The sequence below is a fragment of the Melospiza melodia genome, chromosome 8 (assembly GCF_035770615.1).
Source record: "Melospiza melodia melodia isolate bMelMel2 chromosome 8, bMelMel2.pri, whole genome shotgun sequence".
Taxonomy (NCBI): Eukaryota; Metazoa; Chordata; class Aves; order Passeriformes; family Passerellidae; genus Melospiza; species Melospiza melodia.
The window spans coordinates 4,356,651-5,510,083 of NC_086201.1; the positions used below are offsets into that span (position 1 = coordinate 4,356,651).

General features: G+C 39.3%; 2 protein-coding genes across 2 annotated transcripts; both read left to right on the plus strand.

Annotated features, from left to right (window-relative positions):
• The first annotated feature begins 142,287 nt into the window (after window positions 1–142,287).
• LRP1B (LDL receptor related protein 1B) lies at window positions 142,288–783,425 on the plus strand. Its single transcript, XM_063161579.1, has 92 exons — window positions 142,288–142,444; window positions 305,880–306,005; window positions 407,379–407,516; window positions 483,969–484,088; window positions 486,141–486,269; window positions 492,643–492,900; window positions 512,594–512,756; window positions 551,994–552,216; window positions 555,080–555,251; window positions 558,130–558,273; window positions 560,090–560,326; window positions 564,145–564,325; window positions 567,156–567,375; window positions 569,185–569,374; window positions 574,239–574,361; window positions 576,388–576,528; window positions 579,809–579,934; window positions 581,687–581,803; window positions 583,689–583,769; window positions 585,027–585,194; window positions 586,913–587,095; window positions 593,394–593,594; window positions 595,024–595,269; window positions 601,037–601,234; window positions 601,922–602,126; window positions 604,364–604,528; window positions 605,068–605,312; window positions 611,857–611,988; window positions 613,155–613,382; window positions 616,194–616,368; window positions 616,683–616,777; window positions 620,243–620,392; window positions 629,459–629,599; window positions 630,399–630,524; window positions 631,672–631,803; window positions 635,356–635,490; window positions 637,006–637,135; window positions 639,572–639,698; window positions 639,853–640,004; window positions 640,293–640,417; window positions 643,440–643,811; window positions 653,820–654,009; window positions 655,872–656,076; window positions 661,322–661,514; window positions 662,619–662,744; window positions 664,760–664,888; window positions 666,262–666,381; window positions 667,838–667,951; window positions 668,141–668,290; window positions 670,792–670,914; window positions 672,664–672,783; window positions 673,619–673,747; window positions 674,601–674,723; window positions 675,920–676,060; window positions 677,180–677,367; window positions 678,836–679,019; window positions 680,081–680,166; window positions 683,640–683,762; window positions 687,492–687,673; window positions 689,936–690,135; window positions 701,735–701,923; window positions 702,687–702,835; window positions 705,555–705,648; window positions 706,708–706,824; window positions 706,995–707,114; window positions 709,456–709,575; window positions 713,622–713,738; window positions 718,661–718,767; window positions 719,424–719,553; window positions 720,540–720,646; window positions 721,651–721,783; window positions 724,585–724,707; window positions 725,164–725,286; window positions 725,969–726,106; window positions 726,619–726,753; window positions 727,417–727,536; window positions 728,668–728,909; window positions 734,479–734,702; window positions 735,469–735,575; window positions 737,274–737,390; window positions 739,217–739,390; window positions 739,989–740,114; window positions 747,783–747,947; window positions 756,853–757,014; window positions 761,054–761,228; window positions 761,858–761,962; window positions 763,957–764,070; window positions 773,596–773,672; window positions 775,583–775,673; window positions 777,884–778,028; window positions 779,066–779,164; window positions 781,539–783,425. The coding sequence occupies exons 1-92, from the start codon at window positions 142,363–142,365 to the stop codon at window positions 781,677–781,679; spliced, it is 13,914 nt and encodes a 4,637-aa protein (XP_063017649.1). The 5' UTR covers window positions 142,288–142,362; the 3' UTR covers window positions 781,680–783,425.
• A 128,801-nt stretch (window positions 783,426–912,226) lies between these two features.
• LOC134420958 (von Willebrand factor D and EGF domain-containing protein-like) lies at window positions 912,227–1,085,361 on the plus strand. Its single transcript, XM_063161349.1, has 28 exons — window positions 912,227–912,402; window positions 952,138–952,322; window positions 962,933–963,158; window positions 965,652–965,884; window positions 974,359–974,448; window positions 975,999–976,134; window positions 980,445–980,662; window positions 983,695–983,768; window positions 989,511–989,781; window positions 992,911–993,089; window positions 997,298–998,217; window positions 1,011,435–1,011,571; window positions 1,012,629–1,012,784; window positions 1,017,246–1,017,350; window positions 1,020,047–1,020,161; window positions 1,023,676–1,023,926; window positions 1,025,153–1,025,372; window positions 1,029,987–1,030,124; window positions 1,031,639–1,031,779; window positions 1,033,758–1,033,913; window positions 1,047,692–1,048,540; window positions 1,056,450–1,056,545; window positions 1,057,509–1,057,604; window positions 1,059,876–1,059,971; window positions 1,061,465–1,061,560; window positions 1,075,973–1,076,068; window positions 1,077,800–1,077,895; window positions 1,085,213–1,085,361. Exons 1-28 carry the CDS (start codon window positions 912,306–912,308, stop codon window positions 1,085,359–1,085,361), a joined length of 5,622 nt encoding a protein of 1,873 aa, XP_063017419.1. The 5' UTR covers window positions 912,227–912,305.
• The last annotated feature ends 68,072 nt before the right edge of the window (window positions 1,085,362–1,153,433 follow it).

Sequence of the window (1,153,433 nt, forward strand, 5' to 3'; positions counted from 1 at the left end):
TGATTCTTTGCATATATCAATGGTATGACCAAGCTGTAGATGGGCTTGCCCTTCAAAACAGATTTTGAAGGTCACCATTAGAAGTCTCAGATGCCACAGATTGAATTGGTACACCTAAGACTTCTGGCTTTATTTTTTGCTCACAATCAAGTAAACAAAAGAATGAGAATATGAATTGATAGCTAAAAAACCTGAAGGCAGAAGATGTAAAGAATCACAGAACAATTATACTCATGATTCCAAAGGAACGGAGAAAGGAAAAATCTACATTAAAAGGAAATGTCAGCAAATGTGGAGAAATTGTCAAGACATTCTGTGGAATTAAAACAAAACAAAAAAAAAACCTTTAAAATTCAGGACAGCTGTTGTTAAAGGACAGCTTATTCACTCTCAAATAATCCTGATGCAGGGAAAATGGAAGAAATAGAGACCCAGGACCTCTTTAACAACCCAGATAATCAGAAAGGAATTGTATTTAAAGTGGAGTTGTGCTGAAAGTGGATATATAATTAAGGACAAGTGTAAATGAATAGCACAAGTATGTAGGCATGGAATTGAAAAGACAGAGGCACAAAGCAAGTTATGACCAGCTATTAATGTAAACGAAAGCAGGAAAACAATTCCAGAAATGCAACATTCATAACAGAAGATAAAGAGCCAACAAGTTCCCTTATTTTAGTTATAATAATGGCAAATGCAGGAAAACTCAAGTAGCCAAAACCTGCTTTTCTTCAGTTTTCACTTGGAGTAATTACAGCCAGATACTAAAACAATTAATTTTAACTGGGAGCTAAAAGCATAGGACAGGAATATGAGAAGGAAAGGTTGAAGAATATTTAAGTTAGACATATTTGAGTTCCAAAGACAAATGAAATGCACTGTAAAGTACTCAAGGAATTAACTTGAGCCATCTAAGAACCATTAGCAATTATGTTTGAGAATTCAGGGGGCAGGGAAGTCCTGGGGCACTGGGGAAGGGCAGAGAAAGCACCAGCTCTGCAAAGAGAAGACAGAAGGAAGGTGCAAGGATTTAAAGATAATACAACCTTGCTTTTGTATTTGGGAGTGTATTAGAACAGTGCCTAAAACGAGGAGACAAAGTGTGAACATTTAATATGTGAATGTCTGGAGGGAAAAGAGGGAACTGGGGCCATTCTGAGCCCTGTTTCCCTGGGGATGGCTGAACCTGCCTACCCATGAGAAGTGGTGGAGGAATTCCTTGATTTGCTTTGCTTGCATTAATAGCTTTTGCTTTACCTATTAAACTTTTATCTCAGCCCACAAGGTTCTCACCTCTCAGTTCTTTGCCCATGCCACTGTGGGGAAAGTGAGTGGCTGAGCAGGGCTTTGCTGGCAGCTGGGGCTAAGCAACAACAGTTCTTTAGGAAGAAATGCATGTTTTGACAAATACAGCTGTTTGTGTGGTCCCAAAGTAGCAAACAGATAATAGAGTAGCATTTTGCTAGAGGACTGGGAACAGTTATTTTAAGTTGAGACATTTCTGGAAAGGTTGTCTTCTGCTAAATGCTGTATGCAGTTACTGTGCTCAGCAAGCCTAAGTTACCTCCTGCTTCTGAAAGGAATCCTGCAGCAGAGCCAGGCACTGAGTGACAGTGCTGGGGACAGATATAAGGAGATGAGGATTTATCAGCTGAGATAAGGGGCTTTGGCTTCCTCATTAGTTACAGTCACTGTGGTTGAGCAACTGCATTGCCTCCTCCTCCTCCACACCGGGGGGGACAAAGCAGGATACAAATTGCTGGGAATGCTGCATTTATCATCAGCTCCAATTCACTCCCAAGCTAAGCACTAGCAATGCAGTTGTATTTATAACTCATTCGGGGGGCGAAAATAAAAATATTAATAGCCATAACAAAGAAACAGCAATTTTGATGCAGTTTGATCAAAGTCTATTTCTGACATTGGGAATACAAGGAGCTTAGAGCCTCCACCATCTCAGAACAACACAACACATGCAGGAATATTTTTATTGAGATCAGCCAAGCATAACGACCAGGCAGACCAGGTAGGGGGTGCTCATCTAATATAGCAATATTGCTCTTGGTACTCAAAGCACATCTTGCTCAAGACTATGGAATCAGAAAATATTGTATCCCTGTTGTTAGATTTCCTTCACAGACCCCTGCAGAAACAGGTAAAGGACACACTTTCCCTCATGAAATCAAAATACCCCTTGAAGGTGCCACTTCAAAACCTTAAAAAAGTTTGAAAGTCACAACAAGTAACAAAAGACCAATGAGTCACAGTAAGAGAATACAGCACAGGAAACAAACTCTACAGCTGTCTTTTCCTAGAGCAAAAATACCTCTGAGATTGGCCCTTCTGTAAAAAAGGAAATAAAACCCACTGATGCACCTTAAAGTGCCCAATGTTAAGTGTTGTAGAATAATAGAAGGGTAAAGGGTTGGAAGGGACCTTAAAGCTCATCCAGTCCCACCCACTGCCATGGCAGGAATACCTTCCCCTATCCCAGCTTGCTCCAACCTGGCTTGGGACACTTCCAGGGACCCAGGGGCAGCCACAGCTTCTCTGGGCACCCTGTGCTGGGGCCTCAGCACCTTCACAGGGAGGAATTTCTTCCTGATATTGAACCTAAATTTCCCCTCTTACAATTTGTATCCACTCTGACTGTGTTCACAGGGGTCTGAGGATGAGGGAAGAGACAAGGATCTGACTCCATGTTTCAGAAGGCTGATTTATTATTTTATGAGATATATTATATCAAAACTATACTAAAAGAATAGAAGAAAGGATTTCATCAGAAGGCCAGCTAAGCTAAGAATGAATCAGAAAGAATGATAACAAAGGCAGCTTTCTCAGATTCTCTGTCTGAGCCAGCTGACTGTGATTGACCATTAATTACAAACAAACAAATGAGATCAATCCCAGATGCACCTGTTGCATTCCACAGCAGCAGATAATCAATGTTTACTTTTTGTTCTTGAGGCTTCTCAGGAAGAAAAATCCTAAGGAAAGGATTTTCATTAAAAGATATCTGTGACAACCCACTACTCCTTGTCCTGTCACTGCAGTTCCTGGTGTATTTTCCCTTGCATGTCTAGTGTTAAAAACAAACTGTGCACCTCTTCCCCCTTCCAAGGGGATCACAGATATTTTTATGCATAATATGGCTTGACCCAGAAGAATGTTAATTCAAGGAATACCTTGACAGCAGAACTGAAGATAAAACTAAGGACAATACAGCAAATTTAAATTGTTGATATGACAGTTGCATATTCATCGAACCAAAGAGTTGCTGAGGTTTCCATATTGAGCTAAATTGGATTCACACAGAGGGATATGAACAGTGAGAAAGGAGTTCTTCCTCACCAAAGCTCTTTCACTCTAAGCCTGAGGACCAGGAGTGAAGCAGCAGCACAAACAGCCAAAAAAAAAGAAGAATGGATAAGATTAAGGCTATTACTTTTCTCCCTGCAGATATCTCAGCAAGTCAGTATGGGTACATGCACATGATATTTGGAAAGAAAACAGCAAGGGGGGAAATGGGCTTGTGCTCCTTTCCTTCTCTGAAAGTATTTTCTGAAAATTCTTTTTGTGTGGAGTTAAGATTAACCTTCCTAAGCCTGCCTGAATAACAAGGATGTTTAGCAGGAATGCTCTTGTCTTAAGGAGATTGGCAGGTTGAGAGGTTACACTTTAGCGAGATGTATTTTCTACAAACTCATTGAACCTCTGACACTGCTTAAAAATCATTAAGTTGTTACCTAAAATTCTCTGTTTTTGTCATCAGTGTTAATCCCTGCACCAATAGTTCTGTCACTACAGAGTAGCTCAGCTTTAACTGAGACCAAACTTGTGATGTAAACAGGAGCAGAGTTCTGCACAAATATTGCAGCCTTGACACAGAGCATCAAGCCAGGTCACCATCCCTTTTTGTCCAAGAAATGAAGTGTTCCAAAGCCACATCCCCCTGGCATTGTATACACAGTCACACATGCACAGATCCCACTGGGCTCTGAGACTTCAGACTGCAATACAGGACTAAAAGGTATATTTTTCCTTCAAAGTCCATTTATAATTCCCACCAACGCTTAGGAGAGCTGTGCAAACCCATTAAGAAAGAGATGAATATACTTCCCACCTGAGCACAGCCTTGAATTACAAACCAAGAGCAGCTACAGAGGTCTGACACCTAAAAGTAAAGCTTGAAAATCTATATTTCTTGCAGAGATGCATCTTCTCCTCTCACTCCAGCAGTGCTACAGTAGAGTGTGCTCTGCTCACCTCTGCTGCCTGATGGTGTAGATATTCTTTCTGTGGTCAAAGTCAAGAAGTGCTAATGATATTTAAAATCCATTTCCAGATCAGTCCTATCTGCATCTATTTACTTGACGGAAAAAAAACCCCAAACATATGTCTGCAACACTCACTTATTTTTCTATAGAAAAGTAATGCTGACATATATTCAAGGACCAGAGTTGTTCAGCAGGCTTCCAGGCTGTTTTGGTATTCATTTCCAGAATGTTTTCCTGCTTTCTTTTATAGCAACAAGCATAACAAAACCTACTTTGGAAAACAGGAACATAAAATTCAGCTGATTATGCCCCTCATCCCTCTGCCCCAGAGGTAGACAGGAGCTCTCACTTTTCACAGATTAAAAGCTGTTCTTGAAAACACTTTTTGGTGGCCTTTCTCACCTCTGAGACTTCAGATCTCTCACCAAGGCCAGGTTTGTTTCTTCAAACAAAGCTTTACAGTCCAGTGATGCCAAACTCCTGCTGAAGCACAAGTGTGGGCACTCAGTGGGATTGGCAATTTCTCCCTCACAGGTGAGATGGGAAAACACACCCAATATTTGATAAGGATGTCCAGAGTTACATTGAGTTTACATGTGTGAGAAATGAACTTATAAGAAAAACCAGCTCCTCACTTCTCTTAAGGATGCAATGAATGAAATTCTATCAATGGTCTCCCGCATAATTTCCTTGCACAGACTAGAACAAGCATAAATTGGAGTAAAATAATATTTAACTGTAATTTGCTTTACTTAAGGAAAACATTATTTCTTGGACTAGGTGTAGAGAAACCCCAGCTCTTTTCCACCTATGTTACTCACCCACTGACTGATCTGTCCATGTTGTTTTGCCACTGTACCTGATTTCTGTACTGGTAGGAAGAGGAGAATAATTTCTGATTTGACTATTTCCAGATCAATTTGCTTTAAAGACAGCTGGACACACATAACTTCATAAGAATTTTAAAAATGCTAAAGACAATCTCCTATTCTCCACAAGTGAAGCTTCCCATTGTACCACTACAACCTGGAGTAACAACTAACCTCTCAAATTCCCTCACACAGCAACTCCTTTAATTTTCAACACTTCACTGTCACTTACAGACAACTTGTGCACTTGTTCCATTGCACAAAGCACATTTTCCTGCAGGTAGATGATGGTATAATGCACTCCAGTGGTGATGGAGCTGCTGCAGAAACCAGGGAGGTTTGTGTCAATCAAGTGACCCCAGGGAGCTCTTTGTTGCCCAGCTGCCATGAGGATGGCTCGTGGCTGTGTCTTTCCTTTTGAAAAATAGATTCTTCAGATTCAGCTGAGATGCCTGGACAGCAGTGCCCAGAAATCCTTCATTTATTCTCCACCATGCACAAATCAGCCCCTCAGGGCATGCTTGCTGCCACTGAGGACTGTCCAACCTCCTGCTTCAAAATTGATTTTTACCTCTTGGAAAATTTAAAAGCCCCAGCAGTACAGAATTTACAGCACAGTTGCACCACAGATGCATTGGACAAGCTGCACACGATGCACCACACACCTGAGCAGGTGATTCTGGTGAGTCTGCCTTGCTTTTGCCACCAATGGATGCAGCTGTGCTGCTTTGGTGATGCTTTTATATTTCATCCTAAATTAGCCCCATGTACTCACTTGCTAAAGGAAGAAGTGCTATCACAGGTGACAGGACACAGCAAGCTGAATATAGACAGGTGTTCCTTTCCACTGGAAAAAAATCTTCAAACACAGAAAAGCTGTGCTGGGGTTTCAAGTTTTCTCATCAGAATTCAACACCACTCCAACACCTCCAGGGTGAACAAACACCATACAGGAGAGAGAGCTTGGTGAAGAAAGAAGGAAAGCAAGGTGTTTTAAGCACTGTACTTGATTCACCTTCCCTTTCTCCTCAGCCATCCTGCTTCCCCTCAGCCCCCACTCACCCTGAGAGGTCCCTGCCCTGTGGCTCCTCTGGAGCAGGTCAAGCCACATCTGCCCACAGCTGTGTGTGTGTGTCAGAGCCCACGAGGCTCACACTATATTTGCTGCCTCACAGCACCACAAATGGCTTTTTCAGGGGGCAGTGGCAAAGGGTGAAGTCTGCTGGAGCCTCAGGGAATCAAAGGAGGAACAAAGCTTACTGAAACAGTTCCCAGTAACAGCAGCAGACTGAAAATCAGCCTGTTTGTTGTTCTGCTTGCGTTGATGAACCTCCAGAGTCTGTGCATAACATCAGAAGAGAACAGCACACAGCTTTCCTGTCAACTCTCAGTTCAACTTTTAGATATTCCTGATGGTTTCAGGCTGCACTTTGTTCTAAACCCTCAGTCCATGGTAATGGGCTAAGCAGGTGCTTCCTCTAATAGCAAATTGATTACACAGCAAAGTTTGGTGCAGAACTGAAACAGTATGGGTATTAAATGGCTATTTAGCAAGGAAAAATGATTAGCCATTGCAAATGCTGAGTTCTGATTTCACATAAAAGGTCAATGCTAAAAAAAATAAATTAGTTCCAGCTTCACTGAAATACTGTTTTGACAGATGTGTTAGAGGGCTTGAGGAGGATCAGGGATGCACAGGAGACTGCCTGGTGTCAGGTGCAAAACCCACTGCACCTAATGTCTGAAAAAAAACCAGTTCAGTTTTCATCCACCTTATGCCTCACCTGGCCACTTCCACCCATGAAATGCAAAAAAAATTGTCATGTAAGAAGAGAAAAAGTCTACACTTACAGAGAATTTGCCTTGCCCACCTGTAATGCTCCAGCAGAGCCAGTGTTGCCCACTCAACATCATGTAATTCATAAGGTGCTCTAGGGGAGCTTAAAGACAAAGTGGAATAATTGAGAAGGCACAGAGAAAGCAAAAAAACAGGAGAAATAAAAACAAGAAAAAATGTGGCTGGATATAATCTACAAAATGGACAAGACTGAATATCTGACAAGTCCTTTTTAATAAACCTAAATACGACAACTATTCCAACGTGCAAACCACACATAGGGCAATAAAAAATATTTCACATCTTTATGTTATTTAATAGAAACTCATCCAAGGCAGAAGACAGTCAAGATCATTATTTCAACATTTTTGTTTAAAGAGTTCATGAAAAAGTATATAATTATTTACAAGCACTTTTGCAATCTGGAAGACAGAAGGAATTAAGCAACAGAATTGAGGAAACTTCCTCACCCAAGAGACAGAAGTTCAGCATGTTGTTGTTTCAGGGCTTGTTTTTATGTTGTTGTTTTTTTTTTTTTTAAATACAGGTAGCAGAAACCAAGAACATCATCTAAAATACAACCTCAGTCTGACAGTGGTTTGGCACACTAAATATATTTAATATTGTCAATAAATTCATTATCTCAGTGGAAGAAAGGCAAACAACTCTAACCACTGGTATGCTGCAGAAATATGTGTATTTTCCACTAGAGAACACAAGGAAAGGGAAACTAAAGGAATTCTGCAAATCACACACTGCTAAAAAGAGAAAAGTCTCTAGCATTCTCTTCTCTGAGACAGAGAGAAAAAAAGGAGACAAGACTTGGACACACACACTGATTATGGCAGGAAAATGAGCAAAAGAAGTTGATTTGTGTACAAGTGCTGAAGAATGAGCGACATCACCCTTGAAAGAGAACAAAGAGAGACCCATTTTTCTTTGAGAAGATCTGGTATGCCCAGCAATGGAACATTTCTGCATTTAAGGACAATTTCCATCTGAATGAATGTACTCTTAAAGAAGTATCAACATGTCTGAGAACCAACAAGTTTGTGTGGTACTGAAAGGCAGCTCAAACGAGAGTGATGGACTTGGTTCATGGTTTGGTTGTTGCTAAACTTGGGTGGAAGAAGAGCAAATCAAACTCTTTTATCTGGGGCAGTTTAGAAGCAAGTGCAAGCCAGGCACTTAAGGAGTGCTGGTAAAACATCTTTTCCAAACACCTCCCAGGACCAAAAATCAGTTGCAGGTTTTTTGGTGTTTTCTTTTGGGTTTGTTTTGGTTTTTTCCCTTGAAATGGGTGTCTTTAATTTAAGGTGTCACAATCTCTACTCTTCATATTAAAAAAAAAGAAAAAAAAAAACACAACCAAAACAAAAACCTGAAACAGGGTCTAGAGGAACAAGGATAACTTGTCCACCACAATACAACTTGCAGGTTTGGTGCTTCTGAGATGAAAAGGCAGCACATCTTTTCACCAAGGAGTGCTGAGATGATTCTGCACCTTCAGAACCCCTTCCTCACAACTGTCAGAGCAGCGGAATTCCCTCTGGGGATGAGAAATCTCCTCTGTCCAAGTGCTTTTCCTGCCGCACCCGAGCAAGCCATGCAGCCCCAGGAATGCTAGCTCTGGGAGCAGAACCTGGAGTGAGCATTTTCCACATTCACATTTTCACCCAAGCTCACTGAATTGTGACTAATGACTCCAGCACAATGCTGCAGATCTTAAACCCTGAACAAAATGAAAAAATCCTCACTTTTCTCACCCAGCCAATATATTTCAGGCTCATGCATAATGAGTACTGTAGCTGGCTCTTGCCCAGGAGCCCTCTCAGAAAAGCCATACATTTCCCAGATCTCCTCCACAACCACCAGTAAAAAAGGGAAGCTTCAAACTGAGAAACAGTCCATGTAGTTTTTTATGAGGTTTTTTTAAGGCATATTTACCCTCTATCATTAAACAGATAATATCATGTTAAAAATAGACTCAAATTATGGCCAAGATTGCTCTTAAGTTTTCAGGAATCTGGCAAAAGTCAAGGGGAGAAACACTTGGCAAAAGGAGAAAAGGTAAGAAGTCATTTTTACATTTTCCCTCACGTGGGGTGGGGGGAAGTGTTTCAGGCTTTATGCAGTGGAATCTCTACACTTAGTTCTCTCTCTTACTCAGGGATCTCAGAGCCACATCACAAATTTTGATACTGATTTCCACTGAAGCCTCAAGGGGCTATCAAAAACTATTTATTCTCTGTACTAATCAACTTAAAGACTCATCATCTACCTCACAATCCTGGGACAAATGAGTGCCTAAGGAAACAAGACACCACAATTTTGAGCTTTAACACGAATATCATTTTCACCAAGCAATAAATAAGAATATCAAATTTAGCCTGCCACCTCCTAGGATTTCCTGAGACAAATATCTGCTGTGTGAGGAGCTCGGGCAGTTCTTCAGGGGTGTTCCTTCAGGTCCTGCCCTGTGATGTTCAACATCAACACGGCTCTCAGTGGGGAAAAACTGGTGGCCCTTGGTGGCATTTGACACGTGTAGGTCGCTGTGTCCTGTCAGAGCTCCTGTGTTCCCTCAGTCAGAGGTTAGGAGGCACAAACATTCCCTGTGGCTGAGTGCTTGTAATTAAACACAGTGCTGAAGAAGCTAATTAAAAAAATGTTTTGATGATAGCTGTGTAATACTTAATAACCTTCGTAGTGGAACAGCTGTGCAGAAAAAAATGTGTGCATCTTTTTAGGAGTGTGATATCAATGCTGTGCTGACATGACTGCAGGCACTGAGGAGCAGGAGAGAGGCATTAGTTTGGGTGGCTTTTGGGCTGTTCAGAAGGACAGAAGTCACCTTATCTGCCCCCAATGGAACCCTGCTCTGCATCACTGCCTTCTGTAAGCACAGGGCTAGTTTAAATGTGCTTATATCCTTATGGGAAACTTGGGCATTTTGGGTGAAAAAGTTGCACGCAAGTGTATCCAGGTAAAAATCTGATTGCCATCCATTGGTGAGGAGCTTTCCTTTTGTGACAGAAGTGGTTTTGGTTGCTTTTATATATATATATATATATATATATATATATATATATATATATATATATATATATATATATATATATATATATATATATATACACACACACATATACACAGACATACTCTCTCTCTCCCCTTCGCTCTATATTAAAAGTTAGGAATATTTGGATTCTACTCTGGTGTCATCTCTGAGGAACCTAATCTATTGAAAGGTTGAAAGGTGTCCCTGCCCAGGGCAGAGGGGCTGGAAATTGTTTTATTTAAAGTCCCTTTCAACCCAGGCCACTCTGTGATTCCATGAATGAAGAGGCAGAGGTCCCAGCACTACAGATGGGAACCATTTCTCAGCTAGCTCCCACTCCCCAGATTCAGACTTTTGTACCAAATCCTCACCCCCTACAAGTTCCTGGGACTCTGCATCTCACTGAACTCATGAAAAATAAAAAAAATAAAAAAAAAAAAAAAAATCACTTTCTCTGTGTCTCAACAGCACAATCAGTTTTCACAAAACACAGAAGTCACAAACAGATCACTGTAAGGGACAGATTCCAAACAAATATTTCAACTTCTTATGCACACAGAAAAACGGGGACAAAGAAAAATCAATAGCAATATGCTTACTAATATGTGCCTTAGCCACAGGCTGCAGCATGGGATGCAATATACATAAGGTAAACATCTTCAATGCAACACAGTTCAATAAAATGATAGATATTCCAAAAATAAAGTGTCCCCAAAGAAACAGAAAACATAATATCTGCCCAAAAAAAAGAGAAAATCCATGTAACCTCAGCAGTGAGTATACAATAATATATACCTTCAAGGCTAGCTTTGGAATAAAAAAGCTCTTTGGGAAAAAAAAAAAACAAAACTAAAGTTTTCTCTATTGCAGAAAGGCCAGGCAGCCCAGGGATAGTCACTAAAAGTGCTCAGCAATGCTGACAGGGGATGCACTCCTGCATTGTGGGAACTGGATCTGTAGAGAGTTTTTAGGGTTTGATAGAAGGTTTATACAGTATGTATTTGTATGTTAATTTTGAGATAAGAAATGTTGATTTAGAAACGTTATGGAATAGGATAGATATCCTCAAGAGAGAAATAGAGTTAGAAAAAAATTTTAAAGGATGGTTTTGTAAATAAGGTTAGATATTTGTGGAGAAATAAAATAATGAAAGATGTATTGTAGTAGGATATATGAAGGTAAGTTTTAGATGATTGGTTTTAAGGTATTTATAATAAGGTGTGATAAAAAGCGATAGGTTACAAAATGTTTATAGCAAATTGCAATTAGGAAATAGTTGGATTTTGATTGTGATGGCGTGAATTATAATATTTGTATTGTTTCACTTTTTTTTTATGAGACTGAAAAAGGAATAAAAGGTTTTTAAAATGTCTTTTAGTTACTTTATCTCTAAGAAAAAAATATTCTCCAACACTGCATCAGGGCCTGCCCCGAGGATGGGAGACCCAAGCAGAGCTTCCCAAGGAGAGCAAATCCCTCCAACAGTACAGGATCTTCAGAGAGAAAACAGCAGCACAGAGCCAAAATTAACACTTTAAAACAACTTTCAAAGGGCCTTGTTCCTCCTGCACTTCTCACCTCTCTGCACTGTCACCTCAGGACTAATTTCACTCAATATTGCCAAGGGTTCACCCGATTGCTGCATCCATCCTCACTGTCTGTTTGATGATCATCTGATTTTTAAAGCAATCCCCCAGTGCATGTGATTTGTAGGGGAGGATGTGAGTTTGACAGCCACATCCTTCAATATTGCACCTAAATTAAAAATACATCACGGACATCTCAAACAAAATGTAGAAACACTTAGTCTGGTTTTTGCAACAAGTCCAGCTTGTAGCCATGATATTTTCTGAAAAATCCTTTCCTTAGGATTTTTCCTCCTGAGAAGCTGAGAGCCTCAGGAGCAAAAGGTAAGCAATGATTATCTGCTGCTGTGCAATGCAACAGGTGCATCTGGGATTGGCTCATGTGGTTGTTTCTAATTAATGGCCAATCACAGTCAGCTGGCTCAGACTGTCTAAGACACAAGTATTTGTTATCATTCTTTCCTTCTTTTTCTATTCTTAGCCAGCCTTCTGATGAAATCCTTTCTTCTATTCTTTTAGTATAGTTTTAATATCATATATATCATAAAATAATAAATCAAGCCTTCTGAAACATGGAGTCAGATCCTCAACTCTTCCCTCATCCTCAGACCCCTGTGAACATGGTCACACCAGCTAACTCCTTTTCAAGTATCTTCCTACTTAAAACTGATCTTCATTATTCCAGCCAACTGGCAAAAACCAGAAACTGGCACGATGATGAATTAAGAAGCACTGGAGTTTCTGGTTGTTTAATATTTGCTTATGAAACACTGAACTTTAGTTAAATGCAAGTGCTGAGGGCTTGGTCTAATTGCTGGTTTGTTTTGTTTTTTTATCTTGCCAGGTTATTTGCTTTAATCCTGTTACCTCACTGACTTCCAGCATCTCATTATACCTTGGAGAACCAAGTTAACCAACAAAAAGAACTTGGCCAAGGTTTCTTGAACATTCTCTCAAGGCATGAGAATGAAAAATTATAAAAACAATAGTTCAACAAAAAAAAACCAAAGTAAATAAACACAACTCTTCATATGAACTATTTTTGCAAGAAAAAGCATTCTTCACGGCTGCAAGCCTTTTATTGAAAAAGAATGCCTTTTTGGATGGCAAAAGTTTCTTGAACCTTGAATGACTGAGCACCATTTTTCATTATGTTAATTTAAGTGGTTAAAGGTTTGCCTGACTGACACTAATTGATGGTCCCTCCTGGGGCTTAATTGACACGAGCTTGTCTCTATAAACCTGCACTGTTAATCAGCTCCTTAGCCACTCTGGAAAATGTTTGCAGCTGAAGAGTCAGTGGGGGTTGCAGACAGACAACATTGATTCTGAGTGAGGGTTCCTTTCAGCACTCTTGTTGTGATATTTCATTAAACTGATATTTTCCTGATTCCTTTCTAAAGCAGAAAGATCATGTCTTACATTAATTTTCTGATGGATTTACTTTTGCTGTTGTTTGGGAAGCATTTAATTTAGCTGTTAAGTGTTTCCTCTGATCTTCTGCAGTAAGCTTAGACAAAGAGATGTTAAATACTGGCTGAAAACAGCTCGAATTAGCCACGATATGGAGTCAACCCCAAGGAAAGAGTTATCCTTTGCTACACCTATGTTATTCCTGTAGTGATATCGTATTTAGAAAATACAAGTGGGGAAAAAAAATTGTTATTTTAGTGATAGGACCAATATCCTTTCTTCCTTTTCAGAGTCAGCACTGAATATTTTCTGATGTTTCTCTCAACTATTAAATTACTCCAGTATTGAATTTCCCCAACAACTCTATCCCTTGCTGTGATATACTCACATTTTGATTTAAAAAGTCCTTTTATAAACTGCTGGTTTCCATTCAAAATTGGCCTACAGCCACAGTTCCTTCTCCTATCCCTGCTTCCAGAGCAATTCCAAACTCCTCATTTTTAGCACATCTTCTACTTGCATTGGTTTTCCAATTTTTAAGAAATCCTGAGTGCACACAATGTAAATCATTACCTATTAATAATGGTACAATTATTGTAAACGTTGAAGATAGATGGGGATTCAGATATTCAGATTTCTCATCTATCACGCACAAAAAAGTGACTTTGTAGCATTTTCAATAGAAAGTAGGGAGCGTATCAAGGTACAACTTTGATTTACTTTGGTGACAGGAGTGTTTGCTCTCTAAAAATATCAGACAAATGGGTAAAAGAAGTTTTAAAGAATAAAAAAAGCGATTTGCAAAATATGACCCATTCTTTTCCTGCCCATTGCAGGGATGCCTGGCAGAAGTGGGAGCTGCTCAGTAACAGCATGGTTGGTGACTTACACCAAGGCAGAGGCTACTCCACATGTTAGAGTGACTCTGCAACAAAGCTTTAGTCTCAAAAGATGTTTGGGATGATAAAGCAAGACAGTCTAGTATTTCCTGAAAATAATTTGGTACAAATATACTCTGCAATTCTATATCATAATGTGTTTAGGCACCAGCTATAGACAAGCAGTTATAAGTAACTTAAAGTTCTGCAGAAGTAACCCACAGGATATTTTGAGGATGTGACTTCTCCTCTTGCCCTAAGGCCATGCTCCCAGCTCTGGGGCCCCAGGTACAGCAGAGCCCCCAAAGCCTTCCTGCTCCACTGATCTACAGACACAGTGATGCTGCAAAGACATTTCCCAAACCCACCCTGCTCACTCCATGACATTGGCTTCCACCACTTGGGTTTTCCAAACAAGCACCTCTATCACATTTTACTCTTGGGAGTAACACTTTAGAAATATCTGTAAAAGTACTTCACTATTCCCCTTCCAAACTCATCATAATTCACCTGCCATGAAGCCCCTTGGAACAGTAACTAGATTTTGGAGGGGGTTTGTCCTGTGCTTAAATAATTCTTGCTATAAGGTCATAGAAGATGTAGACAAGTTGATAATAATGGTAATATTTGGTAGGTTCACAAAAATACTGAACTGCCTCCAATTTTATGACAGCTACCTGAGTGAGAAACACACAGCAGTAAACATGGATAAATCCATTTTTATAGACATGTATATAAATTATTGGGATAAACTCATCAAAAGCACAGCAGGTTAACTGGTACCCCAAGGGGAAAAAAAAATCTGATGATGTCCTAAAAACAGCAATAGAAGTGTGGCCTTTAAATTGTTAAATTATTTGGACAGGAAAAATTATGTACATAAAGATAAGCATGGAATGCATCCCGAATAATTTATTTCTGTTCAAGTTCTTGTTTCCTAAGAAGTCAAAACTTGTGGGTTGCTTTGAATTTACAAGTCATTATGGGCTGATCCAATTTATACCAGCACATTGAAGCCTCCAGAACCATTTTTCATATTGTTCTCTTAACATCTCTTTCTTTGAGGGCTGGATTGTTTAGGGCCATATGTGAAAAGAGACCATATGCTGTCAGGAAGGGGTTTTTTTAAGTTACACCAAGGTACAGAAAGATTGAAAAGATTTTAAGACAGGCTTGTGAAAACTTTAAATCATAAACCATTGCACAATGCATAAATCATACAATTGTTCAGATAGCAGCTCCCAGCTTACATCTGTTGGATGAGCAGCTATCAAAGCTATTTCATATTTCTTCATTTCTATTTGCCTGCTTCATAGTCTGCCCAGTGTTGTTTTCTTTTCCTCTTGTCTAAAATGCAATATATAAAATACACAGATATTGTTTGCCATTACATCAACTCAGTTTTGAGTGTTGAACAACAAAACACTGAGAAATAAAGCAAATTTCAGACAGAATAGAGAGAGAGTCACATGCTTCGTCACAAGTTACAGTTATACAGTGAAAGCTGCCACTTCAGGGTTCAATCCTAAATCACCTATGCTTTTGCTGACAATCTCCCAATATATTTTACTAATATAACAAGAACTCTTCCTCATGAACATTCTTCGTTCTTACTCTTGTCATGAGATGCTGAAAACCAAGCCAACACACACTGTGTTTTACTGCAATTAAATATGCTGATAGACTTGACAATAAGCATGTCTCGGGCAGCCCAGGAGATTATGAGTTTAGCCCTAGAGTTGCACCTTGGCTGTGCTACCTGAGCCAGAACAGACATAAAAATCATTTCATCCAAAAGCTTTGCAGCAAGCAGAAATGCCTGTAGCAGATGAGGAAGTTGTAACTGAAAACAAAGCTCTACAGCCAACCCTGACAAATTCCTCAAAATGCTTTTTCTAAACAGATTACGTAAATTATTTATAGCTGTGGAGGAGTGGCTGTGGGGTAAATTTGCCTGGGATTAGTTCAGGAATTGAAGGTTTCCTGAAACCCCTCAGAGCTCAAACACCTTCCCCACTCGCCAGTGATGCTGGGTGTAGATGTTACCAAGACACTGCACAGCCCTTCCTCCACTCCCAGCTGGGGTACCAGCTCCTGGAGGATCTTCACACCAAGGAGGATCCCCTACAAATCCCATACCTCATATATCTTCTTTCTTAACATCAAAATACCTGACCACTCCAAAATCCATTTATTCCTATCTTAATGAGGCTGGGTTAAATGAAGGCACCATTCAAAGTCCAGATAAAATCAAAAGTTTAGAAGGATTCAAATGGGAAATGCAACCAGGCTTATTTAATATGCTCAGTCCAATATAAGCATAAAACTCCTTTTCTTTTCTGAATTGAGCAGCCAAGCTTTAGACTCCTGTTTAATCTAAAGTAGGCAGGAGCCTAGGTTTAACCCAATATCCTCAGGATTGCTTTAAAAGGCACAAATTTCGTGTTGAGGGGGTATCACCCCCCTCAGCCAGATTTGCAGTTTGCTTGGGGATTCATTCACATCTCATCTCTCCTGCTCTTGGACTTGTTCAGAAAGTTATTTTCCTTCAAAGCTTCACCTATTTGAAAATATAGATTTCACTTTGGGAGTTCATGTCTTATATTTAAATGGGTGGAAAACCAGAAATCCATTGAGCCAAAAAAGTCTCCCTCTCATTCACAAACCTAAGTGCTGAATGGTTCCAATCAGCCACGGACACAGAAAATTTTGACATGCAAACAGAAAATCATAGTTTAGAAATCTATAAACTTAAAACCTATTTATATAGTTAATGAGCCTTGATTAATGACTTTGGAGAAAAGGGATGGTGCATAATCCTAGCCTTTGACATAACAAAATCAAAGAATTTAAATGCTAAAAGAGAGCTGGTATGTGTAATAAAGTTCATGGTGGTAAAATATGAGGAGTTTTGAGAGAATTGCAGTGTTTGCTAATTTACATGCCATGAACTACACTAGCAAGCTCTGGGGATCTTTTTATGCTAATGGAATCTGAAGTAGACTAAAATGGAAATCCAAATAAACATATATATGTATGGGTCATAATCCAGTAACTGTAGTAAACACATCCTGAATAAAATTACAGAGGAGAACAACAAGAAATCCTTGAGCAAACCCTGGAGTGTTATTTGGGTGTTTTATACAAACCAAAAGACCCTTTGTGCATTTGTGTATTCATGCCACAGAGGCACCGTGCAGCAGTGCAGCCTTCAAGCAGGTACACAAGTTATCCCTGTGATACAGAATGGATTTATGCAGGAAATTAAGCCCCTTTCCAAAGACTTAAGTGATCAATGCCAGAAGAATTGGTGGCTGAGATTTCAAATAAACCATTTCACCAAAGAGCTCTAACATGAATTATTTGCATGGACAAGTCAAGTGGAGTGGGTGCATTTCCAGTATTTTACTTTAATAAACTAAAAATGGAGTTTTATTTTTTAATAAGATTTTATAAGGATAAAATGTTTAATTAAAAATGATATTTAAATTATTTTGATTTTTAACTTAATGACTAACGATTTGTGGTTTTTAATACAGATTTATTTATTTAATTATATAATACTGCTTAAACTTGTGAAGAAGGATTAGTTTTTGTTTTAAAAAAATTATTTTTATATAATTATTGTATTTTAAATTTTTAAGTTTTTTATTATGTGATAATAATATACTTTTGTTTAAATAACAATATAATAATTTTATTTAAAATTTAATTTAGTTTTTAATTTAAATAAATATTTTTATTTGAATTACAAAATCAATCTCAGTTTTGTTATTTAATTTTGGAAGATTTTTCCATAATCTTAGGTTAAATGCAGTGTTCTTTAAGGGGTTAGTGTTAGTATAGAAAGTCTAAAATTCTCAGTATTTAGGGTTCTAACAGCATACAGCCAGTTATTGTGAGCTGATCCATGATGCTTTTCTAGACACACGAGTTTCTGCTAGAAAAGTTAGTTTATCAGCTGGCTGCTCTAATTAATTTACTCTTTCAGTCTGTAGTTGTCACAGTACAGAAATGAGATGCATGCAAAGAGACTCATTCCAAATCAGCATTTTCTAGACCATGAAAAGTTGGTCTGACTATCAAAACTCTGCCTGATAGTGGAACCCTGGAAAAAGTCAAAGATAGAATCTAAAATGTTAGGCTTTGTGCTTTCCCAGATCAACTGCACCTGCGTAAGCAGTATGATAAATTATATAATTGTTAGATGTGATGATTGTTTAGTAATTAAATGTAATTATTATATAACCATAAGAAGAATAGTGAGAAACTATGTTGTAAATTCAGAGAGGGGCTAAATTTATGTATACAATAGAACAATATAAGTTTAATAATTAACATGAAAGTTACATAATGATAGAGTATAAAACATGATCATTTCGGATGTATGGCTGGAGTCAGATTTGGGTTGAATATACCCCGATTCCCAGAGCTCTTAATAAAAAGCACCACATATAATTGCTCCGTGATTATGTGTTTTTGAACGCTAACATGCCAAGTCAAACACTCAATGCTCTTATCCAAGTCCTGGTCAAACACGCAGCCTTGGTTCACTGAGCACACCAGTGGCATGCAATTGTAGCCTTGCAGGGGCATTTCAAACCTGTCCTGACATAATCAATAACCCATTCTCCACAAAGAACAAGCAGAGTATTGGAAATAAACATCTGTGTCACCAGGTCAGGCCCACGCTGGCTTTTCCAATTGCAGCGTTGCACACTTTGTATAAGGACTTATTGCCCCTCAAGTTATGCTAAAGAGAGGCAAATAAACCCTCACCCAGCAGCCCAGGCCACCAGCATCAGCTTTGCTGGTGCTTGGATTAGTCAGAGGCTGATTATAAAGTCAGATAATGGATTTCCTTGTGTGGTTTCACATGTTGTCCCTATATCTCTTCTGCTAATTCACCCTTATTTTATTTTCTTAGCCAAACCAGGCAATGCCATTCCTGCTGTAGTGGTTGACCCTTCAGGGTTATCACCCATCTTCTTGTGGCTATTTTTAGGAGACAAATATTTGGGGGGGGGGGGGGGAGTTCAGTGATACTCAGTAGGAACTCTCATGCATTTTATCACTCATCCTCTCATTTACACACAAGAAATGTACAATACTTCAACAAATATTGAATAATTTCAGGTTCAAAATAACTCCCTTAAGTTTAAAACCCATGAAGAAACTAGAGCTGACACTAAAGGTTCAGGACCAAGCTCTACACTCACATTTACTGCGAAATGTTTTGGGATAAAAGAGTATTTCTGCTAAACACTGCTTCCAAAGTGTCTCACCACACTTTTATACTGCAGCTTTTAAAAGATAAGGATTAACTCTACACCACATATAATGTATTTAGCTTTTTCTTACACTTTTTAAAAGCAACAGCTGCCATCAGTTCTCTTTTCTGATGACATTAGGAGTTGTCCATATTAAACATTCCCAAGAAAAAATAAATCCATAAATTTTGAGTCTAAGAGGCCAATCTAAGAGAAGGCAGGACGCCTGAGATCTACCCCAAATGCACTAATCAAAGAATGCACTAATGAAAGAAACAAAACAGATCAAGAAGTTAAATTCTGTGTCAGAGCTGCATTTGTTTTAAACAAGAGTAGCTTATGAATCTTTGAAGATTAGACCAATGTGTTTAATTAGAGTAATTAAGTCTAGGAAGAAGCTCAGACACAAGGAAAACAATTAATTTCTGGCCATTACATTTCATGGCTACACATGCTTGTCCAATCCTTTCCAGCAGATGCATTCTGTGATTTCCTGATCTTGCATTGTTACACAGCCAGCAAGACAGACAAGATAAATAAGTCAAACCCAATTCCACAAAAGCCAGGTAATATCTCTTTGTATCAGTGACCCAAGCTAGCCTAGAGCAGGTACAAGGAAAGAAAATGGAAAAGGGATGGAGCAGGAGGGCAGTGAATTCCTGACCCTTTCAGCACTGACTTAGGTTAACCCCAGGTCCCCAAGAAACCACATCTGGGTAAAAATGGGCAAAACCATTGTGCAAGGTGGGCATGAATAAAGAGACATTTTTCATTGACATTTCACTGAAAACCAAGAGAGGAAGAATCAAAGAATCAATTCTTGCAACCTGCAAGCTGACATGATGCAATTTTGAAATCAACACTGAATTCCTATTTCACAGCAGCACAATTGACCTTGTATCAGTAACTGCTCCTGTCATCACATTAGCAGGAACCTCACTCATTAAAACACCTCCCCTTTTGTGCATCCCTGAAAAAAATTCCCAGATTAACACGTTGCTCAAAACTCCTTGGGTTTAGAATTCTTTTATCTAAGAAAGAGTCTGCACACAGCCTTTTAATAGATACTTTAAAAGAAGAACCTTAAAGAAATAAAAAAAGTAGTTCACAAAACTCACCAAGGCTCACCACTGCCATGGGAGGAGACCCCAGATGTTCTGTTTAAGCCAGGAGTTGATTCCTTCTCACAACAAAGTGTTCACACCTGGGAAAAATACTTAGCTTTAGTATCAAGTTGCTGTTGTGCATCTCTAATACTGTTCTGTGTGCACAGTGCCTACAATAAATGTAATAAAAAGAAGTAATGCACTGTTGTGCTGTGCTATGACCTCAGAAACACAGCAAGTGGGGTCAAAAGCACAGCACCTCAGACATGGGGAAAGAAATGCAAGCAGATGGAGGAGGAGCAGCTCTAAGCATGTCAAGGCAAAGAAAAAAATTAGATTAAAAAAATCCAATGTGAATTTAAAAAAACTCAAGGTGTTGTTCCTAGGGAAACTTAGGTTGGATGAAGAAAATAGAATTTCAGTGCCTGCTGTTACCCTCTCCAAGGTGCCTCATATCTGGCAATGTACTGAAGAACCACAAGACCTGGAATTAATTAATTTAATTCAAGTCCTAAATAGTCAGTGCAATGATGCTGCAAGAGAGATACACAACCTCTCTTAATCAAAGCTGGAGAAATTAATCCCCACACTGGAGGGGATGACATGCACTCTTCCCCAGTCAATCCAGCCTATTTTCCCATTTCTTTAGATTATTCTGTATTTATGTGTGTGTTTAGGTGAGATTTTCACTGTACTGAGCCATAAATGTTGGAGGAAAGAGTTTCTGCCTGTTCATAAACAGTGTACCAGGTGTCAGGGTTGCAATTCAGCTGTCAATGGCCAAGACTGAATTGTGATAATAGAGGCAGAATTGCATAAAGGAAGTTCTCATCACTCTCGAATTAGATTATTTCACCTTTGTCTTATCCAAGGTTTTCTCCTTTATAAAAAGGGAAAGAAAGCCTCAGTTCTGACTCCTCTGACAAGTGATAAGGAAAATATGAACATGGTTCTGGGAAAAAGCGACTTCTAACTCTGGCTGGGTCCCAGAAATCTGTATGATCTGGAGCAGCCCCTGTTCCCCCTTGTGCTTCGAGGGAGCTGACTCCCCTCACACGGATCCCAGAACCAGCAGCTATAAATAAAGTATACAACAAGCCTGCAAACCTGCCAATGGAGTGTTTGGCAATCAGAGCCACCCCTCATTATATTTAAAACAACAAGAAAAATTAATGCAAGAATAAGATCCTGGGGGAGTGTAAAAAAAATAATGGCAACTAACCTAAAAAGACACCAAACTTCTCTGAATACCATTTTTAACTCCAAAGCATAAAGTTCTATACTTTAAACTGATTTTTTTTTTTAAGCAATGAGGCATTGGTTCTGCCAGTAACAGCCACAGGAAAACACACCTTTCTGAAAAATAGGAAAAGCTTATAATATTTTTTCCATTTTTTTTTTATAGTGTGTCCTTGGAAAACATCACTCAGTAATTATGCTTGTGCTGTTGCATATTTTCTGTGGTGCTCAGGCTCCTTTGTCTGAGACAGGTGTGTACATGAAGGGAACACATCCTCAAAAGCAGTGAATGCCTCACATTTCCATTGATGAAGGCTTTATCATCTCTGAAGAAACAGACTCCCCTGTCTCCTGATTTAGCCATCACTGCATTTACAAAGAAACCAATGCAAATAATTTATTCAGACAAACTACAAGCACCTGCAGAAGGACCTGCCAGTGTGACCAGGAAGGTCGTGCTGGTCCTGGAAAATCTTCATTTTTTCTTTCCCCTGCTCCAGCTGGAGGGTCACAGCTGACAAGAAACAGACAGAGAGCTAGGGAAAAAATCCTGTGCCAAATGCTCTAAGATGCAGCAGGTCTTTCTAAGGGAGGGACCTATAACCAGGTGGACCAGCAGGAAAAGAAAACTAGATATATTCACATTTCACTTGGCAAGTTCTCATCATACACTAAGAAATCATTTTGGAGCTCCTTAAAGGATAAAAATGCCTTTTTTAAGGATTAATTGGGAATTTCAAAGGGCTCTTAAAGGGTTTAAGCATTCTTCCAGCACCACAGGGAAAGCAATAATTAGCTTTTCTCAGCCAACCTGTACTTTTGAGCCCTGGAGAATAATGAAGTATTTTCCATATCCCTACCTGCACAACACTTATCCTCATCCCTGTGAGCCAGGCTCAGGCAGCCAGGCTGCAGGTGGCTGTAGACTTTGCTAATGTTAAGAGAGGTATAGGCACTCCTTTGGGAGGAATTAACTGTGAAATATACAGATCAACTAAGTAATTCTTAACCTTATTCTTTGTGGAACAATTCATTCATTTAAACCGCCCTTATTATGTTAATCCACCTAAAGCAAGTTTCATAACAAACAAGCAGCCACAACCATTTTCTCTCCTAAACAAAAACAAAAGAGAATATATAAGTGTATACATTTTGAAAGATTTTTTTTTTTTAAATCATCTTTACTGGCAACCTCAGGATCAGTGGGAGGCAACACAGAGCACCAGCGAGACAGTATCTGCAGAGGTTTGCTTGGGTGAATTCATTATTGCTTGGCAAACTGAGCACTTTCCTCAGGAAATATTTTGTCCTTTGGAGTTTTTTGATTTAAACATACTTAGTTGATGCAGCTTTTTCCTAAGTGTCTCTTTCTTAAAAGCGCCTCTGGCAAAAAGCAGAGGATAAAGGCGCAGCAGAGCCAAGGAACCCAGCACGCCCTTGCAGCCTGTGTGCCCCTGTTACACCCCCAGGAGGCAAGGGCAGGAGGAAGGTGAACACAACCTCAGCTGCATCATCCTTGGGCAATCACAATTTGGAGGGGGCAAAACCCACCAGGGGATCTGCACTGCCAATTTTCCTCTGTTAAGGAGAAACATGGCTAAAAATGTGCAGTTTTTCCAGAGGAGCCCAACCACCCCCAGTCCACAGCAGCCACTCACCCACACTTACATCAAGACCAGGCTTGCTATTATCACTCCTCCCCCTCCTCTCCTTCACTTTTAAATGCTTTGCTGCCATCAGAGATGTAATTTCTGCCACCTGTCCTACAGTCCCACCCTCATCTCCAAAGGCCCATCACATTAATAAATGCTGTGCCACAGCAGGGTGGGGTCTGTCTCAGGGGGCCACTGCCTACATGAGTGTGGGCTGGAGGGATGAGGCAGACCAGGTAAAAGCCCTAAATGTTTTCTATCATGAATATCAAGTAATGGATATAATCTTAGATCTCCTCTAAGAATTAAACTCATGGGAAAAGAATAGAACTATGTGAGGTCAGCTCCATAAATCCATCTAGGTGAAAGACATGAATTTTGCTCCTTGGATGTTTTTGGTGCCACAGTAGACTATGCAGACAGGTATGCAGACTCCAGCACCTCACAGCAGAGGTTATTAGTTTCCAGAGAGCAATAATTGGATTATCTGGATGAGCTGGGTTTATCCCAGCAGCCACATTGTGGTGTCCATCCAACACACAGAGGGAATCCAGCAGTCTCTGCTGCTTGACAGTGCAACATCTGAGCTGGTGCAGTTTCCAAACCTGCATCCACACAGTGAGGGAAACCTCAGCGCTGCAAGGAACTGGAGCTCCTAACAGCAAAGCTCCTCAGGGCCATTTGCTCCCTGCTCACCCAGGACAATTTTAAACTCAGTAGCCTGTGAGAGCAGCCTGCAGGTCACAGTCACAGGGAGTCCCCACTCCTGGCCACTGCCCCCAGTGACAGGAGCCCAAAGCTCAGCACAGGGGCTGGAAGCCCCTCATTCAGCTCCTGGACACCTGGCCCTGCAGAGCAGGACTGCATAGTGTAGGTTTTACAGAAAGCAGAGGCAGGAGCAGAAGGGGAAAAGAGTTTATGTGGTTAAGCTGAGTGTGAACAGCAGAGAGGTTGGACCTAAATATCAATATAACCTATTTCCTTCCAAGGATGTATTTCTTGCCCACTGAATGATCAGTTAATCCTCCTTTTTATTCTCCTCCCTTCAGTGAAACTCCCAAGTTATTGCAGGTGTTATCCAGGGACACAATATTCACAGTTCCATTTGCTTATGTTTTACTGCTCCCATTAAAATCTGTACAAAGTTTAGAGACTAAACTTGAATTGTGCCCTTACTGGAAACAGCTTGAACCCCTCAGTTCTTCACTTTCATGCTACAAAAATGAGGAATATCCCCAGAACTCTCTGAATGAGAAATTAATTCCTTGCATAATTTCTTTTCCTTTTTTTTTTTTTTTTTCCCTTTCTTATTTTTCTTTCTCTATGTCCCCAGCCTTGCTTTTTATATACCTTTCAAACCTCAGCATATGCATATACCTCATTTTGGGCCCATCTTGACTTGCTAATATCATATGCAATCCATGCCTCCCATCTCACCAAAGTGAATGCAGTAAAAGAGCAGAATGCTTTTTTTCTGAGATGTCATGTAACACAAGATATGCAAACTGTCTCTGATTGGAAAGAAGAGATTATTTTTCCTGTCAAATACATATGCTTTATGTACACTACTTGTTAGAACAATGTTCAACAAACATTCCATTTTTAAAGGCTAGAATATGCCGAAAATGAGTTTTGCATGCAAAATCTTCATGTATAAGAAGAAAAATTGGAGTACTACACAGTGCATTCTGTTATCAGGAACAAACATGGGCAGCAAGAAGCTTCTGAGGGAGTGGAGACTGCCAAGTTTGTGTGTAGAATTTTGAGTTTGTCCTTTTTTTATAATGACCCGTGTGGCAGGGAGGGAAAATACACGGCAGCAGTGCCAGCCCTGGTGCCAGTGCTGAGAGGACGGAGGAGCTATTGCTGGGGTGCAGAGGCTCTGGGCAGGCTCTGTGGTATCCACAGGATTCAGCCAATCTGTTCCTGCAGCTGCCAGTTTTATGCATGGTTTACCTGGCTGGATGCAGCTCCTGCACCAGCGCTGCCAGCGCCAGGGCTGGAAAGCTGCGCTGCCAGAGCTGCTCAGAGCACCCACCCAGCCCTCTGCTGCCCCAGAAAAGGGAGGAGAAGGACTCCAGGATTTTGGTCTGCTTTGTTTTTGTTGGTGTTTATTTTTTTCTTTTCTTTTTTTTTTTTTTTTTTTTTTTCTGAGCTTTTCTCTATAGCTCTCAACGCTCGCAGATTTTTTTTTCTAAATTTTCTATTTTTCCTCCAGATGGGCTTCTACTAAAGATTACAAGTAAACCAAGGAAAACACATATGAAAAAAGGTTTTTTAAGACTAGACAGTGGGACAGCACATGCACTTGTCATCCCTCCATGAAGCACAGGCTATTAAAGATGTAATATTTTCACTATATTTCAGCTGCAGTACAACGAGTGGCTCCAGGTGAGCGAACACAGCTGACCTTCCATAAGCATTTCCAATACCCTTCAAAATATCACATTATTTACCAGTTGCGGGAAAGTGTTCTTTAGTAAGCAGCACAAAGCAATCACAGTGGCTTTAGAGATTTTAAAGGTTTCCTAAGGAGCCACAAGTGTCTGTAAGATGCCCTTGGGGCTTCTGTTTTGCACTGTGATTGTGCAGTGTTTTATTTCTGTCATAAAGTGCATACAAAGGGAAAAGGAAAGAAGTAATCTCCTACAGCTGGAAACCAAATTACAAGACTCTCTTATAATAAGGAGAGATTTTCCCCAAAGTGACACAGTGGGACATTAAGTCTTTGAATTTGATCCTACCTAAATGAACAGGAAAAAATTCCATTGACTTTAGTGGTAGAGGATCAAACTCCAAAGGAGCTATTTAAAATATTATGTAGGTGATGTATGAGTGTGGTTTCATATATGTTCATTAAGAGTCTTTTTATCCCCTCCTCCCCTCTGAAAATGCTGCAGAAATATTATCAGGTTCTGTGATTACAGCGTGTGCTGATATGCCAAAGGTATCTCTAAGAGCAGGGTTTTTGTTGAGGCACTAACTCAGATGAGCTTTATATTAACAGGAGTTCACAAATAAGGTTTTGTTATCTCTGCTCCTGGCAATTGTCAGGGCACACTGAAGCATTATTAACATTCCTGCAATCAGCAAATGAAACACAACACCCAAGACCCAGCATTATCCCTAACTTCAGTTCCAAACAGTTTCCTTCTAATCTACCTTTTAGCACAACCTTCAGAAAAGAAGGAATTAATATAGTGAGAAGATTTTCTGAGGACTCTCTGGCATCTTGAATCCTTTTTGAAGTAGAAAAATAAAAATGTAATGATACCTGCACCCCATTACATTGGTGTGACTCGCATTTAGGAGATTCAGCTTCTATGGCTGATTTTACAAAAGTCAATATTTCCTACTTTGCCACTCCATGAATACCACATGAAAAAACCTGGACCTGAGCTCAAATGCAGAGGAAATAGGAATTTTACAATTATTAAGGATGAAAATGAGTATTGTTTAAATTAATGCAATAAAAAATGTCTGTAATCCACCTGAACTTACCTTTCCTATTTGCATTAAACTGAAGTTGCTTGCAGTCACCTGCCTCAGGGTTATACTCAGAATTATATTTGAAGGAAAGAATTATAATCTCTGAGGTCAAATTTTTCAGTCTAATTCCAGTTAACCAACTGTCCTGAAAGGACTTGGATTTGTCCTGACTCTTTAGCTGTAGGAAAGTTCATGAACTGCAGAACCAGGGTTTAGCTCCTTGGAATATTTTGGAAAGGCACAATGTTTCATTGTAAGGCCTGACCCAGAAAGTGCTAGTGTTCATCTTCCTATTCACCACAACAGACTTTAGACATGTTTAATAGGAGTCAGAAAGTGATATGAGAGAAATTGTACACTGGGTAGCTAAATGGTAAAGAAAGAAACAAATTAAAACTGAGCTAATGTCTTGAGAGATTCCTATGGGACAGGATCATCCTTAAATAAAAAATTGTTAAGAATAGACCTTCTAATTTTGTGATAGCTTTGCTCTTCCCACAAAAAGAACTTATAGTTTACATGGTGGGGTATAACATTGCAATATGGGATAAACCAGGCAGTTTCAGGACAACGACTGATGAAGCTAAATAAACTTTGAAAGGCAAGGAAAATTTTAAAAAGGCCTTTTAAAGGTAGTGTCCTGGACACCCAAAGAAGATTATGATTCTGTAATTCAGTTTCTTAACAAAATCCTTGCTAATACTCACATTCCTGTAAGCTCTGAAGTACTGCTTTCATACAGACAGGCAAGTCCAGTCTGCCCTATCCTGAGCTGATCCCTTCCAAACCATTTCAGTAAAACCCAATCAGATCTCTAACAAAAGGAGCTGCAGTGGCTGTTTGACTCCTGGCAGTGACTTTATCACTCCTCTCCCTTTTGTGGCTCCCTTTGTGCAGCTGTGAGTTCATCGCTGCCAGTCTGGTGCTGGGGTCTCAGGTTTTTTGCTCTTCTACTTAGCTGAGTTTTATCTCAGTGCTTTGAATCGCTGCTTATGGGTTCCTGTGTTATTTTATAATGTAACTAGGGCTGTGGCTGTGCACAGGTTAATGGCTGTGATGCTTTGCTGCTCCCAGGTGGGTGGTCTGGTCTCTGCTATTCCCATCCCTGTGATCCCTCATCCCTCCTGCCAGCTCTGCTCCCCCTAGGCTTCTCTTAGATCACCTTGCAGGAACAACACTTTTGCTGGGTGCTTTTTCTACCACCATGTGTAATTGGATTAGAAATGTAGAATTACCTCGTGGAGGAGTCTGCAGGGCAGAAAAGCTGGTATAAAATACATAGGTGGAGGATGTAACCAGGAGCAGAGTATAGGAAGATCAGGGTCTCCCCTTCCCTGCAGCAATAAGCTCTTCTGTCAGCTCACCAATGTAGCCATGATATTTCCTGAAAAATCCCTTTGACAGGATTTTTTCTCCTGAGAAGCTGAGAGGCCTCAGGAACAAAATGTAAACATTGATTATCTGCTGCTGTGGAATGCAATAGGTGTATCTGTGATTGGTCTCATGTGCTTGTTTCTAATTAATGGCCAATCACAGTCAGCTGGCTTGGTCGCTCTGAGAGTCAGGAGCTTTTGTTTTTCATTCCATTTTTGCTCTTTGCTTGCTGGCCTTCTGATGAAAACCTTTCTTCTATTCTTTTAGTATAGTTTTAATATAATATATATATCATAAAATAATAATCAAGCCTTCTGAAACATGGAGTCAGATCCTCATCTCTTGTCTCATCCTGGGACCCCTGTGAACACCACCACACACCACCTCATGCCCACAGAAATCTAAATGGGTGCTGGAATATCTTTCAGTCTGCTTCTTTCTAACGCTGTTTTGTTAGGGTTGGAAACAACCTGCACAGCAGAGCAGCCTAAAATTGATGTGCTTAGTCTAAAGCTGCCAAGGGGGAAACACAGCACATCCCCAGCTGAGCTGCCCAGGGCTGCCTTCAGCCAGGGCTCCCCTTTTGGTGTCATTAATGTCACACACTCCTCTGCAGGGACCTCAGCTGGATTCCTTGAGGAGTGTAGCAAAAGCTCACATGATGATTATTATCTTTGTTAAAATCACAGACTGAGGGTAGAATGACCCACCTTCCTACTGAGAGATCCAGTCACAGCTCCTGCCCAAAATGCAGAGAGCACCTCCCACCCCTGGTGCTGCTCCATCCCTTTAATCTCCTGCACCAGAGACAGCCTGGCCTCCACTTGGCTGCTACAGCTCTGCATCCTGTTAGGCTTGAACATGAATCTCTGCTCCAGGGGGATGATTGCACAGTTTCCATGAAACTCCCCAGCAGAAACAGCTGCTCTTTGAGGCAAGGACTGCACTCCAAGGTCCCTTGCTCCTTAGCATCCCAACCACAAGCCTACAAAAGCTTCTTTCACGTTTTTTTATCCTTTCTCACAATATATTTTTAATACTTGATGCTGAGTGAGGCAGCTTGAGAAAGCGAGAGGTGCCTTCAAGCTGCACAGTCTGTGTGCTGGTGGCTGCTTTGTGCTGCACAAATGGCAGCTCCAGGTTTTACCAGGCAAAGCTGGGAATTCAGAGTGTTGCTTTCACCTCAGGCAGATGCTCTCCATAAGGTATGAAGAGAAGGGATGTGATACCACCTTCTCTGAAAGCAAACAGGGAATGTGGCTGTGTTTTCATCCTGGATGAAATTTACTTTTCCAGGGCTGGTAAAATGAGGTCATGATGAGCAGGAAAGGCCTTACAGCTCAACTGGGAGTAAAGAATTGTAGAATCACTCAGTTTGGAAGAGACCTCTGAGATCATCGAGTCTGACTTCTGCAGCCAATCCTGGAGCAACAGGAAAAAGGGAAAATGTTGTAAAGTCACACTGCCACATGTTCAGAGGCAAATATCTTGCTGAAATATCCACAACAATTTCTGGAAGACTCTTGCATTAAAACTACTGCATTCAGTTGCTTCATTAACAACTCCAGCTTTGATTGCTTGATATGTTTTCTGCTCAGTAATTTGAAGCCATAAATCACTGTTTAAGCTCCTAAAAATGAAGTGATCATTAAGGAATTAAGAATATATTACTGTCAGTAATATCTGATCCTTTGAGATGGGAAGAGGATCTTACACCACATAACATCTCTCTAACTATCTCTGTGGAGATTGTGGGGAACGAACTGAATTTTTTTTTTTAATGCAGATATTAGACTCAGAATTCCAGAAGTGCAAACTGGGAATATTATGTTTACAAGAAGCCTGATAGCTTGAAATCCAAAATGATTTTAACTAGATACTTATAAAAAAAAAAAAAAAAAAAAAAAAAAAAACCAACCAAAAAAACCACAGAAACATCATCAATGGAAGTTAGCTGAACTGGACTGCTGATTTTACCCTGACATAATAAAAAATTCTGGTTTTGTGTATATTTAGAATTAGGAAGAGTAATCAATCAGTCAATAAGATTGGCCTGGACTAGGCAATAGGTTAACCTTTCTGAAAAAGCATTATTTCAGTTTTAGAGTTGACTTCTTATTAGAGCAGACCAGGCTCAGTTTCCAAACAAGAATTTGGGTCTAAATTAGATACCATATCACCTAAGTGAACAAAAACCAAAAGCAAACAAAAAAACAAGAACTAGCCTGAGAACAGAATTTAAAACTCAGAATCAAAACTAAGAAACTAAGAGTTTAGACAGCTAAAGGCTTAAGAGTAATCTAGAAGACTTTCACATTGTGTGGCCATTACTAGCAACTAGCTGTTAGGAAATGCTAAACACATAACTATGTTGGAAGCCTCAGTTCTCTCTGGAGATTAAATGCCAGGCTGAATCAGGTTGGAAAAAAGGCATTTCCATCCCCTCCAGGCTCCCCAGTCTGCAGTATATTCCCGAGGGTTTAAATCAGAAGTTCAGAAAGTTTTAACTCTGCACAAGTCCCAGCTTCACTGGCAAAGCCAAGCAAAAGCACCCTGACTCAATGCCCTGCTCTGGGTGAGCAGGCACAATGTGCATTTTTCACCTCAGGAAGCATCACAGACAGGCAGCACTTGCACAGCTGTGGGGGCACAGGATGCAGCAGGTCAGGAGTCAGACAGAAATAACAAGGTGGGATATAAAACGAGCTGTGGCAGAGTCTGCCCATAAAGGAGCAGGAAACCTGAGCTCAAGTCCATCATGCTTGCTTCATTCTACAAAGGAGAAGAAGAGGGGTGTGTGTGAGATTTTGATCTGTTAATGATATAAAAGCGTGGAGTTTGGGTTTTTTTTTTAGGGTTTCCTATTTAACTATACAGCACTAGCGCTGTCTCTGAAAGGGTTTCAAAACTCAGCTGTGCAGCATTGAAGATTTGTCACAAAACTGAAGGTTTGGCTGGGATCTTGTTTTCAGTATCCTCTGAAATTTTTAGTAAAGTTCAATTTCATGTACTCATAACAATTTTATTTGTTTCCTGTTGAGTGACAGGATAGGGATAAAAACATCTTTGAAGAGCAGGGATTTTTATTGGATATGAGTGCACATCATTTTCTTTTCTAAAGTTCCTTAGGCAGCACCCAAAATTTAGACCATTTTAAGGCAAATTTCTGGTGGTAGCAAGATAAAATTGTAAGGGAACAACTACATAAAATTGTTAGAGAACAACTATTCTTCAGGTAATTTTTGTTATCAATGACAGATTCTTCCAGCAGAAAGGTACTTTACTGTGTGCTGCAATTCTTGTGACTTGGAGCTGCACAAGCCAAAAGCACTGATTTCAATGCACTAAGCACGGGTGGTAAAGCAGCAGACCTCCATTAGAAAAGAATATTTTAAAATTAATTATCTAATGCTGCAAAATGTGAAAAATAATGGAAATGTAGTTAAATTTTCCATGTGTCCTATTGAATCAATCTCTGATCTTGTTAGGGAAAATATAAAGCAAGGGTGAATTTCTTCTCCAGGACCAATTCTCCTGGCTTTTTGGAATTGGCATTGGATTTTTTTTTAATGCAATGTGTTGCTTGATTTAATTTCTGGCATGATGACTTCTCTCCCTTGATAGATTTTCAGCTGCTCAAGAAGTAGAAAGATGATGGATTTGGTCTCTCTGAGAAAATCTTCCTGAATGAAGCAAACTGGCAATTCCATCTAATTCCAGAAAGAATGGATGAATGAATGAACACCACACAGATAAGAATTTAAAAAAAAATGTATTAAATGGTATTTAAGTCTTGTGTTGAATTTCATTGGGAAATAAAACATTTGACTGAGAACATATTAACATCACCAGACAGACAGCTTCATGCCCAGAGCTGTGTGGAAATAGTTAGAAACTTTAAATTAAGCTGAAGCTTTAAGCTTACCCCATATGTATAAAATTTTGCACCAGAAGGGATACTTGCCTTTCATCTTGGCTATTGGCACAGAAACTCTTTGAATGAACGGACGAGCTCAAAAATTGCTCATTTATCATCTAAAGTATTAAATCAAGCTGTGGGCCTACATGGCTGGAGAGGATGAAATGGTCATCACTTGTAGGGACATTGAAAATTCTGTAAAAAAATTACAAATAACATAAAACACGGAGTCCTTTAAATGCTGACTTTGTCCATTAGGATGTGCAATGTAGAACAGCAAGTCTTAATTCCATATCCCATTTTTTTCAGCAGGAAGATTGCTGCAGCTTATTACACTTCATTATGCATTTAGCAAAATCAGCAAACAATCCAGAACTGAATACTAATGAGGATCACACATGTGTGCAACGGTACAGGATGAGGCAGAAGGACAGAATTGCAAGCTAAAAATCTTTGTAGGAAGAAGTGGCTCTCTAAAGTTTGCCTTTGATCATAAAATCATGGACTGGTTTGGGTTGGAAGAGACCTTAAAGAACATCTCATTCCAACCCCATGCTGTGGGCAGGGACACCTTCCACTAGAGCAGGCTGCTCCAAACCCTTTCCAACCTGGCCTTGAGCACTTCTAGGGATGGGGCATCCTGATCCTTGCTGATGCAGACACAGCAGCCATCTCAGCTGCTCATTAGCAGGGTAATTGCTTGAGTAATTATGACAAGAGTTTCCCAGATCTTAAGCTTGTTCTGTTAAAAAAAAAAATGCCTTTATAGTTGTACCTCTTTTGAGGCTAAGAGTGGCACCTCAGTGCTTCCTTTCTGCTTCTGTGAACTTCTTTAAGGCACTAAAAAAATCTACTGAAAACAAGGAATGAGTAGATAGAGATGGAATTTTAGAAGGAGCTATGTCTTCCCTTCAGTGGAAGAGATCCAAGATCTCCATGCTGTCTTCTATCAGCCACACAAGTGTTGCCCACCCACCCATCCCTTTTACCAATAAAATTTCTCCCATTTTGCATTTTCAGCTGTTTCACAGATAATTTTAGATATCAGTGTTTCACTGTTCGAAAAACAAGATTTAGATACATTGTCCATGGAAAATACTTTCCAGACAAATGCCAACAAGGACAGGCAAGAAATAATAAAGATCGGTAGATTGAGCTATTCTCTGAACTGATCTTTGATCTATGCTGAATAAAACTTTAGCCAAAACCAAATGCCAATTTCATTTCTTCCTTCCTCAACTCACCATTATCTGTACAACAGGAATATCAGTCTGCAGCTGATGGTGGCCATATTTTTTCTAGACTCTTAGGAAATCCTCCAAAGTAAATATTAATAATATTTAAGCATATCAATCTGTAAAAGCTGATGGAAAATCTTCCTAGCGGTCCCTATTGGCATCCTCAAGTGCTCTCTGTCACCCAGGAGAGGCTGCAGCATCAGACACCCACAGGTCAGGGCTGAGGTCACTTCTGGAGGGTCCTGTCTCCCTCTGCACTGCCCTGACACAGTGTGGGATGCTCCAGGTGTCCTGGAACAGATTGGTACCTGCTCCTTGGCACTTCTCAGAACCATGAAGATCTTGAGACATGCACACGCACCTTGTAGTTAAAAATCTGTGCAGAGGATAATTATTCACCTTAAGAAAAACTGTGTATTAATGTACTTAAAAAAATGTAAAGTACAGTTTCCCCTAAGAAGCCACAACTAATTTGTAGGGATTCTGGTACAGCTGATTATTGCATTACTGTCTGATTATTGAATTGAAAAAGTGCAGCTGTTGCTCTCCAATTTCTGTGCAGTAAAAGCTCCTTAAACTTTCAAGATATCCTGAGGAATTTCCCTTACTGTGTCTTCACTTTCAGTGTATCCTGCTCCTGCAGAGTGATGCTGAGTGTAAGGTGTAAGGAAGATGCTTTTTCTCTCCTCTGCAATGCTTTCTGAATTCTCTAGGACTGCTGTATCTTGTCTTGCATAACACAGCAGATGGGAGAGAGAACAGAGTGGGGCAGAATCCAGTAACATCCTTTGGATGGTTGGACTGGCAGATTGCAGGAAACTGTGTTGATGGTACCTGCCAAGTCACCAATCAGTCTGAATCAATTAATTGTCAAACTGGCACACAACTCCTAGCAGGAAGCTCCGTGTCTCATTTGGGTTGATTTTCTTTGCATTTTTATTTTTATCTATCCAATGTCACTTTTTTTGTTTGTTTGTTTTAATATCTTTACTCTTTTGAAGGTTCATCTTTTTGTTTACTGACATCTTGAGTATCCATGCTTCTTGTAAGCCTGTAGATAATGCATCAAAGTCAGTACTGCCTGGTTTTTCTGGTGTTTAATGTTTTCTGGATAACAAATTGTTTTCAGGAAGTGAAAATGTTATTCAAGGGAGGATATGTTTAAGATATCAGAAGCTAAAGCATCACTGACAATACTGGAAAAGATGTTTTATTCCTTCATTAGCAACATCCTCTAGCCACTTAAAAGTCCTGGTTTCTATTTTTGTGTGTGCCTTTCTCCAGCAGTAATATTGCTGTTGGCTTCCCATAAATGACCTTGTTTATGTCTTCATATTTATTCATAGCACCAAGCTATGACATAGTATACAAATGTAATACACACATTACTAACAGCATTTAAATTAAATATGGACTGTAGCGCAGGCAGCTCTTCCCTGGGATAGGGAGTCCATCCCCACTATTCTTATTCCTGTTGGTAAAATCTTCTTTAGCACTATATCTCCCAGGGCAAGGGACATGCCAGCCCCAGAAGTGCCCCATGGAGCACTTGTGTGCATCCCCACCACTCAGGAAACATTGCAGCTGCTCTTTTTTTAATATATTATTTTCTTCTGGATTATTTTTGGGACAGATTTAGCTCTGCCTCACCTCCCTGCCTGCCCAAATGCCTGTAAAGGTACAAGTCTCCAGCTCCAGCAAGCAGCAATGCCTCCCAGCACAGTGGAGGCCCCTCATATCCTCATATCCACTGGCAAAAAATCAGGGGGAACTGATAAAAGCTGCTGTGGTGTGTTCAGCAGACACCTGCCTGGCTGCACCCGCGCTACCAAGCCACCATGTCTCCACTATTTCTGGGTAAAACATAATGTTTTAAGGTTCACAAGTGTGCTGGGAGCTGCAACATGAGCTCTATGCAAAGAGCTTGTCTTTTATGGACTTACTCAGCAAAAAAAGCTAATTTTTCATAAAAGTAACTTTCTGATTTTTGTGGCTGTGGAGAAGACACGAAATGCTTGTAGGAGTGGGCCCTGGCCTGTGGGAAGCAGGTGCTCCCTCCCAACCCCATTGCCATTGACGCTCTCAAGACATCTGTCATTGTGCAGGGAAAGGTGGTCTGAGCTCAGCCGAGGCACAGAGGGAATGAGCCAAGCTTGTACCACGTGGAAAAGAGTTATAAATGTTTCAAAAGAGAAATCAGCATTAAATACTGCAGCCTGTGCAGGGCCTGAGATGGTCCCAAGGGCTTGACATTGGATGGAGAGGCCAGATGAGATCCACTCAAGTGGGGATGGACTCTGGATCCTGCCAGAGGAATCCCTCAAGTGGGGATTGACTCTGGATCCTGCCAGAGCAATTCCTGAAGTGGTGATGGACTCTGGGACCTGCCAGGCACATGTCAGCATTGTCAATGCCAGATCTTCACCAGGATTGGACCTGGTGTCTCCACTTCTCTCAGTCATGTGGACACACAGCATGGATTTTTTGTCAGTGAAGGAAGACAAAGATTGGAAGTCTCAGCATCCAATGACAATGATGAGCAGGGCATCTCCTCATATAAATTTAACCCATCAAAATTTCCTGAATCAGCTGTATGGGTTCAGACCAGGCTCTGTATGAGGGGGTCACAGGAGCTGTAACCACATAGCAGAAACCCTGCCAGATAATTTCTGAGTGAGGATCTTTGTGGACCATGATCTGCCATGGTCTCACTTCTCCTAGACTGCAAAACATCCTGCTCATGTCAGAATGCAATGTACTGGGGCAATACTCACCTTGCATCTTGCAAACCCAAGCATGGGGGAGATCAATTGGCCAAACCCCAAGAATAAGAGCTGAAATTATTTTAAGAAGCACAGATCCTCTGAAGACCGAAGTATAAATGTGTGTCTGTCTGTTGTGGAGCTGAAACTATTGCACACACAGTCAAAGAATTTGAGAGCAAAACTTTTCCCAGAGCCAAACAGCCATGTGCCCTCATACAGAATTGCATGTAAAATCTTGGTAAATTTTAATGTGTTTAAATCCAGCCTTTGTGGTTTCTTTGGATACTCGCCACTCTCTCCATATCAGTGCATTGTTGTATAATAAGTTAAATCTTTTACAAGGTTGCTTTATGTGGCTGAGTTTGAACTGCTGTACAAAGGATTTTTCCACTTATGAACTTGGTGGATGGTGACTCTTTCTCTACAGTTGTCCAATTAATTTTATTCCTAAATGTGAACAAAAACCAGCTTGTATCAGGATAGTTCCTGTTATACTTCAATGTGATTTTGATTACATTATGTTACAGAAGTAGCACTGGCCTTCCTTCAAGTCTAGGTGAGAAGCTAATTGGTTTCAAACTGTTTTAAATATGCTGAAGTTATAGTTGTCAATTATTTTTCTGGAACAATAATAATTTCTCAGATTGAACTCTGCTTTGTTAAAGGGCTTTAAAAGCTGAAATAATGAAATAACTTCCTTTTTTTTCTTGTTTTTCTCTGCTTTCGCATTTAGAATCTTTTGGTTCCTGACCCCCACAGCCTGTTAATTTTGATCAGCTTTCATTCCGATTTGAAAGTAGGCTCTCTTTTTTTATTGTTTTTTAATCAGCATTGTGTTAATGCATTTTACATTGCTTAAAAGTTACTTCAGGAGCTGGTTCTCAAAGAAGCATGGCAATATCTTTAATAAGCTCTCTATTCATGATTACTTTTAATGTCTTTTTACTGATTTAATCAATAATTATGAAGCAGAATTGTGCCATCTTTGTGAGCATCTCTCAACAAACCAATTACAAATTCTTTTTAATAGATATCCAAGGGTAATATGTCATCACAAAGATTTAGCTATGGAAATGCAATAGCGATGAACACAGGCAGAATTGCCTCAAAATTTCAGCTGAGACTTACCCAAAATTATTATCCACTTCCCAAAAGGAGTAGTAGTTCTGGAAATATTTCCTTAGGTGTATGTTTGTACCAGCACCACATTCAGAACACACATCTGGCTACTCCCAGTTACAGCAGTCATTTACTGGTTTTTTGGGTAATATATTGTCACAGAACATTTATCACTTTTGATACATAATTATCTGTAAAACGGGGATTAGGATTTTGTTGGGTAAGGCCCAGCCATATGTGAAATCAGAGCAAGGGTCATTACCTTTAATGCCTTTTTATCTCTTTGGATGCTGCAACAATTACTGCCTGGAAAGAGGGAGGATGGGGCGTGAGAATGGGCACTCCAAGGTGTTCCAGACATCTGCTTGCCTGCATCAGCATGCAAGAGAAAAAAGAAACACTGAGAAATTCAACCAAACACTAGAAGGTGATCCTCCTGAAAGGCACACAGCAAAACCCACCACAGAAAATGGAGCCTGTGCTGGTGAGGGATGGGTTGCTGGTGGAGCAGAGTGATTGGATTTCCTGATGGAAGAAAGGGGTTTTCCTTGCCTGCATATGGCTGGAGCCATTTTCCCAGAGATTTTTCCATTTTTTTTCCAGTTTTAGCACTCTGTCTTAATGGTGATTCAGGGTTTAACCAATGGGAATGAAGATATTTCACACTGAAGCCCAACGGAGATAGCTTTAGTTTTGAGGGTTTTTACATGAACAGCCAATATTATTTCAGATGTTTTATGAATATGGGATTCACCTGGGCAGATCAGATTAGTCCAGCACAAGATATGTCCAACAACAGTGGCCAATATTGATGTCTGATACTGTCAAACACTTCTTGGCTGGGTCTACGACTGCTCACCCTGACCCTGGGCACCAGATAACTTCTCTCCTGATGTGCAGAGATTTATGACACTCATATATTTCCATTCTCTCAGCATAACTGCAGATATTTTACTGGGGTATTTTTCTTTTATTTTCAAATATAACTTCTAATCATCTTTGAATCTTGCTGACCTTTGCTATGATGAGCTGTTAGGCTGAGCTGCTGTTGCTACAGCTCCACGTGTTTACCTAGAAGGATTCATTGAAAACTATGTTTATAAAGCTGGACATGCTGCTCTGCAACTCCAGAGCACAGACATCTGCTCCTGCTCCTGCTGACATCAGGGCACTGCTGCTGGTGATGTGTGTGGGATGAAGAGGAGATCCTGAGGGTGTGGATTTAACAGCTCTGGGCAAGGTGCAAGGAAGTTGTGATCAGAGTGGTGGAGTGTGAGGTGTGTGAGTGAGAGCTGGGTGTCTGCTGCAGCCTCCCTGAGGTGATTCACAGCAGGCAAAGGTGAGGAGAGGGTTGACAGTAGCTCCAAACGTCCTCTAAAGAATCACCTGCTTCTTCTATCTGCTCCTTTTCCCACTGACCTGCTGGATTAAGCAAACTAAAGGATCCAGGGCCCCCTGCTCTGCCCACAGAAGAAAGCTTCCTGGAGCACATGGAGGGGAAAGGGGGCTTAGTTTTCTTGTTCTCTGGTGACTTTATCCATGAGGAGATGATCCTGAAAAGTGTCACGAAGCCAGGATAAATGTTAGGAAGCTGAATTAGTTTATTTCTGGAGGTCCCTTCCAACTGAAAGTATTCTTTCCAACTGAAAGTATTCTCCATCCCATTCCATTCCATTCCATTTCATTCCATTCCATTCCATTCCATTCCATTCCATCCCATCCCATCCCATCCCATCCCATCCCCTCCCATTCCAGTCACCAAACACCCCCAAAGGAACGATCTGACAGAAGGCACCTGCTAACATATGGTGTGCTGCACTTGGGGGCTGGGAGGAAAAGATTGTGCTGGGAGAGCTTTTTTTCTGTTGGGTTGAAAATGTACTTAGTGGCTCCAGAGAGCAGGCTGCAAGCCCCAGAAAACAATTCTTTCTGCACATTGAGAGTATGAGCTGCTGCAGCAGGCTCTGCTTGCTCATTCTGTGAATGTGTCCCTGCCCTGATGAGGACAGACCACCTACTGGGAAGTGCAAGTAATTCTCTTTCCACACCAATTCATTTTTTGGCTCCTTCACTAAGATTAATTCCTCCCTTTGTATTTAACAGCATCTCCAACTAGCGAAACAAAACCAGCTTCATGAATAGCAGCAAACAATCTCCAGCCAGGTTGCCAGGTACTGTGGTGGCTTTGCAGCAGAGACATCTGTCTGATGGCAACTTGACCAAGACCAACAGCAGAGTAGAGTTACAGTCCCATGTGCCAGCATCAAGCTGGTGTTGCCAGCCATGGACTAAAGGAGAAGCTGAGATTTTTTCAGTTGTATTACCACTGGTCTGAAATTTCCTGTCTGTGTCTAAAAACTGCTCTTTATTTGGCACTTGGCACAACAAATGCCCTAGAATGCAATGCAAAGCTTTAAAAGCAAAATAGCCTGTTCTTGCCACTGAGCCTATGCACAGGCTTTTCTCCAAGGTCTTCTCCCAAAAGGTTTTGGGACAAATTTCAGTCCCTGTTATATTCACAGCCTGAGTAAAAATATAAATTTAAAGTTTCTGAATAAAAGGGGAAAATAAAAAAGGCAAAAAACCACCCAGATAATTAATTATTCCTGAAACTGGAACACAGGGCCAAAGTATTCATCTCTTGCATCAGAACACACACCCCTCTCTAAGTCCAAACCCACAATGGATGTATTCCTCACGTATGGAAGGGTTGAATTCCAACAAGAAAAGCTATTTTTGCAAGACTTTGGCTTTTGATGGCAGGATCTGAGATGTAATCTCTGCAATTGGAGGCTGAGCAGCTATGGAGCATATGTTGTGAAATGCAGAACAGAGTTCTGACCCTCCATTCCAGCATTTCACAGCCTCCTGCTCCCCGGCATCCTTCCCTGAGCCCTCAGGTCCCAGTTTGTGCACAAAGAGCCAGCTTTTCCCTCCTTTCCATGCCAGCCCCAATCTCATCTCTCTTCTAAATATGGGCTTGGCAGTGTTTTAAGCGTTTGGTGGAAGTCTGTGTGTGTTTTAACCAGAACGCTTTTTCTCCGCAATCCCCTTACAGGAACATGCCAGACTGATTTGAAAGTGTCTGATACAGGAATTACTTATTTGCCCTTCCACACAGAGACTGCAATGCTCTTAAAAGGCTCATTTTAAATGGAATAACCAGATCTGTGCCAATGCACATAAAGTGGTTGGACCTCCTAGTGCTTGCAGTGCTTTTGTCCAGTTTGCTGCATCACTCCTTGCCATGAGAGCTCAACCTCTGCTTTGGTCACCTTTAGCGCCTCCCATCCCCACTCCAGGGTGGACAGGGCCCATCAAACCTCTGTTATAATCTCCACAAGTCTCTTTAAAATAAATTAAATCCACAGTCCAACCTTGAACTTCCAGCATGCCCTGAAGCTGGCTGAGCATCTCCTCCCATGCTCAGTGTGCAGTGTGCCTGTGTTTGTCCTTGTTGTACGAGTGGTTCCTGGTGAGATGTGACTGTCAGCTTTGCTGGAGACACAGAGAAAATGTTTTGCACTTGTACTGCAGTACACTCACTGGAGGAGATGCTGCTGCACACCAGCCTGGGCTGGGCTAACAGGAAAAGGGAGTTTTCTCATCCCTTTGGAGCAGCTCAATCTGCACTGTGGTGCATGATTTAGCAGCATTTGTGATGTTCCCCTGATTAATTCTCAAAAAGGTTTCTCAGCAACAAGTGAAGGAAGGGAGACCATGAGCTCTTTGCCACAGAAGAAACTTCTTTGTGTTGCTGTGTGGTGTCAAGTGTTAGGATTTTTACTTTCCCCTTTGTAAGCACACACAGAGGTCTCTGGCATGAAGTCACTTCTTTGGATACACATTCCTGACATAAATAACTGAGTTAGGGAGGCTTCTGTGGCATGACAGAAGGGAGGGAAATAAGGAATTTCTTAAAATTCTGGCAACTGGATTTGAAACTCACAGTGATCACTTCGTTAAAATATTTCTCAAAGGATGCCATGTTCAATTGTAGCAATTTATAAGATATGTTCTGTAAACTTCTAGGGAAATCTCAGAGGAAAAGAGTGAGAAAAGAAAGGTAAGACATTTATTTTTATATTCTTGGACACAGAAGGAACAGTTGCATTTACAATTAATTTACACTGTTACAGAAACTGCCTGTAAATATGTGTTTGAGCTCCTGTCTGATAAGACCAGAAAATTTCATATTAGAATGTGACCCTTACAGATTTTTAATGGGAAACTTAAATAAGACAAAATAGAATAAATGCACCATTTCCATTATTCTCTCCTACCTTTCAGCCCATAAAAGCCTATTCCTTTAAAACTTAGGCACAGTGCCTACAGAGAAAAAGTGTCATTAGCAAAAAAGCTTCATGCTTCCACTGAAACACAAAGTATCAGTAGAACTCATCTGTGATTGGAATTAAAATTGCACCAGAAGACTGCAGCACTTGTGTACCCTTATGGAAAAATAAAGGTGGAGCCTCCAAGGCAGGTTTATCTTTGCACTCAAAGAAACTTTCCAATAGAAGTCCTAGGAGGAAAAAGCTGGTATTTTCCTAAGGGTAGTAAACCAACTAGTTAATCCAAGGGAAATTCAGCTGGATAATTGTAAGCTGTTAAATCCTTAATTAAAGGACGGTACAAAGGTATCTCAGCAGACACACACACACAAAGGTATTTGTCCTCTCCTCAGTTCTAATAAAATTGTTGTTTAGATGGATTTATGAATTGACTTCAGGATTAGATGCTTCCTTTAGATGTGTCTTTGTGGTCTGGGAATAAAATTAACACCACAGCAGAATGCAGATTCCAAAGTGAAAAAGAAGCTGAAGTGCTGGAACTGAGAAACAAGGATAAGTGTTTAGTTGAGGGGTTACTCCTCTTAAGAAAGTAAAATCTAACAAAAGAAATTTGTTTTCCTATGAATTTCAACTCAGAAGCAGAAGTTTGTGCGTAATTAATCCAAATTTTAGACTGATTGTCTCTGTGTGTGGGTTATCACTGGCGTAAAGGTTTGCAAGACTGAGCTCCCAGCACTCATTCCCAGGTCATTACCTTTAAATCAAGTCTTGGAAGTTAAATATTGAATTTCTGGGGTTTCTGAGGAGCCCATGGTGAGTATTTGCAAAAGTCAGAAGGAGTGATGGGAAGATGGGCCAAGAAACAGATTTTGGTTCTTGTGCCAGGGAGAGGGAGGAGATAGGACTGCAATCCCTGCTGCTCCATCCTGCACCCAGAGCTCAGCAATTCCCCCAGCTCAGCTCATCCTCTGCTTTTCCTCCTCCCTGGGGGCTGCCCTCAAAATAAAAACCCTCAGCTCCCCCAGTTCCACTTCCCAGCTCTCCATCCTTCACACTGCAAGCAGGCAGCTCTGTGTGCTGAGGAACAGCTTGACAATTTAAAGAAGTGTATAGGACAATCCATCATGAATATGAAGACTTGAAAGAATGTTTAATTTTGCTTTCTTCAGGAAACCAGCAGCCCAAGTTTCCAGCTGCTCAAAATATGTCAGCAGTGGCTCTAACTGCAGGGCCCTGAGAGGGAATTTGTAGAAACCACGTGGATTTATACATCTGCTGCTTCTGTGCTGCTAAGTTGGGTCCATCTTTTATTGTTGGTACATCCCACCCATATTTATTTGCTTTTTACTCTCAGATTCTGTGCAGAACAAAACACAGCCCACCTTACAACAGTAGCAGTCCCAGTTCTCTCACAAAGTTATTTTAGAAGGTAAAGGGTACCAGGGTTTCCATGTCCTTTCACCAGGTGGCATCAATTAACACACCTTCTAACTCCAAATGTTAATATTTTATAAGAGTAAAAGAACATTCACTTATTTCCCTTCCCACAAGCATGCACTTGCAAAAATGTTTTCTAACTTATCTTAATTCATATCTCTTATTTCAGAATTACCATTTTACTATTCTTTCTGCCCTTGTCATAGCTTAGTTGTGGTTTTTGTGAAATTTAATCAAATAATAATTAAATTCTGAGGGTAACACCTCTAGTTATCTCTTCATAATTAAAGTTTACTTTTTTCTTCAGGAATATTTGAAAGGAAAAGGCAATTGCTTGTAAGAATGCATGCATATCATTTGTGTGTCAGTTTGATGACTAAAGTGACTTTGGCAAGGAATTCAGAGGGAATAAAAGTTATGTATTCAGATACTGGGTCTTTGGAATTTTTCTTTTTTGATCTGGATTGGTTAACTGGTTTCAAGAAGTCCCAACTACATGCCAAATGAAACCCAAGAGGCTTGTAAGCTTTCTGCCTTAAACATTGCTTTTGCTGAGTAGGGTAGGTGCTACAGTTTCTCTCTTTACTTTCCCTCACAGGCAGACTAAATTCTTTCCAAGATGTGTTCAAGGAAGACCCATCAATATTTCCTTAATGGGGCTCTGCTTTTTCCCTGAAATCCTAGGAAAAAAATCCACATCTCACTTTGCTGGAGAGGAGTGAGATACAGTTAAAGCACTATTAATGCAGAGAGAGCTGTGCCCCAGCTACCATTCTGCTCAGACAACAATTTTTCTTTGCTCCAGTCCAGGGTTACTTGGCATCTGAGATTTATAAAGGTAAAAAATAACCCAACACCATAACCCTTTCAATATTTCAGAGTTTACATTGACAAAATTGTTCTTAATATTTTATTGGACTATCTCCTCTCTAGACAGCTTGAGGATATTTTCCTCAAAATAAATAATGGTCAAGAAGATCTAAAATAATAGCTTTTCATTCTAGGGTTATTTACAGTCCTATGATTAAGTCATGAAAACGCAGAATACGCAAAGAGGTGATTATAACATTGTCAGTGTCCAGCAAAGTGTCTGACAGGACCTAGCTGGGCCACTGCACCCCCAGCTGTGACAGATGTGGCAGCAAAGAAAGACAACACAGTTTGAGTCTATCAGCAGTGGAAAACAAGATTTCAAACGTGCTGTCAGAGACGAAGAGCGAAAATCATTCTGGTGCTAGAGAAAGCGATGAAAGTTCCCCCAAAGCTGAACTCGGAGCAGGGCAGAGGGAACAGTAAATAATCACTGCTTGTGCTACAGGCAGGGTGATGTGTTTGTTCTTGGTTACTGGAATAGTTCTGCAAGCAAAATGGGCTGTTAAGTATTGCACATCAGCGCTTCTTACCTTATTAGATTACAAGGTTTCACAGCGTTCTCCCAGAACCTGATAACAGTCCTGACTCCCTCTCCTTACACAAACCTTGACAACCATACAACATTTTACATTTAATTACTTGAGCTGAAACTGTTCCTCGTACAAAGGTTGTTTTCAAATTAATTAATCTGCTTCCTCCATATGTCACAATTCTCTTTTGTATCCCTCATGATCTTTCAGACACGAACGAAACTCATCCAAGATCCATATGTCTCTATATTTGCTGTTGTTATGCACTTGTACCTGATTTTTTTTTAAACTTTCATTGAAAAGCTACTTTGAAAACTAATAAAAAATATAAAAGCTTTTCACAATGTCACCTAGTCATGATATACTTTTTTTGTTGTTGTTATGTGAGAGCTGTTATCACCAGCATGAACACTAATCTCATTCATATAACAACTACCTAAGGAAGCTACTGGTTCATTTGGAGTTTTTAATACAATCCATGCTGGAATAACTTAAACCCATGGAAAAACAGCAGGAACTCTGCAGGTCACTCTCTAGCTGCCCACAACAACAATATCCAGCAGAAGTTAACACCTAATCTAATTAGTTTCCTTGAGGGGGAAAATATGAAAAAGACAGAACAATATCTCTCTAGGTTTATAATGAATATTTTTTAATCCTGTAATTAGCATTGCAGTGGCTTATCCTGGTAGCATGAGATAGTCAAAGCTATCAGCTTTGCTACCCAAATTAGAACTCTTAGTCTTTCCTGATTCAAACTATCTCAAAATAATTAAAATAATAATATTTTATTATTTAAAAAAATCAGTGAGGAATCTCACAGCTGTCTTGTGTCCTCATGCAGTGAATTTGAAGACAAAAATGAGCACTCTATTATTTGCCAGTGATTCTGAAACAAATCTCTGGCATGCCCATATTTCTCTGTGTAAAACAACAGGAAAAGTCCCTGAGTCTGGGAAATCTTTGGGTCTCTTGATCAAGGAAGGGCAGCTGTGACCCAGGAAATGTGAGCTCTTGGACAACTGCTGCCCCCACCTGAAATGGATTCAGCCATTCCCATTCTGAAAGGTTCGGGCATCACTGGATTAACCAAATTTTCATGAATACAGTCACAAGCATTAGAAAATTGTTCTCCCCAGGTCTTTGCAATCATGGGGTTTGTTATCAGAAAGCTGAAAGAAACTGGATCGTTTTCCCTACCTAAACTTTACTTCTCTGTAGGATAAAGGGAAAGGAAAAGAAAGCATCTATTGCTTGAATACTACCCTCTGAACTGGAGTCTTATGGACATTTTTATTGTTTAAACTTTGAAAAATAGGAAAAAAAAGGACTGGTAGCATCAAAGGCTGACTAGGCTGAGTATCATCATTGTGTGACACAAAAAAGTGAAGAAAATTTAAACAATTTGCTGATCTTGTACTTCTGTGTCATCAATTTCCCTTATTTTTAGATCAGCTCTTGAGTGCAAAGCTGTATATTGCTGCACCTAGATTTTTTAATGTACAGGTGAATGATGGGAGTCAGCTGAAGTTGGAAAGACTCTCGTTATGACAACACTTTTGGGCATCAATGCATGAGGTCTGAATATTTCTGAATCTGGCAAAATCTTTTTCAGGTCTTGGCACAACTGTGGAGCTCCATCTTCAGGGGATGCCCTAGAGCATGGGAAGAGCAGAGTTTGTTCTAACAGTAACACACCAGCTCATAAATTCAATGACATTGTTAGGATTCCACTGAGAATACGATTAATTTTGTATATTATAACAACATAATCACATAGGAAGTGCTGCATAAGATGGAAAAAAAAAATTATAGCAAACTTCTACTTCCAAGTCTCCAAGGTGGGTTTTTCCTTTTTTTCCCCTTTTATTATTTTTCTCATATTAAATAGGATGGATAACAAAAAGTCCATGGTTTTCAGTTCTGATTTCACCGTGTAATTCTGAGTGCACCTTAAACCATGAAGGATAAGGCATGGAATACCAAGAATTATCCATGCTGCAGCAGAAAGGAGACTGTGCCAGCATAGTTTTTTTCACAGATCTTCACAAACAACAGCAAACACAGAGGAAGATGAAGAAATGAGAGGAAGATGGTTTATTACTGGCAAGAGCTCCAAGTCTGGGAAGCCTGACACGTGACTCAAAATGTGACAGCTGAAATATATGAAATTTCAGAGTATTAGGAACATTATTCTGGATGTCTTATTGAAACACACTACACAATCATCTGCCACAAAAGTGGAGTGATTCAATTTTAAGGCAATTTAAAAATCAAATTGAGGACATCTCTCATTTGAAGTGAGTGAGACTTGGCAGGTCCTTTACAGACGAGAAGAGTTAAGCCCTGCTGCTGCCTGTAAAGTTCTGGATCACAGAGGTGGGAACCACAGAAGGGGGAAAAAAAAACCCTTTACAACTTCCAAAACTGAGGGGAGAAATGTGCCCTTGAAAACCAGAAGGGAGATCAGAAGAATCATTTGTGTGGGGGTTTTTATCTCCAGGTCAATGGGTACCAAGCAATACAGGTTGTTTATGTAGGAAAAAAAATCTTAAAAGCAGGCAGCAGAAAAAAAAAGATAACAAACACAAACGAGTATTTTCTTGAAAATGTCAATGAAAAATAAGAATTCATTACTAGAGAAGAAGCATTAGCAAAGTTCAGCAAAGAGCCAATGAACAACAGGGTAAAAACAAAGGCACAAAAAATTTTAAGGGTAATCCCAAGAAATGTGCCCAATAATCTTAAACACAGGTGTGATTGAATGGGTTTTTAACTTAGATTGTTAATGGGATTGAGATAAATAATTTGCCACACAGAAAAAAACCCCTACATTTTACAAAAGTACCTGGTGATCAAATCTATGAATTTATTCAAGTGACTAAACACATACAAAAGGATCAAAGTGGATTTTTAAAACCACATGGATATTTCCACATATTCTTGGCCCCAGTTCAAATTTTTTGAAATGACCTAGGGTCAGACTTCTGAAGTTATTCAACAGCCTAAAATATATACACAAGTACTAATGGGACCTACATAATTGCTTAACTAATTCAGTTACTTGACTCCTGTTAAAAAATTTCAATTAATATATTCCACTGGGCTTTGAAAAGGAATTGGAAATGCTGAGAATTTATTCATTAAGAGCTCATCTTCATAATCTGGTGTGTAAGAAAAACAATGTTAAATTCTCTTTGCTGTCATCAGATGTATCTGTTGATCATCTAAATCCGAGCAGTCTGAAGTTATTTTTGTACTCCAGACTATTCACTGCGACTTTATCAAACATGCCAAGGCAATTTCATTATTATTTCTCCTGACATAAAATTTGAGTTTTATCTTCAGATGTATCAATATGATTTTGGCTCCATCTGCACTTGCTAAGTAAAATTAATTGGAATCACATTTACCACGATCAAACTAAAATTAAATGAGATTGTTATACCGGAGACATGCTTTTTTTTTTCCATTTTATGTAGAATTAAAAGAGATTTTTCCTGCTCTTTCCTGGATGTGATATTTTTTCTCTTAAACTCTTAAATCCAAATAAATAGAAAGAAGTCAGCATAAAACATGGGTGGTTTTTTTTTTCTTTTCTCTATTACTGGTTAAAAACACCATGCAGTCGTTTTCATTTTAAAACCCCAATAGGAGAATTACAGATTTTCTATTTTTTGCAAAGGATACCATTTTGCAAATACACAGGGAAAATGATTAATAAAAATGGAGCACAGCACTGATTGAATATTAGTGTCTGTGCTCAGCCACTAAGCCAGTCTGGGGGAGATGTGCTTTGTACTCAGGGCATTGTGTGCATTCAGAATGAGATAATCAGTTTAAAACTATCCAAGAACTTCTGAACTGCAGATTAACTTCCATCATCCTCTGCAGAAAGGGAGAGTGATTGCCATCCGCTTGCTGCCAACACAATCCAGGGAAGGAATTTTTTGCCCTTTCTTCTCTATGTACATAGAAATGGCATGCAAAGTTTAATTTATTTCTTGGTGAAGTACCTGAGGCTGTTTTCATCAGATGAGAATGGTTTGGGTTGGAGGGGACAATAAAAATCATCTCATTCCAATCCCCTGCCATGGGACACCTTCCACTGCCCCAGGTTGCTCAGAACCCCATCCAGCCTGGCCTTGGACACTTCCAGTGATCCAGGGCAGCCACAGCTTCTCTGAATAACCCATGCCAGGGCCTCACCTCCTTCACAGGGAAGAATTTTTTCTTAATACCTAATCCCCTGCTCTCTGTCAGTTTGAAGCCTTTGCCCCTTGTCCTGTCACTCAAGGCTCTCTGTCACTCAAGCCTAAAGGGGCTCCTGTCCCTCTCCAGCTCTCTTGGAGCCCCTTTAGGCCCTGGAAAGGGCTCTAAGGTAACCCTGGAGCCTTTTCTTCTCCAGTCTGGAAAACTTCAGCTCTCCCATCCTGCTTCCAGAGCAGAGGGGCTCCTGCCCTCAGAACATCTCCATGGCTCCCTCTGGACTCACTCCAGCAGGTCCATGTCCTTGTGATTTCCAGGGCCTCAGAGCTGGAGAGGGTTCCTGTGTTATCTATAATTATTTATTGTGTGCCCACTGACAAGACAGGAAGAGAAATGCAAATTAACAAAACCTAAAAAATATGTCAACAATTAATCTGCAAATAATTTCTGTCTGGCATGCTGCTATCTAACTCCTGATATCCTACATCAAATTCCATTTCTGCTGGCCCTCTCTAACCTTAAGTTAATGGTTCATGTCTACCCTTCCTCCTTCCAAGCAAATTTTTTTGCCTGGACTTTTAGGGCAGGAGATAGCAGTATTATTTTTTACTTTGTTTTTCAGAAGGCATTCCATTTCTGAAATATTTTCAATTAATGGAAAATGGCAAATGATGTCTAAGGCATCCCTCATTTCTGAAAAGAACATGAGCTTTCATCACTAACTTATCAATGCTGTACTCTTGATCTGATACACTTCTCCAAAGCATCACCTTTCTATTTGGTGTCAGGGACCACAAATCTGTGACAAACATTTCAAAATGAGTGATAAGGTTAAAAACATCTTCTCTGAGTTTGTGTACAAACATTCTGCACATTCTCAAGCCTCCCTCTGCCCAGCTAGCTCTCTGTAGTCATGTTCTCCATTCTTACACTGCTGCCGTGGTTGCTGTGCCTGTAAATGTTGCGGCACCATGAAAAAAACCTAAATCACATTGCACTGTGAGTGCTGACTTAGTGACCAACAAAACGAGAGGTTTACTGCACCTCACAAAAGATCCATGTTTCCTCACATTTAACAAACTGCTGAAAGACCTGCAATTTAGATAGCAGGAACTAAGTTCTGTGCTCTAAGTAGGTAGGAGATAAAGGGCTATGAGGCAAAGGAAGGGAAAAGATAAAGAGTATCACTGTAAGATCAGGTTTTGATACTATCAATCCCATTTAACCATCTTTTTTTAGCTAAAATGTTTGTTTATACTGTCCCGGGGTTTTATTCCAAATGTCAAAGTGACAGGAATGATATAAAAAACATAGATTAGAAAGCAATTGCTCAAGTGCAGTGTCCTCTGAGGCAGAGAGGAGGGTTTCTTTATGAAGCCTTGGACAGAAGGAACATGACAGTGCTTCCATTCTCCACATTTCAAGCCAGTTGACTACAACAGCACTGCTAAAACCCAGGATGTCTCTACCCTACTTGTTCTAAGCAGCAATTGCTGTCTATACCATGCCAGCTGTGCCTGTTCCTGGAGTTCCCCTCAATGGAGGAAAGGGAAAATTCCTTCTCCCTGTCTTGGCCAACCATGACAAGGAGAGAGCCTTGACCTTCAGGCTCATGGAGATGTGTGACCTCACTCCCAGGCTGTCCAGAGCTGCTGTTCCTTGGAGCAGACTGGTCTAAATGGTAGAATGCTTGGTTTGCAACCCCATGGGCTACATATGACTCCTGTGGCCGAGCAGGGATTATGGTAAGAAACCAGGATGCAGGCAACAATAGACCCTGTTTAGAACAGAGCAAATAAGCATTTCCATAAATCAAAAGCTTCTACAAATTGGTGTGATTTTTTTGAGAAAGAATTAAAAGTGGTTCTTTGTATAGCCACGTGACCCATTTTAAATGTATATAAAACCAGCAGCCAGTTCTTTACTGTCTCAGCACCCAATTTTGCAACAAATCTACCAGCATAATCCCACTCATCTGTAAATAACACTGATTTCTTTTCTTCTAGAGGTGCTGCTTGGAAAATTTTGTTACAAATAGCTTTCACTGAACTTTAAAAGGAAGTTATGTTGTATATCACAGAAGGACTCAGCACCTTCAATCCTTGTTCCCTGCAGGAAATTATTAAAATAACCAAAGATGCTGCAATCCTTTGGAGAGTTTAGCCAAGGCTTGTCCATACAACAATTTCTACATGGTTTTATTGTGTTCTAGGCAGTACCTGAGCTCACTGTGGGCACATCCACACAGCTCAAGAAATAACCTAAGCTCCAGAAAAGGTCACAGGAGCAGGCAAGCACACAGGCAGGATGGGCAACCATGGGAATTCCTGGGTGAGAATAACAGAATCATTAAGGTTGGGAAACACCTCTAAGATCATCATGTCAAACCATCAATATAAGCAAACAATTTCTAAGCTATAACTTATGAAAATGAGGACTCTGGATTATCAGGAGGTGGATAATTTTGCGTTATTGAATGGAGGCCTTAATGGCAGCTCTGAGAGTTGCCTGTGTTTGGGATGTGCCCTGAAGCCCTCACACTGCTAGCTTGGCTACAGTGCAGTGATTGACTGGGTAAAGGATGTGAGTCCAGTTCAGAGCAAAGGTGAGCAGAGCAGTTTAAACCACTCAGCAGTCATTTAAACCAAACTGGAGTGAATTAGGTCATACAAGTTTACAGTCATACCAGCTACAGCCGAGGAGAGCTTTAAAAGTCTGTCCTTGACCCCTCTTAGCTTTTAGTCATTCTTATCTTCTTGTTTCTTTATGACTATGTCATTCAATCCACCATCCAAGCTGCCTCAGGAACAGCTTAGGCCAATTCCCTGGTTCTGGGGAAAAAAATATGGTGCTCAAAGAGCAGAGAAAGTCTGAGGGTTGGACCACGGGTCTTGGCAGCAAGGGAGGAACAGAACTTTGAGATCAGAGTGGTGGCAAAGCTGGATGTGACTGCAGCTGCTCTTCCTCCTCCATGTGGGTGAGCTCTGAGCCTGAGTCAGGGTTGGAAAACACCAAACACCAACTGTTTGGTCAAAGACAGACAGGGGAGCTCCTGGAGAGGAGAAGCAGCTGTGAACATTATGGTGTTGGGGTGAAAATTATCAACAGCTCTTGGTTACAATTGCAAGGATTAGATTGACATTTGTCCTTCTAACTTTGGTTCATCCACTCATTTTTATATAAATTAAACATCACACACACATTCATCATCTTGTGTGATGTTTAATTTATATAAAAATGAGTGGACAGACCAAACAGACCAAAGTTAAAAGGATGTTAAAAAAAATGTTTAAAAAAACATCTGCAACATTATGGGTCACTCTGAAATAGAAAAAATAATATTTTGCATGTATTCTGCCCCAGATTTAGATTTGAATTTTTAGATTTGGAGTGGTCATGTTGGTGATCCCTGTTTTGCTGGTCACCCTCTCCATACTTGTATATAATTCACCACCTCAGAGATTTACTCATTTAGTCTGCAATAATAATAATATGTAATTGGAAAAAAAAAGAGAGAAAAAAACCAACATAATTCTACCCCTACACAATATCACAAATGTATCCAGTTTGATCTGTTCTTATCTTGGGCTGTCTTGGGTCAAAGAGAGCAGGTTAGGCCTGGGAATAACAGGGGAGAAGATCTGATGTGGTTCCCATGTTCTTCCTGCTCCTGCCTGAGCAGCAGCACAGCACAAATTAGAGTAAAACCTCCTGCTCCCATTGCACCCTCACAATGAAATGTTCAAGGAGTCAGAGTAGGATCAGTGAAGGCATCACTCAGATATCCTTTTTTAATCAGGTGTTCCTCTCCAGCTTTCAAATCCTGAATGGGGGAATTTGCAGGAGCAGCACAAGAGACACAACCCAGTGTGTGGGTATAATTAAAAAAAGTAGCAGCATAATTAAAATGATAATGGAGGCAGAAAGATAACCAGTTTCCAAAGGTGATTTGAGAAAGCACCAAGGTGAGATGGGATTTTTGCCATTAACTTTACTAAAGCTGGGTTTTTCCCTACAAGTTTAACATCTTCCTAGGTGTTCTAATTTTTTTATTTAATAGGAGCTCTACAGGTAAAAATGAATTATATCATTGTCATTGTGTGATACTTTCCAAAAAAGGCAATAAAGTTGTCTTCTAGAAACATAATATTTTCATTTTAGAGCATAATATTTATTTGAGAGCTCAGAGCATCATTTCAGCCTTTCCTTCTACATGAAATAATGTGTATGCAATGGAGTGATACAGAACAGTGTGATAAAAAACATTTCCCAAAGTTCAATTGCTCATAACGGCTTATATTGCCTCTGCATATGTGCCTGCACAGGGAAAGGTTTATTTCAGGAGGAAAAAAAAAAAAAGAAGTGGAAATTTGCAGTATTTGTTACACTTATCAGACACGAACACCTTTAAGCGCTTTCCCCTGAAAGATGTTTCTATGTGACCAAAAGCTGTTAATAGCAGTTTTTTGCTGGAGACCTCCAGCTATCTTTCTATAAAAGACTGAGACTGTAAAGTCCTTGTCTCTGTGTCTGTTACAGACCAGGGAAATGCAGCTGCAAAACTGCAGAAGGAGGAGCTGTGCTCGTGGGGTTGGTTTCCTTCAGAAGGGCGATGCTGTGCACCTTGTCTGCCTGTGTTTCCACAACAATCCACTACTGCTTAATAACAATCCATAATGTTCTAAAAATAATAAGCCTAGGTGGTCTGGAAAGCAAGGAAATAGAAAGGCTGTCACATTTTCTCCAGAGGGAATTGATACATTTTGTTGTGCTCTATTCCCCAAAGGGCACAGCAGATGTACAGGTACTAGGCTAGAAATTGTTATAATTACAAAACCTGTATTCAGTTCCTCAGAGAGCTTTGAAATTTCAACATACAGTAGAAACTGAAGCTTTGAAGAGGAAAAAAAAATCTATATGCCCGAAGAACAATAGAGTACAGGATGATTTCCTGAATTATTTACTGCAGCAAGTCGATCATTAAGAAATACAACACAACAAACAAAACTTACAAGAAGCACTGTAAATCTAAAGTACATCAAAACCAAAATTTCTGGCCCACAAAGGATTTTTTTAATACATGTATACAACTTTTGTTTTGCACTTTCTGCACAGCGTGGTTATATGAGGATATATACAGACCAATATCACTCTTTTCTCACCCCATCTCTGTTGCCTGTGAATTGTAGCTATTTGTTTTCTGTGAGGGGAAAAGACTTTATTAATGCTAACATAGGAAAATGAATTGAATTATTTATGTTCCTATGCAGCTAAAAAACAAAACAAAACAGAACAAAAAGCTTACTGTCTTACTCTATATTTGGACACGGTCAATCACTGGTGATGGCAATAGAGGAGAAAAGGTTTTCAGGTCCTTGCTTATTTCACTGAATCATTGATTCATGAAATGGCCTCGTTTGGCTGTGGCTTTAACACTCATCTAATCCAAACTCCTTCCCATGGGCAGGGACACCTTCCACTACCCAGCCTGTGGCAGCGCCTCCCCTCTTTCACAAGGAAGAATTTCTTCACAATATCCAATCTAACCCAGACCAATTTCAATGTGAATCCATTCCCCCTTGTCCTGTCACTCCAGGTCTGTGTCCAAAGTCCCTCTCCAGCTCTCCTGTAGCCCCTTAAAAGAACTCACAGTAATTGTTTTGTTTGGTCCCATGCCATTATCCTAAGTCCACAAACCCATGGGTAAATCCTCTGGTTTCTTGGGCACCTCCAAGACTTACTGATATCAGTAAGAGGCTCACAGGCCTTCATCAGTACTTCTGGGATGCTCACATGTTCCTTCTAAATCAAGATATATAATTTATGGAAATCCTCTGGAGATGAGAACATTTCATGTAGATCTGTCCCAATTATTTGACAATCTGCATTGTTCAAATTTCATCCCTTCGTAGTATCACTGTAAATTCATATGAAAATTGAAATGCACTGTAAGATGGTTTCAAATTTCTCCTGGGAATTTGGCAAGAACACAGTTTCCTTGGGTTTACCATTTTAACTCCCTGTTGTATTTACCTGAGGCCAATTTGCTGCAAGGGAGTGCAGAAATCTCACAGGCAAATGGGGAGAAGCCTAAAATGTCTGGTGCCTGGAGCATTTGGTGACTGGCATAGCACCAAATTATTAATCATGTGATAGTAGCTTTAAATCAGGTCCTGTGATGTCTGTCCTTCTCCTTTTAATTGCTGAGCCCTTTCTGCTAGTCACTGTCACTGCTCTTATTTAAACTCTCACCTTTAGGAGACTGTGCTTAGGTAGGAAGAGTGAGGCAGGGGAAAGAGGGAGAGAGCAGAAGGAGGAGGATGAGGAGGAGAAGGCAGGGTGAGGGCAGAAGGCTCAAAGTAAATGTTCAGAACTATTATCCAAGCCCAGGCAGCCACCACAGTGAGGTGACATGACCTCCAGAACAGATCTCCAAACAGGACAAAGCAGGAACTGTGGTTTTCCCATTTTTCATTCTGATTTCTAAACTGTTCTCAAATCATGTGTTGTGTGCTACTCTTAGTGCAGGTTACAAATAACGGCCTAATTGAAATTGTTAGCAAAGTTGTTTGATAAATAATCTTTTACACCAGGAAAGCTTCAGTCTCATTGAAAACATAAAAGCTATTATACAATGGATTTTTGACAGGCTCACAGGGGCCCACTCTGATAAATCTATAGGGAAATCACTCTTTATAGCATTCTTACATATACAATAAATTGTGCTAGCATGGCTCTTAAGGAGAAGCACTTGAAAGAAAAATATTTGAGGGTTAAAAAAAACCCTACCAAACACAAACAACTGAAAAATAACACTCAGACAATATCCTGGCACTTACATTTCTCACAATTAAGCTCCAAGCAAGGGATTTCTCTCTACTTTGAAGGAAACTTTTGTAGTAACCTTTTCAAATTTTGCAAAGGCGTAAGAGGATGTACTAGAATTGCAACGCACTGCAATTCATCTGGCATAGCTCTTCAATCTCTTCAATAATTTCTGGTGCCACAAAATGTCTTCATGTAACATAGCAACAGTTTCAGCAACTGTGCAGATTTAGAATCATCAAAAACATTGTAGTTTGGTCTAAATTGCATGGCTCCCTTCCCTCTTCTATACATTGCATAATGTGTAGGTGTGTCACTTGTAAATAGCTATCTGTAGTCCCATTAAAAAAAAAAATAAAAAGAATAATAATGATAAGACAATGTGAACAGATACTGCAGCTGATGCTGGAAATCCCTACAAAGCAAGAAATGGAAATGTCTTGAAAAGGAAAAAAATCCTGACACGGGGGCAAAATACCCTTTTCCTTCTGGGTACTTAATGACATTCATGGCCAAAATAACAAGATAGGAATAAATAAAATGGAAATTATTAAATGAAGAAAATTTCTGGCTTGTAGAATGTGTGCTTTCTTATACAATGTACTGTGCTTCTAAAGGCCTTTCAAACAGATACTCAGTGTACAAGTTTGTGTTTCCAGCAGGGCATGGACACATGGATTGAGTTCAGAGAACACTGTGGGGAGTGCCAGAGCCTGGGATGTGATGCTTCATAGGCAGGAGCTTCCACACAAAGCACAATTTCCTCACACCAAATAAACTCTGCAATAGGATTTTCAGGATACTTTTAAGGTTACATATTTAAATAAGGAAATGTGTAGGATTAACTTGCTAAGGGTTTGGTGTTTTCTCTTTATCTGTTTGAGAAAGGATGATATAATGATCTAACTTTAGTTTGTGGATGGTGTAACTGTGCTCAGGGTCAGTGGATGGTCAGTGAGGTAGTGCTGCAGTTATACTTCAGTGTATAATAACACTTATCTGTGTCTGAGTGTGTATAAAATGTATGTGAGCAAATGCAGCTTGAACATAGAAACTCTACCCTGAAAGGAAACTTCTTTCTCACCTCTCTCTCTAATGTGAAAATAGGTTCCAAAATTACAGCTGCAGGGAGTTCTCCTTCTTAGCAGAAGCTCCCCAGTCAGAGCAGGGGAAAGGAGCAACTACACAGTGGGATGGGCCCCTCAGTGGGATGATGCATTAAATGTCTCCTGATCATACGGAGATGAAATCAAGACTTCTAGAACACAAAATGAAGACCATGCTGGTCTGAAAACACTGAAGAATAGTATTAAAACCCAAAAACCCCTCCTGTAGTTCCATTGACTGACCTGAAATCTCCAAGGAGCACATTCAATATACAGGAGCCAAGCATGTCTAAGTAGGAGGCGCTGAGATGCCACCAGGCTCTGCTCCCACCCCAGAGATGGGAGCAGTTCTTGCCTCTGGGCTGACTGAGATGCACCTCATAACCCTGCACTTGGATTTGAGCTGATGTGCACCTTTCCAGTGGGCAGCAAAAGCAGAAGGTGCACGACCGAAACCAGCCCCTGCCAAAGAGCATGGATCGCTACCTTGTTGTTTTTACAGTTTCCCTCTCTTCCTGGAGCAGATGTGGATGACACAGGTCTCACACTTCAGCAGCTATTGAGATGTCCAGAATGAGTTGATGGGAACCAGGTGAGCAATTATCTCATTCTGAATATGCAGTTTCTGGAAAGATCTAATTTTCCCTCTCAGACAGTGCATCCTAAAAAATAATGGTGAAGTGGAACATGGATGTGAATGTTACAAGAGCTGCAAACTAAAAATTTACTGGTGTGCCTGACTTCATCTTTAGCAAACAGCACATTGAAAGAGTGGGAGAAAGTGCAATCTAAAAATCTCATTTAAAAACAAATATATGTTCTTTCCTTTAATTAAGTTCATTAGTTCTTGCAATTAATCTAATTGTAACTGGGATTTCAAATAGTTGCTAGCAATATTAGCACAGATAGTAACACTTTCCACAGCTGGAGGTCATAAGAACTTAAGGGCATTTTCCAGCCTCTTCCCTGAGCACCATTTTGGCAAGGAATAATTATGCAGAGTGAAAGCTGATGGATTGTTCTGATATCAGTGAAGCCTTCATGTCTTTTCACCAGATGTAAAGTGTAATCAGAATTTTTCAGAAGTACTTCTGAATGTCATTTTTACAGTTTTATTGGCAGCTTTTTAGAATCCATTTCCTGCCATACATGGAGGCACAAAGAGGCAGAATTGTAAAAACGCTGCACTTCTTTTCCTCCTTTTTCTTCAGCAGGGTGAAGATAGCAACAAGAAAGGGAAGACAGAATTGATATCAGATGTGCAACACTGTGAAGGGAACTTTGGTTGCCCTGTAAGCTGGCTGTAGGTTTTTTCCATGGCCTGATAGTGCCAGGCTGCCTACAATCTCAACGTTTGTAATTAAAATATCTTTAGTCAGAAGTACCCGTGTATTGCTTTGCTCACTGACTGAAAATTTCCTTTCATCAGCCTCCCCTGCCAAACACCTCATGCACGCTGCGCTCAGCACCTGGGACCTGTGGTTTACAGCAGCTCCCTACCCTGCAGAAATGAAATATTTGGATTGCAGTCAGGGCTTGTAGTGGCAAAGCAGAGCTGATGGTGGCGTGTGGGGAAGTGCAGCTGTGCCAATGGCAGCAGCACATGGAGCAGGGGAAGAGCTCAGCAAAGGTTGCCCAGTTGTTTTTGTGGACAATCCACACACCTGGCCAAACCTTGGAGAAACCCGTGGCCAATCACCAACCAACAATCATTACAGGATCTTTAATTAAAGTGCATCACTTCTGATTGCTGATATTGCACAGTTAATTTGGTGTTGGTAGATCAGCTGTAGGGACTGTTGTCAAGGGCGACATTTGGGAGTCCGCGGTGCCAGATCATAAAAAGATTGGCAGCACACAGCAATATTGAGAATCTTACACCTGTAAAGCTGTCAAATCATAGATAATATATGTACTCATTGTCTCACAAAGCAGATAAAGAAAAAGGTTTATCAACAAGAAAGGATTTTGCCTGCTTGACTTCTCCAAATTGAAAAGAAAGATCCATATTGGCAAGATCTTTATCAACTGAAGGCTGTTTTCTGAAATCAGCAAGGACATTTTTGCTTCTCAGGCTTCTTCTCACTGCTACACTGGGAGAATCAGCTCAGTCTTTGTTTTTCTGTTTTGCTCCTTAGTGAGCACTTTCACATCATGAAATGGACCCTTTCCTTTCAGACTGTACACAAGGGACAACTGGGTGTTTTTTCACATCTGAATGCACAGTGAGGGGACAAAACTCAAAGTTCCTACAGTTCTCAGTGTGGCACAGTAAGGAACAATGTACCCACATTTCTGAAACATCAAGGCAGAAAGTGTTGTCCAGAGGACAAAAAGTGCAGGTAGATGATGTGACACCTCATGGCCAGCCAGCAAAGGCACCTTTGGAAAACATTTGGGTGAAATAAAGGCCAGGAATCTTTTTTTTTTTTTTTTCTTTGATGACATTACCTAAGCAACAAGGACGTACTAGAAACTATGGTTTTGACCTTGTTGGGAGTTAATAGGAGGATAACTGTGAGCTGGTGATTGTGGGTGCTGCTCTCCCAGTCTTTGACACAAAACTAAAAAATTTGTCAAATCGTGCTATGAGTAACCTCAGGAGCAGTGCACCTGAACACATTGACATATTTGTTGGGTAGGGACTGTCCAAAGAGTTTGCCTTTGGTGCAGTTAATTAGCCCAGCAAGAGCTTGCAGAGTTAGGGATGAAATGCTGCTCTGCAGTTTTTGCTCAATGATCTGCACAATGTGGTTGCACTGGGAAATTATGTTTGAGCTTGGAAACAAATCAGTCTGACCCAGCTGTCTGCCTGTGCATTGTGCACACAATACAAACTCCACAAGCTCTTTGTCATGACTACTCACTTCTGAGTCTGCTAAACTGCCCTTCCCATTCCTTGTCTCATTTTAAGATGGATCTACTATTCCCTGAACCTTCTTATTTACCTTGTTTGGCTTTTCTCTCACAGGCTTGGCATCCCTGCAGTGATAAAGTTGCACATGAAGGTACAGAATTTCAATACCAATGTATCAGGGAAAAATGCACCTAATTATTGTCTAAATATTAGTAGCGGCACCAACAGCACCGCTTTTATGACGAAGTAGAATGGGGCTCCTAAATCTGCTTTCAGATTATCTTCAGGCTGATGAGATATTTTCCAGTGTGCTTAGCCTTGATCCAGACTTCTGTCCTGGGGTTTGTGGCCAATGGGTAAATGGAGAATGAGAGGATGAACAGGAAAGCTGAATAATTTGACATAAATTCCTGCAAGTGTTAGTGAACCTGGGAGATTCCCTGGGGCAAAAAGCATAAGACATTGGGGTTTTGTACCAGTTGACAATCAAGATAGGCAATGCTGTTACCAGCACTGTAAGAAGGTTTATTTCTATTCCTGTAATTTCAAGTAGGTCTTCAGTAGAAGGGAAGTATCTGTGTTGTTTGCTGTCTGCATAGCTGTGAATTTCATCAAGTCCAATGCAGTTCTTAGGCATTTAAGGAAGGAGCTTCTAAACCAACAAAGTAAAAGCTGAGCTCTATTCAGAAATACAGCAAAAACAACTTCTGAGGGTATCATCTATCTCCAAATCTGCTTTTCTTGGCTTTGTCTGATACAGAGCACCATGACCTTCTCCCACACATCCAAAAGAAAGGATATTTTGCTTTCAAGAAACCTTTCAACTTTTCTTTGACATCCCCAAGGTGCCTAAATAACAGAGTCAAGCTGTCCAACCTTGAAGTCAACTTAGCCAGCCTTGATTTTTCCAGACTCACACACCAATATGAAAAGAAATACTGGCTCAAAGTCAATAGGTTTATGCATGCACTCAGGAAGATTTAAGTCAGTGTCGAACACAAGTACTTGATTTCAGGTTTAGCTGAGTACAATCAAAACTCTTGTCAGATAAAAGTCTTTAATTAGATTTATTTTTTTCCCCATGCTATTTCTATGGTAACATTTATATTATCCATGAGAGCTGGTAATATCATTCTCTTTGTAGGATATTTACACTCCAACAAGCTCCTGCATCAGTAAATGCACCCAGACAGAGCCCATCAGTTGCCACCATCCCACTGCCAAGAGCCAAAACAAAAGAAAAAGGGCAAAGTTGTTAGTATATTTTTTCCAACAAACTGAAGAAAAAGAGTCAAACATGAGAGCAAATGATTGCCACTCCATGAGATATAGGAAGATTGCAGCTGTAGAATCTAAAAGAAGTTCATTGACCTGTTATTGGTTTGAAAAGATAAAGGGCTTTCTCTAGAAGTGCTTTAAAAATACACACACACACATACACATACACAGAAGGGTAACAGAAAGCTAAAAATGTTCAGTTGCAAGAATTTATATCAGCAGAGTTGTGATCTCTTGATGTGACCAGGAACAGGTTGTACCTGTCTCATAGCTGGTCAAGGAGTTTCTGAATGTCTGGGAAAAGAAGAGTAAACCCTGTTAATTAAAGCTGGAACTGGGAGAAACGAATCAGTAAGAAATAAAGCAAGAGAGGTAATCAATGAGGAAGGAGGATTTTGCTGGTAGGCTGCAATTAGACTTCGAGGAAAAGGACACAGAGCAATTGATCATCCAGTAGCTCCCTGGCTATCCAGAAATATTTTGCTTTATTCACTCTGAGGGCACAAATGTGGTAAATGTAGCAATCCTGCAGTCAAAGTTTTGAAACAGAAAGAAGTTGACACAGATAATTGTATTGAAGGGGGGAAAAAATCAAACATTGAAAATACCAACGTGTATTGATAGTCACAGCATCTTTCTATTGGATATTGGGAAAGAGAAAAAATGGAATAATGAACAGAGATAAATGTTGAATTTTCTAGTATGAACTTAAATAACAAAGAAGAATTGTGGGAAAAGGTTTCTCCTCAGAAAGATTGGAAGGATCAGGAAGTCTTTTTGAAAAAAAAAAAAAAAAAAGAATAGACAAAAAAGTAAAATAAGAAATGGTGTGGAAAAGCACTAGATTTCTTTTTCTGCAAAAACCCTGAGGCAGCCTGTAGCTGATGTGGCCGCCTGCCTTTGAGACTTTTAGGGGTGGAGATCCATTGAAATGGGATGGATCACTGTGAAAGTCTAGTTGGAATGGTTTTGGACCCAAATCTGTCCACAGATATGATGTGAGTTCACATGTTAATACTGAAGTTTGTTCTGGCCCCTCCAGGGAGCCAGGACACCACTGTGTTAATGTCAAATTCCCATCAGATGGGGTCTTGAAAACTCGTAACTAACTATCAACTCAGTTGTTTATTAACAACTAAACCAAGCCCAACATTTTTGTAGAAAGTGGATTAACCTAATTTTCAACTTCCATCAGCCCAGTATACCTGCTGGATTATTCTTCACATAGGGTCTGGATTTTTAACTTTTGTTTTCTTTTGTTTTTTGGGTTTTTTTTTTTCAAAACATTCAACACCATATGACAAGTGACCCCACAAGGGAAACCACTGGGGCCACAGACCAGATCAAGGGAGGATATTACAGGACATAAATGGAAAGATGAAGCTGTAAATTCCTAACACACTGACTTACTTCCTTCCTTACCTTCACCACTGGGGCTCCTGGGATATATTGCTGCCATTGAGGAAGTCACCTCTGAAACTGAAACCCAAAAAAGGGCAAGTGCTCTGTTCTCCTCGCAAGTTGTTTTCATAGAAGTATTTCTTTGTTTTCCTTTCTAGCAGGGCAGCCACAGCTGTTCATTCTGCTTTTCTTCTTCTTGAAATTAATGTTGTGAGCAAATGAAAAAAGTCACACCTAAAATATTTCTCCATCTGTAAAAATGGAATAATAACATCTCCCTCACAGGGGTGTTGTGCATCCCAATTATAGGTTTGGCACTCTCTGAGGCATCTCCTCTCTCTCAGGGTGGCTTGCTCAGCCCTCAGCTCCCTCCTCACATGTTTGCACAGGAGCTGATCCTCAGTAACTTCTCAGATGCCTTGATTTTGTTTAAAGCTGGAAGCCTAAAGCTCCTGTCTATCCTCCAAATTTCTAATCTATACTCCTGTACGTCTTGAGTTTTACTCTGATACAGACTTCAGAAGAATCCATTTAAATATCAAATGTGTTGGATGATTATTTAAGGGCTTTTTGTAGTAATATGCTCTAAAATTAAAACTTTAGAAAGAGTTGTCGATGGCACTTGGGGACAGATTTCAGTGGTGAGCTTGGCAGGATTGACAGCTGAACTTGATGATCTTAGAGGTCTTTACCAGCCTAAATAATTCTGTGATTCTAATCATTGTGCAGCCTGTGGGTGCTGCTAAGCAAAATCCCAGGGCTGTCCAAGTGGGAGAATGTTCACACAGTGCTCCTTCAGCTCAAGGGCCCATGGAGAGCAAAGCCCTGTGTCCTGTGCTCTCTGCATGCTGAATTCAGAAGCTGGCCCCCTCCCTGAAAATTTATGGAAATTATTTGAAAAAGACTTCTTTTTCTTCTGCTTCCTTCAAGCTGATGTGAATTTGGATAAATTTTTTTGCAGGTTGCATTCTTCCTTTCCAACATGAAATGTGACATCTGTTGACAGCTGGGTGATATTTTCTTGACAGGAATGAGTTTTTTTGGGGGGAAGAGGAATCAAATTTGGTGACATGAAACATTTAACAAATTTACTTTGCTTTCTCTGAGGATCTTATGCTGAACAAATTTCATAAAAGCAGTTAGGTTTGTGTTGACTTTACAGCAATAAAATAATACCATGACATCTTAGTAAGCATTACTGTTGTATAATGGAAGTGCATGAGGGCAAAAGACATTTAATAAGAAAATGTTTTAAAGACACTAAACCTAGATTTGAAAAAAACAAAACAAAACAAAACAAAAAAAACCCAAACTTGTCTCTTACAGCATGCTTCTCAATAGAGAATGTTTTCCTAATAACATTTTAATGATGGAATATTCTCCACCATTGCAGACTAGAAGAATTGCAATTCATATTGAAGATAATTGTCTTTAAAAATCAGTGGGAGAAGGGATGTCATTGTTATCTTTTCTCCCTATTTAACAAGCAAGTTGCAGCTTTTCCTGGGCAGGACAGGAGTGCTCCCTGTGCTTTGTGCCCCCAACTGGAAATGGCACCCAGTGCATGAGGGTAGGGACGCAGCTTTCCTGTTTTATACACATCCTTCTTACCAAGGGATGCTGTCTCTGCCATCCTGCTCTGGTTGAAATCACAACCCCAGTAGGAAATAGAGAAGCTTTGGTGTAAAACCAGAGTAAGGAAGGGAAGAATTCAACACCCATCTCTGAAGAGTTCCCAGTAACATGATTTTGCCTGTAGCAATGGTTTGCTTTTGAGGTCACCTTTCTACAAAATGTACTTTCAACAACTCTGTGCTGTTTTCCAAATATTTGGAATATATTTGCAGCAGTTCAGGGGAGTCAGGACTGTGAGAAAGCAAATGAGACACCCTCACCATCTTTGAACATCACAGTTTAAATATCCTTATTCTTACCCAGCTACATATCTACATGCACTTAAAATGGAATATAATTTTCACTGAACTTCAGTATTTTTCAAAATTAGGTATTAGATTCAGTGGCAGTGTGAGCAATATGAGTGGTAGGGGCATGAGAGCTCTTCTCATCAGCCCAACTGTCCCTTCCAGAGGGTCCCAGTGCTGTGCTGAGCCCCAGCTGCATCCCTTCTCCCACCCTCCTGCCAGCATTCCCAAATTGCTGCTTCCAGCACCTCTTTGCTTTGGTGGTTCCTCCCCCCTTAAAAATGTGAGCACCTTGGTGAATGTCAGACCAGCCCTGATGGGATGAAAACCCTCAACAAAAAGATGATGATTACAGACTCATTAGGCCAACCTGTAGTGAAAGTGCTGTGACCAAATGCTCAGCACTTAGGGTGCCATAAATTTTCCTAAATGGGAAAGCAGTGTTTTAAGCAGGCTCGCACTTATTCTAGGTCAGGGTCATTAGGGAAGGATTCTCTCCTGCTGTAACTCATGTGGCAGAAGCAGAGGTTGTATATTTTGGGGTCGCTTCATTTTTACTTTTAAAAGATGGTCTCAAGCCAAAAGTCTAGATGTGAAACTCAAGATTTGAATCCAGGTTTGGTGCTATCAAAGTTGCCTCTAAGAGCCAAGGGCAGTGGAACATAGAAAATGTTCCTTTCGGATTTGAATTTCAAACTTCCATCTGAAAGATCTGGATCCTTGATTTTTGTTTCAGTAAAGATGCACAGTATCTGTACACAGGAGAATAATTTTGGTTTGCACCTCTTTGCTATGTGGGGAGCATAAGTATTTTTATGTTAAATTTTTTTTCTTTGTTTTCAAGGTCAGGCTGGATGGGATTCTGAACAACTTGGTCTAGTGGAAGATGTCACTGCGCAAGACAGGGGGGTTGAAATGAGATGACCTTTAAGGTCCCTTCCAGCCAAGGCCATTCTATGATTCTATGATTCATAAAGAAAGAGAAGTGTAGTGTTTTCACAGCAGCAATTAATATTAAACATGCTACATATATAATTGATGGCAATGAGGACTGTGTAAATGAAGCCTGAGGTTTATATTTCTTGGAGGGGTTTGTGTTTTTCATGCCAAATTGATCATTTGTTTTGCCCTGACTTTACTGCACCACATTAAACTCACTGGCTCTGAACCCACTGCCCTGTGCCTTTGTGGGGATGAGCAGTGCAACCTCCATGAAGGAAAGAGCAGCCTGGAGAGGGGAGCAGTGTTATTAATGTCTGTCCTGTAGTAAGAGAAAGAAATGTCCTCTGCACCCTCCACTGGGTCCTCCAGAACTGCTGGACATCACTCAGATATTTCCCTGTAGGAACATCCAAATGGAAATCTTGGCCTCCTACAGGAAACTCCAGGTAATAAAAAACAGATTAGTCTTTGGGTACCATTCTGCTGTGATTAATAGTGGAAATAGTGAAAATCTTTTTTTATAATAGTCCACAGGGTTGCTAAGGTTGGCCCAACTGTACCTGAATGTTAACTTTGGACCATTTTTTCCTGTGTACTGCAGCTTTTTGTCAGCTCTATCAAGAGTTACTGTTCATCTCTGGTCACCAGAGGGATAGGCAAAACAAGCTGAACAATAATAGAGACATTTGTGCAATTTCAACCACTCTTGCCTTTGCTTCTTGAGTGACAAGTGGCAGGAAGCCAACTTTTCAGTGAGTGTTTGGAAAGAGGGGACGAGCTCATTGTACTCCTGTTCAAAGCATGCCCATGGGTGAGGGAAGGGAACAATTCACTGCTGCTGAAAGGCTGAGAGGGGACACGATCTCCTCCCTCAATACAGCATGGAGCTTAACACTGGGAACAAGGAGGAGCTGCTGAACCTAATCACAACACAGAGGAAAACAAACAGAATGAATGTTCATTAATAAATGGAGATGAAAATCGGAAGGGTTTTAACTATTACAGGAGTGAAGTTATGAAAACATGTTTAGATAGAAGTCCACAGATCAGCAGAATAATATTCCTAGAGATGCCTCTGTTGTATTTATCTGACATCTTTCATTCCTTTCTTTAAAATGAAAAAATGAATCAGAGAAATGCACTATTGACATAATGTCAGTCCCACGAGCTTGCCATGTTCTGTTGAGAAATAACTACAGCTCCACACTTATTCACCTCAATGTTACTCTTAGATTTGCACATTTGCTCTCTCTTTTTTTTCCCTTTACTTATATTCCTGCTGCAATATCTTTCAAAGATTAAATAAATTGTTATTCAAAAGGCAACACTACAATTCTATTTATACTCCCAGGCTCTTCACCAAAATTCAATACTACAATGTAGTTTCAAAAGTAAAAGAATTTGCCTTTTTTTTTTTGTAAGATATGTTAATATAGAAAGGCTTTTGAAGGAGAAGGAACTTGAAAGACTCTCTAATGCTCTATTATTATCTAGTCCATAAAACAGGTACCACAGCAGCATACCTGCATACCTTGCTGACTGTGCATATGACTACCTTTTTTTTTTTTTTTTTTTTTTTTTTTTTTTTTTTTTTTTCTTTAGGATATATAAGGAAAAATGAATTACACTATCAGTCATTTCACAAAATGGTTCTGGGGAAAGATTAAGCTTCACCTGTGCATTTCCCTGAAGCACAGTCATTTGTGTATATACATGAAGCAAAATACACCTCTACAATACTGGGCCATTATATAAAACTGTTTTCCACTAAATAAATATTCAGCAAATGGGCAATTTTGCCCTTTTGCTGTTTTGCTTCTTATGCTTGAAGGATTATTTTAGTTTCTCTTCTTCCTACCCAGTGAAATATCACTTGACTGAAGGACCTGGGAGCTCCTGCAGGTATTTCAGCTGGGAATATTGAAAAGGAGTCTGGTGTCTTGCCATGATTTCTGGATCTGTTTCAGTGAGCACACAAGGCAAAAATAGCATCTGCGACCCCACGGGGTGCTGTTGGATTCCTTAGGGCTGTACCCCTCTACCTGCTGGGTGTCTCTGTGGCTACAGGAACACGAGGGGGATGGACCACAGGGATGGGTATTAGTGTCAGCCCTCGCAGATATGGCCACAATATTCCCTTCTGCCTCTGTTAAAAAATATTATATCTCTTACACAGTTTAATCACTGGGGATTTTTTTCTCTAATGAACCATATTTGAAAAAAAAAAAAATGGACTCACACACATACACAGTGATATCTGCTGATATTAATCAGACAAGATATTGCATATGCTCCGAGCCATGGAAATCTGTTATTCTCCAAAGGCAGTTACAGATGTTGTGATCGTTATTAAAGGAAAAGAAAGAAAAAAGAAAACAAGAACCTCAAACTGTCAAGGCTTCAGAAAGAGGTTTCTGAAGATTTCTGGAGGTCTCTGGGAGGCAATGGGAAGCACAGCTTGCACAGGGTGCTCCTCAGAGGAAGCACACAGTGCTCTCCCCACCCAGCAATGTGCCACACTCAGGAGGCAGTGAGTGGTACTCAAACCAGCATTTCATGGAATTGCAGCTGTTGATCTGCTTTGAAACAAAGGCTGCAAACGTGCTTAGGAATCTTTTCTGCAGTCTTTTCTCAGAAGGTTTTAGCACAACACAGCTCTGGACGGATCCTCTCTAGACATGCTTAGTGTCCAAGACTGAAGGAAGGCAGAGCTTTGCTCTATGGGCAATGACCCCAGTGCCACATTTTGAGCCTCATGTGGAATACGGGAGACATAAAATAAACCAGGGGAAAAAACCACCCCTTTTCAATCTGTTTTTTGTTTTAAGAAAACTGCACACTGCCAGAAATTAAAACATCTGTGTTTTTTTTCATTTTTCTACAACTGTTATTCTTTGAGTGCTGTCTGATGCATATCACACTCTTTTTTTTTTTTAATAGTTTGCACCTTTTTAATTGAAAGGTATTTCTCCTAGCATTTTAAAGCACTGCTTTTTTTTTCTGCCATTGTAAGATTTTTTAAGTTTACAGGAGGAAAAGCGGTAACCATAAGATTTTTGAGGTGAATAGATAAACCACAAAAATAACCTGCAACAAGGTGTTACAGCAGGGAAAAGCATCAGACAGGTGTATCACCCCCAAGAAGCAGAGGAGTGACAGGACAAATGATGTACTATAAATTAAAATGTAGAGAAACTCTTACTAAGCATCTTGAATGTCTCATGAAATAAGAGGTCACTGAAAGATTGTTCTTGCTTCTCTCAATGGGATCCCACCAAACACAAACACCTGCCTTGTGCTGCTGGGATGATATTTCTATTCCTCCATTACAACTTCTACACTTTTGTTTTGCATCTCTGTCAAACATTGAACACAGCATCTTTACTCATTGCCTTATAAATCTGCTGCAGTAACCTAGGAGTCATGAAGTTGTCAATGTGTATTTATGGAATAGGTCTATTTTATCAGGGCTTTTTTCTTCCACATCATTTAGTGCTTGTAGACTGATACCTATTGAAATTCAGAAACATTTTCTGTAAATATATGTTTATCTTGCTGTTATTTAAATATATGAGACTGTACTCTATGTGTGGCTCCTGATACTTACATGCAAATTTCTTTTTAAAAGATGACTAAGCCAATTTAAACTGAAAGTAAAGAAAACAGTTCTTTGCTGAGACTTGCATGCCAAATTTGAGCCAGAAAGGATTTTAATACAGAACTCTTAGACTCACACACCCTCAGAAACAGTATTTATAATGGAAATTTTGACAGCACCTTCAGTACAGCAGTGAAAATAACACCACCATAATGAAAAAGAAATGATGATAAACAGAATATATTATAAAGTTGGGTCTAACAAATTCATAGCCTTTAGTTTTGTCAGCAAGCTGGCAACAAGCAGTGAAATACAAAACAAGCCTTAGCTTTTAAATGAGAACAGCCTGAACAACAAAAGGGATTCTGTAAAATAGATTAAGATAATATAATACCACCCTTACTGCATAAAGTACTATTTTCATTAGAAACCTTAATTCACAAATTAACACTAAGAGCACTCAGAACAGAAGAAGTGAAAAATGTGGCTATCTGTCATTTTGGTAGCATATTTTCTTCAAAAAGACATTCTTGTTACATTTGCCAGGCAGGTTTGCTAATGCCTTTTGTTTAAATATTCATATGTGGGCTTTTGAGCCTGATTCCTGTGAAGAGAGACAGAGCCTGAGAGCTCCTACTGAAGCAGCTCTGAGATGTGATCCATGGCACAATGGGAGGACAGACATGGGGGATGTCCTGTCCTCCCTCCCGTGGCATCCCAGAGCCTGCTCGTGCCTGAGCACACCTACCCACACACATATGTGCTGACAGGCTGCTCAGGAGCCTGGCCTCTGCTAAAATTTCCAAACCAAATACTGGGAACACTCCAAACCCTTCCCATATTTTTTAACCTTGTCTCTGTATTATGGCTTCCAAAGGTAGCAACAGAACATGGGTTCCAGTGGTGGAGTGTTGTGGGGTTGGGGATAGAGATATTCCCTTGTCCAGTGACACACCAAAATAACATCTCCATGTGAAGGCAAGGTGGAAACACTCACATAGAAGTAAATGTGCCTTTTGTATCAATTTTTATTGCCATGAATACAGCTATTAGCTTGCATAGTGAGCCTATGTAATACTATGTTAAACATGGGGTCAAGCATTCCTGTACTGATGGAAAAACCTGTATGTAGTGGAAACACACGCCTACAATAGAACTTGGGTTCTGTAAAAATGTGGAAGGTAAAAGATATCACCGAGGCACTGTTTTGTTCCCACATTTCATGAGCCTAATGTAATGCAGTATTTGAAAAATGAAGTGGAAGAAAAATTCAGACCATGGATGCCCTCCCTATCCACTTCAAGTTGGGGGTTGGAACTGGGTGATCTTTTAGGTACCTTCCAAACCAAGTCGTTCTATTCCAGGTAAAACAGATACTCCTGAGTTTGCAATGTATTAATTTTTCTTTCAAGACAGATATCAAGGTTAATCCACTAGGAATATGCATTTTTGCCTCTTGCTCCCAGAAGCTCACTGCAAGGCATTGCCATTTGTGGGCTAATATGAGCTGAATTCTTCAAAGTGAAGAAATCAGTGGCCTCCTATATAATTTTGTAAATACAAAGTGAGAAATTTTATTGGTTTTATTTTAAATTTACTTTACTCTTCATCACTGTCTTCTATGTCAATTTATATAATTCCTCTCTCTAGCATGTTGGCAATATATTTAGTAATCAGAGATGCTATCTTTAACCTGTCTATTAATTTTCTCCTGGCAGTGTCCTCTTCACACTCCCAGCTGTGTCCATCAGGTTATCTGAATTTCATGCATGATCCATGCTATGTGGAATATCTCTGCACTTGTCCCTCAGCCTGTAAGTCCTCGTAACCTTGGCAAGGTGCTTCTAGCACTTCAAAGTGCTGCATCATCTGTCCTATCCATGGATTAAAATTAAACCATCTGCATTGCTATTCTTGGCCAAGACATGACAGCACTGAGGATGAGGCCTGAGGGCAGCAGTGCTGGGCCAAGGTCACCTCCAGACTCCTGGGGACCACAGCTGGTCACGGTACCACAATGGGGTTTTGTCACCAAAGGACTCTTGGTGCCTCTTCCCATGACACTGCGACCAGCTTGGGCAAAGCAGTAACCTCTGCAGAGATCTTACAACAAACAACGTGATAAACAACAAAAACTGGGCTTTTAAACATCACTTTACAAGCTAACCCACTCAGCAGCTGACAAATGCATCTTCCTTTCATTAGGGTGTGCCTGGGGAACAACAGACTCTTCTCCTTTTGGCTGCTGATGATTTCCTTTGGCATTAACCACATTACCCACACATTATGTTCCATCTCTAATTTTCTATTAACTTATAAGACTTTCTGGCCTCAGATGACCTAACCTGAATTCACTCTTCACTTGAGTGAAGATCTGAGTGAACATTTCTTGTCTGGGAGCACTGTGGGTGACACCATCAGTTAATCAGTTTCTAGCTCTTCCGATAAAATCTTGCAGATATTTTGCACCCAGCATGTTTTGTATGCATAGGTTTTATAAATATCAAAACAGCTAGAAATTAACCCAGACTTTTTTTCATCATGAATTTCAGCTTGTGCAGCCCTCTTCTCTCTGGCTTTATGAGTACATGCCTGTCTTGAGCAGAATACTGTTCTTAATTCCCTTTCTCATCTTACTCCTCCTGCTTTCTCTCCTGTGTCAAACATAAACTTCTTGCTTCCTCCTCCAAAGCCATGGCGTATCCCCATCTCTGACCAGATCATACCACTGAACTCCACTTTTAAAGGATTCATTTTTCAAGTTGGCACTTTGATGCTTTCTCCCATACCATCACTCCCTCTTTGCAGGAGCTTCCCATAAACATGAGAAAAAATAACTACTCCTCCTCCAGAATGTCCCTCAAACCTCTCTTTTCGTGAAGTGACTGTTTTTCATTGGCTATGGCCACACTGAGATATACTACACACCGTGTTAATCAATATTACTTCATTGCTTTCTCGTATTCACCATTCTTTTTTATTTATTTCTACATTCTTGCCTGTCTTACTTTGAGATTAGAAAATCATCTTTATGTCCTGCATGTTCACCTTATTTAGATAGCTGCCCACCCCTATGATGAGGTCTCATAGGCAATATAGTGACACTAAAAATAAAGAGTTATAGGCTTATAAAGACGTCTGCGAATCGGAAGCACTCTCCTAAAGGGAGCAGAGTGGAAATTTACTGGTGAACATTAAATCTCAACTGTTCTCTAATTTTAAAAAGATGGTACACCCAGACTCAGATGGAGATGTACTGGTGGGCAGCATGTGGTTTTTCATTAAGTGTAGAGATATACTTTGAGTTATAGCTGTGACTTGACTCATGTTTTATAGGAGAAAAGCACAGACCCTCGATGGGATTCATCTCTAGGTAAATATTCCTGTCTCTGTGAGCCCAACATTTCTCCCAGCAAGGGGTCATACTTTAGTGCTTATTTCTGGAAGCAGACAAGGAAGTGAATTCCCAAAATGCTTTTCTTCCCTCTTCTTCAGGACAAATGTTTCCTGGTTGAATACTACATATAATGTAGCATACGTACTTGAATATGGAAGAGTAAGTAATACAAGGCTCCCCTCCTTTAACCAGTCACTGTCTGCAACCATTAGGAAGAAAAATTGTAGTTGTTCTCCCATCTTACATTGCTCTGCATAATAACTAACACAGGATAGGCATGACAGGAGACACAGGATGCATCACTGTAATACATTTTAAGAGACAAAACTTTACACTGTGCTATTGACTAAAATGCCCCTGTTAAATTGGTGATGACACCACCTCCTTTGTATTGTAAGGGCAAAAAAGTGGTAAGCTCAGATATTTTTTAATACTGACTTACATGTAGGGATGATGGAACGAAATAGAAAATCATGCAAACAAAACCTTCATCAGTCAGTCCTGGAGGCCAGCCAGGGACCAGATAATTTGGACAAGACCATGATGGGCTGGATGAAGGAATGGGAACAAGGTTCTGCTTCCAGGCTCTGTAAAACAGCTGTAACAGTCTGTCCCTTTTTGAAATGTCCTTTTTTTTTATTTCAGACTGAAAACACAACCAAATATTTTTTGCCTAGTTCATTGGAAAACAAAGTCTTGAGAAGAAGAGTGAGAAAACCCACGTCTGCTGTAATGCTGTTATGTTATTGAGCCATAATATTATAGCACAAAAAATACACCACTTAAGAATCTGCATTTAAGAGCTGCCAGGATTTTTAACCTCGTTTCAAAATGCATGAGAGACCTCTTAAAATGTATGGCCTTAGTACATTGCAAATCTATTCATTTAGCAGTTGTATCAGACATATTTCTTTGTCAGCCACCCATTTAAGACGGGATCACCTTAAAAGGCACTGACATAAATTGTTGCACGGAAGATCGATCGGTTTAAAAGGTTTTTCCTTTTAACAGATCAGATATCTATTATATCTCACCATTTGGCATATGGAATTTCCATTGAATAATTTCAGTGTTTAATCACTGCTTTAAACACGTATTCATTTTAAAAGATTTCTCCCAGATTCCATGACCATGGCTTATTGAAATGAGTGTGTTGTATCAAGCAGATGTGACCAAATGGCCAGGACATTCTTCCTAAGAAAGCAGTTTAATTAGCTGGGAGAGACCTTTGGTGCAAAGGTAGGGGTTATTCAGCTGAGGCAAGGAAAAGCAGTTTTACAAGGTAGGTCACAAATTATCAGAATTTTGCTAATTATTCCTGAGGCTACAGGTGAGCATTACACACCTCTAGAAGTCATGGCAGGGCAGTTGGTGGGATCCCATCCTCCCCATGTTAATCCTTGAATTAATTCCTGCAGATGTGCAAAGGAGTGCACATGGGCTGTTGCTCTTTACTGCTCTGAAGATCACACTTCTTGACAGATATGTAATTGCTATTGTTTCTTGAAATTAGTTCATAAGAAAGATGCTGAAAACAGCAATCTGGTAAATAACTTTAATTGAATTCTAAGGGCAAAATGCTGCCAATCATTAGTCCCATTGGTAACACCTTTCTCTACAATCATTCCATTGATTTGGCTGAGATTACTGTTGAGGTTCACATCAGGTGCCACATAAAAATATGACAGAACAGAACTTCACCTGAGCACTGAAACATGACACCAATGTTTCCTTCTCTTCCTCTCCTTCCCTTCCATCCTGCTCAGGCTGAGGGATTCCATCCCTTATCCCAGACCACCTGTGCTTATTCTGTAGGGATATCAGAGAGGCTGGATGTGCCACTGCTGAGCATCATTGATGAGAGTCATTTTATTCCCTTCCTCTCTGGGGACAGCCTGGAGACCAGAGCAAGTTCTCATATTCAGTGGCCACAATCCATTTCTCCTCTGGAAGATGAGCATCCAATTCCCAAATAGCCATCCAACTACAATGCCACTTGGATATTATAAATAGCGGATAACAGAAACATAAAGTTTCAGCAATAGACTTTGTTTATACTGTTTCTTCTGTATGGATTCCAACTATTTATTTTTTCTCCTTGACCTGATAAAAGAATTATTTGACAGCTCCACAAACTTCAGACTCGCTGAGAATTAAACAAACTAACTGCAGTAGAACTATGATCTCATCAGCCTCCCACACATTTACTTTTGTGTTGTACTCATTTATATTGCATGCCTAATTAGTCAGGGGACATGACAATTACAAAATTAAACTACCAATAGATTTTCTTGAGTTCTTAAAGCTTTGAAAAAAAAGAAACAGAATCAAAAAGAAAGGATTATGAATCAGAAAGTTGCTGGAAATTGTATAACCACAATCCTTCCTATTCAGAAGTCATCCAGTTATCTTTTCAAGCCCACCAATGAATTTTTAGCGTAAGTCTCAAAGCAAACCTAGATTTATACCACTGCTGAGGGATATTTTTTTTATTATTTATAGTTTGTTTTCTCACAAAAGCCATATATAGAAATAAAAAAAGCATTTCCATCCTTATTCCTTTTTTTTAGCATGCTTCCATAATCTGAACACTAACAAGAAGATGTCACATTTTAGATGAGTTAGACAGATTCATAGAGTTTTGAAGGCAAGAATATCTCCATATGAATGGAATTTCAAACTCAAACTCAGACATTTTGCTGTAATTCCCTCTGAAGATTCACATAGCACACATTTAATAACAACCTGAACTGACTCCATGTTTCTAAAACTGGACAATTTTTTGTATTCCAGTAGCTATTTACACAGGAGCTGAGCACTCCACATGGAATGCAGCGATGTTCTCATTCCCCTGAACCTCTTTCCTCTGCTAGGACTGTGCTCTTCTGTGAGCTCCTTATTGACTGATACAAATTCCTTTTGAACAGTTGTTGATTGCATTTGACACAAAGGTCTGCTGGAGACAAAAGCTGCATAACTCAATGAAGATTCATTTTCTAAAGCCACCGACCTCCCAAGTGACAGCAGGGACACTTGTGCTAAAATTATTGTTTTCTTCATCCTTGCAAATTCCTCTTTATATCTCTGAACTTTTTCAGTTTGTGTGCATATCAAATCCATCTGGAGAGTAGGAAGGAATAAGATTCTTTTCATGCTTTGTTGTGTTTTCTGGACCCTCAGCACAGCCCTTCAGATGATGTCCTTTGTAGGAGATCTCTTTAGGAATGAGTGAGATTCCTATATTATATTCTGTTCTCCTCACAGTCAGGACAACACTAACTAGCAACAACAAGGGGAGTAGAAGTCCTCTCAGCTCAGAATGTTCTCAGGGTCCCCTGGACCCCCTAGGCAGACAGGAAGTGAGGTATCCTGAAAAATCTTGTCCACGGGCTCCATTACTCCAAAAAAATCCATATGTCAGAAGTCACAGAGAGCAAATATATTTGTTCTGCATAGGTCAGACAGTCTGTGCACTAAAACTGATAACAAATAGCCATTTTTGTTTGCTCTGTGTCCAGTGAGAGAGGATGAATTGACAACCAGCCCATTCACAAAACTATCTCCTTTGCATACCTTCAGTAGACATATTTTCCCTCTCCTTGTACATTTCCAGCTTCCCTCCTGCTGGATCTTAACAGAATTTGTAGATTCACTATTTCAGTTGTGTTCCAAGTGGCTCTTGGGGTGAGGGAAGTTTGCTGTTTCTGGGTCTTGCTGTCCCAGAGTGCCTGAGGTAGGTGCACACCTTGTGAGCTCAGGGTGACCTGGAGAACTGCAGGGACTGTCAATAAACCCCACAGCTCGTATTGTCCCATTGCCACATCATTGAATAGACTCTTTTCTTCTGCACCTACTCAGGCCAACACATATTCAAACAAGCAGTTTATGTCACCCCTGCTGGATTTTCCTGGGGAGCCTCAATTTTCTCACTGCTCTCAGAATGTTCTTATTACACATCACATGGCCATGTTTCTTCCCATTGCTTCCAATATTACATTGTTTCTTACTATCCAGTACAACTGAAATTTGTGAAAAATAATCATAAGCAATGCATCCAAATGCCTAGCAAACTTTTTTCCTACATTGCACTTATTACATTGTTTTTGTCAGCTCTTGCTTTTTTCTTTTCTTGTCATATTACTTTATGGAATATATATACTTGACATGAGATCTATCAGTGTGTCTGGCTCTTCAGCAAAAGTTCTCGTCATAAGCACAGAAAACAACTTGCTGAAATATTTTCTAAATATTCTCCTTCTGATTTTCTATTGAGTGCCACTCACAAAAAAAAAAAAAATTAGAAAGAAGTGAAAGCAATCTATCAGGAAAATGGAACAAATGCAGTTGAAGGAAAAAGATCTGTGTTTGGGGACATTTGTATCAGACTGTTGGGGCTTTAGTTATGTGCCCAGGCAGAGTACATGCCCTAATAAAGCAGATAAAGCAGTGGGATTTTGAGTTAGTTCCTTCAGGTTACAATTTTTATTGGCAGGTGCAATGAGTTATGTGGCACTTGTTATGTACTAATGATGAACAGCACTTTCATGTACATAAACAAGGTGATTTTGCAAACAGATGCATGGCACACATGGAGAATTTAGAATATAGCATTTAAGTTTCATCTCTAACAACACCAAACCTACGTTGTAGGACGCTTTTCCAAAAAAAAAAAAAAAAAGAAAAGCATTAGTAGGATGTGCTATAGCCCGTCTGTGGAGAAGCCAAAAGCAGGTAATAGATCCTAATCACAGAGAAGGAAAAATCTTTTGAATAATCAAAGGAGATTTGTGCCTACTTAGTATTTCAGAATTGTTTCTAACTTGGGGAAAGCACTGAGAGCCCCTCAGGAAAAGCTGGCATACTGTAATGCAAAGGCAGGATAAAGATTAATACATGTTTTCAAATATATATAAGAACAACTGCTGGTAGAATAAGAATTCAAACATTTCCTGTATTATGCTTGAAGGCATTCAAGCTGCCAGCCAATAGGTATAACAAGAAATTTCCCATTTTGCTATTATATTGTTGTGCTGTATAGGGTTTTTCTCTGAAGCATCTGGTGTGGGTTATTGTCAAAATCCTACTTTGAGCAACGCTCCAGCTTAACATGAGAATTTCTGTGCTCCTGAAACTGGGACATTCTAATTATCTTTCAACAATACAGTGCTGTGCTACCAAACCCACTTTAATCTATAATAATAATAGAAAAGAATCATAAGCCAAAAGACTGTTTACAAGTTGACACAAATGACCCAATCTTTACGAAGAGCCATGGTGGAAAAAGTGTGAAAAATGTACTTCACAGAAGCATCCTTGGCAGAAGACATGAATTCAGTGAAAACGTTTAAAACATTTCAACGAAAGCCTGAATTGGATGACAGAGCTGCAAGAAGTTTATCTTATACCAAAAGAGGGAACAGAAAAGATCTCAGAAAAATACAGTACATATCTTCTCTGTTACCAAACAGACTTTAAAATAGCAAACAGAATAAAGAGACAAATGGCAAGAAAATGCCTAAACACAACAAACTAACCTCTGCAGGGTTCTTCACGGCTTTATTCCCTCGTATATGACCTGTGATTTGCATGTATATCAATATTTTTCTAGCAGTTGCACGGGTCCATTAGCCAGATGCCATTCTTCATAACAAAACCATTATAAATATATGGCTTCAAAGTGCTTTTGGCCCCAGTCCAGCAGATCCCATCTTTCAGCAAGCCATTTCAATATAGGGAAAAAAGAAAGAAAGAAGGAAAATTTCTTTTTGAGCGTGTCATACCTCCAAGTCTAATAATGAGAAGTGAGACAGATCATGCAGGTTTCTGTATTGTCCAAAAGTTACAAATTAAACCTATGAGAGGCTGTTTAATGAAGTCTGAGTGCAGCACAATAGGAAATCATGATATTGCCCTCAATGCTGCTGCCATGACAGCATTGAGTTTCCTGTAGGGAAAGAGAAGTGAGGTTTGAAATTCCACATTCAGAGAGGAAATGTCCCACAATATTGAAACTAGAAGACAAATAGAAATAACTATTTTATAAACTTCCCTTTATAATATTTTTCCATTATTTTATCAAAGTAAGAGAAGTGAGAACAATTGTCACGTCACTGTGAAGTAAACTCTGCTTACCAGTGCTTAAAGAAAAGCCAACACGGTTCACCAACACTTTGTCTCTGAAAATTGACCTTTCTTAGCAAAATAAAGGTGTGAAAACCCTCTGCTGCTTTAAAAGACATCTGACAACCCAACCCCAACTAGGGACAATGTTCATTTTCACATTTGAGCCATCAGATGTTAACATTCTAATATAAGCAGAGTGGCCTTCTAATTGTGAACTTATTAAAGTAAAACATAATTTTATGGATTTCATTTGGTTTCTTGGGTTTTTTTTCCTCTTACCAAATGAGGTACAATATGAAATCAAGCAATTCCAGTGATGTTAATGGGATCATGAATAATTGGCTGGGATTTTCCCCACTCGAGGGGTGTCAGATGCAGTTTGGATTAAGGCAGACAAGAGATTCAAAGGGACTTGGCCGTACATATTTACCCTGTAATACAAGGATAAACAGATGCAAATAAGCAATTAAATATGTGAGAAGATTAAAAACCATGTACCCTACCCTTAGCGCCACAAAAATAAGCCTTACAAGAATTAATAACTTCAGAGAAAGGTCTCACCCTTCAAATAGTTTAGAAACTCCCTAAATTATTTCTATTTCCCTGGCCCCTATGTTTGCTCTCCTTCCCCTTAGGAAAGCTGAAAAAGCACATTAAAAAAAAAAAAAAAAGAAAAACAAACCACAAACCTGAAAAGAACAGATTAAAAAAATTATTTGAGGGATTGAAATTTATCTCATATAGTTAGAGCAAAGCACAAACTCCACGATTCAGCCCAGCAACAAAGGGAGGGCTCAGCTAGCTCCAGGCAAGGCAAAGCCAGAGGTCTCTGAGTAATGAGAGAGACCCCACAAAAGCAATCATGGGAAGGGAAGACATATGTGAGCCTGTGGTAAAAGAGACTTTGCCTACATGAGTGACACGAAACTCAAGGAATAAACAAATTGTGTCTAAACACTGCAAAAGCTCTTGGTTCTGCAGAAGTTCTGAAGCAATTTGTTGCTGCAAAAATGTGTGGAGAGCAGGGGAGATCCAGAACCAGAAGAAGTCACTTCTGCTGCTGCTGGGCCACACGGGTGTGGCTTTGAGTCTGTCAAAACAATGCATGAGTGTGGCTTTATGTGGGTGTCAGTCAGGTCACTGATTCATTGGATCATGTTAGGTCTGAGCTTAATGAGATTTGAGCTTAATCGGATCTGCTGAAGTCCCTTCTCTGGCCCAAGCACTGTGGTACTGGGCTTTATGCAATGCAGACCCATCCTTCTCAAAGCTGCCCTCCAGCAAACCCAAAAGAGCAGCAAATATTGAAATAACATGTGCTGGATAAAGGCTCCAAACTGCTGAGGACCAAATTCCCACCCCGGCTGAGAGAAAAGGGTCAGGGGTTCAGGTAAGGGCCAATTTTGAGGGTCTGAATAGTCAGGTTTGGGCTATGGCAGCAAGGAAAATGATGGGTATTCATTTCAGTTCATGATTTTTCAATTTTTAATTTGGTTTTAAAGATTTCTCATCAGCAGCATATTTCCTAATTTTTCCACTGTCTGAACCTGTCAGACAGCTCTGAACCAAAGCCAGACCGCATAGACTGCCTCAGATTAATGAAAAAGGTGAAATGAGAAAGTTCTATCTCCACTAAACTAAATAACAAAGCTCTGTTACACGTACATCAACACATGAACAGAACCCAGGCAAGGTGAAGCCACTCCTAACAGTTCTGAGAACCACTTATTTCACAAAAATACAACTTTCAAAGAAACCATTTCAAACATAGTAAAAAAATAAATAAATATAATGCTTTGAGGCCCTTGTCCCCTGGTCTATTGTGGCATTGGGGACATTGGGAAATTCTATTAGTGACTGTAAGTTCAGGCATGGTGACTCAGCCGTGCTGCACCAATTGAGTGAGTCTTTAGGCCAGCTCAAGATAAGGCTCAGTTCAAGAGAGGTTTGTGTTTTCCTTTAGAAACTTGTGAGAACACGATACTCAGATGGAGACACTCATCTCGAGAAACAGCTCTTGCTTTTCAAATCTGCAGGAGTTATTTGGGTAGCGTGTACTCTCTGCTCCTTCATATTTAATGGCCATAATGCCTCCATTGTGTGGTTGTCATTAAATATAACAGTGCCCTCCAACCTTTGGATTACCACTAGAAGCTGCCATGAACAATTTATATGCCAATCTTGATTCACAGAAGAAACTCGGGCAGAAGCTTCTCCTTTTTAAATGTTCAAATGTGCTTTGTATCAAAAGAAAAAAGAAATATATTTGTGAAGTACTTACCATCGATTACAAACATCTGTGGTAAAATTAAGTAGTGGAAGGCTCTTTTATATTCAGAAACTTTAAAGAATTACCAAAAGTGGAAATCTGTCAGACATTTTAAGTAGATTTATAACAGAAGACTGTATCTATGGCTTTAGCATCTCATATGTACAAAGCTAAACTGACAGAATTAAAGCTATTCATGCTGGAAAATCCCACAGTGCAGTTATCAGACTCCAGGAATAATCTGCATAAATGAAAGAAGTCTTATGATCAGGAGGGAATTAAAGAGAAAAGGGCTGATCCTCAGTGTTGGTGTGTTGTTAGCAAATGTGGGTCCTGTGCACCTTTCCAGACCAGAGCCTAAAACATGAGGTGCTACAAGTGCCTTTGGAAATCAGATAAGAGTATTCTATGTTTCACTATTATGCATGAACCACTTGCTTTATGCAGGATTTTGACAGTGGGAAGTGTTGTGCATTATTTTAAATAATTAGCCTTATTTTTAAGCCCTTAAAACTACTTTTGTACTGCTTGAAAAGGGTTTTGTCTTGTTTTTAGTCTTTCTCCTCCCACCCATCTACCAAACTGTTTTTAATCCATTATTCTAAAGAACACTATAGCAATATCTTCTTCTGTTTATATGACCAAGAATGGCTCTCCTAAGCATTTTGAGTTCTTGTAGAGGCTGCACATCATATTCCACACCAGGAGAGCTGAGATGGACACTGATGCATGTACATTAAATATTGTGCTCTGCTTGCAGGATCCCTTTCAAATTAGGGGACCATGAGATGGTCCCCACGGGCCCATGCTTTGAGACAGGATTGCATATGGGCATGAGAATAAAGTAGTTAGAAGAGCCAAAATGCCACTGTGCTCTGCATATTTTATATGCTTTAATTGTATTATATTGATTTGAGTCCATTATAGCCTGGTTTGTTACTCTAATAAATTAAATTGTTCTTTGAAACAATGATGGCTTCAGATTGAAATATTATATTAAAACTTATATCTGACTGGCAGGTTTCAAATGTGATATTTACCACTGGCTATGGAGAAAGTAATTCTTGAAAGGCTTTCACTCTTTAAATAAAACCTCCAAGTCAGAAGGTACAAGTTTAAAAATGGTCCTCAAGTATTGGTTAAGAGTGGGAGGTGAACAGCAGAGGGAACAGGCATTCTTCAAACTGAGATTTGCAAACAGGGCATGTAAGAAAAATAAAAGAAATAACTTTTCATTTAGATTTGAGGAACAGAGAGTTTTAGCTTTTAAACTCCAAATAAACAGAAGAGTTTTAGCTTTTGAACTCCAAATAAAGCTTTATTATGATGCCTTTCTGTTTATATTTTAAGTTGAGTCTTTGGAAGATTTAATTTGTGAAATAAAAACAAAGTTCTAAAAAATTATCTGTATTAAGCATTTAATTTTTAATTGATTGCATGCTTTGTGCGGCAATTCCTATGAAATCTAAAGCTGAAAGAGTTCAGCATATAAAGATGAATAATTTTTATGACTGGGCTTGATTTTTTTTAAAAGCAAAACAAGAGAGAACAATTTTCAAAGTAAATACCATGCCAAGACTGAGAAAGTAGGTTTTTGTTTTTTTTTTTTTTTTAAAGAAGCCTGCTAGGCACCATATATTTCACATATCCCATGTGTTTTTCTGGAAGTACAAAGGCTTTTTTTTAGGTGAAGTAAAAGGGAAACGGGGCATTGTTGGAATGGAAAACTGTAAACAGGAGTTCAGAGTAGATTAAAAAAAGAAAATTCATGACAACATACACATTTAAAAGATGAAGGTGAGTCATCACCATGAGATGAATACCTTATTTTTTAAACCCCATGGGAGCTGTCTTCGATGAGCAGCAGCACAGTCACTGCAGGTAGGTGCATTTTGACAGGCAAAGAGCTGCACTGCACTAATTCACTCTGTCAGAAATTCCCACCACAGCACAGAGGTGATTTTGTGGGATTTAGCTCCTGGGGTGCAGCAAGTCTGGAGATGGGACCCTGCAGCAGTAGATGTTCAGTGGCAGAAGTGCAAGCTGCCACTGAATAAGAAAATTTTGTCTTTATAGCCCAGACAAACTACTGAACATTACCCTCAGACATGCCAGATTTTAAACTTTATGTAAACTTATTCATAAAAAAACAAACCTCATTTAAAATATCAATACACATTTTTTAACAAACACCATGAAGAGATGTAAGCAACAGAACTGGAATTTTGGCAGTTTTTCAATCCTGGTTATATTTTGGTGCTTATTTTTTTTTATATATAGTAGCTTCTTTTTTTGATTACTTCTTTTGCCTTCTGGTGAGTCTGACAAGCACATGTATCACCTGGCAGCAGGTGTAAAAGCAGCTCCACATGGGTTACTTGCCCCAGCTTTGGGCTGAAGCAGGACTGAGGCTGAGGAACAACTCCCTGTGCCATGCAGACAGGAGGAGCTGATTCCCGTAGTCCCTCCCAGTCCCTCTCCCCATCGAGGTTTCCAGACAGCCCAGGACTGTGTCACTGCTGGAGTTACCACTGGGACTGACATTACAGAATTGGCCATTCATCATCTTTGACACCAGGGCTATTTCAGAAAGTACTGCTTTGGCACATTCAGGAATAATCATATCAAAGTTGGGGCTGTGCTTTGCTTCAGAGGGAGGTCATGCAGACAATAATAATGCATCATGGGTTTTTGCTCTATTATAATGCTACCTATGCCTTATATATGGGTTGTGGTACTCTCTGAAACCTTCCAGGTTTGGGTGTCAGGGCTGTTTGCCTTCAGAGACAGCTGCATGCAGAGGGCAGGCAAAAAGCATAGACAAAATGGAGAGCAATGCAAAAGAAAACAAGAATTTTTAAAAAGTCAGGTGGAAAAAAGTAGGATTCTTATGCAAAATTATGAGTTTTAACATATTCAAAAGAATTCACAAGGAAAGTCAATGTTGACTTGTAAAAATCTCAAACTTATAGATCAATATGCAAACTGCCATTATGCATTCAAAACAACATGTTATGTTTCATTCATAAAGGCACATGTCACAGTCACAGGGATAGACACTACAAAATGGTCTGATTTACACAAAGTAGAACATACACACACCAAATTATAAACACAAACCTGAATGTTTTCCATGCAATCAGAAGGCCTGTCTGTACACCTTTCATACTAATAGCAAAATTAAGCTTCCAGTAGGCATAAGATTGGCTCATAATGGCCTAATCCCACTGATGTTCCTTACCTTGGCATAGTCTGATGTCAGCCTTATGAATAATTCCATGGGTGTCAGGAAAGATGCAGCTGTTAAAATGCTAAGCCAGGCCTGATCATTACATTAGCCTGAAAACAGTGACTTACAAATGTGAGTTCTCAGAACTGACGTCTGATGTTAAACCTTTCAGATCAATTTTCTCAAGATCTTCTTCACCAAAACTTAAAATTAGCATTTCTTTTTCTCCTTTTCCTTTCTCATTTTTTTTCCCTCTTGAAAAATTCAGCTTCCATCAGCAACCATAGCTCCTAAAGGAAGTTTGTTTAAGGAGGATATCAACTGAGACAAGAGTTACACTAAGCAGGCAAGAATCAGCTACATGGAGATTTCATGAGATCTCTCCATTTGTCGATTGCTGTCGTAAGGAGATACAAACTCTTCAGTGCCACACAAATGACGATATTTTGTCTTTACAAATTAGTGCAAAGTGAACTGGGAGCTCAAGAAACCTTACCGCACTAGTTGTATTACATCCTGATTACAAAGAACATGCATTTGGCAAGCAAACCAGCAGAATTGAGATGGTTTCAGCCCTTGCTTTGGAGTGCAGTATAAACAAACACCAAAACCCACAGTTAATTATATCTACTGCTGCCTGCTTCAGAGAATATAAAAATATATCTGTGCTTCTTAGGAAAAGCATTAAGACATTGACCTACTGGCAGTTTGCACTGAAAATACAGGATCAAACATTCAAATATCAGTTTTCCTCACACGAAGGTAACAGCAACATAAAAAGCATGGGGTATTATTTCTATCTTTACCATGCTTATAACCATGATGAAAACAGGACATTAAAATAGTTCCAGGAAAAAAACCCTGAGAAATATCCTTATGCATTCTATTTTTACTGGAGATTAGGCATTGAATATTTCATCACCATTGCCCTTGATTTCTTATAAGCAAAGCACTCCTATGAGTTAAACTGCCAACAAAACCCCAACAACTCTATTCACTTTCACTGCTTTCAGAGTTTTTCAAGGAGTTTTTCACCCTACAGACATAAAGTTATGGTTTAATATTTTAACTGCAACAAGAATAGTCCTTTTCCTGGCACACAAAGCTTCCCTGGAAAACACAGAGTGGTAGCTGATAATGAGGATAATCCAATGTTTTCGGCACTAACAGTGCTGAAAGAGGAATTACAAAGGTGCAGGTGTACTCACAGTGCCAAGCAGAACTGAAGAGGGAGGAAATGCTGAGGATGAGGAAAGAGGAAGTGATGCAGGAGTGCAGATGAAAACCCCTCTTCCAATATGCATGTGACTCCAAGACCCTGAAGGAAAAAAAAAGAAAAAGGAAAATATTTTTGTTTAAGAAAATCACCACCAAAATTCCGCATATAAATACTATGAGAATTTGAGATCCCAGTGAAACTGAACATCATTTAGATTCCCAGTTAGAAAAACTGTCAGAGTCATGACTCTGCTTGAAGAAAATCATGAAGTTTGAAATTGGGGTGTTATCACCAATAAAACAATGTCTGTAGCACATCTCAGTCATTTACTAAAAGCCAATCTCATCCTCAAAAAAGCTTTTTTCTCCATGTCTGGTGGCAGGAAGCAAACTCCCTCCCTTGTTCTGTGGCTCCACTTCTTCCACCTATCAAAGGTGGACCTGCACCCATCTGTTCATGACACTTTTAAGACCCTACGTTGCTTTGACAAAATGAAAGGTTTTTAATTGTTTCTTATTATTTGTTTGGTTTTTCCCCCCATTTTTGCCATTTCAGTGAAAAATTTGAGGCTAATTTTGATCAGATGAAAGAGAGGTGAAAGTCAAACCTGCTCTCAAGATTTAAGATTTAAGATTTTATTCCTGGGTGGAGTTACACGATTTAAAATTTTACTCCTAGGTGGTGACCGTGGGATCACAGCTGATGTGTGGGCACCTGAAACTACTTTACACATTAAATGTTCAGTGATGGTATTTGGCAGGGATTAGATTTCCAGTTGAAGTTACACATTCCAGAACTTGCTAGAACCATATAAACCAAAATCTAACTAAATTGATTCAGGTATTATGTAAAAATCCTCTGAAATACTAAAGCCCTCCTAAAGTACTAAAAAATGTACTATGTCAATTTTCCTCTAAAGCAAGGGAGATAATATTTTTTCTCTGTCTTTACTTACAAGAACAACCCAAAGCAAGCCCCCAGTTTTCACTTTTGAAAATCAGCCCATATCTTGAATGGAAACTCTGAGGAAAATGTTAATTAACACTTAAGACAAGGAGTCCTTTTTACGTAAATTATCTTTCTTCCCAGTAGCTATTAAGAAAGGCAAAGGAAAGCTTTTGGAACATAAAGGATGCAATCCCCATCACTTTCACTACAAGTTTCCTTGGAACAAAAATGAAAGCTTTATGTTTGATGAGCACCAGAAGCTTCAATTTCTCTGTGGTGTAATTTAAGTCTCATGTCAAACAAACAAAAAAGAGGAATTTTGGCATAAAATCTCTCAGTAATTTACTGCAACACTCGTAACTTACTCAGGAAGTACCTGGTAGGGAACCAGTGACTTTGCTGAAACTGGAAGAAATTAGTACATCTATTTAATAGTAAGGATAGAGCTTCATTTGGTAATGTTAATACTTTGGTAAGGCATTGCTGTATATAATATAGAATTTTAGAGAAAGATTCGCTGCCTCACACATTTCCATGGACTTACCATAAAGCACCAGAAAAATTGCATCTATTGCCTGGAATTACACTGTTTTATCCATGATATTACACTCACAAAAACTAGAATATAATTTGTCATTTCTTGCCCTTACACTAATTGAACTGACACAGCTCTATTAAAATGAGTCAAATCTAATAACAGCGTTTCAATGGATAGGAAAGATATCTGCTTGTTTTTCTTAAAAGACAAGAAGGGGGGAAAAAGATATTTTTGGGTTGGCTAAGCATCTATTCCCGACACATAATAAGGTTGTTATCAACCCGAAAAGCCTATTAAGATAGAAAATGAATACTGAAAGCTTTCTAATTAAACACTTTCCACTTACATGATACTGAAAAAATAGAGTGGGAGATGCTGGTCCTGATACTGTATTAGTCATTGTATCACTCATATCATGATCTTGTAATCAGCTCTCAGGATGAATAGCCCAGGTGCTCAAGCTGTGCTGCGATTTGTAATTGGAAACATCTTTGGATAATAGTTGTCTCATGAGTTGTTTTCTCCTCTTGTCATATTTTTTTTTAATGTGATGTGACTTATAATTGAGTTTTCTATTAGCTGTCATGCAATTGTGTTTTTTAAAAACTTTAAATGTGCTCCTGCCAAGCTGCTCTGTGCATGTTCATCCTGGGCTGGAATGGGATGTGTGCAAGGACATGGGGCAGCACAAGTCCTGTCCCTCTGAGGCAGCAGGCAGGATTGGGGCTGCAAATTTTCCTTTGTAGAGGGAAGATTATCTTTTTGATATCTACCCACAAGGATCCCCACTAGGGGGGTATATTCTGATATTAATATTAAATTATTCTAACAGGGACAAAGTGAAACCAACAGCAGCAGATAGATTCCCTTCTTCAGACAGATATCTGCTGTCACATCTCACCAAAATATTACATAGCAGACAACTCAATAAGTTCTCTTCACCTAAATATTCCATCATGCTACCAATAAGCACAACTTTTGGTACTTTTATTCTAATAAACTATATAACTTTTATACTAATAAGCATAACTTCAAATAAGTTCATAGTTCTACATATCTGGTTGGCTAAAAGTGTAGTAATGACTTTTATTGTTAGGAGACTTCCAAGAAAGGGGAGGACTTGGTAGCCAGCCTTGAGAAATTAAATTTGGTGTGAGTGGAAGGTTAAAAATTATATAATCTCAGCTACATTAAAAGCACTGGTATGTTATAGATTACAAGCAGAAGCCCATGGTATTCAAATTTATATCATTTATTTCTTTCATATTTTTAATTAGGTACTTCAGCTCTGCCACATACTGCTCATGGTCTCTACCAAGATACAGCACAAGTCTATACAACCAATAATCTTGAAACACAAAAATCATTATTATCCCTAATGTTCTCGAATGCAAACTGTTCCTAATACATATTTTTCTACATAATCTGGTGAAAAAGTTTTAAAATGGACATGATAGCTCTGGATACAGTGCTTTCAGAGAGGTGAAGCAGATTAAAAAGTTAGGTATTAATATATAGTTCTTCTATTAAATGTAAGAAGAACAGATAATTTTAAAGGGCTTAATGCTGTGTACAGGAACATCCCTGCTAGGGGAGCACATGGCAGCCTGTGCACAGCAGATCAGACCTCCTGCAGCACTGGCCCCAAGGAAAGTGTGGTGTAGAGAATTTCCATTTTTTAAGATTTCTCCAATTCCTTTTCTGGGGATGATCATTTTTTCTGTTGCAGGAGCTGCCTGCACTCAGTAGTTGTTTACTCTCTTGGCTTTCCCCAATGGCCAGTGGTAATTCCCCAAGTACACAGAACAGAACACAACAGATGAACAGAAATTTGGGCTCTTTTTCTGACACAAGGAGTAGAACTGCCTGTTGTAATTTTGGATTATGATGATTACTGAAAATATTTTGAAATTTTAGGCAGGGGTTTGTTGTTGACCCAGAAGGAGCAGTGTCTCTGGCAGTGCTGCTGTCTGTGTCACCAGCCTTCCTTGGCTGATCTGCTGCAGGGTGATATGTAAAAATTCAAGCCAGGTTTTAATTGCACTCGCCTTTGGAGGAGATGATTGTGGGCCGTTGAATCCAAGCCCTGTGGCTTCTTCACCCGGTTTTGCTGGCCTGGCTCCTTTGCTGCCCTCCCCTCTCTGTTTGGTTACACACAGAGATATATCAAATATCACCTTATGCTGTACAGTGGCAAAGGCTGCCCAAAAAATTATTCTTGCCAGCCAAACGATTTCTGTGAGGCAATGTAGCTAATTCTTCTTCTAAATTCTACCATCATCACACTCAAGGTCACTCTTTTTCACCCTTGTGAATCGACCACCAAGATGGGAACTAAAACATGTTGGGGTGGCCCAAAATTTTAGATTTAAATTGCAAATGTGAAAGCAAAGTGCTGGCTCAGTTCCTTAATTGTTGGTAAAATATACAGAAACCTAAAATGCTTCGCTCAAATGCAAATTCTGCAGTGTTTGACTGTGTAGAAGCTTCCTTCCCTGGGAGTTTGGGAACTTAGTTAACGATGCAACCACGTGGTCATTTATTCTAATTAATGTGAATACATTTGCATTTGCAGATCTAGCAGCTTTTGCAAGCCAAGAAACAGCCCACAGTGGTTTTACAGGGTGCACACAGATGTGCTGGTGCAGCACAGGACACACTGGTCAATGCAGAACGTGGCAGATACCCAGTGCTGGAAGCCCCAGACTGTGCTCAGTAGATATTTTCCAACATCTCTGACCCATGAGAGGCTGAACTTGCTGTGCAACAGTAGTGGGAACCTTTTGTTCCAACAGAGACAGTTATCAGAAACTTAGCTAAATTATTCACATTAAAAAAACAAATAAAAAATAAAGCATATAGATGAGCCTCCTTGGACCTGCATACATTAGAGCTGCCCCATTCCTCTGTGCTTTGTTCCCTGTTGCTTTCTTCTACAGGCAAGATTTTATTTGGGAACTCTCAAGATCTTAGTTAAAACAGGTTTAACTATTTAGCATCAGATTCACCCACCTACATAAAACCCTCCAACTGTTGAAGTTGTTAAAGGGACATTGTCAATTTTAAAACTGTACATCTATTTAAAAATGTTTTACCTTCTGTTGTTAGAAGTGATCCCTAAGGTTGGATACTTGAAAGGCATTAGAGACAATGTATCTCCTTGGGTATTTTAAGTATCATCTTTATCACTGCTTTTCTCCCTAATTGCCCAGGCCAATGACATGCACTGGTGTCTCCATGGGGAACTTGGGCTGCAGTGTAACTTCTCCTGCTCTAAACAGATTTTTTTTACACAAGTGACTGCCTGTCCAGGTGATGCTCTTTTGTAGTTTAAATAAAGGATAAACTATAAAGCAATCTTTCCACAGCATCAGCCTAATCCCTCCTGGGACAACACAAGCTTTGAATTCTGCCCTTCAACAACAGCTCCATGTCTACTAATTCTTACCAAATATTAATTCTTACAAGGACTGACCAGCACTAGAAGAGGAGATTTCAGCGGCTTCAGAGGCATAGAAAAGATAAAGAGAGAAAAGAAGGAGTAAATGAAGAAGTAAGAAGATTTAAGGGCACATGAGATAAAGCAAAGGGAGACTAATACCATGAAGCAGCGTGGGAGAACTTTTGTGGAAAAAGGAATGCAAATCTGCTGTTAAAGACAGTATTATATTTCATATGCAGAGGGAGGCTTAGTTTGAAGTGGCATAAGGTAGCAATGATTTTTATGGTGTTTCCATGCTTCTAAGTGTTTGATTTTGCTAACTTAACTTTCTTTTAGTGTATTTTTAATGTAATATAGAGATTTGGGATGGTTTATTTTTTGTGATTGTAATGCATAATTCTGATTGACTCAACCTTTAATTCGATTTCCTCTTCATAGTTCAGATTAGAGAATTTAAATAGAGCAGCTTGATGTAAGTGAACTTCCCCTCCTTTAACTGCAAAATGGGAGGTTTTGGCTAAGTTTGCTTTCACACAGCTTTATCTCTGGGAGTAAATGGAAAGAGGAGGTAAGAAAAGCTGAGGGGATGCTGGCAGGCAGCGAGGAGCACCTCACACCACCAGTGCCTTGGGCTTCCCAGGCAGCACAGAGAGAAGCAGCCACTGGAGAAGCCACGAGAAACTCCTGGAATGAGCTCACTCAGTGCTCATCTCCATATTTTTGCATACTGATGTGCGCTACAGGGCACACGTGCTTCTCAAGACAGCACAAAGTTGGTGCCTTGAGGAGCAGAACTGGCTCCCAATGCATTTTAGATGTTGTGTAAATTACCTACATAGAGCCCCGCTGTCCCCATGTGATCCTTTGCAGGTTCTAAATAAGCAAACCGATGTGTCTCAGCAGTTGTATTTTTGGAATCTTTGTGCCCCTAAGCTGTAAAAGAAGGTAGGATGTGCATTCAGAAAATGAGGAAAAGGGAGCCTTTGGTTACTTTTTTGTCTTTCTAGGATATTCTGAATGCCAGCAGGGAAAGGGATGTGATTGTGTCCCTCTGTTCTGCTCTTGTGAGACCCCACCTGCATCCAGCTCTGGGCCCCCTACACAGGAAGGACATGGAGCTGTCGGAATGAGCCCAGAGGAGGCCACGAAGATGCTCTGAGGGCTGGAGCCCCTCAGCTCCAGAGACAGGCTGGGAGAGCTGGGGCTGTTCAGCCTGGAGAAGAGAAGGCTCTGGGAAGCTCTTAGAGCCCCTTCAAATGCCTGAAGCTGTAGAAGGACTTTGGACAAAAGCATGAAGGGGGACAAGGGGGAATGGCTTCAATCTGAGCCAAGGGCAGGGTTAGATGGGATATTGGGAAGAAATTATTGACTGTGACGGTGATAAGACATTGGAACTGTTTGTCCAGGGAAGCTGTGGATGCCTCACTCTGGAAGTGTTCAAGGCCAGCAGCCTGGGAAGGTGGAAGGTGTCCCTGCCCATGGCAGGAGATTGGAATAGGATGATCTTTAAGGTCCCTTGGAACTCAAACCTTTCTATGACTTTCTGATTTTGCCTTTCTATAGTTTTATGCTTTTAGGCATTATACATTGTAATAGTGAAGACTCATGTCCTCTTCCACCTCCTAAAGTTAACTAAAGCATATATGAGTAAACTAATATTGACTGGGATAGACAGGAGAATTAATGCCCTTTTAGGGAGACAAGAGAAAGGAATAGACAGACATAAACATGTAAATGTGCTAAAGCTCCATTTATAATCACAATTCATTATATGCCTGTAAGACTGCCTGAATAAATGCAAACATTTAATCCTCAGAGAAAGTAGAATTGCTTTCTCTGTAAATAACTGCAGAATAGTGTTTTCAGGCACCTGATATTTCTCTTCAGCACCAGTGCAAGGAACACTCATTCAGATTTCACTATCACAGTGCACAAGACAGGAGAATTTTTATCAATATCATGATGTTTTTTCTAAAAGGCCTGGTTTTAAAGGTGAATTATGCATACTGGAAATTCAGGGAAAAGGAAGGCTGAGTGTCTTTGTGAACGACTTTTGCTCATATTCCATCATAACCAAGAATAATAATGAATCTTCTGAATAAAGGAAAGAAGTTCTGCATTAGCTGACACTCATTTTTCCAAAGATATAACTGCTTTACTTAATGCCTGATCTAAAGCCCTGGGAAATTTTTCTCACTTCATTGTACTCCCATCTTCTCTACGGAAGACATACTTGGTCAAACAGTTAACAATTAATTAAGTAAATTAAGTATTTTGGCCCCAGCTTCTTTCCAGTAAGACTTGAGTAATAATAATGATATCAGTGTGTGACATATGTGCAATGAAGTCAGCATTTGACATAATACTTCTGAAGAAACTTTCAGTGAAGTATGTACCATTAGTGATGATAAAGCTTAGAGAAAAAGCTTAAAAATTGCATCCTCTTACTTAGCAAATCTGATCCTGATGATCTCAGGGAGGCTGTCAGAAATACATTTGACTCCAAAACATATGTGCCTCATATAGAGCTGCAGAAAGGCAGTAAATAAATAAAAGGTCTTAACTTCATTTTTTCATGGTATATTTTCCTAGTGACTTTAGTGAGAATGAGACAAGTTTATGGGGATGGAAAAGCAACAGACCTGTTATCCCTTAAATATGGTCGAAAAGGGAAAACAGAATCAAACAGAAAAAAAATCCACAGAAATCTCCCAGCACAACTGGAGTGACAGGCTTTTCAGATGAAAGAGAGAGAAAGGGATGCAGAAAAGTATTTCTTGTGCTATAATATGAATGAGAAGTATTCTAAATGGTCCAGAGGGATTTGGAAAGTATCGTGTTGCTTTTGTTGCTGCTATTTGCTCTATAAGTAAGATTTGTTTATTTGAAAATTAAAATAGATTAAGTTAATTTGAACATTTTCCCCTGTTGTGGCTTTATGATGTTCACTGCTTTATTGGTGAAAAAAAAAGCTGAACCTGCTCTGGAGGTTTGCTGAAGAGCCATTAGTGTGCAGTAATTTACAGCTACTCAGAACCATGCATTGAGCTCCTAATTGATTGCTAATGTTGATGCGCTTGATTGGATGTCAAGTTATGTGTAAAATTTATTGAAAATAATTCTGTTTCTTTCCTCTCTCTAACACCACAGACAGTAAATTGAAATAGATATGCAGATAGCTACATCTATTTCCTCAGGCCTGAATTTTACAAAACCTCACACCAAATAAGACCTTTTCAGACTGTACAATCAGGATATTCTAAAACCCCTTACTAAAAATAAGCAAAATAGAATATTCCCATGCCCTTTTTCCCCCCACCATTTTGCACAAAGACATAAAAAAGCGCTGCTAGCACCCAGAGCCACAGCTACTTCTCCCACATTTCAAATGAGCAGCTTTAACCTCAGGAGCTTTGATATCAGCTGGAACATTAACCACGATACTTCTTCCTCTGCGGGCTGCTCAAAGTCCCCACGGTCTTTTAAACTGGGAGTTGCAGGTGCTGAATTGCCCGTGAGGGATGAAAGAGTGACAGGTCTGAACTCTGCCATCCACTCAGGAGGCAGGGGAAGGCACCCCAGGGAAAAGAGCAACCTGGAGAACAGCAGCGCTGCAGATGGCACCGTGTGCTGCTCTCAATGAGATGTTGCAGGATTTTTGTGTCCTGGGTTTGCCTGTGCTTCAAGCCATGCCCAAAAGGATCAGCTGAGCAAAAAGTTTTCTAACCCTAAAGGAAATTAAAGCTATTAATTCATATATATAGATAGATGTATATTTATCTATAAACATTTCTAGACTCAGCAGTTGGAAAACTAGATCAGGATCAAAACACAGGATCAATTAAAGAAAAGGTGAGTCATGAAGTGAGCATGATATCAGGGGCTGGGGTTTAGTTGAGGCATATTATTAAGGAGGGGGAGGAAGCCCTCTTTCTTTAGCTTAAAAGGCTAATGCTGGTTCATAACTTCTTTATGATTAGGATGATATTAGAGAGGATCAGCTTTCGAAGTTGGCGAGTGCGGTGGATTCTACAACTGGCATGAAGCTGTGGTTGGCTCTGCAGATTTCTGAGTTCTCTTACTGGTAGGGGAGAAAGAAGTTATTCAGAAACATTTTAGAACAGTTTTGTTTCAAGCATTTGGAGCATTGAAACATCACTACTACTCGTCTAATAAGGGAATAGTTTGGAAAGGATGGAATTGGTGCTCCTTTGCATGCATGGCCGAAAAAGGGAAACAGAGCTGGGGTCTGGAGCATAAGTCTGAGGAGTTTAGGGGGGCTCAGCCTGGAGAAAAGGAGGCTCAGGAAAGACCTTCTTGCTCCTTAAAATTTTCTGGAAGAAGGGTGTTGCCAGGTGGGGTTTTGTCTCTTCTCTCAAGTCACAAGCAGCAGGACAAGAAGAAATGGCCTCAGGTTGCACCAGGGGAGACTTGGATTGGATATTGAGGTTGTCAAGCCCTGGCACAGCTACCCAGGGCAGTGGCAGAGTCACCATCTCTGAAGGGATTTAAAAGTCATGTACATGTGGCACTTGGGGACATGGTTTGTGGTGGCCTGAGCAGTGCTGGGGGAATGGTTGGACTCAATGATCTTAAAGGTCCTTTCCAAACTATGTGATTCTGTAATTCTGTTCTATCAGAGATAGAGAAGATTGGAGAGGACATAGGAGGGGCCCAATTCTTTGACAAAGTTGATGGCATTCAAAACCTTAGAATAATTTCTATGTTTGTTTATCATGACACAGAGCACTTTTTAACCCAGAAGGTGGCAGAGATACAGGAAAAGATATACAGTGTTTATAAAATTCTTTTCCTCTAAAGATGAACTGGACTGAATAGAGCAACCCATATAAAAAACAAGAGGACAAGATCAGGTTTGATCCAAGTGCCTTATAAAGGGTTTCGTTTTGGAAGAGATATGGAATTATCAAACCAATATATATGTTTCAAAGATTAACTGAAAAAATTAGTTTTCAAAAGCATTAATATAACCAAGCAAACAGCAAAACATCTCCTAAAATCTGTGACACAAAGATATTAGTATTTCTTCCATGAACACTTTTTAATGCCCCTCCTGAGACAGCAGCAGGATTGGAGCACATGTTCCCTGATTTCACAGTAATTTTACACTTTTGCCTGCTCCCCCCATGCCACGAATGCTGGCAGATCCCTCCACAGCAGTGCAACGTGACAGAAACTCCACAGGGTAAATGCTGAAGAGCTTTTGTAACACCGAGCTGCTCCCCAGGAGATGTCTCAAAGGAAAAGTCAGACTATCCTGCAGAGCCCAGTTCCAGGCTTTCCATGAGTTAAGATGTGTTTTATTTAAAGGATAAGTAATTAACAGCTGTATCATAGAAGAGAGAAACTTCAGAGAAGTAGGGGTTATATCTAAAATGGATTCTTTAAAAGAAACTACAATATTTAATAGGGATATTTTGAAGGAAACATTTCACCAGTTACTGTTGCTGTGCCTTGCTGTCTAAACATCCTACCCTGTACTGTCATCATGCTCATTTTTCAGCTGTCAGTGCTAGAGACATGCAAATAGTGAAACAGCAGCGCGTCCAAATTAGCTTATATAATCATGAATACAGCAGAGTAAATAATTTAATAGGAACTATGTATCTGGAAAATCTACCTCTGTGTTTTTCCTATTCAGAATATACTTGAGAGAAGTTCAGAATTTACACAAATTAATTCAGGATTTGGCTTTGTAAGGAGAATTTCCAGCTTGCAGTCTCATCTTGAATACCTCTTCATTAGGTTTTAGTACTTAGTGTTTCAGGAAAGGGCTGTGGCAGCACTCAGTGCTGCTGCCTGGGAACTGGGAGAGCAGGATCACACCTGGCAGGGATTTGGCCTCAGTTCTTCTGTGCCTCTGACATACCCCTGAAAGATGATGAGAATGTGACAGTCTTTTCCTGAAGCCCAGAGGAAGCTCCTTGCCTTGCAAAAGTAGGGAAATCATGGAAAAGTGACTGTCTATGGTTCACATTCTTGGGTACCACCTAGTGGCACCAACTTGGTTAAGGATGGATGTGACTGATTCACAGAGCCAGGGATGGGTTATCAGGATCTTGACACAAAGTTTGTGTCCTTATCAACTGATCTGTCAGAACACATTGAATGTGAGCAAAAATAACTGCAGGAATCTCCTGAAACTGGTATCATACAGAAATATTTATCCTGGTGGAATCACAATAATCCACATCACTAATTTTGTTGTAGTGGTCACTGGATTATTTTAAGAGTTTTTCTTTAAATTGCAACCACATTAATAGAAGCTGAGTAATTTTAAGAGAGTTTGTACCAGTCTGCTACCAGGGGCATGTTGTTACCCCCATGGAGAATATCTCTCAACTAAAGAGGAGCTGCACACCAGACTCCTCCTGTGGTTTGATGGTTTCATCCACCAGCAGTATAAACTATTTGCAGACAATGCAAAATGCCTTTGTTTTATAGATTCTTTCCCCAGTGTCCTGAATGAAATGCATATCACTAACCTATTAAGTACAAATCGCTTAAAGATGTAAATTTTTTATGACTTGCTAAATGTTAATGTATGACTTGTAAAATGTTAAAGTAGTAAATAGCGTCTTTGAGCTCATACACACTAAATTTCATTCTCTAGCCCTGAGCATTTAAGGTAACAGTCACAGGGTACTTGTCAGAGAGATTTCCATAATCCTCATTTACTTTAATTTATTGTTGTTCAAAAAAAAAAAAAAAGATAATTAAGAGTTAATGTCCATAGAACAGAAAAACAGGCCTTTGTCAATGGATAATGCTCTCCTGCTAATAGGAGACTGTTGAGACATTCCCTAAGAATAAATGTTATAAAACATGAAACACATGATACAGTCCCACAATATGTAATTACAGCTATTTTATGTCAGCTGTTCTGAATGACTCCAGAAGACGTTATCAAAATCTGATTAATGTTTCCACATTCGATATTTCTTGATTTATTGATGTAATAACCAGCTGAGAAGGTCTCCTCACAAAACCAATTTATTTAAAGTTTGCCATAGAAGCTCCTATATACCCTGCCTCCCATCTGCTAGAATATTTCCTATATTTAGAATAATATACACATAAAAATGAAAGCCACCAAGTGGAATTTGTTCTGGCTGGGAATATCAGAGGCTGATATGGTTATTTGTTGAGAAGGGAGCAAGCTAGTTTCCAGAGAATATTGATGAATGGTCTCCAGATACACAGCGAAGAGCTAAATTCAGAGGTGTGAAATTAATGTGACTGCACCTGTGAAAACTAGCCATGAATTTGCTCCAAAATGATATATTATGAATATGTGGAGATACCCAGGGCCTTGGAAGAAATACTGTAGTAAATAATGAAGATCCTAGCATTAAAAAACAAACAAACAAACAAACAAGAAAATACAGGTGCTCTTTATGTCCCCTTTTCTTAGCTATTTCCAAGTTATCTAGATATTTAGCACCAAATTTTGATTTTGTAATTCATGGAATATATTAATTTTCAGAGGCTGTTTAGGAATTGGTTCTTGGTGTCAGAACAGTTTCTCCCTTTAAGTCACAAGAGAGTAGATATGCTAAATATTTTCATCTTGTAGAATAAAGAGCATTCTGTTTCAGTTTTTAATAACGTTTTGAGATCTATTCCAAGCGTGATTCATTTAAATAAAAATCAATAGGCTTAGCTGCTTCTTTTGAATCATTTAAGACAACATCTTTCCATTGGCTCTTCATCAGGGGCCAAATTCTGACCTGATTTATGCTCTAATTTACCCTGCAACCCATCGCCTTTAGAGGATCTGCACGTTGCGTAAATTAGTACAGATTTGACTCCGGGGATCTTTGGTAAGTGGCATAAATTAAGAACAGGGAAAATCTGCTCTCTTTTAAAACCCCATAAAGGTCAATACAAAATTGAGAACAAGATACAGCCCCAAGTCTCTTAGTTAAAATGTATTAAAAGGTTTCATGGAGCAGTTTTATCCTCCCTGCCGCAATCTGCCCTCATTCTCCTGTCCTGCAGTGCCTCATTCACATCCACCACACCGGGACACTGACAGTGACAGGAGCCAGACTTTGCCCCACAGAAGATCATATTTTGCACACTGTGTTGACTTCAAACTTGGCTGATAGCACCTGGCATCAGCTTAAGGCAAAGGTGACTGTGGCTGGAACAATCTTTTTAATCGGCCGCGATCCCACAGGCTGTAACTTCCGTCCGAGGGAAAGATTTATGCAATTGCTAATCTGGGCATTTCATTACAAGTATTAATATTTGAGGACATCTGAGACTTCTTCTGGAAGACAACTGCATAAAAAATTTAACAGTACCAAGGAGCATTATTTCTTCTGCTTTTCTCTTTTTTTTTTTTTTCTGTTTCTAAGGCGCTCCCTTCTGGCAAGAGCACCTTCTCTCCCCTGTACTAGTCAATGTGGAGGGACAGGGATATTTGTGGCCAGTGAGGAATGGCAAACTCTCTCTGGGTAATCAATCACTTCCCCTTGGTCACCAGATAGTCAGGGCAGGTTGCCCGCTGTAGTTTGTGCTGACAGGGGCATTTTGGCAGAAGCAGGAGGGACACTAAAGAAGGTCACATGTCCTTTAGCACTGCACAGCGCACGAGCTGAATGGAGAGATTGCTTGGAATTATTTAGGGTTTTCTTAACAAGCGTCATCTCTGTTTGCCTGTAAGACCATGGGTCTCCTTCCCAAGGATTGCCAGTGCTCAAAACAATGCTCAGTTGTAGCACATCCACATTTTTCATAAGGTGAAATGTATAAAATAATCACTCTTCAGCTGTGTTGCACAGTAATTTCACACAGTTTGATTCACCAGCTTGGACTAAGTTTATATGCCCTGTGAATATAGGTCCTACTAGGAAATTTCACATGAAGCTACAGATAGTGCATTAGCTTCTTGTAGCACAATTGATATTTTCACCTTTTCTTTCTGGCAGCAGTGACTGCAGTGTATATCATGAGATCCCATCACTGGAATTAATGTGATGCAGGAAACATTTTGACCAGTATAATCTACGATTCATCTAAAAGAAGAAGTAGGGGAGCAGGCATCAAAACTGAAATTAAAATGCAATTTACTCTCCAGCTGTAGAGATGAGGCTTTCTGATGTGTGAACAAGCACAGCAAATAGCCCCAATGGACTGGGCTCTGGATGTGTTGTGGGCACAGTTAATCATCCTGGGGTGAGGGGGTTTGCGTAATCCATGGGTTCAGAGAGCAATGAATTCTTTTAAGTTTTCTAAGGAGAACTTTTTTTGCAATGTTGAGAAAAGCACAGGGCTTATTACTCACTCATGGTAAGTGATGCAAATGAATGCAAATATTTTGTGTGGGCCACAGTAGAGAGAATTTTACTTTTAAAGAATAAGATAAACTCCCTTTTAATGCCAGACATGAAACTAAGTTCAAGCACCCGAAGCACTCTGTATATAGACAAGTTCACAAATGTAAAATGCCACTATGGGTCATGTAGTTCCCAATTCTATCTCTGATTCTCCAAAGAATAATTTTCATACAGAATTGAGAGGTTTTGTCCCTTTCTGAGTCATGCTTAACACTCCACCATGCCTGGCTTTGCAGAAACTAGCCTTCAAAAATTATTTCAGTGGGTGCAGAGATCCACTGTAGCTATGGTTTCTAGCATTTGGTGCATTAATTGGTTCCTCTGCAAACAGAAATCAACAGCCAGGATTGTGAACATCTGCAATACCTGGCCAGAGAATCCATGAAAATTCCAGATTCCATCCACACATTCATTGGGAATGAGCGTTGTCGTTGCAGGGAGCAGCTGAACAATGAACTGTGAATAACCTCTGCTTGTGAAATGCTGCCATTAATTTTGGCATTTACCATGGAAATACTTCTGAAATTTTACGGATTTGAATCATTGTATTGATATTTTCCTGGGCTTTTTGATTAGTGAGAAATGAATTATCTGAACATTCTAGAGTCATGAATATACAAGAGATGAGGAAATGTGACAATACCTTCCTCATTAAAATCAGCTTTAAGGCACAGGACATAGGGAATTAAAAAGCCAATGTAGCTAAACTATTTATAACTACCTGATTCTCTTTCAATCACTTTATCTAACATTAGGCTACCTTGAAAGAGACATCAAATAAAACCCTCAGCACACTTAAATCCACTGCCTTCAAAAGCATCAAGATATCAATTATACTCCGTTATTTTTAAGGAATAAGAATTGAGTGAGGGATAAATGAATTAATTCAAGTTTAGCTTTTCAGCTACGCTAATACTCATTTGGTTTCAATTTCCCAAGTTTTCCATCTGGGTTCATTTTCTGAGATGAAATTCATTTTCATTTTACTGGGCTCTATCAGAGTGGATTTTAGAGGTCTCTAACTTAGATAAATTAGACATGTATAAAAATTGGCCAGAGTATGAATGGGCCAGATGTTGGGGCTCACATGTTTATAAAAGTCTGACAGTGGTTTTTATCTGCACTTACTTAGAATTAAGGCAAGAACAAATTTTTTTGCTTTTAACTTGGATCGCTGTGAATTTCTAGAAGCTTATTCCTCATTAATGTCTTTAAAAAAATAATTTTAAAAAACCCAAAAAACCAAAACAGACAAACCAACAGTGACCCCAGTTTTATGCAGAATATAATTCAAACAAGTTAGGAGATTAATTTTAGGAGTAGTAATTTTGACAACACATTTCATTCAATTCAGGAAAATTCAGATTTGTTATTAACACTTACAATCTATTCATACAAAATCCTTTTAGCCTCATGAGATCAAACAAATATCAGATATTTGAGACAGAGGGATCAGCCTGTCCTGAGAAAAAACACACAAAAAAGGATATTAAATACATGAACTGAGAAGCAAAGAACGAAAAGTAATGAACATTGCTACAAAGCAAAAATAAAATTTAATAGATTAGATAGTTAAGAAACAACAACTCTCAACTGTTCTAAAGTCCACTCTGTAATAGGATGTCTACCTGTACTGGCAAATGTACTGAACTAATAATTAAATTTTATACAATAGTTCTTTGTCATATATAGTTAATATATGACATAGGGAAAACCATAGAAAATGAACAAAATCTTTTAAAAAGTATCAAAAAAGAAAAAGACAAAAGAGTGAAATATTTGCAGTAAGCTGGCAACTTTTAATTTTATTTTTAAAAAACCCAAAACTATGTTTTGACTTCAGGCAACCCTTCAGCAAAACCATTTTCAGAAAAGGTCAGGAAAAATAAAGTCATGGGTCTTAGTTAAAGAACACTACACAGGAGATAATTAGAAAGAATAAGAAATCATTTTAAAAAATCAAATCCAAATAATGGAAATAATAGAAAACAGTATGAGTTCTGTCAATTTAAATGTGGCAGCACGGTCAGGCAGACCTGGGCAATGTGAATGCCTTCTGCAGGGAGCAGATTTCACAGCTCTGAGTAACAGCAATAAAATAGCTAAAGAAACTATAGGTGCAGAAATGGTGTGGGAAGTCACTACTCACTCAGAGTCAGGAAAGCCAACAAAATTCCAGGATGTGTTAGGGAAGGCACAGAAAGTGAAAAAGCAAAGTCATGCAGTGCTATGTCACCTCACAAACCCACAGTACTAACGTCCTGAACAAATACTGGAAAGGAATTTTGGAGTGGAAATCTTTGGAAAAGATAACTGGAGATTTAATAAATGGGATGACTCCTGGGTGAAGATCAACAAAACCTGTGGTTTGACCAAAAATGCATTTTATTCTGTACAACTACTCGTGGCAGCAGGTGGCCAGTGTTGTTTGGAGTACAGACACTGTTAGTCAATAACTATTTGTGGGATGCCACACCATTGATAACATAAAAATCAGAGGTAGTAGAAGTGAATTTTGAATAGCTGATACCATAGCTTGAGCTGCATTTAGTGAGTTTTTCTCATCCATGATTTAAAGAGTCTTTACATTATCAGATGTCCTCTGTGCTATGAATTCAGGGTTTTTCACATCTGCATCTCACCACTATGCAGTAAGATGCAGGTTTCCAACTTCTCTGCCATGGCCAATTTGAGATTAGGCTGCCACAAGTTTTCCCCATCCAAATACTCCTTCAATCTCCTGGGTAAGAGATGGAATTGCAGAAGGCACAGGTGCTCCTGAGTGCTATGAGTCTGGTACAGGTTTTTCTAATGGCGTCTGACTTGGATCTGGGATGTAAATTTTTCATCTATTAATTCCCAAATGCTACTGGATCTGTCCATAGGAAAGGCTGCAGCTCCTCCTGAAACAATCTCCTCCAGGACAGAACCCCTTCAAAAGCCATTCTCAGTGCTCACATTCATACCAGGACCTCCTAATAATTTCCACGTTTAAGTAATTTAATGTACCCAGATATTATTCCTCACAAGTAGCAGAGAGCAGGTCTAACACAGATCCCCTTGATGGGTTTATATTTGCCAAAGTAATATCAGAGATATTTCAGTGATGTTTCATTCCATACTTTGCAAACCAGGATAATTGTACCTAATGCAAATTAAATTGCAGATTACCCTGAAAAGAAGGTAAACAGCTAATGAAATGAACATTTTATTTAACCTCCTCTATTCTAGTAGTTTTTAAATCTAACCTCTAACCCATCCTTGGGTTGCATATCCCCAGGTTCCTGTCACACATTGGTGACAGCTCCATTTGTCCCACGTGTGACCTTTGTATCCAATACTGGTGCACTGAGATTTTGTGAGAGAAAAAGCTGTATTTTCATCTACCAGATATTGTATTTGAACAAGCAAAAAAATGAGAAAACCCATAGCTTTCTGACTAACATTAGGTAATCAAACAAGAAGCAGAGATGATACAATTTAGTCAAAGAGGAGAACATTTTGCAAGCCACAAAGTTCTCCCATATAATAGTTTTTGTATGGCTTCATTTTAATTTTGCTTCCAAAAAGCAATAAAGCAGAAGTTGTTTTTACAATGCAGACAGAAAATTGATTAATTAAGTGTTGATCATTGTCCAAGGGTACTTCAGAATTTCTAAACTACTGCATATTTAATAGGAATTTTGTTTTTAGTTTAAATAAAAATTCCAATAAAGCGATTAACAGTTAACCTGCTGATGATTTACATATTGCTATGTGCTATTATTTCTGCTACAATTATCCATTATGTTCTTCTGTTTGCTCATACTTAAAAGACTTGGAACATTTTGGTCCTTTTTTGCATTGATTGCTCTTTTTGCTCACCTTAAGTAAACTACTGTATAGCTGAAAATGAGAATCTGAATATAATAGCATATTGCAAGCAATTTACTGCTCGTACTGCTCGTTTCAATTCTTTTTTTTTTTTTTCATTTTCATTTTTTTTTGACAGGAATGCAATTTGCATTTTCTTATTAATACTGATAAGAAGCCGGACATTACAGTTATTGGAAACACAAGTCAATTTGGTTTGCCCTTCAAACAAAATACTCTTTTGTTACAAGACTTGGCAGCTCTGAGGTGCAAGATTGATAGGTCTGAATGCTGAATACTTTGTAACTGAAAGGTTACCAGCAAAGACTGTTTATACTAAAGTTGAGAGTGAATTTGATGCTATCTGCGGGTAAAAATTAAAAAAAAATAAAAAAGAATATACTTGTGAATTTTAATTCTAAGTCTCTCTGAAACAAATGTGAATTTTCACCAGTGTACAAGAGAGAGTCATTGCAAAGGAGTTCTTGGAGCAATGCTGAGGCAGAAAGTACAAATGCACCTTGTGCAAGAACAGCACACAAATTGTTCTTAAGGGAAGGGGATTTTTATATGCAGTCCAGCTCACAGGGGGTTTATAGCCAAGGTCTCATAATTTTATAGACAATGAAACCAGTGCCAAGCAGATAATAGGCTGCTGTGCTGTGAATATTTGTTTTTCATAAAAAATGCAAGTCTAGTGCCTCCACTTCTCTTGCTAGGAAAATGGATATTTTATTTTTTAAATTTTGATAGAAAAAGGCTTTTTCCCCCCATTTTTGTAGCTGTTGTTGTTCATTCTGTTTGGGTTTTTTTAGATTTTGGGTTTTTTGTTTTTTTCATAGGAAGGCTCTCTTCTCAATCCACATCTAAGGACATAACTTGATTCAAAAGCAATAGTGACTTAGGCTTCTTAGTGCTTTTGTTCTTCTTTGTAATTGAAAACTTCAAAAACAATATTTTTATGTCTAAAAAAAAAGGTTGAAGGGGATGTGAGAAGAATGAAAGGCAGAACGAAAAAGAATGAGAAAGAAAGTGGAGTAGACCATAAAATTATTTTTTTCTTTTATTGTCATTATTATTATTTCTTCCACCTGAAACTTAGATCCCAGAAGTACTGGAAGAAATATTCACCTCTGAATAAATGTCTCTCCCATTCAAAAGAACTCTGCTACCACCTTACCACTGTGGATAAAGAAAAGTACCCATTTTTGGTTGTTTGTTGAGGGTTTTTTCTGCATTCAGACAGGAATAATACAAACAGTGGTCCAAGTCCATTCCCTGGGATAACACAAGTGAGTTTGGCTACTGAGTTTTTAGGATTTGTGTTTTGCAAGAGTGCATGGACGAGAATTTTCCTCTGAGTGAAGGATCCAAGTGTGACAAGTGAACAACTCAAGCTTTGCACTCACCACTTACAAGCAGTTCATTTATTAGGGTTCAGCCTGGGCTGTGCCTCACCATGTGGTGAATGCTTTTATTCATAAAGTTATTATTTTTATTTAGAAACATGCCCCTGGCAATGAAAATAACAAAAAGAAGAGATGCCACACAGTCCTTTGGTGCTTAAAATAGAGTTTGCTTCTAACTTTACAGAAACACATCAGGGCTTGGGGATCATATGACACCAATTTGATTTATATAAACTCCCTCCACTGTTTGTCTTTGTAGGTTGTACTAGACTTCAAGGACAGTTTTCATGTTGGAATGACAGAATGGCAGGATTCAAGTAAACAGAACAGTCAGGGTTTTTTATTTTCTTCTCCTATTTAATATAATTGCTAAGTTTTTTTCTCAGAGTGACCCTGAAAGTCATCTCAGTGGTAATGAAATTGAGCTGCATAAAAAAGCTGTCTGATTTGAAGAAAAAATTAAGGTCCTGGTTTTTCATAGGTAAGGAGCCCTTCCCAGACTGACAATTTGTTTTTAAATTGACCATCTCCAACACAATAGATGCCTTTATTACAAAAGCACTACAGTTTTCTTGATGAGTGGGTATGGAAGAGAGAAATATGTCTTGATCTGCCACGTTTAGTTAACTTAATATCTGTTTTCTAACTTCACCACTCCTGCTTATCCTCCCAGCCAGCCAGCTCAGGGCTGCTCCTATTCCCTGTGTCCATGAGCCTTAAAGGAGCACACTGTACATTATATACCTAAAAGGAAAATTATTTGCTTTTTGTATACATAATCATAGAATCATAGAATGGTTTGGGTTGGGAGGGACTTTAAATACCAGCTCATTCCATGGGTAGGGACATCTTCCACTATCCAAGCCCCAGCCAGCCTGGCCTTGGACACTTCCAGGGATGGGGCAGTCACAGCTCTGGAAACCTGGGCCAGGGCCTCATCACCCTCACAGGCAAGAGCTTCCTCCTGACATCTGGTCTCATCTCTCCCTTTTTTTAGTTTAAAACCATTCCCCCTTGTTGTCCCATCACCATCTGCCAGTGTAAAGGTCACTCAGCAATGCTGGGCTCACGGGAGTGAGAAAATACACTGAGCTCAGCTCAGTGATTACTGAGTGTCCATGGGATAATCCTTCAGTAACGGGAGGGAGTTCAGAGTACCCAAGCAAGGCAGGGGGAGCTGGGATGGTGGTTCCTGCTTCCCTGGAGGTGTGGGCACTCTCAGCTCTCACTTCAGCAAGTTTGCTCCACATTCACTCTGACACTGCTTTACTTGGTGTGTTCCTTGGCCACCTTAAAGCATCAAAGCATTTTCATATGGATAAATCTGAGGAACAGCAGATGCTGCCCAGATGATACATCCTATTAGATCTTTTAGGATATGAATTGTATAGGCTACTCTTTCCACCCAATATCTCTACCTTTGGGAAGAACTACGCCTTCCTCCCAAGCTTTGCCACTGCTGACTCTTTGCAACACTTTTGAACCATTCCTGATCTATTCTGTTATTCTTACATCGGAAATATTAACAACCAGAAAGTCTGATGCTCTTCAAACCACAGCCAAAGGATGCCTCAGTGACACCAGAAAAATCAGATGTAAATTAACTGGGCCAATTATTTCTAGAATATTTTTTTTGCCTTGCTTCTCTCCCAGCATTAAATTTTCATTTTAATTGAAAGCAGATAAGTTTAAGTAACAGCCTGCTTGCTGTTGGGTTGCTTCTTTAATCTCTGACAGTAGTTGCTACATGTGCTGTCTCTTCAGCACACCACCAAGCCCACCAGTTACTTCTGTGTTAAGTTATATCCAGTAATGATTTTTTTTCCCAGTATCAATCAGAAGTATAAAGCAGAATGGATAGCTAGACGTAGGAGTCAAGATTTTGATTGACAGTGAAGAGCAAACAATATTTCCAGCTCAATAAATGTCAGGGAGCTATTGATAAGTAAGATAAACTGTAATAATCTCTGGAGCAGAACATTGTACAAGAATAGTAAAAAAAAATACATAAAAAAATAAAATCCTAAAAATTTAATTTAGGTGGAAGAAGCTAAATCAACTATTTGAAATATTTTGAGCATTTCTGCAAAATTTGGTTCACAATTCTATATGAACAGATGTTATGGAAAAAAGGAAAAGCAAAGAGCTTGTTTTCATTATTTCTGTAGATATAATGAAAGGACCCAAAAGAAATACAGCAACATAAAGGAAGAAAATGTTAGTTTTGTATTCCTGAATTAATATTCACTTCTTATACCCACAATATTAACAGAGTAAATTTAATCACCACATATGATATGTCTAATATTATATCTGCTTTAAATATAAGAGCAATAAAGTACATGATAGAAATCACTAAGGATCATTTCCAAGAGTTAGACAGAAACAATATAAAAGGAACCATGCATAGATTTCTGTGCATGAAACAGATTCCAAACTTTGTGTGGGAACTCTCTCTCCTTTGTTTGGTGCAGTTGACCAGATATACAGGTGGATATATTTGGGATCTCTGGACATTCATTTTCATGGTGCATATATTATATGTCTCCAAAACCTATTGAGTATTGTTATCTATATAACTTTTCTTTCCTTTTGGGGCAGGGCAGATGGGAAATATAAAACATGAATTTCTTGTGCCTAGGAGTCATCATGTTGTCCTCTCATTAATCAGGGGTAAGAAGATTAGAGTCAGTCCTAGAAGATTACAAATTTTGTAGCCCATCCTTATATTTTCAGTCTCTAGAGATCTCTTCAGGGAGCATGGCAAACCAGAAGTCAATACTTGGACTTTGGGAGATGTGGATGAATTAACAGGTTATCTCTCTCCTTTCTAAAACCTGTCATGCTTCTTCTCAACTTCCTTCAATAATCCAGCATGAAGAAAATGAACCAGTTCAAAATTTTAAAGTGATTCTAAATCTTGAACTTCTGTGCAATTTTCTAAATTTATTTAGTAAATTCTTGATTTAAGTAGTGGATTCACACCTTATTCTCAAGCTGAGAAACTGTTTATATTTTCCCCAACTTGCATAACTAGTTGGAGGCAGGAAGGCTTTGGAGAATGTTCTGTGCCTGTGAGGAGGTAAGAGGTAAGGTGAGTCTGACAGACAACTTTTTAATGTAGAATAACTTGTAATGATGTTTTGGGAATAAAAATATATTATTTATTTGGTGACAGAATATTTTTACACAGTGTAAAAGGATATTATGATTTATCTGCCTGCTCAATGTCTAGTGGACAAAAATCTATAAGGAAGCAATGTCAATTAGTCTTCCAGTGGCACATTATTATTTTGGTAGATTCAGGATTGGGATGCATCTAGATCAAGGCTTTAAAATATGTTTTGTTGAGGGTTTTTGTTTCCTTGTGAGGTTTTTTGGGTATTTTGTCAAATAGTTTGTTTTCTATAAAAGAATGTCAATACTTAGGAAAGAAATTTTTTGGGGAGACACAGAATGCAGATATGTAGGAAGGAGAATGTCTTCTGAATCATTAATATCCTTCTAAAAACTCAGTGGCTGTACTTGATTTTGACCCACTGAAGAATAATATGATATATGGTCACATCAAAGTTCTCTCTGCAGCCTAAAATGGTTACTTTGGTCCAGGCCTTATTTTTGTTTAATCCTTTCAACATCTGTGAGACATAAGAGTGCATTAAAGCCTACGTCTAAAAACAAACTACAAAAGGGACGATCTTTCACACTGCTGAGTGCTCACTGATTTCTAGTGCCTCCATTTTGGGGAGGAAGGGATGTGCACTCATCAGAGGCATCTAAAACTTGTTCAGAGATCTCAAAATTACTATAATCAGCCTCCACTCATAATCAGCTTCAGTGAGTAAGTATTCAGCTAATCTAAAAATTGATCTCAAGAGTGTCTCCAGCCGCATGTTCAAGTGGGTTCTGAAATGAGGGAGTGCCCTTGGGACTCTGGGTTCACTGCTAGGCCAGGGGGCTCCAGCACCATGGGGAATCAAGCATAGGGAATCTGCTTCAGCCTCACCCTCCAGCAGCTCCTCTCCCTCAACAGAGGTCCATTTGCTGCTATGGGATCTATTCCTGGCTGTCACTGCAGGCTGATGCAGAGACAGCCACTAAGAGTGCATTAAAGCCTATGTCTAAAATGTGTGCACGGATCTCGGGGGCTGTGTTTATAACCAGGTTCTGTGCTCAGCACCAGCTCTGTGGCCCATTCCTTTTATTCAGTGAGAGCAGGATGAGCTACATGGTCCTTTCACTATAGCCAAATCATGAGATTATGATAGTCTGAAAAGTGTCTGATATATTTTTCCCACACTTGTGGAAATGTTACAGTTTTAATGCATTTTTTACTAATGAAATTACCATATTTTTTTCTCCTGTCTATTCACTGTCATCAACTTAGTTCAAAATAAAATAAAGGAATCTAACAATTAGGATTCCATGTCTGGGAATGATGATGCCTTGACTGAGAGCTCTGGAAATGGCATTGTCATTTTACAACAAAGAATAGCAACAATTTGCTCAGTGACACTGAAAGGCCACCTACGCTCTTTTACCTCTCACAACATTGATTTGATGGGATCCATCTCAAAGAGAGAGAGAATGTAATTTTGGCTAGGAAATTCTTGCCTTTTCCCTTTTCTGCAAGGCTGGCCACCAGTGATTATATGGTGTAAACACCTCTCCATCATCACACAGGCTGTGAACATCAGCAGTGAGCACAGAGGATCATCTGAGATGGGGTAATAACAGCCTCCTCTCAGCAACAGAGATGACCAGATTGGAGCAAGACCTCAAGTGAATTGCAGCCATAGAGGATTGAACATGGATATCTGTCGTAGACATCTTTTATGAAAAATCCTTTCCTTAGGATTTTTCCTCCTGAAAAGCTGAGAGGCCTGAGGAACAAAATGTAAACAATGGTTATCTGCTGCTGTAGAATGCAACAGGTAAATCTTTGATTGGCCCATGTTGGATGTTGCTAATTAATGGCCAATCACAGCCCAGCTGGCTTGGACAGAGAGTCCGAGACAGAGCCTTTGTTATCATTCCTTCCTATTCTATTCTTAGCCAGCCTTCTGACGAAATCCTTTCTTCTAACCTTTTAGTATAGTTTTAATGTAATATATATCATAAAATAATAAATCAGCCTTCTGAAACATGGAGTCAGATCCTCATCTCTTTCCTCAACCTGAGACCCCTGTGAACACAGTCACAGACATCCGCTCTGGACTGCTATAATTTACATTAAGAAAAGAAAAAGGAAAAGAAAAAAAAAAAAGGACAAGTGTTGGACTGACCAGTTTCACCTTTCCCCTTGTCATTTAAGATAAAATTACCTAAAGCCTTTTTCCTGGCCATACATTTGTCAGATTTCTTACATTTTAGGTTTTAGCCCTATGCAAATAACAACATGGGGACATCTGTTACAAAATGAAATTCTTCTTCTCCTGTTACCTATCCCCTCAACTGTTTACTGCCTGCCCAGCTCCCTCACAAGTGTCTCATACTTGCACTTTTACGCTCTGAATGACAACCCTGTATTGATCTGGCAACAAAATCCCTCCTAATTTAAATCCCCTTCAGGCTTTTCCTCTGTCGTGACAACTTTGGGAAATCATCCAAAAAAATGGAAAATTATTTGGATCAGGAGAGGCATGCACAAGTGTATCTTTAAAGAGAACAAGTGTATGTAAGTCCCATGTTCTTCCTCTTTGCCAGCCTTACAGAACTGCCTCCTTTTCAGAAGCCTTTTCAGAATCCCACTGGCCCCATTCTTTGGGGGAAAAAAGGAAGAAATAGGGCCAAGCAGCCATGCCCTGGCTCCCATCAGTCCAGAGGGGCAAGCCAGAAGGGACGTCCAGCCCAAGACCCCTGAGCCAGGCCAGCATCACTACCAACAGCACCACATCACACAGGGAACAAAATGAGATGTGGGGCATTGCCTGGACCAAATAAATCACTTCACAGACACTTTTAATGCCATCATTCAATCAATTTGGGCTTTGCTTATGTTTTTAACAACTTCCAAGTAATTGCCAAAGTTGTCTGAGGATGAAGGTTCAGGTAAATAGCTTGGTGCACATGGATTGCTGGTGGGGGTGGAAAGCTTCTCCTTTCCTGCAGTCTCTCACCATATGGAGCTCTGAAAAGTAAAGGTTTTTGCTGTCTGTGTACTGTGCTGTACGTTATTTAGGTTCCACTTAAAAAAAATCAAGTAAACCAGGTGGGATTTTCTCTTCTTCCTCCTCCTTCTTGTCCATCCCAGAAGATGGTGGATGCTTAGCCTCCTTATTGGAAATATTACAGTTCCCTGGATCATAACATGTTTCTTGTGCTTTGTTGCATGTTGTTCTTAACTAGACAATTAAATGCTAATATATTTTTCTTATATTGCTTTTACCCACAGTGACTCAAGGAAGTCAGATTCTAGAGGAGTTATTTTAAATCTGACTTTAGAGGACACTGGATAGCATCCTGAGTTTGAAACACCTTGTTATGCCATCACAGAAACACATTTTGGTACTTGCTGTCTGAAGATACCATAAATGGCATAAATGATCTTTTATTCATAATTTACTGTTGCAGCTGATACAGTTGGATCTAACTCTGTTTTTTTTTTCATAGATAAATACATTCTTTAAATGGCTTTAAACCCTTTTTAAGTATGAATTTCCCATTAAATATATTGGGACAGCTGGCTAATTAGACCTGACTTCTTTTTTTTCCCCTTTTCCAAATTTTACTTTTATGTGCACACTACCCTGAGAATTATGTTTGTTTTCCAGTGTTAATGACTCCAAAACTGATAAAGCTATTCCCAAAATCAGCTACCAAAAGGCTGTGTTCCATGTTTATCTTGCATTTCCTTGGAGGATTCCAGGTACTCAGTGGAAACCAGAAGTCCTGAGCTAAATTGCTGACTATAACTACACCACAATGATATAGAATTAAAAAATTACAGAATTACAGAATGGTTTGGGCTGGAAAAGTCTTGAAGCTCATCCTGTCTCACCCCCTGCCGTGGGCAGGGACACCTTCCACTATCCCACATGCTCCAAGCCCTGCCCAGCCTGGCCTTGGACACTTCCAGGGATGGGGCAGCCACAGCTTCTCTGGACAACGTGTGGACTGATCCTAAGTTATTGTGATAAGTGTTGTCCCCAAAAATTATGAATACTTTGGAAAATTATGAGTCATGAAAGGAGCTGCATGCACAAATAAGAAAATCCATTTGATCAATCCCAATTTCAGTGCTGTTGACTATTATTCCTGAGGAACAAGGAAATCCATATATCAATAGTTGTCATCTCCAAAACCCACTAAATTGAATTAGTGTTAATTCACATTTCATTATAAAATTATTTTTATCAATCATCTCGAGACTCTATGTAACAAAGCCTACAGTGCACAATGGAGAAATAATGCCAGGAAATTAAATCAGGAAAACTTACAAAATACATTATCTAGATTAAACCTGTGATTCTGCAGATATTTAAATTCAGCATGAAATTGACAATATTCCAGAAGGGGAAAAAAAGTTGCTATTTGGTCATAGAAATACCCAGACTAGTCTCCTTTGTGTCACCTCCTCTCTTTGCAGGTGAAGATTTGAGGGATCACAGTAGATATATATTTCCTGTGTCTTCCTGAGCATCTTTCAAAACCAGACAACAACAACAACTATTATTATTATTATTATTATTATTATTATTATGCATTTTGAATAAGATAAATAAAACCTGATGACCTTTAAGGCTTTTCTCAGTTCATAACCAGACAAACACCCATCCACAGCACTTCCCATCAAGCCCAAGACCCAGTAGCTGCAACTTCCTGCCTTTGACAGGATCCATAAAGGCCAATGATAATTCCAGTTTTAAAAAAAGTTTCCATCTTCTTCTATATATAGTGATTCCACTGGCTCAAAGCTTCCAATTTTACCTAAAATTAGCTCTCAAACCTTTCTGAAATTTAGAAAAATACGACATTACACACCTTAATTTCCTGTGTGTCAGCAATGAGTCACTTTACCCTTGGTAAAAGGAGGACAAGCAAAAGCAGTCCCATCTCCTGTTTTCCCCTTCCTCCTTCCTTGCTCCACAGAAAATGGAGCTTGGTGGGATTTCTAAGAGTTTGTGAGGTGAGTGTTGAACTGAGGCTCTGTACCAGCCTGAGCTCTTACCTGGGAGAGAGGAGGACTCCCTCCACCCGACTCCTCTTTTATTTGTGTAGGGTGTGTGTGCAAATTCCTTGTGCAGTTGTGCACTCGAATCCTCTTTGTTATGATGTTTTGTGCTGGAAAACAAGATCTGGGAATGTTTTAGTGGATCCGGGTGTCTTCATGCAACCACTCTCACAGGGGCTTTCATGGACTGCCCCAACCTTGCAAAGGCAAGCACAGGGCAGCTCCAGCTACCCCAAATGTGCTGCAGAAAAGGATGTTACAGAGAAGGACTTTGCAAGGATATTCACAGATAGCATCATCTGTTTTCTCAAATATAACTAAATATTCTCTTGCTCAAAACGTCATGAAAAGTACTCATCCACAGTGACTTTGTTTGCACAATCCTGTTCTCTCCAAGCTCTCCTCCATGCACACAGAGTCTCTAGAGGGTTTTTTGCTGACCCCTCCCTCCCCAGCTAAAAAGCATTAGAGCCACCACTGCTGGGCACACAATCAAACCAGGCTGAGTTAAAGCAGTAAAACAGATTATACTTATTAGCCAAGTGACTGCAGCTGACTTTGTACACAGGTTGGAGTTTTTTACAATGACAAGCACAACACTTCAGCTTAAAGCTCTGTGGAGGTGATTTAAGTAAGGTCTGCTACTTTATGATTTGGGCTTTGAAAGTGCCTTTCTATGGTCTCAGTCAAATAACTTAATTTTACCCCATGATGTTTCAAATGCTTTCCTCTTAAAAAAGGGAGAACACTTGTTTAACTTGAAGGACCATAAAATAATTAAAGATGTTTTAGTTAACTGTTTATTTGAAATGCTGAAAGGAGATCAATATGTTGATTTGTGGGAGTAGATACTGATTTCCATGAGCAGATATTTAAGAATGTAAGCAAAGTGTTAAAGTTTTTTTTCCTAACTAATTAATACCTGCAGAACACTGCAAAAAGAAGTCCTACAATTCACTGAATATAGGAGTATACAAGGCCTGAAATTCCCTTCAGTTAATTCAGGCAATTACTGCCAAAACTTTTTTAAAAAGGCTTGAAAGCTTCATCATGATGTAGTCACTGCAGTTACCAGCAAGGACAACCTGAAAACTATTCAATAAAGGTAGTTTGGATCCAATTTGAAAAGTAGCCCAAGAGAGGAAGCAATTTTCTCATGCTATAAAACACTTTCAGATTACAAAAGTCCCATTCTGGGGTGAGGGAGAACCAACAGAGTTCAGAAATTTTCACCATAAAACAAAATTATAAAAACTCATTGTTGGAGGCATTCACACAAGCTGTGACTGAGCCAAGCTTGGCTCTTCCCCTGTCTGGTTTAGAGTTTTCAGGCTGCTGGTCATCAGTGCCTGCCAGCCTATTGCATATTCCTCTGCTGATTGGCTGCTGGATGGGGCTGCTTTTCACAGGTAAATAAACAGGGTTTGTACACATAGATCTGTAAGGGTGAGGAAAGGAGGCTGAAGAAGTACTTGACTCAAAACAATGCCATGATCCGGTTTCCAGGTAAGGATCAAGACACTCAGAAAGTCTTTATTACTCTGTTTCCTCTTGGTTTGGAAAAGGAATCTTGGATGTCTTAATGATCCCATGGTTCTATACCCAGTGGGGATAAATGTTCATATATTTGAGGTAGCTTGTGTTCAGGTAGTTTACATCAAACAAAAATAGGTGTAGTTTTCTCTTTATATTACTGGAATGAGAATTTTCATTCCCAATTTGTATAGCATTTTAGGCAAAAGTTTTCTCAAAACTGTTACTTTCCCATTCAACAATTTGCTTTGCACAGTCAGAATATTTTAATCAAACATTCTACTAAAAAATAAAAAAATCCCATTTGAGTATACTGTAGTTTTTTTTTCCACCAGTAAAGTTGTTGGTGGAAGTTGTTGCAATCTGGAGTCAAGTTCAGAAGAGCATTTTCAATATGTAAAATAAACCATTTAAGCATAAGGTCTGCTTCACACTGAGGTCATGGTGGACTGACTTGACTTATATTTGCTGCAGAGAGGCAACAAACTATTATTTTTCCCACCTTCTGCTCAGTCAACCAACTCAGTTCCTATTGATTCCAACAGAGATTCACTTGCTTTAAGGTTTGATTTGCAAGTTATACATTTGCATTTGACCTATTACCAGGATACATTTTTACCTATATTCTCTATTTCTGTCCATGCATTTTAATCCAAACAAAATTTTACAAAGGAATAGAGCATCTAATTATATATATCTACACATTAAAAAAACCCTTCTTATTCAAAGCTACAGCAGAAAATAAGCAATTTTTAAGCTGTTCATCAAGACCGATCTTTTTTTTTTTAATTATTATATTTATCTTTTCTCTATAATGATTAAAAATAGAATTAAAATCAGTATCCTTGCATTCAAGACTTAGGAGCATCATTTTAAAACAATGGGCTAGGATTACAAATTTTTTCTCCCTGACTTAGGAAATTATTCAGTGTGATTGTGGACAAGATCTAAAAATTATGCAGGTGCCTAAAGGGTGATTCAGGTGAAGCTGAATCATCCCAGTGTAAGATTTTGCTCAAAATGTCCTTTGAGCTGCAAGATACCCTGGGTATGTTGGGGTTGACCTCCTCTGCTACCCACAGCTTCTCTCCTGCACCCATCAAGCTGATCAGAACTCAGAAATCAGATTTTTTTCCCTTAAATCCCTTGAGGAATTTGATCTAATAGCTGTTCAGAGATCACAGCCAACAAACATGTGAAGAATACAGATGAAGTGGCTTTATTTTTAAAACTTGGCCCTTGAGAGAATGATTGGTGGCAGTGCTCATGTGTTATACACGCTATTTCTTGCAGTGTTTGCCCAAGAAATGGAGAATATATATTTGATTTCACCTTCTGCCAGGGAAGGTGCAAGCCCACATTCCCAGCCTCACAGTGCAGTTCCTTAAGCAGTGCTGGTGGGTTTCTGATCTCAGGACCAGAGGTATTTTCCAAAGACAGTTTAATATAGCAGCAGAGAGTTTAATTGCTTCCAGCAGGGAAGGGAGCTGCACTCCAGGCTCTGTGTCTGTACAAATGATCAAACAGTTGGCAGCTTTCTAACACAAGCCCCTGTCAGCATGTGAAGGGATGGTCAGAGGTGCCTCTCCCAGGCTGAGGGGCTCAGATGAACCATTCCTCCACCTCAGCCACCTCCTGGCGAGCAGACAGCTAAACCTGGATGTGGCAGGATGGGAAAGCCTTCTCCATTCTCAGCATTGATTAACACCACACAGCACACTGCCCTTATCAGTTCTTTTCCTGAATAGCCTCACAGAGACTTTCCCTGTAGAGCATTCACCATCTCAAAGATGTTCTGTGCAAAACAAGTAGCCCTCAATAAACTGCATTTGTTGAAACAATTCTGAGGGGCTTTTTTTCCTCTTAGTTATTTAAATAGTACATTACTATAGCAACTAGTGCCTCACTATCTTTAATGTATTAAACTCCATTACACCATATGAGGCAGGAGAATATTATTATTTTACTTTACAAAGGTGGGAACGAGATACAGATACTAAATGGGTGTTTATACAGAAAAGCTAAATTAGAATTTCAGCAAAGAAGGAGCATCCAGGTTGACTCAATTTTAGCAGCCTTTTGTAGCAGCAGGAGCAAAGACAACCTAATGTGGAGTTGTAACTGAGAGCCCAAACTTCCCAGCTCCCACTGAAACCTGCCCCTGCTCCCCTTCCAGGGTTCATGTGTTGAACTTGTTCATGCACATTTTGCAGCCACATGTTATTTTACCTCAGAGATGATGGGCAGGAGCTTTCTTTTCATGAATCATGACACAATATTTCGATCCTTTTCTGCCACAGGAGGCGAGTCCTGGAGAAAGCTGCAGCATCATCCATGGCCCCAGCACCACCTCCATCCCACTGCCAGGTCAGTCCTGCATGGAGCAGACAAAGCTCTGCATCACACAAGGTTCTGTGTGTCTGTGTGTCATGCCCCACACAGGGCCACACCACTCAAGATGTGTCACTTCTCAAAGTCACCATTATTTAACTGAGAGAGCACATGAATTGATAGCACTTTATTAGCATTGCTGGCACATCGCTCCTGCAAAGCAGAGTGGCAAGCGAGGTCACTCCTTCATGCAAAAGAAAGGTGTTTTATTATTCCAATACTCATTTTGATCTTTAATTTATTTGCTTCATGCTAAAAAAAAAAAAATCAGTGACAGATATGTTGATTCAGAATGTCTGTTAACAGTAGTGCTCTGAGGTTTATCAAAGAAAGACAAGTTTGAAAAGGAAGTTATATTTTCAAAAAAAAAGAAAAATCAGAAGTCAGTTTTAACATGAGTGTATTTTTTAAAAAACCTTTCCTGAAAATTATTATTGAGATTTAACAGCAGCTGTTGCTTCAATTGGATTTTCCTTTTTTTTTTTTTTTTTTTAATTCTTCAATTAAGATGTTGCAAGAAGTAAGTTTAGATTTAGATTTAACTTAACCAATGAGTCAATCATTATAAAACACTGCAAATGATGAGGGTATTTAGTATTAACATGAGTTTGGTCACTCATACTGGTAGCTAATGTACACAGGCCTGAGACACAGTCTGCAGAAATCACCTGAAGTCTCCCTAATAACTGCTGCAAACAAAACCATTGAATGGAATACTGCAAAGCCTAGCCCTGCACTAGAATTTGCATGGCAAACTGTTCTTTACTCTGAAATCATCTTCTGGAATCTCAGGCTGTGGTTTTCAAATATTCTGCCACTAGTCATGATGTCTACACAGAGGAGCTTGAGAAACTTAGCTGAAGGTAAGACACTGCAAGAATATATCCCTGAGTTTTCAAAGTCTGAAATAGAGTTTGTGAGGAGAAGGAATGAAGCATTCATCTGAGAGACTCATTAAATCCCAGACCCTGGAGCAAGAGCTGGAAGAGTACTCGATGTATGGGGATCTAAAGAAACAATGGATTCCAAATCAATAGATAACACAATTGTTGCTGTAACTGCATGATGTTCTGTTTTTCCATTCAGACTCCACTTCCCCTTTGGCCATATCCCTGTTATCATGAAACTAAACAGCAAAGATTTCATTCATTTCACTGCCCCAGTAACTAATCTATCACCTGAACTACTTCTGTGTGCAAGATCAAAAGTGGTGTTGAAGAATAGGTGCTTGCTGTCAGGTTTAAGAAAAAAAAATTCTAATTTGCTGAAGCAAATCCAGCATTGAAAAAGAAAAAATAATTAAACAAACCAAGAAATGATGAGGGAAAGTCAGTGCTGATAGCGGGAGAAGCCTGAGGATGTGCCTTGCATTGCAGCAATCATCACACGCCGTCAGGGATGCGCTCTCTGCCCGAGGATGCCGGCTGTGCTTCCCGGAGAGAATAATCCTCCTTCCCCAGGCAGCAAAACCTCTGCTGATAGCACGGATATGGGATGGAGGGAATTGCTCTGAGAAATGCAGGGGAGTGCTCCCACAGCCCAGCTGGAAGGGGAAACAGATAAACCCCTTGTATGGCTTCTCCTCAGGGAGCAGCTCAGCATTCGTGAGGGGTTTTGCAAAAAGAACTGAACGATCTTCCGAGGCCAGGGAATAATTTTGCGAGATGTCTGGGGGCACCAGAAAGGAGCCCTGCTTGGAGAACAAGCTCTGGGGAAGGCAAAAGTTGTTTCAACTTTCTTTTTGTCAATTTAAAGAGTATCACCTGAGGGGGTCTTATTGCTGTGTTCAGGGATTTTTTTTTGAGTTTTTAACAGCATTTGTAAAAATTTTTAACAGTTTTCAATTTTTAACACATACAGAATCACAGAACCATCAAGATTTGAAGAGGATTTCAAGATCATCCTGTCCTATTATCAGCCTGGCTCCAACATAAATACCCCTAAACTCTATCCCTAAGTGCCACATCCAGACACCTCTGGAACCCTGTCAGATTCAGCAACTCCACCACCAGCCTGGACATTCTTATTTGTAATATCTAATCTGAACCTCCCCTGGCACATCTTAAGGACATTTCCTCGTTTCCTGTCGTCCTTTTCCTTTAGATAATGCAGAGGGCACTGACCTCTCCCTCACTACAAACTCCTTCCAGGTAGTTGTAGAGAGGAATGAGATCCCCTGCAAAGATTTTTGTCTTGAAAATATAAATGGGATTAAAAAGCCCAGCAATCTGATTGCCAGGTTTTGGCTGGCACTGGCTGTTGGCACTGGGGCACAGACCCTAAAGAGCCACCACCCTTCCCAAGCCTTTCTTCACCTCATGACATGACCCAGCAAAAGCCAAGTGCTGACACTCCTCTCCCACTCCTCCTCCTCTTCCTCTGCTCTGCTCCAGCCCTTTGAAATAGTCCAATTGCCTCTGAGCACTGCCTGGGCACTCCTTGTCCACTCTGTCCACCTTTTGTTGCTTCACATGGAGTGGTGTGAACTCTCTCAGTCTCTGACTTGAAAGCCCCACTTTGGGGAATGATGTGAGAAGAATTTCTTTTTAAATGAAGAAAGTGAATGGAGTTTTCTTTTTTTTTTCTTTTGGTAACCATCAAGGCTATGAATAAAAGCAAGGAAATACAGGGAAATAACCAGCTGATGGATACTGAAGGCGTCCACTTTGGATGGATTATCAAATCCATCCTCAAATATTTCAAGGCACATTTTATAACAGGCATTTGACTATTAAAATAATAGTAAAAGTAAAAATAATGGATTTTTTAAAATTTTAAATCATATTCTCTCTTTAGTCTATAACAGTATTCCAGTTAATGACTTGATCTATTATATAGTTCTGTTATATGCTAATAAAGTTAATATACTTCCCATTTCAAAAGGGCTTTCCAAGATTATTGTATCAATTACTCTTATTAAAGCCTTCTGATGGTCCTGAGGTGGGGGCTGTTCAAATCCAAGGGATATTATTGTACCTCCCTAACCCTTTAAAACACAGCCAGTGTGGATACTGGATTTTGAATATTGTTAGACCAATGTGTTGCTGTTGTGTATTAGCAAACTTTTTCACAAGAACACTGTCAAAAGAAAATAATGCCATGGTTAGCTGTACATTGAGCAAACTAATGGATCTGAAAGAAATTTCAATGTGGTAAATAATCTTCTGTCTGCTATAATTAAGGATATATTTGAGAAAAGGAAGATTACTTATTTGCTAGCACGAAAGGAAAAAGAGCATGAATGAAAATAAATTACGTGCAGCCCTCTCAGGGAAAGGGACTGCCCCTGGGTGCTCACTGTGAGAGATTTATGTGTTCCTAAAGACATTCCTGCATCTGCCCCACTGTGCACGAGTGGCAGGAGGATGGAGGAGAACCTGTAACCCAAAGCTGCCACTGATCCTGTTCCCTCTACGTCAGGAAAACACCATGCCAATGTCATTGTGGCACCAGAGACCCAGAAGCTCAGTGCACAACATCAGCAAATTGTTCTCCACTCCGGTCTGCTGAATACAGACATATTTCTGAGGCTGACAGGACCTGCTGTACCCCAGTGTTTGTATCACATCATATTGACCTACCACAACCTACAGCTTGGGAAATCTGGGAAAGCTCTAAATGGTCAAAGTTCTGTTTAACTACAATATCCACAATCCTCCTCCCTGCCCTGCCTTTTGGAATGGTTTATAGGATGCTCGCAGCACACATGAGGTTTGACAGCAAAAACAGCAAGTAGATGGAGAACTATTTCACCTGGGCATGAATTCACGTGGGATTAAGGAAGAGAGCACAATGTATTTTGAAGAGTAGTGAGTGATCCATCTGTCCACGTGGGAGCCAGAGCCTGCATCAGTGCAGTGTCCAGGCCTCGCCCATTCAAACACTGCATCTCACCTCCTCTTGATTTATGGTTTTCCTCCCATCTGCAGAGATAACACCCTGGTGACCTCCAGTGAGAAACAGAGGTCTCCAGGACCTCCAGAGGAAAAAGTAAGGAGGAGAGATTTTTTGGAACAGAAGACCTGAATTCTATGAAATATGAAATTATTCACAGGGGCTTAGGGACTCTGAAATGTTTCTGATTAGTTTGGAAGCAGAAAAAGTCAAAATCAGGTTTTTTGTTTTTTGGGAGATGTAATGCCACTTATGGACCTTGGCATGACCAAAGCACAGGAGTTTTCTTCTCTCAAGTACTTGCAAGAAAGACAAAAGAACACCTCAGAAGGGACAGCAAGAGGAGTGTTTTCCTTATTCCACTATGTGACTGGCTAATTGCATTAAGCATGAGAATTTTAGGAAGTTTTCACTGCACATTTGTCAGTGATGCTCTTACTATCCATAAAACCCCTTATTCTTCTCTTTAGAAACCCAACAGTCACTTATCTTGAGTTCCAGGGGTCAATAGTGGGAGAAGAAGGTGGGAGAGGAGATCTATAATTTTACATTTTCTTATATGTCTGAAAGGAGAGAGTTTTCAGTTTTATTGAATGTTTTATCCCTCTTACACTAAGAAAGTTGATACACTCTCAGAGTTTACCCCCTGATAAGTAATATTTACCACTTAGGATTTTATTTACTGCTTCATTTTTCATCATTTCTGCAGAAGTTAAACCATTATTATTGCCTGTAATATAATACCAAAATTATCTCAAGGTTTCTTTTTTTTTTTTTTTTTTTTACAGTTTATGTTTTTTGCTCCTATATCCCTTTATTAGTGTTACACATTCTAAGAAATAACCAAAATTGAAGACATAATTGCAGGTAAGACCATAACATTGAGATGATTTGCTGATACTATAACCTCTCCAGGAGTAAAAAATGCAGTAGAAAAATAGTAGAGTATTTTGTTTGCCTTTCATTCCACTATTATGGGCAGGGATAGCATTAAATATTCCATTACACAACTCAAAACATCTGCAAGAATGAATTAAAGTAGATATTGTACTTTCACCAGCAACTATAATGCTTTTAAGAGATATTTCTGGTTAAAAGGTGCAGACTGGGTGGTTCTTTTTGCTCTTTTGCAATTGTAGCATCATTTAAGCTGATCAGCACCCTGACTCTCCCAGACCTTGGGAGTGGAAGTACCAGCTCATAATGGTTCTGAGAGCTCCTGGAGCAATGCAGAGGCCAAGCTGTGTCAGCCTGCACGGGCAGGATATTGCTGCATGGAGAACCTGCAGGAAAGCAGTAATTTGAATGGATGGGAGTTCACATGGAGGCTCCCCCTGAATCTATTTCATCCAGAAAATCCTGGAGTGCAAACCATAAGTTGTGACTCCATGAACCAGTCTGGGAAAGAAACATCCTGTTTAATAGCAAAGGATAAATTTCAGCTCAGTTTTCTCAACATTCCCTTTTCCCTTCCTCCTTCCAGCTTTCCAGATGCCCTGCAGAGTGCCCCCTCATTTCTCTCTGGAAGGGCAGTGCAGCACTAACAAAATGAAGGTACAAGTCTCACTTCTGCTCTTCTGTGTCCGACTCCTCACATTCCTTGGGCCAAATTTGGATCTCATTTCTTCTTTATGGCTGTGCTGGTGTGTTTTTCTGCAGAGCACTGGCTGCCTGAGGACCAGGAGCTGTACATATCTGTATATGCCTATATCTATACATATATCTGCATATGCATATATATATACATTTACATATATATATGTACATCTATCTATCTATCTATCTATCTATCTATCTATCTATCTATCTATCTATCTATCTATCATCTATCTATCTATCTGTCTATAGATATAAAAAACATCAGGCTCTCTGATCCTGAAGAAACTGCACAAATAGCCCAGAAATTTTTACTTTCTGGAAAGTGACTTCTTAGTATACTGGAAGCACCAAACTGGAGGTGTTTGCTGCTATTTTTCTTCCCAGCCTAATTTCTAATTATTTTTTACTTTCTTGATATGTCCACTGACATCTGAGGAGGAAAGATTGCTGACAGCAAAAACATCTCCCTTTGGCAGAGTCATCCCTGTAATTTGTGCTGACCATATGAATATCTAGGTGGTTAATACAGCAAGGGAAGGTTTTATTTTTTCAAAGTGGGGAAAAAATATTTCTCTGCATCGTGCTGGGTAAGAATATGAGATCTTGAACAATTCAGTTAGGAAAGAGTTGGAGTTCAAATGAAAAATACCTATTTTCAGTTACTCTGGTTTACATCTGAAATTATTTAATAGAAGTGAAATTATTTTTGTGTTACCTTGAGCTAAGTGCTCAGAATTCAGCCACATTGCACCATTAAGCATTTTTCCCTTGCTAGAAAGGAAGACTATCACAATTTACTTTTTGATGGCAAAGAAGGAGGCCTTAGCAACACATTTGAAGTGGAAGCTTTAGCTTCTGTGTCACACAATTTCCAGGACAGTATCACAGATGAGCACTGCAGCCTGCCTACCACAGGCAGTAATTACTTTCCTGGATGGCTTGGGGTGTATTTCATTTAAAAGAAACTCTTTTCCATATAAATTTGGAAATTTATAGTAGGCATGCACACATATGTGTGTATATTGCAGCAATGAGGAAAAGCAGGTAGAAATAGACACATTTGTGGATCTCTCTAGTAAGGCCAAGAAAGACAATGAAGACAAGACAAGTCTTAAAAAAACCCCAAATCTCAACTCCCAAAATCATCGACTTTCAGTGTGTGAATTAGTCAACCTGAAGTCAACCCAATTACTCTCTCTCCAGTGTTGATTCTAATTCTTTCTGGATATTTTTACTCATTTCCTTGAGCTTCCCTCAGGCTGATTTCTGAGTTTTTAAGTTAATTTTTAAGTATGGTGTTGTTTGTTTTGGAAAATTCAGAATATTTGTAGTTTTCATACAGCAGCTATCCTGGATTAATGGGCTTAGCCCATAGCTCTCTATTTCACACTCAATGAATGGAAAATAAAAATCTATTAATCACTGATTCTATAATAACTCCTAAATTATGGGAATTGTATTTTGAGGTAAAAATAGTAAGACCTTTAAATTCAAAACTAAGGAAACCATCTATATTCATAATGTCTCAAATCAAATTATTGTCTTGGGTTTGGGTTTTTACTACTGTTAGATTCTTTAAAGAGAAGAATATGTAAAAGAACCCAGTGTTCCATTTCACATCTTAGTGAGTTTTACAGGAGATCACTGGTTATCATGAATAAATTTGATGTAAATCTAAATGCCCATTGCATTGTGGATTAAATTAGATATTACTTACTAGATATTTATTGACTTATCTCGTAAGACTATTCTGATTTGGAGTTTATTCTAAAATCAATACAAAAAGAAGGAGAGATGAAAGAAAATATCCTGAAATCTCTGCTTCACAAACAGGATGAACAAAAGAGGAAAGGGGAGCGAGAGAAGCATAGAGCTGATGAAAACCCCCTATTGTCCTAACAGTCAGCTTTGAAAAAGTTCAAAGAAACAAAAAATCTTTCCAGTGAGACCTTTGAAGAGAAAGGGAATGAAAATGATCACTTTAAAACTGTGAGCATATTCACTTGTGGCTCTGTTACTCCAGCAAGACACCCACAGCTCCCCTCCATGCCAAGCTCAGCAGCTCAGGAGCATCAGCAGGCTGACAAGGCAAACTAACAGCACTTTATGTAGGGAGCTATATTTGATACTGCTCAGCAGAGTCTTATACTTCTATAAAACTAAAGCTGTGTCTTCTCAAAATCACCATTACCAGACCTATTTTCTTTATTTCCACACACTCATCCTGTCCAGGAAAGTACTAAAAATATTTGCAATGATTATGGGCCCCTTTTTCCTCCTCATAATTTTAACATTGTTCTAAGCAATAATATCTTTTCGTTTTGGTCCTGCCCTGAAATTAAGACTTACATGAATTCAGTGTTGCTATGAATGGACAACATCTGTAAGGCTCACAGTATCAAGACTTTGCATAAATTTAAAATAAATCAATAAAATGGAATCCATTCTAATGAATAATTTGCAAACATTTTCAGGTTGTTGTAATGAGCAGAAGGCAGAGGTGTAAGTTGAATCATGACTGCATATCACTTGCACAATATTATCTCATTCCTTTAAACAAATTTGAGCTACATGAATCAACATGAGATTGGATCAGAAATGGGATGGAACCAATTTTCCTGCAGCATGATCTCTTGCTGGCAACTTTGGGGTGAGTTCTTTTGGTGACGATGCACACAGTTTAATCTCTCACCTTGAAGTTAATTTTATCCTGCAGTAGGCAGAACAGCCATTATGTAGGAGCAGGATGAATTTCAGAGAAGTTGCTTTCACATGCAAACACACGGGACCTGGGAGAGCTTGAGTGCTGCTATGGTGCCAAGGCCTGTCTGCCTGAGATGGTGACGGAGGATGGCTCAGCAGCAGGTCTGTGGAAATGCAAGCACATCTCACCAAACAGCCACAAATCACCTCAGTCTAGGTTAAAAATATGGTCAGAAATAGCAGAACACAAAGATGTAGGAATTAGGAACTTGGATCAAAAGTTGAATGCCTCAGAAGTATGAAGCACTCTAAGGAGATGTGAACTCTTCTAGTCTTGTGCCTCTTAGTGCCAGGCTGGAGGGACACCTTCCAGCTCTCCCATTTCTACTTGCCAGAGGACCAGAAGTGGGGGGGAACAGGATTTTCTAGGTTTAAAATTTAGGGCTCTTGGCTGGTAGAAAGGAGCCCTGGTTCTATGTGCTGCTCCTTTTATACTATAAATAGTTATCAGATACACGGAGATAATTCTGATTAACAGAGCTTTATCAGACATAAAACAGAAGGACACAACCATTACAGGGGAAAAAAAATAAAAGACATCATTTTGACATGTCTGAGAGGCTTGTTTTCCTCACAAAGAGATGGGTACTGTAAGGTAAGTCTATTACTTCTGCACGAATGGCATCACTGATACCTGAGAACATTCTGCAGCACAGAACAAACTCAATAGAAGTCTGAGGAATTCTGGTTTGGACTAACAGTGACTTTTTCCCCCCCTCCTCTTTCTCAATAACTTTTTTGTAGGATAAGGGAACCGTTAGGGGAGAAGTGATCTAGGGCAACAAGTTTGCCATATTTCTGCAAATAATCTGCTTTTATCAATATGCTTCTAATTCTTTATGCTCACATTGACCACAACCCAGTTTTAGATCTAGTAATTCTTGGTTCATCATGTCAAAAGAATCCTACCAAGCCAGCTTGGACATATATCCAGATGCCCCCCAATACTGGGGTGTGGATTAAAGACTTTTTTTCCAGGATTGAATCTTTGGCTTGAGCCAACTCATTGTGAATGGGATGTCCCTGGCATTCCTGAATGCAAACCAGTATTAATATTTAGGTTCTTCTAGGGAGTTTTTTGCTCTTCCTGGTACAGGACTGGTGCAATACTGGGTTGCTGCCAAGCTTAGGGCACTATTTAAACTGCATTTCAAAGTTTACACATTGAGTGCTCTTTTATGCCACTTTAGATTTTTGGCTGAAATGTTGTAATGCCAGAAAAACGTCAAAAAATAATACTTCATAATTGCAACATATAAATCTTACATAACGCCTCCTTTCAGCCGAGACAGGTTCATTTGCAACGGGAAAGCAAAGCCCTTGGTGCTGCTGGCTAGAACAGAGACTCAGATGGAGGGGGGGGAAGAGAGCGAGTCTTGTTCTTTCATGTTGTTCATTTTTACTGTCAGGGTTCACATCTATTCCTAACAGCATCTCAAGACCTGAGGAAGAGGGGAATCGTGCTATAAATATGGAATGCAAGAATTTACACAAGGTCGTGCCAGCTGGGACTGGGTAAGGTAGCAGCAAACCTTTAAGGGCTGCAAACTCTTTTTCTCCTGGGCTTGAGCAAGGATTGAGCTAAAGGAGCAAGAGGGACAGGCTGGGGCAGCAACAGAGAAGTACAAATATAGGTGCTAAGGTGAAGAGGCTGACAGAACCAGGCAGGATCCTTCCACAGCAGCAGAGGATCAACAGAAATCGTGTGAGTCTGAGCAATAAACAAGCAGTGCAAAGCATTTAACAAGCATCAAGTTCGGGACTCAGGATTTCCTTTTCTCGTCTTCATGTTCATAACTTATAATAATTTCACTGAAATTTAAAATATGGTTGAAAGGAAGCATAAGGTAGAGAATAATCATTAGTTCCAAATTAAGTAGGTTTTGTCTGTAAGTAAACCAAAAATAAATCAGCTTATTTCTGACTATAAAAGAAATTTCAAAACACAGCTATAATTTAAATATCCTTAGACTTGAGCAGAAACTTTTCCTATACTTCAGGTAAGCTTTGAGATAAATTTTTACTCTTTTAGGTTGACTTTTTTTCTTCCTTAATTGTTTAGACTGCTAAGTAAAAAGCATATAATTGCCATAGCTATGCCTATAGCTTTGTGATTTAAGGGCCAGAACATGCAAATTCTATCTTGAAATAAGTGAACATTTTAATCTTCTATGGCCTTCAGTATATGATCATATAGGTGTGCCCTGGCTTCTTAACAAAAGGCAAATCCCTCTCAGCAAATATTTGTTCAAAAAATAAAACTTAAAATTAAAATAATCTTTTCTCACTTCTATCATTAGTGGGATAGGTAAGAATAGTGGGAGAGAACAAGGCACCTACACATCACATTTTGAAGTATTCTCATATTCCTGTGTTGAGCATGTGGTGAATAAAGGTGTTTTATATATTTATCCAGACACACTCAAGGAAAAATTGTTGTCTTCATCAGCAGAGGCAAAAGGAATCTCTCTCTCTCTCTCTCTCTCTCATATTTCTGTGGTTGCTATAGAAAGCTATTACTGGAACTCATATCTAGTAAGTTTTCCTCTCCATCACCAAATAAGTCCTTAATACCCAGTATTCCAAGGTGTTTGTTTTAGATATTGTTCTCCAAGATCTCCTTTTTCTCCTTTTTTTAACCTGTAAAAGGGTCAAGGTTTTATTTTCTCTCCAGATACCTTCTAACTTCAAAGTTTCTGAATTTAATAAAATTCCTCCATTGTCAAGTCACAGCCACCAAGCCACACAACAAACCAGTCTTACTTTTTTCACTTTTGCTCTGTTGTGAAGCTGAGCAGCTCATGGTTCCTGCTGCAGCTGACAAGGAGCAGTTTTGGTGGCCTGGCATTTTCAGGTGGACTGGTTTCTGCAGGGGGACAAGTCTTTGCCTCTTCCTTCCACAGTAGCAGTGGCTCTGCAAGCCTCCGCTGGGCCATTGGCAGCCAGGATGGGAACAAGAATGGGAAATGGGGTGTGAACAGGAAGAGTTTTATTAAAAACAAACAAACAACAAAAGAAACCCACCAGTAACAAAGCACAGAACTAAAGTTTTTTTCCATTTTTAGAAAAAAATAGCTACAGCAGCAGCCTTTCTTCTGAAAAGTAGATGTTACATGAGTGACAGAAAAAGGCTGAATTCTAAAGTCTTGAGAGTGACTCTTGCAGAACATTCAGGACCCCTTTGTATGTGTGACTGGTGAGGGTGGAGATTTGCCCAGGGCAGCAGAGCCACTCCAAGGCTGATGGTGTGAAAGGATTACTCAGAAAAGCTCCTTCTCTGTCAGTGTCAGGTATGTGCCTCAGACAATGCAGAACTCGATGATGCATCATTTATGTTATTGTCCTATGAGGGTTATGAATTCCATAATGTAAAAAGCTCTGTATGACACACATCTACTTTTTTTCCACTCCTTTTAGTGAAATTCAGGAAGAAAAATGTGCTAAAAGCAGAAATTACACCCCATCACAAGAGCTTTGTATATCAAACAAAAGAGGATTCATACATCCAATTATGCTGAGTGAAATGCAATAGTAAACTCAAAGACTATTTCTTTATCTTAATGCTTAAATGTTAAGCTAGATAGAAAAAGGACATATAAATAAATGATAAATTGCTGATTACTTTGAAAGCTAATTTGAAATTTGTGTACTGTGCTGCTGACAGTGAGTGTCCTGAATTGGCCCAAGAGATGCAACTTAATGTAGAAGCATCATGAGAGGGTGGAGATTCACCTGATAAGGAGATGGGGGTTGGAGATGAGGCTTGGAGCACCAAAGTGATGCTGTCCACAGGAAAATAAAGCCATTACACAATCTGTTACAACATGTGTGAGAGATTTCTACCACAGGAACAGTAAGGGAGAAAAATAACTCAAATTTGGACTGTTAAATCTGGCCTGGACTTGACAAATGCACACAAAAAAATATGACCTTCATTTGCCTGTATTGAGTATTTCAGTGTAGCATAAAATTATGTTTAGCTGGTTCCCCATTCCCTGCCTCCATTTCTACCAAAAATGCACTTGCATGGTTGCATGCTCACATTTCACCATATGCACACTGATTCCCCAGCACATTTCAAAGTGCCTCAAATTGATACAGCAAGTGGCAGAGCATGGCTTTTATGGTCTGGCTTCAGAATTGTAACTATTCCTCATTCATTGTGCGTTCAATGCACTTCAAAAGGCAGCTCCTACCCTGATTCAGTGTTTTTCTTCAGGTTGCCATCACGTCTTTTTCAGTCTGTCCAGGTCCCTTGCTTGGGTGCTGGCCTCTATGGCTCCTGTCAGGCTCAGAATCCTCTCCATGCCATCCAATAAAAGGAGTTTTGCCTTCCATAGCTGAGGGCAGTGCAGGCAGGACACAGCCAGCCCTTCTTTCCACAGCCTATGGGCAGATCAGGTGTGACTGAGGGTTAACACACAGAGGAATGGGATGTGAAAATGGCATCTGAATTTCTGTTTGCATTACAACCCTCTGCTGTTTGATTAAGAAGTCAGGGTTAGTCATCTCCTTTGGGAATCTCCCTCACCTCTAAGGATATTGCAGTGCTCTGGAAGTCTACATGAATATTGGTTTGTGATGTACTTCTGCGGATATGGATATTTGGGGAAGTGGGAAAGACTTTTGTGCACTGCATGGAAAAGCCAGAGGAACAAACTGTCACAGCCTTTTCACAGAGCCACACAGGCACTGAAATCAGCTGCTCTTTGGAAAAGCTTGGATAAATGGGAAATATTTGATCCAGAAAATCATGCTTTTCCCTAGCTCTTCTCCTGAAAGAACTAGTAAACTGGGGCAATGAAAGGCAACGCCTGACAGTTTTAGCAGAAGGCCAGCATCCAGTGACAGAGCAGGACCTTGCCCCAAAGGCACTGCCCTTTCCACGTTCCCCCTTGAATGACTTTATCTCTGGCAGTCCAGCTCCATCTGTGCTCCAGCCTTAGCAGGGTGGGTGTTTCCTATCAGCGCTCTCCAAAATTAGGAAGGCAATTTTACTTCAGCCTTGAATTGCCATAATTAAGATGCTTTTTGCATCTGATGCCTTTCTGCGTGCCGAACACGGATCACATGGCCTGGACTGTCCTTCTGCTCCTTCCCGTGCCATCCACCCTCCACCTCTGCTGCTGCTGCCTGCCTTCTGCACTGTGCAGGGAACAGCAGCATGTGCTCCATACCCAGGAACATCTCCCCTCCCAAAGTGGGGATGGATGGGTGGCCAGCCACAGGATGACAGACAGACAGATAGACAGAAAGCAGCTCATGCATGGAACCTGAGGGTGGGGAGAACAGTGCCTGCCAAAACCTCTGAGATCTGGGTGTTCACCTGGTGGGTTTGGTTGCTGGTCCAGATCTGCAGTCCCAGCTTCTTTGGCTGCTCCATGTGCCTGCTCCCCCAGGGAATAAAGAGGTGGGGCTGTATTTTTAGGAAGCTCAGATGAGTCCCCAACCTTGGGATTTCACCTTGTGCTGCCTGACTCCTTATGCTCCTCTCTGACGTGGAAATAAGGAATGTGAATCCCAAGAAGCGGGATCATTGTTCTGAAGGCCAGGACTGACATCCCACAGTCATGGGAAGGAGGCCAGTGCATCTTTTCAATCTGACTTTGAGGCTCTGAGGCACCAGGATCCTGTTCAATGGATCTCATTCTCTATTGTGCCAGACCAGATCGTGCACTCTGAACGTATCACTGAGGCTGCTGACAACAGGGCTCAGCCAGCTGAACCTGCGCAATCCAACCCTGCCTGGTGGGGAAAGTCTGAGCTCAGGCAGCAGGCTGGGCTTTAACAGGAGGAAATCTCATATTTATTCATGATTTAATTAAGAGAGACCAGGATTTTCAGCCTGTTTTGAATATACATGAAAACAAATACACAGATAAGGCTATCGTTTATTTTATCAGCCTCATGCTTCTGAACAAAACAGCAATTTCAAATATTCTGGATAGTGAGATTTAATCCATCACTAGGGCTTGACCCTGCTTTTCCCATATAGGCATTTAGAGTGTAGTGCTACAGATTTGAATCCTGAACACCAAAGAAAAGACACATGAAGAGCAAAAATCTCTCACTGAATTTTGTTCCAGCCTTGTTTGAACACAAACCTCCCTGTGATTTGGGTTTTATTCATTAAAATAAAGCACACAGAATAACTCTCACCTACTATTATTAATCATAAGGATTTGCTCAGGAAAACAAATATACTTGGGCTTTCAGAACAAATCAATTTGGAGAAAGAGAATATTTTGTCTGAAACGACAGCCCAGAAGAGGGTAAAAACAAACATCTCTGCTGCTGCTGGTTTACAGCTGACTCTGCGATGGACTGCTGGTGATGTGTGGTGCTATTTTTAAACAGCAATTGTTTAATCACTTCTGTTCCCATGGGCTGAGACTAAAAATGATGCCTCCAGAGCACTTTGTCTACAAGCAGGTAGAAATAATTTGATCACACCCTTTATGGCTGCAGAGGAGATGGAGCTTTATGAAGCATCGACAACACATTTCACAAAGAATCTAAATATTGAGCAGGACTGAGAGTGTGTTGATCATGACATCTAAGTGGCATAGTGTCACCAAGTGATCTGCTATGAAACATATCACCGTCTCCAACAGAAAAGGGAAGAGCTTTGTTTGAAGCTGTGTGTTTTTTCTGGCGTTTGTTTTCTTTTTTATGCAGAGTTAACTCTTGGGGTTCATATCCCCACTTTGCAGAAAAGGCATGGATTATGCTCAAGGAAACTGGTAATTGTATGAAATCATTTTGAGTGTAGATATTTCTGGGATTGTTTATTGGACTTGCTGTTGGTGTGTTGTACTTCACAGCTCCATTGTGAACTTTTCCCAGTGAAAGCAAAATTAAACACCAATGGACTTGCCAAGAGAAAAGTGTGACAATGTCTCACTCAACACAGCCACAGCCTCCTCACAATTCTGATTGACTACACCTCTACACCCAGATGTTTACAGCATGCTTGCACCTTGTATCACAGAAACAATTCCTATTATAAATATTGAAGCAGTCCTCCTGCAGAAAAACATTTATTCCAGCAAACTGGAGATATTCCCTCGGTCAAACCCCGGCGTAACTCTATAAATCAGAAAATTATGCGAATGAGAAACTTGACCTAATAGACAGAGCAAACACTTAAACCTCCAGCATGGAGAGTAATAGCCCAGCTTCACAGATGTCAATGGGAATTTTACTATTGACTTCCATAGGGCCAGCATCTCACCCATATCTGCATAGATGATTAATAGCTCCCCTGCCTTTCAATATCCTCCCTGGCTAACAATAAATTATCTCTGCCAGTGATTACTTTTAAGATGTAGCTCATAAAAATCCTTGTGAAAAGCAAATAGTTTTGCCTTTGGGACAGACTATATTAAAGTAAGTGTTGAGTATTTTTGAAATCTTCCCCAGATGGATTGCCATAGGGCACTACAAGATCTTCCTGCCTTCATTTCAAATAATCCCAGCCACGTGTCCTGCTACAGCATTACCCTTGTTGATTTTTTTTCAGAAAGAAGGAATTAAGCTTTCTATCAAAGTGTGTTTAATATTGTTAAATGTTTCTTTCTCCTTCCTAGTTTATGTGTTCGCAGAGATACTTTTGTTTACTTTGAGGAAAGACATAAGTACGGTCCCTTGTGTCTTGGGTTTTTTGTTGTTTGTTCTGGATTTCTTTGGCAGACATTTCTACCCTTTAAATATAGTGTTCAGAACCAGTTAATGGGAGGAATCTGCTAGTTTAAGTTTTTTTCATAATCTGAAAGTATTGGCTAAGTGCCAGCTTCAGGGTGTATTTTGCTGCAAAGAAAAAGACAGAAAAGAGGTAAATAAGGTCTGATTTTGAAAGTTGCAGGACCCCTTCATTCAGTAATTCTCCTGAGGACCAATGGTATTTAACAACTTTTCCATCAGATAATTCATTCCCATTCCTGCCTCTCCTTTCCTTTTTTTAAAATATTTTTTTTTTAAATTTGAATAAGCTTTTCAGATCAGCTGGAGAATGTTTCCTTCAGGACCACAATTCCCAACTGGCCCAGTTGCCAGTGACTTTCTCTTCCGCACATTTCTTGGGTTTCCCTTTCTGTCTTTTGTTGCTCCCTGTACCATTTCCTCATTCTTCAATCCCCTGCATTCTCATTCAGAGGAAGGGCACCAGGTTACTGGTTTACACAAGGTTTCTGCATGTATTAGGACAGTGTAAACCCCAACGTAAGAAATGTAAGAGATGTCTTCTTGACTTGCATGTGATGCTGCAGAAATATCCTTAGGGACTCCTGGATTGCCTTCCATTTTCCTCACTGAGAAAATAATAATATTTTACTGCTACCCCTTTTTTCTAATCACCTAGCTATTTATCCATGAAGAAATTTCTTCTCTCATCCTGCTGCAAGTTTCCTTTCAGATTTATATGACAGTATCCTTGAAAGTCCTTTGCAAAGGTACAGGCAGATGCTGAACTGTGTCCCTCTCACCTGGAGAAGAGGAGCTTAGCCCCATTTTCTACATGTGCAGAGAACTGTATGTTGCTATCAAGAGAAAAGGACTGGAGAAGAGGTTTATATTCATATACTCATGATTAGAGCTGAAAATGACCTCAGGCCAGGTCCCTCACACCCACAGACATCCACGTGTGTTTTGACATCATTTGCTCTCTTTTGCTGCTGTGCTTGTATTCAAAAAGATGTTGAAGCCCTTGAAGATTTTTGCACGTGTAACTGTCATTGGGTATTACCTAATATCCAGTGCCCTTTCATTTCTGCATGAGTGCACAGCTTGCTCGGCTCCCCCTTTAGATGGGCAAGGTAGCACACAGCCATGAAAGAGCTGCTCAGGTTTTTGAAGTGAGTTCCCACCTTAACCAGGATCACCAAAACACAGAGCTGGTTCAACATAAAGGTCTTCTGTCTCTCTGCTCCTCTCTTTTCCCCCTCCAGCACTACCTGTATCCTCATTCCAGGTAAAGAAGCGTCCTGGCCAGAGGAGGGGGATACCCATCCTTTAGAGGAGACAGAGAGAAGGGAAAGGGAATAAATCAGTATTTTGAATCAGAATCATATTTTTCAGAGGAATCCTTCTAAAAGCTCAGGCAGTGACTGCAAAACTATTGTCAGTCAAGATCTGTCTAGCAACTGGTTTAAAGAAACTTCTTCCAGACCAACTCAGTGTGCACTGCAGAGCCTGGGAGGAGAAACAGGCTGCTGAGTGTCCCACTGCATCAGCCACTTGCACGTGAGCTGAAGTCTCTCCTGTGAGAGAAGAGTAACAGCAAATGAGCTGGACTTCACACCCAGGAGAGTCAAAGTCATTCCATGGGAGCAGTTACTCTGCAGTTTTAGCTCAGGGATTAAATTCAATGTACAGAGCAGCGTTGTTCTGATTTGTGCACTTGCACTGGTAGCAGATCTACCTGCTCCTGTTACAAGGAAGAGATAAATAAAGATGAATGTGATCTTTGTTTAGAAGTTGAATTTGGATTTTCCCTCTGCATCATTCACTTTTGTTTCTCATTTTCAGCTCTCCCTCTCCTCCATGTAGCAATTTCTGTGTTTCATTGTTATTCCATCTACAGACATGAGAGTAAAAGCTGTGCTTCCCTAACAGCATTAGCCAGATAAGCCTGGGGGAATTAACCCCTCAGAGGGTTTATGTTCCATTCTGAATCACCTTCTAACATATTATTCAATGACTGCACCCACAGAATTTTTTTTATGTCCTAGTTATTTTTTTTCTCTCAATAGTTTCCTTTCCTTCCTTTTCCACCACTTTCCTTCTTCATGCTCCCTAAGTGCATTTGTGCAGACATGAGATGCTCCAAAGGAGGGTGGGTATGTGACAAGGAGGGATCTGACCTTGCCAAGGTCATATCTGGGAAGTTTCTTTATCTACAAAGTGTGAGGTTTTCTTTAACATCAACCACAGATAAAAGAACAACATATTTTAGTGTCAATTATAAAAAGAGGGAATATTTACAGAAGTTTAAAAGTCCTGCTTCTAAAGTATTCATTATAATTAGCTTTTAAAAACATTTCTAATAGAATTTATGAATTTATATAAGGTATCTTATTTTGAGAACTATATCATTTCAAGTTAGAGTATGCTTTTTGCAGTTTTTATTCCCATAAAAATTTGAATTATTGTTAATTCTGTTAGGAAACTAATTATCATGCTTTTTAAAATACGCTATTTCTATTATTTTTTTCCAATTTGAATGGCCACATTGAAATAAATTATGTTTAGAATTATCTGAACCCTTAACCCTACCAAACACAGACTACTCAAAAAATAAAATACAATGCAAATAGTGACTGACTCAACAGTTGTGTAAACCACTGTAATGTTCTTTTGTGATCTAGAATTTTATTGCGGGGGGGACGACTTCGATTTTAAGATTTTATGCTCCTTTTCCCACAAAATGGAAAAATTTTTGGGTTTGAGTCTAGTTTAAAGCGATGATTTGAGCAGCAGCCTATGGGGGGCACTCAAGGACTGCAAACAGATCCCTCTCCTCCCAAACTTCTCAGATCGTCCGCGCCGGGATGGGGCAGACCCTGGGGCACATTTTACCATTACGTTTTATAAAAGGAACAAAAGTGAGGAAAATAAACTAAACCGCTTTTTGTCACAGCCTTACTATTCCCCGATGAAAGAAAAAATTATATTAAAAGGTGCATTTAAATGACATTCAGAGCCTGATTATGCTAAAAGCGTAAGAGCATCGTGCAGACTGTGGAGCTCGTCTGCATTTTTAAATTCTAAACAAGGTACCTTTTACATGATGTTTCAATAGTAGAGACAATTATTGTTCGCCTACCGAGTTTTTGGGGTTGTTTTAAACTTTAATGGCATTTGCATGCTCTACTCTTGACTTTATGGAGTGAAACAATTATTTATGCAAATTGTTTTGATTTTTTTTTTTTCTCCATGAAGGAAAATTTTGCCTACTGTTGTAGTGGTGGCTGTTTGCCACAGCAGTCATTTGGACCGCCACCGTAAAGCCTTTATCTGATGGCAAAAATCTTGTACCAGATGTTCTTTTATTTGATCTGTTTTATGATTAATCAGATTTAGCCCAAAACCAGAATGAAAACCCTGCTCTGGCACCTGGCTGCCGTCACACAATAATTTGCTTTGTAGTCGGGGGGAGGCTCGTTTAGCCTTTGAAACGCTGTGGTGCAGACTCGTAAGTTTTCATTCTGATACATTTTGGAGGAAGAGAGTAAAAAGTCACTATAATAGCTGTCAGCAGGATAATTTTCCAAACATCTCAGACTGGTAAATAGCACTAATTTCTCCTAGAGGGAAAGTTAAAGGAAGTTTGGATAGCAAACAGTCATGCACAGAAGCTCTCGTGCCTGGCCAGGCAGTGCTGATGCTGCTGCAGTAGGGGTGGGACAGAGCCTGGGCTGATGCACCACCAGCCACGGGGCTCAACTTCATCCAAATAGTAAAATTCCACTTCTCTGCAGAAAAATATTGTGCCAGAAGGAAAGTGTTCCTACAGGCTCCTTCAGTAATGTGAGTGTCTAAGGTTTCTCATGAAGGGAAAATGTTCTGAGTTTCTAAGGCTGCTGAATTGAGTATTGTGGAGGTAGGCTTGGAGTGCAAAGGGAGGGCTCTTCCCACCTAAAATACAAATGTGAGGCATCATCACTGCCTTGCTTCAAGCTGGGATCATTTTGGCGTGAAGAGCCAATGTACAACAGAGAGTGGCAACTGTAATTTTTTAATAATAAATATATCAACTACAGTTGATTTTATTGCATAAGGAGAAATGTGTTTCCTGGGCATGCCAAACAACCATGAGCTCCCCAGGTTTGTCAAGAGAGACACCCCTATTCTGTGGTATATCATCTTTTCTTCTCATGCTGCACGACTGGAAATACACAATTGATATTTGTCAAATAGCATTCATTTACAACACAAGTATCTCCAATTTCAGCACCACCAGGTGTAAGTCTTAAAAAAATTCCCTTTTTTTTTAGATATTCCTTCTGTGCTTCTGGCAAATGGCAAATATATGATCTTTGAGAGCAGTAAGATATGGGAACATAATAGGAGATTGTGGAAATGGATAATGACTGCTGTCAAAGACATTATGCATTATGCATTATTATTATTATTTTATTCATTTGCCATCACTAAGAAAGATCCTAGTAGGTTATTCCTGATGCTGTGTTTAGGAAAATAAAAGAGGTAGATAAAGCTGTACATTTTACTTCACAACTCTTGCATGATGAAATTGAAAATTTCATAAATAAGTTGCATTGAGATCTAATTTAAAAAGGGGGAGGGAAAGAAAAAAAGATGAGTTCTCTCCTTTGGCAATATTCATGTGGGTTTTTGAGTAGGTGTTGTGTGAATGCCATAAATTATTAAGTAAATCCTAAATTACTAATGGTAGGACTGGCTGTCTCTGCTACCTCTTGGTCCTACTGGAGACACACTTAGTTGTCCAAATCTCAACAATTTCAGTAACTGGACCTTCAGGACTAAAGATGTAGAGCAGATTCATGATTAAGCACATGTTCATGGGTATTTGGGAGATTCAATTTGGACATCCACCATCTCAGAAAATCACATTATATTAAACAAAGGCAATGTTAGTTATTCAGAGCTATGTAGCATATTTATTTTGTGATAAGCTGATGAAGGAAGTACCTTGAACTGGTTAAGTTGCAACATGGTCTGGTCACAAATTTTACAATGTGAGTTTGAAACAGATGGAACCAGATCTTTTTATATTTTTTTCTGCTTCTCATACTTTTTCTGAGCAGTGACTGTGAACATTATGTTTTTGGACAAAGACTTTCTACTCCACTCATTGGAAATAAATTTCATCTCTCCCTGCATGTGCGTGCAGGATGGTGGGTAAGGAATTTGGCCTGTTTTATATAAACATCTTAATTTATTGGGTAATAGAATGATTTGGAAGTTTCTTTTGAAAGAAATACTTTTTTTGTGCATGTGTCTCAAAATTGTCCTTTAAACAGACTTGAGAGGTGATGAGTTCTTTTCTGTTCTAATAACTTTTATGAGGCTATTTTTACGAGAATCAAACCTTGCAATCAGCATTAAGATTTCCCATTTATGCCTTCGCTAAAGCATGTCCAGTTAACTGCAAAATGTCACTTGTCCTGAGCAGATGTCTGGGTACCACAAGCTGGCGTTGAGCTGTCCTTTAGCAGAGCTGCATCAGCTCACTGCATTTCCCCTGGTGTGGGCCAGCACCACTTCTCAAGAGTTTTGCAAGAAGAAGAGTCAGGATTTCTTTACAATAGCTGGAAGATGGAGTTTAGTGCAGATCAAGGTCATGGTTTCCAGGTTTAGGACTTTGCCTTTTTCTTTGTCTCATTTATTGTTGCACTTGTGAGGCAGGGTCTTCACACTGGTCTGGTTTTATGTGGCTTTTAATACCTCCCGATTTATGTATTAAAGCCAGGCCAAATCATCTGAAATGCCAGGCAGCAATTTCCATCCATGACACTTGGTATGCAAATATCCACATTACAGCTCACACATGGAGAACTTTTCCTGCAGCTGTTGGAGATGCACATTCAGAAAGTCTTTAATAATGAAACCAACGTTGCAGTGCAGTAATGAAAAATTCCTTCAGGGATGTTTTCTCCAGCAGGGATGGCATGTAATGCAACCCTCTGAATTCAGATAGGGTGAGTTTTTTTGTTCTGTTTTTAATCTTTGGTCTTTCTTCTCTTTTCGATCCTCTCAAATACTTTCTCCCTTCTTTCTGCTCCTGTGTCAGCTGCTGCCTGGCAACTTTTCTCTGTGTGGTGGGACAGGGCAGGGCACCCGAGAGCCTTTGGTCTGGCTGCCAGCACCATCCCCTGGCAACCAGGCCAGGCACTGGGATGCTCTGCAAAGGGCTGCACACCAGCCAGCAACCTTTGTCCCCACTGCCCCTGGCACAGCAGGCACTGATGCCACCATTCCTGCCCACCCACACAACCACTCAAGGCTGTGGCTGGTACACAATAAACAAGAGCACAACCCAGGTCTCAGTGATGCAGTCCAGGCATTTTTATAATGACTAATGCCGAATTACCTTCTGGTGATAATTAATATTCCTGTGCTGGATTATACCAGCAAGTATGAATGATTGGTTCTACTTTGTTTAATTTATCTAAATAAGAGATTTCATAATATTCTATAGCTTGATGAATTAATTTATTTAACTTGTCAGTGTTAATAACTCTGATTACGAGGAAGAAGTTATAAAGTACCCTAAGTGTGAACAGATCTCTAACAGCAGTTTTAACTTTGAATTTAACTCTGACAAGTATTTCAGTCAAGTCTCCTATGCAATTCACTTCCTTTTTTTGGCTGTAGCAATGAAAAGAGATTCCCTGGATTCTTTTCTGTAGCTCTCCACTGTATCTGCTCTCTGTGTAACTCTCCAGTGCTTCTGATTTGGATTTTTCAAGTGGGACTGAGTGAAGACTTCAATAAATATTTGACAAGCCAGACTGGTTCCTGAGCTGTGTACCTGCTCTGGTCCTGCGTGTCTCGACATTCAGACACCACACAGAAATCTGAACACAGCTGTGTGCATTCAAACAGCACAGCAAGGCTGGGAATGCAGAAACTGCTTCCAGCTAACATTGCCATTCCCCTCTTTTTCTCAAGTCTGAGGCTAAAACGCCTGTCATCCAGCAGGTGATGGCTTGGAGCATCTGAATTATAATACATGTATAGATACTGCCTTGAATATTATTTCAGCAAATATTTCAGCAAACTTTTTTTTTTTATTCATAGAATATATACATTAAAACTTTCATACAGTTCTTGGTGCAGCCTTTTTTGGATGTGGAAAGGAGAGATGAGAGTGGCAGCTACTTGTGTGTATTTTTACTGTACTCTTGAGGTCATACCATTCCATCACATAGAGATGCACCATCCTTCCAACACTTCATAGCAATTGATGTTTAATGGAAATGAGGCTGAGGGGAATGATTTATCAAAGGTCAACTTTTATTTATTCAACAGCCTGTATTTTAAAAATGAGACTTCTATGAGAATTCTCGCCTCATGGTGTTATCTTAAAGCAAGTTACATTTTTAGGCAATTTGAAAAATAATTACTTATCAGTAATTGTGTTTTAAGTCATAATTCTCACTGCCTACTCCATATCAAAACTTTATGTCCTGTAAACAAGGAGGCCATTGACTTTTATTACAAATATAATTTAAATATTTTAATAAGCTTATGTGCATATGTGATCAGCAGTATTGAAAGCAAGATCAATCAGTTCTTCAAAGTCTCTCATAAATGCTAATATTTAAAATGGGCACTAAATGGCACCGTATCATTAAAGGAAATTATTCACGGAGAGTAGTGAGGACTGTTGTTAAACAAGTAAGGAATAAGAATGAAAAGGAGCAAATTAGACAGTAGAAAAGCAGGATTTTAGCTGAGGCGTTTTTGTGAGGAGCTACGAAAGGGCAGCACGCCAATTAACAGATAATAATGTTTGGGGGAAAAGCATCACCACTTGCAACCCTGCAGACCTTGAAAATTTTGCAGAAGATGCGAGAAGCCAAGATGAAGGAAGGCGATTCTGCAAAGACAGCTCCACATCCTGAGGATGCCGGGACAGCGTGCTCGCTGTGAATATGTGTGTCTTTACACCATGTGACAGTCCTGGCACGGGGAAATGTCACTGATTTAATGAGGAGTTCCTTAAAACTTGGAATTCCCTGTTTTCCTTCACACATTTTTCTCACTTTGCTCCAGCGTCTGCACATTTTCATATCTGAAATGAAATAGGTTGCTCAAATAAAGCCGCAATTAACGCCTAAGAGCCGTATGGTGATGGCTTGGGGGGTTTGAGGCAGGACACAGAGCAATCCCTTCCATAGACCCGCTGGAATGATGTTCCAGTGTGACATTCAGCATGACTTCATTTTGGTTATAAAAGCAACCGATTTCCAAGACCACGGACACTGCCAGATTTTTTCATCTTTATTCAGACCTGTTTCTGTATTAGCAAAGGTTTTCTACTCTGGGATCCATAATTCTGCTCAGTTATGGCTGTATAAATACTAATTGACTGTAGGTGAATTACACAGCTTTAAAGGCAGTAGATGAATGCAGAATTTGATCCAACTGGATTTTCCCCTTGGGCTGTAAATCCTTTGCTGTCAACAAGCAAACCTGTAACCCTCTGTGAGTCCTGACAGTCCTTGACCTCAGAGGCGACTCTGGGATCCAGACTGGGCTCTTCAGTTCTTGGGCAACTGAACTTCCCCCAGTTCAACAGATATAATGAAATATTTGATATACCACGTTGTGTACTTTTCTGTCCTTCAGCATTGCTTGGTCTGTCTGGTCCTGGAGGCCTCTTGGCCGCAGTGCTTCATATAAAAGGTATTTAAGTTCTGTGCTGTGGATATAAACGTGAAGGTGAAAGAGCTGGTGCTTTACCCTTGGAATGTGAAGGTCTCAGCCATCAGTATTAGCACCCGGCTGTCTTTGGAGAAAACTAATATCTGAGGAGGATGTAGAAGCTTTATCACCTTTCACCTTTTAAAGGGTCTGTTTTTTTTTACAAAAAGAAAACAAATGTGTGAAGACGCGATAAACTAGTTTTGGTATAGGGCCATTTCAAGGTAATACTCCTACATAAAGTCTAAACAGGCAGTATCGACTGTGAACTGAGACTTACCTAAAGACAAAAAAAGAACACTTAGAGAAGATTGAGCGGTCATTGGTTGTGTTGTTAAAGTAGCGTGATCCCCACCTTCATTGTCTGTGAATTACTTAAAAACAAAACCATGTTCACGGGCAGGTTTGCCGAGGCTTGGAGCCACCTGGTCTACTGGAAGGTGTCCCTGCCCTTGGCGAAGGGCTGGGAATGGATGGGCTTTAGTGTTTACCACAAAACATCCTGCTTTAGTGTTTATCACAAAACATCCTGCTTTGGTGTTTACCACAAAACATCCTGCGATTCCGTGGAGCGTCATTAACCAAAGCGAAATATACCTGGGCATCTTTGTACGACGGCTTCGCGTTCACAGCCGGAGGCGGCGCGCACCCTCTTCCCTCATCATCGCCATCCCTCAGCTTCACACGGAAAAAGCGCTTGTGGGGTGTCTATTTTTTTTTATATATATTTATCTTTTTTCTTTTAGCTAACTCAATCCTCCTCTCTCAGCCTCAATCGCCTTTGCGAATTATAAACAAAAAAAAAAGGCTGAAATAAGCCCTCAAATTTCAGAGCGCATCGCCGTTCCCACGCGAGGCGGGTGGGCCAGGGGCTGAGGGGCGCCTCCCTTGAGGCGGCTTCTTTTTATTTTTAATATATATATATATATATATATATCTTTTTTTCTTTTTGCTAACTCACTCCTTTCCCTCAGCCTCACTCGCCTTTGCGAATTATTAAAAAAAAAAGCCTTAACAAGCCTTCAAATTTCAGAGCGCACCGCCGTTCCCACGCGGGGCGGCCTGAGGGGCTGAGGGGCGCCTCCCTTGAGGCGGCTTCGCGCCTCCGGCACGCGCGTGCGGCGGGGGGAGGACGACGACTGTTGGGGGGGAAGCGGGCGGCGCGAGCGAGCGGCGCGCGGGGCCCCGCGGGGCGGCGCGCGGAGCCGTGAGGGGCGGCGCGGGGCGGTGCGCGGGGCGGTGCGGGGCGGAGCGCGGCGCTGCCGGCCGCCGGCGCCCCGCGCTGCCCGCTCGCTGCGTGCGGCGAGCCCAGCCGCGCTCCGCGCTCCGCCAAGTGCCGCCGGTGCCGCCGCGCCTCCCCGCCCGCACAAGGCTCTGCCGCTCCGCGCCCGCGGCACAACAGGCTCGGCTGCTCAGCCTCTGCTCCCGCACGCGCCCGCCGCGATGTCCGCGCTCCTCCTGGCCCTGGCGACGCTCTGGGGATTACCGCCCGTCGCCGAGGCGCTGGCAGCGGCAGCCCGCGGAGGTAAGGCGCGTCCGCGTCCGCGGCGGGGTGCGGAGCCGCGGAACTTTCCGCCGCCTCTGCTCGGGAAGTTTTGCTCCCTTGCGCCTTGCGCGGACGGGCGCGGCCGCGGAGCGCGCCCCTCACTGCGCTCCGTCCCCGCGCTCCGTCCCTGCGCTCCATCCCCGCGCTCCCGCACGCCTGGATTGCGGGCGCGCTGCGCCGGGCTGGGGGCGAACCTTGGCGGCGGCGAATACACGGGAGCGAGGAGCGGGATGATATCCCCAGTGGTCCCCATGGCCTCACCGAGCACGAACCTCGGGGTGCGATCCGAGCCGCTGGAACCGGCGACCCCCTTGGTCCCGGCCGCGGCTCCCCGAGGCAGCCCTGCGGCCAGCGGAGATGTGCCGCAGGAAGGGCGGGCGCCCTCCGCTCCCCGCAACCTTCCAAAAGTTCCCTCCTCAATGTCCCCGAGTTGCCGCTCGCTCAGCGCCCGAACTTGGATTTGGGCACGGGGGCTCGGGGTCCCGCAGCCGCGGGGTGGGCGAGCGCGGAACTTCCAACTCTGTTCTGCTCAGAGAAGTCCCCAATCCGAGAGGGTCGCGGTTCCCCCGCCGGAGCGGGGCTCTGGGTTTCGTGTCGCTTATTGCACAGTCACCAGAGCGCTCTCATCATCCTGCGAGATGTTTGAATTGGGTATTTTCTAAGTATAGCCCGAGTCCGCCTTCTGTGTGGCTCAGGTGCGGGAACGGCGGTGTGCTGCTCTGACTCAGGTTTTCCGAGCGCTGTAGAAAACCCCGCTCGCCAGAAAATTGTCTGTCGGTTTCTCGTAGCCCTTCAGCTCCCAAACTGCGTGGTCTCATGAATGAGATGCCCTGGGTGATGTACGCACTCTGCGAGGGTTTAGTTAGATTTCAGTAGATTTCAGTAACTCTCTAAAGCCTTGAATTCTCACTGTTAAACATCCATCTCCTCTCCATCACGTACACATTACCTACTAAATTGTTTACTAACTGCTTACAACTCGTTTGGGTGAGTGCGGATGCCTCTGCACAGTCGGTATGGGGTTTAGATTTCTGCTTCAGTCGAACTACCAAACCTCTGCCGTCCCTTTCCCGCGTAGCCATCAGAATTACATAGGTGATTCATGCTGCGAAAATGAGAAATAACTACCTATCAAGGAGGAAAGTATTGCTGCAGCATCGCAAACTTGCATGTTTAAAACGCTGCATCACAAGGTGCAGGGATATTGCGAGGAAATGAGCACAGTGTTCCGTAGAACGGCACTCGAACAGCCAGAGAGGAAAGGGTCTCAGGAAATCTTTTCAGCTTTATGAAGGGTACATATGCTTTTGCTTTGGTTCACAAAGATTCGTGGTCGTGGTAGTGCTTGTTTGATGGAAAATATTTCAAGAACTTTCCATGGTATTCACAGAATGGTCAGATAAAATTTTAGCAACTGTAGGTTGTATCTGATTTTATGAATAAAAATCAAAGTTCCAAACATTTTGTGGAATTGTTTTGGAAACTGATTTGTTGCTCTGTATTCCTTCATAGCGGTAAGCAAGTGCCAATTATGCATGAATATTAATTTCTGGTGTTTAAATTTGTTTAATTTTACCTTTTTTTTTTATTTTTCATAGTTACCTAGCTCTGTTTTAGTGTTTCACCAAAAAAAAAGGTGCTGCCAGTTTATATTAAAATCAATCCTATCTTAAAAGGCAGCATCCTTGTAAATCATACCAGCCCCAAAAGTGGGATAAATCAAATTTACTTAGAATCAACTAACTCATCATATCATAATGTCATGTCTTATCAAAACTGAGCATGCACAAATTATGACTTAAAAGGCATTTTGTTTCACAAAAAATGTCAAGTGGTCTCAACCTAAAAGGGATTCAGGATGAGGCACCCAGAAAGGGAATTACATTTGCACATCAGATAAACTTTATGATACAGTGCAAAAATTATTGACCATACCAAGCTGATTTTCCTTTACAGGAGGAAATTCTGAGTCACTGGAGCATGCTAAGCTTACTGTATGTGAAAGGCACTGAAATTTGGAATGCACTGAGGTTGGCCATAGGTAATAAGAGAATTGGGAAAATGTCATGGGTTGTGTTAATAGCACTGTTGTGGTAGCCATGGTAATATAACACACTGGTGAGGTGCTGTAGGGAGAGGTAACACTTTCTCTTAGATCAGTGGGCAACATCAGGAGGAAAAAAAAGAGGTGGAGGGGAACCCCAGCGAAGTTTGAATTATCTAAGCCCTTTTGTCTGGGTTTGAAATACAATTAAATTCTTTCAGTCCTATCAGGTCCTCAGCCAGGTTAAAGCTCCTCTAACTTCATGTATATTAAAAAATTGTGAAGAGAGAATGATATGGAGAGGGGGAGCTGGAAAAAGGGAAGTGAGCAGAAGGGAATCCAGCCAGGGAGTGTGGTAGGATGAGGGCCAAGTCCTGCTGCAGCAGAGGTTGTGCCACTGAAGCCACAGAGAGGCGATTTCCTTTCCTTCTGCTTCAGTCAGTTCTTCCTAAGGAAATGGATGGACCCACATTCCTTGCGACACCTGCAACTCCTTCACAGTAGAGCTGCAACAAATGAATTCACGGAGCCTGAGGAAAACCTTGCAAACAGTTTGGGAAGCTGAGAAGGCAACATTTGTTACCTGCCCTCCCTGCAGACCCTCTGGGGAACTTCACAGGTCCCGTGGGTGCAATCTGGTTCTTGTGGGCGTTTCCTTCCCACAGCTCTTGCCAGCCTTGGAGCTTCACCCTGCTCCCACACCCTTCCCTGCCATCCTGGATTTTTGTGTCTGCTGCTGTGAGCATCATTACATGGATCCAGTGCCCTAATTGGAGTGATTACCTAGAGGTGATCCAAATTGCAGAGATGCCCCGGATAATGGGAGCTTGACTGGGTAATCTCGGTGTTGTCAGTGAGATGTATCCACACCAGTATTAATGAGTTGCATTGCTCGTTATTAATCGACTTGCTGTCTGTGCTGAGGCTTGTTTGTGTTGGGTTTTGGTGGCACGTCACTGCTGTCAGCAGCACTGAGCCACTGTGTTCTCCCACTCCTTCATGTGTGGTTTTAGTGTTTTGGAGCTCACAGGCAGGCGCTGGCATGGTGAAACAGCTTCTCAGCAAAGTCTTGCAGACAAGAGATGCTCCTGCAAAGGGAGACTTTATATGGGATGGGAAAATGTTGTCACATAACTTAAAATTCAAGTTCATGGGTGATGGCACATCATACGTTGTTTTTTATATATTTTTTTGCTAATTTGAAAACTGGTTTTTTGAAGGAACGACAAATCTTCATGAATTTTACTCCTTTCTGCAGTCCCAAAAACACTTCCAAAACTTCTGTCTTCATCCCACTTAACAGGGAATTTATTGTTCTTGCAGTGTCCTTTGACCGTATTTAAGTGAAATCTAGAAGCAAATTACTTTGAAATGGAATTTTCAGGCTGGTGGGAGTTTGGATTTCTCACCTTGTGGCAGAAACACAAACCAGGCAAAATAAATTTGTCTCCTTGGGATGATTGCTGATGGCCTTCATTCCCTGGTGAGGTGCCACAGCAGGTGACTCTGCACGAGGAGCCTTTACAACACAACTTTGTCATTATTAGCAGCTTAATGCTGGAAACTGGGTGTACCAGCACTGCTGCACTTCACCAGACTGAGCTCCAGCTTGGCCATCTGTTGGAAAGTGTTCTTGAAAAAACCTACAAAAGCTGTTTCTGAGCTGTACTACAGAGGTGGATGTTCCCATAGTTAACTTTGTTATGTTTTGAACATAGATATTCAGTATTAGTATTAGTATCTTATGTGCAAAAGAGATGCTTCCAATGTCACAGTGACTTTGCTGTTTATTTATTTACCCTAAAAAAAAAAAAAAAGACCTAAAAACATGCCTATCATCAGAGAGGCAAAATTGCAGAGGAGGGTGAAAATATATCCAGGAATTTGGGACAGTTTTTTGCAGGATGTGTGATAAGGGTTAATTCAAGTCAGAAAAGCTGGGAGATGTCCTCAAGCACAGTTTCAGTGGCTGGCTGGTTTTGGAGGCACTCCGTGCTGTCTGTCTGCCCTCAGCTGAGTGTGTGAGTGCACACACAGACCCTGGCACTCCTGGAGCCTGAGCTCTGTGTGTGGGTTTCTGTGAACTGATGTTCATGTTCGCTCTTACCTGGGTTGTTCTTTCAGTGGCTTCTGAGAGCTGAAGTTCAGTAAAAAGAAAGTGGTAGAAACGCACCAACTATTTAAAGGCTAAGCTGCATTTCAGAGTTCAAAACTAGGTGTTTGATGTGAAAAGACTATGTGTAAACTTGTTCTGCAGCAAGCCTTTTACTAATTTATCACAGCAGTTCTGCTGGAGCTGTGGCAGGTTGAAGGAGCTGTCCTCCAAAGGCTTGGAGAGAAGCTCTCACTTCACACAGTGCTTGCTTTGAAGAGCTGTGTGACGGCTGCTATGTAAATCTGACTCCATGCCATTCCTTTGAGGCTCATATGGACCCCAATCTCTCTGCATTTAACCTGGCAAAACTCACATTGACTTCAGTCTGCAGGTTGGAAGTGAATGTTCCTCCAGCACTTCTTACAGATCCCTTACTGCTTATTTGAAGCTGAAGAAATTTGGTTTCTCCATTTTGCACTGGCTCAAAGGACTTACGTAATTGTAACTTGTGAATTTAGAATGATGGCTTTCTCTAGAAAGGCTGGCAATTTAGATAATAGAACGTTGTTTTTGTTACAGTAGCATATTTGGAATCCCAGCGTGTTGTTGCTTTTTCCCTAGTTTTTATGCATTAATCTGTCGCTTAATAGTCTTGTTCTTCAAATGCAATTAAAAAAAAATTTGCTTAGAGAACTCATTTTAATTGCACTTCCTCAAAACATTCTTAATGATGAACAGTGAAGATGAAAATAGCAGAACTTGGCTACTTCTAAGCGAGTCATACAGACTATTGAGTCTGTATTTAATGTCAGTTTGGGCTAAGTGTAGACATTGGAGAACTAGGTCTTAAATTTGTAAGTGCAATTAGGAACTAATTGGGTTTCTTTAAAAATATAATTACTCAAATAATGACTTTGCACCTTCTGTCCAACCCACTAGTTTGCTTTTTAATTGAACAAGTTGAATTTTTTTCCCCCATAAATTATCTCTATTGAAGAGACGAAAATATTTGTAAACTTTTCCCAGCTAGCTAGCCAGTTGCTGACCATAATGGGACAAATTCCCAAGATGTACCAAAACATCGTGCTGCAAAGTGATACAAATCTTCATGTTTAAGCAGTTGGTAAAATGAAATAAGCAGGACTTGTTGCTGTAGAATCAGCTGCCCAGCCCAGCCGTGGTCCTGCTGACAGGATTCCTTTGGTGAGGATGCTCTGGAGCCCCTGCAGGAGGGAAGGGCATTTTCCCAGGGGTGCTGAGCTCTAGGAGAGCAGGATTAGACCTCAGTAATGGAATTCCAATAAAACTCAGTCAGTGCCTTTTAATTAGATTTAATGGCAACTGGGAAGGATCATTAGAGATAAACACATGCTTTTGCCAGTAATACATTCACCATGTTATTAATCTGATTTAATTTGCAAGATCCACATAGCAGGAGTAAGATTTCTCTCTGTACCTGGGAAGTGTTATATGAGCCCATTATAATTTGTTGTTGGATGTGTCATTGCTTCCCAAGCAGTATGTAAATCCAGAATTGGGCTCTGTGTGGGGTGGTTGTGAACCCTGGCAGTCTGAGGGCAGGGCTGCATGCTGGAGAGAAGGCTGTTTGTCTCTTCAGAAACCGCATTTTTATTGACCATTTTGCTATAAATTGCAATGGTGTATTAATAACAAAACACTGCAATATGCAGAGTGTGCTGCTAAGTAATAGGGCTTTTTAGAGATGATGTAATGCCAGGCTGGAAGTGAGGTACGCCTGGAGATTTTTATTTCCATGCAGTTGGAAATACAGCCTAGCTCTCTGAGGCGGAAAAACAGATTATAGCATTACGAGTTCTAGATATGGTACGTTGCATCCTGAAATGCTCTTCCCAACCCGACAGTGCTCCTAAACACCTCTCCTGCTGCTTCCTGCTGAGTGATGAGGCCTTCCAGAGGAGCCAGGCAGCTGAAACTCAGCTTCACTGCAGGAACAAGGATGTACTATTTCCTTTTCTTGGAAATACCCATGTATTTTGGGCTGTCTATTGCCTGGTTGTCTGTAGGTCATCCCTTGGTAACTTTTGGGCATGGCACTCTTGAATGACTTGCACTTCAAGTGCAGTAGAATAAGTGCTAGAAGCTAAAATCTAAGCCATCAGAATAATATCTATAATTCCTCAAAGTTTTCACTGCTGTAGGGCTCTGTTTTTAACAGCAGTTCATGAGTCACTCCTGGTTTTCCTCAAATAAGCAGTGAGAATGAAAAGGTGCAGTTTGGATTTTTGCAGTGGTATTTTGGGCTGGGATGGGCTGTGTGCAAGCAAGACAAATGCCAGTGCAATGCTCTGCAAATGAAGTTTTGATGTGAGGTGCTCTGTCTAGAAGATTGTTCTGTGAACACACGGACATGCTCCCACAACAATTCCCATGTGGCTTTCTCATAAAACTTTGTGATTGTAATTTACCTGCACAGAAACTAACGAAAATATCTTGTGAGTGCTACTTTTTAAAATACAGTTTTGATATTGTCAAATAGTTTGGGCTGCTGTTTATAATTTTCTCAGAGGCTGTGATATGGTGTCTCCACTCACTTGAGTCTCCACCTCCCTTAACATGCAGGAAAGCATTTTTCCTCAAGCAAAGTTCTTCTCAATGATTCTAAGGCACTGGAAGTACCAAAAAACCACAATTTCTCTCTTAGTGTACAGGTTTTTTTTGAAAAATGCTGTAGTGTTGTGTAGTCAAAAAAAAAGTGAGTTTGAAAAAGTTATGCTAATGCCAGAAGATCACAAAAAATCACAACAATTTTCTACATGATAGGTAGATCTCCACAAAACACCTTTGTCTTTTTGCTTGCAAATACAGGGAAGATAAAAGAAGAGAGAGCAAAGTAAGTTCATTGCTGGTTGGATGCTCTTTTGCATATGCAAACACACACTGATTTATCCAAAGTATATTGGAGTTTGTGTAAAGCTGTGTGCTTAGGAAATCAAAGTGTGTCATTTGCCAATGAGACTTTTTCCTCTCTGGAGCAAAACATTTTTTATGTTTTGTAAATAAATAGATTTCAAACCTCCATGAAGACCACTGAAGTCAATGGATTCTTTGTTATGTTCTTGTTGTAATAGAATCAGGTTGCATCGAAGTATACAAGAACTTTTAAAATTTTATTAAAATTTCACTGGAAATTCTTTATTAGATGACCTCTAATTAAATTACATTGTTTGTATTGCCCTATGACTTTTATGCAAGAAATACCTATTTCTTGAAATATTTCTATTCCAATAGTTGGTTCAATTTTGTAGGGTTTCTTAAACTGAACGCATGTTCTTATTTTTCTTCTCTAATTTTAAGTTATATGCATCACGTGCATGATTACTTCTCATTTTAGAATTTTTAATAACTCTCTAGAAGAGGAGTTATTGCATGAATTATTTTAATAAAGTTAATTTGATTTTTTTTTCATGTAAAAACATCTGGTTTTGCTAGGAAACTGCCTTCCTGTGAAGTCAGAAAATTCCAGACAACTCAATATGCTAAGATGTCTATGGTCTGCAAGTCATTGGTTGGTTAAACCTAGTTTTCTATACAGAAGGATCTGCTGGTCTTCTACATGATGCACTACCCTTTTCTTCATAAAAAAATGTATATTTGCTTTGGAGATGTGGAAGGATTATGAAGGTGGCACCTTCTCACTCTGCACATCAGCTCCCTATGAATCTTTGCAGATTTATCCAAGGATGAGCATGACTGACCTTCTTTTGGAACCTGTCCTAAAGCAGTTGTTTTTCCAGCAGTATTTAGTAAAGTCTAATGAGGGGTAGGTCAAGCCTGTGTGTTCTCCAGTGCTGACAGTCATATATCTCCTGGAGGGAAACTGGCCTGCCTTCCAAATTCATCAGAAACACTTGGTTTAAACTAGATTTATTTTGTGTAGCTATTGAAGTTGCTTTTCCTGAGGGATGTTTGTAGGCAGTGGGAGTTTAAGAGTACAAGGAGTGGAGGAAGGCTGCAAAGTGGAATTTTGTCTCCTTGAGCCCAAGTCCTAAGCCAAGTGGTTTTATTTTTATATTTAGATTTCAGAAAGAATGGTGAGCAGCAAATGGTTTCTCCATAGTGATATCTTACAGTAAAGAGTCTTAGGCAAAACTCTTGAGGCTGCAACGTTAAATCCTGTGCAAGGGAGATGAAGCACGTCTGGATTATAAAAGTGTGAAAACTTAAGTGCTGTCCCAGGCCTACAGCTTGTGTGTGCCTTCAGAAACAAAGCTGTTCTGTGCTGGAGCAAAAAGATGGTTTGGAGGCTCACCTGAGCAGGTGATGCTGTAGGGCTGCTGTGAACACTTCTGTGAGAATATATTGCACAAATATACATGTGTATATAGAGCTGTAGAAGGGGACATGAGAGGTGCTGTGCTAAGTACAGCAAAACCAGGAGTACCAGGGCCTTTTTCAGCAGATAGAATCTGATGCCCTCACCCAAGTGGCCCATTATCACATTTCTTCAAACTGGAGCAAGCTATTCAGGTCAGTGTGTGTGTGCAGACCTACCTGAATGAATTCCTCAGCCTGCACTCGCTGTGTTACATTTCTTTCTCTGGGTTTCCAGTGGCTGTGAGTTGAGTAGAGTTGACAGTACACAATATTACCTATTTACTCTGTAGATTATACTCCTCTGGAGAATTGGTGTCAGCTAATCTGGTACTTCTGCATTTTCAGAGACCTGTGAACTGCATCTCCAGTAGTATTGCAGGAGAGTGTCAGATCTAAATTCCTATAATTTTCTTATTTACCTTGGATTTCTGGGCCTCTGTGTCCAGGTCTCCAGCCTTTGACACTTATTTTGTCCTGTGAATCGTTTGCTTTCTGTCCAGAAATTTTCTCTGTCAGTATCCAATTTTGGCCACTCTTAGGGCGGTAAGAAGTTTGAAGCAGATGGTTGTCAACAGATGATGACAAAATTCTGAAAGACGGCTCTTATACAAACTGTGAGGCTGAGTATTTAAAGCCTATTTGAAGCACATTCGAGTGTATAAAGCCTGCTTGTGTTTCTAATGCTATTGCTACCTTTGCTGTGGAATATTCTCAGAACAATTCATAAGTTCCATATTTTTTTCTGCAAACAGCATAACTCCCCACACCAGTTAGTGGTGTTCAGTAATGAGTATATGAACCATGTTATGATTTTATGTCAGTTAGAATTGTTAAATGCTCCTTGATGAAGCCATGCTGATTTTCATTAATTGGTGGCCTGTCTTCCCACAATGGCATCACACTGTGTCAGAAGCGCCTCACAAAAACTTGTAACATAACTAAACTCTCAGTGATTGCCCATGATTGCCATTCTGCTGTTGACTGCTGCTCTGAAGACTTACCAGCAAAAAGACTTGAAAATTCAGGAGATTTTAATAAGTGGCTGTGAGCCTTAGGAGCATAACTAAAAGCATTTGCATGAAATGAGCGCTGAGATCCGGTAGGTGTGGCACAGCTCGGATCCTTCCACTGCATTCATTCCCTTTGCTAATCCAGCAGCTCAAAGAAATGGAAGTGCATTAAAGGCTGTTTACGTGGCTATGAAAAGCATGATGCAAATATGCAAATTCAGGAGCGCATCTTCCACAAGTTTATATAGCTTAATGAAAAATGTCAGAGCGTAATATATCAACAGTCTGCTTCGCCCCACAGTAGCCAGTTTTTTCTAAAGATAGCACAGCATGTCCTTGGTGTGCTACTACGAGTAAATTAACACAGCAGTGTGCTTGTTCTGAAGTCAGCTGATGGTTCTTCTGCTGAGTTTTGGGGAGGAAGGACTTGTCTGCTGATGGTGGTCATCTTGAACTGCTTACCACTTATTCATGCACACAAGTAATTTCCCCTCACTGGTATTAAAAACCATCTTTGTTTAATTTCTTTTGGTATCCTGTTTTCTGTTGAGTGGAAAAGTTGCCCCAGCTGAGTGGAAATCTTAGATTGTGTATTGTGGGACACGTGAGAAGCACAAGCTGGCCATGGGTGTTTTGCTAGTGGGCCAGCAGAGTGGTGACTCCCACTGGTTTGCATCTGATTTCACCTCACAAATAGTTTCCTCTTGAGCAGAGTACCTCTCTCTTTTTTTCCTTTTTTTCCTTCCCTATCAAATTTACAGACTCTCGTGTCTGGGAAATTCCCTTACAGCCTCAGGAGGCCAGGTGCTGCTGAGCTCATCGGAGAGTCACAGCTGTTGCTGGTACAGGTGTCTGTCAAATGCTGTGTTTTCATTTGGGGTTTGCAGCCACAGGGAAAAAAACACAAACTGGAAGTGAATGGAGGAGGGTTACTTGTTAAATTACAGCATTGTTTTATTTGATGGGAAGCTAAAAACGCATGTCCAGTACCAAAAAACCCTAACAATCTCCACAGTGCTTCTGAACTGAAAAGAACTTGTGTTGCTGAATACGTGAAGAGTTAAGCAGCAACATTTGGTATGTGCAAGTATTGTCTTTGATAAGCCATGGGGAAATCAACATCTTTTCTTTCTTTCCTGAAAATACAGGAGGCTTCTTGAAGCACTTGCTTTTGGGAATGAGTGTATTAGTGAAGAGTTCATGGATGATCCGGATCTAATTTTTATAGAAATGAATGGTAACCCACTGTGGGACCTCAAGTCTGCGTGGTTGTATTTTACATTCACCTCCCTTATTCTAGACTTAAAGAATTCTTTTTTTTTTTTTATTTTTTCCCCACTGATAAATAAGGGAAGTTTAAAAGTAACTCATCCCAATAGCAATCACTAGCACTGTAAGGAAGGGAAAAAAAGAAGGCAGCAGTAGTGCAGTGATGTTCCAATAACACCATGTAATCCCCCCATACTTCAGTAATAAAGCTGCATGGGCTGCAGTCAGCTTTCCTGTCAGCACCTTTCTGTTGACATCTTTCTGTCAGAAAAGATGAAGTGAAGAGTAAAACCTAACTCTGTTTTCTCTTATGCTAAATGTATTCTGCAAAGCTTTGGTGAAATACAAAGCGTGTGGACTTTGCAGATAGTGTTTGCATTTGGGACTTGTGGGAAAATTTATGTGAACTTTGTGCTGTGGGAATGGTTGCCCTTTAAAGCAATTGGTTATATTTAATGTAAATACATACCTCAAAATTGTATTTGGTGGAGTGCTCTGTTCTTTAGAGCTCTTTTGTTTTTAGGGGCAGGAGTGTGTAATGAGTGGTATAAACTGAGTTTTTACAATTTGGTCGGCTTGGGTGCACAGAGTTAACATTTTTTTGCCCTGAGAAGTCTGTTAGTGTTTAAAAGCAGCAGACAAACCCAAACCCCTGTCAAAGTAAGCCAGAGTACTTTGCAGTTGTCGGCTGAAACCGTCTAATAACATAGTCCAAAAGCTCATTAATATTGATTTTCTTAATTCTCTCAATAACCTGAACATTTGTTCTAATTACAAGAGGAATAAAAAGCAGACTAACAGGTTCTTAGATGTCAAAGTCTGTTGGACCACAAAGCATCCTAAAGGATATCCTTCAGAAGGAATAAGTGGAAGGTATGAGTATGAATTTCATTAGCCAGCAATAATATGCATACCCATACTTGGGGGAGAAATACCTCTCAAAACATCTCCTCCTGCTGGACCTCTGGGGCTCGTACACTTGCCAAGGTCACAGCTCCTGCCTCCCTTTGTAGCCTTTTCTGCACAAGGGCTGGGGAAAGTTATGGAAAAACTGGTAAATCATCTTTATTTTGCAAGGAAAATACCTGAGCAGCTGGGACTAGGTAAAGCACCTCTGGAAGGAGTGGGGTTGGGCTCCTGCTTCTCCTGTGATGGTGGTGGAGAAGGGCTGCTCATGGTGTGGTCTTCTGGTTCTTCAGGGGAATGATGCAGGCATCAAGAATAGCATTAATTCTTGGAGCAATTTTAAGTATGAGCCAAGTATTCTCCTTAAGGAAAAAAAAAAAAGAAAATAAAAGGAAGCATTTGTATTTTTCTAGGTAGTCTTAAGTGTTATATAATGAGGAAGAAAATCTCTCTTTTGTCCTTAGTAACCCTTTGATTGCCAGAGAATCTGATCTGAGACATGCCTTTTGTGCTGGTGGTGCTGCTGATGCTGCTCTTACAGTGAGCAGTCAGGGATGGAGCTCTGACCCACCTGGGCTGGACCCTGGCTCTCCCCAGGGGAGGCTGCCCCCTCCTCACACCTTCCCTGTCAGTCCCAGAGTACCACATCCAGTTTGTGTTGGATTTGAACCAGCAAGGAGGGAAACGGAGAGGGGAAACCTGTGCAGAGCTCAGGCACGGCAGTACAGTCCCTGAGGCTGAGGTTGTTCTTCCTCCCCCTCTCTCATCAGGTGAGTGCTGATAAAGCTTGAGATCCCTCTTGAATTTCATTAAAATTTTTTTGGAGAAGGCTGGCTAGTAATAGCCCAAGGAGGAGAAATGGTGTCCCAGGAAAGGCAATGGTGTTGCTGAAGAAGGAAAATCTGAAGGATTTTCTTCCCTGAGTGTGCTGGGCTTCGCACACAGGAAGAAAGGAAAGGCTTCATCAATCTCCCTCTTATTAAACTGGCACAGCTAATATATTCTGCTAAAATGTGTTCATCATGCTGTTTAAAACAGCCAGGTTAGAAATCTACTGACAATAAATGAAGATTTATTGGTTTTTGTGTCATTGGGGCACCTGAGACAGGTTTGGAATGCTAACTGGAATTTGTAAAAGGGGAAAAAACTGTTTTGGTGCCATTTAATTAACTATCTGGCCAATATTTCTCCCTTTTTATTGTAAAATCTGTAAGTTGCAACTGGCTCCAAAAGTACTCTTGTGTAACTCTGCCAACAGTTAACAAATAAACACATTAATACAGAAAGTCTTGTAGAGATCCATATGGATAAAACCATACCTTGAACTGCAGAGATGTCTTGTTTTAAAAAACCAGCAATCTAGAAGATAATAATTGTATTTTATGTATCTCTTAGCAAGTGTGGCTGTGCAGGATAACTGAAATAAGTACAAATATGAGGAATATGTTTTTTAGCTGAAGTCATACCTGGAGCCCGATGTAAATAACCTATTTTATGCAAGTCCCAGATACTTTTATTGCTTAGTCTCTGTATTGTGTTGTTATTCTAAGCAATAGCACTGTAAGCTGTGATCCAAATACAGAGCTGCAAATCTTCAAATTTTTTACCAGAATTTGAATCAAGTTTATGGATTAAGGCCTAACAAAATTTAATGAGCTTAAAGAAAAGTATTTTTTGGAGAGCTGATTTATGTAAACATTCATGTAATTTGTCCAAGCAGCCTTGACTGAGAGACAGCACTATGGATCATGACTTCAGACACTTTCTGGGATCCACAGAAATTCAGACTGGGAGTTTGTGTGCTTTGCTGGTCACTGTTCCTCTCGCACCTTCCCATGGAGGGAGTTCTGCCCTGCAGGCTGCATCTCCTTGACCTTTGAGGAGATTGTTCCTGCTGTTTGGGGAGCTGCAAGCACAAAGGGAAAATTGTGATTTTTATCACTCAAGGTCAAAGCACTGACACCAAATGACTGGTTCGTGTTTTAGCTTAAAATGCTGCAGACAGCACATTATGGCCAAGGATATGCAAAGCTCACCTTGACTGTGAGATCTACCAAAGGGGGAAATACCTGAGGCTGCCTCGTGATGCATGAAATGCTGTGGCAAGCAACTGTTTTGGGGAGATGGAGACCAAGTTTTGTAATCACTTAAAAAAAAGAAAAGAAATCCAAAGCTGAATTAACTTTATTCTCTCTCTTGCAGCTGCTGGAGCTCTTGCAGTCCCTCTGGTCAGGCTTCCAGCGGGAGCTCTCGGGTTGAAAGGTTAACGACTCATTTACTAAGCAGTGCCATTTTCTTTCATTTTTCATCTGCAATTATCTCTACTCCTCTAAAAACTGAAAGGCCCTTCCAAAACATATTGTACTGATGCATTATTGCTGTCAATTAGTTATTAAATCATAGATCTTTAAAAGTGAAATCCAAATATGCATGAATTTATTCGGCTGCTGCACAGCCACTCCATTAGAGAAGTGATGAGTATCATATCCAGGCAGCTCTGAATATTGGCAGATGTTTCTTAATAAGGATCATAGTGTTCATTTGAATTGTCATTTTTGGGGGATTCTGGGGGAAGGATGGATGCTGAAGGAAGCACCTTGAGGATGGTGCAGTAGAGGAGCAAAGCAGATCCTGCTGTGGGATTGTCTGTGGGGTAAGAGATCAGTGTGAGAGCTGAAGATAATCAGGGTGAGCAGTTGAGATGGCAATGCCTTCTGTGCAGGGGTGGCAAGATTAGAAAAGAGCCACATCCTGAACCTTGGCTACAGGGATGGTGGCAAGGAAAGAGGAATTGCCAGAAACTTGTAAATCATAGGCTTAAAGACTGAAATAGTGGTGTAGTGGTTTCAGGGAATGGAAGGTGATGAGGGCAAAAGCCAGATTTTTTCACTGTTTGATATGGTATTCGTGTTCATTTCTGAATTCCTTAAATTAGCAGTTTCACTTTTCTGCTATCTACTATACTTTGACTCTTAACTGAATTAAGTTGCATTATAAATGACATCTTTCCACAGTTGGAATACAGGTTAGCACTCCCAAGAGGGGTGCTTTAATGAGGTTGTTGCTATGACAGCTCAGCTTCAGGTAGCACATGTGCCACTTCAGAATACCCTCTCTCCCCTCAAAACATTGCAGCAACTTCTGTGAGGGCATTTTGGAACTTTCAGTGTAATTTATGACCAGCATTTTCTATTTCTCTTCTCCTAATAATGCAGCTGAGGTTTTGTGTTTGTTTCTGCTTTTATTCCTGCAGTGTTAATAGCAGCGCAGGACTTGACAAGTTAAAGAAACGAGGAGGTGTTGGTTCTTTGGCAGTTTCAAAGGATGCTCTGAGGACAAGTCAAAACATTTACAGAAAGAACAGGTGCAAACACTACAGTGTTTACAGTGGAAATGTATGGGGCCTGTGCTTCTGAAATTCACATCAAAGAGCTTCACAATAGATGGAAATTGTTTATTACCTACTTGGACACCCGGTAGGAATACAGACATTCCTGTTGGGATTCAGCCTGGTAGGTGGCTGCAGGGATTTGTCTCTGCAGAGGAGCTGGCTGTGGTCTGTGGCCAGGCTGTGTGATGGCTCTCAGTACCTCAAGGATGTTAAATCATGCTGTTGTATTTCTCAGAAACACTCTGAGGTTGTGTTTGCCTTGCCACTGCTGTCTGCTAGAATCATGAGGCTGCCTGGGAAGGCAAGAAAAGTCTTTCCTATTAAAAAACAATTCACCCCATCCCTGCTGTTCTACATGGGCTCCGCTCTTGTTGAGTGCCAATTTTTGCGCAGTTAAATGTGGGTAAGGTAGTTCCAAGCTCAAGGCTTTGCACCTCAGTGTGGTCCAAAGACTGACACTGGTATTTTTGAAAAAAGAAAAAACCCAACCAGAAATACTAGAAGTCCTAACCACAGTTTAATGAAGTTATTCTATAAAGATGTTGGAGCAGCCTTTAGGACGTGGTGGTGTCAGAGTGAGCACTCTGTATTGTGAGTATTGCTCGTTTGTTGCTTGCCCATGAAATGACAAAATGTCATGTTTAAACTCAAGTGAGCAGCTCTGAAATGCATTTCTGCTGCCTCAGTGTTTTCTAGTTGCTTTGTAGACACAAGAGACTTTATTGTTGAGTCTCCTCTTCCTTCCAAGCTGTGAATGTGCATTTTTAGATGTATGACACTGATGTACAGAAAGGAGTTATAGTCAAATCTGACATGACCTATATAAATATTGCCTTAAACACTGGCCTGGATGAAAAGGCTTTTTCCCTTTCCAAAGGTATTCAGTTTTCTTGTTTGCTTAGCATTGTTGCAGTTGCTTCTCACTGGATATGTGTCTCTACCCACCAGTGAGTGCTCTGTCTCCTCAGTACCTGTTGGAAATAAATTTCTTTGCCACTACTCATGTCAATGAAGTTAAACCCAGGGAGATGCTCAGCAACTACACAACCAGAATGCTTTGCCATTTTGAAGTTATTTGGCTTAAAAGATTTTTTTTTGTTTTGTTTGCTACTGCCTTAGAAACTGTGCACTGTAATGATCTGGATTCATTTCTTTCGAGTGTTTTATTGAAAGCTAAAACACCTTGGGACTAAAGAGTAAAAAGGCTGGCTTTATAAATCAATGCTTCTTTGTATGTATTATGCTATTTACTACTCATCCAAGTATAGTAAATTTTTACAAATGCAAAATCATTCAGCTGTATCCAGATTGGTTTAAAAGCTGCTGATGAGAACAGTTACATTTTTTGCAGGTTCTGATAATACTGTTTGCCATAATTGTGCTTGTTCCAGTTCCTTTCTGTGACGATGCTGAAAGCGCAATTTATCTGTAATTTTAATGACCAGTAAATAGGTCCAAATATTCCTCACATTATGCTCTTTTTCCTACTCTCTATTTGACTTGCTTGGCCATGAGTGCCACTTATTCTCAGATCATAATGTTGCCTTGTCTGGTACGAAGGTGAGATGGAGATTAGGGGTTTTTACCCTCGCAGAAAAACACAGCAGAAACAGCAAACCCAGCACCCAGGGTGCCTCGACAAAAGGAGACCAGATGCAGAGTGAAAAGCACATGGTGCAGATTCTGGCTTCTCCCTGCAAAGATTGCTGCAAGAACAGAAAGCACGCTGTGATTTATTCTCGTGGCAAAAAATCCGCAAATGGAACAAAGAGTACAGAAATCTCAATATGTTGTTGCTAATACAATTTACATCTAGAACAGTGTGTCCTCCTTCACCACCATGCTCTGTCTGAGCATAGCTAAGTTCAACTAGTCTATAGCTTGAACTGCAATCAGAGCTTCCACTAAATGAACATCTGAAATTTAATGGTAACTATATAGCTTCTAAAAAAATTAATTCCCCATGTATTATATTTGTTCAGTAGTTGTCTCCATGTATAATAATATCAAACTATTATGCTGTCTCTCAAAGACATAAATCACATCATTTTTACACAGACCAGAAAATGACTTGCACTTAATGACATGTTTATCTGTGTATATATGGTAGATTTTAAATTGAACAGTTCCAGACATAATTTTGCTAATATTTGTTAATCCATCTTTAATTAAAATGTTAATTACTAATCCAGATATCACACAGAGAAAAATCAGCCTACAGTAAACTGTGCCTTATTTGCACAAGGACAAAACCCCCTGCATTTACATGTCAGTCTGCTCATCTGAGTTTCAGCTTCGTCACTTTTCATGTGTGATAACCAACTAAAAACATATTGGTGAGTTATTGTACTCATTGTTTATCCCCAGAAACTGCTATGGGGGAGTCCAGGGGGGTGTGGAGTTAAAAATTTAGTGCTAGTTAAAAATTCCCAAAGTAGGGTCTGAAGCACTCTTTGATGGGATTTTTTTGCCCAGAATGGGTTCTGCCAGTGCTGCTGTGGCTGAAGTTGCCTCTGACAGTTCCTGGGATAGAAAACACTGCTGAAATCATGTCCTGTGTAGCCCAGAACAAAACCCCCTCTGTGTCTGAGCCCTGTATTCCAGAAGTCAGACCCAGGCTATCCTGTTTTCCAGCCAAGGGTGAGGGAAGGTAAAGTTAAGTAGATGGAAGTTGTACTGCCATGTAAGAAAAGTGCATTAAGGTTAATTTGCTTTGGAAGGCTGGGAGGAGGAAGACTCCCTTGTGCTTTTCCTCACTAAGATCCAGTCTGTATGCAACTCAGTTTACTGATATTTTTATTTGTGCTACTCCATGCAGAGAGTTCCAGCACTTCACACCTAAAAAGAAATAATCCCACAGGATTATTTCCCTGTGCAGAGTTGCACAGGTAGCTGCAACCAGGAAGGCTTTTGTTTGTGTATGTGAATTAAAATACCTTGTTGACAGAAGGTAATTACAATCTCCAAGACTGAAAAAAAAAAGTTATGCTTGTAAAAATTAGGAAATATGAGTTGTTCAGATTTCTTGCCTTGTATATATATTTGTCATCTGTCATTAATGACATTGTTAGGGACAATCCTGTTTAAACAGATTTCATGTGACTTTTTCAGAGTTATTGTGATCAAATTGTAAACCCTTTAAATCACACAAGAATTTTCAGGCAAAGCCATATAATTAATGAGGAAAATAAAGACTTGCCTATAGTGTGCCATCTGTTGATTTTTATTTAATTAGAAACTAATTTTCATAAGTCTGTCTCGCTTATATAAAATATATACTAATAGTTAGATTTTAAAAAAGAGTATTTTTTAAAGTCTGAGAGGAAAAACATTTTGCCAAATATGTCTTGAATATTAAGTATTGCTAAATAGTATTTAACAAAAATCATATCTCTTGATTCCAGAACCCTTAACAATCTGTTCCTATTTGGGATTTGTCTGACTACTACTGAAAGGGCTTGAGCTTTTGGGTTTCAGATGTGCTTTCTTCATATTTTTTAACCTGTTCATTTTTTCATCAAAGGAGATCACCTCTTCACCTTTCTTTTAATCTTTCCTCCCTTTCATTCCCCTTATTCCAGTGTTCTTTCCAGCTTGTGAAAGTCACTTAATCTCTGTTTGAAGCTGTACCTGATTTGCTCCGGCAGCACGGCTCCTCTTAGCAAGTTCATCCACGTGGATAAAGAGGAGGCTGCCTTTGACATTTCTGCTGCACCAGGAGGATGCAGCCCTGCCTTGTCCAAGAGCTACAAACAAGAGGTTATTTTAGGAATGCCATGGATTGGTGTGTATCACCCTGCCTTGCTTTGCAGTCACCGTGTCTTTGAGACGTGTTGGGATATCTGCTATCAGTGCATGAATAACGCTGCTATTTATAACTTGTTTGCAGGCAAGAGAGACCTGTCCTGGCCCTGGCCACCAGGAGAGGCAGTCTGCCTGCATGGAAATTGAGTTTGTTTTGGTTCCTTGCTCAAAACAGTCCAGGCTCCACCACTCCTCAAGGTGAGGTGGTGTTTGTGAGCTGTCCCTTGGCCAGGCACAGCTCTCTCTGTGCCCAGGTGAGCCCAAAGCCAGGCTCCTGGGGGAGCTCTTGTCTTTCCCATGCCAAGTCCTTAAACCATCTTAGCTACAAACCTGCACATAAACACAGTGAGAACATGCCATCCTCCCACCTGGCATCTTTATTCCTGCAACCTGCTTGGAAATGGATTTTCTTCCCCCTGGTCTCCTTATGTCTGGTCTGCTGAGCACAGGCAGGGCACTGGGGCTCTGGAGCTGCTCACTTGTGCCTCACTTGTATTATTTCCTTTTGTTCCTAGCTAGACACAGCAGATTAAGAATTGCTTCCTCTTCCCCTTGCATGGCAAGCCAGGACTAACAAAAACTAAAGATAAATCTGTTACTACAGCTATTGCCTGTTAGGGAATGGGGTGAGGGAAAAGGTTCAGGATTGGCAGCTAATAGACACGTAAAACTCATCTTCACAAGATATTCCCAAAGTCATTACTCAGTGAAGACTCTTATAAATGAGGGGGTTACTTAGCAATTGCATTCTCAAGTATAATACATTTTTCACTTAATTTGCCTTTGCAAGCTGATTTTTCTTGAACCTACAAAATTGGATTCCTTCCTAAGTGGAGGACCAGTTACCAAAAGAGTGTGAGGTGTGTATTGGGTGTATGTTGATTTGGGGGTTATCTGGTAAAGGAAAAATGATGCTTTCAGGAAGACAGCATGCAGATAAATAAAAAATTTGTCCTCAGATGAGATCAAGACACCCACTCTGTGAATGTGAGGAGCTGCCAGACTTCAAATGTCACCTCTTAACTCGTGATGAATGTGGGTCTAAAGGTGAACAGACTGGAAAACTGTTGGAGTAGGTGTTTTTAGAAAAATAATAATAATAAAAAAAAAACAAAACAGGTTTCTCTTAGCATGATTGCAGAGAAGACTGGGAAGTCTGACTCAACTGAAGTGAGTAAAATGGCCAGAGGAGTCCTCAAGTCTTGAACCAAAAAAATATTAGGGTGAGATAGGTAGTTTTAGGGGAAAAAGGATGAATGAAAGGTGGGAGATGACCTTAATTTCTTAAGAGTATTTTCTTTTTCCTTCCTTGTTCTACATTAATAGCTCCACTCTGTAAAGCTCCTGCATTTATCCTGGAATGACCATCCCTGGATCTTCAGCCTTTTTATTGAAATACATTTTGAAAAAAGCTCTAAGTGGAAGTTTAGCAACCCCTCTCCTCCAAAAAAGATTATTCAATAAAATCAAAACTGTATTCCTTGGCCCAAATCCATGTGTCTGATTCTACAAAGATGCAGAGCAAAACCTGCTGCAAGACAAGGAGGGCATCCACCAGATGAACTTTGTCCTTGTTTCTTGTTTTCTTTTACCTCTGCATGCCCCTTTTTATGATTTTCGTGCAGTAGAAATTTCTGAGGTGCTTTTGGTGTGAGCCTTACCTTCACATTTTCTTGACAGATGTTTTAAAGCAGCTCTGAGAAGGATCCTTTTCTGACACACCACAGCTTTGGGAAGCTCTGTGTTCACAAACCCCCATTCTTTCTTTGCTGTTTTCAGTTGCTCCTGGACCAGCCTGCCTTCAGAACTGGTTGATGAACCTCTTCCATCCCATGCTGTTCTCTTTGTGTTTAGCTGTTTATTTTTATTTCCCACTATACTCTTTAAAATCCTAATAGCTTTGTCTTCAGTGTGCTGTGCTTGGCATCAGCAATTTAGAATTTCCTTGCCAAGTAAGCACAACCTTTGTTTTGCTCAGGCAACACCTTCAGACGTAAAAACTGGGAATGCAGTAAATCATATGGGGAGAAAAAAAAAAAAAGTCTTCCTTTAAAAGTACATCTAATAACTGTGTTTGTATTTCTTCAGTGGTATAGCAATAACTTCTAAGTGCTTTACCACTGTGGTGATTTCTAGTTCACTTTCAAAAATGCAGCTTATTGAAAGTGTCACTATTAATAGCATCCTGGTGGCACAATAAAGGATAATTCAATAGGATATCCCATTTAAGCAGGGTACCGTGTTTACATTGGGTTCCTGCCCAGCAGCTGCTTATGCTGAAATTCTGCACATAATTCAGGAATTAATCAAGGTGTAACCATGAAGACGATGCCAGGGTGGCCATCATAATGTGGCCTATAAAGACAGATTATATCATTCATCTGCGGTTTGGTGTGATCATGGGCAAAAAATTACTAATTTCTTGACCACCTTGGCCATATGGTAATGCTGTTGTTGCTGATGCTAGCCAGAAGAGGTAAAGAAAATACAAAACCCCAATATTTATTGGAATAGAGCTCAATTTTTCTTAAATGTCTGTCCATAAAGTGTGATATATGTATATATATATATGTATGTATGTATATGCAGCAGCATAAGTGCATGTTTCTGGGTGCAGATTGCATGCACACTTGTGCATGTTTTCTGAGACAACAGTGCTGGGAAAAACAACTGGTCAGTATTAGTGAGAATGAAGTAATTTAATTGGATTTTTTTCATTTTTATTTTTAGCTTGCAAGATAATTGCCTCATTATGGGTGGTAGATTCTGATTTTATTTTATCAGTGTTAATCAGATCTACATGCAATTCCCAGAAAGATGTAACCACTCACAAAAGCCCTTTGGATGCCCAGAAAAAGCTGTTAAAAATTGAATAGTTCAAATAGATAAAGATGGGATTTCTAGCAAAACAGCCATTTTGGGGAAGGGGAGTGCAAGAATAATTTTGTTTTATAAATTAATGGTACTATTTCAGTTCGGGCCTCCATTTAGAGCTCATCAAGACACCCATGGGAATATATGAATTAGTTTGTTTTAATTGGATTATTTAATTTGATTGTTTAAATTGCCTTTCTGTTTTTATTTGCAGCCCTTTATTTTAGCCGAAAGCATTTTCAGATTTGGATTTGCATGTGTGCTTGTTTTGTATGCTCACTACTTTGATTCTCTTCCAAAGGTCTTTTCTTTTTCCTTGGGAAAAAAAATGGTGAAAATTAATATGTTGGCAAAATCCAGCCATGAGTTCAGAGAGAGTTGTGAATAATGGATGCAGGATTTTTCTCTTCCACTGCAAAGGCAGTACAACATTATCCAGCTTGTTATTAAAAGTGCTGCATTTTTAATTACGCCCCAGAAATAAACAAATCAAATGCAGGAAACTTTTAGCCAGTATTCCATGAGTGGACAGATGGGGCTTGATCAGTTCTGCACTGGTTCAACCAGAGTGATGTACATGGAGCTGGATCTGGGTTTCCAGGCCAAGAACAAAACAAGTTTAGCTTTGAACCAGGGCTTGTGGAAAGATAAACATGCAGGGGCTGACACGGGCAGAGATTCTGCCTGCACGTCGCTGGAGTGTTACAGCACGAGGTGCTGTAATTCCTGACATTGTGTCAGTCTATAAAACTAATTGATCAGATGGGGCTGATAATTGTCTGCACGTGATTCTGGCAGAGCAGGCAGGAGTTGGGTTTGTGCAGCCTAAGGGAATCCTCCCGAAGCACCCCAGTCAATGGCAGCTTTGTCATCGACTGGAAGATTAAAGGGTTCAATAAGGTGAATTGACATAAATCAAAGTGATTTAACTCTGATTTAAACCAACAAGCAGAAAACTTTGATTTAAACAATTGATTTTAATCTAATTGTGAATTTATAGTGTTAGTGGTTTTCTCCGAGGCAAATTACTTGATTGGTGTATCAGGGTAAACGCACTGATTTGTGACCAAAGAGAAATTTAGTAGATACTTTTTTTGGCCTAACAGTGAAACACTCCTCTCCTCCCAGTTATATGTGTCTTTTTCACACGAGATCTGTATTCAACCCTAACTCTTCATCAATTTTCAGCTCCTGTTTGAAAAGTGAATGGGTGAGATTTAATTCAGTGGCTATGAATTCACAAGATATATTAATTTTCATCTGCATTTATTTTACAACTGGTTTCATGCATTTTAGTCACCATTTGGAGTGGATTTTTGTGGACACTAGAGGGAGTACACATTGTTTCAGGAAGTTTTAGTTCAAACCAGGATGATCTAATCAGGCACTATAGAACTAGATCTGATAGCTGATGTTTGTAGTCAAGTTTTTTATATCTTGGGTCATTTATGGAGGAGAAAACACAAAAAAAATATAAAGGCTAGGTTTTTCAAAAAACCCTCTAAAATGAAAAAATAAAATATTTCTCATGTTTTCCGTATTTCTCATGTTTTCTATGATAACAAAAGTGGCACTTTCTGTTCTCCAGCATAGTTTAAAACACAGATCGGGCACAAAGTGGCCAGGCAGGGCAAACAGGCTTCAGGCTGGATTTGGTCAGCCCTGCTGGATGTGAGAGGGAGGAACCAGCATCATCTGCTGCTCTGCTGGCCGAGCTGTTGATTCCCACTGGGCTCCGTGTTTTCCTTGCCCTGTCACAGGAAATGCCACAACATGGCATCCAGGCAATAGAGATAAGAATTGGAGGATTGTTTTAAATGAAATTTCTAAAATCCACAGGTAAAGAAAAAGAGAAATTAGGAAAACAAGGAAAAAAGTAGCACTATGACAGCCTCTGCTCCATCCTGCTTTCTGTATTATTAAGGATGTGTGTTGCCTGATTAAAATAAGATTGCTACAATCTAAAATATCATTTGGGCAGGGACATGGAGTTGCTGACAGTGCATTAAATGGTTCAAGATGAATGAGGCTAGAGTGATGATAAAGAAAATAAAAATATTCCAAGTTTTCTAAAACATAGTAAGGTTCTGAACACTAGTGGATTTTTTTTATGTATGTTTTCCCACTCTTTAGCCTTTTAACCAGTTTTAAGTCAGTGTCAATGACTCCAGGTTGGTTTCAGTAGTGTTACATACATTCCAGAGGAAATGTATTGGTTATAATAAGAATAGTTTGTCTCAGATGTAATTTTATTGGCTTGTGTTAAAAATGCATTGATTTTTTGGCTGAAATATTTGGGCTTCGGGGTAGATACATTTGTTCTGGTTAGGAGTGCACTGGAGTCAGTAGAGCTCTTGTGTTGCAGCAAATACATTTTTATTTAAAAGTAAATGTAACATTTGAAAGGATCAAATGGGCATTAATTGGTCAGGTGCTGTATTTTCAAACCTGCCATCAGTTCTAACATGAAATGTTCTGACACTTGAAAGAGCACAATCTGGTCATCATATTTTTCATGTATGTAATTGTAAGTCTTTTTTGTAATATTGTATTCTGTGTAATACTGTAATATTCTTACTAAAATATATATAAACCACATATACAAATAATATTTTCTCTTCCCATGATAAAATCCATGGACAAGACTATCAGAGAGAGAATGTTCACTTGTTTTTTGCAGTGTGCCTCTTTCCCATTTTCTTTCCTCCTTTTAATTCTGCTCTGGTCATCTCCCATTGAAAAACTTGGTGTTACTCCCTTCTCTGTGATTTGTCACTAGCTCAGAGTTTTGACAGAATCGAAAGATCTGTGGAAATTATGGATGTGATAAATCTGGATGAGCTTTGGCTGAGTTTGCTGTTCATGTCAGCAGATGGAGCTCTGATGGACCTCAGCTCCATTGCCAGCCCTGGAATTGCCTCACTGGCTGGGCAGAGCCTGGCACTCTGCTCCTGGGTTCAGAAATTAAATACATTATTTGTGTTCTTTGTGTTGTTCTTTTCCACACTGGACGTGAGCAGCTCTACCACAGATGGAGCAAGCTGTGGTGCAAGTGGCTCATAAAGGCAATATTTCTGTAATCAGCTGTACCTGTGACTGCTGTGCTCTCTGCTGTTTGACCACGTGTGGGAGGGAGGAGAAGCCTTCCTCTTGTTCCCTTCTCCTGCCAAATACCCTTCCCCCCGACCACTCCGTGCCCTGAGCTTGAGGAGAATGACATGAGTGCAAAATCTGCTTAAAATGTGCGTAATTAGGCCAACCACATTTGTGCCTAGTACTAAGATGGAATACCTGGATAAGATGTACAACACTTTCCTGTTATGGAAATGTTATCTGACATGTTCATCTGTCTTATGAACTTGAATATTTTTTCCACATTTGGCTGTCAAACCACCCCAAAATATCATGTAAGATTCCAATTCTGTTTATTCTCCCTTTAATTCATGTCAGTCTAAGGATATTTTTTCAGACTCTAGCTACATACAGAAGTCCTATCAACTCTAATGGTTGTTACTTGCAGTTAAAGAAAGGCAAATAGACTTTTATGTGTTTTAAATCCTACTAGTATGGCTATCAAAAAATTAATGACTTACAAAACCAAGAGCAATCCTGCCACATTTAATATTCTGCAACTGCAAGTCAACTTATTATATGCATTAATCAATTTGTCATAAATGAACCCCTGTTTTATATACAGGCAAATAAAACAACCATGCAACAACATATTTTATTCATAAACCAATATGCAGCAAAGCAAATGGACATAGATTTAATGTCTCACTTTTTAAATAAAATATGGTTACATCAATCTGCTTGTTATACAAATTTATGTAGCCTATATGAATCAATATGCAATATGTATAAACTACTTTTCAATCTGGCATGTTTGGTACTTCATAATTACCTCAATTAAATGAAAAATTCCTAGTTTTAAGGAGTCCTAGGAGCAACTCAGATTTTAATTAAAAGTTTTACCTTGGTTTTAAAAAGGTCATATTAGCCAAGGGGAGATAATGTCCTTTTATAGAAGCACATCTTACTTCTGTTGCTAATTGATGTTATTTGCTGAAGAATAATTTATGCTGCTGTTAAGGCAAGAAAGAGGAAAAGAAAATTCAGTAGTGTTGTTACAATTTTTTGAGAATTATATTTTTTCAGTGCCAGAATGTTCATGCTTCATCCAGTAGATAAATAGTGTTTAAAAAAAGAAGTGCATAGCAATATTTTTAATTGGTGGAAAAATGTGATATTTTACTAATGAAGGAAAAGTGTCTGCCGGGATGTGTTTACTGGTGAGACAGCAGCCTGTGCTGTGGTCCACTGGGAAATTATATGATAAAGCATGTACCTATCCTTTGGCTTTCAACCCAGTCCTGACACTTCTTTTCATTTTGGTTGGGAAAATGGACTGTGATGTTCACCATGGAATGTTTGCTCACCACTCCGAATGCATAATTACAGAAAAAGACTTCTAGGTACCTTTAAATACCTGGAGATTAAAATGAAAATAAGAAATCAAATGAACAAAACAATGTAACTGTTCAAAGAGAATGTGTAAAGCAAGATCTGAATGTTATTCAAAAATCAAAATAGGCAGGCTTTAAATCCAACAAAAATCTTCTGAAGAGATGTTCCCCTCTGGTGCAAAATACTCTCTTTAGAAGACTGAGATACAAGGGGATTCATGATGGGAGGTGAATCAAACCAAGGGGAAGACAAACAATAGATTGACAAAAGCAATCAAAGGAACAGTATAAGCAAAATAAGAAAAGCAAAGGGAGTATTTTGACATCTTGATCTTTGAGAAACCTCTTCCCAGTCATCATAAACCCTTGAACTTGAAAGCAAGAGCTGATTCTGCTGATGTGCATCCCCTGTAGCTCCATCATTTCTGTCAAGGACAAAAAGGAGAACTTTTTGAGATGTCATTTTTCCTTTGCCATGCGCATGACAATGGGATGCCCAGCCCGAGAACTGAAGAGTATTTCAGTAGAATTCAAGAAACTGTGCATGGTGCTGATTTTATTTAATTTATTGACTCCATCACTGCTTCATTATGAATAACCTGTGTGTTTAAGCCACTTCTTGATCCTAAAATGATATAAGGAGAATAATTCAGAATTGTAGAATAGAATAACAGAATACCCTTTGTTGGTAGGGACCCTAAGGATTGTCAAAGCCCAGCTCTTCTTGGTCTGTCATGGGACAGCTCCAGGAATGTGCCTGAGAGCATTGTCCAAATACTCCTTGAGCTCTGGCAGCCTTGGGGCCATGATGATCTTTGTAACCCTCCTTTGGACACTCTCAACTGGTTTAATTTCTTTATTATGTTTGTGATGCCCAAAAGTGCCCCCAGGACTGGTGGTGTCTTTGTTGATCTCTGTTGCAGAGCTGCTGTTTGCCAGCCCTCTAATTTGTCCTGGCCTCTCTGCAGGGCCCCTTCACGAGGCACTGAAGTGAGACCGAAGGACCTGTAATTTCCAGGGTCATTCTTGAAAATTGGGAAAACGTTTGCCAGCTCAACAGGGACCTCTCCACATTCCCAAGACTGTTCAAAAGTCATTGAGAGAGGCCTTGTGGTGATCTGCCAGCTCTTTATTCTGAATTCTCAGCTGAATCCCATCAGGCCCCATAGACTTACAGGGATTCAGCTGGAGCAGCAGATCCCACACAAGTTCAGGGTTGACTGGGAGTTTACCATTCCCACAGTCAGTGTTATTTCTACACCGTCTTTTGCTATCAATGCATTTAAATAATCTCATTGTTCTCCACAGTTCTGGCCAGCTTCAACTATAATTGAGCTCTGAGCGCACAAATTTTCTCTCTACAGTGGTGAGCAGCATCTCATTCCTCTCATGCCACCTGACCTTGCTTCCACTGGTTCTGTTCTTCTCTTTGCTTTTGCCTTAGCTCCAGAAGGCCATCCCTGGTCAGCCAAACCAGCTGGAGGATTTAAATCCTGCCTTGTTTACTTGTCTTCTGACATTTCAGAATTGCCTCTGCTTTTGGGGGATGTTGCTAGAAGGTGACCAACGCTGATGGACCCCAGCAGAGGTGTTTTCTTTGGCGCTTTTACTCACTCCCTGAGCAGCCTGAAATCTGCTCTCCTTGTGTCCATGTTTCGTATGGGCAGATTTCATTTGCTTTCCTTCCTGTCACCATGTTTTAAACTCAATTCTTTCATGATTGCTGTGGCCACGATGGCCACCAGCCACACTCTGCTCACAGGCAGCAAATCAAGGAGGGCATCATTCCTGGCTGGTTCTCTCTGTTCCTGTACCTGGGATTAGTCCTTATCCAGACACCCTCAGCAATGCCACTGCCAGGTGCCAGCTCCACAACTCCAGCCCCTCTGTTGAATACAACTCCACCCTCTGCTTCCATTCTTAAGGGGGAAACTGGGTGGCTGCCTGGCTGCAATTTTCATAAAATTGCAATTACATAAAATTCCTGTAACCACAAGGATGGAGCACAACATTGACAGATGCACACATAAGTTTGCTAAATTTTCTAAAGATAAATTTGCTAAGAAAGAGCTAAAACACCTTTTGTTAAGGCAGTTATAATTTAAGAGACATATTTACAAACACTTGCTGTTGGCTTGCTCTGAGAATCAAGGATCCTGCTGAGCATTAAAATTATTGAAAATCAATAAATTCTTAGTGTGCAGAAGGTCAGATGTGTTTCTAAAATACAGTGATGTACAATTAAATTATTACAGTGCATATGTGCCTTGTTTAAAAGATCTCTTTATGACAGATTGTTATTCCCCTCAATCTATCAAGTAGTTAATTTTAAATCCTAAGGAAACACATATCCATATGTATGTTACTCTAGAAAGTTGTTATGTTGCTTTGAGCATATCAACACATATTTTTAATGTGTTTGTGCTTCTGTTTTCCTGTCAAATGGATTTCAGATCCATTGTTATCTTTTATGTTATTTACAGAGTTATCCCTCTGCTGTTCTACAGTACAGCTCATGAAGTTTTACATGTCAACATTTTTCTTCTTCTTTTTTCTCCCCCTAGACATAACAGATCTGTCTTTACACCCCAAACCAGCTGATTTTCCTACAAGTAACCTGGATCACTTGATCTGGAACATGAATTTTTGGAAATCTACACTAAGGCATAGCATGTACGTTCATGCATAGGTACCAGCATAAGTGATTAGATTAATCATCAATATTGCGAAGTTCTCTGCACTTCCTGCAAAGTCAGACAAGAGTTGTGCATTATTTGGGTTTGTGAGGTGGGATCGGTGGGCTCTGGTTTTAAAAATCTTGGTCCAGGTTCTTGCTATTGCCAGGCCAGTAGACTTAGGCTGTCTGTCTGTCTGTTGTGCTGTCTCAAAGGGTACCTGCAGAGTCAGATGATGCTTTGGTGTTTGATGGCAAATTTCTGCTCTCCTGTGGAACCAACTGCTCATTCTGTGGCCTAGAAATCTTGCAGAGTCTGTTCTTACTTTACGTTGGCAGTAATAACAGTCACTCTACCACTGCTTGTCAACACTCCTCAAATTATCTTGAAAGTTCTGAATCATCAGCATAATAATTAGTAAAAAGCTCATTAAAAAAGATAAAGGATAATTGAACTAAGGGGTTTCCCAGTCTGCCTCAAAGACAGCAGAAGAGTGGAGATGGTTTGTCTCAGAGTATTATCACCATGGTGGTTGGTAACCTGTGCCTGGTCTCATAAAAAACAAACAAACCAACCCCCAAAAACACCAAACAAAGACAACAAAACTGGTAATCACTCTGCTAATATGTAATGTGTATGTTTAAATGAAAAATGAAGTTCAGTGGTTTGAATGCTGCCCCTGGGCAGTGAGGAGCTGGAGAGAGAGGAGGAATAGTGTTTCCACCTGTGTTTGGGAGGAGACTTTCTCTTGTTTTGGTGACATTAGGAAGTGGTCATGATTTGCATCAAGGGAAATTCCAGTTAGAAAAAAAAAAATTCATCATGAGAGAATCTTCAGTTGTAGTACTGATGCCTAGAGGAGGGGTGATACTTCCATCCTTGTCCAGCAGTAAACCTATCCTGCTCCAGGGCAAACAGATTTAACTCTGAATTTAATTCTGCTTTGAGTAAGGGGTTTGGACCAGGACCTTTGAAGGTCTATCCCAACTTACAGGGGAAAACAGGAGGGTCCAAATAGTATTATAGTCTTGGAAGATTTTGAATCACCTCCCCTATTATGCATTTACGAAAATAAAAGGTACATCAGTCAGCCACTGCAAAATGCAAGAGCTATGAAAGAAGCCTTAAAACCTTGCCTAAAATTGCACCAAAATAATGAGTTCCTTGAACAGACAGTCCCATAGTTGAGGCCAGATATACACATATATACAGTTAGCCTAAATCACGGTCTATTTGATAAAAGATTTGTGAAAGCTATGGTGTCTGAGCAAGCCATTATTGTTCATAGCACAAAATATCAGAAGTTCAAGAAAGAGCCACAATGTAAATTTGCAAAGGGAATTTTCAGAATACAAAAGGCTTTTCTTTAGAAAAGCTGTTTTGCCTGTGAAAGTGTTTCTAACCAGTGCAGTTATTGCTGCAAGACACACAGGGTAGCTGCTAATACAGTGGTGGCATCATAATGTCAGCCTCAGAGGTGGGTTTTCACGGCAGCCCAGCTTGCAAAGCTGGTTAACGTGGATATGATGAGTGGCTTGATAAAGTGGAGAAGGACAGGTTTTTCTTTGCACAGTGACATTGATCCTTGCAGGAATTGTAACAAAAGCCACTGAGCCTCGCCAGCACAAAACCAGCTGGAAACGAATAAAGACTGGCAGAAAAAGTTCAGCTTCAGCAATGTAGCTTCAACCTGGGCTTGTCAGAAGTGGTGTTGACCCTCAGGCACAGGGAGCCTTGAATTTCACTTGCCAGTGCTCCAAATGTGATGCAGAGTACGTGGTGTACTTGGGTCTCTATTAAAGGCTGTATAGCAGTGTTTGTCCTGCTGCACTTGCACAACAAAAATTAAAGGGTGTTTCCAATTTTCTCATTGGACCAGAGGTAGTAATTAACTTGAGGGTTAATGTGGGGGGAAATAAAAAGAGAAATTGGAGAATAAAAGCAAACAGTTCCTAAACAGTGCTTGGCAGGGTCAACATGAGATACCCATAAGATGATGGGTGGTGATTCTGCTTAGTTACAGGGGCTGCTTAAGGGCCACAAGGTTTTGGAGAAGGAAAAGCTTCTCTGGAATAGGACAGGAATGAGGGAAAATGTAATTTATATCATTCCTTCCAAAGCAAGAATGCTAATGAGAGGCAAATTTTAATAAATTTCTCTGAAAGCCTGTAGAAATTAAGAAAAATCAGCTTTATGTTCTTCTGGAAAAGTCTGCATGTAATATATAGTATTTATAGTCTGGAGTAACAGCAACCTTGTTTTGATTTCTTGATTTCTTCTTATTTTAAGTTAAAAAGTTGGAAAGTCATCTATCTCATAACTAATGTCTAATTACTGAATTTAACTGTTTCAAAGTGTTTGTTTCCTTGTTTAGACATGCCTATCTAATATATTACTATAGTAGTCATTGGAAAAATTAAAAATATTTAATGGATACTTCTTGGTAATCCAAATATCAGAAATACTTCTTCAATAATCAAAAATAATGGTGTAAAAATTGTGCTGTTTAATGAGTGATGGCCTTAATGCACCCATTGAAATGACTTTCCTCATTTGGACCTGTAATCTCCTACAAACAGTTTTCATTTCCTTTTGGGTAGTATGGAAGTTCAGAATGCCACTTATCATTAAATTGTTATGTTCATCTAGAAGAATAAAGGATTTCAGTTTTTGAGTTTTGACAGCACCTTTGGGTCAGTTTCTGGATTTAGCTGTTTGTTCAGTCCTCTCCAGCTACACTAATATGAATTCCTGCACGTATGAAAAAGCTTTGTGAAGCATAACATGTCTACAGACTTTTCTGTAAATGTAGCAAGGAAAATCAGACAAGATGGGTACATCAGGGGGAAAAATTCTGGCTGAGCAGTCAACTTGCAATAAAAAAGAGAAGTGAAGGCTGTGTAAATTAATGGCTGAAGTAGCACAACATCCTTTTGGAAGATGCAGACCAGAAGTGTGAGGACAGGACTGACTCAGGCAGGATATTATAAATCGCCAACTTGAAGCATTCTGTTTCTTCTCAGATGTAGACAAACACTAATCCCAACCAAGCCACTGTGTGCTCCATATTCCTGAATGAAAAGCCTTTTTTTATTGTCTGCTTCAAGGAAATTGTTCCCAGAACTGAGATTATCTTCTGAAGTTGAAAATTTTGGATGAATAGGTGAGTTTTGAGAACTGGTTAAACAATAGAAAAATGAATAAATGTCAACCCCAACAAAACCAAAGCAGTTTCCATAGGAACACAGATGTGTAGCTCCTATGCATGACAGATTTAGTAATTTGATTGCATGTTTGTTCTGACCATACAATTGAAAAAAAACATTTTTGAGCTCTAGTATTTTAGGATCCTAACAAGGGTGTTGTGCTAATGGCTCCTGAAATACCCCTAAACTCCTGTGTGAACGTTTGTAGCTGTATATGGCTCACAAAGGATCGGAAGCAGAAGTTGTTGGGTGATGAGTTCCCAGTTAGCCTTGGCAAAGTGCTTTGCCTATGGCTAGGATAAAGAAAATGTGCATGGGCACATCCTTTAATGTGTTCCCCAGAGATTTTGGAAGCCAAAGCTGAGGTGACACTGGGCAGTGACCTTTATCCAGGAAAAGCTGTGTTTCCCTAGGTTGCCATGAGGGTCAGTGTTCTAATGCTCCTTGTGTGGTGCCCTCCAGGGCTCTGCAGCCTCTCCTGATGCTGACTCTCCTCTCATTGCCAGACTAATCATTAAAACCAACTAAAGCCTCTCAAGACAAAAGCCACATTTCATGGAACCTTGGAATGGTTTGGGTTGGAAGGCACCTTAAAGATGCTTTAGTTCCAATGCCCTTCTGTGGATGGGGACACCTCCCACTATGGCAGGTGGCTCTGAACCCCTTCCAACATGGCCTTGGACACTTCCAGTGATGGGACAGCCACAGCTCTGTAGAGGTGTGTGACTCCCTGAAGACTTTTAGAAATATAATTGATTACAGTTAACTTTTTGATTAATGTGAAACATTCCAGTGTCCAATAACTTGTTCTGGCTGAGCTTTGTAGCCTAATGAGTTGAGTCTGCATGAAACTTTCTAATCTGCATAAAGGTCAACCAGTCAATAATTCTAGCTTCTGCTGCTTTAACACATTGAAGTGCTCACGAAGATGAAAAAGCTTCTCTGCTAACTCAAGTGGCCTTGCTTTTTTTTTTTTTTCTTTTTTCTTCTCAGATTCAAAGTCACAACCTGAGTGATGCTTTAAGTTTTAGCTTTCATATTTTTCAGATTCTGTACTGTCTTAGTGTGTAACTCTAAACTTCATATAAAGTGTTACTAAGTTCTCTTCACAGCTTAGATAGACAAAACTTTTCCCAGCCTGAGAACCAAGGACACCATTGCAGCTTCAGGCCCAAAAAGTGTAAACACAAGTGAATTGAAGAGAGCAATCTGGGAGGATAGGGCTTCATAACCTAAAGCTGTAATTGGACAATTGACCCCAGTATGTCAAAACTTATAAAAGTGTGAAAACTTGTGACCATTTTGGGTCCATCTGGGGTAGAGTCACGGCTGGGCTCTTGTACTGCCCAAGGTGTATCCTTTGAAAGCCTTTTATGAAATCCCTACCTTATTCCTTTAACTCTGTCTAGCCCCTGTTCCAGGGAGCCTCTCCAGGCATCATGAACCCCTCTGTTGTGGCACTGTGCCTCAGCAGATGCCAGTGGTGCTTAACTGCCTTGGAGATACCGTGCCATGACTTATGTGTCTTATTTCTGCTGTAGTTATAAGGAGTATCTAAATTGGAACATAAATTGTCTCTGGTTAATTCTTTCATTAAATGAGCAATGTGGACTGCTAAGCATTATTATTCCCATTTTACAATTGAAGAAATGCAGTTAGCGATGTCTCAGTGATGCGGATGTGAATATGTAGTTGCATATCTGCACTCTCATGAGTATCATAAATAAGCCCAAAATCTGGCATGTTTCAACTGTTGGAGTCATTGAAAAGAGACTGATAATGAAGATAAATTTGTGCATATGCTGTACTTGTTCTGAATGTACAATTGCTGCTTATTTCTGCAAGAATCAAAGGCGAGCTCTGAACTCTGGCTACTGAATGCTCCAGGAAAATGTGAAAGCCCAAAAAATTCAGTCCCAGAATGGGATTTAGTGATACCATTGATCTCTTTGTTGTAGCAAGCCCAGGCACTTTAACAGAGATGTTCGCATTTAGACACCCTTTTTTATCTGGTATATGATTTTCTGGAGATAAGGATGCACATTACAATCTGGCGGTATTTTTCAAAGATTTGTCTTTTTTTTAAAGAAAAAAAAAACTTCTTTTGTTACAGATCACTTATTTTTGCAAGATGTATGTTACCTTTCAGAACAGTGGGAGTACAGGACTGGGTGTTTGTAAATATTTATATTTTCTTACATTCCCAGACATTTTGTGTATCGATGTATGGGTTTCAGCACTTCAGTTAATCAGAAATGTCTGAATGGAGCATCAAGAACACTGAGCTCTGAGGTGTGTCTGTGCCTGCTCTTGGAGTATTTGAGTTGTGAAACAAATGGATTTCACCAATTTAACTTTCCACAGTATGACTTCTTAAAATACTTAATTTTGGCTCCTCAAATCACCTTGCAAAACCAAAATGTAAATTAGTGGTGCAAATTGACACTGGTGTCAGCATTTTTTTTTCCTCTGATATGCAGGAGTTTCCCAGATCCAGGAAAGGATCTGGTGTGGCACAGCTGAAATACTTGTGTGGGGTGTGCTTTCCGTGTCTGGTGTGCAGCAAGCACATGGGGTCATGCAGATTGAAATGACTGTTTAAGCATAACATGATGTTACTATTCATTGCACTGGATGATGATGTTATTAAAATATTCCAGGAATACAGAGCCTTTCGGCACACCAATGCTCCAGGGCTGTAATTAGGTAGTTGGGAGTTTTTTTTTCCTTTTGTGACCTGCCACCAGAGCTGGGACATTGGGGATCTCACAGGCACATGTAAACCTTGTCAGTTTGTGGAGAGCTGAGATCCTTGGTCAGATGTATTTGTGAGATCCTGCAGGGAGCCGAGGAAATCTATGTTTCAAATACCCTGTGCCCTGCAGAGAGAGCTTTCATGTAGGCACTTGCTGCAGATCTTGGAGGAAATGCTGAACTTTTAAGCGCTCACTGGTGTGTGTCTCATCCAGCCCAAGGGAAATAATTGGGAAGTGTTTATAAAATACAGCCTTGCCATCAGCGTTCGGAGGGGAATGGGAGAAAATGGGATCCTGTGGTGTGGCAACTGTACTCAGAATTGTAATAAAACAGCTGAAGAAAGAAAGATTTGTGTGATGTGTTGTAGCTAGAAAGAGGATCAGAAGCTGCCACATCTGCAGGCTTGTTGTGGAGTAAATGAGAAATATTTTTATTTCTTATTTCATTATCATTATGCCAGTCCTTTAAAACCATTCCTGAAGAATACAGTGTCTCAGTGCAAGGAAGAATTACATCTTTTCTGCAGACTGCTTTGTATGAATATAGGATTTTTTTCCCCCATAATGGGAATGTTTGTTGTTTTACCATCAAAACAGACACACCATGTGTACATCTGCCTATTAGCATACGAATGACAAAATTGCATATAGAAATGTGATGATCATATTTAACAGCGGGGATCACATTTGGGTACAACATCTGTCAGTTCTTTGTGACCAGCATAAGAGATTGCTTTAGGGCCATTGCATTGTGTGGGATTAATCTAAATTAAAGTTCTGATTTAACTGTTATTCCCAGTCCTTGAAAGAACACGCAAACTTTGTATTGGTCTAGAAAGCAGGAGCAGAGTTTGCCCTGTGCTGTTTTGTGGGGTAGAGTGTTAGTGCTGGGGTAAGAGTAAATCTCATATACTCTTAAACTTCCACTGAGTGAATTCTGCTTCTTCCTCCAATTCCCAGTGTGTAAATTAGGGGTAGCTCAAGGAAGCTGCAGGGTTGCACTGATGCAAACAGAGTGCTTCTTTCCCTGATAGCTTCAGAATTCACAGCTTCAGTACAGTTTTTCATGTATGCACTTGTCTTCAGATTCCTGAAATAGAAATGATCACAGGCTGGTGCCCTCAGACCAGCTCTGCTCCCCATGAGCAGAGGACTCATTATGTTAATCACCATGGAAAGGATGCATTTCATGGGAGAACAGAAAAAACATTTTTTTCTCTCCATTTTTAGACAGCTGTTCAAGAAAGCTGCCTTTTTTCAAGTGCCTGCACTGTGAAATCTCAGATATTTATTGTTCAGTATGGGATGGATGTGAGAAGGGTTGCTGGGTGATGCTGAGAGTGGCTGCACCCTCTGAACATCTGGGAGGCTTCTGTATCTGCAGTGTGCAGATCTCCACCCTGCCAGCCACAGTCTGTGCTGGAGGGGCACAATTTCTAATGCAAAGTAAAGCAGACTCAGAAAGAACAGTTGCACAAATTTCTCCTTTCACCTCTGCAGTTTGCTTTTTGCCTAAATAAGACAGCTCTGATTTATCATATGTGGGGGAATTGTGGGGTTTTATTCTTTAGGTATTTGCTTCATCTTACAGCATGCTTTAACAATGCAAACATCTCAACATCCCAATGCTGTTCTCCCATCTATGGAGTTTAGAGGTCAGTGTGGTTAAACCCCATTATCAAACCAAGAGTGGCTTAAAGTAAAACAAATTAGATAGGAAAGGAAGATTTCTAAACAGCATTTTTTTAAACCCTCATGCATTTGGAGGAGGTTGGTAAACAGATCAAAATGATCTTTCCAAGGAAGCTGGTTGTCTTCTCACCCATGGGACAGTGGGTAGAGAAAGGGGTCACGGCTGGTTCAGATGACATGGAACATCTTTGAATTTGCCAGTGCCACAGATCCCCTTCTGCTTTTTTCCTCTGACCTGTGTTTGCTTCACTGTCAAGCTTTGTGTGAATAATGTTTGAAAGTATTGACATCTAAAGAGTAAGAGCAGTGATGTATGAAAGGCAGCATTTTACAAACTCCAGATGATACATCTTAGTGTTTAATCATAGACTCAAAATCACACATTACAAAATTGTGTTTATGGGTTTTTTCCCCTCTTTGCATACAATTTTGATAAACCAGAATTTCTTCAAGGTATTGTATGAAATTCTCTCAAAGGATGCAAAGGGGATTGTTTTGTGGCTCCATCAAAGTGTATAAAGAACATAAACTTGCCTTTCATGATATTATCAATCAAATGCTTATTTTGGAGTTGTTGCCATCATCCAAGACTTTCTTTGAAGAGGAAGTCAAAAGGTCAAGATTTCACAGACTGTTCTCTCCATGGACCTCTTCTGTGTGTATGGGTTTTTGATTCAGAGAATGATGGCTGGAGTTTGAAAACAGTTTAGAGCATAGCAGCAGTGAGTGATCTCAGGGGGAAGGTTTTTAAAGGCCCAGAGGGGCACAGAGCAGCTGCACCCCTTAGGAAGGTCCAATAACTGGGTGAGGACTCTGCTGCTGCCCTGGGGGGGTTCCTGGGTAGGTACCTAACATGTTTTTTTTTAATGTTATGTCCAGAACGGCACTTCTGAAGTTAGTGACACTCTGCTTTGAGCATATTAGAAATTACAAGCAATAGGATCACTGTAAACCTTTGCCTATGTGGTATAAAAGTCCATTTTTTCCAAAGAGAGATCTAAAAAACCCCGACCCTTCTTTCCTCTGACATCCTTTACAGGTGCAACGTTGTGGTGCTGTTCTTTATCCAGCTCCACATCAAGTTAAAAAGAATCTATTTGGAGTGTTTCTTTATCTTTTGTTCTTATTTTTATAAATTAATTATTTTTAGAATGTCTTTTAGACCATGTAGACTTCTGTTATTCCATCAATCCTGGTGAATGCAGGGGCAATATTTTTTATATTAATAGCATTGCATTGTTAGAATAAATCAGTGCCAAATTATTTACTGCCCTCTTATGCAAAGTACTGCACATTCCCAGGGGCTTGGTTTGTCCATGTCTAAAAAAATTTGGATCTTCTGCTGCACTATCAACTGATATTTGTCTTTAAAGCGTGCTCTTTTTGTCTCAGTTGCAATGCTGCTCCCTTTGCAGTACAAAAGGACGAAGAGCTTTTTCCTGCAGTCCGTTCCCATAACCCTGGAATGTAAAACTCACTGCCAGCTGAGGTACAAAGCAGCTGGCACCGAACAGAAAGGACACAAAAGATTGACCAGAATTCAAACTACCACAAAATGAAATTAAAATAATCTCCTATCAGCAGCATCTCAGAAGTACAGTTTTGTTTGAACAATGAAAACTAGCATTTCAATTACATAATGGACCTGAACAGAACCACAGAGCATAAGAGGAAAATTCAGAACACTTAGGTCAGCTGAGCTCCTCTGAGCTTTTCTTGGCTAAAAGGAAAGGCAGTGGCAGACGAATGCACTCAAATACTGTAAAAATAATAATGTTCTTTGGTATTTACTGCCTGTCACTGGAAGATCTCCAAGAGTTTTTCTTTAAATAATAATTAAGCATTGCATTTAATTTTAATACATGTTCAAGGGGTGGTTTGATTTTGTACTTTTGTAAGTTCTAGAAATGTGGTGTTTTTTTCTTTTTGTTTCTTTTTCCTTATTTATCCCTGGTTAGAAATAAGGTGAATGGTAAATCTAGGAATAAAGTCAAGATGTTGTCAGTCACTCTGGCATGTGAAAAGAGGAGAAATTAATTTTCTCTTCCTTCAAGTTCAAACACTACAAATGTCACAGGCTGCCTGATCTAATATTTATCTTGTCATTTCCCAAAAGGGCTGTTTCCTTTCCTGGCAGGTGAGTATTCTGCTCTTTCCATTTTGGGAGTGGTCCTGCATTTCGCAGAAGCCCAAATCTCCCAAAGAGAAGTTGGACGTAAATTTTCACCTGAGTTTAAATCAATAAATTTGAAAAATGGCTATAATCTGGGTACCTGGTACCTTTTAAAATCATTAAACTATATATTAGGCAAAAGGAAATAAGGGCAAAATGAATTAGAAGTGAGGAAACTAGGTGGTTTTTTCACCTCTGATTTTTAAGGGGTGAATTTAATGGAGGATCAATAGAGCTGGCAAGGGTCAGCTTTACTTTAGCAAGGTAATATATGCAGTTCTCAGCATCGTCTTCTGCAGCACCTCAGCCATGACCATCAATACTCTGTGACTCCTGTAGTGCATCAGTTTGAAGCAAAGAATGCCAATCTGCTGTCTTGTGCACTGATCTATGAGCAAATCTATAATAATGGAATTTAGTCGTCGAAGGATGTTGTATGAACATTAATTAACCTTTAAAAATAAGTATGAGGAAAGTAATGCTGTTCCTGTTTCAGAGCTTGTGGTAGCTAAAATATGGGAAGATGAGCTTGGCTGGGTTTTTCAAAAATTGCAAGGGTTCATTTGGAGTACAAGGAAGGGCAAGTGCTCAAATCTTGGGGTACAGCTTTGTGTGTAAGACATCCTAGAAAATCAGGTAATCCCTGCAGACATCCAAGCTGTGGAGGGGTCCCAGGTCTGGTGCACAACAGGACCTCAGCACATGTCTGTTCATGAGGTGATGGGTTTTTGGGAGGTTTTGCTATCAATTAGAGAGATTTTAGGCCATTTTGTACATATCTTAACCACGCAAGTAGGGATTTGTGCTGATACCTAGTGCCAAAACATGGTGGTACAAGTCCCATAAGAGCAGCTTTGTGTGCCCCATGACAGTGTGGTTTTTGAAGCTGAGTGTGCGGGTGTGACTCTGTGTGCCTGTACCAGCATCTCCTCCTGAACCATCTGAACTTCTCTTTTCCCTAGCATATAAAATAACACGTCCTTGTGACATATTATTGGCTCTTTCATTAGAGTTAATTTCTTCTCTTGTTTATTTTATTGCACTGACTTAAGAAATACACAATACCACGCTTGTCATTGCCTTAGGATTTTTTTCTCTATAAATATTATCTTCTTGATGATTCCGAGAATTCTGAAGGAAAAAAAAAATATTGATTTCTGTGTCAAAAGGCTCTTCTGTATCTCATAAATATTCTTTTTGTCAGGATTTAATAATTCGTTGTCCAAGCCAGTGCTTAAGTAAAATAGATTTACATTAATACAAACTTTCTTTGGTATTTAGATGATCAGTTTTTCAAATGAGGAAAAAAGGGAAGGTGTCAGGAGCAGCAAATTATCACATGTACTATGGTTTACCTGTTGTTTTGGGTTTAAAGCAGATGATTTGGAGAAAGAGTTCATAGGGAAGATGTTAAAATGCATTTAGGGAAGGAGGCACTTTTGCACAGCAGCCTTAGGGGTGATACTGAGACTGCTATTCAGAGTCAGTGGAGATGTTGAATCAAAACGTTTGCAGGATGGTTTCCTACACTTGTCTTGGAAAACATCTGGAAATATGAATATTAGAATTGATTTTCAGATTTCTATTAAACCTGAAAGCTCCAGTCCAGCGTGCTCAAAAAGCATTTTTCCAGGTTTGCTGGGGTCAGGCGGGTGCCAGCTGTGCACCCATGGGCAGGGAGAGGCTTTCCTCAGGAGTGAGCAGGAGGCTCCACAGGCCAGGGCATCCCTTCTCCTTGCTGAAGGTAAGAGGGCTTGGGCTGTGCAGGAGTTCATGTATCAGGGAAAGCACAGGGATTGCAGTTAGAGTTGATGAAAATGAGACCGGGCACTCGCTTCTACTCACTGTGCTAAAAGCCAGTTGGGGACTGAGGAGATAAAGACGGCTGGTTCAGTCTTAATCTTTTGGGCTGTTTTTGCCTGTTAAGCACTTGACAAACTGGGAATAAATGCATATTACAACTCAGATAAAGGAAAACAAAAAAATCCCAAAAGCTGGGTGTATTGCCTGCCTTCACTGGCCCACTTATTCTTACATTTTTTTTAATGGGTGTCCTTATGGGTGTTGTTCCTTATGGGTAATATCTCTATATGTCAGCTGAGTTTTGTTGCTGACTCTCTAAAAATGAGGAATACAATTTACAAATAAATCAGTTCCTAATTTAATTACATGAGCTTTGTTTTTAATTGCATGCTTCTACTAATAGAACAGCAGATCATGTAAAATTGAGAATGGAAAAATAAATTCACAGGATATTTTTCTTCGTGATTTTGGTGAGTTGTTATGTTACAAAATCATACTTTATCCACAAACTGAATTGGGAAGTCAAACTAGAATGCAGATATTTTGTTACGTGTTTATTGATGTTTTTTATTTTAACGGGACTCCAAGTTTGACTTGCTGCCTGATGAAAATCGAGGGTTATATTTCTTCCTGCAGCAAAGTTTCAGACCAATGAGCCTCCTGGCAGGGTGATCAGAGCTGAGATTCAGTGATGGCTGCACAGATTGCCATGTGATATTGTATGTAATTAGCATTTGTTGTTCAGAATTCTTCTCAGTTATACCAGTGAGAAGCCACAAGTACTCTCCTGAGATCAATGTATTTTCTCTGCTATTTGCACTGCTGAAATCACAGTTTAGCTCATTGTATGTTTGTATAATATGTTGTACACAACTGTGAATGCATATTTGATTATAATAGAAATGTGATTAAATTTCAGCTTTGTTCACTTCACCTGCTTTTGCTCACTGTATCTCTGCTGAGATTTATTCTGGCGTTCAGAACTCTTCAACTGATTCATGTGGCTGCCAGAGAAATGAAAACAGCAAACAACAAACAAATAAAAACCCTTCTGCCAAGACCTTGATTCTTTTTCTTCCTGCAAACACAGGTTTCATCTCTGCTACTGTGGCAAATTTATACATTGGGTATTTCCATTCCCTGCAGCAACAGAAATTGAGGCTCACAGCCAAACCAAAAGAAATAGATAGGTCTTCAAATACTAACTTTAAAATACAGGTCGTAGGTATAATTTCCTGTGTTTGTAGCTTGTTTTCCAAGAGGAAAATTGAAAATTATCCTGGTGATTTGAGCAAGATTGCAGTGTGTGGAGCGAGGCTGGAGTGTCTCAGGGCCGGGCTCTGGGCTGCCCAGCGTCAATCCCCGCATTTCCATCAGAGCACCTCTGCAGTCCCAGGCACCAAGAGCTCCAAAGTGATGCATCAGCCTCTGCCAGCACCACTGTCCTGCCTCTGTCCAGGAGAGCCAAGCTCTGGGGGAAAATCAACCCTGTCGGCCTAAGCCCAAGTGCTCCTCCTGTAATTTTTCCTTTAGGTTGCATCCAGTTTCATGGAGCAAGCCTGTGTTTATTGCCAGCTTCTCTCCCTGTTTCAAACAGATAAACCCAAGATATTCCTTCTGAAAAAGAATAGCAAATACAGCCACAGAACTTGCCTCTGTGTATGAATTAGCACAACATAGTTCTCCTTTTCAGTGGGAAACAATGTGCCACTGACTAGGTCAATAAAAATTGATTTTTGAATAGGGAGTAGAAGCAAACAATTGCATAAAGGGGGAAATAATCTTATGCTGAAAGCAATTGAGTAATACACATTTTACCAGGAACCCATGAGTGTGTAGAGATGAAAAATAAAGCAGGACATTTATGACCTCGGGGAAAAAAAAAAAGAAGTTAAATGAGGTTTTAATTCTGATTTGCGATATTTTTATGACTAATATAGAACAAAGTTTCTAATTTTATTCTAAGCAGGGTGGTTCAGGGTTTGTTTTTGGGTTTTTTTTTTCATCTTTGCTGGCTTATTTCTGTTCACTTGTGAGAGAAGTGTGCTAAATAGACCCAGAAGGGCTTTCAAAGGATAGATTGCTATTGCTTTCGCTTGTACAAAAAGGTTAATTATGGAGGTTGGGAAAATGTTGCTGCTTTAATGATAAGGGACTGCTGTACAGAAATGACTGACTGAGCTAGTTTTCAGGGTCATCTTAATTTAAAATAAATGACAAAACATCAGGCTCCTTGATCATTCTGAGCATTAAAAATGAAAGGTCCGACATGCATGAGAAATACCTAATGATCAGAAAATCTGATAGGTAACAGAGGAGGAGCTCAACCAAAAAATAATTCATTAGAATTTCTGTGTAACACAATCTTTCTAGAAATTAATTTTAAAAAATGTACAGAACCAAAGTTGTAGAATTTTTGCCTGAGTTTATAGACTGTTAAATAAAACAGAATTTGTAATAAATTGAACTGTAATTTATACCTCTATTTTTTATGCTTCTCTTCATGGTTCCTCTTCTACCATTCCAGTCAATTAGGCACTGCAGAATTTCAAAGGAGAACAGAATTTGGATTTTATTGTTGACATACTAAACTTGATGTATTATCACCATTTTTGCTTTAGTATTGGTGCTGTAATACAAGTTTTCACATAGAAAATATGTATTTCCTCCATTTTTGCACTAAAGGCTGAAAAAGTGAAAGGTTTATGCCACAGTGAAAGGTCTATTCAAGGTTTATGCCACACTTCTTTGCCAGGAGCATGAAGGCCTGTAAAGCACAGTGTTTACTAGAAAATACAAGAAAGACTCTGCCTGTCAAATTAAGAGTGATTCCTTTAGAGCATCATCCTTGAAAAGTGCTGAGAGCAATGGTGGGTGAACCTCAGTAGGTTCCAGAGATTCACATTCTGCCTAAATAAGTGTCTTAAAGAATGCATTGGGTCCAGTGAAAATCGCTGCAGGCCAGTGAAGCTGTGAGAAATCCTGCAATAAGCAAATGTCCTCTGGGATCAGCATCCAGGTGCCCTTGAGGGTCTCCTCTGTGAGCAGTGCTAGCACAGGTTGTTGGGATCCCGGGCTGTTCTGGGCTGGCAATGGTTGGTGCTCTCTGCCAAGCCAGTCCTGGAAAAATTTCACAGCAGAGGGGAGTCCTCTAGGGCTCAGATGCAATTTATTTTTTAATACCTTCTGTATCCATTGCCTTATGGTTTTGGACCACTGTGGGATCTCAGCACCTCAGGACTGATTTGCAGAGTGACCGAGACCACCCTTGCGGGGCTCGGAGGTCCTGGAACGTTGCCAGAAGTGTCTGGTGGCTGGACTTTGATCCTGCACAGGAGACGACACCTGTATGAGGATGGGAGGATCTCACTGGGATAAATGGTGAAGGGATAAGTTAATTAGAGTGTGAAACACAGGGTTTAGGATTTCTGTACAGGGGGGTCTAGAGAAACAAGATGGAGGAATTGGGGCATGTCCTGTTTTTCTTCTTCTTCTTGGCCTCCATCTTCTGTGGTGATGTTGGCACTTTGGGATTGGTTATTACTAAAAGTGCACTGGTTAATAAGGGTAAAAGGTATTGGGGAAAATTGATAAATATTGTATACGTAATTTTGAGTATAAAGATAAGTGACCGCCCCGGGAGCTCTCAGTGTGCTCATGGCTGGCTGCTGTGCAGACCTCTGTCGGGCCGAGAGAAAATCTTGTAGATAAAAACTAATAACCACTGAAGACCGAGAAAAAACCTGAAGCCTCTTCTCGTCCTTTGGAGCGCGGGCTGCCCAAGGCCACCCCGGGCCTTCCTGGGTCATTAAAACAGCTGAGAATCCGGCAGACCACTGTCATTGTTTTATGTCATCTGTAAGTCTCAGAGTTATGTTTGAGCACCAAGCCCAAGCTACAGAGAGTTAGAATTTTCCCATTTCCGTTTTTTCTTTTTGGTGTTGCAGGAATATGCATTGATTTTTGAAGACAGACATTTTGTGTCTTACTCCACCATAATGACTTGCTTGCATTGAAAAGAATCCTCCTACTGTTGGAGCAGAATATCTGTAGGAAGTGCCCAAGCAATAATCTCATCAGCATTCCCAGGATTCTCCATTTGGTTTTAATTCTCCAGAATCCAATACCCAGTATTTAAAAAATTTATAATCCTAGCCTGTTGCTGTTGCAGTCAATGAAAAAATATGTAAAAGTAATGAAGAACTGATAATACAGTAGAAATTAGCAAAGATAGATATTTGGAAGTTATTGCATTAATTTAAAATGCATAAAATTAATGAGTTTTGTATAAAAATTACTATCTCAAGATACTTAGAATGAAAACAGTTATTAGAAACATTATTAATATTAGAATGAAGAAGCATTTTGCTTTTTCTCCTCATTTTTTTATGCCTGCCTTTTGCAATTTTGAATTATGTTGTTCTTACAAATTGTGAGCGTGCAGGAACAATAGTGCTGGAATTTCAGTGGTGATGAAATATGTGATCTCAGCCAAGTGTTACTTATGTGAATTATTAATATACACATGTTTTTGCTTCTGTTTGTTTCTTTATTGCTTCTTAAGTGGAACAGATGTGATTTTCCCAGTGTTTGAGGACAGGACTGGCCATCACTTGGGCTGTGAGGTTTTAGTTCAGATCAGCTGTACTTGCTGGTATCACAATGTTGCCCAGTGGCTTCACAGACTGAGCTTGAAACTCTAACAGATATCAGGAGGTTGTTAAGCTATCCCTTAAAATTACATATGTATTATATATATGTGTGTGTGTATGTATATATATATATATATATATATATAGTTTTGTGAGCTGCTGCTGTGCTTCTGTGGTTCATCTCCTGTCTTGTTGGTAAGAGCTACAAGACTGACTCCCAAAATTACATACAACATTGGCTACCATATCCTACAACAAAGAGCAAAACTGTTGCTCGTTCCAGGGAGTCATTACATAGATCTTGGCAGAGACAAAACGTTGGAGTTAAAGAAAATACTACTGGGGAAGTGATGTGGGAAAGCTGGTCATGGATGCTGAGGCTCAAAGTGAGGAGAGCTGGAGCTGGAGCTGCAGGAGGGGACTCGTGGGGGATAGAGAGGGCCACTGCAAACAGAGATAGGTGGCACTGCAAATGTAGATTGGTAACTGGAGGCAAGCCAAAGAACTGGAGAAGAACAGCATTTAGTAGGAAAACACTGTGCTCAGCAAAGGGGTTAGTAGCTTGGAGTTTTGTGGTTCGTCCAAGAGAGTCTTGGAAGCTTAGAGAATAGAAAATTAGAATTATGATTATTGAGAGTCTGGAAAATTGTGGGGATGAAAAAGAGTGGAAGGAGGGGTTGGGATGAAAAGCGTTTTAGTGTGACTGTGTTTGCAGTGAGTTGATCCAGCCAACGCTTTGGTGAAAACTCCCCAGTGCTGGAGGTTTGCCTGGGGGAGTAAATGCAGAATATCTCTGTGCTCCAGAGATCTCATGGACATTAGACAGCCCTGGCTCAGACTGCCATTCAGCTCCTCTTTGGTAGACAAATTTTAACTTATTTAATACATTTTTTCATGTGAAGTCTACTTAAAAGCAGAGTGTGTTTTATTGAAATGCCTCCCCCAACAAACCTAAAATATAAACAGTTGGCTTTGCTTATTCTGAAACATGTAGCTTTGTTAGGACAAATGGCTCCATTTGTTTTTGTTTCACATGAATACAGGAAATATTTTCATTTGCTGTGGTTGTTCCTTACTGGTATGTTAAAGTCTTCAGCATAAGCAGCATATATAGATTTAAGAGTTAACCAGGACTTAAGTGTAATTCCTTTTGAGCATTTAGCTATTAACTTCATGCAAGTAAAGCCATTGAGTTGCTTATTTAATGATTTATTTGTTTATATGGAAAATCAATTAGCACAGCTCCTGGGGTTTCCTTACCTTTTTTCTTGAAGGATTCTCCCCAGGAGCAGTGCTGGCACAGCGAGCTTTTGGCATCCACGAAGTGCCTCAGTTCACAGGGGGTTCCTGAGGTGCAGGAACCTGCCAAGTCCATGCACCAGAGCAGGGGAGGAGCTGGGGACTGAGACTTCAGAGCCTTTGAACTTGCTCTTACAGCCAACATTAAGAAATACCAGCCTTGGATGTTGATGGGGAAGGTAATGTTAATGGAAAGGAAAGCATCATTGCTTTATTTGAATAATTAGTGACTGCAAAAGGCTTAACTCTAGCCTTTGCTCTTATGAGCACTTGCCACTTGTTTTTCTTTCGTCTCCTGCTTTTGTCAAGATGGTGGATGGTCTCTAGGACATGTGTGTGTGCTGAGGAGCAGTGTGCTGGAATAGATCTTTCGGCATGGGGATGTAGGGAGAGGTGCTGGGCTCATCTCTCTGATTTGCTGCCAGTTCAGCTGGTTCTGGTCCCTGGTGGCCCCAGGCTGGTCTCTTCAGAGCAGGAGAGCCCAGTGCCTCCAAGCTGTGTGCTGGGCTTTTCTATCCCTGCTTTGAAGCAGCTCTGCAGCCTCTCGGGAGTCTCTCTTGAAGCCTCCAGCATTTTTTGCCTGAATTGGCCCAGATTCACAAAGTGGTCTGTACACGCTTGCCACACTGAGATAAATCAAGTTTTTTTCCATGGAAAGTAAATTATATTCCCATTTATCTGCCTGCAGATGCTTATTAACAGGAAGTCTTTTAGGTCAAGAAAGCTCAAAGCGAAAAGCTGTTGATGGGCAGTGAAGCCCACACATTCTGCTGGCACTCAAATACAGAATGGGCACCAGCCCCCACCAAAATCCCTTTGGAGCTGGGGTTTTGGCAGCAGATGTGCTTGTAGCTACCAAATCCCAAATTAAAAACAAATGGCATTGACAGCACAAGGGAGACACGTGCTGTCAATAGCATTGTTTTGAATCAACACGTGAAGGAGTGACACTGAGGTTGGGTGAATAAAACCCAGGCCTCTTGACCTTATCATTCTTATTTTCAACAGACATTCAAAAATAACTGATTTTTGATTCCAGATTTCTCTAAGCACTCACTGTAAATAAGAAGGGAAACTGTAAATAAGAAGAGAAACCATAAATAAAACAGCAATAACCAATCTTCTAAATTCCTTTATTTTTAATCTTGGTATCGTAGAACTTCCTAAAGAGCAGATATTTTGACAGTTGTATTTAGCTTAGGAGTCTAAATATTCAATTTTTTAAATCATAGAAAGGAAAAGGTAGTGCTGTTTTTAAAATTGCAACTATTGAAACAGTTGTCTTTATATGGCTTGTAAGAAGTCTGATAACTTTGAAGGAAGCTGAGAAAAAAGAATATTTAAACCTGGATGGAAGCATCACTCCTCCAGTACTGGTTTATAATTATGCCCAGTTTTGAAACTCAAGATTCAGAAAAGAGATTATTATTTTTCATAGATAGGATGTCATGAGACATTTCCGAGTTTATTAACCCATGCTGCTCAGCAGAGGAAAGGCAGAGCAAACACCAGATCCCCACTGGAGAGAGTTTGATCCTTGTGTTGCGTGTTGATGGAGTGAAACAGCGACATTCAGCAAGCAGGTTTTAAGGCTTGTGTGGCAGATATGAAATGCAGAGTAAATATTCCTAGTGGGCTGTGTGAGCCTTTGCCATCAGCGTCTCCGATTGCCTCCGTCAATCACAACCCCCCCGGGACTGGCCTTGTGCTGCACAGCCTCATTGACTTTTATTGTGGGGTGTATTTCATCCTCTGAAGGGAGGAAACACTCTGTGCATGCAGCTTGCTCTGCAGGGCAAGGGAAGCAGTTTGGTGGAGAGGGAATCAGGACCACCCCTTGCTCTTGGTTGAAGAGGAAATGGACATTTGACAAAAGGATGTGGTGACAGAACAAGGGAGAGTGGATTCATGGGGACAGTAGAATAAGATTTTATTAGATATTTGGAAAAGTTCTCTGTGACAGTTTTCGCAGGGTTCTTATGATGAGGGAAGAGACGAGAATGTTGACTCCATGTTTCTGAAGGCTTGATTTATTATTTTATGATATCTGTTATATTAAAACTATACTAAAAGAATAGAAGAAAGGATTTCATCAGAAGGCCAGCTAAGCATAGCAAAAGAAGGAATCATAACAAAGGCTCCTGTGTTGGACAGAGAGTCCGAGCCAGCTGACTGTGATTGGCCATTAATTACAAACAACCCCATGAGACCAATCCCAGATTGACCTGTTGCATTCCACAGCAGCAGATAATAATTGTTTGCATTTTGTTCCTGAGGCCTCTTAGTTTCTCAGGAGAAAAAATCTTAAGGAAAGGATTTTTCAGAAAATATGTCTGTGACAGTTCTCTGCTGTGAGGGTGGTGAGGACCTGGCACAAGTATCCCAGAGAAGCTGTGGCTGCCCCATTCCTGGAAGTGTCCAAGGCCAGGTTGGGTTTAGCTCTGGGCAGCCTGGTCTAGTGGAATGTGTCCCTGCCCATGGTAGGGCAGTGGAGCTGGGTGGTCTTGGAAGTTGCTTCCAACCCAATTCTGTGACTTTATGATTCTGTGATTCTATGCTCTATTTCAGTAGACATCAGTGGCCTGAAATTAAATTAATTTATTATATTTTTTCCAATATTCTGCACATACTTGCAGGTGCTATAACTGTGCCCAGGGTGTCAACTGTAATTTTTTCACCTTCTCTCAATTTTCACCTCTACAGCTCCATGAGAGCCTGACATGTGCAACAGGCGGCCAGACTGAGACTTAATTCTACAGTCTGCCCCTGACAGGAATATGTGCATAGTACCCATTAAAATGGAGAGATTTCAGCACAGGAGCAGTGGTCTGTTTGGACACAGCTGGAAAAACTGGAGATTAAATATATTTTTTCAGAACAGCAGCTGTGAAGCTGGTGACTCACTGCAAAAACTGCTGACAGGATCCTGCTCTGCATGTATTTTTAACAGATGCAGTAATAAATGTATAAAATACAGTTAAAAATAAAGAGTATTAAATCTCCATTAGGAAAAAAAAATAAAGTGCCATAGTTATCAAGCAGATAATTTCTTCAGGAAAAATTTTAGTTCTTAAAAGTACCAGAAGATAAATTAAATAGGTTACATCACTAATCCTTGTTCAATCTGTGGCGATCATTGGTTTGGAGATGTTGGGAAAAAATTGAAAAAATAAAAGATTTTTTGATGTGTTTTTGAGAGAGAGATAGGAATAAGTGCTGAAAATCAGAGTGGATTGATCATTTTGAATATGACATCAAGGCAAATCAGGGTAAATGAAAATAATTTGGGGGAAAGCCCCATTTTAAGTACTCTCAAAGAAGATATATCCTTTGTGGAGTTAAGAGAGATTATTCTCATAAATGAGCATGTTTCACAATGAAAATACTCAATTCTGTGTTACCAGCCTCCATTGCCAAACAGGAGATGGCCCTGCAAGCCCTGCTGGCAAAAGGATCACACATTTCCGCTCAGTGGACACCAAATAGTGTCACATATAAGAATTTGGGTGCAGTTGGTCAGGAAAAGTAGAAGCAAAAGATTATCATTAAAGCCCATAAATCACTGTGGTTGGATTTTTTGGGGTGCCTCAGCTGGTTGGATGACATCCCTGGTGAGCAGTAACTGAGGAATGGCATTCCCACTAGGGCACGTTGAACCCAAGGAGAATCTTGTGAGTCTTCCCAGTTAATTAAGATATTGCAAGTTCAGCAAAAATAATAAACCAGTAAAAAGTGTAGTAAATGTAGATACATGTTTAATGCATTCTTGGATCATTTGTCTCCTGGTCAGCATTTCTTTGAAATGCTACAAAGATGGGCGAGGTGGGGAGCATAATTGGAATAAGGATTGTCTGTGAACCTCTCCTGGTGCTAAAGCTCTTGATCCCCACTCACACCTACACACTGACATTAACTGAAGGCACTTGCAATTAACCCACAAATCCAGGTGCCTGCTGGTGTCAGGGAACAGAGAGAGAGTGATGCTATATTTTCAAAATATCTGTAAACTCTAATATGACACATCTTGCAGCAGGTAGAAGTATTTGCTAGTTTAGTTGTGGGAGGAAAATCTTTCTTATATTAGCTCTCTTACCTTTCAGATGCTTTTAGAAAGGCTGAAATGTATAGCTGAAAGGAAAAATATTCTGCTTGAAGCTATGGAAAATAAAGGAAGTCAGGCCTTTTTCATCTTGCTATAATTAGAATACTACCATAAACCATGCAGCTCAAATATTGTTTATGAACTCACAGGTCTGAACTGAATAACCATCTGTAAATTTTAAAAATTAAAATCCCTTTAGGAAGTAGTGACCTCGCAGGGCTTAAATTGCTTATAAAATTCTGAAGGCTGAATTAGTTAGGAAAAGTGATGAACTAGATAAAAAAAATAAGTCAGTACAAGCTGTTCTTCCCTGTCTGTCCAGAGGGCTGGAAGAAACCCCTGACTTCTGGCTGAACTGTCTGGTGTTTGCTGTTTCCTCCAGGTCGCTGCTTACCGTGTTTGTGCTCAGACCCCGGCAGCTTTGGGCAGGAATCCTGTCAGGGGCAGGGAGTCCTGCAAGACAGAGTAGGGTTAGGAGTGGTATTGCGTTCAGGGACGGAATTTTGGTCCATGCAGTTGTTAGGGTAGATAGTTTTAGGACTGTGTTTAGGGTGAGGAAAACGGGTGCAGTTATTATAGTGTATAGGTAGAAGTTGAGGAGGGTGAGTTCATGTCTGTAGATGATAATGATTGCTATTCAGCCTAGGTGGGAGATGGAAGAAAAGGCTAGGATTTTTCGGATTTGTGTTTGGTTGAGTGCTATTCATCCTCCCAGGGCTGCTGAGAGGATAGCCAGGATAGTCAGGAGTGTAGGGTTTAATGAGGGTGAGGTTATGTAGAGTTGTATTTAGCAAATGACTCAAGCAGGGTCTCTGCTCCGAGTTGTGAACCATCCACCAGGATGGGCTGGCACATGCTGGGGGAAAGAGGAATGCCAAACAGTGCTTATCCAACAGAAGCATGCCTTGCAAACCATGGGTGGAACCTGGGTTGCCGAGGGGGATCCATCCCATTGGGCACTGGAGAGGTGCTCGTGTTGGGGTTCATTGGGGACGAGGCGTTTTCCATGCAGAATTCCCATGCACATCAAAGGGAGCATGCTGAATGCCAGTGCTGCAGAGTGAGGTGAGGTTAAGCTCCTGCTCTCCCTGTGCTGCAGGCCCTGCACTGTCAGCAGTAATGGGGCTGTTGTCTTGGCTGGGGGCGGGCAGCTCAGCTGAGAAAGGTCTCACTCTGCTCTTTCTTCTCTTCTTTTGTGTCAAAGGTGATGCTCCTGCCGAAGATTTTGGTGGCAGCAACAAAGTTCCCCCTGGCCCCTGGTTGTCAAATGTTAGAAAGGCTTTATTAAATGGTAAATAAAAGATGCTGTGGAAGGAAAGCCCTAAAGAGAGAGATCTTGGCCAAAATAATGCTGCAGAATGGTCTGTAGAATAACAGGAGAGTGAGCTCGAACACCAGCAGAAGCAAGGACGCCCATATTGGCCATTATGGGGCACCTGGGGGCCTCTACAGCAGCCTGAACTTTCTGCCAATTAATTTTTATGTTGTTTTGCAGCTGGATCATCTTCACTACTGTTGTGAAAATGCCATTAAATTAAAGAACTGTCAGTCAGAGCTGGTTATTAGCCTGCAGAGGTGGTGGTGCACAGAATTCATGGTAGGCCAAAATACTTTAGTCCAAGCCCTGTGTACAGGATGGAGATCGAATATGGCACAAACTGATAAAGAACTTCCCAAGGCTCACAGTGTCTTTTATACAGAACTTTTAAGCTGGAGTTTTTAAAAAAGTTTTTAAAAATTACTCTTTAAAGACAAGGTAGCAGTGACATAATGTCATCCACTTTTCACAGAATCACAGAATGGTTTGGATTGGAAGGGGCCTTAAAAATTCACTGCCATGGGTGGGGACACCTTCCTTTAAATCAGGTTGCTCCAAGCCCCATTCACCCTGGTCTTGGACACTTTCAGGAATGGGCACTCACACTTTAAGAATTTTTTTTTCTTCCAGATACAAATCAGAAGTTGCCAAATTAGGACTTCAAATCTGAAATTAACAGGATTGTTGTGCCAGTGGTGCAATAAAATAACCGTATTCTTCTAAGAATGAGATTTACACCAAATTTGGAATAATTTTCTCAGTACAAAAGCCCAAGATTTTTCTACTAGTTAAAAACTTGTATTTGTTTTATCAGGGATATATCTGATAAATGGCTGAGCTGTGTTGGATACAATTAGGTCTGTTGACTTCCTGCTCTTCATTAAAGGTAGTGTGTACTACCTATACTACTATACTAACTTAGCTTCAGATTTGTACCTAAAACAGAGCAGAAAACATCAGTAAAACTCTGATATAACCAGCACAAAATCTCAATAGTGTACAAAATGTCACTTAGGAAACTCTTTGATGTTTGTGGAAACAGCATATTAGCTTTTTTTGTCTGTTTGTTCCATTTGCATTTCTGTGCTCTTTGCTTCCCCAGGAAATCTTTTTCCATTTAATTAGCCACAAAAGCTCAGATACATACTTGTTAACAGGCTTAATTTGCAACGCTGAGCCAAAGGTTCTTTGCCAGCCTTTGTCTGCAGTGTGGGAAGAGAGGGCAGTTTCGTGTAGTTCCTACCAAGCCCGTAGCAGGAATGGCATTGCTGCTTTTGTGCCCCTGTTTCCAGTGCAGCTGCTGTTGGATTCAACATTTTTGCTCTTAATCAGGTGTTTAAAAAGCCCCTGTCTCACCTGCCTTCCCACTCACACACCTGCAGAGGTGTGGGTAACAACACCAGTGCCAGGTGTTGCCAAACATGGGACTCAAACCTTAAAACTTCAATCTGCTTCATACTAGATGTTCATACAACTTAATATTATCAAAATAATCTTATGAAAACCAGTGTTGTCACTATTTTCTAAAATTTTAAGTACACTGAGGATTATTGTCATCTATTGCCCTCATTAATTTTTAGAACCATGTTCAAAATAAGGGTGAAATGTCATAAGATTATTTTTTGTTGTACACAAATATAATAGGAATATTCTAATTTGCAGTTAATTTGCAGACTTCCCTTTGTGTATGAACTTTCTATACTAAACCATTTGCAGCGTGACTTTTCAAAGTAACTTTTGATAGTCCATCTGTCCCATTAAAAGGTTCTTCTTCTCTTTTTTTATATAGATAGGTTGTTTACCAGGATTTTGCAAGCAATGGGAGAAAAAAACCCAATCATTCCATCCATGAAGAAGGATTAGGAAAGGTAAATAATAACCATGACAGAAAAAAAAGTTATGTTCTCCTTTAATAAAAGAACTTAGGATCTAAACTGGGTCCTGGACTCCAGTCAGTTTGTTGACCCCAGAATAATTGACTGATATATAAGTATGTTAATATCCATGGAAAATTCCATATTGCAATAAATTCAGAATGTTTCAGCCTCAGAAAGCTGTCCCATGTAATTCAAAATATTCCCCCAATGCAGTATTAACTCCTAAAGAAAACAGAACTCTGCTCTCCCAGGTCTGATGTCCAACAATGGTTATTCCTGATGCCAAACACCCTTTTCCAAACACATTCTTTAAATTAATCATCCTACTAACTTCCAAATCATCCAGATTTCCAAGTCCTGATAAAACACAGCTGGGAATTTACTCATTTTGTGTGTTTTATGCTAGCAGAAGGTGACTGGACTGTCAGAATGAAAACATTTAACAGCAATAATTTGATTGCAAGGAAATGGAGGTGGAATTGAGACAGAAGCCATTGCTTTCTGCAGTGTCTCCCAGATTTCCTTGTGGACCAGCAGAAGATCTACAGTGTGCTAGGAGCCTGGGAATCCCTCAGCATCACCCATCCTGCCTCTGACAGGAGCTGCTTAGGGAAGGGAATCATTCTGCACATTTAGACAACAGAGCAATCAAATATCATAATATTGTCTTCCAGCAAAAATTACTGACTTGCTGATCAGTCTGGGAGTTTTCCTACAGCTCCTGTGCAATTGCCACACTAAAGGTTTGCAAAACATCCCTTTCCAAGTTTAAGGGCCAAGTGTAGCAGCACCCAGCCCCCTCTGTACAGCACTTGTACATTGAATTGGTGTGCACTCATAAATCAACATTAACACCTTTCTGTGCTGTGTAATCCCTGGCATTTTCAGCTCAGTAGATATATGGGCTATTTAGACTATATTGGATAAGTTTGGAGGCAATGTAACTCTTTAATTACACATTTTATGTAGTAGCAAGTTAGTAAATTACACATGTGCAATTCACACATTGAGCAGTATATTGCCCTCGTGCCCTCTGCTTTTTAATTCCCATCCTAAAAGCAGCATCTGCAAGTAATTTCTTTATAGGCATATTTTCCATGATTTGTTGCAAAATAAAACTTGACTCTTTTATTTTATCCTTTTAGTTGGTTGCCACCTTTTCACACTCTTAAAGCAGTATTTCATAGTGATCCACCATACCCATGCTCCTACTGAAATTCCCTGCATTTGGTGCAAATTTCTGCAAGAGAGGAAAGCTGGATTTTCAGATCCTTACACTGTCAGGTAAAGGTTTGTGGTTTAGAGCACAATATGTGTTTATAGTGGACTTTGTGTGGATTGGGTGCCCTGGACTACTTGAAATGAGAAAAACTAGTAAGGGTAAGAACTCCAAAAAAACTGTTTTATTAATTCTATTTCATTTCAAGCTACTGCTGAAAGCTACTCCAAAAGCAGTTTTTATGATACGTGCTCAGTTGGGCTGTGTGGATTTATCTCATGTTGGGACACTGTTTCAGAGGGAATTCTGGAAAGTTTCTCCTATGAGGCAATTCTGATAATTGATAATATCAATTATCAGAAAAACAATATCAGTTCTTAATTGGAAATTATACTTTCTATGTGGTTTATTTTGTGTTTACAAGAAGATGTAAGACAACAAAGACAGGCTTGATTTAAAATAAATTATTTGGAATCACTTAATATTTTTTGAATGTTCGTGTGTGTGCATTTTTCAGATTTAGGGCTTGTTCATGATTGGGGGAAAAAAAGAGTACCTATTTCATATAGGGTTTTAGTGCTGTGCTTCATATCTGATTTGAATAAATTATACTGTGCTGAGTCCAGAATATTCTGTGCCCCCCCAACCATGGAAGTTAATAAAACAGTCTGAGCCTTATATATTTGTAACATTTTACTGAATATGCTACATATGTAAATTGTATTTTTTTTAATCAAGAAGAGGAAAACTCATTGGTCATGTTGGACTTGCATCTAGACTCATTGTAGCCTTGAGACTGAATTGATACTTAATTGAAAAAGCAAAAGTATAAGAAATCACACATATAAAAACATTTCAGAATGTTCCTATATTTGAAGGGAGAATCAGTTGTCTGCTTTATCAGTAATACAGAGTTTTCTTTCCTACCATCCCTCTATCACATATTAATCATGATTTATATGTGAAACTGCAGATGATGAGTCATTAACAGTGGCAATGAACCAAATTTTGGATATCATGCACACACAATACATATAAACCACATAAATCAGAATGCATTCACAGGCAAACAAATGCACAGTTACCATCCTGTGTGCATAAGGACACAGCAAATGCTCTCCATCTGCAAAGGGATGACCTTCTGCACTAGCAAATGAATTGCAAAATCTTTTCTAGCTGCTACCAGTGTGCAGATCATATTCTTAGCACACCCATAAACATCCTAGTTACTGCCAATTTGAGGAATTTAGCTCAGTACTCGTTTCTCTGTCGCTGCTATGAGGGGAAAGAAATCCTTCTTGTTGGAAGGACAAGATGTACTGCTGGATTGTGTCCTGACAAATGACCTTTCCCAGGCTGTAACAGCTCCAGGAAGGGTATCCTTGAAAGTGAGTGAGTGTTTAGAGTTGCCTTTTGAATGGGCAAGCACTGCACCTTTCTCCTGGCCTCTTTGGGTGGTGTGGGTTAAAACCCCTTCTTGACATACCCGTCCTGCACGTTTCTCTTCTGCTGAGGGACAGCCTGAAATGTGCTGCTTTTGTTTTACTAAACTCTTCAGTTTTGTAAAAATAGCCACTGAGTGTCTGGCTGAAGCAGATCCAAGCAGAATTGCTCACTATGACATTGTGTTGCTGTGTGAAGGGGGAAAAGGCACTACCGCAACTTTTTGTGGAGGAAGGACAAAATCCAGCCTTCCTTATTCATCAGACCCTCTCAGGCTGTGACCATTCTGTCACAGCTGAGGTGACAGGAGGCCATCCTTCACAGTGATGAACATGTCAGCCTATTCTCTTCTCAGCTGTCACCCATCATTATGCATATGGCAGAGAGAAGAAAAAGAAAGAAAGAAACGGAAAAGACGCAATTTGATTGAAACGTGGATTTGTGCAGACATAAGGATTGTAGCTCAACAGGTGTGAGCCCTAAGTTTGAAACAGGGATTAAAATAGAAATGAGATATCACTGGAGTTTGCCCAGCTACCTTGTATGAGTTGTGTTGGGTGTGAGGGGCTCTGTTCCTGCAGCTTTCCTGCACGGAACCTGTGCTGATGATGCCATTCATGATTTAGTCACAGATAAAACAACTTTTAGTCTCTGTCTTGCAGTGTTTGTATTAAGAGGTACAGCTCCTGTGCCTAACCTACACAAATTAAAGTAGGAATATCTAGAAGGACTTTATTCTGTAGCTTGTTGCCTGTCTGCACCTTTGGAAAGCAGAGCTCTAAGTCAGTAAGTGTCGCAGACATCCTTTTCACTAAAAATCCTTTCTTTAGGATTTTCCCTTCTAGGAAGCTGAGGCTCCAGAAAAAGAATGTAAAAATGGTTATCTGCTGCTGTGGAATGCAACAGGTGAACCTGTGATTGGCCCATCTTAGATGTTTACAATTAATGGCCAATCAAGGACTGAGCTCTCTCGGACAGAGTCGGAGAGAGCTCCTTTGTTGATCATTCTTTTCTATTCTATTCTTAGCTAGCCTTCTGAAGAAACCTTTTTTTTCTATTCCTTTTAGTATAGTTATAATGTAGTATATATATCATAAAATAATAAATCAAGCCTTCTGATCATGGAGTCAACATTTTCATCTTTCTCTCATCCTCAAAACCCTTGTGACCACGGTCACAAGTAAGGATCAGAGGAGCAGTTGGTCTCAAAGGAGAGGGCTGTGCTGGAGCTCAGTGTAGGGCTTGCAGCAGGACCTTGAGTAAAAGGATGAATTGTCAGAATATTTTATATAACACACAGTTCAGATAATGCAAATTTTATTTTCCGTGTAAATAAGACAAAGCAGCTACACAAATACCTGCTATTAAAATCCCTGTAGTGGTTAGAAATTTGTATTAGTCTTAAAATTCACTGTGTATTGCTTTGATTTATGGAGCTCTGTAGCTGTACAGCTGTCTGGAGAGAGCAGAAACATCCTGTGCAGATTTCACAGCTGCCTGGTGTCGGGAGAAGTGACATTCAAAGCCATCATACTTGAAGTCTGGTTTAGAAGGGAGTTTTGTTACTGCAAGATGATACATTGAGTATACTGTCATTTAGTTATTTGAAAACATGATGATAATGTGACAGAAAAAATAAATGTGAAAATGTTGACCTGTGTAGAAAATCAACTCTTGAAGGGAAGTAAATCAAGTGTTATTCTTGTGATGACCACAGGAAAGTGTTTGACAATGTGATGTATGAAGAGAAAATGATATCTAGAGGAGGGGTAAAGGAAAGGAAGAACTGGAATGATTTTAGGAGGTACTTATAATTCTGACTTTCTGCTTTTAGATTAGACTGATTAGGGAAAAACAAAAACAAATTCAAACACCTAACTCCTGCAATTCTCATATTACATTTAGTCTGTTTAAGATTCTGTAGTGATAAAGAGCTTGCTGGAGAAGTGCAGGACTACATGAGGATTTTTTTAAAAAAGTGATTCAGTGGCCTGGCTTAAACTGGATCTCATTTGCTCTACTTATTGCAATTTAGTGGAGACTAATTTAAGTGTTACTTACTTCAGAGGTGCTGTTCTGATCTACGGTCAGGGGGGAAATGTGAGCTCCAGTATCAGCCCTCTGGACTGAACTTTTTGTTGTGGCCCTGAAAAAAACCCTCACTCAGTCCTTTTTTAACTTACATAATGTGTCTCAGTGCCAATTGCTCTATCTGTCTACTAACCTACATATGTCCATCCTGGGGAACAGAGTGTAGATCTGCCACTTGCTATTTCTGTGTGCCCTTGAAACTTCAAATAAATCAGACAGAATAAGACCACTCTGATTTCCACTAGCACTGCACAGAGCTGGGTTTCACAGGGAGAAAGTACTGGGGCTCTCATTGCAGTCATTCAATGCAGCTGCAATGTGTTTAGAAAAGAGATTTTTTATTATTTTCATATTAAAATATAGCATCAGTGATAATGCAGTCCCTTGTAGCCACACCCTAGGCAATAACACATCTTTTGAAGTGTGATCAATGCTGTATGCAAAGCTTCTTTTTTTCAGAAATAGAAATTCTGAATATTCCCTATGACGTGCTTTTAGTATCTGCCCTCCACTGTTACTAGGCTTTAATAAGAGCAAACATCACACAAAAAAATAAAAGGTCATTTATGACAAGAATATAAATATATGGTAAATCCATAGCAAAAAATATGCCTTGGAGTTAGTTAAGGGAGTTCATTCCAGCCTAGCTTTTGTAAGGGTAGAGTAGCTTAAAAGATTTGTTTATCAACAAATATGACTCTTCATAAATTTCATAAGTTTTTCTTCCTTTTTTTTTTTTTTTTTCTGCAGAAGCAGACACAGTCTGTGGCTGCTTTAAGCTGATCCTGTGCAATCCCACCATAGGGAGAGCTGGCCTAGATGGATAATGGGTTTTTGGGGGAGGTTGAGCTTTTTCAATATTTAAACTTCTTTATTTCAGGAGCACTCACTTCACTCAGTGAGGCAAAACGAGCTACATTCAAGGGGAAAGAAAAGCAGAACAGAAGAATTGAGATAAGTTGAAGTGATGTTTAGAGGCTTTGCTAGCAGAGCTGCGCCACTGTAATTGCTGCTAACAAGAGTGGGCACTGTAAACCTGCTCCAGCACAGGAATGAGGGCACAAGAGTTTGCACAATTTCCCTGGAAAGCCCCAAACCCAGCCTAAAGGGCCTCCCTGCTGGTGTCAGGTACCTGAGGGATTAATTACATGGACTGACAATTAGTAGGACAAAAATAGATTGAGCTGTACTATTTCAGCTTCCAGAATTTCTGGCATTACCTTAAAATTATGTATTTCATAGAATTGTGCAGTCCTGGAATGGTTTGGGTTGGAAGTTATCTCCATGGGCAGGGACATCTTCCCCTAGACCTGATTGCTCACAGCTCCATCCAACTGAGGCTAGGGAATGGATCTGAGTCTGAGCTGAATAAGAGGTGGCACTAAGGAAAGCATAAAGCAAAAGCAAGAAAATCCTTGGCTGTCCAAGTATTTACTTTGTGCTGGAGCTCCATAATTTCCTGTCCGCCCCAACAGAGAACATAGTTTTCTCTGTGCATGCTAATAAGAACCTGCAGGGGGACTAATAAAATGCAGGGAATGTTTGGAGGCACAGGTACTGTTACACTTTTAATTAATTTTTACAGCAATTACAGTTTTTCTGCTTTTTTGGTTCTATTCCAAGACCTGTGTTGTTTTGTTTTTTGGAGCACTTACACCCAGGTCTCATTTTTTACTTTCTGCCATTGTCTTTAAGTTATAGAGGTGTTTATTTAAGGACAAGTGAGAGGTGCTGGGAGGGGCAGACATCATGATTGAACTGTGGGCTCCAAACTGAAAAGACTTTTAAAGTTGGGTGTTATTAAGAGCACATTTAATCAGGGAAAGTGACAAACAATTTGTTGTAAGACACATAAATACTAGTGGGAAACTAATTTCAGTGGCATAAAAAACAATCAACACTTGCATATAAAGTAAATGGAAAACAAGTGCCCCTGCACATTATTGCTCCTGCCGTGTATCACGGTTATTTACAACAATTACTTTCTGCTCTCAACCAAACCAGCCCTTTTATTACCCACAGAGTAACACAGGGGCAGAAAAATATTCAGGAAATGCAAAAACAGCTATGAGATTTTCCTTTTTTTTCCTTTTTAGTTGGTCATATTTAATAATCATAAACTTCCTTGTTGCTTAAGAGCCTGACCTTCTCTGTTAGCAAAGCTCGCACCTAAAAATCCTGCAAAGTTTCAATTTCTAAATGTCACAAAATATCAAATGGGTGCAGAAGATAAGAAGCAAGTCAATAAATGTTTGTATTCTTCTTTTGATGCTCTTTTGTATTTCATTTTCTCTGGGAAAAAAAAATAACCCCAAGTTTAATTTCTGTTCCAAATAGAAGAAAGAAAGAGAGCAGAGCCTGGGGTAGCAGTCAGTTAAAATATTGATTACAGTGCATAGCAATTTGCTGAAAAATAAATAAATAAACTCCAAATGCCTGCAAACTATTTAGGAAAAAGCATACTGTTTCCTATGGTGGGAAGAAGTATAATTAAAAAGCTATCAACAGTCTGGGGTTGTCAAAAATACTTTGTCACCTGAAGCACATTCCTTGTAATTATCTTTTGGGCTTTAAGCTAGATCACCATTAACCTCCCAAGAAGAAGGGTTACTATGCTTTCTGGTGTGAGAAATTGTATCATCATGTAAATTAAACCCTGTTAGGTAGTCAAATTGGATTTGGGAAACGATTGAGAATTAAACCTAGTCATGTATATTATCAAATGACACAAAGCATGAAATGCTAAGAGGGAAGGAAAAAGAAAATTATTTTTTCCTTCCTTAAAAATGCCAGCATTCTTGTACAAAAACCTACTTTTTTTTTTTTTTTGGTGGAGATAAAAACAAGAAGCTGAGGTTTTATATATATATATATATACACACATACATTTTGATTACTTTTTAAAAAGTTTTTGTTTTCCAGAGCACAGGAAATGAGACAAGCCAGTGCTAGCTGATATTAATGTAACAGTCCTTGGATGACACATATCTATTACTCAGGACTCATCCCCTGACACATAATTGCCAGGCTGATATGCAATGCCTCCTTCTACCCAAATGAATCAAGTTCACCAAAGCTGTTGATGCATTTGCAGCTGTGGTGGCTGCATGGAAGGAAACTTTCTCCATTTCTGTCTGCAACTATCTACTTGGGAAAGTAATATCGAACACAAAAATTAGCCAATTGCTGAAAAAGTAGTAATATGCTATAGCACATAAAAGGTATTGTTTTAAGATAAAGGAAAGGGGAGGGAAAAACACAAAAACTTTAGTTTTCTTTATATTTTCTTTTTACTTGTTTACAGCATAGTCAGTATCTGCCTGAGGAATTTGTGGTTTGAATCCAAGGAGAAGAAATACCTTTTAAGCATAGACTTTTTTCTTGTTAGCTTTTCTAGCAGTGTTTCCAAGAGGCAGTATCTCAATGACCAGCATAAAATAAAGGGTGGTTTCGCTCTGATTACAGTGATAGAGGTGAACCTGCAAAGACACCGAGTTTGTGTTCCTGTAGGTGTTTTAGACAGGACAACTTAAAGTGCAGCACTAAAATTTCAGATTTCAAAATTGTTTGTGGTGTCAAGATCGTTCCTTGTCCTGTTTCCTGCACCCCCTCAGTTTGTTATCTGCTTGCTGAGATTCCATCAGCTCTTGCAGAAATTGTAAGTTCTTACCAAATGTCTCTGTTCCCCAAGCCCAAATGGAAGGATGGGGGCTCAGGGTGTCCCTAGGATCGCTGGCTCTGTGTGGAGAACAGCCCAACAGTGTTTTCAACAAGGAAAAGAAAGAAAAAGGAAAAACAAATCACACAACTTCTCACTTGTGCAAAAAACCGACAGAAAGGAGAAGGCTGAACTTCATTTAATGGCAAGGGAAGAGTGGATAATGTATTTTTCTCAGGAACAGGAGGAGTGAAACTCAGACCTTTACAAATAGCTAACATCCTGTTCCATCATTAGGGAGCACACGCTTCTTTGTAGTTGCTAAATATAAAAATAATTTGCCTGCAATCTCCAAAGCTGAGAGTTTAAATTTACTTTTTTTTTATTAATTTCATTTTGAAGAGGACTTTTTTTTTTAATTTTTCTGCCAAATTACTGCATGTTGACAATGCTCTGTATCCTGCATTTACAGTTTTTTGCTTTCAACTCGTGGAAAGTGGGTAATTGAAGTGGTGTGCACAACAAAGAAGAACATCCATTGGTTCCATATAAACCTTTTAAAAGCCTCTGAATGAAAAGTAAGGCAGGCTGATACGAATTGCAAAAGGACACAATTAATTTGTACATGAAAGGAGATTTTTTAGTATGCCATTAGCCTCTGTAATAGCCAAAAAATAAAAAGGCAATCATGGATAACCTTGCCAAAAGTATGACGAACAGCTTGTCATGAAGAAGTTTTGCATTTTAAGCAAATGCATAATGTTTTTATTAAAATTACTTTGTTAACTCTTACTTGCATCCAAGGAAATAATGTTTAAAAAATTTAATGGAAAGGCATATGATCATTTTATAATGATCATTTAATAGTAATGAAAAATCAACTGCATCCACTAGTGCAAGTGTTGTTGCTGTTTTGGAAGAGTTTTGAATTTTCAGCAGAGCAGTTCTGTCTCATTTCCTCTGTGTCCTTGTGCCTTTCTATATAACTTATTAATGGAAGGATCCGTTTAAAAAAAGCCATGAAGAAGTTACGAACCTCTGTTCTATGTCCAATATCTTTAAGAAGCTAATTTTTCCCATTTTATTTTTTTAAAAAAGAAAGTCTCTTCTCACTTTCCCCCTTTTCTTGTCCCTAAGTTAGTTAATCTTTTTCAGCATATATTATCTGCATATTATATAGCATATAGCCTATTTTTAGAAAAAAATATGTAAATTCTTAGAATTTATTAAGTGGTTTTATTTCTAGCCATAGCTAGCCAAGGTCATAAACTGCTCTTGAAGATTCCTGCTAACAATGAAAGTTAAATTACGCTACAGGTATTAAAAAGACAAGATTGGGCGACTGATAAATTATTTTCTGCATACCATGAAAAGAAAATGAGTCAGGGGATTTCAGTAGCCTGATTTAATCAATAACTCTGTAATTCCTAATCAATCATAGCTTACTTTTATCCACCATTACAAGAGTGCAATAATTGTTAGTCCTCTATGAGAGTATCTGACAGCATTAAATAATTTATAGAATAATATGGGCACTCTTATGAGACAACAAGGAGCTGCTGTCTTGTCAGTGATGGTGAGAAACCATCATTTATGTTAATGACAGTTAAAATATCACAGCAGCCTAAAGAGACCCCTGAATCTTTTATCAGTAATGGGGACTACAAACTGCACCTGCTGGAAATAAGGTGGGATATACTTGCTGGAAAAATGTATTGCTCAAATATTGGATTGTTTACAATGTTTAGTATGTATTTATTTGGAAAAAAAAATCATTGTGGGAATTTATGGAGCAATAAACTGCAGCATGGGTGAATTTTATAAGCCTTCCTTGTGTGCCCACTACAGAAGTCTTATCGATTATCAGTCTGATTTTTTTCATCAGTGCTGCTCATTTGTAACTCCATTCATGTTCATTTGGTAGCAGGAGAAGGGGCAGTTTCTCAGTGCCTGTGGCAATGGAGACAATTTATCTCCAGACAGAAATCTCCTCTCAGAGCCTCAGAGCTCAATACCTGCTCTGCAAAGTCCTGGCTCGGCTCCCTCCCCTTCCCTCCCTGCCATTTCCTCACCCTCTGCCCACCCAAAGGTTTTGATTCTCCTTTTGGTACCTGCTGGGTTACACAAATGAGATCTTGAAAAGGTCCAGTTGGGTCTCTTTGACTGGGGTAGGTTTAGGATTGCCTGTGCTATCACTGGTATATTCTGCTCTACACATATTTGCGTTAATCATATGAATTAGGTTCTGGGTTTTTCTCTTTTCTTTGGTGCTGTAAATTGGTAGAAATCAGGACTGATGAGACACTTGCAGTCAGCAGATACTGTGTGGCAGAGAATCTGTTTTCCACCAGTACAACCAGGTTTTTCTTCTTCCTCTGTGATCCTTCTTTGCCATTTCTGACAAATTTCTCCACTCCTCTCTGCTTTATTTCTCTCATTTTTCCTTCCTCCTCTGGATAAATGCTGCCTTCCTCAGCCTCTCATATTTTCTCCAGTTGTGAGCTGCTCAAGGCTGTGCTCAGCCCTGGGCAGTATTTCTTTTCTCCTGCCCTTCACCATGCTCTGTCCCCACTGCAGCCATGGCAAAGCTTTGCCATAAATCCCAAAAGCGTTTTCTGCTGCTTTTCCAGCTGTGGGAAATAGTCCTCTTGATAAGCCAGCCATTGCAATTAATGACAATTACAGCCCTGTTTAGGATTCCCCCTGCAGGTTTGTGCTCTCTAACCCTAGGGTAGGATTGAACAGAGGGACAAAGCCCTGGAACCTGATCTTGTTGGAAGATCAGCCCTGGGAGGGGCAGGGGGTTGGACCTCCTGAGGTCCTTACAACCTAAATCATTGTCTGGTTCCAAATATAGCCTTCTTCCCAAGGTATTCTTTAAAGAGGTGTGTGAGACTCCCTAAGGATGCACGAAGCATCTCCTCTTCTTTCCCATCTGGATTTCTGCTTTTCATTTTGCCTCCCAAAGAATCCACACTTAAAAGAACAGTTGGGGTATTAGGCTTCTTTCCAAAAGAGTTAAAGAAATATCAAGCTCCAATTAGTCTGAAACGTCTTGATTTTTTTCCTGTTTTATGTTCTGAGATAAAGAAAATTAATTATGACTGTTCCCATGTAGAAAACAGAGAATTAAATACAAAATAACAACAACAACAACAACAACAACAACAACAACAACAACAACAACCACAACAACAACAACAACAGCAACATAATAATAATAATAATAATAATAATAATAATAATAATAATAATAATAATAATAATAATAATAGTAGTAGTAATGAAATATAATATTGGACTTTACTTGAATGATCCTTTCCAAGCCTCTAAAATTTTCTTGGCTTATTTATTTAGGACCAGAAAAAAAAAAAAATTCCACCATTTACATTCTTAAATTTTGAGAAGAAATGTGGTGAGGCAAAGAGTCAGACTCACCCTGGCATGATTTGATCAGATTGGAGGAATTTACACCAGGGATTAATTTGGCCCAGGAAGTTGATAATCATGTACCACAGATGTTACAGTATTTGAAGGCAATGGTCCATTATAGCAGAAGGAACAATATTGTGCCCCAAAGGACCTATCAAGTGAATGAGATGTTGAGAGGCTTTTTACACAAACATTGATTCAGTACTGGTTGCAAGATCCAAATGTGCCCAAGAAAATGAAAGACTTTGCTGGATCTTAACATTGGTGTCTCTTTTAGAGCTACCAGGGAGCATTTTAACATCATCATCTAACTGCCTGTGTGGAAATGGCCAGTTCAATATGCAAATTGTACTTCTATTTTTTTGCCAATAGTCTTAAAAATATTGAAAGAATGTCCTTATACATAGTTTGAAATCTTGGAATATTTTTGTCTTGACAAAAATGCTTAATTTAAGTTCTTAATATTTTCAAATATCAATTTTTAAGTAAATGACTGTTAAAATCTGTGCACATTTATGTATTTCGAAAACGAATCACATAGTTTATCATTGGAGGCCAGAGGTTAGAGGCGTATTAGAAACAGAACAATTATGGTTTGTAGTCTGTGATTAAATATCAGAAGCATTAACCAGCCTCAGCATTACAGTCATAATATTAGAATAAAAATGACAGTTACTCTTGTAAAAGGCTAATGAGGTTGTGTCTGTATAAAGCTCTTCTGTAATTTCAAATTGGATACAGACCTGCATAGACTGATTCATTCCACCTACTGAAAAAAGAGGAGACTTCCCAAATTTTTCCTTTTCCCCAAAGTAAGGACTGAGTCCTTTGTTATAATCCAGATGAACCCTGAATCACTGGTGGCTCCTTCCCAGCAAACAAGCTGGCTAAAGCAGGCAGCTCAGTGGCTCTGGCCTTTTGGGTTTCCATCACTGGGCGTGTTGTAAGGGGCAAACATGATAAACCTCAAAATGAGCTTTTGTTTTCTTTACTACTTCTTTCCTGACACTGGAAAGAACTTCCTGGGCAGCTTGAAGGATTTGGTAAAGCCCATTTAACTTGTCCTGGTGACTGCATAACAAGGTGTTTTATATCCTGACAAAATGTCATATTCACTCTCTCCTTTCTTAGCAGTTTAAGTTTTTTTCCCCTGGTTGGTTTGTTTTTTCAGCAGTGCTCCTGAAAGGCCACGTGAGTCTCAAATTGTGCAGGTCTTGGCAGCAGCTGTGGACTTCTCTGCTGCTGCTGGTTTTTCTGTGCATGTGTTTTATTTAGATTAAAAGGCAAAGTACATTCATTCAAGGCTTAGGCAGTTTAGCATAATTAATTGCACAATACAAATAATTTAATTAAGTTTAAACATTGCTGAATTAAAGTCCTCATAAAGCACATTTGCCGTTTTCATAATGCCAGACATACTCTCTCTGTCTTCACTGGAGATTATTTTTTCTGCATATTCAGTGCAAGGAAGTGGCAGAGAATAAACAGTCCCCAAAAACCCAAACCCTGGTGAGGGCCCCTTGCACATGAAAGAAGGGGGTCAAGTGCTCTTGCTGTAAGACAAGTGTTGGATGGGCATAGTTTTGGAAAGGCTGAAATTATTTGTGTCACCCTCTGCCCCTTCAATGCTCTCCTGGACAGGTTGCCCTTGCCCTAAATAACTGCAAATTGTATTGTTGTGTTGTGTTTGACACGTCTGTCCTACAGAAAATGGATTGAACCTGTCAGTCAGCCCCATGTGCTCTCCAGACAATTATGATTTCTTCATTACTCTTCCCATGACTGTATGTCTTTTAGTGACATAAAAATGAGGTCTTCATCAAGTTGGCAATCCCTTGGGGCTCACAGGTGTCCCAGCACCCCAACCATTTATTCTAATTTATTATGCAGATGGGAATGAGGTGCTGCTGTCACTGCTGCACAGGGGAGAGGGAGCAAAGTGCTGTGAGGTCTCAGAGACCCAACCTCCACCCAGAGGGACCACGGTGTGTCCTCCAAGAGTTTTGTCCTTAAACCCGCTCATTTCTCTCAGCTCAGTGACTGATTTCACCTCCATAATGCAGTTGCTGCTAGTTATGCCTAGCACTGCATATTTCTGCCTTTCTGCTACTCAGGAAAAAGGTTAAGAATGAAAATATCTGCCAGCTAAGGTATTTTCTACTGTTTTTCCAAGACAGAGTCCAGCTGACACATTTTGTATTGACAGCTGGTGAAACGTTCACAAAAATGACATCTGCCCATTAAAAATATCCCTCTTACTTTTCCTTATCCCTGGGGATTTCAAGACTGCAAATCATTTTCATGAGAGATGTAACCTTAGATCAAGCTATGTGAAAATACATCACTTCCATCAAGTGAAATAATCACAGTGTGATGCAGGAATATTAAACAACTGCCTTCCTGCCTGCCGTGCACGGGAATTTTTGGAGTTTTCCTCTCAGTGCCTCCAATTGTTATTTCATATTGTGACACCTGTAATTGTATATAGCAATCTAGACTTTAAAATCCTGACAAGGCTGCTCTGGGTTCCAGTGCATACATAAATCCATCAGAGCAGATGAGATAGATTTTAAATTGATGGTACCACACCAAGCACTGAAATAAAAGCAGTAGCTTCACTTATCCTTGTAGACTAATAGCTGCAAATGATTTTATGAATCATTAGTTCAGATCCTATAGTCCTATCCATTTGAAACCATTTCTAGATTAATGCCTTTTTGTCTGTGATATGATATTAATAGGCAACTGAAAAGCATGCAGTTTCTAGTGGTTTGTCACAGCAACATCTTAGTAATGGGAGGCAGTTTGTAGTATTGGAATAAATGATGGATTGCTGGGATTTGGATAACTGGCAGTTTTTTCAGGAGACTGTCTCCTGAGAGCTAGTGTCCAGTGAGAAAATATGAATTCTGAGCATGGATTGCCTGCTGCTGAGTAGTTTTGTTTGGATGATAATTGTTGTGCTCTCCTGAGACCCCCACCTGCAGTGCTGTGTCCAGCTTTGGCGCCATCGGGATAAGGATGCAGAGCTGCTGGAGTGAATCCAGAGGAGGCCATGGAGATGCTCCAAGGGCTGGAGCCAGGCTGGGAGAGCTGGGGGTGTTCATCTGGAGAAGGCTTAGGGAGAGCTCAGCCCCTTCCAGTGTTTAAAGGGGCTCCAGAAGAGCTGGAGAGTGACTTGGGACCAGGTCAAGGAGTGAGAGGACAAGAGGGAATGGATTTAAAATTACAGACATTAGGTTTAGGTCAGATGCTGGGAAAAAATTATTCCCTGTGAGGGTGGTGAGGCCCTGGCACAGGGTGCCCCTGGATCCCTGGAGGTGTTCAAGGCCAGGTTGGATGGGCTTGGAACCATCTGGTCTAGTGGAACGTGTCCCTGCTCATTGCAGAGGAGCTGGAACAAGATTATCTTTAAGGTCCTTCCCAACTCACACCAGTCTGTGATTCTGTGCCTCTATGCACAGGGCTCTCTGTAAGCTTAATAATAATACAAAAGCTTCAAATACAGCTCTGTGAGAGTAATTTATAATTATGTAGAATAAGAAAAACTATTTAAGTGGTTATTTTAAAGTAAACGAGTCTCAACCACTACCTTTCAGCTTCTTGGGTATTTAATATTAATGAGTCTAAAAAGATGCAATAAAATTGTGTGAAAAAATAAAACCTGCTGTGGCTGTTCCTCTTCAGGCAGGTAGAATAACACTTGTATTTTCCACCTTCCTATCATCCTCCCTAGGGAATTTGGGGTCTCTGCTCTCCATTAAGTGCGCAGAGCCAGTGAGATGAGTCTCTTCCCTGTGCTTTTTTAGACAGTGATGGTATGATGTCACGTCTTAACATGATAGCAGGGAAAAATCTATGGATCTGCTGTTACTTAATTAGCTCTCTTTATCATGCTGCTGAATCCAGGAGGATCAGAGGTTAGTAATAACAACGTGATAGAAGGACCTGCAGTGCTGGAGGGCTGATACTTGAAAGGGATGTGCTTTCTGTAATGATAAGGTCTAGGAAAATGTTGCAGTTTTAATGTTGTTATTGCTGCATTTAGTTTGCTTTTCTTTCTGTAGTGGAGTAGTAAATGATGTTGGATTTATTTTCTTTTGTGTCTCACATGAGAGACTGACATCTATTTATCTGTAATTTGAAACAAAAGTTAGAATCACAACCCTTTTTTTTCTCCCTCCTTCTGCTCTATTCTGAATTTCTCAGCTACAGCGCTAAAAATAATAGCAGTCTGTATTTACTGGTCACCTGTAAATAAACCTTGCGGGCATTTTAAAATCAGTATAACCTTACCATATATTCCTAGGTGCAAAAGTCAGATTCTGCTGTTGACGTGCTAACACTTTTTAGGTTTGTATAATTTTATATTTAGACCCTGCCACGAGACTCATGGTTCAGTCTCCGAGCCGCGGTCCTTGAGCACACGCGGGCTGACATTGGCGCCTGGCGATCGTGCTGCGCAGGGGACAGCAGAGTCATCTCCATCATCGTGTGCCTCCGTGCTCCTTAAACCAGCTGGAGCAGTGAAAGAGGGGAGGAGGCAAGAGCAAGGCTTCCAGAGGATGGCTGTGCAAACCTGGGAAGATGGATGGGTGTCGCACCCAGCACATGTAGGAGGTTTTTTTCAGCCCAATGTGACCCACATTCCTGCTGGAGGAGAGAACAGCACAAACTCAGTGTCACTCTCCCTCTTCCTAAGTTTCTCTTGTTTTTGTTGTTTTTTCGCCATTCAGATTTAATTACAGAGGAATCTTATGCTGTATAAATTAGAGTAACCCATGAATTTCAGCTGTGGTGCCAGAATTTCCACCAGCTGAGGAAGAGCCCTCGAGCCCTTCCAGAGGTTCATGGGGGCCATCGCGTACCCGAATCAGCCTCCTCTGTCTGGCTGCCCTAATCAATTCCTGAACACTGTGCTCAAACATATCATGGTATTCATCAATTCCCCTCTCCAAATAAGCAAGAAAAATTCTATGAAGGCTTTTCTGTCGTTACTGATGTTCATAATGTAGTGAGATTGATGGATTGCACTAAAATCCTTGCAGTGGCAATGGAGCGTTTTGAAACGCACTGGAAAAGAAAACAGGTTTAGTGCAGGGGTATGCAGGAATATTTAAAGATGTCGTGGTGAAACATGCTGGGTTTGTAAGGGATGAGGGAATATTAGGAAAAAACATATATTTGAGCAAATGTTTCAATCATAAGATCAAAACCTGTACTGAGCTTGCAAAAAAAAAAAAAAAAAAAAAAAAAAAAGCAGATTTGCAAATGCATCCTTATTAATTCAATTTTTTTATTTTGTAATAAAGAAATGTGTTCCAGAGAGTCTTTAGAAAAATGTTTGTGGTATCTGGCACACAAAAGCCTCTACAGGAGGTAGTTAAAGGGTTTGTCAGTAAATTTAAAACATGGAGTTGCTTAGAAGTACTTAGAGCAAACATCCTACATGCAAACATTTTTGTAGAAGAACAATTAGTTTTCATATATAATTTGTATCCAAAAATTAGAGAGGAATAAAGGACAGGATCAGAGTAAATGAGCTCTTAGATCCTAAAATTTGTTGTTGGCAAATGTAGCTTTGGCTGCTATTTTTCGGCTCCATGTGTTAATTAATGTGTGGAAAATGTGCATGTAATCATTAAATACAACCAAAAAAACAAAAAACAAAACTATATTTGTTCCACAAATGGCCAATACAGAACTGTCCAGTCTGCTTTTATTTATCACTAAAAGCAGGAAAATTTCTTACACAGTAGAGGAAAATACATCTTTACAAAGATAGAAAGTTGGCTTACTAAATCCCAGGAAACATGACTTCCAAAACTAACCTGCCACTTTCATGCCAGAAACAGCATTTCACCTTGAAAACTATTTCTTGATCTTGAGCATTTGATACTCACAGCAGCTGTCTAGTGTGGTCAAGAAAATCAGACTCTCAGGGACTTCCATACAAAGGGTCACACAAGGCTTTCAAGTCTGTTTTAGACAAATCTGAACAATCACAACAATCAAACTCCTGAATCCTCTACTGAAAACTTTAATTTCTGCCTCCAAGATCCTCTCTGCTCGATCTTATTTTTTTTTCCAGAAATGTATCAAGCTTCCTTTCAAATCACTTTGACTATATTACCTTCTTTAGGAAGTCTGCAAATTGTCAGAAATCTCCTAAATTCTAGTCTAAATTTATTCATGAACAATTTATAGCCCCTCGGTCTTGTATGAGTATCAGTCTTCAAACTTAAATAATTCTTCTCCCTCCCTGCTGTTTACTTCCAAATGTACCTATAAAGAATAATTGCCTCCCCTCTCAGACTTCATTTTGCTAGGCTAAACAGACCAAGCTCTTTTTAATTTCCTCTTCCTTAATCATCCTACCAGGACTTGGCTGTACTTTCACAAACCAAGGTATGTGGAATGGTTCATGTTGCATTTTGCTAATGCTTTCTGTGGCAGTCTAGACTCTGCTTAAAACTTACCTTCAGGAATTATCTGTTACCAAATTTTGCAAATAAGAGAAAGTACTTGCAAGTTAATTTAAAGAAAATTATTTCTATTTGGAGTCCTGAATATCTGTTTGATGGCAGTGCCTGTTACTGCCTAATTGCTTGGGTTAGACTCAAGCCTTTGCATTCAAACAGGCAAAAGCTTTTGAGAACCCTGATTTCTCTAATTAGCTTTGCTGCTCTCTGTTCCAAAAAGATGCATCTTCATTGTAGGGATGCAATTTTTAGGTTGAATCAAACTGGTCTAAAGCCATCCTAAGCAGGCTTAGAGTTGCTATAAACAGAAAAACAGCTCCTGTGCTGTCCTCCTTAATTTCATCAGCTGTGGCACAGGACAAGTTTTTCAGCCTTTGATAAGATCCATAAACCTTCAGTTTCACCTCCTTGTTGCTCATTTTGCATCTTATGCTCCTTTTGACATCTCACCTGGTTCATCAAATCCATTTAAATACAATTTTTCACTAATTGGGTGATTAGACAGCATTCACTGTAGTCCTGTTTTGCCCTCTGGGATTTTGACCCAGTGCAAGAAAACATCATTTATATTGTTCCAGACTGCATAAATATTTGTGAATGAGTATTAAAATCTCAGATGTCAAGTACAGTGCAAAAAAAGGCACTGATGAATCTCCTTCCTTGCCCTCATTTGGTGGTGATTAGGTGACCTGCCAGCCAGCTCGACGGCCCTGCAGTGATCTTATCATTTTCTGTCAGCTCCTGAAAGAGCAAATGGATAAGAGGAGAGAGTGTCTGGCAGCAGAGAGGACTCTGCTGCAGATCTGCCTGCCGTGACCTGCCCAGCCCCTCCGACACCGCAGCTGCACATTTGGTGAATTACAGTTATCTGGGCCCTGGCAGGGGCCAGGGACCTTGGTTATTAAGAGTTAGGAAGAGCAGAGAAATAGTGCAGGCAGTCAGTGGGAGAGCTGAGCTGATAACTCACGGTGTCTTCACCTGGACCCCGCTGCTCTTTGTGCTAAAGTCTTTGAGCTTATGGTGGCAAGCGGCTCTCGGAGCGAATGTGGGGCATTTTATCAGTTCCTGCAGGGGTGCCAGATTCATGGTGCTGCCCCAAAACATGAGGCAGGTCTTTATATAAAGTGTCTTGAGACTCCCAGCCCTGTGCTTTAACCCCTGGCTGTGCATCTTATCAGGGCTCTGTTCTGGCTCAGAGGAGGGTTCAAAGGGGTGAGCTCTGGGATGAGCAGAAGGTGTTGCATCCTCCTCTGGGACAGGTTGTTCTTGTAGTGTCATGAACTGCCTGCCCCTGAGGGCTGGGCTAAGCACTGGAAGGTGGCTGTGGACAGCCACAAGGTCTCCCTTGTCACCCTGTAACCTGGGATAGTGGAAGGAGTCCCTGCAATGGGACATGGACTGGAACTAGGTGATCTTTAGGGTCACTTCCAACCCAAAGTATTCTATGATTCTTCCTGTCTCCAGTGCTACAGCTCTGTGGGCTTTTAGCAACTTCTTTCTTAGGTTATTCTTGTGGTTTATTTCTGCTGCTCTACGTTGTGTGATGATATCTCCTAGCCAGGGAGCACACAAGGGTGCAGGTGATAGCTGGTGACTGAGTACAGATACAGAATTACTGAGATTCTTCTTATTTTCCTCTGTTAGAGATGGGCACTAAGTGAAGCTCTCCTTTGTGTTCATGCCCTTAGACATAGAAAAGGTGCTTTAAATTATATCTGTGTTTTCAAAAGCTGTGTTTTCCGCTGCTTTGCCAGAAGTGAACTACTCCTTAGCACTTCAGACTGAGCCAGTACATACCAATTAATATTAGCACAGTTCTGTAGCAGTGAGAGGCCACAAGAGATTGTCCTGACCTGTCAGCTGCTGGGAGCAGAGGCATTTTCAACATGAAGCCAGGGTTCCCTCTACCTGGCTTGGATGCTACCATTATGCAAGTGGCCACTTCCCTGCCATCCCCTGTCCTCTCTGCTGTGCCCAGAGTCAGTGGAAGGATGCTCACTAATTTTCAGCAGGCATTAGATCTTGTCTTAGATGGTCTGAAAGCAGCCACTTGACTGTAATTTGTTTGTAGGATGTGTTATGAGGAAATTGGAACCACTCTTGATTAGGAGATTCCTTCCTATTCCAAAATTCATTAGCTGAATAGGAGATACAAGTGAAGGTGCTTTCTATAGCAGTGTATTTCTGTTTTGATAAAGTTAATCATACACTACATGCCTCAAAAATCCCCAAACCAGACATTTAAGAAGTGTGAATTTTTTGTTATCTCATTTGTTATAAATGCAAATTAAAAAGTGTTTTGGGACATGCAGGGCAGTAGGTGTTGGTTGAGCAAAGACAGTTACAGAATTCCCTGTAAACATATATCTGAAGGTGAGACATGTTGGAGATGGAAATCAACATGATCCACTTGATGGGTTGTTCTGTTTTTTCCTGTATCCCTGACATTTTGGTGTGTACAGGACAAGAGAATGGCTATAATAGGTAAAGATGATGTCATTTATTTAAACACCAGTAAAATATGGATTTTCCCCCCTCTAGTTCATAACTGCAGTCCCTGGAATCACCTCCCCAGAGATGCACATGGATGATTGTGTGCTTTATATATCTGAAGGCTGCTTTATGGAACCACAATTGGAAAAATTCTACAGAAAGCATCTGTGCTTTAAGTGCCAAAGCCTTCAGGCTGAAAGCAGCCCCTGGAAACACTTTTTTGAAAGCCCATATTGACAGAGTGAGTTCTAAGCCTGGTTACACTGATTATATGGCACTGTAGTCTCCTCTGGACTAAAATACACCGCTATTAGATGGATTTTTGGTCAGATGCTATGTGAGTCTCAAAGAATGACAACCAATGTACTACAGCAGTTAGGCTTTCTTTTCTATTATTAGCAGTAACTTTCTCCTGAATATTGAAAGAATGGTGTATTTTCCACTGAAAAACTCCTGGATAAAAGATATCAGCTAGCAGGGGCTGGTGTTCCAATGTTCCAGAAACATTGACAGCAGAGGGAAATAGGATCATGAAATGCCAACAATTTATCTTTAAGGGGTTTTCTTACTCCCCATGCACTGTCATTGTCTCCCTTTTGCCCCCTCCTATGTCTTTAGTTATATATCATTGCCCTTAAGTCTTTTTCAGTTTTTCTTAAAGCAATTCTCAGCTTGTACCTTGGCTGCTCTGTAGACCTGTGGCCACAATTGGAGACTCACACTCCTGTTCTTTCCTCTCACTTGCCTCAGGCAAGGTATTTGCAGCATCCTGAAAAACAAATTGCATTTGCGTGTTTTAGATGCTGATGGTGGCAGTGATCATCATCATTTCACTGTCATGGTGTGCAGCTTTTAACCTTTTGTTATACCCATCTGTTGTCTGTGCCTCACCTTATGCTGTGGTTGTGAAATGGTTGTTGTGGGGATCATCTGCCTGGGATGGCTGTTTGTGCAGCACTTTTAGCCTGCTCCAGTCCTAATCCCAGACCAGAGCTTTTAATTGTTGCTGCAGTGCAAATATATTGGCAAGGTCAGGCCAGATGTTGTGAAAATTAAAGCCGCCTTTTGTCTGTCTCTGTTGATGCCAGTGCCCTTCACTTACAGAGAGGAACGCTGTTTATGTGCCCTCAGCTGGAAAAAATTCTTCCCTGTGAGGGTGGAGAGGCTCTGGCACAGGTGACCCAGAGAAGCTGTGGTTGTTCCATCCCTGGAAGTGTCCATGGTCAGGCTGGATGTGGCTTGGAACAATCTGGGATAGTGGAAGGAATCCCTGCAATGGGACATGGACTGGAACTAGGTGATCTTTAGGGTCACTTCCAAACCAAAGTATTCTATGATTCTTCTTGTCTCCAGTCCTACGGCTCTGTGGGCTTTTAGCAACTTCTCTCTTAGTTAGGTTATTATTGTAGTTTATTTCTGGTGCTCTCCACGCCAGGGAGCACAGCTTAGATGTAGACCATGTTTTCCACATGGAACAGAAAATTCTTTGGGTCCTTGTCCTTCAAAACCTTTGGCAAACTCCATGGAGATGCCATGGACAGGCAGAGTCATGGTGATGGATAATCCTCATGCCAGCAATCATGGGTAAAGATTCCTTTTCCCTTCATGCACCTGTGAGTGCATAACAACTATTTTCCCCTGGGTTTTGAACCATCCTTTGCAGGCTGCCATAACTGAAAAGGTTAAGTGGAATGGCTGGTGAATTTAAAACTGAGAGCATTGTCTCTTGTAATTTCTTTATGCTTGCTAATGAGCCTTCATCTCCTTCTGTTCATATTAGGGAGGTAAAACAGTAGTGGAAGTTGAGATACACAGAAAGGCTTTGAGAAAAGCCAGTCTTCTATGAAATAGAAGCTCAACTTTAAAGGAAAAAAAATTACAGACTAATAAATTACATTACAAAATGTGTCTTCACATAAAACACAAAGTCTGATTTACATAAAAACATGCCTGGGAGCTCTTAAGCTCTCGTTGTTCCAGCACAAGCCAAAATCTCTTTTGGAAAGACAAATGAGAAGTGTCCCCACTTGCAATCTTATGTAGAAAACTTATGGTCTTGCAGTGTCCTCCGTTCCAATGGAATTGCTTTCCTGAGCCCAGGCTGCTGATGGGCCAGTACAAGGAAAGCTTGGGAATATTGGAGTTTTGGAATGCTGTACACTTCCCTGCAGTACCATAGAACATCCCATGCACCTTTTGACTTGTGTGGGCACTGACAGGGACCACACATGCAGGTTTGAGCCTTTAGAGTAAAGAACAAGAAACCTTTTTCCCCTGGAGGAATATCACAGACAGCAGCAGTAAGTAATGATGCCAGCTAATGCCAGTCATGATTAGGGTTTGTAGGAGAACACCCATCGTGGGATGGGTCACGCTTCTCCTCTGTGCTGGGAGAGCCTCTTGCTGTGTTCTCACTCTGGGGGAGCTCATGGACGGCAGATTTTTGGGACAGTGCAGGTTCTGAGGATCTGCAGGCAGTCAGGGCAGCCCAGCACACTGCAGGACCAATGTGAGGAAAGGCCATCATGTCCCGCTTTCAGAGAGGCCCATGGGCTCTGTGCTGAGCAGGATTTCTCCCCATGGACTCTGCTATCTGTAAATGGCACCAATTCCCTCAAATCTCTGCTCCTGGCCAGGTTTCCACCAAGTCTGTATTTGTTGGTTAGGCTCTTTCACTGGAAAAGAGCAGGTACAGAAATACTGTGAACCCACAAGGTGTGTTAGTTATGGAAAGATAAGGAAAGCAACAAAAAAAAATTACTACTTTTATTTTTCTGTATGATTGTGCTTTCTGAGAGTTAAAATGCTTTCAGAAAGAGCTGGAAAATTTAGATGAAACATGCAATGAATTAGTATTCAGCCTTAGTATCCATGATTTCTTAATCCTTCCTTAGCCTAACATCTCCCCAGAACAGCCTTATAAGAAAAACAGACCAGGAAAAGAAGGAGCATAAAAACTTACAGGTTTTCTCAAAGGTTAATTAATTGCAATTAATTGTAAAGTGCTACAGCATGGAACAGTAGCTTTGAATTTGATAATAAAACAAAAAAAAAAAATCAAACCAAAAAAAGAAAGGAAAAACTCATATGGAACAGTCCTGGGCTTACAGATGTGGTTTTTTCCTCCCCTCTGAGTAGGTTCAGTTTACAAACTTAACTCAGACAATTTACAAATATGATTTCAGTTGAGAATTAATTTAGGGTGGTGTGGTGGAAAGAACAGAATGTTTTCATTAGGAAAGTAGAGACCAGCAGTTGTGTACAGGACAAAGTGAGCAAGACTACCAATGCACTTCACAAACAGAGGGTGACTTTAAATGAGATTGAGCCCTGAGTTTGGGTTTATTTAGATTAAAATAGATACTGAATCAGTAGTGAAAAGAATGGAAGGCTCTTCTTGAGTTGCTCTTGAAGAAATTGCTCAGAAATAGGCATGTCTGGTTTGGCTGGTTTCTCAGAGGGGTCTGTGTCCCGTGGTACAGGAACAGGACTGAGACAGTCACTGGGAGGCACTGGGAGCACTTCTTCCATGTCCTTCTCTCTCCAGTTCAATGCTCTGCAGAGTCAGTTGTTTGTCAGCATTGAAGAAGTGCTGAGAAGCACCAACCTAAAGTGTTGTGGGCAAATGTTAGAAGTGAGTTTCCAGCCCAGACTGCTCACCAGGGTATGAGATGTGGAGAGGAGTAGATTGAAGATTGATTTCTTCAGGGCCAAAGTCAGTGACAGAGTTAAATACACACCCAGAACAGAGCCTTCTCCCTTTGTGCTGGTGTGCTGTTCCCTCTCTCAGCTCTCTCTGCCTCTTGCCTACCATGATCTCAACATCTGAGCTGGTGGTGCTCAGAGCACCCACCTGGCACCTGGGCAATGCATGGTCACGAGCACCACGGCTCTGTGACACCCCCAGGGATGCTGCAGAGCCTGTGGAGGGCAGGCTCTGCCTCTGATGAAGCTGAAGGAATTCAGGGCACAGCCTCCCCCCTTGCCATGGCCCAAAACACAAGTCTCACCGTGCAGGAGAATTCATTTCACTTGCTTTCTCATCTGCTGAAGTAATAGGGTCAGATCAGTGGGGAAAGCAGAAATTACTTTTAAGTTTCCTGACTCCCTGAGAAGGCTGCTCTCTGTGTGTGATGTGGTTACAGCTCCCAGACTGATGTGTTTATTTTACAGCCACAGCTCTGAGTGCACAGAGCAGGGTTACACAACTGCAACAACAACTAAAGTTTACACAAGGAGTTACTTAGCTAGTAAACCTACAGCTAAAATAACAGGGTGCAGGTACATGGAGATGTGTAAGACATGGCTGGTCATGTTTGTTTAGAACAGACTCGTCCTGTCATCACAAAGGCTCCCTTGAGCCTTCTCAAAATCTTATTTCAAAATTTATTATGCTATTTAGCATACACAAGGTTACAAAAATCAGCGCCACAGCCAGATGGCTGGGGAATTGTATCATCCTGTTGCTCTCTTCCCTACTGCCAATAAATTTGGTGGCCAAGGCAGGGCACCAGATGCAAGATGCTGCCAACTGGGCCAGCTGTGGGAATGGGACCCTGGATCTCCTCTGATCACTTCCAGTCCCCAAAAAGAGCCTGTCTGCTTTGGCTGGGCAGCCTCAATCCTACACAAAGTTACTGCTGCGAGAGGAGAGTGAAATGGGTCAGAGGAATGGGCACTTTATCCACCTGTTAGAGAGAAGAATTATTGCCAGTGCAGTGAGCTTGTTACAAAATTAATTAGATAAAGAAGAAAAGTCATATTCAATTAAATCATGCCCTTTTCCTCTTCTAGACAATGTGACACTGCGGCTATGGTTCAGAGTTTATAGATCTGTATAGAAATTGGTGCTAATAGTTCAATTTTTGTGTAATTATTATGCTAGTAATGTTGAAAATGAAGAATCTGGTTAGAGGGAGGAGGAGACAATGCTTCTATAAATGCTTAATATCCAGAGGAGGCAGATGGGGTAAAATTATATTTAGAGATTAAAGATAAAGCAAAGAACCACTGCAATCTAATTCCAGCTCTGACCTGGAGTTTCTGTCCATCATGAGATGTCCCTAAAGCTCGCTGGGTCTGGGTTATATTTTTTTTTTCTTAAATCTTTTACATGAAGATAATGCCTTGCTATCTCACTGGGGCTTTGTGACAATTCACGTCTGTATAACACTTTGAAGCAGAGCTTGTAAAGTGCTAAGTATTATTAAGATGAGATGAGGAGAATCTCTTATCTCAAACATCAAGTTCTTCAGGGATGGGGAAGGAGGCAGTGATCTATTATCTGTAATACTCCTCTGCAGACTAGGTTTGATCAGCCTTAGTGTGATTCAACAAAACCCTGTTCAACTGTGGACAAATGGACATCTCTATTATAAATGATGAAATGGAAACCTGGATAAAAGCAGAAATCGCCCGACACCGTCTTTGATCATAATCTATCTGCGCCTCAAAGAGAGCATAATAATACAAACATATTTGCAGAGGTAATCCAAAAATAACTCCTCCTGCTGTTCTGCCTGCACAGAGCCATCAGGAATGAGCTCAGGCACTTGTTGTTGTTGTTGTTGCTGTCAGCGTTGTGCGGTGTCTGTGCCAATTCAGAGGCTGCCAAGCCGCTCGCGATGGGTGCCTCATCCCAGCAGCCTGATGGTGCTTGTTTGCAAAATGTGCAAAGCACTTCAGCATCATCTTTTAGAAAGGTAGTGAGGAATTAGGATTAACTTTGTCACTTGGTAATGATAGACACTGCTATATCATGGCTGGGATGATTTAAAGAAAATAGATAAGGCCATGTTTATGGGCAAAGGATTATTGCAGAGAAAAACACGGGACAGAATCAGCTGTGGAGTCAGAAAGTAGCAGGATAGATGCAGGTAAGTTTCAAGCAGTAGCACAGATTTTCATCAAATCTTTGAGGAAGAAGATGAGAGAGTAATTTTGCATGTAAGAATGCTCTTATGTGTCAATAACTCTGTTCTGAAGCAGCACAGAGACTCACTGTAACATTCAGAGGCTCTGCTCCTTCAGCAATTTGAGCTTTCTGGACATAATTTCAAGGTCACACATCAGCCTCACCCCTGTTGTCAGTCAAGTAATCAGCATTTCACTCACTCCTCCTCACTCTTTCTGCCTGATACTCTGTTCTGCATCCCGGTGCACAGAGCAAGCCTTTGCAGCCTCGGTGCCTTTTTCATGGTGGTTCAAAAAAATAAACAAGACTTTGAATCCTTCTGCTTTGCTTTGTTGTTATGTTTTCCTTTTGGGAAAGAGCTTCCTTTGAGTAACCAACTGGGAAATAAATGCAAATTTCTAAAGTAGCTGTTATTCATCTGTTTTCCTTGTAGGTCTGCAGTGCCTTTCTCTGAGACATGAGACCTGATGAATATTGACACAGAAATAATGACTGACCATTGCAACAGTGTCACTTGTGTTATCTGTTGAAATTTATGCCTTCATTACTTAATAACAATAAACTAATAAAATCAAATATTTCCATTTGCAAGGTGACCTATAAGTTGTACCATAAATTCTTACTGTAAATTACTGTGTACTTCAAAGTGGAAATGTGCTGATTGGAACAGAGTTTTTGGAGTATTTATACTCCCCAAAGGACATATTTCAACAAATTTTCATTAATAATTAACCATGACACACTGGTTCTAGGAGGTTAACAAGAACATAGCAAGTGTAAGACTCCCAGAATTACAAGCTTGGGTTGAATGTGGCATGAAATGTTGGCATCTTTTGCTGCTTTTATCTGTTCTAGCCATTACTTGGGACAGGAATGAATAATGGACATGTGTTTGTTCTCTGTGCTTCTCTGCTTTTCTTCCCAAGACATTTTTTATGTCAGTAATGATGGACTCATGTAGGTGAAACTGTGTTTTCTATATAGGAATATATACACATATATATATGTATAACATATATAGGGGAAATAATAGTAAAGCCATCTTTATTTAAGTTTTTACCTTCAAAATTTTCATCTACTCTCTTGAGAGCCATCCATCTCTCTGAGATGTCAGGTTTGTATGTCCAACCATCACGGGCTGTCCTAATTACATGTGTCAAGTCTTGCCATGCAGCCTGTGAGCCCCTCCACACTCACTCAGTTACTTATTCAGCATCCCAGGATCCTCCTTGTTACTGATTGTCTTTTCAATATGCACCTTGGAGATGTCAACACGCACTAGAGGGTAAAACTGTGGGCTGTAGAAGCTCTTAAAAGTCAGATTTTGCCAACCACAGACTTGTCATAGCAAAGGTTTTAAGACTAATGAAGGAAGAGTAATGGGATCTCGGACCTCACAGTGCTTTATATTAATTGCTTGCAAATGCTGACTGCTGGCAACTGTGCTACTCTCAAAGCATAATGGACTGGAGAGGCCAAACTTGCATTCCTGCAATGTAGGAGTTTTTTAATAAGGCAGTCAAAATAACTGCAGAGGACATGGATGTGTCCACCCAGCGATGTTTGGGAGGTCTGCAGGAGAGCAGCCTTGCATGTAACTTCGCGTGCTGCATACACTTAAATTAGGTCTTACTGCTTTTTCAGGTGAGCTCTGAAGAGCTGCAAGATGCAGAAAAAGAAGATCCAATATTCCAGCCCTTCTGCTGTTGGCTCTGAGAGTCATTTGTCTCAATTTGCCAGCGTAGCCATAGATGATATTCACACAAAATACATTAGTTCAAAAACCAGAGCAGACGAATGGAGTTAAAATTCTAGACTTTACTTACTCACAATATATTGTCTGTCTTTTTCATGAGAAAAAAAAATAAAGATATATTAAAGACTGGGAAGCAGTGCTTATGTGGTCTGATAGATTAAAATCCACTGGGAGATGAGGCAGGGAAAGGCGTGCCAAGCACAGGGAGTCTGAGAGCAACAGTTTGGCTTCATTTGACTCCTTTTTGTAAGACAGTTTCCAAGTTTTCAATTGGCTTCATTAGGCTGAAGTGGTTTATCTTGCTTTGTACATCTCGGCCTACTTTTAGCCTTTTTTTCTCTTTCCTTTTACCCTGAAACTCATGTTCTCCTATGAGCAAAGTGAACATGGAAAAAGGGAAAGGCTGACACTTTAGAATGTGACTCTTTTGTCTTCCTGACTTTTTCCCAGCTCAAAATGTTTCAGCATTTTGTTTGCAGGGTTTTTGCATATGAAGACACAGGGGTTTTTAAGAGCTGCTAATGGGAGTTAAAACTAAACCAACAGGCAGTAAGACTTTGGGGAATATCCTGTTTGTGAAACATGTTTTCAGCATTTCCCTTTATTCACTGGGAATTGTTAGGATGTTGCACATATGTGTGTTCCCAAAAGCTGGCATTTACTTATAGCTCAGTGCTGTGGGGATGGTAATGAATGAGCAATTGCAGCTTCTAATAAAATGACTTGGGGAACAGTGTGGTTTTTAAGAAACAAAATTTAATTTTCCTGTACTGGTTTTTAGTGATGGATAACAAAAGAGGAATTAATCATTACACTAAATCACATTAAAGCCTTGCTTCTCCCTTAGGTGTCAGCTGCCTGTAAGTGGGTGAGCCAGTTACCAAAATGTCTCTCTGTGTTTTAGGTTCCAGCAGTGGGAGGTGAGGTGGCCACCACTGTGAGCAGCTGAGGGATTAACTTTGGTGTCCCAGCAGGGCTGAGGGAAAGTTTTCCAGTTTGAGAGGTGACTTGTTTGGCTGAAGCCAGCCCCTCTTTGACAAACATCCTCAGCTGCCAGGTTGCTCTGGGGAAGGAGAGCGTTCACGAACCCTGCACCAGGATTTTGGGAAGCTGTAGAGGCTCTCAGGCTGCTCGTGCAGCCCTGGTCGTGGCAGGCTCTCTCCCACAAACATCACTCCACTGGCACTGAGAGGGGTCCATGTTAATCAGCCCATCTTTATTTTTATGAACAAATCCTGATATAGCCACAGGCTCAAGATTCAAGGCAAGGTTTCCATCAAAACACAGACTGCTGTCATTTTTGTGGCCAGTCCACACCCTGTGCTCTGACTGTCACTACCTGTGGTGTGGAGCATTCATAAAAGACCTTAAAAGCATCCTGCAGACCAAGTGTGAATCGTGGCCAAAAGATGCATTGAGACCCTCTTGTCCTTGTCACTGTGCCCTGTGTACCCAGACCATCACCCTAAAACAAGCTGGGTTGGCCCCAGGCTTTTGTGAAATGTAAGTGTCCCCATAAATAACAGAAGCTGGTTACAATAATTCTTTTCTAAAAGCAGTGATCTCTTTTCTCTCCAAAGACACTTGCAGGTTTTCTTAGAAGTTGCTAGAAAATGTACATAAAGTTATTTCTGCTTATACTATTCCATACAGAAGCTCATACACAAATTAACTTTGAAAATATCTAAGCATAGCTAGAATGTTTTGTTGTTTTACCTAAAATCTGTACGTGAAACCCAGAGTAAATGTTCCTTTGTTTTTGCATTTAAACAGAAACTAGGTAGGTTTTCACATTAGGCAACAAAAATTATTATCCTAGCAGAGTGATTGAGATAAGCTCATTCAACCTAACTAAAATGTTGTCATTTTCAATAACTTTTCTTATTCTGCATGAAGAAAATCACGTTGAAGTCTCAAAAAATTAAACGAAATTACAGTTGCATAATGAAGCTGAGCTCTTTATGGCTGGTAATAGAGGAGCAAGAATTCAGAGTTTAGTAAATTCATAGTGGTTTGGAAATGTTATGACAGAAAGAGGGCAATGCAGAGACAATAACAGAAGAACTTTCCATCCTATGACTTTATGCTGCTTATGAACAGATTGCAAGTTCTGGCACAATCTGCAGCAGAAAACATATCTATTTTTCATTTTGCAATTATCAGAAAGATCAGAGGCTCCTATTTTTGCAGATTTTTGCTGGGGGAATTTGGCTGAATTGCTCAGAAGCTGATCCCTGGGTGTTTTTCTAAATTGTGTGCGTATAAACACATCCAGTGGTGACAGCCCTCTGCTCAGGGAGCAGCCTCACCCAGATTCACCATAGCAGGAGGACCTTCCTCACCAAGAGGGACCAGCAAAGTGGAGCTCAGAGCATTCCCACAGCTCACCCCAAATCCCTACACAAGTCCTGGAGCCCCCTCTGCCTCTGGCATGGAATTCAGCTGCCTCCCACACGTGCTGCAACCTAATCCAGCTGCACACTAAACCACTGTGCTGTGAGACTTGTGCAGCCATTCCATCTCTTCTGGCTCCAGACTGGACTGGAAAGCAGAAATACAGAGAATAATGGTAATGGAGCTTTTCTGAACATCAGGTGCATTTGATTCTGGCAAAGGGTCGTGGGCTGTCAGGGTACAATTCACCACATTCCTGTATTTGTTTCAATTTGCTTATGCATAATCTTACCAAAGTGATTATTTTCCCCTCTCCAAGGCTGTTGCATGAATGGGAGCTTCAAAGTGGAGCTCACAGAAAGTCAAACACGACTCGGTGTGTTCCATCAGAAGCAGCAGCTCTGACACACACAAAGGGGAAAATGGAAACAAATGAAAATATCCTTCACAGGCAGTGTTTTGCATCAGGATCACCGGCTGTGTGATGCAAGGGATGATTTCTGACATACATTCTCAGAGAACACAGAGAGCTTTGATACTGAATATACACGAGCTATGTGATTTTCACATTGTAAGTGCAAAGGGAGCCATGTACTTGGATTGTTCTGTGGGGGTTTTTTAATAAATTAGGGATTCATTATACTAATAAGTAAAGCAGATGCATGGCAAAAGGTGGTCTGTAATGAATGCAGAAGGCTCTGCTGTACATAACTTAGCAGAGCATTTGAAATGCTCTTTGACTTTCCCTTTGTGGATGCTCAGCTGCTTAATGTCAGGTATTTTTATACTCACAAACCAAAGCAAGCTCCTCTGTAGTGCCTCTTCCCTGTTGTTTCAGAGATTTGCAGCATAACAGAAGGCTTCTTATTCCTTACTTTTGTCTTAGCTCCTTCCTAGAGCACTTATCACAACCTGGGAACCTCTCTGATTTCCATTGAGTACCACCAGTTCCCTGTGTGTCTGCTGAGGGGGCACCAGACACTTCATCCATCTCCATCCTTTTTCCTACAAGTTTTACACAGCAGTTCCCAAATCCTCCCCTCCAAACAAGGAGAGCAGGAGGTTGCAATGAGCCTGAAAAGCACAGATGGTTTAATTCTTAACATCTCTAGAACTTTTATAATATCATTGGGGCTAATAGCAGGAAAGATAATTAACCTTTCATCCTTGAAAGGCTTTCCCTAAATAGCTGCAATAGATAAATTTCAGGACAAATAGGGAGAGGAATTCTGCTTCACATCTTTCAGACCAGAAAATGTCCATATATTTCATGTGTGAAATTGTGCTGAACATGATTTCAGTGATTTCCTGTGCTCAGACCTCTAGATGGGCTCATGTTGTGGGAAAGTTGTGGGGTTTTCTGTGATGGTGGTCACGGGGTCTTCGGATGAGGGAAAAGACACAGATCTGACTCCATGTTACAGAAGGCTTGATTTATTATTTTATTATACACATTACATTAAAACTGCACTAAAAGAATAGAAGGAAAAGTTTCATCTCAGAAGGCCAGCTAAGCTAAGAATAGAAAGGAAAGAATGATAACAAAGGCAGCTGCTTAAGACTCTCTGTCCAAGCCAGCTGACTGTGATTGGCCATTAATTAGAAACACCCACATGAGACCAATCACAGAATCACCTGTTGCATTCCACAGCAGCAGATAATCATTGTTTGCATTTTGCTCCTGAGGCCTCTCAGCTTCTCAGGAGGAAAAAATCTTAAGGAAAGGATTTTCATAAAAAGATGTCTGCGACAGTTTTCCTTTTTCCATTTGTAAACATTTGTAATCATCCTCTAGTAGGAAGGCAGTGTCATCTCCAGCTCCATATCACCCATTCCCAGACTGAAACACTGAGCTATTCAGCATTGTTGATAAGCCATTTCTCTTGTACTTCTTTCTTTGTGCAGGCTCAAGCAGTATTTACTGCTTCTCTAAACCAAGGTGCTCAACGGAAATCTAAACCTCTGCTGGGTTTTCTGCAGAGCATAAAACAATATCTGCAACAAACTTCTTCAGCATTACGTGCCCAAAAGCCTGGAAACAAGTCAGCCCCAGGGCTGACATGGCAATCTCTCTACATTCCTCCACCTGGAAGTTTCTCTGTGTCTCTTCCTCCTGGCTGATTCATGGCAGAGCTGCTCCCAAGGATTTATTTTCAGGATTTATTTTTTTACTTTTTGGTCCATGTCAGCTGGCAGCTTCATAAGAAGCAAGAGAGGCCTTGAGGGAGCAAAGCCTGAGCTCCAAGCAGGCAGGTAACCAGAGTCAGAGAAACAGGAGAGGATGGCATGGATGGTATTCCTCATCCAAATCATTCAGTCATTCTCTGTCTAACAAACCTTTTCTAACATCCCCCTGTCCCAAAAGCAGCGTCTTTTGTCCTGGCACATGGGACCTGCAGAGCCCTTGCACTCCTGCTCTGAACATGCCTGGAATTGCTCTCTCTGTTGCCCATCAAAACTAAGGGGCTTCCAAACATGAGAGAAAAGTGTTAGTAAGTGCCACATATGGTGAGGTATGTCAGGAATAGATTCCTTGTGGGCAGGAGGCAGCACAGCCCTGTAGATGCAGGTGGGAGCTGGTGCTAGAGCCAAGCCCAGCTCAGAGCTCGTGACTTGGGAAAAAAGTTTTGTCTAATGGGGGAAAAAAAAGCTGAAGCAATCAGCACTGCAAAGTGCTGACTGAAAGAATAAACATTAAAGAGATAAAGCAGACCAGAAGGCAAAAGCAATCAGATTTGTAAAAGAGAGCAGATTCTGATTTTATCTTATGGAAATAGATGCAATAAAAGCTTTCTAACTAGAGTTGTATGAAGTTGCAAAATATTTTATGCAATAGGAGAAAAATTGATGCCAGTGGTTCCTTTAATATTTTATGGAAATTTGTTCAGCAAATAAATTGAAGTGGTTTTATATTTGCAAACAGAAGGTAAATGGGGCAACTGAAGCTTTTTTTTCCTAATTTTTTTTTTTCTATTAGATGGATTCACCCTATGGTTGAGTAGCTTCTGCAAACAGTTTTTAGATACAATTTAAACATGATGAGCCAAGCCATCCCTGACCATCCAGGACTGAATGTGTCTGGGGCTAGAAATGCCTGGTGTTGTTCCACCACAGAGCTGGACTGAGCTCCTGAGCGTGGGCCAGCAATCAGACCTGATGGCCAGCACTCAGAGCCTCTCTCAGTGTCACTAATGCAAACTGAGGTAGAACAGAAGTGACAGAGAAGCTGCAGCACATACAGCTGCATACATGGCTTTTCCTCTGGAAAGCAAGGGAGCCAGCACAATGCATTAAAGCAGCCATCTCCTTTTATCTGATAGCGGGGAAAAAATCAACCCAACTAAAAATAGTCAGGGCATTTTGCCCTATGATCTCTTTCCATCCTCTGGATCAATATGGCCTGAGCTTGCATCCCATACATAAACAGCTTTCATGGCTGAGACGACCTTGCCATGCAATAGATGGATCTTTAATCAACACACCGTGGTACAGTAGGGCGAGGAGGGTACAAGGTAACAGAGTTCATAAAGAACTGAATTCAATTAAATTCAAACTAAGATAAATCAGAAAATGTTTCTCTGAAACCTCAGGACTTAACGATCATGGAGGCATTTTACTGCCATGGCAGAACTTAGTTGATAGTGGCAGCATTTTACCAAAAGTTTGAGGTTGTTCTGTGGCTATTCAGGAGTTGGACTCCATAATCCTTGTGGGTTCCTTCCAACTCAGGTTATTCTGTGCTTCTGTAGCTGCTGAAGGAGGGGGGCAGGACATAAAGAAGCACCTTCTTTTCTGAATTTACCACTTAGAGGTGGAAGGTGGAGGGGCAGGAGGAGTACACAGCACACAGGGATTGTGACGCAATAAGAATTGAGGGATGGCTGTGAAACAAGTCCACACACTAAATACCTTTATTATTATAACATGCAAGGAAGGTGTGTACAGTTTTTATCCATAAAGTTATTAATAACTGTGAACATCTCTTTCTTTTTGGAGATCAATCTCTTTGTGGTTCTTTCATCAGTAAAAAGTCCTGAGCATGGCGTCCCAGATGAGTTGTCAGAGGAACACTGAGACTGCCCTGCATAATTTTGTAATTTGACCATTTGGTTGTCTGCAAGGAGAGTTGTATTTGGTTTTAAAATTTAGAAAGAATGATTTTATATATTCTGAGATTTTCATACAAAAATGCAGGCTAGGTCCTAAATTAACAAAAAGATTAAACATTATTTTATTCCCTTGTTATTTTTATTTCTTCATAATTAGAAAGTAATTTTCTTTGATGACATTGTTCAGAAAGTTAATAGGAGCTGTCAGGTTCTCTGTGTAAGAAACAGAGGGCAAACAGGATCAAGATGCTTGTGCATGTGTGCAACATGTGAGATACATAGAAGTACCTGCAGGTAAAAACACTATATGCTTTTTTTCCTTTTGCTCTGCAAGACTGCACCACGTTAGTGCAGCAAGTAAAAAACATTTGAAGTGGGAAAAACCTAGGTATAATAAATACAAAAATTCTGCAGTAAGATATGTTCAGTTCTAAATCACATCTGTGTATTCAAGGGCTGCTTTGTGAGGAAATACTGCTGGTTGAAAGAGGGAGATGCACATCTCACTGAGGCTGCACCAAGGCGTGCTGCAGGAATGGTCCCAGCATCTGCAGTGGCACTGATGCTTCAGCATTCATCCCTGAGCTGAATTTTTGTGCTTTCCATGCTGCTGGAGAGTCACAAACTCCTTGTGATTCTCAGAGCATGACCCAGCCTGCCTGGGGAGGAGCACTGGCCATTAACCCAGGCCATCAGGATGGCCACGTTCAGTCCAGTCTGACAGGTGTTCTGTCACACTTGCTTAATTTAATTTCTGCCCTAATATAAACTATTATTAAAACTTCAATTTACAATTTTCATATTAGTTTTAAGTAGAGTTCAAGGAAAAGATGTAAAGAATCAGAATTAGGTGCACTCCGTCGTGTCCTGATTTGATTTCTGCCAACAGGAGAGTTCCAAAGGAGAAAAAACATCCGTGGAAGCACGGAATGCAAATTGCTCAGCACGCACAGAGTCCTGACACAAGCTGGGTGTTAATTTATTTAAAGCTCATGATATTGTAATGAATTCAAGGTTTGCTTGGCTTTGAGGGAGGAACTGCATATATCAGGTAGCAGTTGGATATAACATTCAACTGCTTATTCTGGCCTCTGCTATTGTGGATGGAGCCCACGCTGCTTCCTCCTTCACCCTTTGAAAGCAGCAGCAGAGCTCCTCAGGAGTGGGATCAAATCCTTGTAGAACTGTGCTCTGGAAGGAAGGAAAAAAGGAAAGAAGGAAAGAAGTCCATTATATGGATGAGACAGCATCCCTTCAGTGTGGGGCACGCTGTGTCTGTTCGATCAGGTGAATCACAAACTCAGAGGAGGAGAGGCTGAGCCATTTAAATTTTATAGGCACATAAATTATAGATGGAAATCACTTCTGGAATAGGGAAAATTACAATTGCCGTGTTCAGACCCACCATTCGTATGGCAGCCGACGGTTAAGTTTTGCGAGATGGTGATCACTGGTAATAGTCACTAGTAATAATTTTATTTAAAATTCAGCAGTGCCCAGAGACTTCAGCTGAGCTCAGAGCCACTGTGGAAGTCTTTGCACAAACACCTAACAAGAGACCTTGGCAGAGTTTTAGAGCAGGAGATAAGAATTGCTATTATTCTCATTTTGGAGATTTAGAGAGATCGAGCAATTCGGAAATGGCTCATGGGAAGTCTGAGGCAGAGCATTGCACTGCTGTTAGTAAGCTAAGAGGAAATCCAGCTGACAATTTGTTATCTGCATTTGAATCATTCTGCCATTTAAAGTTGTGCCTTTTCCACCTTTCCTATTTGGAAATATTCAGTGTTTCAGTTCAATTAATAAAAAAACTTCTGTTTAAGTCCATTGACAACTTTTTTCCCCATGTTTGCAAAGTCCCACACATATTATCCCATAACCATTGCTCAAAAACATTCTCTTATTTCATATGCCTGTGCTATGGGTTTTTTGTTGGTTTTTTTTTTGGTTTGTTTTTTTTTTTTTCTTTTTTTCCCTAGTGTTATTTTAGAGTTCAGTCCATAAATATTGAAGTTTTCAACCCCAAGTCCATATAAGCAGGAGAATAATAAATATAACATTAAATTATGCATGGTGTAATAGTGCCCTAACCACTTTCATGTTCACCAAATAAAGTAGAGGGAAATAATTTGTGTCTAAACAAGGGCAGCATTTTTTACATTGTGGAGGTCACTGGAACACATTGTTCTCATTAGATACACAGAAACCTTGGGAAGGAGTAGAATCCTAGATAAGCACAAGCAAATCTCTAATGGATAGTCTGGGAATGTGTCAGCTGATTTGTAAAATGTAAATGTTTTATGAGTAATAGGGTTTTAAAGCTGATTTTGATTAATGAAATGCAATCTGCTTATTCCTACAGCAGTCAGCCTACAAACATCTAACCAACTAATTAGTCTGTTTAGGTAAAGTATTAAATCTGTCTTTGATTGAAAAATATGAAAAAGAAAAACAGACGTGCTCTGGAAGGTATGTGCAGTAAGGAAAAAACCTTCATTGGTGTGAATGACCTGATTACAAAAGTACAGTAATTACATAAAACTTTGCAAGGCTTTGTACTTCTAAACACACTGACAGTTTCAATCTCAGAAGTTAAATTATTGAGTGGAAAAAATGGGGGCAAACAAAAATGATATCTTTATATTTTGCAGACTTTTCCAGGCTGAGGCAAGGATGGTTTTGTGAAATCAGGCGAGGTCATGAATTTTACAGCCAGTTTAGCAATCACTGAGGTAGACAAGGTCAGAAAGTCTAAGGAGTCCTTTGTTGTTTATGGGTTTAATTTGCAGCCCTTAGTGCTCTGTCAGAGTGTTGCACACTATGATATTTGTGAATTGGATCCCTGTGGTGGTACACTGGAGGAGATGCTTCCAACTAGAACTTGCTGAAGCCTTTGACACAGAGGTTACCTGTGCAGGACCACTGGTTTGATTGCTCATGATATTCATGATGGGAAGCATTGAAATGGATTTGGCAGATTTTTTTGGTCTTTTGGTCTGATTTTACCATTCTGCCTAGTTCTGTTTTTTCTTGACTGTCCCATTAAAACAAGCAGACTCATTCCAAACATGTTCAGCCCCAGCATATTCCTCTCACAGGCACCCAGCCACAAGACTGAAAACTGCAGGTGCTTATGACCAGTGCCTGAACAAACCACCTACCCTTGGGTTATAATATTTACAAACCTGTATTATTAAATAGTCTGAAGAAGAGGGGTAATGACACACCTTCATTCTGTAGCCATGTCCATCAAATCTGGCAACTGGAGAGCACTCTGAAAGCCAGCAAGATGATACCTTAGCAGGGTGGAGAAGGGAGGGTGGCAAAGACAGGTGGAGAAGGCAAACGGAGGCCCATCTCATTCCCAAGAACTCTGAAATATTGCACTGGTTGGGATGTTGCAGTGTAATCCATAATGGTGCCCTCTGAACCAGAGCTTGGAGTAGGGTCTGAGATTGGGAAGGTCAGACACGTGCATGGGGTCATCCCTCAACGCTCCAACAGTGTTGGAGCTGTTCAAACACTGCAGAAAGCCTGTATTTCATCCCATACATGTTTGGCCACTGATGGTGAAACGCAGTTCTGCCACTTCACTGAACTGTGGGTGAGTTTTCCTGTCTGCCTTACAGCTCCTCTGCTGCAGAAGGAAGGCTTAGTCCTTCATCAGTGCTAGAGGCTTTTTCTGTTGAGAATTTTCTCTGATTCTATTTCACATGATCTCAAAAATAATCTGTTGTTTTTGTTGTTGTTTTTTGATTTTTTTTTAACAGAATATCTATTTTCTTTGTCAGTATTTTTTTTTTCAGATATATTTCCTATCCGTCTCTTTCCTCTGTCCTATTTCCCATTAATTCTCAAAATAACATGCATTGATTGTTCTGTTCTGGTGGTGCCAAGATCATCATGGCAGTACATGAACTATTTCCCTTAGGAAAGGTGTTACTTCTTCCAGGAAGAGAAGAAAACAGAAATATATGTTTCCATTTTATTTCTAAAACAATCTAAATTATCTGCTTCAGTACATGTGTAGACAGTACAGTTGAGCAAAGTGAAACCTGTTTTCTCTTGTTTCAGAGTTTTTCCATTATTGCACGTCTTGATCATTTCTTTAAGTGAAGAAACTTCTGCAAGAAAACATCACACAGAATTGCTCTATTTCTCCATTTTGTGTGATCAGAAAGATTTGGTACAAAAATGCCATTTCATCCTAAAACTGTACTAATCCACATGTTATTAATTTAAGTGTTTCCTCAATCCTGCTTAGGATGACTTTGGTAAAAGATCCTCTGGCTGTTACTCAACATGCTTATTCTGCTAATATTTTTATGATTATCCCATTCTCTCTCTTTTGGATGGGAATTAGGATTTATTCTTCAACTACTCTGGAACCTTCTCACCCTTTCAAATATCCCAGGGGGATCTTTCATAATTCTGTTACTGTTGCTCCACAGCTCTAGCTGTGAAAGCTCAGGCAAAGCTGCTTAACAAATAAGTGAGCTCACTTTAGGGAAAAAAAATTAAAAAAAAAAAACAAAAAAAAAAAAAACCAACAGCAACCCAAGAAAAACAACATAAAATTGTTGGATTCACCAGGCTTTTATGTTTGACACATCAGTGCCACATGTCATTTCACTGGGGTCTCCAGTTCCTTGGCTTTCCTGCAGTGTCTGCATCAGCAAAAATGGGTTGTCAACCAAGAAGTGACAGAAGCCATGGATCTTGCCCTTTGCTTTCTGTCGATGCATTTGTGAAGTCTTTTAGTAAGACTTTTTTATGTTTCTTGAGAGATGCTTTTAGCGCTTACCCTGTTTAATACCCTCTGAGCATTCAAAAGACAGCAGCTTTACATCAGGAGAGGTTTATAACAAGTACAAACAGCGAAATGTTGCCATCTTTCCACAGCAGAGTGGCAAGTCCTTGGACCAGGACAATGCCTCGGAGTCAGTAGTGGGGATGGCAGGGGGAATGCTGCTGGTTTCATTCCAAGCTTTGTGGCACAATGATATGACAAAGCCTCTGGACACTTCCCCGATTGTGAAGGGATAGAATGTAAGAAAATAAAGATAGGCAGAAGGCAGTCTCACACCTGAGGAGTTGCAGCTGTACTAATCACCAAAGATTAGGAACAGGCCTGCCCTTAACAGGCCACAGCTGTGTCCAATAAGAACATGAGTGCTACAAAATAGTGGGTTAGCTGGGTGAGGAGTGTGTTGGAGTTTGTTGGCTGTGCTGTGAAGAAGAAGGAGTCAGTATTGTGAGGAGCTGTCCACGAGAAATCACCAAGAAGGTAAGGGACTTTTGCAATTAGATGGCAACACCCCACAACCTACAGTGCTTTGGCACTTGTTTGTTGAAAGTGATGCTGCCCAGAAAAGCAGAGTCTTCCTGTGCAGATACTGAAATCCCAAGAATATTCATGGAAACACAAAACAATCAAGTGAAAACTGTGTGAAAACTGAATCCCAGCCAGCGCCCTTGGGTTGGTGGAGATCCCATCTGAAACATGGTGATGAAACAGCCTCCACTGTGAGGCCACAGTTAGTTCATGTTCATGCTTCATCACTAAAATCACTGAACACATTCGTCATTGGGACACATTTGTTTTAAAAAATGCGCCAATGCTTTTTGCCACGACACCGTTAGCCCATTTTCAAAAGTCAAAATGGTTGTACGTTCTGTTAATGTGTTACTGGAACAAAATCATGCTGCACGTTTAGGGCTGGATTATGTGGAGAGCAGCCAATACTTGTAGCATTGATTACGAGGTCCATGCCTAAGTAGTTTTCTTCCTGATTTATGAGCCAGATATTATCATTCATTGAGTGACAGAGTAAGCTACTAGATTTGTTAATTGGACAATAAACCACACTTTCATTCTTCTCTTCCAGTGTTTTTCATTAAGGAGAGAGATATCTAACATTTAATGAAATGCTTAAATAAATAAATGGATACAGAAATGTTGAGTATAATCCCCTTGCTTGTTTCAAGAGTAGTGTGTGGTGTATTTATTAATTAGTCTGGTGAATGTAATTAAAGGGCTATAAACTCTGTGAGGAAGTTAACCAGCCTTGTAATAAACACCAATTTATAGGTACAGTAGGTCAGCTGGTATTAAGTGAAGAGGTAACCTGCATAGAAGCTCATCTTTAGCAAGAGGAAAATATAAATAAGTTATCTTCATGAAAAATACAGCTGACCTTGCAGATTCAAAGGCAGCAGATTGCAATGTTTTCACAAGTTCATGTAGTTTTTTATCTCCTAGCAACTGTATGTCATTTACATATTTTACCACATCGAACATCTTAAAGAGATTTTCTGATGGCTGGTGTTGGAAAAGAGTCATTGTCGTGTAGTTCGTGGAAGACTGTTGTTTTTCATAACTGTGCTTAATGTCTTTATGGGAGGCTCTGAGGTGACATAAAAGGTTTTAGTGTAGGAATTTGATACTACAAGCACTTTCAGATTGTTTTTTGTGGTGTTTACAAAAACAGTGGGGTCTGAGTTCAAGAACTGGCACATCTACTGCTGACATTAGTCTGAAAGACACCAGTATAAAGTACGCACATTTACATAAATATGAAGTATGTGTATATAAATAAATATATAAAAGTACATAGCCACTTTCTATATTAAAAAAAAAGTGTACAGATTTTCTTCATTAAGATTTTTCTTCATTAGTTCTGCTCATTAATTCTCTGATGGCTGCTTCAGTTAGCACATGAGGCTCCCAGCAATGGCAAGGGAAGGAGTCTGGAGCCGTGCTCTGGCACGTAGTAATGTTTCTGCCCAGAGGGTCAGGCATGAATTCAGCTGAACATTTTCATTCGTATAGAAAATCTATCATTCTTGTGCCACTAATGGTAGTAGGTGGTGAAATTTCAGTAAATAGGACAAACCTCAGGAGAATACTGCATGTACAAGTAGGACCAAAAGACATGAGTAGGACTGAGGGTTTGTTGTCCTACAGTCTTCCCTTTGCTATAGGTAGGAAGCAGAATCCTTACAAGATCTGACTGCTGTGGTGAAGCAAGGGCAGGACAGAACCTCTCTCACTGTAGCACATGGAAAATCATTTGAGTTCATTTGAGCCTCATCAGCTGAGCCCATGAAATCACAAGCACTCTGCTCACTTAGAGATAAATCTGACACAAGCAGCACTTGATGGCTAAAACTCAACTTTGCTCACAAAGAGAAATGTTAAGGAATTTGAAAGCAGATCTTGTGTTCCTAGAAGTTTTTCTGATGACTGAGGGCTGTAATCCTGGGCAAAGTGAACAGGAGAGTGAAGACACCAGTAGCAAATCTCATATCAGGTTGGCATCACCTGTAGAGAGCCAAGGACAGAACTCAGGGTTCAGCTTCACGGAGCGAAATGCAGGCATTGAGATGCTGAGCTCTGGCTTTTCTCTCACTGGAAAGCTGGGCTGTCCTGCTGGAGTTAACCCAGGGTGATCCAGAATCTCTCCTTAGGTGCTCTGTAATCTAACACAGCCCACAGTGTGAGCGTGGCACCTGCTCTGCCATTAGGAGTTCAGCTGTGGTTGCTCTAAATCACTCTTCAGCCCCATCAATTTTCTATCAATGTAATTGATTGTGTGCTTGTTTCTCTCTCCCAGCAATTCCGTGTAATCAGTTATAGCACCCCAGTCACAGCAGTTGCTTTGGGAAATTTGTGAAATGACAAGGGACCTCGTGCAAGCTGTACAAAATTACCAATTATGGAACTACACAATCTTTTCTGGGATGCCATAAAGTGTCGTTATTCACCCTAAAAGAGAATGTCTAAACAGATCGGTTTCTCATCAAATGCTATTGCTCAGGGATCTGAAGAATATGGAAATGCCTGAGTTTAAATCATCTGTATGCCTGAAAAAGCATAAGAAATTAGTTTCTTGAGCTATTTTTATGAGATTTTTTCCTAGCTTACAGCTAAGCCATGCATTATGGTGAATCATTAACTACTGACTTTTATAGCTAATCCTTATATTGCCCATTTTTACCTTTGATGACAGTTTTGGGATTCAAGATTGTATAGACCACAAATATTCATCAGATAATGAATTACCTGTTTCCAACGTGTCCCCAGGTTTAGTCTTTCGCTGATGAAAATACAGCAAGAAACTGACCTTTATTTGTAGCGTGCTTTGTGCTGTTCTTTGATTCCTTCCACAGCCTCACCTTCATGGGGAGTGATTTTCCCATCATTTGGGAGAGATGCACAATTCAATTCCTGCTACACATAAAATCCCCACCGGTCTGTGCAGAGCGGAATAGCTCCATCTGCAATGCCAAGTGCTCTGCATTCCCTCCCTGTCACCAGGGAGGGGACAAATCAGCTCAAACTGATGCCTGTCAGGATAAGATTGGAGGGACAAACCTGTTTGCTTGCTACATTTCAATTGGGAACAAGTCAGGCCTTTAAACTCCAAAGCAAGTCCTTCTGTAATTTCTTCATACGGAAATGCAGATAATCAAATCTTTTTCTTGCCAGAGACAATGTAATTTTATGCTTTGATTTATTCTGAAGCATTCGATTTATAGTTATCCCTAGCCCCAAAGAGTCCTGTTGGAATTGAATAAAGCCAGCAGATAACATCCCAATTAGAGTTTTCTGCGGGGAAATAAGATAAATAAAGGAAATTCTGCCAAAAAGAGATCCTTGGTGAAACCTGGGGCTCATAGGTGTTTTAGCACATGTAACTCTTGGTGACAGTGACAAAATACAGATAAAAACCGCGAGTGTAAATAGAAAAATATGTGGGTTTAACTCTGGGTGTGTATGACTCAAACTGTGGGGACATGCAGAAGCATTACTGGGCCCACTCGAAGTCTGTGAGTGTGGGATCTCCTGTTGCTGCCAGCAGAAAATGCCTGGCATGGCCAAAGGTTGAAGACAGGTGTCCTTCTGAAATGGTTAGTGCAATAAAATAAGAAAATAGTTTTGGAGAGTAGGAGGGAGACAGATGATGGAGGTGGCACCCTCATACCTGAAGAGGGGAACAAGGACAGCTGGGTCACAGCCTGGGCTGGTGCTCTCAGATCTCACATTGCTCCGGGACCTGCCTGAGCTGTGCAAGTCCCTTAATATAATAACAAAAATAATAAGATGCTTTGTAGAAGGAGATTAATGCTAAAAATGGGCAATGCCCTGTCCCTGCAGTGGGGCAGGGTGGCAGTGAGGGGGAGTGATGACCGGCAGGGCCCCTGGAACTTGGCGTGACACAACCATCGGGGGGCCAAGGGAGTTTGGAAGAGTTAATTTTGGCTTGTCCCACATCAGACAGATATCCAAATCCTTCTTAAATTTCTCCTTTGAATCTGTCTTTTGCATAGAAAAGGACCAATTAAAGTGTGCAGAAAGATATAGCTGTTTCTGGTTGCTCCTTCTCAGGAACCTTTCAGCATTACTTACGACTCAGTTCATCCTCATCTTTTTATTCAGAAAGGTTTCACAATATTTTGGTTTTTTTTTAAGGAAAGTGAAAAGACCATGTTGAGGTTCAGACAGGTATGCATTAATATTGAGTGACTTGATTTAGATTGACACTTTGAGATGCTTTGGTTAACCTTCAGCTCTCTGAAATAAATTTTTTTGTTTCAATGTTTCAAGGGAGTGATGGCAAAAATCAAACTCCACAGAAAATATTTACCTGGAAACTTTACGAGTATCTCTTCTTGCAGCTGAGTCTCTGGGGTTCATGTCTAGGGGGTCAGATTTAATCTAAGTCTGTATGTAGATGATACCTTTGTACCTCCTTCTCTGTGCCAATACTACCATAGTAGTCAGGGGACCAAGGTATTTATTGGTTTAAATACATAAAAAAAAAAAAAAAAAAAAGAAAAAATAATATTAAAAATGAAAAGAAGGAGAATCTATTTCAGCTGGAAGGGCTGCTGCATGTAACTGGTTGCAGGGACAGAGGAGGATCATTGCAGGGATCCAGTCTGGTGTGGGGTCAGGGACGGAGGGCACAGCAGTGGGGTGGGAGGTGCTGGTAACATCACCTGGGCTGTGTGATGCACACAGATGCCACCTCACCTGTGTGTTGGTCTCCAGGTCTTGCTGGGCCAGTTCTCAAAAAGATAACAACTGAGACTAAAATACTGAGTCATGCCAAAGCTGAGGTTTTAATTGTTTTAAGGTGGCAAATTTAAAACTAATAAAGAAGGTGAGTTTTGAGCTTAATTTAAAGACAAGCCTCATCATAAGCACTTGCCTTGCCTTTTGAAGGTAAGACATAGAGCTTGTTCTGTTCACAGATGCAGCAGCAAGGCTGGGAGTATTATGCAGTAGATGGTGGGTAATGATGCTTTAAGGGAGTGAATATAACATTTTTGAATTTTCACAGCTCTCCATTTTGTTCTTTGTGGACAGGAAAACAATTAGACCTGCAAAGCTCTGTGTGAGGCTCTGGGATAAAGCAACATATCAAATGCCTTTTCTCACGGGGAGGTTGAAGCCTTGTGGGTAAACTTTTAAATAAACAGAAGATTTATTCACAGTAGTTGGGTGCTCTTGTTCCAAACTGAAGGCATGCTTTTAATAAAAATTATCCAGTTGCTTCTTCCCCCGTGGGCTCTGAGGGTGTGTGTCCGCAGGGGCAGCGCAGGGAGCGCGTTCCCTCTGGCTTTGGATGCCTCACAAGTCTCTCTGTGTGTGCCTTAATAGTCCTCTGAGGGAACTGAAGTCTCATTTTGTGTGACTCTGAATTTAAATCCAGGTCACAGAGATGTTAAATAGCAAATGACACATTTACTGTGCCGCCCAGCTGCCTTCTGTAATGCAGCAGGAATGCTTTCTGAGCAGGGACAGTATGCCAATATTAACTTATATACAGGTTGTTTTATTGGGGAAGCTAATGGTAAAAAATAAGGGGAAAAAAATCTAGGGATGCTGCTCACATTTAAATAGCTACTTATTCTCTTTGCACCTTGTCCCCTGAAGTGCTAATGCACTTCCCTGACTGAAGAATTCCTAAAATATTATAACCTTTATTCTTTTCAGTTCAAACCTTTACATTTATATTTACTATTAAAAAATAAAAAGAAATAATCCTTAAACCATTCTGGTTTCAAGGTCACCAGAAATCATGTCAATATGCTATTCTAACTCCTGTGCTTAGTTAAAAACTCAAATTACCTCTTCAGTTTCTGGTCCTTTCTGCAATATTCTCCTTTTGTGAAGGCACATACTTTATTTCCCTGGGAGAAAGGTGGTTTTTCAGAGGCTGCTGCATTATTGCAGCCTTACAAGCAAATAATGAACTTGGACACCTGCATTCTGTACAAAAAGGCTTTGATCAGGCAGATGGAGAATGTGTTCCTGGGCATCAAAAAGGCTCATCATAAGATAGAGAAGATGGGGATATTGGGGCATTTGCTACACAGATGTCTTTTCTGGAATAGAACTGCAAAATGCATACCCAACCAGCAGCTAAATGGGCTTCTGACCAATAGATGGAGACAAAAAGTGGTTTTCTTCATTAACCTGCTTTGCTCCTACTGTGAAGGTCAGTTTACCTGCAGGTACTTTTCTGGTACTGAGTTTGTTCAAAGCAGACATGTAGGTGAGTTTATTTATTTTTCGTTATTGTTGGGTTTTGGGGTTTTTTTTTGGTTGGTTGGTTTGGTTTGTTTTTCCCAATGAATACTTAGACAAGGAATTTAGCTCTGCTGGTAGTTTCTCAGGTGCCACAGTTGGTTTTCCCTTAATTCATAATGCTGTGGCACAGCATTTTGGGTTATTGACCTCAGATTTACTTCAGTTTTGGGACAAGAACAAGCTAACAGTAATGGGTCTTGTCCTCTGCTTTGTTTATTTTTCTCTGTGCATGTGTCAGTGGTTTTAATTTAAAAGTTAATCTCTTATTGCAACTTACCCTCTTCTGAATCTCTCTGGTCTCTAGGACTTTTACCTCCAGATCTAAGTTAAAACTTTATTTTTCCAATCACCAGTTGCATGGGTTCCCCCCTTTTTATTTCTTAGGTGTTCTAATTGCCACATTTCAAACCCACAAATTTGTTCTCAAACCCTTATTAAGCAGTGACACTGTTGTCTTAAAAACCTAATGTAGATTAATGTGTACTAAGAAAAGAAAAAAAAAAAAAAAAACAAAAAACCAACACAAAAACCCCCAAGACCAATACTGTTCTGCCATCTGTTGATTATGTTTTACTGTGCTGTAGTGAATCACTACCTATTTCTGTTCCTTGAATCTAAATATAATTTCAGTTTACTTCTGATTTCCTGAAACCCCAAATTACTGTGTTTAATTTATAAATTGCTTCTTATATATTCTGCTCATGGCTGGTGAATGTAATTAACATTTTCTTGCAAAAAACCTGTACCTATAAATATCAAGGCCGTGACACACATTATTAATTTTAAAAAAATGACAAGGGTTGTTGGTTTTGCAAATACATAAATAGCTTCCAAAAAATGTGCCATAAATCTTCACATCTCCTTTCTAATAAGGATAAATATATTTATTTTGTGGTTATTAGGAAGGGGATGTGGGAATACTGGAGTAGTATTTAAGTATCACACCAGGATCAAGTTAATGAGACCTGGAATCACTGCTCAGTACTGAGCAGCTTTTCCCATGCACACAGCTCATTTCAGTCCTGTGTGAAGGAATTTTGCATCAAAATATAATTCCTAACCTAAGATCAAGGCAGTCTGGCAGCTCTATCTTTTCACTGCTAATTACTTCACCAAACAAACCAGTTTGGATTTCATGTGATCGTTGCTCTATTCACAGGTTGGAGAATAAACCATCCCACTTCAATAAAATTGAGAAAGCAAAGGCAAGAATAATCTGTGCAAAATGAATTATAATCTGACTATTTTTGAGAGCATCATTGTGCCTTTGGTGCAAGTCAGGTGTTAGCCCTGCTCCTCTTGTTTAGTTGTCTCTGGTTGTTTGGGTTTTTTAGGATTGTCTTCTCACCCTTTTTTCCAAGGCCTGGATCCCAGTATCAATAGGAATTCCCTTCAACGAAAAGGAGTTTACCTCTTCCTGCTCATTTTTTTGTAATTAACTAAAAAAACAAGGTTTAAACACAGAGGCACAATTTTGAGCTTATCAAACAAGCAACAGAAGTCCCTTAAACATAACTAGGTTTTTAATTACCCACTCACTATTGATCTCAGGCTTCAGTAATGTGCAGAGCAGCAGCAGCACATTTTTCTGCTGGGTAAGGATGTAAATTTGGGAGGATGAAACATTTTCAAGTGTCTGACTCTTGTTCCTGGAGCTGCATTTTCCTGTTTTCTCCCTGGTAAGGATTTCTGATGGATTTTCTTATTTTCTTGGCTAGATGGCAGATCCTTGAAACCTTTCTTATCTGGCATGCACAAACAAGGCTTTTCTTCACCATGAAATATTCATAGAATGAAACACTTACAAAGATGTTAAAGGACACGGAACATTTAGTCCAAGTCCAAACCTTTCCAACTTCATTTAACCCCAGAAGGGTGGAATTCTCCTGGGAATTGCCATAGAGGTGTGAGTCAGAAATAAAGTAATAAGCTTCAGAATTGTGGCTCATTTAGCCCTAAGGGCTAAAACCTTGCATAATGGGTTTCCTTAAAAATAACTGCAAGTAACCCTGACAGGCTTGGCTCAAGCAATGCAAAGTTTTAGCTTGTTTTTTAATGTACTCAACATATAGTTTTATTTGTATTATCGCTCTAAACTAAATTTGGCCATGAACAAGCCCAGATCAACTGGGGATTTGATTAGGACAAGAAAATTAATTGTTACTGGGATTTAGAGTTGATTTGAGCCCACTAAAGACAAGGTAGCCCTATATTTCACCTTGATTAAAGAAAAAAAATCTAGTCAGGTATTATACAATTACAGCAAAAGTGACATCATGATTTATTGTGTCAAACCGTTTCTTTCTTCTTACAGCACCACAAAGGTCAGTGAAAAACGAGGCTGCTGCATAAGATCAAGAAAGAAACTGGTAGTGTGAATAAAAGTCATGAATGTCATTTTTAATTTTCAGTGTCCCTGCTTTTGTGGCTGGGAGCCAGAGCATAGCATTTCCCTTGCTTTTCTAAAAAAACACCAAACTATATTCACTGCTTTTTTCAAAGAAGTCCAGTTGAACTCCCTGGAGAGTGAACATCAGACTAGAGAAAAAAAAAAAATGCAAACTTTTTTGTATGACAGAACCTCATCTGATGGGATTCCTAGTAATTTTTTTTTTTTAATGCAATTTTGTGGCAAAAGGAGAGAGAGAGGTTCCTTAGAAAACCTTGCAGAGGCACATGCCCTGAATTGTCATGGAAATTGTTTCTAATTCTTCCAACTTGTAGTGAATTGGAAAGCAGGAAGAAACCAGCCACCTGTGCTAAAAGAATTTCTAAATCCATATTATTTATAAATTAAGATTATGAATAGCAGAGGAGATGAATGGCAAGCATCCAGCAGTTGAAGACACTTGTGCAGGTCGTTTAGTTCTTCTGAACTGAATTGCTCCGTTCTTAAGACCAGTAGTAGTGTGACTTTAACACAGTCTTGGTGACACAGAATTACAGAAGCCTTTTGATCCTTAGGTAAGAACCTCACTTTGATTGCTTTTGTACATTTCTAATGGTAGATGTGATTCTCTTTAACATGACAACGTTGTCTTTAGGATGGAGAGCAGCTCAGTTTTCCTGCCTCTTTTTCCCAAGCTTCCACAACGTTTTATATATGTTTTCCATGCCAGACACCATAGTGAGCACATATACCAGAGATCATGGAGGTCAGTAGTCATTTTTCAGCTGACTGCAGTGATCTTTGATGTGCTTGGCAATATTTAACCAAGTTCTCAAATGCTGTTGTTCCTGCAGGTCAGGCTCAGAAGCTGCAATGCAGGAAGACTGAAACAAGTCAAATAAACCGATTGTGCTATAAAAACAAGCAATCAGCAAAGTGCTAGAAAATCCCATTTTGGCAAGAAAACACTCCAGCTTTGTTCTTTGGTGTTATGATGTGATGGAAAGCCCTCAGCAGTGCTATAAATTTGTGTTACACGAATGTTTATCTCCAGACCTCTGTGCATGCAGTGTATAATTCGAAACACAATCCATGCTCTTTTCTTACACATTTGTTGCTTTGCCTCTCACAGTCTTGGTGTTTTTTACAGGAGGTCTCCATTTCCTACAGGCTTAGGTGATTCTGATAAATTAAAACAAGCATCTCCACAGACAGTGTTATTTCAGTTCATGTGACATATTCCACTTTACCACAGATTGCCTGTGGTGCACAAATCTGTTACTCGTGGTAACGAGTTCCTGTGTCCACAACTTTAATCTGTTTTTTAAAAAAGGGATTTAAACCATGGTTAAAATGATTTATGGGGTTTACAAAGTCTTTCCACTAGTTTAGCAAGATTAATTTAAAATCATGCTAAGTCAAATAACTTGTGGTAGATAAGGCCTTATTCTTTCCCTATCTTTCTCTTTCACATGTCCCTTGTTCTTATAATCTCTTATGAGTATGTATATTGCATGACATATTTTGGTATAATTTAACAACAAGAACTTCTGAGCTTTTTCCCTGCAAGCTGCAGGAAATGGCCAGATTTTTGAAAGAAGATAGTTGCAGCTTGCTCCTGTAAAAATAGTGCTTGTAGTACTTAAGGCTCATGGAAACTCCCCACATGCCCAGTCAGCTAAATGTCTAGGAAATGTCTCAGTCTTTGAAATCCAGAACACACTGATTTAATTTATGTTCATGTTTTGATAACTTGCTGAAACCTAACTGACTTCAGCAGTACAACATTTGGGAAGGGAAATAGGTTGGCAGCATAATATTGCTGCACGAGTCCTGTGATCTGTGGGTGGAAACTTTGCATTCAAAGTTCACTCTCCCAGGGATATTTGTACATGGAGTTTGGCTAGTTAGAGCACGTGATGGGAAGAATGTGGTTGTGGGACAGGTAATTATTGAATGGCTCCTATAATGGAAATAAAGAGAGGGCCATGAAATAGCTGTCGATTGAACATAGCCAATTCTAGTTAGACATAGTAAAAGGAGACAATTTTGGAAGAAATCTTAACTTCAAGTAGTTGTATATAGTGGTGTCAGTGCTGAAGAGATGTGATTGCACCAGCTGCCAGCCCATTCTGTTCACACCATGCTTCTTTGGCCTGCCCCTTAATCCTGCTGCTGTCCCACCTCTGGAGAGCAAGAAGGCCAAGAGTGGCCTCACATTTTATATAAGAGGCATCTTTGGATTCACAAATGCTCAGGAAAGAGGCTTTCATTCAGTTCAGCCAGAAGGGTTGAATCTGCCTCCTGAATCCCACCAGGTGTGTGTACCTTGCCAGGGGGGTGCTTTGTGAGTTTGAGGTACTGTGCAGTCTGTGGGAACAGGGGATTGGAAGTAGGCAATAGCAAGGATTGTGTAGGGAAAGTGGGAGGGCTGAACAGGTAAAATTTGGAATCTGGCATTACATTAATTGTGTGGTACCAAGGAGTAGGATGGATTAGCATCCCTGGCTTTTTTGTGAGTGTCTAAAACCAGGCCGTGATGCCCTTAGCAAAAATGAGCACAATAATACCCAAACTATCCTCCAAGGAGTCAAACACTATTCAAGCAAGTACTGAGAAAAAGCAAGTTCTGTGAAAAATGTAGCTCTTTTCCAGGTAAGAAAAAAAGACCCCAAAACAACAAAACTAACAAACTTTTCAAAGCTTCTTCAGTGATGCTCCACCTCCAGGCTGTCTGGGTGGGATTCAATACAAGACTAGCCTAAATATCAGCATCTACATGCAGCCAGCGTGTCTCTTCTGCCATGCCAGGGCAGACCTGATTGATGAAGCCACAGAGCCCTGGGGAGAGGCTGGCCCATCACGTTACCCTGCAAATTCCTGTGTCTCCATGCTGAATCTCCAGTGGCAATGGATTTTTGGCATCTGGCACACAGACAGGCTTATGAATTCCAACATGGAAATGCAATGTTCTTGTGCTGCGGCTTTCTTGCCATGACCTCAGCCAGCCATGCTATTTTGGAGCTTATAAACTTTTAACTCCATCTTAATGAGGTTGAGGTAGTGGAAAGTCCCATATAAATAATTTAATAATATGTCTGGATGAAATGGCTGCTATCTAACTGGTAGAATAACAGAAGTGATTAAATTAAATTCAATATACACATTAGCCACTGAACTACACAGCCATAAAAGAATGAAGAGTGTGGTCTAAAGAGTTGTCTCTTTTCCTCCCACGGCTTTATAATTATATCTTCAGGGAAATGCCACAGCTCAGCATTTAACGATCTGCCATCAGAGACATTTACGAGGAGATTTTCAGGGAAGGAGAGAGTTGAAGGTGTCTTTTGTACCAAAAAAAAAGCAGTCATTGAATACCCTGGCAATCACCTGCTGAGAGGAGCATTGATCCATATATTTACATATCATCTGAAGTTAATAATTCTAAGTTTTTCCTCACAGAAAATCCACAACAAGGTCACGATCTCCCAGGAATTGTTTGGAAAATAGAGCATAAATCTTGGGCAATGTCAATCTGTCACTGCACTGCAGCAGATTTGAGAGAGCACAGCTGATCAGTTCAGGACTCTGATTGTGTTCCATGAGGAGAGGCTCTGGTGACACCCAGCCCCTTTTCAATGCTGACACACAGGGTGCACTGGAAAAAGGAGGAGACTTTTGCAGTGTAGGAAGCAGTGGAATGAAGTGTTCATGAAGAATTAACAGATGGCCCAGAGTAAACAAATGGAAAAAAAATAGCAAAATACTTTTCCTAGTGCCAGACTATAAATCGAATTGAAATATCCTGAGTAGCTGTAGCAGGTACAGATATGGAGATGTGACTGATACTTTGAAGGTGGAAATTAAAAGTCTGGATGAAGACTGATGTGTTAAAGGCTCAGCAGGAGAAACTTCCAATTTAAATACATATTTAATTTTCCAAATAGACATGGAAAAGTCCAGGTTGTGGCTGTCAAGTGTTTCCCAGACATTTCAAAACATGGCTTTCATAACCACTCATCTCTTAAAGCAGATTAGGTTGTCCAAATGGATTCTGAAATGCAGGAAAAGATCAAGTACCCTTAAGAAGAAAAAGACAAACTTAAACAGACCTGTGAGTGCATTTATTTGAGTCACTGAAATGTTCAATAAGAGTTGAAGAAGTCTCTTTAATTAAGTTGCATGCACTCCTAATCTAGTGAGACAGGGATTTCCAAGGGGATATTGTCAAGTTCCCAGTGAGGTGGTAACAATATCCACTGCTTTGTCATTTATAGTGGCTGTTTATCACCTGCATTTGTCCCAGCACAGGCGGTCAAAGACATAAATCGCACTCTTCTGTACTCACAGCAAAAATCAAAAAACAGTGTGCTATTACATTTTATCCATTTTTAAGGTGTTAGCTCCCACTGACCTCATTCTGGAGCCTCACGGAGTAGTTCAGCTGTTTGTGTGAGAGATGCTCTTTTCTTTTGAGCATCCTCTGCTGCAGCCCGTGAACAGGAGAGTCCCTCATCACTGCTGGGATTTTGCAAAGAGGGAATTACCAAAAAAAGCTGGTTTAATTTCAAGCTCCATTAGACACAGTGTTTGCCAAATGGAAGAAGACCAAATTGTTTGGAAATTTTGTCCTGAAACCTCTATGTTGGTATTAAAAATCAGAAAGAGTAGGTAGTAATAAACAGAAATCATGTAATGTATCGTCTGAATCACTCCCTTTAAATCACTTTGAGTCTTTTAATTTTTATTTTTTTCTTGTGGAAATGTAAAGCACTTACTCTGGGAGTATTGATTACAGAACTGTAGTACCAGCCTGGGATTTCTAGTACTAGATTGTTGAAATCAGTATTTGAATGGCTTGAAGGTAATTAGGCTATGTATAAATACATATATATCAGTGCATACATAAATTTTCCTTCATTTTTTTTTTATCCTTCTTTTAAAATGTTTAAAATTCATGCATGGCACTTTATGAAGTGAACATAGCAATTAGGGGAAGGAAATAATATAATTAACAAGGAGCAAAGCTGATTTTAATCCAATCTATTATTTTTACTGTGAATTTTAAGTGGCAAGATTTTATTGCTCTGTCTACATACTGAAGTGTTTGTGTTCACACAGAGCTTTTCCCTCAGGAAGGTTTGAGAGAACCTCACCAGATGAACTGCCTCTGTGATGCTGATGTGCTATTCCCCTACTGCAAATGTTGATGCTGGGGATGAGGGTTCCTGCCCAGGCACTGAGAGCTGGGTCCTGATGAGTATGTGAGAGGTGTTTTACAATTTCACATTTATATTCAAACGACACAGTCATACTCAGATTCTTAGGTTCAGCCAAAGTCATCTGCTTGTTCAATGTCCAGCTGAAGTATATGCAGGGGAAGTTGTTGTTGGCTGAACATGAGCCAGCAGTGGCCAGAAGGGCTGATGGCACCTGGCTTACATCAGCAATGGTGTGGCCAGCAGGACCAGGGCAATGATTGTCCCCCTGTACTGGGCTGTGGAGAGGCCACACTTTGAGTCTGGGTCAGTTTTGTCCCCTCACTACAAGAAAAACATTGAAGGGCTGGAGTGTATCCAGAGAAGGGAACAGAGCTGGGGAAGGGTCTGGAGCACCAGGAGCAGCTGAGGGGGCTCAGCCAGGAGAAAAGGAGGCACAGGGGGACTTTATCAGTCTCTATAGCTCCCAAAAAGGAGATTGTAGTGAGGTTAGCTCAGTCTCTTCTCCCAGGTAACAAGCACTAGGACAGGAGCAAATGGCCTCAAGTAGTGCTGAGGGAGGTTCAGGTTGGATATTAGGGAAAAATTCTTCTCTGAAAGGTTTTCAGGCACTGGAGTGGGCTTCCCAGGGAAGTGGCAGAGTCACCATTCCTGGAGGTCTGTAAAAGATGTGCAGATGTGGCACTTGGGGACATGGTTCAGTGCTGGGCTTGGCAGTTCTGGAGGAATGGTTGGACTCAATCTTAGATGGCTTTTCCAGCCTAAATGATTCTATGATTCTGTGTTCAGTAATTAAGTAAGAAATATCTCTCTGATTATACTCAGAAGCAGGCTGGGTCTCTGCTCTGATGCATGGGTTCAATTGATCCAGCAGCCAGAGTGATGGATAAGGAGGTGTGTGAACTCATCCCTGCAGGCTGGGCTGACGCTGTTGGCTGCGGCACGGGCCCCAGTGCCATTTGTAGGTCTGCCAAGGCCAGGAGTAGCTGTCAGGCATCTGAACTGCATGGCTTTAGTCTCCTTTTTAAAAAAATTCCCCACAAGAGCTATTACCAGAATTGCCGATATTAAAATACCTGTAGTTTGGAAAACAGGGACCCTGGGGAGGCAATAGTGGTGCAGGATCTCAGGCTCAGCCCCGTCATGGGATGAGGGGCCCTCAGCCTGGAGGTGCTGCCACATGTAAGGTAGACAAGACAGTTAAATTGATTCAATGGATCAGATTTAAGCTGAATCTGATTTAAAATGGATATACGTTTGTGTGCTTGTTTGTTAGGAAGATGGGATCAGTTGGCAGAGCCACCCCTGGGGCCTGCACGGCCGCCCACGAGCGGTGTTGATATGCAGTGCCAGCAGCAGGCTGAGCGTCCTGGAGTGCTGCAGAGTGAATGCCAGCTCGTTTAATCTCTGTCAGCATGGCCCTCCCTCACTTCATCCGCTCAAAAGAAAGTTTTAAAGGATGCATTTAAAGAAATGTTTTTAGGATTCGCTGGAGGAAGTGTGTTCCTGGGTGTCTACCGGCTCTAGTTTAACCCATGGCTCTACATGTGTGATTTTGGAATCACTTCCAGTGCCAGGGATGGAGCATTTAGTTGTTATTGTGTCTGGTAATACAGTGATTGCTCTGTGACTCAGGGGGAAAAAAGCTCTGTGAGTGCTGGGCACTGTTGAAAAAGTTAATGTTTGCTGTGAGGTCAGAAATCTGTAGCTGGAGCCAGATCGGTCCTTGTCTGTCACTTAAATTTTGTATATATGTGTTTTATGTTCAGGTATGTGTATATAGATAGAAGTGTTCCTCTCTCTCTTTGTCTTTCTGTGCATGTATATCAAGGTTAGTAAGGAAAGAAATTGTCATAGTCTCATATAAAGAACTTTAAAATAAATATTTTTCTATCTGAGTCTGGCACGAAACACACAATTCTCACCACTTTAGTGCGTAATTTTTTGAAGATCTGATGGCTCGTTTTGAGAACGTGCTGCATCCATTGGCGTGTTTGCATTTGTCAAATCCCTTGGATGCTGCAGGGAGACAGGAGACTTTCACAGCCAGGAAAGAGCAGCTCCTGTAGCCTTTCCTACAGAAGCCTCCTCTCCCAGAGCAGTGATTTCCACTTCCCAGGGAGCGGAACTCGGCACACACTGCTCGGCTTTATTGCAAGGCACTGCACCAGCTGAAGAATTGGATCCACTCATTCAGGACAAGTAAGCAAATTCAGCTGGCTGATGAAAGGAAGCCTAGACAACGGTGTTCAAACACTCGCTCCCATTTCCTCCCCCCGTCCCCAGATGTCTGGTTTCAGTTTTAAAACATAATAACATTTCATTAAGGAGTCATAGCAACCCCTCACTAATTTGTGAAGAGTACATCGTGAGCTACATTCTGTACTTATCAACATTTGAGCACTTTAGATCTTGTTTCATCTCATTAGTGGATGTTTATGGGACCTGAGGGTTTCAGCACTCTCTGACAGCTGCACCACCACAGAGATGTCATTTCAAAGAGCTGGATATTTAAATTGCTGGTTCTGGAAAAATTTAGCCACGGGATGGCATTTACAGGAAACAGCAAACCAGAAGAATGTGCCGTGTTGGAAATTGCTTGATGTTAACCTCAGAAAGAGTGGAAATTCTGCTCTCCCACTCTGCTCCCCCACTTTACTGGACTGAAGCCCTTTTCCCCTGAATGCTCCAGTTAGGTTCGTGCAGGATTTAATGTGTATGAAAATAAGTGTTCTTTTTCCTCCACTAAATCTATTAAGCAGTGCATCATTTAGTAAACTGTCAGTGGCATCTGTTGGAGAAAAGGCAAATAAAATACTGCTGCACAAGGAGGTAGTTTTTCCAGATTATTGATATGTAGTTTCACAAATTTATGAAAAAAAAAAATCCCATGGCACATGATTTATTTGGAAATAATCCACCAGTCTGCTTTTTGTGGCTTTGTTTCTAATATCACTTTTCTTCCCCATCACAATGTAGGGTTTTCTCTGAAATGCACTAACAGATAGGAAAAACAAATGCAAGTGTGAATGAACAGTGTGATGTAAACGATGGAGCAGGAAATGGCATCTTAAATTTGTTTACAGTATGCTCTAAGTCAAAGCATAGGAAACTGCTTTAATAACAAGCAGTTGATAATCATGTTAATTAGGAAATCACAGAAAAAACTGTGTCACTTGTGTGATAATTGCCTTATTAACACTGCATAGACTGTATTCATTTTTCAAGGATTATTTTGGAATTCACATTCACATGTGCTTTTGCTAAAATGTTGGGGATTTGTTTCATTATAGATGGAGCCTTGGTGGTATCACTGGGAGGAGATAGCTGGTAGGGTCCTTAAAAATCCCTGCCAGAATGGAAATGCAATGAAGATCAATATCAGATCTTATCTGAATAAATATTTCTGAATTTTACAGTTGCTACCTGGCAAACTGTGCTTATGGAATAATAACTTTACAAACTGGAAATCTCTTGCCTCATTCATCAAGTGTAACTACATTAACACTGCATGAGTTCGTGACCAATTTTTATGCATGAGTCGCTGGGCGCCTTGTGGTTTTGATGGGAAATGGAAAACTGAGGGCTCTCTGAGGAGACTTGGATTTGAAGGGGCAAAAAGGCAGTATTTGATTTCAAAAGCCTGAAGTACAGATAGAAGCAACACCAATGCTTCTCTTCCCTGCTGAGCAGCCGAACAAGCTGCTGAGTACCAGCACATCATCCTCCAAGAGCCTCGTGCTGCTGGAGCTGTCAGAGGACACAGCAGTGATGCCCCAAAGCCCTCTGTGAGGCCAAGGCTCCCAGGGATGTGGCAGAGGATGTTCTGCAATTGTGGCATCATGGCAGCGCCAGCACGCGCTGCATCTGCATCTTTCCTCTCACTCACGTGAATACAAAAACTTTGCGGGTGCTGGAAGGTTTTGGAGATGGTGAAATTGCTGCATTTAGTCCACCTCACATGTTTCCAGCAGTTAGTTCAAGCTGACACAGGTAGTTTTGCTGTGAGGACCCTGCTTACTGGAACCAGCTCAGCTCAGTACCTGTGTGCCTGCTGGAGTGGCCGTGCTTGAGAAGCAGGCAACAGCTGAGAACGTCCAGTGCTTGTTCCATTTCATCCATGTTTCTTGATTCCTTTCTTCAGCTGTACTTACACAAGGGTAAAAGCTGTGTTCCTAGAGCTCTCTGGCAGCACAGCTTTCCAGGCTTGGAGTGTTTTTTTTTTAATGTTACTTGAAGCAAAGTGCTTCCCTTCCTGCCGTGCAGAGCTGAATGTCATTCTGCCTCTGGAGCAGAATGGCAGCATCCTCACACACCCACACTCGTGCCATTCCTGTATCATCCTTGTGGAGACATCCAGGCTATGGGCATTGGAACAGTTGGAGAGATCCACAAGGAGCCTTCTTAAATGGAAGCTGAAGGCTGTAGTGCTCTGGCAGAATTTGGGATAAAACTTTTTTTTTTTCTCTGATCAAGACCTAGATTTGATAGGAACAGTTGTAGCTCTGCCTGTAAGCAAAGCATCCTGTTCCCATTGCAGGCTTTCAGCTTGATGGAGGATCATAATGAAAGGGATTCAAGGAAATAATGAGGGAAAGGACTAACATTTTAGGGAAGGTTTTTGCACCTCTTTATCTTTAGACTTTTGCCCTGGGTTGCCACAGATTGTCCAAGAGCATTTCCTTCCAGAAGTGTCTGACTTCCATCACTGACTCCATGGCCTGACATAAATCTTGCTTAGGTGATCAGCCCCTCAGAACCAAGGGAAGATGCTTTTCTCTGATCTTTTTAGAAGCAAGAGAATTTGCTGCAGGAGCATGGATACCCTAAAGGGAGCCCACATTAGATTTTGTCTGGAGCTTGTATTGATTGTTGTCAGGTATTTTCAGTAGTCCAGGGCAAGTTAACAGTGTTACTTCTGGAGAACAAGAGGGCATCAAGGCCCTGGAACGGCTGCTTTTAGAGGCTTTGGCCAATAGCCTGTGTGTGTGTGGAGTGTTTAGTCCTTGGCAGCAGCCACTGATTTTTGCTATTCATGTTGGCAGTTGTGTCACCTGATGACTCAAAAGGGATTTTCTCCCTTCATCTGTGCTGGCTTCCTTCTGTTCTCGAAATCACACCTCTCTTTCTCACTGTCCTTTCCCTGTGTTTTTCCTTGCTCTGTCCTTCCTGTGCCCTCTGGAACTCACGATGGGTCTGCAGTGCTGTTCAGGGGCTGAGAGGAGGTTTTTCACAGATTCCTGGAGAATCCTAGCAGGAATGTGCAGGATTTGCTCCAGATCCATGGTGCTGGTGGCTGCTGGGAGAGCAGGGTCTATCCTGCACCTTGAGGTGTCCAAATGGGAAAAGCCAATGGTCCATGCTGGTAGCCAGCACTGTCTCCCTCCACAGAGAATCCCACTGCTGGACTTCTGGTGGTAAAGATTTATAACCCCTTCAAAAGAACTAATAAAAAATATTTTTTTGTAGGTAAATTTGCCACACTTAAAGCATGACTTCTTATCGATAATCAGGTCTTAATCTGCTTTTGCAAAGTCTGCCTCTGTCTGAAGCATTTGTCCTTGGCCATGGTCCATCCAGTGCAGCATCCTGGCTGCCTGGATTTGATTAAGTGGATGACTTACATCTTCTTTACTGTGTAGTGATACTCTGATCTGGACACCAGCTCAGCAGACACTGAGGTGTTTTATTGGAGTCAGGACATGCAAAAATGTATTGCTGGAGTGCATTAGACAAAGCCCTTTGGTGAGCTGAAAACGAGGAGGGAGCAGGATTGCCTCGGGGCTGTGATTGACTGCTCCATTATGAATCAGCTGGAGTGACTGGAGCCACAGAGATGTCACAGTGCTGAAGCTGCTCCCTCGCCTTGCCTTGCAAACACAGCCAAACATGGGTTTTTGAGCTGTTTTATGATTTTACCATGTTGATGCTGAGCAAGGGGAACAGGCACAGATCTCATTTCCTGTTGTTATCAATAGCAGTGACAGTTCATAACTCCCCAGTGAGTTAGATAATACTTTTGTTCATTTTTTACTTTCATATAAATGAACCAAAAGAACTGGCAATAAGCAATAAGCACACAGTAGGCAAGAGCATCCTGATGCACATCACGTGCAAAATTCATACAGTAGTAAAAACAAGGGAATATTCCAGTTTAAATCCACTCTCTACTTTGATCTGGCTCACCTACATGGCAAACAATATTTCTTCTAGCTATGAGCTAGATGTCACCTTTTATAAAGATATGAGGAAAACCAGTAATTGTTCCAGTCAACTATGACATTTGTCGTATCCCATTTAGTGAACTCAACCTCTGTACTCGTTCACAGTGGTGTTTGTGAAATCCTTGATGTCTGACACATTGATTTGTCTGTGTAAAAAGCAGAAATACCTGACACTTGCCACAGAACAAAGTTTCCCAGCAGGTGTACAAGCTGCAGGTCCTTCAGGGCCACATGGTGAGGGTTTCTTTAGCTGCAAACCAGAGAATGCATGGAGGGGGATAGGGGAGGCCTCATCCTGCCACATCCATCTCAGGAACTGGGAACTGCCAGCAGATCCCATGTTGGAGCAAAGCCATAGAGCTCCCACAGTCCCTTACTCATGGAGAAAACTGTTTATTTAAGGCATAGACTCTCGAGTTAAAAAAAAAAAAAGGCAAAAGAAAAGTGATAATATATAAATGTTGGGATTTCAATTTATTAATATAACTGACTCAATTGGTGTTTAATTTCTCATTCCATGCTGAACAGAGCCCCCAAACTCATATTGTGCTGCTTATCTAAATAGCAAAATACGTTTTTTTCTGGTTTAAAGGTCTAGTAAGTAGATATTAGCTGATTTTAAGATACATGTACTTCATGCTCTGGTGTAAAGGAATTGTATTCTTCCCAGTTCTGTTTGACTGCAGTTCTACAAAGCAATGTTTCTTCTGCTCAGATATTTTTTTCCCCTTTAAATGTTTAATCTGGGCAATTTTTTTTCCCCCCTTAAATGTTTAATCTGGAGATAATTTCTTTTGCCTTTCAATGTTTAATCTGTGGATGTCATTTGACTTCTTTCTCCAGTTAGGGCACCAGTACAAGTCATGCTGTGCAATGCACATTTTACATGGTATTCTGCTTTCACAAAAAGCTAATGAACATGAGCATTTGGGATTCATTGGAAATTGTCTCCTTAATGTGGTGCTTCTGTAGGAGATATAGTCCTTTCCAAAAGTTACTGCTTCTCCAGTCCTTGCAGCTATTCCTGTCAGATACACAGGGGAGCCCTGGCAAGGACATGGAGTACACTGGCTTTTTTTAGTGCCAAAATGACTCTAATCGATCTTATTTATTCTTTACACTAACATTCAACAGGAAGAAAAGCTCCAAATTCAGACTTGTGGCAGCAACTTCATTAGGGCATAAGGAATACAGAGAACTTCAGTGCTTGGGACACTTCTTAAGAGACTTTTCAGAGTATTTCCATGTCAACAGGAGTCTAACTCTGATCTCACTCTTTCTGAAGCCCACAATGACTTTCCTGTTAAATGCACTGGCTCAGCACTGGCTGGTAATAAAGGAGGGTGATTGTCCTTCATACTAAACCTTTCTGCCCAGATCACTGTAAAAGTGGTATTAGTGTGATTAAGAAGATCCAGGCCAAGACTATTTAACTGCTTCATCTTAGAAATGAGATAGCACAGATTGCAGTGTGAATGCCTGGCCTGCAAGATCAGCACAAGAGGTGCTTTAAAAAAAAAAAGTGTGAAATTGTCTTGCCTATCCATGAAAAACTTTAGATGAATGTGTTTGTGCCACTTTTATAGTAAAAACAGCAAGATCCCCATCCCTGGAAGTGTCCAAGGTCAGGCTGGACTGGCTTGGAGTAACCTGGGGCAGTGGAAGGTGTCCCTGCCCATGGCAGTGGGTGGAATTGGATGGTGTTTAAGGCTCCTTCCACCCCAAACCCCTCTGGGATTTTGCCATGCAGACAGACCAAATCATCATCTGCTAGAAAATTTTCTGGGCCCCTCTCAGAGGGAATTTTGGGGGACAGAGGTGTAACTCAGCAGTTATATGGCTACTGTGCCCTAAAAAGGGAGCAGATCATGGCTGTACCTCTGTCCCCTTGAAGCGATCATTGGTGGAACCAGTACAGTTTTAGGCTGGAGGGTTTGTTCACCCAGTTTGATTTTCCATCCGCTTTAGATACCAAAGCTGTGTGCTGCCAGCTCCCTGATGAATCCCTTGTTCTTTAATGTATCAATCTTGATAATTCCTCTGTGAAGTTTTGGAAAAGCACAGAAATTTTAATTGTGGCATTAAAAGCCACCTAGATCCTTGTACTGAAATCCAAAGGTACCTGTGAGATTTCTAAAAAAAATCTCCTATCAGGAAGTCTGACAGGGAGCTGCATCTGCATCCTTTTCATTACAGACTGCTGCTGTAATGATTCAAGCATCTTCTCCTCATCAGGGACAGTGTATTTACCGTGCTATCCATTAGGGAGATGATTGCTCCTGGAAGAGATGCCAAAATACCACTGTTTTTGATGTGTGAATGTTCACAGTCACCTGTATAAATAGCAGTAGGCTGCTGGAGAAAACTGTATTGATGTTTTTTGCTTTTTGCTTCTGGGATTTGGTTTATTTGCCTTTCATGATCAGTGAGAATTGTTGTGGAAGTGCTTCCCCAGAACAATGCTGTGAGGAGCAGGGGGGCAGCGAGTGAGCACCGAGGTCCTGGGGGGGCTGAGCTGTCAGATGGAGCTGATTTCTGTCTGCAGCTGTGAGCTTAATTTAAAAGATATTCGTTGTCTGCACGGGGGTTTTATTTCTAGAGCCACTGTTTGAGGCAGAGGAGGGGCAGGGATGTGGGAAGTGTTATCAGTTATTGTTGCCCTGAACGCTGCTGCACCAGAGCAGCAATAGATGCCAATGGATTTCCGGTGGATAATTCAATGGCAACTTTCTTCTGAGCACTGCAGCGTGGGAGCCTTTGAAAGAAAGAGGTTAAGAGACAAGTAAGTAGGATTGGAGTGCTATTATTACAGCTATTTTTCTTCACCTCTTATACATGTCATCCTCTTTTATTAGGAGCTGACTGTTGAACCAGGAAAGCGGATGCTGCAGTGTACAAATGATGCCTAGGCAAGGAAGGATCACTGATAAGTGATCTGTAGTGTATTGACCTTTCAGAAAAATTGAATAAAAATACACATGCTCTGAGACTTTCAAAAGTGAAAGATCACCTACATCCGCTCATTGTGCACAGAGAGCATGAGTGCCTCCAGCAGTGACATGGAAAACAAAGCCACCACCCTCCCCACCATAACCCCCCAGCCACAGGAATGGGAACACCAGGCATTGTCTCTCACCAAAATCACAGCTCTTGATATATCAGGGAGCTTCAGGGAGAAGTGGGAGTACCAGAGATGTCACATTTGAGTGAACACTTCCCATGTCCCAGCTGTACAAGTCTTAAGCTCTCCATATGCTATTCAAATATCAATTAATTAATGTTTGCTGTGGTGTGTGATTTAACCATATATTCAGGGCTTCTTTGTTCACTTAGCTGCAATGAGATGTCACAGCAACATCTACTGAGAGACCAAGGAGGAAAGTTAACTTTTAAGTGCAGTTTTGTGAGCTCCCAGTGTTTTCCTAAAAATTTGTACTGCCCTCTCCCAAAATCACACTCTTGTCTTTCCTGCTTCTCCTAACCCATAGTCACCCAACCTTCCTGTTCCATGTGTGAGCTCACTGTGTTTGTCTTAAACAGGAATTTTTCACAGGTTAGAGTTTGTAAACACCTTTTTTTTCCCTATCATGCTGTTTAGATGCATTTGATATGAAACCCACCTACTTTCTTGTCTTCATAAACAAGGTTTGTTCATCCTGCTTTGCAAAGTCTGTTAATCTCAGCATTCTGGGACTCTCAACAGGAAGGTTTTGGTTGAGCTTGTGCTTGGCTACAATGAGAAATGTGGGGGGAAAAAAATCAGCCAGCTGGTCAGAGATTGGTGACATCCCAGTTTTCTGGTACGTTATGAAAGAATTCTCTTAGAGCAGAATTTACAGCAGTGGAGGTGTCCTAGACCAGCTGAATATAGCTTGGATAGAGGAGGTTTTGGTCAGACTCATCCCTTTCTCTAATGGAACCCAAACATGTAACTGCACAGAGAAAATATAGGTGATGAGGCTGGGGATGAGTATTGAAAACTTGTGAAAGTTCTGCTTGTGGACATTCTGTAAGCAGGGATACACTCATACATAAACATATATGCACATTTACATACACTTGGATCAGCTTCCCATTAAGGAGTGTAGCTGAGGAGATTGGTCAAATAAGGCCTTTAAACCCCCATTTGTAGATGAGTGACTGATTTCAGCCTGTGTGTCCTCAAAGGAGAGACAAAAATTAAATATATATATATATATATATAATTGAAGGGCTCTAAATCCTCTAAGCATGGGTTTTCTTCTTCTAATTCTTTTTGTCATCAGGGAAATTAGGACAGAGGTATAACAGGAACTTAGGAAGAGCTGATTTCCAGAGAGTGCCATGTACCATACTGCCAGGTAACTTGAAGTTCCCTGATTTCTCTTGATGCTTTTCCAGATATTTTTTACACACTTTATCCTTGTTTGGATATTGAGAAGGTGGGGACAAAGAGAGAAAGGAACAGGCCCAATGTCACTTGTGAATTTGACTATGATCTGAGCTTTGTGTTCTGCTGGTAGAAAAATCAACCAACAGAAGCATTAAAAGACGGATTTTCTTTTACATTAATTGGGTTGGATTTCTGTGTGTTCCACATCACAGACCTGTCAGTCTTCCTTCTGTGAACCTGGAAGCTGTTGGTCATATGGAAGTGAAGGCCATATGTGTGTGAGGGTGGTGGAAAATTTTCATTTTGACCTCCAACAGTTGTCCTTCGAGTAACACAGAATAAAACTGCTGAGGTCTTGTGAATGGCCAAAGTCTCTGGTGAGATGTCTAAAATAGGGTCAAGAGCCCTGTTTAAGGAAATTATCTTTCTCTAAGCAGGAGCAAATAGCTAGCAAGGAGACTGGGAGGATAAGGGGAGCAAATAAGATGTAGGGAGTGAAAGGAGAGCCAGGAGGATTGTTATCAGCGGAGACTTTGCTCAGCTGGGCACAGATGGCCTCTGAGTTTTGGCTGAGGAGCAGCTGGAGATGGCACTGGAAATCTGGCTGATTCTTTGGCCTGCTGTCTGCAGGTCATTCTGTCATTTTCTTGAGGAAAAAAAGAAAAAAAGATTTTTCTACATGAACATTCCCTATCAGGATGTTGAGTGGGAGAAAATTACCTGGCAGCAAAGGTCGGGGGTACTGACATTTTGTAAGGCATTGCCTCTTTAATAAAGTGGAATTAAGAGCTGATTAAGGGAATCATCACCTAAAAGAAGCAGCAGCAGAAGGTATTGACACCTCCAGGTGTGATCCCTTGCCCAGCTCCTGCCAGGGATGAGTTCTGAGAGCCCCTGAGCCGTTGCCACACTCGAGGTGTGAATGCAGCTGTGCCAACAGCTGGGGGAAAGGAGAGAGAGGTGGCAAAGCCCAGCTGTGCTTCTGAACACTGCTGGAACTCTCAAGAGCAGGGAGGTTAATCAAATGTACAAACCCTGCAGGTACAGAGGAGACCACAGGGCAGGGGTGACTGTTCCCCCAGGGCACTGCAGTCTGACCCTTGAGCTTCTCACTTTCCCTCCTGGGAGAGTCACAAAAAAAGCAGCCTGTTAATTCACTTCGTGTAAGAAGAAGGGAGAAATCCAAGCCTTTAGGGTGAGATTTTTAATCTTCAGGTTCAAATTAGGCTGTTGCTTAAAGAATGCACTGAAATAGTGTTACATGTGTAATTAGCAAATTAATAGCTCACCACGTTGTGCAGAAATGTCAGCACCTACAAATGTCATTGCTATTTCTTTACAAGCTCATCTTTTAATTTTTAGACCAATAATTTTGTCTCCATTGAGAATGGGCTGTTTCACTGCTGATTAATGGAACAATGTTTATAAGAAGGCTGCAATTTTAACATTTTGAAGACAGCTTAATTGATAATAATTGACACAAACAGTCTGCATACATAAATATATTTGTTTGTGAAGATGATGTTCTCCAGGCTGCTGGAGACAGGGTGAAGTTTGTTTTAGAAGAAGAAACAGGGCATTTTTTTCCCCTTTAAGCCATATTAACACGTGTTCCATGCTGTGCTCATGGTTTGCTGTAGGAGCCCAGTTTTAGGGCTGGGACAGACTGGTGAGGAGTCAAAGTGTGGATTGTGCTTCAGTTTCTGTAGAAATCTGCTTCACCCCTGCCAAAGGCATCCCGGGATCTGGGAGCTCAGCAGGGAATTCATCTCTGTTACAGAGTGCACAGCGCTACCAAAAAAAGCAAATGAATAATAAAAATACTGTATTGCACTGCATTATACCTACCAGAAAAAAAAAATGCAAAATGAGGCATGATTTCCATTCTGGTACCTGCCATTTAAAATTAGTTACCCCCCAGTTAGCACTCCTTTTTTTTTGACTGGATAATTAGATGGTGATTTCGTTTTGTTAGAGTAAGTGCAACAAATTGATCACATTATTTTCAAAATGCTTTGCTTTCTTAAAAGTAATTGAAAAGCTGGGACCAGAAAACCACCATCAATACCCATATTTATCTAATTTAAAGTTTTATAGAAACTTTTTTAGGAGGGAAAATGTATAATAAGATGACTTTTGATTCTTATAAAATGGGAGTGGGTGTTCATATTTATTTTTTGTAAGCTAAACCTCTTTGCAATGAAAAAGTCTCCTGAAATAAGTGTTTGAAGGTTACTGTGAGATAACACAACAGGTTGGTAACTCCTTTTTCAGTTGTTTTATCGTAACTAAAATCCACTGTGTTGTTTACTGCATAATATTTATTTAATTGAGGTTTGCAAAGCCCCAGTAACAATTTACTTTTATTGTTTCAGCAGTTCAGCTTAGTTTCATTTTGATAACACAAGAGCTACCAAGTAAACAGTTCATCTGCATACCAAAGATTATTTTATTTCTCCTGGTGGGAATTTCTCCTTGCAGATTAACTCTTTCTGCAGAGACTTTGACACTATTGTAATTACACCTCATATATAACCTATCACTTCAGTAGGAGGAAAAAAATAAGAGAAGCAGCCATTAATTTTGCTCATTCAAATTGTGTTTGCTTGCAAGAAGACAGGCTATTATTTCTTCTTACAAAAGCCATAATGAGAAATTTTCTGAGCTGATTGTTCAGATCAAGCAAAGGGCAATGTGAAGTTGATTAAAGTCCACCCAAAAGTCTTGAGCCTGGGAGTATTGAATGGGAAAGCAAACGTGGTTTTTAATCCCAGAAGACTTAGGTAGACCCTGGGCATGGGTCAGCTAGGATTTTTTATAAGAAAAAAAACTAGGATTAGATTAGCTAGAAAGATTAAAACTTGAAGAGGGAAAAAAAAAAAAAAAAACAAAAACACAAAAAAAAACCCAAAAAGCCAAACCAAAACAAATAAACAAAAAAAAAAAAAATCCCAAAAAAACCCACCCAAAAAAACCCCGCCACAAAACCCCAAACCTAGCAATATCGATTGTAGGAATTCATAAAGATACAAATAAAATCTTTTCTTGCCAATTGTAAATGCTACTTAAATTTGTAGGCTCATTTGATATTCCCTTTTAGAGACTATTTCCTTCCTACATTGTTAGCACCTTTGTTTCCCCACACGCAGCACCAGGAAAATAACAAGCAACATGAAATTTATTAAAAATATCAGTCAGCCTGGTGGCCCTTAGTTGATTTCTAGCCATAATCTCCGTGTGTAGGCGTGCCATTTCACAGGATCTGATCAATAAGGCAGCAGCAGCAGCCTGGGAGCTCCAGCAGGGTGTTAATAAATCCCACTTTTCCAGGAAGCTGTGTATGAACTCACATTGGAGTCACTTGGAGTGTGGTGAGCTGATCAATGGCAGGGTTGGGCTCAAAAGCCAAGTGAAAAGGGAGAGAAATTATTCCTCTCCCACAAGTAGCACTGCCACGAGGAATATCAGGAACTTTATTGTAGGACTTGCTGCACCAAGCAAAGCATTCAAGTGTCAACCTCCAAGTTTTGCTGGTGCTTGACTGTGTGAAAGTTACAGGAATAAGTTCGTGTGCCATGTGTCAATCCCAAATAATTACTGCCTTTTACACAGGCAAAGGAGAGGGGAAAAGTATTCCATGGTACAGTGTGATCTGGGGAGCCGCTCATCCCTGACTTCCTTCATCAGAGAAATTTCAGATGCACCATTCCTTAAAAAGGAGCAGGGAACAATTTTAGATGTTCCTAAGTGGATTTTTCCGTGGAGAAGCCACGCATTGATGGGAAAGGGTGAACAGAAAATGATGGCTCTTCAATTCTGGTCTCTGTCTCACAGTGCTGCAGTTGTGCCCTGGCCTGGTGTTCCCAGGCCTGTTGGGTGAGACAAGGGACAAAATGTCAAGAGATAAATTGGTACAGCTCTGCCCATGGCATCAGGAGCACCATTCCTCTTCCCACTACCCTTCTGCCTCATTTACTTTACTCTCTTGACTTTGTCTTATCTGCCCCAATTTAGCATAGAAATATTAAACAAATCCAGTGTTGGAACTCACAGTAAATGTGCTCTGTGTGTGTTCTAAGGGGAAAAGGAGAAAAACCTTTGCAAGCAAGCTGAAGTAACAGGTGGAGAACCACTAAGGTTTCTCTTTCCTCAGTTAGAAACTTCCTTACCCATGAAAAGTCTCTAAGGACGGTGCAGAATTTGGACTCCTTGGTTGAAAGGATGTGATATCACCTCTCCAAACACTACTGCATTTGGAAAGGAGTGATGGAAATGTTCCATTTGATGGAAATGTTTGCTCTGGGTAGAGAAGGGCTCAGCTGAGGGAGTTTTCTGGGTGATGATAGTGACACACTGTGATGCATCTTGTCTTCTGTATCCTGGTGGAAAAGTGCATCCCTCTCAATCTGACCTGCCTGCAACCACAATATTTTCCTCGTGGTTAAACAAAGGATGTTTTTTAGCTGATACTGTATGTGGTGAAAACCACAGCTCCATTTCTTGTGAAGCCAGCTGGATTCTTCTGGTACTTCCAGCTGCTTCAGCATAATTTTTGCATCCCTGAAAAGAAGATTTGGAAATATTAATTGAAAAACTGAAAATGTTTGATTTCCTGAAAATGTCTCTGGCCTGATAACCAAAAAGGGGAAGACCCCAAAGTGCTGTGTCTAGCTGAAATTTTAACATAAAAAAGGGGGTATGTGCATGTAAGTAATTTCTGCCCTAGGCAATTTCTTGTTAGCATTCACAGCACTGAAGAGTTTTCTCGGTTTTTGTTTTTTTTTGTTTTGTTTGTTTTTTTTTTTCCCAGAGGACAAAATACAAGTGTTGAGTGGTTTTGTAGATTGAAATTTGAAACCTAAGCAGCTTTACTTGGATGCACTGGATCATGTAGGGTGTTTTATTTCTGGTTAAGAATCTGTTAGGGCACTTTCCTGTGCCCAACAAAGGCAAAGAAAGTACTTCCATTGATCTGACAGAATTATTATTGGAATGAGATAATTGTGAGGAGGTAGATGAGTGAAAAAATTAATAATTATTTATGCATAAACATGATTATATAATTTAAAATAATGCTCTAATGATATTCTGTTCATATTCTGGGATATTAATTTTAAATTCACAGCTTTGGTGATTAATCTTGCCTTAAATAAATCTGCCAAAATATGAAACCCAGGGAACACAAAGGGACAAGAATGGAGTCAAAAGAAATTCTTGTATTTATAAAACGGTCCCTGTTCTGGCACTTACCTGACTTTAGGTTTTTTTTCTCTCTCAGTTTCTGTTGTGCCTGTTTATACACTTGGTGGCTGATTCCTAAGTGAAGGCAATGGGAGTTTTTCCATGATCTGCACTGAGCTGTGAAACAGGCACTGCATGTCACTGCGTTCATCAACCCATCAGTTTAGGTGTAGTGCCTTCTCTTTTTTTAATGAAACAAAATAATAACTCTGCAGGGCAGCTGATCACCTTATTATTTTCCATAAATCTACATTACTGCCTCACACAATAATGGCCTCTCTGCCAGAGAAGAGATTCAATTAAAAGGCTGCCAGAACAAAAGTACCTGCCCTGCATCCCAAAGCCAGACACGTTTGGTTCCACAAAATACCAGAGCACTTTTCTCAGATGGAATCCCTCTCCTTGAAATGTCTCCCCACCATTTCTACACAGTTTGCTTGAGGAATCAACATCTGAAGTGTCTTTTGCTGCCCTGATGAACCACAGCTCACTTATTCTTTATCTAGACAGAGATCATGTCATCACAGGTTAGAGTTTTTCACTACAGGTGGTACTAGAGCTTTCACTTCACCAAATCTTTATGAACAATATAAAAAGTGTTGCCTCTTGTTTAGTGTAGGAGCTTTCTAGTCCTTCACAAGGTATCTCAGTGCTAGGTGGGATTGTGGTGGAAGATTCCAATAATCAAAAGACACAACAAGTAAGTTATTTTTGTCAGAAGCCATCCCTAAACTGAGAGGATTTGTTCAGGTGCCCTGTGGCTCCAACAAGGGTCCATTTCCCATGTATTTCCATGGTCTTACTTGGAAATAAAAACAAACAGAACATATAAATCTGAAATTCTCCCTAAGCCTTTCCCATAATACTGATGGGGGAATATGTTTAGAGGGTATTTTAATTATTTACTGCCAGCATAATACAACTGTATTGAGGTCATATCTTTAAAAGTTTCCATTTTAAAAAAAGTTTCCCTCTTTCATTTGTGTATATGAGAGTAAGGTTTCTGCACCTTAAGCCAAAATTTAAAAGATTGATCCATTATCTGATTTATTTTTTAAGTATTCTTTACCTTTTCTATGTTGCTAAGATTTTTTTCAGGGTTACATACATCAGTCACCTCTGTCAATGGGCTTTTCCTTCTTATGTGCAATATTTAACAGCAATATAAATGCTCCCTGAAATCTCACATTTAGTTATTCACTTTGATGTTTTCAGTAGGCTGTTCAATACTAACTGTTTTGCTGTTTAACAGCAACAAAAAAAGTCACATTATCAACTTTTTCCACATTAATTAATCTCATACTTCTTGATTCTGCAGCTCTTTAGCTGTTATAGAATAGTTTGGGTTGGGAGTGACCTTATAGATCATTTAATTTCAATCCCCTGCCATCAACTCAAATAAGCCTTTTTTTAGTAAGAAAATCTGCCTTTGAAGCTTCTCAAATTCAGACCAGTACAGACCTCAATTGTTCCTGGTGCAAATGTCCAAGAGCAAAAGAGGACAGGGGTTGGGAGTGGTTGTATAGCAGAAAAAATAAACTGCAGGTAGATCTAAAAGAAATTTAAAAATATAATAATGTTGTCACGAGTTGTGTCTAGGGTCAGGATATTTAAAGGGAACAGTGTAATGTTCTGCCTTAAAGAGAATTTGAGGAAATCTTTCCACAGCAATGTGCATCAGTATGGAACAGAGTTAAATGTCAAGGGATGCCAGTAATTGTACCATCACCTGTGTCAGTGACAAGCAATTTAAAGCTAAGCCCACATATTGATGGCCTTGGCATGTGGGTTCCCTGCCCTGGGTACCCTGGGGAGTGATGGGGCTGTGAGAAACATCCCAGCCTCTTCCCAAAGGGCTCTCCCTCTCAGGGGTAATTAGGCACAGGGAGGTGTAGGGAAGTTTAATAACCTTTTTTTTCTTCCCCATGCCCACGGTGCAGGAGTGATTCTGCCCTCAGCCAAACACAATCCCTCAGGAAGCCTTTTCCAGGTGGGTTTCTAGCAGTGCAGTTGGCTCCCAGCCCTGCAGAAAGCCTTGGACACAGCAGGCATTTCCCCACTGTTTGCCAACTGTCTCATTTTCAAAGCTATGGCAGAACTGGAGACATGGTTTGAGGAAAATCAGTTTAGACCCAAGACAATTTAAAATAGTTTTAAGAGTAAAAAGCAATGAAGAGCCTGTGTTGATCCTGTATGTCATACCTGCCATGAGCTCCACTAAGTTTTCATTTCTCTGAACTTCTGGCAGTAATTTTTTTTACAGAAAGAGCAGAAAAAATCCCCTCCAGCAATATATAGATATTTTTATCCCAGCAAATGCCTAATGGTATGAGGATTTCTTTGATGACATGAAAGATTTTTTTAATACTGCTTTATGCTTTGGTAGCCCATCCAAGGAAAACAACACTGGCATTTGTGAATTACATTTGAAGTTGGGTGGTTTTGCCTCCTGGAGTGCCATTGCAGAGCGTGTGAGTGAAACCAACAACTTTTTTACACCTTCCTAAAACTATACAGGAAACAGAGCAATGTTATTTAAGAGTTACAGCACATGGAAAACCTGCAAGAGTGAGCGAGCTGGGGTCTCCTTGGAGGATGATTCCCTTTGCGGAAAACAGGAATTCTGTGCAAGCTTTGCCTCTGTCCAGAACCTCCTGTCCTGCTCTGGGGTTTCTCTGCCAGCGAGCTGTGACTCCACCAACTGTCAGAGAAACAAAAGCTCTTTCCAGTTCACATCACCCAGAAACAGCCTGCTGTCTGCAGTCCTTCCTAGCCCAGCTCTCTGTTTCACATCCTGCCCCAGTTCTGTGGGGAGATCCTAAACCTGCCAGGTGTTTTTCTCCTGCAGGCCTGGCCTGGAGCACCCTGCAGGCTGGGCTGCAGGAAAAATGTAGATTAACACATCCTTGGGCTGCAGGATGCTGTGCCACAGCCTCCTTTCAAGGCACAGGGCACAGAGGCTGCTGCAGAGCCAGGTCAGAGCCCTTTGTGGCCAGAGATCCAAGGGAAATGCAGCTTCACACGCTCTCCAAGACAAAATCTCACCAAGGCTTCCAGGGCAACAGATATGTAATATCTCAATTCTATTCTGAAGCTGTCAGACAATAAAATAACAATGAGTCCCTGGCCTGATAATCACATTTCAAGCAGAAGGTAGCAGAGAACAAAATACTTGTATTTCTCAAGAAAAAAAGTCTGATTATGCTGGTTATATGCTGCCATCCAGAAATCCTCAAGGAGCAGCCAGTAGACACTAGAGGGTAAAATGTGGGATTGCCCATTTAGTTTACAGATAGCTGGATTTAAAACAAATAGTTGTATGAAATTCTATGCACAGTGCACTGTACTGACAGGCCTCTCCCAAGGTGTATTCTGCAGAAAATATTTTGTGTGTATTATTGTGACTGTGTTCACAGGAGTCTGAGGATGAGGGAAGAGATGAGGATCTGACTCCATGTTTTGGAAGGCTTGATTTATTATTTTATGATATATATTATATTAAAACTATACTAAAAGAATAGAAGAAAGGATTTCATCAGAAGGCTAGCTAAGAATAGAAAAAGAAAGAATGATAACAAAAGCTTCTGTCTCAGACAGACAGTCCGAGCCAGCTGACTGTGATTGGCCATTAATTAGAAACAACCCCATGAGACCAATCCCAGATGCACCTGTTCCATTCCACAGCAGATAATCATTGTTTACATTTTGTTCCTGAGGCTTTTCAGTTTCTCAGGAGAAAAATCCTAAGGAAAGGATTTTTCATAAAAGATGCCTGTGACATATTATCTCTGTGTCATGGAACAGGTTGTGGGATTGTGGATGCAGATCCACTCCTGGACCTGGCTCAGAAAAATAGGTGCAAGAATTCTGTTTGATCAGACCCATCCAAATTACATAGTTCTCTGCTTAAATGGGAGTTTCCATAGCAGCAAACATAATATTATTAATTGGTAGGAGAAGTAGGTGAAACACCAAAAATTACTTGAAAAATTTTAATAAAAATTTTATTTCAACTTCATCTGATCAGAAACAGCTTCTAAGGGATTTGTTAATGCATTTTCAAATACACCTTTAAAACTTTCCTATTTAGTTTTAGCAACTAAATGCATTAGTTCCACCAGAACAGAATATATCTACCAGGCACTCTGAACCCTGGAGCTCCCCTCCCTCATTCCTTGCTGAGAAACTTTGTGTTGGGAACTTGGAGATCACGGATGACACTATTCCAGCTACCTACATCAAAATTTCTTGATTGCTTTACAGACTTGGCTTACTTTGCAAATCCTGCAAGTACATTTCAATCAAGCTTGAATTTGACTTAAAAATAAAAATATTTCATCCAAGAAATTGGATTTTTCAATTTATTATGACTTTTAAAAAGATTCAAGCTAGTGTGGATGACCCAATATAGTATGACTATGATGTTTTAAAAATCATCAAAGCAATTCTTTCTTATCTCTGAATTTGCTTGCAAGTTTGACCTTACTTGCTACATTTTCTACATGTACTGCAGTGCTTTAACCACATCATTTCCAGTAATCTTTCATGACTGCAGCTCTACTTAGAAAGTCAGATGGATAATAGCATTTCATTGATGTCCCTTTCTTTATATCAAACTAATTTGAAAATTGAATGCATTGAAGTTACAGGAAAATTGAGGGTGAAGCAATGGCTCTTTTTTTCCTATGGAAATTATTTATGATTTTTCTATACAGCTCACAAGTTAAAAGGTGCAGTAGACAGAATGATGTTCCTCTCTTCATCTGTGAAATTCAGAAAATGATAGCTCTTATTTGTGTAATCTTAGCACTGTTGTAGGGAATCGATTGCTCTATGTACTGTACAAGTTGCACTGTGGCATCTCCTGCACAGATAAATTAAAATAAGGCTCCTCTGCACATTGGAGTGAGACTCAGAAGAACAGATGACAGAACCTATTAAGGATGTGAATTGAATTAGAAGGGGCTGTGATTCCACCAACATACAAAAGAGTGGTTTCTGAGCTTTCTAGATAAGATTGTTTCTTGTTGGTCAAAGTTCAAAAAGCAAAGTATAAACAATAATCCCTTTTTCATGCAATAGTTGGGACTCTTTATTCTAAAATTATTATTTCAATATCACATCAACACTGGTGGTTAAAGTCCTCCACTCACCAAGGATCCCAGAACCATGGGATACTTTGTGTTGGAAGGGACCTTGAAGCTCATCTCATTCCATCCCTGCCATGGGCAGGGACATTTTCAACTGTCCCAGGTTGTTCCAAGCCTCATCCAACCTGGCCTTGGGCACTTCCAGGGATCCAGAGGCAGCCACAGCTTCTCTGGGCACCCTGTACCAGGGCCTCCCATCCTCACATGGAAGGATTTTTATAATACCTAATCCCCTGCTCCCTGTCAGTTTGAAGCTATTCCTCCTTGCCCTGTCCCTCCTGACGCTTGTCCAAAGCCCTCTCCAGCTCTCTTGGAGACCCTTTACATCCTGGAAGGGTCTCTTAAGTTCTCCTCAGAGCCTGCATTTCTCAAAGCCATATTAAAGAATAGCAAGAAATGTGTTATGAAAAATGTAGATTAACACAGCCTTGATCATCTTCTAAGACACTCTTCTCTTTTTTCCTGCATATTACTGGCCCCAAGATACAAACACAGCTTTTTAATAAAAAACTCAGAAGCAAAGTGATAAAAGCTGAAGGTTTTGAATTGGGAACCTTAAAACCATGAGCTTGTGCAAACAATACTCTCCATATATTGTTTTATACTTACTGGTTTTACTTAATGTGCGGGTTCAGTGTTTGGAATAGCTTTAAGTGTTATAATTACAACTCTGCTGAGTGCATTGGGCTTGAGGCCACAGCTCCTGAGCCTTGATACCTGTGAACCTGGTGTCTGCACAGGGTGTGACCCCATTAGCTGGGCAGAGCTGAGTGCCTTTGAGTCACAGCTCTGCTTTGGGGAAATCTTCATCTTATTCCAATGTAATTAAGGAAATCCAGGCCACAGTGGTTCAACACAGACTATTTTATGCTCACTCAAGTAGCATTACAGGGGATTGCTGAAGAGATGTAATAAATTCTCAAGGATTGTATCTGGGACTTTGATTGCCAAGCAAAACATCGAGACGGATATTTGATGTCTTGAGTGCCACATTTCACCACTTGCAAAGACAGTATTGTCAAACAGGATAATTCACTCTTCTGCAAAAACAAGTTCTGTCAATGGAGTTTGTATGTAATAATTAGTTAATATATCAAATCTTCTTACGCTGCATGTTCCTGGCAGCACAGCTGGTGCTCCAGGGATGGCCAGCTGTGACTCCATGGTGGGAACAGGCAGCCTGTGCAGTGTGACCAGGAGCACACACTCTGTGCTGGCTCACAGGCTGGGGGAGACCCCAAACTGGGGTTTAAAAACTCTTTGGAGCTTTGTGCAGCAAGAGAGGAGTGAAATTTTGCATCGTTTGCATGTCTCAAAAGGCAGAGTGGAAATTCCCACTAGAACAAGGTCAGGATGATAAAAGCCACATGAAAGAGGGTCCTTTGAGAAGGATGGCATTGACAATCTTGGGCTTCAGAAGGAGAAGAATGTGTCGGGGAGTTGGTAATGGGACAGAGATTATATTTCCTATAGGTCACTGTCTCTGTTCCTGCTGGGATCTGTGGTGGTGGCTGAACATCACAAGGAGCCAGGGGCTGGGTTAGGCCGAGCTGTGAATGTGCCACTGTTCCAGCCTGTTTTCTTGTGGGATTATTCACATCTCAGAAATGCCATCTTGCCTCTGACTAACTGCTGTCCCCATTAGCACTGTAAACAAGGAGGTCAAGGACCCAGCTGGAACAAAGGCTGGGCTATTGCCTGCTTTCAGGCTACACTGAGCCTGGAGCTCACAGGGAGGATGCAGTCCCTCTGTAAAGAGATTTCCATCTGCAAGGCACTCTTCTTAAAGGGCTCAAATGTCCAGCCACTCATAAGAACTCATTAGAAATTAAAATAATGTGATTAAGAGTTTAAAAATGAGTCGTTCAGGCTCTTACAGAGAGAACAAGCAGTGTGTATCTAAGAGAAAAACAGCAGCATTATTTTGAAGATGGTGTTCTGCCTCAGCCTGAAAGCATTCTTTAAAAAATCATAATAGTATTTACATTTTTAATTTTACGCATTTCTAATCCCATGCATTTGCATGGACATGGGGCACTGAAGTACATTTAATCTCACTCTCTCCTCCTAAAACAGAATCTGTGCTTGGCGACCTAGTGATTCCCTGATGGAGAACTGATGGACACCTTTTAAAGGGAGAACCACCTTGAATCTTCCAGCCTTTAAACTCTGATGGATGAGACAAATTGAGTTAAAATTAAAAAAAAAAAAAAAAAAAAAAAAAAAAAAAAAAAAAACCAAAAAAAACCGAAAAAAACCCCAACAACTAAATTAAAAAAAAAAAAAAATGGAGGGAACACTCTCCCTTTAATTTCCAGCCTAATGATGTTATCATCCCTTCACGTTTCTCCAAGAGCACAAAGTGATTAATGAGTTAAGCAAGAAGTAATGAGCATTTATTTGTCCAGTTGCACCCTTTTACTGGAACACAGAACAAATGCTGCTTATCCACTCATCTCTGAGAAGTACATTAAATGCTTCTACCTCCAAACCCCGACAGTGATATCATTTATCTCACAGGTATACCGATGCAGACACTGAATTAGCTGTTGGATCTTTGGGAAGAGCCCAAAGGATGAACTGTTGGGTCTTTGGGAGGGACCTGAGTCCTGCACAGCCCAGGAACCCCCATCTTTGGTACCCACAGCCCCAGGGAAGTGCTCCCTGTCCTTATCATTGCCTGAGGACTGATAAGAGCTGGAAATGGAGTTAGAGAGGCTGGGCTGCTCCAGGGCTGAGGATTAAATTGGGAGGCAAAGGGTCAGCAGGACCCTGCCACTCTTACAGACAAAAGCAGCTTGGGATGGAGCACAGGGATCCTCATCTCGCCCAGGAATGAGCTCTGGGATCACGATTTTGACTTTATTGCAGAGAGCAGTGCTTCTCTCAGCTCTCTGCCCTGGGGGATCCAGCAGTGCTAGGGAAGTTGTGCCTCTGGACACAGGAATATCTGCTTGGATCCATGGAGATATTCCTCATCATTGCTGAATCTGAACAGCTGTAGATATTTTGGGCAGTTTCACAGGAGAAATAAAGTGTTGGGTTAGGATTTTTTGGGCCCATTTTTGGATCTCATTTACAGGGGGTGTGGTAATGGATGAAGCCAAGAAGGATGTGGATATTCCTTGGTAGTGGCATGACCACATAATCTCTTTAATTAATTCATTAATTAATTAAACACAACTTGAAGCTGATTGGGTTTATGGTGTACTTTTATCTCTGCTGCCCTTCCTGGGACGCTGTCCAAGATGATGGTGTCTTACCAGGAGCTGTCAAGCAAAGCCTTGCTGTTCCTAGAGGAAATATATGGTAAATTACACCTTGGCAGTGTCATCCTTGAACCTGAATACTTCCTTCCTCCTGATACCTGCTCCTCCCTGTCCTGTCCAGCCTTACCTGGGTGTTTAAAGATACGTGACATAAACCTGATTTTCTTGGTTCCAGGGTAATTAGCAATATATTGGGCCTGTATGGTTTTAGAAGGAAACCTCAGGTAAGAAGTGTGATATCAACATAAAGTCTAATTTTTTCTTCAGTGTTATTTGGGAGTGATTCAGTGTGTGTGTCTGCAATGTGACGAGAAGGTTGATAAAGTAATTACCGTTTTTATGAATCTTGGAGTTATTATTCCCTTAGTACAAACCCTTGTAACTTGTCAGCTTCAGGGGGAACATTCATCACAATTTTTTTTTTTTATTATAATGGCGACATGATATAAAAATGGCTTATGCAAGAAAATTCTCTTTACATGTTCTAATAACTGCTTTCAATTTGTTCTTCCCATCAGCACCATTAATATGCAAATAGAATACAAAATTATGATGTCAAATCATAGATCTAATCAGTATATTCTACTTTGTGTATGATATTTGCTACTATTCTAGAAAAAAATGCAAAATATATGAAAAAAAATTATGAGCCTAATTGTTGTTCATCAATACAGTGACAAAAGACAGGAGAAAAGGAAGAAAAAAAAACAGTATTGGAAAAAAGAATTTGTCCTCTAGGTAAGCTACTGGCAATTGTCCTTTTCAGAGAGCAAAACTGTATTAATAATATCCCTGGAAAGCAACAGTTTGTGATATATTTCTTTTCTATTGAATGAGAAGATCATATTGACCCTCAGATTTTTAATTTTTTCTGATTTGCTCTGGACTATTTTGCAATATATTTAAATAAAATTGTTTTTAAAATAATACTCCTGTTTGTCTAGGGCAGTAACACAGTCTGCTATAATATTTGTAAATTTTAACTTTTTGACACACATGAAACTTTTAAAGTATTCAGATAAATGCTTAGTATCCATCTTTAATCAGTGAAAAGAAATTTCAAAGAAACTGGACAGGATGTGTGCACAGAATGAGTGCAGATGGCACAGAATTAACATGTGCACAAAAAGCCCTGAAAAAATATGAGAAGAGGAAGAACAGTGTTGCCAACTGCTAATTTGAGTTGTCCATCCCTGGGCTCCATGAATACACAGGCTGTGGTGTAAAAGTAATTTGTTGGAAATATCAATAAGGCAGTTATAAAAAGTGGTGTCAAAAACAAGAGTGGAAATCCAGCCATTAACCTGCTGCTTCTCAAGTGTGCAGACCCACAAAACCCATCCTGGTGATGTGTGACTTTGACATGTTACTTAAAAGGGTTTTTTTTGGGGGAGGGTAAGAAAAACAACACAAGAAGGGCAGTGCATTAGGTCATATTACTGGAAAGCTGGGTGAAATTAGAGTCAGTTTTATTTTAACACCATATATTAATATGATTTCCAGTCCAGTTTGTTTTGTTCTTTAATAGCCCCCCTGACAGGTGAGCCTGCACGTATCTATCATTTCCCTCTAAGCATGGTCTGATGGCAGCAATTATAACTTTATAAACTCCATCACTGGATCCTCCCTAAGAGACCCAGACACTAATGGGAGATTTATGAAGTATTTAAGTACTTGCTCTAGAACTGAGCTCCAACAACCACCCTGCAGCTGCTGGGCTTTTTTGGCTACAGGTTACCCAGACATCATTCTGCAGAAACCCCTTGCTATTTTTGAAAGAGTTACCAGATCCTGAGGGGATGTAAGCATTCCCCAGCTTTCCAAAGCATGCAGGTGCTGGGACCCCACACCATTTTAAAACATACTGGGATCATGCTAAGAACTGGTTTATTTGCCTCTTCACCTGCCTGAAATCCCCAAGGCCCGGCTGTGCTGCTGGAGAGAGGGGACACTGCACATTCTGAGCAAAACACTACAAAAAATAGAGATTTCCCTTAAGATCCCCATATCCAGAAACACACCATTGCAACAGAACAAGCTAGAGTTACCCATTTTTAATTTTATTTATGTTCTATTATTACATTTTTTCCCAAAGCCATACATAAAGCTACAGAGCATACAGCATGATTTCAGATTTTTGGTTTTTTAAGATCATTAAAGGTCAGGTGTGTTTAATGAGATTAATTCAGATCAGCTGTGATGAATCGTTAGCTCCTCATTGGACTTGATGGAAAACACCTGAACCCAGTAAAGATTTAGGAGGCAAGGGTGGACAAAGAAAAGCAGCAGCTTTTTTGGTGCTCTAAGAGAAACAGCTTTTGGGATTTAATCTGGGAAGAAGGAATAATCAGGAGTATGAAGTCGTGCAGGATGAACTGGGTGAGTGATAGTTATATTTGGGTAAAATACACAGTTTGGGGGTGAAGGGGAAAAGTGATCTTAATTAAGGGGGGCTTTGAGTCTGGCAAAGGTGTTGGCTTTTATGCTGTCTGAGGGGTGAGGTAAAGAAATGGGAAGGGAAATGGGAAAGGACATTACAGAAACCTTGAGGCAGTGATTACACTGAAAGAATAACCAGTTGTATGACGATATGGAAGGTGATTTAGGGGATGTTGTCCCTAGGGTTGGTCTCCAGCTTTCCTGCCCTTGGGAGCTCCAGGGATCTCAGGTGTGAGAGCTGTTCTGCTCAGAATTTAATGCACTGATTCTGCCCACATTATAAATTATTCTTGCTAATGGGTCTTGGATTGTACTTGGGGGAAGAGCAAAAATTGTTTTCCATGTTCAGAACCACTAAAATGTTGTTCAGGTTGGTGGGTAAGAGAAATTTGCTGTTTGCTTGCTTGGAGTCTGTGGAAGAGAATATTTAGGAGGTGAAAAGAGCTGGTTTATTTTTATGGAAGACCTGTTCAAGCAAGTTTAAATACAGAACAGAGAAACAGCCAAATATTGTATTATTAGCCATGGTTGAACTGGGACTGCTAATTGCTCTACAGAAATGGGAGCACAGCAGTGCTGCAATGGTTGAGAGACACAGGAGGGCAAAAGGAAAAAGAAAAACATTCCCTGGTGCTATGGGGGAACCTGGATGGGAGCTGGTGTTGGCCCTGCAGAGCTGAGAGATTTTGCAAACTCTGAAATGCTTCATAGTTTCCTTTTAGTTGGTTGTGAAAGCACAGTGGGTTTTCATGGCATAAACCACCTCAGATGCTTATTTGTGTATTGATAAAGCTCCTTGTGATAAGCAGTGCTGTCTTTCTATCAGTTGGAATAAACTATATCCAAGGTACATAACTCTTAGAGCAACCTGGATTGAAAAATACCTGCATGTGTTATTCTGCCACGAGCTTTTGCCAAGCCAGACTGTCCCTGGTGAAAGCAGGGGAGAATCATTGAGGTTCTTGGATATAAATGGATGGAGAAATGGGTTTGACTAGTTATTTGAAAGTGATTTGTGTGTCTGGGTTTAATCTTTTGTGTTTCCTGAAGCTTGATGCAACCACTTTGGAAAGAAAAGATGGAGTGTTTCTTTTCTTCAGGCACAGTGAGCTGTATCCACACGTGTGGGTAATAACTACAGCTTTTCCAGTTTGGGATGCTCTTTGGTTCTGTGCAAAGTTCAGCAAAAATCTCATTCATATTTCTCTGTATTTTGGAGAACAGGCAAAGAGGCTGCTGAAATGGCATAATTTAGTCAATCTGGATCATGGATAAGGCCTGACCCCAAATTTGGTTAGATAAGGTAAATCAGGTTGACTTCCATAGCTGAACATTTTGATTTACCTGCTTAAGTTTTCCCATACTTCTTTGTATATCATAGACTCAGCATTCTCTCTGTTGCATAATATCTTATTTCAAGGTCAAAACTAAACTTGCTTCAGCCACTTCCTCCATTGTATTAAAATGAATGTTCCTGACAATGTCAGCAAAACGTGTCCATGTAATCAGCATCACACAGTGGATCCCCTCTTAATCTGAATTGAGAGGCACTATCTGGAGCTGGAGGCTGAGTGGCAGCCCCAGAGCTGCTGTGCAATTTAAAATGCCAGGGTTACGTCTCAGGGTGTTGTAGTGTTCCCTCAAGTCCCAGAACAATCTAAATTGTTCTTCTCTATTCCTACCTGTGCCATTCAGTGCTGAGTTTTGTAGGCCAGGGCTAATGGAAAACGTGTCTGCCCAAGGGAGAGGGTGAGTTTTGTGTCAAGTACTTCCTTCCTTTTAAAGAAGCTTGACTGATTGCTTCTGTTTAAATTTTTATATAAATAGTGACGGGTGCATTCCTTCACATAAATATCTGAAATCTGTAAGAAGTTCCTGTTTTGTGCACTGCTGCAAAGAGACATCCCTCAAATATAGTGGTATCTTTATTTATTTGAAAAATGGAAGCTTATCAACTTTTCACAACCCCCTTTTCAGAAAATGGAATCACAGGTATTATTTGTTTTTAAATAAAGAAAGCAACAGCCTTTTCCATAGCTTTTAATTTTAAGTAAATTGAATTTTTTTCCCCTAGGCCATTTCTGACCTTACTTACCTGTTGGCAGTAATGCCACTGGTGTGCTCAAAAAAACCAAGGTGGAACATTACATGTGACAAAGGATCCCTCCAACTTGCTCTAAACAATTGTAAAGGATGTGATAACCACCAATGAGAGATCTAGAGATTACTGGGAACCTCCAAGATAAGGCTGTGTCTCTAATTAGCAGCTAATTAAAATCTTGATATCTGGCCTGTATCCAATGGCAATTCCAAACAAGCTGATAACATCATTCTGTAGTGTAGTTGTTATAGTTACTGCATTTTTTTACCAACAGTTGTCACATGGCTAAACTGCTAAAACTATTTATTTATTTATTTTACTTTTCTAGAAGATAGGTGTGAAAAAGGCAGGGTAGGACACCGAGTAACTCCATAGAACCATGGGCTTGATGGTGTCTCATGACCAACTAATATCATAAATCATGTCCTTCTAAAGAAAACCTAAACCTTCTTCAGAAGGACATGATATGATTGAAAGATTTGAAAACAGAGCAATCAAAATCCCACCAAAAAACCCCAAGCCATGTGTGCTATATTTGTTGAGTCTTACTTCAGCTATTTACCATCAGCTAGTGCTAGTGTTTCACTCATTTTAATTTCTGAAAGGATTAATCAAGTATCTTTTATTGCAAGCAGTCCATAACACCATGCCCAGGTGGTTTGTTCCCTTCCATCTTGAACAGAAGATGATTTTTGTTGGCAATTAATTCTGGATGATTTCTCAAGATAGATTTCACAGGCTTATTAAACTTTTCCATTAACTTTTTTCAGGGAGGTTTGAGCATCCTCCTGCAGAAATGATGAAGAGGTGTAATTGGAAAATAAGTTAGGTTTTTCAAGGTGACTGTTGAGTTGTTTTTATTGTTGCTCAATAATTGTTCAGTGCAAAACTGGCTGAGCCCTGCTAGAAACAGAGATTGGAGCCCATCCTCACCTGTTTGATGGGATCTTTGGTGCAAAAGTTCTCTCATCTGGATAAAGAGGTGTTCACTGCTGATTGGGGTAAGGTTTCAGAGGGGGAGAGTCCGTAGGCAAAAGCCTGCCTGTTGCAGACATCTTTTCATGAAAAATCCTTTCCTTAGCATTTTTTCTCCTGAGAAGCTGAAAAGCCTCAAGAACAAAATGCAAACAATGATTATCTGCTGCTGTGGAATGGAACAGGTGCATCTGTGATTGGTCTCATGTGGTTGTTTCTGATTAATGGCCAATCACAGTCAGCTGGCTGGGACACTCTGAGACAGAAGCTTTGTTATCACCATTCCTTTCTATTCTTAGCCAGCCTTCTGATGAGATCCTTTTCTTCTATTCTTTTAGTATAGTTTTAATGTAAGATTTATTGTAAAATAATAAATCAAGCCTTCTGAAACGTGGAGTCAGATCCTTTGTCTCTTCCCTCATCCTGGGACCCCTGGAGAAGAAAGAGTCAGGGCTCTTCATTTCTCGGTCTCAGGTTTGTTTATTGTATCTTATCTATAAATTTCTTTCTCCTGCCCTGCTGAGGTCCATCCAGCAGGTCAGACAGAGGCACTCTGCCTGCCCCCAGGGCAGTGTTATATCTTTGTACTAAAAACTACGTGTAGAATATTTACAATTACTTTCCAATACCTATCACCTGTGTTAGGCAGTGAGCTTCTACTCTCAACCAATCTGTCAGTGCCACCATCACAGCAGAAGGTGGAGGCCAAGAAGGAGAAAGGCTGGACAGGCCCAGTTCCCTCCATCTTGCCTCCTGAACTCTCATTCCAAAAACCCCAAAATCTACTTTTCTACCCTGTGGTAACTTCACTATTATTCCACCTAAACTGTTGTGGCTTGCTGATCTTCATATAAGGTTGGTGATTTGCTCCACAGGCCATAATCAAACCTGCAGGTGTTTTGGGCTCTGTGCCAGGGCTTCTGAGCCCCCTGGCAGGGGTCCTGGCCATCCTGGACAGCCAGAGGGATGTCCTGGGTTCCCACAGGTTTCAGTCTCCTGGAGCTTTCCTGTGCCATCCCTGATGGAGCAGGAATGACTGAGCAGGGCTGGCAGTGGGACTCAGAACCTGCTGTGCGTGGCTGAATGTGAGTCTGTGTGCCCTGCTCTCATCCTTGGTTTCATAAAGCTTCTAACAAACCGTCTGAGTAGCCAGATATATTTTTGTTTTCTTTGGAAACAGGACACTGCTGGTCTTGCACTGAAAGCTTGCAAAGGTTAATGTCATTTTGAGCAAAGCTTTCTGCTTATTTTATGCTAATCCAATGAAAGTTATAGAAAAGTAACAACTCTGTGGCTCTTCTGAATGTAATTTTGCTAAGGGGAAGATCCCAACCCTTTTGAAGTCAGTGTCAAAATGCCATTGACTGGTTCAGCCTTAAACCCTCTGTGTATCAACCATGCAAGAAAATAAACTTTTCCTGTGACTTTGACTATGCAAGTTTTACAGAACACTAAAACCAGGCAAAATGCAGCACATGTACTGTTTATACATAGAAGAACTCCAATTTGCTTCAAAGCCAGATCTTCTGCAGTATCATACAATTACTTTCAACTGCTTATATGCTTTTACTTCCAGGACTTGCCTTAAATGTGTTTAAAAGATAGGAAGGAATTTCTACCAGGAGATAGCATGAAAGATCAAATATTTCCCTGTCTTCATTTTCTTTATCTCTTTAGAAGGCTTAGAGACAGCAGCAGGTAATTTGAGGTGTACATTTTTGAAGAACATCAGCCTCTAGCTGTTCCCATTACCAAACCAAGATTTCAGAAAAAAGTGGTCACTTCATAAGGATGTCTGACAAGAACTGCCTTCTTTTGAGGGGAAAAAAAAGCTGTTAGTCTTTATCTTCTATTTAAATAAAAACTGAAATAGCTAAAAAGCTGAAAAGCAAAAAGGGAATACAATTCAGCTAACAGAGAATGCATATAAAAAGGCATAACCTTACCAGAGGGGCTACTTCAAGGGAGAAAAACACATTCTTGCCTGGCTTTGCACCTGTCCAGCACAAAGTAAGTAAAAAGAAGTGGCAGACTTGGGTTTGAAAAAAAGAGGAGTGTGTGCTTGCAGCATTCTCTGTGTGTGAGTGCTTAATCCTACTTTTAGAGTTCATGAAAGTTCAGAGTCTAGTTTCAGAAAATATTGTAAGATCCCTTTGGTGGCTTATAACAATTAGCTGCAATTGCAAACAGGTCATCAGTTGTCCAGAAACCAGACATGAAGTTTGTGTGGGCCAAAAATAGCAGGGGTCTACAGGACTGTGAAAGGTGAATTTGGAGGAAAGTGAGATTTTTTTTCACTCGAGTGTGTCCTCATAATAAATTCATCATGTACCACATTCCTCCTCTTCATCCTCCCCTTCATCTTTTCTCTCAGTGATAATAAATAAGCCGAATCAACGTTTCTTAGAATGAAAATACTTGCTGCTACTCCAGCATTTTACTTTAATAAAAAATGGGTTTGGGTTCCATGACTCCTTAATTATTCCTGTATTATTAAAAAAAAAAACCCCAAAAAATCAAAAACTTTTAAAAGTTAAGGCAGCATGGGTTCTCATTGTTTTATCTCCCAAATTCATCCTCTTCTCTCAGCTTTGTGCTGATGACACCTTTGGGTGCTGCAAACCCTGGCTCCCCTCCAGCCAGGGCACTGCTTGGGTGCATCTGCAAGTCCCAGGCTGAGTAAATTCAGGAAGGAGAGACCATAAACAGATTTAATTGCTTGTTTGAGTTTCATTTGTGTCCTTGCTCTTTTCCCACATTGCTTTGTATCTGCCCTGTAAAGTGTAGTCCAGTAGGGCTGTTAAGCTTGCTTATATTCACTGTGGATATTAAACATGTGAGTTTGAAGCTGCTGAGAGGAGAAACAAGCAGGGTTGAACTTTTCTCCTCTCCTTTGTGAAATGGCACTGTTCAGGAGTCCCAGAAGGCTGAAGGAAGAAGGTAATATTTTAATTGCCTTGTATTTCTCCAGGAGATTAATAGTGCTGTCAGTGCAGGAGAAGGCATGAAGCTGAGATACACGCAGGAAAATGCACAGCAAGAAATACAAACCTCACTGATGGCTCTGCAGGGCCAAATCCTGCTCCCCTGAGACCTGTGCACTGTGGGGATTTAAAGCCAGCTGTGTTGGGGTGCACATGGACTAGATGAGGGCTGTAGGTCCCTTCCAAGTGAGCTGTTCTATGTCACCAGCCCCCAGCTGCAGCATAAAAGTGTGTGTGTACATAAATATAGGAATTTGGTCAGTAATTCCTCCTGGGAAATCCTTAACTTTTGTGTCAGGAAAACATTTTTAACTGAATCTCTCTGCCTGAGTCATTTGCCAGGGCATGGAGGAAGGAGGGACATGACTGCAGGTACATTTCTGAGGGGATATCAGGGGTTTTGATGCTCTCTCCTGGGTTTACTTGTAGCCCTATGTCTATATCTGATGCCTCAATTTCTTATGCTGAATGGTTCCCCCCTCTAATTATTGTTTTGCTAGCATGAATATGCATCACTGCTTATGGTATGAACCTGAAAGGCATCACAAATAAGTGAGAAGATGTGCTGCTCTTAGATTTTGGCACTTTTCCCCCTCCAAAATTCCTCATGTTGACTCTGATGTTGAGTATTAAAAACCAAAACAATAACCCAAGCAAAAGCCTTATTGTAAGGGAAGAAGTATTAATGATAGAGAAAGGAAACATCAGAATTTGCTGTTTGGTCCTTGGAGTGTTTCTCAGTGCAGGTTGTCAGCTGGCAGAGGTTTCTCAGCTCTAACAGATGTTCCTGCTCTCAACCAGAGTCCTGCTGCAGAGGGACAAACTGGATTTTTCATTGCTTGCATTTCTCAGGAGAGAGGGAGTGATGTGAAACTTAGTTTGTGCATTACCAGGGAGAAAACAGCTGTTTCCATGAGCTCCAGGTCCACATTTCCAGTGATCTTTGTGCTTAGCCCTGTGCTGAGACTCTTTCTGCCTGCAAATCCCAGTGGTTTGTTCAGTGCATGGTGTGGGCAGAGCTGGCCTTTGTGGGTAAACGATACCTTCAGTGCAGGGTATTGGATTTATTTGTGTAGCTAATGGCTCTTGTAAATGGAAGTTACACTGCAGGTAATGCTCATTTCAAAGTCTTTAGTAAATATGTGCAGGGGTTGGGGGTATTCCTATTCAGAGGATTAAGAATGTGTGAGAAGTGGTACAAACATTTCCTATACGTGGGAATTGTCAAACATCTCTTAGATCAAAGCAAGAAAAGATAAGCTGCTTTAAAAAAATATAGCAAAGCTCCTATTTTATTAGTCCTTTTAAGAAGTGGAAGGATGACTCTACAGAATAATCTATGCTATTGTAAGGAAGTTCTAGTTAGTTTGATGTTTTTCTTCAGCAGGAGAGATGGATGTGAGCTCAGTCTCCTGGTTTTATTCACCCTGGTGAATTCCAGCCATGATTCATTCTCACTAATGAGATCAAAGCACAGAGTTCCTCTTCCACTAACACACTCCCTCAAAGGTATTAATTGCTTCTCAAAAAAGAAGAAAAAATAAATATATATATGTATGTTGGCAGAGCCACAGAGCTTCGTTGTGTTATTGCAGGTGCTTAACCAACCTTTGAGCTTAAAAATAAATTAAAAATTTGTTTTATTGCACTTTATACCAAATGAATGGATGAGGGATTCCTCTGCAGCTCAGCTGACACAAAAGCAGAGCCTGGCTGGTAGCAGCTCTCTGTGAGTGCTGCTGGGTGCTGGGGCTGATGTAGGACATGCTGACAGAGATAAGGGTGATGAACTTCTATTTTCTAGCTTGAGAAATTGATAGGGGCAGCAGAGCTGATAGAAATGTAGTGTAATGCCTTTCTAAATTGGCCTAAATGGGATTGGCTCCGGAGAGGTGTTGGCAAATGATGGCATGCTCACTTCTACCTTTGGGAAATGCTCGTTGCATTCTTATTGTTACCACAAATCAGAAAGGTTGGGTTACAGGACAATTATTTTCTATAGCTTAAACAGTCCAGGCTGTGGACACTGCTGTGCTTAAAATGTATTTAAAAAATTAAAATGAATAAAGTGGTGTTTTACAAACCAGTTGTTTCTTGATGCAAGTTAAATTCCAGCAGGTGTGTACTGCAGGTGGGGATGATCAGCCCTTTATGACAACCCTGTTTGTAATTTTCCTCTAATTTCCCTGATTGCTTATGAGTTAATTGTGTGTGTAGTGAAAGAAAGACTTCAGAATGCTGCTTCATCAGTTAATTAAGAGTAAATCAACATATTTTAAAAGGTGGCAAAATAGTTTTCGACTTGTGTTTATGGCTCTTGAGCTGTACCTGCTTTATGAAATTTCTTTTTCTTCTTCGGAACTCTGTGCTCTGCAAACCTGTTATGTAATTGCAGCTGGCTACTGAATGAGAGGTTAAACAACTGTTCATACACTAATCAAGATCTCCTTTTGTATTTCTAAATCTCTTTGCACTGCTTGCAGGAGTGCTGAGTCTAAAGGACAGTTTGGTTCTAGTTTGCTAAGGAGTTTACATGAGTATATATGTAATTGCACCTCTTTTTTGCCAATTGATTTTATTACAGTGCTTAATGGTTTGTTGAATAGTTTATAGGATAATGAATGTCATTTCCTTGTATTATACTATAAATAACTTGGCAAATTTTTAATTAGGATAATCACGGTAGCTTTCTCTGCTGCTGTAATCAAGCTTTGCTTTTTGCATCCAAGAAATAATGTACATCTATATCAAGTCAGAACAATTATGTTTTTCTAGGGAGTACAAGATTTTGTTGATTGTATGTTTTTTTTAATAGACTTCCCTTTTTAAAACTTAGCTCTGCTTCTGTTGAAATGATAATTAGCTCAATTGGATGAGTTTTACTTACTTTAGTATTCTGATTAGAAGGATGAATGAGACAGAACTTTTATCCTATGTCAGATTTTGGAGTTTGGCTTTCTGTAGCATTGGAATACAACCAGGCACTTCGTACCATAATGGATAAAGATATTTTACAACCATAGCAAGTTAAATACTCACTTTGGTTTCAGCTGTAAGCTGCTTTGGGCACCCTGTGCCCAAATGAGACATCAGGACAGATAAAAGGAGTTGTGGTTAAATTCCCCCTGCCCATCCTGGGCTGCTGTCCCTTGAGTCTCTTTTGGCTGTTTCAGAAGTTCTGGTTGGAAAATTTTTCAATTAAGTAAATCAGAAAAAAAACCCCAGACCTTTATGAAGTGATTATTCTTGTCTTTATCTGGAAAGCCATACCCCTTCCAGTGAATCTTTTTCCTGAAGGAGAGTCCTTAGTCTCTTGAAGGAATTCTTGAGGAGAAAGAGTCAAACTCCAGTTTTTCCCTTTTGAGGAAGAAGCTGTTTTCTAGCACCTAGAAGTTCATAAAACATTCATAAAGTTTCTGTCTTACCATAGTGCTGTTTTGTAAATGATGATGGATCTACACAAAGGCCAACCCATCTTTTCCACAGAACCCAAAAAACCCAGACAGATTGAAATTTGCCATTTCCTCTGGTACTTTTGTAAATGTAGCGTGGTTTATGTTAAGGGCTGCCTGGTCTCCTGCTTCTGCCATAACTGGCAGTGTAAATATCCATTTCATTGCTGAGATTTGGAAGCTGTTAATGTGGCTTTCACACCACATTGCAGAATGTTTCTGCAGCTTTGCAGCTCCTTTGCAGGGCTCAAGCTGCTGCAGTTTTGCATTTATGTAATCAAATACAAATCTAAACATATGGCCATTTCTCTAAAATACAGAGCCTGAGGAAACTGGAGAGAGCAAAGACGAGTTGGAAGAAAAATCCAGTGGAAACAGAGTTAAATGTCAATGTCTGCATTGTGTCTAGTTAATATTTCACAGGAATGCTGTCAGCTTGCTATAGAGCCCCAAGGATTTATACATTTTCCTGACAGATGATCATGATTCCCATCAGTACACTTAATGCCAACATCTGTAGGGTTCTGCCTCATTTGGGAAACAAATATATTCTGTCCTCATCAGAAAAGAATACTTTGTATGTTCTAGGAAATGCTCGTTACCTTGGGGTCATTGCAATTAAGTGGAGGACAGAGATTTTTCAAGGGGTACCATTGCATTTCCTTTTTGGCTGCTTTGGCTTCCTTTTTATCTTTAAATGCAAGTTGGCAGGTGCCAGGTCCTGGTCTTGGCATTTCAGTGAAAAAATGCTTTTGATCATGGGTCTAAGTAAACACATGAAAATAAAGTATAAACCTGGTCATTAGGATAGTTTTGGTCATACTGTCTGTGCTTTATGGGTGAGGAATGTTGAGAATGTATTGTACACAACAGCTTTATATCCTAAACATCCCTTTCTTTAAGATCCACTGTATTTTATTATTATTATTTTATGCCTTTATTGGTCATTAGGGAAAAATTCTCAAAATTTAGCTTTTATAACTCTACATTAAATCATGACCAGTCTAGATATTAAGGACAAGGACACCTGTATAAACATTCATTTTTCTTGAGTCTTTTCTTCAGAGCTGATGCTCTTCCCATCAACCTCTATTTCATTTTGCTAAATAAATAACTTTCACTTGATTTCTTCTCTTGATGATCTTTATTCCCCCGATTATAGTTCAGCTGGCTGGAATTCTAAATTATTGATGTGGGTGTGATAATACTCAAGGAAGAAGTTATGCTTCATGTTGGTGCATGAGTTTTGTTTATACAAATGCAGTTGAGAGATACCAGTGTAGCATAACTGCAAACAGAAATAGAGGTGGAGTAGGAATAGAATTCCTTCTCTGGGAAGCACACCAGAAAACTCAGGGAATGCAGCCTGCCTGGATTAATGATGTATTTCCATGCCTAGAGCAGGAACAGTCTGGCCAGGAATTATGAAAAATGATAACAGGGTTTCTCATGAGCTATTAGAAAAAATAACAGAAGATGGAGAAGATGGGAAATGTTAGCTTGGGTTTGGCAACTTTTTGAAGAGATTGTTATTTCTAGGTAACTCATAAAATTTTCTTCCACTTTTTGTAGTTCTGCAGACTTGTGCTATTCATCACTTCTAGGTTATGTAAAGTAGTTATCTATGTTAAATTTGGTGTTGTTGAATTTTAATTTTTGCAGTACTTAAGGCAGTTACCTTCAGGGTTGGGGGGAAAAATCAGAATTTTTCATGAAGCGATCTCTTTTATGTTGGTGTTGCTCAACCAGACCATGACTAGAAAAACGTGGAAAGGATTTTACCCAGCCACAGGATGCTGTTGGGACATTTTGAAAATAAAAAAAGTTTGCTTTGGAGTGATAAATGTCCTGTTATGTACTGAAATGCCAGCCTTGAGAATGTCTTGGTCCTGTGTTCCTTTGACAAGCTGAGGAAGCACAATGTTGTCTATCAGTGAATTGGATCAGAATAAAAATTAACTTGGAAGCCAACAAAGTCTCTCCCACTTTATTAGAAACAGCATTGAGTTAAACAGGAACAAGCCTGCATTTGAGTTTGAGTGATGAATAAGGCTTCACTTTCAAAGGTTATCTTCTCTGTCTATTGGTGCAAACTCAGTGTACCACTGATAAAATGTTCCCTTTGACTCACCTGGTCCCTCCATGGATTTGGATGTGCTGAGGTCAGTTTCTAAGTGTATGAAAACCATTTCACACAAGATAATAACTCCTTGACCTTCTTTTTGTTTTGCTTTCATGCTGTTCATTTTTAATATTTTTAGTTGTCTTTATTTTATCTCTTTCTTGTCTATCTTAACATAATTTCATCTAGTTTTTGCTTCCATAACAGCAGCCCTGTTACTGCTGTCTTCTTCCCTTTTCAGATGAGGGAGAGCTCTTTGCCCCAGATAAATTGATGGGAAGATTCTTAAATCCTGAAATAACACGGTAGGTTGGGGAAGAGAGCTTTAAAGGACATCTAGTCCAACCCTACTGCCATGGACAGGGCAGAGACATCTTCAACTGCATCAGGCTGCTCAGAGCCCTTTTCAACCTGACCTGGAAAGTTTTGAGGAATGGGGCATCCACAGCATCTCTGGGCAACCTGTGCCAGGGCCTCACCATCTTCACAGGGAAGAATTTCTTCCTAATATCTAATCTAACCCTGCTGTCTGTCACTGTGAAGCCATTCCCCTTGCTCTGCCTCTCCAGGCCCTTGTCAGAATTCCCTCACTTTAGCTTTTTTTCCAGCCTGAACAACTCCAGTTCCCTCGAGCCCTTCTGTCTAGCAGAGGTGCTCCAGTTGCCAGTCACCTTTGTGGTTTCCTCTGGGCCACACCTGAGTGACAAATAGTGTCACTTGGTAGAAATGAGAAGGGAGATGGTGTCCAGTGATGTAGGGCCAGCACAGAAAAGCATGAGGTCCAAACAATGTCCTTGTTGAGGCCAGGCACAGCCAGGGAGTGGAACCATGAAAAGTGGTTTTTGTGCAAGTGTCCAAAGAAAACCTTAAAGACCTTGTTTTCATAGGTAAAATCGGTTTAGAAGAGCTCTGGAAACGTGGATTTGTAACTCATTCATCTTTGTAAATTGTGAGAGCTTGTACAGTTCCCCCTTAGTGCTCACAAATCCACAAATCTTTCTGCTGCAGAAGGCAGAGTTTGTTTGGCCTGGCAGATTAATCTCTGTGGGAGGTTACGCTGCTCACGTGTCCACCTAAAGAGGGAAATTATGGATCCAGCTCCCCCTCCTCACTCTTCATTCTGCATTGTGTCACGTCCCTTTTTAGCTGAAATCATTCCCAGTGGGATGTTTCTGATGGAACCAAAGCAAGGGAGAGTGCTGCCCCAGATGTGGGCTGGGCTGAAACACTCCTGTGATGTGGGTCTCCATCAGCACAGCAGGAGATGGAAAAGGTGAGCCAGGGCAGCTGAAAGATCCTTTGTTTTGTGGAGCACAGTGTGGGTAGTTTGCCTGTTGGTGCCTCAGTCCATGGGTGTGATGGGAATGGGGTGCAGGGATCTCAGCAGGGCCTTGAATCCTGCTGGGGCTGTGAGACACAACTCTCCTGGAGTGTCCTCAGGAGGCCTCACCCTGCCCTTCCTGCTGCTTAAAACACCTCAGTGTTCCCAGCTGGAGATCTTGAGAAATTCATGAATACCTAGATTTGATTTTCCATCTTTTTTTGTGAAGCTCTAGTAATTATAATAAAAATATTCCTCACTCCATTTAGCAGAGCAGTTAAGAAAAGGCTGCTTGACTAGAGCATCTTATCCTGTTTTTACTCTAATTTTCATTGATCAAAAGTTTCACAATTTTGATGCCTGTTTACAATATAATACAATGCAATAAAATACAATGTCATCTTTCTGTTTCCTCAAAAGGCAAATTTCCAAAATGCTTTCAAATATCCAGCCATTTTAATGAATACCTCAAGGGATCATTGAAATATCTTTAAACAGGTGGTGTGAGTTTAAAAAGTTTTCCCCTGTGTATCCATCTGCATTCATCACCTTAGGTCATCTTCAATATTCATGTCTTCTATCTGGTTTTGTCCTCAGTGATAACATGTGTTTTTCTTCAAAATGAAGCATATGGTTTATTTTTCTTGTCAAATTGCCCTTAAAATCTCTAGGATTTTTTATTTCTGGTATTTGTATCTGCCAGGATTGGAAGACTTATTTTTGCTTAAACTATCTCAATATTTATGATAGTGTTCATTAATGAGAAATAGATGACAGGAAAAAATATTTTTTATTTGTGCAGATACACAAAGCAGCTTACAAACAGCCTTGGTTTGTTGCTAAATCCTACCTAAAATTCCCTGCCAAACTACCTTAAATTTAGTTTCACAATGCAATCTTTAGAAATGTCTTCAAAGCCATTGCTGTGGTTTTCTTGTTTTTTTTTATTTTTTTGCTTTGTTTTGGTCATTTTTCCCCCTACTTTAACACCACTGCAGAAAATGGATCTAAGAGGGAAAAAACCCCAAACCCCCTGTATTTTTATCAGTCAGTTAAAGATAAATGATGAAAAATGATTTGTTTATTAATTCCTATGGCTCAGTTTAGGTAGACTTGATTCAATCAATGCCAGTGTTCTGCTATGTGAATGTGTTTTCTTAGAGTTTAAAGGAACTTGATGCAATGAGAGAATTGCTGCAATGAGAGAATTGTTGTTTATACTCGTCAGCCCTCAATGGCTTAATGAGGAATAGATTTAAATATTTTACAAATAAATGGACTCAGGGTGGCCAGGGAGGAGTTCTCTCCAGCTGCACTTAGCAGTGAAGTCACTCAATTTCACAGAATCACTGGGTTGGAAGAGACCTCCAAGATCATCGAGTCCAACCCATCCCCAACACCTCACATAAACCCTGGCACCCAGTGCCACATCCAATCCTTGTTTAAACACATCCAATCTCTTTTTAAACACATGAACACCTGGCCAGTGTGACATGGCTTTAGGGGCAGTCCCCAAGTGAAGGTGCCATAGTGTCTCTGATTCAACCCAGGAGTTAAATTTTTACCACACTTTTTATCATCTGTGAATTGATGTGCCTCATCAGTACTCAACCACGTTTCAGTGGGTCATAGCTATAATTCTTGATAAATTTTTTATTTTTTAATTTTTATTTTTAGATAGAAAATAGGTGTCACTGTTCTGCCACAGGTGTGCTTTCTGTGAGACGGCACTTTAAATCTACTTGAGCGTCATTATTGTAGAGACTCAAACAGATCTTAATTGATATTAATAGGAATAACCCTCAATGACGTGAACTTGGCAAGCCAGAAATTGCAGCTGTTCTCAGCAGTAGTGGCAGTAACAAAGATAATTAATTGTTTTTCCCTGGGAGATATATTTAGATTGTACAAACTAAATATTCCATTCCCTGAGCCCTAATTCAGGCTTTTTTTGTATTTACAGAACAAATACTTCCTGTATTTGTTCTGTAAAGACAGGAAGTGAAACAAAAGTTAATATTTTTGACTGTCACACCATAATGTGAGCTATTCCAATTATTTTGGAGAAATAAAGTATTCAAAATATTCATTACATGTCTTCCAATAATAAATGCAGCAGTTGATGTTTGTATGATTTTGCCAGCATAAAATGAGTAATATTTTGATATTTTTAATTTTTTTTGTTGGTATATAAGAGCTGGTACTTCATCTGGCAAAGGGGATCATTTTGGATATTGCAGAGCACGTGTTCCTGGCAGAGTTTTAGACAAAAAGTATTCCTGAGTGAGCACAACTTCATCTGCTAAGAACTTGCAGTCAGCATTATAATCCTCCTGGATTATTAAAGAATACATCAAGGCTCAGTTTTGAAGTGCACAGGGATGTGTTAATGGCACTGTAAAATGTTTATACCCATCGTGCAGGATGCCTCTGTCTGGGTTATTGATTGCCAGGCTTTAAATTCTTTCCGTTTTGCTTAAATAAGAGTGGGAAGGGATCTTCACAGATCCTTCCCCTGTCTCAGCTGCAAGTGGGCTGAGCCACCTGGGGAGTATTTACTTCTGGTCCTGCTTCTTGAAGCTGTAATAGACACCCCCACAAGAATGTATATTCATATGCTCTAAGTGTGTGGTTTTTATTAACACTTATTTTAATAGTGGTTGTAAAACTCATGCATTTAAATGCAGTTCTTTAAAGCAATGGCATTTTGAGCAAGGGTTCCTTTCACTGGTTATTTATTTCTACAATAGAAAGTCTCTGGTGTGGGTATAATTTTGTCTACGCTGATAGCATCCACCCTGAAAATGTAACATGCATGGGATGCTCTGTTGCTTGCTACAAAAGTAATTTTCTATTACAGGTTTTAAATCTGTGATATCCTAAAAACGTGGAGCTGCCTCAGGTTGGGCTGGACACAGAGGCAGCAGCTCTGAGCAATGCAGGTGCCCTTCAGCACCTCCACGACTGCCTCCCTTCACAGTCAAGAAATGAGGCTTTATTTCCCCAAACTAATATTGCACTAAACCACCAATCTAAACATTTACCTTTGTGATGTAAATATTTCCTAAGCTCAGCTTCTTTCAAATCCTGCAGTTATTTGAGCTGCTCAGGGAGAGGCACGGACTTTGCAGCAGGAAAATGTGTTCTTTATGAATGGGATGATGCTCTTTTCTTCACTTGCATCTTAAATGCAATCTAAATGATCCATCATACCCTGCACACAGCAAAAGCAATAGGTATGATGAAAGTCTGATTACATGTAATCAGCAGCAGTAGTGATTTGAATGTTTTGTCCTGTATTTTCCCTCAGCCTACTGCCCAGAAAAGCTGCTGCTTTAGTGTATTGAAAGAAATTACTGGAGTTCATCAACTGGGTTAGTTCAGAACCCTATTTCTCTGGTTCTCCTTTGGGACTTTTGACCATTACATTGCTGGAATATCATTTGCTTTGGATACCTATTAAAAATATTAACAATATTGCACAATCTAGGCTGGCATTCAGGTCCACAGCTTCTTAACAGCAGTGGATTTGAGAGGTAAAACTGTTTTTTTTTACCTGTGCCCTAAAGTACAAAAAACTATTCTTAACAAACCACAGCTGGGGGAAACTTAGAAATGGAATGCCACTAAAAAAAAAAGACCAAAAACGCTTAATTATTGTTATTACTGTGGTCATAGATCAGGCCAAACCATCTCTTTATGGAATATGTGCACATACATTCTGCAGGAATTGTTAAGGATAAACCAGTGCAGCACCAACAGAGCAGTCCCCTCAGTAATTCCCTGACTGGAGCCCACTCACAAGTGAAATCATTGTGCTGCAGAGCTCTGAAGCTGTGTCTGTCTTCTGGGGAAAATTGCCTGCTTGTACACTTCTGCATCTCTTTCTTTCCTGCTGCTAGAATATAATTAAATATGCTAGAATATAATTAAAGTTGCTAAAAATACATGCTTTCTAATATTGTTTTTTCTGTGTAGGCGGCTGCTGTAACTCTGTTCTCAGGGGAGGAGATGGTAAAAAGATGAGTGTCACTTAACTCTATTAAGTGGTCCATTTTGCACAGGGATGTAAAAGCTCCTTACTTGTGGCCTGATCCAAAGTCCCAAGGAGTTTTTAAATTTATAAATTTATATATATACACATATATATATATGTACAGTGGGGTCTGCTGGCTTTGTTATTTTTACAGAAGCATTTTTCCCCCATCAGAAGAGAGGAGATTTCTGAACTGAAAACTACCACTTTCATGTTAGCTGTGAGAATTTACATTCTTAGTGCTGAGGAAATTAGTAGAACAAGCAAGGCTATAATTACTGTGCTTTTACAATACCGACATTGTACCTAATTAGGGTTTAGTCTGCAGAGCACTCTGTTTGTTTAATAATCCCAGCAGACATAGTCTGAGTTTTTGCATCACCTGGATGTAGCTGGGGACGACCATGGAAGTGACAATTGACAAGATTTTAGCTATCTTACAGTATAAACTACTGGCTCACCTTTGATATGCATACAATCAGTTAAGGGGGAGCTGGAATCAGCATTTAGAGGCAAAGCAGCTCAATGCAAAGAGAGTCTTTGTTCACTTTTTTGTGTGGTAAAACCAGGGCTTAATTTTCTCTTCACAATCTCTGCAGCTCCCAAAGCTGGTAATAAAATCCTCAGCACCCCTGCTGATGAAGTCAAATCTGCTATTGTTAACAAAGGTTAAACATCCATCATCTTTTGACCTGCTAAAATTATTCCATCTGCAGGTTTGATCCTGAATTTACCACCTGTCCCATGCCTTTTAGTTTCTATTTAAAGATGACTGATTTTTTTCTGAATATGAAGTTTTCTTGATTTCCTTTCTTGCCTCCTCAGCCATCATTTAAATTGTAAATATCTTTTCCTCACATATGGGAAGTCTCAAAAAAAAAATTAGAGCTTTTTGGATAGAGAGAGGACACAGAGGACCCTGAGTCTGTATTTTGTGATGGATTTCCTCCAGCCTGTTCTGTGGTGAGACCTTCCCCTGTGAAACCTGGGCCTGTCATATTTGTTCAGGTGTCCACCAACCCCTTGTTCAGCACGTCAGGGTTATGAGCCTCATTTCCATGACTGCCGTGGAATTTCTTAAAAGTAAAAGTTTTCTTGGCCACCCTTCAGTCCCCAGACTCCAAGATTGATTGAAGAAAGCAGTTACATTAAAAATTAAATTGTTTCTTCCTTGGTTTTTGTGCAACTAAAACGTTTACTCTGTGTGTAATCCTGCATGCCATCCTATCGGTTCTGTTCCTGATGCTGTCTTTAATTTTCTAATTGCCTGTTTCTCTTGATCATCCTGTGTGACACAAATGGCCTCAGGGATGGCAGGGTTTGAAAAAGGAGTAGCTGAGGAAAGCCTTCCCATGGGAATGCTGCTTTTGAATTAAATTTCCTCCATAAAGATATGTGAGGGTCTTTTGATTTTTGTGAAGTGTCCAAATGCCTTGGCAAGAAACTTTTAAATTATTATGACCACATTGCTTGATAACCTTATATCCAAAGTTGTCTTTATTACTCTTGTATCTGTTTTGATAGCTAGTTTTTTACAGTATTTTTTTAAAGTAGTCAATACTTATGAATTATAATAGAACATCTCCTTAATAAATCAAAGGAATGATTATCTAAACTGATGGTTCCTTGGATTTTGTTTGCCTTCGAATAATTCAAAGTTTAATTTACATATAATTGTTTTTAAAAATGTTTATATTTTAAAACACTCAGTAGATAAATGCTTTATGATTTTTTAAGTAATATTTAGTAATTTTGAGCAGTAATACTTGGTTTTCCTTGCATAATGAACCAGTGGTGACTGTAGAATGCAACTTAGGACAAGAGCTTGTTCCGGCAGCAAAGCTCTTGACAGAGAAAGGTGACTCTTGGCTCCCTTTAAAAAATAAGGGTTTTGTTATCAGTCCAGACTTGAAGCCTGTAATAGTCTTCTCATCCTTTTATCAATCCAACTCCTCTCCTTGGTGTGAGGCTTTGGCCATTTCCTCCTTGTTTCCGAGGAGCCAATGGGCTCATTAATCCTGCCTGTGGTCACTCACAGTGGGGCAATAAATCCAAGCACAGAGGGTTTCACCACTTGTTTGTAGGTAGCTGGGTGACACCAGGCTGATGTCACATTTATCTTTTTACTTTTTACTTTGATCCTTCTTTGTAACATGGACTTTTTGGGTGAAATGCAAGCTGACCTGCAAAATACCATTTAAAATATTTCAGCAGAAACCTTTTGCTAAATATTGCCACTTGCTGCCTGTGAATGTTTTTGCCTGTTCAGAAAATCACACTGAAGACCTACTGATAGGAGCAAGTAATGTCACAATACATTGCTCTCTAGTGGTGTGAAAATTATTATTCAGTGTATCCATTTCCAAATTTCACCTTAAATTATCAGTCTTGGATCATGCTATCAAGACAGTCAGACCTGAACTGCGGAAGGTCACAATTGTAACTACTTTCCCAACTGTTAAATTGCAATTAAACCTATATTAAGTGATCCTTTGGTGTTCCTTTTACTTAATTCTTACAGTTTAACTTAGAACTGTTGATTGTAGTTATTTAAAATAATGGATACAATGTCAGTAGGGCCCAGCATAAATGTGTAGGATTAGAGTAATTTTTTAAAGGTTTATATGAAAAACAGATTACGTTAGTTACAAGTTGCTAATATTACTGTTATATTATTAATGTTTATATTTTTGTTAATCCAACTTGCATAAAATAGTTCACCCTGGTAAGGAGATTTTCCTTTTAGTTCTTTATGTAGACACTATTTAGAAAGAAATTTTAGCCTGGTTTTCCCCTAGTTCTCTCATGCTTTTAATAACTGAGTATAGTTTAAAGTTATCTTAGTATTTAACCCCATTTCCCTGTAGATTGATTATCCTAATATAAAACAAATGTGTATTAAACATATGCAGTTGCTTACAGAAGCAGTTTTGGATGTTCCATTTAATATAAGTCTCTTGTTGCACAAAACAAACCCGTCATATTTAAGATTTCTCTGGTCATTAAAACTGAATTATGTAATAGGCTTCCATCTGCTATTGAAACCTGCTCATCATCATTTTGTGTCATTTTAAGTGGGAGCATTCTGAGAAATGCTTAGTGACAGCAGGCTTGGCTCTCCTGGCAGGGTAGGACACGGCTTCCTTCCTTTCAGGCTGCAAAAATGAATGCATTGCCTTCTGAGGTTTTTTCCAAGAGATTGGTTCTCAGTTCTCCAGCCTTGCCATCTTCTGGAAAATTCTGCGTTTTATTTGTGCTGTTAAACTGTGTGCAGGTGGCAATCTCCTCCCCATGTCTCCCCCAGCCCTTTGCATTGATTATTGTGGGATAACTCACTGCTGGCATCCATCAGCCCTGCCCCGTCTGGGGACACTGATGGTGCTGAGCAGGGCAGGCAGCACTCAGTGGTGGCACTGGAGTGGCACAGGAGAGGGCAGGGAGGATGGATGGATGGATGGATGGATGGATGGATGGATGGATGGATGGATGGATGGATGGATGGATGGATGGATGGATGGATGGATGGATGGATGGATGGCCCCGTGCTGCTGCTCTGGAGCAGGATCTGGGTAAATGGGATCAGAGCCTGCCAGGGCAGATATGGGATCTGCTGGAACAGCAGCCAGGCAGGACAGGAATTCCACTGCTGCATCCACAACCTCTGAGGGAGCTGGGCTGGGGAACTTCATGAGAACGAACCATTCAGGTGATAGAAGATTATCTGATTTCAGGATTAACCTTTTTGGTATCCTATCCAAGATGTAATTTTTGGATATGGCAAAAGAAGTAAAGTTGGTGCTTGAGTCCTAAAACAAACAAGCAAATCAACCACCAATGCTAACATAGTCTCAACATCCTCCTCCAGGGAAATAAAAAAAGAAAATAAAGAAGATGGTTCAATTCAATCCTGCTACTTTATAGTTCCTTCCATACTGCTTTTAATTTTTTATTCCTTTATGGTAACTTACTTTCTCTGTTTTCTCAGTATAACTTTGTTTTCCTAATTGTGCGGTCATCTGAGTTACCTAGATCTTACCTATCTATATCTTTCCCTCACAAATTTACCTGTGCTTTAAAAGAAAACTGAAAACTTTTATTCAAAATGAGGATAAGTAGAGCCTATTTTTTTCTTAATATTCCCATAAAGTTGTCAGTATCTTAAAATATCTCAACAGTGTGCTTTTCCTCCCTTGTGTGGACAGATGTCATTCTATTGCAGTTTGAAATATTCAAGTGAAATGGCTTCGTTATGTTTTACATGGTAAGAAAACTACCAAATTAAAACAATGACATCATTGATTACCCTTTGATAGATGAAATTTATCTAAATTAATTATCTTTTAGTATTTGCTTAAAAACGTTCATATGTGAAAATTCACAATGATAGAACATCTGCTCAGCAGAGGGCTTATCAAAGGTATTGTAATAAGCTATGTAATTAATGTTTCAGCCTTCAAAAGAGAAAATATTTAGTGTGGCATTTATTTAAATAATTTGTCTCAAGTTGGGATTTCCATCCCACTTTAAGGAAAAGAAGCAGTTTTGTTGTGAAAACGTTATAATTGAATTTGGAAGCTTTACAGCTCAGCGAAGGAAGAAGTGTAGGTTGGAAATGTCTGAATTCCAAGAGCCAGGAGATGAAACAGATTCATTTGAAGTCCTGCTTGGAGGCACAGCGGGCGGCGCGCTGCGGCGAGCGGGGTTTGAAATCGCGCCGGGTGACTCGTCCTCAGTCCCCGTCCGTCTGCTCATTCCTTGTGCTCTTCAGGAGTCTGCCTGTCAGACCTTCTGCAGGTTTGATCCTGGGAGCAGCTGAAAACCTCAGTCTTTTCTCCATTGAGCCTCCTGATGAAGCAGGGAATGTGTACAAGAAACGTGCTGTTCAAGTCATGGCTCTTGGAATTCCTTCTTCATGTGAAAGTTTGTGTTGCTTATCTGAGTGTAGTGGTGTTCACAGGGGTCCCAGGATGAGGGAAGAGATGAGGATCTGACTCCATGTTTCAGAAGGCTTGATTTGTTATTTTATGATATAGATTACGTTAAAACTATACTAAAAGAATAGAAGAAAGGATTTCAGCAGAAGGCTAGCAAGAATAGAAAAGGAGAGAATGATAACAAAAACTTGTGACTGACTGAGGCAGTCCAGACAGCCAGACTGTGATTGGCCATTAATTAGAAACAAGCACATGAGACCAATCACAGATGCACCTGTTGCATTCCACAGCAGCAGATAATCAATGTTTGCATTTTGTTCCTGAGGCCTCTCAGCTTCTCAGGAGGAAAAAATCCCAAGGAAAGGAATTTTCCTAGAACATGCCTGTGATATCCAAATGTATAGGAAGGGTTCTTATATAAGAGCTACTGTGAAGGGTGTTTCCAAGATGCTTGCAAGTCCTTATAAAAACCTATTTTTTTACTCCTGTATATTTATTAACTTTTTCAATTTCTTTTGCAACCATTCTTTCCTGTCAAATAGGAAATGAAATTACAATTTTATGAGCACACCATGATAATACAGGCTAAGGTAGTGGAGAGGCTCAGAGGTTTTCACATTCCATATAAATGCTTTTTTCAAAGTCATTTTTTTCTTCGACATGGGAAAGAAAGAAGGGCTGTTTCAGTGGGAGCCTTTGAAGGCTTTCCACAAGTGACAACATTTTTGCTCATGTTCAGCCTGGCACTGGCTGTCAGCAGCTGAAAGGGCACCTTGTTGACTCTGGTACAGGGCTTGTCACTCCTCACACACAGAGGGAGAAGTGATGGTCACTTTGACCCTCCACCCTGACATTTACACTGAACGCACGTCAGGCTGCTTGGAAAGAAGGACCACTTCACCCCGGGGAATGTCTTTGCATGTTTCCTCCAGCTTTCAAGGAGGTGAAGGATAATTGTGAAGAAAAGGTTCAGAGGGAGCTTGTTTGGCCTTTGGACTCCTTTCTTTGTGGGGCTACTGGGAGCAGGGATTGGCAAATGGCAGGATTGCAGGTAATGTGTTTCTATTAGGATACCTCTATTGTGTTACAGAAGGCACCTGGCTATTCTGTGGTGTTTTTGAGCCATTAAGGAACATAACTATCATGTCATTTTGTAGTTTGCTGAGATAGGTATTATTCTGTGACCCTTTGTTGATTAGATAAAAATTGGCTCAGGAATATTTGGGTGTTTCTCATTATCTGAGTATTTCTTCAATTTCTCTGTCCATAGATTGTGCCAAGCTGAGTTTGAATAAGCTTCTCTTGTTCAAATCCAGGAGGGAACAAGTGTCCCCCCTTTTAATGGAAATGTGTTTTTGGCAAAGAAAGAACTAAAAAAAACCAAGAAACAAGACAGTCCCTAAACTTATCACCTGCCCACTTCCAAAAATGCAACAGGATTTTCATCAATCAGTGGATGTTTCTCATCTTCCTGATGAGATCTTAGTACTGGTCTCTCAATATTTGCTTAATTTGATCCATACATTATAGTAGCACACAGCAAGTCCAAAAAATATGAGGAACTCTTTCAGCTGTGTGATTAAATAAGGAATTTGAGCATCAATATTATGGACTGAGAACTAGGACTCCAAACAAGACGCCTCTGACCTTGTTGGGTGGGAGATGTGAGACTGAGGAAAGTTTACACATGGAATTTAAACATATGTGGCTTAAACTGAGCATATGGTGCTTTTACTGACAGGTACCTGTGTGTGAGCTTTGCTTATGGATAAAGCAATTAGCTGATTAGTAAATGCTGAATAAGTGATAACTGTAATGCCTAGAGCTGAATAAATACACGTAAAACATCTGTATTCCTGTTTAGAATGCTACATGTGAGCACACCAGCAGCTCTCTAAGCCCCTTTGCATTGTGGAAGCACAAATCAGGGTTTGGTAGATTTTGTGAGAGATTTTTGGGTTCTGTAAATAAAAAGTGATGACTTTGAACACAGCATTACACTGAACCAAGTAGGACAGAAATAAATGGTATCATAATAATATTTTTATACCCTGAATGTAAAACTCTGTTTACTGTTTTGCAAGATGAATCTCAAGGATTTTGTCTCTAGTTTAGTGTGGCCAAAACATAAATGTTTTACTCTGTGCTGAGCTCCAAAAATGTAGATTTAACTCCAAAGGTACGAAGGATTTCAAAAGTGTTATATAAAGTCTGAAATTCATAAGTAGGAAATGCTGTGCATGCTTTTTCCTCACATCTCCCTTTCAGTTACAGTAATTTAGGTTTTAGGGTACGATGAATTCTGTCATAAATTACTACCAGAATACATTTTTCAGCTTTGGAGTAAATTTTGCTGAAATTAATATGGAAACCCTCCCATGTTTCAGTGAGAGATCAAAGAAAATCCCAAATGGAAAACATGCTTTTGAGGGGGGGGGAAATAGTTCTGAGCTCTTAAACTCTTGCAATGAAGATAACTTAATTAAAATCAAAGCAAAACTAATTAAGAACTTAAAAGTGGAAGTTTTTGGTTGTGTAACATCCCTGAAATATGGCAGGGTAGGTTTGTTATCATTGCCAGAATTCCTGGTCATACAAACAGGTGATGCCAGTGGATCCCAATGGAAATTACAGCTGAATTACAGCTTTCTGACCACTCCTTTTGGCCTTTCTGCTCTTTCTTTCTATTCCTGCTCTTTTGCTTCTGGAAAAAAAAAAAAAAAAAAAAAAAGCTATTTTGGCCGAAAATTCCTTTTCTCTCCTGTGAGTTTTTTCTGGGTATGCAGCTAAGGGACAAACCAGCTGAGGTCTATCAGTTTGTCATTCTTATTCATGGGTTTCATGGTTCTTTCCTTGATCTAACCATTCTCAAATGGATAAAGAAAGCATGTTCACACACATATCCCTAGTCTATGAGCATCTTTTCTTGCCTTCTTCCTTGAAAATGGAGAGGGAATTGAAAATTTCAGCTTTTTTTTGTTTCTTTGTTTCACTTGAAACACAGTGAAAATATTTTTTTAAGTTCAAAGTTAAATGAAATCAATTAGTGAGGCATTCTTACTTCACAGTGATCTTAAGCTATTGCTATAAAAGCTTTTAAATATGATGTTCTGATGATCTCTAATCCTTGAGCATTCATTCCCATCGTGCCTGTATCATATCCTTCAAAAGCTTCTCCAGGAATGTGCTTTTTTGGGTTAGCGCGCACACGTGGTTTTTCTGAATATTTAGTGAAAGCCTAATGAGCAGGCTCGCTGCTCTAGCAGATCGAGACGTTGTTAGGCTGAGTTTTGCTCTTTGAGGCACGTTGCCATCTGGGAGGTTTGCTTTTTCGGGCTCTCTCAGGTGCTCTTGGCAGATGGAGCTGGAAGCGCTCGGCAGGCAGAGCACCAAGCACGTCCCGTGGAAGGGCTGGGGGTCACCAGGGCCGCAGCAGGAACCTGGCGGAGCCACAGAGCGCCCAGACAAGGGGTGCCTGAAATGGGAAACACAATTCTGGAGTTGTGCAGCTTCTCTGGGCACCTGGTTCCTTGGCCAACGCAGTTCTTAATTACATTGACGGCAAATTGTTTCCAGTCTGGTGACAGAGCTGGAGAGCCCTCAATTGTATAAATGCTATCTCCCATTTAGTTCTGTTCAGGAGCCCTGTTGACCTGCTTTCCTTCATTGCATTCCCTCAAATAGGAAGGATCATATCCCTTTGACCCTAAACAGTGACCACAGGCAGTGGTCTTCATCCCTATTTGTTTAGGAGCTGAATGCAAGTTTAGAGAGGTGAATGCCTTTTTAATCCAGGAGCGTTCCTGGTCCAGGCAGACATCACCCACTGCCTTGTGTGCTGGTTGGTTTGTTTCCCTTTTTTTCCCCTATATTTTATCATCATAAAGGAATTTTGGTTTTCCAAGTTCGATGTAATTTCATACAATGTCATCCTAGTTGCTTTCCTAATTTGGATTTTGAGCTTTGTCTTCTTTAAAAAATATTCATCTTTAAAAAACAAAATCACCATGGTTTTGGCTGTGGGAGCATTGACTTTAAACAAAGGCACCAGGTTTTCTATTTCTTTTTTTAAACTTTCTTTCTAAGAGGCACTGCCAGGTGTTTGCAGCATAGGATGGGAGCACAGGAGTAGCATCCTTAGGGAGGCAAGGCTTTCATTTACCCATAGAGGGATGATTTCTCACCATCTGCTCTGCATCTCAGACAACTGGGATGTTAAAAACGTGAATTTTCCCATCCGCTGGGAGCTTTCCTGCACAGCTCACCTATTACAGAAAGAAAAAGATGTCACTGAAAAGAACTGTTTTACTTCTGGGCCATCATAGATGACTATTTTTCAGCAAGAAGGTTGTTGTGATTTTTTGTTTTATTTTTTTTTAAAGCCCACTAATTAGTGCATGTTCGTAATTAACTGGTCAAATTCATTCTGTAAAGAAAACAGCTGAAAATAAAAATAATTCCGTGGTTATGCAAAACAAAAACATTTGAGAAAGCACTTTCAGAGCCAATAAAACCCTGAGGTAATATTAAACTGCTTTATTCTAAACAAAATCTATTTTTCCAAGTGTTTTATAACTTAGTGTTTTTTTCACTCTGCTAAGTTTTTCTCAAGGTAGAGAATATAAAAAGCTTAGATCTCCATAATTTCTGTATTGTTGCATAAAATGGAAAGCAAGAATTTAATAGTATGGAAATAGCTTAATTTTTTCCATTTTTAAAAAAAGGTAGCAAACAAACCTTTTTTATCAAGTACAAACATTCAGCTCTGAGCTCAATGTGAAATTGCTTTTCAGAACTTCTCTATCTCCAGTTACTTAGGCTATTTTCATAAACCTTGCCCAAAAGAGGAGCAAATGCAAGATTTTTTCGTGTAGACATGTGTGACCATCTGCAGATTGGAAAGAAGCAGTTGCACTGAGGAAGGGATAATCACCCTGCCAGGTTTTGTTTCAGACAAGATTTCCATTCCATAGGTGCTGTAAATGGAGTTATTTGGGGAGGTTCACTTGAGTGACCTTGACTGTAGAAGTGTTTTCACAACTTTACATTTCTATATTTATTCAGTAATAAATATAGAAACTTAGCTGTCAGTTCAGAAACCTCTCCAAATAAATAAATAAATAAATAAATTTGTTACTCTTAATAATAAAAGAATTTTCAACTATTTTTGCTCTGAAGAATAATCATTCCAGAGCTGAATAAATAAGTGGACATGTTTGGCAATGCTAGTTTTAATATTTCCAGGTCTGTTAGAAGCAGATGTCAAATACACAGAAAATTACAGTTCATTCTGTAGTAAAAGCAGAAATGTATCATGGGTTTCAAGAATACTCTAAAGCCAAATATTACAGAGTTCTTCTGTGTGTTTCTCACACTACTCTGCATCTTTGAAATGCTAAAACTTGCCAAACTCTCTCCCTCTTTCTGACTTCCAGGAAGGTTTTTCAAGATGTGTTATCAAAGCAGGGCCTTTAATCATCTCCCTGAAAACTTTAAGCAAAACCACTCCATGTAAACTTCCACTCTTAATTATCCAGTTGCTCATTTTTGCTGTTGAGGGGAAGGAATTAAGATACAGCAAAAATCCTTTCATTCTTGCAGGCTTAAAAGTAGTTGTGCTATAGTTATTTTAAGAAATAGGAAATATATCTACATAGTAGTTGCAAATTTGGCTTGTTGTAAAATTGAATGGCATCAGTAGTTGAGAACCTTACCTTGGAAATGAGACCTGCCCACAGGAAATTATTAAATTATTACTCTAATAAAGGATTCTTTTTGTTTTTTTTTTTCCTTTAGAGATAACACATCCGATGGCTTTTGGAGGAACTATGCCAATGGGGAGATCTATGAGTGGATTGGGTTTTGTGTCCTCCTTTATTCTTGGTTTTATGTCTTTGTGGCAGTATTGACTCCAGTGAAGTTATTTCTCTCTTGTGCCAGTGTAAGAATAATGAGGAAACCTTTTCCCAGCAATCTGCAGTGTAACCTTGTGGAAGACACTACTGTAATTTATATATTGATAAAATGAATATAATATATTGCACAGAGGTTTTGTGAGCTTTAATTAATATTAGAATAGTTTTACATTGAATAATGATGGAATAGTCTTGGGTTAATTAACTCCAGACCTCAAGGACATCAGCCTGTGGTGGTTGAATGCAGCAGATAGTGTGGGTGTGCCAAACTTCCAGAATTGCCCTCTTTTAAAAGCCATTGTTTTCAAGGTGCCCCAGTGTTGACTTTAAATTCTTTGTTTGCTAATTTGTCACCTGAACTATAAAATATTTTTTTTATATAAAATGTAGGAAGGCTTTTGTCATTAAAAGGAAATAGTTAAAAATAGATATGTTTATTTAAGTAGAACTTTGCTTGCAAAAATACATCTTGGAAAATTTGGTTAATTGAAACAATTTAAAAATATTTTCTGTAGCAGGAGAGGTCAGTTGGGAACCTCCCTGTTGGTTAACATGCCATTAAAGCTTGTTGGTTTCTATCTAGTGGGCAAATTTTCTTCATGGTGAAATATATAGAAGAAAGAAGATTTTCATAAAATTGTATTCCATACAAGTAGTTCATGGTGATGTTGTTCCTGTCAGGCTGGAAGGGTAATGGGCAGCTCCTCCTGAACCCTCAGCTGGATCTTAGAGCTCCCTGAGTGAGGGTATCAGATACCACTAAATTATTACTTCATATCATTCCTATAATTTGCTTTGATTTTTGCTTTTTTGAGTAATTTCATTTTCACTTTTGATTTTCATTGTGCCATTTTATTTTATTTTTCCCTTCACCTTTAACCATTTCACTCTAACCCATTCTCATTTCCAGAGGAGCCTCCCTTGTGTGACGTAGGGGAGTTCCTGTGCCACGATGGTGTCACTTGTGTGTCCTGGCACTGGCTGTGTGACGGGGAGCCCGACTGTCCTGATGATTCTGATGAGTCCTCAGACACCTGTAAGTAAAGCTGAGAGGAGCTGCTCTTTGCTTTCATCTCCCTTTAAGCTTGTGAAAAACGCCAATCACTTGTTTTTAAAATTTTAAAAGTTTAATAGTAATAAAATGGTTGTAAAAATTGTGATACAATTAGAGTAATAATAATTTGGACAATTTGGATTAGGACAATATGAGACAATAGAGACAAAGAGTTACAGATGATAGGTACCTTTTTCTAGGCAGCATAAGCCTGAAAAAGGCACACATTAACAGAGGATTAACCCTTAAAAACAAGAGCCTGTTGCATATTCATACACTTCATACATGATGCATAAATTCCATTCAAACACAGGATTCTGTCTGGTCATCCTCAACTTCTTCCTCTGAATCCTGAGAGCGCCTTCGAGGCAGGAAGAAGTTCCTTTCTTCTGATAAGAGGGCAAGAAATTTTTTTTCTCTGAAAGATTTAGGTGTCCTGTGGCTGCTATGTCACTGCAAGTCCTTTCTTTAAAAAAAGTATCCTACATAGCATAGTTTCTATTTTAACATTTTTTATAACCTAAAACTATGTTTAACACAGTACTTAAGAGAATTAATATTTTACTTTCATTACTTTCTAACACAACACATGTAATATTCATTTTAATATTTGCCAAAAGCCAATCATAAAATACATGCTTTTTTTCACAAACTGAAACCTTTTCAGTTACACTGACTATTCAACTGGAAGGGCAGATTCCATTTTTGCTTTATCAATCCTGTGTGAATGTTCTTGTTGGGAAACAGCAGGTTGAGGGGAGCAGATTCCATTCTTAGCAATGGATGGGATGGAAGGTGTTTTGTTGTTGTGCCACTCTGCCATGAGCACTGGCACTGTGCCCTGTGCTCTCCCCGAGCTGTCCGTGGGCTCAGAGGGGACAGGCAGAGCCAGGCACAGGAAAATGTGCTCCTCTAAATGTATTTAGAGGGAGCTGGGTTGGAAGAGAAGAGTGCAAAGTATTTTCAATACAAATATGAAAAGCATACAAACATCAAAGGGAAAAATGAAAGACGATGTGAGAGCTGTGAGGGGGGAAATAAACAAAGAAAGGAAGATGATGGAAAGCTTTAATAAAACATATTTAATTATAGTGAAGACCTTTTTGGGTTTTTTTTGGTTTTTAATGTGGCTAAGAGCTTTTGAACACCAGAGTAACAACCTTACAGACTTTTTTCTTATCAGCTTTGTAGACTACTGATGAGGTGTTATTAAATCTTAATGTTCCCTTGTTTCCTGTGTTCTGAGGAAAATGAGGGAATTTCCTGATTTTATCCCCAGGATAATCACTTAATGCAAGAGAAGAACCATGTATTTTGTATCAAAGCAATACTGACAATCAGGAAGGCTGGAAATGGGGTTTGCTGCTCAAAGAAAAGAAAATATCAAACATCAGACTGTATTTAGGAGTCTAATCTTTGAAATGAGGGACAGAAGCTCAAGATGTCTGGGAGCCATTTCTGTCTGGGCAAACACTGCAGTGCTGATTGCAGCCTTCCTGCTCCAGAGCTTGTTCTCTGCTACTGATCACAAAATTGCCTCGGGGGCTGTGGAGAGGGTGCTCTGATTAAACACCCTCCACACACACACTGTGGGATGCTCAGCCACAACATCCTGCACTGGGAAGTGTTGGGTACAGCTGGGAATTTGTTGCTGCACTGCTGATTGCCCCCTTCTCTGATGTGTTTTCAAGCACGGTGTTGATATGTGCAGGTAGACGTTTCTCTAGTAATGATTATTGAGGTAGGAGCAAAGGGTCACACACTGAGTTTTCAACTTGCCTCCTGATATTCACCATGGAGTTCCAAATCCAACAGCTTGCTGCATGCCCAGGTATTTTCCTCTTGAGAACTTCACGTGGTTTGTAAGACCTGTGTTCAGCAATTCTATTTAAAATTGTGGCATATTAAAAACATAGCATTTGTAGATTATTGATGGCTGGAAGAAAAGAGGAGGGAGTGGGAAAGAGAGTGTGCACTTTTCCTAACATCATGGTCCTCTTGGAAACTCCTTTCCCTTTGCAAATGTGAACATTTTATGTCAGATGCTTTCCTTGGGCTGTGCTAAGCCAAAGGCAGGAGTCAGCACCGTGGCCTTTCTGGTTATAGAGGAGGAAGGTGTTTGAATCTTTATTCTTTTGCACCTTCCACGGCCCTTTGCTGAGGAGCTGCTGGGTGATGAGGTGCCTGGGCCACAGGTGAGTGTGTGAGGCAATAATTGCCTCAGGTGTGCTGCCCTCCCTCACCCTAACTGCTCACAATTTTGGTTTGCACTGGATGGTTCAAGTCAGCACAATCTTCTGTCAACTTGTTGAAAGGTATGCCTACTCTAGCTTCATCAGGTAAATTGTTTTTAATTAAAAACAATATAACGCTCCTGATTTTTCCTGCTGATACTTTGCACCACAGTGTCTGTAGAAACTTACAAATTACATTAAAAACATTCTTAGGATATATTTGATCCCTGGTGCTGATGCCAGGGACACAGGACATTCAGTTTTTGTGTACAATGCCATGTGTTTGTTTGTTTTAGATGAATTTGTCCGGTTTTTTTTTGACTTGCATATGATGAATTATTTGCTGTAGCCTGACAGATATTGCTAGTTGTTCCCCTATCCGTAAACAAATGGATTTTGATTGATTTTCTGTGGATTTGTGCCTTGTAATAGGGTTTTCTGGGTTCTAATAATGTGCAAGCATTGATCAAAGCTTTTTCTGCAAGTGGAAGTTCTTAACTTCTCTCCTGTGGGGATTTCCAAGTATAGAAAAGGAGAGAAAGTCTCAAGTTGCAGCTTTTCCCATGGTGAGAATATGAGAAGTCTTATTAGTCTCATCACTCAAGCATCTATTTACAGAAAACATCCAGGAACTAAATATCTTTGTGAGAAATCTGCTGGTGGTGTTTTAACCAAGTTTTGCAATGGAACCTGAAAATATCATGTTAAAACACATGATATGCCTGTACCAACTAATTGCCTCAGGAACTGTCTTGAAATCCCACAATCTAGTGGGTTATTAGTGTTTGTAAGGAGATGTAGGATGGGACAGAAAAGGGGGAAATGGTGACATCCTTATTTGTTGTTAAAGTCAGTGTCTGTTGGCAAAAGCTTTGCCAGGGCTCTGTGCAAATACAAATTCTTTGAGCTGCCAGGGATGTGCTGGGGGAGTCCTGGCTCTGCCTGTGTGTTCTTCTCAGGCAGCAGAAAGCTTCCAGCACCAGTCTGTTCCCCTTCTACTTCCCACCTTCCTCTAAAAGGCCTCACAAACAGATTGGTAAAATCACAAGTGAGTCCTACAGCACCTACACTTGTGTTCCAGTCCATTTCTTAGCAGCTGTAGTTCTTTCTGCTCTCTGAAGATGCTGTTTTTTACAGTGCCATGGTACCTCAGTAATCTATAATGAATAATTTAGTGAACAAATTCTGTTGCTTTTCTGTCCCAGAGTTGTTCATGAGAAAATTGATTTTTGAAGAATATAAAATGTATTAATAAAACTCTTGACCAAGTCATTTTTATGCTTTCTTGGGTGGTCTCTCGGTTGTTCATGGGTTTTTTTGCAAATAGTCAGGATTCAAAAATCAATTTACTCAACCTAATCAGATGATGCTGGGTTCTTCAGTAGGCTAAATCAGCAAGCTCACTGAAAATCAATAGAACTTTATCAGACAGCCCAGAATCTGGCCAGACAGTTTGGCTTTACAGATAGCGAATCTGGAGGTTGATGCAAATGTTCAGAGGCAGGGCTCTGTTAAAAGGAAAAATAAAAATAGCTAGCTGCAGACTCACCTGACATGTGATTTTGGGGGGACAATTACAAAACTCAAATCCATTGTTGAAAAAAAGAGTTTAAAAACATAACATTGACAACAATTTGTATATTTGTATATTAACTGACTGCACTACTGTGTGCTCTAGGCAGTTACCACTTATAAACATCAATGCAGTACTCATTTTCTTGGGAATGATTTAAGTGGTGTTTTTTGAGGCTTTTTTGGTTGTTTGTTTTATTTTTCGTGTTTTGATTGGATTTTTTTGGCGTATTTTACCATTTACCATTAGTGTTGGTCTTAAGCTGTAAGTGTTTGCCCATCTCAGCAACTGTAAGTAGAGAACTTCACTAATTTTTTTGTATTTTAAAGATCCAGTTTAAAACATGTTTTTTATGTGTGTTTTGTATTCCACAATTGTACCTCTCAATAACATCATCATCCTAAGTAAGCCATGTCCAAGGAATACTGTGGTTTCTGAAACCAGACAAATATTTGATGTGATGTGCTATTACCTGCTTTTCTCCTCAGCCTCCTGCTAACAGAGCTGAGATCTAAAAGTTGCACTGGCAAATTACTGCTTCCATTTAGTACTTAAGGCTTTTTCTGTGTGTTTGCAGCTTCAGAACTCATCTGGCTTGCATGTTATTTTCAAATCTGAGCTCACCAACATCTCTCTGTCAGAATGCATTCTGCCAGGGTGAGGTGAAACAAAGGTGCAGGGAGAGAAGTTGCTTATTTCCTACAGCTTCTTTTTGAAGCTGAGCACACTGATTGTGTTTGGGTACTGTAATGCTGGGTGCAGCAGCTCCAGCAAAGGCTGTTTGCTGTCTCTCAGCCGTGGAGAAGAGAAAGATGCTATAACAGTACCTGACAGCTGCCCTGTGACGAGACACAAGGTCTGGAATGAGGTTCCCCTGAGCTCCTTTCATACTCATCTGTGGCACAACAGCTTCCCCCATCTATGACCCCAAATTCTGCTTGAATGCCATGAATACCCCAGAGGGAATAAAACCCTACAATATCAGATATCTCCCGTTAGTAGAGCAGCACTCTAAAAGGAACTGCCAAGTCCCAAAGTGCTTGATGCTCATTTATTTTAGCAGCAACAAAATCCTGAAATCATTTCACTCCTCACAGCCAGACTGCAACTCCTGTCTCTCCTATTGTCCTCAGCTGCCCTTTGTTTGTGATCCTGACACTGTTGCTCTGGTATTTGAGCTTTCCTAAATGTTATCCAAGTACTGTTTGCATACCTTCCACCCACACAATTTATTTGTGGCTGACTGGCCCTGCATTGAAACAACTCTGGTTGCCATTAATAAATCATCAAATTTGAATGCTCCCTGTCTCTGGTAGTTTGAGTAGATGTACCCTTATTGCTGAATGTTGAAAGTATTTCTGATAATTATCTTCCTCTGGGATTTTAGGGAATGTCAGTGTCTATAATCATGATTAAACTGAAGTTGGAGGAGCAAAAGAGATGCAGCAATCCAGAAGTGCCTTGTTTAAAAGCTTGAGACTCACTTTGGTTGCTAAAAGTGTGTCTTTCATTCTCTGGATGCTAATTATGGGAGACTAGTTTCAGAAGCTTAAAAATTGTTAATTGGGTACCTCTGTTGTAGTTCTTTTACCAGCAAAGGAAGAGATAATTGGATGCAATGTTGCTCTTGTGGTATGAAACAATAAAGATAAAATTTCCTAAAGCTCCTAATTCTTTTATGAGTAGATTCATTGAAATTCAATAGAAGCTGGGATCCCAATCCACTCTTTAGTAGCTCTGGAAAATCCCAGCTCAATAAATAATGTGCATTCATTGAAGGTGCACTGCCATAAAGCTGCTGAAGGTAAATGAGGAAAATGCTGGACATGAGGGGAAAATGTGGTCTTGTGTTTTCACTCTTTATTATTTTGGTCTGTGTAGTTACTGTGGAATAAGGAATCTGCTATATAAAATACATCTTTACACCTATTTTTCAGCAAGATATTTGAACATGTTACTGGCCAGATATTAATTTAATTTGATTTGAGATGATGAATGAGTACTCCCTTTTTTTCTCTGCATCAGGATTGTTCCTATCAGTAGTGCAGAACTTCTGAAGCTGTTGTAGGAAATGAACCACAGCAAAATGACAAATGTCAACAAATTTTATCCAACTGCTGCTAGTTTACATAAAATTAAGTTAAATGCTTAATGCAGCAATACAATATTGCCAGCTTTTATGTTAGCTAGTGAGAAGTGTTTCTGACAGAACAAGATGAATGTTTTGAAGGAATATTAACCTTCCTGATACTATTTTTGCAGACCTGAAACAAAACACACTTCCCACTGAGGCTCTACTTGCTCTTCTTGTTCTTGGTGAACACTGGTAAAGAAAAGACTTATAAAGACATTTTTATTCTGGCCTAGCCTTTGCCATCCTATTTACTGGCACATGTCCTGTAAGGGCTGCTGGCTTCATCCCATCAGGGAATTTGCTGGAAAACATCTCAGTGCCTGTGATCTGGGCTTCAGCTTTTGACCTCATTTTCTCCTTACTCCATCATTTGGAAAGCCAGAGAGCTCAGCCCTTCCAGGAAATGTGGTTTTGCTGGTGTGATGGGATTGCTGATGCTCTGATAGTTAATGGGGTATTGGAGCAAACAGTCTGGAAAGGATGGGTGCTCCAAGCCCTTTGGGAAGGGTACCCAGAGCGCCCCAGTGAGACAAACCCTGCTCTGCCATCAGTGTGGAGGAGCTCAGCCTGATCCTCTGGGGTGTTTGGGGCTGCTCCTGATGATGCCCAGCTGCCATCCTGAGGGGATCATTTATGGAGGATGTTCCTGCCTTTCTCTGCACTGATTCTGCTCCTTTTCCCTCTGGGCTCCCCATCTTTGGCTGCTGGGAGCCCTTGCCTGGGGCCAGGGGATAACTTTGATGCTTCTGATGTATTTTCTTCCTGCCACAGGCAGCGTATAGGCAGAGCTGTTGAGGCTCCAGAGAACATTTAGAGGCAATTCCTTTTTATAATTTCCCAGTGGGCTCTGATGCTACTTCTGAGGCATGAGCTCCTCGTCCCATCACTGAGATACAGCATTTGCCTTTTCTACATAAATTCACTTTTTGTTTTTTTCAATGAGAGTGATTTAAATACTTGGTGGGATTAGGCAGTGTCAGGTAACACCATGAGAACTAAAATTTACACCAGGCTGAACATAAGGATCTTGGAAGAGCAAGGTGTGAGTCTGTGCAACTTGAGTCAGAAATGTAGAGATTCCCATTCCTGGTGAGTCAGGCTCTGCTGCCTGAGCTCTAAAGGGCTGGCAACAGCTTGGCCCCAGTAGCTTCATTAAGCAAGGGGCTACAATTTCAGCTTTCTGAGTAAAAAGCAATTTTTTAATGTAATTGTTTTTCAAATGTCCTGCTACACTTGGGTATACATTGGAATTTGGCAGGGAATAGAATTACTTGCTTCTGCTAATTTTCTTTAAAGCATTTTAAAGACTAAAAGTGCTCATTTACACTTTGTGCTTTGTTGTTTTTGGTTTTTTTCTTCCTACTTTATTTTCTATTCTGTGTATTCATTTCACTTTGGTTTCCAGTCTGAAAGTTCTTTAACATTGTCCTTTGCATAGTCCAAACAACCAAATATAATTGTTCCAACCAAATATAATTACTTTTGAAATAGTTGAAGACTGAATTTTATTATCATTCTGAAGTTGGTGTGTTACATATGCAGATATTTAAACAGTTATTTATACCTTCAAATATAAACTGTTACATTAACTCCTACTGTAGTGAAATGCTTTTGGTAAGGTGAGCTCATTTCTGGTGTGTCAGGAATGATTTTTGCCTTGTAAATATATAGCAGAATATTTGTGTGTGCACAAAGTGTTTAAAAAAGAAGAGTTCCTTTGTTTTTTAAATGCTTTCAGTGCATAGTAAGAGAGTAACCTTATACAAGATATTTAGTTCTATTCAGCAAAGTGCTCAAGTTTGTCACCATCTGAGCACATAAAATGCAGCATAATGCACAAAATTAGATTTCATTTTGCCTTTGCACATGGTGAAGAATATTCAAAATCTTGAATTATGAATTTGGGGGGTTGATGATGTCAAAGCCACAACTTTTCTACTCTGTGTCAAAGATGAGAACCACATGGGGAGGAATCATGGACCTGTTATTGCACAGAAACTCAGCAGCCCTGGCAAGAGGTCCAGGATCAAATAAGTGTAATTTCTGTGGCTGTGTATTTTCCTTTGGAATTAAGTAAGCAACAAGAAGTTCAGTGCTGAAGGATGTAAAGGTCATTGTATCTCTCAGTGACACAGTTATTAGAAGTACTACCTCCTTTTCTTGTCTGTGCCTGATTATCCTGAGCGTGATTTTCCAAAGTGATTTATGGGAAATTCAATTAAATGGCTGCTGGCAAAATGAGCTTCTTTTGAGCTCTGTGGAAACATGGAGATGTAATCCAAGGCCAGCACAGAGCCTTTGAAGGGTGATACCCAATACCTAAAACTCTGCAACAGCTCATTTATGGATTAATTGCTTGCTAAAATTGCAATTCCTACACAGAGGCAGACCTAATGTGATATACACTCATAAGACGAGAAAATTAAAAGAATAATCTTTTGAAAAACCTATAAAAGTAATTCATACTTTGAGGAAGACTTTGTTTTGGGCTAAAAAACTTAAAAACAATTTTAGTTTCATACTTGAGCTATAAATTATATCCCCAAAGAGAAACCTGAGTAAAGAATTGCCCATGGGGAGAGAAGAGATGGAAAGATGTGGTACAATCTGTCTTTGCTGATGTTGTGCTGGTGTTAAGCTGAGCCTAATGGCTTTAGTTTTTCTTTCTAAGGATTGACTCCCTGACAGCATTTGGCCACAAGTGAGAGCCTTGTTCAGTGTGAGGCATGGTTTGAGTGTGCCTGTCTGTCAGGTACAGGGGCTGTGCTCTCTGCTCCCACAGGAGAGATGTGTCTGAGCTCAGCAGGAGCCCTGTGCATCACAGAGCTGCACCTCTGACTTACACTGGGGCAGAAAAATGTCCCCAAAAGGGCTAGGAACTGGTTTTTAGGCAAGTGAGGGAGCAGAGATGTGAGGGGGGGTGTTTGGGCTTTTTTCACAAATCCTTTATGATATTTTGGTCCCCATTTCTATGCACATTTATTTACAATCCATTTAATTTGTCTTCTATTTAACAACAGTTTTATTTTTTTTTTTAATTTTCTTTTCTCCTCTTTCATATTTATGTCCTTGCAAATCTCTCAAGGCCTTCTGTACATCAGCTGAGCCCTTTCACTGTAGCACTGCATTTTCACACAGTATTTTGTTTCTCCCTAATCCTTGCTCTTGCTTTATTCATTACTTTCACACTTTCCTTGCTTTTTTTTTCGTAGTTCTGCTGACAAACTATTAAAACTGCAATGAGAACTATTTTTCATTTTCCATGTTCCTTTATTTTTCCTCTCTCATCATCATCAACAGGTTCCCTTTCCCCTCTCATAGGTCTCATCAATTTTGCTGATATTCATACCTACTCATTCATTTTCTGTCTCAGTTTTTCATCCCATCAACAGTCCTTGGTGCCTTGCTGTCCTGTGATGCTGTTGTTCTAGAGTCAACATCGGGAAGAGAGAATATTTTGGGAAATGAGGAATGCACCTTTTGCAGGATAATTCAGCCAAATCCCAGAGCTGATTGTGAGAGTGTTGATTTTTAGGCTGTCATTTAGGCTTTCTCTGCCAGGAACAGCTCTGGTATAAGGGAAGTGGAGAAATTGCTGCATCACAGCAATGTCTAATCAATAGACATTGACAAAATGTAGAAACATATTTAGGAGAAAACATAAGAATATAGCTTCATCAAACCCCTTCTTGGCTCTGCTGACATCAAAAGGTAATTTTTGATAACACAGGGATTTAGAAATTACAGCAATCTTGGGGATGAAATGGCTTGTTGAAAGGTTTTTATCTGAGGTGATGCTACTTCACCCAATTGCACTGAGGCTCATTACAGATGTTTATAATTATAATGATGCATCTGGCCTGTAGATCCTACACTGGGAGAAATGTCATGGACTTAAATAGAGGGCTGGATGGATTTCTTATTTGTCACTTGAAATTGCCTGGGTAACGATCATTTTCCTTCTCCTTCAAAATTACCGATGAACACAACTCTCATTAGCAAAGCAGATGAATTTCTGGAAGAAAAGTAAAATTGCTTTTTTTGAAAATAGGACTGTGATTTAAAGTAAGAGTTTGTGTATGTTTGTATTGATGACATGCACAGTAATTTTAGTCACCAAAGAGGGCACTTTGCCATGGATGAAGAAAGACCAAAACTCTGCTCACAAAGAGCAGTGCATAACTATGACAGAGGAGTGGAACTTAATAAAGCAGAAAAGGAAAAGATAAAAACTAATTTCAAACAAATTGAGGTTTAATAAGTATTTAATTCCTTATGTTAACTTACAAATGTACAGGTCTAATCCAGAGAGTCCATGTTTTAGCAGCTGTTACTCATGCCCAGGTAATTTTTGGGGAATTTTAACTGTGCCAGAGGAAACATTTTCAAATCTGTATTGCTAAACAGCTTCATGTCACATTATCCAAAGCATGTGCAACCACTCTGGAGGACTGTGAGCTGTGCCCTCAGAAATGGGTCTTAAACTGTGTGTAAAACTTGGAATATGCCCACTATGAGGTAATTTCAAGTTAGTTTTACTCATGAGAGCAGCCATTTGTAGGACTGGACCCAAGTTTGTGTTTATACTTCCTCACAGAGAATGCTAAATTAATTTTTACCATCTGCCATTTATCACCTCGTTAAAGGCTCAGGTATAGCTGTTAATGGCAGATATGCACTAACATGAGTTACTTCAGAGTAAGGATGTGGCAAATTATTTTTCATTATTTAACTGTTGTAACAAAACCTAGGAGTGGGGGGAGAAACCTGTTTTTTCGTAGTATAATAAAATTACCTCTGAAGTTTTTCTTCTTCTTCCTTCACTTGTTAAGCATTCATAAGTGGACCAGAGCTGCAAGAAGTGTCTCTTGCTGCCCTTGTGCTCAGGCTGGGGAGGATATTGGGATGGCATTTTCTAACTCAGTCTTATTTTTTTTCTCTGCTTTTACACCAGGCTATTGATCTTTGAGGCCATTTTAAAAAAAACTATTTAGACTAAAGTTGTCTAAGGTGGTTCTCTTCTTTTTGCAAGATGTAGCTTCATTTACAAGCGTGCTGTGTAACCTGAAGCCAATGAGCTCAGGTGCCAAAACCCAGGTACAAATAATGAATAGCACAAATAATGGATGCCTGCTCTGCTATGAAGAGAGCAGTTATATGGTATAACACCTGTTTGGTTCGATAACAAAGTAAAAAACACCTTATTGTCTACTGAAATCTGACTGAATTTCCATAGGAAAAATAGCAGCTATTGTCATTTTGCCTTTCAATGGATTTGTCTCCACCTTCCTAACCCTCTTCAGTCCCAGCTGCTGCCATCCCTGGCTCTGCTGGGCAGTCACATGCAGGGGGACATGAGCTGGGGCCACAGTGCCAGCACCTGCTTTGTCCAGCATCTAAAATTAGTAAGGGAATGTGTTCAGACACTCTGTTTTCCATAACAACAAATACTTTGTTCTATTGATTTGTAATTCCAAGTTTGAAGTGAGACAATTCAGTTTAGTAACAGCCTTGTTTTCACAGTTGGGGTTTTATTCAGTAACCAGTATTAAGCTCTCTGTCCAAGACAGAGAATAATCTTCTCTCTCTCTTTCCTCTTTACCCAAAGCTGTGTTTTTGGATTTTTTTTTTTTTTTAATTTCTGTTTGCAGTTGTAAGTGTACTGGAGGCTGTGGTTTGACTCATTAGGCTCCTCTAACACCAAGTCTCATTTCTTTTTGGCTGCACTGGAAATGTCTCTGAGGTCAGCCAGGTCAAAGCAGCAGATTCTGCAAGTAACCACAAAACCTCTTTCCTGCTAACAATCCCAGGGATTTGAACGTGCCTGATGATGAGGTCAGTTGAACTGAACTACCTTTGTGTTTACAAAATTATTAATTTGCCTTCTTCTCACCTTCCTGCACGGTGGCTTTGGCCTGGCCTCCCACCCAAGTCACTCCTTGATTTGCAGGGGATGTCCTGCCTGCCCTGACTGTGTGACTTCATGGCAGGAGCAGGAAATCACAAAAAGATCATTAAGGTGTGAAATGAAATTCTTAAAGATGACACATCTAAAAGAGCTAAAACATTATCCCCAAAACAAACAGTACCATTGATCCTACTTAATTACGTGCCTAATAATTTTACACCAATGTAAAGCACATTGGTGATGCACTAATCCATTTCATATTCACTGCCACCACAGATTTTCTCCTCCTTATTTGCTTTGAATCTCATCATTATCGTGCACATAAAACTAGTATTCTTAGAATTTTTATAGAGCTATTTCCATATAAAATGAGGAAAAGTCTAATATATGAATACTAAACAGCTCATTAACATGGTTTGTAATATATTTATTCATGATAAAAGCAGCTGAGAAATGCTGATATAAAATAGCACTTCAGTCCCAGAGTATGTCTAAGATTAGAAAAATCATGCCTTGGATAATAAATACTTCAGGGAAAACAGGAAATTTTAAATACAAATAACATCAAATAAAGAGCTTTGTATGCTTAATTAAACACATTAACAGATGCATTTATTTCACTTAAATAATTAATATATTTCTAATACTAGCAGCAAGAAAATTTTTGTGCTTTAAAAAAATCGCCTGTAAAGGTTTTTATTGCAGGAGAAAAAAATTGCTGCCTTTAAAAGACATTAGAGAAATTCTTATCTGGAAGTGGCACAAAGATTGTTAATGACCAAATTACACAGCAAGCAAAATGCGTGCAAGGAGAGCCTAATCTACCATGTCAAGAACCCTGATCTTTGAATTTGCTCTCAGGAACAAGCCACTGTCTCCAGCCTAAGGAGCAGGATGGGTTTTGGAACAATTTAAGTGATGGATGATTCCTTCTCTGTCCGTGTGCATTAAATGCTGGTCCTTGAAGTTATTTTCTGTGGCCTTTCAGCCATGCTTGCTGTGCCCAGGCCAGAGGAACAGCAAGTTGTGAATTACCTGTCCACAACTGGCCCAAGGCTGTGTGACAGAGAAAAGTCCTGCATTCCCTGGAAGCACTTCATAGAGTCTGGAGCAGGAGTTTAGGAATGTATTCTGCAGGAATAGTTGATGCGTTGAGGGTTTAAGTTGTTATAAATTGGTAATTTGGTATGGATTTAGCTATGTGCTTATTTCCTTTCTGCAAGTGTTTTATACTGACATGAACCAGGAGTTCTTTGCTATTTAGTTGTTGTTGGGCCGTATTAATTCAGCTGAAGTTTCATATTCCACATTTCCATATTTCATAATCATATTCAGGATTCCAAGCTATCAATAAACACTGTTAATACCTCTGAAAAGGGTCAGGGAAGGTTCTTGATCTTCAGTCAGATAGAAAAATTGTATAAATGATAATTAAGATCAAAAGATAACAATGTTCAGTCATCCAAAATGTCAATAAATAAATATCCAGCCAGTTTTTTCTGCTAGAAACACATCTGCTGTTGTTGACAGGAATTATTATGTCGTACCCTCTCCACACTGCTGAATATCCCCATATTGGAAAAAATCCTACTGGTACTTTTTTGGGTTTTTTTTTTTTAAGATAAAAGGGAATTTCTCCTCCAGTTTTCAGAGTGGGTTGTTGGGGTTGAGTCACCAAAACAGGAAAAATGGGAGATAGCTAGAGGGAAAGTGAATTCATGTATATGCAAGGAAGGATGCAGAGCTGTGGGGAAGATGGGGCCATTTTTTATTTCCATTCTGATTGTGAAGGAGAAAGCACAGTCCTGTTGCTGAGCTTGGACACAGGGCAGCCTTTGGGCTGTTCCTTTGCTTGTTTACCAGCACAGCTCACAGTGGTGGTGCAGATGAGCAAGAAAATTAAAATAAGCCATTTCACAGCACTGCCACAAAAAGGGGTGCTGGAAGAAGGACTTGGCTAATTTAACCTTTCTGTGAAGTGTGGTGCTAATTGGTTAGGCATGTATATAGATTTAAACTTTTGTTTTAAACATTTTCTATTTTCCTACAAGAGCTGGAAACATGAAATAGATAAATGTCCCTTAATAAGCCAGAAGAACTTCAACTTTGACTAATCCAAGTTTCATATTCCACATATCCATATTACATAATCATTTTCAGGATTCCAAGCTATCAGTAAACACTGCTGATACCTCTAAAAAAGGGTCAGGGAAGGTCCTTAAAGAAAAAGAGTCTTGGTGGTTGATGCTTTTTTTTTTTTTTTTTTTTTTTTTTTTTTTTTTTTTTTTGTGGGTTTTTTTTGAGCTGATGATAGGTTGAAATGATGCATATTATATTCCTTGACCTCGTAGGCCTGTGCTCTGTTATTTGGCACGCTGCTGTCAGGAGCAGCACCCAGAAAGATGAGAGCACGCCGTGGTTACAGCTCCAGCATCCATAATGCAGCCACAGGCAGGAGCGGGAGCACAGGGATCTGCTGCTGCTGCCCCTTGGAAAACCCTCCTGGGGCTGTCAGGACAAACGGCTCAGCAGGGGAGAGCTGCAGATGGAGGAGCTGCAGGATCTGATCAGTTCTCAGGGCTCCTCACAGCCTGCACAGGTCAGCGGGGATGGAGCAGAGTTCACTGCTGAGCCTGGAGGATGCAGTGCTGCAGCCAGGAACCAGCTCACAGAGCCTGGCCCTCCTGAGTCACTGCCCCATCACTGAGCACTGTTCAGCTCCTTTTCTTACAGTCAAACAGCTTTATCTTCTCCTGTCTGCATCCTACAGTTGCTTTATTTATTTATTTATTTATTTATTTTTAGAATTAGTTTTCAAAGGGCTTAAAATAGTTTACTCTAATTGGGAGCAATCCAAGTCGAGAAAGGAAGAGAAAATTGCAGCCATCCAGACAGCCCAGTGGCTTTTCTGGGGTAAATCATAAAGCCATAAATCACGGTGTGTTTATTCTGGTTTTTTTCTGTGACTCAGCTGCATTTGTGGCTACATTATAGCTGCCAGCAAGCTTATAATTTTGAGTGTATAAAAATTACTGTGAGATTCTTTAGGGAGGTTTTACTTTTTTCAACTTGATTTTTGCATGACAGTAAAGAGCTGACAAACTTCAGGCACAGTCAAGGGAAATGTTTCTTTTCCATTGTGGAGAAGAAAGCTGAGGGACATGTAAAATTGTACCTGAGGAACCTACTGTGAGGAAAAGACAGTGATGCAGCACCCATAATTACCTCAAACTTCTATTTTTTAAAAGAAATCCATGTTTTATAGGGACATAGAATGGTTTATGTTGGAAGAGACCTAAAAAGTAATGTAATTCTAGCCTCCTGCCATGGGCAGGGACACTTTCCACTACATCAGGTTGCTCTGTCCAAGCTGGTCTTGAACATCAGCAGATTTTGACTCCTTTCATGTATGACCCTCACTGAAAGGGGTTTTTTACTGAAAAACTCCTAACACTTGGAAACTCAATGTGAAAAGTTACTGAGGGCAGAAGGAGGTGTTGGATTTAATATGGGTGTCTGTTGGGATCTCTCTTTTGGTTCTTATCTCTGTTTATCTTTTTGTGGCTTTGTAAAGCAGCACTTCACTGGATGCACTTTTAGTTACGCTTGAATTTAAAGTTTTCTTTCTCTTCTCAGAACAGTGTGGAAGAACCTTGTCATTAATGTGTGTTTGCATGTTTCTGTAGCAGTTCTACCTGTGTAAGGAGCCCATGCTCCTGCAGCTGCAGAGTGCAGGGTTCAGTTGAACCTGACAGCAAATCTTGTGCTGCTCTGCTGCAGCGCTGGGCTGGGACTGAGCCCCATCCCTCAGGGAGAGCATCTTGCTGTCTTGATCAAAGATATGTGCATGGTCCACCTGTGGCCCTGCAGGTCAGCTCCCCTGGCATCCCCCTAGCATGGCCCTGTGTGATCTTGGAAAGGCTGAGAGCACAGGCTGTGCCCAGGACTCCTCTCAGGCACAGCCTTATTAGTGGCACAATTTAATGAACATGGGGTGCTGAAGGGATTTTGCCTTATAATGCATCAGGTTGACTGTAGGATCTCTTTTATCAACTGAAACTACCAGAATAAAAGAGTGCATGCAAAACCCTCAGTGCCCAGCACCAAAGGTAATTCCCATCGCTGTGCAATGGCCTCTGCACACACACAGTCGCAGACATCTTTTCATGAAAAATCTTTTCTTTAAGATTTTTCCTCCTGGGAAGCTGAGAGGCCTCAAGAACAAAATGTAAACAATGGTTATCTGCTGCTGTGGAATGCAACAGGTGCATCTGGGATTGGTCTCATGTGGTTGTTTCTAATTAATGGCCAATCACAGTCAGCTGGCTCAGACTCTCTGTCCGAGCCACAAATCTTTGTTATCATTCTTGGCTATTCTATTTTTAGCCAGTCTTCTTATGAAACCTTTTCTTCTATTCCTTTAGTATAGTTTTAAAGTAATATATATTATAAAATAATAAATCAAGCCTTCTGAAACATGGAGTCAGACCCCCATCTCTTCCCTCATCCAAGAACCCCGTGAACACCGTCACAGCACAGTGCCCAGGTGCCCACTTTATTGTTCCTTATTTGTAATGACAGATTGGTTGTAGCAGGATGTTTTTAGCTTGTTAGAGCTGCATTAGTTAGTCTGCAGCCAGCAGTAGCATTTGGAGAGTGATCCATGCCCTCCCCAGCAAACTGCTCACGAGGCTGTGATCTTTGGGGTGGCCTCCGTGCATGCTTGTGCTGAGCTCATTAAGATGTCTCAGCCTCCAAGAAGGTATCAGCTATATTAAGTAAGGAGTCCTGGCTATAAAAACAAATGCAGCATGGCATGGAAATACATTAACATCCCCAGGTTCACTGTAGCATCGTGTTTTCAGGGAAACAAACAAAGGAGATATAATCAAGTGAGCTGGCATCAGCCCAGTTACTCTGAGCAAACAGTAATAGCTTTCACAGGGTTCAGGGTTGGGTCTTCTGCTCATTAATATTCCTCTAAAGGCACGCAGGATCTTTGCTGCTGAAATAAAGACTGAATAAAATAAAAACTAGAAAAGTCTCCGAGCTGTGCCAGGTGTATTGCTGGGAGATGTTTAGTACAAAGCTTGGCACTGGTGTGAATGGTTTCCCTGCTGGGTGCCAGGGCCTCCTCCAGCTCCCCCCAGCACAGCCAGTCGGTGATGGCACTGCAGTGCTCACCGTGGTGCTGCTGCTCATACTCAGATTAGCTCAAACCAGTCTTTTCTGCACGTCTGTGTGCTCAGGGTGGCTCACCGACAGCAATGCTGCCCAGAACATCTCCAGGTAAGCACCCTCTGCCTCGTGCTTTGCCAGAGCACTGGGAGGGTGTACAGCCAAATCAGGGTGAACATGGCCTGTGCAAACCAGCTTTTCCTCCCTAATCCTCGTGACACCTCCAGGAGTCCCTGGAAAACAGGATTCATCCTCAGCAGCTCTGGCAATCACGGGCTTGGGAAAGGTTTGACATCAATGCAAAGCCTGCTCTTAGTTTGGGCTTCGTGAATCCTTTGTCTGCAGAGCTCAAGTGCTCAGTTCAGTCTTTTTTAAAGGCTGGTTTGTAAATCCCCTACTGGTAACTGTTTTTTCTTGCTTTTTCTCTTCTCTCCTCCTCCAGAGAGACTTTTGGAAGGCTGTTTCAGCACGGATGCCATGAGGCTGATTATGAACTGCAGCTAATTCTGGCATCTTGTAAATATCAAAACAGCACATTTTGTTTTTACACTAATGCACTAAGGTCAAAATTGCCTCTCTATTTGAACAGATAAGCATTTCATCTTTGTTAATATCCACAACCTAAAAGCTGTAGGAGGATAACAGGAATTTTTAATGGTGATATGTTGATGTTTCGGCTTGCTCTCTGAGGAGAACTTCCGAAGACAGAAATATACCATGATGGTATAGCATTCTGCTATAGTGTGCCAGCTCACTCTGTGCTCTGCAAGGAGCTTTGCGTGCTGCTTTCTAGACATTGCATGGGGAAGAACCAGTCACTGCTGTTCCTGGAGGTGTTCTTAGCTCTTGTTTCAGCATTGCTCCCTCCTTTGATAACATCCCTCCAGTTCCCAGATGCAGTCTGATGTCCACAGGACATTTCTGTGCAGTGGGGTTTTCATATTGCTGACTCAGCTGGCATCATTTCCCCAGTATCATTGCATCCTATTTACTTTATTGTGCATCTGTTTAGGTCTGCTGCTCCCTCAGGGCATACAAGATCACTAATCTGAGTCCTCAGTTTTAGCTCACCACTTTCCTGCTCTTGTGGTTCGATGTGCAGTATAAATATCATTGTTGCTTGAGCACTAATGCACGATTTAAAAATAATAAATACCCCATTTGCTGAAGGCTAATAGGCAATTCATTTTGTGCTGCAATATCTCCAGTTACTTCTGTGAAGGATTTGCTCTCTCAGGAGGTCGCTTTGTGAGCTTTGCCATGCCATCCAAACTCCTGCAAAGTGATGCAGTTCTGGTTCTTATGTTGTTTTTTTGACAAATTCTGCTGTCTTATTGTAGTGGCCAGAGTGCCTCTGCAAGTCAGGGCAACCACTCAGCCCAGGGCTGTGCTTTGAGTGGTGGAAACATGGTAAAACCTCCAGTTCTGGAAAAGAGCTGGACCCCTCTCAAAGGGAGCTTGTTTGGAGGTGAGGGGCAGAGCCTCAGGATATGCCTGGGGTGATTCAATGTTGTGTTACCCCCAACATTTTTATCAACTTTTTGAATTCTGGTCCTTAAATTTGACACTTTTTTTGGGGAGTATTTATATTTTTAAATTATTTTTTAGGGCTGATTCATTCATGAGCAGTGCTTATTTTAGTCTTGCATTACCTTGAATCTCAACTATGTTTTTCCTTTCTTTCTGTATAACCTGTAGCACAGGATAATGATCACTATTTTTTCATATTTATGGGGAAGGTTTAGGTTGGACATTTGGAAGAATTTAATCACAAAAAGGGTGTTTAGACATTGGAATGGGCTGCCCATGGAGGTTGTAGGGTCCATGGAGGTGTTTAAGGAAAGCCTGGATGTTTTACAGAGCCCTTTTCTAACCCAATTGATTCTATGCAATTCTGTGGTTCTTGAGTTTTATGGGTTTTTTTCCTAATGTGAGTCCCCTGGAAAATTTTTGTTGTTCCAACAGAATTCTCACCCCACATTTTGAGGGGCAGCATAGCCTGCGATAAGGCTCAATTTCAGCCATGCCATTAAAAACCTCATGGAGTAACAAATGTTATTCTGTAATCACTCAGGCAGGAAGGGCCTGAAGGAAGGTTGGTGAGGCGGGGCCATGTAAATGTGGCCAGTATATTGCAATATTAGCTTTGGCATAACATAACCAGTGCTTTCACACTCTTCCCAGAGACTTTTTACAGATTCTCACAAGTTAAGGATGCTCTGAGAAGCTCCACGAATTGTGGGAGGATAAGAAATGTGTTAGTCCCACATTTATTGAGGATTTTATCTGTGAAGTGTGTGGAAACATGAGCAGAAAACAAGAAACAGAAATAACTCGTTTGATTTCAAAATGTAAAGTAGCACATAAAGAATATTGTTGTGTCTAGAAAAGAAGTCTATAAAGGAAAAATGTTTGATATTTTATTATTTTCAGGTTGTCTGTGGAAGGAGGAAAGGTTGATGTTTTCCCCTTTTTGTTTTATTTTTATTTAGCAGTGAGGTGGAAGAAGAAGGAAGATCATCAGATTTTGTGGTGAGCAGTGGTATAATCAGTGGTATAATCTTGTCAGCATTTGATAAATACCTTTTGGAGAAGATCCTATATGAAAAGAACCTCATAGGAAATAAAAAGCATGACTATGGCACCTCTGTGGAGTTTAGCCAGTAGATGTCACAGATATCACATGGGAGATGTGGCTAAAAGCCAAAGCATTTTAGTTTCTCTTCAAGGTAATTCAGGGAAGATTGATACGTACATACAGGTGGGCACACAAGAGCCAGACCTACATACAAAAAATTGTCTCTTGTAGTGGTAATTTATTCTGGAAAGGTTTTTGTGGTGCCTCAGATGAAGTGTGTGAGTGTGGGGAGAGAAGCAAGTGCTTTGTCTGGTGTGTTGGCAAAATTCTAACAGAACACCACGAAGAAGGCAAGGTGTGAAAACAGTGATGTTGCTGGACAAGGGAGTCACAGAATCTGACGTGAGGTTGAAAGACTTTCTGAATTGAGTCAGCAGACTTATATCTTTCAGAATGACCCTATCTCTTGGTGATGAGTTATTTTGCAAGTAGGTAACAATCACTTTATTGTTTGAACAAATTCAGTATTTGGGGATTTCAACAAAGATAAAATTTGATTGCCTTCACCCATAGCCTGAGTTGGCAATGTAACCATTGAAGTCCATGAAGCAAGACAGGGCAAGGCAGCAATGGAAATGTGTCCTGGTGAGACAAAGGGGTTGTTTCCATCCCCTGCACAGGATCCTGTACAAATAGACCTTTCTCCTCTACTGTTGCAGGACTACTCTCTAAAGCTGTTTTCTGGGTGTTTTTTCCTAGAAATATAATAAACTGTATAAGGAAAACACTTGCCCAATGTTTTTCCAGTAATTATTTTTATTTCATAATGTATAAGATCACAGTGATATTTACCTTGTAAAAGAAAACAGGTTTCAAAATGATCTAAGCACATATAAGGGGAGCAAAGTATGTTGAGTGCCAGAAATAGTAGGCAGAGGTAGAGCCTGTGGTGACTTCATATTTGGCAAGTTTCTATACCATCTACATTTCCTTCCACATTTATGTAAACATGTTGAGGTTTTTTTCCACTGTTTTTCAAATCTGGGTTGATTCAGGAGCAGTAGTTTGTTAGATGATGATTTTGTAGCAACTGCCAGGCTTCTGTCATGAGTATGATAGAATAGGGTGATAATTAAACTATTGTTTATTCTTCTTGTTTTGCAATCATTATGTACTTCTAGACCATCATTTTAGGACACGAGGTTGTTAAAATTGGCAGGTAAAAAACACTGCTTAAGGTGGTGGGAGAAGAGTTGCAGGTAAAAGGTAAATTAAGCTGCCTAATGACTTGGACACTATTTGCTCTATATCAGGCAAAAAGTGTCTCCTAACATGAAGTGCTCTACCTGATAGGTTGTGTAAAATATAATAAAAGGGTTCAAAAATCTTTCTGTCATGAAGCAGGATCAGTTCAAGTGCTCTAGAGGATGAGGGCAAGGACCATGTAATGGTAATGATTTATGCTAATGATTTAATGGTAATGGTCATCACTGGTGCACACAAATTGCTAATGAACCAGGAGCTTTTCTGGGCTTTCTAGAAAGAGTTTCATTTCCAAGGTAGCAAATAGAGATGTATGGGTTTCTTTCAGTGGTCACAGGAGTGTGAAGTTGTCACAAGAGGTTTGTGGTGGCCTGCAGGCAAACTGGTTCAGTGAGAGGCAAGACTCGTGACACAGCGATTTTCAGAGAGAAAAATGTGAACAGGAGTTCTCACTTAGAAACCCACACAAGAAAACTGTGTGATGGGATTGAGCTTGGGAAGGGGAAGGGAAGAGGAGGTGGCAGCTTTGACGTGTGCCCTCATTGTGGCAGCGGGAGGCTGTGTTTGGGTGTCAGGAGTGTTCCAGCTGTGCAGAGCTCACTGAATTGGAATTTCAGCACATTTGTGTGTTTGCCTGCATTTCCTCTCACATATAGCAGAGGATTGCTTCCCTCAGAGTCCCAGGCTGAGACAGCCATGTATTTACACGTGGCTGCCTCAGGTAGACAGGATCTGCACAGGTGGATTTCAGAAAGCAAAAGGATCACGGTTATTTAGGGCGTTGCTCAGTGGTTACAACAACTCTGAGCTTTCTTTAAAGGCTTTTCTAAACCTGGAGATATTTTCAATGTAAAATATAGTTTTGCTGTTTGTTTACCTTTTAAACTATATTTTTCATGCTAAACCTCTAAAGTGCCCTTCTTATCTATCTTCTGCAAAGTATCACAAGTAAACTTGAAGACTTAATCTACAAATCCCTTTGTCACGTCCTATAGTAAAATATGAGCAGAAGGTAGTTAAAACTATTTATCACAGCATACTTGGCAAGTCTGGGACTTTTTAAGTTAGATAAATTGGCAATTGCTCCATTTTTTATCTTGTGAGACAGAACTAAACCAGAATGAAACATTGAGCCTTCTTACTTTAGGAAGATGCTGGAGTTTGCTGGTGTGTTTTTTTATTTATTGAAGTCAGAAAATGTTAAAGAGAATTTAGGACACTATACTTTTGCTTCTATTTAAATTATGTTCTGTATAGTACTTTTTTATAAATTATAATTTCCCTTTCAGAGTAATATTTTTTTGAATATGCCTGTCAGGAAATTATTGGTATTCCTGGTCACTTTATCCACTTACAGTGCATGCTAAACAAACTCAATAAGCATTTCATTCAGCATTAATGGGATAATTATTGTATGTGGAATACTGATTTATGATAAAAGGCACTTTTACTGGGATCTGACATTTGTTCAATGCATTACTCCTGTAAGATAGCAATTAAGCTTTACAAGGTTATTTTAAATTGATTGGTACAGAATTTTTGTAACAATAGTCTTTATAATACATCATCTACAGCTGCAGTGCCACGTTAACCAAACATTAATTTTTAAGTCATGTGTAGATGTTCTGCTGTTAATTGTAGCTACTCATTGTTTACACTACATTGTAGCACAGGAGGGCAAAGTGGTGTTTGTTGTTGTGATGGGTGTTTTGGTCAAGAATGGTTTTGACCTGAATTCTGTTGAAACCAGTGATGCAGTGCTTTTGGGTCTCTTAATTACACAGAAAATTGCATCACAAAGCTATGCAATAGAATGGAAAATGCATCAGGAGTTTCATCCCTCTGAACAAAGTGCAGACAAGCTCAGATCCTGCTGGTTTTTCTGAGAGGCACTTTTAGCACCTCCAGCTTTCCTCTGCTGTTCCCTTAATCTCCCGTCCTTTTTGGAGAGGCCTTGGGGAGTCCTTGTTTCATTCCAATGAATAATGGATGAAGCCCGTGTCCATCCCAAGGAAAGGCAGAGTGAGTGAGTGGGGAAAGTTCCAGTGCAAGAACAAGGCTGTGTTAGAGAGGCTGGCACTGCCCTGCAACAGGGAGAGCTCTCAGCATTCCTGGAGAGGGATATTGAGCTCAGACAAGGGAGGAAAATGAGCAATTGTGTCTCTTGTTGGCTGCAGGGGAGCCCCTGAGCCTGGAGCATCCCTCAGGGAATGGGCAGCTCTGCTCCCTGTCCCCACTGATCTGCAAACTCCTGCTCCCCCAACCCACAGCTGGCCCTGGGCAGCATCTCAGCAAAAAATCCTAAACCCATTCACTTCTGGCTCCTTGCCTGCTTGCTGTTTCTTTGCTTTCATGTACCTAGTAGCAGCAAAAATCCCACTACTGCATAAATGCTTTTCACCCCTTTTTTTTATTTCCTCCCCCCCAAAAAATAAAAAGGATTTGTGGAATGGGAGGATATTCCTGAGACTAGAAAGAGAAAAAAGGAACCTGGCTGTGGGAGAAAGTTGGAAGAAAAAAAAAAAAATCTCCAGTCCAGCATTAAGTTCTCTGAATTCATAGTGAATTGGAAAAGTGATATTTGCAAGGCTTTTAAGTCTGTTTCCTGCCCAAGATGCCTTCCTTCCACCAAGATAATTGCCCTTTATTAGGCAGAGAAAGCACAAGCAGGATTTGCAGTATTTAGCTGAGGAACCAAAAAATGTATTTTTCAGGAAATGGTGCACAGAGGATAACCAAATAACTGTCCACATGGATGGAAGCTCTTGTATCTAAAGGAAAGCACTTTAATGCAGTTTTTATGCTGTTATTATGACTCATTACTAGCAATGGTATGAGGCTACAAATGGCTGAAGGTGGAAAATAATTAGGAAAATATTACCAGGTGGGTTTTTTTTTTTTTTTAAAAAAAGGGGGATAAATATTTTTTTCCCAAAAAATTGGGGGAAGATGCTCAGACATGAGTTCCAAGTACATCAAGACCAGCAAAGTGCAGCATACTATGAAAGACCATATGCCCGTGGGTTAGTGTGCTGAATTATACTGAATTTCTTACAATATTAAAAGTTATTTGTCTTCTAGAATATCCCAGAATTTAAAAAAAAAAAATCTTTTGTCAAAGTCAGAGAGTTTCTAAGAACTTTATATATTAGAAAACTTCATCTTTTCAACCCCTTGGAAATTGGAAAAAAATCTTGTAGAGAGGAACTCTAATCTCTTGCTCTGATTTATGTAACATATAAAATGTATCCATTCTTTTTAAGCTTCCAATTAAATAAGAGATACTCTCTCATTGTTACACTGTTCCAAAGAGGAAAAAATTGAAATTCTGTGGAAAAAGAAGAAAACCTTTTTTGAAACAGAGACTTCTTTCTGCTCTTCCAGATGACACGTTGGATTTTATGTAACAGCCAGTGACTGAAACATCAGTTCAGAAATTAAAACTCCTCTGTAGTTTAAAAATGTGTCATCAACTTCCCAATCACTCTTGGTTTAATCTTTGTGTGATTCCGGAAAGAAATGAAAAGAAAAAAATATCACAAGAAGGGCTCTGTAAATTATTGTTGTTTTTTTCCTCTCTGATGCCAATGGATGACTTAAATCACTTATGCTGATTAAAAACCCACAACATAATCAGTCTTTTTTTTAATACTTTTTTTAATTTATAATGCACGAAAATTATTGATGTTACTTAAAAGTAGAAAGTGAAACCATTTTGGACACAGCAAGAAGAAACATCAAGTTTTCAGAGTTTTGGGTGAACCTGCCCGCTTGAATTTAATTTGGTGTTAACCTCAGACTGTGATTTTTCTTTGTTCTTTTCTTCCAAATACTTTTTCTTTTTTTTTTTTTTTTAGTCTGAAACCCCTCTTAGTTATCAGTATAGAACTTTTTCTCATCATTATTTCTACATGAGAAATATTCTCCTCAGAAGTCAAACTAAGTTTTTTAGAGTTTGTGCTGCTTAAGATTGGAAACAGGTTTCTGCTCTGTACCACAAAAACTAAAAATGAATTTATATGTTCAGTATCCTGAGTCCATGTACTCTTAGAGAAGGAGGTATTCATAATAGAAGGCCAAAATTAATTATGAGTAGGCTTGATTAACTAAAATAAAACAGGACTGAGAAACCAGATTAAAAAAGGGCACTAATGTGCCTTTGGTTTTTGGTTTTTTTTTTTTAAGTTATAAGTACATTGAATAATTCAAAGCATGTAGCATGTTTCAGTAGAATTAATGACAGCATTTCCTGCCCTTTTTTTTTTCATATTTTAGCTTTCAAATTTTAGATCATATATGTAGGACTTTCTAAAATAATACATGAGGATGAATTTTTGTAGCTTCAGCATATTTGATTGCATAGGTACTTTGGGAAAAATTAGACTCTTTAAGACAATTAAAAAAATGAAGCATTAGTTAAATTAAAAAAAAAAAGACTATAATTCTGACATTCTATTAGGCAATTCATTTATTTAACTATGCAGAGAGAAATAAAATGCCCCAAAGTATGTCTTTTGCAGAGGATTACTCCCACAGCGTTATTTAATTTTAGCTGTATGTATCCTACTGATATTGCCTATATTCCTCATTTCTTTATTCCTGTTTGTACATAAAGAATCTCATTAGCACATCAGTAATTTGCAGGCTAAGCTCCCTCGAGGTACTGTGCTTTTCCTGCACCTTTTTATGCATGTCTCCCAGGTGCTGCTGTTCAAAGTACAATGCCAAAACCTCAGGTTCACAAAAGGAATTGTCATCTATCAGCAAGGTGCTCCTTCTTTTTGTGTTGAAAAGTGCAAGGGGTAATGCAATTGAAAAGAAAGTTATTGCAAAAGTGGCTCTGTCTCCCAGTCCCGTGTCCTGGCTGCAGAAGGAACAGACTGGATTGGGAAAAGCAAAGTTCAGCTTGCAGCCCTAGGCTCTAATGGGTCACAGTGGTTTTACAGATTTGCTTTCTGAAACTTTCTGGAACTTTACATTTCCGTTTTTAGCACATCTCTTAGGCTGTGCTAGTAAGTTTTTCATCACTCTGGTTACACGAGGGGGGAGCAGTGGGGAGAGCATCACCTCCACACAATCCCTGTTTGCTTTGTCACCCTCTGGAGCTACAACTGGAGCCATTCCCCATTCCCCTGCTTCCAGCAGAGATGATCCTCCAGAATCACAAATGGAGATCTTGAACAGAGATGATCTTCCAGAATCACAAATGGAGATCTTCCAGCAGAGATGATCCTCCAGAATTACAAGTGGAGATCTTCCAGCAGAGATGATCTGTGGTGTTGTTTGCACAGGGTCTTAGGATGAGGGAAGAGATGAGGATCTGACTTCATGTTTCAGAAGGCTTGATTTATTATTTTATGATATATATTATATTAAAACTATACTAAAAGAATAGAATAAAGGTTTTCATCAGAAGGCTGGCTAAGAATAGAAAAGAAAGGAATGAATAACAAAGGCTTGTGTCTGGGATGAGAGTTCGAGCCAGCTGACTGTGATTGGCCATTAATTAGAAACAAGCACATGAGACCAATCCCAGATGCACCTGTTGCATTCCACAGCAGCAGATAATCATTGTTTACATTTTGTTCTTGAGGCCTTTCAGCTTCTCAGGAGAAAAAATCCTAAGGAAAGGATTTTTCATAAAATGTCTCTGTGACAATGATCCAGCGGAATTACAAATGGAGATCTTCAGCAGAGATGAACCTCCAGAATTACAAATGGATATCTTGCAGCAGAGATGATCCTCCCTCTGCTGTCCCAGGACTCCATTTCTCTGCTGTGTGCAGGTCAGCAGCTCCAGCTGGCAGGGAAATTCCCTGACTGCTCCATGCTGAGCATGCTGTGCTTCCCAGCCCGTCCCTCGCGTGCGGCTCCGTGTCCGCGCCCCGCTGGAGCAGGACATTGACACTGCCATTTTCCTGTCTGCCCGAGCTGCCAGGCTCCACAACAATTAAAGGCTGCATGCACAGAGTTAAGGCAGCTATCTGTCACTTTAGAAGTGTAAGTCCAGGCTTCAGATCTTCAGCAGGCAGCTCAGCTGCCACTCAAGCTGGCAGCTTCCCCCAGCTGCTTTCACGGGGATCGTGCTCAGCTCCGCGGAGGTGCGTGACGGATTGGGTTATGTAGGAAACACTGGTGGCAGCTGCACAGTGAGTATTTGGCACTCACTGGAGCAGGACTCCAAGTGAGGCAGTCGTCATTAGCTGACTGTCCTGGCTGGCTGGCTCTTGAATGTGAGTTTTGACTCAAAATGCTCTTTTGATGCCCACCCAGTGAATATTGTCTGTGGCATGGAGCAGTGCCAGCGAGCAGGAGCGGAGTGCCCTGCTCAGAGATGCTGCACAGGGCAGCCTGTGGAGTGGAAGGAGCAGGAGATGCACACTCAGACCCTCTGATGTGGCCCAGGACAGTTATTGAAAGACAAACTTATTGCAGAGGTGTGGTGTAGGGGCATGGGTTGGGAATGAAAAGCAGCAGCACGCTTTCATCTTAGTGCCACAAAGTGAAGGGCTGCATTTCATATCTGCTTCTTGTGTTTTAATTAAAGTTATGGAAAGATGAAAAATAAAAAGCTTATTAATCATAAATGGCTTTTCACCTCCTTCAACATTTCAGCTCACTTTCTACTGCTCCCCTTTAAGTTATGATAGACTTAGAACCTTTAAACTTTAACTCAGGAATCTCTTGATCCTGCCTTCCCCTTCATCCTGCCCTGCCAGGGTGAGGGGATGGAAATGGACCAAAGGAAGGTTTGAACTTTGGTTTCTGCAGAATATCTTGGCCAGCCAAGCCTGTGTTTGGGCAGATGAGCTGCTGTGCTGCTGCAGAACAGAGAGCATCTCTGCTGGGGCAGTTACTGACAGCACCAGTGCCCTGTGCTGTGTGCCTTCACCCCCTGGCACTGAAAGCCCAAATTGTGCCTCCTCAATGGCTCTGGGTGACCCAATTTGTTTGTGGGGTATTCAGGGAAAAAGAATCAGTGCATCACTATACAAGACCTTCTCTTAATGTAATGTAGAAACAGAAGTTCACTTTGTAAACTGCAAAGTGTAATATTTTCATCCTCTGCCTTTTCCTTTCATACGTCCCTTTTTTGTATTTGTTTTCTGTAATGTGTCTGTGTCACAGATATTAAATCTTTGAAAAGGAATTGAACCTACTAAATGAAAAATATTCAGAGTTGTACCACACTTCTTAATACCGTAGGGTCTCTGCAGACATGCTTTAATCTTTGTTAAGGTTAATAATTACATTATAATTTTTTGTAACTATATGAGGGTTAATGAAGCAGGAATGTGATTTGTGGAGGAATTCCTTTTAGAGAATTGCTTTCAAAAATTTTTCAAGTGGAATAGTGTTCAACTACATACTTTTCAGTTCAGAAAACCTGTTTCAGTGGGAATTATATTAGATTCAGAGAAAACTTATTATTTCAGTGCAACTAATGTCTTTCATTTTTAAAGTCATAGTTTGAATATTTTATCTGCGGGATAACGATACTCTTGGTGGCTTTGCCATACTGATATCACTTACAGCTATCATTTAGTAAAAAAAAGAAATAAAAGACAGTGATTCAAAAATATCCTGGCTGGGACTACAGGAACAAACTATAGGATTATAGTTTGTTCCAAATCAGTAAAGTGTAATTTTTATTCAAGATCATAGTTTTCCAAAACAAACTGTCCCGGTTTATCTATTACTCCTGCTTGAAGGTTGTGGAGAACAAAGCCTAAGTAGTTTTAAAGCCCCCACTAAACTAGAAAGGACACACAATAATTTCCCTTCACCTCTGGGATTGAACACAGACTCTGTTGTGTAAAATAAGTTATGACCTCCTGCAGAAAGGAGTTTCCAGAGTCCATCTGCTGTACAAAATCATTAAAGTTCACCCTCTGAAGGAGAACAGGGTGGAGATAAAACATAGGTTCCACTCCCGGGTTGTTCTTAGCTGCTGTCCACAGAGGCCTGGGAGAGCTTTAACGCTGCTTTAAAAGCTGAGGTCCTGAAAGGCAAAGCAAACCAGGGGAAGCTGTGGAGGAGCAGCAGGAAGGCTGAGGCTGCTTTCATGCACAGAGACCTGGCACAGGGCACGTCAGGAGCTGCTTTCCTCGTGCTGTAAGGCATTCAGAGCTTGGGGTTTGGTGGGGAGACAGTGCAAAGGGTGAAAAGGGATAAAATTTAAAGTGATTTTTGTAGTCTTTTTGTATTTGTCCCTGTGTTCTGGGGGTGGGGAAGGGGAAATGGAGTGTGCTGCATCCCCTAAGAACCAGCAGGTGACACAAATGACAATTTGCTCAGGAGCCTCCCTAACCTGGTGCCAGTTGGCAAACTGGGCTGCTGTTCAAGCATCAGTCGAGAGATTCTGGGATGAAACTGTTTTGCAAACAGTGCCTCTTCATGTGATTCTAATGACAAGTCTGCAACAGCTGGCTCTGGTTTTGGACTCAGAGCTCATACATTTGCATGTCCCTCCAGAAATTATTTCTGTCTTGGAGGGTGAACAGTAGCCTTTGTATAAACACTATATCCATGGTTTGTAATATCTCCTCTTTTCATTGGTTCTTAGCAGCCTAGAACAGATATTTTGAAACTCAGGAACATGTTAATTTTAAGGGTTTGCTAGAAATCTCTCTATTTCATTGTCCCTGAGTATGGTTATTTTGTTCTTGCTGTTTTCCAACTCCTTCATAAGTTTCTTACTGGTTTTTCAGCCGATTCTGTTCCCTCAGAACATGGGGATTTCCTTACAATCCTGAGATGCCAAGGGCTCTGCTCTCCAGAGCTGACCTGGAACATGGAGTGGGAGTTTGCATCTTGTTCCATATTAAGCTCCAAACCTGCTAATTCTGATGGAACAGAGATATTTCTGTCAGAAAGACTCGGAATATACATTCTTGTGTTCCTGTTGAATTAGTAGTAAAACCTGAATACATTTTGGAGGTGGTTAAATTACCTCTGTATCACCAATAAGGTACTAACTGGGAGATGGATTAGAAATAATTGTAATTGTTCAACAGAGAGAGAAAAAAGGAATCAAATACAGATTGTATATATTGTATATACAATTGTATATACACTCTGACTGCAGAGTGAATAGGTGGGAATGGTTCAGCTTAGGTTGACTTGTGCAGTGCTGGGATTTCTTTGGTTTTTCTTTTGACATTGCATTTTTACCTGTTCTGAGTTTGGATCTGAAACATCTTTTATTGAAACTTTTTTTGCAGCGACAGAAAATCAGAAAGAGATAAAACACAATGATACAGTAAAGATAATCCCCATTGATGGATGGAGCATTAATGGACATAGACCCTCCTTTGATGGCCAAAGTGCTTCCAGTGTCACTGTATGCAATGTCAAATATATTTATTGTTCAGTGCAGTGTCAACTTTATTGTCAGTGGGCAGTTCCTGAATTCTGTGCTCTGTGGATTTCCCCTCAGTTTGCTGGAGGTGTTCTGGGGAAGTGCAGTCGCTGACAGCCCCGTGGTGACGGCTCAATGCACCCCCAGCTGCAGCACAAATTGTCTCCAGGAGTGCAGTAAGGGATTAAAGGGGACTCACTGTGGGAGGCAACAAAAGCAACAAACTCATCCCCACAGTGGGAGCTCAGTTCAGTGTGTTCAGAAAAAGCTGAGCTTGAGTCACAGTCCAATCAACTCGAGTCACTCAAATGCCATTTGAGTCACAGTCAAAGCAATGAATTGCTGGAGAAGCAGGAGATGGACTGAAAGCTAATTACACAGGGGGAAAGGTGTTCTGGTAGTAGGTCTAGAAATCACTAATTTTTTTAAAAGCAGTCCTAATCTAAGTCTTTGATGGCTGTGCCAATGTATGGGAGATCCAGAACTAAACTATAGCATTTAGATGACACTGCTGGTAATGGCTCATCTCTCATTAGGGGTAACTTGTGAATCATTGTGTGCATCACACCTCTTTTGCTGTGTCACCCCCTTGCCTCTTTGTTCATGGTAGCCAGACATATTTTTTGTTGGATATTCTGTAGATTCTTTATTTGAATCTCCAGCATGAATGCCATGCCATTTTTGGATTTTTCTGGAAGTTTCCAGTTCTGTGATCTTTAGTAAGTCAAACTAGCAGGCGTTAAGGCCATCTCATTAAGGGTGAGATCCATGATGGAGCAGTGGTGTGGGGCTGGGTCTGGAGCCCTGGAGCCCTCCCTGGGTCCCTGTGTGCCCTGGGCAGGGGCTGGGGGGGATTCCTTTGGCTTTGGCTGCCACAGAAGCCATTGGGAAAAGCTTCATTCATTCCAGTGGAGTGGGATCAATTAGTCTTCAATTAGAGAATGACCTTGATGCTCTTTCTCTAATCAGCATTTCCCTGTTACATCAGTGCTGCTTGGCACTGTCTTAGCTCCAGTCTGAGTAATTTTAATTTTTTTTTTCCTTATAGATCTGCATTACTGCTTTTAGATTGGAGTAAAGTCAATTGAAGTAAATTTCCCCCTTTGCTTTATGTCTGTACCAACACACATCGTTTACTTAATGCAATCCATTAGTTTATTTCGGTCTCATCTCTTAGCCATTATTTTATTACTTTTAATTTAGAAGCTCTAGATTTCCTTCAATAATATTTCAGTCTTAGTATAGATCCTATAATAATTCTTCTTTTTTTTTAATAAAGATATCATATAACATTATACCCAGGCAAATACTCCAGTTGGTAATCATATGAAATCTATTTATTAACTTTTGAGAAACAGAACTACACATTTCCATAAATGCCTTAAATATTCTAATTAATTGGGATGTGATCTTTCCTAAATGTGCCGGATCACTTCAGCCTGAGTGCCATTCAATGCTGCAAATTTTGTTTTCTGACTTTTAATCATTAGTGGTTATTCCCCTGATGAGCTTATTAGCCTTGAGTACAAATACTTCATCTACCCTAGTGAAGAACTATAAGTCTGAGGAACTCCTTAAATATTCATGGATATCTAAAGTTCCTTTTTTTTTTCCTTCTTCTTCATAGGAAGTAAAGTGAAGTGACGCTGTCATATAACATCATCTTCACTAATTTTACTGTTTCAAGGTTAAATACTCATATTTTGTAAGAATAGGGAATGTCTGTAGTTTGATATAGATAGAAAATACAAGTCTTGTACATACCAGAGATATCTGAAAAAAAGCTCTGTATTTTATCTCTTTGCTGGGGAGTTTTACTCCAAAATTATATTAACCAATCAAGCAGGAGACACCACATTTCTGTCCAGCTTCCATCCATTTGAATTCTTTGGGCTGTAATTGTATTTTGTTCAGAGTAAGGACCGAGTGTAGTCCAAGGACACTTTTTTTTTTTAATCAATCTACGATGACAGATGCTAATAATACATAATTATGCAAGATATAAAAATGATAAATTAGAACCCACAAGGGTTATTTTGGTGCTCATATTTTCTCTTGAAAACAGAAGTGACAGAAGCTTTGACTTCAGAAGCTTTGACAGAAGCTAAGACTTTTCAGTCATTTTCATTTTGCTCTCAAAAGTTCATCGGTTGGGTCTCTGCTGTGTAATTTCTGTGTGGGGATGGTTTCATCCCCTTCAGGGATGTGGACAGTCAGGGAAGTTTGTGAGTTTTGGTTGGTGTTTGTTTTCTTTTGTTTTCATTAAGAGGGTAAACATTATTTTCAGGTTTTTATTGTTCTATAACACAGCAGAAAAATCCCTATGACCAATTTGAACCATCCTTCTGTCAGTGGAGCATGGGACAGGATGTAGGAGCTGGGACTGGCGACAAGAAAACAGCAGTAGGGATTTTTGGAAAAGCTTTGAGTGCAACGCCTCATCAGTTTCTTGGGCTGGTTATTTTACCTGTCAATCAGTCACTTTTTCTTTTGTTTCCTGAGAATTTCTAGACACTGCAATCTCTAAGTGTACTTCAAAATTTTAGAAACTATTATTTTTCTCACTCTTTTACTAGATTTTACACTGGGGCATAAGGAAACAATGTAGCTTTCTTCAGTGAAAATGAGAATAGTGGAATATTAGAAACCTGGATTTTCGCATTAAATATAGGTACAGTGTCTGTTTGCACTGCTTACATATATGTGTGCAGTGCTAAAAATATATATTATTTTCCCCAACCATCTTGTTTTGCTGGTCATAGCTTTAAGTTTCTTTCTTTCCTTTTTTTTTCTTTTTTTTTTTTTTTAACCTACTTAAACTTTCCTCAAATATTTCCAAATACTATGAACCATTTGTAGCTGTCCTAATTCTGGCTCATAAGCAATGCTAAAAATTCCTCCCCCAATTGACAGCTTTCTTTGCCAGATTACAATATTCCCAGCTGATTAGTTATCTTAACCGCAGGGCTTTTTCTGAAAAGTACAATTAGCAGAATTTGTTTCAAGCTCCTACTAACAGTTTGCTGTAGAATGTAATTTATTTCATGTTTTCTGAGCAATGAATGTTATTCACGTATTTTTGAAAAATCTGCTAAGAGTAAATTTTGCATCCCTTCCCTTTCTTTCTTTCTTCTTCTCCCCAATGCCAAGAAATAAAAATTGAAAATACGATTTCATCTGGGGCTAAGAACGGCCCTGGCATTGAACTGAGGGGGTTTCTGGGTGTGCAGCAGTTGTTGCTGTTAAATCCAGCTATTTATGAAAACAGCTCCATGTGGAGGGGTAGCTGGCAGGAGAGGGGGGCCAGGAGGATGAGGAGCTTTCAGCAGAGGGGATTTCTGAGCCTTGGAGCAGGCAGTGCTCTGCTGGGCTCAGTTTGAAGAGCTTTCAGCTCAGGGTTGAGGCTGAGGGGAATCAGAAGTGAAGGTCTCGTCCTTTGCCAGCACAGACATTTAATTTTCATTCATTAGGGAGTTCCAGCTGCAAACTCTACAGCAGAAAGCTGTGGCTTTGTCCCTGTTTATTTATCAGCACTGATGGAAAAGGCAGGCAGCAAACTTGCACGTAGCTTTTGTAAAACTTTATAAAGATAAAAACCCTATAATACATCCTTCACTTGGAGCGCGGCAGCTGACACTGGCTGAATGGCTGCTGGAGTGTGATTAAATCCTTGGGAAAAAGGGAAGAGTTACTGCAAGGAGCTGTTAGAAAGCTTGAGAAATAAATGCAGGAGATTGGATGTGTCTGGTTTGTGTTGCGGGCTCCAGAGGGTGGTGGGAGGCAGCACAGCACATCTGAGAGGGAGGATGGAAGAAGAGAATAATGCCGGTCCCAGATTTCCCTCTGTCATGGTCTGGTTGTTCTGCTAAGGTTTTTGGGAAGCTGAACAAAAATTGGAAGAAGTGGTATCAAAACCTCCCTGTCCCAATGTGCATTAAATGCATCCTACATGTTTATGAATTGGAGACAGAGAGTGCTGTGGTAAAAAAGATGGGGATAGGATTTTTGTTTATACCTTATAGTTCTGATTTCAGAAACAGTGAGAAAGCTGAAGTGCTACACAGGCACTTCAGAAAATGCCACAGGTTTCTCTCTTAGCTGCACAGAAAGTCCATGTCCTTTTTAAAGTAATTGACAGTAAAATTAGAGATCCTGAATCTATGTTTATTATAAAATTTCCATTTTACAAATCTTTTCTACACTCACTGAATTTAAAGACATTAAATGAGAAGCTGGACTGGTTGTTTATAAGACACAGGTAGAACTTTCATAGGCTAGGGAAATTTCAGACCATTAATGGTAATTTTCACATTTAGCAGATAGTGGAAGGTAATGTGGCTGCTTCTACTCAGGATAATACTTATTTTTATTTAAATGTTTTTTTTCAAACTGAAGTCACGGGAGATTGAAGCCTGCTTCTCTCTTTGTTTCTTTCTTTTCTTGCACATTGTTTTCTTTTATAAAGAAATAAAAGACTGAAGAGATTTACACTGGCCAGAGTTTAATTTGTATTGACATTTGTATCTTACCTCCGAGGTTTTGGAAAAAAAATGGAATTCAATGAGGTCAGACACATACAAATGAGAAGATATTGCTTTGAGTTGCATGAGCACTGAAACACCTAAATCCAACTTAAACTAAAGTGAGCTGGAAACTCAGCCCAGCCTATGAAACACGGACTTTAGGGCTGCAAAACCAGTTTATGTTTTAGTGAGTATTTATTGAAACCACGAAGCTCTGGGTTGGATGGATGTAATTCAGAATACCAAATAATTTTTATAATAATCTCATTGACAATGGGAGAAGACTATCAGTTGATCTGCCTGTTCTTTACCTCTGGATGGTAAAGAACATGAAAACTGATCTGATTTGCAATAGTGGTGCTGCAGGTTTTGGTCATCCCACACAATTTAGAGCATCATGTGACCACAGGTATTTTATATTAGAAAATAAACTTGGCTTTACAGGTTTATAACTTGTATATAGGACTAAAATACTGTATAAGGAACTCGTAAGAGCAAATCCTCCTGAGCTGTTCTCCTGTTCTAAATGTATGTATTTTTCAAGGAGATGCATAAACATCCCAGCATTTCTTACTATCAACCAATTTGTGAAGTATCTTCCCAAAAGCTTTTCTTGAGAACCTGCTTCGTGCATTGACAACAGAAACATTTTTTTCCCCCACAATTGCCTAATGTGGACTGAAGGAAATAACAGTAGAATTTTCAGTCATTGGGAGAAATTTCCAACTCTGCATTCTGTTGAGTGTAAATTTCCTCCCTGAGTCTTTTATCCCCAAGACTGTGTTTGTACCAAGTGGGATAAATGCTCTGCTATTTGCGCATTAATACTTTTGTGATACTCGGTGTTAAATCAGAAACTGCATCTCACCAATTCTGTCACAACGGTGTTGCTGATCATGTAATTACTGCAGTTATTTTTGATTAGCCAGCTCCCTCAGTGATGCTGTGTGGAGCAGGGGAGTCATCCTTACCCAAAGCAGCCCTGGACCTGAGTCACAGGAGATGCTAGAATCACCCTGTGCGTGCTGTCGTGGCAATGGATCCTGTGAGCATTATCTGCTGACCCTGCTGGCTGAGGGGATTTTAGAATCACTAATAAAAGTGATTCAAGCTGCCTGTGATGAGAGCTCCTGGCTGATGGGGAGTGACCTGACCCTTTCAAGGCAGCCTGCACTGCCCCTCTGCACCAGCTTTGTGCTGAATGCTGAAATTGGTTGTTTTGTTGGGGACACTCCTGTGAGACACAAGGGGTGCTCAAAGAGATCCTTTTAAAAAACTTTGGTAACTTAAAATGAGGTAATTTGAAACAAATTCTTTACATTTCAGTATTAATGACCCTAAAAGCAAAATTCCTTCTTTTTTTTCTTCCTTTTTTATGAGCATCAGTATGATCAAGAGCATATCCAAAAGTGCATGGATCTGCAGTTTCCTGCAGAACCAGGGGAAAAAACTGGATGTAAAGCAGCATAATGTGTGAGAATTGGCCCTCTCCCTGCTCTCAATGATGTTTGAGAATAATAAAACGTGGCACTATGACAGATACCTTTTGGGAGCACTTAGAGCTTTAAATGGACTCTCTGTATTACAATACTAAATTGCAGAGTTACTACCATAAAACACACCAAATAGATTTACATTTAAATTGTAACAGAACAAGGGAGATAATGTCACAACCAAGCAACAAAAATGGGAAGGCAAATCCCAATAAATGTCAGCTCCTTGTTTCGCTCTCCAGTTTGTTGGGAAGTTAGGAACTTTTGAATTTTGAGTCACTTCTTGCCAAGATATAAGCATATAAAATTGTTCTTCTGAAGATTTTCAGCCTCATGGATAAACCCTCTTCAACGAAAATATGGTCAGTGTGAAGGACTAGGACAAATCCATTAATTATTTCAGCAAGAGTTCCTTTCTCCCGAAGTTCTTCCCTCCTCTCTTTCCCTTTTTCCACCATGGCTCAGACTCTTCACCCTTTGTCATTTCTCTATTTTTAAAATAGAAGGTTTTAATATTTTATTATTATTATTTTTAGTCCGTGGTGGTATGGTTTTCCTCTCTTCCTTCACTTACTTTTATTTTCCATCTATGGCCTTCACACAATCTCTCTGTGTTGTTCTCTTTCACTTGATTTTATTTCTTCAGACATTATGAATGATCTAATTGCAGCCTGGCTCCTTGGGACAGTTGGTGCAGTCGTGTAAAAGTGGAAACAACTGGTTTTGGAGAATATGGCACTGAATGTATCCCTTCTTTCCTTTGGTTCATAAAACCACAGTAGAGTAACTCAACTAATAGTGTTTTTCTGCAGCCCATCAGTGGGACATGGTATAAATATTCAGAAGTTCCAGTGGAGCTTTTTTTTGACAGTAACTCAATGAGTTTGACTCAGAAGTGCTTTGTGAGGATGAGTTTTCTCTTGATTCATAAAGAGCTTGGGTATTAGTCAAACTTGTGAATTAAATTCTACTTTAGCAAAAAAACATGGCCTTCACTTGAAAAATCATTATTTCCACTGCCTAAATCTGGACTTTTGCAAGGTCTGGTTAATTCTCTTAGAAAATTTTCTAGCTGCCTTGTGATTTATGAATGGACAGAGCTGTGCTTTAAATAGAAGAGCTTTTTCTTACAAAGAAAACAAAATAGATGTTGAAAAGGAGACTTGCCTGTAACAGTATTTTCTGTGACTTGTATCAAATGTATTTGTCTTTATAATGACATTGATTTTTATAGCTCCTATAACTACAAAAATAATTAAGAGCGTTTCTCTGAGCTAAAGAGGGATGTTTCATATTGACTTGAGAGTTAATTTAAATTACAAATGAAATACAGGAGAAGTGCCCTAAAAACTGATGTGTACATTTTTGTAGCACGGTGAACAGATAGCAATTAGTGATAAGTGATTTGCCTCCAAGTTGCTTTGAATAGCAGATGAGCAAGAGCTCAATACAGAGCAAATAAGCTGGAGAGAAGACAGAGGAGTTAATCTCCCCTCCAGGGCAATGATGTTCCAGGTGATATCCTTACAATGGATTTTGTCACTTTGTGTTTTAATGCTCCCAAACAATGGGTTTTCACCTTTTATTTCCTCGGGATATTCTCTCATAAATGGTCTATTTAGCAAGGCTTAGGCTTCCCTTGTGTCTTCTCTTTGCAAATGAACCAACAGCATCAATTTGGATTGATTGGGAAGGTCAGGCTTGGTTTTGCACTGGAAAAATTCATAACCAGAGGTGTTCATGGCATGGATGGGCAGGATTGACTGTCATGCTGTGGGGCTGGAGCATGGATTGTGTTGGGAATATTGTGCTCAGCAGGAACAGGACAGTGAGTTCCACCTGTGCTGGGCACTGCTGAGGCCACACCTTCAATCCCAGAGTCAGTTTTGGTCCCTTATGACAAGAAAAACTATTGAAGGGCTGGAGTGTGTCCAGAGAAGGGAGCAGAGCTTGGGGAGGGTCTGGAGAACCAGGAGCAGCTGAGGGGGCTCAGCCATGAGAAAAGGATGCTCAGGGGGAGCCTTCTCACTCCCAAACACTCCCTGACAGGAGGGTGCAGCCAGGTGGGGTCTGTCTCTTCTCCTTGGTAACAAGCAACAGAAAAGGAAGAAACAGCCTTAGGTTGTACCAGAGGAGGTTTAGATTAGATATTAGAGAAAATTTCTTCACTGAGATTAGATACTAGAGAAAATTTCTTCACTGTGCTGGTTATCAAGCCCTGGCACAGGTGCAGACTCCCTGTCCCTGGAGGGATTAAAAAGCCATGCAGGTTTGGCACCTGGGGACATGGTTCAGTGGTGGCCTTGCCAGTGCAGGGCTGCTGGTTTCACTCAATGATTGTAAATGTTTTTTCCAACCTTAATAGTTCTACGAGAATTCAAAATAATTGCTGCATCTGGAGACAGCTAAGATACACATTAAACAGAAAATGTGTGGAAAAGCCAGTAAATAACACAGAATTCAGCCCATATTGATGCCTTGTGAAGGCTGACCTAGAGTAGAGGCTAAACAGAGCTAAAGAATAAAGTAGGGATTTATTAGAAGCCTCAATGGATGCACCTCGCGCAGCACAAGAGCCCAGCCAGGGCTGCACCCAAGATGAACCAAAATGGTCCCAAAAGGGACTATCAGTCACAGGATCTCTCACTTTTATAAGTTCTGCTCCATTTGCATATTGGAGTTAATTGTCCGATTCCAGCTTCAGCCCATGCAGTCCCATCCTGATTGTTTTTCTCTCTCCAGCCCACAGTGTTTGTGCTCTTGGTGCTGAGATTTGGATCATTTGTCCTTGGTCCCCAGCTGGAGAAGGAATTGTTTTGTCTCCCTACTCTGTGCACAGAGCTCACTACCCCCTAATGTGAAGCTCAGAACTACACACTAAAGCAGCACAGAATCTGAAAAATATAAAAGCTAAAACCTCATGCATCAACACAAATCAAAAACTTGTCAGAAAGTGTCATCTCTTGATAACCGTTTATTGATGGAATTAGTACTTTTCTAATTGATGGTTTGGGAACATTGTAATGAAATTTCATCTATTTTGCTTCTACCATAATGTACAAATGAGTAAAGTTATTTCTGATTGTAGATGGTTTTGTATTGTTTTGTCAAATTTGCCACTCTTAGTGATGACAACTTTGAAATCTTTTAGGGATTAATATAGATGCCAAAACGTCATATAGATGCCAATGAGCAGCCTGTCTCAATTATATTTTGTGGCAGAGAATTATTTAATATACATGAAGTTTTTCCTTTGCCTGAGTTTGAATCTATTTTAATTCATACTCTTCAGCTCTTTCTGATTCTTGATTTTTGGTTTTTATGATCTGACTTTTTTCCTGAAAATTTTGTCGAGCAATTTGACATTACACCACAGAAGTATGTTTGATTTATTTAAAAATTATTTTTATATTTTCTGCATTCTAGTCTGGCAGAACTGGGCTTAATAGAATTGCTGTGTGTCTGGATGTTTTTACTTTCCTAATGAATATCTTTTCTGGCTGAACTGGAAAATTGCAGGACAGACATCCTGTAACTGTGCCATAGCCAGTGGTTTGGTTAGACTGGAAAACTCCAGGTCTGCTCTTGAGCCACAGTGGGTCAACAGATGAGCACTTGTGCTCCACACTAACCCAAACAAGTAGGAGACACCAATTATGGGACATGCAGGTGTGTGTGCATTTCTGTTTAGGCGATCCAGGATAGGAATATGTGAGTCTAATGACACAGTAAAAATAAAAAATAGCTGGGGGCCTTAAAGGATTATTTTCTGCCAAGGCTGCCCTCAAAGCGGCTTTTATTCAGCACATGATTTATGTGTCTGATTTCTGTGGCGTGTTTCTTTGCAGAGAGAAGCTGAGGGTGGTGGAGACTCTTGGAAGCCAATGTGGGAAGCCGGGGTGGCTCTGTGGTCCCTGAAATCTCTGCTCCCTCCCAGGGGAAAGGATGCTCCCTGCGCTCTGCTGGCTCAGCAGGCAGCCCCTGCTCTATTGATCCTCCTGGGATCAATGGGGAAGCGCTGTGCACAAATTAATGGCAAAGTTTGGTCCTCACACACAGCAGTGACTGAACAAAAGCTCAGGAGAGGCGGAAACACGGAGTGGGGATTTCTGACAGAGCACATCCTACTGCAGAAGGTCTTACAGGAGGCTGAATTGTCACTTTTGCTGCTGCCAGCTCAGGTGTGAGGCAGCAGGACAGGCTGGAGCAATTAAAAAGCCACTGCACCCCCTGCCAGGCCTTCCCAGGGTATTTGCTGGATGCCAGGTGCGGCCTGCCTCGCTGGAACAGAAATTGCTTGCGTTGGTTTTGATGATGTTGGGCTTCGTTTCAAAAGCTCAACGACTCAAAAAGTTGTTCTGGTGTGGATGTTGAAGAAAAGGAGTTCAGAATTAAGAAATTGAATCCGTGCAAAACTCCAGGAGTAAAGTTGCAATAAGAAAAGCACTGGCACCTGTCCATGTGCTGCAGTCTTATTGGAATAAATGCAAATCATCTTTGGGCTGAAAGCAGCACATGTGAAAGCTTTTAATTTTGTTTTAAAATGAATTGCCCATCATTATCTTGTTGTTAATATGTAGAAGTAGACCACTGAAAGACCCTGAATAGTCACAGTAATTTACCATTAATCAAGGAAAAAAAGCCTCAAAAGACAGGTTAAAATCACATTACTGAGGAAACAGTTTGCATCTTACATGAGTAATTTGCTGTGTAAAATTCAAAACAGAAGTAACGTCAGTGTGTGACTCTATTGGCAAGGTTTGTCTGCAGGGGTCTCTTAGAGTAATAAGAGGCCACACAGACATTTCACAAGAAAACATATTTCTCTATACTTTTAGAGCACAATTTGATTTTATTTTACATTTCCTCCTTTCTGTACCTGTGATTGTCTCATTTTGGTCCATACTCAGCTTGGAAGTGCTCACCAAGAGAGATTTGCTGCTGATCCTTAAAAGTGTTTGGTTTGTTGTAATGTGTTTACTTAGGTAGACCTTGGGGTTTGAGCTATAATTATTACACAGAAGGGTGAAAATTTGCAAGGAACGGTGACTTTATTCTAATGAACACACTTGTGTAAATATTCTTACTCTGTTTATTCTCATTCTTGTGCTTTGCTAACAAACAAGACAAAGAGCAACCTTAGTAACTCCTACAGCTAAAATCACTAGGTTTCCTTGAAAGGGGAAAACATCAGGTTTTCTGGATTTAACCTTTCCCAAGGTTATGTGAAGATGCTTTGTTGTCACCTGCCCCTTCCCATCTCTGATACTGCAGATGGTGGTGGATGCCAGATGAGTGAGTCCCTTGGAAGTGACTTAGTGAAGGCAGATGTGCTTTGAATTTGTCATGTGCCAAAAGGTTGTGAGTGAGAAAGGACTGCAAAATTAAACCCCGTGGTGATTCCAGCACTGCTGCTAGACTGTGGGTCTGAGGAGGAAGGTGTTCCCAGAGCACCTCAGCACTGCAGACTGAACATTTCCATCATTCCAGTGGGAAGGTGGAGGCACCTGAATCATTCTGTGCTCCTGTGGGCGCTGCTGTAGAAGCAGCTGTAAATTCAGGTAGCCCCTTCTCATTTCTCTCAAATCTCTGTGTGGCTGTGAAGCTTTGATCCCTGCCTGAAGCTGACAAGTGATAAAAGTTTCTGGAGTCCTGGCCTGTTTCTGTGTGGTTTATCTTGCCAAGGGAGCAGCAAAAGAACAATTAATCTGCTCAGGCAGACACATTTTGCAGGTAGGATTTGGTTATTGTAAACTTGGTTCAGTGATTTCCCCTTTGCAGTTTCTCAAATCCTTCCATGTGTCTCATTGTAGCATTTGCAAAACAAAAGCAGAAACATGTTTTTGAATCTGATGATGTGGAGAAATGGTTCATGAATTATAAATGAATGTCAGTGATGTATGAATGTGCATGCTAAACTGATGGAAGATTTGAAATATGCAACATGTTAGCATATAACTTCACTCAGTTTTCAACTTTTCAGTTTCACTTAGGGAGTCACCGTAGTATTTCAAAACCAATTTAAAAAATATTGTCATTAAGATAAGTTATGTTTTTATTCACTATCGGTATATGGGAGCTGTCATGTACCATACCCTGATAGGGGATTTCAAAATCTGCTCTTCTGTTCTCTCATCTGGAATTTTAAATAAATTTTCTTATTGAGCTCAGATTTTTAATAATATTTAGATTTTGCTGTTTAAATGAAGGTATACCATTGAAAAATTAACTTTTGGCAATTCTTTGGAAAATGTTTTATTTCTATTGCATGCCACTGAAACAGGGAGGGGCAAGATATTCCACATACAGGCAAACACAAGGTGACAACTCTGGTGATGCAAAGCTTCTTGCCAGCTCAATAACATTTCTTCTCTCACACAGCTTTGTGTGTTTTCTTTCCTGTCCATCAAAATGAAACATTCTAAAGCTTGAGGATTTTATTAATCAAGTAAGCTCATCCAAATTAGCTTCATTTACTTGGAAGCTCTGTCAAGACATATGAATCCATGTGATCTTGCTGTTTTTAACCAGGAGCCGAGAATCTAGGCTTAAAGAAGACTTGCAACTACAAGTTGTGGCTAATTATTCTTTAAGAATAGAACAGAATCCTAAGTTTCTCTCTATGGTTGCTGAAAGGTATGAGGCCAGACAGCTAACATGATTACAGTCAAAGGAACAGAAACTATTTGGTTATTTATACTTTTCTTTTGCTTTCATCCTTCCAGTTGTAATTTTTTTTCCCCTCCAGCTTGGCATATTTCACCTTATAAAAATAAACTTAGTTAGTATTTATGGGTTCCTTGTACCACAGCAGGGCCTAGGAGGCCTCAAAGGGTGACAATTAATCCAAATGCTTGGAAACAGCATGCTCCCCTATCACAATAAAATTCAAGATAACCAATTTAATCTAATTTGTTTCAAATGTTTTGAAAGATAAAGTTGATTGTGAGAGCAGCTGGACCTTGAACTTCTGTTCTTTAGACATTTTTAAAGATTTATTGTGGAAAACAGAGGAATGAAAGTATAAAGCTGTTATGCAGTTTAGTGTTGAGGAAATCTATACATCAAGACCAAAAACATTCATTGCACTTTAGATTCAAACTGTTTTATTCGCAGGCATTGACTTGTGTTGCTTCTGCAGTGACCATTCCAAGCAAACACATGGATAAAAGCTACTCTTAACCACTTTATAATTATTTTATTATTTATTGTTAATTTAAAATTTATGTTTCAGATAGACTTTATATTTGAATTAAGGAGAGGCCATACTGAAATCATAGAAAATTTGAATTATAGGTTTGAGAATGGATTGGTGTGGTGGTCATCATTTTTTGCTGGCATTAAGTGTTTAGGAGTATCAGGGCTGTGTATCAATTTGACTGGTTTTGAAGCATTTTCATTTTCACAAATGCAATTAATGTTGAACTACTTATTGCCTTCTGGTGGACTCTGAGTAATATGTTTTTGTGAATTAGTGAATCAGTTGTTCCATTAGTCACACTACTGCTAGACGCTAAAGAACATAAATAGAAATACATTTCATGTTTTGAAGAGCAATCTTCCAAGAGAAATGTCCAGTCAAATTCTCCATTTGCAAAATATCTGGAATAACTCCTCAAATATCAGCCCAAATGAGGGATATCAGAGAAGGTGGATGTCTCCTTCCATTAAATACTGCTTTTGCTCTCTTTCACTGTCCCATCTTTAGTGCCACAATTATTTGATTTAAGGCATGGCTTTAGGTGTGTTTTTATTTCTCTTCCCCATTCTTTTTGGTTTTGTTCTTTATTGTCAATAAAATTGTATCATTTTGTCCCAGCTGCAAAAGTTACTCCCTTCAAAGCACTGCACCTGCGGGTTCATTTTATTGAAAGGCATTTTGAGATGTAGACAGTAAAACTTAACAATTCTTTTGATAGAAATTGATGTGGAAAACTGCCACAAAGATAAGGAAAACAACAGCAGGGAGTGAGAAAAGGAAGAGAGGAAAAAAGGATTTTTTTTTTTCATAAACTCTACTCTGTTCTAAAAGACTGACCTGTATTAAAAGCAGAAAGACATTTTAGATCTTGTACTGAGCTTTTCCCAGCTATTTTGTTCACAACATTTGATAGCTTGCAACAAATAAAAAGAAAATATTTTGAAATTTTTTGAATTTTTAAAAGTGAGAGATTTTTAGGCATTAGGTAGATGACTTAGGGGACTTAGAGTAACAAGGTGTAGTGGAAGGTGCCCATGGCAGGGAGTTTGAAATGAGATTATCTTTAATATCCCTTCCAACCCAAACCCTTCTATGATTCTATGAATATTCTGAGTCTGGTAATGTAACCTTTTAATGTAGTATAAATTCAATCAAATTAACTGTTTTCACTACACTCAAAGGGAACACTGTTGAGTTTATTGTGGGGTTATGGTGATTTACGCCAAGATTTTACTACAGTAGGTGTTCAGCCTTCAGTAACACCTACTGTGATTAAATAAAGAACTGCAGGTAAACTTACACCACTTCTTTTTGGTATGGATTTGTTTGTTTGTTTATTTACTTTTCAGTTGTGAGCAGCATCAGCAATTTTAATTGATGTAATGAACCAAGAACTTGTTGTTCCTGCCTTGACAATGGTGACTCAGTGAGGTTTTAAAGTTGAGCTTTTAAAACTGACTTTTAAATCAGGAGCCAGCTGCTGTAAAAAAACATTGGCCCTAGGGTGACCTGCTTCTCCCAGACTATGGAACTTCAGCTGTCATAACTGTATTTATAGTTATTGGTAACTTAATATAGGAAATGATTCACTTATTAAATCTATTAAGTAATTTTGTTGTGAGCTACTGGCTAGCAGAGTTGTTGGCAGTAAAAGGTGTCCATTCCCTTGTTTTAGTAATGAAAGTGAGAAGGAATTTAGCAAAAGCCATTTTCTTTCTCTGTCCTTTCTCTGGAGCCTTTTTGCTTTCCCAAAGTAGATCTTTCTGTGGAGTGCTGAAAGTGAGAGGTTGGAATTCAGACCCTTAAAGGCATAATTAGTTTGAGATTTACATGTGGCACAGCAAAATGCACCAGAGCCCTTCAGAATTTTTGAAGTTTTGTAGACCTTTTTGCTCCTATAACCGTTTTCTTGATTTTTGGCCACAAGTCAGCCAAATGACTGTAGAAATGGTGTTTATGGAGTTGGTTTCCTACCTCAGTTCTGCCTTTATTTCCTGAGAGAAAACTCTGCTTTTGGTGATCACCCACCTGCTGAGCTGTCAGAGCCCAACAGGGCACAGCCTTTACTCTGCAGCTTCCCCAGAACTCCACCAGAAGGAATTCCAAGCCGGGCCCCCACTCTGATTGCTTGTGACTAAAATTCCTTCTCAAAACAAAGACTGGCCTACCAAATCCCATTTCCACTTCTTCTTTTCAGGAAAGCTCTGAGATGTCATGACTCAAAGTCAGGGTGGCTGACTGCACCCTGTCACAGAAAAATGGATCCTATCTCTGTTCAGTTAAAAAAAAGGTTTTCTGAAAAGAAGCATCATAAAACAAACAGTTAATGCCTGGTGCTCTTTTGATCTGAGGTGAGACAAGTAAAGGAGAGCTTGCAGGAGAAGAAATTGCTGGGCAGCTCAGTTGTTTTTACTTGCATTTCTCCTGGCGTCTTTGTGGCAATTGCTGACAAGCAGTAGAGGCTGTGGGGTGAAGAAGGGATCTGGTTTAACTTCATACCAGGATATTTAATTGTTGTAAGGGCTAAAATTTCCGACCAGAGCCCCTTCAAGGCTGACAGATGTCACTGGGCTGCAGCTTTTCCTGCCACAGCCCTTTTACAGACCATGGCATGTGCAGGTGCCTGATGTGCTGCTCCACCCATGGAGACCTGCTCAGGGATGTCAGAGAGCTGCTGCTTGCTGCTGCTCCACATTTTCCTCTTGATGAATGGGTATAAAAGGCTCCATGAAACATTTGGTATATGCAAATGAACAAACAGGTGAATTATCAAGAACTGTTGGTTCAGGGGGAAAAAAAAAAATCAATTGTCTTATCTTTCCTGAAGACGTGCTATGGCCAGATAAGCAGTTCATCTTCCCAGGTATGTTCCATTAAGTATATTACCCTATCAACTAGGATATATAAAGCATATTGCAAGTCTAATCTCCTCAGGCAAGTAGTATTCAATTATCCTTACCATTTTCAAGAGAGAAATATCCTGAGCATTTAGAGTGCTTGTATTCCTGACACTCAGTCGTGTTATGTGAGGGCTTATAAAGAACATTCCAACTAAGCAGGCATAAGACAGGCAGATGAAATATTGAAGAAAGTAGTATTATGTAAGTCCTGAGGTGCAAATGTTCACCATCCCTCAAAGTGGTTTTCTGACATCTTATCTAATGTTTTGAAATTGGGTCAAGGATGAGAGCGACTGAGAATTGTCATCCACTATGCCTACAGTGTGTGTTTTGTCTGTATAGTTATAATTAAAAAAAAAAAATCTGTGGAATGCTTTGTTTGCAAGTGCCCTTTTTGTTTTAAAAGGGTTTTTTTGTTGTTGTTGTGTGTTGTTTTGCTATGTAAATTGCTTTTTGAATTGAATACTCTTCAGACAGACCAATTTTCCTGTCACTCTTCCAAGCAAGCATTAGAGATGTCAGAAGTCACAGCTCCTGCGAGTGCTCTTGGAAGCAATGTCTTCTCTGGCACGTGAGATGTGGCAGGTGGCAGCTGAGTTCACTCACAGACAGCTCCAGAATTTGGTAGCTGACAAGAATCCAACGTAAGGATCGTAAACTTTGGAGGGCTATGGGAAAAGCTCTGCTTTGTGTCTGTTCCTGGCAGGACGTGCAGCAGGGGTTCCTGTGGGGATTGTGTGCTGCCTGCCCAGACCAAACCCTGCTCTCAGGGCTTGTTCCTCTTCTGCTGAGCTTTGCATGTGTTGCAGAAACTTTAGTGTCATTGTATGAGCTAAGCTAAATACCAGGATATTTCAGTCTATGAAATATGTCCAGTGTTTCAGAGAGAGGGAGATAAGGGGAAATATATTTATTACCTGATCATTACCTACAAATGGTACAGCCTTTCATGGGATGTGTTGTAAAGGTTGGAACAAGGAAGCATTTCCCAAGTTCCTTTATTCCCCCATTCCTTAAGTGATCTATGAGCTTCTTCATTCAAACATTAAAAGACGTTGTTAAGAGTGCCCATGTTCTGTACTTACTCCTGCCCATGATGTACACCTGTATCTGTATTCTTCATATCCGTATTTTGCCAAGGTATAAACATCTAAAAATTTACATTCACTGTATTTTCCTACATTTTAGCTCCTACTTTCTTTGCTGGTCCTTTGCATTTTTCCACAGGGCGTGTTCCATACACTCATGAAGATGGTGCAGTGTTACTTTCCTCTCTCTTTGATTTTTGTTTCCCATTTTGTCACCAGCACAGGACAGATTCCTTCATATCTGCCCACCTCTAAAGGCTTGCTTTATGTGAAGCTCAGTCTCAGGTGTCATCCCGGGGAAGGTCTCCAGCCAGAATAGAATTCTTCACCAAAACTGATATGCATTAATCTGCCTATTAGACAGGAGGATTTAATCTTCACATGCTCTCAGTGTCGCTAGTCAGAGCTGAAACTTTGCAAAAGTAACAAATTTTTAATTAGCCCTTTGTGAGCTGGAAGTGAGCAATGCACAAGACATAAAAGGATGCTTTTTCACAAGAACTTCAATGTTTGCAAGGTCAGGGAGAAACTGAAATCTACAGATGTGCTCCAGAGGGTGTGTTTGGCCAAATTTAGTCCTGAACTCTTGAAATACCTGGTATAACATCCATTTACAGAAGAGCTAAATTTATTCAGTTAAGAAAATAAGTAATAAAGATATACATTTATTAATGGGAAGGAATATTTGGATTTGAGCTGAAACTGGAAGCTGACATGAGAGGAGTGCTATTCCCTGCATCACTCTGTACCCACAGTTGTTTTCTACTCAATTTATATTGTTCTCAGAGCAGTTATAACCTAATCAGGTGGAGTACACCTATTTCCCCTTACCTTGTCTAGAGTACATGGCTGTTTGTAAATTAAGGTTTTTGGAGGCTGGCTTTTTCGCTCACTTACAGTTGTTTAGCACAAAAACAAAATGAAAGAAAATCCCCCAATGTGGTAAATAGGACTTATTACTTAGTGACAGTGCCTTCCATTTCCAACCTCGGGTTCCCAGTGGGTCCCACGTTTGCTTCTCCAGCTAACTTTGCAATGAAGTGTTCATTTCTTTCTGAGAGAAATGCTTTTTCACGAGATAAGCAGTTCAGACAGAAATAATAAAAGCCTGGCTTACAACATTTACCTTCTGGTGGCCACTTGGGAAATGCTGCCTTCTTTTACATCACTTATTGCCTGGATTATGCAGGAGAGAAAAGTGTTTGTCTGGCTGTCCCCAAGGCTTTTGCAGTCTAATGCAGGCCAGTCACAGATACTTAGGTCATACTGCATTTCTCTCTGAATTCCAATTTTTAGAAAAGTTCAAGAGTCCCAGCAGATCACATTAATTTGGGACTGAACCCTGACCCAGTTTCATGATCTTCCTCATCCCTCAGTCTTTGTTTCTCCTGCTCCCCCTGCGTAGTTTGCAGCAGCCCAAGGGTCAGGATTTTCAAATAGCTCATTTAGAAATAAGCAGTGTGTGTTAACAAAAAATGCTTCACGGAAATAATTCTACTTTTTTCCTATAGTAGCATGAGAGACTAAGAAATGTGGCGTTCATGTTAATATCCCTTAATTTTGGAGAGGGTTTTAGTGGTAGAATCTATTACATCACTTTTGCTGCTGCTGTTGTTCAAGTCCAGGAACTTCTGAGGGAGCAGTGAGATTATTTGAAGCAAACAGATCTAGACTGGTTCTGTCACAAAGCCAAAAAACTTCAATTAAGCTTTCAAAACTAGATTTCATTCTTTGTTCACAGAATAATAGCTGCAATGATGGATCTCTAAAGTGGGAATGTTATACAAAAGTAAAAGTGCTTTTCTCTTAATTATTTCCCCCTACATTTCTATTATATCTTCACCACAAGCAGAGTAGAATAAACACTGCTTTGTGTTGTTTGCCCTGTGGCTTTACTGACCAGAGAAGTATTTCAGATAACCTGTGTACAATGTCTCCTGCCTAAGCAGCAATTTGTACATTTATCAAGTGGTTCCTGGTACTGAACTTAAAGTCCAGCAGCAAATATGACAGTCAAATTTAAAAGACAGCACAATTTCCACTAAAATCCATGTATCCAGCAGTTCAGGGCTTTATATACTCCAGTCAGGAGGAGTTGAGCCAGAAAAGGTGATGCCAGGAGGCCAACACAAGCTGCACTCCAAACTCTGCTCCAAGACTTCGCTGCTCTATCAAAAGTATCTCCTGTCCCTTCCTCAGTTAATTACTGTGGTTGCAACTGCAAAAATGGATATTTTTCAAAGAATAATATCCCTTGATCACCTGCAGCACAGGTCTGGGGTTGTCTTTTACTGCCTCACTATAATTGGTTGTGACTAAATCTCCCATGAGAAAATTTTGAAATGATTTTTCACCTCGGCGTTTCAGATGCAAGTGGTGTGTGCCAAATCTTCAAACCTCAAAAATTGTCTGAGGATGGCATATAAGGCCATTAATGGCCTCTTTAGACATGTCATTAAAGATAAAAAAATTTCTAGGCCTAATGAATATTTAAACAGAAGCACATTAATACTTTTTTTTTGTTCACCAAAGTTGACTTTTCATCATCAAAGCAGTTTGTAAGAATAAATTTTATATAGAATGTAGAATGCTAAACTACAGTACCTTTTTTTATTGATCATAGAATTTAGGAAATATTCATGTGTGAGAATACACACTACTGAGATGAAGGCAAAAATATTGTAGTTTCTTGCTCTATGTAACTTCATACCAACAGCTGTCTTTCATTTAAAAATCATGTTACTCTAATCCAGAATAAATATGTTAGCAGAAAGGCAGAAAAAGACAAAGAATTCAAAAGTGTGACATATGCAAAGACATTTACTCTTCATAGGTGCTCCACAAGTGAGGGCTCTCTAACTTTCTGACTGAGTTTCTAAGTTTCATGAAATGTATGCTGTTTTAACAAGTAATGATGAATATTGAGGAATAAAATTTGTTCTTTTCTCCTTTGCTCTTTGAACAGCACTTTTAATGATATATAAAATCAGCATGCCTTTAGAAAATCTCCTTTGCTTTTTAGAGAAATAGGAAATCTTAACCTAAAGAATTCTGTGGAAATATTGCCTGGGGATATCAAATTTATTCTGCATTTTAATGAAATCACAAATGAGTCAATTTAAAAGTAGTATACTATAAACTCTGCTTCCTTCCTACATCTGTTCATAAACATAGAAGGATGTATACCTAGGGGAAACTTGCTTCCTCTTACATGCAAAGAGGAAGAAATTCTAAGTAGGAATACAAATTTTTCCTCATTCCCTGTGGGTAAACATCACAGAAGGCAACCTAGTTAAGTTTCATTTGTGAGAGGCAGAGCTCCTGGTGGATGCTCCTTGTTAATCAGGTTTGGTGCAGACGCGAGCGTGGCACGCTGCATCCGAGCAGCGCCGCAATTTGCATCGACCAGTCGTGCAGAACTCCTGCCTAACAAACCATACAAACCATCATAACAAAAAAAAAAAAAAAAAAAAAAAAAAAAAAAAAAAAAAAAGCCCCAAACAAAACCAAAGAGTAAGAAAAGTTTTATTTACTGACAACTTTTTCTGCAGAAAGTTTCCTGGATTCTTTAGCAAAGAGCACCTCTCTTAAAAATGCTGAAATAAACATGTTTAGTAATTACCTATAATCAAAATACTTATATATAATCTCTAGGTCTTCCAAATAGGCGTTTTTAAAAATTAGAGCTGACACATGAGGCAGATTATTAATGAGCCTTTGTGTCACCATTGCCTGCTTCTGTCAAAAGTGGATCCCCAATTTCTGCTGCACTGCACTGTGTGCATAAACACTTCTAAAACAGTGTTTCTGTTAAGTGGCATAATCAGGCATCAGAGGTTACAAGTGACATCTCAGCTGTCACTGTGCAGTCACACAATGATTTACTGCAAAGGGTGACTGCTCATTTTGTGTAAAAGAAGTGGGATGTGGGCAGGGTAATCCTCTAGTGCCAAAACTTGGGTTCCAAATCCACATTTCTTCTGGTAGCGGTGACTCAGCATGTTTGGTGAGCAGAAGGAATGTTTTCACCATTCTTAGCTTTTTGTTTTGGTACCTGAGCAATGTTATATTTATATTTCTTCTGAATGAACCATCCATACCCCTTCAGAGATGTAGAACTCAGAGTGAGGACTGCAAGTTTTCTGTTCAGATTAAACAGTCACACCTGAAACTTTGTCAATGTGAACGGAACTAAAGGGATAGTTAATAGACACTTAGGGTGTTACCTATGCTTTATATAGGAATATCCTCTAAAAAAATGTCACATTTATTCTCATTGATTCAAAACTGTTGCTCTGCTGTATTTTTAAGGTGTTTTCTGGCACAGCATATAGTGAGTGTATGGACTTGATGCACTAAATTACATAAAGATGGTGCTCCATGAGCCCAGCCACAAATAAAATGCACAGTGGGGTTTCCATTCCATGAGCACTCGTGACATCCTTCAGTAGGATAATCAGTTTTGAGCAATCCTGAATAATTCTTGAATTCATTTTTGTTTCTAAAATGTACAGGAGTATAATTGTATAAATCTAGAAGGAAGATTCAGAATCATGTAGGTAGTTGGACATCAGTGCATTTACTGTAAAAATTTATATTCCCAAATGTGTAAATGGACTTTTCTGCTTTTCTGGCCCATGTACAGATGCCAATACACTTTTTTTTTTTTTTTTTTTTTTTTTTTTTTTTTTTTTTTTTTTTTTTTCAGCTATAATAGAGAAATTAGAGGTTTGTCATTTGAAGTGTTGATCCACCCCCTCTCAAAATCCAGGATCTCCAGGTGTTTTACAAACATTACAATGATACATTGTCCTTATCTCCTTTAAATTAATATTTTCTTAGCATCTCCTAATTTCTGTACTGAATCAGTTCAAAATGGTCACAGTATTTTAATAGCTTTCTTTCTTTTAATATGACACTTGTGTTTGAGGTGAAAGTTGTGCTGTCCTCCATCTCTAAGTAATTGTGCCAGCAGCCATAACATTTTATTATGTGATTCATAAAGCTTTTATTTGGCATGAAATAGAAGTAAGTTTGCTTTGGGGTATGAACTGTTCCAGGAGCAGAGCTTCGTATTTAATTCTCTTTAAAATCACCTTAGAAGGTATTTAAAGATTCCTTTTGGTCCTGCTCAGGTATTTCTGAGGCTTTGGTGGTTGTTCTGTTCTGGAGAAGGTGACAGCTCGGAGATCAGTGCTCCTGGTGATGTCCCTGCACACCCCGAGCATCCCCAGCCCTGCTCTGGGGTTTGCCCAATCTCTGTCACTGTCCTGTGGTGACAAGCTGCCAGGAGCCTCAGGATCACATTCAGTTTAATCCACACCCAGTTTATTCACCTTTTTTCCCTCCTCAGCTCCAGGTGTGTTGGTGCTTTGCAGTGACGTTGGTCGAGGTTGAAATGCTTATCAGGGAGAATAAGCAGTAGAAGGAGAATATCAGAGCAAGCTCAATAGATCAGCTCTTCTCTTTAGCCTTTGTGTGGGGTTTTGACTCAAACCACAATGTCAGAAAGGCTAAACCTCCAGCAGGGCATCCAGGGAAAGGAAATGTTCCCATTACAGGGAGATAAAGAGCTTTAGGTTGCAGTATGCTTTCTCTCCAGTGGTAGCAGGGTCATCATTAGTCATTCATTATTACACAACACCTTCAATATTGGGTTTAATTACAATTCAGGTCATTATGTTTTCTAATAATTTCATATCTAAGATACTAATATCCAAAATTAGAACAAATGTAGTATAATAATTTCCTTATTAGCAGCCTTTACCTCATCAAGAAGCCATATCAGACAAACAGGGTGAAGGCCATTGTGTTCTACTGGTTGATTAGCAAAGACTGGGTTTATTTGTTTTAAATATAACACAAAACAAGATGAAGGGGAGGAAAAAAAAAAACCTTTAACCATGTTATGATAGAATCACTTGGCATCACTTCTTAAATCTCTGCCTTCTGCCTAACACTATGTTAATTCAATATTACAAAAGAAAACCTGAGAGGGTTCAAGAAGTCGATGGTGTTTTAGATCACTGCAGGTGCTGAAACAGAAATGGGACACAGAAGGAGCATTTCAACACTCAGAAACACTGAGACCTTAGCTCTGGTTCATGGCAGGGCAGCACAAACCAGGCTTAACCTGGGACTCTGGGTTGGGAGTTTAAGAACTGCTCTCTGGTGGCATCCAAAGGGAAACATTCATCTTTGGCTCTTTCATATTGACACCTGTATCCAAAGAGTGATTTCATGGGAGAATAGTTACTATTCACCCTCGTGGCTATGACATGAATATTTAACACGAGATCAAAATGCCATAACCATGTTCTTGCTTCTGATTCAAAACACCCCATCAGGAGTGATTTGCTGTTAATATCACAGAGCCTCTGGGCGACAACTGCCTCTCAGAAACCAGCCTTCCTAAATCAGCATTCAAATGTCTGATCTGCAAATACACAATTCCCCAGGGCTTCCTATACAATAACCTCACGTACTAAGTGCAAGTTTGTCTTCCCAGTAGAGTCTTTAGGAAATTCTGTGCTTGAAGTCAGGGTTTTCTCGGTTTTTTGTTGGTTTTTTTTGTGTTTTGCAACTTACTGATGGAATTTTTCAAAGCAAATTTGTTAGATCATTTTTATTTTTAAGATCTATTGATTTACCAAGAAACAAGTTTAGGAAAAAAAAAATTCCAAACAAACAGTCCATAGTATTAAAAACTGTGTGGGGATTGAAGAAAATGTTTTGTAAATGTACTTTGAATTATACAAACACTTGCAAACCTAGGAGCTTTGAGCAAAGCATAATCTATTATAGTGTATAGAGTGTATTTTGGATTAATTTCCTAGGAAATTCTTTGAAAACCCCTCAACCTACAACCTTCCCAGAAGAAGGGGAAGAGAAATCTGTCTTTCAGCAGATTCTAAAAGGTCGAGACTGTCATTCTGATATTTGTGTGGTGTCATTCAGAACTGTGAGCTGGATTTTAAGCTCATGGAATGGTTTGGGTTGGAAGGGACCTTACCGACCATGCAGTTCCACCCCTTCCATGGCAGAGCCTCCAACCTGGCCTTGTTGTGCCTGCTTTCCCTCTCTGTGTATTTTCTCTTAAAGTTTGGTGCTTATTGGGAGGGTTAGGACTAATAGGATACCATCACATCAGTGTCTTTGGTGCAGGGCAGCACATCGTTTTTTGTGTCCACGCTAATTATCTGTGTACCACACACACAGAGTGAATCCCACAAGTGGCCTCTCTATTTCTCCTCAGGTTTTGCAGTGACAAACACACTGAACTGCTCAGTGTTTAACCATGTTCCAGTGAGGATTGCATTGTGGACCAGACTGTAGAAATTGAGGAAAATTGCAACATTTGCTATCAGCACACAGTAACTCATACTTCACTTTCTTCTGTGCACTTGCCTATCTGCAGAGCTCTGAATATAGCAAAAGTATTAACTCCTGGGAGAGGGGTTTATCTCACTGAACAGGAATGAGAGTATTTTACATGCATGGCAATGATTTAAGTATTTTGTAGGCAATTTACTTGCTTTTAAGCAAAACTGTTGCAGTTTCTCAGCGTGTGTGTGCTTTCAGGCTTGTGCAGAGATGTCTGAGTGCTCTGCTGGATGGGGTCAGGGGCTGAGCACTGAAATCCTCAAGTGTAGGCACACAGATCTGGGCTTGGCTGATCTGCCCTAAATACATGGCTAAATATAATACTAGGGAAAGATTGCTGGGATAATGACCAGGAAATGGAGCCTTTCCCAAGGGGATAATGCCCTTTGTAAGATCTTCCCGTGCAGATTTTTCTTCTCTGGTTAAATCCATGGCTTTTTGCTTGCTAGAGGATGATCACCTCTGCCTCTGACTTGAGCAGAGCTTGTGCCTACAGAGGCAGTGTACATACAGAGAGGTAAAGTAAGGAAAAAGTCTTTAAAAAATATTGTAAATTATTAAATGAACAAAAAATGACTGCTGGAGTTTATGGTCTGTATAGAGCAAATATACACACACACACACACACACACACACACATATATATATAGTTATTCCATGATACAAAGTTTAATTTCTTATCCCAAAGTGTGTTTTCTTATTTCGCACCAGTTGTTTACAATGTTTAACAAGAAAACTGATCACTTTTTTGTTCTATTCCCAGAAGAAAATTAATATAATTGGATATTTCTTTTAGCAGGAAGGTCCTCTTTCTCTGGGAGCATCATTGAAATATTGCCTGAGACTTTGCTGCATCCCTGTCCATGTTTAAGAGGGGTTTGGACTATTTTCTTAATAATAAATAGAGTTTAACTTTAGTCATCCCTTAAGTGGTTGGGCAGTTGAACTTGATGGTCACTATAGACCCTTCCAGCTTTGGACTTGACTGTATTTTATTTTATTTTTTCTATTTTGACGCTTAAAACTCAGCCCAGAGAGAAATAAGAAGATCAAAGATATGCAAATAGTTCTAATGAAATGTTGGAGAATGTTTACAAAGCCTTCGGTTCTGGTAGGGAATTGGATTTGGTCAAAGGCTCTCACTGAATAATGTTTTCATACTGTTATTTGCTTGTATCTAAAAAGAAATTTTCTAACCACTATGAGAGTGAGGTTTGTGAACTGCCTTAAATAGAAACAAAAGTTTAACAAAAACCCCAAAAACTAATTCTAAGTAATAATGAAATTATCTGTAATTAATGTTTTACTAAGAGCCCATCTTTCTCACTGACAATTGGAAATAAGATTATTTTCCAATTGTACCTGGTAAAATAATTTTGCTATAATATCCTTTAGTTTTCAAAATGCATTTCGATTACTTCCTCTGGAGTAAACAAAAAGAGGAAGAAACATCATCTTTCTTAATTTATTTTGATTTTTAAAAAGCCAACCCATTTGCATTTATATTCATGTACATCTGGGTCCGCTTTTAAGCAAAGCAACCTTAAACAGTCTTCCATACATGTTAGGATATGTTCCAATACTAGATTTGTTTTCAAATCTGCTTGAAATTTTGTGTTGGGCTACACACATGGAAATCTCAAAACAGAATATCATTACAGCGGCTTGTGAAGGTTGACTGAAAGATTTCTATGGTCATGTGAAGTATAATCAGCCCAAATAATATTCTCAGCAGTATTGGGATTGAAATTGAAGCCAGACTGGTGCTGGCACTGGTATGGTGGGACATTGAGTGGTGTGCAAGTCAAAATTATTTGTTAATATATGTATTTTTTCAATGAAAACAACACAGAAATGGAATTTCAGGGAAATATGAACTTAAGAGACAGATAATAAATGCATAATTTCAATGTAGATAATCATTATTTTTGTATTGGATCTGGAAAACAACTTGTAAAAGAAAAGAAATCCTTTTTTCTAGCCAGATTTGGAAGGACAAATGGGAGATGCTGGCTTGCAATGGAGCACATTCTGAGGCAGGCCCTGTCACCCCTGTGCCATGCCCACAATTGCCCTTGCCTTGTGCAGCTTCTCCTCTTATTTTGCAGCGGTTTCTGACTCAACAGCAATTACCTTCAGTGCAGGCCAGCGAGGGGTGTTCAGGGAAAGCAGGAGCATTCCATAATCCTTGTGTATTCTGTGGATTTGTGCTTTTATTTCACCTGACAGGAAGAAGCAGAGAAGATAAAACAGGCAGCATTAGGCTTTGATTTGAGCTTTTTTCATTTTAAATGTCCTGAGACACTAACATCGTTCAGGCTGTGATATTCAGATTTCCAGCACTTTTATTTCAAGTGTCATTGCTTATCATTATGATAAAAAGACATTGCCACTGAGAGAAAGAAGAGTCAGCTGTGCATATTGTCAGACCCTCCTTTGGAGTGGATATTTTCAAACACAAGGTCCTGTTGAATTTGGAGTGCAGGGAGGTTGATTGATGCTGTAATTGATTTAAAGCTGATTTCTGTTAGAACTGTCATTGGGAGAGCGGAGGTGATAACACAGCTTTCATGATTAACTCTGCATATGGTTTGCTGATAAGGAAATATTGTATTTTAAAAAAATGTTCAGGATGGAAGGAAGAGAAGAGGGAAGGAAGGTGAAAGCTTTGACAGTGCTAACATTTCTGCTGGATCCAAATCAGCACAGAGTCCTGCAGCAGGGCCAAAAGCATGGATACAAACGAAAGAGCTGAAATCCAGAACAAAGCAACACTTATTTAACAAAAAATGCATGTAAAACCCAACAACACTGTGGTAAATTATTCTAAGACTTGAATATTCCTCAAAATATGGTGATAAATTCTTTAAATGTTGCTGTCTAATTCACCTTCTGCAGTCAATTTATGTCAGCTGAATGGAGCTGAAATTCTCATATACTGAATTCTATCTATCTATCTATCTATCTATCTATCTATCTATCTATCTATCTATCTATCTATCTATCTATCTATCTATCTATCTATCTCATTTATGGTGCTCTGAGCAACATGGTGTTGTGGAAAGTGTCCCTGTCTATGGCAGTGAGGTTGGAAGTGGATGATTTTTATGGTCTTTTCCAACATAAAGCACTCTATGGTATATATGTATGTGTAGATATATATATATATATGTAAATAGATGTCATCTTTCATTAGAAAAGGCATATTATTTTAGACATTGCTCTCTAGTTTTTGGAGCTCTTTAGGTGCCTGAAACTGTCACTTCCCTCAAATTTGTGAATTCTCATGGCTTTGGAAGTTGCTCAAGTTCATTCACACCTTGAGAACAGCTTGAAAATTACCTACCAGTCTACTGCTGAATTTTTTCTGGTGCCCAAAATGGGAAAATACAGTAAAAGTAACCTGTACTTTTACAAATCTTAATCTGATAATCATACCATGAACAAAGTGCAAAAATTATAATATTCATCAATTCATGCACTGTCACGTCCTCATTATGGTCAGTATGAGGCAGATAAATTACCCTGACGCGGTTCGTTCCTTGACTCACAGATCTGTGTTAAAAGGTGGGATTTTGGTTGTGGCACCTCTCTCTGAGGTGCAGCTGGGCATGAGCAGTGCCAGCAGGGGCTACTCTGCCCCCAGGGTTTTGTGTCTTCATGGGTCTGCCAGCACTTTGGAACCCATTTATAGAAACACATGAGGTAAGCAAATGTTATTTATAGCATTTAATGTCTGTGGAGTTTTTAATTTTTTTAAGGTTTTTTTTTTCTTTTTTTTTCTTTTTTTTTTTTTTTTTTTGGCGGTGATAGCTCTCCGAATCATCCTCTACCCTAAAACAAAAGAACAAACCATGATTAAGTCTTTCTTATGCAAATGCAGGTAATGATCCATTAGCCCCTGGTGTCAAAGCTATTTGCACATTCATCATTTAGCAATCTTCTGATATGGGGAAAATAAATACAATTCCAGCCTACTCTGTTCAGCTGGTCCATTTCCGAACAGTGCAATAAACTTGTAGAAGAATGATCAAAATTTAAAATATGGGTGAAGGCTGAGGTTAGTGTTGACACAGAAAATACACCCACTCCCAATTAAAAAAAATAAAAAAAGACAAATAACCACAACAACAAAACCCTGAAAACCAAAAAAAAACCCCCACAACTTTAAAATTTAAAATTGTTTTACTTTGGGTTTTGACGCTTGGATGTCAGAGTGTCAAGAGCAACAGTGAATCACAATTAACTGTAACAGTGATAAAAGAAAAGCTGTTGCAAGCATAGTACATCCTATTAACAAACAATTAAATCAGTCTCTTCTTTTTTTTAGCGTTTTTCTACCCATATGTTTATCTTTAGAATACTTGTGACTGGAAAAGGTACCTGCATCTTCTGTTTTACCCATATGGTCCCATAGCAGCAGATGCCTGAAATGGCTTAGGAAAGGTGTGACTCATGCTATCTGCTGGATTTTTCCTGGCATTTTTTCCCTTGATTTGTCAAAATATTGCACAAAAGAATGTTCATTTATAGGATTACAGACCAAAACCTACATTTAGAAATGCTGTCATAAATGCCTGCATGCAGTCTGGCTGTCTTTCCTGCCAAGGACTGTTAATGCTTAAATTAGCCACCTGATGGTCTGGTGCCTTGTTGTTCACAAATGTCAACTGCTCGTGAAAGAAATAACAGTTTTTTTCCATCAATTCACAGAATAACATTCTGAGTGAGCTCATAAACCCTACTAATTGCTGGCAAAAATTTGCATGTACTTTTCTTTTGGATTGTTTAGTGCTCCATTGCACGTGGAGCTGCCACCAAGGCTGCAAGTGGGACTGTCCAAACTTTGCCTCCTGGAGAGAAGGAAAACAAGTCAAGGAAAAAACAACAAAACTTGATCTAAGTCTTGTTTCTGGTTATAATCATGCATAATTACTAGGCAAGGAATTTAAATTACAGCTTTTTCCTCTTTAGAGAACTTATTCAGATAAAAGGCATATTAATTTTCTATGCTTTTCTGCCGCTGAAGCATCATTATTTAACATGATTTGGGTATTTTTTTGGTAGTCTCTATCTCCTCTTTGCCCTCTCTCCTCCAATTCTAAATTCTGCAAAATACAGAACCTGTATCAAAGCTCACGTGGGTTTTAAACATATATCTATAACTAAAAATTGTGTTTCTGATTTGAGGAGCAATGTTTAAGAAATGTAATCTTCTAAAAACTCTTTTCTTGAGTTATCAAAACCACCCAAAGTCAAGCTGTGACATGTTTCCTGTAATGCAATGTTATTTCTAGAATCGTGTTACCAAAAGAGCCATTTAATTTGTACTTTTCAGCAATTTTCAACTAATTCTCTATTGTAGTTTTTGGAACTATGCCTTAGAATACATTTTATTTCAGATATATAACTACCCCCTGAAGCTCAGGCAACCTTCATCTGATGAAAATGTGATTTTTAGAGCTGTCTACCACACTGTTCTGAGAACTAATGAATCAGTTTGGGTAGCTACAAATACCTGGAATTCCCGTAGCTCAGCAGCAGTTTATTTGACACTAGGCAAATGGAAATATTTTTGAAGAAATAGAAGCTTTAATGGAGAGGCTGAGAAAACAGAAAGCCCAGATGGAATGTTGTCACAGTTGATGTGTTTGTATCAGGCACAAAGACAAGGTTTGCCTCAGCAGATCTCCAGCTGCAGAGCCTCCAGAGATGTTCTTTCAATCTCAGCCTCCTCCCAGCCTGCTCCAGTTAGGCTGGTCAGGATATTCAAAATAAGAATGTTCTCAATATTTGAGGGTTTTGTAAAGCAAAATTTTGAATTCTTTAGAATATGATGGGGATATATTTGACAAAATGAGGCAGCTGATTGACATCATAGGTTTAGTGGAAAGGGTCCTGGGTAATACCAGGGATTGGTGTAAAATGATCTTTAGAGTCCTTCCCAACCCAAACCATTCCATGGTTCAATACAGGTCTTGACTTCCACTTTCTTAGAGGATCAAAGTGCTCTGTGAGAAACCAGCTGTGAGAAACAACCTAATTTTTAACATTTTAAAAGTTTTATTAAGCCTTAACAAAAAAAAACACAACAAAAGACTTAATAAGTTCAACTTCCTTACACCTTGATTGGATGTTTTTATGCTGCACCTCCTGGTAACAAGCTGGCCCTCTCCAAATGCCCTGACTGCTGAGGCTGTTGCAAAGGAGAGGGGAAACAGGAATATGGGAGGACACATGACAATAACATCATTATACCTCTTAACATACACATAATATTCACCCCTCAGTTGTGAGAGTCAGCTATTACATTACTCATCTATAACACCAGCTATTTCATTATGCATTAAGAATTAATAGGGAAAAAAATCCAAACTCTTGAACAGTGTTTCCATGGAGAATCTTTTGTTGTGATCTTTTGCTGTGCATTATTTATGTGTATTTGCTAAGGTGGTGAATGAAATGGAAGAGCATTTAGGGTTTTATCACTGCATTGAGCACAGTCATGCAGAAGAGGATTCACACGTGTTGGAATTACTCCTGTGCCACTTATTCACTTCAATGCAAACAGCTCATTGTCATTGTTATATTGTGTGGGTAAAAAGGTTTGGAAACAAATCAAAATTTTCATTTTTGATACACCGCTGGGCATTTCTTAGAAAATAAGCAGTTCTCTTGAGAGACATGTCAGGGAGACTTCCACATCACCTCAGGCTTCTTTCAGATGTTCTGAGGCAGAGTTGGGAAACAAGTTTCAAAGATGCTGTGTTCTTTGTGCCAGGGCAGAACATTATTTGATGTGGTTTAGAGTTATTATACACTTCTGCTGCTCTTTTCAATGAATAAAAGAAATAATAAAATATTTAGGCATAGATTAGCCTAAGAACATGGTTACTTTCAGTGGGCAAGTAGAAAGGCAGTGAACAGAAACTGCTCCTCTGGGTACTGTGTGCTTTGGTTTTCTAGTATTGCTGCTTCAAAAGCTTTGTAAAGAGAAAAAGGAAATCTGCTGGGCACTATAGAGTTGAATGCCATAAGCAAAATAGTCCATATTTGGAAAAAAAATATATAAAAGAACTATTCTAATTATGTCACTGACTCGAACATTTTAGGGAAAACCAATTAAATAATTTGCACTGATTCAAAATACTGTATAGTTTTATAAAAGATAGTCTATTTCCCAGGGATAAAAAAGGGATATGAATATAATTACACCAATTTTCTATCCAGTGTTTTTGACCAGAGTATGAACTTTTACAAGACCTAAATCTTTTATTAGCTCCCAGCTGTCTTCACTTCAGTCAGTTTATATAAGCTCCTCATTTTGTCTTTGACAGTGTCAAAAATTTCATCTGGACATGCACATTATTTCATTTTTCCTTCACAATTTTATTCTTTTATTGAGATGACTAAACTATGCTCAATCATTGCTGTAAAAACATTTTTTTTAAAGACAGAAAATGGGTGCATATTCTCTGGTCCAACATCCAGAAGTAGGAGGAAAATGAAATGACATTTCATTTGTTTCAGAACTCCCAATACTCTTCATATTCTATAGGGATGTCAATTTTTTATTTCAGTGTGGTCTTTAATTTTAAATATATAAATATCTGTGTGATATATACACACATACATATATACGCACACACACAGACATATATAAATATAAAGGCAGCTTTGCATACAAGCCTAGTTTAAGAAATTTCAAGAGCAAATTTCCCCCTGGATGTTCTTAATCAATACCTTCAACTATTGCTGTTTTTAATCAATAATTTCTACCTACAAAGTCCATAGAAATCTTGCTGGCAGAAACTGATGGAGCTGCCCAATACCTGAGAGCAGAACATTGGGGAACCCTCCAGGGAGGTGAATCAGGGATGAAAATCTCTTCACTGAGGAGGATATGGAGCAGGATCTCCCATGGGGAATGTTGTGGCAGCAGGCAGGGCAGCAGTTGGCAAAGAAGAGCCTTTTTTTGTCTTTTTGCTGAAATAATCAGAGCTCATCAACACAATGAGCCTGACAGGTGAAAAGGCTGAATGTCATCTTGCCCTGATGGGTTTTGACCATAAACTTGAACAGGTTTGCCCTTAAGAAAACCTGTTTTGCTCATAAACTCCAGGATGTTGGATGTGAGATCTTAAAGTTTTTATGTTTAGATGCCAAAGGCTTCTTAAAAACGTATGTTATAGTTTTATACCAAAAATACCAAATTAAAGTTACTTCAACAATGGCGTTTTTCTTGTTTTTGTAGAATTGTTCTTTGTAATAACTAAAATAATTCGTCTTGGGAAGGTACAGATACCAGCAGAAGGATAACCCTGTGCTGATATTTAAAAAGAGTCACTGCAGGTCCTGGTGATTGCTGGCCTGTTAGCCTGGTATTGATCCACAGCAAAATAATGCAGTGGTTAATGCAAGGCTTGCTTAATAAAAATGTAAGGAATGTAATGTAATTAATGCCTATTAGCGTTGGCTGAGGGAAAATAGATCCTAGCAAGCTGCCTTGGTATTGGTTTTGATGGGATTAGAAGCTGATTGATAAAACAAAGATGTTGACATTAGTCATGAGCCTTGGAAAAAAAATATCTGCAGCATGAGCTTCCTCAGGAACAGCAGCAGCACAACAGTGCTGGAGGTTAGCAATAACCAAATGGTTTATTTTCAGTTCTGGTGTGAACAATTTGGGCACCTCAGAGTACAGAATTCAAACCTTTTTTAGCCTTAATTACAGAGCTGAACAATCTGACTGCAGTGAACAATCTGACTCCATTTCACTCTGAAGGATTTCACCAGTCTGGTGGAAATGCTGTATTTGTGAGCCACTGTTCTCCAAAACTTTCAAGAATTATGGACCCTGGAGCTTTGCTCAGTGAGAGAATCAAAAAAACTTCTTTCAGCCAAAATTTCCACTCACAGTCATATGGGTAAATATACTTGTCACATTTCTGTCTTCATAGCAATGAAGTGGGAATTTCTAGCTAAAGGCATGTTATAAAATTCCATGCATAAACAGAAAGGTGAGTAAATTTTGGCTGCTCTAGTGCTGTGTGTAAGGTTGGGGAAACCTTTATCAAACTAAGGAATCAGCTGTCAAGAAAGAGCAATATATACCTTACTGGTATAGATATTATTTGAGAAGCCTCAAGACAGGAATGACAGTAAGTGGATTTTTGGAGGGTGAGAAAGAAAGGAAGACAGACAGAACAAGCCCCATAGCCAAGTTAAGCAAGACAAATCCCCAATTTTATTTTTAGTAAGATAAAGCAGTCGTAGGGAACAGAGCAATATGCTATAAATGAAGAGTGCTGACAAAGCATATGTTGTTAAAATCTGAGAAAGGGTAATGAAATAGGACAGAGAAGGCTGAAATTTTGTCAGCATTTCATAATGCAAATGAAAAGAAGCCATTACAGTTGATCTTTCTTGAGGAAATGGTCTTCACATATTCATTTGTTAAATCAAAAAGGAGATTAAATGCTTCAGTTAAAAACAAAAAAAATCATAATTTTCTGTTGAAATTTTGTTAAATATCTGGTAAAACTACATTGAAAGTATGAGAGGAGATGAAATGGAGTTTTATTCTCAGTTTTGGTGTAGAATTAAGAGAGGTTCTTTTTGGGAAAGGGAAAAAGCAGATGATCATGTAGGGAGGACTGGAGAAACTGGTATTAGGAAAGTTTGTGCTAATTTAATATAGAGTTGATTTAGAATTCCTGTGACAAATTCATTTTTGTTTTAAAGGCTAAATTTAGTAAAATATGTCTCTGAAAGGATCCTAGACACTAATTTTTAGTCTAGATTTTCAGTACACCTAAAATTGCTTTTCTTCTCTGCTGCTACCTTTGTGAGCTCATAAAAATGAGGAGAGTTCCCTCACTGGTTAAATAATAAGAGTGTAAATCAGTGCTCAGGGGTGTGCAGAGCTCATCCTCAAGGCAGCCATGCTGTTCCTATATAGATATTTTTAACTGCCTCATTGTTTAGTGTGCATTACTCTAACTTCAGGGCAGTCAGGATAATAAAACAAGAACATGAGTAAACCCCAGACTAAAATATCATGTAAACCTAAAGTTAATATTGGTTCAATATTCCACAATACCCATATGCTTTACATAGTGGCAGTATTATTTGTTTTTTAAGAACTCTGTCCTTTGGTTCATGATCTCATTTTGGGATGAGGGGGAAATTGTTGACTATAATCTAAGGCAAGTTTTAATTTGTGCTGTGCTAGAAGTGTGAGGAAGGCTTGAAATCTTCCATTGGAAGCAGATTTCTGACTTTCCAAATCTTCTCTCTTAATGGAGATTGTTTTGAACATCAGAAACACAAAGGACCTTCTCATAAATTAGCCATAGGCTCAATGAACTGCATCTCTAGCTGGTATTGAACAAATATTTCATTGAAAGCAAAATAATTATTTAATTTTTTGACATTTTTCCTTATAGTGATCTAAAAATCTGGTGTAATTCACCATCAGTGTAATTCAAACTCATCCTGCCTGGGCCTGGGATCCCTGCAGCCCCTGACCCAGGCTGGCCAGCTGAACAAAAGGAAGCCTTAATTAAATGATTACATAAAATTCCCTCTGGAGAAGCTGAATAAAATTCATTACATGTAGGATTTCCAGCTCTGAGCAGATGTGAAAGGAAATCTGGAAGCCTCATGAACTGGCAGAGAAATCCCAAATCTGAGCTATTGAAAAACGACGGGATGAGAGATGATTATTTTTGAAAGAAGCGCATCCCCGTTTCGAGGCACTCTTGTTATTTCTCAGGCTGGCTCGTGTCTGGGAGGTTTGTTTGGAGTTGATTAAATACTTTGTGCTGGTGACTGACAGCGTGCCTGGTGCCAGAGAGGGGAGGTGGAGGTTTGCTGCACACTGTACACACTTGTCAGAAGGGAAGCAGGCAAACATCTGTTTCTCTGACATGACAAGGTGCTGGTGAACAGCAAATATTACATGTAGAGCTTGTTGGCTTTGTACAGCCAAAATATTTTGCAGGGATCTGTCAGTTTGATGTTTTGGGTGAAGAGGGGAAGGGGAAGAAGGACTTTCCAAAGCACTGTGTCAGAATTGTGCTGAAATCATCTAAAATGACTGTGTTTGAATGTTCTGAGCATGGAGAGCAGAACCTTGGGCAGGGGCTGTGATGGGCTTTATGTTCCTTTCAAATTCCATCCTGAACATCAATGTAGAAAGGAAGGAGTGTGAGTATAACTTTGAAAATAATATTTCAACCTGCCAGTTCTGGGTTGTAAGAACTTAAATGAGCAATGCAGGACTCCAGGGACTCTCCAAAATGCAGTTTATTCCATCCAAGATGTTACAGCAGTGCAGGGTGGTGGGTGACAGAGCCTGTGCCTACAGCTGTCAGCTCCAGATGCAGGCAGGCCTGGAGACCCTTTGGTTTTGGTTACAATGCATTATAAACTTTTATTTTGGTTACAGTGCATTATAGACTTTTCTTTTGGTTACAATGCATTATATACTTCTCTTTGCTGAGCATCTTAATACAATAGAACCAATCTATACCTTAACTATTATCTATAGCCTATCATAACTACTGTAATTATCATAGTCATGTTACTATTCTCCAATCACTAAAAGTCAGTACATTACAGTTTAAGCTAGAAGTTGTTTTTCAGTTTTCTTGCAGTGGAAAATTCTGAGACCTTTTTTCTACTTGCCACATTTGCTGAGTTGTTTGCCTGTTCTATCTTTATGCTTGGTAAAAATATCTTCTTGTTTGGGGTGGGTTCTAACTAACACACCCTTTGCCTCCTTGGTTATCCAGTGAGACTGGCTCAGCAATTCTTTTCTTCTATATCAAAACTTGCTTCCATTTCTATTCCTTCATGAGACTCTACATTTAAAAATCTTTCTGCAGAGCATCCATATCTGTAGACTTTCTTGTCAAACTTTCATCCTTCCCAAAACTGGGTAACTATTCAATACACTTAATTTTTTTCAATTTAGACCAACCATAGGTTTTGAAATTCTGAAATGCTATGGTAAAGTATTGGCACAGCCTTGCAAGGGTTTCATTGCCTGCCTGTGTTGGTGGTTTTTGCCAAAAAAAAAACTATTAAAAAATGGATTTAAGAGATTGTTGTTCAGTCTGGTGTCCGATGGCTTGTCATGATAGAAGAGTCATAAAGAACCTGACATGGTTCTTTAACAACAGCACATTCTCCCATTTCTCCTGTGCCTTCCTAATGCCACCACACAGGAAGCAGACCTGCTCACTGACCAATTCAATTATTTTTCTGTAGCTGGACATGTTGCTAATGGTAATCCATTAGAATCTCCTTGTACTGCTGGCAGGTCTTTATTTATCCATGGGACTGAAAGCATTTTAAATCTCTCTGGGGAAAAAAGATCTTTGTAGAGAGAAGTGAACAGTCCTCTGAAAAGATGAGGAGAAGTCTTGATTTTCCTCTTTAGTAAGGACTTTTTAATGGAAATAAGATGTTATGGAACTATTGGCTCTTGTTTCATGCTGAATAACAATGTTGATGATGATGATAAAAACAGATTGAATCAGACTATTTGCATATGGTTCCTGCAGCAGCATTTTCTGTTGTTTCCTTTATTTCCATCACTTCAAATCTACCCATGAGCAGAGTGAGCCATGATGGGAGCTGATCTGTCTGCAGCCTGTGCTTTTCCTCCATCAGTTGGGATAACTCTGGTGTTGGGAGCTGATCTGTCTGCAGATTGTGGTTTTTCCATCAGTTGGGATAGTTCTGGCTTTTGGGAGCTGCTCTGTTCAGCCTGTGCTGTTCCATCATCAGTTGGGATAACTGGTGTTGGGAGCTGCTCTGTGCTGTTCCATCAGTTGGGATAACTCTGGGTTTTGGGATCTGATCTGTCTGCAAATTGTGGTTTTCCATCAGTTGGGATAGTTGTGGTGTTTGGGAGCTGATCTGTGCAGCCTGTGCTGTTCCATCAGTTGGGATAACTCTGGTGTTGGGAGCTGATCTGTGCTGTTCCATCAGTTGGGATAACTCTGGGTATTGGGATCTGATCTGTCGGCAAATTGTGGTTTTCCATCAATTGGGATAGTTGTGGTGTTTGGGAGCTGCTCTGTGCAGCCTGTGCTGTTCCATCAGTTGGGATAACTCTGGTGTTCAGAGCTGCTCTGTTCAGCCTGTGCTGTTCCATCATGGGATAACTCTGGTGTTGGGAGCTGATCTGTCTGCAGATTGTGGTTTTCCATCAGCTGGGATAACTCTGGTGTTGGGAGCTGATCTGTCTGCAGATTGTGGTTTTCCATCAGCTGGGATAACTCTGGTGTTCAGAGCCGCTCTGTGCAGCCTGTGCTGTTCCATCAGCTGGGATAATTTTGGCACTCTCCAGCTTTCTGTGCAGGCTGGGATGCCACAAGTGCCAGTGCTGGCACAGAGGAGGAGGCCAGCCAAGCCTGGGGAGCAGAGCCAGAGCAGGAGCAGATATTTTAAGCTGCAGCCCCAGTGTATTTTCTGAGTCCTGCGTGCCTTGAATGGCAGCAATTTAGCAATTTGCTGGGTAAGTTGTTGTTTTAGAGAAAAAAATTCAGATATTACTGTCCACTGACTCAGACAGAATCTCTGCCTGTTTATTCCAGTCCTTGACCTTTGCCATGGAGTTGTCTTTCAATTTCTGCAGTACAGCAAATTTCCAACCAATTTTCAGGTCTGGGTTAGCTAATAGTTCTGTGTGAGGAGGTTCACACTGGTTTAAATGCTGTATGGCTGTTTAAATAACTTCTTTTTTTTGGAAAGCTGTGAGAATGCAAGCACAAAAATAAATGGAAAATAAGGAAGGGAAAAAAATACTTGGAAATAACTTTGTAATGAACTGTTTTAAAGAGGTATCTTGAATCTCAACTAGATAACTTCTATCCAATAATAGTAAAATAAAATATCCAAATAAAACATCCAATAAAATAGTGGCTAAATCAAAGTTTAATTGGATCAGGTGTGCATTAACAATAAATAAGCTTAAGGATTCAGAAACATAAAAACTTCTAAGATGGAGAATCCAGGGGCCCAACCAATTCAATAAAGTCTTTTGGGAAGTGGCCAGTAGGGAAACATAAAGCATCCAGGACATAGGGAGACTTATCCAACCTTGGGATACTTCACAGATTTTAACTGAGAAGGACCAAGAAAAATCCCTCCTGAGCCAGGGATTGTATCTGCACCATCCTGACTGGTTGGCGATGACAGATTTTGCCCTGACCTGTTTTTTGAACACATCGACTGAAATAAAATCCTCAGTACGGTTGCAAAACTATGATTTCAAATGGTACTTCTACAGGATTCTGTTTAAATTTATTTTCTTTTATTTCTTTGAAACGCATGATTTTTTTTTTTAAATCTCCGCATATGATTTGGTATTTTATATTTCTGATTTTGTTTCTGTTTTTTTTATTGCCTTGAAAAATTTTGCTCTACTCATAATTTTCTTTTTTTCCCCGTTCCATTACATGTGTATTTTTTTTTTCCTATTTAGAAACGTCTGTAAATTATATTTATTTATTTATTTAATTTCTTTTTATTTCATAGTTCTGCCTTAGGGCTTTCTTGAGGTGAGATGCCTGGGATTGCATAGAAAATTCCAGATGTGGATCATGAATTTACACAATGGCGTGATGATGGTTTTCAGATATTCTTAATAGTTTTCTATTTGCCTTTTTGAGAGCTGACTGAGCTTCAAGCTGACACTTTTAGGGAACTGTCTGACACGACACCTGATGTCTTGTATGAGTGGCAATGTCTTATCTGGGGTTTATTGTTGCTCTGGGTAGGGTTATTTTTACTTCTGTGCTGCCACTTAGATGGATCTGCCATTTTATCACCACTCTGTGTTGTCTGTGCCTTTTCCATCAAAATTATGTACAAACCTTCCAACTTGCCACATGATTTAGTTAAATGTTGAATGGCACAGCTCTGAGCCCTGATCCTTGAAATAACCTACATCTATTACAGGGGAGAAAATAAAAATTCTGCCATATGCTTTTAATCTTTTAGACACTCTTGAATTCACAGGATGACCTTCTCTCTTACCTCATGGTGGTACAGTTATTTTAAGATATTTAGGTAAGGGACAATAGTAAAAAGGGTTATCATATAGATATGACTTATATTCACTATTCTTTTCCCGAAGCTTCTCACCTTCTTAATAAACTTATGTAAACTTGAGAGACACTTTATTTCTATTTCAATTCTATGTCTTTTTAGCTTCCTCTTTGTATCTTATTCATTATCTTATGTTTGTTAGTTCTTTTTTTTTTTAATATATACAATTTCCACCTGTTTTCTATGATTGGAAGTCTCATTTTGTCTCTACCAACTTCTGTTTTATGTAAATACTAATAACCCACTAATTGCTGTAATGCTGCCCCTACTTCTAAGGGATGTGGGTAAGATCTATCACATGTAGGTTGTTCATCAGTCCTGGAAAAGAAAAGACATTGAGAGAAATGCTTTAATTTTTGTAGTGCATTGCATTGATTTTACTTTGGGGGATGTTTGGATTGTGGTTCTTTGTTTACATAAAGAGGGAAAAAAAAGAGGTTCCCTTAGCTATTTTTTTTAATCTGGGTTTTTACTGAGCTCACATTATGATAATGACTTGCCTCTGAAGAATTGTTCTATATAAATTTAGCCTTCGTGATTAAATTTAGAATATAGTGAAACAGAATTTTAACTCACTTAGAAATTCTCAATCCATCTCTAAATGAAGTTTTCCATAATCAACTTATATGGGGGGAAAGAAAATTAAGAAAATTCAATATTTAACAGTTAAAATGTGACATTGTGCAGACCCCAAGACAGCAGGAAGAACAAAGTCCTGCTAGACTTTACTTGAAGGAACATTTCCCATTGCTGTCTAGAAGCCAATTTTCTAAAATAATTTGCACTGTCTTTTGAACAGCAAAATTTGATTTTTTCTCTAGGAAACTTACTCAGTTTAGGCCCCCCACCAAAAAAAAAAAAAAAAAAAAAAAAAAAAAAAAGGAAAGAAAAGATGTTTTGATGCATTGTCTTTCTCAGATAAATTCCCAGCACTGAGAAATTGCAAATGAGTGTCAAATCATGATTCTCTGTCACTGAAATGTGTTCTAACCCAGCAGCTCTCACCACACAAAGCTGTCTGGAATGGTGTTATGTAGAGCCAGTGTGTTTTGTGGAACTATTTAACATTCTTATTTCCACATTATTTATTCAGAAGAAATTCCTATTAACAGAGCATTGGACTCACAAGGCAATTAACTCCCTCCCCTCTGGTGGATCCTCCTTCAGATGCTCTGACATGCTCTGCAGAACAAAGGATTTGATCTTTGGGGAAAACAATCTGCTGGAATGTTTTTCTTTCTCTTCTTTCTTTTCTTTTTTCTCATTTGCTTATCACAGTGTTAACATGTGAGGGAAAACAATGAGTTACTTGGCTGCTGTCTGTGAGGACACAGATCAGGAGGATGCATTTACACCTACATCCACTTCAGAATGGTTTTCCATCTAATAATGTTCAGGGCATCCAACACGATTGTCTTTTCTTCCTTCCAGCCTGCTTTGCCTTTGTCTCCCTGGGAAAAAGCAGAAATGGAGTGCACAGCTTGTGAATTCCACATTTAGTTTGGTGCCTGATGGAGATACAAAACACAGATGATGGCTCCTCTCAAAGAGTACAAGTGTAGCTAGCTCAGGTCTCAGGGATTTCATTAGCAGGAAAATGCATCCTTTCCCATTTCCAGGAGGTTCAGGAGGCAGTTCTGGGGTGGTGGATGCCTCTGTGCAAGATGGTTTGTTTCTACATACTCTATTAAATGCTGCAATGCTGAAGTAATGCACATTTTAATTATTCTAAAGCATAATTTATACATTAGTTTCCATAGTAACTTGTCATTGCTGTGACATGGTTGGAGCTAGTGACATTTGTGAGTCAATTAAGCAATGATTTGCAGTGGTTTGTTTCTCAAGTGGTTTTTTTTTTTTGTTTTTTTTTTTTTGTTTTTTTTTTTTTTTTTTTGTTATAGCCAGCTACTTTTATATTGAAATTGTTATCCATTCCATAGTTATATGCTAGATGGAAAATCAGTCAATGAGGTAACTGTATTTTAAGCATGAAAGAAGTGTAATTGAAATCTGTTTCTGCAGAAGGTTGTATTTTCAAAAATACACTACTTTGACACATGGGAATATTGTTTCTTCAGGGCTTGCTCCACTATTAAATAAAGATTTAAGTGTTTGGCTCTGAAGGAATCATCACTTTCAACCAGGGACAATTCACTGCGCCAATAAAAAGGTTGTGTACAATTTAGAAAGGACCAGAAAACAATGTTCTTGGCTCTAATTAGTTTTCTTGATATATAAGGTAATATATTTCTCAGAAGGATATAAATGATACTAACACTTTTATTTTGACATAATAAGCCTTCTAAGGAATTACTGAGTTTAAATGAAAAATACATACAGTACTAGCAGCTCCTGTTTCCCATTGGTACTCCCACAGTCATAGCTGCAAATGTCTGTACCTGGAGGAAAATCAGGGACCAAATTGTTGTGAAATTGTTGTTGCAAACTGATTTTTAATGGGGATCTTCAGTAGATTGTGGCCATCTGCAGCAGTAGAACATGCTGGAGAAGATCCAGCTCACCCCACAGTGGGTTTGTTGGGGTGGGACAGAAGCCACACACAAATTTTGTCTCCACTAACTGGATTTCAAATATTCCAGAGCATATATCAGGAAGGAGTGTGGCAGGGGGCCTGGCACAAGTGCCTCAGTGAGGTTGTGTTGGAACCCAGGACATCCCTCTGGGTGCCCTGGATGGCTCGAGCCCCTGCCAGGGGGCTCAGAGACTCTGGCATGAAGCCAAAGACACCTGTGGCTTTGATTTTAACCCATGGAAACAATTCCCAACCTTATGTGAGGATTCTCAAGCCACGAGAGTTTAAGTAGAATGACAGTTAGTTTGTTACAAGATAGAAAAGCAGAATTTTGAGTTTTTAGAATGGGGGTTCAGAAGCCAAGATGGAGGGATTTGGGTGTTCCTTGTCCTTATTCTTTCTTCTTCTTAGCTTCCATCTTCTGGGTGATGGTGGCAGTTTTGGATTGGTTTAGAGTAGAAAGAGACTGTCTGACATAGGTGATAGGTATTGGAAAATTATTGTAAATAAAGTACATGCAGTTTTTAGTATAAAAAGGTAACACTGCCTCAGGAGTGGTCAGTGTGCCATGAACCAACCTGCCAGACAGACCTCGGCAGGTCAGGAAAATAATGTTTTAGATAACAAAGAATAAACAGCCTTGAAAAGCACAGCTGAAGAATCCTGACTCCTTCTTCGATCTCGAGGCTGGGAAAAGGAGACTTTCCAACACCTCGGGGTCACCTCGACCACAGAGACGCCGAGGAAGTTGGAAGTGTCCAAGGCCAGGTTGCACAGGGCTGGGACAGCCTGGGCTGGTGGAAGGTGTCCCTGCCCATGGGATGACCTTTAGGGTCCTTTCTAACCCAAACCATTCTGTGATGTTGGTTACAGACTCTGAAAGCTGCAAATCCACAATTGCAAAGGAGTGGTCTGAGAAAGGCGCCACAGGTGGCTGAGCTTAGAATGCCAAATACCCGTGATCTGATGGAGAAAGCTTCCTTTTGTTTATAGATTCACTAGACTACATGGGATAAAAACCTGGGTGTATTTAAACTATACCTTCATGCCTGAAGGTATTTTTAATTATAATGTCAGATTTAGAACATAGGTGAGTAGGTACTCAGTTGGAGGAAATGTTTTCATTAGTGCGAAACACAACTTTGCAGGAATAGCAGCAAAGACTGTATGGGATAAAAACTTGGATATATTTAAACAGTACCTTCATGCATGAAGGCTTTGTTTTTTTTTTTTTCTTATAATGTCAGTTTTTAGAATATAGGTAAGTTAGAGAAAATGTTTTCATTAGTGCAAAACACAACTTTGCAGGGATGTCAGCCATGGGTGGGCACAAGGGTGGAGTCCCTGATCACAGCCCCACCTCTGTTTGGGATCAAACCCTCTCAGCTGGCATTAACAGCACCAGGGTGGTGCCCTCTGTCACGGAGGTACAGCCAGGGAAAAGGTGCCAAACTTGGGGGAACTTCATTTCAGCTCATCAGTAAATTACTGCCTGAGTAAGAGCAGGAGTGTTGCAGTGGTAACTGTGCCAGCTCACAAACAGGTGTTGGAAAGGACAGGGTGGGAAACAGGGATGGAGCCCAGCAGGAAATCCCTGCTCTCCTCTCCTGCCTGCCCCAGAAATTCTCATTGTCCATCACATCCATTGTTCCCATTCTCAGTGGATGACAAAGGAATCAGAAATAGGTTTGTTCTATGAGGTCAGTTGGAATGCTGATGGAGAAATAAATTGAGATTATTTCCTTCAGAAACTTTCTCAGGCATTTGAGTAAGGCTTGGCTTTTTCATTCTTTCCCTCCACCTCCCCAGTCAACAGAAATAACAGGCCAATGGAAATGTTAGAGACTGATGGACTGGCACTGCCTAGAAATTCATCTGCATTTTTATATTTACCCATTCTGAGCATTTCCAGTTGCTGATGGAGACAGTAAAAGGTTGTGCATAGCATTACAAAAGTCTGCTCCAAATAACAATTGGGGTTGGGAGGGATAAAATATATGAATAAAATTGGAAAACAATAAAAGTCATATCAGTGAAGCTTCTCTAATACCAGACATGCTTAATGTTAGTAAAATTTCTTAATAGTTTTACTTCCCACAACGATCTACACACACATATATTACAATTATTGCAGTACTGAAAAGATCATAAAAAATTGTTTAAAAAAGGCAAAGTGTGGAAGATTTTTGAAGCCTGGCTGTAAATGGAGGCAGTGTGGAAACAGCAGGGGGAGATTTGAGATGAAGAACCAGAAGTTTTGTCTGTCACCATTGTTTCAGCTGTTTTATCTGTAAAATGAGGACACTGTTGGGTGGGTTGGTCAGAACATGGTCACGTACACAAATTGCAATAGTTCAGGAAGTTACTGCTTATCAAAGGAGCAGCAAAAACAGTGTGAATATTCCATCATTTCTGAGTGTAAAATGTGCAAGCTCAACCCATGTGCATTACCCTTGGGAAATGAAGTGTGTTTTGCCTGCACCCAGATATGCACACACACACAGAGGAGTGACTGTGATGTGATAGATAAACTGTAATTTAGCTGTCAGCACATGAACGTGGCCAGTGACTCGTGAGCAGAAGCAGCTTTTGAATCCATGTTTTCCAAATATCCAGTGTACTGGAGGAGGAGAGCACTCAGGCTGCACTGTTGGTGGTTAGCAGGTTTCATGCACATGCCTTTTTATGTAGTGTTAGGAGTGCTGCTGTTAAAATTGCAGCTTTTTATCTAAGTGACTGAAATGTTGTCAGTGTGGCCACTTGCTTGAGATGTGTTATTCCTTCACTTCTCTTTCTTTAACCCTAATGGAATCCAAATGCTTTTAATGAGCTGGTGTTCAGGGTGTTGTCTCTCTTCATCTGTGGGGCAAGGACAATGAGGATTTCCTCTAGGTTCTCATCATTTCTTATCCACAGTTGCAGTAATCTTAGTTCAGGGTCGAATTCTGGATTGTTTAGGTTTGGAATTCTTAAAATCTGGATTATGTTTTCATTTCAGTGAACTGCATTACCATCTGTACAATTTTGCTATATAACTCGTCCCCATTTCTGTATAAACAAAGTGTTCTTCCATTTATTTCTGAAAGGATTATCAAAAGCATCCATTTGGTGACTGAAAGATTTGGGTATTTTAGCCCTATTTTTAGAAATTAATGAAGTATAGCATGTGAATTGCTGCACTATATAACCCTCATGGTCACCGGGCACCTTATAGAAGTTTGCAAAATATTTCTTTTTCAGCTAATTATAGTCTTGTGAGTCTACACAGTTATCTGAGAAAAAAAAGAAACAATGAAAGAGTTTTCATTTAGCAAAGTATTTATTACACTATGATCATTAAGATGAAAAGAATTTTAATGCATGTTTAGATTTCCATTGCAAAACTGAGCAGCTTTGATCTGTGTGCACTGCTAGATCTCCATTCTTTTCCATGACACCTATACACATCAAAAACGTGTAGTAGTGAAAATCTGTCAATTTTCACCACATATATCTTTAGACTGCCACGTTGCTGCATCATTTTTTTCACTAGGAAAAGTGGCATGTGTAATTAGAGGGAAGGCACAACTACAAATTGCATGCAATTACAGGCAAACAAGTAAACAAAATAAAACTACATTCAGTGAGCTAAGGAGTAGCTGAAAGCCTTTTAATGGGGATGCCAAAGATGAGCTTTTGCAGCTCTACAATTTACCAGTCAAATTATTGTTATTTAGGAGAACTTCCCCACAGCAGCTCACAGTAGAGTAAATGATTGGCAAATTGTCTTTTGAAATTGGTATATACTCTTCTGATTGGCTTCCCCCCTTATTCCTTTACAAGATCTTAATATTTTCAAAGTTGAGACATGGAGCATGTTTTCTTTAGATCTGAACTTTCATATTCTACTTGTCTCATGAAATGTGACACATTTAACTGAGGGGCACATCTCAGGAAATCAGTAACATTTTGAAGGTGTGCTCATAATAAAAAAAAATATGAGTTTTTGAAAAGGTGGCACAAAAGACAATAAATACCGTGCCTGCATTGTTCAGAAGTTTATCACTGAAATAAGTCCTATCTTCTGGATCTAAATCAATAGGAGAAGTAAACAAAGCTGCAGAGATAAAGTTGCCACTGGAGATGGGTCCTACTCTAAAGAAATTTAATTCTGGTTGTAACCAACTGCTGAGAATTGAAGTTCTCCTGTGGACAGTGGAGCTGTGGTGCAATTACAGCTGGGCACGAAGGTTAAACAGATCTTTTCTCTTACCTCTTCTACCCCAGTAGGACTGCCTCCCATAGAAGATTTTTGGAGGCTTTTGGGATTTTTTTCTATTTCTAAGATTAAAAGTTATGTTGAAATTTGGATAAAAGGAAGAGTTGGCATAGGGATTCCTTTAGATTCATTTTAACAAAAAAGAATATTAAAAAAGTGCTCCTCAGCCTACCCAGACACAGATTATTTTATGATAATGCAGAATGTGTTTGGCAGCTGCATCCTCTTGACAAATAACCCTCCCTCTCCCCCAGCAGCATACTTCAAGATAATTGGCTGAAATGTTCTTAGCAAATAATTATTTGACCAATTAACGCTGTTAGTCGGCAGAGTAATGAACTGTGAATAGTTTTAATTCCTGTGAAATCCCACACTTTCACCAATGGAGGGAAGATAAAGAGCATCTTAAAGTTGTTGAACAAATAATTTTTTTAGAAAACACTGAAAAGATGCAAAAATTTCGTTTTTTCTTTCTGCAAACACTTGTGGAAACCAAATGCTACTCAGATTGATGTTTGAGAGAAAAAAAAGCTGTAAAATGAGAGATGAATACTGTCAGATGCAATTTTCAGAGTTTGTTCAGGACAGGTTTTTGAATCCTTTTTGAGTTTATTCACACAGAATCATAGAGTGAATGATTATCACATACATCAAGGGCCTACCTGTGAAGAATTTTCTATTTAGCCTTTAGTATATTTTAGCTAAATTTAATATGGACTTTGTAACTGTGCAGGAATAGTCTTGAAATATGTTCCTCAATACAAGCTGAGTGGTCCAGCTACTGCCAGAACTTGGATTAACATTCTGTTGTGGAAAGTAAGGGGAAAAAAATAAGAAGCAACAGGACTATGGAGAGAAAACCTGCTTGGTCATATATTAAAGAAAGTAGATAGCAGAGATAGCAGGAGGGGGAAAACAAAAAAAAAAAAAAAAACAAAAAAAAAACAAAAAAAAAAAAAATCCAATAAAAACCCAAAAAACCCCACATCAAAACTAAAAGCAGAGAACCAAACTAGGAGAATCTGAGAAATACTGGAGGTGAAGGAATATTAACAAAAGCAACAGGAACTAAACACTAAAGCCAAAGCAGAGGAGTGGAAAAAGGAGCTGGGAAGAGAACGTTTATCAGGCTGAAACAATGGCACTTCCACACCATTGTGTTCTGAAGTAATTTGCCTGTAGGACAGAAAAATATCTTGTTTTGAAATCAGATGGAAATTAAAATGCAGCACTGTCTCCCAGGTTCTTTTTTTAGGAAAGCTTTTTGACAGCTACCAATGTCAGGAAAAGCTTCCTGTCTCAGTGTCTCTAACTTGAATTAAGAAAAATAAGCAAGAAGTAGGACTTTGATGAATCTTGTGTCACTGTGTACATGGATAGAAATTTGAGTTATCTCTTACTTTGTGGATACTCTACAGAGAACTTAGATTTCAGTGGAATGAAATTCCACTGTATTTAAAAGTGGTTAAACAAATTGTATGAAAAAGTATAGACTGAAAATCAGGATCCACTTGAAAATATCATTAGGAAATATCACCTTGCTACTTTTGCTTATTGTCTCATTAAACAGATGAGGTCACATTTTTTACTAAATGAAAAGAAAAAAAAAAGTTTATGGTGCAGTTCCTAGGTAAATAAAAGAGATCTTCCAATACCCTGGAAGTTCACCATATAAATATGTTTAGCAGTTTTTCAGAACTAGTTCTTTCTATTCTGGCAATTTTGTATCCTTCCCTTCTGCGTTCATTTAAATAGAGATTATGTTGAATTGGTACCAATTTTCATAGTTCCCTAATTTCCTAATATTTTGAGATTATCATATAGAAGAGGTTTTACAAAATTGGGGAGGAAGGGCAGTGGAGATGCAAGGAGGATGGAGTTTTTTTGGTTTTTTGGGTTTTTTTTTTGTATTTTTAAATTTCTTCTTGTTAATCTGAATTAAAGTGAACAGAATCCTGCTTCAGGCAAGGGTGGATGTTGGGCTGCTTACTCCACTTGTGGAGCTACAGAATGAACGGCCAAGAGCCCAAGGAAGTTTGAAGGAATTCTTTCACCCAGTAGGTGCTTGGGCACTGCAGCTTTAATTACTGCAAATAACCTTGATTTGATCTTTAGTTTAAGTAAAAATGTCATGTTATATCAGCAATTAGAGCAGAGCAAATACTGCAAAAAGTTTTTTGCTGGTCCAAGTTGCAAGAAAATCTCTTGGTTTTTTTGTTTATTGCATTTTCTCCTTTTGCATTTTTTTTTCAGTGTGCCACAATAAGAATATCATGCTTTTATTCCCAAATTTGTGCAAAGGGAAAGGCAGGAACACCCCTGTTACCTGATATTCATAGGTGGTTTGACTGAGGAGAGATCAGATGAGGGCAGGAATGTCACTGGACTTGAGGAAATAATTGTGCAGCACCTTGGGATGCATAAATAGTCCAATGGCCAGTAAGAGGTGTGTGCTGGCAAGTGCATTGCATTAATGATTAATCTGATTTTGAGTAATGACTAACTATGATCATTACAGCCAGGTGAATGGTTCCATATTTCTGGGATACTTTACTCCTGGGAAATAGTCATCCATCAACTTTTCCTACTTGAAAAGCAGCCTTGATGAGCCCCAGTTTTAATGGTGTAGGTCATCTTTACATGCATCTATTTTATAGCCCTATAATTGCCTTGATTTCTGTCAACTTGCTGGTGATTTATGTTGCTATAAATAAATAAAGAACAAATATTAACTAATGCAGCCACACAATCTCCATGCAATTATATAGATGTGAGCTGGATTAGCCTCTCAGCATCCCACTTGAAAGTCTGGATTAAAGAACATCAGGTGTTTTACAGGAAGGTTGGAGAATATTAATAGCCCTAAACAGAAGAAAAAATTCAATTATGAGCCTAATAAACAAATTACCCAAAGTTGTGTTGTGTGTGCTCTTAGCATGCAGTTAATTATGGGTGTTCCAGCAGGCATTTTTTTGCTTTTCCTCTATATTTGATTACTTGAATTTAATAATTTACGTACTCTCCATCAACACACCCTTGGGAACCCTCATCTGATGTTTCCCAAATTAAAGCCTCATTGGTTATGTTAAATGAAGCTAAATATATAATTCAGAAAAATGAGAAGGACCAATCAATATTGACAACTCCTCCTGGAATTCAGGGTCTGGAATAAAACTCATGTTGAAATCTCCATCAACATTTTGTTGGAAGATTTTATCAAAATCAAACTTTCACATTTTTCCATTAATATTTCTGGGTGGTTTGTATAATTATATTAACTTCTGGAGGGAATTACAGGGTGTCATAGTACAGTAAACATTTTATTTGAAGCAAGGGGCAACTATGTGAGTATCATAAATACGTTGAATCAGGTTGTCATTATTTCATGTGTGAGGTTAGTGTAGAAAGGTTCTGTTCCATAAGAAGTAAAATAGAGTTAACTTATATGCCTTTAGTAGCAACACTTAATTTAAAGGTAAGTGTGCTGTGGTTGTGCAGGTGTTCATATCTAGTCTGTGTGTTCCATGGGGATGTGAATGATTTGTCCAGCAGTTGTGTATGTTGTTTCAAACTGAAAAGTTGTCATTTTGAACTTCTTTTAAATAGTTTTGAGTAAGTAGAATAATTAATCAGGCCATCACAGAGGTATTTTGTTGTTGTGTCTTCTACTTGCTGCTTCACTCTGGCTTTTTTGGATATCTGTTGGTATTTTTATTATTTTTTTTCTCCCAGCTCATGGCTTTTGTCATTTGATTACATTGCTTGTTCAGATTAAAGATTGTTTTCTGCCAAGAACCCTGATCAGGTGTGTCTCTACAAAAGTATTAGAAAATAATCAGTTACAAACACTCAAGGAGTGGCTTTTGCTGAGTGATTTAGTAACAGAAAAGATTTCTCACTAAAAGTTAGTAGCTTTTCATTAAAGGGTCAGCAGCACAACAGCAGCTGTTGCTCTTATATCCACTGAAACACTTAGCAAACCCAGTGCTCTCAAGCTTTTTTATGTTCTAAATGTAAATACTGTTCTTCAGCCTTCCTGTTCTTTCTGTCTTAAAAGGATCCCACATACATATTATATTTTCACTGACATTTGCCTTTTCTCTTTTTGAAGTCCCTGTCAGTGTAAAATGCTGTTTTCAAATGCTTTCTTCATGCCTTAGCTAATGCAGAAACACAAAAATCACTGGTGGGGGTGTTTCTTTATCCACCCTGTGCTCTCCCTTCCTTTCCCAAGTAACCAAATATCCCAGCTGGACCTGCCTTTCTCCATCTGCCCACCAGTTTAACCAGTGAGGACAGGACTCATCCCAGCTCCTCAGGACCACTGTGACATCCTGCTCTGCACTGACATTTTGTATTCTGCAAGGATTAGCATTTGCCTTGCTCATTTTCTGTCAGATGTACATGGGTTTTGATAAAATTGCGTTAATGAACTCAATAAAAATCAAATCTCATAGTCCTGTCAGAATCTGGAATAATTTTAACTCGCTAAGAAGTTTGATCAGATGCACCTTATCTATAGAGTCCATTTGGCTTTTGTGTTGTCCTTTTCAGTTTGCTTTTATCACAGAGAACTTTCTTAGATTTCAGTGGCATGAACTGTATTTAAAAGTGGTTAAACAAATTGTTTAAATAATTTCTTTGTTGGTGAAAATGTGGGGTTTAGATGAGGGAAGGGCAAAAAGCAGTTTTCAATGGGGAGAAATCGATTTTGCGCCTGCGTAAAAATTTGCCTGCCGTGGCAAAACTGCCTCATGGAGAAAGGAGTATTTTTTTTTTTCTTCAAAATTTTGAAAATTACTTAAAGCAAAAATAAGTTTTTTTGCTCTCTCTTTAATTTTCTGGGGTTTTTTGGGTTTTTTTGGGTTTTTTGTGTGTGTTTTTTTTTGGTTGGTTGGTTGGTTGTTTGTGGGGTTTTTTTGTTTGTTTTGGGTTTTTTTTTTTTTTTGTTTTGGGTGGTTTTTTTTGTTTTGTTTTTTGTTTTTTTTGGGTTTTTTTGTTTTTTTTTTGTTTTGTTTTTTTTTTGTTTTGTTTTTTTTCCCTCCTCTTTACTATTTTTATTCAGGGTTATTTAGGCTTTAAACCAAGCCCCCAAACAGGTCAAAAGCCTGATTGTTTTGCTGGCCTAAGGAATAAATGTCAGAGCTGAGGGACTTGTTCTCCTGAGCCTGAGTGTGCTCAGCAGCTCAGTGAAGCTCCACCAATCCCAGTCAGGTGTGACAATCATTGGAATCTCTGTGCACGTCACCAGCTGTCCCCAGGTCACAGTGACATCTCTGCCTGCATGGAAACTGATGTCAGGCCACCCAAGCAGTCTTCCCACTTGTTGAACATAGATAAGCTGTAAATCACTTTAGGTGAAGAGAAAAAAAAAACCAACCAAAAGCACTTTTGAGAGAGTACAGGGAGATCTAGGTGAAAAAGTGAGATAGGAGCTGGAAAAGCAGTTTAAGGATTCAAAAGGATTCAATTCCTTCACAGCATCAGTGACTGTAAAGAAATTCATATTTCTTACTTGAATTTTTGAAGCTTGTTGTGATGATACAGCCTTCAAACAAAAAGCGAAGCCTTGCTTAAAAAGTTTTCATCTACAGGATGGAAGTGGTGATTACCAAAAAACTGGTGATTACAGCTTTGCCACCAAAAAAAAAAAAAAAAAAAAAAAAGGGGGGAGGTTTGAAGGATGACATGCTTGGCTGAGCTGGAGACACTTACCCAAATCAGAAGTGATAACCCATTTCTGTAACACGTGGGGCACTGGTGCCTTCCAGGATGAACAGGATCAAACTTTGCCATGCTCGAGGGATGGCTGAGATTGCCCTGACTGCACAGCATCCCCAGCACCACACTGCTGGGTTTTGCTCCTACCAATTTCCTGTTAAAAAACCCAAACAAACAAAAACAAATAAACAAACAAACACCAAAAACAAACAAAAAAAAAAAACCAAAACCCCTCCAAAAAGCCAAAAAAATCCCCCCCAAAAAAACCAGTGGCACGGTGTCTGCAGAACTGCACAGGGGAGGGAGGAGGAGTTCAATCAGCTACAGCTTTCTACTGGGAAACTCTGAGAAGACATAACAGGAACTGGGGAGAATTTGACTGCTCTGGGGGTGCACACACATGACTGTGCTCTGGCTTTCCAACAGGCTGTGATTGGAAAAAAAAAATTATATTCAAAAAAACCCAAAAAACCCCAAAAACCAACAAAAACAAACAAACAAAAAGCACCCCAAAACAAACAAACAAACAAACAAAAACCCCCAAAAAACAACAACAACAACAAATCCAAAACTAAACAAAAAAGGAAAGAAAAACCGAAAACCAGCAAACAAAAAAAAAACCAACCAAACAAACAGCTGAGAGAGAGCAGAAAAACTTACTTTTGTTTTAAGCCATCTTACAAAATTGGAAGAAAAAACAATACTCCCTTCTTCAAGAGGCAGTTTTGCCAAGGCAGGCAAATTTTTATGCAGGCATAAAATCAATTTCTCCCCATTGAAAACTGCTTTTCATTTCACTGAGTCCTAACATGTCCATGAGGAGCTGGGAGCTGGAGTTGTCTGTCAAGGCTGGAATAACTCCTGGAGCATCACTTGTTCTTGGTCTGAAAGTTGCCTGCTTGATAACAGCACCTGCTCTTATCAGAAGTGATGGGAGGTAAAAGGTTCTAAGCCCTTATGAAAATTGATTATTTGTTTTCTTAAGTTCATTTGATGCTCTACTAAAAAACCAAACAACCCCAAACAAACAAAAATCCCAAACAAACAAAACTCCCAAACTTTATTAAACATAAAACTTCATTAAAAGAGGATGATTTCCTGCAAGTGACAGTAAATATGGTTAGAAACCAGGAAAGACTTGCAGTGTAAATAAAGCAGAGCCAAAGGATGAATTAAGCAATAATAACCACATCTCTTTCTAAGAGTATTTATCTGTCTGTGGCACGTGTCCAGTACCAAGCAGATGGTGTCTGAAATGCTGAACAATTGAAGCTACAGGCTGAAGGAGTCTCAGCTTGCCCATTAGAAACAAAGCAAAACTGAATTATTTTAGTTGCTGGTCTCACCAGGGTTGTCCTAGAGCTGCAGTAATGAGCAGTGAAGGCACTTTGGGTACAGGCTCACAAATATGAACTGGTGCAAGTGAGAAAATTACACTGGGATGTTGGAATATATGGACTTTGGTGAAGAGGAGCTGCTTAAAAATTCAGAAACACATGAACTTGAGCATTGGAAATATCAGTTTTAATTAAATGTTACTGAGCAAATGATGAAATCAGAAAGCACGGAATAATCAAGTGACTGTTCATCAAAGATGTGGATAACTCAAGTTCATGTGTTTCTTCAGCTCCAGTTGAGACAGCTCAATTAGATTATAGCACTTTGTGGACAGTGTTAACAAAACCAAACAAAAAAAAAAAATCTTCCTTTTGCATTTCTACTTGGAAATAAAAAGTTATAGCAAATTAATATATACAGCATATATATTATATATATACAGCTAATGACTTTTAGCAACAGAAAACCTAGGAAAATTCTCACTAAAAAAGGACAAGTTAAAAAAGCCATATAATTCTATAAATGACAAAAGGGGGCATTCCAAAGCGTGCCTACATTTTGTTACAAAAATCTCCTTTGCTTTTACTGAGCTCTGTTGGGAAATGTGCTTTTCTAGAAGATGAGGGAATGATGGTAAAATGCAGAGTCTCCCTGGAATTGCTGTGGCACAGGCACTAACTGAAGCTGGTGAAAACAAAGATGGAAAGTGTTCAGGAAAAAATGAAATCTTAGCAGTAAATAGAGTTTTAGAAGTGAGATGAAATAGGTCTGAAGGAAAATAAAAAAAGGGCTATTAATAGTGTGTGGTTGGTGGACTAAGAAGACTGAGCCACCATTGTGAATACACATCAAGAGGAAAATTGTATTTAGTTAACATTTAGATTTCTTTCTTCACATATAAAAGGACACTAATTGTATAATTCACAGTTCATGTTCAGAAAAGGGAGAGATTTGCTCTGAATTAAAAGTCATGCTATGAAACAGCCGGGCAGGAGCGAAATTGGCAGCTTTGCACAATAGGCCAAGCATGAATTCCATTATCCCCATGGCACAGAAAGCAAAGCTTGCTGCACACTGCCCAACGCTGGGTAAAAGTCAAAGTGTGGAACAGGGAGGAGGATGTTCAGCACAGCAATTAGCCAGCAAGCAACATAACCCCCCAAAAAAGGAGCCCAGTGATGAATCAAAGCTGTGCCCGTCTTGAAATCCACCTTTTAAACCAGTTCAAATCCTGGCAGTGGATGTACAGAATTCTAATAATCTGATGAACTAAATTTGAAGATGTAAAACTTAAACTTTGAATAATTTCTTGAGAACAATGGATTCTTTGGACCTAAGAATGCCTCAAGACTTTAAGTAGCTTAAAAATGGGTTTCTGCTTTGAGGCATTTAAGTCTAGGACTTTTTTTCTTTTTTCTCAGAAACCGTGGCAATTTCCCTAAAAGCTCAACTGGGAACTAAGGAAGTTCACTCAGAGCTCTGACTGAAAATCTTTCAGGTAATAGCTGGTTGTGTCTGCACACCAGTAAATACACAGGGAAACAATGTGAGCACTGACAGGGTACTGGGACTTTTATGGAGCTCTACAAATCTCCCTCTTGTTTATCTTCCAACACATAAAGGTGCCTTCATGGAAGGGAATAAATGATCCATTTATCTATTTGTGGACATACAAATGCATCCATTGAATATATAGATATGTCAGACCTTATTTTTTCAGCTCATTTAAATTAGGAAAGAAACTTTTTTCCTACTCATCAGTCAAAGCATTTCAGCAAGCACTGCAGGTCTTAAAAAAAGTGCACAAAAATATTATAGCACATGAAGATCTTGAGGGGGTTGGCTTTGTTTTTATTTTTTTTCCTCCATTTGCTGCATGTGTCTGTTGCCTAATTTCTTGTCTCTTAGTGGCATCACTCCCCACAGCAGGAGGCTGGAACTAAATCATCTTTAAGGTCCCTTTCAACCCAAAACATTTTGTGATTTTTCTCTGCCTCTGATCCTGGGTTATGCTTCCAGTATTCCTTTCTCTATGCAGATATGTTCATAGTAGTTCCATTTTTCATTTTATTTTCTCCTTGATGTCTGTACTGACTGATGGATTCTGTGGCTGCTCTGCAGGCAGTGTGAGGGGGAGAAACTTTGTAAACCAATATTTACATGAGGCACTGCCTGGAGCAAGGAGCCTCACAAATGTTGTTTTATGAAAGAAAGTGGTAAAACCACTTCAGTTTAACTGCAGAATAAAAGCCTTGACATGGATTTGGAGACTGGCTCATAGCTTGGGAAGGTCACTCATTATTGTTCCTTTGACAAGAGAGTATTACCTTGAGACAGGCAAAGTTGAGGAATAAAATTCCAAGGAATAGATCTGAAAAGCAGGCAATATATTTGCTAGGAAAAAATGGGGTCAATTCTTTGATATTGTGATCTCAGCTTCAATACTTTTCTTTTAATGTATAAAATAAATGCACCAGGGTAAAGCCTGTGACTGCCAGGCAAAGGCATGCGAATAGCAGAACATGAGTCAGGACTAAAGAAATGCTTAAAAGTGGATTTTTTAAAATAAAACTCAAAAAACAAAGACCACCAGGAGGCAGAGATAACAAAAATGGGAGAAAGGTCCTCCAAACAGCATATTGAATATATATAAGACATTTTTTTTTTTCCATAAAAGCATCCAAGGCACAATAGCAGGGAGAAAGGGAAATATCACCTTTTAAATGTTTGTTGTAGTTATGAGGTCCAGAGACAGAGACCATTCTTCATGGTGTAGACTTCTCCTTTTTAATCATCTCTAGCATGGGAAAAAAAGGGAAAAAAGCATCTGTGAGAAAGGGCATGAATAAAAGATAAATTTAAAATACTTCCATCCAACTCCATTGTTTACTTAAACTCTTTATAATTGAGACATCTGGGTCAGAGATCAGGAAGAAGAAGAAAAAAATTCATACATTCTTTTGAAATTGAAACAAATTTCAATGGCTCTAGAATGAAACATCATTTTTGAACCAGCAAAAGGGGGATAAAATGTTATCCCAGCTACTGATGTTCTTAGAAGGACATCAGAGAAATCTCAGACAGAAGGGGAGACTCCAGCATCACTAATGGACAGTAAAACCAACTCAATTGATTTTGGTGTCTGCTTTTAGTCACAGGACAAATGCAGCTTTCACTATGGAGAGGCCCTGACATTTTTCCTTTTTTTCAGCAAGACTAGAAAGGTAAAAATGGGTATTTGGGCACAACACTGGATCCTTACAGGCTTTGTTTTTAAAAATGAGGCATTTTCACAGAGCAAACTGCTGTGGGGTGTTTGTGTAGCAGTGGGAGAGGTCTGGAAAAGAAAACTGTGGCAATGAACCTTCTCCATCTTCTTCAGTCAAACACTAAAGGACAGTACAAATTCTGCAATTCTGGTCTTTGCCCAGCAAAAAACAAACAATATTCAGTCTCCTCTTGGAGCAGGAAGAGCCAGCATTGATGTAGACACAGCCCTCAAAGCCCAGGTTGATCCCAGCTGGAATTAATGATAAAGGGAAATGAATTATTTTATAGTTAGTTTGTGGCTGCTGAGTTCTCATCTCCTCCATGATGCTCCTGTGTGTTGTGCAAACACCTCCCTTTCCAACTCTTCCAGGTGTTTCTGCATAGCAGTGCGTTGAACTGAAAGGGAATTTCACTCATGGAGTTTTGGAGACTTTTCCAGTCTTAACATTAAATTTAGTTGGCAAATTTCATCTAGTTTCACTCCATGTGCTCTGGATCTACACCCAGAACTTTTTGAAGGCATGAGAGGTAATAAACAGACAGAAAACTAGATATTTGCAAAATATTTTTTTTAATTATTATTATTTTTAAATATCTGTGCACACCATTGACTGTTTTACTTAGGAAAGAAATAAACAACATTTATCTGTGACAAGCTTAATGTTAAAAAGATGTGAATGGGTGATAACTAAACATCTTGCTCTTGTGGGAGCTGCCTAGGGTTAGGAATCAAGCATGGATGAAAACTAAGCAGTGCCAAGAAAATTGTTCACAATTCTGTTACTTTTAGGTTCTAGCCCTAAAAGGTTCTTTCACTTTCCTGGAAAATTTCTGCTTTCTATTTCAAGTGAACAATAAATGTCTCTACTCTAAAGATACTTAAATTGCAGCACTTATTCCCAGCTGCACTGAGCCTATCCATTTTTTTAGGCACTGCTGATTCTCAGCAAGAATTACTGAATACTGAGTCACTGGTAATATTTTGGAACCATGTCTTAAATTTTTTGTAGGGCTTTTTTATATATAAAATAGAAAAATAATCAGTTTGATGTCATTCATATCATTTCCTTTCCTGGAAGAGGAGGACTCATTACAAAGTTGGACTTGAAAATACCAAGTTCATACCAGAAATTTCCATACCATCATCTCCTAGGTCTGTTTGCTACAGGTAAATGAGTGGGAAGGTTACTATCTCTCTATTCAATACTTATATATTCAATGAAAATAGAAAGGATTATATTTTTTTTTAAACATCGTGAAATTATAGGGACAATTATATGCTTTTTCTGTCTAAATCTGATTGTTTTAAACATATTTGTATTAGAACTTTAGAATATTTCGTAAATATAGGTCCAGATATAAGCCTAGGAATATTTTTTTCGTATTGAACTTTAGCTCTTGAGTCACAGCATGTTAGTCCAAGACAGTAAAAAAAAGTTTTAGACAGAAACTCCGCTTTCATTTTGACAAAGCATCATGTTCTAAGGTTTAGAATATTATATATAAAAACCAGCATAGTATATATCTTCTTTATAAACCATTTTGACACTTTCTTGGGTTTGATATTTGAAAACATTACAACTATTCACCTGAATATAGTTTTAAATCTCAAGTCTTGACAGTTAAAGCCCAATATTGGAGGAAATAGTCTTAACAGCAATCATCAGTCCAGCTCAGGGCACTCTGTTGCAATTATCTGGAAATCTTTCCACCACTAGTCCCATTGTGAAAGAGAGGAAATGCTTTCCACAAACTGTCTTTTATCTCTTTTAAAAAGGGAAGCATATCTTCATTTCTATCTTCAACAGACTAATTTTACCTCACAATCAGTTTATTACCATAAAGTTCTAGTTCAGGTACATAAAATACTTTCTAAAAATATTGTATGTAGAACAAAAATGTTGTGTCTGTTCTATGTCTATCTTACTTGGTAATTTTACTGAGTAATATAATTACCATTGTAATTACCATTTCATAGATCTATATGGAAGAGGTTTGATTTTATTTCCTAATTTCATAACAAGTTTTGTTAGTTTTGTTTCTTCTTTTTGTTTGTTTGTTTGTTTACTTTTAATGGCAATTTTAGTTATACACAAGATTTTAATAAGGGCTTGGATTCATTTAAAGATTGGGTTTCTTTAATAAACCAAGAGGATGTTTTCTCATCTTGGAGTGTAATTTTTGAAGATTGTTCTGTGACACACACACCTCTCTGCTAGACCTTGATGAGTACCAATAAAGGCTGCATTTCTTGGTAAACACTCTCTGAAGCTCCTCATGATGGAAGTGATTTCCTTAGTCAGAAATGATGAATCTCATGGCTAAGCAGGACTATTTTCTGAAGAGAGAAGAGGAGACAGAAGATTGAGATCATAGAATAGTTTTTTGGCATTATAAGTTGTAGAAAAAATGGTGCCAGATATGGTAAAAGATGGAAAGCTGAATGTAGTGTTGGTTATTGTCTTTCAGCATTTTGGCTGGAAGACAATAACCAAATTGGCTGGAAGACAATAACCAGTATTTTTCATTCATTTCCCTCTGTCTCTGTCAAAGTCCCTGCACTTCTGGGCTTCCTTTGCTCTTGAGTCCTCTGAAGTGTTCAGCTCTTCTAGGACATGGTGGAAAGCTTAAAATATCCTATAAACAGTGAATAAACAGTGAATATCTACAAACAGTAGATAAATAATCAGTGAATATCTACATGCTCAGCTCTGAGAAGCTGTGCTGTTGGTGAGGAGGGGGGAAAATGTCTGGTGGGCAGAACTCAACAGGGAAATAATAACTTTTGACCAAAGATAGTCTCTCTGATTTCACATGGAATTGCTCCTTCTTCTTCAGACTTAATGCCCCAGTCCCCTTCACCTGGTGAGGATTCTGCTACAAATAATACTTTTAACCCCAATGTATTCTCCCTGTATTTCCCATGAAATTGCTCTTCCTTCTTCAGTCTTAATGTCTCAGCCTCGTTCACCTGGTGAGGATTCTGCTGCAAGCCAGGCATGGGTTCCTGGAAATTCCAGTGTTCTGAACTATTCTGTTAGTGGTGAGACACCAATTTCTGTTTCAAACACACAGAATTGAGCTGGGAAAGGACATTTTAAAGCTCAGACACACCGTGAGCACTCCAGCTCTTTGCAATTTGTGCTGCAGAGAGCTCCAGGAGCTGTGGGCAGGTGGGTGAGGATCGGGTCTGGAGATTCTCCTGCCTTGAATTCAGCAGAATCTTCTTCCAGATGTAATGCAGCGGGATGAGCTGGAGGTTTCCCCGCGAATTTCATTTTTGCTTGCCCAATAATGGGGGAAGATCTCCTTGAGAGGGCTGGAAAGCCCCGTGGCTGTGTCTGACACAGCTCTTTGTCTGCCGCTGGCAGGAGGCACTTTGGGTTTTGTGCAGGGAAACTGGTACAGCCCGGGCTGAATCACCTGCAATAATGCCTCTGCAGAATTATTCTAAAAGCACTAAAATGAGCAGGGAAATCTTTAATTTTTTTTTTGCTGGTAAACATGTGAAACTATTTTTCTCTCTGAATTGAGTTACCTGTAACTCTACAAAGCCTTTTAGAATCTCTGAGAACTATTAATCTCGCATTTCCTGAAAGCGATACAGCATTCTTTTGCCAGTTGTTCTAATTTGGTTTTGCCCATCTGAGGTGTTGTTCTCCTATTTTCATCACTAAGGAAAGGAAAACACATAGATATTGTGAGAGATGGAAATTTAACTGTGACATACACACCAACATATGCTGTTTTTTGCTCCAAATGAAAGAAATTCCAGGTCACTTTATAGTTATGGGCCAATAATCAGACAGGATCCTCAGTGTCTACACAACACAAAGCCCTGCCATTTGCATCTTTTTGACACACTGTAGACTCCAACAAAGCTGCTTAAATCTTTTATAGTGTTATATTTTGTACTTAGAGCAATTGAAATTGGTTCTCATCCTTTCAGTGCATGACTAGGTAAGAAAAAAAAAAAAACAAGTAAAACACTTACTTTAATCGGATGCAATTTATATGTCTGTGTACAAAATAAAAATGAATAAGTTTATGATTGCAAACTGCCTAGCTTGGTTTAAAAATGCATGAGAACTATTTCTAAGTTTCTGTGTTAAAGCTGAATTAAACATATAAAATAATCTTTGAAATGAATAAGTAATACAGATTTTTATTTTTTTTAAAGCTCAAATACTTAGACAGTGTTGGCCCTCAAAGCTAATTTTTCATGTGATTGTAGAACACAGCATTTTAATGGTAAATTTTTACCCCAAAATCATAAATAAAACATGCATGTTGATACTAACATCATCTGCTGAAAAGTCTTAAAGTATGGAAGATGAGATGAAAACTTTGTGTGTTGCTATTTAAAGTTAGGAGTTAAAGTATCAATGAATGTTTTAGCCCTGTCTTGTTTTGAACAAATGTCTTATGTTACAAATTTCATCCAGCCCTGTGAAATTTCGTGTTATTTAGGGCTTGAGAACTGTTTGTGTGTTTGAATTCCAGTTGTGCTGTTGGAGAAGTGAGCTTGGTAAATTCCCCTTCAGTCCATGGACATTTCTGATGTTTGTGAGTGCATAAATGTTCATAAGATGCAGGCCTTGCGTTTCCATCAGGGCTTGGTATTGCTGTGATCCACTAAAAACCTTCTTCTAAGGGGATCTTATTTTTATACAATTTCTGTGTCTGATGAAGAGCTGGGCTGGAACTCGATGGAAAGGTCTGTGCAGAGAGGGATGATGTGTGTAAATGTGCCACACACACTTTTCCAATGCCAAACATTTTAAAAATGCCTGTTTGGGGTGCCGCAGAGCTTTGGGTGGGTGGCTGCTGCATCCAGCTCTCCTATTGCACAATTTCACTGCTTTACAAAGAACACTTACAAGTGCCATTTATACACCGTGGCTGTGTAAACATCTCTAAGGTGGGTGTTGATGTGTTACACTATTGCTGGTGTTGGGTTCTTTAATTGTTTGGGTAATTAACACTTCGGTTCACCTCTGCCATCTCCTCAGTGAGCCCCAGCAGCCGCACACAGACACCAAGGCATTACAGCCCAGCCCTGAGATGTGTGGCACTAATTAAATCAAAATCTCCAAATTAAAGATAGGTTCCTTGTAACTAATGAGGAGCGACCATCTACATGAGACAATATTCATTTTTTACTTCATTGATCATAAATTATTGCGGTGGTGTGTTGTAGTAAATCACCAAAAAATCCATTAGCAAAGCTTTTTTTGTCCCTGCAAGTACAAAGAATATTAATTATTTTTGCTTCCTGAAAACATACATTTTTTTTCCTTTCTCCTCATCATTGACAAATGTTTGCAAAGCCATTCCTGAAAAATAACCAGGGAATATAAATTAGCAATGGCTTTGCTGATGTTGGTACATACAAGGACCTCCCTTTATATTCTGATGCATGCTACATGCAAGAGCTTAGTAAATGAGTGGATTAGGTTTTTAATTTTTAGGATCTGTGGCAAAGAGCACAAATTCTCTCATCTCCATGGGAAGTTTTGCCACTCAAGCTGAAGCTGTGCTCATTGAACAAGATAAAAATGCATTGATGCATAACTGCATTATGTTGGACCATTGTGATGGAAGATTGCAATGGCAAGAATTGTTTTATTGCTGTTTTTAATCAAAGAAAGGTACTGCCACACTGAGCTTTGCAAGACTAGACAGAGATTTGATTTTTAAGAAAAAATCATGCTAGATGTGTCCTCTTGTTGGTTCTTTGTTCTTGCTTCCAAGCCCTAACCAGTTTTCTCTACAGATGAGTATCTTGGTTAGTGTTTCCTGACTGCATGGAGGGGTTTTTTTTGTTAGCCTGTGTGAGATAATGCTTTATCTTCCATACCAGCCAATATTTCAAGACTACATCTTTTTATTTGCAGCAACTTTTCATGTGGATTTTTAGGCAAAATGTGAAATTTAGGAATATTTAAGCCGTATCAGAGGTGTAAATACTGTACAAGACATGTTCCTTATATCTATATTCACAATTTGAGGTTATTATAGAATGGGAATGGGAAAGGTGAGGTACCATATCAGCATGGTAGTAGGTCTTATGTGCATATGAAGCAGGAGAAATAAGGTTCTGATTTAAGCAAAATGGCAAAAATGAGGATATTTATCTTGACTTTAGTCAAGGCTGGATTTTTCTAACCTGTTCCATAGGAATGAAAATGTCAGTTTGCATAGAGGTGCAACCCTGCTGACAATAACAGTAGACATTCCAACCTCATCAATCCTTTGAATGGATAATTTTCACTGACATCAGAAAAAAAAATGGAAGCATAAACATATTTTGTACTTTAGGTCCTTGTCAGTTCCTCTATAAAGTAAAGTTAGGTGTTTGTGTTACTCTCTCCCCTGAACTTAATTTTCATTCTCATATAGTGTTGCAGTGCTTGAGCACTATATTCATTTATTATTTATATTATTTATATTTTATATTTATATTTTATATTTATTATTATTTATATATTGATTTATTTATTCCATTGATCTCCTCACACTGAGGGAATGAATATTGCAACTCACCAGGCTACACTTCTCTTCTCTTTGCCATCACTTTGTTTATTTCTGTAATCAGAACAGTGTGGGTAAGGTAAAGTTTGGTATTCCAGTTGTGGCCATGGATTTCACTGATCACCCTGAATGTTGTTTCAAAAAAAAAAAACCAAAAACAACCCCAAACCTAAAGAACACCCCACTTTGTCACTGTATTTAATGCAGAAATGGTTGCATTTAGAGCTGTTCAGTGAAAAAAAAGTACCCCAGTCTTGTTGAATGGTAGCATTACCATTGGAGATCTTTTCTCCCTTTGCTAGGTAAATTTTCTAGTTCGAGATAATTTAGGGATGCAGAATGTCCAACTTCATTCAGGAATATAGCTGGACTTTGCTGTTAATGAGCTGATTTTACTGTTAAAAATCTGAATCCCTGCATGGCTTTTATAGCTTTAGTGGCAACATTAATGCCATGTGGAAACCACACGTAATTCAGGCCCCAGTTCTGGTGGCTGCTCTTGGCCTGACCCTCCCAAGGGCTCTGCTCTGCCTCCAGCCCCATCCCAGCCTGAGACTGCCCAGGGGCATTTTTGGATAATGATTCAGCGCTGAGCTGTTTCAGAAATGTTTCCTCCACCTCTTTTTTCCTCTCCATCAGCTTTTGTGCAACCTCCAGCACAGCTTTCCCCCTGTCTCCAGTGGCCATCAGCTCCATTACAGGAGGAAGGATGAGTCCTGTGGCTCAGTTAATTATTTACATCCGTGCAGTGAGGATGAGCAAGTGTCTGACACACAGAGAGCAGCGAGCAGGAAACAGAGCCAGAGGGGAAGTGTTTGCTGAAAAGCCAGCTCAAACAGAGCTGACAGAGCCCTTATTGTGGTTTGAAACGAAGTATTTCCAAAATCAAAGTTGTTGTGCAATATTAGATTTAGACTGGCTTGCTGTTTGCTTGTGTGGTGTGTACAAATCCACACAGAGGAGAAGGGGAGTGTAGAACATCACTGTGAAAGTGTGATGCTCATGAAGCCAATATCCATATGCTGTGAACTGCACCTGTGAGTTCATTTGTGCTCAATTTTCTGGTGCTAAGGGTGTCACAGGAGTCCAGCAATGGGAGTTTTGTGAGCCGCTGTGAGCCTTGTTAAGCTTTACAGCCAGATACATTTTGAACTGTTTTCTTGCTGTAATGCACAGAATTGAGAACCATCCTTTGGAAGGGAATTTTAATGTGGATTTTTTTTTTATTATTTTTTATTATTATGTGTTATTGACTGACCAAATTATGTATCACAGCATCATTTAGGTCTGAAAATCTTCCTAAGATTATTGACTCCAGCACCACTGTGTTCACCACTTAAGCTAATGTTTCCAAGGGCCACATTGTCTCATTTTAAATATCTCCAGGGATGGTGACCCCACCACTGCCCTGGGCATCCTGTCCCAGTGCCTGATCACCCTTTTGAGGCAGAATTTTTCCCCAATATCCAAGCTAAACCTCCCATTGAGCAAGTTGACTCCATTTCCTGTTGTCCTGTCACTTTGGAGGAGGGACAGACCCGACCTGGCTGTGCCCTTCTCTCAAGAAGTTGTGCAGAACCAGAAGGTCCCTCTTGAGCCTCCTTTTCTCCAGGCTGAGCCCCTTTCCCAGCTCCCTCAGCTTCTCCTGATGTTCAGCCCCTTCCCAGCTGCATTCCCTTCCCTGGATGTGGAGAGTCTGGTCCTAGCATGGCTTAAAGAAAGAGGCCATGAAGGTATACAGCAGAGGGAAAAGTAAAAGGTAGTTGTAAAGCATTTCCCAGGCTTGATTCTATAAACAATTAGGCTCTCTCAAGCACCACTTTATAAACAATAAGATTCTCAGACAGTTTTCCCATAACAGGCAAACATTCTGTCCTTGGGCTCTCTGAGAACACCGATCCTGTTTTCAATGAGCAAACCACAGGTATTGTAAAACAAAAGGAGGGGTTAGAGTTTTCTCTGTTAACCTATCGTGAGCTCGGATTTTGCAATATGCATGAAGTTAATTAACACTGTTATATAAAGTGGCTGATTTAATCAATAAATCGAAGTCAATGCTGATCAACGACAAGGTGGGTTGGCTTCCTTCGCTTTCAACACCTGGACACGCCCCAGCCCCTCAAAATCTGTCAGGTATGAGGAACACAAAATTTAGCACAGGATTCAAGAGAAAGCTTAAGCTGATCCCTGCAAGCCTTTGATGGGGTTGGGAATATTTGGCTGGAGTAGCTGTTTTGATGGGATTTGGGAATGTTTGGTTAATGTAGTTTTTCTAATCTATTTTTATTAGATTTGGGATGTTTGGCTGGCTTGGCTCTTTTGGTAGTATTTGGGATGTTTGGCTGGAGTAGATGTTTTTATTGAATTTGGGAATGTTTGGCTGGGGTAACTGGTTTGGTGGAATTACAAATCTTTGGTTGGGGTGGCTGCTTTGGTGGGATTTGGGAATGTTTGGTTAAGGTAGTTAGTTTTATTGGATTTGGGATATTTTACTGGGGTAGCTATTTTGATAGGGTTGGGAATGTTTGGCTGGGGTAGCTACAGGGGTGGCTGTTCTGATGGGATTTGGGAATGTTTGGCTGGGTAGCTGTTATGGTTGGATTTGGGAATGTTTGGTTGGGTTAGCTGTTTTGGTAGGATTTGGGAATGTTTGGCTCAGGTAGCTATTTTGGTGGGATTTTGGAATGTTTGGCTGGGGTAGCTGTTCTGATGGGATTTGGGAAGTTTGGTTAAGGTAGCTATTTTTATTGTATTTGGGATATTTGTCTGGGGTGGCTGTTTTGATTGGATTTTGGATGTTTGGCTGGGGTGGCTGTTCTGATGAGATTGGGAATGTTTGGCTGGCTTGGCTGTTCTGATGGATTTGGGAATGTTTTGGTGGCTTAGCTGTTTTGGTAGGATTTGGGAATGTATGGCTGTTGTTTCTGCTGCCTGTGCAGAGCAGAAGGAGCTGTTGGCACCCCCAGGTGGAGAGCAGATATTTGTCACCAGTGTGTGACAAGTGGAGCCAGCACAGATAACTGCTGGTCACACTGTGGTGACTCAAAGGCATCTCCTGATTTCTGAAGTTCTTCATTTTCTCTTTTTCTGTTTGTTTTGGTGTTGGTTTCTACACTCTTAACTCCTCTCTTAGCTTTGGTCATAGGCCATGGCTTCTGTGTGCTGGAACTGCATTTGCCAACTCACAAAGCCACTGGTTGCCACTGCTTTTATTGTTTCTTTGAAATGTTGTTTTGGAGAGAAAATCCTGTGTCTGTGAGGTCACAGTTTGCAATTCTTGTGCTGTTCTACTCTGCTCTTTTCAGTTATCCACATCCTGCTGTAAATGTTTATTATTCTCCTTACATGGGCAGCTGAATACCTGATTTGATTGAAGGTGACTTCAAATTTATATTAATTATCAGTCTGCATGGTTGAATGAAGCATATGGATAAAAGTAACTATGGATAAGGGGTTACTTATGCAGCATAAATCCTAATTAAATATGAAATTCTTTCCTTGCATATAAGATAGCACAGAGTAAGGATTTTAAGTAATTTCCATACATTTATCCCAGAGTTTAAAAGTCTTGGTATTAGAAATGTACCTCTAGTCTGTGTAAAAATTGACTTTATGAAGCAGTTGTGATACCATGAGATATCCTATGTGTTTAGTTTACACGAACTCATAAAGACAGAAATTAATACCTAGTATTCAACATCTTGTAAGAGTTCAAATATTTAAGTTTATTTTAAAAAAAGCAAAAGCCAATACAAAATAATCTAATTTTACCATGAAAACAACGTCTTCATTAAGCTACAATATGTCTTGTCTTGGCAGGGGCAGAGACATTTTTTTAAGATGTTGTGATTATAAGTTTTCTAAAAGATAATCACTTTTGAAACCCTTGGTTTTTGATGATGAACTGGGCAGAAAATAAATCAAAAACCCCACCTGTGAGAAGACTACTCAATTAAAATTGTATCTGATATTTTATCTTTGACCACATGTTGCAGGTTGTTTCTTGCTGCCAAGAGTGATTTTAAAGAATAAGATATTTTTTTTAAAGAACAAGATATCTTAAAGAATAAAGTTTTGAAATCAACTCTGCAGATTTAAATGTCATATTCCACACTCTGAGTCCTCAGTAGAAATGGTGCACCATCCAGTTTCCTTCCAGTGACTGTGACCTGGTGTGACCATATCAGAAATGGCTTTCCTGGGTGATTTGACAGCCAAAGCAATCTGGATCTGACATGAATCTCTCTCCTGTTTCCAGCCTGTCTGTCTCTGGGCGCAGGTTGTTTTCTGGAGATTCAGTAGGGCAGCAATAATCTGTGCACCTGCCCATGGAACGTGCCTGACCTTGGTGCCCTCCCCAGTCCTGAGCATCACCCCCTGTCCCTAGGGAAGCACCCAGTGCCCAAACCCCTCCCCTAGGGCTGGGACAGCCCTGCCTGCATCTCTGGGGGCTCCTCAATAGCTCTGGGGGGTCCCCCATAGCCCTGGCTCAGCCTCTGCAGCTCAGCTCTTTCCCCATTCCTCAGCCATCTGTTCCCAGACAATTACTGACAGAAGCACTTGGATATTCTGCTGCCTGAGCTGACTCTCTGGAGCTGCCTGCATCCTCTTTGCCCTCCGAGCAGCGTCCCAGGATGAATGTTTGAAACATGGAGATGTTGTATTACCATAATTGCAGCCAGTAGTTTTGACTATTTTCCCACCAACTGGCAAGGCTAGGAATTATTATGTCTTTTGAAGGGAAGAAAAGACACCATCAGTCTTTTATATTCTTAGCATTCTTGCACTGATGTAAAATACACCGAGATTATTTTGAAGAAGAACACTTTTAAATTCCTTTTCCCCAAGTTCACTTGATAACAGTGCCAGAAGTGGCTGTCTGTTAAAGGGAGAGTGAAGAGGAGTAAACAAGATAAAAAGCTACTTTTCTTTATTTGCATTAGACATTTCACAAAGTGCAGCAGCTGGGAAGGATTCAGTGGGAGAAGCAAGTGCTGCTTCAAAGGCATCACAACATGCAGCTTGATTTGGCTTTTTAATTTTTTTTAGTTTTTTTCAATAGAGGTCATAGAAATTGTGGGTAGGGAGCCTGCTGTCCTATTCTACTGGTGTTGATGGTTGAGACTTATTACTTATTATTATTTAGAGTTACTTTGCAGACAAAATAATCACAAAGCTTCTATAAAACAGGACTTTTTGGGACTGAAGCTCATCTTCATTTTTAAGTCAAGTTGCCCTCCAAACATGATGCTTGTAACAAATGAATTTATCACATGAATAAGGGAATCACTTCCAGTCTTCTCCTTTCACAAGTGGTGCACAAAGTTTCTCTCAAAACCAAAACAATTTGAGTAATACTTCCTGGGATGATTTTCAGTGTCCCATCCTGTGTTCCTAATCAAATAAATCTTAATTAGGAAGATGCTCTATTAGTATTTTGAGTTAGAGAATATGTTTATAATTGAACAATGTTTGTGTCCTGGAGGAATCTTGTATTTTAGGAACAAGTAGAATCAAATCAAAAATGTGATAGAACGGAATGTGTCAGACTAGTCTATTAAAAGTTTAAAAGTCAATAAGAGATTCCTTTTTTCCCTCATGAAATTTAGGATATATGTAAATATGTTTTTATAGTTTTGGTCGCAGGTCTGACATTTTCTGTTTGCTAAAGTATGAAAACCCTCTAGTGATCTAAAGTTTATAGTAATGTAGGTACCATGGTTCACATTCTTCACAGATCTAATTTTTTTTTTCAAAGAATGTTCTCTGTTTTAGAAGAAAAGACTTTCTCACTCCTCACATTCTATCACAGATGCTCTAACACAAAGAATAAGCAAGTCATTACTGTCAAATCAGAAATTTAGTTTGGTTTATTTACATGTCAGGTGCCTTCAAGTACTGATGCAGCTGAGATGGGAATAAAATTCAAATTGTTTTTTTTATATGGCCTACCTGGCACTGAGCTTTGGGCTGCTTTATTTATGCTCTTCCTTGAGAGGTCTGCAGAGTCCAAGCAGTCCTGGAGGAGTCCTGGGGTTGCAGGTACTGTAGGTACATGGGATGCTTCATGGCATGAAATGTCCTGCCTGAATAAAAGCCTCAAACCCAAACTCTCTGGTTCTCTCTTTCTTATTACCATAGTCAGCACATCCAGGACAAATTTTGAAGTGTTGTTTATAAGTTCTTCTTATATTTTACTAAAAAATGCAGGGAATATTTTTTTCTTTGTGCAGCGTTTAAATCCCTCTACATTTTAATAGCGTGTATTTAACCCGGAGAATGGTGAGGATGGTTTGTGTTTCATCCTGGCAGCACACAAATCCTTTGAGACAGGACACATTCATGCACACACGCATTGCCTTTCCATGCCTGGAGCCAGCCTGCTGTGTCCCTGTTCATCAGGAATTCCTCAAGGATGCCCTTGGTGTCCCTCAGGGGTACCAGGTGTGGAGCTGGAAGGTCAGAGGTGGAGCAGGGCACTGCATCCCTTTGTCCTGCACAGGGATGGACCCTGCCTGGGGCTCCTGCTTTGCTCGGGGAAGGAGAGCACTGCCCTGCGCTGTTGGAGGTTTTCTAATTGGGACAAATTTTGTATATTAGATTTTTTATTTAATGGTCTGTGCTGAGAGGCATCTCCATTTGTTGTAGAAGTTGTAGATTCCCCTCAAATGGTTTGTCCTGGTGACTCCAAGAGACAAGATCTGAGAAAGCTGAGATTTTCCAAGTTATTAATTAGAGAGCTTTCAGCTACTGCCAGTGATTTGTGTCCTTCCTCCTGGAGTTTGTGCCTTGAGGGAGGTGAAAGCATCTTGCACCTGAGCACTGTGCATCCAAGGATAGATTTCCCTAAAGGACTATTACAAACTGCACACACCCAAGGCTCCAACATGAGAAATCAAGGAGGTTCAAGTTGTTTTCCTAAAAAATTTTGGTCTGTGAGTAGCTAATGATATACAATGTGTAAATTATGGTTCAACCTCTAACTGAGCCAAACCCTTCAGACCTCTAAATGTTCTTTGCTGTGTTCAAAATCTCAAAGACTTTATAGTGTGGAATTATGGAGGGAATTTTATCAGTCAGAACCATTTCTAAGAGATAAACAGAAGTGATTCTCAGGAGTCCCTAAGCTCCCTCAAAGCTCCCTGAACCAAACACTTCAGGGAAAAAGGGACAGAGGGAAGTGATTGCAGCTGGGGTGGTATCCCAAAGGGAGCAATCACAGCATCCTTATCCTCCCCTTCCATCCTGGACTCTGCAGTTTCTGAGGCAGTCTCCTGGGATGGAGAAACAGTTTCTGTCATCTAATGCAGCCACAAAGATGTGACATTTATATGCATTTTCATAAATATCTACAATTATCTGCATAGCACAACAGTGGAAGTAAATACAGGTTGCTATTACTCCTCATATGATTCTTGATGGGATATTCACAGGTCAATTGAAAATCATAGAAAATAATCACTACTGTTTTTAGTGTCTGCAAGGCTTATTTTAGCAACTACAAAAACACCTGTATTTTAGGAAATAATCCTCTGAGGCATTGATTTGTAATTGCACTAATTATTTCTTGATGACTTTATGTGTGATAACAAGGCCCTAAAGTCTACCAAATGGACAAATTCTTCAACATGAACTCATACACAGAGTGTCGCCCTTAGCTTTGAAAAGAAAACAAAGTGCAGAACTTTCTTTGCCACATGTAAAATCACGTGTAAGAAATTTTAAACATGTGTAACAAATGTTCCATCTGTTCTTTAGGTCCTGAGGAGCTGGATTTCAAGTGCAGCCCGAATTTCATCAGCTGCATTGGCACCAACAAATGCATCCACTTGTCGCAGCTCTGCAATGGGGTCTACGACTGCTCCGATGGCTACGACGAAGGAGTTCATTGCAGGGGTGAGTGAAAATTGCTTTAACATCAAATCTTCCACTGTATCTTCTTTTTTGGGTTCAGAGAAAACCAGAATTTACTCCTTGAGAATATGTATAGGTATATACGTGTGCGTGAATATGTGTAAAACATCCAAAAGCAAACCAATAGAAACGTATTTTAATGATAGATGTGTATTTTAATTTAAAGCCTGTTTCAAGTTAATTTAAAAAAATTATATGTGAACCAAATGCAAGTAGAAAACACACAGAGATTTTGACACTTTTACTGCATTAATTTCTAAGTTTATATGATGGAAACTCTTCTATCAAAAGAAGGATGAGGAGACTTTACTGAGCAAAGTTGGGCAGCACAAAGAATGTTTGCCACAAAGAATTTTCTTTTCCGTATAAATTCTGCTTAAACCCCAAAAAGTCAAAAAAACCCACGGAAAACTATATCAAATTTGCTATGAGCATTATCAATATATATCAATAAATACATAAAATATAGCAAATTTGCTATGAACATTGTTTTGCATGCAGGACTTTGTTTCAGGAGGGTTTTATGCAAATGATCTACTGTTTAATACTGTAGTCACCAAATTCTGACAATGAGAAATCTTAAATAGAAAAAAATTGGTGAAGGTCAACTATTTAATATGTCAGCTCAACTGAGATGACTTTTTGAGGTCTGCATTGGGGATAGCTTTAGGGCCAAATCTTGGCTACCTTGAACCAGTTATTTTTAATCAGCAGATTTCCAGATGAATGATTGTTGATGATGTTCAAGAGATCTGATGTTCCAAACCAGAAACCCAGAGACAGGTGCTGGGACTTGTGCTGCAATGTAAAATGACAATAGGCAGTGAAAGATACAATTAATTGTAGAGTTCAGAAAGTTAAATTAGAATTTAAAATTTCATGTGGACATATTTTCAGAGCTGTCAGAGTGAAATCTAAGCCCACACCAAAAATAAGCCACATTGACAAAAAAAAAAATTAAAATTAGAAAAAAAAAAAAAAAAGCCATCTGGAATTAATCAGTGCAATACTGCTGACTTCACAAAACTACAAATAGTTATTTTTATCTAGCCAGGTGAGGATACAGGCTGTCATAAAATAGATGAAAATTCTTATTCACAGTGATAGGAATCATTTCTTCTCTTGAAGGCTCAACTGTTTTATAGTCCTTGTTCAATGAGCATTACACAAAATCAAAATTTGTGCCAGCATATTGGATTTAGCACTGGGCCCTGCATGCAAAAGAAACCCAAAAGTTAAACTGGCCAAAACACTTTTTGGCCTATACTGACACTTTCTGAAGTTGCAGGTGAGTGTTTTTCAGAGCATAGTATTTATTCATTAAGTTCTGTTTAAATTTGTGTTCCTCAATATTTCATGTTTTTCTGTAAATTACTCTGGATTAAATTACTGAGGATTAAAAATCTCCAGTGCTGAATAATTGTTATCTTATAACTGTCTTATATTTTTATCGTATTTTAAGTCTTTAAACCACAAGATTAATGGAATCAGAAAAAAATATAGACTAAAAGTACAATCCTATGTTAGTGGCAATGGAATATGTTTGTTTTTCTTATTGTTCACGTGTCCTGTATTTTGGAATGTGATAGCACATAAAATACCCAATCTATATTCACATCCTTTTAATTTATTCTCAAATACACTTTATAAGATTCATGTTGATTCCCACTCCTTTCTTTATTATCATACATGAATATGAAAGCTTCCCAGTGGAAAAATTAGTGGCTGCTTTAATAAATCACCATAGAATTTGGTAAAACATTCTAAATAAATGTTTCTCCTAGATCACACATAACACCTACATCATGAAGTGTCACTATCTAGGAAATGGTTAACAACTCATTAATATTGATTCTTCTAGCAGTTCCATATTTTTACTTGCTTAGTGGGGGCAGAATTGAAAATATTAGTGGAAATATTAGTGAAAATATCAGCCAAAGAATATAGACAACCATAATTTTACATTATGATCCTGTAGTTCCAAACAATGTCAATTAAAATGTCATTATGTTACATTCTTATATACCAAATATTTGGTATGAGTTCCTTATAGTTGTAATTATTGTCTCTCTCTATATATAAAAATAAATAGATTTATATTTATATTATTTATATTTATATTTATATTTATATTTAGATTTAGATTTAGATTTAGATTTAGATTTAGATTTAGATTTATGTTTATCAGAAAAATGTTTGGGTGACCTTTCATTACTTTCTGAGTCTTGAACACTCAAGTCATATTTTGAACTCGTTTTTGTGGCCAAAAGTTGCAAAATTACTTCAGAAATCCAGCCAAACCATTAGCTTTTCCTTTCTATTACTCACAAGAGTGGCATTATCAATTGTGCTGTAATTAACAGTGGCCATGTGAAATTTGTGCTGGAGGAAGGCAACAGCAATTTTCAATATTGGATTGCAAGGAGCCCAGCTGGTCACAGAGCTGTGTTAAAATCACCTCGTGCTGGGGACACTGGCAGTGCTGTGTAAATAAGTCACAGTCCAAGCACCAGGAAAATCAGTTGTGGTTTGAGATATGGGGGTGTCAGCAGGGCAAAGCCCATTTCAGGGCACAGGTAACTCCAAAGGGTGAAATCTCTAAGAACTAATGGAGAATAAACATCCAGCAAGTGGAATTATTCTATTTTCTTTCTCTAATTTTACCATTCTCACATTAATTCATTATTAACAATCTTTTAGAGTTGCACTCAGGCCTGCACCTTTCCCTGCCAAGGGGAAATATGGTCGTGGCTCCAGTGTGCAATGGTAATATATGGGAAATTTCAAGGGAATAGTAGTAAATACAATGACATTCCTGTACGATCATCTTTTATTTCAGGCACATATGCATTTTTGCAGGTGAATGTAATGCATAAATTCAGGAGAGGTTGTGGCAATATGAAATAAAAAATGTTTTATTGCGCATGGTTGTTTCACATTATGTATTCCAATGTCCTTCAGAGGAGAAAGGGGTGTGTGATTCACTGGATTTGTACCTCAGAGCATACAGTAATGACAAGACATCTGTATTTGGTCAGTTTGGACTTCTTTTCATTTTTTATCCAATTGAGGAATGCTTTAGAGAGGCTGAATAAGGGAGAAATCATAATAGATATTAACCCTTGCCATAAAGAAAGGGTTAAATATATATTTTATTTTTATATATATATGTGTGTGTGTGTTTGTGTGTGTATATATATATGTGTGTGTGTATGTTTATATATATATTTATCTATATAAATAATATATATAATGATATAAAATAATATATAATGATATATGTAAATATATACAAAACATTTATATATATAAATATATAAAATATATAAAAATATATGTAAATATATCAAAATATATTTTGTATATATTTATATATATAATTATATATTATTTATATATCATTATATATATTATTTATATAGATACATATATATATGTATATATATACATACACACAATATATATATATTATAAAGTGTGTATAAATATAGTGTATATATATACACTATATATATACACACTATATAATATATATATTTATATATATATATACACACATATATATATATTTATATATATACACACACACATATATATATGTATATATATATATACACATGCACATACATATATATATACACATATACATATACATATACATATATATGTATATGTATATGTATATATATATATATGTATGTGCGTGTGTATATATATATATATATATATATATATATATATATATATGTGGGGCTCTTGAGTTTTCTGAAAATCCCAACAATTCCAGCACAATCCAGCCCTGCTGAGCGGGGGTCTCAGCTCCTGGGAGAGTTTCTAAATCTCAGATAAAATTTACCAGTGCCAAACCTGGAGCCAAGCTCGAGTAGTTCTAGTAGAAGACTGCTCCAAATCTGCTCTTGGCAATTAAGCTCCTTTCTCTGACACACCTCTCCAGGCTTCTTTGGAGAGCCAGGCCTTTATTTCAGCTGCACTTGCAGCCACTTTTACTGCTCAGCTGAGCAATGAGCTGAGAACTCTCCTGCCCCAGGGAGCTGCCAAATTATTGCAAACTGAACTTTTTAGTTCCAAGTCTTTCCATCACAGGGTTTATCCCAGTATGGGGCTGGGGCTGGCTCTGCTTAGTTAAAGCTGGGCTCATGTGCCTGCAGCTTGTCCCAGTCTGGTTTTGAGGTCTTTTGAAGGCCAAAATACCTTTTCTTCTTCTTTTTTATTTTTCCTCCTGAAAGTTTTAGGAATGGCTCAGGCAAATATCTGTCATGGGGTAGTTGGAATTACCTGGCCTTGATTATGTAAACCATTAGATATAATTATTAAGATAATTTCTAGAGAATTACAGTCACAATCCCATGAATCTTAGTAAAGGTGTTTGTTTGGTTGGTTGTTTTTTTTGTTTGTTTGGTTTTTTTAATAGGTCTGCAGAGGTGAGCAGTACAGTTTTATAAATCAGTGCTTTGTATACCTGTATATGGCACACAATTGAAAGTGGTGTGCCAAAATTGGGGTTTGGTCTAAGTTAGAGCTATAGGAAACAAAAACTTGTACAGAATATGGTTTTCTCCTTTTTTAATTAACTAACTTATTATTTAGTAGCTCCTGGAATGTCTCTGCTAGTATTTTAGCTTTCCAGCCAGAAAATGCTAAAAGAATACTGCAAAAAATACCAATGCAAATAGAATCCTTCCAAGTCTTCAGATTATTTGGGTCTTTATTAACTGTGATCTGAACCATAATCTCTGAAGTCTCTAATCAATAAAATATTCAAAGGCAAACTCTGGATCATTTAGTATTAAAAAATTGCTGAGCACACATTGAGAAGTTTTGGCCAAAAGCTGTTCTGTTGTAGCAGCCTATAATCAGAGTATTGTTTTTCTGTTTAGGCTTTTTGAATGAATTGTTAACAGAAGATGAAGATAAATGCTGCTGTTACTCAATTGTGTTTTGTTCTGGTCTTTCTACAGCTGAAACAGGGGGAAATTATAAGTAGTGTTTGCCAGAGGGGAAAATAAAAATTTCAGAATTTTAAGGAAAATTCAGACCTTTCAAGAATGATGGAAAGTTATAAAACTGAAAGATATGGACCTACATTTAGATCCTAGTCCTAATTTTTTTTTTCCTAGTGAAGTTGTGTAATAAGGTAACAATAAACCCCTGAAACAGTCAGGAGTTATAAATGTCCCTCCATTTCCTCATGAGAGTTTTTCTGGAAGTAATGCTCACCTGCCTCAGAGTTCCCTGTGAACTCATTTGATTTATTCTGACAAGCTTTAAATCACTCATCCTTTAAGGCTGTGATGTACAAAGCCTCACAGGAGGTTACTGAATCCTGGAACCCCCAGGAAATCTCCCAGAGCTCCTGATGGACCAGTGGGGCTGCTGAAGCCATCAGGTAACATTTGGAATTATTCCCACTGTGACCACCCTGCATTCTGCATCAAGGTTTCCACTTGGATTATGAGGCAGAAAAAAGTAGGGGTATTAAAATTAAAAAAAAAAAAAAAACCAAAACCAAAAAAAAACCAAAACAACAACAACAAAAAAAAAAAAACCACCAAAACTGAGTGGTTTTGCTTTGGAACAGAGCTGCTAGTAAAGTGCTCTATTTGTCTGGCTGAAGGCTCAATTTGCATAGTTCAGTATTATGATATCTCCTCATTTCAGCATCCAGACATCCAATTTCTTGTATATTACTGTCTTTCCTATATTTTTGCTTCCATACAGCATGATGTGGCTCATTCAAATTAGCCAAGGTCATTTAGTCTCTTCTGCTGTCAAGACAAAGGAGCCATGGGCTTGGTGATTTAATAACTTTCCATCACAAAATCCTTTTGCAGCAAAGCAAATTAGAGGAGGCTGGTGGGGGAATGAGCAGTGGAAGACACTTGAGTGATGTGATTTCATCCCACCTTGATGGGCTGCTGCTGAGGAGTTTTTAGGCTGGAATTCACAAAGGAAAACTGTTGTGAAGGTATCAGCATTGTCTCCGTGGCAAATTAAATGTAGGGTTTAAATGTTTGGCCATTTATGATGACAGTGTGTGACAGCAGATCATTAATTGGTTCATGGTTTGTAAAGAGGGTTCTGATCTTGTCCACTGGAGGAGCAATGTATGGAAATGGAAATACTGCTAGCCAGTGTTTCTATTTCAGTTGCAGTATCCACTTTCCTGAGAGAAAATATTGGCTGCTGTTCCTTGCTGGTGATGAAATCAAGTGTTGGTCAGGTCTGGCCTCCCTGAATACAAATTTTGATCAGTATTTTTGGCACACACATTTAAATAGGTATGATTTCTTCAGGGCACACAAACCATGCTTGCAATAGCAAATGCAGCTTTGGATGGTTAGGTTAACCCATGGGGTTCTGCATTATTAAAAGAGGAGTAAAGATTATAATTCAAATATTTCAGGTTTCCCGTTGCCCAATAAAATGCACAAAGTGTAGCAGAGATGTTAATCTATCATGTTTGAAATGAGGTGATGGTGGTTAAGAGGGCCAGTTAGTGTTTGTTAACTGGTTCATGGACAGGGCTGCAGAAACATAAGGAAAGCAGCCACAGTCAGTGACTCAAGGGATAGCAAGGAATGATCTAAGAAATCTTTATTCTGCTTGCCAGGGATTTAGGTTAAATGCTATTTATTGTTGTTGCCTGCTGTTACTGTTTTGAGGCTGCCCTTTTTTGAGAAAACAAACATTTAAACTCATACAATGAGCATCTCCTTTTCAGTTTTACTAGAGATGTTTTATTACCTTTCTGTCGATTAGTGTGCAGACTTACCTGGTAATTTGTCCCTGTTAACAAACAAATAATCTAATAAAACTCCTTGAGGAGTAAGAAATGCAGCAAGCTTTTTGTGTGAATAAATCTCAAAGGATTTTTATGTAGATAAATACTCTGGGCATAATCTCTGTATCAGGAGTTCCAGACATATTTGCATGGCAAAAAAACCCCTGACACTCCTAAACTCAGCACGCCACACAGCTGCTGCCTGGCTGCCATTAGATCACATCACAGAGTAAATCTTCAGTGTATTTTCAATATCCAGGCCTCAGGGACAGCTTTTCACCGAGCAGAGCCTGGGACCTGACACCAAATGCTTGTGCAGCACTGGTAACCTTGAGGCGCAGGGAGAGCGACAGCACAGGCTCTGTCTTCAGCTATCACCACCTGTATTTCAGGAGATGGGATAGCTTAGACATCCTGAAATCTTATTTAGAAGGAATAATGCTTTTTTTCAGTTTCCTTTTGGGCATTTTTTCCTATTTTTTTTTCATGATATACATAAACTATTACATTGAGAATTTAGTGTGAGAATTTAATTACTATTTCTTGCATTAACTAATAGTAAAATTATATCTGCTGCAGAAAAACACAGCTGAGGCATCTGCCCATCAATAAAACATGTCATTAAATTTCCATGTACTCTTTTTCCAGTGACATTATTTGCCTATTCATTGCTTCATTCAACAGTGTTAAAATAATTGGGCAACCTGGTGTTTGAAGTGAGGGAAAAAAAAAAAAAAAAGTGACAGGCATGTGTGCTGAAAAACGTGATTTTGGTCCTCCTAGAGCAATTTATAATGTCAGCCTAAATTTACAGAATGGTATCAAATTGGGGAAAGAGAAGAAGAAAGAAAAGAGCAAATTCTGGGGCTAGCATCACACAATTTGTCACAAGTGCAGTTGTCAGTTTTGTGCCCTGGGAGCCCTCAGCCAAGCCACATTACAAGCCTTGGTTTCAAGTTCTTCCACTCCTTGCCTGGGGGGATTTGACTTCCCAGCTCCTGATCTTCCCAAGGTGAATAAACAAATAAGGAAACGACATCTGTTCTGTGAAGGGGATACTTTAGCTCCTCGGGGCTCTTTTCCAGGAGCCATAAACAGTTAAACATTTATTGTACAAACACTTGAAGCTGCAGGGGTGTTCATCTGCATTTGCAGAGTGAGTTCTGGTCTCCCACTTGTTCCCATCTCAGCAATTAGCTGTGTGTTGTTAAGCAGAGTGGTAAATTCTGGGAGCTGGGGTAGGAGTATTCCTACCTGGAATGCATCCACCTGCCTGACCACCTGTACGCAGAGCACAGCAGATTCTGCATTTTCTCCTTTTACTACATAGCTGAAATAAGGAGAAACCATTTTTTTTTTCTTCCAGAGAAGGGCTTTGCTTCCCTATCATTCCCCACTTCTTACATTTTTCAATTTTAAGCTCATGGGACTGTATAATCCAAAAGCCTAAGCCATTCTCAAACTGTGTAATATGGTTTAAAAATTAAAATTTGCCATTATTTCTGAGACTATGATAAACAAGTCAAGATGTCACCAGCAGTTTTAAGTGAGATTGATACTACTCAGTGGTGTGAAGTTTGCTTTGACACATTGAGAAATTACTCTTGCTCTTCCACTCAGAAGCAAGAACATGCACAGAGCGTACAAAAACTGATTTTCAGAATTCATTATACCCTCTCAGATTCCAGTCATCTTTTCTCCACAAAATTTGATGAAAGTGTAACTTAATCTTTAACTCACTGCAGTAATGCTCATGATTTTTGTTATATGACAAATGTACAGATTAAAATACTGTGAGATGAAACTGAGTAAGTTAAAAATTGTGGGCAACAAGGGAAAAAATACCTGGAAGCAATCAAGTAAAACAGAAAACTGGGGGAACACAGAGCCCAGTCAATAGCAAGGTTCAGTATGATATTTTATTTTAGAGATTGTCAGGCAGAACTACTTTAAATCAGTATTCTTTGGAACTATGTCCATCAAAGAATGGGAATGTGTTCCCAGTGCAATATGAAAATAATTATGCATATGAAAATAAATATGAAAATAAACATGACTCCAATATGAAAATAAAGAGTTTTCCATGAGATTCCATAATCTAAAAATACTTTATCTCTTGTGAAAATGAGTGTGTTGCTGTGCATGGGTGACAGGACATGAGCTGTGTACAAGAAGGGGAAAAAAAAATTAGTTATGATGAGACCTGAGTCCTACTGGAATGAATGGCAGCATTTCCTTGGCTTTGGGCTTCTGGACTGGGAAATTTTTTTTTTTTATTACTTTTATTCAGGTGCTATAAGCATTTACAGGTGGAAAAAAAAAAAAAAAAAAAAAAGAAAAAAACCTCCAATTAACTGTTCCATCTGAGGAAGAATAAGCCATATTTAAAGCTTGAGATGAGACCATGACCCACTCTCTGCAAATCAACAATATTTTCTGACACTCAACTGTTGGAAAAGGCAACTGCAGTTGATTTGGCTGTTCTCTGTGTCCCTTTCTAAGGGTGGGATATCCTGGTAGAACAAATCCTATGAAATCAAACCTTTTGAGACTACATTTAACATATTTCTAAAATATTTTCCATCAATCTAGTCTTTCTGAAATCCATTAACATGCAGCAAAGTACCAGAAATGCAGTTTGGAAGTTAAAGTATCTTCTACATGGGATGGATTATTGGAACAAAGTGCCAGTGCCCACTTTCCCCAAGGAAGTGTTGGCCACTAGGATTGAAAATGAGGGAAAATTAGCAGCAGTCCAGATTATGATTCCAACAAAGCATTTATCCCATGCACAGTGACACTTTTCTGACTTTTCAGCTTGGTTTTCACACTCATGAGAGAGAGATTCCACAAGAGCTGATGTCACATTCCCAGAGCAAGAGCAGCAAGGGGGGAAATGTCTGTGGTTTGCAATAAAAGAATCATTCATAGTGCTTCAATCCCCAACACATTTTTTAGCCCAACTATACAGAAGGTCAAAATCCTCACTCATTAAGAACTAAATATGGTCTTTTTTTAACAAATGCCCTGTTTAATTACCAGCAGGCAATTCAGCACAATTAGTTGCTGTCTAAGGTACTTTTTTTTCTTTTTTCTAATGGTCTTGCATATTTCATGGCCTCTTTCAAAACCATGCATCAGATGGAGGGCCTGCTACTTGTTTAATTGACTTTTCCCCCTCTCTTAATGATGTGCATCTCCTGGAATTTTAGCAGAGATGAGCCCAGCTTACAAATAAAAAAGAAAAAGGAAGTTCACAATTCTGAAGTAGAAGAATATTTGGTTGTCTTTTAACAAACTGAGCTTTTTTAATCCACTGAAAGACAAGGAAGCAGAGCTACACAAAACATTCATGTGCAGGTAATTTTTAGGTTTCTACAGGAAAGACATGAGTATAGTTTTACATTCTCAGACTAATGGCACACAGTGGCATCAGGAGGATAAAAAAAAATGGGAATAAGTTCTGTTCTGCAAAATGTTACATTAAATGAGCACAGTTACATTAAAACAAAATTATTCAGACATCCTGAGGACTCACATTTAAGGTACATGGACACTAAAAATACTTCTGTGAGGCACAACTGTTCTGCTTTCTGCCATGAGCTGACACTTACAATTTATGTTAAAAAATAATCAATTAATTACTTATAAATTTAGGTGGACACAGTTTGGGGCCCATACTTCTGTTTTGAGGTAAACTTGAATGTCTTGTGTTAAAAAGAAATAAATTAAGTGAGCCCTTGAGGAAGATCTGGGAATGCATCCTGCCCTTCCCATAGGAGCTGGATGTTTTTATTTTTAGTGAACAGGAAAAATAACACAAACAAACCCAAACCAAATGTGATGTTGGTCACAATGTCTGCTATTAAAGGATGAAGCACCGTCCTCTTCAGACTGTAATTTCTCTCTTGAGCTTAATGGAGGGGGGAAAAAACAGCTTTAAATAGCAGCATGGCTTTTAGTGACATGGCGTGGGTGACAGTTCAGCCAGAGGAAAATGGGGATCATGGGGGTCCCTCTCTGACTGAAAAGGTTGCTGGGTCCTACAAACGTGTCCTGTTTGGTTTTCCCAAGGAGAACCAGATGAAAGGCAATAAAAATGCCCTTACATGGTTCCCATAAAGAATCAGCCTTTCTGCTGTTTGAAAACTCTTTATTTTGAAGTATACCAATTTCTTGATGTTGTCTGGAAACTGCAGCAAGGACATGAATCATTCCAGTGCAAAACCAGTCAAGTTCTGGGATATAAATTTCATGTTAAATGCAGAAATTTGCAATCTCATGATTTATATATCTTAAGAAGTCAATTCATTACTGTAATATTTTTTTTTTTCTGCCAGTCTTGGATTTTTTTTTTCTTCTGATGCCAAAGGTATCTAGAGCTCAGAGGAGCCATTTGGAGAATGCCTCAGGTTTTTAAGACTCATCACCAAGTCAGAAAGAACCCTTGCTGTATGTAAAGGATATATATGTGCTCCATGTTATACATCCCTAAGGATTACACAAATCATACCAAGTTCCCACAGGCAGCTGGAGAGGGAAGCTGGGCAGGATGTGAAGGCACACAGGTCAGGAATTGGCTGGGTTTGAACCCCAGCTCTGAAAACATCCCCTGAGAACAGGGACAGAGAGCTTTGAAAGGATTCATCCCTCCACGTGGAAAATCACTCACTCTGTGCTGGTCTTACAGCACCACTCCTGGTGTTCGCCAAGGCACCCAGGAAGCTCTTTTCAATAGATGGACTGTAAATAACAGTAGGAATTGCTGCTGTGTTAGAATCTAACTGAAAGTGCTGTCAGTGAAATACAATTGTGGTTAAGGGTGCATCTGCAGGCCTTTGCTGCTGCCTTCAGCTGTGGAAGTGCTGCTCACACAGGGCTTGTTCCCCTAATGAAGGCACAGCTGTGCATTTAGGGATTGACAAAGAGTGTGATTAGGGATTCTAGACTTCCAGAATAGTTTATCTGCCTTCAAAGAGTTGTTGTAAGCAACTAATTCTTGGAGAGATTTGTTATTGTCTTGTGCTGAGGGCATTTCTGGAGGTGGAAGCACAGAAAAGCTGTGGCAGTTCAGTAAATCGTTGCATTGGCCAGAGTTTATATCCTGCTTCATTTGATGTTGGGGTCTGGATGAGCAAGTGAGGCTGTGTAAAATCTGAAAACATTAGTTCAAATGGAAATTACTGGGTGTGGAAACCCAGGGCACCACAGGGAATATTTCTGTGTCTGCTCTGAGGTGCCCTGACCCCCAGGGCAGCACTGACTTTCACCTTCATTCACGGAGAGAGTTTCCCAGACTTCAAGATAAACTGGAATCCACAAAAGTGTGAAATAGATTATAGAGAGTAGTGTAGGTGTAGTGAGAAATTTAGGGTTTGAGATTTTCAGTATGTTGTGGATGGAAGCAAGATGGATGACACAGGGTGGTGTCCTGGGTTTCTTCTTCATGCTTCTTCCTCCTTCTCCATGGGTTTGGGTGGCATTTTGTAATTGGGCAGAAAAGTCCCCATTGCAGCTCTGTGGGATCAGTTATTGGGTTAAAAGGGAAAATAATCCAGGTATCAGCTCTTAATTGGATAGTTTAGTCTTAAAAGAACCTTAGAACAAGAGATTGTTGCCATTTTGGGCCTTCTAATGAAAAGCTGCCAAACTCACATCAGTGAGATGTTTGATAAGAAATAATAAACACCTGAGTCTGAACTTGAGCTACTGTCTCAAGTGCCTTCAATCCAGACCCAGAAGAACCTACAACTGTTTTTTTTTTTGGTTTTGGTTGGAATCTTTTTGCCATTTCTTGTCTCACCCCCGGTAGTGGCGTTTTCCTCAAGGAGAGGTGGGCTCAGCTCAGCCATCCTGTGCTGATTCTGGGCACAGAACCTGCTGTGCAGTGACCTCCTTCAGCTCTAATGCACATCCTTGACTGAATTTCTGCTCAGGAGCTCCCCTCCCTGCATGCAAGGATTATAAATGGAGACCATAATTTGTTTGGACTATGTAAAATATGTCTGAGGCTTCCAAGGAGCTGACAATGCTGATGTTCAGCACTGTGAGTTCTGCTGGCAGGTAGCTCAGAAATGTTCATTATAGTGCTAAGCATTGCTTGTACTTGCATCTGGACGTTAAAAAGGACATTTTTTGGGGGAAAAAATGTGTGTGGCAAAAATATAAAATGATAATTGATTTTTTTTTCTTAATAGCCATTAGCCAACAAGATTTGTAGTTTTTAATACAAATTAATCTAGATTGTTTTAATATTGTTGCGTACAGAAGGCTAGAATATTTGTAAATTAAAAAAATCAAACATGAATTTTAAAAACAATTTGATATTATGTCTTTAGCAAAACACCACAGACTCTGCCTGATTTAATTATAAGTGTAGGTTTTGTTGTGTTCCCATGCTGATGTATTTTAAGAAGAGAATTGCAGAAACCTACACTAAATCCATGCTCTACATAGAGGAGTTTACTTTAGGAAAGGTCAGACAATATATTATAGAATTAGAGTTTAAAATTTTGAAAAATTAGATTTTATTGATTGTGATAAAAATCTAAAATAATGACCGGAAATTAAGAACAAATAATGCTCTATCCTTTAAAAAAATAATTTGAAATTTTAAAAGTCCCAGCATTTGGATGAGAGGTTTCTTGTACCTTTGATAGTATGATAGAAACTCCTGTGCAAAGCACAGGTAATTGATGAAATGGGGAAAACAAATTGATTAAGAACTTTCTGGATGTGGAGGAGGTGAAGGTGGTGCTGAGATGAAGAAGACCTGTGGATCCAGGCAGGAAAATGCCCAAGGGAGAAGGAAAGCCCTGTGCTTCCTGAAATCACAGATTTCAAATACAAAATTTTCTTCCTGGGTGTTCTTGTATGCTCTGGACAGATTTTCCAGCAGGCAGGAAATAACCTGGAGCTGGTGGATGAGCAGGGCTGGTCAGAAGCTCTGAAAGCACTAATGTTGTCTGAAATAGACAGCCAGGCCATTTTAAAGCAGCATGAAAATTGTTTTTACCTCAATCCTTTTTTTAAAATGAGATGTGTGTCGCCAGCTGCAGTGCAATTTACTTTCAGAATATCATGCAAAAACTTCTCTAGTTTCCTCAGAGGGTCATCTAAATATGGATGTTTTCAAGGAAGAAAAGATGATCAATCCAAAACTTGCAGGGTAAAGCTTTTATAAGTGTTTTGAAGTTCTTTTAGAATTCATAATCTTAACTCATATGTCTTGTCCAAAAATGTTTCAAAAAATTATGTTTGTGTTAAAAATTGTGGATACTTGATACCTTTAAACTCAGGGATGTTCTGGAAACATGGAAAGGTCTAAGGTGAAATGGAGTCCTTGGCACATGATGCAGTTGCCTCTTGTTCTGTCCATGGTATTGGCTGTTAAACCCTGATTTCCCTCCTTAATTACCTGGATAGCTGGCTGCTGAAGGATTGCAAGTTCCCTGTGTGACAGAGGAATGCCTCACTTGATTGAGGGGATCTGGTTGTGTAGTTTGAACTCCTGGGCACTGAGGTAATAATAATTACCTTATAATAATTCTGGCTAATCACCCCAGGGACAATTATCACTCACTGAGGTGTGTGCAGAAGGGAAAACCCGTGGTTGTTCCATGAGCTGGGATCAATGAGCCTGTAAGAGACCTTAGGGTGGAATGCAAACACCCTGGCTGTTCAGAACACTCAGCTGCCCCTTCAGTGACAAAATACACCACCAAGAGTGAGGGAAAATGCCGCCTCCTGTGCCTCAGTGAAAAACAAAATAATTTCTAAGAGTTTTGATTGATCTGCAAAATGAAAGAAAGTGCAAGGGGGAAAACGTAGCACAGACTGCACAAAAATTTTAACAGTGCTCAGCACTTCAGTGAGAAGAAGAAGAAGTTAAGGAAGAGATTTAAAAGAATGGTTTAAATGTTTGCTTTTTCTCCTTGCTTTAGCAGTTTGTGTAATAAGAATCAATGGCTATTTGCCTTTTAAGTCCCCATAATCTCTTAGTGGAATGAAAATTTGAGAATATGTTTCCCTGGCACAGTCAAATGCTTTGTGGATTTATATTGATGAAGATCTGGAGCCTCTTTGCAGTGGTGATATGTGCTTTTAATCCATCCATCTTTCAGTGGTGACAAAAAGCGCCTGCTCTCGTTTTAATCATAAAGTTAACTTCAAAAAGGAGATGTCAGTAAGTAAAATAAAGTGATTTTCATCTTTTAATATCTCTACAAACCCATTTTTTATTGATAGGTGCCAGAAAAGGTTGCAATCATTCCTCATGGCTTTAAAGCCAAAGGACTTTAGTCTGAGCACATTAAATCTGCACCAGTGACTTTAAAGAGGTGGCAATTTCCATGTGGCTTTTGTTCCTCACAGCCAGGGAATGATCAAGTCCATAAGTACAGATTCAGGTGTTTTAATCATCACCAGGAATACTTAAATCTATTAATCATTGTGTTGTTGTTTGACTAATGTTCTGTCGTTGGGCTTGATTTGCCAATGCATTCATTTGTTGCTTGTTATTTTGTCATTGAGTTATAATTTCATTATTCTCTGACCTTCTTTGTCCTCTGCTTGTGCAATTGCAGTGGTTGGTGCCATTAGGACAGAATAAAAAACAATCCAAACTTTGGTTTTCCAATGAAGATGCACAGAGCATAAATCCCAGACAGGTTCAGCTGATTTTCTGCTGTGGTTGCACCATGACTGCTGGCAAAGGACCAAACAATGAGACAATCCAACCTGGGGGGTGTCTGGGTAGGCAATGAGCACAATGAGTTAGGCATCTCCTTCATCAGAAATCCACCCAAACTGCAGTTTGGGGACTGTTGAAGTCTGGATTGTTTTAAAACTGAAAAGCCAGATGTGTTGTATACATGCATATTTTTATATTTGTAATATTGCATCAGAAGTTACTCACAGCAGAATGAATTGGCTTCTCTTTAACTGCAAAATGTCTGCTGCACCTTTCCTCTCCTAATTTGGTGCTACAGATTGAAAATTTAAGATTACTTTTATTTTAGAGCACTTCAAAATTAATACTGTAGAATAGTTATTCATAGGGTGAGGGAGAACCTTTTTGTGCCCTAGTTCCTACTACGTAGTAAAAAGCTGATGAAACATTTTGAAAACAGGAATTTAATGCACTTCAAAGTGTTTGAATTCCAATATTCTGAATAGTTCATGGTTACTCTGGTGCATTGATATAATTTTCACCCACTATTCATATTTTACACTTCTGTGAAGCCAGACATGCTGTAAAGTCTGCCTCAGAGGGCTTCCACTTCAGCTGCAAATTAAATATTCTGAGCATTCCTGTATTATCATGTGTATCTAAACCCAGACCAAACTATTCAATCCTTCTACCCACAACTAACATTATAATAAAGACAATTAAGAAGACAATGGATGTAACATTGTGTGATAAAATTTTCTTTGGGATAATGGAACTGTGTAGAAAAAAAGAAAAAAAGAAATGTCAAAACCTTTCACCTCTGAGGGATTTTGTATGATTCCTGTTGGAATCACAGGAGAGATGAGGAGATGAGAGAGACTGTCCTTCCCTGCCCTGATGCCTCCAAGATAACACGTTTTTATGATTAGAGATCTCACCTGCTCGCCAAGGTTAATAGTGGTTTCAAACAGTGGCTTCTCTTTGGTGTGGCACTGCAGCAGGATAATAACCTGTTAATAATAACCTGTTAATAAACACTTCTGCCTGGCAGCTCTGCCTGGGCTCAGTGGCTTAAAGAGAGCCTCCAACCCCAACAGGAACAGAGGTTGTGCCTCTCCTACACTGAGCTCTCACTAATGGCCAGGGCATTGACTCCGTGCCTTAAAAGCTCACTAAAGATCTGGATCCAGCCCTGGGCCTGTCATGGAGGATGATTGTTATCATTGTTAGCTAACTGCCTTCTCCATCTGTGCATGAAAACAAGAACAAATGTGGCAGCTGCATGGGAATTTCAAGGAGCTGTGTCCTACATAGGTAGGGTTTTGTGTGTGCTACTCAGTGCTCTGCAAAATACACCATCACTGAGACCCTCTCCTGGCTCAGGGGGCATTGGGAATGTGATCTGTAAAAGAGAAAATTAACAGCACAATGAAAGAGGAATGTTTGCTTTTAGCAGCTCTTCTTTCGTCTTCTTTGCAGGGCTTCAAAGTTTTTGCTTTATTTCATTCATGTAATGGCAGAAATAGGAATGTTGACATTCCAAAGCAGATCCAAAAGTAGGTAGTCTAGGAACACTTCAGTTATTGATACAGTGGCAGCTTTAGTCTGATTCAGTCATGTTTCACAATTTGTTTCCTAAAGCTGTGTGCAGGATGTTCTGTGCACATGGAGGGCACTTTGGTACCTGGCATCAATGGCTTTGGTGCTGAAAGGGCACCAAAAAATTCCTGTTCCTGAGTGGCACTGGGCTAAGGGTGAGATGCATAAGGTGAGCTGCCAGGAGGGAGAGGGGAAATGGAGAGGGATGGTCATGCCAGGGGCTGGGCCTGGTGCTGCTCTGCCTGTCTCACAAGGACTCTGGATGTGTCCACAACAGAACCAGAGCTCCATGGCTCAGGTTAGGGAAGCTCTTGGCTCCTGTGGTGTTTTATCCCAAAGTCCCAGTGTGCTGCTTTCATTATCTTGGCTACACAGGCCTTGTTCTGTGAGGACTGCACAGGCTGAACTGTTATTAACTGCACTATTTTACTTTATCCTGAGCTGCTACTGCGAGCACCAGGGCTGCTGTAACAAATCCCCTTCCTTCCATCCCAGACATGGATGCATTTCAGTTTGAGGACGACTCTCAGATAGCTCACAATTACTTTATGATCCTTTTGCATGGAAGATTATTACTGTTCAGCACTGACCTGAATATTTTTCTTATGTGTTAATACAACTGCTTGGCACTTTGAAGCAAAATTGAGGAATAAAAAAGCATAGCCTCCCACACCAAGGAGCTGTAGTGTGAAGTGGCTTTAGGAAACAGTTGTGAAATCCTAATGTGCTGCTCATAACTTTTGATGTTTAGGAGGCTGCTGCATTGCTCCTGTGCCCAGACATAAGATTTGTGTCGTGTAGGAGCTGCTTTCTCCTCCTGGCAGCCTTTGGCACACACAGGAGGGAGGAAAGCTCAGCACAAAGGACTCTCAGGTTGCTGCACCTTCCCTTCAATGGTTTCTGAAGAGTCTCTTCAATCCTCATGCATTTCCCCAAAACACATTTAAATCTTATTCATGGAAATCAAATAGAAAAGAAATTACTTTCATTTTGTTGGTTTTATTTGTTTTTCTGACTTAGCCTAATGCTGAGGATTATTATAGCCAAAATAAATTGCACATTAGAAGCAGTACAACAAAGGTGTGTACAGTTTCAGTGGAAAGAAGTTTATATCAGCAAAAGTGCATAAATATGAGAGAAGCCCAACTGTGCGTATTAGGAAGACAATAAATGAAAGTACGCCATTTTTACAGTTTTTAAACAAAATTGTTGTTCATTACTGCACTGTCTGTGCTGTTGTCCCTTTGCATTCTCCACCTCCTACTTGGTATTGATTTGGGGGATAATAATAATAATAATCCACAAAAGAGGGATTTGTAGGTAGTGATAACAATTCTCATGCTTGCCTAAAGAAACTGCTCCCTTCTAGAGTCCAACTACCCAGCCTAAAGGTGGAAACAGACTTCTTGATCTTGCCCTGTGTTGAGCTGTGTAATAAAGGTAGCAGAGAGCAGCCAGGGCATTGAAAACAGCCACCATCCACTCCACATTCAGATTTCCTGCCTTTTTTATTCCTTTTTTTACAGCAGTGCTCACAAATTATCAAACGTATTGTTGTAAACATCAGCGCATTATTGCCGAGGACAAGGTGTACTGAAAAATCTATATTTCATGGAGCCTAAATTGTGCTGAATATCCAAAGACATTCAGCAGCTACTTCAACACTTCCTGCTGGGTTTTTTATGTACTTCAGGGAAGTTGTTTGGGATGCTTGAGTCACCAAAATTTAAGGTGACATGACAACCCAGAAAAGCATTTCAGTCTCCCAGAGACACTTGTGTGCCGTAAGAAGAGCAGTTAAACAGCTGAGAATCTCCGTGTTGATTTTTTTCAATCTTCCTGACTGTTTGCTTCCATGAAAAGAACTTGACAATTCCGTATTTCACACTCTTTGCCCCTGAATGACCAGCACAGGCACAGTTGGCTGTGGAGCAGCGGGACCAGCAGGAAGCCACCGTCTGTCCTGAGCAGGAGGGGTGGCCTTGGGGGTGACCCCTGCAGCACAAAGGGGAGGAGAAATGGAGAATGTGCTGCTCCAATATTCCACACTGCTCAGAATGAGAATCCATTTTAATGATGTTCCTTCTTCCTTGTGTCCACCCCGACACTTGCTCATCATATCAGGTGTGCTCTCTTTAAGGCCAAGCTGCAGGGTCATTTTCTTACAAGTTCTGACAGTTTTTACTGCAAAGCTGGAACTCTAGAAGGGAAATCAAACCTGTTTCAGTTTTCCTTCTACGTGGAAAACCTTGCAATCTGCTGCTCATGCTAAGGGAAGCTCCTGGGAGCAAGGGCACAGGACTGAAGTGCACTATCAAGAGCTCTCCTCAGAACATGCCCGTGTTCTTGAACAGAAAACTCTGCTATGATTGGAGTGCCTATGAATTTGTTTAATAAAAAAGGAGGTTTTTCCAGTCCATGACCTCTAGCCTGAGCTGGACATGATCCAGGTTTTGCTTTCACACTTCCAGGCTGTGCCTACTGGGTGCCAACTGTCCAGTCATTCTCATTTGGAGTTTCTTGGCCGTGCTGCCAAACCTTGGTGAATAATACATTTACAAGGAAAATTACTTTGTAAACATCATGGTTTCTGTTTTCCAGTTGATTGCAAGGCAGATTTGCCTATTTGGATCACCAGCAAATGCCAGTCCATCCCTGACCATCCATTTGATCTGTTTCTTGTCCTGTTCAGAAGTGAATTTAGAAGTAGCTTTAGTCAGGAATTTTGCATGTTCAGAAGTAAATCCTCTACACAGAGCTGGTTTTAAGGGGAGGTTTTGCGTTTTTTTCCACAGCACTGCCCAGCACCACTTAGTATTATAAAGATCCCACAAGTATTCTGTCCATGAAAATAAATTTCTGACAATGGAAGCTGACAAGAGGCAGTAATAGCAGTTAATTATTGTAAGGAAGGCAGCAAATATGTATTTAACATAGATTTCATATTAAAAATCAGGCTGGGTTTATGAACTTTGGTTGTGGTTGAAAGGCTGAGACACCTGCCATAATATTAATTTAAATTTGGTCTTCATTCCTGTTGGTCTGTAATAAAAAATATTACATAGGACAGTAAGCAAAGAATAAATGTCTGACATTAAAATGTTCCCTTTGAGCTTCTCAGGTTTTGGATTAGGGGATTTTTGGGTTTTGTTGCTTTTATTTTTTGTTTTGTATGTATGGGTTTTATGTATGGTTTCCCCTTAAATGACAATTACAGGTATATAAACTAAATTTAGTTCATTTTCTCAGCTTTAGCAGATGCCACACTTTTGCCAAGTATTCTCTGGTCAAAAATTTGTGCATTTTAGTTATTTTAATGTCATTTAACTTCATTAGGATTTGAAGAAAAATAATAAAAATATTTCCTTTGAATTAATAGATTAAAATAATGTTCTGTCTTCTTTCCTTTCCTTAGGCTTTTTTAGTTTAGCCATGCATTGATTAAAAAAAAATATGCACAGGAAAATGCCATGTGACAAAACTGAAATCTGTAATGATCTCAATTATTTTATTTTTTAAATTTGAATTGAAAATATTGTAAATTGATGTAAATCAGTGAATTTCAGTGAGATTATCATAGTTGGAGATTTATTACATGGTCTGTGTTTATTTCTGTTATATTCAGTTGATTGTATTTGACTCTTTTCTTTGGACTCTTGACAGAATTCCAAATGTAGGTGGAACAAATTGTTGAAGCAAATCCAAGTTTATGAAGAAGGAAATACATTTTTTTCCCTAAAGCATGTCTGCATTTAAAATAAAAAAGAGAAAGCAGGTTCCACAATGCAAAAGTTATGAAGATAATGTTATTTATTTACTAATTGGATAGTCTAGAGACATCGACAGTGCACAAGGTCCTGCTAATGTTCTGAGGATGCTTTTTGAAATTTCAAAATGTTTCTGCTTTGTGTTAGAATGGCTTTGAGACTCTCAGTTTTTCCTCTCCTCCAAACCTTAGTGATCCCCTAAAACACCCAAAACCTGAATGGATCCTTTTCAGTGGTACCACCACTGATGGACAGAGATGACAGCCAGACCTCAGCTTCAAGCCACAGCTGAAAGGGCATCAGACAATATTTTTATTTGGATTTTACAGATAAAGATGAAAACCAAAAGAGTTTTAGTGGTTTTTCATGAAGTCTGCTGCTTCACAAGGAAATTTCAAAGCACCTAAAGCATGCAGGTCCTTCCTCTCCCTTATGATTATGGCACTGTAAAAGTAGTGTATTTGCTGATTTTCTCTTCAATTGGTGCCAATGAAATTAATCACTGGGTTAATTCGAACCCCAGTTTTGCTGACTTGCCCAAACTGTGCTGTCATATATTATTACAGCAATTTATACAGCCTGACAGTTTTATACTCCCGAGGTCGAAATTTTAAAAATGCGATATTATTTATAGGAACGTGTTAAGTGACAAGAGAATTCACTAAATATAAAAGCATGGGCCAAAACTCCTCAGAGCTTTCCCTGCCTAAGTGACCAGCTAGTGAGATTTTATGTGTCGTTTCAGCCAGTTAGACAACTTGTCTCCATAAATCTCCTCAGCATCCAGCCAGGTGATAAAATTTGTGTCAGACACGACTGTGCTGTTTATCATTTCATGTGCAAGTTTGTACACAGTCCCGCTCCTCCCCACTGCTGTTAGATCTAAGCAGACAGGTATGATCGATGTATCCTGTGCAAGAGTGCTGATCAATAGATCTTCCCTTGCTAGAAAATAAAGATTTCAGGTTAACAAGTTGGTGGAATTCCACTGATCCTCATTGTTGGGAAGATTGTGAATTTCCCCAGAGGACAGAGTAATATTTGGGAATTATTAGTATGGTTTTCCCTGCTGAATAATGTATCAATTAATATAAAGCATTGCCTGTATCAATTAATATAAAGCATTGCCAAGAAACTTCTCTTGAAGTGTGTTCTCTTTTTACAAAAGGTTCCATGGATACTCCAGAAATTTTTTTGGATTTGTACATTGGATGGATTTGTAGAAGGAAATATTTGTTAAGGAATAGGAGAAGTCTCCCTTTCCATGGAGAATTGTAGCTTTCCTCTTCTTGACACATGGTACTGGATATTGAAACTTTGTGGATTGTTTCCAAATGGGGGAAGGAAAAAAAGGCTCTGCATATCTAGAGCTTTATGCAGTTAGTGTAATTAGTAGATTTTACACTACTTGTGTTGGCCTTGGAAAAAAAGAGCCCAGAAGCATCCCACATGGGGTTGCCTCTCACTGCAGAAGTGAAGCCAGAGCTCTCAGGTGATTGTTCCTTCTCTGTTATTGACTCTAAATAGACAAATCAAGATGAACAGAAAACTTATTAATTAATTGTCAGAGATTTACCTCGAGTATCCCTAAAGCAACATGAAAGCATTTTCTTTAAGACTAAAGCGTTGCTCATATTAAAAAAAAAAATTAAAAAAATAGAATAAATCTTTATCTGTTGAATCTTGGAATGTTTAACAGTGCCATCTGGTGACCTCTGCCATAACGACAGCGGTGTCACTTGGAGCCTCCTGCTTGGGAGGCTCTGCACAAACACCTGCGTGCTCCCAAACTCTGCTGAGGGACAGCCTCAGGCATTTGGTATTTGTGTTTTTGTGTTTGTCTTCCTCCACTCTGCAGCTTCCTCCACTGAAATAAGCTTGCATGCAGTCTTTTTTTTTTTTTCTTAATAATTATGACATCACTTTGGAATAATATCCATGTGGTGTTTTATGGTTATACATCTACCTGTAGGAAGGCAGGTGTGATTACAGCTGGGTAACCAGACACTGGCACAATTAATAGTTCCTTTTTGAAAGATTCCTATGAACTTGCATCATCTAAAGGCAAATCCCTTAAATCACTGGTGAGGACCCCATTTACAGAGATGGACCTGAACCATGACATTTTCCCTTCTTTTCTTATCCAAAGTGATTTTTATGCATATCGTTTATAGTAAAACTCATACACTTATTTATAACAAAAGTCTTAACCTCTTCCCAGTGACATGATAGACATAATGTATATTCTTAATCCTTCCATGTTTTGTGCATTGGCATTTGAAACATTTTGGGACAGGGACTCTAAGAATGAGTTGTGGGGATCTCACTGTTGATCTCTAGAAAGTGCTTGCAGTAAAACAAGCTGTTAGAAGTATTTTTTAAAATTTTGCTTTAAAAAATAAATTTGCATTCAAATGAACACTTTGAAAAGGGTTTTGGAAGAGAAGCAAAATAAAGTTTTATTGAATGGAGATTTTTTTCTTCATGGCTACAAAATCAGTGCAAGAATACTCCTCCCTGTAGAACAAGGAGGAAGAAAATGAAGTATTTCATGCAGTTTAGATATTTTTCCTAAAGCATCTTCTAAGAATGATACAAGGAAGCTCTTCATTGACTCTAGGGGTGATGGGAGTACCTTAGGACAAACATGGAACACCCCCTGAGCTCTGGGACACCCAGCATCCATTTGCACCCACATGGAATAGATACAGGGAAATGAACAGAAATAGAAAACCCACAAACAGCTTTAAACTTCTACACGTGTCTTGTGCCCCATAAAGAGGCATTTGTTGTGTGTTGTTAACCCAATTAAGGGAAAAGAGAAAAATGGAAAGCCAGACCCAAGAAATGGGGGACATTTGTGTCCATCCAAAGCCATTTTATCCCATCTCTTCTGGTGATAATATTTCTTCATATGCCACTTGACTCGTCCCTCAGTAATGATTCCATATCCTGATCACTCATTTCTTTGTCACACATTATTCCAAACTCAACTTTGGCAAGCCATTCCTTTTCTGAGCACCAGATGAGATGTGTTGTTCAGAGATTGTGGCTGTGTATGTTTTACTTGGCTGCTGCCCTGCAAAGTGCTTTGTGTGGAAACATTGTGGTTTACAAACTGAGGTTTGTAAAGCTCTAAAGCATTGTAGGGATGCATCTGCTGTGTTGATCTGAATTTAAAAAAAAATAGTATATTCTTTCCTGGAAAGCAGAGATTGGTAACAGACTAGGACTCAATGAATGGTTTTGGTGATTTTCAATTAAAATTCCATGTTTTACTGGGTAATTTAAAAGTAATGGTGAATTTTAATCACATTTTCAGAACATCTTGTTCTGAGATGCACAGAATTTTGGAAGATGACCCCCTTCTTTAATTTTTGTGTTCAAACCATTTCATCAGGAATCATGAGACACTATTTCAAACTCTGTCTGCTTGAGTCAATGTGAACTTTTCCCTGAATTTCCTAACACAGTTGACTAGACCATACTGGACTATACTTCCCATTCTGGGAAGTATTTTCCTCTCAAAATATTTTGCTCTGACTCATACTGGGAAGTATTTTAGCTCTCAATCTCCATTGGTGGTGATTTATTCTAAAATACTTTAATACGAGATATCCTTCAGTGACAAACTGGAGCCTAGGTTTGTACCTCTGGAGGATAAGTACCGACTTCTAGAGAAATTATCTTTTTATCTTTTGGTTAAGACATATATTTGACTTGTAAAGAAGAAAATCCTAGCCAAGACCTGTCCTGGTGAGATGTAATTCCGAGTCAGGCAAGTGGGATCTCTGTTTTCATCTCCCACAAAGTGGATATCAAGGAAAGTAGTTGGGGAATGAAAGATTGCTTCTCCCACTCTGCAAAATGGGAGAAATGAGTGTAGGGCAGCAAGTTTTATTGAACAAGGATGGTGGAGTTATGTGTTTTTAGGGTTAGTAGAGCAAGCTACCATGTCCATGTTGGAATATTTCAGGGATCTGAAATGAGTTGGAGGGATAGGGATTATTGCTGTGCGTCTTTTAAATTATAAAATTTACAGGGCATCAGTCAAGCCTGATGGGTGACAGGTTTCAGACCAATCACAAGTATTTCTTCAACACATTGGATAAGGAGCCTTTAAAATTCCTCTCCAAAGAATGTTGTAAATGGGAGTTTTAATGAGTGCAAGGACAAACTCGGTGTGGAGAATGGCTGAAGAATTCTCAGAAGGTTGTGGGATATAAACCAGCAAATGCAGAAAAATCTCTGACATGAATATATTTAGAGTGTGAGAGGCTGCAAAGGGGAAGTGTCACTCACATGGCCACTTCTTGGTCTTCCCTGGATGTCAGACAGGGCCACTCTTAGCAACCAAGCCAGATCCACCACTGGCCAAATGCCTTATTAATTCTGAACTAGAAAATAGCTGGAGAAAAGGTGGTTCTGCCAAAAATAAATAAATCAAAACCTGAGAATACACATTTTTTTACTTACCTAGACACTTTTATAATTCCTTTGTTTTCCATTTGCTTGGGGGATTTGGTGAAAAAAATAAAATTAATATTATATAGCAGCAGTGGCTTCATTTAAATGTATATACAGGCTTATAGGTTTCACATGCAGATGTGCATTCATGAATAAATAAGGCATATTGTTTAGGAAAAAGATACATAATTTGAGATGTGTTTCCTTTTAAGAGTGGTCAGATCTAGGCCTTTTTGAAATGCCATAATTATTATTTTTTGTTGGTTTTTTGGGGGTTTTGTTGGGTTTTTTTCAGTTTTTTTTTGTTTGTTTGTGGTTTTTTTTTTTTTGTTTGTTTGTTTTTTTTTTTTTTTTCAGTTGATGTTATCATGCTTCTTTTCTCCTTGGATTAGCAATGAATTACATTTATAGGACAAAATAGACTCTAACACGTGTCAGTCCTGAAGCTCAGAGAGGAGAGATCCCTGGGCTTTGAAGCTCCCCAGGCTGAGCTGCAGCGGGGGCAGAGTTTGATCCACAGCAGCAGCAGCAATTATCCGGTCCCGCAGGATCCTCAGCCTGTGCTAGCACTGATGCCTTGTTTTGTACACAGGTCATGAATGCTCTAATGACCACAATTCATGTTGCCATTTAGAGACCAGGAGAGCACGCTGTGCTCCCCCTTGCTCTTACAAGGCTGCCTGACACAAACAATCAGGTCAAAATCACAGGATATATGAAGCTGCTTTTATCATATCGGCTCGGCTAACGAGGCAACAATAAATGTGTGTAAGCATTTCCATTATACTCACAAGCTTGGCATTTGAAATCTGGGCTGTTGAAACATTCCAGAAGATGAAACACAGTGTTTTTTAGCTTATTAAAAATGCAAAAAATAATTTAAAAATCTATTGGAATAATATTCTTCATGTTCGTCAAGCATTCTTTTTAATGAGAGAATGACAAATTTTAGAAGTGCTAGGCTGCCTGGTCAGTGATTTTAAATGGTGATACACTGCTTTATGTAGTGCAATAAGTTGCATTCAAACAGGAAAGCAAACCTGGGGAATCAGTCAGCTCAAGTTAAGCCAGGGAGGAGCAGCAATGTGCCGTGCACAGAATTTACCTACAGCGTTCTCTGCAGGGGTGAGAAGGGCAGGGAGCTCCCTGTGTGCCTTCCAAGGGTCACTCTGCCCCCAGGGTGGGGATGGAGTTATTTACACACAGATGTGGGATCTCAGCATGCTCAGGGGATGTGGATTTGGACCAGCTCAGGGTCCGTGGGATGTCCAGTCCCACCCCTGCAGCTCCCACTGCTTGTCCCAATGTTCTGATATTAGGGAAGCTCCTAGACATGAATCCAACACAATACTCAGTAGTAGGTTGTACATCAATTTATGTCTTACTCTTTTTTCCCCCCTATTTCCTGCAATAGCTATATTATTTACAAAATTAGTGCAGAACTTGATGCTTGTTTCAGATTTTCTCATTATAATATTTTTATCCCAACCTGGAGCACTGGGACTGTAATTGAGCAATTCCACATTCTTCCTTCTTACTCATTCAAGCAGGAGCCCACCTCTGCTGAGTGTGTAGCTGCATTAATCACTAGAGGGGATTACATGGGACTCTTGTTAACAACTTAGAAATCAGCACATATTAAAGAGCTCTGTGAGCTGGTCATCATGAAGTGTCTTTTCCAGGCAGTAACATTTATGTAAATGGGAAGAAAAACCCCAAACAAAAACAACAACAAAAAAATGGTCTTGGAAAGCTTTGGTAAATGCAATGCAAAACACTAATTGGTGCATGCATCAAGGGTAGAACCAGGAGAGACTTCAGTGGATAAAGATATTGATGACAGATGGGTTTTCTAAAGCAAGTCAGAGACTAAAAGGGTGCCTTCAGACAATGTGGTTTTTTTTTTTTTTTTTCTGCATTTTAATTCCAAGGAGAACAATGCAGTGACATGATAAAGTTTGCTAATGACATTAAGCAGTTGGGAGAAGCCAGTTCGAAGGAAATTTCAATGTTCCAAATTACACAGTGAGATTAAGGGAATACACAGAGATGTAATCAAGATGCAGTATAAATGAATTCTGAAAATAAAACAGGAATGGAACTACAGCAGGGCTGCAAAGTCATCATGTAAATATCTGTATTCTGGAGCATCAAATTGGTGAGCCTGAGTGATTTGTTGGCTTCTTTGTTCTTCTCCATGCTCCTTCAGAAACAGAATAACCCCAGATATTTAAAACACTGAGACAGAAAGGCCAAATCCAGAGACCTTGACATTGTTTCTGCAGCTCTGAGAGATTTGCTCTAGAAATGTCCCCTTGATCCAAGAGTGTTGGCTACTTCATGCTTTTAAGTTACTGGTGAAGTGTTTCAGCTTCAGTTCTAGAATCAGCCCAGGCTGGGGAGCAACCCCAGCTCAGGTATTGACTGGAAATGAAAGTGCAGGAGCTGAATCATCAGTGCTAAAGAAACTAAATAAAAATAAAAACTCTGTCAAAGCACAAGCTAGGGAAGAACAGAAATCAGAGACAATTTTTTCTTTCCTATAAGCTATTTATTTATCCCTATGGATTACTGCAGGAAATACAGACTAGGATTTTTTTTAAGAATTAGTATAAAGGGCACAGTTTATTATGCAGAGAGTTAAAGAGAACTCTACCAAGTTAGTTTTTTTTTTCCTTTCTATTTAAATATATACATGTCATTTCCTATGAAGGAATGAACCTAAAGAAAATTGAATACCAGGTGCCAGCACAAGTTATTGGAATTACTAGAACATACATGCCTTGGCTGGCTTCTGATTTTGGCAGATAAAGGATGAAGATTAATTCTTTTGCTCTGTGGTGTTCCTTAAAACATTTAACAAAAAAAGCCTGCTTTGTAGTGACCACACCTGTAAATATTTTATTGTCCCATTATATTTTTTTTGTCACAATACATGGCACACATGCATCATAGATCTCCCAGCTGATATATGTCCACATCCATCTGCTGTGCCACATAAATCTCCTCAGATAGTGATAATGATATAATATTTTAAAGAACTGACAGAACCAGTTCATCCAGAATTGTTGGGGGTTTGTTTTGTTTTGTTTTGTTTTGGGGTTGTTTTGGGGCTTTTTTGGGTTTTTCTTGGGCTTTTTTTTTTTTTTTTTTTTTTTTTTTTTTTTTTCTTTTTTTTTGTTGAGGCAATTCAGTGAAAATAAGAGTGGAAAGTTTGTTGGCAGGTCAAAATTTTATGGATTTTTAAGTGGACAAAATGGTGCAAGCTATTGATAACCCTGCATATAATTGACCTTGACATTAAAATCATTGCATGTGGATAATCTGTCAATAGAAGCAATAGAGAAAGGCATGCTCACAGTGCTGGAACAGAAATTGTGCTCAACCTGAAACATCTCAGGGCAAACAAAATGAGAATCAAATACATTGTATTCTAGAGAGCACTGTGTGAGGAAGCTGAAGGGAACATATTGCCAGCCTGAAGATTTCTGAGGTACCTGATGAAATACCAAGCCAGACCTTTGAGCAGAGAATAAGAAGCCTCAGACAGCTCCTCTCTCCACCTCTCAATGCAGAAATTTTCCAGGCTAATGACTTGACCTTTATGTTGTGTACGAGGAGCCCATAATTTTTCAGGAGTGCACAATGGAAATGAAATGTGATCTTCTTTACAAAGTAGTATTTAGTCACCAGAACTCTCCTGAGAGCTTTCCTGTATTAAAAACATATTCCAGGGGAAATACAGTTAAACTCTGTGTGTGGATGTGTAGGAGGTTAAGAATTTTGTTCCCTTTATTCCAGTGGAACACGCCCATTGGATTTTAATGCTTTCAACAGTTAGCACTTTACCTGCTGAATTATGCATGCATTGCAAGTGCTCACTGGATTTCAATTCTAGCAGGGTCCACTGTGTCCTCCAAGAGAAAAAAAAAAAAAAAAAATTCTGTGTTTACTTGTAAAAAATTTTCATCTCTACTATTTTTTTGTTTTTTTCATTTCTCCTTTTATTTGCATTTCTAATACCCAACACCTTTGCCTGTTTTATTTTAAGATTCCAGCCTTTCTTAATTGACCTTTTCACCATGTTTGGATTTGGCAGGTTTATACTGCTCACACTCCTAGCAGTGCTGGGAATTTCAGTGCACTCAGCCATTGCTGTGTATTTCTTAGAATTATCAAATATGGTCTTTTTGGAAAAAAGGATGTAAATTCATCACCTTGCTGAATAACTCATGAAAATAGTTAAAATAACTAATTTACTTGTAGTGCCACCAACCAGGTGGTACAGCAGAATTCCTTCCCAGTGTAAATCTACAAGAGATCTTCAAATGTGATGAGATTTCGGAGAAGATAATCAGATCTCAGCTAAAATAATTCAGCTGACTTCATCATTCACTTAGAAATATCTAGAGAATTTGTCTTAACTGTGGAGTTTCAAATTATTGCACTCTTGTTGTGCTTTGCTCCACTGGGAGTTCTGATTTTGAAAACAGCTTTATATATTTTCATGGCAGGTTTTGTCACAATGCCAAAACTTTGCAAACTTTAAAACACAGTGCATATAGTGAATATTTTATCTGAACCAAGAGAGCAATAAATTAACGATTTTTTTGTTGTTTTTAAGAGTAGAGTCACCCCTGTGCAGCTGGTGTCTGGCCACAGACAGTTCCACAGCATCTGTGTTTTCATTGACTGAGAGGGAATTCTCCCTCACAGCTTCAGCTCAGGGCTTTGCCAGATTATTCACACATCTTTCAGACATTCCAAAGGTTTTAGCATGCAACAGAAAAGTAATCTATGGGCTAATATAACAAACAAAGTGATGAGGCAGGTCATGCACTGTCACCAGCATTAGCCTGCTAAGTGTGGCCAGGTTCAAAAGCCATGACTTTAAATTACAGGGCCTTGGCTCTCTCTGCAAGGATCTCTCCCTCTCCTTCAGATCCCCTTCCAGCTGCCAATACTGTCCTTTAATGTGGGGAGGAATAAATGATTGGATTTGATGTTCCATCCAGGATGTTTGTGACTTAAGAATCCTTTAAAAGGCTGTTGACCCTGTTGAGGTTTTTAACTTTGCAGAAATTCAAGCAGAGCAATTTAGATGCTTGAGGAAGGTGGTTAATTAGAAGTTTTTCCTGCCTGACCTAAGTGGATCGAACTGTGGGAATGCTGATATAAACAAGTTACAGGATAACCCACAAAGGTTATTTAAATTGTTGATCAGGGAATAAAGCAAGGGTAAGAAAATATGCAAGTTAGAAATACATGCAGCGTTGATACTGAGTGGCATAAATAGAAATTAATCATTTGGATGCCAAATAAAGATTAGACTCCTTTGTACATCAGTAATTATAGGTCAGAAATATTAGATATATAAAATTACTGAGATCAACATGCATTGCCTGCTTTCTTGGAGTGTATATTGAATGAAGTTTGGGGGATTTTAGTTTGGGGTGAAAACTTCTAAAATCCAAGGCTCACTCACCCATTTGTTAAATGGGCAATCAGCCTGAGAGATTTCTTCTGTCTTTACTATACACTCAAATAGAGTCTCACATACATTTTTTTTCAGTTTCAGTGTTTGGCTGGACCAGTATAGTTTTGGTTATTGTAGAGTACAAAGGCTGTCCCAGACTGGAAGGGCAGACCTGCTCATTTGTAGAGAAACGCCACCTTTTTGCACTTTCTTCTCTCTCAAAGGCTTCTACTCCAGGTTTGCTCCAGTATTTCCCTGTTTACCATTTCCTGCCAGTTAAAATGTTCAGCAGGGAGAGATGGGTAGGTACAACATTTCTCCCCCAGATCCACAGGAACTTTAGCAGCTAATACTCCCCTGGGCTGTCTCAGCATGTCAGATCTGATAACTATTACATTTCAGCAAATATCTACCATCCCTGTACATAATTGCATTACTAACATTATTATTACTTGGCAGTAAGCAAAGAAAACAGAGGTGCAGAGGTAAACAGCACTTACAGACTGCTGCCTGCCTCCAAGTTGTGCTGCCTCTTGTTCTCACCACAGGAAAGTGACTTTCAGCTCTTGTTTGCTTTGTATTTGGTGCTGGATCTGCTGTGTAACTGGATTTGTTAATAGTTATGGTGCATGGGGTTTTGTGGCTATTCTTTTCATATGTTTTTTACTCAGGATATGGCTAAATTATCCCTACAATTTAAAGGAAAAATAATAATAATAAAAAAAAGGGAATAATCACATTCTTGGTAACACTATTGATCAGTAGCTAGTACACCTGACACAGCCATCAGCTGGAGATGTTCCCTGGCCTCTGGCTGTCAGCTCCTGGGAATATAAACCAGAGGAAAGATGACTCTGAGCATGTCTTGTTGGTAGTATATTTTCCTAAGCATTTGCTCCTGGCAATTTTCAGGAAGAGGACACAGCCCTGATAGATTTTGTGACTGTGCCAATATCGGACTACATACATCTCCCCCAGCCACTTTCCTCTGTTTTTTTTCACTACTTTTTGTTTTTCTTATTTTACAAACTGATGATATTTGTTCAGGAGTGTCCTGGAGCAGATGAGAACCCTCTATCCTATGGACATCTCAGACATCAGGATGTATTGGGCACTATTGGGAAAAGCTTTTTCCCTGCCCTGGTAGGTTCTGCCTCTCCTGGTTATCACTGCAAGTTCCATGACAGATTTCACAGGAGCTATAAACCAGGTCATTTCTGGTTTATGCCAGAAGTAATTTTAAGCTGTTATGCCAAGGAGGCAACTTTCCCAAGGTCCTCTATCAGCCTGGATAGAGTTTCTTCTTTCTATCTTTCTTTAGCTTTCAACTGTGCCTTACCTGTCCCTGGCAAATGACTGGAATGAAACCTTGTAAAAATACCAGGCTCTAAACTGGGAAAAATGAGTAACATAACTGATAGAAGTTTGAAGTCCTTGGCACTTTTGGTTGGTTGCTGGAGCTAGAGTTGGGCTGTATTTTTTCTGTCAGTATCCCAAACACTACCAAATAGTCTCTGCAGGGTTTTCAGCCCTCTCCCAGGTGCTGAAGCCCTTGCTGCAGCTCTTTTCCATTAAGAGTATCCTTTACCTTCTCTACCTTTTTACAATGAAAAATATTTTTGTCAGTAGTAATTGCATTACTAGTCACTTTGTCCTGATTTGTCCGACCATTGTGAGACAAATGGACTTCATAATCTGTCTAGACAGTCTGGTTGTTACTTTAACAGATGCTTCATCTCCAAAAGCAAGACATCCCTCTGCTGTTTTCTAGAAACCTTTCAGACACAGCTTTCATTCATTTTTATGTGTCCAGCCTTTGTTTTAAATCATATTTTTCATTTTTTTTCTGAGACATCTGTGAGCTAGGAAAGTACCTGCACTGTTTGTTCCATCATGGATCATCAGGAGGACCAATTCCTTGCTGCTTCCCTTGGAAACTCAATTCCACTGCAACATTTACATTCCACCTTTTTCTTTGAAGTTGTTAACTGGATCCAGAATCTCTAAAGATTTTTTTCCCAGTAGGAATGTAAAAAATGATGCAGTAAGCTTTTTTTTTTTTTTTTTTTTGATTGTGTGTTTTGGGCTTGTTGGGGTTTTTTTGTTAGTTTGTACTTTGGTTTTAACTCAATCCTATTTAGTCACAGAGAACATCCAAAGCTCTTTTCCCTCAGCCAGGAATTGCAACACAGATGATGTCTCTGGCTCTCCAGCATTCAGCCCAGCAGCTTTCCTACTTAACTTTGTTTTGTTTTGTTTTTGTTGTTTTTTTTTTTTGTTTTTTTTTTTGTTTTTTTTTTTTTGTTTTTAAGGGCAGAGCTTCCAAAACCTCCTTGGCTGTGCCCCAGGTTATTTGCAGCTTTTTGGTTTTTGGTTTTTTTTTTTTTTTTGGTCTCTGCTTTACCAGTCTTTCTACTTCTTTCCCAATAATAGAAAAACAATTCCAAAATAATGCTCAGTGAATCTCCTGTTCCCAATGCCCTGTCCCTGCCCTATCAGGCTGAATAGTGGCAGCTATCAGACTTTTAAGGAAGTATCAATTTTTTTTCAGATACCTTGTTCCACAAAGGAGCTTTCCAGATTTTTACCAGAGTTTGTAATGAATTCACAGCTAATTCTAAGACCTATTGTGCACTCAAGGAGCGGAGCACAGAAATCTTATAACCAAAGCAGTTCACCTTTGGATTATTTGGCATTTAACTCCACTAGAAATAGTGGAGTTAACCCAGAAGCAGAAAGAGAAATAGTTAAACCTAGAAATAGGCTGCAGACAAGGAATTCTTCAAAGAAATTACAGAGAAAGATTCAAAACAAGATATTTATTTTAAGTGTTGGAATGATTTTCATTCTTGTTGTATATTTACAACAGATTTTTTCCCCCTTCTAATTTTAGCTGTAAGGGCAAAAAAATCCTTGTCTTAGAAGAGACAAACAAACATTTTGCTGAGGTTTCCTTTCTTAACACTGTTTATTCTCCAGAAGGATTTCACTGTTTTTTTTCTTTGATGTGTTAGTACATCTTTTTATTTCTTGGTATTTTTCCCCATGAAAAAAAAAATGTCCACCTCCACATTTCTTTAGCAGAAGCTGTGTATGTGAATATCTTCGTAATTATTTTGATGAGTGAATAGTTTTGCACAATTTCAGTTATCTAGACATATTTAAACCATGTTCTGTTAGTAGGTAAATATATATATTTTTAGTATATTAGGATAAGTTCAGTATTGTGGAATTTGTAATTACACAGTTTGGAAAGAAGGATGGTTTTCAGGCACCTGTTTTTTTATAGTTTTGGAGATTTAATAATGAAAAATAGAGCTAAGTAAGTATGGGTTAAATCCATTGATAGTTCATGCTGTACAAGTTGAGAGCTCTCTGAATTTATATATATTCATTTTTTCTAACCTATATATGCCTGAATAACAATATCTTTATTTCTCTTTTGTTTTCTGTGGTTTCTGGACAGACTAAAGACTTGTGAGAAATATAAAACCAGGAAGAATAACGTCTGCAGCAGAGAGGGGCATGTTTTATTGATAGAGAGAGCTGTTTAGGTCTGGAACTAAACCATTAAATATTCCATACATTGTTATCAGGGGATGCTGGCTTTCATTCCTTGTCAGTTCCATATCTTTTTCTGTTCTTAACACAGCTCCTTGTTCTTCCCTACCTATCCCAGCTCTGGTTTCTTGCCTATTGATATATTCCCCTTTTTTCTTTCATTCAGACTCCAGATCTGAGGCTGGTGTTTGACTCTCTTGCCCCTGAGGCTGGAAGAGTACCAGAATAGAAGGAACCCTCAGTGAATGCAGTGATGGATCTGTTTCATATCCTGCTCTCCAATGACATTGCAGAAAGATTGCAAACCACTCTCACACACATAATTCCAGTAGTTCTGGTGAACATGGGCGTGTTCTCAAGGTCATCTTGAGTTTTAGCTACAAGAATGCTTGTAGAAATTCAGTTGTTGAAATAACATTTCCTGATTTAATATTCAGGAAATAATTACAGTTACTGCAGTCATGCAAAAACATGGTAGAAACATAATATGGGATCTGTGGTTTCAGACAATTATCTCAGCCTGTAAGTGCTGAGTAACAAATCCCCTAGAGAAACTCAAACACAACCAGAAACTGCACACAAAGAATTATTTACAGAAATAGTTCACAGGGTGTTTCCAAAGGCAATAATAAAAATATTTCAAAAAAACACAAACCTCTGCAATCTTGTTACGAGTAAAAATTAGATATTAAATAATCTGGTAAATTGTTAATTATTTATCCCTCTTTTCTTGGGAGTTCAAATGAGTGTAATTGGTTGGTCCCTAATGAGATTTAGTGAGGATTTACATTTTTTCCTGATAAGAATCAAATGAGGAGAGTCTCTGATTATGTCTGTCCAAGGTGTGTATGCAGATGGGCTAATTCCAGTGCTGCTGGGAAAAGTCTGGAAGGGCAGAGTGGAAAGGAAGGTGGAAGCAGAAGGATGAACTGAATTGGTGGAAGTTTTCTTCTTTTTCTGTTTTGATAAAATGAAGATTAGGCACTTACTGTTTGCTCTCTAAATAGACCAAGTGCCACTGATGTGAGGCTTTCCAGTTTTCCAAAGTATCACCAAGAAGGAAAACGCAAATAAAACTAGATGAAACATTCTGTGTAACAGGAAATGCAAAGGCACACTACTACAGAAAAATCAAATGCTGCATGACATGGGAGATTATCTATGTGCTGTGCTATAGGAAAAACACCCAACCCAACCAACAACTAGAGTTTGAAGTATCTCAGATTTTGCTTTTCCACTACATTTGTATGATTATCGTTGAAACAAAATAGTGCTGTTTTAATGAATTTAAAAGCATAAACTGATGGGGACTCATGTCTTTCATATTTTGAGCTATATGCCTCACAAGTGACAGTCAATAGGAGAGTGTTACCTGTGTGTTTCCTGTACCTTTTTTTCATTGCTTTTATTGTCCTCAGCTTTTACAGCTCAATTCAATGGTCATTACAGCCACAGTAACTCAGAAGTCTTCTGCAATTCTTTCCAATTTCAAGTTTGTACAACAACCACATCTTCATTTCAAATGGGTATTAAGACAAGATACATATTTCCAAAAAGGCACTGCTGAAAAGTGCAGTGCTTGGGTTGTGCTTGTCAGTGAGGAGGGAGGGCTTGCCATGCCCTCAAAATACCTTAGAAAAGAGACATTCACAAAACCCAACAGGTGTGATAAATGGTGTGATGAATGGCTCATGGTGAACAGAGAGCCAGAGCCTTTCTGCTGTTTGGTGCTTTTGCTGTTCACAAGGGCTGCTCTCCATGTCCTGGTTGGCTGCTGGTAGCCTGGGGTGACCTCCCCACAGTCCTTGTTTTGGAACAGGGACTAGTGCCCCATTGCAATGTATTTGCAAGGGTTAGAACATAGTGTGCACCGCCCAGCCTGCTTCCAAGTTTGTCATCAAAGCCTCAGGAATTCATCAAGGCTATTGGAACATAAATTGTGCTAAATTAAGAAAGAAGAGGCTGAGAAAACAAATACCAAGACCGCAAGAACTAGATAACAGAGGACTGTGGAACACCTGGACTGTAACAAACCTTTAACTCAGAGAAATGCAGGCAGAAAAGGCACCAGACAAGAAGTTTGTAAAATCTATAAACATGTGTGTATTGTAAACCATAAATGGCTTGCTTAATCATATCGGTCAGTTGTACAGGAGTCCTGGATTTCCCACATGCCCATTGAGCTGCACCCAAAGTAGAGCCAACAGGAGCAGCAGACCTCCTTTAGCCCCACTATAGCTGTCTGCAGCAAACCTTGAAAATGCTGACATCTCTGTGTTTGTAACATGATTATTTAGATTTTAGTGCAAACAGCACGTGCTAGCTCAATTCTCTAGTCTGAACCCCCAGGCATCACATTTCTAGGGTGAGTTCAAATGTCACTTCAGAGGTTTTGATGTTTGCCCTGGGAGCTGCCAGATGTAGGAGATTAAAACTCCTCTTGTGCCATTGTCAAGAATCAGATTCTCCACCCTGGAAGGCATCTGCCCCAAATGCTGGATCTCAGCACACCTGGTGCACATCTGATGAGGAGAGCCCTGGCAAGGGGCTAAGCCAGGCCAGATTGTTGTGAGCACACTCAGTTGAAAATCTGAGTGCTGAGTACAATTGCAGAAGTTATTTTAGTTACACATCTAAAAGCTGTTCTTGAAAATTCCATTCTCAAAAGGCATTTTGAAGCATTGACAGCAAACAATGAGGACTTTGATTTCACATTGTTTCAGGGAAATGGTTTTGGTCAGGTTATTTTGAGGTGGGAATGGTTAGTATTGTATTTAAAAATGTAACTGACGCATAAAGGCTTTGACATGTACAGCTTCATTCAGTAAGCACAACATCAAAATATAAAACAGGAGAACATTTTTTTGTTCCATTATTATGGTAGAAATCCAAAGAATTAATGTTGATTTAGATCAACATAAATTAATATAATTTGACCCAAAGTTACTCTCTTATTACAGCATTTGTTATTTTGTCCTTGATAAATGCATCAGGAGACATTTCTTACTATGAAAGCTCTACTATAATTAGTGTCAAGTCCAAGTAAATAAAAGATTGTAGTTGACTGACAATAATGAGATTATTTAGTTTGCTGTGGCCTTGAATGCTGTATTGGCTACACCTTTTAGAAACACAGCAATCAGACCTGTTGCATGTGAGAAAGATCACAGTTCACCTCACACATTTCTTTTAACAAGTACATAAAAATAAACCAGTCATCAGAGAATAAAATAATTGGATTTGGATGTGTGGAACACTTGTCATTAAGTTTTATTCTTTAATACAAATAGTTTTTATAGGAGGTAAGAATAGAGAGCAAATGATCATGTTTCCTTCTGTAGCTTCTCCTAGAACAGGGTCTATTTCTTACATGTTTTTTGAACATAAAAATGACAACAGTTCCTTCAGCTTTGTGTAATTTGGCTGACTATACCCTTGGTTAAGAAAATCAGTTATATCTGGGCATTGTTAAAATGTTCAATTAAAATCCCAATGTAACTTCCTGCTTCATAGCGTCTTTTCCTACTGTTTGTTATTGTACTGTTTGCTGTAGCATCAAAAGTGGTGGAAATTGAGGCTTCAGGTGCTCTTAAGGAGGAATGTGTGATAACTTCCCCAAGAATTTTATGTCAGACTGGTCAAATCCTGCACAACAGGAGCTGTAACTTCCACTGAAAGCAACTGGAAGGGCAAAGGGGACTTTGGTGAATTTTGTGGGTGTGCTGCCAAGGCCTTTCAAGGGAGCTCTGATAGACTGAGGCTGCCTGGATGATCTTAAACAAAAAAGGGAAATGGTTACCATGAAGCTCTTTCTCATCTGGTAAAGCCAGTGAAAGGTTCACTTTTTTCCTCTATGTTCAAGAGAACTTCATTCTACCAACCAGTGAAGAAAAAAATATCACTCAATTTTGTTCCATTTTAACAATCTAGTAAAAATCCAATAGAAGATCCCTCTTACTCAGGACTTCATTTTTTTTTCTTTAATACTACCTTACTCTGATATTTTTTTTTTCTAATGACAGAGCAGTTTTAACAGTCAGTATGTAAAATACCACTTTTTAAAGTGATAGTAAAATATTCAGCTATGAGTGTTATTACCCTGTGACTGCAAGATCCACTGCCTGTAGCCTCTTTCTTCTTTCTCCCAGCCAATCCCATTTTGATATCTTTATTCCCTCCTTTCCTTTGGCACTTAGGCACTTTCATCAGCTACCTTAATAGTGGAATCAAACTAATTTTCATCAAATTATGGGGTTTTTGGAAATATCGCTCAATAGTTCATCCAATAATAGTTCGTCCATATAAAAAATATTCTTGGCCCTGCTCTGTATCAGATCTGGGATGCTTAATGCTGCAGATGGGAACATTATTGCCTCACTCCTGTAACCCCCTTTGGAAGTTCAACCCTTTGAGCTTCCAGAGGCACCAGGCTACTATCCATCTGTCAAGGCAGAAGCTTACTTAGCTAAAAATGTGTAAGATCTGAGCAACCCAATCATAATTAACCCATCAATTAGGCATTCCTTTGATCAGCTGGCCCTGCAGGCACGGGTGGTCATGGTGTCTGTCCCTGCAGCAGCTTTTCCCTGCAGTGCACACGGATCTTGTCATGAATTCCTCGGGATGGAAACCTCTGTGCCTCCTGGGATGATGGGAGGATCTCTCTCAGCTACTTGATGACAACTTTGTCAGTAATTTTGCTAAATATACACTCAAACATAGGCTGGAGCAGTCTGATTGCTAAATTCAAACAAAGCAAAAGAGCTTCTTATCCCATTCCTTGATTGCCATAATAATAGAAGTGAGCAGAACCTGGGCTGCTTTCCTATTTCTCTCTTGGCTAAAGGTTTTTTCAGACACTTTCAATGGCTGGATGTAAGACTGTACATCACCTAGATAGAGACTGAGGCCTCTATTCAACATCTATATAACATCTCTTTGGAATAAAACTCTTTCCTTGCTTCAGTTCAGCAGGTTTCTGCTGATCTGCCTTCTGGTATCTGGTATGCAGTGAGGCTGAAATCTGGAATTGTCCTGAATGCATCAGAGGGAGATTTATGTTGGCTTGTAATTGTTTATGAAAGATCAGAAATATGGGTAATTTGGAAAAGGAAATTTGGTTGGGCACAGCCATCAGTATTTGGAATGTTCTTTTTATAATTTATGACTCTGTTTCATCTTCTTACTTTATGTTTTAAACCATCATGGTTGGCCAAAATGCTATATTGTGTAGCTTTCACTGCCATAATAATATCCCCCACATTTAAGGCTCGGTGAGTTCATTAATACATTAATTATCAAATTAGAAACCACTGCAGAGTCACAACAGCTCAACTGTTTATTCTTCATTGCTTAAGGACCCGGAATACTGTCAATTGTAAAAGAAGACATGTTTAAACAAGAATTGGACTAACAATAAGCACACAGGTGTAAATGGCAGAGGGATTATTCTGTTTGGTGATGGAAGTATAAGATTCTTTCCTTGATGTGGTTTTGGATGCTCAGAACTGATCAGAAACTGCCAGCTCTGAGGGAAGGGCTGTGTTTCAAAAGCTCCTCAGAGAGGAAAGCTGCTGGTTCTTACAGCTGGCAGTGCTGAGGCTGGATGGCCACCAGGACAGGTTCAATACATTATCACAGAGTTTAAGAGGTGATGATACTTTTTTTAAAATACATCAGCATTCTAACAAGCCCTCCCCACATGAAACAACAATGCTCATAGCTCACCATAAATCATTGCTAGCAGTACAATGAGTTTTCCTGGGGTGTCCTGATGGGTGTCAGATCTCAGCAGAAAGCTTCATACATCTGAGAGAGAAAGACTTGACTACCAGATTCCTTCTTGTCTATGTCAAGTGGTAAAGAAAATGTAATATTGTTTTGGCCAGCTTCTGTTGTACAGAATTAATGTTGTGAGTTTCAGCTTAAAGGCCTGGGATTTGCATTTTAATTGTAAACAATATTTGCACTTTGTAGTCATCTCTAAGGATTTTTTTCCTTGAAAAATACTGATAATAATCTGTCAGCACAATTACTTTTTTCATTTAACTGGGGTTTGGATTTGTGCAATACAACATAAGAGAGGGATAAGAATTAACAATTTTAAATAGGAAAAAACAGAACCATTTACTAAGAAGATTTTGTTAAAAGGGAGCTGGTAGCTGGATAATAGACTATCACAAGCAAGATATGATTATAGCTCTTTTCTAAAAGAGAATCTATGGAAGAAATTACCAACAGCTGAGAAACAGGATTTTACCATAATTGTGACTGATTTTTATGATAGCAAGGTCAATTCTTAGCATTTAATTTTCAAACATTTTGCAAGCATTAATTGAGCTCCATCACATCCCGCTGGAGTATGTGCAAGCTAATAGCTTGTGTGCTAAATCTCTGACATTCCTGATGTCGTCTGGGGCTGGGAAACAACACTTTCCCCTTCACAGCTTGTCTCTTCCTGAGAAGCACAGAGCCATTACCCTCCTACAAACTTTGCCTCACCTGTGTAGCTCCTCCAGTTTGATTTGCAGTTAGTCTTTCTGCTCTGCTTCTCATGCTCATCATGGCAGAGGCAGCAGAGTGAGGTCTGTGCAAGCCTGGAGCCTGACAGTTGTAATGCAAACACAACAAACTGTCACTCCTTAATAGCACCAGCTCTATTACTACAATTGCAGCAGAGCCTGCTCATGAAACAAGCTGATATTCTTTATGTGCTCATGGTTAATGCTGAGATATATGTGCTGTCAGCTGAAATACAGGTAATGTTTTTACTGCTTCTGAGGTTTTTTATCATGCCACAGCAGTCTAGTGGCAGACATATAGATCCCTGAACAAAGGCACCTGTCAGAGACATCAAATACACATTTGCTTTTTGGTATAGAGGAGAAATATCTGATTCTAAGCCATTCAGGCTGAGGGGAATTGTATTCACTTTAACACCTCAAGACGTTTGTAAAATCGGCCGAAAATCAGCTGCACGCCATTGAAGGAGTTTGATGGCAGGGAAAGTCCTGGAGGTGCCTGTAAACTGCTTTTGCACAAAGAGAGCAGGGGCACCGTGCCTTTCATGCTGCAGAGCAGAGGACAGAAATGAGAATAAGACACAGTGGAAGAGGCAGGGAAATGATGTGTCTGGTCTTTGCACAAATTGGGAAACTAGCTGAGATAGGAATTGAAGGAGATTGTGGGGCTAGAACTCTGAAAACCAGAGAGAGGAATGTAAGATGTGAATCAAGGCACTGTAGGAGGAATCGAGGGATTAAAGGCAAGAATCAGTAAGAAGAGATGCTGCTGTTCTCAAAGGCAGGAATGCAGCAGCCTTCTGGAAGGAGGGAAAAGAAGGATTCAACTACTGGAAACAGTGCAAAGACCAAGGAAATAGTGAATCATAAAATGAAATGTCCTTATTCACCAAGAACCCAGTGAAAAAAGATAGTTCTTTCATAATCATAAAATATATTTCAAAACTGAATAGTATCTTGCATCTTCATCCATCCCCAGAAAAGAAAGCCATGTTGCTGTAAAGCCATGAGTGTCCCTTTCCCTTTCCTAAGGTAACTCAGATATTCCTTCCAGGCCTGACTCTGCTGCCATCCTTCCCTCCACAGTCTCCCTCCCTCCCTGCCTCCCTGCAGTGCCCCCCCAAACCCTCCCTTGTCCCCCAGCCTTCACCCCAACCCTGTGTGAGGTTCCTTGGGGTTCATTGGCACAGCAGTGTGTGTGAGGTGATTGCCAAAGTCACTGGGACACACCTAGGAGAGAGGTTTTTCACAGCTTCCCTTGTAATGGAGGCTGGAAATGAGTTTCTCACATGTGAAACTCTTGATTTGCACAAACCTTGTCAGAGTATAATATCTTTAAAAGTCAGCCTTTTGCTTAGTTGAAATAGTCCAACAGCTTCAAGAGCTGTAAACTGTCTGTTCAAGTGGAAAAACACACTTGAAAAGTGTAGCTGTGTTCAGAAGAGCAATACTCTTCTTCTTTTTAACATTATTCCTAAATTCTTCATTACTGTGAGTGCCTAACTGCACACACAATGTGTTCCTTTCAGGTTGAATTCCCACTCTGAATTATACATGAACAAAAATGAATGTCCAGTGGCTTTGCCATGAAAAGATTGTCATGTCAAATACCAGCATTTCCCTTGCATATTTTTCTAAATGCCTTGTGATTTTGGAGCTCATGAGACACACAACATTTGCTCTGGGAGCTGTGTTATTAGAGAGGACAGGAGCATCTCTGCAGGATTCAGGGACAGGAGCTTGACCTGGACACGTTAATGTAGGCAGGGCTGACTTTACACCCAGCAAGAGATCAGTGCAAGATACATAACATAACCTCACAGAACACCTCTGGGCTCTTCAGTGTGTGTGTGAGCATGCAGCAGCTCAGTCCCATGGGACAGTGCCCAGCTGAGCAGCACAACCAGAGCAGAGAAGCAGGCTGAAGTCTTCCCAACCTTTCTGCCCATTGACTGATTATTTTCAAGCCAGCCTCTGCACTCCCAGGGTTTGGATCCATGGATTATTGCTGCAGCTGCTGATGGGCTGTTCTGGTTCAGGGCAAATTTGGGAGAGAACCCCCAAAGGGGCTGCTCTAGGAAAGCAGATTCAATTGGTCTCTCCCCCTGTCCTGGTTTAGGGCTAATTTGGGAGAGAATCTCCAAAATGGAGATTCTCCAGAAAGCAAATACACATGGCCCCTCTCCCCAACCGCTTTGGGAAGGATTCCTCAGAGAGAAGTGGAAAAATCCTGTTTATTTAACAGGCACAGCAGCTCCCAGCACACAAAATGAACAATACCAGATTACACCACTCTTTCATCGCTCTGAAAAAGATGACAAATTCAGAAAGTCTCTCTGGGGGGTGGTCACTCTGTTATCGATCCATCTGGCACTGGGGCAGCTGCTGCCCAGAGTAGGCCCCGCTGGGCCCCAAGGTGCAAACTCTCGGGGTTTGCCAGGCCCCAGCCCGGAGCAGGTTTGAGTAGGTCCAAAAAAAGGAAAGGAGAAACAGTCCAGGAAGAAATTTGGACTGTTTAGCTAAACTAGCTAATGAGCAGAAGCAAGAGGGAGAGCAAATACCAGTCATAAAGCAAAAGCAGCACTAGGTACTGTCCTGTCTGTGTGTCCTGCCAGCCGTGGGGGAGTGAGTGATAAGAAGCCTAAACAAAACTTTCACTCTTCAGATCCAGTCTTGAAGGCACAGAACATGATATCCAGCATAAACAGCGCACACACATGGGGATACAGGCATCATAACGTCACCCTAAGACACCGCCAACCAGTCTGTGAGAAAATACTTCTTTGGAGAAAAGTGGAAAAAACCTATTTATTAAACAACAAAACCTAAACAATATTAATCAATAAAACCCTTTGCTGCTCCAAAAGAGATGGCAAACTGAGAAAGTCTCCTCCCTGGGTTGCAGTTCAGCTCACTCAGGCTCTGATCAGTCCCTCAGTGCTGGAAATGTCGCAGGCCAGGCCTGGCCCGGTGGGCCTCAGTTGAAGCTGCCAGTGCTCTGCTGTGTGTTCAGTCCAGAGCAGGTTTGAACAGGCCTAAAGAAAAGGGAAAAAAGAAAAAAAACCCCACAGTGCGTGGAACTTCTCTGCCTCAGCTAGCTAAAACTAACTAAAACAATGGAGAGCTCTGTCCTGCTGTCTGTCCATCCACAGACAACACAATCTAGGAGCAGGAATATGGAGGAGTGAGTGCAGTGTCTGGAAACAAACTGCAGCTTCTTCTCTTCCCCCTTCACTCTCTGGAAAAAGTCTTAAAGGTGCAAAACTTATTCAGCATAAACAGAATGAGATGACTGGGGATAAAAGCATCATATAGTCAACCCAGGCAACGGGCACAGAGGAGCTGGGTGCCAGTTGTTGTGCCACACATAATTATCCCTGTGGCTCCTGCATCCTTCATCAGTGCTGCTGCTGCTGCTGCTGCTTTCTCCTGTGTCAGTGCCACCCATGGCAGGGTGATAGACAGGAACAGCCTGCCTGGGAGCAAAGGCAGGAGACAGAAGGTGAATATGAAAAAATACGAGGAAAAAGAGCACAGTGAAAGGTAGACACACATTTATTTGCAGTCTTATTTGTGTTGCAGCCCCAAGGGGTGAGAGATCCACTTCCTCTCCTCTGCTGCTGCCCACTTCTCATGCAGTTTCCTGCACGTCTTTCAGAGCTGCTAAGAAGGACAGGAACAAGGTCACTTTTTCCTTGGCCAGGAGAAAAGCTGATGCACAGAGCTTCTGGCTGGCTCCCTCTCACTGCAGACAGAGCACTCCAAATCTGCAGTGCCTGCACTTTCCCCAGGGATAGGAACTTAACAACTGTTCTGCATTTGCAATCTATAATACAAGGCTTTAGTGAGATACACCCAGTGTGACAATTCCAGAGCGCTGAATTACACAAAGGAGTCTCAAGTCTGCATTCAGATCTGTGTGTTAATGGAATTACATACTGAAGTATTGCTGCCTACCTGTTTCCTAACAGAATCACAATGCAAAAAAAAAAGTGCTGGAGTGCTGCTGCTTTATCTCAGAAAACATTTTAAAACCTATTACTTTGAGTAGTCATTCCCATTCAGCTCTTAGAGAAAATGGATGGGCCTGGGCTTCCTTGCTGAAGGAATTATTCCCTTGGGTGTAGCTGTTGATACTGTACTTGTTGTGTGATGAGAGGAAAATAACCTCCAGCACCCAGATCAATTCTAAATTATATATATGCAGGAGAAAAATATTAAATTCTGCATAATTGTTGCACAAAAATATATAAAGCTTGTGTTAGTAACAACCTTTAGAGCCTTCTCATCAAAAAGGCTCAGAGGTGTTATGGCTTCAACCAAGGTTTTGGTTGTTTTTTTTTATTTTTGAGGAGGATTATCATTGGTGCTCACACAGGACCAAAACTGAGCAGGAAACTGGAGAATTACAGTGGCATTACTGTCCTAGTTTGAGTGTCCTAAATGTTCTTCTGTTTTATTACCAAAAATAAAAAAAAAAAAAAAAGAAAAAAAAAAGAAAAAAGGAAAAAAAAAAAAAAAAAGGAAAATAAACCAAAACAAGCCACAAAATCAACTCCCAGCTTCTGAAAGGCATTTTGGTGTTGAATGTAGTGAAATGGATTTTCACTTTTGCTGAATGCAGCATAGGTAACATTTGCTGCAGTTGAGCATCCTGGAATAAGCAATGGAAGAGGCTTTTCTTTCAACCCTTTGGTCCTGCCATTCAAATTTCTTCTCTTTCTTCCACACAACATGCCTTGTTTATTAAAAATCAAGTGGCATAGCTGTTATCTTCCTCCTAATATCAACCCACAGCTACTTATGCATTTATGCTTATGTCTTTTTTTGGTTTTTATTCAGTCTTTCCAAGAACAAGCCTAATTATTCCTGTAAGGAGATAAACACAAAAAGCAGTTTGCAAATACTAACCCCATACCTATGGTAATCATTGTCATTGGGTTTTAATCCTCAGCACCATGAATTTCCTCCAGCACAGTCTGTGGTGATACTGCTGTGAATTAATTCCATTCTGCTTACTAAATTGTTAGCAAGAATAGAGTTAGATGAGGCCCATTGAGCTCCACTTACTATGGATGTGTGGTAGAATTTAAGAGACCAGAGTTAGGATAATTTTGGCTGGCTGATAAGTTTTTTTAAGGGATGGCAACAACACAGTTCACATTCGTTAGAATACAAATTGCAGCTCGCTGATGACTTTTTCAAATCATCAATAAAATATTGTGCTTCCTCTCTGCTTCTCTGTCACACAAATATAAGTTATTTCAGTCTTTAGAAGCCACCTGGGAGAATTGCTTTTAGATGAAGGAATTAAAATAACCTCATATGTTAAGGTTTATAAGCCACAAGGCTCTTGTTAGGGAGCGTGCTGCCATGCCATGGTACTTGTACAACCCTGTGCAAAAAGAAATGTGGTTCCAAATCAGGCTGTAAACATGCCCAGAGAGCAGGAGGGACAGCCATTTGTCACCCATGTGCCATTCTGTTGTCTTCCCCACCATCTGAATTTAGCCTAAATTCTTCTCAGTCATACATTGTAAGGGCACAGCAGGGAATGCCATGCACTACCATGGCCGACTGGTGCAAATTATCAGGTGCAGAAGAAATAATTTTGAATATAAACTGAGACTTCTGAAGCTCATTTAATGAATATAAGAATTACAATAGAAGAAGAAAAGACATATTTATCAATACAACTGAAGGATTTCTTCTACATTCACGATTCTCTAAAAAAATGTGCCCAAGTGATTCAGATTTTAGGATTTCTTTTTCCCAAAAAAGTTCCATTTACTTATGAGCAAAATAATTTTTTAAGTTGAAAATTTTAGAAGCATGAAAGAATGCTATTAAAAGAAGCATTTTAATAGCATCTTCACATATTGCAAGTATCCATTTTTTTGCTGAGTGAAGGATTACTCTCCCTTTTCTTTTTTTTTTTTTTTCTTAAGTGTTATGGTTGGCTTCTTTTCATCTAGCTACATCTGTTCCTTTTTATAAATAAGCCTTTTCTCCCCCTAAGGATCAAGCAGAACTTCTTCCAAGCCTTCTATTCTCAAGTGTAACTTCAGAAGAGCAGAAATAATAGCTTTAATACTTGGCCTTTATTGGCTAATTCAATAGCTTTATGTACTGTAACCGAGAAAGGTAAATGTAAGGGGGATTAGAAGGCAAGGGGAGAAACTTTTCCTTTTAATTCTGACCCCAAAATAACTTCTCTGCAAAGGTCCAGCTGGCCAAGGATCCAATCTCTGCCAGGAGCCAGGAGTCATTGTTTGGGGAATATATTAGAAAAAGAGCTGGTGGGGAGACAAGGAGTGTGTGCCCTTTGTTTTGGGAAGATAAGCATCTCCCACAGTGTTGCATCTGGATCTCTTTTCCTCATGTAATCTTATGAACTTCTGTCATCCATTTTGAGAAATTTTATGTTTTCACCTCTATAACCTCAACTTTTTCCTCCATGGCCACACCATGGCCATGCTGTTTATTGTCTATTAGCTCCTAGTGATGCAATCAATAATTCTAACCAGGCCAGGCACAGAAGAGACCCACACTAAGTGCCCTGCACTCCTTCACAGCTGCAGGATCCACAGCCTTCATCAGCTTTGTGTTTAAGGCTTGGACTGCACCACCTGACAGATGGAGCTGTGTCAGCGAGGTCAGGCCCTGCACTGGTGCCATCCCTCATCTCAGGGAGGATTTTTTGGAAATTCCAGAGGAGCTGAGACAGAGAAAAATCCTCCTCAGCCTCCTGCTCCTCCTTCTCCTCCTTGTCCTTTTGCCTTGCCTATGTTAAACTTGGTTTCCCTTGCGAAGGAGTGAATTTTGGCAGCTCTCAGAAGGATTTAACTACAGCTCAGTGCTGCTGCCTAATTCAGGAGCTGACGCAGGGTGGGCCTCATCCTTTCCAAGAAAGGAAGCAGCTTTTTTTACAAACAGCTGTATGTTTTGCCATATTCTTGGAGAGTCTTGGCCACAATGAAAGTCTTCCTTCAATTAGATATAATTTATCTTGCAGAAAACTACACAGTTTATTTGTTTTTACTTTCCACTTACTAACTACTCCCAAAGGCTGTAAATCTCAGCTTATTTAGTGGCACACATCTGGAGTGGATAATAGACAGCAGCATGAGTTCACTGGGGTTACACTGTGCGAAATCCTTTGGGAATGACTGCTGGTTATTATCAGTGACCTGAAGTGCATCAGGATTTCAAAAATAAAAGTGAAATCTAACAAAGCAATGATGTGCCAATAGGAGCCAATATATCCACATTCATTCCTCTCTCCAACGAGCACATTTGCTGAGTGCTGTTTAAGACATCCCCATAATGTAAAAGGTTTACTGTGAGGTCAGCAAAATTCATCCATCAAATTCAAGTCTTATTAACACAACATTCTGAAAGATCCAGGTTTTATTATTGGTTGTCAAAGCCACTTTTCTCTGACTTCAGATAAAGTAGTTCATTGAATTAAATGGTCTAAATCAGTTTTGAAAGCATCTTTTTGCTTTGGGATACTGTAGTACTTATACTAATCTTTTAATGTCTAGGAAATATCTTTTGAAATAGGAAGATAAATCAAAGAGGAAAATATTCCAAGGAAAATTGAATCTCCCACTCACCCTACATCTCTTTTTTTTTTTTTTTTTTTTTTTTTTTTTTTTTTTTTTTTTTTTTGACTGCTGTCAAATATCTGTTTCTTGTGTGAATAATATAATCCCAGATTTGGAATGTAATCCCAGATTTGGAATGTACTGGGGCCAAATGCACAGCACCAGTGAGAGGGAATCCTGGTACTGCTCTGAACCCAAGAGTTCCTTGTCCTTTCTGGTCTTTATTACTTTCATTTCCTTCAAGATGGTGTGAGATGATGCTGATATCAAATAGGCATGATCTTAGGAAAGGAAAAAAAGAAAAAAAAAAGTTTTATTTTTGTCTAACAGAAACTTGTGCAATCAGAGCTGTGGCTGCAAAATGAGAGTGATTGTGACACTTATAGCAATACAGATGTGTCCCTCTTCATTGAATTCTTCTGTGCACAAGAAGCCTCAGATCAATAAGGAAAAAATAATTTTACCACCACCTGTGAATGCATTCTAAGGACAAATCCACAGATTGGGAAGTTTTTCTGGATCTCATTATATACAAAGATTTAAAATCAAAGTGACAAAATGTTTTCAGTTTAGTTGGGTCAGTCAAGACAGCACCCATCACTGCCAGTGAAAACTGCATTATATTTTCTGTGAATTGTGTAGGGGAAGGAAACTGTAAGGTGGATATTGTGCATTAAAACGTATCCCTAAGGCTTTTAATATATGATAATATGTGTCTTGATCTAAAAGATTTTAGAATAATTATCTTTCCTAAGTAAACCACAGCTTTGATTGCTACAGGTTCAGAAAAGTCTGGCTTTTTGAGGTTGTCTTTTATATTCCAAGTGAGTTCAAAAGGTGCCCATTTTATTATAGGTTCTAAATTCTGTGCTTTGAAACTCCACATGTACACTAAGCAACAGAAACAGCTACAAACCCATGTTTGCATCCTTTATTAACAGGAGCTTGATGGAATTTCAGAGTGCCAAAATAAAAATGAATTAATATGCATAGAAGTTGTAAATTTAATTAGCTGGTGTTATCAATTAAGCACACTCAGTAGAACTCCAGAAGGAATTTTGATTTAGTATATCTGCCAAAGAGTTGGACAAAATGCAAAATGAATATTCAATTAAAAAACTGAAAATTATCAAATATTCTGGTTTTTTTTTCATTCCGTAATCTACTGGAACCAGTACAGAGGTAAATATTTATTCACTCAAAGTGATAGTGACCATTTTTGAACAAGAAGGTTGAGATCCTGTAGTTCCCCACTAATTACTATTAAGGAAAAATCTTAATTTCTGAGTTTTGATCTAAGGATAGAGAATTACTTTACTGGCTTATTATGGGCATGGCACTGCTGAGCTAATTGATAAAGAACTCTCCACAATTACTGTGATCAACTCTTAGAGCTATTTATCAATATTCAGAGAAATTAGAGATGAAACATTTATGTTGTATCTTCTGGTCATCCCAATTTTAGTTCAGGATTGCTCTCAGGAGTGCAATTTTGATGATTCTTCTGCCATTTCCACTTGAAAATGAAATAGCCATTAATGGTATATTTAAAAATTCCCTTAGATTGTAAAATACTGGCATAAATTCCAGCAGATGGAAAAGTGAACTTGCTGAAGTGGCTTTACTTTTCACTGCTTATTATGAACCAAGTGAAAACCAAAGTGATATATAAATTTTTATATTTTTTAGCAAAGTAAGGATTTCTTTTTTTTCCAATTATAATAGAAGACCTTTTTAAAAATTGTCCTTAGTCCTTTTAAAATGAAATTGAAATGCCTTCAACTTGCTCATTTGTCCCAAATTTAGACAGACTCACACCTCTGAAGTAACAAAGACCCTTTGCTTTGTTGCAATGACTTCTTTTAATGTCAGAACAGGTTTTTGTGTGAGTGGAAGAAAGAAGAGGAAAAATGTGCACTTTGTGTCCTTTCCTAATAGTTTTTATTCTGGTTGTCCTTTTTCCTGTTTTCCTCATTCATCTTCAGTCCCAACCATTTGGAGCTTGGGCCAAACTTCTCAGTTTCCAGGCTGCAAACACCAAACTAGAAAGGAACTTTTAATGCAAGTACCATTTCACAAAATAGAAGTAGGAAAAGGATAAGAAATTATGTTTTTTCACTGGATGTAAGCCACTAATTAAGCTGCTATCAGACATGTAGGCAAGTAAAAGGATAATTTTAAAGTATAGCGCAGTTTAATGTGGTACTGGCAAGCATGATCCAAAAAATTATCTGAAAGTAATTTTCTTTATAGTTATGCTGCTAGAATATTTAGATTTCATTAGCATCACCTCTGTTAATTAACACTTCATACTTCAAGTTTTGGTAGATCCAATATGCCTCATCAGAGAGTACCAACTTCAAAAGGGAGTTTGTTTTAAAATCCAAGTCTGTAAAAGAGGATCCTGATTGTATTTTAAACCTGTCCCCTATCTGCATTCAATACAGTCAAGAAAAAATACCTGATTTTTTTTTTTTTTTTAATAGAGGGGCATCTCTACTGTATTTTCAGCATAAGAGAACTTGAGTTATTCATGCATCAACAAGAACATGGATAAATTACAGTAAAAGGGATTTCTGCCCTGAGTTACTGGCAAAAAAAAATAATTTGTATAATAAGCTTATATCTATGTTGAGTAGCCACAGGGTAGCACACATTACACGTTTTAAAATATTTACTCCACAGAATTAATTTTTTTCAAAGTGTTCCTTGCCCAAAGAGAAACTAAAATTTAGAGAAATGCAGATAATAAGTTATAATATTCTTTTATAGGAAAATATTTTTGTGCTGTTGAGGCTCCTGCATAATTCACCCAGTATCTGAGCTCTTATTGCAAGGATCTCAACTTGTAGCGAGCATTATTATTGAAACTAAACCCAAAATACCATCTCAGAACAAAGGACTCTTGTCTTAGTAGATGACAATTATTTTAGTGACACCAGCTGGAAAAATATTTTACCACAAGGACAAATATAAGCAAAATATTATACAGTAACAACAATTCTAATGTGATGTGATACAGAATAATAAAACCACTAATGCTGGAAAAGACTTCTAAGACTATCAAGTTCAATTTTTGGAAGTATTTATTAGTGGTTTAAAGAATATTTCTGTGTGGTTTTTAAACTTTGATACTAATTTAACACAAAGCTTTAAAACAAAGCTATCAAAATCAAATATAAAATTTTAATAAAATTATAATAGTATTTAGTGATTTAGGCATCTTGGTTTGGAATCCTGTGACAAAGAGGAACGTGTAGAGGCAGCAGCTTTTCCTGGTAAAAGCTGGGTCTTAGCACCCATCTAATCTCATCTCATCTTCTTGGGTAGGACAGGTATTTTTATTTGCTCCAGGATTTTGTGTCATGTGTGAAATACGGATGTTCATGTTTAAGGAAATCTCGCTCTTCAGTAAATCAAATAAAAACTCAATAAGTTGTTAGAAAAACAGGGCTTAAATGTAGGCTAGAGCCAGTTGCATCATGAACCAAATGAAGAAACAAAGGGATGTGCAGGAAAATTTGTTGTTAGAGGCAGGAAAAGATTTGGCATTGGTATTCCTGAAATACCAGGGGAAAAAATAATTAGCTTGGAATGAGGGCAGTCAGAGTTCTTATCAGGACAATCCTCAGGGAGGAATGGTCCCAGCCATTCTGCAGGAATGCTGGCTGGTTGTGGGATCTCAGCACCTCAGGACTGAGGTGCAGAGTGACCGAGACCACCCTTGGGGGGCTTGGAGGTCCTGGAATGTGCCAGAAGTGTCTGGTGGCTGGGCTTTGATCCTGCACAGGAGACGACACCTGTGTGAGGATGGGAGGATCTCACTGGGTGAATGGTGAAGGGATAAGTTAATTAGAGTGTGAAACACAGGGTTTAAGATCTCTGTACAGGAGGGTCTAAAGAAGTAAGATGGAGGAATTGGGGCGTGTCCTGTCCTTCTTCTTCTTCTTCTTGGCCTCCATCTTCTGTGGTGATGGTGGCACTTTGGGATTGGTTATTACTAAAAGTGCACAGGTTAATAAGGGTAAAAGGTATTGGGGAAAATTGATAAATATTGTATACATAACTTCGAGTATAAAGATAGGTGACCGCCCCGGGGGCTCTCAGTGTGCTCATGGCTGCTGTGCAGACTCTGTCGGGCCAAGAGAAAATCTTGTAGATAAACAATTAATAAACACTGGAGACCGAGAAAAGATCTGAAGCCTCTTCTCGTCCTTTGAAGCGCGGGCTGTCCAAGGCCACCCCGGGCCTTCCCAGGTCACCCAAACAGCCGAGAAACCGACAGCTGGTGGCATTGGCTCCATGCAGCTCCAGCACCTGCCCCTGGCCCTGCCAGGCTGCTCCTGCTCAAGGGCTGCCTTTGGTGACCCTCCCAGAGGATCACAGCTGTCACACGGCACTGCCACTGTCCCACACTTCAAAATCCCAGGAGTGGAGATTCTGGGAGGATTCTTGATGATGTGCTCATGTTATCAGGAGGCACTGGCAGATATCAGCACACCACAGGGCTCTGATTACATCTATGTATATAAACTGCATCCTCTGCCTGCTGATTTTTTTTTCTGACTATTAAAATTGTCCTTTTTATCCTCTAAATCTCCTTTCTTTCCACTCCTAACCCACCTCTATCTCAACCTCTTTCCATAGGCTTGTCCAGCCCCTTTTTTAGGGTTATAAGAATATTCCAGCTGGATGGTCGATGTCATTTTTCCATTCCAGCCATGATGGACAGGGTATTCTGTGAGGGGGGAAAAAAAATCACACTCAAATCTAAAACTTGATCTCCTGAAATAATATTGAAATGATAGATGTTTTGAAAATCTAGGGAGTCTGACTTGACTTTGAGTCTGTACCATGCAGAGCTCTCAAAATCAGTAAAAGTTCAGGAGCCTGCACACTTCCTAACAGAGAGAAGCTGCTGGCTGAGAAACTGTACTTTTTATATGTCTGATTTAGAAACTCAGTCCTACAGAGGTGTTGAAAAGCAGATTTATGCCAACAATAAACATTGTTTTAACAGTTAGTTTGCATGGGATTGGCTAAGAGTCACCAAACAGTAGATTTCTCACTAGAACTGAAATTGTGTCCTAGATCTTCGCAGACTGAGCAGTCTCTCTCTCCCTATCTCTGTTCCTATTTCAGGACCACAATTGTGTTTTCAACAATAATTACTATCCTTTGTAGCTCTTACAATGTGATCTAGAGTTCAATAAATGATGTTCAAGCAAGTGAACATATTCTCCATCTTTTAAAAGGGTATTGAAACTTGCATCAGAAGTTACATTATTTCTGCAGCTTCTCTTGTTTTTCACATTGGATTTCTGGAATTAATATTTTCCTGATTTTCTTTACTGCACATGCATTTTTTTCAGCCTGATTCAGATGCAGTTAGAGCAAAAACCTATAAAAAGCTAAAAAATATGGTTATATTAAGAGGCTTAGAGCTATTCAGTATTCTTAAAGATTTTTACAATAGTTTTATAACTATTTTTGAAAAATAAATGTTACATCATGCCACATTATATTATAGACTAGGGGGTTTACTTAATCTTTCTTTTTTCTTTTTTTTCTCTGATGTTAAAGAAGGAGTTGTTGCAAACGGTTTAGAGTTGACAATTAAATATTGTAGCATGTCTTGGGAAGGGTGAGGGATTTGGTTTTGTTTTTTGCTCAAGGATGAAATATGGGTTATAATAGTTCTGCTACCCAAGTGTTAGATATAAGCACATTATCCCTGCCCAGGTACTTCAGCCCTCTCCATTTCTTCTCTTTTTGTAGATGCCCAGTGGTTTTCCACTCAATTACTCATTCTGTTTTAATGTCTCATTTTCTTATTTCTTTTAAGTAGAATTTGCTCATGCAACACTCATTTGGAATTCTTTGCCACATTAATTTTGCTTTAGTTTACTTCAAATCAAAAGTAAAAGTAGAATAATTCTGTAATTACTGTTCTTATTTGCTTGACTTGTTGGCTCTTGGTGCTTTTCTTTGGGATGCACAGAACACAGTTGTAGATTTGTTAAGTGCAGCATATTTATTTGAAAAAGTATATAAAAATACATAGAATAAATTCTTTAAGAGCTAAGAAGATATGGTAGTCAAAGAGACTCAAAAATAAATGACTCAGAAAAAATCACAAGCAGACCCAGAAGTTCTGTTAGTAAGAGCAAAGCATGGAAGCTGGAAAAGTTAAGAAAAAAATAAAATTATTTATTGGAAAGAAAACTTTCGAAAGAAAAAAAGAAATAATTGCAAACCTGGAGAGAGGAGTAAAAACTGGCCACAAATTTTCTTTATTAATTTTAAGGGGTGGGTGTGTGTGTGAGAGAGAAGATGGTTGACTAAGTTAATTTGAAAATCTTCTGGACAAAATTTTTATCTCCTTTTTTGTGATGGAGCAACCTAAGAACTAAATAATTCTGCTGGTTTCCCTTTTGTTCAGACTATGGGATGGAGAGGAGGGAGCAGGGCAGATGAAGAAGTGCAGCAGGATGTCAAACAGAGTTTTCAGAGACAGAAAATGGTGTCAGTGAGGGCAGTGGGCGGGAGAGGGGCTGGATGGTGACTCTGGCATTTCAGACAGACCTTCCCTGGTGACATTGAGAACAAACCGGGAGACATTTGGAAGTAATTCTCTCTATTGATTCTGTGCTCAGAGTGGAAATGATTATTGTGTTTGTGCAGCAGCTGCTAAACATGCTAAGCTGTTTTATCAGCATCTCTTGGTTTTAATATTCCCCACGATAACCTTTGGCCGCCGCAGTCCCACACGGAGAAAGGAGTCCTAATCCCCCCTAGCACTTGAGTTGATTTTATTAACACATTTCCTCTCTGACTGACAGGCCCAGTCATTAAATTATGAAATCCAAATTAACCCCAGGCTCTGTGTTCTGTGTCATTCCTTGTCAGGGTCAAGGGAAAACAGCCCAAATTATCCATTGGCTTTTTTTTTCCCCCCTTACATATTAGAGTATTTGAAACAGGGATAGAACTATATCTCTCATCTGTTCTGAAGAAAACTTTGATGATTCATTAGAAACAACTTTAAAAAGATCAAAATTCAGGTTTATTAGTACTGACTGTATAATTATGAGTACTGACCCATTTGAGAAGAGCCCTGGATGTCCACACATTAGTTTCCTGCAGAATACAGACCAAGTTCTTCTTTTTTGCACAATAAACCCAATATGTCTCTGAAGAGCCACTGCAGCATTAGTCAGCCTATTTTGCAGCCATTTCTATTCACAAGAGGGAATAAAAAAATCATCCAACTTCTAAATTCTCTAAATGAGGTCTACCTCCCTTTCTTTGAAAGAAAATAGAAAGCTTGTTGCCTGGTAGAGCTCAGCTGGGACCTGTTACCTCTGAGTGATTAGGAGAACACACTTTGTGCCCACTCTTCTCAGTCAGGGAGCACTTTTCTCCTTTGGGGAAAAAAAAAAAAAAAAAAGAAAGATGGGACAAAGCTATTGTTACTGACCAGCATTTTTCAATCAGGTCATCTCATCTTTTTATAAAAACCTAAAGAATATTGCAACTGCTGCCAGTTGTTCTTCTTGAAGGGCTTTTGAATGGCATTTCATTAAAGGAAGAAAAAAAGATTGTATCGAGGGATACAGTAATTCTTGCAAGAAATGGGAGATCGTGGAAATACATTAGCTTTTTTATTTTTCAGCTGTAATTGTCACCTTACTAGGTCTCTTAACATGGAATTTTTGGTGTTCTACTAGTTGTTTTTTTTCCAGTTTTCAGTTGCATTTCCACAGATTTTTATCAACACCAACCTTTTATATTTGCTGTCTCTGTGTCCAAAGAATGAAATAAAATAATTAATCTGAAGGTAATTAATTTAAATATGGAATTAAATTGTAACTTTAGCTAATAAATACTTGCTTATCAATGGCTATATGTCCATTAATTGTGGAAAGCAAAAGCAGAGGTTATTTCTGTGATCATGGGAGGCATCAGTATCTTGAATATGGACTTAGACATTTATGGATTCTTTTTTCCAGTTTTGAGTCATGCTTTGGGTATAAATAGCAGTATTTTTGTAGTATGTACGATCCCATAATCCGTTTTATAAGTTCATTGACCTGCCTGACACAGCCACTCTTGTCCTGTCATTTTCTTCCAGTGAAAACAGGAATGCTGAGTTCAGTGTAGCCTTCCCCGCATGGTTATGCCTCTGTTGGTTAATTTATTTTGTGCGTGCTGGTTGTGGGCACAGTCAGTCACCTGGTGCTTGTGAGAGCCCTGCTTCCCCTCACCGAGCACCGCTGTCCTTGTGTCACCACCAGGAATTAATGGGAGCTGCTGTGCCCTGGAAGTTGGTAGCGAGCTCCTTGAATTTCTCAGAAGCATTTTCAAGAGCAACCATAGATTTTCCATCTGCAGAAGATAAAACAGGCAGCAGACAGCCACCCTGTAACAAACGGTGCCATCTGAAAACGCGGAGTTATGATTGTGGTGTTTCAAACCAGGCAGGTTTTATGCTGAACCGGGAGCTGCACAGGTTGGGTGGATGTGGGTGTGGGTGTGCCATATCTCAGGATCTTCATGGGAAGTGGTGGCACTTTGAAAGCTCCTTTAAGGCATCCTCCTGCTCCATTGCAGTGGCTCAGGGAGGCTGGAATAGCTGCAGAGACCTGGGTGGAGCGCAGGAGCCATCCCGGGGTTTAACAGCAGAGCTTCCCTCTGCCAGACACGTCGCTACAACAAAGGCATTTGCATACTCCCCATTTTCCAAACAATCTTCCTTCTCCTGGCTTTCCCCACGTGTCTGGTGCTGCACGGCCCCGTGACCTCCCTGTGCTGCCTTGTGGGTGTTTGACAATCGCCTCTGAGTCCATCAGGCTGCCTCAATTGTGGAGCAGCAGCCGCCAAAGAGCAACTCGACGCAGCGGTATCAGCCTCATTAGCAGCAATAATGGGCTCTTAGTGCACTCTTGATTCTCCTATGATTTTAATGGCACAGCTTTCCCCGTAGGTTTTTTTTGTATGGAGGAAGCATGAAGTCAGAGAACTTTTGTCGCCGGTAAAATATGGAGGGGTTGCAGATACACATTTCTTATTCTCGAGGTGTCGTTCTCTTTGTTCCGAGGAGAGCACCATTGTCAATAAAATAAAAAAAAAAAAAAAGAAAGTGTTTGATGGGAGATTTTCATTAGAAAACTGAATTTGAAATATTCAGGTCAGGAAGAGCACACTGTGATAGTCAGCATTCGGTTTGAACTTCTGAATGTTGGTTTTTGGAGGTGCTGCTTGAAAGGAGGTAGATCTCTGATCTTGGATACTGTCTCAATTTATTAAAACCCTCAATGCACTAATAAAGGCACTTCAGAGAACATGATACATTGTAAAAAGTTAGGAAAAGTAATATGGGTCCCTTAGAAGTTCTCCATACGAATTTTTGGAAATAGTTTTGGATGTAGTTGTATTTTTCTTACAGCTGAGCCTGGTAGGCAGCCGGGGGCTACAGAACAATTGGATTTCTTACTGGTTGATGCATTGCTGGATTTTGCTGGTATGATTTTAATTGGGAGTCTTGTTCTCAGTCCTTTCATCCAAGTATAATCCCAGTTTTGTTCTCATTTATATTGGAATAAAGACCTGGGTTTGCTTTTGAAAGGTGAAGCGTGAATTTTGGCATGTCTCTGCTTGATACTCTACCTCATTCCTACATGGAAATTGACTTTCCTTTTCATTTTTTTCCTTACTCCTGGGAGCTAAAATTACTATGATGATTAGCAATTTGTTTGAGTATTTTAGGGTACATCCCAGAGGTCAGCCAAGTTCTCCTTCCTTACAACTGGGTGGATCACAATAGTGCAGTCACAGATGGTAGTAGCAATGTAGTGTAGGTGCATTAGGAGTAGTGGAGGGAGTAGTAAAGAACGTGTAATGCTTTACCCTCTATTTCCATGCCTGTGTAGCTGTCACGAGACTTGCTGTGCTTTTTAAAGACAAGAATTGCTCTGCCAGGAGGAGAGAACTGTAGGAATGTGTTCCTTTTCAGTAAAATATTGTGGGAGCCCAAACCTTACTTGTCCTTCCAGGATCCTGACGGAGGGGAAGTGGTAGAGTTCTCCTGCGCTCATTTTGGCACAGGGGACAACTAATCACATCCACCCCAGGTGTGTAAAGCACATGAACTGTGCCAATCTGACCTCAGAGTGAACAGACACGGTTTTAATACTGCAGCATTTCAGCAGAGTATACAGATATATCCACTTGTCATAAGACGTAAAGATATTTCCCTTTGTCACTGCAGTGCCTGCATCCCCTCAGAACAATCTGTACATTCTGTTTGCAAACCAACCCTGTTAGGAAAAAACCACTTGATCATTGTTAATCTTATTTATCAGAATCAAGAGGATGTGTATGAATTCTGCTTGTAGGATTCACATCCTTAGATTGTGAATTTGGGTTTTTTTCCCCTAAAAGTAGCCTCTATTGAACACCCTAAACTTACATCAGTGTAGTTGTTACATCATTTGATATAACAAACTTACATAATTTGATGTTGTCCCTTTGTTTTTAATAAATATTTCCTATCTCAAAACCGCCACCCCCAAAAATTTTGATTGCGGGGCACTTCTAGTAGGATCATAGTTTTATTTGAATAATGGAGCAAATTGTATTTGAAAGAAAGCTAAAATTTCTGTTTCTTGACTAATGTTTTAAGCTTTAAAAGAAAAATGTTAGTTTTCCTTAGTTGTACTAAAAGCTATTAAAAAATTGTATTTCTCTCCCTGCAAAAAGGGTAGGAGGTGGGATATGCTCATACTACCTCATTTACACAATTCCTTTTTTATTAATTTAACCATTCAGGGTTGTTTTTCCCCTCATATTTTATCGTAATGGTTGTGGATGTGAAATGAGTCTGAAGCATTGTAGTAAAACTGTAGAAATATTTCTTACACTAGCAGCTAATATCCTGCAGCTCATCTGCATCCTATACCTGAATCACCTACTGCAGTGACAAGTAGAGCAAGTGAAAGTGAAATAAAATATAAAATAAAAGAAGCTGCTCCCTGCAGTTGGAAATATGACCTAAAATTAGCATCACTTCTAGGTCCCACAACAGCCTTTATGTCACCTGAATAATAATGAGCATTTTTAATGTAAATATTCCATCAGATTTTACTTGTGGACAGATATTATTCCTGAAAATCTGAATCAGGTCTGGAGCCTCAGCTGTGCTGAGAAGGACAAGCCAATGCAGAAAAAAGTGGTCACTGTAGAGAAAAGTGATTTTTTGGGAAATATTACAATAAAAGTCATGCGATGGTGTTGATGCTTTCAAAAAATGAAATTTTTTGCCCAAGTATTTGTGCTAAAATCTGTTCATTACTTGTTTCTTTTGAAGCTGTATGGGGAATGGTTTTATTTTTGGTTCTTTTATTAAATTTTGGGGGATTTTTTTGGATTTGTTTTGTGGTTTGTGGGTGGTTTTTTTATTGTTTTTCTTTTTTTTTTTTTTTCTTATTTTTTTGTTGTTGCAATAGCTGTTTTCTTTGCCTTGTAAATGTACAAGGTGGTCACTTGCTCTTTGGCTTCCAGATTCCTTCTTTTGGCTGAAACCCACTGTTCTGTAGATATATTCACATTCATATAATAATGAGGTTTTCCAAGTAAACCCTATGCGTAACTTCATGTATTGAAAATAAGCTCCAAACCTAAAAACTTGCTGTAAAATTGGAGAAAGGATATCAAATAGGAAAAGGAAAATGTATGAAATACCTGTGCAGTAGAACTGTAAAGATGACTTATATACTCCTGAGCCTCTTGCTGCAACTTGTGACATCTTTTATAGAAGTGTCACCTTTAGGAGGCTATTTTTGGCAATGATGTTTCAGCATGGGATTGTAGGGGTAACAGTGGGTATTGGATATATCCTCCAGAGATCACCTTCACACTGTCTCAAATATTTCTAGGCACATGAAAAAAAAAGTGAGCAGTATAACTTGCTGAAGAGCTCTGCACACTTGTTTTATTCTTTCTCATAAAACCAGATTCAGTAAAAACTTGGCCTGAATCTGCTATAATTTTCATCAGGATTGAAAGCCATTACTTTCTCTGGATAAACAGCAGTCAGTACAAATCTTAAATATACATGTAGGGAAATATTCAGGCTCTGTACCATTTGTCACTTGCAGAACAGCTAAGGCAGCAGAAGAAAGGCACAGCCTGTGCTGGGGAGAAAAAAAAAAAAAACCTTTGTACCTAGCTAGTCTGGAATTAGCCAACTGTCACCTTCCTGAGCCAGGAATAGGTGGAAGAGGAGACAGTGATAAAACTTAACTGACTCTTAGTTTTTCTTCTTTCTTCAAAGAGTGTGAGGCTGTTCCGTGGCTCAGGAAGCCGCAGGTTCCGGAGGGCTGGCTGTGCACGAGCGTTTAAGGGAGCTCTGCAAACTCTGCTAGCAGAGGCTTTGACATTTCCAGGGCTTGTGGGGAAGTCAGTCATTACAGACAGGCTGCTAAATTATGGAGGCAATTTTTATCTGCCAGTTCTTTGCTTCCTGTAAGCTTCAGGAATGTTTGAGGGAAAAGTATTGGCGTACACGGTTGGCTGAGTGGCTCCCTGAGTTACTTACAGCCTTTCAATCCCAGGCTGTTCACAGATTTCTTATGTTGGCCTGGACTCTTGTTTGGCCACTCCAGCAGGTAGGCTGATCTCCAGCTCATTTTACAGCCAGTTCTAGGAGAAAAGAAACCTTCTTTTGCTATTCCTCACGCGAAATCCGTTCTGAAGATTCCTTATGGAGCCCTGCTTCTGTCTTTGCAGTGTTCTCTGTGCACAGCCTCCAGTCATGGAGCAGATGAAAAATGGAGAGACAGAGAGAATTTTTAAGAAGGGGAGGCAAATACTGTGACTTTCTGCTTTGCTGCTTCCTTGGTACAGTCTCTGTCAGAATTTACCTTAGTAAATAACTCTATAACTTTATATTTAGAAAGGGAAGTGTTTTAGCAAGACACAAGAGTCAGCACAACAAAATCTATTTAAACGCAGCATAATTGAAATGTCAACATAACCATGAAATGCCTCAAGGTGTTTCTGTGGTGAAGGCTGGGTATGACACAAAATAGATGCCTGAATACTGTGGTGAAGGAAAAACCTTTTTGTACTCAAGTCCAGTCTCGCGCTCAGCTTACGGAATGTTTGCAAATGCTTGGCTGCTGCTGTGGCTCCTGCTCTTGCCTTCTCCCAAGGAATCTGAGAGTTCAGAGAAGGTTTTGGGCTCAGAGGAGGGAAGAGCTCTTGAGCAGGGAGTTTTTCCTGCAGGGACTCCCAGCCTCAGCTTGGAGCTCGTACCCTGCCTGGCAGGACAGACCTTGTACTTGCTCAGTGAGCGCCCAGGCACTGGGGAGATGTGTTGGGAATCTTGTTACTCCCAGGGTGAGGGCTGATGCTTCATTCAGATTCTGTTAGAGTGACTTGAAAGAAGACAGCACCATTGCACATGAGCTGCTCTCCTCCCCTCCCTGCTCCACAAAGAGCAGAGAATACAAAGTACCATTAAAATGTTTTTTTTTCATCTCTCAGATTTTAGCAAAGTTAAGCAGTGCTTGTGTTCTAGTCTTTTCTTGGGTAAGTCCTCTACTTGGTGACCCATAAATCATGCTCCTTGAAGCAAGCTGCTTTGCTGCCTCTCCCATGGCAATAAAACCTGCATGGTGAAGGGGACTCAGCAGCAGAAGTGTCCTCACAGCCTCCAGCTGGTGCTGCTGAACGAGGACGGGCCGTGGCACAGGGCCCAGTGTGGTTCTGGTTATTCCAAGTGTCATAGCTGTGTGTGTCCCAGTCAGCTCTCTGGCTCCAGGTCTCAGACTGCCTGTGTGACACATCTTTTTTTAGCAGCTGATAGACAGAGGAGACCAATCCATGCGACTCTTGCTGTATGAGGCACCGCAGGTTTTTTCAAGAGGTTAAGTTCAGTTTGATCTTCAGCAGCAAACTGTGATTTCAGAAGGAAAATGAACTTGACAACTGTTTCAACAACCTGAATGTTTATGTATATCTTCACTTAATGCCTAAAGTCAATATTTGTTAAGTTTGATTGATAAAAATATGCTCCTTTCATCAAGGTCAAATTAATTTGAGGAAATTTGCTTTTGCTTACCATGCTGCTTTTGCACAGAATCCCTTGTCAGGCTTTGCAAAAAACTATGCAGGCATTTTCTCATTTGAATTATGATTAGCTTCACTATGAACTTCCCTGGGAACACCACCTCATTTGAATGTGTCTTTTTTTTAAAGGATGCCACAGATTGGATTCCAATTCAGACAGGTGATAAATTACCTGCCTTGACCTAATTCATTAACTTTAATGGTATTTGAAGTCTTTATTTTATTCAGGATCCTCCAATAGACCTGTCTTGTAGACATCTTTATAATAATGTCCATTCATCAGCCACTTAAAGGGCATCACTTAAAATTGGATGTGACTGTGAGGATACAGACTCTTTTCTGGGTTGTGTTCTGCCTTAGGATTCTGTCACTGCCATATTTTCTGAAAAATCCCTTTGCCAGGATTTCTTATATTGGGAAGGTGAGAAGCCTCAGAGAAAAATGAAAACAATAATTATCTAATTCGCTTCTCCCGTTTTGCTGCTTTGGAATGTGGTTGGATGTGGTGGTGTTCTCAGGGGCACCAGGATGAGGGGAGAGATGAGAATCTCAACTCCATGTTTCAGAAGGCTGATTTATTATTTTATTATATATATTATATTAAAAGAAAATTATATACCAAAACTATACTAAAGAATAGAAGAAAGGATTTCATCAGAAGGCTAGCAAAGAATAGAAAGGAATGGAATGATAATAAAATCCTGTGACTGCTCACAGCCTCGACACAGGTTGCTGTCACTGGTCATCAAGTAAAAACAATTTCACATGCTGGGTAAACAATTCTCCAAATCACATTCCAAAGCAGCAAAACATGGAGAAGCTGAAGCTTCTCAGCTTCTCAGGAGAAAAGATCCTGGCAAAAGGATTTTCCATAAAATATGTCTGTGACAGTTGGAGATTATTTATCCAACATGTGAATTGTTTTGCCTTAATGACCAATCACTGTCCAGCTGTGTCAGGACTCAAAGCAGTCACGAGTTTTCATGTTTTCATTGTCATTCTTTGTAACCTTCTGTCTGTATCCTTTCTCTATTCTTTAGTATAGTTTTAGTATAGCATTCTTTTATATAATATAAGTACATAAAATAATAAATTATTCTTCTAAGAACATGGAGTCACATTCATCAATTCCTCCTGGGGACCCAGCAAATACCACAGCATTCCTTGGATGTTGCAGGCTGCATCAGGCTGACTTTGCATGAGACAGTGAGGCTTGGGAAGGAGCTCTGGAGCTCTGTGTTAAATATGTACGGCTGGATTTATGTAAATTCTAAATTCATCTCATGAAAGTTGGAAGTGCTGCTTTCCCAGGGCACAGCCACACGGGAAAGCATGTGAGTTGTACCAGAGACGTGGGGTACAGAGGAGGGCTAATGATGGCATCATTTTGGAACAGCTCTTTGGGGAGCGGACAAAGGTGGAGGATTTTCTCCAGATATTTAAAATATTTACTTTAAGCTGCACTATTAAAACTATAAAAGTCGTGCCATGCCACAATGAGGTTAATTGTAGAAAGAAGAAAACAACCCTCTGTGGATTTGTGCCTGATGCAGATTCCTCCTGTGATCTCCTGTATTCTCTTAAAATGTGGGGCTCTTACCCAGTAATTCCCATTGTGTGCTTCTGAAAATGGATCAGTGTAGGAAAGGGAAACATGAGAGCTGAAAAAGCAAGTTAGCACTGAAACTGGACTGACAAACCAGCAATTTTTACTTTCCAACCACCAGAACCAATTTTTTTTCTCATGTTAAAATAAATGTATGTACAACAACTACTAACACTACACCAAAGAAATCACCAAAGCTGCTTGTGAGCAGAAATCTAACCACTGAAGGCTACTGGATTTGTCCTTCTCCTTCTGAGTCTGGGGAGAGATGTGTGGAAGGACTGTGAAAAAGCTGTGGCAGGAAATGGGAATTGCTGTCTCCTCATCACTCTGAATTGCTACTGGCCCAAACACACAGAGAAAAATCAGATTAAATTAATGAAAACTGTGGCATTTGCAAAGCTTCAGGTGATGGCAGGATGGAAGCCTTTGGTGGTAACCTGGCCTGAGGGGATGTGGTCCCACAGGTGCCACAGGGAGGCCAGCAGCAGGTGTGGCTGGAGTTCACCACCGTACTCATTAAAGCATGAAACAAAAAAATTACATCAGATTTAATGCATGTTAAATGGTTTCAATTAATTGTAAAAGTGCATTCAGGTAACAGTGAGGAGTTTTTAATAAGGAATTTTCTAATCTGACTTTTCCTAAAACCTCATCAAAAAGACACAAGAAAGGAAAAATGCTGCAAAGTAACACTTTTGCCTTCTGAAACCTCTCCTCTTTTAAACGTGGCAGTGGAATTGTTTTTCACAGTTATGCAAGTATTGTGTATTTTTCTTTTAGTTAGATATGCCCTGTCTTTTAGCGGCGGTTGAAAGAAAGACCTTTTGTTTCTGGTGTCCTTTATTCTGTATGCTGGACTGAGAGCAGTGAAGAAGTTTGGGAGAAGTAGAAAATGCTGCTTTTTAGAGAATAACTGAATGTGTTCAGAATGTTTAGTAGTGTGATGGAGAGAGGGACAATGCGGAGCATGGAGCAAAATAAAAAGCTTGGGAGATATCAAAAAGGCATGTCCAAACAGGGCAAAAAATAAATAAATTAAAAATAAATGCTAATAGATTTTGCAGAATAAAGCAAGACTTTTTTTTTTTCTAAATTTGAGTACAGTTATTATATTTTGGTTGTTAGAAAAAGTGAAGGTGAAGGGTACACATTTAAATTTTTGTGTTGCTACAAATGCTCTCTCAATTTAATTTTCTTTTTTTTTTCTTCATGAAGAATTTAATTGTCCTGAAACCATTCTTCTAACTCATTCCCTCTTTAACTGTTTTTGGGTTTTTTTTTTTTTTTTTTTTTGTGTTTTTTTTGGTTTTGCTTTTTTTTTGTTTTTTTTTTGGTTTTTTTTAAACAGTAATCATCTATTCAGATTTTTGCCTTACAGATCAATCTGATATTCAGGTATTCAATGGCTTTTATTAAAAGTCAGTAAATATATAAATAAATAAATAAACACATAGAGCCCTTGTGTAAATACCTTGCAATTCCATATTTATTCTCAGGAGCTGGAATTAGGGCTGATCTTTGTGGTGCCTTTCAACCCCCAGAGCACATCACCTGAGTCTCATTGTCTGTGTATCCTTTGCAGCTGTGCCTCCCATAATCTCAGGCTCTGGAATCCTGAAATTGGCACTTAGAACCATCATGTTTTATTAACTTTTCTCTCAGCCTTTTCTGTTTGTGGCCCAGAGGATGAAGCCAGGGGCAGGTTACAGGGATTACATTTATTTACATTATGGCCACTAATAAAATGTGTAAATGACATCTCCTGTGAAAAACTGCATTTTTTTTCTTTTCCTTTACATGCAGCTACATAAAAATGTAACTATACTTAATCATAAAAGCTACAGGTGGCTGAAATGATTCATCACTGGAGTTTTCTGTTCACCAGTTCTTTGATTTATAGGATGGGAAAAGGGAAGGGTTTTATTTTGGGCTCTAGAGACCTGAAAAAAAAAAAAAAAAGAATCCTGAAACAACAGGTGGAGAACTAACAATGAAAAAATACAGAATGATGTTATCCTATGTAAAATATTCAGTAAAATTAAGGCTGCCTGCATATATTATGTGTGGCCATGGCAATAACAGGCAGGGGCAATAAGGAAGCTCTGACTTGCAGCTGGAGGAAGAAATGAATGAAAAGCAGCTCTTGGCCTTCTGTTGCCCTCAAGCTCAGTGCCACTGAATCAGTCACACATTGCCAAGGCCCAAGGGCTCATTAGCTGGCTAAAATATCAGAAATGCAGCCAGGGGAGATGGGTCATGGGGAAATGGCAGCAAATGTTGCCACTGTTGGCAGTGGTGCTGCTGATTGTGCTTGCAGCTGGTGCTCCAAGGTTGGTGCTTCCAGAAAAGCTGAGCAATCCCAGCTGGATGCCAGGGGAGATGGCATCAAATCACCAAGGATGGAATGGTGTGTGTTCTCCCAAACACTGGGACAGCAGGTTTGAGTCACAGTGACTTCCTAGGCTTTGTGATTTGATGGTTTCCATTCCCTGGCTCTCTGGACACCTGACGCACACTTGTGTGAGATGGTGACACCCATGGGTGAGAAATGCTCAGGAAAACACTGCTAGCAGTGCCTGGAGAAGCGGCAATTGTGAGTGGTTCCAGGCACCAGCAGCAATATAAACCTAAAGCAGAATTTGTCATGAATTGTTCACTTCCAATGGGACAAGCTTCCCATTGTGACTTTTGGAGCGTTGTGTTCCAACACTCCAAAAGTCAACTTGAATCCCACCCTGCTTGCTGCAGGGAAAAATTTAAATATTCAGCCTCTTTAGGCGACTGAACATCTGCTTGTGAGGGAGTGTGTCGCTTATTGTAGCCCCTGCCAGAGTCCAGGAGTACACATCTGTCTCCTTGGAATAAAAACACTCAATAATTGCATAAGGATTTTATTTCTCTAGCATAATTTTTCCTTGCTACCTATTTTTAATTTTGCTTCTAACTTAAAGTCCTTTCTGCTATCCTTCACTGGGTTTAGTTTGCACATAAACAATGTCCACTTACTGAATCTCATGTTTGGTTCTCTGGAACCTGCTGCTATTTTTGTAATTGATTCCAAGTCCTTGGCTGAGTTTCCAGAAAGGCTCTGCCTCATGAGCCTGAGGTTTCTGCTTGGCAATTTTTTGAGGATTTTATCTGTCAAGTGTAGTTGTGTTCACGAAGAGAAGCAATTTCTGAGGTACTACTTCCATGAAGAGGCATGAAATTGGGCATTGGGAAAAGCTATTATAGGTGTCTTTTGTGATTTCAGGATGATTTAATTATGGTTTTCCACATACGTACAAACCGAGCAAAGTAAATAAAGTTGCCAGCTTTTTTTTTGTTTTCCCTTTTTTTCAACCACTTCCCCCTCAAGTATCAGTAAAAGAAAATTAATAATTTTTTGGCCTCTCTGTAATGTTTTATAAGTTCCACACCCTTCCCAACACTGTTGCACCATTGTATCTATAGCACTAGATGAGGCAACACAACAAAGAGAGTCTAAACTTGCAATTTATCTCTAAAAATTGCTCCAGAAGAGGACTGAGACTTCTTGGTGTGCCACATGAAGGGAACAGGGCATTGCCATGCTGGGCTGTATTCACTTGAGGCACATTATAGAGATTTTCAGCTGATTTTTGTGGGCTATTGGACTGGGCCATGGCCAGAAATCCAAGTATGAAAACACACCCTGGGTTTTGGGTGAGCTCATGAGGGAGCAACACTGTTTTAAGAGAGACACTGAGCATTGATGATGCTGCACTGTGAGCTGCCTTCCCATAAATGAGCTGTATAAAATAAATATCTTTCCATAAATAAAGATGTATAAAACCACAGGAAGCCACACTTATTCCACTCAGAAGTCCTTGCCATCCAGTGTCTAGATGAGCTGGGTGGAATTGTGTGCCTAGGTGAGGGGACAGCCCAGGAGTGACAATCAGGGACAGTTTCTCCAACTTTACTTCGATTTCCAGACCTCCCTGAGAGGCTTCTGAACATCCTTTACTGCCACAAAACGTTCCTGAGCGTTTTTCCCAGCAGAGCCTGCTCTGCTCCTGCCAGCAAATTGCTGCTCTGGTGTCCAGCATTCCTCGGGCTCTGAACTGCAATTTGCTTACAAGGCTGAGAAATTGTGAGCTAATTCTGGAAATGCATTTTATACAACTGAGTCCAGATTAAAAAGCCCAGGGGATCTGCTCCTGCTGACTTCTGGACCTCTCTGTAGTTTTCCCATTCTGCCATTATCAGACTTTGTCACTCCCTGCTTTCATCTCTTGCCTTTTCACATGTGCAGCATTGTCAGGCTTCATATCTCATTAGACACCCATAAAGATTATTATCTGTACCTCATGAACATGTACTCAATACCATGAAAACTGGTATATTGAACAGCATTGAATATGCCTAAAACTATAAATGGGTTTAAATAAATTTAAATTAATGTGCATTCTTCTCATAGCTATTCTTTTAAATTTATATCTCGTATCCAGGTTAAAAAAGCAGATAAATCACTCTCTTCAGCCATGAAATCATTTACCCAGTTTGTTTTTTCCCAGGTGAACTTTTCTTGAGCTTATGCTTGTGTATGGCAGCCAAGGTATAACTAAAACAGCAAAAGGTCAGGATAATGAGCCATTTCCATGGGTGAAGCCAATATTTCTCTACATGCCCCCTACCTGCTGATCTCATCTTTTAAAGTGTTGTGTGATGCTATGGTTGAAGAACACCACATAAAACAAATTGTTTTGAAGCTGTGCCAAATATTGTAGGTCAAGATTTTAGGCAGGCAGAAATTTCAATAATACATCCTTGAAAAATGAATTTATCCATGAAGTGGGTAGGGAGATACTGTTCAGTGATGTTTTTAAGATAGTTATGCTCTGAAAAGAACTGCTGAATGTTATGGAAACATATTATTTAATGGTTTTGTTTTGGTTTGGGTTTTTGGGGGTTTTTGGGGTTTTTTTGTTTGTTTTTTTTTTTTTTTTTTTGGTTTGTTTTGGTGGGGTTTTTTTTTTGTTTTTTTGTTTTTTGTTTTTTATTTTGCTTTTTTGTTTTTTTCGTTTTTTGTTTTTTCCTGCAACATTCCTTCTCTCTGGTATATTGGAAATGACTGCAGGAAAAAAAAAAAATCTGTCTTTTGCAAGTAATATCTTGTTACTCAGAAGCAGCCTGAACTTACTCAGCAAGACGTGCCCATTTTCACTGCACAATAATCACAGTGAGACACTCCTGGTTGTGTGCAGACTGACAGGCAGATTAAACAAGATATGTAATTTCCCTGTAATCGTAAAGCAGACAAACATGCTGTAATGTCTATTTAAAATAACAAATTAAGTTGTTCAGCGACTGATTGCCAACACATAGACAGTGATGTGGGGAAAGATACGATAGAAGGCTGAGATATAGCAGGTGGAATTGTGAAGCACAATCCATGTGCTGCTCTTTTCCCTGTAAAACTTCCTGCATCACTTGTTGTTGCAGGCCAAGCTTCTCCTGCTGATGGGAGAGCTCTGACACAGTGTATTGAGGCCATTTTTACAAATAAATTGTAACTAACATGGCAAAATGAGGCGCTCAGCTTTTCTGTGACAGCATTGCCCTCAGCAGTTGTTTAGGAAGGGGCACCCAGGATTGCCCAGGTGTTTCCTGAGCCTCAGGGGTGCTCAAACATCACAGCCCATCGTCCTTTCCTCCACAGGGTGCCCCAGTTGCTGCATCTTGTGTTCTCAGGTGGAATCAATACTGCTGGGAAAAAGACTCACTTGCCTGATTATGATAGTAATGAAAAAGGGTGGAAATACAGCAATCTGTTAATACATTTTATCCAGTAAAAATTTTATGGGAAATTTAGGAGCAGCCTGGTACCCAGGACAAAGCACCATCCTCAAGAATCATTTTTCTCCCTCTGTCTTAAAAATATTATTGTAACACTTCAGCCTTAAGAAGAGATTCTGCCCTCAGAGTTTGAGCACATGGAATTACCTATCAGCAGTCCTAACTTGGACATCCCAGCAGTGTGAAGGGAAAGGCTTGGGGTTATACCCAGGACCTAGAGTTTGTCAGAGCTCAGGGTGCAGAGTTTTAACTTGTCATTCTGGGGCCTGATTACCCTGTCTGTGAATTGTACAGAAATCCTGCACTGCCTGATGGATCCTGGGGCAGGGCTATAGACTTGAGCTGTAAATGGCTGAGTCTAACATATCCCAGTTTATTTTTATGAATGGATTTGTTTGGTGGGTTTGTTTTTGTTTTTGTTTTTTTCCTAGGATCAAATAAACCCCAACATTTTAAAATTTGATTCCTTGTGCTTTTCTGCTGAATTGGACAGAGGTCACCCACATCAGAGCTGTAAGGTCATGATCTCTGATTTCCATGTCTCTTCTTCTGTACTGCATCCACCATACCAGAGTTATGGGCTGAGGTGTCTGACAAAGTTCATTGCAGTTCTGTCTTTTTTGCTTTCGTGGTAAGATATTAAAAACTAATAACATGACCAACAAATGTAAGATAAAAACATGCTGCAGTTGAATTCTATCAATTAAGCCACCCTTTTCTGCCAGAGAAGCAATCCATGGAGCTTTATATTGTCTCTCTAGCATCAACAATAACAAACAAACAAAAAACTTACAGTAGATTACAACAAAGTCTAATTTGTGCAAGTGCTGTTCTTCAAAAACTCAAAACATAAGCCAGAAAAGAAAAATGAGGCTTATGGCATGTGTGTGATAAGAATAGTCTAGACATCAATGTATGAATATTGAATCACAAAAACTGAATAAAACAGAGATAAAATCAAGTAAATTTATGAAACACAAAGATGCCAAAAGAATACTAATATTTAATAGGAAAAAAAAAAAGAGAATGCACACAGTTCAATTAGAAAAGTAGTCAAATAACAAGCTCCTTTTAATTTTCCTTTGGGTATATTTCAGACACAAGGGGGAAAAAAAAAGAGAAAAAAAAAGATAGATCTTTGTTCCACCATGAAAACTTGTGTTTTAGCATTAGGTAGTATGTTGCTTGAGGAACCCTCCTGGGTCACATAAATGGTTTTTGATACTTCAGGGCCCTTTCCACATGCTGGTTTTCCTTGGTCTATCATGATCCATGTCAAAAGCAAGCACTTATTTTCTGTCCCTGCTCTTCCCGCTCAAAGAGGAGTTCCAGAACCTGATTATGGTAATAGCTAAGAACCTTCTCATTTTCAGCCAGAATTTATTAATGGGCAATTTATACTCATTTGTACTTCTGCCAATAGCCCTTTAGTTTAAATTGTCTCTTTCCCTGCTGTTGATCCTCTGATATATTCATAGACAGCAGTCCTAATTCCTCTTCATTTTCATCCCCTGGCACCAATCAAGATGAAAATTTACAGTCTCCCCATCAGATTGCAGCTCTCCGTTCCCCTGCTAATCCCTCAGGCCGTGATTGTGTTTAAAGCTGAGTTGATTCTGCTGAAAGCTGAGTTTATTCCCCTTGTGCCCATCGGGGTGTGCACAGCTGCCACAGCTGCCTCCTGGAAGGGAAGCGCTCAGGAGCATCCTGGGCCTTGACATCAACACTTCTCTGTGGGAAACCTTTCTCCCAGTGCTCTCAGTGATGCATTCCCTTTTGCCCAGGCAGCATTGCACTGGTAGCTCCTGGTCACTCTCTGCTGAACTATGTGACAAGGATCCTTTGTTGTTTCAAATTGGGAACTCCTGAACTCACAACAGAAGCTCTGCTTTTATCCCCCTGGTGTATTGTCTGGCACTTTCAACATGGAAACTTCAGCCAGTTTCTTTTATATGCACCAGGTCTGTATTTTTGATGTTTATCCACATTACAGAGTCAGTCAATTTTAATTCACAGAGTACTGAAATGTTGTCAGTACACAAAGAGCAGGACAGGATTTATATATTACAGAAGTACATAGGAAACATAACTGGGAACCCATCGCACCCAGAAGACTTTATTATCATGCAGGAGGTTCAGGAATAATGGCAGCTAAATACATTTTTCTCTGTGTGTGCCTCAAGTCTGCTTTCATATGTAATACAGAATCACAGATAGGTTTGGATTGCATCTAATTGCATCCCACACCATCCTGCCAAGGCCTGGGACACCTTCCACCTGATGAGGCTGCTCAGGGCTCCATCCCACCTGGCCTTGGTTGTTTTCCCTCTCAGGAAAGACAAACCTAACAGGTGTAGGGACACAGTTTGTGGTGATTGGGGGTGTACCCACTCATCCCCAGTGGGTACAGCTGTGAGAAGCAGGTGAGCAGCATTGAAGGGAATGAGATGAGGGGCACTGACCAATGACCAAAGGGAACAGAGGGCACACAGGTGCAGTGCATTGACCATGAGGGTATAAAAGGTTGGGCTAAAGAACAAGAAGGGCACATGCTTGAAGCCTTCAGGTGAGTTTTGGTGTTACTCTGTACGTATGGGTTGAGGACTTGTAGGATTGTATGATGGTCCTCTGTGTACTGTGGTTGTCTCAATTGTGAAAAACAGGTACACAGGTACATTGGTAAATCTGTGGGGGTGTTTTCTGTTTTTTTTTTTTTTTTTTTTTTTTTTTTTTTTTTTGACAGTCCACAATAGCCACCAAATAAATAATTTCAGTATGAGGAAGCTGCAAGCTGAGCTTCTTTTCCCTTTTGTAGAAACAACTAAAACATCTGAGCATGAGAACCTGGTGTGAACCCTTTGTGAACCTCGTGTCAGCCCAGGAGGAACTGACAAAAAGGATAGTCAGATCAATTGCTTGAACCTTTCATTAAAAAGCCATTCAGGAGAAGTTAGTTCCTTATATCATTCATCTTGAATGAGCTGTGATAAGCAGTGTGTTTCATTGAACACAGAAGGAATAAATGAAGGCAGGATTTTATTACAGCGAATTCCTGTGGGAGCAGTTTGTCCAGGAAGCTTACAGCTCCTCTGAGTCATTGTCAAAGGTGTATCACTTCAGGGGAGATGAGATCAGCAGCATCTTTGCCTGACTGGCTGCTCTCCTGTGGGACCAGGTGCCTGGAGTTAGAGCAGCATGAAAGGCAGGAAGCACAAGATTGGCATGGGTGGCTTTTGTGGCAGAGCTGGCTCACAACTTCAGAGAGTTCACAGAGATGCAGGGGAGTAAAAAATGCTGCCCTTCATGTCTCCTGCGGAAGGAAGAAAACGCTGAACAAAATGACCTAAATCAGAGTTGGATGAATTGGCACTACTCCCTGGGTTTGGGGAAAACAGATCCTCCTAAAGATGCTCACAGCTGCTTCTGCTGCCCCGTATTTCTGCAAATCTCAGGGCTTGCTCTGCAGCTCCTTGTCTTGAACTGTGGCTCTGCCAGAGAGCTCTAAAGCTCTCTCCTGTTGTTTCCTTCAGTGCAGCTCCTTCCTTTAAATCTTGCAGCAGAAATACCAGGCTTTGACAAATGCAGAGGTTTCTGTAGCTGTGATGAAAGTGGAAAGCTCAGTGATGCTCATTCTTCACTGCCTGTGTACTTTGTAAACCAGTTCTGGCTAAGAAAGGGAGATCAAAGTGGGTGCAGAATCTTAGAGGAGACAAGAAATGACAGTCCCTGGCTTTTATCTCTTTATATGTCCTAGCTGGAGCATTAAAAATATCAGTGTTCTGCTTCATGATTTTTCTTTGCCTCCTCACTTCCCCAGAAACCTGTTACAAATCTAACCAAGCCTTAAATGTATACACTGTCTTCCATAGCTTGTCCTTCAATATTTCAAACATTGCCAGAGGCAGTCAAACTCTGTTTTCTTCCAAAGGTTTTCAGGATCACTATTACAGCTGTTACAAACTAGCTAGTAAAGTAGAAAATACATTTGCTATTCTAGTGTTTAATGTTTTATTTATTAAAGGCATCAGGTAGAGGCATTAAGAACATGCCCTAACTCTTGGTCAGTCCTGAAGGGCACAGGCAGTTGGACTAAATGATCATTGTAGATCCCTTTCAAATGAAATATTCTTTCCTAATCTGTTCTGATTTGTTATATTCTATCTCTTACCCTCCATTGTTATTGTGTTTTTTGCTTTTTCACTTATGGGTTCCCCTGGCAGGGTTAGCAGATCAGCAACAGAGCAAAAATTTCTGGGGCCAAAAAGTGTCTGTCACAATAAAAAACCAAAAATGTATTTGAAATTATCTGATGTATAGTTTAGAGGAGGAGGGAAAATGTCAGTCAGAAGTCAGAAACAGATGGCAGCTAACAGTGGTTCTTTAATGGTTTTGTAAAGAAAATGCAACCATTTTATTGCTAAAAGCCACTCATATGATACTGGAATAACTTTAATGAAATACTACCATTTTTTGTGGGGAAAAAAAGAGCAGATAAACTTTTGTTGTTGTTGCTTGGGTGGTTGTTTTTTTTTTTGTTTTTTTTTTTTTTTTTTTTTTTTTTTGGGGGGGGGGGGGTTATTTTTGTTTTTAATTTTCCCCAAATGGGCTTCACTTGCCAATTTATTGTCGCTGCTCTCCAGCTTTCCTGGCTGTGTGCAGCTCTGTTCTGGTTCAAGCTGCTGCCTGTCTGCATCCATTAAGGAAAGATTGCAAACAAACCAGGACTCACTGTTTGTGAGTCAAGCAGTTCTCTTCCAGTAGGAGCTCCTGGCTGTGCAGCACCAGCCAAATATTGGAGAAATAAAATTATAGGTGGTAAAGGATGGTTGATCCCTGTTTGCCCAGAAAATGAGATGTATGTGTTGGATTTGTTCAGGTAGATGTATTAAATCAACAGCTCTGCATCTCAGCCTGTAGAACCATTTTAGGGAAGTTTTCCAGTTTATCCTCTATGTGGGACTTTTCTTGGAAAAATGTAGCAGATTTAAGGACTAGGGACAGGAATACAACAAAGCCAGCTACAGCCACAAAATATATTATCTTCCTATGCACAGGGGCCCAAAAGGCAGAGAAATATACCAGAAAGCACAGGGAAAATGAGCAGATTTAGACAGTGTGTGGTTCATGGACCTCTGGGTAGTCTGTAGATGGTGTGGCAAAGAGTTCTAGGGAATGCCCTGAGAAAATTGTGTGAAAACACTTTCTTTTCAGAATAGTTGCATTAGGATAAGTAGTAACTTTGTGTGCCAGCCACATCCACTTTTCTCCCAAAATTTCAGCCTGATTTTGAGAGTGGCAGTCGCTCCAGAATGGAAGCTCCAGGGCTCAGATGCTGATAGAGACTCTTCATATTCATGTTCATCCTACTCCCAAGCAGAACTCGATGAATAATGATCAAATGGATTAAAACTGTTCACATATTAGGATACAGATTTCTCTTTTTCCTTAGGTCATACCCAGTTACTTAAAGCCAGCCCTGTAGCAGAAATTTCTCTGTCCATTTGCAGGTTATTTTCTGACTCATCTGCATAGTTTTGAAAAATACCCTCAGAGCACGTCCTTAAGCTGGGTTTCTCAACTTTTTTTTTTTTTCCTTTTCCTGGAGGGAAAAAAGTGTTGTTCATTAAAACTTTTTTTTTTTTTTGATCAGCAAAATTATTGAGACACAGGACACAGCTTGAGGCTGAGAAGGGCTGGAGTGGCTTTTGTTTGGTTTTGTGCTTTTTCCTTCTGGAAAACATTGTAGTCTGTATTTCTACACGATTTCTACAGTTTGTTTGCATCATGCCTTGTGCTGATTGTGTGTGTTTAAGCAGATTCTATGAAGGATGTCTACAGTAGTGACATATATAATCTCCATGGGTTTATCCAGCATTACATGTCCAATGTTAAATTGTTGAGTCAGAATATATCCCCATTGTCTGGTGTGAAGGTTTTGAGTGCATCATCAAATCAAAACAAGCTTAAAAAAGTTAGAAAATCAATTGGTATGAGGAATAATAAAGGCATAGGTGTTGAAAATTTGGAAAAATAATTTTTTATAGCTGTTACCACTTCAGGATTGTTTTTGCGTTGGTTTATTTTTTTTACCAAAAATAGTTATGACTAACATGCAGAAAATGGATGTTTAAGCAGAGCAACCATACACTTCAATTATAAACTTGTGAGCAACTCTTGATAGAAATAAAATGTTCATTTCCAACATTTAACTTGCTGACATGCAGTTTTCATAGCAAGCTCTTTACAGGGAGTGTGTCTAATGTATTCCCAGCTAATGTACATGGCAGCGGTGCTTCCTTCCTGAGACATGCACTTAAACATATTTCAGTGTTTCTAAAGTTTGAGATTTAGGGATAACACAACCGTTTAGTAACATCTTGCCCTGTTGCCATTCCCAGAGCTGCTCCCCAAGTGCCAGCAGATGAATTGCCAGCACAGGTGTGCCATCACCAGGAACGGCACCCGCTGCTACTGCGGGGATGGATACGAAACCAGCACTGACGGGAGAAGCTGCACAGGTAAGCAAGAAATTCCGTGTAACATCAACATCCAGGTGTCTCCACGGATCCCCGCTGGCTCTCAGGGCCAGGGAGCTGGTGGACAACCAGCATAGAAATGTTGCCTCCTCATCCTTCTTCAAAGGTGTTGGTCAGGGACAAGTGTGGGCTTTTGGGGCAGGGAGTGGGAAAGAGTGTGTGACGGTGTTTGCAGGGGTCTTAGGAGAAGAGGATCTGACTCCAGGTTTCAGAAGACTTCATTTATTGTTTTATGATATGTATTAAAACTGTACTAAAAGAATAGAAGAAATTATTTCATCAGAAGGCTGGCTAAGAATAGAGAAGGAATGAATGATAACAAAAGCTTGTGGCTCAGACAGAGAGTACATTGGCCATTGATTAGAAACAACCACATGAGACCAATCACAGATGCACCTGTTGCATTCCACAGCAGCAGATAACCATTGTTTACATTTTGTTCCTGAGGCCTCTCAGCTTCTCAGGAGGAAAAATCCCAAGGAAAGGATTTTTCATAAAATGTGTCTGTGACAAAACTGTCCTTAAAATGAGAGTCAGGAGCTCCCTCCTGACTCTCTGATGCTCCTGTGCCCCAGCAGCAGCTCCCCTGAAGCCACTGAAGGATCAGTGTGTTGAGGTTTTTCACAAGCAGGATGGGACTGTTGGGATATGTTCTTTGAGCTTTATTGTAGTGTCGGCCTCATTGCATGGTTGAGACAATTGGAAGATGGTAACAGCTCACATACTGCCAGCAGCCAGAGATTTTTCCTTGTTACAGAGTGTTTTAAAAACTTTCTAGCCAGTAGCATATTGCTAAAGCTTACAGAGAATTATTCTAGCCAATCACTAAAAGTTCAGTTCTGCCTGCTTCACACAATGTTGCTTTAAGCATCATTTTACCTTTGCTGTTTCCCACAGCTCCGCTGGTCTGGGGCAGTTCTGGAGCTACAGCTCAGTTGTGTGAGCTGCTCCCTGTCCACACCTGCCCACCAGGAGAGCCTCTAAAACTTGAAGTGTTTCACCTCACAGCCATGAAGTCACACCTAGATTAGAATTTTATAAATGGAGCCTCCCAAGGTTACACAATTTATTTTGGATATTTATTTTTATTTATTATAAAATAAATATTTATTTTTATTTATTATTTATTCTGGGAACATTATTTTGGAGTAATTAATTGTAGACTTAAATTGTAGACTGTTCTCTTCCATTTTTGAAGTATATGACTTCTTCAATCTCTATCCAGGTGTTTGTTTCTTACTTTATTTTTCTCTGTTAATAATCATATTGGAGCTCTATGGCCCTATGGATGTTCTCACTACCAAACACTTCTCTCTCCAACTAAAAGTACTGAGCCAGATTCTTCATAAATATAATTTATTATAAGTTCTTTGTCTCTATGGTTGTCATGTTTTGTGATTAAAAATATATCTCAGGAAATAATTTAAACTGTGGATTTTTTTTTTTAGAATGTCAATTTATTACTTAAACCCTCAACCACTGTTTAATAGCATATCTTGATTTTATGGTATTATTTTTATACACCCTAGTTGAGAAAAATGTTCTTTACATTTATTAGAGGAGTACATAGTTTTTGATGTTGGATGGTGGTTTAATGGAGACATGGTGACAGCTCATTTAAGGAACTGTAAGACATTGCCAGCATAAATAGGTTGAGAAGGGTAATCAATTACTTGCTCTCCTGAAATGTTGCTCCATTCATCAACCCTGATAACTAGTGATCTCTACTGCTAACAAGGACCCAAATGTCTCCCTGACATGATGCAGGCATTGGAGACTACTTGAAATAATGAAGGTTTTATCTTTCAAAATTAAGAGCTATTGAACTTGAGAACTCCTGCCCTTCTTTCTGGCTACTTGAGTGATTTCAACAGCCAACATCCCTGATAAATTCATGGTTTGGGAAAGGAAAAACATCAGGCCTCCCACCAAAATGATTCATGACTTATAAAACTCGCTTAGAATATACTCAATTTTATTGAATTTTTCTTTTTTTCCTAATCCCTAAACTAGACCTTGTTAATGTCCCTTTAGATGTGAATGAATGTGACACATATGGAAGCTGCAGCCAGATGTGTGTAAATACAGAAGGCTCCTACACTTGCAGCTGTGTGGAGGGTTACGTGCTTCAGCCTGATAACAAGTCCTGCAAGGCCAAAAATAGTAAGTTTTAACTTCTTTTTTTACCTTCCTGAAAATATTTTATGGTTTTGTGCTGGAGGATTCATGTGAAAAGACAAAGATGAACACAGGTGAGATGAACTTTGTTTCACTGCACTACAAAGAGCTGCACAACAAGCTTAGGAAAAAAATATTCACTTATTAGGACAATACTCCAAGGGAAATATCAAAAGTTATTATCTGGATATTATTAATTAAAGCAAAATACTCAATTCAACCAAGATTAGAAGAGTTCCCAGTTTCCCTGTTCATAAATAAATCAAAGATTTTCCTCACACAAACAAAAAAACACTGTTTACTCTGGGAAGACAATGGAGACGGGGGAAATGATCATGAGGTAATTGTACCCTTAGGATGAAAAAAGACACGAGATTGCTTTGTCCTTGCATCATCCCAAGAGGTGAATTTCCTGATATACATATTCACATGAGGCTTTTTTGTTGCTTAGTGCATGTTTTCATTACTTATAGTGGATTGGGTATTTGAGGAAATTAGTCAGTTGTGCTTAATGAGGCAATATAGTACACAGTGTTTTCTTATTCAGCATAATGAATTAACAATGCTTTTATATAAAAGCACAATAGAAGTTCCTTAAGGAATTCTTCAACATCCACAATGCTGAAGCATGTGCAGCTGGGTATGAAGTAATGTTTATTGTATATATATTTTTAAGGCTTCCTTTTTGTAACTATTTTACCATCAGAAAATGGAAAGGTCTAGTGATGGTTTTGAGGCTTCTTCACCTAAACAGCGTTACTAAATGTGGCCTTCCTTGATCACCACTAGGAGTAAAAGAGTGTTTTCCTGCTTATACTGGTTTTCTTGATCCATACATGGACATTTTACTTTTTCAACAGACCCTGAAGTCGTGTGAGATGACAGCCCATGCAAAGTTAAAATAATTTATTATTCTTCTTCCTCCATCTCATGAAAATCAAAAATGCAATTCTAGATCAGGAAATGCTCATGGTGCCAGTACTGGACTTGAGATGACCCTTTTATTTTCCCTTTTTACACACAGAAAACTGAGTAACAACTGAGAGTTGTAGTTAGCTGTTGGTGTCAAGATGAAACAAATCACATTAATAAGGGACTTCTCTGCAGTTTTTGCTACTTTATCATGTTTATTTGACAGAAGTTTTCACATTTTGGTATTCTCAGAATGGAATCACTACTCATTAATCAAAGAAATCCCTGTAGGACAATACAAAGCAGGGTCATGGTGCTGCACAGAAATGAGTGCTCCCCATTACTTTAGGTTTTTTGAAAACAAGCTAGCTTTGGATCAGAACAGAATCCAAGGGAAAAAAAAGCAGGTGTCTAAGGAAAAAAGAAACCCAGCCCTTAGAAAACCTATCAAATTTTCTCCTTAAAGAACCTAAAGCAAATAAGGATGGGAAAAGAGCAGCCTCTCTGCTTTGTCGACATTTGGCAAAAGTAGTTGTCAAACAGATGAAGAAAATGAGCTGAGGAACATTCAGCTCTGTGTGTAAAAGCTGTGAGAGATAAGAAGCAGCACTAGAGCTGTAGGCTGGGCTTTCTGTGCAGCTTTCAGCGTTAATAACTGCAGATCTGCTCTGAATGTGAATTCCCATCCATGCTGGGATCCTGAGCACGACACAACCCAGAGCACCAAACACCCCAGCTGGCTCTGGGAATGAGCTGGGAGCTTTCTGAGCACTGAGGAGAGAGTTGGAGGTTTGGACAAATGGGATGGGACTGCTGGGACACATCCCTTGGGCTTTATTGTGGCATCAGCCCCATTTCATGGTTGAAATTTCATGGTTCATAATTGAAGGATGGAAACGGCTCAAATCTTGCCAGCAGCAGCCAAAGATTTCTTTGTTACAGAGCATTTAAAAAGGTTTCTAGCCAATAGCTTATTGCTAAGGTGTGGTCATGTGCAGGGGTCCCAGGATGAGGGAGGTGATGAGAATGTTGACTCCATGTTTCAGAAGGCTGGTTTATTTTATTATAAATTATATTGAAACTATACTAAAAGAATAGAAGAAAGGATTTCAACAGAAGGCCAGCTAACAATAGAAAAAGAAGGAATGATAACAAAGGCTTGTGTCTCGGATAGAGTCTGAGCCAGCTGACTGTGATTGGCCATTAATTAAAAACAACCACATGGACCAATCACAGACGCACCTGTTGCATTCCACAGCAGCAGATAATAATTGTTTGCATTTTGTTCCTGAGGCCTCTCATCTTCTCCGGAGGAAAAATTCTAAGGAAAGGATTTTTCATAAAATGTGTCTGTGACACTGCAGCTTACAGATCATTGTTCTAACCAATCACTAAAAGTACATGTGCTTCATAAAATTTTGTATGCCTTCCATTAACAATACACAATATTCCATTATTAAGCCTAAAACTTTCCACTATTTTGCTGAACATATTTTTTTAATTTTTTCCTGTAGTCTTAATGTCTATCTTAGACAAGTCTAAAACTCAAATTATTGTTTCATGTCCTTGCTTGCTGTACTACTGTAACTTTGCTCCTTTCAGGCTTTACAGCCACAACTAGCTGGAAGTTCTTTACTGTTTCTGAGGTTTCACAGCTTTCTAGAAATCCTCTCACCTTCCCTATTTCCATGAGGAGCAGAGAGGTGCTGAGCAGGTGACACTTGTTGGTGCCTGCAGGAGCCCTTCCAGGGTTGGGGACATTGTGGTGACCCCACAGATCCATCAAATGCTGGGTGGCCTCAGATCCTGTCCCCCCTCAACCATCTCTGCACGTGTGGGGTGGCAAAATTAGCAAAAAGCTCCCCAAAATCTGCTCCTTGCTGCCCTTCAGGCTGGGAAAGTGCTGAGGTCTCTCCCTCATTAAATTCTGCATTTTCTTCCTCAGCACAATTAAATAACTCTGGAGCTGAAAGCTTTTAGCTGCACATTCCCTTTGGGAAGGATGTTAAAATGGGTATCAAAACAGCTGGGGGTTCACTGTGGGGTTTTTTTTCCAGACTTTTTAAGCATATTTTCTTTTATGAATGAAGAGGCAGTTAATGGTTTCTTCTGAGGTGAAAATGAAACAAAACACAGATTTGCTGAACAGAATATAAGAACTTACTTGTTTACCAGGTTTTTATGCCTAAATTGCAAAGTCTGCATGTGATGAGAAGAGTATTTAAGGAAAGAAAATTACAGAATTGGGATATCTAGCTGAGGAAAAGAAATTCATCTGTTTTACAAAAGTTCCTGGTATATTTTAAATCTCCAAGGCCAATCTAGAGAGAAATGCTGTGTGGTGAGAAACATTTGTCATGCAGATGAAGAGGGATGAACTGATAATAACTAAAGAAAAAAAAATCTAGCTTTTAGGAAAAAAACTCAGCCCTGTTTAACTGATTTGACAACACAATTTTCTTGTAAAATCTCATGAAAATAAGTTGTAAAACTTTAGAAATAAAACAACTCATTTGTGAGGTACATTATGGTTAAACATCAAAAATAATGTAAAAATAAATTGGTCTGATTATTTTTTCAGATTTTTATATAATACATACCATGGGGACAGCAAAGCTCTTATAATTTACAATGTATACCCCAGGAAAAGGGGGTTGAAGCTGTTTGTAAACTCTGAATTCTGGGCTTTATGCCTTTCATATCATTGTGGTGGAAAAAATAGAAAATGCTGGCATTTCTGAGTTTTGCTTCAGATGAGAAATCTGTTGGCAGTGCAAAACACCTTCATTTCTGATTTGTTGTGGCATCACTTATTGATCTGTATTTTAGACAAGATCAGGTAGGAGGGAAATGCAAGCCTTTCATCTTTTCACCACTCTATCTTAAACATAATTCAAAGGAGGATGCTTTCATTTTAGTCAAGAAGGATGAATCATAAAACTTCCCTGGATTAAAGAGCTATTCACATCTTATCTTTCCTATAAAATGGGGGGGGAAAAAAAAAAGAAAAACTTGTGAAAATAACACACATGAAGTCCACTTGTTTGAAAAGCTGCTGTCAGCTCACTGGAACTCACCCTAAATCTGTCCACTAAACTGTTAAACTGTGTAGAATCTGTTCTCCAGGAACAGACAAGCAGTTTTTGTGAGAGTGAAGACATGATTTTTCTTAGTATCTCCTGTTTTTCATCCACATTATGCTGTACAGTAAGTTAATTTATATATTTTTATGAACTGTATCTATTTTGTACATTTTTATTATCAATACGTTATATTTTTCAAATTTTGAAATCAGCCTTTATCTGAGCAACACTGAAGGAAGCAGGTAATCTACCCCACTGTGCAAAACCATGATTGACTGCTTTAATCCGTTGAATTATTGAATGTATTTATGCTTTAAAAATACAATTTCAAGGCCAGTAATCCAGTTTCTGTATTTTTAATGTGTAATGGTGCCTGCTGAGCAGAACTTCTTGGCAATGCCACAGGTCCTTGCAGCACCTTTGTCTGCAGCCAGGTTTGATTACAACCGCTGCTCAAGAGGGTTGAACTGAATTCCTTTTAAGAATTCCTTTATGTCTCAGACCCTAATACCAAAATACAGCCTTTCTCTGGAGTTTAGTGAGGTGTTAAATCCTGGTTACAGTTTTCAGGAGGTCAGTTCAAAGAAAAGCTCTGGTTCTCTCTCCCTAAACCTGAACCACGTGGTGGCTTTGAACCTGCAAACAGCTCCTGTGAGCTGCCCTCTCTTTGAGGCTTTAGATACTGCAGGCTGTGGAAATATCCAGCTTAACACACAGAACAAGAGCAAAAAAATCATAATAAAGGTCTATCCACACTGCTGGGAGCTGGGGAAAGAGTGATTGAATCCAGAAGCAGGCAGTGGTGTTATTTTGTGGGGAGGGAGAAGCTGAGCACGGAGCTGTTGGATGTGAAAATAAATCCCCAGACTCAGCAGGATGCAGATGGAAACTCTTCTTTTGTACCAGTCTGGGGTGAGTGGGTGATAGGGACACAAGTTCCTAAATCTGCCTTTCCTCAAGGGTGGCAAAAGTTGCTGAGAACAAGGGGAAAGAGAGATTCACAGGCACTGACTGCAAAGGGACCTACCTGGCAGGTTTCAAACAAAAAATTGCTTAGTGAGAATTCCCCCCTCCCCTCCACTATTTTATCTTTTGGAAAGGGAAAAACAAACAAAACAAGACTCAAAAGCTTCACTCATGGCTTACACCTCAAGGGATTGTTTTGCAAAGAAATTCAATCCCTGTAGTTCTTGGATATCTTTTGAAATTCAAAGCAAAATAATGCTTGGATCTGATCTGATGGGTGGAAGGGACTGTGGGGATGATGAGGACAGGCAGGAAGTTCCAAAAGTAACACTGCAGAAGTGTGGATTTACAAATGTTCATGTGGGATGCACTGGAGAGGGACAAGATGTGTAACAATACAGAATATACTTTACAGAATGAAAATAAATGAGTAAATGAAATCCACATTAGAAAGAATGCATACTGAAGCTTTATAGAAATAAAAAAATATTTATTTATTTTATGGTGCAAAAAAAATCTTATTCAAATAAGGTTGAAATAAAAGCAGGTATTTCCAAAGAACAGAACACCTTTTGCTGTGGCTTTGTGTGAGACTGGGCACTGAGCACTGTACTCACTGAAATATTCTTTTCTCTTTAATCAGACCTGCTGATGAAGTGCCATTTGTCAAATCCTTTTATTTATGCCATTTTTTCCACCATTTAGACATCTGGAACTGCTTAGTGAAAATTTGAGAACTCCATTAGGTGGAATGTTGATTGGAAGGGCTGCATGTCAATGCAGTGTTCAAACATTGATGCATTCCTTTGAAAACAAGCAGATTACATTGGGGTGAGAGCTTCTGATGTGGCAACACATTTTTTTTTTTTTTCAAATGTGCCTAAATTGCAGAGTTTCTATGCTTTAAGGTTTCACTGCACTGGATTTATTGCCAGGTTGGTTATAACTTCTTTGAGTGGCACCCCCTCCTCAGATTGTGTCCTATTTTAAAATGAAAAGCATCTTACAATTTCCTGTGTCCTCATGAGTTCTGCAGGTTTTTCTGGCCTTAATTCTTTTTGAAATTCCAGTAATCTGGATAGAGATAATTTGCATAAGTTGTATTTCATTTTATGACTTAGGCATGAAAAATGTTGCAATAATGATACTTGGAATTAAACAGAGGCTGTGTGGCTGGGGCAATTAATTTTCTTTAATGATGTGAACCATTGGAACAGCAGGATAAAACAGACTAATAATTGGGAATATATGATAGCTATGAAAATAAAAACAAAACCAATTTATTACATATCTTAAAACAAGCAGGTAAGAACATTAAAAACTGCATTAAAACCGAAAAGACAAAAATGAAATACACAGCCTGTTAATCGCTTAAACCCTCCTCACTTTGTTTTCAGAGCCTGCTGACAGACCTCCTCTTCTTCTGGTCGCAAGCCCTGAGAAGGTTGAGGTTTTGCACCTGGACGGCAGCAGGGTGTCTGCCTGGAGCCCAGCGAAGGGATCTGCGGTGGTCACCCTGGATTTCAGCCACAGGGAGGACACCCTGTGCTGGCTGGAGTCCCGAGACCTCTCCAGCCAGCTCAAGTGCTCCAGGATCCCCCCAGCGGGCGCCTCTCCAGAGGAGTGGACAGTGAGCATCGCCCAGAACCTTCACAGTGAGTGTCTGCGGTCTGTCCTGGCAAACAGGAGCCTGCAGAAGTGGTTTGGGGCTTGTAGCTAAAGAGTCTTGAGGCATTGAATATTGCAGCTCGCACTGAAGGGATTTTTAGGGTTTGTCACTCGCATATTCAGCCTTGTGACAGGGCTTGCAAGGGTTTTGCAGGGTGAAGAGAGAGAGATGAGAATGTTGACCTCATGTTCAGAAGGCTTGTATTACCGCACCTGAGTGGGCACTGGTGGTGATAGAGAGACGGTGAATCTTGTTTCTTGAATCAGAAGGCTTGATTTATTAAGATATTATATATAATACATTATTACTATACTAATAGAATATAGAGAGAGGTTTGCAGAGCAGCTAGGCTAAGAATAGAAAGAAAGAATCTATATCAAAGTTGTGGCTAAGGACTCAGTCTCCTAGCTTGCACTGGTGATTGGCCCTTAATTATAAACATAGAAAATGAGCCAATCAAGGTGTTCCTGTTGCATTCCACAGCAGCTGATAATAATTGTTTACCTTGTCTTCTGAAGCCTCTGGCCTCCAGAAGACGCAGAAATCCGAAAGAAAGGATTTCTGTGGAGAAATGTCTGCGACAGGCTTGATTTATTATTTTATTCTATATGTTACATTATTACTGTGCTAATAGGGATAGAGAGAAAAGTTCTCAGAAACTTGCTAAGCTAAGAATAGAAAAGGAATGAATAACAAAGTTCTGTGTCCAGGCAGAAAGCAAGAACAGCTCTGCTGTGAGTGGTCAGTAAATCCAAACATTCACCCAAGACCAATCCCAGATGCACCTGTTGCATCCCACAGCAGCAGATAACCATTGTTTACATTTTGTTCCTGAGGCCACAGCTTCTCAGAAAGGGGAAAAATCCTAAAGAAAGGATTTTTATGAAAAGATGTCTGTGACACAGCCTGAGCTGCAGTGTTTGTGTCTATGCAGAGGTTTTTAAGATGTGTGGTTTTATAGACTGTTGTTAGGGGGTCTGTGTACAAATCACAAACAGGGTGGGGATGCTGGGAATGTGCCTTGAGCTGTTTGATTTTCCAGCATCAGTCTCCTTACTTGGTTATGACAATGGGAAGGTGCCACCAGCTCACACCCCAGGCAGCAGACCAAGAACTTAATGTGACAACTCACTTTATAAGTTTTTTGTCCAATCACACAAAGCCAAAGCACATTGACAGCAGTTCTATCCAACCACTATAAGCACAGGTACCTTTGGTTAAACAATGCTTGCTTATTTCAAATACAATACCTGCTTGTGAGCATTAAAACACAATGCACAGAGCTCCATTATTAAGCTTCGAACTTCCTAATATCTCGCTAGATAAACTTTTCTGTAGCTTATGGAGTTATTATAGACAAGTGTTAATACACAGACCATTGTTCTTTTTCTCCTTACTTTTCTATATTTTACATAATTTTTCTGCTGACCAATCTCATGGCTGCTGCTTAGCTCTGATCACAGTTCTGCTGTCTCTGAGGCCTGCCCTTTGCAGCTTTCCCAAAACTTTCTGATTTGTGGATTCCCACATAGGCTAACTATAATGTGTGGGAGTTACAAAACCAGCAGTGCAATGGAAGAAACGTAAGAGGCTTCTTTTTCTCTGCCAAAATAGTGCTACATAAAGTTTGAGAGCCATTCTTTGCTACTAGGACAATGCTAAAAATGAAAAGGAATCAGATTTAGCACACCAACTAGCAAAAAAAAAATCAAATTAACCACAGTCCTGGGCAAAATGTGCTTTGTTTTGAACTCTGTGTGTGTGTGTGTTCTGCCATGATGTTTGCACCATCAGAGTGGCCTTGTGTTCCTGTTCCCTGCATGTCCAGGGAATTTCTGGTCCTGTGCTGGCCAGACCGGCAGCACTGCATCTGTTTGCAAAATCAGGGCCCTGGGATGGGTTTGACATGAACACAGGGCTGGAATTAATGAGCTGCTCATTTTTCATAATGCCAAGCACACACCAGCTTGTGGTATCTAATATTCTTCTCAAACCTCATGGTAATCATTCAATCTTATTTAGATGAAGAACAATAATTCCCTTGGATATGAACTGACTTTAGAGACTTGCTTTGACTTTTTCTTTGATTTTGATTTGGGAAGTAGTGCTTAGGGAGTTCAATAAAACAACTTTGGGAGCTCTGACTGACACACTCTCCCAGATGCAGCTGTGGGAGTGTTTTTCCCAAGCACACACGTCCACAGACACTTCTGCTGTGTTGCTCAGTGGAGCTGCATCAATCCCCATGGTCTGGGCATGTCTCCTTAGAGGAAGAAACAGCATGAAACTTGCTTTTGTTCACCTAATTAGGATCTTCTAGACACCCCTGGAGTTATTCCTGCCAGGACATGGCAGGGATCTCATGTTGCTCTGCCTGGTGTATTTGTCAGATAATCTTGTGGCTGCTGCAAAATTGAGTTTTAATTTTAAATTCTCCTTTTTCTTCGCTCCACCTTCTGTTACCTGTCAGGTCATTTCTGCTGTTTCTCTTCATCATACAGCACTACACCTGATGAGGGAAATTAATTTTGTTACTCTGTCAAGGAAAATGTTTTCCGGTGTAATTGCATTCTCTGCCAGCTCAAGCCAAATAAATGGACAGGGCCAGGGGGTGATTCACATAAAATTGTACATTCTGTTCTTCATAGGAAACTTTCTTTTGTGTTTGTGTGAAATTGGTTATTCCTAAAAGTATTAGGAGAAAAAAAAACATAAAAGGCTTTCTTAGCAGTGTTTGTGGAATTTATCTTTTCTATTCTAATCTTCTAATCATTTTGTTAGTGGGAAAAAAAAATTACATTTGACACAAAAAAGTGCTAGAAAAGTCAGCTATACAAAGTGATTGGGACTGCTTGAAGTAGATTTATTCAAAGTGTTTTCTCCAGTGAAGGCAAGTAAGTCTTGTAGTTAGGAACAAAGAATACAGATAATCTTTAAAGATGAAAGTCTCCATCTAGGAAAGCAGGGACTATGAAAATGACTTGGTTTTCATGATGGGTCATAGAGCACCAGCTCCAGGTACTGAACATAAGCTTTGGATTCACAAAAGAAGGAAACTAGAGGACTGTAATTCCCTATCATTCACCCTCAGAAGACTTCACTTTGGAGAGGATGAGTCCCAGATGGATGGAATCAGATCCTTTGAAGCACTGGGAACTTGGTCTGTGTCTCACTCTGCAGAAGGGGAGAGGCTGAGCCTGCCCTTGGGTGTTTTTTGCTCTGGAGAACAGGATACAGCTCCAGAGATACTCCCTCATGCTTAATAATTAGGTTAATTTCACTCTTAATATTTATCGTCTCAGGGCTTGTTTGGTAGTTTTATCCCCTCACAGCTTTCTGTGGGCACAGCAGTATCAGCATTTTGATCTCTGCCAAGGCCAGGCATTGCCATGTTGTTTCATCTTTGTCTTTTTAAGAACAAAAAGTTGTTTTTGGAAGAGAAACTGGAAATTTTCCTCTTGAGAAAGATTTATGCTGACAGTGCTGGAGCCAAATGGGCTTTCAGAGGTGATTCTTCTGTAAGGGAGGCTTGAACAATCTCTGTCCATGGTAACAGAGGTGCTCCTTGACACCTCACAGCCCACTTCAGTGAGTACAGTGAGACTTTCAGCAAGAATCATTTATTTAAACTATCTCTAGGCCCAAACTAACAAAAATTCTTTCTAATGTGGAAAATCTCCCAATTTTCTGCCCTTTCAAAGCCATGATGAGCAATCTTATATTAATGCTTTTGTGTGTGGGCACTGAGAGGTGGCCAGAGCAGCATCCTCTGGATGCAAGAATGTCCTTCTTCCTCATTTTAGGAGTCATTTTGTGTCTTCATCATTGCAAGCACCTTTCATGCCCTACAAACCAGCACCAGGCAGCACAACCTGGCTTTTAGCTGCTATTCTTCCTGCAGAATATAACAAAATCTCTTCTGGGATGATGCTTCAATGATGATGCATGATATTTTCTGCTTGGCTGACGTTTGATTCAGCTTTCCTTGGCACTCAGTTATCTCAGCACAGCACAAGCAATGCTGTGTTCAGCTCTGCCACCTGTGCTTTGTGCCCACAGCTGATCGCTCCTCACCTGGGAAGGAGCACAGGCTTTTCTCTTGGCAGCTGTGTTTGGACAGGGCTGCTCTGGATTAGGAGAAACATCTTGTTTCTTCTGTAGGAATTCAGATTTTGCCTGCCAAGGTTGGGAGCAGGGGGTGGTTTGGAGGGGCTGGAGTCTCTGGAGGGAGAGGGATTTGCCTCTCTGCTTGTGGGACCCAGAACCTTCTACTTGACCTTCTGGCTGGCTTCTTGGATCTCCCGCTATTTGGATGTGAGTGAGGAACATCAGACAGTGAGCCCAGGGAGTCTGACGATCCAGGAGTGTCTGTTTGGGTACATTACTGTTTCCTTCCCTCATTTCAGCCCCTCTAATGGCTCCTCCACCTCCTGAGCTGAACCACTTCTCAGCAGTGATTATCCATAAGCACTGCTGTGTTCAGAGTAGCTGCAGTAATTTCCCCTGGCAATGATGAGGCTCAGTGAGTGAAGGAAACCCCAAGCACTGGAGATGGTGTTCCTGTCAGAAATTCCTGTGAATTGCCATGAATATTCATGGCAAATCAGAGCAAAGTTTGGCTTACTCTGCAGGAGCAAAACTGTGAAGATCTGGGGGAAAAGTGTTTATTCCTGCATAGTCTGGCCCAAACTTGGCTCCAGACAGGCACTCAGAGCTGTCACGCAGTTGTGGGATGTGGGTTTGCTTTTCCTCCTGTGACAGACAGCCCATGTGCCTTGAGGATGCACAGAAAGGAGAAGGTTTCATGTCAAAGGTGATTTATACCTCACATGGCTCCTTAGTAGTGTTCAGAGCACCTGGATCAGTCATGGGGCCCCAATGGGAGGTGAGAAGAGTGTCCTAAGGGAGTTTCACTGAATAATTTTCCTGAGTGTGGGCTTCTCCACAGAAGTCAGCTGATCATCTCTGGCTGATCTTGCATTGCTGTCCTTGCATTTCTAAGAAGACAGGTCAAATGATGGTTTTGGGATAATAGACTTTCTTTCTTTGTCCAAAGGTGGGCTTTCTTGCTTTTTGGCTTTAATTTTATTTTTTTCTTTTTTTTTTTAATAGTGTCAACATCTCTTTCTTAAGTGCTCTAGACAGAGCCAAGAGCAAATATACAAAACTAGGGTAATTTTCTCATTAATTGTTGATTCAACTATAATTTCCCATCTCCTTTCACTCTCCAGCCAGTCAGTCTCCTAAGGTCCTGCAGTTCTTCAAAACAGACCATCCTCTTTGTTGCTCTGGAAATCTCATTTTTATTGGGCCTCATCACCTTGTTATTGATGTCCTCTCCCAGGTGGCTCGTGAATGTTGCCTCACACAGGTTCAGCACAGGTTATTGTTCTGGAACTTGGTGATGCTCCACAGAGAACCAGGATTGATCCCCTTGGGTCATCCTTGGTCCGTCTCTGCCCTGTGCATCTTTCCTGAGTTTGCCTCATGTATTCCTCAGTGTCTGTTGGGATTTTTGTGTTTCCCTGTTTGCATTTTGTTTTAATTTCCATATGCTTTCAGATTTTTTTTGGACGTTTATCTTCCACGACACAGGAAATGCTTTCTTTGCAACTGTTAGATTCCTCATTCTGATGTTCCTGAACTTACAGAACTTTTCATCTAGGATTTGATACAGCCTCAATGAGGTGCTTTCCTGGCACAGTACGGACTTTTATTTAGTGCAGGAAATGGTGCTATCTGATAATTGTCCTTTTTGAGAGAGTTTTTCAGTCCCCTGAAATGCCAAGAGTCCTTTAGAGACTCAGGCCTGTACAGAAACTTCCTTTGATCAGCGTGCTCCTCTCTTTAGCTCCTTGTCTTTGCTGATTTTTGGTTCTGCACAGCCTTTTTGATGGTTATCAGTGGAAGGATAAGGGTAGATCATATCTCTTCATTCAACCTTTCTGCTCCAGCAAGCTCAATCACTTGGGCATCATCTTTGTGGTGTATACTGCAAATTGATTCTCCTTTCTAATGAATAATATTAATATAATCAGGTTTATACCTCAATTCTCAATGGTGTTTGTACAGAAGTTAAGATATAATCTGTATAGCTACAACCCTAAGAGGGTCTTTCTTCTCTTAGGGGGTTCTAAATATTATTTGTGAAGGATCTGTCTGCTTTTGCTGCATCTTTAGGGTACAGATTTCTCTATCTGGCTTGGGAATTGTTCTACTGGTTTGAGTATTGTCACCAAACATTGTGTTGTGTCACTTTGAGTGCCAAGCTCCCATGGCAGAGAGCCTGACTTGGTGGCATTTCCCTTCAAAGCTAGAGGTGATCTGCACTTACTCCTTTTTTGACACCAGAGCTATTTATTAACTGACTGTTAATTGCCACAAATGGATTTTTTTAGTTGTTCAGAGATGTGATGTTACTATTTTTCAAGCTTTGTTACTCATCCAGCTTCCACAATTGATCTTGCATTGACATTAGTCAAAACCCTGTGTCTGTCTTCCGTTCCTAGCAAAGCTGGCCTGATATCTGTTCTTCTTTATTTACTCTTCAGTAATTGTGTCCTGGACAGTTTCATCTCAGACTGAGTACAGGAAATAAAAAGCCTTATCTCAGTGGCATTTCTCAGTGCAAATTTTGGATTGCTTTTGTTTTGTTTTGTATTTTTTCCCCTTCTCTAACTCCTAGGCTCTGCCTGGATCTGTCTCCTGAATGCTCTCTCTGCAAAATGATCAAAAATTATCAGTGCTGAAATGTCATATTCCTTTTTCCCTGCTTTATCATTTTCTTAGCTCACCATTTTTGGACTTTCTTCTTAATTCCAAATTTGTTGTTGTCCTAAAGTGGGACATGACTGGATCTTTTTATGTCTTCCTTACATCCCAACCCATCCTGGGTAGGAAAGCTCTTGCACCAGGGAGGAAATAGAAGAGCAAGCAAGCAAACTCCCACAGCAGCAGAAGGGTTCTGTAAAGAAAAAAAAAAAGGACTTTTTTGTCAATGTAGCAGCAACTACGTAAATTTATCTTTATCAGTCAGAATTCTGAGGGACTCTGGCTGTGTCAAATTGAATTATTATGTTGCTTGGAAAACAGTAACATTTTGATTTTGTTAACAAGGTTTTTAAGGTGGAATAAAAAAATTCTGGGGACTATAGAGATGGAATGTGTAGATAACTAGGTTTCTGCTAATGTAAATCGCAGTTTTGTAGTGAGTATTTTACAAAAGCACTTATATCTTCATATACAACAGTAGTGAAGCACAAAAACCATATTCACAAGTCGTTTATTTTTTTTCCTGAAATGTGGCATTAATTATTGCATGTTTTATGGGATTAGACTCACATTTTTCCATAAAACTTTGACATCCACCTGCACCATGTTGGCTTCATTTTGTTCTTTACTTAGTAGCCACTGGAACTGTTGGAATTGTTCCACATTTCCTCAGTATTCCCAGGAGCTTGTCTTCTGCCTTTCTTCCAATGAGGAGAGATATATGAGATAAATAAGAGACAGACACTTTTAAGCTGCCCATTTCAGTGAAGTTGTTTATGGACTTGAGCCTTCAAATGCACTCTTGGAAAGTTTCTTAATGGCAATAAAATAAATGATTTATATTTCAGTGTGCTAATTACATATGCATAACTTTTTTTGCTTTCTACTGGTACTTTATTATTGTCTCTATAAATTTCATCTCTCTTATGATTTAGCCAGTGGTTGTCTTCTTGAGTGGTAAAATATCTTTGTAAATGCAACTCACATACGTTGCTAACCAAGTTTGCTTCATTTAGACTAATTGACAGCAAATTTTCCATACAGATATTTATTTATTAATGCAAATATTTAATTCAGACTTCATTAAAAGCCTAAACCACACTACTGAAGTCAAGTGAAGAAGTCAAGAATTCTTGGTTTAGGGCTTTTTATCTTTTTCATAATGCGCTTTGGATTGTGTCATTAAATGAGTTCTTCTGCCTCCTAAAGGTTTTTCCTGAGGCACAGAACAACATTGCAGGGAACTTTAAAAAGTCTGTGTCTTCTTTGAAAGTACTTTTGCCTTTACAGGAGCAAAGGGGGCATAAAAACTATAAACTCCAAAATACGGTTTGTTTACATCCAGCATCACGACTGCAACCATGTTTAGATATAAAACTGAAGCACTTGAGCAACTGCAGACCAAAATCCATCCCAGAGAGGGATTTCTCAGTAGCTAAAGCCAGGAGGGAACAGGATTTTGTTAGCACTGATCCTGAGCAGGGTTAGGAATTCTCTGTGCTACCCAGAGATCTGCAGGGAAGGCACCCACAGGGGATGGCACAGCTGAACCACACATTCCACTGCTGGAAATCTTGGGGAAGCAGCAGGAAAAGAAAAAAGGAGAGGAAAAAAAAAAAAAAAAGAAATAAAGATGTGTTTGTGCGTCTTATGCGATGAAAGGATTCATAGACTGAAATCACAAATATGCAACTCCTGATCAAAGTTGTGGCCTCTGGAAACTGCTGGTTTGAAACTCAGGTTTTGATCTGATGCTTTGTTCTGCTGCAGGGAAAAGGGTAAATAGAGAGCAGAAAGGCCTTCTGCCTTTCAGAAAGGGGTAACAATGAATAACTGCATTAATGGAAGCAAATCTGAAAGAGAAGCTACACATGTGATGAAATTAAAATAAGCTGCTACAGCGCCTCAAGCTCCTGCCTAATCTGCTTTCTGTACTCGCAGCAGCCTGGGTGTTTCTGTGCTGGACGGGAGTCTGTGGCAGACACACCAAAAAGTTTGTGTGTGCGTCAGAATAAATGAAGGATTTGTTCTTTCCTTATCACTTTTATCAGAAGCCTTTACAAAAAGATGAATTACATATTTTGAAAAGTTTTGATTATTATTTAGATTGTGATGGACATGACAAATTAAAACCTCCATCTGATTGTGGGGATTTAATATAGGATTGCTTTATTCAGTTTTTAACTCCTTTGACTGGCGTAAGCAATGGCTGGCTCAACAAATAATATCTCCAGATCATGGAAATATTGTTTTTGTTCTCACTACCTAAAATTGTGGGTTTCTACTTGGAATGAAACACATTTATTTAGAACTTTCTTATGACTTCAGCTCTGGAGTAGAACTTGAAAATCTGAAAACATTATGGATAGTGTCAGCATCATAGAAAGAATAAAATGTAACAACAAAGGTCGTCCTTTTCACTATTAGTCAGTTGAGTTCAGTATGATAAAATCTTGTTTCTTCTTGCACATTTTCAATAGTTGAGTGAAGCATGTTTGTAAAACTGACCAGTTACATGCAATAAATGCTCTGTCTGAAGTAGAGCACTTTTGCTAAAGGCCAAGGCAAAATCTGATTTTCCTTGTTCTGGAGAAAAGAAAGTGTTGGAACCATAGTAAGCAATGAAATGATAAGGACAGGCTATGCAAAGGGTCAGTTTGCTTGCACAAAATTGATGTCCTGCCACTCTGTGTGCTGGGCCAGGCATTCCCTGTGACAGTTCTGAGCTGGGGACAAAGTTTGGGTTCTCTGTGCATGTATAATTCCATAACATTTCTGTCACACTGTGTAAGCAAAAATAATGAGCTGACTGAGGAGTGTGTGGGGATCTGTGCCACAACTGACAGTTCAGGGCATCCTGATCTTTTTGGTAATTTTGGCCTTGTCTTGAATGTCATTTATTGCTCTTTTACTTAAATGCATTATCACACTTTTTAATTTTGGGGAGTTTTTTCTATTGACATATAAGAAGTATAGTGTGTTATAAAAGATTTTCCCTGTGCAAATACTGAAAATATGTACTTTCCTTTTAAGACTCTTCAGAGGTGATATTGTTTTGTCACTGAGTCTGTAGAACTGGTTGCAGAATTCAGATTTGTTTTAAACAGTGGAGCCCCTGCTCCCCTCAGTGTCACACCATGGCCTGTGCTGCCTTTGGGACCCCTCAGCACAGAGGGATCCCAAATGTTCCCGAATTCTATTCACAAATAGAACATTTGTTGCATGCAAATTGTCAGTTTTAGAAACATGCTTCACTCAACTATTAAAAACTGAGCTCACATCAGGGTAGGCAAAACTTTCATGGGTAAAAATTATTGCTATGAGGAATCCAAGGGGACCCAGAGGAGGGTGCAGTGCAGATTTGTGTCTTTCCTCTGCACTTTGCATGGGTTGGGACAATTGGTTTTTACTGTTTACATGAAAGGAACAGTGATTTTGGAAGAAAGGCAGTATGCTGGGTTTTGTCTTTTCCCCTCTAAATGTGGAATATGTCAAGGGAAATATAGGTTGGATGTTAGGAAAGCTTTTTATGGAAAGAGTGAAAAAGTTCTGGAATGGCTGGTAGGTAGGTTAGATATTAGGAATTTATTTTTTTTTTAATGGAAAGAGTGATAAAGTTCTGGGATGGCTGCCCAGGGAGGTGGTGGAGTCCCCATCCCTGGGTGTGTTTAACAAAGCCTGGATGGGCACTGGGTGCCAGAGTTTAGTTGAGGTGTTGAGTATGGATTGGACTGGATGATGAGGATCTCTTCCAACCTGGTGATTCTGTGAATAACAGAGAATAACAAACACTGTGAGGTTTAAACCTGAAATGCTGGGGATACAAAAGGTGGGAGAGGTTGGCACAAGGTACCTGGAGCTTCAGGGGGTGTGAACAGGTGGGATTATGGGCTCACATCTTCCTGGGAAGGGCTGGAAACCTTCTAAAGCAAAGGTCAGGCTCTGACATATAAGCACATTGAGTTGGAGTCATATTTCTGGAAGCTCTGGCTGTGGGAGTGATTTATGAGACTTCTAATGGGATCTATGGTGCCATTCTGGTTTAAGATAATGCTCAGGTAGACCAATAACAGCTCTATTGGGGTGATGAGAGAAATAAATAAGCAACAACAAAAAAAGCAGTGGCCCAATGTCTGGTTGAAAATGGATAGAAAAATAATTTATGTATAAATCTAAACCCATGTTTTATTTTTATTTCTTATATTACTGGAAATAAGTTCACAAGGAATTTTTTTATTATTTTTAAGTGCAGTAACAATGTCAATATTTTAAGTCTGGGCAGTTGTCTGTCTTGTTGGTGAGGTCACATATAATGAATAACAGTCTTCTCCTCAAAGGTTACTACTCTTATATTGAAAATATGTAATAAATGGGTTAAAAAAAAGAGAAAAGGACAGAGAGGGAGAAAGGGAGGATGAGGTAATGTTTACATGGCATACATTTATTATTGTCTGTTGGCAGCATTGGTAGGCAGGAAGGGTTTTATTTGTTTGTTTTTCTCAGATGACTTTTGTAGGTGCTGAGCAGTGGTTTCAGAGTCTTGCAGGAGTGCCAACCTGCTGATGGTGTGATGATCTCTCTGCTAGGGGGAAAGGAGAAAGGAAAAGATGAAGAAAAAACCTCAATGTCCTTATTAAAGAAGAAAATTTTTTTTTCTTTCCTTAGCAACCCTAAAAAAGAGGCTTTTTTATCTAAAAATAAATGATAGGGTTTTGTTTCCAAAATACTGTGTGAAGAAATGAGGTGTACATTTACTAACTGTGCAAGTCATATTTTTTAATATTGAAAATATGCTTAGATTGTCTAAGTTGCAATTCTTAAGCTGGATTTGAAATGGACTCTGTATGCAGATTGTAATTATATTAAAAGCAAGTTCTATTTATTTTAGCAGTAAAGTTGGAAAGTTGGGTTTGTTTATTTTGTTGGTTGGTTGGGTTGTTTTTGTTTGGTTTGGTTTTTTTTCTCTTTTTTTGTGGTTTGAGATGAAGACAAAGACTTTCGTGCCCATTGTGAAGGGTCTGTATAACAAAATTAAATACTCTATGGTCAGTATTAGCTTCTGATTAAAACTGAGTGCAATAATGTCCTTTGGGAATGGTTTGCACCAGTGGGTCATGGCATGTCCTGCATTTCAAATTGTCTAGACCATTTATTGCTAAGAGCAAGTAGAGTGGGCAGCAGATGAAGTTATGCTAAAAAATTGTGGCCTGCATGTTACCTGCAAGAACCTGCAGCATATCTGGATCCTGTGGATGAGAGTTCTCTGAGAAATGTTGCCTTCTACAAACAAAGTGCAGAGTGAGTTTCCTTTCCTGGGTTGCCTAACCCATTTTTAAGAGTTGTCAGGCATAATTCACTCCTCAATTATTCCCCAAAAAACCATTTCTCAAGGCACTGTTGCTTACCTCTAATATTAAACTGTTCAAACTTTCTCTGGAACTCATTTCCATTAAATACTTTGCATTGTGAAAGAAACTCCATCTATCCATTGGCATCTCTCTGCATTGCAATCATCCGCTGCTTAGCCTGTCTGTGGGGAAAAAAAAAAAACATTTTAAGTGGCTTTATTGTTGTGTGATGATGGTTTATGGGGTTCATAACCCTCGCAGGGGGCAGTCCTGGGGAGGTGGGAGGTGGCAGGAGGAAGGGAATGTCACAGCCTGGAGCAGCCACACGTCCCCACAGCAGCTCTCTGATGGGATGCCTGCTGCAGCTGAATTATGCTTTAATTTTAACAGTGGGTGACTTAACTGCTCTGAAGTAAATAACTGGGTTTGATTTACAGTCTCGCTAGATTTATAAGATGCTGTTGAATGTGCAGCTAAAAAGGAAAAAAAAAATAAGGCTGTTATAGCTATGTACCTCTATAAATCTGTCTTTATTGTTCAGCGTGTACATGGGCCACTGGGACCCCATTACAGGTTTGCAATCACTCGGCAATGTGTTTGGGACTCAGCAATGCAGAAATTAGGAATGTTATGGTTTTCAGCCATTCTTACTTATTTCTGACATGAGATTGATGTCAGCAAATTCATCCTCTGTAAAAAAATCTTAACAGTCAGGATTAAAAGATAGGGCCACTCACAAGGCCCTTGTTTAATTGTTTCACACTTTCTCCTTGCTCTTTTAATCTGTTGGCATCACAGCCAGCTCTGTGATGCAGGGCCCAATAACAGAAATTCCATTCATCTTACTCTTTCCAGATGCTCAATGCATTTCCTGATAGAATCATTCTATAACCAAAGTAAAATAAGGAATATGCTTAAGAATGTTTGAGAATTTAGAGCCAGATTTTGCTGTAAAATTCCTGGGAAAGCCACAAAGGTATCTGGGGCATCATCACATTTCCATTGAGTGCCGTGTAAGGGAATTTGTTAGAGGAGGATGTTGCTGATGATTGTTGTTGCCATCATTGTTGTTAATATTGGTTTTTTGGATCCCCAGTGGAAGAAGGAAGTTTGTTAAAGCCACACTTTCACGTTTCTCTCTCAGTAACTGCTCAATATTCCACCTCAGCCAATGTAGAATTGTGGAATCACAGAATGGTTTGGGTTGAAGGAGACCTCTAAGATCATTTCATTCCATGAGGGACGCCTCCCACTGTCCCAGGTTGTTCCAAGCCCCATCCAGCCTGGCCTTGGTTGAGCCTCAACCCCTTCCAGCCACAGCCTCTTCCAGTTCCTCACCAAATGCCCAGAATTTTTCTTTTCTCCACTGCTGGAAAGCTAATGCCTGAATCTCAGAGCACCTGAATCAACCACATCTCTGAGAGACTTTGTGTCTTTCTGAGCCATCAGGATGCTTTCATTAGGTATTCATAATATTTAGATTATTCTTATATTTTTGAAAATTCTTTAGCTTGGAGAAAATGCTGTTGTCTCAGTGTTCACATTTATAGGTTTTTAATGCAGTGTATTATGCTCCAGGGTTGAAAGAAAGCCAACAATATTTTTGTCAGTACCCAAATTGATTGAAATTGAAATGCTTTTACTCCACAAAGAAAAGCTTTCTCTTCTTTTGAGGAACTCGAAGTCTAGAAGCTTTAAAGTGCTTATTTAAATTTGATATATTTTAGGTTCTTCATTGTGCTTCTCACAAAGAGTATCCTCGAAGGCTGATTTAATTCAGAGGAATCAGATATTTGAGGATGAGTAATTTGAAAAAGATGGATGGATATTTTTCACTTGATTTTTCATTTTTCAACTTATGTAATAATCACTCTGGACATGGCTGTTAAAAGTTGAGACACCAGCGTGTCTGACTTATTGAATGGTGACATCTTTAATAAAAATCATATTTTTTAAGCGGCGTTGCAGACAGAATTATGGCAAATTCTTGGTAGCAGAAGAGGCACAGAGAAAATCCATTCCAGCTTCACTTTCCCAAGGCACAGTGTCAGTGCAAGGCTGTCTGGGCTGCTAATTAGGAGCATTAATGTCAAAAGAGTGGCACAGCAAAGGCAGTGATGCTGCAGGGTTCACAGCTTGTCATTTATGTGTTTTAACACTTCTTACCTGCTCTCACCATCAATGGCTATTGGAGGAAAAAAGAAAAAAAAAAAAAAAAGACTTGGTGCTCCTTGTCTCGTTCCAAACTTGGCTTTTTACTCAGTGGAGGCAAAAAAAGTATTCCCAAGTGACTTTCTGCTTGTCTTTGCAATAAAGTTGGTTTGTTTCCTGATAAATATATAATTTTATCTCTTTTTTTTCTTTCTAAGTAGATAATAAATTAAACTAAGTCTGGGCATGCCAGTTTGGACATTACATTCAGAAACGTGACATATGGGTGTTATAGAAGAAAAATTAGTCATTTAAAGCAATCAAAATAATTCTTCCTTTATAATTAATTTTTGAAAAGAACAAAACCAAACCAACAAAAGAAAAAATGAACTCAAAAAAAGGGGAAAAAACAAACAAAAACCCACAAAAACCACCCAACATTTCCATGTGAAAAACAAAGATTGTTTTAAGCACTTTCAAATATATATTTTTAAAATATATATTAATATGGGGAAAATCTAAATATGAACTCAATACTGATTTATTTATGCATATATGAGGATCTTTTCATTGCAATGTCCAGACTAAGGAAAAATTGACTATATAAGGCAGTGGGAGCCAAGTTCTTTCCCTTAAAATAGTGAGAATTTGTCTATCTTTTTCATAATTGACAAGATTGGAGAGTTCAAGATGTATTTCAAATTTTAATTACGTTTCATCCAAAATCATTCCCCACTTCACTCAGAAGTTTCTCAAAAACAGTCCAACAACTCCAGAATTCCACTGAGTAATTTACTCAGAGCATTTTTACATTAAAACCAAGGAATGTTTATACTGAAGCTTTTAACAGGAAAAAGTTTGCTAATTTTTGTTTCTACATCTGGGAAAAATGAAATCTGTTAATATAACACTGATTTTAATAGATAGCGCATAGGCAGAATCCTTGATTAAGGCAGTAACAGAATACAGGAATATGTCATGGCTTTTGCCTCTCTTCTGCTGAAAATCTGAAGTCTTGTGCTAGTCTTGATTTGAAATGGAAATAAATGTAATAATTCATACAAGATATATGTTGGAAAATCAAAGTAAAAGAAGAGAGCCATTCTATTTTTCTCTGATTTCCATAAACTATGGATTGGCCATAAGACATATATTTCCAGAACCCTTTGAAGATTTAGCCACCCTTATATGAAATTATTATTTTCTCTAAAGGTCTAATAATGTCTGAATGTTTAAAAGACATAGGAAAAGTTCACTTTCAGACACACTTTTGTTGTGCCCACAGTCTACATAATGTCATTAAGTAGAGCAGAATTTAACCTATATGCTGTCTTAACTATTCTTTATGAAGTCCCTAAGAGGAAATCCTAGTTTTTAGAAAGTAATAAAGGAAAGATGATCACATTTGGCAGAAATGCTCCAAGGAAACTGTTATTAATATAGGAAAAGCTCTCAGAACTATATAGAAGATTGCTCAGAATAAATATGTGTGTTTTCAAGGGAAAACATTCCTTTTTAGAGACTTCTGAAACCATGCAAATGAAAGAAAAAAAGATTAATTACTTTAAAGATGTGAGTGAACCAGACATCTGCACATAGTGGGGTTTAAATATGAATCCAGAAATAGGCATGAAATGAATTCAGGAACTTCTTGAATACAAAAAGTTTTATCTATATTTTAAAAGCCCCCAGTTCAACCAGAGCCTTTCCTCAGTGGTTTGCAGTGGGTGCAACTCGTGTGATGGATGGGGAAACATTCACAGCAGCTTCATGCAGAGCTGCTGCCAAAGCATGGGGATAAAATGGGATTCACACAGCCCATTCTCTGCCAGATGAGGGGATTTCTCATGTAGAATTTAGTTTGGTGGGGGAATGGACCTGGACGATGCTTTACAAACTTCTCTGGTAGGAAGGTGGATGTGTCCAACACAGGAACAGAGACAAACCCCAGAGCAGATCCATGGTGGCTCCAACACACAGATGCCAAATGTGCTCAGTGCCCACAGGAATTGCTAAGGACAGTGATGGGCTGGTTTGGAGGGAAGTGTTCTCTGCATAGCAGGATGAGGCACAGACAGATGATTCTTCAACTAATTAAAGTTGAAAAGTGGTGTTTATTACAGCACTGGGCACAAGCGGAACAATTTCCAAAGGCACGTGCAAAGAATCACAGGCTCTATTTATCTAAAAATGTCTCACATATTCATATAATTCCCAAAACACCTAATACCTAGTCATCACCTAACCCCACCTATCCCTGTTTAGTATTAAAATGTATTTAAATGAGTCCAAAGTTCTTTCACACTTTTGCAGTCTTTCACTTCAAATGGGTGGGTGGGTTCTTAAATGGATGGGTGCTCTTCTGAGCTCAAAGTGACCTTTATTTTTGTGTTGTTGGCAGGCTTTGACCCCTTGGCTATAGATCAAGTTTCAGGGCCCAGGTCCTCTTCTTTTTCACAATCAGATCCACATCCCATCCTGCTTCTTTAAACACAGTAAAGACAAATACATTATTTATATCTTAGCCTTAACCATTCCATCTACTAAGGATTAACTATCCCTTATTATTTCTTCTTGCTATACTCTTAACTGTTTCTATCCCCTCCTAAATGAATCTAGCTAAACTTTTAACTCTTTCAGTTTCTTTAAACCCTTGATTCAAGACATCTCCCTGGCAGTCTCTTCTTCTGCAGAAAATTACTGTGAATTAATGTGTTGCTTGTTCTGGAAACCCTGTAATTAAAGTGAGGAACCATGGAAAGAACAGCTTTACAAGGAATGCAGTTGGAATGAGCCTAAACCTCTCCAAAAGCCTGTGCTAGTGGGAGCTCCATGCCCTTCCCAAATCCTGCTGGGCAGGGAACTTGGATAAATAAGCTACCAATGCTGTTTGACACAAAGTTTATGGCGTGGTATTGCTTCTAGATGTCTCACTTTTCTTGGAATGCTGAGCTCAGCTTTAACTACCTAATGCAAATGGGTATCCCTAATATGACCTTGAACAAATTATTCTTGGTTTCCATAAAAAAAAAAAGCAAACAACAAGTTGTTTGGTGCAATTTCTTGTGATATGTTACCAAAAACCTAAGGAAAGAACAGAGCAAACATTTTATAACTCCAAGTACTGTTATGTTAACAAATCCAATAACCTGTGTGTGATGTGCCTTTCACATATGTATCACTTTTATCTCAAAATAGGTACATTCACACAATAAGAAAAAAACACACCCTCCACCAACAGGCTGCTACTTAACCTTGTTCCTTTTCAACCACTTTTCATCTACAGCAATCTTCTAGAGCTCTCCTTGCAGGAATTTAATTACTAGTTTTATTTCTACAAATGTTTGAAATTGGATCCCTTTTGTACCTTTTGTTCCATTTCAAAGATATTTTCTGAAATGCTTCTGTTACACGGGAGCTTATCTGTAATTTTCAAAAGTCTCCCTGAATCAGTAAACCATAATTTTTTTCATTCCACAAATCCAACTTCAGAAAATGGTAAGCAGGCGTGTTGAAAATGCTTTAATTATTACTGATTTCCAGATGAACAGAGTTTTCTTCTGGCATTTTAAAAAGCATGTCCCATATTTTGGTTGGAAAACGGGAGGGAAAAAAATAGTGTTTCCTTCCTATTGTCTGAAATATATCAGTACTCACATATCTCGCAGTGCATCTGACATTGGCCTTCTCTGGAGTTTGGATATTGGGCTAAATGGAGCATTTCTTTATTCTGGCTCAGCAGATCTTGGTAATGGGACCTATCAGGAGCAATATTCCCTTTGAATTAAAAGGGAAATGAGCAGTGGAAGGGCAGGAATGGGAGAGACAGAAGACAGCAGTGAACTGTGTAATGGGATGGCTGAGGTGGGATACAGTTGGTGTTCCTGGTATTTCACTGAGTAAATCTTGTTTAAGTTACCTGCACTTTGAAGGACAAAAAATGAGCTTCCATGTCTGTTTTAAGTACAAGGCTCATAAGTCCTGATTTATCATCAAAAACTCAATGAATTCAATTTTTGTTCAATCAAGTTTACTTACTTTTCTCCAGTGCAGCATGGATGTGATGGAAGCAACTTTTTTTTTTTTTTTTGGATTGTGAAAAGCAAACCTAAAAATTCCCCAGCTGAAGGATTATAAACATACAGAAAACTAAAAGTTAAAAAAAAAACAAACAAACAACAACAGTTTCTCTGTGTAATGATATTTTATCAATCTGGCTTCTTTTATCATGACAGAATCTCAGCTTATGTTAGCACTATTTTGAAAGCACTGTAGTGTAATAAACATATTTAAGATTTTCAAATAAAAAATCTTTGGTATTGATTATTGAAAACAGGATATATTTAACAGGATATATTTTTCTATTAATTGCAGTATTCTTTATTAAAGAATAACTAATTCTGTCCTGCACAGTGCTATCAATACAATACTGTCAATAAGAAGAGGAAGAAATCTTAGTTACATAAAATTGGTAAAATTTTGTCCTTTATGCACTTCTCCATACTTTTGCTTAGTGTAATAGTAAGATGGTGCATGGGCAGATCAGCTGATTTATAAGAAAAATGGAGGATTTATAAGGCATTTACAGAGGGTGGTTCCAGGATCCCACATGGAAAAGAACAGAGGGAGCAGCCTGTGTTAGGGTGCTGTGGAGCTGCCACAGAGTCCTGAGAAGGAAAACTTGGTTGTTAGTGAATGTCTCTATATTATCACAGAAAATTTACTTCAATGCTACTTCTTGTGGCAACTATCAGCAATCTGGCAGCATCTAGATACCCCAGAACTACAAGAAAAAAGTTTTTAAATTAAAATGAGTGAAGATATAAGGTGGTTTTAGACATGCATATAATATTTTATTTATTTCTATTAAGTATTTCTGGTCTGCTTTTAGTCCCCTTTAAATATAACCAAGAAACTCCTTTAAACTTTACAAATGTGAAGTTTAAAGTTTACCATCCCCAGGTTCTGGCAGACATCCTGGAACACCAAATCCAGAATCTGAGTGCCTTCAGAGCTGCCTTCCCCAGCAGCCTGGTACCACCAGTGCTCCAGCTGTGTCACAGGTGCACCATCACTCAGTGCTGCTGCTTCTGAGGAGACCATTAAAAAAATCACAGTGACAGACTTAGAAATATTTAACAGAGCTCAGAACAAATGTGCATCTTTCAAACCACTGCAGTTGCAATCAGATGTCTGTACTTAAAGGGGAAAAAATTCTCCCCAACCCCTATTTGTGTATTGAGGATTGGGTTCCTTGTTAGAAGCCCTGTAATAGATGTAAAGCAGCTGGAGCTCTTTAAGTGAGAGGAGCATCTGCTGGCAGAGCAGCCAGCAGTCACTTGGATTGGAACTGCACTCCTGAGCTCTTTTTTTTTTTTTTTTTCTTTTTTTCCTTTTTCTTTTTGGCAGATGTGCAGCAAATAGCAATGGACTGGATCACGGGGAATTTTTACTTTGTGGATCAAGTCAGCGACAGGATCTTTGCGTGCAGCCAGAACGGCTCAGTGTGTGTGACCCTCATCGAGCTGGACCTGAGCAACCCCAAGGCCATAGCTCTTGATCCAACAGCAGGGTAAGGCTCTTTCCTTGCACTAACATTCATTTCACATGAGGGTTTTAATAACTATTTTTCCTTTGCTGTACTGAGTTACTTGCATAGTTGCTATACTAAAGCAATAATGTGTAATGAACTTGGAGCAAATAGTTACCTGTGTTAATTGCAATAATTATTGCAGCATGTGCCTTGTGAATTCTCAAAATGGAATCCAAACTGAGAAAGCAATTTAATCCCTGCTTGTCACAACATTTGCTTTTGTGTTTGCTGTTCTGTAAGTTGTGCCTCTAACTAAAGCATGTGGGAAAGGAGTTTCTGAAGGATTTTTTGATCTATCCCCTCATTTACAGGAATATTGGAAATGAGTGTACTGAGCTTATTTACACAAAAAAAGTGGAAGAATTTTACTATTCTTTAGAGGGTCAGCTCTAATGGTAAAATTACCATTTTCTGTTCCACAGATAACTACATTCAGTGCCAGTTGGGAATTAAATTGCTTAAAATACAGAGTATTAAATATCCTCCAATTTATAACATCCACCAGCTGGGAAAAGTTTTTAAGCAATAATGATGTAAAAGCATTACTAAATAGGAGTAGAAATAGGATCAAATTAATTTATAACTAAATTTTGGTAATGGTTTTGAGCAAGGATTTTACCTTGGTTTTATTAGTCAGTAAGTAGTTCAGACCAAAATCCCTGATGGAATATGTCCTAAACTGCCATAAGCCCCTTCTCAACAAATACAAAAATATTTACAGTAGAACAGCTTGTCATCCATATGTGGACTTTTGTCAGTCTTTATTTAAAGCCTGAACGAATATTAGGAAGCATTATCACAATGACTTCAATTCTGACAGGAACAGCTTGCATGTAAACTTTACAAAGAAGTTTGATAATGTGATCTTGAGTAGAGCTGTATTTCTCTCTGCAGCAGATGGTTAGCTTGACTTGATCTGACTGCAGAGTGGTTTAAAAAGAAAAATAAAAATTCATGTAGAAATTGATTTTCTGCAAGTTCTGATCTGAAAGAACTTGAAGCTTTCAAATTTGCTGACAGCAGCCTTTTTTTCTATGCCTTTACTTGTATATTCTTTGCTGGATTTACTGGATGAATCCAAAGCTTGTCATTAGCTAATCTTAACTGTCAGGGATGTAGGAATTGTGCCCAAGCCTTTGGTTTTGTGAGGAGGGACAGAAAAATGAGAGATTTCAATTGTTATCACTGGCTACAAACCATTGCTGCTCAGGGCCAGGTGAAGAGAGGCTGCTCTGGGGAGAGGGAAGGGCTGGCCTGGAGGAGAAAGGTCACAATGGTATTTTACACTGTTTCTTATTCTCATTAAGCAATCTCCATTTATTTTGTGGTGAAAACACAGCGTGGAAAATTTTATCAGAGTGCATGTTTTGTAGTTCAGCAGTTATTTCATTATTGGTTTTTTTTTTGGCATCTGTATTAGTTATCTGGTGTATGTTGTTCTGTTCATTGGATACCTAACATACATTTTAACTGCTAAACCCCAATTATATATTTATTATGTTAGTTTTTGACTGGGTTTTGATACAGAATGTAAACATATAATGAAAAAGCATTCAGGCTATTTAAAAAAAATCTCCTGATCCTTTCTTTTGTCTTCTGTTTTCTGTCCTTTATTTCTTTTAAGCCTTTCATGCTGATTGCAGTTGCAACTTATTTTGGTGTCAGAGTTTTAGGGTGCTACTGCTCTCTTCATAACTTAGTGGGTTTATTTTATTTAAAAAATTACAAAACCATCCATAGTGCAAGTTGAGCTCTGAATGTGTTGCTGTTTATTTCAGAGGGGACCATTTCCAATTCTAAAAAATTCAGAGTGTGATCCTAAGCCTTTATGTCTGTGATAAACCTCCTGTAGTAGCACAGGGTCAAGCCCTGCTATTCTTGCATGTTCACATCTGCGTGTTAAGAGTTCAGTTATGCCAGGAACCAGAAATTCTGATTTTATCCATGAAACAGCCAAGGCATGGTGGAAAATTTGCTCATTCCAAATGGTTCCCCTCACTGCACTCAGGAATATCTTTCCTGAGTGTGGTTAATTTTACATCTGTGTGCCTGCAAGTTCTGTGTGATGTTTAGTGGTGATGGTTTGAATATTCTCCTGTGAGCTTACAATGGAACTTGAACTACTGAGCCTCTTTCATATCACACAGGGGGTGAAAGAATTTTTCATAAAAGTTTTATTCTCATAAAACTGAATTTGAAATTGAGAGAAAAAAAGATTTTTCTATTCATACAGCTCTTGAAGAGCCACGTTTGTTATGTTTCTTTTCCAAGCACGTTACTTTGGCAGCACTTTTCAGCACTTTATCATTCTGAACTGTGTTTGATGTTTTGGTTATTCCAGGCTAGATCTAATGCACAACCACCAGAAAAATACCTGTTTCCGTCAGTGAGATGCTAACTTACCCAGTTAGGGGTTTTGCAGGGCTGGTACTCATCTCTTTCATTAACTAATTACCAATTAAGGGTTGCACAGTGTAAGTGTCAGACCTGTGGTAAGGAGAGCATTTCCAGGGGCAGGGAATGTGCATCCACTGATGCCTGGGAGCACGTCAGAGCCCAGACACAGCAGTGAAACATGGACTGAAGGAAAAGGACAAGGAGAGTAGGAAATAAAGTGGCAATTGGTAGCAGAGAGGGAGAATAAATTGTTTTACAATAATACATTATCTATCAAATGCCTTTGAACTAAGATGTTTGGCTCCATAGGTCTGCAGTTGATAGCTTTGATAAATTTTAATACAGGACTTCTTTTCTTCAGTGGTCAGGGAACAGAAGCAATTACTTTTGCTGGTCCATGAAATTGGTGTAAAATTGATGATGGTGCTGCTGACTGTCAACATGAAACAAATACAAGCTGGGTTAGAATGGGTTTAGCTGGGATCCTCAGTTCAGGTCTGCTGTACTCATGGGGAATGGTTTTTCAGAGTGTTCCAGCCAGTATTCCATTGGAATATTCATGAGACTCTGATCACCAGGCATTGATGATGGGGAAGGTAACACATTTAAAACTCACAAGAGGATGGTTCTACACAGAGCATTTTATTTTTCTATGGCTGTGCATCTCTTTGTATTTAATAAGAAGCATGCAATGCCTGTTGTTCAAGCCATGAGATATTTGAATACATTCAGGAACATTAGGAATTAATCTCGTGGAATGCTAACTGTGTACATCTTCATATTTATTCTCTAAATATGCCTACTTAATTGCCTCCAGTGTTCAAGGCAAATTGCTGCTTTGCACTGCACCACAATGGCCATGGAGAATGTGCTGCACCATTTTACAGAGCAAAAATGCCTTGGTGCAGGGGGATGTGCTGCAGATCCCTCCCTACACTTCAGTCCTGGTCATGCTGCTCAGACATCTGATATATATGGAATAATATATGGAATAATATAAATACCAGGGTGTTTTTAATTTTTCTTAATTCCCATTTTCTGATTTCTTTGGGAATGCTGGGAAAGGACAGCAAGAGCAGATGAGGCTGCAGACTTGGGGCTACTCCTGGTTCCAGAAATGTGCAGCTTGTACCAATGGCTGTGATGCTTTTTTGGGATGCCAGCCACAACTTTCTACTTTATTTCCCAGGCCTATGGAAAAGGATGAACTTCAGGGAGGTGAGGTTTGAAATGTGGAGGGTATTGATGTAGCATCCACTGACAAAACTGTTCAGGCATAAGGAGATGTGTGATTGGAGCTTACGCAGGGTGACATTGCAAAGAGGATGTGCAGAGCAAGGCTGGAGCTTGGAAGGATGTGTGGAGCAGAGTGAGGAGTAAGGAAATTGTTTAGACACCTCCTACATGAGTCTCCATAGAATCATGGCAGAATTCCAGAACAGTTTGGGTTGGAAAGGGCCTTAAAACTCAGCCTGTTCTACCCTCTGTCATGGCAGGGACACCATTTCCTATTAAATCCAGAGGACAAGTGTTCCAGTCAACCACAGCCATACATGTAGTAATTGTGCCTCCAAACCAGCTTCAAGACTACTCCAATTTACAGTGGTAGAAGTAGGGATGAGGAAAAGCCAGTTAAAAAACCTGACTGGCTTGAGGATTATGTAAGCAAAAATAGCTCTGATTTCTTGCCACAAGATAAGCAATTACAGCCTGGAGGCCTGGCTATAACGTCCCAGGACAACGATGATAGATGGATTGCACTGCCTTCATACAACATCCCAGGTTGCTTCAAGCCCTGTCCAAGCTGGCCTTGGACACTTACAGGGATGGGGCAGCCACAGCTTCTCTGAGCACCTGTGCCAGGCCTCACCTCCTCACAGGAACAAATCTCTTCCCCATATCCCATCTGACCCTGCCCTCCTTCAGTGTGAAGCCATTCCCTGTCTCCTGTCCCTCCATCCCTTGTCCCCAGTCCCTCTCCAGCTCTCCTGGAGCCCCTTTAGGCTCTGGAAGGTGCTCTGAGGTCTCTCCAAACCCTTCCCATTTCTCCTCTGAGCACCCCCAGCTCTCCCGGCCTGGCTCCAGCCCTGGGAGATCTCTGTGGCCTCCAGGAGTTTCTCAGCAGCCCCAGGTCCTTCCTGTGCTGAGGATGCCAGGGATGGAGGCAGCTCTGCAGGTGGGGCCTCACCTTGACCTGTCCCCTCTGCCTGTGACCAGGCAGGAGCTGCTGGGTGGGTTTCTGGGCTGCCCGGGCACACTGGAGATCACTAAAAGAGATGCTGGATTGATGGGGAGAAGAGGAGGAGAGGGAAGAGAAGAACCAGAGGGGATGAACAATTGAGTCATTGCTGGAGTCATTCAGACTTGTGACTGCCATTTAAAAGTTGTATTAGGAACAAAGGGGAGAAAAGACTTCTAAAGAGATTTGTAAAAGGAGCAAGCTCACATTTTAATACTGCAACAGTGTGTGTCATGTAAATATTTGAATAAATCTTTTAATCGGCTTTTCTTTCTGCTGTGGTGTAGAAACACAAAAAAACCCACAGGCTCCACTTATTCCTTCCACACAGCGTTTGTGAATGCATTCAAGAGAAGATTGTGTTATGATGATTGAATAATAACAACAGTTATTAATGTGTTATGGTAGATGTACCATTTCTTGGTAATGTTAGTGAGTCAGGAAAAAAACAAACAAATGCACAACAGCAAAAAAACCCCAAATACTCTGTTGCATTTTAAGTCTGTATTAGCAATCAATTGATACCTCTGGGATTAACAAAGGGGAATGAGGGAAACAAGTGAAGAATTAACAGCTGAAGTTGTCTACTTCATCATCTCAGAAATTTATTCCAAGGAAAAAATATAAAAATATTATTCTGTGAACCTCCTCACTGATTCTGAAGATGCTAAGCACAGATTTCTTCTGTGGCTCAAATCAAAGCCACAGTATGAAAATAATAATGATAATTAAAAATACACAATGTCATTGTGTAAAACACAATAGGGGAATTTGCCTCAAAAAGTCTAAAATTTCAGAAGACAGCAGGAAGCAAGGGGGGATAAGAAGATATTTTGAAATTTAGCCTTCTGTATAAGAACAGAGTTGGACAGCAGCTTTAAGATACCATATTTGAGGGATCTGGAAGAAGAATCATAAGAAATGTTTAATTCTGCCCTTTTTTTCTTTTTTTAAAATGTTTTTATTGTTTTAGATTTACTTTTGAATTTATGCTACCTCTGAAATCTGGTAGAGGTAAGAGGAGGAAACTGGGGCTTGGTCATGACCCTGTTGCGATCAGGGTGTTCAGATGCTGTTGCAAATGTTTATTCTCAAGCTGTGTGTGACCATCCTTGTGGGATGTTTGCTTTTCTTGGTTAGATCAAAATGCAGTGCAAGGTCAACCGAGCACTTTTCACTAAAAATCAAAGGAAATGGAAAAATTTCCACATCATTGAATGAAAAGTTTTCCTTATTAGAGAGCCATGGTCAGGAGATGGTGCCTGGGGTCTGGAAAAGCCATCCTAGAGAATGGAAAACAGATCTTAGTGAGTCAAAGAGATTGAAGGTATAAATAGAAAGAGTTTTGGGCTGACAGCTCAGCCTGTTTGCCATCATGGGTAGACATGTAAGGCAGCAAGATCTGTCCTGCTTGATGGGATTTTTGACAGAAGATGGGTGAGGTCTCTGATGGGACAGAACCCAAGGCCAGCCCTGATATCCTGCATTAATAAATCCCCAACAGCCAGCAAAGAGCAAATCAGCTGGTGAGGGGTGGAGAGAGAACTTTGTGAAACAAATTTATTGACAGTCATTTTGTTTTTCTTCTCTTTCTGTACCTATGTGTTTCCCCAAAAAAAAAAATAAAAATCAAACCATAAATGCAATTTATATTAGGCAAAATGAACTGAGTTTGCATCCAGCTCATGTTTGCCTGGAGGTATCAGTGAGGAGCTGAAAGATTTGCAGGAAGGAAGAATAGAAATTCAAAAAGGAAGGGAGGTCAAACATACATTTTTTCCTTCATTGTTATTTAGACAGGAGAGTAGTTCAGGGTAAAAATAAAACATCTGCACTTATTGTCTGCTGCCTGTTTTATTCTCTTTTTACTCTCTTACCTTTGAGCTTTCATAGCAGCCATTGGGCTTAGGAGAGACTCTGAGTCTTAAAACTTTGGGGTTTTTTTTTTCCCTATCAGATTAGTCACCATTTTCTGCTGATCAAAGAGGATATTTATAATCATTACAGCTCACTTTTAAACAGCCAAATCATTAGTGGTTTAATAACATGCCATTATTAAAAGAGCTCAGCTCCTTTTCTTGTCACAAAGGTTTTCAAAGAGCTGTAAGATACAAATAAGACTCACTCACATCAAAAAACATTTAAAAACGGCCTGAAAAAGAATCTTAAAAAAATTATTTTAAAAGCCCCAACAAAACAAACAAAAAAAACCCCTCTAACCAAAAAACACTAAGAATTTTGTAATAACTAATCATAATATGAAAGTTTTCATTAAGAATTCTTATTCTGTTGCTCATCCTCCCCCTCCACAACTTCTTTCAGGCTGTGAATAGTTGGAGAAGGTGTAATAGAGGAGCCAAAATAAGATGAGAGAAGAAAGGATACTTAATCAGACCAAAAAAAAAACAAACCCCAAAACCACACTTTTTAAAATTATTCCACTTCTTTTTTTTTTTTTTATCCCTTTAACTCAAATTCTTGCTAGAAAATTATGAAAAAAAGGGTTTTTTTGTCTGATCTCAGGTTTTACAAAACTGTTTCCAGTTCCTTGCTATTCCATCTTTTAATTCTTGTAAGTAAACTGAGACAGAAAACTCTTTCACCTTTGCATTTCCCCCTGGATCTTTTCTCTCTTGAAACTTCAATTCCAGTGCAGCAGCACGGGTCTGCTCACTGGGAAACCTTGTGGCTGCTGCACTTGGTAAGAAAAAGGAGATATCGTCACGTGCTGAAGACATGTTTATGTTGTAGAGAGGTTCTGATATGAATTAGAGCAGTGCATGAGTAGAAGAGCAGAATAACATGTTCATTTCTGTGTCTCCGTCACAAAAAACCTCAAAACAACCCCAAGTTCTAATTCATAGATCTAGGGTAATTCCAAGAAAAGAAGAGCATTTTGTGCAGAAGCTTAATTAGTGAAGAACTGGTCTCATTTCCAAAATAAGGTGATACAACAATTCTGCATTCATGTGCAAACAGAAGATAGGAGAAATTATGGTTCTTTTTAACAGCAAACTAACAAATAACTAAAATTTGATTTATGAACATGTAAAGATATGAGCTTGTATGAAAAAGTCAGCTAATTCAGTGGAAAAGGACTCAGGGTTGCTGACAAAACTATAGGAATTAAAATACCAAGCATCTGACCTAACTACATTAAAAAGAAACTCATTCACAATGTCAGGTTATTGGTCTGGATTGAAGTGGCAATTATAATCAAAGCAATAAAACAGAATAGGCTTGAACAGGTTTGGTACATGCATGTTCTCAAGAAATGTTGTGTGTTCTGTTGTGCATACCTTTTCATTAATCAAACATTGCTGAAAATAAAGATGGATGAGTATAATTAATATCCACTCTTCTTATATACCCTGAAGGTGGGCTGTATTTGGTGCCCAATCCAAGCTGCATTCAGAGAATACAAAAAAAAAGTACTGATAGCAGTGACAAAGGATGTATTTTTTGATAATAATCCTTTGTGAAAGAGCTGGCACAGTGAACATTGGCAATGTTATTAGAATAGTTCAGAACTGATGTTCTGAGACTTGGTGTTATAACAATACTGCCTGGAGAATGAAAAGCTAACTAGAGTAACACTGGTGAAGCATGAACTGAAGTGAGCCTTTTTTCTTATGCAGCATGTGCCCTGTAATGGATTTCATATATTGCTGCTAAGAGGAACAACATTTGAGCAGTGTCAGCAAGTATGAAAAGAAATCAGTGGGAATGCAATACAAAAACATTTGTGGAATTACAAGACAGCTGTGGTTCGTAAAAAGAAAAATTTTAAAAAAACTAAAAAATAGCTTGTAAGTCAGTAAAAGTTTTCTTCATTTATCTCAAGTTTGGTGCAGAGGAGCACAAAGTCAGCGTGGTGCCTCTCTCAGAGGATCAGGTTCTCCTGGAGAGCTGAGCTGTCAAATCACAATATTTTCATCACCCAAACCAGCTCTGCCCTCTGCTTTGGGGCCCTGAACATCAGAAGTGGCTCAGCAAACCAGGCTGGGCACATGAGCAGCACAAATAAAACTCTGAGCTGCGTTTGCACTGCCTGGGGGCATCCACAGCTGATCCAACACATCCTCCCACCCAGCTTCACACCTCCCTGTGGATTATTGGAGCCCTCACTCTGCTGCCTCTCCTCACACCCCTCACCCTCAGCCCTTCACTAATTAAGCTTCTAATTAAGCTTCTGCTCAAAATGCTTTTCTTTTACTGAAATTACCATAGACCTATGAATTAGATTTTTTTTTTTTTTTTAAGGAGACCCAGAAATGGACATGTCATTTTCCGTGGAACAGAAGTCTTCAAGTTTGGTGTGGTTTTTTTTTTTTGTTTTGTTTTGTTTTGTTTTGTTTTGTTTTGTTTTTTAATGGGGTTTTTGTTTGGTTTTTTTTGGTTTATTTTGTGTTTTTTGTCATAACTAAGATGTCCACTCAAAAGCTACGTGATTTAAGCAACTTTAGCAGTGATTTTCTTCCAGTTGAAAGCAATTAAGCCGGAGGCAATTGAGGCCACTTTGTTTCTGAATGAGAATATAAATGGGAGTTTAAGGCTCCATAATGCATGGACATAATGTTCATGTCCATTTGAATTCTCCTTTCTTTTTTTTTATTTTTTTTTATTTTATTACCTGATTGTCTTATTATCTAACCAGCTTCTGTAAGGTCATTTATGTTGAAGACAGGCTCTGATATGAATTAGAGCAAGAACAGAATTGAAAATATAGCTGCTAAGGACCCTTTTTTTTTTTTTCAGATGTACTTTTATTAGTCTAGACCTAAAAGTTTCCATAGATAGTGATAGAGTTTTTTTCCTCTAAAATGGACAAAATTAAAACAGGAAAAAAAGCTTATGTTTATGAGACAGATAATAATACACAGATAGTGTATTATTGTGTTATAAAGTTTTCCAAATCTGTTCTCCTAGTGCAGTCCACATATTTCTTGTGGTTTTTAACTGAGTCTTAGCATTGCAGTAGTGCAGAGTTGTACAAACCATGAATTTTCTAATAACTTCTTGCCATGCCATTCTTTCCTTTCTTCCCACAAGATAAATAACTGCCTGTGCAGATGCCATGTTTGAAGCATAAAACCACTAAATCATGGAATATTCTGAGTTGGAAGGGACCCAAAAGGATCATTGAGTCCATTTCTCTTACTCTGCATTAACCAGAACCACCCAGAGTAACAGAAATGATGAATTCAGTCAATTCAGTTAATTCATCAGCAGTGTGATGATATCATCTTGATAGAGCTGTTGTTTTCTCAGGGCTGATTACATGGATGGCTATTTTTTAAATATATATTGATTTTCCAGTTTTATTTTTTTTCCTGAGGTTTCTTGCATGTCAGTGGCCTTGTTTCTATTCTCAGTAGGGTGAACATGCCTTGCTGAGCTCAGCTGCAATATGACCCTTTGGGTGGAAAATAGAGAAAAGCTGGAGGAAATCTGGAGATATTAATAGGAAATAAAGAAATATAAAAACCTCATGGCCTGTGTAAAACTTGCAGGAACTGTGGTAACCTATTCTAGAAGAGAAAATCCATACTATTCCTATGTAAGACTGGAAGAATTGCTAGGTAGATTTTAATTCTTATAAAAAAAGAACAGGAAAATTAATTTTAATTAGCAGATATTGGTAAATAGAGGAAAAACTTAAGTCTGAGGCAACCTTAGCATTTAACTGATGTAGAAGCCCTTCTGTCACTAGGACACTTGGGACTGTCTGTCTGGAAGGGATTCAAGGTTCAGCCTTGAATTTCACATCAGGATGTATGTGTGTGCAGATTTGGAAGCTTATAATGTCAAAGAATGGTGTGCTAGAAGAATAAATGTCAATAATTCTATTTACTAACGTTTCCGTGCTGCTATTTAAAACTATGGCTCAATCATTACCAAAGTAACCCTTTGTTTTTTTTCTCCACTTGGAGGAATTTGAGAGATTGTAAGGAAAATGGGTCAAAACATAAATTCTAGGAAGTTTTGTTTTCTTCTTATAGAGGATTTGCTGCAAATGAAACTGCAAATTGGGTTTTAAGGGGAGTTTGATACCAAAAATTTATCCTGGAACACATGCAGAAGTTCCTATCCTGCTTTTTAGGAATTGCCTTGATTTGAGTGGTTAAATTATAAGTTTAATTGTTTGGTTTTGTGCTCATAAAGCAGCATGAGCAGCTTTCTCACCTGGTGGTTAAGGAGGCAAATTGCTGCCTTGGGTAGAAGGTTGTGGCCACTGGGGATGAGGAGCAGATTTCTGGGTCTGGATTGAAGGCACTTGAGATGGTAGTTCATGTTCAGACTCAGCTGTTTATTATTTCTGATCAGTAAAACAGTCTCACTGCTGTGAGTTCGGCAGCTTTTCGTCAGAAGGCACAAGATGGCCATCAATTTCTTGTTCCAAGGTCTTTTAAGGCTAAACTATCCAATTAAGAGCTGATACCTGGATTATTTTCCCTTTTAACCTAATAACTGATCCCACAGAGCTGCAATGGGGACTTTTCTGCCCAATTACAAAATGCCACCCAAACACAAGAAGAAGAAATAAGAAGAAGCATGGAGAAGAAATCCAGGATGACACCCTGTGCCCTCCATCTTGCTTCCATCCACACACTAAAAATCCCAAAAACCTCAATTTCTCACCAAGTGATACACCAACACTACTCTCTATTTATAACATAATCTATTTCACACTTTTGTGGGTTCTGGTCTATCTTAGGTCTGGGAAACTTTCTCCATGAATGAGGGTCACAGTCAGTGCTGCCCTGGGGGTCAGGGCACCCCGGAGCAGACAGAGAAATATTCCCTGTGCCCTGGGTTTCCACATTTTGCTGTGTTTGATCAGTCACAGAGCTGTTAAATACACTGCCCAGAGTTATCAATTGAAACACAACTGTGTCAGCCTACAGTGGAAAGAGAATCAATTTCTGCTTCACCATCCTGAAAACTCCAGCAAAAATCCTCAAAATGTGGGAGCATTGGCTCTGTCTTGATTCTGAAATGAATATGCTCTGTGCTAGAAACTTCCAAACCTTTTGAAGTTTGCTCATTACCAGTTAGCTTGGGGTATTTGGTTCATTTTCACACACAAACACCTTCCTGTGCACACAAAAAACTTGGTCCAAATTTTCAGTTGGCCTCAGTCTTTGTGTTTCCAAGGAACAGAATTTAGGAGTTTGGGCAGTGTCCAGGCTGGCACTTGAAAAACTTGTTTACTTTGAATCAATGGGTAATTAGCTCACTGAGGAGGCAAACCTTTAGCACAGGGAAATCTAGGAAAAGGCCATCGAGTTAAAAAATAATCTCATTGACTCTGCTTCAGTTTTGTCTAGATCATTTTTATTCATTAGGATTTGACAGCAAATCGACAAACCCCAAACCAAAATACTCAGGGATCTTTATTCAACAGACATTAAATGAAAATATCCTACTAATAGGAGGGTGTTTGAACCTCACTGCCTTTTTTACACGCTGAGAAAGCACTGCTTGCATTCTGAGAGCTTTGTGAGTTTTACAAACACAGGGTTTTGCTGACAGGCTTCTCCAGAGCCAGGGCTTGCACAGCACCACCTCTTGGCTGCTCTCCTCCAGCAGAACAGAAATGCACTGCACTTTCTGCTGGCACAGCTCCTGGGGCTGAGCAGAAGGAGAGGAGAAAAAGCAAACTGCATTCCCAACAGGGCTTACACTGCCTTCAACACAAAATCAGACCCCTAACCAAAATATTTAAATTGGAACAGAACTCGGTTGACTACACCAAGCCAAGCTCTTGTTTGGATTCCTGAGTGTCTGACATGGTTTACTGATGTGAAAACATTGCATCTTCTGAAAGTTCAAGGATTTATTTGTTTATTTGTTTTTATGCATGAATCCCTTTGTTAAATTACTGTTCTGTTCTTGTCACGTAGACTTTCCTGAAAGCAGCAATACTTTAGCAGATCACAATACTTTGGTGTATGCAGCTGTCACTTCAGAAAACTCGATATCTATTCTAACATTTTCAAAAGTGAAATCTTAATATTGGAATTTGCACGCGTGCTTAAACTTTCAATATGCTGGCAGCTTTATTTTGAAAGGTTTGAATGCCCACAGGTCTTACCCAATTTAGGGAACAGCTGAGACTGCTGAAGTGAGGCTGCTTACATAATACATGTTGTTCCTGTGCATGATTTCTGAGACTTTAGGAGAGGATTCCTGTCTTTTGTGGGTGAATTATTTTAGCCTGATGTTCTACAAGGCACTACTGCATATGTATTTTTAGTATAATTATACATATATATAAAAATAATACTTGATGAGCCACCTGTGTCCTCAGGCAGAAGTTTTGGCTGTGATTTGGGATGAGGTTTTTGAAAATAACAGTCTCAGTGACACAGTCAGAATCAGGCTCTGCAGCATCAAACTTAAGCTGAGCAGTCATAATTACTGGGTAGGCTTGAAATTGTGGTTTAAATTCTGTGTGAGGTTCACTTCATTTAAGCTTGGGAGGATTTTGTGAAGAAGAATTCATTAATGCCTGGGAAGCAGCGGGAGACAGAGGTGTGAACACTGCTAAGTGCCTGTTTGGAAATGAGCAGCTTTGCATTCTGAGCAGGAGCTGAACAAAATGCATCTCTGTGCAAGGGTGTGAGGCAGCACTTATGTAAGGGAGCAGCAGTCACTCCTCAGAGCATGAGGAGGGTGTTGTGAAATAATAACCAGTGGATGTAATCAGAGAATTCTGATAGCTCATGTAATGGGAGAATTTAAGGTAACACAGGAATTGTAATGCTTGCTAGCATTTGAGTGTTTGGATTTGCACTTGTAACATTTTTATGTGCATTTTTATTTTTGTTTTGTTCTTACTTATCTCACAGCCTGGAGATAAGTTACATAGATCCACACCTGCCCTACCTTGTCCACTTTGTATGGAAAAGGAGTAGAGATTAGAGAAAGAGGTTGAGAGGTTGCTTATTTTATCACATTCTTGGAAGGCAGAATAAATGAGCCTGTGACATTCTACAAGCAGCTTTTGTCCAAATTTCATAATCCATAACATTCAGAGAGGAGATTGCATGAACTATACATCTTTGCCTCTGTCAATTTAAGATTATTGTCTCTAATTATCCTGTGAGCTGGCATAGAGAACAGTTTGTTTGCCTCTTCTTGCAGTGAATTTTTAGCTACTTCAGGAAAACTAGCAGATACTTTTAATCTAGACTAAGAAAACTCACTTCTTGCAACTTAACTTTTTATATATTTCCCACCACTAATACGTTCTTCATCCAAACTTCTAATTTTTTAGTTGCTACACTCTATATAGTCTCTGTTTGGTCTCCATTTTCCTGGACAGCTGGTGGAAGTAGGAAAGTTTGTTTGTTTCCTGTTGTAAACACTTGAGTATAATGCTTGCTGTTTATCTGGAGGTTTTTCCTTGGCACTGTGATAAACTCATGTGGGTCTAGATTCTGGTTGGGTATTACCTTGGTAAAAGGGATTTAATGATTTGGATTTTCCTCTTCTTGCTACATGTTTTTCTGCTCCTGTTCTTTCTGTGCCTTTCCAGCTGTCACTGCCTCACCTTTTAGATGCTTTCCTGAAGTGCTCTTGCTGATCCAGGTTCTCCCTGTCTTGTATCTGCATAGATGAGTCACTAATCCTTATAAAGAGGGATTAAAAAAGGGGGGATTGTGGTATTTTTGGGGTCCCCTGATGAAGGGAGGAAATGATGAATCTGACTCCATGTTCTTAGAAGGGTAATTTATTATGATATGATATGATATGATATGATATATATGATATGATATGATATGATATGATATGATATGATATGATATGATATGATATGATATGATATGATATGATATGATATTACTGTACTAAAACTATGTTAAAGAATAGAGAAAAGATACATACAGAAGGTTTAACAAGAAACTAATGAAAGTGACTCTCTCCAGAGCCTCGACACAGCTGGCTGTGAATGGTCATTAAGTCAAAACAATTCACATGAAACTAATCAAACAATGACCAGTTGGTAAACAATCTCCAAACCACATTCCAAAGCAGCAAAACGCAGGAGAAGCAAATCAGAAAATTATTGTTTTCATTTTTCTCTGAGGCTTCTCAGCTTCCCAGGAGAAGAAATCCTGGCGAAGGGATTTTTCAGAAAATACCATGGTGACAGGGGATTTTGCACAGGGGATTTTGACAGGGGATTTTGCACAGGGGAAGCCATGGGGATGTTCTGTTGAAATCACACTATACAGACAGCTTTTCCTATACATCCTACTCACCTGCATCCTATTTCAGCTGGAGCAGTGGGATGTCCCATTCCCTTCCCCACATTCCTTGCCACCCCTCACTTTTTGGTGCTGTTCAAAGCAAGACGTGTTCTTTATTCCGTGGCACGTTGTTCATTATTCTAACAGATAGCTTTCTGATGCCCAGAAGAACTTCAGTAAAAGGATTTCTACTGAGTTTCCACTTCCATTCTTTAAATGTGACCCTGGGAGGTACGGAGGGACACGGCTGCCAGTGTGGGAGTGTGAGCTCCTGTCTGCCATCACCTCAGTGCTGCACCACTTACTGGAGGCTGAAGCTGGCAGCAGCTGCCTCTCAGCACAAGAAGGTGTGAGCAGGTTTCTGACCCTTCTGTAAAAAGGGAAGAAAAAAAACCAAAAAAAACCACATACAGGACAAGATTGTCGTAGCAGAAGTACAGATGCTGAGAGATGGAATGCAAAAGCTTTCTGACAAGAGATTTATTACTGTAAATACTCACACACAGACCACAGGGCTGTATGAGGATATTCATGTCTTTCATCTCATGTACTCCTTAGAGATATGGCTGTGTATGATCTGCTTCCCTCTTGCCAGTTAATAACAGGAAATATTACTTTACTAAACCCCATTAGTAGTTTTCAGAAACATCAGCCTCAGAAATAAATCCATTTATTCCATAGCTTGTTAATCAAGTCTCTATTCATCTGTCCATACAAGCCATAAAGTTCTGCAGTGAATATGTAATTGTAATTAACATCATGGACCAGTTACAGGGTGTGAATTAAACCTTTTATTTCCCAAATGGGGACATCTGAGACTACTCAGCCTTTGTGGCTTCCAGTCAGTGCTCTGGAACAGGGAGGTGAGGATAAATATCTAGTTAAGGAGCTAAGTAGTAGTGTGAAAAACAGATGGATAAAGAGACTTGAAGAAAAGGTGGGAATTAAGAGGACAAAAAAAAAAAGAAAGAAAAGTAGAATGGGTCTTCTTATAGTTTGGTCACAGATATAAAGAAAGAATATAAAAAAAATTCAATATTTGAAAAAGAATCCTTGTGCAAGTGGGACAATGTCAGTCTTTAGCATTATTGTACAAGTGTTCAACGCTCTTGAGAAACTGCTCCACCTATTATTAGTGTTTAAACTGGAATATTAATATTTGGATTGGAATATTTACTGTAACCAGTGATGGGACAGTGGTTTTGTGGGAGAACCTCAGAGAGCCCATTCATCTTTCTCTCGTAGCAAGTGCATGTTCTTGAAAACTGAACTTTGCCTCCTGCATGAAACAGGATCTCACCATGCAAAAACCAACAGGATGCAAAAAGAGATCTCCGTGCAAAAAACAACAGGATCTCACCAAGAATTTAAACAGGGGCTGATGAGCAGTGAGGGCTCTGTGCCTGCTGCCAGTGCAGCTCTCCCCAGGCAGGGCCCTGGGTGCCTCCTGTGCCCTGTGGCACTTTCTGGCCTCTGCCAGATGGTGCTTTGGCCTTCTGTTGCTGAATGTTTTGGGGTATTTTATTGCCCAACAACCAATGAGCTATATCACCTTGAAGGCATCAGCATTAGTAGATGAAGGCAGCAGGTGATGCTGCAGATGAAATGTTAATATTTTAATGTAGAGTTTTGCTTGCATTCCAGGATAGCAAGAATGCAATTAAAAATAGCAACAGCAAAGTGATCACGTCCTTCCTGCAGGCAAGCTCCAATCCTCTCTCACAATGTGCTGCTCTCAAATGTTCTTTTCTTCATTTCTGTGTGAACTGTTCTCAGTTATATCACTTCAAATAAGGAGTGGATGTATGTTGTGGTGTTCGGTTTAAGATGTATTAGTTAGCCTTAACACACTCAGGATGGTGTGGGAAGTCACAGCTGAAAGTCCCACAGCTGCATTGAGGTCACTGATATCAGGGCAGTCATCTCCACAGCCATGGAGACTGTGGAAGTGTCTTGTGGACAGAGCTGAATTTGTCCCTGTCTCACACCTCAGTGAGCAGCCAGCAGCTTGCCGCACTTCTGTCTGACCTTTAGGCTCCTGCAAAGTAAACTCTGAGTTCAGAAATCCAGGCGCCATTAGCACCAGCAAGGACAAACTAAGATTTCAGTCAGCTGGCAGTTTCCTTTCTTTCTCATTATAGAAATAGAACACTGAGTTGTGTATCAACGCTTCTTTTCCTTTTGCCTCAGTGGTTCCAACCTCCACTTGTTAAAAAGTTGCACACAAACAAGTTTGGGCATTTCATTCAAGGAAAAGTGGTTGTAGGATTGACTGCAATGCATAATAAGCTAGAGAAAGCAAACCAGAGGAACAGCTCCTGCCAAAAGATCTCCAGAAAATTCTGCTTTCAGCCCCTGCAACTCATTGAGAAAGTTGCAGAAAAAAAAGTGCTTGGATTTTATTGTTCCAAGTAGCCCAAACTTGTATTTGTAAACAAATACAACATGGATTATCCTCTAATATATTAAATGGCAAATGTTATACTGCAGAAAGATAAGGATTGAAATCCCAGGCAGAACTGCAAACCTATTTGCTTACAATACAAAAGATTGTCCACCTCAGCAGCTGTTCAACATCTGCCCCTGAAGGTAATGAGATAAACGCAGGACAAACAACATGTAAATATCTGGCAATTAATTCACCTGGAGCCATGGGGAGGGACACAAAGCTGCAATCCAGTTCCTGGGGCTCGCCCACAGATAAATGACAGTATAACACTCCAAAAATAAAAATGAGCTACAATCGCAGCAATTTTGCCTGAGTCAGTGCCTGATCTATCGGGTTTGTGATGGTTTAACTGGCTTGTTACCAGCCAGCCTTGGAAAATTTTGGATTGCATTTGTAAAAGCTGAATGGGAAATGTAGTCTCATACATAGGCTATTGTACCAAGCATAGATGGGATTTTTGGGAGAGCTGCCTCAGAGGTGCAGTTTTCCACTGGGAGAAAAAGAATTGCACCTACAAATAAACCCTTAGAGGTATTAGCTAAAGCATCCTTTATAGAAACACCCTCCTTCCTGCTCTATTTGTATTTTCATTTTAGTAATTACCAGGCCTAGAATAGCACACAGTTTGATTGCAGTTTGTGTAACTCCTTTCTATTTATCACTCTCGCATTCAAATGCACCTTAAATGCTCAGCTGAATAAATACAATGCAGATTACTGCTTGATGTATGAAATGCCAAACACTATCTTGCCAAAAGCCAAATATCTATTTATGTTTTGGCTTGCCTCCATATTCACACACACTGGGGCTTAAAGATGAGTTTTTTATTCTACCATGATATTTCTCTGCATTGGTTTTCTGGGGGAAAAGAGGCCATAAAAAAAGATGTGAACTTCACAGTTACAGAGCCTTCTCTATGATCAGGTTTAAATGGATGGGTTTGAATGTCTTGAGGCTATTGCTTCTCTCTTCAATTTCAAATCACATTGGAAAGCTGTAGAAGGGAAAGTACAATTTAGTGCTTAAAATGAGTATGGACAGACGTGGGAAAGACAATATGAAATGCCAGCTTGTAGAAAGGGCAGTAAAAATAATCAGAGGTCAGACAAGCAGATACAATTCAAAGTGCAAAAGGAGCAAATTGGGTGAGAGGGGACGAAGGTACGGGAAGAGTGGACAAACTTATCTGGGGAAAAAATGAGAAGAGAAAAAGGAAAGGAGGAACAAAGCTAAGAAAGCTTCAGCATGAAGAACATCATTAGGTTGTTGCAGGCAGGCAGAGGGATTAGAAAAGAGAAAAGCTGTGATCCTGCCCATTGCTGTAAATTCCTGCAATGTGTGGATGGCTCCCAGGGCACAGGTTTGGTTTTGATTTACAGGTGTTAAGGTGAGCTGGCCTCAGTTTGAACCCTGGCTGTCTGCTCTGGAGGAGCCTCTCCAGGATGGCCACTCTGCCCCTCCCCAAGTGAGCACAATTCCATTTCTTTGTGCTTCTTTACTTGGTTTCACTCGTTACCAGCAAAGAACCGCTGTAAAATCAGATAATGAAGTCTTACAGACCTCTTAGAATAAAAAATATGACAGCTAATAATAACCAGGGGCACCTGAGCTGTATTTTCTCCTCAGCATGCGGTGGGTTTGAGCGCTCATGTTAGGTTTGCCATGGATGAGAAAGATAATTTAGCCATTTTCTATCTGCTGAAGGAGAAATAGTGGAGATAGAAGAGCTATGACAGCAGCTTTCCTATGTTTATGAAGTTGTAGGCTCTGTCTTACTGTCAGGTAAGTAATTATGTGCAGTTACAAAGTGTGCATGTATTAAATAATTCTAGGTAACATTTTCAGTCTTCCAAGCAGCTCGAAAGCAGCTCTGATCCTATTTAAATGACATTTTTACTCAATGTCTTCCTACATACAGTCACACAGACAGATTATATGTTCCTAAATGTGCACCTATCTGAACATCCAAAGGAAAATGAAAGGAATATATTTTTGTGGTGGGAAAATAACTGCTCTAGTGCTGTGACACAAATCTCCATTTGTTAACTGTCTATGGCTGAATTACATTTTAATTTGAGCAACCTGCTTTTGTTTAGGTAAAGAGAAAATAGGAGCCATGAATGGCCCACTTCACATAGAGCAGAATTACACAAATTGTAGAAGGTTTGATTTTCCCTTACTCTTGGATGGGACCCAATTTTTTCTTGACGAGACAATCTCTACCATTTCACATCTGGTGTCCTGCTGGTGCTTCATTTTGCTGTTGTGACACTGCAAAGAAATAGAGCTCCTAATTTGCAGTTTGAAATCCACAGGTGTTGATAGGAAGCTTTTGCCACTGCAGCGTAGTATGGATTTCTGCAAATAGTAAGAAAACCCTGAGATGAAGATTGCAGAATCTTACTTTTCTAAGCAGAGATCTTACAGGTTTTGGGGATGATACTGTTATTCAGTATTAGGAGTAATGACTGTCACTGTCAGTGCCAAACCTCTGGGGAAAGATGCTTCGATTTGGGCTGGGAGGGACTGGGGAGGAAAGAAATTGTACTTAACTCTTCCCAGTCACTGCTTGTTTGACACCAAAATGAGTAAAATGAGAGCTGCTCCAGTCCTTTTTACACCAACACACCTGAAATCAGCACCATCCTGGAAGAGATATTTTCAGGGAAGGTGCACACAGGGAAGTGCCAGCCCCTGTGAATTCTGGAGGAGAAGGGAAGGTGAATTGGCTCTCAAGGTGCTCAGCAGCCCCTTTAGCTGGGGGAGTGCTGACACTCAGTCCAGCCCTAATGGCAATTTATGCGCAGTGCTGAGCTCAGCCTGGTGGCTTCCATATTGTTTTACCTCTCTGTGAAAGTAAATTTTCACAGAATTCACAGAATGACCAGGTTGGAAGAGACCTTCAGGATCGTAGAGTCCAACCCAGCCCCAGCAGCTCAGCTAAACCCTGGCACCCAGTGCCACATCCAGGCTTTGTTAAACACACCCAGGGATGGGGACTCCACCACCTCCCCGGGCAGCCATTCCAGAACTTTATCACCCTTTCCATAAAAACCTTTTTCCTAATATCCAGGAATTTTCTTTGACACAGCTTGAGACTGTGTCATCTGATCTGTGTCCACATTCAAATATGATCCTTTAAACTCAGTACCACTCAGGCTCTGAACAGGCTCACATTGAGGATGCTGAGCTCACCCTCAAGCTTTGGGGGATGTCCATGGCCTGGATTTTGTGCTTCCCCCCTTTCCCTAAACTGATTATTAGGCAAACTGTTGAAATTTCAGGTTCTCTGAAGAACTTGGTGTTCATGGAAGGTACTTTAACAGGAATTTGCTATAAAATCAGGGTAAAAAAGGAAAAATGCAGAAGTTTTATCTGGGAGCTGAATCTATTCTTGTTTCCTGCAGATATATATCTTGTCTGTGGCTACATATTATTTTCTTTGGCAGAATGCCTCATGAAAATTTAGCCAGCTGTAATTACTTCATTCCTTTAATTGCAAAGAAAAAGACTTAAAATAGACTTAAAATAACCCATGAAAATTTCCAGTGGAGAATCCTTCCTGTGTTGCTGCTGAGTTTAGACACGGCTTAGAAGGTTGTTCCAGTTCTGGTTTATGTGACTTTTAACTCCTGTTTTCTGTTTATAACACCATTCTCCTTCACAATAAATAAAGCAAAGGTTGTGCCACAGCTCTGTTGGCACCAGGAGTTTTTGCAGGGCACCTGTCAGAGCTCACTGGCTGCCCATGCTCACTGGCCCCTCTAGGTGAAGCTGTGTTGCATATTTGCACATTTAGTACAGTTTAAAGGAAAAAAAAAAAAAAAAAAAGAAAAAAAAATCATACACAGAATTAGTTTTAAGTCTTCCCTAATTGTATTTTTAATCATAAGATTGGTGACATTTACCTTTCATTGTGTCATTTTATTTCTCATTTTGTGCTTCAAGCGAGTGTTCCCCAAACTCAGTGCTGCTTCAAAATGCTTAATCAAATGAAAGTGCTTATTTTCCATCACTGGATTTATAGCTACAGTCATGATAGATTAAAGAAAAAAAAAATTTAAACAGTTTTGTGAGAGCAATGAAGAAATATTTCAAGTCATTATATGCATTTTAAAATTAATTGTGTGCTTAAAATACAGTGTATTTATCTACGTGCACCATGAGCTCTTTTCAAGAATATGCAATTACTCTTTATTGAATGCCAAACTCTAAGATCTCAAAAACAAGCTAGATGAATTAAATCTTTTATTTCCCAAATGGGGACATCTGAGACTGCTCAGCCTTCATGGTTTCCAGTCAAGGGGCAATGCTCTAAAACAGGGAGGTGAGGATAAATATCTAGTTTAGGAACTAAGTAGTAGTGTGAAAAATAGATGGCTAAAGAGACTTGAAGTAAAGGTGGGAATTTAGGGGAGGGGGGGAAAGAATAATAGAAGAATGGGTCTTCTTTTATTCTGGTCAAGATAGGAAGAAAGGATATAAAGAAATTTCAATGTTTGGTAAAGAATCCTTATGCAAGTGGGGCAATCTCAATCTTTAGTATTATTATACAAGTGTTCAACACTCTTGGGAAACTGTGTTACACCTATTATTAGTATTTAAACTGGAATATAAATATTTTTTTGGAATATTTACTGTAACCAGTAATGGGGCAGTGTTTTTGAGGGAGAACCCACAGAGATCCCATGCATCTTTCTCTCGTATCAAGTTCACTTTCTTGAAAACTGAACTTTGCCTCCTGCATGCAAAAGCCAACAGGATCTCACCAAAAATTTAAACAAGGACTAATGAGCACAAAGCTGTCTAGTTGTAACGTCCAAGTCCCTTGGAGAGAATCCTTTGTACAGAAATATGTCTGGGAAAAGGTGAAACCAAAGAAACGGCATCAATGTTTTGAGAAAATCAAGCATCTTGCCTTAATTACAGCAGCTGCCACTGTGGCTCTGTGGCAGAGACCTAATACCTTGAGCAGAAATGTAGAGGAGGCTTCCATAAAGCCTTACCAAAACTCATTTTTTATCAAGGTTTCTAGACTTGTGTTCAGCGGAAGGCAGAACTGAGCACTTTGTGTTTCTAAATTCTTGGGGTGTGTCACAGGCACAGAGAGCCCTCCTCGTCTTCCACATCACATCAGCTTAATTCTGCGCCAGCCAAATTAGCTTATTTTGAGGTTTATACTCAATAGAGTTATAAATTATGTGATGTCAGTGCAGGGCTTGGGAAATGAAAGCAAATATTTGCTGTAGCTGGCAAACAAGGAGGTGCCAATGCGTCTCTGCCTCCCGTGATGTGTTTGAGCTCCGGGCACGCCGCCTGCTCCGTGCTCAGTAAAGACCCAGCTACAAACAGATGGGGAAGGCACAGGTGTAAGAGCTAAAAAAACACTCATTTTTTCCTTCCTGTTTTTCGTACTTGTCAGTTTTGTGAGCTCACCGCTCTACATTTCAACCTCGCCACCTCTAAAATGCCGGCCCGTTGCTGAGTGCTTTGAGAGGGATGACAATTAATGAGTATTTGTTACGAATGACTGATTAGTGATGGGATTTCTATTAGGGAAACCTGAAAAGAGGCTTAATAATATCATCCTTTTCAGTCCTTTTACCCTGTGAATTTCTTAGCTCTCTTGGATCACTGACTTTGTTATGTGGCATTAGAGAATGCATTTGAAAAACAGCTGCTAATAAAGCACATGTGTATTCTGCTCCTATGGCTTCCATTTCTGTGCTTCAAACAGAATGTGTTCAAACTGAAACAAAGATTAATGAACATCTCATGATGTCCAGTGATCTGTTATGACAATGGAAGAGCTTCATGTCCAATTATTTATTTCTATAAATAGCTGGTGTTTTCACAAATCTGTGATAGCAGTGTGCAGTTGAAAATATTCTGAGCATTGATTTAAGGCAGCTTGTCTGGATATGAGGATAGCTGGATATCCTTAACAGATTAGGAAAACACAAAATAAACACTACAGCTTCTGCCCTTTTGCGCTGCTTTGGTTTAGGCTACTCCTAAGTATGAAGAGAGCATTTTCTGTAAGGAATCACCTGATATCTGGGATTTCTATCATCAAAATTGATTGTACTTTTTATTTGTTTGTTTACAAAGAAAGGTGAATAATTTTTATCTCTTCAGAAGTTGAGGTGATAGGGAGAACTTTTTCTGTCCTGCAAAAGATTTTCTGTTCTACTTTGAGGTGAACCTGGGAAATGTCACAGTTCCAATGAAAAAAGAAAATACCTTGGGAAAACCAAGGCCACAGGAGATCCCCATGTAAAACTGGTGCTTGCAAAGCCAAGTATCTCCACTCCTCCAACACACCAGACAAGTGTTCAGCCACCAAATATTATCTTTTTGAAGCTTTTTTTCAACATGTAAATAAATAATTTTCATTAGAGATACGAAATTTTTTGTCTCACTCATACCTGGTTTTATTGGTTTTGTTCTCTCTTCTGTTTTAAATAGTAATAGAAAAGTTTCAGAAGGAAATGTTGGGGCAGGTTCTCTGATGTAGAGGTACATGGAGATTTGAAGAAATCATCAAGTCAGCAACAGATTTACCCCAGCCCTTGGAGTATCTGGTACCCTCTGTTGCCCTCCCACCAGAAAACTTCATGTGATGCTGAAATCACTGTGCTTGATAAAATATTAAAGCAAAACCTCTAATGCAGAGTAATTACCCAATAAACCAAAGAAATGCCTCTCTCTCTCCAGTAAATACTTCTTTATGATTGAATTTTTCCTCCTTTGGAATTGTCCTTAGATTTTCAGCTGTTCCTTAGATACAGAGGAGAGTGCTGCCTTTTCCTAGACATGTTCAATAGCACAGTGCTCAGATGGCAATTTATTTCCTCTTTACAGCTGTCTGATACTTGCAGATTAGATGTTCCAGCCTGGGCTTTGAGTGGCAGAGTTTTGGGAGCATGTGTTGAACATAGCCTGACTTATTTAATTGAGTTCAGCTCATAGCACAGCCTCAATTACTAGTTTAATTAAGAAGAAGAAAATAAAAAAAAAAAAGGAAAAAAAAAAGGAACCAAATAATAGCAGGAAGGATGGAGTTTTGAATTATAATTGAGTGGTGCTCCTGTGCTCAGAGTTCTTGGGGTTCATCACTTGTGTGGTGAGACCTTGCCTGACTTAACAGGGATGGGAATGGATCTCAGTGACTTGGAAGCAATCAGGATTTCCAGAAAGAGCTGAATCCCAGGGGTTTATCCTTTTATTGGTGTAGGTTTCACAGGGATTTGGGCACCATCTGATCTGCTGTGCTGATTGTCACCGCTGCTGTCTCCCCATTATGCTTTGACAAGCAAGCACCTCCCTTGCCAGGTGCCATCAAGAAGCAGGTTGAATCAAGCAATTACTGCTTGCTGAACACAGGAGCAGCTCTTAAGGAATATAAAGTAGTATCCTTACTGCTCTTCAGTCTTCCCTCTTTTGGAAAAAAATGTGAAAAGACCAGGAGCAGATCTTTCAATAAGGAAAGAAAGGAGATGAGCGCTCTGCAGCAGGTGGTGCCTGTGTGTCCCAACCCAAGCTATCTTCTGCCTCTTCACAGAGGGCAGTGAGCAATGTGAGTGATTATAAACTGCTGCAGGTTGTGAGATGATTCACTGGGGTGTGTCAGGGGAGGACAATTGTGGTGAAGCAAAGGGAGGGGAAGAAAGCCCCAAGTTAATCTGTGGTCCCTTCACCTCAGGCTGATTAGAGCAAAGTCACTTCCATTGCAGGCAATATGCAAAGTAAGTACTAATTATATTTCTGGCATCAGACAAAAATAATGCAAAGAATATGTGTCATTAATGATGCCTGTGGATTATTGCTTTTATCCTGTAATCAAGCAAGCAAACAGGCAGTGCCCTGCTCCCCTCCAAATTCCCAGCAGGCTGTTTGCTGATCCACTCTCACTCGTGTCAGTGTATATCAGTTTTGCCTTAAAATAAAGAAGTTAAGCCTTCCTGACAGGTAGGCACACCATGATGTGCTTTCAGGCTGTCTGCTGCAGAGAGAATCCTCTCCTCAGCCTGTATCAGCTGCTTTAATAAAAGCATCTCCATCAATTCCTCTTGGGCTGCATGTGCAGCTGCCTTCCTTGTGTGGCTCAACCTCCTTTCCTGCTGTCACTCGGTGCATGAGATATCAGGAACTCAGCATTGGTATTGGGGTTTATATTGTTTCTTCTTCTCCTAAAATGAGATATATAGTTAATTAATAAAACTGATAAGTTAAGCAGCTCTAAAATGCAACTGTACTGAACACTGTGTGCCTGGCGGACTGGAGACTTGTGGAGCAGTGCTACTCTGAGCAAGGAAAAAGTGATTTAGTGAGCACTGATGTGACCAAAAGCCTGTGAGACTGAGTGGCATGAATCATAAATATGTTAGAATTCCTTTTTTCATGTAATATTAATGACATCAGCCATAACTTACTTCTTTGAGTTCTGAAATTGTCTTAGAATTTATAATAAAATATGTGAGGTGGTGTGGATGGCTTAGCTATCAGTTCATGCTGACATAACCTAACTGCTGTGCAAATTAATATAGTCCTATACTTGGCCAGAAAAGTATTTTATTTTATTTTTCTTGCAACTCTTTCTTCATTTTTTTTCCATTTTAGTAATTTTCAGGAATTGTTTTTCTATCTAATTCAGTGTGGGGTATGTTGGTATTTGAAGCATTAGTACAGAGATGGTGCATGCAGCCATTTCTGGGGTGTACAAATCCCCCCTTTTCTCCTCATTCTGCTTGGGGCCAGGGCTGCTAACACATCCCTACACTTCTGGTGCTGCAGAAGAGTAATCAGAAGGCAGATTTGTTTGTTGGCTTCAAAATGATTCGTGGAATTCCTTCCTTGAATAAGGGAGATCAGGAATGGGTTCATTGTGCACTGCAGAGGAATTGTGGGCTGGGGTGATCCTGTGTGTCCCATTCCTCAGAAATGGGACAGCCCAGGGCAGAGTGGAGCAGGGCAGGAGGAGAAGGGCAAAAATGCCCTGTATTTTTCTGTTCAATTAATCATTTATGATTTGTGACTTTCTGGAACTCTTTCCATGCTGAACATGCCATCACTCCATGCTTTTATCCCAAGAGATAACCCAGAGACCAAGGAAGAGTCAAAATCTCATTGCAGAAAATTTCTGGTTGATATGAATAGATAGATAGATAACCCAATAATCCCCTGAAATAATATTTATTTTGTTGTGGAATATCTTGATTAATTTTTACCATGGTTTTACAGATTGTCTGGGAGGAGACAGGGATTTTATTTTATTTATTTTATTGCTTTCTTCGTTTGTTTGATTTCAGCTAATCCCTTCATCATTTTTGTTAACAAAGCTTGTTTTTTTGCTGCCACATTTTTCCAACTGCTTAAAAAAAATTACATAAATGTGTTTGGAGTAGAAGTGGATGCTGTGCCTCTGGATCAGCTGACAGCATCTTTAATCCCACAATTCCCACGTTGCTTCTTGCAGCCTCTTATTTAATTCATTGCTTATGTTCACAGCTCTGTAACAAGCACAGTGAGTGTGTTACACATATGGCTTTTCTATAAAGTACTTTGTCATGCCAGCACAGGTTTTCACTGCTCTTCAAATGACACAAACTTCATGTGGAAAGTAGCAGCAGATAATTCAGTAAATGAGGATTATTAGAATGATCTGCTCTAATGAAAAGGGAAATTTCAAGCCAATGACTGAGATAAATGAATATATGCATATTTATCACTTTGAACATCAAAAATACAGAACCTCCAGCAGTTTACTGTTACACTCCAGTCAGTATCTCCATATCATTACATACCACCACAGACTGAAACTTTTTTGTCCTTGCATTTTTGGCACTCAGTAAATCTTTCAGGAAAAGTCCATGAAAATATTTCCTAACTAGAGCCCAAAGCAGGAACTCCTTTTGACAATTACTTGTATAACTTCTCTGCCAAATTAGAAATGTATTATGTAATGTGGCAGATCATCGATGGGCTCTCAGCTGGGGAACCTTTGGAAGTCAAAATGGAAATATTTCTCTTGTTTATGTATTTGTGCTGGAAATCAGCACTCCTTGACTTTAAATCCTGAGTATATGCACAGCTTTCTAGCAGCTTCATATTAGTTCTAGTAATTAGGCACTAATTACTAGTGCTATCATAAATAATTCTGCCTTCCCACTAGGCCTTGCTGCTGTAAATTAAAGGTTAACAGATCAAGAATAAATTAACAAAAGCAAAAGCACAAGAGCCTTCTCCGTGGTGAAATAAAACCAATTTTGTTGACACTTAACTGAAATTGAGTTCTGTTTTGTAGTGCCTTAAGAAAAAATATAATGAAGATTTAAAGAGTGTGTGATCTCAGAACAGATAAAACAATGCAAATGCAATATTTCCAACTTAATTTCAAATATTACAGTTCTGTAAAAATCCTTCTTTGCTTTTCCTTTCTACTAACTTGATAATTTGTTGCCTATGATCTTTGTTTCAGACGATTTTGGTTTGGGGTTTGGGTTTTTTTATAAATTTAGTATGCAAGTACAATTTTGATGAGGAAATGACTCGCTTACTCAGTAGTTAATAAGGAAGAAAAACTGCCTATTTTTATTTACTGTCAAATGCCAGGATAAGACATGGAATCAGGTAATTCCCTTGTTGCTGAAATTAAATGATGCTCCAGGTAGGAATTTGTAGTGGGAATATTTGTAGCTCTGAGTCCTGCACAGAGATGTGCCACCACTGGAGCTGCAGCATACAAACCAACCTCTGCAGCTGAAAATATTTGAAATTCAGAAATATATTTGAATATTGAAATGTTTCAAATATTGAAAAATTTTTGAAACATCAGAAATTCAAGATTTTAAGTTCTAATATTCACTTCAAAACTTATTACTTTACAAAAAAACCCCCACAAACATTAAAGAATAGAAATTCCTAAACAGGAGCATCAAAGTTCTGGATGAGAATCTTGGTTTTATTTCATTTTTTGCAGTTATAGTTTGGCTAGATGCATTTTTTTCTTGGTGTGCCCTGAGTATCTCTCATTGCTGTTCACCACTGCAATCATGAATTGAATCTGAATAATTCAGTTTATAATAATTCTGCAAAGTTGACTGCATCACCCCAAAGGAAAGCCAGGACACAGATTATTAGTTTTGTCCATTGCTGCCAAGCACAGGCTGTCTATTTCCTGCTGTCTATTTTCTGTTCCACACTCTGATAAATAACCATTGGCACAATGTAAACCAGCTCAAGGATTTATTGTGTTAGTGGTGTTTGCTTCTGGAGATCAACTGTTAAATGGTTTTGCTCCTCTTTGGCATAAGGTAAGACCATTAACATGCATAAACTTAATTTGAAGTAATTTTTTATACCAATTAGAATTCATATATTTATTTGAAATATAAATTTCAGGTGTAATTTTTTGTCAGAATAGGTTTTTTTACAGCCTCACCTGTTTCTTCATCTTAGATCATCTTCAGCTTTGATGTCATTGATTATATTATATTTAATGACTTAAATGTAACCCAAGAGAGCAGGGGCACTGAGGGGTGTACCAGCACTGTTGCTTCCCACACCATGCAGAAAAAAGCAGAGAACAAACAGAAAAACAAACAAAAACAAAAAGCAAAATTAAAACCAACAAAAAAAGAGAAACACATAAAGCACCCAACCAAACAAAAAAAAAGAAAAAAAAAAAACCAAAGCAAACAAAACAACAACAACAAAAACCCACAAGCAAAAATACAAACAAACAAAAATAAGCCCAAAACATCCCTTTACATCTTTCCTTGAATTTTCTGGAAAAAAAAAACAAACAGAAAAAAAAAAACAAATCCCCCTCCCTTCTGTTGACTGCTAACTCATCATAACTTAAAATCATCAGTTTTCAGGCTCTGAAGCCTTTGGGATCTGAAGTCTCAATGTAATCCTGGCCTTTCTGCCTGGGAAGGAGCCCTGAGATTCCTAAAGCTTGCATACTGTAGATTTTTGATTAATTTAATGTAATCCTGCATAATGATGATTATTGTAGCATTTTCTGCATAAGATGGATGAGACAGGTTCTCAAATGCCAGCTATTACTGACATTTAATCTGGTATAGGTCATCAAATACCAAGGTGCAAGAACTGTTTTAATTTATTTTTTCTCATTAATAATACATTTAAAAGAAATTAATATTGCAAAAATGTTTTCTTTTTCCATCGCTTGTCACTAAGTGGGAAAAAGTTGGTTGACAGAAATCACATAGCTGAAGACAAAGCATCCTGTGTTGTGATTGATGCTGGTGGTGTGGAAAACATGATTTTAACTCCCTGACAAAGTGAGTGGGCCCATTTTCCACATTTCAGAGTGCCAAGTGCTCCATGCAAGCATCATTTCTCAGGCTGGGTTGAAAAGGCCACGTCTCAAATGGTGGGAGGGAAAAGGCCCTGGAGAAGGGAGGCCGTGTTTGGGAAACGATGGGCTCCTGTGTCTCGACAGTCACTTTTAAACAAGGACTTGCTGGTGCTGTGCTGGGATTCATAAAATTACAGGGTTTTGAGAAAGTGGTTAAAAAGGCAGGCCTCAGACAGCAGACTTGTGAGCATTGCTAATACAGCGAAAAGTTTTTTAAGTAGTAGAGCGGACGTGAGAAATAGCGCAGTAGACTTTTGCAATGTGTCTTCATAGATTGCACCAAAGTTTTTTAAACAATAACTTGTAACTATTGTCAAATATCTCTTTCAAGAACTAAGCCTTCACAGCATTAAGTTGCTGTGCTGTAACATAGCAATGCTTGGGATCAGCGCGAATAGGACTCCAGCAGATAGTAAGCAGAAATTTTACAGAAGAACTATGAAACACAAGTAGTAAACAACAAAAAAATAAAAATTTGTTTCTAAGTCAACAGAGAGGGGGAATTGCTGGGATTCATAAAATTAGAGGGTTTTGAGAAAGTGGCCAGCAGACTTGTGAACATTGCTAATACAGCGAAAAGTTTTCTAAGCAGTAGAGCAGACGTGAGAAATAGCACAATAAACTTTTGTAATGCGTCTTCATAGATTGCAACGAGGTTATTTAATGTATATCTTTAGAAGGTTAGTATGAACGAGTCTCTGTGCTTTGTCTCTCATGAACGAGCCATTGTGTTAACTACCATTACGTGTGTTTCATATGATTGGATAGAATTCTTGTCAATATATTTTGCTCTATGTGTGATTGGCTGAAACCTAGACTGAGATGGCTTTATGCTATGCTGTAATGTAACACCCCCTTGGAATTCCCTATGGATCAGAGAGCTGTTAACATAATCTGCCTCCATTGTCCTAACAATGTACTGAGACTGATGTGCTGAATAAACGGCTCACGACACTGGTTCAGCGTGAAAAACGCCAATCACTTGTTTTTAAAATTTTGAAAAGTTTAATAGTAATAAAATAGTTTAAAAGAACAGTAACACAATTAGAGTAATAACAATTTGGACAAATTGAATAAGGGCAATATGAGACAATATAAACAAAGAGTTACAGACGTCCGGGTACCTTTTTCTGGGCATCAGGAGCCCAAAAAAGGACACTGTTAACAAAGGATTAACCCTTAAGAACAATAGCCCGTTGCATATTCATACACTTCATACATGATGCATAAATTCTATTCAAATACAGGATTCTGTCTGGGCAGTGCCAACTTCTTCCTTCTAATCCTAACAGCGCCTCCAAAGCAGGAAGAAGTTCGTTTCTTCTGATAAGAAGGCAATAAATTCCCTTTCTCTGAAAGATCTTGGTGTCCTGTGGCTGCTATCTTGCTGCAAGCCCTTTCTGTTAAACAAAGCATCTTCCATCGTTTCTATTCTAACAATTTTTATAACATAAAACTATATTTAACATAGTACTGAAGAAAATTAATACAGCATTATTTTCTAACACAACACATATAATATTCATTTTAATAGTTGCGAAGAGCCAATCCTAAAATACATGCATTTTTCAAATTCAGATTGCCCCGTCTCCGTCCATGACTGTATATAGCTTGCCAGCAGCACTGCTGCTGCCCTCATTTGCTCTGAGCCTGAGCTCAGCTCTAGGACAAAAGTTAAACCCTCCAAACTCTGCACTGCTTTAGCTCCTCAGGCTGCAAGTCAAACACCATTTCAGGGATCTTCTTTATTTCAGCCTTTATTGCCCTACAATCGTTGAACAATTAATGAAAACTTTCCCCCTTCCTCCCCCCTTTCCTCCCCAAAAAAAATCCTATTTTCAAAGCATTTTTTAATATTGTCGCTTTTCAGCTAAGGGAAAAGGTTATTTATTAAGTGGAAGGAGCAATAGTTTGACTGCACATAATATCTTGTGAAAATTAAATACCTTCAGGAAAAGTGCAGCGTTTATTTCTTCTGTGAAAGAGCTTTGGTACAATAGTGAGGAAATCTTTGAAAATCAGTGCATGAATATGTGTATTCTGCTCTGTACATAAAGGAGTGCATGTAAAGAGTATAAAAGGTCACATGGCACCATTTTGATGCTCCAGAAGTCATTCAAAGCAGAATAATCAAAAATTGCACATTAAAATACCTATCTAGAGTTGAGTTTGAGGGTTAACAAATATATCAGAGCCTGAGTTGCCAATGAAGAAAGAGAATTTTAATTTTCTGTGGCAAAATTATTTCCCTGCATCTTGCACATCTGGTAAAGGAGTGGAAATGGACCATCTTACCCTCAAAAATAAATACTCAGGATAATCCAAGAACTGTTCATCATCATGTTCCATGTTTCAGTATCTCTATCATCAGTGTATGGTTTGAATGTAAACACATATTTTATAACGACAAAAAATCTGCTAAATATTTTCTTTATTTTAGCGAGGATTTATATCTACTTTTTTTTAAAATATGACAGAGATTTTATGCTATTATTTAGAGGTCACATTAAAAATCTACTTAAATGTTGATATAAAGCCATGTAACATGACACTTTGTTTATAAAATGATTTTTTCAGTGGATCAGCACATTGATTTGGCACAGCTGGTTTGTGATAAAATAGGAATAATCAATGTTTCTTCATTTCTGTTCTAATTGATGAGCTTGTAGTTGCACATGGGCAAACACATTTAGTCTGAAAGGACTCTTAATTCCAAATTTCTACATCTGATTTAAGTCTGAATCCTTACATTTTCAGATAAAGGGCAGTAATCTGACAAATAAAGACTGATGTTCAGGGCCCTTAATGAATACAGGAATAAACCTGCAATGTGTCTTTCATTTCAAACTGACAGTTATTAAAACTTTCCATGTATTTATGGAAAAGATGTGGCTGAAAATGTAATATTTGATTTACTTACTAAAATTTCATATTGGGAATAAATTTGGAAAATTCAGAGAACATGCATTTTATTCAGAAAATTTCTTTGTGCACAAAATTACTCAAGGTAATTAGATTATTTTAATGAAAAGATATTGAATTGTATGTAGACAGAAAGCAAGTTTAAGCAAGTATAAATTTGATATATTCTAAGGGATGCACTTTTCCAAGGGTACATCCTATTGCTGTAGGCTTGATATGGGAAAAAAGAAAAAACAGAAAATTCTTGTGATGAGATTGCAAGACAAACTTTCTCTGCAATTTTTATCCACAAGCAAAACCTGGGAACTGAACTTCCATTTCTCAGTGTGTTTGATTTATTGCTGTTATAGTCAAGATGTGCTCTTTTTGAGCATGTGCAGCCACAAGTACTCATAAATGGAGCAAGAAAAAGAACATGGTAAGATTGATATGGATTTATGACATATTATATATATATATATATAATATGTAAGAGAAAATATTTCATATTTTACATAGTCTTCTGCATAGGAAGAAGTAGAGCCTGTGTGAGATAATTTCAACTGTGACAAATAATCATTAGACAGAAAGTCAGCTGTACATCTTTCTATCCTATATCACCCCTGCAGGACCCAGAGATGGTGGATGAGTGCACAGGACAGGCATCTGCACTCCCACCCTGCAGAAAAAGCATATTTGGGTGCAAAAAGGAGAGGCAAACACTTTTAAGGATTACTATGAAATTTAAATATGTATATTTGGTTGACATCCCTAAGACAAATAAAGTAAAGGCTTTTATACCCTCTGTAGTGGAAGGGATCAGACTGAAAGAATAACATGCAGTATTGCTAAAACAAATGTGGAGTACAGTCATAACAATACAATAAACAACCACACTTGATTGGCAAATGGTGTTCACTTTATAACACCTGGAAATTCACATTTCTGTGTATGTGAGGAAAGGGGAGCTGGGGGGACCTGTTGATGGCAAACCAATTTAGCTTTCTAACAGGCATATTTTTATCAATGAATGATGAACAGTTTAAATAGAAACAAAAAACCAAAAATTATGACAACTAGTGTCTTCTTTAGCAGTGAACAATATTGGCTTTGATTTTAATCCATCCCCAAATTCTCAGCTACTTTCCCCATTTGCTGCTCAGGCCTCCACCCCTGTTGCTTCAAATAAGAAAACTTTTGTTTGAATTGGCAATTTCCCTGCAAAGAGAAGTGCATTTCATGACAAATGTCCCCCCTGGGGGCTGAGTTTTGCTGATTTTTGCCTGTTGCTGTGCAGCAAGCAGTGAGTGGAGCTGGGCTCTGCGTGCTGAGAATGAGTTGTCTGACTGGGTTTTCCTTTTATCTGCAGCCTGACCCTGTGCTGCTTCCTGCCTGGCACTAAATCTGCAGCTCTCTAGGAGGAGAAACCATTATTATTTCACTCACTGCTAGATTTCCAAAATGCCAGGAACATTTGGAACATATGTCCTCCTTTGTGCTGCAGAAATCACAGAGGAACTTTAATAGAATTTCACTCCCGTGCAGCTCAAAAACATCCACTCTATATTTCCTTCCAATATCAGTTACAAAAAAAAAAAAATAAAAATAAGGCAGTTTGCTGGAGAGCCAGAGAGTTTCTAACCCCCCAAAATAGTGTGGGAAATTGTCCTCCAGGTGATGGATGCTGCCTTGTGCTGGAATGAAGCAGAGGAAGGAGAAACCCAAATCCCCAAATCCAGGGGTATTTCAGTTCCTCCTCTGGGGAAAAATTTCCCTTTGCCCCAAACCTGGAATTGCTTTCAATGTGTGTGTGTGTCTAGCAAACAGTGCTCTTCAAGTTCCTAAAATCTGTCTGGGACACTGTGGGCCATGGATCATTTATTACCAAAAATGGGCCACATCTGAGGGTGACCCATTTCTTTTGCTTTAGATGTGGATGAAAAAGAAAACTGTTGAACCCAGAAACCAACCTAAAAATAATCAGAATTAAAAATGCTTCTGGACCATGCTATAAAGCTTATTATTAATTAAATGTGACGTAAACTCAATCAAATAACTTTCATTTTTTGAAATGCAGTAGAAATGAGACACAGGACTGTGTGGCAGTCCCCTTCTGAGATTGCAGTCAGTGGATTCTCATAGCACAGGCTGCAGAGAACCCCAGGGGTGTTTTCACACAGTCCTTTTAATTAGCTGCTTTGATCACCTCCTCTGAAGCAGGTTCCTTGTTCACCACAGTCCCCACAATTTTAGTTATCTTATTTGTCCTGCAGTAAATCTGGATGGTGCCACTCAATGCCTATGCTGTTCTCATTATGCTTCAAACCAATTAAATTACACAGCATTTCTGTTAATTCCAATTCAAACTTTTTTCCCCACATCATAATCCTGCTCCTAATTTGGTAAAAAGCCTCTAACTTTTTGTGACTTGTTCATTTTGCCAAGATCAACTGAATATCTTTAGTTGCCTTCGAAGTTGTCTTGAAAGTTATCCTCTCAGTGTAATTTCTAAAAATTAAACCCTGTCCTTTCCACTCATGACTTCTGTTGAGGTGTGCTAGGAATTATCTACTTTAGTCTAGCTAGATCTTGTCCAACTTTGCCTCTTTTTCTATATATACTTTACTAATTTGCTTCCTATAATATTTCATTGTTTTTTTTTTTTTTGTCAAGGAGATCCAGAATTTTTATTTTTGCCCTTCAAACTGTAATTGTTCTGTACAGTGTTTGGCGTCTTAGGTGCATTAGAAATTTCTAGTTCTTAGTCATGCAAGTGCCCAAATGTAGCTTTACAGGGAAAGCAATTCTTTCTCAGCTAATTAAATAGGTGGATTACAAAGGAGGTGAGTGAAAGCTTGGAAAACAAAAGGAAGTGATGAGAGAGAAGGTTCTGGGCAAAACCAGTGGTGATAAGGGGTTTGGCTGCTGAACCAAGGCAGTAACTATCCTACAGATGTCTGTAAGGAGAACAACAGCCCTTTGAGGCCCTCCTTACAAATTTTTGAGTCTTGATAATGAAGGAAAGGGGAATGTGAGAGCAGGGACTGGGCAGTTCACTATCACTTTTATCTCATGGCAGCGTTCTGTTCCTCTGGAATTAGTTCTGTTTGGTAACATTTCTTGCTCTTTTTAGTCAGTGGGTTTGTCAGGGAGGATTATTTGAGAAGGCTGGAGAGTTGTCATTGCTCAGATGTGGACAGAATAGTCCCTGTGTATTTATTCATTGCTGGAACTCAAACCCTCTGGAAAATCTCCAGCCATCACTTTTTAAGACTCAGTTGTTAGACTGAGGAGGGTGCACGTAATAGTGGGAAGGATGAGTTTATATCAGCAGTGTAACAGAGCCGTGAAAATAGCAAATGTCATCCAGGGGTGGCTGAGACTGCAGCTGGTGCTGGGTGCTGCGCAGACCCCAGTGAACTCAGCTCTGAACAGCAAACCCAGTGCTGGCCATGCCTGTAAATGACTGACCTAAAACTGCAATAACTGCGCAGGAGGGCAGCAGAAAGGGCCTGTCCTATCAGAGGAGGAGGTCTGTCTTGCCTTGCTTATCTCCAGCTCCTAGGCAGAGGGAAAGAATTTGATTTCCATCTAGAAATAGCTCTGGAGAGGAGGACGGGTGAAAATAGCTGTTTAAGCCAAATAAGCTGCTGCAGAAATCAGTCTGTGTAATTCAGCCTGGAAGATATCACCATTAGTTATTAGATGGAGATTCCTAACTGCTGGGACCACAGTGAAACCATTCTGGAAGAGTCAAAACAACTGAATACTCTTGAGTTTAATACTTGACTTCATCAAGTCCTGCAAAGCACCCACCAGGACTTGATGAAAAAGATTCCCCTTTTTGTTGTTGTTTAACTAGAGGCAGAATTCCGAATTTCCACACATGAAGTCTATGGCTTTCAAAAGATAATCTGCCTTAATAAAATTCAGTTTAGTGCCAACATTTGTGCTGTTGCAGCACTCAATTAGCAATCAATTAGCCCCATTGGCAGTAGCAGGAAATGAAGGCTGCAGTGGACTCAGCTCTCTGTCAGTCCCAGTGCCCTGAGCTGGGCTCTGCAGGGACATGCACACTCAGTTTTCCTCCCAAAATTGCTCTGTGAATGGATAAAAGATTCCATTGCCCTCTGCTGAAAATGGAGAGGCAAACCCAGCACCATTTGTGAGCACAAAAATTAGCCTAGAGCTGAAATAAATATTGTACAGTGCATCCTTTAGAGCTCCCAAGGCAAAGGCAGTGCAGTGTAATTGTGGGTCAACTTCCTGTGTTAGAAATGCACTTCTGCTTTAAACCTCACTCTAAAATCTGCATCGGTCATTAAATACATAGCTGCATTTAAAGATTACACACTAAAGCATTTAATTTTCTTAATTTAATTTTCAGAGCACTTTGATCATGCAGCAGCGCTTAGGGAACTACTTTCTTGTTCTGTCTTTTACCTCTTCCTTTAATTATAAAGTTTCATTTTTGTCAGTCTCAAGGAGAATAATAATGATTTTTAGAGTAAAAAGAGTGTAATTTACACATGAAGTCATGATAACTTGCACAAATGGTGTTAATATAAGACAGATATTGAGGAAAATAAAGAAATTGACCCCCTATTCCATAAAGCTGGAGAGCTTCTTAAATTCTTATATATTCTTAATTCTTAGATATTCCTTACTGGATCTATTTGCTGCTGACATACAAACATTTTATTTATTGTCTGACCTGAAAAGATAGTCTTGTTGTAAAAGCCGATATATCTTTTTCTTTTTAACTTTTATTTTATTCTTTACAAATGTTAATTTATTAATTAAAGCAAACACTATGCAGAAGAGCCAGTGTGAAGTCACTTCAGGTGTTTGTAAGTGCTGTGTGTCTGGACGTGTATTTACATAAATGTGTGTTTATATATTTATTTATACATGAGTGTCTGATCCCAGCAAAGCCAGTTGGTTCTATGATTCCAAAATGAGCTTTATTTGAATTATTGAATATTGAGGTACAAAGTTCCATTAAATAACATAAATCAAATCCCCAGAAGTACAGATTGTAGTCTGGAGTACATATAACATTTTAACAACTTACTTTAAATATATATGTGTTGGCCTTGTTATTTCTGATGATCTGAATACATACATAAATAAGTGTATATACTGCTATATACACTTTTTTTTTTCTGTTTCAGTCCAAATGATTTTTTCTTTGCAAATATTCTGTACTACGGACATTTTGATTTATATAGACCTGGATGTTAAGTGTGTGGTTTTAAATATATTCTTAGAGTACAGCTGGGATAAAGAATGACAATGAAGGACAGGACAGGAATTCAGAATTGTTTTGATAAATTGAAATCCCTGTCAGGAATGGAGTTATCCCTCAGGAATGTTATAGGTAAAGTTTATTCTGCCTTATGGCCTGGTGATGGACTACATGACCTTTCAAAGTCTCCTCCAGCCCTATTTTATGATTCTGAGATCAATTGATTTTGGCATTTGACAGCTCCTGCACATAGACTATAGATTATTCTAATGCCTTTACTTTTTTAAAAAGTTGTTGTGTAGTTTTTTTCTATTTTATTTGTATTTTTTGCACTTGAAACACTTTACATCTAAAGTGTACTCTTATTTATTTGAAGACTAAAAATAAAGGATATGGACTTCATTCTGCTGTTCAGCAAATAGCCCAAAACTGGATTTTTATGAGAAGTTACAAGTCTATAAATTACTGCTCTGTCACATAAAGACATCTGAACTTTTATGTGCTGTTGATCCAAAGTTATTCCCATTAGTGGTAATAACTAGGAGATAATACACTTCATTTGGATAATGAAATCCTTGTTCTCAAAGTGGTTTCAGTAGCATTCAGCCTGGAATCAGATTACTCTTTAGAGCATGTTAAAGTCATGGCAAGGTGGTCCTGAGCCTGCAAGTGTAATTTGTTCTCACAAATAGGTAATCCTGTTAAAATATTGTCGGGTTAATCAGAATTGATTCGCTAAACCCAGTGAATGCTGATCAGGCATTGGGTTAGGGAGCTTTAGCAGCAGTTTTAAGCCTTTGATAGTTTCCCATTATTCCTGGATGGAATGACTCACTGGATTTGTGGAAGCATTTTGAAGCCTGAGCACCTTTCCAAGGCTGGGGACAAATGTACTAGAGACTAAAGCAGCTCCTCCAGAAATAGAGGTTAAAGCACCTGACAGTGGGGATCCCTGTATTTGTTATAGCTGATGTGCAAAAACTGTTCTCCAGACAACCTGAGTGCTTTGTGCTTTTGTCACTGTTATCTGTATCTATCCTACCATTCTTTACAAATAATGGTTAAAAATGAATTTAGGATGGTAATTTTAGAGTGTTACATGGTGCATCTGTTTTGTAAGGAAATGCATTTAGAACTTCTGTGCTTTACATTTGAAAGATAATTCTGTGTAATTGTTAATTTGTTAGAAGATATGGTGAATTTTAAAAATAATTATGGGGTATATAGGAAATTGAAATGACAAAGAATGAAAACTTCCTTTTTCCAGAGCCAGCAGGAGCTTTGCACTCTGCTCACACCCTTTAAAACTTACAACATCTTATTTTCTTTCAACAGCAAGCTTTTCTTTACAGACTACGGGAACGCTGCCAAGGTGGAGAGATGTGACATGGATGGAATGAACAGGACGTGGATAGTAGACTCAAAAATTGAACAGCCAACTGCTCTGGCACTAGATCTCATCAATAAATATGTGTACTGGCTTGACATATACCTGGAGAGTGTGGAAGTCGTTGACTATCAGGGGAGAAGGAGGCAAACAGTAACTAAAGGCAGACAAGTAGGTATTTATTTGTAAATCAGTAAAAAGTAATTATATCAATAAATAAATGCACATAATGCCAGCAGCTACAGGAATTTCATAATTTTTTACCTTTTTAATTCAATAAACGATAAACTTTTTTAATTCAGATGTGTTGGAATTTAAAAGATGCAGCTACATGCTTTGGTTTATCTGCAATTTAGCAATTTTGCAACTTATCAATATTTCCATGCAATGTCTCATTAACAATGCACCTTGTAAGTCACCATTGTTAAAGACTTCAGGAGGGAAAATCTGGGGTGGGAAGGTGCAGGGAGATAAATCATTAATGACAAGATGTCCTTACCCACTCAGGAAGGAGAGACTAACAGGCACAATAACGTGAAATAGAATAGCAAAAGCTATTCACCCATTCAGACTAATCTGGATGCCCTTAAATCTTATTTTTGTTGGTGGCAGTGATGCTTTTCACAGCTGATCCTGATGTTCAGAGTCGTAAATACAAACTCTGGGACTGTGAGTCTCAGAGTTTGGAGCAGGAGCATTTCAATCCATTAGCCTGGAGAGTGGAAGAGTTCTCTGGCACTTGTGAACTTTATGTAAATCCAGGGAAAATCTGCAAAGACCAAACTGTTCTGGTCACTGCCTGGACTGCCAGGTGTGGGCACCAGGTTTGCATATATTTCTGCCTGAGGTTAAACAGGGAATGGGAAACTGTGCAAGCAGAATATACATTTTACCAGTTCTTCTGTCATTTGTTGCTTCCAAGTAATCAGTGGTTAGCAAGATGCAACTGGTTAGACTTTTAACCAAAAAGAGGCAGAAAATGTGACAAAAAGCAGTGAAAGTGGTGATTTGGCAAACCCCTTCCTATTTCTGCCAATCTATCCCCAGTCTTTAACCAGTTCTGGAACAAGAGGTCTTGAAAACTTTTGGGTTTGTTTTTGGGTTTTTTTTTTTTAAGTATCATTTTGCATTAGATATTTTAAAAGCTAAAATCCTTTTCAGAAGCCATTAAAAAATACCTTAACAGGCTTCTAACTGAGCTGTACTTGTGTCATAGGAAAGATGCTTGTTCTTCCTCTTCTTGCTGAAATTTAGATGCAAAAGAGGATACTTTATCAAGTTTAGAAGGATTCTTCTCAATACTAGATAAAAAAATGAAATCTCTGTTTTTTTGATAAGGATGAAGGGTATTAAGAAGTTTGGCCTCTCCCTGTTGTCACAAGTGGCACTGATTGCCTTTCTACTGAAATGAAGAATTGATAATTTCAGTATGTTTTGTGCTGCATGTGCCATGATCTAGAATGATTGTTTCTCCAAATCACTCCTCATTAGTCCAAGGAAACAGCAGACCATAAAACTGTTCCCAAGAATTTTTAGGGACTAAATTTTATTGTGTAAGTACAAACATATCGAAGATGTGTTTTCCAAACAAGACTGGATTCTGTGGTTGACAGCCTTCCTGGCTTTCAAAGGACAAACCAGTAATGTTTTTACTCATGCACAGGGTTGCTGGAAAGCTTCATGAGATGTAAAAAACCCAACAAATTAAAAAATAAATACAAATAATTAGATCATTGTAAAAAGGATTGCAAAATGAGCCACATAGCTTTAATAGTTAAAAAAAAAACACTCATGGAAGATAAATGATAAAGATTTCCATGAGTGCAAATGGAAATAGGGAAGAAAGGATTGTAATTCAAGGGAGAATTCCATAGTTTGGCACGGATGTGGCTTTATTTTCAAGGCTATTTTATTTTCCATCTTACTATAATTGCATTGAATTTCTATTGGGTCCTCATCAAATGCTTCCAATGATGTCAACAATTATTCCTTTTTCTGGGTGAAAACAGAATACAATGGTAAGACTTGGCCAACTGTGCTGTAATTTCCAGAATGACTGAAATACTTGATGCACATCAGGGTTTTTTTGTTTGGGTTGGGTTTTTGTGACGTGTGTCTGAATTTAGGAGTGAATGAGATAAGGAAATACTTTGTGGTGAGCAATTGAATGGTTAAAGTAATACGATATTCAGCCTGAGAATATTGGAACATCTGCCAAAAGCATTTTCTTTAATTTGTTCAGTTTTCAAAATTGCCAGTGAGATATTTTACATTTTCTAAATCTATAAATCAAGCACAGCCTCTAAATTATTGACCACTTTGTGTTTGAGTTGTGATTGTCTAACTACCAGCTATTAGGTAATTTGTTATCAATGTACCAGACACATCAGAGATTATCACAATTTTAGAATTCACTTTTTCATAAACAAGCAGTGCCAAGTGGCCACCACCATACTCAGAGACACCAACACAAAAGGAACACAGCAGAGCTGATAGAATTTGTTTATTTCTCATAAAATATTTTCTCAAGAAAATATTCAGCAGGTATATCATGTACCATTTCCCCTGATCTGATCATAAAATAATTTTTAAAAATGGATCAATTACATCTATGAAGTGTGTTTTAAATTTCTAAGTTTGGTATATTTCTTAATTAATAATAATTAATTTATCTTAGTTACTTTTAGTTAATGATCATTAGTTAATACTAATTTAGCTGTTGCACTTCGAGAATGCAGAAGATTTTAATTTAAAAAACAGAGAAACTGGGTAATTTGTAGAGTAAAGGAATTTAGATTGCTAAATAATTTGAATTTTCTACCTTTCTTGTACAAAGCTTTTCTAATTATAAATGTCACACTACAAGAATGTGAACTATACTTTTAGTGTAATTGGTGTTTATTATTTACAAGTACTCAGAAAGCCTTTTGTGCAGTTTATCACATACAATCCACAGCAGTGTTTGACATTTACAGCTCGCAGATATGCCTCAAATATCGACCTAAAATAATGATACCATTTGTTTCTTTTCCAGATGAGGCATCTTTGTGGCTTGGCAGTGTTTGAGAACTATTTGTATACAGTAAATTCAGACAACCTCAGCATTTTACGAATCCACAGGTACAATGGTACTGACGTTCAGGCTCTTGCCAGGCTGGACGATGCCAAAGAGATCCGTGTGTTCCAGAAGAGGACTCAAGCAGCAGGTAAGATCAAATTTCCTCTCTCCAGAAAGCACAAAACCAGATAGCGAGGGCTTGTGCAGTCAAAAAGGTCCTACCAGAAAAAAGTATCTGAAGATGGATTGAAAATTTGTCCTTGTGGCGCAACTTTGTGTTCCTTGAGTTTTGTATGGTTGTTCCACTTTTCCCAAGCTCCAACTCAACCCTTTCCGGAGAATTCCAGAGAATTTCCAGCCCTGCTCTGCACGTTGTAGCACTCAGCACTTTGAATTTAACACCTTCAGGATTGTTGGATGTCCAGTGTTGTCCCCATGCTTTGGGTCTCAGACCTCAGAGATTCCTGATATCTCTGGGTCTGCTTTTCAGACAGACCCACATCTCAGGTGAGCTCCCATCTTTGGGGCTGCCAATAAGGCACAGAGATGTGGGCAGCCAAGCTCTCCCTGGTGAGATGGGGGAATTCTGACAGAGTGTCCTTGCTTTGTGTGAATATCACCTTTGCCGTCTGTGAAAGAAATCTTCATTTTCATCTAGAATGAAAGAACTCTTTTTTATCTCGGAATTTTTTGGTAAAGCAGCAATTTCTGAGGTCTGTATGACTGTAATCTGTTCTCGTTCCTTTCTGTATGCAGAACATCAGTGGGAGCTCTGGGAACTTTGTGCAGAGATAGCAAGATCCAAAATATTTACCGTGACGCTTTATGGGAAGGTTTTTGGCATGACTGATAACAATAAATCGTTGCCATGACTGCTTAGACAGAAAAGCCAACACATCAATTCTCAGTGTCAATGTTTCTAAACAGAATGGCTTCTTCTGAAGAAGTTTGTGAAGTGGGAACAAACTCTAAATTGATGTAGAGTGGGTGAACTAATTTTCACCCTGGAGCTGAGGACATTGATTTGCAGATGTCAATGTCTGAAGGAGGCTGCAAAGACTCTTTCTTTGCTATAATCATCCCTCTCGTACTCCTGAGGGAGTCAGGGAGGTTGAGTAGAGGAGAGACATGAGCACAGTGTAATCTTTTATTACATCCTGTGATTACTCCTCTACTCCTTTTGTTTTGAATGGACATGTTTGTTGCTTGTCAAGATTCTCTGTAACAGCTGTCTCAGCTTGGTGGAGTTTTTGTATTACCTTTAACCTTATCGACCCTAAACCACTTGATTGCTTTATTTTAAAAGAAAAAAATCTGAAAAGCTTGAGGTAAAGTAGGAAGAACAGAAATTTTTTCAACTAGAATACTCTTTTTCTGGTTTAAGCCAGCTTATAAAATGTAAGATAGCCTGGTAGGTTTTGTTTCCTAAGCATACTGCCTTAAATAGTTTAAAAAAATAATTTAGGCTGCTAATACAGAACCATGCATTTGGAAATATGGAATCAAGGATAAGGAATTCTTTGACTTCTTCTGCTGGATTTATATCCCAACTGTACAAATCTGCACCCCATACCGGGAAATGTTCAAAGCCAGGTTGGATGGGGCTTGGAACATCCTGGTTTAGTGGAAGGTGTCCCTGCCAATGGCAGGGGTTTGGAATAAAATGGGCACCAAGGCCCCTTCCAACCCAAACCATTCTGTGATTCTATAGATATGGAAGAATTCTATGAGGTTTGTGCTGTTCCTTAGTTTCAGCATATGTGTCTGCCCTGAAAGGTGCTGTCTAACGGGGTAGAAGGAATGCCAGACTGTGTGGGCAAGGGATGCACTCTGTCCTCAGAAAATGCCAACCAACCCCATGAACCAAAGCAGCAAATGGAAAAGGAGAGAAGTGTCAGCTCCCCCAGGGAAGCACTGCCCAGAAAATGCAGTGCAGGAGCTCATTCACAATGGGGTGACTGCACACAGCCACGGGCATGGCACGATAGCCCTTTGATTTGTTGGCCTGGCTTGGATACCATCTTTAAAAAACACCTTCCTTAGCAGTTATATATATTGTATTTGCAGGGATCCCCAACATAGGCAGGAATGATGAAACTGACTCCATGTTCGCAGAAGGCTAATTTATTACTTTATTATACTATATTAAATTAAAGAATACTAAACTATATTATACTAAAGAATACAGAAAGGATCCTTACTCAATGCTAAAAAAATAATAATGACTTTTAGCACTGATTGGCCAAAGAGTGAAAACAACTGACAATAGAATCCAATGAAACAATCATCTGTGGGTAAGCAATCTCCAAACACATTCCACATGAGCACAACACAGGAGAAGCAAATTACATAAGAATTGTTTTCCTTTTCTCTGAGCCTTCTTAGGAGAAAAATCCTGGGCGAAGGGATATTTTTCAGAGAATGTGAACGCCACACATTCTATCCTGGGGAAAGACTTCTTGTGACACAAACCACCTGTCTTTATGGTTTCCTTTTGTCTAACCTCTCCTCATGCTGATGTAATTGCCTTGCCTTAAATGATGTGAGCTGTTTTCCTCTTGCCATAGTCAGAAGCCACGCGTGTGAATTGGATCCGTCTGGGACGCTGGGGGGATGCTCCCACATCTGCCTGCTCAGCATCTTTAAAAAACACCTTCCTTAGCAGTTATATTTTGGGGAAAGATTTCTTGTGACACAAACCCCCTTTTATTGTGTTTTCCCTCTGTCTAACCCCTCTCCATAATGATGTAATTGCCTTGCCTTAAATGATGTGAGCTGTTTTCCTCTTGCCATAGTCAGAAGCCACGCGTGTGAATTGGATCCATCTGGGATGCCGGGGGGATGCTCCCACATCTGCCTGCTCAGCATCTTTAAAAAACACCTTCCTTAGCAGTTATATTTTGGGGGGGAAAGATTTCTTGTGACACAAACCCTCTTTTATTGTATTTTCCCTCTGTCTGACTCCTCTCCATGCTGATGTAATTGCCTTTCTTTGAATGATGTGAGCTGTTTTCCCCTCGCCATAGTCAGAAGCCACGCGTGTGAGGTGGATCCGTCTGGGATGCCGGGGGGATGCTCCCACATCTGCCTGCTCAGCAGCAGCCACAAAGCAAGGACCTGTCGCTGCAGGACCGGCTTCATCCTGGGGAGTGATGGCAGGTCATGCAAAAGTATGTCCTTGGGGTCACAGGCTGCCAGCCAGGAATAATCCAGGGGATGGTTCTGGGTGTTCTCTAGAAAATCACATGGGCTGCTCTGGGGTAAAGTTTGTTTCAAGTTAAATGTGTGAGACAGAATTTTTTGTTGAAATTCAAATGTTTAATAATTCTTATCTATGTTATAGTCTCATAAGCAGTGAATTTTACAATACTCTAACAAACTAAAAATAGAGTTATACTTTAAAATAATGTTTTAAAGATAAACTATCTAAGTAAAAAATAATACTTAAAATATTTCTACTTTTTACCCAATAATTACTTATAACCATTAATATAGACCTATAATAATATAAATAATAGCATTTTATTAAATTCAATTAATAGTAATTGTTATTATACTTTAATTACAATTTAATAATTGCAATACTACTTAAATTCATAACAAAGGTAAAGAAAAACCTAACTTCTGTCTTACTTTATATATATTGCTCTGTTCTAAAACATTAAACTCTAAGTTTTCCACTATATAATATTACACAATTTAATGTGTACCTGACACTTTGTTCACATGCTCCTTTCATTCCCTTAAAGTTATTTGATTTGGCTCAGTTCACAGGAGTGGCAGGTTAAACCTGCAATGCTCAAAGAATACTAAAATTATCACAAGCTTTACATTAATCAGCCTCACTCTTTGTTTATTTGCTTTTCACAGTGGAAAGGTACTTCTACAATTTCCACCCATACAATCAACTTAGAGCACAAAAGCAGAACCTTGATGTGAACAAGTCAAGGTTTTTCTCAGAATATTCTGTGAAAACAAATGTGATTTGTGCAGCTGTGGTTATACCTAAGGTTACATGTGCACAATCTGTTGGCCACCGGCCGCCTACAGCCAACAGGAGTTTTGGGGAATGCCTGGTTTTTGCCTAGTTTTGATTTAGTTCAGATAAAAGACATGCAGTTAGATACTCTGATGGATGGTGGTAGATGGATTTATTTGACCTCAGTCAAACCTGATGGAGTTTTTACTGACAATTCCATCAAAAAATTCTGAGAGCCAACAGGAAAAATGTAGAGAGAATTTTAAGATGTATATTGATAGCATTAAGGCTCTAAGGATAAGTATCTTTAAGGAAAGAAAATCACTTTGCTAAGCTCCAGTTTTTTGTAATCAGCTTAATTATTTAAATTGTAAAAATCTTAGAAATAGGAACTTTTGATATCCATGTTTTTTACCCCAGCTGGAAAGAACAGAGTACGTTGGTTTGTTTTATTCCTTTCAATCTTAAAGAAATTTAATCTTTTTTGTTGTTTGATTCTGAGAAACTTTGGGTGTAAAAAAGCATTTTATATATGCTGGCCTTCATGGTGTTATTAGATTTTAAGATTACTTCAGTCATGGTCTACATTACCTTGATAGATCCTAATGAATTGTAAAATTAAATGTCTACAGAGCTTTAGATGTCCACTTCACAGCAGATGCAAAGTTATTCTGTGATCGACAACTGCTTTTTCAGTGTGAACTTTTACACAAAAAAAATAATTAGATGTAGGGACCTCACTGATGTAACTTGCATTTTGAATAAGCTAATGGAATTAGCTATTTTTTTCTTGGGTTTGTTTTTTTTTTTTTTTCCCATTTTTAGGGGTTTTGTTTGGTTGGTTTTTTAATCTAGATACCTTCAGAATATATGGAAGTTTAGTTTTTGGTATCGAATAAGGCTCCTGCTCCCCACTAATTATGCCAGTTAATTAAACAGGGACATTATGCACTGTGAAGAAGATCAGGCAGCATCAGTTGTTTATGTTTGTAATCTTTCTTTTGCAGGACCAAAGAATGAATTGTTTCTTTTTTATGGGAAGGGGCGGCCGGGAATAATCCGGGGCATGGACCTGAATACCAAAATGTCAGATGAGTACATGATCCCCATCGAGAACCTGGTCAATCCTCGTGCTCTGGACTTCCACGCTGAAACCAATTACATTTACTTTGCTGATACCACCAGTTTCCTGATTGGACGGCAGAAAATTGATGGCACAGAGAGAGAAACAATCCTCAAGGACGGTGGGTGATGCTCAGTGCTGGTGGCATTCAGAGATGCTCGCTACCGAGAAGTTGAACTGACATTTGCAGATAATTTAAAGGGGTTTTTTGGGTCTCCCATGGAAAAGAGACACAAATTTGACCTTGAGCAGAATTGGAGATACATTTTTACAGCCTCCTGTTTTTTTCTTTTTTTTCCTGAGGGCAGAAATGTAAAGTTTGGTTAAGTCACTGTTGTGGATTCTTACTGTGTCCATTTAAGCTCACCACTGGTGAGTAACTCCTATTTTTCCACTGTGTCCTTCCAGAAGCTGGATATTTGTTGAGCCATCCCAAATCCTTGCAGACTTTATAAGACTTCTTCACTCCAGCCTGCATCACACTGTGGATTCTGGAGCTTATTCAAGTAGTTTGGCACAATGAGACTGTCTGTAGTGCTTGAAAACTCATTAGGAAAAAATCATTGTCTTTCCTGATGCATTTTCCATTGTGAATTTGGAAGCAACAGTTAGACCTAAACATTTATTAGAACCTTAATTAAGATGCTTGTAACATTTATTATAGCAATAAGAGAAAATGCCAGCAAGTCTTTAGTTTCCACATCTCCCACTACACTGAATCTCCTTGTTTTAGAATCATATCTCATCACACCAAATGTTGTTGTAGTGAAAAAATCTTCAAGTTTGTCAATTTATATTTTGTTTTTCTTTATGGACCCTTCTCTGAAATACTGCTTCAGCAGGAGGTAGCAACTGCCTCACTCAGCTGCAATTCATTCTGCAGTAATTATTTTCTGGTCCTCAATCTAAGAAGAAGCATAAATATTCATCTTAGCCTTCAGAGAGCTTCATATATTTACTTGTGAATGGAAGCTCAGGACAGTGGAAGTAACTAGAATAGCATTGTTGCAGCAGAGGGATGCTCACTCCCTGTCATTCATAAGGCATGTTTTAATGCACAATTCTGGGGAGCCATCTCCTCTGTGCAGTGATATGATGCTCTCTTAGTGCAAGGTCTCTCCTCAGAGTCTGCACACAGATCCCTTCAGCAGCAGTTGCAAGGAATAGTGACAGGCTCTTTACCCTGCCCTGGTGAATGGTTAATAAAGGGCATTTGTCTCACAAAATAACAAATACTCAGCTGTCACTCTGGTAATTCTTCATTTCGCTGCCAGCACGGGAATGGATAATGTACATCCCACATCTTCCATGGCTGACTTTCCTTTCCTGACTGTGCATTTCATTTGACAGGGAAGTAGTTCAAATAGGGAGCAGAGGAAGGAGCAGGAAATATGTAAATTAAAACATTGTAGAGGAGCAGCAAGGAGCATCCTGGCTGAGAGGTGTCAGACAGATTGGAGTCAGACAGTCAGGGTCAAACAGGTTGGGGTTGGCCTACTCAAACATGAATAAACTTTGTATGCCAAACCAGAAAATTGGTGATATTCCTGTGAATAATGATTAAGTGCAGTGTCTACTCTTTAGAAGTACAAGATAGCAAAAATATTAATGCAATACTGAAAGAGCTGTGGATTATCTGATGATTTATTTTTGGTGATTCTATTTGCAAAGACAAAAAATATGTCACTGTCAGTCTCCCCTTTCCCAGGAGCTTCCATTGTTAGTTCTAACTTGGTCCAGTTTCATAACTTTAAAGTATTTTTAAAGAACATTTGTTAATGTATTTTTCATGATTTAAAAAATTAATATGGCCTCCAGCCCTAACACCTCAGCTTTTATTCTTGTCAACCCTCACAATCTCAGCAGGGACAGATTAAATCATTCCTTGGTGGAAGGCTACTACAGAAAATCAGGTGTGTCAGGAGGTGGTGTAATATTTGCTTTGAACAGCATGCTGCTAAGAGCTTCTAGCTGTGGTAGCTGCCACTTCTCAGATTAAAAGTTGCCTTTTTTTTGGTGACTATCAGTTTTTTTTGAGAATATATACACTTGTTCAGACAGCATTGCAGCTCAGATAATTACAGTTTTGCCTACGTGAGAGCCTGATCCTACAGCTGTTGACTGGGAATTGAGATCACTGAGCACCTCACACTGCTGGAGTTTGATTTCCCATACAGTTTCAGCTGTGATTTCTGTTTCTTCACTTTGGGAAGCAAACTGCTGGGTGGTGTTGATAACAATTTGACAGCCCCCAGCACAGCCTGGCTTAGAGCTGGTGGCACAGCTGCAGCAGTGCTGTACCTTCCACCAGCAACAGGAATTATAATTAACCTTTCAAACTTGCATGTAAAATCAGTCTTTTACATTAAAAATTGGAAAAAAAAAAAACCCACAGACAATTTTAATGTCTGAGTTTTTAAAAACCGCTGAATCTTTTAAATGAATCTAAATACTGCTCAGTGAATGTAACATGTACACAAGCTCAGGGTTTGTTTTTCTTTTACTTGTCTTTGTACCACTAATATTTTTTGGGGGGTTGCTGTGACCCTAAAATTCTTAAAACATTTACTTGTAAATATTAGTCAAGATGATCAACCTATTGCTTAAACAAGGCCACAGTAAGTCTGTAAAGCTCTTTGGAAGCTGATTAGATGGTTGGTGTAGAGAAGAATTATTTTCCAACCAGTTTTTATGCCAATCTAGCATTTGAGGCACTATTTATTACACGTGGCATTGGTGAGCTTGGCCATTCTGTACCAAATCACATCTTGTGCCTGTTCTCTGTTTCATATTGAAAAGCAACGTGACAAACTGCTGCCTCTAGAACTGCTTTTAAAAACCTCCCATCTACATTCAACACATTTGGAGCTCTCATATTGGTGTTGGGAGGAAAATCTTATTAATATAAAAATCTGATCTTATTAGTATAAAAACTGTGTTTAGCACCATATTGCCTATGTCAGACAGGATAAAAATAAAATGTGTTTGGAACAAATCAGTCAGTGTCCTCAAGTTTGATTTTACCCATGTCAGTGTTTTCCTGACTTGAGCAAAATCTGCTGAGGCCTCTCAGAGCCCATTTCTTGCACAGCTCAAGTTCCTCTGTGTTGCCAGTTCTGTTCAGCAGCTTTTTGGTTTTTTGGTTTCTTTTTCTCTGGGCCTTGGGCTCCAGGTCCTTGGTTAAATTCTCTCTTCTTTTCCCTTCCATTCTTAGCACTTTTCTCAACCTCCTTGACCACTCCATGACCAAAGGCCACTCTCCTCTTTCGGGAACTTTCAATTTCCTCTGACATTTTCTTTTCAAAAGGATGTACCAAAGGCACTGAGAGATGAAAAATAAAGCTGGCAGTGTCCATCAGCCTGGGGAAGCTGGCTGAGCTGCTCCACTGCTCTCAGACACACTTGTTCTGTGCTTTGGGTCATTCTTGTCAGACCAGGTGGTTGCTGGGTTAGAAATTTCGTCATTCTCTTGTTTCATGTCCCAGAGAGCTCCTTCTGACACCTCTGCTTCCTTCCAGCTTCTTAAACCACAAGGAAAAATAGTTTCCCAAAAGTGATGTTCAGGTGTATCAAAATATTGATAAAAATGTTAAAACACATTTTGCAAGACTCCTGAGCTCATACAACTTTTTTTTTTATTCTTTTTTAAATTTTATTTTTCAAAAAACTTTCTCAAATTTTGTCTCACAGGATATATTGTCATCTCTATGCCCGTGACTGATTTACAAAATTTAAATTTAGTTTCTTAAGTGAACAGGGTTTAGTTGGTACTTTGGTTGGTACCAAATATCTGTAATTTGGTTTGGGCCTTCAGTAGATAAGGGAAAAAAAGCAATTTTAAAAACATGACATGGATATCACATAATAAATAGTGAACATAAGTACATATAGAACATAAATAGTATTAATCACTTACTACTGTTCTCTCTCTCTCCACAGATCTAGATAATGTGGAAGGCATAGCAGTGGACTGGATTGGAAATAATCTCTATTGGACCAATGATGGCCACAGGAAAACCATTGCTGTTGCCAGACTGGAAAAAGCTGCTCAGAGCAGGAAAACCCTGTTGGAGGGAGACATGTCCCACCCCAGAGGAATTGTTGTTGATCCTGTCAATGGGTATGAAGCAAACTGGTTTTCCTGTAATGGTTGTCTTTGTGGCATAAACACAGGATTCAATTTGCTCAGGATGAGGTTTGCAGAGTCCTGCAGTGGTCTGTAATCCTTCAGGAGTCTGCAATATATCTGTAATTCCTGCCCAGCATTCTTGCCCTGAAGCCTTCAGAAGAATTTGTATGCCTGTCATTGTTGCATGTCTGTCCTGTTAATCTGAATGTGACTCACCTTTTTCTCAAATAAATTGAAGGTGTAAGTCCTGCATGAATTTTTAATATCAAGTGAATTTTAAGATGCTCTCCTGTGTTTCTCTCTCTGTAATCTCAATTGCTGGAGCCAATTATGACCATATCCTTGTACACATTGGCTTACAAAACTGAGACAGGTACTCTTCATTAGTTATTAGCTTAAATTAATTTTGATAAGCTGCATAATAAAGAAAACCACATTATATTAGTGTGACATAATGGTAGATTACTTAAAAAATCACTGAAGAATGATATAGGTAGGTAGTTTCAGTGTGGCTGGATTGATTACTATTTTCCTATTATAGAAAATATTTACCCTCTCAGGTTTCCCCTTTTGAGCCTATCCTTTGAGGAGTGGAAGTGGCTGTGGAAAGGCCACAATTCATTAAGGTCAGACAGTGAGGGCATAAAATGAGACCACGAGCCATAACCACACCTGCAATTACTTTGTTAAATTTTCCAGCTCAGTAAATGCATGGCACAGGAAGCAGTGTATGAAGATGTATTGCCTGAAAAGGGCCATTATATAAAACACTTCTCTAATAAAATAGCGTGTCCTTCATGATTAGGCTTCTCATGGAAGCTCTTCCTGAGGGATAGCATTTATTATGGCTTTTTAATTGTGTTTCCAAAATTTTAGTCTTGATTTAACCGGTGTTGGAGCATTAACTGCATTTTGAGAAACAATTAAAGCACATGGACATAAATGCTTGTCACTGTGAGCAGGTTTAGCTTATGACAGGATAAATGGAATAAGGACAGACAAAAAGTTAATGGGGAAAAGCTCAGTAATTGCTGTTGAGAAGTCATGTAAATATTTGTAAAACATATTTTGCCTCCCAATAAAATAAGTGCCATATTGACCTCAGCCTCAGGGCATGTGCAGGGTTTATAATTCTGTGATTAAACCTAGTGCTGTTAGAGTCAAACATGCAATGGAATTTGTAAAGCTTGTGGATCAAAAATAGACTGATGTTCTTTGCACATATTTACAAAAACATTAACAGAACTCAAAATAAACTTCTAGGGGGCAATTTGAGAGAAATGAGAAGTAAACAAAAAAGCTGCATGTGCAAATCTGCAAACTTGTGTAATGCAATTATTCTTCTTTTTTTTTTTTTCCAATTTCTCATAAATATCAAATTATGCTTGTACATAAAAGTGCATTTAAATACTTTTTTGACCACTAGATTTGATATAATTTACATAGATGTGATAATAATTTTTTTTTTTTTTTTTACTTCAGTGTATCATTCCTTTTCAGTATTTAAATTCCAGGACTTTATTCTTCCAAGTACAGGCCAATTATATGGTTAATGGGTTAGGATCACAGAAGGTATTTCAGAAACATGAATCTGGTGAAAGAAAAAGTGAGGTATATTAATAGTAATTAAAGCAGGGTGAACAAATAGGATTTAAGATTGGAAGGATGCTTTTGCTTATTAATTGAAGTCCTAGGTTTGACTAAAAGTAAACATCTGCTGTCTGGCAAATGTTTTCATTTATGGAATGATGTGACTTTATGTGATACAATCTGGGATGATTCACAGAGTGCTTACAGGTTTTTAAGTGTTTCTTCCCATTAACTCATTTCCTTAGAGAAAAACATGTTAAAAAAAAAAAGAGAGAAAAAAGAAAAGTGGTTTCTTAGCATATTTTTTACCCTCTGTTTTTGCACAAGTTCAAGTTGCATATTTTAAATGGTTGAAATCACTGTTTTCAAGGGCAAATTCTGTAATAGAATACGATATTCAGAATAATTCAATAAGGAAAGGTTTATTCTGTAGTTTCCAGTAGAGAATGGCTCATAGAATTCCTCTGAGCCAATACTTTTAGAGGAGTTAATAGATTTTTTTAAACTTTTCTAAAGTAATATTGGTGCCTTTCTTTCAGACTTTGTTTGGTTTTTTTAATCTATATTGCTGCACTATAAGCCATAAAACTATGCTAAAATTGCCCACTAGTTTTTCAACTAGTTTTTTTTTTTCAACTAGTTTTCAAAGCAACTGTTTCTAAACATTTTTGTGATGGAAAAAGTACACCTTACCCTTTTTTGAGTGATTTAGCTGCTTTCATGAAGTTCACAGAACATCAAGGTCGTCCTTTAGCTCTAAAAGCAGAGTGCAAATAATTATTGTGCTGCAACTTCTTTGATAGAATTAGGTGTAATAAAAAGGATATTTACATCACAAAGGCAAATTGACCTGGCCAGAACCAGCTCACTGTAAATGTGAGGTTTTTGACAAGGTCAATACAAGTAATGGTTTAAGAAAAAACAACAAATAAAGAAACACTATAATTCTATAATTCTAGTGGGAATAAATAAGGTCTTAATTATATTGCTTTTCTTGTCTGTTAGTTTTCTGGTATTCATGTAATTTATCACAATATGAGCAAAATAACATAAGTGTCACTTCAGCAGCATCCAGTGGTCAGGGACAGTAAATAAAGTTGCAGAAACAGCAATGGAAAGAAACATGAAAAAGTCAAAATTGCTCTGGCTCGGAGGAGCTGCTGCTAAAAGCCTGCGGTACAATTCACCCGATTAAAATGGGATGTGAATGCTCATTTCTGTAATTCCCCAGATGGATGTATTGGACAGACTGGGAGGAAGATGAAATAGATGCCAGCGTGGGGAGGATTGAGAAGGCCTGGATGGATGGCTACAGCCGGCAGGTTTTTGTCACATCAAAGATGCTCTGGCCAAATGGTTTAACTCTGGACTACCGCGCCAACGTGCTCTACTGGTGTGATGCCTATTATGATCACATTGAAAGGATCTATCTGAATGGGACTGACAGAAAGGTAAAAGAGAAATGCTGCTGGTTTGCCTCGGGCATGTTCTGTCTCTGGATTTTATTGTGTTGTGTTAAAATACTTCCCAAGGGTTTTAAGGTCTGCGGAACCCGCAGCCTGTCCTGTTTCACCTCTGCTGGAACCATGGTGGCAGTCTCGAGTGAGAGGCTGAAACACAGCTTAGGGTGTTCCTCTGGCCTAAGTGACACCAAACCTGACTTTTATTTAAGTTTTTACCTATTTTTCTCATGTCTTAAAATACTTCCCAAGGGTTTTAAAGTCTGTAGAACCCACAGCCTGTCCTGTTTCACCTCTGCTGGAACCATGGTGGCAGTCTCGAGTGAGAGGCTGAAACACAGCCTAGGGTGTTCCTCTGGCCTAAGTGACACCAAACCTGACTTTTATTTTTTTTACCTATTTTTCTCATGTGGCAATGAGTTATGTTTGGATTGAGCCATGAAGCTGCAAAGAGCTTTTCGGTAGAAAAACCCTTTTGTTTTTGGCTTTGCCAAAGACCAGCTTTTCCTTGAACTTTGCTGGATGGGTTTTTCTGAATCTCTGTGGTCCTTTTGAGCATTTGTGGTAATAGTCAGAGGGGCAGCACTCAGCAAATACTATTAGAGATAGAGAGAGATTGCTTTAGTTGTTAGTAATGCCTTTACTAGCTGGATACAAGTCTGTGCAGTCATTCTGTGAGGGTTTGTAGAAGCAACAAGCACAGAATAAGAGACTTTGACAATGGTTAAGGCTCAAACTGCAGTCTGATAATTTGGGGAAGTTTTACCATCTGCTTCATGAAATTAGTGACTGGTGAATAATAAGAAACACATGTCCACAGGTTTTGTTTTGAAGTGTGTCACAAAATGGTTATTTTTCTTTTTTCTTTTTGAAAAGTGAGTTTTCAATAATCCTGAGATGTAACAAAAAATGCTTAACTACTTGAATTTATGTAGCTGAAAATAACTATAAGACACTTGTTTTTGATGTTTAATCATTTGTATTTAATTATAGGTTATTTTGGTTAAAATTTAACTGGATCAGTCACATCTATAATTCTTTAATACAGTAAAGATTTTGGGGGATGGGGAGCTCCTTAATTCCACTAATAGCTGTCAGATTATTGACTGATTGATGAATTTGGATCAAAAGCAGTTCAGAGATGAGGAGCTTTGACTATAAGATTTCAAGCCCAAAGAGAAAATTTAAAGGGCAAAAGGGGGTGGTGTTTGTCAATCACCTCAAAAGAGTATTTTAGTTGTCTTTATCTCCCCGTTCTCTTGGGTTTGTGTCTAAAAGTAAACAAGTCAGGCCATGTGAGGAGCTTCCTTCCCTCTACAGTCAAGGTAGAAAAAAGGCTCTTGGTTCAAGCAAGGATCACAGCCAGAAGAATGAGACCAACGACTCCAAAATCAATCTGCTGGGATAAAATCACAGGATCATAGAATTGTTTATTTTGGGAAAGGCCTTAATATCTTCAAAACCAGCCCTTTACCCAGCACTGCCAAATTCACCACTAACCATGATCCTAAACCCCACTTCTAGGTCTTTCAGATCCTCCCAGGGTTAGAGATTTCACCACTTCCTGTGTTCTCTGATGGGGGCCACATAACATGAATTCCTATGAAGTTTTTATTTCAAGTTAGATATTGGTTCTGCTGCACAGAATGACTTTGCACTCTTTATTTCATTTTATTGCAATAGAGTGTTATGTTTGGGACAGTAATGACCTCAGTTTTCCTATTTCTTGTTTTACCATCTCTAAAAAATTAATGACTCTTCCTACCTTGCTGATGCTCACCTACCACTCATTAATTGCAGGTAGTCTACAATGGAAAAGATTTGAATCATCCTTTTGGACTGTCACACCATGGAAATTATATATACTGGACAGATTACATGAATGGGTCAATTTTCCAGTTGGATCTGGTAACAAGGAATGTGACCCTGCTGAGAAGTGAGAGGCCACCTTTGTTTGGGCTCCAGATTTATGATCCACGCAAACAGCAAGGTACTTTTGCAGTTTCTCCAGAGTTTTGTTATTAAAGGACATTTTCCCTTAGAGTCTCCAAGCATTTTGAGGTGACTGGATGAACAAAAATAGAAAAACAAATAGGGGTTGTGACATGAGAGAGTCCAGAGTTTCAGTCCATTGAAGTAGAAATTGATTATCTCATAAATACTAAAAAGTGAATCAGAGCATTATTCCTGTCTGAATTCCTTCTGTGCATTCTCACTGTCTTTATTGCCCGTTTTTCCTTGTGTGACCAAGAGATGCTGTGCAAATATCAATTACAGAGGGAAATATCTGCATTGGCTCATAGATATAAAATATGTGATTACATTTACCTTTTCTTAAATGAGATCATAGCTCCTGCCTGCATTTTTTTGTCTTTTTTTTAATTTGCTCCCCCATCTTGGTCTACAATCAACACTCTATGCTGCACAGGATAAAGGTAGTTATTTGAGTGTAGTGGAAAAATCCATAGTTGTTGCTACTTATATCAGTAGAGAAATGAGATAAAAGCCATAAGTTTGCATGGATGGAATTTAGAAAATAAAATTGCTACTCTACAGGTAAAGATAAAAATGTGTTTTACTGAAGGAAACTTTGAATTCCATTTACTACATGCAGCATCCCTATGAGTTGTTGAGTATTTATTTGCTTGCTTTAGTTAAAACATATTTCTAATTACCAGATTGTTTGGTCTGCTACCAAACATAAAAATGAGCATCAATAATTAATATAGATAAAATGCTGTTTAAAAGATTATTTTTTTTATTGTCTAAATTTTCTCTTTTCTGGTACTGCAGCATCTAAATTTCCTTTCCCTAACCCAAGCTAATCTGTGTAGCACTGTGCTAAGTCAGGGTTGCTGCAGCAGTGTTCCTCTTACCACATCTGCTTTTCAGGGACTCTCTCTGACATTCAAAGACATATAAAAGTATAGTTTTTTTGGGTTTTTTCTTGTATTTAGTGTGGGTTTTGTTTGGTTGGTGTTTTTAAGGCAAAATCTGGGCTCTAATCTACCCTCAAGGTGGCCAAATTTCAGAATGCTGTCCCTGCTAATAGAGGATTCAGTGTTTGCTTTCAATATGACTGCTGCTTTATTTGGTACTCAGAAAATTCCTTTATTTTTCAGAAAAAAGGGGCATTTAATGCAGTTGCTGTTGGCTTCCAAATAAGCTGACACCAGAGAGAGAAAGTATTGCCTCTTAGACAGTTTTGCTGAATGAGCTAAAGTCTTAAGGGAGGGAACTTGGCTTGTTAATATATTCTTTGTTTGAAATTGTAATTGGAATTTTGTAAGCTAACTGCAGCCTTTAGGAACTTCCCTTTTTGTCATGCTCCGTGAGGTTGATCTTGCCACTGCTCCCAAAGGAGCATAAAAATTTCTTTTAAAGAAACTATTTGTGTGTGTGTGTGCATGTTTTCCTTGTAAAAGAGCAGGCTCAAGGCTGAATTGTTGAACAGAGAAAACCACAGAAAAACCACTTTATAGACAAGTTGTATTTTAAAGATATAACATGCTTTAACACGCACATACCTCAGAAACTTTTGGCTGTGATCTTTTGAGGGGACTGCTTTGATGCTGCTGGTCTTGTCACACAGACGGGAGCTGTCGTTTCATTTGGGCATGGTTCAGTTCAGACTGGCATTTCTTAGGGGGCTTTCCCAGGATACTGTTCCAATCCTGCTTTGCTTTGTGCTTTGGGGAGGGACATGAAGCTTTTGGGATTTCCTCAAGGAGAGGTGTTTTTCATTGTCTCTCTCTCATGAGGCACGATCCCCTTGAGGAGGAATTTTTGTTTCTTTGTTTGTTTTTCACTTACTTTCAGAGGTTAGAATTCACCTCACTTTCTTGGGCTGAGTCTTTGGATCTCTGTGCATCATAAAATATGGGAGGGTGAAGCATAGTAATCATAGGAGTTGGATTTACACTCAGAATATGACCCTGCAGGTATTTCCACTGCTTTGAAAGGCTGGATTGCTACTCTCATGTAAATAATTCAGGAGTAAGTGAATTTACAGCAGTTAAAGTAGCTTCTTTTGAAATCAGCTAATATTTTAACTCCTCAGATTGCAAAGAGCTGGAGCAGCAGGCTGCTGCTCCTTTTGTGTGGTGGTTGATCCTAAGAGTGGGCTCGCCCAATTTAACAGTATCTGAGGTTAGGTTCATATGAAGCCACAAATGCAATAAATGCTTCAGTGTATCTCTTAAATGAAAAGACTAAACAAATATGCATGGTTTCCTTTTTTTTTTTTTTCTGAGAACGATGACTGAAATGCAATTACATTGTTGTAATTGGTTTAGCTCTGGACTAATTTTTTAGCTAATTAAAATGGAATTGGCCTAATTTATTCACATGCAATCAACAGGGCAACAACTGTTTTAAAAGCTGTCAAAATATGAAAAATATGATAATAGCTTAGAAAGTATTTTAAAAGATTGAGACTACTTTAAGGACAACCATATGAACTAACTTTTAGGAATTGTAGTAGAGGAAATTTAATTCCTCAAATATTTGATAGTTTTACAGGTCCTACAGCTTGTTCAATAAAGAGGCTTAACCTACTTGAACTGTGTTTTGGGAGACATTTAAGCCTAGGAGTCTCTTCAGCAAGACTGATGGGACTGAAGGTCTCATTGCACCTTCAGGTTGAAGACAGCACTTTATATACCTTTTTATCTTGGATCTTTTTGCTTTAACTCTTGTTACTTCTCTTTTCCTTGTCATCATCCCCTCTTTTATCACTTTACCTAGCACATAACCCACTGTGCAGAAGTTTGTCATCCCAATTATGAGGTTAAGTAGGAACTTTTCATCTTCAAGATGGACCATTTGACTTTGATCTAGTGATTTAATTTTTATATATTCATTTTCAGCTTTCATTGGGCTTCAGAATCATCACGTGTTTTCTATATTTGGCCGAAATAGTCTTTTTTTCTGTAGGTTTATTCTCTTTTAGTGAGATGACAAACTCATGTGCATGCTTTAATTACATCACTGCAAATGTTTTGACATGTGCCATGTAAATGTGGAGTCACTTTTGAAGATTGTATTTTGGTTTATTTTGGCCACTTCTGAGAAATTTTTAAATCTTTGTGTTACTGACATCCTTTGATTTGTACAGTGATGGCCCTGTAAAGATGGAGTGACTTTCAAGGTTACTTTTTCTGAGACTTTATTTTACCTGAGATTTTTCAAAATTTAAACTCAAATACATTTTTTAGTTTTTTTGATATTTTGTTCATAATATTTCAGTTTTGGTGACCATAGCTGTAACAGTTGATTATTTTAGTGGTTTAATCATAGTCTCAGACTTGAAGTCAGGATCTAATAATGTATATTGAGTGTCCAGTCTAAGCTCTTTCTAAAATTGTGATTAAGCTCTCAGACTTCTCAGAGAATTCCCATTTCCCTGGTTATAGAGCTGTATTCTTGTCATCTCACTCACACCCTGTCCACTGAAAGTACAAGTAACACAATGGCCTTTCACATCATTCTCTATTAATCATTTTGACCAATTTTATTTAAAAGTTCACTGGGTCCTTAATGGACTGTTGACGCATTTTCTTCTAAGAAATGTTGTGTATGGTGGATCAGAAAAAGTATAGAAAAAGGTTATTAAACACTGCTCAATATTGTAAGACATATTAAGGTGCATTTTAAAATATAAAAATTTTCAAAATCTTAAGTTATTTGTTTGTTGTCTGATGTTCATTTGATAATTTAAAGAGATTTCCATGCACCTCCAGGACTGGCTCTGATGGGACACTTTAATATCCATGTTCATAGCTCCATGAGAGCTTAATATTATATTTTCTATGAAAAATGAAGTTAGGAACTTTGAGGAGAGGGAATTGTAGGGAGTCTGGTGTAGGCCAGCAAGCTGATAAATGTTTTCTACAGCTTTAAAAGGAGGAACTGCTAGAACAGGAAAATGAAAAAAAAAAAAAAAAAGTTTTAGTTTAAAGGTTTAGCAGACCTTTAATTTAAAGGTTTAGCAGTGAAGTTTTCTGTCTTCCTTGGCCATAATCACTTCTCGCCAGCACGTGGAATCAGCAGAGTTTTGCTCATGGGAAGCTGGGTGTCCCAGCAGTGCAGGTCCAAGCAAAGGTCGTGAGCAAAGTGGCACAAACAGAAATTGGGACATTTGTGGGCTCTCAGTGACTGAAGTCTGGTTGCCTCAGGAGTGAGGAGGTGAGGGTGGATGGTAAAACACCTGGCTGCTGTCAGTGTTTTCATGGGAACAGCTTGGGGGAGGAACAATAACACAGAAAAGCAAAGCGCAGCAATGGCAGATGTGCTCAGAAAAGAGTAGTGGGATATTTGCCTGTGTTCTATCTGCCATAAATCTCTTTATCCTTTTGTTTACTCTCTTTTTTTTCCTTAATCTGCATTTGTAGCCACATTTTTTAATGTGTACAGATGCCAATTACCTTCAGAACATTCCTTTATCTGCTGTTTGATTCCTTGAAGCCACTGCGTGCATGTAGCTGTGCCAAATATTTTGCAGTATTTGTTCCTTTCATAAAACAGGCAGATAAAATGCTGTGAGCTGGTGGTGCAGGTTTTTGTGGTGGTATTATTATTATTATTATTATTATTATTATTATTATTATTATTATTATTATTATTATTACTATTATTACTATTATTATTATTTTGTGATCTTTAACTAATTATCTTTAAATATTATAACCCACAGTAACCAAAATATGTGAGAGTAATGTGCTCCTAACACAAAAGAAAAGTAATTGCTAAAAATTCTTCATTTGTTTCTTTTCTTAAAAAAAAAAAGGCAACTAAAAAGCCCATTGTTTAATCCTAGCATGGCTGATAAAGTTGCTTTTTATTTCTTTTCCCAGGTGATAATGCCTGTCGCGTTAATAATGGAGGCTGCAGCACTCTTTGTTTGGCCATTCCTGGAGGCAGAGTTTGTGCCTGTGCTGATAATCAGCTTTTGGAGGAAAACAGTACAACCTGCATGAGTAAGTTTCTTACAGAATATCTGAGTTGATGCTGCTGTTAAGGGATCAAGTCAGACATGAAAATGAAACAAGAAAGTGTGGCCTCCTAGAGGGTCTATAAGACAAAAAAAATATTGCTTGAATAAATATTCTAGTTTACAGTTTACAGAATATAAAAGCTTTCCCAAAGAGAATAGAATATTAAGTACACTATTTAAGGATAAAATGCATTGGAAAATATTTCAGTATATCTGACATGATAAAGCACTTAAATAGTTCACAGAAATCTTTAAAAAATATCATAAATGGATCCATATAATTATAAAATAAACTATATATGAACAGTTTTCAAATTTTTCTAAGTATCTCAAACAGAAATCTGACATTGAAATTTTCATGAGGAAACTGTTCATAAAGCACATCAAGCAGATGTATTTATGTATGATAGATTCTTACACAGACTGCAAATATTGCTGTCTTTCATCTTTTCTTTATATATCTTCATTGAAACACTGATAAAAGTTGTTCTAATAAAAGGTGAGGATTTCAATTAAAATAATAACTTGCCACATACTACAGGTATCTCTTCTTTAAAATGTTTAGATTTGTTTTATCTTTCTAAAAATTTTCTCTGTTTTTTTTAAAGTCTCATTGATGTATTTCTTGAAATTAATTGTAATGATTTACATAAGTCTCCAGTAATAACCTTAGTAGAGATGAGCAAAGCATAAGGTTTATTTCATAACATGATGAACATTATGGAGCCTGCAATGACCAGGCAGAGCCATCACTTTTCTTTATAAAAAAGCTCTTTTTCTTTTTAGCAGAAGTTACTGGAATGGGGACTCCTCACTGGTAAGATGGGATATAGCCATTAGGAAGAGGGGTTAGAGACTTTGAGATTGGAATGAGGCAGGTTTCCTGGATTCTTCCCAACACACATCACTGCCTGGCTCTTTCCAAGGATTTTGGTATTCCTCAGAGGGTCTTGGACTCATGTATGCCATTTTCACGTGAAGCATTCTGAACCTGATACGGAGGAGAACATCTGCCTGGATTTATTAATAAGCTTCTAGCTCGCTACTTAACTCTACCCCAGCAGAATTTTATCCTTTCTTCTCTGCTGGGTCTGTACCACTGCATAATGCAGGTGTTTGAGTTGTTGCTTGGATACAAGAATCAGCTTTTTAGTCTCCGTTTCCTATCTCTAAATGTGCACCAGAATTTGACCAATGTCTCTCAGAATACTTTCTGTTTACTTTTGATGAGATATTGCAATATTTAAACTGATACTTTACACTGTAATTGAAACACCAATTCAAAAAACAGTATGAGTGCCATTCTGTTCAGAGTTTTTCCATTTATTAAATGTTCATTCCTTCAATGACACACTCAGATGTGTGTGCCACTACAGGCTTCAGGTGGAATTACCTGAGATGCACAGAGTTTAGGTAAAAATGTTCTGAAGTGCAAGGACAAGAGTTGATATTTCCCTCAGTTTGGGAAGGACTTTGAGACACTTGAGCGCATCCAGAGAAGGCAACAAGGCTGGAGAGGGGCTGGGAACACAAACCCTGTGAGGAACCACTGAGGGAGCTGGGAGTGCTCAGCCTGGAGAAAAGGAGACTCAGGGGTGACCTTATCACTCTCTGCAGCCCCTGAAAGGTGCCTGTGCTCAGCTGGGGCTGGGCTCTGTCTGCAGCAACACTGACACAACCAGAGGACACAGTCTCAAGCTGTACCAAGGAAATATAGGTTGGATAATAGGAAAAAGCTTTTTATGGAAAGAGTGATAAAGTTCTGGAATGGCTGCCCGGGGAGGTGGTGGAGTCACCATTCCCTGGGTGTGTTTAACAAAGCCTGGATGTGGCACTGGGTGCCAGGGTTTAGTCGGGGTGTTGGGGCTGGGTTGGACTTGATGATCTTGGAGGTCTCTTCCAACCCAGTGATTCTGTGAGTTCTATGATATGTATTTATGTAGGGGCAGTATTGCATTCTGGCTGTACCAAGCAGATAAAGAGCTGTCCTTGTTGGATGTTTTTCCCAGTTAAAGAGGGAGAAGTGCTGCCCCAGCTGTGCAAGGCAGAGCAGTTCCAGTGCAGCAACAAGCGCTGCATCCAGGAGCGCTGGCGCTGCGACGGCGACGACGACTGCCTGGACGGCAGCGACGAGCACTCGGAGATCTGCTGTACGTAGGCACTCCCCTTCCACCCCTCAACCCATGCTCAGCTTCCAGGATTGCAAACCAAACCGTGCAGCCAAACCAAAGCAATCACCCTGCAGCCATTCCTGCAAATCTTTCATTTCCTTCTTTCCCTGTGTGCGGTAATGGCAGCCCTTTCAAATCTCGCTGGTGCACTCTTTGGATAGCACTGTGCCAGAGCAGTCATCTTTTGGGGTTGGTATTGTCATTCCTGATTCTTTAAATATTGGTGGTTTTTGCTATGTTTTTCACTATTTCTTACATTGATTCTTTAAATATTGGTGGTTTTTGCTTTGTTTTTCTCTATTTCTTATATGGGTCACAGTATAACACTCTATGGGAGGGAATGGAAAAAAGGAGCCAGGCTCTTCTTGGTAATGTCACCAGCAGGACAGGAGGTGAATGGGTGCAAACTGAAAAGCATTAATTTTACCTGAACTTCTGAAAGATAACACATTTTACTGTCAGACACTGGAATAGATTGCCCAAACTTGTTGTGGAGTTTCTGTCTGTGGAGATGCTTGAAATTTCTATGGACATGGTCGTGAAAAACCTGTTCTATCTAGCCCTGCTCAAGTAGGGGATTACACCAGGGGATTTTAGCAGGTCCCTTCCAGCCATGAAAATTTCTGATTGAATAATGCATTTCTTAAAAAAACAAATCCAAAACTCCTCAGGAAAAAAAGGAAAAAAACAAACAAAATCAAAACCCCTACAAGTATTCAAACCAACAAAGTAAACAAATCACCTCCTCCACAAAACTCCCCCAAGAAAACCAAACCACCAACAAAACCAAAACTCAGATCTCTACATGACTTGGAGTATTAATGGACGTTGTCTTTAAAGTTATGGTTTTACAAGAGATATATTATTTTAGCTGTAGAGGAGTTCCACTGTTGAAATGAAAAATAATAGAAAACTTACCAATTATGTCTCTTGTCATTTCTGGAAGATTCTTAAGTAGCCTGCTTTAAAATTAGTGTTGCATCACGGAGAGTCCTCTTCCTTACTCTGTTTGTGACAAAGCTTTCTATTTCTGTCCTTAGATAATTTCTCTAAACCAAATCTCTTTTACTGAAATGAAAGTACAATACTTCTCCCAATCAGTTGTAGACATGAACACTCTTCTGCTCTGCAGTATCATTGAGTCTGAAAACTCTTTTCATAGTCTCTCTTTCTTATCTCTTTGAGACCAAACAACTCTAAACTGTTCTGGGATGTTGTTAGTTTTTTGTTGTTGTGCTTTGTTGGTTTGTTTGTTTTTGTTTTGTTTTTTTGGTTTTTTGGGGTTTTTTTCCTAGTGGATTATGGCAGGGTTTTTTTTAGATTTCATTGCTCTTTTCTGAAGTGATTCTAGGGGTTGAATGTCCAAAACTGGACATATGTGTTTCTGAGCCTTGTGAAGCTGGTTAGGCTGAGAGAATGTGTTTGTGAACTGTGATTGTTTATTCATCCTTGGGTAAATCTTGCCTGCTTCACATGGGCTGATTCTGCTGATACAAACTGATCTTGTGGTCCTCTGTAATGCCCAGACTTTTTGCCATATGGCTGTTAAATAGCCAGTTTTGGATTTGTTCTGTTTCATTATTTTGGGGGTTTTTTTCTCAGCATTTCTGTATTTTGGTAGCTCCATGTGGTAGCCATAGCTGATTTCAGTTATATTTCAAAAAATATTTTGCTAGTTCTGAATTGTAGTGCTTACTCTCATTTTGTTTTGAAACCAGCATTTCCTGCACTTAAATTAAGGAGCTTAGCGAATAAAGAGAGTGAGAAGGAAAATCTTTCAGCAGATTTGACTTGATTGTCTTTTAAATTAGTGTGAGGAAGAGCAGTTCATTGATCAAAGCTTGCAATTCTCTGAGGATTTATACAAATATAAATGAAATAATAACCTGAACGTGATCTATAGTTTACATGGCCAGTGTGATAACATTGATCTCTTCTCAGCAGTTGCCATAGTAACTCCAATAGCTCTTTATGAGTTTGAAATATTCTCAATTATGAGTAGAATACATGTTACTAAATATATATGAGCAAAAGCTTAACGACCATTTAAAGCAGTATCTATGTCAAGTATTGAAGTCAAATTAATAATTCTTCAACTTGTGATTTTATTACTTAGATGCTCCCAGTTTTGTTCTCCAGTCACATTGCAGACTTTGGAAGTAGGGGAGATTTGGGACACCTTTCTGCTGAGGTTATTAATTAATCTGTGCTTCCTGTGCTTCTGCACCCTGCACACAGAGCAGGGTTCGTGTGCTATTGATATCACCCTCGCTCTGTGTCGTCTTCAATTGCAAGAATAGGCAGAAAGGTCAAAGATAAAAGCTACTGAAATGTCAAGGATAAGCCTGCAAGACATCCTTTCATTTTAAATACCCTTTGTTTCCAGATGTATGTTAAACTTTAAAAAAGAGCCTCTGGACGGCTGAGTAGGTGAAAAATAGCTGGAGATTATTTTTAACCCAGCCTTTGGAGCTGTGTGCAGTTTGCTGTTCTTATCTAGATCAAGATGAGCAAGATCTGCTAATAATAGATGTTATTAAGAAGCAAAACATAAACACTACACTTGCAAGAGCAGGCCAATAGTATTTACATAAATCCTGTGCATTCAGCTTCATCCTTTCCTTGAGAATTGGTAGCCAGCAAAAACATGTTGAGAGATACCTTGTTCACTCCTGAATACCAGAGTTTTTTTTCTGTTAGTTTTACACCGTGTTGCATATTTCACTTTTTGACACCTACAATTTCATGGTGAGTAAACAGCAGATCTATATGTGGCCATTGACAGTAATGTGCCTCATTTTAGAAGCATTTTATGACCTGCCCAAATCCCTGCTCACTGTGGTATCATATTTTGGGTCTGCACTTAGCAGCTTGCAGCTGTTCCCCTTGGTGTTTTCCTTTGTTTATGTGCTCTTTAGTTTGCAAACCTCATCACACTGCCCAAATGTGATTAAGAACGTGTTTCTTTAAGGAAACAACTCCATAAAATGCTGCTACCTTTTATCACCTAATAGAAGAGGATCCCCATATTGGCATCTTTATTAGATGTTATTTAATTTATGATTGAAGCACTGCAATGTTCCTAGTTGGTTGGTTTGCTGAGCAATCTTTATGTCATGGTAGTTATACATACAAGATAACCAGACTAACTGCATCACTGGGAACAGCATTTAATGTGTTCACAGATTTCACAGCTGTTTTTCTCAGGTTATCTTCTTAGGGGGAAAAAAACCCTCTCTTTTTTTTTTTTTCTCCACAGTCAATCACAGCTGTCCTGATGATCAGTTTAAGTGCCAGAATAATCGCTGCATTCCCAAGAGGTGGCTTTGTGACGGAGCTAATGATTGTGGTAATAACGAAGACGAATCAAATAAAACTTGTGCAGGTAAAAATTTGACTTGGTTGTGCAAACAGGTTCTTTAACATCAGTTCCATGAATAGTTCAGGACTGATTTGAACTGAACTGAACCAAGCTGCTACTTTTAATCTGATTATTGACATTTTAAATGAATTCAGATTTTGATACCACCGAGGCTGGAATGCAAATTATATTTTACTTAATCCATGTGCTATCCTGTGCTTTCCAAAGTTATTCAGCTCTTAATCTCTCCATGTGGGTTGACTGTCAAAGCAATGCTCAGGTACAAACTCTGAGGTACAAATCTTTTTTGGCAGTTAGAACTTTTTTAATTAACGTGCCGTGATGGGTGCCACATCACCAGTAAATTTTATTTAATGGTGATTTAGTTTATGCATAATTAGTTATTCAGTTTCCACACGGTGCCTTTAAAGTCTTTTCATTTCTGAGTTATTAACTGGTGAGTGAGTTTTTAAACAAATAGCAAAATGAGGATTGTTTACTGATTCCACTGTAGTAAATAATGGAATTCCCAAATCTGTCCTTTGCTTGTGTGGAAGTGATGTTTAGTGCTCGTTGTCAGAGTACTCTAAACAAGCATTAAATCTCAAATATGCAACATGCCATCCATCAATAAGCTGATGAGTGTTTTGAACTGAAGTGCACTGCAAGACAACACACACTGTGTATTAAAATATTCCCTGTTGCCTTACTGCCTTGATATTCTTTGATATCCAACTGTTTGCTTGTAGGGTGAGAGTCTAATTTGAAGAGCATTTTTTTAACCCTGTGTCAGTTGGTGATGGATCAAATTTTGTATTCTTGTTTTTCCATTTATTCCTGCAGTGGCAAACACAGTTAATGTTTAAAAAATTACTTTGAAATATTTTAAACTTAGAACCCTTTTTTGTGTTTTGGGCTACTTCTCTGAAGAAAAAGGAAAATGGTATTTGAAAATAATAAAGGAAGAAATATTATTTCAGTCACTGGGGTTTTTGACATATCAGCTATTTTTTAAAGTGTAGAATAACATGCAGGTGAATTCTAAAAGTTTAAATTTGGAATCAAAATTTGTGTTGCTATCTGGCATTTTTATGGGTTCAAATTTTAAATAAACAAAATTATGCATAATGACAGTTTTCTATGTTGGCTTTTCAGTGACATTTAACAATTCATTTTACAATTCATTACTTTCAAAGTAATATCTGTAGCTACATAGCACAAATTTTTTAAATGATCCTTATTTCTTCAAGAGAAAGACATGCATTGATTCCTTTAATGGATGATTACAGTTAAGTGTTTACAAAGGCAAGGATTCTAAGAGCAGTGAGGCCAGGCATATCACACACAGGCTAATTCCCATTTTCCTGTGTAAATACAAAATTCACAAGATCATTGTTCGTGGTGTGGAAAGCAGGTTGTTAATATTCCTTGGATATTCCTATTAATAGGAATACTAATATTCCAATTAATATTTGTTAAGAATCAGGCATTTTTATGCCCTGATTTTTATTTACTTCAAGCATTAGTACACATTAATTGTTTCGTTACCGCCTAGCTTTGCACAGTTACGTCTAGAATTTCATGTTATTTTATAAGGGAGAAACCACTAATAATTCTACACGGCAGAGGTGAACGATGTTTAGTCAGAGCAGGGAAAGGTGCAGCAGGCCAGGAGGCGCCCTCCAGCCCTGCAGCTTCTGAAATCAGGCACCCGCCAAGAGACCCAATGGATCTAGTCCATTTCCCTTGTATTTTTGGAGTGCTTTGTCTTGACAGCAAGAACTTGTCAGGTTAATCAGTTTTCTTGCGGGAACGGACGGTGCATCCCAACGTCGTGGCTGTGTGACAGGGAGGATGACTGTGGAGATGGAACTGATGAAATGGCATCCTGTGGTAAGTGGATTTTTGTTTTTTGGGGGGGAAAAGGAAAATTCTTCACTAACGTATAAGGATCTCTCGTCCAATGAAATGAAAATACTGTTTCTGAAATGGCCAATAGACTTTGTTTGGCTGATAAATAGAACCCAAAGCAAATGCAGCATTTTCTATTTAATGAGTTTTCAACTACAATACCAAATATGCCGATCAATCAAGGCTTTTTTAATTTACAGCCCATTATCAAATCCTGCCACCCTCAAAAATTATATTTATCTCTGCCACATACCTCTCCAATGGGCCCCCTCAGCATATTCTAGACGTCAATAAAATCAGCCTGTTTCGAGCCTCAACAGAAGTATATTTGATCTTGTATTTTTCAGTAAAAAAATAAAAATCTTGGTTCTATCATGAGAGAGTATCAGCAGCTGTTCTGACTGCTGCTCTGCTGAGATAGTGCAGAGAGGGGTGTGCTCTCTCTAATCAGCTGCTTCCAAACAATTAAGGATTTTAATAGTCACTTTTTCTGCAGGGCACTGGTGACTGCTGTGAGTCTGAGAGCACGAGGGTCAATGAGCTGTCTGCAGATGCAGAATCACAGAATGTGATGCAGTGCAGTGCAGAAGCACAGGGTGCTTTGGGTTGGAAAGAACCTCAAAGACCACTTTGTTCCATCCCCCTCCATGGGCAGGGACACTTCCCACCAGGCCAGAGCTTCATCTAAACTGGCACTGAACACTTGCAGGGATGGGGCAAAAAAAAAAAAAGACACATAGTTTTTACATGTATAAAAATAACAAACCCAAAACAAACAAACAAAACCCAAAACCACCCAAAAAAAAAAAAAAAGCAAGAACTTTCTAGAAGTAACTGACAAAGTGTTATCATCAATGGTAGCTTTTTTTCTTACCCTGTTTATATTTGAAGCAGGATAATCACTTCTGTTCAAGTTCTTTGTGTTCTCTATGTAATTTTTAAATAAAATTTATTTCATTTTAAATCTGTTATTAGATGAAGCTGGTTTGGTTTAGTGCTTCATCAGAATGTGACGCTTTTCGAGCCAAAACTTTGTGAGATTCAGTAAAAACAAAGTTATTTCAGTTTTCGTCCTAAGAAAGTTTTATATTTATGTGGCATGTTTTAAAAATTTACATAAATCTCTTTAGTATTTTCCAGAGTATTTAGCAATAAATGCACACATCTACCTATGTCATTGGCTTTAGAAGAAAAGTCTGAAAAATTCAAACTATATTTAAGTTACTGTATTCAGAAGTATACTTGTTAGTTATAGAAACACAAATTTGTGTTCAATACAGATAATTATTTGTGAATAATATTGTCTCTGATTTCTACTGCTTTACTGGAATGCTGGGAGGAATTGCTTGTGAATGCTGACATTTTAATCTTGTATTTTATTATCCCAATGTAGGGTAACTTTATTTCTTGGCTGTTCTTTAGCTTGGTACTTAACCTTCCCATTTTATAGTGCTCCATTTCCTGTCTCTTCCTGGCAGTGCTGTTGCAATTGGAGAACCCTTCTGTAAATAAGCACATGGAAAGCAGAGTTTGTATCAGGCATCAAGCTATAGTCTTAAGTATTGGCATAGTGGGAAAACCAGCCTTGGTCTGATGGGAATATAGGACCAGACCATTCATCACAGAGGAATGAATTTCGTGCTGATGAAAAGTAGGGTTTGGACAGTATTTACACTTTGAAGCCATTTTATTTTTATTTTTGGTGTCTCACCGTTTTCTCCTCTCCAGATTCAATATCTGGAAGGTGCAAATATTTGCTACAGCACACTTGTGTAATTTATGCATACAGGAAGGTGACAGAATATTACTGAAGAGTAATATTAAATTATGTTTAAAAGTTTTTATTTCTTTTTGAACGCTTTCACAGAATTCCCAACATGTGAGCCACTAACTCAGTTTATCTGCAGAAATGGAAGATGCATTAGCAGCAAATGGCTCTGTGATTCAGGCAAGTATCAAGTCCTCTATATCTGAAATGAATATGAGGGATATCACATAAATACTTCTTTGATGTTCTTTTTTTCTGAGACTCATTTTGTCAGCTTGGCTTGTAAGTGATCAGAGAATAAATAAAGCATTTTAGAATTACTGACCTGACCTAGAAATCAGCAACACTGAAGATTCAGATAAGGAATGAGGCATTGGATATTGTAATGGGTACAAATACTATATTATGTAGAATGAAGTATGATGATTCAGTACTTAAAAAAAAAAAAAAAGGGAAAGCAAAGCTATTGCTTATTGCTTATGGAAGTGCTTTCTGTTCTTACAAAACAACATGATTTCAGTGACCAATATATCAGATTTTTTTTCTTTTTGTGGACAAGTTCAGTTAACATAAACAGCATCCTTGAAGACTGAAGCCAGCAAAACTTTATAATGTATTTAGTTCTTTTGGCTGGAAAAGTACATATTTGAATGTTACAATGAATCTCCTCTCAGAGCTTGTGGTGTGGGAGTGATGTTCCTCCAGTCCTAATAACATTTGGTTGGTCCAAAGCATTTGGTGTTTCTATAATTTTATTTGTCTGACAGGAATTTTTAGCTGTAAATGGACAAATTCCCGAAATTATCACAGTGTGCTGATGAATTTCTGTGCATGGAGACCCTTTAGAGTGTACCTAACATATTTATCTCCTTCTTCCCTTGATGACCACGATCAAATTACGGGAATTGCCTTAAGACTGCTGTAATGACTGCAACATTAGAGTAATGAGAAACTGCAGTCCATGATTATTTATGTGCTTTCTCCGCTTTGCACTCTTGGAAACAAAGTTTAATAGCGCTGGAAAGAAATTTGTCAGGTTTTCATTTTGGTTTATATGAAGCTGTTTGTGTATGTGATTAACTATCTTAGGTTATCACAGAGAATAAAGGAAACCAACCATGTTTGACAGCCTGTGTTGTCACACACAGTTAAAGAAATTAAGAAAATCTACAGGCTTCTCGTGCTTGCTGGTGTCTCTGATTGAATAACTGAGTAAGGGGTTGGACTATCCAGCTATGACTGAGTTGAGTGCTGTTGGTAAACAACATTTAAAGTATTATGTGCATTAGCAATAATTTGATGCCTATGGGGAGAAAACATACTACTTTATTTATTGGATTTTGTTTTTTCTTTTGCCTTTTTCAAAATGATTTTCCCTCCTTGCCTATTTCATTCAGAACTTTTATATTTTAAAATATTGCAAAATGCTGTTTGCAGATGATGACTGCGGTGACGGCAGTGACGAGCTGGGCTGCGTTCACTCGTGCTCTGCTGATCAGTTCAGGTGTCAGAATGGCAGATGCATCCCAGGGCACTGGGCCTGTGATGGTGACAACGACTGTGGAGATTTCAGTGATGAAACCAGGACAAACTGCAGCAGGGAAGGTTAGATTTTATTTTTTTTTTCCCCCAAGTGTTTAATACAGAGAATAATTTGTTATGAATACCTGACCTCCAGCCAGTGGGAAAAGAGGAGATGCTTTTAACCTTGGTAAAGGCTGGAATGGGAAATATGTCAAGTGCAATGTGATAACACAGAAGTGTATCATGAAGAGGAATGCATTTGAAAACAGAACAGGTATTACAGAGAGATAAGTTTTCAGTTTTACATCAGGGAATTATGCTAGATGTTTGTCTTATTGCAGAGATGCATGCTGTCTAGGTGAAGAGACAGAGGCATTCTTTATGATATTATTGATATTTTCTGGTTTTTTAAATTTCAACAATAATACTCTCATTTTTGTGTGATGCAAGTCTTTGTGTTTTTTTTTTTTTTTACATAAAAGCATTTTAACAAACTCCAGCCCTATTTAAATGCCATACATTGTATTTATTTGCTCCAGTCCTAATAACATTGGGCTGGTCCAAAGCATTTGGACTGGGGAGAGAAAGAAAAGATGCTTATGGCAAAGGATAAAGAATAATCAGATTAGAATGAGGAATATATTTCATATTTTCCTCTTAATGATTTTTCTGCAACAAAGTAATTGTACAAAATGTTATTGGTCCCTTTTAGTTTATATTTTAAATCTTGTTGGATGCCTCATACAAATACATGAATTATCAGAATGTCATATTAATTTTATATATTCACAAGAGTAATTTTTTATCTATTTCTATCAAAATGATCAGTCTAGAACTGAACAACCCACTTTTACCCCTGTTCATTTCCATTTTAAACTGAAAGCCTTGCTCTAACCTTTTACAATAGAATACAAGAATGTTGATTATGTAAGGGAAAAACCCAACAAAGCAATGTTAAATAAAATAAAATAAAATGTATATTTATAAACAGTGCTATAAGAATTGATTCAAATAATGCTTCTTGGTACAAGCAGGGAAGTATAAGTGTGCCATTACTTTAAAGTTCATGCAATTGTCGTTAGTACATTCTTAAATAATAGAAATACAGTTGTAATAGCTTGGGAAAAGAAAAGCAAGAATAAAATTGAAATAGCCATAAGCTAGAAAACGCTTAGAGAATTATGTATGTGATGAATAATTAAAACCTCCCAGTAATTATTGTTTGAAGCAGTCAGCCCTGATTGCAGGGCTGCGCTGAGTGAAGCCCCTTTGCCGTGGGGTTTGGAGCAGCTCCAGCTGCTCCTGCAGTGCTGTGGCAGCACAAAGCAGCAGGTGTGGGGCTTGTCAGGGCACAGGTGGGACCTCTCAGGTGCTGTGCGTTAGGAGGTGGACCTTGCTGGGTAAAAAAGGAGAAGGAGGAAGGATGAGGGAAAGCAGCTTGAGGATTAAGCACAGGACTTATGAAACATCAGGGAGCCTTCATCGACCTTATGCCTTATACCTCCAAACTCCTTCCTGTCTGACAGATGTGAAAAAAGTGAATAAAAATCAGTATTGAGCATGTGCTGGAGGGGGAAGTGAAGGAAGTTAGGAGGTAAGAAAGAGTTTGTCTGAAGCTTACGTTGGAGTGATGAGTTACAGGATGGCATAGGGCATTTTGATTGTTATACTTGGGAACTCTGATTTTGGCTAGGGAAGAGGATTCTGAGCCAGTGTAGACTTGGAATGGTAAAAAAAAAAACAAAAAACAAAAAACCTCACACAAGCAAATTTTTCAATGTAATTCTTATTTTTCTAAGAAACTCCCTCTCCTGGAAGGTGCAGCGGGAGGGAGTTTCAGTGCAGCCCTGAGGGGAGCTGCGTGCCGGAGCTGTGGCGCTGCGATGGAGAGAAGGACTGCGAGGACGGCAGCGATGAGAAGGGCTGCAATGGAACCCTCAGGGTGTGCGATGAGAAAACAAAGTTCTCCTGCAGGAGCACAGGTAGGGGCTTGCAGATGCATTTTCCGCTCACTTTCTGTGTGTTTGTGTGAGTTTGTGTTGTTTCATCACATATCTACTCTTTAAATAATGCTTACTACTCATGAGGTGAGGTTACCCATTGTATTCCTACCAGGAAAATAATATTGATTTACCTGTCCTGTTTTCTGATTTAAAATATGAAATGGATGAGTTTTGAGATTACTTAAAGCTGAAACCACTCTCTATGATAGTACACCACACCAAATACTCAAAGCATTTAATAGCACTCCAAAGTTCAGTTATTTTCTTCTATTTCCCCTTTCTGGCCCTAGAAATAAGTTGAATTAAATGGTATAAAGTACCTTGAATATTTGAAGAGTTACAACTACAGCACTGGAAATTTGAAGTGCAGTATTGGATGAAAAATACATTCTTTGATTGTGTTTAAAACCATTTTTTTTTTTTTCTCTAAGTGTGCTACACTCAAAGGTGGGGTAAGAATGTGGCAATCATTGCATGAGGATAGGAAATTATATAAACAATAACGTTTAGATGGAACTTTTTTTTAAGGGAAAGCCCAGTTAAAGAAGAAACTAATATATGTCAGCGCAATACTAATATTTTTGTGATTTCTATCAAAGCTTTGTGTAATATTAGGGCTAAAATAACTTTCACAGCAACATTTAAAGGCTGTAAGAAGTAACATTGGGCAACTGCAAATATTGAAGGATGTGAGAACCCATTCTAATACCTGTGTTACAAGCATGATAAATGTGTCAGAGGGGTTTGTGTGATCTCTGTCCAAAAGTATTTGCTGTTCCTTCTATTTTAAAGTTATGAAAATCATGATGCCTTGAAAAAGAAATATGGAATGCTGAATTGTGTCTAAGAAAACACATTTCCTTTTGTGTCCCAAAAGATGCATAGAATAAGTAGCTGTTACGTGAAATTTTTTCTATAGGTAAAAATGGATTATTCACTTCCAAGAGTGGTCTGTTTCCTGAAAGTGAGTGATGGAAACCCTGATAAAGGAAATAGCACCAGGAGCAAGTGTGTTTCCTAGTGCCTAAATGGGGAAAAGCTAACACCAGTCAAGTGGCCAAAGCAGAATTATTAGAGGCAAGAAAGGTGAATAAATCTCAATAGATGAGGTTTATTTTCATCAGCTGCATTTGGAAAGCTAATGAGACAAGATATTACTACTTTAGTTAAGAGGAAGCAGAGATAGGTTAGAAGCAGTGTGGAATACAAAATGGAGTGTAGATTTTAGTTATTAGGCTTTGTTCCTTTTAGAAAAGCTTGCCTTTTAGGCTGGGCTTTGGTTTCTTACTTGTCCTGAATGATTTTAGATACAGAGAATGGAAAGCCCTTCTGTTGGTAAGCTAAGATTTTACAAATTCAGGAAATAGCAAGGATTTAAATTCAGCATAATTGTCTGAATGAGCTGTTTTTCCAACAGAGAACTAGAACCCTATTTCAAAGTCCACAGTCCAAGCTGCATTCTCTCATTATGTATTTCCCTTTGTTTGTAGTCAGGTTAAAGGAGGGCACTGTCTCAGTGCACAAGGTGAAAGATGACTTCTCTGGCTGTCGCATAGAAATACAGCAAAACCAAAAATTTTCATCAAAAATTTGCTCAATTCAAGGGAATATGGCTTTGATTTGAAGGAAAATGCAATTTTGCTTGTTTGTTGTTTGAAAACACCACTGGAGCAACCAGTTATGACGGTCATAATTTTCTCTTTTGCAATATTCCTTCCTCCTGGAAGGAGCAAAATTTGTAGGAGGCATGCAGTAATGCCCTGTAGCAGAAAACAGCAAAGGCAAATAAATTTTTGTTTCGCTACTTTTCCATTTTTTCCATGTGGTTTGGACAAAGGACTAATAATGGGTGTATGAGGAATAGTTACTGGAATGTTTCAGAAGAAGTGCAATTTTCTCTGTGCACGATTCTAAAGAAATAATGCTGTCTGGCTCGCTCACTGCTGGCAGCTGCTCTGGCGAGGAGGCCCTGGCTAATTCTCCCCTCAGAGACTGCTGGGTGGGGACATCTGATCCAGAATGGGATGGGTCTGGGTGGGAACGTGTGTGGAGGCAGCTGAAACAGCCAGTGCTTCAGGAGGGAAGGGGCAGCTGGTGGGAGCAGTGACAGTGAGATGGCGCTGCCCATTTTTTGCTGATTTCTTTCCATTTTATGCCTGTGATTAGTAGCTGCAGGGTCTTTCCTTACGGTGGCTTTTGTGGCTTTGGCTGATGTGTCACAATGCCACGGGGAGGAGTGCCAGGCTCCAAAACCAGGATTTGTCAGCATTCAGCCCAAAGGGATTTTTCTGCTTACAGGGGAGATGATCTCAAGAGCCCATTATACCCAGCTCCTTTTCCAATACTTAGTGAAGGATCTATGGCAGAGTGTATCCTAAAACTTACAGAGATGGCCTTTTGTCATCTGCCTGTGGTAACATTTTAACATTTGAACATTTGCACATTTGAACATTTCCAACATTTTGTTCCCAACAAGTCATCTGACTCCTTTGGATATTAAATGCCTTATGGGTCTCTAAAAGCATTATTTGTTGAATAAACAAATACTTTGCTTCTCCCCTTGCACATCTTCCATTTCTGTTTTGTGTTTTTACACCTTTATTATTTTGGTTGGTCTTGCTGGAACTGTCCAGCCTGGGCAGTCCTTGAGCTGCTGTGTCCAAAGTCAGCCAAAATTCTGCGGGGTACTTGAGCTACCAGATTTCAGAATTTCTTTTCTAAATTTTTTTTTTCCAAAACCATCCCATGTTTGTTTGCAGTGATGTGTGATGAAAAATCTACTAGGGGTTACACAGCAGTAGGATGTGAGAGGCAGTCATTACCTGATTGAGATTGACTACTCTTGGGCTGCTGCTAGCCAATTATTTTCTGGTTTAAAATTAGATTAGGCTTCTTTTAAATTGGACTAGATTAATTTAAATTGTACAAAGGTCCAACTTTCTATTTTAAATTCTTATTCTGTCCTCCAAAAATTATTACAGGCATGTACTTCGGCTCAATTTTATGTACTACATAAATTTATCCTTTTTATTCCATCTCCCTACTTATCAGTTAGTAGTGCTGCACCAAGACCAGAATCTGTGCAATCTCACTTAAAATGTCATCTAATTACTCTAATGATCATAATAAAGTACTTCTGTGAAGACAAATGCAAAAGAGCCACGAATACTTCAGTTTAGTAAGCAGTACATCTGAGCTGTAATGCTTATTTGTCATACTTACCGTTCTTTTTATTTTTTCAAGCAGTAGTTGATGGTATCCCACCATTTTTGATGCTACTCTGGACTATTTTTTTATACTTTGTTGTTTTATTAGTTTTTTTTTCTTTCCTTAGATGTAATAATATATTAGAGGGGGGAAAAAAGATTTTGAGGAAAAAAGTAGTATTGGATTGGAATGGAAAATAAGGAACGTACATAGAGGAAATCAAATCAATGGGTGTACATCACAGTGTTGCTGGAAGATTATAAGAAAAGCAGCCCGGGTGCTGTCTGGATGGGGATTGTCAGAGTCCAGTTTAGATTTGTGACCAAAGAACCTGGAGCTGAGGGAGGCTGGGAAGGAAAGATTTTCCAGAAACATGATGAAGAAATTGATGGTATTTGTATCCTTAGCTCATGGTCACATTGTTTTCTGTGGTATTAGCTCTCTTCTTCTTCTTTAGGCCTGTTTTTTTGGCTCCTTTTTTTCCTCCTTTTTCATCCAGGAGTCGTTTTTAAACATCTGCTTTGTACTAAAATCTTTAAATTGAGAAATGACCGCATTTTTGAAACAATGTGATTCAGTCTAAGTCCCATGTGTGTTCTGCAGGACAAGTGAGATCACCAACCATCACAACATTTTTTTAAATGTGTGAGCCTGGAACATTCTGTAATGTTGATGGGATGGAGATTGAATCCGTGCTCCAGTTTAGGAAGGTGTTACATTACAGCTTTAGGCAGTAAGAATTATCTGTAAGAGAAAACAGTGCAATCAATGTTCCACTAAAGGAGTTTTCTTATAATTGAAGACGTATTCAATCAAAAAACCTCCTGACTTCAGTATCCTGACAAAAACTGAAGGGATATATAAGTAGTTAATTCTGTGGATAATATTTGCAGGAAATAAAAAGCATTGGAGAAGCCTTTGGATCAGGCTTTCCCACATAGCTGCTCTCAGGCCTCCTGATTCACTGTGTTACACAAAAGAGCCTAGGAAAAGGGCAGATACAGCCATTGAGGCAATTAATTTATGATGGAATTTTACTAAAGAGGTTCCTGGAAACCAGAAGTGTGAGTTTCACTAAGGGGCAATAAAGGAAAAATACTTCAGTGAATTTTAAGTGATGATTTCGAGACAGTCATAATATTTCATTAAGTCCATCTCTTCAGAATCTTGGCAAAGATTAATTCCTCAAAAGTATATTCTACTTAAGAACATGTCTTATCTATCATAATGAAAGATGAATCTATCATTATAAAACATATCTTCACTAAGGTACAAGAAAAGCAGGGACACTGATTTTCTCTGTAAACATTTGAATGCATTAAAGATTAAAATAACAGATTAGGAGCACTACTGGAAGCAACTTCAATTTACTTTGGGTTATGGTTGGTTTGGTTCATGTTGGTATTTTCTATTAGCTTGCATTCTGCTGCTGTGTTATAGTAATATATAAAATCGATGATCATTCAGGATAATAAAGAATAGGGACAGTTTTTGAAACACTTGTGATTGCATGCAATGATAAGCTGCATACATATCATGCATACAATTTTGCTTCCTCATGTCTGTGCAGTTCTGTCTTTTCAGTATGGGATATTTGGGACTTTGGCCACTAAAGAAAATGATGGAAGCTTTTCATTCTAATTGCCACCCCTCCCTGTTTGTTTTCAAGCTGATTTTGCCCTGGCAAAATGATATTCTGTTGTTTAAACCTCACATTCAGTGTAGTATGATCCTGAACTTTCACTTCTTGCTTTTCTTCACCAAAAGTGAGAACAATCCCACATTTTCCTCATGAGTGCTGCAGAATAATGTTTTTTTTCAGTTTTCTTGTTTCACTGTCTTTTATCCCCTTGACTTTCTGTGAGGACATTAACTATTTTTCCATCAAAAGAAGACTGAAATGTCAAACCAGGTGCATTAAACCAATCTCCAACAAATGTGTGCTTTTAAGAAAACTGAAATCTGGTATTGTATAAGCTGGGAAGGGTGGGCAGAGAGTTGTGTCAGTTCATCCTGAGCAGGTTTGAACTTAGGAGTCTCAGGCTTTGCCAGTCAGTGTCTGAGCATCCACCAGCATTGCTGTTAATGGAACTAAACATTCCCAGGGTCTTCCTTCCCATTCCAATTGAATTTTTCTCTGCATAACTAATTCATGGGGAAAAAAAATCTAGATCAGCTTCCTTAGCTGTGATTCTGTCTGTTCTCTCTCTATTAATTGGAAAATAAAGTACATGACATTTCTGTTCATGCTCATTGTTATCAAAATTTACAGCTAAACCCTCCTGGCTGTAGGTAGCAAGTAGAAAAATAGGTTGGGACAGGAGCACACACACTTACCTGTGAGTGTCAGCATTCAGAGTCTTGGCTCTTTTCATTTAAATTCCCTCCTTTTGCTGATTCTAATTTAATATCTTCATGATTTTAAAGATTAAAACCCTTTTTCTAATCAAGAGGCTTCCTTGCCTCTCTAAACATTGATGGTCATCATAAATTCCTTTTCTCCCTTTTGAGACATGATCTGAACACTGATTTGACAAAACTGAAGTAATTTAAGAAATTTTGTCTGCTGTATTTTATTTTGCCTAAAAGCTGGTAATTTATCTGACATCACTGGGGAATGGGTTGTGTCTACTTTTAGAAAGATTTTTGCTTTGCAAACCCATGCTAATTAAAAGTCATATATTGAAACATTTCTTCCATGGAGGGCTGTTGCTGTAGAAGATAAAAGAAGGGAGATGAAGAAAAGCAAAAATTTTAAATAATTAGAAAATGTTAGCATGATGTGGTGTATTTAACAGATTTTGAGGTCGTGTCCTGCCTGCATGCACTTTTGTGCAGCACACAAATAAGTAGGACTGGTGTTTGGAAAATTAGATTGTCAAAAGTGCTGTGAACGATGCTTCAGAGTGTAAGTGCAAGTTGGTTTCTTTGTTCTCATCAAAGAGGAAAAAAGTATTGATAGAAAAGAATAATAATAAAAGAGAAATCTGTACATTGTTTTGAAGATTTTTTTCCTCCTGAAGTTTGCCTCCAGTCTGATTTGCTGTGTTTATTGTCTCTTTTCCCCAAGGGAGATGCATTAGCAAAGCGTGGCTATGTGATGGCGATATTGATTGTGAGGATCAGTCTGATGAGGATAATTGCGAGGGCTATTTGTGTGGACCACCAAAATACCCTTGTGCTAATGATACCTCCATCTGCCTACAGCCTGAGAAGCTCTGCAATGGGAGAAGAGATTGTCCTGATGGATCTGATGAAGGCGATCTTTGTGGTACTTTTTAGACACCTTTTTCTGATTGCTCATGGTACTGCCTGTTGTGATAGCTCCTGTTGAGGAAAAGGTTCCTCTACTGAAATTTTAGTACTGGCGTCTATGTGAGGATTTTAGTTTAGTTAAAGTCATACTGCGTTTATGCTTGAAGTTTTAGCTTTCTTCAAATAAAGCAAAGGAGGCAAGTAGTTTGTTTTCAAGCCCCTTAAAACTTTCCTAGAGGTAAACAATTTAATGGGCATTGATGTGTAGGAAAGGACTTCAGCTCATCTGCAGCTCTTTTCAACTACAGAAGCTTGAGTTCACACCATAGAATGGTTTGACTTGGAAGCCACATTAAATGTCAGCTCGTTCTGACCTCCTGCTCAGGCAGGGATACTTCTGTTAGCCCAGGTTACTCCAAGAGCCTTTCAATCTGGCCTTGGACACTTCCAGGGATCCAGGGGCAGCCACAGCTTCTCGGAGGCCAGGGCCTCAGCACCCTCAAAGTTAAAAATTTCTTCCCAATATCAAATCTAATTTGTCCTCTGTCAATTTGAAGCCACTCCTCCTTGTCCTGTACCTCTCCAGCTCTCTTGGAGCCCCCTTAGGCCCTGGAAAGGACTCTGAGGACTCCCTGGAGCCTTCTGTTCTCCAGGCTAAGCACTTGCAGCTCTCAGCCTGTTTACAGAGCAGAAGTGCTCCAGCCCTCAGAGCATTTTCGTGGCTTTCCCTGGACTTGCTCCAAATTGCCCCCATCCTCCTCATGTTTGGGCCCCAGAGCTGGATTCTGTCCCTCAGGTGGGATGCATTTCTCTCACAAGAACAATCTCCTCCTTTTGAGGTACAGCTTTATTTGATGCAGTCCAAGACACATTTGGCTTTTTGGGCTGCAAACTTCCAGGTCATGTTGTGCTTCTTATCCACCGACACCTCCACTTTCTGCCCCTCATGGCTGCTCTTAATCCATTATTTTCCCAGCCTGTATTTGTTCTTGTGATTGCCTTGAATCAGTGCAGGCCCTGGTATTTGGCCTTGTTGAATTTGAACGTTCAGGTGGCACAGGCATCACCTTTCAAGCCTGGCAAAGTCCTTCTAGTCCATCTTTTCCCTGCTGCCTCACTCACACAACTCTGTCTGATCAGAAACTTGCTGAGGGTGCCCTCAAACCCACTGATAAAGGTGATAAACAGTATCAATCCCAACACTGACTCCTGAGGATCACCACTTGGACATGGAGCTCTGCTAAAACCATGAAGGGTTCATTAAAGCTACCAGATGAATGGTTGCACATTAGATAATTTTGAAAACAAGTATAGAAATCTGGTTTAGAAATATGAATTTTTATTTGCCCATCTTGGAGGCTTTTGTAGGTGTTTTAGTTGGCTTTGCTATATACAACCTGACAGCTTTTGCAGCCCTTAATTATTGTTTTTCCATGTTATTTCAGATGAATGTTCACTTAACAATGGTGGATGTAGCCATCAGTGTTCTGTGGTTCCTGGAGGAAGAATTGTGTGTTCCTGCCCTGCAGGATTCAATCTTACTGCAGACAACAAAACTTGTGAGATTATGGATTTCTGCACCAAGCACCTCAAGTGCAGCCAAGTTTGTGAACAGCATAAAAATACTGTCAAGTGCTCATGTTATGAAGGCTGGAAGCTCAGTAAGGATGGAGAGAGTTGTGTGAGTACTGGTAAGTTGAAATTTGGTGCATGTTCAATATTCAGGATGTTAATAGCTGTGATGGTAATTTATTGAGAGCTTCTTTCACTTTTTATTTTTTCCTATATATGAAATGCAGACTGGCATTTTCCAAATGGGGGGTTGATTACCATCTAAGGACTCATTAAAACTGTCCCTATTATTGATGTACAAAGGGATATTGAAATATTAGGCTGTTGCTAACCTAAGAAGGCTAATATCAGGTGTTTCTAGGAATGTTAATATGGTATAATTCTGAAACAGTTTGAAAATTTATGCAGTTTTTCATGTACAATTAATATAAATGGACATATATGTATAAACACTATTTTGCATTCTATGTGCGAGCTTTAACATGTATTTTTAAGAAATGGATCAATCGTGATATTGATCAGTATTGATTGAGGGTTCAGAAGGTTAATTTTGAATGTGCAATTATATGCTGCCTGTTAGCATTCAATATTTAAGATAGGTTTTTTTTTTCCCTAAGGCATTCTGGCACTTTTTTTTGACAGCAGTAAGAGCTTGCTCAGCTCACTAATTGAGGTGAAAACCAACATGAGCCAAAACAGGAGAGGGAAATGTATTCCCCTCGTTGTTCACTCTTAATAAGTACTGAGGTATCATCTGGAAACCATGTTAGGAGTGTGTTTTTCAGGTGCAGTGTTGTGTGTAAAACAGAAACATGCATGTGCAATATAAACTGTTATCACACTTCTACCTCCCTGCTAGAGACTTAAAAATAATATTGAGTTTGCTTTCTAGATTTTCATAACTCAGTTTTCTTTGGTTCAGGATTCTTTGATAATTTTATTCTGTATTATCTCTATTCTTTCATAGAGTTTTAGCAATTCTAAACAGAAATATCTTCCACATTCTCTTTAGCTTATTTTGATATTTCACAATTCAGTAAATATGATGAGGATGTTCTCTGTTTATTTTTACTCTGCAGTGATTGCTGCCAAAGTTCAGTGCTTTGGTCTGGTTCCCAATGATTTTTGATCAATCTGATTTGCTCTATTATGGACACTTCCAGTAACTGAAAAAGGTTCATTCTTATTGGGTTAGGGAAAAGAGAGGATTAAAGGAATTTAAGGCAGTGTTAGTAACTCATATGAGGAAAGCTTGAAACAAACTTTAAACCAAATCAGGTGGAAATGGCTGATATTTGGAAACTAAGTGGGGGAAAAAGTGAAGTATACTCACTTGTGGTATAAAATAAGAAAAGTAAGACTACAGTTTCTTGGGTTTCTTAAGCCCATGAGATATTTCTGCCTAATGTTTACTGGTGCTGGTGAGAATCTGAAGTTACAAATTGATTTCTCCAGATTTTTTTTCAAAGAATGTAATACTAAATATATGATCTGAGACCTGTGGTGTCAGCTGATATAAAGAAAAATGATCCTTTTCTTTACAAACTGTAATGATGCTGCCCTAATGCCATCAAAGCTGTGACAAAATTATTCCATATTAAATATGGCATGTGCTTTTAGAGGCACAAATCATCTTGGCCCTTTTCAGTTTATTTAATTCAAAAGGCACAGGAAGTTCTCTGGAGGACACATCCTCTGACACTTCACTTGCTGACTGTGTGAAGGGCATTTTAGGAAAGTGAGAACAATTTTAGTTTCTTTTGTGAACCTGTGAGACTCAAAATGTCCCCATCATCTGAGTCTCTGAGCATGAGATCCTGAATGAACTTAGAATGAAGAAAAAACTTTTATATTATGCTATTAGAAATAAAGTTCAAAGTGACCTTATGAGGACAAGCTGTCCTCCAAATACCAAACTATTATTTCAACAATTCCACTTGTTATGAAGTAATTCTTAGAATAGCCATGGTGATTTAAGATGCCTTGAACCAGGTGTGTATTCTATTAGAACAGTAACTTGTAATCTGTTTTCCGGAAGAAAAAATAAATTACTCAGAAGAAAATGAGAACATTGCCCTTTACCTTTTTTTTCTTTTCTCTGTCTGAAATAGCATTTTCCTACGTATAAGAAACATTTCACAAGTACACAGCAATAACATGTGAAGTTAGTATGCAACATGTTTTCAGAAAGTAGTAAAAACATTTATTTGTGAGCCCATTAGAAGGGGAATATGAGTGCTGAAAATGCAGGGATTATGTGATTCTATCTTTTTTTCCTGATTGCATTTCAGTATCAGAAAGTGTGCTTGTCAGGGGAATCAAATGAATTTCCAGAGAAATATAATGAGTTACAGAATAATAAGTATATAGAACTAAAATGCTTGAATTGAGCAGTTCTTCTCTTTCCGGTTTCTTTTTCCAAGCCTTTCTCTGTTGTATCTCATTTCTGCACGTGTTGCCTTAATTTTTTGAGGGTTTTAAATGCTGTCTTTTTTCTCCTCCAGACTTTCTGCACTTTCCATGCCTGTTTTCATCTCCTTTGCTTGTAGCTGTTCTGGCATTGTGGCATTACTGACTTCCCAAACTTGAAATGTTTCCTTTAGATTTAAATTTGTATTGATTGAACTAAGAGTGTGTTACAGAGCTCCATTATTCAGATGGAAAGTCAATACAAATTATATGTTTTCATACTCATGGTCCTGGTTTCTCTTAAAACACATTTCAAAATAGGTTGTGCTGATATATTGCACTTGCTCTTTTAAATGATAAAAGCATTCAGGAAAAAAAAAAAAACAACTGAGCTTAAAAGATATTTAAATTTCATGTTTACATTCAACTTTTCAGACTTGGGTATAGTAAATGTTAGATGAGCTCAGAAACACTTAGGCTGGCAATTAATTTTAAACTTTCCTAAGCAGTGGAAAATGTTATATCACTTTATATTTATTTATTTATTAATAGAGGATGGTGTGTCTGACTATTTGATCTGTCTTAGCTGGTTTGAAACTCAATTTTGTTATAATTCCCAGATACCTTTCAATACTAAAATGGAGAGGGGAATACTCCAATCCTCTCTGAGCTTAGCCAAGCTTTTAATTAAGGTCTCTTTTCAGAATCTTTATCAAGTTATTGTTTTTCTTTGAGGTAATTTTCATAAAAGCACATTGTAGATTGCTTGCTGTGCTGTTGTTGTTAAAGGGAGCTTCAATCAAACAATCAGATTCAATCAGAATTTTTCCTAAGAAAAAATTTGAAAGTTAACCCACTGAAAAATGTGAGGCATTATTCTTTATACAAGCTTTTTTGTTGGCATTTGTGGGCAGTTTTCTTCTAGCAGAGATTTTTTTTTTTTACAGTTTTTCATGTAATTTATACTTTGTTTGCCTCGTATATTTTATATCCTAACCTTTGTGGTAAAAAAATTTGAGGCATTTATGAAATCAGAATGCAGAAATGTATGATTTTTTTCTCAACAAACTGATAGCAGTTAATTTTCCTGAAAGTTTTAAAGAATATGATCAATAACCATGGTATTGATTTGAGACTTTACAGAAATTCTTTTAATCAATTTGCCGAATAAAAAGTATTTCCTCTCAAATTCTAGCAGATGAATCAGGAAAATAACATCAAATTTTGGGTTTATTGGGTAATGGCAGCATATTTTTTTTCAATTTATTTGATTGAGCCAGAAAATCCCAATTCCCTGTAATGTAGCTGATTTTATAGAGCCATTGAATGATCACGTTGGATGGAAGATCAAAGCCCAGCTAATGCTGCTGCTGTTTATCTCCTTTCCAAGACCTTCAGGACACCTTCAGTGCTAAACTCCAAGTTTCCCAGGGGTGAAATGTTTTGTTGACTCACTCTCCTGAAGAATTTTCTTTTTCTGGGCTTTCTGAGTCTTCCTGGTCCACTTTAAGCCTTTAATCCTTGCCCTACTTGTTATTTATACAGAAAACAGGATTTTTCATGTTTTCAATTCATAAGCCTTTTATGTCTTCAGGAAATTTTGCGCGCCTCCACTCATCTTCTTATTCCATTTTTTTAGACTAAGCAGTTCCAGATTGTTCATTCTTCCCTTGCAGGCCATGATTTCTGGACCCCTTGGAAGAGCTGCTCATTTCCCCTTGTATTTCTGTACTGATTCACACTCCTCTTCAAGAGCTGTGCTCAGAGGAGGGTGCAGTGTTGCAGGCTGCTGTCAGCCGAGGTTAGGGTTTTGTTGTGTTGATTTCAGTTGTAAATCCTGTCAAGATCCCATTGAAATTTAATCCTTCTCATAATTTGCACTGTTGGTTATTTATCTTAAATTGTGTTTCCTCTACTTTGAATGAAAAAAACACAATCTAACATAGCACAGATTTATTAGGGTTTTTTTTTTTCCCCATTGTGTTGTTAATTGGCGAGAAATACAAAAAAAAAATCTAATAGTGAGGATTATGATTTGTGTTCTTATGCATTGGAATTGCCAAAAAACCCCATAGATCAGTATCCTCCTGCATAACAGCTGCCAATTTATCAGAATTTGGGGAGTGCAGTTAAAGTGTGTCTCAAGTTCAGATAGCTGGTGCTTGTGAAACAGCACCTAATGTCAGCGATCCTGTTCTGCACTAAATTATTTAACCACGGCAGAGCTTTGACTAATTTGCTTTGCAGAAAGTCATCCATTGCTTTAACAGATGGGAGGGTCATTGGGAAAGTTCAAGGCAGGTTGTGAACAAGAGCAGAAACAGCTCTGCTGAGCTGCTTGATTAGCCTGAAACATCACAGATAATTTAATGTGTGTGTGCAGTGGGCAGAAGGAGAAGAGGAGCGGCAGGAGGAAGTGAGCAGTGAAGTGTTCAAGGGAATGGGAAGGGATAAACTGGATATTTTGAGAGTTCTCTTGAGAAGCAGGAGTATTGCCTGTTGCCATAAACTGCCATTAATATTTTAGATAAAAAAAGTTTAATTGTATGGAAAGCAAGGTTCCCAGTATAATCTGTGCTTTACTCTAGGAGAAGGAACTCGGAGTGTTTTGGGGGCAACAACTGCATCCCCACAGAAAAGGCTTGCTGGGAAAAAATATCTTTATCAAAGTGGATATGCTCAGTTGATTCAACAGTTTATAGAATCCAAATTTTTGTCTTCCTTGTTTGTTTTATTAACACAGTTACTTGCTTGAAAAACTTTTCCTGATCTATGTAAGAACTATAATAAAAAAATCAATTTCATAGTATGGTTGACCAATGCCGGTCATGTTTACAGATATTTTTATGCTCTTTGATATCAACTCTTTCGTATCACTTTGGCACAAATCATGCAGCATTAACTCATTAACAATGGAAGGAGAAAGTCATTGGTAGCTGGATTGGTGATGACATGACATCAAATGTTCATTTTCTTGCTTGTTATTTTGGTGTAAGGGTTTTTTTATGCACTTCAGTTGATAACACAAGGTACACTGTATATTCAAAAGGTACTTTATGTATTAGTAAATGGTTTCAGCTGATTGGCTTTTGAAACAATGTATGTTTTAATGGTTTCATTTTTCTGAACCTTTTGAGAAGCAGATTTTAAATTTGATAATGTGACTTTTTAAAGCTCTAATTATGGGCTCATAATGCTAGAGCTACAAAATACAGTTCAACAGTTGAGTCTGATATTCCCAAATTTAATGTCTAATATCTCTAGTTGGGATCAAAGATAATGCTAGAAGGGAGAATTAAGAAGTCTGTTGGACTGAAAAAGTAATTGAAAGACTCCTTATCAAAAGATGAATTGTTTTAATCATCTCTTTCTCCTGATAAAGTATTCTGTTTTTCACCTTCCACTTGTCATTTATATCAATTTGTAGCAATATATTTTTTTATTATTCCTTTGAAATGTTTAATCTTCATCTTCCAGATCCATTTGAGGCTTTCATAATTTTTTCTATTCGACACGAGATCAGAAAAATTGATCTTCACAAGCGTGACTACAGCCTCTTAGTCCCTGGTCTGAGAAACACAATAGCCCTGGATTTTCACTTCAGTCAGAGTTTACTGTACTGGACAGATGTGGTGGAGGATAAAATTTACAGAGGGAAGCTCTCTGATACTGGAGGTATGGATTGGATCTTTATTTCCTTAACATTGGAGCTCCTGCAGTTACAGGGTGTGAGACCTGGTCAGTCGTAACTGAGCTGCCTTTCTCAGAAACAGAATTTATGGCGGCATTCTGCCTTTCACGAGGGCTATATCAAGCTTGTACTTCATTTCCAGATAGAAAAAGACTTTTGTTATCAAAGTTTCCTTTTGCAGTATGCTCTCTAGAGGGAAGAAAATGGCAGATGCAAAGAACTGGTGTTTCTTCCTGGTCCAATGAGTGCAATATTGATTCATTTCATTTTTTGCAGTTTATCTTCACCTTATTAAGAAAATATAAGAATTTATCAGATGTATGATAAATTAGCTCCTCTCACTAGGTGAAAGAATCTGCTTTAAAATTTTATAGCATCCAGAAAGACTTTTTCTTTGCTCTGGTGACATACTGATGGCCAAAAACTCAATATAATCTCATAGTATATACAAAAGAGTTTCTACAAAATGTTCTTTGTTGAAGTGTGTGTTCCAGTGCTTTCATCTAAAAGGCAAACCCCAAATAATCCAGAAATTACTCCAGGAACATCTGATAAGCTTGTATGTCCGTGTTCATTCTACCAGTCTCTACATCAGTTCTTTAAGAATCTCTTTTCCTCTTTCTTTTTTTTTTTTTTTTTTCTTCTTTCTAATTTTGAACCTTTTCTTTAAGGTGTCAGTGCCATTGAGGTCGTGGTGCAGCATGGCCTGGCCACTCCTGAAGGTCTGACTGTGGATTGGATAGCAGGAAACATTTACTGGATAGACAGCAATTTGGACCAAATTGAAGTGGCAAAACTCGATGGCACTTTGAGGACAACATTAATAGCAGGAGCTATGGAGCACCCAAGGGCTATTGCTTTGGATCCCAGATATGGGTAATTGTAAACTATAAAAACCATTATTTTTCCTTGTTTCAAAGTGTTTTGAAGATGCTTAAACGTGATATGTTTTATTTCCTTTTTTGCTGTGAGTTATAGTTTCTAATAGCTCATGAAAGTCTATTGTGAATAATAAAGAATCCATTATTAATGTGTTTGTTCTAAGTGAAAAGGATTTAAAAATGGTAAATCAGGAGATACGGGGATGTTTTTGTTAGCAAATACTTGTCTTGCCATGTTGTTGTTTTATTTCTTTTTTTTCAATGTGGATGAAAACTGGAATGTTTGGTCTAACATTTGTGTAGTTAACAGAGAGATTTAGGTGATTCTTCTCACTTAGAGACCAATTTTTTGGTTTTATTTTGTCTTTTTGTGTTTGTTTTTTGGGGTATTTTTTTGTTGTTGTTGGCTTTTTTGGTGGGATTTTTTTTTGTTTTGTTTTTTTGGGGTTTTTTTGTGGGACTATAAAAATACAGCTTAGATGTTACTAGAAGCCTAATAGCTGAGTGAAGTAAATGGCACCTTTTCTGTTTGGTTTTCATTTCTAAAGTGGAGATAATGCTTGCCAGCTCCTGTCAGTATTTTTTTCTACCTATTCATTAGGGATATGCTATAAATCAGAATATTATGTATATTCAATAGCTCCATCCTCTTCCCAGAATTATTGCTCTTTCAGAGAGGGGGAAAAAACTCCAAACAAACAAAAACCTTTAGAAAAACACAATAAAATCGACAAGCCACCAACCATAAATTAAATATAGCCAAAAAACACACCTGACCTGTTTTCAAAGTCATTATATTTAATTTGTTTAGGAATTTGCTGCCTGCTGTCTGTCATGTGTCTTCACTGAATATTTCTCTCAGAAGCAAAGCTGTGAATAAAAAAATAAAGATTGATAAAGGCCCCAATTTCTGGGATCTAAATTGTGAATTAGGATGTACATGCCTTAATGATTGAGGCTTTTGCCCTCTCAACTGAGCTGCTATAAAGCTTATTTACAGAGTGCATTGCTTATCTATAAAATCTTTAAAAAGAGGCATCCTGTTGGCAGAAAAATTGGCAGAGAAGTTGCTCAAATTAAATGGTTGGGAGGGAAAAAAAAATCAAACCACCACTCTTCTTGAAACTGAAGGCTTAATCTGCCTTTTGAAGAGCCAGAAGCAATTGATGCTACATTGTGTTAGAAGTCAGGAAAGAAAAAAAAATCTTTAAATATAGCCAGGAATAGCTCCTCGTCCTTTCACAAATAAATATGAATATACACTGGTGATTCAAGGAGAAGGGTTGTGTTAGGAGTAAAGAAATCCTGTGTCCCAGTGGGGGCAGAGCTGGTGTTCTCATTCCACACCCATACAGATGTGTGCAAAATAAACATCTGTAGATAAACACATCCCCTGTGAACCTCCCTGGCTGCTAAGGCTGAAGGACTTTTAGTGAAAATACAAAAACTTGTCAGAAGTTTTGTTCCAGTCTGGCTCTTTGCAATTAACTCTTTACAGCTAACCACAAGTTTTCCTATCAAAAGTATAATTTTCCTTTAACAAGTCTGTGCATTGTTGAAAATTCAGTAATCTAAGAACAGAGTTTATTTCTGTCTTCTTGGTGATGCTGCTTCTGTTAATTAACAAGCCACTTCTTTGGTTATAACAATGAAAGTTCTCCTTATTAGAAAAACATTAGAGATGGTACAAACTGAGAGAGACAACAATAAAACCCATCTTTGAAGTTTTCTTAGCAAGTGTAATCTGTATAAAATTCATTAGTGACATAACAAAATCCAGGGGTCTTCATTAAAACACTCTTAAGAGCAGCTGAAAATCTCTTGTTTAGCCTGTTCCTTGATCCCTGCTACCTCAAATCACCTTTCCTCCCATTCTCCCTTCCCCATCCTTCTTATCCATGGATTGCTTTCAAAGGCTCTCATTATAATTTCTGTTAATGAGCTGGGTTTCTAATTATAGAGGGAAGACAAGGCAAGCTGTGTAAATGGACACGGAAAAGGGAATGCTATTAAACCCCTAGGATTTTTTTAAAGTTCTTTATTTTCATGATAGCTCTAACTAATAATGAAATATATGGAGACCCAAATTGAACTATGTTTAATCCTTTCATTTCAAGTATGTCAATGGTTCGAGCTTTTTTCTAACTGTTGCCTCATAAACCATTTCATATTTTTTCTTCATGCTTTAATATTTTCTTCTATCCCCCTTTCTTTCCCTTTTCCTCTCACCAGAATTCTGTTTTGGACAGACTGGGATGCAAATTTCCCTCGCATTGAGTCTGCATCCATGAGTGGGGCAGAGAGGAAAATCATCTACAAGGACATGGACACTGGAGCCTGGCCCAATGGCCTCACTGTGGATCACTTTGAGAAAAGAATAGTGTGGACAGATGCCAGGTAAAGTGCTCACAGCATCCTTATTGGCACTCAGAAATGCTCATTCCTCCATGCAGAAATGTGAGCTGCATTAAGTGGAATGTAGTTATGGAATTTATGAGTATGGACAATACGGACATGGAGAGCCCTGGGCAGGCACATGTACAAAATGTACATTGATTTAATTTCCCTGCCAGCTGTGGGATCACCCCTAGTTCTGGCTCCCTGTGCCTTTCCATGTGTCCTCCTTGACACTCATCCATGCAAGGCCCAAGTTAGTTCATTATTTTTAAAGTTCATCTGAAAGAAAAGTGAATTTTCTGTTTTATTTCTCATGCATTGAGGCAAATTAAAGCATTATACAAACAAGTATTTCAAATGTCTAGTTAAATTAATAATATGAAATTTATAATCTATAAAGTTAATGATTGCACTGCAAAAATTCTTTAGTCTTGCCACTCTTACAAAGTAAGTTTTGGACACATTTTGCCCCATGTCATAATGGCTGTGTGATTTTTATTTTATTTTTACATAATCTTAAATTTGGGGTTGTCTTGTAGATCGGATGCCATTTATTCTGCATTGTATGATGGAACCAGCATGATAGAGATTATTCGGGGTCACGAATATCTTTCTCACCCTTTTGCTGTTTCTTTGTATGGGAGTGAAGTTTATTGGACAGATTGGAGGACCAACACCCTCGCCAAAGCCAATAAATGGACTGGCCAAAATGTCAGTGTAATACAAAAAACAAGTGCTCAGCCATTTGACCTCCAGATTTATCATCCAAGTCGCCAGCCACAAGGTGAATATTTAGAGAATAACTTATTACTGAGGGGGGAAATGGTATTCTTTTTATGTATAAATATCTGGATTATTAATAGAATAATTAATCACCCCTCCTCTGAGGAGGGAAATCCATATTCTTTTTATATGTAAATATCTATATAAATACCTGTGTATTATTTTGTCTTGAATTGTTGTATTCAGCACTGGATGAAGTCAAAACCACAACAACCCATGTGGCAGAAGTTTTTATTTGCTACATATATATATATATATATATATATGTATGTATAGGTTAGGATGTACCATGCAAAATAGGAATGCTAAAAAAAAATATGAATTTTTTTGGTGAGATATAACAAAATACAGCAAATATTTTATAGCTAAATATTGGAAAGTGAAAAATACCTCTGGAGGATGACTACCAATTAATTACAGAATTTTCCATGTTCTCGGGACAAATTTCAACTTTCCTGGCAAGAAGTTGATGTTAATACAATACTATTTTAGAAATTATCTCATTAATACTTGTTGTTTTCCAATTTTTTTGATACTGAGAAATGATATTTTGTTTTCCTGCTCACCCAGGGTTTGTTGTTCTCAGTAGGGAACTTAGACTTTTATGTTAGTAGGTTGTGAGCAATCTTGATTTGAAGACTTCAAATCCTGTGTAAATATATTGGAGCCCAGTTCTGCATTAGTTATCCCTAGAAAACAATGGTTAAAGGTCTAACATAAAATGAGTACCAGCAGGTAAAATTCCACAGCACACTAGAAAGCAAAAGATTTGAGGAATGCTTTCACATGGAATAAAGGAAAAGCAATGAATACGCATCATTTTTGGGTAGTGTTTCCAAGACTGGTGACAACTGTGACCTCTCAATATGTGACATAAAGTGTCAGGATTCATTGTTCTGGTGCTTTTATTTTAAAATAAAAACGAATGTATATTGAAGATGAATGTTGCATGCTTTCAGTGGATGTCAAGTCTCTTGGACTTCATCACTTTCTGAAATAAGCAATTTATTTCCCTTATTCTTCAGAATTTACTTTTTGGGGCAGGGTTCTTAAAAGCTGTCTGACTTCTGCTGAAGATAATATGTGTGCTCAGGCAGTTAAAATAGGGGTGGAATAAATATGCATCTCTGCACGCACCTTTCAAATAAGTTTGGGTTTTTTTCCTTCTTTCTTTTGTTTCAGGTTTTTGGGTGCTTTTGTTTGGGGGCTTTTGGCAATTTTCTTTTAATTTCTTTAATTGGGCAATTTTTCTTTTCATTTAATCACTCATAACTTTGGGATTTGAGGAGCAGTGTTCCATATCTGATGTTTCTGGAGCAGCAGGAGAGTTGCTATTTGCCTTTTCTTGCTCTCAGAAAAAGAACAACTCCTTTCTGCTTGGACTGGGGCCAGACAGCATCTTCAGAGGGATTCTGTAGCCTAGGGAGACATCAGGCAGTATTCCACAGTCATCTTGGCCCCCAGGCAAATAAAAGCTGTAGAAAAGTCTTCACTTGTTTTTTGCCAAAATCAAGAAGTTCAAGGATCAAGTTGTGTAATTGCAGCTTTTATTTTATGATGTAGAAAGCACTGGATTCTGATTTATGTTTGGCATTCTGGGTTTGCTCTAAATTACTGTCTTCCAGCAGGAGCAATTTTTTTTCTTCATGACTGCAGTACCTTTTTATTTGAGCTGAAGAAATGATGATACTGCCTGATTACTTGTTAAATTTTCCTTTGAATTTGTAGCTATTTTGCTATAAATGAACAAGACAGTGTGCAGGTTAGAATCCTAAAATAAAATTAGGAGTAGATTTACACTGCAAATTGTCAGCATGAGCAGAGCACTGCAGGATGAAGATTTTGCATTTTCATCTCCATCTGGGTCATCTACGTGGGTGAAAGTTGATTAGCTTTTAATGTATATATCAAGGAAGTTATTTTGATTGAAATGAATTAGAGCAGACCTAAACAAGCTCTCCTAGCCTAAAGCCATTTTATTTGACTCAATCTAGGCCAGATGCTAATTCAAGGTAGCAAAGTTAAAGTGAGATATTTGTAGGGGTGATGATAAGTTCAGCTCTCAGCAAACCACAGGGATTGGGGAAGCTTTTCCCCTAATGCAGAATATTCTCAGGAATGTGAGCTTGAGCCCCACTTTTCTTCCCAGAATCAAAGCTGTGTCAGGAGTGCTGGTAAGATGGCAAACACAGGGCTTATAGGAAGATTTTAATTATTTTTTTCAACTATCATTGTCTTTTAAAAATCCACCTGCTGCAAAGAACAACGTCTGTTTTATTCACAAGAAGTTGTAGCAGTGCACTACTGAGGATGGTGGTAAGAGGGGCAAATACAAGCATTGGAAGGATCACAGCTTGAAAACACAGCACTGAATTTCTCACATTTCCCCCTCTTTTTTTTTTTTTTTATTTCTCCAAGGTACTAATTTGAATTAAAATTAAAAAGCAAACGTGGCTATGACATTATTTATCTTTCTGCAGATTAAATTTTTATTTAGAAATCAGTACAATAAGAAATACAGTATATTGGTGCCACTGGGCTCTTTTGTAATTAATAAAATGAAGAACATTTAACTTCATAGCACTGTTTTGTTACAATATTCTATTGAGGCCCAGATTGCCAGCTGTTTAAAATAATAAACTCTTACAGAAATGTAGCTAAAGATGAGGAGAACTAAAATTTTTATTACGTAAAGATCTTATCTCAACCTTGTATATGTTTTTTACTTCAAAAGGAGCAAAAAGTTTGATATATGTATTATAAATAATGCAAAATATATACACCAATATATATATTATTTAAATTATAAATATATATTTATATATGATTAGTAATATTATAAATATATATTTACTTGTGTTATTTTATATGTATATATAATATTTATATGATTTTCTAAGCTTTATCAAGAATTGTGGTGTGTTGCTGTTTATTTAGTTTCCTGGTGAATATGTAATTTTTTCTACTAATATTTGAAATGAAAGATTAAAGTGATCAGAGTGATTAGAGGAAATAAATATTTACTTTATAATTTCCACATCTGATCCATCCTAACCTGCAAATTTCAAAGATTGGTCTTAAAATAACCAGATATAATCAGGCAATATAAAGATTTACTTTGGCTGAGTACTTTGGCCTTAGGAAAAGCAATTCCATTGGAGTGAGCAGAGAATTTGATCTGTAACTGGTTTTAAATATGAGTGGGAATCAATTGCCAGCAATTTGAAAGCACCTTTTGATTTGACTGTAGTGCAGATATTTGAAGGCTTAGGCAGAATTCAAACCTTTTGAGCACTGTTAAAGTGTAAGATCAAACTTTGTCTCACTAAAATCTGGTGCCACAAAGGGACAAGCTCAATATGAAGTTAATGCAGGGGATGAGTTGGCCGTAGGAAGTGCATATTGAGAGGCTGTAAGAGTAAGTTTTCATTTGTCAGCTGGTGATGGAATGTCTAAGGAGGTTGTTTTTAAGGGTTACTGGTCAAGAAAAATAAGCATTTTGTTTAAATGAAGTTTTAGAGAGCAGTCAAGAAGCAATGTGACAGCACTGACATGTGTACACCTGTGACACAAACAGATTGACAAGCAATCAGCACTGGAAATCAATCAAATCATGAAAAAGGCTGTCCAGTGAGGGAAAATGCCAGATCTGTGCCTTGCTGTGATCAAAAGGAAAATAGATTGGTGGAAATGATTAGGAGAGGAGTAAAGCAGCACAGGTAGTGAACTGTGATGCTGTATAATCCATACCACTCCCACAGTTGGAATACTGCATACAGATCATATACAGCACATCAAGGAAGCCTCAAAGGCTGATCAAGAGTATGGGATGGGTTTTGCTCTGGGGACAGGTTGGCTGATGCTGCTGGAAATATCATTTATAGACAGGCTTCTGTATGGTGGCAGTCTGTGAAATCATAAATGGCGCAGAAAAGGTGAGTAAAAAATGCTTATGAGGATATTCACAATAGAAATAGAAGTGTTAGAATGAGCACAAGAAAATAAAAAAGCCAAATTTTTGAGAGTCAGAACAATAACAGTGTGCCCTCAGGAGAATTAGTTTTTATTAGGAAATAAAGAGCAGGCTTAGGTGTTATTCAATGAAAGCAGTATGAATATGAAAGGAATCTATAAATATGTGTTGCTAGAAGAAATGTTAGGATCATGGTGCTTTGCTCCTAGAGTTGTGCACTCATGTGGAAACAAACACATCTGCTTTATAACATTTCTTTTCCCACCAATTTTGTGTTCTGTGCAATATGGAGGGAGTTGGGATGTGAACAGGACAAAAATTGCACTGACTCCTTGGTGGATGCTTGGAGCACACTTGAACTACAACACTCTCTTTAAAATAATCATTAACCACCATGCCTTTAATTTATTCTCTGCTGTCTGTTGTTCTTTTTTAATTCCATCCCATAGAGCACTACTTGCATGGAAAGACAATATAAGGATTAATTATTCTTAGGCTCAAAGTAAATCCTTGTCACAGATGGTTGTATGCATACAGAGAAGTTGAAATTCCACAGAAATTGGCAAATAAATGAAAGGAAATTCTTCTCTGCAAAACACAGGACCAGATTTTTACAGTCTTGCAACACCGGTGGAAAAAATGCCAAAAATTTGGAGAAAGTTGAATCTTTACCTGGTGTCCTGATATCCCTTACAACATAAATGATTCTGTGGTCTCCTTCACAATATTTTCAAAACTCTAATTTGTGTTTTGTTCCTGATGTACACTTCATGGGGATAGGTGACTTCTTTTTACTAATAGTTGATTAATAATTGGAAACGGTTCTTGAGCCTTGTAAACTTCAGTGTCTTTTCTTCAACTTCACATTTTTTTTTGTCTTCCACATGAAGTTGTTACCTTATTGCAAGAGATCGCCCAGATTTTATCTGTTTTCCTATTGATACAAGAAAAGTGATGTTAAATAAACATTCTTCTTTTTTAGTTCCTGGCAAAGGCTGAGTGGCCTCCAGTGCTCCAAAGGGGCAAATGATTTTATAGAAAATAGTAAAAGCCTGGTTTGTGTGTTTTGGTGTTTTAGGTTTGGTTTTGGGTGGATTTTTTTTTTTTTGTTGTTGGTTGGTTGGGTTTTGTTGTTTTTGTTTGTTTGGTTTGGGTTTTTCTTTGTTTTGTTTAATAGAAGGATGGCTACAATTGTAATTAACCTGTTTTTCCAAAATTTTGAAAGCTTCTTTCTTCCTACAGTACAGGCTAGAGAAGTAAGTAGTTAAAGGATTCAGGAACTGCTGGATAAATTTAAGGAAGCAAGCACTGGTGGAAAAAAAATGGTTCAAGGAAGCAGATTTTGTCTTCAAATTTTAGTGCTTTAGGATGAGCTAAATTTATTTTTTAAGGAAATTCATACATTAGATTGCTGTGGTTATCCAATAACTTGTACTGCAGTCTAGCACAATGTTAGAGGAATATATTCTACACTCACTAACTGGTTTTGTTAATTAAAAGTTTGTCTTCAAGTCAGTCAATCCCACTTCCCTTTTTCATCATTGCTAATTTTCAAAAGTTTTTTTTGTTGTTTGTTTGTTGGGTTCTTTTTACAAAAGGAAGAATCAGCTTTATTTCTGTTTATGCTTGAAATGTCTCTTCAGCGGTGCTCTGGAGCTTTGGGGTTTATAGCAAGGAATGAAGATGATAAGAACCATTTCCAGGTTTTGTAAGAGTAAGGGGATTCTCTCTGGTCAGCTTGCTCCTGCTCTTTAAAGCAATTTTAGCACATCTTATTCAATCACTGAACTATAGGACGCAACTTGTGAAAACCTACACATAGCAAAGGTTTTCTTTGGGAAAAGCAGAAATACTTTGTATGTTTTTTGGGGTGGTTTTTTTTTTTTTTTTTTTTTTTTCTCTTTCAGATTCTCTTTTTGTGTTAGATTTCCAACTAATATTCTAGTAAGGAAATCAAATTGAGAGGAAAATTGAATTTACCATAGTTCATCTCATAATCTAAACTTTGACTATTGCTTTCACACAATTAAATCTGTTTTTCAGGTCCACATGATATTGACATTTTTTAAACCCATGTGCCTTGATTAGGGGTGTAAGATTTAAATCTTATTAAAAGGCTGCAAAATTAGTATCTCTGTGAGAAAATTATGTCCAGTGGCTTCCTAAAATTAAAATTATACACTTTGGCTGTATTAAAAAGCAAAAATTGCATATGTATATATCTAAATTGCATATAGATATATCTAAAGGTGTTGCTATGGGATGAATATATTATATCTATAGATATCTATATATAGATGTATATATCTACATATAGATGTCTATGGATATAGATGTCTATATATAGATAATATATATATTTATTTATAGATATATTTTCTTGGACTAGAGTTAAATATTTGCCTATAAGCTGAACATTAGCCTATAAGAAATTATTAGAGCAAAAGCCCAGTTAATCACTTATACTGGCTTTGTCTTCGGACAGAATTTTTACCTTCTCCCAGCAGTTTGGCAAACCCTGATTTTTAACAAGTGTTTTGACATGTTGTGTGTTTCAATGATTCTGTTTTAGCTCCCAACCCCTGTGCTGCCAACGAGGGCAGGGGTCCCTGCTCTCACATGTGTCTGATCAATCACAACCGAAGCGCCGCCTGTGCCTGCCCACACCTGATGAAACTGTCTTCAGACAAAAAAACATGTTATGGTAAGTTTTCCTCCCACAGCCTGGCAATTGCATTGGTTTTAGAGTCAATGGGCATATTAATGTTAAAAATAAGATCTGCACAGTGCTTTTTAATGGTGTGTTTTAAAGGAGAGGCTGCTTTTTGAGAATCGATGACTTATTGTAATAGTTGAGGTCTGTGGTGCTTTGATATTTGCTGCCACAGCCGTTCCTTTGTGCTGCTGCTGTGTGTGATGTGTTCATAAAATTTATCTCTGCAAAACAGAAAGCTTTATACTGAAATGTGCATCCTCCCAACATTGTGAGTCAGGTAAGCTGAATAACAAAAAGATGCTTAATACCTTAAATCTCTACCTGCTCTGGAGTTGTCTTATTTTCATTTTTAAGGATTAAAAACCAATGAGTAAATATTAGGAGTGCATCCTTGCAGGGAAGTTTTATAAAAAACTGCAATATACACTTTTAAGCTCTAAAAGCCCTTGAAATGTCAAGTAATTGTGTGTATTATCTATAAAACCTTGTACTAAATTATCCTTTTTCTTATTGATTAATAACATTCAAGAAATAGAAAAGAAAATAATATTTTGGCATGTCAGGGATATTACAGGGAAACAAAATTACTTTTATTGTTTGTTTGCAGATGCTTGCTCCAACCATTAAGAATTTTGAGATTAAAAAGAGAGCTCTGCTTTGCCATTAATTTATCATCCCTTTTCACTATAGGAGGTGTAAATTAAAACAACCAATTTGCCCTTTTTGTTCCAGCTGTTAGCTTTTCGCACACAAACATTTGCTGTTTGCAAAACTTCCCTTTTTCAGTGAATCTGATACCCTGAGGTACCAAATGTTAATATCTCTTATGATGTGCAGGTGAAACAGGATTTATTTGAGTGGACTAAAGAGAGGAAAATGTTTAAAACAACATTTTCAACATTTTTTTCTTTCACACTCATATTGATTTAGAGGTGTGGTGACAATGTCCAATATACAGAATTCTTATATTTTTTCTGTGATTTTTATGCTCTATAACATTATTTCTCAAGTGTCACTAGGCTGCAGGTTTTCTGGAGATGTTTAATCACATATATAAATGTCATCTACACATTTGTAAAGTGCTCTCAAGTGAATGATTTCTATTAGGGATATTGTGAAGAGGATGAGGAATGACATTTCCCTTTTTCTAACAGAAAGAAAGAAGTTTCTCCTTTATGCAAGGCGTTCAGAAATAAGAGGGGTGGACATAGAGAACCCATACTTCAACTTCATCACAGCCTTCACTGTTCCTGACATTGATGATGTGACAGTCATAGATTTTGATGCCGTTGAGGAACGTTTATACTGGACTGATGTGAAAACACAGACCATCAAACGTGCCTTCATCAACGGGACTGGCTTAGAAACCATCATTTCAAGAGGTAAACAGCACAGCATTGAAGTAAAAAATTATTCCTTCTAGGTAAATTAGCATGATAAAATAGGAACATTGTTGATATGTGTAACGTGCCCTGGTATTGGATAATTGATCTAAACAATAAGCCAGCAGAATTTTCTTTAGCATATCAGTTCACTTTATTGATTGATAATTCAATTGTATGTAAACAAATTGAGATGTAATTTTGCATTGATTTTGTACAAGATTGAAATGTGTAGCAAAAAAAAGGAAGCTAATGTCTTGAAGGTAGAAAGAATAAAGATAAAAAGCAGGAGAAGCACAGTGTACTGAAATAGCTTTGCACTGAGGAATTTCCTGTGTCCTTTGGCTACCTAGGCTGACCTAGCAATGGAACTGGCTCTGTCAGGGTTGTTTTCTCTTTCCAGTCCATGTAGATCTCCCAGCTTTGGGACCATTGGTGAAACCACAACATGGCAGCCTGGTAATTTTGGTGATACTGGTGTAATGTAGGTTTTTTTTTCTGTACTGAATACGTACATAAGCACAGAAACTTAATGAATATAAAGTCTATATCTGATTGCTTCAACCCTATTTCAGTAGTCCTGGTACTGAAGTGAAAACCATTTTTTGTCCCTGGTAACATTTGGTTTGTGTTTCCAACCACTGGCAGTTCCTCTCCTGAAAGCACTTATTGTTCTACTTTGTAATGCTTGAAAATAGGAAAAACTGACAATGTGAAAGCAAATTTTGCTAACTCTGGTTCCCCAACAGTTAAGGAATGTTTGCTGGGGAAGAAGAGAAAATAAATAGCTCAGCTGTGTAAGATCAGACCTTTTCTGACTTGGAGAACAAATAAACCATATAGTGTATTATCTGGGGACTGTAGAAAAGAGTTCAAGCTCTCACCCCTTGTGTTGCCTTAGAAGAAATTTCTTCTGTGTTAGCACATTCTGGGAAATGTTTGGACAAATATGGCAATTTCCCCATTTTTTAGACTGTGAATGAATTTATTTTGCATAGCTATTTTTTCCCCCTGCTTTTTCAGAGATAACTTTATTAATAATCAGATATGTTTTTCAGTTCCAGTAATGAGAAGAAGGCATAGAATGCCTCCTAGAGATCTTTATATCAGGTATTCAGGTGCCCCACAGAGGAACTTGTTGCTTGCCTTTTTTCAGAAAGTAGTAGAATAAAAAAGCTGTTTATTATACAAAAACCACTGAACTTGTCAAGGAACTTAATGAAACCAAAATAAATATACTATTCTTTCATATTCCTTTTATTATGGTAGCTTCTGTGGTAGAGTTTTTGTGGTTTGTTTCGTTTTGATTTTTTTTTTTTTTTTTTTTTTTTTTTTTTTTTTTTTTTTAGTTCCAGATGTAAGTTTTTATCGTAAGTTTGAGAAAATTGCAATGTTCTGGCACATCAAAACATTGTAAAGACTATTTATTATGTGTAAACTATCTCATTTGCTTGCAGTTATACTTTTATACTTCTTATAAGAACATAAGAAGCTTTGTGAGCACATCCTGCTGGGGTTCTCGTTGGGTGAAGTCTCATGCCAGTGTCACAAAGATGCCAAGTCATACTTTAATCTTTTTAAGAGTATAAAATTATTATTTTCTATCCTAAAAGAAGAAAAAAAAAAAAAAAAAAAAAACCAGAAGGGCAGGGGAGCAATTTAAAATGGGTCAAGGACTGTGTGTTTGGTGTCCTTTGCTGCATTCTGTGATGTTGGCAAACTTCCTAATGCCCAATCACTGCTCAGCCTCATGGACGTGCAAACCTGTCCTCAGCCACTTCCATGTCAGTTTGTCAAGGGCAATAACGCTGTCAGGGCAAATTACCATGTGGAGCTGACAGGAGATGTGTATAAGTGATGAACTATAATGAATCATTGGATCACCCTTGGCCTGTTCCCTTCTCCACAAAGATGCCAGCCACTATTAACCCAGGGCAGAGGGGTATGTTGGTACCCAGAGATGGAGCAGTGACTTTCCACTCAGTATTTCAGGCAGATTTTAACACAGATTGACATTTATTTAAATACCTTGCTAAGGAAGACCATCAAGTTACCAAATCAGCCTTATCATATTCCTGTTTTGCTGCCTCAGGTAATAATGGTGCTGTGACCCTCAGCTCCCCACAGCTGCTCCTTCATGGGGAAGAGAATCAGAAGGGTAAAAGTGAGAAAAGTCTTGTGTATCTTATAAAAAACAACTTAATTTGAGAAGTAAAAGCTATGAACAGCAAGAAAGCAAAATAAAGAATTCATTCCCTGCTTCCCTTTGGCTGACGGATGTTTTGCCATACCAAGGAAAGCAGGGCAGTAACTTGAAGTCTTTAAAGCCTTCAAAAATAAAACCAGTGAACTTCTCCAGTGACACAAGTACTTAAGAGCTACAGAACTATGCTCTAGACCAGTGGTTTTAATCCAGATCCTCTGCACTGAGCCTTTGTGGGGCTGAAGTAGGAAGGAGGCTTTTAAATTTCAGCAGAGCATTGTTTTAGAATGCCACCGAGCAATAAACACTTTCTGAAGTAGAAAAATACAATGCAGAAGTTCAGCATCTCTGATTAATTTTTTGGGATAATAGGTTTCATGCTGTGAATATTCAGCGTGATTTTCATGTTCTTATTGTTAGTGTATCAGGCCCAGGAAGAAAAATAAAGATTATTAATTCTTGGCAACTAGTTAATAAATCCATCTGAATAGAATATTGCACAGTATTGTTAACAAACTGTAGAATAAATTATTCTTGTTTATTTTTTATCCCTAACACTGACAACAATCCAGAAAGGAAATCAAACAAACTGCTTTCCCTTTTTGCAGATATTCAGAGTATCAGAGGTCTTGCAGTGGATTGGATATCCCGTAATTTATACTGGATTAGCTCAGAATTTGATGAAACCCAAATTAACGTGGCACATTTGGATGGTTCCTTGAAAACCTCAATCATCCATGGAATTGATAAACCCCAGTGTCTTGCAGTTCACCCAGTAAAAGGGTAAGGTGTCCATGGTTGTGATAAATAAACTGCTGTAAAGCTCATCAGAAGGTGGCTCTTCATTTATATTTTAAGTTTGGCCATTCTGTTTTCTTTAAAACTTAAAAGCATGAATTCTAAAGATTTTACTGAAAATATCTTGTCTGAATACTTCCTTTAGAAGGCTGCTGATTAAACAACGTAACTATTATTTTATTTATTATTTATTAGTTTTGCACTTTGTCTCCTAAATTGATGAATGTTTTCACTACTGACTCATTGGAAACACTGTGAGTACAAAGCAATATTGTAAATACTTAAATTCTCCTCTTCAGGAAGCTCTACTGGACGGATGGCAACACAATCAACATGGCAAACATGGATGGCAGCAACAGCAAAATTCTCTTTCAGAATCAAAAAGATCCTGTTGGTAAATACCTTTTTTCCTGTTTCTTTTTTAACTGAGAGTGATTTATTTTGGACATTATCTTGAATTCCTATTTAAATGTACACTGATGTTTTTCATCTACAATGATAAGAACAGACATAAAGAAATGAACAACACTTGCGTTACTGTTGTGTTTCACAATTTAAGATATTTTTAGCCCATTCAAACTGAAATCCACTGTAGATTTAGTGGAGTAATATTGACTTTTAGGACTACAGTAGACTGAAGGAGAGCCCATCTGTATTTCTCAATTTTTGTAGCATGGTTACAAAAATGTGGAGGTCAGGGTTTTAATAAGTCATGGATATTTGTGAGAGGCTTTGACTGCAAATGTGGATCCTTCCCCAGAATCTCAGCTACATAATCAAAATATAGACTGGCCTTTAACTTTTCACACAGAGGAAAATGCAACATTGAAGCATGAATTTCATATTATGACTTAACCTCAGTTTTAGTATTTGAGGATTCACATAGTTGATAAATTATGGCACTTAAAAAAAAAAAAAAGAATAGCTTTTTCCATGTGTATTTTTTTGTTTTGTTCAAGTCTCTCTTTGTAGATAATTTCATTTTTAGGGAGTTAAAGTGGTTATGTCAATTGTTGCTGCCTTATTAATGGCCCACCAATAAAGTGATTTAAAAACATTTTTTTTTTACAACTGAATGCATTAAGCAAGCAGAAGTGAAAGTGATTTAAAGAATTCAATAAATTTAAAATAAGAGCAACATGACATGCATTTTACAGCCTAAATTCAATGCATTTTGTAGAAATTACTTGAGAACTGTTTTACTGTTGATAAAATTATCTGTCTATCCACTTGAAGAGATAATTACCTTTTTATCTGGAGAGAAAAGAGTGGCAAACCCACTAATTTTAAGGTGAAGAAAAAACCACTTTTAATAACATTAGAACAATATTAAGGACTGTGTGCAAAACTTTGCTCGGAATATTTTGTGATCAGAAGTCTCAAGGTCCTAAATTGCAATGCTTAGGGTTTCTAGTATCAACCTCTGAAATAAAAATAAATGCAAACTACCAGTTTCAATGGTTTAAATATTTTTTTCCATCAGCAAAATACAGTCCCATGCTAAGAACAACAAAATCCTTCTAAAGATTTAGAAAGCAGCAGTCTTAAAACCTTAATTTAATATTTCATTTGTGCTCTGAGAAAACTGTCTTTTTCCTTAAGTGAAGCTCTAGTTCATGCAGTGCTAATTTTGAGTGTTTGGGGAGTTCTCAGGTAGATTGCTGAAAAAGACAAATATCTGGTTTATTAGAGTTGGATATCCTGGAAATTGATGGGATGTTCTTGATGTAAAACTTCAGAATTTGAAAAATAAGAGTTTTCCAGTCTGTGACCTGAATTAAGCTGATGGATTTATTTTTTCTATTTGACCTCCATCAAAACAAGGAGACAATTTTTCAATTATAGTATTTTCTGTTAGTACCAAGAGTATTTTTAGTTTGGAAATTTTAAGAACTGATACTCTGAGGGTGACAGATGGTATAATTTATTTTCTCTTAACTAGTACAAACTAGTTATGGTTTGCTGGTCCATTCTGCAGTTCTAAAGTCTACAGTGCTAACACATATATTTGTTGATAGAACTGGTCATTGGAGTGCCAACAATCTGTATTCTTAGGAATTCAGAATTCCTGCTTAATTTTATACTTTGTTGGGAAAATCATTTGCTCATTTGAAATCCCTGAGAGCATTGTCCAATTCTCACGTTCAGATTCACTTTAGCATCTCATAAGGTTTAAGCCAGTCAGTTACATTTGAATTCATCATGAATATCTGTGATGCTTATGGCTAATAATCCACTTGTTTTCATTAGTATAGCAGGACAATTTCTGAAAAAAAAATCTATTTAAACATGCTCTGCCTATATTAAAAATACTGTATTTTTGCAAAGGTTGGTAATAGGTAGAAAGTGTTTGGGGGAGAATAACGCACTAGACTTGTGTAGAAGGAGACAGGAATATTTTTTTGCTGCTGTGTAGCTGGAATGCCTGTGTGAAGAAGCACCAGTTGGATATCTGCAGTATAAAACCAGACAGGACAGGGCTGGAATTGCTGCTCAGCTGGCCCTGGCAGAGCCTCACAAACAGATCCCATCCAGGGGCAATCTGTGAGCAGCAGCTCACGGGCGGGAGCCGTGGCAGATCCCAAATGCTGCGCATCTCGGAGCAGGGGAGCCTTCCTGCTGGTGTATTCCCTGTGAAGCCACGCTGATATTCCCAGGGAAGATCCCTGTGCTGGGAATTCCCTGTGCTGTGTCCGGGATCCCTGGGGCTCTGTGCTTGAAGGGAAGCTGGTGCCAATGTGAGGATGTGACACTGGGGAGACGAGTCCCTCCTGAATGCACTGCCCCAGATTCTCTCCCCAGCATGTGATGCTTCCTCCTGGATAATACTCTTGCAGAGAGGTGGAAGGAAATATCAGTCCCTGCAAAGGGATTGGAAAGGTGATTTTTAGAAGCTCAGAAAGCAGACAGACCTTTTGGCCTTCTGTGTCAAACGTGCGTGAAGAAGTAGTGACACGATGGCAGCTGTAAGGGCTGCAGCTCATGGCACTGCTCTCTCCTGTCAGGGTTTCCAAAACATCTTTCCCCAGGATGGAAAAGATTACAGTACAATATCCAGAGCTTGACCCATGCAGTGAAATACACTATTTTTTGGCAACTTGCTGCTGGATACTTAGCATGAGTTCTGGGAAAGCTGGAGCACTGAAGCAAATTGTTATGGCGGGTATTGTTGCCATGCCAAGAATATTTCACTGTGGAAAATCCCCTGCTGCCACTTCTTGAACATTTTTAAAGGATTACAGAAGTCTGAAATACATTATCTCCTAGTTCTTTGCCCTTACTTTCAGAAAACTCTATACTTTATTCATTTAGTAGCTTATTTTGCAAGTATCTTTGTGTTGACAGTTCTCTTGCTTCAAGCTCCAAAGAACTGATTATGAGGTCAGTTCACTATGAATCAAAATGAAAAGTAATACTATAAATTTATCAGGAGTTTGGATTAGATTTTGGTATTTCATCATCCTAAGCGGGGAGAGAACAGACTTTTTATAGTTCTGAATCACAAAAAGTACCTTGTTTACCACCTCCCTGTGTAATTATAATTTTAAAATATAAATGATGGCTTCTGGTTTGCATTCACAAGTTGTTAATACCCTTACTTAGGACTTCAGCTTATTCAAGTAATTCCTCATTTCCAGATAATGCTCTTTCATCAGTCAGTCACTGGTTTTGGTAACTGCTGAAAGAAATAAAAGAAACTACTCTTTCCAAAAGCCTGGGTTTTTTTCCATAGGAAATGACCAAGTTTAGTTTTCGCAAATTATTTTTTTAATGTGTAATGCACTTTCATAATGACATCAGTTTAACAATGTATATCAGCCATTAAAGCCACAGTTAAAGTTGTATGTGTTAATTGCAGGTTTATCAATAGATTATGGGGAGAACAAGCTTTACTGGATCAGTTCAGGAAATGGAACCATAAGTAGATGCAATTTGGATGGTGGTAATCTCGAAATAATTGAATCAATGAAAGAAGATTTAACAAAAGCCACAGCTTTAACCATTATGGGTAAGTCCAGTGATAATATATTTTTTAATTATTCAAAGCTAATTAATAATGAAATATAAGAAGCTTAGGGAAGTTATTGTTGGTTTTATGTAAATAATGCATACAGAGCATTCACAAGTCAGACTGTGTTGTCCATGAAAAGTTCTTTATGTTCAATTGAACTTTTTGCAATTTCTGTTACAAGGATATTTCTAATTGTATACTTGCATATATATATATGTATATATATTTCTATAGAGGAATGAAGGTAACAAATTGATGGCTTATATGTAAAGAATTTTGAAAGGGAAAGGAGCTTTTCCACTGTTTGTTACACAGAATTATCCATTACGTGTTTCCTCTGCTCAATTCCTCCTACTTAATTCAGATTATTCCTATTTATTTGGATTGCCTGGCACTTTAGGAAGACTTCTTTGGGTTATGAATTGATGATTGAGGATTTGGATTTTCAGATGTCTGCTCATATTCCCTGTATTAAATTGATTGAAAGAAAAATATTCCGTTGGTTTCACTTGGTAAATAATGTTTAGAATGTTCTTAAACATCTATGAGAAAAATCAAAAGAAGAGTAGCATAAGGAAAAACTAAAAAATCAGCTAATTGCTGATCACTGAATATTAGAAAAATATTGCTTCAAATGGACTTTTTATCATATGCAGCTCTTGGTCCTTGTTGTAGCTGGGACAGAGTGTAGTAATAAATTCCAGGTTGACTCAGAATTTACATTTATGCTTCTGCATTTTGGAGATGACTTTAGAGCTTTCCATATTTCCTGTAAATTACTGACCTTTATTCTGGTTCACTTAAAAATCACTTGTATTTATCTTGGATATTCAAAAAAAAAAGTTCAGTTGATTAACAGACTTCTGTTGGGATGAGTGGGTTATCAACTGCCAGTCTTTTTATGAAATATTTTTCTACTTCTTATTAATTTTTATATTGCTTATATTTTTTGTGTTTCTTATTATTTTTATATTTTCTTATTACTGTTATTTTTTCTTCTTATTTTTAATATTTTATTATTTTTTATATTTCCTTTTTTTAATAGCTTATTTGATTGATTAAATAATAATTACGCACATATAGATGATGTGCTAGTTAAAATTAAATAAGATTAAATTACTTTTATGCACATAGGTGTAAATTATGTCATATTTAAAGTGATAATTACTAAATTAGATTTATTATACACCCATTTGGCCAGTACTGAACTCTAAATGCTGTCAGTATCTGTTGGGGGTATTAGGATTTCATATGTGCATTCATAACCACGAGCAGGTTTGGTGTCAGAAGGAATCATGAATGTTAATTTGGACAAATTGTTTTTCATTGATTGGATTGTGACTGGATGTTGACTGAATGAATGACCCTTACTCTGGGGAGCTGTTGGAAGCCTTTACCAGGAGGTGTAAAGTGTGTTGTGTTGGTTCATTCTGTCACTGAGCTGGTGGAGGTGCCAGGTCTTCACCTGCCATCCACAGAGGCTACACAGCAGTGAAGATCCCTTTGGGACAGGGAATAAAGAGTTTATAGCTGCCATGGAAAGAAGAGTGCATCAAAGTAGTTGAAGTTTTGCACATCTGGAGGTGGAAGAATTTCTCCTATGTTGGCATTATCACATGTGCCTCTAATATTAATAGTTTGGGATGCTTGGTTTTTATGGGCGGTGACAATTCTCGCTCCTTTAAAAATGGTGTGTGATGGTTTTCACAGGGGTTCTTGGATTGGGGAAGAGATGAGGATCTGACTCCACGTTTCAGAAGGCTTGATTTATTATTTTATGATATATATTACATTAAACTATATTAAAAGAATAGAAGAAAGGATTTCATCAGAAGGCTAGCTAAGAATAGAATAGGAAAGAATGATAACAAAGGCTCCTGTGTTGGACAGAGAGTCCAAGCCAGCTGACTGTGATTGGCCATTAATTAGAAACAACTCTATGAGACCAATCCCAGATGCACCTGTAGCATTCCACAGCAGCAGATAACCATTGTTTACATTTTGTTCCTGAGGCCTCCCAGCTTCTCAGGAGGAAAAATCCTAAGGAAAGGATTTTTCACAAAAGATGTCTGTGACAATGGTGAACAAAACTTACAAAGAGTTTGGAGTTTTCTGTTTGTTTCGATTTGGGGTTTTAGAGTCATAGTTGTGCTAAACTTCATCTTGGCATTGCAGTGGGATTCCTCATAAAAATCTGCTAGAGGAAAAGTACGAGCACATACAGTTTTATCACAGTATTGTATGTGCTGATTGAAAAACGTGAAAAGTTCCTGCATTCATTTCTCCTGTAAGTTTCCATGTTGTGGAACACACTGCGGTAATATAAATGCCAGTTATTTTCCTAAAGAGTGAGTGGATGTTCGTCAGTTTCTTACAAGCAGGCTTTTGTGCATGTAAATTGGGTCAGAACAGAAAACCCAGTGCCATATGAAGCAAGATAAGAGTTTATCTAATTGATAAATGGTCATAACTAATAATATATAAGTAAAGAAGAATGACTAATTTGTTCCAATGAAAGATTTAATGTGGTAGGGTACGAAAATTTACTACCCCTGCTGATCTGCTTGTCTACAAGTTTAATCAGAGGTTTAAGCAGGTGAATCACAGTAATTGCAATGTTTATTGCATCATTTTTGCTCCTATTCCTAAATTTTCTTGACTGTTTGTATCTAAAACCACAGTAAACACAATAAAGCATGAAGTGTATATAATGAGCTATATTTTTTTTGTACCATTTGAATTCATCAGTGACTGAAGAGAGAGATGATACCTGTGCCCAAACCCTTTACTGTTTTGTGGAATTTAATTTCTGCTTAGTGCTGGAGAGTTCTGTAATCTTCAGAATTAATATATAATAATCTTTTGCATTATTCTGTCTTTTGCATTTAGTGTTTTCCCAGCTAAAAGCGGTGTTTTGGACAGCTAATTTTCTTTGTTGGTATGTTTTACTATATGATCTTGTCATGTTGTTGGGTTATGTTTCCACTGAGCAGAAAGAGGAGATGGAGTTTGGTATTTTGGAACTCCCTTTTTTACAGTTGTGCCTCCAGGTCACAGAGTTGGTCACTCGTTGATCTCCAGGACCTTTCCTGGACTGGGGAGCTGGAACAAGGACACAGTGAGGGCACCTCAGTGGGCAGAGGGCAGGGGCAATGTGGTCTGAGGTAGCCCTGGCTGCCGTGCACCCATTCCCTGCCAAGGCTAGGTGCTCTAAAGGAGGAAGGATCTTCTGAAAAAAAATTAATTTCTAACAAATTTACAACACCACTGGTGTCTCTTCAAGCACCTCAGCTGTTGATTTTGAAAATTTCTTTAGTGTTTGGGAGGCATCTTCCCCAGCCATCAGTCTCCTTGTGAGAAAGTGTGATCTCAGAGACACCAAAAGAGAATCCCACAGCCTGCGTCAAGAGCTAATGCCTTCCATGCCATGTCTGGACAGAATTTTGCACAGAAAACTCATAGAACTGACAGTTCCCAGTGGCTATTGCTGCATCTTATACTTCACGTTCCAGAAGATTTTTCAGAGCTATAAAAAAGGCAATGACTGGGCAAGGCCTGGCCCAATCAAGAATTCTCTGGTTTGCCTTGGTAGTCTCTGTGCTGTTCTGATAGCTTGAGTTTCTTGATCTGTGATTCTGTTAGTTTCTGTATTGGAATGGAGAAGCAGTTAGGCCCTCCATGGTGGGTTCTTTGATTTGAGCTCAATAGACACTGCCAGTGAAGTCAGTAAAGGTTTTGGTTTGCTTTGTAATACAATTTATGGAGTGGCTCAGAGCTTCACCAGCAAGGAGGATTCTCCTTTAGCACGACCCCTCAATCTCCACATTGTTTTTATTGCTTCCAATTCCTCTATTTTAGCATTGCAGTTTAGCTGTTGGAAACCATTTGGAAGTTCCCACTTCTGTTTCAGATGTTTGCTGTTGTTTTGTCCTTTCCAGGCTCTGTTTTACATTTTCCTACTATTGCATTCTTTAGTGGAAGCTTATAGAAGGTAATGATAAGACATAAAAAATAATGTTAGCAAACAAGTTGGTGCCAAGGTAACTGTCAGGTTTATCCTTGAGGGGAATGGAAACAATATATAATTCACATATTTCTGCTTTTTGGGTCTTTCATTTATTGGTTTTCTACTTAGCAGTGTCAATCTTTCTTTTTCAATATGCTGAGCAAAATTCCTAGTCTTTTGGTGTCTGCTTTTGCTAAATCTTTTTGAATGTGTACATATCAAATGGAATATTATTTTCATCCTATTTTATGGGATGAAAATAATATTCCATTTGATATGTACAAAATGGCTGATTTTCCATGCCTTTAACCATATCAAAAAAACAAAAGTGTGCTGTTGCTATTCTGTATTACAAAAGAGTTGTTGTAAATCCATGAAGTCCTACATGCTTTCCCACTCTTACCACTTTTTCTTCAAATCCATATTCACTCTGTGAGATGTCAGTGTATGGAACATCAGCCATTTTTAATTAATCTGTCACTCAAAACCACATGAATGCTTTGTCTAGTACCTCCCACTGGTTATTGTCTTGCATTTGGTCATAACAATTTTCTTCTCTGACTATGTAAACTTGACATTTTATTTTCTTCAAAGACCTCTGTTGATTTTTTTTTAGTAATTTAGAAGCTTATATGATTCACAGCACCCTGTGCCCTACATAATTTTCAACACCTGTTGCTGGCACAATTTATAAGTTGATATCAAATAGATTCCCTGTTCTGGTATTCAGCATGTTCCATGTGAAAGAATCTTTGAATGTCTTATACGGTACAGCAGAATTCTTTTCAAGGAGAATAAAATGCTTTCTATATTTGTCTTAAAGTTTGAGTTTAATCTACCATTCAATATCTGATTTTAGCCATTTTCCTGATAGCCAGTGTTTTCAGTGGGATCAAATGATAAAGATATATTTGGAATTCTGCATAAAGTCTCGTTTCCTGCCTTCCAAGTTATTTAGTGAAAACGATTCATTGGCTGCTATTGAGATTGGTTAGAAATTTTCCTTTGATGTGAGAGCTGTGTTTCTGGGTTGGGGAGCAGAGTCATTATTTCACACAATCTGAGATGCAGAGGAGCTCGCAGCAATATCTGACGTGTTTCCAAACTGGTGTGTTGTTTCTTGAATGACAAATGACTCTGAATGAGAAACTAGAAAAGTATTGATTAGTTACTGTAAGTCTGTAGCTGAGGAGAAAGGGATGCTGAAGGATTCTGTCAGCAGTTTTAGTGGTTGCATTTGATTGGATTTTGCATCAGGTCCTCACAGAAATACAATTGACACAAAGCCACAACATTCAGCTCATGTCTCTACAAAATAAGAATATAATGAGGATATAATTTGTTGTGCATTTGGTCTTTTTTTACTATAAAATAGAGTAGCTCCACGTAGTGAATGATTTTATGTGTAAGTGCTATTTCTGTTGAAGTTCATATAAAAATATTCAATCAGCAATACAACAAAATCAAATATACATAATAGCTTTTCAATGGGCATGCAGATATTAGAAGGACAATTTTTTGAACAAAAGCTGTATATAAATATAGCCATCAAGTTGTATTATCAAGCCATCAAAACTGAAAGAAACAATTATAGTATTTCATTTTAGACAGAAAATGTAGGTTAATATTACCAAAATATATTCATGCCCCTGTTAATTTTCGTCGTGCATTAGATGGTATATTGGTCATTTGATTTATGTTTCATCCTAAATAAAGTTTCAAAACTAACACCAGAATGCTTCCTTAGCAGCCCAGATGCTGTGACTTTGCTGTATCTGTTTGCAAAGTGAAAGGGGCTGCTCAGATCAGGGGACTTCAAACACACACACACCTTAATTTTCCAAGTCATCAATCTTCTAATTGCTGTAACACCATTCATTACCTTAGCATTAATATATGAAATATATCTAGGCAATTTGCCCAGCTCTAAGTGCAGTACATAGTTGTCTTCCATAAATACTCAAACCACCATTAATGAAAACTAATGGCCCATCAAAATTTGCATTCAGAGTACTACTTGAAGTCTCCAAAGGACCGTCCACAAAGCCAGGGTAGCAATTTTTGGCATCTGAAGTTGCTGTTTCCCAATATGTTGCTGTGCTTAATGCTAATTACCCAGCAGAATGGATAAATACAACAATTTTAATATATATTATAACCCAGTTTCAGCAACAAGGTTGTAATTAGTGATCGAGCAACATTCTTGTTAGCATAATCAAGCAGATAAATCACTTTAGTTTGATGATTAAAGGTCCAAAACAGCATTTTTTGTCCCTTGTGTGTGAAAGCAAGTTGTCTTTATGCTGAAGTGGGTTTTTGTAAAATCATTTACTATATTTTAAAATGAATATAGAAAGAATTAGTCAATCCTGAATAGTAGACATCATAAATGAGTTGTCTACTGACAGAATATCAATAATGCAGAGAGAAGTAGTCCAAATTTAACTTAGAATTATGGTTAAAAATAGACATGTAATTGTTTTGGTTTGGTTTTTTTCTTTACTTGAGACTGCAGTGGTATTTGTTGGTCACGTAGCATTTTCTAAACAATTGAAACATTTATTTCTAAGGTTTTAGGGCATAACGGGCAAGTTTTTGTAAGTCATAAGAGGTATGACCTCAAGGAGTCTGTACTTCAGAATTTTTGTGTTGATTTGTTTGGTTGGGCATTTTGGTTTGTTTTTTTTTTTAGATTGGTGGATTTTTTTTATTTTATTGTATTTTTTACCTTTATTTTTAACTAGGTCAGGGTTTGTATGACCTTTCTCCTTTAAATCCCCCTACTCTATCCTTGTCTATTTCTAAAAATCATAGTGTACCATTCTGTGTAAGAGAAGAATAAACACTAGTTCAGTAATTTCAAAATTACACATTTATTTAAAGGTTTATGCAGGTTTCACATTAACAAGAATGAAAGTGGAAGGTGAAATAATCAATTTGAAGAGTATTGTGATAGCTCACTTGTGAATTGTTGTGATTTCTCCTTTATATTGGTGTAGGGGTTGTAGGGGACTCCTCAACCTCTGCAGTCCCAGTCGAGTGCCTTAGGATTAGTAATGAGTTTATGAAGTGTTGTTTTTGTCACCAGAGGAGAACAACTCCAGGATCTGATGAGTCTGACACCGTTGATGGGAATTGTTCAGACACTCTTAACTGTTCATGGAAGCAGATGTGGTCTCGTTGAGTACCTCAATAAACAAAAGAGGTACCTGGTGGGACCTTCAGCTGCTCGTGTAAAAATGGCTTTGGCTCGGGACTTGTTATCAAAAGGGAGAAAGGAAAATATTCGTGGTGTAGATCAAACTTCTTGTTTAAGTACATGCCATGTGTTTATCTCTTGGTAAAACAATATGACAAGTTGTTTATTTGGAGTTTTTGTTCCTTTCCTTTTCCTAAGGAGACAGGCAGGTCAGCCAAGGACAGGTTTGGGAGGTTGTTGAAACCGTAGCCAAAGCTGAGGTTTTGCACAAAATACTAAAGGAATGACTAAAACAGTTTGATTGCTTCAACTAAAGGATAAAAACACCAAAACTAGATGTAATTTGCTTTCTTCCTGTACCCCAGTCTTACAAAACAACTCATTTTTTATAAATGGATTTGGATATGTAAAACAGTAAGTTCATGTTACTATGCACAAAACAGCAGTCGTTATTTAATTTGGTTAATTTAATTAAATTGACCAAAATTATTTAATGGCCTTTTCTGATTTGTGGTCACAAAGAGGATGTGAGGAACAAAAGCTCTTTGTCACATACAAACATTTCATTGAAACTGTTCACATAACCTTTAGGATTGTGGGTCATTATTCAACAGGAAAAAAACCAACTCCAATTCCCAATATTTCATATATAGATTATAGCACAGAGTCACCTTCATATTTTTAGCTTTCATGTGCCTTTTTGTTACAATTGACATAATCAAAATAGAACACAGGCATTTCTTGTTCTAAGGATTTTCTGACAAAAGTGTCTTTAGATGTAAGCCGCTGCTAATTGATTATTATTGCATGATAATGTTTTGAATAAGTCAATTTTAGACTGACTAGTCAATGCATAAAATTATAGGATTTCTTTAAATTTTATCCAAAATTAAATAGAGAGTTCCATTTGTGTCTCCAAATTTTGATATTTAGAATGTTTTTCATTCCACAGATTCTGGTGTTATCATATACTGGTAGAGAGTATGTATATCTAGGAAAAATATTTTATTTTGTGCTGTAACTTTTTACAGTTATCACAGTGAAAATTATTTTTTAGATTTGCATTTCTTGACACAAATCACTCAGCTGTGTGGCTCTATAAATTTGTTATTTAAATATTAAAACTGCAGGATAGGCAACAATTCTTTTAACTGAAAAGGGAATTAACTGAAACTGAAGTTAATACACAGTATTTTTTGGGAAGGCAGCGTTCCTGAAGTTTAAAGGTTTTCAGCTCAAGGTTTTACTTTTGGTTCCTTTGCAGTAATTATCTGTTCTATCTAAAATGAAGAACCCTGAGCCCATCTCATCATTCATCTCTGTGGACTCAAGGAGTGAGGACCAATTACAGGGACAATCACAAGATTGGCTACAGTTTTCAGTCATTAGTTCACTCAAGTTTGAGTTTGAAATCAAAGCAATTAAAATTATATTTCTGAAACTTTGGGAGGCAGTGCCTGCTTTTCAATTTTTTCAGGATTTCTTAGTAACTGATTGTAACTTTTTAAAAGAAAAGACTTAGTTTAATATTTCAAGCAATTTTGTTTACTTGCGAAAATGAATTTCTCCCCTAGGGTAACACTAGAATTTCCACATATATATTAAAAAAAGAGGAATTTTTCTATGCAGGTAGCTTTAAATCAGCAGTTGTCTCAGCAAAAGTAAAACTGGTGAAAACTGCTTTCATGTCTGCAGAATGTTAATGACACAATTTCTTCAGATATTCTCTTTAACCTCTTTAGGCAATTTCCCTTAAAACTGATCTCAGAATTAACCTCAAAAGCTTTTTCCCACCTCAGGTCTCAACCACATCCAGTTTGATAGTGATCCTCCTAATTTCTGAAATTAAATTTTACAGATAAAAAGCTTTGGTGGGCGGACCAGAACTTGGCTCAGATTGGCACCTGTAATAAAAAAGACGGAAGAAACCCAACTGTCCTTAGAAACAAAACTGCAGGTGTGGTTCATATGAAAGTGTATGATAAGGCTGCACAGCAAGGTAAGTCACATTTGAAGGATGTTTAACCAATTTCTAGAGGGCACAGTATCTTTTCTCACGTGGTTCTCCCCATGTGAAGAAAATATTAACTTGTAATCAATTAATTCCTTGAGTATCTTAGTGAATTTAAATTTTTCTTCATGAAATTTCCAATTGCTGAGATGTGTTTAGTTTACTGTGTATAATGTCTATTATAAGTCTTATTAAAATATATTTTCTATTAAATATTGTAATAATCAGGTACTTAGGAGCATGGATTTGAGAGAGTATGTCTTAAATATACTAAAGACTGGAGTATATTAAATATAAAGACTAGAGTATGTATTATATATACTCTAAGACTAGAGTATGTCTTAAATATACTAAAAATGGCTCATTCATGAAGATAACAAGACTAATATAATATTTGATGAATGAATAGTATATAGCCAATGATTTGTTCCTGGTCTAGATCAAGACACACTAATGTCAGTGAGATTTCATCATTAACTCAACATACAATGTTCAGGTTTTTTATATGCTTTAACTTTAAAATGGGCAGATTTTTCAGAAAATAGAATTATTTATGTTCTGGGGGGGAAATGTGGGGTTGAAATTCTGCATGGACGTGCAGGAGTGAATGCATGAGTGAAGCATGGAAAGGTATATGAATTGATGAAATTTTATGCATATCTCAATTTTTCAAATCAGTTATCTGACCAAAAAAATTGGAAATAATAATAATATATCGCCAACAACACTTACTTTTTAGCCAGGGTTGCATTGCTCAAGTTTTGGTTTCTCTCCTGTCATGTCATAGGCAGCAATTCCTGCCAGTTAAACAATGGGGGATGCTCCCAGCTCTGTTTGCCAACGTCAGAAACCACCAGAACTTGTGTGTGCACTGTGGGCTACAACCTCCAAAAGAACCGCATGGCCTGCAAAGGTAGAATGGCTGCAGCATCTGTTTTAACCAATTTAAATTCCAGGGGAACATTGCAATGAGTAAATAAACTTAATTCAGTCATTTTTAGTTGAATAACTACACTTAATATGCTTGATTTGAACAGTAACAGAGAAAAGTCTGTAGTGGTCAGGGCAGAATTAAATTTAGCTTTTCATTAAATTATTCAAAAAAATGAATAGTTCTGTGGTAACTTTGATTTTTTTTTTATATAGACAGAAAAGCAGACCATATGAACCATCATTTATAAATATTTGTTCAAGGTCATATAACTTATCTTTAAATTACAGACTACAAATATCTGAATGGTTGGGTATCTCCTCCTATTGTAATGCTCTTACTATAAAATAAAACCAATTTTTTTCCTTAGATCTTTTTCTTTTTTAAGTTGGTAGAAGTCAGAACATAGCTCACAGCCAAATTCTTACTCTTTGCCTGAATAATGCAAAACAACTTTATGGTCAAGGCGTCTTATAGCTTTATAAATTCAATATAATTTATGACTATTAATTAGGACTAAGTAATTCCTGAGAATTACTGTGTAAGAAGAAGTCTACACAGTAGAATTCATTCCTACTTAATAGGTGCACTTGGAATTTGATTAATCTAACACAAAAGTAGACATTTAAAATGCATCACGAAATCTATGTAATTCTCTCTCTCTGTAAAAGAAATGTACATAACTGAAGTGAGGTGAAACCTGTACCTCAAAAGAAAATTTACTTTCCTGTTTTCCACAAACTCTTTAAAATTATCTCTTGCTGAATACATCCACAAAGCTCAGATGTGTACTGAAAATATTCTTAAATGTCTCGTAATTTGAACCATTTTTTTTCTTAAACTTTAATTTTTATTTCTGCTGAAATTGAATTAATTGAATGAATTACCTGATTATAAGGTGGTGTTTGGCATGGACAGTGATTCTCTTCTCTTGATGAAACAACATTTTTAATTTAATTAGAAACTCACTATAATGACTCATGGATATCTTTTCAAAGATCTGGAGTTGTCCCTCTGCAAAACTGTGGAGCACTTGTGGAAAATCATGTTTAATGTATGTTATCTCCTCTAGTCTTGGTTATTTGGAGTTTTCTCTTTGCTCTCATTGGCTGGTTTATCTTTCCCTTAGGTATTGAATCATTTCTCATGTACTCTGTCCATGAGGGAATTAGAGGAATTCCTCTTGATCCAAATGATAAAATGGATGCTTTAATGCCTATATCTGGGGCTTCATTTGCTGTGGGCATAGACTTCCATGCAGGTAAAATATGATATATAATTTATTGTATGTATGGTTAAAATCATAAATTCTTCTCATAAATGAAATAACCCCTTGTTCTCAAACCTTCTAAGAAATTACAGCTGTGTTTAAAGGAATTGGAAATGGATCACGTTACAGAGTTAAACTCTACCTTTAATATTTACAGTAAATAGGAAATATTGTCTACAGCCAATTGCTCTGGCGGCAGCAGCTGCTCTCTTTTGGCAGGGTCATCACTGAGAACTTGAGTAGGAAACTGGTGGTTTTAGAGAAAGTGTGAAAAGGCTTGTTCCTGCTATGACACTCTGTGTTTCCATGGAATTTCCTTAGTGCTGGGTGGTGCAGTACCTCACAGGTGGCTTTGACAGCTGCCTGGGATGGTTTTCTCCCTGTCCAGCTCAGCCACATTCCTGCAGGGCGCAAGCCAAGCCTGGATCTGTCCCTTCCTTCTGGAAGGAGCTCTGAAAGCCTGAAGGAGCATTTCCACCTGGAGTACACTGCATACTTTCCAATGTATATACAGAAATAATTTTTCATTTACACAGCCTCACAAGCTTCCTACGAAATTAGGAGGTTTCAGTTCTGCATGCATGTGAAAGAAGGTGGGAAAAAATTAAAGATCAGATTCTAAAAGTGACTGGACGATGGTGGTGTTTGGATATCTTCAAACATGTTAGCAAGTTTTGACTAGTTTTTGAAAAATAAATAATCTGTGACCAAGTAGTGACCTGAAAAATATCCTGTGTCTCTGTATTTTTCTGCCATCAGCCTTCCTTCCATACTCATTTTGTTGCCTATTGAGTTTCCAAACTGGCAGTCTTGAAATAAAATCTTAAGTTACCTATATTATATAAATCCAGACATTACCCTCCTGCAGCATACAATTATTTTGCCATACTCCATTGTTTTTTATTTTGACATGGATTCTGCCTGGGAATTCAGCATTTAGAGATCCAAATTTTTTTTTTCTTAATTGTATGTTAATATTTGTCTTGGTATTGAAATCAGACCTATTTCTGTTGGCTCTGTTGGACTACTTCATCACACAAATATCACCGAATTTATTTTATCAGGTTGGAAGTTAAATTCATTAGATCTTCACTTTTTTTTGACCTGCTTCTTCACTGATGCCCTTGCATCTCTGAGTAGCAAAATTTCCAGTTCTCTCAACATTTTGCAGCATTAATAGTTGGATATTTTACTTTCAAATCAGTGGCAGCTGATGTTCAGAGCTTTTCTCACATCATGGGTATAGCTCAGTTATAGTCTCCAGAGACATAAAAATCACTTAAAAGCCAGAACCTTTGTACACATACCTGAGGTGGAAAAGACTCTGTTAAAGAGATTTAATCTATTCCTGGAAAGACACAGGAGAGAAGAGAGAGAAGTGGTGGCCACACCACTTTATTCATTTCAGAGACTTCTAAGAAAATGCAATAGGGTTTTCTAGGGATTTTAATTTTTTTTTTAAATTTAAATTAGGAAAACTTTACAAAATTGTTGCATCTAACACAGAAGATTAAAATTTGTCCTTTTCAATTTAAAATAACATTATTGTATTGACTTTTATTGGTTTTATTAGCTATTTTGCATCTCATTTTTTGGTTTGGGATTTATTTTTCTTTTTTTTTACAATAGTCATATGATATGTTAGCTCCTACTTTAGAAAGGTTTATGTGGACTTAACTAATAAGTATCAAATTAATATTTTGGAAGAGTGAGATTTTTGTCTTTTTGGAAAAAATGAAATTTGAGGCTGAATGAAATTGAGGTTCTCCCACTTGGCTTGATGTAGTCACAGCACAGGGAACATGACTAGAATTGGCAGTGATAAATGCATTGCAAAGATAAATGTAAATGGTGTGCAGCAGGGAAATCACAAGGGGATAGTGTGTTATAAAAATGTTACAGCTTTCAACTGCATTTCAGCTTCCAAAACATCTGTTTTTCTCATTTTGATACCTTACATTCAATTGTATAAATTCATTTCTAAAACCTACGTATATCAAATGTAACACAGAATGAAAGTGGAGGTAGTTTCAGATTTCTTCTTTTTTTTTTTTGTTTGTTTTCCATTTAGTGAGTGGTGCTTTCATTTCACTCTTAATCATGAAGGATTCCCAGATTTTGCTGTTATCTCAGTAATTTAGGTATGCAAAGTGGATAAAATATTTACATATGCTAGTAGTATAGCATATCATAATTAAAAGTCTAATGACAATGTTTTTGCAGAGATTAACAATCTAGAAGATGCATACACCCTTTTTCTCCCTGTGTTTTGATGCTTCTAACTAAATTCTAATTAGTGAATAAATAGAAAAATGCACGATTCTCATATTTGTTTTGACTACTCAAAGTCAGAATTGCCATTTGTTTAATTGGAGGTGGGGTCAGATTCTTGAGCATACCAATATTGTTTGGTCACAAATAATTGTCCTTTTTTATAAATATATCTATCAATCTACACAAATATTCACACACACATACATATATATATAGATACATGTGTAGATATGTAGATATGAATTATTTATATTTATTTATATAGGTCAAATCTCTACACTTTACTAGAAATATATAGTCTATACATGCACTCACACTATTATGGAATTAAAAGAAGATTTACAATGTATGAGAAAAATAATGAAGGAACAAATACTATTTAATATCTCTTTGCAAAACATCTCACTCAGGAGGTCATCAGCTCATTACTTTACAAACAGAATGTTGTTTGCAGCTTATTTACAGAACACTGTCAATGAAAATAGAGACAATTCTGCTCGAGGGACGTTCTCACTTCATTTGCCCCACCTCTTTTTTGAGATTATTATGTGCCACAGAAGAGAGTTTATTTCTGTGCTTGAGCCACTTCAAATTCTCCATCTGGCTGTTGAGTTTAAATGGTCAAGTCGTCCCTTTTTTCCACTTTATGGACAATCACTGCAGCAGAAAAGCTGGAAAGACAGCTGAGATGTCTTGAAACACCAAACAAAAAGACTGCTAGTGGAAGCTTGTCAGGACATTTAAAATAAAAACTGACTTGTGGATGGAATATATTTTTTTATTCTTTTGTCAGCATATCACTGTCAAATGTCACTTTTTATTTCCCCAGTTAATTTTTTTCCCTTACACTGTTAAAATTCAATGTGTCTGATTACTGAAGGAAAAGTCTGTATAAGCAGTTTTACACTGTAGCTTTTCAGACTCCTGAATATTTTGGAGTGGTGGCAAACAAAATGCTATGTTTTTGAAGCATTTCTTCCATTAGGGAAAAGGTAAAGACAGCATATTTATTGTGATTTCTAACAGAGGTAGTCGCTTCCTGTCATAGCCCTATTGTGCTACATGTGCTGTACTAAACAACCTAGAAGCCTGACAGAATGATTTTAAACAAAATTCAAGAAAAGGCAGAGGAATGAGGAATTAATGCTGATAATTTTGATACCTAATACATGTTAAAGGTATAAGTGGCAATATTTACAGTTGCTAATGCAGCAACTTGGACTGAAGAAAGTGAAATAATCTGAGAATCATTGGGCACGTGTTTTATAGGAAATGATACAATCTATTGGACAGACATGGGTTTCAACAAGATCAGCAGAGCTAAGCGAGACCAAACCTGGAAAGAAGACATTGTCACAAATGGTCTGGGGAGAGTTGAAGGCATTGCAGTGGACTGGATAGCAGGTAGGTCTGAGCCTGCTCCAGGATGTGTCTGCGTGGAGAATAAATCACACAGGACTCCATTTTCTACATGGTGGAAAAAGCCTCATAAATATATTCACATGACTCCTTTTTACACAGGTTCACAGACCTTGTGTGGGACTCCAGTTGGTTGGTAGTTTTTTTGCCAATTACTTTTGCTTAGTAACAAGCTGTTACTCTGTATTGATTGGTCACTCAAACTCTCTTCTATATGTGCCTGGAAGTTGTTTGTGAAAGGTAGTTTCCATTTTTCTGTCTAAGGGTGCAAAAACATGTTTATACACGTGCAAACTGTTTTTTACCCAGGAATAGATTGTTATACTAATGAGTTGCTCACAACAGGATTGCTTTCAGATGGGAACTTGCAAAATGCTAGCTTTCACAAGGCCAGCCACTGATTCCAGGAGAGCAGGCTTGATTTTATGAACCCTTTCTCTATGATTTTTCTACCTTACTGCAACACGTGTCATCATTTCTGAGAGTATCATTTCTGAGGCTTGCCTCCTCAGCCCAAGGTTAAATAGCTTTGATTCCTTTCAGCTCTAATGTCTAGTATCATAAATGTCTGGAAAATAATTTAATATATATATATGTATAATTATATATATATGACATATATAAAAATTATATATATATGACATATAAAAAATTATATATATGTAGGATGGTACTTCCTAGATGAACAGTTTCAATACCAGTTTATGCCATGAAAAGGCTGGCTAATACTATAAATTACAAATATAAAACTTATGCAAATGAAAATATAGCAGTTAGTTTCTGGTTCTGACTTAAACAGAAGTAGTCTGTTTAAGTGTTGGAATTCCGGACATCCCTCTGGCTGTCCTGGATTGCCAGGACCCCTGCCAGGGGTCTCAGAGATCCTGGCACAGAGCTCAAGACACCTGTGGTTTTGATTATGACCCATGGAGCAAGTTACCAACCTTATATGAGGATCTGCAAGCCACAAAATTTTAAGTACAAAAACAATTAGTCTGTCATGGGGTGAAAAATAGGTTTTTTGGGCTTTTTAGAATGGGGGTTCAGGGGGCAAGATGGAGGAATCTGGGCGTTTCCAGCCTTTGTCCTTCTTCTTCTTGGCCTCCACCTTCTGCTGTGATGGTGGCACTTTTGGATTGGTTTTGAGTCGAAGCTCACTGTCTAACATAGGTGGTAGGTATTGGAAAGTAATTGTAAATATTGTACACCTAGTTTTTAGTATAAAAAGATAACGCCGCCCCAGGGGCAGGCAGAGTGCCTCTGACTGTCCTGCTGGACGGACCTCAGCAGGACAGGAGAAAGAATTTTATAGATAAGATATAATAAACAACCTTGAGAATGAGAACTGAAGAGCCCTGACTCCTTCTTCGACCGCTGAGCTGGAAAACAGATTTTCTAATGCATCTCAGGGTCACTCTGACTAGCTAAAATCCCACGATTTAAGTAGTAGTTTTCAAGTCTTCTTTCCTTCAAGCAGTGACTTCAGGGTATTTTTTCCAGGTAACATATACTGGACAGACCACGGCTTCAACCTGATCGAGGTGGCACGGCTGAACGGCTCCTTCCGCTACGTGGTGATCTCCCAGGGGCTGGACCAGCCACGCTCTATTGCGGTACACCCAGAGAAAGGGTAACATGTTATTCCTAATGTACACAGGGCTCTTGCCCTGCTCTCTGTAGTCATGACATGCTGCAAGCTCTCTGCAAAGTGGTTTTAGTTTTCTGAGGAAGCCATTCTACCAGAAAGTTAGGCATTGCTTGGAAACGTTTCAATTTGAAGTGCCCAACAAATCCAAGGAAGTCATGTCAGCTGATGAAGGATTTCATGATGAAATCCAAGAGCAGTGCAATCCTTGGTAGTTATAAACTCCAGGATCATGTAACATCCCAGTGCAGCAACCAGGGAGAGCGGCCAGGGTAGCTGAAAGTCACATGAGATGAAGGTTGTGGATTGGAGAGTAACAGCTGGCAAAAGTGACATCTGTATTCACCCAGGTGATTTTTGAGGGCAGGGACTACCGTGCAGCATTGACAGAAATAGGGAATGTACCATCCCCTTCTGCTTCCAGAACTCCTTGTGGAATCCTCATCCCTGGAGTTGTTCCAGGCCAGGCTGGATGGGGCTCTGAGTGACCTGGCCTAGTGGAAGGTGTCCCTGCCCATGGCATGGATGGAGACACATATATTTTCTGGGACCCCCACACACAGGGGTTGTTTAGGATACTTAAGGAAAATTAGAGGACCACAGACTACTGTTTTATGCGTCTGGTAGAACGGTGTGCCTTCTACAAAGGAAGGAAATCTTCATTTGTTCTATAATATTGTGATAACTGAGATGTCTCCACTCAGTTCCTCCACGAGGAGCACAGCACCATTTTGCTAGGAAAGCACAGGGCTGCCTTTCTGTGCCAAGATTAAGGTCTTTTTACCCTTTGCATTATTGTTAAATCTCTTCCCCTTTTTGAGGTAAAACTTTCAAAGGTGTTCTTCCCTCCCCTTGGCCTGACTTCACATTCTGCATTTGTCTGGAAGCTGGAGTTGACAGCTGTAAGAATAGAGAAGAAAATAGCAGTTATTAGAGCTCGTTGAATCTGCCAGTTATGCCAAGATGGGAAGCAGGCAGCATTCAGCTGCTTGGTGACATTATTTATTGTCACTGAGGAAAAAGTGAGGAACGTGTAGTCCTACAAAAGGGTGACTTTGTCCCTCATCAAGTATATTTATTAATATAATATTTTTTGGCAGCTGTTTATGCTTTTCTTTGGAGAATTTTAGATTTATTTAACCTGCTAATTATGGCTTGGTTTAAGGAATATTTGGGTATAATGAATGTCTGCTTTCCTGTGGTCAACATTTAGTTCATACCTATTTAGAAAGTCTCAAATAACTCTCTGACCTCTGACCAGAAGCCTGAAAGCAATTTTAGTTGTTTAGCAGTGCTGTTAATGATCTGGTTAAAATTGCATTAAACTTATGTGGTGATTGTTAAAACTCAGCTGATTAATACTGCCTATTTTGGCATTCCTCAACATATTTTTAATTTAACTCACATTGCTGTTCTGTTTCCTAGTCCACATGAGGTTTTTTTTTAATTAGTATAAATGGTATTGTTTATTATATCAAGAGATATGAGAACAGATTCATTTTTCCTGGAGCCAGAAAGCTCTACAATGAGAGCCAAAGTGGGCTGTTTCAGAAGCTGAACTTGATGAGCAAATTATAGAATTCATATTTTTTTCACCCTTATCACATTATTATCCCTCATTATTTCACATATCTGCAGTCATCTAGTCAAATACAGCTGCTTAACCTCAGAGTGGTGTAATGATGTCCCCAGACACAGGGGAGAACTGTTGAGTAATGCCCAGAAGATTTTGTAGTCTTTAAGGTTACTGTTCATAAAGGAAGTGCTCTGTGTAGATTTTTGGCTCCATTTTGCAACAGACAGAGAAGTTTATCAAGGTACAAGTTTGACCAAGAATCTTCTTCCAGATTAAACATGCAACTGTGGTAGTAAGTATACAGAAACATGAGATTAGATAAGTAAGATTCAGATTGTTCCCATGATGCAGTTGGCAGAATTTGAAAAATATTTTCTTCTCAAATAAGGTGGTCTAATTTCTCTACCATTTCCCACAAGATTTCTCACTACTTCATATCTAAAACATTTTAAAATTAGGTATCCCTTGTATTATCCCAGCATTTGTTAGTGATTAGATGCAAGAGCCTCTGTTCCAGAATTTATTTTTATTTTATTAACTTGCCTTTTTTTTTTTTCCAAGCACAAAGCTGAATTCTTTATGGAATAGAATTGCATATGGAGTCGTGGAATACAGTTTTAAGAATTTCCTCATGTATATATATATATATAATTTGAAAACAATATCTTAACAAAGTGTCCAATAAGCAAGTATTATGATACATTTACCTTCTTAAGATTATTTAGAAGCATGAGCACCATCCGGTATTTTTTGATATCCCACCATATGGTATTTTTTGATATCCATTTAATGGTAATAGTTCATTTTGCTTGCAATTTTAATTGGTTATTTCTACAACATTCTAGGTATTTATTTTGGACAGAGTGGGGACAGAGCCCTTGCATAGGCAGAGCACACTTGGATGGCTCTGAGAAGGTTGTCCTTGTGAGCCTGGGGATTGCATGGCCTAATGGGATTTCCATCGATTATGAGGTTGGTTCCTCTGTCTTCCAGCATATCTTAAAACATGCAGTATTTGTTATGTTTCATTAAAGCCAGCTGGCGTTCCACCTTGATGTAATCTTAATAACTCTTAATTAAATACTTGGACAAGCCTGTTGACGTTTCCTTTGAAATTAATCTTTAGGAAAATAAATTGTATTGGTGTGATGCTCGTACCGACAAGATAGAAAGGATTGACCTTGAGAGTGGAGGGAGTCGGGAGATTGTGCTGTCAGGGAGCAATGTGGATATGTTTTCAGTTGCTGTTTTCGGAGCTTACATCTACTGGTCTGACAGGTAATTTATTTTTTCATAAGTATTTTAAATCTCAAAACGTTGTTTGGGTGCCAGGTGCCTCACCTTTGTAGGATTAGCCGTTCCTTAGCAAGGTCGCAGGCGGGATCGCGGAATCCCGCGCCGTTTCCAAGGAGAGGGAGTTCTGAAAGATGAAAAGTGCCTCAGTGCCGTAGATGAGAGCAGGCTTCTCCACCTCCTGTTAGGGGAACGCTCCACTGCTCCTCAGTCATTTGTTCGGTGTGAATTAGTTGAGGATTGTTGATGAGACATCTTCAACTTTTTTGGCAGAGCACATGCAAATGGCTCTATTAGAAGAGGCCACAAGAATGAGGCCACGGATGCTGTGACCATGAGGACTGGCCTTGGGATAAACCTGAAGGAAGTGAAAGTCTTTAATAGAGCACGAGAGAAAGGTTGGCTGTTCTTAAGGATGCTATTGATTGTTTTAATATCACCTGCTACTTTTTCTGTATATTAAAGCATACCAAAAATTAAGTAATCAATGATTTTATCACCACTTTTTACTCTTGAAGTATTTTTTTTTAAACTAAAATTAATGTACTAAAGAAAACATATAGTACAAATACTACTAAAATTCTTGGGTGTTTCAAAAAGAAAACCTAAAGCCAAAACACTTCCTATCATTCCAGGTTTGATGACTTTTGTTTTGTTTTACTTAAAAGACAGTCTTAGGACTAGGAGACCTTGACCTATGCTTTACAGAGCAGTAATTTCAGGAGATTCAGATTTCTATTGGAAAGCAAACCAGATTTTTTTCTTATTAAAAATTCCTATCCTCTGTGTCTCAATATTTATTTGCTGACATTACCTGGTTTGAGTCTCTTTTTTTTTTTTTTTCCTTTGCTCTTTCTGTGGAAAGAGACCTTGTAAATAATCAGATTTCCTTGTTATTCAATTAGTTTAACAAACTCAAGAGACAAAAGTTGTTATAGACTCTCTGTGATTTATGGTTCTGATGGTTAAACTTTATTCTCCACTACCTAAGAATATTCTTTCTATTTAACCATCTTTTTACTTCTAAAATTCTGGTTTTGACAAGACCTTGAAAAACTTGTTCTACTGAGAAAAATTTGTTAGATGTCTACCAAAAATTATGATGATTTCCTCAGAAAATTTTTTCTGGATTACCCAGTAGCAGTTTTTTCTAGAAATATACTCAAAAGAGAGTAAAAAAATAACGTTAACAGCATTATATATAAAGTTTTTAATACAAAGATATTTACAGTGTTATGCAGCATTATGCATCCAAAGATTCTGTGTCTTATACTTAAATCTCTCCAAATAACTACATTATATATATTAAATAAATATATACATATTAAAAAATCTGCATTTTGAAAGGAAACATATTTACTAATTAATAAATCACTTTAAAAAAAGTAAATATTTTTGAGAAAAAATAATTTGTAAACATATATGCATAATAATTTTACTATGGATTTCTGCATGCAATTTCATATTTTGTGAATAAGAATAAATCCACACCAAAATCCATTTCTTTTAACTAGGCTAGAAATTTTTAATGTCTGCTGGCTTGGAAGGGCTTTATATTATAGAATTAGGAAAATAGAACAGTGGGATAAAACAATGCTTCTTTATGTGTATTTTTTATTGATGGATTTATAGACTTGATCACATAAGGAACAGGAGAAATGGTTACTGAGGCTAGAAATCTACTGATGCTAGTACTTGAATGATTTTTTAATACATTTTTCAAATTTTACTAGGGTACAAATGGTTAATGTCATTGGGAGGGGATGTCAGTGAGCCAGAAGGACAAAAGGGAAAAAACAGGTGAAAAATGGTTTTGGAATGTTTTTCTATCTCACACTATTATATACATATACATAATTTTTTTTTTTAATTTATTGAACTAGAAGCAGTTAAGTGTTTGAAAAAATCCAATGTAATTAAATAATTAAATAGTTTGCTGACTTTTGTTATTCCAACAACCCCCCCAAGCAAAAAAAAAAAAAAAAAAAAAAAAAAACCAAACAAAAAACCCCCAACACCTCAATGAGCTGTGCTGATTGTGATTGATGCTTTTTTTTTCAAACATCTCTTTTACCCTTTCTGATGAATCCATCCTGCAGTGGGACTTGCAAAGATTCCCATCCTTCAGTGGATTTTACAGGTGTGCAAGGATATGCCCTGACTGCCCTGGCTTCAGAACTGGCCATTTTTAAAGATGTTTACAGCTGGTGAACTGTGGAAGCATTGAAGTTTTCCAAGAGATTTTAGAAGCTTGAGGATCTATTTAATGTATTTTATTTTTTTTTCTTCTTGACCTCTCATCCTTCCAAACAGATATTAACTTTTCTAGCCTAATAAAATTTTAAAGTATCTTTTAAGCAAATGAAATGTAAAAATGTCTATACCTGAATCTCCACGTGTTTTACATAACTCCAGTGGACTAGCTCATGGAATTTTTCCTAGGAGAACAAAATTAAATATTTCTTCTTTAAAGAACAAGTTACCTCTCATTTGCTATGATTTTTATCTTGAAAGGATTTTCAGCTTGAAATATATCAGTTAAAGAATTCAATCAACAGTTCTTTCAGACACTACATCTTCCCAACAATTACAGTTTTGTACCTCAAAACATTCTATTAAAATGTTTTATTCACCTTCATTATGTGGAAAATTTTCAGAAATGGGAAAATTACTATACTAAAAAAGCTGTGTTGTTAGGTGGAAAGGGCTGTCAGAAACAGAAACTGAATTATCTCAACTAGCTATAATAGTAATTCATAGATAGTCCAAAATAAAAAAGACAAATAGCTCCCAATTATTGATGATTACAGTTATTTTAAATATAACTTGTAACAGTTGTATTTACTAATTTGACAGTGATTCCTTAATAGTGTGCAATTGTCGGGGAGTAGGTTTTTGAAGTCAGGTTTTGAATTAAATTAGAACAAAATGTTGGGAAATGTCTTCATTAAAAACAGGGAACTGGATTCACACAGTTTTTTACCAGTCAATACATGCATATTTAACTTGGTAGAAAATACCTTAAAGCAGTACTGGATTCTGATTGTAGCTAAATTTCACTTTCTGCCAGTAACAAGTGTTTAAAAAAAAAATTAAAGCTCAAAGGATTTGAAACATTTTGTAAGTCTTCAGCTGCTTTTGGAGGAATGACCCATTTTATCTTTTTCTATTCATAAAATATGTGCTGTTGTGAATTGAAAAGGAAATTAATTGTATTTCCTCGTTGATTGTATTTTTAAAAATTATCTTTCGGCGTTGTGAAAGTTGCATTATTTGCTCTTTTGACCTTTTGTTTTCCTTGTGAACATAGCCCAAATAATTCTTAAGGGGAGAAACCCCAGAATACATAAAAATTCATTTCTGTTAAAGTTAACTAAGTATATTTCTATTTATAAAAGGATTTATTGTGCTCTTTCCCAGGTACCAATGTGTGTGCCAAGAACAACGGCGGATGCCACCAGCTCTGCCTTTACCGCGGCAACGCGCGGAGAACCTGTGCCTGCGCCCACGGCTACCTGGCAGAGGATGGGATCAGCTGCCTCAGGCACGAGGGCTACCTGCTCTACTCGGGGAGGACAATACTAAAGAGCATCCACCTTTCAGATGAGACCAACCTGAATTCTCCAGTGAGGCCCTACGAAAACCCAGAGTACTTCAAAAATGTGATAGCGCTGGCCTTCGACTACAGCCTGAAGGGAAGGGGCACCAATCGCATCTTCTTCAGCGATGCCCACTATGGAAACATCCAGGTTATTAAAGACAACTGGACTGGCAGAAAAGTGCTGATTGAAAGTAAGTAAAACAAACAAAAAAAAAATTCCCCAAATGCCTGTTGTATTTCAATAAGCTTCGAGTGAAAAGTTGGTGATCACTTGGCTTTATAGAGTAAAAAAAGTCAATGAAATTTTACCATAAATAATTCTTATATTTTATCTTATCCCTGTAAGATATATTTAAACATTAACCACTTCAAAGTAATTTCTTTTTAAATGGGCTTATGAGGTGTGAAGCATATTACTAGAAAACAGAAGTGATGGTGGCAATGCCTTATTTATATTACTGTGATTTTAGGAGCTTTACTGTTGAAACAAAACCTCACTGTGAATTGCTTGGAAGTGAAACTATTTGGTTGTTTACCTTTCTGGTTAGTGAGGGTGAAGTCGCTGGTGTAGCCACTTCCCAGTATAAAGTATTAGGACCTTGGTCAGCATGTTCAGTTTATTCACCCTTCTTGAAGTGAAGCCCAAGAAAGGATTTATGCTCATTGATGATCAAATTCCAGCCTAGACCTTCCAGCCTTTGAAACTTCACGCTTTGAACTATCATCAAGAAATTTCTGCCAGCATCTTCACCAAAGTCTTCAGGATTAGACAAACCATATTTTATATCTGAGGTCTCAATAAAATCTCAATATCTGGCAATGAATTATCAACCACGTCTGACACAACTGTAATATGAGGTGGAGGAAGGTACCAGGTTAGTCATAGGAAAATCTGAATTTGAGGAAAATCTGAATGTGAATGCATAAGGAATACATCCTTAACGATAAACATCATAAACATACATGACAAAAGTGTTAATTGTAAACACTTCTATTCTCTTTCATTTCTGTTCTGCTTAGTTTTTTCTAAAGTATGCAACAAACCATATTCATCTGTAGTCACTTATCAGATGCAAATACTTGTTTGTTCTCTTGTCCTTATTTCAGTACTGGCTGGTTTATTTGAAGGCTGCCATTTCAGTAATTGTTTTCTAAAATGTCCTATGTTCCATGCAGCATTTATTCCTTAAGATGTGGACAAACCATCCTGTGTTTTTATATGATCCAAGGCGTTGAGCTTTTTTTCCCATTGATTTCCCACCTGTGGATGTCTTAGAGGAATTTATGGCATTTTTATTGAGATATGTTGAAGATAAACTAAGCAATGTTGTCAGGATGTTCCCATTACTCCCAGAAAAGCGCCCAGGGATTCAGAGTTGAGCTTAGCTGCACGAGAGACAGAAATGTGCAGTGAGGATGTGGAAGCACTGTTTTAACTCTTGTTTTATAAGAGATTAAAGTATTATATGAAAAGTCACTGGAATTTTCAACATTTAAAACAGACAAAGAGGAGAAATAAATACTGGTGAAGCACTAATGCAGATAGAAATTGGTTTTTAAAAGAACAATAAAGTATTTCTCGTTAGTTCATAATAGGTTGCTCTACAAGAGCTAAAGACATTCCATAAAGCATAGCTGGGAATTTTAGTTTTAAGAAATTGTAAGGAAGTGTTTCTACTTGCAGCTTAATATGCCAGCTTTCATTTTTCATTAGCAGAGTCAGCACTCTGAATAATTGAATGTCAGATGAAATTTTGTGTCCTTGTAAAAGCCTTCACTGTACACGCTTGGGATATACACATGAACTATGGCGTTTTGTAGGAATGCTTCTTTGTAAGTGAGAAGGGACATAACATACATGAATATATTTATTTCTCTCTTTCATGTGTTTTAAACTCCTTCAGTTTATGGTGAGTAATTCTTTTTCAGCTATTTTTGTAGCCTTCCATACCACGTGATTTTTCTCACTGTAAACAGCAGACAGTTCATGAAGCTGCTTGATGTAGGGGAGGTATTTGTTCAACCTCCACCTATAAGGAGAAAAGCCGTGGTAAGATTGGTTGACACCAGTCATTCCACCCCCTGGAAGATATAAAATTCTAAAATTATCTTATTTCCACATTAAGAATATGTGATCTAGAAATTATTAAATGGAATCTCACTGAGAGATTTTAGTAATAATGTTTCATTTAAGTATTGAAAAATTATGTATTTGATGTTGATTTTTGCTACTTTTCCTCGAAAATTATTAGAATGCATCTTTAGGAAGTTTTTCTTTATTAGGAAGAGATTCAAAGCCCCATTGGAAATACCTAGTGTGGTTATATCAGTTCCACACTCTTTTTCTGCTTCATTAAGTTGAAGTCTACAAATTGTGAAAACCTTTACTCAGTAATTGACTTTAATAGAGAAAATAGTGTACGATACATCCAAGACTCTGTTGTCCCAGATTTTTATTCCCTGAATGTAAATCTCCTCATAAAGGATCTATTTTCAGATGGATCTCTCCCTCCCTGATATCAGAGGTGCCACTCAAATCTAATAGATCTGTGAACTTTTCGGCACACTAAAAACACTTAAGACTCATAGAGCTCTTGGTAAAACAGGTTTCCAGCTCACTAAAAACAGATTTACAACTCACGAGCAACCCATTATCTAACATGTTTTTAGCTCACTGAGAACAGATTTACTACCCAGAAACAATCCATTATCTAACATGTTTCCAGTTCACTGAAAACAGATTTACAACCCATACGCAAGCTATTATCTAACATAGTTCCGACTCACTGAATATTGATTTAGAATTCATAAACAAGCCATTATCTGACAAATTTTCACCTCACTGAACAGATTTGCAACTCATAAACAACCCATTAGCTAACACGTTTTCGGCTCAGGGAAAGTAGATTTACAGCGTATAAACAACTTTATCTACCTTGTTCTGGTTCACTAAAAACAGATTCCAAACTCGCCAAGATTCCTGTACCTGGTGGGGTCCTGTCTTCAGCAGGAGGAAACAATGACAACAACAACAGTAAACCAGTCCAGGATGTGCACAGTGCCATGCCCTAACACTTTTATTATTGGTGCAATGTAAGGGGTTTTTTGAGGGGATTTTTTCATGTCTCTAAACTCTCTGTCAATCAGAAGTGGCTTTCTCTTTCTTTATTCTTTTTTCTTAAGTAACTTCGTCAGATTAATCTTTCTCATTCCCACTTTTTAGAAACAAGAACCTTGTTCTTGTCTGTGATTTCCCACAAAATATATTTTGCTTCATCTAAGCTGTTTCAAAGCTTATGTTTATACCAATCAGCCTTTTTAGAAGTTAGTTTCAGTTTCTAGTCCATTAGTGGTTTTATTTATTTATTTTATTGATCATAGGGAGAAGTTTGAATTAATTACGTTCGCTGACCAAAGCGTGTCTCAGTGTATCTAGAAAAGCAGTGCAGTGTTCCAATGGGTTTACACGGTGGTACAACAGTAGACAGAAGACAAATGAGCAAGTTAAAAATTACAGGAAAAAGGTGGAGGCAAGGAAAACCAAAAAAATCAAATGAGAAAGAGGGAAATGTATTAAGATGAGATACACTCAGTGAGCTGTTTATTCTCCTGCCTGTGTAAACCATGGCGCTGAGACATTTTGCCAGTGTAGTGTCTTTCGCAGCACAGAAAAGAAATGTTTTGTGAAAAAAATGTTCCTGTTTTGAACCTGAGGCGCTCATGCCCAAGGAACGCAAAAATCTTTTCACTGCTAACGTAAAGTGTCAGATCCTGTGATTTATTTTAAGGCTTTTTACAGTCTGAATCTTTTAAAGATGTTTCAATGTGTGCTGCTATTCTTCCCAACTAAATGGGTCCAATTTAACTGTCAAAAAGGCATTTATGTTCCCATTTCTCTTACAGAGCATTACATTTTGTACATTGTATGGGATCCCTTTAGTTTTGGAGCTTTCTTCTCCAGAAAAGAACTTTTTAATCTGCTAAAAATAAATACTTGAATATTGCCGTTTTTCATTTCATAACTGAATGGGATTCATGACAACTGCATGTGTTGGAATAGAGGTCCAGTGATTTTTCACTTTTTAAAGGAGGGAAAGTGAGAGGCTGTTGATAAGTCGAGGATATTTAAATAGTAAAACATAATATTTATTATTAAAATGCCAACATTGTAAGAGGAAAACAAAGTGTCTGGTTTGTCAATGCAATTTTTTAATGTATGTTGCTGCATGATAGAGAATCAGAGAATCACTGAGTGTTTTGGTTGGAAGGGACCTTTAGATCATCTTGTTCCAGGGCAGGGATATCCTCTACTAGACTAAGATAATAAAATTTATGAGTTGCTGTTATAGGTGGATGAAGTTTACTAATTTTATAGTAATCTTTTTAAAATTTTCGTTTGGAAATGTGTATTCCTGCACTTTTCATGCTTAGTTTAGGTTTCTGTGGTGTGAAACTCTGAAATATATTTGTGATGGGAGCTGATTGCACTAATCTTTTAGTTCGGGATGTCCTGAGCATTCCCAACCTCATTACTGAGAAATGGTGTTCCTGCCTATTGCATTTAAAGGTGTTTCTGTCTATTGCACTTGAGATTGTTCATGAAGAATAAACAAGGTTTGTGATTTATTCAACTCTAAACATTGCCCTTAAATTTATATTGATGTACATATTTGCTATTTTTTTCCATCAGCAGATGTCATTTAGTTGCATAAAATGTAAAACTTTGTTTGGTGGATTGTCAGGAAAAAGCTGCAGAAGACCATCCCTTTAATTTAATTGGGCTTTTTGTAAAGGGTAATGTGATCTAGCAAGTATTATTAGATCATGGGGCTTTACTAGGCTATTCTGTCATTAATGCCTCAAATAGCTCTTTTTCAACAGCAGCAATAAAAGTGTATGATTATACACATTTATTAGAAAGCTTATTAGGATTGTTGTGATATTGCTCTGAAGGTGGTAAGGGTGAAGAGTTTTGGGTTTTTCTAGACTGCACATGCAATGCATAAAAAGATAATGAGAGCTCCTGTAATTAGGAAAACATTTCTTCCATGAAAATGGTTGAGATTTTTAATAATCTAGTAAAACACTTCCATCTTTATGTGTCAGCTTTCCATTCCAGATCTCTTTCTGCTTGTAAAACTTCTTTTATATGGATGTTTAACTACATTGAAGTTACGATATCATAACACTTGCTAACTAGTAATGATTCGTTGAAACATCCTTGAAGGGTTCCATTTATAAAAAATACTATTGGCTGCCTAAATTGTTGAGTTCCCTGCATTTTCTTAAGTTTTTGTAGTCCTTTGCTACATTATTCATGCTGACCCTAAGACAATCTCTTAATTTATTAAAGGAGTAAGTTATATCTCAGATAATGAAGCATAGAATACTGCAGGATTGCATCTCTCTTGTGATTTTCCTTGATAAATAATCAGAGAACATTTGTAGAAAGACTATTTCCATTGTCCGGGAAGAAAAAATTGGAGGTAGGTATAGATTTTTTCAAAAAGTTGTTGATGCTTTTGGCAGACACCAAATGTTTTGCTGTATATGATATTTCAGTATTACACTTTCCACAAAAAAAAAAAAACCAAAAAAAAAAAACAACTAACCAAACAGAAAGCAACAAAAAGAGTGAGGGATTTTTCTGCTCTTAGAATGGTCTTATATTTCTTCATATCATTCCCAACAAATGTACATTCTTTCCAATATTGTCTCAGGAAGTTTGAGTAGTAGGGTTGTATTCATGGAGATGTTTGTAGTGGCTAACTTAAGCTTGTAACCTTGAAGAACCCATAGCCTTTGTTCCTACTGTCTTATTGCCTTTAAAAATATTCTGTGTGGGATAGCTTATAACATGGGTTTATTTTTTCAAGACAGAGAAAAATGGTAGAGATATTTACTCATTTTTGGTATAATTTTAGCAGATTTTACATCTGCTCTGATGCTAAACTATATTCTCAGGCTAAATAGAATGATGTCATAATTGGTTAATGCAGTTTATTATAAACTTAGTTTTTTCTTTAGAACTATTGTTTGGCAAAGGCTTTCTGGTGCTCGAGGAGCAAAGTGAGGGAATTATGTGAAGCTCTGGTTGTGCAGTCAGTGAGAGATGTGAAAATAAACACTTTGCCTCAGGTGCTCGTGAGGCTCTGCTTTCAGCCCAGATCAAACAGTGACCACCTGTTACCTGTCACCAGAATCCTTCACACACACACAGTGACAGAAACCACGGCCCCCTCCTGTGCCCAGCCTGCTGGAACCATCCACAGGCTGAATCCTGAAAGGGAAATTGCAGAACTGAGCCGGAGAATGAATACTGATCGTGAAAGCCGTGGCCAATGTTCTGATAGCAAAGTGCTGTTCATGCTCAATTTTATTACTTTGATGGCTTTTCGGTGTTAAAAAAAAATGATGGCGCTGACAGTTGTTCTTGCTTTACATCCTTGTTAAAGAAAAGGAGCTGGTTGAAATAGGAAATTAAAGGAACAAGGTAATTGCAGTGGTGCAACTGGAAAAGTTCTGACTGTAAACTTTCTAGATGGTTTCAAAACAAAACATAAGAGGTAAAAATCTAGTAAATGGAGAACTTGTGTGTGTGTATATATATCTATATATAACCAAACTCAACTATTATTGGATAATTTAAACTTTGCCCTTTAGTATTTTTATTTTCTGGTTGCATTAATAAGGGAGCGTATTCTGAGTTCTTCAGCTATTGATTTGTTGCTTGTCTGTTCCCCGAGAAAGTCAGCTGAAGATCAGCATGGCAATATTTATAGGCTGCATCTCATCTGTGGGATGCAATCTATCTTCGTTAACTTCAGTAAAAGTGATAGATAGCATTTGGCAACGTAATGATGTGATCACTCTGGCATTGCCTTTGTAAATCATAGGCTGTTGCATTCTCTTGTGTAGATATTTAATCAGTTATACACCCCATTACTGATTTAATTCACAACGTCAGTGGCAGGTGAATAATGTGAGTATTTGTATATTAATATCATATTGTATTAATGTTCTTTTCATTTAAGTATGCTATTCATGTGAAAATCATAAACTGTTGCTTCATGGCTAGAATAAATTTAATCAGTGCTGTAGGCATCTAATGCCATCAGTGTTTTAATTCAATATGTCAGCGAAACAAATGGGATTCTTTTCATTTCCAGTTTCTTTATGCTTTACCAATTCAGAATATTACATGATGCTGCAGAAATATGAAGCTTAGAGTAAACAAATTGCTAATTTTCAACCTTGGGACTAAATCCCCCAACTGTAGCACCAGAGAGGATGAGTACATATTTCTGATGTATTTTCTAGTAACTGAGTATGTAATGATAAATTAAATTTAAGGAAAAAGTGCTCTAGAAGATTCTTTAAAGGGGTATGAAATAAGTAAATATAAATTATATCTATGCAAATCAGTAATGATATAACACTGCTCATCAATCTTATCTAGTGTCCTGTCTTTAGAAATATAAAGATACTGAAAAGTTTTAAGGAACAGCCTAAAGTCTAGAGAACCTTTTCTAGGATAAATCTGTCCTTGGTCACTGTTTTATCACAGATAAAAAGATTTACAGGAATTTGGAGAGTCATCAGCAACTAAACAAAAAAACAAGAAAACCAAAACAAAAACACAAACAAAACCCCAAAAAACCTAAAAACCAAACAAATTTAATCTAGAAACATATAAATTAACAAAAAAGTGCTTTTCTGCCATATCCAGCTCATACCACATGCTAGCAAGAACGAAGTTACTTGTGTCATCCTTTGTAAGAATTTATCTAAAAGTTGTATCACTCTCAAAATCATAGCCCTTGACTTTAAAACCACCTTATTTATAGTTTTCTAAAGCTATTAAATTAGTCACTTCTATATTGGTTGAGTTGTCAATTCCATAAGTACAGGACATGATAAAACTAAAAGTTTATTAGCAAATAAAAGAGTGTGTCAGCTGTAAATCCTTCAGAAGGAATGCTTTTGGTGGAGTTAAGAAAATGCATTTGGTGTGTGTTTGTAGGAGTTAGTTTTCTTTTTAATTTTTTTTTCTTATCTTGCAGCAATTAAATTCCTCTGATTCTTTTTTACTTTTTTTTATGAAAAGCATGTTTTTTAACTCTGAGTTCTTCTACTTCAATTATGTATGAAACAATTTGTATGGCAAAGGTTTTTTTTGCAAAACTACCTATTTTAGGTAATTTATTAACACATTTTTCCTCTGTGTGCTAAATGTTTGCTTGTCTCCATACATGCCATAACCTCCCATGTAGCTGTTGTCTAAAAATTTAGAAATTACCATTTTATAAACAGTAACTTGAAATGAAACGTTCTTCTGTCACCATTCACAGGCCTAAACATGGAACTGCAGTATGATGTAAGAAGGGGAAACTTTGCTTTCTGATACCCCTGGGAAAATTGAGTTTCCCTCTTTAGTACAGGAATTGCTCATAAAACAACAAATCTGGTATTGAAGGGCACTTTTGTCCCCGTGTTTGAGTTGATCACATCTTGCTGTGGCAGGAAGAACGTCATTATTTTTTGTCTGCTACAGAAAGAGTTTTGGATTATGTTCTGTAATCAGTTTGCTCTCAAATGTATTGACAGATTTGGACAGGAAAAAATTGATAGAAATTCAAGAAGTTACACCAGGAAAACGATTTTTTAATAGAATCACAGAATATCTGAGTTTGAAGGGACCCATGAGGACCATTGAAACTAAGTTTAACAGAGAAACCTAGTAGTTAAATCATATATCTAAGAACATTTGTTTTAGTTTGGGGAATTGTATGTAGTTTTGAATTTGTATTCAGCGTATGAATTTAAGGGAAATCTCTGTTATGATATTTGAGAGCACTGATTATCTTTGTATTTCAGCTGGTGATTTCTAAAACCTTCACTATATTTCAATGTTTTGAGTTACTTGTAGATGAGCTGAAGGTACTTGGTGTTTGTTTCATAAATTCTGTTTCATAAGTAGGCAAACTATTTTTGCACATATTCATCTCCGTTTAAGGAGTGTCATCTCATTTATTTTTTCTGTTGTTTCTTCTTGAATACAAGTCATTGTTACTTCTCCACTGGTATTTCACAAAATGTGACATCAGAAGATGGCCAAATGCATTAACAAGAAAAATATAAAAAACTGATACATCATTATTGGCCTCATAATTTTGATTTATGTGCCTCAAAATTTTGATTCAGTGTTTGCTCTTTCAGTGATTAACTAAAAAGCCAAAAAGTTGGGACTTTTTGTTCTGTATATGTGAAGTGCATAGTAAAAATTACATTTTTCAACAACTTGAATGTAAATTGTAATAGCCAACATATTATAATCCTAATGATATTTCTAGATTTTTGCCTTCTGTAGCTCATTAATAAACTACATGAACCTTCTGGTCTAAAAATATTTGTTTCTAGCAAAATAATAAGTGAAGTTATCAACACACATATTTCTGTAGTAATTCACAAATAGTGGTAGAAAATAATTATTCCTATTTCTCACAGTCTGTCACTTTTATATATTGGGATTAAGTACAATTTATCTTTTCAGGGCATTAAATATATATTTTAGCTGCTTATTAATATCCTTTTTTTTTTCCTAGCTCACAGTTTTTTGTGTTGAATGAATGACTGTGGTGTCATGGCTTATTAACATTATATATTGATGCTGAGACCTTCAGAGCTTGTATTTTTTCAGTAATTTTCAGGTGTTTAGCAAAAGCCAATACAGATGTTTACAACAAGGTGCTTTGATCCCTATTAGTATAGCATGTCAGTGCTACAAAATACTTTGAGAGATGGTGCTAAATAATACCAGTAACTGTTGAAAAAAATGCCAAGACCTGGTTTAAATTATATTTGAAGATGAGGCAAAATAATTATTGTCTGGAATAAATGTTTGTTATTTCTAATGTGTTATCTGGGGATGCTATAGTGGTAATAACAGTTTAATGCTTGTTAGAATTGATAAATATAGTAAAGTGTTATTGACAGTGGTCTTGCCCTCTGTGTTTTAATTTAAATTTATGAAAATGATAAGATTTTGGTTACAATGGAAATAAACAGAAGAAATTATAAAGATATTAACAAGCTGAAATAACTGAACCCTGCGAGTCGGCAGGATCACCTCTGAGGACAAACAGAACCAACCCATTGGCAGGAGTTTGATTTGCCCTGTCTGTCACGGTGTCTTGCAGATGTTGGGTCAGTGGAGGGCCTGGCTTACCACAGAGCTTGGGACACCCTGTACTGGACCAGCTCCACCACGTCCTCCATCACCAGGCACAGCGTGGACCAGCGGCGCCGCGGGGCCTTCGACCGCGAGGCCGTCATCACCATGGCTGAGGACGACCATCCCCACGTGCTGGCCCTGGATGAATGCCAAAAGTAGGTGTTACATCACTCCTGAAAATCCTAATTCTTGCCTGGGGTCAAGCAACACTTCTTTCTTTCAGTCAGCCAATATGGCTGAACCCTACGGAGGTTGGTTAGCTTTCTCCGTTTAGGAGGCAAATGTTGACACGTTTTATTGTTGATATCTTTTGTTGCCTTGCTCTTATAAAAAAGTTGCAGAATTAAGATTCAATATTTTATATGTTCTTGCGCTTAAGATCAAATAATCATTGCATTTTTATGGAATGTAAAAAAAATCAAGCTGCTTTTCTTAAGAGTGAGTTAAGCACAAATTATTGAGTGGTCATTTTCTCAGATGTGTCATAGATGTCTCAGGTTTTAGCTTTTATATTTTTCAGATTCTGTGCTGCTTTAGTGTGTACTTCTGAGTTTCATATTAGGGGACCGTGAGCTCTCTTCACAGAGTAGGGAGACAAAGCAATTCCTTCTCTAGCTGGGCACCAAGGACAAATGATCCAAATTTCAAACCCAAGACGATAAACAACATGGGCTGAAGAGAGAAAAACAAGCAGGATGGGATAATTAACTCCAGTATGCAAATGGACCAAACTTCCAAAAGTGAGAGACCCCGTGACCAGCTGTGCATTTTGAGAACATTTTGGTTCATCTTGGTTGTAGCCCTGGCTGGGCTCTTGTGCTGCCCAAGGTGAATCCATGGAAGCCTTTTAATAAATCCCTACTTTATTCTTTAACTCCATCTAGCCTCTCTTCTAGGTCAGCCTTCACAAGGCATCGTCATTCTTACTGCTTAAGTTTTAAAAAAAAATTCCAAAATTAATTTAAGCGCTTCCAAAAAGAAGTGTGAGTTTCTTGTGTGCAACATAGAGGTCGATGTGTTTATCACAGAAATCAGAGTTGTGTAAAAGTATGAAACAGTGGAAAAAATCCTGCAAAAAAGTCTAAGTTCCTTCCTGCCACTCTCAAAAATACTGTGTTAGTGAGAGGATTTTTATTTTTACTTCAATGCCTTACACATTTGAGACACATTAATTTTTTTCTGATTCTAGGAGAAGGACAACCTGCTTTTTCTGCTTCTTGGAACTGTCTCTGTCTTTTGGGAAAGCTGGGGAACATTTCTGCCATATTAAATTCTATTTTTAACTTATGTTAGCTGAATGTACAAAGCTGTATGAATAGTGGAGCATATTTCCATGTGTGACTTTATGTCCTGTCAATGCAAGTCAAGAGTTTATGCTATGCTATAAAATACAATTACCAAGGTACCACCAGTAAACCCCAAAGCTCTGATGGAGATTGCAATGAGAGGAGGGGCAGGTTCTGTCAGTCCATGGATCCAGAATTCCATCAGCAGCCTCGTCCATAACATTTTCTGTCATTGTTAACAGCAATAAGGGGCTGACTGAGCCTCCTGCAGAGCACATTGAGGTCCTTTTCTTCCCATTATCAACTCTCTGCACACCAGTCCTTGGGTCTGTATTAGAGCTCTAACATGGGAGAAGCTGCAGATTAATTTCACTGTTAAATATTACTAATACACACATTAACTGAATTAAGTTTGTATCATTACACAGCTTGTATCTCTCTCTAATGGTAAATTACTACAGAGACAAGATCAGGACTGAACAGATCTGTGAGAGAAAAGAATTGTACTCCTATGCAAATTAATGAACTGCAAAACTGTTATAATTTATATATATATAATTTATTTATAGGCTGTTGCATTTTCTTATTAATTATGGATTACCACAATTATTTATAGTTGCCATTCAGAGTTGTTTATGAAGGCATTTTTTTTTCTCTGTTGTTCATTTTGCAGAGAATTAAATCATAAAATGTATCTTATGGTTTTGTTTGTTATTTTGATTTTAATACAGCTTAATGTTTTGGACTAACTGGAATGAGCAGCTCCCGAGCATCATGAGATCCACCCTCTCAGGCAAAAATGCCCAGGTTATCATTAGCACTGATATTCTGACACCAAATGGACTCACCATTGATCACAGGGCAGAGAAACTTTACTTTTCAGATGGCAGCTTGGGGAAAATTGAGAGGTGTGAATACGATGGATCACAAAGATATGTAAGTAAAACAAGAATTCTGTGCATACCCATTGTATGTTTGTTTGCTTTCATTACCATCTTCAAAGTGAAACTGTTACAGAAAGATGAATAATTGCCTAATTTTCTCCTTGTATTAGTTGTATATTAGACTTTTAACTCTATTGAAATGCAAATAATGCTTTGTTTGCTCAGAATTTCTTTTGTGCAATGCTTGAGTGTTACTCAAATCTTATTTCTAATATTTTCTAACTATACGTTTTCAGATATTGAACTGCTCTCAATTAGTCTTTCATCACAATATATTTTGCTCCTTGAACACTCTTTTAGCTTCAGCTCAAGCAGATCTTTTACTAGGACTGTGCTGAAGGCAGTTGATCTGTGCTTGTGGTTTTGTTACAACTTTAGCACTACATTTCTCGTATTTCATGAAATCTTCATTTCAGGGACTTTGTACCCTCCAGAGTTCAGGATATAAGGAATGAAGGGCATGTTCTGGCTTGTATTCAATTCCCAGCTTTGCAAGAGTGTGCATCATCTCACTTTGATAACTATTAACTTTTTAAAAGTGCTTCATATGCAATATATGAACTTTGAAATATTTTTTTTTCATCTTAAATGAAAACTATATGGCTTTTTGGAATCTTATCCAGTAGTTCCCCAAGCTATTTTTAGACAAATTTTTTTTTCAGCATAAAATAGGAGAGCCAAGCTTGTAAGAGCAGAACTGAAGTACAATCAGCATGGATAGGCATGTGCTTTTCCTTTTTGTTTTCCTTCTATAAAATTGACCACAGCTCACTAATGCTTTCAGGTGCAATAACTGTATCAAAAACTTGGCAAACCAACCAAGTGGATTCTGAAGCTTTCAGTCTCTGACTATATACTTATTAACACAAAAGAGAAGTACAAGGTAATTAGTTAAATACAAGGTAAATGGTATGTTGTGATTATAAATAGTTTAACTTCATCTTTGCATAGGGTATAACAAAATAGGCATCACAGATATGAAGTAGGACATGATGCCACTTAGTTGCAGAAACCATACTGAAATACTACATTTTTAATCAGGTCATTGGCTTTCACTTTGCAGCAGCAAGAAGAAAAGGATCATTGAGTTTTCTCAGAAATTGAACATTTAAATTTCCAATTTTTTTGACTGCTTTGCCTCTTGGTTTGACTTTTTGACTATTTACCTCTTCTTCTCCATTGCAGTAAAAGAACCCTCCTGGACACAATGATCTGAGTCCAGCACGCTCTTCTGAAAGGTTTTTGGGAGTTCTGGTGTGTTGCACCAATACCTGTTGTGGGATAATCAGCTGATTCTGTTGTCAGAAGCACTGATCTGGGCTCTCACTCTTCCTGCATTGCTTAGATGAGGATTGTTATGGCAGAAAGAAAAGCCCAGCAGGCTGCTCAGCCTCTACAGCTCTTCAGCAGACTGGCTGATCATGCTGTACATCATTTTTTACTTCTTTTTTACTGGCACAAGCAATGCCAGAACCCAGCCTGTTGACTCTATTAGTAACCTAGTGAAAAGTAATATTTCCAGGGCAGTTGTTTTACTTTGCTCATGTGCTGTCCCGCTGGATGAGGTCCCTGATTTCTGTGACATCAGTGCAAGTAATGATTGTTCTGCTCTTCTGATGATCTCAAATTCTTTGGGGTGCTTCAGTCCTCAACCACCTGTCAAAAATGGTTTGGACAGATTAGCCTTTTCCGCAGTATCTCTGCTTCATTGCTCTCTGGTTTCAGTTAGGTTAACAAGGGTAGAAATTGGGTAGCAGAACATGAAAGGCTAATGGCAATGTAATGAATTTCCTTCCAGATTGCAGCTTCTTCCTTCATTCTCCTCACCGCAATAATCTGGTGCAATGAATAATAGAAAATCATTTAGCAATATTGAACTGACTCTCTAAAGTGGATTGTAAGGGTTTATTGATTTTTGTGTTGAGCTGATATTTTAATACCAGTATTTGGTTTCAAGAATGCTCTTTCAAGTTTGGAAGATTTTTTTTTGTCACTATTGTTCCTTCTTATTACTTAAAAGGTATAAAGTTTTTTGGGGTTGGATTTTTTTACATTTTTTATTCTGTTCAGTCAAATCTTCTGGTTTACAAAAGTGGCATTTTTTATTATTATTCTTTCCCATTTTCTTCTCTTTTTTCTCCTGCCCTTACTTAGATTTTATATTATGGCTACACCTGGTTTTAGCTGCTCAGTGCCTTAAATACAACATTTTTTTAATAAACACAGAAACAGAGCCTTCAGCAAATAAAGCTAATTTCAAGTCTTGGTCTTATTTTTCTAATAAATTATGAGCTACTTTGATTTATTTTTGCTTTCCTTCTTCAGTGTGAAATATTTTGTAACATTTTATGTGTGAAAAACCAGAAACATCATTAACTTCCTGTAAACAGTTATTTTTTTAAACATCCAGGAGGAATGTTTTGTTCTCAGTAATAATTTTGAAGACCTATAGGTGTGATTGTTAAAATCAATATGGGTTTAGAGATATTTCTGGTAATTATAACCTTCATGTAATTGCAACCTGCCAGTAATTGTAACTTTCATTTTCTAGGATGTTTGTTTTTATTCTGTTGAATTCCTGTATTAATGCAATTCAAGAAATTTCACAGTTGGTATTCCAACTTCTGTTTCATTCAATTAGATTTTATCAGATATCTTCTTCAGTCTATAGCAGAAGTGCAAGCTTTAGGTTTGGCTGTGCATTTATGAAAAAAACAGAGAAAGCAGAGAAAAATTTTCATATATTACTTAAAGCTTGAAATATCTTCTGTAACTGAAGTTTGGTATAATTTAGAATTAAAACAGGGAATGTACTCTTGGATGTGTCTGACTTCCACTCTAGCACATGGAAGGGATGGTAGGGATGTCTTTTCATGATTCCTTAAAGTTTTAAAATTGTACTTGGGTTGTTGCAAGTTTAAGCATAAATTTAGATTTAAAAAATAGAAATAAAAAATTGTCACAACTTTCAGTGTTACTATATAAATTTTAATGAGATGTAAAGGTGGACGAAAGCTGATAGAAATATGAAGTCTTTCTTTTGGTTGCTTGAATAAAATCAATGCCCTTGGACAGGGCTGTGACATAATACAGAGACTCCAGGAAATGAAATACAGTGAACATAGTGAAAAAATGTTTGGTTTTGTGGCATTGTATTTGGATCTCAGCTCTCCCAAGGCTGAACAGCAATGATCAGTTCTGTAGTGAATTTGCACTCTATTGTTCCAATCTGAGATAAATTAGGACAGTGCTCCCCAGCACAAAAAGCTGAGCAGGGCAGTGATTTAGTCTTGGTTTTAACAATAAAATCATTCCAACTGGGACAGTTTCACACTATCACAGAGAAGAATATGGGGCTGCAAAATCTGCATGGCCGGATTTCATAAGGATCTTTCAAAAACATAGATGATTTTTAATTTTTTTTCCCCCCTGAAATATCTGAATATGAATACTGCAAGCTTTTCAGAGCGTATTACGAAAAGAGTCTTACTGAAAATGTGCACAATTAGAGAAAAAATCTTTTACCATTAACTTATTCCCATTTATCTTTTAATACCTTTTATTCTGGAAAAATGTTGGGTAGAGAAAAGTTGTCCTCTTGGGATATTTATCACTGGGAAGAAATCTTTACTGGGTAAAATGATTTGCTGTCCAACCCTCTTTAAAATATGCAGATATACATGATGTGCATAGTGAAGCAGAATTTGTTATAATTATCTGATTAATGTAAGCAATTTTGACATTCTGTCTGTATAAGTGAATTTAAACATGGACAGGAATGCTCCTGTGCACAGGACTAGAATTATTTATGTTAGCAGGTTATTGAGATACCCTGAACTGGCACAGGTGGGAGCAAACCTGGAGCATCCATTGGTATTGAATCCTGCAGAATTGGGGCACCTTCTTATTCTCCAAGGCATAGCTGTAGTATCAAAATTGGGGCTTTTGTTTCACGAAATGAAATTTGGATGTCCTCTATAGTAGATGCATTTTTCATATGGAGAAAAACTTCCTACACATCCACAATTATAAGATTATTTATTAATTAAATACAGATTGACTATTACTGCTCTGTTTTCATCCCAGCATGTTTTAAAGAGCTGCCACACAGCATCCCCTTGCAAGCACAAAGGATTGCTGATTCATGGAGATTTCCATGAAATCCCATCACTGTTGTACACTCCCTCTGGGAAAGGGGATAAAGCACATGAAGCAGATGGAAAACCATGGTGATCTAAGTACATGTGTTAAAGGATATTATTTTTCTAGTTTTATCCCAATTTCCCTATGATAAGTTGCACATTGACACAGGATTTTTATTTTTTTTTTCATAGTCTGGATGAGACCTGTTCCCACTTTATAAATATACATAACTTACTATTTTTTCACAGAGAAAGCTAGAATACAATTAAATAAAAATAGTAAGAGTATTATTTATATCCATTGTCTAATAGAGGAATGTTAACCCCCTTGCAGTAATTCTCTTCAGCCAAAATGAAACTTTCAACTAAAAAACTGGTATCAATTCATCATATTCTTCAGAAGAGAAGCTGTTCATGTGAAATTTTTAATTCTGATATATGGAAAGAAAGAACATATGCAAAAATTTTACAGGAGCCATGATTTGGATTGAGATAAAATTCATTGTATTTCTAGAATTTATTTCAAACCTTATAGTGACCTTATAGTGATAGTTTTTTCAAACAACATAGTGACCTTCAATTCATTTGTTCCTTCTAGGTTTTAAATTAGCTATTACTCTGGTGAGATTGTATTTTTTTTTCTGATTTGGGAAGCCTGAAACATTTATTGTCTAGTGTTCAAGTTTCTAGTGTGCTGATATGGTGAGTACTCTTCAGTTCTAAAACTCTTTAGTTCACTTTGGTTCCTAAAGACTGAATTTTTAGACTTTCAGCCATGCTGAAAGAACCTCTCCTCTCTTCTGTTGGAGCTTTTAAGCAGGCAAAGTGTTTAGTAGGTGTTTTTACAGGCACATTTAGATAAACTGTGATTTTTTTAATTAAGGAACAGATGCCTAGTTTTCTGGAATTTGGATGCCGGTGGCATCCTTTTAACACATTTTAAGTGCTGTTATCTCATTTCCCCAGGTGCTGCAGGTATAAAAGTATTAAGTGTTTTGCCTAAACATCATGGGAGTCACAGTTTGCACTTTAAAATCCTCTCATTCAGTGACAGCACTTCCTCTCCTGTTTCTCTTCTGCATTTTTGCATTTTAGGTCATTGTCAAGTCTGGCCCAGGCACCTTCCTGAGCCTGGCTGTGTATGATGAGTACATCTTCTGGTCAGATGGAGTGAGGAGAGCCATCCTGCGTTCCAGCAAATACACAGGAGGGGACACCAAAGTTCTGCGCTCCGACATCCCGCACCAGCCCATGGGAATCATCGCTGTCGCCAACGACACCAACAGCTGTAAGCTACAAAGCAGGTTTCCTAATGCCAAAATCTTTCATTTCAGGGATTTTACTTAGTTTTAGCTGAGTTAAAAGTGTTTCATGGTGTTTCATAAATTCTTTAATCACTAAAAGATGGGGTATAACCTTTCCCCAAGTGTCTTGGTTTGGAAAGACGGGTGTCTGCTAAGGAAGGCAGGGGCTTTCCTTCAAATGTAAACCCCCTCCCTCTAAATTATTATAATTTTGAAATTAAGGGACTCAGGAAAAGATATGGGAATAGGAATAACAGTTCTTCACTAGGAATATTAAGATAAAAACGCAATAGTACAAACAAACAAAAAAAATCCACTGAGCCAGAGTAGGACATGACCCCTGTGGGTCAGGGTGGTGGCACAGCCCCATCTCATGGTGGCTCAGCCCTCCTGCAGTGCCAGCTGTGGCTCTGTTGGAGCAGGGATGCTGCACAAGGGGGGAGTTTTCCTCTGAAGCCCCAGGAGTGCTGTAGATGGGCCTGGGCTCCTCTGGGAATGCAGTGGAGAAAAGGCTGCTGTGGTGTTCCAAACCTCTGATTGTATCCAAGTAGGAATGCTTGGCTCCTCCCCCTGGGTGAAGCATCTCCCATTAGGATGATTGAATTTTATCAGCCATGCAGGGACACTCAACTGTGTCCTGGCCCATTAAAAGAATAAATTTTCCCAGAGGGAGGATTGATTTGTGGAGAAGATAAAGGAAACTGCCCAATTAACAGAAGGTAATTGCCCCACCTCTCACAGATGGCAATAGAATACACGCATATCTTGCAACCCAGGACACCAAGTAAATAAGCATTATGTGGAATGTTCTGCTACAGGTGTTGAGCTCAGTGGATAGCAGCTAAATACTTCCCTGTCAAATTTCTGCGGTTTTGAATGTTGCAGGTTTTTAAAATTATTATTTTCCAGGTGTTTGTTTATCTTTAGCATGCCAGCATCTGAAGGATGCTGACATTTTCATCTGCCTGATAAAACCCGAATCAATTGCCCATGAATCTGAGATATGGTGACTTTTGCTCCCTCAAAGACATTGGCCACTGAAGCAAATTTAATACATTCGAGTTCGTCTCTTGTCGTTTGTCTTCCAGGTGAGTTATCTCCCTGTGCACAAATGAATGGAGGCTGCCATGATTTGTGCCTTCTGACGCCTGATGGACGAGTGAACTGCTCGTGCAGAGGGGACAGAGTCCTGATAGATGATAACAGATGTGTGAGTAAGTAATGGTGGCTGACACGATGCTTTTCTGTGCTGTGAGGCACTTGGCTTTCATAGGACAGTTGGCCCAAGCCATTCGTTTTGTTTCTTCTATTTGGCTATTTCTGAATAGCCAAAAAGTTGATTTGGCTGCACAAACCAGACTTTTAACCCTTTTGTATTGTAAGTCTCTTGGGGTATTAAAAAGTGTTCGTACTCTCCTTAAACTCCTATTATGGTAGTGGGTTACTGTTTCCTGTTAATGGAATTTTTATGTATTTATCAAAATTACTGCTAAGATAGAAATATCTGTATGTATCCTTCCCTAGGGTTATGTGGGATAAGCTACTGAAGTTGCTTAATTAAAGCTCTTTCTCACCTATCTCTCTCTGCTGTCAAATCAGTGATTGGCAGTAGAAGAGAGAGAGGTTCAGCAGATGAATTCACATGCCTAACAATTTATTTTACAATTATATGGCATTTATATTTTCCAAATGCATTGCAACTCTTAAAATTGCTCTTAGGTAAAACCATGTTTAAATTGTCACCTAGGACATGAAATAAGATTTAATCTTCTAAATTATTCTGTAGAGCGTTTGCAGGAAATGTTGATCTCTGCTATCAGGAAAAAAAAACGAAGACATTAAATGATGGGGTAGAGTAGCACAGAAAAAGGATGGAAACAAGACAGACTTCAGTTTAGCTTTGAGATCAAAAGTTCCTTTCTTCATAGCACAATTGCAAGTGATACTCAATAAAATTGAAAGTTAGCAATTCCAGCTGAGAAAAGGAATTAACTGTCCTTTCACAGTGTAATTAGGCTGTGTAACTTACTGCCAGTCAAGAGTCTTGAGACAGAGCTTCAGTGAAATTCTGAGAGATGATGATATGGGTAATGACTGCTCTCACTACTTACTTGTCATCAAAGAAACCATTTGAAAGGCTTTTTAATTCTTTGTTTCTGCAAGATGGAGTTTGAAGCAATCTCTACAAGGGTGTCCAGTTAGACTCAAACTGAGGGCAGGTTATGCTACATATACTTTTATTCTTTTCATTTTTTTCCTAAAGATTGCAGTCTAAGATGCTGAACTAGATGAACTGCAAATGTAATTGATAATTGTTCTCCATAAGTTCTTACAATGTTAGAAAATGGAGAAAAGAGGGAAAAGAGATAAAGATACTACTTTGAATGTAAAGGAATAAATAAATCATATTCAAGACCAGATCTCACCTTATTCAGAATCTGTTTTCAGCACTTTTTCTTCATGTTTCAATCAAATCAAGAAATGCTTTGAATTTATATTGGCTTGGCTATTGCATACAACAGACATTGGTTCTTTCTGAATTTTTGCTGAAGTGATTATAATAAAAACAAGACAGAAGCATAACAATTGGATATAATTTCTCCATTGTTCTTCTTCTTGAATTGTCCTAAATTCTCCTTGTTTCTCTTCACTTTGATATTTTGGTTAGAACTATACTCACAAAGCAGATGTTTGACTTACCCTGAAGTTCATGACCGAACTTTTGTGTCCAATTTCTGAAACGTTTTTGTTTCTTAAGTAAAAGAGTAAAAATTTTAAATGTGCACCTGGTTCTCTTCTAAAATAATAAATAGAACATCCACTCGATGAGAAGGGGAGAGTTTTTGTGAATAAAAGAAAAAAGTAAAATGGAAGCAGCAGGTTTTGTGCCTTGGGGTATAGGCTGTATCATTCAAGCTGGGGGTTGGGAAGACATGGGTGATTTGAAGCAAGCTGAGCACAGTAGTTCCAGAGTTCTTATCTTATCAGAACGAGTGCTTGTGAATTGTTTCACTGCATGTTCCTTCATGGCTATTTCTCAATGTATTTTCTTTTACAGGTTCTTTTTGTCGAAGCTTTTAATTTCTGATGCCATGGTGTGTTTTACTGTTTTGTACTCAATTTTTCAAAATTAATGTAGGTCAAAACTGAAATGCAGCCAGCATGTTTTCTCATTTTCACTAGTTGTAAAAGCTTTTAAAAATTACGTGTTAATGTGATTTATTTTTAGGTAAAAATTCTACTTGCAACATCTATTCAGAGTTTGAATGCGGGAACGGTGAATGCATTGATTATCAGCTGACTTGTGATGGCATTGCTCACTGTAAGGACAAGTCTGATGAGAAACTTTTCTACTGTGGTGGGTATTTCCAGATCTTTCACCTTCCTGTTGTCATTTTGGTGTTAAACATCCTTAGTTTACTTCCTCTTATTTACACCAATTGCTCAGCCAAATGCCCAGGAAGAAAATGCCAACACATATTAAGAAAACCTTGACATGACATGGGAAAAATTACCTGAAAATATTTTTTTCTTCCAAACTTCATGTATTAAGTGACATATTTAATAAGAAGCATCTCAGATGTTCTCATGTTTCTGTCTAGAACAAAAATAAGGAAAAACATAGCTAACTGCTTTTTGAAAGATGATAGCTTATTTTACAGTAATATAAAATATATAAATGCTAGTTATTAAATTTATATATAGATTTATAAATGAATCTATAAATAAACAAGTTTGTTGCCCTGAGTAGTTGTGGCTGCCCCATCCCTGGAAGTGTCCAAGGCTGGGTTGGACAGGGCTTGGAGCAATCTGGGATGGTAGAAGGTATCCTTGCCCATGGCAGGGGGTAGAAGGAGATGGTTTTTAAGGTCCCTTCAAACCCATTCCACGATTCTGTGATCCTGAGAACCAACAATTTGTCTTTCCATGGATTTGCCACGTAATTTTATGAAGCACATTCTATTAATTTGCAGTGTGACAGTGAACACCTTGCCTCATTTAAATAAAATCTACCAAGTATTTTGCTACATGTTGGAGAAAAACCTGGAAGAACTGCGGTCCTTTCATGCGCTAGGTCATATACAGGGTGTTGCTTTCTGAATCTGGTAAAGGAGGGAGTGCTGGACTCATTTTTTTGAATACCTAATGCAGTGAACATTATTATTGTGACTTCTGCAATAATTAGGTCTTTAGTAAATCAGTCCTGAATTTTCAAACATATCATTATATGTAAAATTCATACATTCTTCAATAGTGTTCTTGAGCAGAACGCTGTTGGTATTAGTGCTCAGAAATCCAAAAAATCTGTGCTAATGTCTGTTATTATATTATTCTCCATTTATTCCTGTTTTGGTTTAGGCCATATTTAGTATGCTTCATTCTGTGTGATGCCACATGCAAATGTTCTCCCCAGACAAGTGTGTCAAAACAAATGCATTTAAAGTACATGGGCATTTTGTACCAAGATAATGAAAGCTGGGAATGAGGCCCCCCTCTCTCTCTTTTTTTGGTCACTCTTTCTCATCATGCTTTCATTTATTGCTCTTTATCCCCATATCCATCCAAGTTATGCTGCATAATGGATGAACAATTTCTGAAGGCTGTTTTTTTCCCTGTAGCTTGGAAGGCATCACCAATTAAAGCATGGTTCTGGAATGTTTGTTTGGATGGAGGGTGAGGCTGTTTTCATGAGGTGTCAATCCAATCCTGAGCTGGTATTTAACTTTGCAGAGAACAGAGGCTGTCGGAAGGGCTTCAAGCCGTGCTCCAACCGCCGCTGCGTTCCCAGCAGCAGAGTCTGTGATGGTGCCAATGACTGTGGTGACAACTCTGATGAATTTGACTGCAAAGGTAAATGGCATCTTATTTCCTGGGTGATTTCTGAATATTGCTTTGTAAATAGTCATTATGCAAATAGGAGTAAGCTGGAAAATAACGTGTGATTTAATCTTATGGTGGGATTGATGCAAAGGCTGATTTTTTGGTTTGCACCTACAGTCTTCTAGAAGGAGAGTGGTTTTGGTTCTAAAAAATAATATATACATGTGCATTATGCATATAATATTTTATGTTTTATATATATAAAATATAAAATACAGGTGCTGTATCTTCTGTGAAGTAATGAGAGAGTAACTTTACTGTGGACTGATTGAAAGATGGTGATTTATCCTCTGCATGTGCTTCTTGTCTGAAGCAGGAAATGCTCCATTTCCCTACTTCTCAGATCCATGGCAGTGTCCATATCCTTTGCAAGGCTTACTAGAATTGTTCTCCTCTTCATATCAGAATTGTTTTTTGATTTATATCTTTTAACATGAATATTTATATCTTTGCAACCGCCAATGCATATAGACCAACAAGCAGACCATACAAATCCTTAGTTACAATTCAGAAAGTTTGACAGGGATATTATTCCACGTGATTTATAACTAAAAGCTAAATAGCAGCAAGCATTTTTTAAAGGCACCAAATTATTGTTAATCATTTATCTAAATATAATTAAAAGATATAGTCGAGAAACCCAAGCTGGTTTTACAAGAAATGAATCTGGGATTCACATGTGATACTGAAAATGCTTCTTCCTCCCTCAAATGCTGATGTAGTGGTTTCAGTTTGAAACCAGGTGGAAACACCAATTTCATGTGGTGGTTTTGGTTCACCAATCTGAGATTTCATCAATTTTGAGATTTCTTGGCCAACACACCAATGAATGTGGTGGGTTCAGTGCTGGCCAGTCACCAGTGCACTCACTTCCTTCTGTGAGGTAGGATTAGGAAAAAGGCAAAGCAGGCTCAAAAATTTAAAAGGGTATGAAGAAAAATTTATTAACAGTAACTAGAAGAAAGAGTAATAAGAATCATGACAAAACCTTCAGAACACTTCTTCTTCCCTCACAACCTTTTCTTTCCCACTGGCAATGTAAAGAAACAAACCCAAAATTTCAGTAAGTTTGCCACTTCTAGAAAAGTTCGTTAGGGAGAGAAGTCCCTCTTGTTAATGTTATGGAGATTTCTCCACAAGAAAAAAACCCAGTTCTCTCATGGCTCACAATTTTTTCACAAATAGCAGCCTCTCGGGGAAATCTGCCATCTTGCAGAACCAGGACAATTGATTATCTCAAAACGAACTGAATTACCTAGAGACTATTTTTTTGGGCTAAAAAAATAAATTAAAAAATTAGCAGCTTGTAAGGTGTAATAAACTCCAAATCACACATCTGCCGGAAGGTGCGGTGTGTTCTGAACGCCTCATTCTGCAGAGCGTGTTTAGCACACAAGTTCACGTCCTTCCTATCCGCGCGTTGCAGACGCGGCGTGCGGCCCGGCAGAGTTCCGCTGTGCAGATGGGCTTTGCGTGGGGAAATCGGCGCAGTGCAACCAGATCATCGACTGTGCAGATGCCTCGGATGAAAAGAACTGCAGTGAGTTTGTGTTCCTGCTCCCTCCCAGCAGCTGCTCCCTGGTTGTTCCTTGTGTTGGAGCGGTTCGTTCCTGGGTGTTGCTGCTTGGGATTCCAATGCCTGCGTGGGCTCCTCCAGCCCAACGTGAAAATTAAAGGCTGAGGCTGTCGGGCTGTGTTAGGTGTGTGGTAATTTTCTGTCTCTTTCCAGATAATACAAACTGTGCTTACTTCTATAAACTTGGGATAAAATCTTCAGGATTTATCAGCTGTAATTCCACTTCCCTCTGTATACTGCCAGAATGGATTTGTGATGGGTCTAATGACTGCGGAGATTATACAGATGAATTAAAATGCCCAGGTAACTGTAAAAAAATTTTTAAAAAACCCAAACTCAAAACATTAATTAACCTTTTAAACAAAGAAAAAAGGTCCTATTTGGGGAGGGAGAGTGTTTCTCATTGTGTTGCAGAATGTTAATTCGGTCAATACTGGTTTATTTAACATAGACATTATTACAGTGCTGAATGCAGTTTATTCACCTTTATTTTGTGTTTCCTGGGATTATGGAAATTATTACAAATGAATACTGGCTTTTTTTCTGAAGCAAACTGTAATGTCTAGCTTTCTATTTCCTCCAGGTTAGGCCTGTCATTTATCATTTTTATTTAAGTAAAACACGAGTCATTAAAATGTCAAGCTCATCAAGCATCAGTATAATCACTCAGGAACTTCTATTAGCTACTGCTTTAGTGGGTGGTATTTCTTTTCTTGCTGACTTGTTTTACTTTCTGTTTTATTTGGTGGAGGTCCTTGGAAAAGGCTGCCAGGGTAGAATCCAGGGTTGTTGTTTTTGTGATAGCAGCCAGGAAAATTGATCATGATAACCTGAGCCCCAGCCACAGGACTGGAGTTCTATTTAACGTTAACCAATTAATTATTCATAATATTCAGTTCTTACCTAATCAAGGACGGAATTTGTGTTTGCTCCATTTTTATCCAGAACTCCTCATCTGAGTTTGAGAATATTAAATACAAAATGAAAACATTTTTTATTTCTATTTTTTTAACAATTGATTTGTTCTAAAGTGAAATTAACCTTCTGTTGGCTCGTAACTCTCTTTCCTCTAAGAACTAGTTAAATAAAAATAAATATTTACTAAATAATAATTTTTATTTGTTTGTAAATTTAGAACTTCTAATTTTATGTTGTTCAATGCCATCAAATTTTTTGCACAGTAGTGGACATAATCTAATTCTTTCCATTTAATATTCTCTTAATCTGTGTGATAATCCTGTTGTGTCACCAGAAGGTTCTATTAGAATTCTCATATACATTGTGCCAAATTTATTGACAAAAATATTACCAGGATCCAGAGGAACCTGGGACTTCAGCAGTACGGTCAGCCAACATATCATTAAGAACTTCCATCAGTCCTATAAAATAGATGCATATTAATTTAGAGCTTTCATTCTAATCTCTACATTCTCTAGATTATCTCTTAATTATGAAGAATTTATTGTATATAACACTTCATTAAGGCCAAAAGAGCTTAACTTGCTGTATTTTTAAACAAAGAAAGGGTTTTATTCCATACCAAGGAAAATGTTGAGAGTGTGCTACAGCTTCGGTAAACCAATGTTGCATAAGTACATTAATGTGCATTTTATTCCATTGTCCATTTGTTTGTATTACTTCTCTCTGAATTCCAAATGTGTGCCAAAATGTTCCATCATTTTAATGTGTGACTAATTGCCTGGATCATTCTACCCTTTAGTTGGAAGCAATACCATCCCCACTCAGCCTACATGTGATTTCCTTTGCCATTTCATTCAAAACTGACCAGCTCTGGCACATTAAGTTTTTGAGTGTTGTTTCTGTTATGAATATTGCAATTCCCATTAGCAGTTTGGTTCAGTGTCATTGTTCTTACAGAAAATTACAGCAAAATACTCATGGAGGCTAGCTTTGCTTAGGGAACCCTTAATACCTACCAAGTCATCACAGATGTTCCACTTCTTTCTTTAATCTTTATTTTTTTTTCTTTTTTATTCATACAGCTGTAAAATCCATAAATGTTTACTTTACCTTTCCTTTTAAAAGAGAGGAGGCTGAAAACAAATCCAGTACACTAAAGGAACAATGAAAACCATGGCAGAGAGTTTCAGTGGTCTCCAGTACTTGGAATTCCATCCTGGGTTTTCCCAGGACCTTACTTAAGAATTTGAAAATAAACTGTTATTAGATAATATTTGTGCTTGCATCATTAAACTCTACATGTGGCATGTTTTCTTTCCTCACACCTCGTTTCTTAATCATTCATAAAAGTAAAATTTTAAATTACTTTCTGACTCAACAAAATTAAAAGGCAAGGGAGAAGTTTTTAGTTTCTGACCAAGTCTAAACCTCTGGCTCCAGCATCACTGGTGTAGCTCCTGTTAGTCAGTGCATGCATGAGATTTGTGGCTTCTCCCAGTGACAAAAATACTGCCACAATTAGATTATCTTGTAAATGATGGCAGACAGTTCAGAAGGGCAATTTCTTCAGCTGGTGTAAAACAACAAGCAATGCTGACCTGCCTGACCTCAAAACCTGTAAACTGAACTACTTTCCTCTCTAGGCCTTTTGATTTGGTTTGAAGCTGTGCTCTGATTCTTCTCTAAGAAATGAAAGACAACTATTTCAGCTCCCTAAACTACTTAGCTATCACTTTATTTATTTTTATGAACACATTTTTTTTTTTCCATTCTTAGACATAAACACTCTGTCCATCAGTATTCAGAAATTTAGCAGAAATGTATTAGGCTCCTAATCATACTAGTAGAGACCATTTTACATTACATTCTTTATTTTATCACAGTTCAAAACAAACCCACATGTGAAGAAAATTATTTTGGTTGTCCTAGTGGAAGATGTATTCTGACCACCTGGCTTTGTGATGGGCAGAAAGACTGTGAGGACGGAGTAGATGAATTGCACTGTGGTGAGCATTTTGTCTTATTTGCATCTCTCTAGTCACTAATACACTTTGGAAACAAAGAAGTGTGCATTTATATCTCAGAGATTCTATAAAAAAAATCTTTAATGCCGTGTTTGCAGATTCAATTCTAATACTTCATGCTGCCAATACCTTAAATTCTATTTCATGCCAGAATGAAAGCCCTTTAATTTTTTTTTTCTCTCTTAAGGATATATTTATATACAGGCCTTTCTATTAATTTAATATTTAACAATTCCACTAATTCTTCACAACTCCTCATTAGAAGAGTTTTACAGATATAATGAATTTGAATCAGTGTCTGGAGCCCAGCAGGAAATACCCAAAGCTCACAGTAGGCATTGCTTTGCATCAGAGACCATACAGATATAATTGTTTAAAGTAATGACAAAAGTGATGTAAATATAACACAGCATGAACTGTGAACTGGGTTAAGGGTCTGTTCAGTCTCAGATCTTTTCAGATTCTTAAATTTTACCTAATTGAGGCACAAAGCAGGTTGGTTTTACTCCTAGTGAAAGCTGGTCTTATCAGTTTGCATGGATTACCTGAATGGATTATTTTTGTAATGAAATTGTACCAGAAAGTAGTGTCAAAAATTTCTATTCCAAATTTAAATAAGACCTGAAGTTTGGGTTTTTTTTTTTTTGTTTTTCTGGGTTTTTTCCTTTACTTCTTACCATGACTGAACATTTTATTACTTATTATTTATTTTATTACTCTCTTCATGACTCAGTTCCCACTGACATGCTTCCATATTTGGTTTGCAGTTTACATTGTGTATTTTTATCTCATAACTTTGAAATTAGGAAGTGCTGTGCACTGTGACAATCAGAGTCTTTTTTGTTGGCCACATTTGTCAAGCATAACTTGGTGTTTATATTTCCAGGTGTTATACTCTTGTGTACGATACTCTAAACTGAATTAGCTGATTTTTGTGGGCAAAAGAGAAGGGGGTTAAGCCAATGCTTCTTTCCCCATTGATTGCTGTTACCCATTTTAAGATACCTGTTTCAATGCTGTCCTTCAAATTCAGGTTTTATTACCTAAAATTCTTTTTAATGTTAATATTAAAATTTTTGTCATCAAAATCAGTTGCAACAAAATAAACTTTATTCTTAAAGAAAGAAGACTAGAAAAAATGCAAGACAGGAGTTTTTCAGAAAAGAATAGCATTGATTTAGGACAGTTTTGCAGTCTGATTTTGAAATGTAGAAACTAAACTCTTATTTGCAATGTACAGAAAAGTGTAAATGTGATAAAGCAAAAACACAGAAATTTTTCTTGTGAGAAAAAATAAGAAAACATCTTTTAAAGATGGAATTAGCTGCTGGAAAACCAGGAGGAAGGCTAAGTTGGAAAATTTGAACTGTGCTCTCTCTGTCCTACTACCCAAATAAAAGAGTTCACTGTAGTTGTAGCAGCTGTTAAATATACAAACTAGGCTTCAGTTTTTTAAAGTGTTCATCCTTATCTCACTTAAAAAAGATTTGAAAATTTTGGAATGTTTCACTGTTTGATTTTAAAAAATGTGTTGGTGAATGCAAACTCTTGGACAAACTGATAATATGCTGAATAACAAGATTGAGATTGTGCTGAGTTGGAGCGTTTTAATACATGGAAAGTGGGAGAAGAGAAAGGAGCAGTGCAAAAAATTTTAAACTGTGCTTGAAATGGCAGGGAATGCAGTGATGTTGTGAACCTAACAAATACAGGGCCTGGTGTCACCCCCAGATTCGTCCTGCTCCTGGAATCAGTTTGCTTGCTCTGCAAACAAGTGCATCTCCAAGCAGTGGACCTGCGATGGCGAGGATGACTGCGGGGATGGTTTAGATGAGAGCGATGCCATCTGTGGTGAGTTGGATCTTTTCACTCCTGGGTTGGGTCAAATCAGGCTGAATGAGGGAGACCAAGGTTAGATATTAGGAAAAATTTTTTTTTACAGAATGGATGATAAAGTTCTGGAATGGTCTTCCCAGGGAGGTGGTGGAATCACAGTCCCTGGATGTGCTTAACAAAGCCTGGATGTGGCACTGGGTGCCAGGGTTTAGTGGAGGTGTTGGGGCTGGGTTGGACTTGATGATCTTGAAGGTCTCTTCCAACCCAGTGATTCTGTCAAAATTTGACTGTAAAACAATCCCAGCCAGGAGGTTTATTGTGACAGTGTTCACAGGGGTTTTAGGATGGGGGAAGAGACGAGGATCTGACTCCATATTTCAGAAGGCTTGATTTATTATTTTATGATACATGTTATATTAAAACTCTACTAAAAGAATAGAAGAAAGGATTTCATCAGAAGGCTAGCTAAGAATAGAAAAAGAAATAAGAATAACAAAAGCTTCTGTCTTGGACAGAGAGTCCGAGCCAGCTGACTGTGATTGGCCATTAATTAGAAGCAACCACACGAGACCAATCACAGATCCACCTGTTGCATTCCACAGCAGCAGATAATCAATGTTTATATTTTGTTCCTGAGGCCTCCCATCTTCTCAAGAGAAAAAATCCTAAGGAAAGGATTTTTCAGAAAATATCACGGCTACAGTTTATCATAATGTGCATAATAATAGCTGAGATTTTAAAATAAACCCCTATAATCATTGCCAGTCACCACGCAAGCATGGGCTAGGCTATTCCAGCTGGGGATTTGGGATGGCTCAGTGCTGATGGCTCCCCTGCCGTGTGTCCCCAGGCTCAGTGACGTGTGCTGCAGGCACCTTCAGCTGCCTGGGCTCCCACGCCTGCGTGCCCCAGCACTGGCTCTGCGACGGCGAGCGCGACTGTCCCAACGGAAGCGATGAGCTCTCCACAGCGGGCTGTGGTAGGTTTGCACGTCCACAAGCATGTTATTCTCATGCTATTTCATGTTATTTTCATGTCCATTTTGCTGGTGAAGAGTGCTGACCCACGTGTGAGCCCATCCTTCGCAGCTTTACTCGGGCTGACACAGGGAGGCAGCCCAGGCGGAGATCAGGATGTGTGGCAGTTCATGGGCATTATGCAGTGTTTACTGGTGAAAATCAGCACTTCAGGGACTCTGCAGTTTTATTGCTCCTCCTGAAGAAAATGCTGGTGCTCATGTAAAGGAGGTTGTGTATGATAGAAGGGAGATGCAAGCTCTGTCTTCAATTGACTCTGTCTAATTGTTCAGGTCCTGACATCTCCTGCCCTATAGAATGTTACTTCAGTCTACCTGGGACACATTTCCATGAGCAGAGTCAGGAGTTTGGTAATAGTTTCATTGGAGGGGTTTTTTATTAATACATAAAAATGGTACATAAGTATATTCCATATATTTTGAGTGTTTGTGGACTTGAAAGAGCATTTGTTCAGGAGCAGACCAATATAAAGACATCTCTTTTTCCAAAACATTCTTTTCTTCAGAGCCAGACCTCAGTTTAGCCATAGACAGCATTGACTTCTGAAGCTGTTCTTTCTTGGATTACAGAAGATTTCAGCTATCTTTACTTCTGTAGCATTCTTTGTGATGAGTAGCTTTTTCTGGTATTCAATTGTGTGATGCTTTTTATCTGACTAAAAAGTTATGGTTATTTCCATTGAATTCCCTCAAATTGACTTCTCATTTCATCTTTGTGTAAGAAAATCGGTTGTTTGTCTGATTGCTCTCAATTTCTCTCTTTTTTTTTTTTTTTATGTGCTGTATTTTTCCTTAGCTCCCAATAACACTTGTGATGAGAATGCTTTCATGTGCCATAACAAAGTCTGCATTCCCAAACAGTTTGTTTGTGACCACGATGACGACTGTGGAGATGGATCAGATGAATCCCTGGAATGTGGCAAGTATAACAAAAATAGAGTAAATAAAACAATTTCACACTGCTGACTGTAAGGCATTCTTCAGGGTCTAAGACATTATTGAAAAAGAAAGCTCTTTTTTTTTTTTTTTTATTTGTTTTAATTCTCACTTTTAAACTATGCAGTAATTAATACAGCTTGAATTAACTTGTATCTGGGGCTACAGTGACAAATTATTTTCCATAGAGAATTGCAGTTTACTGCTAATAATATTTAGGAGAATTTTAAAAGTATGCCCTGGCATTTATTGTTTATTATATGAATTTTTTTCTTTGTCTCCATATATGTTTTTTTTCCTATCAAAGAATCAAACACATCTGTCATGATTATGACTGCATTTAAATTATATCAATTATAACCACATGTGAATGTTTAATTTTCAGCATTCACATGAATTTAGGGTTTCTTATATGTTCTGAGTGTCTGTTCAATGTATCTGGGCCATACTCAGAAGCATTAATCTATATAAATAAAATTTATGGAAAATACAGAGTAAATATCCCCTTCAAAATGACAAATTGGTGATTATCTGCGGTATTTGCTGGGTCCCCAGGATGAAGGTGGAATTGAGAATCTGACTCCATATTCTTAGAAGACTAATTTATTATGATATGATACTAAAACTATACTAAAGAATAGAGAAAGGATACTTACAGAAGGCTTAACAAGCTTCTAATGGAAACTCGTGACTCTGTCCAGAGTCCTGACACAGCTGGACCATGATTTTTCATTAAGTAAAAATAATTCACATGTTGGATAAACAATCTCCAACCACAGTCCAAACCAGCAGAACACAGGAGAAGCAAATCAGATCATTATTGTTTTCACTTTCCTCTGAGACTTCTCAGCTTCCCAGAAGAAGAAATCCTGGCGAAGGGATTTTTCCAAAATATATGACAGTGACAATTATCATCCCTGGTTTTGTGCTGTTGCAATCTATATTGGTTATTTATTCCTAAATTTGCTCCAGAAATGAGAACCACAATAGAGAAAATAGCTAGAAAATATCTGTATATTACAGATTTCTTTATTTTGATTTCTCTCTTTGCTGGTGTATGAGCACTCTGCATCTCTAAATGGAGCAAAAAATAATTTTCTTTCTGTTGCTTCAAAAACGCAGAATTTTATGTTGAAACTATGGGAGCAAGCATGAGATGGGTGGTTGCTGGTTTTGCAGGGTATCGTCGCTGCCGTCCTGGAGAGTTCACCTGTGCTGATGGGCGCTGCCTGCTGAACTCCCAGTGGCAATGTGATGGGGACTTTGACTGCCCAGACCACTCTGATGAAGCCCCTCTCAACACCAAGTGCAAAAGTTCAGGTTTGTAGTTTTTTAAAGAACGCGTGCGACCTTTCTTTTTTGAGAGCGATGGTTCAGGGCTCTAAGTCAGCAAATGTAAAACCTCACACCTTAAATTTCCAGTACTTTCATGGTGATATTGCATATTGCAAGGAGAAATTGTTCTGAGCATCCAAAACTTCAGTTAACAAAGTCCAAGCCATCAGTTCCTATGGAATAAAATAGCAGACACTTCCTTAATGCATAAGTTGTGGACGCTAAAATAAGATAATATTAATATTGTAATTTCCAAAGTTTCTACCTTGCTCTTATAATGGTTATTATGTTCCAGATATTCATCACACAAAAGGAGTTCATATAAAAGGGGGTATAAAGTTGCTCCCACTATAAATAATGAACACTGCTTTAATTTTTTTATTAAATTATTGACCCAATTGATATTTTCTGCTTACATTAATAAGTTTGATGAGGTTTGACTGGTTTTTGAGAGGGAAGTTAGTCCTGGTCTGCATATATTGTTCTAGTTTGTGGCTTTTTGAAAGACCAATTCTTCTGTCTAGACCTTAGCATTTCATTGCACTGTAGCCACGTTCTTTATTCCAATTTTGATGTCAAACACTCATCTGCTGTGAGGTGAGGCAGTATACCTACCTTATATTTATTTGAATGTTCCAATTGTTGTTTGAAGGATCTGAATGTAGCTGAAATGATGTACTGAAATTTTACCAAACATTTGGGAAGAACATATTTGCAGGTCATTAGACAAGAAATGCATTGGAATTCAGCCAGTTGTGTTCTTAAACCTCTCAGCATCCAGGGGGGAAACTGATGTTTTTTAAAATTTGGAAACTAGAACTGTATTTTGTGCAGAGATTATGCAGAGGGTTCTCAATTATATGAAAAAAATATAAAGGAGGGAGTAATAAGTTGATGTCTTCACCCATTTTTCCAGGAGAGGAATAACCTTCAAACACACTGAAAAGTGGGAAGTTATCATAAAGCTATCAATGAGGAATAAATATTCAGTTGCCGCACATTTTTTTTTACTTTTGCTTGCATACAGCAGCTGATCCATGAGAAAATTAATTCCAAATACTAGGAGATGACCCCAAGTTGTGTGTTCTTTTTTTTATTTTCCAGAGCAGTCATGTAACAGCTCTTTTTTTATGTGCAAAAACGGCAAGTGCGTTCCTCAAAGCGAGGTTTGTGATAACAAAGAAGATTGCAGTGATGGGTCTGATGAGAAGAGCTGCCACATTAATGAATGCCTCAGTAAGAAAGTCAGTGGCTGTTCCCAGGATTGCCAGGACCTTCCTGTTGGATACAAGGTGAATAATTGCAAAATGTGGTTTAATGTAATGTGAATTTTTAGCTCTCAAGTGTTTAACCACTGCATGATTATAATAAAGCCCCACTGTGTGGTATCTCTTTGTAGTGAAGTAGCTTACATGCCAAAATAAGAACATTCAAATTTTCATTCCCTGTAAGCAAACAATTGCCTATTGTATTTAAAAAATGGTATAGTGCATAATTTAAACCTACGGAAAGGTGCTTTAAATACAACAAATCATACTGGTGTATACAGAGCACTGAAAATCAATGAGTAAAAATTTTACAATACATAGGAATGAAGAGCAGAAATAGTGGTTTTCTCCAGGTTTTTGTTTCGTTTTTGTTTTTTTTTGTTTTTTCCTAAGACAGAGACTTATAGAAATATTTAAAGTAATATCACTTCAGTAGCAGAGCAAAACTGTTCATTGTCTGTGTGTGAGGATGTTTTTTGAATCTGCTCTTTGGCCTTGACAAGCAGAGAGGAACAACCTGCAGCAGCCTGTAAATAGCAGCCAAAAATAGAAGAAAGACTTTTTTTTTTCAGGATTTTAACTCTGAAGTAACCCTAACTGCACTCCCAAAGTTTCGTCTTTTCAGCTGAACATTGGCCCACTGAGAACTAAATAAAATCTGTGCAGCTTGGCGTAGATGTGCAGGAATTCAACCCTCTGGAGCTGAGAGGGTCGAGACAGAGACTCAGGAGCTGTTGGGTTCAACAAAAACCTTGTTGAAGTGGTGGAGAAAACACGTCCTGGATCTCTGCAGAGAGAAATAGAGAATGCAGAAGGGAACATGACAGGAAGTCTTCTGTTGATAAAATTTATGCCCCTTTTTTAAAACCCCTCTGCTCAGTTGTATTTTGCACCTTTCACATTGCATGTGATAAAGTTGCCAGGATCATCACCGGACCCAAATAAATGTCAGAGAAACAGAGAATATTCTGAATTAGAGGAGATCTACAAGAATTGTCCACGTCCAGCTCCTAATCAGCCTCAGGAGTTCTGATTCACGTTCCTGTGGTGGTTACGCAGATTGCTAGGTGGTATCAATGATTCCAAGAAAAATAGTTAAAAACTGTCTATCTTTAGCAAAAAACACATGTATAATTGAAACTTAAGAACTCCAAAGGGTCCATCCATCATTATTTTCAAGAAAAAAGTCTTTTCCATATTTTTGAAAAGGTGTGCTTTACTTTTTCTTCAGTTAAAGTAGGAAGAATAATTACTCATTCTACAGGATTTTGGTTGGGTTTTTATGGAGGAAATAGTGCTTAGGATCAGATCAGCAATATTTGAAAAGAAAAGTAGGCATGCCTCCTGTAAACCATACAGGCAGCAATGTAATTAAGATGTTACTTGAAAAAATGAGATACATAAAAAGTTTATGATGCTAACATATTCAGAAGCAAGTACACACAGGTGATAAACAGAATTAAAAATGAATGTATTTGGTTTTCTTTCCCAGTGCAAATGCTGGCCTGGATTCCTCCTGAAGGATGATGGCAAAACTTGTGTAGATATTGATGAATGTTCATCTGGATTTCCCTGTAGCCAGCAATGCATCAATACCTATGGAACCTACAAATGCTTGTGTGCAGAAGGGTATGAAACACAGCCTGATAACCCAAATGGCTGCAAATCCCTTTCAGGTATTACTATTTAATGATTTTATAATCCACAGCTGTACCAAAATAATTTGTGGAAAAAAAACTTAGCCCCGAGGTCTGTGGTACCTTTATGTGCAAGATAAAGACAGAGTTACTTTGAATCTGCTACTTTTTCAATTTAAAATAGGAATGTGGCTGTGTCTGAATGCAATCATAAGTTATATTTTTAGTCTGTGTTTTCCTCAGCTCATTTGTAATAAATAGATAGTGGTTTTTGAAAGTGTGAATAATTAACTTTATTAGAGAAAGTATTAGAGAAGTTAAAATACATCACAGTTCTGCCTCTGAGTCAGATGATAATAGCATGGTTATGATAAGATTTCATCACCTTTAGAATATTAGAATGTACATCAAATATCCTCATCTGAAAAGGAGGAACAGGAAAAAAAAAGAAAATGCAACTCTTCTCAATAGAGCTAAAAGAAAGACAGCCTTAAAAATATATTTTTAGAATTATGTATATCAGTGTCAGAGATGTTTCAGTGATGTCATGAATGAGTATCTGAAAGAGAATACTTTTTATAAACTAGAAAGCCGGGGTAACACAAAGTCAAATCTGGCTTCAGTTCAAACTTAAAAAAATCAAGGGTTTTATGAGTAGGTGTTTCTTTCTCACTGTATCATTCAGACAAAGGAAAACTCAAAATGAAATTATCAAAACCTGCTTGGTTTGCAACCATAATTAGTAGTCAGGGTTAAATTGAAAGGAAATGTTGAAATTAAAACATATGGAATGAAATATATTTCCCATTTAATCTCTGACATTAAATTAGGATAAAATGCAATGTGGTTCCCATATTACAAAGGCAAAAGAATTAAATTGCATTGAAAGATATACTAATTGATTGCTTTGTTCATTTTTATACTGCATCATTGATCTTTCTTGGAGCATTTGAATGTTTTAAATATTTCTTTCATCCATAACATTGATCAGAGCATGTAACATTTATTTTTCAAGCCATCTGTATTTCAGCATTGTATTCCTGATTTTCCATAAATTAACGTAAAAGCTAGTCTAATATATTCTTTCTCCCGGGGTTTAGATGAGGAACCTTTCTTAATTCTGGCTGATCATCATGAAATAAGAAAAATTAGCACTGATGGATCCAACTACACTTTGTTGAAACAGGTATAACCATAGTACCATGCTCTAAGTTTAACTCAATACTTTTATTTTTTTCTAAAGTTTGCAACTGACAGAAACATCATCCTATAATTGGCGTTGTGTGCACCACAGAACAACTGCAGTGCCTTCAGAGTCATTACAATACGTTCAATTGACTATTTTTTTCTGGATTTGACATGATTAAAGCTCAGGCAGTTGTTTTGTCAGTCATTCTGATGTACTAAAAAATTATGTTATTTGTGATCCTCTTCCATCACAATATGTTTTGTGCAATTTGTCTATTTCAGTTAAAAAAACCCAAAAATCCCCACCTATTTGGCTGTGTATTATTTGGGCTACTTGCTGTCATAATCTAAATCTATTTTCAGACAGACAATCCCAATATATATTTGGTATTACAAAATGTGAACTCTTGTCTTTGTGTAAATCTAATTTTTAAAGTAATTACTCTAAAACTTTATAACAGAGAAAAGAAAAAGTGAAAACCTCCAAAAATAGAATGTCACTGTAAATTAATGAATGTAAATACAGAGCTGCCATTTTTAGCAGTCTGCTGTCCTTCTATGCTTCACCTAAGTGTAGTTATTTACCACAGATTAGATTTCTAAAATATGTTTTAATAAAAATATTGATTTCCTTGAATGCTAATGGATCAATTGTAGTAAGACTAGGAAATTATCTACTCCCCATCAATATCACTAGGCTTTTTGTAACTTCTTGTGTCACTATGCTGTGCACCTACATGTCACAAGAGAGGTGCTCAAGTCTTCACAAACGTAATTATGAAATTAACCACCTTGTATGAAGCATTGCTTTTATTTAAGCTTAGACATTGTCAATGTCTGTCTGTCCTCCTGAAATCCTTTTGATTCCCTCTCATTTGCATCTCACTGCCTCTCTCCTCTTTTGCTGGTGTACCTGTCCATAGATGCCTGTGAAAAGAGGGGAGCCACAGGAAATTTTCTTCGTGGCTGCTGCTGACAGATGGCCCTGAATTCAATGGGCTCCTTTTCAATGCTTTAGGGAGCAGCTCCAGCCACTGAACAAAATGTGTGTTTTTTCCATGTTCCATTCATTCACTGGGCTGACAGACACCTCCGCTGTTGAACCCACTGGTCTTTGCTCCTGCAGAGGCAGCATTTGATGTGAAAGCCAAAGAGGGATCTTCACCAGCAGGACAGAGGGGTTGTGTCCCTCCTTGTGTCCTTGTAGTCCCATGATGGATTTGGCTCTTTCCTGAACGTCTGGCAAACACCAGAGTGGCTCTGGCAGAGGAGCAAATCCACCCTTCTCTCTGTGTATTTGTTCTGTGATTACCATTCTAATAGTTGTCCATATAAACTCAGAATAAAGGAGCTGAAAGTACAAGCTCCTTCAGTCTTCTCTGAGTTATGTGCCAGCTTTTTCCTCTATTTTCTTTTCCTCTTTTTTTTTTTTCCAAATACACATAAACAGTACAACTGTTTGAATTGTGTCTCATGTATCGTCTTTGTTTCCATTTCCTTCACTCCTAGTCATCAAAATCCTCAGGGTTTCAATAGGCAGAGTAGATAATCTTCCTCCTCATTATTTGTGATTTTTATCTCCCTGTTTTTAAGTGGGACACCAAGGGAACGCAAATCACAGCCAAGGATATATTGTGTGCTGTGTGTAACAGAAACAAACCCACAGGTTTAAGATGAGAGACTGAGGCAGCTGATGCCATTTGAAATCTTCCCTATTCCTTCTAAAAAGCAGATTGCTTGTGAAATGACAAAGAATTATGCTAGGAGGGCTTAAGTGAGATATGTATATGATGAAGAGGAAATTACGTCTGGACAGAGAACTCTGTAACAGACGTGCAGAATTGTTTGCCTGCAGTTGATGTTCTGATAAAAATTGAAACTAAACTGACCCAAAATATAACCCTTGAAACCAAAGATGTGCAGGCAGTCAATTCTCTGTATTTGTCTTGATCCTTTAGGAAACTTTTACAGTGTTGTGGAATATATAGAGATAAGGCCATATTTTTTACAAATTGCTGATTTTGATTTATAGGATATTATAAAATTGTATGAAGCATTATTTTGTATTTGTTGACCTGTTGTCTCCTTGGTTAAGTAAGAATTTGTCATGGAGGTTTCTCTGTAGATGCAATTATACAAACAGGAGGAAAAGAGGCAGGAGAAGTGTTTTGCAGCCCAGCTGACAGAGCTGCAGCTGGTTTTGTGAAAAATGTCTGCGTGTGCATGATATTTTTGACAAATAAGAGTGGTCTTCCTACACTGAATTGTTTCAGGCTTTTTATAGCGATGATTTGTGCAGCCTAACCCCTCTTTTCCTGTACATTTTGATCAAAAGGTAGATTTACAGTAATTACATAGCAGTAGATGGCGGATAAGCCGTGTATCAGTTTCTGTATACGATTAAATAATGTCCTTACTTGTTTACTTTGGAGCTGGCTGGTCCAGCACCTCCCTTCCCAGCAATGAATTACACTAAACAGCGAGGCTGCTGATCTGCCTGAGAGCAGGATGCCATTGGGCTGATAAGGGAACTGATTAACTGACCTTGAATTTATAGAGGCAATACAGACCGCATCCATTCCTTTAAGCGCTGCTGCCCCGTATTCTCATTGATAACAACAACCTGGCATATTAAGAATAATTGTTATTTCACTACCTATCAGAATATTCAGCAGGTTATGGGGCAGATAAGGAAATAAGAGCCATCATCTGAATGCAACCCTCTTCTTGCTTATCAGCCATTTGGGATGAAAAGCCATTATTGTATGACTGCTCCTCCCAGCGTGTTGGAGTAACTCAGATATAATCACCACTCTCTCAAAATGTGTTGGCTTTGTAATTGGAGCCATAGGAGATTCCCAGATTCCTGCTGGATCCCCAGCTTTCACTCTTTTTGTATCTACCACTGTGTCTGTGTGCATCCACACCCACATATATACAAATACACATATATAGAGTACCTATAATATAGCATCTAAGAAGTCAAAACCTCCTCATTCAGGCATTAACATTATTGTCCTTTTGCACCACCACCTTTTTGAATTCCTGATTATTTTATATTACTAAGGAAATTTTTTCATTATTTATACTATTTCTTACTCTCCCATTTAGTCTGCCAAAGAAAGGCCAAAGGTAGTTATCAGCAGTGAAACTGATGAAAAATTAGAAATATTTACTGCCAAATTTCATTTAAATAAGAGCATAGAAAAACACAGGAGCCTCATTTAGTTTCATGTATCATCTGCATTTTTTTGAAGTGACACAGTTAATTTGGCACCACATTTATTTCTGTTAGTCTTTGTCTTACTCTGTTTACAAGTAATGTATGGAAAAGAGAGGGAAGTGCTTCAGAAATATGCAGACAGTAAAATAAAGCATTAGAAATATTAACTGTGTTTTGCATTCTGAATGCTATCCAGCAGTTTGTGTTCACACATTTGAATAAATGGACTTTTTTTTTTCTGTTTTTAGGGGCTGAACAATGTGATTGCAATAGACTTTGACTACAGAGAAGAGTTCATTTATTGGATTGATTCCAGCAGACCAAATGGCAGCCGCATAAACAGAATGTCTTTAAATGGAAGTGACATCAAGGTAATTGAGGATTAATAATGTCACTACTAGAATTAAATTTTTTGAGTGCTTTGGGAAATGCTCCCTCATACATTTAACCCAGATTGTGAGGCTTTGGTGTATGAATACAAACGCAGCATGAGCTAGTGAGTCCTAGTAAAATTTAATTGCATTTGTATCTTATTTGAAGTAAAGATAGGGACAAGGAGAACTGCATTTAGGAGCTAAATTCCTTATGACTTATCTGACAGTTTACTGAATTGGCAGTTGCATGTGGCTTCCAGGATGCCAAAGAAAAAAGAGAGCTATAATTAGGTGTAAGCTGTGTAAATACACTGGTGTGTTATTTCTTCCTGTGTAACATTTTCTGTGATCTTCAGTTTGTTTTTGTTTCACCTCCACTGCACTGATAATTAAAGTAACTCAGTGTCTTTGCTGTGAAGGGTAAAAGTGCATTCCCATTTCTGCACAGCCTGTTCTGCCTCTGTAGTGGATTAAGTTCACAAATCCACTATAAAGCACATTTGTTGACTTGTGTGAACATTTTCCCAGAACTGGTGATAAGCAGTAAGGAACTCTTTGTTTATTCTATTATGTCTGACCTTCTGAAACAGGGACCCAAATGAGCAGCAACATATCCTGTGAGTTTTCTTCCCTCTCTGCACACCAATAAACATGCAGAGAGAAAAGATTTGTGGTTTTCATTCTCAGCTTGGTGTGTGGACTGACACAAACTCAGAGCACATCAGCTTTGCTCCTTTTGCGAGTTAGGGTTTGAAACTCTTTGGCTCCAAGGAACCTCATTTGCATCCTTCACACCAAAATAATTGTTCTTAAAAAGAAAAAAAAAAAAGGAAGTGTATGAAAATCTTCTGGAAAATCTGATTGCTTTGGGGTGAAAGTAAAATCCACCATGCACTCAGTGTGGGGAAATAAATAGAAAACTGGAAAGTGGGGGCTCAAAATCCATTAAATCCTTGAATCATACTTATTGTCCTTAAACAGTTTCCAAAGCATCCTCCTCAGCTTCTGTCCCTTCTGGATGATTCAGTGTTATATAAGGGCTGGGGATTACTCAGACTCTTTATTTCTAATCCTCACTCTTTCAACAACAAAGAATTTTTCCCTTTTAAAGATGTTCCAATAACCAGGTAGAAAACTATCAAAACAGTGCTTTCTACTGATTCATTATTAATTTCATTTTTGAAGAAAAGGTTTCAAAAGGTTTCTCCATTTATAAGAAAAGGTTTCAAAAAGTTGAACAACCACTAGAAGAAAATTAGGATGAGGACATGGAGGATATTTCATTTCTCCGTCAATCTGCAATTTGCACAAGTGTCATGTTGGTGAAAATTTTACTCATATAGGATGCAAGATTCATAAAAATAGGTCCATTTCATCTTCATACAAAAAACTGGGTTTTTGTGTGAAAAACTTGGCCCAGATTTGGCCTCTGAAAGCTAAAAAAAAGGTGAAAAAAATTAAAAGAATTATATACTGTAGCTGTCTAATAGTCTGTCAGTAACCTTTTATGCAGTGCCAAATTTTTGTGGCTCTGACTTTCTTATTAGGTTGCTATAGGACATACTTAATAACTGACATTATTAAAAATTATTACAAATGAAAGTATTATAACTTTTTATTTAGTTCTTTAAATGCTGGTATTATTATTTGTTATCTAGCAAACCTGTTTGCATCTTTTAATGGTGTTGTTTTGTCAGGAGAGATAGTTTTTATGATTTTCCCCCTGATGAATCTCTCGTTTTATTATCTTCTCACTCGTTGTGTTATTTTTTGCTATAAATAGATCAGCTCTCAGTGTAAGTGATGCCATTTGATGTATTGCCTTGGATTCCCCTTGCAGGAGACGGCATTTCTTCAGCACACCAGCTCTGGGAAGCCTGATGGCATCTCATTTTTCTTCTGCCTCTGCCCATGGAGGAGATACTTAGAGAATTGAAATGACAGCTTTTTCACATGGCTGTGTTCAGCTGTTAAAACAGAGTTTTATGGAGAGTTTGGATTCAAATGTTGGTGGGGAAATGCAGTCAAGAGCTGGACCATGCACATGAAGTGTCACACTGGTGGTCTCAGTGGCTGGGACAGGCTGAAGTGGCTCTCCCAAGGAAAAGCCATCAGAAAGAGAAACTCATTATTTTGGTTGATGCTTTAGTGTGTTATTTAGACAGCTAAACCACTCTCTGCAATTTCAGAGTCATCTATTTCTGCATGAAATGTCCCTTGTGCCAGTGCATGCAGCAGTTGCTGCAATTACACATTTATGGACTGGTGAAGCTGGTAGTGTGCAGGTTTTAGAAATTAGAACCTCTTATTCCCATTAAAAAAGCAGAGTATCCTGGAATTTAACTTTTTTAAAAGATTTTTTAAGGTGATAAATTATGTAACAACCTGAGAAGGTGCTTTTACATATTCATAACTATAAAATTGATTTAAAGCATCTCACCATAGCCCTTCTTATCTTGAAGGCTTTTCCATGTCTTCAGTTGGTAAATAAATTTAAAACTAGCACATTCAGTTATACATAATACAGGTTTATACATGAAGCTTAAACTCTGGTGCACATGCTGTTGGTGATGAAGATAACAGTAAATTAGAATGTACACCACAGTAGTAAACTAATAAAAAAGTATTAGTGCTTAAGAAATATACATTTTCAAGTATTGCTTTCTGATCTGTGGGGTTTTTTTCTGAAGTTCTAGTTGCACAAACCTTAATCAGGAATGAAATAGGTCAGGATAGATCTTCTCAGGAATAGAATTTTCAAGCCTAGAAGAAATTGGACTCAAATGATTGTGAATATTCAAATATTACTGAACACTTGACGTGAAGTACTCCCAGACAAGCCAGACTGACTCATGCCATGATGAGATTTGTAATCACATATATCTAGAGGAATTTGTTCAAGTTCCAGAATTATCCAAGTCATCAAAAACGCTGAGAATAACACATCCCTGTCAGTAGTCTGTAGGCTTTCCAGTAGGTGACTAAATTACTTTTGTCTCTTAGCAATGTAGTATTTTTAAAATTTAACTAATTCTTGGGAAGTTCCTCATTCTTCTGCCACATGAATGCTGGAAGTAAAAGCACAGTATTTCCTTTCCAGCCAGTACCTCTGAGTGCTCTCATGGTCTCTCTGTCACTGTGACATATGGCACTACTGTGACATTAAAATGAAGGATATGCTGATGGAGACTGCAGAGAGAAATGGGGAGAGGAGCAGCAGATGTGCTCAAGGGCACACTGTGGGGAGAGCAGCCACATCTCCACTCTGTTCTGTGGAACAAAAAATGGAGTGTGAAATGAAAGAGAGAAAAGTTTGATTTATTTATTTATTTATTTAAAATTCAGAGAAAACTAGGTACTAAGATGAGAAATGAAAGATCAAAAGTTTACATTTTTTGCATAATGCAGAGGAGTTGTTAATTTCCTCTTTACAATATCATAGGATGCTCCATTCTCCTTCACTAGGAGGAAAGTGTCACATTGTTGTAGCTACTTAAGAAGTGTTATTACCTGAGCAGTGTCAGTGTTTAGCAGTGAATAATACCCAATTTTTACATGCTTTATGTCACTGTACCAAATATCCAGTCTCTCAATATCCTGGCATCAGAATTATTGTTCCTTTTCCCAGTTATTTAGATAAATAATTAAGGTAATTCCTGACCTCGAATTATTGTTCCTTTTCCCAGTTATTTAGATAAATAATTAACGTAAATTTTGCTTTTCCAGGTAGTTCACAATACAGCTGTTCCCAATGCCCTGGCTGTCGATTGGATTGGGAAGAATCTCTATTGGTCTGATACTGAAAAGAGAATTATTGAGGTGTCCAAACTCAATGGCTTGTACCCAACTGTCCTCGTGAGCAAGAGAGTGAAGTTTCCCAGAGATCTGTCCTTAGATCCTCAAGCTGGGTATGAAGCAGCCAATTTTCAGTACTTCCTACTTAATCCTCATTTGATATTAATTTTTTTTATTCAAAAAATACATAGGAAATAATACTTAGCTGTTTGTTGGTTTGGTTTTTTTTTTTATCTAATATTTGTTGATAGGACAAAGTTGTTGTGTTGGTCTGGACTCTACCTAAACAAAGAAAAGTAGTGTTTTTCCTTGCATAAAAATATAACCTATCTAGTTTGCTATTTTTTTCAAGATAAAAGTTATTTTCTACTATTTCTTAGAACTATAATTTAATTTTCTTGCAACTGTACCTTTTCTTCCCTGTAATATTGGGGAGTGAGGATGCAGACCTTTGTTTAATGTCTTCAAGAGATGAATATATGGGATCTTTCTGTGGTTGCCTGTGCATTACTGAGTATGCAAAAATCACTGTACAAAGTTAACACACAGAGTCCCAGTCTTTCAGGAAGACTTAGATGTATAAATAAATAGGCATAATAACTTAGTGGTGTTTTTTTTTTTTTTTTCCGTGTGTATAGACAGCTTTCCAAAACTGTTTTTACATTGTTATTGCTAAACATAAGCCTATGTTCATTTATTTTAGTATAGAATTTTACTGGAAATAAAAACTCAAATTCAGAGTTATAATTCGAAATGGTGTTACTTGAATCTTGGGCATGGTTTTTTTCTGTTTTATTTTTCCCCCACAAATGAGAAATGCTTAGTGAATTATCCTGCTGCTGCCATTGCAGTTTGTTTCCAAAGAAAACATTTTCTGTTGGAGAGAGTGGAGGAAGTTTCCTCTGCCTGCTGCTTGTGTGGAGCAGGCTGGGTGCCAGCACGCTGCACCTGTGTGTTGTGGGATACCTGTCACTGTTCCTAGGGCCACCATCTCCTCCTGCACACAAACTCTGTTCCAGGTGCTTATCAAGGATATGAGCTGCATCTGGATTTTGGGGAGCCTGTCCAAAGCCTGTAGAGCAGAATCAGCTTCCCAGCTGGAAAGATCTGTCCTGAGGTTCTGAGTAATGGCGCACAACAGCAGCCACATGCATCCATGTACTAAATAATGGGATTTTTCTTCCTTTATGGCAAACGTGCTCTGCATTGTGGTTAAATAGCAGGTTGAGGGGAAAATTGCTGCTCAGCTTTCTGACAGTCTTTCTCAGTGTTTCACCCATTTTTAAACCCTCTGTGTGGGAAACTGTTTTAATGTTTTGCAGCTAGTACTTCCCGAAGCAATTCAATTTGCATTGTGTGGCTGCATAACAGCAAAAAAATGTTTTGTAACATGTATATAAAAAAAAACTAGATGTAATACCGTATTTCTGATAAATTTATTAATGATGCCATTTATGCAGAATGTGAGATTCACAAAGTCCAGTTTGGGTGAAGCTTCAAATTCTAAGGTGTCAAGACTAAGCCATTTAAATGCACATTTTATTAGTCCATAATCAATTTAATAAAATCACACCTACCATGGGGATTCCTATTCAAGCCCTTTACATTCAGCACACCTATTTACAGACATGTCCAGCAAGCTAAAAGATTTATCTGGAAGGTGGAAATATTGTAATGACTGATTTATTCTTGAGATCAACTAAATAAATTAAGCATTGAGTCACAGAATGGTTTGATTAAGAAGAGACCTGAAGATCATCCAGTTTCAAACCCCCAAGATGGGCAGGGATGCCATTCACTGCCCCAGGTTGCTCAAAGCCCCATCCAGCCTGGTCTTGGACACTTCCAGGCATGGGGCAGCCACAGCTACTCTGGTCAATTATTGCTGCTGAGGCCTTGCAAAGGCTGACCTAGAACAGAGACTAGACAAAACTAAAGAATAAAGTAGGGATTTATTGGAAGGATTCAATAGATCCACCTTGGGCAGCACAAGAGCCCAGCCAGGGCTCCACCCCAGGTGAACCCAAAATGGTCACAAAAGGGACGATCAGTCACAGGGTCTCACACTTTTATTTCAAAGTTGTGCTCCATTTGCATATTGGAGTTAATTGTTACAGCTTTAGCTTATGAAGTCCCATCCTTCTTGTTTTTCTCTCTTCAGTCCACATTTGTGCTCTTGGTGCTGAGATTTGGATCATTTGTCCTTGGTCTCCAGCTAGAGCAGGAATTGTTTTGTCTCCCTACTCTGTGAAGAGAGCTCACCATCCCCTAATATGACGCTCAGAACTACACACTAAAGCAGCACAGAATCTGAAAATATAAAAGCTAAAACCTGAAGCATCACAGTTACTCAGCTGCTGTGTTTTGTTCCACAGATACCTGTACTGGATAGACTGCTGTGAGTCCCCTCACATTGGCCGGGTTGGGATGGATGGATCCAGGCAAGCTGTGGTTATAGAAACCCAGATTTCCAGACCTATGGCTCTCACCATAGACTACGTCAACCACAGACTGTACTGGGCTGATGAAAACCACATTGAGTTTTCTGACATGGATGGAACTCACAGACATAAAGGTTGGTCAACATTTCAGTTGTTTTTCTTTTTGATGCTTTCAATGTTATGCACAGTTATGTAAAAATTGTCCTTTAAAACCTTTTTCCAAACTTTTTTGAGATTTTTTTTTTCCTTTTATCAATATTTTAAAATCTGCTCTTCATTTTTGTTCTCTGCCATTGATATGAATAATTTTTAAACTTGCAGTGCTATGTGTTTGTGGGAAAAATATCAAATAGAAAAAGAAGCTCTAGGAACACAAGCAGTAATCTGAGGCACTCTTTCAATTTTATACCCTGGCATATATAGACAGGTTCTTGATTAAGTCACAAAGTGAGTGAAACTTGCTGTTAAAAGTAGAAGGAATAGATCCTCTGTGTCAGGATAGAGGGCTAAAATCAGCCTTTTCTCCTACCTCAGAAAGTCTGGAAAAGCTATTAGTCTGCTCAGCATGAGACCAGTGTTTCAAATGTAATTTGGGGCTTTCCTGGTAGATGGGTGAAATAATAACTTTTGAAATACTTATGTAATGAACTAATCTTTATCCCTGTGTTTTGCTTCTCACCTGACAGATAATTAAACAGCTTGTGTCATTTATCTGTAAAGTATGCAAAAAAAAAAGCAAAATTCTACACTATGATGAATTGTTCTCATATTCCAAATTGTATAATTAAAGAGCTTTCATTTTAATTCAAATATATGAAATAGTATCAGTCTACTAAGTTTTTTGGGGGGTTTTATTTGAGATGAAATTGTTACATGAGCTCCTTCCTCAAGCTTTACCCAAATCACAACATTGCTGTATTTCTGGTAAAACTTCATGGATCTGGGCTTTTTTTGGGCTTTTATCTCATACTGGGTGCCTCCAGGTCTTCTCCAAACCACAACTGATGAAGTAACTACTTTATTTTCAGATCAAAGGTTCACCATGAAATAAAAAATGGAAACCAACAAGTTTTCTAGCCCTTGCATTCATGAATTGTAGGTTATAAATGCATCATTAATAATTCAGTGTCAGTTGTCTGAGATGGTAGATTGGAGGCACTCTAGCAGTAGTTATGAGAGCTGTAAATATTCCCATTAATCTCAGCATAGTGTCCATGGTTTTTTTGGGACAAACACTGGTCAGTCGTAACCTGCTCACCTAAGCAGCACTCAGATATAGCCCTGAGCTGGAACCCTGCTGACATTCTGCTCTTCTGACAGAGGAAGCCAAGCTCCCTACTCCTCTTGATGTCATTCCCTGTGCTGCTATCCTGCTTTTTGTTCTCATAAAATTATCCTCTTACTCTTCTTTCTGGATCTTTCAAAGGAAAGAAGTAAAGAGTAGCCAATATTTCTCTCTTAACCCTAAAATGACCACAGTGGTCAAACCTTTCACAGTCTTCCCTTTCAGCCTGAGAGTTTCAGAATTTTTCTTTACCTAAAAATGTCCTCATGTCACTAAACTCAGGAGATAGCTGCAAAATTCCAGCCAGACCATCTTCAGTGTCCATTGCCTTGGTCTCCAGCCTGTGGGGTTCTCCTGTACAACTGGATAAAATCAGTTTCAGCTGCTCTATATCTGCAGAGTTAATGTCTTCTTCTGAGGATGCCTCATCCTGGAGAAGAAGGAAATTTGTCACAATGCCACAGCAAATTTATCCAAATTTGGTACCAGTGAGGTATCTGAGGCAAGCTCCAAAAGCAATAGTGACTTTGTGTAAAGCAGGTGCCATGCTGCCTTTGAGGACACATCTCTTTGAAGTCCAGATGGTGTATAAATATTCAAGCCATAAGAATTGAGCTTTGGTAGAAAGATCCTGATGTATTTAAATGATGTGAAAGCAAGGTTTTTTCCTTAGGTAATCATTGTGGAGGATGAGGTTGGAAGAGACCTCACGGATCACCTAGTCCAACCTCACAGATCACCTAGTCCAACCTCACAGATCACCTAGTCCAACCTCACAGATCACCTAGTCCAATCTTTTCTGGGAAAAGCATGGTCGAGATGACACACAACCATGTCCAGCTGCATCTTAGAAGTGTCCAATCCACCATTTCCTTGGGAATATTATTCCAATGGCTCAGTATTTTCACTGTGAAAAGTTTTCCTCTTGTCTCCAGCCGGAATCTTCCCAAGAGTTCCCAACCTGTTCCCATCACCCCTTGCCTTTTCCATGTAAAATGGGAGTCTCCATTTCTTTGCAGCCTCTTTAGAGGCTGGAATGTGGTGGTGAGGTTTCTCTTCATAGTGAACAAGCCCAGTTCTCCCAGCCTTTGATCTCACACAGTTTCCCAAGCCTTGGATCATCTTTGTGCCCCTCGTCTGGATCCTCTCCCACGTGCCCACACCTAATGCCTCTTGTCGCTTTCTGCTGTCAGAGTTTCACTCAAAACATCATTAACAAATTAAAATGAAGTTCTAGAAAGGTTTCTGTGGATTTAACAAGACAGTGATAGAATTCTTGGTGTCTGAAACAGATGAAACAACCCTGTGGGTGCTCCAAGGAGAGCTCTGACAGTTTTGCAGAGTTCACACTTAATGATCAATTTGCCTTTAATCAATGTCTTTTCCTTTTCCCCCTGCTTTCTCCTGGACCGACCAACTAAAAGAAATTATTTCTTTGTGATTCAGCACAAAAATAGAAATATTTTGGATGATAAAATTTAGCCATTGTAAAATAATTATTTTAATAGGGGAAACTCAGGGAAGTTCAGTGTTTGGAGCTGTGAAGGCCCCCCCCCTTGGCCTTCTGATATCTGTAATCCACACTGATAAGCACTTAAATGAGAAAGATTAGGTTTTATCTCTTGTGATAACTGTGTTCCTTGAAGGCTTCTTTTTCACATGGATTTCATGGTCTGTTTTCCCTTGTCATTTTGCACATTTTGTATTGTCAAAGTTAAGTAAGGGGGAGATGGTTGAGTTTGCTCTTACCCTTTGTTTTTTTGAATGGAGAAGGATAAAGGCACAGATATGGCAATCACAAAATACATTTTCATGGAAAAGAAAAAGTGTGAACAGGAATGCTGTGAGTGATGCAATCTGAAGTGCTAATAATGGCAAACTAAGCATTTTCTCACCTGCTTCTGTGACCTCTGAGGATAAGGCTGCCTTGGTCTGAGGGTTTTTTTCCTGAGACTTTGATTTTTTGGATCTTAAATTGTCTGTTACAAAATGTATCAGAAAATGCCACAGAGATTTCAAAAGACACAGCAAATATAAGTAACTTGTCAGAATTAGTGGATTTCATATCATTAAGGGATGGTATGAGACAGTGTGCAGAGTTGTGTGCTCCACATCACACAACAGTTTTAGGCTAATTTAGGATAAACACAACAATTTTAGGCTAATTATTGATATGCTGTCTGCTAAACCATGGAGTATTTATTACATGCAATGGGAGTTTACATGTATTCAGATCTTGGTGTTAACATTTCTTCAACAAGTACAGGGTTTTTAAAGTTTGTTTGTTTCTTCTGAACCTTAAAGCTTTTTGAGGAGAACATCTGCTGCTTTTCTCTTGTAAAATTCCTCTGCATTTCAGCAGAGAAATTCTCTTTTACAATTGCCAAGAGACTCGTAGTAAGAATTTTGAAAACATGCTAACTAGGCCAGAAATCTCAGAGTGCTTGGGAGCTCTTCTTGGCGCTGGGGCAGCGATGACCTTGCTGAGCTGTTTGAAGTTTAATGCTTGGTTATATAAACTGTCTTTAGAGCTTAGCCAATTCAGCACTGCAGCGTTCTCAAATGTTGTACACTGTAAATGATTAAGCAAGTATTGAAGCACTAATCTGGCTAAGCACTAAGCTGGTTTACTTATGTGAGCTTTATGAAAAAATAAATAAAAAATTTAAGAATTTGTCAGACTTGGCTGCTTTCTGTTTCCACGGCCCAGAGGAGATGCAGGCTTCACAGCTCCCTGGGTATCTGGCTGCTCCATGCAGGTTTTCCCAACCTTCAGGGCTCCTAAATCCCAGAGCTATCTGCATTCCCCCATTTCCCTTTGAAGACGAGCATTTCAGTAAAATGAAACTATAAAAGGGAAATCTGAGAGTCCAGTTTAGGAAGTTCAGAAACGTCTCTGAGATTAGGCCTTAAACTGTGTCAAGTTGTTGGTTTATACTGTGAAAACAAAAAGTTGGGCCCTACAATCCTTCATCTGACAGGGGCATGGAAATTAAGCAATGGAAAAGTGTTGCATTTTGACTAAATTATTATTGTTAAATTACTTCTTTAGGTGTAATATAGTTAACAGCTAATAACTTTTCTAGAGGACTTCAATTTGAAAAAACACCCTGTTCTTGAGACATCTTCTTCCTGAATGTTTGCAATTCTCAGAACTGGAGAGTATATATGCAAGTTTTGAAGTAACAAGTACAGGAGGTTTGGAGATTACAATCACTTTACTTTTTAGTGCCTGTAATTTCAAATGTTGCTCATTGTAAGGAGTTTGCATGTAGAAAATTAGTATTTGTGTCTAATTCTGAACTCTGCCACCAGAGTTTTAAAAGAGAATATGCCTAATTGTTTATAAAATTGTCCTAATATAGAAATGATTACAGAAATCAATTCATTCCAGATTTATACCGGAGGTTTTCATAACTCAAAAATCAGAGAAGTCTGAAAGAGGGTTTGTTTCCCAGAGCAGATGAGAAGTAGTTCTGATATGGCAACAGTTTTTTTCCCAACTTTTAAGGAGTCTATAGAATTATTCATTGTATCCACATCTGATAGCACAAACTGATAATTGCTTCCTCTCCATTATTGACTTCCGGAATCACTTTTCATAATTGTTCCTATAAAATTCTCCAATACATATGTCTTCCCAAATCTGACTACTTTTTTTTATTGGGTTCCTTCTCTTTTAAAGGACAATATTCAGGAGAAGTTGTTCAGATTCACCTATATTACAGGCAATTCACTCAATTACTTTACTCAAGTTTCCCCAGTCTCCAGGTTATGAAGACCAGTTAATGAAGGTGATGCCTTGTGAAGGCTGAGCTAGAACAGAGACTAGGCAGAGCTAAAGAATAAAGTAGGCATTTATTAGAAGCCTCAATGGATCCACCTTGGGCAGCACAAGCACCCAGCCAGGGCTGCACCCAAGATGAACCAAAATGGTCCCAAAAGGGACTATCAGTCACAGGATCTCTCACTTTTATAAGTTCTGTTCCATTTGCATATTGGAGTTAATTGTCCAATTCCAGCTTCAGCCCATGCAGTCCCATCCTGATTGTTTTTCTCTCTCCAGCCCACAGTGTTTGTGCTCTTGGTGCTGAGATTTGGATCATTTGTCCTTGGTCCCCAGCCAGAGAAGGAATTGTTTTGTCTCCCTACTCTGTGCACAGAGCTCACTACCCCCTAATATGAAGCTCAGAACTACACACTAAAGCAGCACAGAATCTGAATAATATAAAAGCTAAAACCTGAGGCATCAAAAGTTGCCAGCAGGTTGGTTTCTCTATATTCCCCTGGTCTTGTGAAATATACTCAAATTAGATTAAAAACTTCTGAAAATAGTTCACTATACTTGAAACTTCTCCATAAGCTGGATTTGTGCCATCACAAATTTTAAGGGATGGACATTACTTTCAATGCAGCTGCTCCTGTCAGGAGGCAATCAGGACAGAGAACATAAACCACATATTTTCTGTTTTCTCCCTGTTCCAATCAACACCATGGAAAACAGGGGGATTTTGATCAAGCCAGGGTCAGTGTTGGACAGCTCCCATGGTTCCAGTAGAAGATAAATGAGATAAACCAAAGTGGCCCAGTGGTTTGTGTCCTCACAGTTGGATGGTGGCAGGAGAGGGAAAGATAAAAGAAGGAATAGCTTGGGGGTCACTGGGAATGGATATCAAAACCAAGACAGGAGTCAAAGGTGAGGGGCTGGCAGGCAGGTAAAAGGTCTCTGTAAATCTGAAAAATAATTTAAAAACCTTTAAAACTCACTAACACACACAGTTATTCTACTCAAACAGTGAATTGTGTATATTTGAGAGTAATTTATTACTGCTCTGTACTGCAGTGGAGTTACTGGCATATAAACAGCTGCTCACAGTAAATTAAAAAAGACAATAAAATATTTTAAAGTGGGAAAATAAAATATTGTATTCCTAGTTTTTTATCAATTGGTTTCATAGGCAGATTTTGAAAAATTTATGCATCTTTTCTCATGGTGTTGTTATATCTAAGAGTGAAATTTAATATCTCAAACACACGAGTGCCTTAAGATGTTTAGATTTAAGGCTAAATTTCCTGCTTCTTTAGTGATAGCAGTTTGGGGATGTATAACAAGTTTTGTGTGAATTTGTTGAAATTCTCAGTTTTCATTGTTTCAGTTACATTTTTGTACTGGCAAAGTATCCCATCTCTGAATGCTAGGACATTTAGCTTCCATACTTTACCCAATATGGATGTGTGTGATATATATGATGCATCTATTAATTTTGCAAAAAGAAATACTTATGTATGAACATGTTATTAAAGACATGAGTAGTAACATCCTAAAACTGCATATATAGTTTATATATAGACTTAATCTATAAAGTCCATGAATATTTTTTTGCTGTTCATTGAGTTTGACAGGTTTAGGTTTTTAAACCAAGTGTCAATTTCATAAAAGCAATAATGATTGTAAAATATCTCATCTTTAAAATAGAGTATTTTAATGTAAAATACTTAAATTGTATATGTCAGTTCTACATACTTTGTCACAAGCTTAATAGAGATAATCTTATTGTCATTATTCATTATTAATTTTATGGACTAAGCACTTCAAATTCTTTATCAAAAGGAACAAGCATCAGGAGTAAGTAGTATAGGAAATAAAAAAGTATTGACTGCGTCTCAGAGAGGCTCCAAACTGAATGTAAAATGAGACAGAAACAGGTACAAGGGAGTTCACTTGGCAAGGGGACAGTGGGGGCCAGGAATTGCTGCAGAAATCAGCAGTCTCCAAGTTCATTTGGTTTTGTAGGTTTAATTGCTATTTTCTTATTAAAAGTTGTTCTTCCTTGATGCAATTTGTCTTTGGAGGGTTTGTAACCACTGGTTCCATTTTGATCGAGATGTCAGTAGGCTTTTTGTTTCTGTTTTATTGCAGTTCAGATAATCAAGTTTCAGGGAGTGGAATTCAAAATAGTGTAGAATGTTTTTTCAGACCGGGTCACCCATGTAAATTTTCTGTGTTTGGGTGCCAAAATTCTTGAACAGAAACTGCTCTAATGCCACAGGGAAAGTAATTTAAATTTTTGCTTAACAATAATTAATTACCTTTAGGAATGGCTTCCCAGCACTGGCACTCTAGCTGGGTGAATTTTTGGGAAGAGCCTAACAGGGATGTTTCACCCCTTCTGTTTTTGCAGATTTTGTACAAGGGCAGGGCAAGGTTGCAGCCCCTTGTTTTTGGAAAGGGACACATCCTTTTCTTTCTTGGAAGTGATCAACCATCTTCTGGACATGATAGGGCGCTGATAAATTTGATATTTTGATATATATCTGTTTTTTTATAACTTTGATAATTTTGTTTTTTCTTAGAAGGGGTCAAATTTGTCCTTCAAAGGACACTTTTTCTTGGTACATTGGTTTTACCACTCACCAATGAGACCTTTTTTATTATTATTCATGTTTTAGTATTTGCTTTTCTATTTGGAAAAACTTGTGTTTCAATAAGAGCCAAGGAGCTGGGCTTCACTTCTGTATGGCTTCAGGTTCTGTAGCTCAGCAATCCTAGATGGAATGATTTTCGTTCCTGAAATCAATTGAACATATTTTTATGCTTAAGTAAATGTGCTCAGAAAATATAAGGGAAGCAGAGTTCACTTTTCAGAGAAAAGTAAACATTTGTATCACAAAATATGACTTACAGCCTATGAATTTATATTCTTGGATCAAAATTGATACAAAATGCAGGAGAGAGAGAGACAGATATACTTTGAGTCTGTCATGGTTCTCGTGTGTCTACATAACCATGTTCCCTCCTGTGGCTCTTCTCTTAAGTTCATGCAGCACTTTATCTTCCTTTATTGTGTTATATATTGCCATTTTTGTCTTCAAGTATCTAATAATTTTTATTTCCCACCACTTCTGATCTGTTGCCAGCCTCCTCATTTTTCCCTTTTATTCCCTGCCCGTGTATTTTCCTCCTGTTTTCTGCAGCTTTCTGAAAGGCCTGTGCAATCCTTCTCCTTTCTGCCTCCTCTTTCTTGTCCCTTTTCTCATCTAGTTGTTTGGGGTTAGCCCTGTTTGGGATTAGCATTCAGTGTCAGAAAATCCATGATTTATGGGTAAAATGAAATACCACTAGAGAATCAGAGTTGGCAGCAGGTGTGTAAGAGGAGGAATTGCAAGGAACTCGCTCAGCTCTGAGAGGAGCAGAAAGGAATCCCAAAAGTAAAGTTTTAGCTTTAACAGAATATATTCCTTTCTTACTAATGGGTTTGCAGTGGGATGAAATGTTTTCAAATAGCTGCAGAGGAAACAGAGGTGCTTTTTTATGACCAACCTGCCTTTACTTTAAATTCATACAAAATAATCTGGTTTTGCAGTGCTTGAAAAAGAAAGAGGAACAGTGAGTCTTTCTCTCCTGTTTAAAACTGAATCACACCACGGAGCTTGCTGTAGGGTTAATAATTAGCATTAATTAGAGTTAATAATTAGTATTAGACATACAATATTAGTACTGTATGTCATTTATGATGAGATCAATCAGCTAAAGCTTTTTTGGAGTTACAGGAAAGAGTGGAAAAAGGAAGTGGGTGTTTCTACTACTCCATAAATTTGTAAAAAAAAATCAATATTCACTGCCTGAAATTTTGGAAATTGTGAAACTGATGTCCTCAAAGGCAAATGATAAAGAGCGTGAGAGACTACTGCTCCATCAGATAATCAGATGTAAAAATTACCTCTGTTTTCTCTTTTGTTTGGTCATTGACAGTTGATGGGAACTGTAAATTCTAGAACCTCTTACATGTCAACAGTGCTGATGCTTCCTTGCTATAATTTACTAAAAGGCAGAGAAGGATTGTATTCAGCTGTGATAGAACTATTTCTTAAACAGTAAAGTCAGAATTGGTTGCTAGCCTGTTTTCAGAAAACTCTCTCAGGCTTTACAGGTTTATCTTCTACATTGGCTTGTATGGTCAGCTTAGAAGAAATTTTTACAAGTTTTTCTGTTATGTAATTATTATTAACTAGTCTTTTACAAGAATTTTATATTTTTATGGTCAGTGTAGGATTTTTGTCAGAAATATTTGTCCAGTGATTCTGTAGTTATATTCTATTTTACTTCAAATGGATTTTCATTTGCATATATGTGTACTATTCATTGCTTTCTTAATTGATTTTTTAATAACTTTGTTTCACAACCGAATACATTTAGCTTTAACAGCTTTAAATGGTGCAACTTTGTGTTGATTGTGACCTAATGAAAAATTAATGCAGAAGCCCATTAAAATTACAGAGTTGCTCAGAAATAAAAATGGTAACAAGACAAACTGCAACTTAAATCTGTGAGTGCTAGGACACTGACAGTTTTAACTTTATACCTGAAAATGGTAATAACAGGAAACCCAGTTTTTAGAAACAAATATATTTTGTCATTCTTCTTTTAAAGAACATAAAAAGAAGAGAGTCTAATGGTTATTGCATTGTTCCTGATAAGGTGGGGTTTTTTTTAAGAAGTTTGAAAGAGTTAAGCTTTTAAACCTGGTACTTGCAGAATTTATTTTTCTTTAAATAAAAGAAAAATTAAATGCTAATAATTGTGCTTGAGTCAATGAACAATGTTCTTCTGTGCAGTGTTCTAACTGTAATATTTAATATTTTGTGCCACACACTTAACTTGGCTTCCCTGTTAATGCAGTGTGATGGTGCAATTCAGGCAGTGTAAGGTAATCTCCTGAATCTTCTTTAGCTCATGAATATAAAGTTTCATCTGAATTTTGATATATATCTGATCCAATGAAGGCAGGATAAATTGTCTGGCACACCACAAACATTCACAAAACCAAAGAAAAAGCATTTATTCATATATCTATGCTTAGGATATGGGGTTTGCTTCCTGGATATCCAAAATAAGGATGACTATTGGGTGTATTTTTCATTGGTGGGTAATAATAAAGATGATGAAATAAAAAAAAAAAAAAATTAAATATGTTCATGTATATTAATGCTTTTATATGCTGTTTTATTCTGATTTTAAACTTAACTTTGATCAGAAAAAGAGAAAATAAAAAAGGGGTTTTTTTTTGTCTTTAGAGAGGCTGGAGTGGGACCTTTGACATCTTTATTATGGTGCCAAAAGTAGAAGCAAGGGTCATAATTTATATAAGCCAATACTGTCTCAGAACTGGAGCAATAAAATAATTAGTTTCATGGAAAGCTTCAGGGCCTCATTCAGGGCAGCAGCTTCTGATGTCCCATCCTGCTTCTCCTGTCAGCCTGGTTTGTATTCCTCATTGGAAACTTTACACAATGGGACTCTAAAAATCACAGAAATTATAAGAGCTCTTCTTGTACTGTACCGTGTATGGAACTGTGGCAAAGTTTCCTCTGTAATAAGGATAAAGGTTAAAATTGCCAAGATTTCTTTGGACTTTGACTGATTTCCCAGAAATACTCTGAAGCTCTTTCAAAAGCATCATATTCTTATTTCAGTGTGATAGATGTGCTTCATGGAGGCATATAAGAAGGGAAAATAATTTCAGGCCTAAGCAGCAAGGTCTCCTTGACCAGGGGGCAACATGCCCTGCACTGGAGTTCAGTACAGGGAGGACTGCTGGATGGAAAATTAAATTTTCTAAGTTGTTGTTCCATATACTGAGTACCAGTCATCAGATCTCAGTGAGCAATATAATGTCCCAACAGGAATTTGAGATTTGCCTATTGTGTCAACATTTTTCAGGTAAAAAGATGCAGAAGACAAGGTAAAGGTGTTAAAGATGTGCTGGTTAAATGTGACAGTCAGCCGCTCTGCCTTTTCACCTCTATCAGTAATTAGGTGATTCAGCAACAAAAGATTATCATCTACAAATTAATTACTGTGGTCAGATATGCTCCTAGGACAGCTGTGATTACTACTATTGATGTTAAAAGGAGGAAAAAAGAAAGGTGTCATTCAGTTACTGTTTACCAAGAACAAAAACTTCAGGTTAAGGACTGTAGTGCAGGATAAAGAATGCTCCAAAGCTTTTTCTCCCTTTTGTCCTTGAATCCTTTTTAAATGATGTTGGCTCATAACTCTGTGATACTGTAGCTAAGGACTTTTTTTTTTTTAATATTGTGTGGCTGGTGTTGCTAGAAATGATCAATAATCCCTCTTACTGCAATGGTTATTTTAATGCCAATTTTTGGTTATTTTTCCTGTCTCTCTTGCCAGTATATTTTGATAAAATAAAATGCTATTAATTTTATGAAAGGGTATATTAAACACAAAGCATCCGGAGATGTTTATATTATGTTCTGGATGTTTTCTAATAACTTTTATTCCAGTAAAAGAGCCAATTTGTATTGCTTATGCAGAGTAGGGGAAGTTACAGTTACAGGGGAATATTTTAATGCTGTGCAGTGGGGAATATTTTAGCTGGCAGTTTCCCAAGGGTGAGCATTAACCTGAGCATCTCTCCTTCCAGTCCCCAACCAAGACATCTCAGGGGTGATTGCACTGACGCTGTTTGAGGACTACATCTACTGGACAGACGGGAAAACCAAATCCCTCAGCCGTGCCCACAAAACCTCTGGCTCGGACAGGCTGTCCCTGATCAACTCGTGGCACACCATCACAGACATCCAGGTGTATCATCCCTACAGGCAGCCTGATGGTAATTATCCTGTCTCTGCTTCCCAAGCTGCACATGGAGGTATTTAACTCAGTAGCCATGTGCTGAGGCACTGCATGCTCATTTATCTGCAATGGTTGTTTCTCTTCTGCTTCAGATTGTGGAAGTTTTCAAAGTACAGTTTTTAAACATGAAGCTGTGATTAATGTTTTAAGCACATCCAGTGTTAAATACATCTAACAAAACTTGTTCAGTAGAGAGATAATTTATGTGTTTAAAAATAAACCCAAATACTGACTGCAGGTGAAGAACTGTTAAGTTGCATTACAGTACAAGTTAACATTTTTTAAAAGGGGAGCAGTGTGTTATGAAAACTTTTAACCTGCTTCTTTGAAAAGTGTTAATATTGCAGAAGAATACTGCTAGACTGAGGGAATGTCAGAGAATGTGGGTGGTATGATTCTGTCTTATCTGCTGATATCACTGTATTTGAATTGTAACTGAATGCTATTTGGCAATTGACCTAGATAAGCTAATTTTTCTCTCATTATATCTAAAAAAAAGAGCTTTTTTATTCCTCTCACTCCTTCAGTATTGAAATTACAGCCATGGTAATAATTCATTTTTGCATACAACAGAGAATAGCTTAAAGGCAGCAGGAAGAGTTTGCCTCTGTGGGTTTTTGATTTGGGACGCTGCATTGTAAAGACAGTACATGGCACACAATTTTCTTCATCCATAAAGCAGATACCCCGAAGTGTGCTGAGATAAAAGGCTCTGATCTACCTCCCTGTTCTGTCCACAGTGTCCAGACACGTGTGCACAGTGAACAATGGTGGCTGCAGCCACCTGTGCCTGCTGGCCCCTGACAAGCTGCACTCGTGTGCCTGCCCCACCAACTTCTACCTGGCCGCGGACAACAGGACGTGTCTGTCCAACTGCACTGCCAGCCAGGTATGGGCTGCAGGACTGGCTTCCACTGCTCCTGCTGGGCAGCAGGGAGTGCTGGCTTCAGCAGGGAATGGGGGAGCTTCAAAAGGAGCCCAACACGCAGGGGAGCATTGTGAGATTGGAATCTCGCAGTGGTCTCCCTGCTCGGCTTAGCAGGGAGGAGCTGGCAAATGGAAGAGGAGTGGGAGGGATGGATGCAGCCTGGAAAAAAAAACTTTATTAACAAAAATGGCAAACAGGGTGCAGGGTACAGAGCTGGGTCGAAAAACCCCTTGGGCAGGGCAAATGCACAAGGTCCAGTCAGGAAAGGTGAGCTCAGAGCATCACCTTATAACACAAAAGTCCTGAACCAACAGAGAAGGAGAACTGGAAACTTGACCAAATACAGGATGGTTCTATCAGCACCACTAACACCAGTGAGCCCACCCTACCCACCTGGTCAGGTGTCCCGTCCCCTCAGTGCCCTGCCTGCCATGGTTTGTGTCCAAAGCCCTCTGCAAATGCATCTGAGGCAGGAATCCCAGCTGGGCGAGATTCCACAGAGCGTTTCACCTCCAAGGCTATTAGTGGGAAACACTTGCAAATGGTTTTTTTCCCCAGAGAATTCAGGACTTGTTCGCTTTTCAAATGTTGGTGTTCCTGCCAGTCACAAGAACAAATACAGCTGCTAAACCCGTAAAAATAGCCTTGAAAAACCATTTGTCTGAAATATCAAAATACAAAGTGTGTGTAACAGTGATTTGGGATGCATGAATGAATTTTGCATTAACAAAAGGAAACAAGCTCACTCCAGTTAGAAAGGTGAAAAATGGAAAATGATAGACTTGTGTTTAAAACAGTCCAATAGGTAAAACAGAAAAAAATAATCAATTAAAACACTAAACTATGTTCCCTATTACTTAAAATAACAACTCTTGAACACCGAAACTCCATCCATTTAAGACCCATATGACCCTGATCCCTGATTTTGCAGGGTTTTGTCTCTGCAATCTAGAAGGGAATACAAGTATCTTCATAGCAACATCTCAGAGTTAGTGCCTATTTCCTGGAAATAACTTTCTGATGCCATTTTGACAGCCTGAATTCCCTTGTGGCGAGCGGAACAAGTAGAGAACACAAAGAATGACAATTGTCCGAGTTTCTATTTGTCTCCTGCCTTTGGCATCCTGAGCTGCAGATCTGTGTTGGGCAGTAACATCTGCCCTTCAGCCCAGCCTGTTACACAGCAGGTCCCTCAAGGTGCTGCAGGAATGATGTAGCTCCAGCTATGGGTTCTATACCATAAATGCCTTTGAAACCTTAATTTTTCTTGGCAGAAAAGAGAAACTGATGTAAGGTGCCAAATTTAATATACCATTTAATTATAGCTTTATTGAATAATCAACGATTTTTAAAATGTGAAAAAAAGCTGCCCAGAGGCAGAAAATGAAATGTCTTGCCCTTCTAAATCTCTTGGTTTCTTTCCTTTCTATGTTCATAGAGACATGAGGTAGGAAAGCCAACATTTCTTAAAAGCTGATTGATAATCTACCCAGATTTTTCTCCCTGACATGAGCCACATAATGGACTCAGTTTTTAGGTTTAACCCTAGAAAATTACATCAGTTTGTAGCATTTGTTTTGTTTGCATTCCTCTTTCAGTCAGAACAAACAGTCACCTGAGTTGAGAGTAAATGCACAGCCTTCTTACAAAGGATTTTTCAGTTTTTTCTACAGATGTTTTATCCTTTTGAAAGTCTGAAAGGCTTTACATTTGGTTTGTTCATTTAATTCAAACAATGTAAGCAATACTGTACACAACACCACACATTAAGGCTCCTTTCTGTAACTGTGGGTGTTTGGGTTTATCTGGAAAAATGATGTTGTCTGCTTCAACAGTCTATAAAAGCAGAATTGAAGTGTTTGCTTTGAATAAGACCTTCAAGAATGAAATCACAGAATGCAGCAAAATATAATGAGCAGTTTGTGTCGGGGCATTGTAAGCCAGTGTAACACAGTCATCGAAACTACAGTGATTTTTATCACTTTGGCAACCTCAGTGCCAAACATCTCCAAATAAAAAAAACCACCAAAATTTAAAATACAATTTTTGTAAAATTATCAGCCAGAAAATCATTGATGCATCAACCCATCAAGCTGCTGATTTGCGGAAAAAGCCACTCCACAACTTGTAAAAGTTGTAAAGTTAGTATGATTAATTTTAGTGTTGGGCTTATGTGGGATAGCTTCCTTTAAAGGACACATGCAACTCCAAAAATTCCTGAGTTTATTTTATCCCTCTAACTTGTTGCCTATGCATATGTATCAAACTGTTTTATCAATTTTTATGAGCCTGCACAGTTTTTCAGTCACATAGCTGAAATGTGGTGTTTGTGGCCCAGATTCAGCTTTTCTGTCTGCTTTAGCCCCAAGGTCAGCGGGGCCCCCCTTTATCTCTCTTCAGCTTGGATGCTTGCAGTCTCCACTGCTTTCTCTGCAGAGAATCTCTTTTTTCCTCCTTTGCAAGCACAACAAGTTAACAGACTGAACAAGTTTAAACAACACACTCCAACTAAATCCAGAATTGGTTTCTACCTTGAGTTAATTTTCGAATCCCCTGTCTCACAGCAGAGCTGATTTTCATAAACTGCGCCATTCCTGCTTATAAATAAAATAAATAAATAAATGGATGACTAAACGTCAACACAAAACCTTTCATTCCTGCCGGCCTTTCCTGTTCGCAGTTCCGCTGCAAGACCGACAAGTGCATCCCGTTCTGGTGGAAGTGTGACACGGTGGATGACTGCGGGGACGGCTCCGACGAGCCCGCCGAGTGCCGTGAGTGCGCGCTGCTCCGGGGCTGGCGCAGCCGCCAGGGCCCACACCAAACACAACGCTTTTTCATAAAGCTTAGGAAGAGGGTTTTTGTGGGCACTTCAGTTTGCAGCACTACTTTATGTCCCTTGGTCTTCGGGCCTTTTAAGGTCTTTGGAAAATCATACGTATTTTTCATCTTTCAAACCTTTACTTCGTCCCAGTTATGTTTTCGCTAAAGATTTTAATTTTGAATTGTGGAATTCCTTGCATGAACACAAAGTTCTGGCAGGTTTACTTGGGGCTTTTTTGTGTGTAATAAAAATGAGGGACTCTAATCTCATTTGTTTTTGTTTTGTTGCAATTGTTGGCATTTAGATACACATTATTCTCCGCTGCAGTTTTCTGAGCAATAACAATGTTCTCTCCTTGCCTTCCTTCCTTAAGCTTATACTTGAAAAAAATGCTCTGTGTGTTCTGGTCTTCTGGTTCATTAACAGTTAATTTGATTTTTTTTTTACATTGAAATCCCTCATCCCTACTTTTACAATTTTATAATTAGTTCTCCTGCTGCAGAGGCCTCTGAAGCAAATTTTACCATATGTAATCATTCTACATAAGTTTTTATTTTAAGCTGCTCTATGCTTATATATAATATTACTATAGAGGTACATAATTGCTCATTATTTCTAATGACAGTGGCTGGAGAAGGAACAATTCCTTTCTTGGGAAATAGAATTAAAATGGGATAGGGAGTTTCTTAAAAGCAGACTTGAACCTCAAGCATTTAGATCCGAAATTACAGGTCTCTGTTGAGCCTTTGGTAAGCCTCAACCTGCAGAGGGTTTTCACTCTGTGTCATTAGTACTGTAACTAGAGCTGCACAAATTAAAGATATCAGACTTTGAAATTAGTCTTGCGATCATATGTGTACTCTTTAATTACTAATATATACTCAGATTGAGATTATAAAGGAAATACAAGTTTATAGGTATTTTTGATTAGTCCACTGGGTAAGAACAGCAATAGTGAGCTTTAACCATTGCTCTGGTAGTATTCATAATCAGTTTTGTCTTTTCCCAGCTGAATTCAGGTGTCAGCCAGGACGTTTCCAGTGTGGAACTGGGCTTTGTGCTCTCCCAGCCTTTATCTGTGATGGAGAGAACGACTGTGGGGACAATTCTGATGAACTGAACTGTGGTAGGTGCATGCATGCACTGCAGGCTTCAGAAACCGGCCAAACTTCTTTAAATGCCGTGTTTCACACTCTGTCAACAAATGGCATTTTTCTTCATCTACCTTTGAAGTTTTGAGTCTTTTCAACTTTTAATCATTTTTACTTGTTCTTTTTGTTTTCAATGATTTTACAGACACACACGTGTGTCTGTCGGGGCAATTCAAGTGCACAAAGAACCAGAAGTGTATCCCAATAAACCTGAGATGCAATGGCCAGGACGACTGTGGTGATGAAGAAGATGAAAGAGACTGTCGTAAGTTATGCTTAAAGAATTCTGCTCTGTAGCTGAATTTTTTGGTTTTAAACAGGGAGCTGGAGTAAAACTCTGTAAATGTCCTCTAAGACTATTTGAGAACATGCAAACAGTTAATTCACAGGACTGGTGAGCAATACTTCAAATACTAAAGAGCAAACTAAAATGCCATTTATTAACTCCTTATTTAAAGTCATTGCAAAGAAGAGAGGGGTAAAAACAATTTCAGGCATTTAATTGGGTTTTTTGACTGAGGTTGAAACATGTATTTTACTCTGAACCACCTCATAAGTGACTCATCTTCCTGAGGCTTTCATCTGCCATGCCTTGCAGCAATACATTTCAATGGAAAAAGATGTTTTTCAGACTCTTTTGTTGGAAAAGCTGTAGATCCAAAGCTCCTTCTAAATTCATGTTCTTTCATTGATTATTTTTACCTTTTCTGTTCCTCTTTCTCTGGGGATTTCATTAATTTATCTATGTAACTGGATTTCCATTTGCTCAGCTTTTAGTGCAACTTACTTTCCTCACATTTATTTTCACTTTACATTTCTCAGGTATAAGTGGAGAAAATATTTTTAGATTTATACTGGAGATTTGTGGAATAAGTTTGTGTCTGATCATTTTGTAACAAAGATGATGGGGCTGCCTTGAAATGTAGCTTCATTGTTTTACTGATTTCACTGCTCAGATCTGCTGCTGATCTGAGCTGCTTGTTCTGGATCAGCTTTCTCAAGGTTGGCATGTGCTGCATTTCTGGAAGGAACAAATCCTTCAAGGGGAGAAGGGTTGCTAAGGACAGAAAGGCTTTGTGGATGGTCATGTTTAATGGCTCTCTTCCAAACTGCTCAGGAGAGATGTAAATACAAGTTTTGCAAAAAAGCTCTTTATGTTGGGTTTCTTTAAAAACTGATTAAGAGGGATCAGGAAAGCTCCTGTGAAAGATAAGGGAGATTACTTTTTTTCCCTTGGAAAGAACTGCAGCACATGGTACATGGAAGGCTCCCAAAAACCTTGAGGTGTAGCTGGCGGAAGTTAAATCAGCAGAGTCTACAGCTCAGGGGCTGTAAATTCATATTGACTTGGGCTTCTGGCACAAGACAGGTAACGGGTGAGATTCACTCTAATGTCACCAGTCTGGGATCCATAAATACTTTCTTTTTTGATGTTGTTTTTTTTTTTTTTTTTTTTTAGCTCTGCCATTGTTCTGTTTTGCTTACCAGGTGACTTTTTCAAAGTCACATTTCATACAGAAGGCTTTCCAAATGTCCAATGAAGGTCATTGAGCTGGTGTTTCTTGTGAAATCCCTGTGATTTCACTGTGAAATCCCCTGGTGATGTGTCCTAGTTGAGGATCAGAATTATTTCTTGTGATTCAGTCAGGAACATACCCATCTATGGAAATGTGACAGTAAAAGAAATAATACACTACTTTTAGCAAACCTGAAATTTTTCATCTTGGCGAATCCAAGAAGCAAGACTGATAATATCAGGGAGCAAATTGCTTTTCAACAGGGGTAGGAAAGTTTTTAAAGGCACTACAGAATTCCTTAGGTGAAGGTGGGACATACATTCACGTGGGAAAACCTTACCAAATGTTTCCTGGTTTCCCCCTATGGTCAATTCTGTTTCAAATTATTTGGAGTACATTTCTGTAAAGAACATCTAGAATCACATGTGTGCTCTGAGGATCTGTTTTGGTTTTAAATGGCTGTTCAAAGGTTAATGCAGCTCAACTCTAATTTAGACCATCCTTAAAGAATAGGCTCATTTGCATCTTTGCATCTTTTTATTGCTACAGGATTCATTCAAAAATTGTTGTTCTAAACTGATAAAGTGAAATATTTTTTAAACTTTTCTCAACATTTGCCCAATTTAACAGAGCACAGAATTTTTCACAAAAATTATGCATAATTTTGATTCTGTTTTTGATCAAACCATCCAGAGCTGCCTTCGTCTTATAAACTGACTCTTAGAGTTTATAACTGGCACTTTAGAAGGGTAAGGTAAAAAACTTGTCTGATTTTTGCTAAAGTGGTTTGATTCTATCAATGGTAAGTCTATTTGCTGTTGAAAGTATATCACAATAGACACTTTGTTCATTATATTTGTTTTACCTTAATAAAATAATATATAAAATAATATATAAAATAATATATAAGAAAATGACAAAACTATAAAGAGTATACACTTGAATGCTTTTTTCTTACAGATATTATATAAATTATGCTATAGACACCCAATTTCTGATTCTTGAATCCTTAAATTTTTTTCCTTTAAAACACATATTTTAAATATTAGCAGAAATTTCTAATTTTATGTGGAATTCTTTTATTTAAAGCTGAAAACAGTTGTTCTCCAGACCACTTCCAGTGCAAAACAACCAAACACTGCATTTCCAAGCTGTGGGTGTGTGATGAAGACCCAGATTGTGCAGATGGGTCGGATGAAGCAAACTGTGGTGAGTATGCCAGTGGTTCTGCATCTAATGCTGTGGCTTGAAATTGTTTTAGCAAAAGGAAATAATCATCCCACTTTTTATATCCTCTTTCAGTGTTTGATAATACCTATCTGGAACCTCTCTGGCTGATTCAGTTCTTACTGAGTGACAATCTTTGTATGAGTAGTTAATAAAATTCCTATTGTATCATTCTTTATTGGCAGGAGCTGCAAATGAGGCTCTCATTTGGCATGTAGAGTCATAGAAGTGGTACAGAATGTAGTGGCTGTCATAGGATAAGGTGGTATTCTTTATTTTTCTCACAGTTTTATCCAGTTCCTATCAGTTCAGTCTGCATTTAATTGCTGCTGAAGTTCATAAACAGTGAAATTACAATAATTTGCAAACCCTGGTAGTTAAGACTGATGGTATAGAAAGGTTCAGAGCAGTTTCTAACTTGACATGGCTCTGTGAGCTCCAGGGAGTTATGAGTCACCTCTTGTTGTTGTAATTAGAGAAAATAATAAATATAAATGTTCTGCCTGGGAAATGGATTACAGACAATCAGAGGCAGAGTAAGTGGATCAGTCCTGCTGGCAAATCCCTGAAGATGGGTGTCAGTGCAAGGCACACACCAACCATGTGCAGAAACACTTGTGGAACTTCCAAGACTGGTCTATAAAGGAAAACACAGAAAAATGGTCTGAGGTGGAGGAGAACAAGACAAATATGGAACATTTAAAGCTTTCCCCATTTTTCATCCATGCATCAGTGAATGGTTTGATGAAACACCTGTGTCTGGACAGGTTTATCTCTGGGACAACAGAGTTACAAAACTACAGGCTACAGTCAAGGACAAAGCACTGAGCTGCTTTTCCATGGATGTATTTCAAATAATTGGCACATGAGCATGTATAAAAAATGCTTTAGATGGAAAATATGCCTGGGAAAATGAACTTTCTCAACACTGAAAATCCAAGACCATCGTTTGAATTGCCAGGATGGGGAAAATAATTACTCCTGTCAACTGGTGAGAAGTTTACAGTGCAAGGAATCATTTGTCTTGAAGGAGCAGTGTGCAAAGGAGATGAAGCTTCACCTCCACTTCTGGGCTGTTATTGAAACAGCCCTGCACTGCTCACTTTCTGATCCACGCCACAGCTACTTTCTCCTCCAACATTCCACATCACCTGGATCTCCAACATTTTGTGGCTTTCCAACTGGGACAGCATTCCAAACTGTGGATTCACATCTTGGCTGACCTGATGTGGCACAATTGATTGTAAACTTCATCTAGTATTTTCATTCATCCTCTAGTCACAATTATTTTTTTTTAAGAGAAAAAGACATAATACTGATAGTAAATAGGAAAAATTGTGTTTAGAATTAAGTACTTCACTCTGAGCCATAATTTTACAGTAGACAGAATAAAAATTATTCAAATGACTAAAAAGTACAGAGAAACAATGCGTGCAATCCCAAGCTCAAAAGGTTCTTTAAATCACAACATATCCAGCTGGTGGTGTTGGTTCATATCTGAGACTCATCTTGACATTTGTCCTGTCTCTGGCAGGAATATGTGAGCAAAGCAGGCCCACCATGAAATCTCCTTGGGATACCATTCCATCCTCTAACTGGAGAATCCGAGACACTGTCAGTCAAATATGTCTCTGTTTACAATAATTCATCATAGATTTCACTTCTTCTGCCTTTGCAAAGTTTTCACAACATGCTGCAGTGAGGTGTCCCCCAGTTTAACCACACATTCCCCTGATAAAACACCCACATCTTTATTTTTAATCTCCTGGCTGCATACACTGCTCTTGCTTTTTGTGTTGGAGGAGACAAAAATTTATCCATAGTCACAATTTCTGTGCCAAACACGGTTGAGTACGCATGGAACAGCTAAGCCTTGACAAGAACAGGGTGTGTTTAATCACATTTTGAAGTTTTCCATATTTTTTTAGCATTTGAAATATGGTTAAATGACCTTACAATGGCAGTAGTTTCAACACAATTTGTTCTTCTGCATTTTATTTTTCAAGTTAAAGATTGTTATTTTTAAGTACAAAGTTTGATAGAAATAAATTCTATGAAGTATATGAATGAGTATAAAAAGCATCTACATATGTTGATGTAACACTAATTTGTTATTGTTTGGAGTTCATTTCTAAAATGTCTGCAGTGCAAAACTTGTGTGCAAGAATCTCTTTTTGCTTGAGTGCTGCCTGGCCATATGTATTTTTGCTTAGTAAACTTCTGCTGCAGTGGGTTATTGGAGATATTACACTGAGCACATTTCCAGAAGCAGTGGAAATGTATTTATTTTTCTGTGGTTGCTTTCCAACTCAGACTGTTGAGGCAGAATCAGGAAATGTGGGTTCCTTTAGGAGTGTCTGGTGCTTCTCAGAGAAAAAGAGATAGAGTTAATTGGTGCTAACTGTCCAGGCAATTAAAGAAAACCATTAGATTATGCAAGTCCTTGATCACAACTTTGATACTTTACATCAAAAAGAACCAGTTTGAGTTAGAATCTTTACTGGAAGTATTTTAGTAATACAGGATGGATTTCAGGTTTGAAACTTTTTCCTTTGCAGAGCTACAGAATGAAAATACAAGAATGTCATGAGTTTGGCAGGAATATTTTTATGTTTTGTAATGTTAAATATTTTTAATTGTTTGGCAGTGCAAGTATTTGAAATAATCATGATCAAAGTACCACAGATTTCAATATTGAAAAATATCATGGAAAAAAACATACTTTGGGAGAAAACTTATTGCAGTTGTGACATTGGCAGAGAGCAAGGAGCAAACACAGAAGGCAGAATTGCAGTGATTAGATTTTTGAGTGCACACAACTGAGCTGCAACACCAATCTTGGTACTCAAATGTGGTTTTATCAGTCTGGTTCCAGAGCCACACCTAAAACAACAGAGAAAATAATAATAATAATAAAACAAAAACAAAAACAAAAAAGAAAAATATAACAAAAAAAAAAAAAAGGAAAAACAAAAAAAAAAAAACAAAAAAAAAAAACTAAAAAAAAATTTGGCCTCTAGCATGAAATCAGCAGTTCTGATTTGTGGTTGAGCAGCAGAGGAATCAGGTGATTGGAGCTGCTGTTTGTCAGTCATCAGCAGCCCTGGGCTTGCCCTGAGAGCAGAGTGAAGCCGCTCTGACATGTTTTGACTTTGCCTAACAGAAATTTAAACATTTTCTAGTGCAATATCACAGTGACATGTAATTTTAAATATGTCATTGAGGCTTTTACAAAGCAAACTTTTTTATTTTTCCTCCCCCAATGAAAATGTCACTGATAACTTTTTAATTTACTTCATTTCATCTCAGTCCTTAGAAGCTGAACAAATTATTCGAGAGTTGCTCACAGAAAACGCAGAGGCAGCTCCTTCCTGATGGAGGAGTTCAGGGTGTTCATGTGTCTCTCTAAGAGGCTTCCAATGCTCCTCTGTAAATAGAAAAGCTCACTGAAAATACAGAACCTGAAATAAATTTCCCTCAGTTCTGCACTATAGGCTTTGTAATGCTTTACCTCGTATGAGTAACATCCAATCCAGTCCATCAGTAGGTAAAAATTTTAATCAAAGTGGAAAAATTTTCTGTTCTAAATTATTATGTGCAAAAATAGCTTTTGAGAAATACATATTTAGTACAATTTTTAAATCAATATTCTAGTGGTTTACTGTGATCTGATCTTTTTTAGGGCAATCTTACAGATAAATTCAAGGAAAAGTTAATTCAGTCCTTGAGATTCAGTGCACTAATACCCTCTCTTGTGACCCCTTCTAAATTTCGTATTTTTAAACTTTATATGACTGTTTATACACTGTATATTTTAATTTCATCAAATTTAAGATTAAGGTGTGAATGTATAAATAGAAGTTTAAGGAATGTTATGAGAAATAAATTATTCCTGAAAGTAACCCTTCCAATATTATGGTTGCTCATCTTTTAATATATCCAGTAACATTATCATGCATTTAGTGGGAGTCTTTCCCATTTTGACTCTTTGTTTGCAATGCTGTAAATATTATTCACCTCAATTACAGATAAAAAAACTTGTGGACCTCATGAGTTCCAGTGCAAAAACAACAACTGCATTCCAGATCACTGGAGATGTGACAGCCAGAATGATTGTGGAGATAATTCTGATGAAGAAAACTGTAGTAAGTAACTTTTACCTTGGTCCATGTTAGAACAGAGTCAGGTTGGCAAAGTGCAAGAGCAAACTTTTGAATTTTTATAAAATACATGTGTATTTTCATTCAACACCCTCTGATCTGCTGAAAATCAGCTGACCACAATTGAAAATGTCCAAAAATGTCCCTTGCTGTAATTCTCCAATTTTCTTCACTCTTGTAAAGAGCTGTATCTATGAAAAGATGCCTGACCTCCAACTGCTCAATAATTTGGTGATTTGAAAATAAATATTACAATTAGTTTACCTTTCTCAGTTAGTTATGTATCAAATTTCTTATCTTTAAAGAAGAATCATAAACACTGTTCAGAAGTGAAGTGATGAACGTTTGTTAACAAGGAATTTTGATCAAACACTACCTGCTTGTTATATTCATTGTATTCTTGAGATGATTTGCCTTGTTCCATATTGAGAAGTCAATTTCTCTAGCATTTAATTGCATTGAGAAGTAGATGTGGTTATTCAAAGTAGCTCAGTTACCCAGCTCTCTCCTACCCATGAGGAACCTGAAGTCTGAATAAATCTCTGTAATACCACTTTCAGGGAGTTAATTTCCATCTGGGTCTCAGGAGGAAATGAAAAATTTGTAATTATTTTATCTAATAATTACGGTATTTATAAAATATTTCAAGAGGGACATTCCCTAACTTGTTCTGAAGTGCCTTGCTGTGTTTTTTTTTTTTTTCCTTTTTACTCAGAAATGCACGGATTTAATATCTTTTTCTTGCACATAATCTTGAATACACATTCCTGATTGTGTACCATGAGTGTATATCTAGTATCTTTGAGGTGATGAGCTAGAAACATTAATAAATTAGGCATTCTCATGCTGAGTGGATGCTGCTGCCCCTTTCTCCAGTCCAAGATGTGGTGTCCATAGGTACAGAATGTCTCATTCAGCTTGGGAGGTTAAAGTGGATTTGTCTGCCTGGTAATTGCTCCCTGCACTTGAAAGTGTTGTGAGTTTTATTACTGCAAGCAGCAGTGCTGTGGTACATAAAAAAAGGAAAATGTTGTGTGGCTCAGTAATCACTCAGAGCCTTTTGTTGTTGAACCCCAGGGAGGTTGGCACGCAAAAGCTTTCTCAGCTTTGTGGGAGATTTTTCTTAGGAATTGATTATTAGTGTCAGTTTTCTGTACTACAAATGGCAAGAAATTATTTTATGTTTTTATTCTCATGGAGAAATCAAATAGAGAGTGATAGTTTTGCTGTGGGAGTGTTAATCTACAGGACTGGGCAGTTTGTTGAAAATTTGAAAAAAAAAGGAAAAAACAAAAACTTCCACAAAAATGTTATTGCTGTTTGAAAAATAAATGTTGAGTATCATATCTGGAATTAGCCATGTGTATGACCCAGCAGTAATAATTATCTTCCTTAAAGATCAGATCATCATACTAAAAAGTGATATTCAAAAGTTCAAATAATGAGAGAGAAATAATCTGAATCTCTAAGAAAAAGAAAAAAATATTATGTTAGCCAACTTTGTGTCTATATTAATAGCTAAGTTTTACATTCAGTTCTTAGTTGTTCTCTAGACTTGAAGATAAAGAAATTTGTAATTGTGCTGTATGGAATTAGTGAGTTGACAGTACCCAGGTAAAAAAGGTGTTAGGTTTTTTTTAAATTTGCTTTTGCTTGTCAAATGCATACTTAAATTCTAGCTATAGATTCTCCTGTTTAAATTAAACGCATTAGGCTGGCACAGTTTTAAAATCCAAAATCTTGGAAGCACAGGGACAGTACATAACACTGTTCAGCTGTTTGAAATAGTTGTATAAAATTTTTATAGACCATCAAGCCACTTACAGAATAAAGTGTAATGAAACAAATATATATGAAATTAGAACTTCAAAAGCATTTGGCAAAATAAGTTGCATTGCACAGTGAGGTAAATTGTTCACGGCATCCATGAATATAATATACAAAAGGCTGTCAGGGAACTGTATCAGAAAATGAGTTGTTTCTCAGGAATGAGGAATGAATTCACTGAATTATAGAAATTCATCTCAAGCATTTACACTTTTCTCTGTAGTTTCTTCACATGCAAGAAATTCACTCTTCTGGTCATAACATAATGAAGTCTTAATGGGGCACAATGATACAGCACTAATAATTTTTCACACCCATGCAGTTATGTTTTTCTAACATGCAATGAGCAGGTGGTGTTTGACCCAAATTCCTGGTTAACAAATGCTTATCACTTTACCTCTGAACAGTGTTTGTGATTCTTTTTCAGGGGTAAGAAATCTGATACGTAACTAACTGATAAACTAATTGTAATATTTCTTTTTAATTCAGATTTTTAAGCAGGTGGAGGTCAGGCATTTTTTCATAACTGATACAGCTCCTTATAGGAGCTTTTGTCATTATTTGTCTTACAGTCTGTTGTTTTTAACTATATTTGGACACTGTGAAATAAGAGTTTTTAGCTTGGATATTGGTACATGATGAGTCCACAATAAGAAATGTAGAATACATTTTTAACTCTTATGATGTAATATCTGTCTGGAGGCAGAATTTGCTTTCAGAGTTTATTTGTATTTTTGAAACCAAATTACCACAAAAATAGGGTTTCCTCTTTAAGGAAACTCCAATAAAGGAAAATTCCGTAGGAAGTAATCTTATTCTATCTAACCTAAAAAGAAAGCACCACTATTTTTTTTAATTTAATCTGATTAAAGAAATTGTAAGGTACTGTAACCATTGAAGCAAAGCAAACACAATAATGTTGTATCAAGGCATGAATTCAATCAGCATGAAAATATTTGTGCTGCTGCAAGTTCTTCCTAATGCTCTTTTGTTGCTTCTACAAGTTGCCAAGAAAACAAATTAGTTAATTTTGTCCTGGGATAAGTTTATGTCCCAAATGCTTTTTTTGGGAAGGAGTTTCAGTGTTTTGGTAAAGCAGAAGCTAAAGAATGCTGTCCTTTATGGGTTTACAGAAGTCCATTAAAGCTTGTTCCTTTAATACTGTTTTGTATCAATAATTATTCCTTTCTAACAATCTGAGCACTGATGGAAAAGTACTTTTCTGTGTTCGTATGTAAATCACAGAGCTGGATCCCAGCAGCAGAAGAAATATTTCTTGCAAACAGAGAATTGAGTACTTAGCTCTTTGTGTACGTTTTTTTCCAGTATCAAATCTCTGCTTATAAATAATTTATTAGCAGTATAGCAAAAGTATTTGCTTGTATTTTTCCAATCAATATAGAAACATGATAAATGGGTTTTTTTGCTTGTGAATTACTTTCCCCAAAAATTATTTCCTTTATATATTTTATCATATCGTGAAATCCTCCTTCTTGGCTTGAAACAAAAAGAATCAAATGTCAAGGATTTGCTAGAGCTTTGAAAAAAAATTTGAGGTAGTGTGCATATAATCTGAGTCCACATAAATGCCAACCTTTGATTTGCTGAAATATAACATTTCTGGAGAACTGATGCAATTGCTATAGATATGCTTTTAAAATCACTTTCCTACAACTTCAAAATTAAAATTCATTCCTACCTGAAAAATGAATTTTCTTTTAAAATATTTCAAACAGAGTATTTTTCAGTATTTTTTATGAACTAAAGAGTGGAAAAAAGTCAGTTAAAAAGTTGATTAAAACTGCTCCTTTCCTGGAACAGTTTTTGTTTTTTATAAATCCTGGGAAAGTCAACCAACCAAACAAACAAAAAAACAAAACACATGGACTCAAGTTTGTTACATCCTTGTAACTTGTGTGTAGTGTATTCTCATACTGGTATTTACCAAATTTTTGTCACTTTGAGGCCTCTACTTTTGTATTTGCTTTTCTTATCACTGTGGCACATTTTACCAAAGCATTCATGCTTGCACCTTCCATACCTCACTAAAGGACCCTTCAGCATTTCTCAATTTATTGATGTCCATTCCTGCTGTCTGCTCTGTCTCTTCTCTTTCTTTTTTGCCCCTTTATTCCTTTGGTTCGATCGCTGGAATTTGTTGTTCTCCATCTCTCTGCTGAAAAGGTTTTGCTAATTAATCCTTATTCTTGATTTTACATAATTTACATAATGCGTTGTTTCCTGTGGTGGAAATAATCCAACAAATAATCCTTTTTTGCCTTTAAGTCCCTTTTCCCCCCAAGCCCTCTGAGTGGCAGATCTAAATTGCATATAGAGACTTGTTTAACTTCTCCTAAATCCCCAATACCTCTCTACCTTTCTTTATTCTAATGCTCCAGCATCCAAAAAATGTCTTTTGGAGTGGTCCTCATTCTCAGGAGGACAGCACATGATGTTCTCCTGTGGGGCTCTTCCCCAGAGGTCCCCCTGGCCAATGTTTCTGTGTCAGCAGTAGTGAAAAATCTCATTTTATTTGAAGCACCAAATTTTGTGTTCTCTTTGCCATTCCCCTGAATGCTGAGCACGGGGGAAGCTGGCTCTTGGCACACACACACAAAAAATTATGTGATAAATGATGTGCTACTGTGTGATGGAAAGTCAGAAACCTGCTTAGCGCTAATTACATTGGATATTGACATGCAAAATGTATTTCTGGCCTCTGGTGCACATCTCACAAACCCTGTAATGACATACGTGTGTTGAAATTCATAAAATATATATACTCAACATCATGTTATTGCAAAGAAATCTGCTAGAACCCAAATGTATGAAAGCAATGAAAGTATTTTCATTACTGTCTTACGATATGTAAATGAAATTTAGTTAAAAGATGTTGTGGAATAAAATCCCACAGAAAACCACTCCTTATCATTTGCAAGGTAATTGAGTTTTTAATATTTATTCTTTGGGGGGGTATTTATATTTATTTATATCTATTGATTGGGGAGATTGATATTATTTCTATTGATTGATTTAAAGGAAGTGCTGATAAACCTACTGTTTTTTCTTTCTTTCTTCAGAGCCTCAAACATGCACTTTGAAAGACTTTCCTTGTGCAAATGGAGATTGTGTTTCAGCAAGATTCTGGTGTGATGGAGACTACGACTGTGCAGATGGCTCAGATGAGGTAGGCATCTTCCAGAAAAAGGAATTCTTTAGGGAATTAGTAGTTTTAAGTTGTTGGAGAATAGATTCCTGCATAGAAATTTTCTAAAAGGCAGCAGTGGGAGCTATGCACAAGAATCCCTGTATGCAAATATCATTACTAAATTAAAACCAAACATATTGATATAATTATGCTAAAAGAGAACATACAAACAAATCAGTAAAATTGAAGAGTATTCTGCATTTTCTTGTCCCAGCAGTGATCTAAAACCTCTTCCCATCATATTAATACTTTTTGTCCTGACTGGGAAACCATTCTTTTTACACACAGCACTGGTTTGGTTTGAGAGATTTTTTTGAGGTAAGAGTGAAAACTGTTGAGTGTCAGAAGCTCACTGGATAATAATTTACTGGTTTTCTCTTCTTTTTTTTCTTTTTACTTTTTTTCCCTTCTCTTTTCCTGTCAATACTAGAACTCAGGTGTTTCCAGCTATTTAGAGCATGTGACCCACCATTTTGAATCGTATCCACAAATATATTTCATTTCACAAGACTTTAATTGCTACCTATTTTATAACATGGAGGATTATGGGCTGTAGCTTCTGCCACCAGCTGCATATTTACCAATGTTTATATTAAACTCTTGATCTTGTTTATTGGTTGTTTCTTTGGTACCAGAGGTATTGTGAAACAGGCTGTTCTAGGGATCAGTTCCAGTGCTCCAATGGCCAGTGCATCTCAGCAAAATGGAAATGTGACGGACACGAGGACTGCAAACTTGGGGATGATGAGAAAAATTGTGAACCAGGTATCGTTCTAAGTAATTCTGAATTATAAAATGAAGCCAGGAATGGATCAGAGTAAAGGAAGACTATAAATCATCAAATCATGATTTCTTGGGCACTAGTTGCAGCGTGAGAGTACAAAAAAAACCTGAAATATTTCACCTTCTGAGTTTGCATCATTGTGTCTTCCTGCTGGTGTTTTGAAAACCCTTCTTATGAACAGCTCTGCACTGTGAAGTTTGTTGGAGCATAGGTATTTAATTAATTATTTTGAATTGTAATTTGATAATAAATACTCAACATATAAAATTCTGCTCTGAAAACATCAGGAAATCTTGGCATGTCCTGAAATGTTTTGCTTTGTGGTCTTCAGTCAAAGCTTAATAGTCCTTATGCAAAGATTGTTTTCTACTAAATTATTGTTATTTTTATTTTATTTTATTTTTGCTTTCTTGCAAAATACAGTGCAGGAACTTGCCTAATTTTTTTTTTTTAACCTAGATGTAACTGATAAAAATCTATGACAAAACTCTCCTGATTTACAGTGCAACAAAAAATATCCACCTTTATTTTAAAATATCCTGCTTAATATTTATGCATTTTAATTGTAATAATGTATACTTTCCAGTGAGATGGTTTCCTAAAAAATTTAGCTTATGCAATTATAAACTAGCTACATTAGCTAAACTCTAAGCCCATTTTAAGGAATGCAATTTTTAAAATATGCTCATTCTATGAATATATGCATTTTTGTAGTTGCCTTTGTTACCAAGCATAAGGAGAAAACAAAATTAAATTTCTAAGTGGAAAAACACAAATACCGTTTCACTATCATTATATAATTTATTTAAGATTACACAATTCAGATTTGTCAAATATTTTATTGTAGTTTACAAAAGTGCTTAGGCACCAGTTGGCTCACTATTAACCAGAGGGAAACTTTAAATTAAAAATCAATTTATTCATGAATTGTCTTTTTCTTAATGCTAAAATATGTGTTTGTAACCAGCATCTCCAACCTGCTCTTCAAGTGAATACGTGTGTGCAAGTGGAGGCTGCATTTCAGCATCCCTGAAATGCAACGGGGACTTGGACTGTGCTGATGGATCTGATGAGGTACCTGACACATTTCTGGTGATTTCTTTTTCCTGGGTTACTTGGTTTTGGTTGTTTTTTTTTTTTGTTTTTTTTTTTTTTTTGGGGGGGGGGGGGGTGGGATATTTTGTTTAGTTTGCTTTTGTTTTTGGAAATTTTTTAGATCTCTGTGAAAAACACCAATCACTTGTTTTCAAAATTTTAAAAGTTTAACAGTAATAAAATGGTTATAAAAATAGTAATACAATTAGAATAATAAACATTTGGACAAATTGAATTAGGGCAATATGGGACAATAGAAACAAAGAGTTATGGATGTGTGGGTACCTTTTTCTGGGCAGCATGAGCCCCAAAAAGGATCCACGGTAACAAAGGATTAACCCTTAAAAGCAACAGCCTGTAGCATATTCATGCACTTCATACATGATGCATAAATTCCATTTAAATACAGGATTCTGTCTGGTCATCCTCAACTTCTTCCTCTGAATCCTGAGAGCGCCTCCAAGGCGGGAAGTTCATTTCTCCTGATAATGGAGCAATAAATTCTTTTTCTCTGAAAGATTAAGGTGTCCTGTGGCTGCTATCTCGCTGCGAGTCCTTTCTTTAAAAAAAAGTATCCTACATGGCATAGGATGTTTCTATTTTAACATTTTTTTATAACTTAAAACTATATTTAACACACTACTTAAGAGAATTAATAGAGCATTACTTTCTAACACAACACATACAATATTAATTTTAATATTTGCGAAAAGCCAATCATAAAATACATGCATTTTTCACCGTCTCAAAATAATTGAAAGGGCAAATAGGGTTTTCTTGCATCCTTTGAGTGCTGTCAGGTAACTCAGGCCCATGGTTGTACATTTCTGTGCTCTGTGGACCGGTTTTGGTTGACTTCTCAAAGTCAACCCCAGGCGTGGTTCTGGGGTGGTTTCCATCAGGGCCTGCTCCCTCCTGGCAGCGTGGACAGGTTGTTGTTGCTCCCGCTGATGAGTCCAGAGCTGATGTGTGTGTTCCCACAGATGGACTGCGTGTCCGAGTGCAAGGAGGATCAGTTCCGCTGCAGGAACAAGGCCTACTGCATCCCGGTGCGATGGCTCTGTGACGGCATCCATGACTGTGTGGATGGCAGCGATGAGGAAAACTGTGACCAAGGCAAGAGACACCTCTCTAAAAATGGTTATTGGGCTTTATGAACGCACACGTTGCAAGTTAGTGGTACCCTGGCCAAAATGAGTGGAGAAAGGAAAGTTCTGTGAACTCTCCTGACAAAGTACAGCAGCTTAACAAGTGATCTGCAGGAATAAGCAAAACTTAGATTGTTTATGACTTGTTCCTCCTTTCTGTTTCGCTCCCCAGTGATGAAAAGGTCATGTTGTTACTGGAAGCATATTCTTTTTCATCAAGGAAGTCAGCAGTAAATCTGGTTAATTCAAGCCTTTATAGGCCCCAGTAAACTACAAAGCCATGCCCAATAAATCACACAGCTGTGCAATATAATGAACATTTGCTAAATAAGTCATCCTAAGAGCCCAGGTTTCTGTTTATTTCAGCGAATCACGGAACACTTTGGATTGGAAGAGACCTTTAAATTCATCCAGTTCCAGCCCTCTGCCATGTGCAGGGACACCTTCTGCTATCCCAGGCTGCACCAAGCCCCATCCAACCCGGCTTTGGGCGCTGCCAGGGATGGACATCTCTGGGCAACCTGTGCCAGTGCTTCACCTTCTTTTTTGTGTTTGCCCAGGAGCACCTTGTTCATCCAGAGTCCTTCTGGCGCACTTTGATTCCTCTTTGTTGGGATGCATCACTCCTGGGCTTGGATGAGGGGATGTTTGGATACCAACCAGGCTCTCCTGGGCCCCTCTTCCCTCCAGGGCTTTCCCAAGCACATCCAGGAGAAATCCAAGGGTGCTGTCCTGGAGCCCAGTGCAGGGAGCTTGCTCTGCACCCTCCTTGCAGCCCTGAGGGATTTGAGCTCCCCCATTCCATGGTCACTGCAGCCTAGGCTGCCCCTGAGCTCCACATTCCTCACCAGCCCCTCCTCTAAGTCAAATTAAAGGAGTTTTTTTTTCCTAAAGAACAGTTTTAGTTGGCAATTTGTCATCTTGGTTTTTTCCTGGATTTTTCTTCTTTCTTTTTCTTTAAAGTGGATAGTTCTGTGGGTTAGCCATCTACAGTCACATGTTCTGTGCATAAATTCAAAACATAATGGAGTACAGTTATAGGGGATAATAATCTGATACAAAGCAATCATAGTAAATTATCCTTTCCTTGTTTTAAGTCTATTACACAATACTTAAAGGGGAAAAAAAAGGACATCATGTGGGGATGATTAAGTCTGGAAGACAGACCAGAAAATTCAAAGAATGTGAAGAATATTGCAGAGATGTTTAGGTACAAGAAGTCAGATAACAAAGTCAAATAAATAAATAAATAAATAACAACCATCTAGTCATTTTTAAAACTGCTTTTAAAATATCTGGACTGTATCCCTTTAAAACCCAATGGAGTGGAAGTAAATAGTAACACACTTATTTTATCTGATGCCCACATTATTCTTTGGGTAGCATAATGGAGCTTCTGTGAACTGCAAATTGCTTACAATACAATAAGAAGCCTATTCCTAGTTGGTTATTGCTATCATACTTTGTATTTATGTCACAATTATGATTCTGTTGCAGAAATCTATTTTATAAAGGAATTATGACAGGCAGAGCAATCACATGAAAGAAATGCCAGTTTATCTCACTGATAACTAATTTTTTCATCTTTGGAAATACAGCAAACACAAATGGAGTTTTATTCTACAGCGTTCTTAAATAATATCCATAATATTTATCTGTGGCCCACTGTGCATGTTTACAAAAATAACTCCCTTCAATCTTATTAAACAACTAGAGTGATGGTTACCTTGTGATTGCACACACTATTATTTGCATTCATACCTTTCATCATGAAGAGTACTTGAATTTTATATATTTTCCTTGGATAATTATACAGGATATTTCTGTTAATGTTGATAAGTTATGTTTGCCATGGGAGTGAATTATACCTGGTAGCATAGTGTGAGAGTTGGAGCATCCTTTTATGCAATGAGCATTTCATGGAAATTAGCTTTTGGGGGGGAAAAAGTTCAGCCATTCTGAACCTTTATAGCAAAAGAAAGAATTCTGTTGATTTTAATGAGGTGTGAACAGGGCAGTGAATGAATGAGTAAAAAGCCACTGAAGCCTGATCCAGCTTTAGAGTGGGTGTAATGCATTGAGGTAAGCCACAGTGAGAGTTTTGGCATTATCCTATAAAATTTCATTGTTTCCTTCTCTGCAGTTACACAGCTTTATTTATTTTATATACCCCATTCCTCCCAGGAAACTGAAAATCCAGTTACCAAAAAAATGTGTTTTATAGGAAATTAATTGCAGGAACTTTCCATAACTTTGTTGATTGGTAGTGATAAAACGTAGTCGTAATTGAGAAAGAAATTCTTTCTTATGACAACACACATTACAACTGAATCCACCTTGAAATAATTTTTAAAGCCTGGGAGCACTCTGCCCTCAACCATTTTCCCTTACCCTATGTTCCTTTTTGTTAGATGATTCAGAACACATGGAAGATTTTATTCTTGCTGCTTCCTGTGTTCAGTAAACATCCTGATGAGTCATTTTAGAAGGTACAGAAAGGAAGATCGTGTCAGAGGTCACTTTATTTTATCTGTTCTGTGCCCACATGGCTGGACCTTGAGAACATGAGCTGTTTGGTCAGGGAAGAGATTTTTGAATGAGAATTCCTCTGCCTCTCCCGCCTGTTCCTCTGGGATCTGTAAATTTATTTATGCTACCTGGTTACTCTCTGCATATAGTATGTGATAAGTGATTCTAGTGGTTTTATAAAAAACTGACTTTCTTTCATCTTTCCTGCCTTTTATTTTTCTTTTCTGTTCATCTTCCCAGGGGGAAATATATGTAGAGCTGATGAATTTTTGTGCAACAATTCCCTCTGCAAGCTACATTTTTGGGTTTGTGATGGCGAGGATGATTGTGGGGATAACTCTGATGAAGTTGCTGAAATGTGTGGTATGGCATTATATTTTTCAGAGTTTTTTGTATAATAAAGCAAGAATGACATTTAAGACACAGAAATATATAAAGGCACATGTGTCTTAAATTTTGTTTTGCTTTTAGAAGATAAGCTTGAAATGTGGGGATATAGTTTTCTTTTGTTATTGCTTGTCATGTAATTTCAGATATTTGATATTTGCTATTTTTGAGAAATGAAACTTTTCTTTAGGACACCCACAGTGGGAGGAAAAAATCACTTGTATGATGTAATATTGAGCATGATCACACTTCATCCTTCTTTTGCTGTTTTTCTGCCATACTTACTAGTTCTGAAAAAAGGCCATAAATCACCCTCATGACGCAAAATCTCTAAATGAAGAACTTAGAGTGCCAACACATATCTGGCTTTGATGTGTCATTAAAAAAGGATTAATAGCCGGGTAACAGCTGCTTGTTTTCTTTGCTGTGCAGTGAAGTTTCCCTGCCCTCCAACGAGGCCCTACAGATGTAGGAACAACAGGGTTTGTCTGCGGCCTGAGCAGATTTGCAACGAGGTCGACGACTGTGGCGATAACTCGGACGAGGATCACTGTGGTGGGTGATATCACCTTGCAAGGCATTCAGATCACAGAAAGCACCTCAAAGGCAAACTTTGTAACACAGATCTGCTCGTGAGAAATGGCTGCTCACTTTTCAGACACTTCATGGGAAGGGTTATTAAACCCTATCAAAAATACAACAGAAGACTGAATGAAGAAAAAAGGTTACGGTGCTGGGAGCAAAATTTTCCCTGCTGTGTGCTCAGCTCCCTCACAATGGAGGTTTTGCCTTTTTAACCCTTTAACCCCACGCAAAGTTCTGTCCTTCCTCACTGTCCAGTGGTGGAGATCTCTTCCTCAAATCCTGACTGGAGGTCAGATGTTCCATAGTGACAAGCCAGCCCTCCCAGATGTCCCATTGTCCCTTGATAAACACCCGATGGAGTACAACATAACTATAAATCTATAAACTTTTCTTAACCTATAAACATGATATTTGACCATTAATTGTGAGATTCAACCATTGCATTACTCATCTATCACATGCTTGTCCTTCAGTAAGGCTTAAACTGCAGTTTAGCAGATCAGAATTTGAAACAGAAAGAAAACCGAAAGAAACTGAAATAAATTCCAGTTGCTTAATGCTTGGTGGTCCTTCCCATTTGTATGTGTCTGAAGTAACCTGAGAATCCTAAATACTGATTTATTTTTTCTCTTATTAATCTGTAATTATGTAGATAAAATCACATACAAAGCCAGACCGTGTAGAAAAGATGAGTTTGCTTGCAATGACAAGAAGTGCATTCCCATGGAGCTGCAGTGTGACTGGTTTGATGACTGTGGAGATGGCTCAGATGAGCAAGACTGCAAAATAAGTGAGTTGGCCTGGCAAGATCTGTTCTCTTGATTTAGCAGAGAAGAAACAATTAACGAAGACATTCATCTGTGCAAGACCTATTGAACAATACAGAACTCAGTTTAACGTAGTTACTTCTTCTAGTTAAAAATGGATGGAATTCTGTACCACAAGAGCAAGGCAAATTTGATAGCAATTCAAGTTGTAGAGGATTTTTGGTGTAGTTACGAGTTCTTTTCAAAATTTAAGTACAAGTTGATTGCATTGTTACATATTTGCAACAAGAAAAATTGTAGTATAGAATTCTTGATGGGAAATGTATCTGTTAAATACTGTCATTGCATAAAATGTAATACATTAAATTTTGCAGATGTAGATAAACACTGTAATGTCATTTATTTGTTAAAAATTCACCTGATGCTCTTTAAACAGAAGGATGAATTTGTTATTTGCTGTTGTCACTTTAGGTATAATTTTTAACACTTTAAACAAATCTATCAGGGATTTTTTAGACATTTTGTTTACGTTTAGGCGTCGCTGAATATACATGTGAAGATAATGTGAATCCTTGTGGAGATGATGCATTCTGTAATCAAACAAAATCATCCCTTTTGTGTCAGTGTAAACCTGGATTTCAGAGGAACAGGAGGAATAGACAATGTGAAGGTACAGACATTTTCATCTTCTCTTGTAAAGTTTTAAAAGTCAGTTCTGTACTTAATTTTCTGTGCTGGAGAAGCAGATACATATCATGTTTGCTTGGTTTATTTCCACAGGGTAAAAGCTGTTTGATAGCTAGGGCATTAAGAAATTAGAAAAAATTTTAAAAAAAGAACAAAACAAACAAAAAACCCCCCAAACAATCAACAACAAACAAAACTAAACACCAAAAAGTATTTACTAAATATAGATTCATACATTTTACCTGGAGAGGTTATCAAAGATTTAACATTAGTTGTTAAGAACCACTAATTGAACATAAGTTGTTAAGAATGTCAAAAGTTTCAAGTCAGGTTATTAAATAATTTAAGTAATAAATGGATTTTTAAGGTCTAATAGATTATTTAACATTGGTTGAAGTTGGCATATGAGGATATTTTGAGATGCATAAAATAATGAAGATGCATAATACAAAATTGAAATCAAAGTGAAGAGATAGAAAGTTAAATTTCTTAGAAAATGTAGTCTTAATATGTATGATTCCACACTGGTCAGCAGGAAAATGTTTATGAGTTCCCTTTGTTCATCTGCTTTGTTCCATGATTATATGAACAAGTAAAATAATAGTTTATTACACTATAGATATAAATTACAATTTTTTCTTCATAGATATCAATGAGTGCATGGTATTTGGTACCTGCTCCCAACACTGCCATAATTTAAAGGGCTCTTACAGATGTGAGTGTGAGAAAAATTATAAGGAGAGGAACAACAGTTGCATAGCAAAAGGTAAGAAATATCAAAATGGACAGTGCTGTCATTTTTTATATAGATTGTCCATATTTTTGAAGCAAATTTGCCATGGGAAGATCATATTAATGGGTCGTTAGTAACACACATAACATGGACTCTCTCAGGGTTTGGCATCATTGCCTGTTATTTAAGAAATCAGATTATGACATGAGAACAAATAGGGTTACTAATGGAAGATAATGGTTTGTTATTATAGGAACACAGACACAATTCTGAGAGCTTATAATTTAAAAACCTGGGAATCATTATCCCAAATCTGAATTTTCCACAAGCTTCATTTCCATTGTAATACAGTTCATGCTTCCTTTTTCCTCACTGATATTTGCTTTAACCAACCTCCTCCTTTTTCTTGCATTTATCAGGAGGAAGGGAACAAATGATGTTTGGTATTTCATACTCATAGTGTGACATTTTAAATTGATTCTCTATGGATAAATGAGATATGAATGGAGAAATAAAAATTATCCAAATACATTCTAAATTATCAGGCAGATTTTAACTTTCTCAACACTCAATGTATTGATATTAGAGAACATTTTCTTGTGAATAACATACTTTACAACATCTGGATCAAGATGGTATCTGACTATCTGAAATGAGATGTAAGACACAAGGTTCTGTTGCAGTCAAAACTTTACAGCTTTAACTAAAGATAAAATCATTCCAATTCTAATTTCCAGTAGAGCAATTTAAAAACATGTTCATTGACAGCTCTGTGTTCCTTTAATATATACATTTATGTCCCTCAAAAGTCAACATGCTTTAAAAATATGGAATTCATATGGGCTGAATGCATAATATCCTGTATTTTTGTATACGTTTTAAAAATATTCAAATTCTTATATTACATACACATTGAAATATAGTCCTGGGTGTCTCCCTGTGTGCTTGGAGAGCGCTGAAGTTGATATGTTGATATCAGAATATCAGGAGTTGCATTTACTGCCCAGAGTGTAGGTATTTCTGCAGTCTCCAACAACCAGAAAATAATTTTAACCTTAGAAATTCTGTCAGCTGAGCACCAAAAAGCTACTTGAGTAAAGCACACTGATTTTTTTGCATTAGTTGACATTTACCTTATTTTTGTTTCATTATAATAATCCCTAGGCTCTGAAGATCAAGTTCTCTATGTTGCTAATGACACTGACATCCTGGGTTTTGCATATCCATTCAACTACAGTGGTGCTCATCAGCAAATATCACATATTGAACACAATTCAAGGATAACTGGAATGGATGCATATTTTCAAGGGGATATGATTGTTTGGAGCACTCAGTTTAATCCAGGAGGGATTTTCTACAGAAAACTTCACGACAGAGAGAGGAGGCAGAGTAACAGTGGCTTGATAGTAAGTGATCAAAATCAAAGATTGAATCACACAAATTTAATTCAATTTATTTTTCTATTCTGACTCTTCTGTAATAGCATGGGCTGATTCAGTAAATTAAAATGTCTATCTGAGAATGATTTTATTTCAGTGATATATATGGCTCCTAAAGCTTTTCTGTTCAAGACTCTGACAGATTTGGTAGAGTCTCCAAGACAACACAATTGTAGGATTTAAAAAACTTTCCTGCAGAGAAGTAAACATTATATTAGAACATTGGGAAGGCTGTATACCATCAAGATTTTTTATTGCAACAGAGAAGAGGGAAGAATGTAATATATAGAAGAAGAAAGCCATGAATTTCAAGTCTTGGGAAGACAGAAAAGGAGATTAAACACAAGCTTAATTTCTACAGTGATCATATAAACAATAATATTGGCAAAGTTATTACCTATATTGAAATGTTAGAACAAGTTATTTCCATTTTTGTTGAACTGCATGTTATTTTATTTTGAATAAGCATAAATGTAGGTTTGGACTTCGCAACAGAAATGTGGATTTTCATAAAATTGGGTAATTTTAAGTGGTCTTTACTTGAAAATAAAATAAATGTATGTTGTTTCTCATTTTGCTTAAAATATTTCTACAAAATTCTCTAGGAAGAGATATTGCTGAACTGAGAATATATGAGAATAATTGAGAATAATATGAGAATAACTGTGTGGTCTCTACATTGGTGTTTCTATAATGCTGCAAATTTAGATTTTGGGATTTTTAGTCTTCATTGAATTTGACAGCAGAGTAGAGTTTTTAATTTTTTACTTGTTAGAAAAAGCACCTGTCTGGCTTTTTCACATTTCCTTAAACTTAGGAGAGGTGACAGTGATGCCCTCCCATCCCATGCCTGCTTTTATACACCCACAATAAACAGGAGTAGCAACAGTAGCCCGATCTTTCATCTATAATTCATAAACCTCTAAACCACTTCTGAGTACATTCACCCAAGGATATTTCCTCTCCAAATGAGTGACATTCCTGACCTCTGACACCAGCAGGGCAAAACCCTCCTGCTGGAGGCACCAGTGGACCCTGAGGATGCCTGGAATCTGGTACTGCATCTTGGTAAGAGTGGTTTGAAAGCAGCACCTCCGCCTGCCCAGCAGAGGTGTCTTGGTTTTGTTCAGAGAAAGTGTATGGAAAGTAGACCTGAAATACAAAATAATGCCTAGGATCTCTAACAGGTCAGCTCTGTCATTTGAGTTTTGCAGCAGGATACCTGTATTGAGGACGTGGAGTAATTCTACTGTGGAGTTTTTCTCATTTAACTATGTGGTGTACGTTTCTGTTTAAAAGATCCTGATAAACAGATCTCTGTATTGAGTTATTAATTAGAAAATGATGAAAGTGTAAAACCTTGTGAGGTTAGTGTTGAGAAGGTGGTGTTGTTATTCATTCATTTATTTTATATTTGGGGGGTAATCTGCAGGTGCATTTTGCAGCAAGAGCAGTTTGCTGACCTGCAGCCTCTCTAATAGATTGAATACTTTCTTAGAGGCCCATAAAATGGAGCATAAATTTCCTTCAGAAATCTTCATAATCTAAATCTTCAAATCTTTCAGTCCAGGGACTGAAATTTTCACACCTCATTTGTCACTTTCTCCCTGTTTAAACTAATAGAGATAAAATATTCTTAATTAGTATTTTTCTAACATACTGAAATAGTATTCAGGTTTTTTTATCCTTTTTCACTGTTATCTGAGAATATCTCTTAGTCACTTCCTTTTCTGTTCAAAGACATTGAAAAAATGATGGTTTTTTTACACCCCATGTTCCCCTGTCTCTTCAGTGCAGGTAGGTCCTTGTGGCAATGCTTGGCCCAAGCTAGACAAAGCTTTTTTACAAATCTGAATGTGGAAAATGCAAATACAGACTCTATTTGAATATATCTTGGACACTTTTCAGTTATATTTTTGAAGTATTTGCTTCTTATTGTGCTTAACTATTCAGTTATTTTCCCAGCGTTTTCTCATTAATATTCAAATATTGTTGCCTTATTTGCAGCTGATCAATAGGTTAATTGGTTTTATAATGTTGCTTTAATATTGTCACCGAAATTTGGTTTTAAAAGGCTTGAGAATTCCTTAATTTTAACCCAAGTTTTTTTTTTATTGAGTAAGTTTTCAAAGGTTACATTATAACTTTTATATCTAGACTTTGATATGTAAATCAGGACAGTAAACTTGAACAAAGTCACCTGCATTTTCAGGTAATTACATTAATGCAAAAATCCATCTCAACCGAAATTGCTCCACAGAATTAGCATATCAAGAGCCTTCCTCAGAGAATAGCTTTAAGTAGCTCTGCTGATTTTCTGTGAAAAATGGGTTTAAGACTGGTACAAATTCAAGCATTATAGGAAATAGTAAATATCAACTCTTGAGAGTTTATTGACAGATGCAGAAGAGGGTTTCATCCCAGCTGAGTTCAGAGGGAATTGGTGATATCTGGAGCAGCTGTTTGCCTGATCCTTGGGGAGAGCTGCAGGAGGTACCTGAGGTGAACAATGAACACGGAGCCGCCCCACACTTCAGCTCAAGGGCTTCATTCCATGGGAAAGGACAAAGAGATGAACATTAAAATGATTATACCATCCAAAGGGAAGAAAAGCAGACATTTTGTGATGTATCCAGTCAGTTTATTGGCAATCCTACTCCAGCCCCAGAGTTCTGAGAGCTTCACAAGGACCCTCAACCACCCTTGAGATGAGCCCACTCCTGTTTCCCAACATTTGCCCCAGGGCCCAGTGCACACCTGTGAATGCAAACTGCTTCCAGCCCACATTCTCTTAAAAACAGGAATTTATGGTTCTATCTTAGAGCTGCAGCTCTGTCTGGATGAAGTTTTTGTACTTAGAAGACTCTTTCTGGAATCAGCTGGTTGGGGGTTTGTAAATTATCCTACTTTATGTAATACCAGTGGTGGTTTGGTGAATTACTGCACCCACTGGGATGCTCATCTATCAACAAAAATGTTGTGTTTCAGTGGACAAAATTCTAAACATTTTGTTGTCTTTAATTTCTTTTTACTGTTCTAGTAATATAACATAAGGTAATGCATTATTTTTTAATGAAGAGGCAAAATAAAACATTGCTTTACTTTGTTCCACAGCAATTCCCTACCCAAAATATCTGCAAAAGAAATAAGATAAAATACTGCTTACGGTACAAATTAGATTTGCCATTTATTCTTCCTGTTAAACATTGCAAAGGGATGTGTTCCTACTGCATGTGCAACATATTTTCTTCAGTCTAACTCAACTTTAGGGGCTGAAAATCTGTAATCTGACATTATATGAGAAAGATTTCCAGATCCAAATTGTTACTGCAGCTTCTTTTTTTAGTTCATTGGGTTTCTTTGTTTTTTTGGTTTTTTTTTATTAATTCTTTGCCTTGAAAGCAGAATTTACAAAAGACAACAGATCTCATCAAAAGTCATCGAGCTGACGTGGTCTGTAGCTGTGCAGAGACTTCCAAACTGTGAAAGGCAATTAGTTTTCAAACCTCAGTTTTTCTAATAAGTTGTAGTACATTATAATTACCATCAAAGTGGGCTAAAATCACTGTAGAAAACATTAATGTGATTTTCTTCCTGTATTTTCATCCTTACTTTATATGCAGACTTATTCTTCGAAATTAACATAATCCAAATAAGCTATTAGGTAAGAGCTCATTTCCAGTTAGCAATTTTACTAGACAGTGTGAGAAGATGCAGAAGAGCTCAGAAATATGATAGTAGCTGCAGCTTAATGAACACAACTGGAAATTGCACAGCCACAGCATCAGCTCATGGGGTTTTTTTCCTCTTTTTTTAAAATCTCTTACACCAGATGGCTCCTTGACATTTCTTCTGTTCATCTCTTTCTTTATTTGATCTCTAATATCCCCCCAGCATTACTGAAATTTCACATTTCCTGTCTGGTTGAGGAGTCAGGATCAGTATTTCTCAACAAAATCCCACCCTCATTCCCCAATTTTTGTAGGATGTCCCTTTTAGGATGTCTCATCTGCTTCTAGAACCACCTTTTTTTGGGAACCATCTCTTATTCTGCTTGGCAACTCTCATCTTGGTCTTTCCAAGCTCTCAAAAGAGTCTTATTGTAAACTGTGGCTTGAACAGTCAAAAAAAAAAAGAAAAGGTGAGAGGTTTTTCTGGCCATGACAGCTGCTTTCCTTTTAAAATAATATTTGGTTCCAGCATGGTAAGCCATTAGTCCTTGTAGTATCCAAAGATATCTTCAGGTATGAGAGGTTTCTTGACTCAGGTGATTGAATATTGCCCAGAATTAGTAGGAGTTTAGACTAAAAATACAGTTTGTCTTATCTGAAAATACCCCTTTTTTTTTTTTTTTGAACATTCACATCCCTTCTGTGAATGTTGCTTGGATAGCAAGAAAGAAAAAAGTTTGTTATATACAAATGCTACACTTGAAAAATTCTGTTATTTGTGGAAGCATCTGCCACCACTGTCGTCATCTCATATCAAAGAATTATGGTACAATATTTATGGTACAATATTAAAAGTTTAAAGTTAAGAGTTTGACTTTTAGCTTTGAAAATCAAACTTTTAACTTTAAACTTTAATATGATGAAAATAGTTTACAAATATCTTGTGGTATTAGGGAACTCTGACACTTACGGGAAAACAGGTTATTTTAGGATCTTCTTTTCTGGTTTTCAGTTATGTGGCTTAGTAGCATTTCATTGCTTCATTTTTTTAAGGAATATCTGGGTTTTTTTCATCATTTAACTTGATTTAACTTATAAGTAAATAGGCAAACAACTGTATGTGTATTTATAGCTTATGCTGGTCTTGAGGTTTTATGATACACTGCATTCAAGTTAGAAAGAGTTGGGTAATCCTATTTTACTGGGAATACTCATTTCTGCAGGAATTCCAGTAAACTTTAGAGTTGTTCATATAAATCTCATATTTGCAATATGAACTCTTGTCCTCAGGACCGTTTTTCAGAGCTAAGCCTTAATGATTATGGAAAAAAATTAATGATAGAGATCCTGCAGTTGATAAATTTAATGTTATAATGAGTCAAGCATCCTTTATGTGTGAAGATGAATATTCATGAATACAGAGGGAATTTTGTGCAGTTTTCTAAATGCAGTGATCTTCTCTACCCACTCCTCAGGGTGGGTTCACGTTGTTTTCACTGAGTGCTTTGGGATGGAACACCATGGAATAAAATAGATGCAGAATCTGAAAACTTCCTTTCCCTTGGTTTCAAATTACAGTCCAAAACACCTGTTTGCTTCAGTACCAATAGTTCAAGTAGTTGATGTCAAAGTGACTTTTCCCTACTGCGGGTAGCCTTAAAGTTGAGAAAACAGATTTGAAAGATTAACTTTTTCTTCTGCATGGAGTAGAGGTGTCAGAGATCCCTCAGAGCAGAACTCCTGCAGGTGCAGTTTAAGTCTTTCCAACGCAGTGTTTCTGAAAAAAAATGACACAAATTCATGGCTGTGCAGCTGCTGTGAAAGGCCCTTTCCACAAACCTGACTGCACCATCTGTTCTTTTTAGTGTCCAGAGTTCAAAAGGCCCCGGGGCATTGCTGTGGACTGGGTGGCTGGGAATATTTACTGGACTGATCACTCCAGAATGCACTGGTTCAGCTACTACACAACTCACTGGACCAGCCTCAGGTACTCCATCAATGTGGGGCAGCTGAAGGGACCCAACTGCACCAGGCTCCTCACCAGCATTGCAGGAGAGCCGTATGCAATTGCTGTCAATCCCAAAAAGGGGTATGTATCCTTCAGCACCGCTCTGATTCGGTAATTCCAATAAAATTGCAAAACACAGCGAGGAAAAGAAAATTATGTTTGCAATTGTCGGGACTTTTACAAGTTGTTTCTTTAATTTCCTGCTCAACTTAACTAACTGTAAACCAAGACCTCCACTCTGCCGTGAATGTTGAAAGGCTCACAAAAATTGAGTATCAGTGAAGTGTTTGAGGCTCTGTGCAGGCACTCAGCTTAATTGCTGTAAATCCCAAAAAGGGGTATGTATCCTTCAACACCACTCTGATTTGGCAATTCCAATAAAATTGCAAAATGCAGCAAGGGAAAGAAAATTCTGCAATTGTCTGAACTTTTCCAAGTTGTTCACTTAATTTCCTGCTCAACTTAACTAACTGTAAACCAAGACCTCCACTCTGCCGTGAATGTTGAAAGGCTCACAAAAATTGAGTATCAGTGAAGTGTTTGAGGCTCTGTGCAGGCATTCAGCTTAATTGCTGTCAGCCCTAAAAAGCGGTATGTATCCTTCAACACCACTCTGATTTGGTAATTACAATAAAATTTCAAAATGCAGCAAGGGAAAGAAAATGATGTCTGCAATTATGTAAACTTTTCCAAGTTGTTTCTTTAATTTCCTGCTCAACTTGCCTAAATGTAACCCAAGACCTCCACTCTGCCGTGAATGTTGAAAGGCTCACAAAAATTGAGTATCAGTGAAGTGTTTGGAGGCTCTGTGCTGGCATTCAGATTAAATTTGTGTTTAATATTTCAGGATGATGTACTGGACAGTTATTGGGGATCGGTCCCACATAGAGGAATCATCTATGGATGGTACTCTGAGAAGGATACTGGTTCAAAAGAACTTGCAAAGACCTACAGGTAAACAACTCATTTTTCCAAAATACCTGGTACCCACTAGCTGAGGAAGATTTCAGTTAAAAAAAAAAAAAAAAACAAAAACAACAACAACAAACAAGCAAAAAAACCAACCTGACAAAACACCCAAGAAATGGGCATTTTCCTGTATTTATTGCCTAAAAATAATTTAGTAACATCCTTCTGTGTTTTCTTCCTTTACTTCATAGTAGAAAATAGATGTTCATGGAGTTTTTAATTTTTGTCAGATATTTAACACAGGCCCATGTAGAAGGAATGCAAGGAAAGAGTTCAAACCTTTGATATTCCCTCCCAAATGGGACTTTACTGATATTATTTACACTGTTCTTAAATTTATTACCACATATGGCTTTTCTATTTCAAATAAGAGGGAGGGAGAATTTGAACATTTGGGCTTGACTTCCTAGAAATGACTATCACAGGAGTGTTGCATGTATAAAACAAATAGAAATACTTTTATCTCTGATACCAGGAAAGTACATTGAGAATGCTAGTTGTGTATTAATTTATATTTAAATCTTCTCATTAAAATGCAAAGAATAATTTAAAGCTGGAAAGTGGGGACTGCTTCTAAAGCATGCCCCTTACAGGTCCCATGTATCACACAGAAATGACACATTGTGATTGCTTTTTACCAGAAATTATTCTCTTTAGCCATATCCCTGAATGCCGGTGTTTCTTTTAAAGAGAGTTTTTTACAATGGAGTTTTAAATGTAAACATATTTCATTGGTCTGTGAGTCAGATTTTCTCCACTTCCTCTCTTCTATCTGCAGCTGATTAATTTATGACCTTAAGAGGAGTATTTTTGCTGTTATGTATAATTTCTTTTGATGTATTTTTTCTGACTTACCTACTTACATAAATAGGAAGAAAAATACCTTTCCCCATTCTTATTAAAGATGCGCTGCAACTTCAAAAGCTCAGAATGAAATTATTTTATGGCTTCAATATTTTCTTCAGGCTGAAGTGTTTGACATGACCTAAAATGGCATATTAACCATTTAATCTTCCTCTGTGAAGCATGGACTACTTGATTTAACTATTTGATTATTGCCTAGGGGCTGGGTATTTATAATGCCATTGATCTTTTATTCTCTTTTGTTTTCTTTTCATATAAAGATGAAAATATATATAAAAATATATAGCTATATATCTTCCAATATTGCTGTTTAAGTCTTGCAGAAGTAATGGAGTTAAAATAATCTGATTTTTAATTCTGCAAGACTACATGGGAAGTCTTGGTGGTAAAAATGAGAACAGAATTAAATATGTGTGGAAACAGGGTGCAAAGACTCCATGAATTCTGAATGCCTTGTTTTTAACACAGGATCACACTGGTGCAATTGGCATATTAGATTTTGGTTGGGAGAACAGGTTAGAGGAGTTGACTCTATATTTAATTCCCACCTGGTATTTCTGTCTCTAGGAGAATGGGTTAGAAAAGGAGCTGACCTTGGGCAGAGTAAGGTAAAGAAAGTAAAAAACCATGGTTTCCCCAAGGGGAAGGTTTCAGCGGGAGCTGTTATATTTTATTCTCTTTGTTTTCCAGTCAAGTCTTTTCATTGCCACAATATTTTGTGTACATGAGAATATGAATGACATAAAAATGTAGCGTTATAGAAAAATACTAATTTTTTTCGGTTTTTATGTTCCTTTTTGAACTTTATCTCCTTTGTAGGTCTCGTGGTTGATCAGTTCAGCCAGCGCCTTTTCTGGGCTGATTTCGAGTTGTCTGTTATTGGCAGTGTTCTTTTTGATGGGTCCGACTCAGTTGTGTCTGTGAGCACAAAACAAGGTATGGAGAGCCTTGGTATAATGTGATTCTCATTTTATTTTATTTTATTTGGCTGAAGTTACACTATTCAGAACACTATGTAAGCAAAAAGCAGTGATTATTGAGTAATTTTTTGTGCTTTTGTTAGGCAATGTTTCAAACGTTATCTAAGCAAGTGTTTTAGATAAAATAAAGATAATTTCAGCTTTAAAATAATCTGATAAAATTACCTTAGGGGAACAAAGATTTAATTATATGTACAGATCTCCAAGTATAGGCATTACTGAGTACCATTGAGATTAATATTGAGGCTTGATCTCACTTGGACTTGTATTAGAGCTGCCTGCACTGAACTGGAGTTTTAGGGGTTGTAGAGCAGTTGGTCTGAATCAGTTCTGGGAGAATAATGGGCTTGGCTTTCAGGTCAGTGAGTAGTCACAGAATTCTGCTAACAGAATGTGAATGAAGAAAGTTCCTTTTGTTAAAAAAAGGAGATTCTGGTGAAGCAAACTGTTTTCAATTGCACAATGGCTTTTTAACAACTTGTTAAGTAAGAAATTTATGAAATTTGAATAGAAAATAAAAGGGGCACATTAAAAAAAGATTTGAAAGCAACTCTTGGGGAGGATTGTGGGCAGTTCGTTCTGGAGAATTGTCAGGGTGTAATTATACCTGGTGCTATTGAGTGTTTTCTCCCAGAATTCACCAGGATATTCTGGAATATACTAGGAAGAATGTCACATAATCCTAATTGGGCAGGACAAGATTGAAAACATCTTATTTTGATTTTAAAGCACTTTATTCCACAATTTGTATCAATATATATGAATATAATTGTCTGAAAGATCACTTTGAGAGTGGGGATCTGACCACAACCTCCTCTAGCACTGGGCCAAAGGAAAATTGGGGCAGTTTAGAAATTGCTTTACAATGAGACTAAAACCTTCAACCCATTGAATTAAACAAGCCTAAAAGAATCAGTTAGAATTCATTAATATTTTTATGAAAATTAAATACTGAGTGCCAAGCACTGATAGCGTGAAAGAACCATAGGAAGAAATAAAGGCTGATTGATGAAATTAGGTAAATACAAAGGAAATACAAAACCATTTTTAGAGTGAATGGAGAAAATAGCAGGCACAAGGTATGACAAGGAATATATTCTAATTCTTTATGGCTTCAGGAAGAGATGCATCTCAGGCAAAGAAGTTTTAGTTAGAAGCCATTTCCTTACTGAGGGCAAATGTGAATTTCTACATCCAGTTGTACGCAGGAAATCCAACTGGTGGCCAAAGAGCCCCTCAGGGCTCTTAAAAATGAGGAGTTGGTAGAGCTAACAATTTCTTTTGCATTAATTTACTATAATTACAAATTAAAACAAGCATAGTACAAAAAACTGGCATTTCAAATATGTTAGGAAGGGGCTGAAGAAATGTTTTGTCAGAATAATCTCTTTGATGTGAAGCAAGACGACCTCTTTCTTCCTTGTCACATACATCTAGTTAAAGTGTTGTACCTAAGGTGCAACAAGTAGAACAAGTCTGCTCTAATTAGTGAGTTGTTACTACAGAGTTTCTTTTTCTTCAATTATCAGCCAGTTTCTGAAACTCAATTGTGTGGAAAACTGATAAAAATCTTGAAATTAAAGTTGCCTGCAAAATGGAAAGGGGTTCTTTGAGGAAGATTGCTTTTTTTAAAGTAATTTTTTGTGAGGACCAAACAAGCTGTCTGAAAAACAATGTCCTTAGGTGTTAATCACAGTAATGAATTTAATTTTTTATTTTGAAAATTTGTTTATTATTTGAATATAAATATATATTTGTATTTACTATCCATTTTTATTCTAGGTTTACTGCATCCACATAGAATTGACATTTTTGAGGATTACATATATGGAGCAGGCCCTAAAAACGGTGCATTTAGAGTGCACAAATTTGGCAAGAGCCTTGTAGAATACCTAAGTGTGGATGTTGATAAAGCAAAAAGTGCCTTGGTTTTCCACCGCTACAAACAAACGGACTGTGAGTAAGCATAATTACTGTAGATACTTTAAATTCAGTCTTGGAGGGGGAAATGTAACCAATTTGCGTAAACATAAACCAGAGCCTGATTGTACAAACTGAAAATAGATTTAGTCATATTTTTTTTAATATCATTTTGATGTGTTCGCACCCATTTGAAAGATGCTGGACAAGTTTGTACACAAATGCCTTTTGTATTTTCACTGTAACTGAGATATAAAAATAATTAGAAGAGAGATGAATAACAATCCCTCTAGCCAGAAGCAGATGAAATTTTTTACTCCATGTTACCAATAGATTTTTTGGTAATGGAATAAATTCTATTCTTGGAATAGAATAAATAGGTATGGAATTTATTCCATTACCAAAAAAATGGAATAAATTCTATTTTTTGGTAATGGAATAAATTCATCTTGCATTGCTGCTTGGGGAATGTGTTCACAGACTCGAGGCCGTTGATATCCTGGGAAGTGGAAGTGTATCAGAATTTTTCTATCTGATTATTTATTTTTTCTTAGTTTTAGAACATAGTTCTAAATTTTTTTAATTAAAAAAAAAAAAACCATCAATATCTCTAATATTTTGTTTTTTCAAACAGTGCCTAACCCCTGCTTGCACCTGACGTGTGAATTCATTTGTTTACTCAACCCTTCTGGTGCAACCTGTGCCTGCCCAGAAGGAAAGGCATTGATGAATGGAACGTGCATTGATCAGAGCCTCCTAGGTAGGTACTGAAAACTGCAGGAAAACCAGAAAATAAACAGCTGGGCAGTTTTGGTCATCGCAAAAGGCCAGGCTGGCTGTGAGGGCAGAGTTTTGTGATGTTCAATATACACATTAATGAGCCGAAATTGAAAGGTGAAGAAACAAAATGCCTGATTCAAAAAAAATGCCTCCCCTGCTAATGTTCATCAAAATAAAAAATGAGCTTTCAGCTTAACTGATACAAGATGATTAAAAGTGAGTGGGTATAAATACTGACCAAAAGAAGTTTGAAAAACACTGAGGTGTTTTGGATCCCAAATTAAAAGTGAGTCATTCAGGAGAAAAAAAACACTGCAGCAATGGTGAAAGGCAGTGAGAGCAACACAGCAAATAATAATGACTTTGAAGTAAAAGTCAAAGAAAGGAAAAAAACCTGCAGCATTTTAATCTAAAATTATATATTCTGGGAACCTTTGTAATGACTAATACTGAGACACAGGAAACCAGATTTCCTGAGAAAAGAGCCTCTAAGTTCTTGCTGTGTTTTAGGGGTGGGGAGGGAATCTTTAAAATATCTTCACTCTAATTTAGGCCAAACCTAGCTTGGTCACACCGCTGGAATTATTTCTTAGCCAGCTTGATTTTTTTTTAATGTTCTAGAAATCACTGAATAGCATTTCTTGTGTGTATTATGTGTATGAGGGTGTTTTTCTGATGTTTAATTCCAGGCTCAGAAGTGCAAATGATGATTTTTTTGGTGAGATCCTCTGTGCCTAAAGTGCTCAAATTAGCAATTAAATTAATTTACCTGAAATGTCATAATTCTCTGGAGAAAATCTCATTGATTTGTACTGCCTAGGCTTTAAGTATTGAATGAACAAGACTGTGTTTTAGTGGCTCATGATGTGGTATTAATAAAACTGTCCAGCTCTGGACACAGTCTGAGCACCCTCCCTGCCCCTTCAAGGGTCAGCTCTTTGTCCATCTCAGGTGGACACATGTCAAGAATTTCTGCTGTTGCAGCACCACCTAAAAATTATTTCAAGCTACGCATAGTTAATATTTAAGTGTTGAAGAATGGACAAATAGAAGAAATTTGGGTTTCCCTGCTGACTTGTACCAGTTTGTACTCATAATTTCGGTAATGCTCCATTTTTACTGGTGGGCAAAGGATTATGCTGTGGTAATGTTTTCAGGAATGTGTGTTTTTATTAAAGAGAGATCTGAAGAGGTTTTTAAATGACTTGTTATAAATTTTTATGGGTAGGCAGAAAATGCCTAGAGAAGCATTTTTAATATATTGATAATTTCCAGTACCTTCCCATGGCTGCAATATCTGTTATGACTTTTTAAAGGGCTGCTGAATAAGTATTTCTGTAGTTTTTTGTTTACAATCATATTTCAAGTAATGCCTAATGTAGGCTTTTTCTTACTTTTTTTCATCTATGTTATTTTTGTAGTAGTAGACTGCAAGTTTTGTAGTATCACATATTACGAATTAGGAATTGAAACTTCTGTATCATATTATTCTCTACTTTTTTTTTTTTTTTTACAGTATTTTGATTTATTTTAAATGGAAGTGGAAGATAAATTTTTGTCTCTTGCTGAGACTCCACTTCAGCTCCCAAGGACCAGCAGAGATTTCTGGAAAGATCAGAGTTGACCCCAAGATCAGCATCATGAACTGATACAGGTTTATAATAAAGGCTGAGTGACAGTCACTAGCCATTAATAGGTCACTAATAGCCTGCAAACAAACAAAAAGTCAATTTATAAACCAGGTCCTTTTCCTTTTGGAGGTTATATAGTATGGAATAAAGAACTAGGTGCTGCAGTTTTCCTTTTCTGATGAAGATCTAGAAAATGTATGTGAAATATTCCAGACCCCACACATCCACCTTGTCTGAAGCTATTCAGAACATTTTTGGCACAGTCAATAACCCAAAACAGAACATTCTGCTTTACTTGACTGTATATTGTTGAAGGGTGATCTAACAGTCCAAAGGAGGAGGTTAGACAAAAATATTTTTTCTGTTGCTCTGCAATAAAATCCTGATTCAAAGTCAGTCAGAATATTCTTGTTGATTTTGGTGGTCTTCTGGTTTTTGAGGTGTTCTGGTTTTATTGTACTTGCACACAGCTATTTTAGGTCATGGAAGAAGTCTTTTACTCTTGGAAATTAGCAGCAATTGTGGCTATCAATAACTTGTAGGTTTGAACTGTACTTTTTGAATAATATCAAATTCAAGTTACAATAGAAAATAGTAGGATCTTGAATATTCATAATATTTTTAATGTCTTTGAGTGTTTTTAAGTCTTTTTAAATGCAGTAAGGAAACTACTGATAGTTTCTAGTTTCTCTGTCCATGACTTGGCAGAGCCCAAACAGGACAGCCATCTCCATTTCAATTCAATTTCTTCTTAGTCTGTCTGCCATAAAGGTTGGTGACTGCAAGATAATCTCAGTCTTGCTCTGTTCCTTGTGCTACATCCCAAAAACTGACTCAGATTCTTGTTCACTGGATTGCTCACTTTCCTTTTTTTGTATTTTTAATCAGAAGAAAATTAGCTAAGTCCTAAAGTTCTCTGTACTGCTACTCCTGCCTTGGTCCATTGTTTTTTTTCTTCATGAGCCCTACACGAGGAATGTTAAATACTGACTTTCTGAATGCAGATTGCCTCAGACAGCTGTTTCCCCAGCACCTCAAGCAACTGAGGAGAAACAGCTTCTGGGTTTGATTTGGAGTTTTCAAGCTGGAGTCATTACAACATATGGGTGTGTTACATCACTGAGAATGTTTTTTTTAAAACAGAGTGAGTACAAGTTCCAGTGTTTCCTGAGATAAGCTCCCATCTCATTTCTCCCTGGATGACTGGGACTGACAGAACCAGAATTCTTTTGGGGCTTATTTATGGACTGAAACAGGCTGGACTTTTTTAGTTTAGAAGCTACCCTTTATTTTACCTAAAGGAAAGAGCAGAGCGCCACCTCATTTCCTAAAAGAGACCCCTGAATTTGCACCTATTTGATTTCTTGTATCTAATTGTCTGTAGCGCAATGAAGCTAAAAATGTACCCAGAGGATGAGAATGGAGAGAATTGCACTGGAGGAAGACATTGAGTCCCACAGCTGAAGGAGCAGGAAAATGAACAGTTCCAAGAGTTCCCTGCTCTGGAACCTCACACTTATCACTTTCCTCTTAAGAGGGGAACATTTCTGCTCTTTTGGTTGATTGGAAAGCCTGAGGAAAGAATTCCAAAGACTCAGAACTGATGTTGCTTCTGGACAGGGGTGAAACATTTAATTTATCATGTTGCTCCCCTCATCATGTCTCTATGGGGACTTGCCTACTGCATAGAGACAGAGAAGGTGCTTTAGCTGGGGTTGGGGACGTTCATCCCTGTGTATCTTCTTTTTCAACCCCAAAATCTGCCTCAGAGAGGAGGAACTACTGCAGTTTGGTCCTTGCTATCTTCTTGGGGGTTCTGCTGCTTTTCTAGACTTCTTAGATTTCAGTAAAAAACCAAGAGTCACAAAGAAATCTGCTTCTATTTTAGGAAAAAAAAATCTGTTTACAGCATTTCTTTTGTATTTACAAAAGGATCATTGTTGGGAGGGTTGTTTCCCAATGCAGAAGAGAATGGGTGCCGGTTACATTTTCACACTGTGCATTCTCTTCTTAGCCATTCTCTCTCTTTTAAAATTGTAAAGAAAACAGATGTTAAAGAGGAAAAAAAAAGGGAAGGAAAAACAAAGAGGAGCATCTGTGTTACAGCCTTCAGACAAAATTTGGGGAGAACAACTTGTTCTGATACTTTTCAGCATATGGCAGGTGTAGTACAACTCTTATCTGAAGGAAGATTTATGGAACTTTCCATCAACACTGGAACTCTGCTCTCTGTCTTTATTTGGTGCATTCAGCTCAGTAAAGGATGAGCTACACATTTGTCCAAGGGAGAGCCAAGGGAAAAGAACTTTCTGCCCAAAGGGATGAGTATTTTCCAGGGTGGGGGAAACTGTTTTTGTCCCAAAGGATGTAGATCCCAAACATTGCGCTCTATAACATCATTTCCCCATTTAACTTGTCTAGTCCAGAAACTGGGGGATACTCCAAAAAGGAGAAAATGGCAAAAATATGCATTTCTCTCAAGAAAGAATAGAGCTGTTATAGAAATGCCAATAAAAGGTATGTCTTGTGTAAGTGAGGGGAGAGGAATAGAATATCAAAAAATTGAACAAGTGAAAGAAAAAAATACCAGCAAATCTTTGATTTGCTGTTTTATGAGTGTATATTCTTTGTAAGATTTTCCTTTTGCTTACAGTAAAAGGGAAGAGTCAATAATGAAGCTGATAAGACAAAGTCTATTAATGTTTGTGCCAAACAGTTTTAGTGGGAAGAAAATCATAAGAGAAATGGCAAATCATAATTCTTTGATTATGTATTAAAGATGTTAAGATTGAAATAGGCAAAACAAGGCAGCATAAAACTAAATATCCAGATTAGAGGAGAATATATAAAATTACATGATCTGTAATCCTTTCTCTCTTTCATGTTAGAGAGATTCAGTAGCTGGACTAGAGGTAGTATAAGAAGTGAAATGATATACCTCTGTCATTTCAGAAGTGAAAGGAGCAGCTGAGAGGTCTTTAAGTCTGCATTTAGCAAGCTCAGAACAGCATTGAAGACTAGATTTAGAAATTTTTCTGATTTTGTCTTTTTAACTAGTTTGTTCCAAGGGTGGGTACTTGCTAGAACGGTTCCCACTTCTTCCTTCTGAAGTATTTATTCAGTAATTCCAATTAACTGTATTCAGCTTTTTCTAGTAATTCTTTGTAATTTTCTCCCGTATTCCTTTTCTTCCTGTCTTCTCCTGTGGAACCATTCTTCTCATGTTTCCCACACAAAGGCAGGCATGTCATCCCCTTTTTGTACTAGGCTGATGTGAATCAGTGCAATTTGTTTCTTGTATTTACCTCCAGACAGCAAAGCAGCAGCATTAAACCCCATATATTGTTCAAGTCTAATATACTATTTTAAAACTGCCTTTTCCATTGCATCTTTCAATCCTCTTTCTCAGCTTATTGGAAGTCCAAAATTGCTCTATTACCATTTCTCTGCTCCATATTAGAGTTGTACTGAGATTCTTGAATTTAAAATGTCTCATAGAGAACAAAATCAGTAGTAATTTCCATTTTTTCCCCCCAAATTTTATATCTTAATTCTGTGGAATTGTTCTAAAAGAGAAATAGAACATATTTTAATGCACTATCAGAAAGGTTCATAAAAATGAGCAGTTGTCTGTACATCACTGTTATTTATTCTGTTTTTGCCAAGTTCTGCTCCATAAACTCATGACTAATGATAAGTAAAACAGATAAGATAAGCAAAACAAAAATAGACCTTCTCTCCAATAAGATATGCCACATTATCCATTCAAACAACTTCTGTAATGAGTAACTGAAGAACGGTTCATGGAACATCAAAGGATTTAATGAACCACCCAAATTAATAAAACACTGAAGCATCCTCAAACTCCCAAATACAAAGTAGCTTTCTTACAGCAATTGTATATGTACAGGGGAGATACCAAAAAATCAAGTGAAAACAGTATTTCATATTTTTATTGTACAACTCATGAAATAATGAGGCACCAGTCAGTCCATCACGGGAAATTTAAGATTTGCTGCCTAGTTGCAGCTTAATTTTAGAAAGATACAATTATCTGAAAGATGACAGTTTCCAGAAGTTTTGTTTAAATAGGTTCCATCCCAGGTTTATGTCAACATTCCTAAACTCTGCAGTTGCAGCACAAAATGTTTCTTTGAAACTCAAAGGAGGTGCTGTGCCTGTGCCAAGCCAGTCAATGTTAGACCTCAGCCAGAAAGGGGCAAACAGGAATCTTGACTTTTTTTATTACTTGTTTGACTAAAGCAGATGAATTCAGCAACACTCCTGCAGTGGATGTATTATTGAAAAGTTCTTGGTATTTGTGGCATCTCTCTTGTTTAAAGCCATGTTGGCTATATTCCTGGATTCGTTAGGAAGCAGTCTGGCTTCACAGGATTGTTTTGCTGTGTGACAAATGAAGTCTAATTGCTGAAAGCATGATTTGGGCTGGAAAGGTGCTTTTCTGCTTCTTTAGGATTACAGTTGTTTGTATGTTTGAGCATTGTGTGCGTGCTCATCTATAATTAATTTGCTGTTGTTATCATTGAGTGATTTTGTACCTTGTTCATTGAAATTAATAGAGGTTTACTGTTCAAAGTGTTTCTAAGAGAGACACAACTCTAATTATAAAAGAGTGAATGAATTACATGAAGAGTGAATCTGGCCAGATCAGAGTTTGTGTCTCTCCCTTTTTATCTCATCACCAAGAGGGGGGCACTGGTGTCATAAGAGTTGTGATTGCCAAGCAGCAGGCAGCTTCCCTTCTCACGGATTTTAAAATCTGAGAAGAAAAAAATAAATTAGTAGAAAATACGACTTAGGAGAAACAGGTTTGTATGCAAATACCAATTTTTGAAGAGGATTTAAAGGCCAAACAAATTCCTTTTAAATATTTTGGACAGAGCTTAGTTAAGAAGGCTGTTAGCGGAGAATGTGAAAGAGAAATCCAAAAAAGGCTAGTAAAAATGGGCTGAGGTCACCAGAAAATGACTGAGAAGTTTTCCAAGGTCTCCCAGATAAAACCAACATTGAATTTTCTAATTCTCAAACTTGGAATTATAGTTTCAAACAAGAATTCATACTATCATTGCTCACTTAGATCCTAGGGAGGCCAACTTCCTTGTGCCATGAGAGAACTCTCACCAGCCCTACAGGCCCCTGGGAGCCTTTCCAGGGTTTATGGTCCCCAAGCGTGGGGTTTAGTGTGGGGTTTTTCTGTCACTGTGCAAACAGAAGGAAAAGTTCACTTTCCTCATTCTGAAAAGTGATATTTTGCCCTCACGGACAGAGAGCCATGGCAGTGTTTGAGGCAAGGCCCTGTTTTGCCATTCCATGGAGCTGGGGAGGTTGAAGCCCTGTGTGTGTGTGTGTGTGTGTTCTTGCTGCAGATCACAGTTGTTGAAGCCCTGTGTGTGTGTTCTTGCTGCAGATCACAGTTGTTGAAGCCCTGTGTGTGTGTTCTTGCTGCAGATCTCAGTTGTTGAAGCCCTGTGTGTGTGTGTGTGTGTGTTCTTGCTGCAGATCACAGTTGTTGAAGCTCTGTGTGTGTGTTCTTGCTGCAGATCACAGTTGTTGAAGCCCTGTGTGTGTGTGTGTGTGTTTGTGTGTGTTCTTGCTGCAGATCACAGTTGTTGAAGCCCTGTGTGTGTGTGTGTGTGTTTATGTGTGTTCTTGCTGCAGATCACAGTTGTTGAAGCCCTGTGTGTGTTCTTGCTGAAGCTCTGTGTGTGTGTTCTTGCTGCAGATCACAGTTGTTGAAGCCCTGTGTGTGTGTGTGTTCTTGCTGCAGATCACAGTTGTTGAAGCCCTGTGTGTGTGTGTGTTCTTGCTGCAGATCACAGTTGTTGAAGCCCTGTGTGTGTGTGTGTGTTCTTGCTGCAGATCACAGTTGTTGAAGCCCTGTGTGTGTGTGTGTTCTTGCTGCAGATCACAGTTGTGGAAGCCCTGTGTGTGTGTGTGTGTTCTTGCTGCAGATCACAGTTGTTGAAGCCCTGTGTGTGTGTGTGTTCTTGCTGCAGATGACAGCTGTAAATTAAGCTGTGAGAACGGAGGGAAGTGCATCATCAATGAGAAGGGGGACGCCCGGTGCCACTGCTGGCCAAGCTACTCTGGGGAGAGGTGTGAAACCAACCACTGCTACAACTACTGCCAGAATGGAGGGACCTGTGGGGCCTCTCTCCTTGGTAAGGATTTCTGAACAGCTCTGTCTTGACCTGCATTAAATGCTTGAATTTGTTCCTTTTAATTTTTTTTCTTTTTCTCTTTATTTGCTTTGTCTGTGCTTAAACAAAATGCAAAAAAAAAAAAAAAATGCAGCATATTTCACACATATTCTTTGTAACCAATAGGGACTTTCATTTACTTATCTGGGTGTTTCAGCACAATTAAACTGTATACCAGAAAAGGGAAAATAAAAGTAAATATTTAATGTAGTGACACAGGCGTTGAGGTCTAGCAGTGGAATTGTAAAGCAGAATGTCCAGTCAAACTACATCTACAACAAGTCCGGATTTCTTCTTCTTTAAATTTACATCAATTCACTCCCTAAATTGATATGTACATACACAGAAATATTTTCTTAAATACCTGACCTCAATCCTTTACCTTTGTCTTACTGGGGTTCACCAAACAGGAATTTTACTCACCTAATTCTCAGGAAGATTTTGTTGATAAGAGCTCAGATCCTTCATTTTCCTGGGTTCAGGGGGTTTATCCTGTCAACAAGCAGGAATTTGACAATTGGTCTTTGTCCCTAACACATAAGCTTTTGTATTTTTTATAGTGTTTGGGCTAGAGAGGAAAAGTGTAAAAATAAGTCCTCTAAAATGTAGCAATTCTGTGAGAACAGAGAAGTAGAACTCTATTTTCTGCTTCAAGGAATATTTTAATATTTGGTTCAAAATACAAGAGCTGGAGAAGAATTTGGTGCCTCCTTCTCAGAAGCTTTTATCTGCTTAAGATGCTGTGAATCATTTTCTCCTGCGTGATGAAGTGGCCACCACCCTCTGAAAAAAAGCCCAGGCACCTGACCTTGAGAAGTTTGTGATTGTTCATCAGGGATTCCTCCCTGTAATGCAGAATTCTGCATCTGAGTCTCTGTGGCAGAGAGGGCTTAGATTGTAAAGATTTCCATTGCATTCCTTACTAATTAACCTATGTAAGCCTATGTAATTTGCTAATTTAGCCCCACTTGCTGGCTTCTCTGGAGCCTCCTCCCATTGACTGAGGCGTGGTGGCAAAATTCCAAGTGAATGCAAGTCTGGTAATTTATTCTTTCAGTTCTGACTCGTTGAGGGTTAATAATGTTGTTCATAATAATGACTAAATATCAGAAAATGAGAATTACTTGCACTGGAAGTTGATGAATTAGACTTTAAACTGCTCCTAACAGCTGATGGAACTACTGGCACAAGTGATAAGCAGCGATTTTTATCAATGTGGTGGGATCAATAAATGCTAAGTGAGGACGTGCAAGTGAGTGGAAGTGATGGTTTAAATGGTGTGCAGAGCTTCCTCATCATCTGAAGAGGGGATGTTTATTCCCACATTTTTACATGTCTGGCATCTAATTGATTCTTTTGTGGGGTTAAAAGGCTTAATAAAATTAATAACTTGGCTCCTGAAACTCAGCTCTGTTGTGAGTCCTGCAGAGACCCCAGGGTTTTATTTAATCCCTTTTTTTTGGCAGTAGCCACGGGGCTCTCTCACCTCCAGCAGTTTGTTTTCCCTCTCCCAGGCAGCTCACACTTGCTGTGCTCACACAGCTATGCTATTGCATGGATATTTTTAATGTTCATTTGCTAAATCCAGCCTCTGAAAACTCTCAGCCTTGCTAAAACAATTAGTGCAGTAGGTTTTGCCACCAGTGGGTAGAGGCAAGATATGAGCAGGGTCTACAGTACATTTTGTTGAAATCTTAACATGGGTCTGGGGATGAAGGAATCAGCCTGGAAAGGGCAGAAATCAGCCTGGGGATGAGGAAATCAGGCTGGGGAGGGCAGGAATCAGCCTGGGGATGAAGGAGCGAGCCTGATGCCTCGTCCCAAATGGAATGATGTGTCTGCACTAAAGTGCATCAGGAGAGCCAGCATGGGTGTCACCACCATCCACATTTCATTGTTCAGCTGCCTGATTTGGGGGAATCTGAACCTTTAGCAGCAGCTGAAGTTTATTGTGGCACACCTGACCAAAGTGTGCCTTTAAGAGCTGAGATGAACACAGAGCTGGTTCTGATGGCTGTACCTGTGCACACCCACTGATAGGAGTATTCTTCTGCTGTGCTGGCTCCCTTTAGCTTCATCAAAATTTTAACAGCCATATTTCAAGTTAACCAGATGTCCTATCTGCCATTTCCAATTCATGAGGGTGGCTGTGCCTTGGAGCCCACACCATAACTTTCATGTGCTGGAAATGGGGAAAAAAGACCTTGTATCTTTCTAAATCACAGTGACTCCATCCAATATTCTAGATAAAATGTTCAGGTTGATGTGCATCTCATCTTCCTTGCATACCTAGCTCCTGGACCTGGTAAATATTCTATTAAGAGGAGATCTCTATTTCTTATCAGGCTGTATTTCTTATCTCTATCAGTCCATAAATTGTGTGGTACTGAAACAAACTAGCATGCCAGTGAGATGCCCCTTATCACAGTTTAATCTAGCCCATGATGTGCTAGGGCTGCTACATGTTTTACGGAGAGGAGTTACACTGGACTCCCCAAAAGCATTGAAAAATGTAATTAAACCAAGAAAGCTTAATTCCTCAAGGGTTTTTGCAGCAACAATTTTGTCTTTCCAGTCAGATATACAGCCCTTGAACTGGGAAAGGCCCTTTTAGCTGCAGGAGATGCACTAGCCCTCTGCAGTTGGACTGAGGGTGTGAAATCCAGACCAGCCTTCTCCTTGTCTCAGCCTTCCAGGCAGAGCTGAGCTGCTGTGCCAGGCTCATGTGAGAGTTGTTAGTCTGTTGTTACCTTATTCTTGCACTTTTCTACACATAGGAATCAAAATTTCCTTTATTACCAGGAATTGTTTAGTTTGTCATTAATGGCTTTTGAACTTCAGTGTTGTATTTTTTCTAGATTTGTAGTTTGTCCTACCAGGCTGTTCTGTCTGACAGCAATAGAACCATAGAATCATTAAGAGTGGTAAAGACCTCTGAGGCTGAGCCCAGCCCTTAACCCAGCTCTGCCAGGTGCCCCACTAAACCAGGTCTACAAGTGGCAAAACCTTTAAATCCCTGTGTTCCAATAGGTATATTGCAAACTGATTTCGGTAAAGAACTCCTTCAATCTCTGTGAAGCACAAGATTACTATTTTAAAATTAAGTCAGCTCAGTATCATTGACTTTGATCTGCTGTGCTGCTGCTGTCTGTGCTCACAAACACCTCCTCAACAAGCAGCACTCATCCTTCTGATCCATTATACATCTGACTCATCAAACTAACCTGCTAAATTGATGCAATCAAGTTCTACATGTTTTCCCAACTTTGCCTTTCCTTAAAGTATATTTTTGTTCAAAATTATGACAATTTTTCATATGGAAGTTGCAGGAGCCGTACATCTACCAGTGCCAATCTGAACCCACCTGCAAAATATAAATGACCTGTGATCATTTCAAACTATAAATGACCTGAGGTCATTTCAAAATACAAATGCCCTGGGATCATTTCACCTTGCTTGACCCTCTCTTTCTTGGAGGCTTGAACTGCCCCTGTCAATTCTGACGTGTTATTCTAACAGCTTGGATGCACTCAATCTCACAGGTGTCATTTTGTACACGTGGCCTCTGGAGAGCTTAGGGGCTGCCAGCAATTTTGGCCTCATGAGATGATGCTTCCAAAGGGTCCCCACAGCTGGAAGCTTCCCCAGGAGTCAGGGCATTTCCTTACTGATCATTTCTGGCTCAAAAAATGAGGAGATTTCCTGGGAATGAACCTTGCTTCATATTCTGATCCAAATAAAATGGTGCAGCACACAAAATACTCCCCTGGTGAATGTGTGTGTTCTGGTGAACGTGTAAATCCTCTTCTCTTTCCCCACCTAATATAGAATAGTAATGTGATAACTAATTAAGTAAATTGCAGAGTATTACTAATTTTTTTAAAACATGATTGTGCTAAATCTTTGCTGGATGTGTTAAGTTGTAGAACCTCATTATCTGCACACAAATGTTAATTTGTTAAACAAATCCCACTGGCAATTCAGGGATTATTCACTGTTGGCTTACTTACTGCTAAGCCTTTTGGCAAATTCCTATGTGAATGTTATATAGCCAGAGATTGGAGCAGCTTTAATTAAAATTTATAAGTTTACGACAGTTGTATTGAACTACAATAATTGAACAAAGAAAATGTCATCAGTTAATTAAAAGTACACATCTGAGACATGTAATTAAAAGTTTGGGTGTAATCATGAACACTTTCCAGTAAGCCAAATTAATGGGAATTTGGGCAAAAAAAGTCACTGTTGCCATAAAAATATGCTTTGTTTTTCTATGTAGTTTAAAGTAAATATATTGCAGGAATAGTTTGCTGATTGTCTAAGGTATGTCTAATCACACAAAATTGTGAAGTTTGTATCAAAATGAGTGAAAAGAAAATAAGCTTTTCATTTAAATGAAAATGCATGAAATAGTCTGAAAGAATCATAGTGTATGAAGCAGGTATTATTTTGTGCTCTATTTTATGAGCAAAACAAGGTGATTTGGTGCCTGCTGGAAACACTGTCTGTGAAGAAGCTGTTTTGCTGATGCCACATCATTCCCAGGAGTTTCCCAAGGTGCTGCCAGCAGGACAGGGACCGTGGGCAGCATGAGGGTGATGCTTGCACTGGAAAGAGCAGTCCCTGAGACTCCTCAGAGATATTTAGAAATTGTTATTTTCTCCTTTCCCATAACACAGAGAGGCTCTGTAGCTGTTGGGATAGATCCCAATCAGCTCACCTACTAATTATCTTCAATGATGCAGCTTCTCTCCACTCCTATTGTTTCAGTAAAGCTAATTATGGCTCATCAGCCGCACAGAAATGAATTATTGTGGTTCCCACAGACTGCTGATAACAACTCCAAAGGACAAGATACTGCTTGCAGAAAGCTCATGTAGAGCCACCTCCTTTTCTTTATTAGTGACAGCAAGTTAAATATTGAAATTAATTACGCATATTCACACATAACAACTTCAAAACACACATTTATGGTAGTGAATTTACCAGTGACTGAAAGAAACAAACAATGTAGATTTTGGTGAAGACACTCATCTGGATGATCAAATTTTTCAAAACTTGGAGAAAGCTGACAAAAATAATGCTATTGACCTAGTTTTTAATTATTTTATAAATTTTTTTAAACTTTATTTGGTTATTGAAAATGCAGAGTATTTCTCTGTTGCTTAGGCAATATCACAAATGAAAATTGATCCCCTTAGAATTCTAATTCTTGCAAAATATGCATAAATATAAGCTTAATATATATGAGTGAATTCCCAAAAAAAGTCACCCACATACTACAGAGAAAGTAAACCAAGATATTTTTGAAGCAATTTTTGAACTTTATTTGAATTTTTGAATTTATTTGAATTTTATTTGAATTTATTTGAATTTTTGAAGCAATTTTTGAACTTTATTTGAAAATTTATTATATAGACAGTAGTTATTATGGACCAAATTAAACTGACAAACCAGGAGTAACTATAGCCTCTCTATCCAAACCTAACTTAACATTGAAAAATTTAAATCCCTGGTTAATTATTTTTTTCTTTTTGAATGATTTCTTTTTGGTACGAAGGGGCGAAACTGCATTTCATTTCTATGTCAAAAATTTCATCTATTTTTTTAATATCCCACTGCCAAAAATAACTTATGTCTTAAGAGTCACCAGAATATATTCTCCTTTATTCTTCTAAATTCTGTTCTGCATTTGAAGCAGTTTATCATTCTATAGACCACTTTCCATGTGAATATTTTTCTACACGCTAATGTGTTGTGCATCTTTCTGTGGTGGTGAGGGTCAAGAATTCAGAGGGAGCTTTAATTCTGTGTCTGTAGAGTTCTAACCCTGAGATTTCATGGCCAGAGAAGGTGCTGGAGCTCTCTGTGCATGAGCTCATCCTGCAATTTCTGGGTTATTTGACATTTTGGTTACATGACTGTTTCTATTGCTAACATAAATCTGTGTTCTGATTCCATGATAAAAAACCATTGTTTGGCATTGTTTAATGCTTCAGTTTTGTTAAACTATTCTTGGAACCAAATTTTTTGTATCAGAAATAATTTATGAGAATAAGGCAAATGAACATGTCATTATTAGTATTATTTCTGGTGTCAACAGTCTGTGTATAAATAGGCAATGGACTGTTAACATTACTGAAAGTCATGTTAAATTGAGTGACAAAAATGAGGTTTAGGCTATACTGTATTAAATTTTCATTTAGCTGTCAGCAGTTTGGCATATTTATAAGTCTACTTTAGTAAAGAACAGAATAATCTTTTCTATAAACTAGAAAAATATCATTGTCTCATCCTTTTAACAGATAGAGGAGTATTTATAATGAAAACTGATTTCCAACCTTCAGATCTATGTTCTACTGTTCTACCACTATTTTATCTTTTTTTTTTTTTTTTAACTGAAACACTGCTTCAGATGAAGGACGACGTGAATCCCCCTGTCTTGGGGGCAGAAATTTAAATACATCTGTATACATGGGGAAAAACAAGTGGAATGTGTGCTAACATCTGAGTTCAACATCTTTGATTTAATGTTTAGATCACAGGGGACAGATATGAATAACCAGGCTGATGCATATTAAAGGAGCTGGAGCTATTTTTAGGTCAATGGTTTTTTGTTCCTGCTGTACTCATTAGAGAAAGAGACTAACTGATCTCATGGCCCTTAGGATGATTTGCAAAACACTTTGAATTAGCATAGCTTAAAATAGAAAATACTGAAAAGAGTTGCATGAAGTGTGTCGTGTTAGAAGGGCAAGAAGTGAAGGAAAAAGATGTAATAAGTCATTCTGCATGAGTCAGAGAGGGGAGACAAAATTTGGGTGCTTCACTTGCATTGAAAAATTGTCCAAAGAATTTGATACTGAATGATTGCACAGGATTAAAAGGAAAGGCAGACCAGAAGAAAAATCAAATTGTGGGGTTTGTGGAATATTCAGTTTAATCTTAATTACTCAATAACACAGTTAGCTAAGTGGAGAAGGAAGATGAGCAAGGTAAGCAGGGTTGCACATCTCAGAGTTTCAGATGCAGCTGTGGTGAACATCAGGAGGCAAGTGGGAAAGTAGGTGTGGATACATTGGGTAATCAGTGATAAATTCTATTTTTCCTGTTTATGCCAGTGATTCTGCATCACACATGCAGTACATTACACAGTTAACTTGATAAACACCAAATCATGAAATGTTTGGGTTTGGAAGGAACCTTAATGCTCATCTTATTCCAACCTGTCCTGTCTGGCTTTTTATTTCAGAAGGATCCTCAAGTCCTGCTTAATTTCCATCTCTTTCCTACCTAGGAATCCAGGAAAAATAAAAGTGTTAAACTTTGTTCTCCACAAATTTAGGAAAATCCTTAAAGCTGAATGGAAGTGAAGAGGAGGATCAGGGGAAAATAATGTCTTGCAAGCGATAATCAAGAATGAGAATGGTTTATTAGGAAGTGAGAAGGGAGATGGCGCTTGGACACATCAAGTCATTTACCTGGAGATTATAAATGAGATAAAAAAGCAAAGTCAGGAGATGGAAAAACATTAATGGGATCTAGAAGTTTGTTTTAAAGAAGATAAGCCTTAAGAAAATAAGATGGGAAAGTAGAAGGGTTTAATAAAACAGTGGAATTGTAACAAAGCTATTAATCCTTTAGACATGAGATTTAGATAAGGAAAAAAAATGGGAAAACTACAATAGAGAAGAATCATAGGAGGAAAATGCAATGGGTTTTAAAGACTATTTTAAAATCCTTTGAAAAGAAGCTGTAGACTAGGAGTTCATTGTGTGCAAATGTTCATCCCCAAGTGTTAACTGCTTTTCAGACATTGAATATTGATGTTACAGGCATCTTTGGTCTGATGACAGACAGCAATTTTTATGCAACAGTCTCCGTTATCTGGAGACTAACAACACAAAACAGGCACAGATACTTGTGGTTTATTAAAAATTGTTCTGTAAAGTGTAGCTGTTAGTGCATCAGTAAATATTTGTTTTTCTTGTGATTATATATCAAGGTTTGTAGATTTAAGAATAATGTAGTGCACTCTGAAGAGACACCAGTGGTGATCACACAGTTATCCTCTGCAACAGGAAGAACCCAGCATGGCAGGATGACTTGAAGATTTCACTCAAATCTTAAATTCCTGCTTAGGACTACCTTTGAAATGATTGTATGTTGTGGTGTTGTGAGGGTCTCCAGGATGAGATGAGAGATGAGAATCTGACTCCAAGTTCTCAGAAGGCTGATTTATTATTTTATGATGTTATGTTAAAAGAAATTGTATACTAAAACTATACTAAAGAAAGAGAAAGGAGACATCAGAAGGTTAGACAAGAATGAATAATAAAAACCCCTGACTGACCACAGTCCTGACACAGCTGGACTGGGATTGACCATTAATTAAAAACAATTCACATGGAACCAATCAAAGATGCACCTGTTGGTAAGCAACCACCAAACCACATTCCAAGCAACCAGATAATTATTGTTTACCTTTCTTTTCTGAGGCTTCTCATCTTCTCAGGAGAAAAATCCTGCTGAAGTGATTTTTCAGAAAATATCATGGTGACAATTGTATATTTTAAATAATGACTTTTTTTCTCATAAAAGAGTCAATGACTGCACATGCATAAGTGTAAAAATGCACAGATTCAGTTTTTGAGTGCCTATAACTCCCAGACACTATTTAGTTTTTCAGAAGTTCTGCATTCAAGCAATGTTCGCCAAGGCGCATTCTCCGTGTCCAGAGAAGCGCGGTTGGGCCAGAACATTGAAACCTCCTGCTCTTACCATAAACCCGCGTTGAGAGAGTGCTGATTATCGTTTGAATTTGCATTTATTCTGATCACAAACCAGCTTTCTCTGTTGTGGACAGGCCGGCCGACGTGCAGCTGCGCCCTGGGATTCACGGGGCCGCGCTGCAGCCAGAGCGTGTGCGAGCGCTTCTGCCACAACGGGGGCACCTGCAGCGTCACTGCCGGCAACCAGCCCCTGTGCGCCTGCCTGCCCGAGTACACCGGAGACAGGTGCCAGTACTGTAAGTAATCCCACTAATTATTCCATCTGGGTGTGCAGGAAAAGCAGCTCCATGCACTCCAAGTTTAAACCCCGCATGTTTTTGTTTTTTGGTTTTTTTTTTACGGCGTTGTTAAATTCGGCCCCAGATTGTTCGTGCTGCTGAGGCAATGTCATCTGTTGTATTCAGGTGATCCTTGAGCAGATTTCTTCCCTTCTAGTGGCTGAAGAAGGAGCTTTTTTGGGAATGATTTATTGTTATTTTCATGAATAAGTGTAGAGTGGAGCGGTACAAGGCAGATGACTTTGTCAGTAGCCATGAGATAATTGTGTTAAAATCTTCTGCTACAACTTGTCGTGTGTTCTGTTATGCTGGTTATGAATTGACACAGTTGGTTAAAGAACCTTCTGGTGTCCCTAATCTTTGCAGACAAAGAACTCTTTTAAACTGCTCTTTTACCTTTGTTTTATATTTCCAACCCAAGCAAGCAGCACCTTGAGGATAGCTTTGAGTTTCACAATGCTGTATTCCTTAAACTGGCTCAAAGATCACCCTGAGTGAGGTTTCTGCCCCATCCTGGTGTTGGAATTGTAAAGGATTTCTGAATGTTAGTCTTGTTTAGTTCTCAGGACTTAGGTTCTGTCTTTTGTATCTGATTTTCTCCCTGTTTTTTCATTCCACTGACCCATCAGTCTCTTCTCATTGAGATAGTTTCCTGAAGGTTTCCATGCCATTAGAAAGGCTCTACTCACTTTCTACAATGTCCTCTAATTTTTCTCTTCTTTAACAGCGGAGCAAGAAAAGTAGATTATCAGCTAGTAGGCATTTTGCTCTTACTTCATATATATTTATTTCCTTGCCATGCTTTTCTTTCATTATCTCTTTTCAGTAACTCAAAACATTTAAACATAATCTTAATTTTCTTAATTTGGTCACTCATTTAAAAACAACAGTTTGTCTTCCCCATGTCATTTCAAAAATGATGTTTCAGAAGCAATCATCCTTAAGTTAGAACAAATTATTTTACTGAAATCTGAATAATGTTTTTTATTCATCTCCTTTTTTCTGCTCCTGCTTTTCTTTGACTGTAACTTTCTAAAGGCAAGGACTGTCATAGCCTTGTTAGACTGTCATAGTGCTTGTCAGAGAACATTAAATGGGAAAGCCATCATCTCTTACATACCTTCAGTGAATTTCCTGAAGAAGGCTTGATTTAAGAAAAAAAGGGATGGGAAATTAGCTGTTATAAAGGACTGGTTTAGAATTATCTACAATATAAACAAGTATTTAGTTTTAGAGAAAGGTCTGTCAGACAAGGAAAGGGATAGTGTGTATCTTAAATAGGATTTGTACTGAAGTAAACTGAATATATTTCCAGTTGGGAGACTATGAAATAAATTGAAACCTTTGAATGGAAAACCAGCAGTAATTGTGATTCTCTCCCCCTTGGTATTAAACAAACTGCATGAATCCACAAATAAGTATCTGCAAACACAATTGGGTATTTGAAAATAGTATAGCACATAAATCATGCACAGACAGACACACAGATTAAGGAAAAATATTTACTTGAGGCTTACCCAAAACCAAACAAATTGTTTCTAGTTGAATGCTTCTGCAAACATCCTTTTTTTTTTTTTTTTTTTAAAAGAGAATTAATTTAAATGTAAATTCAGGAATTTAGGGGTATTTTTTAAGCAGTGCTTATTATCAGATTTGGTTTGTCTGGGAAACTGCTACAATACAGAGACTCAGAGACATTATAAAATACAAAATAAAATTAAGCTTTTTGCTGATTTAAAACTTAAGTCTTTTTTGGGGAAAAGAAAGTCTTAGAATCTCTTAGAGTAAGTTTTGTGATATTATACCAGTCTACAATTAATAACGTGTATATGAAGGCGCATCTGTTATTTTTTTGCTTTATTCACACGTGTGCATGATGTTTTGCTTTATTAATTACCTTCACTTTGCATGCCAGGTGGAATGCATTAATATGGCATTACTGCAAAGATTGGTTGCCTCCCAGACATCTTTTTCAGTCTGTCTTTGCCGTGATTGAAGGTAGTTCATATGCAAAGGATGACACATGAATGTGTGTAGGTATTTTACTTCTTCTCCCAAGCTTAAAATATTATTAGTAGAGTTTTATGGCAGGGAGAAGACATTTGCTTGCAGTATTACCAGCTTGCAAAGACCTCATTTTCCCCACACTTATCGTCTCCAATTACCCAATGCAGAGTTTCTCCTGTGATTAGTTCACATAAGGGATAATAACCTAAATGAGCGCTCCGTGTCAAGGCACTGGCATGGCTGAAATAAATTTAAGTGAGTGAATTTACATAGAATTCTACTAACACTGTGCATGTTATTAAATACACATAAATCTGATGTATTTGAATGTAGCTCCCTGTTTTAAATTCCAGAAAAAAGACACACAGAGTAGCTAAAGTTCATTTCTTGTATCATTTAAGGCCCAAACTACCTTAAAAATAGGAAAAATTTTCATGCAGTTACAATCATTCAAAGTGGATATGGTGATCCCACAAGCTGTGACTTTCTCTGAAACTGAAATCCCTTTTTTTAGGAGAAAAAAGAAATAATTTTCTGTCATTTCAACCCAAATACAGCATAAACATTTTAGATACTGCAGATGACTATAGGTGTTTGTGGCTGCAATCAATCCTAAAAACTAATAATTGTTTTGACATTTGACCTTCCTACTCCTACGTATTTGTGTTCTTTGGTTTTGGATTTTTTTTATCATTATGTGCATGCAAACATATCCCCCTTGCACTGCACTTACATAAAATCACTCTCAGTATTAGCTTTGAAACTGCGGTAGTTTTTGTTCCAAAAACAGGCTCCCTGCTGCAAATTGCCATTCCATACCTGGAACTGGGGAACCAGAAACAATGAACAACTTCATTTAGCATTTTTTAAGCCACTCTTGTTGCTAATTCCTTAATCAGCTGAGCCTACAGCCTGCACAGACAGTGGAGACATAAAATAAATATTCAAGCAGAAATAACTCCTCCAACAGCCATGCTCTGTCCCTCAGCAAAACTCTTCCAGCAGTACTCTTTCCTCGGAGAGGAGGAAAAACAGCACAGAGTAGCATTAGCAAAATATGTTTCTGACTTTGAGATACCCCCACAAGTGATTCCCAGAAAAGCTGTGGCTGCTCCATCCATGGAAGTGTTCAGGATCAGGCTGGATGAGGCTTGGAGCAGCCTGGGATAGTGGAAGGGGTCCCTGCCCATTAAGGAGCTTAAATGATGACTTCAAAGAAAAAAACAAACCATGAAATAAAGTTGTCACTACCATATAAATGAAAATTACCAAAATGCTAAATACCAATATTTGTAGCCCTTGGAAGATTCTTGAATAAGGCAATTTGATTTTTTAAAAGGGTTAAAAACTGAGACAGTTACTGGTGGTTCTGAAGAATCAAAGAATTCACTGCTTGAAATATCAGTCTTACTGGCATTTAAACAATTAAATATCATAATGAGGTCTTGCACAGTCTGTAAAGCTTATGGCTGTTTGTAGTACTTTGTAGAGCTTATGGATTATGTCTTTATATATTATTATTAGAACTTCATGAAATTTTAATATGTGGATAAATGAAAATAAAACTTAATTATTTCAAAATATCGTTTCAATTTCAGTTTGGCATAATGCTGTTAATGGTAATGTGAATGTATCAGAAGATTTTTATTCAACCAACGTCCCATTAAATACATTAACATCGCCCTGCTTTTCTCATCAGGAGCCTTTATATTATATGGAATGATGCCATAAATGGTTAGACAACTAGAAAGGGGAAAAAAAACCCTCTTATGAGTTTACACTTCCATTTCACTCCCCAAGATTACATTGTTAATATATTATATATCTGTTTATTGGGTATTCTCGATTCCTGTGGTTGCCAGTGAGTCACCAGCTTCAGCTTCCATTTTCTTTTTATTACAGCACCTTTAAAAACATGAAAGCAAAGTATTATTTATTTCCATAATGCTCCTTAATGTCCTTTTAGTGACGAGGTCTGGTGCTGTTTCAGATGTCTGCCACCACTACTGCGTCAACTCCGAGTCGTGCACGATTTCTGCCGACGGCCGCGTGGATTGCGTCTGCCCCGCGCGCTTCGAGGGCCCCAAGTGCGAGGTGGACAAGTGCACCCGCTGCCACGGGGGACACTGCATCACCAGCAAGGACAGCAGGGACGTGGTGTGCAAGTGAGTGTGTGTGGGAAAGGGGTTTTGTGCCAGATCCCACATTTAGCAGCAGTTCTGTGTGTTTTCCTTGACATCTCTTGCGCCGTAGTTTGTCCCAGTGTGGTCACATCACATCAGTTCCTCTGTGTGGGTCCTGCCCATACCAAACCAACTGGCTCCTGGCTTTTAAACCAACTCGTGGAGCACTCCTCACTGGAGGAAGCACAGTATAAGAGGAAACTGAATGGCTTTTCACTTGGAAACACTGAAATTAATCAAGTTAGCAATGGCGTTCTTCTATACTGTTGAAATGTCTTCATTGTTCTTCACTGTTGAAAATTCTGCATTATCTGTGACTGTGATAGGAACATACTAAATACTGTTGGAGGCATAGGTAGCATGTGCTGCTCTATTGCTGAGCAATTGTTTTCTATTCTAATAGTTCATTTTCATTAAAAGAAAGCTTAAATATATATTGTGCAATAGTCTCACTGCTAACTTTTCAAACCAGAAACTTAGAATTATTTCAATCAGTAATTCTTATAATAATATATTAAAATGCTGATTTAACAATGGAATGCTCAGATTTACTGAAATACTGATTACACTTTGCTATTTATTTTCCTTTTTCTATTTTTTGACCATGGCAGTTGCACTAATGGCAAGATTGCCTCCACCTGTCAGCTGTGTGATGGATACTGCTACAATGGTGGCACCTGCCAGCTGGACCCAGAGACAAATATACCTGTCTGTCTGTGAGTATCCTGCCCCCTGCAGATCATTACAATGCCTGTGTGACAACAAATATTAAAATTATTGTGCATGTTTCTGTATTCTTGGTCTCTCTGGGATGAATAATGGGCTGGTTGCAGTTTCAACTTACATTATTTGTTTTCTAGCTGTTTGTGTAACCTCATATTTTGCATACCGTTTTGCAAAATGTGTGTTAAAATTTAGAAGTCAGGGCTCTCTTGTGAATGCATATAGATACAAAGATGTATCTTTGAAGACTTATAGTAATTTTAGGTCTGTTCAGGCATTTTTTTCTGGAATGGAAACTCAAGATTGCCTGTCCTGCTTCTCAGAGGTGGATTAAGTCTTTTTTTCCTACAGAAATGGTCAGATTTGGAGGCAAAAACCCTTCTCCTGATAGCTGGAGAATAGGAAAAATCATGCCAGTGTTATTTCCCTTATGGAGATATGTTCATGTATTTCATATTTCTGCCCTAACCTTCCCACTACCCAGAGTATTGAAGCTGTTCTGGGGTGAGATTGTGCTCTGCCTCCTGTGTCATGGTCAAGAGAGTAATTCAGAGTGCTTCTCATAAGCCTAGACATAAAATGCAAAAGAAATTGGTATTTTGTAGCTTAGAAGTTAAGTACTGTTGCAAGCAGAAAAACCTACATTCTACTCCTTTCTTGAGAGCAATGGTGTATCTTCTTTTTCAGCTGCTCAATATAAAATACTGAAGTAGTCACTGTAGCAAGAAATTAATTTCTTTCCTGCTCTCAGTTACTCTGAGATACCTAGTCACACTCTTTTTATTTTTTTTTTAATTTATTTCCTTAAAATATTCATTTCACAATGGTCTTCCACTTCTCCAAACAACCTGGAGCTCAGAGCATCCTCCAGGCAGAAGAGAGAGGTGTTGGAAGGCAGAATTAGACATGAGTGTCTCATTCCCTGGGTGACATGAGCAAATTGTTGCCCAAAGGGATCTGGCACCACAACTTTGTGAGTAAAGATACATCCATTCCTTCATTTTGTTGATGCAAGTGATCTTGAAAAAGGGAGTTTTATTCAGACTCTCAAAGGAGTTTTATAAATGCCTAGATTTTGTTAGTGTGATCAGTGAAGAGGTGTGGCAAAGGTTCCTCCCTGTGAGAGCTGGAGAACTTCTGCTTGAGAAAAAGGATGCACAATTGTAGTGGCACTATCACTGAAAAAATTGTCCATGTATGTTTGCAGGTTCAGGGCTGAAAATAATGTAATTTAGTTTTGCATGGTAGCCTTTATTCATTTGGAAATACTTTTGGTGCTTATTTTTCTCTTTCATTATTATTTTTTCCTGTTTTTACCATTTTGCCTGTTATTTGTGCCTCCTTAAACGTCTTTAATTGAGGACTAGAGACTGATAAATCCTGACAAAAGGAGAGTATCAAAAGGAGAGAATCATATTTGTAAGGCCCAAATATGCTGACTAACCTGGTGATTCATTTGCTTAAACACCTAGAATAGCTATTTTGGAAACTTGTGACTTTTCATTAATTTTTTGTCTTATAAAACTCTCATGTTTTTTCTCAATTCACACAGAACACCATAGCATCTCAAGGGAAAAAAAAAACAAACAAAAGTTTTTTTGCTGTAATTTTTGTGTGGATTTCTAATACATAAATGCTGCAGCACACACCAACACCACTAACAATGCCAAGAAAATGGTAATGACCATTTTTTAAGGCCATTGCAATCTGGATCAATCGGTAGAAATGTGCATCTGACAACAATACTCTGAGATCCCTTCAGGCAGCATAGCCCCATTGTTTTAAAGACTATTTGATTATCAGTCATGAGCAAACTTTTCAGTGTGGTCAGATGGGCCTTCCATGCCAAGAAAACATTGGTTTTGTCTTCTGTGGGTGTGTGCCCGTGTACGTGTGCGTGTCTTGCCGTCGTTGTGCGTAACGCGTTTGAATCTGTCCAGCACAAGGCAGAATATTTATGTAGGTCTATTTTACTGAAATTCTGCAGATGCTCTGTGGGGTTTAAAAGTCAGCGCTGTGACCAGAAAGTGAACCCCTGTGATTACTACTGTCAGAATGAGGGAATTTGCACTTTAACCACGTTTAATGAACCGAGATGCAAGTAGGTTTAACCTTCCACTTAATGCTGCACATTCTGTGACATCATTCCAGGCCACGGTTCATTGGTTCAAGTCATGCACATTCACATACATTTCACAATATATACTTAATCTGGGGGACCATTTCTATAATACACACTTACCCTTTGAGAGTTGCACTGATGAGTATATTTAAAAATACATTTGGAGTGTGTGTATCATCAGAGGAAGAAATAAAAGGCTTTATTTTACTAAATAAATTGGGGAAAAAACTGAAAATGCCACTTGGCCTCTGTTGCTCATGTTTTGAGATATTTTACCAAGTTAATCCTACATAGCATTAAGTTTAGTGAGCAGTGATATTGCACGTGTTCTGTAGTCTGACTTCTTATTTCTTATCTGAACAGGGAAAGGAACAGAACAGCTACTTAGGTGCTACTTCAGGAATTAAGCTTGTATTTTTAAGTCTTGTTAATTTTTATAGAAATTTTATAGAAACTGTTAAACAGAAGTATATGAGCTATATCATACCGTTGACTTTTCTCATTAGAAAAGAAAGTTACATTTGTATGCTCTATTTCTATAAAGGATTTTAGGTCTGTTTCTTAAAGAGAAAATTTTAGTATTCATCAGAAAAAGAAAAACTTATTCTTTGAAAATCCTGTAAGGCAGATGTACAGAGAGATACAAAACTCCTGTCAGATGAACAAGCATCGCTCAGTGGTTGTGATGCAAAAGTCAGTAGTGAAATCATGACCTAAAAACCTGGACTGGGGAGAAAATGTGAAATTCACACAGATTTAAACTTCTCTCAGTGAATGGTTTATGGAAACACAATGCTGCGGGGATGTGATGTGGATGTCTGGTGAGTAGCAAAGACTGCTTAGGGTGAATAATGTAATTTTTTTGTTTAAACATGGTCTCAGTTGCTTTGTCAATGTTCTCATGCAATGAAACTCTCTGGCCCAAGGTACCATGAACCCATTGGAAACAAAATTAATTTCCCAACTACCACTTCTTAGAGTTGGAAGAGTGTGGAGTGGTCAGCAGAGTGTGGGACAGGGGTGCTTGGAACTCTTTGTATCTCCATGTATCATGCTTGTGTTTTCAGAATCATGCAGCCCTAAGAACAACATACTGCTGCCTATAAAGTCACATATTGGATGTACCTTTCCTGCTTTTCCCCTCAAATGCTCCATGAGCCATTTGTCCACAGCTCAATGTTTTTCTAAACCAGTCTCTAACTGGGGAGTGGGTGATTTTTAGAAGAAATAGGAGATGCCTGGGTTTATTGTCATTCAGCAGGAGCTCTGCTCTCTCTCACAGTCAGCATCAGTTGAGAATGCAAACTTTACACATAATCATGCCCTTATTATCATTCAGTAAAGACAATAGAGAATAAGATTTAGCAGTTCCAAAGGGCAATCCTAAAGCCATAATTATAGAGCAACTCTAAGCCTGTAAGAACAGACTCTCCTTTCAACAGCCTGCACTGCTAGCACACATTTTTATTTTATCTTCCTGTCTCAAGGTGTCTTTTTAATGATGAATGCACTAAATGACCTAAATATCAGTTGCACTCTGGAAGGAGGAGTTGTGGTTTTCACCTCACCATTTTAGGAAGGAATGAAGGTCTTGCTGTGCCTTCATATAAGCCACCAAAAAAAAGAGAAGGTTTTACGAAGGCTATTGCCAGTTTCAGTGAAAGCTCCGTCCTGGTTTCAAATATGCAGAATGTGCTGTGATTTCTCTTTATACTTCAATGCAATCTAGAATATTAATTCTTCAAATTATTTTTTAGGTGTGTGGTGATTGTTGTTCTCCCTCCTTCCCGCATTATTGTTCTTGCTCAGTTACAAAGGTTGTGAGAGAATTTCAGAATGTTAAAATTTGGGGTAATGACCTTTTATGAAAAATGTTCTATTTAGGGTGTCTTAAAGTAGCATAATCTTCTGTATAGTTACTGTCATTTTAATATTCCCATACTACATTTTCAAGGATCTCTTTAGTGCTGCTCACTAATGGGTGGGATCGGTGTGTGAGACATGTCTGAATTGCCCCAGTAAATTCACAAATCAGTTGAAAAAAAGAATGATCAGGACATCAGATTCATATGGGAAATAATCAAGAAATGTTTTTTTCCTGTATTTCACAAACTGTTCATTCCATCTGTTCTATCAGTCTGTCTTTCAATAAATACCTTTATTTATGTCTCTGTTTCTTTCTCGCTAATTACCCACCTGTATTCATTCCTGCAAGGGAAGCAGGGTTTAGAGAGAGATTGCACCTTGTATGGTACCAGTGAAGAGAACTGGAAAGAATTGAAACTTTCCAGTACTTAGGAGTGACTCTGGTTGTTGAATGGGCAGGGCTTTCATTACAGAATCTTTAGCACAGGATATTGCTCTCTCTCAGCTTTGTTTCTTTTATACCTTCATCATAACTATATATTGCTAGAACTCCATCTTTTTTTTTTGTGTTACTATTAGTATTTGTCCCTGCACATGGGTGTGTTCTATAATTATTATCTGAAAATAAATGTGATCAAATCGTAACCCTCTTAGGCATTCTAGAAATATAAAAATCAGAAGGCAAAGTACAGCATTGCTGTGGCTGGATGTGCTAACTGTTCAGAGGGATTCAAGTGTGTGTTGTATTTCAATATTAGAGCAAACATCAGTTCCTCTGTAGTGAGGAACAAGTCATCCTGGAGAGTTAATGAGAAGGCACAAACCATGCAGGAGCTTGGAAGAAAGCCTGAATTTGGTAACAGAGGAAACTGAAGAGTGAAGGGTGGAGAAAGAATAAATAATTTCATTTCTTAATGGAGAATTTTGGTCCTGTAACAGGTTAAGGACTATGAACAACTGGGGAGAGAACAAATTGTGGAATTATTTAAAACTGATTACAAAGTTTGAACTTGGAAGTGCAGACATGGATAAATTAGGAAAAGCAGCTCCTGCAGGAGTGAAACAAGCAGGAGAGCTGTTCTTACAGAATCCTGGGATGCTTTTGGTTGGAAGGGACCTTAAAGCTCACCTTGTTCCAGCCCCCCTGGAACTGCTTCCACTGGAGCTGCTCAGAGCCTGACCCTGCCTGGCCTGCACATTCCAGGGATGGGGCAGCCACAGCTGCTCTGGGAATCCTGGCGCAGTGTTTCCAGGTTGTTCTTGCCAGCTTTATACCCAGGAGGCTGGAGAGAGGCACTGTGTGAGGGGAGAGTGTAGGGTGAGCCCCTGAGTGTGTGTGTGTGTGTTTAGGTCCCAGAATTCAGGAATTAAAGAGTGCATTCCTCTTATTCCTCTTTCTGGAGGAGCTCCCCTGCAGCTCGGGTGCCTCCTGTGATGCTGGGCCTTCCTCCTGACATTCCTTTCCTGTTGAAAAATCTTCCCATATGAACAGTTTTTATTTAAGTGCACATGCAGCTGTACAAGTGCTACATATGCACAGAGGTTTATAATAAATAAACTCATCACTAAACCAGACTTTTGCTCAACAAAGCTTCAGGTACATCCATGGTCAGTTGTGGACAAGAAAGGGACCACAGCCTGCAGTCTCTGGCTGGCATTTCTGGAGGCTGAGTAGAAAAAGCCTCTGTGATAAAGAACACTCACAGGATTGAAAATCCTGACTAAGAGAAGGCCCTGGTAACCCTGAGCAGCAGCACAAACCAGGAAATTTTATCAAGTATCCTGCAATAGATGCTTTCCATATGGTTTCCTGGGGTATATTTAATGAGCTCCCCAATTGCAATTGCAACAGGAATGTCACAGCATTCTGCCAGTCCTTTTAGAGCTTTCTTTTTCAACTAAAAATATCTTTGTTATAAATATCTTGAAACTGAATATAATCTGCAGGTTACACCTTTGTGTGATAAAAGATCTTTTATCCACTTTGTACCACAAACTGGTGGTAGTTCAAGAACCAAATGAAAACAGGTGTTTGAAGAGCGGTTGTCAGAGGAGGAGCTGTTAAGGTCTTGGAAAAGAGGAATTTGTATCTTTTTGATGGAGTATTTACTAACTAGGCTATAATGCAGATATCCTTTGTCCATGAGTTTAAAACTGTTCAGATAAAACTTGTATAATATTTGCTGCTGTATATCACTGCTTGTGAAAAACATGCTTGGGTTTTTATCTACCTACTTACCCGGTCTTTTCTCATCTTTTCTTTATAGTTTTACCATCTCAAGCCCTTTTCCTTCTGTTTTATTGCTCAATGCAATTTCAGCTACAGTAGTAGTCACCTGTACATGCTTTTATATATTTTCTGTTATTATTATTGCTAATTGCATGGTGGTTAATGACTCTCAGTTTGTTCTTTTTCTTACCTTGGGATGAGTGAGGCTGAGTTGCACTTGGGAGCTGTTCCTTACAGTGAACATCATGCAGCTGTGAATAATCATTTGTACAAAGTAATCTCATGCCCAAATTAAAATTAATTTTTAAAGTCACTTCTTTTTTTCTCACTTATATTTTGATTAAATTTCAGGGGGTTTTTAGTGTTCCTGAAAAGAAATTTTTCATTGTTTTGCTTGCTTTTGAATGATGTCATTGTCCTATTCTGAATGTATTGGATTGCAGGGTAATTTGTATTCCATTTTCAGGTAACAAGTATAAATTTTGTATCCCTTAGCTTCTACATTATTTTCCTTTTATGATGTTAAGGATGCTCATTAGACAAAGCTACTAAAATGTGGTTTGTTCATGTATGAAATGGTCGTGGAAAAGTTACTACTTGAAAATAATGAAACCCTACAATAGAGGGGAAGCTGCAGAATGTGCAATTATTGATCAGTCCTGGGTTGGGATTTTTGGTCTTTGTTATGAAAGTGCTTTAATTTAGAGACTTAATCAGTGGATTTAACTCTATTATAGCAGCTCCCTGTATGAACAATGCATATCTGCAGAAGTATTCCTAAATTTATTATAAGGAATAGTTTAATTATTTGGTTTAGTGCAAAGCTTTTATCATCCTCTGGCATCCTACAGAGTTTTAGGGGAAAAGGGAATTTTGATTTTTCTTTTTCAAAGCAAATTTAGTTTAGATAGTAAATAACTGTAATCCAGATGTTCTCTAGTCTTATAGTTTTAATATCAATGATAAGACAAGTTCCAGTGAAATTTTAATGTTAAGTGTTCTTAAAATAGAGAGGCTAGATACTTTCATTAGGGTGTTTTAGTATATATTGCTATATAATCACCAGAAGGAAATGCAAACTATAAAAAATGACTTTGTATAATGAAGAAATATCATTTATAGCTAAGAAACATTTTCAGTTCCCCTTCCACCTTTGTTTTTAAGGACTGTTCCACAGATTCTCTTACACCTCTAGACTAATCATTCAATGTTGTTGTCATTTTTGGATCTGCACTGGAATATTGAGTTGGAAAACAGTTGTCTACAAAAGCACTTTAAACTGCATGTTATGCCTTCTGTGTTATATTTTTATGACAATGCCTGTGGCACAAAGAGGGAGAAACAAACTTTTTTTAAAATTGCACACTGCCACCAAATCAGCTCTTATTTTTACTATTTTTTCTTCTATTTACTCAGTCATTTCATAGTCAAATGGTCAAGTATGTGAATATGAGTTTGGAAAGTTGGATCACATTGACCTGTAAGTGTAAGAAATATACAGAAATAGAGAGACATTTTGTAATGAATAGACTCTGTACAACAGCATGATCAGAAATGTAAATATCTCCAGTCTAAACATTCCTCTCTCCAAGTGCAACACCTTCATAACCTCAATTGAAAGTTTTTTTAAATGTCTCTCTTTGCAATGCTATTTCCTCAAAATAGATAATTCCCATGCACAGGAATTCAGTACCTCAGAGTCATTTCCCAAGCACTCATCTCTTTATAAATGTGGAACTGAATTGTTGCAGAGAGAGCTGCAGCAGTTTTATTAATGACCTTGGCATCAGAACGTGTGCAACCTTTATTTTTTACTTTTATTCACTCTCAGTGTTCACGTGGGCATCCCCTGTGGTACTGCTGCTCTTTGATCTCTCTCTGGTTCTGCTGGGAGCTGGAGATTTGCACCAGAGATGTTCTCTGCAGCACCTTGCCCCGCTCAGCTGACTGCAGCCTGTCCTTCACTGTCAGCTTCCCCATCTGTTTCCATCTGTATTTGTCTGGGAGTGACTCAAATCAGGCATTTCCACTGTTTCTTCTCCCGAGTTTGTGATGATGTGAACATCTTTGATGAAAAAAAAAGTGGCTTTATGTGGTTCTGCTTCATTAATGCCTTTTTGTTTGCTTGTACTGTGTGATGGTGTTCGCAGGGGTCCGAGGATGAGGGAAGAGATGAGGATCTGACTCCATGTTTCAGAAGGCTTGATTTATTATTTTATTAAATGTATTGTATTAAAACTATACTAAAAGAAAAGAAGAAAGGATTTCATCAGAAGGCTGGCTAAGAATGGAAAAGGAAGGAATGATAACAAAGGCTTGTGTCTCGGATAGAGTCTGAGCCAGCTGACTGTGATTGGCCATTAACTAGAAACAACCCCATGAGACCAATCACAGATGCACCTGTTGCATTCCACAGCAGCAGATAATCATTGTTTACATTTTGTTCCTGAGGTCTCTCAGCTTCTCAGGAGGAAAAATCCTAAGGAAAGGATTTTCCATAAAATGTGTCTGTGACAGTGCTGCAAATGTCCTGTCTGACCCTGAAAATGGCACAGAACAGCTCCCAGCTCCTGCTACCAAAGAGTTTGGGAAAGGACAAACCACTGCACATCCAACTCAGCCAGGAGTCAGTTCCCATGCTGAGCAGTCTGAATTTAAATGTCCTGACACCAGAAAATGCTGTTATTAAGAGCAATATCTCCCTGCAGACAATTAAAACTGGTGAAGATCTGCTCATTTCCCATGTTCCTGCATGAACAGTTGTCCATGTCCCAACCCCATCATTATTCATCTGCCTGCTCATGGCTGATTTTCTGTGTCAAATTCCCTTGCAGAAAACATCCCTTTCCCCTGGGCTCTACTCCTTTTTCTCCTCTGCCTGCCCCAGACAAGCCTTTAGTGCCTTGCTGGAGCATCAAAGGGCAGTCATTGCACCTCAAAGTGCAGAAGGAAATGGCAGCCATCCTTCCAGCTTCAGTCTCTTTAAAGGTTATTGGAGAAAGCAAGCATTTGGAAAAAAAAGAATTAAAATATAGTGGCAACTAACAATGTTTTTATGAGACTTCTATCAAATGCCTCAGGTGTTTCAATATTGCTGATTTTTTTGCAATTAGAATGACAAGATAGATAAAGAACTTTTAATATGTTTGCCTTATTTTTTCCTCTGTTTACTGCATATCTAGCTGTAGGATTTTTTTTCTTCACCAGCTGTTTTGATATCATGTCTGCTATAAGATTCTGAAGAATGTAATTGTACATTATACAAGTTTCTCATGAGCTTGTACTTGAATGCTTCATGGTGATCCTTTTGCTAGTCTCACTGTCTTATGTTTTCTAAACTCTTTTTATAACTGATTTATCATCATCATTTTATATACAGTGGAAACATTTTAAATATTTAATATAAGAATTTAGTTGCAAAGTTAGATATGTCTAACTCTAAAATATCTTTTACTTTCAATAGTGTAGTATTAAATGTAAATTGCCTGTCATCACAAGTTGTAATTGCCTGAGCTGAATGATGAGCAGGAATGATGCAAAATATCAGGAGGAAATAGAAAGACTTTGTTTCATGTTTGTCATGTGCCAAGAGCTTGAAGCTGAGTAGAATATTCTAAATATAAAGATATATAGTGTTTCTCTACAAGAATGGAGAAACTTATTTTGCAGCTGTATGTTGAAAAGTGATATTTTTAAAAAGCAAATTCCTTGAACAGTATCTTAGTAAGGTAAGCTGTCAGTGCAAGCATTTTTATCTTACATAATTGCTATAAAGAGATCTGGAAAGAAAAAGGAACAGATGCATCTTTTGAAAGATTAAAGTTGTGTTTCCTGTGACTTGCAGTGTGCTGAAGTGATGGTAAGCAGGTGGAAAAGTCAGTTGGGTTCAGTAATAAAATATATCATTGTGAAGCATGTGTGTAATTAGGAACTGGAGGTTCTTTGCAGTGAGGAAACCTAAGTGTGCATTTGCCATATTTATTTAAGTAAGCAAACTTATTTCAATGAACATGAAGAACTTCTAAATTATAATGCAATTTAGCTAGAGTGTGACAATATATGAGTCAACTAGCAATAATCAATATATTTTTTAAAAAATCAATAATGCTTCTAAAGACTCTCTGTAGAGCTTAAGCATTTTAATAGTGAATCCTACCAAAAATTAAATTTACTTTTCAAAATAAGTTCAAGCTTAATAGAAACACAGTAAAGAGATTTGTCTGAATGTCAGGTTGTGCTGGAAGAGGTTTAGGAGCAAGGAGAGAAATGAGCCAGTGTTCTGCAGTGATCTGCAAAGACAGGAGAGAACCCAAAGCATCACCAGCACAGCTGCCCAGGGCTCCTCCCTGAGAATGGCATTGCTTTTGTCTAGAATATTTCGTGTCTTTCCAAAACTTCTTTTATTATAGAACAACATCAGTTGTTAAGCATAACCAGCTGTAAACTTTGCAATGTATTAAATCCTTAGGAAGGCATCAGATAGGAGGAGTTCTTGGAACTGTATGAGGGTAACGCTCTATTGCACCTCCCTAAAGATAACTGATGCTGAAATTCATAAATAATTCAAAAAGACTTAGAAAAAACATGATTCATTGCACAATATGCAACAGGGACAGATGAAAAGTGACTACTTCCTGCTGTTTCCACAAGGAGACTTAGAGGGTCTGTAGTAAACTTAATCATATTTACAGCAGGTTGAATAAACAATTGAATTTCATTCAGGTATTTGTTTCTGTTTTTGATGGATTTGCTGAGTCTGCTTCCATGGACTCCTTGTGTTTCCTTGTGTGCATGGAGAGTGTTCTGAATCCCAACTGAGGAGCTATTTGCATATTGATATTCACACAAGGAAATTATAGCAGAATAGCTGTGAATAATCCAGGCACCTGGCTCCTGGAACACATATTCTGAATATAAATAGTATTTAGGGCTTTCTGAGGCCAGGAGATGCTCCTGTCCCTTTAGGACAACTCTTTATTCTTTGGCTCTCAGGCCTGATTACACACACACACACACACACACACACACACACACACGTGGCTATATTCCTGCAAATAAACATCTGGTTATAAAGTTCAAGATTTCAAAAGTTAAAATGGCAATATGCCTTTGATTAAACTTGTTTCACTATTTGAGAAATTAGAAAAGAGCTCTGGAATTAAGGTTGCAGTGATAATAACAGGAATCAAACACACAGAGGTGTGGGTTTAAACTAAATCCCCACTCTGAGTGTTGTCAGTGCTGTGGCAGGGTCCTGCTGACTCCTCCCATGAGGATTCTTGTTGGTTTTGTAGAAGCACTGCTGTGGTTCATGTAGCTCTTGAGAAGATGCTGGTGGTCTCTTTCATGTGTTGCTGTGTTAATAGCTGGCATTTATTAACTTCCCCATCGTAATTGGATCCTTTCAGATGTTCAGCCAACTGGTCAGGCACGCAGTGTGAGAGGCCAGCTCCCAAAAGCAGCAAGTCTGACAACATCAGCACCAGTAAGTACCTCCAATCACTGCTGTCACTTGGTAAGTTTGGCTCACTTAAGAAATCTGAGCCTTGTGCTGTCTTAAAATGTGAGTTTATGTCATGAAAATGCTCATTACTGGTATCTTTTTCTTTAAAAAAACCCAAAATATAGATATTTCTAGACTTTTAGGTTGCCATTTGGTGTTGCACAAGGCAGTTCTTAGGCCTTGCACTCCCTGCTCCAAGGGCTAGTGCACTTTTTAAAGAAAAGAATATCCAGTGAAAGAATTTGGCCATATCAGCCCTGTGCTAGTGGGAGACCTTTGACCATTTAAATCCTGCTGAAAAGCATCAAAAATAGAGCTGTAAGTAGTGCATAACTTTTGTATTGACCATCTGCAGAGGGCTGAGTTTTACCCACTGTGAAAATCATCCCGAAAGTAAGAACAGCTCCTGCTGATTGTTTTTAAACACCTCTGAAAGCGTGAAAGGATGGCATTGCTGCAGTGTTGGCAGCTGAAAGTGGCCGAGGCTGCCTGCAGAGTGCTGAGTGTGCGGCTGGTGCCCTGCTGGACCTGCCCTGCTCACATTTAGCCCAAGTGGAGCAGCACAATGAGCTGCCTGCTATTCAGGTCAGCTTGGTGGATAGATGAAACTTTTCTGGGCTTTTTTCTGAAATGTTTACATGCCAAGACAAAATTAACTTTTTTTTTTTTTTTTTTTTTTTTTTTTTTTGGCACCTAGGTAGAACTTAAGGCAGTTATTCATGAAATGTTTTCTTAAAAGAGCCTTGTTGTAATATCCTTTACATGCTGAATCTTCATAAGCTGAAGTGAACTCAGGATGCTTCAAGTTTTTTATTCAATACTTCATTTCGTGTCTCTGACAACCTGACTTGGCTTTCAGGCAGAAAGCCTTCAGGCAGAATTCAAAGCACTTCTCAATTCTTTATTTAGACTGTGGTTAATGTAGAGCAGACACTGCCAGCAGCTTATTTTTTTAATAAATCAATAAATGTTGTCAGTGAAACAACCAGCAATATTTTTGTTTTCCACCAGTTAAGGATTGTGATATTAAAGAAAATACATGCCTCTCCACACTGGCTTTATGTTGAATTCCTGCTTTTATAAGTCCTGTATTTATAACATAGAATTATTTGTTGCATGGATTTCTTTATGAGCAGATACTAAAAGCAAGGCTCAGAAATAAGGGTATAGTTACTGACCTTATTTTTGCAGATAGTCTCATTTCAGTGAAATTATCTGCCAAAATAATGTGAAGCCCATTTTGTTCTTCCCTGTTCCCTCCTCTCCTTTAACATTGCTGTCTGATCTGTGCACTGTTTTTCTGCTGCATTAGGCATTATTGTAGTTTTTGTGATTGCCTATATCAACATAACAAAATTGTTGGCTCTCGAGTACAATGCAGTAAAATGCAGCAAAATGCAGGAATGCACCAACCATCTAGAAATGAAGATTGCTGGCTGTTTTGTATTTTCCCACAAATAAAGATAATACTCATACCAATTAAAATGCCAATTAATTCTTCAACCAGAGCTAGGGCTACTGGATATTTTAAATAAATAATTGCATGACCTAAACTGCTGAAGATCCTGGCCGTGCCACTCCAGTCCAAATTGTTCAGTAATTCCAGATTTTCATGGACTGCTGCTGCAAATGAGGGCAGGGAATTAATCCAAGTTATATTGGTATCCAAAAAGTGGAAACTCCTGATTTGTTCATAAAAGTACTTGTGTGTACACTATTAACTGTAATGAACTTGGGTTTTTTATTGATCAGCATCAAAATCTAAAATTGATGAGTGAAGCTCATCACATGAAATTGCATTGTTGGCATGGGAAATTATTCTCTTTTAATTAATGTAACTGTTTCACAGCTGGGAAGCCATGATTATTCAGTGATATTTCCCTCTGTTTTAGGAAGCATAGCCATCATTGTTCCTCTTGTTCTACTGGTGACTTTGATCACTACTCTTGTAATTGGACTATTTCTTTGCAAAAGAAAACGAAGGTAAGAAATTTTATATTGAAGTTATTTTATTATGAAGTAAAATTAAATCTTTAAAGTATTTGCATCTTTTTGATATACAAAAAATCACTTTATGTGAGAAACAAAAATGCAACAATGACCCAAGACTTGTTTCTGGAGGCAGCAAATCAGTTACATATTGGTTCTTGCTGGAGCAACCACATTTGTTACTGATACTTAAGTTCCTCATGCAGTAATTAAAAAAAAATTGTAAAAAAAATTTTGCTCAATCCTCTAAAGTGTTAATAACTTTATCCAGAGACTTAGAGAACTTAACAGAATTGATGTATTTCATTGAAACCACATACTCAAATTTTGAGTATTATTTACATCTTCAAGTGATATTGAAGATGCAAATAATTCTCAAAATATTTACTGTAGAGTCCCAAACCTTTTCCTTATTAATCTGTTTCTTTAGTATCTTGAAGGGAATATTTTCTTCTCTCGAATTTAGCTGCCTTGGAGCTGATAGTGAGCTTGGGTTTGACTTTTTGACTTTGGGCATTTCTTCCAAGGCCATGTTTGGTGGCCAGGGGAGGCAGGAATGTTTCTGCTGTACGAGGCACCTGAGAGAGCTGCTGCCCTTCACATGTTCCAAGAACATCATCACATTGGTGGGGATGCAGATTTAGCAAGGGAAGATTCCTGGCAGTAAGGCCATGGCCCACTAGGGAAGGCAGAGTGGGAATCAGAGAGCAAACCATTTACTTCAGGCCTGTAGCTGTCCTGCTGGCTGGCCTTGAGCAGCTGTCTTCCTTTCTCCTGGGGCTTGTTACCCCACATCTGAAACCAAGATAATGTCTCTTTGTTAAGTCCTTTAAAAGTAAGTGATGAATCTGCTGTTTCTGCAAATGTGGCCATTTATGAGGCTATTTCAGTGCTCCAGGCTAAAAGAATCTTTTAAGTTACTATGATCTGGCATCTCTCTCCCCTGCAAACTCTAGTGTAAACTAGTGAGCATCAATTTTTAAAACCTTTTTTGTAAAGCCAATAAGAAAAATACATTTCCTGACCATACTGTTAGTAATGCTGACCCTGCCAGACTCCATGGATGTCATTATGTGCTGCTGCACCTAAAATGCCAGGTTTAGTGATAGCCAAATCCTGAAACCAGTTGCTGCTCTGTAAATTATTTAGGTTACTGAGAATCACTTGTTAAATAATAGATTTTCAGCGGAGAAATAGAACTAGCCTCAATAAAGGGCTTTCTTCTTAAAATTATATTTGAAAATGTATTTTAGAGTTATTTTCTCTCTTCAGAGAAGACTGTCAAGTATTAAACTAGGTGTAGCTGTTCAACACTTGCATGCTACTGTTAAGTGCCTATTTTAGGAAATATTTTTTCAATGACATTTCTGAAAAATACAGATCATTTAGTATATTGGATTTCAGATACTGACTGCATCTTACTCAGCCAACAAGAGGACTCGACTGTTATCATCCTGACTGTGACCTCCCTATTATTCCTTTGTAATTCTAGAGAACATATTGCACTGGGAAAAAATTACCCTCTTGAGGTTATTTCAATTGCTTGGGCTGAAATCACCTCCTTAGCTGAAAGAAATGAATTCAGCAACAGAAACAATTCAACTCAATCACTTATCTTTACTGATACCTAATTCAAGGTTAAAAATAAGGCTCAGTCTTTTATTAAAGCTTGAAAGACAATTCAAGTTGAACTTCAGTGTTCCAATCACCACTGGCAGGGAAAGCAAACTGGAATGAGAAGTTCATACATTTTTAATGCATCCTGATGGAACCATTTGCTTGTCCTCAGTTTACAGCTGACTTTGGGCAACCGGTTTGAAACAAAAGTGAAATGAATGAGCAATGGGACATGACTCATATTCTCTTTGCCTTCATTCCTGCAGGGAATTGGCAGTGACTTTGCAAGGCTTTGCTTGGAAGTGAGGAAAATCTGGAAATAACTGGAGGAAGTCAGGGTTGTAGACAGCGAGTTAGCACTTTGTATGGATTCATACCACTACAGCCAAACTGAGAAAAACAAAAAAATTCTGCTTCCAGCTTCTGTGAGATCTATACATAGACTCAGATTGCTACTTTGCTTGGAAAATTGAAGGATTTTATGATTGTCTCCCGTTGATCTTAGAGATTAAAGAGAAGCAAGATACCCAACAGCTCGCTTGAAAGTTCACTATGTTCTTCTTTTTGTGTATGTTTATGCAATACAGGACAAAAACTATCAGAAGACAACCCATGATAAATGGAGGACTCAATGTAGAAATTGGCAATCCATCATATAACATGTATGAGGTGGGCCATGACCACAGTGAAGGTGGTCTTCTAGCCTCAGATTTTACTCTAAATGCAGAAAAGGTAATTTCTTTTCTCTTTCTAGTGGCAAAGCCATTTTATATCTTGCAAAGGTTTTGTCTTTAAGTGTAACAAATAGAAATGTAGAACAATGACATTTAGATTTGGTTAATGAATATAAAGCCAAGTTAGATGCCATTAGAATAAATGTCATGTATATATTAACAGCTGTTTTGTAGTTTGATGCTGTCTGATGGTCATTTTTCCTAGTGCTTGATCAAAATAGAGTTCGAAATTAACTACAAAATGATTGGGGTTTTTTTGTCAAGGCAGACATGTCTGTGAGCTGACAAACCACCACTGGGTTTGTCAACTGGCAAAAATTTAAAATTGGAAAATATTTAAAATTGGAAACACATTATTGTCCAGCCCCTGTCTGAAGCACGAAAGAGTGCACGCATGCATAGGAGAGTAACTTATTCCTTATGTGAAAACTCGCCGAGGTGCGAGGAGCTGGGATCCCTGACGGGGCAGATAGATTAAATGTTTGCACAAAGCTAGTAAGTATTATCATTTCCTTGAGAGAGATGCTGTCAGTCCTGCAGCAGCAGCGCAGAGATTGAAGTGCCTGGGTGATGTGACACGGGATGAGTGGGGTAATGCCGCGCTATCTCTCCCGGAGCGCCGTAATCAGGCGCTCACCAAAGGGCAGCCATCACTCCCTGCCATTCCTGACAAAGCAATAACAGGATTACTGATAGCTCCAGCAGTGTCACCACTGCATCACACAGGCAGTGCGCTCAGTGCAGGAGGTAAGCTGAAAATGGAGTTACTCACTGGAGGCAGAGTGGCTGAGCCAGTGCTTATTGTGAGGTCTGGCCTTAATCCTCAGTGGAAAATGGTTGGAAAATGCTGAATTTTATTCTCGTGTTGAATGTAAGAGTTTCTCGTGCTGAGGAATGCCTGGAAGGAGGTTTTTATAAATGTAGATCATTCTAAAATAATGTTTTCAGTTGGTGCACTGTTTATTTAACAGTGTTGATAAGTACACGTGGAAAATGCTCTATTAGCACAGAAACTGAAATTTTCTATTTATACAGGCCAGATACATAGGGGGAGGGTCCACTGCATTCAAGCTTCCCCACACAGCTCCATCAATCTACCTAAACTCTGACTTGAAAGGACCACTATCAACAGGGGTGAGAAATGATGATCCAAGTCCATTCCATTCCACCACAGCCCCTTTCTAAAGAAAGTTTGTCTGTCATTTTTGACTATAGGCATTTTCTGTTTGTTTTTAATTTTGTTTTTCTTCTTTTAATGGAATGAAGAATGACAGTAAATAATAAATTTTCTATTTGAAATAAAGGGTCCCCCTCTGCATATAAAATTTCATCTGTATCCATCATCGTAACATGATCTAAAACTGCAAATATCTTTGCAAAGGAATAAAAAACCAGTAAGCAATGTGATGCTTTGCCATACAAGTTATTATATAAGTTTAGGATGGCCTTCACAGCCATGTATCCTAATATATTTAAAATTTGTATGTAATAACAGGCATCTAGTGAAGCTTATCAAACTGAAAGATGGTCCCAAATAATGGAAACAATTGGTTTTATTTTAGAGGAATTTGATGCACATAAAAATTAAAAATTTCCTTCAGTATTTGCAAAGCATATTTTAATTGTTCAGATTTCAATGGATTCGTATCATAAAAGAGCTCCTTCTAAAACATCTGATTTTTTACTACAACTTAGTATGAGGTTTGCAAACATTAAGATTGAAGAGACAAAAGGGACATCGATACAACATTCATATTCATGTGCCTCAATATATATCCATTTTTTGTGCCATTCATGTTCTTGCATGATTGTAATATGTTGTATTTGGAAATTTAATAATTGTTATGGGGTGTGTTTTTTCTGATGGAGCACAGAACCATGGATGATGACAGCCAGAATATTTACCCATCTTTAACTTTTTCTCTTAAATTATGGCCACTCCATCTTCTTTTTTACCTCACTGTACTGCCTTTTAAAATCAGTACCCTGCAAAGAGGGATCATAAGGCAGACCCTGCTATTATATATAATTTTAATAGCTGAATAAGGCACTGCATTGATGCAAAGCATCTCTGTTCTGTTGTGGTTATCATCCTCAATAATGGTTGTCAATGGAGCAAAAAAGTCCTGAAAATTGAAATAAAACTAAATTTCTGATTATAATCATGACCACAAAAGTAAAGGTCTGTGGGAACAGAACAGTAGAACTGAGAGTAGCTCTTTTTAAATTTTTTTTTCCTTTTTTTTTAATTAAATAGATGTGGCTCACCTTCTTGTGCCTTCATTTCAGGAAAGTCTGGACCACAAGGCAATCACTTTTTCATCTGTAATAGATGAGCAGCTTTTAATTCACTAACTGAGCAGCTGCTGTAGCCATCCAGACTGAGCAGTATCTTAATCCTGGGCTCAGAAACAGAGTTGAGCAACAAGGAAAGGAAGAGCTAAGACTTAAAGTCATTTTTCATTCCTTGTTTCCCAGGGTGTACTCAGGATATTTTCAAGTCAGGAAAACCTACCCAGTTCTGCTTTGGCCAATTCAAAGTTTAGCCACTTCTTATTACACCAAACAAATTAATTTCCCTTTTTTTAGAGTTTCTTGATGTTCCACTCTGTATCTGTGCAAGCAGAGCAGTGCTGATAAATTAGTTGTAAAAAGAGGAGGATTTTGACCACAAGGTGCCCTTTCCTGTTATCATGGATAAAAGCTGAACTCTAATTGGATAGCAAATTTCTTCTAGAGACAATAAAGGCATAAAGTATGAAGGAAATAGCGGAGACTCAGGGGATTTCTCCCACAATGAAGTGCTTTGCAGCGTTAAAAATGGACTTGTCCAATGCTGAAGTGCCACTCATTTCAACAGATGTTTTTCATTCCAGTCCAAACCGCCAAAATTGCTGAGAAAAGGCTTATCAATTTGTAACTACTATGATATATTAAAAGTTGTGCTGGTTTATTATTAAAGTTTAATTTACATGACAAAAGTCTTGAATTTTTTGGTCAAATCATGTTGTGTATTTGGGCCACAGAATTCGAAAACATGGTCAGCTATTGATGGGATGCTGATGTCTTAGAACAGGTAATACATGGAAACTGTTGGCTGCAGTTTTCTCCTGTTAAACTTGTCACATGGTCTCACAGTGCACCTTCTCTATAAACTCCTTCATATCTATTTTGAAATCTTCCAGTGTAATAAGGTGGACAAGTCAACCTCAGAGACATTTTTTCAAGGTTTTTAATTTATTTTTTGTCAATGTTTTTATGGTTTTAATATCATAATATGCTGCATGTCATGTCATTGGTTACTTTAATAGCATGTCTCATCATGATTTTAATTTTCAACTAAATAATTAACTCATCATCAGGTTTGCAGACGTCCAGGTACCTATTAAATATGTCCTGTTGTATTTTATGTGTACTTGTTCTTGCTTTAACAAAGCCATTTCCATTACCATAAGTGCTAATTTTGATTCAACCTGACTGGTCTAATGTTTGCTTCATTTCTCTGCAGCCAACGAATTACGCCAATCCAGTATATGCAAAGTTATACGTGGATGGACAAAACTGTCGAAACTCCTTAGCAAGTGTTGATGAAAGAAGAGAACTTCTTCCAAAGAAAATAGATATTGGGATAAGGGAGACTGTGGCATAATCTGCTGTTACCTTTTATACTCTGTATAAATGTATAAAATATAAGGATTACTTTTCTATGTACCAACAGTATTATAATTGTTTTGGCATCAGCATTACCTCTGTTTTTTGTTTGGTTGATTGTTTTCTGGGTTTTTCTTTTGCTGATGACTTTTGACTGACCATTTGTAAGGTATTTTTATGAAAAAGAAACTGCACTACGGTACAATTTACAACAATGCTGCTGAAATAACACACCTTTAAATTTGTTAAAATGGCAAACAGCATATTCGTTTGTAGCGTGAAAATGAGCAATCTATTTTCTATGAACTTTTTTGGTTCTACTTAATCGATGAAGATGGTATCTGCACTTTTTCATTATGTAGTCTGGAAGCTGTAGTACAGTGTGTAATTTTGTTTATTTTAAATGGTGAAAGAATGATTGAATGGTCTACTCTCTTCTTTGTGCCCATTAGAACTTCTCTTCAGATCCTGATGAAGCTAGATAACTTTTCACAAACAAACATAACTTGCTTTTAAATTAGCTTTAGGTTGCCAAGAAGTAAACAAGACTATAGAAGTGAAACATCTAATGATCTGCATGAACACAATGATTATGTTTCAGAAATCCAGTGACTGTACATGATATACTAAACATATATACCATGTAAACAAGCTTTGTATTTATTAAAACCTTATAGAACATAGTAACGATATATCTTGGAAGCTGAAACCTTACTTGCTGTGGGACAAAGCATTCAAACTCCAACAGTCCTGTAGGACAGTAGCCACCCTAGAGCACAAGAGGGCATTGCCTACACATGCTTTACATGTTTATTCACTTAATCACACACAGTTCTTATGGATTAATAACTCCCAACTCACATTGAGCAGTAGGGAAAAAGCCAGACCCCAAACCTTAAGCACACTCAGATGATCACAGCATTTGGTTTTGACAATCATAAATAAAACCCCTCACACCTCTTTAGTGATACTAAAGGATTCAAAACACAGCAGTTTCTTTAAATTAAGATAAACTGTGGTATTGTGGAGGTAAAAGGAGCCAAGCTGCATATTGGTGAAACCTTAGCAAAGCCCAAGTTTCAGTAGTCTGGGTTCAAGATCAAACTCCAAGTATCAAAAGTGAAAAGCATCAGTATCAGTTTCCAGCACTTCTCTGACCTGGCCTGTTTTCTGTTGTTGATAAGAGACAAAATCTGACTCACATTTTTTAAGTTTGATGGAAATAAAGAATAAAATTTCTTTCAGGTTTGAACTGAATCAAAATATTTTATACATAACTTTAAAGGCACAAAAGACGTATTCACACATACACTGTGGAGGACTCTTCCTTCCTCTGCTAGACATGACTGACTTTTAGCTATCATAATATATTAACCTAACAGATTAAATATGTTTGTGGTTGCTCTTTATTCCCTTTGTACAAGCATTACAAAAATAACTGCTGTTTTATAAGAGATTTTTGTTGTACTATTGTGCATGCATACTACCTATTTCTAAACTTTGCCATATTGGGGCCTTTATAAAACTCTTGATTTATGTAATACTAGTGCAATTTTGCTTGAACAATGTTATGCATATCATAAACTTTTTCAGGTTCTTGTTTAAGTACATTTTTTTAAATTGAACAGTATTTTTCATTTTGGTTATAATAGTCATTTTGCCTATGTTTCTACAATGAAGTGTTAAATACTTTATAAAAAAATATTGTTGACTGATTTATTTAAATGAAAATCTACATACTTAATTCAGTGTGTTGACTAATTTTTAAATTTAACTTATAAAATGAAAGCTAAAGAAAGAGCAAATTGAAGCAAAAAAACATTACTTTGTACAAATGGCTAAATCCATTTTCTTAATGAAAATTTTTGCTTTTTATACAAATTCTATTTGAATGTTTTTGCAGCTCTGCACGTGTTTGGATGACTTAGGTGTATAGCTGTATATTAATGTCAATAGAATTTTAAAGCTATTATTTTTTCTATAAAAATACTGTATTAAATAGTTTCATACCACACAGCTACGATTCCACAGGTTCTGCCTTTGTTCTGCTGACATCATCAGAGATGGATTAGGCCCTCTTTTATTTATTTTTTTTCCCCACAATTGTCATTGTTATGAGGCGTAAGTAGTTGGAAATTTTAGAAACTTTGCCATTAATTTTCTGGAAGAGAATCTGTTATCTTCAAAGCTCAGGTAGATCTAAATTTTATCTGGTGGGTATAGAAGTAACATGAGTTAAAACATGAATTTTTACACAGGCCTGACGAATTTTACTTATTGTGATGTCTCAGTTTCCCTTCACTGAGACATTTTATTTACTTTACACCTGCTTGAGTGTTAATTGCTTTATAAATAATAATTTATTTCCTTATAAATACACAGTTGATGTTAGTGGAGCTATTAAATATTTGGTATTAGAGAATGAGATCATAAGTATGCAAGCAGAATTTTGATGGAGATACTGAGCTCTACCACTGCCATACTTAATAATCTTTAAATTGCACATAGGTGTAACAATCCACAATGGGGTTTTGTTTGTTTGTTTTTTCACTTTACCAAGGTTCTCCAAAGGAACTCTTTCCACAATCCTTCAAGAGCCCCAGAATCCCCAGGTTCTGTAGGCGGGCAGAACACACAAGGAGCTGAAGGGTGAAAGATTGAGGACCTGATCAATTACTTACACATGCATCCTCATAAGTTCAGTAAAATGGTTTTGGGTAGGAAATTCTATCAAATTTTACAAGGGACGAGAAATGTTTAACTTTTTGCATTTCCACAGCCTTTTTGCTGTTACTAAGGGAACAGATTCATGTGTGTTGTAAGTTGACACAAGCTTAGAAGTAAAAAAAAATTGGCTGCATCACAGATAGAAGCATCTGTCTCTTCAGAGTGTACTTGCAAGGCTTTTCCTGGTTGTTTTCCTGTGAAAATATTCAGTGAACACTCAGGTGAAATTCCAGTTCTGTACTATTCCACAGAATTCATTGGGATAAATTTTTCTCCCACAGTACTAATGATTTTGCTTGGTGATGGGAAGCTGTCTGTGGGTTCCACAAATAGCAGGAGTTACAATTATTTACAGAAATGGAATTGTTCTTTGACTTTGTGCTCTTAGGCTAAGGAATACCCACGTTTTCATTCAATAGACAACAAAAATAAGTCTACGTTTGAAGGGGGACATGTGATGTGCTCCATCACAAACTAGATTCTAAAATTCTTTGCTGAGTGGAGAATCTCCATGCAAAACATGAAAAAAAAAAAAGGAATGTGTTGAAAATTTTATAGTTCTGTCTAATGGATTTTTTTATTTCTCCATAGTAATTGTTCTAGTTTATTTACATAATAGTGCAGTGGAGTCTCTGCCTTGTAATTGGCCTCTTGCTCTATACAAGAGTTTGCATAAACTCTGAATGATGACAACTAAATTCTAAATGACAAATTGAGATGGGTGATGCTCCTGCTACTCTGATTAGTCACTCCACAAAATTGAGATTGCCAACATCAATGCAGTCCTCTTGATGAACACACTAGGAATCATATTTGAGAATATTTATTTTGCTGAGCGTATTCTAATTGTTTCTTTCTCATTTCTAAGGCAGTTTGATGTTTGCAGAAGGAAAGCTTTGTAGTGGAATGCCTTTAAAATTCCTACTTCAGTCAATTACCTGGCAGTGAGATTACTGAGAAACTCCTCATGCAGCAGCAATTGTTTTATTTTTATCAGAATCAGTGCAGTCACTGATTAACTGAATTTTGTGTAAACATTTCAGAAAATTTGTGGAAGTTCCTAATATATCAGAATAGAACCAATGCATCCCCTTTTTGGAGGATGAGAAGATGACAGAGGGAAGCAATGTCAGTGATGATAAAAGGTCCTTAAGGTTGTCAGCCTTAAAAGTGAAGACATTTTTCATGTGGAACAAGCAGACCAACAATGAATCTTGTCTGTCCAACCCTGGGCATCTCAAAAAAACCCTGCAAAAGTACTGAGGCACTTGGAATTTTTCAAGTCTTAGCTGGACAGAAGGATGGCTGATGGAGAGAAGGATAATTTATCATCCTGGGTCACTAATTTATCCTGCTTTACCATCTCCACATGTGAAATACAGATCTCATGGACGCAGGGCTTGCTCATTCAGCGCTCATATTTTAAGGTGACAAAAAGGAAGAAAAAAGCATAAGGAAATCTTTTTGCTTCCCTGTGGCAGCTGCACATCACTTGGTGCATGTTGTGCCTCTCATGACCTCTGACAGTGATGTTCAAAGCTGAACTTGTAGAGAGGGAACTGTCTGCTGGCCTCAAAGGATGTTCAATCAATTTTCCCTGGAATGAAGATGATGATACTGCTGACCTCCACTACTAAGCCTACTAATGATCCATTTTTTGGTAAAAAAAAATAACTTTAAAATACCACAATACGTATACACATAAAATGTACATAGTGAATAGTATAGTATCAGAACTCATCTGTAGTTACTCTGAGTAAAAAATAATTTTCACAGTTAAATAGAAAGGAAGAGCTGAAACTACCATGGAAACTCAAATGAAATATTAATTTAGGATTACTGCTAAAGCTCTTTTAAAGTATCTGTTCATGCTGGAGAGAAAAAAAAAGGGATTATAGAAACTGGCCACTGACTTTTTCTTAAAATATTTCCTAAATAAACAATTTTGAACGTTACAGGAGTTGGCACCTCAGAAGATTTCAGGAAACAAGCTGTGTAGTCCAAAAGTTTCTCACAGTTTGTAATGTTGTCATGCACAGGCAGCATTCTGTCCCATGAGTTGGTGTTGGATGATTTGTTAGTGATAAAGAGAATAAGGTAAGTGTGTGCAGATACAAAGAACACTTGCTGAAGAGATGACCTGCTCAACAGGTGAGTGTCCAAGCTCCTGAATAGCTCAAGGGGGTGGCAAGGATTGCATTTGAGCCTTGGGGAAAGGTTTCCAGCTGCTGCTTTTTCAATCTGGTGCCCTGTGTGTATGAGCAACTCACTGAGCTCTGTGACAGACCAACACCTGAACCAGGGCAGGAGCCACGGTGGATTTGCTCTGCTCAAAGAGCGTCAGCCAATGTTAGGGCAAAGCTTTAATTCCATTGAGGACTCTGAGCTTTGGGGTATCCCAAAGTGGACCCTGGTCTGACAGAAAAGCAGGAATGAAGCTCAGAGGTTGCTGGGTGCGAGAGCAGTGACACCTGATAGAGAACTGCAGCAGGGAGCTCGGGGGGAGCTTTCTGCCCTCCAGCTCTGCCCTGGTGCTGTGGACATCATCCCTGCCTCTCCTTCACACATTCAGAGAGTGGCCAGCCATCCCCAGAGCTGCCCTACAGAAATTCTGCACACCTGGTGAAATGTGAGATTAACTGCTTGGTAAATCAGGCAGTGATTACTGACATGTAAGTATAGCAGCTGTAGTTGTGCTGGTACTTTGAGGTGTTAGATGTCCATTAAAAAAATCTTTTTAAAAAAGAAAATTTTTGTTTTTAAAAGGAAGAATTGTTCAAGTAATGTTCCCACATACTGGGAGGCCTTCTGCCATGTCTTAGAATAATACATCAGGAGAGATGTCCTTCAGGAAGAATTAAACAGGATGGGATGAGTGGTCTGGTTTATGCATAAGGTTAAGGTTGCTCTTCTACAGGTAAGTTGTAATTCTGGACATCTCTTAACTGGAATATGTGCATATCCTGCATTTTTGTGTACACTTTTAAATGTTCAACTTCAAAAGCCTGGGCTTACCTGCTGCTTTTCAGAGCAGGAGGAGTGCACTGAGGAGTAGAACTGGGTAAAGGTGTCCAGTGCTTTCCCCAGTGACCAAATTTTGGACTAGCAGTGCTGTGTGTCCGTCCCTACTTCAGGAGTCACAATATTCCAATTAGAGCCTGGCAGTCATTGGCACTTCTTTTATGTAGTGAGAGTGTAGCAGGGCTCTTTGTGCAGCAGAGCCAGAGTCACTGTGCACTCAAAGCTGTGTGTGAGCTCCCCAAGGCAGGTGTGCAGCCCCTGCCCCCCCAGGATGGAGATCCCAAGGACTTTTGGTGCCTTTTCCACTCTGGTGAGCTGTGGTGGTGCAAACAAAACCCATCTCACCTGTAGGGCTCTGTAGCTCAGCAGGCAGCTTGAAAATTGGTCTGTCACAAAGAGAGAGACCTTCTTTGGGATTTGTCTGCATGTGCATGATTGGGTTCAGCCCTTGCTCTGCCCTGATGTGTCTTATCTGACACTTTTCAGAAGATGTTAAGCCTTAGTGGAAGATCCGTGATGATTTCCTGCATATATTCAGCTATTTTAATCATCTTGAAATTCCTGAAAGCCTAGTAGTTCATTGCCCTGAAAAGTAATTTAATGTAAATTTTTCTACAGTTTTAGCTCTAGTTAATTTTTTTCTAGTTTGTTTCCTACAATGCAGAATCAGACATATTTCTCCCCTCTTCTTAATGAACATGAATAAAACAAAACATAATGCCTAATTTGAGATTGCTGTTCTGTAGATATACTACCACAGTTGTGTCTGATAGGATTAAGTTGTGCTTTTTTTTCCTGCTCAAATTAAAACATTAATGCAGCTTTCAGTGATAGGTACTAAAACATCTTTATAAATATTTGAAAAGACGCTGTTCAATGAACTGTGCAAGACAGGAGGCTGACCTGGCACAACTAATTAATTACCACAATCAGAGCAACTCCAGACAAAGCACCCTCTCCAGCAATCTGAGAGGTAATTAACATTCATGTCTCGTAAAAGTCACTTGACTTCCAATTATGATTAAACGTGCAAGGGCAGGGGGACACAGCACTGGGAGAGCTGAGAGCAATCCCTGAGTGGGGTGGCAGCAGCTGGAAAGGAATGTCAGGCATGGAAGGACTGGGGGAGAAACAGGGAAATGGGGATCACACATCCTGGTGTCCCATGGGGCGAAGGACCACCAGCACCACCACTGGGTTTGGCCTCGCTTATTTAGCCCAACAAAATTCTTAGCCGGTTATTTCCCAGACTGAGCCACGCTGGACAGTTACAGCTGTCCATAATCCTAACCCAAATATTATCCACCCAGATTTAAGAATATCTGGCAAACTACATGACAGCTCTCATGCATTTTGGTATAGAATTAATTAAAGGATTGAACAGCAGCTCTTGTCATTGAAAAAGGCCTAATTAGGCACATCTGACTTGCCAACAGTGTCTTTCTTTAAGGAATAGCAAAATTGAATGAAACAATATTAAATTGCTTTTAAGGGTTTATAATCAGCAGGACAAACCTCTTTTTTGTAGTAAAAAGTTTATGCATTTACCCCATTTATTACAACTTGTGTCTAGTGCTATGAGTGTTTTAAAATGTAGCTAACATTGCAATATTTGAAAATACCTAAAAGGAATTTTCTTCTCACATATCCTTTAAAAGTAGACTTTCAGAAAGATGCTTTTTTTAAATTAACATTTTAATGAAGGAATAAAATAATTTAGGTTAACAAGAACATTAGCAGTAAATGAAACAGCAAATCAATTACCATAATGAACATTGAAAAGCAGCAATCATATTGTCTGTTTAAATAGCCATATCCCATAAATACAGCATGACAACCTGGATCTTGTCACTTATTACTGTATCACATCCTATTTTCGTCGGCATCATTAATATCAGAACAATTGCTACAGTCCAGCAAAGAGAAAAATGCTGGGGTCAGTCACCCCAGGGTGGTTAATTGCTTCCGTGTCACCAGGAGCAGGCAATAACCTGTGAGCACTGAAACTCCACGGCACTGCTGGGTCAAGTGTGTTTATTTGTGCAGCTTGATGTAAAATATGAAAGTTCATTGGAAAGGACACCTCACCCTGAGACCAGCTCAGTGACTCTCCAGAGGGAGGGGACAGAAGTGTTGCATTCCCTGGGACAAGGAGCAGTTAATTAGTCCATCAGGAGAGGAGATGGTTCTTGACCTAAGAAAGCAACAGTTGTGTCTCAGAGGAAGAGAAATGAAACCCTTTTTAATTAAAAAAAAAAAAAAAAAAAAAAAAAAAAAAAAAAACAAACCAAAAAACACCTACACAGTCTTGTAATGGCAAGGGAGCAGGATCAGATCTGGGACGAGCCTTTGGGGAGCTCACAAAAATCTGGTTGGCTCCATGAACATGTGCTGGGAGAGGGAACAGTCTCCAGAAGTGTGGAGCAAAATGATGAAGATTCCAAGAGGTACCTGGAAAGCTACATGTAAGTTACTTAAAATTAAAAAAAAAAAAAAAAAAAAAAAAGAGGAGAAATAATAAGACTTAGTGTTTTTGGTGGTGGGTGTTAATTTGCAGGTGTGTGGTGTATTTTAAATGTGGATATTATGAAGAAATAACTCTGTTTAGATTTTGCCTTAGCTGGCTGAGGGGACTTTGAGGGATGTCAAAGTTCAGGATAATAACTCCCCACAGGAAGTTATGGCAAATGAGTCTAGCTAGTAAAACACCTTTTAGATCTGATAGGATCCTTTGAATTCTTGTTTTCAGATATTTCAGACAGTAACTATCTCTATAGATACTATGTGTATCCAAAGTCTGTAGGACTCAGTTACTGAAAGCCTCTTATTTCTTAAATTGTTTTCAACCCTTCCTTATTCCTATTCCAAAGTACTCAAATGCAATTCTATCTCTTTAATGTTTTCATAGGGTTTTTTACTTCCTACTCCCTGGCAGGTTGAAAAAAGTCAGGGAAATTAACTGGATTTCCATGGGTACAGATAATATGAAATTGAGTTCTTTGTACAGAGCAGTTCCTTTTATTTATACTTCCTGCAATTTCAGAGTTCAAATTGCAGTTTGAAAACTTGTGGTGTTTGGGAAGAGTTGAATGACAGAAAAACGGATTCATACTCATTACAGATGACAGAAACCCTGTGGACAGCACTGAGGGAGGGAACTACTTAATTAAGAATAAGAAATACAGAATCACAGGGCTTGACAGTACCTTGGGGTTCTTCTTGCCCTCTCCACGTTTCTCTAACAGCATCAGCTACAGCTCAGGCAGCCTCCATAGGCATTTCTCCAGAATTTCTGAAGAGTGACAGCAATGTCCCTAAACAGCCAATTTCAAGAGTGACAGCAATATCCTTAAACAGCCAATTTCAGCACTTGCTGTCCTTATTATTTTTTTTTTATTTTTATGCGTATGTCTCAGTTTCCACTGGTGAAGTTTAAAGCTGCTTGTCCCATCCATCATGGACAAACTACTCTCCTTTTTACAGCCCTGAAGAAAGTGAGGAGGTAAAATGAAGCAGAGATTGTTACGGTATTCACAGGGGTCTGAGGATGAGGGAAGAGATGAGGATCTGACTCCATGTTTCAGAAGGCTTGATTTATTATTTTATTATATATATTGTATTAAAACTATACTAAAATAATAAAATAAAGGATTTTATCAGAAGGCTAGCTAAGCATAGAAAAAGAAAGAATGATAACAAAGGCTTGTGGCTCAGACTCTGTCTGAGCCAGCTGACTGTGATTGGCCATTAATTAGAAACAACCACATGAGCCAATCCCAGATCCACCTGTTGCATTCCCCAACAGCAGATAATCAATGTTTACATTTTGTTCCTGAGGCCTCTCAGCTTCTCAGGAGGAAAAATTCTAAGGAAAGGATTTTTCATAAAAGATGTCTGTGACAGAGATGACCCTGTTGTGGTGGGTCATCTCTTCTCTACACCTCACGAGCACAGAGGGTCCTGCAGTCCAAGTGATCACAGAGCTCTGAATTGTCACTTCATTGCTTGTAATTCTTGCTCTGGGAGTGAAGACATGCATTGATCCCTTGCTGATGCCAGGCATGATCTGTAAGGAGCTAACTCCCAAATTGAATTGGCACTGTGAGCAGATATCTCCATATTTCAGCAGAGAAAAACTCCAAACAAACAAGGTTGTGTCCATACCTCTGCAAAATTCTGGGCATCAGAGAGGCAGGCAGACAGCATTTGATGTATCCAAGTTGGACTCAATCCCTGTGGGTAAATTTGAACCCTGGATGTTCTATGATAATGTAACCAATGTAGCAAATTTCATTATGTCTATAAGAGCAAGATCTGTGCTTCAAACATTCTGAATCATTTCTGCTGCAGAAACCTCTGAGTATTTTTGAGCTGAAGGAAGGTCTGTGCTGGTAGAATGAGGAAGAGACTTTCCCCAGGATGACATTTCAAATATCTGGTGTCTTGTCATGTTGCCAGGTGCTCTAGTGAGGCGGGATTTTTTGTTGTTTGGGATTCCTCTTACCCACCCGTTCAGCATTATTAGCTGCTAAAGGGAGGATTTCACAAAACAGAAAAGAAGGAAGAGAAGTGAACATCAGAGAGCAATCCTAGGAGGGCCCTGACCCCACATTTCCTTCATGAAGGGCAGAAAAATGCTTTTCTGTACAGGTTGTGGTTGTGCAAGGCATTTAGTCTGTTCTGACACTGATTTCAGCTGGTTCCAGCAGCCCTTAACTTGCACTCCAGCTCCCTCCTCACCCTTGCCACCAGGCTCTGTGCCCCAAGGAATTGATATTCTGCCATTTCTCCTCCTGATGGCTCTCGAATTCTCTCTCAGCCCCACTCTGTGCTGACCTGCTCTGGGCACCACACTCACAAAGGATGGACATCTCAGCCAGCTGGCCTGGACTGACTCAGGATAACCTCACACAGCCCCCTCAGGGCTCCTGATAACCTTACACAGTAGTGAGGCTCGTGAAAAGTTACATTTCTAAAGGACACAGAAGGAAATGGACATTTATGATAATAAGTGCATCTCCTACTTCAGTTTCCCTTGCTGTCACTGCATAGAGATTTTTTGTTTCCATTGAAAACTCTGCCTGACCTAACCTAGAGCAGCCTTGCAAAGCAAAGTGCTCCATTATCCTACATTTTTTTTCCTCCTGTAATTTCAGTTTTGATTGCTTTTAAGAGTTCTCTGTACCTGTTCTGCTTGCTAAGCTGGGGGAACTTGGCAGCAGCCACCACAGAGATGGATCTGCTTTACTTTATTCTGCTCATGGTGCTGTTTAGCTTCCTATTAGAATGCCAAAATCACTTTTGTAAGTATTTTTTGTGTTAGTGTGAGATGTGGCGACACTGATTTTTAGGGATTTTTAGGAAGTTTTAGGAATTTAAAAATATTTGAGACTATTGTGCTGCAGAAACACATGGATGTCTTCTAAAGTCCAGGTACAAGGGCAGGAAGTGAATTTCTGATTTTCATAGCGTGGTATCACATAATTAAATTTCTAATAAGAAATGGATATTTGCATAACCTGCTCTTTAAGAGTGCTCTGAATTCCAAGTTTGCCAGGAAAGAGCATTTATTGTGATGTGACATGTACTCAGTGTCCATTGCTTTCCTTAGATGATGGCAAAAAAAGTGCCACTCTCATAGGGACCAAACATCTTTACTCATGAAGCATTGAAACTGTTGAATTTTAATCTAATCTACTTAACTATTTTATCAACATGCTTTAAGCTGATTAAATCAGTTTTTTTATACTCTAGAATTTAAAATCCCTTCTCTGGATGTTTCCTGTGAGAGCTCGAAGTTAGTCCAGTGTGTGTGTGTGTGAATGTACAGTGGAAATTAAAGGCTGTTCAAAATTCTGTAGAGCAAACCTGCTTCTTTATGACAGAGAGGTTTTTTAGGTTCACTGTGCAGTCTGGGCATATGAGTTTGTTTGGTTTTTTTTCCTGAACCAAGTTTACAGCTGGAGGTAGCAATGTAGTTCACAGTAGAGCATAAATCTGCAGGCTGAAACCCTTGCAAGAACACACAGTATTGCTATTGAGAGTAGTCAAGTGAAAAATTTGAAAAATTGTGTATTTAAAAGTGCTTGTAAAACCCTGTTGCCCTATGGATATGTCCAGGCCCCTTGTTTACTTCCATTTTTCAACAACAATAACAATAATGTCACTGCAATGAACATTGTTTGGACACTGCTGATGGGCATCAGGATGTGAAATGATAGCCACATGCCAAAGGCCAAAAGAAATAAGAGCCATCACTCTGTCAGAGCAGCACCATCTTCTCCACATAGCCTGGAGAAAACCTTGTTTTGAAATGTACACCCCAGGACATTCCATGATTTAACCCTGCCAGTAACAGCTTGGCCATTTCCTGGTCCCACAGGCTCTTTCATGTATTGGTGGAACTTTTTTTTTTTTTTTTTTTTTGCTAGAAAAGTATAGATAGTATATTATTATAGATATTATATCGATAGAAAGTATTGGCTAAAGGGGCCCCACCCCAGGAGCACAGGAGGGGCACCCCTCCACATACACCAGAATTTCACAGAAAAGTTTTACAAACTGCTTCATGTGGTCCCTACTTTCCCATCTTCATTCTCAATGGTTCTTTACTTGTTTCATAGTTTATCAATTCAAAATGGATTCAGGATATTTCACTAGGAAAACACCTTGATCTAAAGTGAACACTTACGTTTTAACCAAGCCTACAATATATAGAGTATATCTGCTGGAAGAAGGAAAAATCCAGTTCTTGGGAGACAGAGAGAATGTAATTAACTTGAGTTACATCACTTACTGCTGTATTCATGGGCCCAAATTCAATTCTCTTTGACATACCTTTTAAAAAATCCATTGCTATGAAAAGTAAAGTGCAGCAGCCTCACTACTGAAACTCATTTTGAGCTGCTGCTTTTCCCTGCACTTTAAAGTTTAGTACAGAATGGACAGGGAGCTCTGCTTGGCTCCTGAGCCTGGTGTTTCTGGGCTGAAAGCAGCACAGGGTCATTGCCCTGTGTCCCTTCCTTGGAATCCATCCTGTCCCTTTGCTCCTCCTGGCATATCCTGATGGTTTTATCTTCCTTCAGCATTCAGGATCGTATACAAATTATAATTTTTTATATATGTTATTCATCCATGAGAAATAATTAGCACTGTAAATTAGCCCCTGTATCCAGCATCTTCTCTTTGCTGTCAACTGACACCTGTATGCACCTTGCATTGAATTACATTGCACTACAATGTGATATTAATTATGTTATTTACAGTTCTCAGCTGATATTTCAAGTAGAATTCCTCTGATTGAATTCCCCACGCTGTTTATCACGTAGATACAGCTGGGAAACACGGTGCTGCCACTTAACAGAAAAGTGAATTTCACCACAAACATTTTGTCTCACCACCTTACCCTTTTTCATCTGGGCTGTGAATGCCCTATTCATGCAAATATTCTGCAAGTGTGGGACTCCCCATGTGCAATATGAGCTGTGCTCACAAATCCTGGGCTACTGCTGGGTGTGGCAGAGCAGAGGACAGAGCAGTGGGGAGGCACAGCTGGTGGCACACTCAAGTGCAGGGTTAATTGTGCTTAATGAACTAGTGAGGTGGAAAGCAAAATATTCACTCCTTTCCAGCTTTAGCTCTCTGTGGCTCTGGTAAACTGTTCAGTAAAACTCCTTGCTCGGGAGGAAAGGCTGCAGGAGGCTGTGTTTGATGGCAGGGCATTGTGAAACTCATATAATGTGCCTCTGGCTTTGCTTTTGTTCTTGCTTTGTCTATAAAAACAAGTTGGGGTGAGGCACTTTGCTGCTGTGTGTGTGTCCTGAGCGTCACACGGCACATCTTGTGCTGCTGCCAGGCATGGCTGCAAGCTGCAAGCCACAGGAGCCAGGTGCTCTCACAGTGAGAGCAATTTTCAGCCCTGGAACGGCGTTTGTGTGCCTGAAAACCAACAGGGGCATTCGTGAAATGGAAAAGATGAACTGCAACAAAATGATTGTCTGCTATCAAGAATTTTACCTTCTTTTGGAGGCTCAGCTCATCTCTGCTCCACACAGCAGCCTCTCCCCAGCCTCCCTCACGACCACAGCCACCTTTGCTGAGAAGAAAATCCATCTGCCTGTGCCCATGCACTTGCTGCTCCTGCTCTGGGGAAGGTAAGCTGAGCAAACCATCCCTTTTGGAGCATCAATACCTGTGACTCTGAGGTGTGCTTACAGCAAATTCCTCCTGTGCCAATTTAAACCCCCAGTCTTCACTGTTTAATCAACTGCAAAAGCTGTTTATTGCTTTCTATACATGAGTGTCTCAACGCCGTGCTTTAATTAACTGCCTCGGCCTTGGCTGTCATTCGACTCAGCTTTTATTGGAGATGTTCAATCCTGTCTTTCATAACTGTGTCTTAAACACATCTGTACTGAACTCTTTTAGGCAGTGATTAGTTTCCATCAGCTGTCTTTTATTCATTTCACATTTGCCCACAGGCAGCCTCATTAAAGTCCAGCACAACTTTTCCTACACTGTGACATCTCCCAGCTCCTTGAACAGGATGGGAAAGCTGTGTCCTAAATTTATTTGCTCTTCTCATGGAAGGCACTCCTGAGGCTGATCTTCACCAGCCCAACCTTCTCCTGGGGTTGCTGGAGAGTCACCTCATGCAGGGAGCTCCAGCAGTGATTCCCACAGCAGCAATGCAGTGCCAGCCCTCAGCATGCCTGTGAGGTTGCAAATTTCACCAAAACTCTTTTGGTCTTGCCGCTTTGTCCTGGTTCAGAGCAAATTTGAGAGAGAATCCCAAAGGGGCTCCGGTAGGACAGCAGATTAAATCGGCCCATCCCCCCAACCGGTCTGGGAGAAACTACCTCCTTGGAGAAAGGTGGAAAGAAACTGTTTATTAAACAATAAAACCTAAACAATATCAAACAATAAAACCCCTTGCTGCTCCAAAAGAGATGACAAACACAGAAAGTCCCTCCCCAGGATGTCGCAGGCCAGGCCCGGCCTGGTGGGCCTCAGGGGCAGCTTCCGGTGCTCTGCTGGTGTTCAGTCCAGAGCAGGTTTGAATAGGTCTAAAGAAAAGGGAAAAAGGAAAAAACTACAGTCTAGGGAACTTCTTTGCCTCAGCTAGCTAAACTAACTAACAGCAAAGGAGAGCTCTGTCCCGCTGTCTGTCCATCCGCAGACAACACAATCTAGGAGCACGAATATGGAGGAGTGAGTGCAATGTCTGAAAACAAACTGCTGCTTCTTCTCTCCCCTCTTCACTCTCTGGAACACGTCTTAAAGGTGCAAAACTTATTATTCAGCATAAACAGAATGAGACGATTAGGGATAAAAGCATTATATAGTCAACCTAGGACACACTTTCTCCTCCTTGCCCTGCCTGACGACCCACAACCACGTCCTTCACTCCTTTCTCTCTTCCCTTTGAGCGTTCCCAAGGTGTGGATGCACTGCCCAAGCCTGCAGGCTGCTGCAGCACCCCAGGCAAGCAGCCTGTGCTTCATCACACAGCTCCACACTCCTCCTCCCACTGCTGTGTCCTCCTGGCTGCCCTTCATCACATGGGATGGCATTTTCCTGGCCTTCCTGCCTGATTTAACCAACTGCTTACCCACCAGTGCAATATATATTTTTATTCCTCTTTTATATTCTTCTTTATAAATGTTAGGTTAGAGCTTTCTAATTTTACTGTTGTGGATCCTTGGAGAGTTTTTGGAAGGGAAGGGGATTTATTTCTCTGTTGCTCTAGCCAGAAGCAGCTAGAAATCTGGAGGTGACATATCTGAGCTGCTCTCCTCCCCTCCAGCCTTGTCCTGGGGACAGGCAGTGCTTGCTCTCTAAACACCATCACCCTTCAAACCCACAGCATGACCCCTGCAAGGCTCCAGTCCACCTGCCATGCAGAGCAAAGCTACCAACTTATCCACTGACAGAGATGCTTTTATGTCTCCATTACCCCTGTGTTTGTTTTTCATTATTTTTCCCTTCCTCCTGGCATTTTAGACACTTTTATTTCCCAGGTATCACAGCCCAGCTCTTCACAGGTTAAACAAGGTGGCCACTTTTCTCTTCATGGCTATTAATTACATATTTAAAGAATTCAGGTCTTTTAGAAATAGATCTTTTATAGAAATAGATCTATCTCATAGAAATAGGTCTTTTCTACAGATCACTTCCAAATATGTGTTGTCTTTGTTAGTACACAGACCCAAAGCTCTCCCACATGAGCATCCCACCCCACCACACTGCCCACCCTCAGGAAGGGCACCCAGCTAACTGGGTAGGAGGAAACAAAAGTAAAGAATTCAAAACCAAAAAACCAAAAATACTGCCAAAACCATACCAAAACAACAACAACAAAAAACAAACAAAAAACCAAAAAACAACAAAAACCCTTTTAAAAACCAAAACACAAACAAACAAAAAACCCCAAAAACCAACAAACAGAAAATTAAAAATGTACTTTATGTCTGACCCAAAACTGCTGCAGATTCAGGGCTTTTGTGTTCCTTGCTGAGGCTGAGTGGAGGCACACACCTGTGAATGTTCTCCAGGGCTTTTGTCTCTGTGAATTTGTGCTTCAGGCTGCCTTGCCATTACAATCTCTAGATAGAGGATTGGACATTATTGGAATAAATTTACCCCCACAGGAGAGACCCAGATGGAAAGCTGTAAGGAGAATATTTAGTGTGCAGAAATATGCATTCCTGTGCACCCTGATGCTGTTGTGACTGTGCCTGAAGTTTTCCCATCATTTTTAGCTCCTTTTGGGAGATGCTGTGAGACTCATCTTTCTCTGCAATGCTATTTATTGATGAAGCTGGCTTGAACTACCTTGAAAGGGTCATGCATTTATATTTAACATTTAATTGTTGCTATTTTCTCAGGCCTTTGGAGAATAATCTATTTTAATATTCCTGTGATACCCACTGTGAACTTAGATACTATTGCTTGTAATAGGAAAAACAAACAGACAAAAAGAAAAAAAATCAGTCTTTCCTTTTTGTCTTTATTGTTCTAGAAGTTACCAAACCCACAGAGCTGTTGGCAGTTTATGCTCAGGAGCCTTAAAACCAAACTGCCCCAAAGAGCTCCCAGAGAAAGATGGTCCAGAAGCTGTCAGAATGGCTCATTTAGTGAGGAGATGAACTGCCTGTGGGAAAACCTTGCCCCTAAATGGTTTCCTGTAAAATCCTAATGGCAGATGTGTGGATATTTGGCCTTACTCCAAGGGCCACGTGTCCTGAAGTCGAGATTGGGTGTATTTTGAGGCGACACATTAATGCCAGTGGGAGGGTAGGGATGATACATTTTATAGCCTTTCTGGAAAAAGAATTCTCTAGCCTAGGTGCAGGCTACTATTGAGAGAGGAGAAATTATTTTTCTTCTTCTTTATATTGATGTAGGGTGTCTGTCCTGTGCTCCAGTGAAGGCAGAGCAAAATTAAGAGCTCGTGGAGGTGCAGGCAGCCCCAGTGCTGCCACCACATCCCCCAGGCTGTGCCAGACAGGTGTGTCCTGAGAAAAGTGTCAGCTCTGAGCCCTGTCCTCTCTCTCCATCACAGCAAAAACACATCAGGTTTGTGAGCTCATCCTCCCTTGTCAGCATAAATCACCTTTTCTTCACCCACGCTTACACCTCCCTAATGCCATCAATAATGTCCTCCTTCTTCCATGTATTTCTGGTTTTCATTTCTTCTGCTTCATTCCTGGCACTTGTTCCTTATTCACCTCCCTCCAGCCCAAGCAAAACCCCTTTAACCAGCAGCTCCCTGTTGTATTTCCAAATTAAATTGGGATGTGAGTGGGCTGGGGAATGCTGGCCTGGAGATTGGCTCTTCCCTGAATGCTGTCCCCTGTCCCAAGAGAAGTTTCCCCATCCCTGCCCTCACTTTCTCCCTCTGTGGACAAAGGGCCAAAACCTCAGAGAGGGATGGGGCACATTCTTCTCCCCCAGCCAGGCATCCCTTCACTTGCATGTGCTGGTTTCCATCCAACAGCAAGAAGCTCTTCAAGGAGAAAATATTGGGAAAAATGTCAGGGTCTCTCTAGCTTGTCAGAGTGACCCCGAGAAAAGCTGGAAAGTCTCTTTCCCCAGCCCGGCGCTTGAAGAGAGTCAGGGCTCTTCATTTCTCACTCTCAAAGCTGGTTATTGTATCTTATCTATAAATTTCTTTCTCCTGCCCTGCTGAGGTCCATCCAGCAGGTCAGACAGAGGCACTCTGCCTGCCCCCAGGGCAGTGCTATGTCTTTGTACTAAAAACTACATGTAGAATATTTACAACTACTTTCCAATATCTATCACCTATGTTAGACAGTGAGCTTCTACTCTAAACCAATCTGTAAGTGCCACCATCACAGCAGAAGATGGAGGCCAAGAAGAAGGAGGAGATCCCTCCATCTTGCTTCCCGAACCCCCATACCAAAAACCCCAAAATCTACTTTTTCACCCCGTGATAATTTCACTATTATTCTACCTAAACTGTTGTGGCTTGCTGATCTTCATATAAGGTTGGTAACTTTCTCCACGGGTCATAATCAAACCTACAGGTGTTTTGGGCTCTGTGCTGTAATGAGAGTCCTATGTATTGGATAAGTGGGTCCTAGTTGCTCTAAATGAGCCACAGCTGTGAAGTCCTTAGTTGGGCAGCAGCTGTGGCTTGCAAAGATAACTGGGATAAAAGGGGTTGGGTTGAGAGCCCAGCAGGAGTCCCTGTGAAGTCAGGAGGAACTACACAGCAGAGAGGAGCTGCATGGTAGAAAACCAGCTAGAAGGTATGGACTTTAAGAATATCATAACAAGAGTATGGGACTTGAGAAATATGAAATACAATAAGATAACAAAAAAATAATTGGTGACCCCGACGTGATGGAGGTATGCAGCCTGAAGAGCTGTGGAAGATTGTGTGTATTGTACTTGTGTGAGGCCTTTGGCAGAAAACCAGCTAGAAGGTATGGACTTTAAGAATATCATAACAAGAGTATGGGACTCGAGAAATATGAAATACAATAAGATAACAACAATACTGTGCCAGGGCTTCTGAGGCACCTGGCAGGGGTCCTGGCCATCCTGGACAGCCAGAGGGATGTCCTGGGTTCCCACAGAAAAAGGGCACAATTTGGTTGTCAATAGAAGCAGCTCATCTCTCCATCAGCTGGAAAATACAGAGAGAGACATGGTGATCCTTCTAGTATCTAAACATGGGGGAAAAGCATTACTGGTTTTCCATAAATCTTCAGCTGTATCCCAGTGGCAGGAAAAAAGAGGTTTGTCACACAAATGTGTCCCATCAATGGGCATTGGGGTACAGGCTGTGCTGGTGTCAAAGCTGCACATCTGCCAAGGGAGTGGTGTTTCACAGCCGCCTCTGCTTTCCAGTCTGGAATTTTCCTCTCATTCCTATTCCAATCCCTTGACAAAAGTGCAAAAGTAGGTCCCCAGGTGTACACACAGCCCTTTTGTGACCCTGTACAGGACCAGAGCCCAGCTCCCCTGACACCTACGGCAAAGCCAGAAATGGGGTGCCCAAACCCATTTGGCTTGCCCCACACCGAGTCCTGCCATCCAGCTGGGCAAACCAAATGGGTTTTAAATCTGGGAGAGCAGGAGCTGCTGGCTGGAGCCAGGAGCTCTCAGGAAACCCCTGCTGCTGCTGGGACAGAGCCCATTTCCCCTCCTGCAGCAGCCACAGCAGCCCTGGCCCATGGCTGGGCTCAGCCTGCCCTGCACCGCCACGCTGGGGCTCCTTGGGGTTATTTATGGGAGCCTTTCTCTGCAGCAGCCCATCTGGAGATGTGAGATAGCACCAGAACCATCCAGCCCTGCTCACAATGCAGCTCCTGCCCCCAGAGCTCGTGGAGGGGAGCTGTGGGAATGGGAGGCTGCAGTGTCAGGGAGCTGACAGCCGAGGCGGGCACGGGAAGAGTTATGGGCATTCAGCAGACATTAAAAGGACAATAACACACTGGCTTATGGCTATTTATTTTTTATGAGTGACTTTGGCAGTGTTTTGTTTGAAGTTTTGATGGCCATATGTTTTCCAGGGAGGCACAGCGCTTTGCTCTGTTTGTAAACTGTGCTATAATTGAAATTGAATTTTTATGAAATCCATGTGAAATATGATAACACATTAAAACACTCTCCTTTGGAGAGTTTCCTCATTGATTTTTGTAGCATTAAATCTGTTTACACATCAAAAGGAAATATTGCATTCTGTCTGTCTTCATTTCAGTCACACCCTTCCTTTTGTTTCCCAGAGACCACACATGGCAAAGCAAAATCCTCTCTGTTGAGAGCTCTTCCAGCATGGACACTTCTCCTGGTGAAATGATGCTTTACACTGTAATTGCCTTTCTTTCTCCCATCTGCTTAGGAAACCAGGAACTTTATGATGTCTTTTTCTTCCTTCCTGTTTTCAGCAACTTGACTATGTTTATACAATGGAACCAATCCGTCCCTGCTGAAAATACAGGGGATTTGATGGCTGACTTTGTGTCCTTCAGGATCAATCTGATACAGACAAACTCTCTAGCTGGAGTACAAAACATCATGGGTCAGTTCACTTCAGAGGAGCTGTGCAGATTTATCTGAGAATCTGTCCCAAAATTTTTTTTTGTTATGGCAGAAATAATTTTAAATTCAACCAGCATGTCTTATCTCTGGCTTCTCAACTATTTTGTGTGTGTGTGTAAAGCTCGTGAATTAGTGTCCTACAAAAAGTTTGTAGGGTGGCAAGGTAAATTGATACTTATTTTGCAATCAATACATTCTGAAAACATAAATTTTAACCTGGTGCTCTCCACTATTAGCCTAATGCAGAGGCTTCTTCTCCCTCTCTCCTCCTGCCCATGTGCATGGCAGCGTGTCTGAGGTGAGAAAATTCAATTTCTGGGGGTGCCCAATATGGTGACATTTGTTGCAAAGCCTGATGCTGTGCTGACAGCACTTGGCCTCTTTTTCTAACCACAGACTGCTGGTCCAGAGTGGGCAACCTTCCTTCATGCCAGTGAGGAGAGCTGCATGGATGACTGTTCTGCACATAAAAACAAAAGGTGAGGTCCATTGTGCCCAGTTTCCTGCTTGGAGAAGTGGAAATTGCATTGACTTACAGCTAAATCCTCTCTTTCACTAAACACAAGGTGTGACACAGTGCCCCAGCAGGAGCCTCAACATGTGAAAGTTTGAGATTGATATTCCTAACCCTTATAGGCATTAAAAAAAACCAAAAAACCTCAAAAAACCAAAACAAACAAAAAACAACAACTCCCCCCCCCCCCCCCAAAAAAAAAAAACAAAACAAAACAAAAACCCACCAAATACAAATCTAAAATTATTTTCTAATCTTCCAAATTTGAATGTCTTCTCCTGCCTGGTGCGCTATGCAGGGAGCGTCCCTATGCAAATATGTGTTATTTATTGTATCCTTATTTAAAAATAGATATAGATTTGAATCAATACCTGAATTAACTGCCTTGAAGTGTCCTTGCCCATGGCATTGGTGTTGGAACTAGCTTAAGGGTAGTTATGATTAGTTTAAGGTCCCTTAACTAAAGGTTAAGATCCATTAACTAGTTTAAGGGAATCTTTATGGTCCCTTCTAACCCAAACTATTCTGTGACTCTCTGGCTCTATGAAATGTAAAGACAAACATCCCATTTACAAAAAATGATATTGATATTTTCAGGGCCACCTCCACAGCACTCATTCCCATCCAGGAGGAGACAGCAACCCCAGGAAGGACTTACCCTGCATGTTTTTCTGGGCTGCCCAGCTCTCCAGCACACTGCCCTGGGTGCTCTACTCGCCCTATGCTCACCTAGAAATCAGGTAAGCCCTTGGAGCCCCTTTCTGGTTACTGAATATTGGTCTTATTAGATGCATAAAACATTTCGTTCATGTTTAGGGTGAAAAAACCTCTCTTGATGGTGTTCTGGCACTTAATTCCTTATGGACCTCAGTGAAATCAGTGGGTCTGAGGCACAGATGAGTGGTACAGGGGAGACTGCCATGGCATTAGAAATGTGCATTTTAAGGAATAACAACTTATTTATCCAATAGCAGCTGTCCTGGGGGTATTCTGCTGTGTTTGGCAATAAGTTTAAATCACAATTTGAAATCCCAGCACCAACACCCAGGTGTGTGGGCATCAGGGCAAGCATTTGGGTGGGAATGGGAGCCCATCCTGTGGGTCAGTAGGGATGCAGCCCACACTGAAGCAGAACCAGGGCTGAGGATGGACAGAATCCATTGCACTTCCTGCAGGAAACTTTGCTTCCCTTAATTATGAAATAGTGTGAGACCAAAGAGCCATAGAATGAAGATAGCAACAGCAGAAAAATTAGGAAACAATATTTCACAAGTTGGTTAATTATCCAGTCGTGTTGTGGTTGATAGTAAATATATGGCTGGTTAGTTCTGGCATAATAAAAAGTAAATGTAGACACTAATAAATAGTTATGCATTTCTGCCAAAACTTGGATGTTAATTGTAGATTTTGTTAAATGTGACCTATAAGGCATGAGCTGTTTTGTCTGTTAATTAAACATAGCACACAAAGTATTCCTTATATCTGTATTTATAAAAATATTAATATGCAATAGATGACCAAAATGTTCCCTTGTTTTAAGTAAAGACTGAAACAATGGTCTTTACAGTTAACGCATTTTCAAAATTAATTTTTTTTAATACTTGTTCTTGTTTCCTTTCTTGGTATCTCTTAAGCTTTCTAATCTTTCTAGAACTGTGTTCAAAATAATATTTAGCATAGAGAGAAACACTAAATATTTCATGGTATAATTAAATCTTATTAATGTAATTGTCTGCATAGTTCATATTAAAAATTTACAAGAACCTTTTTCCTTTTCACTAAGAATTATATTTTCTTATGAATTTCCATAAATGTTTTGAGCCTAACCTAACCTAATTGCGGGAAGCATCAGAAGTTTTCTCATTGTTTGATGTTGAATCTAAGTTGCTTTACTTGTGTTTTTCTTAGCCCAGCCAGAGACTCTTTGTCATGGATTTAGTACTCGTGTAATTAAAGTGCAAAAGATTAAGTATTTGCTTTATCATTTGTGGATCTAGCTGCTGGCATTTAATGTTCTCCAACTTTCAGGGTTCTCTTTTCTGTTGAAAAGATGTTTCATGAGCAGATGTTTTTAATACTTAAATTCTTCTATTTCTGTGCCGTGCTGCATTCAAGGCATGTACAGAAAATTACTCAGTTTTAACTTTAAAAGGCATCTTTGTGTACAACCAAGTTTTTATAAGCTGAGCAATTCCACACAAGTCCATTCTACTGCTTGCTTGAAACAGCAGAGGATGTGCAATGTGGCTGTGAATGCAGAGGAGCAGCATGTGGCTGTGGTTCATCCCAGCTCAGTGCTTTCCCCACTGATATTCTGGAAAGTTTCCTTCTCTGCCTCGAGCCCCCTGCCCCAAATCTCCCTCCTGCTGCAGACTGAATCGATATTCCAGGCTTTCCCTGAAGACTGATCTGTCTACAGCTGTAGAGACTCCATGCTTACTATTCCTCCTCTAAAAAAAAAAAAAAAAAAAAAATCCTATTTTTGGATGGAAAAAACCCACCACAACTCCCTTTAAGCAGCAGGAAGGGAACATGTTTCAGTGATTCTCTCATTTCCAAGACCTTCATGATGAAATTTAAATCCTCATGAAGTTCTCCTGAATCCATCAAATATTCATCCAAATGGTTGTGTTTATTGGCATGCCCACATTGGCATGTTGGCCTGCTCAGATGCACTCAGCCATTCATCTGCCTGGTGCTCCACATCCGAGCAGACTCTGCTCAGACACCACTACCATTAAAATGAGCTTTTTCACTTGAACTTGCTTTCATTTAAGTCACTGCTAACGTAGAAAGGAGCTCATTTAGTGATGCTTTTTCACCTTTGTGTTAACTCTGAATGCATCATTAGCAGGGAGATGTTGACTAATTTGGAAGGAGTTTAGCGAAAAGCTCTAAAAATGGCTCGCGGGTCGACAAAGCAGGCACTGTGTGGAAAGATAAAATGAGCTATCAGTGTCGAGACTGGCAGGAAAACCATGATTAGAAATTCTTAAAGCATGTAAAAATTGATAGAGGAATGGAATTCAGTGCATTAAAACTCTGCTGAAGGGCTGACACAGGTAATGTGAGCACAAAACACAGAGTAGAAAATCCCTTTTTAGATATTTATGGTGGGCAGCTGGGGTTGGTTGGGACAGCACAGTGCAGGGAGACAGATCAGAGGATTTCAGCAGCTCTTGCCTAGTGCAAAGGAGTGTGTTTTAGTAGTTAATCAGGGGGAAATGCCACAAAAGCTAGAGAAAAAGAATGAATACAAGGACAGGATCACCGCTTATTTGTGGCAACATTTTTTCTGGCAAGACATTTATCGAGTTATAGAAGTCTCCCTTCCGAGCTTCTGGGGGGTTTAGCATGCACAGCCTTTGAAATCAGAAAGCAGTAATATGAAACGGAGAACATTCTGGCATTTCAGGGGACTTTTGACCCAAATCCCCACAGTGGGGCAGCTCTAATAGCAATTGCCACCACCTGACAGAGTTATTTCAGCGCTGCTCCATCACAGAGCCTCTGGGTGGTCCGAGAGAGCATTCACTTGCAATTTGCTGCCTATTTTATTTTGATTTGACTCACAGCTGTGCAAGTCAGGGACTCTGGATTTGCAATTTCAGTATCACTACAGAGTGATGCACGTCACACAGGTTTTTGGTTGTGCCCACTTTTCTCCATCTGTCCTTCATCCTCACAGAGACCAGCTTTAAACCATGGACAAAATCACGTGTCAGAATCCCCCACAATCTTTGCGCAGTCACAAAATACTGTTTAATTTGTGGACAGACTGCAGGAACACCGGATGATGGAGTTTATAAAAGAAATTAAATTGGGAAGAATTCAAATGAAATATCTTCTTCGGAGAGTAAACTCATTTGTATTCCAAAATGCAATTATAAAGTGGCCTCAGGAAACTCCCTGCTCCTTCTGGTCAGCAGCACTGGCAATATCTTTGCACAAGATCATGGATAGCTTTAATTTCCAAAGAGGAAACTGGGTGAGAGGAACAAGAAAACCACTGCACAGGTAAACATTTCATAAGCTGGCTGACAACTGCACTAGAAATATTAAACAAGTTTAGAAAGCGTTACTGAGCTCACCTACAAATTGTAATGTGATTGCAGAGAAAAATGCTGCCTGACTGCCTCTGAGGATCCAGTGATTAGGAACTGAATGAGACCTAAAGACCACACATTTCAGCAATCTGTCTCTGTCAGTGGTGAGATGCCTGGAAAAAAGTAAAAACGCTTTTCCCCTAAATTCAGGATGCGAAGATACAAAATGCAATCCACCCCACTAATATGTGAAATATAAATGTTTGAACTTCCTTCCAGCTTCTTCAGGAGCTGCTAATTATGTCTCTGGATACCTTGGCTGTCCACAGGATTATCCACTCCGTTTGAAAATTCGTGTCCTGTGGCAAATTTAATCTACAAGCCAGGCTGTTGTGTAGGAACTGCTCCTTCTCAGGGATTAAGTTCTTGTTTGACTCGAGCAGGGATGTGCTTTAAACTCCCCTGCTTGTTTGCTTATAACTAAAATTCTGTGGAAGCTTTCACAGCTTAGAGGCAAATCTTGTGACAATCCTTGTGGATGCCTCATCCCTGGCAGTGTCCGTGACCATGGTGATGGGGCTTGGAGCGACCTGGTCCAGTGGAAGGTGTCCCATGGCAGGGGGTGGAACAGAGGATCTTTAAGGTCCTGTCCAACTCAAACCATTCTATGGTTCTGTGATATTACGCAAGCAAAAACAACCACAACCAACAAAAAAACAAAACAAAAAAAAAAAAACCAAAAAAAAACCAAAAACACATAAAACCAAACAAACAAAACACACAAAACCCACCAAAGAAAAAGAACAAACAAACAAAAAAAAACATCAGAGGAGAGTTTGAGAGGAGGATCTGCCTTGATCACAGTGTCCAGCCCCTCCAAACCAAAGCCAGGCATCTTCATCCAGGTGATCTTTAAAAAGTAATGAAGTGAAGTTGCTTTGCCTACTCCAATGGCTGCCTCTGTGTCTATCTGTGGTTTATTAGGTTATTTTCTGGGACCACTGTCCTGTGGGACCACTGTCCACTGTTGCGAAGGAAAATTTCCATAAAATTCCATAAAATAATGGGTTTTGCAGCAAATCCACCACACACACTGTTCCAATGGATGTTGCAAGTGACATTAGGCCCAAAAGCCGAACCTTCCCTCATTCAACAGCAGAAAAAAGCTGTATATTCCCATCTAAATAAAAAAAACAGCACATATTCCCAATGGAGGGATGTGTGCAGGGTGGGGAGCACAGGGCAGTCTCCTCTCCTGCAGGCTGGGCTGACTCTGCTCTGAGATGGCAACACAGAGATTGTTCCTTGTGCTTAAAAAGCTGGTGAAGCATGAGTTTAGCTGGAGGGAAATGCTGATGCAAAGGGTACTCCAGGAGAAAAATGATGGGTGGAAAAAGTAATTTATCTTGTTCTTCCATCCTAATAGTTGGAAAGGGAGGAAAAAAGGCAAAGCCAACGCCACCCCCTCATCACCTGAAAAGTCTCCAAAAGAGCAGCCAAAAGAACAAAACAGGAGTAAAAATGTCAGAGAAGAAGGAAAGACCTACTCAATGGAAGTAAGTAGCTCCTTGTGTTTTAAATGTTAATTGAAGAAATAGCATTAAAAAAGGGGCTCTTTTTTATTAAGATGTTGATGTTTTATAGAAATATTCTCATGAAAAATATTCATGCTGTATATAGTTGTGTTGAAAATCAAACTTTTTTCTTTTTTTCTAATATCTTTTAAAAAATGAGTTAGGAAAAAAATGCATTTTTTTCTGTGCCTCAAATCAGTCCCTAACATGATGTGTTTGATATTTTCTGTAAAATATATGGTAAATTGAGATTTACCAAAATTACTGAAAATTAAACTGTCTCCTTTCACTGCACCAAAGTTCAGTGAAATCTAATGTATGAATATGCCATAACAAAGGTAAAATAACCAAAAAAGCTATTTCACTATTAAAAGCCTGAAGTATTACCATTTACAAAGGTAAGAAGATAAGACATGTTTATTCTTTTCAGTGTTTATAACTCTCTGCATTCAGCAACACACATTACCATAATTTGTTTTTATTTAAAGTGCAATATAGGCATGTTCCTGCAAGCAAATTTAACCCCATTTATTTAAATCTGCTTGAAAATTCTTGGCTGGGAGTCAACAGAGATAAACTGCAAAGGCGTGATCTGCCACCTGTGTGAGGTGTGTCAGAACTGAGTGGGTCTCAAACCTGTACCCTCCATTCCAGCTCCTGATCCCCTCCCCTTGTTTGCCTTCCAGAAAACACCAGAAATGAGCAATTTCACAGCCCCAATTAGTGAACTTGCTGACATCTCCAAGTGAGAGGGGGAATGCAAAACTCTTCCTTTCTCTTAGCAGGCTTTTTGAAGGTGACAGTGCTGGGATCTGAGCGTGCCCTGTATCTTCCCTGAGCCCCTCAGCACTGAGACATTCAGCTTTGTTTCATCCAAAGGGCTTTATAGGGATCACAGCATCCCCCTTGGGCATGGAGCCAGGTGTCCCACAGCAACAACACAGCTCACACGAAAGGAAGGAGGAAAAACCACTTTAGTTTTGTAGAAAGCAGGGAGGGATTTAGATGATGTCTGCGTGCTGGGAGCTGCCTGTGCTAGCTTGAAGTGGGAAACTTTAATTTCAGAGCTCTGCTTGGATTAGATGATGTGTCTGTGAAACAGGGGAAGATGGCTGAGGGTTGCTGTGTCGCGGCCAAGGCATTCCCACTGCTTGAAAGAGCTCATATTATTAAAATCATATTGTAGTTTTAAAGACTATGGTGTTATCAGCAGCTCTCTTTTTCTTTCAGGGAAATTTTTATTTATTATTATTTACTGTGAGGGTGGTGAAGCTCTGGAACTGTTCACCCACAGAAGTGTGGATGCTCCTTCCCTCAAAGTGTTCAAGACCAGGTTGGATGGAGCTCAGAGCTACCTGGTCTAGTGGGAGGTGTCCCTGTCGATGGCAGGCAGTCAGCATGAGAAGAGCTTTAAGATCCCTCCCAATCCAAACCATTCTATAATTTTATTATTTGGTTGCTCTACTATTATAGTACTGCCTATATAAAGATCTAAATAATATGGGATTAACATCTGTTCTGCAAAGTTACCCTGTCGCAGACATCTTTGATGGAAAATCCTTTCCTTAGGATTTTTCCTCCTGAGAAGCTGGGAGGCCTCAGGAACAAAATGTAAACAATGATTATCTGCTGCTGTGGGATGCAACAGGTGCATCTGTGACTGGTCTCATGTGGTTGTTTCTAATTAATGGCCAATCACAGTCAGCTGGCTCAGACAGAGAATCTGAGCCAGCTGCCTTTGCTATCATTCTTTGCTATTCTATTCTTAGCCAGCCTTCTGATGAAATCCTTTCTTCTATTCTTTTAGTATAGTTTTAATATAATATATATCATGAAATAATAAAGCAAGCTTTCTGAAACATGGAGTCAGATCCTCATCTCTTCCCTCAGCCTGAGACCCCTGTGAACACCATCACATTACCCAGTGTATGATTTGGCAACACAATGATTAAGATGAAAAATTCAGTTTAAAAAATCAAGCATGCAAAATCCCTTCTTCAGGGATCATGCCTCACACAAAAGTGATGCTCACTTGAAGAAAGAGCATTTGACCTCAAGGACTACATGTCCCAGAAATCCTCTGTGCTGAGGGCTGCGGCTCCCAAAGCAACTTCTCTAGAGAACTTCTGAGAGCTCATCATCATGTAGGCAACGCTCAAAGCTGCTAATATTGTTAATAAGGATATTGTGACTTTTGGCAAGGCTAAAACAAAATATCAATGAACCCAGCTAATGTTTGAAACTAAATATAGCTCACATTAAATTTTAAAGCTTTGAATTGCATGAAGAGCTTCACAAGTTCTAGTTCAATCAACAGTAATTTCAATTCCCCTTCAGCTACTGTGTCTCTGTGTTATTTTTCCTTGTTGGTGTGGGAGATAACAAATGTGTGAATGACATTTCAGTCTGGTAATTGGGCCATTTATAGCTCCTTGTTAGTTCCTGCTGGATAAGGGCTCTGGTGCTGATTTTACATAAGGATCAAGCACCTCATTAAAAGCCCTGCTGAAAGCATGCCTGTGATACTTGACTGCCAGACAAGTGTTGCCGTGTAATACACGAAAAATAAGTGACTTTGTGCTTGCCATTTTCATTAAAAGATGGCACTTGTGACAACCAAAGTGATCCCTTCGTCTTTTTCTCCATTGACCTCCCTGTGCGGGAAGGCTGTGTTGGTTGGAGAGCTGTTCCTCCTCCTTGCCCTGGCTGTTTCTGCAGGAGCTGAGCCAGGGTGGCTGTGCCGTGCCAGCCCTGCTCCCTGCTGTCTGAAGGGGACCAGGCTGGTGGGGGGCTCCAGGAGATGCTGGAGGCTCCTCTGTGCAAAGCCCTGAGCATTCAGCTCAGCTGGGTCTGCACAAGGACACAGAGACTGCACTGGGCATCGTCCTCCTCCGTCCTCTGTGCTGGTACATGTGGGGTGTCACAGACATATTTTATGAAAAATCCTTTTGCCAGGATCTTTTCTCCTGAGAAGCTGAGAAGATTCAGCTTCTCCATGTTTTGCTGCTTTGGAATGTGATTTGGAGAATTCTTTACCCTGCATGTGAAATTGTTTTTACCTGATGACCAATGACGGCCTTTGTGATGGTGTTCACAGGGGTCTTAGGATGAGGGAAGAGGATCTGACTCCATGTTTCAGGAGGCTTGATTTATTATTTTATGATATATATTACATTAAAACTATACTAAAAGAATAGAAGAAAGGATTTCATCAGAAGGCTGGCTAAGAATAGAATAGGAAGGAATGATAAAAAAGGTTTGTGGCTTGGCTCTCTGTCCCAGCCAGCTGACTGTGATTGGCCATTAATTAGAAACAACCACATGAGAGCAATCACAGATGCACCTGTTGCATTCCACAGCAGCAGATAATCATTGTTTACATTGTGTTCCTGAGGCCTCTCAGCTTCTCAGGAGGAAAAATCCTAAGGAAAGGATTTTTCAGAAAAGATGTCTGTGACAAGCCACCTGTGTCAAAGCTGTGAGCAGTCACAAGATTTTATCATTCCATTCCTTTCTATTCCTTGCAAGCCTTCTGATGAAATCCTTCTTCTGTTCTTTTAGTGTAGTTTTAATATATCATTTTCTTTTATGATAATAAAAGAAAAATAATGAATCAGCCTTCTGAAATATGGAGTCAAGATTCTCATCTCTTCCCTTGTCCTGGGATCTCTGTGAACACCACCACACTGGGGTTCTTGGGATTGCTCTGCTCAGGGCCAGCAGTTGGACTCAAAGGATTCTTTTGGGTCTCTTCCAACACACAATATTCTATGATTCTCTGTTTATTCCTCTTTATGTGTTAGTCACTTTCAGAGGTAGGTAAGGCAGGACAGAGAGCTGCAGTCCTGTTTTTCTCCCCATGTTTTTTGGACAATTTTCACCTCAAAGGCCGTGAAGAAGTTCTGAGTGTCTCTTTAGGGTAATTTTTTTACTGTCTTTGGCAATGTCAGAGAGGGTGAGGGTTGGAGGATTCCCTGATATAGGTGGTGTAGATGTAAATGGTTGTAGGAAGAAAATTGCTCTCAGTAGAGGGGGAAAAACACCAAACCCCAATAGATGATTTCAGATACAAAACTTTTACAACAGATGGAGATTCATCATTCTTCCAGCTATGTTTTAAAAGGTATTTCCTCCTTTCCTGAAAACCTCATCTCTCTTATATTCCAGTTCTTACACTACTATCATAGCATTTGCAGGAAAAGGTAAGCATCGATCCATCTGCAAACCATTCCCTGATACCATCAGGGACTATGATTTTCTTAACTTGTACGCATAAAAAACAAAATTTTCAAGTTATAAATACGAGTTCTGTAGTAAAAACAGTTATTTCCCCACCACTCCCCACTGAGGGTTTGTAACATCATTTTCTGCTTGGTTTTGGCTGCACTGCTGCACTGTGGAGGCTGCTGGAAATTTTCAGTGGCAAACTGGGAGGAATTCAGTGAACATGTGGGGGAAAAAAGCCTGTCTAGACTTGTCAAGATTGTCACTTAGGAAAAGCAAAAACTATGAGAAATACAGGTTGCGTTTAACACTACACTAGCACTGACTCGGAACATTTCTGGTTATTAAATTCCTGGTGTTCAAAGTGCTCAAAAGTGAGAGCAAAATGTGCCTGATTTCTCTAATGGGTTTTGGAATCAGAAAAATATGTAAATGCCTTAAGATATTTCCAGTGATGTTGTCATCATCCATCTGCATTGCATTTTTGCTTCAGACTAGAAGATTCCTTCACGATGAATAGGATGCTTGAAGGGAAGGCTTCTATTGCCTCTTTTATTGATTATTAATGAAATCACAGTGCTCTCAGTCTGTTACAGCTGCAGCCCTAAAATAAGCCTTTGCAGTGATAATTGCTTCTCTTAAATCATGGATGTATTAAGGAAGGGAGCTTTTCTGGAATAGTTTATGATTTGTGAAAAGTGTTTAATAATTGTTGCCTGATTTGCTGGGAATTTGGAGAAATACTTGAAGTTTCTTAAGAGAAACCGGCATATATCATGTTTTTTTAATTTCCAGGCATTGGGTGAGAAGGAATAGTTGGAAAAACCTAACTGATAAAAATAAAAAATGTGACAACATACTCAATAAAAGAACAGTATAGAAACCCATTGCCTGGCTTAGTATCTAAGAGAGCAGAAAGTGTTTATAAATAAATAATACATGTGTTTTTATTGGTTTGCAAAGACAGATGATGTACCAAATGGCAACTAAATTTCCCATCTGGAGCATGGATTCATCAAGAAGAATTCCATGCCCAGGCTGGGATGGATGGACCAGGGATATGTCCTTGGGGACTTGAGGCCAAAATGTCTTTTGTGTCACAGCACCTTATCCTGATGTTACAAGGAAAACTGGATTTTCTTATAAAGGTGCAGAATAACTTTATGCAAGAATTCAGGAATTATGCTTGATGTACTAAACCATTTGAAATAATCAGTTTTAGGATTGGTCAAAGCTGAATTTTCAATTAAGTCTTGTCAGATCAATGAAAATAATGAAAACAAGGGCTCTTGGAAGAAGTGTTTGTGCTCACCTGGCACCACCACCTATCACACAGCGTGAGACATCAGCTCTGCCAGGCACTGGCTGCTAAAAACCCTCATTCCTTTAACTTTTTTCCTTTGCAGAGTGTTTCCATGGAAGTGCCATGCCAGCAGGATCAGGTCATCCCTAGTTAATATGCTATAACATGTGCAGGTTGGGTTATAATTTTTCCTGAGCTCAGTGGCTGTGTCTCCTTTGTATGGGCAGAAATCACTGAGCATTGTAAAAGTTTCCATTTTATTCTTTCATGCAGGACATTCCTTGAGCTACACCTTTAAGTTTCTGAGAGGTTGAAAAGGAGCCAAAATGCTGTTTCAGGTCAGTTCATTCTTATTTCAACAAAGACAGACTTCCAGCTCCAAGCATGTCTGCTTAAATTCAGTTCTCACAAAGGCTTTGCGTGGAGTGATCACCAAAGCAGGTATTGTCTCTTTTTAAGTATCTTTGTAGGGATATTTCTTTTTAGTTTTGGCAAGAAAATTGCTTAAAAATTGCCAGATAATGACTGCCTAAAGAATTTTGACTTTGTAGTCAGTGGAAGGAAAATCAAAAAGACACAGAAATATAATTTTCTGAGTTATCATTTTATAAAAGTTTTGTGATTTTGATTACAGCAAAATACATAACACCTGAAAATAGGCCCCTCGGAAGAACATATCATTTGGGGTCTCTTAAGAAATGTGTGTAATTTTTCACCTTTAAGCAGACAGATGGATTTGCAGTAAGAAACTTTTTCTATAAAGCATTTCTCAGCAGCAAATGTTCTTACCAATTCTTAGGAATTAAGAATTGCGAGCGCTTCAAAGAAGAATTAATTTGTATTTAAGTTATTCAAGCCCACACAAAGGCTTCTAGAAATGAGACCTTTTCCTGCAAATAGGGGTAAGGAAAGAGCTGTGGATGTGCCAGTTTGGGGGTTTGCTGTTCTCCTGCTGCTGCAGCAGGAAAAGCACCTGGTGGCAAAGCTGGGGAGGGGTGAGAAGACACTGAGATCAGACCAGGGTGGATGAGGAGCTGTGAAAGAACACCTGCTTTGTATGGCATAGATAGAGCCTGATTTTTCATGATGCACAGGGAAATAATGAAGTGTGTGAATCAGAGACTCCCTTCACTCTGCAACTTTACATCTGCTCTTCTCTGAGACAGAAACATCATCATTAGCCTGCTCTGCCAGGGGTAGGAGCATCTCTCACACAGATCTATTTGGATTTTATACTCGTGGGGATATTAAGCAGGTTTTGTCTTGAGTTGTTTTGGTGGTTTGTTGTTTTTTTGGTTTTTATTTTCTTTCAAACCGTCTTCTGAAAGTTTCCTACACCGGAGACCAAGTCTGTCAAGTGAAGAATGATTTTACAGATCCATTTTAAATCCAAACCCAATGGAAATGTCCTGTTTCCTCTTTTTCTATCAAGCAAAAACAAAAGTGAAACAAAAGAGAACATTCCCCAAAGCCATAATTAGTTATTTTTCTGTCTCTGACTTTCAGATGAAGAGCTCTACCTGTGTGTCTCCTCAACATCATCCTCTCCCACCTCCCAGATTTCTGACTGTGCCCATGCTGGGTCAGGACTCCCACACTGACAGAGGGGAGCTCCCCAAGCCAGGATTTTGTCCCTCCCTGTTTTTCTTGCCTGTGGTGGTGTTCGCAGGAGTCCCAGGATGAGGGAAGAGATGAGAATGTTGACTCCATATTCCAGAAGGCTGATTTATTATTTCATTATATATATTATATTAAAACTATACTAAAGGAATAGAAGAAAGGATTTCATCAGAAGGCTAGATAAGAATAGAAAAGGAATGATAACAAAAGCTTTTGTCTCGGACAGAGGGTCTGAGCCAGCTGACTGTGATTGGCCATTAATTAGAAACAAGCACATGAGACCAGTCCCAGATTTACCTGTTGCATTCCACACCAGCAGATAATCATTGTTTGCATTTTGTTCCTGAGGCCTCTTAGTTTCTCAGGAGGAAAAATCCTAAGGAAAGGATTTTTCAGGAAACATGTCTGTGACACTTGCCTTCTCTTTTCCCTCCCTTTATCACTGATGCTGGATGGGTCTAATCATCCTCTGACCTCCCCCAGTCTCGTCCTGTCCCAGTTGTCCCAGTTCTGGTGGCCCCCGGGGTAAAGAGGGAGGAACAAGGAGGAAATGCTTAAAGCTACCTTCAAGGGCACAGATAAAGAGCATCCCTCTGTTTCTCATCTTCAAAGGCCATCTGGGGCTTGCCTGCATAACTGCGAGCCCTTCCAAAAAGTGGGCTAGAATTTCACTTAGAAAGTGTTAAGGATTTATTGCTGGGTTTGCCCAATCTTTTATACCTTGGCTGCTATCACCTGTAGTACTCTAAGAGTCTCAGGTTGCAATATTTGTTTTGGATATGTAATGCATATAACACTTTTAAAATGGGATCCTTACAAAGATATGCAGAGTTTAATGTGCTTATAGGTAATCACAGTCTCCTGGTGTGTTTGTTAAAGATTGCCATCATTTAATTTAAGTGCATAGGGCTCTTTTTCTGAAGCAAAGCAAGATTTTCTAATTGATAAAATGATATATACATCTGTGCAGTCCTTATATTTTACATTATGTTTCAGTAATAGTCTTCAAACTCACAGAGTTATCACAATCAAATATGAGAGAGTGTCACAGGTGCTGTCTGAGCCATACAGACTGTGATTTAGTAAGTTAGTCAGGTTTCCAACTGTACAACAGTTCTCTGAGAACCAAATCTTTCAGGTTCTCTTGAAAATTTCTGGCCTTAAAACTTCGAATGAGTTTTTTTGTCAGAGCGAAGTTAATGCTTCATCTTTTCTAGGTTATTAAGTTTTAGCCTTCCACCACCCGTAAGAGCAGCAGTAGGTACACAGAGAGGGCAATTGACTGTCTCTAAAGGTTAACTGCCTCCTGGCTGAAAATGAGCACAATTACTCACCAAAAAGCAAATGACTAAAACCCTCCTCTGAGGAGTTTTCAAATGCACCCCGAATAGACACGTTCAGCTGGGGAAGGATGGAATTCATGGAAAGAAATCAGAAAAATATCTCAAGAAAGGAAAGATTAAAGTGATTCATGGTAGTGTTCCAAAATAAATGTAGATTATTTGGGGGTTTGGAAGAGAACACACCATTTACTGTTCTTCCTGAACTCGGTTGCCTGGAAGTTGTATTAATTTGTTCAGCTGCATGGTGGAAGGCAGGGGAATGAGAGGAGGACAGGGGTCACTGCATGGGTCAGTCCATCCTTGTTTCCAGTATTGTGAGGAGACATTATTGACCAAATTGAACTGAGCATTAGATATTGTTCATTTCAGGCCAAGCCTGGCTCTGTTAAAACACTGAAAGGTTTGCTATTCCATGAAAGCAGCATCAGGACATCAGTGCATGGGATTCTGTGCGAGAGAAGGAAAGTCCAAATAATGTAAAATATCTACAAGATAGAAACACACCATAATTTAAACAAGAAAGAGTGTTTAATTCAACCTAATGTGGCAAGTCTTGCAGCATTTTCAAGTTCTGATATTTTTACCATTTGGTCATTGGTTTTGACTGTGTGATGTGTAGAAATTTTGAGTGCTTACAGATGCAGCTAGTGGCAATAGAGGGGTGCACTGCACGTACCTCGTGTCACATAATGCTGAGCACACTCAAAAACTCACCTCCCAGAGGCCCCAGGCTGGACATTCAAAACCAACAAACAGTTTTGACCTTCCTCTGTTGGAATTTCAGTTTCCCACAATGAGAGGAGCAGGTCCCTGCCCTGTCCTTGTGGTGTCGGTGTGGGGATCAAGCAGCTGCTCTGCTCAAAAGCAGGGGAGTCATGAATGTGATTTGAAGGTCAGTGGGGAGCCTGGCAGGTCAGCCCTCAGCACTGTGTTTAAACAGGGCTGGTAAATGGGATGCAGCCACACAATTAGCAGCAGGGCTGAAATAAAATATTGACGAGCTGTGCTCATTAAAGGAGCCGTGGCTGCTCCGTGCACCGAACGAGCCGAGGGTCCTGCAGAAATAATGGCAAGCCTTGCTGTAATTACAGAACTCATCAATACAGTGCACAAGAGAGCAAAAGAGGAGGTTGCCCAGACAACCCAGCTTATGAATGCTTGACTTTGCAATATTAATGACAAATGGTAATAAATTATTAACATTTCTATATTGTGCGTGGTGGGTATGAAATGTAGCAGATAGCTTATCTAACCTTTCTGTCAGGTGCAGTTTGGTGAGACAGACCAAGTTCAGCACCTCAGACACGTGCAAGAAGCATTGACACAGTCTGTCCTAGCACCCTAAACGACCTCATCTCAACTCTTACTAAGACCTTAGTTTTCAAACAAAACTCAGTGCTTTTATTTTTCACAAGCAACAACTGCCTGCAGGTGCAATATCCATTGCTTTGTGCTGGATTTGATTGAATTCTGCTGATTGATTTCTGCTGAATGATTCAATTCACTTATTTAGGCATAAACCACAGCAGATAGCTCTGGTATAGACCAGTTTCAGGTCCCTTCTCCTGAGATATCCCCAGCCTATCCTGCCCACCAGGGGCAGCTGGGGTATCCTCTAGCAGTTCATTTGGAGAGAAGCTTTTCTGGCTTTTAAAAATAATTAAAAGTTATGATACTTTGCTTTTTCCCTTCTACATTTGACTGATCTTAACTGACCCACAGTTTTTAACATGAAATTCGAGCTTTTTTTGCTGCAGCCTTTCTGAGCATATGTCTTATTGTTGCCTAAACTCGTTAACAGCTCCATCTGTTTCACAGTCTTCATTTCCCAACATCATAAGGTGCTCAGGAATAATAAAAGGTCATTTAGGCCTCGCAGCTTTGTTCTCTTTATCTCTAAAAGTTTTGTACCCAGCCATCTCACAGTCTGTCTGGTCTCCTGGGCAATATATTTTAATAAGCCTCAAATGCAGAACTTAATTATCTGGAACTGAAAATTCAAGCTCTTAAGCATCCTTCCCCCCACCACTCTTCTTCAGAAAGCCTCAAAAACACAGAGAAGCACATAATTTACTTAATTATGTTTTGTTTTCTTTTGGCCATTAGGTGAACTTTGGTAATGTGTTTAGAAACAAATGATTTTGTATTTATGTGACCTGTATTAATTACTGCCAGGCATTGCTGCCTGCCCAGCACTGTAGCCTGGGTTTTTGGTTTTTTTGGTTTTTTTTTTTTTTTTTTTTGCTGTGGGATGTTTTTTGCCCTCTCCTACCAGAGGCTCTGGAGTGGCCAGGGCTGGAACTATGGGAAAACTCAGAATATAAACCAGAATAGTGGCTGTAATGGACTAGGCTGTGGAGTCATCCCACTCAAGGTTTCATCTCTGGCAGTGGCTGTCAGCAAATGCCTGAGGAAGGAGAGCACACCTGCAGCCTGGCTCCTCTGCTCTCACCCACACAGCATCCACATCACTGTAGATTGGCCCCAGAAGTGTGTTTCTTCCCTCTATTAGTTTAATTGCCTTTGAACCTCTTTACGATTGTAGCACCCTATAATTACCAGTTCCACAGTTTAATCGTGAGTGCATGAAAAAAAAGCTGCCCTTTGCCTCTTCTTAAATTACACAAATTAATTTAGTGCACTGTCCCAAACCCTTCTGTGCTGAGAAGCAGCAGATAATTGCTCCCTATTAACTTTTTCTGTGTTGTTCATAACTTTCCTCTGCGACATCCCACCTGAGCCATCTCTTTCCCAAACAGATTGCACACCAGCCCATTTAATCTCTCCCCACTCAGAGGCTGTATCTACATCCACACAGATCCAGCAGCCTTTTCCTCTCCTGTGAGCCTCTCCCAGCACTGCCATGTCTCACATTTAATACCTCCCTACCTGGTTTCTAGTCTGAGTCGTATCAGTTGAATTGTATAAAGTCAACTCCGTGTAATACATGTGAGGAAAGCTGTTCTAAAATCGTGCTTTGATGTTACTTCAGAGGTATCTTTAGACTGGAGATCAAACCAAGGCACTAAATAGGGCCCCAGTGTGAATACATGCATTTCCATGGAGCAGTACTTAGGTGTCTTTTACAGGAGACAGTTCCACAATTCCTGCTTCAGATAAATCCGAGACACGCAAGGCGGGAATGAAACGAGAGCAGGACCCTTCAATTCTGTATTTTTTCCCTTTGTATGAGAAAATACTGACTTCTCCTTCATTCACTGCTCATTATCGTGGATTAGGAAGAGACCTTGATGTTGCAAGGTCAGGTAAACCAGGATCTGTGTAACCAGGAGCAAGTTACAGGATTGTTCACCATGCAGGAATTGCTAAATTGCTCTTACAGGAACTAATTTTTGAGATAGGCCCATGAGGATTTGTACTAATTATATTTGAAACATTTGCTTATACCTAAAGATAGTCCAGATTCTGATCATATAAACCAATTGTCCCTTGGCACCCACATTTTAATTTAATGAGGGTTTACACCCCTTAAGCTGCTCCCTGAGAAGATGCTCTCAGTTTTTCCTGTGCTGCTGTGGAACAACACTGTGAGGAATGCTCCCCACAGGCACAGATCAAACACAGAAAATGCGTGGGTTTTGTTTGTGTGTGTGGTTACAGGCTCAGCCCCACACATATGTGAGGGGCCCAGGGCACAAATCTGGGACGTTGAGGAATGAAACCAAAGTTGATGGAAATCCTAATTCAGAGCTGTCTCAGATTTCATGTTTCTGTTGCATTTATTCACAAGTAAAGATTATTCAGGCTGAAGATGCACTAAGAGTTAGGTCAGTTCTACTGAATTCATACAGCTTTGATAGAATTGTCTATGATGTATCAGCTGGCCCAGACACCAAAAATATATTTAAATTGCAAGGAAGGAGTTTGTCTTTGTTTCTTTTAGTCTATAGCTATGTGTTTAAATGTACAAACCACCATCTCTCCAGCCCCTCTCTACATTAGCTGCCCAGCCAGCCTGCTTTGGAGGAATGATCAGGCTTGCTGAGATTATGTCAAAGTTATGATTATGTCAAAGTTATGATAAGTATTTTTTACCAAATAAGAAACCTGCTACTGAGTGGTAATTGCTACACAAATTACATTTTTTGCTGCCTTAAAGGTGGCTAAATAATATGTTGTCTTTTCTTGTGGATAATAGGAACACTTTATACAGCATTATTCCCTCACCTGAAGATCTGTCTGATGGGAATCACTAGTGAAAGCTGTGTTTTATGGTGGAGGTCTGGCTGGGTAGGACAGCAGCCACCAGTGCTAATGGTTCTCTGCTGAGAAAATCACTCGGAAAATGTAAATGCGAGAGAAGATGCATTTCAGATAATCTTAGAAAATGAGGGAGGAATAAACAAGGCAGCTGGGACTCGGTGGCATTTCCTGATTTGTGTAGGTCCTGTTCCCCTCTTGTTACCAGCATGTGTGCAAACAGTGGCCATGCATTTTGTACTGATTAGCCTGACTGTTTGAAAGATTAGCTTGGTTTGACGTGGAACGGAGGATGCAATTAGGAAAATAGGACCATATGTTATAAGGACCTTAGCTGGATAATGAGAATGGAGGGAGATGAAAAGTGTGTTCCAAAGTCTCAGTGAAGTGATTCGTTTAACAAACAGAGGCTGTCAAATCTCGACTGACTAGACAGAAGGGGCTGCTGCATGTAGTTATTACTGCAGAGGATTTGCAGAACATGATGAGCAAATGGCAGATAATTTCACAAAGCAAAGACAAATAAGTTAACAAAGACAAAGTCATCAAGAGAGTGTGCTTGAACTGAAAACAGCATTGTCATGGGCACTGGCTCTCCTTAGCTACAACACTTAGAGTTATAAAGAACACATTTAAGGAGAGTGAAAACCTGCAAGATGAAGCTAATTTATGAATTGTTTGGAAAATGAAGATCAAACTGATCTGAACTTTGCACACCAGTTTTTCTAGTGGGTTCAGGTTTTTCTAATTTAGGATGTGTGATCCTGCTTGTCAGACACACCAAGACGGCTTCTTCCCTTCCCTCTTCTTGACAACATTTCTTGAGAAGTGCAAAAAACTGCCAGGGAACCCAAGAGCAACGTGGTCAGGCATAATAAGAAAATCTTGTCTTCAGAATCCATCTGATCTCAAGCATTTTTGCCCTGGTCTTTATCTATGAAATCCCTGTATCACATTGTCATACAGTCCCATGCCTCTTCTTTCTCCAAAATCAGGGATGGCAGCTCTATGTGGGTGCCTCTGTGTAAACCTCTGGTCATACCCTCTCCACTTCTCAGACACTTTTAGTTGAGCTCCACAACTTTTAGTTAAGCTCCATAACTGGGTGCTTTTCACCATTCTGTAGTTGTGCAGATGACTGTTCATGTTTAAGCACAAAATTAGTTCTTGGTGATTTTTTCCTCCTTTATTTTTCTTCAAAGATCAACTCCACCACTCAAGATCATCTGGATTTTTTTAACACTTGTTTTCATATTCCAATGCATCTGCAGTTTCTTTCTGCTTCATGTTAGGTAAACTTTATAACTCTGTGCTCTGACCTTCCCTGGTCGCTGATAAACCTGTCCCTGCAGGAACCTGAGGGTGCTGCAGCTCTGTCAGGAGCTGTTGCCAGCTCTGACCTTGTGGCACTCCAGCCCCTCCTGCCCTCCCTCTCTGTGTGTGTTTGCTGGCAGTTTTTCACTCTCCATCCTAACGAGCTCATTTAAGCTGTGTAAGTGTAAGAAAAGCACATGAAAGTAGCACAAGCCTTTTAGTGTGATATAGGAAAATAGTTGGCACAACTGATGATGAAGAAATTTGTCACAATCCTTGTGAACTTGTATTGCTTGTTATCCCTTTCCCTAATGTATTCTGGGTACTTGCAATGACTTAGTTTAACTATTTGCTCTAATTTTTTATTCTTGGTAAGAGGGGTTAAATGGACTGGTTTGTAAACCTCTGACTCTTCTTTTGTGCTTTGGTTTGGTAGAGGTTTTTATCTCCCATGGGGCTTGCGGGTTTTTATGTTTTAAAGGTCTTTGACATTTTCCAGTTTTGCTTTTCCTCACCCATTTACAAAGCATTTTAGCTGACAGACTTGGAGTCAGACAGAGCCACTCATCATGAAAGATTATGTTGTAGAGCCTTTTCCAAGCATGCACTATAGATTTACAAATGTTTCTCAAAATCTACATGCTTCATTTTTCAAAACATCAACAAAAAAAACCCAGTGGGAGCAGAGAAACACAAACACTTGAGAAAACAGATGAAACCCACAGAAAATACTGGTTTGTTGCAGTATTAACCTGCTTATCTTACCAAAGGTTATCAAACACTTTAAAGAAACCTTTTCCCTTGTCTGACAGACTGTATTTTTTTTTCTCTCCTGTGATGCTTTCATTCCTCTTACACTCTAAGAAGTCAGGATTTTTTCTAATTGTTGTCTAATTAAAAACAAAACAAAACAATTATCTCTAATAAAATAATGACTCCTACTTGAGGCCATCATCTCTCCCAGCTAATCATTAATCCCAAGGAAATGAGACAGGCTTGATTGTTATTACTAAAATATATTCTCATCCTCCTCATCCACCTATGAAATTGTACATTAATTTATCCACATACAAATTAAAAGATTATTACAATAAACAAATTTAGGGTGTTATTCAGAAAAGTAAAATAGTCAGAATTTAAACCAGCAATGGAAATAGCAAATTTAATTTGAAGATATGGTTGGGGCCATAACAAAAACATTTTTTTCTAAACAGAATGGCTGTTCAGAGAGGGGGGCAAGTTGTGAAAGCACCATGGTGACGCCTTCTATCTGTACTTCCTCAGCTTCCAGTTGTGTTTTGTTCATGTGTCTGAGAGTTTGTGAGCAGATCCTCTCCATTTTGTACAATTTTAATTTTTTTTTAATTATGTTGATCTTAATTGCTAAATCATGTTAATGTAGGTAGTTTTTTAAAAGGTAGTTCTATAATGGTATTGAGAACAGTTAATTCTGTAATTAATTGGAGCACTTATCCATCATTACTGAGATGCAGAAAGAATTTAATTACAATCAATGAGAGTTCTTATATATGAATGGCTGTTGAACTTGGAGAGTTTGGTCTACGATAAAATAAAAAATAATTAAGAGAAACATACATGTCAACCAGAAATGTCAGAAATTTTGTCCATGCTTTACAGGTGGTGCAAGCTTCTAAATGTCTCCCCATTTGCAGAGGAGAGTATTGATGGTATTCTGGAAAGACAAGAACACCAATACTTCCTAATTTTTTATATTATGTGACCAGATTCAACACTGAATTTTTGGAGACCTGATAAGTTCTTTAGTTTGCAACTCTTCAAGAGAAAAGCAGACAACTCTGTCTCCAGTTTCACTTTAAATAAACACTCCATGAGTAACTGAGACTGAAACATCCTGTAAAAATGAAGAAAAAAGATACAGCAAACCATGATATGGAAATGTTTTATTTCAGCCTTCTCAGTGATTAGAAGATGCCTCTGTCTTCCTAGAGCTTTATTTTGTCAAGCTGGCAATAAATCTGAAGAGATCAGGATTTAACAGATGGGTTGTGAAATTGCTAATGTATGAACTGTACCTCTGGTGGACTCTGTGCCCTTCCTTTCATGACTGTCACCTCTTAAATGTATGTGACAGCAATGACCCTGAGTTTGGCCTGTGTTTTGCAGCTGGAAGTGCTGTGCTGAGAACAAACTTCACAGCTTGGTGGAAACCCTGACCTGCCTGTCATCCATGGTTATGTGCTCTGTGACTTCACCAGCTCTCACTCTTACACAGAATAAAAAGGAAAAAACAAAAAAAGGCAAATTATTGAAAACCCTTCAAAACCCTTTTTGTCTCCGGACAGTAATTTCAGTGAATTATTGGATTCAAGGACAGCCTGTATGGGTCTCATGGAAGGCATCCCTGCCCATGGCAGGATCTGGGCTGGGTGACCTCTGGAATGTCCTTCCAGCCCACCCTACTCCATGATTCTGTGGTTTATATTCCCCAATGTGGCAATATTGCCCTGCTGTCCTTTCACGGCACCCCAGGACAATGCTGAATTTCCAGGGCAGCCCACAGGTGACCAACAGCACAGCATGACTGTCCTAGACCTTTATCCCGGTTAACCAGGGCAGAGGTACACCCTCCATCTGTTTAACTTCAAAAGTTGCACTTTTCTGTCAGCAGTGTGTTTGCACTGCCATAATTGCCTCCATAAACAACAGAGCTCTGTCGACAAGGTCCAAGGATTCCCACAAAAATTGGTTTTGCTGCGTCCCCCATGCATTTCATATGCTGTACTTCTTTTATTATTTTTCTTCCCTCCAAAATGATAGCTTTTGGGTTTTTATGCTAGGTGTTTGATGACGTTGGCTGATTAATTTGAACTCGTGTGGCTGATGTTGCCATGGATGTGCAATGGAGCTGATGCTCTTCCCCCACAAGCAGCAATGATGTTTGACTACCAAGCCACCAAATGAGGGAAGGAAAGTGTCAGCCAGGATAAACTTCATATTACAGCAGGAAGATTGTGAATATCAAATAACACCACAGTTGAATGGAACAGGTTTGCTGGTGATTAGCAGTTAGGAAATAAAGAAAACACCTGGTTTTGTGCAAAAATCAAAGTTTTAGTCTCAAGCAAAGCATGAATGATCTGTCTGAAATCAGTATTTCTTGTATATTTTAGAGAAGTAACTTTACCAAAGTGTTGCTGTGTCTGTGATCTCACAGGCAGCTCACAGGGTAGGAGGAGCAGCTGTGCTCCCTTGGTGTGAACTCCCCTGCAGCAGAATTTCCACTTCATTGCTGTTTTTCATGAGCCCCTCTGCAAACTTCTGACCCAAACCACTCTGAAGTTAAAGGAGATTATTCTGTGGGCTTCACTTTGCTGCTGAGCCTAGCAGAAAACCAGGAAAGTTTGGCACAGAGGAAGGATGTGGAGGTTTTGGTACATTAAAGCTTACATCATTTATTTGGTTTATTAATTTTTTTTTTGCCTTGAATGTCAGGTTAGAAACTGGTAAGTCACGCTGTCTGCAGGGCCCCAATGAAAACACCTCAGAGAAATTTCTTTTTGATGGACAGATTAATTGCTGAATGCTTCAGGCTACTGATGTACCCACACCTAGCTCACGTGTGAGGCAGGGGATCTCTGCACAGCACAGTCCCCTTTGTAATTAGCTGGTGATGGGGCATTGTTTGCTGCCTTTCTCCAACGTACAGAGTGATTTCTGCCTCGCTGATGACTGTAAACATCATTCTAAGTGCTGTTTTATGATCCCTGTAGGAATAACAATGTAAACAGCGTAATTACGTTCACCTTTGAGGCATATCTAGAAACTTTGTTCTTCCAGAAGAGTGATAACAAAAATGAGTACTGTTGACAAGGTAAACAGAGAGCCACCACAACCTGCTTGTTAGAGACAGCTAATGCTTGAGGGAACTAGACATTCAACACCATAAAAAAATAAATATATATTAAAAAAGGAGTGTGATATGGTTATCTAGAGATTTATTCATGAATGTATTACTGTGTGGGACAAAATATTGAAAGCAATATATTTTGAGATCTTTCATCTTCTGAAAGAAGCATGAATACTTACTACTAGTAAACCATATTTCTCTGGGTAATTATTATGAGTTCCATAGATCATATGCATATTTGTGTCTATTTTTACCCTCGTTTTCCCAGCACTGGCAGGGTTCCTCCAGGGTCGATCTGTACTTGAAGGACATTCACTATCTTCAGACTTCAGCCTCTCTTTGTTTGAACAGTGTAGAGCAAAGCATCCTGCTTTAGACTCCCAGGCTGTTAGCTCTTCACAGCAAGGAAACCTCAGGAATATTTCCTATCTCTTGGACTCTTCAGTGGAACACAATGAGATATTTTTTCACTGCAGGTATTTCCATAGGGTTTGGATACTGAAGATAAACCTGCAGCTATGACTATGAGTCACAGAGAATAATTTAACCATTTCCTTTAGATTTACCTACCATAAAACATAAGATCTGGGGTGGGGGGAGAAAAATATCTACAATTCTGAGAAAATTCTCTACAGATTCCTCAGTGTCTATACCAAGACTGAGTACTTTCAGAGTTCTGTCTGGAGACACTGGAAGGCTCCTGGGTCCTCGCACACAGCTTTTGTTCCATTTCTCACCTCCCTCCTCCAGAGCCCATCTGAACAGCAGAGGCTGCCAAAGTCAGTTCCTTCCTCCAGCTCAAGCCTCCTGCAAGGTGCTGTTTTGTAGCCCTGGTATTTTCTGAAAAATCCTTTCCTTAGGATTTTTCCTCCTGAGAAGCTGAGAGACCTCAGGAGCAAAATGTAAACAATGGTTATCTGCTGCTGTGGGATGCAACAGGTGCATCTGGGATTGGTCTCATGGGGTTGTTTCTAATTAATGGCCAGTCACAGTCAGCTGGCTCAGACTCTCTGTCTGAAACAAGCTTTTGTTATCATTCTTTCTTTTTCTATTCTTAGCTAGCCTTCTGATGAAATCCTTTCTTCTATTCTTTTAGTATAGTTTTAATATAATGTATATCATAAAATAATAAATCAAGCCTTCTGAAACATGGAGTCAGATCCTCATCTCTTCCCTCATCCTGGGACCTCTGTGAACACCGTCACAGTGTTTTTTGAAGCTGTCCTTTTCTGCTCTGATTTTTTGGGAGAAAAGCCAGCATCTGTCATCCTTTTTCCACATGAGTCTGTCCCACCCTGCAAACCCAGGTTTTATGAAAAACAAATATTGTATGGACTGGTTTCCTGGTGTTTTGCATCAAAGTATCATCCTGGTTTGGATGGAGATCCTCATCTCCTCACGACCCTCCATTTCTGTATTAATTTGGGTTAATTGCAGAGGTGGCAATTAACCTGAGAATGAATGCTGGATGCTGAACACACAGAGGCATTCATGATATGCTGGTTTCACAGCACTGAAGACAGTTTCATAACTTAAGACAAATCCTACAAATAGATACACCTGCTTATCTGCAGATGGAGAATATAAAGTGTGTTATTGCTGTGAAACTCCTGAATGCAATTTATGTGTTTGCCTTACTCATAAATTATATTCACAGGTTTAGAATAAACATCTCCAGCCTCACACTGCAGAGAAAATTATTCTCAGCTTTTAAATACTGTTTTTCTGCAGATTAGTCCTGCCTGTAAGACATCATAAAGTAATAAAGGTACATTTTCCACCTAACTGCATTTGGGGATGGAAAACACCTAATGATAACAATAACAACAATTCCTGGCATTATTATAGCAGCGTTGATCCAAAGATCTCCAAATGCTTTCCAATAAGTAATTAATTAGGCCTCACCAGCACCCTGGAGAGTTAATTACAAATTATCAAGCATAATCACAAACTGCTTCCATTGAAACTATTCTTGTACTCTTTCCAGAGGAAAACAAAATATGCTGGCTATATTGCTGTGACCTTTCTCTCCCCTATTTCATTTTGAATTTGTAATTAGATGAGAATTTGGATATATCCTGTTTTAAGGAAAGCTAATAGGATCACTGCTGACCACGAAACTCATTACAATTTTCAGTTTCTCCAGTGAGACAATACGTTTTAATTTTGCTCCGTTCCATAAATCAACAGCAGCAACAGCAACAACAAAAGAAGCACTGCAAAGTGTTCCAGTGGAATTCCAGAGAGATTCTCAATTGTGGTTGTCCATCTGTTGTTCCTTCACAGGGGTGGAGATTTTGAGGATGTTTGATTCGGGGTTTATTTCTTACACAGGAGGAAGAGGAGGACAGGTCTGTGCTGCCTCCATTCCTCCTGGGATGCAGCAAGCTCTGCTAATCCAAATGGGATAATTTGGGTCTGAGAACATGTTTGTCAGGGTCTGTTGAGTCCCAGGGAATACCAGGAGAGAATAACAGTATTTTATCTCATGTCCCACAGCATATGAACTCAAGCACTTATAGAGGGTGAGCTGCTCTTACCTGGCCTTCTGAAGAAATTAAATTTGGGCTCTTGGTAAAATAGGAATAAAAATGGGAGGAGGCAAAGGGGGGAAAAGACTGAAAGCTAAAACAGTGGCCCCAAACAGCATAAGTAGAAACATCCTGAATTTCCACAAATCACAAGATGAGATACAGCTTTTGCCCATCAGAGACCTGTGATTTTGCCTTCATCTCATATAATCATAGGAGTAATTAAACCCCCTTTTATTTATGCTAGGTTATGTCTCTTGTTGCACCATAGTTATTGGCTTGCTTTTGATATAAGATGAAACCAGTTTACTTGAATAATTATCTGAGGGCAGAGTTCTCTCTTTTTGCATATACCAATTTTTGAAAAGAAATGAAAGAAGGATCTAATAATGCTCTTGTTTGCAAAAATAAATCTCATGGACAATTTGTCATCTGAAAAAGCTCCAATATTTCAGCAGTGAAAATATGGTACGTATTCATAGGAAATATGTACAGGAACCATACAGAAATTTTAAAAGCTACTCCGCTTAATATGTGAAATTAACAGTGAAGATCCTTTTTAGTCCCTCTAGCATAAAAGTCTAAAAGCAGATGAGAGAAACCCTGGAACTGTAGAAGCTGATTGAAAGTTTATCTTCCCTACTTGCTGTTGGAGTGGGACCCACATGTGTAAGCAGTAAGTATTTAAATATGTATATGGCACCAGAGCAGTACAGTGCATGACCTGCCTTCCCCTATCTTTTTTTTCCCACCTTAAATTCTAGAGGGAAGTCATTAATAAGAAAATAACAGGTTTATGAAATTTCATAAGGGCTACCAGAGGGAATTACCCTCCTGGTAAATTTACAGACTATAAAAAATAAATGTTAGGAAAATAATTGAGGTCTCTATGTTGTAAGTATGTGTTTATGGTTGATTTTGTGCCACTGCTTTATCCCATCAGAGAAGAGAGCTAATTTTCTGAAAGTATTAATTTATTAAGCATCCATTGGTCTCATTGTACTCTGTTTTCATATCTGCACATGCAGTCCCAGTGAAGTCAACAGCATCACCCAGATGTGAAAGATAATTTGATCCCAGAAGTGATTCCAAAGTATAATAGAAATTAAATAATTCCAGAGCATAATAGAAATACTGCTATTTGTCTCTGCAGTTCTTAAAGTGTAACCAAACTCATGAGAAAGGATGCAGAGTCTAAATTCAGTTTGATTAAAGCTATAAACACTGATTGGGTCCAGAAGACAATTTAGAGGCAGGCACAGAGAATTTTAGTGCTGGTGAAGGCGTAATGAGAAGGAGAAGAAAGCCCCAGCAGAAAGCTGGACTGGTATAATTACATAAGGGAGCAGGGCTGATGATGTGTGCTGTAAAATGCCTGTATGCAGATAAGCACAGTTAATGCTCAATCATTCTGTTCTTCAAACAAAAGAAGGTGCATGGTACAAAATGAGGATCTGTAATTGCACTGTGGGGCAGAACTGGAGTGAGGAGTCTCCCCACAAACACAAGGAGCCCTGGCTGCAGCAGCCCTTGCCATCATTCATCCATCTCCTGCATCCTTGATTGGCAGTGCTTCCCCTTGGAAGTACTGAGTGAGGAAAATCCATCTGCTGACCTGTCTGCTCACCTCTGCAAGAGCTGCACGGGGAGAACAAGGCTGATTTTACCCCTGTTCTGGGACACGGCAGCTCTGTGTTTGTTTCCAATGGATGGGGCCAATTAGAGCACCTTGAACAAAGGTTTCTCTGGTTTATGTGTACCATGACTTTTCAAAAGACTGGTATTTTTCTATATCAGAGATAGGCTGAGGCTTGATATATTTAGGGGAAGTTTAGATGATGAATTCTCCCCTAATAATCATCTTTAAAAAAACCACTAAGGTGAGTCAATATGGTGTAAATCTTTTGCCAGCAAATTTCCTTGTAGAATTTAAGTCACTCTTCTTCATTTCCCTGTAATTTATCAGACAAAATGGGGCAATTATGAATAATAATGCAATGCAGATTCAATATAAAGCAAAATATCTACTACAGGAACTGAAAAAGGAGGCTAAAATCTCATAGTGCACTTTCTTGTAATTTAATGAAAAAAAATGCATACCATTCAAAAAGAAATAAAAATAATATTAACTATATAACACTTTTATATTGTTTTAAAAATGTCCATCATCAGTATAAGTTTAGGTGAAGCTATTTAGATGCTATCCATCATTAAAGGCTGAGGTAAAATCCAAATGGGATCAATCCTCTCTTTTAGCTGCTCCAGATCTGAATGTCCACATCTCATTCAGAGCACACAGGCAGCTGGCCAAGGGGAGCACAGAGAGGTCTGGGCAGGTCCCCAAGGTGGGAATGCCAAAACTAAAGAGGGAGATGTGGGATGGCTGGAAAATGAGCTCCCTCTTCCAAAGAAAGGTCCCAAAATATCTTTATTTGTGGGGACTACAGACACAGAGTAAAGGAATACCTGCCTAAGGTAAAAAATCTCAGCCCCAGTGACCCAGAGGGTTGATGAGTAAAAGTCAATGAACTGATGCAACTTGGGTCATGGTAATTTTTAACTTTTTAATAATTTAACAATGAAACCACAGATCTGTGAAAGCATGTTTCTTCAGCCAAATCTATCTAAATCTAGACTTATTCTTCAGTCTTTTTATTGTTTTCTGCACTGTAGATTTTTTTTTTCTATGGGGATGGGTATTTCTGTTATTTCTGTTTCTTGGTGGTAGTTGAAAGCTGTGAAATATTGCTCTTTTCTCCCAATGATTCTTTCCCAAATACTTCCCATGGTCAAAGATACATGGAAAAAAAGGAAGTTGGCCTTGCTGTTAATGTAATTATATGAGAAAAAAGGTAATCAGCTGTTTTCATGCACTCTGATAATGAACTACAAGCTGTGAGAAATCTGCTTGCATAATAATAAGAAAGATGCACAATAAACACTGAGTGTGATTAATTACCCAAGTACATTTGTATCCAATTTAGCATCAAAGAGTGACACCATCAGAATATTTGGTCTGTCTGGAGCCTGGAACAGAAGTATGAATGAAAGAAACTCAAGTGCATTCTGGCAAATGCTGCACTTAATGTATTTGGTTTAGAATATAAAGCCTTGGAGGTAATTAGTAAATGAAGTCCTGATAGCAATATGTGCATGACTGCCATTATTGTTAATGTTGAACATGTGCTTAACACCCTGAGCTCTCTACCAAAACTTTATTGAAGTAGTTGCAAAAAGATGTAAAAAGATGTCCAGAATGCTGCAGAGCCTGGAGTAAAACAGACTGCTAATGTCAACTAACGTGTGCAATAAAGCCAGCACGCTGATTAGGTGATGCTTTTCTGAATCTCATCTTTGGAGAATAATTACTAATCTTGAAGACTCAGTCAGCAGACGCTGCACGATGCAGAGCACAACCTGCTCTGTGAAATAACTAAATAAAATACCTTCTTATGAGTCAGACTCCTACAGCCATAAAGCTGGTGAGAGAATAGGCTTCAGTTGTTGCTCAGAGCAGCAGAATATTGATGCATTGTTGTCTCCCTGCTTTACATGCAATCAAAGTCTAAAATTCATCATCCTTTGATTGCTGCGTAGTGCTGTGGACCAATCTTTTAAAAATCTAGGCATACTGTTGAACAAGGGCAAAGCTAAGAAAGGAAAGAGCTCAGAGTAAAAGTTTTGACATCTATGGGGAAGGTCAAGACAGTTTTGCAATGATAAATAACCATAGGATGAGACATATTACATACCTGTGTTAATTTGCCTGGCTTTGAAAATATGTGGGTTTTTTTTTTTTTTTAAGACTTCTGATGTCATCTCTTGTTGAAAAATGAATTATGCTTGTCACTGCTTAGACAGTGGCAATTAATCTGCAATTTATTCTGCCACCTTAGGAGTCTCCAGGCTGCTTCCCTGTCCTGCCAGGGGCTCAGTCCCTCAGCCCACGTCCCTCTGTCCAGAGTTCTGCACTCTCTGAACCTCGATGTGGTAACCATGGTGAACAGGCACCTGAGGCAAGTTACAACCATTATTCTGTATCCTTGAAAACAAAACCCTAGAGAAACTATTTATTAGGTTTTACTGAAAATAGCAAGCAGCAGAAAGAAGTTGGGATAAGGGAAGAATTATAACCAGAATGGCTTTCATAATGGAGCATTCAATACTTGGGAGCATGGGTAAGAAAAACCCTGGTGGCTGTTTCTATTTACTTTCCCAGAACTTACTATTTCAGAGTTATTCCTTGAGATCAATACCAGCTGCAAGATCCACGGAGTAAATCCAGATGACTGGAGCTCAAAGTCTTGTTAAATGGTTGGGTGGTGGTTTTTTCTCAGCACACAAGCCAGGTTCTGCAGAAGCTGCAGCAGGGAGAGGAATGATAAATGCAGAGCAAGGCTGGGGCTTTGCACACTGCTGAATGGGAGAAGGACAGAGGGAAAGCACAGACAGGAGTTTGGGCATGGGTGTAATGATTATGTACACAAAGTTGTAGCTAAATGAAGGATTGTTTAGTGAAGGAATGAAGGTATGGAATGTAACTTCATAGAATAAACATGCAAGGAATTTGCATTAAGTTCACATCCCTGTGAAAATCTGCTTGCTACCTCTGTGCAGCAATGTGCACAGAGAGCAGAATGTGGATTGTGGATGCTCTCAGGTCTCACTGCTGTGTCTCTGAAAATACATGCTCTCATGGAACAGGCTGTGTGTCCACCCCATGCCAGGCTACCTAAAGGTTGTTTTTTGTAACGTGACAGTCAGGACATTTCCAGACTACAAACGTGAAGTTTGCTCTAAATGCAAACATTCTAACACAGCTATGGCATCAGCAATCTCTTTGTGCACAAGAGGAAGAAGCAGTTCTGAGCAAGACAGAGCTCTACAACATACTTAACAACTGTTCATTGTCACTACAGGTGATGTGATTATAGAAATGTAAATACTGCCAGAAAATACTCATCTGAAGCACCCCCACACACAATGCACACAGACCGAGCTCACAAAGGAAAATATTTACTGAAAGCACAAAGAGAATCTTTAACTCACAGGAGTTCAGCACGTTGTCATTCAAAGAAAAGGTGTTTCTTTTAGATGGGGAGATGAATATTTTAAAAATGAAGATTCACCTTATACTTATTTGACACTTCTGTGCATGTACCTTATTATTCATGGTTTATTAAACTGGTTAAAGTGGTCAATGGGCACTGCAAATGCCTTTACTTTAATGTTGCATGTTACATTAGAAATGGCTGGGTAAACTTATCTAAGACATTTAGCAGTGTGAAGTGCAACCCTAAAATTCAAGTAAATGGGTTTTTAATAGTGGTTGATGTGTTATGACTGTGCTGCACCATAAATGTTAGGCATACTATTTTTGAGGTATTTACACATTGCTAAATTCCATCTATAGTACTGATGTGTTTATTAAATTATATAAACAAACATTAAAATAAATGTAACAGTCAAGCGTAAAGTTCCCCCTCAGATCTGCACAGCAGAAACCAGTTTGGATATTCCAGTGCTGTTAAGTTTCCAGGGCTCTCACTGAAAGCAGTAAGATCAAAACTACAGCTCCCAGGAGCAGTGGAGGTGTTGGGATGTTTATCTGAGTTCTGTTGATGTGGAAATCCAGAATGGCAGATTTGCTTGTTTCCATACATTCTTAGTGAAATTCAGATAAGGTAGAACTTAAAAGTGGCCAGCTTTTGATGGATGCAGAATTCCTTGTGATGGGACATTTCAGTAGATCTAAGCCTGTTCATAAACAATGTGGGAGCCATATTTATAGTGAGAATTATATGTTTAGGGTAAAATTGTCTAACAGTTCCCATAATCAACCTCTAATTTTCAGTTGTTTATAACCACCCACACTTATATTTTCTTCTGGCAACACAATTTAAGCCACATTACTTTGATTTGATCTCCTGCTATGAGAGCTTGTTGTCTGTCAGCAGATCCTCTTGTACCAGGGGTGCTTTTTGCTGACTTTGCAATGATAACTTCCCTAAAGGAGAAATCTTTGCACACCTCTGCGTGTGTCCCAGCTTTGCAGAGCTTTGCACAGTCCATACTTGCACTGCTCCTACTCAGGGGTGACAGCCCGCCCATATTTCTAGTGGGAGGTAGATCATGGGTTTGGAACCTCATGATCTTTAAGTCCCTTCCAACCCAAACCATTCTGGGATTCTGTTTGGGTCTCCAGCTGCTGGAGCAGTCAAATCTCTCTGCATTTGGGGGTTTCTGTCACAGCCAGGCTCGAGCTGACAACAAAATGCTGTCTCATCCTTTCTTTTAGCTGTGCAGAGGCAGGCAGGGGATCACAAAACATACCTGGCTCAAAAGATGAAAGGTAAGGACAGAGGAGGATGAAAAGGAGGGAAAGGAAGGAGAGGGACCAAAGGAGGTGATAGGAAATGGACTGTGTTCCATTGGGAAGTGGAAATGGGTGGGATGTGAGCTGAAAGTAAAGATAAGGAAGCTGATGAGAACATTAGAAGCCATAAAGATGATGGGATAGGAGCGTTGATGGTGCTAAAGGGGGACTGGAATCAATGCAAGGGCACTTCTCTGAGCAGCAGTGGGGCAGGATATGATGGTGTTCACAGGGGTCCCAGGATGAGGGAAGAGATGAGGATCTGACTCCATGTTTCAGAAGGCTGATTTATTATTTGATGATATATATTATATCAAAACTATACTAAAAGAATAGAAGAAAGGATTTCATCAGAAGGCCAGCTAAGAATAGAAAAAGAAGGAATGGTAACAAAAGCTTGTGTCTCGGACAGAGAGTCCGAGCCAGCTGACTGTGATTGGCCATTAATTAGAAACAACCACATGAGCCAATCACAGATGCACCTGTTGCATTCCACAGCAGCAGATAACCATTGTTTACATTTTGCTCCTGAGGTCTCTCAGCTTCTCAGGAGGAAAAATCCTAAGGAAAGGATTTTTCATAAAAGATGTCGGTGACAGCAGGAGATGGAGGAAATAGCAGGAAACAGAAGGAGAGTTAGGGAAAAGAGAACTGAAAATGAGGAGTGAGTTGGATCCACACAATAACCTGAGCCAGCATGTCCAGCTCAGCATGTCCAGCTCAGCCATGGACATCCAACAGATCATTTACTACCCCAAGCACTGCTGGTGAGGGCTCTGCTGGTGAAATGTGGAGCTGTGGAATGTGTCCAGCTGTGCTGTGGTTGTAAAGCAGGGGCACCAAGAGGACACAGCAGCTCATGGCTCCTTTAGTGTTTAGCAGTCCCTCAGAGCATGCTCTGCAGGCACACAGGCACACTCTGGAGAAGGGCACTCTCAGGATGTCCCTCTCAGGTGTGTCCCAGTGGCTGTGTGCCTGTGCTTCGTGTGCTGGCAGTGAAGAAGAGGAATCTGAGTCATTCAGCTCTGGCACGGATGTGTTGGGGAAAGGGGCCTCTCTGTGTGAGCCTGCAGTGAGCCCTGCCAGAAGCAGCTTGGGACAAAGGAAAGGACCCCCAGGTATCACCCACGGGCTAACAAGACCTGTTTGCCCCATGGCTGCCAGGGAGGGATGGAGGGATGTTGGTGAGCAGTGTTTGGAAGCTTCCCCTTTCTCCTTTCCATCCCAGCAGGAACTGGGGAACGCTGGAATCACCAGAATCACCCATCTGCAGTGAGGTGGTGTGCTGTGCATGGGGTGGCTGAGATGGAGAGGGTTTATGCCCCAGACTGGGAGAGTCCAAATTGCTCTTGCATAAATGAAAAAACAGAAAATAATTTTCATGCTTTTATAGACTGTAAAACCTCTTATGGCATTGACTGCAGTCTGACCTTCCTTAAATGAAAATTTCATCTCAACAGCTCGTAGTATTTCCAGCCTGGGAGGAGACCCATTGAAAAATTAATATTAGAGCATTTCAACACCAGCCACAGCTCTGTTTAGCTCCAAATTATATGATTCTTGAATTAGCTACTGTCTGTTTCCAGGAGTTTTTCATTACAAAGGGTCAGGAACCAGAGGAAATAGTTTTCTAAACCAGAAAGGAATATTAAATGACACAGCTGATAAGTATGAACAGTGGTGCAGAAGATTTATTGAGTAATGTGTTAGGTTGATAAATGATAACATTTATTTGCAATTTGAGGATGTGACCCAAATGACACTCATTAGCTCAGCTTGTGTAGAACCGATTAGTTTTGTAAATGTATTATTTGTCTGGTGCTATTGGAAGGAGAGTCTGTTTTAATTGATTGGAAATCTGTTTTATTTCAGTGAATATTATGTATTCTGGTTTTAATTGTATTCTGGTTTTTTTCATCCTGAATGTCAGGGATATTACAGTCTATTACTTGAGAAGTGCTGTGCTGGAAAGCTGCAGTGAGAGCATTAATCCATACAGAGAGGGGCTGTAATAAAGCAAAATTTCTGTAACCCACTGGGATTGTTAGGAGTGCACTGGGAGGGAAATGAGGGTGCAGCTGGTTGCCCTCTTGCTGCTGGTGGGGTTTGAACAATAAATGTTCAACTTCCCAAAAAGGGTCATGGATTTCAAAGCAAGATTCCAATTGCATGGAGCTTTTTGCCTGTGACCATCCCCAGTACCAGGTGAGGACACTGAGGAACTGTTAGGTGCTCTTTTCTAAACCTCAGCTGTAAAGTGTAGGGGTTTGGAGAACCTGAGAATAAAGATTTTTTTTGTTTTGCTGCAAAACGCCAGTGAATGTTAAACAATTACAATTTTTCCACAGGTCTTTCTGTCCCAGAAAATGGAACAGAAACTCGTGCCTTTGTTTTAGGAAAGTTCAAAAAGCGTAAAGAAAGTGATAGAATTTCTGGAGTTGTGTCTGTGCAACATTCTGAATTAGGTGAGAGCCTTGAAAGGTGTTTTGAGGAGAAGCACTGGCCTGTTGAAATCAGGAAAATGTTTGTTTCCACAAAGATATTGATGTGAAACCCTTCAGAGAGAAAGGCTTGCATGTTATTGAAGTATTTCATTCCAACCCTTTCTAAAACCACTTATATGTATTCTGAAGGCTGGAAATGAGTTTTGTTTTGATGCTTTGCTCTCCCTTACTGCAGTGTAAATGTAAGAAAATCAAAACTGAAATGAAACCTGAGAAAAATAAAAGTTTTGGTGGACTCAGGAGAACTCCACCAACCTCACAGTCTCTTTGTAATGGAGAGTGAGATCTCAGCCCTCACCCATTCCAGGCAGCCACAAATGTCCCAGACTGAAAAAATTTGGGTGAAACCAGAAAACCATTTCCTGCCTGGTGGTCACAAACCTTTGTCATAAATAGTTGTTTCATTTAGTTTCAGCTAATTCCTGCTTCTTTCAGATAAGCTGTTATTTACTAGAGAGAGCAGACAAAAATGAAAGCTGTTCATTTGTTCCAATAGATGGTTTGTTTTATTTTACCACTAGGGTAGATGGTAATATTTCCTAAATATCAAAAAAGGCTAGTATTTTTTTTCCTGGTGCCCAAGTTTTCTAGGACACCACAAACCAATTTTAGAGTGAGGAAAGTCTGCAAACACACATGGAACAAGAAAGAAGTGATTAGAGTGAATAGCTGCTGAGAAGTTCTGGCGAAAGGTGGAAATGCAGTGCTGGTTGTTGCTCCAGAACAAGCCCATCCTTCCTAAGAGAGACACACTTCCCTCATGAGAAGAATTTTCCCTTCCTAGGAAATATTGAGATTTGAATAATTTTCCAAGGAAGAGGTGATATCTTCTGCTTGGAGGCAAAGGACAAACACTCGTGTCCTGCCGTTTCTCTGCCTTCCAAGAGCATCCCTCACCACAGGGCTGTGCAGACAAGAGGCTTTAGGATTCCATTTCCATTTCCATTTCCATTTCCATTTCCATTTCCATTTCCATTTCCATTCCATTTGAGCCTCCCAGTGCACTCCTGGGATAAAGGACCTTTCCTTGCACATCCCTGTTTCCTGTCCTGGGAATCACCATGCTTGTTCCTTCAAGGAAGGCATTTTTCATCCTGAACAGGACCTCCAGCTAAAAAGCATTTCCCGACACATTTCACTGCTCAGACAGTGTTTTCTACCAAAAAATGGTTCAGCTATGATAAATTATTCTCCACTGGTGGCAATTTATCAAAGAAATTCCCGAGTGTGGTGGGTACCAGCCCGTTTGTTTGTTTGTTTGTGCAGCTGGCACTCGGGGCTGGGTGGCAGCAGTTGCTCTGCTCAAGGCAGGACTGAACAAATCCTGCTGTGACCAAAGGAGCCTGGGCATGCATGAGGCTACTGAATCCTTCCCATGTGCAACAAATACAGGAGCAGCCTGCTTTTTTACAGAAATACCTTTCTAAAACTCCCCTGCAACTTTCTTTGGCTGTTTGTTTGCTTCAAAATTAGTTTCAGAGCCATCCTGGGCTGAATATTAACATTTTTCTCTTCAAATTCTCAGGGTTTTTTAGATCTTCTTTTCCTGGGTGTGACTTTTATTTCCTTCAAAAAACACACCTTACTTCATGCAGTTTTGAGCTAGTGAAGCTGTGGAGCTCACGAGCAGAGCAGTGCTGCAAAAGGCAGCTCAGTGGAGCCCTGTGGGCTTTCCACACTTCCTGATGTAAATCCTGGCACCAGGGTTTGTGCCAAAGCTTTGCTCAAGTAAAGCATGAGAGGACAGAGCACTCATAATCTCAGGAAACCTGGCCAGTACTGCCATCTCCAGGATGGGCTGCCTAAACTGCATCTCTTGTTTCTGCTCCTGAAGAAGAGAGAGGCTGTAAATCCATCTCTGCCAAATTTTCATCAGTGTGGGAGATCTGTGTGAAAAGCACAGCATAAGATGATACCTAAATGACATTTTAATAATCAGCATAGAAACTTGTTTAATCTGGATTTAAATTTCCTGGAACAATTTTTTTTTTTTGTCTGCTATTTTAACCAAAGACATCATGCAGACAGATCTTTGGAGCAGAAAATGAGAGGATGAGAACACAAACCTGCTCACAAGTACAGAGCTGCTACTTGCACCTCCATAATGACATTATCCCTTTTGTTGTTCACACATTATCATGTGCAGTGCAAAATAAATATGCATGGTAGAGCTGCTAATGAATATCACTTGGATCCAGTTTCAGGAATAGATCTCAGGCACGATTTGGAGGAAGTGTAGCTCTGTGCTCATATGATCAGCCAGACTCGAGCAAATCAAGCCTATCATGGCATTTCTTTTTCTTGATAGTTATCATTTTAATCTAGTCCTAGTCTCATAATATGAAAAAAAAAAATATTTGCTTGTGGTGCTTTATCTGTTACATGATCCTTTTCTGCTGAGAAACTTCCCCATCTTTGTGGAAACACCCGAGCAGGGTATGCAGCCTCCAAGCAAAGCAGCTGCAGTTCATGCACAGAATTGCAGCTGGAAATAAATATTTTAAAGTGATGCACAGGGCATGTCTATGAGCTAGGAAGGGATGGCAATGCAGGCATCAGCCCACCGTCCTCCCTGCCCTTGTGGGACCTTGTCCCTGGTGCTCCCTGTCCTGGCTGCTGAGCATCAGCTCCAGCACTCTTTTACCTGCCTGACAATTCCAATGACATCTACCTCCAAATTCAACATCAAAATGCTCTTATTTATATAAAAATAGTAAATACCACCCCCCAATTAGTGTTTTCCTTCCTTGTAAGCAGAACAAATTATGTCTTTCCTCGGTACAAACCATGCTGGCCCCATGAGACTGAAGACAGCACTAAAAAATAAATGCAGCATTTTCTCTGAGTTTTCAACTTACTCTTGCCAAATGTCTCAGGGACATAGGAATTAATATTGCTAAACACTGAGAGGAAGGACAGAGTCATTTTATTGCCAGCCCACAGACAGAACTAGAAGAACTTGCTGTAATTATTTAGTGCTGCAGAACAATCCATGTGTTCAGTGTTTCAAAGTTTCTTCTCATTAATAAGTCCAGAAGAAAAAACTCCCTTTATAAGAGAACATTATGCACATCCCAGAGCAGAACTTGAGTTTTTTTGCTGAGAATTTATTCAATTTTCTACCCAACCTGTGTGGTTTATAATACAGGAACAAAGTCTTGATCCTTTATCCTTCTTTCAAAGCCAGGGGCTGGATGCTGGTAAGAATAAACCATGGAACAGCCAAAATTTGTGAAACAGCAGTCAAATTTTGGGTTTTGGGTTTTTTGGTTTCTTTTTGACTAGTGCTCCCAAATAGCAGCTTCTGCAACACTCAGAAGGGACGGAAAAGGAAAAGGAAAAGGAAAAGGAAAAGGAAAAGGAAAAGGAAAAGGAAAAGGAAAAGGAAAAGGAAAAGGAAAAGGAAAAGGAAAAGGAAAAGGAAAAGGAAAAGAAGGGAAGGGAAGGGAAGGGAAGGGAAGGGAAGGGAAGGGAAGGGAAGGGAAGGGAAGGGAAGGGAAGGGAAGGGAAGGGAAGGGAAGGGAAGGGAAGGGAAGGGAAGGGAAGGGAAGGAAAGGAAAGGAAAGGAAAGGAAAGGAAAGGAAAGGAAAGGAAAGGAAAGGAAAGGAAAGGAAAGGAAAGGAAAGGAAAGGAAAGGAAAGGAAAGGAAAGGAAAGGAAAGGAAAGGAAAGGAAAGGAAAGGAAAGGAAAGGGGATAAGTGTGAGGAAGGAGAGGAAGGAAGGGGAGGAAGGAAGGGGAGGAAGGAAGGAAGGAAGGAAGGAAGGAAGGAAGGAAGGAAGGAAGGAAGGAAGGAAGGAAGGAAGGAAGGAAGGAAGGAAGGAAGGAAGGAAGGAAGGAAGGAAGGAAGGAAGGAAGGAAGGAAGGAAGGAAGGAAGGAAGGAAGGAAGGAAGGAAGGAAGGAAGGAAGGAAGGAAGGAAGGAAGGAAGGAAGGAAGGAAGGAAGGAAGGAAGGAAGGAACCAAATTTAAAAATCATATACAAAATCAAAAATTTGAAGACTTTGAGACTTCAGTCAGTTTTTACAGCAGTGTGGTAAAGGTAAGGAGTTAAATTCATGCCATGGATGAGAAAGGGACTCAAGAAGTGTAGCATATTTAGCCTGAAAGAGAAAGCACACTGGATGATGATCTCATTACAGTGTCTAAATATATAAAAAGATTATAGAAGAATCTGGTCATGACCTACCTGGCTGGACTTCGTGAAAATTAAGGGAAGATATATTGGCCATGACGGACAATGAAATCTGCACAGAAATGAAATGGGTAAAGTTTTAATAATAAAGCCTTTTGAGCTGGTCTGGAGCACAAAGTCTGGAAATAGAAAATGCATATGAGAGACTTTTATAGGTAGCCCAAGCTGAGGTGTAAAGAATAGAGATGCATATGAATAGAGATACATGTGAACATTGTATTTTTATTACTGTTTCTCAAAGCTTTTTAATATTCCAAGTACTGCAAAAATTATCAAGACAGTCAAGAGGAACCTTTTTGCAGAAGGTGCATTCACAGTTGAGAGAGTAGAGGATGATGGTTTAAAAGACACAAACCACAGAATAGGGGAAGAGAAGAGTAGGTTGGGAAGGAACTTGCCAAAATCAGCAACTTGACTCAGGGCTGTGTTTATTTGGTTCACACCCAACCCTGCTAAAGAGTCCCTGCTCCAGGTACAGTATAGATATGGATAGTTTTAAAACTCTTTCCAAACTTACATCTGGTGAAAAACGTGAAAACCTTGCCTATGGGTGTTTCAGTAAATGAATTTGTATTTAAAAAAAAAAACCAAAAAAAACAAACAAGCAAACAAAAAACCACTCCCCAAGCTTTTTAGCTAGTGAAAAACTATATCCATAATTATAACGCTCTTACTGGTGCAGAATTGAATAACTTGGACAGACAGCTACAAACCCTCAAAATTAGGAAATTAAGACCAATGAGAGAATTCATTCAGGCAGAGCTTTTTACTCAGGATAGAAAATACAAAGAGTAAGTTATCAAGAAAGGTCATAAAAGGCAACGACATAAATGAATTTAAGAGACAGCTAGACATTTTTATGGAGAGAAGGGATTGAAGAATTCAGAGCCAGTGACAAATCAGAGAGATGAGGTTGAGATAAAATTAACGAGGACAGGCCTGCTTGTGGCCAGAGGCATTTTACTGTCCAGCAATACCTTATGTCCTCTGTCATCACATCCTAATCTAACTCTGACATCTGAAGATAGCATGAAATCTTTTACACCTCTTAGTACATTAAAAAGGAAAAAAGGCTTTCAGTGTTTTCCCCCACGGGGAAAAACATAAAGTTGTTTTTTCACTTTTCAACACACGCACGTCATTGCCACGGTTGCTGAAAGGACTCAGTCTCTGACAGTACAGCATGGCCTGATTACAAACTCACAGTGTGCTCCCTGGGTTGCTGTTAAAGCCTCCACAGAGCTGCTTCAATCACATTTGTAAGCAAAATCTTGTTTATTTTTCTGTAGTTACTTTTTTAAATCAGAGAGCAAGTGGAGACTCACAGAGAAGTGAGTCCTCCTCCAGTTCTGGTTCACCCTTCCTGCAGTGCCATCACCTCTGCTTCATGGGTGGGCAGAGCCTCACGAGGCTGTGGCAGATTTTTGGCTGGACAGGCGCTGCCTCCAGAGGTGCCCCGTTGCTGGTGAACCATCAGAGTTCCAACACCCCATGACCTTTTCAGTCCCCAGACATCAAGGGCCTGGTGCAAAACTACAACCTTGAAGAGAGGGAAGAGCAACTCATGCTCAGTTAATTTATCTGGAATGGGAAGAGAGAGCTGTGTGCCAGTCAGGAGACTGTCTGTATCCCACACTCTTCAGGAGTTAATGCTCATGAAGGGAAGATTGAAGGAAATGGGCCTTGACGCTTTGGAGGATGTCGTTTTACATTAGTTCAGGCTTAAAAGGATAGAGGGCAAGTAGAAGGCATGGACAAGGACATCTGGGATAACAGGGAACTTCACAGAAGGACATGAGAACTTTTCCAGGCAGCCGGCAAAGCTCAGGTAGCTCTTTCTCAGGTAACCATTTTGAGAGAGTGCTGGGCACCTCTGGGGCACCAGATCTGCCTGGCAGCCCACACCCTTCCCTGGGTCCAGGAGAGCTTTCCAAGACCAGAGAGGCCAAGCAGCAAAAAATGTGCATTCCACCCTCAAAAATTCATGCAGGTCTCATGTAGCTGTGCTCTGTGGGAAATTAATGTCGGTGTTTCTACTTCTTCCCTGTGAGGAGGTGAGGCCCTGGCCCAGGGTGCCCAGAGGAGCTGTGGCTGCCCCTGGATCCCTGGGAGTACCCAAGGCCAGGTTGGACAGGGCTTGCAGCAACCTGGGACAGAGGAATTTGTCCCTGACCATGGCAGAGAGTTGCAAAGATCATCTTTAAAGTTCCTTTTCACCCAAACCATTCTATATCTGCCCCTGAATGTGAACCCAGACTCTGGGGCAACACCAGGCTTGGAGAGCCTTACAATGTGCATATCCTAAAGAAAATACCCATCTACAGAGCATTTCTGTCATGCTGACAATTGTAGGGATGCTCCCTTATTAACAGAATCTTTTTCCTTCATGTCGATAGCTTCACATTACTAATATGAATGAAGTTCACACAAAAGCATCTGTGTTTTTTTATTTGTAATCTTTTCCATGCATCTCTATAAATATGCAGCCCCCAGGCCCCTTTGCAAAGAAGCTGAAGCATGTCCCTCTTTCTGTAGGGTTTACTGTAACCAACTGTTCAATTTAAACTGTGCTAATGAAGGCTAAACACAAATAATGCCAATTCGAAAAAAAAAAGCCTGATGTGATTAGACTTTCATTGAACACAACAGCAAGACTGAAACATATTTTCCTTCCTTTTTAGCTGCTTCTGCCCTAATCTGAATACCAACATCTTAAATCCATCACGAGCCCAGCAGGCAGCCCACCTTTATGGAGAACATTACCCTTAAAAATAGAATGAAAACAGCTCTTATGGGCCATCAGGGGATGGGCAGCCCTGCCGACTCAGTGTGTTCAGCTAATCTGGAACAGGAGGAGGTGGAAGTCCTTGGATTTATTTTTGTTTTAAGCAGCCCCTCTGCTTTGCAAAGAGCTGTGTTGATGGACTCCAAGAGAAAGCTGAGGTCAACTCTTTGTCTTGATGAGTTAGTGGAGAAATATTTAACTGAGACCTTCTGAAAGCTACTTAGCTGTAATAATAACATCAAATTGCTGCAGAATGTGTTTCAGGAGCTGTCATTAACCACATAGCTATACAACCTTAATTCTATTTGTTTAAATAAAGATCTCCCGAGGTCGCGTTATTCCCGTATAAATTTGAAAGGCTCGGCTGCTGCAAACAGAAAGCTGGAGACAGAAAGCAGGGCTTGGGTGAGATCCAAGCTTTATCATATCTATTCCTTGGTGTGGGCATGTGGGGACAGAGATTTCACCAGGACTTTATGGGCTCCCTAAGCAGCAACACCATGCAATTCCTTTTTGCCAGTCTGGGATGCAGCTGCAATATCAAATCAGCAGCTCCATCTTATCACGGGGGTCCTGGCAGGAAATATTTATGATGGCTGAAGGGAAATTGTCCATTTCTCTGTTTTTTTCCTGTTGATCAGAGTATCACTCAGCAGTGAAGACAGGCTGTTACCCAAAGGTAGGATGAGGGGCTGCCAGTGCAATTGTTGCTTAAGACTGAACTCATTAAAAGGGACAGAATAGATTATTTTCACTTAGAAGAGACCTACAATGATAATGTAATCCAGCTGAAGGGAATAAAAAACAACCAAGCCCTAATTTTTTTTTTTTCAAAAAGTGGATTTCAGCTATTTGCATTCCAGAGTTTCTCCTAAGTATCTGGGATACAAAACTGTACAGTGAGGAGACACCTTCAATGATTAAGGTCTTTAACTGCATGATTTAGGACACATCTACTTAAAATAAGTGTAAGATATTAAAGAGGGAAGTCCTTTGCTTGCTGCCCCCACTGCAGCACAGGTTTCTCACCTGGGGCTTCCTAGGCCTGTCCACATGCATCTCACCTGGAAGGACTGAATGAAGAGAGGCATCACCTGCCTGCATTTGAACAGCTGATGGAGGCTCATGTGAGAACAGTATTCCTGGTTAAATGTGGAGCAGAACACCCAAAAGGGAGCCAGTTTGGCATTTTTTATTAGTAGGCCTAGTTTAGTCTAGTAAAGGGATGGGTTTAAGTCCTCCTCAGCCAGGGGTGAAATCCATTTTCTGTGTCTTTCTCAGCAGTTTTGTGTGGGGATGCAGTCAACATCCCTCCCTTCGACAGTACTCCACATTTCAGAAGTGATATGAGATTCATTCCAGGAAAATAGAACATGCAGCCCAAAAAAGCAAGGCCAGCTGCAAAAGAATCACTGCTAGGAGATTCAGCAGCAGAGAGACTTTATAGAGAAACACAAATAAGACTGCTAGGGGTGGTCTAATTGTAAAGTGAGATTACAAAACTCAAAGGGTAAAAAGGTCAGAAGTGCCCTGATCACCCCCTTCCAGCTGAGAGGGGCTGCAGTGCCCCTCAGATGCTCTGCAAGAAATATTTTAGACCTCCAAAAAGTACTTTCATAGCACCACTGAGAGGAGATAAAAATGGTAAATACTGCAGTTATTACCTGGAATAATATATTTGAAGTGCAGAGATGAAAACCCAAAGGATTGTGAAAGAACTGTCAGGATCCAAATGAAATGCTCAGAAAGGAAAATATTTCTTTCCAGTCTGGAACTTGTACTAGCCAGTTGTGCCTCTCCTGCAGCTGAAACTGGAAAAGGGCATTTTTAGGGCTAGAAAACATATTTTTATTTGTGGATTATTGCTTTCAGTAAAATTCTTTTGTTAACCAATATTGCATTTCTTTATCTAAATTCCATATTCTTACCCTTTGCACTCAGAATCAGAGGATATTTTAGCTCCCTGAGAATCCACTCAGAGCAGGACCGACCCATATGAGCAGTTCTTCAAGCAGGGAAGGAGGCATTGCCCAAAAACCTGCTGGAACTCAATGTGGTCAAGATCTGATTTGATTTAAACCAGTCCCAAAATCAAAAAATACCACAGTGACTTTATCCGAAGGAAGAATTTGGTCTAAAATCTTCATTACATGCAAATTCCACCAGGATACTGCATAGTTAAGGTCTCTGAATACATTTGAAATAATCCTCTTTTCCTTTATGTAATGAATAGAATAGATGGAATTGCTTCCCCAGACTTTCTGAGGAAATTGAAGTGATGTGCTAAAGATTTAACAGCTTTTATTTCTCTTTTCAGATCTTAACCAAATATAAAATATTAAAGCACTAATATATTTAATGAAACCAGAAGTTGCTGTTATAATTAATTTCCTTTCCAATAAAAAGTATTGCCAGCTTCTTTTGGAAAGAATGTGAGTAATCCTTTAAAAGAAAACCAGAGCAAATGTATGAAAACCTTTCTCTTCCTTAAATCTCAACCATAAAGGCTTTTATTAATCACCTGAAGAGCACAGAATGGTTTCATGAAGCAGAGCTGGTGGTAGCCCATGTGTGTGCCTTCATTACCAGCACAAACCCCAAATGGTTCCTGTTCTCTCCCTGCCTGGAGACAAAGCACAAAGGAGCCTTGCCAAGTATCTAAAAGAGATTTTTTCTTTTTTATCACCAGTATTGCAAACAGCCATTTTTTACCCTCTAAGTTTACTTGTGGATCATTCTACAGAAGACTAATCATGCACTTAAAAAAATTCTGAATAGCTGCTGCTGATAGAAAGAGCTGTGCAGATAAACCAGTTACCTCTCATGTAAAACCAGTGAACAAGGAAGAGGGAAAAGTGAGCAAAAGTGAGCTAAGCAATAGAAATATTTTAATAGAAATATTTTTGATAGAAATATTTTTAATAGAAATATTTTAATAGAAATGTTTTTAACTATCTTTCCATAAAGGTTTCTCCTCCTTACAGATGCCATTGAAGAAATGGACGCAGCCAATTTTCCTGGATGAAGGAATGGCTGGCGTGGTTCCACACCCACACAGCCTCGCTGTCCTCAGTGCACACAGACACCCAGCAGGATGGAGGGGCAATGTCTGGGTTCCACTTTTTGAGAAAATGCCCTCCAGGCCAGTGGATCCACCCTTGCCATCAGCCATGAGAAGGTATTGCTCCAGGGGGTTGTTTTGTTTTGGTGGGTTGGGGGGTGTTGTTTGCTTTTTTTATTATAACATTTTGGAGTAAAAAAACAAATGCCGAAGAACAGCACCCTCCTTTATGCGTGCAACATATGAAGGGATTTAAAATTATTATAATTTTCTAGTTTGCTTGTTTATTCAAAAAGTCAATGGAGACATCTGGTGCTTTTGCAGCTAGATGAGCATGCCAAAAATACAGTAATAATAAAAAAACCAATGAACAAAACCTTCCTCAGGGCCACAGCTGGGAGCAAAATGATGTCTGACATAAAAGTGACTAACCCTGTCACCTGTTTTCATTTGCCCTTTGGTATGCTGCAAAACAAGCATGTGAAAAAGGTAAACCCATCTAGCAAAAAACAACATAACTGGAAGGGATTGGTTAGCTTATTTTTTTTTCCTCTCTCTTGTTCAACTTCATCAAAGATTCATTTAAAATACTAATGTTTTTCAGCCTATTATTTGAAGTTAAAAGAAGCATATGGTGCTCTGAGACAAAAGATAATTAGATTTCTTGTCTGCCTTCAGTATTATAGTTTGTTAATTCACTTTAATGGAGTTTACAAACAGAATAGGCAGAATAAATGATAGAATAGATTAAGATGTTTAAACTGATGAGTGTTGATTTTCTGAGTTTGTTCCTTAGACTATCACAACTGTCCTGTGGTCCAGCCACTGCAGCATCCTTTGCTCTTTAGGCACTGTTTGATAGGAAAATCCAATAATCCTGGTGGTGATGGAAAGACCCAGTCACAGCAGTGTTTTCCTCCTAAACTCTGCAGTTCCAGTTGTGGCCTGAAGCAAGGGCCTCACAGCCCTTCATTGTGCCCTTATTTGATGCTCAATCAGCCCCCTGTCCATCCATCCATGCCCTTGGCTCATCATTCATTTGAATCCTTCTCAACTCCTGCCTTGGGTACCATCTGACAGCAATCAGTCCAACAAATTGCAGATTCATGGTCCCAAACCCAAGCCTTTCCTCAGCCTAATTCATTGATGCCAACCATGTACACAAACAATTATTTAAGAGTCTTTAGAATCTTAAGTAATCTAGTGACACACAACTTCACACAAACACTGCCTGGACACCTTGACGTAGCCTTTACAACTCCTAGAAGGGGAAAAAAAAAGGTTTGAGGCAAGATGTGAAACCACTGCTGGGCTCACCTCTATCTGCACTCAGAACGAAAAAAAATTCCTATGAGGCAATAAAGCAAAATGCTCTATAAATTTACTATCTCTAAATCATCATGATTTTTTTAGACATGATGTTTTTTGGGAAAAAAAAAAAGAAAATTAAAAGTGAAATAATATTTTGGGTGTTGAGTTTCAGCAGCACAACTGATATGTTGCAAGATGGAAAATTATTGCTTCACGTAGAGGAGATGGTCATGAAGTCATCAGTTTGACACCTGAGAAAAAATTTAAAATATCATATTCAGCTGCATGCTGCTTACACACTGCTCTGAGGGGCTGTAATTGCAGTGAAGATAATTAAGTAATTAGGTGTCCTAATGAGTAAGACCCTGAAGTGTGTTGCTGCATACCTTGACTGTTCTCCCTCTTCAGACAGGGTGAATCCAGACTGGAATTGCTACAGGAAGGGATAAAGGATCTCAGAGGAGAACTTGTTTACAAAACCAGACTTTTTTTCTGCTCAGACATTGAGAGGGGGAGAAATGATTGCCCTTGATAATTGAATTTGCTGAGGTCACTACAGGTACAACCTCTTCAAACAACCCAAACTCAGCAATCCCTGGGTCACAGTGATGAGGTTTGCACTGGAGAGGAACAGCTTTCATTTCCCACTAAAATGGCACAGGGAGATAACATTCCTGGGTGGCACATGTACTGCTGAGGTGCAGGAGTCAAATGAACTGCAGTCCTCTTGACAGGAAGGGAAAATATAGTCCTGCCTGCATAATGTCTTCCCTTAATGCAACATGACCCCAGTCAAAATTGATTTAATCGTTCAAATAGTATTGTTTCATTTCCCTTATTTCTTGTCTAATTTCATTTTATGCTGAGGGGCTTGCATGCAATAATTATTTTTGCATTGACATACCTCTCAAAGGCAGGTTTTCTTATTTCTTAAAATAAATTTATGAGATGAAACATTAGACCTCTGCCCTCCTTGGCTAACAGGACACAGGCAAAGTAGTTTTTTACACTTATGTGGTAATTTAGAATATTAAAAAGACATCGACTATAAAGTTTTATGTGTCTTCTTTTTTGTATGCGGATCTGCAGCTGACACTTTCACATTGCAGCATATTCTGGGTTATTTGATATTATTATTCTCCTATAGCATAATGTGAAAAATACAGACGAGTCTTCTTTTTGCTCACCAAAGCTTGCATAAATGGTGGCTCCAGGGTGTGTGATTTCTAGTCATTAATGGATCCCAAGGTCTGGTTATGAGGCAGTAAAAGTAAACAGGCACTCATAAATGGTATAACTGCAGGATTTCATCCCTTCCTTGGAGAACAAGCATAATTTCAAGGCTGTCTGTGATCCATCTTGTCCATCTGGTTTTCCTTGTTTAGTATGAGAAATAACAAGATTGGTCTAAAATCCTTCAGAAACGGGTAAAGTGAGAAAGCAACTGAGAAGCAACTAATAATAACATTGCACTTGAGCTCCAAACTAGCACAAGCATCAACAGAAAAACTTGCTGCACTTGGTGAGACCTGAACAATCAATTTAAAATGAGCTCTTAGAGCAGGTGTGTGGCTACATCTATTCAGTATTGTTATTCTCCTATACAATAATTTTAACATTATCTAGGATTTTGATTTCCTAGTGTTACACAAATACTTTCATTGAGTACTTTGACTCCTAGTCCCAAATTTTAAGCCCTTCCCAGACATTGACTCTCTAGCAGAAGGGGAAACACGAGCACAGGAAAATGTCTGAATCCCTCAGAGTGAAGCCCTCAAATTCCCCCTGAGAAAACAAAGAAGAAACCAGAAGTTGGCTTGAAATGGCTTGTTTAGAAACCTGGCAACAAGGACCTTTTAAAACTTGATTAAAAAAAAAAATCAGAAAAGGAATATAAGCATCTCTTGCCAGCTCAGCAGCATGGAGGCCAGATTTGTTTAAGCTGAGGAATGGGCATGTTTGCCTTCAACTCTTTTGAAGCAGGTGACAGATATTGTGCCAGAAATAATTTACTGACACAATTATTGTTTCTTCAAGTCAATGTTTGACCTAGACCTAGGGCCAAGTGTGTTTCTTTTCCTGACATAATCTCAGGACATTTTTTCCCTGAAGGTGAGGAAGTTCAGAGCGAGGAAAAGAATTAATGTGCACAGGAACACAGAAAGTTTCCTACTTGGTGGCAATCCAAAGTTAAAAATGTTGGAAACACTGTGCAAGCACGTGCACATACCTACTTGAGAGTCAGAGCCTGTTTGAACAGCCAAAATCTCGTGTCCTGGCAGGCTGGTCCAGAAAAATCCTTCCTTCTGCTTCAGCTCCTTTCCAGCTCAGAGGCTGCACAGAAATGTGCCCTGGCTGTCAAAACAGATCATGGCCTTTGACAGCAATTAACAGTAAGGAAATAAATACTGTGGTTGCAAATTTTGGTAATATCTTTTGAAATTGTGGAAGGAAGATGTGAGGATGTGTAGACCTATAGGAAAGCACAGGTTGATTTCAGGGCTTACCAAACTGTAAATATATCTTTGCTCTGAAAAAGTCTTTAGGGGAAGGTCTTCACCTCTGCAAACCATTCCAGTATTGGCAGGGGAAGCTACCAAATGTCCCAGTCTCTCTATTTTTACCAATTTAACATCTCTTTCTCTCTCTCTCCTCCTTCTGTTTGCTGGCTGCCTCTTCTTTTCCTGTATACTTATAAAACTTCTTATATCCACCATCTAGAGAAGATGTTTGAAAAGTGTTCAGAAGCCTTTAAATTGGAGTAACAATTATGAATGATCCATAGTCTTCTGGGGAAGGGACAGTGTCATTATTCTTACGTGAGCAATGGTAAATCTTCTCACCATATATTATGATTTTACTCTGTATTAATTTCAAATATAACTTGCAGCTTGGTTTCTGGTAGTTTACATCATGTTGAAGGATTTGAATGAACTAAATGTCCTGGTTCTTCTTTATATTAATGTCATTGTTCCCTCTTTTTATTCCCTCTCATTTGGTGGCTCTTTTGCCTCCTCTGTGCATCAAGAGGGATGGACTTAAGCATCCTTTTAGAAGACAGGGCTCTGAGCAGCCTGATCTGATTGAAGATGTCCCTTCTCATTGCAGGGAGTAGGACTAGGTGACCTTTAAATGTTCCTTCCAGGAGAAATCATTCTAAACACTTGTTAGCCACCTTTTTGATGCCAGGATGAACTCTAACATATTTTGCTGTAATTTCTTTTGGCTTCTGTAAAGAATATTTCTTGTAGTAGAAGCAGCATCTTCAGTTCAGTTAGATCAAAATTTACTCCAAGAATTTCCCTGTGTCTGCTTGTTTCCTTCCAGCACTCTTGAGATAATTGCAGGAGCCTGATGAATAACTAGAGTGGATGCAGATTAGATGTACTCCTCCGGATACTCTGAAGTGTGCTGGAGCACTCAGACCTTTGGTCAGAAACACATTTACATTATGACTCAGCCTGCTGACAATTGCTTCATTAGTAGATATTTAAAAACGAAAGAATAAAGATTCCCATCTGACCCACTCATTTATATTCCTCTGAGCAAGCCAGGCAAGAATGTGCAGTGCTTTTGCACTCAGAAAATGTTTGGTTTGCACAGGCAAATCATTAAATTCTCAGCCATGCAAGGAATGCAAATTATTAAATTCTCAGCCATGCAAAAAAAAATTAAATTAAATAAAATTAAATAAATTAAATTTTAAAAATAATTTTAAAAAATATTAGTTATACCTTAAAACTTTAATTTTACTTTATATATATTGCTATAGTCTAAAACTTTAAACTATAAATTTTCTACTATATAATATTACACACTTCTATTTAAACTACACATCTGTAATCTTAGATGTATTATTTAATTTTAAAGACTTTCTCTACAACCTCAAGTCAAATATGATATTCTCTTTAAAATCAATACCTATCAACACAAAAAATCCAAAATTCTCAATAACCAAAATGCTGGCACAGGGATTTCTCCATAATACAGACATGTCCAAATTCCTTGCAATTGTGGTAGCAAAATGTAAACAAAAATAAATTAAAAACTGTAGAGTTTTCTTTCAAAGTAGTCAGGAAAACCTGAGCCCATCATATATAAAAGAGTAATTAAAAGGAGTATTGCTCCACAGTGAGGAGCAATACACAGATTTTCTGACAAGATGCAGTGGAAGATGTGATGACACATCGAGCAGCCTGGTCTGGTGTAGGTGTCCCTGTCCTTGGCTGAGGGTTGGACCCAGGTGATTTTTTAAGATCCTTTGCAACCCAAACTGTTCTGTTATTCTGTGATTCTGCTGTAGCAACAGAGGAATAGCCCCAAGGTTTCATAATCACAAAATTTCTTGTACCATCTGAAGTGGTCACTTGCAGGGATGGACTTGTGTGTTGTGGGATTTGTTATCCAAAACCAGCCCTCACTGGGCCCTGTGACATTGCTCTGTCAGCAGAACTGGACTCTGCTCTGACACAGGTGGGTCAGAGCCTGGGCAATATTTAATAACTATATGGAAGAAATCTAGGAACAATTTTGAAAATGTGACAATGCTGGTGATTTTTGCAAAGCCCATCTTTTCTCAGAAAAGCAGAAATTATTCTTTGTTACAGAGAAGCTGAGCCACAAATCCCAGCTGTAGTCAATGACAGCGAGCTCAGATTCAAGGCTTGACTTCAGGGTGAATAATCTGAGGGCCTGAGTTCATGGCAGCAACCTCAACTCAACCATCCTGATGTAGTGGAGAACTGGAAGAATTCAATATTTGTATATATTTTGTTTTCCAGAAGGTAAGGACAGAGGGAATTTTATGGGTGCAAACTTCAGGTTTGTGAATACAAGAGCTGTGGGAAAGGGAAACTTCCAGAAACCACTGGAAAATCATGGCTGGAGTCTTGTACTTGTGAGACCTGCCAGTTTCAGAGATAAAGCCAAATGATGCGAAGAGGTTTTTGAGACCTGTATGGAACAGGGACTTTTATTCTTCCCTTAAAGTGTCTGATGTTAAACAGAAAACAAAAGAGAGGATTCAGATTACAATGAGGCAGATTGTGCCTGCGCCAAAGCAGGATCAAAGGAAGCAGTGTATTAGCTTGGAAAGATTTAGGTCTGGCAGTTGAATAAAGTGGATGTTCTTCAAATCATTTCTGTGGAGAAAAATTAAAAATGCAGAATTTGAGCTTTATCTCATATGTAACCCAAGAATGTAGGTCTTTTATTTCTTATTCTAGATTAAATCCTGTTATACGCTTGCCTTTTGAAGGTTATAATTGCTCCAAGGAATTGTGCTTGTACAGCATTCTTCACCTCTTAAAATCAGTCTGAGTTTAGCAGTGCAGCCCTTTGATGGGAATATTTCATGGCCTGTGTAAAGTGGGTTAGGACTTTGCTCATTCCCTTGTCAACACATATGAATCCTGGCCAAAATAAATGTCATGTCTTATTGGCAGGGGCCACTGAAGAAATCTTACCCTTATTGAGGGGATTGTGAATGTGGGACTCTTCCAGCTCCAGCGTTTATTTCAAAGATTGCAGTATTTTGGAGCAAAATGTGAAGATCACAAAACCAGTTTTCTGCTGCTGATATTATGGTTTTTTTGGGGAGCAATAATAGCTCTAAAGCTCTACTTTGCAAATAAGAAGAAAAGAGTTGTTTTCTGCATTGGTGGATGATTAAAAGGCAAGAGAGAGAAAGGTGTTCATAATTTCCATGAAAAATAAGCTGAAGGTTTCTGAGGGCTCACAGAGGTAAAAATGCTAAAGCAAGATGAAGGGAAAAGTGTGTTGTGTTTTCAAGGTCTTTTTTTACAGAGTACCACTGTTTTCACAGTGTGCTTGTGTTTATCCACTGAGAGATTTTATTTTGTGCTACGGACTTCAACAGAGCTAAGATCACACTGCAAAAGTTGCCAATATATAGTAAAACAAAAAAGCAGGAACTGACATGGGTTTATATCACTATTAATTATTATATTGAAAGTGGAAAAAAATTAGTTAGGTTTACTGTAAGTATTTCTGAAAAATTTATTATTTCTCTTTCATGCTTTGGTTGAGAAGTGATTCTGCTTGCAGATCATCCTGAAATGTAGGAAACAAATGTCAGCATCCAATATTCTAAATTAACATTTTGAAAACATTCCATACTTCTTCTCAAGGAAGTTTGAATCCATTATTTAGTTTGCTTTGTGAGACAAAGGTACTTTGTTATTTACTGTGAATTTATTTTCTGTTGAGCAAATTCAGATAGTTCATTCTCAAACTGTCATTGAAATAAAGATTCAGTCATTACAATATCCATAATCTGAATATAATCATCCATAAAGCAAATGAAGAACAAGCAGAATTACAGAGATACAGTGAATTCTTTTTCTGGAAATTAAACTCTGCCAAAAAGATCAATTTTTTAGCATGAAAAAATATTTATTTTTGGTTCCATAGAAGTAACTGCAGGACTCATAGAAAAACACTTTGATATCGTTATTTTTATGTTTTCAGGATGCACTGAAGGAGTGTTTATAATATTTATGAGTCACTGACTGTAGACACCAGCACTTCCTGCTGATTAATTGTATCAGACAATGACGTGAGCAGAGGTGAGAAAGCTGCTGCCAAGAAAAACACAATATAGCAGTGAGAAATACAAAAATAATAAATACCTATAGATGCACTGATGCACCTAAAATCAAACAGATGTCACTGTATTTAGTATCAATGGTGCCAATTTCAATGAGAAAGCATCAAAGGAGATAGCATGACTTTACATATAACAATTTGTCTAGGTGAGAATATCAAGGTATCTTCTTGGTTTACAGGCTCTGATGCCAAAATCCCTCTCTGCAAAAATAATGTAAAGATCATAAGGAAAGTAAAAATTCAGCTAGATTTAAGCTTTAAAAGGGTTTGTCCTTCAAATCTAAAATCAAATACACAATAAGAGGTTTCTTTCAGTAGAAGTTTTTCATGCAGCTGACTCAATTTGGTCCAAACCCTCTCCAAGTCAAGTTTTTTGCACAGCAAGGCCTGAGATTTTCAGTGTGGGCAGTGGGCTGCTGCTGGGCATTGTTAATGTGCTTAAATGTTTTTTAACATCTTGGGCAAGATTCTGTTTTCCCACAAATTCGTGCTGAATCCTATTTCTACCTTGAAGATTTATTTTTGTGTTACTAAAGATATGATGTCATCTGCTACTTTATTTGTTTATTTTTACTTACATAAGCAATTACACTTACCCACAGACATTCACAGTTGACTTGACAGGGATGGCTGCAGGAACCTGTTTGTGCTGAATTTCTGAATTTTGGGTGGAAGTCTAAAATTGTTCCTTAATTTGATGCTTTGATGGATCTGAGTTCTGTGCAGTTTGCCATTAGCATAATTTTGGCTGGAAATGATGGGAAGTTGTTAAAGCTTGATGACCATTCTGGCACGTAGGCCACCACCAGACCTGAAATATAATCACCATTGTGGTCAACATTGAGTGGGGCATGAGGGAAAGGAGAAGGGAACTCATAGGTCAGGTGAGATTCTGGATTCCTGCTTAGCAGGAGAGAAATGGGGTACAGGAAGGAGTGTAGGGTCAGGGTCTGTGTGTAAAGGTAGTAGGGAAAGTTAGGAGAATAAATACCTACAGGATTTCCCTGTCAAATCCAGACTGATGCCTTTGTTAGCCCAGCCAAAGAACAGCTAATGAGCATCTAAAGCCAAATGTCTGCTGCTTTTGTAGTGCTGTGTGTCCAGCCATTCATTTTAGAGGAGTTATTCTGTCTTTAAAAACCACCTGGTTTAAACCGTCCTCTTTAAAAAAAGAGACCAATGTAAAGAATGTCCCCATGATTGGATCCTGGGGATGGTGCTATGCTGCATTCTGGTCTCCAAGGATGAGGCATCAAGAACAAGAGATACAGACAAGCTTGAAATTATTCACATTTCATGGACTGAGACCCAGATATTGCCACTTAGAGATTTTCTATTTGTTTGAGTCCTACAAGTCCAAGTAGAGACCCAAAATTACCCGGAGCATTCCTTCTGAGCAGGAGAAGAGGGACAATGACCTCATAAGCTTCCTGCTAATGCTTTGTACATTAATGTTATTATCACTGTTGTTGGTATTATTAAATAGAGCTTTAAACTACGCAGAATCTCATAACAATAAATGACACTTTTGCTATATTACCTGTTTAACACTACAGCAATTGCTTGTAATTAGATATAACTAATAAAAAGGCTTCTTGCCAACTTGATCCTTTTAATTAAGTGCTTCATGGCTTCCAGTAAAAGTAAAATAGGTTCTGTTGGCGTTATATTATCTTGGGACATCTGCCCTGCTGATGTACTTTTTCTTACTTTTCTCAAAAGTTATCATTTGGTTTCTGTCAAGACCTAAAGGCTACTGATGCCACTTTCTTTGAATATTTGCACTGATTCACTTTTACTTTAGAAGTAATAATTCAGATTTTGATGCTTTGCTTGTTCCCCCTTTTGATCCTTCTGAGGATGTTCTCAAAAGGAGCTTAGGATTCAACCAAGTGGCTCCCACCAATTTCATAATGTCAGATCTGAGGTTCAGAACTTTATCAAATATCAGCACCTCCCTGAGCCAGGCTTTATTTAATGACCTTCCTAACATTTCTGAGGAGAATTTTCAAGAGCAGTAGTTCCTGTTCCTGCCTCATTTCAACACTGTCAGTTCTTATTCTCTTGCTCTGTGTCTGCACCCACTGATGATGGATTTTTGGGTCTAAACAACACAAAAATGTCATTCACTGTCTGTTAGGAGCCTCCCATCTGCTCCCATGGCCCATCCTAACTCAGAGGTGTGATCCTGCCTGTGGCAAAACCACCCATAAACAACATAACCCAACCAAAGACCTTAAAACTTAATTCTTTGTGTGTATTACTGTGTCCCTGCATTGGGATGGTGAGTTATGATTTTTTATAAGCAAAAGAAATCAGGAGGAATCAGCCCATCAAGAGTGAACTACAGAAGATGTCAGCAGGAGGAGATGCTGCCCAGCTGCCTCGTTAGGGCTCCTGGGCTCATCAATCACTGGAATTCCTCCTTAGCTTGGGTGCTTGATCAAAACCTACAGATGTTCAGTGATTGCAAAGGAGCTGCAGGTTTGAGTTCCAGCCCATTTTTTATATTTATTTTGATTGTGTTGATTTTTCCAAGCTAGGACGAAGGAAAGGAGCAAATCTCTCCCCATCTGAAGCAGGAGGAAAACATTTCAAGTGCACACATATCTTCTGAAAACTGCCTTTTTTTACAGTTCTTAGGCCACAGCTTTCAGTTCCACAAATGATTCATTTCAGAGTTAGGCTGACACGGAAAGCTGAGCAGATATTGTTTGCAGAAGGGAAAAAAACAATCTTAATAGAAATGCTTGATTTTTCCACTTTATACACATTTACAGTAGAATTTCAGCCTCATGCTGGCCAACAGAGACTCCTTCAGGGAGATATTTAGGATATTTGTAGTTGATATGAGATAAAAGGGGCAAAATATATAATAGAATTACTCTTGCAATTATACACTATTTATTATTTTTAGCTCCAGAATGGTAGTAAATATGGTTTTCTGTGCTTGCTTGGGGCAAACAAACCAACTGTAGAAATGCAAAGTTGTGGAATTTCCATTTCATTTCTTGCCTCATTAATTTCATTAACTTACAAATAGATGAATACATAAAATTAAAAAGTAATTTCCTTTAAATATTTTTAAATTACTCTCTCCAAGTATTCAAACCTTTTAATCTGTTCTTTTAAGGTCTCCATCTAATTGCTCTTACAGATTGGGCTTTTGTGAATCAGATATCAGTGTGATTGATTATAAGGAAGCCAATCAGAGGGTGCCATTCACAAGATAAATGCAATTGTTTCTAGAATATTTCCTTGCAGTCTGTGGCATTTCACTAACTCGGCAGCATGTATGAAATATGAAATGATGCGTGGGTGGGATGTGTGAAGGTGTGGATTTATGTGGGGAAATCAAATCTAGCCATGGAGGAAATGCTCTTTCTTCTTTTTTTTTTTTTTTTTGTTTTTTTCTTTTTTTTTTTGTTCCTTATACAAGGACAAATTGCATGGGAATTATAGTGTTTCCCGTTTAATAGAAGTAGCCTTCGTGCTGATGTTTTTCACAACAGTGACAAATGGCAGCTAAAAAGAAAGGGAGAGAATGTAATCAATCTTTACACCTTTAAAAACAGTTGAAAACTAAGATGAAAACTAAACCAGTTCAAGAGAAAAGTAAATAGTTGGAAGCAAACAATTATCTGGAAGAGAAGGGAAGTGCAGAGGATGATTTGGGACTTAGTGCTGGGTCTTGGAGGAGGCAAAAACTCCTGTTCTGCTTTCTTTCTTGTTTGGGACTGCAGTTTCCATGGCCACAGCACTGTAACACGTATGTCCAGAAAGGAGAATATTCCCCAAAAGGCCACAGAGTCTGAAAGCTGAAGTTGTGTCAGGGAGAAATTAGGAAGAAAAATTGAACTCTCCTCCATTTCCCAGGGATTGATGACTGTTAAACAGCAACAGCTGAAGGGGTAGTTCAGGCTAGAAATCATCCAGCTATTTAGCATGCATCTAATGCTAATATTTTAGCTATGTACCAACACAATATTTGTTAATGTTGCTGGAAAAGGCATAAAAATATTATTTTTAAATTAAGTAAAATATTTGAGTGCGATTTCACATAGATCAGAATAAACAGTAAAAACACATAATGTAAAAACTGCCATACTCTGAACCCATTCTAAAAGCTCATATAACAGACAAAAGATTAAATAGGTAGTCTTGAACACTTTGCTGAACACAAAGGAAATTAACTCCTGGAAGGATTAGATCAGACTCTGCTAGGTGTGCTCTGGATGATGGAAGATTTGGAAGGGAAAACTCGGCACTTCTCAAATTGCATGAGTTGAGAAATGAGCTGGTCAGTCAGAAAATGGCCCCCTATTTATTCTGTTATTCAAATGTCCCTCCTGCAGCTGTGGGTCTCAGCTGGATTTCCAGACTTTTATGTAAAGCATTTGCGTCAGGTTTGGGTTTTGTGTGTGTTTGGAACACGCCAACCAAATGTTTTCCCAGATAGAAAATGCTACTGCAATGCATTTTTATTGGGAAAAAGAGATGTACAGATGCTGACACCTCCAGACTTTTACAAAACTTTCCATTCTTCCTCTTTAAATCAAGTATTGATTTGGCCTGGGTTCAATGTGTGCTTTAAACTAATGCACCATAATGAAAAGTCGTGGCACGATTACTTAGGGATAAGTTTTTTAGATTTAGCTGAACTGCACTGTTTTCATAATTATAATGAAGACACTTAAGGGGATATTTTTCATGAAATGCCTGGCAGTAATCCAATGTCACTCCCATTAAAATCACCTGGTCAGAAATTAAGCTCCTGGTGTTTGAAAACTGTAATTTTCAAGTAACAAATTATTTTCTCTTTACTGAAATTAAAAAAACCCCAAACATATTCTTTACATATTTTGCATTTACTGTATGAGAAGTGAATGCCATTCTTTAAACAGGTGGTAGAAGAGGATAAAAAAAGTTTCTTTTTAAATTTTACCATAACTGCAATGGACAAATTGTAACTGTAATTTCTGGAAAAGTACAGAGAGATGTTATGAGATCTAAAACAGACATTGATCTTAAAGGGATAGCTTTTATAATACTACTAGTTTTTAGCATACAGTAAACAGATTTTTCCTTTGGATGATTTTTCACAGCCAAGGCTTTCTTCACATCCAGACAATTATTGATTACTTATAACTCCCTTTCCACAATAATCTCCTAGTACAATTTATGGTACTTTCCTGAGATCCTTTTTTTATAGTACCTCATTATACCTATCTAACCCAGGTTTCCCCTTCCCCACAAGGAGCTTATGAGGCTTTTCCTTACACTCTGTTACCTGACTGGGTGAGAAAGTGTAATTTTTGCACTGTGACTGAGCTGTCTCCTTTCTTCCCACCTTTACCTCTGGATTGTCTACCCAAGACTTCAAAAACCCATTTTTAGGAGAGCTGTGCCACTAACAGAGACTTGTATTGGTGCCTTCATGATTTTTGTTTGCAGATGGTTGGAACGTGACAGGGTTTGGCAGCAGATTTTCCTTCTGTTGCACCCAAAGGAGCTGTGGAAGGTGAATTCTCTTTATTTTCCCTCTGGGGAGTATGGATGAGCTGCTCTCATTTCAGCTCCTGGTACCCATTTTACTCCGAGATTTGAAAACCCATTAGTGTCCAACAGCCCTCACTAACATCTAAATATAGATGAAAATAAACCTAAATATAGATATAAATGTGGCCCATCTCTGACCACTCTTCTGTGTGTGTCCTTGTCTGGCAACTTCCACATTTCAAACATGACACATTTCAAGCATGACACTTGTCTAACACAGACTTCCCAAACTCATCATGCTCTGCTGCCTCTGACATCTTAATCTACTGCTCTGCCTCTTTCACCCACTTCTTACTCTGTGCTTTTTCTCTGCTCTTGCACAGACAATTCAAAAGGAGATGAAATCCAGGGTTGTTCCTATTGGTGTTTCTTCTCTTTGCCTTTTCCCCATCAGATCCTTCACAGCTTGATTTCCTTGAAGCGCCTGTGAGTCCTCAACGGAGGTTGGGGTGGTCAGCAATGGTGGCTCAAATGTCAAGGGACAATCCTGTGGGAATCCACAAAATCAGAGGGTTTTGGGAAAGCTGCAAAGGGCAGGCCTCAGAGACAGCAGAACTGTGATTGAGGCTGAGCAGTAGCCATGAGATTGGTCAGCAGAAAAAATATTTAAAAAGTAGAAAAGCAAGGACAAATTGAACAATGGTCTGTGTATTAATGCTTGCCTAGAATAACTCCCTAAGCTACAGAAAAGTTTATCTAGAAAGATATTAGGAAGTTTGAAGCTTAATAATGGAGCTCTGTGCACTGTGTTTTAATGCTCACAAGCAGGTATTGTATTTGAAATAAGCAAGCATTTTTTAACCAAAGATATGTGTGCTTATAGTGGTTGGATAGAACTACTGTCAATGTGCTTTTGCTTTGTGTGATTGGTCAAAAAACTTATAAAGTGAGTTGTAATATTAACTTCTTGGTCTGCTGCCTGGGATGTGAGCTGGTGGCACCTTGCCATTGTCATAACCAGGTAATGAGGATGATGCTGGAAAATCAAACAGCTCAAGGCACCTTCCACAGCAGTCCCATCCCATTTGTGATTTGTACAGAGACCCCTGGCTGGTGATACAATCCATTTTAAACAAAGTGGAAACACCTTCAGAGATCTGGCTTGCTCCTGGAGAAGTCAGGAATTCAGGTGGTTCATGAGAAAACACGAGCAGAGAGGCAATGACCAAGTGTGAAGGATGGATGGATGGATGGATGGATGGATGGATGGATGGATGGATGGATGGATGGATGGATGGATGGATGGATGGATGGATGGATGGATGGATGTTCCCTGCTCTGGAGCCTGCCCTGCCACTGAGGGCTCAGCAAGGCAGCCTGCAGCACACCCTGGCACTGCACAAGGTGACTCTGGCAGCCACAGAGTGCCTGCAAGCAAGATGGAAACTCACTTTGCTGGGAACACCTTTGTCAACATCAAGAGTCCCTAAATAAAGCTGCAGTTCAGGGAGGGTCAGGGAGAAAAAGCAGCAAAATGCCAGCAAAACTGGGAAATGCTATCAAAGCATCTGACAAGCTCAGCAAATACCAGAATTGCCTCTCCAGTGAAGTTTAATTAAAAAGTCTATTGTTTCCATTATTGCTTAATGATTCCTCCAAAAGTAGAACAAAAGTTTATTTTAGAGGTTAATTATTCCTGGAATTTTAAAGGGATATGAGGGTATTTTCCTCTATTTCATTTGGTAACTGAACCATTAAGGAGAGTGAAGCAAACAGTGATGTAAGAATTGGTGAAAACAATTTAGGTCTCAGAAGAAAGCTCCTCATGTCAGATATCATGGTGTTTTTGCACAAAAAACCAATCTCCTAGCAAATTAAGTTAACTTTCTGTGCTGGAAAAAACTTGTCAATGACTTCTCCCCATTTGCTCCTGAGTTCTAACTGAGACTCAGCATGAGGAAATGGTGCAGTTGTTTCTGCAAGCAAAGGAGAAAATGGACCCACTGGGGCATAGCACTCACTGTGCTGCCAAGGAAGCTTCATTCTGCTCCCTCACACTTGCCTGTGCTAATTGCCATGCTGGGCTTTGTCATCTATCCAATAAGCCATGCTTCAAAACTCAGGATTCAACATTAAAACCTCATGCTAGTGAGGAAAAACAAGAAAAAAAAAAAAAACCAAAAATACCCAAACCAAAAAAAAAAAAAAACCCAAAGCAAAAAAAAAAAAAACCAAAAAAAAACCAAAACAAAAAACCAAACCAAAACAAAAAAACGTAAAAACACCAAAAATAACAAAAAAAAAAAAGAAAAAAAAACCACACCAAACACCCCCCCCCCAAAAAAAAAAAAAAAAAAAAACAAATGAAAGAAAAAAAATAAACCCAAACCAAAAATAGTTCTAAATAAAATCTTTTTCAACATGTTGAATTGTGAAATTGATTGTGGGGATTATGTATTTCACTTTAGTAAAGCAGTCTTGTTTCACTTTGAAGAAGTCTTTGTTATGTGCAGGTTCCTATATCAGCCTAATGTTCTATCAACTGCATGTCTTTCAGAAGTGCATTAATCAATTTACTAACACCTGACATGTGAAATTTATTTTTTCGCATTCCTCTCCTAAACAGTTAAGTGGCACCGATAATAAATGCCATGAAAGGCAGAATTTCCAAAAGCACCAAAATAGGGGTCAGTGCAATCCCTGTTTCCCAGTCATGCAGATGCAGATATTTAACTATAATATGCAGATATTTAACTTACTCCCTCCTTAAGATGCGAGCCCTGACCTGCACTGCCCACACTGAGGCATTTCACACACATTATCCAGGTTATGGGAATCAAGGACAGACTGAAAATATCTCTGAGATAATAAAGGTGCTCCAGTAATAATTTCACTAAAAGTCAATCACAGCAGTACAGAGAATGTAGCAATTCCAGTCTCTTGAAAAGACAATGTTATTACCTGCTTCCCAAGTGAAGGTATTTTGAAAGCTTCAGGTAATGTAAACTTTGACTGAATGGAAGAGAAAGGGCCATATTTAAATTTCCTAGCATTTCCTGTAAGTAAAAACATTTTAAGAGGGTACCTGTGCAGGTGCTTTTCACCTGATATTTCTTATGCTGGTATTTTTGATAGAAAATCTCTGTTAATCATCTCTACTCCACCTTAGGTGCAAATGGGAGTTAAAACTTTTGGTGAGTGTGTGCTGAAGTGTGAGGTGCAGTTCTGGAGACTGATCTTTCAATATATATTATTGTAGGAAATGGAAATGATAATATTAGCAATAATATTATGTTACAATAATAATATTATAATAATTAAATAGGATTTTTAATAATAATAGTATTATGTTCCTATCACCAATTTTTATTTGATTTGATCACATTTAGCTATCTATTCACTTCTGAGATTAACTTCAGAAACATGCATCAATATCACAAATTTATTTTTATTTATCATTATCACCACTTTCCACATTTGGTTGTTATTATGAGCAGTGTTCATTTTCCCACTCAACTTTTAGCTCCTTTCATTTCTGGCTCAGTGTAGCCATGTTTATCACCAGAAAGAGGAGCATGCATGAAATGTATTAACTCTATTTTTCTGTGGTTTTCAAAGGGCATTCGAACTTCAGTGAAATTTTTAGCAGGTGTTGCTGTGTATTCGTATTTTCCTTTAAAGTACACAGAGAGGACAAGGAAACTCTTGGAGTAACTTCAATCCTTTAACCTTGCTTAATCTCCCAGCTTTTGAATGGGTTTGAACCAAGGAGCTGATGGTGAACGATCACTCTCCATCAGGAGCGTTTGTCTTTCTGATCAGCCTTTGCAGCTCTGCCCTCCGTGGCACTTTCTCTTGCTCAGGCCCATCTGTGTGTGCGAAGGTTAACTGCAGGAATCACTCACTGCCTTCTCTCCTCTCCTCTGTGTGACCCACCAGTGCCCACAAGGATTTTTTTTGAAGCAGCAGCAGCAGCGTCTTTGCTCGCTCATTTCCTGACCGCGAGGAAATTGATCCCTCCAGGAGAAGAGGACACACCTGAGCTGCTGGGAAACAGAGATTTCGTGTTCTGGGACAGGAATCAGAACAGGGAGCTGCACACAACTGGGTGCATCCTTCACCAGGACCTGTCAAAACCAATCATGTCTTTCCTAAACAGGTAAAATTGTCAGTGTTGATAACCGAGTGAAAATGATTCTTGGGTAGAAAAGAGGCAACTCCTACTCACAGTATAGTCCACAGAAGGTGAAAGAAAAGGCCTTCTGGTTTTTTCCTGTTTTATGTCATAAGAGAATCTCTTTTGGGGACTTCAGAAATCATAAAAGAAGTGGAAAAGAGGAGGTCTCCCAAGGAAATTCGAAAGCAACATAATTTTGATTTTTTCCTAAGTCTTTCCCTGTGACTGTGTTCACAGGGGTCTGAGGATGAGGGAAGAGATGAGGATCTGACTCCATGCTTCAGAAGGCTGATTTATTATTTTATGATATATATTACATTAAAACTATACTAAAAGAATAGAAGAAAGGATTTCATCAGAAGGCTGGCTAAGAATAGAAAAAGAAAGAATGAATAACAAAGGTTTGTGTCTCAGAGAGTCCATGCCAGCGGACTGTGATTGGCCATTAATTAGAAACAACCCCATGAGACCAATCACAGATGCACCTGTTGCATTCCACAGCAGCAGATAATCAATGTTTACATTTTGTTCTTGAGGTCTCTCAGCTTCTCAGGAGGAAAAATAGTAAAGAAAGGATTTTTCATAAAAAATGGCTGTGACATTTCCCTAGTGGAGGAAATTCAGAGCTATTCTTTTCTAGTTAAAATATACCCTATCAAGCTGAAAAACAAATATTAAACTCTGTTTTATGCTAATCTGACAATAATTTTGTTTTGAACGAGTGAATTTCGTTTCTTTCCAGTTAAAACTTGAATTATCACAAGTGCAATAGCTAGCGATAAAAGAAAAAGTCTTGTAGGTGAGCCTGAAAATCTCAATAATTTGGTTTATTTCAGGCACTCAGGTTTGGTTTATTATTTGTAATCTAAAAATCTTCATGCTTAATCTAAACCCTTTAATTTTCTCTCTAATGTAAATTTCCCTGAAAATGAACAGCTTGGAAAATTTAGAAGCTGCAGAAATGATAGAGGATGATCAGGAATGCCTTTTAAAAGCTCTGTATATCAGCCTCTTAAAATGTCTTTAAGGTTTTCTTGAAATGGGAATTTTGTCAATGGGCATCAATAATTTTGGAGGCTTCATATTGTTCATATTGCCTAATTGATATTTATTATGTTTATGAGATCAGAGATGTTGTGAGGAACCAGTCTGTGTATATCAAAATATTCCTCTGCCCTGATAATGGCAGAAAGCAAAAACTATTTCATGCATGAAAGTTGCAGCACTCTGGGTTGTCTTCTGTAGAAAATCCTGGGGGTGGGATGACATTCAGATATGTCTGGCAGGATGTGTTATTTCACAAAGCTTGGCATCAGTTGGAGAAGCGAGAAAGGCGAGATGTGCATGTGTTTCTTTACACTGTAAATTATTCAACAGCAGCTTTTCTGCTTCTAGCCACAGTTTTCTTGTGTTTTGCCTAACCAAATTGGGCAGAGATAGAGATTCTGAAAGTACTTTATTTTATGGTTTTGGTAAGATCCAGGGATAAAATAAATTATTTCTGCTTTACATGCTTTATTTGTTTTATATTTTTTTTTCTAATGTAGACAATTTCATTCCCAACTCTTTCTGATGCTAAGTTACGTAAGCCTTAAAAAAATGAGAGACATATATATAATGACAGAGAGAAAGAGAGAGAGCAACAAGCTAAACCACTCTGAAGAAAAATGATTTAAAGCTACTCAGACTTTTGCTGTAGGGTTATATACTCTGTATTTGATATTGAAATGATTGGGGTGATCATTGCTGGTGAGGGGCTGAGTATGGGCTGGTTTAAAATATCAGACATCTCCTGTCTGATGCCATTGGTGTTGAGGGTGATACCAATGGAAACTCTGTTTTGGAGTCTGCAGCTACAGATTACTGATTTCCACCTGCCTAATTTCCTATTTTATCTTCTTGTCAGAACTCTGATACCAAAGGATTATGGAATCTAATTCCCCATCCTTGTGTTCACAAAATACAGTTCAACAGGTAACAAGCAATATTGTTCCACTGGGGTCATGTTACATTCTTGGGGCCTAAATGTAATTATTCACAGCCATAGCTCAAGCACACTTTTAGAAATTTTGTGTTTCAGCAATCAACAAGAGTGGCTTTCACACGTTTTCAATATGTCATCTTAAGGTTTTCTAGAAATAACTTAATGAAAATAAGAAAAAGCACTGAAAAATTATGAAAAAAGGATAGTGTGCACATGTAAGGGAGAAGAAAGCAAGGAAGTGAGAAAAAGAAATAACTGAGTAATAAATAAAGAATAAAAGTAAAAAGAAGAAACAAGAAAAAGTCCAAAGAAATAAACTTGCACACTGTATTTGATAACTATAATTGCTGTGCTCTGTACAAAGGCTTCTGTTTTTTGATTAGAGACTCAGGTACTACTGAAAACAGTATTTAAAACTCATTATTTTTCTTCTTTTCCTTTGAATTCTTGATTATGTAAAACAGGTACTCCAGTGGTTTTGGAGTCTTTTGTTACTTTCACTGAGTTGCTCAATTTTTATTTTAATTTTACTTCCCTTTTAGTCTGGATATTCTCTAAAAATGCTGCCTATCTGCTCCTACAGTGCCTGTTTCCCATTTTGTCTTTAAAATTCCTTTTCTAAGTGAAAATGTAGTTTTGTTTGTCTGCTTTTTTCCTTTAAATACCTGCCTGCTTTTGTTTCTTATGCAGATTTCTTACACTGGCACAGTGCCCTTGGGTCAGATCCACACTCAGTTTTTTTGCCCAATTTAACAAAAGGCAATGGCAGTATGGGATAGTAGATATCACCAATGCAAAATTAGGTATCATTAAAATCATGAGTCAATGATTTGATAAAATAAAAATCATTATTTTATTTTATAAATATTCATTTTATGACTTTGCCTGAAGTTCTAAAAGGGACCGTTTGCATGGACGTTAGTAAACTTCACATCTGTGGGTATTTCTGAAATGCCAGACTCCTTTGTTCCATGGGAAAAGAATTGGAGAATGTTTTGGGCTGGGATGGAACCTTAAATCTCATCCAGGTCCACCCCCTGCCATGGGCAGGGACACCTTCTACTGTTCCAGATGCTCCAAGCCCTGTCCAACCTGGCCTTGGACCCTTCCAGGGATGGAGCATCCACAGCTGCTCTGGGCACCCTGTGCCTCACCACCCTCACAGCCACGAATTTCTTCCTCATCCCTGATCCAAATCTCTCTCCTGTTTTGGATTAAAATGATTCCCTCCTGTCTGCCCAGGTAAAAAGCCCTTGTCCTTTTTTATAAGCCTCTCTCAGTACTGAAAGGTCTCAATGTGCTCTCCTCAGAGCCTTCTCTTCTGCAGGCTGAGAAAATAATACACAGGTACAAGTTCCCACATCATCAATTTACCCAATGTCAGCCACCTTTGAGCATCTTTAGGATGGCAGAGGACATAAAGCCAGACAAGCAGCTTAGCCCACTGACACTTGTGCCTTTCAGCTCCTTTCTGCTCCCCAAAATCCATGGAGCAAATGGCTATTTAGTTAGACACGTTGTTTTGCTGTAGGCTTATAGGTCTCCATGCAAAGAAGCATTTTTATTGAGGGAGAAAAGCCTCATGATGGTGCTTGTTTTTACTGTGGGCTTCAGCTTCCACGAGTTATGGACACCATCCAAGCAATGCTAATGTGCAGAGGCAGTATCAGGCTGATATACTGAGCATCATTACTTACTGTGGACTTTTTAAGAAGCTGGGAATTGAAGGCTGAATTCTCAAGGCAGTCCTCTCAGCAGTTCAAGGACTTGGGCTTGGAGTTATCCATAAATTTTGTTTATGTTTATTCAATAAGGACTAAGTCGGTGAATGCTGTGAAGAATCATTTACTTAAACGTAAATGGGAATTAATTAGCCCACCAAATGAAGGAACAGGGAATTCTGAGGCAAGGATGCACTCATAGGCACAGAAACACATCATCTCTGTGCTTGATGGGCCTAAAATTACAAAATAATCTTGTTTCTTTTGTTTATCAGCCAGTTTACACAAATACTTCACTTTAAATGGGAAAACTTTCCTATGGCAGCCATTTTAGCAACTGATCTCTCATTGGGAAAAAAAAAATTCCTCTGAAAAAATGCATTTTGCTGTTTATTGATGAATGATTATTTTTTACTTGAGCTGTGTGCAAAGATGCAGCATCAGGTGCATTTCCAGCCTCCCAGCCCCCTGTTCAGCACATCAATTGGTGCACTATTCAGTTTGCCAGTCCTGCACTAAAAGAAATTAATGGACTATCCTACTTCATTTCATGGCATGCAGGTGATGGAGTACAGAAGCTGCTATAAACACCAGGGTTCAGTGGGATTGCTGGCATGAGCAAGGTGTACAATACTTGGCCAGCATTTCACATCATCATTAACCAGGCAGAGTTAAAATTATCACAGCAGCATGTCTGGAGTGGAAGCAGGAAAAGTGGTGCAGGCTGTGCAACCTCCTGGCTATTAAATTGACCCATTGTTGCTTTTATTTGTTCCTTAACTTAATTTTGTGCTGTACTGAAATAAATGAGACCACTTACAATGTAAGAGGAAGGACCAATTAATCTGGCCAATATAGCATATTAAAATTATATGTGTTCCACAGTTTATAATCAAATATGATGCTCTTCCTGAAATAAGCACTCTCTGTATGTAATGATACTCACTAATGGGTCTGCTGGGTACCCAAACACAGTAAATTCAAGTGGTGACTGTATGGGGATGCTGCAGATTTTTCCTTGCTTTTGTGTTATTTTAATAGAGAAAAGAGTCAGGAAAATAAGGGAAAATTTCCTCTAAGGTAAACCAACAAAATCTCATTTAATTATATCTTATAAATCTCATGCTAGTCTATGTCCTTCTAAAGCATCAACGCTTAGAATCACATATTTTTAAAAACTGTATTTCCCTGAACGGGAAAAATGACAATCACATTCTTTAAAATTGCATTTCCCTGAATGGGAAAAATGACATTCTTCAGAGATAGGAAGAAAGTCGTGAAAATGACAGCTGAAGATGAAAAAGCAGATGGAAAACACAAATAGAAGTAAAATCTTTTGCTGCAGAAGCTGGGCTCATGAAGTCAGAACACGAAAGTTGTCACTGCTGGTGTGTAATTCCTGTAACTGGTGAGGATGCTCAGGATCCTCATGGCCACGAGGGAGAAGAGGACAGGGTGGGAACAAGAACTCTCTGCATGACAGAAATATTTTTAGAGATGCTGGGTGCTGACAGGGTGATTCGTGGCAGGCCTAAGGACAGACATAAATACTTTTCTTTGCCCTTTCAGATGAAGCAAGTGCAGCAGATCACAGAACGTTGCACTGCAGAAAGGGTGTGATTCAGCATTGTGACTTATTTATAGTCCACACCTTGTGAAAAGGGAAAAACAGAGGGACAGGGGTGGAATCACAGGCTGGGTGAGGCCAGCAGAATAATGTCCTTAGAGTTTCATGCCAAAATTTACCAGCAGACAGATTTCCAAGGCTTCCTCAGTTCCTGACCATCAGTGGCTTTTGTTAATTCAGTGGAAATTGCAGGTGATATTTTGAAACTCCCTTGGAACAATCAGCACCCTGAAACTCCCTTGGCATGTTTTCCTCCCTCTGCTTTTTATTCCTCTATTGATTTTAATGGACTTCAATTACAGTATCTTGTTTCTGAATCTTTAGAGCTTTGTTTATACAGAGCACAGACTACTAGATCACTAGAATAATTTTTTTCTCCCCTCAGACTTCTTAAGCACTATTTTTCTCACTGGTCTATTATTTTAATTGAGCTAAATTTAGAAGCATTTAGATACCTTTCAAATCATCTGCAGTTTCACTGCTGTTTAATGAGTTTTTCTTTATGGATATGGTGTGATACTTGACAGTTACATAGTGCTGTGTGTCATCTAACTCTGATGTTCTGAAAGCTCAGAACTGCTTCAATCTGTAGTTCAGTCACAAAGTGAATTCACAAACCATTCCATCATTATCTACCATTCTACCATTAGCAAATGGTAAGAGAGTTTTAGAGCAGGAGAATTTTATTCCCCATTCATAAATTTAAATCACTTCTCACACTCATATATCTTGTTTATGGAATTGTTGCTTGAATTTTAAGTTTAGCAGCTCTGAGTACTGAAGTTGGGAACTGCCAACTCCTCCCCTCATCTTTCCAACCACTGCAAACCTTCTGTACCCACTGCCAATGGGACAAAATATTAATTTTGTACAAATAAAACCCTATAAAAATGGCATTTTGGTGGTATGATTGCAAAACTATTGCAATCGGTGTCAATAACCAAAAATCTTCAAAAGTGGACATTTAAATTCAGATTTATGCTCTCTCCAAATGGCCAGACTTTCAATGTCATTCTAATAAGTTATGTACATTTGAGTGCTTAGCATTGCCCTTAGAGAATAGCTCAGGGAGGAGAAACCAGCGAAGCAGAGTGTGGTTTAACTTGCAGTTTAACTACAGTCTGAGTTTAACTTGCTTTGTGTATATCCACACCAGTCACACCAGAGGACAAAGGAATATTCAGGCAAACCATAACCTGAAAACTTTAGCCCATGAACCACAGTTCAGTCCCCAGAAAGCTGCTGTGTCCTGGAAACTTCCTTGAAAGATGGAGAATAAAATGCACAATCAAGTTCTCCACTGACAACTTCTCGCAAAGGGCCACTCTTAGGAGAGCAGAGAAGAGCACTGTGCTTTTCAGAGAAAAATTCTGATTTGCCTCCTCTCTGAATAAAATAACTTCAAGGCTGTTGTTAACAAAATTGCCTGGTGACTCCTGCCACAACAGGATTAATCAGCAGTGCTTTTTCAGAGAAATGACTGATTTCTAGAACCAAATTCCTGCTAAGTAGATGAAATCGTCTCCCTGACATGAATATCCAGTTAAAGCTGGATAACATGTTCTTCATTATAGCCCAAATGACTCAAGCAGTTTGACATACACAGAAGATTTCTCTCCTCTCACAGAACTGAATTTCCTTTTGGTAAATTTACTGTGCAGGAAAATGTCCCAAATAAATTTTAACCATGTGCTCTTTGAGTTGGAAACTCTTCCAACAAAAAGCATTTTGAAGTGCAATGCCAGCCTGTGATTAAACTTCAGCTTTCTTAATCTGTCCCTATCCAGAAAAAAATTTAACCTGAGACTAGGTAAGCTATAAATGATATTAAGGAAAACAAATACCTAGTTTAAGGCAGTATTTAATGTTTCTTAGCCTTGCTTTTTGGAGGTTCACTGTATCAGCTCACTTTGGCCAATGTGAAGCTTTTTCAGACAACCTGCCTTGACATCACCTCTCCCCTTCCAGAAAAGCAAAGGTAACTTTTAAAATGCAGCCTTTTAGCAACATAATGTATTTCCAGGAGCAATGCCCCACATCTTTATTCATGATGTGAATGATGACAGGAGTGGTAATAATGAAAGGGGGTCGTAAGGGTTTCCCATTGTGAACGAGTATTAATCTCATTTCCTACAGGGTGTTTATCTAAGTCAGAAATAACCGAGCAGTTCGAAACACTTTGGCAAGGCTCTGATGAAAGGAAGCCTGGGAAGAGCAAAGGGTTGCTGGAGAATGCTAAATTGCATTCACTCAGCTCTGCTAAGGCTAATCTGGTTCTGGCAGGGTTTTGCCGGGATCTATCCAGTGCAAATTGTCTTATTATTGTTTTTATGAATGCTAAGAGCCACCAACATTTAAAATAACAATCCAACAACGAGGATTCAGGACTTTCATTCATAATAACAACAATTTTCCCACTCTCAAAAATTGACAGAAGTATAAAAAAAGTCTGCGGGAGGTTTTAATTAAATAATAAAATGTAGTGCTAATGTAGGTCCTTTACACAGCCCCCTCCAAGTGTACCACAAGGCATGAGCTGCCCCCTCTCCCATTAACACACTTCTAGGCTGTCAACAGTGCAGGTTTTTTTCTGCAACTCCATTTCTGTTGTGAGTGCAATTTGCCTGCCTTGCCCTGATGTTCACAGGCTGTCTCTAGAGATGTGGACACTTTGAAACATGGGGAGCTCAGCATTTCGTTTCCATAAAGGCAAACTTGAGCTTTTCCCAGAGAAGGACAAATCTATACTGCTGGCATTTCTGTTCCTAGTTTTTTGGGGTTTTTTCCTAGCCATTCGTCCAGTGAGATTGCTCACCTTCTCAGGTTAATTAAGTGAATATCAGGTTTTGGGTGGCAGTGGTGGAGCAGACACCTGCCTGGCCTTGTGGGCAGTGCCAGTCCTTGTCACAGCAGCAGAGATGTGGCTGGAGAGTCTCTGGGCGCCAGAGCTTCCAGCTGAGCAGCAATTCCCTAAATCACAGCGAGGGAATGTCGTACACGATGTACAAAATGGCTCAGTGGAATTAGCATATCTGACAGCCAAGCAATTTAACTAACATTCAACCTCATCCTTAATGAATAGTCCATATGTCCAGAGAAGCAGGTAATTTATAGTCTAACATTTTCTTTTGATCTGTCGTTTGCTCTTTCTCTGTAGAATTAAATCACTTCTCAATGCACGAGGGAAGGAGGCGAAGGGAAGTCTTTTTATTTTTAATTAGAATGTGCTAAATGGTAATAAAGTAATGTGAATACAGCAGAGGCCTCTTAAATCCATAACAGTAAATCTATTGCTGCAACAGGTTCATCCTTTATCTGGTGTTCATTTAAGAAGCCTTCACCTGACGTGCCACACAGACATGAACTGATGCTAATGGAGTAATATATTTAAAGAATTCAATAAAGCATCTGTTGTAGATTGTGATATGCCTTGTAATTTTATTGACAGAGGTTTGTTTTGTCCTCAGACATATAAAATGCTTGGTTAAATGGCTTGATTATATAGTACTTTTAAAATATATTCACTTGACTGGTGTCTTGTACAGAGCAGCTTGTCAGTGATTAATCAAGATGATATTTAAAATGCAAATAATTGGATTGGCTGTTAAAAATTAGGGTTTCATTCCCTTGGGAAGGAATTCTAATGTGTGTGGCAGAAACAGTAATCTGAAAATGACGTTTCCTTGTATGCAAGTGTTAAGGCATTAGGTGAAACTGCACAGAAGAGTGGTTAAAAACATAATTAAAGAAAGGAAAGACATAATTTCAGAAAAAAAAAGTGCAACCAAAATTTTTTTTCTTTATTAATTAAGTAAAATGCACAGGAGTTTGGACATATTTCCAGGATGCCTTTTTATCTTCTTTTTGTATACTTAGACAACTTGCTGCTACTTGAGTCAAAGTGTATTTTGGCTATGACAGTAAACTTCTTTTACCTGAAAGCAATTATTCCCCCTTTGGCTATGCCCCACTTATTGCCCCAGTCATCTCTGGTCCCAGCAGCTGAAAAAGGCTCTGGAGACATGAGATGTTTTCTGTGCCATCCACACGGGCGCTGTTCAGACCTGGCCCAGATGAGTTTGGGAAGATTTCTTAATTTCCAGGTTAGCAGGGGGCTTTTGTTTGGAGGCACCACTGATTTATGTTAGATATGATGGCTGCCTTATTTGAAATGGATCTTTCTTTCCTAAAGCAACCATCTTCCCTGCTTGTTTTGTAGGCACTTGATCCCAAGCCAAGGCCTCCAGCAGCGCTCCCCTGCCCAAGGGGGGCTCAGGGCACAATGCTGTGGGTTTTGTTAACCATTCCTCTTCCCTGCTCCTCTCACTTTCAGGACAGATATATTTTCCTCTTTTCAGCAGGAGGATTTATGGCTTCATGTTTCAGCATGTTTTATGGCAAGGAAAGTAAATCCCTTCTTGGGGGGATTGTTGGTCCTTGAGGATGGGGCTTTGAGGTGCCTATAGGATGCTTGTGTGGACAGATTGTGGAGCTCTTCTACTCAGTGCCTTGATTTAATTACTGCTGGTGCACTTTGTTCCTTTATTTTTAACAGATTTATTTTTGGAGACATTGCTGCTTTTGCTTTGCTAGAAACAAGGGTGATTGCACACATCGGAAGGTTTTGTACCACAGCTTTTTGCTTTAATTTTAAATGACAGCTACATCTGTTGGAAGTTTGTTCCTATCTTCTGATTAGTTGGTTTTTTTTCTTTTTTTTTTTTCCTTTTTTTTTTTTTCTTTTAAACTTCCCAGGTTGAAGGAGCCTTTTAAATGACAGTTTTGCAAGGCTCAGAGAGTTTTTGAGATGCTCTTCCCAGACTGTGAGCTGCTCCACATTGGTTTTGCACTTTGGTAGAACTTCCAGGTGACTCCAGAGCTTTGGTACCAGCAGCATCTTTTCCTGGGGGGAAAGGCAGAAACAGACACTTATTTAATTTACCCCAGCTGTTCTGTATTTTGAAAACTGGGTAGTTTGTTTGGTTTTTGGTTTTTGAGGCTTTTCTGTGACACTGAGGTTAAACTCAGGGGACACACACATGAATTTAGATAGTGGATAATAGCCAAAGCCACGATTTTAGCAGGAGTTTCAGCTCCATTTTCCTTCTCCTGAAGCCAAGTTTTGCTTCACTGTTCTAATTTAATGTCAGGGTTTCCTTGATTCATTTAGCATTTCATGTGTTTTCTGCACTGCATGTCTCAATATTTCCATCATGGCCTTCTCGTTTGCTATTAGTTTAGTCAACTGAAGGCTGCAGTAGGAGCTACTTGTCCAATTATTTTGAGTTTTTCTAGGTTTATTCATGTGTTGACACATTCATGTTTAGTGCAACACTCCTGATAAAATAACCGAGACGTTGCCCAGTGTTTACATTAAGCAGCAGAGAATTCCAGCACTAGGAAATGTGTGTGTGCAAACAGTCTAAATAAAGAAAATTGAGAGAGTGCTCTAGCTAGGGAAAAAAAAAAAAAAAAAAAAAAAAAAACACCCAAAGCCATTATAAAAAAATATTTTAAAAATCCCTCCTATCTTTTTTTCCTCTGGAATCTGGTGTGGCCAAACTGGTGCTCTACTGCCCACAACCATCACAGATTTGCCCCCAGTTATCAGTCATACCATTTCCCTCCCAGCTTGTGGTGTTGATCTAACAAGTTTTAGTTATTTCTTCCCTCTCCATCGCTCTAGATGTCCCCCAGGTACCCTCCCTGCTCACCAGAAGGTGGCCCCAAGAAAGGATGTCAGGGTTTGCACACCCACAGCACAGGTCAGCGACCTTCCTGAATTCGTGCAAGCCAAAAGAATCTATTCCTGCCCCTTCTGCTTTTTCTAATTCCAAAATACTTTCACATGATACAGTAAAAATCAAAATGTTATTACATTACAATTAATGTGGGCTGAACTTTCAGCGAGAATTTTAATTATTTTGGGATGTTGCACAATCTCTGGTCATCCGCTCTAGATGGGGAACATTAAATTTCTCTTAAGCTTCTGCTCTTAAGACTCAGCAAAGTCATTTTAGGACATTAAAAAAAAAAAAAACAACACTGCAGAACAGCTCCATAGATGCAATTTCCAGCCTTATTTAATTATTAGCTATGATTACTCTAATTGTACAGCTTCATTAGTTTTTCTTTTCCCCACTTAAAGGCAATACAGAATCTTTAGGCAATTACAGCAAATAATTAGCCTTCAAGTAGTAACACTAAGGCACTGGAAACATGGAATCATGGAATGGTTTGGGGTAGAAGTGAACTTAAAGCTCATCTCCTTCTGACTGGGACCCTTTCCACTGTCCCAGGTTGCTCCAATCCCCATCCAACCTGGCCTTGGACATGCCCAGGGATGGGGCAGCCACAGCTTTAAAATTTAAAACATCCTAAATACAATCTGGGAGTGGTTTAGTGTGACTTTAGCAACAAATATTGCCAGTAAAATGCTATCTTAGTGAAAATTGTTACAAGAGGTGCTGTGGTATTAACCTATATTTAGCTAAAATGTATTTAGGTGTGGGTAAATGTCAATCTTGCACTGAGTATTTCTTCATGCCCTACTTGCAATGCATGTTTTCTCTAAACCAATGGATTTTACAATTTTTTTTACAATTTACCTGAGCAACCTTGTGAACAGCTGCAGATGTTGCTGGTTATGTTTGACTTAGATTACTCATTCCTTAAACACAAAATGCTTTGGGGAATATCTATATGCATATTTATAGCTATAATGATATCAATGTCCATATATGTACAATGTAGATATTGATACTCTCTACAAATGTAGATATTTATATCGAAATATGAGTAATAAATGTTATTCATGATTTATGTGTATATAATATATACTTAATATATAATATATAATATATTATATTTAATATATGATATATAATATATAATATTTGTTCATGTGTATGTATAATATATACATACATGTATATATTATATAATATATTATATTCATATTATATTATTATCATATATTATTATTTACATATTCACATGTAATATTCAAAAAGTATAATAATATTTTTTGCAATTAAAAGAAATACAGTTTTGTTTGTAGTCCATCTTTGCAAAGTAATTTATGAACGAAAGCAAACAGAGAAATACATCACTGGAAATAAGCCATAGTCATGGATGACTGCCAAATAACATCATATCTGTGTGCTGATCCCCAAGTCAATACAGTTTTTATTTTCCAGTGAAAAAAGCAACTTAAACAAATTTGCATCCACCTACTTTTCCCAGAGTACGTAGCTACTTAAAACACAGGAAAAATTATAACATTTCTTATCTTAATTGTTGGAAAGAGAGTGGATTTGTGGCTGAAACCACATGAGAGGCTGGTTTTGCTTATGTCCCTTAAGCTGTCCCATGACTCCAGTTTTCACAGGACTCCAGTTCCTGATATGAATCTCTCCCAAGATGGAGCACCAAAGCAGAGGAGATTCGGGGATTTCACTTATTCCAGGCAAACAGAGAGCTCAGCTACATCCGGTCAGAGAGAAGATGGGGGGAAAAATCACAAGATTTTTAAAACGCGCAATAAATTTCTATTGTAATTAATTTTCCAAAGACAAATGACACAAAGTTGTATATGCTTAATTAAGCACATTAGAAAAAATGAAGCTGTTTTATTTGACTCTCTATATAACACAGCACTCTGCCATTTAATCAAATTACTGTGGCAGGGAACATGGTCAGTGAAAAAGTGCCAGAGTGAAATCATTGAACATAAGAGGAGCAGCGAAAGCCTGACTATTTTCACAAGCTGGTTTGGAGAGGAAGATGACCAGATGGAGGAGAGGAGAGGCAAACACTCCACTGCTGGCAAGCACCCAAACCTTCTTGAACCCCATGTACTCCTCCCTAATAACTATGTCATTTCAATACCAGCCATGGCAATGCAGTGATAACAGCAGGAGAATAACCCTCCCTATAATTGTGTGAGACATCCAGATATATTCCCCTGTCTCCCTGACTAATGCTTCCAACATGACTTGTTAGCTTCTGCAATGATCAAGCAGCTATTAAAGATAAAACTGTGTTAACCTTTTCAAAAATTAGAAGTGCATGACTGTAACTGGAACTACAGTGGCTTCCCGGAGCCCAGAGCCAGAGGGTGAAAGATCATCCTGCTGAGACATTAGGAAGGGATGGATTATTTATTTAGTGTGTCTGAACCCCATCTGGAGGAGGTGGCCCCGTGCAAGTGCCTCCTCCTTGCTGTGTGACTGCTCTAACCCACGCGGGCAGGTAAGCAGAAAGGTCCTGGAGCAGCTTTTACAAGACAGGTAAATTATTTCTCTTATTTAGCTTCCCTCCCTGGAGCAGAGTCTGGCAGATGGGTCATGGAAAAAAGAACTCTTGAAACTCTGAAATCAACCATGTTTTTCTTCATTTTAAGTTGGACCCCAAACCATGTTAATCCTAAGGAACTTGTGAGAACCAACCCACCCTTCCCAGTTTGTTCACATTTGTACCTTCAGTCATAGATCCATGAGTGTGACACTAACATAATACTTCATGTAAAAACCCCTCAAGGATGGCAGCAGAACTGTCATGTCATCCCATGAGCTGACAAACCAGAGGTGTTGGATATTCAGAAATTAACCTGTCTGATGATGCAGGTGAGTGAAAAATCATCCTTGACATGCATAAGCTTAATAAAAAACCAAATTTTTGTTTATTGATAAGTATAATCTGTAGACTGCAAGTGACAAACAGGCAATAAATCCCAACTGGAAATAAGAATGACTGGCAGTCCAAAAATTCCCTAGCAGTCTACACTGAAAATCTTTCTGGATTTGTTTTTCTAAATAAACTTTTACTGAAGTTATCAGAGCTGCTGATGGAATAAAGCTCATAATAAAAATAGATAATAGCAGAATGAAAATTGCAGAAATGTAATATACAATCCCAGGCACATGGAATATTTATAAGGTCTGACTTCTATTAAGGTAGCATCTCAGTCGCATTTTTGAGATTTTAATATCTGCAAGTAATTCTCTGTCTTCCCACAAGGACTGGTAAAAAGATCATCTAAATGAGCATGTCCAAATTAACTGTTTCCCTCTCTCAAGGTTGGAAAACACAGCAAACCATTCCTTTGGGAAACTGCTGTCTGCTTTTGTACAAAAAAATGGAAAGAAGCAAAATCCATAAGGAAGTGCACGAAGGGCTAAGCTGCCCGTGTGAAAATGTTCTGTGGTTTAGGAGCTGCTGTTCTCTGGGCACAGCTAAAATATAACCCAGAAAAACTCAGGCAACAAAAGAGTGGGATAGGCAGTGATGAAAAGTGCCCAACCTATAGGTAAAAGAGAGATTTCTTCCTGAACTTGGATTTTGGTGATCATTTCCACCATGAGAAATTCACCCTCCATGGGCAGTGAATCTCACAGGGGATGCTCCAGTGGCACAGAGCAGGAAACAAGCACTGCAGGTAATTTTTCACCATTTCTCAGTTTATTCTGTTTGTTTTATTAAGAAGCAGAACAAGCCTAAACTGTTAAAGAAAAGCATTTGGGGATCTAGCCAAAAGTTCATTTCATTGTAGCATCTTCTTACTTCAGCTGCTCTTCCCACCTTTAGCTATGAGACAAATAAATGTACATCTATCATGTAACACACATTTCTCATTTTGCATCTCAGTCAAGGCTTCAAAGCTGCAGGACAAAATGGGTTTCTCTCATACCAGCATGAACAAGGCAGCCAGGGATATTATATTTTACATATGTTCTCTGATACTGGAGTATCAGAGTCCCATCTGCTCAATAAAATATTTGGCTATGAAAATAAATGGAAAAATAATTAACTAGAGAAATCTCTTTAGTACTGTGGCATATATTTTGTTTTTCAAACATAAACTTTGTTAAGTCAGAGATATTAGGAAGGAAAAAAATCTATAAATCCCTCTGATAATAAGCAATGAAATTAAAATCCAGGCAAAATTAAATTTGAAAAGATTAATGTTCCTTTTCATATTTTGATGACAACTATAAACATAATGCAATTCCATGAATTTACAGTTTTAAAATGCAAACTGATCCCCCACAATAGTGCAATTTCAGTCACAAAGAAATAAGTACTTTTTATTCTAATGGCCCTACAGATAAATTTCTCAGTAGTAATAAAATGGCTTTGAACTTCTCAACTACCATTTCAAAAACAGTAAGTAATCTATAACTGAAGCCCTGTTGTGTTTAAATTTGTGTAGCAGCACACTGATAGTAGTTGCATATCATCAAAATACATGTCCCAGGAACTTAAATGCAAAGTTTGGAGGATTCTTCTCCAAAACCATTTTGTAAAATTCCATGGCTTACACTGCATAATTTTTTTTTTCTCAGTCCTCTGAGATATAAGCACTTTAGTGGCACTAACTTTGTTAAGCCTTTTGAAAAGTCATTAAACAGCCTACAAGGCTCTGAGTTCACTGGAGGGTAGAAGAAAATTGAAATCCTGGTGGTCCAGTTGGAATATGTGTCCTGGAGCAAACTGTGGGGAACTGCTGTGCAGAAATTAGGGATATCTTTCATTATTAGGTTTGCATACTGCACACACTACCCAAACCACAGGCACACACACACCTGAAAAAAAAAAAAAAAAAAAGAAACTATAAAAGGAGCAAGACAATTGTGAGAGGAAGCACAATGTGAAGGAGGTGCTCAGACACTTTATGGAACTTGAACTGAAAGTCAAGTGGCAAGGGACAATCCATGCTCCTTTCCTCAGTGCCATGACTGAAGTCATGAAGTCATGAAAACTCCCGACTCTCTCCAGAGTCCTGGCACAGCTTGGCACTGATTGGCCAAAGAGTGAAAACAACTCACACCAGAACCCAATGGAACAATCACCTGTGGGTAAACAATCTCCAAACACGTTCCACATGAGCACAACACAGGAGAAGCAAATGAGAGAAGAATTGTTTTCCTTTTTCTCTGAGGCCTCTCAGCTTCACAGAACAAAAAATCCCGGGCAAAGGGATTTTTCAGAGAATGTGGATGGCACATTTGGCCTTGGAGCCAGCCAGCCTTTACTTTGGAAACTCAGGTTTCCAAAGTAATCACCACATTCCCATTCCTATTGAGGAGAAACATATGCAACACTCACCACTGACATCCATACAAAAATATTTTTAAATGCAGAATTATATGGCCATTACATATTTAATGTTAAATAACTGTTGGGAATTTTAATACATTCTACTTGAAGTGAATACATAAAGTAATGATGAAGAGGTGAAAAGAAATGCAAAAGCTGCTTCATCTGAAAGCACATAGCAATTTTCACTTCTATTTTATATATGAACCTATGAAATGTATACTGAAGAAATTAAATGTATAAAATGATTTATAGGTGGATTAAAAAGGCTTGCAGTTTTTTTTTAGTTTCATGCATCTTGAGGGAAACAGTTATAAATCTCTGTAACTTAAATTGCTTATCCAAGTTCTACAGAAACAGCATAAACAGAGCAAGAAATTATCTGTAATAAACTTTTTCTTTAATATTGTGGCATTCATGTTTTTGGAAAACTACATATCATAATTTATTTTGTGCTGTATTAGATTCTATTTGCTAGGCTCAGGTATTTTTTGCAATTCTGCAGAAACTGTCATCTCCCTGGTAGGGTGATCCAGTCATTAAGTGTTAATAAAATAATAATGCAACATAATCTGTGCTTCTGGAAATTAATTTATATACATATAACATTGGGGTTTTTTCTCCCATACACCACAGAATTTTGAAAACTCCAGAAAAATCTTTTTGTAAGTATGGTTTTGGAGCGGTTAGAAGTTCAGTTTTCATTATAGCCAGTGCTGACATTTGAAATGATAATTTGAGCAATGTTTCCTGGGGTTCAGGCACCGACTGTTACACTCAACAGAAGAGTCTGATGTTTTTTGTGACAGCCATCTAAAAATGTTCAGTTTGAAGTGGTGTCAGCTTTGTTGAAGAAAAGCTCCATAATGGTGGAAGATGTGGGATTTTTCAGAAAAAACAGCCTTTTGCCTCAATCCACATCCTCAAATGCAAGGAAAGTGTTATCATTTGCTTGGAGCAGTGCCTGGCAATGGCAATCATGGCTCTGTGAAGCACAGAACAAATCTGAGTAGAGATGATCCAGGAGCAGGATAAGATCAATGCTCTGGAGAGAAAAACCACTGGGATTGATCATGAGATGCAGAGTATATTGTGTAAAAAAACCTCAGAGTCTGCTTTGAATAAAGAATAAGACAATTTATAGAGATTATTTCAATACAGACAGGGTGCCACTTACACTGCATGAGGGTTTTGGTGGAGGGTACACTTCCAGGTGGGATGGAGATGTGCCAGCATTGTGGTTCAAGACGTGGAGTTCACAGCCCTGTTTCTCACCTAAGGAAATTAAAGCCAAAAATGAAATTTCCATTCAGTATTGTGCTCCTCTGGCATGTTAATCTGTGCAGTGCCATCTCTACATAGTGCTTGCTTGTTGTTGTGTTCCAGGGCCTGAACTCTGTTAAACTTTGCGCAAATTGCTCCAAATTTGGCGTTGAGAGAGAAGGTTTTTCCTCAAACTCCATGGACACACAAGGTCACTGCTGGCATGGCTGGAGTCACCTTCAGGAAACCTCCATGGCAGGAGGCTGATTCTCCAAAGAGTCCTGGGCTCTTCTTTCACCTTCATTGTCCGTGACACAGGAGTGTCCCCCTGCCACCATCCCAGTGTGCATCTGCAGTGAAGAAAAGAAAAAAATCTCCCTGCTTAAAATTAATGGAGCAGTCTTTTATATTTAAAAGGTCCCACTGACTGAGTTAATTTCTGTCTTCTGCTCATGCTGAGAAGCCTCAGAGCAGTGGTAAGTTTTCCAGGTGTCCTGAAAGCAGAAGAATCAAGTAGCCACTCAACCCAATTCACGTTTATTATTCTAAGTTGTTTTAAAAGTGCATATATTTAATTGCAAACATTTTCCATGCATACTTACCTTTAGATTTAATCTTTCATATCCTACTATTAGCAGCAAGGGCCAGATTCAAATAACAAGCTGATCTCTTTAAAGAAAACTGCTTCTGTCTTGTGCAGCCTCTGTGAATTCCTGGGATCAGTAATATTTTGGTAAGTCCTATTTTCAACCAGTAAAATAATTAAATTTGGGAGAGCTGCATTGGTAAGGCAGATGGTTAAAGCTGCTTACCTTGGTGCTCTCTGTTTCACCACCTCTGAAGGCTGATCCAACCCATCTTAAAAATATATCTGAAAGATCAGGAGTAGCTTAGGCTGGATAACCTCAATGGTTTCCATCCCTGGGGGGATCCCTCAGTCCTTGCCCCTTTGTAGGATGCTGTTGATGACATGACAGCTATTGAATTACCAGGGTTTTCTGTCAAATACATTATGCTGAATCCAGTAGCAGCTTCTCCTGAAGGTGGGTGACGTGAATTTTTCTCTGGAGGAGTGTTTTTTCCCTTAATTGATTGGGTGATGGCTCTCTTATACAAAACAGCTAAATGTCAGTGATGTAAATCCCACCCTGAGTCTGTGTACACAACAGGGGAAACTTCTGGGGGGAAAAGACAGTGAACAGTCCTGTTAGGAAGCAGAGATGCCATATGAATCACAATTCTGTTCTTCCAGAGGAAGAAGCACATGCTCCATCTTTAATTTCTCAGAGCTGATCCTCAGGAAAGGAAAATATCAGAAAAATACCTTCAAAAGACAAGCCAGGAACTAAAGGTTAGAAGGTGACTGGTTAATAAAAATCCAGAAAAGCTCTGGTTTTACAGTACATTACAATCTTCCTCTCACCCACTCTGCAACTCTGAGCACCTTCATATTACTCCCAAACTGAGGTCATGGTCCCTTGTCCCCTGATATCAGCCCTCCCTGCACTGATGTGCCAGCTCCCTTCTCTGCCACAAAGTGATTAACACAATTACCTTGAATTATGAGCTCTTGTGTCTGGCCTACATTAAGCTGACTTTTGTTCTTCTTGTCAGACAAACAAAGACACTCTGGCTCGAAAGTCTCTGTTTTCTAATTATATTAGTTGGTTTAATATCTTTTATAAGGAAGGGATTTTACCTTTCCTTATAAAAGATATTTCTCTTATGATGTTCAGTAATGTGTTCACTCATAGAAACACTGTTTGTGTTTCGCTAGCTCAGTTCCCCCAGACTAAGAGAAGGGCACATGGAAAATTTCATTCTCCCACTCTTCCTTGGCTGGGCTAGGTCCTGGCTTGGGCAATATGGTGATGGCAGAGTTTGGGTGCCACCAGCCTGACTGATTTCTGGCCTGTGTGCCAGAAATTTCTGGCCCTCTCTGGAGGTCCTGACCCAGCTCTGGAGGAACAAGTCACGTTCTGAGGTTGAGCTGGGGAGATCTCACTGGCGCTGCTTCATCTCCGCTCTCCTCCCGCACAGGGGCTTTGCTCCCATCAAAGCATCCTTCCCCCAACACAGAGCAGAGAAACATCTCCTTGCCATGAAATAGCAGAGAATGATCTCCTTTCCATGAAATATCAGAATCTCTTCTTATTCCACTCCTCATTCTATCCTGACTTATTTTGGGCAGGGCGAGCGCTGCCGCTTTACGGCCTACGCTCCGTACGGAAAGCACACGCACACGAAGCCATTCCTGTGACCGTGTCTGACTTTCCCTCTGCAAACAAATGGGAGTAGGTAGCTCCTATCCCTCAGGAGCTGCTGAAAACTGAGAGTGGCTGGGATATGCAGATGAAACATCCCTGAAGATGTGAAAGCAGGGAGCTCCTCACCCTTCCGAGTTCCAGGCCGAGGGGCTTGGGCACTCACTGAGGATGTGTGATGAGGCAACTCCCAAACTTCAGAAACATCCTCATTTCAGATTCTGACTGCCTGCCACGCACACGTTCTTCTGCAAGCAGGCTCTGAGGCAATTTATTAACAGCTCTGGAGGAGTGATATCTGCAGGATCTGTTTTTCAACTTCTGACAGCTGAGCAGGGCTAATGTTACTGTTTCGGAGTGTAGAGCAATATATATTCTGTATATTCAATGAAGTGTCCTTTGAAGGTGCAAATGAAATAGCTTATCTGAGGCAAAAAGCTAAAAAACACATGCTAATATTTTAGATCATTTATCAGCACATAGGAAAAAAAAAATGTGAGAAAAGAAAAAAGGTAGAGTATATTTTCCAAAGATTTTTTAACCACAATCAACTGGAAGTTTCAACCTGTGTTTCTTTCTGGCTCTACTTAAGTAAATATTTTAATAGAATGCACTACAGCACATGCACATGCACAAATCTAAGTTAAGCATTTGAAGTACTTTAATTTCTTAAAATAAAAAATTAAAAACCAACATGAAGATGCTTCTACAGCCTTGAAAGCTTAAAAAAACTCCTCAGACAGACCTAAGCTCTGAAATGAGAAGTTTTAAAGAAATGCTCTAAGTATGATATAATGAAAAGTTATAGAGGTGCTCCAGGAAGAAATAAAGGGGTTTTTGATCACATTAGGGATTTAAAATGAATCGTTGAAGCCTTAACATTGTTCTTGAACTTTCCCAGAACAGAGGTCTTCCTTTGGATGAATGTTACAAGGAGGGGGGAAGAAGAAGCTGGAGCAAAGTAGGATTGACATGCATGATGAATTACAGTTCATTAATCCAATTAATGAGTAATTCCAGAAGCTTTAATCCCAGATAAAGCTCTTTATCATAGCTCTGGTGGCTAGTGCTGCACTGACTAAGAGCCTGTCAGCAAATCCATTGCAAGCCTCTATTATATGAAGCCTGCCATGCACTGCCAGAGCCTTTTTGGAAATATTTTGTCCAAAGCAACAATGAGAAATACATAGAAAGAAGCAGCCTCTGCACCTATTTGACTGGATTCACATTACAAAAGATTTCAAGGCACATTTAAAAAGGCACAGTCCAAGTGAAAGTAGCATCAAATATTGATAAGAGCTTTTGGGTAGAAAGCAAAAGTCTGTTCCTGTTTCTGATGTCATCTGTGTGCAGGATTTCCTCATGCACATCCTGGGACTGATGGAGCCAGTGAAGTATGATGTCTTGAAAATAATCTCTGTTCCATCTTTACTCTCTTTAATTTCTTTGGTAGCACTACCTAAAAGTGTGATGATCTCTGCACAGTTCAGAAATACAATCCCTCCTCATCTCTCACACACAAAGAAGGATAAAAAGGGAAAAAAGAGTGGGAATAATACGAGTTTACACACTGGTTACCCTCATTCCCTGCAGACAGCTCAGAAGAACAGAGCTCATAAGAGGGAGTTAAGTGTGACACAAGCATCTGAGCTTCTAGTGGGTGTCTAAGAGGGTCAAACAATGGATTAAAATTAGTACAGCTGGAAAACAGAGTGTATCAGGACTTCTCAGGAAACCAGGAATGTTTCCTGTTTAAGAAGCCACTTCAAATTCCTACCTAATGTCCCTGTCAGAGCAGCCTCTGTCCCTGGCAGCTCAAATATTCATTCACCCACTGTGATGGGACTGAAAACAGCTGGGCCTGCACTGAGACCCCTTTGGAAGCTCTCCTGTTGACAGCTCTGGATACTGCTGTGATTTTGATTTGGGGAGAACTTGCCTACCCAACTCCAGGACCATAAATTCATTTATTTTAATGCCAGAGAAGACTTGCCCATGAGAGCCCGTGCAGCAGGCTCAAGGTTTGCCCCCAGCTGCTTTGAAATTATTTTCCGCACTCTCAGTTAGTAAAAGCTGCATGAGCAAGACACAGGATGCTGCTATGATGACTGCTTCAGTGAAAGTGCATCCCTTCTGACGTTGCCAAAGTGCCAGTTGTGGGATGAAGACAGTTCACACCCAATTACACACAGTGATGGATTTGTATTTCTTGATCAATGACTTTGAAGCCTTCTGGAACAACACTGCACCATGATCCCTCATCTTAAAGCCCAAACAAGATGAAAAGTGACATGCAGAAGCAGGAGTGAGGATTTCAGGCATGCCAGAGCTAGTTCTGACCAGCCTGCCTGTAGCAGTGCTCCTGAGCTGGAGGAAGCTGCAATCGCTCCAGCACAGAGGAAGGCTTTGATGGAAACGAGCAGCTACACACAGATTATTGGAGCAGGAACACAATTGTCTCAGAAGCACTCCCATTTAGAAAAAGCAACATCACAATTTGAAATCTAGGGCTGAATGCTTGTGCTGCCAGTTGGTAGAAGTTCAGATTTCGGGAGCTTGGAAACACAGTGGAAAATGGGAGCTTTGATGAGGACTCAATACTCTTCAGTGTGGCAAGGCAGATTATTACAGCTGATTGCTCTTTCCTTACATGTGAGACCCAGGGTCACCAAAGTGTGTGGTGTTTGAAATGGTCTTTGACACTATTAAAGCCTTCCTGGTCTCTTCATTAAACCCATAAAAGTTTGTGCTGGATCATCCAAAAGAATGATCATCCTTTTTTTTATCCTTCAAAAAAACACAGCAGCCTCTGGAAAGGAAATGGGTTTGATCCACACATTTTGCTCTTGTTGAATAGTTGAATTATAGTTGAATTATAGTTTAATAACTATAATAATTATATAATCATGACTGTGTGATGCCTATCCAGGAGAAACAGCACAGAGATCAGCATTTGACTAAAGGAAAGGGAGGAAGAAGAGGAGGAAGCCACCTCAGCAAATCCACAAGGAAGAACAGATGTTCCCTGATAACCCTGTTAAATTAAATTAATTTCCCTGAGAGCATTTCTGTGTGGCAGGAGTTGTTATTGGTGCCAGCAGATTTTCTGGATCCCACCTTTCACCCTCTTTCTGGAGGTGTCTGGGAAGAAATCAAACACCAGGTAGAAAAAGCCCTAAAAATGACAAAAGCACAAGATTAAGACAGAAATGGAAAGAAGAAAAATCACCAACATTTTAGGAAGAAAACCATTATTCTATTAGTCTTCCAAATGCTTTTGAAGGTAATAGGCATTTAGATTCATTTTCTTGCACTTTTGAAACCTCTGTGGTAAAAGCTGCAAACAGTTACCCTGAAAGAAGCACAACAAATCCACCCTGTTCAGATCTTCTGATATCCCACTGCTTGTAAGCTCCTTTAAAAACGCTTTTTGCAACTAAAAAGCATTCCACATGTTTGTAAATGGGAAATTAAAGATAAGAAATCCTGAATAAAGTCAGGCCACTGGATATTTACATTCAAAGTGCTCTGCAGCTATCAGTCAATTACCTCAGCTGTTTTCTGGCTGTCTCCAATCTGGCTGAGAAATGCAAGCTCACGACTTCTCTGTGAGATTGGTGCTATTAACCTGCTTTTCTGGGCTGCCAGCTGAGACAGAGGAGAGGTGGGTGGCTCACCCTGGTGCCAGAGCTGGAAATGGAGCAGTTTGTGTTTCAGCACGTTTCCACCTCAGGATTTTGTAAGCCTCCATCACAGAGGTGAATTGAAATTTTGGTATCTCAGGACAAAATATGCCTCCTGATGCTCACATAACCTGTTTTTCTTCTTGGGCTAATTATAATAGAAATATTCCTTGTTCATGAAATCCTGCTTTATCTCAGTGTTTCCCTTCATATCTGGCTCCCCACTGCTGCAGGACAGGAATCTCTGTATTCTTACAACTAGAGTCTATATTTTTTATTTTCTTTTCAGGCAAGATTAGGATGAGCAGTGGGGGGACAGAGGTTTGGGCTGGTGGTATTTCTCAGTATCAGTGTCAGCACACAAGGCAAAATGGGATGCACATATCCAGACTTCTCTGTTTGCCTTGCTGGCAGATTGTATGATTCCTCTTTATCGCCTTTATAGTCTTTTGGCTTTTTTCCTAAAAAAGAAACACCCAATCTTCAGTTCCTCAGGAAGGACAAGTAGTAGGTTTTACATTCAATAAGGAGTTTAATCTGGAATACTCATATATAATCTGATGTTGGTCATAACAACAGTTCTCCTCTACAAGCAGTCATTCAGTCTGCTCTTGCTATTAAAGCATTGTATTCTTTTCTGTGTATAGCTAAATCATAATTTATTTATGAATTTTTTTTCCAGTGACAGCTCACTTTGGGCCCAGGTAAAAGTGTTTTGGAGTCAGAGGAATATTAGCTGCTCTGCACTCATTATCGGAGGGAATTACTACAGTTTTCCTCCCGGCCATCCAAGGAATTTTTGGATCCCCCGTCCAAACTCCAGGCAAGGTTCCTCTAATGGAAGGTTTTAAATTGTTAAATAAAATGGATTTAGATTTTTCACTCATTAGAGTAGCTCCTGATACATGACACATCATTTTTTCTTGAACATCATGCTGAGGAGTCTCCTGTTAAAGCCTAAAGATGGAATAATTGAGAATGGATAAGTGACCTTGAAAAGTCATGTCTTTCTGAGAGTCAGTAGGGGCTGTGCACATTAATTAGTGTTTTTTCAGATTCTACTCTTAATATTTATTTACTCTTAATATTTATTTTCTCTTAATAAAGCAGAAAAGCTTTCACTCAGTCAAGGGCAGGACTGCAGAGCCTGTGACTGTTGACATATTCACATTTATCATGCTTTCCTTTATATTTGATTTAATTTGCAAAAATGCGGTTAATATTTTGTTAAAGAAAGCTCCATTGAAAATATTTCTTTATCACAGCTTCATCTGAAAACACGCCTAAGAGTAACAGATTTGATCACAAGCACTGTAGGGCAGCTTCTTCTTATCAATGACAGAGATGTGATAAAAAGGACACACAAATATGATTCATTTGGACAGGACATTAACTCAGAGGTTGTAAATGCAACTTGTTAAATTTTATCATAACCAAATCCTAATTTTTGTATGACTTTTTAAAAAAACAATCTTTGTTTTCATTTCATTTAATAATAAAAAATCCGTGCAAAACAAATGGTTAAGGTTTACATTTAGCCACTTCTTCTTAATCGGAAAAAAGTGAAATATCTGACAAATGCCAACACATATCAAAGAGAAAATTTCAACAGCGCTATCTATTTTATTGCTAAATTATTTCAGAAGTCTCATAGGAACACTGGAGACCAGACTAGACAAGACACTGATGAAAGAAAAGGCAAAACAATCCTGTTCTAATAGAAAAGTGAACAGGATGAATGTTTTCCATTTTCTTTAGTGCTTTTCTGCTTGGCTTGTAAGTTATTGCAATCAAAGGACAGATAAAATTTCTTGCTGAGATCTTGCTGGCTCTTTCAATATTATTTTATTAAATGATGGTGCGATTAGGCTCTCATGAATGATAAACAAAGTAAATAATTTTAAATAAGGAACTGCAATACTTTTGTTCTTTACCTCGACAAAGGGTGATCATACTGCATTTGTTGACTTTGAAGACAAATATCCTTGTCAGGGGATGCCTAATTGCCAGCCATTACCATATGTGCTTGCAGAGTTTGAAATATGCACTTGTGCTCACCGAGGCAACTCAGGCCAGAGTCAACTCTCCACAAGCAGCCAAATTTGGGTTTTTCTGGTGGAATTTGCCTGCCTGCCTCTTCTGGGGGCTGCTTGGATGAAGAGCAGTGAATTCAGTCCCAGCAGAGGAAATGGGAATTCCAGCTGGGAAGGGCTCCTGCAGTGCAGCCCCAGCACCGCTGACTCTGAGAGCTCTGATGCTTTCCCCACTCAGGGCCCAACATTTTATGAGACAGATTCTCCTTCAAGTAGAGGTCAAGCAAAGAATGACACCTTTTTTACTTCCATTTTACAGGAGATGTTGGGTAGAAGTGGCAGATGGGCCATACCCAGAGCAGTGCTTAGCAAGAGCTGCTAATTCATCCAGGACAGATAAAACTTGGTTATGAATTTACCTGACTTGGGACAATGCTTTCTGCTGCCTCTCTTTCTCCCTCCTGAAATTCAACATGTTTCCACTAGAAACCCAGATTGAAGAGAAACAAGAAATATTGTGTGAGTAAAACTATTTTCGGTGAATATTTTAAAACATAGTAGATAATTTTTAATTATACCTATAAATTGTAAATGTGGCACCACAAAGCCAGTCCAAAGACAAGCTAGAAGAAAATGCTATTTCATCCTCTCATTATTTAAGCCAGCCAATAATTTCTAAAGATTTTAAATGGGACTTCAAAAAGATTTTAAAATCTAAAGATTTTAAGCAGGAGGAGTTTTATCAGTCATGCTGTTGATTAACTTTATGGATGCAAAGAGCAATTACACTGGGACTGCATGAAAACAAACAGGTAAGATCAAGCACATGCATTTATTCACCCTTTCATATGCACAAATTTGCTTTAATCTTGACAGTTCTTATCAGCATTAAATTAAGGATGACCAGCTTGTAAGAGGGCTGGCTCTCAAAATGCCATCAGGAAATAAAAATCCTCATCCTTGCTTCAAACTGCTTTCCTACCTCAGCAGTAGTATTCAAGCCATGCCTTGTAATTGCTTATTTCTTTGGTGTCACACACAACTCATGGCATTATTGATATTTCCACAAACCATCTTAGTTATTCCCACTCTGGCATATTTATTTGCTGTACTTGATTTTTTAAAATCTTTATTTATGTAGCTGTGAATTAAGTAGCTACATCCGGACTGTAAATCAAATCACGTTGATCTGACTGATTTCACTGCTACCATTATCCTACTCCTGCATTTGTGACAGCAGGAGGAGTTTTATCTGAAAGGAAGAACAAAACTGCTCTCAGTTTTGGAACTGGAATTGCTGGAATTGTCAGCAGCTCAGGTACTGTTATGTGAAACAGAAAATTTTGGTTAAAAGTCAACTATCTTAGATGAAAAATATATTTTATGGTGTCCTTTTTTGTTTGTTTTGGGGTTTTTTTTTTGTGGGGGATTTGTTTTGTTTCTGTTTGTATGTTTGTTTTAATTTTTGGTTTTAGTTTTTTGGAGAGGGGTTATTTTTTTAAAATAAGCATCTTCTACCATCTCCCATTTCCATTAGTTGCAGGTTTTGGATCAAGGGCATTTAGGGGGGAGTAAAAGTAAGACCCAGATCCAGATTTGCACCCCCAGAAGAGTTCTAAGGCAAACATGAATCAAAATAAGCTCTTGAGGATTTCAAGGTTTCCAAAATAACTTCTTAAGAAGTTCAGTAAGGCCCCTCAGGCCCTGCAGTGTCCCCTGCCCACAGATGATGCCATCCAGGCTGATTTTGTACCCCTGAGCAGCAGGAACAAGGGAACCCAGAAATGCCCCTTGGAGGAACATCTGGAGGCCATCCACTCCAGCCTGGATGGAGCAGGATGGTCAGCAGCACCAGGAATAACAGGAATGTGCAGGATGTTCACCAAGATCAGGTATGGCCAAGATCAGGAATGGCTCTGCGTCCTCCTGGCCACACTGTGCAGTCAACACTGGCTTGCAGAAGAGAGAAAAGGAAAATGTTTCCAGGCTCCTTCCTTCTCGTGTTCCTGCTGAGAGCTTAAGCCTCTTGCAATGAGCTAAGTGCAGCCTTTATATAAATCATGTCTTCTGCCCACTAATCAGCTGCATTAAAATTAATAAAATGTAAAGAGAAGATCTAGATTAATTAGCAATTGAATATGGACTGCACTTTTATTATCTATAGATTTTAGGCAGCTGCAAGGTCTCTTTAGTGCATAGCACACAGCCAAAAAAGGAAAGACATGCATCTATAAATCTCATAAATTTATATTGCACTCTGTATATACAGAATTGCTGCTTGCATGTGGCACCCACATTATTGCAGTACTGAACAAAGCTGCTGTTCAAAAATTAAGCTTTGCAGTTCCCCTCTCTAGAAAACACTGCTATAAGCAATGCCCAGTTTTCACTCTGGCTCTGTGTTGCCTCTGATTTTCCAGTTTGCTTGAATGAAAGGGAGGAAGGTCCAAAAGTGACTGGTCCAAAATTCTACAGGCACTCCCAGGCTCAGCTGGGTACCAGGGCGGGCTTGCACCCCACAATCTCCTTGCACCACACAGCATCCCACAGGGCAGTGGCAGAGGAGGATAATGAGATTGCCAGTTATTTTTCTCCATCAAATAAAGTGGGATTGCCAGTTATTTTTCTCTATGATGTAGTATTTCTTATATTCCAGTTTTAATTTAGAAACCTTCTAAGCTGAGGCTGCTTAAGACAGGAAATACCACAGAAGTACTCAGAGTAATAAACAGCCCCCAACACTTTATCAGAGCCACATTTGTTTTGCAGTGCTCCTGATCTGAATTTGTGAAATTGAGTTCTTGGACGAAGCACTGCAGAGGGGATTTTGAAAGCACACTGATAGAGGGATGGAGAGCTGGAGTCTGTTCCCACAAAATCAGCACTAGAATTGCCTTCAATGAGCTCAGGGTGAGGGGGGGAATGGCTCCATGCTATGATGTAGTATTTCTTATATTCTAGTTTTAATTTAGAAGCCTTCTAAAATGAGGCTGCTTAAGAGAGGAAATACCACAGAAGTACTCAGAGTAATAAACAGCACCCAACACTTTATCACAGCCACATTTGTTTTACAGTGCTCCTGATCTGAATTCGTGAAATTGAATTCTTGGACGAAGCACTGCAGAGGGGATTTTGAAAGCACACTGACAGAGGGATGGAGAGCTGGAGTCTGTTCCCACAAAATCAGCACTAGAATTGCCTTCAATGAGGTGGGGAAGGGCTCCATGCTGCAGTGCAGCCCTGCCTCCAGTGACCTGCTTCAGGGGGACTGAAAGCCACTTCTGGAGGCAGGCAGACTCCATCCTGCTTTGCCATCACACACTGAGGTCACTCTCAGCTGCTGGAGGCTGGCAGATCTGACACTGAGAACATGGAAATTCCTTTGTAGGCTGATCACACTTTCCAAATGCAAACCTTGAGGCGCTTTGGAAGTGAATTGCATATGAGAAATTTAAATAAATTAAGAGCTGTAGCTTACTGGTATCCTAGCATATTTTTTAATGTAATTAATAGCATATCAAATGGATTGCTCTTGTAAGATAGGTGAATTATCAGAGAGATGGCTCTTATCTGCTACAAATACTCTTTTGTTATGTGCTGGGTTTTCTGAAGGTCAGCCATGCTGTGATGTGAGTGACTGCTGCAAATATCACAGAGCTCTATCTTGTATCTTCCTGCTATTATTACAAGAATTGTACAAATACTCAACCCTTGACCCTCAGTTTTGACAAAAATCATGGTGTGTCCCCAACACCGAAACCACAACTGCTGCATGGGGGAAACCAAAGTGGGTTGGTGGTTTTTTCCATTTATTGAAACTACAGAGTGAAATGAAAGTTTGAGAGGTTAAATCCCTGCCTGAGTTGCAAGTCAAGTTAAACAAGGAAAAATTTTGCTATGATGAGTCCGATTTAAGAATGTTGCTGTAATGAAGGATAATTATGATGATGGAAATTAAGGACAGAATTATGATAATTGAAAACTCAGTTGTGGCAGATACTAAAGGACCCTGGAGTTCTGGGGCTGTTAAACATTGCCATTAAAATCCTGGTAATTAGAAATACTTGACAAAGGATGGGGGAACATTTAGTAGAACAAAATCTTGGGTAATAATTTCTAATAATCCTATTAAATTGCACACTGTAATACATGTTTGTGTCTTCTGTGACTGAGGTATATCTTGATGGCATATCTGCTTTCCAGCATCTAAACCTTCCATCTTACTACTTTAGAAATAGATTTAACTGGGGAAAAAAATGAGAGAGAGAGAGAGCGAGAAAATACTAGAAATACATTAAAAAACTTGCACTTCATCCCACTGCTCTAATCAAGCACAGACAAGATATATAAAGATCTCATTCCCATGAAAGCTAGGTTGTGACCTCGTTTTTGGTACTGTACAACTGAAATGTCCCAGTTCCCCTACAGCTGTCTAAAGTTCATTTCAAGGATGTAGGGTATGCATTATTCCACTCTCTTTGGTGAATTTTTTTGGCTGCTTTTTCTCTAAGTAAGGGAACTGCTTCTATTTTCTACTTCTATTTTCTACCATCTCCTTAGCTTATTTGTCTTTGGGTTACAAGGAAATCTCCTGGTCTTCTGTGTAGAGATCAAGTGCAGTGAAAGGCCATGTTAAAAAACAGGGAGATGTAAATTCAAAATTAATATTAACAATATTCATAACCAGGATGATTAGGTAAGACTTGTATAGTTTATTAATTATTTTTAACTGTTTGAAAATGAAGTGCTGGAACACAAAGAAGAAAGGAATTGTTAGACTATTCCCATTTGAACCAATTTAGAAGAATTTACCACTTGACCAGCAATTATTTCCTATTACTATAAGGTCCAATTCTACAAACCCACAGCCTGGCAGCCCCAGTGCAGAGTCCTGATGTCCACAGCCACATTCTGAAGTGTGAAATATTTCTGCATCTCGAAATTCCCATCCTAGCCCTGCTGGGGACAGGATCAGCTGCGCTTGACTGATCCTGCTCCTGTCACCACTATTTTAACTCCACATTACAAACCTTGTTTCCCCCACAAAGAACACCTCCTCTATGAGTGACATGTTTTTAATACACTGTTTTATCGTTGTCAGATACAAGGTTTTTATTGCTGAATTTTAAATATTGCATTTAAGGCACTTTTTTTTTTTTTTCAGATTGCAGACATTTTGCATATAAATTGCCTTATATTACAAAAATTATACTCTGTAGTTCTCATGAGCAGTCTCATGTCTCTCACACTTTGATACCTCACTGTGCATGGCTGAGTGGGTGGGATAAGTGCAACCCAGGCTACAGCTCTGCAGTACCAGCCTTGCTCAGGCATGGCCTGTGCTGATTGTTTCCTCAAACTTGAAACAGAATTTTGGGTCCCTCCCTCAAATTTCAGCTGTATCTGCACTGTGGGTGCCTCAAAATTCTGATTTTTCTGAGAGTTCCCACCAGGGCCAGCATTCCAGAAGCTGGGATCTTCTGCCAGCTCAGTGCAACCTGATAGAGCTCAAGGAAAGCTGCAGGTGAGCAATATTGAAAAAAAAAAAAAGTTAAGTTCTAAATATTTTTTACATAATATTCAATATTCACAATCAGTTATTGCTTTCTTAGCACTCTAATATAGAGTCACAAGACCTAAATAGGTATGACAAATATCTGCTCCTGCTGGCATCAGGAAAATTACCTGCATCGTGTTCCAGAGTTTGGGTTCATATAAAGTATTCATGAGGATCCACAGCAGCTAAATTAATAAATATGTGCAGCAGCTCATGAAGTCTGCACTGAAACAAGTCATTCCTCACTCCTTTGGAAAGCCTCCAGATATTGTATCAGGTCACAACTGATTGAATATTATCAATTATTATTGAGTATTATTCAGCAAACAATTTTCTCCAACTTCCTTTGGATGATCATTCCCAGCTGATCATTCCCTGACCATGTCAGGCTTCAATGGCTTATAATAAAGAGAGCAAAAGATTAAGTACAACTTAAGAGAGTAGAGAGAGACTACACATTAAAAATGTCATTTTTCCTCTCTATCTCCCATCCAAAGGCACCAGCACCATCAGATCTGGGATGGGGTTTACTTCTCCCTTGGGGAATCTTGCTCCATGGCAGCCAAAAACCCAGGAGAGGAGCTGGTGTTTGTAGATGTGCCCAGCTCAGAGGGAAAAGGACAAAACAGACTGTAAAAAGGAGATGGAAGAGAGAAACCAAATCTATTGAAGTCTCTGCTCAGGAGGGGGAAAACCAGAGCAGAAAAAATGTTACAAGAACTGAAAAAGAAAGAAGCAGCTTATTGCTGGTAAAGATGATGAGTAGTTGGGTTATCCCACATAAGCTGTGGAAAAGGCCGGAATTCCCAGGAGGCAATGGCACCACAAGGCAATGGCTCAAATATTGCTTGAAGTTTCTGGAAAAGAGATCTTTCAAAGAATTATTTCTTCCTGATAGTGAGAAGTGGATCTCCCTCATGTCATCAGCATTTTATGCAAGACAACTGAAAGAATGTTAGTTTAATAGATCACAGAATCTTGTTCCAATCCCTCTGCCATGGGCAGGGACATTTCCTCTTGACCAGGGCATTTAAAACCTCACCCAACCTGGCCTTGGACACTTCCAGGGATGGGGCAGGCACAGCTTCTCTGAGCACCCTGAGCCAGGGCCTCACCTCCTCACAGGGAGGAAATTCTTCCTGATATCCAATCTGCCCCTGCCCTCTGCCAGTGTGAAGCCATTCCCCCTCTGCCCTTGAAAAAAGTCCCTCTTCAACCTCCTTCTAAGTCTCCTTTAGGTACCACGATGCTGATAACATATCATAACATTTATTTCTACAAGAAGGAATATCAGGATGCTGCAGGAAATAACCTGTGAATGCAACAGTGTGACCTGTGAAATCCTGAACCAACTTTTCCTACGGTTGTTCTGTGCGGCCTGGCTGCTTCCCAGGGAGCTCGGAGCAGAGTAGTTGAAATAATACCACCATCTGCTGGGCACCTGGGTAATTCAGGGAGTGGAGAGCTGCTTTGGAGAGGAGAGCGTGTGTGACTCCCTGTGTGACTCTGGAACACGCTGGAACACGCCTGGTAAGCCCTCATCACGTAATTCTTAATTATTTCCATTATTGATGCTTTCCCGGGCTGCTCGCTGTGTAAGACTTAGCTAAATAGATAAAATAGATACATAACAAGACATGTCTGCCTTGCGTGGCACGAGGAGGGAATTGGGGAACATTTTTCACAGCATTTCTGCGTGGGGAGCAGCACCCCTCCAAGCAGCTGTGCCCTGTAAAAGATATATGATTTTAATTCCATTAGGACTGATATCATTTGCTCTCCCAGATGCGTTGCTAGCTCACATCCAGCCTGGGAAGCAGAAAATCAGAAATAGCAATGTCCACTGACAGGTGGCTTGCCTTGGCCAGATGTGGGGAACAGCGTGTCACAAAGGGCCAGAGATGGCTCCTGCAGGAATTACCAATGCAGCAGGATCATTGCTGCTGGATGTGACCTCATTTCTGACCCCAGCGTTTCCCAGGGAGGATGTGAGGTGGCACTCAGCAGCAATGAGCTGCAGGAAATAAGGCAGCCGGCTCAGCACACATGGGCAAGGCTCATCCACAAACAGGGATGGGCAAGGCTCATCATCCTCTCCTGTGGCCCAAGGCACAAACAGGGATGGGTGCCTGGGGCCGTGTGAAGCTTCTCCCACCCACCAAGTGACCAAAGATTTGCTAACAGTTGGATCGGTGCAGAAAAGCTTTCACAGGAGGCAGGAAAAGAGGCTCAAGCATGTGCCTGTTCCTGTGGGGTGACAATCTGCTGGGGGATGATGAGGGACAGCCCCCGTGTGAAAAGTCACTGAGATTCCACATTTTTGCAGAGGAACAGTTGCTGGAGTCGCACAGGACCTGCCCCTGCTCCATCAGCCCGTTGGTTTTCACAGAGTTATAAAAGCTGTGACACCTCCAGCTATTTCAGATACCCATGGGGAAACAGGACAAACAGGATGAAGTAATTCCATGTCCTGCTGGGTGACACTGGAATAAACAGAAAAGTAAAAATAACTATAAAGATTAAATAAAAATAAAAATAAAAAATAAAATAAAAACCCCTAAAAAGATATAAAAATAAAAATATAAAATTAAAAATAAAAATAAAAACAAAAATAAAAACAAAAATAAAACATTAAAATTAAAATTAAAATTAAAATTAAAATTAAAATTAAAATTAAAATTAAAATTAAAATTAAAATTAAAATTAGAATAACGTTCCACTATATTTATTCACTAATATTTACTTACAAACGCAAAGTAATAGCATCAGATAGCCAAGGTGCAACTTTTCCATCAGGAGCAACAGTAGTTCCCTGTACATTTATAATGATTAAATACCATTGGTGTCTGTCACACCTGGATGAAGCTGTACCATAGGCTGACTATCTTATCCAGAAAGGACCTGGCTAAAAATTTTTAATATGTTTTTTACACCCAGTACCTATCCCCCAGCTACCCTCTGGCTCATGACAAACATCACTTGAGCTGCCCCTGCTTCAGCCCAGTTTCTAAAACAATGCAGAGAATGTGGTCAGAAAGGTTGAATCAAAATTAAGAGTTCATTACAATTATCAAGGAATTATTTTCCTGGACCCAGCTAAGAGCAGTCACGTTACTTAATACCACTATGCCAAATTATGGGAGAGGTTATTGTAACATAGCCAAAATACTTACCAAATAAAGTGGGGAGAGGATATTTTCAGTTCAGCTGTGGAATGACCACATCTGATCAATCCTGGGAGCATTTTTGACCTGAATGACCTTCAGGCTGTGACCTTCAGATTCTGCTTATTATATTTGTAAATAAATACCAATAAAGAAATTTGCTTCCCCTGGAACAACTCCTTCAGAGAACACTGTGTGGAGGAAGAAAATCTATTTAAATGCAGTATTACAGCTGGGTCATCTGAGACAGTTCTGTGTGCTTTGCAATAGCTTTTTTGCAAATATCAAGTGCCAGATTTTTTTTCCCATATTTTCCTTCTCCTTTTTTTTTTTGATTTAAAGTATCCTGTTTATTTCTGAAGTGTCACTTTAGCTGTGCCATGTGTTATCATCAAGGCATGCTGCTGTAGTTAACCCAGGAAAATATTGTTTTCTGGGAAAACAGCACTAAAGCTATTGGTGCAATAAATTATTTTCTTTTGTATGGAGATCAAGTAATTCAGTGCTTACTTCAGAAAAGGCAATACAACATATATTGGAGTCCATTAACAGCAACAACAAATCTTTTCTGGCTCTAGAGGCAGAATTAATTATTTACATGTTTCTCATTAACTTTTTACCTACTGTTAACAGTAGGTTTTTAAAAGAACCCCTTTCTCTCTGTGATCAAAGCTTTCCACAAGCATCATATTTAACCATTTTAAGTTATTCGCTGCCTGTCACCAAATGACATTAGCAATTTGTAGGAAATGCTGCAGGTATTCCAGAAATTCCAGAAAGTCTTTTTTGAGATGCCAATGCTTTCATCCACTGCCCTTGTGCCAATGTTAACATAAAATATCTTGTCTTCACCTTACAAAAAAAATAGCAAGAAACCTCATGAGAGAGTGGAAGCTGCCTGTAGACTTGAGATCCATGGATTTGTGGTCATGTATTTCCCTGGAGTTTAATCTCTGCTTTAGCATCTCCTGGTAGAACAGGTAGTGGAATCCTGGCCAACAGAAAATGGGTTCATACTGCTATTTTAGGGGAAAAAAATCCAAGTTTTTCCCAGCTAAACCCGGAGTCAATTTTGGTAAGACAGTCTCAGAAAAACTTGTGATAAAAGGGTCTTCATAATTCATCTGAAAATCGTACAGAATTGTAGAAATTCTCAGTAATTTCAGCCAAAAAATGGACCAAATTTCACTGTGTTTGGGTACCATTTTGACTCAGATCCTAAAACATAGAGGAAGCCAGAATTTATCAAAGATATTTCCATTTATTCTTTGATTGAGTTAACCCCTTAGACCCTCACGTATCCGTGAGCTTGTGCAACTGAATCTTTTGCTAATTGATTTGCCTTCCAAAGAGCTTAAATAAATCAAAACCAAAACCACAACAACAGAGAAGGTTGTTGCAATGGGAATTAGATTTTCAGATTCACAAATTCACGCTAGAAAAGCAGCTGCTGAGATTGCTTTGCAGCACTGAGGTGCCTCATTCCCCAAATGCTCATCTCCGGTGCTGGGCTCTGCAGGGCCAGGGGGATCCTCACTGGGGTGGGCTTCATCCAAAAGCTGAAAATGCAGCTGATGCAACAGCTCCTGCTCCATGGAACAGCCAATTTCTGCTCTGTGACCCTCTCCAAACTCGAGGAAGCATTTGTGGTGTGACAAGGCAGGCTGCTCGTTTCATCAGCACTGCCCAGCACCAGCTGCTCCTGAGGAAAGTTCAGCAAACTTGATAATGAGCACTGGGGGAATAACACAAGTTTCCTCTTCAGCTGAGCAGTAGCTGGCTCATACCTTAAATATTTTATGTCCACACTCAAAAATGCTGTGAAAGGTCTGTGCAAGCTCTTGGTTTTCATATTGGTGTTTAGCCTACGTTAAGCACACAGAGAAAATTCAGTGCTGTGTAATGCTATTGAATATCACAGATCTAAGATTTATTACCAAAGGAAATTGCACTGAAGGAACTTACTGGAAACAAAACAAAACCTGTGACTGGGTGATGGATGACTCTGTTCTCTAGTCTTACACCAATTATTTAACAAAGCATTTGTTACATTTGACTTTAGGCCAAGCAACGATGTGAGTTGACATTTTCTAGAATATTTTAAAGGATTGACAATTTGCAATGCATTAGCAAGCCCAAAAAGGAGCAAAGCACATTAAGATGGAGTTATAAAATCAGATACCAACTTAGCCAATGGTATTTAGTCATAATTTAGCCATTGGTATTGAGTCAGTTCTACTAAGTGTGCAGCAAAATGCTGTAACAAAATGAATTATAATCTCCATGTCCCTTAATGCAAATTATTGAGCCAACTCTTCAGCAAGATGCCATTACCTGCAGTGCTTACACGTTCACAGCATGGGAGGCAGGAGCAAATCTGGCAGGTGCAAACATCTGCTTCTTTTTTTATAGCTGCAGAGAAGTGTCCTGTAACCCAGTGTGCTTCTTGGTCCAGAATTTTATGAAGCTCTGGGTATGCTGGGGAAAGCAAATAAAAAAAAAATCAAGTTTTCCTTCCTCCTATGCAATCTTTTGAGGACTTATTTAGCTTCATGCAGGTTCTCTAGCTGGAAAAACATTTGGCTGAATTTTTGAAAGGAGTTCTACAGACCATTCTTTTAGGCTAATAAAATAATAAAAAAATATAATATATAGAATATATATTATATACATATAACATATATATTTATAATATATATTATATATAAATACTATTATAATGGATTATATATATAATATAATATAATATAATATAATATAATATAATATAATATAATATAATATAATATAATATAATATAATATAATATAACATAACATAACATAATATAATATAATATAATATAATATATTCTTAATTATATATTATATATTAAAATTCTTAATTATATTATATATATTAATTATATATTATAATATTAAATATATATAAATTTTATAGATTTATAAAATTTATAAAATTTTATATATTTATAAATTAGAATTTAAATTTATAATTTTTTTAAATTATATGTAATACAGTATGAGTTATAAGATATAAAATAATAAAAATCTAATATGCATATAATATGTTATAATATAATATATGTTACAATATAATAATAATTATATATGTGTATATTACATATATATATATAATATAAATAAAATTAATATGTGCTAACAGGAAACACTCATCTGAATGTTTTATTGTGGAAAACACACAGAACAAGTCTGTCTTATTTGCATTGTGAGATAATTCTGAAAATGTGCTTTGAGCTGCTCTGGCACCAGCTTGAACCAAAAGGTTCTGGTCAGCCCCTTCAGAGTACTCAGCTGAAGGTGAGGGAGAGAGTTGGTTGGGATGAAAGGAAAAAAATCCCCTTTCCTACACAGCTATTAGAGAAATAACTGCTTTAATGGCCTTTCAACCATTAAAAGCAGAATTAGAAGCTGAATTGGAGTATTCAATTAACAAGCAGTCAGCTGTGTAAAGCCCATCATGTGACACTGAGGCTGTAAAATCCAAACAGGTAAATGTTATTAAAGCCTCCAATGAAGTAAAAATGTTTGTTCTTGGGTTTGTATAAATAAACACCAGAATGTTTTCATAAGATTTGCTCTGATTCACCACTAATTTCATCTCCCTGCATTGCACTGGTTTGAGCCACGATAAAAAATAAAGCTGAAAACAGAAAAATTACCTCTGCTGCACTTGTGTGGTTGTCATGGACCTTCAGAAGCAGCAACTGCAGAATTTTTGGGTGGCTCACAGCAAATCTCATGTTGCCAATCAAACTGAAAGGATAGAAAATCATCTAGAGAAGGAAGCAACAGGAATAACTGGCTGAAGGCAAAATTTGAATTTTATGAATATTAGAAGCCAAGGGCCATTGCACTGAAGGTGAAATGTCCCTTAAAAAGGTGGCTAAAACAGCTAATCCAAAATGAGGTCATAAAAATGTCAAAATGGGCAACAAACAGAAAAAGTTGGGCCGAAGGAAAGGAATCATTGCAAAACTAGCCCGAGGGAGGTCTGTGTGCAGTGGGAGACAGGAAAGCAATTATTCAGGAGCAGCCCATTATCTACTGCCCAAAACGCCACACAGGTTTGTGACACAGAGTTATGATTCCAATTTATGTGATATTTGAAATGAATACTTACCTTGGTGGAAAAAAACCCACATGAAATAAAACCTATTCCAGCCCCTTCATTGCCTCTAAAATGCTACTGGTCTATAACAATAAATATTATTCCATTAGTTTTATATTACTGGCTTTTCAAAGGCAGGTGAATTAGATGAGATCTCTTTACAAGAGATGAATTTAAGAGACAACTGTTATTTATAAGAGCTGAAATAATGTGTTTGGAGTGCTTCAGTTTTTATTTAACACCTGCTTCTTCCCTGCACACAATTTTCTTCAGAAAAATTCAGTAATGAATTGATTTTTACCTGTCTCAAAAGATGAAAATCTGGATTTTGCAAAATGTGTGGTGGAGAATACTGAACAGAGGAAGCCTTGTGGAAAATAAATTATTGGGCTGGCTAGAAATTGACCCTTAATTCCCATGAGGTTTTTCTGAACTCTGTTGGAAACTTGCTTTTCCTGTGGGGTGATGTGTATAAATCAGATTAACTTCAGTGAGAGCAATGAAGTAAATATATCTGAGAGAATACAGCACTGTATTTCCAACATTTCAGTGGTTTCTGGTGTTTCCAAGGTGGCCACTTGGAGGTTTATGACAGTATCAGCAGTAAAAGAGTGGAGATTTTGAAAACAGTGTCTGTGAGAGGTGTAGGAGAGCCTCCCATCCATGGCTGGATCAGGAGTTTATTTCAGCAGCTCCTGTTCCACCTTCTGAGGCAGCACTAACCACCAAATTGTGTATTCCTAATAATTCTAATAATTTATAATTTAATATTTTTTTTTGTTTCATACATAAACCAGAGGCTTATGAGGTATTCCACCACCCTTTTCTTCCTATAATTAATATATTCTGTAAAATCCCTAAAGAAGTTTTAGAAGAAAAAAGCAAAATAAAAGCAGAGAGCAGCAGGTCCCTGTGGATGAGAGCTGAGGTGCCATGGCTGATTTATAGGCCTGGAAAATATTTGCACTGCCCATATTATTCTTGTTCTGGGGATAAAGAGAGGATTTAATTCACTAGTGCTATCAATCTGTTACCTTTCAAGGCAGTAAATTCACTAAATTCAGTAAAAAAAGCAATTCAGCTTCGTGGAGTTGTTGTTATAATATATCATTTATCATTTACTGTATGTAAGTACCAATAGCACAAACATTTAAAATCATCAAAAGAACTATAAAGAGATGAAAGGAAAATGTTTCAGAATAAATCTCTGTCTTTCCCAAAGCAATCTACTCTGAGATAAGGTTGTAGAGTTAAACATATGTCACTGGGAGCTTGACATAAAATTCTTATTTGTAATTGCAAATGTTTTAACAAAATTGTTAAACCTCATTTCCTATTTGTGTATGACACAGACTGGAAGAAGAGGAGGAGTTTTAAAAGCACACTTTGATGCCTTGTTTTCCTTTACAGGGATGCAATGAGGATTCTCCAGGGGATTTCTCAGGGATCCTGAAACAATAAATTATGGTGAGCATCCTATGGAGGAGCCTAAGTGTCCTCCTAAATCTGTTGGGATGCCTGTCTCTTAGGGTTTAGACTTAGTCTGATAGTGATGAAAACTCCCATTAATACTTATATTAACCCATCATCTCTGAAAAGAAATTTCATTCGCAGCATTTTTGCCTGCAATGAATGTGGAAAGGCAATTGAATCAAATTAGGGGAGTGATGTACACTGCAATACTCACAATTTTCTGCCACTTGTTTTCATTCACCCAATGGCTTTGCCATGTTTTATATCTCATATCATTTATATAACATTTTTGGTACAGCTCTGTGGGTGTTTTATTTACTCCTGACATCCTGTTTGAAAGCTTGGAAGAGGCAACACGGGTGTGGAAGGAGTGGCAGAAAACTCCTCTGCCCCAGAGGGGCTATGGCAAGGACAGGGGCAGGAATCGAGCTCCCCATGAGCACAACAGGAATTGAGCTCTCCATGAACACAACATGAACACAACAGGAATTGAGCTCTCCATGAACACAACGGGAATTGGGATCTCCATGAACACAACATGAACACAACAGGAATTGAGCTCTCCATGAACACAACATGAGCACAACAGGAATTGAGCTCTCCCTGAACACAACACGAACACAGCAGGAATCAAGCTCTCCAAGAACACAACAGGAACTGAGATCTCCATGAACACACCAGGAACTGAGATGTCCATGAACACAACATGAACACAACAGGAATTGAGATCTCCATGAACACAACATGAACACAACAGGAATTGAGATCTCCATGAACACAACAGGAATACAACAGGAATTGAGCTCTCCATGAACACAACATGAACACAGCAGGAATTGAGCTCTCCATGAACTCTCCATGAACACAACATAAAAACAACAGGAACTGAGCTCTCCATGAACAGAACAGGAATTGAACTCTCCATGAACACAACATGAACACAGCAGGAATTGAGCTCTCCATGAACTCCCCATGAACACAACATAAAAACAACAGGAATTGAGCTCTCCATGAACAGAACAGGAATCAAACTCTCCATGAACACAACACGAACACAAAAGGAATTGAGCTCTCCATGAGCACAACATGAACACAGCAGGAATTGAGCTCTCCATGAACTCCCCATGAACACAACAGGAACTGAGCTTTCCATCTGCTCACACAGCCTCTCCCACAACATCAAATTGCAGCAGCCAGGGTGGGAAAGGAGGGTGAGAGAAGAGAGGACAGATGTGTGGACAGCCAGTTCCAGGGCTGCTTCCAGTCTGCTTCCAGTCCAAGCTGGAGGTTCTGCTCTGACTCTCATTATTACCCCTGGCTGGAACTCCTAGGAGGGGATTGCCCTGGAGAGTTTTGATTTCTTCAAAAGAGAAAAGAAAAAAGGCTGAATGAAATGGTTCAAGGGATGGGCAACACCTTTCGACTTCATGCCTTTCCACTTCTGATACTGATGAAAACCTCCTGTGGAATGTCTTTCTGCTGCCTTTTCAAAGGAAATTCATTCCTAAATGGAAAGTTCACTCAGTGAGAAAATTCAGCCAGAAAATTTCCTGAGCAATAGTGACTGCATGAAGGCTGTGAGGAGCCATTTCTCTTACTCTTTCTTTTACTATTGAGACAAAATAAGTCAAGACTTAGAGAGGAGAGGCAAAGTGCTTCAATAACACTTCCATAGTCATTAATATTAATTTTGCAGAAGAAGGATCAAAATGTAGTTTGTTTGGTTATTTAATCATGTATCCATTTCACTTAAGTTGCACAATAAATGATGTTTGCAGAGGCTGAAGCAATCCCTGGTAGAAGGAATTCAGACAACCAGAGCAGTTCACAAAAGTGAAATAAATACTGAGCTGATCTAGGAAGAAGAAGGAAAAAAATATTTCTAAAAAATGAAAGGAAAGATTTCTCTTTCATACAGATTTTGTGGAAATCATATGCTTTTCTGAAAAGGGATTCTGATGGGAAATCACCAGCCAGCTCCAATACACATAGTTTATGCAAGAATGTACTCTTTATGAATATTTGGTAATTGCCAATCTCTTCCTACAGAATAATCATCTTTGGGTTTGAGCTGCTGAGCAACAACAGCCCTTCTCAGACATGTCTTGGGGCACTCTGGAGCAGAGGCAAATTGCAATGTGATTTATTTTGACATCTCTGCAACAATTTGGGGTTTTCCATTAAATAAGGAGCTGATATGAATAATCCACACATCTGTGACAATGTGCACGGGGGTTTGAGGATGAGGGAAGAGACGAGGATCTGACTCCGTGTTTCAGAAGGCTGATTTATTATTTGATGATATATATTATATTAAAACTCTACTAAAATAATAGAAGAAAGGATTTCATCAGAAGGCTGGCTAAGAATAGAAAAAGAAGGAATGAGTAACAAAAGCTTGTGTCTCGGAGAGAGAGTCTGAGCCAGCTGACTGTGATTGGCCATTAATTAGGAACAACCACACGAGACCAATCACAGATGCACCTGTTGCATTGCACAGCAGCAGATAATCATTGTTAACATTTTGTTCCTGAGGCCTCCCAGCTTCTCAGGAGAAAAAATCTTAAAGAAAAGGATTTTTCATAAAATGTGCCCGTGACACACGTCAGTCCTGGCTGTGCCCTGGCACCTGGCTGTGGTGCCATCCACGAAGGGCACTAACGGGGCACTCTGCAGATTTAATAAGGGCACAGCTGAAGTTCAGGATGGTCAGAGCAGCAAAACAGTGAGGAGAGAGAAACAGAGGCTCCTGCCCTGCTCTGCCAGAGCTGGGAGAGCTCCAGGTCAGGCCAGGGAGCGCAGCCTACCTTGGTCCATGCCAAGGGGCACTGCACTTACAAGGAGCTGATTTATTGCCTCTAATGGGTGCATTTATGCTGTCCCAGAGCCCAGGCATTCGTGCTCCTGCTACCCTGAAAAAACCTGGAGATGGTCATGAGGTTCCTGCATTTAAAGTTTGAAGTCCTGCATTTTCCTTCACTGCCTAATGAGGAGTGATTCTCTAAAAGAGTTCTCCCTCTCACAAGGGAATTAGGAGCTGGAAGATAAACACACCAAATGATCTAATGTAGAAATCATTCTCTGCAATCCCAGAGCTCTGAGAAGGAGGATATGCTTATGTGTAATGAATTATTACCCTAAAAATCACAACTAGTTCTCACTTAAATGAAGAACTTGGTCCTCTAGATTACATACAGGACTCCTGGCTTTATTTTCTGAAGAACCAGCAATGCTCTCTTCTGTACACCAGAACACAAAACAGAAGAAAACACAAGCTCGAATCACTGTGTGCCCACTGTGTATTTTCCCAAAGTGGGCATAAATTCAGATGAATTTCTTCCCATTCCATGTCATCTGTGCAATCCTTAGGTAAGAGATTAGGAGCAGTTTTTTGGGCTGACAAGAGGCTTGAATACTGCATTTTGGTGATCCTAAGATTTTTGGCATCTCTCTAAAATATATGGACAAAGGTGATAAAAAAAAGAAATAGGGAGAGAATCCCAGAACTGATCCTTTTCTCATCCCTGTTAGGAAAATCCTTGGTGGGAGGGGTGCTGGGAGTCAGTCAAAATCCATTATGCCAAACCTTCCTCCTGCTCAGGAGCTGCAGAAAGGACTGGAATAATCAGAGGACACAGCCAGCCCATACCAACAGAGAGGGGATCACCCTGGGGACACAGTGAGTTTATTTCTTGTCACTGGACTTGGCAGGTATTTTCAGTCAGATAAAAAAAAAGCAAACAGAAATGGACACAGGAGAGTTCTATCAAGTGAAATGTGTAAATTCAGACTTGCAAAAAAAAACTTTATAGTGAAGACATCTTTTCCCTCTGAAGAACACTGTCCTACCAGGAAGGTGTGTGTACAGGCAGGGTCATGCTCTCTGTGTCACCTGTGAATAACAAATCACTTCTCTGCCTAGAAAGCCACCCCAGGGGACAGCCTCGTGTTAAGGGTATTCCTCATAGGAAGCAGAAGGAAATAAAGGATTGCACAGCTCCCTGCTGGCTGGAGTGCAAAAGGAAACTGCTAGCCACACTTTTTGAGAAGCAGAACATGAAACTCCCCTCTCCTTTCCTTCCTGGCGGTGCCCAAGTGGAAGGATGCTTCTACCTGACCTTCAGAAAACATGTGAGGGATGGGATCCACCTCTCAGCACTCCTCTGTAACCCAGATCCTCTGTGGGCCACTCAAACCTCCTACACTGGCTCTGGAGCCTGAGCATCTCACACCTGGAGCACAGTGTCAGGCAGCCACATCTTTGGAAGCTTTTGTGTGTTTGCATTTTTATCTTTGTGTTATCATTCAGCTCCACTCTGACACTCAGTCCTGTGTCTGCAGGAAAAGGCAAAGACTGTTGCTCTTAGTCCTCTTCCTCCAGCCTTCCTCCCCTCTCTGCTGCTCCCCCAGGCTGCTCCATCCTCCCTGCAGAGCCAGTCCATCCCCACTCTGGCATGCCAGAGGGATGTTCAGGCAAACTCTGTCTCCTTCTGACAAAGTGAACACATCTGAGTACCCAACGTGTGTCTCCATCAGGGCGATTTCTGGCTGAGTCTGAAATGCTGCTGGCAGCTCCCACCTGTGACTTTTGGCTTGTTTTACTTCAATATATCCATCCCCACCATTGAAAATTGATTTAATACTAGAAGGAATGGTGTCAGGGGTTCAGGGGTTCACTGTAGTTCTGTTCACAGTGAAGAGAATTGTTCCAAACATCCACTGCCCACACTTGACTACACAAATCTTCTATGGAGTTTCAGGTTCTCCTCTTATTTAGGTTAATAACTGTGGAAACTGTGAGAATATTTTCTGATATTTTTATGCAGGTTCTTCATGGTTTTAGTTCCATTTTTAAATTTTTTTTTTAGAATGACATTTTAGGGGGGAAAAGAAGCCAGTGTCATTCTTTTTTTTTTTTTTTTTTTTTTTTCTGAATTCTGTAAGGTCTTGTCCTGGATGGGGATAATGAGAAATATCTCATTGTCTGAGGTATTGCCATTGTTTGTCTTCCTGAAATGAAGGGAGCCATATCCAGCCCAGGGAAAATTCCTACTTGAGACAATGGGAAGCTTCAATTTCATCTTTACCACCCTCAAAGGCCCTTTTGATTAAAAGATTAAAACCTGTTCAGGAGAACACAGATAAGTGGATAAGCAAGTCTTCAATATATTCCACTTACTCTTTTTTTTTTTTTTTTTTTTTTTTTTTTTTTTTTTTTTTTTTTTGCCTGGCTACTTTTGTTTTCTGTAAACAGACAGCTAAAAAAAGCTGGACTGATTTTGGAAAACTTTCTGTGTTGGAAATTGGTTTTGATTACCAATACTTTGGCAAGGATAAATCTCACCTTTCAACAGATTTCGGAACTGCGCCTTTTAGGCCAAAACTTAAGAAACAAAATCCACACTGGACCCCTACCAGTGCACAGAAATTGCCACAAATAATTCAAACATTAGCAGAGAAAGCCATAGAAAAGTAAATATTGTGTACTGTTAAAAACAAATTATTTTTTTCCATTTACAGGAAACAGACAGAGATCTCTTATTAAAAAATATCAAAGATACTGGACTTGGAGTCTTGGTGATCTTGAAGTAATATAATCTAAACTTCAGTGAAATAAATGGAAAAAACTTCCAAAGACTCCCAAAGGGCTACAAGTCAGGCCTGTAAGATGGCTAATCCAATGAGACTGCTAAAACCATTCTATAACAGCAAAATCCAAAATCAAATTTAGGAACAAAGATTTAGAAATTTTTTCTTAAGTAACCTATTTTTTCCTCAAGAAATCCAAGAATAAACTCCTTGAGCATTGTAGTTAAGCCAAATGAACAACTTTTGAAACTCCATGGCTGTACTGCAAAATATTTTTAATGGCTTGGCGTGTGATTTTCCATGAAATGCTCCTCACAGTGATTTGTGTGGAATGTTTACAGTCTTGCATAATATTTTCTTATCAGATAATCCACAATATCCTCACTTAAACAAGCAGACACAAGATAAACTTGACAAGTCAAAGAAAAGGAGTGCTGGCAGGTATGGGTGGGGATGCAATATTTTCTAAATAAAACACTGTGAGTGTAAATATCAGAGTACAAAATGCAATTCAACAGCAAATTCATCTTGCTTTGCATTAAGGTGGGAACTGCATTGTCACACAATGAACTCTGTTCACATGGAATAAAAGCAGGAACCATGTGGCAGCAACAGGGCACCTTGAGAGACCAAACTTCAGAGAAATGTGATGGTGCTGATGCCTTTTTGGGGCTACCTAAAGCAGAGGCTAGACAAAATTAAGAGAATAAAAAGAATTTCTATTTATTGAAGGGCATCCAGGTACATTTTGGGCAGATGAAGCCCCCCCCAGGGGCTACACCCAAAATGGACCACAGGTTTTCTTAGAAGTTTGGACCATAATATTGGGGGTTAATCTTCCAATTACAGCTTCAGGTATTGAAGTTATTTAGCCCCAGTTTCCTCCCCCCTAACTCACTTTTGTTTCCATCTCTCACGGCCTGAGACAGGAAGGTGTGCTTGGTTCTCAAGCCTAGAGAGGAATTGTTGTGTCTGACCAAAATGTCAAGGCGGCAGCTAATGCTCTGTGTGGAGTTTAGAGCTGTACGCTGAAGAACTGCAGGATTACAGATATATGAAAAATATATAAAAGCTAAAATCCTAAGGCACCAGAGCAACCTGAGTGATGGAATTCTTTGTCTCTGTGCTCCATTCTGTCACTCTGGCTGCTGTCACACTGAAAAGCCCCTCTCATTGCTCAGACGTGACTGCAGCGATCTCCACTCAGTGCTGGCTGCTCCAAACCCTGAGGAGCAGCACGTTCCCAGCCCCAGCTCCTTTGGGATCAGCTCTCCCAGAGAGGCTCAGGCTGTCCTGGAGCTCAGGGACAAATCCAGGCAGCTGCAGCCACAGCAGCTGCAGGGACACGTGTGCTCTGTGTGTGTGTCAGTGTGTGTGGCTGGAGGGCTTCCCTCCTGGAAATTCTGGCATCAATGACACGGCAAGCCCTCTCCAAGAGAGTGCACTGAAAAGAAAGAAAGAAAGAAAGGCGGGGAGGGGAAAAAAAAAAAAATATATATATATATACAGGCAGGCGGGCTGATGGCTTTTCCTGCAAAGTTTAGGACTTCAAAAGTTCACTTGTGAGCAAGTGCAGATGCAGGGATAAAAGCTGCCCTGGACACTATGCAGCAGCCCCTTCCTCCCCATCAGCATCTCCAGCTCGCTGCCTGCCTCTGCTGGATCCCCTTGCTGGCCCTCAGTGCTGAGTCAGCGATATTAGGTAAGGATTTTGTGCTTTTTAATTACCTGATGGGTGTTTGGGGGATAGAGTTTGTGTGTATTTGAAGCTGAGATGATCTTGTTTGCGTTTACTTTTGAATGTGGGTTAGAGTGACAGGGGGCTATTATTAGAAAGTCTCCGAAATAGGATGGGAGTAAGGTTAAAATAAACACCTAAAGTAATGAAGAAGGTCACACTGAAAGCCAAGCACACAACGTATGTTGATCATTACAGGACATTCTCTTTCCTTTGCTACATTTTTTTCAACAAAAAAAAAATTTAAAACCTGTGAAAATTCTTACTTCCTTCTAGAGAAAAAAAAAAAAAGTAAAATTATTTAAGGAGTATACATAACATTTTCCAAAAAATTGAATAAATGAAACAAACCATAAAAGAAGAAAAAAAAAAAAGACTTAAAATAGCAAAAATAGCATTCTATTCCTCTAGGAAAGAATTATATACACCATATATCAGAGGAACATTATAGATTAGTTAATTACACATATAATAATCATACACAGCTCTACAGCCTCTAGCAATAAAAAGTTCTTGAGTAATTTCTCTACTACTGTACACATTAAATGTGAGTCTTGTGGGTTTGAAGGGGACATAGATTTCACACGTGTGGCTTGTTTATACAGCTTTATTAATTGAACACAAAAATACATTGAGAATCATGTTAGACATTATTCAGCTAGTGAAAACTGAGTTAATAAAAGAAACTGAGAAAAGCAAAGAGCGTAGTGCTGTGAGTGATTATGGGTTCAGCCTTGGCAAACTCTGCAGAGGCGCTCCCTTTTAAAGGAAATGTGTTGCAATATTTTACAGTATTTAATTCCAGCAGAGTCCCAACTGGTCCTAGCAGTGACTGTCAGCCAGCCCTCATTAGCTCCATGAAGATAAAACAATTTGGAGCTCTCCTCACTTGAATATCAAAGGGTCACCCAGAAAGTTCTGCAGGACTGAACTCAAAGCAAATGACCTTATCGCCTTTATCTTCAAACAATGCCTTTAATTTCTGAAACCTTTTGAAGGGTTGCCAGTTTTGTGGAGTGTGGCAGCAACTTATCAGATAGAACAGGCTTTTCATCAGGGGGAAAGGACCTTTTAACTCCTGGTAACTAAGTAACTGTATTTTCCACTGTACTTTTCCTGCTGCAGGTAATATGTATGGACACACTCATTAAACTGGGAACACAAAGGAATTAAGTATTGTGCTGTCTCTTAGGTGATGCAGAAGGATTTATCAGGCTTGTTGTAAGGTTTTTTTTTTTTCATAAAGTGAACTTGGAGTAAATGGAACTGCTCGAAAAAGTTTACATGCTGACAGATTGGGCTGTGAAATTACAAGGATATTAACAGAGCCATATGCTGTTTACTTTTGTACTCTAATAAACCTACTAATCCCATAAGAATTTAATGGTGAATAAGAAAGATCTGACCAAAGAGCTCTTTGCAGATGCTGCTTTTTTTTAAAAAAAAAAAAAAGATGAAAAAGTAATTTAAAGACTAAGGAAGAACTTTATAATCTTCTGCACTCTTAATTTAGGTAATGAAGCTCCCTGTGAATGAGGGAATTCTCAATATTTGGGGTTTTTACATTAAATCCCAAGACTGAGAAACACAAAAATGTTACCAGCAATACCCATAGCTGCTCTCTATTACAGGACTAAGCACCAGGGACAAAAGCAACGCAGTGAATCACAGATGTGGGAGGGCTGACACAGCACAGCTTGTCAGACTTTTCTGAGAAGAAATTCAGTAAATAAGTCAGTCAGGAGAAAAAGGCAATAGATTTTTTTACAGTGGTATCTTACAGAAAAACATTTATCTTAAAACAGTTGCTTGTAACAACACCAGCAAAAAGGAATTTCTCCCCATCCCCTCTGGAGCCTTTTCATAGTGTACAGCTGAGAAAGTTTTTAATTTGGATTTGAGTTTCCTGCAAAGGTACCCTTGAAACTCCCAAAATCCACGGGGGCTTCACTGCAAGGTGTTACATATGTAATGAACTCAGCTACAATTAATTGTTTGCAAGTGTGCTCCTGTGGGTTTCCCTCAACTCTGAAACACATAAGAAGAAATTTGAGCATATCCAGAGGTGGAGAAAGAGAAAAGAGAGGGTGGTGCCAGGGGAAGGGCAGGTGCCTACAGCCAGCATGGAAAGGTGGTGTATTTTCCAGTGACCCAAGAGGTCTAATTTGATTTAAGAAAGTAAATGGAAATAGTCAAAATATGGAAAATAGTCAAAATGGAAATAGGCAAAAACCACTCAGTATATCTTGCAATCACACGAGCCCTGGTCTTGTTTCGTACAGGAGTGAAATGAAAATCAGAGTATCTAATTTGCTTTCTGTTCTACCCACAAGCAACCCCTGATTTCACTGTGATTTTCTGCTGCAAAACCTGAGTGCCATGGGCTGGGCTGTCCACCCAGAAAAAAAAACTCTGCTGGAGCTCAGAAGGCATTTCCCCATGAGTATTCCAAAAGGAACCGATCAAACTATTCAGGACTTCCCTCACCTGCTTCAAGTACCTGCCACAGGTGACAAACTCTCCCGTGCCTTGGTCAGGCTCAGACATTCCACACAGATCTCCAGCATCACCAGGGAGCCCCAGGGCTTCTTCCACCCCAGGGTCCCTGAGCAGAGAGGGCTCTGACACCCAGGATCTGCAATCCCCGGAAACAGCTTACAGGGATCATTCCTGTACCTCTGGAAATAGCCCTGGGATTATTCTGGCTCTGTGGCTTTGCTCTGTGGCTTTGCACAGCAGACACTCACAAGCAAACAACAACCCACTGAATGCTTTCCTGTGGAAGCGGAGCCAAGAGCCCTGGCCATGCCAGAAAAATAGTAACAGGGGAGAGGAACAACCTTTACCATATGTTTCTCTCCCAACATTAGTTTTATTCATCAAAAGTTGTTTACACGCTAATATTTTATTTTCCTCTTTTGACATTTTTTCAATATTAAATACCACTGTGGCCTCACTGTCTGGAATTATCACAGAGTCCCAGAACAGTTTGGGTTGGAAGGGACCTTAAAGACCACCTGGTTTCAACTCTCCTGCCATGGGCAGGGCTGCCACCCACCAGATCAAGCCACTGGCCCAAATTAAGACAGTTTGTATTTTTTAAACTAAGATAGAAATCTGAATTTATCTGATTTTGTGCTGTCAAAGGGAAGCAAGGCTTAATTTCTGCTTGCTGATACCTTTTTCGTTCCACTCCTTTTTACCTGAAGGACAAGGGCTCTGCCACTTCAGGGAAAGTTCACTCATAAGGAAGGCAAAATTGGGCACTGTTTCAGTTTAGGGGTGAAGGAATCTCTGTCACCTTCATTTATTGACTCTCCTGACCTGTACTGGTGTGCCACCATTGGATTTTAGAACTCTGAAGTTTTCAGGGAAATATTTTTCGGTCACACATTTGCTTTTTAATCTTCTGATGAAAATTAATGATTGTCTTCAAAGTTATACAGGCTCAAAGATATGGTTGGTGTGAGAGGGCTGTCTCTCATCTGCATCTCCCGAGGATTTGCCTATTTCCCATTACCCTGCCAAACATGTAATCTGTTTAAACCCCTTAGCAGCTATTTACTACTCTGCCCTGTGCTAAAATTGAGAATCAATTTATTACACACTGCTCATAACAGTATAGGACATCCATGGCCAAAATATTTCCTCTAATGGTCCAGTTCCTCAGAGTTATTTTGTCTCAGGATGCCAGACCTGAAGAAGCATTGTGCACATCCAGCTCCCCTGGCAATCGATGGGAGTGGAGACAAATCAGTGTTTGCTGCTGGGCTGACAAGACAGATCCCTGCAGAGAGGGAGAATCATCCCTCTGCCTCCCTGATGGCATGGGCACCTGCACTGCCTCAAGGTCATGAGCAAAACCCTCTGCTGAGGCTGAGAGGGGTCCCAGGAGTCACAACCCAGCCCCATCAGCTCTGGCGTGGCTCAGAACTGGCACAAAAACTGTAAATTTGAGGGCAATAAAAATGCTCAGCCCCTTGCTACTCTCCCTGTAAGGCCTAAGTCAAATGGCCACACACAAACTTGAGGGGACACAAAGTATTCCTGGTGGGTTTTAGTCTGCTTAACAGGTTTTAGGTGGGCAGTACTTGAAATTCCCCCCAAATTCCCATTGTTTTCAATGAGAAATGATCCATTTACCTTCCACAATGCTGTAAGTTCTTTATCATATAACTATAGTAGGAGAGCAGAAGGAAAAGTTAATCCTGAATTAGCTTCATTAGAGAGAGAATTTATCTTCCAATTGTTCCTACTTCTTCCTAGACCACTTCTGTAGCCTATTAAAATAATTTGAGCATTGGAAATGGCTCTTTTCACCAGACACATTTAATCCCTTTTTTTGTGCCATAAGCTTGCTGCCTCAAGAAGCTGGGAACATTGTGGAAATACCATTTTGTTGATTTTGGACTGGACTGCATCTCTTTGAATTTTTTGCTGGGATAAATCCTCAAGGCAGCTAGATTACTGATTTTGTCTAAAAATGTGTTTCCGTGGAAGATTTGTACTGACATTTTTGGTACTTACTACCTGGATGAAGTGTTGGACGTTGCCAGTCCCCTGCAGAAATGGATATTGTCTTTAACATGGTGTGCAGCACGTTGCTTGTTTAAGGATTTTGAAGCTCTTTTTCAAAGTAGCATATTTTACCTTTAGTTATGACCTTTATTAGTGTCATTGTGACAGCTTCATTAAGTGTTTTGCCTCAGGTAGAGATTATTTATGGTGAAATCTGAAAAAACAAGGATTAGATTGAAGAATATTTTTATCTGTCTCTGAAACAGCACTAAAGCCATGTGTTAGTGCAAGTAATTGTTTGTACAGCTTTTCTGGGAAGAGTTTTCTACTTTAAGCTCTTAGGAGATTTACTTAATGAGAGTATGGACTCATTTGCTTCTTTCTGACACATCTTATTTTGATTATTCTGACGTCTATTACTTTGATTGCTGTGTTCACACTGCATGGCATCCACAGGGAGCCACCAGGGAATATTCTACATATTGAAAGGGAAAAAAAAAATTGATTGCCTAATATAGCTGAGGGATTGTAGTAGTCTGCTCTGCTCCTTTTGCTGGGTTTATATTAATTCATCGATTGAGAACAAGTTTGCTTATTCCCCTATTTTTATTTTTTTTCCCCTGCAAAGCAGCTTCCAAAAGCTGGATAGCAAATTATCTGCTTACCACAGTAATGTAATGCATCTCCTGTGGTAGCTGAAGTGTTTTACAACTCAACTGTCCCTTGGCATCTTTGTGTGCTGACTGCTTCAGTAAGAGCCCCCTCCTGAAGTGTTTGTTAATCATTTCAGCAGCCACTGCTCTTCCCCCTGTCTGTGAAATCTCTGTCATCATAACTTTGGGAAACAGTTAAATTTAAGGCAGGTATCCCAATCACATCCCATCATTTATATGCACACACTGGTCAACTTTATTAAAACACGGTTCCTATGAATTTGGTTAATAGAAGCTTAACCATTAAGAGATTATTAAAAACAAAAAAAAAAAAAAACAAAAAAAAAAAAAGCAAGAGCAAGAAAGGCACCCAAAGAAAATCTTCAAGTGATATCAAAATACATCCAAATGTTCTCTTGGCAGCCAGTACTCTTTTAGCCCACTGGTTTACCACTAAGCCATTAAAAACAAAACAAAACAAAAATACAAAACAAAAACCAACTAAACAACAAACAAAAAACCCTCATGGAATTTTATCTCACTGATATCCTGATATCACCTGCAGGTCTGTATGAAGAGCAAAGGAAGGTAAAATTCAGGCAGCGGCTTATTCAACACCTAAGCTAATGTTTTGTTAGTCATAACTAATTAAATAAAAATTTCTTTAGAATTAGCATTATTTGACTTCACTGCATCCATCAGATGTGTTATTTGTTGATCTGGTCCAGGTGCTAGATCAGACCAATTCACAAACATGATTCAGAATTTGCTTGAATCTTTTTTGTCCCTTTCCTCCAATTATTTACTTTACAATCATCCGTGGGCTTGCTATAAAACTCCATGTCTGTGACTCAGCCTCCCTCAACAGCACAGCACAGATGCTTTGATTCACCCAGGCTAAATTATCATCAGCTCTTTTCTTAATGGACTAGAGGAAAAAATGTATAAAAAATCACAAAGCCATTTGCTCTGTTTTTCTATTAGATGTTAAGATTAAAGCTGGCAACAAAGACATAAACAGGATGAAATCTAATTAATTTGTTGGTTTCCTTCTGCAAGAAATAGAAGGAAAATGAAGAGCAGGCTATTTCCTATCCCACTGTACCTGCAACTCCCTCTTCAAATGCTAAAATACATGGACATTTGATATTCTGAATATGTATAAAGCAGGATAAAGGTTTAAGAAATCTATCCTTTCCTTTAGCTAGCCCAGAAGTTTTTGCATCCAGCAGAGTCTTGTGAGTGCCAGACACCCACATCCCATAAACTTCCTGGAGCATTTGGGCTCCTTTTCTCCCATATTATCCTTTTCTCCCATATTATCCTTTAACTCACAACTGTTAAATATACAAACCCTCCAGCTTCAGATAATTTTCAGTCTTTTGCCAGGTTTATTTTTCTTCCAATTGATCATGCAGCAGAAATTCCCTGGGAGAGCTGGAGTGCCCCAGAGCATTCCCAGGCTGGAGCAGAGATGCTCTTGGCTCCCCCTGCCCTCGCTGGGTGTGGGTTCAGGGCAGGACAGGCTGTGCCATCCCCTGTGGGCTCAGCAAATGCCCTCACGAGGCTCAAGGAAGCTTTGCCATTCCCTTGGGGACTCACAGCACATGGAATTTCTCAGTGCTGGATGTGTTCAGGATGAGGTTTGGCTCAAGCCCTGTCCTGGTGTGAAGGCTTTGGGCTCTCAGCTCTGATGTGTTCAGGAGAGCTGGGCTGGGGCTGCAGGCAATCCCTGCACAGTCCTTGCATGTCCCAGAGGGATTTCACAACTCCTTGCTCCTCCTGACATGATTGCTGCCTCACGGTGCAAACAGCTCTGACATAAATCATAAATCTGCTTCCTGCCCACGCCAGTCCCTCGCTGCTTCTCTCCCTTTCCCCAATAACTGATATCTTCATCATGAAAATCCCCCACAGTTATTCCTGCTGCTTCCTAAAATCTGCTATCCACGAAGATTTCCTATTCTGTTTGCTATTACCTCTACTCTGCATGGGTGTGGAGACACTTTCTCTCATTAATGCACCTCTGACAATGTTATCCATCTGCTGTTTCCAAACAACTTCATCTTCTGTCTTAGACCTGAGCTTGCAGTTTTCCTCCTGAGAATACCAAGCACCCCCATGAGGTGCTGGAAGGATGTGAGGGGACCTGGAGAGCTGTCCTTGGTCAACCCCACCCTGGTCCCAAGGCACAGAAACCCTCACAAGGGCAAAAAAACTGTGTGGGAATAAGGCAGGAGCTTCTTCACCATTCAGAAAAGCTGGAGGCAGAAACCCTAAGTGCCTGATTAGCTGGAATACAACCAGCTCTGGAAACAAAAAATCTGGGGTTTGTGGTAGCATCAGGTTTTACTTTTTAAGACCCTTAGAAGACAACTTTAGGTTGTTTTCAATGGGGCTAAACTGAGTATGGAACTAAAACACTGCAGTCCTAAAAACGGTGGCACAGGTGGGGACCTGAGGACAGGGAACATCCCTCTGGCCTCCAGAGTTATCCCTGCTTCATGCAATAAGCACAGCAATTAGTGCTGCAGAAATGCTGCAAGAAAAATCACTGTCACAAAAAATAAACCTCACAAATCCACCCATTAAATTGGGGTTTTGCCTCTGTTACAGCCCAGCTCCTCACTATAATTATCTGCATTATTACAGGTTATGTGACTGCCCAAAGAGCTCCTGCTTCAGCAGGAGCAACCACTGCTGTTCCACACAGAGAGCTTTTCTTCTGTCTGATTGCTGCAGACAACTGCAAACATTTGGAAATTTGAATATTTTTCCACTGAGACATAACCAGGAGAGGCCCAAAGTGTTAACTGATATTTTGTTGATGACTGCTGGCAAGACAGATGTTGTGTTTGAGGATACAGGAACAACTGGATCAATCTCTTCTGCCACAGACAGGTGCCCTCAGAGCTGCTCCATCAATTATGCCACAGAGAAGATCTTATCTGAACTGCTTCACTTTCTATTAGCAATTAAATACATCTTGAAATGAGGGCTTTGGTGTCAGTGTCCCATGTGTTCAGTAAAGGTATAAATACCTGTGATGGACAGCAGCTTCAATGGCATAATGTATATATGCTATTTATAAAAAATAGTAATAAAGCAGTTCTGGCATAGTTAGATGAGTAAATAGACCAATCATCAATAGATCAATACATGTTATTTTGGTCAAACCTTATGCTCAAGTGCATGAGCCTTCAAATTCTTCCTTTCCTAACATAAAACCTTCACCAACAATGAAATTTTCATTCAAATTTCTATAAAAAGTTTCATTAACAGCATGTAAAATAAACAACACTTAAAATTCATGACCAGCTCTAACCACAACATACTTCTTATTTTTTTTTTCAGAAGAATGAACAAGCTGAATAAAAGGGGCAATACATTTCAATTTTAGTAATGATACTTGTTTGTGAGTCCCTAGCAATGCAGAAAGGAGTGATTTATGTTCATTTGTGCTTGGGAAGCAATGCCTTAAAACACCAATTTTCAACTTCTTTGTTTTAATCAGAGGTCCTTTTATGCCAAAAGAAAGCCATGGACTGTCCTGCACCCCCTATTGTTTCATGCTTAAGGGAAGGTATAAGGCAACTAGATATTTTGCATGAAGAAAAAGGGATAAAGAGAACCTGATTTCTACTTTACAAAGAGCATCATTTTGCTTAAAGGACGGGACTCCTTAATTTGGGATATTCTGGAAGAGCCTGGAGCTGGGGCAGCAGGCACAGCAGACAGGGATATATTGGAGCAATTTCTGTGTGAAGGGCTGGGGGCTCTTGGCTTATTTGTGACATGAGCTGAAATCTGACATCTCAAGAGCCCTCATAACTTAAATAATATTTCAGCCTATAAGATATTCCTGGGAACACCCATTTCCTAATATCAGAGGCTCTGAGCAAGGGGCTGGAAATATATTCCCTGCATCCAGAGTGGGCAGCTGTGGATTACAGAGGCTGCTCCTGATCTTGCTCTTTATTCATTTCCAATAACTTCTTCAAGGCCACGAGCTTATTCCTGCTCTTTAAAGCCACCTTCATTTCCTAAAGTGTTGCCTAGCACTAAAGTGCTCTGTTAAGCTGCTGCCATGTTTTTCCATTCTGCTAGAAAATATTGTTCTATATAGTTTGATTTTAAGAGTGCCTTCTGGCATCCATTTGGGGGAAAGGCACTACATAAAAGCAAAATCAATACAAGGGACAGTTATATTTCCTGAGCTTTTTCGTTAGCTGTAAAATATATACATTCAAGGAGGGAGGAGGAAAGAATGTCATTTCTACCCAAAGTGAAGGAGGACAAGACAAAGCGTGGGAGAACTTGCATGAATGTTCACTGATGGCAGCACAGGCTGTGCACAGGCAGATCTCTGATCTCAGCACATCCAAACACCCCCAAAAACACTGGTCTCTCCTGTGACAGGCACCAAGCCGTTGGAAAAATGCAGAAATAGATCTATTTTTAAAAGAGATTGATCCCTTGATTTGTTCTTAATGTTTGTTAAAGCCAAAATGAACATTGGCTGAATATTCACAGGTAAACTTTGCCTTTGTTCAGTACCAAGAATTTGGCTTGGCATCATTTTATTGTTCTTTTCTTCATTCTTTCTCAAATCTCCACTGAACTCCACCCATGTTATCTTTGCTATTTTCCCCCAAAATATTAATCTTTTGACCTGAGCATACTGTCCTTGGCTAAGTCCTCATCACCTCAATGATAAATTTTCTAAGATTTGCAAGCAAAGAGCTGGAACAAATTCTGAAAAACTGTAATCTGTATTTCTACAATTTTGAACTTAAAGATATTGTACTAAGTTTTTATCAGAATCAAATCATTGCTGCATGGTTAAAGCCCAGCTGAAAAATTAAAATTCAGACTGCTAAATGAGCCAGTATTCTGACACAGGTTACCAAACCAGAAAGGCAAATATCTTATTTTAGCTTGGAGTAAAATTTCAAATCACAGTGTCCATTCAGTATCAGCATGCAATTATGGGAGTGAGGCATTGCACACAAACCTATTTTTTTTTTCACTCTCTTTTTTTAATGCAGGCCTTCTACAATGGCATTTTCATTAGCAGGAAATACCTGTTGTCTGTAGAAAAATAATTTGTCTTGCTTTTTGAAGACTAAATTACCTTCTCTAAAAGATTAGCTGAAAACCACTGTAAAATTCATAGGCATTCCACGTTGAATAACAAAAGTTTTGCTTCTTTCTGGTGACCCCTAGTGATGCATTTTGTGAGAGAGTTCAAGAGTAAACCCAGCATGTTATTTACTTCTGCAACGCAGATAAGGCATCTGGAAGATTTTATCTGTGTGATTTTGCCACTAGCCCATAATTCAGGGAACTGGAAAATAAAGGCCCAGGAAAGTTATCATTGTGGGATTGTTGATTTGAAACCCAAGTGGAGCTGGGGAGGAACGTGAGCTGGCAGGCACAGACAGCACCAAGCAGCATCTGTGGGGCAGCCACTGCCCAAAATCAGCCTCCTGGGTTTAAGGGACCGCTTTCATCACGTGCTTGTCACCAAGGAGGTTTTACACAGCTCTGCCCATATTTGCCTCATGATCTCAGTGTCGCAGACATCGTTCATGAAAAATCTTTTCTTTAGGATTTTTCCTCCTGGGAAGCCGAGAAGCCTCAAGAACAAAATGTAAACATTGATTCTCCACTGCTGTAGAATGCAACAGGTGGATCTTTGATTGGCCCATGTTAGTTGTTTGTAATTAATGGCCAATCTCAGCCCAGCTGGCTCAGAGTCCAAGCCACAAGCCTTTGTTATCATTCTTTGCTATTCTATTCTTAGCTAGCCTTTCTTCTATTCTTTTAGTATAGTTTTAATGTAATATATATCATAAAATAATAAATCAGGCTTCTGAAACATGGAGTCAGATCCTCATCTCTTCCCTCAACCTGAGACCCCTGTGAACACCATCACATAGCAGTGCTGTTATTTAAAGAAACTCCCATCCTGTTTTGCCCCCTCTCAGGGCTCTCAGTGAGGTAAGACAGTGAAACAGACAAGAATTGGGCAGCAAAATGGGAGAAAAAGCAGCTGTTGAGAAGAATTTAATTTTTATTTTCACAGATATCCAACATAGACATCAAAACTCATTTCAAGCTTATTTATTTCATGAGGGTGCAGCAGAAGGATGCCTCTGTCCCTGTTTGCCTGGTCGTTCTATTCCATGACTGAGAGGCAGAGCTGGCTGAGCAGTAAATCCAGCAGGAGAGAGCTCCAGGCTGTGTCCCAGGGAAGGGCTGGGTGGTAGCCCACAGCCAGCCCTGCCCTGCCCCTGCAGTCTCACACTGTGGCCCATACAAACAGAATTCACAGAATTCACAGAAATGAAGGTTGGAAGAGACCTCCAAGATCATGGAGTCCAACCCATGACCCAACACCTCAACTAAACCCTGGCACCCAGTGCCACATCCAGGCTTTGTTAAACACACCCAGGGATGGGGACTCCACCTCCCCAGGGAAACCATTCCAGAACTTTAGCACCCTTTCTTTAAAAACTTAATCATAGCAGCAAGGTGGAACTTCACATTTTTAGCAGGCTTTGTTGCATGTCTCTGTACCCTGCTCAAACAATTGAGTCTTGGTTTGATAGTACACGAAAATAGAAGAGTGTGTGTGTCTAATTTTAAACTTGTGTTATTTAACATGCAATACCATGGGAAATTCAAGGCTGTTGGTCCTGTCCAGCTCCACTGATTTTCACTGGGAACAGAACAGCCTTACAGTGAACAGAGCTTGGCTCATTTTTTCATTGTAACAGCTGTCCTCAAACTCATTTTCATTAAAAAAACATTAAGATCAGCCTTACATGTCACAGATTCCCCTTTGCATAGTTTTACATTTTTTTCTCCTGAATCAACCTATTGAAAAAATAACATTTATCATCTTGATGTCTGAATTGCCAAGGCAAAGGAAGGCAAGAAAATTCCCCTTCTGTTTTTATAGCAGAAAATTTATTGCAGGTTGCCAGAATCTGGAGTGATTAAGTCATATTAAAGACATTTCTGCCTCCTGAAATTTTATATTTGGTTAAAGAACACAGTTTGATTTTGTATGTGACAATATTTCTTCACTGTAATACAAATATTTCTGTCCTTCCCCAATGGGTCACAATGAAGTCAATAAAATATGCACCGAAGAAATGCAAGCAGCATTTGGCTCAATATAAAGATTGATAATGTAACCACCTTAAAATGTACTTTTTATCATCATAAGTCTCTCCTGGTTTTTTATAGTTTTCAGTGAGCAAAACAATCCATCATACTTGAACTTCATACACAATCCTGGAGCCAATATTTAGTACAAGTCAATTTTTAATTATGATATTTTTATAAAATCTACAATTTATTTCCTGACTTTGTAAAACACTTTAAACAGCAAGTCATGGATATAAATTATGCAAATCTCAAGGGATCCCAGATTCATTAATCTGACTGGATTTCACAGCAAAGCAGAACAGAGCACAATTGCCTGGCTCTCCCTCTGACACCCCAGAGCAGCAAAGATGGGTGCAGCACTGAGGCACAGTGTGAAATCACCATTTTCCTTTACAGCAGACTGGTTTTTTAACCTTTTTAATCAAGTGCTTTGAATACGTCTTGCACTCTCATTTCTAGGGCTAAAGGAAAATGGGTCTTTTAACAGTGAATGTGTCACAGACACATTTTATGGAAAATCCTTTCCTTAGGATTTTTCCTCCTGAGAAGCTGGGAGGCCTCAGGAACAAAATGTAAACAATGGTTATCTGCTGGTGTGGAATGCAACAGGTGCATCTGTGATTGCTCTCATGTGGTTGTTTCTAATTAATGGCCAATCACAGTCAGCTGGCTCAGACTCTCTGTCCGACACGAGCCTTTATCATTCTTTGTTATTCTATTTTTAGCCAGCCTTCTGAGGAAATCCTTTCTTCTCTTCTTTTAGTATAGTTTTAATATAATATATATAATAAAATAATAAATCAAGCCTTCTGAAACATGGAGTCAGATCCTCATCTCATCCCTCATCCTCAGACCCCTGTGAGCACCATCACAGTGAAAGGAGTACAAAGGTTCTCATCTACAGTGCTGCACCAAGAGCAGTGAACCCCTACTCCAAACACTGAGTTTACAGTCAGCCTGTCCATGAACTTTTGGCTGTGCCATTCCTGCAGACAGCCACAGCCAATCCTGCTGGCAGCAGAAGGAAATCTGCCCAGGAGGGCTGAGAGCCCTTTGGGAGCAGCAGCCCCGGGCTGCCTTCTCCCCGACTTTCTGCTTTGAAGGGAAACCAGAAATGCCACTTGTGCCAAACCCCTTCCCCATGGCCTTCTACTGCCACAGCCCAGAGGCTGCAGAGCTACTGGAATGGCTTTTCCCCCAACCTGTGTGGAGCACAAACTCTCTTTTCTCCTTCCCATCTGCCATTCTGCTCCCTTCCCAGGCCATCTCTCCTCTCCACACCCAGCACCTGCTCCTCTCACTTAAGCCAGCTTGTCTGTGCCTCCTTTAAAATAATTTTTTTGTTGTTTTTCAGCTGTTGTCTCTTTTGGTGGCCACCCCAGTCCTGTCCAGCTGCTGTCTCTTCAGGCACAGCTGTGCTGGCTCCATCCCCATCCCCTCCTTTGTGGGCATGGGCATGGCCTGCATCCTTCTGCAGCATTCAGCTGTGGCAAGGACAACAACACAGATGAGTGAGGATAATTTTTGCTCAGGCACAGGAGAGAGAATCACAGGATTTAGCCTGTGTTCTTTAATAAAAAGAGCATTTTGTGTGTCTCTATTTATTTAAAAGTAGGATGGGGTTATTGTCTGGGTCTCAGGCTGCATGAACAGACACCACCCAAGCTCCTGTAGACCAAAGAGAGGAGGGACTACTGGAAGGCAAAGCACCCTGGCTGTTAATCCTTTCCAGCTTCTCTTGCTCTCAGTGCCTTTCCTTTCACTTTGCATGAGACCAGCAGGTGAGAGGGAGCAACTGCAGCATCTGAGGCTGTTTGCTAAAATGGAGAGTAGAGCACGATGGCTTAAAAAAAAATAAAAATCCAATGGCTTTTTTACCTTTCCTAGGGGACAATTCCCACACACTCCATTCTTTTTTCAGCACTTGAAACAGTTTCTCTTCCTATTTACAGAGTAAGATATACAGTCTGTGCTTCAGTTCATATTTTCTGAACTTCAGATGCTCTTCTCCATATTCAAATATCTCACAGGCAAATGCATATCCTTATTTATACTTCTTATATTAACCCAGTTACATGGTGACTATAAAATTCCATAATAAGAAATAAGAGCTCTCATTGCACATTCACAAAGCCCTCCAAAGAACAGAGGAAGAACAGGCCATAAGCCTCATAAATCCAACTTAATTTATTCATAGGAAGAGTGTAAAAATTGGATATTTTTATATTCCAGGATATTTATGATGAGATGGTGAATGTATAAACCTCCCCCAACAAATAATTCAATAATTGATGATAAAATAACAAAATAGATAACAGGTTTCAAAATACTTGCATCAGAGGAGTAAAATATTGTAAACAATAACATGGTTGGTAAGCATTCAATCAAATCTGCAGTGGGTGAGGGCAATAATATGTTTTCAAAACTTCCAGAGCTCTCTGATCCCCTGATCCAGAATCTTCCAGCTTCAGTGTCTGCAGCAGTATGCAGACATTTTCCTTTCAGTAAATATAACCAAATAACCAGGGGAGAGAGATTCTTGGATCATGGTCATTTTTGGTCTCCAGAAAGTTTTTCAGGCATTATAGCCACAAGAGAAAGAGGGTGGTAGGAGAGACCTGTTTTCCCAGTCAGTGTGGCTGGGGGGTATCTCTGGGTTTTTGCTTTCCACACAGAGGACTTGTTTTGGTCACACCCATGTTCTGAGACAGAAAAGAGAGGATTTGGCCAATGCCAGCACACAGAGCTCCCTCAGTGCCAGGACAGAAGCCCCTCCTTAACCAGCCATGCCATGGCTCTTGCTCGGGTCAAGTCCCTTGCTATAGAGGCAAGGGACAAATCCATCTTGGAAAAAAGATATTTTGCTCAAATCACCTAGATCTTTACCTTTCAAAAGAAAGAAATTCCCTGTTTTCCACCTCAAATATGTTGACAGATGTTGCTCTGAAAGCAGATGTTTTCACCACATTCTCCCCTACCCAAGTTCCCCTCCCTGCTATGCACATATCAGCAGCACAAAATGCATCCTCGCTTTCCCTTTTGCTAGGCTAAGCAAATTAATTTCAACCTATACTTTAAAAGCAAGCTCTTCATTCTCCTGATTATCCTAATAGCCTTTCCCACTGCTTGTGCAAATCAGAACAAGCAGGCAGGGATCCAAATGAGCTCTGTACAGTGGCACTAATTTAACTGTTGCTCTACTGTATTTCCAGCACTGCTTTTCACATTGCAGTGGGAGCAGTCACCTCGTGTTCAGATAGCACAGCCTTTTTTTATTGACCCAATTCTATTGTTAATTCTCAGGCTTGCTAATGTACTGCTCTGCCCTGGGAGTGTTCAAGGCTCATTTGTATGTGAGCAGGACTTAAAAGGATTTTTGGAGATGGTTCTGGATATCTGTGTATAAGACATGTGCCTGCTCAATTCAATGGGATTTGCTGGAGGAAGGAGGGAAATGAATGTGCAGCAACAAAAGGAAATTCTGTGACTCAGCTAGAAAGGCAAAAAGCAGGAATCCAGTAAATATCAGTCTTTAGGTTTCGAGAGCCTGGTTCAGTTCCCAGGCTTGATTTTGTAAATAACTAGGTTCTCAGACACTTTTTCTATAAACAATAAGATTCTTAGACAGTCTTCCCATAACAGGCAAAACATTCTGTCCTTGGGCTCTCTGGGAACAGATAGCTGCTCTGGGAACAGATAGGAAGGTTTTGAGAACTTTTCATATCACAGTGAGAACGCTGGTCCTGTGTTCAATAAACAAACCACAGGTATTGTAAAACAAAAGGAGGGGTTAGAGTTTTCTCTGTAACCTATCGTGAGCTTGAATTTTGCAATATGCATGAAGTTAATTAACACTGTTATATAAAGTGGCTGATTTAATCAATACATTGAAGTCAATGCTGATCAACGACAAGGTGTGTTGGCTTCCTTCGCTTTCAACGTTCAGGATAATAGCTTTCACTGCTCAGCTATTCTTCACAGGTTCCTTATCTAAAGCCTCTGTGGCACTCACTGAGGAGGGAGAATTCAACCCAGGAGCCTCACAGGAGAAAAGGATGCACACTCTAGGCCCACTTCTCAACCACTCAGCAATTATGAATGGTTTTTCTTGATAATTTAGATTAGATATCAAGCAAAGAGGACTTTCCTCTCTGGAAGCAAGGTTCTGATTTACAGTATTTCTGCTTATAGAACCTATTTCTCCCATTTAAGATTGTTCAAGTGTTTTTGTCAAGGTCAGTCTTCTGTCAGGGGCCAACAATGCAAAATTTGTGCTTGCGTGATTTTGTGTGATTATGAAATCCTCTCGCTGCTCTCAGAAACTGCAGTACAGCAATCATTCCTGCTTTGTTCTTCCCCATTTAAGTGGCTGTGAAACACTCCACAAAATGCAAATGCAGATCCTCCTGCTCCTTGCCTGACAGCAGCTTACAAAACTGATGGGGAATCTCCTCACAGCTCTGCTTTATTTTATTTTTTTTTCTCCCCCAGGCATCCAGGTGAGTCTATCTTTCTCTACGAAAGATAAGAATTCCTGCTTGCCTTTTTAAAATCCAGCTTAGGGAGCAACAGCCAGCACCATCAAAGCCCCTGTAGTGTCAGAACCTGGGACATCCCTCTGGCTGTCCAGGATGGCCAAGATCCCTGCCAGGGGTCTCGGGGACCCTAGCACAGAGCTCAAAACACCTGTGGGTTTGATTATGACCCATGGAGCAAGTTACCAACCTTAGACAAAGACCTGCAAGCCATGAGAAATTAAGTAGAGTGATTGTGAATTTATCACAAGGTGAAAAAGTAGATGTTCTGGTTCAGAGCAAATTTGGGAGAGGATCCCCAAAGGGGTTCCTGTAGGAAAACAGATTCAATCAGACCCTCCCCCGCAACAAGTCCAGGAGAAACTACCTCCTTGGAGAAAGGTGGAAAGAAACGGTTTATTAAACAATAAAGCCTAAACAGTATTAAACAATAAAAGCCCTTGCTGCTCCGAAAGAGATGACAAACTGAGAAAGTCCCCTCAGCTCACTCAGTCTCTGATCAGTCCCTCAGGCACTGGAAATGTCGCGGGCCAGGCCCAGCCTGGTGGGCCTCAAGTGCAGCTGCCGGTGCTCCCCTGGGTGTTCAGTCCAGAGCAGCTTTAAACAGGTCCAAAGAAGAGGGAAAAAGGAAAAAAATACAGTTAGGAGAACTTCTTTGCCTCAGCTACCTAAACTAACTAACAGCAAAGGAGAGCTCTGTCCCGCTGTCTGTCCATCCACAGACAACACAGTCAGGAGCAGGAATGTGGAAGAGTGAGTGAAGTATCTGAAAACAAACTGCTGCTTCTTCTCTCCCCCCTCCACTCTCTGGAACAAGTCTTAAAGGTGCAAAACTTATTATTCAGCATAAACAGAATGAGACAATTGGGGATAAAAGCATCATATAATCAACCCATGACAGTACATTTTGGGGTTTTTTAGAATGGGGGTTCAGGGGCAAGATGGAGGGATCTGGGCATATCCAGCCTTTCTCCTTCTTCTTGGCCTCCATCTTCTGCTGTGATGTTGGCACTTAAAGATTGGTTTAGAGCAGAAGCTCACTGTCTAACATAGGTGGTAGGTATTGGAAAGTAATTGTAAACATTGTAAATGTAGTTTTTAGCATAAAGACATAACACTGTCCCGGGGGCAGGCAGAATGCCTCCGTCTTGCTGAGCAGATCTCAGCAGGGCAGGAGAAAGAATTTTATAGCTAAGATAAAATGAACAACCTTGAGACCAAGAAATGAAGAGCCCTGACTCTTTCTCCAAGCGCTGGGCTGGGAAAAGAGACTTTGGAAGTTTTCTCTGGGTCACTCTGAGCAGCTAAAGATCCCAACACTGTGGTTTGCCTGCCTCCACCTCCCAGAAGAACATGCCATCCACAGGTCTAGGAGGGACCAATTCCACCCTTTTTCTTTCCAAAGTCAAAGAGGGGTTTTGAAGCAGCAGAACAACAATCCCGTAAGCCCAGACGACCTCAGAGATCACCACAAGTCCCTTCTCCCTTGCTGCGTATTAAATACAGGAAAGTCAGACTAAATACAGACATGTTGAAATAAAACACCTCTTTCTAGAGTGAATTAGATAATAATTTTACCCAAGAGCTGAAGGAGAAGATTACTTATTGCTGTCTGGTGTCTGCAGAGAGCCACAGTTTCATCTTAATGATGCTCTGGCATTCTCACTCCAGCCCTCAGCAAGCACTCACAATTAACATAAAAAGGGTGCTTCTTATGCATTAGTTTCTGTATTTGACTTGAAGAGGCAGATGAATAAAAGTAAATATATGTGAACTGTTAAACCATGGGACTCAATATGGTTCTGGAAACAGGAGATGGAAGTTTTAATTGCAGACAGAAAGATTTTGAGATCACTGAGCTCGCCTCCACCCGACACTAATGGCTGTGGTTTCCCAAATCAAACTCCAGAATTTACAGCCAGGCTCAGCACCCACTCTGCTCAGATCCTTTTCCACAAGCAGTAATGACCACTAATGAAACAGCCAAAAGCCCAGGTGGCTCTCCTGCAAATGTACATTTCAGAGCCCCAGACCTGATCCTGCAGCTGCCAGCTTCACCCTGGGAAAACCATTAGCAGCTGGCTTCACGTCTAGGAAAAGAAAATGAAATATGTTGCATTTTCACAGCCATCAATCAGCAGATGCAGTGCCAGGAAAGCTTCATAATGATGTAGATATCACCAACTGACTTTGCAAAAAAGAAATAAAAAGTATTTTTTGGAGGAAAATGTGTGCAAAAAAACCCAACAACAGATGAGCTCAGTGCGCACCTTGCTTGAGCAGGAGAGGATTGAGGTCAGAAAGCACCTCCTCAGCCAGACAGTGCTCAACCTGCTCCCTAAGGATGGCAGCAGGAGGGCACATTTCAGCCTCAGCACCTCCTCACTGGAGCCATGGCAGGGGGCTCAGCCCCAACCTCACATGATTAAAGCAGTGTCTTTTCCTGCCCTGCTGAGCTTTCTATTATTCTGTGGAGAAGAGAGTTCTGAGAGCAGAAAACCTTAAAATGGAAAAAAAGATGGAACTTTAGAGTTGCACAATGATGCAAGTGAGCCCAGAAATAAAATTAAAGAAAAAAAAAATCAATGAATAAAATGTCACTTTTGGCATTTGATTGGGTTTCCTTCTTCTTAATGTTCTGCAAAATGGCTGAAAATTATCAGCAGCTTCACTGCTCCTAAGTGTTGTATTTCCAAATGGTTTTTTCTGCTTTTACCCCTTTTTATTTATTATCTTCACTGTTTTCCTGAGAGAGACACTGCAATGCTTGGCATGACTCATGCTGTGAGCAATCCTTCTGTGAGAACTGAATGAGAACAGGCTGATAACAAGGGTGATTTCATTAAAAAGAGCTCAGCCCGGTGGTGACTGCTTCCACGGGATGTTATTGAAATTGTGCATGCAGAACCCCAGCTCTGTCATATTGGCTCAGCTCATGTTTTCCACGGCATGGGAGAAAGTCCCTTTGTCAGTTCAGTGGAGAAAGGTTGGAGATGATTGAGGTAAAGCAGCAGGAGGAGACCAATGTGATTAAGTCACACGGCCAACTGGCCATGTATAACACAGTAATGGAGGGGAAAGCAGAGGGCAAACTAAAATTGAGTCAAAAGGACACAGGAGACAAGAGGCTGCACATACAGGACATGGAGAGGGTGCACAGAGAGCTGGTTTGTACAGCAGGCAGAGTGCAGGATTGCCATGCCCTGTATTCAGATCTCCTGTTAATATTGATGGGAGCTCTGCACTCACTGATGCTGGAATGGACAGTCTGTTAAGTGAGCAGGCATGGAGAGAGGCATGTTTAATTAATTTTACAGTCATGGGCAGAAAGGTCAGATGACAGCCTGTGAGTAAAATCCCCAGCAGCCAGATTGGACAAGAGAATTTTTTAAAAAGTACAAGGAAAAAAAAAGTATTTGAGAGGAAAGAAAGGTCAAGTCTGAACTCACTCTGGTGGTTGTTCACACCTCTCCAGCAGAAAATAAGGTCTTAATTTTGCTGCAGGTCACCAGGTAAGAACAGCCTTATTGCAGGAGATCCTGGTCACTTCAGAGACAACATGGTTCACTTTAATTGTTCCCTCTGGGTAGAGCAGTGCAGATACAAGTCACAAAACAGAGCTCACATGAGACCTGGTACCAGCACTCAGGAGAGCAGCCCTGCCTGGCACAATCAGAGACCCACCACTCACCTGAGGAGTGGAAATGGCTACAAATGCATGTGTTCACTGAGAATATATTCATTATTCTGTCCTTTGCCAGTGGATAAGCATGGAACAGTGACAGCTGGAGGTACAATCCCAGGCAAGAGGGTAAGACCCAACTCCTTCCAAGGCAAGAAAGCACTCAGCACCCTGAGGAAGCTGACAGGACAATATCTGGCTATTCCTCATGGCCACAGATGGTGGAGAAAGAGGGAGAGCAGCCTGAGCAGGGCTGGAATAGGGTTAGCCATGATTTAAGGGCTGAGACACCTTGTCTGGGAGATCATTGTTCACAAAACTCCTTTGCCCTGAAGAAGCTGACTGTCGTAGACATCTTTTCTGGAAAATTCTTTCTTTAGGATTTTTCCTCCTGAGAAGCTGGGAGGCCTCAGGAACAAAATGTAAACATTGATTATCTGCTGCTGTGGAATGCAACAGGTGCATCTGTGACTGGTCCATGTGGTTGTTTCTGATTAATGGCCAATCACAGCCCAGCTGGCTCGAACAGAGACACAAATTTTTGTTATCATTCATTCTTATTCTAGTCTTAGCCAGCCTTCTGAGGAAATCCTTTCTTCTATTCTTTTAGTATAGCTTTAATGTAATATATATCATAAAATAATAAATCAGCCTTCTGAAACACAGAGTCAGATCCTCGTCTCTCCTCTTATCCTAAGACCCCTGTGAACACCATCATATGCTGACAGGACACTACCAGGGCAGAGCAAATATTCCCCCTTCCATCTATCAACACATCAAGCCACAGTGGGAAGTTCTCACCAACCAGGAAACCCCAAATGTGCAGCTGCAACCCCAAATTGCACCTCTGCAATTTGCTCCTGGTGCCTGTAAATGGTGATCCAGCCCCTGTGGCACCACCAAGCCCTGGTTTCTACAGGACTGATGCTTCCTGCAGCTCCCAGGACAGATGACAGAGCAGTGAGCCAGTATTTCATGTCACTCTTATTGTGAGCACATGGCTTTAATGCATGCAGTGCTCAAAGTAGCAAAACCCATCTTGGAAATGCCATTTATTTCCAGACAGTGTAATAAAGAAGGAAAAAGCCTAACTGGGTACTTAATTTGCAGTCATTAATTTACTTTCATGGCCTTTGTAGAGTGAAGGCAAAATAATATCAATGTTTAAGGCAAAGGGAATAGTGCAGAGCCATTAAGAGGGAAAAAGAACAGGTAATAGAAAGGGAACATAAATGCATTCAAAATCTCTTTTTTTGCTTCGTTTTTCTCAGAGACATTTCATTACAATCAGATATTTAGCAGTTTATTTCAAGACCTTAATAAGAACACAAGGCAAAAAAATGAGAGAAAGAGCTAAAAATGGGTATACCACCATGAGTAAAAAAGCAAATCATTAGAAACAAAAGTTGCCTTCAAAAATGAACAGAGAACTTCTGACATCCAAAGGGCAAAATCAGAGGTAAAAATTCAGTGCTTAACAAGAAAAAGTGAAAAAAAGGATGGTTTGAGATGCTACAAACCAGCCAGATTGCCTTCCATGCGGGTTCCTCCTAATGATTTGCAACTTGCAGAGTTATTAGGAAAAATTAAGACTGGAATTTGTTACTGAGCTCAGTGCACATAAAACACAGCAACTCATTAGACCTGTGCACATGGATTTGAGAGGCCACAGCTGGACTACTGTGACTAATTTTGATCATCCTGCTGAAATAAAGCTGGACAAATTAGAGGCAGTTCAGAAAGTGAGCTGCAATGCTAACGAGGGACCTGGAAATGTGACCTGAAAGGAAAGAGAAAAGGAAATGAGCTTACCTCTGAGAAGGGAGCACTGGAAGGGGCTGTGATTATTCCTCTTACATGTGGAGCAGGGAGACAACAGCTGCCTATTCCTCATGGCCACAGATGGTGGAGAAAGAGGGAAACAGCCTGAGCAGGGCTGGAATGGGGTAGCCATGATTTAAATGGTGAGACACCTTGTCTGGTGATCATTTTTCACAAAACTCCTTCACCTGGGACTAGAAAAGGACAGAGAAACCTCACAGGTGCATGGCTTAGCAACCTTAAATCCTGCCTCAGAAAACAGGGAAAAAGATGGATTATTAAGAGCCAATTGCAGCATGAGAACCAATTCTCTTTTTTTACAGCATTACTGGTCTGGTAAAAGGCAAGTGTGAGGTGTGGGGTATCCTGCCTTCACCAGCATCTCCAGGACAAGGAGTTAATTGGTTTTGCTAATTTGTAATTGCAGAGCCAGGGAAATGGGGCTGAGTGTGTCCCATCTGCTGAGGTGTCTGACCCCTGAACCCACAGCTGCCCAAAGCAGAGCAAGCACAGAGCCGCTCTTCCCTTTCATGAAAAGCACAGAGGCTTTTTTCCACTCTTTCACACTGAAATGAAACAAATTCTTTTGAAATGTTTAGTCAAAGCACACAGAAAGAGAGGGAAAGGGAGAAAAATCCTTTTCTCCTCCCTTTCCCCACATCCACAACCCCCTAGTAGCTATCAGCCCAGGAGATAATGACATTTGGGAAGTTTTACCCAGGCAGACCCAGAGCAGAGCCCAAGCCCCTCATTTTGTGTTTTCTCATGTGCTTTGATTATGCCAAAGTGCAGAGCTCTCTCCCTTTTCTTTTCTCCCTTTTTTTGCCCTCCAGCAATTCTGTACTAAAAAATCACACAACAAGAACTTCAATGGAGAAACACATCCTGTGAAAACCTCAGCTGTGGCGAGCCAACCTTTTCCTACAGAGGAAAATAAAAAATAAAGATTTCCATCAGAAAGCTCACAGCCTCCTCCAACACCAAGATTCCAGAGGCAGCCAACTTTAGGTGCCTCGTATTTCTGCATATCAGGGTCCTCAGTCAGGCACCCAGAAAACACGGAGCACAGGAGTAATGATCACCCCTGACACGGCTGGAGTGACTTATCCAGCATGACACAGCCCTCATGGCAGCCCTATCCATCACCTCCCCGGGCCAGCATTCCTGGAGTCATTTTTTCCCTCCAAAACATCAATACCAGCTAACATTTTTTAAACACTGCCATCCATTTCAGTCAATCTTATTCTTCATAATTTCAGTTTCTTTCTGTTGGGAAATTGGAGTGTATTTCACAGTGTGAAGTGTCAGGAGAACAACTGCGTCAAGGAACAACATCCTTTCCCCTGCCACTTATATTTGTTTGCTCTTGCAAGATGTACACAGTCACCCCAGCAAGAGATTAACTGTTCTGATGCACCACCACAGCCTGAGCACCTCCCAGACATACTAAAAACCTCAACATTCAAAACCTCTGCATGAGCAGAAATCTGATTTTTAGGTGGTTTCATCTTGCTACACAGCCTTCTGCTGCTTTTTTTTTTTCTTCCTTCATAACATTGGATCATTTAGATAAAATCTTAATGGTGAAGCTGCTGCTTGGCTGGGTTCTCCATGCCATTGCCTCAGCCTATTTATATGCAATAATCTCCCCAAGAGCTTATACTTTTCACTTTTATCAGGCAAAAAGCACGCTGCAATTAACATACAGCATCTCACTCTATTTACTTGCTACTGAATCCAAATACTCAGGGGCAAGCTGTTAGCAGGGAGAGAGTAAAATGAGCACAGAAAATCCATGCCAAGCCCTGAACAGACAGGGGTGTGAAGAAGCCCCCTCGTTGCAGAGCAGCAGGGGAATGCTTGGAATCCTCTCCTCAGAGAGACCTGAGATATTCCCATGAGGAGCACAGCTCCAGCAATGAGAGCTGCTCAGAGAGATAAGTGCTTTGCCAAAAAACCCAAAACCCCCCAAAACGACCCCAAAACAAGCTCCCTGCTAAGAGCACACACCCATTTCACAGAGTTATCTCATGTGTGACAGTCCCTGGGGTTGATGTTGGATGCAGGGACATTCAATGACCTTCCCCAGTCCTTTCCTGCCCTGTTTGCTTTGACCTCCCATTGCAGTGCCCAAGGTCCTGCGGGACCTCAGGACAGCAGGGACAGGCAGCCTGTCCCCAAAGCATCCCTCTCTTTCTCCTTCTGGCAAGGTTTTCCCTTGTGGACAGGGATTTTCCCTCCCCTCTCAGTGTGAGGTGCTAACTCAGCTGCAGTGTTATTTTTACTTGGGCCAGAAGAAGTGATTAATTGGTTTATTCTGTTTAATCTTGACATTGTTTGTTAACAGATCCAACTTCTGCTTGATCTGGCAGGAAAACAACTCTTATTTCAGTTACTATAAAATATATAATAACTATATAATATAGTTAAATATATAATAACTATATAATATAGTTATCATAATATATAATATATAATATATAATATATAATATATAATATATAATATATAATATATAATATATAATATATAATATATAATATATAATATATAATATATAATATATAATATATAATATATAATATATAGTATATTGTATATTGTATATTATATATTGTATATTATATATTATATATTATATATTATATATTACATATTACATATATATTATATATTATAAATATAATATAATATAATATAATATAATATAATATAATATAATATAATATAATATAATATAATATAATATAATATAATATAATATAATATAATATAATATAATATAATATAATATAATATAATATAATATAATATAATATAATATAATATAATATAATATGTGCTAATAATATAATATATAGTGTAGTTATTATATGTAAACATATAATAACTATATATAATGAATATATAATAACTATATAATATAACTGTATAATAGAGTGGTTATGCACCTATCTTTTTAAAAGGGTGAAAAATAGTCTCTTCTGCATATTTCATGTTCACACTCATATGATGGCATGTCAGTTCTTTACATCCCACTCTCAGAAGAAAGGAGATTTAGCTTAATGACTATTTGCAGAGGATTTTGCAAAGAGCTGGACTGCCATTTCTCATGTAATCACAGCCAAAATAACCTGCTGTTGTAAGGAATCTTGGAAAGGACTTTGGTGATGTGAAAATACTGCAAATCATTATTGCAAATAAGATTTAATCTGTATAAAAATCCATGTCATTCTTGGCATGTACCTTCAAGGTCTATCTCCTAAGAAAAGGTTTGCCTTGAAAGAGAAAAGGGAATTTGTCCTGCCTTAGAAGAGGATTTTAAATGATGGGACACGTTCCAAGAACAGGTCTGAGAAGAAAATATGGAGACTGCAACCCTATGATCAGAGCGATAATGTTTTTGGTCCCTGATTAAAGGGAAAGATTCCACTTTGATGTGCTCTCTGCAGCCAGGAGTCATGATGAATAAGCAACAAATACCAAGAAATGGCCTTGAGAGAAACCCAGAAATTAACTGGGGCTCGTGGCCACTGGAGTCAGGCCTGCCCTGCCTCACCCATGGCAGTGACTGAGACCCCAATGTCAGGTCAATCAACACATTTTCATTGTGAAGAACCATGAAAGACCATGAAGACCATGAAGAACTGCAACCCAAAAAGTCCACAAAGGTGGTAAGGACAGCTATCTCTCAGGATGGATGAAGACTGTGGTGCTGCTGAAGAAATATGTAAAAATCTTGCAGGAGTATCTAGGGGAAGTATTCATTTAGGTGCTTGTACTGTATGGGAGATAAATTACAATTAGACATCCTTGATTGAGGTGATTTGCATTTTGGACCTGGCTGTCTCACAGCCAGAATTTAAAAAAATAAAATAAAAAATAAAAAAGAGCTGATCCTACAAAGCATTTCATGTGAATGAAGGCAATGGAGATAAGGAAAACAAAACCACAGGGATAATTCACCTTGGAGCAAACCCAATGCTGTGAGTGCCCTTGGGTGTGGTTTGGGGTAACAGGGAGTTCAAATGGCACCAGTGACATTTTCCCCAGATCAGCAAGATCTACCCTAATTTTATTTTGAATCTGAAAAGCTCTTTAGCCTAGAGAAAAAGAGCTATATTTTTCTGAAAGTTTAATTTTTTTATCCTTTCAATGTCTTTGCAAATGAAATGCCTCAATGCCTCCTGCTTACAAAATGTTTAATTTTAGGCTGACAAGGGGTTTAGCTTGAATTTCAATATTATCAATCATTCTTTGTGATTTTAAAGATTTTATTTCTCTGGGAAATTGGAAGGATTATACTTTAAATGGAAAAAAGTAACTTTTCCTCAGTGGACCAGTGAATTGCAAATCATCTGCACACTAAATCTTCTGTATGCTGGTAACATCTGTTCAACAGCTGCCTTTTTTCAAAATTTACTGCAGCACACCATGATAGCCATGTCTTTCTGCCCCTCCTACATGCAATCCTTCCCTTTCTGCTTTGCTCTGGGAGCTGTCTGTGCTTATATTATTGCAGCAGAAAAATGTAGAACATTAGCATCTGTTAATCCTTTTATACCTCAAGCCTTCACATGTTTGTCCAGCTCTGCTTTTCATTGTGCCTTCATGTCTCTGGAATAGCCTCAAAATTCCAGATACAGCAAAATAACCCATGAGTGTATCCTGGCCCTGTGGTGCTGCTGGGGGGCTGTTTTAGAATTAAGATAATTCAGTGGTTTAAGTGTGTTTGCTGGATCCCTAGGAGCAAAGTTTTACCCCACTTTGCAGGGATTTAGCCATTCAGATGTCATTAATATCAAGCCATGCTGCTGAATCTACATGTTCTGTTAGGGAATAACCTAGATTTGAGTCCCTTGCTTTGCAGCAGACATTTATTTCAGAACACAATAGAAAGGATGAAATGGAACTTGACTTTAGCCCAGAGTGTTACTGTGGCATGACAGAGGAGCAATGAGAGGCTGAGGAATACCTAGCAGAGATCTTTACACTAAAATTGGACCCTGGATTTTCTTCCACACCACATTTTAAAGCCTTTGTGGGTTAAAAATAGAATCCTGGAGTAGCACGAATTGGAACGGGCCCACAAGGACCATGGAGGGAGAGCTGAGAGATCATCACAGAGAACTGCAGTCCATGGCCAAAAGGGCAAGCTAGCTTAAGTGATGTGGGGTGAGAATGAGAGTCCAGCAAAGAGGCATTTTGGTGTTAGACCTGTCAGTTTTCTTCAAGAAAATATGCATTTTTTAAACAGTGAAAAGAAAAACTCAAAGAGAAGAAAACTTCAAAGAAAAGAAAAATTCAAAGAAAAGAAAAATTCAAAGAAGAGAAACAGCATTGGAAGTTGGCAAAGTTAGAGATTTCTTATTTATATTTGAATAGTTAACGAAATTACAGAAACAGTGGTTTCAGTGGGAGGGGATCGAATGCTCAGGCCATTGTCTCAGCACATGGCAGTCATGGTTTGAAGTCAGGGAAAATCAGCCAGCTCCAAATCTGCCCATGAAGCTCAAACCCAGCAGAAAATGTCCCCAGGTCACCCTGCCCCTCTCACTGTTTTTTTGCCTTCTGCTGGCCCTGTTCTGCTGCCTGTGTCCCAAACACACCCAGAGCATTCAGAGCATTCCTGCTGCTGGCAAGCAACATTTATACAGCTCAGTTCACTATCAGAGCTAGTGAGGTCCTCATTGCTGAATGCAAAAGATGAGCACTGTGGGGGAAAATTAAAGAGAAGGTGCTCTTGAAGTCACCTGTGGGTAAATGTGAGAGGTGTAAGGGCTGCACCGCCACTCCTCAGTCTGTCACAGGCAAAGCCCTCCTTGTTCATGGGCTGGTAGGTGAGTTACCCAAACCACGGGGTCAAAATCATCATCACATTTCTCAAAATCATCATCACAGTCCTCAAAATCATCATCCCATTTCTGTGTTACACCAGCCACGCTGGGGGTGCAGTGGGAGAGGCAGCAGCCACTCCTGCACAGGGAACCACAGCTGGCTCCTGCACTATTTGCAGTTGTAGGTCCACAACTGTGGCTTTCAAAGTGGCATTTGAAGCTTTAGGAACATCTAAACCTTCTCTGAACAGGGTTAATTGTAGAAAACTACAGGAAGTTTGCTGCCAGGACTTGCAGGCTAACACTTAGCTATGTGTGGCTGTGCAGGATATCAGCGGATGCCAGACAGGTCTACCTGTACAGACCCTCTGCTCTCCAACCAGCTCCTAGAATGGAATCACAGAATCACAGAATCACAGCTTCATTAAGGTTGGAAAAAACCTCTAAGATGATTGAGTCCCACCTCTGGCCAAACACCACCTTTTCAACTAGACCAGAGCACTGGATGTGCCACATCCAGTCAATTCCTGAGCACCTCCAGGGATGGTGACTCCACCACTTCCCTGGGAAGTCCATTCCAATGCTTAACAACCTTTTCAGTGAATAAATGTTTCTGATTTCCAACCTGAACCTCCCCTGGCACAGCTTGAGGTTACATCCTTTTGTCATAAAACAACTCATAAAACACAAAATGACCAAAGCCTGACACTCACCAGGTTTCACATAATCAAATTTTACAAGTTTCAAAAGCAACTCAGCAATGACTGCAAATTGCTAAAGAATAAAGTAGTAAATGATAAATTGATTGCCTGCTGGTTCTTTGTGCATTAATTTGTGTTATGGCTTTCCAATCTGAAATTGCTTGACTAGATTTTTTGCTGATTGTTTTTTTATTTTTAGCTCAAATTGCAAAAGAAATGACTGTGGTAACCTGAATGCATCAAGTCTAATGAAGAATTGATCAATTGTCATATTGTAGGGTTTTTCTGAGCACTGGTTACTGGCCTATCTTCTCAGGATGAAAATTGCAGTTATTAGCCAATTACCAACTAAGAATGTAAAACTGAGTCTTGTTTTGATGACAGAAAGATGGAAGAAAACCTGAAATGCTGCCTGTCTGCCTTGTTTACCTGGGGATGGAGAGGCACAGATAACATTTTCAGTTCAATTATTCCCCAGCAAAAGAACTGAGATCTGGTTGCTTTCCCCTTCACTTCAGCAATGCTATTTTTTAAAGCATGTATTTCACTAAAAGGTGTAACTTTATTTCATAATCTAAAAGCATGTTCTGGCTGTTATCAGGCAAGAAGGAGGTGGAAGAGTAGAATGAAAAGCTCAGCATGGAAATGGCTCCACAGAAATAAAAAATTGCTAGGATTCATCATCTGGTGAGAAGAACTGCACTGCATTGTCAGTGTCTGAGGAGCAGAGTGGTTCCCATTGAAAATACTCCATCTGGCAATCTGATTTCCCTTTATTTTCTTTCTAAAGAACACAAAGTGGCAGTGCTATACCTCCTGTAAGAAACACCATGTAGATCATGGTGGAAGAAATCCCCATCCCATTCCAGCCCATCCCTGCATGGGAAACCCTCCCACAGCTCCATCAGCCACTGAGGGACAGGGCTCATTTCTGCTCATTTCCTCTCCTCTGAGGACACAGGCACGTTTTTAAGACAGCAGAAGCTTTAAAACACACAGACCTACACTGTGATCAAAGTTAATGCAGTGTAAATGAGAAGAAATCAGTAGGTTTGCCTTCTGCACGGCTGATCCTGATCAGAGCACAGCTGCCAATAATGTGCACCATATGGGGCAGCAATTGTCTCCTGTTTGTTCCTGTGCCTCCCTAATCCCCTGTGAACATGCAGATCTGTACCTGCAGCTCTGGCTGCATGGCCACAGAAAGGTCTTGGGCTTTACATATATATAATTATGGAGATGGTTTGTCTTATTATGGTAATTAAATCCTAAAAGGTTGCACAGGTAGCAGCTGTAAATGTGGTGAAGACTCAGCTAATACCAGCTGAGCTGCATTTTCTTTTACATCAAAAAACAGCTTATAGCTGAAGGCCTTATAAGTTCCTGAAACCTTACTATTTTTATTGATGGTCCTACTACTTCTGGTAAATAAGCAGAGATCTGTGGAGCAACCAAAGCAGAGATGACCCTTAATATAAAAAAAAAAGGAAAATCGGTGCCTGTTAGAACCGAGAATTAAATTCAAGTAAATAAAAATAGCAAACACATTTATCTGGAGGTTTTTGTCTATAGGAACTGAAAGCCTTGCTGTTTCATGGTGTGAATAGGCAGTACCAGACCTCTGCCAGGTGCTAGAGACACAACCAGGTGTGTGAGATTCCCTGGAATTCCATCATGGCCCAGGGAAAATGCTGGCTGGAACTGATACAATCCTGTTTCCATGGGAGGAAGACACTGACTTCTTTTAGGTTTGAAGATACCATGACTATATGTACCCAATCAATGCCTTTCAAAAGCTGAAGAAACAAACAGTGGGGATTGCTGATAAATTTGGATTTTAGAAATCTATTAGGCTTAATGTCGCAATTCCACGGTTGGGAGTACACAGCTTTATCTTATCACAGTGGCCAGGCAGGCTGCTGGCTATTTCTAGCTCATGACCTTTTATTTCAATATTTTTTAAATCCATCCAGAGTGCTATATTGCATGAGAAGAACGTTTTGCATCCACAGCAGGAGCTGCTATGTGCTATGAGCCTGTTTCATATCAACTCTCTCACAGTTTCACACAGCCCACAAAGGGATGGAGGACAGGGTCAAAGAAAACCTAAATTTTAGCGGAGAGATCCTTCCAGGTTAGTGCAGCAGCTGGGAAGTGGAGCATGTCTGTGTGCATTACTGCAGCACTGTAACAAATAAAACCTTACTCCAAAGGCAAGAGGGAACCCAGCCATTCATCCTAAATGTCAGAGCCCTGACAGAAAAGCCCATTATAAACACGTGAGGAGCTGAAGCCACTGTTGTGCCAGTGAATGGGATGAATAACAGCAATGAATAATAGCAAAACAATAGCAGGAAAAATTGCCTGGTCACCCTGCATCCAACAGGAGCTGAATCACACCCAGGACACACAGCAGACCTGGAATTTGGCAGCACTGAGCTGCCTGCACTCTGAGTGCCCTTATCTGCTCACCAGCCTCTGCTGGAAGCACTGACAGCAAGGGAGTGCTGACACTTTCCCCAGCTTAATATCACCCACATCCAGCACTGCATGGAGGAAGTGCAGGAAAATGTGGCCAAAATTCAGCATTATCCGTGGGGGCAGTCTGGAAAAATGTGTGGCTGGCGAATGGTAATTAGCCAGTGTCATAGCTGAGGTGTAGAAACACCTCCAGCTCTCCATGGAAATCAAATTTCCATCTGAATAGAGCCCTGTGGCTTCTAAAATCAAAACCTGTGAGTTTGTTTTTGTTGCTTCTATTTAGGAAAGCTAAATTTGTGACTGTATGCTCAGCTGAGATTAGGAGGTAAGAAAGACCCTTTTCCTTGATTTCACTTTTTCATTCTGAGGGATGAGAGCAAAATAGACCAATCAATAACAATAATGATAATTTTCTTTTTATTGATTTTTATTGAGATGCCCTTACAGGCATCATGATTAACTTAGAGATAACTTGAGGAAATTTATGAGGCTTTGAATTCTGTTGTGACACAGCAATAGTAAGTGATTTCTATATTCTGATTCTCAGCCTTCCTGGCTTTAGGACTGAGCAAGAATGAGTGAGGAGGAGATTTGGTCAAACATAATAGAGCTATTGACACAATTTGGCTTCGCTGTTTTTTTCTAAATGGCACATTTATTAAATGAGGCTGCATTTTGTAAAGAAGGTGCACTGACTTCACCTGGCCTGTACAACTGCCCATTGCTTTTTATCCAGGTGCTTTTTATCTTGTCCTTTTTGTGTCCCCCATATCATCCATGAGCAATTTCCACACTGATGAGAGATTCCAGACAGTGATTCTTGGAGATTTAAGCATTTTAAAAGAAAACAATTCTGCTGGGCACTTCTTGGCTCATTTACTTCAGTTGGCCACACATGCATTATCCCTGAAAATAAAAAGTTCCTTCATCTGCTCTATTTATAGAACACTGAAGAAGGTGTTGTTCATCCCATCTGCAGTGACAGTTCTCCAAAATCCACGGTAACCTGCCAGGGAGATACTCAGACTTTGCTCCCACTCTCCACAGGGACCCCTTGTTTTCACCTATTTGATCAGCCCCTCCTGGCCCCACACAAAATGCTTCTCTGCCTGTCCCTGCATCCTCCTGTGTGAGCTGTGTGCAGCTCATTATTCTGCAAATTATTCAGGGGATACACAAACCAGAAGAATATCTCACATAATCAATTCCTCCTTTCTAAACCACCAGTTAAAAATAGAAATGCAAGGCAAGATAAGAGATAGGAGCGTGAATAAATAATTGTTTGCTCTGGAACTGAGTGCTGGCCCTTGGTTTGTCAATAGTTTATTGCTTTACTCCACAGCAGACCAGGATGACAAGTGACCTTGTTCCCAGACAAATGAAATTCAGGTGCATTATAAAGCAACACCTTCAGAGTGTAGGTTTTTTGGTTTGGTTTTTATTTTTTCTCAGATCTGCCTGTTATTCAGTACAAATAACATGTCATATTCTTTTCAGCAGGTGCTCAGCCTCTTGCCTCTTCCTGGGTCAAAATTTCTATAATTACATTTATTTTGCACAATGGCTCATTTATCTCTATCAATTTTGCCTTGTGAATGCTTTGTGACTTGTTCAAGACCTGGCCATTACGAGTGTGTGGTGTTTGTACAATGGGCTCCCTTATCATTTCAGTTCAGTAGGAGGTTCCTCTGCTTCTGAAATCTCTGAAAATAGCTTTATTTATTAGCTATCAAGGTTTTTTAATACAGTTATTATGCTTTATCTACCAGAGGAGCACTCATGGTTCAGGCATTTTAATATAGTGATCGCTGTCACATTCACAACAAATTTCTGCCTCTGAATATCATTAAGAATGAAAATTTTTGTCATCAGCAGGCAGAATAATTGAAGCAAAAATCTTTAAAGTATTGGTGAAATAAGGGCAGGAACTTTTATCTTTAATAAACTGTCAGGTGTTCCCTAGCTACAAATATCTACTAATAGATGTTTGTTCACCTGGAACATGCAACCACCAAAAGGAATTTTTAAATGTTGTCAGATGGGTTGGATTATACTGAAATTTATTTTGAACACATCCATTAAGAGCTTGGAAAGATTTTCCCTTTCCCAACATCTGCCTTTCCTTCTCTACACAAACTCTCTTTCAATGTGTGGTAAATGACAATTTGGGGAAGAGATGGCACTGACATGCTGAAAGCTTCAGAAACTCTTACCTGAGATTTTCTACATCACTGAAATCCAGCCCCTGAGCGTGGAAGTGGCTGGTGATGAAAATGTTTCCTTCTGTTTCTAAAACAGAAATATAAGAAAGGGAACAACACATCCTTTGTCTGCAATTAATTTGGAGTTATGGTTTATTAGCCTCAGCATTTCAGAATGAGTTTTCCAAAAATATTTTATAATTTTCCTATGAAGAGAAAGTCAAACACAACAGAAAAGGTTCTGTTCCACTGTGGATTTTAAGAAACAAAAAGCAGAAATGTGAAAATCTGCCACAGAGGGAGGGACCTCAAAAATTTATTGTATGTCACACAAGTGTCAAAAATTTGAGTACTCACGCATAATTTGAAATACTTTTTTTTTTTTAATGTATGTATGCTTACATACATATGCCTACATGTATTTTTGGAGCAAACTCCAGATTGAGTTTCCACAATATGGGAGGTGATGGCAAGAAGGAAATCTGTATGTGGGGACCCATCATTCCTGGTCACAGAGCAATCACAGCCCATCACCAAATGCTGCTCTTGGTTAGCTTTGCCTGCATCAGTCACTGGCTTTGCAATCACCCTCCACACAAAAGTTATTTTACAATTTGCCAGCTATTTCCCAAGGCTTTAGAATGCCCTTTAGATATATTGTGTGGCTTTGCCCAAAGCAAACATGCCCCTCAGGCTTGTGGACTATATTTCTTGCAGGGTTACCTGGCTGCCATCACCTATTGATATTATTTGATTTGCAGCCGCTATTCAAAGCAAACAAACAAAATCTCACAACTTCTTAAACCTTCCTCCACCTAAGCCACTGATATTTACTGGGAGCAGGAGGGACAGGTAAAGCTCTATTACACTCGTACTCATCTGTCTTTGAAAAGGAAAGCAAAGGTTTAGCAAGTTATTTCCTTATGATTTTTCAGCCGCCACTCTTAAGTTTCCTGGGTTTATCTCTGATATGGCTGATGCTGCTTCTTCCTATGGCCATGAGCAGGAGGGACAGACCTTCAGCAAAAATACCCAAAGCAGCGTTTTTCTCACCAATGCCTCTGCCCAAAAAGTGTGCAGGGACTCAGCTGTTTGCAGAGCATCCAGCTTGAAACAGCAGTGGGTGTTTCAGGTGTTAAATGTGTGGCAGGGAGGGCATCCCAAAGCAGGGAGTCTCCCAAAGTGATGATGCCCTATGTTCACCTTTCCAGAGTCATGTTTGGCACAGAAAGGGCCTCCAGGCTGTCCCCAGGACCTGCTGACACAAATATCTCCTCCAGCTGTGGTCACATCAATGTTTCCTTTAGCTGAGAGCCAAACCCCTGCCCACAGCAGCACGTTCAGTTCAGATACCCATCTCCTGCTCATTTTCCATGCGATATTTCTGGATGCTTCTGCCTTCTGCAGGAGGCTCTCCTCTCCCCAGCGAGCCCACAGGCTGCCCCTCCTTTCCCACACATTAACAGATGACTCTGAACACCCAGGCATTAACAGCAGCATTCCTGATGGCTTTGATGGAGACAGGCTTTTCCCCAAGGAACCTGCTCCATCACGCCACCAGAGTTACTCAAATGTCATTTTCACTTAGCAGATACAGCAGGTATTATTATCTGTTTGCTTTCAGTGTCAAAAAGGAGCTACTCAGTGTCTCCTTGCCACAACTTTCTGACACAAAATTGTTAAGTTAAAAAAAAAAAAATAAAAGCTTTTGAGTCTCTAGTAAGGCAAACAAATGTTTATGTCTTAGCAACAGCTCCTTGCTATATTGAGTTGGTGGTAGTTCAAGAAGCAGCTCTTTGCAGGAGACTAAAGCACCAGGTACACCCAGCATTTAATTCCAAAAGCTCTGGATAGAGAGCCACAAAAATCTCACTGCAGAATGAGTCATAATGACCAGTTCCCTAAAAAGCCAGCTTTTTCTTTTTTTTTTTTTTTTTTCCGTGGGCCCCTTAAATACAATAGTAGGAGTAGTGCTGGATTAAATTAAATTTGTTATCCTAATAAAACAAATATTTCCTTTTTAAAACAACCTAATCTGCATAGCCCAGAGCAGCACTGGTTCCATACTAGACATGAATGTGGACATGAAGGGGACAGCTGGGATGTTGAGCACTTCATGGCTGTCCGTAAGCTTGACACCTGCACCTGAATTTCAAAAGAATAGGAAAGTTTCATCTGATTTGAATGTAGCTGCAGCTACAAGTACAAGCTACAAGTGGGCATCTCTCAGATGAAGAACCAGCAGGGCTCAGCTGTGCCTTCTTGTTGTTTTCTTTTAAATAACATTTTTATTATAAAGTCTGATGCCTTTATTCATTTATTTCTGCAGGAAAGCCAGTGGTAATTAACTCGCACCACAGCCTGCAATTTGCATGTTAAAGTTTACAATCACCCTGTCACGGGGCCACGATTAGCACCATTTTACAAGGGGAACTCGGTAATTGAGGGTTTGTTCTGCTCATGGCTCATGGCCGCAGCACCTGGGTGAGGCTTTTTGTGCCACCAGGGTCTGCTCTGTGTCAGGCAGGGGACAGAACCCGTCAGGCTGGCTCCAGGGCAGCGACAGCAGATCAATTTGCCATCCTGCCCCTCAGTGACAGCCTGCCAGCACAGCTGAACCCAGGCACAGGTACACAAACTCACTCTGGCAGTGAACTCAGGGGAAAACACACCTTCAGAGGTGGCTGTTTGAGACAGGGCTACTTTGGGACCAAACACATGGCTTTTTGCCCCAAATGCTGTTAAATTCTCTGTTAAATTCTCCTGAGGGACCTTGGAGGTGTCCCCCATGTCCCTCCCTGGCCTCTGCCAGGCCCATCTGCAGCGTTCAGCTCCTCTGGTGATGATGCGAGAAAGTCTTCTCTAAACTACTGCAAACAAAACCATGCAAGGGATAAAAAAATAATTAGCCATGTGTCAGTGTCTGATATATTTGCATTGTTTAGACAGAGTAGTTAATCACTGGTAAGACCACAACATGTGGTGTGAATTTGGATTATAGCTAATACATATCAAGCAGAAGGCTATTAGTTACATCTAAAGGCACTATTTGATATTATTATTATTGAGAAACTGAATGCAATTAATTACATTACAATGTCCTTGCAAGATTCCTGTGGCAAAGAGCTGTTTGCTTTTATATTCTTTTTCCTTTTGTTCAGACAGGAGCCAATTCAGGCAAGCAAAAGGCATCAGGAGCCAAGATTCTGTCCCCATTAACACTCCTGAAGCCTTGAGTGGTACTGGAGGGGTCAGCAAGGGTCTGCATTTTTTCAAGGGGTTTTAAATATAGGGTAAACTTTTCATTTTTGTAAAATAGTTGGTCTGCTGAAATGTCACCTCTTCCCTTGGGCTGGGAATTAGCAAAGGACAGTCTCCATGTGGTCTCCAGAAAGGACTTCTGAGGGAAGGAATTTGATCCATATTTAATTAGAGGTGCAATATTTCCAAATGTTCCCTCTCTGAAATGTCTCTTACCTATAGGAGAGAAAAGCTTAGGGCACTTCTTTTTTATTTAAAAAGGCAATTGTATTAATTCAGCAGAATTTTGCATTGGAATTGCAATGGCTTTGACAGTTTAGCTCTCTGAAAATTGCAATAAAGCCTTCGCTACGCTACATTTTGTCCCCATTTGTCTTGTGTACCATTGCCTTGCCTTTGGCACAATCAAAATAATCTTTAAAAATACTGCCATAAATGGATTGACTTTGACCTTCTGAGTATCTTGTCAATAAAATAAAAATGATAAATGTGTTTCAGAGTGCCACTGGCGCAATATTAAAGCAGAGTTACAATCTGAAAAGTGACATTTGAAAAATTAAGTTGTGGGGAGGGGTCTTATTCTCTGTCAGCGGTGCCACATAAATAAGCTCTATTTACAGTGAAAAGAGGTGATTTTGCTAACTGCCAGTTTGTGCAATTCCTCTGATGTGGCCTCTGCCTCTTACATCATCATTAGCAATTAAGGATTACTGCAGCAAGGAATTAGCTGAGCCTTCTGCTGCTGAGGCAGAGCAGCTCCTCCTCAGTCCCCTCCTGTGCCCACTCTGCAGTGCTGACGTGGGGAAAAGGCACCTGGCCTCATCAGGGAATGGCTCAGAAAACCAAGAAAAGGCCATTTTTGCTCGGCTATTTAGAGATAAACAACTTCTAACAGAATCACCACAAGGCCTCTTTTTATTAGGTGAGAAGAAAAGAATTCAATATTCTGTAAAAGTCAAGAAATGCATGAAAATAAACAGGGCAGGCGAGTAAGCAAACGCACGTCAAGGGGCAGCAGGTTTGATTCAGAGTTTGAGATGCACACACACAAGCCCCGATGTGCTTGGCTTTATGCCAAGCTCAAGTGAGTCTGACCTGTGGCTTCAATATTTGCAAGCCTAACTTGAGCTGATTTCTCAAAACCCTTTGCTGGTGTCTTTATACCATTTCTGGGTTTTTTTGTCTTTTCTACATTTCTTGTTCTCAATCTTCTCAGCACATATTTAAAAGCATGTGAAGAGCACTTTGTACTTGAGCATCAATTTATATCATGATTAAATCATTCATGCATGTAGTAAATGAAATTAAAACCCCACATACTTTCAAAGGTCACAAGGCTTTGGAACCTCAAAACACTTGATTTCTGAGGAGGAGATACTCAGATGTTAATCCCTAAAATTAGGCTGAAAACATGTTAAAAGGTTAAGGAGTTTGATCCTGATTCAGATATGACGAAAACGTAGATAACTAAGATCTTTATGTTACTCAGCTTCCACCTTTACATATTTAAATCTAGATTTGTTTCCTTTGAAAATTATCCCAATCCTAAAACGAATCAGAACATAAAAGGATATAGGATTGTCTTGGTTTGAAAAGACAGGTGTCTGCTAAGGAAGGCAGGAGCCTTCATTCAAATGGAAAATGTAAACCTCCTCCCTCCAAATGATTAAAATTTTGAAATTAAGGGGCTCTCAGGCAAAGATATGGGAATAGGAATAACAGTCCTTTACTAGGAAAATTAAAATAAAAATGCCATAGTACAAAAAAAAACAAAAAAACCAACAAACAGTGACAGCGTCAGAACAGGACTTGGCTCCCTGTGTGCCAGGGCGGTGTCCCAGCCCCATCCCACGGGGGCTCAGCCCTCCTGCAGTGCCAGCTGTGGCTCTGCTGCAGCAGGGATCCTGCAAAAGGGGGGAGTTTTCCTCTGCAGCTCCAGAGCTGCTGCAGATGGGCCTGGGCTCCTCTGGGAATGCAGGGCAGCACAAAGCTGCTGCTCTGGGAATGCAGGGGGCAAAGGCTGCTGTGGCGCCCAAAACCTTAGGTTATATCCAAGTAGAAATTCTTGGTTCCTCCCCCTGGGCAGAGCGTCTCCCAATGGGATGATGGAATTTTATCAGCCATGCAGGGACATTCAATGGCCCATGAACAGAAGATAATTAATAATTAATGGCCCATTAACAGAAGATAATTTGTCACTATAGGACGTGAAAGAACACAAGCGCACACCACTGCTCTCAAGGTGAAGAAAAAATGGAAGTTTATTTTCTGACTCCAACATTTATAGTTTTCCAAAAATGACAGTGGATTGAAGATGCCACCTGCAGTCCCATCTCTCCAATGACACTGGACAAACCAACAGTCCATCAAATTTCTCCTCCTTCATAAAAGAATGCAAAACAATGAGTATATTTACAGAAACTGTGTGAGAAAGTTCGTTACAAGAATGTCAACATCAGAAGGCTTAGAAAATCTTAAAAAGTCAGGGCGACAATAATTAATAATTAATAATTAATAATTAATAATTAATAATTATTACTTAATAATTAATAATTAATAATTAATAATTAATAATTAATAATTAATAATTAATAATTAATAATTAATAATTAATGGCCCATTAACAGAAGGTATTTCCCGGAGGGAGGATTGGTTGTGGAAGAGATAAAGAAAACTGCCCAATGAACAGAAGATAACTGCCCCACCTCTAACAGACAGGAATAGAATACACACACCCATTTCCAACCTCAGACAAGATTTAAGCAGTTATTAGTGGCGTCTAAATTAGAGTGATTAACTAACGACTCATTGCCCTCTCCATCCTCCCCAGCTCCCGAGTGCTGGCCAGGGGGGCACCGCATCCTCCGCGACCCCCGCAGGAGCACCAGCTTCGACTCCCTGGAGCTGCAGAGGACGGCCAGCCAGGAGCTGGTGTGTGACCACTCCTTGCCACCGGCATGGTACCGCCTCATGCTCGGCCAGCGGCCCGTGGAAATGCCCACCAGATGTGTCGAGGTCAGCAGAACCTGAGCTCTCCCCTGGGAGCTGCAATAAACCCTCTGGGGGGCTTTCCTTCCCCATCCCTCTCTGCGCTGTCCTGGGCTGTGCATACACTGGGGATACGGGGGTGTGTTGGAACCCAGGACATTCTTCTGGCTGCCCTGGAGGACTTGAGACCCTAGCAGGGGGCTCAGAGACCTTGGCACGGAGTCAAAGACACCTGTGCCTTCGATTTTAGCCCATGGAAACAATGAACAACTTTGTATGAAGAGTTACAAGCCACAAGAGTTTGAGTAGAATGATGGGAAATTTGTCACGAGGTGAAAAAGTAGAATTTTGGGGTTTTTAGAGTGGAGCTTCAAGAGGCAAGATGGAGGAATCTGGGCATGTCCTGTCTTTCTTCTTCTTCTTCTTCTTCTTCTTCTTCTTCTTCTTCTTCTCCTCCATCTTCTGCTGTGATGGTGACACTCTGGATTGGTTTAGAGTAGAGACAGACTGTCTAACATAGGTGATAGGTATTGGAAAATTATTGTAAATAAAGTACGCGTCGTTCTTAGTATAAAAAGATAACACCACCCCAAGGGCAGTCAGTGTGCACCAACCTGCTGGACAGATCTCAGCAGGTCAGAGAAAGGATGTAATAGATAAGAGAAAATAAACAACCTTGAAAACCAGAGCCAAGGAATCTCAACTTCTTCTTTGGCCGCAGGGCTGGGAAAAAAGACTCTTTAATACCTCAGGAGCCATTTCAGTAACAAAAAACCCAAGAGGAAAAGCACTTGAATGGTGGTGATGATGATGATGATGATAATAATAATATTAATAATAATAATTAATAACGACAACAAAACCTCCACCATCACCATCAAACCAACAACACCACTGTCACATGCAAGGGGATCAGTCAGAAACCAGGATCCCCATGGAACAGCCAATATTCAGCCAGGCTAGGAAATACAGCATAAAGCCAGGTGTTTTTCAACTCCACAGAGAGATTTTTTAGTAAACCATGTATGTCACCTCAAGCTGTGCTTTTTCCAAGCAACTGTATGGCTGTAAGAATGGATTCTGCAGCCTGTCTCTTCTCCCATATAAATTATTACGAGTTAGGGACTTCTTCTGCTGATGAAATCAGAAGGGAAAAATCAGAAAAAATATTTAAAGTGATCTTTGGGGAAGCTGAAGGAAGAGTTAAAGTTGAACCTCTTTCTGCATTGAATCAATTCTTGCATTCTTTAGTTTCATATGTATGCTAATGGCTTTGTGGAGCAAAAAAGCCTCTACCATTCTCTATAAAAGAGACAAAACAATAATTATCTGGTTTTATCTGTGTTTAATATGTATGACAATAATGTTTGACTTGCAATCATTGTTGTCAGAGCAACTTCAACCTCTCACTAAAGTCACGACAACCTCAAATATCCCAGCTTCAGGAGGTTAGCATAATTTCAAACATAAAGTTAAACAAAATTATTCAGAAAATAATAAACTAATTACCATAAATTATTTAAAAGATTAAATATTCAACCTAGAAAGCCAGGATCTTTGGTTTGGGGTGATTCTACTCTAGCTGGAGAACCCTCTCAAAATTAGCAAAAAACATTTCATATCCATTCAAACTGGACCTGTGAACTCATCACAACTGAAGTTTACCTTAATAATTTAACATTGAGTGAAATGTTAAGACATAGTTGTTATTTCTGTAGAATTTTTAACACTTTGCATATATAAACTATAAATCTTATTGACATTAATTAAGTGGTGGGCTTATTATTGAAATATTAATTTCATTTCGCACCCTCAAATATCCCGATGCACTATGAAGTTTTCCAGGTTGCTCTGTAAGTGTACATACATATTCTATAATATTATTTAATTTTTCATTATATTTCAGCAATTCTGAGTGTGCAACAATGCTGTTTGAGATTGCTTTTTTTACAATGCATGCTTTTGTTTCTTTTAATCTCTTCTCTGGAGTTTTTCATTCAGGTTTGTGAAGGTATATTCATTAGTTTAGTTTCTTATCTTGTAACATAATTCTTGCCATTGGTTTCTTCATTATCCTCTGAATGACAGTAAATCTCTGCTTCGCCATGCTGATGAAGAATTACATCTGTTAGATGTCAAAACTGAAAGAATACACTTCTTTTAGATCTTCACCTTCTAAATCTGCCTCTACATTCTATCTCTTCCACTTAATTAAATCATTGTTTGATTTGGTTTTCCATTTAATTTCAGCAAAACCTCTGGAACGAACTAATTTAAATTAATAACTGTGCAGCTTCCACTCCTTAATAAGCAGTTATTATTGGACATTCCAGTCTGGCTGGAGCGAGCTGATTTTAATTAAAAAAGTCAAAGACAAAACCTTGAACAGATAGAAGAAAAAAGAGACCAAATAAAGCCTGACAATACGGCTGCAGAATTAAAAAGTACATTACTCCAGCACCTTGTAAGATATATACCCAGTGATAGCATGTTGATACTGGCCAGATACAATTAGCTGCTTATCAACAGATGAGATTAACTCCTTAATTCAGAGCTGGTAGGTAAGGATTCCTGTCACCCAGCTGAGCTCAGGAGGGATTTAAGCCATAATGGAGATTTGGAGTGTGGGAAAGAAGAGTGGGAGGACAAATGGCTTGTGCTGGGGTGTGATGGTTTTCACAGGGGTCTTATGTTGAGGGAAGAGATGAGGATCTGACTCCATGTTTCAGAAGGCTTGATTTACTATTTTATGATATATATTACACTAAAACTACACTAAAAGAATAGAAGAAAAGGTTTTATCAGAAGGCTGGCTAAGCTAAGGATAGAACAGCAAAGAATGATAACGAAGGCTTGTGTCTCAGACTCTCTATCTGTGCCAGCTGGGCTATGAGTGGCCATTAATTATAAACATCTAAGATGGACCAATCCCAGATGCACCTGTTGCATTCCACAGCAGCAGATAATCAATGTTTACATTTTGTTCCTGAGGCTTCTCAGCTTCCCAGGAGGAAAAAATCCTAAGGAAAGGATTTTTCATGAAAAGATGTCTGTGACATGGGAGGGGTGCTCCCACAGCCTGACTCCTCCAGGCAGCCCCTCAACGCCTGTGTTCTGAGACTTGCCATGAAACAAACCTCCACAACAAGAATATGTCCCTGTCTGCACATTGTTTCACAAGCACAGGGAGTGTTGGATTCACACAGGGGGGTTGTGAGAGCCCCAGAATGCAGCCCTGCCACAGCTCAGGGGCACAGCAAACTTTGCACTGGAAAACGAGCAGCAGTTCTTAAGGAGCTGTTTCTCATCCACTCATTTAATTAAAAAAGGGGGGGAGAAAGGGAGAAAAAACAGAAGAAAACCCCACAAGCTACAAAGTGAAAAAAAAAGACAGAAGAAAAACCCAAAAGCTTTTATGTCAGAGAAAGTGAAAATATTAATTGCATTCCTGAACTTGCCATGCCTTGAATCCAAGTGCTGTCCATAAACTTATTCCTCCAGTGGCAAAATGCTTTTGATTGAAGGAGCTTTCCAATTTAGGCTTTGCCTGCTGAATTTCTCAGGGCAGGTAACAAATGATCCTGACCTTCCTCCCTCTGTTTCTTCCTTGCCTTTCCCCCCGTGCTCCCAAAGGAGGCACAGCAATTATCAGATCCTGGACATGCACTCCTGGCCACAGCCACTTCCCTATCCAAAAATATATTGTAGTAGAAGTCCAATAAAAATTTGCACATTTTGGATCCTCCTGTGTTGAGGCTGCTGCTGCAGATCATGGTTTGTTCTTCAAGAACTGCCAAATATTCTGTGAAAGGCAAAAACCCTGAATGAAAAAAAAAAAGTACATTGGAGCTTTTACTAAGATTAAAGCAGTATATTAAGAAGCAAGAAACAATGCACAGACATGGCCAGACCATAGTAAAATGACCTTCAGAGGAAGAACAAAAGATGGAAAAATTAAAGCTCAACAGAAAATCTATTAAAAATACAGAGAAGTACTTAACAGCCAATATGGGAAAACACACATCAATTACAGAAATTCCAGCTGAATTCTGAATTCAAATAATACAGGGTACATGCATACACCTGGATACATATGGGCAAGCCCTGTGGGAGGCACAAACATTAAAAAGAAATGTGAGGGAACATCACACACTGATGTTATTGAAGCTCTGCTCCACAGTCAGATAAAAGATCAATCTGTGGATTACAGCAGAGCAGTGCACGCTGCTGCCTGTAATGCAAATTCAAATGCCACACCACACTCACAGCAAAGCCAGAAACGGGCTGAAAATTCTCTTCTTCCCGTGGAGAAGTTCCACTGGCCCCAGGTGCTTGTCCTCGCCACCAGCTGAATGTATTTTTCTGGAGGGAATGGCAAGAAAGGGGAATAATTTCATTTTTGCACAGTAACAATCTCCAGCAACCCTTGGTTCAGACACTTCTGGGTTGTTCAGTTTTCTTGTGAGGGCAAGAGGAGGGGCAGGCACTTGGTGACAGTGACAGGACCCGAGGGAATGGCCTGAAATTGTGTCAGGTGAGGTTGAGGTTGGATATTAGCAAAAGGTTTTTTCCCCAGAGGTGGTTGGGCAGCGAACAGGCTCCCCAGGGAAGTGGCCACAGCTCCAAGAACTGCAAGGGAGTGACCCACAGGTCCTGACAGAGCTCAGGAGTGTTTGAACAATGCTCTCAGGCTCTTGGTGTGACCCTTGGGGTTGTTCCTGTGCAGGGCCAGCATTTGGACTCGATGATCCCTGTGGGTCCCTTCCAGCCCCACAGGTTCTGTGATTTAAATTAATTTCTCTGCCATGTGCCAGCCCCTTAACTGCAATTTTTTGGCACACACAATTCTGTATCAAGCTTCTCTACGGGCTACTTATGGATATGAGACTCTGTTAGAGACATGTCCAATAACACCTGCCTGTGATGGGTTATCAAGATAACTTCCAATGCCTTTCTTCAGAAATTTCATCCTCTAAATGAGCAAAACCCTCTCCAAATCTGAGCGTGGTTTAAATTCACGTGCAACTGTAAATGTTCATGTAAATGGAGGATGTGTTATACCAACCCTAGTAAGGGTTGGTATTTTCTCAATAGTTTCATTTTTAGCACTATAGGTTTACTCTTTTTTACACATATACTAGGATCAAGCACAGGTTTAAATGCTAATCTTTGGTGTATAAAACAAGGTCATGTTAAAGCATGGCAAATCTAACCTGCTCTTGATGCTTAATATGTCAGTCCCTAGAGGAGAAGATTTATTTTTTCCATACTTAGTTTCATTGTCTCCTCTTAAACCTCTTAGAGAATATTTTATACTCACAATCAAAACACAGCACCTCAGCTGCATGCCATTAATTTATTATTTTGTTCCAATTATTATTTTGCTCTGAATCCAGCCCCACTTTGATTTGCAATTGTTCTATGAATTTAAAAGCAAGTGACACCTTCAAGGTATTATTTAATCTGTAATTCTTTCTTGAACACTTACGTGAATATTCCAACTCATAATGCTAGGTATGAAGAGCCTTTGTTTTTCTTGCTTGTTTTTCAGACATGCAAAACCCCTTCTGTAGAAATTAAAATTACAGCCTTTATTGTTCAGAGGCATGTGCTTAAAAGAAAAACAAGACAAGCACCAGTTTAATTGCTACTACAGATATTCCTGACGTAAACTGATTTCTGTGGAGTTTGGCCCCAGTCTGCAATTTAAAAAAAACACCAAACTTATTTACTTTAACTAACTACAAAGAAATTAAAAAAAAAAAAAAAAGCTAAAGTAAAGTTTTGAGTGGGCAACAGATGCAAAATCATAATGCTTTAACTGCCAACCAGCAGCACACCAAAAAGCCTTCCATCTCCATCCAACTAAAACAATGCATTCCTCACATATGGTGCTACTTATTTTTAACAGCATAATTTCAGCAATACCCAAGTGACAAGAACAATCGAGCTTGATTTCTTTGTGCAATTATGAAGAACCACAGTGTCCAATCAATCAAACTGGTTGATACTCCAAACCCCAAGCAAATGGAAGGAGATATCATTGGATTAAACAAGAATGGCTTGTTCCCTTGTTTTGGCAAAGGGAGAAAACTTTTTTTTTTATTGTTTAGGTTTTCTAAATTGGATTATTTAAATTATTATCTGGTGTCTAATTAGGAATCAAAAATACCTAATGAATGCTTACCTGCCACACTGAGGTGTTGCAAAGATTAATTGGGTGAGGTTTATAAAATGCTTTGAAGATTAAAAACACCACTTAATTACAATTGGATAAAGTATGGAAGGATGCTAAAGAAGGCTGCCAAGAGACTGAAGCGTCCCTTCTGTTTGGAGAATTCTCCTTTGTGCAAGCTGGACACCTGAACCTGTGGAGTTTGCTCTCCCATGGAGGCAGCTGTGTAATTCCTCCTTCCTTTTGGAAATGCTGCTGAGTGAGACTCCCACGTCTCTCCAACATCCCTAGAGCAGCAGTGACTGCAGGCATTGCAGGTAAATGCTCTGTTTTAAATGCCAATCATTTGCTGCCTCTGTATTCAATTTTCTGGTTACTCTCCCAAATGACAGCTACAAAATTCAATGCAAATCATGACACAGTGGGGACTTGAAAATTTTGGCTCTTTGAAGCCTCTTCTCCTAGATTATTCTTCTAAGTTTCTTTGCTTTTTTGTTTTGTTTGGGTTTTTTTCTGGGTTTTTTTCCTGTTCTTATCTCTACTGCTGGTTGAACACATGAATATACATTTGCCGTTGCCTTCCCAGGTCTGTCTTCTAACTCACAGAGGCCTCATGCAGCAAATCCTTTTGGCTAGTGTGTGGCAACTTGCCTGACTCAGAAGGACCACATGCAGCTCATAATAGAAAATAAATTCATGTGTGTCATAGAGCTGCCAGGAAAACAGAAATACTTGATTTATAGCAAAATCCTTCCTTGGCCGGCCTGTAATCCTGTATCACAGCTTGCTGCAATGACTTGCTGTCTCACAGTCTGATTTTTTTACCCTCAGAATGATTGGTCATTGCTTGTAATTTTTGCATGTTATATAACAAACCGTCTCTCAAGTGGTTTCAGTGCAAGATTGGCCAGGGCAAATGCATGAGATCCCCATGGGGGTTTATCAGAAAGCTGCATTCTGACATCAGTGATGCCAATCCGCACTTTCTCCAGCACTGAAATGGCTCAGGGACTGCTGGTGAGGATAAAAACGGGGGGGGGAAACCACCATCCTCTTATTCCAGCATTTCAGGTTTTCCTCTGTGTGTTAACAAGAGATCCAGGCCCAGTTTTATGTATGAATCACTTTCTGCCTTTTTTCACAGCCAGAATGCACTCACATCTATTTATCTCCATGGCCCCCAGCACAGCAGAGAGATGGGTGTCTCATTAATGAATTACCTTCCCAGCCCTGCTGCAAGGCAGCAAAGGCTATTACCATCTCAGCCACCTCCACCTCTGGCTGAGAGATAAGGAAGTGAGGTACACAGAGAGCCAGTGATCTGTTATCAGCCCAAGGTCAGGCAGCCAGGGAAACTGAGGCACTGTGTGTGCCTGGCCAGAGGCAGCCCAGCAGCTGCACTCCCAGTGCAGCAGCACTGATGTGCTGGCACCAGTTACACTGGTAAAGGCAGCATCAGATGGATGCTGTAGCACATTTCAAGCAACAAAAGTTCTTTTACAGAGAATTGCAAGAGGATTTTTTCATTTGGGATGGGTAGGTTGTGCTGTGTCTCCTCACCAAACCCTTTCCTAGAAGACTCTCTGATTTTGCACACATCCATTGAAATCCAGTGCTCACCCATCCCTGCTGCTCTGCTCCCCATAACTAATTCTTCCAGCTTGTGTGGTTCCAAACACCTCCAGGGTGAACTCACTAATACCTGCGTTCAGTGTAAGTTCAAAAAGAATGTTCCAGTCCAGCAATCTTTACAGAGGCACTGAAGTTTGTGGTTTCCTTGTGTAAGAGGAAATTCAGGCTGCAGGTATCACACCCAGATGAGGATGAAGCAGAGACCATGGAGGTTCAGTTTGCATTCTTCTCCTTTCCCATGCTGCTTCTCTGGATGTTGTCTTTTCCACTTTTCCAGGTCATTACAAGTGTATGCTCATAAGCATGCTTTGGAAACATGCTTCTCCACACCACTCCTTGCACTCCAGAAGTTGACCAGGATGCAATAAATTCCCATCTTCTGTATTTTTACCAGCACAGAAAACACTCGTACCCCATAAAGCTGTAAATAAACAAACAGAACAATCCTCTTGAAACTTACAACATAATGTGGGTATTAAAGAAAGCAAGGGAAGGGATTGGTTTAAATTCCACCTAGAAGAATTTTTATGTTGGCCCCCTTTGCTTGCAGGGTGCTGGAAGGCTGCTGCTCCCCAGGGAGCTCCAGTGCCACCTGCAAGACCACCAGGACACCACACAGGGGAGGCAGGGTCAGCCTCTCTGCTCAGCTGCTGCCACTTTTCAGGAGAAAAAATAAAACAAACCCAACAACCTTGGACAATTTCAGTGGTGTCTCTCTGGAATCCTTGTTTTCAGAAGCTTACAATAACTGGCTCCAAATGGAAATAAGACTGTGCCATGTCACCTTGTTGATTGTTTTTCTCCTACCCTGGATATCCTGGGTGTGCACCCCTTCTCCCCTGCCCCTGCTTCCTGGCTTGAATAGCTCCCAGGTACAACTCAGCCTGCAGGAGGGAACTGGTGCATGACATAATAAATTTATCCTTTGGCTTTCACTGCTTCCCCTGCTGTCACAAATAACGTTCAATCTTGAAAGAGAAACAGGAAACCTGGGCCAATGGGAAAAAATGCTGGGTTTTGAGGGTTTTTTTTTGTTTTTTGTTTTTTTTTTTTTCCCAATGTGATTTATACCCAAACACACTGAGAAGAATCACGTTCCCCAAGCTGGACTAGTAGAGATGGTTCACTGTCATTGGCTGAAGAAATGCAAAGTGACAGCAGCAGTCATGCTCTGCTGAATATGACTGATGTCTGAGAGCAAATTATTGTCAGTATTTGGTAATAATTTCCAAACTTTAGCTCGAATACCTCTGTGCTTTGCATATTGGCAAATGCTAGGTAATGGTGCAGAAAAATGAGTCACCGTTGTAATTGGCTTTGTATATTTAATAAGGCCCTGATTACACCTAATCTCCTCACTGAGGTGCTTAAATGAGAGACAGCTTTAGAGAACCATGTTCCTTTAGTCAGGAGAGAGAGCCTGACAGGTACAGAGGGCAGCTCAGATCTGAGATTCCTGAACATACATCCCTAGGTTGGGAAATGGAAATCAGTCTCTCCTGGCCATGACTCAACATGCTGTCATTTAAACCTTTTAAGACCAGTGCCTTCTGCTTTGGGATTTTCTGTATTCAGGGAATTTGTTAATAGATAAAAGCCTGAAAGCAAAAATAAAATAAAAAAAAAAAAAATAGAAAGTTAAGTCAAGCATATCCTGCACATATGTTTTTTCCATCTTTCATATGCGTCTCTCTTGCAGAATGAGGGAGAGGTACAGACCCCACAAATGTGTCCAGGGTGTGCTGGAAGGGCAGGAGCTGTCAGGAGCAGGGCAGATGGTTTGGGGGCAGGTGATTTAGCCTGCTTTTATGCTTTCATCCTCTTCATATAAACCAACCAAAACCAGAGGAATATACTTCGGAATCCTGTTATTGTGTCCTTTAAGCGTTTTGTCTGTGTAAAGCCACTGCTCAAAACCATGCAAGACATTTTCATCCCCACCCACACAGCTTTTTCACTGACCCTCCAGGTTCACACAGGCTCTTGGGTTTTAGTGATCTCCACTTTCAGGAAAGGGAATGAAATCTCGTGATTCCGATGAGGATTATTTGGGCAAGCTTCTATCCATTTCCCTGCACTTCTTGTCATCCCATTCACTTTTATTGTTTTCACTTGGTACCAGAATTTTTCATTTTTCTTTTTTTATAATGTTTCATTTCTTCTGTCTCTTTGTTTACTTTTCTTCCCTGATTTCAGGATTTTAATTGGAGTAATTTTGGCAAGTTTTGGTCCTTTTCACTGCCCCTCATTTCATCTCAGTCCATTTGGTTGTAGTCACTCAGTTTCCTAATTTTCTGGTTTTATTCAATTGCATTATTTTTGATCATATCTCCCTTCCAAAGTGTGTGTTGGTCTTTGTTCTCTGATTTCAAGATTTCAATGAGGATTATTTGGGCAAGATTTGGTCCAATTCCCTCCACTTCTTGTCATCTCACTCACTTTTATTATTTTCACTTGGTACCGGAATTTTTCTTTTTTCTTTTTTTTTTAATGCTTCATTTCTTCTAATTCTTCTCCTGTCTCTTTGTTTACTTTTCTTCCCCGATTTCAGGATCTTAATTGTAGTAATTTTGGCAAGTTTTGGTTGTTTGCACTACCCCTCATTTAATCTCAGCCCATTTGGTTGTAGTCGCTCCATTTCCAAATTTTCCGGATTTTTTTTTCGTTTTATTGCGTTTTATTTGATCACATCAAATGATATCAACTTGATCATATCAAATGCTTCTTTCCAGAGTGTTTGTTAGACTTTGTTCTCTGATTCCACGATTCCGTTCCTTTTCCTGAAAGGAATCTTGCCATACTCAAACGTCTCCTTTGTGTGCGCCCTCAGATGAACAAATGCGGGACCCAAGCGCCGGTGTGGCTGTCCCTGAAGTCGGAATCCCTGCCAGCTCCAGGGGAGAGCAAGAGGCTGACGGGCTGTGCCAGCTGGCAGGGCTTTGGGGGCGCCAGGGACTGCTGCCTGTTCCGCATCCCCGTCGCCGTCAGGAACTGCGGCGCTTTCTTTGTCTATCTCCTGCAGCCCACCCCGGGATGCATGGGCTACTGTGCAGAAGGTGAGGAGCAGCACAGAATTCATCAATAAGATTGCTTGTGCCTCTCAGGCTGGGTGCTCAAAGGCCCCGTGTTGCAGCGCGCATCTCGCTGACCTTGCGAGTCAAGCGTCGCTGCCGCTAAGGCGCGGAGCGCGTGGGAAATAAATCAGTGGCAGTCCAAGGTGTTCCTGAAGAATAGCTCCTATTACCAGTGCAAAATGTAATCTGGTGTGTATTGCTGGAGCGTTCTCTGCTTGGTCACAGCTCACGTGTAACCTTTCCCACTGTCTTTGGCTCCACTTTGGCTTGAAGTTGCAAAGCGAGTGAGCCGAGGCATCTCAGCTGTACCCAGGCTCTGTATCCAGGAGACTGTCTCTAAGGCCTCTCCTTATCTTTAATAATACAGTACCCCCCCTCAAAAAAAGGTAATTCTGAAACTCTGCAAGGAGAAAAAAAAAAAAAACCAACCAAATTGATAACATCTTTTTCATGACATTTATATAATTGTTCTCGTCAGAAATAATTTTCAGCCTACTACGAGAGATGTAACCCCTGCTCGGTAGCTAGGAAACAAAGGGAAAGCAGAAAGCACTTGCTCATTCAGTTAAACCTCCTGAACTTTGGAACATGGCCAGGTGCATGTAGATTTCATCAGAAAACATGCTTCTTTCTCAAAATGAAAAAATTACCTTTATACTTTCCTTTTAGTGTTTTTGGACAGAAACATGACACTGAGAAACTAGGGTTATCAGTTTTTCAATTTTCAAACTCCAAGCTTAAATAAATTTTAAAGAGAAAGATAACTATTTTCTTATCTTTATCAATATTTTAACATTCCTACTTGAAGAAGAGGAAGGAAGGAAGAAAGGCTCAAAGGACATGAGATTAATTCAGTATTAGAAATAAAATATCCATTAAAATAAATGAAACCAATTCTTACTCAGAAATTACTTTTTAACTGAATAGTCATTTTTCAGTTTAAGCTTGGCTTTTTTATAAACTATAAGATTTCCACTACTCTTGTTCAAAGAACTTTTTTGCCAATACATTTTGGGTGAATAATTTTGTCCTATTTGATGATTCATACCTGTTCGGTGATATAAAGCCGCCTACATTTCTAAGAAAATAATGCTTATCCCTTCCCAATCTCATTTTCAGAGAGGTCCAGTCCTTTAGAGTCTTTAATTTCCAGCCTTTAGTTTTTGCAGTCTCATGCATTGGATGGAAAAAACCCCCAAATCTAGAGTTTTTTTACTGTGTTTTTTTACCTCATGGCTTCAATTCAGCTGTAAATATTGCACCACAGGAGGCTCAGCTGGGTCCAGCTGCCATGGCTTTGTGTTGGGGTCAATTCCCTGGCTCCTTCTGCTGGAGGCTCAGGAGCAGGACAGCAATCAGCTCTTCTGAGCTGCAAAACAAGCTGAATTTAAAACTCCATAACTTGGCAGAAAGGACACAGCTGGGAAAAGCAGAGTTCGTGCTTGCAATTCCACTCACATCCTCCCCTGAGCTGATCACCTAACTCTGTCCTTCTGGGATAATTTCCTGCACACAGCCATCATGTGAGCCACGGTTTGAGGCAGCTCCTCTAAGAAATGAAATACAAAAGGGTATAAACAACTGGTCTTTATTCATTTTTTAAGTAACTTGTTTCTTGCCTCTTGCTGTTTGCCCTGGACAGATGTTAACACATTGGTTCTCTGTTCTGCTAGAACAGCTTCATATTTTATTCTCTTGGGTTCCCACATATTATATTTTCTACACTTGTCTGGAAAAATTACTTAATTTATCCTTTCAAAGCATCTGAACCAGCTTCATGTTTTGCTTGAGTCTGGGTCCCTAGAGATGAAAAACATCCCCTTACACTATTATACCTTTCTTTGTTTCTACTTTCTAGGGGAGTTTAACAGGAAGAAAGGTTTCAGACTTCATTACTTGTTGAAGCCTACAGAAAGCAAGCTGTATTTTTAGAGCAATAGCATTATTCTGGGCAGAGGGAGACTATATTGAGCAGACCTAGCCTAGACACATCCTAAAACAGCCTGGAAAGGATGTTCAGTAAGGCAATAGAGGCTGGCTGCTTTCTGGGAGTCAGTTTGCCTCTGCAAAATAGTGATTTCTCATATCTCTCCTGGGCTTCTTGCAAAACTTGGATCAAAAGGCTGTGCTCCAAGGAAATGCAAAGCTGAGGGCCTTTGCCAGAGTAATTAATTTGTATTAATCTGAGTGCTTCATTTCAATAATGTTTTTCTCACTGCCAAATTAAAAAAAAAAAATTCAAAACCAGCAGGTCAGATGGTACAACAGCAATAGGTAGTCAGGACACAATTAGCAATTTTTGCATTTCATACAAAACCCACCTTCTTGCTTGCATGGTTACTAATTAAGTCACCAGAAGACAAAATGTAGTGCTCATCCCATGTTTAATTACACTGACATCTTCTTGTTAGGTGAACAACCATAACAGCAAAATAAGTTTTTGTGCTCCATCCCTCTTTTGCTCTCCTTTTCCAGACAAGCTCTCAAGCCCGGCTTTGCAACCATGGATCACCCCCGAGCTCGTGCAAGGCCGAGTGCACCTGAAGTGCAGCTACAGCCCCGCTGCCCCTGAGCCCCCAGTGCAGTTCAGGGTGCTCTGGTCTCGCGTCTCCAGCCCTGGGAAGAGGGAGCAGATCCACCAGGAGACGACCCTGCAGCCGTTTTCCTACATAGAGATGGACGGCGCGAATCTCCGCCTGGGAGACACGGTAACGCCACTGCCTCCAGCAGCACGGGGGATCCAGCCTCCCTCCCAAACCTCTGTGGGGATTTTATTAGTGCTGCTCCTCACTCCTTGTGCTTAGAGCTACTGCCCAAAAAGAGATCTGAGACTGTTTCATGGCAAGATTATTTAATAACATTAACCGGGTTCAGGACTTGTAAAATTTCTGTGAATCACAGTGAGTTCTTGGAAGATACTTTACTTTTTTTTTTTATTGATTATTTTATTATTATTTTTTATTTTATTATTACCTTTTATTTTATTCCTACATTTATTTTTTTTTTTTTTTTATTATTTACCTTTTATTTTACTCCTACGTGGAGATGGACGGCGCAAATCTCCGTCTTGGAGACACAGTAATGCCACCTGCCTTCAGCAGCACAGGTCCCACAAACAGAGGGGATCAAACCTCCTTCCTAAACCTCTGTGGGGTTTTTATCAGTGCTGCTCCTCACTCCTTGTGCTTAGAGCTACTGCCCAAAAAGAGATCTGAGACTGTTCCATGGCAAGATTATTTAATAACATTAACCGGGTTCAGGACCTGTAAAATTTCTGTGAATCACAACGAGTTCTTGGAAGGTATTTTGCCATGTTCTAAAGGCAAATTGAATATTTGCAGTTACATTACACCTTGAATGCTGTGGGGTTTGTATAAGTGGTGGGTACAGGTGCCTGAGCCAATTTTTGTTTAGTACTTTTTGTATCTTGCAGCAGAGGCAGGCTCAGCTGCATGCACTCAGTAATTTTTATATCCATGGACCAGAGACACAATAACATCTTTTCACAGGGAAAAAAAAAATATATTACACATTTTAAAATAGAGGGAGATTCATTTTATGGGATTTTTTTAACTTTGTTCTGCCTCTCTGATTCCAAATTCCTGGTTCAATAGCATACTGAAAGATAGGGTTCATTACAAAACAATCTTTAAGAAGTATATTTGATGGCTTACACAGCAACAATGATCTGCTCTCAACAGCAACAACAACAAAACAGAAACCAATACAGATGTGAAAAAAAAGAATTGACTTGTGTATGAATTCATGGCCTTTTATGGTACAGAAACAAGACTTTTAAATTTAAATTAGGTTCATAACTTTTACAGGCAGAGGGACATTAGTGATGCTGCAGCAAACAGAATAAATAGGGATAATGTCCTGGTGTTGAAAGTAGGTTGGAAATAGTCTTGGCATTTTGCAGCTCTTCTTTGAGATCATGGGATCATAGAATACCAGCCCCCACAGAGGGTTCAGGGTTCATCTGGTCTAAATTTTATTGGCAAAAGCACAGTCTAGACAAGAGAGTCCAGCACCCTTTCCTGCTGAACCTGAAGTGCCCAATGCTGGGAAATCCACCAGTGCTGAGATTATTCCAATGGATAACTGCTCTCATTGTGAAAAAAATTATTTTGTGGTCAATCTGAACTTTCCTTCATCTTTTCCATGTTCCTACTTGTAAAAAGGGACCCTCCATCTTCTTTGTATCCACTCTTTAAAAGCTGGAAAATGGGGATGAGGTTTCCCCTTAGCCTTCTTTTATCAAGGCCTCATGATGCCCTCACATGTTATAAGATGAGGCAGATAATTCTGCCAGTTTTAAGACAAGTTTGTGCTATGAGGAGATATTCTCATCCAAATTATTTCACTTGCAATCACTTCAAATCTTGTTTTAACAGTCCTGAGGGATTCAGAGAAAATATGGTTCTGTTAACGAGTAGCATTGCCAAATCTTTATAAGACTATTTTTATTGTATTGAGTTTCCAGTAAGCCCTTCTTTGTCCTCTGCTGAAAGTACGTGTTTAATTTAGTGGGTTTAGTGAGACTAAAGCATTCTCTTCCTTGTTAGGCTTTTTTAAAGGTCTTCATGGCCTATTAGACTAATTATAATTATCCATAAATCATCATGGGTGAAACCCAAGCGACGAAGCTGCAGCTGCAACTGAGAATTCAGTTTTACAAAATAAAGATTTTAAAAACAGCATGTCACTGTTGCCCATCCCAGTCTGGGTGTCTAACAGGAGTCAAAAGGGACTCTCACCTCCAGTGGTGTAAATCAGAAGAAATTTAGCATTTTTAGGGCTACCCTAGAGGAAAGCTGATGGCACTAAAAGAGGAATCAAACCCTGGCCCCAAATTCTACCATACAGAGGCAATGGGTAACTTTCACCTGCCCAGGAAAGATGCAGATGGAAGAATATTCTCTCAGGCACTATTAAAGGGAGGCCAGATTTGCACTGATATGAGAGAGGACAAAATAAATCAGGAGCACTTTCCAGTATTTTCCCCTTCTCCATGCAGAGCTCAGTGGGAGCATCCCCAAGGCTAAGCACTGCCAGGGTGCACGAGGGGCATTCAAGGCAGAATTTGGCCCCCAGGACAGAGAATTTGCAGCATTTTGAAAATTAATTGCCTTTTTTGAACCTTTTTAACTGATAGTCTCTACTTGCACAATAGCCTGCATTTGGTTCCACACATTCATGGCCTGAAATCAGCATCTTCTCTGTTCCTTTCTTGACAAAAAAACCACTGCCAAGCAAGATGACTTTTTTTTTTTTTTTTTACATCACTTTTTGGGTGGTTGATGTCAATGCTATTCTTTGTAAAAACACCTCCAGGCAATAGGTCAGTCACATAATGGAATAGCTATTGATATATTTTAATACGCAGTCAAACCGTAGAGAAGAGTTGAGATTTACCAGCCAACATCCCTGAACTTGTATTGACTAAACAGCCAGTTATTTTTTAATAGCCATCATGTGTCCTTTCTTCCCCCGCTCTTTGGGTTCCAATTTTGTTATTTCAGACAGTATTGCTGGCAGCACAATGTTCATGAAACTATTGCAGTCTTAAATAAATCTATACCATGCCACTATTTCTCTATAAGCTCTGAAAGGAGCCCACTCCATCTGATATGAAAATCCTGGCATTCCTAAGCCTTATTTATGTGAGAGTGACAGAGGTCATTTCATTCCTCGAGGCACAGCCATCTATAAATTATAGCAGCACACTGTGAGTAATGAGTTATGCTAGGAAAGAAAGGTGTTTAGGAGAAAACTGGGCAGATTTTGCTCAGCACAGCAATCCAAAAGTTCACGTGGTGAGGAGCAATTGTCACCCTACATAAACCATGGTGCCGGTTGTAAAATAAGAATGTTTAAGCAAAACCAGCCTTTCTGAGCTCTCTGATAGAAGTGGCTGCTTTGCATGGCACTCTGCAACAGAAGGAGATTAAGCCCCAGCCAAACAGATAGCAAATTATTGCCTCAATCTATAAAATAACTATTTTTCTCTCACAAGGGAAAAAGCATGAAATTTCATAGAGTGGTTGGGATTGGAAGAGAGCCCAAAGATCATCCAGCTCCAACCCCCCTGCAAGGCCAGGGACACCTTTTGCTAGGCCAGGTTGCTCCAAACCCCATCCCAGCTGGCCTTAAACACCTCCAGTGATGAGGCAAGAGATCTTACAGCCCTGTTGTTCTTGGTGCTGAAGGAAGCCAGACCTTGCAGAGCACTTACACCTCATCTCTCAAGGAAAAAGGATTTTTGTCTTATTGCCAGCACTTCTAAGAAATGCCCCAGTTCAGCCCAGGGCAGAGAAGCAGCTCATTCCAGATGATGAATTCACTACATTTATTGCATTTAGATGAAAAATCCTGGGCATATGGGCTCATAAATGTTAAATCATATTAAGTCTGTACCTATGGAAATAGTCAAGCACTTAGAAGGCCATCTTGAGGGTTTGCCCCTTCTCCTCTCCCAGAAATAGCAAGGTTTCATCCTACAGACCCCATTCAGCACTGGCTCTCAGCATCTCCCCTCTGGGGTCACTTCATGCCCTTGGCTCAGCTCCCACTGACTCAGACTCTGTCACTGCCCAGCTCAGAGGACTCCAAAGACAAAGTGGCATCTCCCCATCTTAACCACTAATCCCCTCCCAGCCACTGGATTTGTCAGAATCAACAGGAATAGGAAGACCTGCCTGTTTGCAGGTCACAGCTGAGTTTACAGTTTCTCCCTCAACCTTCAGGTAGAAAATGAGAAGCATCCCCACAGAAACAGAGCTCTAGGTGAACTTGAGCAGAGATTTCAAAGCAGAAAGGGTCAGAGAGCTGATAAAACTCTGCAGATGATGAAACACCTCGCTATTACCCTGGGAAAACTTCCTTCCCTAGCAGAATGCTGACCCAGAGTCAGCTCCCACACACTGCCCGGCCATGTGGCACCTGGGGAGGAAGAGCTGCCAGCAGCAAAGTGAGCAGGGCTGGGCTGCCCACAGGGCCAGGTCACACAGCTGCACCTGCTCCCTCCTCTGCACAGCCACAGCCCCTCACAGGCAGTGGTTTGTGTTCTAAAGCTGCAAGGTCTAGTTCATTAATTAAATCAAAGACAGATTCTCCCGGCTTTCCCCTTCCTGCTAACCCTTCCCAGAGACTTTGTTCCTACCCCTTTCTGCAAATACCTACAGCCAGATCATTTTCTCAAGCTAATGAGAACTATTTTTCTTTTCCTCCAGCTTACCTAGAAATGTCATCCCTCAGTTCTGCTCATCCTTTGCTCTTTTCATCAAGGCTGCAAACCCCAGCTCCCTCCCAGCTGCCAGCAGAGTTTCTAACCCCAGCCCATTAGTGTTTAATGGAGAAGGCAAAGGCAGCTGCAGAGCCACCAGGACACACCTTTCACCTGGCCTGGGGACTCCCTGCCCTGCCTCCACCTTCCATCCTGGAGTGTCACCCTCCTGAGCCCTGCAGCCCCAGCCTGCCCTGACATGGGGGGTACTGCAGGAGGGGGATCAGCCCCAGGGTTAATAATCACCTTCCTGTTAATAATCACCTTCCTGTTAATAATCATCACCTTCTGCACCTTCTGCAGGCCCCAGGTTGCCCTGCTGAGGGAATGGCAGCAGGAGGTGACTCTAAAGGGCTCCTTATGGGGAAAAGGGAGCTCCCCACAGCTGCCTTGGTTAACTGAGCCCCCTGTGTGATGGAGAGGGAAAAGCTGGATCTGCTGGCAAATGTCCCCATCTTTGCCCCAGCCTGGGCTCCCCACACCACATTCAGAATTATTTAGGGGAAAAGGTGAAATTGAAGACATTATTATCATCAAAACAAGTAGAAACAACTGATTTGGAGGAAACGTGAAATCTGAAAGCTGTAGGGAAAAATACCCACATTTATTAAGGAGAAATTTTCTGGGGATGGTGACAGGTCCTGGGATTAAAATATTGTCCTAAATTGTTTCACAGAACTAACTGACCCTCACCAAATTAATGAATGACCACATTCAGAATCATTTAGGGGAAAAGGTGGAATTGAGGACATTATTATCATCAAAACAAGTAGAAATAACTGATTTGGAGGAAACCTGAATTCTGAAAGCTATAGGGGAAAATACCCACATTTTAATGGGAAAGTTACTAAGGAGAAATTTTCTGGGGATGGTCACAGGTCCTAGGATTAAAATATTCTCCTGAATTGTTTCACAGAACTAACTGACCCTCACCAAATTAATGAATGACTTCTGCCTTTAGCTAAAGAAGCTGCTCATGGGGCCCATGTCAAAATGGGTACAATTCTGTTTGAGTCCATGGAAGGGGGGAAATTTGCTCCAACACACACAAAGGGAGACACTTCTTACCTAAAAAGCCTTTTTTGATAAGAGTTTTGTGCCTAGAAGAAGTTTTCTGCCCTATTATGGGAAGTTTTGCCAGCACACAGGGAAAACAAAGCATCCCATGTTAAAAAGCAATCCAGTCATCCTGTCCAAAGGTACCTGTCCCTTTAAAAGAGATGATGAAAAATAGAATTTGAATTTTTTTAACAGATCCAATGAGTTTGTGGAAAAACACTTCCTAACTTGTCACGGCCATCAGCATACTGCTGTCAGTGGTGCTTTTATCTCTTTGCTTTAAAAAGGCTGCATCCTGAGATGGGTGTAGGGGGGGAAGAGAAAAAGAGAAAGAAAAAGTTGATTACTGAAGTGCAGAAAAAAGTGTTAGTATTTAGCTGAAGGCAAAAAAATCCCTCCTCCTTGGGATGACTATCATAATTATGCGACAAATTGTCAACCTGTAGCTCAGGATCTGATGAACATTGCTGATTGTGAGGTGTGCACCCAACAAGGGTGGGAATTATATAAAAGACAGAAATAAAATGTAAATTTTGATGGCTGTCCATACATTTTGAATTTTTAAAGTTTGTGCTGACCTCCAAAAGCACTGAAGATTGAGCTGGGATGGACTGATATCCACAGAAATCTCTGTGTGTCATTAGGGAGTACGTTTTTATTTGAGTGTTTGGCGCTTTACCTATAAAATATACCTCTAAAATAGATATGAGAGGAAATACAGCGAGGCTGGGTTCCGTTTTTTGCCAGAATATCACTTTGGGGAAGATCACCAGGCCATCCTCTGTCAGTGCTGGGCATCCCTGTGCCCGTCCCTGGCAGCTGCTGCTCCCTCCCTGGCACAAACACTCCTCGTGCTGGGCTCAGAGGGAATCTCAGCGGGAATATTTCTGGTTAAAAGCACTGAAGCCAAAAGTGCAAACAGCCCAGGGAGTGCAAATACATCACCTGCAATGTGGGTGCAGGTGATCTGCTCCATGAGCTCTGCAAGGGGGTCAGTGCTGTTTGTTTTTGGTAGGGGGAATGTGCGTTATCTGAACTCTCTCTCTGCTGTCACCACCTTGCCAGTTCCTGATTTTGCAGACTCTCCCTGTGGCAGCAGCAGGAGAAGCTGCAGGAGCATGATCAACCCTCACTTTCTGCCTTCCCAGCAGAAGAGGTGTTTTGGAAAGTCCGTAAGCCGAGCACAAGCCTTGAGGGGAGGATAGGAGATAATAAATATCTAATGATAACAGGGCCTTATTACCTTGAGGAGACAACAGAGGCAGGCTTCAGAGGCAGGCTGGATAACTATGAAATATCTGAGGAATTTTAACTGTAAAGTGTCTCTGTGAGGTGAGATCTGTCTGTTTTTCCCCCAGTACACCCAGTACGACCTCAAGGCTTCCATCTCGTTAATGTAACAAATGGCACCGTTTTCACTGGGCCAAACTGTCTGCAAGAGAGTGAGAAAAATTGTGAAGGTAAAACCATCCCAAAAGGCACATAAGCCTGGGACTGAGCTGAACTGGAAATAATCCACTTGAAGAGCACAGAAAACACTTGTTTTTCCCCACAGCCCTACAAACAGCCCTGTATTGCTGGTGGGGAATTTCTGCTCTGCACAAATGAGGTGGGAAAGAGGATTCCTCAGTTTGGAGGGAACTCATGGCTTGATGGTAACGAGGAGGGACTTTTAGGGTGCTAAAAGAAATATTCAGGATGTTATGAAGTTCATGATGACATGAATCTGGGAATATCCTGGTGCAGAACCTGCTTTGCAGGTAGTAGTCATGAGGGTCGTGCCTGAGGCAGCAGGTGAGAGCTACAAGCATCAGCATGGCCAGTGAGTGATGCTGGAAAAATCCATCCAAAGTCATTTGTTATAGTGGAAAATAAATTGGACCGGTCCAGTTCTTCCTTGTGGGTTACTTGAGGCCTAAAAAAGGCAGCAGCTATAAATATGTCATCTGAGTATCTAGAATTTGATTTAATGTGTCACAATCTGTTACTTCATTTCCAAGAAGACTAAAAAAAATATTCAGAACTACAGTTTCAGAGTCTATTGTCATTTGCTTTAAGGAAAATTTCTGTATTTCAATCTTATGGTCCTAGAAATGATTTTTGCAATTTGGTTTTTCTGAAACCAATGAAACATTAAGTTGGCAGATGGTGTGCAGGCTCAGCAGAGATAAAAGTTGTGTGGCTGTGCTAGGAATACAACATAAGTGTCCTAGTACATTGTGTTTGGAGGAGTTTTTTATTTGGGTGAATTTCATTCTTTTAATACAATATAAACCCTGTAGGCACATGTGCATCATCTTTTATAAAACTATAAGGGGAAAAAAAGGAGCTTCTCTTATTGCTGACACAGTTTCTGAGACTGGATGACTGTCAAACAAATTTAAATTTTAAAATAAAATGCTTACAAATGTGGTGCAGAGAGCAGATGCTTGATCAGTGGACAGACTGGGGTCTGAGATCCCAAGAGCAAATGTCTGAATTCTGACAGTGATATCTATGAACAATGTAGGTTTTTGTTAGTAAAATGAGTCAAAATCACAAAACAAGATGTTTAAAGAAAGAAGAAAAACACATCGTAAGAAGAAGAAAACACATCGTAAGCATAAAGTGTAATTAATTATTGAAACAACAGCCATTTTCTTTGCTTATTAAATGCATCAAAAATTCTTCCAAATCTCAAAATTTTCACATAAATATTCCCAAATCCTAAATCCCCCAAATATATCTCAGCAGTAGAATGAAAGCTTAAAAACTCTGAGCAACAGGAAGATGCACAATTATATGAATGTTACTCAAGAAATGCTATAGCATATGATGTTTATTTATTTATTACAGGTCTTTTGCACCGTCACAGCTTTTAGGAGGGGCTCTCCTGAGCAGCTGTCACTGCCTGAGGACAGCAAAGGTTTCTATGCTGGGATCAAGGTAACACCCATGGCCCTGAGTCTCTAACTAGGGAATATTTGAAAATCATGATGAAGAAACATGAGTCCTGATCATCACAAGCAGCACTGTTCACTGTGAGCAAATGGCTTTCAGTTTGTCTGCAAAACACCCTGAGGCACCACAGGCACTGTTGTGGTGTTTGTGAGGTCCCCAGGACGAGGTGAGAGATGAGAACCTGACTCCAAGTTCTCAGAAGGCTGATGCATTATTTTATGATATTATATCCTATATATATACTAAAACTATACTAAAGAAAGAGAAAGGAGACATCAGATAATAAAAACCCGTGACAGACTTAGAGAGTCTAACACAGCTGGCTGCGATTGGCCATTAATTAACAACAATTCACATGTTTGTATAAACAATTGTCCAAATCACATTCCAGAGCAGCAAAACATGGAGAAGCTGAGGCTTCTTATCTTGCCAGGAGAAGAAATCCTGGTGAAGGGATTTTTCATAAAATATCACGGTGACATGGCACCATGTACCACAAAGTATGGGAAAGCTCCATGTGCCAGTAAATGTGCCCTGAACAGCTCTGGGGGTTTTGTGGGTTTGGAAGACACACCTAAAAACCTACAAACCAAGGATGCACAATTCTGTTGTAAATTAACCAGGACAAAGTGAAGACAAAATATGAATTTTTATCTATCATCCTGTTACGGTCAGGCATTACAAAACAGAAGTTGCTGAAGATAAATTCATACTGGGTGCAAGGACCAGGTCTAATCCCACTCAAGGATTAGGCTGTCAGGAGATTTTTGGGATCTTCTAAGTATCTGAGTGTCATGCCTCCATGAAAGGGGCTTCAAACATCTGGCAGCACATTCTATGTGGCATCTGAAGAACAGTTTCTGAGGAATTTTTTTAAATGTCAGGATTTTCCAGGGAGTAGAAATTCCCATTTCCAACCAGCCCTGAGTGCTGTTTCTGCTCTTTTCCCAGGACAATGGGCAGACAGAAAAGGCACAACCCCAGCTTTCTCTCCAAAGCTGTAAAATCTATGTGCAGAGCAATTCTTCTTCCTGGGAAGGGGAATTGGTGAAAAATTGTAATTATTATGCACCTGGTGCAAACTACAAGCATAGAGCCCATGACCATGAGGTTATGCCAGACTTTATGCCATGGTTCTTCTCCTAGTGCACTGGGGTAGGAGCTCCTTTAAAACAGGGATATTAAAAATTAAATAAATTCCACAGCATTATTCTCAGGCTTATAAAAGCTAGCTTTCTGATTTGGAGATGAGAAGCAATTACACATTATATATGGGAACTGAAAACATTTCCTTAATTGCAAATAATCTACTTAAAGTATGTTAACAGCAATTTTACCTTACAAAAGTGAAGATCACTATTGCAAAATGTATTATTATTAAGCAGATTATGATAAAGGTTATTATTATTTTGCGAGTAATATCTTAATAATTGGTTGAAACCACTTCAGGCTTCATAGATGTCAGCGTTGCCTGATTAATCTGTCATCACTTTTGTCTGTCAAAATTATCTTAAAGTTCTTTACATTATTTCCAGTTTTTGCCAGAATCGCTGGAAATTGCAGAGGATGGCAAGGAGCATGTTGTGACTGTCCTGAGCACGGTGCCCATTGCCTGTCCTGGGCAGGACAATTCCTGTAAAATCACTTTGCAACTAAGCACTGAGGACTTGGGTAAGAGTTTTACATATTGACATCTAATCCATGTGATTGCTTTTTCCAGTATGTAGGTTACAATGGATTCTAATAGAAAATATAATATATCAATAATACCAAAGGGCAGAAGGCATAAAATCAGCAAACTAGGCCATATTTTTATCTGCAAAATAAAACAGCTGATTACATCTGACAGATTTTTGAGAGAAAAAAAAACCCCAAAGCCATAAATCTGACTAGCAATAACCTGAACAGTAGTCTGTTGAGATTTATGGATGAAATAACTGAGAGTAGAAGAACTTATTTTAAATTCCAGGAGCGTAAAATTCCATTTTTAGGGGTTTTTTGTAGCAGGAATGTTCTTAGGTAGAATAATTTCATTAATTATCAATGAAAAAGCTCCCCTGCAGATTTATTATTCAGTAAATGCATAGTGAAGCCTTTTTTCTTTCTTTTGTTGGCTTATAGTTTTTGTCTAACTTAATACAGGAGGAAAAAATCATTCTTGTGCTTATATATTATTCTCTTTCTAAACATTCAGGGGTTTTTATTTTATTAACTTGAAAATATTGACAATGTCACTGAGAAAACTCTTGCCCTTTTATTCAATAAATGCTGTCTTCAGGTCAATCAGGTGGAATACCTGTCCTGCCTAAGGGTGGCATGTAGGTATTTACTTTCCATTTGCACCAAATAAAACACTCAAGCTTTTTTCTAACAAGTTTCTTTCTCTTCCGTAAGTGACTCAACAAGAGAAATGTTTAGAGATAGGATTACAGCTGCAATTTCTCTACCCACAAAAAGCCAGCTCTAAAAAATGTTGGCAAAACCCAGACAGGTCCTGATATTTTTCTCTTTTTAATTCCCTTTCCTAGCTCTCCTCATCAATCAGCCAAGTGCTTAGACAAAAAGAAGAAAATAATTTAAATGGTATCACAACAAAATGAACTTAAACTGAGCAGCACCTTATGGTTCCAGCAGCTGTGCTGGCTCTCGTACTTGCAGTACTTTGCATTTCTCCACGGCTCAGTGCTGCTCTGCTCTACACACTGCTCTTGGCTTGGAGTCTGGGCTGCTCCATCAGGAAAACGTCCTCTGGGCTCATGGGAACGGATTTCCTTGGATATCCAGGTGGAGCAAAGACTGGGATGTCAGGGCTGGCGTGTGCTGGGACATCCCCACAGACCCCAAGCAGCTCAGGCACTGAGGATCAGATAGGAATGAGCCCCAGCCAAGGCCATTTGTTTAAATCACATTTTCTGAGGCATCCATCAAGGCTTTCAGAATCCCTCTGGCACTGGGAGCCTGGGCCAGGAGCTCTCAGGTGGGGGAGGCTGAGCTCAGCACATTGGACCGGCTCCTCACCAAGGTCTCCTCCAGTCCCACAGTCCCTTCCAGGCTTGCTTGACTGGAAGAAAGAGAGGATACAGGACTTGCAGAAGCAGCTCTGTTTCCAAGCTGTCAATGGGCTTGATGCCAAGAGGTGTTGGTGCCAAGAGGTGCCAGGAGGAAAGCACAGCTCATCCAATTAACTCATATTTGAAGGAAGTTGTCGCTGAAGTGGAAAATTCCTGTTAGTTTTGATCAACTCATTTCTGCAGCTTAGACTAGACCCAGCTCTAGCCCTTGGTTGCTCCATCCTGGGGCTATTTCCTGGGATGACACTGGGCTGTTATCTATTGAGCTATCTATATATACTTAAGGCTGAGGATCTGCTGCTGGGTGTCTGCACAGCCACATTTGCTCTGAGCCTTTATTGTCTTTAGGCTCCATTAGTTTATCTGAAGGAACACTGCGGGCTTCTGAAAAATGTGTGCTGGCCACAGTGCTGGAAATTAAAAATAAAAACCATTTCAGCTGCGATTCGTTTATACTGAATAAATTAACTGACAAGCTCCTTGTCTGGCTGAATCCATATAACTACACTCTTGTGCTAATTATGTAGGGAATAAGTGATAAGAAAGCTAATTACAAGCACAGAAATATCTCTCCAAGTTCAGACAATATCATAATGAATGCCAAGGCACAGCAGAGCCACTGGAGTTCGGCTCCTGTTAAGTTTATCGCTACTATTTTGACAAGATGATTTTCTTTGATTTTAAACTTTTGTTCTGGGTTTTGAGCACAGCTCATGGGGCTGTAATGGCAATAACTATTCCTCATGGAAACCTCCAATTTAATTGAATCAAGAACCTTGAAAATGAGCCAGGACTTTTCTATAAGATGTGAGGTGAAGCAGCCTTTAAGGATTTGATATGAGAGATAAAATGTCATTAATATCTGTAGATTTTAGTTCAGTTCCCACAGTACTGTACAGGGTTAATTTAAATTATATTTCATGAGATTTTTCCATAAGGAATAATACAGTGATTATTTGATTGTGTTAGAAATGCCATCTTAAAATTCTTTCATGCCATCTCTAGAAATTACTAAGCAATTCTACAAATGGGAAGAATGGTATAAAAATCACTTATTTTAATATCAGAAAATCACTTGTTTTCATCTCAGATTAATTTTATGCCCACCATTTCTAGAACTTTATTCTCATCTGATGATAATTAGCAGCCTGGGACAGAAAACTAAGTACTCCTCAAGAAACACTGTAAGTCCTGAAATCAGCATTTAGATTCTGACTGGCTTCAGTGGGACCATAGTTTCATTTCCTATCAACCAAAGGATCCATGAAAGCTTGAGTGGCTCCTTGAGAAGAAAATGCACACTGTATGTATGCAGACCAGATGGCTCAGAACTGAATGCTACCATAATTCAGTGTGTGTAAGGGAAAACACACCTATGGAAATAAAAATCCAGGTTTGCCCTTCACCTGAAACCTCAGCAGAAAGGGTCAGCACCTGAGAGAAGTGAACACTGCCATTCTGGCTGTGTGTAGAGGTCCCTTCAGGAAAGATATGATGTGCAGTGCCATTGTCACACTGATTTTGTCACCACACATCATTTCTCTACCCACCACTGATGCTCACATAGCCAGTATTTCCATAGCTTATTATTTTCCTAAATTTTTAGTGAATTTATCAGCACAATACTTCTGTGAAGGACACAAATAAAACTACCATTGCTTTACAGATTGAAAGCAAAACACCATAACATAACTAAGCCAAAAAATACAAATACAGACCTGCTGCATTTGCCTTGCTGTTGTGAATCCACAGTTCACCAAAAACTTACTCAAGAACCCCTCCCTTTTCACATCAAAACACCTGTTTGCTTTAAATTAAATAACTCCCAGCAGATACCTCCTTATACTCCAGACAGTGAAAGAGAAATGTTTTCCAGAACACAGGTTCATCTCTTTCTTTGTCATGACAACGACTTGTCTTCATTCCCTGGGCATGGACCCATAAAGATAACACCATTGTCCCAGAAATATTAGCACCTGTGGAAAAATAGACACCACCAAGTTTTTAGCAAACTTTGGGGATAAAAAAGCAGCACAGTGAAGAGTGCAGGGGGATGCCAGATTCAGTCAGTCACAACTGCTTTCATGTAAAGCCCATCTGGTTCCAAGGTGTCTCGGTTTGAAAAGACAGGAGTCTGCTAAGGAAGGCAGGAGCCTTCCTTCAAATGGAAAATGTAAACCTCCAAATTATTATAATTTTGAAATTAAGGGGCTCTCGGGCAAAGATATGGGAAGAGGAGTAACAGTTCTTTACTAGTAAAATTTAAAAAAGTACAAATGTAATAGTACCAAAAAAAAAAAAAAAAAAAAAACCACAAACACCAACATATAACCAAACCACTGCCAGAGTCAGAGTAGGACACGACACCCTGTGTGTCAGGGTGGTGGCACAGCCCCACCCCATGGGGCTCAGCCCTCCTGCAGTGCCAGCTGTGGTTCTGGTGCAGCAGGGATCCTGCACAAGGGGGGAGTTTTCCTCTGCAGCTCCAGGGCTGATGTAGATGGGCCTGGGCTCCCTCTGGGAATCCAGTAGGAAAATGCTGCTGCAGCATTCCAACCCTCAGATTGTATCCAGGTAGGAATGCTTGGCTCCTCCCCTGGGCGGAGCATCTCCCAGTGGGATGATGGAATTGGAACAGCCATGCAGGGGCACTCACTGGCCATGGACAGAAGAGATCTCATGGAGGGAGGATTGGTTTGTGCAAGAGATAGAGAAAACTGCCCAATGAACAGGAGATAGCTGCCCCACCTCTAACAGATGGCAATAGAACACACACCCCAGCTAAATCCTTCAATCCAAGACACAAGGCGTGTGTGTCCTGGAACGAGAAATGTTTCTGTTGAGCAGAGGAGGGTATGGGGCGGCACTTTGGCTGACTCTTGTCAGACTCTGTGTTGGTGTTCCCTCCAGGCAGCCAGGTCCCAGGGCCCCCAGACATCGCCCTCTCGGCCTGCCAGGTGGATCTGCTGCCAGGGCCGTGCTCGGGGGGCAGCTGTGCAGCAGCCAGGGTGACAGTGACAGCCGTGACCGACTTCGCGCAGGACGGGGACCGCGTCAGCCGCCTCAGCGCCCGGCCGGCCGCGCCAGGGGATGTGCTCTGGAGGGCTTACACACCCAGGGATGTGAAGGTGAGGTCCTGAAATCACTTGGGAAATGTGACAAATTTTTTCTTTTTTCCTTTTTTTTTTTTTTCTCCTTTTTTTTTTCCAAAGAAAATAAAATTTTAGGGATGATTGTCATAATGATTTGGGTTGAAAGGGACCTTAAAGACCACCTAGATCCACCCCCTGCCATGGGCAGGGACACTTTCCACTATCCCAGGTTGCTCCAGGCCCCATCCAACCTGGCCTTGGACACTTCCAGGGAATGGGCAGTCACAGCTTCTCTGGGCCACCTGTGGCAGGGCCTCTCCACCTTCACAGTAATGAATTTTTTTCCTAATATCTGATCTAACCCTGCCCTCTGTCAGCAGAGTAAAGCAAATCAGTCACTTTACGCACCAAGAAAATTAAATGGAATTCCCTGTGCTCTGACAGATTTAGGTTTGATTATTACTTAGCACATGAGTAAGGCCAAGAGCTGGAACACAGAGGTCACCAGGAATGCTCCTGTCCACTGGAAAAGGGGAGAGGGAGAACATGGGTTAGGGAATGAGCATCTTTTTGAGAAGGAGAGAGGGGAAAAGTGAGAAGAAAATGTTTGGAGAACATTTTCTGAAAAAGCAGAGGAAAGGCAGAGCCTCAGAAAGGAGAGAGGAGAGAGGATTGAGCAGTGCCACGTTCAATTTGTGACCGTAGTGTGAATTGCCAGGACACTTTCAATGACACGTGGCTGCTCCACTTTTTCATTTATACCACTACAAAATGTCCAAAATAAAACAAACAAACAAACAAACAAACAAACAAAAAGAAACAATCAGGAAGGCCAGCCACACTTTCCCTGTAGAAAGCCTGGCTAAAGAAATGTGGTGAGCAAGGACCAGCCCTTTCTCCATGAAGTTATTTCAGGACCTCAGCTGGGAGGTTTGAGAGCTGTAATCCCACCACTCCAAAAAATTAACCAGAGCACAGATTTGACTGAGCTGAATTTCTCAGAGCAGGGGCACATCCAAGCTGGCATATCTTAAGTAACTGAAAACAACCCCCCAGTGAAATCCACAATTCTCTGCCTTAATTTTTGTGGATTTTGTCATGAGAGAATAAGATTAAACTGGACCACAAGAATTTTTGTCTTCAAAGGCAAAATGGCTAGCATGGGTGTATAGCATTTTATCTCCAGAACTGGCTTCTTTTCAAGATTCTTAAACCAGAAATTATGGCTAATTCAGCATCGTGCACTCACACACTCATATTTTTTCCTGAAATTACAAATTCTGTCATTAAAATATGCAGATGTATCAAGTGTGAAATTGAATAAATCAATTTTAATAATAAATTCCATTTATCTCTGTTAAAACTTGATATATGGAAACATAATAGTCAATACTTCCCTCCCCCCATTTTCACATTGCTGCTTTGTAGTTAATTAGAGGCCTTAATGTAACATAGCTCTTGCAACATAGCAAGAAAAAGTCCATGTATTAAAATCCACATAATCTTTAACCCTTCTGACTTGTTCAGATATTTTTGATTTATCTAACAATTGAACAGAAATGGTGGGCAGAACATCCTAACACATCTACATACCTGTAAACAGGATTTCCTCAGCAAACTACTCCTGCCTCCAACCAGGAATTGTGTCTTCTGCTGATATCATGCAAGAAGGAACAGAGGAGGAAGAGCCACATGGATTTGTTTGTGCTAAATTTTTACTTAGGATCTGTGAGGCTGTGGAGAAAATGGGAAAATTCTGAGACACTTCATGTCACACCATAAATCCAAATGATACAGCTGACCCCAGATCAAAAAGTTTTGTAAAGAGGAGTTCATTTTTTCACTCCTCAAGACCATCATTCTAAAAGTTTGGTGTGCCAGACACAGGTGGGCATCTCAGTGTTTCTGTGTCATGGTTAAGGGGTATTTTGAGATACAGGTGATGTATTGCTGCAGGTGAGGATCGTTGTCAGGAACTGAAGTTCTATCTTCACCCTCTAATTCATTTATTTAATTTCACCCCTGTTCCCAAGAGCCAGGTTCTGCTTTGTCACTGAGAGGCTGCACAGGGATATAGCAGCCATCCTTCTTCCCTGCTCCATGGATCCTGGTAGAACTAACTGGAGTGCACCTCTGGGCTCCTCACGGGCAGGGAGGGAGCAAAGAATTAACAGCCCTGCCCAAGAAATCAGTCTGTCAGGATGGAAAATGGAAAACCATAACACTCCATCACTCCCACCAGTATGACTGGGGGAGCTCTTCATATCACAAATCACCTCACAACCCAGTCCTGAATTTTTGGGAGCTGGTCAGCAGAGCACTCAGCCATTGAAAACCACCCTCTTGAGCAGACCTGGGTCCAGCACTGCCTGAGATTCAGGTGTTACAGCTCCAGAGCCCTGCCCCTGGCTTCTGCAGGCACATCTGCTCCCTGCAGGGCACCAGGGCTCTCTCTGTCACCCAGCTGGTGCCCGAGGGGTCAAGCGCTGCTGCAGATAAAGATCTCTGTAGCTGCAGTAGATCCTCTCCTGTTTCACCCACAAACTTACATCAGTGTAATTTGGAGCCTCCTCATCGATACCTGATCAATATCCACATCAAATAGATAAATCAGCCATTGAGATGCTATAAAGGGAAATCTGAGGTCAAATTAGGGGACAGGCAGGTACTACTAAAACATGCTAATGTTACTTAATTATAGCATACCTTTTTACTATACTTCAGGCATTTAAATTAGTACAATTTAATGAGCACTCTATTCTCCTGGTAATTTCTGTGAATGATCTGCTCCTTGGCAAAAAGTTTTAATAAAGAACTTCAGCTTTTACCAGATAAAGGAAGACATTAGATCAGATGAACAGGAACACTTTGAACTCCCTCATTGGCTGTGATTAAGCTCTGTTGTTTGAAAGCAAAGCCCATTTTGTCCCTATCTGCAATCATGTTTCAGAAGTCAGATTGTAGTTTGTACTTAACCCATGAATCCTGCCCCTAATGTTTTTTGAGGAACAGTAATGAAGGAAAACTGCTGTGTAGACTGTATTCATTACACATTTCATTTTAACTAGGTCACAGTTCGAGACCTCCCAACAGGGAACTGCTACTCTTTCACTGATCCACACATTATCACATTTGATGGATGGTGAGTATTTTACTTTGAAATAATTTGGCTCAATTACTGCAGTTATCAGTTTCTGGACATGGCATGCATTTGGGCTTACATTAGAATATCAAAAAAAAAATTGAACAGGTTTGCTTACAATGAGGAATGTTCTCCTTCAACAGCACAAGTGCTTTCCTTCCAGCTGTGTATTCCTTTTAACAAAAGGACTAGAAATGGATTCATGCTTGAGAAGCAATGGGTTTGAGTCTGAATAACTTTTACAAGGCAAAGGTCAGGTTCCAAAATGTTCTTTATATAGAACCATCACCAGTGGCTTTGTGAGGGCCAGTTGTTGTGTTAGTGACACCCCAGTGCCACCCAAGTGACACATTATGTCACCAGGGCAGCACAGCACACAGGGACAGCCTCCACAGGAGTTTAGCGACATCTGCTGCAAAGTCACTCATCAGAAGGATGCTCTTGATTTTTTCTGTTTCCAGAGCTGGTTTATGTCCAGCTGGAGTTGACAATCAGAAACACAACCAAAAAACCCCCAAAAGATGGCTCTAATGTCTCAGATAAAAAAGTGCAGAAATTATTAGTGTCAAATATCAGGAGAAGAATGCAAAAATAAACTTGTACATCCTCCTGTAGTGTCCAAATGTCCTCCTGTATCACCCAGCAATAAGCTGCTTAAAGACTTACTGAGCCAAAGTGGTGCCTTTGTGTTTGACAGCCTGACCTGAACTGTACAGAACTTTTCCACATTTAACTCCCCTAATCATTCATTAATCTGTTTATCCCAGCTAATTGGCATCACTGAAAGCTTTTAAAATTTGCACCAGGCACATTTGATCCAATGTTGCAAATAGTTCAGATTACATTCCAATTTTGTCATTCTGCCATTGACCTCCTGATGGCACAGACAATGACTTTGGATGCCCAGCATCCACAAGGACTTGGCAGGTGGGAATTTCTGCCCTCCTGATATCCCAGTTTCAGTACAACAGGAGGTGGCATCTGAAATTATGTCAAAGCTGGAGAAATCTGCTGAAGAAATGTGAGTAGGAAAGGCAGTGACTCCATTAAAGGTTATACTTCTGCTTCTAACAAAGATTTCATGTAAATTCTGAGATAGGAGATAACTCTGCTCATCCATGGTTTCCCAGACCCCCTTCTGCTTTGTTGAACAGCATTTAAATGTGGCCAGGAACTTGTTTCATGTAAGTTTGGGTGCTTTTCTTGCTTTGTAAGCTTCGTTAGAGCTGCATGAAGTTCAAAGATATTCTCATACCTCATGTAGCTGCAATTATTTAAACTCTGGGATATTAAACTAGATCAACCAGTATTATTTTAAACCTCTCCATACATTTATATTCTAAAATACTCCCTTTTGATTTAGGGCTGGGAACAGGCAGTGATCTGTCAGATTGTTGTGTTTTGGGAGTTATAAATAGCTGGAAAGTACATCTTGGAATGGGGACACCCTTCCAGCCATGTTGCCTATTTTTGCATTACTTCCATGGGGGAAAAAAAAGGTCTAAAACCAAATAAAGCAATTTTATTTGAATAACTAATTTTTAAGTCCTATTGTTGATATCACACAGAAATGCTTCTAAGCAATTTATGTCCTGTTTTGACCCAGGGAGTTTGGAAAAGCCCATCAGTCTGTGTCATCCTGCCTCAGAGTCACACAAACTCAAAAGAGGAAAAACCCAGGATCACTTGGCCCCTCAAAAGCTGCCGGTTTTTCCTTGTGGACAGACAGATGTTCATCCCTGCTCTGTCCAGTGCACTTTTAAATGAGCCACGCTGATGGGGCTTTGTCCATCTCAATAACCAGGGTATTTCCCTAAGATGTATCACTTCTTGGTATTCAGCCAAGTTTCCTACCCATCATTTATTTCACAGTCCCATTACTCCTACTTATATTCCCATTTATTATTGTAAATAATTTCTCTTTCAATTATTACAATGATTAGGCTACCTTATTACACATCAGTTAAGCAAATTCTCTGGCTACCTATCCAAAAAAAAATTGTTACCACGTTAGCAAATGATTTTTAAAGCTCTGTCTTTAAGGAGTGAGGAAAGCAATTCCTGCCTCTGTCCTGCTACAAAACTATAATCTGGAGGCAAAAGCTGACACAGGGGTCTGGAAGGGAAGCATTCTCCTTTTTTCATGTAAAGGAATCTGGTGGGAAAATGTGTTTGAAATGAGAACCTTTTTGTTGTTTCAAAATTTAAATGAAAATCATTAAAATTTTAAAATTTACCTTCAGTAAAAATAGTTATTTAAATACATTTGTAAAATTGAAAAATGGTACAAAAATCATAAGTCTGGAAGTGCATTTCTCATTGGCAGTGCAATTTTCTTCCTGAAATGGCCAATTCCAATGTAATTTTTTAATTTTTTTTGTGATGTTTCCAATGGTTTTAATCTGACATAGTGAGCTCACGTTACATCTGATGTAGTTAGCTATTCATTAGACAACTGAAATACCCAACTCCCACTCCTTAATAGCTCCCCTTTGCTGTGCCTCCTGCTAATACATGTCTGTAGGAATATTTATCTTGTAATCTGTTCGTTCTTTTCACCAAAGGCAGTGACTGAAAATCAAAGAAGAATGTGTCATATTTTACAGCATAAGCACAATCAATTTGTGTATATTGGAGCGTAGATGTGAAATAACGTTAATTATACCAGCTAAAATCCAGAGAGAGCACTTCCTTTTATAGCAAAGTACCTTCTAAATTAAACAAATGTGAAAGCCTGGTAAAGCAAAAGTATGGCCCTCATTACTGGTTATGGCACATTATAAATATAAAAGCTTTTCATGCCATAAATCGCAGATTCTTAAATATGAAGTACTAGCTTAAAACTAAATATGCAGAAAATCCTTTTAGGACAAAGTAAAAAGGGGAAATTCTTTTGATTGGGGATCTATATACATCATTTATGTTATTTTGCATTTTACCTAACCAAAAAAATGTCCAAAGATTTTTCAGACTTCTCAAAAATTTTCACTAATCTATATCATCCCAACAATATTATCACCAAGGAAATTGCACCATTTTCTGGTTGGCTTTAATTGCTTTCATCATAGGAGCCCACAGCACAGTCCTGGGCATGAGCAGCCCTGCCAGGTGCTGGGGTTTGGATAGTCTGCAGCAGTTTAGCTGTCCCCAGGCATCCAGTGCCTGCTGAATATAACCCAACATCTGCTCTGACAGCAACGTGATGGGTTGAACATTATGAAAGCAGAGAACATCCTTCAGCATCACCCAACTCTTCATGGGGTCAAGCCTGCCATGAAATTGTTCCTAGTAGCAGGGAAAGAAGGAGCCTGGAGGGTCATGCCAACAAGTCAAATAATTTTGTGGCAAAGCTGTGGTGGAAAATCTTCAGGAATGACCACGCTGAATAAATACAAAGGGCAAGTGCAGCTTGGTGAAGAGAAAGACCAGGGTATGAGTTAATTGAGCACTACTAGGGAGAAGTTTTCATATATCTGTCCCTCTCTTATGATTTACCAACAGAAATTATTCCTAGAGAAGCTCACTGCCATAACCAAGCACTCAGGAGTGTTTTATAATTACTGGATAAAGAGCATAACTCAAGCCATGACTTTGTGCCAGGACAAGAGCTTGCTTCTCCCCTTGGAAAACAATCTAACTACAAGAGGGGGAGGGAGGGAACCCCTTTTTACCCCATCTGCCCATTGCTGCAGGCTCTCAGGGGAGCAGGATGGGGAAGGGCACTATGGAGGGAGATTTAGACACAAACAGTAGTGCCTGGTTCACAAGGAACCCACAGAACTCCCTCCTGCAAAAGCTGCTCTAAGCCTACTTCAGGCATTTAGTACTACAGGCAACTCCAAGGTTGTCCAAAGAATCATTATCACAATTACAGTTGTGTAAACACCACAAAAGTTTACCTGACTACATCCAATTATCCATCCAACTGATTTGAAGGCTCCTGAAAGCTCTAATTTAGGCACGGTGCAGGTTTGTGCAATCTCTGCCATGACTTAATTGAAGGACTCAGAGTGACTTCCAGGAGGGTTGGATTGGGTCCACTGTCAGTGATTATTAAGCAATAAATAGCTCCCCTGACTGCAATGACATTTATATGCATATGCAAAAAGAGCCTTCTCTACCAGACAGAGATGATTAGTCTGGGTACAGCCAATCTGATGCCTGATTTCCCATCAGCCTCCTTAAACACCTCTCCTTCTAAGCTGTTCCTGTAGAAGGAAACTGAGGAAGGTGCTCTCATAAAATATCCTCTTTCTCCCCCACAAAGATATCCAAATGGAGCGAGTACTAGAGGTTTAAAGAGATTATCTATTTTTTTATGTTGTCCTTAGTTCTGATCAATCTTAGCAGCAGCATCTATGCAGCGTAATACAGGATTTATGTATCTGATTAGAAAGTAAGATGAGACAGAACCATTCAAAATCTTATCACTTTATGCCCAACCTAAGTTTTTCAAGATGAAGGATAAAGTCAGATGTGTTTTCTATCAGAGAAAAGAAGCTGGAGTTTAAATTTTTTACTTTGTTTCAAGCTACAAAGTTATCTATAGTTTTTTTTTTCTGAAGAGGAACAAAACAGAAATATACATGTAAAAAAGTCACAGTTCATAAGCCATTTGCTCCTCTGCGTAAGAAACATTAATGGCCTGAAACAATGTGGATGTTTGTATGCACTGTTTTAAAAATAATCCTGTTATTTGGCAGAAGCATTTTTTACATGCCTTTTAATGGTTTTTTTTATTGTAGAAAATAATAAAGCTTATTATTATGAGCTTATAGTTTAGTTTCCACATTAGTTAATTTCATAAAAATTGAGTTTAAAACTAATCACAGTGCCTTAAAAGAAAGCAGAATAATCCATTGTTTTTAAAGATGGAAGCTGTTGGCTTATAGGAAGAAAACATCAGCAACATATATTAAGTATACGGCTACTATTTCCTTTTATATAACAGCATAAAATAGAGGGAGAATGAGACAAGTTTATGGAGTGAGAGCACAAAGAACAAGCAGAAGAGGGTCCTCTCACAGGCCTCAGTTGTGGAAATCCATGAGGTTCCAGAGGGTTCATGCAGAGACCAAACACTTGCAAATTTATTAAAGTTATCCTGCTCTTGGCCTCACCCACATGGACTGGAGACGTTCCTTACAGAAAAGAATGAGAGTCCTAAATTGCTCTCCACGCTGATTGCTGATCCACTGAGTGTGAAAGTTGTGCTTATGGGCAAATCATTGAGGGGGAGGAACAAACTTCATTTTAGCTGGCTTCCAGTCGAATCCCAGATTTTCACAGGAAGCCTTCACCTAGCCACAGCCAGACTTGTAAAATTTGGTGATTAGTCATGGAAGAGGTTATTTGAGCACTGATTTCCCTTTGAACATCACGCTCTAAAATCAGCCAGTTAGAACCAAAATATATTCATTAAGACCGGGAGGCAGGAAACTTCTCCCCATTTGCTTTACATCAAATGTTTACCCTTTTTATCCACGCCCATTGCCATGGCAGCAGCTGGGGCACAACTCCTGCTTTTCACGGGAATCCTTAGGCTCTTCCAGCCAACAACTGCTGCGGCGTTCCCTTGGATACAGAGCCAGAGAAACTCCTCCCCACGTGCGCGTGGTTCCATCCTCCAAGGCCAGCCAGCGCTCTGCTCTAATGACGGAGCACTGCTGTGCAATAGCCAACGATCTCCCAACACTGAGGGTGTCTAACCCTGTCTGGTTCTGTCTCTTTGTGGTGGTTTAGGCGCTATGACAGCGATAAAATCGGGACGTTCCTGCTGAGCCGCAGCGCGTCGCGGACGTTCGAGGTGCACGTGCGCCAGTGGGACTGCGGCGGCCACCTCTCCGTCACCGCCTGCAACTGCGGCGTGGCTGCACGAGAAGGGGGTGACACCGTGGTGCTGGACACCTGCAATGGCCACTCTCAGCACAGCAGGCCCCAGCTGACCGTCAAGAGCACCGAGGCATCGCCGCAAGTCAAGATCCTGAAGTCTTACGGAGGCAGGAAAATAACAGTACGTGCGCGGATGGCTGAGCGCTCTGGTGGCAGCTGCGCTTTGAGAACACACGTTTAATATTTCTGAATTATCAATGAAGTCGCACTCAGGGTTTCTGTGGTTAAGATGACCCTGAAGTGTTAGAAAATCTCCTTTTCCCAGCCCCGAGATTGAAGAAGGTGTCAGGATTCTTTGGCTGTGGTTTTAAGATTGTTTATTCTTTGTTATCTAACACATTCTTTTCCTGACCTGCTGAGGTCTGTCCAGAAGTCAGTCCGTGGCACACTCCCACCCCTGAGGCAGTGTTACCTTTTTATACCAGAAACTACGTGTACATTATTTACAATAATTTTCCAATACCTATCACCTATGTTAGACAATCTTTCTCTACTCTAAACCAATCCAAAAGTGCCACCATCACCCAGAAGATGGAAGCTAAGAAGAAGAAAGAATAAGGACAAGGCACACCCAAATCCTCCCCATTCTAAAAACCCCAAAATCTACTTTTCTAACTTGTAACAAATTATGATTCTACTTAAACTCTCGTGGCTTGAGAATCCACATATAAAGTTGGTAATTTTTTCCATGGGTTAAAATCAAAGCCACAGGTCTCTTTGGTTTCATGCCAGAGTCTCTGAGCCCCCTGGCAGGGGCTCGAGCCATCCAGGGCACCCAGAGGGATGTCCTGGGCTCCGACAGAAAATATCTGAAGCCATCAGAGTGCCTGCAGCAGGAAAATGAGAGGCAGGGAAGTATCTGGTTAAAGTGTTGGTTTAGCAAAGTGTAAAACCAAACAAAAAAAATGCCCCTGGAAAATTTTGGCGACGCAGCGGAGTTCTGATAGCACTGCTTACTCTCTGCAGCACTCCATGTTTGCTTATGCCAGGCACTACCCAACCACATCACATAAAGCAAATTTCTTTGCAGAGCTCAAGACATAAATATGTAAGGAAAGATCTCAGGTAGCAGAGTAATGGAGTTTTTGAGTGGAGCAATAAGATACTATTAGTCAGAGCCAGAGAGCCCCCAAAAGCTATGAAAATGGGCTGTAAATGTGCAACATTTGCTGTAACATAAAGCATTTGCCTAAACAAATATATGGCCACAACTTGCTTTGCATAAGTATTGCTTATGCACACTAATAGACTGAAATCACTGGAAAAATAAGAGCAGGCTGCAGCAGGGGTTTTGGTAAAGAAAAGAGCTGCAAATTATGGCCAAGAAGATAATTTTATCCTAGAGTTGTATCATCAAGACTTATTGCTATGAAATGTTTTGGATGAAGATCGGTCCACAGCAGAGCCAGAATGATGCAGGAAGTGCCTGTGCTTGGCTCTCCTTGTGATCTCACTTGGAATAGACCTCAGGAAGGCAGTAATTGAAAGTCTGTTAATTATAGAATAGAGAAAAAGCAGGAATCAAGCTGTCATTTCATTTTGCAACTGAATGCAATATAATTACTGCTTTATTACCAGGATAATCTTAGTGAGGAATCCCTACTCTCATTTACACCTGAGGTAAAACCCAGGGAAACAAATCAGGGCAGGCTGGGGACACAATGTGGATCCTGCTGCGAGCTGAGTGGGAATCTACAGGAACTGTGCAGCACAGAACAAGATCCCTGAGCACACCACTGAGTGGGGTGCATCCCAATCCTCCCAGCACTTGTCCATCCTTATCCTCATGCAGCTCAGGAACTGGTTGGGTGGTTGGGTCACGCAAAGTTGGGTGGTTGGGTCACTGCCAGCTTCCAGCAGGCAGTCACTGAATAACTCTGCAAACTGAGGGCTCAAAAAACCTTCTTTGAAGCCTCAATTAGCAGCATTACATCCAGGTGAGATGCCTTGCCCAGGGCAGCAGGATAGGAAAGGGTTAGAGCCCTCCAAACTCCCAAAATAAATCAAAATATTAATCTGGACAGCGCAGAAGGCTGAGCAGCTCAGGCAATTCTGACTGCAAGAGTTTTTACTTGCAGGCTAGAAAAAGCCTGAAGTAATGGGGGACTAAAATGGGCAGAATTGTAATTTAGTAAAGCCAAACTCTGAGCAAACCCTGGATTCAAGCACAAGAATAAAAATATGAGCTTGTTACAACTTCACAGGTATGAGTAGATTTGATGGGGAGGAACTTCAAAGGGACCAGAAAATCCCCACCCAAAATAAAGGAAAACAAAGGACTTTATTTGGATGAATAAATTATATTTAGGCAGAGGCCAATTAAAAAGGGAAAATAATTCGTTTGAAATTATTATAATGAGATGTTTGCAACTCTAATGCATTTTTTAAGATTAACTGAAAATATTTACTTTTGCATAAAAAGAAAGTATTAATGCTACTTATCAGGATAGCATGTTCCTGCTCCCTCTCCAGGCTCAGAAAATTTTCAAATAGTTTTTTTAACCTGTAAAAATACAGCAAATAAAAAAAGAAATCAGCTGAACAGATATTTTCTTTTTGCTTTTTTTTTTCTTCTTTTTATTATTTGGTTAGTAAAGCAATCTGAAAAATCCATTATCCACACAGTTACTTCTTGTTTTGAACCCTGCTAGGATTTTTTATCCTTTTAAAGGTCAGTGTAAGCCTACCACTAGTCCTTTAATGAGAAAATTGCTTTATCCACTTTAAAACACAATCATTTCCTGGATAATCCGGCCTTGGAAAATGAAACAGTTGTTCAGAAGGAAGATATTTTTCAATCTTGGCAGTTTCTCAAAAAAATTTATTATTATAAAATTATTAAAATACAAGTCACAAGGGTGGCCTTATTGTCATGGAAGTCACTTCAAAAATTAGCTGGTAACTTACCACTGGGAAAACTTCAATGGATGCAAATATTAATTTAAGAAGAAAGTACTCATGGAGTTATATATTTATGTGATGCTATCAGATATGAATGCCATGGAATCTGAAAGCAAGCTAAATAACAGCACAAAATAAATATTTATAGTGTTTCTAAGTGGTCTTAAATTACCTCTGCCATCGCTAACATCCTGCTTTGAAATTTTAGTGTATAGAAAGAGATGTTTTTTATTGCATAAAAAGAGCTTCAATTCACTTTTTTATCTTGGTAAGAGCTTCAATTCACTTTTTAATTTTTTTAAAATTTATTTTATTTAGCTTTTTTTAATTTTTTTTTCTGCCTCTTCAGATCCTGTTCCCTTCTGGGGCGTTTGTTCGAGCGGACCTGAGCGAGAGGGGGATGGGAGTGACAGTGAGGACACCGGGCAGGGACTTCAACAGCACCCGGGGCTTGTGTGGCCTCTTTGATGGGATGGCTCACAACGACCTCAACAACGTGCCTGAGGAAGACTTCGTAGAGGAGTGGAGGTACAAAGCCACAGAGATCCCACCCAGGAGATGCTCTTAGCTGTTGGGAAGGAGGAAAGTTTGACAAGAAGGTCTCACAGATGCTTAGCAGAAAGATTTTCGAATGTAGAATCTGAAGAAGGAATAGAGATGGAAGCGAGTTTTGATATGGAAGAAAAGAATTGCTGAGCCAGTTTTACTGGACAACCAAGGAGGCAAAGGGTGTGTTAGTTAGAAGGGGTTTTTATGGCTTAGAGCAAAAGATAAACCCACCCCAAACAAGAAGATATTTTTACCAAGCATAAAGATAGCACAGGCAAACAAGTCAGCAAATGTTGCAAGTAGAAAAAAGGTCTCAGAATTTTCCACTGCAAGAAAACTGAAAAACAACTTCTAGCTTAAACTGTACTAACTTTTAGTGATTGGAGAATAGTAACCTGAATATGGTAATTACAGTAGTTATGATAGGCTATAGATAAAAGTTAAGGTATAGATTGGTTCTGCTATATTAAGATGCTCAGCAAAGAAAAGTCTATAATGCATTGTAACCAAAACCAAGGGGTCTCCAGGCCTGCCTGCAGCTGGAGCTGACAGCTGTGGGCACAGGCTCTGTCACCCACAACCCTGGGCTGCTGTAACCTCTTGGATGGGATAAATCACATTTTGGAGAGCCACCTAGAGTCCTGCATCCCTCTTTTCGGCTCTTACACTTAGCAGTGTTCCAAATGGCCTTGATGGGTTTATTTCATTACAGACTCCCCTAATGGCCTGACAGAGAGATCTCCCTAACCTAAGGGAGGAGCCTGAAGACCCATCTCCATCCCAGCAGCACAGGGCTTAATCTTCAGTCAGCACAAAACACATCAGCAGTTTCCAAGAGAGAAGTTTTATGTTCACAAGTGATGCCATGTTAATAGCTGTGTTAAGATCCCTCTTAGCTGTTAAAAAAAAAAAAATGCAGTTCTCACCCACCCTTGAAAATGTAGGTAGATGACAACAGGGATTAATTAAGGGTTTCATATTTCTCTTGTTCTTTTATTCCTGAATGCTAATTACAACATGTGAGTATAGATTAAATGTTACATTTTGACAAAGTCTGGTAATATATGTACCATGCTAAAACCTAATATCAACTCTACTAATAATGACAGTGAGCTCTGAAAACTTGTACTTTCTGGGACAGTTATCTGGAAACACAGACAGGAGTGTAACTCTGACATCTCCCTGTCACAGTCCCTGTCCCTATCCCTGCTCCTGTCCCTATCCCTATCCTACATTTTAATTCCTGTTGCTGAACTTCAAACATGCCTAATAGGCGTCCCTAAAACCAAAATGGGTTGGCTTGTGTAGCCTGGTTTGTGAAGTAAGGAAAAAGAAGGCAAAACACTAACATAGCACTTAATCTGTACATGGGAGCTCAGCACAGTCCTATAGGAGCAACAAATTTTAGACTTCTTACACTTCAGAAAATAAACAAGCACCTCTTTCATATTCTAGTTCTATTCAGTGGGCCTAAGTAATGGCTATCTAATCTCTATTTTGGCCTGTCATTATAAATTCTACTATTTTGAATTCAAAAGCCATCATTAACATCCTAATAATGGGGTAATCAGTCAGAGATTGCTTCTGGGAATGCAGATGGAGAAATAGCTTGGTGCAAGAACCAACCAATAACTCACTGCCCCAAAAAAGAGCTAAAAGGTCCTTAGGAGAACTTGCTCAAAGCAATTTTGCTGAAAAAAGCTGAAGCCAAAGCACAGTGCAAAGGAATTTAGTTATGAAACACTGAGGAGTTTTCTAGGGCTGTGTGATGGGGATTCTTCAGGGAAGGGAGAAGCTCCTGCTAAGTGAGAAGGGCAGGAGGGGTGGTGAGTTTCATCTTGCACTGCTCCCAAGGATGGATTCTCAAGGACCTTTCAGAACCTGTAGAGGAAAACCAAACCAACAGAGAAACTGAGGTCACCTCCAGAAGACACTGGATCATTCTCTGATCCACTCACTGAGAAACAGCCCAGCAAAAAACAAACCCTAGAGGGTGACTTTTCTGCTGCTGTTTTTAATTTCATTTTAAATAACCCTGAAAGCATGCTAGGCTTTCTCCAGCACCTGAAGCCATCTGAGTGCCCACCATCTGGCAGTTCAGAGATTTCCCTGGCTCCCACCCCTCTCAAGCAGCTGCAGGGCCCTGCATGCACAGATCAGTTTTACACACCAGCTTTCCAACACAACTTTTAAACAGTAAAGCAACATCAGATCTTCCCAGCCACTAAATAGCAACCAGAGAAGAGATGAATTTTAAAACATGTGATTTAAGTAGGCAAAATAGAATCTTCAGACATTTAAAAATACGCCAAGAGACCAGCAGAAATGCTGTTAAATTCTGGAAACTTTCTCTGTAATAGCATCCAATTCAATTGGATGAAAAAAAAATTTCTTTAGTTCTTCCTGGATTATAGTGGGTGGCTCAGAGGAATGACAGTCTGGTTATCTCATGCAGGGGACAGAGGGCACATTTGAGCTCACTGAGGAGCAGCTGTACATGCATGGCTGTGAGGAAAGTGGGGTTTCCTTTCTTTCCACACCATACACCTCTGTTCTGTGTTCTGACCAAAAGAAGGTAATTGGTTTCATGTGGGATAAACAGAGGATTTTGTTTCAGTAAGACATCAAAGCAAAAGACTTTCATTTTAGTGAAATTTTCATTGGTGCATTAAGTTTCTGTCCTGATTCTGGACCAGTTTATGTGGTTGATTTATTTTTTTATTAAATAAATAATACTTACAATAGCCTCTAATTTATGTATTATTATATCAAATTAGGATATTCTTCTGCTGCCCTAGTCTAGATTTAAATGTACTTGATGCTGAATCAGGGAAGCTTCAGGGGCAGATAACCCCTCTATTAGAACCAGAGGAATGGAGCGTGAAGGACACTCATTCTGACACTAAAATGTTTTGTTCAAAGGACAAATCTCTCAATCACCAAAACCATTTTATTTTCCTAGACTATAGAGAAGTGCAGAACAGCTTGTGCATTTCCATGAGCATGAAAACCACCCTTTTGTCTCATACTGTCTCCTGCTGAGCCCACACTTTGGGCAAAATATAAATGATTGTGCTCATGTTTCAGGAGGAGAAATTGGTTCATTTTGCCATTGTCACTGAGATGTTCTGTTTTAAAGTCATGATTGTGTCAATGATCAAAATGGTAATATCAGATGTGCCATTTAAAATGTATTTCTAACAAATTGGATAAAGGCAATTACAGTTTCCAACAACAGTATCTAGTGTTTGGCTCCAATATGTTGGCAAATGCTTTCCCTTTCCTGAAACCCCAACATTCTGGCTGTAATACAAAATTAGTGCCAAAATAATTTTAATTTTTGGTGCTCTTTCAAATTTTTCCAGTAATGACATGCTGCAAAATATTGGGACAAGAAACATATCCTTTCCTGTGAAGTTCTAGGATTCCTCTTGTGCTGCACAAACAAGATCAATAAGAGAGATGAGATTTCTGAAGAAACTTGAATCATAGCTGTTTATTCAAACTGAAGTCTCTAGAAGTTCATCCATCATTAAAGACTAAATTTAAAAAAGGGGAAGAGAATCATCTCAGCTTATATGATAGCTTAGCCCTATGATCAATAGAGAACTGTTTTGTGTTGAAAGAAAAAAAAAATCAGAGAAAACTCTAGTAGAAGGAAAGAATGAAATGAAGTATGAAAAAAAAATGGGGGAAGACATTTAAAAGAAAAAAGTTAGCAATATACATCTTAGAGGACAGATCAGGCACATAGATAAAGATGATTTTCATAATATAGGATTTGAAACAAATATGACTTTTTTGTCATTCTCCAAGAGTTAGCTGTGACATCCAGGGACAAATCCAAGGCCTTATTTCATGTATAATACACAAAGGGTAACCTGCACCTCAGAGAAAGTCCTGCAAGGAGAAGACAAGCAGTTGGGCAATGCTCCAGCAAACCACTTAAACATCTGGTACAAAAAGTCTCCATGAAGTGCTAGAAAACACACAGGACAACTCAAGAAGGGCAGTGTAAAAGTGACTAAAGAAAACAGGTTAAACTTTTTTCAAGTTTAAGCATTTTTTCAAGTACTTTTTTAGATTGGTAATTTATGCTTACCCTACCCTCAATGAAAGTTTTCTTTTATGATAGACTAATTTGTTGGAAGTTTTCTTCTTCTAATCCTTTCCTATTTTTAAATCAGAATTCCTCCAGGGAAGAGTTTATTTGACAAGACTCCAGCACCCTCTGAGAGGAAGCAAAGGAAAAGTTTCTGCAGATGCCAGAAGGAGAGCACCAAGCCTGTGCCCGTGGCAAACACAAAATTTGCCTTTCAGACTCCTTCCCCTGAGCCCTCTGGTTGCCATCATGACCATGTGGACCTCAGCTTTGCAATCCCATATCTGGATGTTACATCTGAGTTTGTCACTCACGCAGAAGCAGAGCCAACTTTGAGAAAAGATGGGAAATCACCAACCAAGGCTTTTGGTCAAAGATATTTTTCTAAATCACTCCAAAAGCGAAGAAGCCCCGAGGTCCCACTAAAGCCCCTCCCACACAATGTTTCCGTGAATAGCAACAGATCCATTAACTTTACCAAACCATCAGGAGAGCTAAGGAAAGCAAAAAGGCAAGACAAGCACTACAAGGCTTCATCCTTTCACCCAGTGCATGGCCCAGCCCAGAGACACTCCGAGAGCTTTGCATATTTTTTCCCTGAGGATTATTTTGAAGGGGTTCGGATGAAAATTCCACTGTCATGGCCCACTCCCAATGGCCTGACTGTCACCAAAGCTCGGGAGATTTGCCACCAAATTCTTGCAAACTCCACCATTGGCTTGGCATGCAAAGGCCTCCTGGCCAAACACCTGGATGAGACAATCAATATTTGCCTGTTGGACCTGCAGCTCAAAGATGACGCGGCTTGGGCGAGGCCACTGGTCGCCCTTTTGGAAAATGAGTGTGAAAGGAGAGTGCTGGGGAGCAGGAAGGGAGAGTTCCCTGTTGGAAACCAGCCCTCTGCTGCCTGGGAGGAGATCCTCGCTGCTCTCCAGTGTCCCTGCACGGAGCTGGCCTGCCACTGCCCTGCAGGCCGCAGCTCCCACCACTGCAGCTCTGCCAAAAGCGAGTAAAGCCTTCGTTCCATATTGGCAGTGAGTAAAGCCTTCTTTCCATACTGGCAGTGAGTAAAACCTTCTTTCCATACTGGCGGTGAGTAAAGCCTTCTTTCCATACTGGCGGTGAGTAAAACCTTCTTTCCATGCTGGCAGTGACTAAAACCTTCTTTTCATATTGGCATTATTAGGCAGAACATCTGCACAGAGTTGTTTGCTCTTCAAGCGGCGCTACCAGTAAGGTATTTGATGAATTAGTAATCAGGTTTTGACCTTGAGGAGCCAATCAAAATATCTGGTTGGCTGGTCCTTCGTGCTTTTTTTTTTTTGCCTCAGTAACTTTTTAAAAATGGATTTTACAAGCCCCTTAGCAAATTGGTTTTGCAGAAGTGATTTTCTTTACATCTGATCTATCACTGGCAAGCTGACAAGCAGGCTTCTCACACAAAAAAAAAAAAAAAAGAGGAGCATCCTGCTCACCTTGTGGTCAATATTCATGTAAACAGTGTAGAGATATGTCTTTTTTTTTTTTTTTTTTTTTGTTCAAGAGGCAATAAAGTTTGAACCTAATTTCAAACACTATACTAGTAACAACACAAAATTAAAAGTGACAAAATGAACAAGTAACCCTGCCAAAACCATCAAATAGGGTCAGTCACCATGGCTTAGCTGAGACATCCAAATCTCCAGTGAGGCCCAGGAGCTCAGTGGCACATCTGACACCCCAATGCATTTATTATCAGGGATGGGATCACCCATATTCTTCACATTAAACATTACTTCAGTGCATGGATTTAAAGAAGTTAAAATATATCCTGACATCCTTTTTTCTGTTAATGACAGGCTAAAATGTGTAGAATAACTTCCCAAATATGGAAGAATTAATTATCTTTCACACAGAGAAAAACTGACACCAGGGACTGAAAAGTGAGTTGAGCAATTTTGAAGCAATTGCCCAACATACAATTCAATGTTTAACTTATTTCTCTGTGATACAGAGAGGTTAGGGGGCTTGCTTGGGCCAAATTTTAAAATTTTTCTATGGCTGAAATCTCTCAGATGAGAGGATAATAGCTTCAATATGACCTTTCAAGTAAAAGCTAATGGCACCTTGTCTTCTTGCTGTGACATCGAATATAAACAAGGAGAGAGAACAGAGCTCAGCCTGGGATTGCACAGGGAGGTGAGAACTGGAAAACAAGCACACATCAGCTGTGGCAAACACCCCCAAAAACCATTGCCTTCCTCTCATTGCCTTCCTCTGCCCTGACTGCTTTTTCTGCCTCTTGCTGCCTTTGCATTGCACATTTTCAATGTTCAGCTGGACAGGGTGCTGGGCCATCTTGTGTAGACAATGCTTTTTCCTGAGCTAGAGAAAAATTGAGAATAAAACAACCCATAAAAATTAAAACCAAGGTAATAACTGGCATGCTTAACTTTCAGGATATTCTCCCTTGTCTTTGGTATAAATGCAGAGAAGTTAGGAGAAAACTTCACAATAAATTCATCTCAACATTAACTACGGAGAGGAAAAAGTGCTGCAACTGTCTAGAGTGGATCAGTGGAATGAGCTGCATTGAGGTCCATTATTAAGGACTACTTATTAAATAATTTAGTAGTGATTTAGAATATTTTTCTATATATACAAAAATGGAGAAGCTGTTATATATATACATACACATATATATACATATATATATACCATATATGTATACATATATATATGCATACATACATACATATGTATACACACATACATATATATGTATGCATATATATGAAATTATCTGATCTTGTGAATGAAATATAAAGCAGAACTATACATACAGCCTGAGGTCTGATCCCCTACAAGGAGAAATAAAATCTTAGTTCTGGCATGCCAATCACCCTGACATTATAATACTAAGAAAAGGTCATCTAGATAATTTGGTACAGTCAATCAAGGCAAGCCTCCATGGGAGCTTCACCTTTAGCTGTTCTTGATTTTTTGAATTTAATTCAAAATATATTTAAGGTTATTTACTTGTTTTCATATCTCCCATGCAGAAATGTTTTACACAGACAGCATGGAATGATTTGGATTGGAAAGGATCTGGGAGATCATGGAGTCCAACCCTTAACTCAGCACTGCCATCTTCACCACTAAACCATGTCCCCAGGTGTCACACCTGAGGTGGTTTTTTGAACACTCACAGGCATGGTGACTCCACCACCTCCCTGGTGTTCCAATGCCTGACCACCTTTCCAATGAATACATTTTCCCTAATATCCAATTTAAACATCTCTTGGTGATGACAGCACCAAGATCCTCTTGTCCTGTTGCTCTTTACTTGGGAGAAGAGACCATTCTCCACCAGGTACAACCTCCTTTCAGGCAGTGCAGAGAGCAATAAAATCCCCCCTGAGCCTCCTTTTCTCCAGGCTAAACACCCCCAGGGCTGTTCCCCTACAAATCCCAAGGTCCATGGGTGATGGGACACCTCTTTCCAGGGAAAAACCCAGCAGCACCACACAGCAACAATCAGCCTCTCAAATGTCAATTCACAGGACTGGAGGTGCTCAGAACCGAGGTCCTCCTCATGTCACTAAAGGCTTTCACTCCAGAACTGGTTACTAGAGATGAAGAATTAAGATAAATCTCAGAAATAAAGCTGTGTGCTCCAACCAGAGCAGCTTGAGCCCCATCCCTGGGAGCTCAGGAGTCCTGGCCTGGCTGGCAGAGCCCAGGAAATCAGCACAGGTGGGATAAGCCCCTGAGCTTTGTGACTAATGAGTGGGGGCTCTACAGGAAGGGAAAGAAAGGAGGAGAAATTAAGAACTGAATTAGGTTCCTGCAGGACATATAAAAGTGCTGTCTCTTTCACTTTCTTTTCAAAAAGTCAGGACAGAAGAAACAGGAGAATGAGTGTTGATCTCAGAAATGCTGAGTTTTAAGGGCTATTGCTAGGAAAAAGTTATTTTCCAGCAGAAGCTGCAGGAGTAATGAAGGAGGCTTGCTTAGGCCAAATTTTAAAATTTTATTTTGCTATGGCTGAAATCTCTCAGATTAGAGGAGGCAACTCCTTTTGCTGGCTATATATTTTCCCATCAGTTCCAAAACAAATCTCTGTCTAATTTTCTCAGGCTGGAATTATAGATGTGAATTAAAACTCCCCCAAGATCAAGGAGGCCATCAACATAATTCAAATATATTTTCCAAGGTCACCCAACCTCAGCTAGGCTGCCAATACAGAACAATGTATTCCGCCACTGGTTTTGGCCAGCAGACACACCCAAAAAGATGAGTCCTGCAGTATTTTTGGGAATCAAAACACAGGCCATGGTATATCTGAAGTGATTTAAAATGAAAACAGAAATAAAGAGAGAAGATGGGAAGTGTGGCTTGCAGACAAGTTCACTCCTCTGTTCTGGCTGACTCCAACAGGAGCAGTCCAGGTGGCCAGAGCTATAATTATCCTCGCATGGAAATCACTATTTGGAGCTGAAAGGCACCTCTGAAACTTGGCAGCACTCCAGCAGCTTAGAATTTCTTAATGTTGCTTAACATTTCATAACCCCCACCCTCCCCCCAACACCTGTATAAGGTGCTTAAAATGTCATTACCACCTGTAATTAAAGGCAGAATCCAATTACAGCAGATAGCAAATCGGGCTGGTGCTTACCATTTGTATATATTGACCATGTTGCTTATTAAAAAATATCAGGACTGGTAAAGCACAAATAGAGTAATGTAATATGCAGATTGTATGAAGCTCTAAAGAGCAATTACAAGATAAAAGGTAATGAGGAGTAATAACGACAAATTAGTTTCAGTGAAGTAATGACACTTGAAGTTTAAATTTCTACGTGGAAAGTTCTGTGGAGAAAAAAAATTAACCAGCAAAGAAATCAAAGCCAGCAAAAAATGATGGTGAGAAGGTGAGAAGGGAATGTTCACCTTCCACACTGACAGAGATCCCATTTTCATATCAATACATTTCAGTGGTGATATTAAGAGGGGCTGTGAACCCAACTGCATTTTCAGAGCTGTGAACCACAACCACACAGGTCCCCCAGACCCATCTGCTACACCCTGGTATTTTTAGAGTGGTTACACAGACCTTTCTGAATTCAGCAGTCTGCTTTGGGTCCTGTTCATGTGCTGTAATTAGATAATATGAATTAAAGCACGCAATATTTTTTAAAATTTATTTATAATGAGCGAATTTATGAGGTCAGCTATTACAGTTCCTCAGGCTGGGTCTTCCAATGGAAAATGCCTCTCCCCCTTGGAAGAATAAGCTTAGAGGTTTGATCAGACCAGGAATGTAAGGTCAGGTACATATTATAAAAATCTCACCATTTGTGTAACTGTGATTTATTTTTAAGCTTAATTCTCATTTTCAAAGACAAAGAATGAGGAAGATATTGAAAGAAAATACTTATTTTTTTTCAGGATCCCCAGGTGAAAGGAGACAGAGCATTTCAGTTGTCTACATCAAACTCCAATCTGTTTTGGAGATTGGAGCATTTGTATGGGAGCATCCTGGCTGAAGTAAATACTTTTCTCCCACTTGAATCAATTCAATGATCTTAAAATTCCAGATCATAATGATTATGTAAGGGCTGTTAGGAAGTCAAGTAAATTAATACTTTTTGCTATTTTCAATATGTGTTTTGCTGATAAGATGCAGAGAGAGCCATCAGGGTGTGTTGGCACAATAGATGATGTCCTTGCATAAATTAAAGTAAACAAATTAAAATATTATATGAAGTAAAAACTACATCTTAGACTTTTCAAAGGAAATATAATCCATTTCCTAAATCCCCAGGATATCTACAATGAGAAATATTGCTCACTGTGTGTAAGGCTGGTGTTCCCTGTGGCTGGGACCAGCCTGTGGTGACCAGACCTTCCAGGGAGAATTCCATTTAATAGCAACACAAAGGCCCCAGAAACAGTTACCAGAAACTGTGACCCTTTCCACAGGAACTGATCATGTTTTTTTTTCAAATCACTTGGGCTTGTAAACAAAGAAAAAACAACCAGGCTTTTTGCTAATATGACAAAACGTGTTCTATGGCAGAGAGGATGCAGTACACTTTAGCAATTCCATTGATTTTTCAAAATTGGATTTCATAAGAAGAGTCAAATGTGCTTGTGAGAACAGCAAAAACCATTCTTGCTGTTTTAAACTTTTCTCACCAAACTACTATTGCTATTAAAAAATGTTAAATTGCATTATCCCTGAAAAAACCCTTCTTCTTTTCAAATAGTAAGATATTGGGCTTAATTCTACTCTTCATTATAACAATTCCATTGACTTTGGTGGGTGCAGTATTAACAAAATCACAGTTCCTGTCACTTTGATGAAGTTAGACTATCAAGACAAAAATCAGGTCTCTTTTTCACAAGTCTTCTTTCCTTTTTTCCCTTGTTCTCATACTAATTGTTGACTTTTGCACCCCACAATGTTGAATTTTCCTGTCTATCCAGCTGAGGGAGGTTTGAAGCCTCCCCATTCCCTCTCCTGTTTAAAGGTTCACTCAGCAGCGGATGGGTGTGAGGCTGTGTTCTTGCACTGAAATTTAGAAGCTGGGGCATCTGTTTCTATCAAATACATTTTTGTTCAGTTGTGAATCCTGTAAGGCAGGGAATATTTGAAGCAGATCCCTGTGTACCATTGCAGCATAAACCACATTTTAAAACACAGCTCCCCTCTCACTGGGACTGTGTTCTTTACACTGGGTTTAAAGATATTAAAGATATATTCTTATTTCCTTTAAGCTGACATTAAAGAAGACTCACTAAGATATCAATACTCCATAAAAGAGGTTCTATAAAGCTTGAAAATGAAAACTTTTCTTTTGAGACCTGTTATCTCCACTTACTGTGAATTTTTCCCCTCAGCTTACCAATATTGGAAAGTAGATAAAGAATAAATATGAAGACACATATTATGCAATTTAAGATTACATTGTGTTCAGTTAGTCAGCTTTTTCCTACATAAAACAATTTATGATTTAGTACTGAAAGAAAACTGGGGAAAATATCTTTAAAATGTTTGCTTGCAAAGCACACTTTCCTTCTCCCAGCCATCTCCAGAGGAGTGGTCCTCATCATCATTGAGGCCCTGGCACAAGATGCCCAGAAAAGCTGTGGATCTCCCACCCCTGGAAGGTTCAGGGCCAGGTTGGATGGGACTTGGAGCATCCTATTTGAAGAAAATTATTCTACAGTATCTTCAGTTCTGGGCCATAAAAATTTAAATAAATACATTCTTCTCAGCAAAAAAAACAGAGCCAGTATTAGCAGACATAATTTTAAAAGGTATAATGAATAAAAATCAGGCTTTGAGATCACTTGTCAAAACATCAATTTTTGAGCCTAGTACTTGTCACCTTTTGAAAATAGCACTCTTGCTCTTTTAGAGGAATGAACACCTCCAACCACAAAAGTTTTAGTAAGAACCACGAAACTTACAAAAGAAAAACAGTTTAGAATCAAAAGAGAACAAAAGCACAAACTTTAACTACCACAGATGCATCCTCACTGACACCCACATACTCTGCTCAGAGAAATATTTTTCTCAGTCACATCAAACATCTTTGTGGGCAATTCTCAGGGACTGGGGACTTCTTGCTAGTTTTGAAGCCTTTCTTCTTTTCATAGCAGTTTTACTTTAGTTTTTGCTGGAGCAGATGCAATAAACAAGCATCTGAAAAGGCAAACATCAATACCAGCTTTAATCTACTGTTTAAAGTCCCAGTTCTTTCCATTTGAGGCACAGACCTGGCTGAGCAGGAAGAGGACTATTAGCATTAAAGTTGCAAAGCCAATAGAAAATGAATTTTAAAAGGATATCAAATCTTGGTGATAAGGGACATGGAAGGTTGCATGCTCAGTGATCCATAATATTCCCTGCAACCCTGGGAGATCAGTCTTTTCTGCAGATTAGTTTATTTGCTTTAATGCAAAATGAAAACAGGGAAAACTGTCCAAAAAAACATGTAGCTAAACAAAACTATTTTCCAAAGAATATAGAATGAAATTTAATAAATTTTAAAAATATTATAGGTCTCATTCAAACTAACCAAAGCCAGACACCCCAGAAGCACACCTATAACTTCTTTATATCAGGTACCATAGGAAATTTCAAACTTAAATCTTATTAAATCCAAAAGAAAACAGAAAGCCCTGAAAAAACAGCCTCCTTCTCCAAATACTCACAATGCACATACAATATAAACAACACATTCACAACAGTTTATAAACTAGAATTAAAACTTACAAACCATTCAAAAGTCTGGTTTAAGTTGACCAAAACCAAAAATTCAGAGCAAACCTTTAAGGCCTTTACATAATATTTTATGTTGTGTTAAGATCTCACAGTCTACCAGATACAGAACATTCAACCAATTGTGAACAAAACCCCGAGTGTAATAACCAGATTTAATCTAATTCAGTAACTTTAAACACGGGAAAATTACTAAAACCAACTAACTGGGGACTAGAGTGGACATAAGGACCAAGATAACACCACGATGACCCAAATCCTTTTTGTGGCATCACTGCATTCACTTTTAGGAAGCCTCAAGAAGATTCCAAGAGTTCTTCCCTAAAGTGCCTTTAAGGGACCAAAACTGAGACTTGCTTTGGTGTGCCAGTGAGCACCATGAATGCACAACCAGAACTTTACACAAGGTCACCTCTCCAGGCCATCTGGAAAAGAAGAAATATTCTGCAGTCAACAGCACAATCCTCTTCTTTTCTATTGCTGAAGTACACTGCTAGCAAGCCTTTTAAAAATAGAAGGATTAAATAAACCTAAAATGTCACAGTGAGTTTTCTAAAGCAAAAAATAATCTACCATATTGTTGCAGCACATGGATGCTTTCAGTGTGAAATTGAGCCAGGCCATTTCTCACATTCAGGGAGCTCTTGCAAAATGTTTTTTCCCCACTCTCTCTCAGGGCTCATTTCTGCAATCCACACTGGGTACCAGAGACCCTCAAAGCAGAAAACCAGATTCACTCCATGCCAGCAAAAGGTCACAGATCTAGAGTTTGGTACTATGGAAACAGAGTTGTTCAGGTTGGAAAAAATCCCTGAGGTCTGTGAGTCCAGCTGTTAATCCAGCACTACCAAGGCCAGCACTAAACCACGTCCCCAAGTGCCACATCTACACAGCTTTTAGATACCCCCAGGGATGGTGACTGCACCACTTCCCTGGGAAGCCCATCCCATTGCTGACCACCCTTTCAGAGTAGAAAGTTTCCATAATATCCCATCTAAACCTCCCCTGCTGCAATTTGAGTCCATTTTCTCTTGTTCCGTCACTTCCTAGCTGGGAGAAGAGACCAACCCACACCTTGCCCCATCCTCCTTTCTGGGAGTCATAGAGGGATGGTCCCCATGAGCCTCCTTCCCTCCAAACTGGACACCCCCAGCTCCTTCAGCTGCTCTGGTCCTCTGAGACCTGGCTTTGGAAACAGGAAAAACACAGTTTTCCTTCAGAAAGCAGGGATATCGCTGATGTGCAAGAATTCTGGCAAAGAGCATATGGCTGCTGGTAGTTTTTTTCTTAGGGAGGATTAGCACATAGATAGCACAAGTTCTAGGAGACATGCATTCCATGATTGTGTCTATGATTACCAAAATAACATTATACACAAAAGAAATACAATATTTGTGCAAACATTTGGATGGTGGCAGACTCAGAATTGCTCTATCCAAGCTGTAGAGATAATTGAGCATCAATTTGCTCTGATGCAGAACCCTCATACCTGTGGCAGCTGGAGGTCCACATCCACACCAGCAAGCTCTGGCATGGAAAGTTGTTCAATCAGCTGCCTGATTCCAAGGAAAGGGCACCTGGGCATCATGGGCCATTTACTTTCTCACTTCAGCAAAGATTTAACCCAACCCAGCACTTATCATCTGGTTCATGATTTGTTTTTCATGGCTTAGATTGCTTATTTATCATCCCCTTTAAGAAAAGCAGGTCAGTTCCTTTCCTTTTCTTTATTCAAACAAAATTCCTGCTGGTTTCAATTTCAGGTCTGCTGCTCCAGCCCAAAGCCTCATGTGTAGTTTTCAAACATTGCAGAAGAAAGTTTATTTGTGCTGGGATACTTTTCTAATCAAATAGTAAATCCAACATGAACCATTTCAATATGTCAGTAAGACTTCAATAAGTGTAGTTTTGCAATATTCTTGATTTTGTGTCAACTGACTTCATTTTACTTATAAATCTGTGCATATTATTTACATAATACACTGCAAAAAATACCTGTAAAACCAACCATGTATTTATGGGGGGGTGGGGGTTTCAGTCTATTATTTAGCCTGTGCTCCTTGTCAGGTTTGATTCATGTAAATGATTACAGAATTAAACTGCACAGTCAGCAACTCTGAATTTACTGTTCTTTCCTGGAAATTCCTACTGGAGATGGGAGGAGAAGGAAGGGAAAGCAGGGGAGGTGTGCCTCGAGGGCAAGCATTGAAAACCAAAGAGGAAAGATCCTTTATTCTGTCTGGAGGCCTCTGAGATTTCCACCTTCAACTCCAGACCCTTCTCTCCAATTTATCTCAAGACACTTTCATGAAAACACAAGATTATTTTTTACTTTTTATCCCAAACATTTCCTGCTGTTCACACTGTCCCTACACAATGTTCTGCCAGGTGACAGATGCATTTTTTTGCATTTATTTGCTGTGGGTACGGACTGGGCACTGGAAATGCAGTGGGATGTCCATGCCTGAGCCAGTGGATGTGCACACACAGCTACCCAAATCCTCCTCCATAACTGCTGCCCCAGTCACACATCTGAGCCTCAGGTGCCACCCTGAGCTTCAGTTTTTAATCTGCTAGTAACAGTCAAAGAACATTTTTGGCCTATAGGCCATACAGAGAAAAGAAGGAGGATGTTCTGCCCTGGATTTCATTGTATTTTGACATTCACACTCCCTAAACATAAATTATTAATGTTCATATATATCGTACTTTTTACAAGCACCTTCCAAGAACTGCCTGATTACCTACAGATTTCTCTCCTCCCTACAGACATCAGACATCCATCCCAGGTCTCCACAACCTCAGCTTTCTCTGCACTTTTGCCCTCACTCTCACCTTTGTGATGTTTCCCAGTTCCTTTTATTGCTCCTTCCCTCCAGTCTTTACCTGAATTACTTGCAGCCCTTTTGCTGGCGTTTTTCAGGCTCTCCAATATTTCCTTCTGATGTCAGCACCTCTCTGCACTTCCAGCTCCCCCTCCATGAACCACACCTTGATCCCTGTATCCCCAGCAAGAACAGGGTCTGGATGTTGGAGTGCCCAGCTGCCAACTGCCAGGAGCCTTTTCCAAAGCCAAGGGAATGGAGATTTCCTCTCCCTTTTTTTGGTTGAAACTGGAGAAAATTCAAAACCACTAGAAAGCAGGGAGGAAGACAGACAGAAATGCTCATTAAAACCAAATACTTAAAATCCCTAAAATTTCTACACCCATTACATGTGGCATATATATATATATATATATATATATATATATATATATATATATATATATATATATATATAAACCCTTGTCAATATTTATGTACTGCCTATACTGAGGTCTAAAGGCTGAGATGTTTGTAGTTGTTGCCAAGTAGTGTTTGCATTAAGGAAAGGACTTTCCAGGATCTCATGTCCTGCCAATGAGGAGTTTGGGGATGCTCAGAGAGCTGGGAGGGGACACCAAGAGGACAGCTGACCCCAAATGGCCACAGGGATATCCCATTCCATTTGGCATCACTCTCAGTACATAAACTGGGAAAAAAGCTGGGCAGGGATCACTGCTCAGGTACTGGTTGGGCATCTCTCGGAAAGTGTGAGCAATTGCATTGTGCATATATTCTAAATATTTTATCATTATTATTATCATTACTGTATTTTCTTCCTTTTTTCTCCCATTAAACTGCCCTTAAGTCAACTCCCACATTTTCTCACTCTCTCCCTTGTGATTGTCTCCCTGATCCTGCCAGGAGGAGCAGTGAGAAGTGCCTGTGTGATATTCAGTTCCTGGCTGGGGTTAAACCTTTGCAAGGGTGTACAGAATGGTTTGAGAGAAATAAGTGCAAAATGCTGAGCTGATATTGTAAGGCACTGGGCACTGAGAGTGCTTTTGTGGAACAGGAAGGGCTGCAGGAGCACATTCCTGTGCCCCACTCCTTCCCAGGCTCTGAGATTCTGCTTCACCCACAGAAGCCTGAAAATCTGCAGTGATAATGAAAACATTAATGCAATCCAAGCTGCCTCAGTACTAGTGGGGCTAACTATTAAAATCTCATGAAAAACATAATGAAGCATTTTTATTTTTTAATTTTTATGCACTAACCATAGAAGAAGGCAATTTATCAAAACCAGTCACTACATCTGACTAATAGTTTTGTACATTACAGGAATCCACCAGTAAGTGATGAAAGCTGATAAGCTGTAAACGATTTCTCTTCTTGTAAATATTGCAAAGTGTCCAGCAGTGTTGGTAATACTGCTGCAATAAAATCAATTTTTTTAAAAATGAAAGAAAAGCTAAAAGCACTTCAAAAGTGCAGGGGAAAAAAGTATTTTCTCTTTTTTTTTCATGTTTATGTTGCTTTCCTTCCTTTTTTCGTCTGGAAAAACACAAGTCATATGGCTGTGTTGTTACAGGCTGCAATCTGGTGGGATGGCAGTGTTTAAACAGCATTTTTCCTAATGACAGCCTAAATGGCAGAGCCCTAAAGGAACAGCAAGGTGCTAGAAAAGGTTATCAGCTCCACTCAGGGCATTTTGCCCCTCAAATCAGAGCTGAACTAATGTACCATTAAAATATCAGGTGATGGAGAGCTTCTGTTTTAGCCAAGCTGCAGCTCAGAGAAAACTGATGGGCAATGTTGCTTTGCCAGAGCAGTGGGGATGGGGCAGGGGAGAGGAATCAAGCGGAGATAACAACTGGGACAACACTCTGCTGGTGAACATCCTTCCCAGAGCTCCTGGTCATGCCCCAGCTACTAAGTGCTGTTCAGGAGACACGTAGAAGGTGTTCTGATTTGTATTACTTGTCATTATAGTGGCTTCTCCCAACCACTAGATCTACAAATAATATAAATGAAAATATTCAGCCACGATCCCAACCGATTCCTATTATTGATGTATGATATTGGAGCCATTCTGAGCCTTGTGCTACCCAAGAGCTGGTGCAAATATCTACCAAATTATAATTTTTCTTAATTAAGGATGTGAATTCTGACATACAATGGGCTTGCATTTTTCCTCTGTTGAAATAACCCCAGTATAAAAGCAAAGAGCAATTTTAAAAGTTGAATACCCAAAGTACAACAGAACCCAAATGAAACTTTAACTGAGAGCCATAAAACACTTTTAAAACAGTAATGGGTGGAAGTCAGCCTTGTAAGAGGGCCAGCACAGGCTGTACTTCACTTAAGCTCTACTTAAGGCTTTAATGTAGCATTTAAGTGAAACTTAGCTGGTGCACGACCTTTGTGCTGACACAGTGCAGAGCTGAGTGCTACCATTAATGATTTAACCCTCACAAGAAAGCTTTCCTTTAAGGATCCTTTTACTGCTGCCAAAACTTTATGGGGAAAAAACCAACAAAAAGCCAAAAACTTAGGGCTGGCTTTTCCCCTGCTTTTAACACTCCAAGGATCCTGGTGGCATGGTCATCTCTTGTTCCCATATTTCTCTATGCTATGGGATGAGGGTTTGTCCTCTTAGCTGTGCTCCCATCCTGTTGCCTGGATCAGGGATGTATTGCTCCTCTTACCTGGGTCAGGGATGTATTGCTGCTCTTACCTGGGTCAGGGATGTATTGCCCCTCTTACCTGGGTCAGGGATGTATTGCTGCTCTTACCTGGGTCAGGGATGTATTGCCACTGGATACTTAGGTCAACAAATGTTTTAACCCTGGAGACCTTTTAACACGAAGCCACAGCTTTAGAGAATTGATTCAGGAGCCCTGACACTCACATCTTGCAGCACTGGGTGCACAGGATAATATTTAAGGAAGGTTTGCTAATTCCCCTTCTGACAGCTGCTGTTTCCCTGTTCAAGAGAAATCCACAGGGAGGCAAGGAAGACTTCCTTAAGGAAAAGTATTAAACCACAACAACCAGGAACAGCTACAACAAAATCTCTGCTGCAGCAGAGCAGAACAGAGTGTAAGTGCTGCTCTCTGAAGCTCTGTATCCGTCTGACCCTGCAGAGCCAGCTTTGGAAATCACAGCCCTGGAGAACGGGGGTCTCTGCGACGTCCGCGCCTCGGAGTGCAGCAGGATCCGGGTGTTTGGCCTCGGCTTCAGAGACTCTCCCAGCCTGCACTGCCAGGTCACCAGGCTAATTGTAAGCTACCTACTCTAAAATATGAAATATGGATGATACAGTCCAACACTGACATGTTTATATAGAAATGTTTTACTCTGATCTGTGCTATCTTCCCTCGCTGTTTGAGCAGTGTTTCACCTTCCAAGCCCACTGCCAATGTGTTTGCTGCAAGTGAAGGGAGCTGAAGAGGCTCAGACCTTTCCAGACCTTCCATCCATTCACAGCTATGAATTCTTGCTCATAACCTCTGTAGAATTTTGTTTGACTTCTGTTTGGTTGAGGCGCTCTGTAGTCGACTGAAGCCTGACATCACAATATTATTTCTCATTTTCTACATCTGGAATCACTACACTTGGTAGTTTTCCTAAACACATTTAAATGTTAAGTTTTGCAGTTGAATATAGGGTTTCCTCACCACAGTTACAGAGGCTCTTATTTGAATTTTCTTAGTCATACTTCACCACCAAATCAGAGGTTTAGATGAGCATCAAACCCATCTCTTATGCAAGCACTGTAATTTTATCATAAACAACTATACACAGGCAATGCTGCAACTGAGTGATTTGGTGGATCAGCATCCTCAGTTATGAAATGTTTGATTAAACTCATAAATCCACCTCAGAACAGACACTCAGCCTGACTCCCAGTCGGTGCTGGCACGCTCACGAGGCGCAGCTGAGATTTGCTGAGCCCCCTCAGGGCTCCATAGGCTCTTCCCAAGTTGGGATGTTTTGTGCAGCTGATCTGGAGGAGTAGCTGACATCACCTTCAAGGAGCCACGAGCTGGCTGCTGAGCTCCAGCAGGAAACACAAAGTTACTGGATTACATCAGCCCATCTCATCCCAGCTGCTCATCCCAAGTGCAGACCACAGCACTTCCTAAATCAATAGACCACCTGCATGCCTAGCTAAGCATGGTTTCCCCTTTACTGTAGCTATAGTAACAGCATGTTTCCTTTTAAATAAACCACCGTGGAATGCCTGATATTATTGATTATAAACATAAACATACACTGACAACTGGAATCTCTTTATGAGCCTTCATTTTCTGCACTCTCCCTCTGCTTTACTGTAGCATCTCAATGGTGAATGGCTATCAAGAGAAGAAGAAAGCACAAAAGCAGATTTCCTGAGCTCTGAGGCTGTGGACTGCCAGATCCCACTCCTGAACATCACAGAGGCTGTGCACTTCGTGGCCGGTGACGAGCCGTTCGCACGATGGCAAGTGAAAGTAGGAATTTTATTGTGTTTCTAAGAAATGCTTTAGAGAAAAATCAGCTGTCGTGGTAAATTAAAATGCAAAGCACAGTTTTCTTCCTTTCAGAAATGAAAATGCCTGTAGAAATATTCGCACTAATGTCATGTAGAGGAAAAGAAAAACACCCTGCCAACCAAAACAATGAGCTAAACCCCGGTGTCTCTGTAGCCAATCCAAAAGGGCAAATTACAACCACTTCTAGAGGTAATCACCTGAAATTGATGCAGTTGTGCTAATCAATTGTTAATCATTAGTATTCCATTTCTGAAAACCCCAACTCAGACTCCTGATTAGGCAGCAAGTGTCAGAGAGCTTTGACTCCCTGGGTGCATGAACAGTGCGTGCCCTGGGCAGGCTTGAGCAGGGATGTCACGGTCACAGTCGTGGTCTGAATGGCTGCAGGAAGAAGCATGTGCTCTATCTGCTTCTTCTGGGTTTTCTGCTGCTGTTTTAGCCCCTCTTTTTACAAAATGGCACCTATTTTTCTAAATATCCCCAGGAAACCAGTGCCTTCCCAACCCTGTGTGCCTGCTGCCCTTGGTCTCCCTCTAGGCCTGGATGGGTTTTTTTCTGCAGATCAGTTGTTTTTTTACAAAACTGAGATTTTTTTTTTTTAAGCCTCTGAAGCTGAGAAGAATATCTTGCCATTGTAGGGAGACTGCAGATGTGCCCTGAAAATTGCAGAATGCAAAGTGAAACACATAAAACACTCCCCTCACCCCTGCCTGTCCTGCAGCCTGCAGCAGCCTGCACCCAGCTGGGGACACGTGCTGCCACGTGGCCTGGGGGAAACAGAAGGATGTTTGGCAGGACACATCTGCTGGTCAGAAATTTATTTTTAAAAGATAAGGATTTGGGAGTTAAGGACATTAGGGTAAGACCCCGTGGGTGCAGAGCCTGACTGTGTGCTGCTGGGGTGGACCTTGGACATTTCTTGTGTCACACACCAGGGCTGGACCAGGAGGGAAGGTGCTCTGCTCAAAACTGCTCCAAAAAGGTGTTGAACTCTGCCAGCTGTGAGATAAAATGCTGCTTCATGGTGGAAGGATCTGAGAGGGAGACACCCTGTGTGTTCCTGGCCCAATAGGATAGGTAAAATCCTGGTTTGGGCACAGGAAGGTTTCTCCAGTGTTCCAGGACATCGTCCTCACAGCACAGGTCTATTACAATTCTGATTGTGTTCAAGCGCTTCCTTTCAGCTCTGAGGAGGTCTGTACAATTTTTCTCATCCTTTCCTCTCAAAAACAGCCACAAAAACTCTTTCCATGCACTAAAGCTCCAGAAAAGCCCTGCACCTGCAAGCTTTCTGCCCTTTCCCTCTCCTTCAAACCCTGCAGAGGAACCAGGCTGACGGCTATGCAGCAAAAGCTCGATTAAATCATCTCAGTCTGCATGTGAGTCTGGAGCTCCTGTGGATCTTTAGATGAGCAAATTGGGAAGGCAGAGCCTAGTGCTCAGCTTCAAAGGCAGCTGGCCTTACATGGCAGCACAAAGAACAAAATCATGGAGCTTTTCAAGATAAAAAATTACTTTCAATTAATTCCACAGGTGTTCAAAAATTTGTGTTCCAGAAAATTCCTCTTAAGACTTTTTGCAGCTCATAAGACTTATTGATGATCTGGGTTATGTATCTATGTATCTACTTTTCAAAACACAGCTAAAGTATTTTTCAGAACCAAAAGTCAACACAATTTTTCTGGAAATGTCGCTGTTCAATATTTTCAGAATCTTTCCCCCTTCCCAAACGAAATTTCAAAGGAATCAGAAAAATTTCACTACAGCTTTTTTCACTACCAGCATTGGGGGAGCAGGAGCTCTTCTTAGTGCTCTTTCATTTAATCTCCTGTTGTAGTCATGTTTCAGATTTTGCCCATTGTTCCCATGACATGCTGCTGAACGCAGATAAGAAAGTACATGTGGCTGCACCAGAGTGTTTGGCATAATTAATTGAGATATCAAAATACAAACCCATTCTTGGGCAGCAGATGACTTGAGCTGTCCAGGCAGATGCCTGGGTGAAGAGGTGAAAGAGCTTGGCAGGCATTTATCTAATTTGGGAAGCAGGTCTCATCCTTTTCATTAAGTTGTTGGTGCTGTATTTCTCTAGAATGGAAAAAAAATAATCACAAAAAATTCAGTGAGGCAAAAACTGCATTTGAACTCAGCATAGTTTTACACCTTTCGTTTTTTTTTTTTAGAGACTTTCTGACTTTCTTACAAAGACTATGTAGAGTGATGCCAATAGCCAAGATCATTTCATGATGGGTGAAAAACCTGAGAAAAAAGCAACAGAGTTTCTGAGCATCCTTTGCATTTCTGCAGAAACAGCTCCTTCTTTCCAGATGATACCTATGCCCAAGCAAACAAGGCCCAGCTCTAAGTTGGTTTTTGCCCCTTAAGGTCCAAATAAATTAATGGTTTGCTCAACTCAGTTCTCATCAAAGTACTTGTTCCACATCACTAAGATGACTAATGAAAAAGCAATTAAAATAGCTATAAACCAGCCCAATTCTAAAAAGAGCTCAAAATAGATGTTTATAATAGAATGTAGGGAAAAAAAAGCCAAAACAGATTAAAAAATAATCTAATTATAGGAGTTACATCTCACTCACAACACTCCAGACAGAACAATTAGTGCAATTTTACAGCTTTTTATATTTTTCCCTGTCTAGCCATTTTTTCACCCATTATTACTGCACTGATATTGAGACAACATTGGACACTCCAGTAAAATAATGAATTTAAATTAAGTTTAAATTGCACTAGGAATAATAAATTCTTAATGGAAATCTTGCTGCCAGAGTCTTTCAGTGAAGAGCAGGTCTACAGGGGGTTTCAGTTTTTTCTCAAACTGCAGGAGAAATCCTTTATTTCTTTGAAAAACACTTTTACCTATAGTACAACACACTATAATCTATTATGTCAATAGTCTAATATTTTCCTTAAAATAATGAATTTTACTAGATCAATGAATTTTTGAACCAGTTTATATTAGTCCAAAGAAGTTAAGTTGAAATTGTGAATATCCATGAATGCTGCCTGTTCCTGCCCTTGTGGTGGTTTCTGTGGTGGCAGAGAAAAACACTCAGCTCAAAATGTAGAACCATCCCACACGAGACAGTGTGGGAGAATCTGCTCTATTCTCTTCCATGAACTTGCAACCAATTCATGGTAAGTGCTGCTTTTTACGAAACTTACCATGTATTTTTTGATCTCTGTAGTTCTGTTTATCTTTGTTCAATTTAACTTAGTATTCTTTCTGTGAACTGGAAGAGTTTATTGATTGATTAAAAACTTTATGGCCTCAGTCTTGTAAAAATCATCTGCAAAGGGACCAAGGATGTTTCAGCTTTGGGGTATTGGGAGAGATGGAGGAGGGCTGGGGATTCTTTTTTAACAGCAAGAAAACACAGGGGTACCTGATGAATCCAAAGCAAGCCCTGTTAGATTTGCTAAGCAGCAGCTTTATTTTGGCTGTGAGAAGACAAAACCTGAAAAATACTTGACAAAAAGGTTCTGCTTTCCTGCTGGTTCTCATCTGTGTCTACAGCACGGCTTTCCCCCAGGGTTTTGAGGTGCTCTTCAAGGTTCACACCACTCAAGACGTCTCACAAAGCACTCTCAAAAGCTTTCCACTTACCCACGCTTCTCTGGTATCTTTTCATTTTTACTGTGGAAAAATTAAAATATAAATGTACTCAACTCTTTTGTATTGTGCAAGCACTCTTATATAAAAAAGGGCATGTTTAAGGCTTCCTGAATTATCCATTATGAGCTGGGACAGGTGACTGCTCTAATGTACCTTTCTGCAGAAATGAGACTGTTTCTCTCTCTCATTGCCATCCCTTGCATCTTTTATAAGGTTAATTTCAAGCAAACCTACATAATGCACATTCTTCTTTTTTTCAGGTCAAGGATTTTACTTACTGATTTGCTATTAGTAAAAAATCGGTTCTCATTCTCATTTCAAATAAACCTATATAATACACATTCTTTTTTTTTTTTTTTTTCACTTTCAGGCCAAGGGTTTTACTTACTGATTTGCTATTAGTAAAAAAGTGGTTCTGAGTCCCAGCCAAAAATGTTAATTGTGTTTCACAACTCCTTGAAATCCCCCTTGTAGTGCTTGAGTAAAGCTTCCATGAGGGTATCAGAAAAAAAAAAAAAAAAAAAAAAAAAAACCTTCAGGATAAAACCTAATAGCAATCAGAAAGCTTAATGCCAGCTGAGCCAAAAGATCTTTTGGTTATTAATGAAGAATTTCCAGTTTGGAGCATTAAGCAATTTGTTAGCTCGCAGAGCCGCTCACAAGTGGTTTAATTTATCCTGCTGGCACGCTTCCAGCTCAAAGGGGCAGTGCTATGGCTCCACAACGAGCAGACAGTCTCCATATGGAGCATGATGAGTTCTGAGGATGATTTTTGTCTCACTCAGGTCACTAATGACGGCGTGCAGTACAGTAACTCGCGGGTGCTGACCCTGTACGACGCGCTCTGCCAGCTCTGCCAATTCCACCCCACCGCACTCTGCAAATTAAAGGTAATTTAAAGATCATCAAGGTTTCACGTGGATCCTTCATCTCCCCCTTAGCCCTCTCCCTCCCTCTGATGGGCTGGGTGTAATAACTGCTCTGGAAGGGGAAAACCTATTTCACAGATCAGCTGCACAGCCCCACACTTTGCTTTTCTCTTTCACAGCCTCATGCTGCGATATTTTATTCCCTTTTCATATTTACACCTGATAGAGCATGCTTTATGATGGACCTTCCTCACACAAACACCTCAGGAAAGCTCATGGCTGCCAATATTTATCCTTTGCAGCTGTTAGTGGGAGTAAATAAGAGTGAGGAGCCTGCCCTGAGAGGCTTAGCTTCACTTCTGAAGTGTCTCTGCTATTTTCCCTCTCCCAGCCTGTTTGGTGAGGGTATATCATTTCTATTCCCATTTTCTGCTTTAGCAAGAGGCACACAAAGAAGCATGTTATACAGTTTTTGTCATGTGAGAACACCCTTGAGAGAGCATCAACCATTCCTGCTTGCATTAAACACTGCTACGTACAAACACTGAGTATTCTGACAGTTTCAAAACCGTAACCAAAAGTCTACAGCTATGTTTTAAACTGCCAACATATTAAAAATTGCCTGCAGAGCACTATAATCCTCAGTTTTCCTGTGGAATTATTGGTGTAGCATCCCTTAAAAAGATCTTCTCTTCTCTTTTTTCCAGAGGCCTGCATTAAGCAAATTATCTGGTTTGCAGTGGGGCTTCAAAAAAATTTTGGAGGGTATTAGGTGGGATATTTGAATGTGCTGATTCTGCTTTCCTACCCTGAGGCAAGTATGAATTAATAGGAGGCCACCAGTCTTCTTTTTTTATAAAATGAAGATTAATCAGGTACATCTTAACTCATTTGCCTCACTGTTCTCATTAATGCTAATGAGAAAATACAGCTTTAAAACCTGCACTGATTGCAAGCACACACCAGTTACCAAAATTTTTTACAAGTTCACTTTTTTTCCAAGTGAGTGAGTGAATAGAAGTTACTTTATAGTAACTTTATAAGCCTATGTGGTAGTTTGACCCTGACTGGATGTCTCAAAGTCCCTCTGTCACTGCCCTCAGAGTGAAAAGGGCAGGGAAACCCAGCATAGCCCAACTGAGGGTAAAACCACTTTAGTTTTAGATTAAAATAATTGTGTTAGAATAATTTCACTTAAAGCTAAGGTGAGGGCTTTTTGTCAAAGGCTTTCTTATAGTTTTGAAACTCAGAAATGGATGTGGTCTCTCAATATGGTGTTCTCTAGGGATTATAGTAATTTCTATTCTAAGATGCTTCAAGAGAATATTTGAGCTAGGCTTCCAATTGCATCAGACCACAGTCTAATTATACCCCTTCTGCATTATTCTGCAACACCTAAATTGCTTTCAGAAAAGGTGTTTCAATTAGGGGACATTTTATATCAGCCCATTTCACATTCTGTGTTCTTTTATGGAGCCCATTCTGTACCACCACACTGTATCACAGCAGAAAAAAAATTTTATTTTTTTTTTTAATCATAGCATCAAGCCCTTGAAAACAACAATGTAATAAAATCTAATTAACATCCAGGGTTTAGTGCTGGAGATCTGTCATGTTCTATCATGTTGTGGCCATTATGAGAATGCTTTTTGTTTCTCTACCTGACCCATTAGCCTAAAGTGGTATTACTGACTAATGCAGTTTGCAAAAGCAGTTTGGGACACCAGTAAAGCAATAGACAGAAAACACAGGGCCAGTAACAGGACACATACCAGTCTCAGAAAAACAAAGGAAGGAAAGGGAAAATGTGTTTGGTAGTTTGTCCGTCCTGCTGTCCCACTGTGGCAAGGACATCCCCCTTGTTCCCAGGATTATTCCATGTTTTTCTGGGAATCTGCATGGCCAGATAAAGTCCCACCTGCCCAGCACAGGCTGCAAGGCCTGACTCCTCCATAGGACCTTCCCATGGGATAGATCTTTAACTCCACCTCTAATTATGTCCCTGTGTTCCCTTTGTAGATATCCAAATGCCTTCAATCCATGTGGGATCCACAGTGGGAGAGGAGCAGGTCAGCCCAAAGGCTGCGGTGCCCCCAGAGCATCCCCTCACAGATGGCTTTGGGGATGTTCTGCCCCACCAAGGCACCAGGGGTGTGCTCAGCTCTCCTCTGCAGCTCCCTCATGGGAGCCTGAATTCTCATGCACTTCTTTATTCTGCTTTTATACCAGAATTTCCTATAGCAGAATTTGCTTTTTCAAATGTTTACGAAGAGCAGGATTCCAGTGTTTCAAATGGAAATAGTCTAGTCTCAGATTTTGGGAGTCTTGTGGAGCTCACCTTTCATGGACACCTGATACTCCCCATATGAACAGCCTCAGCTGGGAATTGTGACCACATGCACCACATGAGTGTGCAAATGGGAAAAGTCACATTCTGTTGCATCCATCATCCATCAAAAAGCAACACCCCTTTGCCTAAGCTAAAATATTCAAAGCTACAAGGATCCCAAGCTGGGACTGGAAAACTTCCACAATTTCCTTGCTGTAAGCAGAAAGCACCAAAATTTAAATTGCTGCTGTTTCCTTGTTTCAAGAGTCAAGTGAATTTCTGCTTATATCCAGAAATTGATAATTGCCAATTTCTTATCTTTCTTATTCCTTTTTTTCATTGCCTTCATTCCCCACCCATTTTTATTTCCTTTTCTTTTCTTTGACAGGAAAATGCATGCAATATAGATGGACTTTGCTATGGTGAAGGAGAGTCAAGCCCTACAAGCCCTTGTCTTCTCTGTGAACCTGACATTTCTAAGTTCACCTGGTCTATTAATGCAAGTAAGACAGGGGTTTCTTTTCTAGAATTTAGAAGCACTTATCCGGGAATTTATGACTCATTTTATTAAATATATCATTCCTCCATTTAGCTGAATCTATCCTGTGAGTGCACATGGACTGTTTCTAGTGGGAATAATTGGGTGCATCAGAAATGCAGAATCCACTGCATGCACTATGCACCTTGTTCTGTCTGAAACCTGATAAATCTCAGATTAATAAATGAAAAAAATGCCTGAAAATTAGAATTTGGTATGCCTGTGGCCCATGCAGTGCCCAAGTCTGTCAGCTAAAAGCGATGAACCCTAAATATCTCTGTCAAGCATCTCGCAGGTACAAATCTTTAAGGAGGCAATTTGGGGAAAATACTGTTTTTAAAACACTAGCATGTATTTTTGGTGTCTGCAAGAACTGCTTCCTTTTGCCGAGCCAAATGCTATGAAATGGCTCATAGCAGAGCTTGGCTTGGCAGGGAGTCCAAGTGAGAGGGATCAGGCACTCATTACCTGCACTGCCACAGAGCCTCATTCTGCAGCCCCTGGAGGCAGGGGTCAGGGGGAGGCTGCCTTTTGAAGCATCTCCTGAAGGATGGAGACTAAATCATAGTTTTTTATGGCTACCTGCCCAGTGTAAACAACAACCATTGCTCACCCTACTCTTTACAGGCAATCCTCTTTACAGCATTGTCCTCACAGCCCTTCCCCTCCCTTACACGTTTGCATCTGGTCAATATAAAGATCATATTACTGCTTTTATGTAAATCCATGTGGTGCTTCCAGAAGGGGTTTCTCTGCTTTTTAGGCTTTGTAAACCCAAACACATTACAGAAAGGTGTGTGAGTCACAGAACCAGCCTGCTTCAGTTGTTTGGGGTTTTATTACATCCCAAAAGCTGGCCAACTAAAAATCCATTTGAATGAGCAGTTAAAATGCCTAAGGGTGATTTAGATCTGAAAGAGAGACTACACTTGAAAGCTGTGTGTTTTTCCCCAGAAAAATATTTAATCCAATGAGGGATATTACCTGTGACTCACCAACCTTGCCTCCTTTCTGTCATATAATAATAGAAAGTTTTGAAAGGTTTGAAATGGACCTCAAAGATCATCTTGTCCCACCCCCTGCCTGGGTAGGGAAACCTTCCACCAGACCAGGCTGTTCAGAGCCACATCCAACCTGAGCTTATATTCTGCTGGCCAGAGCAGCAGCATCCCCAGGGATGAGCTGATCCTGGGTGTTACAGACAGACTCATTGCTAATACCAAGACAGCTTGATTTTCAAATTCAGGAAATGGCTTAAAAATTAAAAACTGAATTTGTTTTGAAATTTATAAAACTAGAAGTGATTTGGGAATTCTGACACACATCATGGTTCACTTTTAAATTATGTCAAAATTTAAAAATATTTATAAGAAAGGGTTTGTCAGACCTTTTTTCAAAAGTATGAAAACTTCTTTAAATGTTCAGCAATAGGGAGAGTGAATATATATTTACTGGATGGCAAGCAGATCTCTGTAGGATTAGAAACACTCCTCCACAGACTCCTTTCAGAACATCTGATTTTATGTTATTTTGTGCCTACCACTTCCACTCACCATCCATTCAGCTAACACCTTTGTGTTTATCCATAAATGCATACCCTGCATCAATATTTCATTGATTACTTTGGGCACAACTTTTATGGGCTCCATGGCTTTAGTGTTTGGGAAATAAAAGGTAAATGAATAGATGGAAGCTTTCAACAGTTCTGCCAGGACAATCTGCTGGACAAGCATTTTAGAAAGCTCTCATAACACAGCAGCAATAAAGGAGACACATATTTAAATAATTGCATCATCTAAGCCGTGCTATGGAAAGCAAAGTTGGATAAAAATTATATGCACCACAAAAAAACCCCTAATGATGATTTCCCATGAGCATAGGGCAAGGAGTCCTTATGAGAACACATACATAGTTCATAATGTTAGAGCATGGCTTGAAATTATTCCTGGGTATTGGAAATGTGCTTTAATTTAAACATAAATATGGTCAAATTACACTGTGAAAGATTCATTTAAATATCAATACCTGTCAGTTTGTACTGCTGGCTAAAGAGGAAAGATGCCTTGAGACTGAGCAGGCTTAGGACATGGAGATGAAATTCCTGGCCCAAAAAGAGCTGCTGGCACCTCAGGGTACTCATCTGATCTTACTTTTCCTTGGTTTCTAATTATAAAATGTAATCATTTTCTTTACCTTGTCCTCCTTACCTATATACATTGAAAGTATCTTCAGGTAGCATTTATCTTCTGCTGCTAAATACCCTTGTAAAATTAGGAGGGTTTATCTTCATTAAGGAAATACTGAATGTAAACAGCAAGCCTGGAACTGACAGTGCCAATGGTGACATGATACACACCACTGTCACTGGGGATGGACAGACTCTGGCACTGAAAAGACCTTTATTCCCAACTGAATTCACTCAAACTGCCTCCTTAATTACTCCTTGTGGGTAAAGACAGGAGAGTCTACTCAGTGCAAGGCTTACAATTTATTTTCCCTTCTGAGTTGCCTGCCCAGTTCATTTGTCATTCAGCATTTTGAGATTTATTTTATTTATGTTTAAATGGATGGATGATAGGCGGATTAAATATGTAAGTAAGTATAAGAAATATAACTAATTATATAATTATATATTATATATTTTATATATATTATATAAAATATATAATAATGTAATTAGTTACATAATATATTATATATCTAAATATATAACTAATATAATATATATTAGTTATATATACTAAATATTATATAAATACTAAATATATTATATACTATTAAATTATATACTATATAAATATATTAATATATATTATATTATATATAATATACTAAATATATTATATAATATATTATATATTATATACTATATGCTATATACTATATGTTGTATATTATATATTATGTTATATATTATATAATATATAATATATAATATATAATATATAATATATAATATATAATATATAATATATAATATATAATATATAATATATAATATATAATATATAATATATGATATACATTATATAATACATTATATATTATATATTATATATTATATATTATATATTATATATTATATATTATATATTATATATTATATATTATATATTATATATTATATGTTATATGTTATATATTATATATACTAGTTTTAAGAAGAACTGGGACTAGGGGGAAGTTATAGAAATCATGTATTATTTACTCTCAAGACTCAGATAGCACATCAAAATTAATCCAAGTGCAGGATGGGACAAAAATTCGGCACAGGGCACAAAAAATAAGGTGGGGAAGAAAATGGTGTTCTTTTGGTAAAGCTATTTGCTGCCTCTAACACACAAATCTCTTCCTCCATCAGCCTCTGGGTATGATCTGCATGTTTTCTTTGAGAGCATTCCTTCAAAGACCCACACTGAGAGCCTTTACGTGGGAGAACGTGGAGTTTATGTAATCATGGTTTCATTTTTGCTGTTTAGACAACCTGCCTCCTGTGTTCCAGGCCCCCTCCAGCCAGCTGCTGACATTTATTGGTGAGAATTTTGTTTACCAGCTAATCGCGGTGGATCCAGAAGGGTCAGCTGTGCTATTCATCTTGGAGGCTGGGCCACGGGATGCCAGGCTCTCCCCTGCTGGCCTGCTCCTCTGGAAAGTGGATTCAGAAGAAATGCAGACCTTTGAATTCGCTGTGTCAGATGAGTGCAATGCACAGAGCAGGTACTCCATTGAGGTAGGGGAAAGAGCACTTCAAAAACAAAACAAACCTGTTTGTCGTGTCAGTGCAATTGTGCGATTGTCATCAAAGCTAATAATTTGTTACTGCCTCGAAAAACAAGGCTTCAGCTATTTCCTCATAAGTGTATAATATCCAGCACAGCAATAATGATCAATTAATGGAATAAATATCTCTGAGAACATAGAAACTATATACACAGGGAACAAGAGAGAGTGCTATTGATTGCTGTTTGAAAGAACATTCTTGCAGAGCCTTTTAATGGTTCATTAATCTGCTTTAAAATTCACATTTTGCATCTGGATTGCACAAAAAAAAAAAGCATATAACATAAAAGACCAGGCTTTAGCTATAAAAGGGAGATTATAACTCATTCTCAATGATATTTTTAGAGATGTCTTGCTCTTATGTCTTTACTCCACACTCTTAAGTTTCTTGGCAGAGCTTGTGCATGGCTTTGTCTTTATTGTATGGGCTAACATTAATCCTCTGATCAGATAAGCTAATAAAGCAGGACACAGACTCTTGACATAAGAACAGTTTTGTGAAGAAAAGATTTTTATTCCCAGAGATTCCTATTTTTGCTCATTCAAACCACAAAATACCAATCTGCTGAGCCCACACAGCAGAAGGGAAACTGGAGCCTAGATATGGCTTTAATGGAAATATTTCAAGCTAGACCTGTGTTATCTGGGGGAGATAATGCAGAGCTTTGAATCTGTAGAAATGCAGTTCTTGTAAATAGGTAAAATACAACCATGGATCTCCCTTTCCTGAAGGGAGACACCAGATAAGGAATGCCACAGTCATGTTCCTGCCTGGGAGTCATTTGTAATGTGAAGGAGGAAGGTGGGCAGGCAGGCAAAGAGAAAAGATTTTTCCTTTCTTCTTTGAAGAATAAGGAACAAATTCCGCCCTCAGATACGATGTGAAATCTGCTGTTACAGCAAACAAGATTGGGGTTTTTTCTTTATAAGAAGTCAGAATGTGCCCCTAAATGATGAAAAAGAAATCTCTTTGAAGTCGAGCTCTCAGTCAAATAAACAAGTACAGTGAGTATAAGACCATCCATCTAGACAAAGGAAATTGGTTAGAAATAAGTTTCCATAATAGTGGATAACATGTTTGCAGTGCAAATCTCTCCCTTCCTGAAGGGAACAATCCCCATCCCAGCTGTGGTTATCCAGAGGAACCTTACCAGAATCCCCTCTTGCCTTTTCCAGGTTGGAGTGAAGCCCTGCAGCTGCCTCAATGGTGGCACGTGTGTCACCAATATCAAATACCCTCCAGGCCTTGGTGAATACCTGTGCTTGTGCCCAAATGGATTTGATGGAGAATTCTGCCAGGAGGACACCAGGGACTGCAAATCAAACCCCTGTGGCAGTGGCACCTGCGTGGACAGCGTGGGGAGCTACTTTTGTCAATGCCCCCCTGGTTTGGGAGGTAACACCTCTCTGTTTGCATCTCTGCTTTAACCACAGGTGTACTGAGCTACAGGATTCTTTGAGTGTAGCATGACCACAACATCTGCCAAATGGGCTGAAAACAAAACCCTGCTCTTCTGCTGCCATGGCTTAGCTGTAGACATAGAAAGATGGTATTTCTCTATCTAATAATGAGGAAGAATGACCTAAAGCTCTGTTGTCCTGAAATGATCACTCAAGGAGGATGTGAACCTCCCAGATCTCTGTTGCTTCCTGCTCATTTCCCATGGGTTTGTCCATCCATGATCTCGTGGATGCAAGGAGATCTCATGGATCAATGATCTCATGGAGCAAAGAGAAGGCTGAGTGAAAGAGAGAAAAGGCAAAGATCCAGGGCCTTTTTGCACTTGACAGGATTTCACTTAATTAAGCTGAGGAAAGAACTAGAATTAAACGAGTTTTCTTAAGTCTAGGAAGAAGAAGAAGATATGGAAAACATGGAAAAATAAATTGTCCTTTAGTCCTGCTTGAAGCTGTTAAATTTAAGCACAGTGAGAAAATCACAAGCCCAGTGAGTTGTCAGACATGATGATGAAACAAAATCTAACCCCTGAAACTCTTCAAGGCTGGTGCTCTGGTTTCAAAATTATATCCAGGCCAAAACTAGAACAGCTGGCCAAAATGTGATTTTATGAAATTAAGGGAAGAAAATGGTCACTTAACCTCCTGCTCTGTTCACATTCTCAAGACCCATAAGGTTGGCTGCTGCCAGTGTTAGAGGCTTGAAAAATTTAAAGTAGAAGTAACATCAAATGCACATAATTATTACTGCTTATTGTGCATATATACAGAAAAACACTCATTTTTAAACAAAAGCAGTGAACAGATTTTACTCAGTGGGCAAAGTACCCGTCCTGCCTGTCAGCAGCTTTATTGCTTTGGTCATGCGGGACTGCAAGCCCAGATTTCATTTCTATAAAATTCCAGCAGAAATAAAAAACAAAAATCCTTCAGAAGTCCATAAAAATGGCCTAAAAGGTGTGTGACACCTAATCTGTGTTGACTCCAGGTAATGCTACCAAATGGCCAAAGTCTTTACACCACCAGAGACTCCACTGAGGCAAGAGCACACAAGCCTAAGCAGGGAGAATAAAGCTCTAACATAGAAGTTTGATCAAAATATAAAAATCTCTAAGCCAACCAAACACATGCAGCATGTCTGTGATCCCCTGGAAAGAACATTTCTATGAGCACAGGAAAAATTGGGAATTTTTATGGTGTAATTTATGGAGCTACACAATGAGAAAAAGTTTTGATTGCCTGTAAGGAATTTGATTAAATGAATAAAAATAAATATAATTCCATGAGTTAATAACTTCAGTGGACCTGCTGACTGGAGAGACAAGGGCACACAGAACTTTGATGGCAGAGGAAAACCAGGTTTTCCTGCACCTTTAGATCTTGCAAGTTAAATAACAGTGCAAGGGTTTTGCTGTTCTTCCAAAACGCCAAAACACAAGCAACTAAAGCAAATAAAATTAGATATGATTGAGTGAAAAAGGAATACATCTCAAAGTTTTAATAGCAGGTGAAAAATTATAAACAAGTGGAGCTGCAAGCCAGCTGGGAAGCAGATGATTTTACTTCAGGGCAGGTTCGGTGACAACAATAAAAGCTCATTCTTGATGCTGTGTTTATGCCTCAATTCCCCAGAAAACCATCAATAATCTAATGAGAAGGCAGTGCTGTGCAGCTCAAGTGACAGCACCACTTCCCCATCAAACCTCTACAAATGACAGCAAACAGGCAGTAGAAACAAGGAGGGAACTTGTGAGAGCTTCCCCAACAGCCCTGCAAGGAAAGCAGCAGCTCAGCTGCACCAGTGTGAGGGTAAAATGTAAGGATGGCAACAAGGCAGGGAGAAAAGCCAGTAGGAAATCTGAGAGAAGGCTGATCCAGAGTTATTACTGAATTTCTGAGTGTTCAAAGCTCGTTCATTTTTCATCTGCATTGTCAACAACATAACAAAGCTCCCTGTTGTTTATTCTTTTGGCTACAGAAAGCAAGAACCCACCTGAGGGGTGAGTCCTCACCCACCTGAGGACTCATGCTTGATAACTATCCCAATCACAAAATCATTATTTCTTTCCCCATATAGCAGTGATTAGTTCAAAGCTGGGGGTTGGATGGGCAGCAAGATGGAACCATAATTTCATTTTATATTTCAGGGGACTGAAGAAACTCCCAGGATTTGTTACTGGTTTCTAATAACCATAGAGACCCTAAATGGGATTTTTCTGTTCCCTTAGAGTCAGCTTAATGTGAACACAGTCAAAAAATCTTTCTTTGCATCTGTAGGTGGTCAGCTCCTATCGAGGCATGAAAGGACTTTATTTTCTCAAACAACTTCCCATGCAGAGATGGAGAAATATAGCTGGCACACACACAGATGGTTCAGCCTTGCAACTTGATGAACTTCTATTCCTATTATTTTTATTTGTACTGTAGCAGTGCCAAGACAGTTGAGACTCCCCTGTGCTACAACACACAGGAGGTCCTGTAAACAGAATAATTGACACTTCTTGGTGCAGCTTCATGTCCATTTCTGCTGCTTCTTCAGCATCATGCAGCCAAGTTTCAGTCTTTGCAAACATTTCTCCTTGGATTCATCAGGTTTTATGTCATTATGCCCAAATTGGTCAGACACTGTTTAAAATCTCTGTGTGAAAAGCAGTGCTTGCATAGTTTCACCTTTACATCACAAAAATCAGCCAAGGGGCTTAATTTTATCTTGTTACTTGTGGTGTTCCTTTGATTTCTGTAATGCCCTTGTCTTTGGGATACGAAAGACAGCCCTTTGCAGTGAAAAAAGGGTATTTAAAGGTGAGAAGAGAAATATGAGAGGGACCAAGGGAGAAGTGACAGTTGTTACTGAAACTGGGGACTTTGATCCTCCTCTCATTGTTGGTGGTAGCAGGTTTAGTCTTTGTATGATACTCAGAAAAAGAAAGTAATTACTAATCTAATCAGAGGGCTACTCATTCAATATTTTCCATGTGATGTTTAATAATTTCCCAATGCATCACCAGAAATCAGCATCAGAGAAAAGCAGCCTGATGTCAGGAATGTGATAATTGAAATATAATGGAATATAAGCAGTCAGTCAAAATTTAACAAGGGAAGGAGAAAGGTAAGCCTACTCCTGCAACCCTGTGTGATGTCCAGTTTCAATAAATGAAGCAAGCATGAAAACCATAATAAATGAACTTGAGATGGCACAGGGAAAGGGATGCAGCTTTCTTGCTGCTGCTCTTTTTTTCCTCAAGAAGAAGCAGGCATGGGAAGGTGATCTCACTGTCTTTTTAGGCAGCTCAAACTATAAAGAGACTTCAATTTGAGTTTTTCTACACTGAGATACTATTTTAACATGAAAGGACTAGTGGAAGCTGTCTGCAATGCTGAAGCAATGAGAGATTATGTTGTAGGAGGTGAATAATAATCCTCTGTTTTTATCATCCTGCAATTCATTCCTCTGTGACAAATTTCTCTTTTGAAGGAAAAAAAGGAGATTCTTTTATCCTGAGACCTTTTGTCCCAATAAAGCTGGATATCTGATATGGATCAAACATTTCTGTACCTGGTGCTGTGTATTGAGGCACGTCCCTGGATTCTCCAATCTCCTTGTTTATTCCTGCAAGGAAGAAAATAATAATAAATTAATAAAAGTGGTCAGGGCTGGTTTGTGGCTGTCCCCAGGGCTGTACATCCTGTGACCAGCAGTAGCCAAGCAAGTTTGCCCAAATCCAGAGAGAGCAGCACCTGGAGAAGCTTTAAACAACATTATATTTGATGACTCTGCTCCAGTGCTGTTCAGATAGTGATTTTACCTTTTGGGTCACCCTCCCTTAATTTGATTCATTAAATCACTCCAAGTTGTGAATTTGAAAATCAGTTGCTTTAAGGGATTTTTAAAACCTTGTTTCTAAAATCAGCAATAGTCAAGAGATATTGTTTTGGATTCAGATCCTGTGGCAACCTGTCCTCTGAATACCAGCACTGTGGCTCAGTGATATTTTCAGAATGTTCCTTCAAATTTTGATTTTAAATTGAAAAATTTGAGTTTTTTTTAAAACTCTGATGATTTTGTAAGGTTTACCTCCAACCAGACTCTATCAGGCCAGTTCACAGTTATGTGAGGTTCACACAGAAACAGAAAGTACAATAGAGGTCAGTGCATGGCTCCTCATATCCTAAAGCCAAAAATGGTGAAATTCATGGGGTTCTTCAGGACATGACAAAGATCTCACATGAACAAGACAACAAAAACAGCAGCAAAGACATGGCATGCAGGGGCAACATTAATTTCATTTATGTGCATTTTTATTTAACATGCACAGCTTTCCATGAGCAGTAGTCTCAAATTCAGCGCTTCTGGTGCCAATAATGACAGCAATAAACAGTGTGATAAAAGCAGGTTTAAGTGAGACAGTGGGGAATTTGCCTGGAACATGAGTGACATACCCTGTAATGAGTTTGCAGCTGAGAAGTGAGCCTTTGTCTGCTTCAACATTTGAGCTGAACTATGAACAGGGAGCCTTTCCTGATTATTAACTTCCCTTTTCCTTTGCCACAGGGCTCACTTGTCAGGAAGACAAGAATGAATGTGAAGAGGGACTTTGTTTTCCTGGAGTGTCTTGTATGAATACCTTTGGATCTTATGCATGCGGAATTTGCCCCACTGGGATGGAGGGAGATGGTAAAACTTGCAAATGTAAGTGTTTTACATGATTTATTTTAAGAGATTGGGGAAGAATGGGTTCAATTCTACTACTATTATCCCTAATTGAATATTTTGCCACTCATTTCAAGTACAGACCCTTAAATGTACAAATCAGACTATTGTCATGTTATATTAATGTGGGTATTTGCAAATTACTCTGCTATTTTTCATTCTGGTGGAGAAGGAGCACCACAGCCTACAGAAGAGCACTTTACAGATAGATCATTTACCAAGGACACGCTGCACGTTCCCCACTGTGTCACTCCTAAATACAGATCCATGAGTGAGCATTTGGTGAGCACCTCCAGGGCTGATTTTGCTGTGGGTGACAGCTGCTAGGAGAGTAAGAGAAGGGCCAATGTGCCCAGCTATTCCATCCTTTCACCTCTGTTTCCAAGGTGTGCTTTCATTAGAGGACACAGCCCAGGGAATGCTTGGCATGAAGTCATTCCTCAGATCCCAGCTAGCAAAGTAAAGGGCCATGAACAGTTTTAGATCTGCTCAATATTTGCTTTTAGAGCAACAGACTCTTCACTGGGGAGGCTACAAACGTGACTTTGTACTCTGAGGCCTCCCCAGTGCACTTGATGTGACTCACACACACTCTGGACAAAAGTCTTCTCCAAAAGAATTTTTCATTTTTTTTAACCAGAAGGAGATAAATTAACACTTGAAGACTTTTTTCTTGTTTCTTGGTATTTCCAAAGAAATCCAAGTGGAAGATGCAGATATTTCCTGTGCAGCCATTTACATTTCTTCATATTGACTACAGAAAGGAAAAAAATATCCATTGTAAACAGACTGAGTGGTAGCTGCAGGACCCTGGCACCAGCAGCACTGCTTTTGCCAGATTTACCAAATATTCCTTCAATCACATTGCCAAACACCTGTATATAAATTTTTATGTGATGTATCTTTTGGCCACATTGGTTGTTTCAAAGTGATCTTGCATCTGTTTCACAAATGCATATTTTAACTTGACCCACAAAGGAAGGATATACCAAACAATGTGCTTTTGAAAAAGATAACATTTCTTATTTTGCATTTTTTAATTACAGAAAAAAAAACTGTTTCTGAAATGAAAGTTTATTAGAAGGAATAAACCTGAGGGCTTATTTGTTCACCTAGGATAGGATAGAAATCATTATTTTTAGCTCTGATTCAGAAACTTAACATTCCTGCTCTTACCTTCCTTGCTTAAGTGAGTATAAAGAGAAGGAAGATTGAAGTCGTTCTGTAGCTTCTGAAGTGAGAAACAGCAAATTGTATTGTTTAAAATATATATATAAAGAGTCAGAATATCAGGGCATAATAATTTCTCCTGTAACTGGTTGAAATTTTGCTGCATGCCAGCAGCTGGACCCACCTGATCTGCCTTTATTTGCTTGTTGGCTTCCAAAGTAAATTCGTGCCAGGTTACCTGATTTGCTGTTGCTGTGGCGTTTTATCATCAATCACAGCTGAGCTCTAACACCTTGTTTTTGTCTCTGTGATGTTTTCCACAGCTGTGCTTGCTGCTGATGTTACAGAAGCTTTAAGCAGTGGCAAAGGTGAATTGAACAGGACTAAGGTTAAGCAGCCACTGCAATCCTTGGAGACAAAGGATTCTCCTGTAATTAAGAATTTTAACATAAGTGATAGGCAAGGTAGGCATACAAGGATATGAAATGTCTTTCATTTGGGAAAGATTATGGATTCAGAAATCATTAATTTTAACACCTTAACAGTAAACACAAACTAGCTGTTTATAACACACAAAAATTTGAGTTAGAAAAAACCACTCCATACATCAGACTGTGGATTGCTGCTAAACAATTTGACATGGAAGGGAGGCATTACAACAACAACAGTCAGAGTGGTCAGGCTTAATTTGACATCACCACTTCTGAGGTAGGACAAAACCACCCCAAATTGTAGTGATCAATGCAAAGCAAGATGATAAAAGTGGCAGCTTACGCCAGCTTGCCAAGGCCGAGTAATGCTGGTGTTTTATTTCAGTATTTAATGGGCAGCCTTTGAATTGTTATTGAGTTTTAATCATAACATCGACTCAAGGAATGAACTTGCCTGTGGCAGTAGCTTTTCCCAGAGGTGCAGCACTCTCTGACATGGGTGTGCACCTGCACCATGCTTGTGTTGGTCCTGCTCTAATGATTGTTCAATTTTTAATTGATTTTCCAGTGAAAGCGAGCACCAAAAAATTGAGATTGGTCATATCTGTTGTACAGAGACAACAGATAAATAACTTATTTTATATGTAAAAATAACATATATGTACATATATATATGTATAGATATTATATATAATATGTATATTATATATGCATATATAACATATTCTATTATATATAACATATTATATAATATACATGCATGTATATAACATATTATATATGCATATATTATATAAATTTCTTACATGAAAAAATAACATATTTTATATGTAAAATAAAAGGAATTTTTTTTCTTACTCTCTTTTTTTTAAATATCTGTACCAGGCCAGCCAACCCCTAAGCACAGCCTGCCTCCTGCAGGTATCCTATATCATGATACTGTAGGTAAAGTTCAAGAATAATGCAGAAAATACATGAGAATCAGGATGGAGACCTCACTGGAAGCAATTAAAAAGGATCCACAACCATCATTAAGATTATATTCATCATCTGTTCTCTGCCTTGACACTATTAAATACTTCACAGGCAGTTCATATACACTTGCTATTCAGTGACATCATAAGTGGTAAAATATTATATACTACCAGAGTGTCAAATTTTGCACATAGTCCTAAGATAATTAAAGCAGTTTTCTGTAATACAAGGTTTGACACATTAAGGATGATTTCCAGATCAGAAACATATGTACTTCACAGTGTAATTTCAAAAGTACAGTATAGGTGCTGTAAGGTTTGATAATTACCTTCCAATTATAAAAGACCAAAAAGATGTCATATAATACCTTTTCTCACTCAGTTAAGCTTTCACTTATGCTGAAAATTACATTTTCTATATTTTACATGATAAACGCCAAACAACTTCCAGTAATAAACTTGAAAACACGTAATTAGAGGACTAATAAATCTTGCTTTAATGAGAAACAGCTGTTCTGTTCCACTGTGCCTACAGGACATTCCCATCTTTGGCTCAAGGTTTGCGAACATTTCGCATTAATTAGACTCAAAAAGAATAAAAGCAGTTACAAAGCTAAATTTTAGGTATGTGTTTCTTCTGATAAATGGTGAATAAATGCTTGACCTGCCCTGTTTTGGCCGTGCAGGGGCTGTGGCACAGGTGCCACATTCCCATCTTTGGCTCAAGGTTTGCGAACACTTCACATTCATTAGACTTGAAAAGAATAAAAGCAGTTACAAAGCTTTAGCTGGGCTGTACTTTAGGTATATATTTCATCTGATAAATAGTGAATAAATGCTTGACCTGTCCTGTTTTGGCCGTGCAGGGGCTGTGGCACGGGTGCCACATTCCCATCTTTGGCTCAAGGTTTGTGAACACTACGCATTAATTAGACTTGAAAAGAGGAAAAGCAGTTACAAAGATTTAGGTGGGCTGTACTTTATTCTTGTGTTTCATCTGATGAATGGTGAACAAATGCCGTGTTTTGGCCGCGCAGGGGCTGTGGCAAGGGTGCCCAGCTGTGCCAGCCGGCCGTGCTTCCCGGGAGCGCCCTGCTTTGACCGCAAGCCGCCCGAGCTCGGGTACCTCTGTGGCCGCTGCCCTGATGGGTTTGTTGGGAATGGCCGGAGCTGTACCAAAGGCCCCAGAGCAGGTACGTGCTGGTTTTTTGAATTTTACGAAGGTTTTGCATAGAAAGGTGTAGGGGGATAGAATCTAAGAAGATAAAGGTAGTGTAGAAAGTAATCTTACCCCTAAGGAGTTGCAGCTGGGCCAATTAGCAAAGATTAGGAGCAGGCCTGACTTTAACAGGCCACAGCTGTAAGCAATGAGAAGAAGAGTGCTACAAAAGAGTGGTGTAGGTGTTTGAGGAGGGAATTGGAGTCAGTTGGCCACTCTGTGAAGAAGAAATAGGCAGTTCTCTGAGGAGATGCCCACGAGAAACACCAAGAAGGTATGGAACTTTTGTGATAAGAAGACAGCAGTATGGAACCCCTGCAATAAAATACCAACAGAAAGGCTGTGAGGCAGTGTGAGCTAACATGGCATCACAACACTCTGGGATCAAGTGCTGGTGGCTGTGTTGTGTCACTCTCACCTGGGGAGCAGCTGGCAGGAATTATTTCAGCAATATCTGGCTCCATGAGTTGAAATCCAGTAGATAACCTACCTCATTTGTTACTGGGGGAGTTCTTCATGTCAAGACTTGTTCAGTGGTATGAATCACCACACCTGTATTGAATCACCACATCTGTGTTTCTGCCACAGCACTGGCACAGGAATGCAGGACTCGTTTCCTCCTCAGTAAGATCAGAACAGGACATGATAGATACATGCCAGTATCACTCAGCCCTCCTTCCTTCTTAATTCTTCTGTAAGTCATCTGTTCTGCAAGGTGACCTGTGAAGACAATAATAAACAAAGTGTCATGCAGGAACAACTGAAGGCAACAGATAATTAAATAATTTCTGTGGTATTGTTCATAGCCTGAGCAATAATCTTCCTTGGGGAGCTCAGAAAATCAGCTGCTCCCATTAATCTGTGAGGACTGAAGAGAAGGCCTCATTAACAGAGATCTTCTGCTGTGGTGAAAGAAAAGCTGTGTCCTGACCTCAGGCACAAAGTGACACTGACACAGCTGTCATCTGATCCTGCTCTCTCTCAATGATATTCCAATAATTCCATGTAAGGTTCTGGATGATTGTCCCCTTTTTACTGCCAGGGGTGCTCATGTTCATTCCTTAATAACAGTAGTTGCCAGGTTAGATTCCTTGACATCTTTTTCCTAAGTATTCAAGACAGAGTGGCTTGGAACCTGTCAAATTGTTCCCTGACCTCCTACACTTGACCAACCCCCCTTCACTTCCCATTCTGTATCCAAATCAATGGCTGTTACCTTGCTGTTATATTTTAACACACTCTATCAAAGCGGGAGCAATTTTACTGCTTAGGGTAGGTATCATCCAATCTCGTGGAACTATAAATTGATTTTAGCCAGTTCTCAGAATCTAAAGGTCACAAAAATAAACTCAACATTTTTCTCTCCCTAGCAATGAGTATGTACAAAGTATTACTTAGTCTGCCAGCATCCCTAAGCCAGCTATTGACTCTTCTATAACTTGGGGAAGCTGTAAAAGTGGTTGAGGAAGAAAAAAAATCATTGTGCATATAAATAACATTTCTGTTATTGCCCAAAGCTGAGCCTTGTCATTAATGGGATAATGGGAAACACATTGTGCACCCCAAAGGTCCTTTAAATGCTGTTGAGTAGAACAGACATTCTACAGCTGCAGGTATTGGTACAGTAAATCAGGCACACTTATACTGTGCTTATATAAATATTAACCAATAAATTTGTCTGTGTTCTGGAAAGGGGAATGCAGAAAGAAGCTGCCATTTGCTGTGATTCATACCTGCCATATACAACTCCAGGCAAAGATTAAGAAATATCCCAGGTATCAGGACCTGAAACAAGTACATGCTTCCTTCAAAAGTGAGCTGTACATCAGAGGCAGGGGGATTGTTTTACATTTTTCTCTTGAATATGCAAACTGAGCCAGGACTTTATGCTGGAAATGATTCCAGCTTGAACACTTCAAGAAGGGAATGAAGAGGAATTATTTTTTTTTTTGTTCCAACAGAAGCTTATATTCACTCCTGTGAATTATATCACAATGCAAGCAATGAGAATCTTGTGCCTCAAGGTTAAATGAGAGTAGTCATTTGTTTTCATACTTAGAAATGGAAGCAATTGTTGCAGCTTTATGAGTGTCCTAAATTATGGCCAAAATGATGGGTTTAACTTTGCTTTGCCAGTAGAAGCAGGAGTATTGTGCAGCACTGATGATTAAAAGATATCAGACAAAAAAGAATTAACTCTCAATTAAATTTATGTACAGTTGTGGATTATGATTACTGTGAAATCCTCCCTGTTGTAATAATAGCTTCTATCCCTTGTAACTTATGCCATCAGTCTTCAAATGAAACAGAACAAATCCTCTTCATCTTGCTACAGTGCTCGTGAAGGTACTGAGATTATGTGCCACTTCTTTCCAACTCAAGTAATTTTAATCTAAAAATACTCCTGCTAATCCCTATTTTGTACTTTTATTGGCTGCTTTTAACGTGAAATTATAGTCAATTGCAGTGATTTAAGGATTAAAGGATTTCTTCATACCAAAACCACAAAAATTACCCAGCTTTGTAGGCTGCTGAGGAGAAAAATATTCCAGAGGAAAATTGCTTCCTAAGTCAGTGTTTGATGAGCTGCACCCAAAAATTCCTTCAATTTTGATTTATAATCAACAAAGTACCATTTCCTCAGCATTGATACAGGGTAGGTATTCATCTCTTGAAGTCCTTGACTTACTGCAAACTATGTCACTCTAAAAATAAGATTCTGAGCTACATTTATGTGCTCTAAAAATGCAGGGCCTCATTCTGTTCTCACTTACACATTTTACCTGGCTTATATCTGTAGTTTGTACCACATTAAGATGGTACAAACTACACTTTAAACCAACCAGACTTGGTTGCAATTTTTCTTGAAGTACATCAGAATAGTCTTATAGAAAAGCCAGTATGGAATTTCACATATAAAGGGAAGTGATTTTTTTTTTTTTTAAACAGATTCTCCTATCAGAAACAAAAAACTGTCCCTGTCCCTTTCAGACTCATAAAGCAGGTATCCTACATTTATTTTAAAATTTACTAGTAGGGTCAAAAGTCCCTTAAGTCTGCTGGCATTGCAATAAAGAGGGAAGCCTGTAGAATTTAAATCTGTCCCGGCTTCCCTGGGCACATTTCACTTTTGTATAAAATATCTGTTGCTTTTTTGCTAGAAGAGGCAGACCTAGTAAATCAAACCACCCAGTATCATTGGTCATGTTGTTGGCACAAAGAAAATGAATATATCCTAATGGGGATGCTGGTGATGTTCCTGCACGCTGCAATATCCGTTCTCGTCAGGAGCTGTGGGTATTTCTGCAGACTGCTTTCATCACTCACAGTCACACAGATACCCATCTGTTTGTGCTTTCTTCAGCAGGTTAGAGAGGTTGGTGTCATCACAGAGGATTTATTTTTTAACTATTAGTAAATCAGCAATTTTACTGGACAAAGCAGTGCCACATCCATCACCCGTAAAAGATTGTTTGTTCAGAGCCAGCTCTTCCTGCCTCTCCTGGTTTAGGCAGCTGAAGATCAAGGGAGGGGGTGATTTTATGATCTCTGTAATCGAGTTCTGCTTTCCCATTCAGAACAGCACTGCAAGATCTCCTGTCATAGCAGTTAATTTGCAGTATTGTAGACATTTGGCACTTGCTGTACTTTTGCATGTGCAGCTATTTGTTATGTTTACGTGCTCTGTGCTTCACACTCCTCCAGTGTCTGCACTGTGCATCTGAATTCACTTTGATTTTACATCGGAGAGACCTCTGTCACCCTCTCATTTGCACCACTGTCAGATCAACATCAAGGAGTGGATTTAAAAGGGGAATAAAACGTTTTGAAGTACCAGAAGGTGTGTGTGTGTCTTTAAACACACACTGCTCAGTCAAACACCAGAGGAACATGTTCACCTTAAGTTTTGCATTCTTACATTTTAACTTGGAAATCACTTCTGTCATTATTAGCACTCATCATTAATCACTACCCATGAAAAATAAATATCTCCAGTAAGAGCTTTGGTCACTATCTCAAGGTTTCATGTCTGGAGATAACTGCAGGAGTAAGGACTTCTTACTGCCTGGAACCAATCAAATGATTTTGTTTCAAGAGATGACTGAGGAATGTAATAGATTCCTTTCATCTTTTATCTAACAGAATTGATGAATTTGCATTAAAAAGATCAAGGCCCAGCTTCCAGCCTCACTTACCCCGGTGTAAATCATAAGTGACTCCACTGAACAAGTAGCATTACCCTAATGGACTGAGCTGAGCACAGCTCCTGGAAGACACAAAAAGCCCCTGTTAAGGCAGGCACATCACACTCAGGACTTTTAAATCTGAGATCTGTGTGTACCAATAGGTGTAGATAAAAGGCAAGCACTGCTCAGCATTCAGAGGGTGCTTTGCAAAGAGGAATTAACCCATCCTGATGTGGTTTATGTAATGAGTTACATGGCCCACGTGAAGGCAGGGATGGAGATGCTGCAGCCATCAGCTGTGAGGTTGTCTCAGATCCTTGCATACACAAAACAGAAACACTAAACACACAGCAAAAGAGACTCTGACCTGCCTCTGTGTGGTGAGAGCTCTCAGCTCTGCCTCTGGGCTCCAAAACTGGGCAGCATTGAATGTCTGGGCAGCATTAAATGGCTTCCAGCTCCTAGCTCTGACTCAGGCCACGGAAATTGTCCACAATCCATCCCTGGAATGCATGGTGGGAGCTGCTGATCCCTTTCAGAAACACTGAAAGTGTTTCTAGCTGGGGTGTATTTCAGGACAAAATGTGCATTTTTTTTTCAGATGGAGCAGTTATGATGTAAAGATGTCTCCTTCAAGGGGTATGTGATGAAATGGCCACTGAAGTGGGGTTAGAAATGCCACACAAAGACATTCCATATAAATTTGGTCTTGTGAAAGAGTCAGTTTTGCAAATGGCATGTCAGTAATCTTCACATGAGGCCTGGACCAGCCTGGCAGTTTGGAAATAAGCTCTGACCCTTTCCTGCCCTCTGAGTCCGTAATCGCCACTGGAAATCCACTCCTGTACTTGTCAAGACAGAAAGGGATTCAGAGACAGTCTTTCTGATGTCTTTCTCCTCCTTAAGGATACCTCATAAAATATTAAGTATTTTCAGAAAAATATCAAGAGACCTTTACAGTATATGCTATGACCCAAACATAACAACCAAAGTAGACACAGTGGGAAGAATATGTTTAGATAATTTAAAAGATAAATGGTCTCCAGCTTCACTGATCCATACACTCTGTCAATCCAGGACTTGTTAAGTGCTTCCAATACAGATGATATATTTAGGAAATGATGTAGCTCAGCAATAGAAGACCAATGAAGCCCAAGCCATAAAACCACTAGGGAAGAGGACTCAGCTATATGCCATGAATAATATTTACATTCAATCAGAATATCAAGTACAGATTACATTTCTCTCCTACCAAGAATGTGCCACCTTTTGCTTAAGCAATCACTGGGCCATCATGACTTTTAAGTGATAATAACAACTCAGGCTCCAACAAATAATCTGCACAGGATACAGGCTCAGTAGTTTTTTTTTTTACATTGACAGAGCAGAGCAAGATTATCTTCTCTTAGAATTTCCAGGCTCATTTAATCATCCAGCCATAATAGCACACAGCTTTTAAAGGGAGCCAGCCCTGTTTGCACAAATTTGACAAGATTGCTGTTTTGTTAAAGGCACTTAAAGGCCCCTTTAGACCTGGAAGTAACTCAGACTGGACCAATATCCTGACCCCATTAAAGCAACACAAAAGTCTTTCCACTAAGGGATAAAGCAAAGAAGGATTTGAAGATAAAGGACTCTGAAATAACACAAAACACAACACAGTACAGGGTTTAAATAAAAATAGGTGTGAAATATACAGACTTATCATGGTCAGGACTCATTTAAGATCAGTTCCTGAGCATCTTGCTGGTTTTGAACAGGTATATAAAGGTATAGTAGGACTTCACAGGACTTTCTTGCAGAACCAGGGGACGTTCACTGCCAAATCACGTGAATTTTGCCCCAAATGTTACACATCACATGAATGGGGTTGGTTCATTCCTGAAGGGACACATCAACAGCCTATAGCCAACACAAGGCAACTGATCCTCTGGGATGGAGGAGAAAATCACTGCCCATGCTGATAATATGTTAGATTTAGAATTTCAGAGAATCAGAATAACAATGTTGGAAGGAACCTCAAAAGATATCCAGTCCAACCTTTGTTTTCTCAAAGAGAGCCAGCTAAGTTCTTCTGTGCCACACCATCTGAAATCTTATTATTCTAATTCTTTGCCTTTTGCTTTCTAAATTGGAAAGAAAGTCTAGGTACTTGTCAACCTAATCAGTTGAAATTGTGAAGAATTCCATAAAAGCATGAATTCACTGAGAGTATTTATGCATGCTTACATGATTTTTAAATAGATTCATTACTGGTTCCCAGTAAGGCATAGTTCATTTTGTGCCTTGGCTTTCATATGTAAAATAGCTCAATTTTTATATGTTTACAGCTCAAAACAACATAATTATTGTTTTAGACCATTTATTTCTTGAATTGAATAAAAGAAGTATTTCAGTAATTTATTCTTTGCTATTTCTTTGCTGAAATACTTTGAAGTAGTTCAGCTATTTTTTTCTTTGAAGAAATATTAGGGCTTTTCTTTTGAAGAAACGAACTTTCTTTATAATCTATTATTACTCTTCTAAAGGATTCTACATAGATATTTCAGAGTATTAGACAGGGATGCTTCAGAAATGATCTGCCTTAATTTAGCCTATTTTGTATATATCTATCAACCTGTTCATGCCATGAGAGAGCCTGAAGACCCACGAGGCATCATCAGATAAGAACACAGTTTCTATTAATTTTTCCATCCATCTCACTTCTGAGAAGTAAAACATACTGTCAATTCTTGAATAGAAAATATAATTTTGTTCCGTGAACTCAATCTTAGCACCACCTTTGTAGCTGCTGAAATAATGCAGCTTCAGGCTCCAATAATTGGAGGAGGCAGAGCACAAAAGAGGAGGGGTAAAAGTTCACACCTGAGGGATGGACAGGGAAGAGTGAAAGGAAAGGTGATAAATCAGCTGCAGGGGGGTTAAGTGGGAGATCCAGGGTGTGTGATCCACACAACCACACTTGTCCTTCCCTTCCTGTTTTCTTGGCTGGGAATTGAGGGGAAAGCACGGGAAGAGCGCGTGTGAAAGCAGCAGCAGTAGCAGCAGAGAAGGGGTTGGACCCAAGGGATTCAAAGGGCACGGGAGGAGATCTGGCAACAAAGCAGAGAGGGGAGCACGGCTCCTGTGCCAGGGTGAGAGCGCTTCAAACATCCTGAGCTTTTTCCAGCTCACACAAGGGGAGTTTTCAATTAAACCTTGAAATAAACTGGAAGGTAGACGAGGTGTTTGAGAAAACATTGCTTGTAACAACACAGCAGGTTTATAAACCTCCATAGGCAATCCAAAAAATAAAAAAGGTACTGATAAAGAAAATTGTTGGTAGAGAAGGGGGAAAAAAATCCTTGTGTGGGGAGTGTGTTCATATCTTTGCAATCAGTAATTCTTACACCATTTTAAAAATGCTGTCTCTGGTGACCCGGATGGTAAAATTTGTATTGAAAACATACAGAAAAAAATCACAAAAGAAGTAAAGAAACCCACCCCAACAGAGTCTGAAAAAAAAGAGCTTAAAGTACATTATTTTCCTCTAAGACCCATTTTTCTCTCATTGTGTTAATCACCTTCCTGCTCCTTGCCTGTATATGATGTCTAGTCCCAAGAATCTTACTTGGAAAGCAGATCCACATAAGAGGAGGAAATGTAATGTACTAGGATAAATTTCATATTTAAAGCTGTTCTATCAGTTTCAGACTGGAGTATGAGACTAGGACTCCAACTCATGGCCTAATAGTACTCTTATCTACTCAGGAAGCCAAAAAAAGAGCTGATCACTTAAATCTATGAGAAATCTGGCTTAAATGACTATAAACTAAGGCACTATTAGTGCCCCAACTCTTTGTTCTTCTTAGTTTTTTCTGTCATGTAATCTTCATAATTACTCTTTAATTAATCTCCACAATCTCTTAAACATCATGAAAGGTTTTTTGTTTCTTAACATCTAAATCACAGTGTTTTCTTTTGAAAGAGTTTTACAAATAGAAAAAATATTCCCAATTAAAAAAGAGTTATACCTTAGCAAAATCTTTCTAATAATTGCATTTGTTTTTTGCATTTGTTCAGTATGAAAGGGATAATCTTTATGTATTCCGTGACACATTTTAGATCAAACTGAAAACTTTGTCAAGAAGTCAATATTATCATTTATATCTTCATGAACTGGTTCTTTCCTGGCCAGCCATCTCAGAATCCCCGTTTTCTTTAAAGACAGCAGTTAATGAATTGAGATGTCAATTATATTGCTCTGAAAACCTTGAAGCAAATGAACTGCACAGTGATGCAAAAATTATAAATGACCTTTAATGTGACATAAGCAAACTCACTACCTCACACTCAGGTAATATTTTCTTGGATACTCACATAGGTTTTCAACACCCCAGAACTGGAAAAGGATCCTAGAACTAGAAGAAGTCTAGACTCTCCTTGATAGCAGAATTTAGACTCCCTTCCATCTGTGGGAATCATTTACTCTGAACACAGAAAGTCTCATAAACAAGGTTTAGTGGGTGAGCTGACTGAAGATCCCAGGTTTTCTCCTCCCCACAAGCGTTGTGTTAAAACAGAATGAGTCTGTATTTCATTGGCACAAGACAAATTTGCCTTGCAAATTCTGAGTGGTGTTAGGGAATTTTGTATGTGCAGCTGCAGCCACGTTGGCAAACAGAGAGCAGAGGAGTTGTTATAATCAGAGTGATGCAGAGTTCACAAACCATTCCCTGCTGCTCATGATTTTGGTAGGTGAAGAGGAAGAAAATTGCTCACCAGACAGCAACATCAGCGACACAATCTCATTTTCTACCAGGCTGAAAGAGCTCAGGGATAGTGAACTAGATGTTCACCTTTTAATTTCATCATTAAAGCATCAAGTGAGTAAATTTGCCCATCACAGAAGAGGTGTTTTGAGAGCACAAGGACTGAATACTCCTGCAGAGATGGAGAGACAGTTGTGTGACTGCTCTGCTCTGTGCTGAGCTGTGTGGATGCGAGGCACACCACATTTGACTTTCCAATTTTTTACATTAAAAAATATGTAAAGGATTATTAGGTCAAAAATTAAGCTCCTATCTAAATTTACACTCATATCCCAATCACAATGAGCCTTTGAAATGCTTTTTTTGCTACCAAAAAAAAATCCTGGAAGTAACTCTGTGTAAAACTTGGGAGGTCGAAGCTCTATTTCACTAAGCTGGTGAGGAATTTATTCTGGGATTGTTGGAGAAGGGATATGGGGACTGGGAATTCCAGCCAGCATCTAATGTGGGGAGCTTCTGGATGCTTAAGAGGAAGGAAAGGAGAATCAAAACTATGTTATATATATTTATTTATGTTGTATTTAGGAGAGGGAAGACATTAGGGTATGACTGGATGGCGAAACAAGAGATGTAGGAATTAAACACACTCTAAGTACAAAAGAAAGTAATGCCAGAGCATAATAATATAAAATAGGAAACTAAGAGTTGATGAAAAAACTGAATTTCCCTGGAGCATCCTATTGCCAGCTGCTCTTGTTTCCCTTTTCTCACTCAGTAAATACAGAAGCAAATATTAACATGGAAACATACAGAGGGAAATGGGAATATCCTTAGCACTCTAGTAACAAGACTTCTTAGACCAGTGTAATTTTTCTGCTCTCTCTTGACATTTTAAATAAGATTTATGTGCTGGTAGATGTCTCAAATTTTAAATGATGACCCACACAGTGTAATATGTCAAAAGAGCATTTCTCTGCCAACATTCTTCTGAATGAGAAATGGGCTGGACAGCAGGTACTACTAAATGTTAATAGCTCTAAAACTACACAAATTGTAAATTTATTGAATTGTGTTAATAATGAATCCTTAAAGTGCTCACAGAATTCTGAAGGAGCTGTAACTCAAGCAGAATTAAAGGTGCCCATAATCCTTTGAAGTCACAGGCAGAGGTGGCCACATCCAGAGGAGTTTAAGGAGAAGGAGCCAGTCTCCACCTGAAGATCAGATTGGTTTGGGGTATTTTATTAAATTAAAAGGGAGAGAACCACTTGAGATTACATGGTGATGCTCAAATCATTACATAAATATAAAATTACACTCATATTTAAAACCCAAAAGGGAAGTTTCTAACTCTAACAGCTACAAAGAGAAGCATGGCAATGGAAAGGTGATAAATACTTATATCTGCAGACAGCTTAGACAAGTGTTTGAAGTGTCAGCTGCCAGTTTTGGTCAGGATGGGGCTCCAAGGCACATGGCTTGGGAAGAGCAGTGTGAAGGTTTGTAAGTCTAAAAACCAGCAGAGATGTGGGGGAAGAGCACCAAGGAATATGGAAACCAGCCTGGTGCACCCTGCTCTAGGCAGGCTGAGAAATGTGAATGTGTGCTGCTTCAGTGGCAGCAGAAATAGGTGGCGTCAGAAGGGGACATGACTTCTCTTAATTCCAGTCTGGATCTGGTCTTTTTTTGAAACACTGTAAATGTGGGGGGGGGGAAAAAAAACAACAAAACAAAAAGAACCCTCTAAAGCTCCAACCAAACAAACCATAAACTCAGAATAGAAAAAATATATTGGATTTCTTTTCTGTTTCAGAATGCTGGTGTCTCACCCTGGGTTTAAGAGCCTTCTCTGCGAATGGCTGTTTTCACCAGTCTCAGTGGTTATTTTTATTCCCTTGGGAATGATGTGGATCCTACAGATTTGCTGTGCCTTAGCAACACCATGATGGCACTGGAGAACCAGGGGCTGGCTGAGACTGCTCTGATTTGGGAAATCCCAGTGGGAAACCCTGGGAGAACCAGAGGCTGGAGGGTCACAGGCTGGGGGACCCCTGGATGGAAAGTGTCCTGGTGTCCAGCTGGATGAGGGAGGTTAAACCTGTGTCTCAGAAATTTGCTCTCTGTCACCCTTGCTCCAATGCTCCCCAGAGGGGGGACAGCAGAGGGATCTGTCTTTTTGGGACCTGATCCATACAGGAATGGTCTCTGCTCACAGAGCATCAATAAGAGCAGAGGTGCTGCCATGCCCAGCTGGAGCAGAGCAGCAGCATCTCTGTCCCTTATCTACTTCCGTAAAAAATAAACTCAGTTATTCCACTGCTGCCCAATTCCCCATTAGCTTGGGCAGAAATACTGACATGGAGTGAAAAATGTGAGTTTGTTCCACCATACAACCTTGAGCACTTCACCTTGTGGGGTTTTTGTGGTGATTTCACCCAGTCCAATATGCAATCACAGGCTGGCATAGCAGGGAAAACCAGATTCACACACTCACAGTTTGCATTGATAATGGGCTACACATTGGAAGATATTGATCAACAGCAAGGAAAATAAATTGAAGTAATGCAGAATTTGAGAAAGCTGCTGACTACAGACAACTGAGTCTGCATTCTTTTGGTTTGCTTTCTTTGTTTAAGCTTATTTAGATTCTTGGAGGGCTGCAGAAAGAAATTTTCAGGTATTTCAGGGAAAAATCTATCATGTTCTTACCTGAACTAAATTGCACACTGTCAATGCAAGCAAAAATCTGAAGCAATGAAAGCTGAGAGGGCACTCAGGTCAACACCCTTGAATGACACCAATACCCTACAAAGTTTAGTCACCTCTAAAGAGTGGCTGAGGGACCTTTATCAGTATATATCATAATGAATGACCAACAAAAGTGTGTCACTACTCTTCAGTGGTAGCATTTGAGATGTAAAAATTACCTTATCACAGAAATACTCCAAAAATATGCTCCCCCATACAGGGAAAGAGGAAGTTTATTTGAAGGATGGGGATCTCACCTCTATTATCTGCTAAAGAAATAAAAGATTTCTCTTTCTCAGGTAGTCAGTCTGATCCCCTTACTAGTTACTCAAATTTAATTGGGAGGAAAACCCATTTAATTATGACACAGTGGAAGGAGCTCAAAGCTATAATCAGGGCTCATTTTGGAAATTTGTCAGAGAGGTCATTCAGCCCTTCCCTGTCATTCCTGTTGATTTCTTGTCCCTGAATTAAATTTTCTAAGGGCTATAATGATCATCTATTACCGATAATTTTCTGGGGAGATACTTCTTTCATCTTTCTCTCATTCATTCATTTTTAAAAATCCTTTGACTTCTCCTATCTTCACATGCTCTTTTTGCTGATGTCCTCCTGCTTCATCATCTTTGTTCTCCCACTGTGTGTCCCTCATCATTCACCAGCCTTACTTGGGATACTGAAATCCATGTATTTGCCTTCTGCTCCACTAAATACACATATTTACCTGCTGATGGCCACAGCTCGATCCAGCACCATTGTAAATCTCCAAAACATTGTGCTTCAGGGCAATAGAAACTCATCAGCTGCCAGCAGAATGACACTCCTTATCAGCCAAATAAACACTGCTTTGTCTGCCAAGATTTGTTTTGGTCCAGTCAATGCCCTAACTTTCATCTGACCCTTGCCAAGCATTCCTTGCTAAATATGGTTAAGATCTCCATCAATGGGAGATTTTAGAAAGTGATTAATATTTATATTTAAAGAAAGAGGTGCATCCTGCATGGGGTTAACCCCAGAACCAAGCGAGGGTTGTTGTTCAGGATCCAATATATTCCATATCCTACAGAGTGAGCGTGCCAGAACCGGTTAAAAATAGCCTCTTCCATTCATTAGCGTCAGCAGATGGCCATTAATCTTCCTGAAAGTATTGATTCAAGCTCCTCGTCTCCACTTTCAAGGCCCTTCACAGAGTCCCCTCTGCCCATCTATCATCCCTCCTCACACAGCTGAAAAGGTGGCTGGCTCTGGGACAAGTGGGGGACAGTAACAAACCTCGCGCGCCGCCCCCGACGTCTGCAGGGAGCCGTGCACAGCACCGAAAAAGCTCTTCCATTTGTCTCCTTTAAAAGCTCCCCTAAAACTTCCCTTTGCCATCAGAAGGGCTGCAGAAGCGTTCCAGAGTCACCCACTGGTGTGATGGCACTGGAGCCTCTCCAGGGCACGCTCTTGGCGAGGGCCATGTTGACAATGTGTGTTTCTCCACATCCAGAATCCATCTGTGCCAAGCTGTGGTGTTCTGTCTCCTTGACTCTAAGAGCTGGAATGCAGACTCTGAGTTATGCCCTCAGAGCATTTCCCAGCACAGGCAGGTAATAAGAAGCAAATCCTGGCTCAGGAGGTCAAGAACTGGAAGATTCACCACAAAGAAGGTGCACAGTACCAAAACCTCACGGACTAGTGCAAGCCAAAATTAGTAAAGCAGCACTGCAAGATTTTGCTTAGCTGCAATTTAACCCCTGCCTATCAGCCCAGTGCTGCTACTCAAATAATGCCTGACCTTCCCTGAGACTTGCTACCAAAAATATATTTCATCGGGTTCATGAATGCCACCCTTCGAGTGTCATCATTGCAGTTCCCTGTGCATCTGTGCTGGTGTCGCCTATAGCAGACAGCCCCACATAATTGCTAAATCAGTGGGCATAAACCTTCCTGTAATATCTGATAATTAACTATTTTACTTCTAGAATTGATGTTCTGTTGTTTGTTCCAAACTCAAGAGTTCACTACGGTCCCTTTCAACTCTAGACCAGCAAATTTAGCTAATATATATCTTCCTTCTGCCCTAGTTTCAAGATCTTTCCAAACCCACATGGACTCTCCTGGAAGAAATAATGAAGATGTTGGAGACTCTCACCAAGATGTATCTAAGACACCAAGAAATGCATTTTCTCTTCTTTCCCAACCCCAAATCCCAAGACAAGATATTACATTCCTTTTGGAAAGAAACCCCTCAGCCGTTCACACTCCATCCCTTACAATGGAAAGGGAGACTTCCCAAGCTCAGACATCACCAGAAAAACAGCCTGATATGGAGTTCACAGCACCTGAGAAACAACCTTTCCTTGAGAAAAGAAGTGATCTCACACCCCTTCTGCATGAGGAGCCAGAGCCCAGGGCCCCAGCTGTCGGTGTGACCTCCCACCCCCCTGTCCATTTTCAGCCGCACAAAGAAACGACAGCACGGACTGTTCCTCCTCATCCCAGCACCAATCCAGGCTCATTCCCTGCAGGCTCACAGGCCCGTTCCAGGCATGGTTATCCCCCCAGGAAACGGCCCAGTGGAGTCTCAGTGCTGAGGAGCAAAGCACCCCAGGCTTTCCCAAGAGAGCAGCCCAGAGCATCTCCCGTGGCCGCGCGTCGCCCTGTGCCTCCCCAATGGCTGGGCCCCTCCCCGGCTGCTCCATCCCGGGGTGCAGGCTCTGCTCCTGCAGCAAGGCTCCCAGCACACCCCTCAGCAGCCAGGAGGGGCTTCAGCAGAGCAAGGGGGGCTGTGGGGCTGCCCAAAGGCAGCACTGGGGTGGTGTGTGCCGAGCTGCCCTGTTTCACGGGTGTGCAGTGCCAGCCGGCTGAGGATGGAGAGCTTCAGTGTGGTCCTTGTCCCCCTGGATACAGTGGTGATGGAATTACATGTGAAGGTAAGGGAGAAAATTCTCTTTTAAATGCTCTAACAACTCCAGGTCTAATAATTCTCCAAAGCAAAAATTATTTTTTATTATAAATTTGGAGATTTTTGGGGCCATTCTGTTTTCAAAACCAATTATATCTCAAAATAATAAATAAAACCTATACCTTTGAAACAGCTCTTTCTGCTTACAAAAATGATCTGTTTATTTGATATCATCTAATCTATTAAAACCAGGGACAGATTGTGATCTTGCTTAATGCCAGATTCATTCTACTAAAGTCATGGCATTCAAAACCATATAAAGTTTCTGTGAGAAAGAGAAAAATTGATTCTACTTCTCCATACAACACATTCTAGGAAAAACTAATTTTTCTAATATCTTAAAAATTACCTGTAAATATCTATCTAATATCTCAAATGTGAAACTGAACTTGTCATCTGAAATGTATAGCACCAGAAGGGTTTTCACAGTATATTGAGTTATTTATTAGGCACCTGACAATCCCTCCATAAACCCATAGGATTATGTACTTTGTTGAAGCAATGAATCCCCTGGCTTTGCTATCATTAATCACACCTTTTGCTGGCATCCCTCTGATAAGTTGATATCTTAACTGGCCTTCCACCACACAAAGCAAAAGTGTTTGTAACATTCATTCCCCTCTTTCTTTTCTGGTGTCTCATTCCTCATGCACAGAGCAGGGGCATCTCAGCCATGATGTAAGGGAAGGACCTTGCTGTAAGCCAGGTTTTGTGGGGGAGTGAAGCCCCCAGCACTGCTGCAACTACAACAGAGCACTATTGGAGATATAGTACAAAATGTACCAAAAAAAGGTTTTTGTAATGTTGAGCACTTCATCTTTTTGCCTATTTGCACATTTCTGAAACGCCCCTCCTAAAGGATTTAGAGTTACTTGGCACAAAGGAGTTTGTCTTTAACTTCTGGTTTATACCTAGAGATGGAAAAGCACCAAACAGGTTCTGATACTGGGAATCTCAAAGCAAGTCTGGCCACAGGAAGGCCTGTCCTCAAAATCCCATCCCATGTCCATATGAATATTTACAGTCTGGACATAAGGCTGCTGCGTGTTTAGCAGACCCATCAGATTACTACTTAAAACATAAATCTACCTTAAAATGTAAATCTCTCTCTGCCTTTTGCTTGTGAGATGTTTCCTTCAGTTACTGCTATTACTGAAAATCTCCCTGGAGAGTCCTTAGGATGAAATACTTTATTACCAACATCATTCTGCATCTTGGGGCTCGATGACACCATGCACAAATATCCTTTTTTGTCTCTTGTCAGTGTCCATGCCACCTGACTCAATAATTATCCTGTCCCTCCCCTTCTCTTCCCCATCCTGAGCCCCCTGCACACCTGCACCCTGGCGCAGAGCCAGGGCTGTGAACAGCACCCATTGTACCTCCAGCCGTGGGTGTCCCTTCCCATGTCAGATAAGGGTGATCCATCATGACAAACGAGGCTGAAAAACGAGGGAAATTTCTTGGATTAAGGCCTGTCACAGCCTCAGCTATCAGCACCTTGGGGTGCCCACACCTCACCAACTCCCCTCGAGACAGCAGTGCCCTCTGGGAACAGGAGGCACAAATACTGGGCAAAAAAATCAAAGCTTGGATGGGAGCAACATTTGCAAAGTCTCCAGGCTTCAACACAACATCCTTGGTAAGCCAGCAAAATGTCAAGAGACTCGGACACTATTGATAGTTGTCACCATCTTATTTCATATCAAAATTCAACAAGATAAAAGAGCCAGCCTGCTGGTAGCAAGTTTTAATGCCTTTGGGTCTTGAGGGGATGTGACCTTTGTTTAATAAGAATCTCTGAAAATAATCTAAAATAAGAAGTACTTCACCAAGTGGTATGTATGCTGTGATAGAATACAATTTATTTCTTTCCAAATGTGCAGATTCAAAACCAGGCTTGGAGGACTCATAGGAAATAAACATAAGCAGCATTCTGAAAACTAATTTCTTTCCTAGAGTATTTAATAACATATTTTATATCTTTAATATAAAATGCTATATATATATACATATTTATACCATTTATAAAATATATATATACATATATATTATGTATATACACATTTATATAATGTACACATTATATACATTTAATATATTTAATAGATAAAGATATTTTATATTTTTATACATAAAATTTTATATCTTTAATATAATTATCCCTCTGGACAAGCCCCTCAGCCTGCCTGTCACAGCTCAGTTGGAAATCCTCTCCCTCTGTTCTGTCACCCTGCACTGGGGGTGACACAATCTCAGGACCACAGGATGGAAGAGAGCCCTGGGGACCATCAGGTGTAACCTCCTACCTTCTCTTGGACAAACACAGCTGAATGTCAGTGTGTTTGGCTCATATTCAGATATCCAAACTGAGACATTTTCAGACTATTTCAGCAATTTCCATTTGGATCACTCCACCACTGCTGACAACTGTGTTGCCTGTCAGAAGCAGAGCCCTGCTTTTGCTCCTCCTGCTTTGGTGTAATATTATTATTATAAAGAATATTATTATTATAAAGAATTACAGATTATTTTCCTTCTATCAGCAGCCTTGTCCTCTGCAGGTGAGGGGAGATGAAACAGTGCCTCAAGGCTCTGCAGCTCTTTCCCTTCCTGCACAAAGGAAATAGGACCTTTTTGTAGTAGCCTAATATTCAGACTTCACAGCGCAACAGGGCTTTAAAATCTTCATTTCAGAGCAGTGTTTTGGAGACAGTCAAAAATAAAAAATAAGTAGGGGAGGAGAGGCCTGCTGTAGTCCACTGGATTCTCCCACATTTTCTCCAGCAGAAGATGCTCTCTGGCATTTCTGGAGTGAGCTCAGCCAAGCATCCCTCGGGTGATGAGGGAGGTTTTGCTAAATACCTAATTTTCACTCTGAGTGCTGTTTCCAAGGATATCTGCAGTAAAAACCAATGCATTGGTACAGTCTCCTTCTATCAGGTTTTGGGACAGCACAAATCACCTGCCCAGGAGCACTGCAGGAGCAGCAGAGCACAAAGAGATCTTTACACATTTCAGCTCCATGTGCCAGTTGAATAAAAAGCTAGCACTGTAATGATGCAGAAGGAGCCCAGACAGGATTGGTATCAGATATCAAAGCATTTCTGACATTTTGTCTGTGGCACACGTGCTGCAGTGATGTGTAACACTTGGGGCTAACAGTCTGATATATTTTTTTGTGTTGTCAGCCCCCCTAGAGCAGCTCCTTGCCATCCTGCCCCTGCTCCCCGCTCTGCCAAGGTGCACAGGCCATCACTTGCAAAGATGCTGCATCCACTGGGCAAGGAAAAGGGGAAAATGCTGCCATTTCCCTGGGCTCAGCCCACTCCCCAGGGTCTGTGCATGTGGCACTGCCTGAGAGCAGCTGTTGGAGCTCCTTAAGGTGCCCCAAGGTGGAACACTGCCTTTCCATTTCGTAACAGAATTGATCTGAATGAAAAATTCTGCTCTGGGTATCATTGCTGGGCTTCTTTCTGAGAGACCTAGACCTGAAAACTGATGAAACGTAAGGATTTAAACCAAATTTCTTGTCATCCTTTCTTCTTTTGTTTCCCTGACTCCAAGCTCCTTTGATAGGGATTTTCTGATCACTTAAACTATACAATTAAAAAGTCAGCCCCCATTTCATAGAGTACAGACAATTATTTAAAACCATTTTGGATTAGGTTGACCATTAAGGAGTGATATCCTTCTGGTATTTCAGTAGTCACAAAAGAGCCTCAGCATTCCTGTCAAAGATAAAGTTAGAATACTTTAGAAAAATATTCTTAAGAGGGTGAAGTCAGCAAAAATCTGAATTATTTAATTGGCTTTGTACAGCATTTTCAAGGAGCAGGGGAAGTCTAGAACAATGGGAAGTCTAGAACAGTGGGAGTGATGTTTTCTGCTCAGGAGTTAAAAACACAGCATTGCCTTGACATTACAAAACCACTTTTCATAATTTTGATAACAGGAGTAGTTATTATGAGATGGAGTACTTGGGAAAGCATTATGACTTCACCATGCACAGCCGCACAAAATGAGAAAAAATTTGGGTAGCTCACATTAATTGTTTTGACATTTTACACCCAAAAAGCTCTACCATCAAACCAGAAGTCCTTTCCCTTTCTCCAACAGCTGCCAACTGCATTTGTCTGGCAATATGTGGGAAAGATATAGGGATACTGTCTGGAATATCTTCTCAGAAATTATGGATCACATGCTCCAAAACACCAAGGTGATGCCTTGGAACTTTATCCTGTTCACCCTTTTTAGGTCAAGTCTGATTTCACAGTTTTCTATCCTAAAGTCATATTTTTCTGAAAGACCTCATTATTCAGTTATTCACTGTACAAAGGCTCTTCTATAACTTTTTTTAATTTATCCTTCCATCTTTTTCTGCATCTTTTCCACCTTCACTGTAGCTTTTCTGAGCTGAGAGCTCAGCCCTGCCCATGGTATTTAAGATGGAGTTTACCATTGGTACAGGCCATAAAGAAGTCTGGCATTCTGTGCTCTGCTCCTTCCTGAATCTGCTTTCTGAATCTCTGTTCCTTTCCTACCGCTTTATTTGGGATTTTTTGGCTGCAGAGGAGCACTCAGCTGACATTTCACAAAGCAAAATGCACTGGTACAACCTAGCCAGCACTGGTGCCTGCATTGGTATTCCCAATTTATTCAGTCAAGTTTCTCTTGTTAATATTCCAGTTGCTGTGATGGACATTCCCCTCACAACTGGGCTCCAGACTGATGGACTATTTAAATATGCAATGAGTTAATTTAATTGCAGTAACACATGCTTTAATCCTATGCTTCATTTCATTTATCTGTGCATCTCACATGCAAAAGAAACGCTTCACTCCACAGCTTTCCAAAAGAAAAAACAACAGCTGAGGAACTTTCCTTTCCCTTTTTTCACCCTGCCCTTGTGCTGAACACATTAAAACTTCATCTGCACATTTAGGAAGTTAGGTTAATGTATCTTTGAAAAGAAATAAATAATGTACAATGAAACAAGGTAGACTTCAGCGAAGTCTGTCCTGATCTGACTTTGGTGCAAATTTCTGAGCAGGCAAAGCTCTCACAGCTCCAAGCTTGGCTGTATTTGCACAAACCCAGGGCCTCACGTGGGGATGGCACAGGGAGTTACTCACTGTGGAGATGCCAAGCAATAACTCCATCCTGGAAGACATTTGCTGATTAGGCTATGGAAAATGAGGGAAAAAAACACAGCATCTGGTATTCCTGAGTGCCCCTGAAGTTATTGCAGAGAAACTTATAAAAACTGTATGATCTCATTTTAATGGAAAATAGAATTTTGGGGATATTTCCCAAAAAGCCTTTTCAAAGGAAACAATAATGCACTTCTCCATTTTCACCTCCAGATTTTAAATTGTAAACATAAACATACGTACACTTGACAGCAAGATTGACCATTTGCAGCAATGTTTTCCTCTTTGCTGCTATTTTTCCCTATCCAAAACTGCTTAGTATAAAAACCCTGCAATACCTTCCTACAATTTAGCAAATGCTCGTGGAAAAAAAGTATTCATTTCAGAAGATGAAAGATAGAAGTTTGGGAAAATAATTTGACATAAGCAGTATATTTCTATTACAGTGGGAAATGTCTTTTAAGTGAATATTACTCTTACTCTCACAGAGGAGCCAGTGTTCAGTTTTTATCTCTTGCTTTTCACCAGTAATAGAAGAGTTTTAAACATTATACCATTAAATGTCACCGTAAGAGCTAAATGTTTTAATATCCAAAATACCATGTTCCTTTCTGACAGTTCAGATGCATCTCAGGATGTGCAAAGGCCAGATGGGAAGTGCTCTATTCACACGGACACACTTGCTCTAAGTTCTGCACAAACCAGGCTGAAATAAAGCGTAAAACGCTTGAATGTCACCGTGCTTGGCACAGCTCGGAGGCACCTGGAGCCTTTATGCAACCATCATCCTGCAGGAAAGGCAATCACATTTCATGTACTTTTCAAAGAGTGGTATATTTTTTTTCCCCAGGTTTTGTACCCCCCTTTACAAAGGGGGACAAAGAAATCACAATCCCAGGTTGCTCCAAGCCCCATCCGAGCTGGTTTTTGGACACTTCCAAGGATGGAGCAGCCACAGTTTCTCTGGGCAACCTGTGCCAATGCCTTGTCATCTTCACAGCTGATAATTTCTTCCTAACACCTTATCTAAATCTGTTTAGTTGTCCAGACAAAGATGATTTGGGTTTATCCCTTCTCTTTTTATTTTTTTCCCCCCACAGATATATACTTGGAATTTCAGCTAAGCTCATGTTGATTTGCAAATGTCTCAACCTTATCTAATCAAAACTAAATTTAGCTTAATGACATTCTCAGCATATACAGTATGGATCTAAAATACACTTGTAAGTCTCCTATTTTCAGGAAGGTCAAATCCTAAAGTTACATAACGCAGCATTGAAAATTTCATCATTAAATACCAAATACATTTCTTCAATGCTATTGGTGTCAAAGTGGCTTATTAAACAGCACCTTCTTGGAGTTTGTCTTTTTTAATACAATTAGAAAATGTGTGAGGGCTTTCATTATTTTTTTTGGATGGCAAAGTTCATATTCCATGGCCTGGTGACAATCACAAGGGGTGATGAGGTCTTTAACACAATAACTGCATTTAAATTATGTGGCTCCCCAAGAATTAGTCCTTCATTTAGCTTTCCATTTCCATAGCCCATTTTCCAGCTTTAGGAACAAAATGTGGTGCATTAAGGTTCTCTTCCCTCGTAACAATACTTAAAATGAAAGATGCTTTGTTTCAGGTCTCGTTAGCTTCATTTTGCTTTTTCCTTGGAATAACCTTGCTTAGCCTCATATCCTTCATAAAAGACAAAACTCTGCCAGTGAAGTGAGCCAAAGTACAACATTTTTCACTGTATTCACTTCCCACACACAAGGGAAGACATTTTTCATTCTGTTATGTGAGGTGCCCTTTTTTTCTTTTTCCAATAGCATGAGGTGCCTCTGGAACACATTTCTTGCTCTGCTTCTGCCACAGAGTTTCTCCTTTGAGTCTTAGTAATCATCCTGTCCCTTCTGTGATGATTTTGTCCCTTCACTGGTCATTCTGTCCCTTCTGTGATCTTCCTCCTCCTCTTTTGAGTTTGCCATATGCAATTACCTCTTATTAGAGGGTTACAAAAGAATTCTCAGGTACCTGCCTTAGATCTTAGATTTAAGGGTCCAAAATCTCCAGGCTCCCTGTACAATAAAGTTTTTAGATTCAAAATTATCAACATTTGAAAAACAAGCATGCCTTCAGCAAATAGCCTGTTTCAGGCTTTTCACACTCATCCTTTCCACACTCATCCTCTTCATTTCACAGAATTACAGTAAGTCAAGAAATCTTTACCTAACTTGCTGCTTTGTCTGCAGAGCTCATGCTGTTCCTTAAATATTAACTTTTTTTGCTTAAATGTTTGCCATTTTGCTGACAAATCCACTCACAAGTCTTTTCTATGAGGAAGAAACAATCTCTGCCTTATTGTGAGTTCTGACACCTGTTAAGGCTTACTGACCATCCACAAGGCAAATTTCTAGAGAGGGATGGGCAAGGTCTTGAGTTGTGACTGCTTTGTGCTTCATCCATCACTAGCCTTCAAAACATGTCCTTAAAAACGTGCCTGCTCAGAAATTGAACATGATTATGTTGAAACCATTCCCTTGCAGACTCCATACAGCTGCTCATTAGTGCTGTGCCGCTAATGGGGTAGCTGCTGCTGTCCTGCAGTGTTTTCCTCAGTCAAATGGCTCACTGGATTAATAAAATGGGGTGGGGAAAGGAGTAACCTGTGAGGTGCTCACAGCCACGGAGAATTTCATGTTTGAACTGTGTTTTTTTCCCTCTTGCAGCTCAGTGTGAGCCCCCGTGTGAGCATGGAGGAACTTGCCTGCCTCACAACACCTGTTCTTGTGCTTATGGATTCGTAGGGCCTCGGTGTGAAACAGGCATGTATGAACTCACTCAGGCTTTCCTCATCACATGTTTCAATTAGCAGAAAATTACAAGAGAAAAAAAAAAAAAAAAAGATAACCACCAAAAAACCTTCTTTTCTTTTTTCCCCCTATATTTTCCCTTAAAATGTTTCTTGAATACAAAGGATTCAAGTAATACAGTAGCTATTGCAGAGCATATATTTACCAGAAGCATTGCTGTATTATGTAAAAATATGCACATCTAAATCAACATTTTCTACGTAAAATTGCTTCTGGAAAAACAAACAAAAAAGGAAGAAAAAAAGTGCATGTTATTTATAGTAATATTTAGGAAATTTAAGATTGTGAGTGAACGCAGTAATGCTAATTTTGAGAACACAAAAGAGCAACCATACCTATTAAGAGTAATGCTACTCTGCAATACAAGTTTAAAAAGAGATTCAATGCAGAATTTATCTGAAAATCAGCCTTCAAACCCTTCTCTATCAGCAAAACACATGCACTTCCATCATTACAGACCTCCTTGCTTATTTAAATATCAGGCTGCCCTTGAGAGGAATATAATTTTATCTATGAAACCGAGTAGCTGGAATATTTAAAAAGCAAAGGATTTCAGTTGTGTGGCTTCTCATAGAGAAAGCAAATCAAGGAAAGGGAGAAAGCAAATCAAGGAAACCTTTAGTTTATCTCCAGGACTAATACTATCAGTTATTGGCTGTAATAGGGCAGATTTAGGATCTGCTGAGGTGTTGGTGATGAGATATTTTGATTTTTCAAAATTATATTTTTTAAAATATTTTCAAAAGATTTTTCAAAATCTTTTCTCATAGAGAAAGCAAATCAAGGAAAGGGAGAAAGCAAACATTTAGTTTATCTCCAGGACTAACACTATCAGTTATTGGCTGTGATAGGGCAGCTTTAGGATGTGCAGTGGTGTTGGTGATGAGATATTTTGGTTTTTGGTGTGTTTTGCAGCGGTGTGCAGCAGGCACTGTCACAACGGGGGGGTGTGTGTGTCACCAGACGAGTGCCAGTGCAGGCAGGGCTGGAGCAGCCCCTCCTGTGACACAGGTGAGTGCTTGGCAGGGCCTCATCCTCTGCCCAAAAGTGCAAAAAAATCCCTGACACTTCCCCACAGCTCGGTGCCCAGACTGGGAATTGCTGCTTAAAGAATTAAAGCCTAAAAAGAGGAGACCAAGTAAGAATGAAATCTTAAGAAGAGGAGACCAAGTACAGGGCAAAACTTCAGAGAAGCTTGAGTTTACATAACTGTTCATAAGTTTAGATGTTTATGTAAGTTATTCCTGAGTTTAAATGCTTACTTAAATCTCAGGGAACTTACAAACAGAATCTTTTTGCAGCTTTTTAACTTGTGTGATTCTGGAGCACGGAATCTTATCACGCTGTGCTGCCAGAATTCACACTGCTCCTCCTGCCTGCATCTCTCACTCACAGAGCACCTACAGAAAGCATCCACACGAGTGGGGCAGCTCAGCAAAAAGCCACCTCCACCCAAAATGACAAGGTGTGGACTGGAATTAGAGACTTATTTCTCAAAGTTTTAAACAGACACAGCTCAGAGCCCCCCTCTCAGGATCAAAGTCCTAAAAGCTGGGGTGGATTTTCTCCAAAGGCACAGAAACTGCAGCACTCACCTGGGACAAGGCATGCAAAATAGTGAAATATTAAAAGATGAGAACTCCCTGAATCAGTGCCAGACCTGAAGGCTCCAGAGGCAGTCTGCCTCTGCCACGGTGAATATTAAATGGCTGAGACACCTTCAGCCTGCATTACCTTTCCTGGAAGGTGAGAGATGTCATTTTAACCTCCATCTCCTGGAGATTGCTCTTCCTGTAAGTGTTAAAATGACAGCCCTACTGAGGGAACATCAATTAGCCCAGCTGTGATCCACAGGAAATGACTGGGATTGTCACTGCTGCTCTGGTTCCCACTAGCTCTGCTTTTTCTTCTCAAGGAGTTCTGCAATTTTATTTTGGGGTGGCTTTAAACAGAGTTGTTCCAAGAGAAGGGCAGACAACAAGCAACAGTAGCAGTAACTTCCAGACCAGAATAACAGCAGCAGGATTTTTTTTGTCTGCTGACAGCTTTGGTGAAAGGCTGCCAGACTCCCCTCTCTGGCACAGTCTTGAGTGCACTGCACAGAATATTTTGTGGGCACTGCTGGGGTTTCCCACCTCAAGTGTTATAAAAGGAATGTCAGGAAGAATACAGGTATAAAATTTAAAAAAAAATTTAAATAAAGAGGACTTCATCCTGGAAATATGAACACTGACAGACTGACAGGATTATGGACACCTATGAAGTAACCAGGACAATGACATGGCTAAACCAAATTCCTCTTAAGCAATGAATTAAATCCATTTTGACTCCTTAAGTTACCGTTCCTTTGTCAGAAAAACCCCTCATCTAGACTACAATTTCACTTTTTTTTTCTCTTTCCAAATTGACATTTTATTTCTTCTTTAGTTCATCTGAAACATTTTAGTGACCCCTAATTTATTTAAGCTTAAATGCATTTATATTTTCAATAGGCTATCCTGTAAGATACTGAAAGACAAAGGGAACAGAAAGGAAAAGGCTGGTTTAAAGTGTCACTCTGCTTTACAATGAAAACTTTATCAGATTCCTTATTCTTCACATACTGAGTTCCCATCTAAATCAATTTGAAATTCTAATAGTTTTGTTTTTAACAGTCTGGTACTTGCCACATAGAAATATGCAAGACAGCTTTTAATTCCCAATGCCTGTTGTATCATCTAGAGTAATAACAGATACATAAAGAGGCAAAGGGGGCTCAGCCAGTGGCTTTGTTGGTGATGAATGAGCCAATGTGTTGTGGGAACTGGCATTTAAATGAGGCAGAACAAACAGATTTTTTGGTGCACACCTATTCAAGTCCATGGAAATGCCACAATGCTCTGCTGAACGCAGACAAAGCAGCAAACAATTAATATCTCATCTCCAGGTTATCCAGGGTGTATTTTATTTGACTACATTTACTGCCTTGGGATCATGCTTGGTGAGAATACTGGAATGGAAATAAATGAACTGTGCGAATAAAAGAATACATCCGAAATAAATTAAATTATTACATTAAATTATAGGCTATTTCATCTCCCAAGCTATGCTAAAACACCTCTGAAATGCTCCCACTGTGTCGACCATGAATAAGTGCTGCTGCACAACTGATCTGCAAGGGTTGCATTAAACTTTTCACTAGAAATATTCACTTTAATGGCAAGTGCAGCAGTGAAATAGTGCCTGTTCTGAAAAGTCCAGCATTATCAGAGATTCACGAAGTTATCTTGTGTTCCCACCCAGCTGTGTGCAACCCTGTGTGCCTGAATGGAGGAGTCTGTGTACGGCCAAACACGTGCTCCTGTCCTTCTGGTTTCTATGGGCCACAGTGCCAGAGAGGTAAGAAAATTTCATTTATCATCTTGATAAAGGGCCCAGGCTCTAAATATAAATATACCCATAACATTACCTGCCCCCACATGAAATATATCCAGAGACTCTCCTTGTCATATCTACTTGTACTCCCTTGTTGTTATAGTCTGCTATAAATCCACTTTTTATTGTTCCTGATGGTATTGGGAAGAAGTAAGAACTTATTGGTGATGCCATTAATAGTAACTAAGTAATTACTCTAAAACAGTGATATCATTAATTAGCAACTATTCAATTAAATGAGAAAGCATGGCAGTGCTTTGTTCATTTTGGTACCCTGCGGTGTGCACTGTACTGGTTTCAGAGCCAGGTGATAATTTACCTTCAAATGGGGATCACAATGTCACCTACTTGACCACCCTAAAGTGCTGTGGGTGGGAAACTTCTGGAGGACTTCATCACATCAGTAAAAATGTGATCCAATATTGCTCTGATGGAGCAGGAGCTGATTTTGAATCCCTGTCCCAGCTCTAAACTGAGGCTGACAGTGTCCTGGGCTTCTCACTCACTCTCTGCTGCAGAAGGCAAATTAATTAATCCTTTAATGACCCAGTATCTCATACAAGGAAGGGAACTTAGGGCCCAAGCAGCTGGACCACCCCTGTGCTCTTTTTTTCAATATGGATTGAAGAATTCTCTTTTTTAATATGGATCTAGTAACTCCTGAATCTGGGAATATAAACGCACCCTTATTATCAAAACTACTTCAACATTTAAGTTCTTTGCTCTTACTCTCTTTTGTTTCCCATATTCCTAGATTCATGTGGTCCTGATGTATATTTTTGCAAGTGAATGATTCACACAGAAAAATCTAATTGCAAATAGAGCTTGCTGGAAACTTTTTTTTAATGATGTTGGGGGTGAAGGGGAGAGTGAAAATTATAGGCTGTAACTTGATGTCTTGCTCTTGAACACAAAAGGTGATTTTCAGCATCTAGGTGATTTGAAATTTTTGCTCTCAAGTGTTGTGGTTTAGACAGAGCTAAAATTTGAAAATAAATATCCACATTCATGGGATCTGAAATTGATGGCAGGATATAATGGATGGATGCTGAAGGACAACAATGCCCTTCCTTCTGCGTCTTTGAGAAAGGGAGGAGAAACAGCACCAAGGCCAAGTTAGCAAATGTCCAACGCTGATCTGTATTTCATGGGGAGAAGCCCTTGAGGAGGTGACAGAGACTTCAAAATCTGAAACCATTGGGAATACTCTGACCACTTAAATATCTAAGAGACCCTCAGGTGCTGGGAATCACGTCCTACGTTTGTGCCACAAACAACACAGAGTCAGGGTCTCCACCCAGGCAACAGCCCAAATCACCCTTTGGGGAGACACCTTCCCAAAAAACACCTCTGTGAGCTGCCCTCCCAACAGAGGCACCCAAATGAGGAGCCTGTGCTGTGACAGGGCTGACCCCAGGTGAGCTGGGTGCTCAGAACATTTCCTTTCCTCTCCCCAGCTGTTTGCATCCCCCCCTGTAAGAATGGTGGCCGCTGTGTCCGGACCAATGTCTGCTCCTGTGCCCAGGGCTACACTGGAAGGAGGTGCCAGAAAAGTGAGTCTCACACATTTCCCTTTCAGTTCTCTGACTCCTAAACACCTTTTCTCCCTTTTGTGCCTGTTCCACAGAACATTTAGCCTGTATTTGTGCTGTGATCACCTGTATTTCCATCAGAGCCCATAATATAGCCAAAACCAACTTGTTAATTAGAATAAGTCAAGTCAAAGTAGGGAGGAGAACATTTTGCTGGAATCCTCTCTAAATATTTCATGCATTCAAAATGAGGAACATTCATATTTGGAGATTAATTAATTATTTTGCATGAAAGACTTTTTTGGGGGAAAAAATCAGGGCCAAAGGCCAAGAACCTGACTAAGATCCTTAAAAATATTAGAAAGTCATAGTTCCAGCTTAATTAAGGTAATTGGTTAACAGCCCTTTATCCTTGAATTTGTTCTTGTCACTGAAAACTCCCTTTTTTCACACTACCATCAGCATTAATATTTGATTCTTCGATTCTTCTGGGGAAATAGGTTATTTTGGCACTTTTACAGACTCAATTGCTCAACAATATCTGTCAGCCAGGGGGTTTAGGATATGTATGCGAAAGCTTTTTTTTTTTTTTTTCCTTTATTACTTCTTAATCAGTTTGAAATTGGCAAGAGGGGAGCTGTGAAAACAACCATTCTTGGCAGGAAGAATCTGTACATTTCCAGAGCATTTTATGTCTCTCACACACAGAGGGGAAAAAGGAAAAAAAAAAAAAAACAGTAAAAAATTCCCTGCAGCAACAAAAGCCCTCTGATTCCCCACGCTGCAGCTCTCCCCTCCTTCAGCAGAGAGGGTCGAGGCGCACAGTGCACGACTGAATAGTCTGTTCTGGCAGGAATGTGCTGGAGGGAGAAAAAAGGGAGGAAAAAAAAACCTTATGTTTGGCATCCTGTTTTTGAGGTTAGGGAACATTAGAGAAGTGCTGTTTCCAGCTCTAAACACCCTGCCGCATCTCCAGGCAGATCAAAGGGAAGCGTGCTGGTGATGATTGCAGCCCAGCAAAGCGCTCCTCCAAACTCCACCAACTCACAGCAGGCTCCTCTCCACTTTCCAGAAGTTTCTGAGGTTTTGTTGTCCGTCTTGCTATAATCTTTTGCAAAAATTTTTTTTTTTGAGGTGATGAAAACAATTTTGTTCTGTGTGATCCAAGCCTTCATTCTACTTCAGTAACTGCTATTTAGTCTGGTTTATTTAGTCTAGTGTTATAACAACTCAAATAAAGGGCCTGTGAATGTGATGAATGAAGAGCAACATAATTAAGTGGAAAGAAAACACTACTTTTTGCTGATTCTTACTGGCCATTGACTGCTAATTGGTGAAAAATGTTGAGCAGTGTTTCTTTTTTCTTGCCTAAAATCAAGAGGACATGGGACAAGTATAAAGATCCATCAAAAGAAGCAGTTAATTATCAAGATTTCGTAACAAGCAGTTTCTCTTAGAGCTGTATGTCTTCTTATTGTTATATAGAATAACTTCTCTAGCAATAACCTCTAGAATAACTTCTCTAGAACAACCTCCTCTGTCAGAGGTTCCAGATTTTGCAGCTCCCTCGGAGCAGAAGCCCACAGGGCACAGCAGAAATCAGTCTCAGCTGACCTTTGCCAACTTCCCTCCCCACAAAATGCAGAAAACCAGTGCTCCCAGCAGTGGGGGGCTGCTCTCTGTCCCATAAACACATCTCACCCCCTTTTCAGGCATGATTTCATGTCATTTTTCATCAGGTATGGACTAGATTGGAGGACTAGATAGAATACGTGGCATACACTGAAAGGCTAAAGTGTGAACACAGGCACATGTTCCTAACTATACACAGACAAATGAAAAAGTAGAGAATAAGTCCCTAGCATGAAGAATTCACTTTTTTTCTTAAATAAAACATGTAAAAACTATATTAAAAACTGCTTGTAAAATCTACCATAATATCCATTTGAAATTCCAAATAGAGCTGAGTATCATGCTGCTCATTCTGCAGTGTCACTAGCAGTAAACATATCAGTATTTATACATCAATCAGGTTAATTTTGATAATCCTGAGGCCACCTGGGGCAGCTGACTGTGCAGAGGTGAGGCAGCCCCATGGGCTGTATGTCTGAGTGCTCAGAAATCCAGCTGGGAATTTTTGTGCAGGGCTTCTGCTGGCCTTCCTGGGAAGGGTATGGCAAGAAGAAATCAGGAAAAACCAGTAAATTTCTGCTTTACAGAAGGTTTTTTTCTGGATTTAAACATCTTTTCTGTCAAGTTTGAAGGACTCCATGCAAGGTAGCTGAGCCCTGAATTTCACAGGACATTTCAGCTTGCAGAGTTGTAAAATCCACACAAAGTGTGAGGGGAAAAAATGCACATATCATGACAGCAAAGCTGTGATCAGTTGTGAAGTTTACTGGAAGTTTAACACTGCATTATCTCCCTTTTCCAAATCAGCAGGACAATGTCAGAGAGGCTGCTAAAGGTGAACCTGTGGCCCAAATCACAGCTCAGTGGTGTCCCCTGTAGCTGCCAGGTGACCTCACCTGAGAAACGTACAGGTGGCTTAGCCACAGTGATGAATGTGACAATTCTGAGAAAAAACAAAAAAACCTTTTGAAGGATTTTATCATTATTCTAATTGTTCTTTGCACTCTGAATATGAAATTGCTGTGTTTTCATGTACTTTTACACATCGAGTACAGTTTCAAACACTTCTGACAGCAAAAATGCTTTATTATGTACTTATATATACTCAGTCTATAATCTTAGAAATTTGGGGTGGATTATTACCTGACTAATAAAACCTATCAAGATAGAGTGAGTAAACTTAATACTAAGGCAGATAAATTGGCAGTTAATTCAATGTTGTCAGTGTTTGATACATTGATATTGTTTCCACTGCTTTTAGACGTTTCTCTTTCCTTCTTAATATCTCACCTGCAGGGACAGAGAAAAAAAAAAAAAAAAAAAAGCTTCTATTTAATTTTGGCAGCTTCAGGTTCTCAATTGAAGGAGATAATAAAAACTAAAAGCCACACAACCCATCAAAGAGGTTATTTTTGAACTGAACCCAAACAGGCTATTGGTTTATTTTAAACACATAGAAGCACGGCTTAGGGTTTTCATTTTTATCCCTGTACAGTTTGGAATTTCTGCCTTATGATTTTTGGTTTCATCCCTGTACAATTTGGAATTTCTGCCTTATGAATTGTATTTTCATCTCTGTACAGTTTGGAATTTCTAATACTGTCGGCATGACAGCCAAAAACGAGCAGGACACGGTGGTGGCACCTCATCTTTTCTATTCAGGCTCGTTCTCCTTTTCCTCCTGAGTGTGTGAAGGAAGGCATTCAGCATGAAAGTTTGTATTTTTTATCTAAATAAACATCACTCCAAACCCCCAAAAAGTGTAAATCAGGGAGGTGTGAGTGGCTGCCAGCTGCAGTAAGTGCCTGGTGATTATGCAGAGCAGACACCCACACCCGGGCACGGGTGGCAGAGCTGACAGGGAAATGTGTGTTTGTGCATAAGCAATCTACAGCCTCATATTCTCATTTGAGAAGGATTGTTCCCAGTGTGATCAGTCTTGTTGAGAGGGAAGACGCAAATGCTGGCAGCACCTCAAAATAAAATATGTTTCTGGATCAACTTTGCATCCAACAAACACGCTCGGGCGCTGGAGAAAAACTGTTTGTGCAGTGGTTTGAATTCCCCTTTGAAAAACACAGATTTAACAATCCTGGGATGTCAGTGCTTTTCAGGAGGCTTTAAAGCAGGGTTCTGACTGATATCTACTGCATCCCTACAAAAATTATAAGCAAAGACAACACAGTGGGTTTCCTTTATTTACTATGTGTATTTTCATAGGACTGCTCTACAAACAACCTTCAAAAATGAAATCCCATAAAAGCTGAGTTTTCTTAGGAAAGGTTGGAATGAAGAGCAGGGGAGAGGAAGAGGGATTCGCGGGACACACATTTATCCTTCCCTCTGCTGTCTGCTCCTTGCGAGCGCATCTCTGAGCGAGAAAAGGCGAGCCACAGCTCCCTCTGGAGCTCATCAGCGACAGAGGTCAGGGAGAACAGCATCCTCCTGCTGCCTTTCCCAGCGCACCAGGCACCCCTGGAGCCTGACCTCAGCCCCTCTCCTGGCACTGCCTCATGGCCAGACAACACAGCCAGAGACAGGGGGTTTGCTCCCCACGTAAAACTGAGAGCGAGTTCCTGTGTGCATCTGTTTCATTGTGTTGGGCTCAATCCTGATGAGTTTGTACCACATAAATCATCCCACTGACACTGGGGCTTTGCAGATTGGATCTCAGAGTTAGGAGATAACTATTTCTCCATTTCAGTAATTCCTGCAAGCCAGGATTTATAGCCAATTCACAGCGTGCAATATAACTCACAGTCATTCCTCCAGCTCTGCTTGCTCCTCTTCCCTCCTCCTTTCTTTTCCCTTCCTGGTAGCATGAGGACTTTCCTTGCATGGGAGCTGGAGGCAAACTAATTGGAAATGTGAACACTGGGTTTCAAAGGCAGCTTTTTGCTAGGCAATGTCATATTGTGAAAGTCACTGATTTCCCACATTCCAGCCTTCCCATGTAATGTTTCTGTGCATTACTGCCTCGCCAGCTGCATAAGCAGGAAGTTTTACTGCTCAACAAATCAGGCTCCCACCGAGTTGTCATCTTGACACTGTGTGATATATTCTCTGCAATGTCTTCACTGAGTAGCCAGATTGACTTCAGCTATCAAAAACCAGCCAGTTTGCAAGCCAAAGGTCCAGCAAACCCTCCCACACAAACAAGCAGGGAACAGACCACGTATCTCATCCAAATGGATGGAGAAATCACTCACAACAAACTTGCTTTTCATACAGCAAGGATGTGCTTCAAAGCAACAAGTGTTTGTCTAAGATTCCTGGACAGCAAATATGCTTGAACATATTTGGGTGTTTGGAAGGAAATGAGCAGCTGCTTATGGCAAACAGAACTGTAACTCCCTGTTCAAAGCAACAAAAGTACAAAGGTTTGTGGGCTGGCTTGTCCCCTGGTTGGTGCCCAGTCTGGAGACACTGGAAGAGGAAACACTGGTCTCAGTTTTTACTTGATTTCCCAGTCTATGTAACAGAATAGGTTCATATTAGATGTCATCTGCCTCCCCTGGGCAGGAAATACAACAGAAGATGAACAAAAAAACCCCAAAAAACAAACAAACAAACAAAAAAAAAATCAGGCTTCTGCTGTCTTTCCTCTTCAGCTGAACAAAACATGATCCATGCATCCTGCCTGGGGGGAACAGGGAGAGCTGTGACTTCCCAGGAGACAGGGACTCAGGCACAACCTGGTTTTTGGTGTGCTCTCAGAGCACTGCTCCTCACTGCTCACCCTTAGTAAGGATTTGTGACAAAACCATTAGTTGGCCTTTCTTAAAATGTAAATCTTTTCATATATATGTAGCTGATGCATTTATTGTAATAGGAGGTTTGAGTACATGCATCTGTCTAAATTTATTTTTCAGGAGGGGAACAAGAATAAATCTGGTTAAGAACTGAATATATTTCCTAAACAAGCCCAAAAGTGTTATTAAATTTTTTATTCATTCTATAAGCCGAACATTCCCAGACTACAGCATGAATTTTACTAGAGTTGAACATCTAAATTTTAATATTCTTTACCTATATCTTAAATGCACTGAAGAAATGGGCCAGATCTGCTGCTGTATGTAAAAGCATGCTCAAAGCAAAAGAAAAGGGATTCCTGAATTACTGCATCTCTCTTTGCAGTGAGTTTCTGTGTGACAAAAAGTGCTTTTTGCCCACTAATTGATTTAAGAAACAACATTTTGGGGATCTATTTTTTTGATAAAAATATTTTTAAAACGTCTCTTAAAAAAGGAGCAATGGATCTATCACTTAAAAAGCCCAGAGGACAGATGGTCATGGAGATTAATGTTGTCTGTTTATCCACAAAAAGACACAGGCAAGACAATCCTCTCCAGCACTGATTTCCATGTAAGCTCAAGCTGATTTCTGGGGCAGATAATAACAGGGTGATGAAGAGATTGGTGCAGTGCCAGAGCAGGCAGCAGCCCTATTCCAAACTTCCTGACCAGATCCTCATTTTTTAGCTGGGTTATCAACCAGAGCACTGCACCCTGTGGCTGCTCCCCTTGCCTTGAGACTTGAATCTCCCTTTTCTTTTGCACAGATGAAGATGAACCAAACTGCACCAAGCAGGGCAAGGAGAATGAGCCCAAATGGCCTGAATTGCAGGGCAAGGAGAATGAGCCCAAATGGCCTGAATTGCAGGGCAAGGAGAATGAGCCCAAATGGCCCAAATTGCAGGTCATCCTCAAGCACAGTGCTGCAAAAACAATCAACAGAGGAGAAGCTGTGTGTATGAGCCCTCCTTCACTTCTCATTCAGGCATGACAAGGAAGCAGCTCAGCAGAACAATTTATAAACAGGCTGGAATGGTTCACTGACCTAATAAAACACAGAGCATTCGTCAATGAAAAGAAAATGTTACCAAACTCAAGCCCCTAACAAGCTGGGAATATGACCTGTGCTGAGAGTATACTTTGCAATTCCCCACATTAATTATACACTAACAGTTGCAAAGCTGAGAATAAAGTAGAGCTATAGGCTTTTTCAAATTAATAGTGTTGCAATCAGACTAAAATGAGAAAAAGGATTTACTAATGGTTTCTAAATCTCACAGTTCCTGGCAGAATATTCCCCAAACATCTAAATATGCACCTACACGTGCTTTGTTTATGGTGGCTTCATTCTGCAAAGTGCTGAAGTATTCCACAGCTATCCCAACACACTATTGCATGTCCAGAGTTTCACCTGACAATAGGCAAAATGAAGATGATGAGACCAAGACAGAGACATTTCAGTCCAAGGGGAGTGGGGAGTCCCCTGCCTGTATTGCAGTGACATTCCCCACTGCTTCCCTGAGGTTTAGGAGCCTTGCCTACCACTCACTCCCAGCTGTAGCCATGATATTTTCTGAAAAATCCCTCTGCCAGGATTTTTTCTCTTGAGAAGCTGAGAAGCCTCAGAGGAAAAAGAAAAACATTGATTATCTGCTGTTGTGGAATGCAACAGGTGCATCTGTGATTGGTCTCATGTGGTTGTTTCTTATTAATGGCCAATCACAGTCAGCTGACTCGGACTCTATGAGAGTCACAAGCTTTTGTTATCATTTCATTCCTTTCTTAGCTGGCCTTCTGATGAAATCCTTTCTTCTATTCTTTTAGTATAGTTTTAAGGTAATCTATATCATAAAATAATAAATCAGCCTTCTGGAACATGGAATCAACATTCTCATCTCTTCCCTCATCCTGGGACCCCTGTGAACACCATCACACCCAGGGGATCTTTTGGAGGTGGAGATGGAGAGATCAGGAACCTCCTTGGCTGCCAGAAGATGTTATCAGCTGCTGAGAGCAAACAGGGTTGCAGTGCATCACACACTGACTCTGGCAGTGCAGCCTGGCAGCTCAGGAGTTTTTCCATACAGCAGTAATTATTTTTCTCATTTTTACTGAACTAATAACTAAATTAGATTTATTTCCCGCTTTAATATCTCTAAAAGGCCCCATAAGTATATCAGAGTACACATCAGAATGAAGACCCAGACATAATTAGGCAAAGCACTGACATTGCACTGCTATCTATATGGTTTGCAATTTTTCTGACCATTTTTTTCTCCTGAAATATGTGCTAGGTCATGCAAACTAACTCCTATTGTTAGAGCTCTGTGGTAAAGTGAATATATTAGAAATGCAAACTGTCACCACAACCATCACAATTACATTTACAGCTCCCTCTGTGTCTTGTAGTAATTTGTTCTCCCGCACTGCATCCCTCAGAGGTTTCTACCAGATTATTTTTTATTATTCAGAAAGATAATTTATTGAAGAAGTGCTTTGCATCTCTGTCAGAGCTATGTGAAGCGAGAAATAGGGTGAGCAAACCTCAAAATGATTGGTAGCTTGATATGGATAAGGATCCAAATTTTAGAGCATTGCACAAAATTCGGAATTTTATTACATGACAAGTATTCTTTCTCCCTAAAATTTAATCTGTGCCTTTAATTACTGGCATTCAATGGATCACACATCTGAGGTTACTCAGACAGAGCTTGCAGAGAAAGTTATTCCTTTATTTACAAACCCAAACCAACACAGATGGGGAATTTCAGATAAAATCAAGCTGTGGGAAAACATATGTGCCTAAAACTCAGCATGGGCAAAACTATTTCCTCACTGCCCTTGGAAGCAGAAAAAAGGGGACTAGAAATTGCTGGTGTCCCGAATCCATAACGTGTTTTTCAGAGCTGTGTGCATTTGGGACCTTCACAGCAGCAGATATATTGGTACATCCATCTCACTAATGATCTGTGGAGCATCAGTTATACCCTCTAAAGGGTGAATGACATTTTTCTACCTCCACTAGTTCCTGCCAGTAGAATCCAAACAATGGTGTCCTTTGTTAGAAACATCTTTTTTTGGCCAGAACACACCCATTTGGGGATTTTTTTTTTATTATTTATTTTAAAGGATTGAGAGTCACTCAGCAAGATCAAATCTTTATTTGGAGCCTAGAAGAATCCAAAGAGTTGTTCCCTTTCTGCAGTCAGGATGATGATTCATCCCAGCAGTGCTCCTTGGGTGCAGAGTGTACACAGAGGGATGGAGTGCCTTCCTCCAGTGGATCAATTAAACTGTGCAATTTGGTGAAACTGCTGCTCTGACCTTCCAGTTTGTGTCCTGTGAAAGGGATCAGCAAAATCCCCACAGTGCCATGGTCATGCCATTCCTGGCACAGAGCTTCTCCACCTTCATTTTGTTTTATCAATAGGTGATATATTGTACCTACAAACACTTGAAAGGGCTAGCTTTAGCACAAAATCCACTTTTTTCACATTTACTGGCTTCATTTTTGTCCACAGCTCTGCTTCTGCCAGCTGTATTTCCCTGGCAAGAGCAGTCAGTGATATTTTTAAATCTGTGCCATGCTCTGTGTCCATACTGGGTTGCATCTCCCCAGCTCCAGCTCTCTGCTTTTGAGGATGTCACACCAAATCAAGGTAACCACTAAGCAGCAAGGAGGAAACAAACATTAAAACAACAAACCTGAGGCTGATCAAGCTCCCTGCTCCACAGAAGAGCAATAGAACAAGTTGAAATATTCACTGGACCCACAGAGAAATCATCAGCTCAAAACCAACACCGGCCAGAAATAAAAGCAGGGCCTGTGAATCACCCAGAAATGTCAGCACAGGGATGGTGGCTTAAGGGATAAGTTGAAGTTTCTACCAGTAGGTGTTCTTTTGGCTGCATTTCTGTGCTCTTTGTCAGCAAGATACAGCCTGATGCATTGCCTTGGCTGGCCCACACAGATGTTACTGCTTGAGGCTATTTTCTCTCTTCCATCCAAAGGCAGGATGCACCCAGAAGCAGGTCAATTTACTCAGCTTCCACAGGAGGAAAAAAAAAGAGAGAGAGAGAAAAAAAAATAAAAGAAAAACTATTTTGAAAACTACATCCTCTAATCAGCACTGCAGGCTGATTCACTGTCTCCTCATCAGAGCCTTGGCTCAGGATACCTGATGACAGGTAATTTTGATTCAGAAAGAAATAGTCTCTGCAGTCTCATGGCCAGGAAAGGACAAGGATGTTTCAGTTCCTGAAACATTGCAGAAGATCTCTTTATTCTAATATGTTGATATGTCTTATTTCAGCAAAATTAAAAGCTTTTCAGTACTTATTATCTCCTTCTAGTGAGAAACAGTGCAATGAGCTCCTTTTGGCTAAAGGTGGCTTAGGTTAAACTAGGAAAGTTTTTGATAATCCACAGAAGCAGTGGAGGTTTGGAGGGCATGTCTGGCTGTTTGTAATCTCTGTATCTGGTCAGCAGATACTGCTGCTTAATGGTGTGACCCTTCATCCAGCAAAGCATGTCCAGTGCTTAACTTTGCCCCCATTCCCATCTGGCTATGCATTACAGAGATATTTTGCTTTAATACTGTTTATATTTTAGTAGGAATGCTGCTGCAAATCAATGGGAACAAAGGCAGGCAGCAGAAGCCACTGAAATTGTGGGTGTCCATGGCTGGTGCTACTCACAGCAGGAGAACAAGGCTCACTTCTAACACATTTCAGGTGTTGAGGAGTTTTAGTAATTTACAGAAATATGTATTTTGCAGGCAAGTTCCTCTCTTTGGCTGACAAGGCAGAAGGTCTGAATACCTTGGAGATTTTAGGGGTGAAGAGTTTGGTAGGGAGCTTCATGGAGGTTGATAAAAGAGTTTCAAAAAGCACTTCACTGGGTCAAGTGAGCCTAGAGGGGATAAGCCATGAAAAGGGTCACAGGAAATTTTAAGTGATTGTAAGGTCAAAACACATTAAAGCCATCAAAGAGAAATAGCTGCTGCATTAACCAGAAAACTCAGGAAGCTGTGAATGCCTTTCAGTGTGTGGGAGGAGTGTGCCTGTTTTATGTGATGCTCTGTGCAACACCTGTGTTTTATCTTTACACCTGCAGCTGCTTGTTACCTTATCAAAACCACTCCTTCAACCTGAAATACAGCACAGAACCACACTGCTCCTTCAACCTCCATCACCACCTTCAGCAAGGCTGACCCCATCTAACCCACCAGGTTCAGGGAAACAGAAAATCATGGAAGTGGTTCTGAGCTGTAAATGGTGGCCTCACAGAATTGTGGCACATTACAAGGCTTGAGAAACACCACACAAATGTGTTTATACCCATGGCATTAGGACCAGTCCCCAAGAGAGATGGAAAACTTATCAAACCCTTCAGTCTCTGGGTCAATATGCCAGGGCTTTCTTAAGAGGAGGGCAAAAAAAAATAAGTGAGTCTTTTCAAAGTCATGCCAGTACCTGGGAGGATTGCAATAATTTGATTTGCTCTCCTAGTGTCTGATAATTTATTTAGTTTTCCTGTGAGAGGCTCTAGCATTTTTGTTTGCTATTTTGAAATTGGAACTCCTCCACAGAGGCCAAGGAGTGGGACCAGAAAGGATCCAAACTAGTTATCATTAACAAATGTTGAAGTCTGCCTGATGGGTATTGAGATGGAGTTGTACTTAAGTTAAAGAAAGGGAGGACAAGGTGGAGGTGTCAGGAAGGAAAAGGGGAGAGATAACACTGCATTCATTTACCTAAAGGTGAATTCCTTGGCAAAAAGAGAGTTTCACAGGCAGGCAGAAGTGCTCCTCCAATTCAGAACAGGTTTGGTACTGACTAGAACCTCAGTTCACTTTGAATTGAATTCCTTTGGATTTATCCCTGCAGTCAGAGATGCCATAAGTAATAAAGGCAGTTCATGCTATATTTTCATAGCTACTTGGTCATTTGTAAGGCAACTGAACCAAAAAACAGGCAGAAATGGAAGGTTGAAAGTCAGTTTGAAGTTATGTGTTTTATTCAGATCAAGACTGGACCTCACCTGTTGCTGAAACCATTGCTGAATTACTAATTTGACTCCCTGAAGCTGGGTCTGCTGTCACTACAAAGAAAAAAAAAAAAAAACCAAAAAAACAACAAGAATGTGATTGTTTGTGTAAGGTTAAAAATATACAGAAAATATAAGCAACAAAAGAAAGAAGAAAAGGTGAAATCCATCTGAACAAGTGCTGCTGTCCTCATTGCCTTTTCTTGATTTTACTTTCTAAGATATTGTCCAAGTTTCAGACTATCTCAAAACAAAATCTATAGATTTTCAAGTGATTTTAGGAGAGCAGGTTAGTGCTGGGGACATTATGGTCCATGAATGTCAAAAAGCACAAAGTGTGTGGGATCTCAGCACCTCAGGACTGAGGTGCAGAGTGACCGAGACCACCCTTGGGGGGCTCAGAGGTCCTGGAATGTTGCCAGAAGTGTCTGGGGCTGGACTTTGATCCTGCACAGGAGACAACACCTGTGTGAGGATGGGAGGATCTCACTGGGATAAATGGTGAAGGGATAGGTTGATTGGAGTGTGAAACACAAGGTTTAGAATTTCAGTACAGGGGGGTCTAGAGAAACAATATGGAGAAATTGGGGCGTGTCCTGTCCTTCTTCTTCTTCTTCTTGGCCTCCATCTTCTGAGGTGGTGGTGGCACTTTGGGATTGGTTCTTGCTAAAAGTGCACTTGTCAATAAGGGTGAAAGGTATTGGGGAAAATAGGTAAATATTGTATATGTAATTTTGGGTATAAAGATAGGTGACCGCCCCGGGGGCTCTCAGTGTGCTCATGGCTGGCTGCTGTGCAGACCTCTGTCGGGCAGAGAGAAAATCTTGTAGATAAAAACTAATAAACACTGGAGACCGAGAAAAAACCTGAAGACTCTTTTCGTCCTTTGGAGCGCGGGCTGCCCAAGGCCACCCCGAGCTTTTCCAGGCCATAAAAACAGTCAAGAACGGGACAAAAGTGATTTTAAATCTAGAACAAAACTTCATTCTTTGGGCTCATCTTTTCTAAATTCTAAATGTCTGAGCTGTTTTATAATTGAACTATGAATTGATCCAAGATTGTGGATCAAAAATCTCTTGCTGGAGATGTGAGATCAAAGGGGAGAGAAAAAGGAAGAGGGAAAATAAGAGATTAAGTGATTTCAGAGTTATGGAGGCCACGACCCTTTGAACTCATGCAGGTTTGAACCAGTAGTTGCAGCATTTTTTAACAGCTCAGCAAGAACTGTGGATCCCTGTCAGCCTGAGTGAGCAGAGGCCAAGATTGCAGCATGGATCAGGAGAGGTGGAGAAGGAAGGAAATGGAGGGTGACAGTTTGAGGGCTGGGGTCCAAGCAGTCCCCACAATCCTGGCCATGCCTGCCCTGCCTAAGGGCAGGTCAGGATGCTGAGGGATCCAGGGGGCTTGGCACAGAGTGAAATGCAAATGCAGCAGCCAAGCAAGAGCAGCAATACAGCTCCAAAAGCTGCCAGAGCAGCAGCAGCATCTGGGCTGAAGGAGAGACCAGCACACAAAGTGCCACAAAAGCAATATTTCACTGCATCACAGCAATAATTAGGCAACCTAAATCTACCTACTTAAAAACACCTGATCGTCCCTGAGAGAGGAACAAAAGGTTATTCTCCCATCAAATAAAAGGGCAAATGCATTTTTGCATGCTGTCTTTTAGTAATCACCCCTATTTTGGGGCTCTATCAGGATTCCAGCTCCTACAGCAGAGGTCTGAGGGGGGACTGTGGTCATGCAGGGTCCTGCAGTCAGGATTGCTGCAGCATTAACACTCACTGATGCGCACAAAGGCAGCACAACCTGGGGGCTGATGGAGGCACTGCTGTGGTTTATCTGCTCTGCTGAGAGGAGCTGGGTGTCCCACAGCCTCCCATCCCTGCAGGCAGGGAGGAACAGCACCAATTACCACGGGTGGGAAGGGGTCACTGCCAGCTCCACTGTGCAAACAAAGCTCTGGACATGGCAGGAGCCCTTGGGCACAAATGTGCTCTCACACCTTCACTGCCAAACTCCTCCTGACTTGGCTCTCCTAGCCCAGAGCAGCCACTTGCTGTGTTACACAGCTTTTTGTACTCCACCCAATTATCTGATGCCTCCTTCCATGTAAAATGCAAATCTTTCCCACTCCCACCATACTGGCACTGCCATGTTTGTGAATTACCCAGCCCATGATGGGTGCTTCCACACTTACCTTAACAGGCAAGGAGAGGCAGGACAGGAGGAATTTGGGTACCTGCCTATGGCACCTCCCTACATCAAAGCAGGCTGTGTGACCTCCCAGAAATGTGAGATTTTAATGTTAAATGTTCTAAAACAACATTGACAAGTACAGCTTAATCAAAGAGACAAAGACTAGCTATTCAATTTTTTCATGAAGTCAACAAAAACCACATCTTGCTTCTTGTGTTTGAAAGAACAACTCAGCTCTCACATCTTATTTGTACAAAAGAATAAAATAAAAAGGAAAGTATTTTAAAAAGTAATAGTTCAAAAGAGCAGTGGAAGAATAGATCTCTAGGATTTTTGCTTGGTTGAATGCAAAATCGCACCCAAAACTGTGTGAAAACAATCCATCCTCATCAAGGCTTTTCTTATCTATAAGAACATCTGAGAACATGAAGGAGGAATTTTCCCATATGGAAGTGAAAGCTCTCACAATCTTTGGCCTGTCCTCTTGCTTTTCTGAGAATCTTTGTATTCAGACACTCTGATTACAAAGATTCTCAGAAAAGAATCTGCCACCAAAAATTTTCCACGTCACAGCACTTCCCATAAGGATTTCTGGCACCTATCAAGCCTCTGTGTTTCAGATTCTCAATTCCAAACCACTTCCCTGTTTCTTTTTTTTAATTACAAGCCAACTAATCTTCTGCAAGGAAGCAAGTGAGCCTCCACTGAAGTCTTCCCTCATTTCCCAGCCCCACATTCTTCCTTTGTTTGCTCCTGCAGGTGTGTGTGAGCCCTCGTGCATGAATGGGGGGAGATGTGTCCACCCCAATGTCTGCGACTGCCCGTCTGGCTGGAGGGGAAAGCACTGCAGCAAACGTAAGCACCCCTGCTCCCATCAAAGTTTCTATTCATTAGCCCAGTCAACAGCAATTTGCAACCTTCTAATACTAAAAACCAGCACAGAATCTGTTTTGCTACTTCAGCAGTTTGAAGAAATAACAGTTTTAAGTACAGGTGCTACAAAATGCTGTAAACACAATGCTTGCAGAGGAGAAAAAGCTGTGTGGGGGAACCCTGGTTCTGCTTCATGCAGCTCTGTTATACATCTTGTTATGGAAATTCATTTTTACAGTATTAAACTTGAAGCATTGATTTTATGTTTTAACAGCTTCACATATTTTGTTATATTCTGCTGAGAAATGTCATGTATTTCAAAGTACAGAACTATCTAAAGCCTGCTATAAAGCTTTCCAAACTGATGTACTCTCAAGGTCATCGGTGCATAATTTGGAGAATGACGTGTTCTTACCCTGTAACTCTGACTACAGTTACATAAAAATGTAATTAAAAAAAAAACCTCTCACCCTAAAATATTTTCAAGGAATATTTTTCCCTACATGGCTATTCATTACCATGAAGTTGACAGATAAACTGAATAAATTTATAATCAAGATGACATACTGTATGTAAACCAGATTAAAATATTGGCTTTTTACCCTTTGGGTCCTGCTAGTAAATATGATTTCAGAACTAGTGGCTTGAATTTATAATATTAATAATTTATTCAGAAATGCTGAAGGAAGGAAGTGTCTCTCATACATATACACCAGATCATGCACTCACTCTTTCAGGATCTCTGAACAAAAAATATATGTAATAAACATATCAAACTTTTCCATGAAAATATTTGTTTTTTTACACGGAATATGTAGTGCTTTAATGTATCACAGAGAGATTATTCTTAGCTGATGATGAGCTAAGCATTAGAAATGCCAAGTCTCCCAGTAGACAGTTATCAGAGATAAATTCCTTAAGAAGAAAATAGCAAAGATTCCTGCTCATCATACTGATGATGTGATGAACAGAACACACCCATTCCTTTGGAAGTCAGCTGTTGTGAACAGGCTTTAAAAAATAAATTTCTTAAAGAACAAAGAGGAGGCTTGTTGCATAAAAACAAGGTAAGCCTGTTTATTGCAAAACCAAAAAACTGGAAGCAAAGCCCCTGGATAAGCCAGAGACTTGTATAAACAACTTAGTAACTATAATTACAATACAGGGGTGCTTCCAGGGAAACTGGCTCCAAGGAAAGACCTGGGTGTCCAGGACCTGAGGCCTTTTAAAACCCCTCAACTCAGCTGATTGAGGTGCTCAGGATCCATGTTGTGACAGGCCCCTTCTTTCCGTCTTTAATTGGTTTATAGCTTGGATGGTTCTGAGCCAATCATTTTGGTTTTTTCACTTTTCATTGGTTGATCATTCCTCCAATCTTGCCTCTAGCTGAGGTAATGTTTCTAGAAAGCTCCTTGTTATTTTGCAATGACTGCCACTTTATCTTTTCCCTGGTTCCACTCCCCCTCCATAAATACTCAACAGCATTAGTTTCTCATACAACCAACTAGAATTAGTTACTTGTATTAACAAACATTTAACTTTACATACACACTTCTCAATTTAATTAACTGCTTTATCCTAAAAAGTTCAAATTTTTATTTCATTCATGACATCGGCCACCTGGAATAAAGCCAAGCAGGTGACATCTCACCAGCTCTTGAGCACAGAGACCCATCCCATCCACGCTCTCACTTGTTCCATGTCCCTTCCCAGCTGTTTGCCTGCACAGGTGTCTCCATGGAGGGGAGTGTGTGGGTCCCAACATCTGCCAGTGCCCTGCAGGATGGGTGGGAACGCTCTGCCAGACCCGTGAGTGCTCCTCGTTCCTGCACCTTGTAACCACCTCAGCTTTTTACACATCGCATTTTCTCCTCTATGTGTGTGTTCTGTCAGGTTTGTGCCTGAACTCAGTCATCTTGAAGGTCTTTTCCAACCTAAAAGATTCCATGATTCTATTATGTGTAAAAGTCAACCTTAAAGGATTTTTTCAATCTAAAAGATTCCATGATTCTATTACACATAAAAGTCAACCTTGAAGGTCTTTCCCAACCTAAAAGATTCCATGATTCTATTACATGTAAAAATCTACCTTAAAGGTCTTCTTTTCCAACCTAAAAGATTCCATTTTTCTATTACATGTAAAAGTCAACCTAAAGGTCTTTTCCAGCCTAAAAGATTCCATGATTCTATTACGTGTAAATCAACCCTTACATGATTAGCACCTAAATCCTTCCTCTGATTTGTCAGAACTGTCCTATGCTGCCAGTAAAACTGGTTCTTTCAAAGACATTTCTAGACTCAACATAAGAGGCCTGACTCATCTTTTTTTCTCACATGGATGCTGACATCAACCTGTCAGACAAAATAAGTACTTTTTAAATTAAATCATTTGAAATACAAGGTAAAAAGGAGAGGTCAAGGAGAAAAGGAAATGGAGTACCCATTCTCTATGCCCAAGTGGCATTAAGCACAGAAATTCTGTGTGTCTGCTGACCTTAGAGGCTGACCCTGTAAATTCTGCTTGTTCAGAGTGACCAAGGTGGCTGGAAGTATTTCCATTTGGGGGGGTTGGAAGACTTGGAATGGGAAGAGATCTGTTATTGCCAATTACATCCAGGGTCACTTCAGTTAGTGGCTGCCATTAGCTTTACAGCAAAAGGGTATGAGGAAAATATCAAGGCATTATCCCCTGTAAAGGGCATTATCTCCTTTATCTCCCTTTCCCTCACACTCACAGAGCATAATTACTTATGGAAATCTTCTGTCAGCTAACTCCCAATGGCTGTGTAATTGTTTCTTTGTGCCAGCTGTCTTCTAGTTCAAACATGGGAATGTTTAAAGTTATTGATGGCATATTCTTGACTCAGTTCATAAAATAAATAAACAAATTGTGCTTGCTCCTGTGAAAGGCAAGTAGGACTAGCATTAACAATTTCTGCTGTCCTATGCAGGCACACAAGCCAGGTACATTTTATAGATTTATCTAACCTCTGAAACTTTGCTCCAAATCCCTTCATCTGCTAGTCATTCTGATTTTACTGCTTCTTCCCATAGTGGGAGGTTAAATTTTTTTTTTTTTTTTTTTTTGTCCTAAAAGGGTCTGGCTGAAACTCCCAGGTCCCACAGCAACCCCAAATTTCTGCTTTTTTAAAGAGAAGGAGAGAAGACTTTTGTCAGAGAGCAGATGGTGAGGCCTTACAATGCTGCTCCAGGGTATTCACAGTGAGGCAGGGGAACAGGAAAACCTTCATCCTCACAGATGTTAGGTATGGAAGTGTAACCCTGAAAGTGAGTCATGGTTCATGTTTTAATGGGAGGCTATTCCCTCAAACCCTGGGCTCAATGGAACAAATGTATTTATCTGTCTAAACATGAGAAGCCTCCTGATTGCCTCCCCTGCTCATCTCCTCCTCAGCTCTGGCAGGGCTGGGACCAACCCCTGGTTGGTGTTTGTGCTGCTCTTGTACTGCTTTGGCCTCTGTCCCACCTCCCAGCAGCACAGGGACCGTGGGCCAAACCCAGAGGCTCTGCCAGAACCCCTCAGCTTCTGGCAAGGAGCTCTTGGGTTCACCACCCCGCTCCCCTGTGCAAAACTGCTCTGTCACATTTAAGCTCCTGAGGTTTCCCTGAGCTCAGCACCCCTGTCTTGCTTGGATGTGTATTCCCAAATTCTGTGCTCCACTGTAACATCAGCAAGGCTGAATTCTACCTAGGTTTGCACCCCTTTAACCACAGTCTCTGGCTATTAAACTCAACAATGGCGCAAAATGTTCACATTGTAAGATAAGAAAGTAGTAGCTGTCATTATATGAAAATATCATTTCAGATAGGAAATTTAAAAATATATTTTGATTATATGAAAATGTTATTTCATTAAAATTATTTGATGAATATTAAAATATTGTTTCATATTTATATATTAAATAATCTATTATATGATAATATTATTCCATATTTATATTTATTTATTCTATGACATTAACTTAAATCAAAACTACAGGTTTTTATACTGTATTTGAATATTTTGGTTCATACTGTTGATTCTATATTTTTAAATTATTAATCTTTATTATCTGAATTTTGTTAATCTCAATAGTTTCCATTTCACAATGCAAATATTCCATCTCACTCTACAAGTAACAATTCAGAGGATAGGTGTTTTCATCAATCACTCTGTAATCCAGAATCCATTAGGGCAGGATTGTTTCCCAGGGGCTTTTTCAAGGGTAGGAGATGATTAGATAATCCCAGCTTCATTCTTTGTTTTCAGACTGTGAATTCACTTGAGTGCCCTTATCAGGATGGTGATGGAAATGCAGACACAGGTTTCCTGTACACCCTGAACTTCATTTTTTCCTCCCTGGCTTCCTAACACAATGAGGAGGGTGACTAAACCGCAGGACACACAGAGATTTCCATGACTATTTTCTGGACATGTCCCAGATGGAACAGGTCGTTGCAATCCTTTATACTGAGATAGCCAGAGCAGGTTCTTAAGCCAACAAAAGGAACAATGGACAAATACTAAGAAATCACCTTGGATATCTAGTTTTTGATTTATCTTTCATAAGAGTCCCATATCACCTCCATCTGTTCAGTTTCTAACTCACACAGGCCTGAGCTCACATGGACCATTCAAGAAGATGTTTGGAGGCAGCAGCTGCCACAATAATTCCTCTCTAAACATTTCCTTCCTTCAGCCTTCTACTAAACCAGAAAAGGCAAAACATTCTCTACTTTTAGGTCTCTAATAATTTAACTATTTTCAGCCTCAAATACTGATGTCTCAGAGTTTCTTGTTACATTTCACCAGGAACAAAGACATAGATCTCTATCACAAGTGATAACCCAAAAGGTTTCAACCCTTCAAAACCCACTAACAGTATCCTAGAACAGATTTTCCATTCTACTGCAATGAAGATTGGCAATGTCTAAGGCAGAATAATTTTATGTCTAAAATATTTTGAAAATGCCTCAGAGAGCTAGAATGGGCTGTAATATCAGAGGTAACAAGGAGTTTATAAAAAAAATTTGGAGCAGCTCTGCTACATTTTGGAGATGCAACCACACAGGCAGAAACTCTGCTTCTTTTGCAACGATGCACAATGAAATTGCATTTCCATGTCATGCAGTGAATTATGATTTCTTAATGCTAAAATCAGTCAAACTCACAATGACATTGCAGAGACATCTGTGAAGGAAAGTTTATTTACAGTTTCACAGGTCCCTGGCTGCAACTAGAGAACTTGGCAAGAGCAAAAACGACTTTCAGTAGACATTGATAATGGATAAAACACAATAGTCCTCCTTTATCAGACTGTAAATAAAGAGGTCAGTCAAAAGAGTCGTTTTCTTCCCCACTCATCTGCAACTGAACAGAATGGCTTCTGAAAGAGAATCGATAAAATAGGTCATTTGTCCCAACAAATAAGGTGTGTGGGGGAATACACACGTTAGCCTTGATAAATACCTGTGACTTTGAGGGGCACAGTTTAAGGAATAATGGTCAATTTTCAGACTGTACTGCAAATGTAGGGAAATAACCTTTTGGAAGAACAGGTTAAAAAAAGTAATTTGAAATATTCAAAGCATCTCAGTTATAGAAAAGTGCAGCTTTATTAGTGTAGGGTTCTTCCATTAGAAGCTTTTTTGTGTGACTCTGTTTTTATCTTCCATGGCTGCAAAAATATCCAAAACCTTGGGAGGAAAGGGAGGGTCACCATGTTTTCCCATCAGCGATTTCATTCCTATTCCATATTAGACACCACTTAAAAGCTCCATGCCTGTGGCTTCTCCTTGCCTCCTGTGCTGGTAACTCACATCTCTCTTTTTTTTCTTGGGCTCAGAAGGAAACATTGGGCCAAAGAAATGAACATCTGGCAGCAGAACCTGATCACCCCGACAGATACACCCAAAACACAGCTCAGTAAAGTCAGGAGGCTTCTGGCCAGGGGTACAGGTCTGCTGTTCAAGGCTCTGAATGCAGGATCAAAGTATAATTCTAACAATTAATTATAAAGTATAAGAAGGTTATAGTTGTGAAGGATGTTCATCATTAAAATTCATGCTGCTGTCTTCTGTTCTAATATTATTGAACCCATACTGGCTCCTCATTGCCCTTCAGAATAACTTCTCTTTATTTGCATGTTATAAGTGTCAAGCTTATGGCCTTATAATTTCCTCAATATTCTTCCCATTCTCTCTCTCTGCCTTGAACACCATCCTAGGCAGGATTTCCTCAAGCTTTCCTCTGTAACCCTTCCAAACCTTAAAAAAAAAGCAAATAATTTTGAAAAGAATGCCATTCGCATGCAAATTATAGCTCAGTTCTTTTAACATGCAGGGATAAAACTCCTTCTGTAATTGGCATTTATTGATTATAATTTTAACATAAGCTTAGCCTGTTAAATGACTTTGCTGAATCTGTGCAGGATAATGCATACATAGCTGGTGTCATTTTTAGTGTTTAGTGGCTTAGCATCCCTTGTAAATACATTTATGAAATATTCATTTGAACTTCAGCTCTGTTATTATCCTCTGTGATGTCAATTCCAATTTTCCTCCAAAATGTTTTTAACTTTTCTCCTAACTGAGCTCTTGTTTTTCTGAGCACTACAGAAAGAAGCTGGGGGATGAACAGGGAGTGATGGAAAGAAAAGGATGAAAAAAGGAGGAAATATTTTTCCCTTTTTAAAATGTTCACATACTGAGAATCAGGGAAATCACAGACAGAAAACAAAATCCTGGTACTTCATCTAATGCCCATGTGTACCAGAACACCCCCAGATGCTATAGGGATCTGTAGAAAATCTGCTTCTCTTTGCATTACCTGTTCCTATTTTATCTGCTACCAAGATGAAAGGAAACCCAGCTTCCATTTTTCTGCAGCCAATATTCATATCAAACAAATAATAGAAATATACACAATTCTTTCTCTAATGTTATTAACACAGACAGGTCTCTCTCTTCCTGCTTACCACACAGTGGAACAAAACTTGCTGGGGCACAAGGAGCCTTTTCTGTGTACAATGCAAACCCTGTTGGGAAATGGTTTTGTTCCAGTGAGCCAAACTCTAATTTTCCAATTGGAATTCTGTCTTTTCAGGGTTCCTGGAGGAGCTGGAGTAGCACTCCAGAGATGATAAGCTCCCTGTTCTAGCCTGAGTGTGATTTCATTCCTCCTTTGCCCCCTCCACACCCAGAATTCAAACTTGCCCCCTGCCCTCTCAGAAAAAGGAGAAATTCTGAGGTTTGCAGTTCACTATTCTGTACCTTAGGGAGATTTTTGCAACGGACACCCAACAAAACCAAGTTTCCTCCTTAAAATTTGTTTCAAAAACCAGCACTTTTGCCTTTGCAAAGAGGCAGGAATACATCAATGAGCCCATAGACCAGGAAGGCAAGTTCCCAGCTCCAGGTCACTGGAGTCCTACAGCCCACAGCCTCTGGCACAGCTGGCTTTTCCCAAAGGAGCCCCTGCAGGTCACAGCACAGGCAGCTCTGTGTGTGTTCTCATTCTGGACATGCTCTGGGGCAGTGCTTTTGACACCACAGCATGAGCTCTCACTCTCACTCCATAAAAACATTCTTTTGCCAAGCTGGTTACAGACTCTCATCTTTAAGATGTGTAGAGTGGCAGCAAACCTGGTTCTCTGCTTCTCTGCCCCATAGCTGTGAAGTTTGTTAGAGATATTTAGATTTTAAAAATCCTCACTGACAGAACAAGCCCAATACAAATTCCAGGTCATTCCATGCAGCCAAGGTCATTATAACAATTATTCTAACACTGACAATCACTTTTGGCTGCCTGAGGATCCCACAATGTGTTTCATAATAAAGTTTGCCCTGGTCTATCTCTGAGACTTCAGATCTCAACACCAAGACTTTGCACAAACTTAAATCAGAACCTAAGTGCAACAAACTGAAATTGTGGCATTTGATCCTTCAGCCCCTTGATCAACATTTTTTAATGTTGATCATCTGTAGGAAAAAGACAAATAATCTCATAGGAATACAGCAAATTCATTTAAATCTGATAGAACATCCTGCTCCATCATGAAGGAGATTGTTCACAGACATTTTATTATTTAGTCTGCTTTATTTTCAGCTCAGTGTGGTTGGCAGCTTCCTGTACTCCTTACACAAGAAAATGTAAGGAACCACTTGTTGAGTCACATCTGACCAGTTTTTAAGGCACTTAGTTTGACTGCATGAAACTAGGATACAATATTCTGGCAATATTTATAGAAGGTTTAGCTCATGAGATCTAATTAAAATACTATGTGATGAGTGTTCTTCTTGAATTGGTGCCCTCTGAATTGGCTGTTCTTTTTTCTCTATGCCAAAACAATGTCATAACAATGAAAATTGCTAATGAGGATGAGAAACCAGCTGAAATTTCACTAATTGCTTTTTTCTCTCTTAAAAAATAATAGAACACTGGTTCTTTTATTAACAGACTATCTTCAAATTGATGGGCCTTTATAAATGCATGTGTGCTCTAGATAAAACATTTCTCTGTTTTTTTTCCTTGGGATAAGTAGTTCATTAGTAAGTCTCTATGACCATGAAATCACATGCTCTTATTTGGTTTCCAGAGGTGTGAAGTTCACCAAATTCTCCCGTTTATTTATTTATTGTGATAGAATCACCTTTGGGAGTACATATTGATCTAGTTGAGGTGTTAGAACATGGGTTGGACTCGATGATCTTACAGGTCTCTTCCAGCCTAGAATTTCTGTGATTGTGATATTTTAACATATTCTTTCATCTCAGCTCAAGGTCAGCTCTTTTAACAGCTGTAATTTATTTTAACTGGATCAAAAGAAAATCAATTTTGGCACCAAATCTTGCCCAACCATCAATGCCCAGAATGTATCCTGCCTTTCAGAATTAGGCCTTGCACTGATCCATTTCCAGCTGAGCCAAGGTCATGACTTTGTCAGTCTTCTTTTTCCCCCATAAATGAGAAAAAAAGGAAAAACTAAAAATTGTAAACATGAGACACAGAGGCATGAGAAGCCTGTGACAAACCATCTTTAATTTTCAATATTTCTAAATATTCACATGCTTATTATGAGACTTAGAATAAATGGATTTCTAAAGAATTTTGTTTCTCATTTGTGGCACTTTGTGAGCAAAACTGTCAATCTGGGAGGAGATGCATCAGACCAAATGTCTGTGCTTGCACAAGTGGCTGTGCTGGGTCAGCATGGGAGAAGAAGGCAAGGCACAAAGCCACTGATCCTTGTGAAGACAAAAATAACCAGATATAACTGAAACAGCTTACAGGTAAATGAATAAACCCTATGGAAGATGCAAATAAGGTTAGAGAATATTTGAAAGGAACTTGAATGACTGCTCAGCTGCAAACTAGGCCAGTATTCAAGTTCTAGATAACTTTTTTCCCCCCTTTTTTATGCCTTACCCTCAATCAGACCTGTCTGACTACCAGAATGGCTATTGCACATCTGGGCCTGACCTGGCCATCACAGCAGTGAGGTTTTTCAGCCACAGTCATTGCCCAAACCACAAACACAATTCCTGTCAGAGGTCCTGGCTGTCCAACCTCCAGCTCTCAAACAGGAGGCTGCCCCATCATTTACCTGTACTAGAAGGCCAGAGGCAAAAATCAATGTATTTTCATTTCAATTGCATAACATATTAAGAGAAAGCATGAAACTCTATTCATATTAAGAGAAAGCATGAAACTCTATTCAAATAGTCGCTTAATTTTGTTAATGGTAATTAGAATTTAATATCACAATTAAACTCCGGTATAGATTTTTTTTAACAAGTACATTCTCCTAATAAACTACAGCTCCTACATCAACACTGAAATCATCTGATGTAGATAAGATGAGTAAGTGATGTAATTTTCTATACATAAAAAAACCTATTTAACAGGTTGGCCATAGCCTAGGAGATTAAGGTGCACATTTTCTCAAATAATTAGCAGAAGAAGTCCAAATGAAGGCAGGGATATTCCAGGATAAACTGGAATTATTCTCTGCAGGTGATTTCATTCAGGAGACTTTCCTTGCTAGGTCAAGGGTTGACCTTTTGGATCCATCAGACCAAGATTAGCATGACTGCTTTAAAGAATTATTCTAGTTGTGAATGTGCAAAGTATGATATTTATCATTTCACAAATGAAGGGGAAGTCTGTTACACTTAGAAGAAAATATTAAATAATAATAATAATAAAAATCAAGCTTCCTTTTCCACATGAATAAACCATTACACACTAAATCAATCCTGACAGAAAAAGAAAGTAGAAAAAGACTTTGCAAATTATGTATGTCCAAAATGCCAAGTCACCAGTGACACATGCAAACACACACGTCTCTCTAGCAGTGATCTCACAATTCTCACAGTTTTTAACATTGTTTGAAGAACTCTTCAGTTTCAGGGTTTATTCTGCAGAAATCCTGATTGGGCACTCTGATATGGACGTGTATTGCTTTGATGTGAAGAAGGAAATGTTCTGAATAAAAGGGACTTAGCAGGTTTCCTTCAATCTGTGAGCCTTGCTGAAAGCTAAATTCAGTTAGTAATTAAAATTATGGATTTCATTGTGTCTAGTATAAATTACATGGCTTATGTTATATGAGAGCAAATGAGCTCCTCCTTCAAAAAGTCAAAACTATGAGAGATATGGGAATGAAAAGGTGACTTACTAGCAGGGATTACAGTACATTGTACACATACACATATTTCTGTAAAAAACTTGGGATGATAAGCCTCCCAAAAGTTCATTTATCAGACTGGATTGGGTACAATGAACAATCTGTATAAGCTTTAATCAACTTCTCCAAGCCTGTCAGTCATGGAAACCTCGCAGTTTCTCAGAGTCATTGTTCAAGTATTTAACTACATTATTAGAGCACAGTTTTGACTTTCCTAACACCGAACATCAAAATCTGCTGTGAGTAAAATTGATACTGCTTGGTGCCACCTTGGTGAGCACAGGGTTGGCTCAGGTCTCTCAGTGGCAGCATTTCCATGGCTGAAGGAAACCCAATCTCTGCTGCCTGATTTTATCCCATTTTCCTGAGCCAAACCAACCAAGCTGCAACCCCTGTTCTCTGCCCAAGCTCCAGTTTCCCCATGTCCTTCCTGGTGTGCTGTGGCTGGGTCCAGCCCCCAGCAGCTGCCTCCCCAATGGCTCCCAGCTCTGATTAATACATTTAAACAAAGAGATTTACATTTTTCTGCCACAGCCTTGACACCTTATTGCTTATTTCCCCTCCCATTTGGCATTGGTGCAGTTGACTTTTCCTCTGAAAGCACCAACTTTATCCTCTTTGCCTAATTTTGTCTCATGGATTTCAAGCTGCTTCACCCATTTATCAAAAAGATTTTTAATTCTAAGCCTGCTTGCACTGCCTCTGAGTGTGACATTGTTCAAGAATGTGACATCTCATTGCCTGAGACATTAAGGAAAGCAGTGAATAGCAGAAAAATCAGGAGCTACAGACTATTGATAAAATTATTCCTTGATAAAGTTTTCTCAAACAGGCCTTGCTCCTTAGTGATTTATTATGAATCATACTTACTGTTATGACTGAGTCATATCAGAAGTCTCCCTGAAGTGAAAAACATCTGTTCTTGTGGGCAGACTGACTTCCTCCCTCACTAAGCTTGAGGAGCTTATAAATTGATTGTTTAAAAATTTATGTTAGCATCTCCCCAGATACCAGCTCAGTCTGAATCTTTGGCTGTCATTCCCTTGTTTTTTTTTCTTATTTTTTTTCTCATTTAAAGACATGTACTGTGCCCATTGGGACTATTTATACGCTTTGGGAGTTCTCAAAGCAAATCACTGCTGGTTTATAAACTGCATCTTTAAATATGCTGGGGTAACTCTGAGGATCTCTTGACCTGCAAAAGCTGCTTCATGTAAAGACCCTCTTGTTTGCTGAGATGTTCCATATGGGGAGTCAATACTCAGCAGACAACATGCCATAAATGCAAATCCCAGTTATTGCCCAGCCATTTAACCTTGTAAACAGACCTTAAATCAGACTTTTCTGAATCTACATTCCCAGTTCCTTCCCTGTTCTCCCTTGCATTCATGTTGCCTTGCTAATTCTGATTGTGTCAAGCCTTTTGTCACATTTAACCTTTCTGTGGAGAGTGAAGAGGCGGCACTGAGCACATCAGCCTTGCCTGGGTCACCTGCAACCTTCTCCCCTCCCTGCTGATTTACCACTGCATTTTGCTACGGGAGTTAAAACTCAGGCTTTGCTCTGTTTCTGTTATGAATCTTCGAATAATGGGAACAATACAGTAGCGGTGACACGTAAAATTTCTCAAAGAATCCTGGATTAAATTGGAGAGGAGCAGCCTCTCCCCTCCCTTTAGCAGCAGCTCTAGGTGACTGCACCTGAGCTTAACTGGGGAAAAGAATGCAAGGCAATTCCTTCTTATTCACTTTAGGACACTGATTTCCTCCTTTAAACTTAATTTTTGGTCTTCAACTTATTCTCATAAAATTAGAGTGAAATATTCATTTTCAGCATTTATTTTTTCAGAGTACAGACTGAAAACACGAAGGAAATAGAATCATGGACTCACAGAATGGTTCAGATTGGAAGGGACCTTAAAGATCACCTAGTTCCATCCTCCCTGTCCTTTATTTTTCTTCTCTTTGCACCAAGAATCTGCAGGGCGAGAATTATTTACTGTGGAAATACTGAAAATGTCACAAATCCAATCAAATTGTCTGATGTGAATAGAAGCAGAGAGCTGGGAAAAAAAAATAAAAAGGCCTCACTGATTTTTTTTTTTCCCCACAAAGTAAATAGTGCCTGGAGCCTGGTTTTGCCAGTATATTTGGAAAAACTGGATGGCCCATATTTGTTTAATCAAGTTATTCCCCATTCTCTGCTGTAATCTTTAGCATTGTTCCCATTCGTGCAGTTAAGATTCCTGGAGGAACAATATACATTTCCCTAAATTATTCTTCACCCACATCCTATTTCTCCCATTTATATTGCCAATTGATTTGCAATTCATTTTGTGACATTTTTGGTTTACTTTGTTTTGGACTTCTGCTAAACAAAGCCTGCCAACAGCATTCCTCAGAAGGCTAATGAACTTGCTAGAATAGCAATCACTCTCTTAGAAACCTTGTGCGTATTTTTAATTTGTATTGACTCGGAGACATCCAGATAATTTAGCAAGTTCCACGGCAGACATGAAGACAAATGCTCGCGCTGACTTTCACATTCAAACCTGCCATTAGAGCACATTTGCTCAGGGCTGCAAGGGGTGACCCAAACAAAACAGGCCAAGCAAACCCCATTTCCAATGGAAGCACAGTTAAAAACTTTGGCATTTGTCCCAACAGAGGCTGAGACAATCTCTGCACCATTTGTACAACAGGGAATTTTGTGGGAAGCTGGAATTGATATTGTATCTGTTGTCCTAACTGATACCATCACGCTTTCCTGGTTGTTTTTGCCTTCCTAAATGGATTAAAGTAATAGCATTAATTAAGCCAACAGAATTAAGTTAAACAATGTTATCTCGTTAGATATAAATGGTACATAATACTACATTACAAGCTATCATGATAGTGTATCTTCCCAATAAGAGTTTAAATTTTAATGTGCTAAACTTGTCTGTCTCTTGAATATTTATTCTAAGGCAGAAAGGTACTGAGAACTACAGCCAGTTGCAGAAAGCAATAATTAAGGAAAAGGTAAATCTTACAGAAGTTATTTTTAACTCTGGAATTTAGCAGTGAATGGAACAGTAACTGGCCATCTATTCCCCAGGAATGAACCCAGTGAGCACCTCCCAAAGATTAAACACACTATTGATTTCAGTACAGCCTGAAAATACACAGTGCCTTTAATAAACTATTTCTCATATTAAGGCAATCCTTCGCTACAGCTAGTGACCTTCACATCACTATTACTTAGTTCATTTATACATTAAGAGACATTAAACCACAAATCAAGGGTGCTCAAGTTATCCAAGCTGCATTTCAGCACCAGTCAATGTACAAGCCACCCATCTGTGGAGTTTTCTGAAAATACAGTTTGTCTCTTTGTAAATTATTTGACAAGTAAATGGAAGTAATGGGAGATTAGAAAGGGAAAGTCAAATACAAGCAGTATTGAGCCGCACATCTGCTGGTCAGACTATTTGTGAATATATATACATATATTTTTACATACACATATAAACTTACACATAAAAATATGCACAACTAAAATCCAGACAGATATTTCAATATAAATGTGTATATACACACATGGAAATATGTAATGTGACACAGACACGCACATCAATTTTTATTTGGCCTCAATAAGCATATGTCACTCTTCCAGACAGTACAAACTTTTTTTTCTCAAATCCTTATTCTAACTAAACCTGTCTAAATCCCAGTAGACACTTGTGGGAGTCTTTTAATGGAAAATAAATGTGCCATGTACTAGTCACAAATAGTGCCTGGATACCACTATCCAAAAGTAAGGAAGGGTATTTTAGAGTCAAACTGGGAAGAAAAATTTGGATACATGATGTTAATATCAAGGTCAACCTGTCATATCAAATTCAGATATATCAAGATTAAGAAACACCTTTCTTCTTGTCCTGAATAATAAAATAACATCAACCTCTTTATGTGCTTCGTAATAGAGATTTCTATAAAACTGCCCTTCAGAATGGGTTCTTAAATGTATATGCCAGCATAAAATAAAGCTTTTCATATCATCTATTATCTTGCTTTGGGATAAAGCAAATTTGCTGGTGTATTTAAAATGGGATGATATTCATGGACAACTTCTGCTGTCTGAAAATGGGATAAGTGCCCTGAAACGCTTTCAGGCAAGAAGCCAACGATCTCCATGCGTTATACAGAAGTGGCAGAGTGATTTTTTTTATTATTTTTTTAAGGTGCACCTGCTTTAGATGAAAGAAATTGAATTCCAACTCCATAACTGTCAGGCACCACCGCAAATAATAGAGGCTGAGCGGAATCATTGCAGCAATATTGCTATTTTCCTGTTGGGGCGATGGAGCAGAAACCAGCGTCAGCTCCTGATAGCACTTTACCTGCATGCTTTGGGAACACTTCCATTCATCATCCCGCTGCTTAAGCCCTTTCAAAAATATGTTCTTCATTCCCAGGTTAATAAAACCTTTGGTTAGCTAAGTGAAAAGTGTAGGGAGGAGAAAAAAAAAGGGGAGGACTGTGATTTTACCAGAATTACATAAATTCCAAAGAAAATGCTACAATGAATCATTTGAGCACTTGCACGTAATATTTCTTACATGAAACTCCATGCATGAGGCTGTTTTTTCTGTTGTCCTGTAAGCAGCTGAATCCTCATTTCTTTTTTGCAGCTCTCAATAGGATGAAGAGAACAGCCAGACAATGAGGACAATCATTTGGGTATTGATAATCTGACTGAGCACATTTTTCATTTGGGAAGATGCAGTGTGGAGAAATTGCTACTTCTCTCCCTTTTATCCTCATATAATCACACAGAAGAATGAAAAAAAAAAAAAAAAAAAAAGCTGAAATCTTTCTTTTATGTCAATAAACCAACATTTATTTTCAAACCTGTCTATGGCAAGACTCAAATTTATGATCTGCAGCTGCAGTGACACCATCACAACTGCTCCTGACAAGATTTTACAAGGGTATAGACCACTTTACAATAAAAATTTAGTGCCATGTTATTCTGCTTTCATTAAAATTTGATGGCACAGATGAATTCCCTCCTTTTTTTTGATTTTTTAAATAAACATGAATGTTTATCCACAGAGAAAAATGAATGAATTAGATCCTGCTTTTACTGAGATATTTCAGTGACTACCTGTGAAAATACCTCAATCATGTTTAACTAACACAAACTTTTTTTTTTTCTGCTGTGTGACTGCTAAAGCCAAATGTTTTCCTTTTCTGAGTTCTGAATGTGTCAGCATTTGTTTGGGGAAATATCAATGCATCACCTGGGGAAAGAAAGGCTTTTCCTGGGTCACTAAACCATTGATATGCTAAGGACACACAAAGCCCCAGCCAGCCAAACAACGTAAATCCCTGAAAGCATTTTAGAAAACCATCCTTCTAATCATGTATTTGGTAAAATACTGCAAAGAAATTTGCAGCTTGATCTACAAAATTCAGATTTACAGAAATCTGCCATTGTCTCACCTACCACTGGTCATGTGTTTCATCACAAGCAGATGAACTAATGTGGAAAAAGAGGGGAGAGGAGAAAGGAGTGTGAAGAAGGGAATAAAAACAAGTTCAATTGGGAAGAAAGGATCCTAAATTGTCACCTTGGACCACTCAGGTGCAGTAAGGTAAATCCTAAACACCCTGGGTATCCACCCTCTCCTTTTGTTTGTCTCCCTGGAAGATTCAGGGCAAATATTGACTGAAATCTGGGACGCCTTGATTGAGGAATACAGGAGTTTTGATATTCCCTCACTCTTCCTGAAGAAACTTAGGGGAACAATGATACAAGCAAGGATTTTTTGACTGAACCTTTGGGACTGTTACAGTAACTAGGTGCAATATTTGCAATATTTGATCTGACTCTTGCTGTTAATTTATAAGAATAAAAAAGCCTGTCTGTGACATGCTTGAATACTTCAAATTAAGGCTTTTTAAAAAAGCTTGGAAAAACTGTAGCTACTATAATTCACTGAAACACTCATCCTTCCTTTTGCCCTGCTTCTAAGAGTAGCATTTTTCCCCTCACATTTAACTAATACAGCAAAAATTGCTTTTAAATCTATGTATTCTGTTCTCCAATAGATGATTTCTATTCTTTATTTTTGAAGTTTCATTTTACGTTACCAGCTGCTCCAGTGTAAACAGTATCCCAAATGCAAAAGATTTAAAAAGCAAATTACCTTCAACACTCCTTGAATGTTTCCTACAAACACTTAGACAAAGGACCAGACTTCAAAAATCCTTGCTATATTTTACTAATACACACTGATCTAGACCACAACTAGCAATGTTAATATGAAATGAAGCTTTTTAGAAGTTCCTGGAAGACATTAATACTAAAAGAGAACATTGGCACCCGATGTGTATCTACAAGATTAAATTTAGGATGACAATTACACCTTTCTTCAAGTACAGTCCCAATCAATAAAAAAGATTTCTATTACTTTGCCTCTCTGCCTACCAGAGACAATGCTAATGATCAAAACTGCTTGCCAAGATTGGATTTGAAAATCTAAAACAGCTTTCCATGCCTTGCAGTCTCTCACTGTATTTCTAGAAGGGACTATTTGAGACAACCTTCACTCCCATCTATTTTTAGACAACTCAAAAATGGTTTGGGGTCACTGAGGATTGTTCATGCGTGGTCAGAAAAGAGGAACAATTGCTAAGAAATTGCAACACTCAAGCTCCAGTATGCGATACCAAAGTATGGTAACCTGCAGCTGCTTTGCCTCACAGGCCATGTCCGTGTAACTCTCCTTTCTGAAGGATGAATTTGACACTCTTCCTTTTCTCACTGTCACTTCAGCACTTAACTAATTTGTTTCCCTTGATTATTCAATATGCTTTGCTAAAAACTCCCTAGATGTGACAATCACTTTACTCCCTGATTGTGTTTTAAACAAGCTCTTGGATAAGAGAAAAATCATACTTTAGAATCTCATATGTGTTTCACACCATGTTGAAAGCTATCCAATAGGGACATTTACTTGAAAAAAAAAAAAAGCCCTATTTTTCTAAATTTTGTCTTATAAGCCACTGCTTTTGTAATATGTCCAAGAACACAGTAAGGAGCTGAAGACAGTAACTGCACTCTACCAAAAAATGGTACCAGCTCAGTACAGTTACCTGAAGTTATGAGTAACTTAGTTCTAACTTCTAATTGTCATTATGACTTCCAATATTCTTCGTTTGCTGAATACTTATTTCAAAATCCTATTTAACCCAGAATAAATAGGGTACAATAAATCATGATCTCTCTTTATGGGAATGGCAAACAGAGCCATCAGGCAGGAGGGGAGTTTTGCTTAATAGAAAACTTTTTAAGAGCACAGTAATTGGCATGGATTTAACTCATCCATGGCTTACAATATTCATTCATGTGGATGTTTAAACATGAATCGCTGCCTCTATTCTTTTAGGATTTTCTTAGGGTTTGTGGTGTTTTCAATCCTAAAAGTGCCCCCTACACTTTTTCTGCATAGAAACAGGAGACTGCAAAATGTAGAAAGTTTTTTTTTGGGGGGTGCCTACTTTGCCACTATTAACCTTTGCCAGAAAGATGGGACAGGTTACAACTCCATTGAACATAGGTATGTTTGCATATAAGTGCATCACCAGAGTACATCACTTCAAAACCTCAGCTCAAAGTAGAAATTGCTTCAAAGCAAAAAAAAAAAAACCCAATATTTTTAATAGGAAAATAGCCATGTTATTCACCATTCCATAAGGGAAAACATCATTTAGTTTTAAAAGGGTTTTTTCTTTCTTGTTACGAAGTGTCAGTTAAGTTTAAAGTACATGTTCTCCCTGTAGAAGAGATAAACACAACATCTTCACTCCTTTTAAAATAAGCAGTTTTGCATCAGAAATGTCCCACTTCTGGGTGCCTGCAGATCTCATTCTTTGATTTATCCACAAATAATTACAACAGCAGAGGGCACTAATTCTGACTGAGGGAGACCAGCCACAGGGAGAGGAGCATGATCTGGTCTCTATGAGGATTTAATGCTCAGCCTTCCCACCAAAAAACCCCCTGGTTCCCCATGGATCACTGACACAACAGCTGGGATGGGTGGAAATGAGGAAAGTTTGGGGCTCATTTCAAGCTGATGACAATTTAAGAGGATCTGCCAAGTCACATAGCACATCCCAGATGAGAAAGGCTTTGCAATACTACATATACATAAATACAGGAACATGAAATTATGCATGGAATTATTTTGCTTTTTAATTATTTAACTACAAAAGCTCTAGCTAATGATATGCTCTGTGGGCCTTGTAGTACATCTTTATGCTCAATTAATTTTTTAACATTAATATCATTTGGGGAAGAAGCAGGACTTACCAGAATATACAAAATATGCATAACAATATGTACCTCTAAGATTAATGTTTATACTTGGGCAAGCTAATTCATGCTCAGGAGCTCTAGGTAGGAGCTGCCACATCCAAAATTAATGAACTTTATTAAGAAAGAAGTTGTCACTGTGCTTGGGCCAGGTCTGGACACAGACATTCCTCTGTCCTCTATATTGCTGCCCTCTCTTTCTGCTGGGGTTTGGGGGATTTTAGCCAGTTTCTCCCAGAAGAGGAATACACAGATGCTTTGTGCAGTTCTTTTATAAAATCTCCAGGCCCTGCACTGTCAGCAGAGGTCAAGTTGGCTCCAGCAGCACATCCTGTGCCTATCTCCTCTCCAGACCCACTCCTATACCCAAGAGGATGTGTTCTGTCTCTGCTCCTAAACCAAGATACAAATTGCCTTTCTTTTCTGCCTCTTCCTGAATCCCAGGCAACTCAGTTCCAAATTGACATCTTAGTTGACCTCTTCAGAGTTCAAAGAATTACATCCTTCCCTCTCCTCTCTGTGTCAGACCCAGTTCTGTTATTACTTTCCAGTGCGATAGGTAACTGCACAACTTCCCAAATTCTGCAGCTAACCTGGCTTGGAGAAGCCTCTCTATTAAAACTGGAAAGTGACTCCAAGGAAAAACCCTAGCTTGTCAAACTCTCAGTCTAAACCAGAAAGAACTTTTATCCTGATGATCATAATTTCGTCAAATTTCCTTTGTCCTAACTTTGCTCTTGAAATTTTATTCACAGTGTTTTGGATGGAATCAGCCAATTTCCCAGATGATTTTTTACCACCTGGCTAGATTTCTTTTCCCTTTGTTTAGGAATAATTTCAATCTGGCATTTGTGCTGTATCAGGGAGATGGGAATATCTTGCAATGAGTTTACTAAGAGGACAGAGAGACTTTTAATCAGTTTGCCTTACAGCCATGGGAAGAAAGGAACCGGCTCCTTATTTGCTCTCAAGTCCCTGCCTTTTTCCTCTCTTTTTTTTCCCTGAAGCAGCTTTCAGCCTGCATTACCCATGACTGATTTATTAGATTGTCAGTGCTGTTAGAGTCCATGTCAGGTGTATGACAGATTTGCCATAAGGGTGCAGCAAACCCAGATTACCCTGTTCAAAAGCTGCATGCCTTCCTATCCTCTGTGTCAAGCTTCTGAGAGGCAACAAAGGGTTTGTCACTAATGTGGATGTCTGAGAGAATGAAGATCCAAACCTTTGTGATTATCGAGCCTGTTTATTTCAGCTTTTAACTAAGTCTGCTGGATTGAAATAGAATTTCAATGTGCACAAGATGAAGAAGCCTATCTGTTTAATACCACAAGCCACTATCAACCTCATATGTTCATTTGCCCTTTAATACAGAGACCATTTCAAAATCTTTCTCCTATTAAAACACTTTTTAAAGCTTATGCCCTTATAAACCAAGCAATCATTTTCCCCTCGACAGCTACGACCTGCCATCACTTTACCAGACCAAATTACTGAAGAAGATTGGAAGTTCATGAAGGCAAGAGGAAATCTCACAAAGATATTTCCTTCAGGAGATAAAAACAACCAAGGTTCTATTCACACACATAAACAAATTCAAACCTGGCTCTATTCACTATTTCTTCATAAAGAACAAAAACTGTTTTTGCAACTTCTACTTGGAAACACCTGAGATTAAAGATACAAGTCCAGTCATAAGAAATGAGCTAAATAAAATTGTTTTAGACTGCAGCTGGGAAGATCAGTAAGGAAAACCATCAGTTATTGAAATTATGCAAGGTTCAGGACGTTATAAAATAAATTTAAAAATTGAATAAGTAGGGTGGTATCTGAGCAAGACAAGAGCAGAAGGATTAACAATGTCATAAGGATATAGAATATTACAAAGTAGTCCCAGAACACTGATTTGCCTTTCCTTAAATAACCAGAATAGGAGGGGATGAATGAATTCAAAATAAACAGAGGAAAGCCAGGCCTAATATCTCAAGGTAACAAAAGTTGAAGGTGAATTTTTGGGTCAAAAGGTCTGGGGAAAAATAAAAAGAAAAAAAAAAAGAAACTGGGAAAGGTTACAGCAGCAGTTTAAAAAGCTGGGGGTAGATAGGATCTGAATTAGATATTAATACATTAAAGACTACCTGGATTAGAAAAGAAAGTTAAATAATGTTTACATTAAATAGAAGGAAACTACTATAGGTTTGCAGTCTAAACAGGAATATTTACATGTGAAGAGTGTTAAAAACGTGTCTTATAAAGAAGATGGATGCTCCCTTTCCATGAGGAGCATAGAAAAGACAGGAGGTGATGGGCAAAAATTAATCCTGGGAGATTCTGATTAGAGATATGAAGAAAACTTGACAATGAAACAATCATTTGTTTGAATAATCTCCTCGGGTAAGTGGTGGATTCCCTGATGTTGGACACTTTAATAGACATGGTGCATCATGTTCTATGGAACGCTCCTCAAAAGTAGTGTTCAATAAATTTTTCAAAGTCCATGACTGGTGTAAGGGCACAGAGCACCACAAAAAAAAACACCTAAAACTCAGACAAATGAAAATCAAAGTAAATGTTTCCAAGGCCTGGCTGGCACTGTTTAGTACACAGTTCAACTGCAACAAACTTTAAAAAGCAAATTTTAAACACATTTTAATAGCTAAGTTATAACATGAATCTAAATGCACTTGTACACTCATCCCAGTTAATTAGCAACCTGCAAACTAATAAATATTCCATAGTCAAGGGAAAAATTGTCGCTGTGCTTAAAAAGAAAAGTTTGGTGCCAACAGCCCGACACCACAAAGTGCTTCCAGTGTTTGTGTGGTGCTCTGTGTCCATGAAAAGAAGACTTAGTCTGCAATTTTAATGCTGTGCTGAGAGTAAAGTTTGCAATCTGTTCCTGCCTGAGTGCTGGAGAGTGCTTTGCCTGGATGCTCTAGGCTAAGTCCTGTCCTTGGGTGCAAGGGCACAGCAAAATGCATCTGTGTACTTGAGGGCTAAATTTAGATGAAGGAGAAAAGGCCACATGAGATAGAGTTTCACTTTGGATCATTTCATGCTTGGATTTGTAGTCAGGAGCTTTAAATTTTCCTGGTTAAGAGAGGGCACCTGCAATACATTTGGTTTTATCCAGGTTAGGGGTGCTCACAGATTTGCAATACCCTGCTGAAGTAGCTCTTACTTGATCTAATTCTGTACAAAATTAATAGCAGAATGAGGGGGAGACCACTTAAAACAGCAGCAAAACACATCAGGCAGGGGTTTAGAAAGTTTTCTGGCTAATTTTGAGGTCAAGCTCACTGCCCTTATACAAACAAAGCTCCCTGTAGTTCCTCCACAAGCTTTCCAACACCACTTTATCTCTGCTGGATTTCCAGCTACAGATTCTCTTGCCTCAGGAAGAATCTGCAGAATTCTCTCTTTGTCCCTCATTTAGGGTGGATCACATCAAGCAAACATCCAATGTGCATGCACTGACCTACCCAAAAACCATCCACATTTCCTCCTCTGGCTCCCTCAGGAGAGGACCCACAGGGAACAGGAATTATGTCCCTGCTCAAAAGCTGCACTGAACTAACAAAGAAGTCCCAAGAAAAGAATTTATTTGATTTCAAAAGGTTATCTATAAAGAATTGAAAACACACAGAACTGAAATCTGGAGAAAATAAGAGCTTGTAACTAAGTTCTAGGCTGTAACAGCAAAAAAAAAAAAAAAAAAAAGCCTGAAATTATTTGCACAGTAGAAAGATATCTAGCAGGCACTGGGATTTGAAACCATTCCTCAGTGATCTTTATTGAAAAGCACATTGTCATTGTTTAATATGCCATACAAACTAATCAGAGATTACTTTATGTTAACAAAATTACAGCAAGAGTTACTGAAGACAAAAGCTAAACCATTATTAAATAATACACTCCCATTAAAAATTATAAAGTGATTGTTTGGTTCTCTTTGATACAAGTAACTACTAGGGAACACAAATCCAAGTGGACATTTATTGAGCACAATGCACTTAGTTTTTAATTAGTAGTTTATAGGTAAAATAATGTATAACTCAGAGAGACAGAATCAGATCCATTTTGGCTGTTAGATTTTCAAAAAAATTAATTTAATATCCCTGCGTCTCATTATTTTATAAAATTACCACCAAGACAATGAAAATATTTACAATTTATCTTTCCAGTCAGGTAAACAATTTCTAGTGAAAAAAATAGGCCTGCTCAGAACACCAAAACTTTGAATGGACTTGGATCAAAACATATAATGAAAGGAAGAGGGGGTATGGGGAAAATTGCATAATCCATCTACAAAATGAGGAAAAAAGAAATCATTGAGATCTCAAAATTTAAAGCCTGATACTTAGGTAAAATGGCCCATTTCCTATTTTTGTGTTTGTATTATCACTCAATGCACCTCAGTTGCTATTTCCTGGATTTTATAAGCTGTTAATATAAGCAGGAAAGAAGCTAAAAGTTCATTTTTGAGCTGAAGAAGGGATTAACAGTTAAAATCTGAGTTTACCAGTACTTTATAACAGAGAGAGGAATTATACCTGAAAAATCTTTTAGGTTGGCACCAGACACAGGGCACAGCCAGTGGAACCTCACTGGCAAAAAATGCTCACACAGGTGCTGTGAACCACCAGGAGCTCCCCAGGTTTGCTCCCTCCTCTCCCCACTGCAAACACAACTGGGCCAGGTTTCCTCAGCTGACTCAAAAAAACAATTCTGACACAGCTGCAAAAGTCACTGCAGTCCAGGCACACACAGCTTTCCACAGAAAACAATTTGTCTGACATGAATTCTTCTTAATAAACTCATTTTGACTATTATTTATGTTGCTGTTAGTGTGCCCTCTGTACATTTAGAGACAAAAACAGCACCATCAACCTGCTCTTCTTTTTCCCTTCCTTTCTTTAAGTAGTTCCCATTGTAACTCAAAGCCCTAGAGAGATAGAAAACATTCCTTACTCCTTATCTTTGGTTTCAAAATAGAAGCATGATGGATTTTCTGACAGAAATGAGAATAGACATTAGGCCATAATAATCCTGTGTTCTCAAATAACTTAAGGCACTACTTCAACTTCACTCATTCAGCAACACAAAATATTATTTATTGGCTGTTAAAGAAAAATATGGTAGCACTAGATGGCAAATTCATCCTCATTTTAAACATATGTTATCAGTGTTCAGAAGGAAGCTGTAAGCTTAGTTTTTAAAATAGTCCTGCAGAGACATTAACTCTGAAAAATTGAAGGAGAAATGGATGGAATTCTGTTTATAGACAGTCAGAGTCACAGAAAGGTTTGGGTGAAGAGGGGCCTTAAAGCTCATCCTGTTCCACCCACTGCCATGGCAGGGAAAATTTGCACTGTCCCAGGTTGCTCCAAGCCCTGACCAACCTGGTCTTGGATATTTCCAGGGCCTGCTCACCCTCACAGCAGAGAATTTTTTCATAATGCCTAATTCCAAACCCACCCTGTTTCATTTTAGAACCATTGTCCCTTCTCAGGGCTGCTCTCAATCCATGCTCCCCTCAGCCATTCTTTGGGCTTGGGATTGCCCTGAGGGAGGTGCAGGACCTTGCACTTGGCCTTGTTGAAATCAAGATTCCCACAATGGCCTGCTCTGAAGCCTACCAAGGTCCCTCATGGTGGCATCCCTCCCTTCCTGTGGGATGACCACAGCTCACTGTGGTGAGCCAACTTGTCTGGAGTGCTGTCTCTGTAGTACATTTCCCGTATTTCCAGCAAAATGTCTAAAACACAAGTGAAAGCACAGAAAAGTGTTGGCAGAGAAAGGCAGGCCTCGCTCTCCTTCCTCACATCCCCTGCACACACAGCACAGGCTGGAGGCATGTGGGACAACACACAGCCTGAAATTGCAGTGGTTTTAATCCTCCAGACACTGTAATAGAGGTCAAATACCATTTACAGTGTTTAATATTTTATTTTTAGGAAGACTGATGACATTACAGCTCATTGGATATTTATGAAGAGAGAGTCTCATTTTCATGGGTAGCAAACACTGTGGACAGAAACGTTCACACAAAACCCAGCTGTTGATGAGCTGCACTGGGAATTTTTTGCTATCTTACATATATTACCCACAACACTGACATTCTTACAACTGCCAAGCCTTATTTTGAGCAAAGCAGCCTGCTTGGCTGGTGATTTCATACAGCAGAAGGCATTTTGAGAAAAGAAAAAGAGACAGGGAGCCTCCAGCAGCACAGCTTCATCAAGTCATTGCAGAACAACTTAATTTGGCTGCGGGATGTTATTTTCCATGGGAACTCTGGTTTGTGCTAACACAGTCCTACAGGAGGCCTAATCAGAGAAATCTGATATATTTAGTAAGAACAGAGGGAGAAGGGCCTCACTGTGAGCCCTCAGCTGCCAGGACCACAGCTTGTGGGAGCCGAAATGTCTTTAGGTTTTTTCTCCAACTTCCCAAAAGTTGGAGAAGTTTTCCCATGCTGGAATCCCTCAAGATTCTGGAACACAGCTGCAAACTGTGCCTGTCCAAGGCTGGGACATGGGATGGCTGTAGGATCATGGAGGAGCTCTGCTGCACAGCAGAGACAACCTCACAAGAGTAATTTTGTGTCTGCAAAGCCACTTTGGATGCCAGGGAAGAGCCCTGGAGGCAGCAGGTCCCATAAACCCTTTATTCCCCACCCCAGGACAGCCAGATAATGTCCCTGTTCCTGCACTGGCACCAGGAGAATAAGGATTTCAAGTGCAGTATCTTCTGTAACCATGCTCAAAGGCTGGCTTTCTCCTAAAACCAGGCAATTTATCTTTTAAAATTTCTGCATCAGGCTGTCGTTGTCAGATAATGCCAGACTGATATTTATCCTGTAAACCCTGACAAAGCCCTCATAAATGGAGTGATATGGGCTTTAATGGCAAGGACACGCTTTTCTGTAGGGTCCTGCTCCATCCAGGGCTCTATATGGACAGGGGAAGGGGTCAGACCCAAACTGCACACAGTGCCACAAATCTGACATTTCTCCCCTCTCAGCACAGAGCAGATTTCCTTCTTTTAACTCAGGCGCCTTCCCTGATTAAATACTGATAACTAAAGAAATTAAAGAAGGTTTTCCCCTTAAAAATAAAGTCAATTTTACAAGCAAGAAAAGCTTTAACAGTGAGGTGGCATTTTACCAGTTTAGTACATCATTTTCACTAACTGAACTTCTTCTGTTATGTGAAAGAAAACAGTCAAAAATAGAAAACTTATCAAATTTAAGTTCTAGAGATATATTAAGTATTTTCTAGTAGTTGGACAACCATATTATTTTAAAAGCAGAAGATTATTTTGAAGGTAAATACTGTTGTCATTGTTACCATGGTAGAACAGCATTTAGTGCTCATCTCACAGGATATGCATGTCCCAATAATGAACACTTGTTCAATTTACTGATTATATTAATATTAAAATACCTTCTTTTATTTCTAAATCACTTGTCATAGGCTGAACAACCTATTCCACTATTGTCATCATTAATAAATGCAAAGTTGATCTGTAACAAACTACTTCTTTTAAGTTTAAAAGCAAGAATTTAAGGAGAGAGGTTTAAATAAATGATATTTCAGGTGGTAGCTTACCAAAAAGTTTTTTTTTCTTAATTCTACTCTGTTTCACATTGATAAAAGACACTTTTAATTCTACTTCAGATGACATTTACATAGATAATGAGTTCACACATCCTTTAATTTCTCTAAGTGCTAAGCTTGCTCTCTACCTGAGCTGAATAAAAGAGGTATCAAATAAACCTTGAGTTCATTGTAGCTTAGTGTGGTTTTATGTCTAATACAACCTATTAACAGAAAGACTCCACTGACATATAAAATTCACTAATCCTCCAGAACATTTCCACCTGGAACTTGACATCTAGCATCAATGCTAAAATGTAACAGTATCACGCCGCAACAGTCTGAAATATCACAAAAATATATGTAATAAAGCTTACTCTTATCCCAAAGTATTAGAGAATTTTAACCTCTAGGACAGAAAAAAAGCTATAGGTTCATTTCTCTAACATTTCTCATCTTTGTGAACATTGGTTTAGCTCCACTGGTTTGGAGCAAATTGAAGGCTGCAACTTCACCAAACTCCAATAAAATGCATAATGTTCAATTTCACCCTTTCTGAAGCTCTCTGTCCATTACCATAATGGACTTAAATATCTATCACTCAATTCTCCAACTATGTGTTGAACACACAGAACAGACACACATTAAACACAGGCTTATGACAAACAATTCAGGCAGAAAAGTGCTAAAAGCATTCTGAAATTTCCATCATTACCATACATCATAGCTATAAGATGCTGTCCTACTTATACCTGTATTTTAATATAAATGTACTGACCTTAAAATAAACAAACAAATATAACTAAACTTTAGTAAGGTTATTTTATTATGAATCTTAAGGCTCCTACAGATAGACCATGAAAATACACACTGGTTACTGCACTTTAAAAAAATATAGGCTATGAGATATTCTCCAGCCATTCTGGGGAAAGCAGTAACAATTATGAATGAGCCCCTTGAGGTTATAAACAGATTTTCCATAAACTATTATCTCTTCTCAGTTATTACACCAATTTCCTTCTTACTGCCATCACTATTTTTACATGTGATATCTTTTCAGCCTACTTTATGCAATAGCTAAGTAAAACTCCATGTAGCTGAATATTTATCTTTGAGAGATCAGGCTCAAGGCTCAGCTGAAGGAACCTATTGGAAAATAGTCTTGAGGGGAACACATTCTTCTATTTGGCCTTCCAGAAGAGAATTTTATGCATTAATAACTTTCTGACAATATCTTGCTTGCACCCAGGGTCAGAAAGTGATCAGCTTATTGACATTTAAGTTGTTCTCCAGGGTTTTTTTTTTTTTTTTTTGCTATTTGGAGATTATTATCCATTCTTCAATTTCAAAACATATATGGTTAGGTTTTGTTTACCACAGGAAGGAGCAGAACACATTGTAGGAATGAGTTAGCAGTTCATAGTTTTTGGAAGAGGCTGCCAGACAGAACTGAGTCAGAAAGACTCTTAAATCTGTGTGAGACTGTGTTTAGGACTCAAATCTGCCACAAATTTACCATAGACCTTCAGCAAAGGCATTAAAATGTTCTATACTTCAGTAGCTTCCATTATTAAGACTTATAAAGAGCTCTCTTTCTTTTGAAAATCTTCCCTTTAGAAGGATAGGCTCATGGAAAGGATTGTGGGGAATAAATCCCCAAGGTCCCACCAATCCTCAGGCATGTTTCACCATTACCTGCTGCTGCCAGAAGTATCACACACCTGTGAGGATCAGCAGGGAACACATGGGATTCCCTGTAATCCTCAATTTCCTTCTTCCCTCTTCACCACCCCACTGGTGATGCATCAACCTCACCAATGGGACTGATTTTGAACTCAAATTGAGTTATGCCATGAGTAGAAATTCATTCTTGGCACACAATAATCCACTCTGGCAACAATTCTCCTCCCTGTTATTTTTGATAATCATCCAGCACAACCAATAACATCTGTAGCCTGGGATAATTTTTTGAGGTTGTCCAAATGATTGTTTACCAATATGTGAGCTGCCACGAGGTAATTGGCAGAAGGATGGCATGGATATGATGTGTGCAAGAACCCAGGAGAGGAGAGATTCTCCCTTTCTGCTTCAGCCCACCTGGCCATCATTTGCCCTGGTAAGGATGGAGGAGGTGAACACACCAAACCAGGGGTGTGAAAGAGGCTGAGCAAGAAGATGGGTGAGGACAAGTTGTTTCTGGTAATGACAGGATGGAAAAGAAAGAAGAGGAATAAAAAAAAAAAAAGGAAATGCAGCAGTTGCAAAGATCACCCGAGGGACAGGTAATTATTTCTATTTAATTGCAGCTTCTCTCCTCTGCTAAACTGCATCCTTGGGTGAGCTTCCTCAAAATCTCACATCCAATTGATAAACATCAAATTAGCACATCATTACCCGTGCTTTTTTAAGGGCTATTAGGTCCATGGAACAAAAACTCAGGTCTGATTGAGACTAAATTCATGCTGAATTTTGACTCATTTCAAACAAGTGGCACCCATTAGAGAGGAGTCCTGAGTTTCTGAAAGCTCAGCTGCAATTTGAGCCTTGCTGCAGTTTTCACTGGGCTGATGAGAATTGCGGTGACTGTTTCCAAAGCATGTGCCAAGCCTCAGAGGAGCCCCAGTTTCAAGGGAGGAAGAAGGAAACTTAATTAAAGCAAGCTGAAATCACTGCACTGAATCCTTTGGGAGATTTTCACCTAGTTCTCTGTTTTTAAATACTGCTGCAGCAGGACACACTGCAAGCAAAGAAACTATAAAACTTTTTGGAAACTCTTGTATGGCATTCTAGCATAACATTTCCCAGCCAATAACAGGCAAAATGCATCCCATAATTACAGACTATCAGGCTGTTGACCAAGATCAAGTTCAAAAAGACATTAAATTCAGTATGGCTAAATTATCAGGGAGGATTCTGAGACAAAAGGATGTAACCAGGCTTCATAAAGGTCAAAAAAAAAACAGGGAGGAAAGTTAAAAGGAGGCAATTTTCTTCCTGCTGTTTTTATAGATTCTGTAAAAAAACTGGATGAGGCAGCCTGTCACCTTCCACAATAACTGGTCTGTATTGGGTAACCATTCTCCAATTGCGATTTCAGACTTTTGCCCGGGATGGTGCAAGGAATCCCACCAGAAAACACTGATCTGAAGCCTGAAGTTAAAATCTTTGATGGAAGAGGCCTTTTCCTTCTCTGTCCAGATAACTGAGCAGGGCCCAGCCCCATATCCCATTGAGCATTGGAGCCCTATAAACTCCTGCTCGTGGGGAGAGGAGTGGTAAGGGAGCAGGATTGATGATTCCCTGACCCAAGGAACTGCAGCTCCCCTGTCCTGGGGTCCTGCCTCATCTTGCCATTGATTTCTGTGCTTCCTGATCAGTCAGAGAAGCTGTTAAGTCATTATAAACATGTTTTCCATTCTATTGTGACAGATGTTCCTCCACTGCAGTGTGCAGTTGTAAACTCTGTCTAATACATTAAGCTCCCAAGCTAAATTGCATTGGTAATTTTATCCCCTTTCCTTCCTGACCTTCATAGGTTTAAAAATCAGGTACTTAACCTTGCATTAATGGCAGGGGTTTTATTGCACAAGATTACACATTTAAAGCCATTATCATAACCTTTGCTCCCAGGTATAAAAGGCTGAGAGACATCCAAACACATGCCAGGAAAATTACTGGTAAGGAAGAATAGGAAACCTCCTGACACCATTTTCTTCTTTTTTTAACACTGCTATGAAAAATGGGTCTTCCAGTAACTACACAGAAAGCTCTCAACCATAACAAAGTTACATGAATATTTCTAATGTTTTAAAGAGCGACTTGTGCAATGTTAATTGTAATTTAGGAGTTAGGCCTTGTTTTCACATGGAAAACATTTGGCATTTGCCAATTACAAAAAATTCTAGTAAAAGCAAAATTAATGTCATCCTAACATGGGCTTTTTGACCCAGTTAAAGAAGAACCTAATCATAAAACATCTTCCAAAAATTATCTTTACCTGTCCACAATTCTCTCACTCAAGCTTTGTGCTATTTAAAATCCAGATTGCTGGAGGTATAGGATGCAGCTTGCAAACTCCTCCAGGGCTGAATTTCTCATGGGTGCAATGAAAATCCCCTTGTGCTCAGCCTGTCATCTCATGCCTGCTTTGAGTTTGCATTTTTACAGGGGTCTGGAGTGACAGGACAAGGGGCAATGGCTCCAAGCTGACAGAGGGCAGGGTCAGGTTGGATATCAGGGAGAAATTGTTCCCTGTGAGGGCAGTGAGGCCCTGGCACAGGGTGCCCCATCTCTGGAAGTGTCCAAGGCTGGATGAGGTCCATTGAAATGTGGAAAATGAGCTGGAACAAGATGGTCTTTAAGGTTTTTCCCATCACAAACCATTCCATGGTTAAACCTGTGGTGCTGCAGAGCTCCGGGGCTGACAGTCAGTCAGACCCACCAGGAATTAGATCTATTTGTGCACAAACAATCCCTTATTTAATTGGGATTTTTAATCTCAAATAAGCATTTTGGTTGCAGAATTTCAATTTGCAGGTCTTTGGAGCAAAGCAGACAGATTCTAACTGGAAAGGTCAAGTGCCCAGAAGTGTTACCCAGAAATTCTGCAATTTTGCATTCAGGTGGAACAACCCAGTAGTTACCAGACCCTATCAATACACAATAAAAAGTGGCAGCTCTTGTTCATGCTATCCCTGGGAATGCCAGATGGCTTTTTCTGGCTCATGACCCAGATAGATCGCTGGTTATGTTGTTAGTTTACTTCAAATATCTATTTGCTTTAATTGCCACAGTGCTATGTTTTCTAATGATGTTTCTTGAAGAGGCATCAATTTATTTGTTTCACCAGCCATTTCTCTAATAAAATGTGATACTAAATATAAATTGAGATCATATTGGTGGGATGGAAGTTCCTTTTTTTAAAAAAGAATAAAACCAACAAACTTGGAAAAACAAAAACTTGAAATTTCATTGAATCCATAGGTCTTTATGGTTCACCTTAGATTTACTAGTATCCTGTGGAGACCTTTTATATGCAGTAAAATGTCTGCCCCAGGTAAAATTGCCAGCACTTTAGAACAAAGGTTTTGTAAGCGGTGGTTTATAATGCGTGTGGGATTTGAAAAGTACATTTTTTCTTGTCTTGAAGATAAGTCTTATTAAGATGGCATACCCCCTTGGAGGCAATAATGGGTTTTTTCCATACCTCAGGTTTGCAATAATACTATTTCTTGTGAGAAAGGCAAGGAGTGTTTTTTTATCCTAGATGAGGTTGATGCTTTCTGACCCGATATTGTTACTGCAAGATACAGATTTAAAGGAACTCTTGAACTTCTAAGCACAGAAATCACTACTGCCAATATAAATCAACAATATTCAATCTATGGCTGGACTGAAATCTTCAATTTTTCACCCTGTGTTTCCTTCACATCCTCACAAGTAAAGCTATTTGGGATATAGAGCTCAATTTTGAAATAAAATAAATTCTAGAGAAGATAGATAGATGGATAGATAGATAGATGTTACTGTGCCAGCAAACCTGAATCAGGATTTCTCAGTAAAGTTCTAATTATGCCTCTAAGTTGGTATATTTTCCAAATGCTTTCAGGACCCCCATTTCAGGGCTCACCTTGCACCTCTGAACCTCACCAGGCCCCAGCTGTGCCATCACCCCACCAAACCTGGCTCCAGAGCTGCATTTTCCAGGCTGGGGAAACACCTGCCCTAGCACTCTGTGAGCCTGCTCTTTGTTTGCTCGACTTGCCGAAGAGTTACAGCATTTTAGAGCTGCAGGTTGTTCTGAAATCTTCTGTTATATTATATGATGAAGGTAAATCTTGCTGAATGCATGCAAAGGCAGGTGAATCACTTTAAACAGCATAATAGGCAGCACACTTCAATTATTCTGCTGTCTCACCTGTATTGTTTCAAGCTAACCAGATTTAACAGAACATTGGCTTTATAGTAGCATCAATTTGTCAACTAAACTAGAACAATAAATATAAAACAAATCTTGCAATAGACCTGCATTTTTAATCTGGTTAAAACAATATAGAAAGCAATTACCAACACAAAACCTCTCATGAATGGCTTCTGAGGGCATTGTGGGATCAGACCACAAGGTGCTTCAATGCCCAGCTGAGGTCCTGGTTTCCTCATGAGGACATCACAACTTAGGGATGTCCTTATGAGGAAAGGGGATGGAAAGGCACCATCACCATGAGGAAAGGCACCTTATGATGTCAGGTGCCAGCTTGCATGGGGTACTTCAAACCTCTGTTGGGCTGCAATACATGCAGTCTTTAACCACAACCTCAACTCCACTCAGAAATTCTCTTTATACACAACCAATCCATTGGATTGTTCCCTCTCTCCCTGTTTCTTTGAACTTCCTCCTTCAGTAGCAACCAGATCCTTGGGCCACTGCAAAAATCACAGCAAAATGCAGGCTGGAGCTTCTCCTGCTAGAAGCAAGCCCGATTCCCAGGGAGGTCAGTGTGCCCACAGATGCATCCACTCGAGTTTAGAAAATCCCCACAGCCCCTGTGGGCTCCTGTGCTGGTGTTTAACCCTGCTCACTGTGCCAATTTTTATTCTGTATGTCCAATGACATACAGAATGTCCCTTTCTTCTCCAGCAGCCCCCCACAGAAAATCCTCCTTTCTGTGTACATTTCCTGAAATGAGACACAGCATTGTGGTTTCAGCTGCCCCAGTGCCACCCCCAGGAGAGGGATCCCCATCCCCAGGTGCTGAACTGCAGGCTGGCACTGTGAGTTTTCCACTGACCAGTTTTTCCAGTCTGTTCAGATCCTTCTAGGAGACTTGCTCTGTGCTTTCCTCAGGCACTGCAGTGAGACTGACACTCTTCTAACTCCCTAAAACCCCCTCCCTGCATTTCTTAATTATTTCAGATGCAGAAAGTGACATTAAAATCTGATGTTTTTCTCAATCTTATTATTCTGAAATTTCCTTCTCACATTTCTTTCCAGTAAGTCCTATTGCATTAGAGCTTAAGGGAAAGTTTAATAAGCAAAAAGACAACAACTTTACTGCATATTATTCCATTAGTTCCAGAACCAACCTCAGTAACTCCTCTGCCCCTTCTATTTACATTCTGTATTTGCAGGCAACTACTGTGTCCTTTGCTTTAGTAGTTGTTAAGCCATGCCATGCATATTTAACTCTTAATCATTTCTCATTAGTTCATCTTCCCAGTTCCTGACTCACTTTTGTGAATATTAATTAGCTTGTTAAGAGCTTTGTGCCTCTGTTGGCCTCGGTCCCGCCTTTATGGAAACTGGGGGAAAATTCCAATTCAAGGGACCAGGCAGCTCCTAATCCAACTGTGACATCTCTGGATAGGAAGGAGAATAATATCTTCTTTCTTGTCTTTGCTTGGGGCATTTCTGTCACTTTTCCAGGCCCCAGCTGCTATTGACTCCCCAAAGATTTCCAGCTGTGGGAGGCTGGCTTTTATCACTGAAGAAATACAGTAACTTGTTCACTCAATAAACCAGAGATGCAAAGGAGCAATTTATAGAAAGGAGAAAGAAATATTTTAGTTCAGTATTGGAACAGACAGGTTGTTAAAAACTGCTTGGTTAATGGCTCAAATATTGATCAATAGCACTGAGTCATATTAAAATACATGTTCTTTCTCATAGAGAGGTAAAGCTACAGAAAGAAATTTACAGCCAAATTTTAAATAAAAATTGTTGTTGATAACATGGAATTAAGAAATAGAAGAAAAAAATGTAACAAACAGGAGAAGCACACAAGCTTCTTACCTTTTAAATAGAAATTCTTGATTCTGCTCTCTTTTTACATTATTCCTTTCAAGCTTTTCTTTAGTAAGGTGTAAGTGTAAACATCTTTTTTGACTGGAGAAAAGATTTTAACAGCTTTTGATTTGGAAAAGCACTTGCTTTCATTCTCAGATTTTAGAAGTCAAATGGAGAAATCTATTTCTATCCAAGTTCAATTTCATTTTCCCACCAAGCAAATCAGTAAACAATATTTGGTAGCTAAAAGACAGTCCATTAAGACACTCAATTATCTATTACCATTTAAATGTGTATGCTTTGAATACTACACAGTCCCTAAATCATCAGAGGAAATGTTATCTAGAACAAATAAAACGTAGGGATGAATGCTTTCATCTTAAAAAAAGTTTGTGCCAGTTATTACTGTAGGTCACCTTCAAATTCTGTCTTAAAGAAAGCACTTATTTTTATGCAGAGTTCTATCTGACAGAGGGGCTTGTATTTTCCTTTAGGATAAAAAACAAATGGTACTGAAACTCCTGCAAGTCCCTAAGCTCATTCATTATGTTGAGAGAACTGGAATATTAGTGCAGGAAACAAAGCATCTGAAGAAGAAAATGGAGGTGGTTACAGTAGAAAAATATTATTAGTGTATCCCTCATCCTCCCAGTGCTCCCCACACAGGAGGGGGACATGGATCTTTGAGCAGAATGCAAGGTCTGCTGCTCTCTCATGGATTCAATCTTTCCATTAAGAAAAAAAAAACAGGAGAAAATATGAGAAATGCTGATCTTGTGTTGCAAATAAATTAATCAGCATGCTGACATCTTCCACGGTGGTGCTACACATTTAAAACAGTGGCATCAGCCTGGGGTTTATTTAAAATAATTTGCATAGTTCTATATGAATGGTTTTTAAAAAGGAACAGAAGGATAGAGAAAACAGGGTGATTTGCAGGAGTTATTTTTCAAAGCTAGCTGTAGGACATACTTGTCATGCCTTAAAAATGCATTTTCTATTATAGAAATGGCGTAAGAAATATGGGGTCTAAAATCTTTGAGGCTGCCTTAGACTTCCAAAGAAGGGATCCACAGCTGACCAGTTGTCCTTGGAATCATCACCACCTGCAGAGAAGACAAGGACTTCCCAAAGAGCTTTGAGTGTGCAATCTTCACTAATCCACTATCTACCATAAAAAAATCATGGAGTCACAGAGTGGAAGGGACCTTAAAGATCATCTAGGGACACCTTCAACTATCCAAGGTTGCTCTAAGCCCTGTCCAACCCCACCTGGAACACTTCCAGGAATGGGACAGCCACAGCTTTTCTGGGTAACCTGTAGCAGAGCATCACCCTCACAGGGAAGATTTCCTCCCAACATCCAATCTAAACCTGCCATCATCAGTTTGAATCCATTGCCTCTTGTCCTGTCACTCCAGACTCTTGCCCAAAGCCTCTCTTCAGCTCTCAGGTAGCCCTTTTAGGCACTGGAAGGTGCTCTAAGGTTTTCCCAGACAGCCCCAGCTGTCTCAGCCTCTCTCCATAGAGCATAGGTCACCTTGGATCACCTTCATGACCTTCAGCCATTGCCATCACCACATCCAGCACATCATCCCCAAGGACACACCAAATATTGCAGTAAAAGCACTTCAAGGGCCACAAAAGTCTCATTCTCCTGTAAAGGACGCCTAGACATTCCACCATCTGTATTTCAGCACTCCTCACCTCCCAAGGAAGCAATAAAAAACACTTTGGCATATTTCTGCCCATTTCCAAGATTTAGATGTTTCGGATAATTTGCATAGGAAACCAAATATTAATATCCACAACCTGCCATGATATTCATCACAAAAAATGTTATTTTTTATAGTAAACTAATACTCAGGACACACCAATAGCTGTCCCTGGCTTAGGTGGTCTAAACAACCAGGTTGTGATGGAAAAATGCACCCTCCTGGGCTGTGTGGGTGAGCTGTAGCCTGGCTGTAGCTGTGCTGGGTAACAAGGCACCATCATTCACACAATGACAAACTTGCCAAAACAATTAAAAGTGTGTAATCTCCCTTCATCCCTCATGCCAGACCTGAACTGATTATTCCTCACAACCATATTTTTCAAAAATAGCCTCTTGATGTAATCAGTCATTGCTACATCCCCACTTGCTGGGGGGTGTAATGTGGGTAACATGCAGGTAATAAAATGCTTGCTCTGCAAACAAGCAGACTCTGCATTCAGCACTGAATGAAGTTTCCACATTGGATTTAATTACTTCTACTTTAAAATATTATCCCTCCTTGTAGAATAAAACCTCTATTTGTGTAAATCACCGTGTCAGGGAACATGCATCATCATCATTCAACTTTCAGCAGAATAATTGAACGTGGGGGTTTTCATCATGATCGTGCAAGAGATCCAGAAGATATCTCTCCACAGCAGTAAAGTAACTCCAGGGAGTGCAGTTATCATGATTATCATCAGGCAATTACAGTCTAGCTACTGAAGGATAAGAGACCTTGAGCTGCATTACTTGCATCATAACACTGACATTACGGGTTCAATTATCACATAATTCCTGCTTGTTTATCCTCTTTTACTATTTAACTTTCTAGGATGCATAAAGGGAGACAGGCAACAGTAAACACACACAAAGGGCAAAGAGCACAATGAGAACCTGCATGGAAGGAATGGGTAAACATCAGGATGATATAAAAAATTAAAATAAGAAGAAAATAATAAATCTGTAGAGACGAATATTCAAAGCTCTTTTTGGAAAGCCTCTGCAACATTTTCCCTGGGTGGTAACTTAATAAAACACAAAGAGCTACTTGTAATCAGCCAGCTAATCCCACCATGAATCAGTAAGGCTATGATCCAGCAAAGTGCAGCTCCTTCTGACTCACTCCAACAAAACACTTAACTCCTGCTTATTTTGAGCACTTGAGAGTCCCTCTTTGACCTCAGGAAGATTTAAATCTGATTAAAACAAAGCAGATCTTTCACCAGCTGTGGCATTTGGGGTTCGAGCAACAAGTAGGTCAACCTTACGTTTGTTCTGGGAAGAAGAAAAATTTATAGTTCTGTAAAATATGGTGGTGGCAATATATTCTAAAATATTCAGAAGAAGCTGAAGTCCTCTAAGAAACATCATTCCACACCTTTATTACCTTGTGCTGTCAATTAAATGCACATTTGGTAACACACAAAATGTATTGTCTATGCCTATGGAACTTTGCTTTCCAACCTTTTATCTGTAATTATGCTTTACTTTATTGTGACCAGGACAAATATTGACACAATTTGAAACTGCAGTACTTGCATGGATGATTTGTCTGGATCATTGGGGCTGTAGGTTTTTTCCCCCAGGAAGATCTCCAATTAATTTTATGGTGTCCTATTCTGCTTCAATGGAACATTTTACTTAGAAAAAAGGGATTTTTGAGGTTGACACCAAGATTGAGACAGTTCAGAGGAAATGTAGTGTCATACAAATGTGGAAGTAGAGGCAATTTATTACATTTACTGAATCTTTAAGAGACATTGTAAGGGTTTGGCTGTTATTGTCACTTTTTCCCCCCATAAAGATCCAAAGAAATAACCAAAAAAAACAGGGAGGGAATATGCCTTTAGGCAAAGGTGTACCCAGCATAGGACACATATGAGTATATTTAACATCATGGATTTCATATTCATAGTTGTAATTGAGTCTTTTGTTATTTCGCAATGTCATGTGTGACTCAATATTTCAGATATGTATATAATTCTACATTAATAGCAATTGCTGTTTATAACAATCATAATTGACTTTAAAATATTCAAGGTCTAAAAGACCATCATCTCTAAAAAATGCTTTTTTCCATTGTGTGGTTAACTTCAAAGACAAGAAGAACTGGGCTTGAAAGGGAAAAAGAAAGAAAAACATTGGTGAAGTAAATTTGGATGCAAGAATAACAGGAAAGTAAACAGCCATGGTTTGGAAAGCCTTGTTACTCCTTGTTTCCTGGTCCTTGTGGCAGCCCCATGGATAGTTTATATTGCAGTTTTCTATTGCTAATCCAACTGGCACATCAGGTTCAAAGGATTTACAGAGGGTTTTTTCAGAGCCAGTTAATTTGCTGTGGCCTGCACTTGGTTCCTAGCAGACATCCAGCAGTGCTCCCTGGGCTGAAAGGTAGCAGCAGGCTAGGGAGATGTTTACACGGCTTTTAAAACCAAAAGGCAGCCTTGCCACGTTCAGTGACCTCCAAAGTGAGTAGAATTGCAAATGGCAAGGACTGAATTTAATTCAGTACCCAGCATGCCACTGATGTTTTACATGCATGATCAATGAGCAGAGCCGGGGTGAGAAAAGTGCTGAATATTCATGGAAATGAAATTCTCTAACCCTAATTCCAAAGATAAAACACCATTTCCACTTTGACAAGACTGTTCTGGGTGGTTTCCAAGAATATTGATGCACAAAAAGCTGATTAGAACCTTTAGACTGAATGAACAACCACTGCCCTTTGTCAGGCCTGGATTATTCAGGGTGGAATTGGTTGTGTTCACATGACTTATTGGCTCTGGTAACAACTTATCCATGTCAAATCATCCTGAGGAGCTTCCACGTTGTGGCTGTAACCTTCACACTCCCTCTGCCACCCCTGCAGCTTCGCTCCTGCTGTTTGAGGTTCTCAGATGTCCTCACACTTACTGGTTTGCCTGTTTCAGCTCACTGGAAATCTTTGTGGTTTGAGTTCTACAGACAAATACATCAGGCGCAGACAGGCAGAGCTCTAGGAACACCTCAAATATAGATTGTACAGTCTCCAGAAGGGATCACTGCAGTCGTGGATGGGCCCTGTGTGATGCCGTCTGAGTTATGGCCGGGAAGATGAATTTCAGTCCCTCCTCCACCTATCTTCACCAGAAATCCATCACAGACTCACTTCAGGCTGCTGGCCCCTAAGAGCTGTAGAGCAGTTGATAAAAAGAGGTGTCATAACCTGTGAAATTCCTATCATTTTCTGTCCTAAAACCAGCATGAGATCCCACTGGCCTGTGCTCAGGTTCAGTGTACTGACCTATTTAAGCCTCTTACAGCAGATCTATAAATTCAGACCACATTTCACCAAAGATCCAACTTCTAAGTTTCTGCAGAGAACGCCAAAAATCTACCAGAATGAAGGGCAGCCTACCAGAATGCTCTGTCCAGACTGAAGAGCCTTTCTTGATAATCATGGACCATTCACTCAGGACAATCATTGATTCAGTTTGACCATTTCAGGAGCAAGATGTGGCACTCCACCAGGGAATGAAGGACATCCCTGCTGGCATTGGGGCACATCTTCTGCTATTTCATCTACTAATTTTTACTTTAAGCCAACCATTGTAAGAAATCTTAAATTAGTGTAATTTTCAATCTGTTTCTATACAATCTTTTATTGTTCTAAATTTACAGTAGAGATTTTTTTCTAGGGGATTATCTAGCTACAGACATGGGGCTTTTTTCCAAACAGTTTCAATTTTCTTTTAAAAGTCCATATTTAAATTCCACTTTTATTACTATGGTTCCATTGAATGCTAACAAGTGCATTGGCAGTTGTAGGCATGTAGCATTCTGATCTTACCTTGCAAGCAAAATGCCATTTTCTCTACAGATAAAAATCTATTGACAGGATTCTTTTTCTACATCACAATATCCTGCAATATTAGACGAAGATGCAACACATGCTGTTTTCTCAGAGATCTGTTACCACGACTACATATTAATACAAGATTCCAGGGACAGCTTTCCCTTCTTTAGAAATCCCACACTGCAAATGTAGAGGGTTAAGCTCTTAGCTGGAAGCACATATCTCTGGGAGCAGCAATAATGCAGAAAGGAGAACTGTGAAGATATAGAGCAAAGACACAGGGTCTGGTGGCAACATTTTGGAGTGGTAAATGGTGCTGTAATTTTACTGTGTCACCTGCTTGAGCAGATTTTTAGGGGTTTTTTTATTATGCACTTTTTCCCTTTGGCTCTAATAAAGGAACTTGCAATATTTGAACTCCAAACTGGAAAAACAGGGATTTAATTTATTGGAATCCATGGTATTTTCACACATGGCAGGAAGGGCAACAATTATCTCCTGAACTTTAAGATATCATTACGATAAAATTGGAACTGGAAACAACTTGTTTATTTTGAAAATTGCCTTCTGTAAACAGAAACAGTAATTTAGACCAGAAAGACAGCTGGTCAATTAATCCAAAGCATAACCAGAGAGTTAGGTGAGGTTCCTCAGCAAGAACAACCCAAGCCAGACCTGGAGACATTCAGACATTTGCAAGCAGTGACAAAAGTTTGGTTGCCAAGTATCAGAGCAGCAGAATCATGCTGGGACACCAAATCCTGTGAGTTTTTATCCTATTAATTAAAACTCCTCTTTGTGAGAAGCAGCATCCCAAAAATCTGCTCTGACACATTGAAATATTGCTGAAAGGAATCAGGTGTATTTGGGATGTGCACATATGGAATGAGGTCAGAATGAATGCAAAGCTCAGATCCCAAATGAGAGCCAAGTTAGAGTTTTAAACAAAGAGTAAATTCAAAGTGGAAGTCTTTTCAAAGTGAATTCATTAGCAAATTCAAGATGACATCCATGGCAATCAAAAAAAAAACCTACAAGGGGTCACTTACATTTATCCATCTATTCCTCTGATGATTTTTAATGCCTTCTGAATTCTTAATTAGAAAGACATATCTGATAGTTAAATATTGCTGGATGTTATCTATGAGTTATTGCCTCCTAGTACTTTGCCAAAAGTATAATTGGAAGCACATTACTTGGGACAAAACTAGTTTTTCAGCTATCCATGCCTGTGGATAGGTTTACCTCATGTCTATGATAAACTTTGAAAATGCTTGGTTTGATTTTCCAGAACATTTTACATAATTCACACATTTCCAAGAAGAAATGTAAATTTTCAGGGAGAAACACAGATTTTTCAGACAGTAGAAGTGCAGTTTTCCTCTTTGTTCTTTATTTCTGCATCCCCTGAACAGAAATGCAGTGTATTTGTTTTCTGTCTTTGGCATGGCTGGAGGATAAGAGGCAGCAGCACATCCCAGCCCTGTCCTTTCCCTCTCTGTGCACAGAGACCCTCAAGACAATGAGTAATGTGAACAGGGTTGTGGCTAAATTGCTGTGGAGATGACTATTCAGCAAAGAGGATTATCTAGAGGCAGGTTACACAGGCAAGATAAAGTTCATGGTGTAAAAAAATGGCCTTTTGTCTAATTAACCTGTGCTGATCATGTTCCTGGGCTGATTTACAGATCCATCCTCAGGGGTTTGGGCTGGAGGCTGGGTTACACAGAGCCCAGCTCTGCCATTTCAAGGCCATTGGCTCTCTGCTCTGAGTGCCAGCATCCCTGTGCAGCCACAACAATGCACTTCTGCTGGGGTTTTTTCAGTGGCAATTCTTAAATCCTATCAAATTCATCATTAAATCATCTTTCACAGGGATGGGAGTTGAAGACACACTTGCTACCTCTAAGCAAGGCTGTATTTTATATAAAAGTATTGCAAGGCATGAGCTTGTTTAGTCTCAGTGCTGTGTGACAGCTGTTCAGGTGTCTGTCCTGACTCCTGTGCAACACTTCAAGTCACATGGTGCTTAAAATATTTTTTTTTATTTTTGGATTTCAGTATTTTGCAAGGAAATAAAATACATCATGAGATTTAAACCCCCTCCCTTTGATATAGGTAAATTTGAAGGGCCACAGTAACGTGAGCTGGCTTTGGTCCAGCTGAGGAACAAGGAAAATGGAATATAAAGTAGGCAAGTTCCCTTTTTGCTACAGTTCTATAAGTAGTTGAATAAATTTCAAGTTCACGACACATGGTAGCACTGAAAATGGAGAAAAGTCATAAAGATGATCCTGTTATTACCCCATGCACCATTAGGATTTTTGGCAGATATGCCAAAAAGCTGGAAGTGTAGGAATTTCTGGGGGCACAGATTGCACAGCACAAATACCTGCACCTCCCAAAGTCATGGTTTAACCCTCACTGAAACTTGCAGGTAGGGTTGCACATTCCCATTTCAGGATAATTTGATATAATTCTCATAAGTGATGGAGAGAAAAGAAGTGAAGAAACTTTAAACTGTTTTTGATGCATGCTAATAGAGGAGGAAGGATTTCTTACCCTGTAGATCCATGCAAGTGAAAATGGGAGAGCCAGAACCAAAGGGCAGATATTGCCACTGGCCATGGACATCAAGAGGGGTAAAAGGTGTTTTGATGCAGGAAAGGTGAAGAATCTTGAGCAATTTGGTTCATGGAGAGGACACAATCATAAAAAAATCTAAACTAAAATTTGATAAATACTTAGGTCCTTGAGAAGTTCAGCATTTCATTAGAGTCCTGTTCTTAAAAAAAGGCACATGAACTCCTGCTGCAGATTCATCAATGGCAGCAGAATTCCATCACAGATCAGTTTGAAGCACTGTCGTTCCAGAAGTTTCTGGGACAAGATAGGAATTGTCCTCTTGCTGCCACGGGCAGGCTGAAGCTCATTGCTCAGTTCAATCAATGCATGCACTGAACTTCAAAAGTTTCACTTAGCAGAATATGTAATAAAAATAATAAATTAAATTTTTCAAATGAAAAATAGGAAAAGTTATGCTACATAGTTCACAACACTACAAAACACAGTTATTAAAAATGATCTGGCCACAAAATTATTCCTGTGGAGAAGCAATACTCTGTTGCTGGTGGATTTTGCCAGCAATATCTTTTCCACCTGGTGGGTTCCTTTTTTAATACAGAAACTATCCACACTACAGGATTTAAAACTAATCAGTTTGCAAGCTGTTCTTAAACATCTACAGCGCTATGTGTCTAAAAATAATGTTCAGCCATACATTCCCTATCTATATCATATCATTCTCTAATTACATTTCACCACAAGGGCATAAAAGAGGAAGACATCCTCATTTAACACTGTAAAGGTGGGCAAAGCTGTCATCTCAACATTCACGATCACTTAGCATTAAAGTTTGTTCTGTACTGATGTTTATTTTTAATTGCATGCGCCTCCATGCCAGCATGTGAACAGTTCCTCCACGTTTCTTTCCAGGAGCATTCTACTGATTACTTGGCCTTCTCCCTCTGCCATGTGGAGAATAAATATGAAACTGATACAAATAAAACTGTAACAGGTCTTAGGATTTCTCCAATTAAAAAAAAATATTTGGGGAAAGATATTAAATTTACAAATAAAAAAGAACCAAACAAATGATGGATGAAAATTTTCATTTGATTGTAGTTATGATTGCTGTGGCTTGAGAAAAAAATCCATTTTCTGTAAAGGAGATGAAAAAATATGAAAAATTAAGATCTTTATTTTCTGTTATAAAGGAGAAAAACTATCTTTTATTAGAAGGTAGTTATCCTTCTCTTCCTCAGGAAAGCCAGATACAAACAGAGCAAGAATCTGAAGTGTTCACTGCTTTCTTTGGGCTTGTGCCCCTCACTTACTGAGCTCACACAGACCCACCTGTGGATCCCTCTCCTGGTACCTCTCCCCCAGGACAAACACTCAGAGTTTGATCAATTGGGTTGAGGTTGATCTCATTCAAATTCTGTTTTTTCCAGGCTAAGAGACCCAAATTTCCTCTTTGTCATGGCTAAAGCATTGATTAAAAGAAATCCATCCACTCCAGTGCCCTCAGTGGCACCTGAACAGTTTGCCCTGGAGGGCAGAGGTGCCAGGGCATGACAAGACACCTGAAGAAGCAGGATTCTGTCAAAGTGCAGTGGGACCCATCTGTCAGGCTGGATGCCCATCCCAGCTCCAAATCCAGGAGGGAATTTCAGCCCAGAGGTCACCTGCACTGTGTTCATTCAGTGTCTCTGCAAAGATTTCAGCTGGCAAAGAGCTGATAAAGAACGTCACAGATAAAGCAGCTCAGCAGACAGCCATCAGCAGGAAAACACAGGGATTTATCAATAAATGTACAATCACATTGTCAATTTAAAATAGCTGAGTAAGGTATCTAAATAGTCAGCATCTATTCATTCTTTATAGACAATATGCTGTTTAATATCTCCCCAAGTGATGTGGAAGGTGAGATCAAGCGTACCCTGGCAGAGTTTGCTGAGGACACTGAAGTGGGTGGAGGAGTGCACATTTCAGAAGGAAGAGCCAGGCTGCACGAGGTCCTGAGTGGGACAGGTGAGTATTAATCATTAAAAAGTCATTCTATGCTTAGGTCACACCACTTCATATGAGGGTAAGATCAGAGCACATGTCTGTACCACAGAGCATTGTGGCTCAGCCCCAGACAGCCCCCTAATTGTCCAAACTATGACCATGCTCCATTAGAACCTTTCTTGTCACCACGTCATCATTATTGCCTGGTTGGATTACACATGATTGGACAGATTCAGTCACATTAAGCAGTTTATTCCAAGGGAGCCCAGCCCATTACTTCCTCTCTGAAAACACTGAGTGCTAAAGAAAATTATTCTGCATATTTTAACAGAAAAACAGCACTCTAATGAAGGAAGAACACAGCTTTCCTTTTCACATACAAGTTTCCCAGGGAAGTTTTTCTTTAAACCTTATCAGAGAGGAAAAACAAACAAAAAAAGTCCACCATGTAGCTCTGATTTAGAGAATTGGCTCACATTTCTCACACTCCTGCCTTTCCAGCCCCTGTCCTTCCACTCCTCTGCAGAGGGGAGGTTTGTGATCAAAAGCACTTCTTTGCAATCAGTGTAAATGCTCACATTTACAGTGGGCCTTTAAAACAGCCCATGGCCTTTGGAATCAGAGTTATCAGAGTTTAAGTGCAAGGGAAATTCTGCTAAAAGACCTCCTAGCCCAGCACAAAATGGATCCCATTGACACGATGTAAACCTGCAGTGACCCTGTTTGTAAGAAACTCGTAAATGATTTTCAACACAGGCTGTTACATTTACCAAAGCTTTTACAAGTCCCTTCAAAACATTCCACCACCACAGTGAAGCTTACAGAAATTTAAAACAATATTAATTCTGCTGTGACTAAAGTATACAAGAGTTACCAAATAAAACCAATATTTTCACATTTTTTCCTGAGTTTTAAATATGTATTTTTAGATTCCTATATTTCAAAACATGACATCCTAGGAGATGATTATTATTTTTTCCCCTGGCTAAGCACAAAGCAATATTAGCATCTCTAGCAGAAAGCTCCAGTAATTAGTTTGACAATTAAAAACACAAATATCAAACCACTGAGGGAAGATTACCCAGGACCAGTAATTTGCAGTTCTGTTGAGCAGGACAGGAAGCTTAAGGGCATTCAACAAAGAGCATAAAATGTGCTGTATAATGGCAGTGACATTTTCAGTTATCATTACTGTAAAAGGCAACAAAACACATATTGTCAGCTAACATACCTGCAACAGCTCATGACCTCAGAGTGTTTGTTGGAAGAAGACATTTTTAGAATTGTCCCAGATATTTGGGGCACAATTTCTTTTAGCTGAGAAAATTCAAATCCATATTTTGTTATAGTTGAGACGGCCACAATACACAGAATATCACCATAGTGTTTCAGAAGGCTTTAAGCATTCACTCAGAGTAACACCATACCTCACCAGAAGGCTTCAGACATCTGCCCACACAGAGTAACATCACCTCAGAAGGCTGCAAGTATCTGCTCTTCCTTGTTCTTTAGCCCAACCTTTTATACCCTCATGGTCAATGCACTGCACCTGTGTGCCCTCTGTTCCCTTTGGTCATTGGTCAGTGCCCCTCATCTCATTCCCTTCAATGCTGCTCACCTGCTTCTCACAGCTGTTCCCACTGGGGATGAGGCTGGGCCAGCCCCACTCCCAATCACCACAAACTGTGTCCCTACAGTACCTAAATCCCGACTTGCTTGGAAGTCAACTCTTCATTCTGTTTTGATCACAATAATACTCTAAAATAAGGAAATGGCAACCCCAGGGGCTGAAGATCCACTGTCTGTGCTAGCACCTCCAGAGGAGGAGATCCAGTGGATCTCTCCAGTGATAGAACAGCATTCCAAAATACCATGGATGCAAAGGGTGCCTTGCACCCTTTCCAGCACCCAAACTCACACATACCCATAAAAACCAGCACAAAATGGGTGTTTCCTTCCTTGGGCTTCTAAATATTGAAGATTTCAGTACCTGCAATACCTTTGCAATGGTTTTATCTCTAGGAGAAAGTCATTCAAATCAATATTTAAAAAAAAGGTGAGAAGCAGTCAGAACCCTACCTGCAAATAGTTAATCTACAAAGACAGCCTAGCCAGCTCCTCCACCACATTTTTCCTCAGGAAGAAATAACTTTCAAATAGCAGTAGCAGAAGAAGAATAAAGATTTCACAGGGAAAAATCCAAGGAATCCAGCTAAGAACATTGGACATAAAAGAAAGATACTTTCTTTGTTTCCACCATTTTGACAGAACCAGACAGTGCCTGACAGCAACAAGCACTCAGCTCAGTCTCTAAAGAACATAAAGCAGGTCAAGATTTCCAGTTTACCTTTCTACCTAATCCAGAAATAAAACAGTTTTTTGGTCTCATTTCTACAGGAATGTAGAAATTTGCTGTAACTATTGGTGACCAAAAGCACTTCTGCATTTACTTTTTGGAGTACAGGTGTTCATTTCTTGATTTGGTTCTTCATTGGAAATTTTTTTACCACATTTTTTGCTCAGCTACTGTTTTCCTTATATTGGCTTCATAAGCTTAATATTCAGTGTGGTGGTGGAGGTTTTTTGTATTCTTTGCAAGTGTTCTGTCTTTAAATAATAAAACACTGGCATTGTGAGGTGCCTGGAAAGGTAACAGCCAGAACAGAACCGTGGCATTCCACACCTGCTGCTCTGGGGAGTCAGAGCCATCTCCCTCCCTCCCTGCCTCCCACCAGAGCAGCATTTGGTTAATTCTGCCTAAGGATCTGATCCTCACTTCATATCTGATATAAACTCTCTCTGCTGAGACCCTCCTGGGCTAATGAAAACAATCTCATTTGGCCTGTGCTGTGAGATTGAGTTTCTTAAATATCAGCTCAGCCCAAGGAGAGAGCACGGGGGGAATGAGGAGCATCCTCTGCGTGGTCTATTGATCCGTGCTCCAGCCTCCTGAGCCTCTGCAGCTCCAGGCAGGACACAGGGCCAGCCTCGTGCATCAGCCCTGATTAAGGATCCTGGCTGCCGCCCTTATGAGAAACACTTAGGGAAGAAATTGGGCAAAGGATGTCAGAAGCTTGAGGGAAGAAAAAAAAAAGGGAAATGAAAGAATAGAAAATGAAGTGTGAAAATAGCAGACAAAGATATAAAGGGGCAAAGACAGTGATGAGTCAGGTGAGCTACGAGGATGAAAATTACCTTGAAAAGAATTAAAGGGCATTAGAGATTGGAAAAGAAGCCCATTTTTGAAGTTCACAGTCTCACTTTCATTTGGGAGTGTCTGATTTTGAAGAGAGAGGAGATTAGGAGTAAGAAGAGTAAATAATGAGTCCACATCTAATTTAGCCATAAATTAAAGGCAATCACAAACCCAACTCAACAACTTAGAATTCAGTTGGGCTCCTCTATAAGGCTACTTTAAAAATGAAAAAGGGACATTTGGGAGTTATATTTCAGTTAGGAAATTCTTAATTATCCTTGCCTTGACTCTCCACTGGTGCAGCAGATCACTTTGACATGAGCACTTACACTGCCCTCCACATGGAGGGTCTACAGCAGCTGCTACTAAAGCCAGCAGGATTCCCTTCTTTCTGCAGGGCACACCACAGGCATTCCATCCATCCCTTGCAGTTCCCTATTTAGACATCAGCAATGTGATTGATGATTTGAAGTCTGCTCATTGAGGTATAGATGTAAAGGCCCAGGTTGCAAAGTTTAGGTTCTGAATGTGAGGAACTGCACGCACAGAGGTGGTGTCACACAGATTACTGAAGGCTGACTAATCATAATTGCAGTAACTTGGTGAAAAAGCTTGCAAGGCACAGGTAAAATTGTGCCTTTGTAACTCACCGTCTTTCTCCAGCTCACACTCTCAAAATAAGAGCACTCATCTCCCTGAGAGAACTGAAATTGTCACAGAATGAGAACCACAACCTGCCAGCCACAGGGATCAGAACGCCAGAGGTTAGAGAGAAAGAAATGGTAATGAACTGCAGACAGGAGATGACAAGAACTCTCTCAGAGACCTATTACTCCACTGCTGGCTGGCCTGCAAGGAGCCTGGCTCTGCTGACACCACCAAGGGCAGCCAAGAATGTCAAACCCAGCTCTCCTGCTCCTCAGCTGATGCCACAGCCTGCCCAGGAGCCACCAAGCCTCACTTTCTTATTGCCAGACACTCCCAGTACTGCTCCCAAAAAAACCCCCCATGTTGGTCTTCAAGGCCTCTGCACCACCAGTGTCCTTCATAAATACGCACTTGCTCAACTCATTTGTAAAACAGACAATTCGTTTTGTTTTTAAGAAACAGCTCTGAGGAACAAGTTTAATAGGAAGTTGGTAGAGGCGGGGTTTGATGAGGGATTCCTCCAGGCCCTGATAGGATTTAAGCCATATTAACTCTCTTGCTCAAAGGTAATAAGCTCTCCAAAGCAGCCACTCTGCCTTCCTGCATTAAGAATAATATTCTGCACAACCCAGGGATTATCTAGTACTAAGAAAACAGTTATTAAAAATCTATACTAAATCATTCAGACCTTAAATTATGCCCATTTTGTAAGACAAATTGCATTTCTGAGTGAAAATTAAATGCATTTTAGCCTATCCAGACCAAGGTTTCAGCTGGAATCTCCATCATAAATAACAGTTAGAAATTAAAAGCCTTTGCTAGGCCAAGTGAGATATTGGCCTAAAAAAGCAATCATCAGGGTCTGCAGCCAAGTCCCAGACTCTGGTGTTGGAAACCAAGGAAAGAGTAAATCTATCTTGTTCTTTTAAACATTTGCATTCATAGTAGCTGCAGAAAATAGCTATTTGGTTTGGCAATTTCCCTTTTTTTCTCTTTATTTGCAAGAGATACAGACTTTTAAGGATTGTTTTCAGGACTTGTCAGCTTTTTGAAAGTCATAGATATCGTAAGTGTTCCTCTGAGCCCTATGGCCCTGCAGTTCATGGACAAGAGAGGGAAGGGCTGGAATTCTGAGCTTTTCCAACAATGAAGATGCTCCCTGCAAAGGAGGACAAGAAGTTGTGACTGTGTTCACAGGGGTCGGAGGATGAGGGAAGAGATGAGGATCTGACTCCATGTTTCAGAAGGCTTGATTTATTATTTTATTATATATATATTACATTAAAACTATACTAAAATAATAGAAGAAAGGATTTCATCAGAAGGCTAGCTAAGAATAGAAAAAGAAGGAATGATAACAAAGGCTTGTGTGTCAGACAGAGAGTCAAAGCCAGCTGACTGTGATTGGCCATTAATTAGAAACAACCACATGAGACCAATCCCAGATGCACCTGTTGCATTCCACAGCAGCAGATAATCAATGTTTGCATTTTGTTCCTGAGGCTTCTCAGCTTCTCAAGAGGAAAAATCCTAAGGAAAGGATTTTTCAGAAAATATCATAGCTACAAGGAGCTGCCCTAGCACTAAAACTTTCCCTCACTGAAACTCGAGTTGAAGAACATCTGCAAAGGCTTTCTTTGTTATTGCAAGTCATCCTCATAAGCAAGTTTGTTTTCTTGGTGTTTCACATTGAAACACACAAAAATTTACCCAGGTAAACCGGTACAAGATCTGCTACAAAGCAGCACCAAAAGAGGCAGCAGGACCAGCTCAGCATCATTCACCTTCAGTGGTTTATTCTGTCTCTCCTCTCCTATTGAAGGGACAGAAAGGATCTGGGAAAAAGAATTAAGAACAGATAGGAGTTTCCCTCTGTTCTCTCCCCAAATCCCACAACTGTGTTTGGTGAAGTGCAATTTACAATTAGCCAAATCCTTACTGAAAGTCTGTTCTGCTGCCTTGCCTTGTTTGTTTGTCCTTACCTCGTTCCTTGCCCATGATTTAGGTGCTTACTTTCTGCAGCCTGCAGAGCACTCATCCCCTTTTCTGAGCCCTGGTGCAATGTGACATTTTCAGCTCTGGAGGCGGCTTCCAGATTGTTCTACTTCTGAAACTGATGCATTTTTAGTAGTAACATTTCCTTTTCTCCCCTCCTGATTTATTTCTCTCCTTGATTTCATTCCTCCACCCTCTCCTATATGACCTGCTTTTATATGGGTGACATCTGTGGATGCAAGAAACCCTCAGTAGCTTTTGGAGCTTGGAAACAGAGACACCTACTTGTCAGGATCACAAGCCATCTTCCCCATTAGAAGTACAAACTCACATTTCAGGCAAACAAAGTCTTTTCTCTCTTCAAGACAGGTAGAAGATGTCAGATAGAGGCCAAAAGAATTGCTCATTCTTTCTCCTTTCTTATCACTGACACCAATAAATGGACTTGTGAGAGCCCAAACTCCCAGTAGAAATATTCCTATTAACTAATTTATTTTTATTACTCAAATATTTGCTGTTGCAGCATTTAAACTTGATCAGTCTCTTCTTTCAGCAACTCAGCAAACTCACTAAAGCAAAACTCAAATATGAGATCAAGGTCTCATATCTCAAACAAAACCTTCACAGATCAAAGCTGAACTCCTAAATCAGGTCACAGAGACCCACTACCTTACTGACACACACACAAAAAAATCTCCAAGACAAAACTTTAACATTTTACTCTGCAGGAGTGATACCGTTGCCATCAAGAGTTGTGATTTTGGACCTGATGTGAGTTTCTATGAAAAATTAGTAATCGATTTTATCATGAAAATTGCTTTTATTGAGGTTAGAATACACTCTAAGAACCATTTACAATGACTCAGATGAGAAATTCCATGACTTTATGCAAAATTGGTAGGTAAGAATTAAAATAATATATTACAGTCAAACCCCAAAGAGAGACAGAATTTAACAACAGCAGGTGGAACTTGAGTTGAATTCATTTAAGCTGGAACCTCCCCTGTTGTAAAAACAATTTTTGAAGTATCCTGTCCTCTTAGCTCAACACTGTTAACTTGCACAAAGGTCATGCACCTTGCAAATCTCTATCAATTAAAATCTACTTTAGATCACAGCAGGTTTGAGCCAGTCAATTATCATTTTACCTCCTCATTACTGAAATGTGCTACCTGCGTCCTCATTTATAATTCACATTCACACTCTGAAATCTTGCTTATTCCCTTTGGAAATCATCTCCTTGGCTGAGATAAACTCACCCTGATAGATAACAGCTCTGTTAGCACTTAGTAATCTAGAGCAGATTATTAGATTAGGGCTGAACGTGCATTAGGATAATAAGACAGAAATCTATTTCAAATAGAGTGCAAACAAGCCCTACTTTAGAAAACAAATGAACACAACTCATCTTTGAGCACTCCATTCAGTGGAGAACAAAGATGATCTGCTGAGAAAGCCTGGAGGAGAATGTGATTTGTGGAATGGGCAGAGGTCCAGAAAACATTACATCTAGCTGGTCCTTTCCTCCTTTCTTTATAATGAGATCATCCCTGAGAGCCAACATCCACTTATACACTAATTATAAACAAAAATAAGCCTCCTGAATTTTTGCTATCATGCTGGAAAAAGATCCTAAGTCTGCTTTGAACACAGTATCTAAACAGTGGTCTGACTTTTTCAGTTTTCCGGAGACTTTCTTTCATAAATTATGCAACAAAAATGCAGGAATCTTACTCTAAGCCTTTTCCCAAAACTGTTTCTAGGGGTTTTTGCTTTGGAATCTTCCTGCTCCATTCTATAATCTCTTCTGCCCCAAAGAGACTCTTCAACTCTTTATCCTTGCCCAAGTTAATAGGGCTCTGAGGATTTAGCAGAATAATTCTTCATCTCCAGGAAGGGCTCAATAGTTTCAAAATGTGATGACTTAACAACACACCTTTATCCACTGACAAATTTCTTGCATTTCTCCCTCTCCTGCACTAAAACAGAAAATTCAGCTGAATCCATTCTAATTCCTGGATCTCTTTTTCAGTTCTACAGACTACCTAGAGAGACTTCTGAGCTGCAGTGTCTTTGGCTGAGATGTATGACCGAGTTCTCCTCAACCCCCTTTTTTGGTTCAGCACTAGGGTTAGAGGTCTTTTCCTCCTGTGTCTTGATTTCTCTGGACAGGGCAGGCAGGAGGATGCTGGAGGAGAGCCATGGAATAATCTTGCATCCTTCAAGCAAAAGAGCTCAGCTGTGAAATCTCTGCCCTGTGGTCTAAGTATAACTTCTGACCGCATCAATCAGATATAACATCAAATATTCCTTGAATATTTAATATATATAATGTATATATAATATCTTGATTTGATGATTGATGAAATTGAAGATAAAAAGAGAAATGGACCTCCAGCCTGCCCCTCCTGGTTGGCACTCATAGGTCAGACTCACTCAAATATTTTACCCTGCACTGGAGGCTTGCAGAGCTGATGGGACTTCTGTGCCTCCTTTATATTATTTAAATAAAATTGGACTTTAATGTAAAAATAATTCAAATATAACTTCACATTATTTAAACTCCTAATGTTCTTAATTTTCTAGGAATCCCTGCTAGCCAACAGGTCTGCTTTTCTAATTTTATAAAACTCCTTGTGCTTTGAGGCTTCATTGAGATGGATTACAATCTTCTACTCTTCTGCTTGCAATTCTCCTGGAGTTTTACAAGGAAATCAAAACAAGACTTGAAAAAATATATTTCAACTGCCAATTAAACGTTGTGAAAAGATAGTTTAATCTCAGTGGACCTCGAAGTTGACAAAGTCATTGTTTAATGTGTTTAGATACAAAGCTAAAAGAAATTTGATAACAGCAATAAGGCACTTCCAAGAATATCGTTACCATGAAATAATTACATCCCAACAGAATTAGGGCTAATCAGGCACACTGTGCCTCAGCACACCTCGGGGGGTGATTATCTTACCAAAACAACACCACCCATTGTGCTGCGCTGCTTCAATGTGTTCTGATAAAATAACACACTTCTGAAGTTTGTGTAGCTGTTTGTGTCAGCAGAGGAGCATTATTACCGTCAAATTACAGTCATCGTGTATTTTCTTTTCCCCAGTAAATTTGTGCTTGGAAAAAATTTAAATCCCACTGGAAATTTGCAAACATATTCATTACAAAAATATGTTCAGCATTTAGACTGCAGCATAAATAATCAGAATTAGGACATTCACATTTATCTTGGCAGCCTGTACTTCTTTTACGCTGTGGTGGCTTTAACTTGTGCCACCATTTTAATGTTATTTAAATATGGAATTGTGCTTAATGCATTTATAAATTGTTAAGATGAAGGAAAATAAAGCAATGATTCATAGAAGATTATGAGCCACACAGAATATTATTTATTTACTTAAATGACCAAAAAAAAAAGCAATAAATCTTAGTCTCTCAAATAAATGAAACTATTATGCCTGATTGAATGTATTTATTTATACTAATAAAAAATAATACCTCCACAGGTATTACTTGGCTGTTATTTGTTATGTGCTGTCAGTGTGTTAGGAAATATAAAATCAAATAAAAATGCATGCAAGGACAAGAGTTTGACAGCATTATTTTACACAGCAGAGTATTGGGGCTCCACATGGGTTCTGCTGATTTCCTAAATCTGCCCATGGCAACCCAGGGCTCAAACCCACCTCTGATGCTGGACCACCACAGGCACCATTTCTGCAGGCACAGGCAAGAGATTCTGCTTCATTCACCAACCCCTACACACAGATCTGGTGGTGGCAGTTTATCTGTCCTGCAGATATTCAGGGAATTTGTGAGATCAAACCAACTTGTTCCAGTTCCTTTATTACCCAGACTTAACCACCGGCACTGGAGTTTGCAGACTCAGCTTAAGGAAAAACAACTTATCCTGGGCACATGAGAAGCCTTGGCATTGGAGAGGCACAGAGAGGGCAAACAATAAATTACAAATGAAAAGAGATTTATCAAGAGCACCAACTACTCAGAGAAAGATCATGTTTTGGTCTTCTTGACCTTTCTGAACACTGACTTTCTGGCTTATTACCAAGAACTTTAAAGACTGTTATAAATGGTTGACTCAGCAATTCTAAAAATTAATTATGCAGGCTAGAGAGGGAACTTAGCTGACCACATACACAGCCATCTTTTGAATGACTATTTTGCTTTGAATGAAAAGTCAAAGGGAAATTAAAATGGTTCTCTTTATGACTGTTTTAAGGAATTTTAAGCCCATTATTGAAAGATAAATATAAAAATGTGCATTTTTATAGTGCATTACTCAAGAATCCCAAAAAACAGTTATCCCCATCTTACAGATAAGAAAACTGAGTCAAGGAGATAATAAAGAACAAGTACACCCAGAAAACTTACTGCCTTTTACTGACAAAAACTTCCATTAATACATCCCAAGACTGTGTTCCATTAGTAATTACTACATCATGTCATTTTTACTCCAGTTTCTGCTAGAAAAACTTATCTTTCAAGAGCACTAGCATTTCAATGTTCAGAAAGCCAACCTGAAAATAAATATTGAAAACATCCTTCTCCCACATGCACTGTCTTCTTTCATAGGACCCCTCTGAATTCACCTATTTTCTCTTCTGAGAACATCTAAATAAAGGTGCTAATGCTGCATGTTTGAAGAGAATCAAAGCTGAAATCAAAGAGCAAAATGTCTTGCTGTGAAGGCACCCTTCTATTTGTTCTGTGTCATTTTGCAGACAAAGAAATAAAAGCCTTTGCACCATCAATGGGGCTTTGTTTAAACTCTGCATCACAGACTTGTAAATCTACTGCTCAAAAATTTCTCCTACAGTCAGCCAAAATCAATGATCAAATTAGAGGTTTCCAAAGGACTTTTTTTTTTTTTTTCAAATTCTGAAAAATATTTATTTTGAGAGTTAATCACTGCTGTTTAAATCTCACAGTGGAACTAGTACAAACACATGAAATGAAGGAAAAATGTTGCTTTGCCTATTTGTTTTTGTCCTTATACCTGTAACTGCAATGCCTGAAATCAGCAGCTATTTTGGGCTCTGTGTGCTTTTCATCAAATTGCAGTCAGTAGAAATTTTTTCCCTTGTGATCTTCAAAACTCTGATATATGTGTCATAAAAATCTATTCATAATTCAATATTCACATTAACACCAGTGCCATTTGGGAATACATCATTTCGACAAGGACTCAAAACACTTACATAAGGATGAGAAAGATTTCCTTTCTAGTTAGGCATAACAGGGCAGATCTTAGTCTGCTTCATATCTCCTCACAACAGGCACAAAGCCAAAAAAAAAAACCAAGCAAACAAAATAAAAGAAAAAGAAAGGACAGTGTAGTTAGCTAACTTGAAATCCCTTGCAGGGACTGGAAATACTGGGTACCCAAGGAGAAAATGGGTGTTTGGGAGGATCCTGACCCCAGCCACTTCTGGTTTCCACAATTAAAAGTTCAGTTCCACAATGCCAGTTCAGAAATTGAGGATGAACTGAAGAAAATATCAGAGGGTCAACTGCTACCCTCTGTATCTGTGGGCAGCCACAATGCATAAGTTTGTTCATGAACCAAGCAACCTCTGCATCACCTGGCTGTGGTCTGCTGGAGTGTTCCCCTACTGTTATCACTCTATGTTCAGTGTATTACAGTGACCCTGCTTTGTGCACAGCAGAGTTCTCACCTTTGGGGCTCCCCATTAACTACAAAATTGTAAAATGTCCCTTAGCAGACAGGAGGAACTGGATGAAGGAGGGATTCTTACAGCCCTGCTGGCACCATATTTCACTTTGCAGAGCCAGGCTCAAGTCTCTCCTTTTCCCATGCCAGAGGTGGATAATGAGTTATCTGTTCATCTTCTCTTCTGCTTGCCCATCCCAGCGTTAGATCTTCCTCCAAGTGTCTGCACTTCCTCCTCTCTCCTTTTCCTCTGGCCCTTGCCATGGAGCTGTGGCGTCCCCCTGTGTCACAAACATGTGAGAGTTTCCCTTTCACTGGTCCCATTGATCCTCAGCTGATCATCTCTCTCAGTTTGTTGAAGCTCTTGCCCACAACAGTTGATTAGAGTTGTTCTATACATGTCTCAAACTCTCCTTTTCCTTTGGCCATTGCCATGGAGCTGTGGTGTCCCCCTGTGTCACAAAACCTGTGAGAGTTTCCCTTTCACTGGTGCCATTGATTCTCAGCTCATCTCTCTCAGTTTGTTGAAGCTCTTGCCCACAATAGTTGATTAGAGTTGTTCTTTTCGTGTCTCAAGCTAGAGACAGCTCAATCTAGCTCTTAGGTGTCATTAATGTAGCCTGTGGGATCTCAGCACCTCGGGATGAGGGTGCAGAGCAACCAAGACCACCCTTGGGGGGCTCGGGAGTCCTGGAATGTTGCCAGAAGTGTCTGGTGGCTGGACTTTGATCCTACACAGGAGATAACATCTGTATGAGGACTGGGAGGATTTCACTGGGGTGAATGGTGAAGGGATAAGTTAGTTAGAGTATAATACACAGGGTTTAGGATTTCTGTACAGGGGGGTCTAGAGAAGTAAGATGGAGGAATTGGGGCGTGTCCTGTCCTTCTTCTTCTTCTTCTTGGCCTCCATCTTCTGTGGTGATGGTGGCACTTTGGGATTGGTCTTTACTAAAAGTGCACTGGTTAATAAGAATAGAAGGTATTGGGGAAAAATCATAAATATTGTACACGTAACTTCGGGTATAAAGATAAGTGACCGCCCCGGGGGCTCGCAGTGTGCCCATGGCTGACATGCCGAGCAGACCTCTGTTGGGCTGAAAGAAAATCTTTTAGATAAACAATTAATAAACACTGAGACCGAAACAAGATCAGAAGTCTCTCCTCGTCCTTTGAAGCGCCGGGCTGCCCAAGGTCACTCTGGGCCTTTCCAGGCCACCTAAACAGCCGAGAAACCGACAGTAGCCTTAATGTAGTCTCCAAAATCCTGAATTAGCTTCCATTCTTCATTTGTGAATCTCTGTCCTGCAACCAGCCTCCCACTTGAATTCTTGTCTTTCTTTGACTCTGTCTGTCCCCTCCCAGTTTTCATTCTTTCTCCTTCTTTGCTTTTTAATGAATGTTTCTAACTTTCTACCCCTTCTTCCAGCTTCCTAGGTGGTTCCACTGTGAGTTAAAGCATTGGACAATTCTACTGAGAAAGTAAAAATAGGTGAAGTACCTATTTTTGTCTTTGATGCTTTCAGATATACTCGATAACCTCTGATGTGTTGGGCTGTCCCATAGTCTTTTTTGGAACGTTGTTTTAACAGGTTGGAAAAAATTAATGCAACACATCTGCCATAAAAAGCAGGAAAATTTGCTTCATAATTAATAAGTGCTTTAGATGTGTTTATGGAAATGAAAAGAACCTCTTCAGACCTGTGCTTTAGCCATGTTTTGCCTTGACTCAAGCTTTGTATCCTTTGTCAGCTACCAGTTAGTGGTTAGATGGTGGGGTTTTTTCACAACTTATTTTAAGAAAATAATAAAATAGTCACTAAAAACAATCAACCAAACTTCTTTCATCACAAATTATGTCTTTCTTTGGCTCTCTTTGTCACCTCCCAGTTTTCATTCCTTCTCCTTTGCTTTTTCATGAATGTTTCTACCCTTCTATCCTTTTTTCCAGCTTCCTAGGTGGTTCCATGGAGCTGCATCCATTCTCACCCTTTTTGCTCCTATCTTTTTGCTCACTATTTATTTGGATAATGCCATCAAAGCCACGAACTCTGTCATTGCCCCGAGGCTGATGCTTCACAGAACTGCTTTCCAGCTCAGACAGATCTGCCCAGGCACTCTGTTTCAGCATCCTCCAGCAGCCAGGGAGTCATCCAAAGGCCAGGAAGTTTTCAGCTGAGTCCCAGGGGACCCTTCCATCCACCACAGGCACAAGCAGCATCCTCACACGCCCAGCCCATGTGCATCAGCTCTGACTCAAACCTCACCCCTGCTGCTCACGTCCAGGCTGGTTCCAGGAGCTCCTTTCTCTTATCTGAGGGCTTTCTTGTGCATCCACACGATCAGGCTTTCATCTGGGATCCCAGTGAGGGGTGAAATCAGACAGGGCTCTGGAGCAGTGGAGCTTGCTGCAGCCTCGCTGTCTGAAGCAGCAGCTGCAGGCAGTGCTCGTGGTGCAGGAGTGATGCACAGCTTTCTGAGGAATAGATTTTGTTTGTATATAATACAGCTTGTCAGATCAACAGATGCCCCAGACACCTCCATGATCCCTCTGCTGAGCGATTTCAAAGCTGCCTCTTGTTACCAAAACTTTATTTTAGTGTTTTATCTCCTGCTAGATATTTCTTCACATGATGCAAAAAGAAAAAAAGAAATGAAGTTTAAAGAGTGAAAATACACAGTTTCCCTAAACTCAAAAGTTTCCCCAAAAGATTCCACAACTGCTAATAGCAATGGTGGCTACATTTTTTTTTCTCCTCATTTCATCCAGCTTGGGTCTCTTGCCAATGCTCACTGCCTGTATTTTCCTTCTTAAAATTAAAAAAAAAAAAAAACAACAAAAGTTTTCTTGGAGTAAAGAAGCACTTAAAACTGCTGTTAACATTTCTTCAGTATTCTAATGAACTTAATAAGCTCCCATGATGCTCCTTATAATGCAGAGAAACCTTCAAAAATATTAAAGTGACTTTGTTTACTCCAGCAATAAGGAGACTTGCAGGTGACTGGGGCAATGCATCAATATTACACATGTTCTTAATGCTGGAAAGGAGCTCACCAGAGGAAACAATTCCTCACTTTGAAGCTTTTTAATATTTCTGAATGTGACTCAATTATATAATTCTGCCTGTACATGTATTTTTTGTCTCACCTGAAATATCACTTGATTTATGATGAAGTCATATTTTCTCACCCAGTTCTAATTTCATTTATACCACATTTATGAGTTCCCTGTAATTCAGTGGAAGTTGCAGTTTGACACCATTCCTCTGACACCAAAATGATCTCCACGAGCTAATGAAGTCCCCTGACTCTGCCAAGAGTTTTGAGATAAGAAAATCTTATTTTTAAATATTACTTTTCTTACACAGCATGTAGACCCTCAAGAAATTGTTTTAAATATTTTAAACAAATAAAAGCAAATTATGTAAATTATTAGAGTAAATGCATAATAACCCTATTTTTAAAAAATTTCTTGTGTAGAACCCATGTGATATATAAAATTTCCTAGCAGATACATGAGTAATTCTTAAATAATTGCTACAGATATAACATTAAATATTATATATGCATTATATTCATTACATATAATTGCCTGAAGTATTCCTAGCATTGCATAAGTAATTATTTGAGGCAAGACTTCAGCTGAAATGAGCTTGTTGTCACCACCAGAGCAACAGATGGGGTTTGGCAAGGCTCAGTGTGCTCCCAGCTCTGCCAGTGCTTCTCAGGTTGATTTAATCAGTGAATCACCTCACTTCCCCGTCCACAAACAGGAAATGCCTCACAGCCCCCTCTGCAAGGCATTTTGAAATCCAACGATTATGCAAGTAAATATTTCACATATCAATCTTGTGGTTAATTGAATGCTTAAACTCTAAGGGTAGCAGAATTTGTGTAAGTGCCTGTTTATTGAATGTAACTGGATCAGAATTAAGCACCTCCCTCAGATACACTTTTAAATAACTTTTAGAGAGGTACATTATTTTGAGGTGAGAATTTTGAATTCGAAATTTTTGAATTTGAATTTTTGGGGTGAGAAAGTCAAATGTGTTGCTAACAGGTATAAACGACCTGTTTGCATCAAAATATGTAGAAATTATAAGAGAAATTAAAACGTTGAAATGGGCATGTTAGCAGTAACAAGAGACTTCAATTTAGAAACTGATTGGGACAGAGGGGAAAAATAAACATGACAAGAAGCAGTTTGCAGGGTGAGTTGTTCCTAAGGAGGAATCCTGGATGAAGGTGGAGCACGGAACATCTGGAAAAAGGGCACCTGTGCCATGGTCACACACAGCTCAACCCCACGGGGAACTCCAGCCACTCCGGCTGGTCACGGGCAGCAATTAAACTTTGCAATTAGAAGGTGCTGTAGTTTTGCTCATCATTAGGAGATTTAATAAATAATGCACTTTACTGGCTCAAGTCTTCTGGAAATCAGCACACTTCCTATTCCCAGGGATCATCAGCAAGGCTGTCCTGGCTATTGTCACTCCCAGTCACCAGTGGAACACAAGGAATCACCATTATCCTCTCCACACACGTTATTTACCCTTCTGCATTGTTTATCTGCATTGGCAGCACCTCCATTCCAGACATCCCTCACAAAAACACAAAATTACAAGATTTAATAAACCTCCAGGAACAATAAAGAAGCTTAGCTAGGCAGCTCACATGTCACAGGAATGCATCAGCTGCAGTGTTATCACACCAGCTGGATCTTACTCTGCCTTTCCACAGGGACTGATGCTTCCCATTATGATCCTGTGTTTTGGAAATTAATAACATTAACATGGAAAAATAAATATACTTAGTTAATAGCCTATTAGGTGATTAATTTACTGATAGCTCAGTTGTATTGAAAATTGCTTACATTTGTATAATAGCAGATTATGGTCTTAAATTTCCAACAGGCTGCTCTTTCACAATAAAAAAAAATTAAAAGTTTGAAAATTGGGAGGGGGAAGATAGAAGATGTGCACCATCCCTTGGCATGGAAATGTTACAAAAGAAGCTTTGGGAAGTAGAAGAACACTGAAAATATATACTCACCTATTCTTCTTCTGCTAAACTGGGTCTAACCCTGGAAAATATTTCTTCTGAAATTAGCTAAAGCATCAGTCCTTTCTAATTGCAGATTTTGATATTCTTTTTTCTATGCTTCAGCTTCATAACCTCCTAAAACTCTTAAAGGAAGAGGTTATATATTATCATGCAATCAAAGCCAGAATGTTTTTATATTTCCATCTGCTTCTACTACACTCTCATTTTATAGAAAATCATTTTCATTGCATCTTCTTTCTTTAATTTTACTGTCTATTTACCTCTCCAAAACAAATTTAAAAAAACCAAAAAACTTAATATTCCACAAAATTCCAATGTAAGAAAAGTGCTTGAAGCACCAAAGAACCAAGCTTGGGAACTCACATGAAGGATGGGAAAGCATTTAATTCTGAAACTGCAGCTGGGGAGATGCAGTGGCAGCCCCAGTTTCCTTCCTTAAAGCAATTTTAGCAGCACAATCCTTATTTTTTCATGTTAACAAATCTGAACTGCCACATTTTAATACAAATTATGTACAGCTATAAGGAAAGCATAAAAGGGGAAGCAATTTATTAATAAAGTGAGTGCATCAGTGATTTAGTAGAGAGATAAGGTTGAGATTCTTTAAGAAATAAAGAGTCAAACTCTTTGAGGCATAAAGATGTTCTAAAGGAAAGGGACAAGGAAAATGTGTACAAAGGATATTTGACTATCTATGACATATATAAAATTGACCAAAAAACTTGGACCAAGAAAGACCAGGCAGAAAGGGATTTAAGACAGGACATAATTATTTTTTTTTCCAGCAAGACCATAAAAATTTAAGCTAAAAAACACAAAAATCAAATGGCTTGCGATGAGAACAAGCAGTAAACATTATGAATTTTTAAAATGTGTTTGAAGGATGAGAATCCTGCCTGAGAACAGAGAGAGGAGAATGGCCAATTAAAGCTACCCAGCAAATGCAGCGCCCGGGCTGTTTCCTCACGCTGCTCTCAGGCACCCCACGTTCCTGCATCCGCTGCAGCAGGCAGGTTGCTTGGCTTCACTCAAAATGTTCTTTATTCTGGTAACACAGAGCCCACTCCTACCAGAGCTGGGTGTTTGCACCCTGCAGTGTCCTGCTACAGATCAGCTGCAAAGCCCCGTCCGGGTGCGCTGCACGCACAGCGCTGCTGCCCCAAAGCTCTGCTGCACAAGCAGCAGCCTTCCCCGAGCTGCTGAAGTTCCCTTTTCTGTTGGTTGCCAAACACCAGTCTCCTAGTTTAAAAAAAAAAAAAAAAAAAAAAAAAAATTTCCCACTGAATTTTTCTGTGCACTGATTATTTTCTACTGAGTGCAGATGGGAACAGCCAGTGCGGGTAAGTTTGCAGAAATATTTTTCGAAACAGTGGGCAATTTTTCATTGATGGATAACTTATGAAAAATCCACAAAAATTACAGAAATTTGCCATTTTTTCCTCTAAGGATAATCTTGATTATTTTTTACTAGTTTGAGGGTGGGAAAAGTAGGAAAAAATTAAAAATCCCAGCTCTGCTGTTTCTTTATTTTTCTAAGGGAAGAAAATCTACTGTCACAAATTTCAGTTGGCATGAATGTCATAAATACACTTGCATTATCCCTGTAAATTCATAATTTCAATGTATGTGAATTTTGGAGACTGAGTACTTGGGCTTCTGAAGTCAATTGAGAAAATCATCAAAGAATTCAATTAGGAAAAAAAGAACTGTAATTGTTGCTTCTGGCATTCACTCTGGATTTAGTTCCCTGCATTCACTAGACCACAAAAGACTATCCAAAACTGTTTAAGTTTGATCATAATAAAAAAAAATCTTTCTTTTCTGGTTCCATTAAGCAATATCAATTTTGCAGGATGTAACACTGGAGTTTGCACATTACATCCCTGGAAGCTCAATTTTCTATTCACTAGTGGGGAAAAAAAGAGGAGCAAAGTAGTTTTCACTTGGAAAAGAAATAACCAAATGACAGCTCCATGTACAAATGTGTGCTACAAAATGTAATTTTTGGGTGGCTTGACTACAGGAAGAAGGGAGGTCAAAGATGCTATTAAAGAAAAAGAGGATCTATCTCTAGGCCATTTAAATAATAACGTGCAATTGCTTCTCGTGGTGTATTTCCTAATGTCTCATTCATAAGAGTTTGAAGTAATGAGATTTTCACAGTTATCTTTTGAAGAATATTCCATAATCCAGTGACTGAATCCAGACTTGAGTCAAGGTACTGAAAGAGTTATACACCCCCTGAAATAAGAGAGAACTGGGAAATAAATGCAAGACTTTACAGGACTAGCCCTTGGTAACTCATTCCCAGCTAAAAGGGAGGAAATGTCAAAAGAGCAACATAAGGGGGAGAATGCAAAGCTAATTAATTAATTAATGTTGATTTATCTTTTTCTCTGGAGTGTAGGTATGCCACGAAAGTGAACCATCTTAAGTACCACTTACAAAGGAAGCAAATTTTGGTTGGCTGGGGAAGAGTTATAGAAGATCAGAGGGGAAAAGGGCAAAGAAAAGGTCAGGCTTCAACTCATCCATGTTTTGTGAGTGTTTGGAAAAGCAAAAGTGGGAAATGGTGGCCTGAGCAGCCTGAAGGCAGCAGAATTGTGGAAGTGCTGCTGGAAGTCCAACACACCAGTAAGAACTGCAGGCTGTCTCCTGGTTTGCTCCATGGCTGGCTCTGAGGCTTTAAACCAAGCTAAATTCAAGAGGAAATGAAATCTCTCAGAAGCCTTGCAGGGCAGATAACTGGAAGATTTTTTTCGTGAAAAAAGGAGGAGGAAATCTGGCACATTTGCAATTTTTGCATGTTACTGGAGTATTCAAATGTGACCTAAAAATTTGTATCTGACCCAGAGGAAGTTCTTTACATTGGTTTCAAGATTTTTGATGCCTGTAGTTAAGCAGAGTTAGAATTTTCTATTCAGCATCCAGTTTTTCCTTGCACCTAAATCTCTCTCAGAGTAACAATGGAAATTTCCAAATAGTATGTTCAGGTTTGGACATTGGTTGACTCTTTTTTATCTTGAGAAAAGCAGCTGAGCTGTTTTATTGGAAGGAAGTCTGGTGAAACCATGCTTTTTGCATGTAAACATTTGGGACAGTCTTATCTAAAACTTTCCTGCTCGGAAGCAGAGACTGAATTTTTAGCAGAGGGACAAATCGCACAGAAGGAAAATCCTGTTGCCATATCATTAAACTATTCAAATCTGGCCGCTTTTGAGGCTCTGGAAATATTTGCTCAGTTAGGAACCCAGTGGAATTTCATAGTTAATTTCTCAGCTCAGTGCCCTGTGCCCTCACAGCTCCCTCAGCGTGAGTGGACATTGCCCAAGGGGAAAGGGGTCCAAGCCATTCTGGGCTGGGATGCAGAGTGGAATTGTACATACAATTGTAAATTAATGTGTTTTAAATATATGTATGTTGCTATTGTATTAGGGACAGCTGAATGAAGTGACACAACTCCTATTGCCTATTGTTGTCAAAAGGCAAATGTCAAGTTTTTTATACATCACATTCTTTTATAGAATGTTCTGAGGAAAGCTGGACCTGATTTGGCCTCAATCAACACCCCTCACATCATTGGGTAATTAGGAACAACACCCTTCTTGTAAACATCTTACAAGTTCAAAACATCAGCTGCAAAGGTTAAGGATTATTTTAATTCTTTCTCTGAGTTTTCTAAAAAATCCCCAGAGTAAAGCCTGGGAAAGTTTATCTGACTTTCTGTCTGACCAGACAGTCAGCAACCACATATATAAGCAAGTAATTTTTTTATATATGTATGCACATTCAACATATACTATGCACACATACATAAAAATACTTTTGAGAGCTCCATTACAAGACACTATGTCAAAAAAAAAAATCATTAGGGTTGTAAAAATCGATTTCTCCAAAAATAAAAATGTCAAAATAAGAACTGCACTTGGACATTTCTTTAGCTCCCATAGACCTAAAGTTCCTGATACAACTTCTATGTACATGACTGTATTAATTTTTAAAGACAGGAGTTCAGAATTGTGAATTCAAGCATAGACAGACAGGGTTTGATTTGCAAACAAGCAAACATTCACCTCTGTAACTGAGACCAGCAGAAAATGCAGTTTGAACATATAGCATGATACTGAAGACACGTTACTTTGCAAAAACTAAATGTGAGTAATTTCAAACTGGATTTACAGCATTAACACTCCCTTTTAATCCATGTTCTAGGTCATAGTCACACAGGGGCCAACACTTGCAGGGGTGTCATGCTAATTAATTTAGCTACAACACTGAAAGCATGATGCAAAACCACTAGAAGGCTACTTATTTGATTTGTTGATGCAAGGCTTCAGTAGCATTCAGTAAATAATCAAAGAAAAAGGACTAAAATAAATACTGACCAAGTACTTATTCAGTAGGTACTCTGTATGCTGAGCAAAGCAAAGCTTATCTGGAACTAGGAAAGGGGTGATTTAAAGTTTCATAGGTGACTTTGATCCTGGGATTTCTAACTGCTTGACTTACTTGACTTTGTACTCTGAGCTTTTTTTTCCCCCTTAATATTAGTATTGGTTTGGCAAGGTCAGTTTTATGTAAATTGGACTAATTTAATGATACTGGGTGGAATTCAGACTGGAATGTAGAAAGCCCCCTACAACTCAGATGAAATTTAAAGGGTTCCTTGTTGTAATTAAAGGTGTGCTAAATTGATACAGAGGAAAATCTGTCTGGAGGGAGCATAATGACCACCCTTGAAATGAGTCACTCCAGGCTCAGACCCATAATGTCAAAGTCACCTGCCCACATAGGCAAAAGAGCAAGAAAGGCAACCCTATATGCATTTGACATTTCCATTTCCTTGGTGATTTCTGTTCTGTCAGCAAACAGAGCTCCAAGTAACATCATCACTCAGAAACAATGGGAACCGTTGCCACTTCTTCTAGAAACAAAGTCCAAAATTCAGAATCTGTCTTTCAGGATGAAAGATCTGTGCAAAAGGTGTGGGGTTCTCCTGGTGGGTAACATATTCCTGAGAATCTCCTACCTTCTACACAAAGGAAGACTGTAGAATATGTGCAGCTGAAGCATGCACAGCAGCTCCCATTCAGAGCACAGAGTCCAAATGGATTTAGTCATCTTGCTCAGATAGAAATGTGAGTATTGAATTTCTTGAAGTGAAAATTCCAGTTCTCCCTATGTCCTATTTTTGGTGCCCAAATCATCTTTCTGGGGCTGCCTGGGGCATCAGTTTGTCCATGATAATACAGACTAATGATAGGTGAAATTTCCCTGTTCTGCTGGGTGCCAAAGAGGAGGAGAAGGAAATTGCTGTGTTTGTAGGAGCAGAGCAGGCACCTGCCCCTTTTCAGGTTCTCCAACAGACCCCTGAGTGCATTTCTCAGGTGCCTCCCTGAAGTGGTTTGTGTTTGACACCAGCTCCCAGCACCTCTCTGATGTGGGTCTCTAAATCATATCCCCTTGGCTGGTGATTGCTGCTGCAGCCTGCCAGACCTCTCTCCAACTGAGGTTTTTCCTTGTGGAAGACAAGAAGCGCTACTAAAAGGCTGCGATGCAGAAAACAAATCCTTCAAAACAAAGTGTGATTTATTCTGTCAAAAGGTGTGCGGCACTCAGAGAAATGGAGTTAAAATGGCAGAGCCCAAGGCAATACTGTTGCTGCCTGGCATCCCCATCGGCCTCCAGGGAGATGTGATTTAACCTCGGTGCCCCCTGCTCCCCCAGGTACCTTGTCACAGCTGCCCCAGCCCTGGCTCTCCACCAGCTCCAGCCGCCTGTGGCAGCTGCCTGCTCCTCTCCCCACCAGGTTACAACACTCCAGCCTTGCTCCACATCAGGGTCTTCTCGCCTCCTCCTGCTCTTTCTCAGCAAGACAGCCCTGCTGTTGCTATTAAAGCTCTGCAGCTGCAGCTCGTGGATATAAATATGACCACTCTGTTCAAGTGCTTCTGAAGTGCTCTTTTTTAGCTCCTTATTCTGCTTTTCTTGCCTGTTTTTTTTTTTCCTTCTTCTTTGTTCTCCTATCTCCCTCTTACATATTTCACTTCACATGATGGAACTCACTCCACAGAACCAGACAGACCCGATAATGATAGAAAATAATTCCAAGATAGAGGAATGCAAGTACTGAGCAGAAAGAGAAGACCTTGAATTTATATCTGCTCCCAGAAAAACATCAAAAGCAAATCCCAATAAGTGTACAGCCCTTGCCTTCAGCCCAGGGCTATTTCCATCCCTCCTGACCCCATAGCTGGAAATCATGAACTTTATTACCCACGCTGAGATATCTTCTTCTCCCTCTTCCTCCAGGATACAGAATTCCACTCAGAAACTAGATTTAAATGTACACCTTAAGCAAAGACATCAATCTTATCCTTCTTCTGTGGCATTCACCCTACTGCAACTTTCCTCAGGAACCCTATGGAAATGCCATTTTCTCTCCCACAGAAACCTGTAACTGAGTTGTAAACATTCAAGAGTTACTGGTCATGAAATGACATGGCTAAAGATCATGAAAGGAATTGCTTTAATGTCTACACTTGGATTTTCAGATTCAGCATTTAGTGATATTTGCTCCTATGTTAGCCAAGTCTTATCTTACAAAGTAATTTTCACTTTCTCACAACCCAGGGGAGTGGAGTTAACACCGACTAAATGAAATGCCATGGCATTTTTTCCATCTCTCTCAAATGCTGGGGGTGTGAAAGTCCAGAGAACGAGCCATAAACAGCAAAATCACACAGTAGGTGGGAAAAAATGAGGAGGAGGGAGTGACTGGGTGAACCCTCCATGGCTGATTGAACAGGACAGCACATTTGGACGAAATTAAATTTCAGTGTTGAAATTATGTTGCAGCAGTGACGATCAGAGGAAAATATTGATAGCAATAAAACGAAATTCTAAAGAAAGTGGCACTACATCAGAAGACAGCACGTTGACACGATTTATGTTAATTTCTTCAGGTTCCATCCCCATCTGCATTAATGTTGACACCTCATGTAACCAAGCAAATAACTCTCAAAGAGCCAGGGAGGGAAAGTAAATGATTGCAGCTGCCATTAGACTCCTATATATTGTAGTAAGCAAATGCACCAACTCATTATGACCTTGATCTAACAACCCCAGGAGATGGCTCATCGAGCACCACATTTTTAAACATTGTTTCATGGAGAATGTGTATAAAAAAGTTACATTTCTCTTACCAGTTTTCGATTATAACAAGCAGAAGACAATGGCAGAGAAGAGAGGGAAAGTAAAAGCGAGGGCACAGAAGGAAATCAGAGGCAAGTGACTCACAAGCAATAAACAAACCTCTCTCTACAGTCAGGTGTGTTTTCAAAGCTATTTAATGGGTCACAGATATCAGGGGACACTTACTTGGGTCACCTTAGCATTATGTTAGCAAGAATCCTCACCAATCCCATCAATGCAGAACCTGACTCTCTAAGCAGACTCTCAGGCATGAAAATAGCTTTAAATAAATTGCAGCAGAGTCCTGTTGCCCTGCAGTCACTCTTGTGAAGCTTCTTGCAGGGGCTCTTTCCACTGGGAGAGAGAATACACTGAGTCACAAACTCTTATTTATTCAAAGGAGTCTGATTTGGGCCTGATTTGGGCAACTGAAGTCAATAGAAAAATTCCCACTTACTTCACTGGACTTTGAATCCTCTGCTAAGTTCTCAACAGGTGTTTGCCTTGGCTTTACTTCAGCTCTTGTCCCCTCTCCTTCAGGTGCAGTTGCCATTTGGTCAAATAAACTGCTGTCAGATTCAGGAGATAGATGGGATTCTGGATCTGGCTGTGTGGCTGCCCCGTTACATTTTCATTTTATAAACCTGCCGCTCCTGTTTTAATTTGAAAATTACTTTGTTACACTTAAATTGCCTTCAAAGGCAGTCTGTCCAGGCAAGCAGAGGCACTAATGAGGGTTCTTTATCCTTAAAGTGTGCAAGGAGTAATTTCCTTTTTTCATTTAATTTTAAAAATATTTTATTCTGTTATTTTTTTGGTTCACATTTAATTCCAGAAAGAAGGGACAGCAACATAAGATGCTTTGTTGTAATCCTTAATGGATTAGTGGTATTGATCAAAGCTTTGGGTGCTGATGTGAATTTGTCACTTAATCTTATAGGCATGTTTATCTATTTACCAAGAATTCAGAGTGCCAGGCTAGCAGTGCTCAAGGCCAAGGGCCATCTGCTTCCATAGCTGGATACACTTGCTGAGGAAAAGAAATAAATGGTCAAATGACTTATTTCTTTATTTCTTCTCTTTGTGTAGTAGGGTGGGCATTGCTGTTTCTTTTGCTAACTCACAATTTCCCTTAACTTTATCTAAACAGGGCAGTTTCATCAAGAATGGAGCAAAGCAAGACAATATTCTGTATTAAATTGGGTAGTAACCTGTGCAGTGCATGTTAATGGGAAGAAAAGCTGCATCGCTGGGATTTCTTTCTTTTTTAATTAGATACAATCAGTTTGACAAAAGGACATTGAGTGGTCTTGATTTTCATTTCAGAGAGATGTGATCATACTTACAATATATTTGTATGGCAATTTTTAAAAATGCCATATTAGAATATTAAATTAACTCTTTAGATATATCATATTGGTGAATTAAACCTGAAGTGACCTTGAAGAAATAGAAGTGTCAGATTTAAAAAAAAAAAAAGGAGTTTCTGGAGGGGAAAATAAAGAGGTGGAAGAGGACTCATCCCAGCAGTGGTGGGGCTGAGCAGGCTGGGGTGGGGAAATGGGCCAGTGTGGCTGCCAGCTGCACAAAGGGGGCAGAGAGGACTCACTGTGGTGCCAGGGAAAGAGAATCCAGGATGAAAATGAAGACAGGAAAACAGGAAAACACTGTTTATGCAGCAGGTGTTGAGATGGTCCAACGCTTGTAGTCATGTGTCAGAAAAGGTGCAGTAAAAGCATTGCAGCACTGTGAGAACCAGTGCTGTAAGGAAAACCAGTGCTGCAAAGCCACTGAGCTGCCAAATGGGCCAGCCAGGGTGAACCTTATAACCCCATGAGATGGGCAACCATCTTCCACGTGGTGTGTTTTAGCAGACTGCAGGCTGAACCCAGATACAGTGCTACCTTTCCATCCTCCAGATTTTCATGTAATAATTGCTCCTGCAAACTAAAATTCGTAGCATTTTGGATAAGGTATTTGCGTCTAATAACCCTGATCTCTTTGATCTTTCTTGCTGCCTGGCTCCTGGTTCCTAATTCCTACCACCAACTCCAGTCTCAACCTGTACTTTCTGCCAGTCCTGTCCCTTTACCTGAATTGGATGCTGCTACTTATTCACAGCAACTTCCAGCTAAACTGACCTTCTCCTGCAGGCTCAGGAGGCTCTAACATCTTTTAGCATTGGCACAGCTTAAATGTGTCAGCTGGGGCCAATTCTATTTCCATATGCTTGAAATTTTTCTTCTGTGGATATAATGGTTACTCTGGTTATAAATGGTTACAGTGGTTCTGTGGTCATAAAGGTTATGCTTTAATCTAAAAGACTTTCTGCTCTTTTCCTACCCAGAACAATTGCACACATTTCAAAAGCTGCAGGTGATAACTACAAAAGCCTGGCAGCACTGACTGGAGAGTTTTTCTGAAGTATTGAGATGAGCCACTCTCATCAGCGACTTTGCAAGAACATTAACCCTGATCTTCAGCAGCCATCTTCAGCTGTATCAAAAGTATCCCACTAGAGCAGACCTCCAGGCCCTTCAGGATATCCTCAGCCCAGTTGTACCCTCTTATCAATTTGGGTTAGTGAAAAGATGCTTGTGCTGTAAAAAACTTTTTTGCATCTCTGTTTGCAAGTTTGCAAATGAGACTTCTGCAATTTATGTTTCTATCAGTGTAGTCTTCCCTGTACCAACACCTTAATTTTCTCTATTGAAGATAAATCCCCATAAAACTCCTGCAAGCTGCTGTGACACAGCTCAGCAAAGTTTCTTAGTGGCACATAATTCACAACCTTTTCCTCCACCTGCTCCAGGCTGGGCAGAGTCTCAAGCACAGACAGAATCAGAGGATCTATAGAAGGTCTATAAAGGACATTATCCCTGGAAGGAGACACTGGGATTTATAACCTATTCTCTCTGGGCTAATGCTTTAATGCAAGTAAAGGCTTACAGCTATAAACATTCTGCCAACAGTACAATGAGAGTGACACCCACTAGAAATTAGGCATTCTTGTTTGATAAAATCATTGCTCATATTTTTTTTTTTTTTACCAGAATAATTCTAAACATCATAGAATCATAGAATGGCCTGTTTTGGAAGGGATCTTTAAGATCATCTGGTTCCAACCCTCCTGCTGTGGGCAGGGGCATCATCCACCCAGCCTGGTTGCCCAAAGAACCATCCAACTCGGCCTTGAGCATTTTCAGTGATGGAACATCCACAGCTTCTCTGGGCAACCTGTCCAGGGTTTCACCACCCTCACAGTAAGGAATTTTTCCTTTAATATCTAATCTAAATCTGCTCTCAGTTTGAAGCCATTTCCCCTGTCCCATCACTGCAGGCACTTGCAGGATGACTCTCTCCACGGCTCTTGTAGGCTTCTTCTATGTACTGGAAAGATCATGGAGGAAAAAATCAAACTCTTGTCCTGTGAGTTATCTTTCCCCTGGTTTGAACAGAGGAAAAAGTCACAAAACAAAACCTACCCTGTATGTTCTGACCTGAAACAACAAAAAAACCATCAAACCTCCTGCAGAATGGAAGCCCATGCATTGAGCTGCATGCACATGGAATCAGGTGCAAAGAGCCTTTGCCTGATGCTCCCACACACACTGCACTGGGTGCTCTACCATTTTTCCCCCATCTGGAGGAGATTCAGGTAGCCTACAGAGCTGTCCCATTTCTGCATAAGCAGCAGAGGTTGTCTATAAGAAATGTAAGCCATTAAAAAAAGATGCTGAGGAAACTTTAGAAATGGAGCTGTTGTCAGCAGAGATTAAATTGTATACCAACAGCACGACATTTATGCACTGCTACTTAAACTGTGACAAATGGCTGCAAACGTGATAGTTTCAAGATCTTTAATCTAAATGAATGGTGCTTTTAGCCTACCTCTGACTGGAATTCATTTTGGAAATAAAGAAGCATTTCCTACTCATCTGTGTAGAGAACTACACCAGCGATGACTGAAAGGGAAGGAGTTGCAGCTCCCAACAGAACTGTGGAGCACTGAAAGGACTGGAACAGGCTGTTTCTATGTATTTATTCCCTTCTGAGTCCCAAGCAATGTAAATTAAGATTTTACCTACCTGTCAACCGTAGAGAAATTGTTTTCAAAGAGTTTTTTCTCCTCTTTCATTTTCGTTGTTACAACAACACGCATAATACAAGCTTGCATAAAACAGCAAAGATCACATTAAAATGTAATTTTTTTAATTGCAAATATCTCAAATAGCACTTTGTTCAAAAATAACTTCCATCATTATCAGTTTAAATGTAATATTAACTACTGGAGAAAACTGATGGCATAGAGAGTTGATTCTACTTGCACTGAATTTATTCCTCAGACACTCAGCTGAAGGAATTAAACACACAATTCTTACAAACAAGTATTTACAAAGTGATTATTTTAGAGTTTACAGTCTTGTCACACAATATTTATAAAATAATATCATTTCAAACATTCCAAGATGTTTTTCAGTTGATGGCACAAGAGAAAAGTAACTCTTTTATCATTCCCCCACTAGCTACCCCATCTCAATCCCGGTTCTCAGTCAGACACTTAACTGTACCCCTTGGAGATTTTGGAATTAAAGGAAAAGAAAGAAAAAGGTAGGAAAAAAGAAACAGGAAGAGATGTCAGGTGAAAACCGTTTCTTCAAAAGGAAACACAAAAGGAAACAACTCATCACAATGACAAAAAACATGAATTTGGCATACAACCAGGTGCCCAGATTCTGATGCTTGCGGGACATCTTCAGCCCCCTTGCACAACTGCAACTTTTGCAGCTGCAGGGTGACCTGAGGTGGTGAACTGGGTGGCACACTAAAAAAAAAAAACATCCCTTCAAGTTACCCCTTGAAACCCTGAAGTTTCCGCCAGCTTCTTTTACAGCCACTAAATAAAAAAATAAAAAAAAAATAATAAAAGAAAAAAAAACCAAAAACAATAAAAACTATCTTCCCCGCTCAGTTTTTTCAGGGAAAATAAAATCTCTGCTCGGAAGAAATCCTTCTGATGAAATGCTTAACTGGGAGCGAGGTTAAAGCCGAGGCTGTGCGAAGAGCAGGAGCGCAGTGCCATCTCGTGGTACCCGGAGCCGGGGATGAAGCGCATCCCGCCCATCCTCATCCTCTGCGCACACACACCGGGAAAAGCCCGCCCCGGCAGCTTGGGAAGCTATAAAAATTTCCTGAAGGACATGCATCTGAGCAAGTAAGATAAAAGACCTTTAAAAGCCATCTAATGCAGAGATCAGGGTGATTTTTAGCTGCGTTGCTTTGAGGAGGGAGATTTCCCCCCTTCTGTACCGAGAGGTTTCCAGCCCGCTGCAGAAACCAGGGGCGGCACAGCGGCAGCTTGGGCAGGGAGAGCTGGCCTGGCCGCGGATGTAGCAGCGACATCAGCCTCCAAAACATCCCTTAGAACAGCAGATCGTGGTTTTTGGGCAGCTGGAGGCTCACAGGGATGCCCGGTGAGTGACCCCTGGCCAGGCACGGGCAGAGCTCTGCAGCCCCGCAGGGAAATCGCCCGGCTGGAACTCAGTATCACCCTCTCATTTCTTCATATCAGTGTCTGTTATTTCAGTGTATTACAGCTGAGATATTCAAAGCTGCCTGAGGGTTTTGGAGAATTAGATTCAAAATGTTCTAGGCAATTCTGAATATTCCTAAGAGAGTGATTTTACAATGCTATGAGTCTGATCCTTCAATCCCTCCTTGTGTAAGGAGCACTTACTTAGAGAAATAGTTTAAGTAGTATTGTCTTAGAGCCAAATTTTGACATTTAGCTGCTGGCCATGCCGGTAGCACATTTTTTTTCATGCTCTCCAATCTACAAGTAAACTCAGAGTGAGCAAAATCTGCCATCTTGCCTTTGGGCAAGGTGCACTCCTGGACATGCACCAAGACAAGAGAGCCCGTAATTCAGAAATGATGTAATGATGAGAGACAAATTCAGCATATGGAAGTGGAAAATATGTTCCTCACATGCTGTGTTAGAAGTGGGGAAGACTTTAATTATTTTGCAGAAAAATATGTCTTGATTTGCTTGTGTTGTGTGTTTCTGCTGAGCTTAAATCCAAAGGCAAAGGATAGGAAGAATGGGGCCACACATTGCACCAGGATGGATCCTCCCTTAATGAAAAGATGCAGCAGATAAATGGTGCTGCAAGGCCAAAACCAGAGCCCTGCTGAAGGCACAGAAACCAGCTGGGAGTATTTTAAGGGCCCCAGGACAGGCAAAGGCTGTGTGGAGAGGAATCAGACTGATGGCTGATGTCAGTCAGATCGATGGAGCAAAGGCAGAGCAAGCTTAGCTCCAGCTTCAGAGGGATGTCAGGGACAAACAGGGCCTATGGAAGGTGTACAGCTCAGGGAGGGGTGAGGTGAGACAGGCTTTTTGCATGGATTTTCAGGGGAAAAAACATACACAAGCAGTTTGCTTGTGTGCCCGTGTCTGGCAGTCCACTCAGTGGTTTTTAAATCTTTGAGCTAGTTTAACCAAACCCAGCAGAGACTCAGAGTCCCTGTATCCCTAACACAGTTTATCAGTACAAACACTTAGCCATAATAAACTTCACACTCCTGTCAGGAAAAAACTGCAGCATGAATCAGAGCTCAGTCATAACCCAACTCCAAAACAAGCACAGAATCACAAGAATCCAGAATCCAGGACTTCTGCATTTTGTAGGACTAATGCTTCCTCTAACACATTTATTTCCATCACTACATTTAGTGGCTGGTTTTCCTTCCCAAAGCATTTAAATTATTACATCTCAGGTGGCAAAAAGGAGATGGGGTGGAATGCTGATTTGATTTAAAAACAGGATGAGCAGTGGGATTTCATTTGGAAAGGAGCACAGAGTACACCCATTTTTTTTTGAGAGAAACAGCCAGGAGAAAATGAAAAAGAGGTCATAGCTCACCCTGAAAACATTATGCCTGAGAAAAAGTCTGGCCCAAGTAAAGGGTGGAAGTAAATATTCTCCATTCATGTCTAAAATAGCACTTCCAGGCAATTTAGTCTCTACCCACTGCATCAGAATGGGTACTCACACCCCACAAAGTAACCTTGACCAAGGTGTAAAAAATGCTGTGTGCAAGAGGCTGGCCTGAGTTTCTAAAATGCCCTGAGTGTCTGATTGGATCCAGGGAAGGGTTATGAACTGAGGACAAGCTGAGGTTTTTCCACTTCACTCCCAGCTGGTAACTGCACTCATCATTCTTACTGCAGGTAGGAGACCATGGCATGCTGTGTGAGGAAATATTTTGTTATGCAGGATAGAGATGAAGAGCATGGACAATACCAGCAAAAGCCTGGCGGGGACTTCAGCATCACAAAACTCAAACTAATAACTAAGGAGAGCTCAGATCTGTGTTAACCTTTATTGAATTCACTAAAGCTTGGAGGGTCAGAGGTTTGGTTACCCATGTCTACTGCAGATTTAGTTCTCTAACACAGTCACGGGATTTCAGTCTCTTTTCTTCTGTCCATATCTTTTAAAGTCTTCTCTTTAGTGTTTGATGTTTCCCAAAATACACATAGATGAGCATCAGAGGATTTTTGTGCAATACATTTGGCAAACTCCAAAATGCTGAGTTAGAAAAGTACACTGCAGCAATGAAAAGAAAGTCATAGAAAAAACAGAATGGTTTGGGTTGGAAAAGACCATAAAGCTCATCCTGCTCCACTCCCTGCCACAGGCAGGGACTCCTTCCACTACACCAGGCTGCTCCAAGCCCCTTCCAGCCTGGTCTTGAATGATTCCAGGGATGGGGCAGCCTCAGCTTCTCTGGGCACCCTGTGCCAGGGCCTCCCCACTCTCACAGGGAAGAATTTCTTCCTAAATAATTGCTTCCTATTAATCCCTTCACAGTCATTGATGAAAACCTGAGATTTTTGCATTTTCTTCAATAAACTTTGATTTGTCAAACGTGCTATTCAAATTATTCCTCAAAAATTATTTAAACATATTTGGACCAATAACTTGACACCTATTATCAAGTGATACATCTGTAACAGCGTGTCATTTTATTATAAACATTTCCAGGTCTTGCAGAAAGCAAAATATGAACTCAAGTAAGGATGGTTTCAGTCCTGTTGATCAAAAGCTACCCCAGTTAGTGGCACATAGAACCAGGACATCTGATGACTTGCAACAGTCCTGGTCTGGTTTATGAGCAAGAAAGTGACCCTGATTCATTACAGGCTGGGAAAGGGACTGGAGACAGCCATGTCCCAAGAGGGATATTAAACAAATATCCTACACCCAAATATTATACCCAGTTTCATTACATTTTAGCACTGGCAGCTTTTCATTTGTAACTGGGCATTTGCTCCCCTGTCATCACCCAGCTCCTGTCTCATGAGCAGGTCCTGCTTTTCAGCTGCACCTCGCCCGTGTGTGATGGAGAGATCTGTGCTGTCATTTGTGCTCCTTTGAAACTGTGAATGCTGTCAGTGCTGCATCTGAGTGCTGTGGCAGTACCCAAAGGTCCAGCCTGGTCACCATTACACCAGGTATAGCCCTTGCCTCTGAGGAGTTGTTTCACAATGAATAATTTAGCTGACAAGCTTAGTCTGCTTGAGAAATACCCATGAGCAGATTTCAATTTCTTCAGCCACAATCATTAGTCAAAATATGCTGGAATAAAGATGGGGTGAAAGAGGTTGAGGGAAGGAAAGATGAGGAGAAAAACAAAGGGGATCATACCTGTATTTCTGGATATCGCAGCATGAATTCAGGCTCCTAGTTTCTATTCCTCGTGCCCAATGAGTGAAATTAATTTGGGCAGAAGAGGGAGAAAAAAGCCTCTCCATTCTACAAAACTAGCCTAGATTAGAACTAAAGCACTAATATAAAATTCACTGCCTTCCTTTCCAAGTACAAGATTGTCTTTTTTAATCATGTTTCTTCCGTGACACAGAGCCACCAGAGTGCATGTAAGGAGAGGA

What these genes read in the sequence shown, in the direction of transcription:
- LOC134420958 (XM_063161349.1), top strand. Translation starts at nt 912,306, where the DNA reads ATGCAGCAGCCCCTTCCTCCCCATCAGCATCTCCAGCTCGCTGCCTGC. An exon ending in TGATGGAATTACATGTGAAG is followed by an intron (nt 1,048,541 to 1,056,449) that starts GTAAGGGAGAAA and finishes TCCCTCTTGCAG; the next exon opens with CTCAGTGTGAGCCCCCGTGT. An exon ending in GGGAAAGCACTGCAGCAAAC is followed by an intron (nt 1,076,069 to 1,077,799) that starts GTAAGCACCCCT and finishes GTCCCTTCCCAG; the next exon opens with CTGTTTGCCTGCACAGGTGT.
- LRP1B (XM_063161579.1), top strand. Translation starts at nt 142,363, where the DNA reads ATGTCCGCGCTCCTCCTGGCCCTGGCGACGCTCTGGGGATTACCGCCC. An exon ending in AGAGTAACAGTGGCTTGATA is followed by an intron (nt 728,910 to 734,478) that starts GTAAGTGATCAA and finishes TGTTCTTTTTAG; the next exon opens with TGTCCAGAGTTCAAAAGGCC. An exon ending in AAGGACCACTATCAACAGGG is followed by an intron (nt 779,165 to 781,538) that starts GTGAGAAATGAT and finishes ATTTCTCTGCAG; the next exon opens with CCAACGAATTACGCCAATCC.